This window comes from Rana temporaria, chromosome 1 (assembly GCF_905171775.1).
Source record: "Rana temporaria chromosome 1, aRanTem1.1, whole genome shotgun sequence".
NCBI classification, from domain to species: domain Eukaryota; kingdom Metazoa; phylum Chordata; class Amphibia; order Anura; family Ranidae; genus Rana; species Rana temporaria.
In genome coordinates this window covers 317641119-318721359 of record NC_053489.1, presented here as the reverse complement: position 1 = coordinate 318721359, position 1080241 = coordinate 317641119, and the positions used below count along the sequence as shown (strand labels likewise).

The window sequence follows — 1080241 nt, the reverse complement described above, 5'->3', positions numbered from 1 at the left end:
CCCATGCAAATGAAGGGCCGGCCGTACTGCGCATGCGCGCACGAATCTGCTGCTCACTGCGCATTTGCAGAACTTTGCTTGGCGCAATCAGTGAGATAGGTAAAAGGCCAAGTGTACTTAGTTTGAGGATCGCCCTGTGCTTAAATAGCCCCAGTCAAACACACTTCCCTTGCAAAAGTATTTCCCTGTGTTCCCTTCCATGAGCAATTTGCTTCTGCTCTTAGTTTGTCAGTGTTTGTTGGTAAGTTGTGTGTGATAGAGAAGTGTTGGAGGAGTATTATATTGTAGTTGTTGTTTGTTTCTGATAAGTATATTTTTTGTTTGATTGTTTCTGCTAAGTGTTTTTTTTTTTTTTTCTGCTTGGATTTTGTGTTTGTTTTTTGGGTGTTTGTTTTTGACTTTGTAGTAGCTGTCTGCTTGTGTGTTTTGCTTTTTGTGTGTTTGTTGTGTGTGTATTTTTGTGTGTTTGTCCTGTTTGTTTTCTTGTTGCTGGGTGGTGTCTGTGATGGCCCCCAAACGCAGGAAGCTTAATTTTTCTCATGTTGAGAAGAAAATCCTTGCCAGATATATCATCCAATATGGAAGATTTTTACATGGGCCTGATAGCCGGAACACCTCCCCGGCCCAAAGGAAGAGGATATATGCTAAAATTACGGATCACATAAATGCGGTGGGGGGGGGAGACGAGGACCCCCGCTGGCATCAAGAAAAAGATCAATGATCTGAGGAGCGTGGTCCGCAATAAGGTGGCAAAGCTCACTGCCCATAGGAGGGGCACTGGAGGAGGGGGACCATGCCCCATCCGGCTGACTGAGGAGGAATGGGCAGTGGCCCAGTGTTTCGAGCCAGAGCAGGTGGTGGGCCTGCCTGGTTATCAGTCTGATGTTCCTGTGAGGCCAGGTACGTTTTTTGTTTTTCTATTTGGTGATTAGCATGTGTGGGTGGGGGAAGGGAAGATGTGGCAAGTGTGTGGATCCTCAAACCTGTGATTGTTTTGTGTCCTCCACAGATGACCAGGAGGTTGCTGGCCCATCAGGCCAGGAGGATGCTGGGCCATCAGGCCAGGCTGCTGCACCACCCCAAGGACAGGAGGCTGCTGAGGAGTCCCCAGGGGAGGGGAGTGGCCAAACCTCCCCTCATGAGGAGGCTGAGGGGGAGGAGGCTGAGGGGGAGGAAGATGAGGGGCAGGAGGATGAGGGGGAGGAGGAAGAAGATCTCCAGATTGGCCGGGAAATCCTTATTGCCACTGATCTCATGACATTTGAGGATACCCTTGAGGCTACCCTTGAGGCTACCCTTGAGGCTACCCCAGAGGCTGGCACCAGTCAGGCCACCATCAGGGGTAGCCCCTCCCACTCCTCCCCCAACAGGCCGCAACCCACAAGGGTCACTCTATCCCCTCCTCCCAGGCCACAAGCCTCAGGGGCAGGCAGGATGGCGACCCCGGAGACCAAGGTGGTGTTTGAGCGTCTGCCGGACACTCTGCAGAGGGACAATGCCCGGCAGACCCGCAGTCTGGGTGACATCAAAAAAACTATGACCAAGATGGAGCACAGCCTGGATGTAATGAGGGAGTCACTCAGTGATGTGGCCACCAATTCATTGGGGGTCATCACATGTTTGTGGTCCCTGCATACCACCACAACAGGCGTGGCCCAGGAGGTGACTGCCCTCACCCAGGCTGTGCAGGATAACACCCGGGCTGTGCAGGACAACACCCGGGCTGGCCAGGCCAATACGGCTGCCATCACTGTCTGTCTGAACAGGATAGCAGTGGCCTTGGAGGGCAGGCCAGCCGGAGGTCAGACACCAGGGGAGGCTCCTCCCTCCCCTGCTCACACCCCCCCCCATGAAGATACTCCCTCCCCTGCTCACACCCCCCCGTGAAGATCCTCCAGTTAGCCGTGCCCGTGCCCGTGGGCAGCCCAGACGGAGCACTCGCCGCCGGAATTAAATTGCAGGGTTTTTTTTTTTTTTTTTATGATTTTGTTTATTATACTGTACTTATGATTTGGTATATGTGTGTGAATGATGTGTGAATGTGGGGGGGTGGCATTCCTGATAAATTAAGGGTGTCACCCTCAGTTTTGGTGGAGTAGGGATCCCCAGGACCAGGGAGAATCCCAGTGATCCCAGGTTCCTGAATGGTGTATGAATGCACAGTGACATAATTGGAGCCGTGGCGTGGCTTTACTGCTCCCAAGTACCAAAGGGGGGGTACTTGGATCTAATCCAATTCGATGAGCATGTGATGTGTCTGTGCTAGGGACCACAGTGGTGTGCATTCATGCATTCTCATTGTGACATAATTAATGTGCGTTTCCAGTGAAAAAAAACATTCTCAATGTGACATAATTCATGTGCGTTTACTGTGCAAAGAAACATTCTCATTGTGACATTATTCATGTGCGTTTACTGTGAAAAGATGCCTTCTGCGAGGCGTCTCCTGATTGCTGTGCCCTCAGTAGACCGAGTAGAGTGGGTTAGGGGGGAATGCCTGGGTGGGGGGTCAGGTCACCACGTAAGTTAATCTCCAGTCCCCTTCTCATGGCAAAGTTGTGAAGAATACAACATGCACCGATTATTTGGCACACAAAGTCTGGGGAATACAACAGTGTACCCCCAGTCTTGTCCAGGCATCTGAAGCGGGACTTCAGCAGCCCAAATGTGCGTTCCACCACTGCCCGGGTGCGAATGTGAGCGTCATTGTAGCGTTGCTCTCCTGGCGTTTGGGGGTTCCTGAATGGGGTCATCAGGTGGGGTCCCAGGGCATATCCAGAGTCGCCTGGAAGGGAAAAGACAGGAGGATATTAGTCATGCATGTGCCCCTTGTGATGTCTGCATCATGGGGGGGACATACGTGACACCCATGTCACTCACCAATCAGCCAGCTGTCTCCATACACGTTCATCTCCAAATCTCGAGATATGTTGGTCTGCCGGAATATATAACTGTCATGGCACGAACCAGGAAATTTTGCACAGACGTGCCAGATGAGGCCATGGGCATCTACAATCACCTGGACATTTATGGAATGCCAGTTTTTGCGATTCCGGAACAGGTGCTCTGTCTCATGGGGGGGCTGTAGTGCCACATGGGTACAGTCAATGGCCCCGATGGTCCGTGGGAACCCAGCAATGTTATAAAAGTCCGCCATGGTCTTCAATCGCTGGTCCTCCTGGGTGGGCTTTTGAAATTGATTGGCCATGCGTCTTAGTATTGCAGGGACTACTTGATGGACACACCTGCTCATCGAGGACTGTACCATCCCAGCCAGACCTCCACATGTTCTTTGGAAAGACCCAGTGGCAAGAAAATGCAGGGTTGCCATTACTTTGATGTGAGGTGGCAGGGCATGGGATCGTTGGGTTGGGGTGGTGAGATCATCCTGCAGGATTCGGGTTAATTCCAGGATGGCTTCCTGGTTAAAGCGGAAGTTGCCATAGACCTCAGAAGCAGTCATGCCAAAGAGATCTTGGCGTGGGCGGTATACCCTCTCCTGTGCCCTCCTCCTCCTCCTCTGTGCCCTCCTCCTTCTTTGCGCCTGTAAAGTAGCGAGTGCCGTTAGAATCATGGATGGGCCGGGCATTTTGGCAGTCAGATTGAAGTCCAGCAAATATGTGTTGTCAGCTCTTCCTCAATGCTGTTGCTTGAGCAGACCTTTACACGGCAGGTGTAAAATTAGGGCTGCTTTTATAAAGTGTAACTTTGCTCCAGGAAACTAACAGGTGCGCACGGGGCATAATCTACGGCGCACAGGGCGAAAACCCACCGGGCACACACTTAATTTTGTGGATCGCCCTATCTCCCTCATTTGCATATTTGCCTATCAAAAAAAGCGGCGTGACTAGCGTAATTTGCGTCAGAGGATGCGCCGGTGTAATTATTTTAGGTAGGACGGAAAGAACGGATTTTTCGTTTTGAGGATCGGGCGCAAAGATACGCGCGGTGTAAAATTAGAAATCTCGAGTTAAGTCGGCGCATCTGCTTTGTGGATTTGGCCCACTGTTTTTTTTTTTGTAATTCTTTTATTTTCAAAAAATATATAACTGACAAACAGTACAGTATACATATAGCATCGGTAAACCATGATTACTGTTTTGTAGTGGTCATGGTGTGTATGTTTTTGAGGGGAAGTCAAGGAAAGGAATTGGGACTATGTTGTGTGTGTGTGTGTGTGTGTGGGTTGTGAGGGGAGTGATGAAGAAGAGTGGGCAAATAGGAGGAAGGGCAGATGATTGAACAGGGTGAAGGGAAGGTTAGGGGAGGAATGAGGAGCGGTGGGAGGGAGAGGGGCTCCAGGAGTATGATAATGATAACTCATAGTAGGGGGATCTGCAGTGGAGGAGACCTCAAATGGTGGGCCTTGTTCAGAAGGACAATAAAGGACATTAGGACTACTTTAAAGTGTTAGGGTCATAAAAGAAAAAAATATGAAAGTGGCCCATTGATTTGCCCCATCATCCATTTGTTTTAAGTTAACTACATTTTCTAGATGTCATTCACATGGGGGCTGTGGCCCATACAGCATGAACGAGTGACTTGCTGCAGCTGCCTAAAGCTGTGTGCATGCAGCTTTTGGTTCTCTATGAGGCTGCAGTGCCTGTACATGCACAGTTGCTCATCCTAAGGTAACAGGCCACAAATGCAAACATAAACAAGGTGCTCATTCATGATGTTTGCGACATGTAAGCAGATGCAGTTAGCTAGTCTGCCACTAGATGGCTCTGTCCCACAATAGTGTGGAAATAGGGGCTTATATAAGTGGGTGTTAGGTCCCCTTTTAGACAAAGCCTTCCTGTAGTGATGTAATGGGTAGAGTCAGTGGCCATATATATGCCATCGGAGCCAAATACCAAATTAGCCTATGTATTAAGCTACTGCAAAGTACAGTTTCATATCTTTATGTGTGAAGCCTGAAATGTGGCAAAAGGTCGCAAAGTTCAAGGGGGCCGAATACTTTCGCAAGGCACTGTATGTGATGGATCTGGGTTATTCACATTTGACAGACTGAAAAGTAAATTCCAACCCCCAATCTCTTTCTTTTTCAGGTTCCTGAGGCAAAAAGGCATGGCGGACCATGCCTTTGATTCACAATTCAAATCACAATTCAATTCACCCTCTAGCTTCAGCTGGACCAAGATGACCTAGAGGCCCTATTGAGTGATGCTAATTTAGCTAAACCATTATCCCAAATATATTGAGCAATGCTGCCCTCCATTTAGGTTGGACTGGATGGTTTGCGCAGTCTGTGGCAGGCAGAGGTCCAGGAATTGGACAGCGAAAACTAGTGAGATTACACATTTCTGCTATAGGTTGTGACTAGGGACAAGCGGATCCAATTTAAAAATCTACATAGGATTTTCTACATACCACAAAGCCTAAACCATATATACCCAGCCTCTTCAGCTAACTGTTGATGATGCTCTGATACTCCTGCAGGCTTCACACATATATTTTGTGATTGTCCATGGATACAGAATTATTGGCAGGAGGTGACCCAATTTATCCATAGGTTAACTACAATACATATTCCTCTAAACCATGATGTCACGTACACACGATCATTTTTCGGCATGAAAAAAAACAAAGTTTTTAAAAACGTCATTTAAAATGATCGTGTGTGGGCTGCACATACTTTTTCGACTTCTGAAAAACGACAAAAAAAAAATTCGAACATGATGCATTTTTTCACGTCGTTTTAAAAAATGTCGTTTTTCGGGTTGTAAAAAATGATCGTGTGTGGGCAAAAATGACGTTTTAAACCCGCGCATGCCCAGAAGCAAGTTATGAGACGGGAGCGCTCGTTCAGGTAAAACTACCATTCATAATGGAGTAAGCACATTCATCACGCTGTCACAGACAAAAAAGCGCAAATCGTCTTTTACTAACAAGGAGTCAGCTAAAAGCAGCCCAAAGGCGAATAGAACTTCCCCTTTAGAGTGCCGTTGTACGTGTTGTATGTCACCGCGCTTTGTTCATCATTTTTCTAAAACGATGGTGTGTGGGCAACATCGTTTTTAATGATGAAATTGGAAAAACTTCTTTTTTTTGGACATATTGAAAAATTAAAAAAAATTTCATGCCGAAAAACGATTGTGTGTACGCGGCATTAGCGTCTGTCTCCTTGAGCTGGTAGAGTCGACTCTAGCATTTGCTAAAGCTACACGCACCCTAATAAGCATCCTCCTATTTTATGCTAGAAAGGCCATAGTACTTAAATGGAAGATTTCAGTCAATACTGTAATACCCCTCTATAAGGCAACATATTTTTCCTGAGGATGTCCTAAGAAATTTGAAAAAGTTTGGCACCTGTGGACTGAACTTGGTGTCTGATTCTGGTTAGATCTCCTGGATATCTACTTGGCTCCGTAGGAAGCTCAGGTCTACGCCTAGGATGTGTGAGCGGTTGTGTAGTCCCAGTAGCCAATGTACCCATATTTTAAACCTAAAAATCCTACAATGTCCAGTTCTGGTAGCTAAAAAGGAGTGAAGGTCCTCCAAGAAATGGTACTACCCTATGTAACCTGAGCGATGTATGTTTAATGTTGAGTGTTTAGGTAGTTTGGGTAAGTGTTTTCTAAGTTGTGAGCTGTACTCTGTTATGCACATGGCTATGTGCATTAATTAGCCAGGGAATGCCCCAACAGCTTTGCTTTATACTACTCCACCATAAACTCTAAGTTGTGAGTTGTACTCTGTTATGCACATGGCTATGTGCACCAATTTGCCAGGGAATGCCCCAATGGTTTTGTTTTGTACTACTCAACCATAAACATTTTCGGTGGGTCAGAATGAAACATGTAGATGTATACGTAGGGACGATCCCTCTGCAGATGGCCTTTCCACCATTTACTCCAGGAGAACTGACATATACCATGCTGGAATAACCTGCAGTACATTGTACTATCCGTTGTACTATCCATGTGATTGGAGATTGGAGCCGCTACTACCCCTATCAAACTACTCAATTAGGCATGGGGACCTAGGTTGCCATGAGTGAATTACGGATGACTTGTATGAGTCGGGAAGTGGCCAGTGAGCTCCAGACCAGTACATATGGATGACAGAGATGGACAGAGGGCTGTGCATACTTTTGATACCACTTACTCTGAAGTTGTACATTCAGCTGCATAACATACAGGTGGAGAGATACCTAATTGTTTCGGGACCATCCCTGGGCATGCAAGCCGTAGTACATACACATGGTAGTCTTTATTAGTACCTAAACCAGCCCATACTCCAGGATTTATTGTATGCCATCCCATTCAGCGCTGCCTATTTCTGCATGCTGCTGGTTATATCTTTGTATATGTACGAACTGTCCAATTTCCTTCTTATGCCTCTTCTTCATCTCATGCTCCAGGATGGACTAGTAGTGGTTGCTACACCCATTTGCAGCTAAATTCAACTTCAAGTCTTCAGGAATGTGTAATGGATGTACCTCTGCACCTATCCTTTGACTGGCTGTGTGCCCTATGACTTACTGCTGCTAGCCATTAGCGGGTACTGCGGACAGGCCCCTAGGTGTGGTGGGTTCTGCCATACTGTGGTGAGGTGCCTCATTCAACCATTATGGCTTTAAGGTGTGACACAACGCACAGTGGGGCTAGACCTGTCTCTGGTGAGGTGGTTGATAGTGCCTTTTTCTGTGGGGGTCTGTTTTGGGGAGGGTAGGCCAAGATCCCGTGTGGGGTTGTAGCCTCCACCCAGTTCCTTTGCATTTGGTGTGGGGTGGCTCCACTTGGGGTTGGTATTGGGGAGGGTGGTTTAGGGGAGGTTTTATGCTGGGTGCGGCAGTGGAGTATGTGCCTTTTTAGGATGGCTAACCTGGTGTTATCATGCTGATATGTATATTATGATTATATTAGGTTACTCTGCATTGGAGCCTTTTTTGATTTTTGTTTTGTGCTCTTTTTTGTAGTAAATCTTGATAACTCCCTCCTAGTATCTCTAGATGAGCCCTACATCAATTTACACTATTCCCACATTCATCTCTGTTTGGATTATAGTTAAAGTCACTGTCAATTGGCACACAACTCCAGCTCCTTTTGACACAGGTTTCCAAGTTACCCTTATTTAGCATTCATTCTACCAGAATATATGCGCAGCATACCTCTTTAGTCTACTGGGAGGATGGAATTGGGGTCCTGAACACCAAGTCATATCCCATTGATGGAAGTTTGTAAGTATGTGTACCTGTCCCAGATTTAGAATACAAATGAGTTCTTCTTATGGAGATCATGGCTTTTGTCTGCCCTGACACAGGTGATTCACACACAGCTCCAGTGATATCAGGCACTAATTGTACATTGTGCCTTTCAGATGTTTCATGAATGAGGTCAGATTGTTTCTTCTCAGCAATTTGATATCCCATCTAAATGTCACAAGCTCTGTGATGATCTCTCTGTTGGCTATCAGCATGGAGTGGAGTATCATATCGGTGGGAGCCCAGTACAAATTCCAGCAGAGGTCATCATGTAGTCTTCTGAAGAGATGATGAACAGCAGAGAACCAGAGTGGAATTACCTACAGCTACCAGTGTGAAAAATTGCTCTTCCCATCCTGTTATAATTGATCCTCACAAAGTTGGAGCTAATTGCTACCCTGTGCTGGGTGTTACCGCTATGTTGAAGTGTGCAAATTCCAAGAAATATAGCTTCTATCTTAAAATTCAATCTGAGTGACACAAAATTGCCAGAGCTCTGACACAAGAAACTGACACAGCAATTGGCAGATTAACCAGAGTTGTTCTCTACAGATGATGAATCATAAAAGGTCTTTCAAAAGTCCTTTTGGGGACCACTGGACTTCTGCATGTTACATAGTTACATAGTAGGTGAGGTTGAAAAAAGACACAAGTCCATCAAATCCAACCTATGTGTGTGATTATATGTCAGTATTACCTTATATATCCCTGTATTTTGTGGTCGTTCAAGTGCTTGAAACCATCGATGCCCCCCGCTGAGACCAGTGCCTGTGGAAGCGAATTCCACATCCTTGCCACTCTTATGCCGCGCACACATGCTCGGAATTTCCGACAACAAATGTTCGATGGGAGCTTGTTATCGGAAATTCCGACCGTGTGTAGGCTCCATCGGACATTTGCTGTCGGAATTTCCGACAACAAAAATATTGAAAGCTGGTTCTCAAATTTTCCGAGAACAAAACTTGTTGTCGGAAATTCAGACCGTGTGTACACAATTCCCATGCACAAAATTCCACTATTGCTCAGAATCAAGCAGAAGAGCCACACTGACTATTGAACTTAAATTTTCTCGGCTTGTTGTACGTGTTGTATGTCACCGCGTTCTTGATGTTCGGAATTTCTGACAACATTTGTGTGACCGTGTGTATGCAAGTTTGAGCCAACATCCGACAGAAAAAAATCCACGGTTTTGTTGTTGGAATGTCCGATCGTCTGTATGCGGCATAACAGTAAAGAACCCTCTACGTAGTTTAAGGTTAAACCTCTTTTCTTCTAATTTTAATGAGTGGCCACGTGTCTTGTTAAACTCCTTCTTTTTTACTGTTTTTTTTTTACAAACAAGGTTGGTCTTTATTGAGTCAACAAGATTACATGGCACATTACATACATCAGCAAAAAGCAGGGTACAGTGGCACAAGTAAAAACAGATCATGAAACATGTGAGAAGCTCTGCAAGACATTCCACAGGGTGTATGAAACCATTTGGGCAGCATCAACATAAAGGAGAATTACAAGGTAGGGAGGGGGAGGAAGGGGGGGAGGGGGGGGGCGGGAAGAATAGAGCCCACGGCCATCCCCACCCAACTGTCCAGCGCTCTCAGGTTACGGTCTACAAGGGGTTAATCCATGGGCCCCAGACCCGCTCATATTTCAATGGGCACCCTCTATTAACATACGTAATTTTGTAGAGAGGTAAGGCCGCATTTATAAGGTCCATCCATGCTCCCACCGTGGGGGGCGCCCTAGAGTTCCATTTAATTAGAATAGCCTTTTTGGCGTAGAAGAGCAGCATTGACAACAGGGTTTTTGAAAATCGGGGCCTTTGGTCATCATCCTGTACCCCAAGGAGGGCCAGGGCCGGCTCCACCGGGACATCCAGCTGCATACGGACCTTAATGAAGTCGAATACGGCGGACCAAAAGTCCGAGAGCCTTGGGCAGGCCCAAAACATATGCATATAATCAGCCTGGGGGGATTGGCAACGCGGGCAGTTCGAAGAGCGTTGAGGAAATATTCCATGCAGCCTCTGAGGCGTATAATATACCCTATGGAGGAACTTTGCCTGTATTAACCTGTCTCTAGAAGATATCACTAGTCTATAGCTATCCTCAAAACAGTCATCCCAGGCTTCTCTATCCAGGGACGGGATGTCCCTCTCCCACTTTTCCCAGAGCGATTCCATCTTCGGGGAGTCCTTACTCAGCAGAGTTGCGTACAACTCCGAGAGGGGCTTGGCCAAGGTACTCTGGGCCAAGAGATCCTCCACCACATCCAAACCCAAGACAATAGGGGCTCCAAACTGGGCCCTGAAGGCATGTCTCAGCTGGAAGTAGCGGAAGAGCATCCAGCCCGGCAGGCCATATTTACTCGCCAGCTCTCCATAGGGGAGCAGCACCCCCGCGGAGACAATGTCCTTCAGCAGCCTAATCCCATATCTGGCCCAGAGCTGAGGGTCGGGGATAGTTCTAAACTGCCCCAGGGAGGGGTTACCCCACAAGGGAGTGTACGGAGACCAACGGGCCGGTGACATGAATCGGCGCCTGGCCATCCCCCACACCCGCAAGGTAGTCTTGGAGGGGGTTGGCAGCGAAGGATACGCCGATGCTCCCCTGTACGCCAAATTACTGAGTTCAGTGAGAGATCCCACTATAGCCGCCTCAAGGCAAACAGCTGCATTGGCCCTAGACTGCTGGAACCACCAGCGCACAGTAACCAGCATGGCCGCCCAATAGTACACAAGGAAATTAGGTAGAGCCAGTCCCCCAGAGCCAAGAGGCAACTGAAGAGTCGATTTAGCCAGTCGAGGGGTCGAGCCCCTCCACAGAAAAGAGCCAATGCAGCTATCCAATTCCTTAAAAAAAGAGGAGGGGATCCAAACTGGGCAATTCCTGAATATGTATGTGAATTTGGGCAAGTATATCATTTTCAAGACGTTAATACGCCCCAGCAGATTAAGCGGGAGAGTGGACCAGCGGGCACAGTGATCCTTGAGGCGCTCGAAAACCGGTTTTAGGTTAAGACGATGGAAGGAGTGAAGGTCTCTAGAGACCTTGATCCCTAAGTAGGTGAACTCCTCAACCCACTGTAACTGGGTCCGGGGAGCTGACTCCCCGGCTCCAGCGTCCAGGGGAAACAGGGAGGACTTAGCCCAATTCATTCGTATCCCAGAAAACTTACCAAAGAGGTCAAATATTTCGAGGGCTGCCGACAATGAATCTCCTGCATCGTGTAGGTACAGCAGAGTGTCGTCCGCGTAGAGCGAAATTTTCTCCTCCAGAGGGCCGACCCGAAGCCCAATGACTCGGCGCGACTCCCTGACCAAGACCGCAAGGGGTTCCAAGGCCAGGGCGAACAGACTTGGCGACAGGGGGCAGCCTTGTCGGGTCCCCCTCTGGAGGAGAAAGAAATCGGAGAGGAAATTGTTCACCCTGATCCTGGCCCTAGGGGCTCTATACAGCATGCCCAGCCAACTAAGAAATTTAGGTCCCACCCCGAACCGGCGCAACACCTCCCAAAGATATCTTCATTCCACAGAATCTAAAGCCTTCTCGGCGTCGAGCGAGGCAATGACTCTATTACCCCCGCTATCGTGGGAGGTAGCTAGATTGAGGAAGAGGCGTCGAATGTTGATGTCTGTGCCCTTGCCCGGCATAAACCCAGTCTGGTCCACCTGGATTAAGTGTTCAATCACTGTACTAAGCCTAATTGCCAGTATTTTCGCGAGGACCTTGGCATCAGCATTAATTAAAGATATAGGCCTATATGAGGCACAGTCCTCGGGGTCCTTACCGGGCTTGGGCACCAACACCACTATGGCTTCAGACATAGAGTCAGGGAGGGAGTCTAGCTCATGAAATTGCTGCAGCAGCGAGGTCAGCCTGGGAGCAAGGAGCTCCTGGTACGTCGAGTATAGCTCAATGGGTATTCCATCCGGTCCCGGAGTTTTTCCGAACTGCATGGAAGCCATGGCCCCCTGCACCTCCTCCAGAGTAATATCTGCCTCCAGAGCAGCGCATTGTTCCCCGTCCAAAGACGGGAGGGAGATCCCCTCCAGGTAAGTCAACAGCTCGTCCGTACCGTAGTGTGCCCCAGAGGAGTAGAGAGCCTGATAGTATTCTAGAAATCTAGCCCCAATGTCAGGGGGTGACGTCAGTAGCGCACCTGTGCTGTCCCTAAGCCTGCCAATGTGAGTCATGGGCATCTGTCCCCTAGCTAGCCACGCAAGCAACTTATCATTTTTGTCTCCGTACTCAAAGACCCTCTGGGCGGTCTCCAGCATAGATTTCTGGGTGAGGTCTACCCTGAGTAGAGATAAGTCCCTAAGAGCATCCTGCCAGGGCACATAGTGCGCAGAGTCAGGGCACCGCACATACTCCGCCTCCCTCAGTCTTGCCCGTTCCTCTAGGTCTCTCAGGGACTACATGGATTCCCGTTTGCGCACCGCTATCCGAGCCATGAAATCTCCCCTCAGCCAAGCCTTAAAGGCGTCCCATCCAATCAGGGGGGACACTGTGTGTTCGTTCTGTAGCCAGTAATTACACAGAGCCTCCGGCATCGCCTCCTGTATCTCGGGGTCCATGATCCAGTACTTGGACAACCTCCACACCCGTACACCCACCGCGAGGGACAATTGCAGCGTAACAGACATCGGAGCATGGTCCGAGATCCCCCTAGAGAGGATCTGAGCACCGACCACCCTGCGGATTAGAGCGCGGGAGACAAATGCCAGGTCGATGCGGGACAGGGTCCGATATGTGCTAGAGAGGCAGGTGTATTCTCTGTCTGAGGGATGGAAGTGACGCCAGGCATCCGTCATTGCAAAGGCCTCGGCCCAGTTAGCCAAACCATTCTGCTGGGGGCCAGAGGCACGGAGCCTGTCCAGGTCCCTAGACGGGACCAGGTTAAAATCCCCCATAACCAGTACATTATCCACATTATAGAGCGTAACCTTCTGCATAATGGAGTGCAAGACATCAACATCAGCCGGTGGGGGTAAATATATCCCCACCACTACCAACGGGACCTCCGATATGAGAGCATGTAGAATCACGTACTTGCCCCCGGGGTCGAGTTTTACCTCCACTAGTTTAAAGGGCAAGGACCTGTGCACTAAAATACTGACCCTCTCGCATAATTAGAATAAGGAGCATGGTAGTGCGCACCCACCCACGCCCTTTTTAGACTAAGGACCCGAGAGCCCACCAGGTGCGTCTCCTGGAGGATGCACACCTGAGGGCGCAACCTCTTCAGGTAATTCATTACGAGGGAGCGCTTGACCGCAGAGTTCAGCCCCCTAACATTCCATGATACCACTAAGCATTCCGCCATGGGGTTTTACCAGAGATATTTAGGCAGGAGTGGGCCCCGGGGCCGCAGCAGGACCCAGCCGACCAAGGGGGAGAAAAACTCCCGTCTCGAGGCCTGCCAGAACCGACCACAGCCCCACCAGTATAACCCGCTGCACCAAACAAACAACACAGGAGTAAAAGTAGAGCAATAGCAAGACCCATTGTGACCAACCAACCATAAAACAAAAGAGCCAGCAAAACAGAGCCGGCAACCATCCCCTCCCCCCACCCCCCACCCCGTGCACCCCTAAACAGTGAGGAGCACTTCAGTCCCATAACTCCCAAAGTTCAGCAACCAATATCTAAGGTTGGGGCATGTAACCAGCACCAAGCAGTAAGGCACTTTACTCCAGCACCAGTCAACTTACTAAACTAGGAACAATTACCGTTCCGTGCTACTGGAGTGATGTAGAATAAGCATATGAATCAGCGTTCTCCTGATCAGGCAGGGGTACAATCTTGAGAGTCCGTTGCAAATAAAATAGTAAACCAGGTCCTCCTAGGAAGAGTTGTACAAGGGGCAAACCAAAAAAAAAAAAACAGGGGAAGACCACAACGTTCAGGGATGGTGGATCAAGGTACTATAGGCCATAGCAGCAGGACATGGTGTGCCCTTGGGACAGTGTATAGACAACGGGCCCCTGGCAATGAGGCCCGCCAGGCTTTAATGAGATCTGCGATTCCCCACAGCGTCAGGGCGGCCTGAGGGCCAGGTAGACTCAGAAGTACATTAGGGAAATAACGGCAGCAGCCGAGACTGTACCAGGCAAATAAAGACAACACCCCACCCGCCCCATACCAGTCCCTCCACTGCTCGGCAGGGCCTCTCCGGGGATTAGAAACAGTATTGACATAGGGGGAAAATAAACTCTTACCCCACAGTAAAGAAAAAGTCCCGGGCAAGTCCGATCCACCATCTTATTAGGTCAAAGCAACAACAGGGCAGGACTTCTAGGGTAGCGTTTCCACCCAGGCCGAGGCGTCCCTCGGGTTGGTAAAGAAGCGGACCGACTCTCCATCCACCACGCGCAGTTTCGCCGGGAAGAGGACGCTGTACTTGAGGCCTTTGCGTCGGAGGGCAGCCTTGACTCCATCAAACGAGCGTCGCAGCCGCTGGGTTTCCATGGTGTAGTCGGGGAACAGCAGGAGCCGGACATTGCGGTACGGCAACTCCCCCGCCGCTCGGGAGGCCCGGAGCAGTTCATCTCGGTCCCGGAAGTTTAGCAGCCGGAGGATGAAGGTACGTGGGGGCGCACCCTCGGGCCCAGGCCTCGGCGGCACACGGTGAGCGCGCTCCACTGCAAAGTATTGGGAGAGCTGGGCCGAGGGCATCAGCGAGCGGAGCAACTCCTCTGCAAAGTGAGCCGGAGCCCGTCCCTCCACCCCCTCCGGGAGGCCAACAATCCTAAGATTATTGCGCCGGCTCCTGTTCTCGGCGTCTTCTGCGCGATATTCCAGGGCCCGGACCTTGGACTGCAGGGCCCGGATGGAGGAGTCGTGATCCACGATCGTATCTTCCGCCTCACCAAGCCGCCGCTCCGCCTCAGTAACCCTCGAGCGTATTTTATCGAAGTCTTGGCGGATAAGGCTGACATCCAGCTGGACCTCCTCAATCTTGGTGGTTAGGGCCGCCTGGCATGAGGAGATCGCCGCCATGACTTCAGGTATACCCGGGGAAGTCCCAGCCATGTCCTCCACGTGGTCCGTTTGCGACGCCATGTTGCTAAGGCGCGCAGTGTAAGGCAGGGGGTCAGCAGAACGGACCTCGTCCTCCGGGCTGTACTGCGGGAATTTAAGTCTCTTGCCCTTCGATTGATTCCCCCTGGTTTTATAGGGCATTCAGGAGCGTTAGGGACCCCTAGACAGGTCCGATCAGGAGATAAAGGATGAATTTCGGATCACACTCCAGGAGAGCACAGGAGAGACGTCTGCTCAGTCCACCATCCCGGCCACGCGCCCCTTTTTTACTGTTTACATACTTAAAGAATTTCTTGGGATTTTTTTTTGCTCTCCTCCGCTATGTGTCTTTCATGTTCTATCTTAGCCGCCCTAATTTCACCCTTACATTTCTTGTTGCAATCTTTATAAAGTCTGAATGCTGATGATGATCCCTCAACCTTGTATTTTTTGAAGGCCTTCTCTTTTGCTTTTATAAGCATTTTTACATTGGAGTTAAGCCATCTAGGACTTTTGCTCGCTCTTTAAATTTGTTACCCAATAGGATGCATTGGCTAATGGCCTTATTTAATATGCTCTTAAAGCAATCCCATCTCTCCTCCCTGTTCCTAAGATAATATATCACAATGTATGCCTTCTAGCAAGGTTCATAGTTTAGGGAAGTGTGCTCTTTTGAAATTCAGTGTCTTTGTATTCCCCTTATGTTTCCTATTTGTGTGATTTATACTGAAGCCAATTGACCTGTGATCGCTGTTACCTAAATTTCCCTGTATTTCCACATCTGTGATCAGGTCTGTATTGTTGGTAATCAGTAGATCCAGTAACGTTTTATTTCTAGTTGGTGCGTCTACCATCTTACCCATAAAATTATCCCATTTAGGAACTGGCAAGCCTTAGATGAATGTGTGGTTCCCTCCGCCCAATCTATGCCTGGATAAATAAAATCCCCCATTATGATAACACTTCCTATCCTTTCTGCTAATCCAAATTGTGATATGAGATCTATCTCGCCCTCCTCCCTCAGGTTAGGGGGCCTATTGAATACTCCCAGTATTATTTTCCCCTTAGCTTCATCCCTTTGGAGCTCTACCCATAAGGATTCCACCTCCTCCCTAGCTCCCTTATTGATGTCATCTCTCACATTCACTTGTACATTTTTCTTGATATATAGGCATATCCCTCCCCCTTTTTTACCCTCTCTATCCTTGCGATAAAAGGGTATACCCTTGAATGGTTGCCAGCCAATCGTGAGAGCTGAAATTCTCACAAAATCCAAATTCTCCTCTTATGCAAAGAGGATTTCCCTCAATTGAACAAACTGGCAGAAGCATGAGGCTTAGCATATGCTGATGCATATGCAAAAGCCATATGTACTTCATGTGGAGGCTATCTTTGAAGTATTGCGTGGAGTGTTGCGCCAAGAGTATCCAGCGGGGTTACAACCAATAGCCTTCAGCAGTCAAAGCCTTATTCTCCGTAAGCACAACTATCATGTCCACAAGTTTGTGTTCCAGTCACTTAAATGAGCCATCGTTGATAAGTTACATGGTCACAGACATGTTTGCCTACCCTAAGGCATTGGGGTCATTTGAAAACTGCTCCATGTCTCCATAGCTGATGATTTTATGTTGCAAACACCATGTTACACTTAATTTATGTTGCAACAAATTAAAGCCCCTTAAGAATTTTTTTTTTTTTCTAAGTGTAGTACTTAAAGTTTAAAGGTCAAACAGGATTTGGCAGACTTTTTTATTGCCAAAAGTCCATTTGATAAGTGCTAACCCAGCGAATGGTGTTGCCATTAAATTAAATGTTCAGTGCCTGAAACATTCTTTTTATTTGATGTAACTTAGAATTCTTTTGTTAGCTCTAACTTTAGAACAAGATTGTAGGAGGACCAGTGACATCCTGTAATTGCTTTGATGTGCCATCTTGACAGGTTTTGCTGTGACATTCTATATAGGCAATTTAATCCCATTTCAGTCCCAGCAGTCTCCCTCCTAAAGGAAAAAGGCATGATGTGTCTCTAAGTGACAAAGAAACTGTGCTCTGCTGTCCTGATGCGTTTTGACTCACACTTTTTAAAAACATAATTCTAGTTTTAAGAATGGAAAAAATATACTCAGTGATTGGTAAATCCAATTACAATTACATTTTTTTGCCTTCTACAGACATTTACTGAAAAAAAGACAGGATTTGTAAGGCGTTAAACCGAACATGCCAAATAAGATATTGGCTTTGATTTGCTTAATTGTAGCAACACATAGCACATACACAGAGTACTACCTCAGACATTCTTTTACTTATTACAAGGACTGTTAAAATGTTTGGCTAAAAAGACCACAGTTTCTTTTAAAGTTTTGAAACTGAAAGTTTTTATTTTTAGGCCTTCTTTACAAGGGCAGGGGAGGACAGTAAAAACAAGTGGTTGAAGTAATCTTCAACAGATATTATTTGCGATCTCAATTGAAACTTTAGCAATTGCCATTCATCTGAATCCCAATATACAAGGAGTTCAGACCACAGGAGAATTACACAAATGTTCTCTCTTTGCAGATGATACACTGTTGCATGTGACCTTGCACAATAATACTCTTCCCAACCTCCTGTAATTTCTGAGGGAATTCGGCACACTACCAGGCCTTTAAGTTGTTCCGACTAAATCAAAGGCTCTCAATATCAGCCTCCCGGACCAGACTCTTGCCTCACTTAACACTTTGGAACCCCTCACATACCTATTAAACCTACCTCCGAGATAAAATCACTGTACCTGGTCAATTCGATACCACTGTACACTTCTTTGGAGGAGGAATTGAAGACTCTGGCCCGGATTCACAGAGAGCTGGTGCACATTACGCCGCCGTAGCGCAAATAATATACGCTACGCCGACGCATCGCAGAAAGGCAAGCATGGAATTCACAAAGCCAATGCTGACAAAACTGCGCTGGGTTTCGAAGGCGTAAGTCGGCGTAGGTGGAAGTGGGCGTGAGCCATGCAAATGAGGCGTGACCCAAAGCAAATGATGGTCCGAGCGCCAGACAAGTACGTTTAACGAACTGCGCATGCGTCGTGCTGTGGACGCATCCCCCTGCGCATGCTCAAAACCACGTCGGAACAACTGCCTAAGATACGCCGGATCACTGCCTACGCCATGAACGTATTCTACGCCCAGCCAGCCTTACGTCCAATGTAAACTACGTAAAATACGCCGGCTTGTATTCCTTGGTGCAGACCTTTGCATGTCTGCTGCTGGGTTACACCTCCTTTATGGGGCTTAACTTTACGCCGGACGTACAGCTTACGCGCACATCGCGTAGCCTGCGTCAGGCACACTTACGTTCGTGAATCGCCGTATTTCCCTCATTTGCATATTTGAATACAAAATCAATGGGAGCGCCACATGCATCCAGCCTAAATATGCGCCCACGCTACGCCGGCATAGGCGAGTTACGTCGGCGGGATGAAGCCTATTTTTAGGCGTATCTTAGTTTGTGGGTCCGGCGCACAGATACGACGGCGCATATTTGCACTTATGCGGCGTATCTTGAGATACGTCGGCGCAAGTGCTTTGTGAATCCGGGCCTCTGTCGACATATACTCTCTCATGGATGGGCAAAAATGAATCTACTACTCAAAATATCATATACACTACCCATCCCAAGCCCCTCTTTACAAGTAAATAAATTCCAATTCAGCATCTTTAAATTATTCTGGGAATCTAGAGGCTGTAGAGTATCCCACAAAACATTATATGCCCATAAATCATCCGGGGGCTTGGGTGTGCCCCATCTGGTGCAATATTAGTGAGCTATTCCAAATATATGCTATCACTTACAGACCAGACTGGATTATGCTTGAAGCGCAAGCAGGGCTCCCACAACCCATAGATCTCTTGTGGCTCCAAAAAGCATAAAGCTACAATGTTCACCACTTTATCCCACTCGCTCTACCTCTGAGACACAACCTGTAGGTTATCTTTGCTCAAGTCTAACCACACTCTGGTCAACCCACTTTTTAATCACACCCCCCCACCCCGCTTTCACCGGGACACTTATCATTGTGGATTAATAAGGGACTATATCGAATTGCCCAATTCTTAGATCATAAAGGGGTCAGACGCCCAGATTATTTTCTCTGGACAATTGACATGCCACCCTGTACAATTTGCACCAAATACTCCTATTATTACTATTTCCTTCATTCCCACATATACACAATATCACCACAAGAACAATATTTGAATGTAGATACCTACTGGAAACAGGCTCCAGTGGTGCATTTCAAGGCTTTACTAGTTCTTTCGAATTTTAAACTCCAATGCACCCCTAAACTGGAAAGCAGGCACAGAGATATCTGAAGCAGATTGGACTAAATAAACAGAAAGAATTCATAAGAGCATCTTTAACACAGCCCTGGTCGAGGCATATTACAACCCTGGTTAGGGCAGTGGGCAGAAAGCAATATATGGTGGACCGGCCTTACGTTTTGACGGCTCTGGAGTAGAATATTTACTATTATTTACTCCGTAACACCTGTTAACATACCCAAAAATGCAGGAATAGATCTCATGATTGGACCAGCTGCAGTAATCCCAAAATATACTCAGACCTTGACATACTTTATATTTTTGACGGCAAACATGTCAATTGCCAAGGCATGGAAAGCCCCTGTAATAATTGGCACCAACATTTTACTTTCTTGGATTATCCTTCATGAGAAATTGGGCAGCATCATACATGACAAAAAAAACTAATTCAATAAGATCTGGGACCCTTGGCTCAGGTATGTGCACAGACTAATAGGGGGGTAGGATACAAAGTAAGTTGCTCTAAGTGAACATAATATAATTGCAGATGGATGGTAAAGTCCAAAAAAAGTGTCAGCAAAATAAAGTCCAATTCCTTGAAACATATGTTGAATAAAATGCTGGGTTCTGTGAACTCCAAATGGTATCCTTCACCAGGTGAATCACCAACATAAAGTAAGGCTGTACTCTTGCCCCACATGGTGGACCCTCTGTTTTGGAAGGTCAGACAAGCATAGGAAACTGTCAGCTCTTGGCGCCATGGGGAAACGGTGGTATAAGGAATACACCTATCCCCAACAGCTCCCCCAGATGACTGGATCAGAACCTCATGTCTGCCGAAACAGGTTCCGAAAATAAATAAGAAGGGGGGCTTCCAATAGTGTAAGAAACCTTTTAAAAGGTGTTTTATTCAGACACTGTGCAGAACATAAGCATACAAACTACAGTTTAAAATTCAAAGTAGAAAATAACTTGCGGTGGTGTAGATAGCGCCTTGTGGCCCTAGGTGGGATAGGATTGAGGTCCTGGGCAATGGAGGAGCTACATTTTGCAGCACTCTCACGTTATTTCTATCTCTATTCCTTACTTATCTCTTTCTTCTCCCCTCCCTTCAATCACTCTCCTCACCTGCTCTCACTGACCATTTATTAAAGTGGTTGTAAACCCTTATTTTTCACTTTTACCTACAGGTAAGCCTATAATAAGGCTTACCTGTAGGTATAAAGAATATCTCCTAAACCTGTACGGTTTAGGAGATATTCCCCTCGCAATGAGCCACTGATTGCAGCGGCGCATGCGCAGGGGGAATCCACGGCGAAAGGACCGGCAGCCGCCGGACCTTGCCGATTTTAAATCTCCCGCGCACGCGCGGGAGTGACGTCATCGCCGCTCCAGCCAATCACAGCACTGGAGCGGCGATACCCGGAAGACACGCCGGAGCAAGATGACATCTCGCTCGGCGTGGACCAGGTGAGTGTTCTTCACCTCGTTCCGAGGTAAGTTTTTCATAATCAGCTATTATGCGGTGCATACTAGCTGATTATGTCTTTTGCCTTGTTTAAAAAAAAAAAAAATTATATATATGCGGTTTACAACCGCTTTAAGTTTTCTCATGAGGTTTAAATCCCGGGCTATAGCTCTCCATTGACGCTGAAGTTAATCATTAGTGGATTATCCCACTTTGAAGTCAGATACGGCTTTGACTGAGCGCCATTTTCTTAGGTTGACTGCATATGGAGAGAGAGGGTGCTTTTGCACATACTGTATATATTATGTATAGTTTCTCATTATTATTTATCTCATGATATTATGTGATGTCCCATGCATACCAGCATTTATTTATCTAATGTGCCTTGCTCTAACCTCTGTTTCAAACAAATGTTGGTATCCCTCCTTTTTAATTTTAAACAATAAATGCCTTCTAAGATTAAGGCCCTACTGGGTGAAACATGTTGGAGGGGGTTCTTCTCTGGGAAGGAAACCAAGCTGAAGCCATTATTTACTAAGAGGAGCTCACTATATGACCAGGTAGTGTGTGAATGGGCCCCATTTTGAGGTGGCATTGACAGCTTACCATTTAAACAAGACCTTAAAGTGTCTTTTAAGGCTGGGTTCACACATGTTGCAGCCGCGGCTCACAACACGGGCTCTGGTGCATCCCTGTTCACCGATTCAGGTGCGAATCAGGTCCAAATTTTTGCCTGAATTCGTACCTGAATTGGAACCAAAGATGCACAGGACCTTTTCCAAATGTGGGCCGCGCCGGAGCTGTGTGAACTGGCTCCATTGTGATCTGGGCACACTCTCCTGTCATGCGAAGTGTGAACCCAGTCTAAAGCAGCACTGTCACACACCTAAACTATATCCAGCAAGAATGCACCTGCAAAAAACAGAGGTACTTTTTTTTTCCATTTACCCTGCAGATGATCCCAGTTCCATATCTGAAAAATGGTCCCCCAAAGTTCAATTGGAAACTGACATTTCTGGGAGTGTTGATCTCTGTGTCTTCTCAGCTTTTCTCACTGGTTTCTCCCACTGAAATCCATGTCATTGCAAAAGACAGCATACTGTTGCGCACCAGTGTTAATCTTTGCAACAAATTTCGATCGAGTGTTAGGCCCCATACACACGATAGAATCCATCCGCAGATAAATCCCAGCAAATGGGTTTCTGCGGATAAATCCTATGGTGTGTACACGCCAGCGGATCTGTTTCCGCGGAGAAATCTCCTCTGGGATGGATTCCAGCAGATCGGATATTTGCTGACATGCACAACAAATCCATCTGCTGGAATCCATTCCAACGGATGGATCCGCTCGTCTGTACAGACTTACCGGATCCATCCGTCCAAAGGGATTCCCCGCACGCGTCGTAATGATTTGACGCATGCGTGGAATTCCTTATATGACAGCGTCGCGCCGTCGCCGCGTCATAATAGCGGCGACAGCGCGACACGTCATCGCCAGAGGATTTCAGCGCGGATTTCAATGCGAAGGTGTGTACACGCCATCGCATAGAAATCTTCTGAAATCCTCGAGAGGATTTATCCGTGGATACGGTCCGCTGGACCGTATCTGCGGATAAATCCTCTCGTGTGTATGGGGCCTTAGTCTTAAGCCCCTTACACACGATCTGACTTTTTTCGATGGGAATTGTGTGATGGCAGGATGTTCTCAGATAATCTGACCGTATGCTCCATCGGACAATTATCGTTGGATTTTCCACAACAAAATGTGGTTTAGCATGCTTTAAAATCTTCCGACAACAAATGTGTCGGATTATCCGATCGTGTGTACACAAGTCCGTTGTAAGTGTGAGTCTGTGGCAGTGTGTGAGAGGGTTAACTCCCCAGCCTAGCCCCTGCCATCCTAATAGAACATCCCCCTTCAGGCTGCAGATAACAGACATTGATAGTCTAACCTTTCTGCAGACAGCGTCCTATCTACAAAGGCCAGGCTCCATACAGACGAAGCAGGAGCTCCGTGGCAACGGGAAGTTCTGAGGGTAAACATCCCTGCCTCACATTTTCGTTTAGTTTTCGTTTGTTAACAAAAATGGAATTGATTTTCGTCATAGCTTTCATCAGAGGACGTAAATGTGCTTTACTTTTTGTTTTGTTTTCGTCACTGTAAAAATGCAGCTGACGAAAATTATGACGAAAACATTTTAGTTGACGAAATTAACACTGTTGCGCACAGTGGGTCGGATTCAGATACGAGATACGACGGCGTATCTCCAGATACGCCGTCGTATCTCTGAGTTCGGGCCGTCGTATCTATGCGCCTGATTCAGAGAATCAGTTACGCATAGATTTCCCTAACATCCGACCGGCGTAAGTGTCTTACACCGTCGTATCTTAGGCTGCATATTAACGCTGGCCGCTAGGTGGCGCTTCCGTATAGTTACGCCAGGAATATGCTAATTAGGTATTTATGCCGATTCAGAAACGTACGTCCCGCCGGCGCATTTTTTTACGTCGTTTACGTTAGGCTTTTTCCGGCGTAAAGTTACCACTGCTATATGAGGCGTAGCTATTGTTAAGTATGGACGTTGTTTCCGCGCCGAGTTTTGAAAATTTTACATTGTTTGCGTAAGTTGTTCGCGAATAGGGCTTTGTGTAAGTTACGTTCACATCGAAACCAATGAGGCTTTGCGGCGTAATTTCGAGCATGCACACTGGGATTCTTTCACGAACGGCGCATGCGCCCTTCACAAAAACCGTAAAATACGCGGGGTCAAGTGAAATTTAAATAAAACACGCCCACAACATCCCCATTTGAATTAGGCGGGCTTACGCCGCCACACATACGTTACGCCGCCGTAACTAAGGGCGCAAGTTCTTTCTGCATACGGAACTTGCGCCCAAAGTTACGGCGGCGCAATGTATCTGAGATACGTTACGCCCGCAGATAGATAGACGAATCTATCTGAATCCGGGCCAGTATTGGTAGGGAGGAATTGCTCCTACAATTTTGTACCTTTGAATTGCAAGCTGTTGCTTGTTTGTATCTCCACAGGCTTTACCTGGAATTTTTCCATCAATAATTACTGAGCAAAGATTTAAGGCTATTTACCTACCAAAATATATATCACGTAATACCATATATTTTGAGTCAGAAATTTAGCAAAGCAGAGGAGATCTTCTTTTCACTCCAAAAAGTGCTATGGGAACATACTTTAACTTAGTTACTATATCGTTTTTTTAATAAATGCTTATTTTTAAGAAAATAAGCATTTACACAAATAAAAAGAGTAAAAAATATATCTTTATTTATTTAAAGATAGAAAAAGATGGCAATTACAGAATGTTCTAAATACAGTCATGAAACAGAAGAAAAATAGCAAACTGTTCTCCCAACTAGAGAAGTGCACAACAAAAAATAATAGATTTTTTAGTTTCAGATTAATTTGTTAAGTAAATAATTTCCTTTCGTCATATTCATTATGTTAAAATAATTTGGTTTTGGAATTCGTTTTGTATATTTAGATCCAGATTTGTTGTTTCAATCGATTTATAATTTTCAGAAGTTATTTCGGAATTTATTTTATAACAGCTGTGTTTCTTATACAATGATGCTGTGATTGGCCCAAAGCTATCACATGGTACAACATAGTGACAAAAAATTGCAACTTTAACCACATGCCAACATCTCTACGCAGATATACATCGGCAGAATGGCACAAGGACGTATATATACATTCCCTTTAAGAAGCGGCACTGTGTACCTGCCGCAAGCTTCGTGACTCCGACCGCGGGTCCCGCAGACTCGATGTCCGCGGGCAAACCCACGATCGTGTCACAGTGAGGAAGAAGGGGGAAATGCTTATGTAAACAGGCATTTCCCCAGTCTTCCTAGTGACAGGACAGTGTACACAGCTTCCTGTAATCGGAAGCTGTGATCACTGTCGTGTCACACATAGCCCATCCCCCCTACAGTTAGAACACATCCCTAGGCACACTTAAAGAGGAAGTAAACCCTGATGGGTTTTACTTCCTCTTTTGCTGCCTGAACAGCCTGCAAATGTAAAGCATAATGGGCTAGTATGCATAGCATATTAGCCCATTATGTGACACTTACCTGCCAAAGAATCCAGCGATGTCACCACTGCAGGAAGCGTCCATCTTCTGTGTCTTCTTCCTTCCAGGCTGCAGACTCTGGCTGTGTGATTCGTCTGGGCCTCGTGACTTCACTCCTGCGCATGCGCATGAGAGCCGCAATTCGCGGCACAGGCTGGGAAAGAAACGGCACTTAGCTTTGTTTCTTCCCCGCGCATGCGCAGTGAAGATTTGCGGCCGACTACAAGTGAAATATCTCCTAAACAGCGCATGTTTAGGAGATATTTCCACTACCTATAGGTAAGCCTTATTCTACCTATAGGTAGAAGTAGTCCAACAGGGTTTACAACCACTTTAAACCCCTTCAGCGCCACCTAATGGTTAACCTCTTCACTGCCAGTGTAATTTTCACAGTAATCAATGGTCCCAAAAATGTGTCAAAAGTGTCCGTCATAATGTCACAGTCACGATAAAAATCGCTGATCGCCGCCATTACTAGTAAAAATGTATTATTAATAAAAATGCCATAAAACTATCCCCTATATTGTAGACGCTATAAATTTTGGCGCAAACCGATCAATAAACGCTTATTGCAATTTTTTTACCAAAAATATGTAGAAGAATACTTATAGGCCTAAACTGAGGGAAAATAAAACTTTTTTGGGGATATTTATTATGGCAAAAAGTTAAAAATATTGGCCCAGATTCAAGAAGCTATTGCGCCCGCGCAACCATAGGTTGCGCGGCGCAATAGCTGTTTTGCTCCCGCGTAGCGAATGCCCCTGATTCAGGAACATCGCTACGCGGACTGCAGCCTAGGATATGACAGGCATAAGCCTCCTTATGCCTTCATATCTCAGGCTGCATTCTTGCGTTGGCCGCTAGGGGGCGCGGCCATTGTGATCGGCGTATAGTATGCAAATTGCATACTACCACCGATTCACAAAAGTTGCGCGGGCCCTGCGCACGCAAGGTACGGAGTTTCCGTACGGCGACTTTAGCGTAAGGCTGCTCCTTCTCATAGTAGGGGCAGCCAATGCTAAAGTATAGCCGCCCTTCCCGCTCATGAAATTTAAATTTCACGTCGTTTACATAAGTGATTCGTGAATGGCGCTGGACGCCATTCACGTTCACTTAGAAGCAAATGACGTCCTTGCGACGTCATTTGCCGCAATGCACGTCGGGAAAGTTTCCCGACGGAGCATGCGCTGTTCGCTCGGCGCGGGAGCGCGCCTAATTTAAATGATTCCCGCCCCCGGCGGGATCATTTACATTAGGCGCCCTTACGCAGGGCTAATTAGCATAGCGCCCGGCGCAATTTACGGAGCTACTGCTCCGTGAATCGCGGGCAAATCCAAATATTTGCGTGGGCGCAGAGCAAAATCTTTGCCCTTTGCCCACGCAAATATTGCGCGGCTCTACCTGAATCTGGGCCATTGTTTTTTTTTTCAAAATTGTCGCTCTATTTTTGTTTATAGCGCAAAAAAATTAAAACCACAGAGGTGATCAAATACCACCAAAAGAAAGCTCTATGGTGCCAATCTCTGAAAATTGATCACACCTGAAGTACTGACGGCCTATCTCATTTCTTGAGACCCTAATATGCCAGGAAAGTACAAATACCCACCAAATGACCCCTTTTTTGGAAAGTAGACATTCCAAGGTATTTAGGAAGTGGTACGTTGAGGTTTTTGAAGTTGTAATTTTTTCCCACAATTCTTTGCAAAATCAAGATTTTTTTAAATTTTTTTCACAAAATTGTCATTATCAGGTTATTTCTCACACACAGCATATGCATTATGCATACCATAAATTACACCCCAAAATACTGTACCCTCCTGGGTATGGCGATACCACATGTGTGAGACTTTTACACAGCGTGGCCACATACAGAGGCCCAACAAGCAGGGAGCACCAGTAGTCGTTCTAGGAGCATAAGTTTCAAGTCTAATTACACATTGTAGACTCTATAACTTTCTCACCAATCAAATAATATATAACAATTTTGATTATTTTTACCAAAGATATGTAGCAGTATAAATGTTGGCCAAAATTTATGAAGAAAAATTAAAAAATTTCTAAATTTTAACAGAAACAAAGACATTTTTATTACATTTTTTACAGGATTTTCAGTATTTTTTGATTTATAGCGCAAAAAATAAAAAACCCAGCGGTGATTAAATACCACCAAAAGAAATCTCTATTTGTGTGAAAAAAAGGACAAACATTTCATATGGGTACAGTGTTGCATGACTAATTGTCATTCAAAATGTGAGAGCACCAAAAGCTGAAAATTGGTCTGGTTAGGAAGGGGGTTTAAGTGCCCAGTGGTCAAGTGGTTAAAGGCCTCGAGAAATCAGGATTTAAATTTATTTTTTCAAAATGTTTGGTCTTATTTTTGAAGCGAAGCAGAAGCAAATCAAATGCAAGGTGTAAACAGGACTGTAAGCTTTGGTATAGTGTAGGGGTGGTGGCGCTGCCTAAGGGTGGTCACTGAAATCCCAATTATCAATGTGTTGGTCCCTGAAAACCCAAAGGAAAGGTGTAGGTGTATGAAACTGTTTGTCAGACTCCTCTGTGCGGTGGGCTCATGAGCAGGGCCCCGGATGGATTTCAGTAGGTGATCCTTTTAATAAATGTCAGGGTCCCCCCTGTGGACTCTGAATTATGTCACTTGTTAGTGTGTTAAATGTCTCCTTGGTAAAAGATAGTGATGTAATAGACTGTGAAAGTTTGTCCTTAACGACCAGTGTTAGTTGGCTATAGCCCAGCCACGGCCTTTATAATCCAGGAACACTAGTTGGAATCATCCGTCATTGAACAGGATCCGAGGCACCGGTGTTTATGATAAAAAATAGCAATTCAGCCGCTGATAAGGCTCACCAATAGTACCTTATGTACTGGGGAACCACTGACTGAATCGGTACTATTGGTGAGCCTTATCAGCGGCTGAATTGCTATTTTTTATCATAAACACCGGTGCCTCGGATCCTGTTCAATGACGGATGATTCCAACTAGTGTCCCTGGGTTATAAAGGCCGTGGCTGGGCTATAGCCAACTGTGTGAAAGGCTTGCCATCTGGTAAGCTGCTTTTGTTTACGGTGGAGGGCTGGCACTGACTGCATGCATGTCACCTGGTGATTTGGAGTTTTGATCAGTCATTATCCCAACATATCAATCAACTTTGAAGTCTCCATCTGCAATTTATGAACAGTGTTTATAGAGCATCTAGCAAATCCTGTTATCTGTTGGGTGCTATAGACATTCAATTGGGTTTTATCCTAATTGTTACACCGTTTTGGTGGTGTAAATTATCTGGCGCAGCTTTTTATATTTTTATTTGATGTGAGACACTATTCTGCCATCTGACACCAAGAGCGGAGCACCATTTCTCCCACTGACACCACTAATAGGGCACCAATCCTCCCTATGATACTAACAATGGGGCATTATTCCTCCCCCTAATACCAGATGTTTAGTCCCACTGAAAATTTCCACCCCCCGCTGGCCAAAGTCCAGCCCTCCAAGATTCCAAAGAACAATAAACCGGCCCTTTGTTTAGAATGTTTGGAGACCCCTGTACTAGAAGATTTAGATGGATTAAATGTTTAACATGAATGAAAAAAAATGACAATGGTAAGCATCAGTGTTAAATGGTTTGCCTCAACTCTTTAATCACTTAAGGACCGCCTCATGTAAATATACGTCAGCAGAATGGCACGGACAGGCACATGCACGTACCTATACGTCCTCTGCTTGACGTGGGTCGGGGGTCCGATCGGGACCCCCCCGGTACATGCGGCGGTCCTTAAGCCTCGGGGAGTGATCCGGGACGACGGCACGGCTATTCGTTTATAGCCGCCCCGTCGCGATCGCTCCCCGGAGCTGAAGAACAGGGAGAGCCGTATGTAAACACGGCTTCCCCGTGCTTCACTATGGCGGCGCATCGATCGAGTGATCCCTTTTATTAGGGAGACTTGATCGATGATGTCAGTCCTACAGCCACACCCCCCTACAGTTGTAAACACACACAAAGTGAACACTAAATGTTACAGCGCCCCCTGTGTTTAACTCCCAAACTGCAACTGTCATTTTCACAATAAAGAATGCAATTTAAATGCATTTTTTGCTGTGAAAATGACAATGGTTCCAAAAATGTGTCAAAATTGTCCGAAGAGTCCGCCATAATGTCGCAGTCACGAAAAAAATCGCTGATCGCCGCCATTAGTAGTAAAAAATAAAAAAAAAATGCAATAAAACTATCTCCTATTTTGTAAATGCTATAAATTTTGCGCAAACCAACCGATAAACGATTATTGCGATTTTTTTTACCAAAAATAGGTAGAAGAATACGTATCGGCCTAAACTGAGGGAAAAAAAATGTTATATATGTTTTTGGGGGATATTTATTATAGCAAAAAGTAAAAAATATTGCTTTTTTTTCAAAATTGTCGCTCTATTTTTGTTTATAGCGCAAAAAAAAAAACGCAGAGGTGATCAAATACCACCAAAAGAAAGCTCTATTTGTGGGGAAAAAGGGACGCCAATTTTGTTTGGGAGCCACGTTGCACGACCGCGCAATTGTATGTTAAAGTGATGCAGTCCCGAACTGTAAAAACCCCTTGGGTCTTTAGGCAGCATATTGGTCCGGGGGTTAAGTGGTAACTGACATTTCTGTTGGACAGCTTTGCCCATTAAAAGAAGTTAAAAAAAAATAACATACTTACTGTTTGGATCACCAGTTGAAAATCCATGTGAAAAAAAGTTGATAAATGACGACCAAAGATAAAATTAGAGGTCCAAAAATGGATCCTTGAACTAAAACAGCAGATTAGCCTGAGGAAGTTAACCAGGAAAAGTAAATCAGTTGTTGGTTTAAGAAATGTCAAATCTTGCTTTCTAGCAATAGAGGTCAATTAAGAAAACAACCTGGCTGTCCAAGTCATCTGATACTGTTATGCAGGTACTCTCTTACAGCCCAGTGTAATTAAGCACACAGCTACTACGTCTTACTTAGAACTGAAATGCTGCGTACAGACGATCAGACATTCCAACAACAAAACCGTGGATACATTTCCGACGGATGTTGGCTCAAACTTGTCTTGCATACACACTGGCACACAATTGTTGGCGGAAATTCCGAGCGTCAAGAACGCGGTGACGTACAACACTACGACGAGCCGAGAAAAATTTAATTCAATGATTTTGAGCATGCCTCAAATTGATTCCGAGCGAGCGTAGAATTTTTGTGCGTTGAATTGTGTACACACAGTCAAGATTTCAGACAACAACTTTTGTTGTCGGGAAATTTGAGAACCAGCTTTTAAATTTTTGTCCGATAGAGCATTCACACGGTCGGATTTTCCATTTGTTGTTGGAAATTCCGACCATGTGTACTCAGCATTACACTTCATTTTCAAAGATGGCAGACAGCAAATTAAAGATCATGAATTTGTAATGCTGTAGTAGGCCTCTTCAAGCTTATATAACAAACACAGTAAAACAGACATAGTACCCAAAATAAAAGGCTAAAATGATAGCCATGTAACAAGATTATGCCAGTTCTCAAATTGTGGCTTTGTGGGAGGAAATCTGGCAACATTTTTGGAGGAAGCTCGTCAACACCATCCTAATTTCATCTTCTGCAAGAAGCTAACAACATATTATTAATACAGCACCCAACAGAATTCATAAATGCATAGCTGCTAATGAAGGCCTTACCTCTATGAATGAGTATGTGGCTGAGAAATTATGAATTTTTCTTTTGATGAAATGTAATTAAAATGAGTCTGTTTCACACACGTCTTATCAAAGTCAGTGCTAACATGGTGATCACTAGAGATGGGCCCGCTGTTCGAGTCAAACTTAAGTTCGACTCGAACATCGGGTGTTCGCCCATTCGCCAAATTTAGAACATTATGGGGCGTTTGTGGCAAATTCGAGTGCCGCGAAACGCCCCATAATGCACTGTAAGAATGCAGTGCATTGATGTCACATAATTGGTCAAGGCATGCACCTGACCTGCACGCTTTTAGCAATCACTGCACGCTCTGCTGTGAGAGCCATGATTGGGCAAAGGCAGGGTGCTTTTGGCCAATCATGGCTTGGGGTATAAGACCACGCCCCACACTATGTAAGGCTGCTTACGTAGTGGCCGTATATAGTGTAATTAATGAGAGCAGCAAAATTAAATTTCTAAAAGAAAAAATGTCATTTAAAACTGTTTGCTGCTGTAATATATTGTCAGATTCCGGCAATATACATAAAAATCATTGAAAAAAAACCCGCCCCAAAATAAATGAAAGATCTATACCAGGCCCTTATCCGAGCATGCAACCTGGCAGGCCGCAGGAAAAGAGGGGGGGCCAGGAGAGAGCCCAATCTCCTAAACTATACCAGGTCCCATGCCCTCAACATAGGGAGGACAAGGGCCCAATCTCCACTCCCCTACTCATTCACCAAAAAAGTGTCAAAAAAGTAAAAATTACAGGAGACTGTTTTTGACAATTCCTTTTTTAAACAAAAAAAAAGTGTCCCGTGATGTCCATCCATCTTCAATCACAGCGCCGACTGACCAAGAAAAACTGGAAAACTCTTCCTTGATGGGAGGCGTCCCACCGACTGCAGCCTTTTTGCACTGGCAGCTCTTATATAGCCAAGGGTGGGGATGTAACCGAGTGACCCCGCCCCTTGGGGGTCACGCCTCCCATTGCGGCAGAGTTTTTCTGTGTTTTTTTTTTACACTTTTTGGCGTGAATGAGTAGGGGTACCCAATACCCATTCATATAGGAAGGTGGGATCTGGGGGCCAGCTTAATAAAGCCCCCCGCCCACAGACCCCACAACCACCAGGCAAGGGTTGTGGGGTTGAGGCCCTTGTCCCCATCAAGATGGGGACAAGGTTCTTTGGGGGGGACATGAGGGCATGTTGAGGGCAGGTGACCTGGCACGGTTCAGGAGGGAGGGGAGCGCTCTCTTGTCTCCCCATTTCCTGCAGCCTGCCAGGTTACGTGCTCGGATAAGGGTCTGGTATGGATTTTTCTACATTTTGGCACAGGGTTCCCCAACCTGAAGGGCCTGGTATGGATTGGGGGGGGGCCTCACGCCTTTTTTTCAATGCTTTTTATCTATATTGCAGGATCCGACAATTCACTACGGCCACAAAATTTTTCCCTTTAGAAATGTATAATATATTAAAATATATTATTAAATACTACAGCCTAAGCAAAAGCTTGAAACCGAATTCACATAGGAAACAAAAATATATTTACGATCGCAACTGCTGGGAAATCCAAATTCTAAAACTATCTATCTATCTATCTATCTATCTATCTATCTATCTATCTATCTATCTATCTATCTATCTATCTATCTATCTATCTATCTATCTATCTATATCCTTCTATTGTTGGAGTACTGGGGGAATATGCCTTTTACAGCTTAACCCGCAAACAAGGATTACAATTCTTGAGCAACTTTGCAACAGTTTAATGACCTAGCCAAACCCGTGATAGCTCTAGAAGGTGAGGCTTCTCGCAATCTCAGTTTTCTCACACAAAAAGTATACCTTGGGAGGAGGTGAAAATTTGGTAATCTTGACTTGTAGAAAGAAAGAATAAAGGAGTCTTTGTCTGTTCCTTCTTTCAGATGGCACAGCTCATTAAATAAGCATGTCCTTATGACATTGCATGGTCCTCTTTGGCAATGTATGAGAACAATTAAGGGTGGACAAAGGGGGATTTCTTTTCAGTCCACCTTGCCTCCAAACAAGCTCAATGTCCCCATGATATCCACTCCACTACACTAACATAAAACAGTAACAAAATGCATTAGCTCACTTACTGTAATACTAGGAAGGAATAGGGGTAGACATTCGAGAGCAGTTTATATATGTGTAATACCCTGCACATACTAAACACACATGTAGATATATGTATGTTATAATCATTTATCATTACATGTATGCTTGGTCAGTAGACAACTGCATTGTTTTTTCCCTTCAAATGTTAAATGTGTTTTAAAACGTTAATAGATCCTTGAATAGTTAAACATTACAATCAATAGATAAAACTTTTGAAACCACTACAAAGTAGTGCTGGAGTAATTAAAGCTCATTCTGTCTAATGGGCAAATGTAAAGCTGAAGTTTATATGCACACCCAAGCAGAAGGAATCAATTCAGTCTGATTGGTTTTTACAGACATCGGTGGTGACTACTTCATTATATCCTGCAACAGATTGGTCAAATTACTCATCAGATGTTGTCTTTCAAAGTTCCAGAATCACTTTTAGTACCTAAGCATTGGCTTTGATTGCCATAATCAACATATAAGTAAGACAATACTGCCTTCCTATTATATTTGTATCTGAAATTAAAAAAGACTAAACAATGTGTTCATTGAATTTGCTAATATCTTTATATTTTCCGTGGGCTTCAGTTAGAAGGTTACGTACCATAATCCAGTGCTTTTCCTCTCAGAAAATAGGTGCATGAACTCAACAGGAGATCACCCCCCAGACCCCCCCCCCCCACACACACACACACAATCTGAACCGCATCAAACAGTGGGTGTGGTTAAATTTCACCAACATTGGAAGGGTCTTATACCAGGAGTGCATTACGTACAGAGTTGTGGGGGGGGGAGTGTTACAGAGTGTAGAGTTTAGAGGTCCAACGTACATGTAATTCAGAGGTGTGCTGCATACAGAGTGCTAAGTTCAGGGGTGCACTACACACAGAGTACAGAGTTCAGCCTTCTTCCACAGCTTCTTACCTCTGCCTCCCCATCCACATCTCACTTTCACCCATCTTCAGCTCTAACCTCTGGATGAAACTCCCCTTCCACTGCCCTCATATTCTCCCTCCCTCCTTAAAAGCTCCACCATCTTCCACGTCTTACTTGTGTTGCTGTATTACGCTGAAGCACCCAGCCGGCTCTAGTATCTCCTCGCACACTGTAGGTGGCTCTGCACTTGCAGGGAGATCATCCAGTAGGGGTGTCCAGATCTGCAATGCACCTGGGCACCTGCATCTCCCTTGTCCCCATCCTGCACTCAGTGGGAGCCGCTCAGAAGATCTGATAGGAGCCATTGGGAGACAAGCTATCACTTGTAAACACAGAAGCTGGAATTCTGTGTTTACAAGTGATAGTGGTGAGCAAGGAGCAGAGGGCCTGAGCCAGAGGTGGTGGAACTGAGTTCCACCAAGGTTCAGCTGAAAAAAAGCCCTGCAATAATCTATCATTATAGTTTGTGCACACAGTTCAGTAAATATGTCTGAGAGCTGTGAGCGCCTGCAAACCCAGACTGGCAAATCGAGCATTTGCAAAGGCAGGGGTGTGCTTGAATTTAGCAAACGAATCAGTCTGGTCTGACAAATTTAAATAAAATGGTCTCTTTACTACAGCCTTATGCTTGTTAGCCAGGACCTTACTAAATTGCCAGTACATAAACAGTGGCTTTTATCAAATGTTATGTAAGCAGAACAGAGGCCTAATATCAGGGATGAGCCAAATGGGCCTTGATTCAGTTCAGTTTAACACAGGTCCAGTGAGCATTACTAAAGCTTGGGTGCCGAAACCGAACCCCATTGAAGCCAATGAGAGCTGAATGCTAAAAAAAAACAGTACAGGCCATTTTCTAGTCTAATGGTGAGGGATTGTCAAGCAAATGACACAAGGCACTGGGCACTGTTTTACAAATTTAGTTTGGCAGGGAGCAGTGATTTTGATCATGGTCAACATCATAAAATGGAAAAGGTTCTGTATGGAATTTAGATGGGGAGGGCACACTATGAATATTAAGGTGGATCCCACACATTTTTAAAATACATTTTTACACAATTCCTGCCCCTTTGTTTTATTCTGCTGTCAGTCAGTAGGAACCACAGAGAAAAAAAAACAAAATGTATTTTCCAGCACACAGCATAGAAAACAAAGTACACTGTCTAACAATTTGTGTTAAAAGTTCTAGTTGTGCAACATTTGCAAAAATATGTGGAAGCCGCACTGCCTAATCAAGGCCCCTGTGTTTAGGGCGGTACTTTTTTTTTTTTTTTTTTTTTCACGTCAGACTCTGCTCACATTTTAGCAGCGAGACAAGCTCACGGTTCGACCGCCCATAACGTCTCTCTTGTGGCTTCGCATCATTCGTGAGATTTATTTATTTGTTTGAGTTCCTTTTCTTCTGTACAATTGTAAACTTGGCATTTTTTTAAACCATTAATTACCCTTTTACCGATTAACCAGTCTGGCTGAATTGCTTACTATTATAAGTGACTAGCCCCCTTTTTTTTTTTTTTTCCCTCCCCCCCCCTCTTATCCTCCCCCCTTTCCCCCCTCTCCCTAGATCTGTGTGCCATGTTGTCTTCTATTAGGTTTCTCACCTATCTGCTTCTGCCATTCCCTGGGCAAACTTTTCTGTGGATTTAAACACTTTCCATTTTTCCCAAACCACCCTATATTTATCTTCGCCGCCTGTCTCTCTACAGGCAAGATACTCCATCTCTTCTATATATTCCACCCTTTCTATCCACTCTTTAATTGTTGGCCTCTTTGGGTGTAGCCAGTTCTTTGGAATCAAGGCCTTTGCTGCATTTAGCAGCACTGAGACCAACGTTGTTCCATACTGTTTTTTTGTTTTTTCAGTTCCGTGAAACATACAGGTCAGCGGGCTGCAAAGAATCCTCTCCCCCGTTATTTCTGCGATATATTCCAAAATTTCTTTCCAGTATTCTTGCACTCTCGGGCAGTCCCACCATATATGCATAGTTGTTCCTTTTTGCTTACAATTTCTCCAACATAGCTCTGAGTTATTTGGGTGGATCTTGCTCATTCTCGATGGGGTCAAGTGCCATCGGACCATACATTTGTAGTTTGCTTCGATGGTGATGTTGTCGGAGGCATGATTGTATACTGCACCTATCATTTGTTGTTTATCAATCCTTTTACCCAAGTCGTTTTCCCATTTTTCTAAAAAGGGGAGAGTTTCCTGGGAGTCGAGCTCCGTTAATATCCCGTATGCCTTTGATATACCGTGTATCAGGGGCTTATCCATATTGCAAATTTTTTCTATTGGGTATAGTGTCTTGTCTTCCCTAATTGGTTGTGGTAATGTGCTCACAAAGTGTTTTAACTGCATATACTCCCATTCAATCATCATGTGTTCCCCTTCTCCTATCTTCATATCTTGTCTTAATTTAATTTTCCCCCGTGTGACAATATCTTTTAATTTTTTTTCCCCCAGTAGCTTTCCAAAACGTGTTCCATTTCCTGGTGGAAAAAAATGTGTGCCTACTAAAGGAATCAATGGAGAGTTATACTCCCATTTTTCCCGTCTAAATATTGTGTCCCATATTCTAAGTACGTTCCTTGTAATACTATGTGTATTTGTGCCCAATTCCCTCATTTTGGGTGGTATCCATACATTTCTATTTAATTGTGTGCTACTTAATATTTCTTCCATTCGTACCCATTTTTTTTTTGTGTATATATTTGACCATTCAACCAACCTAGCTAAATTAACAGCAGAGTAATATCTTTTTATATCCGGGAGCCCCAACCCCCCTACTTTTTTTTTCATGCTCAACAATGAGTAACTTAATCTAGCCTTTTTACCTGTCCATATGTATTTTAAGATTATTGTTTTGATTACTTTAAAAAAACTTTGCGGTATTTTTATTGGGAGCATTTGAAGTTTATATATAATCTTCGGTAGTATCATCATTTTAAACGCATTGATCTTACCTATCCAAGAAATGTGTTTTTTTGCAAGATTTTTCAGGTCTTGGTTAATTTCATTAATTAGGGGGACAAAATTAACCGAGTATAGTTTTTCAAATCTTGATGTAATTTTTATTCCTAAATACGTTATAGCTTCTTTTTCCCATGTAAATGGGAACTCTTTCTGTAGTTCTTCAGCTTCTTTTTTATCTATCCCCAGATTCAAAATAACTGTTTTTATCGGGTTTATTTTAAAATTTGAAAGTTCACCGTATCTTTTTATTTCCTTTATGATATTTGGGAGGGACACCCTAGGTTTGGTCAGATATAGGAGTATGTCGTCTGCGTATGCCGCCACCTTGTGTTCTTCATCTCCCACTCTCACCCCCCCTATATCCGGGTTTTCCCGAATCTTTGCTAACAGAGGTTCCAGAGCTATTACATATAGGAGAGGTGAGAGCGGGCACCCCTGTCTGGTTCCGTTTTTCATTTCGAACACAGACGACATACCCCCGTTGACCTTCACCCTTGCCGTCGGGTGGCTATATAGATTCTTTACCCATTTCATGAACCTTGGTCCTAGGCCTATACTTTGTAGGGTTTCCATCATAAACCCCCAGTCGACTCTGTCAAATGCTTTTTCGGCATCTAGAGACATGAGTACGACTGGGGGTTTCTTTTTTGGATCTTGTTGCAATAATAGCAGGGTCCTTATGCTATTGTCTCTTCCCTCTCTGCCTGTTACGAAACCTGCCTGGTCTGTGTTTATTAATTGCGGCATTAAACTTTTTATCCTGGTTGCTAATATTTTCGCATATACCTTCAAGTCTGCATTTAGCAATGCGATTGGTCGGTAGTTAGAGCACAGAGTTCCATCTTTTCCTGTTTTAGGGATAATAGTAATATTTGCCAATAGGGATTCTTTTCTTATTTCCTCTTCCTCCCCTATTTTATTAAAATAATTACACATCTCTGGGACCAAGAGTTCTTTAAATTTTTTGTAATATATAATCGGCAAGCCATCCGGGCCTGGGCTCTTACCACCCGGTGTTTCCTGGAAAGCTCCATATACCTCGTCTTGAGTTATTGGAGCCTCCAGGGATTCAATGTCGTTTTGAGAGATTTTGGGTAATTTCACTTCTTCTAGGTATTCCCTAATTTTCTTTTTTCTAATATTTTCCTGCTCTTGAGTTTCATTTATTCTTATTGCGTATAGTTAACTGTAGACAGTCCGAAAGGACTCAGCAATTTCAGACGTCCTGTATTTCATTTGGCCGTCTTGGTTTTTTATTTTTTCTATGTAGTTTTTCTTTTTTTTTTTCCTGGATATTCTTGCTAAATATTTCCCTGGTTTGTTCCCCCATTTATACCTCTCTTTTCTAACGTTTTTGAATATGTCCCTTGTTTCAACCTTCATTAAATCTCTGAGCTGGGCCCTCTTTGCAACAATTAATTGATATATTTCATTTTCTCCTCGCTCTTTATGCGTTTGCTCCAATTCAAATAGCTCAGTTGTTAATTTTTCCATATTTAATTTTCTTATTTTTTTTTTCCCTGCTCCTATCGAGATTAGTTTCCCTCTAATGTATGCCTTGTGGGCCTCCCATATAGTGGCTATCCTTACTTCAGGTGTATTATTGAGGGTGAAATATTGCTCCAAATCAGTTCTCACTATGTTATTTACCTCGCTGTCCTCTAAAAGTTCTTCATTTAAGTTCCATGATCCTTTTCTTTGCTCTATCTCTTTGAATCTGATTTTTACTATTACCGGAGCATGATCTGAAATTGTAGTTACCCCTATTGAAGTTTTAACTACCTCTTCCAGTAACTCGTGGTCTACCATTATGTAATCCAGTCTTGAGTATGTTCCATGCACGGAAGAGTAATAGGTGTAGTCCCTTTTATTTGGATATGTTATTCTCCAAGGGTCTATTAAACAGTGACTGTGGATTTTTTTCCCTAATATTCTTAGCTGTTTAATATTTCGCCTCTGTGCCCCAGACGTACTATCTAGTTGATAGTCCATTGAAAGATTGAGGTCTCCTGCGAGTATTACATGTCCAAGTTTAAAATCCATTAAAGCATTCAAAATCCCCCTCAGGTATTTATGTGGTTGGCTGTTTGGGCAATATATGTTTGCTAATGTATATTTTTTCCCTTGGAGTATTCCTTTTAGAAACAAATAACGGCCTTCCGGGTCCACTTTCCTATCTTCTACTATGAAGGAGATGTTCTTCCCTATTCCTATGGCGACCCCCTTGGCTCTCTTCTTTGGAGAATCCCCATAGTACCAGGTGGGGACTGCCCGAGAATACAGTCTAACACTAGAGTCCAATGTTATGTGAGTCTCTTGCAAAAAAACTATTTCCGCTGAGTACCTTTCAACCTCTCTTAATACCATATGCCTTTTTTCCGGGCAGTTGAGACCTCTTACATTATAAGTTAAGAAATTTATATTTGTCATATTTTCCTCTTTTTTTTTTTCCCCTGTACTTTTCTCGGGTGCATTTGTTTTTCCTTATTGCATGACACATAGATCTGGGCCCCTTTCCCTAATATTCCCCTCCCCTCCCCCACCCTAACCCCTTCTCCCGCCCTCCCTCCCCTCCTCCCCCCTCCATCCCCCCCCCTCTCATACCTTGCCCCTATGATCTTCATATGGGGCTTTCTCATCCCCTCCCTCCTCCCCCCTTCCCTTTGGTTGATCCTTGACCCTTTGGTCATATTGGAGCTTTTCTTGTTTGGCGCTCCAGGCGCTCTTTTGCTCCTCCGGCTGCGGTGGAATTCTATGTTAGCCCGGTCTCCTATCTCCCATACATGGGAGACTGGGGAAGGAGTACTCTCCAGGTCCTCCCTCTCCTCAACCCCGCTCCTGTTGCTTACTATATTTATGCCTCCCCATCCCCCTCTCCCCCCCCCCCCCCCCCCCCCCCTCCGCCGCCACTTCAACATTGTTAATCTTTCTTGGATGGTATTGGGATATCCAGTCGCTGACAAAACTCTGGAACTTCCTCTAAGAACCTTAATCTTGCAGAGATACCGTTTTTCCTGCCTATTAGGCAGGCTGGGAATCCCCAATTATATTGTATACCATGTTCCTGTAAGATTCCTAACAGGGGTTTTAAGCTTCTTCTTCTTTTTAACGTCTCTTGTGACAGGTCTTGGTATATTTGAATAATATGTTGGTCGTATTCTAATGGCGACTTCCCTCTCAGTTTTCTCCATAGTTGATTTTTCTCTTCCCAGCTTTCAAATCGAACAATAATATCCCTTGGGTAGTCCTGTACTCTCTCTCTAGGGCGTCTTATCCTATGTGTTCGTTCTATTTTTAGTGGAGAAGTTGTTTCTCTCTCTAATATTGGATTACAGATCTTCCTTATTATTTCTGAGAGATCCTCATCTTGTGTCATTTCTGGGATTCCGCGTATCCTTATGTTCTTCCTTCTATCCCTGTTTTCTTGATCTTCTAATTTATATGCCTGTTCTCGCTGGTTTGTTTTTAATGCTTTTATTTCATCCTCTAGTTTTTTAACTGAGGTTGCATTATGATCGACTTTTTTTTCCACTTCTTCCACTCTTTCCAGTATATACCCCATGTTTCTCTCCATTTTTTCCATTTGCGATTTGAGTGATCTTTCTAGTGACGCGAACATTCCTTCCATTTCCCTTTTTGTTGGCAGACGTGTCATGTCCTGCGTTTCCTCCTTATTTCTTTGTTCAAGGTCTATTTCTTTATCTTTATCTATTTCTCTATCTTGATCTATTCTACTCTCTAGGAGTGACTCCGAGAGTGTTTCTGGGTCCGCCAAAATATTAGCGACCCCCTTTTTTCTTTCCTTTTTTTTCTCCTTCTCCACTTGGGCTCCTCTGGTGGTTGTTGATTTTTCTGTATGCTGATTGTCCCTGTTTGTCCCGTGGGTCACAAATTTGCACATCGGGCCTGGACTTTGACTTAAGCGGGGGGCCTTTGGGATTGCCCCGCCTCTCACTCCTTTTCCCCTTGTGGTCATCCTTCGCCCCTCTCGGTCCTACAATAGTCCTGAATGTTTACCCGTGCTTCTTGCCGCACCTGAGTTGTAACTGCGACACTTTACCGGGATTTTATAGAAAGTCCGTTTTACACTTGTGGGGGGTGTATACTACACAAGACTATACCTTTTGGAGTTTCTAATATCAGAGTTTAAAGTTGCTATAGTATTTCTACTCTTTGGCTATGGCTATGGATTAAAGATATTCGGCGTACCATACACGTATACTGACCCCGCCTTCTGTCAGTCTCAAGTGCCCGTCAATCTTGAGGACCTTCTTTTACCGGTTTCAGGGCTCTGTAGTATGATTAATTACACTATGTACTGTACTTTTACCATTATATCCACCGATTTTTAGTCCCGTTCTCTGTCCAACTCATCTGTATACTGTAGATACTAAAGTATCTTATAAACAGAATTCAATATGTATTGCGTATATACTGTTGAGGAAAAAAAAAAAAAAAAAATCTCCATATACTTTAATTGATCCCAATAAGGAGAAGGGAAATGTCAAGGGGGAGCTGCCAAAAGAACTATAAAATTACCGGCTTCTTTACAAACACATAAAATTCATTAATGAGCTTGCATCCCTTATGTTGCGTCAGTCACTTTCAGTAGCCATTCTCCTCAGCAACATTGTCCCATGGATATATATTTCCTTTTTTTCTTGGTTCTTGAATCTTAAATGAACACTTGTACTCACCATCCTGATGGGTGCAATAAGCTGACAAATGTACTCACCAGTCTGGCAGCTTTCTAACAGAAAGAAGCAAAATAGTTGCTACAATGGGTTTCACCTTGTTTCGCCTTGTCTCTGGACAGACTATTGATGGCAGCCTGTGATCTTTCTCTTGGGTTGCAGGGCTGGCGTTGTATCTCCCCCTCCCTCAGCCCCCTCTCACGGAGCGGCGAGGCACACCTCCACAGCACAGCCGCCTGCACTCTCCGGAGGGGAAAGAAGCCACCGCACAGCTGACGCCACAGGGGAGGGCTCCGGCCCTCACTCGCCTCTACAGCCCCCTCCCCCTGCTCGGCACGCCGTCCCAATGCGCCGTCCTATCGCGACCACACACCGCTGCAGTGCATCCATCCAGGGTAACCGGGGGAGCCGCTCCGCCCACGTGACCAAGTAAGTGACGAATCTGGGAGACCCGCTCGAGGGCGATGCAAGCCCGCTCCAAGCACGGGCCTCGATCCGGGAGGGGGGACGGAGGAAAGGGGAGGAAAGGAGGATGCTCTAGTGGAGGGAGCGAGGGATCCGGCTCGCAAACATCTCCGGTCCTAGCGTATGCTCAGAGCAGGGCTGAGGAGCGAGCGGCCGTGTCTAGCTACTCCTCCACTCTGACCGCGCCATCTCCAGACTCCTCCCACCCCCTGTTTAGGGCGGTACTAACACAAATCTTGAAGAGTTTCTATATTGGAGCATACTGTATATAGCAATGAATAAATTAAGTGCAGGTATGCCTACTGTATAGGCAGTCCATTTCTACTTAAAGACACGATATGGGAACACGTCTGATATTCAGCAAAGCACAATAGCAGCTGAATGTATCCAATTTGTCCCTAGCCAATTCCAGACAGCGAAACAAAATTTCAATCACCTTAATTTAATCCAGCTTCTAGAATTAGGTGCTCATGGAGGGGCTTTGCACAGAGCACACAAAACAGAATGTATTTCCCAATACACTTACAAGCTAGCCAGGAAAAAAAAAACTGAAAATAATTACACTGCCTAATAATTTGTGTTAAAAACAGAGGTTTTAGTTGCACAACAATTAATAATATATGTGGACGCTACGCTGTCTCGTCAAGGTCCCTCTGTAAAGTGCGGTCCTATAAAAAAGACAGTAATTACTTACCTCGTCTGCTGCCCATGCAGCTCTGTCTTGTAGTGACATAAGGGTTGGCAGAAGGACAGGAAAGATCGATAGTTCCAGAGGAGTCAGTTTGAGAACAGACTTCACGACAGAACAGACTTTTCATCAGAACAGTGTCCGGAAACATGGACAGCAGGAGAGGCTTATGCCTTGTACACACGAGCGGAATTTCCGACTAAAAAAGTCAGATGGAAGCTTTTCATTGTTACACTGTTAGTGTAGCGCCAGTCTTTTGGGGCGGACTAGGCTAAGAGGCAAATTAGTCTAGCACCCCCATAAAGCGGCCACACTGCTTCCAGTATGCGGGCAGCTGGCATTCTGCAACTGTGTGTGTGTGTGTGGGGGGGGGGGGGTTAACGCTGCTTCTAATTTTGACTGTCCTATCATCCTGGACAACAAACCTTCATCACTGTCCTATATGTTTTCTGCTGCACCATTGGCATGGTTATATCTTCTTAGTCCTCTCCATAAAATTATCAGAAACTTGTGCTTACAGTATAACCATAGGCAACACTTTTTTTTTTCATTTTGGATAGAGTAAGGGAGGGTTATAGCCACTGTCAGTTTATTTTTTACCATCCCTCTCCCAATGTAGAGATTTCCCTTCACTTTCTGCCCCATAGCCAGACTAAAAGTGAGAGGAAATCTATGCAAATTAAGGGAATACATTGCCCCCCCCCCCCAGGCCCACAGTGTCCCCACTCAAAAATTTCAGCAAGCAAGTTTTAAACAGAAAGGGGCGTGGCCTTCACAGGAAGGGATTGGTCATATTTAAATTAGGGGGTGCACGAGTTTAGTCAGGCCTATGGCAGCACAAAATCTAAATACACTATTTGTCACGTACCTGATGGGAGACTGAAGTGGCCAGGTTGGCCTTTCTTGTATCTCCAGCCCTGGTCCTGCTGGAGGTGAAACAGAGGAAACAGAAAGGGGCGTGGCCTTCACAGGAAGGGATTGGTCATATTTAAATTAGGGGGTGCACGAGTTTAGTCAGGCCTATGGCAGCACAAAATCTAAATACACTATTTGTCACGTACCTGATGGGAGACTGAAGTGGCCAGGTTGGCCTTTCTTGTATCTCCAGCCCTGGTCCTGCTGGAGGTGAAACAGAGGAAACAGAGGGACAGTAGGAACACGAGTGCCTGCAGATGTAGACCTGGAAACCTGAAGCAGGGGGTGCGAGCCTGGACGAGCAGGAGGACCATCAGATCACGGAGGGCAGCTGTGCACCAAGGATCTAAAGGGGCACTCCGCTGGAACAGTGGCACTGGGACATCAGGTGATGTTAAGTCCCTGGAAGACTTGCAGCAGGAAGTCGCAGAGAGTCGCAGGACAGACGTCGCAGACACTCGGAGGTTGAAGAGGAGTGATACAGGAAGCAGATGCAGGGTCACAAAGGTAGCCGGGTCAGGTAACAGGTGGGCAGCGAGGTACAAGGCAGCAGGCAGAAGCAGGGTCAAATGGGTAGCCAGGATCAGGAACCAGTAATCGGAACAGCAGAGTCCAGAAGCAGGGTCAAGGCAAGCCAGATTCAGCAACAGGTATCAAGCAGGATCACAACAGGGTTCAGGATATCGGGTAACAGCTGAAGACCAGTCATCAAGGGTCTGGGGTCAGAGCACTTCCTTAAATAGGCTGTCTGGCGCCAATTGGCGCTAGGGACGTGCTCCTGTACGTGCCCGCAGTCCGTTACGCGCGCGCATGCGCATTGGTGCGCCTAAGCATCTCAGAGCACCCATGTGCGCGCACATTGTGCATGAGTGCGCATCGGACGAAAACTAACAGTTCTCTTACATTCTCCCCCCCCCCCATACGGACAGCCTCCGGATACCCACCAGGGAACTTTTCTCAGGGTGAAGATAGGCCCGAATTAACTGTGGAGCATGTACATTGAAGAAAGGTTCCCATGAGTTGTCTTTGGGGTCTTAGCCCTTCCACTTGATTAAAAACTGGGTTTGACCCCTTCTCTTCCTGCAATCCAAAACAGCTTCAACCTCAAATTCCTTGTTTCCTTCAACAAGCAATGGAGCAGGAGTTTCGGGTTCACGATCAAGGAAGGGGTTAGCCATGGATCGTTTTAAGAGGGAGACATGAAACACTGGGTGAATCCTCAAACTCACCGGCAGGCTAAGCTCAAAGGCAACAGCATTGATCCTCTTCTTAACTGGAAACGGGCCAATGTACCTTGGTCCTAAGTTTTTAGTGGAAACATGCCAACTTTAGGTTTGGAGTGGAAAGCTATACTTTATCACTTGGTTGAAGGTCTAGGTTACCTCTTCTCCTCCTATCATAGAACCTCTTATTATTTTCCTGGGCTTTAGTGATGGTTTCTTGCAAGAGCTGGTTGTTAGACCTCCAGAAGTCCAGACGATCCTGCTGGAACTGAAGATTCTTGGGGAACATCAGACAAGAAGGATGGGTGAAACCCATAATTAGCAAAAAAGGGGGTTTGTTTGATTGCAGAATGTATAGAGTTATTGTATGCAAATTCCACTAACGGCAAAAGAGAGGCCCAGTCATCTTGTGCAAATGAAGAAAAACTTTGCATATACTGCTCCAGGGTCTGGTTTGTCCTCTCTGTTTGACCGTTAGTGGATGATAGGCAGATGACAAACAGTGTTTAATGCCGAGGGGTGGTCATGGCACATGTAAAGAACTGCCATTCGTAGGTGCTCAGGAACAAAGATCTGCTCACCATGTAAATAGAGCCCCTCTTTTAATTGAAGGCGGAGTTCCTGAGGTGGAGAATGGTTCTAGACAGCTGACTTGATTTGAGAGACGAGATCACTCTGTAACAAAAGGAAATTTTTAGCAGGTAAAATGGTATCAGGTTCAGGGGGAGCCTCAGTGTCTTGGAACATACGGGAAAGGGCGTCTGGCTTCCCGTTCTTATACCCTGGCTGATATGTAATAAGGAAGCAGAATCTTGCAAAAAAGAGGGCCCATCTAGCCTGGCGGGGTCCAATGGATTTTTTCGTTGGATATCCGATGAAGCTGACTTTCATCAGTCTTGCCTACACACCATCAGTCAAAAATCCGACCGTGTCCAACGTAGTGATGTAAAACACTACGACGTGCTGAGAAAAATTAAGTTAAATGCTTCCGAGCATGCGTCAACTTGATTCTGAGCATGCGTGGATTTTTGACCGATGGAGTTCCACACGGACAGTTTTTTTTCTATCGGTTTTTTATCCATAGGATAATTTTAAAACATGCTCTATTTTTTTTCACCGATGGGGCCCACACACGATCGGTTTCTCCAATGAAAATGGTCCATCGGTCCGTTTTCATCAGACAAACCGATCGTTTGTACAGGGCTTTAGTCTCTTAGCTGCTCTTAAATATTCAAGATTTTTGTGATCGGTGAAAATCGAGAAGATAGCGCCATTCTTCCAAGGCAGATTTTATAGCGAGTAACTCCCGATCACCAATGTCATAGTTCCTTTCTGAGGTGCTTAGTTTTCTGGAAAAGAAGGCGACATTGTGAAGTGGGGATTTTGTCCCCTGTCGTTGAGACAGTATGGCTCCAACGGCAATTTCGGAGGCATCGACCTCGAGAACATAAGGCAAGGCAGGGTCAGGATGTCCCAGAATAGGTACAGAAGCAAAAAGGCCCTTCAATCTTTCAAAAGCAGCTTGAGCTTCTAAAGTCCATGTGAAGGTTGTGCGTGATTTGGTTAATTGTGTAATAGGGGATATAATACCTGAAAAGTTCTTGATGAATTTCCTGTAAAAGTTGGAGAATCCCACAAACCATGGGAACAGATTTTTTTATCAGTCGGGACTGGCCATTCGAGCACTTGTGGATCCATAGCAATCCTATCTGCGAAGATAACAAGACCCAGGAACTGAATGGTGGACTTCTCAAACTCACACTTTTCTGCTTTGGCATAGAGGTGGTGTTTCCTTAGTCTGTCTAATACCTTCTTAACATGGACCCAATGAGACTCAAGGGAAGTGGAGAAAATTAATATGTCATCTAAGTAAACGATGGTTAACACATCAAGAAAGTCCCGAAACACATTGTTTACAAAATGCTGGAAGGTAGCTGGCGTGTTACAGAGCACAAAGGGCATCACCAGGTATTCAAAGTGCCCAAAACTAGACCTAAAAGCCGTCTTCCACTCATTAAGGCTTACCTGTATGTGCTGGAAATATACGCTTGCGCTAGGGTGACCACATTTACAAACTACCATTCAGGGACACCCTCCCTTCCCAAAAATCAGCTTGTGTTGTAACGAATCACAGCACAGTGATTGGACACAAGAGGCGGGATTTATGATTTCTCCAATCACAAGCAGGGGGCGGGGACTGTACTCCTCCAGGCATTCCCGGCCAGGATAAGTACTGTCAGTGAGTAAAGTGGTGATGTGGTGGCCTTTTTTGGGGGTATCAGATTTGCCCGGGGGTGGGGGGGGGGGGGGGGCTGTGTTAGTTTCATTCCGGGACACTGTATTGTCTTGGAATAAATGTGCCCGGGACAGACCTGCAAAATGCGGCAATCCGGGACACGTGGTCACCCTAGCTTGCGCACTTTAGAAAGGGCATGGTCATGCTGTTTCTAAAGGGATTGTGCCGTGACTGGTGGCTCCTGCGCGCATGCTCGAGAGTGATGTCACTGGACTCCGGTCATTCACAGAGCAGGAGTCTGTGGTCCCAGAAGGAAGAGGGCTGAAGATGGACGCTTCCAGCCAGCCAGCAGGGACAGCAGTGACATGGTCACTGCAGGCTTTGTTTTCAGGTACGTTTCACATAATGGGCTACTATACAATGTATAGTAGCCCAGTATGCTTTACCTTTGCAGGGAAATAAAGAGGAAGTAAAACCCATCAGGGTTTACTTCCTATTTAATTCTGTAAGTGAAATATCAGCTCTTCCTTTCTGATATAAAGGATTGTGCCAGTTTTGAACAGGGCTGGTTGATGTATGAACATCATTGGAACAATAGCACCATCTACTGGACAAAATAGACTTTCCATGAACTAGTGTTTGATCTGTAAGATAGTGCTGATCTTGATATGAAAGCATAATAAATGTGCTTTCTGCAGCGAAAATTAGTTTTAAACCAGCCCAGCAGCATGCAATAAAATGATACACGATTATATGAATATTATAAGGATAAGACAGCACAGTGAAGAAGGTACTACTTATAGTTTATTTTATAAATATTTAAAAGTGCAATGTTCCCCTGTGCCGTTCAGTTATATTCCATTGTATTCTCTATAACACTAACATAATTTTTTTAACATGAAACTGTAAACATACTCTAAGGTGCTTTAAAATAAATCGCCTATTTTAGAGCAACCATGCCTCACTTAGGGGGGTTGATTTACTAAAGGAAAATTGATGGTTCACTTTGCAATGGAATTTCCCCAAAGCTTAGTGAATGAGGGGAGGCTCTGCTGACTTTCATCATCCAATCATGTGCAAGCAAAATGCTTTTTTTTTATTTCCTGGAATGTGATTGGGTATTCTTTAAAAGTGAAATTTCACCACATTCACTAAGCTATGGGAAATTTCCAATGTAATGTGCAACTTGCAAAGTGAATGGCCTATTTTGTCTTTTAGTAAATCGATTCCTGTATACAATCACTCCAGTAACCCTTATTTTATGGTATCGAAATAATGAATAAGGGTGATAGAATGGATGTAAGGATGTTGATACCACACTAAGGCCTCGTACACACGACCGAACATGTCTGCTGAAACTGGTCCGCTGACCAGTTTCAGCAGACATGTTCGGGTGTCTGTACAGCCGACCGGACAAATGTCCGGCCGAGCGGACAGGTTTCCAGCGGACAAATGTTTCTTAGCATGCTAAGAAACATGTCCGCTGGAACCATGTCCGTCGGACATGTTCGGTCGTCTGTACAGACTCACCAGACATGTCCGATCGGCCGCCATCCCTCGCATGCGTCGAAGTGATTCGACGCATGCGTGGAAGCATTGACCTTCCAGGGTCACGCACGTCGGCGCATCATCGTCGCGGCGACGGCGCGGCCACGTCACCACGCTGTCTGTCCACACGGATTTCGGTTTGATGGTGTGTACAACCATCAGACCGAAATCTCCGAGCGGACATGTCCGATGAAAACGGTCCGGCGGACCGCTTTCATCGGACTGTCCGCTGGTGTGTACGAGGCCTGAGAAATTACAGTACAACTAGTACAACTATTTTTTTTCGATTCCATCATATTTATTGGTGTGGTCCATTGTATTCCACTGGCATTCCAAATGCATATGCCGTGATTTCCATGTTCGGAATCACTACATTTAACATTACATCATTAACCCAAACTACAGCACATTCCCTAACTCCAAGATTGTAAAGCAGAATCTAATCTTAAAAATATCTGGCAATGTGGAAGAACACCTAGAACATCTTAATTTACGGTATCCTATATTATATCAAGTAACATTTGTTTACAGTACATACACGGATAGTTACACAGTTATGGCCCCTACACACGATCTGAAAAAATAACGCTTACGCAGCAATCATATGATAATCTGCTTATCTGCTATCGATATTATTCGATCGGACAAGCACAAAAATGTTGATCGTATGATAAAGCATTGTATGATAATCGTATAATTAGTATGGAGTTTGTAAGGAAAAAAGTGAGAGCAGTAAACAGCATGTGAACGGAAACAAAAGAACGACACGAAAGAAAACCCAGGGATAGAAAAAAAAAATAGGTATAAATAGCATATTGTTATTTCATAGAAGAAAAGCTTGTTTGGTGTTCCTTGAGAATCAATACCATTGGACAATACAAAGTTTATGGATGGAAATTTTTGAAAGAAATAAAATAAAATGTAATAAATAATGTTAATGTGTAAGCATTTTATGTTTCCTATGTGCACTTCCCCACTCTCCCATCTAATCAGCAATGCTGGCAGAGTGATTCTGTAACCCAATGTCTTTGCCATTATTTCCTTACAACGCTTTTGTGTTTGGGTCTTCAAAGGAGACTTTCTACATGCTGACGGCCAAAAGGGAACATGGCACTGATTATCACTGTCTTAATTATGAGTGCAGTCACACCAGTGCTGCCAATCAGTTCCCTTAAGTGCCGTCCATCAGTGCCAATCAGTGCCACCTCATCAGTGCCAATCAGTGCCACCTCATCAGTGCCCATCAGTGCAGCCTCATAAGCGTACATCAGTGCAGAAGATAAAATACCTGTACATTTCATAAAAACTATAATATAACTATGATAACTTTCTTAATTAAAAAAAAAAAAGATTCTATTTTTAAAGTGGATGTAAACCCACTCTCATCCTTTCTAAACTACTGCCATAGTGCTGATCTATAAGGATATACATGTCTCCTGCATGTATCCTTACCTGTCAAATGTCTGCCCTCTGTCTGTTATAAGAACTGAAAAACTGCAGATTCTGTGGGTGGGTCTGTTGTCTGGAGCTCGGTGGGTGGAGTCGTGATGTCAGTAGACTCTCCGCCCACCTCTACACTCCCCTTGTCAACATTATTATTATTATTATTATTATACAGGATTTATATAGCGCTAACAGTTTACGCAGCACTTTACAATATAAAAGGGAGACAATAATAGTTACAATACAATACAATACAAGAGAATTAAGAGGGCCCTGCTCAGAAGAGCTTACAATCTAATAGGGTGCGGCAGGTGGTACAAAAGGTTGTAACTGTGGGTAATGAGCTGATGGAAGTGGTAAAAGATTAGTTGGAGACGTGATAGGCTTCCCTGAAGAGGTGAGTTTTCAGGGATCGCCTGAAGGTAGCAAGAGTAGGGGATAGCCGGACAGGTTGAGGTAGTAAGTTCCAGAGGAAGGGAGAGGCTCTGGAGAAATCCTGGAGACGAGCATGGGAGGAAGAGACAAGAGAGCTTGACAGTAGGAGGTCTTGAGAAGAGCGGAGAGGACGGTTTGAGATATGTTTAGAGACAAGATTCGTGATGTAGCTCGGGGCAGAGTTGTGGATGGCTTTGTAGGTTGTGGTTAGTATTTTGAATTTAATTCGCTGGGTGATAGGAAGCCAGTGTAGGGATTGGAGGAGAGGTTTGGCAGATACTGAACGGCTGGTAAGGTGGATAAGTCTGGCAGCAGCATTCATAATAGACTGAAGAGGGGATAGCCTATAGAGAGGCAGGCCAATAAGAAGGGAGTTGCGAGAGATAACAAGGGAGTGAATGAGGAGTTTGGTGGTTTCATTTGTTAGAAAGGGCGAATTTTATAGATGTTACGAAGGTGAATTCTACAAACTTTTGACAACGATTGGACTTGAGGCTGAAATGACAAGTCAGAGTCTAGGATTACACCGAGTACCCTGGCGTGAGGGGAGGGACTGATGGTTGCATTGTTGGAATATTAGTAACTGCATTTAGTAACATGCATTTTCTCCTGTGAATTCCTTACACTAAATTCCTGCTATGATCACTAACATCCAGTCAAAATCCAAAAAGGAAACCACATGACTTCAGAAAAAGAGTGGGGGTGGGAATTAAAAAATAATGCCTGTCTCAGGCTAGTGCATGAGATATGTAAATAACCTGTCATTCACAGCAAGGGGGAAGAACGGACAAAAGTTTTCTTCTCTTTGTCTGTTTATCTCACTGAAAAAAAGACAAGAGGATTGCTCAGAGCTGGATTAACTCTTTGTGGCAAGACTGGGCACAGATGATAGGAAATCTTATACTCTACATTGTGACAGCAAGACAAAAAAAAACATTTGGGTTTACATCTACTTTAATCATTTATGTAGTAAAAAATAAAAAACACACTGGTTATTTAATACCACCAAAATAAAGCTCTATTTGTGTGACAAAATGGATAAAAATATTGTTTGGGTACAATGCTGCATGACCACACAATTGTCATTCAAAGTGCGACAGTACTGAAAAATTTAAATTTGCCTGGGCAAGAAGGCAAAAGTGCTCAGTAGGCAAGTGGTTTGGTGAATAAACAGTAAACTGTAACAACCAAAAACATTATTAGGGAATGAAATATTCCAAACCAACATTAACCTTTTTACTTTCAAAAGAAAGGTCTAACCAGATTTCCGTGCAATAATATACTAAAGTGCATTATAATAGATTAACATTTAACAAAGTAACTTGCAAATAGAATCAAAAAGTTCAACATGATCACCAAAATCTTTACAGTTGAGTATAATTAAACTCCTGTGACAAGGTGAAATGGTACCTTTCCATTTGAGGGTAGTGCCAACTTGTTGTCTGCTGATGGGATGGCATGGGATGAAATGGTATGGGATGAGAATGCTGGTGCGATTGCTGTGGTGGTGGTGTTGAGACTTGATTGTCAGACAAATGTGTGCTCGTTGACAATTGCCCACTGACCCCCTTATGAAGGACTTCTAAGACTATATTATTATTATTATTATTATTATTATTATTATTTTTTTATGGTTGAACTGGATGGACTGTTTCTTTTTTCAACCTGACTAACTTTGTAACTATGTAACTTTAAACCAAATTGCGTTGCTCATCAGACATTTTTCTTAATTTGTTGGCTGCGGCAATTTCAAATCCATCATAATCATCAGCCTTTTGTTGGAGAGCTGAAGTTGCCTTTGAAAAGAATGAAGATGTGGCATCCTTCAGGTTTCTCCTTTTTTTTGGCCTTGGGTGTTGGTGCACGTTGGTGCAGTTGACAGAATGACATCCTCATTATTAGCAAGTTCCTATGATTAGAAAAAAAAAGAACGTTATTAGCAAAGTGATATCACATTTTGTCCAAATGTATGCATATAGATGTGTAATTTAATTACCTGGTGTTAAGCTACTACTGCACAACACAGAAACTGAGAAGGCCATAACATTACAGAAACTTTTCACAAAAAACACCTCTGAAAAATTAATTTTCTACAAGGTAAAAGTACCCTGCAGTTACCTGAGGGGGGGGGGGGGGGTGTCCTGAGAGATGTCAAGATCAATGTCATGTGTTGGCGACTTTGCTGGAGAAGGGTTTGCAAGAGTACAAAGCAAATCTCTGGCATCTACTTGCTCTGTCAAGAAGCAAAGGCTTTCATAGTACCACAGCCATGGAACATAAATATATTTAGCTCCTGCTGCTGATTTCTGTGAGGCCCTTACTTTATTTAGCTCCTTTCTTAATTTTTTTTATTATTAAATAATTTTTATTGAAATTTCCATACAAATAACATAAAAATTAGGCAGCTGGTTCTGGTATATAACAATCAGGTATAGCAGTGAAACATTTACATACTAATCTCAATCAAAGTAAAGGACGATAGCCATACAAATGATCAAATAAAGCATACATAAACAGTATAGTAACATCCCTGTTTACCCCATTGGGTTCTAACTGTAAACAGGTGCTAACTAATATAATGACAACATTATAATGGACAATTCAAGAAATTAGAAAAAGAGAGAACTGTGAAACCTTGATATTACTCCTGAAATAATACTAAAATATGGTTTAACCTCCCTGGCGGTATGATTCTGTCTGGAATTACGTACCAAAAGCGGTACAATTATTTTGCAAGGAAATTGGCGTTTTATACTGTAGGCCTGTAATTTTTAGAAATAACTCACTTAACTACTTACCCCCCGGACCATATTGCTGGTCAAAGACCAGAGCACTTTTTGCGATTCGGGACTGCGACGCTTTAACTGACAATTGCGCGGTCGTGCGACGTGGCTCCCAAACAAAATTGGCGTCCTTTTTTTCCCACAAATAGAGCTTTCTTTTGGTGGTATTTGATCACCTCTGCGGTTTTTATTTTTTGCGCCATAAACAAAAATAGAGCGACAATTTTGAAAAAAAATAATATTTTTTACATTTTGCTGTAATAAATATCCCCCAAAAATATATAAAAAAAAATTTTTATTCCTTAGTTTAGGCCGATACGTATTCTTCTACATATTTTTCGTAAAAAAAATCGCAATAAGCGTTTATTGATTGGTTTGCGCAAAAGTTATAGCGTTTACAAAATAGGGGGTATTTTTATGGCATTTTTATTAATATATTTTTTTTACTAGTAATGGCGGCGATCAGCGATTTTTCTTCGTTACTGCGACATTATGGCGGACACTTCGGACACTTTTGACAAATTTTTGGGACCATTGGCATTTTTATAGCGATCAGTGCTATAAAAATGCATTAGATTACTATAAAAATGCCACTGGCAGTGAAGGGGTTAACACTAGGGGGCGGGGAAGGGGTTAAGTATGCCTGGGTGTGTTCTTACTGTGGGGGGGGGGTGGCCTCACTAGGGGAAACACTGATCCTCGGTTCATACATTGTATGAACAGAAAATCAGCATTTCCCCCGCTGACAGGACCGAGAGCTGTGTGTTTACACACACAGCTCCCGGTCCCCGCTCTGTAACGAGCGATCGCGTGTGCCCGGCGGCGATCGAGCCCGCCGGGCACACGCACGGGAGTCGGGGGCGAGCGGGGGGCGCGCGCGCGCGCCTCCGGCGGCGCGCACGCGCCCCCTAGTGGCGGCTATACGATAGGACGTATAGCTACGGGCTTTCGCCCAGGAGAGCCGACCTGCCGCCGTATAATGACGGTGGCTGGTCGGCTAGTGGTTAAATCTGACCAAGCAAGAGTCTTGTAGGCATCCCGGGTATGATTTTTTTTTTTTAAAACAAAATTATAAATTATAATATAATAAATAATTATAAATAATTATAACAAATAATAATTTAATTATAATAAAAATTATTCAATAATGTAATCAACTCAAAATCACTGAAATTTGCAGTTGCAGAATTGTCGCTGTCATTATTTTATTTTTTTTATGACGAATTTCCCCGCAAATCGCTATCGCACATTTCTGCAAGTGATTATAATTCATTATCACTGTTTTCTAGCTGATCTAAAACCATTTTTGACATAAAGGGACACTTTTGGACAATCTACAGTTTTTAGGCAGAAATGACATTTTTTATTATATAAAAGTACATGTAGGGCACTGGGCAGACCACTAGGGACAAGGGGGGGTGTGTATTTTTTACATACAGTACTGTAATCTATAAGATTACAGTATACTGTATGTATTGTGTTTGTTTACTTTTTTGAATTTGGCGCCGTTCTCCGCCCCCGCGCGTCGTAACGTCGCAGGGAACGGAGATCGGCGGCACACGGGGACTGTGAATCGAGCGAGGAGGTCCCGCTCGCTCACACAGCGGGTGGCATCGCTGGATCCAGGGACAAGGTGAGTAAACCAAGCCTGTGGATCCAGCGAAAGGTAAGCCCGTCCAGCCCGAGCGTGACTCGGGTTTACCGATCCTAACATGTAAAACCAACCCCGAGTCACGCTCGGGTTTACCGTCAGGGGGGTTAAGAACTGCAGCTCATGTTTTTGAGAGAGGTAGAAGCTTTAGGGTGACTAGTCCATATTTGCCACAGTTTCTCAAACTTGACCGTGTTGTAATTTTTATACGCTAATATTTAGTTCCTTTTTCAACACTGTTCTTATATTTAAAATATTGTTCCGCACATACTGCACTGTAGGATTAGGGCAAACATTTTTGTAGAGTTCCGCTATCTTGCTGAGGGCCTCATGCTTCTTGCTGCGGTCTGAGTATTCTTTGGACTTGACTTTCCAAAGGTAAGGCATTTGCCTGAACATTTCAATGAAGCGTTGAAGGAATTCAGGGTTGCACATAGCACATAATTAAGTTCTATCAACAGCTATGTTACATAGTGAAACAGATCTGAAATCAAACTTTTTAACAAACATAAACCAAAATAAATGGAGTCTGATCCCAAATTCCTGGCCAATAGACAAGGACAATTTGTGAGGCCTACTTAATACAGCAGCACCAGTGTGTCTACATAAAATATAAAAGGTTCTCATATGCATGTTGTACAAAAAGGTTGACCTACCTTTGTTTGTTAAATAGATCACTAGTGTAGCGGATCAATCAGATTGTGAAAGTATTCAATGCTTATCGTAACAGATTGTTCGAGTCTGCCGCGTGTGTTTGTTGGATTACGTAATAAGAACCTGTAGTCTTCCTCGTGTGTCGGCGACGTAGCAGTGTGTATGTGCCGAGGGCTTGTTGGTGACACATGAGGAAGGCTTCAGGTGTACGAAATGGTGTGCGAGGAGAATGAAGGGAAGCCCAGACCAAAGGCCATAGGGACATGTGGAAGAAATGTGAAGGGTGAAGGCAACAGTAATGTCTGGAAATGAAATGGTAGATCTTGTATACCTGCTGGAGATACAGCGTTAGAGCGTTTTTACAGCTGAAAAATGTCTCTCAGAACCCACTTGTTTTGTTTTTTTTGTTTTACTGCTCAAAAACGCCACTGCCCAAAACTGCTGATAACAGCCTATGGGCCAGATTCAGATAGATCAGCAGGTCTTTAGATCCGCGTAATCTATCTGATTTAAGATCCGCCGCCGCAAGTTTTAGAGGCAAGTGGGTAATTCACAAAACACTTACCTCCAAACTTGCGGCGGCGGATCGTAACTCCTCCGGCGGAATTCAAATTCCGCGGCTAGGGGGAGTGTACTATTCAAATCAGGCGCTTCCCCGCGCCAATCGAATAGCGCATGCGCCGTCCGGAAATTTTCCCAGCATGCATTGCTCCAAATGACGTCGCAACGACGTCATTGGTTTCGACGCTTACGTAAATGACGTCCATCCGTATTCGCGAACGACTTACGCAAAGACGTAAAAAATTCTAATTTCGTCGCGGGAACGACGGCCAAACTTAACATTGGCTGCGCCTCATAGAAGCAGGGGTAACTATGCGACGGGAAAACCCTTACGTAAACGTCGTAAAAACACTGCGTCGGGCCTGCATACATTCGTGAATTGGCGTATCTCGCTGATTTACATATTCTCTGCGTAAATCAGCGAGAACGCCCCCAGCGGCCATTTTTAAATTGCAGTTAAGATCCGACGGTGTAACACAGTTACACCTATCGGATCTTAGGCATATCTATGCGTAACTGATTCTATGAATCAGTCGCATAGATACGACCGGCCTAACTCAGAGATTCGACGGTGTATCAGGAGATACACCGTCGTATCTCTTTGAGAATCTGGCCCCATGTGTGTATGGACACTAAGGCCCGGATTCACAAAGCACTTACGCCGTGTCGCCGCGTAAGTGTAAATATGCGCCGTCGTATCTATGCGCCGGACTCTGAAACCAAGATACGCCTGAAAATAGGCTTCATACGATCGACGTAACTTTCCTACGCCGGCGTATTGTGGGTGCATATTTACGCTGGCCGCAAGTGGCGCTCCCATTGATTTCCTATTCAAATATGGAAATGAGGGAGATACGTCGATTCACAAACGTACTTGCGCCCGGCGCATAATATACGCGGTTTGCGTAAGTCGTACGTCCGACGTAAAGTTATTCCCCATATATGAGGCGCAACTCATGCTAAGGTATGGACCAGGGAACACAGCCGTCGTATTTACGTTGTTTACGTAGTACGTGAATAGGGCTGGGCGTAGGTTACGTTCACGACGGAGTCCGCCAAGTGTGAATGAGGCCTTATTCTGCCGTAAGTGACATGTTCATGTGTTTTTTTACTGTTCCACTAGCACAGGCCATTAAATTTATTATTTACTTGACAGAACACAGTTTGAATCCAGCAACCTTTGGCTGTCTATCTGCTGCTTTGCTTAACTGCTGCGCTCAACTGCAGAAAATACAAGATGCAACAAGTTCTGTACTGTGTTTATTGAAAAATGTCATTGATATTCTAGCTACATTGTAGGCCAAGGCTTTGAAAAGCAATCATGGCAGTTAAATGTTTTAAAATTTGTAAATATTTTTGTCATAGTTTACTTTATAATAACCTTTTGTTTTTCATACATTTTCAAATATAGCAAGATCTCTCTGGAAAAATGCCCAGCATATGAGGTTGCTTCTTATGTTAGACACTGGCCCGGATTCAGAGAGCAATTGCGCCTGCTTAACCATAGTTACGCAGCGCAATTGCTGACCTGCGCCGGCGTTACAAATGCTCCTGATTCAGGAACATCGTAACGCTGACTGCAGCCTAAAATCTGCGTGGCATAAGGCTCTTATGCCACGCATATTTTAGGCTGCATTCTTGCGATGGCCGCTAGGGGGCGCTCCCATTGTGCTCAGTGTATAGTATGCAAATTGCATACTAACACCGATTCACAATGTTGCGCGATCCCTGCGTATGCAAGTTACGTCGTTTCCGTACGGCGTGTTTAGCGTAAGGCTGCCCCTTCTAATAGCTAATAGTAGGGGCAGCCAATGCTAAAGGATACCCGTCGTTGCTGCGTCGCCAAATTTTAATTTCACGTCGTTTGCGTAAGTGATTCGTGAATGGCGCTGGACGCCATTCACGTTCACTTGGAAGCAAATGACGTCCTTGCGACGTCATTTGCCGCAATGCACGTCGGGAAAGTTTCCCGACGGAGCATGCGCTCTACGCTCGGCGCGGAAGCGCGCCTAATTTAAATGATTCCCGCCCCCTACGGGATCATTTACATTAGGCGCCCTTACGCAGGGCAATTTTAAAGAGCGCACACGCAATTTACGGAACTACTGCTCCGTGAATCTTGCACAGCGCAGATAATTTGCGAGGGCACAGGGCAAAAACGCTGCCCTGTGCCTCCGTAAAAAACGGGGAAAAGCTCTTTGAATCCGGGCCACTATGCAGTGGGAAATAGGAGAATGGAGAGTGGTCATGGGATCTGAAAAGGTTAGGTGCTGTTTTTTTTTTGCAGCTTTACTAGTGTAGCCAGGAGCTAAGGGCCAGATTCAGGTAGAAGTGCGGCGGCGTAACGTATCGTAGATACGTTACACCGCCGCAAGTCCCCCCAGTCCATACCAGGCCCGTAGGGTCTAGTATAGATATTAAGGAGAACTCCACGCCAAAATGTAAAAATTGGCGTGGGGTGCCCCCTAAAATCCAGACCCTTATTCGAGCATGCAGCCTGAAGGTCAGGATGGGGGGAACAAGGGAGAGCCCTCCTCTAAACCATACCAGGCCGCTTGGCATCAACATGGGCAGGGTGCTTTGGGGGTGAAGAAGACCAGAGGAAGAAGTGGGGGAAGAAGAAGACATTTTTATTAAAGGACTGGCTATTGTCTTTTGTCACCATACACTTCTTTTGACCCTACCATGTTGATGGGGACAAGAGCCTCTTCCCGATAACCCTGTCCATTGGTTGTTGGGGTCTGCGGGTGGGGGGGCTTATCAGAACCTGGAAGCCGCCTTTAACAAAGGGGCCTCCAGATCCTGCCCCCCCCACCCTATGTGAATGGGTATGGGGTATATCGTACCACTACCCATTGACCAAAAAAGTGTAATGTGACAAAATACACTAGCCAGCTTTTGACAAGTCCTTTATTAAAAATGTATTTTTCTTTCCCTGCTTCTTTCTTCCTCCGATCTTCCCCCGGCTTCTCCTTCCCTGCTTTATCCTCTGGTCTTCTCCTTCTTTCATTGGTGTCCTTCCGGCTTATTCTTCCTCTAGTCTTCTTCTGCCTCCACCTCCGCTGCCATTGCCGATCCGCTAACTATTAAAAAAACAAGCCTCCTCCTATAATGTGATGGGGCGGATAACGTCATTCAGAGACCCCGCCCCTTGTGATGACACCGCCGGGGAATGGTGGGTCTGTGATGTCACAATGGGGCGGGGTCTTTGGATGATGCCATCTGGTGGCCACGTCCCATCGTTATATATGACATGTACACTATGGAAGCAGACAGATTGGCGGGCCGCAGCATCAGAGGAGGGTCGTTTTTGGATCTTCAGCGGGCCGCCAGAGAAAAAAGAACACTGGAAGAAGAAGCTGGAAGAAGACCGAAGGAAGAAGGAGAAGACCAGAGGAAGAAGCAGGGAAGGAGACCCCAGGGGAAGGCCAAAGGAAGAAGGAGAAGACCAGAGGAAGAAGCGGGGAAGGAGAAGCCAGCGAAAGACCAGAGTAAGAAGCGGGGGAAGAAGAAGACATTTTTAATAAAGGACTTGTCAAAAACTGTCTATTGTCTTTTGTCACCTTACACTACTTTTTTGGTGAATGGGTAAGGGTGCGATGCACTCAATACTCATTTATATAGGGGGGTACAGGACCTGGGGGCCCCCTTGTTAAAGGGGGCTTCCAGATTCTGATAAGCCCCCTGCCCACAGACAGGAAGAGGCTCTTGTCCCCATCAACATGGGGACAAGGTGCTTGAGGGGACCCCCAAAGCACCTTCCCCATTTTGAGGGCATTTGGCCTGGTACAGGTTGGGGGGCCCTTTTCCTGACCTCCAGGCTGCATGCTTGGCTAAGGGCCTGATATGGATTTCGGGAGGGACCTGTAACGTCACACCAATAACTTTGCACTAAGTACAACTATAGTTGCTTCTTTCCCAGTCAACTCTCTTCCTTCTTTCTGTATAGCCTCTCACTTCCTGCAGCCTTGCTCCCCACGGTGGTTGCTGAGGTCGCCACCTAGTGGTACTTCCTGGTTCGCTCCTGTGCGGCCTATTTAAACTCCCAGCACTGACAGGATGGTGTTCCTCTATTGCTGACAGTACGCCACTGTCAGCTGGGCTTCCAGACTCACCTGATCTAAGCTCCAGCTTCCTGAACTGGACCACCAGGACTCCTTGTTCGCTACAGCTCACAGCAACCAGGTCCAGGCTCCCAGGACGCTCATCCATGCCCAGCTATCTGCAACCTCAAGTACTCTGCTATAGAAACCAATTACTAAACGCTGATCTCCATACTTGCCGCTTGCTTCCAAGTTATGCTCACTGCTATGCTAATCGTATCAAGTACTATGGAGTTTCACTAAAGTCTCAACTACAGTTTTCATGTTGAAGTTCATTGCTATAGATATCAATTACTATGCTCTGCTCTCCATGCTTGTCGCTTTGCTTTCAAGCCTGTGCTCATTGCTAAAGTACTAAGGAGTTTCACTCAAGTCTGATCTGCAGCTCACATGTTATGCTCACTGCTATTGATACCAAATACTTGCATTGCTTTACATGCCTGACGTTTGCTTCCATGTACTGCTAATACTATTGAGTATGTAGACTATTTTGTCCATAAGGAACCCAGTCCTGTCTGTACAATACCAGTATCACTGAGTTCACTCCTGACCCCTAGTGCGCAGTCCCAGTACTGCGGCTACACTTATCCCTATACCTGTTCTATACCATTTATACCAAGATTTACTTTAATGTTGCTTATGCTGGAATAAGCACTATTTACTTTACTGAGACTGTGATGATAGAACCCAAACTCTTAACTGAGTTAAGAGTGAAACCTGGGTTCGAACCTGAGAAGTCTCCGCAGTTGCGATCCATAAACCTGAATCTAGTTTGGCGTATCGTTACAGGACCCTACGCCAATTTTTTTTATAAAATTGCCATTGAGACCCCCGTAAAATCCATACCAGACCCAAAGAGCCTGGCATGGATTGTGGGGGGAACCCCACACCAAATTTTTGGTAAACAATAGTTTTCAGGTATTTTTTTCTTAGAGAGAATTCACGTTCACAAGGCATGGAAATGATGCTCCGGCATTTGACATTACAGTTAGAAGGAACCTGCTTAAAAGAGCCTACAATCTTCAAGGGTATGACATTCAAAATTAGACACATTAAACAAATCACATTAGAAAAGCTGGGATACAAATCAAGCTAACAACAACAACCAGCATGACAAAAAAATTAAACGGCAGAATTATCATAAGCAAAAACAGACAAAATTAATATAAAAGCCAAAAAGGCAGCGCACAAACGACATTGACACATACAGCAGGAATGAATAAGCAGGAACCCTCCTACCCATAAATACATATATATTGCATTTCGATGGACATATAGGTGGTGGAATTACATTAGGCCTCGTACACACGACCGAGAAACTCGACGGGCGAAACACATCGTTTTGCTCGTCGAGTTCCTTGTGAAGCCGTTGAGAAACTCGACAAGCCAATTTTCTCCATTCCCGTCAAGGAAATAGAGAACATGCTCTCTTTTTTGCTCGTTGAGTTTCTCGACAGTTTCCTCGACGGAAATGTACACACGACCGGTTTCCTCGGCAAAAATATCTCCCAGCAAGTTTCTTGCTGGTTTTTGCCGAGAAACTCGGTCGTGTGTATGAGGCCTGAGACAGGAGTTATTCTTCTTGATTTATTCTGTGATATTTGGTGGTTCTTGGTGTGTGAGTATAGAATAGTGATGTTACCGTCAGATTTTTGGGAATGACATTTTTATTTCTGATGTTGGTACACATATCAAATTTTTTGGGCTCAAATTAGGATCATTTGGAAATAATAAAAAACACACACTATTGTGACTCATTTTAAATTTCCATCATCAATAGTATTGTTTGTGGTTTATTAAGACACCTGTGTGAGTTTGGGTAAAAAAAATTGTGAGATGGACAGCAACAAGTGAAAGTAACAGAGAAGAAAATATTTTACCAAAACATGAAAACATTGCACATTCTAGCATTCTTAAAAACAAAATGGGTCATAGGTGCTCAACCCATGGCCCTCCAGCTGTTGCGGAACTACACGTCCCACGTGGCTTTGCAAGCCACACACAGTTAAAAGCATGACTCTCAAAGGCAGAGGCATGATGGGACTTGTAGTTCTGAAACAGCTGGAGGGCCACAGGTTGAGCACCCATAAAATAGATGATAAAGAAGCAACATTGTTGCAAGGACAATTTCTTTGAGAGAAAAACTGCATTTCATCTTAACACGAAAAGGATTTATTTGGGGACATTACAATTGTACCATTAAAATCAATGGCTGAAACTTGCATTGGGCAACATAGCTCTCATTTTCACTGCCAAAAAATGCTCTTTAACCCAGCGCTAATTTTGGTATTTACTGTAGCTCTTGGCAAAAAAGCCAAGGGAGTTAAATTGAGAGTAGTTTTCATGTCTGAGCATGCTCAGTTGTGCTGGCACCTAGTTGTAAAGAGACAGTGGGCCAGATTCAGGTAGGAGATACGACGGCGTATCTCGTATCTCTGAGTTGCGGCGTTGTATCTATGCGCCTGATTCATAGAATCAGTTACGCATAGATTTCCCTAAGATCCTAATGGCGTAAGTGTCTTACACCGTCGTACCTTAGGCTGCATATTTACGCTGTCCGCTAGGTGGCGCTTCCGTAGATTTACGCAAAAATATGCTAATTAGGTAGATACGCCGATTCACAAACGTACGTACGCCTGGCACTATTTTTGACGTCATTTACGTTAGGCTTTTTCGGCGTAAGGTTGCTCCTTGCTATATGAGGCGTACGCAATGTTAAGTATGGACGTCGTTCCCACGTCGAATTTTGAAATTTTTACGTCGTTTGTGTAAGTCGTTCGCGAATAGGGCTGTACGTAAGTTACGCTCACGTCTAAAGCATTGACGATTTGCGGCGGAATTTCGAGCATGCAAACTGGGATTCTTTTACGAACGGCGCATGCGCCGTTCGTAAAAAATGTCAATTACGTGGGGTCACACTAAATTTGGATAAAACACGCCCACATCATCCAAATTTGAATTAGGCGGGCTTACGCCGGAGCACAAACGTTACGCCGCCGTAACTTAGGGCGCAAGTTCTTTCTGAATACAGAACTTGCGCCCTAATTTCGGAGATACGTTACGCCCGCACAACATTACGCAGGGCTACCTGAATCTAGCCCAGTGAATTTATCTCTTCTCAGACTTTTAAAGATATTTCAGTGTAGTATTCACTTGTTCACATAGTTTAAAAGCAGATTATCTTTAAAAAAATATACTGCATAATTCAGTAGCATTTAGGTGATCATATCATGCGCTAAACATTATTTCCATGTGCAATTCTCCAGGTACTAACAAGAGTTAGGCCCCTTTCAGACTGGGGCGGGAGCTGCGGTGGCGGTATAACGCCGCTAAAAATAGTGGCGCTATACCGCCGGAATTGCCGCGGGTATCAGCCGCTAGCGGTGCGGTATTAACCCCCGCTAGCGGCCGATAAAGAGTTAATATCGCCCGCAATGCGCCTCTATAGAGGCGCATTGCGGGCGGTATTGCCGCGGTTCCCATTGTTTTCAATGGGAAGGAGCGGTGAAGGAGCGGTATACATGCCGCTCCTCTCACCGCTCCAAAGATGCTGCTGACAGGAGATTTTTTTGTCTCCCGCCAGCGCATCGCCTCAGTGTGAAAGCCCTTCGGCTTTCACATTGAGGTAGCTGGGCAGGAGTTTTTCAGGCGGGATAGCAGCGCTATTTTTAGCGCTTTACCGCCTGAAAAACTCCTCAATGTGAAAGGGGCCTAAGGGTTTGGGCGCTATCTGTTTTGGGAGCTATAGTAAATTTGATTTTGGGAGTATTTTTTCACTAGTTCTAGTATATCATGGACACTATACACAGACTGCTGCTGCTTGTAGTTCCACAAACCTTAATATCTTTAAGTCAGTGATCACTGTGATTCAACTGCAATTCTGATTGCATAGGAATATTGTTTACTTGCTACACATGATCTATTGGAACAGCTACCCTATTTTAGCAAGAAGGATTCTTTGCATGCAATTAAGTACTTGAAAGCTAGCTGAAGATTAACTGGATTTTCACACAACTCTGGACTATCAGTACCTCTCTCCCCACTTTAGGGAATTGTCTGTAAGAACTCTTATTGCAGAGCAGGTTGAATTGTGCTATAGTTACTGTTTGCTGGAGTTAGATTCGTTTATCTGTCACTTTGCTGGATCTTATGTGGGGAAGCAGTAGAGAAGGGTCTGACACTTAAAGGAGTCGTTCCTTTGCTCTCCTGTAGTCCATTCACATAGACACTATATGCACTTATCTGCAACGCTGTATCCTGGCCTCGGCCAACAAGGCCCAGGCCTAGGGAAGCACTTTGCAGTGGGGCAGCACGGAAAGAGTCCCCGCCGGCTTTGGCTAGACTGTTAGTATAGTAACAGTCTTATGGGGCGAAAAGGGCTGAGAGGCAAATTAGTCTAGCGCCCCCATAAAGCAGCCGCACTCCTTCTGGTATGTGGGTGGCCTGCATTCCGCAACTGGGGAGGTGGGCGGTGCTTCTAAATTTGACCGTCCTGTCATCCTGGACCACAAACCTCCCTCACTGTGCTATATGTTTTCTGCTGCACCATTGGCATGGTTATATCTTCTTAGTTCTCTCCATAAAATTATCAGAAATGTGTGCTTAAAGTAGAACTATAGGCAACACTTTTTTTTTTTTCATTTTGGATGGAGTAAGGGAGGGTTATAGCCCCTGTCAGTTTATTTTATACCATCCCTGTCCCATTGCAGAGATTTCCCTTCACTTCCTGCCCCATAGCCAAACAGGAAGTGAGAGGAAATCTATGCAAATTAAGGGAATTATTTGTAACAATATCGCGGTTCCAGCCACTCACAGCGCTGGAGCAGCGATATCCGGAAGACACGCCGAGGCAAGATGCCGGCTACCTCGGCGTGGACCAGGTGAGTGTCTGACGCCTTGTTCTAAGGTAAGTATTTCATAATGAGCTAGTATGCGGTGCCTTTTGCAGAGGTAAAAAAAATTGTGTCAGCGGGTATACAACCGCTTTAAGTTTATTCTTTGGCTCTTTGTTCATTTATCCTATTGACTAAACTAGTATTGATTTAACTCATTCTGGTGTATTTTATTATTATTTTTGTCTAAAGAAAAAAAAAGTTTGAACCCAGGGTGTCAGAGGTGACCGAGGACTCTCAGGGTCAGGGGAGCCAGAGGGGTATTGATCTATCTTGCGACCCTCAAGATGGCAGCACTACACTAGTATGAAGGACTGTTTGCATTTGCACCATGTGGCTTGCATGTTGTCAGACATACAAGGCCTATCATGTCCTGTTTACTAATTTCAATTTTCAAATGCCTTAGTTACCAGGTAACTAAAAACCTTATGCAATTTGGTGCAATAAGGTGTGTTTTTAAATCAGGGTCAGTGATAACCCCAGGCCCATGAGCTTAGGTTTGTTTTCCACTGATGCTACTTTTTTTTTTTTTTTTTTTTTCAGTGCACTATTTTAAAGAAAACTCAGGTAGATGACCCATCACTGAATTTTTACACCTAGCTGCAACTTTAACAGTGACATGTCTACAGACAATCTCTGCATGAAATGTATTTAAGATAATGGGAGGAGTATAATTGTTTATCATATGCCGCGTACACACACTGATAATTTTTCAACATGAAAAAAACGTTGTTTTTAAAAAATTTCATTTAAAATGATCATATGTGGGCTTCACATCATTTTTTAGGTTCTGAAAAACGAAAAATTCCGAACACGCTGCATTTTTTAACGTCGTTTTAAACTACTCTAAGAAGAAAAATGTTACTGCGCTGATCTAATTATCCAGAGGTATTTAATCTCTGGGAATATGGACATAAGTGAAATATCAGGGCCACAATGTACCCAATCTTAAGTGTGAATAACCTGAATACAAACAATAAAAAATATAAGAAATATATGAGACATACAAATGTGACACAGTGATTCCAAACTTAAATCATATATCTAGATCAGTGTGTCAGCATACAATCCATATGCCACAGTGCTTCTATGAGAAAAATGGCTGTTGCTGCTACTGACCAACCAAATAGTGAAAACAATACGAAAGATATTACAAAAAAATATATTATATATATATATATATATATGTGTGTGTAAAAACCCAATATGCGGTACGCCAACTGCACCGTGAGTTGTCCAATAACCAATATTGGAACAAAATAAAATAAATATCAATAAAAGTGAAATAATTATCAAACAACCATACAAATGTGCAATGTGCTGGCTGCACTTAAAAATAGTCCAAATGACAGGCAATCTTGCTCTTATACAATAGGTTCCAGCAAACACAAGGTTCAATGTTGGTAATGCTGTATACAGGAAAGTGCCGCTATCTCTTCCACCCGACAAAGATGTGCCACCATCACCAATGGTTAAAATCAACACTCACCAGACCCCAGATATTATTAGGCTCCAAAGTGGTGTCTTTTCTTTGTCGGTCAGTGGGTGTTGCCTCCTTTTCCCTTTTACAAGGTGTCATCAATTCCTCAAAAACAAGGGGCTCATCATGGTGTAGTATATTAAAATATGTATTTATTTAAAAAAGGTAAAAAAATATAACACTTACAATATAAAGTGCCTCTGACCGGCACTGAGTGTCTTTGGCAGTGTCAACCGTTAAAAGCCGCTGACCAGCATTTAAGTGGCGTCCTAAGAGGTGTGCTTGCCCCGCTGTGCTCCGCATGTATTGCTACAAGGGGTCCGTGCGCGCTGGTGTGCTGCACCCTCAATGTGTGTGTCCAAACAGCCTCAGAGGCTGTTTGGACACACATTGCACACACATTGAGGGTGCAGCACACCAGCGCGCACGGACCCCTTGTAGCAATACATGCGGAGCACAGCGGGGCAAGCACACCTCTTAGGACGCCACTTAAATGCTGGTCAGCGGCTTTTAACGGTTGACACTGCCAAAGACACTCAGTGCCGGTCAGAGGCACTTTATATTGTAAGTGTTATATTTTTTTACCTTTTTTAAATAAATACATATTTTAATATACTACACCATGATGAGCCCCTTGTTTTTGAGGAATTGATGACACCTTGTAAAAGGGAAAAGGAGGCAACACCCACTGACCGACAAAGAAAAGACACCACTTTGGAGCCTAATAATATCTGGGGTCTGGTGAGTGTTGATTTTAACCATTGGTGATGGTGGCACATCTTTGTCGGGTGGAAGAGATAGCGGCACTTTCCTGTATACAGCATTACCAACATTGAACCTTGTGTTTGCTGGAACCTATTGTATAAGAGCAAGATTGCCTGTCATTTGGACTATTTTTAAGTGCAGCCAGCACATTGCACATTTGTATGGTTGTTTGATAATTATTTCACTTTTATTGATATTTATTTTATTTTGTTCCAATATTGGTTATTGGACAACTCACGGTGCAGTTGGCGTACCGCATATTGGGTTTTTACACACACATATATATATATATATATATATAATATATTTTTTTGTAATATCTTTCGTATTGTTTTCACTATTTGGTTGGTCAGTAGCAGCAACAGCCATTTTTCTCATAGAAGCACTGTGGCATATGGATTGTATGCTGACACACTGATCTAGATATATGATTTAAGTTTGGAATCACTGTGTCACATTTGTATGTCTCATATATTTCTTATATTTTTTATTGTTTGTATTCAGGTTATTCACACTTAAGATTGGGTACATTGTGGCCCTGATATTTCACTTATGTCCATATTCCCAGAGATTAAATACCTCTGGATAATTAGATCAGCGCAGTAACATTTTTCTTCTTAGAGCACTATTGACCCCCACTAAGGGCACACAGTACTGCAGCAGATCACAGTTCACATTTATTTATTTATTTATTTTCTTTTGCGCCGGTGACACTCACAACCAATCGTTTTAAACTACTGTATGTCGTTTTTCAGGTTGTAAAAAATGATCGTGTGTGGGCTAAAACGAACTTAAAAACCTGTGCATGCTCAGAAGCAAGTTATGACACTCGTTTTGGTAAAACTACCATTCATAATGGAGTAAGCACATTCATCACAATGTGAATCGTCTTTTACTAACACGGAATCAGCTAAAGCAGCCCAAAGGCGAATGGAACTTCCCCTTCAGAGTGCAGTCGTACGTGTTGTACATCACCGCGCTTTGCTAGATAATTTTTCGAAAAAGATGGTGTGTGGGCAACATCGTTTTATTGATGAAGTTGGAAAAACAACGTTTTTTCTACATGCTGAAAAACATAGTTTTTTTTTAATGCAACAAAAATGATCGTGTGTATGCGGCATTACTGTACGGCATTACTGTACTGGAAAGTAGTGAATCAAATCCATCCTGTGCCAGTCCCAGTGTGATTTCTAAAGGGGTTTCTGTTGATAACTTTATTTAAAAATAAAGAACCCCTTATTAATTAAAGCGGTAGTTCACCCTCCTTCACCTCATTATTCCATTACTTTCGGCATCGTAGCGCGAGCTACGGTATGCCGGTCTTAAATTTTTAATCCCCGTACTCACTGTGCTATTGTTGATTGAAGAATCCGACTCCCGCGGGGAATGGGCGTGCCTATGGAGAGGGAGGATGATTGACGGCCGGCTCTGGCACGTCACGCTCCCCGAAGACAGCCGGAGTAGGTCTCGGCTATTCACAGCGCCTGCGCACAGGCTATGCGCAGGCGCCGTGAATAGCCAAGCCTATTTCGGCTATTTCCGGAGAAGCGTGACGTGCCAGGGCCGGCCGTCAATCACCTTCTCTCACCATAGGAACGCCCATTCCCCGGATTCTTCAATCAACGATAGCACAGTGAGTACGGGGATTAAAAATTTAGGACCGGCATACCGTAGCTCGCGCTACGATGCCGAAAGTAATGGAATAATAAAAAAAAACATTTTTTTTTTTTTTAACAGGGTGAACCCCCGCTTTAAGGCTATGTAAGCCTCCACATGAGATACAACATGCAGAGAAGCTTTAAAAATGTTAAAAATATTGTTTTTCATGTAGATCTATTTATGGCTGTTTTTTATTCAAACTGCTGTCAACTTAACAACATAATTATCCATTAAATATCGGGTTTTAAGATCCAGAGAACATTGGTTATATTTGTGGAAAATATTAATAGATCTGTCAAGTACCGTAAGTTAGACATTAATAAAATACAGGGACATTTCAAAGAACAAACATTTTTATGGCTTTCCATTTTATGGGATTGGTCTTGGGGATAATAGAATGTCGGCAAATAGAGTTTCATGCAGTACTTGGCTTTGCAACAGCGCTCCTGCTGTATTATCAATTCTATAGCAGCAGAGGTCACTCTACACATCCAAAAATCTCATTTATCAAATTTATTGGAAACACATTTAAAGAACAAATACAAGCCCTTAAATGAAATTTAATAAAGTGCTAAGTGCAAGTGTACTTATATATAAAGCCGCCTGAAAAAGGCTCTAGCTTGTATTCTGTATCTAGACTTCGGATTCAGATCAAATCAGGCTGGATAACCAAAACATAATTTTAATAGTTTCCTACACCAAACTGAATGTGGAATATTGTTAAAATGAAATTACACTGTCTTACGTGCAATTTGTATAGGAGTGAGTCACGGTTAAAAGGGAAGCATAATAAAACAAAAAAAAGCAATAATTTGCCAGTTGAAAACTCGACATTTTCTCTGCATAATGCCGCGTACACACCATCACTTTATGTGATGAAAAAAAATGACGTTTTTAAAAACGTCACTTTAATTGACTGTGTGTGGGGGAAAACGTCGTTTTATGTCTTGTAAAAAACGACCAAAAAAAATTTAAGCATGCTTCAATTTTATGTGTCGTTTTTCAAAAGTGCACTTTTTACTTCACAGAAATTGACCGTGTGTAGCAAAAAACGTCGTTTTCTAAGACGTTTTTTCATCCACGCATGCCCAGAAGCTACTTATGAAGCAAGCTTCAATGGTAAAACGTGGTGGAACGTAACCTCACTTTGCAAGAACATTGTGAGAAAACGATGGTGTGTAGGCAACTTCGTCTTTGAAAATTGAAGTTTCAAAAACGTCATTTTTTACTTCACAGAAAGTGTCGTTTTTTTTCATCACATAAAGTGATGGTGTGTATGAGGCATAACAAACAGAAAATATAACCCTGAAGGTTGTGATTTGAGAGAATAAAATAATCCAAGGCCTTTCACTGAATCAGTATGTGGCACAGTAAAGCCTTCCTTCACATATCCCACAAATAGGAGGATAATTCCTCATTATATAGAGGTTGTTGGAGCTGTACAATTCATAATTTTTTTGCCCCAATGGCTAACTGTACATCCAGTACTGCTGGTGTATAGTACAAACACAGCTAATATTGTACCTTTTTATTCCAAACTGCATACAGCTGTTCCACCATTATCACTGCAGAGAAAATGGGGAATAATCAGGGGCATATTTGGATATTCCTAAAATGTGCAGTACGTGTAGTGCACATGGGCCCCAAGGCTCAGGGGACTATACTGCACTCACTAAACACTAGGGATTTGATTCTTTCCCACCGCGCTATAGACAAAAGACGTCTACAGCGCGTCTACAGCGCGGTGGAGTTGTTCTGGGAGGACGTCCCTGGGACGTCCTCCCAGAATCCTTCACTCGCGCGCCTACTGGGGCGCGCTCCCGGAATCATCCCGCATCACGGATCGTGGTAAATTGCCGCTGTTAGCGGCCATTTACCACGTGATCGCTCCGTCAAATGACAGAGCGATCACTTGTAAACAAACCGGCGTCATGTGATGACGCCGGTTCCTCCCTCTCCTCTCTGTACCGATCGGTACAGTGTGAGAGGAGAGGGGAGAGAGCAGAAGCAGCAGCAGCTGCTGTGGGCTGGATCTGTGACAAATGCAGTCACAGATCCAGCCATCCCTCCCTGCGCAAAACTCTGTAAAAACACCAATACTCTGCAATACCCCCCATACTCTGCAATACCCCCCATACTCTGCAATACCACCAATACTCTGCAATACCCCCAATACTCTGCAATACCCCAATACTCCGCAATTGTCACGTACCTGGTTATGGAGCTCAACGTGCAGGGAGCGGCCTCTCGTAAGCCTCCGACTCAGGACCTCCTGGTAGTGTAGACAGAGGGTCAAGAGTCCGGAGGGGCACAAGTGCCTGATAGTAAGCTGGGTACCGCACGCAGCCGCGCGCACCGGGCACATTGATGCGCGCATGCGGGCGCAAACGCGCGCCAATGCGCATGATTTGGGGCAAAACTTCCCTGCTGTTACTATTGACAGCAAGTCTTCCGTGACAGCAATACCTGCTAATATGACAGAAACAAGAACTTTTTTTATTTTTACAGAATTTTCAGTGTTTTTTCTTTTATAGCGCAAAAAATAAAAAACCCAGAGGTGATCAAATACCACCAAAATAAAGCTCTATTTGTGGGGGGGGAAAAGGACAAAAATTTCAGATGGGCACAATGTTGTATGACTGAATAATTGTCATTCAAAGTGTGAGAGCACCGAAAGCTGAAAATTGGTCTGGTTAGGAAGGGGGTTTAAGTGCCCAGTGGTCAAGAGGTTAAGGAAGCACTCCTCTAATATCTCATCCAACTGCAGCTCAAAGAAGATCCAAGCATGGCTCATAGGGGGCAGATTTTTTTTTTATTGTTAACAATTTACTTATGCTTTAACGGCTCCTTCTGTACTGCCTGTCCCCACCATCCAATGCCCTATTGTACTGCCCCCCCATTACCACCACCATCACCACAACCATCAACTGCCCCCTGCAGTGCTGCCTGTCCTAGCATCAAATTCCTTCCCTGTACTGTTTGCCCTCACTATCAACTGCCCCCCTCTGCACTGCCTATCACCACCATCGGCTGCCCCCTGTGTATGGACTGCCTTACCATCAACTACTCCCCCATTCCCTTTGTACTTCTTGTTTTTCCTTCACTGACACTGCAGGACACTATGAACACAGGGACAGTTTTTCTCTCCAGAGACACCACCAACACAGGGACATTTTTTCCTTCCAGTGACACCACCGACACCAGATTTTTTTTTCCTCTTAGTGACATTTTATTTTATGGCATACTGTATGTATGCAGTTCACACAGCAAATAGTCACAGGCTCTGTTTCACCACCACTGAAATCTTGCCATACCCACTACAGACCGCACAACTCGCTCATGTTTTCTACCCCAGGGTGGTCTTTGTCCCTCATTATTTTAGTCAAGCTTTTTTCACACTCTTAAATTTTTAACTGTAAAACCAGGCAGATAACTCATTTTGGTATTGTTAATGTTTACATATTGTTTATAATGTTTAAATATTGATTAAAAGTAGCCTGACCATAGCAATGAGAAGGGAGTCCAATGTATGATCTTATAGTTTCATAGTTGGTAAGGTTGAATAAAGACACTAGTCAATCCACTTCAACCTGTGTAGGTGTATGCGTGTTAATGTCACTATTCATTTCCCATATCCCTGTATGTAGTTGATCACTAAGATGCAAGTTCAAGAGTCTTTTCAAACATTAAATACTCCCCGCTGACACAACCAATTGTGGAAGGGAGTTCCACATCCTTATTGCCCTGACAGTGAAAAACCCTCTACGCAGCTTAAGGGTAAACCGCTTCTCCTCCAAATGTATTGTGTGGCCCTGTGTCTTCTTATACTCCCTAAGACTGAATAGTTTTCTTCCTACGCTGGGATCACCATTAAGGTATTTGTGTAGCGCTATCATATCTCCCCTCAAGTGTCTCTTCTCCAGGAAAAATACGTTTAGTCCTTGTAGCCATTCCTTGTAATGGAGGTCCTCCGGTCCCCTTATTAATTGTGTTGCCCTTCTCTGCACTTTTTCTTCTAGTTCCAGCACATCCTTTCCAAGGATTGGTGACCAGAACAAGGCAGAATACTCCAGATGTGACCAACCAGAGTATTACCGTATAAAGTGGTAGGATTATAGTTTTATCTCTGGAGTAAATTCCCTTTTTTATGCATGCCAATTGCTGACTTTGCTTGCTGCTGCTTGACATTGCATGCTATTGTTTGTCTTCTACTAGGACCCCAAGATCTTTCTCCATCCTGAATTCCCCAAGAGGTTCTCCCCCTAGTGAGTAATTTAAATTTATATTTTTAGCCCCCAAGCGCATAACTTTAAATTTTTTAACATTACAACTCATTTGCCATGGGGTTGCCCACTCCATTATTTTATTTAGGTCTTCTTGTAAAGTTTCTATATCCTGATGTGAAGTTATTTCCTTACTTATTTTTGTGTCGTCAGCAAAAACTGAGATTGAGCTATTTATGCCAATCTCTATATCAGTTATGAATAAATTGAACAGAATTGGTCCCAGGACACAGCCTTAGGGTATCACACTTACCACTTAAGACTAGTCTGAGTACACTTTATTTATGACTACTTGGGCACGCCCTCGTAACCAGTTTTCTATCCATTAACAAACTGGTCCATGCCTACAGACCTCAGTTTATAGAGTAATGCCGCGTACACACCATCGCTTTCTGCGATGAAAAAAAACGACGTTTTGAAAAACGTCAATTTAATTGACTGTGTGTGGGCAAAAACGTCGTTTTATGTCTTCTAAAAAACGACACAAAAAAATTGAAACATGCTTCAAATTTATGTGTCCTTTTTGGCCGACGTCGTTTTCTGTGTTCTAAACATTGACCGTGTGTACGTAAAAACGTCGTTTTAAGCCCGCGCATGCTCAGAAGCAAGTTAGGAGACGGCAGCGCTCATTCATGTAAAACGACTGTTCAGAATGGAATCAGCACATTCGTTAAGGTCTTTTTCAGCTTATAGACAAGAAAAGAAAGCGCTTCTTTAACCCCTGCTTTTAACTGCTACCCAGAAATGGACGTTTGTTGCGGCTGATCTTGTTACATAGTTATGACAAGCTTTTAATTATTTTCTTTCTTGTTTGATAATGTTTATGTTTGTGTTCTGTTATGTAGTTGTATCTTCCATGTTAAAAATTTTAAATATATATATTGGTCCACCTTTTTATTTTTTTATTTTTATTTTGTCACCAATTTTATTTGTAATCTCTATTTTGTGTTGATTTGGGAGTGTGTGAAGTGTCTGCAACAACCTAATTTTTTCTTTAACTCACCCACAAGCATGTTTTTTTACCTTGTTAATGTTTGCAATATTTATTTTGGAATGGGTCTGCCCACTCACTAATGATCTCTCAAATCTACAATAAAGAAACATGGTCAAATTTGGCTGAAAAATTAACATTTCTTTTATTCTGCAGAAAAAATCAAATAAAAAATGGTGGCAACCCAAAAACACAACATAATAAAAACAAAGATGCCAAGGAAGGCAGCACTTTAGAGCATGCTTGAATATTTCTGAAAACAAGGGTCCCCGAAGCCACAAATACAGCCTGTGAGTCCACATTAAAATTCCATCAGGGGCACCGTATTATTTCTTGGGCTTTTTCTTCCCAGCAGCCTTCCCTGCAGTCTTCCCTGCAGCCTTCCCTGCAGCCCGAGTCCTTGGGGGCTGGGTTCCTGGAGGAGATGAGGTGCCAGGAGCCAGAGCAGCCTCATGAAGAGGAGGAGCAGGAGCAGGAGGAGCAGCAAGGACAGGAGGAGCAATCCGCACAATGTCGGTGTCGTCATCGAGCTGCCCCAGGGATGCCATGCTTATGGCTTTGAAGATGAGTTGTTCGCAGCGCACACGCTGGCTCTGCTCCAGATTGTAGAGCCTGGCTGCAATGAGCGCTGCGAACCCCTCAACTTCACTGGGTGGCTCTCGGATGGCTGCAGTAGCTTGGCGAAGCAGGCCCTGGGTCTCCTCCTCCATTTGTCGCATACTCCTGAGCCGTTTATTGGGATTGCGGAATGGAGGGATCCGGGAGATGGTATCCCGCCGGCGTGCCTCCTGGGTCCCACTGGGGCCTGCCACCTCCTGGCTCACAGTGGGCTCTGCCACCTCCTGCCTTGCAGTTGGCCCTGGCTCCTCCTGGCTCCCTGTGGGCCCTGTCTCTTCCTGGCTCCCTGTGGGCCCTGTCTCTTCCTGGCTTTGGTCTGCCTGTGTATCAAAAAAAGGAACATATTTTATTTGTGTTTGTCATTAATCACACACATTTTTAAAATCATGAGTGATGCAAATTGAATGTCAATATATATTACACACAGGGTCGCCATCCCTAATTATGTGGCCCCTTACACACCTTCAGACATGGTCCCCCTGGAATTATGTGGGTTGTTGCAGGCCTAATTTAGCAAATAAGTGGCCTTTTCCCCAAAAAATTAATTAATAAATTTCGTGTCAACTAGATAGTACTCAAAAAGGGTGTTTTCCATCTGGGACCCCTTGCAGGTGTATTGCGTTACTCCCCCCTACTGGCCTATCTGAAAATGCCACCCACTCCTTCATAAACATTATTAATTGGGCAATTTTGTCCCCATCCTGTTTTGCCACTACTGACTATTGATCTTATCCCTAAACTTAGGAGATTCACTTAGAATTTAGAACAATAGTAACATACATTTAACATTATTACTATACTTGTCATATACTAACTAAATTCATACAAAAAACACATACCATGCTCCATGGCTCACAATTGGGGTCCTCCAGGAACTCTTGCTCTTCCTCCGAGCTTGCCTGCTCTTGTCTGCAGGGAACACTGGAGGATTGGCTGCTGGGAAGCTGGGAGCTACCTCTTGGGGGAAGGGTAGACATGGATGCCCTGGTCTCAATGTGGTCGTCCAGGAACTGCAGCTGACTGGAGTACCACAGGGTTGGTTTGTATATGGAGTCAGCTGCAGCCCCAGACCTCATTGAGGCCAGGACTTGGACCCGTTGGGCCCTGTAGGTGCCCCTGATGGAATTAATTTTCCTTTTCACTGTGGCTTTTGTGGCGTTGGGGACCCTTGTTTTCAGAAAAGCAAGCATGCTCTCTTTAGCTTTTTCCCTGGCATCTTTGTTTTTATTTATTGTATTTTTGGTTTGCCACAGAACAGGATGTTCCTTCCATTTTTGAATGAATTCGGTGATCCATTCTTTCTGCACATGAAACAGAAGCCAAAACATAATGTCATTAAAGCCACTAGCTTACTTCCCCTAAGTAGCCCACAAACTCATTCCCTCTTCACTATAATAAAGTCGCAAAAAAAACTTACGTATCGTCGTTATGAAAGATCGTGATTTACGCCTTCTTCCACAGACTATGCACGCCGTTTACAAACATGTCCCATCCCTTTTACACTACGCACGCGTGACGCTCCGCACGACACCCCGCCCCTGACGTTCGGTATCGTCCTTTCCACGCCCCTTCTCTGTCGTTTGGTGAGGGAGAAATGATGGAGAACATGGAGGTGTATTCCAGCTCAAGCCAGGAGGCAGGCCAGGCCCAACCACGCCGCAGATTCACATGCAGAGCCTCCAACATGACATTTAATGAAATGGTGGAGATGGTCACCATATTGAGGAGGGAGGACTATGATGCCAAGCATGGCCCCTACATGCATCCAAATAAAGTCAAAGCAAAAATTATGGAGAAGGTCATCCGTAGGCTCCAGCGGAAGTTTGGAAAACGCAGGAGCAGAGAGCACCTGCGCAAAAGGTGGTCCGATTTAAAAAAGAGGGAACCCCACCAACTTGCCAAAATAAATAGGGTGATTCGAAGAAGAAGTAAGTTTTTTCCATGTGTATTAATTATTTTGGTGTGTTCTTTGTGCCATGTTTTTTATTTTTGCAGGTTGACCATAATTAATATTATGAATGTGGACGCATGATGCAGTCGTCGTAGTCGTCGTTCATTCGCTGACTTTCAATAATCCAATACCATATTACTGAGAAATGGCATCATGCCTAGTTTGCATGTGCAAAGGGGAGTTGAAGCACTGTATCATAATTAAAAACGTAAATGTAGGAATTGTGGGCGAATGAACGACGACTCCTATGACCAATTATTCGACACAAATATGAAAGTTGTGACATTTTTGGGGCTTAAAAGGTGTCTTCAATTCTGGTATTGATGTAAATGTGTTTCAGCTTATTTTTGAAGAAACGTAAATACCTTGAGATTCCCAAAAAGGAGCGTTTGCTACTCCTTTTTTTATTGAACATGTGTACTCAGTAGCACAATTGTTTGTCACAATCACAACCTATGTTGGGTCACACACAGGGGTGAGCAGATCCAGGGGATACTTGGTTAGCTTACATATAGGAAAAAAAAACAATTGTCACCAGATTTGACATTACTTTGTGAATGGATTAAATACTGGTCTATTTTCTTGCACCGTTTTTTAAAATCAACAATATTGCCCTCTTTTTTTTAATTTTAGAATATTTTTGGGTCATTTCAGGCCGCTCGTAATGTTTTAACCTCCTGTTTTCCCTTTCTTCAATCTTGTAGGGCACAATGAAGCAGCAAGGCAGGAGGCACAAGCCAACCAAGCCACACCCCCGAGGGATGTAGATGAAGAGGAACCTGCCACAACATCCGGTAAAGTAACATATACCACATTTTCAGGGAATATAGATATAGGCATACAATCTTTTAACACATGTTTTGGTTCCACATTTCAGGAGGAAATCGGGCTGGTCAGGGACTGGACACGTATAGTGCCCAGCTCCTCATCGGCGAGGTTCTCACCTGCAGGGCCCAAGTCGAGGACATACGTCTGGCCTGCCGGGAAATTCGCCACAAAGCGAAGACGCTGGAACGGCAGCTTAAAATTTAATTAATGTTTTGGGGAGGGTTTAATTGTTTGTGTTCATTTTATTTACAAAGAATTTTAAAAACCCCAAAAAAAAAAATTATATTTTGTACAAATAAAAAAAAAGACAAAAAAATCAAAAAATGATTCTATTTAGTACTAATTAAAAAAAGACAAAAAAATTAAAAAAATGATTCTATTTTGTACTAATAAAAAAAAAGACAAAAAAATGAAAAAAATGATTCTATTTTGTACTAATAAAAAAAAAGACAAAAACATGAAAAAAATGATTCTATTTTGTACTAATAAAAAAAAGACAAAAAAATTAAAAAAATGATTCTATGTTGTACTAATAAAAAAAAAGACAAAAAAATGATTCTATTTTGTACTAATAAAAAAAAAGACAAAAAAATGAAAAAAATTATTCTATTTTGTACTAATAAAAAAAAAGACAAAAAAATGATTCTATTTTGTACTAATAAAAAAAAAGACAAAAAAATGAAAACAATGATTCTATTTTGTACTAATAAAAAAAAAGACAAAAAAAATTAAAAAAATGATTCTATTTTGTACTAATAAAAAAAAAAAGACAAAAAAATGAAAAAAATTATTCTATTTTGTACTAATAAAAAAATCAAAAACAAAAATAAAAAATATTTTGTACTCCAAAAAATGTGTGTGTAGTTATTGGTATCAATGCTGACTCATTAAATTACTCAGGCATATTTGTTGAGTTATTAAGATTTAACACTCATGGGAATTTAGGACATCCCAAACACATGGCTGGATGAGAACCTAGGAAAAAGAAACATTACCCCCAAAAAATAAAAAATTAAGAAAATCAAAAAAATAAACACTGTTTAATCAAGCAAAAAGTAAATTTTATTATTTATTGAAGATCGGGCATTGCAATGGCCCCCCTCCCCATAAAATAGTCCACATAGGATTGACGCACTGCACGTGCGGTTTGGGGGGCCAAGCCTCTATGGCTAGCCTGACGTCCCGGCTCCGGAGCCACAACATCTGCCTCATCAGGCAATACCGTGAGGTAATTTTGAGAATGTCTCTTTAAAAAATTGTGGAGAATGCAACAACATAGGATGATGTGATTCCATCTGTATTCCGCAAGGTTTATTGCTGTTAAAAACAATCGGAATCGGCTGGCCATGATTCCAAAGGCATTCTCTACCACACGTCTTGCTCTGGCCAGCCGATAATTAAAAACCCTCCTCTCATGGGTGAGGGTGCGTACGGGAAATGGCCTCATGAGGTGGGGACCCAAACCAAAAGCCTCATCTGCAACAAACACGAAGGGCAGACCCTCTTCGTTCTCCTCCGCAGGTGGCAATCCTAGGTCCTCCGACTGAAGTCGTTGGGCGAACTCCGTCTCCGCAAAGACACCGCCGTCCGACATCCGGCCATTTTTCCCAACATCCACGTACATGAACTCATAATTGGCAGAGACCACCGCCATCAAAACAACGCTGTGGAACCCCTTGTAGTTGTAGAAATGGGATCCACTATGGGGTGGGGGCACAATGCGGATGTGCTTGCCACCAATGGCTCCTCCGCAGTTCGGAAAGTTCCAACGCTGGGAGAAGTCCGCTGCCACAGTCTGCCATTCCTGTGGCGTGGTGGGGAACTGGATAGAAAGAAAATAAAAAATCCATTCAAACAAACATTGTGAACAGAATATAGCTACAATTTCAAGGAATCCCACCAAAACTTAAACTAAAAAGGTTAGTATTAAAAAATAACATGTGAACACTAAGCATATTAATCACCCCCTCTGATGTTCAAAAAATATATTTAGGGGGAGTGGGGGCCCAAGATGAGTTTGTCACCTGAGAAACAACCCCACAAAAAAGATAAAATAATAATAAAAATAATTATTAGTATGTAGTGAAAAAATCTTGGGGGGGGGGGGGTTTGGACAATGGAGGCCACAAATAAACGGGGATATAGGGACACACAAAATGCAGCACTACAATGGAGGCCACAAATAAACGGGGATATAGGGACACACAAAATGCAGCACTACAATGGAGGCCACAAATAAACGGGGATATAGGGACACACAAAATGCAGCACTACAATGGAGGCCACAAATAAACGGAGATATAGGGACTATGCTAGGTGGGTTTGGCCACAACATAGAATGATGGACAGGTTGGCAAAATACAATAAACATGTAGGGCTTTACAAATTGTCTAGAACAGCATACATGGAGACAAAGTGAACATTCTGAGCATATTAGAAACAGGTAATTTTTTTTTTTTAGGGCCATAGTTTGACCATTGAAAGAACACCACTTACCTTAACATAGTCCTCCTGAAGAACCTGAATGATGGCCGAACAGGTATCCGGGATTATGAGGCCCAGAGCCTGGGGGGAGATGCCCGTCGAGAACTTCAAGTCCTGCAGACTTCTCCCTGTTGCAAGGTAGCGCAACGTTGCAACTAGCCTCTGCTCAGCAGTGATGGCTTCCCGCATAACGGTGTCCTGCCTGGTGATATATGGCGACACCGAAGCCAAAAGCTGCTGAAATACGGGGTCAGACATCCTAAGAAAATTCCTGAAATCATCAGGGTTATTTTCTCGGATCTCCCGCAGCAGAGGCATATGAGAGAACTGGTCCCTGCATAGCAACCAGTTCTTGGTCCACAACCTCCTCCTCACCCTGTTCATGGACCGTCGCTGGGATGCAGCACACATCCTAACAACAAGCACAGCACGATCTCGGCGACGAGTTCGTACCCGCAACATGGCTAGAAAACGGTCGTCAAATCAGATCAGACTAAAAATTACGCCCTGAAGTACAGAATGGCCTCTGAAGAACGACCTGCTAAACAGCACCGTGCACACAAAACGTAATGCCAAAACAAATACGTCCTTAGTACAAGCACTGTATCACAGATCCGACGACAAATAGACAAACTGTACGACAGAAAACGAAATTTAAAGCACAGTCACTGAAAATCACGAATCGTATCTCACCAAACTTTTACTAACACGCAGCAACACGATATCAGCAAAAGAGGCCGTCTTCCGCATGGAAACGACCCTTTATAGTGACGTCGTGCGTGATTGACGGAACTGCGCTTTGCTAGAGCGTTGTGAAAAAGTGATGGTGTGTATGCTACGTCGTTGTTCAAATTGAAGTTTGAAAAATTACGTTTTTTTCAAGCACATAAAGCGTCGCATTTTTTCATCGCAGAAAGCGATGGTGTGTACGCGGCATAAGTGTTTGTGGGGAACTGTACAGTCAGAATACAGCAATAATCCTAATATTAATAATAATCTTGTTAATAATGTGATGGAACGAGGCACGTGAATACCTTCTGTTTTAGGGAAGGCTTTATTCCAAATGACAAATAAATATATTGAATATTATTAGCTACATTTCAAAAAAAAACTTTTAAAAAGCACATTACCATATGTTAATAATAATGTGCCTAAAACATGCAGTTTAGAAGAAATAAACAGCGAATAAACTGGCAAGTGTTCAGATTTTGGCACTTAGATTTTGAGATTAATTCAGGTCTGTAAAAGGCACTGACCAGCCATTATTAAAACATTTCATGGAACAGAGGAAGGTGACTTCTGTCAAGTTTTATTGCTGTCTGTGACTCCACAAAGGAGGTATCCCCTTACATGTGATCCATGTGACACCAGGACAAGAAAAAAAGGGTAGAGGGGATCACAGGTAAAGGGCAGCACAGAGAGAATTCCCCTCACTTTTATTTTTTTAATCTGGTGACACCGGGACAAGGAATGAAATTATATGGCCATAACTGGGACAGGAAAAGGGAAAGAGTATTACAAATTTAACAAATGTTACACCCCCCCTGCCCCCTAATAAATCAGTGTCCTTCTGTTGCTGACACAATCAGAGACATATTACATAATTTACAGTTCTTGTTAACACCCAGTCGTCAGGGCGGTATATACGGAACATAAGCAGCAAACTCAACCTGTAAAAAAATCAAACTCTTCCATACTATTCATATTCAACAAAATCAAAATCTTTTGCTTAGGGCCAGGGGTTAAATTTGTAACAATCGATAGGGAGCATAATAATGAATCTACCTACAATAACATTAAGATGTCTGGGTCTTTGAGTGATGGTAATATATTTGACTCCTGTTTGGCCATTTTTTTTTTTTTTTTTTTTTTTGGACATTTGCTATAACCAAACTAACTAAAAAATACACAGTGGGTGGAGGTTAGGAGGAGCTGCTTGGCCTATTTATGAGGCCTCAGACAATCCCTAGTAAAGGACTGGCAGTGGTCAGGCCACCTCAAAAATAGGCATGAGTCATGTCAGGAGGGAGAGACGGGTGGAAGATGGAGATGGAGTGCTGAGGAGGCTGTCGTGGCCCATAAGGGTTCCCCCTAGCTCCGCCCTTGGTTATATAAGAAATGTCAGACGGGTAGCACATCATTTGTTTGTAGCGGCGGGTCCGAGTCGTAGAAGGATTTACAGCGCTAGAATTTTTTTTTTCATGAATAGCCCGCGAGTAGTTTTAAATGACTTTTTTTCCTTTAGAAATTACATTTTGTGCAGGGACAGTTGTAAGTCAGCCTTGCATCATGACTACACGTACCAGAATTCCACAGCGTGCGGCCGTACATGACCCTGTTCTGTCAATCACAGAGCATAAGTGTTGCGAGCTCTCTGCAAATGGATCGACGGAGCTGGTCACGTGTGGATGCGGCCAAGCGCGGCTGGTCGTGACCACTTGCTGGAGACTGGAGTCCCGCCTCTCTGCCTGGGGTGCTGTGTGTTTCTGAGGTCTCTCAGTCTCATCTTCCCCCCTCTCTGTCAGCGCCCCTCCCTCAGCCACCCTCTTCTGTCAAACACCTCCTCTATGTCAGCCATCCTCTTCTGGCAACCCACCTCCTCATTGTCAGCCCACCCCCCTTTGTCAGCCCACCCCCCCTCTGTCAGCCCACCCCCCCCCTCTGTCACCCCCCCTGTCAGCCCACTCCCCCTCTCAGCCCACCCCTCCTCTGTCAGCTCCCCTCTGTCAGCCCACCCCCCAGCCCACCCCTCCTCTGTCAGCCCACCCCCCCCTCTGTCAGCTCCCCTCTGTCAGCCCACACCCCTCTGTCAGGTCCCCTCTGTCAGCCCACCCCACTCTGTCAGCCCACCCCCTCTCTGTCAGCCCACTCCCCCTCTGTCAGTCCACCTCCCCACTGTCAGCCCCCTCTGTCAGCCCACTCCCTCTCTGTCAGCCCACCCCTCCTCTGTCAGCCCCCCTCTGTCAGCCCACCCCCTCTCAGCCCACTCCTTCTCTGTCAGCCCACCCCCCCTCTTTCAGCCCCCCTCTGTCAGCCCACCCCCTCTCAGGCCACTTCTTCTCTGTCAGCCCACCCCCTCTCTGTCAGCCCACCCCTCCTCTGTCAGCCCACAGCCCACCACCCACTGAGGACACTGTCCCTGAACCAAGTCTGTCCCCGTTTGGATCATTTACCCTATTTATATTGATTTATGATTATCATTATGATTTTTTTTATTATTGATGTATGTAATAAATATTACATTTTCCATACCTACGTGCTTCATTTAAAGTCCCATTCCTCTCTCTGCTGTTCTCAGTCTTCCAACATGATAACGACCCCAAACAGAAGATGAACTAGCCAAGCATGTCTCCAGACCTAAACCCTATTGAGCATCTGTGGGGCATCCTCAAATGGAAGGGGGAGAAGCGCGAGGTCTCTAACATGCACCAGCTTTGTGATGTCGTCATGGAGTGGTGGAAGAGGACTCCAGTGGCATGTGAAGCATGTGAAGGTCTGGTGAACTCCATGCCCAAAAGGGTTAAGGCAGTGCTGTAAAATAATGGTGGCCACATAAAAGATTGACACTTTTGTTGCCAGCAGTTTAGACATTAATGCCTGCGTGTTGATTTTGTTGATTTTAGTTATTTTGAGGGGACAGCAAATTTACACTGTTTATACAAGCTGTACACTCACTACTTTACATTGTAACAAAGTGTAATTTCTTCAGTGTTGTCACATGAAAATATATAATAAAATATTTACAAAACTGTGAGGGGTGTACTCACTTTTGTGAGATACTGTATGTAACTGCACTGGAGGCAGAGAGAGGATGCAGAAATGTAATGCATTGTTAGGCATCTTTTGTGCATATATTTAATCATCATGATAGTCAAAAAATTAAAAATTTCAGACGGAGGTCTTCCTGGATACTGTCATTCATCTGCTGATTGGCTGAGGTCAGCCTATAGAAAAATAAAAAAACCTAAGGTCAATAAGGAATAAAGGAAGGTAAATGGAATATAGGTAAACAAATTGTTTACACAGCTTTTTCACAGTTGCTATTCATGGAGTGCAAGGGAGCTGTGATATGAGACAGCAAGAAAAAAAAGCTTACAACAGCCATTATAAATATGTACTGTTAGATAGAATAATGAGTTTGATGGCATGGGGCACTTTAAGCCTTCCTGAACTATCTAGCGTTTTCCAGTTGAAGATGTTTCAATACTACCCACAAGGTTTGTTTTACCCTTGGGTTACATATATTAGATATTTTATTAGCGCAACAAAAGATTTATTTTCCTATTAACTGCATATCTGGGCCACGCTGTTCGCTTTCCAAATGTAGCTAATATATTAAGTTGATTATGTGTAATTGTAGTTTAAGTATGTGTAAGCTGCACTACCTCCAGTGATTCATCAAATCAATCAAATATACTGTAAAAAAAAAAGCAAAAAAATGGAAAGCTGCTGGTAAAAATTGCATTAAACACAGTCAGTGATAAAATTAATAACAATAGCTGCACTATTCTCTGTAATTATAAAGTGACTATATAAACTACTATATAAAGTGCAAAAGTGCAAATTGTGCTTTAAAGGTTAAACAGTCTTTAAAAAATGCAATAGTGTTGAAAAAATGCTCCTCCTGCATATTTGCAAGTAAAAGTGCTTTATCTTGTGCAAAAGAACTGAATATCTTCGAAAGGTGAAGGGCTAGTGATCGAAAGTTGTCGTAAAAATACAGCACCTCATCCCTGGTTAGGGAAAACTGAATATCTTCGTGCTCATTTGCCAACCAAATGGTCCTCCTTGGGCCACACCCACCGAATGTTGTTGACCCCCTAAGTATATACTAAGGCAGGTCAAAACACACTTAATGTGACTGGTCAGTCTCTCATGTTCCCCATCCAGGTCACGTTTATTCATGCAAAGGAAACCAGAGAGTGTATCACCGTATAACACTGTTTATTTATACAATTCCCCTAAAATCATCAAGTATTGAACATTTCACTCCACTCCATTTGTGCTCCACCTGACAGGACGTGGAAGTGACGTAGTACAGTGTGTGTGCATCACTAAGTGTTTCGTCACCAGGAAGTCATCAGGAGGCGTGGCTAACTACGTCTCCTCCATTTTTATATTGTGCAATGTCCGTCTCAATCGGTAATCATATGTTAATCACCCGGGACGTATTACTACACAAGGTACTTCATAAAATACCAATATATTTGAGCTTTGATAGCAGGTTGCACATATATAATAAAGGCAAGTCAATGCCCTTGGAATACACTAGATGGCAGTGTATAGATTGAAATAAGATGTAAATAAGTTTTTGTTTTAAAATGGCATGGTTTAAAAAGTACAGATTGTGTGAGAACTACGTTTCTTTAAAGCTCAAATATATTGGTATTTTGTGAAGTACCTTATGTAGTATTATGTTCCGGGTGATTAACATACGATTACTGATTGAGGCGGACATTGTATATAAGTGCAGAGGAGATGCCATGCCTCCTGATGACATCCTGGTGGCGAAAAATACGTAGGGGCGCACACACCCGGTACTACGCCACTTCCGCTTACTGCCAGGTGGAGCACAAACTGACTTTTACACACTATTGGAGTCATGGGATGATCGGCTTGACTCAGACAGACGACACATGTGCCGGATAGGCACCCAAAAAAATTGAGTATCCAATACTTTGATTTTAAGGGGATTTGTACAATTAAACAGTGTTATACGGTGATAGCGCAGCTATTGTTATTCATTTTATCACTATGTGTAATTGTAGTATAAAACATTTTCATTGCAAAAAAATGCTAAAGAGATACATTACCTAGGGATAGGTCAGTGTATTCAAGCTCGCTTTTTTCCTGGGCTGTGCTGACTTGTAAACGTCCAGGTGTACTTTTTATAATCCTTTAAACCTGATTGCCAATTCAAAGTTATTACATTTTTGTTTCCTTTACTGCCAATTCCCTTCCCTATACCAAAGCGAATGTTCATAAATGCCAAACTGCTCTTAAATTAACATAAAAAGGACAAAAAAAGAATGTCCAAATGCCATAAAATAACCAGCATGATACTAATGGGCATCAGATTCTTCCACGTGTGATTTTACTAAAAAATGTATCTGCCTGTGTCCTGTTTACTCTTTTCAAATTGCAGGCTAACTGGCAATTTTACTTTGGTTTTCAAACCTTCACTCACTGCAATATTACTATTCACTTGTATTTAATAGTTACAATACTAGAGAAATAAAAATGCATCCAAGATCAACTATGTTCTCTTACTAAAGCATTTAAAAAAAAAAAAGGGCAAATGCAGATAGTTTGTCCATTTCCAGGAATCATTTAATTTCTAATGAAGGAAAAGGGACACAGAGAAAAGACATATATAATGAAAGGAGATTTGTGACCCTTCCAAGAAGATAGTACCACATAGGTCGGCACTGGCAGCTCTTGGCTCATACTAAGATCTTCAATAAATGTTTAAAGTAGGGGAAGGAAGATTTGGAGAAGGATGTGTGCTGCCTATAGAAGAAGGCTGGTCAATGCATAAAATAGCACTTTCTAAAGACAGATCACTATATCCATCCTCATAAAAACCTCAGAACAGTCAAGTCTCTCAGGACGAAGGGAATTTTGCCCACCCAAGTTTTACGACCAAAGATTAAAAGAAGTTATTCTACATGCAATTCAGATTTTATTAGAAGTCGAAAAGAAATTCTTCTTCTTTCTTTCTCTTCTAAAAGGAAGTTTTAGGGGTTTTGTCACTTAATGAATAATGACCAAGAAAATCCCTCTTTGAAAATTGATTCTTTTAATCTTTTATATGCCGTTTGTTTGGCATATACAGCAAAAAAGTTATAACGATTTTTGCAGTATGAAAGAGAATTCCGACTGAACAACAGAGTCGAATTAGAGGGGTGGACAAAGACACCACATAGAAAAAAGTTGAACTTTTGAAATTGTTAAATCCTTACTACAAACACAGCTGCCAAGGTGAACACCAATTGCTAGTTAGCATTGCCAGCTATAAAATAACTGTCTGTTGATTAGAGCTTTGATATGTGAGTTTTCTAGTCAAACATGGCACTACTCCATGTTCTTCATGTGACAGCTTGGGTTTCCTCTGTGTACTTCAGTTTCTTCCCACATTCCAAAGACATGCTGGTAGGTTAATTAACTGTTGTCTAAATTGGCCCTAGTAGGTGTATGTATGAATGTGTGTTAAGCCTAGTATACACTATTAGTTTCAGGAGGGACAGCCCCACGCCAGAACACTCCGGTCAGCACTCTCAGCCATTTTTTGCCAAACGACCAGCTTCTGTCGGATTAGTTGCAGTACACACGGTCGAATGTCGGCCGGTTTCTATTGAACTGGCCGATGCCACCTGACATTCGTGCCCGTGTATACTAGGCTTTAGCGACCTAAAATTATAAGCTTCTTGAGGGCAGGAACTGATGTGAATGTACAATACTGTATAAAAAATGCTGCATAATTGACAGCATTATAGAAGTACCTGTAATAAATAAATAAACACGAGGAAGGTTCCCTCATTCCTTACATTCTATAGAAAGAATACCTTATACAATTGGCTGATCTATTTCAGGAGCAGATTCATGGCAAAGTCAGGCACCTTCCATGAACTAAAAAATGTATAAAGTGAATATCAATCTGTACAATCTCGATACAATAAAGTAGTGTAAAAAAATATTAATAATAGCTGCTATCACTAACAAGTGTTCTCACTTCACTTAAAAGGTGTTAATAATCAATAAACAGTGCTGCGTTATAAATCAAAAACAATTTAAAATGGTACAAGTGTAACTAAAAAATGGTAATCAATACACATATAATGCTGAAAGTTAATATATAAAGATCATATATTATATATGAGACCCTTACTGAAGAAGTCAATGCTTTGACGATACGCATCTAGGGGACGGAGCCTGTGTATTAACGTTACATCGCGGCCATCTTGAGACCTATTGTGTCTGAAATGTGTTTCCAGCTTGCACGGCTTACAGTGCCATCTTTGTGAGTTATATACCTTACCCTTTTTTTTATATACAGTGGAACCTTGGATTACGAGCATAATACGTTCCAAGAGAATTCTCTTAATCCAAAGTACTCGTATATCAAAGCGAGTTTCCCCATAGAAGTCAATGGAACCAAAAATAATTTGTTCCACATTTACATCAATGGCCCCCCACCTCTGTTGCCAGAGGTGGGGAGCGCGGGAGAGCCTCGGAAATACTCCAAATGGCTCTGGCGCCCCCGCACCTCAGGCCAAATGCGGTACTGCACACCTCATTAGCTTGTATTCTGCTCATTTTGCGAGACAACACTTGCAAACCGAGTCAGCATTTAAAAAAAAATTGCTCGTCTTTCAAAATGCTTGTTAACCGCATTACTCGTAAACCAAGGTTCCACTGTATAATGAAACATTTTAAACAGAGAGCACTAGATTATGCCTTCCTTCTTTTGCATGTTTATCATGTTTGGTGAGATGATCAGGGTTTTTATCCCATGTGAATAGGCAATTTGGAGCAGGAAAGTGATTACCAGCAGCACGCCAGCCTTCTCTACTATCCCCAGAGGGGAACACTGCTGATTTGACTCAGTTGTGAGGTGATCAGCCTGTGAGACTAATGGAGGAGCGGACAAGCACTTTGGATTTTTGCACCATTAATATATAGATTTTTTTAATTCCCTTCAATCAGTCACAGATTTAATATATGAACTTTATATATGAACTTTATATGTATTACCATTTGAGAGAACTAAAAGATTGTCTTCAGTGGAGTAAAATTGCACTACTCACAGCTGTTGACTTGTATGATACTATTCCAAGACCTGACATTGTTCTAAAGCAGCCTTTCCCAACTTTTGTTACCAGATACAGAAAAGTGTAAACCTTGAAAAAATATTGGGGGTACACATGCATTAGGCTAGCGAGATGGAAATGCTTTAGCTGATTCCACAACAACTTGGGGATTATACACGCCAGCAGACCATACATTCACTATTTGTCAGCAGACATTATGAAGAATGTAGCAATCCTGACATGGTGCATCCCAGTGCTCAGATAAAGAGGTAAATTGTCCTATGAGCTGTAGGTCCGAAAATAATTTCAGAGGTTCCCTGGGACCTGAGAATTTTTTTCCAGGGTTCCTCGATGGTAAGAAGGGTGAAAAATATTGCTTTATAATAAAGTGATTGAGCAAATGATCCTCTGGTTGTCTTCATACTTGAGTGTTAGAGGTCTGCATAGCATCTTGTTTGTTAACCACTTGGAGCCCGGGCCATTGTACTATGATGGACACAAGGTGGCTCTACAATGCCAGGAGGACGCCTATTGAGGTCCTCGGCTCCTCCGGCCACTGGGGGGCGTGCGAGCACCGCGTGCGGGTGCCCGCCGCGTCACTGAGGTGCCGATGCGCGTGCCTGGTGCCCGCAATGTCTGCTGGGCACCCACAATCGTCTGTTACACAGCCAAGGACGTGGATCTGTGTGTGTAAACACACAGATCTACGTCCTGTCAGGGAGAGGAGACCGATGCTGTGTCCCTTGTACATAGGGACACAGATTGGTCACCTCCCCCAGTCAGTCCCCTCCCCCACAATAAGAATCACTCTTAGGGAACACATTTAACCCCTTCCTCGCCCCCTAGTGTTAACCCCTTTCCTGACAGTCACATTTATACAGTAATCAGTGCACATTTATAGCACTGATCGCTGTATAAATGTGAATGGTCCCAAAAATGTGTCAAAAGTGTCCGATGCGTCTGCCATAATGTCTTGGCCCCAATAAAAATCACAGATCGCTGCCATTGCTAGTAAAAAAAAAATGTCATAATTCTGTCCCCTATTTTGTAGGCGCTATAACTTGTGCGCAAACCAATCACTATACGCTTATTGCGTTTTTTTTTACCAAAAATATGTAGAAGAATACGTATCGACCTAAACTGAGAAAAAAAAAAAGTTTTTTTAAAAAAAGATTGGGATATTATATTTGCTATATTATAGCAAAAAGTTAAAAATATTGTGTTTTTTTCAAAATTGTCGCTTTTTTAGACAATGCAGAGTATTAACCCCTTGGGTTCCACAGTGAGTATAACAAGCATGCTTTACTGCATATACAGACTGATTTTACTGTTGTGGGTTTAGTAACACTAATTCCCCAAAATGTATGCAATTAATAAGTAGAATCAGGAAAGGAACACCAATTCAGTATTCTACTATATCAATAAAAATGCTTCCAGCTTGTCAGAAGGTATTTTATGTGGATCATTTGCCTGTTTGTTATCCGTGTGATTTGTCAGTGCTTTTATTTGCCAGCAATCTCACTTTCCCATAAAATATGGCTCTTAATCCTCAGATTTAGAGCAGGATTCAGGCGCCTGCAGAGTTTCTCAAATAATGACATGGCAACATGAACTTAGACATTCCTCTGTGTAATCTAAGATACAGCAGATATAATTTTGCCCCACTTCTTAAAGCGGGGGTTCACCCTAAAAAACAATTTCTAACATTAGAGCCAGCATACTAAGGACATTTACTGTAGGCAGGTCTTTTTATTTTTTTTATCCGTACATACCGTTATATTCTGATTTTGTCCAGGGCTTCCGCGTTCTGATGACTGCGGGACTGGGCGTTCCTATCCCTGCCTCAGGGTTCTGATGACTGCGGGACTGGGCGTTCCTATCCTTGGGGTAAATGATTGACGGCTTGTGAAACAGTTCCTCTGTCACACAACGCGCGTCACCAGATTTCCGGAAATAGCCGAGCTGCGAGTCGCCGTGTAGAGCTGACTGCGCAGGCGCCGTATAGTGCCAACTCGCAGCTCGGCTATTTCCGGAAATCTGGTGACGCGCGTTGTGCGACAGGTCACCTGTTTCACAAGCCGTCAATCATCTAACCGAAGGATAGGAACGCCCAGTCCCGCAGTCATCAGAACCCGGAAAGCACTGGACAAAATGACAATATAACGGTATGTACGGATAAAAAAAAAAAAGACGTGCATACAGTGTAACGGTCACCACCGTTGACGACCTTCCATCCCAGTCACGACAGTTTATCGACACTCCAACCGACAGGACCCGATTCCCATTTCATTTGCCCAGAATCAAGACGAGACACGCAGCTCTGTACTTGTTCCAAATGTAAAGATACTTTAATGATTTCTCTCAGTCTTTTTATATAGTACAACAGGTCACAGAATTTACAGGAACAATCAAACTGTCCCCCCCCCCAATCACACACTAAGGCTAATTACTAAACATTCCTCAATTACTAACAACAAAAGCCTTCACCCACTCCGTCTCCGCATACCGCTTGACACCTCTGAGCATCAATAGATTGTAGACAGGGTTATCACACATAAGCAGTCTTTAGTATGCATAATTAGAGTTCTGGGAGCAGACCTGGATTAACACCTGTCCGTTACAACACCTTTACACAAGGACAATGGAATGTCCTCCAAGCCCTGATGCAATTAGCATGTCACTAGACTAATCATAGAAATGAGTCATAGAATATTGACTGGTTGGGGTCACAATTAACCAACATCTTGTAGTCTCTCAAGATCCTGCAATATGAACTGTCCGTGATGTCAAATCTCATGTAATCCATGAATTACGATTCACTTGCCACTCCATGCCCAAAGGGCACAGAGTGGACTCAGACCCAAGAGTTATCAGTGACGCTGACATAAGAGTATCCCCCATCCTCACAAAGTCTTTGGGTGTCACGGGTCATTCCGTTACATCTCTCCCCTTTCGGTGGGAGACTGACACAGGAGGAGACCCCAAACGGGTTGACTCCGAAGTAAGTCAGTAGTACCAGTCCTCCAATGCTGGTATCCATACCGTACCCCAAATAAATTGCTCCAAACAGAGCATTACTCACCCAACCAACCTCTGTCTCTCTTAGAGAATCTGCCTGCCGCTGGGGAGAGGCCTGGACTGGCCCTTCTCCCTGGAGTCCTTTCAGCCGCTGGAGAGAAGACAGGGTGACTGGGCTCAGTTCCTCATGCTGCTGGGGATCTGGGCCAACTGCCCCCCATCCCTGGGGTATACCAGTGGAGACTGAAGTCCCATCCACTGGTGGTAGAAAATCCCCTGATGCTTGCAAAGCCAAGCCGACATCCTCCTGTCTCGGTGACGCACCATTTTCTGGGGTTGTGTCAGTGGAGACCACAGTCCCATCCACTGCCCCAGGAACTCCCTCTTCCATTAGTAGAGAGCAGAGGCTTGTGGCACTCTGCTCTGTTGCCAGCTCTTCTGCTGGGTCGCTTGGAGTGGAGACCACAGTCCCATCCACTCCCACAGGAACTCCCTCTCCTGCTAGGTGAGAGCAGAGGCTTGTGGCACTCTGCTCTGTTGCCAGCTCTTCTGCTGGGTCACTTTGGGGGGAGACCACAGTCCCATCCCCCGATGTCAGCTCAAGCTGCAGTTGTGTGCCGCAGCCAGTAGCATCCTGCCCTGCCGCCAGAGATTCAGCTGGGAGTAAATGCTTTACCACCACAGCTTGTTGCTGGGGAGAGGGGCCAATTGCCCCGGCTCCCTGGAACTCCACTTCCATGGTGACTGGCATCTGTACCTCTCCCCTCTCTTCAGTTGGTGCTGCTGTGACTTCTGCTGCTGCAGCACCTCTTTGCTCTAGCCAAGTGGCATCCACAGCCGCTATAACCCGGTCTATGATCTCCGGTGGAGGATTAGGTCCATACTGTGCCAGTCCACGTCTAACAGCCCGGTCCCAAAACTCTTCATCGGGTGTCCTGTCTGTTACGCTGGGCCTCTCAGCTCTATCCATTTTGACAAGTTGTGCGATAATGTCCCTTCTCTTACGGTTGCAGGCCGATCTGCCCCGGCTCTCCAGTAAGTCCTTGAGGAAAGAGAGCTTCAGCCGTTCATACAGCGTCTCCATCGTCCTGTGTCCTTGTCGCCGTCCTTTAAGCGATGGAATTATCCCACTGCTGTGCCACCACTGTAACGGTCACCACTGTTGACGACCTTCCATCCCAGTCATGACAGCTTATCGACACTCCAACCGACAGGACCCGATTCCCATTTCATTTGCCCAGAATCAAGACAAGACACGCAGCTCTGTACTTGTTCCAAATGTAAAGATACTTTAATGATTTCTCTCAGTCTTTTTATATAGTACAACAGGTCACAGAATTTACAGGAACAATCAAACTGTCCCCCCCCAATCACACACTAAGGCTAATTACTAAACATTCCTCAATTACTAACAACAAAAGCCTTCACCCACTCCGTCTCCGCATACCGCTTGACACCTCTGAGCATCAATAGATTGTAGACAGGGTTATCACACATAAGCAGTCTTTAGTATGCATAATTAGAGTTCTGGGAGCAGACCTGGATTAACACCTGTCCGTTACAACACCTTTACACAAGGACAATGGAATGTCCTCCAAGCCCTGATGCAATTAGCATGTCACTAGACTAATCATAGAAATGAGTCATAGAATATTGACTGGTTGGGGTCACAATTAACCAACATCTTGTAGTCTCTCAAGATCCTGCAATATGAACTGTCCGTGATGTCAAATCTCATGTAATCCATGAATTACGATTCACTTGCCACTCCATGCCCAAAGGGCACAGAGTGGACTCAGACCCAAGAGTTATCAGTGACGCTGACATAAGAGTATCCCCCATCCTCACAAAGTCTTTGGGTGTCACGGGTCATTCCGTTACATACAGTAAATGTCCTTAGTATGCTTAGTATGCTGGATGTAATTATTAGAATTTTTTTTAGGGTGAACCCCCGCTTTAATGTTTACTGGCATTTTCTAAAGTTAGTCATCGCATACACAACTTTCAATTATTGTGAGCTGCTAGTGGATATACTTTAATACCATGAGCACATATCATCACTAGATAGTGTGGTACAGTATATATACAGTACTTCACAAAAGTTAGTACACCCCTCACATTTTTTAAAATATTTTATGATATCTTTTTATGTGACAACACTGAAGAAATTACACTTTGCAACAATGTAAAGTAGTGTACAGCTTTATAAGTGTATATTTGCTGTCCCCTCAAAATAACTCAACACACAGCCATTAATGTCTAAACCGCTGGCAACAAAAGTGAGTACACGTACAAGTGAAAATGCCCAAATTGGGCTCAAAGTGTGAATATTTTGTGTGGCCAGCATTATCTTCCAGCACTGCCTTAACCCTCTTAGGCATGGAGTTCACCAGAGCTTCATAGGTTGCCACTGGAGTCCTCTTGACAACATCACAGTGCTGGTGAATGTTAGAGATCTTGCGCTCCTCCACCTTCCGTTTGAGGATGCCCCACAGATGCTCATAGGGGTTTAGGTCTGGAGACATGCTTGGCCAGTCCATCACCTTTACCCTCAGCTTCTTTAGCAAGGCAGTGGTTGTCTTGGAGGTGTGTTTGGGGTCGTTAATATGTTGGAATACTGCACTGCGGCCCAGTCTCTGAAGGAAGGGGATCATGTTCTGCTTCAGTATGGCACTTAATGAGTTTCAGGACTCCTGACAGACCCTTGCATCTTTCATCCAATGCTGCACTGACGTTTCTGGATTCTGAGTCATGGGGAAAGCAAAATAATTGTCAAAGGATCTGCGGGAAAAGGTAGTTGAACTAGAAAGGGATATACAAAGATATCCAAGGAATTGAGAATGCCAATCAGCAGTGTTCAAACTCTAATCAAGAAGTGGAAAATTAGTGGTTCTGTTGAAACCAAACCACGATCAGGTAGACCAACTAAAATTTCAGCCACAACTGCCAGGAAAATTGTTCGGGATGCAAATAAAAACCCACAAATAACTCGAGGTGAAATACAGGACTCTCTGAAAACATGTGGTGTGGCTGTTTCAAGATGCACAATAAGGAGGCACTTGAAGAAAGATGGGCTGCATGGTCGAGTCACCAGAAGAAAGCCATTACTACGCAAATGCCACAAAGTATCCCGCTTACAATACGCCAAACAGCACAGACAAGCCTCAAACCTTCTGGCACAAAAGTAATTTGGAGTGATGAGACCAAAATGTAGCTTTTTGGCCACAACCATAAATGCTTAGATCACTTTTACATGAAATCCAGTCACAGGCTAAAAATTATGATATGAGGATCATGCAGCTGTAATCACACATTTATATACTCACACAGTAGTGGATATAAACAGGGATGTCATATGAAAAAGTTCCTAATGGTTTCAAAACAACAAGACCACTGTCCTCATGCACAGCAAAACCACAAGGCCACACGTCCAAAAATGCTGTGCATGAGGACAGTGGCCATATTGTCAGTTTGAAACCATCAGGATATTTTTCATATGTCTGTTTATATATACTACTGTGTGAGTATATAGATGTGGTTTTAATAAATTCAAATAGTTTTGATATACTACACCATGAAGTGGTTTTGTCTTTATGCTTTTCAACACGATGAGTGATTCCTGGATCCATGCTGGAGCAGTCTGTGGTGGATTGATATTTGGGCATTTTTGACCACTTATAGTGGTCCAGTTGTAAGAGTTAAGCCCTGTACACACGATTGAATATCTGATGGAATCTAATCCGATGGATTTTTTTTGTCGGATATGCGATGAAGCTGACTTTCATCAGTCTTGCATACACACTAGCAGACTAAATTCCGACCTTGCCAAAACACGGTGACGTAAAACACTACGACAAGCCGAAAAAAATTGTGTCAACTTGATTCTGAGCATGCGTGGATTTTTCTCAGATGGATTTCCACACAGACGATCGGATTTTTCTATCGTTTTTTTTTTTACAATCAAAGGTTTTATTGAAGCTTTTTACAGTAACAAGTTATGCAAATGTAACATAGAAAGTCATACAATCAGAGCTTGAACACAAAAAAAAAGAGTTACTTATACTTTAAAAGTATCGTAGAAGAGGGTTGGAATGGAGAAGAAAAATAGGGTGGAGGGGCGGGGTAGGATAGGGAAAAAGGAAGGGAAAGAAAAGTATACCGCTCTAAAAACAATCAATCCCCATTGCTTCCGTCCCAACAAACCAAGAGGGTGCTGGCTGTGCTCAATTACCATGAGATGAAAGAAAAATCCTGGATCGCCGCTCTCCTCAAAAAACGATGTCTTTATTCAAAACATGAAAAAACAACAAAAATTCAAATGGAAAAAACAGCCAAAATTCATGCAGTCAACCAAGAAGTGGATTAGGAAAAAAGAGCTGACATGTTTCGCATCCTGTGATGCTTACTCGAAAAAGGAAAGGGGTCGTAGCTGTCTAACGGAGCAGGAAGAAATAAAATTACCACCATTCTATCAATTGAGAAACACTGTGTGAGGAGGCTTAACATGGAGTTAAAGGGGATAGTACTGTCTATATGGTGTCTATTTACCTTAAACACTATATTTGGTAATTGAAGTATTATGTGTTAAGTAACTGGTATTCAGGGGAGTATAAGAAAGAAACCCATGCCTGCCAAGTTTCAATAAAACTTGTGCTATTTTCTCTCTTCATGGCCGCTATTTCTTCCCTTTTGTATATGTGGTTTACTCTATCTAACCATTCTGTGATTTTGGGAACATGTCTGGACTTCCAATGGAGAGGAATGAGTGTTTTGGCTGCTAATAGGAGGTGTCTAGTGAGAGACTTCTTGTATCTGCTTATGGGGAGGGTGTTGACGTTAATCAGGCAGGCAGCTGCGGTAAGCTCTAATTTGGTTTCTGTGATGGCCACTATCCATTTCCTGACCTCGTCCCAGTATTTAAGTATTTGTGGACATTCCCACCATATGTGAAGGAATGTGCCCGTTTCATTGCCGCAACGCCAGCATAGATCGGAGGATGTGGGGGACCATCTCCTGGCTCTCTGGGGGGTGATATACCACTGTGTGAGAATTTTATAAGAAATCTCCTGTATGAATATTCATGCTCCCATCTGCATGGTTTCTGCCTATTATAAAGCACTTTCCATAGTTGCTAGGATCCAGTGAAACTTCAAGACAGCATGAGCAGCACCAGAGCACACTGAGCAGACTATACTAGGCAATCACTGCTCTCTGTTAAGCAGACAGCAATTACATTTACCTAGCTCATTTACCTAGCTGTCTCTCTGTTAAGAAGAGGAACCAAAAACGATTATACAATACACTAATCCTAGCACCTACCTAGGAGTGCTACACAAGCATTTGCCAGATTTTACTCATGATAACAATAGAGATAACATAGCATAATACAGTTTGAATGTAATTCCTTTTTAAAAATAAAATCTAATTCATTCTCTCTATCTTTCTCCTAAAGCATTCATCCCCTTTTGTGTAATTCTCAGTGAAGCATAGTGGGGACAGCTGTCTGCAACCAAAAGGCATCAAGCCTAGTGGGTCTCTGTGCCAGTAGCCTCACTGGTTTTATTCACCCAGTTTTCTATATCCAAGGCTGACTCAGTCTATCTTCAAGCACCTCAATATAAATATTTTTTTTCCTAGCTGAAGATTGTATAGATGCACACAAAAAATCAATAGAGGTTTAGAGAAAATCAAGACAGTCTTGTTGCAGGAAACTAGCCAAAGTCTGCTTCCCAGACTGACCATCTGGGTTTTATGGCATTAAGTCAACTGCAAAAGCAAAAGGCAGTAGAGAGGAAAGGGGCATTCATTTAGCTTTAGAAGGAATTCCTAAAACCAGTTAGGAGAATTATTGTTCAGACCATGTGGCTTGAGCTTGAATGGAAATATTATTTCTAGAAAGCCTGGCTCTAAGTCAGACTAGAAATGAACATGCCTTGTGGCATGGAAGCTATAATAGATAATACTTTTAAGAGTACACATTAAGGCAACACTACGACTCTAAACTTAGCAGAAGGGAATAATGACACAGAAAAATTAAATAAATATATATATATATATATATATATATATATATATATATATATATATATATATATATATATATACTATACCCCACTTTTAAGTACACAATGGGGTTTATTTACTAAAGCTGGAAAGCGCAAAATCAGGCTCACTTCTGCACAGAAACCAATGAGCTTCTAACCCCAGCTTGCTTAATTAAGCCTGGTAATAAAACCTGGAAGCTCATTGGTTTCTATGCAGAAGTGAGCTTGATTTTGCACTTTGCAGCTTTAGTAAATAAACAACATTGTGTCCTTAAAAGTGGGGTATGCCCGTATATATATATATATATATATATATATATATATATATATATATATATATATATATATATATATATAATATATATATATATATATATATATATACACACACACACACGCTGGGGGTTATTTACGAAAGGCAAATCCACTTTGCACTACGAGTGCAAACTACAAGCGCAAAGTGTACTTGAAAGTGCACTTGGAAGTGCAGTCACTGTAAATCTGAGTGATAGATCTGAAATGAGGGGAAGCTCTGCTGGTTTTATCATCCAATCATGTGCAAGCTAATGTAGCGCTACCCCCTCAGGAGCCGCTGGTTTGTTGTTGGAATCGGCATATTAAGTTACCTCAGTGTTGTCTAGGGGTGTATTTGATGAGTAGAGTAGTGAGTGAATGTCCAGACAATGAATAAAGGTTTTCCAATGCTTTATTTCCAGGCCAACACGACCAACATCAACATCAAATGGGAAGAAAAAGGTTGATGAAGCAAGAGAGATAACTTTGCAGTATCAGGCCTTAATATGAACCGAGCAATCCTGCTCTCAGTAGTATCAATTGCAGTTCGTCGCCACTCTAGCCAGAGTGGGTGAAGTGCCCCCGGACAGACTCCTGTCACGAGCCTGGCAGCTGAAGTGTCACTTTAGATTGGTGTGAGGAACAGATCTCTCTCACATACCCGGCTCTAGGACCTCTGCTACAGGCCTATTAATTTGAGTGAGCCAAATGGACGAATTGAGCGAATCCTCCCAGTAGGTTTTAGCATAGGTCACCGGATGACAGCAAAGAGTACCTGTCAGCATTCCGGTCACCAGATCCCCGATTGTTTCCTTCAAGGCCTGTTGGACAACCTGCCTCCGGGTTCTCCTCAAGCCGACCCCCCAATCGAACGGCATCCAGCCTGGGATCCTTTCAATTGAACTGGGGACCTAGCAAGTCACTGGGGCCCCTCTCAGGAACATGGAACTCCGCGTAGAATGCGACCCCGGCCTGGTAGGCCATCGCTGGGGGCCGTTGGATGCGCACACCCTAAAGGTGTGTGCCGCACCTGGAACCCCGCAAAGGACCCAGAAAAATTGCGTCTGCCGCAGATATACTCTCCCCCAGCATGCTCCGCGAGGGAAAACTCATCTAATTGGCTGCTGGGGAAAAGTGGCTCTGCCAGAACCCCTCTAGCGCCACCTGTCGCCCAGGGTGGAAACAGCACCCCTGGAGCGCAGACTGACCTACAGGACAGTTCAGGAATGACAGCAGCCCATAATTTTAACAAATTGTGAATGGGAGCAAAATAACTCTCCCATTCCCCACTAACTTTAGCGTAGCGCCCATACTGAAAGTAAGGGGGCGCTACACTAAAATGCGTTTTTTTTATTTTCCTTGCATGTCACTCTCGGATCTACAGCGACTACACTTTCAAGTGCACTTTCAGTGAAATTTAAGTACACTTTGCACTTGTAGTGCAAAGTGGATTTGCCTTTAGTAAATAACCTCCAATATGTCTATGCCGTGTGTTGTTAAAATTACAACTTTGTGGGGGGGGAAAAAATGTCTGTTTTCAAAAATTTGTGCCAAAAAATGACATAGTCAAAAAAACATACTAAATCTAGTGGATTGCCTACTTTACAAAAAGGGGTCCTTTGGAGGTATTTGTACTGTCCTGGCATTTTAGGGTCTCCAGAAATGAGTCAGTATATCAGGACTAATCAATTTTCAAATATATATACCATACTTTGTAGACTCTATAAAATTCAAACAAACTAAATAATATACACTGATATGGGTTATTTTTACCAAATGAATGTAGCAGAATACATTTTGGCCTACATTTATGAAAAAGGAAAATTATTAATTTGCTAAATTTATTACAGAAACTAAGAAAAATTTGTTTTGTTTTTTGTCCCAGCTCCGCCGTTTCTGAATGGACACAGGGAGTTGTGACTCGGCTTGGGTGCCCCCAATAAATAAAAAGTCAGTGGTGATTAAATTCCACCAAAGAAAGCTCTATCTGTCTAAAAAAAAAATTAAATTGTGTACAGCGTTGTATGACTAACATGCATGTGACCTGCAATGGTGATAATTTGAGCTTCGTTTGCAGGTAAGTGTCACATAATGTGCTAGTATGCGATGCATACTAGCACATTATGCTTTTACTTTGCAGGGGCAAAGGAAGGAAGTAAAACCCATCAGGGATAAAAAGATAAAAAGCCTTCTTTGTGCAGCAGACCCCCTCATCCCCTCTAATACCTACCTGATGTCCAGCTTGATCCAGTGATGTTGTAGGAGTGTCTCGGCTACCCCGGACTCCCCTTCTCATTGGCGTCATTGGCTCCCGCTGCTGTCAATCAAAGTCAGTCAGCCAATGAGGAGAGAAAGGGAGTGGGGCAAGGCCGGGCCACAGCTCTGCTGTTTCTAAATTGACACAGGGAGTTGTGACTCGGCTCGGGTGCCCCCATAGCAAGCTGCTTGCTGTGGGGGCACTCAACGGGATGGATGGGCAAGGAGCACCAAAGAGGGACCCTTGCACTGCAACAGAGCAGGTAAGTATACAGTTGTGCTCATAAGTTTACATACCCTGGCAGAAGTTATGAATTCTTGGCCATTTTTCAGAGAATATGAATGATAACACAAAAACTTTTCTTTCACTCATGGTTAGTGTTTGGCTGAAGCCATTTATTATCAAACAACTGTGTTTACTCTTTTTAAATCATAATGGCAACAGAAACTACCCAATTGACCCTGATCAAAAGTTTACATAAACCAGTTCTTAATACTGTGTATTGCCCCCTTTAACCTCAATGACAGCTTGAAGTGTTTAGTGGTATTTGTGGATGAGGCTCTTTATCTTCTCAGATGGTTAAGCTGCCCATTCCTCTTGGCAAAGAGCCTTCAGTTTCTGAATATTCTTGGGCTGTCTTGCATGAACTGCACATTTGAGATCTCCCCAGAGTGGCTCAATGATATTGAGGTCAGGAGACTGAGATGGCCACTCCAGAACCTTCACTTTATCCTGCTGAAGCCAATCACAGGTCGACTTGGCCTTATGTTTTGGATCATTGTCATGTTGGAATGTCCAAGTACGTCCTATGCGCAGCTTCCTGGCTGATGAATGCGAATGTTCCTCCAGAACATTTTGCATTCATCTTGACAATCATTTTGACAACATTTCCTGTGCCTTTGTGGCTCACAGATCCCCAAAACATCAGTGATCCACCTTTGTACCTTTCATCATAGGCCTTGTTGACTTCTCTCCAAATGTAGCGTTTATTGTTGTGGCCAAAAAGCAACATTTTGGTCTCATCACTCCAAATGACTTTGTGCCAGAAGGTTTGAGGCTTGTCTCTGTGCTGTTTGGCGTATTGTAAGTGAGATACTTTGTGGCATTTGCATAGTAATGGCTTTCTTTTGGTGACTTGACCATGCAGCCCATCTTTCTTCAAGTGCCTCCTTATTGTGCATCTTGAAACAGCCACACCACATTTTTTCAGAGAGTCCTGTATTTCACTTAAAGTTATTTGTTGGTTTTTCTTTGCATCCCAAACAATTTCCATGGCAGTTGTGGCTGAAATTTTAGTTAGTCTACCTGACTGTGATTTGGTTTCAACAGAACCCCTAATTTTCCACTTCTTGATTAGAGTTTGAACACTACTGATTGGCATTCTCAATACCTTGGATATCTTTTTATATCCGTTTCCTGTTTTATACAGTTCAACTACCTTTTCCTGCAGATCCTTTGACAATTGTTTTGCTTTCCCCATGATTCAGAATCCAGAAACATCTGATGCGTTACATCAGAGGGGAGCGGGGTCACCCTCACGCCACTGGTAAAGCCTAAGTTTTCCCTTGCGTCAGAGGGGGACGGGGTCACGTGATGGGTGGCCCCGCCCTCACATACATAAGTGCTGTCACAGGTTCCCGCCACATCATTCCCGGGGTGTCTCTGGTGGAGACAGGTGATGTGCTGCGCTGATCTGTGCTGCAGACATCTCATCGCTGGATCCTGAACCTGGATGAAGAAGAGATCTTCTCATCGCTGGACCCCAGAGAGAAGATCACCCATCGCAGGATACCGACAGCGTTGGAGCGGAGACCGAGAGTGGATTACCACCGCTGGAATTTATTTTTATTTTTAATAATGGACTTTCCCAGCGGTGTCTGTGTTGTTTTTTTTTACAATTTGTTACACTTTCTTTGTGAAATGGTAAGGGTACAATGTACCACATTGTGAAAAAATAGAGGAGAGAAAACCGCGCTGCTAAAGACAAAGAGGGCAGCTGCTAGCACACAACATACAGATATGTGAGAAAAGTAAAGCAATGAACCCTATGCATTTCGTCCTACAGTGAATGTCCTCTGTAGAAGACCTGTAGGACGAAATGCATAGGGTTCTATGCTTGTTGCTTATCCTGCGCCTTTTTTATCAGTGATCACCATTATCAGTGATCACCATTGTAACTATCGCTGGATTTTTACAACCATTTATATTTTATCCTTGTTTTTATCTTTGTTCTTTTTGCTTTGTGTTTAATTTTAATAAATCCCTTGGGTTTACTTTTTTGACCTACGCTATGTGGAGGTCTTTTTTTCTTGTTCCTTTTTATGCCACATCGTAAATCCCTGGAGGGATAATACTTATTTTTTGGATCCTTGCTATCCACAACATTGAGCTGCTGGGAACCAGTGATTGAGTTTGGAGCTTTAGAATTTCTTGAAAATATCAGGGAACAGATAGGAGGAACTTCCGGATTATACCAGAGATGACCTTTGGAGGTGCTGGAGATACCATCACTCTTACCTTTGCCTATTTGACCCATTTCTGAGAGGTTTTGGGTCCACGCCACACGGTAAGAGTACCCATCTTATACCTTTTCTGGATTTATGTTTATTTACATATTGGTTTTATCATCAAGATTGCCATCATCATCACTGTTCCATGCCTCATATCTCACCTTGCTGGCGAGGATTACACCTGATTGACATCATTAACCGTTTACATGGACCCTTTTCTGAAGTGACTCATGACCACTTTTCATAATACTTTTTAATATTGGAATACATTTATTGTCACTTGGTTTTTCACGCATATTTACTTACTGCCGCAAGTATATTGTTTACACACTATTTATATATTTTGTGCATATTTGGTCACACCTTTTTTGTACATGTTCACATCATGACCACACAGGTCTAGATTTATTCATTAGCGCAGCACAATTTTATATTTTATTTTTAATGTACCCCATTCCCAATTCACATGGGGTGGCCGGGATCTGAGGGTCCCCTTTGTTAAAGGGGTCTTTCAGATTCCGATAAGTCCCTCGTCCACAGACCCCCACAACCAAGGGTTGTGGGGATGAGGCCCTTGTCCCCATCAACATGGGGACATGGTGCTTTGAGGGGTCACAGACCCCCAAAGCATCCTCCCCATGTTGAGGGCATGTGGCCTGGTACAGTTGGGGGGCGCTCTCTCATCCTCCCCTCTTTTTCTGCGGCCTTCCCCAGTTGTGTGCTCAGATAAAGGGTCTGGTATGGATTTTTGGGCGGAACTCCATGCCATTTTTTTTTAATTTGGGGTGGAGTTCCCCTTAAAATCCAAACCAGACCTGAAGGGTCTGGTATGGATATTTGGGGGGAACCCCACGTAATTGTTTTTTAAATTTGGGGTGGAGTTCCCCTTAAAATCCAAACCAGACCTGAAGGGTCTGGTATGGATATTTGGGGGGAACCCCACGTAATTGTTTTTTTAATTTGGGGTGGAGTTCCCCTTAACCACTTGCTTACTGGGCACATAAACCCCCTTCGTTCCCAGGCGAAATTTCAGCTTCCGGCACTGCGTCACTTTAACTGACATTTGAGCGGTCATGCGACATGGCTCCCAAACAAAATTGACGTCCTTTTTTCCCCCACAAATAGAGCTTTATTTTGGTGGTATTTGATCACCTCTGTGGTTTTTATTTTTTGTGCTATAAACAAAAAAAGAGCGACAATTTAAAAAATATATATATATTTTTTACTTGTTGCTATAATAAATATCCCAATTTTTTTTTTAAAAACTATTTTTTTTCTCAGTTAAGGCCGATACGTATTTTTTGACGTATTTTTGTAAAAAAAATAAAAATCGCAATAAGCGACTGGTTTGCGCAAATGTTATAGCGCCTACAAAATGGGGAACAGAATTATGATTTTTTTGTATTATTTTTTTTTTTACTAGTAATGGCGGCGATCTGCGATTTTTATTGGGACTGCGATATTGCGGGGGATGTATCGGACATTTTCGACACAAATTTGGGACCATTCACATTTATACAGCGATCAGTGCTATAAAAATGCACTAATTACTGTATAAATGTGACTGGCAGGGAAGGGGTTAACACTAGGGGGTGAGGAAGGGGTTAAATGTGTTGCCTGGGTGTGTTCTAACTGTGTGGGGGGAGGGGGGTGACTGGGGGAGGTGACCGATGCTGTGTCCCTATGTACAAGGGACACAGATCGGTCTCCTCTCCTCTGACAGCACGTGGAGCTCTGTGTTTACACACAGAGCTCCACGTCCCTGCTGTCACCTGCTGTGTCACCGCCAATCGCGTGTACCCGGCGGACATCGCGCCCGCCAGGTACACGCATCGGCTCCCCAGCGATGTGCCGGGACAGTGTTTACCCGCTGCGCGCCCCCCAGAGGCGCGCGCGGGTAATGCTTTTAAAAACACGTCCAAAGACGTCCAGTTGGCACCTGAGAGCCGCGCTGTTGACGTCTTTTGTCAATAGCGCAGGTCTCAAGTGGTTAATATCCATACCAGACCTGAAGGGCCTGGTAATTGCATTTGGGGGGACCCCTACGCATTTTTTTTTCTCAATGACTTTAAATGCCTTTTCTCTGTATTGCCGGGAGCCGACAATTCATTATAGCCGAGAGTGGTTTGAAATGACTTTTTTTCCTTCAGAAATGACAGTTTGTGCAGGGACAGTTCTGAGCACGGGAAACAAGCGCTGCTTTACAGGCATACTATACACACCCCCTAGGTACGAAATCTAAAGGAATATTTCACTTTTATTGTTTCACTTTAAGCATTATTAAATTCACTTCTCCCGAAAAAAATGCTGTTGTTAAAACTTTTTTTTGCATTGATTCATATCCCCTGGGGCAGGACCCAGGGCCCAGATTCACAAAGGAGATACGACGGAGTATCTCAGATACTCCGTCGTATCTCTCAGAGTATCTATGCGACTGATTCATAGAATCAGTTACGCATAGATATCCCTAAGATCCGACAGGTGTAATTGTTTTACACTGTCGGATCTTAGGATGCAGTACCGCGGCCGACGCTGGGGGGAGTTCGCGTCGTGAACCAGCGTCGGGTATGCAAATTAGGAGTTACGGCGATCCACGACGGATTTTCGCGTTTGCTACGTCGCCGCTAGTCTAGTGCTGCCACACGTATGTGCTGTATAAAGTACGGCCGTCGTTCCCGCGTCGAAATTTAAAAATTAACATCGTTTGCGTAAGCCGTCCGTGAATACGGAATTATGCTACGCGCGTCGCCGTTCGAAAAAATGACGTCACGTCGCGCAAAGCACGGCGTGTAATTCAAAAGGGAGCATGCGCAGTAGGTCCGGCGCGGGAGACATTTATTGTCACTTGGTTTTTCACGCATATTTACTTACTGCCGCAAGTATATTGTTTACACACTATTTATATATTTATATATTTGTGCATATTTGGTCACACCTTTTTTGTACATGTTCACATCATGACCACACAGGTCTAGATTTATTCATTAGCGCAGCACAATTTTATATTTTATTTTTAATGTACCCCATTCCCAATTCACATGGGGTGGCCGGGATCTGAGGGTCCCCTTTGTTAAAGGGGTCTTTCAGATTCCGATAAGTCCCTCGTCCACAGACCCCCACAACCAAGGGTTGTGGGGATGAGGCCCTTGTCCCCATCAACATGGGGACATGGTGCTTTGAGGGGTCACAGACCCCCAAAGCATCCTCCCCATGTTGAGGGCATGTGGCCTGGTACAGTTGGGGGGCGCTCTCTCATCCTCCCCTCTTTTTCTGCGGCCTTCCCCAGTTGTGTGCTCAGATAAAGGGTCTGGTATGGATTTTTGGGCGGAACTCCATGCCATTTTTTTTTAATTTGGGGTGGAGTTCCCCTTAAAATCCAAACCAGACCTGAAGGGTCTGGTATGGATATTTGGGGGGAACCCCACGTAATTGTTTTTTAAATTTGGGGTGGAGTTCCCCTTAAAATCCAAACCAGACCTGAAGGGTCTGGTATGGATATTTGGGGGGAACCCCACGTAATTGTTTTTTTAATTTGGGGTGGAGTTCCCCTTAACCACTTGCTTACTGGGCACATAAACCCCCTTCGTTCCCAGGCGAAATTTCAGCTTCCGGCACTGCGTCACTTTAACTGACATTTGAGCGGTCATGCGACATGGCTCCCAAACAAAATTGACGTCCTTTTTTCCCCCACAAATAGAGCTTTATTTTGGTGGTATTTGATCACCTCTGTGGTTTTTATTTTTTGTGCTATAAACAAAAAAAGAGCGACAATTTAAAAAATATATATATATTTTTTACTTGTTGCTATAATAAATATCCCAATTTTTTTTTTAAAAACTATTTTTTTTCTCAGTTAAGGCCGATACGTATTTTTTGACGTATTTTTGTAAAAAAAATAAAAATCGCAATAAGCGACTGGTTTGCGCAAATGTTATAGCGCCTACAAAATGGGGAACAGAATTATGATTTTTTTGTATTATTTTTTTTTTTACTAGTAATGGCGGCGATCTGCGATTTTTATTGGGACTGCGATATTGCGGGGGATGTATCGGACATTTTCGACACAAATTTGGGACCATTCACATTTATACAGCGATCAGTGCTATAAAAATGCACTAATTACTGTATAAATGTGACTGGCAGGGAAGGGGTTAACACTAGGGGGTGAGGAAGGGGTTAAATGTGTTGCCTGGGTGTGTTCTAACTGTGTGGGGGGAGGGGGGTGACTGGGGGAGGTGACCGATGCTGTGTCCCTATGTACAAGGGACACAGATCGGTCTCCTCTCCTCTGACAGCACGTGGAGCTCTGTGTTTACACACAGAGCTCCACGTCCCTGCTGTCACCTGCTGTGTCACCGCCAATCGCGTGTACCCGGCGGACATCGCGGCCGCCAGGTACACGCATCGGCTCCCCAGCGATGTGCCGGGACAGTGTTTACCCGCTGCGCGCCCCCCAGAGGCGCGCGCGGGTAATGCTTTTAAAAACACGTCCAAAGACGTCCAGTTGGCACCTGAGAGCCGCGCTGTTGACGTCTTTTGTCAATAGCGCAGGTCTCAAGTGGTTAATATCCATACCAGACCTGAAGGGCCTGGTAATTGCATTTGGGGGGACCCCTACGCATTTTTTTTTCTCAATGACTTTAAATGCCTTTTCTCTGTATTGCCGGGAGCCGACAATTCATTATAGCCGAGAGTGGTTTGAAATGACTTTTTTTCCTTCAGAAATGACAGTTTGTGCAGGGACAGTTCTGAGCACGGGAAACAAGCGCTGCTTTACAGGCATACTATACACACCCCCTAGGTACGAAATCTAAAGGAATATTTCACTTTTATTGTTTCACTTTAAGCATTATTAAATTCACTTCTCCCGAAAAAAATGCTGTTGTTAAAACTTTTTTTTGCATTGATTCATATCCCCTGGGGCAGGACCCAGGGCCCAGATTCACAAAGGAGATACGACGGAGTATCTCAGATACTCCGTCGTATCTCTCAGAGTATCTATGCGACTGATTCATAGAATCAGTTACGCATAGATATCCCTAAGATCCGACAGGTGTAATTGTTTTACACTGTCGGATCTTAGGATGCAGTACCGCGGCCGACGCTGGGGGGAGTTCGCGTCGTGAACCAGCGTCGGGTATGCAAATTAGGAGTTACGGCGATCCACGACGGATTTTCGCGTTTGCTACGTCGCCGCTAGTCTAGTGCTGCCACACGTATGTGCTGTATAAAGTACGGCCGTCGTTCCCGCGTCGAAATTTAAAAATTAACATCGTTTGCGTAAGCCGTCCGTGAATACGGAATTATGCTACGCGCGTCGCCGTTCGAAAAAATGACGTCACGTCGCGCAAAGCACGGCGTGTAATTCAAAAGGGAGCATGCGCAGTAGGTCCGGCGCGGGAGCGCGCCTAATTTAAATGGCACACGCCCCTTTGAATTACGCGGGCTTACGCTGGAGGCCGCCGGCGTAGTTTTCATCGCAAGTGCTTTGTGAATCAGGCACTTGCGATGAAAACTTGCGACGGTGTAACGTATCTACGATACGTTACGCCGCCGCACTTCCCACTTCTACCTTCTACCCGCACTTGCTGCGAACAACCCAAATTGTTTGCTGTTCGGCGAACGGGCGAACAGGCAATGTTCACCTCAAACTCGAAGCTCATCCCTATTTGTTATATTTAACCACTTGCCGCCCGCCAATGACAGATTGAAGGCGGCAAAGTGGTTGCCTAATCCTGACTGGATGTCATATGACATCCTCAGGATATTGAGCCGCTGCGCGCCCCCGGGGGCGCGCATCGTGGCGATCGTTGTTGCGAGGTGTCAGTCTGACACCCCGCAACACCGATCTAGGTAAAGTGTCTCTCACGGAGACACTTTACCACGTGATCAGCCGTGTCCAATCACGGCTGATCACGATGTAAACAGGAAGAGCCGTTGATGGCTCTTCCTCACTCGCGTCTGACAGACGCGAGTAGAAGAGAGCCGAACGGCGGCTCTCCTGACAGGGGGGGTCACGCTGATTGTTTATCAGCGCAGCCCCCCCTCGGATCGCCACACTGGACCACCAGAGAATTAAAAAAAAAAAATAGTAAAAAAAATATTAGAAAAAAAAGACAGAAAAAAAAAGATGCCAATCAGTGCCCACAAATGTGCACTGATTGGCAACATGGATCCATCAGTGCCACCCCTCAGTGTCCATCAGTGCCACCCCACAGTGCCAATCCGTGCCCAGTGCCCACCTAGCAGTGCCCATCTGTGCCACCCATAAGTACCCATCAGTGCCACCCATAAGTACCCATCAGTGCCACCCATATGTGCCGCCCATGAGTGCCCATATGTGCCGCCTATGAGTGCCCAGTGCCGCCTATGAGTGCCCTTCAGTGCCGCCTATGAGTGCCCATCAGTGCCGCCCATGAGTGCCCATCAGTGACGCCTATGAGTGCCCATCAGTGCCGCCTATGAGTGCCCATCAGTGCCGCATACCAGCGCCCATCAGTGCCGCATACCAGCGCCGCCTATCAGTGCCACCTCATCGGTGCCCATCAGTACTACCTTATCGGTGCCCATCAGTACTACCTTATCGGTGCCCATCAGTGCCACCTCATCGGTGCCCATCAGTGCCGCCATATCAGTGCCCGTAATTGAAAGAGAAAACTTACTTATTTACAAAAAAATTAACAGAAAAAAATAAAAACTTTATTTTTTTTCAAAATTTTCAGTCTTTTTTTAGTTGTTGCGCAAAAAAAATAAATCGCAGAGGTGATCAAATACCACCAAAAGAAATCTCTATTTGTGGGGAAAAAAAGACGCCAATTTTGTTTGGGTACAGTGTAGCATGACCGCGCAATTGTCATTCAAAGTGCAACATGGCTGAAAGCTGAAAATTGGCTTGGGCGGGAAGGTGCGTAAGTGCCCTGTATGGAAGTGGTTAAGCAACTAAACAACTTCAGTAAAAAAATAAAAATAAAAAATTTAACGGTTTATCATATCTAGACTGAAAAGAATGCATCAGCTATTATTTAATTTCTGAGCATAGGTGCTTCTTAATAAATCACACAGTAATAGACAAACCCAATGTACTTACCCAGTCATGAAAATAACCTGTTTATTTTTCTTGTTGTTTTTCCTGGCAACATAAGTTGGAGTGTACCATTCAGTAATAGTGTTGATTAATTTTCTTACCTGCCTCATTCTAAGCCACATTGCCATCACTTTGGATTACAAATATACTGAACAGAAGATTTATATAAAAATGTGCTGAAATGGGAAAAAACCTTATAAAATGTATATAGTCAGTAATGGCTAGATGTTTGGCTTTCCATAGGGAAGCAGCAGAAAAGCAAATATCTGACTGTAGTTAAGTATACATAATTACTTTTACATTATTTAAATGTATATCTAAATCAAAACTATTATGTGTACTTTTGAATACCATGTCCTTTTTTTTTTTTTGCTGTTTGACCCAACAGGGGGATTTTCTGTCCCAGAAAAACAACAAGTGAGAGGAAATCTCTCTTAAGTGTTTGAAAAAATTTCTAAGAGTGGGTTCACACCTGAATCGCGCAGGAATGCTTCCTGCGTTCCTGTGCGAATCCCATGGGACTCAGTGCTGAGCTATTGTCAGCCCATGCATTTAAATGGGCTGAAACCACACTGGATCGCACCATGCACTACTTTTAAAAAATAAACTGCACCTGATGTCAGTACTATACTGTGGTAGAGGGTGAGGTAGTCAAGACAATTCCAAGAAAAATTGTCTTGTGTTTTACAGCTTAGAATCTGAAGCAATGCACCGATGAAGAGGAATTCATTTACCAAAGAGACAGAGAATGTTCTCTCAGAAAATCACTCTAATCATTCAGTCCTTTGCAAGGTAAAAGCCTTTTTAATACCCCTGCTCACGACTGGATATTTAAAATGAGCACAGCTTCACTCTGCAAAGTAAAAATTAATTGTTCATTTAGTAAATCAACCCCAAATTTCCTGTGTATTACAAAAAATGGTGTCTCTTCTTGTCTTCTGGACTAAATTCTAAAATAAACAGAAGGCAGATGAAAGAGACAGCCAAGGGCATCACAGAAGAAGAGTGTTTATGTTGTGAATTTTGAATTTTAAATACATTCCAATGAAATGTGTAATTTTCAATTGAGTGAGTGAGTGGAAATCCTCTCATACAAAAATTGAAAATCTCTGTCCTTAGTAAAAGTTCATTTGCACAGTTTAATTCATGTAAATGTAAGCCAAATGTCCTAGTTCAGTTCTATAATTGATCCTCTACTATGCAAGAAATACTATGATAATTACAACAATTGGGGTATACATGGACATAAGGATTTAATTTGGGTGTAAACATTCGGTTAAATATTCAAGAATATTTATATCAGATTTTTTTTATTATCAACATTTTTATTGAGATTTAACATAACATTACAAGTCAATTAAATCCCTTAACTCGTATCCATTATAAACATACACATTTTATCCTATTTATATGTCTATCTCAAGTTGTTTTCCCCTAAACCCCAAAACATCTACAGAAACCAACAAACAAAATAACAAAAACAAAAAAAAGTGTGGTGGGGAAAGGCCTATACCTAGGGGGCCACCTAAAGTTCTATTCTTCCTTTTACAATTGCCTCATGAAGTCATGTTCCTTCTTTTATATTATACCAGTATTAAGCTAACTCCACAAAGACCCCACCATCTCCCTACCCAGTCTTTTCAGTCTATCTCAACCTTTTCTAAGCCCGTAATTTTTCTTTATGTGGTATGGCTTATCTTGAACCCTAAAGAAAAAGAAAAAAAAATACCCAACCCCCATGAACCCCTCCCCTCCCCCCTCCCCCCACATATTCTTTCCCCTTCTTCTTTAAATAAACTCTAAAGTGATCTGTACATTAGTGCTTAAATTCCTGAACTATGTGTAATTTCTTCTCAAAACTCTATCAGTTAGAGCAGTGTTTCTCAATTCCAGTCCTCAGGCCCCCCCAGCAGGTCAGGTTTTCAGGATTTCCCTCAGATGAAAAGGCTGTGGTGATTACTAAGGCAGTGAAACTGATCAAATCACCTGTGCAAAATAATGGAAATCCTGAAAACCTGACCTGTTGGGGGGGCCTGAGGACTGGAATTGAGAAACACTGAGTTAGAGGAATACTGACCCCCCCAATGGAGTAAGTGGAAGGAATAGTGACCCATCATTGGTGTGAGTGGGAGGAGTAATATACTATGGTTGGTGTCAGTGGAAAGAATAGTGAGCCAACATTGGTGTCAGAGGAAGAAAGAGAGACTCATCATTGGAGTAAGAGGAAAGAATAGTGATCTTTATTGGTGTCAGTGAGATGAATAGTGACCCATGATTGTGACAATCAATAGTGACCCATGATTGGTGTCAGTAGGATGAATAGGGACCCATCATTGGTATATTACTCCTCCCACTGACACCAATGATGGGTCACTATTCCTTCCACTTACTCCATTGGGGGTCACTATTCCTCCCACTGACAGGGTTTTTGTAAACATGCTCCATAAAACTTTTAAACTTAGGGCCAGATCCACATAGAAATAGATCAGCGCAGCGTATCAGAGATACACTACGCCGCCATACCTTACCTGGTGTAATTTCGAATCCTCAATGATTTTGCGCCGTAAGTTACGGCAGCGTAGTGTATTTCTGGCGGCGGATTTCAAATTGGGTGGGTAGGGAGCGTGTTTCATTTAAATGAAGCGCGTCCCCACGCTGAATGAATTGCGCATGCGCCGTCCCGAAATTTCCCGCCGTGCATTGCGCTAAATGACGTCGCTAGGACGTATTTTTTTTAACTTAGACGGGACTTACGTACATTCCGATTCACGGACGACTTACGCAAAAAAAAAAAAATTTTGACGCGGGAACGACGGCCATACTTAACATGGCAAGTCTAACCATACGCCGCAAAATACCAGCTTTAACTATACGCCGGAAAAAGCCGTCTAGAGACGACGTAAGAGAATGCAACGGCCGCGCGTACGTTCGTGGATCGTCGGAAATAGCTAATTTGCATACCCGACGCGGAAAACAACGTGAACGCCACCCAGCGGACGCCGAAGTATTGCATCTTAGATCCAAAGGCGTACGAGGACGTACACCTGTCGGATCTAACCCAGATGCCGTCGTATCTTGGTTTGAGGATTCAAACTAAAGATACGACGCGGGTAATTTGAAAGTACGCCGGCGTATCAGTAGATACGCCGGCGTACTCTGTCTGTGGATCTGCCCCTTATAAATTAATTATTCAAATAGTCAATGTCATCAATACCCTTCATATTATTTACACTCTTCTCCACTAGAAAAAGGAAGAGAAAAACATTGGGGTGAGTCTGCTTAGTTGTGAGTGACGTAAGTGAGTGATGTAAAAGGATGACTACTAATTAATCTGCATGGCTGTAATAAACAAATATTATTAACACAGATTTAATTTTAAACTGTGTCTGTTTAGATATAGGTTTACTTATAGGTTAATCAGTACAGCTGTCGTTCGAAAATGCAATACAAATGCATTACAACACATGACATCACTTCCGATTTTTTATTCTGCCGTACGAGAATTTTCGTGACTTTAGTAAACTCATCAGATTCGACGTGAGATTAGCATACAAAAAAAAACAGACGACGATTCGTCCGATAATCGGATCGTGTGTACCAGGCATAATACTTCAAATAATATGTAAAAAAAATATTTTTATTGATACAAAATTGTTTTGAAATTCGGTACACCATTTGTTCTGCTATGCATAACTTCAACTTACAAAAGATGTCCCTCTACAATGACAGGTAGCAAATGTTGCATTTAAATTTTCAACTTAATATTACTGCCCAAAGGCCCACAACGCGTTTCGATTGCAAAAGTACAAAAGTGCAAAAGTACAATAAGGACATCTACGTTTTTAGACATATCGGCCCTGATTCAGAAAGGAGTTACGGTATCTCCAGATACGCCGTCGTAACTCCGAATGCGGGCCGTCGCATCTCGGCGTCTGATTCATAGAATCAGATACGCCTCAATGTTGTCTAGATACGATCGGCGTAAGTCTCCTACGCCGTCGTATCTTAGGGTGCAATATTTACGCTGACCGCTAGGGGCGCTTCCCAAGACTTCCGCGTCGAATATGCAAATTAGGTAGATACGCCGATTCAGAAACGTACATCCGCCCGGCGCATTTTTTTACGTTGTTCACGTAAGGCTTTTTCCGGCGTAAAGTTACCCCTGCTCTATTAGGCGTAGCCAATGTTAAGTATGGACGTCGGGCCAGTGTCGAATTTTGCATCGTTTACGTTGTTTGCGTAAGTCGTTCACGAATAGGGCTTTGCGTAAGTTACGTTCACGTCGATAGCATTGACAATTTGCGGCATAATTTGGAGCATGCGCACTGGGATACTTTCATGGACGGCGCATGCGCCCTTCGTTAGGAACGTCAAAAACGTAGGGTCATGATTATTTAGCATAGAACACGCCCCCGACAAGCCTATTTTGAATTAGGCGGGCTTACGCCGGCCCATATACGCTACGCAGCCGTAACTTCAGGTGCAAGATCTTTGTGAATACACTACTCGCCTGACTAGGTTACGGCGGCATAGCGCATATGAGATGCGCTACGCCCGCACAAAGATACGCTATTCTTTCTGAATCCGGGCCATCATGTTTGCACTAGCTCCTCCCATCCTGCATGTGGGGCGTCTTGTAGGTTTGAGTGGGTCCCTCTGCAACTCTCAGTCAGTTGACAGCCTGGAAACAACCTTGTTTTTTAGACTTTGCTATGGTCAATTAAACCTCTTTATTGCAAGGTATGATTCCCCATGGTCGATGAACAATATATAGTATGATACAGTATATTGTTATTATGTAAATGCTCTAACATGATATGTCCCCCTGAGGAAGATTTGGACTTTTGCATTGGGGTCCTTTGAGCAGGAATATTAAGTTGAAAATTTCTATGCAAAAATTGCTACCTGCCATTGTACAAGGACATCATTTGTTATAAGTTGGGGTTATGCATATTAGAGCCTATATTTTAAACAAAGGGTGTACTGAATTTTAAAACAGTTTTGTATCAATAAAAATCTTTTTCTATATATTATTTGAAGTATTAGTCTGCTTTTTTTGCTGCCGAAAAGCCTTGGGAGCACCCTTTGGGGGTTATTCACGAAAGGCAAATCCACTTTGCACTGCAAGTGCACTTGAAAGTGCACATGGAAGTGCAGTCGCTGTAGATCTGAGGGGGACATGCAAGGAAAAAATTGCACATGACTGGATGATAAAATCAGCAGAGCTTCCCCTCATATCAGATCTTCCCCTCAGATCTACAGCGACAGCACTTCCAAGTGCACTTTCTTACAGTAAATAGATTTTTTTTTTTTTTCTTGCACATACTTATATTTACAAAGTAGAGGAGTCCCCATATACAGGATTAGGATATATATTTGTTTCAATAGATTTTTATTTTTCAAATACAGAATGCAATCACAGTATGACAAAAGGCTGGGTCTACATTATCATAACATTCAACAAACAAGGCATAGTATCAGCAACAAGGCCTCAATTGATTTCATAATGCCCAACTGTGGGCTGATTAAAGGAATAATACGAGCTTGCTAACAGGGGAAGGGGAGGAAAATAAGTGAATATAGTGGTCTATCGCTCGGAGGAGTCCTACCTGTCCCGGGCACCCCTAATGGGATCATTATGTGCCCCAGCCAGCCCCCAACCCGCCCCCTCCAATAAAAGTACTAGCAAGGAAGTTAGTGGGTTTGAATTTAACTTCAGTGCACCCCTAGCTCGTAATCACACATTCAATCAGGCCTATAGTGTTACCAAATTGTCTTCATAAAAAAACAGAAGATAAAACATTACCCTTAAGTCACAACTATCTTGAGAGAATGAGAAGTAGGAAAGAGAAAGAGAGGTGGGGAAAAGAGAAAAAGAAAGGAAAGGGAGCATGTGCCTAACTAGAGCTTGAGGATGCAGGTAGCACAGGCTGTACCCCAGTCGCCAGAGATATACCACAGTGGGATGCCCATGGTTCCCACACAGCTTCAAATTTTTGTTTTGTGTTTTTTTTTTTTTAAGTGTATTTTGTGTGTGTACTCGAGAGAGGAGCCGGACTGCAGGAGTTGGGAGGCCTCCCCCAGAGGCAATCTGCCACCTTTCTCCATGCCCTGGGTGGCAATGGCGGGTGTGTGAGGGGGTCCTCCCACATAGCCTGCCCTACCTGCTCCGCTTTGAAGCCCAACGGGGCAGAGGAACTCCCTATAAGGGAGTGAGAGGATCTAGCCCGCTCAACCAGCCCCGTTAGTCCTTCGCCTCTCTTTTTTAGAGACCGCATGGTCAAAGTGCGTGCATGTTAACCCAATTTTGAGTGCGTGTAAGTGTGGTGGTTTTTGTGGGAGGGGGGTGGGCGTACTAAGCGCAGGCTTACCTCGCATAGCACACCCACCGGGAGCCGGGCTGAGACCACCAAACTCAATTCACATGTAGCCGAGACCGGGATCCGAACCCCTAGCTGCAGAGGTGAATGGCTTGTCAGCGCAGTGCCAATCGCGTTGAGCCACCGCAACTCCCTTTGTGTTTAATAGGATACTGGCCAGCTTTTCCTGCGCCATAATCCGCAAAATCTTGCATTTTACCGCTTCAATGGAAACCCTGGGCTGTTTCCAAGCCCTAGCGATGGTGATTTTTGCCCCGAGGAGCATAAAGCGGATAAGCTTCTGATTGGGCTTGGATATACAAGGAACCCAAGCATTAAGGAGAGCAACAGATGCTGACCTGGGGACCGAGCATTTAATGACTATAGAGATGAGGTTAAAAATCTTCTTCTAGACTGGTCTAATTCTGGGACATTCCCACCAGACATGCACCATCGAACCCAGGAGTTGGCATTATTTAAGATACCCCGAAATGAATCAGGCCTCGTACACACGGCCGAGGAACTCGACGTGCCAAACACATCGAGTTCCTCGGCCAGTTCAGCCCTGAAGCCGCCGAGGAGCTCGGCGGGACGAGAGCTCCCATAGAACAACGAGGAAATAGAGAACATGTTCTCTATTTCCTCGTCGAGCTCCTCGTCGGCTTCCTCGGCCGAAAGTGTACACACGACCAGTTTCCTCGGCAGAATTCAGCCAGAAACTCGGTCGGAAGCTGAATTCTGCCGAGGAAACTGGTCGTGTGTACGGGGCCTCAGAGCAAGCCGTTTGCCAGGTCTCCAGGTCCCATTCAAGTTGGAGGTCGGCCTCCCATGCCATCATGTAAGAAGACTTCTCGGTCGGGCAAGTGAGTGAAGAGTAGATGACAGACCAAGTACACTTTCAGTGCACTTGTAGTGCAAAGTGGATTTGCCTTTCGTAAATAACCCCCTTTGTCTTGTTATAAATACTATTGGGGCGAGCAGCACTTTCTCCACCCATGCGTGTGGGTATACTTTCATGTTATTGTCTATTTTCTCTGTAGAAACAAAAACCTAGCCATTTAAATACAAAGGCCCTCTTAGAGCTAGCTGTATTTTATAGACATGCTGCAATAATAGATTTCGCCATGTTTAGGAAAACTTGGAAATTACTATTTCAAGCCCACATAAAACCCACAATTTGTGTGTGAGGTTGGGATTTCTGTGTTAATGACATGGCTTCTTTTGTCAGAAAATAGGTGCAGGTACTTGGTAGCTGTGCTTCTTTGTTTACAAGTCACAAGTTTTGGTACAAAATACAGCCATGTGTCGGCAGCACGCTATGACTAGACACACTAGACACAGCAGGAGCTGATTGGCGGGTACATGGAGTCCCCCCACAAAGGAAATCAATAGGTTAATGTTAATTTCCAGTATTCTGATAGCATATGCTCACTTTTCCTTTACTTACTAGTGAATCCATTCACCAGATAGTAGTGATGGAAATTATCAGTAACTGTTGGTATGGAAGAGCACATGATGCCCCCCATAAGACAGTACTAATGCATGCTAAACATACACACAACTGTTTTCCTCGACAAAATCCATTAAGAAAAATGCTGGCAGAGCTTTTTTGCAGAGAAAAACGATCGTGTGTATGTTTTTCGTTGAGAAAACTGTTGTGGATCTTGACGAGAAAAAAAGAGAACATGTTCTCCTTTTTCTCGTCGGAAGTCTCAATTTCCTCGTCGTGTTTCTCGTCGGGCTGGTTTACGACGAGAAACACGTTTGTGTGTATGTTTAGAAACTGATTAAAAACACATAGGCAAGTATGAACTGTAAAACAAAATGGACCCTTTATTATGGTAAAGAATAGAAATAAAATAAATAGAAGGCAGCACTGAAGAACCTGCTGCCACTTGTGCAACTCTGTGTGGACACTAAAATTGGGACATTGAGAAGCACATACAGGAGGGAGCCCAATCTGGTCCTGGACTCCCAGAGGTCAGGAACAGCAGCAGGTCAGATATGTGTCCAAAGTCTGTGGTACTACAGCAGGCTGCCTTCTGTCAGACCACCTTGAAACAAGGCCATCACTTCCTGGTGTTCCTGGTAGCCTTCCCTGCAGACTTTCTTGCTGCTTTCTCTGTAGCCTGCTCTGCAGCCTTCTCTTCTTCTTCTTCTTGGTAAGTCCCCCCCTCACCCCCTTATTCATCAAACTTATTAAGAGTGGCTTAAATATGAGGCGTTGTTTCTCAGACATTTGACTCATTTTGGCCATTACAAGGGTGCCATAGCTCTCTTCAGGGGTGGTAGGCTGCTGGAGGGTGGCCTGTGCCTCTCTAATCAGGGCCAGTTCTGCCTCGCTCACCCTCATATCCCTCCTGGCCCTTCTTGTTGGAAGGCGGATGGGAGGCACCTGGCACCTTGTGCTGCCACTTGGCCCTGCCACCTCCTCTGTGCCACTCACTCCTGCCACCTCTGTGCCACTCACTCCTGCCACCTTCTCTGTGCCACTCACCCTGGCCTCCTCCTGCCTGACACTTTCCAGACCCTCGTCCAGGCTGATGTCCTCCTGTGTATAAAAAAGGGACAGTTTGAGTTTTGGGTTTAAAATTCACACACAATTTTCAGCTCATGACTGTTGCAAATTGATTGAAAATAAATAGAAAAGACAATCATTCTGACCCCATCAGTTTTCATTCTTTTCTCCCCAACGTTTTGCCCACTACTGTCTATTGATATGGAAAACACTTTTAGATCAAACATTATATATTTTATACATATTAACATCTATTTTACAGCATTTTTTCCCCACAATAAATACATTTAAAATACTATACCTGACTCCAGACAGCCAAATCCAGGTCTTCCTCCAGGATGGACGGCTCCTCTTGCTCCTGAGAAGGCTCAGCTTGCTCCTGAGAAGGATCAGCTTGGCTGCAGGGAAGGCTGGAGGCTTGGCTGGAGGGAAGTCTGGAGGTTTTTCTGATGCGAAGTCTGGGGGGAAGGCTGGAAAGTGACTGGACAGTCTGCTGTAGTACCACAACGACAGTACATATACCTGCCCTGCTGTTGCTCCAGACCTCTGAGAAGCCAGGACCTTGTTACGTTTAGCCCTGTATGTGCCTCTCAAGGTCCCAATTTTAGTGTCCAGCTTTTCAGTAGTTACATGGGGAATGCGAGTGTGCACAAATGGGAGCAGGCTCTTCAGTGCTGCTGTCCTTAGCTCGTTTTTCCGGTGGATGGGGTCTTTTGTGGCCCAAAGAGTGGGCAGCTCCCTTAACCTATCCATAAATCCCCCAAGGAACTCCCTCTCACTGAATGGATTCATATTTTCTGCAAGACAAAACAATCACACATCACCCACCCATGACGTTCTTACTTGATGTTTCCCCGCCCCTTCTCCTTTGGTGCGCAAACGACATGGCAGAATCAGATGAGCAGGTGTCTGAAATTAGGCCTAGGTCAATCCGAAAACAATGACATGGCAGAATTAGATGAGCAGGTGTCTGAAATTAGGCCTAGATCATCCAGAAACGACGACATGGCGTAATCAGATGAGGAGTTGTCTGATATTAGGCCTAGTTCATCAAAAAACGATGCCATAGCGGAATCAGATGAGCAGGTATCTCCAATTAGGCCTAGACCATCCAGAAACGACGACGTGGCGGAATCAGATGAGCAGGTGTCTGTATTTATAAATTCGTTGAATGACGACACACCAAGCCCCGAGCCTGAAGAGGAAACGTCAGAAAGTAGGAGCAGATACAAGGCATCGAACATGTCCTACGTGGAAATGGCGGAAATGGTGGACATATTGCTAAAGTCTGATTACGATGGCAGGCATGGGCCCTATACCCACCCTAATTTAAGGAAGGGCAAAATTATGGATAAAGTGCAAAAAAGTCTGAATCAACATTTTGGGGTGAAACGATCGAAGGAGCAGCTCAGAAAGAGGCGGTCAGACCTCAAACTGAGGGAGCCGGAACAGTTAAGGAACATTAAGAGAATGCTTGAAAAAAGTAAGTACTTCTCCTGTGTCCCTATTATTATTGTTTTTCAGAACTTGCATGTTGCTCCATGTTGTTGCTTTTTAATATAGGACCTTAGAAAATAACGGTTGTTTCAGACACATCCGTTCGGCCACTACATACAATGTTTTCTGAAGATACAGGGTTAAAGATATTTTAATATGCCTGTTTATATTCAAGAAATATGTTTACATAGGTGTCTAGCTGATGTGTTTGTAACTAGAATTAAAATCCAAATTACATCAGTCTAAAGGAGAGGGCACTCAGCAGCTGTTTACACATCTGCACTCAAGAGCACTAGTGTGTGCCACCAGAACAGCCTTTTTAGGGTGACCTACACAGGTGCTCCTGTGCATTTTCGGGGTGTCTACATGTGTGAAACTTGTCCCAAAAAGGTGAGTAGTCAAGAATAGTGTTTGCAAAAATCATGTCTTCTGCTTGTAACTGCCCAAACAGACACTTGTACCCCACTTCCAAGCAATGTTTAATATTCCTATTTTTTCCCTTAAATACTGTACCTGTCACCGAGAATGTGTTTCCAGCACGTCAGCATTGCGCTGATTGCTGGAATAGAAAAAGCACATTCCAGCGAGCGTGTCATAGAAGCGACAGGGATTCGACTTGGATTCCCGCCAATTCTACCCGCGGCAAAAGGTATGAATCATGAGGGGGAACTCCACGCCAAATTTTAAATAAAAAAACGGCATGGGTTCCCCCCAGGTGCATACCAGGCCCTTAGGTCCTTAGGTCTGGTATGGATTGTAAGGAGAACCCCCCTACGCCGAAAAACCGGCGTGGGGGTCCCCCACAATCCATACCAGAGCGCCCCCCTCCTGAGCCGTACCAGGCCGCATGCCCTCAACATGGGGGGGTTGGGTGCTCTGGGGCGGTGGGGCACACTGCGGCCCCCCCACCCCAGAGCACCCTGTCCCCATGTTGATAAGGACATGGCCTCTTCCTGACAACCCTGGCCGTTGGTTGTCGGGGTCTGCGGGCCGGGGGCTTATCGGAATCTCCCCACCCTAGGTGAATGAATATGGGGTACATCGTACCCCTACCCATTCACCTGGAGGCAAAGTGTAAAAGAAAAAAAACACAACACAGGGTTTTTAAAGTAATTTATTAGTCTTCATCTGTTCTCTTCTGCTCCCATCTTCTCCGCTCTCAGCTGTCGTCTCGGCGCTCCCCGCTTCTTCTTCTCCCGCACAGTCCCATCATGCTCCGGTACCTACCCACGTGGGTAGGTACCAGAGCATGATGGGACTGTGACATCATAAGAGGCCTATATAAATCGGTGCGAGCCGCGCACCCGGCATTACAGCGGGAAGAAGCGTTGCGTCAACATCGGAAGAAGAGAAGAAGGCAGAAGACGGCAAAGAAGAACGGGCTGTGCCGCCGCTAGTAATTGAGATAACACGAAGATAGCGATGGCCAGCCCTGAAGGAGAAGGCACCGGAGAGCAAGCGGAAGAAGCGGAGAGCGCCAAGACGACAGCAGAGAGCGGAGAAGATGAGAGCGGAAGAGAACCAGACGGCGGTGAAGACCGACACACCCCCCCGCCGAAGACGTCGAAGAAGAAGCCCCCCCTCGTAAAAGAGCTAAAGAAGAGAGGGGGCCCCGGAGCTGACTAATAAATTACTTTAAAAACCCTGTGTCGTGTTTTTTTTTTCTTTTACACTTTGCCTCCAGGTGAATGGGTAGGGGTACGATGTACCCCATATTCATTCACCTAGGGTGGGGGGCCGGTATCTGGGGACCCCCTTATTAAAGGGGGCTCCCAGATTCCAATAAGCCCCCCGCCCGCAGACCCCGACAACCAACAGCCAGGGTTTTTTAGAAAAGGCCCTGTCCTTATCAACATGGGGACAGGGTGCTCTGGGGTGGGGGGGCCGCAGTGCGCCCCCCTGCCCCAGAGCACCCAAGCCCCCCATGTTGAGGGCATGCGGCCTGGTATGGCTCAGGAAGGGGGGGGCGCTCGCTCGTCCCCACTCCTTTCTTGACCGGCCGGGCGGCGTGCTTTGGATACGGGTGTGGTATGGATTGTGGGGTGACCCCCACGCCGTTTTTTCGGCGTAGGGGGGGTTCTCCTTACAATCCATACCAGACCTAAGGGCCCGGTATGCACCTGGGGGGAACCCATGCCGGTTTTTTATTTAAAATTTGGCGTGGAGTTCCCCCTCATGATTCATACCTTTTGCCGCGGGTAGAATTGGCGGGAATCCAAGTCGGATCCCCGTCGCTTCTATGACGGCTTTTTCCCCAACACGGCAAGCCGGCTCGCCGCTGGCTCCCGCGATGGGGCTCGTAGGTGGTCAATCTCGCCGAGAAAGGGAGCGAGATTGACACAATATCGCGGTCACCCACTGTATGTGTGTGCTAAGTGTACTTTTTGTTTCATTCTCATAGGGGACAGAAGACTGGGAGGACACCACTCCTCCGAGCCCAGAAAACACAAACATCACCAACCACCTCGCCAAGAATCCACACCTCACCGCCCACCTTGCCAGGAACCCACACCTCACCGACCACCCAGACCTCAGGATGTGGAGGAAGGAGAAGTGATTGAAATTCCTACAACAGGTCAGTATCTGTCACCACAGCTTCAGGTAATAAGAGATGTAGGCCTGCAGATTTCCTAATACCCTTTTTTTTTTTTTTGGTTTATAGTGGATGAACATGTGGCTGAAGAAAGGCCTCAATTCTCAAATTCCAGGGCCAAAAACATCTTCCTCCAAATCAAGGCGTGCAGTAGGGAGATGTACGTCATCAAACAAAAAATGGCCTTTATTGAGAAAACATTAAAGGGGTTGTAAAGGAAAACATTTTTTTCCCCTAAATAGCTTCCTTTACCTTAGTGCAGTCCTCCTTCACTTACCTCATCCTTCAATTTTGCTTTTAAATGTCCCTATTTCTTCTGAGAAATTCTCAATTCCTGTTCTTCTGTCTGTAACTCACCACCGTAATGCAAGGCTTTCTTCCTGGTGTGGAGAAAGCCTCTTGAGGGGGGAGGGGGCAAGCAGAAGTGTCAGGACGCCCACTAACTCACAGCTCCTTTCTCTATCTGCAAAGTAGAGAGTGTCCTGACTTGCCTGCTCGCCCCCTCCTCCCTCAAGAGGCTTTCTCCACACCAGGAAGAAAGCCTCGCATTACGGTGAGAGTTACAGACAGAAGTACAGGAAGTGAGGATTTCTCAGAAGAAATAAGGACATTTAAAACCAAAATTGAAGGATGAGGTAAGTGAAGGAGGACTGCACTAAGGTAAAGGAAGCTATTTAGGGGGGAAAAAAATCCTTTACAACCCATTTAAGGACATAATTGATGACTTGGGGGGAAAGTAAGAAAACCCAATTTTTTTTGTTCCCAGTTTGACCAAAACTTTTTTGCACTTTTTCAAACAAGCCAAAATTTGAAGATGCACACAGTGGGTCAACATGTGCTATCTGCCATCTCGGGATATCTATGGACGTGTTTTGTGGGTGCAACCCCTTCCTCACAACTTAAGTAGGTGAAAGGAAGAAGGGGTTGCACCCACAAAACACGTCCATTGATCACCCATGATGGCAGATAGCACATGTTGACAATAGGGATCAGGAGGAAAATACCCATTTTAAACCCTAAAAAGACTGTGTGCATCTTCAAATTTTGGCTTGTCCAGGGGCGACAACACCCCATCTTATTATGGGCAGGTAGACAATTTAATTAAACTTAGAATGTCTGAGTTATTGCCTAGAGGTTTACATTGTTGTATTTTGTGTTATGTAATTTAAATTTTTAAATTTTCCTAAAAAAAAAAAAAAAAAATGCCAGTTTATTGCAATAAAAAAAAAAAAAAGTAAAACATTTATCCACCTCAAATATTTGAGAAAGACCATGTGTGTGAATATGCACCAAGAAAAAAATTGGTAAAAACAACAAGAAAGCGTGGCTTGTTTTTCTTAAATACCCTAGAACTTTTGATGTGTTTAGTTTTGGTGTTACCTGTGAAATGGTTTCATAATGAAAATACACTTGACACTACAAGTAGTACACTATGAAAAACTAGGAGACAGCTAAAATAAACACAAGCAAGACATCAAAAATTTAATTTCAACAGATTTCTTTATGATTTTTCTTCAATTAATAAAGTTATAGATTGGCTGGCATAGGAATGGCCCCCCTACCCGTGAAATACTCCACATACATATCCCGGACTGCACAGGCACTTTGGGGGGGCAAGCCAGGATAGCCATGTTCTAGGCCCGGCAAGGCGATTACACCTGAGCCAAGTCCGGCCTTGGGCCCAAATGTGGCCATATATGTAGGAGACTGTCTCCTTAAGAAATTATGTAAAATGCAGTAACAAAAAATAATGTAGTTCCATTTATATTCCGCCATGTGTATAGAGGTTAAAAACAGGCGGAATCGGCTGGCCATTATCCCGAAGGCGCTCTCCACAACTCTTCGGTCTCTGGCCAGCCGGTAGTTGAACACCCTCCTTTCTGGGGTGAGGGTCCGCTGGGGGAATGGCTTCATTAGATGCGGTCCCAGGCCAAAGGCTTCATCAGCCAGAAACACGAAGGGGAGTTTTTCCACATTCTCTGCATCCGGTGGCAATGCAAGATCATCGCTCTGGAGACGAAGCGCAAACTCCGTCTGCCTGAAGGCTCCCCCATCCGACATCCAGCTGTTCTTCCCCACATCCACAAAGAGGAATTCATACTGTGCTGACACAGAAAAAACAAAAGATACAGCGCACAGTGGTTAGTTGATGTCACTAACATCAACTAACCACTGTGCGCTGTATCTTTTGTTTTTTCTGCACTATTGCCCATTTCTCTAAGTGGTTGACAGCTGCACGGAAGTTTTTTTTGTACTTTTGCTAACACAGAACATTGTGTGTCACTGTTGCATGGTGTAGCGCTATCTGGGGGGATTTTTTTGTATAATACTGTGCTGACACCACCGCCATCAGCACAGTGCGATTAAACCCCTTGTAGTTATAGTATTGGGAACCCGAACGGGGTGGTGACACGATGCAGATGTGCTTCCCGTCAATGGCTCCACCGCAGTTGGGGAAGTCCCACCGCATAGCAAACTCCGATGCCACAGTCTGCCATTCCTGTGGCGTGGACGAAAGCTGTGGAATCAAACAAGATCAAAAAAAATTGTACTTTTGCACATAACATTGCAAGCAGGTTATAGAAAAACATTATTGGCCAACATCATTAAAACATTTATTTTAAGGAGCATTGAAATACAAAAATATAAGGCCCAATTATTACATTCCTCACCCCCTCTGATGGACCATTGTAAAAATATTAGGGGGGGGCTAGATGCGTTTGGGACCTTAAAAAAAAAAAAAGGTGAAGCTATACTTTAAAACACATTTTAAGGGGGGGGGGCTAGATGAGTTTGGGACCTCAAAAAAAAAAAAGGAGAAGCTATACTTTAAAACACATTTTGGGAGGGGGGAGGGATAGAGCACTACAATGGATCTTACAAAATACATTGGGAAGGGACTAGGCTAGGTGTGTTTGGGCCAAGGATAGCATGCTGGAGAGGTTAGTGAAGGGAAATATGCATGTAGGCCAAAAAAGGGGCATTAAAAGCTTACAGCATGCATGGGGACAAAGGAGAAATTCACAGCATATTATAATTATGGTACCGTGTTTCCCCGAAAGTAAGACCTACCCCAAAAATAAGACCTACCCCAATTTTCAAGGAGGGCTGCAATATAAGCCCTACCCCAAAAATAAGCCCTAGCGTGTGTGTTTCTGTAATCTAATCTGTAGTCAAATACCTTCGGTATACAGTGACACTCTGCGTTCAGCTTATCTCCTCCTCTTCCCCTTCCTGTCAGCAGGGGATCTCGCCCTCCCTCCCTCTGCAATGCTCAGATCGCCGCAGGCTATGAAAGTGCAGAGGAGCACTCAGCTGATCTCCTTCTCCTGCTTGTCAGCGGGGGGGATCTCCGCCCCCTTCTCTCGGCAATGCTGGTTCGCAGCGGGCTATGGAAGCGCCGAGGGGCACTCAGATGATGTTTTCTTCTCCTGCTTGTCAGCAGGGATTCCCGGGCCCCCCTCCCTCTGCAAAGCTGGATCGCAGCGGGCTATGGAAGGCGCCGAGGGGCGCTTAGCTGATGTTTTATTTTCCTGCCTGTCTTTCCTGCCTCTGCAATGCTTGGATCGTGGGAGAGAGCTCCAGCCGTCTATGGAAGCGCCGAGTGGCGCTGTAAGAAGGTATGTGAAACACACACCTTTTTCATGATATTTTACTGTAATAGAAAGGATTCTTGGAGTTTACAACCGTGTTTGATTCACTTCACACTGGGAAATCCTGCCAGGCAGGCAGGGAGAGGGGGCAAGAAGACAGCACGTGAAATGGTAAGCCCTACCCCGAATGTTTTTGATTGCCAAAATTAATATAAGACCCGGGCTTATTTTAGGGGAAACATGGTAATTAGGGAAGGAGGAAAAATATACAATACATTGGCATACATTAAATGTGATATTAAAGGAGAAATTTACCCTCATATAGTCGTCCTACAGGACTTGTATTATAGCAGAACAGGTATCTGGGATTATGAGGTCCAGAGCCTGGGGGGAGATGCCCGTCATGAACTTCAAGTTCTGCAAGCTTCTCCCAGTTGCCAGATAGCGAAACGTGGCAACCAGCCTCTGCTCAGCGCTGATGGCTTACTGCATAACGGTAACCTGCCTGTTGATATAGGGCAACACCAAAGCCAAGAGCTGCTGGAAAATGGGGTCAGACATCCTAAGAAAATTCCTGTAATCATCAGGATTATTCTCCTGGATCTCCTGCAGCAGAGGCATATGAGAGAATTGGTTCCTACGGAGCAACCAATTCTTGGTCCATGAACGCCTCCTCACCCTGTTCATGGCCTTGTCTAGGTCTAAAACAATAAGACCAACACAAACCGACTGCACAACACAAAATCTATGACGAGCAGGTGCCTGCTACATGGCTAGAAAACGAAGTCTAATCAGAACGAACAAACTAAACAGAACGCACTGAAGAACAGCAAGTCCTATGAATAACGACCTGAAAAACAGAAACGAGCGGACAAGAACGCACTGTAAAAAGAATACGACCTGACCACAAGCCCTGAAAGACAAGATACGAACCCACAAGCACAAACTGAACCACAGAAAACGATCTGAAAGCACGAAGACTGAAAAGCGCGAATCGTCTCTCACCAAACTTTTACTAACACGTGGCAACACGAGATTAGCAAAAGCAGCCCCAAGGGTGGCGCCAATGGAATGGAACATCCCCTTTATAGTGCCGTTGTAAGTGTTGTACGTCACTGCGTTTGAGAACAACGAGATTTTGTCTTGACAGTGTGTATGCAAAGAAAGCTTGACAAGATTCTCGACAAGCCTAACAAGGAACTCGTTAAGGAAACGACATTTCATTTACAACGAGATTCTCAGTCGTGTGTATGAGGCCTGAGAATTAAATTTTGGTTTGCGATGTACAGTATGGGCACTGCATAGGATAACTTTACATAATTTATCACAAGTGAGGTAAGATCATTGTATTGTAAATTGAACTAAGTCGATTCATGTTTACTCTTTAAAGCACTTCTGTTATTGCCAAGTAATCAATGGTGGAAAATGTGCTGATTTTATCCTTTTTTTTAATTTGGGTTTCCAACATTTCTGCAAAGAAGCTGCATAATTTCAACATTCTTCACAGTGGACTCTGCAAATAATTATTCAGCAAGGACTTGACCAGATTAAATTACCCTAAAATATTAATCTAATTTCTGACAGACTTGGCTGAAACATTCTACTTTATCTAATTAGTAATTTGCTCCATGTATTGTACAGACCCTACTTTACCAGTGACAGATTCTCTTTAAATCACTTGATTTCTTGTTTGAAGGCTAACCTTTCAGAAGTTAATTGAGTATTACTACTGAAGTCACTATTAAAAGCACATACTCAAATACATTATAGAGCATATAACAAGCAAGCACAAATGCACATTAATCAGGTATTTCCTAAATCTGCAGTATTTAAAGGTGTATTCTGTGAATCATTCCGTGAATATAATCCAAAGCATTAAAGAACATACTTTCACATGGATCTGTTGAAAAGTAAATCCCCTGTAATAATTTTCCATTAATAAATCTGTTAAAACCACAGTTTACTGGCAAACCAACTGTGCCATATTGCCTCAGGTTCACGCTTTAGTTTGACATATTGCCAAGTAGGCTGAAATACGACGTTCACGTTCACTTTTCTTAAAAAATTTTTACTATGTGTATTATTCTTAGTGACCTAGGAAATGCAGTAAGCTTGGTTTGCCAGTGAACATTTATAGTATAACAGGACGAGTATTTGTTTTACTTTGTAGAACACCAGTGCCCTGAGTTTTCCAAAAGGTGTTTGAAATCCCTTTTCTGGAAAAATGAACAAAATGTTATAAATACTAAAAAAAAATTAACAAGTAAGCAATGGGAGTAAAAACATGATATAACAGAGGTTTGGCTCAGTAGTTGATGTAAAATGTTCTATATTTAGCCCATGGTGCTTTGAGTAATGGTATTAATTACAGCAACTAAGTACAATTATTAAAAAGTCTCTTACTCCATACAAGCACATGGAACATTAAAGAAAGAGCCATGCAGGTGGAAAAATACAGCAATTCCCAAATAAAATATGTATATGGATTTATAGATTGTAATTTCTTTTTAGTGAAAGCTTTTATGAAATACAACTATTTTGTTAAGTTATGAATGTTATTTTCATTTCACTTTAAAATATGCCTTGTAGGATAGTAAAGTACACATTGTTAACGTATTTAAGGCAGGGAAATAACAATAAGGTTTATATACTTAAGCTCCCTTCACACCTTTGCAGTCAGTTGCAATGGATTTCTGTAACCTTAATGGCGGATAAATACATAACACGCCACAAGGCCCTGCATGTGAGTTTTGGTGCATTGCACAAACTGCTATGTATTAAAAATGCACATTGTGGTAAGGCACATCAAAATATGTATTTCACCACATGGTACCGCAATGTGAAGGTGATTAAGAATCTTCATTTGTGTTTACTGAAGCCTATTACCCCAAATATGAAAATATTTATTTGCAGGTTTCCATTCTCCAATAGTCTGTATTGATGATACCATAGAAATAAACACTAATGTTATATAGGAACAAATACATACGGTACCCATTATGTAATTCAGTGTAGTGGGCTTATTATGACAGATACAAACTGAAATAAAGTATAGTGGTATTGTAACTGAAGGTGAATAGTAAGGAAAATAAAATAAAACAGTTGAATGTCCAAAGATGAACCATCATTTTTTTTTTTAAATCTTATAATTGTTACTGAAAGTTTTTATTACATACATAAATCCCCCTTTCCCAATCAGCCTCTTCGGGTTCCCCCGAACAGTATAAATCCCGTGTCAAGGACAAAACAATCACCAAATATACAAAATACTAAATAAATGTTGGTGTACTGCAGTACATTGCATAATTTGTTACAAAAAGGCCAAAAAAAATGCAATTTTGTTGTATCGTATTGACATTCAATAATCAATTTGTAATGCAACCAGTTCACTCAAGTCGTTTCATTTAATAGTATATCTCAAGAGAGAGAAATTACCAAATTTCCCCTGAACATATTCCCTATAAGGCACCATTGTCCCTTTGCAAAGGGGACATAGAGGAATAGAGCTCTGATGAGTATGATGTCATATTAGGGGAGAGAAAATATTCAAACTCCCTAGATTATGCTAGTATCCTATCCAATACAAGATATCTAAGTGCTATTCTTATGCCCCGCACACACGGTCGTTTTTCGGCATGAAACGAACAAAGTTTTTAAATAACGTCATTTAAAATGATCGTGTGCGGGCTTCACAACGTTTCTCAGCTTCTGAAAAACGACCAAAAAAAAATTCGAACATGCTGCATTTTTTAACGTTGTTTTTTAAAATGTAGTTTTTCGGGTTGTGAAAAATGATCGTGTGTGGGCTAAAACAACGTTTTAAACCCGCACATGCCCAGAAGCGAGTTATGAGACGGGAGCGCTCGTTCTGGTAAAACTACCATTCATAATGGAGTAAGCACATTCATCACGCTGTAACAGACAAAAAAGCGCGAATTGTCTTTTACTAACAAGGAATCAGCTAAAAGCATCCCAAAGATGAATAGAGTGCCGTCATACGTGTTGTACGTCACCGCGCTTTGTTCATCATTTTTTTCAAAAAAAGATGGTGTGTGGGCAACATCGTTTTTAATGATGAAGTTGGAAAAACTTTTTTGGACATGCTGAAAAACAACGTTTTTTTTAATGCCGAAAACAACCGTGTGTACGCGGCATTAGAGTGTTCAACTGGGGCTCCCATAGTTTATCAAATTTCCTAGGACATCCCCACTTGGCCTTCAGCCAGCCTGAGTGGGTAGGTAGTAAGGATGCTAACCACGTATGAGCAATACGTTTATGAGCCTAGAAAAGACATCAAAGCACTGGGATTTGTATAGTGGATGGTATAACTTCTCCATTCATATAGCCTAGCAAACAAAGTACGGGGTCCAATGAAAAATGTAATTCAAAGACAGCGATTCACGTATGGAAGATGGCCACCCAATATCTATGCAGTTTGAGACACCTTCATAACATATGAACGAGGGTACCAGAAGAGTCCCCACACCTTGTACATGAATTAACAGGGTGTCTTCGAAATGTAAACAGTTTCTGAGGAGTGCGATATGATTTATGCAACAGAAATAATTGTAGTCATTTTTGTGATGGGGACAAGGGTGTTGATTTACTAAAACTGGGGAGTGCAAAATATGGTGCAGCTTTGCATGATTGCCAATCAGCTTCTAACTTTATCTTGTGCAAATAAGCTTTGAAAAAACCTGATTGGTTTCTATGCAGAGTTGCACCAGATTTTTCACTATCCAGTTTTAGTAAATCAACCCCAAGGAGACTGGAAGGACTGATTCTAAAACATATTTCCATTGATCCCCCATTAAAGTATCTACATCATCTACCCAATGCCCTCTACAGGGAAGGTCAGCAGAAACCATCCAGTGCTTCTAGGTGTATTTTGAAGTAAAGAACAAAGATTAGCCCTTTTAAATTGTTTAGTTTTATTTAGGGGATTTACACTTTGATGGGGAAGAGTTAATATGGGATTCCCAGTTTATCAACAGAACTCTTTAGGGACTCAACCTATATACATCCGGTATATACACACTCCTTTCTTCTACCTCCAACACACACTTGCTTGTAGAACTACTATTCCCAGGATCAGCTAGCACTTTGGTTTTGATCCAACACTGACTCAGTCAGATCCTTGTAAATTCCCTTTGCAGGCAGGCACCCCTTTTAGTGTATCAAAAAGAGAAGTTTTTGGTGCTAGCTGTCCTTTTCTGTGGCACTGCCAGCCCACCTGGTTGCAGCTGCCCCTTTCTCTAGCCCTCCTGGCTACTTCTCCACAGTCCTCCCAGACTGACTCTGCACCCACCCAAGACGGCTTGCACCCAGTCCCTTCAGGCATGCCTCTCAGTCTTCTGACTGCAACACTTACCAGCCAACGTGGCTGTCTTCCTCCCTGGCAATTTGCCCAGTAGTATTCTCCTGCTTTCCTCTCCTTGCTTCCGTGCCTCCTGGTGAGGATCCCCCTGTGTGTCATGAAGAGGGTCCCTTCCGCACCCGATCCCAGGCCTGAGTTCACCCCCCCTCCCCAGACTGGGGAGCTACTCTCAAAGGCCCCGACAGCCTAACTCTCCATCTTCCAACTGAACTCCACACTTCCCCTGCTGGGCTGACCGAGAGGATTTGTGGGGGCCTGCCCCCTGCCAACCCTTCTGTTGGGGATTGGTCAGGGCCCCTAGAGCACTCCAGCTAATTCCTCCCAGACCCCTCCCACATTTTGTTTTCACTTCACTCCAATTCAAATCCAGTCGCGTCTGTTATACACTGATTTGTGTCAACTCGTGCTAGTCATTCTGGCTCATGCATCTCACACTCCACAGTCAGGTCCGTTATCAGTGGCAAATTGCAGCACACCTGTTAGAGCCACTGTTATGGCAAACATTTCAGTCATTTTCAGGAGCCCTTTTCGGCCTCATTTCAGTACATGCGCCAGAGTCCGGTTCATTCTTAGTCGCAACCGCAGCCCGACCAATCTGCGCCTCTGTCATGGCAATAATTTCATTAACCTGTCACGTACCGCACTCCGATTCGCATCTAGTCGCATCCGTGATGCACTGATTCGTCCCGGTGTGCCCCAGTTGTTTGGCCTCATTTCAGAACATGCTCCAGAGTGCGGTCGTTGACGGTCACACGTGCGGCACACCGATTCATGCCTCTGTCATGGCAAAACATTTCACTGTCATGTATCATGTTCCGATTCTAATCCGGTTGCATCCTCATGCATCGATTCGTCTCAGAATATCCCCAAAAAAAAAAAAGGCCCAAGCACTCACCAACAGCCGATCTGAATCTAGTCGCAACGTCAGCCCTATGATTCGGATCTTCAGGACCCACAAACCCCTTCAACCACTAACACCATCAGCCGATCTGAGTCTAGTCATATCATCGGTGCAACGGCTCGGATCTGGCACACGAGCCCCCCCTTCACCTTACATCCACAGCCGATCCAAATCAAATCGCATCGTCGGCGCAACGATTCGGATTCTCAGCAATACAAACTTCACCAACCGATCCGAGTACAGTCGCAGCACCGGCCCAACGTTTCAAATCCTTCACAAAACAAACCCCACCGATGCTCACACCTCGAACTATTTGCATCAGTGATACGAATACAGTGGTACTTACCACTTCAGAACTTGGGCCTTACGTTTGTTGTCAAGCATAAACATTTGCATCTCACTCCATCTGTATGTACAATGTTGCGCATGGTCATTCCTACATACTCAAATTTCCGCTAAACTTTGTTTTCACCTTTCTAATAAAGCTGCCTAATTGCAATTGTGGCTCAAATCGGTCACTCATCTCCAGTAGCAACTCGGCTGCTCACCTTTTTTCTGTCGTGCTCACGCGCAAACTAGCTTTCACTACACCTATCGTTCCTTCAAGTTGACCCGCATCAGGTCAGTTCTCCAAGACTTCACCCGCACAAGGGGTGTACTAAGAAGCAGCTTCAATCTCTCCTGGGGATGCTCAATTTGCAGTTCCCCAGGGTCGATCTTTTGTATCATGCCTCCTGGTCTTCGTCTCCCAGACACAGGACCCCGATCAGATCCTTAACTTAGACACCGCGGCAGTAGCGGACCTGTCAATATGGGAGGAGTTCCTTACTACGTGAAACAGTATCAACGTTATACCATCAATATCGCCCCCATCACCGCAGGTAGTGACAGATGCCGCAGCCTCCACAGGCTTCGCTGCAATTTTTGGCCACTATTGGTTTGCAGGACCATGGCCTCCAGAGACACTCTTAATCCCAGGGTTTACCCCGACTTCCTCCATGTTTGAACAATTCCCGATCGTGGCAGCCGCTCAGCTCTGGGGTCATATCTGGACAGGACGTACCGTTGCCTTCACCACCGACAACCAGGCCACGGCCGATATTATTAGTAAAGGCAAGTCCAAGTTATGTCCTTCCTACGCAGGCCCTTTGGATATTATTAGTAAAGGCAAGTCCAAGTTATGTCCTTCCTACGCAGACCCATACAACTATCCCCACAGCACCAGTTAATGTCCACTATCTTGGCTAGTTCCCCATTTGGCTTTCTCCCCAGCCTGGTCATTCAAGCAAACATCTACTCGTCCTACCACGCAGCTACCCCACCGGCCAAGTTCTACGTAGACCTCACTTGGCTCGCTACCACGACCACTTCATCCTCCACCTGGCACTATCCAAAACCCAGCGAGCAGGGACTGGGGTAGACATCCAACTCTAAAGCAAACAATGTCCGGTGTGCAGTAACCATACTCGATCGCCTTCTGTCATTCCTACCTGAACAGTCAAACTCTTATCCCCTACTACCTTTCCCGATCAAACCCTTGAGCGCCTGCCAGTTTGTCAAACACGTGAGAATTCATCGGGGCACAACCAACCATAGGAAGTTGATCCAGGGTTCACCTGATCACCTCTCGGGGGATCAGGAAGGAATTTTCTCCCCTGCTGTTGCAATTGGCCTAGGCTCGGCTGGGGTTTTCGCCTTCCTCTGGATCAACGGGGGGGCGGTTAGGTCAGTTTGGGTCGTGTCACCTTCATTCTCACTCACTCTTCCACGCTACCTACACCTCAACCCCAGTCAGTGCTTCAGTCGCTCTTATCATATTGGAGCTGCCTTAGCCACATCCCGGTATAGGATCCCAGATCATGACAATTAAGAGACTTGACGGGTGGAAGTCTGCCTGCTTCCCCCAGCACATCCCCCAATTCTCAGGTGGAAATGGCACAAGCGTTCACCAAACTTGCTCAATGAATAAAGCTAAAACCAATAAAACTACACCCCTACCTGAATGTTTTTGCCCCCTTATTTTGGCATACTGTCCATCAGATCAGGGCACACTTAAGGTCTATTTCATGTGGTAAGTTTTATGTTAAGTCTATCTATCTTGTTCATATCCGTATCGAACATAGGGCTTCAACCATAAGTAACAAGGCCAGTATGCTGGCCTGAATTTATGGGAGAAGCCGGGGGTATTTAACCAGCCCATTCACCTGTGGTCTTTGTTGGTTTCCTTTGAGCGATACCCACCCTCCCATCCCCTTTTTAGGGCATTTCTCAAATTAATTTTTCTCCACAAAATATTCATCTCTAATCTTGGGTATGCCCCCTTATTTTGGCATACCGTCCATCAGATCAGGGCACACTTAGGCCCAGATTCACGTAGGGCAGTGTAACTTTGTGCGGGCGTAGCGTATCTTATTTACGCTACGCCGCCGCAACTTAGAGAGGTAAGTGCAGTATTCACAAAGCACTTGCGTCCTAAGTTACGGCGGCGTAGCGTAAATGGGCCGGCGTAAGCGCGCGTATTTCAAAGTAGGCAGGTCGTGGGCGTGTTGTATTTAAATTAAGCGTGACCCCATGTAGATGCATGGCCGAACGGCGCATGCGCGTGCATGCTCAGTATCACGTAAAATTTACGCCCTAAGAATGCCTGTGACGTGAACGTAACCTACGCACAGCCCCATTCATGTACGACTTACGTAAACGACGTAAAAAGATACGCTTGTTCCGACGCCCATACCTTGCATGGGCTGCGCCACCTAGAGAGCAGCTTTATCTTTACGCCGGCGTATGTCTTACGTAAACAGCGTAACTTGCTCATTTACATATTCAACGCGTAAATCAACGGAAGCGCCACCTAGCGGCCAGCGTAAATATGCATCCAAGAATCGACAGCGTAGGAGACTTACGCCGCTCGTATCTTGGCCGAATTTATGCGTAACTGATTCTATGAATCAGGCGCATAGATACGACGGCGCACATTCGGACTTACGACGGCGTATCTCCAGATACGCCGTCGTAAGTCTTTGAGAATCTGGGCCACAAGGTCTATTTCATGTGGTAAGTTTTATGTTAAGTCTATCTATCTTGTTCATATCCGTATCGGACATAGGGCTTCAACCATAAATATATATATATATATATATATATATATATATATATATATATATATATATATATATATACAGTACAGACCAAAAGTTTGGACACACCTTCTCATTGAAAGAGTTTTCTTTATTTTCATGACTATGAAAATTGTAGATTCACACTGAAGGCATCAAAACTTTGAATTAACACATGTGGAATTATACATAACAAAAAAGTGTGAAACAACTGAAAATATATTTCATATTCTAGGTTCTTCAAAGTAGCCACCTTTTGCAGCAGACACATCTCTAGAACTGGTAAGAGGAGACTGTGTGAATCAGGCCTTCATGGTAGAATATCTGCTAGGAAACCACTGCTAAAGAAAGGCAACAAGCAGAAGAGACTTGTTTGGGCTAAAGAACACAAGGAATGGACATTAGACCAGTGGAAATCTGTGCTTTGGTCTGATGAGTCCAAACTTGAGATCTTTGGTTCCAACCCCCGTGTCTTTGTGCGACGCAGAAAAGGTGAACTGATGGACTCTACATGCCTGGTTCCCACCGTGAAGCATGGAGGAGGAGGTGTGATGGTGTGGGGGTGCTTTGCTGGTGACACTGTTGGGGATTTATTCAAAATTGAAGGCATACTAAACCAGCATGGCTACCACAGCATCTTGCAGCGGCATGCTATTCCATCCGGTTTGCATTTAGTTGGACCATAATTTATTTTTCAACAGGACAATGACCTCAAACACACCTCCAGGCTATGTAAGGGCTATTTGACCAAGAAGGAGAGTGATGGGGTGCTGTGCCAGGTGACTACCTCTTGAAGCTCATCAAGAGAATGCCAAGAGTGTGCCAAGCAGTAATCAAAGCAAAAGGTGGCTACTTTGAAGAACCTAGAATATGAAATATTATTTTTTTTATAATAAGAAATTAAATAATAAAAATAAAAACTACTGACACCATCCATTGCTCCACTGACACTGTCATAAGCATATGTGTTTGAGCTTTGGGGTGCACACCCTAATGCAATAGGCTGCGCACACCTATGTGTGTAACATTGAATCCCCATCCCTGCCTGCTAGAGTTCATAACTGCTGTGTATAAATCTGTGTTTTTGGAGGGTTTGGTTGGAAAAAAAACAGGTACAACTAGTGTAGATGCATTTGCTTCATCTCCATGTATCATCAAGTCACTTTACTGGGTTTATGTAAGCGTTTAGAACCAATTGAATAGCCAAATTTCACCTGAAACTGGGTAGAATTCCTTTCACTTCCTTTCAGGGTAGGAAAAATCTCTCCAGTGGGGATGCAGACTGCAGCAAAACATGCCTCCAGTTGCTAAAGTTGGGCTTTAAAATTATTTTATGAAGTTTACTCTCTATTCTGTAAGTTAAGGTATGCCAAGGTGTTCTGGTTTGACATTTAAATGGGTGGGATTTAAAAAGATTTTCAGGGAAAAAATATTTGGCTGTAGAGGTAAAAAAAATTAAACTGAATACTAAGCTGCATTAGCTTGGATTACAAAATAAGAACTACATCATAACTTTTTCACACTTAAGCCAATATGTACAAAGCCTAATTATATTTCCTAATGAACTTGTAAAATCTTCTATATTTATGCTAACATACAAAGCCAACTATTTAAAGAGTGTACCTATGGTATTTGCCAAGATAGATGCTTTCTTCCACACTGAAGTGTACTATTACTGTGGTTTTACAGTGTTTATATATTTCTAATGTGTGGTTTTCCGTGACCTGAACTATGACTCAGAAATGGGCCTGGTCACGGTCAAACAGCTGCTGTTAAAATATTCCACAGTGGATCAGTGTAGACTGCAAAAATGTGATAATTTTCTTGATTTTGTATAAGTCTTTATGAACCTACTGTAGTTAAATTAATAGCCAGTAATATGTCATTTAGTAAAAACAAGTCTGAACTCCAGGCAAAAACATGAAATACACATAAAGGAGCTATTGTATCTGCTATTGTATCTGCCAAAAGGATTTGTATTTTTATCCATCTAATTCTGACAGCTTTGTCACACGGCCCAACTGTCTGGTAGGGCAGGAAACCTAATTTTTCTACAGTAGTGTAAAGCAAGCCATACATTTTACAATTTTATTTTCCCCAACCAAAGGTTGAAGAAAATAAAGTTTGATTGAAGAAAAGTCCGTGTGGATCGGGTCCCCCCCCCCCCCCCCCATTGTGCTATTTGTTTCTGATAGCGTGAGGTTTCACAATCATGAGAATACAATAATCACTTTTGGCGGCTATACCTTCTGAGAGTGATTGAAAAACCCAACAGGCTGGTTGTATTGAAATCGATTGTGGACTTCAGTACAACCAGCCTGCCTATAGATGCTTCGAAAGGTCAGCCATAGATGCATCAAAATTTTCCCGGTCCCTGCCAAATTTCAATCCATCTATTGCTAACCTAACACTAACCGGTCTTTTCCACACCAACCTGTGGTGTAGATAGTAAAAGGTTAAGCAGTTGAATGATTAGCGCATCGATTTGGCACTCTACTGTCTCTCCCTATCAGTTATAACAAGAGCACTCCAGCACGACTGAAAGGCTCCTTGTGCTGCTTCTCCCTCTACCAGTCCGCATTCTGCTGTACCAGGTCAAATTTATGTACTTACATTGTTTCTATTAAAAGCACAGTTAACAATGTATTAACGAATACACAGCTGCTATATTTTGAGTTTATTTTATCTGCTCGGAACCCACTTTTATTTAAACTTTGAAGATTTGCAGTGTTAAAGCGGTGTTCCAGCTGAATTTTTTTTTTTTCTTAAAGTCAGCAGCTACAAACACTGTCGTTTCTGACTTTTAATAAGGACACTTACCTGTCCGGGGAGCCAGCGATGTCGGCTGCCCGAAGCTGATCCGTCCATCGGATTGGGTCCCGGCGCCGCCATTCGAACTAAGGGAAACAGGCAGTGGAGCCTTGCGGCTTTTCAAGATAGTTAAAGCTGTGATTTGTCATAATTGTGATGATTATGGCTTACAGCGCATGAAAACACCAAATCCACAATCTTCTGGGACACACAGGTCCCAAAAGACAGCACGCACCATTCCCCAGAAGACAACATGAGGAGGACAAGAAGGAAGAGCGCTGTGGTATATGAACTGGCAGATTAGGATGATCTTCCTAGCAACAACCATTTTTTTCCAATTTTTTTTTTTGTATTTTAAGGAGTCCGTTTATGTGATTTAAGTTTTTAGGGTGGACCTCCGCTTTAAAGGAAACATCTGGAAGTTTTATTTTGCCTAAGCAGTACCCTGAAAATTTTATTTTATGTCTTGAATTCCTTTTGGATTTTGTAATGTTACTACCAGTCTGCTCATCTTTATATTGTACATGCTGGAGGCTCTGACTTGTGGAAATAAAGCCACCACCATTTACCCATGTTAAATCAGAGAGCCCACAGGCAATTCTGGTGAATGGTCTTTTTCTTGGCTTTTTTATACAGGTGATACTCGAAAAATTATAATATTGTGCAAAAGTTCATTTATATCACTAATGCAACTTAAAAGGTGAAACTAATATCTGGGATAGACTCATTACATGCAAAGCAAGATAGTTCAAGCTGTGATTTGTCATAATTGTGATGATTATGGCTTACAGCGCATGAAAACACCAAATCCACAATCTCAGAAAATTTGAATATTGTGAAAAGGTGCAATATTCTAGGCTCAAAGTGTCCCACTCTAATCAGCTAATTAAGCCATAACACCTGCAAAGGGTTCCTGAGCCTTTAAATTGACTCTCTGGTTTAGTAGGAATCACAATCATGGGAAAGACTGCTGACCTGACACTTGTGCAGAAAGCCATCATTGACACCCTCCATAAGGAGGGAAAGCCTCGAAAGGTAATTGCAAAATAAGTTGGATATTCCCAAAGTGCTGTTTTTAAGCACATTAATAGAAAGTTATGTGGAAGTGAAAAGTGTGGAAGAAAAGGGTGCACAAGCAGCAGGGATGACCGCAGCCTGTAGAGGATTGTCAGGAAAAGGCCATTCAAAAGTGTTGAAGACTTTCACAAGGAGTGGACTGAGGCTGGAGTCAGTGCATCAAGAGCCACCACACACAGACGGATCCTGGACATGGGCCTCAAATGTCGTATTCCTCTTGTCAAGCCACTCCTAAACAACAAACCACGTCAGAAGCGTCTTACCTGGGCTAAAGAAAAACACACCTGGTCTGAAGCTCAGTGGTCCAAAGTCCTCTTTTCTGATGAGAGCAAATTTTGCGTCTCATTTGGAAACCTAGGACCCAGAGTATGGAGGAAGAATGGAGAGGCTCACACTGCAAGATGCTTGAAGTCCATTGTGACGTTTCCACAGTGTGTGTTGATTTGGGGAGCCATGTCATCTGCTGGTGTTGGTCCACTGTACTTCATTAAGTCCAGGGTCACCGCAGCCGTCTACCAGGAGATTTTGGAGCACTTCATGCTTTTCCACAGATGAGCTCTATGGGGATGCTGACTTCATTTTCCAGCAGGACTTGGCACCTGCCCACACTGCCAAAAGCACCAAAATCTGGTTCAATGACCGTGGGATCACTGTGCTTGATTGGCCAGCAAACTCGCCTGACCTGAACCCCATAGAGAATCTATGGGGCATTGCCAAGAGAAAGATGAGAGACATGAGACCTGAACAATGCAGAAGAGCTGAAGGACACTATTGAAGCATCCTGGTCTTCCATAACACCTCAGCAGTGCCACAGGCTGATAGCTTCAATGCTACGCCTCATTGAGGCAGTAATTGATGAAAAAGGGGCCCAAACCAAGTACTGAGAACATATGCATGCTTATATTATCAGAGGTCCGATATTGTACAATCCTTGTTTTATTGATGGCATGTAATATTCAAATTTTCTGAGATTGCGGATTTGGGTTTTTTATGAGTTGTAAGCCATAATCACGTCTTTAACTATCTTACTCTGTATGTAATGAGTCTATCTTATATATGAGTTTCACCTTTTAAGTTGCATTAGTGAAATAAATGAACTTTTGCACGATATTCAAATTTTTCGAGTATCACCTGTATATGAAGATTCAAACTGGATACATTCAAGTGTCTTTGGGGCTTCAATGCTTATTTACACTTTTACAGTATATAGTAAAAGTAGTAAAGGGAAGATGAACAATACTTTAAAAAGCCTCTGGCTCTGGTTAGAAAACTCATATGCAACCAGGACTACCCTCCAATGTGTACCCAGGAACATCATTCAGAGATTAAAACAAAAAGAGTGCCAGACCAAATTCATAAAAGAGTCCAAAAGAGCTTTAATAATTTAGAAAACAGACAATACATTTCGGAGGGGGGGGAGATCTAAGGGGGTTGTGTTTTGCCCCTAAAATGCATTGGCTGTCTCGTGCCTCATTAAAGCAGTTTTAGACTACTTTATGCAATTAGCCTGGTGACTCTTTTGGTTTAAGCTCTGTGTGGCTTTTTTTGAGCACATATCCAAAGTTCATGTGACCAAGCGGAAGGCCTGCTCCCCCTTGTGCTTGGGATAAAGTACACAATTTAGGTGGTCACAGGTTACTGCCTAGTTTTATTTGGCTTAAGAAGCATACTTATAATTATCAACCGTCACAAAAAACAGGCTTTAGTTCTTTGGTTCTGAGTCCCATAGACTAGGACTGTCAATAGATCAAGCAACTCCCATGTGATGTCTATGGATAGTTTTTGAAGCTTACTAGAACTTTCTTCTTTATATTGATATTTCTTCGGTTGGTTCTAACATATTAAATGTGTACTCCTGATATATTTCGTTTAAAAAACACTCCTGTAGATGTGATGAATGCAAGAAAAAAACTGAAAGATATGCTAAGGCCTGGTGTCATTTCTTTGTGATTGCACTCGCTTTTGCTGTGGCATAAAAATCTCAACTCTTTTTGGATGATTTATTTCACCACCGCAAAGCAGCAAAATTCTAATGACTCACATATTATCCAGAGAGAATGTATCTGAACGACAGATTAATCACGCGTAACATGAAATCTAGTCTGAAGAAGAAAAAAAATGTCAAATAGAAGACACGTGACCTTGCTTTCCCAAGGGAATCCCAGCTTATATTTATTGTGGATCACACATATGAAAACGTGTAGATGATAAAAGGGCAAAGTACAATCGAGTTGATGAGCCTCCTGAAAAAGTCATCATTCCTATGAAACTTCCTGCAGTTTAAACAGCAGACAAACTTGTTGCAACACTTGACCTTCTTACCTTTGTCTTTTGTTAATGGATCTAGCTAGATAGAATCGCATCGAATAATTCATGGCATTGGTTTGTTTTAACCTTAATACATTTTTGGTGTGATAGTAAAATTAACCAGCAGCATTGTGGATAAGGTTATACTTAAAGATCATTGTAGCCAGGTGCTGGCAAGTGGTTCTTGTTAAAAGCTTTGGAATTATTAGCAAAAGGAGAGCCGCAAGTTTCAATGCACCTGCTCACCATTTCCCCTTATCCTATCCCCTTTTTTTTGCTCTCCCATTGGGCAGTTCTGGACTCAAGGAAGCGAGAAAGCACAGCCGCAAATGGCATTGTGGGAGATCAAATTCCATGGAGAGGGCAGTGGTATTATGTTGGATCAGTGAGAGACTACGGTTCCCAGGAGGCAATAGGAAAAGAAGGAGGAGCAGAGGGATTCTTAGCAGATTGCCTGGGAAAATTCTGTGCAGTTGGTGCCAGGACAACAGAGAGAGTCGACCTTCATGCAGTGTGTCTAGCTGCTCGGGGATCTCAGCCAGAGGTACAACCAGTGAGTCATCTGTCACCATAGGGAAGAATAATTGCATCTGCTACCAAAAACTGTGACATTGTAACATCATTTACTATCATTGTCTATAGTGCTATTCACTAGAGCTGAACCCATAGACTGAGGAGGGACCCCTCCTACACGTACAGCTGACGCTGTGTCACAGAACTGGCAAGAGGGTGATTAACCTGCTATCCACACTGTGTTGCAGGAACTAAGGGCCAGATTCTCGTAGAATTGTGGCCGTGTAACGTAACCCGTTTACGTTACACCGCCGCAAGTTTTCAGTGTAAGTGCCCGATCCACAAAGCGCTTACCTGTAAACTTGCGACGGTGTATCGTAAACACGTCCGGCGTAAGCCCGCCCAATTCAAATGGGGCGGGTACCATTTAAATTAGGTGCGCTCCCGTGCCGGACGTACTGTGCATGCTCAGTTTTGAAATTCCTGCCGTGCTTTGCTCGATGTGACGTCATTTTTTAGAACGGCGACGTGCATAGCGTCCATTCGTATTCCCGGACGTCTTACGCGAAAACAAAAAAAAATTTAAATTCGACCCGGGAACGACGGCCATACTTTAACATGGCTCGACTAAAGTTAAGCCAGGTTAAAGCAGGTGTAAATTTGTGACAGGAAAAAATTACTAGCGACGACGTAACGACGGGAAATCGTGGATCGCCGTAAATCCTCATTTGCATACACAACGCTGGAATACGACGCAAACTCCCCACAGCGGCGGCCGAAGTATTGCATCCTAAGATCCGACGGTGTAAGTCAATTACACCTGTCGGATCTTAGGGCTATCTAGGCGGAACTGATTCTATGAATCAGCCGCATAGATACGACAGGAGATACGACGGTGTATCAGGAGATACGCCGTCGTATCTCCTCTGTGAATCTGGCCCTAAGTCTCAGTGCCGGTTTTCGGTATTGCAGTAGATTTCAACATACAACCGATTCCCTAGAAACACCTAGCATTGCTGTGCATAATAACTTCAAACAAATGCCTATATTAAAGCACCCATACATTACCATACCATATTAAAACATAAGCATATCATTTGTAATCTGAATATTAAATTAGCCCTGAATTATTAAAAATGCAGTATTAATCCCCTATATCACAGAAGATAAATACCTGTTGGACTCTACCCATAGACCATACCATATTAAAACATAAGCGTGACATATGTGATCTGAATATTAAATAAGCCTGAATTATTGGAAATGCAGTGTCAGTCCCCTATACCGCAGAGGATAAAAACCTGTTAAACTCTACCCATAGGCAATATTTTTTTATTGTTTTATTTTGAGAATATATTCAGATTTGTAAACATTCGACTTGTCTCTTAGATCATTTGAAAACTCTGAAAAAAGTTGGGTGAACATTGACAGCATTATGATGTTACTTTTGCTGCACAGATTTTTAAAAGATTGTGAAAAGACACGTCAGGCTGCAATTGTCTTCTGAAACCCTGGGTTCTGAGAAAACCCTGGCCTAGAACTTCACTGAAAATCCTTCACTATGTAGCAGAAATCAAACATGTCTTTTGTCCCACAATGATGTCTGACCTATTGGCAAAGCTGGGCATTATCCCACTTAGGGTTAAAGAAGAATACTTATGTTTCTGCAAATAGCAACTTTCCAAGAGCCTCTACTCCCTTAGCTGGTCAGACTTGATCAATGTTGGGGGCAGAGCTTAAAAAAGGAAGGTACTGTATCTTCTCTTTTGTAGCCCTGTTCTCTCAGTTCCTCTTAGAGGCTGCGTTCAACAAGACTTATGCCGCGTACACACGATCGGAAATTCCTGCAAGAAAACTGTGGACAGAATGTTGGCTCAAACTTGTGCTGCATACACATGGTCACACAAATATTGTCGGAAATTCCGACCGTCAAGAACGCGGTGACGTACGACGAGCCGAGATCACTGAAATTCAATAGGCAGTTTGGCTCTTCTGCTTGATTCTGAGCATGCGTGTTTTTTTGCGCGGCGGAATTGCATACAGTTGAGCGGATTTTCCGATAGGAACTTTTTCCGTTTGAAAAAAGAGAACCTGCTCTCAATCTTTTGTTGGCGGAAATTCCGACAGCAAAAGTCCACTGAAGAATACACACAGTCGGAATTTCCGACCAAAAGCTCACATCAGACTTTTCTTGTCGGAATTTCCGATCGTGTGTATGCAGTGTGACAGTAAGCAGGTTAAATCCCCTGGTTGCATCCAAGATGCTGTATATATTTATCCTAGGTTCAGGCTTTATGCCAGTTTGTACCTCTAGGGGGAGTGCTGGGAGTCCTGTTGGTTATTTTTTACAAAGCATATTTTTTAAAAAAAATATTGGGGCAGACCCACAAAGAAATTACGCCGGCGTATCTATTGATACGCCGGCGTAATTTCAAAATTCCCGCGTCGTATCTTTGTTTTGAATCCTCAAAACAAGATACGACGGCATCTCGGCTAGATCCGACAGGCGCACGTCTTCGTACGCCGTCGGATCTAAGCTGCAATTTTTCGGCGGCCGCTAGGTGGCGTTCCCATCGAAATCCGCGTCGAGTATGCAAATTAGCTATTTACGGCGATCCACGAACGTACATCGGCCCGGCGCATTTTTTTTCGTCGTTTGCGTTCGGCTTTTTCCGGCGTATAGTTAAAGCTGCTATACTGAGGCGTACTCAATGTTAAGTATGGCCGTCCTTCCCGCGTACAATTTTGAATTTTTTACGTCGTTTGCGTAAGTCGTTCGCGAATAGGAATTTGCGTAGAATGACGTCACCGTCGTAAGCATTGGCGGGTTCTGGTTTAATTTCGAGCATGCGCACTGGGATACCCCAGGGACGGCCCACGTGCAGTTCCAAAAAAACGTTGTTTACGTCGGGTCACGACGTATTAACATAAAACACGCCCCCATTAGATCCATTTGAATTCCGCGCCCTTACACCGCGATAGATACACTACGCCGCCGTAACTTATGGCGCGGATTCGTTGTGGATTCCATTTAAAAAAGATAAGTTACGGCGGCGTAGCGTATCTTAGATATGCTGCGCCCGGCGCAGATATCTGTGGATCTGCCCCGTAATCTATACTTTAAAACCTATATTTATGTAAAACTAATTATATACAAGGGCCTTTCATGTTTTATCTATTATCAATATTATAGTATTGATACAGAATATCAAGCATACAATCTTGGGGCCAGATTCACATAGAATTCCGGCGGCGTAACGTATGTCATTTACGTTACACCGCCGCAAGTTTTAAGCGTAAGTGCTTGATTCACAAAGCACTTGCCTGTAAACTTGCGGCGACGTAGCGTAAATCCGTCCGGCGCAAGCCCGCCTAATTCAAATGGTGCGTGTATCATTTAAATTAGGCGCGTTCCCACGCCGAAGGTACTGCGCATGCTCCGTTTTGTAATTTCCCGCCGTGCTTTGCGCGAAATGACGTCGCACCAACGTAATTTTTTGAACGGCGACGTGCGTTACGTCCTTTCCTATTCCCGGACGACTTACGCAAAAAACAAAAAATTTTAATTCGACGCGGGAACGACGGCCATACTTTAACATGGCTGGTCTAAATATAAGCCATGAAATAGCAGCCTTAACTTTACGACGGGAAAAGCCGACTAGCGACGACGTAAGAGAATGCGACGAGCGCGCGTAGCTTCGTGGATCGCCGTAAACAGCTAATTAGCATACCCGATGCGGAAAACAACGCGAACTTCACCCAGCGGGCGCCGAAGTATTACACCTACAAACCGAAGGCGTACGAAGCCGTACGCCTTTCGGATCGAAGCCAGAAGCCGTCGTATCTTGGTTTGAGAATTCAAACTAAAGATACGACGCGGCAAATTTGAAAATACGCCGGAGTATCAGTAGATACGCCGGCGTATTTCGACTGTGAATCTGGCCCTAAGTGTCTGTTTTATTATGCCACTCTAGGGGGGTGATAACTTGTTTCAATTAAAGTTTAAATGAGATAATTACAATTTACAAGGTTATCAGGTGATACTGACAAGTGCAAAAAACTAATAGCACATGAACCATGTAAGTAATACACCTACCTCCATAAATAGCCTCCAATTGTAAATATTTGCAGTCCTTAAAGACAGTCTTTCTGAAAGGAATTGGTTGGTCGATGCAGTTTTTTGCCAGGGCAATGGCTGGTGTTGGCGCTTCAATCATCACGGCACCATGGTTGAAATGAAGTCAGGATGATTCAAGCGCATTGTTTCTTTTTTTACATTGTAATGAAAAAAATTATAGTTCAACTCACCGTAATGCAGAATCAGTGGGAGCCTTCAGTGTGTCACTTGCCACCATTACCTGCCACCAGATGCAGCATGTCACTTGCCACCAGATGTGGAGGAAGGAGGAGAAATCGCTACTGAAGGCAAAGCCCCACTCTGGAAAAACAAAACTCAGATGTAGTCGATGAAAAACTGAGACTATGTGAAATCTGTAAAAATATGTGAAATCCCTTTGTGTCTTAAATGGTCTTTAATGAGTAGAACAAAACTAATTAGGGGGGAGGTTACCTATGGAAGCATATGATAAATATCAAACCTGGGGAAATGGGAAGTAAAAAAACTAAATGAAATATAAACCTTCATAGAAACATAATACTATACTTATCCAAAGTCAGTCAATTGAAAAAAAAAAAACAGGTTATGTGTTACCAACTTGTAAGAGGCTAGGCTGAAATTTAGTAGACATGTGCTGTTCATTTTGTTGAATCCGAAATAATGAAACAAAATTTCAGATGAATAGTTTTCAAATCAAATTCTAATCGTTTTCTGGAGATAATAAAATATAATAATAAAATAATAAATAATAAAATATAAAATAAAATAAAGGAATAGAATAGAAAATAAAGGAATACAGTAGAAAATAAAAGAACAGAATACAATATAATATAAAATAAATGAATATAATAGAATAAAAAAAAGAATAAAATAGAAAGAATAGAACCATCTTCTGAAATTTGAATTTCAAATAAAGTAAATTTGAATTTGAATAAAATAGAAAAGAATAGAACAATAAAATAACAAATTCGAATTAAAAAAGAATTGAATAGAAAATAGCCATTTCCAAATCTTTTGAATAGAATAGATTTGAATAGATTAGAATAGAATAATTAAAAAAAAGGAATACACAAAAAACAATGGAATAGAAAAAATATATTCATATTCCAAAAGCTGAATTTCAAATAGAATAAAATAGAAAAGAATAGAAAATAAAATAGAAAATTATAGAATAGAAAAGAATAGAATACATTTTTTTTAGAATAGAATAAATGTAACCATTTTCTGAAATTCATATTTCAAATAATATAAATTTAAATAGAAAAAAAAAATAGAATACAAAACAAAATAAAAAATAATATTATAGGAAAAAACAACAGAAGACAATGAATATAACCATTTTCTGAAATTCGAAAAGAATAAATTTGAATTCAAATAGAATATAATATAATAGAAAATAATGGAAAATAAAAGAATAGAATAGAAACGAATGGAATAGAAAAAAAACAATAGAAGAGAATAGAATAGAAAGAATATAACCATCTTGCAAAGTTCAAATCTTGAATAGAATAAATTTGATTTTGCCCCCGATGACGTCACATCTGACAAAACATGTAGGGCAGACTTTATGTCTGTCTACGTCTGTCAACACCATGATTGTTTGATCTCTGTACCATTGAATCTCTTTCCTCTTGGACATGTTCTTAAAGACTTTATTTCCATTATTTACCGGTATTTTTTGTAATTTTTTGCTTACTTTTCTTTATCGCCTGCGCAGTAATGTTTTCTATATATACAGAAGCCTATGCACTACAACATTCACAGGAGATTATTTTGTTTTGTCCTCACAGGTTTAACCAGTAATGTCAGCTTTTTCATAAGGGATTTTGTATCCTTTAATCCTAAAGATTAAAATGAATGCAATGGACACATTTGATTTAAAACCCCTGCTAACTATAGCAACAGTCTTGTAGAGATTGATTTTCACATGGCTCTTGATGTGTAATGGAACATTAACTTTCAAAATGTTCCCTTTGCTAAAAAGATGAAAGATTTACAAAACCTAGAAAAGTGGTGAGTTTCAACAAATGTTTAACAAAAAACAAATGTGAACATTAGGCATGTAACGATGATGTGATATCTGTTACAAGGCAAAGTTATAGTGGTCAATATCCAGCATTGTCGCTGGAAATACCATAGTGGGAAAGTTTTAAGCCTCATACACTCGGATTATCAAACGGGAATTGTGTGATGACAGGCTGTTGTCGGAAAATCTGACCGTTTGTATGCCTCATCGGACAATTGTTGTCGGATTTTCCACCAACAAATGTGGGATAGCATGCTTTAACCACTTCAGCCCCAGATCATTTGGCTGGCCAAAGACCAGGCCACTTTTTGTGATTTGGCACTGCATCGCTTTAACTGACAATTGCGCGGTCGTGCGACTTGGCTCCCAAACAAAACTGACATCCTTTTTTTCCCAAAATAGAGCTTACTTTTGGTGGTATTTGATCACCTCTGCGGTTTTTATTTTTTGCGCTATAAACAAAAATAGGAGTGACAATTTAAAAAAAATTCAATATTTTTTACTTTTTGCTATAATAAATATCTCCAGTTTAGACCGATATGTATTCTTCTACATAATTTTGGTAAAAAAAAACGCAATAAGCATTTATTGATTCGTTTGCACAAAAGTTATAGCGTCTACAAAATAGGGGATAGTTTTATTGCATTTTTATTAGTAATGGCGGCGATCAGCGATTTTTATCGTGACTGCAACATTATGGCGGACACATCGGACACTTTTGACACCATTTTGGGACCATTGTCATTTTTACAGTAATCAGTGCTATAAAAATGCACTGATTACTGTAAAAATGACACTGGCAGTGGATGGGTTAACCTGTGGGGGGCGCTGAAGGGGTTATGTGTGACCTAGGGAGTGCTTCTAACTGTTAGGGGGCGTGGCTTACCGTGACACGTCACTGATCGTTGTTTCCGATGACAGGGAACAGATGATCAGTGACATGTCACTAGGAAGAATGGGAAGATGTTGTGTTTACACTAACATCTCCTAGTTCTTCAGCTCTGTGACCCGATCACGGGACACTGGCGGACATCGAGTCCGCAGGTCCCGCGGGTACGGTCACGGAGCTTGTGACCACACGGCCGGCAAATTAAAGGGGATGTATATATACGTCCATTTGCGCAGCTGTGCCATTCTGTCAATGTAAATACTCGTGCAGCGGTCAGCAAACGGTTAAAATTGTCAGCAAACAAATGTGTGTTGTCGGATAATCTGATCGTGTGTACAAAAGTCCTTCGGACTAAAATCCAACGTACAAACATGCATGCTCAGAAGCAAAGCTAACCATAACACAACATTAGCAGAAGGTGCCCAAATGGTGGTGCTAAAGAGCTGAAAAAACATGTAGTTTTGTGTTTGTTGACCAACAATTGTGTGCCGTTTGTATGTAAGACTAGTTTACGGCCAACGCCGTTCGGACAAAAATCCTACACTTTGTCTGCAGAAAATCAGATCGTGTGTACCAGGCTTTAGAGTGATATTCTGATTACAATACCAGAATATGTACGGGGAAAAATAATTGGAAATTGAATTACCATCATTCCTAGAACTTTCAATGTCCCTTAAATCCATCGATTGGAAGATTTCCGCTTATGCTGACAACTTTATTAAAATGTGAAGAACTGGGGCGTGGCCAAGACCGGCATGTGAGCAGACGTGTGTCTCACAGCTCCTCCGCAGCATCCGTTAACGATCCTCTCCCAGCAGCGATCCGAAAGCTTTGAACGGCTGTTCAGCTGGCTACTCACCCAGGCAACCTCCCGGTCCATCCGCCGGCCCTCTGTACCCGCGGAATGGCTAAAAAACAAGACGATTGGCCGCCACTCGAGATCCAAGATGGCGCTGCCGCGGCCCGGGCCCTCCGCACACCACGAGGCACAGACAGATCCAAAGGTGAGCCCAGCAAAAAAACTGCAAAGACTCAGGGTAAGGAGTACCCTAGGGACATGACCTTCTTTACACAGAAGCTTGGGGGCCCCCAGGAACAAGGTACAGGGGGGGAAGCTGAGCGGTCCCTGGATTCAGGACTGGCCTTGCAGGAACGGGCGGATGGTGGGGCCTGGAGATGTGTGGAGCGTGTGGATGGGGCAGAGCAGCCCCTCACTGTACAAGCAGACCCTGACACTGAAGCTGGGGAAACAGAACAACCGACACTGGCTGAAATATTAAGAGCGGTGCATGTGTGTACTGCATCAGTGAACACTTTGAAAGAACAGTTTGGGGGCCTTAGAGAGGATGTCTCCCTGCTCCGGCAAGACATGCAGAAGATAAGGGAGCGCACGACGGCTGTGGAGAGCAGAGTGAGTGAGGTGGAAGACAGACTCCCCCCAGTTGCCAGGGAGGCCCACACAGCCATGCAGATGGCCAGGGACAATAACAGTAGGGCTGATGACATCGAAAACCGTTTACGCCGCAATAATGTGCGCATAGTGGGATTGCCAGAGAAAACGGAGGGCCGGGACCCCACCACCTTTATTGAAAGCTGGCTAGTTGAGATATTTGGGAAGGAAGCCTTCTCCCCATTTTTTACGGTGGAAAGAGCGCACCGCACACCAGGCCGCCCGCCGCAGCCTGGGGCCCCCCCCAGGCCCATCCTGGCCAAACTGCTGCACTATAGAGACAGAGAGGCGGTGCTGAGACATGCCAGAGAGAAAGCTAATGTGCAGGTTAATGGGGTTCGAGTGTCCTTCTACCCGGACTTTTCTGCTGAAGTACAGCGCCGCAGAGCCAAATTCTCGGATGTGAAGAGGCGTCTGCGAGCACTACAACTACCATACGCAATGCTGTACCCTGCTAAGCTGAGAGTCACTGCTAACCGCCAAGCACAATTTTTTGAATCGGCTCAAGATGCTGCAGTGTGGCTGGACCGGAATGAGCAGGCCCTACGTCACCGTGAGAGAGAGGAAGAGGGAGAATGACACCACAGAAGCTGAAACAGGTCATTATGCTAGCTCGTTACTTTTGGAAGCACTGTCTACACTTGCTATAGACTGAGGGATGGAGCTCCATCCCCTACTTCCCCTTCCCCTGTTGGAAATAGCTGACCTGCTGTTAATGTTTAAAGTTGCCTGCATCAAAAAGGCTCTTATCCTGTTTTTATCTGAATACGTTTGTGCTCTGTTATGCTGGGAGACGTTACATTTGGAAGAGTTCTTTGAGCCACCTTGTAAAGCTGCAAGGAAAATGCGATCGCTCCACAATACACGTGGAGCAAAAGTGCCTTATAGGAGTTCGCTTCCTGTTGGAGCGGAGAGGTCAGCTCTGTTGGCGACCTGGACATATAACTCCTACTTTTTTGTTGCTCGCTTTGTTGCACTACAATTATGTTTACGGATTCTAGGCCATGGATACGGGACCGGTCAGTTGACGGCCCAGGCCTCATGGTTTTTGCACCTTTACCACCTACATCGAGAACTTTCTTGGCTTACCATTACACAGCGGCATACTGACTGTCCTTTCCTTGCCAATCTTAGGCCTCCTGATGCTTGCCCGGGTTTGATGGTTTTCTTTGTATTTTTTATGCCCTTGCATTTATACATGTGTTATCCTAATGGCTGAGCTGCCAATAGTATCGTGGAATGTGAGGGGCCTAGGCTCCCCACTGAAACGTATGATGGTATCCTCCTGCCTGAAAAAATATCATCCAATGATTTTATGTATGCAGGAAACGCACTTGACTATTGAAACGCAATGTTGTCTGAAATATGCCTGGGTGGGTAAGGCCTACCATTCTACCCACACCTCCTACTCCCGAGGTGTGAGTGTAATGATTCATGCGGCCATTGATTTCCAGGAACTAGATGTGTGTATTGATGCAGAGGGAAGGTTTATTTTCTTGCATTGTCGGGTGGGAAAGCTGACCTGCATAGTGGCATGTGTGTATATACCTCCGCCGTTCACAGTGGCGGTGCTCCGATCACTGCTGGCCTATTTGGAATGCAGGCCGGACCTTCCGCTGTTGATAGTGGGGGACTTTAATTGCTGGTTGAGTCCCTCGATGGACAGACACCCTAGCTCTGGGGTCTCGTCCACTCCGAGGGACTCCCCACTGATGAGATTGCTCACCGAGGTAGGGTGGATTGATGTATGGAGATCAAGGAACCCATTGGACAGACAGTTCTCGTGCTTCTCTAAGACACATGGGACGCTCTCTAGGATAGACCTGGTAGTATGTAACTCTGCTATGCTCCCGTCCATCTCGGAAGTGACTTACAAGCCACGTAGTGTCTCTGATCACTCACAGTTGGTGACAAAATTGATCATCTCCCCACCCTCTACACTCCCGAGAGCCCCGTGGAAATTTAATGCCTTTTGGCTAGAATTATTCCTGTCGCATGAAGAGGTGGAGCGGAGCATGCGGGAATTCTTAGAGAGGGAGAGCTTTGCGGATTCCCCGTCCGAGCAATGGGATGCATTTAAGGCCTGTGTGAGGGGGCTGCTTATAAGGGAAATTACCAGGGTGAAGAGGGCGTCTTCAGGGCTCCAAGAGGACCTTGAAAAACAGGTGGCAGCCCTGGAGGAGGCTTTCGTGCAAAACCCTACGGAGGAGGCTAGAGAGGTATGGCAGTCAGCTCAATCAGCTTATGAGCGGCTGCTCGCCTCAAAGGCAGAAAAGAAACTGTTCTTCTCTAGATTGGCGTACTTTGAGGAGGGTGAAAGTACAGGGCGAATGCTAGCAAGAATAGCCAACTCTCAGCGGAGATCCCCCAGCATAGGAGCTATTAAAAACAAAGAGGGCAAAATAGTAAACTCCCCCGACCTTGTATTGGCGGAACTGGCCGGGTTCTACGAGAACTTGTACCTTCCGACGGAACTATCCACCAGAGCAGAACTCCTGACTTACTTAGAGGGCATTGACTTCCCCGGGTTAGATGGGGAACAGAGAAGGACCTTAGACGCCCCCTTTACTTTGGAGGAGCTGCAGACAGCCCTTGCTGAGTTCCCTAACTGTAAGGCACCGGGGGCAGACGGATTACCCATTGAAATATACAAGCGATACGCGGGTATTCTCTTACCGAAACTTTTAGCGGTGTTTAATGCAGCCAGGGAAAGACAGACCTTACCGGACTCTATGACTACGGCCAACATTGTCTTGATACTAAAGCCCGGAAAGGACCCTTTGGATCCGGGCTCCTACAGGCCGATATCGCTACTTCAGAGCGATATTAAGCTGCTGGCCAAAATGCTAGCAATCCGGCTGAATGGGGTCATCACTAGTCTAGTGCATTCGGACCAGGCTGGCTTTATGCCTAACAAGTCGACGGCCGTCAACCTGCGCAGGTTATACTTAAACATGCAATCCCCAGCTGATAATGTGGGAGGGAGGGCCCTTCTCTCGCTCGACGCTATGAAGGCCTTCGATAGCGTTGAGTGGGAGTATCTATGGGAGGTGCTTGGGAGGTTTGGGTTTGGGGAAACTTTTATTTCCTGGGTCCGCTTATTGTACTACAACCCGAGGGCAGCTATTCGGTCATCGGGGGCAATGTCCCACACTTTCTCCTTGGGGAGAGGCACGCGGCAGGGGTGCCCGCTGTCGCCTCTGCTGTTTGCCCTGGCGATAGAACCACTCGCTATTAAAATTAGAGCCAATCAGAAGGTAGTAGGGTTCAGATACGGCAATAGACAGGAAAAGATAATGCTATACGCAGACGACACCATGATTTTGCTGGGAGACGTAGAGGGCTCACTGACGGAGGCTATGACGGTGATAAAGGCATTTGGTAGATTCTCGGGTCTGCAGATCAATTGGACCAAGTCCTCGCTGATGCTCATTGACGAGGGGGGGCCCCCCCCGTCCTCGTCCACGGTGCCCATGACTGCCTCACTCAGATATTTGGGTATCCAGGTGACGCCCAAGATATGTGAGTATGGACGATTGAACGTATCCCCGCTGCTACAAAAATTTAGGGACCGCATTAAAACATGGAATTCTTTAGGCCTGTCAGTGGCCGGCAGGGTGAATTTGATCAAAATGATCCTTATGCCCCAACTGCTCTATGTCCTCCACAACACCCCCACAGTAGTGACTTTGAAGGTATTTCGTATTGTTAATGCACTGTTTCGCTCACTTATATGGAAAAACCGCACCCCCAGGATTAAACTGGAACATCTCCAATGCCCGAAGGATGAGGGGGGGCTTGCCCTTCCAAATCCCTGGCTATATTATATAGCCGCTCAGCTGCAGCAGCTGGTGGGCGAGGTTCGCACTGGGGTGAGGAGGGAGGGGGAGGAAGGAGGCTCCTCTGAGATGGTGATGCTCCATACAGTGGGGGGGGAGTCGGTGGCACCTGCCTTGGAAGCGCTGGCCTTTGGGAAGCCAAACAAACAATACCCTACCTACAACCTTATGCAAAAAGTGTGGAACAAGGCTAGGTACCTGCAGGGAGTAACAGGGTTCACGGATTACAGCCCCATATGGTCGAACGACTCATACCCCGAGCTAGCAAAGTTACAGCATGGGGCACTTTGGAAGAGATATGGGATAACCCGCCTTGGGCAGATATTTCGGAACGGGAAACTACTCTCATTTGAAACACTGAAGGAGCTTTTTCAACTACCAATGTCGATGCAGTTCTATTACATGCAACTTAAACATGCAGTGCGAGCCCAGGGCGAAGCCACGGAGTGGCTTCCCTCCCCTACCCCTCTGTTCAACTTGATTGCAGGGGCGACCTCTACCAAGGGGTTTATATCGCAATGTTATAACATGCTCCTACACGGCTTCATGACCAAACACCCGCTGAGAGTGAGGGCCAAATGGGAGGGGGACCTGGGCCAGTTGGATGGTGAACAGTGGGATGAGGCGCTACAGGCGGTGCCAATCTGCTCCCTAAATGTATCCCATAGGGTATCGCAACTATACCTAATACTGAGAGTGTACTACACCCCCCACAGACTGTTTGCTATGGGGCTACGACCCACCCCGCTCTGCACCAGGTGCAAGAGAGATCATGGGGATTTGATTCATCTATTGTGGAGATGCCCGAAGCTTCACCCGTATTGGGTAGGCGTTGTGGATACCATTAACAGGGTGTTCCTGATAACGCTACCGGTTGACCCAAAACACTGCCTGCTACTTATACTGGAGGAACTGGAGTGGGAGGAGAGCACTAGAGTTGCGGTCATTAGGTCCCTGTTTCTGGCCCGCAAACTTATAATGACTCATTGGATAGCGGAGGAGCCCCCCAGCATGAGGGAATGGATCAACCTAATGGGAGAAATGCTACGCAAAGAGAAAGTGATATACCAACATAGAGGCTGCTCTCAGAAGTTTGAGAAGCTGTGGGGTCGGTGGCTAGATGTACCGGGCTTGGCACCGGTGGATCTGGTCACAGGTAGGATACTCGGTTAGAGCACTCCAACTTGATTACTACACTGTTAATGTGGTCGGGACTAGGGACGGGAGAAGCAGATATGGGGAGGGGGGGAGGCAGGGGCGGGAGGGGACCTGATTCTGTTATATTAATGTTTGATATATTGCGAAGGCTTACCACGACTGAAATGTGTAATGGATTGCTGTCTATTGATTTTGGATTGGATGTACTCTCGATGTTTGTAAAATTTTTTTTTTTCTGGTGCTTTAATAAAAGTTTGTTTTGGATAAAAAAAAAAATGTGAAGAACTACTGACATACAAAAATCTCTTTAAACTAGCTTGGTTATGATTCCAGCTCCAGTAGATTGATCAGGGACTTCAATGCTTTTAAACAGGAACATTTTATTCTATTTAAAGTAATATTAGGCTTGCTTTAATGAAATGGAAACCAATTTACAGACCAGCATGATTGCCTTCTGTGGTCTTTTCACATTCCAATGTATTTAAAATACCAGCTACTTAGCTTATATGCTGATCTCTTTGCCCTGTATCTTTGCTTCATTGTACTGTGACAGCCTGAAATAACACTTTCACACTATGCTCTTAATAAAACCCCTCAATTTCTACCGCCTCATTACTTATCTATGATTCTCACCAAGCTTCTCAGGCTGTTCTGTATCCTTACAGAGTTAGTGACAGGATGTACAAATACATGCTCTAGTGTCAATAACATGCACTCGGGATCATGTTTCACTTTGACCTCCCTCATACTTACCATGAGTGATATAATTGAAAGAAAAGATGCATGGTATATTAAGCCTTTCCCACACTAAAGACACCAAATTTAACAACACATGCTCACATTGCCAACTTATGGCAAACAAAACTCTGGCATTATATGACCTCCTAGAAATGTAGAAAAAATTGTGTTTATATATAGTATCTTACAAAAGTGAGTACACCCCTCACATGTTTATAAATATTTAATTATATCTGTGACAACACTGAAGAAATTACACTTTCAGTGTTGTAAAGTAGCGAGTGTACAGCTTGTATAACAGTGCCAATTTGTTGTCCCCTCAAAATAACTCAACACACAGCCATTAATGTCTAAACCACTGGCAACAAAAGTGAGTACACCCCCTAAGTGAAAATATACAAACTGGGCCCAAATGAAAAAATTGTATTGTGATATGCTCAATAAGGGCCACATCCATATAATTTAGACATAAATTATTTATATTACAAACGGTCAGATTTTCCGACAACAGCCTGTCATCACACAATTCCCGTTGGATAATCCGATCGTGTGTATGAGGCTTTAGAGTCATTTTGGGACAGGCTGTGGACCCACCCAATCTCCTCTGCAGTCCAAATTCCAGGCCCAAAATATACATTTTATGAATGACCTCTTGAAAGAGAAACAGACCTATGTTTCTAACCAGGCTTCCCTGGGGTCCATGACGTCCCAGCCCACCTTCTGGCCCAGGAAACCATTGCGTTACCAAGGGATTTTTCTCTTTCGACTGGCACATCCACTTAAGTGAATGGTCTGTAATCGGGAGGAATTTCAATTCCAAGTGGAAGGGAAAACCACTGGGTGATCTTTCCCATTTTACACCTGTGAGAAGGATTGAGCCTAAACCCACACTTGAGGTGTCTGTCTGAACCACAAATTATCTCTTGAAGTTGAAGCAACCAAGACTGGATATTCATGTAGCGTGGCTTTTAACTATTGAGATGCAACATCTGCTTCAGAGTACAACTTAACTATTGCGGATGCTCTGTCCTTTGTTTGTGCCCCCCAAAAATTTGGACCACCATCCGCCACTGGCTACAACATTCAGATGGTAGAGTCAGAATTTGGTGTAAACAACATGAAAGCATGGATCCATCCTGCCTTGCCTTAAATGGTCAAGCTGGTGGTGGTGTAATGGTGTGGGGGATATTTTCTTGGCATACTTTGGGTCCCTTAGTACTAATTGAGCATTGTTATTGGACACGGCCTACCTGAGTATTGTTGCTGACCATGTCCATCCCTTTATGACTACAGTGTACCCATTTTCTGATGGCTTCTTCCAGCAGAATAATGCACAATGTCACAAAGCTCAAATCATCTCAAATTGGTTTCTTTGGGATGTGGAAACAGGAGATTCGCATCATGGATGTGCAGCAGACAAATTTGTAACAACTGTGTGATGCTATCATGTCAATATCAGTAAATCTCTGAGGAATGTTTCCAACATCTTGTTAAATCTATTCCATGAAAAATTAAGGCAGTTCTGAAGGTAAAAGGCGGTTGCAATCTAAGGGCCCAATCAGCCTACTGGTTTGAAGTGTGGGAGGAAACCCATGCAGGCACAGGGAGTACATGCAAACTCCAGGCAGGTAGTGCTGTGGTTGGGATTTGAACCGATGACCCTAGTGCTACCAGGTGGAAATGCTAACCATTTAGCCATGGTGCTGCCTTATGAGGAACATTTGGATGTACTAGAAGAACTTTAAGGTAAAAATAAAAAATACAAATAAATGTATTTAAATTGTATCTCTTTACCATGAAGCTGGGGACCATAAACTTGCTCTTTAAACCAAGTGCATGGTATGCATAGTGGTTTCTAACCAGGAAGATGGCCGTGGGTGACATCTCTCTTTAAACCCCCCCCCCCCCCCCCAAATAGAAGGGTGTGTGAGTCTAGTTATCAGTATGCTTGTCAGATTGCTATTAAAGGGAGGAGGATTTAATCTGCATTTGCATGGCAACAACATAATAATGCAAAAAGAAAAGGAAACAAATTAAAATTAACTTTCCCATTACTGATACCAAAAAAAAGTATGGCAGTAAGGCTGGCCCTCAACACAAAGATTTCATTTGTTCACCCTGCGGCTGAACTAAACAAGTTTGACAAATTCCTCCTTCAATGTGTGACAGTAAATCATTAGGAACGTTAGGAAAAAAGCACTTCATGCCCATATCTGTTCATTATACTTACATACAGTACATGCCATGCATTTCTATTCCAAAATGAAAATGGCACAAGTGTAGTGTTACCCCCTGAGGAGCCGCTGAATTGTTTGGTGGTTTTTCTGAAGTTTCTTCTGCTTATATTTTGCCAACCTTGGTTCCTCCTTTCTGCCCTCAACAAGTTAATACAAATTTTAAATTAAACATTTCTGTTTTCATTATATACTTTATTGTAGATCTAGTGGTGCTGTCACTAGTTAGGTTTGTCAATCATCCATAATTTTATAGACAGTGTGTAAAAAAAAATCTATTTTCTCCTGTCCGTTAACCGCTTCCATCTCAGAGTAAATTTATACAAAGGTTCTGCAAAACGTTGCGCCAGTTTCACAGCCATCTTCACCACAGCGTGACAACTCTTATACTAAACTGTAAGGTCAGCCAGCTTGCCAGACAGACTAGTCTAATGACACTCTCAGACACGACCAATTACTACTCTTCCGGCCCCAACCTTCCAACAAAAATGTAAATTGCCAAAAAAATTTGATGACCCCTCGTATTAAGCCAAGCATATCCTAAAAGAAGAAAGACGTAGCATGTGTGCCTATATAAACAATCAATAAGACAATAATGTTACTCTGAAAGATATGGCTAAACACCTACAGTATTCTGAATAATAGTAATTATCAGAACTGTACCTCATTTACCTAGCAACAGTATATAACATTTTGTGACACTGGCCAATGAATGATGACACTGGCCAGCAAAGATGTTTCCCAGCAGACAACAGATTAACTTGTATGATAAAGAATATGATAAGTAAGGGTCTAGAGACGGGTAATAAAAATGGGGAAAGGTCTAAGCGATAAAATATATCAAGAAAGACTTGAGAAATGTAATATTTACATTCTGGAGAAAGAAAGGCAAAAGGGATCTTTAGATACTATAATGAATGCTACTACCAGATTTATCCACCTTACCAACCGCTCAGTGTTTGCCAACCCACTCCGCCAATCCCTACATTGGCTCCCGATCGCCCAGAGAATTAAATTCAAAATACTAACCACAACGTACAAAGCCATTTAAAATTCTGCCGGAGCTATAATCACCAATCTTATCTCCAAATACAGTATCACCCAAACCATCCTCTATGCTCCTCTCAAGACCTCCTACTCTCAAGCTCCCTTATCTCCCCCTCCCTTGCTCATCTCCAGGATTTCTCCAGAGCCTCTCCCATCCTCTGGAACGCTCTACCTCAACCTGCCCGGCTATCTCCTACTCTAGCTGCCCTCAGGCAATCCCTGAAAACTCATCTCTTCAGGGAAGTCTATCACACCTCCAGCTAATCTTTTACCACTTTCATCAGCTCATTCCCCATAGTTACAACTTTTTGTACCACCTGTCCCACCCTATTAGATTGTAAACTCTTCTGAGCAGGACCCTCTTAATCCTCTTGTATTTTATTGTATTGTAACTGTACTGTCTTCCTTTTATATTGTAAAGTGCTGCCTAAACTGTTGGCGCTATATACATTTTATATAATAATAATAATAATCAAGGGGTGAACAAGGTTCAATAGAGCAGCATTTTTAATAGTAGGAACCCAAGATCAAGAACACATGGACATGACCTCAAACTAGCAGGAGGAAAGTTCAAAACAAATCTTAGAAAATATTATTTTACTGAGTCAGCCAATGGTAAGAGGATTCAAACATGCTTGGGACAAACATGGATCTATACTCAGACAAAATTATAAATAGAAACAAGTACAAAAACTTGTATGAATTAAAAAAAAGGCGGACTCGATGGACCATTTGGTCTTTTTCCTGACATCACTTTTCTAAGTTTCTGTGATGTTAGTATCTTACCAGTCCCAGTGCACCCTCTTGTTGGCCTCTGGGCATGTGCTCTGATTCAGTAAAAGTCCAGTTTATGTCAGACAGGAAATGGAAATTTCTAATGATCTCTCTCTTTCAATCCTCCTGAGACAGTCCCTCATTTCGTTCTTTACAAACAGTGTAAGTGCTCTCTAATACAATTGTTGTAATCCAAAGGGGCACTGGATTGTTTCCAAATAAAGTGGAGCTAGGGCAACCACACTGGGGCAGAATTATTCAATAGAACCAGGAAACAAAAAAAGGCAGCGGCCAAGAGGCCTCTCACCACAGTAAGCACTCTTGGAAATCCAGGTATTTCCACATAAAATTGTGAAAGGCTAAAAATGGCGGCACTATACCGTCGGAATTGCCGCGGGATTCGGCTGCTAGCGGTATTAACCCCAGCTAGCGGCCGATAAAGGGTTAGTACCGCCCGCAATGCGCCTCAGCAGAGGCGCATTGCGGGCGGTATTACCGCGGTTTCCCATTGTTTTAAATGGGAAGGAGCTGTGAAGGAGCGGTATACATACCGCTCCTCTCAGAGCTCCAAAGGTGCTGCTTGCAGGAGATTTTTTTCTCTCCTGCCAACGCATCGCCTCAGTGTGAAAGCCCTCGGGCTTTCACATTGAGTATGCTGGGCAGGAGTTTTTCAGGCGGTATAGCAGCGCTATTTTTAGCGCTGTAACGCCTGAAAAACTCCTCAGTGTGAAGGGGATCTAAGGATCCAGGTCCCCTCATATGTAACATTACGGAAAGTATAATGCCAGCAGCAATCTCTGATCATCACACTTCTCCTGGGCGGCACAGCATCAGATAGCTCCAGCAAACGCTGGCCACACAGTACTGTTCCAATGTCCAATGTGTTCCTTAACCTTCTTACCCCTTATTCCACAATATCTACATATGTCTCTTCAAATGAGCACCCAAGTCCCCTCAGCCCTCTGGGAGATGTAGTGCCTCTCTTCCTCCCAGAGCAAGGGCTGTGCTGCACTAAGGACTACATTTCCCAGCAGTCTGCAGACCACTCTCCTATTTTCTCTGTTGCATCAGCCAATCACCCTCTTCCAGACCCAGCCAAGATGGCTGCCCCCAGCACTGAAGACGCATCCATAGGTGAGCATTGCAAAGTGGTCTCCTTAAAGATGGCTTCTGCATGAATATTCATTTTAACCCTGCCCACACTGCAGAAGGAAAATCCAACAGGAACAGTGTAAGAAGTAGGGATGAGCTTAGTGTTCGAGTCGAACTCACGTCCGACTCGAACATCGTATGTTCGATCGTTCATCAAATTACGAACATTACGGGCCGTTCCCGCCAAATTTGAGTGGCGTGTCACGGCCCATAATTCACTGCGGCATCGCAGTGCATTGCTGGCTGATGATTGGCCAAGCATGCACTATGCTTTGGCCAATGACAGCACGCAAAAAACAGAGAGCCATAATTGGCCAAAGCCAGGGTGGCTTTGGCCAATTATGGCTCAGGGGGTTTAGTACACGCCCCACACTATATAAGGCCGCCTGGAAGTCGGCCTTGTGTAGTGTGTTGCGGTGGTTAAGACAGAGAGAGTGTAATTTTTTTGAGTTGGATAGAGCAGGCAGGCAGGCAGGCTAATCAGTTAGAGTTACAGTGTGTAGAGGATATATATGCATCCCAGGTGTTGTATATATATTTATACACTGTATTGAGTTTAGATAGATCCGCTCTTCCTTATATACTGACAGGCAGGCAGGTGACTGTGCTAGCTGCAGTATTTCCACTTGGTGTACTGTGCACCTAAAGCTACGTGAATACATTTGCTGGTGTTCTCATATTAATACCACAGGCAGTGACTGATCAGCAAGTATTTTCACTTGGTGCACTGTGTCCTCTGCACAGTGTGCACCTAAAGCTACGTGAATACAATTGCTGTTGTTCTCATATTAATACCACAGAGTATTAGCTCCAACTAGAGTATCTGTGAGGGGTTGCAGTGTTGTGGCACCAAACACCAGTGCCTAAGACCCAATTTTTCTGCCCCTGTTAAATAGGGGCATGTAATTAAAATTTTTAATGCAATACTTTGCAGCAGGGCTCATTGGTGCGCTCCAACTAGAGTATCTGTGAGGGGTTGCTGTGTTGTGGAACCAGTGCCTAAGGCCCAATTTTTCTGCCCCTGTTCAACAGGGGCATGTAATTACAATTCTTGATCTAATATTTCACAGCAGGGCCCATTCCTGCGCCCACCAAGAGTTAGGTCCCTTTCACACCTGCGGATCCCGTGAGGATCCATTTTTAAACATCCGCTTGCTCAGCGGGGATCGCTCTGTTGATCCCCGCTGAGCCGGCAGATAACAGTTCTGTCTCTGCACAGTGTGCAGAGATGGACCAGTCAGATCCCCGCTCTCCTCTATGGGGGATTGGATGAAAATGAACATCTGTTTGTTTTCATCCGATCCGGTCCGCCAGATGGATGCAAAATAGGGTTTGCATCCATCACATTTTAGCGGAGAGGATCGGGGCTGATTGGGTGTCAGCGGACATGTCATTGCTGACATCCGACGCTCCATAGAGATACATGGAGCGCCCGTTTAGATCCACCTGAAAAAACTGACAGGTGGATCTGAACAGTCCGCAGGTGTGAAAGGGGCCTAACTGTGAGGGCTTACAGAGTTGTGGCCCCAGCGCCGGCACCAAAGGCCCAATTTTTCTACCACTGTTCAACAATGGCATGTAATTACAATTCTTGATATAATAGTTCACAGCAGGGCGTTCCAGCACCCACCAAGACTAACTGTGAGGGCTTACAGTGTTGTGGCAACACCAACACCTAGGGCCCAAATTTCTGCAGAGTATATACGGCAGACCCCTACTTTCAAACGTCCAACTTACAAATGGCTCCAACTTGCAAACGGAAAGAGACAACAGGAAGTGAGAGGAAATCTACCCCTAGGAAGGGAAATTCTCTTCTGTAAGAGGTGTCTCCTGTCCACTGATGCTTTATCACCAATCCTTGTTTCACTAAAAAAAAAAAAAAAAAAATTGTCATTGGGACAGAAAGTGAGGTGCAATCTTCTAAACAGATGCGCACATCAAAACAAATGTTACAGGGGTGATAACCCTTCTCTATAATTTCCAAAAGGCTTAAAAATATATTTTTTGTCTGGAGCTACACTTTAAAAAAGTACCAGTTCAAAATTACAAACAGATTCTACTTAACAACAAACCTAAAGTCCCTGTCTTGTTTGCACCGCCTGTATACTGCTGTTCAAAGTATATCGGGCCAAAGGGGCTGGTAATGACCTGGGGGGAGGGGGGCGGGGAAACCCATGCTATTTTTCTCAATGATTTTCATCCACATTGCAGGGACCAGACATTACATTAAAGCCACAAGCTGTTTTAAATGACTTTTTTCTTATAGTAATGTGCAGGGACAGTTCTAAACATGTGCCACTTCACAGGCATACTATAGACACCCAGCAGGTATGATATTTAAAGGAATTATTCAATTTTTTGTTTATCGTTAAGCATCATTAAAATCACTGCTCCCGAAAAAACTTTTCTTTCCATTGATACATGTTCCCTGGGGCAAGACCCGGGTCCTAAAATCTGTTTTACGACAATAACTTGCATATTATCCTTTAAAATTAGCACTTTTGATTTCGAACATTCGAGTCCCATAGACTTCAATGGGGTTCTAAAGTTTGCGCGAACAATCGGTCCGTTCGAAGGTTCTGGTGCGAACCGAACGGGGGGGGGGGGGGGTTTGGCTCATCCCTAGTAAGAAGTTCAACAGCAGTTATCAGCTACAGTCCAGGTTAAACAAGCTACATTCTTTTGTAAGTGGTCACTTTCTGTTGAATTCTGCTACCTGTAAACATAGCATAACATTTGCGATATATATTCACTTTTTCAAGTTCTTCTATTTTTAACATTTAACAAATAGCATTATTTTTACTACTGTTCACTATGCAAATAAACTTGGTACCATAACAAACAATAAAAAGAAGTAGAATTCTAAGACAGGCATAATTAAGAAAGCAAGATTTGCATAATTGGACATACATAATAGGAAATACCGTCATACATTATCCCTGTGCTTATTGAGACTTGTGCTGGCCAGGCCAACGAATCCCCTATTCACACAAGCGAGGGGGATGAAGACATTTTCTCCACAGTGCATTTGTATTCTGACAGCGGAGACTCCTCTGCCCTCAGAATCAGAGCTGCAGCTGATTTGCTGCATGTGCTGATCTAATAAAATTTTTGCAACATTCCTGTTCGAGAGAAGCCAATTATTAGATCAAATTCTCTTGAGTGGGAAAAGCCATAGATGAATTGAACTTAGGTCAGTCCTGACTGAACTGGCTAGTTTTCAATCCATCTATGGCCAGCTTTACAGAGGGAGTCATCAGAAGGATTTTTAGCAATACTTGTATGAGGTTATCAAAGTACACAAAGAGGTAAAGTGTTTTTTGTTTCTTTTAACCGCTTGCCAACCGAGACATGTACATTTACGTTGGCAGAATGGCACGGCTGCACAAAGTAATGTATATTTACGGTACTTTGAATTTCGCGCTGTGCAGGCTGCGCATGCGCCCCTGCCGCAAGCTCCTTGACCGTGCCCGTGGGAATGAGGAGAGGCCATTGTAAACAAGGCATCTCCCTGTTCTGCATAGTGACAGGACACTGATCGTCTGCTCCCTCTCATCGGGAGCAGTGATAAGTGTCGTGTCACAGTAAGCCCCGTCCCCACCCAGTTAGAATCACTCCCTAGGACACACTTAACCCCTTCCTAGCCCCCTAGTGGTTAACCTCTTCCCTGCCAATCACATTTATACAGTAATCAGTGCATTTTTATAGCACTGATGGCTGTATAAATGTGATTTGTCCCAAAATAGCATCAAAAGTGTGTCCGCCATAATGTCACAGTCATGATAAAAATCATGATAAAAATCGCTGATCACCGCCATTACTAGTAAAAAAAAAAATATATTAAAAAAAATGCCATAAAACGATCCCCTAGACGCTATAACTTTTGCGCAAACCAATCGCTTATTGCAATTTTTTTTTTTAAATATGTAGAAGAATACATATCGGCCTAAACTGAGAATTTTTTTTTTTTTTTAATTGGGTATATTTATTATAGCAAAAGGTACAAAATATTGCTTTTTTTTCAAAATTGTATATATTGTATATTTTTGTTTATAGCGCAAAAAATAAAAACCGAAGAGGTGATCAAATACCATCAAAAGAAAGCTCTATTTGTGGGAAAAAAAGAACGTCAATTTTGTTTGGGAGCCACGTTGCACGACCGCATAATTGTCAGTTAAAGCGACGCAGTGCCGAATCGCAAAAAGGCGCCCGGTCATTTGGCATCCAAATCCACCAGGGCTGAAGTGGTTAAATGGCGCAGTGTGTTTTAATAGCTCCTAGTTGTTAAAAAAGCCCCCTTAACCTGCTTTTGTGCCAGTGCCCCCTTTCCCTTTAGCCATATTATTTTTCTTTTTTCACAAATAGATAGTGAATAAGGTTAAAGGGATTGTAAAGTATTGCATTTTTATACTTACCTGCTCCGTGCAGTGGATTTGCACAGGCAGCCTGGATTCTCCTCTTCTCGGGTCCCTATTTGGCTCTCCTGGCCTCTCCCTCCTGTTGAGTACCCCCATAGCAATCAGCTTGCTATGAGGGCACCCAAGCTCAGTCACAGCTCTGTGTGTCCATTCAGATACAGAGTCTCGACCTGGCCCGCCCCTGCCTCCTTTCTCTTCCCATTGTCTGACCGACTTTGATTGACAGCAGCGGGAGCCAATTGTGCCATGTTGCTGTCTCAGCCAATGAGGAGGGAAAGTCCCGGACATACGAGACATTTCTTTAACATCGCTGGATCTAGAGGGGGCTCAGGTAAGTATTAAGGGGGCAGAGGGAGGCTGATACACAGAAATAAAATGCATTAAGATAAAAAACCTTCTGCCTCTGCAATCACTTTAAACTGAAACATTTAAAGCAGCAGTGCGTAAGTAACACTCAATTACACCCGAAACTTAACGTGTTATACGTAGCTGGGCACCATACTATTTAAGAAATTATAAAACAAGTTATATGAAGGGGACAACATATACATTGTTTTGTGGAATCGCTGCAGCCTTTTAGCCTCCCATGATGCTGGTCTGGTTCACAATGGTCTAGGACAGTGTCACCTCCCACCAATGCTCTCTGGAATGAAACAGCATTATAGGGGTCAGCTGTAGCACTGCAATTAACAAATGTTTGCACTATGATGGTCTCTAAAAGAGTAGGTGTGATTTGAGCATGGGCAAATTTTCACATTGTTCAGAATGACATGTCCTTTTTGTTTGTATATTTTTCTGGTTATAAATCACCTTGGTAAGTGAATTAGGAGGAAAGGGTGTATGTTAATCATATTCATTGTGTTTCCACACTAAAATAACAACCATCATGTCAAGATAAAATAAATACAACATAGACCTAGACAAAGCCATGCCTGCAATAGTTCTTTATCTTTCCGATGGTTTACAGAGGTCACCAATTTCTCTTGTTTAAAACACATTTATAACTATATAAGAAGCATTTTCTCCCAGTAATTCAAACAAATTTAAACAAAAACCACAGACATTTAAACAGCATGCTGTGTCCATCACTAGGTGACAATCAAAGTGCTTTATTTGGATTTCAGCTGAAATGAAGCAGCTGGTACTAGCAGACCATTACTTTCATCTACACATACATCTGAGAAGAATTCTGCTCCTTATCTTTCTACACGGAATTTGAGCAGCCTGTTAACATTTAGCTGTAAAATCAGAAAATGTGTTTGGTTCAAAGTTAAATGAAAGTTATCTCTGCAGATGCTGTAGAGATCTGTTATATTTTGATAGGTATGTATCATTTTTCCACTTAAAACACAAGCATTCTAGCAGTCCACGAATATTAGCTACATATGCTGTTATTAGGTAACATAGTTGTAGTAAAAAAAAATCTAACAAAAATCTATTTTATTATATATATATATATATATATATATATATACACACACACAGTATTTATATTTAATGGAAAATCATTAATCTCTATTAACCATAAGGCCTCGTACACACAAGAAACTTGCTGGTATTTTTTTTTTGCCGAGGAAACCGGTCGTGTGCACACTTTTCAACGAGGAAACTGACGAGGATCTCGTCGAGCCAAAAAGAGAGCATGTCTTCTTTTTCCTCGACGGGAATGGGGAAATTTGGCTCGCCGAGATCATCAACAGCCTAACAAGGAACTCGACGAGCAAAACAATGTGTTTCACCCGTCGAGTTTCTCGGTCGTGTGTACGAGGCTTAAAGAAAATTCTTGACTCTTCCTCATGTCAGCCTACTCTGGGTCATCTTCATCCTCCTTACCCTCTTAAGCCCCGTACACACGATCGGAACTTCTGTTGTCGTCGCGCTTGGAGCAGCAAACCACACACATCCTTGTGGGTGCTGTTTTTTTTTTCAGTTAGTGGAATGTGGTCCATAAAGTGACGACCAGTCAGTCGTTCAGGGTTCACAACACTAGCAGCCCGACGTCCGGATCGGTTTACCGCCGTTGGCGTTTGGTGCTTCAGAAAGATCAGTTCTGCAACCTTCCACACAAAGTCCACATGGACCATAGACCTGTCACTTTTCTTTTTCATCAGGATGAAGGAATTCCAGAGGCACTGTTCCAAAAGATGTCAGAATTTTTTTTATAGTATTTTCTCTGCTGCTTCCTCATCGCTGGGTAAAAGTTCATGGCCTGGTCAGCTCTGTCCACACCTCCCATAGTGTGGTTGTAGTCCAACACAACTTGTGGCTTCATAACATCCTTTCCACCTTTGGTATGTACCATGATGGTCGAGGTGTTATGGACTGTGCTCATAAGGGAAACGTCTTTTTTGTCCCGCCACTTCAGTGCCATCATTTTCCCCTTCTGCCATGCAGCTACTTCTCCTTTCCCAAGCTTTTTGTTGGAAAATCCTGACGGCATGTCACGCCTGTTAGGCCTCATGGTCCCATAAGCGTCCGTCTTATTTTGGATAAGGAACTCGTACAGTTCTGGGGAGGTAAAAAAATTGTCTGTGGTGACACAGTAGCCCTGGTTCAGCAAGGGCTCTATCAAGGAAAGAACCGAAGCGGTTGCCATTCCAAAACCGCTGAATCGCTGGCAGAATTTGGTCCCTTTCCCTGTGTACAGGACTGAGTTCCAGATATATCCAGAGCTGGATTCACACAGCATAAATGATTTTATGCCAAAGCGAGCGCGCTATGATGCGATGAACTGTATCCAGCTGAGCCTACCTTTGTAGGCCATGAGACTTCCATCGATTGTAATGTCTCGCTCAGGAATATAGGTCCGCTGGAAATTCTGCAAAATAATCTGGTAAATCTCCCAAATTTTTTCAGCTTTGGAGCTGGATGAGAACGCTCATTATTTTCAAAGTGCAAATACTTTGAAAATGAAAATCTGTACTCCGACATGGCGGTTCCAAAAAAAGGTGTGGCCAATAATTTATTGGTTGTCTAATACCATTTTTGCAGGGGTTTCCCCACCACTCCCTATAAAATGATGAGGCCAAGAAACTTTCAGATGTCGTTGCTGGTTACAGGCTCCCATTTTCTGCGCCTTGAAAATCGCTGATGGGTAGCAGCTTGTTGTTCCTGTAATCGATTGGTCTCCAAAACTATTTTGGCGATCACTTCAGCGGTCAAAAAAAGTTGGAGGTATTGTCATCCTCAACGTCCACTTTTATCCCAGGTGCTCCTGTAAATGGAAATCTTGAGAGTGCTACGTGCTCTGTACCGCAATCAATTGCGCACCAAGTCCGTACATCGCTGGGCGCAGGATCGTCGCTCAAATCACTTTCTGCGTCTGATGACGAACTTTCCCACGCGTCGCTGTCACTCCTCCGCAAGTGATTCCGTATCGCTGTCGCTGTTTTAATGCAGGTCGCATAGCGATTTTGCAGTAGAGGCACGCTTTGCCATGGTCGCTGTGCAGTTAACAGACACAGGTACAGTAAATCTGCAGACAAGGGCACTGGAGAAAGCACTGGGGGGCAATCAAAGGTCACTGTATATTATTTTTAATTGTGAACCAATTGTATCAGTGTGTTTTACATTGTTTTCACTTTATACTGTTTGAATTTCGCGCCGCCCCCCCCTGTTCCGCCCCCCTGCATCGCGACACTCGCAGGGAAGGAAATCAGAGAAACACAGTGCATCGGGCGGAAATCCGGCCGCCGTGCACTGGGGAAATACATCGCTGGATCGCAGGGAAAAGATAAGTGTCTTCTTCCCGCATCCAGCGAGGCAAACCCGAGTGTGGCTCGGGGTTACCGATCGCAGCAAAAAAATCTCACCCCGAGCCACACTCAGGAATACCGCTCAGGGGGTTAAATCATTTTATGGGCATTGTGATTGTACAGCAGACTTCCCTCTGTCAGAATACAATAGCTCACCTTGAATGTGTGGATGGTGGAATTGTTTTTTTTTTTTTTTATTCAACCCACTGGTTAGATGAAAAAAACTGACTCCCCTATGGGCTGTTAGAATCATGACTATTTAACTATTTTTTTAGTGTTTAAAAATGTTACATAATGTTTCTCTTTATGTGGCAATTCTTCTGTATATCCTGATGTTTAGCCCTTAGGAAATGGAGTAAATACACTTACAAAAAAACATGTACAATGACAATGGAGGATGGTTTTCTAGAGGTTCCTATTAAGATGTCTTCTTCTGAGTAAATTAGCAGCCTTGTGAACTAAACATCTCAGTGGGGAACAAGTCGTCATAGCAATGAAATGCAACTTCCTGGGGTAGCAGACAGTGCTAAGCTCCACCACCTCTTGATGAACTAATCCCTTCTGTAAGACCAACTGTAGAATTTTTTTGCACGGTGAAAACTGACAGCTCCCTGGAAAAAAGGGAGCAATGTCAGATCTGTGTGTGCCATGAAATTATCTTGGCATTATTTTTTTTTACTTTCCATGAATCTTTTTCTTTATTTGAAAAGATCTCATGAAAGGCCAGCTTTTCCAAGCTTTACAGTTAACATAGCATGGTATGGCCTAGGAGCAGCAGACAATAAGCTTAGTTACTAGGAGTTAGGTGCTAGGGAAAAGACATTCTATCTTTGAGACCTTCCTATCCTTACTGTAGTGCCTAGTAATGTATTTAAGCTATATGAGATGACCTTCTGACTATGATTCTGCTATGGGTTTTTAGGATTCTGTACCTCCTTCTAAAAGACACAATAGGAAGTGCTGAGGATTAATTTATTAGAAGCATCTTAATGCCAATATACATTACAAAACAGTGAAAGCACAATATTCTACAAAACTGAATAGTTGACAAAATGTGGAATTTATAGTTTTCTTTGAACTCTAGAGAGCGCAATACAAAGTACAGATTTTGTATGCAATATGATTTGCTTCTATATCACTTTTTAAAATGTAACAGATGTCCAAAATTAAAGTTAAAAAATTAAAGCAATTTTTCTTTAGGGCATGGAGGTACCTATTTTCCAGACACGTATTAATATGCATGAGTATTAATGAGGTAGTGATTATTATCCAACTTATTGGCAGGAAAGTTTTAGCTGTATTATCAAGCTGTAGGAAATATGCCAGACTTTAAGACAGGTTTCTAATTGAATCTGTGTAATCAGATGAGACCAGCATCAAATGATCTGTAGCCCACACAGACAGCTAATTTAAATTAAGTAAAAGCCATTATTGCATACAAGGCGGGGGGGGGAGGCTTTCTTTTTAAGAACTTCTCATCTAATTGTAACACACAAAAACTCTTTGGGGCTGGTTTACTAAAAGCAAAACGACTGTGCACTGTGCAAAGTGCAGTTGCTCCAGAGCTTAGTAAATGAGCAGAAGCTCTACTGACTTCCATCATCCAATCATGTGCAAGCAAACATGCTGTTTTTTTTTATTTTGTCCTAGTACGTGATTGGGTACTCTTTGCAAAGTGATGCGGTACCTCATTTACTAAGCTCTGGAGCAATCTATTAGCCTTTAGTAAATCAACCCACATTTTGAAAAACAATTTATTTCTTGTCAAACAGGTAAATATTGCAAATTACATATGATTTTATATTTACCCCTTGCAGTCAGCAGCTGATAAACCTAATGCCTGTCAAAGTCAAGTTTGTCGCCAGTCCTACCCATCTCCCAAGCCTCTTTATTGGTTCTTTAATGGGACGTGCAGCTATCTGATCAAAGGGGTTGTTTGAGGGGCACTTATTTTACAGGAAAAGCAGAAATCTGCACAACAGTTCAGGTGTCTTTATTGTAAATGTGTGCATTTTTTCATCTTGATGAAGAGCCCTGATTTATGACAGGTTTACTTTAATGCATTTTAAATTGACCAGTATATTGAAGAAACATAGATATCATTAGCTTTACTAATAGAAAATGTTAACCAAAATGTATTTTCTATTATTTTTTCTCCCTCCTTTAAGGTCTATGCTTAAGGGTTTGTTCTTTTGACTTTATTCATAGGCAGAAGGATGGCTGACTGCCAATGCCAGCTGCATGTGGGATCATTTGCATTGCATGGAGAGTCTGTAGATTAAAGGGAATCTCTTCCTTCCTTTAGATCATCTATTTCTTTGGAGTCACAGCCATTTCTTCACATGGATTGTATTCTTTCTTTAATCTTTTTTTCTGTACTCTGTACAGTTTAACAAGCTACTAAGATTTAGCATTAGCAGGCTCCCAATGGCTATGAAAAGCAACCTTTTTATGAGAGCTGACTTATTTTCTACCCTTGGCTGGACACATGAGAGAGGACATTGTAGTACACATATGCCGTTCTTGCTGCTTTCATTTGCTTCTTTGGATCCCAAGGTGTTAACAAGTAACTTGTAGGGCTGCGGCCATCAGAGGAGACTTTTTCTATACAATTCTGCTGCTCTCTTTTTTATCTGCTTCATGTATGAACTGAATTCACCTTTTATACTGAGTTCAGGGGTCGTCTCCTACCAATTTGTAGAAGTTTAAATGCCGCAAGACAACCACAGGCACATTTTTAACTATAACATGTGTGGTTCTATCTCTATATCTATTATTCCAGTTAGTAAATCTGTGTATTGTAGTGTCCTGCTCACCAATATATTCAAACAGACCAGTCATGTAAAACTGAAATATGTACAACTAAAACTACAGGATCAATAAAAATGACCACTGGGTCAAATGTATATCCTAGCTTTTATCACCTTCAATGAATGAGCTCTAACAATTAACACTATGAATTTATAGACATTTCAGGGGCTGTAATGCGCACTGCAATTGTTGGAAATGGTCCTAAATGCCGGTGAAATATGGTCTATTATCAGGATAATGTCTGTTTAAGCCATGGTTAAAATAGCATGCTGCATTGCACAACAACTTGATGCAGCAACTGTATATTGTACTACAATGGAAGTATTGATTATGTACTGACATTATCTTAATTTCTTCTAATGCCTAGGGGCTTTCCTGAAGTCAAAAATGTTGATTTCACTTTAATCGATAAAGTCCGCTCTGACTCCATCCAGTCACTCCAAGTGTAAATAAAGTTTAAAAAAAAGCAAAGAAGTATAAACATAAAAAAAGAAAAATAAACACATTTTGAAGTTGCAACCAATGTCCCCATCAACTGCTGAAAAATGTTAATGTCTTTAACCACTTAAGGACTGCCTCCTGCACATTTACGTCAACAGAATGGCACGGCTGGGCACAGGCACGTACCTGTACGTCCCCTTTAAGTGCCCAGCCGTGGGTCGAGCCCGCGACCCAGTCTGAAGCTCTGTGACCGCGGGACCCGCGGACCCGATCGCCGCCGGTGTCCCACGATCGGTCACAGGAGCTCAAGAACGGGGAGAGGTGTGTGTAAACACACCTTCCCCGTTCTTCACAGTGGCAATGTCACTGATCGTCTGTTCCCTGATATAGGGAAAGGCGATCAGTGACATCACACGTCCAGCCCCACCCCCTACAGTTAGAAACACATATGAGGTCACACATAACCTCTACAGTGCCCCCTAGTGGTTAACTCCTAAACTGCAAATGTCATTTTCACAGTAAACAATGCATTTTTATAGCATTTTTTGCTGTGAAAATGACAATGTCTCATAAATTTGTCAAAATTGTCCGATGTGTCTACCATAATGTCGCAGTTAGTAGTAAAAAAAAAAATATTAATAAAAATTGCATAAAACTATACCCTATTTTGTAAACGCTATAAATTTTGCACAAACCAATCGTTAAACGTTAAAATATGTAGAAGAATTGGGCTAAACTGAGAAAAAAAAATGTATATATATTTTTTGGGGATATTTATTATAGCAAAAAGTAAAAAATATTGTTTTTTTTTTTCAAAATTGTCGCTCTATTTTTGTTTATAGCGCAAAAAATAAAAACTGCAGAGGTAATCAAATACCACCAAAAGAAAGCTATATTTGTGGGGGAAAAAAGGACGCCAATTTTATTTGGGAGCCACATCGCACGACCGCGCAATTGTCAGTTAAAGCGACGCAGTGAAAGAGAAGATCACCGCTCAAGGTAGGTCTATTGTAGGGTCGTTTCAAAAATATAGGACTCCAAGGGTGCAGGCAATGCACTAAGGCAAATATTGGTAAAAAGATGAGGGATGGACAGCCGCACTCCAAACCAAACAGGTTGTCTTTATTCAAATCAACAGCAAGAACACAGCAGATCACAGCAATAGGAACAGGAGAATACCGACGTTTCGCACTGGCTTCAGTGCTTATTCATGGCCATGAATAAGCACTGAAGCCAGTGCGAAACGTCGGTATTCTCCTGTTCCTATTGCTGTGATCTGCTGTGTTCTTGCTGTTGATTTGAATAAAGACAACCTGTTTGGTTTGGAGTGCGGCTGTCCATCCCTCATCTTTTTACCAATAAAGCGACGCAGTGCCGTATTGCAAAAACTGGCCAGGTCCTTTACCTGCATAATGGTCCGGGTCTTAAGTGGTTAATGGGTATAGAGGTTGCCCAAAAACATGGCAGTATCTGATTACAAAGTGCAATGAGATATCTTTTCCTACCCTGAAAAATGTAAAATATATATATATATATATATATATATATATATATATATATATATATATATATATATACAATATTTGAAAATCAACACATTCACCTTCTACATACATGTCAGCAACTGCAACAGAAATCTGCAGATTGATTGGCACCATTCTGCTGCTTGCTGGACATTGAAGATGACTATACAAAATGTTTACTTTCACCCTCCATCCAGTTCAACGCATGTGTGTGTACTATTTTCTATATCTCTGTACATTATGTTTACTAAGAAATACATCTAAAAAAAAAATGTTTATATTTTTTATATTTTGACACTACTAACTGTGGAAGAGAGATCCACATCCTTAACTCTTCAACAGTAAAGAACCCCTTATGCAGTTTGAACCACTTCACTTGTGTGACCAAGGTGATTTTAATAGAGACTTTAGATATAATAGTTTCCTCCCAATGCTAGAGTCACCATTCAAAGATGTGTATATCACTATCATATCCTCCTTTATGTGCCTCTTCTTCAGGGAGAATATGTTTAATGTTTGTAGTCGTTCCCCATAACTGAAGTCCTCCAGCCCCCTTATTAGCTTTGTCTCTGGACTCTTTCCAGTTCAATCACATTGTTCCTGAGGATTGGTGAACAGAACTGGATAGCATACTCAAGATGTGGCCAAGTTTTGTAAAGTGGTTGAACTATAGTTTTATCTCTTGGCATGCTAATTAATCCAGACTCTTATAATGTTGGCATTAAAATCTGCTCCACATCAAAACTATTAGGGATATTTACTCTTTAAACGTAGATCATATATTTCACTCCATAGTTTGTCCTGTCAAATTTCTCCTCTTTGGAAAACACCCTCTCTTCTGCACCACACGGCTATCACCTATTCCCCGTTGTGGCTCTTCATTAACTCTCTCTCTGTATGGTGCAATTAACTATAAATAGGTGGTATCACAGTGTGAAAAAGAAAAAAAAATCTTGTTAGCCTTCCCTTTCTTTTATGTACATTTATAAGATTATGCTAGAAAAGAGTGCCTGCTTGCTAGTTCACGAGCCCTTCACAGGACAGCCACACATGAGTGACCAAACAGAAACAGTGTGAAATATAATAAGCAATGAGGAAACCAGAGTGGGATTCTAATCTTTGAGGAATGGTCTAAATTTATGTATAACAGCCCAGCAGAGTTTTGCTTAAAGTGATTTTTTTTTCGCCCCCTAATTCTTTATTCTTTTTATTTAGCAGTGTGTGTTTTGTAGTAAGCTGCGCCAGACAGAGGGCACAGGGAACTCTCACGCCTCAATGAACTGCTGAGAAATATAGGCAAAAACAATGTGCTGTGAGCAGCAGTCATGGCACAACCCAGTATCAAAGAAATAGAGGTTTTTGATCAGGATTTTTTTTTCCAAAAGCGTCTGCTGTGTGATGCAGATGCAGAAGAAAAGGGGAACCCAATAACTGTGTGCACTGTCACCTGTTTACCCAATCCTGTTAAAATCCTTATGCGGAAAATAAACTGAGACTCTTCTTGGTCCTGGCCCTTTGAAGTACGTTTGCTTTTGTTCTTTACCTAACTTGATGCCATTTTTCACAGGCTAATTTGTATTCAGCCCCTGTACTTTCTGCCACCCACAATTACATCTGAGAGAGTTTGCAAGCACAGATGATGTCATTACAGTAAGAAAAGTACAGCTCCATTTAATGCTGGCACAAGAGTTGTCTGTTATTTTGACATGGAAAACACAGAAAAGGTATAAAGGCGGTGAAAAGGAATACATCACTTTTTATGTGTTTTTCTGGAATTTTATTTCAAAATATTGTTTATCCCATTGTTCAAAATATGCCTAATATTTTACAAAACCAGTGGCTTTGTTACTGCTGTAATTATTAACACGATGGCTGAAATCTTAAAATTTTTTTAATTACATTTCATAGAAATCTGCCATCATAAACACAGTATAATGAGTCCATCCACCCAAAAACGAATATTCCAGTTATAGGTGAACACTGGTGGACTACTACCTGTGTTGCCAACTGCCAATATTTTTACTGGAAGCCAGTAAAAAACTGACACTTTTCTCCTGCCAGTAAATGTCAGTGACAGAAAAAGATTTATAAAAATTGATTCCGCAGCAAAAATATTAGTACGTGATAAATAAATTAAAGCTGCTCCTCTGCAAATAAAGTATAAACTTAATTGATTGAATGTGAATAAATGAGGGCGCTATACTAAAGTGCAAAGTGCAACAATATAAAGCTATAGACAAACTTAATTTCATTGTTTTTTTATTGTTTGCGTATAAAAAAATACAAAAAAAGTGTTACATCATCGTACATATTATAAACAATACACAACCATACGTTTTTCCCTGTTTTCCCCTTATCTTTACCTACCCTCGTTCTTAGTGACATTGTGAATAAATGAAGAAACACTTGTTTCTGAACTGTCGTACCTCGCCTCGCCTGCCCTACCCCACCCTGCATACCCGCACCCACCCTCCCACCCTCCCATCACACCCTGTGCAGGTTTTTAAAATTAATGTGGTTCGTTAAATACGTCTTCCCCATAAAGGAATACCCGATAGCGGGTTAAGATATTAATTGAATTTGAATGGCGACTGTCCTCTTTTTATATAGAACATCCTGTTTCATCTAGCCAGGGTTGAGTAAGTGTCACTCTCTCGCTCCAAATCATTGTGTTAATAGTTTCAACCCCAGATTTGACAGTGGGTGGCATCTGGGCCTGCCACCTCAACGCAATTAACTTCCTTGCCTGGAAGAGGCATCTCAGTACCACTTCAAGGGAACTGGCTGGCACTCTATTTTCCTCTATGCTGCCTAACAAGCATGTCTTAGATTCAGCTTCTAACTTAGTTTTAAAAGTTTTATTTATTATGGTAACCACCTCCTCCCAGTATCTGAATAACTTTGGGCATTTCCACATCATGTGGATAAGATTGCCTGTCGCTCTGCACCTTGGGCATTCGTCAGTACTTCTCCACCCGAGATTGAACATTCTCCTGGGGGTATAGTATACTCTATGCAAGAGGAACAAGTGTGATACTTTCTGGGATGGGGAGATCGAAACCAATACCCCCCTCCTCAAGATCGCGCTCCACTGTTCCGTGGACATTTGACCTAAGTCTTTCTCCCATCCTGTCCTGCTCTTAATGGGGCCTGCCCTACTTATTTCTTTGGCTCCTAATCTAGAGTACAACTCAGATATCAGGCCTTTGGTTGTTTTTGGGGAGGTTATTTTCAGGAGGGTGGGGGCCGAGGACCATACAATGGGTTGTGACCCAAACTGAGCTTGGATGGCGTGTCGTATCTGTAGATATCTGTAAAATGTTTTGTTTGTTATATTGAATTCCTGTCGCAAGTCTGCGAAGGATTTCATCTGTTCTCCATTGTAAAGTTGGTTTAATCGGCTTATCCCTTGTCTCTCCCATTCTTTACATCTCTCAATGTCTTTTAATTCTCTTAGGTTTTGGTTGCACCAGAGAGGGGCGAATATTGTTATTCCCTTGTAGCCCATCAAAGCTTTTGTTGTTTGCCACACTTTAAGGCTTAGTTTTATAGTTGGACATTTATGGACGAACGAACCCGCCTCAAGTGCCTCCACTATTGTCCTATGTGGTGCCCCAGTTAGCATCAATCTACTGGAGTTTCCACCTCCCTCCACTCCGCAGTTCGCAAGCTGTTGTAGCTGTGAGGCTAGAAAGTATGTTTTCGGGTGAGGCACTGCCATACCCCCCTCTTTAGCTGGCAACTGCATGGTCTGGAGACAAATCCTAGCTTGTCCCTTCTTCCAAATTAACTCTCTGAAGAGAGATTCTATCTTTTTAAACCATTTTTGAGCTATCCAGACTGGGGAGTTATGGAGGATATAGAGTAACTGGGGTAACCATAGCATCTTTATTAGATTACATCGTCCCGCTGTGGATAATGGTAGTCTACACCAGGCGTCTCTTTTATGTTCCCATTTAGACAAAAGAGGAATTAAGTTATTTTGGACAAAGCTATTAATGTCCCTCGTGATCCATATCCCGAGATATTTCATCGTAACTACTACTTTTAACTGAGGGATTCCATGAGGTATCTGGGCACCAAGGGGGTCAATTGGCAGTAGTGCTGACTTTTCCCAATTAATGACCAATCCGGAGCTTAGCCCAAACTCGCCCACTACTTTGATCACATTTTTTAACGAGGTTTCAACGTCTCCCAAAAAGAAGAAGACATCGTCCGCAAACAGTGCGATCTTATCCTCAATAGTCTGTGGAACCCCTGTATATCTTTGATTTCCCTAATTTTAATGGCTAATGGTTCCATCGCCAAAGCGAACAGTAGGGGAGAGAGGGGACAGCCTTGTCGCGTTCCTCTTTCTAGTTGAAACATTTCTGAAAATTCATTGTTAATTTTAATTTTTGCTCTTGGCTGATTGTATAACAACTTCACCCAGCTCATGAACCTGGGGCCAAACCCAAATTTCTCTAGGACCTTCCATAGGTAGTCCCATTCCAGGCTGTCGAAAGCCTTGGCAGCATCCAGGGCTAAGACGGCTCTAGAGCCCTCTCCCTCTGTTGGAATTTGCATATTCAGGAACAATCTCCTTATGTTGTTACTGGTTGACCTATTGGGGATGAAGCCGGATTGGTCAGGATGTATAAGTGCTTGGATATACTGGTTAAGGCGTGTGGCTAACACTTTGGCCAAGATCTTCGCGTCAGCACATAGAAGTGAGATAGGGCGGTAAGATGAAGCCTCTCTTGGATCCTTCCCCTCCTTATGCAGGACAATGATAGTAGCCTCTGTCATAGAGGTGGGAAGTATTCCCTGAGTCAATGCCCAATTTAGTGTCTTTAAGAGTTCTGGTAGGAGGATATCCCCATATCTTTTATAGATCTCTATGGGCATCCCATCCGGGCCTGGTGACTTTTGAGTTGACATCCCCGCCACTGCTAGTTTTAATTCTCCTAAAGTGATTGGCGCCTCCATGTTAATGTTTTCTTCCTCTGATAGGGTCAGGATGGGCAGTCCCTGGAAAAATGTTTCCAGTCCTTTAGTCCCCTCTCTTCTCTTAGAGCTATATAGGGATACAAAGAATTCTCTAAAGGTATTTAATATCACGGTTTTGTCGAAGGAGATTTCACCGTTTGATAACTTGACTGCTGTAACAGTGGAGGGGGGGGGGGAATTGGTTTTAATAAGCAGAGATAATAAACGCCCCACTCGCTCTCCCTCTCCAAACTGATTCTGTTTCTGGAATATTCGTTTTCCCTCTGTTCTTTTTAATATAGACATTTTGTATATTTGTTGTTTTTCTAGCCACTCTTTTAAACTATGGGAAGTTGGGGTTTCAATGTATCTCTTCTCTGCCTGTAGCAACTGATTCCTTGTCTCACTCTCTCCCTCCCTATTCTTCCTCTTAATCCCTGCTATCTTTTGGATTAGGAGGCCTCAGAGGTAGGCTTTTAGGGAGTCCCATACCAACCCCACTGCTGCAGTTCCCTCATTTATCTGTACAAATTCTTTGAGAGCCAACATCACCGTACTGTGTTCACTCATTAGTTCGAGCCAGTGAGGGCTAATTTTCCATTCTCTTGGGTACCATTTACTCCTAGTTTTTATTGTCAGCTCGATCGGTGAGTGATCAGAGACTCCTCGTGGGCCATATTCTATATGTATTACTAGTGATGCTGCCTCCTCGTTACCCAACGCTATGTCTATTCTGGATAAAGTGTGGTGAGTCTTCGAAAAGCAGGAGTATTGACGCTCCTGCGGATAGCGCATGCGCCAAATGTCACATAGCCCCACTTCATCCAAAAATAGTGCTAATCGGTCTTCTCCTTTTGTTTTAGGTCTATTTCCTGGCGGGAACCTATCCTGGGTCCTATCTAAAGCTTTGTTAAAGTCGCCTATAATAACTATCGGTATTCCTGGTTTGTCCAATGTAAACTCGATCAATTTATGTAAGACTTCAAATTTAAATGGAGGGGGAATATAAACGCTAGCTATCACAAATAGTTTATTTTCAATTAAGCAGAATAAAAATATAAACCTTCCCTGATCGTCTACCCTGCTCTCTCTACAGGAGAATACCAATCCTTTCCCCACCAGTATGCTCACTCCCCTAGAATAGGATGAGTGATACGAGTGGTAAGTGGCCTGGAATTTTGGGCCGCTCAACTGTGTAGCTGTACTTGCAGTTAAGTGTGTCTCCTGTAGGCAGAGCAGACCGGCACCTCCCCCCCCCAACATATCCAAAATAGTTGCTCTTTTGGTTGGGTCCCTCATACCACGCACATTCAGGGATTTTATACAGACCGTCTTATCTACCATATGTTATAGTTGAGTTTAGCAACCCTTGACCTTTGCCTCGTTTGTATCTTAGGGGCAAAAAAGAAGAAAAAAGAGGAGGTCCCGGTAGTAAAAGGAGAATGGAAAAGGCTCAAAAAACCACACATCAGTCCAAAAATTGTATATACTGGAAGAAAAAAGAGAGCCAGAAAAAACACATTCTTCCAGAAATAATGTGTTACTATATAAAAAACCTCCCTGGGATATTGCCAAAAAAAGCAAGATAATAAAAATGATCTGAATAAGGGAATTGCAATTGTAAATAGTGTCATCCAACGCTTAATAGTGGTGTGTAACCCAACCCTTCCCCCCCCCTTCCCCCGACCCACCCCAATGAATCCCTCCCTCCTGTCCCCTCCCCCACTACACCACCCTCCCTCCCTTGGCCCTCCTGGGCCTCCCCTAGGGGCTCCACCTATGGCCTCCACACTACACACCATTGTTGGGACCTCCCAACTACCATACCTCCCTATACAAACCACAACCATACTACCCTCGATCCCCCCACCACCCCCCCTCCCTCTAACATCATTACAGTGCCTCTTACTTTCTCCCTTCTCCTCCTCCCATTTTGTGAAGTTTTAGTGCTATTTGATTGTGTTTGAGGAGGGGTTCCCTATGTTTTAACTAGCCTGTTTTCAGCTGTTTACCATATTACTATTTATGTGCATATTTAAAAGTGCGTTAAGTGACCAAAAAAAATAAAATAAAAAAGAAAAAAGTCCAATTTCCTCTCTTTCTCCCCTTCACTTCTTCTCTATGGGTCATAGATCTTTCTTATTGTCCTCAAGCCACTTTGCGGTACTTGTCGGGGAATCAAAGAAAAAAGTTCCCCCCAGTGCAGTGACTCGCAGGCGGGCTGGATAAAGCAAAGCGTAAGGAAGTCCGTGTTTTTGAAGAGTTTTCTTAATTGGAATAAATTCGGCTCTACGCCTCTGCAGATCGGGGGAAAAGTCCTGATACAGCGAGATTTTGGCCCCATTATATAAAATCTCCCCTTTTTCTCTAGCCTTCCGCAACAGAGTCACTTTGTCATTATAGTTAAATATTTTGACTGGGAGTGGTCTAGGGCTCGTTTGGCAGACGTGGTTTAAAAGGGACCCGGTGGGCACGTTCGATGCCAAAAAAGGGTGAGAAAGATGTGGCCCCAAAAGTCGCTCTAAACCAGTCCTCGAGAAATACAGTAGGGTTGGCTCCCTCACTCCGCTCCGGTATGCCAATAATTCTAACGTTATTCCTGCGGTTACGGTTTTCCAGGTCATCGATCTTCGTGCCCTGCATGTCCATTTGTTTCCTTTAACCCTGAGATTTCTTGTTTAAGCGGGAATAGGTCATCCTCGACTGTACTTAGTCTTTCCTCTAATATAGAGGTTCTTTCTATGGTCTTGCTCAACCTGTCCCCCATTGAACATAAATCCTCCTTAATGCCTTTCAGTTGGGTCTCTAGGCCTGTTATTGAGTCCTTGCAAGAGTTGATTGCATGTAGGAGATCTCTCAAAGTGGGTTCCCCCTCACTTACTGTTGTGCCCCCCTCCATGGTTACTGTGGGTAAACTGGCTGGTTTTATTGCAGTGTTCATTGCAACCGTGTAGTCTTTTCCTCCCCCAGCCCCTTTGGTACTCACAGTTTTCGTAAGGGGTACTGCTGCTGGTTTTGTTGTGGTCGTGCCCCTGCTTCTCCTGTCCAAGGGGTTTGTTGCTTGTGCCGTCTGTGGTTGGGTCCCCTTCGCCGGAGACAGAGAGGTCCGGGCAAAGCGATCAAGTTTTGCTGCGGCGGCTGCTGATATTGCTGGTGGTACTAATGCGTTTGCCTGGCTCTTTGCGGATCGTGTAACTAGGGCTCCCGCCTGTCCCTTGGACATATTAAGGAAAGATGAATGTATACAGGAGGCAGCTCACCCCCCCACCACGGGCTACACATATGACGGTCAAAAAATAAAGTAAAAAAAAATATAAACCTTGGACTTTTTTAATTTCTTTGCAGAGAAAGTTGTCTCCTTGCAAATCTCACTCGCTGCAGTCTATTTTTTCTCCAGCAGGGTGCGGCAGAGTACACAGGAGCTCTCACTCAAGCAAGTTCAGTATGGGGAGCGCCTCCTTCACCGTCCTTCAGCCGAGACACGTCGGGATTCGCAGAGCCAATCACGTGGTCCGGTCAGCTGACCGCCGCCCTCCAATCGCTGACTCTGCTCGCTGGCTGCAGCCGGACCTCCACCTCCGGATCTCCTCCACTCTCCGTGCCACCCCAAGAACTCCCGAGGAAGCACCCCGAACAGGCGGGCAAGCGGAGGCAGCCACAGACCCCCAGAGGCCCCAGAGGCCCCAGGAACACTGACAAGTAAGTCCGCCCGGCGGCGTCAGTCAGCGGCAACGGCGTCAGCAGGAACGGGGCATGGGCTACAGTGGGCTACAGTGGTTAAACAGCTTTCCTGGCCGATTTCATGTGCAGGGAGTGGAGGGTCTATGGGGGATTCAGCGCACACCTCTCCACATCTCACATACCTGCCTCACTCACTCTCCACACTCCAACATCCGGCCACGCCCCATGGTCAGCTATAGACAAACTTAGATATGAATATAATATATATAAATAAATATAATTATGATGAGTGCAAATCCAAAATAGATCACCAAAGTGTACTGTGAAACACAAAAATTCCTAAAAAATAATGTATATTCCAATATATCCAATAACAGATTTTCTTGGCAACTGTAGTGATTCTTGCTTAAGGTGATATAAATCCTTCACCATACATTGATTGATGCCGTCACCCAAAGTGCACAGATAATGAATGCGCTTACCAGATAAAACTAACCTCTTTGTTTAGAAAGAAAGTCAGATAAAGCATTTGCAGGATTGTGCCTGCATACATACCAATAATAAGACAGGAAAAATTCGAAAGCCTCTTCCCCGGAGTTACAGATAGGATATACAAAAAGGAATAAGAAAATACATTGCATAATACTGTTTCTTTAAGAAATTAAAAGTGATAAAAAACATTAGAATGTGCCTACCCGACACCGGGGCTGCAAGCTTGTCTGTGTACCGCTCCACTTCCACCTCCGTGGTGCGTGCGTTCCACCCAGCGTCAACAGCAACCACAGCACCGGAAAGGGCATCGGACAAACACGTGACCAGGTACCGCCGCTGACGTACGTTTCGTTGTTAACGTCTTCAGGGGGCATTGACAGAAAAAGATTGCCAGTAAAAAATATGGCTGTGGCGCTTAGCTCGGAGCTGCGAATGCGTAGTTCCATCTGGAGCTGGCAGAGTGTCTGCTACAGTATGTTCAGGCAGCGCTGGCTAGGGGTCTGGGTCTGGCAGAGGTGGTGCATTAACATGTGATGTCATAGTGCAAGGAAGCTGAGCAGCTGGAGCCTCATGCGCAGGACAGGAGAAAGGCAAGCTGGGAGCCGGACTGTCAGTTCTGTTTGGACTGGAGTGGAATGAAGGGACCACCTGTCATGGGGAGAGACTGTCACTGTGTCTCAGGAGGGGATGTGTCAGTGAGGTGTCATCATCATCTTTCCTGCTGCACACTGTGAGACTCAATTTCATGTGTGCGCGCCCATTCTAATTTCTTGCCCTCCTGAGTCCTGTCCATGAGCTACTTACTTACTATATTGAAAATAAAATAAGAAATATGTTTTTTGTCTTAAGATTAAACCGCCTTGCTAATTGCATATTGTACTTGTTTACAACCTAAATACTGAAATTTGCATTTAAAACAGATTTTGTAACTTTGTCAGTAAAAACTTGGTGGTGCCAGTAAATTTCGGGTCTTGTGTCAGTAAATTTCAATCTGGTAGGTTGGCAACACTGACTACTAGCCACTGTCTTATTCTAGCATTTGGGGACTTCCTGTGCTGAATTCACCACTGTCGCTATCACAGCACTGTGTACTTAACATGGAGTTACAAGACTCTTCCTAAAATTAAAGGAGTCTTAGCCAAAAAGAATCAGAAAATAAATAATCAGTTCATGATAGCCCTGGAAGCATGGCTAGGGCAATTCAAATAGAATAATAATAATAACAATAATAATAATAAAAATGTGTGTCTCTAGAAACAACTAGATTGTGTTTTAAATAAAAAGCTTAGTGGTTCTGTAATTTTTTTTCAATATTGTCTAGAAAAATGTAATAAAATAATGTTAATCATGTAAATATAAATATTGTATATGTATAGTTTGCATTCTTGTTTTGAGCCAGAAGGTGGACCTTCAGGCCCATTTTTGCTTGTTTACAGGCTTATAGTAGCATGTCTGTAATTTACATACAACCTGTTGTAGACGCACAATGCACATATAAGGCTGCAAGAAAAGTGGACATTAACCCCCCCAGCCACCGTCCATACAGTATGTATCAATGGTGGTCTGAGGTTTTACTCTGAAAGTGCGTTCACTGAATGCTCCCAGGCACACTGGCCAAGCTATCTCCAACATCTTTTCATCACGGCATCTAATTGGGAGCCAGCAGGACAGACTTTGTTAAAGTCCACATAGAGGACTCCTGCAGAATAGTGTAAAGGAGTTAAATAAACTAATGCTGCAATTTACATACTAAAGTGAATAAAACATCCCAGTACCACATTCTGCCAGCTAGGATCAAAATTTCAGTCAGTCACCCTGAGCTTTAGGGCAGGCAGCTACTGCTGTGCGGTTTCATGCATTGTTTTGTCTTGTATTAAAGCTTTATTAGTAAAACAGAGATTGTATATACACTCTATTACCAAAAGTATTGGACACCTGCCTTTACACGAACATGAACTTTAATAGCATCCCAGTCTTAGTCCATAGAGTTCTGAAGCTGTTATAGCTACAAAGGGTGGGGCCAACTCAATATTGAACCTTACGGACTAAGACTGAGATGCCATTAAAGTTTCAAGCTCGTGTAAAGGCAGGTGTCCCAATAATTTTGCTAATATAGTGTATATATACTATGTAGTTAGATATAAAACAACAAATTAAAAATGTATACATAAAAAAATTAACTCCAAATCATTATAGTAAAGGCTGAACACAATAGATGTACTGTATTTTTTTTTCCATTGTAAATATGTGCAGCACTTGTTAATATCCACATGTATTGTTCACATTTTTTGGGTCATAGGAATCAATTAGTATAAACCACTGGCATCTTTGTTGGTGATAGCTGTAGGATTCAGATTTCCTCAGCCATAACGTCACACAATATGTCAAACATTGCCTGCTGGTGCTCAAAATTTTTGAGGGGGGCGCAAACAAACTGTAAAAAAACACATCAATTGCAGCCACTGTGCCCATCAAACGCAGCCACTGTGCCATTAAGCGCAGCCACTGTGCCCATCAAACGCAGCCACTGTGCCCATCAAACGCAGCCACTGTGCCCATCAAGCACAGCCACTGTGCCCATCAAGCGCAGCCACTGTGCCCATCAAACGCAGCCACTGTGCCCATCAAACGCAGCCACTGTGGCCATCAAACGCAGCCACTGTGTCCATCAAGCCCAGCCACTGTGCCCATCAAACGCAGCCACTGTACCCATAAATTGCCGCCACTGTGTCCATCAAACGCAGATACTGTAACCATCAATTGCCGCCTTTGTTCCCCATCAATTACCGCCAGTGTGCCCCATCAGTTGCCATCAGTGTGCTCCATCAATTGCCGCCAGTTTGCCCCATCAATTGCCGCCAGTGTGCCCCATCAATTGCGCCAGTGTGCCCCATCAATTGCCGCCCAGTGTGCCCAACAATTGCCGACAGTTTGCCCCATCAATTGCCGACAGTGTGCCCCATCAATTGCCGCCAGTTTGCCCCATCAATTGCTGCCAGTGTGCCCCATCAAATGCTGCCAGTGTTGCCCCCCCACCCAGCACTTACCTGTCTCCGGTTACGGCGCTGTCCTCCATGCTGCCTCTGAGTCCTCGATGTCTTCTCGCATCCTTTTCTGCTATGATTGGACGCCTGATAGGCGTCCAGTCACAGCGCCTGTCACTTCAGCCAATCAGGTGACAGGTAACCAGACCCGGTGCACCTGATTGGCTGAGAGGCGGGTCAGTGTTAGGGAAGCAATTTATTTCATCTCTAACACAACACTGTGTAAACAGTGAACGCAGAGCATTGCACCCTCTGTATACCAATTTGGAAGCCTATTAGAGCCTATGGGCTAATCAGGCACTTCCAAAAACACCCCTGTTGCTGTAATTCAGATGCCCGACCGACAAGGGGCCGACACCTGATAGGGGACGGCAGCAGCGGACAATAGATAGATTCATGCAATGCATGAATTTATCTATTGGTTATAGAGCGGTGCAGGAGAGAGGGGGGCGGCACTCCTGTGCCCTCTATGAACGCACCGTCACTGATCTCAAAGCTGTACTTTTTTAAGCTATGGCCCCTACCTATATTATTTATATGTTGCCATGAGTTGTATTAGGTATGAAAATACAAAAGGAACAACAAAATTAAAGCGGAGGTTCACCCATAGAGACACATTTTCCCCTTAGATGGATGCTCGTTTTGTCTAGGGGAATCGGCTAGTTGTTTAAAATATGAGCTGTACTTACCGTTTACGAGATGCATCCTCTTCCGTCGCTTCCGGTATGGGCTGCGGGACTGGGCATTCCTTCTTGATTGACAGTCTTCCGAGAGGCTTCCGACGGTCGCATCCATCGCGTCACGATTTTCCGAAAGAAGCCGAACGTCGGTGCGCAGGCGCAAGTATAGAGCCGCACCGACGTTCGGCTTCTTTCGGCTACGAGTGACGCGATGGATGCGACCGTCGGAAGCCTCTCGGAAGACTGTCAATCAAGAAAGGAACGCACCGCTCCCGAAGACCCATACCCGGAAGTGGCTGAGAAGATGCATCTTGTAACGGTAAGTACAGCTCATATTTTAAAACAACTAGCCGATTCCCCTAGACAAACGAGCATGCATCTAAGGGGAAACGAGAAAAAATAACCTAATTGGGTGAAACTCCCGCTTTAGGTTCTAAGTTCCTTATGATTAAAACCCTATTACCGTAAGTCTTGCCCTAATAATATTATGTAATATAGCATTCAGATCACTGTACTTTTTTTTACATAAGTCAAACAGAACAGTCCTCAGGTGGTCCGGCTCACGCAGTAGTGTGTCTTACTGAAGCAAAAACATAAAACAAACCATGACCAGGAGGATGTGCTGAGTAGTACATAGGGGTGTGCTGCTATTTGCTCAGTCAAAATCAGAGTAAATAGTGCAAAAGTTTAAAGTCTCCCATCTCATTAGGATATATTCAAAACGGCAATATTGTAATCTCTTCCCCCCATCCTCAGTCCAGCCCAAACCCAAGTCAGCAACAGTTATGCAGTGGAGTTGTCTGCCAGTCATTTGGTCCAAATTTTGTCAAAGTTCTTGGAGGAGCCTTATTGGAGATCATTGTATAAGTTGTACAGATGATCAATGCTGCATGGTTTCTTCTGCAGCAAGTAATATATCTTATTTTATTTGCTTTGTGAAAGCACATTTTTTGGGTTATTTGGTTATTGCAATTAGTGAATTATAATAGAGACTCAACTATGTTTTACATAATAGAAAAATAAAAAATAATATCATTATAAATATAATTATGCAAAAAAATAATGTATTCATTGTAATATTCATAAATTCATATTCATAATATTCATAGTCATAATATTCATAAGTTGAAGTAATGTAGCACATAGTAAACTAGCATGGGCTGGCATATAGGTAAAGCTGTCTTACAAATATAAGAAGCACAGGTAACTATAAAGAAGTTAAACATTGTAATTACATGTACCTAAACATATATAAAAAAAAAACTTAAATAAAATTGATAGATATTCTAAACATAAGTAAGTATAGAAATGTAGAGAAAAAACAAGATGCGCTACACATAATATAAAAATGCAAACATGTGTCCAAAAATGAAATAAATCATCCGTGAATAATATGAAGAATATAAATGAACAGCAAATTTGTCAGAAAAAAGTCCTTAATGGAAACAAAAAAGTCCTTCCACAGTGAATATGAAAAGAGAATTCCGTATTGATAAGTGACAATCCACAAAGAAGAGACCTCCACCAAACGAGTGTTGAATCTGCTTACAGATTCCCGGTGGTCTCTTAATTAAAAGAAGACCCCAGGTAGCATGAAGATTTTAAGCTCTGCAGAGTCAAAGCTTGTAGGACAATCAGGATAACGATCTCGGTTGCACTCCCGTGTTTAGAGGATACGGTGACCATACCACATAAAAACATAGGAGGCCACAATAGTGTAAATCCGTAAAAAAATTTAATTTATTTAAAAACTTATAACAAAAACACACTTACAATTTAGCAGTGTTTGACAGGCTTATCAAGTTAAAGCTCCGGCCGGAAGCAGACCAAACAGCCCATCAATGGTGTGGAAAAATGCAGTCAACGGGGGGTGATACCGATGTAGATGCACGTTCCGCCCGACCTGGTTTCGCGACAAATCGCTTCCTCTGGGCACAGGCAACACACCGAATCACCCCCCTTAAATTAGCAAAAAAACGCCAGTGTGGGAGGGGCTGACGTCACCAGCCGCACCTGCGCATGACTGGATGATCCAAGCCTCATTCTGGGACAAACCAGTACTAATGCGCATGCGCTGGCGGGACGTGTGTAAAAAACGCTTCTAATGGCGTTAATGGGCTCCTATAATGCACACATCGCGGCGTATATACAATAGAATCCCGCAGCGTAACATCAAACAGCTGCGGGAAACATAATCTAAAAAATCATCGCTGGGACGCAGGGATATCCACGTCACGTGACCACTCGCGACCACGTGACACGTCGGCGGCGTAATGACGCGACTACCGGAGGAGCCCTGCGTGCCAATGTAAATTAAAAACAGACACTCTGGATGAAGTATGCCAGCCAAGCCTCGTTTTGGTAAAAACCAAGGGAGCTGATCAACTGGTCATGTCACAACCAATCAAGCAGCTCCGTTGGAAAAGAAGGCTGAACAAACGCTCCAGAGACCGGATACAACAGGGAACTGAAAGCTACAGCATGAACTAGTAGCCGTGTTCGTCCACTGCACGGCATAAATATGCTCATTAAAAAATGAAATAAAATAAATTAAAAATAAAGCGACAGGGTCAGCATGACAATGCACTAAAGAAATACAGATTAAACGTGACAAAACCCCTCAAATAAATTGAAACATGAAAAAAAGTATAAAAAGGCTGGGTCCCAATAGGGGAATCAGACTGGGGAACCAGTCTTCATCAAACGTATTGTGACTGACATATTGTAATTAAACAGCAGTGAGGGCTCTATTGATGAAGACATTCAAGTGTACAAAACCACATATTAGAGAGGCAAACAACTCAATGGTACAAACCATAATGACCTTATTAAGAACATTATCAGACACTATTCGAAGAAACCATATACATTTAAATAATACATGATATCATAATAAGAACCAAATAAAGAGGACGCATGGTAGCATATGTAAACTAGGTGAATGGATCTAAGAGTTATTTATAAAGGCGTTAATATCTGTGTCGATATTCAGCCCAAATGGCGTATAGGTTTTAACCCTATGGATCCACGCCATTTCCTGCCTAGATATTTCACGTATAAGGTTGCTACCCCTCCAGTGCGGGCGGTATTTATCGATCCCGACAAACAACGTATTTGAGGGATCTCTATTATGTTTTAAGTCGAAATGTCTGGAGACGGAGTGTTTATCGAATCCTGCCCTAATTTTAGCGATATGCTCATTTAGCCTAACTGACAAGGCTCTCTTGGTGCGGCCAATGTATTGCAAGCCGCAGGGACACTGGATAAGGTATATGACCCCCTTAGTCGAACAGGTTATAAACGGTTCGACCTCAAAAGTTTTGTTGGTTGCTGTGGATTGGAAAGAGCAAATCTTTCTACTTTTGCAACTATTTAGAGAGCAGACTTGGCATCGTTTGCACCTAAAATACCCCGTTAGGTTCTCAAGGAATGTCCTAGTAGCCCTAGGGGGGTCATGTACACTGGGGGCAATACGGCTCCAATGGTAGACGCACCCCTAAACACCACATTAGGTCTAACCGGAAGCAATGGCGCTAGGACCTGATCAGTTGTCAAAATGTGCCAATGTTTCTGGATAAGCTTCTTAACGCTGAAGTGTTGAGCGGAGAATGTGGTGATAAAAGGCAGAGAAAAAACCCTTAGTTGGGGACCCTTTGTCCTTCTCTGCCAATAATGTAGGCCTGTCGGTGTTTCTAGCTCTCTCCATTGCCTGTGAAAGAGTGGACTTATCATACCCCTTCTCCTCGAACCTCTTGGAAAGGACTAAGGCCTGCTTTTCAAACGTCAAGGGGTTGGAGCAGTTGCGCTTGAGACGCATAAACTGGCCCAAAGGGACAGATTTTAGCCAAGCTGGCAAATGGCAACTGTCCAAAGGTATGTATGAGTTGCGGTCAGTTGGTTTAAAGAAGGTAGATGTCACAAATCTGCCATTATCTATGGTGATCTGGAGATCCAAAAAATGGATAGACTGCTGGCTAGATTCATAATTAAATTTAATACCCCTGGTGTTTTGATTCAAGTGGGTCATAAAGATAAGAAGATCAGACTCACTGCCATCCCAAAGGAGGAGGACGTCATCGATATACCTCGACCAGAGTATTATCTCCGGTCGACTTTGGCAATCGATGACATCCTCCTCCCACTTGGCCATGAACAGATTGGCCAAGCTGGGGGCATATTTGGCCCCCATGGCCACACCCCTATCCTGTCTATAAAAGATGTTATCAAACAGGAAATAGTTATGAGTGGCCGCATATTTTAATAGAGTCATGATGAACTCTATCTGCATCTGTACAAGACCAGACTGTCTTGTCAGATACAGTGATACAGCCTCAAGTCCCAAGTGGTGTGGGATTATGGTATATAGGGAGGTCACATCAGCTGTGACCATCCATATACCTGGCTTGGGAGAGATACTGGCTAGTGTGTTAATCACCTGTTTCGTATCTCTAATGTACGAGGGGATTTGCTGTACAAGTGGTTGCAGGAAAAAGTCAATGTACTTGCCCACCCGGGACGTGATGGAATCGATACCACTCACAATGGGCCGTCCCAGGGGGCAAGTTTGACTCTTGTGAATTTTAGGTAGGTAGTAAATAACGGGAGTCCTAGGGGCACTCGGTACCAGGAAGAATGCTTCCTTACTGTTTAGAATGCCCCCTTGGAGTCCCCGCTTGACCAGCCCTTCAAGTTCTTTTTTATAACTGACTACTGGGTCCCTATTAAGGGGAGTATATGTGTCCTCATCATCGACCAAACGATGCATTTCTTTCAAGTAGTCACTCTGATCAAGAATGACAATACCTCCGCCCTTATCGGCCGGTCTAATCACTAGAGACTTATTAAGGCATAGGGATTCTAGACCATTAGTCAAGTCCCTGTTCAAATTGGATTTGCGTATCTTAAGCTTATCCAAGTCGTTCAGGACGACATCCCTGAATACCTTAATACTCGGGGCCAGGGCACCTGGTGGATTGAATAATGAGGCATTAGACAAAGATGAGTGTTGAAACTCATTGACAGTCTGCTGACTAGAAAGGGGGTTGGAGAGAAAGTATCTCTTTATACTTAGGCGTCTCGTAAATTTGTGTACGTCCATATATGTTTGGAACTTACTAAGATTTCTAGGTGGGGCATATTTCAGTCCTTTATCCAGAAGCTTAGTCTCCGAATTAGTCAGTGTCTGTTGGCTAAGATTAAAAATACCTATTCCTAGGTTCTCTTTCGTTTTGGACGACTGGGCCCTCCTCCCCCCTCGGGTGCCTCTCTTCGTCCTATATTGCCTCCCTGATCGGGAGGGGCCCTGCGAAAATCCCAATTCTGATTAAATGGATTGATAGGAGGGTTAACAGGGTAATTAGAACCCTGGTGAGCACCAGACATCTCTGGGTAACCTGGAGGGTAAGGGAATGGGTTCCTTGTTGGATTAGGGAAACCGAAACCCTCCCTACCAGGTGTATAGCCATTGATGTTATCAAATTCGGATAAGGGCAGAAAGCGGTTCTGAGTTGGAACATTGAAACCATAACCACCTTGACCAAAATCCTGTTGATATCCATAATTAGAACCAGGAAAGCCCATATTAGGAGGCGGAACCCTCTGATTGGTTGGGATTCTCGTCCACATCCGTGGGGATGAGGGTTGGTCATAATGCACCACCCCACGTCCTAGATTATTCCCATTATAGGACCCTTTAGGGCCTAACCCCCTCTGATTAGGTACCCTGGGAGGACCTTTGGTTTTCCGGGTATTATTGGAAACTTGAGTTGGGACCCCCTGACGAGGAGGATGTGAAATAACACGTGGTAGTGAGGAGATGGATGACGGAGACGAGTATAACACGCATTCTACTAATCTGCTCAAAACATTGGATAAGGAGGAGAAGGAACAAAAAGCCAAAAAGAAAAAGAAGTTCATTAGGGATAGTGATGATTACAAATCAGGTCTTGTATTCTTATGGCAGAAAAAGCTCTCCCTTAATAACGAGGGTGATCCAACTATGGACACCACGCCACAACCTTCTAGTGGTGCGATCCCCCCCCCTGTCATCCATCTCCTCACTACCACGTGTTATTTCACATCCTCCTCGTCAGGGGGTCCCAACTCAAGTTTCCAATAATACCCGGGAAAACCAAAGGTCCTCCCAGGGTACCTAATCAGAGGGGGTTAGGCCCTAAAGGGTCCTATAATGGGAATAATCTAGGACGTGGGGTGGTGCATTATGACCAACCCTCATCCCCACGGATGTGGACGAGAATCCCAACCAATCAGAGGGTTCGCCTCCTAATATGGGCTTTCCTGGTTCTAATTATGGATATCAACAGGATTTTGGTCAGGTGGTTATGGTTTCAATGTTCCAACTCAGAACCGCTTTCTGCCCTTATCCGAATTTGATACATCAATGGCTATACACCTGGTAGGGAGGGTTTCGGTTTCCCTAATCCAACAAGGAACCCATTCCCTTACCCTCCAGGTTACCCAGAGATGTCTGGTGCTCACCAGGGTTCTAATTACCCTGTTAACCCTCCTATCAATCCCATTTAATCAGAATTGGGATTTTCGCAGGGCCCCTCCCGATCAGGGAGGCAATATAGGACGAAGAGAGGCACCCGAGGGGGGAGGAGGGCCCAGTCGTCCAAAACGAAAGAGAGAACCTAGGAATAGGTATTTTTAATCTTAGCCAACAGACACTGACTAATTCGGAGACTAAGCTTCTGGATAAAGGACTGAAATATGCCCCACCTAGAAATCTTAGTAAGTTCCAAACATATATGGACGTACACAAATTTACGAGACGCCTAAGTATAAAGAGATACTTTCTCTCCAACCCCCTTTCTAGTCAGCAGACTGTCAATGAGTTTTCAACACTCATCTTTGTCTAATGCCTCATTATTCAATCCACCAGGTGCCCTGGCCCCGAGTATTAAGGTATTCAGGGATGTCGTCCTGAACGACTTGGATAAGCTTAAGATACGCAAATCCAATTTGAACAGGGATTGACTAATGGTCTAGAATCCCTATGCCTTAATAAGTCTCTAGTGATTAGACGGCCGATAAGGGCGGAGGTATTGTCATTCTTGATCAGAGTGAACTACTTGAAAGAAATGCATCGTTTTTTTTGGTCGATGATGAGGACACATATACTCCCCTTAATAGGGACCCAGTAGTCAGTTATAAAAAAGAACTTGAAGGGCTGGTCAAGCGGGGGACTCCAAGGGGGCATTCTAAACAGTAAGGAAGCATTCTTCCTGGTACCGAGTGCCCCTAGGACTCCCGTTATTTACTACCTACCTAAAATTCACAAGAGTTCAAACTTGCCCCCCGGGACGGCCCATTGTGAGTGGTATCGATTCCATCACGTCCCCGGGTGGGCAAGTACATTGACTTTTTTCCTGCAACCACTTGTACAGCAAATCCCCTCGTACATTAGAGATACGAAACAGGTGATTAAACACACTAGCCAGTATTTCTCCCAAGCCAGGTATATGGATGGTCACAGCTGATGTGACCTCCCTATATACCATAATCCCACACCACTTGGACTTGAGGCTGTATCACTGTATCTGACAAGACAGTCTGGTCTTGTACAGATGCAGATAGAGTTCATCATGACTCTATTAAAATATGCGGCCACTCATAACTATTTCCTGTTTGATAACATCTTTTATAGACAGGATAAGGGTGTGGCCATGGGGGCCAAATATGCCCCCAGCTTGGCCAATCTGTTCATGGCCAAGTGGGAGGAGGATGTCATCGATTGCCAACGTCGACCGGAGATAATACTCTGGTCGAGGTATATCGATGACGTCCTCCTCCTTTGGGATGGCAGGTGAGTCTGATCTTCTTATCTTTATGACCCACTTGAATCAAAACACCAGAGGTATTAAATTTAATTATGAATCTAGCCAGCAGTCTATCCATTTTTTGATCTCCAGATCACATAGATAATGGCAGATTTGTGACATCTACCTTCTTTTAAACCAACTGACCGCAACTCATACATACCTTTGGACAGTTGCCATTTGCCAGCTTGGCTAAAATCTGTCCCTTTGGGCCAGTTTATGCGTCTCAAGCGCAACTGCTCCAACCCCTTGACGTTTGAAAAGCAGGCCTTAGTCCTTTCCAGAGGTTCGAGGAGAAGGGGTATGATAAGTCCACTCTTTCACAGGCAATGGAGAGAGCTAGAAACACCGACAGGCCTACATTATTGGCAGAGAAGGACAAAGGTCCCAACTAAGGGTTTTTTCTCTGCCTTTTTATCACCACATTCTCCGCTCAACACTTCAGCGTTAAGAAGCTTATCCAGGAAACATTGGCACATTTTGACAACTGATCAGGTCCTAGCGCCATTGCTTCCGGTTAGACTAAGTGGTGTTTAGGGGTGCGTCTACCATTGGGAGCCGTATTGCCCCCAGTGTACATGACCCCCCCTAGGGCTACTAGGACTTCCTTGAGAACCTAACGGGGTATTTTAGGTGCAAACGATGCCAAGTCTGCTCTCTAATAGTTGCAAAAGTAGAAAGATTTGCTCTTTCCAATCCACAGCAACCAACAAAACTTTTGAGGTCGAACCGTTTATAACCTGTTCGACTAAGGGGGTCATATACCTTATCCAGTGTCCTGCGGCTTGCAATACATTGGCCGCACCAAGAGAGCCTTGTCAGTTAGGCTAAATGAGCATATCGCTAAAATTAGGGCAGGATTCGATAAACACTCCGTCTCCAGACCATTTCGACTTAAAACATAATAGAGATCCTCAAATACGTTGTTTGTCGGGATCGATAAATACCGCCCGCACTGGAGGGGTAGCAACCTTATACGTGAAATATCTAGGCAGGAAATGGCGTGGATCCATAGGGTTAAAACCTATACGCCATTTGGGCTGAATATCGACACAAGATATTAACGCCTTTATAAATAAACTCTTAGATCCTTCACCTAGTTTACATTAGCTACCATGCGTCCTCTTTATTGGTTCTTATTATGATTATCATGTATTATTTAAATGTATATGGTTTCTTCGAATAGTGTCTGATAATGTTCTTAATAAGGTCATTATGGTTTGTACCATTGAGTTGTTTGCCCTCTCTAATATGTGGTTTTGTACACTTGAATGTCTTCATCAATAGAGCCCTCACTGCTGTTTAATTACAATATGTCAGTCACAATACGTTTTGATGAAGACTGGTTCCCCAGTCTGATTCCCCTATTGGGACCCGCCTTTTTATACTTTTTTCATGTTTCAATTTATTTGAGGGTTTTGTCACGTTTAATCTGTATTTCTTTAGTGCATTGTCATGCAGACCCTGTCGCTTTATTTTTAATTTATTTTATTTCATTTTTTAATGAGCATATTTATGCCCGTGCAGTGGACGAACACGGCTACTAGTTCATGCTGTAGCTTTCAGTTCCCCTGTTGTATCCGGTCTCTGGAGCGTTTGTTCAGCCTTCTTTTCCAACGGAGCTGCTTGATTGGTTGTGACATGACCAGTTGATCAGCTCCCTTGGTTTTTACCAAAACGAGGCTTGGCTGGCATACTTCATCCAGAGTGTCTGTTTTTAATTTACATTGGCACGCAGGGCTCCTCCGGTAGTCGCGTCATTACGCCGCCGACGTGTCACGTGGTCGCGAGTGTCACGTGACGCGGATATCCCTGCGTCCAGCGATGATTTTTTAGATTATGTTTCCCGCAGCTGTTTGATGTTACGCTGCGGGATTCTATTGTATATACGCCGCGATGTGTGCATTATAGGAGGGCCAATTAACGCCATTAGAAGCGTTTTTTTACACACGTCCCGCCAGCGCATGCGCATTAGTACTGGTTTGTCCCAGAATGAGGCTTGGATCATCCAGTCATGCGCAGGTGCGGCTGGTGACGTCAGCCCTCCCACACTGGCGTTTTTTGCTAATTTAAAGGGGGATGATTCGGTGTGTTGCCTGTGCCCCAGAGGAAGCGATTTGTCGCGAAACCAGGTCGGGCGGAACGTGCATCTACATCGGTATCACCCCCGTGACTGCATTTTTCCACACCATTGATGGGCTGTTTGGTCTGCTTCCGGCCGGAGCTTTAACTTGATAAGCCTGTCAAACACTGCTAAATTGTAAGTGTGTTTTTGTTATAAGTTTTTAAATAAATAAATTTTTTTTACGGATTTACACTATTGTGGCCTCCTATGTTTTTTATGTGGTATGGTCACCGTATCCTCTAAACACGGGAGTGCAACCGAGATCGTTATCCATGATTGTCCTACAAGCCTTGACTCTGCAGAGCTTAAAATCTTCATGCTACCTGGGGTCTTCTTTTAATTAAGAGACACCGGGAATCTGGTAAGCAGATTCAACACTCGTTTGGTGGAGGTCTCTTCTTTGTGGATTGTCACTTATCAATACGGAATTCTCTTTCATATTCACTGGTGGAAGGACTTTTTTGTTTCCATTAAGGACTTTTTTCTGACAAATTTGCTGTTCATTTATATTCTTCATATTATTCACGGATGATTTATTTCATTTTTGGACACATGTTTGCATTTTTATATTATGTGTAGCGCATCTTGTTTTTTCTCTATGTTTTCACTGTTTGTATATATCCAGTAAGGTGCAGCTTCACTTTATCACATTTGATTGTCACATAGTAGTATTCATTTTCATTACTTAATATATTAGCGCGGTTGCTTTCCTATTTTTTCACACTTGTTTTTTATATATTCCACAACTGCAGCTTTTTTCTCCATTTTACTATGGATGTTTTTGACTTTCGTTCCAAACGAGTAGTTAATTTGGAAGGGGTGTTTGATTCTACCCCTATTACCCCAGGTACTGATGTAGGGGGTTTGTTTTTGCGACTTAAAAACTTATTGGTAGCTGAAATACACACCCAATGGGATGTCGCTTTCCTAGAGACTTACATCAAGGGGTCTATGGTACCACGAAGCCTCAGATGGGAAGTGTCGCCCCATCAGGGTGACACCGACCTTGTTGGTTGGTACAACTATTTTAATGAGTCAGGTATAGCTTTCTTGCGATTCCTCCTGAAAAGGAAGGGTTGACAAGCTGGCTAGGTTGGATGATGACATTAAGCTCGTTAAAGATCTCCTTACACCGTTTAAAAACGGAGACGAGTATAACACGCATTCTACTAATCTGCTCAAAACATTGGATAAGGAGGAGAAGGAACAAAAAGCCAAAAAGAAAAAGAAGTTCATTAGGGATAGTGATGATACAAATCAGGTCTTGTATTCTTATGGCAGAAAAAAGCTCTCCCTTAATAACGAGGGTGATCCAACTATGGACACCACGCCTCAACCTTCTAGTGGTGCGATCCCCCCCTGTTCATCCATCTCCTCACTTACCACGTGTTATTTCACATCCTCCTCGTCAGGGGTCCCAACTCAAGTTTCCAATAATACCCGGAAAACCAAAGGTCCTCCAGGGTACCTAATCAGAGGGGGTTAGGCCCTAAAGGGTCCTATAATGGGAATAATCTAGGACGTGGGGTGGTGCATTATGACCAACCCTCATCCCCACGGATGTGGACGAGAAATCCCAACCAATCAGAGGGTTCCGCCTCCTAATATGGGCTTTCCTGGTTCTAATTATGGATATCAACAGGATTTTGGTCAAGGTGGTTATGGTTTCAATGTTCCAACTCAGAACCGCTTTCTGCCCTTATCCGAATTTGATAACATCAATGGCTATACACCTGGTAGGGAGGGTTTCGGTTTCCCTAATCCAACAGGAACCCATTCCCTTACCCTCCAGGTTACCCAGAGATGTCTGGTGCTCACCAGGGTTCTAATTACCCTGTTAACCCTCCTATCAATCCATTTAATCAGAATTGGGATTTTCGCAGGGCCCCTCCCGATCAGGGAGGCAATATAGGACGAAGAGAGGCACCCGAGGGGGGAGGAGGGCCAGTCGTCCAAAACGAAAGAGACCTAGGAATAGGTATTTTTAATCTTAGCCAACAGACACTGACTAATTCGGTGACTAAGCTTCTGGATAAAGGACTGAAATATGCCCCACCTAGAAATCTTAGTAAGTTCCAAACATATATGGACGTACACAAATTTACGAGACGCCTAAGTATAAAGAGATACTTTCTCTCCAACCCCTTTCTAGTCAGCAGACTGTCAATGAGTTTCAACACTCATCTTTGTCTATGCCTCATTATTCAATCCACCAGGTGCCCTGGCCCCGAGTATTAAGGTATTCAGGGATGTCGTCCTGAACGACTTGGATAAGCTTAAGATACGCAATCCAATTTGACAGGGACTTGACTAATGGTCTAGAATCCCTATGCCTTAATAAGTCTCTAGTGATTAGACCGGCCGATAAGGGCGGAGGTATTGTCATTCTTGATCAGAGTGGACTACTTGAAAGAAATGCATCGTTTGTCGATGATGAGGACACATATACTCCCCTTAATAGGGACCCAGTAGTCAGTAAAAAAGAACTTGAAGGGCTGGTCAAGCGGGGACTCCAAGGGGCATTCTAAACAGTAAGGAAGCATTCTTCCTGGTACCGAGTGCCCCTAGGACTCCGTTATTTACTACCTACCTAAATTCACAAGAGTCAAACTTGACCCCCGGGACGGCCCTTGTGAGTGGTATCGATTCCATCACGTCCGGGTGGGCAAGTACATGACTTTTTCCTGCAACCACTTTGTACAGCAAATCCCCTCGTACTTAGAGTACGAAACAGGTGATTAACACACTAGCCAGTATCTCTCCCAAGCCAGGTATATGGATGGTCACAGCTGATGTGACCTCCCTATATACCATAATCCCACACCACTTGGGACTTGAGGCTGTAATCACTGTATCTGACAAGACAGTCTGGTCTTGTACAGATGCTGATAGAGTTCATCATGACTCTATTAAAATATGCGGCCACTCATAACTATTTCCTGTTTGATAACATCTTTTATAGACAGGATAGGGGTGTGGCCATGGGGGCCAAATATGCCCCAGCTTGGCCAATCTGTTCATGGCAAGTGGGAGGAGGATGTCATCGATTGCCAACGTCGACCGGAGATAATACTCTGGTCGAGGTATATCGATGACGTCCTCCTCCTTTGGGATGGCAGTGAGTCTGATATTCTTATCTTTATGACCCACTTGAATCAAAACACCAGGGGTATTAAATTTAATTCATGAATCTAGCCAGCAGTCTATCCATTTTTTGGATCTCCAGATCACCATAGATAATGGCAGATTTGTGACATCTACCTTCTTTAAACCAACCTGACCGCAACTCATACATACCTTTGGACAGTTGCCATTTGCCAGCTTGGCTAAAAATCTGTCCCTTTGGGCCAGTTTATGCGTCTCAAGCGCAACTGCTCCAACCCTTGACGTTGAAAAGCAGGCCTTAGTCCTTTCAAGAGGTTCGAGGAGAAGGGTATGATAAGTCCACTCTTTCACAGGCAATGGAGAGAGCTAGAAACACCGACAGGCCTACATTATTGGCAGAGAAGGACAAAGGGTCCCCAACTAAGGGTTTTTCTCTGCCTTTTATCACCACATTCTCCGCTCAACACTTCAGCGTTAAGAAGCTTATCCAGAAACATTGGCACATTTTGACAACTGATCAGGTCCTAGCGCCATTGCTTCTGGTTAGACCTAATGTGGTGTTTAGGGGTGCGTCTACCATTGGGAGCCGTATTGCCCCCAGTGTACATGACCCCCCTAGGGCTACTAGGACATTCCTTGAGAACCTAACGGGGTATTTTAGGTGCAAACGATGCCAAGTCTGCTCTCTAAATAGTTGCAAAAGTAGAAAGATTTGCTCTTTCCAATCCACAGCAACCAACAAAACTTTTGAGGTCGAACCGTTTATAACCTGTTCGACTAAGGGGGTCATATACCTTATCCAGTGTCCCTGCGGCTTGCAATACATTGGCCGCACCAAGAGAGCCTTGTCAGTTAGGCTAAATGAGCATATTGCTAAAATTAGGGCAGGATTCGATAAACACTCCGTCTCCAGACATTTCGACTTAAAAATAATAGAGATCCCTCAAATACATTGTATTGTCTGGATCGATAAAACCGCCCGCACTGGAGGGGTAGCACCTTATACGTGAAATATCTAGGCAGGAAATGGCGTGGATCCATAGGGTTAAAACCTATACGCCATTTGGGCTGAATATCGACACAGATATTAACGCCTTTATAAATAACTCTTAGATCCATTCACCTAGTTACATTATGCTACCATGCGTCTCTTTATTGGTTCTTATTATGATATCATGTATTATTTAAATGTATATGGTTTCTTCGAATAGTGTCTGATAATGTTCTTAATAAGGTCATTATGGTTTGTACCATTGAGTTGTTTGCCCTCTCTAATATGTGGTTTTGTACACTTGAATGTCTTCATCAATAGAGCCCTCACTGCTGTTTAATTACAATATGTCAGTCACAATACGTTTTGATGAAGACTGGTTCCCCAGTCTGATTCCCCTATTGGGACCCAGCCTTTTTATACTTTTTTCATGTTTCAATTTATTTGAGGGGTTTTGTCACGTTTAATCTGTATTTTTTTAGTGCATTGTCATGCTGACCCTGTCGCTTTATTTTTAATTTATTTTATTTCATTTTTTAATGAGCATATTTATGCCCGTGCAGTGGACGAACACGGCTACTAGTTCATGCTGTAGCTTTCAGTTCCCCTGTTGTATCCGGTCTCTGGAGCGTTTGTTCAGCCTTCTTTTCCAACGGAGCTGCTTGATTGGTTGTGACATGACCAGTTGATCAGCTCCCTTGGTTTTTACCAAAACGAGGCTTGGCTGGCATACTTCATCCAGAGTGTCTGTTTTTAATTTACATTGGCACGCAGGGCTCCTCCGGTAGTCGCGTCATTACGCCGCCGATGTGTCACGTGGTCGCGAGTGGTCACGTGACGCGGATATCCCTGCGTCCCAGCGATGATTTTTTAGATTATGTTTCCCGCAGCTGTTTGATGTTACGCTGCGGGATTCTATTGTATATACGCCGCGATGTGTGCATTATAGGAGCCCATTAACGCCATTAGAAGCGTTTTTTACACACGTCCCGCCAGCGCATGCGCATTAGTACTGGTTTGTCCCAGAATGAGGCTTGGATCATCCAGTCATGCGCAGGTGCGGCTGGTGACGTCAGCCCCTCCCACACTGGCGTTTTTTTGCTAATTTAAGGGGGGTGATTCGGTGGTTGCCTGTGCCCCAGAGGAAGCGATTTGTCGCGAAACCAGGTCGGGCGGAACGTGCATCTACATCGGTATCACCCCCGTTGACTGCATTTTTCCACACCAATATGGGGCTGTTTGGTCTGCTTCCGGCCGGAGCTTTAACTTGATAAGCCTGTCAAACACTGCTAAATTGTAAGTGTGTTTTTGTTATAAGTTTTTAAATAAATTAAATTTTTTTACGGATTTACACTATTGTGGCCTCCTATGTTTTTTATGTGGTATGGTCACCGATCCTCTAAACACGGGAGTGCAACCGAGATCGTTATCCTGATTGTCCTACAAGCCTTGACTCTGCAGAGCTTAAAATCTTCATGCTACCTGGGGGTCTTCTTTAATAAGAGACCACCGGGAATCTGGTAAGCAGATTCAACACTCGTTTGGTGGAGGTCTCTTCTTTGTGGATTGTCACTTATCAATACGGAATTCTCTTTTCATATTCACTGGTGAAGGACTTTTTTGTTTCCATTAAGGACTTTTTTCTGACAAATTGCTGTTCATTAATATCTTCATATTATTCACGGATGATTTATTTCATTTTTGGACACATGTTTGCATTTTTATATTATGTGTAGCGCATCTTGTTTTTTCTCTATGTTTTCACTGTTTGTATATATCCAGTAAGGTGCAGCTTCACTTTATCACATTTGATTGTCACATAGTAGTATTCATTTTCATTACTTAATATATTAGCGCGGTTGCTTTCCTATTTTTTCACAAGTATAGAAATGTACTAATATTTCAAATTATAAAGGATATTTATATATTTATTCAACATCTCCCAGTCATGAAGTGTTGTCTTGCTGCAGATACACTACAAAAACAGATAGCACCTAAGTAGAGTTAGCAGATTGAAAATGCAAAGTGATCATTACCAGTATTGCCCATATTGTGCTATTTTGTGCCTTGGTAACAGAGCAACGGATGAATAGATCACCTCCAAAAGGTCAAGGGTAATCCATTGGTCATGGCAGGGTATAGTTTGCTCATGGAGGTCAAAGAGTAAATATACAAGTGGAAAGAGTGATAGGAATTTGATTGCAAAGAGAGACACTTAAGCTGCGTTATAGAAAAGGTTAACTCACTAACTTATATAGTTTGTTAAATAGGTCAGATGGTTTGGCAGTCATTTTGATGGTTTTCTTTCAAAAAGGCAGTACTGCATAAACATTTCCTTACCAAATCTGTTATTTAGCACTTTTACTTTGGATATAAGAATAATATTACATACAGAGATTTAGAGAAACAAATATATTGCAGTTGCCAACATGAGCTATGGGCTTACGAATATAGTTTTATAAATATTTTTAGGTTTGTATATTGGTTACCATGCATCCAGTAAAATTCAGCTGATGCTTAATAGGGAAGATGTGCTTTAACAGCATCATCAGTACATATATACAAACACCTGTGATATTGATAGCACTTAACTGTGGTAAAATTAGACTAGAACTAGAGAATGTTGCGCTGCCCTACACACCAAAAGGCCACTTAACTAAAACGTAACCTTTATTGTAAATCCTAAAAAGTATGAAAATGACCATAACAGGTATACCTGTAGGATGAGGTTAATGCCATTATATATACAAATCAACGTTCTATCTCTATGTGGTAATATAAACATCTACCAAGTTAAATGGTGAAAACTTCTCTTGAATATATACGTATAGAAAATATGAGGGTTATAATTTCCTCTTATATGCAATATAAAGGCTCAGGCCTGTATTAGAGGATATGTAAATTAAGGTCTACTCACCAACACCATCTGGTATCAAGAGATGGGGGTATATCTGTCTCTCCTCCTATCTATTGGCCACATATAAAAATGAGATGAACAGAAAAAGCATCATCAGTACTAACATAAGTAAATTCACAGGTATATAGTAAGCACACGTACATCATAGGTTTATGTGAATTTTTATAAAGGCAGTTAACAGATTACAACATTACAAAAGTGAGCAATGTTTCTCAATAAATACTGTATTTTTCGCTCCATAAGACGCACTTCCCCCCCCCCCCCAAAATGGGAGAAATGCCTGTGCGTCTTATGGAGCGAATACTAAACAGCCGCCGACTTCATGTCACAATACAGGGCGGCCATCTGATGCTAGCGCCTGTCACTCAAAGAAGACAGAAAACAGAGCAGCCCAGTGGCTGAATGGAGTACGGCCACTCGGGCTGCTCTGTCTCTGAGTGACAGGTGGACAGGCGACTGTGATGACGTCCTCGCCAGTTGCCAGACAACTGACGTCCTCGCCAGTTGCCAGACACAGAACAGGCTACATTTAATGGATTGGACACAGGTAAGGCTGCAAGTCAGGCTGAATTTAATGGGCACAAATCAGGCTGCATTTTATGGGCACAAATCAGCTGCATTTTATGGGCACAAGTCAGGCTGCTTTTAATGGGCACAAGTCATGCTGCATTTAATGGGCACAAGTCAGGCTGAATTTTGTGGTACAAGTCAGGCTGCATTTTATAAGACTGGTAAGGCTGCATTTATTTGGCACAGGTCAGGCTGCATTTCATGGGCACTGGTAAATATTTTGGTACGCCATTTGGTTTCAGAATATTTTTTTTCTTGTTTTCCTCCTCTAATGCCGTGTACACACGGTCGTTTTTTGTGATGAAATAAAACGACGTTTTAAAAAAACGTAATATAAAATGATCGTGTGTGGGCTTTTATGTCGTTTTTTGTCTTCTAAAAAACGACCAAAAAAAAATTCGACATGCTTCAATTTTTTATGTCGTTTTTCAAAATGTCGTTTTTTTGTGTCATAAAAAATGATCGTGTGTGGGCTAAAACGACGTTTAAAACAACGTTTTTAAACCCGCGCATGCTCAGAAGCAAGTTATGACGCAAGCTTGAATGGAACAGAGTGCCGTCGTACGTGTTGTACGTAACCGCGTTTTGCTAGAGCATTTTGAAAAAAACGGTGGTGTGTAGGCAACATCGTTTTTTAAAATGAAGTTTGAAAAACGTTGTTTTTTTTCATGAGAAAAAACAACGTTTTTTTACAAGACAAAAAACGACCGTGTGTACGCAGCATAAAACCTAGGTGCGTCTTAGGCTGCATTCACACCTTGGCGTACCTAATCGCAGCGTTTTGTCCCGCAAATTGCGGTGACAAATTGCAGCGTTTTGTACCGTGATTTGCGGCGACAAAACGCTGCGATTGTGAATGCAGCTGTACCCCCTCTATGGAGATGGTTCACATCTCCTATGCCGAACGCCGCCTGAAAAAAAGGTCCGGGACTTGTTTTCAGGCGGCAGACGTACGGCGTTCGGCTTGGAGATGTGAACCATCTCCATAGAGGGCAATGTGAAATCATCCCTCCAGCGTCTCAGGGGCTGCTGCGGCGTCGCACTACAGGCGTATATACGCCTAGGTGTGAACAGAGGCTTATGGTCAGGTGCGTCTTATGGAGCGAAAAATACAGTATATTACTCAAAAAGCCAATAATAATCAAAAGTAAGCATCATTACTAGGATTGTCCCGATACCACTTTTTTAGGACTGAGTACAAGTACCGATACTTTTTTTCAAGTACTTGCCGATACGAATACCGATACTTTTTTTTAAATGTGTCCCCAAATGCAGCATGTCCCCCACAAATGCAGCCATGTCCCCCCACAGATGCAGCCATGCCCCCCCCATATGCAGCCATGTCCCCCATATGCAGCCATGTCCCCCCCCATATCCAGCTATGTCCCCCCATATGCAGCCATGTCTCCCCCATATCCAGCCATGCCTCCCCCCATATCCAGCCATGTCTCCCCCCATATCCAGCCATGTCCCCCCCATATGCAGCCATGTCCCCCATATGCAGCCATGTCTCCCCCCATATCCAGCCATGTCCCCCCCCATGCAGCCATGTCCCCCCATATGCAGCCATGTCTCCCCCCATATCCAGCCATGTCCCCCATTTGCAGCCATGTCTCCCCCATATACAGCCATGTCTCCCCCCATATCCAGCCATGTCCCCCATATGCAGCCATGTCCCCCTTACCTGCATCCCGCCGCATCCCCGCTGCCGCCGACTGGTTAATACGCGCGGGGAACATCACAGCTTTCATTTGAATAACTGTAATGATTCGCGCCGCGCTGGGTATAGACACTCCCCCTTGCTCGGGATTGGACAGTTCACCCGAGCAAGGGGGAGTGTCTATACGCAGCGCGACGCGAATCATTACAGCTATTCAAATGAAAGCTGTGATGTTCCCCGCGCGTATTAACCAGTCGGCGGTGGCAGCGGGGATGCGGCGGGATGCGGCGTAACGGCGGCGGGGGGGTGTATCGGATCTGGCATCGGGGGTATTTGCGGGAGTACAAGTACTCCCGCAAATACTCAGAAACGGTCCCCGATACCGATACTAGTATCGGGACAACCCTAATCATTATATAACAGAATATACGGTAGAGGAGTTGAGAGACTGATGGCTGGCTGATCGCTCCATCCCCCTGCCGAAAGAGTGCTCTATTGCAGTTGCTTGTTTCTTTTACATGCTTGGTAAATACAAATTTATTGTGAGTATATGTTATCGTTAATACAATTATTTGAATGCTATCACACTATTGGAATCTTTTTTGGTAATTTATGTCCATCCGGGTAGTGGAGAGTAGAATGTGGTAAGCGCAGTAATTTAAAGGACAAGTGCGAACACCATTTTCTTTGGATTCATACACACTGGCGGTTATTTACGAAAGGAAAATCCACTTTCCACTACAAGTGCAAAGTGCACTTGAAAGTGCACTTAGAAGTGCAGTCGCTGTAAAATTGAGGGATAGATCTGAAATGAGGGGGAAGCTCTGCTGATTTTATTATCCAATCATGTGCAAGCTAAAAATGCTGTTTTTTATTTTCCTTGCATGTACCCCTTGGATCACAGCGAAATTTCAGGGCAATTTCAAGTGCAATTTGTAGTGCAAAGTGGATTTGCCTTTAGTAAATAATCCCCACTGTGTTTGCCTAGTGTTTTGCAAGATACGCATCCACTTTTGGTAAGTGCATTCCTGGAGCAAGGTGGAGGGAGCATTGGACGAAACATGTGGTGGTCACTACAATTTTAATCACTGTTTAACTTATAGCGATATTTGATAACTTCACAATGTATTTTTTTTTTGTACAACTGATTTTGATCACATTTTATTTTTTTTGTATTTAATGTTGTTTTGACTATTTAATGTTTTGATATATGTTTTAATCTTTTTTTTTTTTTTTTTTTTTTTTACTATAGCAATGGCATTTTGCACCATTTTTACTGTGTTTGTGCGTTCTTGTGTTTGTTTTACTTATCATGTTCCTAATAAAGAGTAAGATTATTGTAAAGTTTTTGTTTCTGTCTGTGACCCCATTGGGGAGATTTTCCTTATTTCCTGTCCCCGTGATGCCCGTCCAAGAAATGGGGGGTATTGTCATCAGCAGAAGTGAGGGGAAAATGTCCCCAAGAGTGACTTAACTGGCAATAGAAACCTGAAAGAAGCTCTAAGCATCTTCTCATTCTCCAAAACTAGATAAAGAGGAGTTGGGTTTTAAAGCCCTATTCCAGGTAAATCATGAATCCCCTCCCTCCTACCTCCTGCTAAATCATCTGGCAAGGTTTTTTGTTGTTCTTACTTGGTGAAGCAAGTATACTCACCTAAGCTCACCATCCAGGCTCCTTCCTTGGGCTGTTTCCATGTTCAGGGGCCACTTACCTAGCACTGCAGATGGTCCTTTACCAGCTGGTCCCTCAATGTTCCCTTAAACTGCCTTCATTCCTCTTCTGGATCCTAAAAAGCACACTGTACAGCGGCCAATAGGAATGGTCCACATCTCACAGGCAGTGACATGGGCACCAGAAGAGGGGGACACCACCAGATGTAAGCAAAAGAGAGGGCCCTGGACTTCAGCATCACAGGACTGTAATTAGATAAGGAAAAAAAAAGTTTTTTTTAATCCATTGATCAGTTAGAGGAGTAACTTTATCCCAGAGTTTCATTTTTAAAGCTGTACTCCAGATAATTATATTTTAAGTTTGAAATGGGAAAGTGGCCTCTCAATCATATTACAACAATTTTATATTAGCATGACTTAAAGTAGGCCTAAACTCAATAAATAATATTTTATATAAACTTTACCACGTTATTGTAGTTTCAGCAGTGGTTTTCAAACTTTTTAAATATGCAGCTGTTTAGATCATTTTGAGTGCTATTGGAGCTTGATGAATTTGGCTGTTTTCCCATTTCCAACATTACCTATATTGCTGTGTACTGATTCCAGAGTTGCACATTTTTTTAAATAAACCAGTACAATGATAATTAGGAATCAGCAAATTTAAGCTGTTAGAGCCGGTTCACACTGGGCGGCACGACTTCGGGGGGCGACTCGGCAAAGCGTCCTGAAGACGACTTCAGAGGCGACTTGCAAAATGACTTCTGTATAGAAGTCAATGCAAGTCGTACAAGAATCTTTTCTAAGTCGAGCGACTTGCGTCGTTCCTATTAGAATGGTTCTATTAAATAGAATGCGTTGTGATTTGTCAGGCGGCTGAGTCGCCTGACGAGTCGCCCCAGTGTGAACCGCTCTCACTGTTTATCTCTTTTAGACGTGGATAAGATTGCCATATCTATATACAAAACCACACATATTTTCATAGTAAAGGTCATTAATGTTTACATTCATTTTTATGAACAACACCTTTAGGTGGATTCAGATAGACTTAGGCTGGCGTATCAGTAATACGCCAGCCTAAGTCTGAATCTGCGCCGATGCTAATTTAAGCATATTCTGGTAACCAGATACGCTTAAATTAGGCTTAGATACGAGCGGCGTAAGTGTCTTACACCGTCGTATCCTAAAGTGTACTTTTTTAGGCTGACCGCTAGGTGGCGCTTTACCATTGCGGTCGGCCTAGAATATTAAATGAGTAGATACGCCGATCACGAACGTACGCTTGCCCGACGCAGTAAAGATACGCCGTTTTACGTAACGCACTTTCAGGCTAAAGTTATTACATCAAATAGCTGGAATAGTAATGTTAAGTATGGCCGTTGTTTCCCACGTCGAAATTTGAAAATTTGACGTCATTGCGTAAGTTGTCCGTGAATAGGGCTGGACGTAATTTACGTCCACGTTGAAACCAATACGACCATGCGGCGTACTTTGCCGCAATGCACACTGGGATATGTACACGGACGGTGCATGTGCCGTTCGTAAAATATGTCAATCACGTCAGGTCACCCCCCATTAACATAAAACACGCCCCCTCAGCCGAATTTGAATTAGCCGCGCTTACGCCCGCCCGATTTACGCTACGCCGCCGCAACTTAGCAGGCAAGTACTTTGTGAATCATGTACTTGCCTCGCTAACTTACGGCGGCGTAGTGTAAACACGATACACTACGCCGCCGCAAAGTTAGGGCGGTCTTTGTGAATCTAGCTACTTATGTTTCTGTATCATTCTCCTCAGTTACATTTTTGGCTGTCATGAAAGCTACTGTAGCTCATGCTTTTTGTGGTGATCTGTTGACCCTACTTGAGCACACTGTATAATCCAGAATAGTTTTAGAGGCACACACTTTTAAGTAGTGCTGTCTAACAGTGTTCTTTAAAAAGAAACAACCCTTTCTCACTTTCTAACTCTGAATTATGTGGCCTTTAAAAATTATTAAATTTTTAGTTGTACTACATTTTTGTTTGACACAGAAGGAATACAATTTTAATTTTGTAATTACAGATGGAGTCTTCCCGCCTCCTACTGAAAATAAATATAGTGCCTTTTAACAAATAATAGCAGTTTTAGTTTTTTCTATAAAATACTCATTACCTCAAAAAGTGCCTCATATACAAAATGAAATGATTATGTGCCTCAAATGTGCCAATATTTTGTTGTGTCTCTGGAAAAAAAAAAAGTTTCCCTTAATATTTCTGGCAGAAAAAATGTCTACTCTCTGCCCTTCAAAACCACCTTACATCATAAAGAACGTGGTTCAGTTCAGCTAATGATTACATTTTTTAACAAAATGTGCAACGGCCAAGGATCACTTTACCAAATTTGTTGATGTTAATGCGGGAGTTTCAATCTATATCTAACTTTAAAATTAATATGACTAAATCAAAAATACTAAATACCCTTATCTTAGTACCCATATCTAAAGCTGAGACTTTAAAAATCGCTATTTCCCTTTATCTGGCTACCATCTACTTTAAAGTCTTACATCTAATCTTACTCATTTATTTTGATTTAATTATCTTCCATTGCTTAATAAAATTAAACTAGATTTATGTAAAAGGTCTTCCCTTTGTCATTAATGGTTAGGTAAGATTAATGTTATAAAGATGAACGTTCTCCCCAGTTTTATAGGTTTTTCAAATGCTACCTCTGGGAATTCCAATAGGATTTTTTCCAATGCTTCAGTCTATTATTGTACATTATATCTGGAAAGCGCACTGTACTACGTATCACGTCATATTTTACACCATCCTAAAGTGTCCGGAGGGTTGGCTTTATCAAATTTTAAACTATACTACCAAGCATTTACTTTAACATGAATGATAGATTGTAAATATGCTAAAAAGACAAAACTCTGGGTTGAACTTGAAGTGGCCCTAGCAGACATGGACCTCGCGATGGCATCATGGATACCTCAATCAATGAGGGGGTTGGCACCCACATCATCTCCATTGTCTAAATCTACCCTGGCATTATGAAACTCTTTGTATACCCATCCCTGTTGGGAATTTAACTCTGTTAGGACATAAATATTTTATTGCAGGCTGTCAGAAAGATTCTGTCACCAGCCGCACTATGTCTCACACTCGTAGGTAGGTAGCGTGTGTTTCACTGCCTCTCTGTGCCAAATCTGGAAGTAGCTGAATGTGACCAGGAATGCCTCGACATACGTTTCATCTATTGATGTCATCAGGAAGCTTGATTCCTTAGTGCCAAGGTCTCGGCACTTGCACAAGTAAGCAGCCATTTGGCTTTTGTTTTTAATCTGTTTTATAATAAATCGCGGAACTTCACTATGGCCCATTTTTCTGCAAAACCCAGACTATATAGATCATATAAATCGATGGGAATCACATGTGCAAATTAGACTTACAGATAAACAAAAATAAAAGGTTATACAACTTTCCTGCATGTCCACCACCTCTAGCAGAATGGAAGAGGTAAATTTTAAACTTCTTACCCGATGGCATAATAGACCAGTCAAATTGCATACTATGTTTAAGTCAAAATCATCCATGTGTTGGGGGGAATGTGGAGGAATGGGCAGCAATAGTGGTCACAAGGGACAAGGTGTCGGACTTGATTTCTCTGATACAATTTGAGGTAATTGGACCTGAACCATGTGTATTCTTATGTCATTGCACTTAATACTCAATAGGTCAATCCAGGAAGTTTATGACTCCACGTTTATTAAATGCTGTTAAATCCATGATCCCACAAATAAGACATTATTTAAGACATGGGCAAATTGGTTTAAATTTAAGGCCTTTACACTGTATTACGAAATAATTCCAGATCCTTAAGTAAAGTATTGCTTGTTAGTCACTTTTTTACTAATTGTTTGTTTATTTGTTAATAGTTTCATTTACTTACCATTTCTATTTCCTGTTTGTCTATTTTCCTATTCCTTCTTCTCCCTCCCCCTCCCATCCTCTTCCCCCCTCCTTTTTTTTCTTTCTCTTTTTTTTCCTCTGCTACCCCCTCCCTCTTTCCCTTAACTATCCCGTTGCTTATGTTTTTAGCAGAGGATAGTACAATTGATATGTTTGCTTGGAACATGTGGATATTTTAATCAAGTTCGACTCAAGTGATAATCTGAGCATACTGGGCCAGATTCAAAAGAATTACGTTGCGCAGCGGCGACGTAACGTATCCCATTTACATTACACCGCTGCAGGTTTACAGCGTAAGTGCCTGATTCACAAAGCTCTTACCTGTAAACTTGCGGCGGTGTAACGTAAATGCGCTCGGCGCAAGCCCGCCTAATTCAAATGGGGCGGGCACCATTTAAATTAGGCGCGTTCCCGCGCCGAACGTACTGGGAAAATTCCCCGACGTGCATTGCGCTAATGACATCGCACGGACGTAATTTGTTTAGACGTTAACGTAAATGGCGTCCAGGCCATTCACGGATGACTAACGCAAACGACGTGATTTTTTACATTTCGACGCCGGGAACGACGGCCATACTTAACATTGCTTAGAACAACTAGGAGGCAGCCCTAACTTTACGAACGCGTATCTCGACGGAAACGACATAAATTTGGATCGACGGCAGCGCGGACGTTCGTGAATCGGCGTAACTAGTCATTTGCATATTCTACGCCGACCGCAATGCCTCGCCACCTAGCGGCCGGCCTAGAATTGCATCCTAAGATCCGACGGTGTAAATCAATTAAAACCTGTCAGATCTTAGGGCTATCTATGCGTAACTGAATCTATGAATCAGCCGCATAGTTAGGACGGGCGGATCACAGAGATACGATGGTGTATCAGGAGATACGCCGTCGTATCTCTTTTGTGAATCTGGCCCTATATGTTTAGGAATATGCAATTTAATGGTTGCTTTGGTTATATTTTGTATATATAGATATTTCATATATTGTACTGCCTTCTGTCTGAAGCAGCATAAAAAACGATTATACAAAAAAATGTTTTGGAGGCAATACAGTTTGACATTTTGTGAAGCTTTATAGCTCTGTGACTTGTTTTGCCATTGTCTGGCACTTTTGTTTTCCCCAAAAATATATACGTTTTAGAAAATTTTAGGTATATGGTCTCTGCTACTTCCACTGCCAAGAAATAATGCTAAATTTAACTCAATTATTTCAAATGCCGCAATACATTGTAGCTCCCAATCATGTAATTTGAATGTATGTTCAATGTTGTCTTTACAGCTGCCTGAAAATAAATTTTCCCTTCTGAATGATAATTAAGATTTTTTTTTTTTACTTTGGTACTTGTTCCCCAGGCCACTGCCGAACTCCCTATGTCCTTTATTTGACAACTCCTTGGCTATTAAGATAGAAAATGACCATTAATAACATCTAACATTCAGCTCCATGATGTCAACGGGGTTCAGATTCGGGTTCCGAACTTCAATAACATTCACCCACATACTTGGGTACTTTCAGCTCATCTCTACTCGTTATTGCTACTCTTTATTGCTTTTTTACATAACAGCTGTACGAATTTACTTGATTCAAAGTTTAAAAGGAATATTTTGTATTATACCATCTTTGAAATAAAGTGTTTTGCAATCATTTACAGAGACAAGGTAACAGAAACAAACAGGGGTAAATGTGCTTGTAAACAGGAAATTCAAACTTGATTTAGAACAGATGTTTTTACTACAATTGAAGATGAATGTGATATAAACATTGAATTGTCATCTTGCTTCCTAGAATCACATTTTCACCTACTCATGTGGTGGCACACCTGTGGCCTTTTGTGCTGCTTAAGTTATTATGTTGCAGTGCATCATTCAGCTATGGATAAGAGCAGCAATGTTCTTTTAATGTGGATTAAAAGTCTCCAAATGCGCTCATTCTGTTGCCTACTAAACTGCCTTACATAGATCAGGGTAAACCACTTTTTGGGACACTATACTACAAAATACTACACAAAACGCGGGCCATTGATTGAAACCAAGATTTGTTCATTTGCACACACAAAAAAGTAATTTTCTAACAAAATGTTGCAAAAATGAATACACCCCAATGAAAATCTTAGAGCAAAGCTACATTTTAGACAACAAATCCTAATTAACAAGAATTCAACTACAGGTAAGTTATAAACTGGGCTTTATTTCAAAAAGAAAACCCCTTCCCATTTCATGCTGTCAGCAATGGCACCACATGGAAGAGAAATGTCACCAGGCCTGACAAAGAAAATAATTTTATTATACAAGAAAGGTGAAGGCTAGAAGAAGACCCAGCAAAAGCTTTACTTAACAATCAGAATACTGTAGCAAAAGGATACAAAATGTAACAAAGATGGAATTGCAACCATCTCACAGAGACGTCCAGGGAAGTTATCACCTTGACAGGAAATGTCTTCTGATGAGAAGGGTTGAAGAAAATCACCATGCAAGTTCATTGCAGGTTAGCTAAAGAAGCAGAAAGCCAAACTAGGGTGATTGTTTCCTGTCAAACAATACAGCGTACACTACAGAGGAATGGCATACATGGGTGGGGTCCACAAAGAAAGGTACTCTTAAGCCCTGTACACACGATGGGTTTGTCTGTGAAAATAGGACCGATGGACCATTTTCATCGACAAACCGATCGTGTGTGGGCCCCATCGGTTTTGTTTTCCATCTGTGAAAAAAATAGAACATGTTTTAAAATTTTTCCTATGGATAAAAAAACAATAGAAAAAAACGATCGTCTGTGTGGAAGTCCATCGGTCAAAATCCACGCATGCTCATAATCAAGTCGACGCATGCTCGGAAGCAGGAACTTCATTTTTCTCAGCACGTCGTAGTGTTTTACATCTCCGCATTGGACACGGTCGATTTTGACCGATGGTGTGTAGGCAAGAATGATGAAAGTCAGCTTCATCGGATAATCCGACGAAAAAACCATCGATTAGATTCCATCAGATATCCGATCGTGTGTACAGGGCTTTAAAGCCCATGCACAAAAAAAAAACACCTAGAATTTGCCAGGGCCCATGCTAGAAAAGACTACTGGGACTCTGTACTCTGGAGTGATGAGACCAAGATAAATGTTTTTGAAACAAAACTGATGACTTTAAAACTGTATTGCATCGCAAAGGTGAGGAGTACAAAGAAAAATGCATGGTGTCTACAGTGAAACATGGTGGTGGCAGTGTCCTTATGTGGGGCTGCATTAGTGCTGCTGGTGTCAGGGAGCAGCATTTCAATAATGGCATAATGAAGTTTACAGATGTACTGCTCTATATTGAAAGAGAAGATTCTACTATCACTCCGTTCCCTTGGTCATTGTGCACTTTTTCAAGATGACAATGATCCAAAACACAAATCTAAGATCATTGTTGCATTTCTGAAGAAGAACAGGGTGAACATGATTTAGTGGCCAAGTATGTCTCCTGATCTGAACCCAATCAAACACCTATGGGGAATTCTGACGAGACGAGTTAAACATCACTCTCCATCCAGCATTTAGGCTCTAAAAGAGGTTGGTCTTGAAGAACAGAAAAAGATAGATGGGGCTGTCCTTACAAATCATGGAGGTCGTACAAAATACTAGATGTGTAGTTGTGGGGTGTATACATTTTTCCATCAACTAATTTGAGAAAAACTGAAGATTTTGTAATCTAAGTTATATTATTAACCTTACTTTCATGTACTAAGCTAAACACATGTTCTATACAACTCAGTTGTGTCAACATTTTGAAAATTGTTTGTCTTCATTGAGATATTGATTAAAATCTTACTTATCAAAAGGGGTGTACTCAATTATGCTGGACACTGTATATGTATGTATATGTATATATCTATATGTATATAGATATATCTATTTATACAATGCCTTGAAAAAGTATAAATACCCCTTGAAATTTCCACATTTGTCATGTTACAACCAAGTGTATTTTATAAGGATTGTATTGTGATAGACCAACACACAGTGGCACATCATTTTGAAGTGGAAGGAAAATCATAAATGGTTTTTATTTGTTTTACAAATACATTTGTGGAAAAGTGTGGCATGCATTTGTATTCAGCAAATACAAATGCATACCCCTAACTAAAATCTAGTGGAACCAATTGCCTTCAGAAGTCTATTACCTATTATTATTATTATTACTACTATTATTATTATTATTATTATTATTATTATTATCTATTATTATAATCTAAACCTTTTGTACCACCACCCCCTCCCATCTGTCCCTTCTGTATTGAACGTTACTGTCAATTGTGCTGTCTCTCCTCTACATTGTAAAGCGATGCGTAAACTGTTGGCGCTATATTGTAACAGGCACCTGTTCTTTTTTGCAGTGCGTTCCACGCTGGAACGCATTACGGCGACCGCACAATGATGTCATCACCCGGCATGGAACGCGGAAAGTGCGCCGCAACATACAGAGCTTCTTTTTGATCAGTGCTAATGCACTGCACCTGCCACTATCCTTTAAACAGAGCGGTGTGCTGACTGCACACCATTCTATTATTGTCAGCCATAGCTCGGCCATGCTACAGCCTATGGTGCTTTAAATCCCCAAGCTGAAACTTTGACCAGCCTGCAACTCCTGCATCTATGCTACAACATTTGCTGCAACAGACTGTCGTTGCCGGGGACAACCTTTTGAGACCTTCCTTGCTGACACCGCGGAATCCCTTTTTGCTACACTGGAGCCCTGCAAACGGATAAGTAGCAATTGTGTCACTTGTAGTTCTATAGAAACATCTGCTGCATACTTTCCACCTAAAACAATTGCTGATATTTATTATGGCTTGTGGCTATTAACATACTACTTGGGATAGACTGTTGTGCTTATAACTGCTTGCTAAGGAATATCTTAAAGGGACATTTACTCTCAAATTACCTGAGCTATATTTACCTCTCATATGCAACTATTATTACCTGAGCTATATTGCTTCTCATATGCAACTATTATTACCTGAGCTATATTGCCTCTCATATGCAACTATTAGCTGTCTCTACAACTCCAATTTACTACGTGCTTGACATAAGTGCTCTTTGCTTATGGGCCCTGCCCTAAACTTGTTGAACGTTTTCACTCTAACTTTTCTATGCTAAGGGTTGAAGCTGTTTCATAGCGACTCCCTTAGTGGCCTAATACATCCCTATATGTTTAAGTGATATGATGTAGAGAACCCCCAAACTCCTGTTTGCCTGGAGTGACGCCTGGGGTCCCGTACTAATAATCACTTGCATATAGAGGTGTATTGGAATCTTTAAAGTATATATTATAATTTTAAACGCTAAGCTCTGGTCGCATCTTGTAATGCGTCCATCCTTAGTAGCTCAACGCCTTTCTTTATGTGAGAGAGAGATGATGTAGAGAATCCCCAAACTCCTGTTTGTCTGAAGTGACGCCTGGGATCCAATAATACTGAATTCTCACATAAAGAAGTGCATTGAAATCCTTGCTAACCGCAGTTGTGGTTCACTCCGTTCATCAGAGCTGTTACAGAATAATAGAACCTTATCATGAACCCAGCGGAACTTGCAAACCATGTTGTCACCCTCACTCAAAGGTTAGACGCTCTCACTCAAACAGTACAAAATTTACAAGCAGAAAATCAGGCCTTGCAAGATTTAGTTGCCCTCATCCCAAATTTGCCTCATCTCCCCCTGAACCTAAGGTTAACCCACCTCCTACTTTTTCTGGTGATAAAAAGACCTATAGAGCAGCCCTCAAAAAATCCACTTGCCTGCTCGCATTTTGAGAAGGGGCGAGTGAGGGCTGCCTGGGAGCGGGGGGGGGGGGCGAGCACCGCCTTCGGCCCGGATTGTATTGCTTTTGTCACAGCAATCGTAGGGGATGAGAGGGGAGAAACACTTTGATAGACAGATCACCGTCCAATCCTGGGACGGTGATCTGTCTATCAAAGTTCCCCGGACAAGGGGGAGGGGCTGTATATGGCGCCGCACGGCAGGGGGAACACACAGCTATTGTAAAGAAAGCTGTCATGTTTCCCAGCACTCTAATCAGCCAGACAGCGTCGCGGCGGCTCTCCCCTCTCATCCCCTACGATTGCTGGAACACAGGATGAAACTGGGGGGGTACAGGCTGAAACTGGGGGGGGGCACAGGCTGAAACTGGGGGGGGAACACAGGCTGAAACTAGGGGGGGACACAGGCTGAAACTGGGGGGGAACACAGGCTGAAACTGGGGGGGACACAGTCTGAAACTGGGGGGAACACAGGCTGAAACTGGGGGGGACACAGGCTGAAACTGGGGGGAACACAGGCTGAAACTGTGGGGGGAACACAGGCTGAAACTGGGGGGGGGAACAAAGGCTGAAACTGGGGGGACACAGGCTGAAACTGGGGACACAGGCTGCACTGAGGACCGGGACACAGGCTGCACTGGTGGATACAGGCTGCACTGGCAGACACAGGCTGCATTGGCAGACACAGGCTGCATTGGCGGACACAGGCTGCATTGGCAGACACAAGCTGCACTGGCGAACACAGGCTGCACTGGTGTACACAGGCAGGCTGCATTTTTGGGTATGGATAAAAGATAATATATGAGGGCGTGTTTAGGGGCGGGATTAGGGACAGGGTAGGGGTTGGGCGGGGCAACTGTTGGCGAGTGAAAGTAGTTGGATGAATCCGCGCAACAGAACCAGGAATATAAATATATGTCCAGCGAAAAACATGTATATAGAAACAGAGGTAGAAACCCTGTATATATATAGTTCAATTATAAATGAGTAAATGAGTTACAGGAATATTTTTAGGTGGCTGCCTCTACATGTTTATCCCACCTAGGTGGGATAATAGATGGAATTGAAAAAACTAGTAGAGTTGGCACCAGCCTAATAAATTCTTATAGTGTGAGTGTGCTTACCAACTAAATGCTCTAAAATGACCATAAATATGGAAAAATGTATAAATATAAATAAAAAGTAATGAAAGATTAAATAAAATTAAATACAAAAAGTGCACGTGGTTTCCAATGTTAGCTCATATACAAAAGAGAGGAATCCCAATAGTGTGATACCATTTAAAAAACGTTTTGCCTTTATTGATAAAACTAGGTACTCACATTTTAGGCAGTTTAAACAAGCGATATAAACGATCGTTTTTCGGAAGTGTGTAGTGACAGCTATCTGTTTGCTCGACCGGTTTCGTCATCCGACATCATCTGGAGCGCCCAGACCGTCACTCTCACTTCCTATTTATCCTAACATTGGGTCCTGAGCTCCGGCCGCCATTTTCCGTGTGATTTTGAGGACCAAAGCCCGATTACATGAATGTCTATGGACGGCGGCCATCTTTGGTAGGATTTTGCAGACTGAAGACTGGTATAGTCACCGCCGCCATTTTCAATGAGATTTTGAAGACTGTGGCCACAGCCTTCTTGTAATTAAGTTTCAATGCAGCCTTACGAGTGGGACGTAGTGTGATTACATTCATAGTGTTTACAATCGAGAAAACACATAACTTACATTTAAAAACATTTTTTTTTTTATTTATTATTTTTATTAAAGGTTTTTCACATAGAGAGAATACAAACTTGGAACATAGTAAACATTCAGCACTACAATTTAACAGCAACAGTGTGCAATGCAGGTCCCGGACAAAAATAAAGAAAACATCATAGATTCTTCCAGAGAAAAATCATAGCAAGAAAGGAAAAGGGTGCACACAATACATATTCATTATATGCAGTACAATATCCCCCCTGCCGTCCTAGGATAAATTACATTAGGTGTCCATCCAGGCTTACACAAACCTCACTGCTCGCCACATACGATAACCTTCAGCCAGGAAGCAGTAAATCTGATGCTGTTAAGCTATTTTCTATCCGACCACCCCACACCTTGCTAAACTTATCAGGTACCCCTCTATTGAAATACGTAGCTTCATACATCGGTAGAGCCTTATTAATCAATGTACACACATTCTTCCACAATAAGATAATCCCTTTGCGGGCATAGTACAGGTGCAAGGTGAGGAAAGTACGGATCACATTTTTGGGTGCTAATGTGTCCATCAAGCCCAACCGACAGACTTCTATAGACGATGTAATAATGGTGATCATAGTGACCGACCTAACACAGTCCAGCACCCCCACCCAGAACTGTTGGATGTGGGGGCAAAGCCAGAAGATGTGCAAATAATCTGCCCCAGGTGCATCACACCTTCAACAGTTTGACAAGTGCGCTGGGAAAATCCTTGTTAGTTTAGCAGGGGTGTAGTATATCCTATGAAGGAACTTGAATTGTATCAAGTGATCACGCGCCGACACCAGTCTAGCAAACGTGGTGCCACATATATTAATCCCTGACATCCATGCAGCACGACAGGATGCTCAAACCTTTGTAGTGTCTATGAATAATTCCTTGTAGATAGTAGACAAGGCTTTAGGTAGGTCTTTATCCCTGAGCAGTGATTCCAGGTTGACAGCCCACACATCCAGAGTGGAGGACCCAAATTGGGCATAAAAAGCATGTCTGAACTGGAGAAAATGAAATAGGTGCGAGCTGGGGAGCTTGTACTTACTTCTGAGCACATCAAATGTTAACAACACCCCATTTCCAACCACCGCACCCACTGTTTTTATCCCATATCTGGTCCAGGTGATTGGATCTGGATATGCAAAAAGTGAGATAGGCTTGAATTACGCCACAGAGGAGTAAAGGGTGACACCACTCCACCCTGAAGTTCAGCCCTTCTAGTCAAGTCCCATGCTCTCATGACTGAGCACATGGACCCCGTAATAGGATAAGGGGCCCCTCTCCCCCTGTATAACAGGCCAGACAGCGCCTTATAGGAACCAACAACTGCAGCTTCTAAAATTACAGCACCATCATCATCTGGTCAGCCATCTGTGTGCAAAAACCAATTGCCCCGATATGAAATATCTAGCAAAATTGGGTACCGCCAACCCACCTTCTTTCCAGGGCTGCTGCAACATTTGAAATCTAAGGTGTGGAGTCCCCCCACCCCAGAGAAAGTTTGAAATAACTCAATAGACTGGAAAGGGTATTCAGACTGGGGGGTTCCCTAAAGACGTATAGGAATAGGGGGAGAAATTACATTTTCAGCAGATTTATTTTCCCGATCAGTGATAGCTGTAAGTTACACCAGACCTGCTTAAGGGTCTGCAGAATCAATGCAACACTGAGGGGAATAAAGTCAGAAACCAACTGAGTAGTATTCAGTCCCAGATATTTCACCTTATCTACCCACTGAAGTGGGCAGCCTATCGGGGCCCTGAGGGTTAGGGATGGAACTTTCAATGGCAAAATTTGTGACTTACCCCAATTCACCTTAAGACCAGAAAACCGGGAGAAGGTGTCCAGAATGGATAGAGCTGAGGTCAACGACTGGTCATGATCCCCCAGGAAAAGTACCATATCATCAGTGTATAATGCCAGATATATTTTTCTTAACCACTTCCATACTGCAGGCCGTCATATGATGACCTGGGCTTTCAGTGGCGATACCTGAATGATGCCTGCAGTTACCCGGGTGCGTTATGATGTCACGTCCAGGCCGGCAGAAGTAAACAATGCCGGGGACTCGGCTGGAAAGCCTGAGATTGTAAAAAATTTGGGGGATCTCAGGCTTTCCTGAGGCATGGAGGAGAGATGTGGGGTCTTATAAACCCCACATCTCTCCATAAAGAGGACCAGTCACACACTATTCTATTACAGGGGATGTTTACATAGTAATAAAAGTGATCGCGTTTTAAAAATTGCTGCGCAAATTCCGTGTGACATAAAAAGTTTCAATGACCACCGTTTAAAAAAAAAAATATGATATTTACATGTAGGAGTGCTGGAATTTGCGTGGTATGGAAGTGGTTAATGTTACATAATTGTTTGTTTATTGTCTAAGCACTTATGCACTTTAATCATGTTAACTCATTATACAGGCAGTCCCTGAGTTACGAACACATTAAGGACAGTAGGTTTGTTCATAAGTGGAATTTGTTCATAAGTCGGAACACTGCATTTGTAAATGTAACTTCAGGTCGAAACACTGCATTTGTAAGTGTAACTTCCACCTGTGCATGAATGTGGGGTGTTCTGGGTGCTTGGCATGTTATCTGGGGGTCTTCTGGCCATGCAGTACATGTAGTACTGCAGTGTGGGATGTGTCACGGAGGTGTTCGGAGGTATCCAGAACCAGCATGGAGCACAAGTGGCCGGCATTTGAGGCCATTCGTAAGTAGGAGTCGTTCGTCACTCGGGTGTTCGTAACTCGGGGACTGCCTGTATGTGTAAGATAAGCACTTTCATATAAATTTTGTGTTATTTTATATTTTTATTTATTCACACGTCTATTAATGTATTCACTTGATGCACTTTATGTAAATACATTTTGTATATGTTTCATTAATTTGAGAACACGTAAAGTAACAGTGCATCTACTTTTAATATTTAAAGATATACATTTCCATCAGTTTTGGAATGATTAGGTTCATCCATAATAATCCAGCTGCTAAATTCCATGGCCATCAATTCCCAATCAAGTCTCTAAATATTCTTGCCAGTAAGAACTAGAGTTTGTAAAAACATCTCTAAAGCATGTTCACAGGGGTGCTACATAAAGACCTATTAGCAATTGATAATACTTGCAATGAGTGTACTCATTTATTTATAGCACGAGAGAAGGTTAACGATGTATGTTAAAACAAGTTAATATGCAGTAATATCTCATAATATTTAAATAACTTATTTGAATGCATTCTATAAAAAAACATGCCATCTTTAGGGTGGTCCATAATTGTTCAGCTTCCAAAGTCCATGTATATGAACCCTTAACCGTATTGTCGATATTTTGGATAGCCGGAACAAGATGTTCTTGAGTTTGGTTAACCTCTGTGTCAAATGCTTTAGGCCATTTCTTTATGTACAGTACTCTCACATACATCTAAAACATTGTGGGCAATTCAGATATTTTAAGATGAGGAAGAAAGGATTTAATGGCCTGCCTGTAGGTTCTATTTAGCAGCTTTCCAGTAGTTCCCAGTCCCTCGCTCCCTTTTTTGTGTGTGTGTTTGGCACACTAATTTGGCATATTGCCAGTGTGACAATCACTGCCTGAACAGTCTCCTCTGTCTGAGATACGTCTCAGGTTTCTTTGTTTTATGACTGGGTGGGGGAGAAAGTTGGCTCATTCTTAACTGAAACAGGATGTCCTGCTGGTGTCCCTGGCTGTGAGAGGCTTCATTTCATCGGATCTGCAAGCCATGCAGGAGGGTTTAGTTTAATCCAGAAAGACTGGGCTGTTGTTTTTTTTATATATTTCCAAGACATTAGAACCTGTGAGTAATACTGCCTTTACAATGTTTCAGTATTGAAGTCAAAACTGTATATGAAAAATGGTATGGTGACCTTAGTGTTCAGGACATTCATTGCAGTGCACTAGGGCATTCTTAACTGCAAACATAATTTATTTGAAAAATGTAATTATAATGGTTACTCGTGCCAGTGGCTTACAACAGGGAATTCCACCAGCAGCCATCGATCATGGTTCTTTCCAAAACATACCTTGAACCTTCAAATAGGGCATACATTAAAGAATGCTAATATTACTACATATAGTATATCTTTGTAATATGGAACCTGCGACACAAATATGGACAAATATAATAAAAATAAAAAACATCTTTTATGTAGATTAAAAAAAAAATGAATGTCAATAATAAAGAAAACTGTTTAGTGCAGAACCCCACTACATGCAAAGTTAAGGGGTTGGCTATATTCACATAGGCGATCAGAAATGGGCTGTTTATGCCTAATCGCCCATATAAAAATAGCCTTAAATTATCAGAATTGTCTAAATAATGAAAATGTCCCCCATAAAATATTTACACATATGGGTCTCATTGTCATGTATAAAATGTTATTAAAATTTGTAATTACTGTATATTATCTTTTACCCACATTTTCATCTCTTTGGAACAATATATTACTCCATTGCAGCTGTATAACAATAAAAATAAGATCCAACAGCTGTTTACTTTACAGAGACACATAATCCCACCTTACTTGCCTTACAAATAATCTATCATCGTTATCAGATAGACTTTTTAGATGGTAGTTAGTTGTCCATGTATAATTCAAGCATCGTTTTTTTCTCTCTTTTTACATATTCCTGGCTATCTATATCTGAGAATTCAAAAGATAATACCACCAACTTTACCATAGACCTTTGAAATCCAAACTAGCTAGAAGCCTTGTTTTTTAAGTTGATCTGGCCAGGGTACATGCTGATGTCTGATTTTGCCAAAAGTTGTGTGGATTGCTATCTGATATCCAAAGACTATATGGGGTGTATACCTATAACTATGACAGGATTTTTAAGGCACAACTAAAGTTATAATTAGAGAATCAAAATATTACCCTAGGTCCACTGCCAATATAGAAGTCCACGAACTATGATCCGGTGCTCTAGCCAGGACATTCAGGCCCCACAAAGATAATACTTGAATCAAAAAGGGCTGGCAACTCGGATGCTCTTAAATAAAAGTTCTTTATTGGTTACATGGGTACACGGGTACAGGCTATACACTGACGTTTTTCGTGTTAAGAAGCCATCAAAAAAAGAAATTATGAAGGCTTCTTAGCCAAAACGCCCTTTTTCATTCAAGTAAAGTTATAATTAACCACTTCCAGACCTGTGCACGACGATGTACGTCCATTTTTTAAAGATTGATATCTCGGTAACGGCAGCAGCTGCTGCCACAACCGGGGTATCAATCTTTAGTGTGCGCTGTCTGGTAAACGATAACGGCGGTCTCCGCGGTGGATTCGCCGCGAGATCGCCGTTATCGGTGGCGGGAGAGGGGCCCCCCCCTCCCGCCGCTCTCCCGCGCCCTCCGCCGCTTACCGGAGCCGTCGGTAGCGGCGGAGAAGATCGCGACTGTTCAGCAGCTGAGCGGGGACGAGACTGAAGGAAAAATCTCCTTCGCCCGTTCCCATAGCTCTGCTGGGCGGAAGTGACGTCAAACCGTCAGTCCTGCCCAGCCTCTTAAAGAGACAATTTTTTTTTTTGTCATTTGAAAAAATGACATTTCCAATTTTTTTTTTTTTTTTTGCATTTAAGCCCAAATATGAGATCTGAGGTCTTTTTGACCCCAGATCTCATATTTAAGAGGACCTGTCATGCTTTTTTCTATTACAAGGGATGTTTACATTCCTTATAATAGGAATAAAAGTGATCAATTTTTTTTTTTTCAGTGTAAAAAGTAATAAAATAAATAAAAATAAATAAGAAAACAAAAAATAATTTTTTTAAAGCGCCCCGTCCCGACGAGCTCGCGCGCAGAAGCGAACGCATACGCGAGTAGCGCCCGCATATGAAAACGGTGTTCAAATCACACAAAAGAGGTATCGCCGCGATCGTTAGAGCGAGAGCAATAATTCTAGCCCTAGAGCTACTCTGTAGCTCAAAAAATGCAACCTCTAGAATTTTTTAAACATCGCCTATCGAGATTTTTAAGGGTAAAAGTTTGACGCCATGCCATGAGCGGGCGCAATTTTTAAGCGTGACATGTTGGGTATCATTTTACTCAGCGTAACATTATCACAATATATTAAAAAATTGGGCCAAATTTATTGTTGTCTTATTTTTTAATTCAAAAAAGTGTTTTTTTTTCAAAAAAAGTGCGCTTGTAAGACCGCTGCGCAAATACGGTGTGACAAAAAGTATTGCAATGACCACTATTTTATTCTATAGGGTGTTAGAAAAAAAATATATAATGTTTGGGGGTTTTAAGTAATTTTCTGGCAGAAAAAAACTGTTTTAGTCTTGCAAACACCAAATCTGAAAAACACCTAAGGTCTGGAAGTGGTTAAGATCAAAAGTTTATTACAAAAGTAATTTTGTTAAAATTACACACATTGTTAAAATACATATCAACCATACATCAACCTGTCCCCAAATCAATGGGTTTTGGTGTCCAAAAATAAATTGTATACAATTCTCTTCAGTATTGGATTAAGCAATACAGCTTTTACAGAGAGCTCCTCCACACACTCAACACATTTCTTGGATAGCTTATAAAACTATGCAAAATATGACTTGATAATGCCACAATAAAGCTGCCCAATGTCATTTATCTGTCCTACTTTTTAATAAAATACTTTGCTGAAAATATAAATTAACTTTCAGATTATTTTGTTGAAATATAAACCCTCCATATAGTTTTGAATCAGTTAATAAAGCAGAGTGGTATGAAATTGAATCATTAACCCCTACCTGTCTCCCAGACCTTCTAAAAGCCAGGACTCAGAAGTGGGTATTCGGCCATGTGACTGCTGTGATTGGCAACTTTGCTGGGAGCATGAAGGGAGTGTGCTCTAAGCGCGGTAAGTTGTTTACACAGGGCCACATATACTGTCACTGCCAAGTGGTTATATGTATTTCTAGTCCTTGAACTTACAGCATTTACATGAAGCCCTGACACCATACTGCTTACACAAGCTGAAAGTGATCAGAGGCACTTTATTGAAATGGATTTGGCATACTGCCCTTAATTGGACCTGGTGAGTGAACCGCTTTTAGGTGCTTGGAGGAAATTTTATACACATGTATGCTCTTTGCATCCCCTCTCCTTTTGGCGTGATTGAACAAGCCTTGATTTACTAATGTTGATTTTACGTTTTGTCACCTGCACTGGCTTGCTCCCATGTCCACCCCCGGGGAGGGCTCTTGCCTGGGTTCCGATTTAGATTTTTGCTTGGGTTCCTGCCATTCAAGCAGTGGATCAACTATTAAACTATGCCTCCATATCTCTCTTCTGAAGAAGTGTCTCACAGCGTGAAGCATTTAGAGCATCAATTTATGGTTGGAGTTTGTATTCCCTTGTATTGTACCTCTCCCCAGGATTGGGGTATCAGATCTATACCCGTATAGTTGCCAAGGGAAATGCTCTCCATGATTGTAGAGGCTGATCTTTTAATAATGTATGAGGGGTCTTCAAAAAGTTTCTGCGCTTTTTTATATTTAATAGATTTTTAGAAATTGCGGCAAATTTTAGAAGAACCCTCGTATTAGTGATTTTCAACTTGATATGTGTAATAAACGTTATACTTTGGAATAAATTGTTGTGTGTATCTATGGGGTACAGAGAAAGTCCATGTATGTTTTTTAGATTAGATAACATCCTACCCCCCTAAAAATTCCAAATCCCACATAACTCCTGCAGGCATGCAGAAGCCCTCTGAAATGTAGATACCAACAAGAGCATAATAAGAATATTTTTATCACAGGTTTAATAACACTATAAATTGATTACAAATGTAAACCTTAAAGTGTACTCTGCAAGTATTCACAAGGATGAACAAACTGAATTGCTCATAAAGTGTGCAGCAATCACCTATAGGCCCCTTTCATGCCAATGAACCGATTGGATCAGCCTGTCCGTTTTTCAGGCAGACCCGATTGGACCACCCATTGTTCTCTCTGTGTCTGCTCTGCATAGCGGAGCGGACATGGACATGCCATCCACCTGCTCAGAGGGGATCAGTGGAGAGATCCCCCGCTGAGTAGGCAGGTCCACTTAACAAGTTCTGAATGGGGCCACATACTAAATGCAACTATGAACATCCCAACCAATATTGTACAACTGTTGCAACTAACTATATATCAAACATAACTGGGAACATCTTTAACCACTTAAAGACCTTAGGTGTTTTTCAGATTTGGTGTTTGCAAGACTAAAACATTTTTTTCTGCTAGAAAATTACTTAAAACCCCCAAACATTATATATTTTTTTTTTCTAACACCCTAGAGAATAAAATGGCGGTCATCGCAATACTTTTTGTCACACCGTATTTGCGCAGCAGTCTTACAAGCGCACTTTTTTTGGAAAAAATTCACTTTTTTTAATTAAAAAATAAGACAACAATAAATTTGGCCCAATTTTTTTATATATTTTAAAAGATAATGTTACGCCGAGTAAAATGATACCCAACATGTCATGCTTTAAAATTGCGCCCGCTCGTGGCATGGCGTCAAACTTTTACCCTTAAAAATCTAGATAGGCGACGTTTAAAAAATTCTATAAGTTGCATTTTTTGAGCTACAGAGTAGCTCTAGGGCTATAATTATTGCTCTCGCTCTAACGATCGCGGCGATACATCACTTGTGTGATTTGAACACCGTTTTCATATGCGGGCGCTACTCGCGTATGCGTTCGCTTCTGCGCGCGAGCTCGTCAGGACGGGACGCTTTAAAAAAAATTTTTTTTTGTTTTCTTATTTAATTTTATTGATTTTATTATTTTTTACACTAAAATATAAAAAAAAAAAAATTATCACTTTTATTCCTATTACAAGGAATGTAAACATCCCTTGTAATAGAAAAAAGCATGACAGGTCCTCTTAAATATGAGATCTGGGGTCAAAAAGACCTCAGATCTCATATTTAGGCTTAAATGCAAAAAAAAAAAAAAAAGGAAAATTTGTCATTTAAAAAAATGACAAAAAAAAAATTGTCTCTTTAAGAGGCTGGGCGGGACTGACGTTTTGACGTCACTTCCGCCCAGCAGAGCTATGAGGACGGGTGGGGGCCATCTTGCCCTCACTCAAGTCCTCACTCTCCAGGCGGCAGCATCGGATCTCCTCCGCCGCTACCGACGGCTCCGGTAAGCGGCGGAGGGCGCGGAAAAGCGGCGGGAGGGGGGGGGCCCCTCTCCCGCCACCGATAACGGCGATCTCGCGGCGAATCCGCCGCGGAGACCGCTGTTATCGTTTACACGGCCGCCCGCTGAAAACATGGATATCTCAGTTGTGGCAGCAGCTGCTGCCGTTACTGAAATTTCCATGTTTAAAAAGAGGACGTACATTTACAATAGGCGGGTCTTTAAGTGGCTAATAAATATACTGCAAACCTATACTAACACAAAAGCAATATGTGCTGGCATATCTACATGCCCAACTATGGCACCTATCAGCCTATAATGCGTGTCAACGAAATCCTCCAAATGCTGGGATAGAGTCCAGGAGCGTTCTCTGTGTCCAATAGCGGTACAGGTCCAGGCACAATGGAGTCAGCTCACCAAGACGGCCACAAATGTTACCAGGAGCAAAAATGGAAATAAAAAACTCTCATCGTGAAGTATGAAAGCACTTTAAGAAATTTAATGAAGATAAAATTGTGCTCACAGCAAAGAAACGAATAAAAACGCCAAACAGCGGCACTTCCGGTGGACGGTCAGGGTATCGCGTCACTTCCGGTCACGTCTACCTTACGCGTTGCATCACGTCACGTGACTTCATCACTATGAGAGTTTTTATTTCCATTTTTGCTCCTGGTAACATTTGTGGCTGACTGCATTGTGCCTGGACCTGTACCACTATTGGACACAGAGAACGCTCCTGGACTCTATCCCAGCACTAGGAGGATTTCGTGGACACGCATTATCCATTGACTGGAGAGAAGGTTCCTGGATCCCATCCCAGCATTTGGAGGATTTCGTTGACACGCATTATCCTTTAACTGAAGGTAAGCGCTCTGTGAGCTCAATCATTGTGAAGACTCATCTAGATTGTCTACATTGATGTCCAAGGGCAGAAGTTTTTTACACAAGTTGATACACCCGATATATTCATTTTGGACTTTATTCACATGTTTGATGCATTAGGTGCATTAGCTTTATGTTTTTGGACTCTAATTTATGGTTCACAGCCTTGTCATTTTATTAAGTTTATCTATAGATGTTATCAGTCTTCTGACTGTCTTTATATTCACTTTTAGATTCTCAGTTTGCGCTCATCACTTCCACTTTATACCTTTTATTTGTTGTTAGCACATTTTAGATTTGAGCAGCAATTTGATTTTTTCACTGGTCACTTATTATTTTTCACTGTTGGCTAGCGCTTTAGTTACCCACTTTTTCTATACCAGGGAAGGAATATCTCTTTCTTCAGAGAATGGAGGGTAGATGGTAACACTAAAAATAAATTTGCCTTCCAAAGTATATTACTGCTTCTTGAATCTCGCCACCAGATGTTGGAGCAGTTCTGCATGGACAACTGGAAATACCCCCAACTGACAATTTTTACCATAAATCTTTGCCAGCACTTCAATATCTAGACAGTCTACTAGTTTTGAAAAGTTGTGTAAAGACAATATGGGTACCACCCATCTTCCTTGCCTAATGTACACATATTTATTATAACCAACCTTCAAAACTGTCCATGATTTAATTAAGAAAAAGGAATTATCTTGCAAATCCACCCTTATTTAAACAACTAAAAAAATCATATACAAAAATCTTGCTTTAAGTTTATAACCATGTGGTTTAAAACCCCAACTTAACTGGTCACCATATTTCCCAGGGTATCTCCCCAATGTTAAGGAGGGTGCAGACACAATAGCTCATTCCTCCACATATGGTGGGCTTGTCCTAAGATCCAACATTGCAGGAACTTAATACTAGATAGGAGGATAGAAAAAAAAAACCGAGCGTACGCAAATATGAGGCCCCACTGGACTGGACTTTTTCCGTGAAGCTGCACTGTGCACTCCCAGCACAAAGACTGGGATCTCACTCAGAGCCTCGGCCCCGTACTTACGATCAGGACCTGTAACTCTTGATTCCAGGCCACTTGATCACTGTGATATCATAGTGAACAGTCACTGTGAAGCCCACCCCCATGTTTTCTCTCTCTCTGAAAAGGATGAAAGAGATACATTGTATCTCTCTCCCTCCTTGCAGAGAAAGGGAAAAAAACAACTGTGTAAGAAAAATGTATTAAAATAAGACTAATAATATATACAGTATATATTTTTTTTAAACCTAGATCGAGGTTAGCTCTAGGTCTGTGCCAGGGTTAGTGTTTGGATCAAGGTCGGGGTCAGTATTATTTTAGGCAGGATTTTTTTTTTAGTAGTATCAGTGTTAATTAGTGTCAGTATGTTATAGGTAGGCTATTAGGCTATTGTGGGTACAAACAATGACTAACATACACATATGTGGTGTTGTTGCAATCGTCAGGAGCAGGAGAATTGATTTACTTAGTTTTTTACTATTTTGGGCCAGTTTTCCTTTGATAATAAAAAAAGATCAGGAGATATCCATAGCCATTTACCACCAAATGAAAGCCCAATTTGTCTTGAAAAAAAAACACAGTATAATCCACCTGGATGCACAAAATAGTTGTGATGATATGTACAGTTTTACTAACACAATGTTGTGCTTAGGCATTAACATTTGTTTTACCCTTAAGCCGTTTTATTGTATTTATACTTTAATAAATAAGATTATACAAAATGAACATCCATGTACAAGAATTCTTTCAATCATTAGGAAAAACTTTAACAATGAAACATTAAAAAGTCTACACCTAACACAGCGAACACTCCTTATATAAGTACCACTTTATATTGTATTGGTAAACCAATGATTGCTGCCAGTTCTAATAATAGAGAAGATGCTGTAAAATGAAGAGAAGAAAGATTTTCAGGTTTCTTTAGCCTAGAAAAGATGCATAATTTAAGCTGTTCTTTCAGCGGGGGTTTTGACAGTCGATATGTCAGAATATGTCACTGATGTCTCATACAGACAGCACATAGCAGTTATAGCTGGAAAATACAGAGGCAAATTTTGGATGTATTATTCTGATAGTCTGCTTTTTATTATGCAGCTAGAGTGTGAATGTGATATGCATACTTTAACAGATATTAATTACATTCTTATACAGACAAAGCTGTAGTTTATCTCTCCATCTATCTTACCTATCATTTAATCTATTAATTTATCTGTTCTATTGATCTAAATCGTTTTTATTTAAAAAAAAATACATGTGGTAATTACATGTGACAATACCTTATTTGTGTTTGTGTCTTGATTTTTTCCCCTTACTTTTATTCCTTACACATTTATTGTACTATTCAAAATATGATGCTGCATATTTGGATTCTCTGTTATGTTTTTATTGCATTTCAGGATAAGAAAACATATTTGACTCTAAAACTCCATACATAAACTGAAATAGCATGACACAAATGTTTACTGAACACAACATCATGTTTTAAAGCTGCAATGCATGAAATTTGGTTAATTTTACAAAACTTTTCTGATGTTATGATCACCAAACTCAATGGCCCAGATTCTCGTACGAGTTACGCCGGCGTATCTCCAGATACGCTGTCGTAACTCTGAGTTTGAGGCGTCGTATCTATGCGCCTGATTCTTAGAATCAGTTACGCATAGATTTGTCTTAGATCCGACCGGCGTAAGTCTCTTACGCCGTCGTATCTAAGTTGCATATTTACACTGGCCGCTAGGTGGCGCGTCCGTCGATTTACGCGTCGAATATGGTAATGAGCTAGATACGCCGATTCTCAAACGTACGTGCGTCTGGCGCATTATTTTTTGTGGTTTGCGTACGTCTTTTTTCGGAGTATAGTTACCCCTGCTCTATGAGGCGTACTAATGTTAGGTATGGACGTCAGAACAGCGTCGAATTTTTCACATTTTACGTCGTTTGCGTAAGTCGTCCGTGAATGGGGCTGGACGTAAGTTACGTTCACGTCGACTAGGCATTGAGCGGGCGCAATTTAATTTGAAAAATCAACGTGATACTGAGCATGCGCGTGCATGCACCGTTCGTTAAAAATGTCAATCACGTCGGGTCACGATACATTAACATAAAACACGCCCACACTAGCCTAGTTTGAATTACGCGGGCTTACGCCATATCAGATACACTACGCCGCCGTAACTTAGAGCGGAAAATGTTTCTGAATACGGGACCTGCCGGTCTAAGTTACGGCGGCGTAGTGTATCTGAGATACGCTACGCCCGCCTAAAGATAGGCGTTTTTCTGAGAATCTGGGCCAATATATTTTTCTGGTATTAAACCTATTTCTCAAAGCATTCCTGAAAAATCCTATTTTTATTTTCTTGTGGACAGCACACAAGCATTCTCTGACCAAACCAAATCATATTTTTTTGGTCTGGCCAGTGATAATAGTTTTCCTGATTGTCCATAAAATGTAATATACAATGCTGTAAAAAAATATTTGCCACCTTCCTTTTTTTTTGGCATATTCGTCACACTTAAATTATTCAGATCATCAAACAGATTTTAATACTTTACAAAGATAACCCAAGTAAATACAAAATGCCTCACAGTGGGGCATGATACTAAACTCACTAGAACTTGGGAAAGGTGGAAGTTAGATATCCCGTCTCTGGAGGAGGAGGAATGGGAGGATTGCCTCTCTGCATATATCCCTTCTTTGATTGCCGCTAGGGACAGGTTTGCGCAGCTAAAATTCTTACACAGAGCCTATTTCACACCACAGCGGTTAGCGCGGGTGTACCCCCAGAGGGATCCCCACTGTCCGAGATGCAAGCAGGAGATAGGAACTTTCTGGCATATGGTCTGGTCCTGTCCCAAACTTCAGCCCTATTGGGCGGCTGTGGCCTCTACTCTCAGTGACATTTGCAGGATCAGCATACAGGCTGATCCGAAGCTTTTACTACTAAGCTATATGGAGGAAGTGGAGGGGGATAGGTACTGCAAGTTGTGTTTGACATTCTCCCTGTACTATGCTAGGCGGGAGATTATGCTAAAGTGGAAGTCAGAGGATCCCCCCACCCATGACTGGCGGAAGTCGGTTACCTCAGTGCTCCCTCTATATAGATTGACCTACGAAAGTAGACAGTGTCCGGGAAAGTATGTATGACAGGATATGGTTCGCCTGGACTGATACATGTGCGGCCCCTGATCCCCTGCCACCCTGAGGATAAGTTGAAGGTGGGTGATGTGGTGTTCCCCTCCCCTCTTCCGACCCCCCTGTGTGTCCCCCCCTTTTTTCCTTCTATATCCTCTCCCCCTGTCCCCTTACCCCCTCCCATTTTGGGTCCCCTCCCTGTCCCCGAACCCTCACAGGATAGGCCTTTTTATAGGTTATGAGAACTGTTGGGGGTGGTGATGAGTGTGATTTGCTATGTTATACTGGATGCTAGATGGAGCTGGATCCTTTACTGGTGTATGGGCGGGTTCTCCCGCTTACCCATGGAAGTTCTGGATGTGCACCTTTGTATTATTGTGTTCTGTAACCTGATTAAGATGTAATGCTGAATTGTCAAATAAAAGCTTTTTCTGTTAAAAAAAAAATACAAAATGCAGTTTTTAAATAATGATTTCATTTATTAAAGGAAAAAAAAAAGTCTAAACCTGCCTGGCCCTATGTGAAAAAGTAATTGTTCCCTAAGCCATAAACTGGTTGTGCCACCCTTGGCTGCAACAACTGTAATCACGTGTTTAATTTTAACTGGCAAGTCTTTCACATCACTGTGAAGGAATTTGGGCCCATTCTTCTTTGCAGAACTGTTTTAATTCAGCCACATTTGAGTATTTTCGAGCATGAAATGCCTGTTTAAAAGTTATGCCTCAACATTTCAATTGGGTTTCAGTCCGAACTTTGACTGGGCTACCCCAAAATCTTCATCTTGGGTTTTTTTTTTGGAGCTGGACTTGCTGGTGTGTTTTGGATTATTGTTCTACTGCATAGCACAAGTGTACTTGAGTTTGAGGTCATGATCTCCTTCAGGATTTTTCTGGTAGAGCTCAGAATTAATGGTTCTATCAATTATGACATGTCGTCCAGGTCCTGAAGCTGAAAAGCAGCCCCAGACAAACACACTACCACCACCTTGTTTGACTGTTGGTATGATGTACTTTTTATGAAATGCTGTGTGAGTTTTATGATGTAACAGTATGCACACCTTCCAAAAAGTTCAACTTTTGTTTCATCAGTCCACAGAATATTTGCCCAAAAATCTTAGATAATCAAGATGTTTTTTGGCAAATTTAAGACAAGCCTTTGTGTTCTTTTTGGCCAGCAGTGGCTTTTGCCTTGGAACTCTCCCATTAATGCCATTTTTGCCCAATCTCTTATTGTTGAATCATGAACACTGACCTTAACTGAGGCAAGTGAGGACTGCAGTTCTTTAGATGTTGTTCTGGGTTCTTTAATGACCTCCTGGATGAGTTATCGTTGTGCTTTTTGAGTAATTTTGGTAGGCTGGCAACTCCTGGGAAGGTTCACCACTTTTCTACGTTTTCTCCGTTTGTGAATAATGACTCTTACCGTAGTTCACTGGAGTCTCAAAGACTTAGAAACGGCGTTGTAACCCTTTCCAAACTGATATATGTCAATTACTTTGTTTCTCACCTGTTCTTGAATTTCTTTAGATCGTGGCATGATTTACTTTTCCACATAGGGCCAGGGAGGTTTGGACAGCTTTTTTTGTCTCAATAAATGAAATCACAATTTAAAAACTGTGGGCCAGATTCACAAAAGGGTTACGACGGCGTATCTGCTCATACGCCGTCGTATCCCTGTTTCTATCTATGCGGCTGATTCATAGAATCAGTTACGCATAGATATCCCTAAGATCCGGCAGGTCTAATAGTTTTACACTGTCGGATCTTAGGATGCAGTACCGCGGCCGCCGCTGGGGGCATTTCTCGTCGTAAACCAGCGTCAGGTATGCAAATTAGCACTTACGGAGATCCACAAAGGTTTTTCCCTTCGCAAAGTCGCCGTAAGTTCTTAGTTTGCCGTCGCAAAGATGGTGTACTAACTTTACACTTTGTAAAAGGTACCCTATGTAAAAGTATACCCGTCTTTCCCGCGTCGCTGTCAATTTTATTTATTTATTTTTTTTTTTCCCGCCGCAACTCTTTTTTACCCGTCGCGATTCACAAAAACTTGGCGCAACGTAACTTCACGCAAAGCACGTCGGGAAAATAGCGTCGGGAGCATGCGCAGTACGTCCGGCACGGGAGCGCGCCTAATTTAAATGGGACTCGCCCCATTTGAATTGGCCCGCCTTGCGCCGGACTGATTTAGGATACACCGCCGCAAATTTCCAGGTAAGTGCTTTGTGGATCGGGCACTAACTTGGGCAATTTGCGGCGGTGTAACTTAAATCGGAAAAGTTACGTTGCGCCCGCTGGTTGTGAATCTGGCCCTGTATTTCTGTTTACTCCGGTTATCTTTGTGTAAAATTACAATTTGTTGGATGATCTGAATCATTTAGGTGTGAAAATATGCAACAAAAAAATAAATCAGGAAAGGGGCAAATACTTTTCCACAGCACTATATTGCAGCTTACCAGTTCTTGAAATATATGCAAATTTTTCCTATTTGCTCTCATATGGTCTGTTAAATATACTATTGAAAGCATTTAGTTATATCCGTTTGACAAGTGCAAAAAAAATAAAATTGTTTGTCTGCCAGCTCCGGCTGTCAGAATACAATAGCTAGAGGGGAAGATCTGTCCATCCACGCTACATTTTGTGGTTGGTTGTGGTCTGTTAGATGGCTTTTTACTGAATATTCTCAAATGCTTGTATGGAAGGCACTAAAGGGTCCTACAACCCTATAGTAGGGAGGTAGGAGGGAAGTAGTGGTATAATTCCTGAAGCATGTGCTGTTCAACCCCCTTTCTCCATATGCTTTCTGAATCACCAGGAAAGTTTGAATCTGAATGTTGGCTGTGAAGAACCTCTTAGTACTAAATTGTTTTATCAGGCTTTCTGTGTATGAGAAGCAGCTAAAAAAGTATTTCAGCTTTATCAACACATTATTTTCACCATCACAATATTGTGGACAAAACAGGGTGGGGAGAAAAAAGATGGTAAAGGGAAATGTCTGAAGGAAAATGTGACCTACTCAGCAGGTAGGTTGTGCTCACTATTTGCAATTCATGGTTTACGTTATAACTTTGACTGCAGTGTACCATTGAATACTCTCGTAACACCGTAGGAAAAGTTTAATAATAAAGCAGTTGACTAAAGTTTCTTTGACGATCATTTCCATAAAATATACAAAATCTTCCCTGCATTATCTAGCCAGTAAAATTAATATACTGTATACATAACATATAAAAATTGTTATAGATGAATAAAGTCAAGACTACAATGATAATGCACAAGTCAGTATTATGGCCCAGTCAAACAGCCAACTATTATCTGTTACATTTGGTAAGCAGTAACAACTTCATTAAGAAAAAAAGTATTGAAAGCTGCATGATGCTCAGGCTCCATTAGATCTCAGATGAACAGCTTTCCCAGGGGTACATGTAGAGTTCAACTGAAAGTCACTGCAAGATATAAGGAAAGTGATCCTGTTCCTATTCATGTTTTGAAAGGTGATATCAAACATGGATTTACTTTGCAAGGCTTCTTATTGACAGTCAAAAGAGATCTGTGTATTTCACCAATCTTTTATTCCTATTTTGAGGGACATCTTCAGTAGATCAGCTTTAAACACAGGATATCTGGTGAAAAAAAAAAAAAGAATGTCTTCAAAGTACTCTTTTATTAGCTTAACTAGTATAACGTTGTTACAGTAGTCAGCCATAGTCTAGTAGAAGTGTTTTTTTCCATTCAAAACAATTTTTTCTTGTTTAACCCATGATTAACCCCTTGTTAATCTTAAATAGCCTTAATTAACTCCTTACTCACATCCTTTTCTTAGCTTTTTACCTTTTTTACCCAGTGCAGACTACTCTATGCAAATTCTTTGGAGGAAAATGTTCAACACAAAATGTTTGTGGCAACACAGTAAACATTATGCACTTCTCTTGTACAATTTTCCTTTAGATTTACCAAAACCATATAATATGAGACAAGAAAAGCTGCTCCAGATGAGTAAGTCTCTGGTTAATGCCCACACACACTAGTCAGGTTCTAGGCCAGCTCGTATGCTGTGTAACATGAAGAAATGATTCCGAGTGGCTGCACAGTGCAATATAATTTGACTTGCTTTACATGCTTGAAGGTAAATCTAAAGGAAATTGAACAAGAAAATTGTATCATGTATGGCCAGCATAAGCAGTATGCAGTGTTGCCCATGAATGGGTTTATAACCAACACTGATGTGGCATACCAGCAATCGTGTATTGGCAATAAATTTGATCCAGGGATACCACATGTTTTCTAAATATTGTTGTCTATCTTGTAATATACTAGCTAATTTTTCATGGGACATAATCCAGGATATTTTTGGGTAGTTTCACGTACCTCGGCGCATCTTTCCGCCAGGCACAGCGTATCTAAGATACACTAAGCCGCCGTAACTTTTTTTTTTTTTCGAATCCTCAAAGAATTTGCGCCATAAGTTACGGCGACGTAGTGTATCTTTGGCGGCGTAAGGGCGCAGAATTCAAATGGATGTGATGGGGGCGTGTTTTATGTAAATACGTTGTGACCCGACGTAAACAACGTTTTTTTTAACGCGCATGCGCCGTCCGTGGGGGTATCCCAGTGCGCATGCTCGAAATTAAACTGGAACAAGCCATTGCTTACGACGGTGACGTCATTCTACGCAAATCCATATTCGCAAACGACGTAAAAAATTCAAAATGCGAGGCGGGAACGACGGCCATACTTAACATTGAGTACGCCTCATAATAGCAGGGGTAACTATACGCCAGAAAAAGCCGAACGCAAACGACGTAAAAAAATGCGCCGGCCGGCCGTACGTTCGTGGATCACCGTAACAAGCTAATTTGCATACTCAACGTGGAATTCGACAGAAAACACCACCTAGCGGCCGCCGAAAAATTGCACCTAAGATCCGACGGCGTACTAAGACATACGCCTGTCGGATCGATCCGAGATGCAGTCGTATCTTGTTTTGTAGATACAAAACAAAGATACGATGCGCAAAATTTGAAATTATCAAGAGATACGCCGGCGTAATTCTTTTGTGGATCTGCCCCTTTGTGTTTAACTGATTTAAAATGAACCACTGAAGTTTTCTATACCCTTGCAATTTAAATTTTAGCAGCAAGTAGAATAAAAAAGATCAAAGACCAAGAGTAATTAGGTGCACCCTGGATGGAATCATGAAATAGAACGATGTGGGAAAAAAATATTTTTTTATTCTTGCTTTTAACAGTAGTAGAGTACTGTACTATGTTAGCCATCGATCAATACATAAAGTTTGGCTTTCGCACACACTCAGAATTTGAATCTTAGTGTTTGAAGGGGGGGGGGGGTAGAGCTATGAGTTCATTTGTGGCGTTAGGGTTCACATAGGGCAGGGGTGCCTAACCAGTGGCCCGCAGGGCCCTCTGATGTGGCCCGAGACCTCCTGCTCTGGGATGGAATGGAATAGAATACTGTTATTAAAGGAAAGTTTATTACTAAAATCACAGTGTATATATGGGCATATCTGTTCTGCAGTGGTTACTGGGCTGCTTTCAAACTGATCCACAGGTACAGAGAAGTGCACCTGCGGATTACCTGCACTGAGCCATAGACTTCTATTACCTGCAAGTTTGGTGAACTTTCTGAAAGTACACCGCACCTACAGGATATAATGGAAGTCTATGGCAAAGTTCAGCCAACCTGCAGGAAAGCCACAGATGAAGTGTGCTACACTCATGATGCATCATTAACAACCGTGCATCAGTATGAAAGCCGACATAGGCCCCTTTCACGCGGTCAGCCCGACCAAATCGTACCCTCCATTCACCTCTAAGGAGTGGAAGATGTAAATGGACTTGTGTCCGTTTACAAACGCCAACGTACAATCCAATCCGCTCAACAAAAAAAAAGAGAATAGAGTGGGCTCTATAGAGCAGAGTGGGCTGCCATCCACCCGCTCCACTCATTGTGGCCCGCGACCGGTTACCAATTTGCTTAAGTGGCCCTTGCTCTTCAAAAGGTTGGGCACCACTGACATAGGGGTAGGGTAAAATTCTAGGGGCACGCTTAACAGAAGGTAGCCAAACTGGGGGAACGGTTACATGTTTTGTTTTAACTCTGAACCCCGCATTGGCCTCATAACCAACTAATTAAAGGGGTTGTAAACTGTGACAGTATCGGTATGATATCTCCGTCAAGCATTCCCTCCTCTCCATACAAGAACATCACAGGATCATCCACACATGAGTCAAGACTGAATGCTGGAACCAAGACTGATTTATTGGCAGCTTGCTGCTGGTTATAAATACAGTTTTACAAGCTAAATCCTTAATCAAGGAACAATGGGAGCTCCACCCCCTTTTCACACACTCTGGAGTTTCTCATACAGAATATAGCCAGACAATTCGGAGCCGACCTGAGACACATTTTCTTTAAATAATGACATCAGGGAAGTTAATTACAAGGTGTACAGAACACATTAGCTGGGCAGCCTGGCACCGCATAATGAAGCAATCAGAATACATAACATGAGTCACCTCTAATCACAGTAACAGGATTAACATCCCTTTGAAATAAGGAGCTAGCTGCAGACGGGTCATTAACATGTCAATAGCTTGTAACACATGAATCCATTTTACCTCTAACCCACAATTTAACCAAGCAGGGAGAATTACACTGACATATCCTTCACATAAACCATCGTGTTTTTTCATCTTAACGCATCCTATGCATTAAGGTGAAAAGACTTCTGTCAGTCACCGGCCCCCCAGCCCCCCCGTTTTACTTACCTGAGCCCTGGAATTCGGCAGTGACGCACTCTTCCTCTTGATTGGATAAATTAATAGCAGCACAGCCATTGGCTCCCGCTGCTGTCAATCAAATCCAATGACGCAGGCGCCAGAGGGCGGGGCCAAGTCATACATTTAGTGTCTATGGACGCCGAATGAATGATGCAAGGTAACCTCCCGGGAGAGCGCTTCTCCAAAGGGGTTATCTGATGTGGAGAGGAGCCGAGAGAGGCGCAGAGGGACTGCAGAATTGTGTGTTCAGGGCCACTCTGTGCAAAACTAGCTGCACAGTGAAGGTAAGTATGACATGTTTGTTATTTAAAAAAAAAAAAAAACGATCCTTTAGTATCACTTTAAGTTTAAGACTGGGCATTGATTATGCAATACTGCTTAATTCCCCCATCAACAAAGTCAGTGATCCCTCCTGCTGCGCTATTGTATTCTGAGAGTGTAAGGTTTCCCTGCCATCAGAACATTAAAAAAACGTCAGGTTGGTTGCACTGAAGTCGATCGATATATCCACTTCAGCACAACCAGTCTGCCCATAGATGGATCAAAATTTGGCTACTTTGGCAGAAATTTAGATCCCTCTTTTGCTGGCTTAAAGAAAGGTTCAGTGCTCTAATTTACACCTTTGGGCTGAGATCATTTGGGGCATGCATGCAGTTAGAAAGTCAAAAATGTATTAGAGGCTGAATTTATTTGCTATATAATGTATTTCATTTTTATATGAAAAATAAAATACAAAAAATTAAACCTATAAACTTGTAACGTATAAAACATCCATAGTATGGAAAGAAAAAAGAATGATTAAAAATCTGTTTGTTTGTTTTTTGGAATCTGTGTCCTCTTGGGGAAATTTTCCATTATTTCCTGTACTTCTCCAAAGTGAAGCAAATGTCCTTTTGGTTGTGTCCTTATTAGAAGAGTTGCCCTATATTCTTGTGTAGCTCTTCCCTCACTTTCTGTCCTAGTAACTGTGGTCACCAGGAATAATAGACAGAGTAAATCTCTCTAATAAGGACATGGATAGCAATAAAAACCTGACCGACACTCTGGTTATGTTTTCAAATAGATTTGAAAACATAACCATTTTAAAGCTATTTTGATGTTTTACTTTTTATAAGTTACCTGATGGGGCCACAAAAGGGGGGTTCTCATTGGTGTGTTGATTTTTTTTGTATGGTGATAAGCATTCAGATTACAACATGTACTGTATAATATAGCGTAAATAATTATGCATATGTAGCCTGAAAAATATAATGACGTTCTTAAAATTATCTATACATGGATAACAGCAATAGAGCCGTAATAAATCATTATTATGACTATTGAATATCTCTTACTGTGGGACAGAAAGAGTCATATGTGTTCAGTGACCAATTTATCAGTGATAAGCGAGTTATCAGGCACTGGATGTTTAGCACCTGCCTCTAATTCCCAGGACCTTCTTTGTGTTTCCAATGGAGGATGATTACACACTGGCTGAATATTATAAGCCTTGTGTGTCCACTGAGACCAATTTAATGTAGCAGTGTTCTACTTACTTGCTTGGCTTAAGCAATACCAGAATAACGCCACATGTGCTGTATGCTTTAGCTATATTTAACCATAGCAGCAGAATTCTGTTACTGATTCTCCAGATCCTTTTCTGAGGGAAAGCTGTCAATATGTGGCAATGAATGGAACAATACATAACAGATGTACAATAGTAACTCTTTTAGGGGTTCACATAATAAAAGTTTGTACATATACCATCTTCTGTGATTTATGCTATAAATGTGGGGTTGTAAAAGCCTGTTTTCAAATTGCAGGTGTATGTAATATTGAAGGTTTTACAGACCTCCCCACATGCTATAGAATATCATCCTGAACACAGAAAAGATTAATTCTTCTAAAAGATCAATTATGTCATGTTAGAAATACAAGCATATTTTGTGCTTCCCAGTCAAATTATAGTTATACAACTGAAGCACCAAAGCATCATATGGTATATTGCTTATCTGAATCATCCATATGCAGTGTACTAAGCATTTCTCCTATCGCAAACATATTCAAAACAATTGAATCAAGAAATGTGTGCCTTGGCATGTCTGCTTAAGTATGTGTTCTGTTTCAAATGTTGCTTTATGCATTGACATACCTCCTTGGACAGTATGGTCACCTGCTTGTAGACACTGGTCACTGTGTTACCCCTTTGAGTGTAACGTTCCTTTCAAATCCTTTCAGGAAGAAGAAGCACCCTGGCAGGATCATATAAATACTTGTGGTAAAGGCTTAGCAGTGGACAGAGACCAGTCTGGGCAATAGGAAGAGCATCCAGAGAAAGAGCTTAATTTAGGAAGAAAAAACAATATTTTTTTCAACCCTAGGGATGGGCACCCTTACGACTGAGCTGTCACGTCCACCCCAACGCAGGTGGTAAGACACTATAGCTGGCTGCTGTGTTTTTCACCTATAACAGCCCCCTTTTGCCATAAGGCAAGCAGGTATACCGGTACTCGGTTGCCCCCAGGACTTATATACAACTAGCTGAATACCCGGCGTTGCCCGGTCTTCCTATCTTAACCTTTTGGGGAGGAAAATCATAGTAATATAAATATACCCATCTTTTATATAAGGGTGTAGGTAAGGGTTAATTTAACTGTCATATATTTTTATTTGGCATATAAGTAATATGCGTACCAGGTATTATTGAAATATCTCCAGGCGTACAGAAGTTATGTGGGAACATACATTTCCCATTGATTTGCATGGGACTTTAAACAAAAACCCCGACCCTCACAAATGGGGGTAGTTAAGGGATAAATTAACTATCCCATAGTTTAAGTGGACATATAAGTAACATGTGACCAAGTGTTATCGAAATATCTACAGCCGTTTGGAAGTTATGAAGTAACATGTATTTCCCATAGAGTTGAATGGGACTTTAAAGGAAAACCCCGACCATATAAGTAACATGTGTGCCAAGTTTCATGTTAATATCTTTAGCCGTTTGGACGTGATGCTGGAACATACATACACACACTTGAGTTTTATATATATAGATGCTATAGTGCCTGGCTAGCACGCCAGGGAAGATAAGAACTGAGCAAAGCAAATAGATACTTGCGGTTAGTAGACAGATAGTATGGTTCTATGACAGTCTAGGTAAAAGGCAGGCTGAGTTCAAGGAATAGTCCAAAATCTGGTCCAAAGTCATACACAGGGAAATCCAATCTATCTGAGCAGGGCAGTCAAACAGGGAGCTTGATCAGGAATAACACACGTAACACTCTCTATCACAAGCATTCAAATGAGGGTTCAGCTGGCTTATAACAGGCTTGGTCTCCACCCAGAGACTGATCACATTTATCAGCCTGCAGATGGACAGACAGACAGGGAGAGTTTGATAGACAAAACCCTGGATCCTGGAATGAGGAACAGGAGCACTAAATGCTTCTGACATGGGTAAACTAAGTTACACCACTATCCAAGCAAAATCTATTGATTGACTGAATAATTAGGAACTGATGATTACAACTGAGCAGTTGTGATTTAATGGACTGTTGAAGAACTTGTTCAAATAAAATGGAGTTTGACTGGTTGTTGTAAGGTTAGGTAGCACACCGTTAAGCCATATTAGACAGTGAATCTCATGAAATATTCACGTGGTGAAGAGGAATACTGGTGTACCCAACTGTTTGAAAACCTAGTAGTTAGGCTAGAGGATGGTGGTTGAAGGGGCAATTGAAGGCCTATCCTGGAACCAAGTGAAGGCATTGGGTCAGTCGCAAGAAGTGTCCACAGACATAGTGGTGTGATTGCAGCGGGAGACCAGGAGTAGGGTGAGTAGGGTGAGTGGCATGCCTTTGGCATGCAGCACATGTACATGTAGAGGAGGGGAAGAGTGCTTAGAGCGCTGTAAACCATGCAGCCTGGAGCTAGGCCTTATTTTGACCTGTATTAGGCAACCCCAAATAAATGACATGTGGGTAACTCAGTCACGGTCTAGAGGCCTGCTCATGTGCTCACTTGCCACAATACACTTGCAGCTATACTCTTCAATAAGGCACAGATGTTGAATCAATGCAATTTTACCTAATCTAATTGATGTGCAGAGGATGTTTTCCAGTCTGTTGAAATCTAAAAAGACAATGACTTTCCTGAACCCTTCCTCTGAGAAACAATTAACACTATCGATGGAAAATGGAAAAAGTGGAGAGGGTTTAGCTAAGACCAAACAAATTAGCCATAAATAGGATGGAAGGACAGAGGAAGATACCAAAATTACACCAGTAAACAAGTTGCAAAAGTCTAGAACCACTTTCAGGTGGCAGCATCTAGAGCAGTGGTTCTCAACCTTCTAGTGCCGTGACCCCTTGATAAAATTTCCCAAATTGTGGGGACCCCTAACAGTAAAATTATTTTCATAGAGTGGGTTGAAAGCACCCAAGGCAAGACAAGTAATTTGCGCCCCTACCCCGCGGACATTTAGCGCTCCCTGATTGCCTTCCACTCGTACAATATTAAACCCCCTTATGGTACATTTTAGGATGTAACACTCTTTCTCTTTGCTCTTCTTTCTTTCCCTTTCATCTCTCTCAATCCTAATTCCTTGTTTTTTTCCCCCATCCCTCCCTCTGACTGTCTTTCTTGCTCTCTCTTTTTTCCTTTTCTCTCCCCTATTCTTTGTTCCTCCCCTCTTATCTCCCTTCCTGGGAGAACAGTGTGGGCTTCAGGAACAGCCCAGGATTTGGTGACCCCTGGCAAATCATCATTTGACCCCCGAGGGGGTCCCAACCCCCAGGTTGAGAACCACTGATCTAGAGAAATAGTGTTGTTATTATTATACAAGATTTATATAGCACCAACAGTTTGCGCAGCACTTATGATAACATCATGCAGTTCAATACAAGATATTATAAATACATGAAATTGGGACAGAACAGTATGTAACTGAATATACCAAATATATCGGTACTAGAACCTCTGTACAAAATTTGTAACAAACAACAGCTTAGCATCAATTCTGATCAGCCCAGACAAAGTTTACATACTGTAGGTCTATATATATATACTCTCAAACATTGTAGCTCTACAAGGGCCAAAATTTACATATTTTTAGTCCAACTCTGCAGAGGAACATTGTGGAGCTCATCAAGCCTCATCTAAATATAAATATCATGTCACTATAATTTTTTTGCCCAACTTTGTCCCCTGCATCAAGTCCCAACTACTTGTGTCCCAACTACTCTAGACAGAAAAAAACATTTTCCAACTACTTGTGTGCCTTAAGTGCTCAGTCAAATGATTGTATATTTCCATGTTGCTGAACCCTTTCTGCGTGAATGACAAGTTCTATTTATCTTTATGCATTAACAAAGCTGTTCTTCAGCCACAAGCTGGTTTCTCACACAGACACTGGTAAACAGGACATGTCTCGGTCATTGCCTATATAGCCCTATACCTGCGCAACAGTTCATGGAATAGCTGCATGTTTCCTGTAGAGCTAGTAAGTGTTCCCACTCACCTACAGTGCTTGCTTAACCACTTGAAAACCAGACCTCTTCTGACACTTTTTGTTTACATGTACAAATCAGGCTATATATATATATATATATATATATATATATATATACACACAGTATCTCACAAAAGTGAGTACACCCCTCATGTTTGTAAATATTATATTATATCTTTTCATGTGACAACACTGAAGAAATGTCACTTTGCTACAATGTAAAATGTAAATTTGCTGTCCCCTCAAAATAACTTAACACACAGCCATTAATGTCTAAACCTCTTTCAACAAAAGTGTGTACACCCCTAAGTGAAAATGTCCAAATTGGGCCCAATTAGCCATTTTCCCTCCCTGGTGTCATGTGACTCGTTAGTGTTACAAAGTCTCAGGTATGAATGGGGAGCAGGTGTGTAAAATTTGGTGTTATCGCTCACTCATACTGGTCACTGGAAGTTTAACATGGCACCTCAAGGCAAAGGACTCTCTGAGGATCTGAACAAAAATAATTGTTGCTCTAGACAAAGATGGCCTAGGCTAAAGGAATATTGCCGTACTGTACTGGCCGACACTTAATTCTGTATCCGGTGAATACCTCCAGCCACAGAATACAATGGCTGACGCTTACTTCTGTATCCGGTTTTTCGCTTAATACTTCTGGAAGGTCAGTGTCCATGTTGTGGGACTATTTGTTCACAGCTAGTAAGTATTTTGTGGCTGCAAATATGACCTGCAGGTTTTTCCATCACTATAAAGAAGCTAGATACAGTCAGTACAACAGAGAACAGCATTGTCAGTCTCAGGGAAGGATAGTGTTAAATATATTAGCAGATTTAAATACATTAACAAATTTAGGCCAAATTCGAGCTCACACTGTATAAGTAATTACAGCAAACAGATGTTTTTTCCTTTTGGGATAAAGGTTTTACCCCCACTAGTGTTAAGTGCGAGCACGTGACAAAGGGGAAAGAGGAGCACAGATATATATTTATTGTGACAAGGCATAACTATCTGAAGGCTCTGTTATGTTTGTATATTGGCTATACTAACCTTGAATTTAAAATTACTTTTATGTCCCCCTCCTTTTTTCCTCTCTTTTCTTTAACCCTCCTTCCTGGTCCTTCCCTCACCCCTCCTGTTCCTTAGGCTCTTCTTTTTGTAACCTGCTTGGTTTACCTAAGATTTCTATGTAATGTCTTTCGCATAAACCATGCATATGTTTGATACATCGACTGCTTCGTTCTGATCGCTTGTTTGACTTGTACTGCACCTTATGTTTTTGTGTCCTGTTGTACAAATGTATAAATCAAAGAGCAAATTTAATTTAATAGGATCAGAAGTATTTGTAACATACTGTGTAAATTGACAGCGCTACACTGTATAAGTATCTGAAATAAATAAATAAACTCAAAACAAATAACCTGTAAAGGCTTTTAACCTCCCTGGCGGTATGATTATGTCTGGAATTTTGGACCAAAATCGGTACAATTTTTTGCATGGAAATTTGGCGTTTTATACTGTAGGCCTGCAATTCTTAGGAATACCTCACTTAAATCTGTCCAAACAAGAGTCTAGTAGACATCCCGGGTATGATAAAGTTTGAAACACAAAATCAAAAATTATAATATAATAAATAATTATAAAAAATAATAATGTAATTATAATAAAAATTATTCAATAATGTAATCAAATCAAAAACACTGAAATTTGCTCAGTTGCAGAATTGTCACTGTCATTACTTTTATTGTTTGATGACGAATTTCCCAACAAATCGATTTCGCTCAATTCTGAAAGTGATTCTAATTTATTATCGCTGTTTTCTAGCTGGTCTAAAAGCACTTTTGATGTAAAGGGACACTTTTTGGTTGCTATGGACAATCTCCAGTTTCCAGGCAGAAAGAACAGTTTTTATAATATAAAAGTGCATGTAGAACACTAGGGAGACCACTAAGGACAAGGGGTGTGTGTATTTATTTCATACAGTACTGTAATCTGTAAGATTACAGTATACTGTATGTGTATTGTGTTTTTCAGTTTTTGAATTTGGCGCCAAACTTCGTCCCCGTGTGTCGTAACGTCGCAGGGAACGGAGCTCAACGGCACTGTGAATCGAGAAAGGAGACACAGCGGAGGAGCCCGCACACCCAGCGGGGACACATCGCAGGATCCAGGGTGAAGGTAAGTAACTTCCCCCTGTATCCTGCAATGCGATCCCGAGTCTGGCTCGGGGATACCGCTTTTGGTATAAAAAATTCACCCAAAGCCAGACTCGGGATTACCGCTGAGGAGGTTAAGGCATCACCTCTGCCAATTTTTAGGTACACTAGTTTTTTCCATTTCACAGGCTCACAATTTGGAGTCTTGACATGTTTGCTTTTTACTTAATGCAACCTTGTCTTTTATATTTTACCAAACAATGTGGGTATTATATTGCATTTATGTGCATTAAAATTAATTTGTATTTTTTTATGAAAACATTTATTTAATAAACAGCTGTGCAAATATTGTGCAACATAAAACATTGCAACTGCCACCATCATTTTGTACAGGACCTCTGCTTTCAGAAAACATATTATTTTTGGGGAACTAATTAATATTCTAGAAAAAAATTCTGATGTGCATGAATATATTTCACCATGTTACTTTAGGCCACGCCAATATCCAAAACAATTTAGCCACACCCACTTGTCTATGTGTCACACTACATGCCAGTTATGTTTTCTACTTTCTAGTTTGTCTCTCTCTCAACTTCAGATGTTGGGAGGTAAGAAGACATAGACAGGCACTAGACATAGGGGGTTATTTACGAAAGGCAAATCCACTTTGCACTACAAGTGCACTTGGAAGTGCAGTCGTTGCAGATCTGAGGGGGACATGCAAGGGAAATAAAAAGCAGCATTTTAGCTTGCACATGATTGGATGATAAAATCAGCAGAGCTTCCCCTCATTTCAGAGCTTCCCCTCAGATCTACAGCGATCTACAGCGACTGCAGTGCACTTGTAGTGCAAAGTGGATTTGCCTTTCGTAAATAACCCCCTAAATGTACAACTATGAATATAAAATAATATCAAACAATACTGGAAGTTAAACATTATAATTATTACTCACAATGGGAACATTTATCAAAACTCAGGCAGCTGTGTGTGGTAACCAATCAGGTTCTGGCTTCAGCTTTGAAAATGAAAGATATTAGCTGATTGGATGTCATGCACATCTGTCTGCTCCTGTCTTGATAAAGTCCCCTCTATGTTTATTTGCTGACTACTCTATAGTTTGCCTTTACAAAAAGCCATTTTCACTCCCACTCTCACTTCCATTATGCAATTACTGTCCTCCCAGTGAAATTGTTTCACGATTGCAGAGCCCAGAATGCTTAGGAATTTATTTTAGACTGTGAATTTTATTTGGGTTAAATGCTTTATTTATGTTAAAAAGCACTCTGAAAGCTATATAATACAATTTATTTTAGGAGCACTGTGTTTCATCAAACTCTCATGGTTTATTTGTTCTGGATTTCAATGGCTGCGGGTTTCAGAAAAAGCTTCTTCTTTCCTATTTGAACCCCTGTAGCCTGTCTCAATTTTTATACACACTGGCCACAGGAAAAGTATATGTGTGTCCAAGATGAAGAGTGTGTAATAATTACATGTCAAAATATGAAGCTGCTGAAACCAGCAACTATTGCAGCAATAACAATTTATTCATTAAACATCCTTCTTTTGCATTGGAAAATAAGTTAGAATGCAAATTGAGTGCTTGGCACCCATGCAAACTATGATGTACAGTTCCTTGAAATTTTTCACATTCTGTCATGTTACAACCCAAAATGTAAATGTATTTTATTGGTAATTTATGTGATAGACTAACACAAAGTGACACATTATTGTGAAGTGGAAGGAAAATGATAAATGGTTTTTAGCATTTTTTACAAATAAATATGTGAAAAGTGTGGCATGCATTTTTATTCAGCCCCCTTTACTCTGACACCCCTAACCAAAATCTAGTGGAACCAATTATCTTCAGAAATCACCTAATTAGTAAATAGAGTCCACCTGTGTGTCATTTAATCTCAGGATAAATGCAGATGTTCTGTGAAGCCCTCAGAGGTTTGTTAGAGAACCTTAGTAAATAAACCGCATCATGATGGCCCAGGAACACACCAGACAGGTCAGGGATCAAGTTTTGGAAAGTTTAAAGCAGGGTTAGGTTATAAAAAAAATATCACAAGCTTTGAACATCTCACGGCACTCTGTTCAATCCATCATGGGTATGAATACTATTTCAAGGCACTGTACTAAAGGAGCACAGACTGTTCACTTTTGTAAAGTAAAGTTTGTAAATAAGATTTTCGCCTTAATCAATTAATTATGCGCTAGCAAAAACTTTGTTTTTCACCTTGCACATGGTTGTGCATTCAAAGTTAACAAAGGTTTGTTGTATTTACTAACATTCAGGTTGCTAAGAGCCGGTTCACACTGGGGCGACTCGTCAGGCGGCTCAGCCGCCTGACGAGTCGCATCCCATTCTATGCAAAAGAACCGTTCTAATAGGAGCGACGCAAGAAAAGGGTTCTTGTAAAACTTTGGGGGTGGCTCGGGGCCTCTGAAGTTGTCTTCAGGACGCCTTGCGGAGTCGCCCCCGAAGTCGTGCCGCCTAAGTGTGAACCGGCTCTAAATGAACAGACTCTGCTGCGTTTTTAAATAAACAAACTATGTATCTTAATCCATTCATTCTAAAATTCTGTTATGAGGGACAGCATAGCTGAATTAAAACCAAGAAAGTTTGCACAGCATTTTTATTCAGATGAGCTGCTTAACATGGAAGCCAATAGTCACCAATACTGAGCATGTAAAATAATAGTCCTTAAATCCAACTGTGGCCAATAGTTAACATAATGAATTATGAAAAAAGTAAAAAGAGCAATAACAAAATCAAGTACATGAGTGGAATTGTATGTAATGTGTTTGGGTATAGTAACCCCCTTCTCAAATAGGTCCCCAAGGTGGAGATATATACTAACAAACTGATATTATATATGTATTATCTTGTAGGAGTTCTTTGTCTAGAATACCTGTGATCACATCTGCTAGTCTGATAGTCTGACTTTTTATATTTTTTGCTTATGAATATACACAAATCGGTCATAACATTATGGTGACCCACCTAATATTGAGTAGATCCCCATTTTGCCAACAAAAACAGTCCTGACCCATCGCTGCACAGACACCACTAGGCCTATTAAGGTATGCTAAGGCATCTGGAATCAAGCCGTCAGTAGCAGATCCTTTAAGTCCTGTAAATTGTAAAGTGGGGCCTTCATGGATCGAAATTTTTATTCCAGCACAGGCCACAGATATTTTAAAGGATTAATATCTGGAAAATTTGGAAGCCAAGTCAACACTCATTGTTGTGTTTTTGAAACCATTCTTGAACCATTTTTGAAGTGTGGCAAGGCACATTATACCACTAAACAAGGGCACTGCCATCAAGGAGTACTTAGTCAGCAACAATATTTAGGTAGGTGGTATGTGTCAAACTAACATCCATATGAATGACAGGACCCAAGATTTCCTAGCAGAACATTGCCAAAGCATCACATTGTCTCCACCAACCTGCTTTCTTCCCATATCTTGATGCCATATATTCCCAAGCAAACTCTTGGACCCACTACAATCTGGTTTATACCCTGGCCACGGAACAGAAACTGCACTTCTCAAAATCTGGGATGACACCCTTGAAGCAGCAGATGAAGGAAAATTGTATCTCCTGATGCTGCTGGACCTCAGCGCAGCTTTCGACACAGTAGACCACAAAACCCTGCTCACTCGCCTCGCAGAAGTAGAGGAAGATCTGTTCTGGTTTGCATCCTTCCTAGAGAACCGATCCCAGAAAGTGAAACTAGGAGCTTTCACTTCAGAAGCATGTAAAATTACATGTGGAGTCCCTCAAGGACCACCCCTGTCGCCCGTGCTCTCCAACATCTACCTCTGTCCACTCCTCATAATCATCAGCTGATGACACCCAACTTTGCCTACGCATCACCAACAAAAAAGACCAATACCACGAACTGGAAAACTGCCTCTCATTGATCGACGATTGGATAACGGAGAACTAGCTCAAACTTAATGGATCCAAAACAGAACTGCTCTTCCTCCATGCAAACCGAAACAAAAACCCTAGCACGACGTTCACACCACCCACCATCCTTGGACAAACCATCACCCCTAGCACTAAAGCCAAAAGCCTCAGAGTCATCTTTGACTCAGACATCACAATGGATGCACAAATAGGATCGGTAGTCAGCAGATCTTACCACCTTCTTCGCCTCTTGCGTAGACTCACCCCCTTCATCCCGTAAGAAGACAGCAGTAGTTGGAACAATCATCAATTCCCGACTCGACTAAGCAAACTCCCTTTACCTAGGACTTCCCAAATACCAAATACAAAATACCAGAACACAGCAGCCAGACTGGTAACTGGAAAAAAAACTGGGAATCATTCACCCCGTCCCTGAGGACCCTCCATTGGCTAGCCATGAAGGATCGGGTTACATTTAAGACCCTTTGCCTCACTTACAAATGTACACAATGAAAAGCCCCGCAATACCTCTGCGAAAAAATAAAGCACTACGCCCCAAGTCGCCCCCCTCTGGTCAACTAACCAGAACCTCCTGCACATTCCCAAGACCTGTTACAAGTCAAACGAAGATTCACAGTCCAAGGACCCCGGCTATGGAACACTCTACCCGCAGACATCCGCTTGGAAGAAAACCATCTGGCCTACAGGAAGAAGCTTAAGACCCATCTCTTTTGAAGACACAGGCGGACACTGGCTGCAAAAGCGCCTTGAGGTGATTTAGTTCACGTTTGTAGTGCTATACAAGCTACTCATTCATTCATTTAGTAGGAGGTTTATGGCCACTGGTGCATTCTGGGGGACATTATAAATATTTGGAGAGGGCCAAGTGTTCTTTTCCCCCCAGGCTCTGGCCTGGGATGGGCATGTGAGGAGTAGCAGAGTGATTGGGCCTGAAGCCTAAGGCATGTACATGTGAGTCCTGGAGCTTGAGTCTCTGTGGTCTGGGAGCCTGGCTGAGCACAGGAGAGGAACACATGATGTCTAAGATGAAGTATCAGAGGTCACTCTGCCAAATGAGGTCCTGGGTGAGGAATTTGTGGAGAGCCTGCGAAAGCATCAAGATGGGATCATCAAAACTACTGCTGCTTCTACGGAAAAATGTAGTTGCTAATGGAGACAGATGCTGCCATAAATGTACAAATTGATGAAATTACTTAAAGGGTCACTAAAGGAATTTTTTTTTAGCTAAATAGCTTCCTTTACCTTACTGCAGTACTGGTTTCATGTCCTCATTGTTCGTTTTTGCTTTGAAGTAGCTGTAATTCTGCTGTGATCTCCACACTTCTTGATTGCCTGTTTCCTTATAACCATGGTACTGGGAGATTTTCACGGTGGTCTAAGCTGTCATTACTGTGTGTCTAGAACTCCTCAGAACCAATCAGATTCATTTTAAAAACAAAACACTGCCCTGGATTTGTTTGTTTTTGTTCTGTGAGTCTTCCCGACTCACCTCTCACCCGGAACTTCATGTATGTACCTTTAAAACCGAAAGTGAACTAGAGGCACATTATATGATAGATTAAATTCAATTTTTAATCATTTTTAAAAGGAATCAGTTAACTTTTATGGCTCTATACCCAATAAACAGTCATTTCAGCAAAAAAAAAAAAAATTCCTTTAGTGACCCTTTAAAGGCTCTTTTCTGGACTGGTGTCTCCTCATTTTGTCCTATTGAGTTTGCAGTCTGGTAACAGGTTTTCTGAACACCTTACTTCTCTCTCCCTGGAGTTTTTTTGTGTGAGCAATAAACTCCTTTTTGTTTTGCATCTTAAAGTTACCTATCAGTTCACATGCCACTATTGCCCAAGTAATTACCCTGAGGTAAAATGTCAGCCCACCCTGTCTCTGGGGGTTACCACTATGCTTCCAGGGGTCAGGGGGGTGCTACATTCTGTTTTTGGTTTTGATACCGCTTTAACTTGTCTAAAGACATTTTGTTACCTATGACATAGTTTCCTTATATTGTTATTTTATAAAATATTATCAGACTGAATCTTATCATCTCACTGAGATATATTCTGTGCAACCAACTCTCTCTGATAAATGTATGGTATACTAGGGAACTTTGGGCCAAATCCTCAGCCAGGAGGCGTAACTTAACTTTCAGCAGTTAAGTTACACTGACTTAAAGTTTCTACCTAAGTGCCTGATCCACAAAGCACTTACCTAGAAATTTCAGGCCGTGTAACTTAAGTGCCGCCGTCGTAAGGCGGTCCTCCTCTCCGGGGGGCGTTTAAAATTTAAATGAGGCGCGCTCCCGCGCCGGCCGTACTGCGCATGCGTGTGACGTCATTTTCCCGACGTGTAGCGCGCGAACGTAATTGACGCCGGGCGGCTTTGTGGATTGCGACGGGACACTAAAGTTGCGACGGGTGAAAAAAATATACGCGCCGGGAAAACAAATAATTATAAAAAAAAATGACAGCGTCGCTCAGCATGCATTCCTGAGGGAGAACTCCATGCCAATTTTCAAAGAAAATACCGGCATGGGTTCCCCCCCCCAGGAGCATACCAGGCCCTTAGGTCTGTTATGGGTTGTAAGGAGACCCCCCCTCCGCCGAAAAATAGACGTAGGGGGTCCCCCTACAATCCATACCAGACCCGTATCCAAAGCACGCTAACCGGCCGGTCAGGAATGGGAGTGGGGACGAGCGAGCGCCCCCCCCCTCCTGAGCCGTGCCAGGAGGGAAGAGGGGAGAAGAACAGAAGAGAAGACCCTGACGTCACAGAAGACCGCGCCGGCTGCCTGTTAGAAATTGAGCTAACACACAAAGATAGCAGGCAGCCAGCGCTGAACAAGAAGGCACCGGACAGCTGCAGAAGAACCGGGGTTCGCCGAGTCAACAGCGGAGAGCGGCGAAGATAGAAGAAGACCCCCGGAGAGCGGAGAAGCCCCCCCCGGAGAGCGGAAGAAGAAACCCCCCCGGAGAGTGGAAGAAGACCCCCGGAGAGTGGAAGAAGAAGCCCCCCCTGGTAATAGAGCTAATAAAGAAGACAGGGGGGGCCTCCGGAGCAGAATAATAAATTATTTTAAAAACCCTTGTGTTGTGTGTTTACTAACTTTTACTTTTTGCCTACAGGTGAATAGGTAGGGGTACGATGTACCCCATATCCATTCACTTAGGGTGGGGGCCGGTATCTGGGGGCCCCCTTATTTGAGGGGACTCCCAGATTCCGATAAGCCCCCGCCCGCAGACCCCGACAACCAACGGCAAGGGTTGTCGGGAAGAGGTCCTGTCCTCATCAACATGGGGACAGGGTGCTCTGGGGTGGGGGGGCCCGCAGTGCGCCCCCCTGCCCCAGAGCACCCAACCCCCCCATGTTGAGGGCATGCGGCCTGGCACGGCTCAGGAGGGGGGGGGGCGCTCGCTCGTCCCCACTCCCATTCCTGACCGGCCGGGTAGCGTGCTTTGGATACGGGTCTGGTATGGATTGTAGGGGGACCCCCTACGTCGATTTTTCGGCGGAGGGGGGGTCTCCTTACAACCCATAACAGACCTAAGGGCCTGGTATGCTCCTGGGGGGGAACCCATGCCGGTTTTGATTTTACAAATTGCCGTGGAGTTCTCCCTCGGGAATGCATACCAAATGCCGTCGCTTGAATGGGCCTTTACAAGGTGTGACTAACTTTACACTTTGTAAAAGCAGCCCTAGTTTTACACTTGGCAAACTAAAACTTACGGCGAAAAAACGAAGCACAAAAGCTTTGTGGATCGCCCTAAGTGCTAATTTGCATACCAGAAGAGGCATTTCGACTCGAAATGCCCCCAGTGGCGGATGCGGTACTGCATCCTAAGATCCGGCAGTGTAAGTCCCTTACAGATGTCGGATCTTCTGCCTAACTTAGGAAAACTGCTTCTGAGGATCAGTTCCAAAGTTAGAACCAGAGATACGACGGCTTACGCCGGAGTATCTCTTTTGTGGATTTGGCCCTTTATGCATAGATAGCTGTTACCCACCGGTGTTTGTAAATACATATATTAGTGCCTACTCGCAGCAATAGATGAAGTTCTGATTATATCATTACAGCCTAATTTGTCCTTTAAAAAAGAAAATACTGTGTATTTTTGTTTATAATGCAGGTCAATTTAAGCTTCCATCAAGGTTGGCAATACACAGGATTTACAAATATAGATGGAAAGATGATGTTTACTTAGAGTTTCCAACAAATCTTTTTGAATCAATATTTTCCTGATAGCAGATTAACTCTAATCCCATATTTTAAATCCTTCAACTGGAAAAAATGTGTGCTGTTAACACTCTGGCTGTCGGTAATTGCTCTTTAAATATCATGTCATGGGAGCATCGAAGCGAATGCAGAGTGCTGACTGATTTAGTCCTCAAGTAACTGGCTATCCAGGCTTTGAAGATTTTAAGTTTGTTAAACCCACTTAGAACGGTATACTGGACTGGAGCTGTAAATGTGCTTATGTTGGATGGCGGCCAAAATCATTACAAAGGTTGTTATTCTCTGGGCTGTAATTTTGTGGAATTTTGATGAGAAGGGTTTACAAAGTTGTATTATTAAGTTGCCTTGGGCTTCTTCCTAATACAAGAATATTATTAGATCCCTAACTCATCCATGAGTACAGACACATGAACATGATTATTCTTTTCCATATGATCACACATTTGAGAGATCTTTAATGTATCCCGTGTGCACACCTAGTATCCAAAACTTGTTGGGCAAGTTCCCCCATAAGTAGAATAACATTGCTTTTTCCTATCACCACAGAATCAGAAGATAACAGTGACGGCTAACAGAGAATACTAAGCAAGTTCAGTGTTAATGCCATGAAACTAATATGAAGCAGAAGAGGCCTAGAGTATTTTATCTGTATACAAGCTTTGCACAACTGTAGAACTCTTGGGTATCCCCAAAACCTAGGTCACACTGTTTTGTAATGACTTGCCAGCTTCCTTTCTATTAGCCCTCTAACTGTGAGGGCCTTCCTAACTAAAAGTAAACTGGACAAGGTGAGTCTAGTGTTAGCAATCAAGAAACTGGATGGTAACTAAATTAGTACAGGCATATTGACGTGTTTGCTTTTGAGCTTAATGTGACTTTACATTTATTTTTCTCTAGGGCCACTTGTACACTTTAACCTGAAGAAGTATTAATATGAACATAAAATATTAATCAATATAGTCTAAATATCTTTGATCACATATAATGCAACAAATAATCTACTTTATTAATCATTTAACATTTTGACCTCTGTAATTAAACAATATAATTCACATGCGACTTTGCCCTGCAACTTCATGTCTGAATTCGATGAATGGGATCTGACTTTAATCAGGCCCTTTGAGTCTGGTATGAATAGTGAGGGGGAACCCCACATAAAAAAAAAAAAACGGTATGGGGTCTGCCCCAAGATCCATACCAGACTCTTATCCGAGCATGTAGCCCACCCCAAAGCACCTTGTTCCCATGTTGATGGGGACAAGGGCCTCTTCCTGACAACCCTGGGAGGTGGTTGTGGGGGTCTGCAGGCAAGGGGCCCCCAGATCCCGCCACAAATATGAGTATGGTTTAGTCCTACCCAGTCACTAAAAAAAAGAATTGTAGTGCTACAAAAAACCAAACAGTCCTAAAAATGAAGAATGTCCCCCATCATAGCTCTGTGTCGTCTTGCTCTGGTCTTCTCCCTTCGCTTCTTCTCCCTCCTCTGCTTATCCTGGTTGGTTCTTCTCCATCCGGTTCTTCTTCCTCCACTAAAGATTTCTTTCTCCACCGACCTGGTCCCCCTGTGACGCTGGCTCCCACTGTTGTGTCAGGTCTGGTGTCTGTCAGTTCTTATATAGCCATGGGGCGTGGCCATCTGAGAACATCACTTGGAGTCCCCGTCCTTGTGACATCACATGGAGACTCTGCCCCCTGTGACGACCCTGCCTTAGTTCAGGGTAGGACAGACCTTGTTAACATAGTAAAATAATCTGGTGTAGAGCCATTATATATAAGATCTTTGTAATATTTTTTGTACTGCCAAATGTAACAGCACTGGTGAACGATGTGAACCACAACTGCGGTTAGCAAGGAATTCAATGCAATACTCTATGCGACAACTCAGTATTGGGCCCCAGGCGTCACTCCTTGCAACAGGAGTTTGGGGGATCTATACATTATCTCTGTGTCACATAAAGAAAGGTGTTGAGCTACTAAGCATGGACGCATTACAACATGCGACCAGAGCTTAGCATTTAAAATTATAGTTTAAGATCAATATTCCAATACACCTCAATATGCAAGTGATTATCAGTAAGGGACCCCATTCGTCACTCCTCACAAACAGGAGTTTGGGGGTTCTCTACATCATATCACTTTAAGCGTATAGGGATGTATTAGGCCACTAAGGGAGATGCTATGAAATAGCATCAACCCCTAGCATAGAAAAGTTAGAGCGAACATGTTCAGATAAATAGGGCAAGGCCTATAAGCAATTTATACTTCTGTCAAGCACGTAGTAAATATGAGTTGTAGTAACAACTAATAGTTGCGTACGAAAGACAATATAGCATAAGTACTTTGAGAGTACACGTAGTAGTTGCAACTAATAGTTATATATGAGAGGCAGTATAGCTCAGGTACTTTGAGAGTACATATAGTAATATACAAGTTGTAGTGGCAACTAATAGTTACATATGAGAGGCAGTATAGCTCACGTACTTTGAGAGTACATGTAGTAATACAGAAGTTGTAGTGGCAACTAATAATTACATATGAGAGGCAGTATAGCTTGGGTACTTTCAGAGTACATGTAGTAATACAGAAGTTGTAGTGGCAATTAATAGTTACATATGAGAGGCAGTATAGCTCAGGTACTTTGAGAGTACATGTAGTAATACAGAAGTTGTAGTGGCAACTAATAGTTACATATGAGAGGTGAATAAAGCTCAGGGTATTTGAGTGTAGATGTCCGTTTAAGATATCCCTTAGGAGACAGTCCTTTAGCACAACAGTATATCCTAAATATGTTGATAGTCAGAAGATAAACAATAGCAATTGTTTAGCTGGCACATTAGTAGCAGATCTTGCTAGAGTACTACAAGTAATACAATAGCTACCTATCTGTTTTGCAGGCTTCAGTATAGACAATATGGATTCTGTGGTAAAGGATGTTCAGCAAGGAAGTCTCTAAAGGTTGTCCCCAGCAATGGCTCCCAGTTGCAACAACTGCAACAACTTCAGATGGCACTAAAGGAGTAGTTGAGTCTGGAACGATCTTCCGGCATGGAGAGCGATGACACCTTTCTCTGTAGCGTGGCCGAGCTATGGCTGACACTAATCGAACGAGGCTTGTAAGCCAAGTGAATGCCTTTATAGGCAGCGATCAGGTGTAGTGCATCAGCTCGAATTCAAAAGACCGCCGTACTCCACGGCGCACTTCCGTGTTCCACGCTGGAACGCACCACGGCGCCGGGCGTTGATGTCATCGCGCAAGCGCCATATGCGCTCCAGCATGAAACGCATTACAGCGCTGGAAGCGCCTGTTTAACAGAAAACAGGTGGCACGATGGCGCCTGTTACACCAAAACAGACTTCTTTTGTCTTATTTATTTTACTTGGTGTAACGGACATATGCCTGCTGCCGGGACATCGATAATCTTCATGCAGGAGGACTACAAGGAACTGCATGGCTTGTCACAATTGGATGTACCGCATTGTATTCTGAGCTCAAAGGGTTAACTGGACAAAGAGTCTCTTTCACTGCTGAATGCCAATGTACTCTTCGCATAGCTAATGAACTCTCTTGTGGAGGTAACAGCCCCCCTGTGAGGTGTATGCTGAGGGGGATTATGTGTGAGTGATAATTGTTTTAAAGGTTAATTGAATTCTATTGTCTGATCAAGTTAAGGAGCCAAAACGGCAAGCGACTGATTGGCTCAAGGGAGTGTCATTGTTTCAAAGTGTGTGTATTGAAGTCCCCCCTGGGGGGGGGGGAGTGTCATTTGTTTCTGTACAGTTGTAAGCAGATATAAGCAGGTGAAATATGCCAAATAAAGTCAGTCTGCTTGACTCTGCAAACGTAGCACGTCTCGTTTTTTGGAAGGGCGTTCGATGGGATATACCGGCGGTACCTGCATATCGCAGCTTGCCAGGCAAAAGGACGTCTCCAACGGCTGAGACCCTCACACCAGTGGGTAGCCGTTACATTGGTGGCAGCAGTGGGATGGTCCTTTTATCCAAAGAGCAAGTGCTGAATGGAGTCGCAGTACGCCAGGCTGAAAAGATCCACACTGAAAGATTTATTAGAGAGTCGTGGTAGGAGCGCCAGCAACAGACCACGGAGGGAGCTGATAGCTGACCTGCTGGAGCTGGACGAAATGGATGGATCCATGGAAGGAACTGAGCCCCTTGCACCAGTCAGCAAAGAAGATGTAATTACTGGGATTGTACAGCGGAGATTATCCTTGTATCCAGAAACGTCCGTGGAACTAATAAACCAGCTGTTCCGGGAAGCAAGGGAGGAGATACAAACGAAGAGGGGACAAGAACTGGAACTGGTAAGAGCGAGACAGCCCATTACACCTGCAGTTCCTACCCCCCCACCTGCTGCTACAGGAAAGAAAATACCGTTCACTGCATTTAAAGCTTTTGTAGAAAGTGAGGAGGAAATCGATGGATATTTGGCGGACTTTGAGAGGCAGTGCTCACTACACCAGGTACCACCAGACCAATGGGTCACTATTTTGTCGGGGAAATTGTCGGGCAAAGCCAATGAAGCCTTTCGGGCTCTCGCTCCAGAGGATGTTTTACAATATCAGCAAGTTAAAAAGGCGCTGCTAACCCGATTTGCCGTAACGCCAGAAGCCTACCGCAGGCGCTTCCGGGAGTCCAAGAAGATGGCTGTGGACTCCCACATGGAATGGGCCAACCAGTTACAAAGGGTGGCATCCCTTTGGGTCCAAGGGTGCAAGGCCAACACCGGGGAGGAAGTATTGCAGCTGTTCCTAATGGAACATTTCTTCCAAGACCTGGCCGCAGACATACAAGACTGGGTACGAGATCGCCGTCCCGCTAACTTAAACGAGGCGGCTCGGCTAGCAGATGAGTACGCGGAAACAAGGAAAGTAAGCCAGGGTACTACACGGCTGGCTTATAAGGTAGAACCGCGTACTCCAACCGTCACCCCACGCCCAGAGTTTCGGGCTCCAGTCCCACCACATCCTCAGGGGCCTAGCAACTACCCCCGGGATTCGCCTAGGGTGACGTGCCATCACTGCAGCGACACGGGACATATTGCTCGTTATTGCCCTTTGAGAGCTACCAATAACAATTGGAGACGCACAACACCCAACACAGAGGTCACTCCATCACGTCCCTCTGCGGCCCACTGCCTGGAGACCGAGGGGGGCCCTGAGGAATGTCTGGGAATTTGGTATGAGGCAGACCCAATACAAGCGGCCTCTCCGGATAACCGTCAGCATCACCGTCAGGAGGTACGAGTGAATGGACAAATAGCACAAGGCCTAAGAGATTCCGGGACTACTATCACTCTGATTCAAAAACATCTGGTAAAGCCAGAGAACGTGTCCACTCGCACAGTTGCCGTCCGGGTCGCAGGGGGTGCTGTATTTCGCGTACCCACCACCCGGGTGCACTTAGACTGGGGAGCCGGGTCAGGAAAGACCACAGTTGGTATCATGGACAACCTACCTGCCGAGGTGGTGCTGGGCAACGACATTGGCCCTCTGACTTCGGCTTATTTACCTACACCTGCTGCTGCTTGTCCCGTGACCACCCGCGTTGCTGGAATCAACCCGCTTGCTGCTGAGAACCGGGTAAGACTACCTTCCCCGACATGTACTGTAGATCCGGCACAATATCACAGTCTAAAATGGGAATGTGACAAGTTGGCCAGTGAGAAATCAGAGATGCAACGACACTATGTCATGTATTATGAGATGTCCCGTGGCTTGAACATTGAAATGCACAAACAGGCGGAAATTGTCAAAAGATTAAATGGGATTTGCATCCAGGTGGTGCCATATCTGTCCCAAGAGCATCAGCAACAGGTTTTGGGAGCCATTGAGAGAGCAAAGCAAGTGACTGTTCCAGAATTGAATTCTATTCTTCACCGTCACCATCAGCTACCGACCTGGTAAGCCAATGGGAAGGCCGACGGACTGTCCAGGCAAACGGAACTTTTACCCTAACAGCAGACCGGACATCCCAAGTTGATCCGAAAAGGATCAATCCGGGTCTGCCGGAGTGTTCCACAAAAGGGGAGTAGTGTAACGGACATATGCCTGCTGCCGGGACATCGATAATCTTCATGCAGGAGGACTACAAGGAACTGCATGGCTTGTCACAATTGGATGTACCGCATTGTATTCTGAGCTCAAAGGGTTAACTGGACAAAGAGTCTCTTTCACTGCTGAATGCTAATGTACTCTTCGCATAGCTAATGAACTCACTTGTGGAGGTAACAGCCCTCCTGTGAGGTGTATGCTGAGGGGGATTATGTGTGAGTGATAATTGTTTTAAAGGTTAATTGAATTCTATTGTCTGATCAAGTTAAGGAGCCAAAACGGCTAGCGACTGATTGGCTCAAGGGAGTGTCATTGTTTCAAAGTGTGTGTATTGAAGTCCCCCCTGGGGGGGGGGGGTGTCATTTGTTTCTGTACAGTTGTAAGCAGATATAAGCAGGTGAAATATGCCAAATAAAGTCAGTCTGCTTGACTCTGCAAACGTAGCACGTCTCGTTTCTTGGAAGGGCGTTCGATGGGATATACCGGCGGTACCTGCATATCGCAGCTTGCCAGGGAAAAGGACGTCTCCAACAGCTGAGACCCTCACACCAGTGGGTAGCCGTTACACTTGGCATGTCCCCCTTCCTGTTTGGTCCCAGTTTCCAGCTAGACACTCCCTGCCTCTCACTGTAATGTTCAGTCTAATTTCCCTTTCCAAGAAGAGCAGTGCTTAGATAAGTTATTGTCTTTTTATAATTCAAAAGACTGGAAAAACATCCTCTGTACTGCACTTATTTAAAGTAAAATTGTGTGGGATTTAACTTCTGTGTCTTATTGAAGAGTTAAGCTGCCTGTGGATTCTGCCAAGTCAGCAAGTGGCCAAACTTTTCACACAGACTGGGTCTAGGACATGGGTGCTCAACCTGTTGCCCTCCAACTGTTGTGGAACTACAGATGCCATCATGCCTCTGCTTTCGGGAGTCATGCTTGTAACTGTCAGGCCACGTACACACCATCGGTCCAAACCGATGAAAATGGACCGAAGTTCAGTTTCATCGGTCCAAACCATCCGTGTGTACGCTCCATCGCGTACGCGTTCTGACCCGATCGGTTTTTGGAACGATGGTGTGTACGCACATCAGACCATCAGTCTGCTTCAGGGGTGAACTGATGAAAACGGTCCGTCGGACCATTCTCATCGGATGGATCGATCGTGTGTACGCAGCTTCAAAGGCTTGCAATGGGACTTGTAATTCTGCAACAGCTGTAGGGCCACAGGTTGGGGACCCATGGTCTAGGACAGTGATGGCGAACCTTTCGGCACCCCAGATGTTTTGGAACTACATTTCCCATGATTCTCATACACTCTGCAGTGTAGTTGAGCATCATGGCAAATGTAGTTCCAAAACATCTGGGGTGCCAAGGTTCGCCGTCACTGGTCTAGGATCTATGCCATTGCATATATTGGCATTTGTGACGTGAGTTTTTACATAAAAAATCTATTTCTAGCAGCTTGCAATGGTCAATGCATCTATGCACTTATCTAGAAATATGCATCCTTGCAAATTTAAAAGAGAAGTATGGTAATTTTTTGTGTGTATGTGGCGCAGGCTTTTTTTTCGGCTGGGCGGTGGGGTTGTGTGGTGGGGGGTAAGCTCACTTGCTGGTTGCTGCCTGGCTTACCAGTGCCCGTCAATGCTGACCACTAAACTCACCTGCCTGACACACTGACCATTACACTGACCTGCCTGACATACATACACTGACCTACCTACCTACCTGACATACATACACTGACCTATCTACCTGACATACATACACTGACGGTAGTGACATACATACACATTACACTGACCTACATATACTGACCTATCTGACATACATACACTGACCTACCTGACACGCACTGGCCGTCATACGTCCCGTGGTCCTGGAATTGGACCAGTGGGACGTCCATCATAGGCGCCGAAGGCTCCAGAAGGCAGGACCTACGAAGTTACTCTGAATCGCAATCAGATCGGTCCCCGCTCGGTGGCTCAGGGCTAAAAATAGAATGCTGCATGCCTCAGACCCGGGGCTTTTCAGGGACCCATTTGGGCCTCCAGCCCCCCGTCCCCCCTCTCGACGCACCTGGCTTTCTTACTTGATAAAACGTATCTCAATATAAAAAACCTTCCTAACCTTGAGTCAGTTATGAGCAGGGGTTACTTTTTAGTTCAAACAGAAGAGTTACAGACATCATAAATAATGAAAAACATAAAAATATGTGAATACTTTTTTAAACCTGGCAGCCCATTATTACCAGCATGCTAAGAAAAACAAAACCGGCAATAATGAACTACTCCAAATTCATAGATTAGTACTGCTTGAACATGCCACATGGACATATGCCAATAACATCATAATTATATTGATGTTTGAAAACTCTCAGTTCTTGATCTAATACAGTAGACATTTAGACAATGTGTGGTGAGAAACATGAGAAAAAGGGAAGCAGGGAATGAGGGGGCATGAGGTTATTGTGTTCTATAAAATTCCACAGGCTACTGTGCAAATAAATATATATAGTAAGTGCATATTATTAAATCTAGAAGAACTAATAAAAAGTATGTTAAAGATGAACTTCAGGCAAATATAAAAACGATCCGTTGCCTTACCTCATCGCTAGGAGCAACAGGAGCCTGAATCAGCATCTGGGATTACCGGTGTGTCATCGCACAGAGGATTGGTGAGCGGGTGCAAACCCAGCATCCTTCTTGACACTGCACACAGACACCAATTTTTCTTTCTAGTGTCAAGGGATGCTTGTTTGGAGCTGCCAGCTTTAGCAGTTTGTCCTTTAAATCTCTACCTAACAGAATATTGTAGATGATTACTGCTCCATGCAAGCTTGTTTAAACCTACCCTTAAAACAAGTTCCCCGCCGTTTGCTAGCAGAAGACACTAGTATTCTTCACCCTAGGACCTGCAACGCTACAGAACTTTTTACTGCACCAGTATAACCCATTTTTTTTGTTGTTGTTGATCTCTCAGTGGTGTTGGGGGCCCGGAAGGAGCTGAGAAGTTGACTAACCCTTTCTCCTACCTCTCAGCGCCTGTGTTATGGGATATACGGGTCTTGCCCCAGGGAACATGTATCAATGTAAAAAAAAGTTTTAAAAACTGATGTTTTTTCTGAAGCAGTGATTTTAATGATGCTTAAAGTAAAAAAAGAAAAAGAAAAAATTCCTTTAAATATCGTACCTGCTGGGTGTCTATAGTATGCCTGTGAAGTGGCACGTGTTTAGAACTGTCCCTGCACAAAATTAGATTACTATAAGAAAAAAGTAATTTAAAACTGCTTGCGGCTTTAATGTAATGTCTGGTCCCTGCAATATGGATGAAAATCATTGAGAAAAAATAGCATGGGTTTCCCCGCCCCCCTCCCCCCAGGTCATTACCAGCCCCTTTGGCCCTATATACTTTAAACAGCAGTATACATGCGGTGCAAACAAGACAGGGACTGTAGGTTTGTTGTTAAGTAGAATCTGTTTGTAATTTTGAACTGGTACTTCTTTAGTGTAGCTCCAGCCATAAAATCTATTTTTAAGCTTTTCTGAAAACATAGAGAAGGGTTATCACCCCTGTAACATTTGTTTTGCTGTCTGTGTGCATCTGTTCAGAAGATTGCACCTCACTTTCTGTCCCAACAGAAACAGACAGTACACACAGACACCACATAGCTTTAGGTGCACACTGCAGAGGACACAGACAGTACACACCACGTAGCTTTAGGTGCACACTGCAGAGGACACAGACAGCACACACACACCACGTAGCTTTAGGTGCACACTGCAGAGGACACAGACAGTACACACACCACGTAGCTTTAGGCGCACACTGCAGAGGACACAGACAGTACACACACCACGTAGCTTTAGGTGCACACTGCAGAGGACACAGAAAGTACACCACGTGAAAGTACTTGCAGCAATATACCCTGCCTGTAGTATTAATATGAGCAGATCTCTGCTTCGAGGAGTAAATATGAGAAACACCAGCTTTACGTTAGGTGCACAATGTGCAGAGGACACGGACAGTACATACACCACGTAGCTTTAGGTGTACACTGCAGAGGACACAGACAGTACACCATGTGAAAGTACTTGCAGCAATATACCCTGCCTGTAGTAATAATATGAGAAGATCTCTGCTTCTAGGAGTAAATATGAGAAACGGCAGCTTTACGTTAGGTGCACAATGTGCAGAGGACATGCACAGTACACACACCACGTAGCTTTAGGTGCACACTGCAGAGGACACAGACAGTACACCACGTGAGAATACTGCATCTAGCACAATCACCTGTCTGCCTGTCAGTAAATTAGGAAGAGCGGATCTAGCTAAACTATACAGTGTATAAATATATATACAACACCTGGGATGCATATATATCCTCTACACACACTGTAATTCTAACTGACTAGCCTGCCTGCCTGCCTGCCTGCTCTATCTACCTACAAAAAATTACACTCTCTCTCTGTTCTCTCTTAACCACCGCAACACACTACACAAGGCCGACCTGCAGGCGGCCTTTTATAGTGTGGGGCGTGTACTAAACCCCCTGAGCCATAATTGGCCAAAGCCACCCTGGCTTTGGCCAATTATGGCTCTCCGTTTTTTGCAAGCTGTAATTGGCCAAGCATGCGGGTCATAGTGCATGCTTGGCCAATCATCAGCCAGCAATGCACTGCGATGCCGCAGTGAAGTATGGGCCGTGACACGCCACTCGAATTTGGCACGAACGTCCCGTAACGCTCGTATTTCGTCGAACATACGATGTTCGAGTCGAACGTGAGTTCGACTCGAACACGAAGCTCATCCCTACTCTTTTCTATATCTACAGTTGTTAAATATTGAAGGTTGTCTTTTCTATTGTATTGATTCTCTGCAGCAAGTTTTAGCAGTGCTGTAAGTTTCCATATGCTTTAAAACAGGGGTCTCAAACTCAAATTACCTGAGGGCCACAAGACAAGTTTTCATATGCCATGGGGGGCCGCATGCAAACTTTCAAACTTCAAAAACAACAGTACTGGTGTCAGCGAACACATTATTAACCCCCAGCACTGGTGTCAGCGAGCGCATTATTACCACCTGCACTGGTGTAAGTCAGGGTTTGACAAATTTGCTTGGAATCTAGGAGCCAGCTAAAAAAGTTAGGAGCCAGAAAACGCACCCCGTCCCGACGAGCTTGCGCGCAGAAGCGAACACATACGCGAGCAGCGCCCGCATATGTAAACAGTGTTCAAACCACACATGTGAGGTATCGCCGCGATTGGTAGAGCGAGAGCAATAATTCTAGCACTAGACCTCCTCTGTAACTTAAAACATGCAACCTGTAGATTTTTTTTAATGTCGCCTATGAAGATTTTAAAGGGTAAAAAAGTTTGTCGGCATTCCACAAGCGGGCACAATTTTGAAGCGTGACATGTTGGGTATGAATTTACTCGGCGTAACATTATCTTTCATAATATTTAAAAAAATGGGGATAACTTTACTGTTGTCTTATTTTTTAATTAAAAAAAGTGTAATTTTTTCCCAAAAAAGTGCGCTTGTAAGACCGCTGCGCAAATACGGCGTAACAGAAAGTATTGCAACGATCGCCATTTTATTCTCTAGGGTGTTAGGATAAAAAATATATATAATGTTTGGGGGTTCTAATTAGAGGGAAGAAGATGGCAGTGAAAATAGTGTAAAATGACATTAGAATTGCTGTTTAACTTGTAATGCTTAACTTGTAATACCATCGTCCACCACCAGATGGCGCCAGCTCACATCTGGTGGTAATAACTTGTAATACCAACGGCTCACCACCAAATAGCGCCAGCTCACAAAAAATAAAAAATAATTTTTTTTATTTTTATTTTTTGCCCCCCCCACTTCTGCCCTGCCTGCGAGCCATTTATAACTGGTCCGCGGGCCGCAAATGGCCCGCGGGCCGGTACTTTGAGACCACTGCTTTAAAACGTGATAATGTATTCAACTTGTTTATCACTACCAGGTGTGTGTCTGTTTTTGGTGATAATCCACAGCCAGTATAAAGGTATTTTCCACATATGTCTTTAAATGTGTTTGCAGTAAATGTATTTAACTAGGTGTGAAAGAGGGGCTGAGGTCATTCTTGAAGTTGAGGCGGAGATCAGAGAACCCAAATTTACCAAGTGTCTCTTTCGGGGGTGACACTACATTGCTATGTTATCATTTCCTGTTGAACTAGCAGGTTGTACTTTGAGCTCCTTTTTCTATGTATTATTTTTTGCTCTTTTGTTGTAAACTATTGTTTACAAAGCTCAGTAGCTCAGAGCAATAACTCATGACTTCCCTCCAAATGCCTTTATCTAAAAGTTTCAGTGAGAGACAGACTGGTGCAAAGGAGATAGCTACCACTGTGCTAGCTCTTTACATAACTTGTAGTGCTCTGAGAAGTTTTTTTTGTCAAGTAATAACTGTTATTTGTAAAACAAATTGTGTATATACAGAGAAAAACATTAGTTTAAAAACATATACATGTTAAAAAAAAAAAAAATGCTCAGTCTAAGCCATTTAAGTTTCCCATTAAAATTCAGTGTTAAAACCAAAAGAGAGAAACACAAAATTGTTATAGTTAGTAAATGCTTTAATCTTAGACAATAAGCAATACTGACAACACAAATAAGCCAACCGTTCACTATATTGCAAGAAACCAATTTGTTGTCAGCTTAAAAAAAAGAAAAAGAAAAAGGTCTATGCTTGTCACACAAATTTGCTGACATCTCTCCTAAATGAAGCTATCAAATGATAATCAGTTCTCTGCCACCCTGGACCACCCACAACTCTTTGGATATAAAACACATGTTTTTCTAACACAAGCACTGTGTTCTGAAAAGGATAAGCGTTACATTCTTGTTAATTCAGAGCTTGGCAGCATCATCTGCTTTTTACTTCACCATATCAACTGTTATGATATGTGAACCAAGTGACCAACAAACTACATGCTTTACTGTGGCCCAGGCCTATTTTCAGCTTTCCGCGCTGTCACACTTTAACTACTTAACGACCAGCCGCCACAGTTGTACTGTGGCAGGTTGGCTTTCGTACACAGCGATCTGTGGGTGTGCGCGCGTGCCCATTCACTAGCGGGGGGAGCCAATCAGCAGGTCCAGCGGACTCGATGTCCACTGGCCACCTGCAATCACTCCGCAGAGAAGCAGAATGGGCATCTGCCAGTGTGCCGGGCAATCCCTTCGGCCGACCACCGCATGAAATCTCAAAAAAACCTGCATGAAAAGAGAAGAAAAGAAAAGAAAATAGAACATAAATCAAGACAACAATAATGCTGGACTAGTGTCAACACATGCCAGTATTTTTCAATAATTTGTTTCACTTGATATTGTTGTTGATTATATATTGTGATGATTCTTAAAGTATTGTTATCTTTCGGTGGCTTTTTGTTGTAATTTTTATAAAACTGTTTAAAGGTCACTGATCCCAAAAAAGTGTCAAAAGTGTCCGATCTGTCTGCCGCAACGTCGCAGTCCCGCTGAAAATCTCAGATCACGCCATTACTAGTAAAAACTAATAATAATAATAATATACCACAAATCTATCCCCTATTTTGTAGACGCGATAACTTTTGCACAAACCAATCAATATACGCTAATTGGGATTTTTTACAAAAAATATGTAGTAGAATACATATTGACCTAAACTGAGTAAGAATTTTTTTTTTGTTGGGTGGGGGGGGGGGGGATATTATAGCAAAAAGTTAAAAATATTGTTTTGTTTTTTAAAAATTGTCGGTCTTTTTTTGTTTATAGCACAAAAAATAAAAACTGCAGAGGTGATCAAATACCACCAAAAGAAAGCTCTATTTGTAGGGAAAAAAGGTTGTCAGTTTTGTTTGGGTACAGCAATGCACGACTGCACAACTGTCAGTTAAAGCGATGCAGTGCCGTATCGCAATAAAATGGCCTGGTGGTTAAGGGGGAAAATCCTCCGGTCCTTAAGTGGTTAAATGACAATTGCGTGATCATGCAGCACTGTACCCAAATTGCGTTTTGAGACAAATAGAGCTTTTTTTTGGTGGTATCTAATCACCACTGGGTTTTTTATTTTTGCTAAACAAACAAAAAAAGACTGAAAATTTGGGGGAAAAAAAAAAACTTTCTTCGTTTCTGCTATACCATTTTTCTTCTTCACTGATGTGCGCTAATGAGGCTTGACTAATGGTCACTGACAGGCTGCACTGATAACCTGCAGGAATGGGCACTGATAGGCTGCATTGATGGGCACTGATAAGTGGCACTGATAAACTGCACTGATAATGAGGGCACTGATGGGGCTGCACTGATAATCAGGGCACTGATGACCACCCCCCTAATTATCAGTGTAAATGTCCCCTGACACTGGAAGTAACAGGAAAGGAAATGCCGATACCAGCATTTACATGTGATCAGCTGTAATTGGACACAACTGGTCACATGGTAAAGAGCCTACGTCATTGTCTCTTTACCCTGATCGGTATTGAACTGTGTCCAAAGGACACAGCTCACAACTGATGGGCTCGCACATGCAGTGCAATTTGAAGGATGTCATATGACATCCAGTCAGAACAGCAAAGGCCCCACCCGGCCGTCAATCTGCTATAGGCAGGAAGGTGTTAAACCCTCAGAGTTTTTTTAGCTTAACACAATGAACACAACAAAATAAACATTCCCCTGTAGAATGTTACCATTCTTATCCCACCAACATTCAGTCTTCACAGGAAAGCATGAATAGTGTACAATGCAGTCCATGGCCTGTCTGTTAGCTTGGAGAAAGGATGGGAGAGGAGGAAGAGTAGGAGGGAGATGCAAGGGAGTGTCTTTCCTTTCTAAACTGTGAGGATGTGTGATTCTATTGATGCACACAGTATAGGGAGACACTGTGTCACCATTGTTCTAGGTAAGTATATTTTTAAAGTTGCTATCAACATTTTTCACCACATCGGTAACAACCCATACATACAAAGAATCCAAAACAAATACGTTCAGAAATGAATAAAATGTAATAAAATGAAATGACACAGAGAGAAAGTATTGAACATGCTAACTAAAAAGTATTTAACATTTCGTACAAAATCCATTGTTGGTAACGGAAGCTTCAAGGCACCTCCTGTATGAAGAAACTAGTCACATGCATTGCTAAGGTGTGATTTTGGCCCATTCTTCCACACAAAGAGTCTTCAAATCTTGAAGGTTCTGTAGGCCTCTTCTATGAACTCTGATTGTTATTTATTTCCATAGATTTTCTATTTGCTCCAAGTCAGGTGATTGGCTGGGCCATTCTAGCAGTTTTATTTTCTTTCTTTGAAACCAGTTGAGAGTTTTCTTGGCTTTGTGTTTGGGATCATTGTTTTGCTGAAATGTCCATCCTTGTTTCATCTTTACGCTCCTAGTAGATGGCAGCAGATTTTTATCAAGAATGTCTTGGTACATTTTTCCATCCATCCTTCCTTCCTTTAATGATACAAATTTTCCAGTACTGCATGCTGAAAAACAGCTCCACACCATGATGTTGCCACCTCCAAACTTCACTGTTGGTATGGGGGCATTTTTGGGGTGATGTGCAGTGCCATTTGACCTCCAAAATTGGTGAGTGTTATAGCATTCAAAGAGTAACATTTTGGTATCATCTGACCAGACTATATTCTCCCAGTATTTCACAGGCTTGTCTAAATGCAGCAAATTTTAAATGATCCTCAACATACTTTTTCTTCAATAATGGAGTCTTGCGTTGTAAGTGTGCAAACAGACCATGGCGGTTGAGTGCATTACTTATTGTTTTATTTGAAACAATTGTATGTGCTAATTCCATGTCTTTCTGAAGATCTTCACAAGTGGACCTTGGCTCTTGGAGAACTCTTCTGATAATTCTTTTCACTCTTCTGTCAGAAATCCTGCGAGGAGCACCTGGTTGTGGCCGGTTTATTGTGAAATTATGTTCTTTCCACTTCTAGATTATGGTCCCAACAGTGCTCACTGGAACATTAAGAAGTTTAGAAATCCTTTCTGTAACCAATGCCATCAGTATGTTTTGCAACAATAAGGTTGCAAAGGTCTTGAGAGAGCTCCTTGCTTTTACCCATCATGAGATGTTTCTTTTGTAACACCTTGGTAATAAAACACCTTTTTATAGGCCATTAGTTGAGACCGAACCAGCTGATATTAATTTGCACTGACAAGGGCAGGATTGTTTTGTTTAATTACTGATAGATTTCAGCTGGTGTCTTGGCTTTTCACGCCTTTTTACACTTCCTTTTCTTTGTGTGTTCATTCCATTTTCCATTGTATTACACATAACTTAACATCTGAACTTATTTGTTTTGGTTTCTTTGTATGTATGATGGATTGCATGGGTTAGTACCGACATGTGGTGAAAATTTCATGTCAATAGCACCTTTAGAAATATATTTACCTAGAAAAATGGTGACATATTTAATACTTATTTTCCCCACTGTACATACAGTGTTGTAAAGTGATGAGGGACTTCGTCTTGTGAATACCTTGTCATCGTTTGGATCACATGGAGCTGCTTTATGTTTTAGTAATCACATCTTATTGTTATATTATTTACATTGCTTTGTCCTGAGCGCTGCTCTTTTTAGTTAGGGCAGGTTCAGCACTATCCTCATTTACATTTCACATTCTGTCTAAAACATTTCATCAGCTGTAAAATTTTGCTCCAGGAATGTCTTATATATAGAATATTTAGAATACTATAACATACACCACATTACTATTCCATAAAACATTGGAGTCGATGTACCAAAATTAACATAAGTAACTTATTAAGGAAGACATGAAGGGGCAGATCCACAAAGAAAGTACGCTGGCGTATCTATTGATACGCCGGCGTAATTTCAAAATTCCTGCGTCGTATCTTTGTTTTGAATCCTCAAAACAAGATACGACGGCATCTGGGTTAGATCCGACAGGCGTACGTCTTCGTACGCCTTTGGATCTTAGATGCAATTTTTCGGCATCCGCTAGGTGGCGTTCCCGTCGTAATCCGCGTCGAGTATGCAAATTAGCTATTTCCGACGATCAACGAACGTACGAGCGGCCGTCGCATTTTTTTACGTCGTTTCCGTTCGGCTTTTTCCGGCGTATAGTTAAAGCTGCTATCTGGTGGCGTACTCAATGTTAAGTATGGCCGTCGTTCCCGCGTATAATTTTGAAAATTTTACGTCGTTTGCGTAAGTCGTCCGTGAATGGGGCTGGACGCCATTTACGTTCACGTCGAAAACAATGACGTCCTTGCGACGTCATTTGGAGCAATGCACCCTGACAGTTTTGACGGACGGGGCATGCGCAGTTCGTTCGGCGCGGGGACGCGCTTCATTTAAATGAAACACGCCCCCTACTCACCGCATTTGAATTCCACGCACTTACGCCACGAGAGATACGCTACGCCGCCGTAACTTACAGCGCAAATTCTTTCAGGATTCAAAGAATAGCAAAGTAAGTTACAGCGGCGTAGCGTATCTCACATACGCTGCGCCCACGCAGATGTATGTGGATCTGCCCCGAAGGGTTTTGTTGCCAAATACCTTCTGTAGCTTTCCCCTGAAAACCTTAACCTACTGCAAAGACTATACATGTATGCCACCTACTCCTCACTAATCTTGATCATGCCTTCTGTAAACACTATCTAGGCTAGGTAATACTGGTAATTTTCCTGATTGTTGTCTCTATCAATTATCACAACAAAATGAGTGAATCCAAGGTCTGTGATGTGGTAGTGTCATACATCTAAATTAAATCCTTTTCACCGGGTGAAAGGCCAACGACTTGCACTTATTTTTTTTTAAATCAGATACAGTAATTTTTATTGAAAACGAACACAAAAACAAAAAACACAACATTTGTATTTTCTCATTACATTACACAAAACAAGTCCACTGGTATTGGTGAGAACACTTAGGTAACAATGCAAAATGACTGAACAGTCTAGTATGATATTTGTTCATACGTGTCCTTGCACTTTAAGAAGAAACACAACCAAGACCCCACACTCTTACAATTTTGTGGTATTGATTGTGCGTTTCCATCATGGAGGGGCTCTAACCATGTACGTGACTTGTCACAAAGAGAAACTAAATGAATTTTCTTATTAGAGTCTCACTCCTACAGGATTAAATATTGAGCTGGATCTTAACGGTTTCATAAACAATTGTTTATATAGTATGATGTTTTTTTTTTTTTTATAGGAATGGGTTCCTTCTCAATTAATTTATTAAAGTATTGGTTGTACAGTATGTGATTGCAAAGTACTAACTTAATGTTAATATTCATATATACATTTTAGAACCAGGCAGTTTTAATTTAATATTTTTATGTTAATGAATTCGATTGTTTTTAATGTTATATTAGTAGTGAGGTCAGTCGTAGAGACCCTCACCTGTGTTAGCGTGTCTTTTTAGCATTATTTTGTTATTTGGATTAACTTGGTACACCATAATTCAATTGTAAGCGAAGGTAAAACTGGCTGAAATATGGTTACGGACACAAGGATAGTGCATGCGCTGTAGATGTCCACGATTAGATGAGAGACTATAAAGAAGTGGTTGCCATGCCGTACAGCCAATCCCATGAGTAAAACACGTCACAGCGTGGCTGTATGGCAACCAGGACTGATGATTGATGCATACCGGAAGTGACATTCCAAGGTTCACGATCTCGTGTGGGTGAGATACTGTTTGCACATGTCGGGTCACTTACCTGTGTACGAGTGTAATGTTTCAAATGTTTTTTTATTTAAAAAATGTACCACAATGTTATTATACTATTGGAGCACTTTATTTTATTTTATGTGAAGAGTCTACTGACCTCTGTTACACGATTGGAGATCGGTGGATGTTTAACCCTGTGAGGGTTGATGCTGTTATTGCCGAGCATGAGAGTGCAAGGCATCTCTATCTGGTGAGCGCATATCCGAAGGGGATTAGAATCACCAAGTGCACATGGTGTGGTGGAAGAACTCAAGATTACAATGTGTATAAGACAATTATGAATTATGACAATTATGTTCAATTATGAACTATTTAAGCATGGAATATGATGATATTCATGTTCATGTATTCTGAATACAACACTTATTACTGGGTAATTGAAATAAAGTGTGACCTAGCACAACCAAATGACAGGCCCCCATCCCTGATATATGTTGCAAAAAAGGAAGGGAAAAGTGGCACTTTGAATGAGGCCTGTCTTTGCAAATGATGATGATGAGATATGTGTGAAAATTGTAAAATGTATTGTCACAATCTTAATAATCATACCAAACTCTTAAACAGACATTTATATCGAATAAATTGGTAGTCACAATGACTTACACTTAAAATATAATGCTTATAGCATACAATACAATTAATCAATTAGCATGATTTTTATATAGAATACAAATCAAGTAATACAACTCATCACATGAACATGATAGGTAAATTCATAAATGACTCATACATCAAATAAATAAAATAATACATGAGAGAATACATATTGAAACCTGGCATGGCTTTGCATCTTTTGAAACTTGACGTGTTTCATGGTATTTCAGCCACTCATCAGGAGTGTGATGCAAGAGTGTACTCTAGAGAAAAAAGTCCCACCTTTCCCTTCCTTTTTTGCAACTTATCACTGGGTGTTTTTTTTTTTAGTTATTACTAAACTAGCCCAGTATTGTGCCCTCCTGACTCCCGCCCCCCCACCTGTACTGTGCCCTTTGTGTTAACTAGTCTTTGATTTATGGAATGTTTTCCTTTTGTAAAATTGATTTTATTAAATATATGTTTAATTCTATCAACTATTTATACTTTATTTCTTAAAAATAGGTGCGTAAATTGGGGCAAGCTGGTAGGGGTCCCAGTGCATTACTTTGCCCAGGGGTCCATGATGCTTTTAAGATGGCCCTTGGTGTATGGATCTTGTTGGACCATCAGATTTCCATAATAATTATATAGACACATTCACCACAGAACATGACACACAACATCTGGTTTGCACATACAGTACATATACAGTGCATCTGGAAAGTATTCACAGTGCTTCACTTTTCCAAATTTTTGTTATGTTACAGCCTTATTCCAAAATGGGTTAAATTCATTATTTTCCTCAAAATTCCGCAAACAATACCCCATAATGACAACGTGAAAGAAATTTGTTTGAAATCTTTGCTAATTTATAAAAAAAAAAAAATTGAAAGTCACATGTACATAAGCATTCACAGCCTGAAGAAGAAGTCACGTGGTGTGACGACACGCATAGGAAACCGGAGCACCAGATCCGACACGCTCTGACGGCGGAGAGACGAGCTCGCCGCTCATAGGTTTTGGTTCTTGTCCTTCGTTTTAAATGTGAGTTTTTACTTTGCTACTTAGTTTGCAATACATTTTATATACAGTACTGCACCATGGGTCTCCTTCTTCTGTCTCCTACCCGTACCCTTGGAGTACTTACCGATACCACGGGTCAAGATAGGAGGTGGAAGATTCAGAGGAGTGGCATTTTTTGCATATAACCAGTGACCTTTCAGGACACAGAGAGGATCAGGATACGAACTCGGCGTTCGTGGAGATAGGCCCACTATCCATGGCCTCCATGTGAGTGCATGTATATGTGATATATCAATCCTTCTTCCAAATACTCCCACATGATCACGCTATTATTCCTTTATATTTCTGTTTCCATGCTGTATGACCACTTGATGGGGAATCTTCTCCCAGTTATCAGTGTGGCTGCATCTTGAGGATACACCTGTGGTATTTTGAGCTGTCCGTGCTATAGCTCCGAGGTGAGCATTTAGTACCACAAGAGGTGTCTGCACTGAAGTCTGCCCATTTTCACACTGGATTTTGTTTTTTTCCTCTTGCATCACCATCCAAATAGACTTTATTATTTCTTATGTACACGTGTGGTGTTTCTTCACGTCTACGAGTAGACATTTCATATATATATTTTCTCAGCTTTCATTCACTGTATTTGTTTGCATATCTACATTACTGTACCAGTTTATATTACTGTTCTAGTTGCCATATTTAGTTTGTCACATTGTGGTATACATTATATATTCTGCTGTAGTTGGATTCACCTCCCCCCTATTTATCTAGAATGTATATTTCTTTTCCACATAAGGATTCATTCACCTAGTTGATGGTTTTATATTATTCCCTTGTTGTAGTTCGTAGTTTCACATCGTGTCACCATCACCCATTCACAGCCTTTGCTCAATGCTTTGATGAAGCACCTTTGGCACCAATTATAGCCTCAAGTCATTTTGAGTATGACACTACACGCCTGGCACACCTATTTTTGGGCAGTTTCTCCCATTCTTCTTTGCAGGTTCTCTCAAGCTCCATCAGGTTGGATGTGGAGCGTCGGTGCACAGCCATTTTCAGATCTCTCCAGAGATGTTCAATTGGGTTCAAGTTTGGCTCTGGTTGGGCCACTCAAGGACATTCACAGAGTTGTCCCAAAGTCACTCTTTTGTTATCTTGGCTGTGTGTTTAGAGTTGTCCTGTTGGAAGATAAACCTTCGCCCCAGTCTGAGTGCACTCTAGAGCAGGTTTTTATCAAGGATGTCTCTGTACATTGCTGCATTCATCTTTCCCTCAATCCTGACTAGTCTCCCAGTTCCTGCCACTGAAAAACATCTCCACAGCATGATGCTGCCACCACCATGCTTCACTGTAGGGATGGTATTATCCAGGTGATGAGCAGTGCCTGGTTTCCTCCAGTGATGATGCTTGCCATTCAGACCAAAGAGTTCAATCTTTGTTTCATCAGACCAGAAAATTTTGTTTCTCATGGTCCGAGAGTCCTTCAGGTGCCTTTTGGCAAACTCCAGGCTGGCTGTCATGTGCCTTTTACTGAGAAGTGGCTTCCATCTGGCCACACTACCATACAGGCCTGATTGGTGGAGTGCTACAAAGATGGTTGTTCTTCTGGAAGGTTCTCCTCTCTCCAAAGAGAAATGCTGGAGCTCTCTCAGAATGACCATCGGGTTCTTGGTCACCTCACTAAGGCCCTTCTCCCCTAATCGCTCAGTTTGGCCCGGGCGGCCCGCTCTAGGAAGAGTCATGGTGGTTCCAAACTTCTTCCATTTACAGATGGTGGAGGCCACTGTGCCCATTGAGACCTTCAATGCTGCAGACATTTTTCTGTACCCTTCCCCAGATCTGTGCCTCGATAAAATCCGGTCTCCGAGGTCTATACACAATTCCTTGGCTTGGTTTATGCTCTGACATGCACTGTAAACTGTGAGACCTTATATAGATAGGTGTGTGCCTTTCCAAATCATGTTCTACCAACTGAATTTACCACAGGTGGACTCCAATCAAGTTGTAGAAAAATCTCAAGGATGATCAGTAGAAACAGGATGCACCAAATTTTGAGTGTCATGGCAAAGGCTGTGAATACTTACGTACATTTGCAAAGATTTCAAACAAACTTTCATGTTTTATTATGGTGTATTGTTTGTAGAATTTTGAGGAAAATAATAAATTCAATCCATTTTGGAATAAGGCTGTAACATAACAAAATGTGGAAAAAGTGAAGTGCCGTGAATACGTTCCGGATTCACTGTATGTCAGTAAACCAGAGAGAAGTCATACAGTTTTATGTAGCCAATATACTTGTTTTATACTGGTTGTTTTAGAGTAATGCACTTTTTAATATATAATTTCCTTTAAATGGTGGATTACCTCTCATGGCAAATTGCTCTTTTTATAGGAAGAAAAAAATAAGAATCTAACGATGCTTGTGTGTCATGTCAGAAAGTGTGAAAGGTCCATCATAACTTCTAACACCAAGCGCCTTAGACCTTTAATTCAGTCTTGATCTAAAACTATAAACTATTTAAAGACTTACATTTCTTGAAAAAGTCATGCACTAGTTATTTTTTTTACATTGCCAGTTGAGAACTGTATTTTTTCTTTGATGAAAAACAGACATCAGTTGCTTAGGGCTAAGTGCTTTACCATATGGAGAAACACAACAACGATCTATTTCTCAAAACATATTAAACATATTAAACCAAATCTTTGAACCGATACCTCAGTTACTGCATCACACATAATATCAGATGTAGCAGGGATGAAAAGGTCTTTGCAACTCAAGGCAAACAGGTAAATACACAGTTCCCATGCCTATATATGAACTGTGTTACATGCAAAATGATTTCTATTTCTGTTCAGTCTTGTAATCCAGGCACTACTGCAAGACCTACAAAACAAGTTGGTGAGCTCAAAGTACCTACACTCGGCAGCAGAATATTTATTAGATCATAACTTTGGTCTCTCCTCCTTTCAGCAAGCCCGAAAAACTGAAATGTAGCCAAGCCTGGCTGGTGTAAACTGCTGGCCCTCGGTCACCCAATCGAAGGCCTCCTGTGCAAGGGTTTGCATGAAGACAATATACTGTATTCTGTTACATACACCAGTTGCATTTAAAAAATGCATTTTGTGGACTTAATAGAGCTTTGTATATCTGCCTGGAGTTCGTTATAAAATACTTTATAGATGTGTTGCAGGTATAAAAATATGTCTCTTATCATTGCTTTCCTTTATTTCACTCTAGGCAATGTTATACTCGTACACCAACACTCTGTGCAGTGAGGGAGGCACCCTAGGAATATTGCACAGTCCTACACAGATCCCTTTGCTGTTCTTTATTGGAAAAACCGTAATATTATATTATATATATAGTTACCCAAAAAAGCAACAGGTATTGACCTTTTTTTTCCTGTATTTCAATTATTAGTATTTTTAAGATTCTTACATTCCATTGTTATTTAAATTACAAAATAACATTTACACCTAAGTAACTAGCACCTAGACTGCAATCTAATAAAATAAAATTAAAAAAAAATAAACTAAATAAAGGGCAAATTATAGGTGTCTTTAAATCTGTATTAAGTTGTACCAAAGCGCATTTCACATACAGCCCTGTAATGCGACCCGTTCTTGCCAGTCCAATCCATCTTAGGCCCCGTACTCACGACCAAACATGTCTGCTGAAACTGGTCCGCAGACCAGTTTCAGCAGACATGTTTGGCCGTGTGTTGGCCCGAGCGGACCATTTTGGGACGGATCGGACAGGTTTCCAGCGGACAACTGTTTCCCGGACTTGTTTTAAAACAGTCCGCTGGAAACCTGTCCGCCCGGACATGTACGGTCGTCTGTACAGACCTACCGTACATGTCCTGCCGCCCGCATCCCTCGCATGCGTCGAATGACTTCGACGCATGCGTGGAAGCATTTTTAAGGCGGCCCGCCCACGTCGCCGCGTCATTGTCGCGGCGACACTGCGTCATCGACGCGGCGACACCGCGGACACGCCCCGCGTAATGTTTACGCGCGGGCTTCTGTTCGATGGTGTGTATAGCCATCGAACAGAAGTCCCCGGGCAGTCCCCGGCCAGACATGTCCGATGGAAACGGTCTGCAGACCGTTTTCATCGGACATGTCCTGCCGTGAGTACTCGGCCTTAGTGTAGGAGTTTTAAATATGTTCCATTTGGGGGTGCACCTTTGCATGTTTAAGTAGGCTAAGTAAAAATGTTTATATTTTATTTCCTTGCCACCCACAAAAGAACCAAGTTGTCACTTAAGGTAGTGGTCATCAACCCTGTCCTCAGGGCCCACTAACAGGCCAGGTTTTATGTATTACCTTGGGGAGATGCAGAGTAGAATACTGCAATCACTGAGCAGCAAATGATATCACCTGTGATGTATTTCAGTTAACTCGCAAACCTTTGCACATTTTATATGGACTTTATTTGCACAGATACATCAATTTACAATGAGTTCATCATATGTTTCATGCACTTTTATGGTGTCTCTTCTGTGATTTATTAACTTATACCTAGCACAAGGATAGCGCACTTTTTTTATTGTTTGTATGTTTTCGCTGAAGTGCCACAAACTAATAAACTTTTATTCTGAAAAAAAACTGCTGTAACAAAACTATTTTAACAGGACCAGACAAATCTAAATCCATGTATGGAGACTGTGGTTGTACAGAATTTAAACTAAATCGATTACCTTTTCCTTTACAACCGCCCTGCAGGAAAATTTCTGCTCGATCAGCACTGCAGGCTATTGTCTGCAGAGCTGATCTGTGTATTCTGACAGCATGAAAGTCTCACCACTGTCAGAATATTATGACACAGTGGGGAGAATTCCCCCATCCACCTCGAATTGGATACATTTTTATTTCATTTAACACGCTGGTTAAATAAATGACCCATCTATGCCTAGGCCCAAATTTCCCACAAGGCCACCGAGGCCAGGCCTCGGGGCGGCAGGGCGCCTCGAGGCGGCAGCGGCATGGAGTCCCCTGATGCACGAAACATACAATTAAGGGTGGTAAGTAGCTTTCTAGCAGGACTAAATGTAGTGTGGGGGAATCCGCTCGCACGTTAACAAGTGATGTCGCCGAAATCACTTGTAAAATGTGTGCTGCCGTCCGTCCTCCCCTCTCCCCCCCACATATCTCCCTCTGCTGGCTCTGTCTTCGGGACTCCGTCCTCCACCCGGGCCGCCGAGTCGGTCTCCTGTCTCTGCCGCCGATGTACACAGTGAGAGGGGTGAGCTGTGCTCTTCCCATCTCAGCTGTGACAGGAGTTCTAGCACAGTGCTAGGACTCCTGCTTTGGAGGTGACAGCATCAATAAAGAGAACCTGTCACCTCCAATTGCTATCACACAGGGAATTGTTTTCTCCTGTGTGGCAGCAAAGTTAAGTGAAAACAAATGCATAAAAAAAGAATAAGAAATAATAATTAAATTAATAAAATGGGGGGGGGGGGAGTGGTTCGGTTGGTGGGGAGAGGATGCATTGCGGAACCTGGCCTTGGGGCGGCAGGTAGAGCAAATCCGGCCCTGACTAGCTTAAAAGGGAATATAGATGTTTGTTAGGATTTTACATGCCATGCCCTGTAATATAGGAGAGACATTGTAAAACTATGAATGCTAGTCAAGAATGGTTTAGCTGGGAGTTTTCATTTTTAAGTAAGGAAAAAGAAAAAAAAAGCACAGCTGCATAACTGATAAATGGAAGCGTTGCTAAATGTTATGGTTCTAAAAACATAAGCTCCAGTAAGAATAGACAGGGTCATTTTTTTTTCCTTGCAAGCAGCCATAAAATAAGGAGGATTACAGGAATGGTTTGCTCTACATAGAAATCCAAATCATTCCGTTTATTAGCAAAGATGTTAAATGAAGAACAGACATAGCTGCTCTTAAGCATTTAAACACATGGGTGAACATATCAATGTTCCACCATTGAACCATAATAGATTAACTATAGATTTTTTTAGTTTAGAGCTAATGTCAACAATTTGACAGCTAAAATATGGGATAGCGATCGAATAAAGACTGTGTATGTTTTTAATGTTAAAATAAAATTTGTCATGCTTAACCACTTAAGGACCGCCTAACGCCGATATATGTCCCGCGATCTGTCACAGGAGCTGAAGAACGGGGAGAGGTGTGTGTAAACACACCTTCCCCGTTCTTCATTGTGGCAGTGTCAGTGATCGTCTGTTCCCTGATTTAGGAAAAAACGATCACTGACGTCACACGTCCAGTCCAGCCCCGCCCCCCTACAGTTAGAAACACATATGAGGTCACACTTAGCCCCTACAGCGCCCCCTAGTGGTTAACTCCCAAACTGCAATTTTCATTTTCACAGTAATCAGTGCATTTTTATAGCACTTTTCGCTATAAAATGTGTCAAAATTGTCCGATGTGTCCGGCCATAATGTCGCAGTCACGAAAAAAAAACGCTGATCGCCGCCATTAGTAGAAAAAAAAAATTATTAATAAAAATACCACAAAACTATCCCCTATTTTGTAAACGTTATAAATTTTGTGCGAAGAATACGTATCGGCCTAAATTGAGGAAAAATATTTTTTTTAATATCTTTTTTGGGGATATTTATTATAGCAAAAAGTAAAAAATATAGCATTTTTTCAAAACTGTCGCTCTATTTTTGTTTATAGCGCAAAAAATAAAAACCGCAGAGTTGATCAAATACCACCAAAAGAAAGCTTTATTTGTGGGGAAAAAAAGATTTTGTTTGGGAGCCACGTCGCACGACCGCGTAATTGTTAGTTAAAGCAACGCAGTGCCGAATCGCAAAAAGGGGCAAGGTACTTTAGCTGCATAATGGTCCGCGTCTTAAGTGCTTAACCCTAATCGTATTTTTTATTCAAAACAGAGGAACAAAAATACCAGGAACATTCTCTCAAATGCAATGCACGTGTTGAGGAAAGTGTAACGTTATTAAAATAAAAATGGTAACACCTTGTATCTTTGGTTACCAGACTGTGGGACTGAACATTTGTTATGCTTTATTAAATTTGTTGCCAATTAAAGACCTGTGGGAGATGTATATCTGTCTTTCTGGTAATTTATTAATGCTGAGCTCAAAGGAATCAGCTAAATGCACATAAAATTATATATATATATATATATATATATATATATATATATATATATATATATATATATATATATATATATATATATAAAATACATGCTGCTGTTGTAAAACAAATGCATTTCACTGTATATTTACCAAAAAACTGTTAGACTGTCACACAAGGGATACAACATGCTCAATGTAGTCAATTAGAACAATTGCAAGGCTAGCCTAACCTGCAGGCATTTGGAGCAACAAAAACTTATCGATTATGAAAGTAACAAAAAGAAAATGTATGGTTTTCCTACAGTAGAAGTGTGAATATGGTAAATTAATTTAATTATCACCTTTTTTGCGTGTAAATTAGCATAATATTCATGTGTGAAATAATTTAAAATGTTTTCTATTCAGCTTCTTAATTGTCATGAAGTTGGTTATCTCCCAAATATTATGTAGCGCCTATGTAGCTGCTGATTTAAAAAAAAAAAAAGAGTAACTTGTTTTTTTAGAATTGAAAAGAGGTACAGCAGATACACTGTGTGCTCATTGTGGGTTTTAAAAACAAACAAAAAAAAAACCCCTTTCATGAGCCCAATGAAGGATCTGCCATTGCTGATATTTTTTTGAAACTGCTAGCTTCCTGCCTATAATACGCCCCAATTTGATGTCTTAACTAACAGCGCCAATTGAGCTTGTATACAAGTCGTTTTTATCCTGGGAACTACCATTTTAACCGCTGACTGTTCACTGGATTGCTGTAAGTGTTTAGTAACCTTTTCTCAAAATAAAATAAAAAGTTTTAAGGTTTTACACTATATGGACCCCATTTTTCTACCTTATTGATCTGATGAGTACCAGGGGTTTGTTTGGCCAGCCTTGTTACCTTCCTTTTCGGTCTAACCACTGAGGGATTTGCTTTGAGTGCTGGATCATTATTTTAACGCCTGTCTAGACTCCTATAACGTGTCTAGAGATCTGGTAAGTTCACATCCTGTTTATTATCACGATGGAGGTGCACCAGATGGATATTCATCTAAACAGTACATTTTTTTTGGACATTACAATTAACTTTTTTTTATCTGTCAATGTGCACTTTAGTGTTCAAGCAACTATGGACAATTTTTTAATGATTTACTTTGAACTTCATTTATTTAGCGTTGCAATTTTTATTATGTATGTTTTTGCACAAATGGTTCTGTTGTGATATTGCCAGCACCTTTATTTCACTTAAGTTATTATCACCTGCGCAGTAATATTTTTTATTTTTTGCAACAGTAATAATACTGAATCTCTCCCATTCTCTGGAACTACCTACTTCAATCTGTCTGGCTTAGCCCCGATTACTCATTTATTAAGGGAAATCTATCCCACCTATACGTAACAACTGAAGTTTTCTTTCTTCATAAACCGATCCTCACACAGTTATTACTATTTTGTACCACTTGCTCCCTCCCTATTCGATTGTAAGCTCTAACGTGCTGGGCACTCTTAACATTATTTTGAATTGTAATTGTAAGGTCTTCCTTTATATTGTAAAGCATTGCGCAAACTGTTGATTCTATATAAATCTTGTATAATAAAAATAATGATAATAATTGATCAAAAAGGAAATAAAGGTTGTATATGGGCAGAACTGGGGATTAAGAAAATAGGGTAAATGTCAGGAAAACAAAAAGAGAAATTTTGGCCTTATCTGAAAATTCCATATCTTGAAGTATAGTACAGGATACAAGAAGAGTGATGGGCCAGATCCTCAAAAACCCGGCGCAACGTAATTTTTGGCATTTAAGTTACACCGCCCGCAAAATCTCTACCTAAGTGCCCGATCCACAAAGCACTTACCTAGAAATTTTGAGCGGTGTAACTTAAATCCGTCCGGCGCAAGGCGTTCCTCTTGAACTGGGGGCGATTCCCATTTAAATTAGGCGCGCTCCTGCGCCGGCCGTACTGCGCATGCTCGTGACGTCATTTTCCCGACGTGCATTGCGCGAAATTACGTTACGCCGAGCTTTGTGGACACGATACGGCGAGAAAAAAAAATTCAAAACAAAAAAAATCGCGTCGCTGGACAGAAGGGTCTGCTTTTACATGGTGTAAACAGTTTACACTTTGTAAAAGCAGCCCTAATTTTGCGTTTGCAAACTAAAACTTACGGAGAAAAAACGAAGCGTAAAAGCTTTGTGGATCTCCGTAAGTGCTAATTTGCATACCCGAGGCGGCATTTCGACACAAAATGCCCCCAGCGGCGGATGTGGTACTGCATCCTAAGATCCGGCAGTGTAAGTCCCTTACACATGTTGGATCTTCTGCCTAACTATGGGAAACTGATTCTGTGGATCAGTTCCATAGTTAGAAACAGGGATACGACGGCGTAACAGCAGTTACGCCGGCGTATCCCTTTTGAGGATCTGGCCCTATGAGTTATATATAAGTACTTTCAGATTAGGGTTGAGCCGAACACCCCCCCCCCCCCCCGGTTCGGTTTGCATCAGAACATTCGAACGGACCGAAAGTTCGCGGAAACTTTCAAACCCGTTAAAGTCTATGGGTCTCGAATGTCAGAAATCAAAAGTGTGAATTTTTAAGGCCAATATGCAAGTTATTGTCCTAAAAAGGGTTTGGGGACCGGGTCCTGCCCCAGGGAACATGTATCAATGCAAAAAAAAGTTTTAAAAACTGCCATTTTTTTCCAGGAGCAGTGATTTTAATGATGCTTAAAGTGAAAAAATAAAAGTAAAATATATCTTTAAATATCATGCCTGGGGGTGTCTACAGCATGCCTGTAAATTGGAGCATGTTTCCCATGTTTAGAACTGTCCCTGGACAAAATGACAATTCTAAAGGAATAAAAGTCATTTAAAACTGCTTGCGGCTTTAATGTCATGTCTGGTCCCGGCAAAATGGATGAAAATCATTGAGAAAAACTGCATGGGTACCTGTGATATTATTAGGAAGAGAACACTAGCAATTGTCTGCAGTTAGCTTTAGTTGCACACTGTGCACAGGATACAGTACACTGACTGAAACTACTGAAGCTACCACAATCAACTGCCTGCCTGTTAGTATATTAGGAAGAGAATAACAGGAACGGATGTAGCTAAACTGAATACAGTGTATACATATATACACACACACCAACTGGGATGCATATATATACTGCATACACTAACTGCAGCTAACTGACTCGCCTGCCAGCTCTATCTAACTCAAAATGAAATTACACCATCTCTCTCTCTCAGCACCCGGGACACACTACACAAGGCCGCCACGCAGGTGGCCTTATATAGTGTGGGGTGTGTACTAAACCCCCTGAGCCATAATTGGCCAAAGCCACCCTGCCTTTGGACAATTATGGCTCTCCGTTCTTACCGCGCTGTGATTGGCCAAAGTATGCAGGTCATAGTGCATGCTTGGCCAATCATCAGCCAGCAGTTCACTACGATGCAGCAGTGAATTATGGGCCGTGACACGCCATTCGAATTTGGCGCGAACGGCCCATAATGTTCTCAATTCGGCGAACAACCAAACAGACGATGTTCTAGTCGAAAATGAGTTCAACTCGAACTCGAAGTTCATCCCTATTTCAGATGATTGCCCACTGGCAAAGCTTTAGAGGACACCACCCTGTGAGCCTTCTCTATAACCCTTCCCCACTCAGTGATTCCTCTGCTTTTTACTTTTAGTAAGCAATGGAGAATAAACCAAGAGGGGAGGGGATGGAGCCCTGTACTGGATTCCGATATATGAAAATTCTTCTTATTTTAATTGTACAGTACTGGACACAAAGTATTCATACATGATGTTCCCAAGCAATGAATAGGAAGGGTGGGCAACACTGAGGCCAACAGGCCCAACAATAAGGGTCCGAAGGCTCAATCTCAGAGTGACTGTGAGATCCTTGTGGCCAAAAGCTGCATCAGCAGAAGACTGGACACCCACTTGGTAACATTTTTAAAAAGTATGAACAGAAGACCATGTGGCAGCCTTATACAACTGGGATACAGAGTCTTAAAATGCCCAGGAAACGCTCACCTATCAGGTGAAATGGGCATGTAACAGTGCAGAAGGAGATTTCTCTAAGAATGTAGCTTTTATAATCACATTTCATATCAATCATGCAAAGGTGGATTTTAAAGCAGGGTGTCCCTTGTGAGGTCCAGAGAACAAGACAAACGGGGAACCCATCCATTGATTTTAAGCAGTAGCTTTGAGGTATACTCTAATGGCTCTAACTATCATCCAGGCAATGTAGAGCGCTTTCTTTTGAATGCTTAGGAGCAGGGCAAAAGGATGGGAAAACAATGTACTCATGGAGGTGAAATGCCGAGACCAGTCTTGGGTATAAGACAACCTTGTCGTTGTGAAGCATAAGGAAAGGCTCTTTACAGGAAATGACTGCTAGTTCAAACACACATCTGGTAGATGTAATGGTGACCAGAAATGCTACTTTGTATGGCAGATCTTCTAGGCAGAAATCCTTTAATAGGTTCAAAAGTTGGTTTCTAAAGGGCAGAGTTGAGATCCCAAAGGAAGCACGGGGTTCTGCAGGGGGAGCTTAATATGAGAAACACCTTGAAGAAAGGCCGAGATCTGACCTTTAAGAGTGTTTAAGGCAAAATTTCTGGTCAGGACCTGATTGTAGAAAGGTCAGAATGCATGGTACAGACAAATCTTTGGTGTTGAAATGCCTGTATCCCCAGGTGTGAAAATATATCTTCTTGGAAGAGATTCACACTGGAGAGAATGCGTAATAAAACCTAAACAGACCAAGGGATTATCAAGGCATCGGAGGCTAAAGTTTGAGGATCTGTGGCTCTAGCCACAAACAGAGGCTGTTGTTGAATATCAAGGCTAGGATGTCCACATCAGGAATCCCCCTTTTTTGGCATATACGTTTAAGGACATCTGGATGAAGAGCCCATACCCCTTGATCCAGGTGATGGCAGCTGAGATAATCCTGGGATGTGAACTTCAAAGATTGCTGGATAGGACATTTCTGTCTAAGAGATGATCTGGTTTGCTTACTTCAAGGTAGCCAGATTTATGATGCCCCATTGATGGTAGATGTAGGCTGTGGTATTGTCTGACTGCACCCCGATTGGGTGCCCCTCCAGACGTGAGGTCCAGTGCTGCAAGGCCAACCTGACTGCTCTGAGCTCCAAGATGTTGAGAGGGAGCTTGGCTTCCCTCAATGGCTATGTTTCTTGGACTGTTAGGTATTGAAACACTCCTGCCCAGAGAGACATGTGTCTTTTGTGATAACCTTGGGGAAGTCCTTCCTTTCCAATCATTGGAAAGTTAAGGCTGGGGTGATGATCTACAAAGATAGAGAAAAGCTTGTTTGGTTGGATAGGAGAATGGACAAATTGAGAGAAGGGGCTTGCTTTTTCTAGGTCAACAAGGTATTTTGTTGGAGAGTTCTTGAATGGAATTAGGTGAATGATATTGCTTCGAAGGAGGCTACCATTAGGCCTACAACTCTCACGAGAATCTCAATGTGGGATGTCTATTGGATCTCAACTCTTGAGATTGTGTCCTTATAGAAAGAACTTTCTTTTCTGATAGAAGACCTTTTCCTGGGAATGTTTCCAGAACCAGGTGAATAAAAGGCTGGAGAGTGGAGTATCTGAATTGTGGATATAGATATAGATTTTGGGGAGAGTGAGAATTAGACTGCACAATCTACCTGTTCTTGAACAGGGAATATTTTGCAAGGTTTTCTAGGTCTCTTTGTACCCGAAGAGGAGTGGGGAGACATATGAGTCAACTTGCAAAATGTCTAAGCTTTTGCAGGCAGAGGCAACAAGCTTTTCAACATTAGGAAGCATGTTGTGTGGAGCTCCCTTTTCAATATAGTGACAAGCTGGGAGGGAAAAATCTTTTACATCTTCCTTAACCCACTCAATACTGGACACTTTCACCCCCTTCCTACCCAGACTATTTTTCAACTTTCAGCGCTTTCACACTTTAAATGAGAATTTCTCAGTCATGCAACACTATACCCAAATGACATTTTTTATCATTTGTTTCACATGCTTTCTTTTGGCGGTATTTAATTACCACTGGGGGTTTTATTTGTTGTGCTACAAATGAAAATTTTGAACAAAATGCATTTTCATAGTTTCTGATATACAATTTTGCAAAAAATAAAATTTTCTTTATAAATTTGTACCGCTACATTTCTTAGGTAAAAATAACCCAAATCCCACGAACCGTCATAGCTGTACGTCAGTCCCTTTAAGCTGGATAGCAGGCCATTGCTAGTAAAAAAATAATAATAATAAAAATGCCATAAATCTATCCCCCATTTGGTAGATGCGATAACTTTTGCGCAAATCAATATACGCTTATTGCGATTCTTATTACCAAAAGTATGTATAAGAATACATATCGGCCTAAACTGAAGAAAAAAATCGCTTTTTTTTTTAAAAAAAATTGGATATTTATTATAGCAAAAAGTACAAAATATTGTGGTTTTTTTTTTCAAATATATTGACCTAAACTGATGAAGAAATTTGTTTTTTAAAAACATTTCTGGTGATACATTAGCAAAATGTAAAAAATGGTCGCATTTTTTGCTTATAGCGCAAAAAATAAAAACTGTAGAGGTGATCAAATACCATCAAAAGAAAGCTCTATTTGTGGGAAAGAAAAGGACGTTGTTTGGGTACAACGTCGCATGACCACGCAATTGTCAGTTAAAGCGACGCAGGCCTCATTTCGTCACTTTTTGTTTACAAGTACATTTTTTTATGTCACACGTTATTTGCGCAGAAGTTTTATTTATTTATTAGTGAGACACTGGTACACCAACAAATGTTTTTGTGCACTTGTACACTATGACAGATGTTGATTGTCCACCAGCGGACACCGACAAATATTGATGTCACAATGGAACACTATTGTTTCTGTGCACTGACAGATGTGATGTGGCACTGTGACAGATGTTTTTGTGCACTGGTACAGATGCGATGGGGCACTGAGACAGATGTTTTGTGCACTGGTACAGATGTGATGGGACACTGACAGTAGTTTTGTGCACAGGTACAGATGTTTATGAGGGCACTGTGACAGATGTTTAAGATGTTTATGAGGACCAGGAAAGTGGTGCTCCCCACCCCCCCTGCACTGAGCTCAGCAGAGAGAACCGACACAGAGACATGTGTCCCTGTTTGCACTGTGAAGGCTATGATTGAACACAGCCGTCACCTGATTGGGAGGGCCAATCACATCGTTCATATGCCGACCCCATCTTGGCTGTGTCCTGTGATCACATCCATCACACATCTACCAATTTAAAGTCCCGTCGAGGAAAACACACCACTTGTGGTGTACACAGACCCATCCATCACAGGATCACACCTCTGCAAGGCCGCCATCCATTCTGAGGGACGTACGGACAGTCCACTCAGAATAGTGAAGCTCCCACCCGGCCGTTTATGTACATTGGCTGGGTGGGAGGAAGTTAAATACTGCCTCAATATCTTATTCCTTCTATGTCTGCATCCTCTGGGACTTGCATATGAGGATCCAACTCTGGTTGAGAAATGGGAGAAGGAGAAGAGATGTGCCCTTTTTGGGATCTGGATTGAGATGGCTGTCAGCCCCAGAAAGATTTGCCCCCTTAATGACAGGCCCATTTTTTACGATATGACACTGCGTCACTTTAACTGACAATTGCACGGTCATGCAACGTTGTACCCAAACAACATTCATATCCTTATTTTCCCACAAATAGATCTTTTTCTTTTGGTGGTATTTGATCACCTCTGCGGTTTTTATGATTTGAGCTATAAACAAATGTGACAATTTTGGAAAAACATTTTTTTTTTTACTTTCTGCTATAATGCATATCCCCAAATAAATATAAAAAAACTAAATGTATTCATCAGTTTAGGCTAATATGTATTTTTTTGGGGGGTAAAAAAAATAAAAAATCGCATTCCAACTGTAGGGGGGATGGGCTGCCTGGGACACTTTTTAAATCATAATAACAGAAACTACCCAAATGACCCTGATGAAAAGTATACATACCCTGGTAAATTTGGCCTGATAACATGCACACAAATGGGTTTGAATGGCTATTAACCAGTTCCCGACTGGCTCACGTCTATTTACGGGGGCAGAATGGCTCCCCTGCGCGAAACCCCATACCCGTACAGGGTTTCCTTTAAGAGTCGCCAAAATGTGCGCCCCCACTGCACCGGACACGATGCGCGTGGCCGGCAGTTGCGATCGCGTGCACGAGCACCAGCAATCCCCATACAGTTAGAACACACATTTAACCCCTTGATTGCCCCTAGTGTTAACTCCTTCCCTACCAGTGACATTTACATAGTAATCAGTGCATTTTTATAGCACTGATCGCTGTATAAATGTCAATGGTCCCAAAAATGTGTCAAGTGTCTGATCTGCCAGTCGCAATACCGCTAAAAATCACATATCGCTGCCATTACTAATAATAAAAATGGCATAAAGCTTTCCCATAGTTTGTAGACGCTATAACTTTTGCGCAAACCAATCTATATACACTTATTGCGATTTTTACCAAAAATATGTAGAATAATATGTATTGGCCTAAACTGGTGAAGAAATTTGTTTTTTAAAAACATTTTTTGGGATATTATAGCAAAGTGTAAAAAAATATATATTTTTTTCGAATTTGTCGCTCTTTTTTTGTTTATAGCACAAAAAATAAAAAACACAGAGGTGATCAAATAGCACCAAAGGAAAGCTCTATTTGTGAAGAAAAATTACACAAATTTGGTTTGGATACAGCATTGCACGACCGCACAATTACCAGTTAAAGCAATGCAGTGCCAAATTGTAAAAAAAGTGCTCTGGTCAAGGGGGTAAAACCTTTGGGGGCTGAAGTTATCATCTGTGATCTGTTTGCTTGTAATTAGTGTGTGTGTATAAAAGGTCAATGAGTTTCTGGACTCCTGACAGACCTTTGCATCTTTCATCCAGTGCTGCACTGACTTTTCTGTATTCTGTCATGGGGAAAGCAAAATTGTCAAGGGACGAGCAAGCGCCCCCCTGAACCATACCAGGCTGCTTGCCCTCAACATGGGGAGGGTGCTTTGGGGTCCTCCTCAAATCATCTTGTCACCATGTGGATGGGGACAAGGGCCTCATCCCCACAACCCTTGCCTGGTGGTTGTGGGGGTCTGCAGGCTTATCAGGATCTATGCTGTCATGTGCCGTCATAGGGGGGCTGGTCACCGGTTACATCAGCGGGTGGCCCTGCCCTTGGCTTTATAACAACTGTCAACATGAAAAGACAGCAGTCGGCGCTGTGATTGAAGATGGATGGACATTGCAGGAATGTTTTTAATTTTATTTTTTAATAAAGGAATTGTCAAAAACTTGTGCTTTTTAATTTTTGACACTTTTTCTTGGTGAATGGGTAGGGGTACAATGTATTATTATAGTACAATTATTAAAGGGGGCTTCGATTCCGATAAGCCCCCCACTTGCAGACTTCCACAACCACCAGGCAAGGGTTGTGGGGGATGAGGCCCTTGTCCCCATCAACATGGGGACAAAGTGCTTTGGGGGGACCTGGTATGGCATGTGGCCTGGTGTGGTTCAGTGGGGGGGTGGCTTGCTCAACCCCCCATCCTGTCCTCCAGGCTGTATGCTCGAATAAGGGTCTGGTATAGATTTTGGTGGGGGGCCACGCCAATTTTTCATTTTGGCGTGAAGTTCCCCTTAAAATCCATACTGGACTTAAAGGGCCTGGTATGGACTGGGGAGGGGGAACCCACACCATTTTTTCCCTTGATTTTTATCTATATTGCCGGGACTGGGCAATACATTACAGCTGCGAGCAAGTTTAAATTATTTTTTTTCTTTAGAAATTGAATTTTGCTGCGGGACAGTAAAACACATCAGACAGATGCGCTACTTTACAGGCAGACTAAGAGGACCACCAGGCACGATATTTAAAGGAATATTTAATTTTTATTGTTTCACGCTAAGCATTCTTAAAATAACTGCTTCTGAAAAAAGTTTTTAAAATGTATTTTGCATTGATACATGTCCCCTGGGGCAGTACCCGGGTCCCTATTCACTTTTTATGGCAATAACTTGCATATAAGCCTTTAAAATGAGCACTTTAGATTTTTTTTAAGGGTGTTCGCATGTTCGCACACATTTTTGGGCTGTTCGCATGTTCTGGTGCAAACCGAACTGGGGGGTGTTCAGCTCATCCCTACTCATATCACTCCTGCACATGTCCTATACACTCAGTGCCAGTGTCCTACCGAGAATTGTTCCCCGGCAGATTTTGCCTGCTCTGTCCTGCGCAGGCGCAGCAAACCTCCTGCTCTGTCCTGCGCAGGCGCAGCGGACCTCTAAAACTTGACGAACCTCAACACCCCTCTCAATCGCCTGGACACGGCGCATGCGCATTGAGCACAATATTTTGCAACACGCTGCCGATGCTCGCTCCACTCTGCAAGGGGGCCTGTGTATTACTATTATATCGTCTGATGGGGGGGGGCGGGTGTATGAAAAGTAGGGCGAGTTTTGCACCGTTGATGGGCGACTTTGTGGCATCCGCCCCTACACAATATAATTATAATCTACACGCCCCCTTGCAGAGTGAAGCGAGCATTGGCAGCGTGTGGCAATGAGTGTCACTATGCCCTGTTCATTGCGCAGGCCTTGCGAAACATTTGCATTCATCTGCCAGGAAGCTGTGCATGGGACGTACTTGGACATTCCAACATGACAATGATCCAAAACACAAGGCGACCTGTCATTGGCTACAGCAGAGTAAAATGAAGGTTCTGGAGTGGCAGGCAAAATCACCAGTATTGTCAGTGGTCTGCAGCTCATGATTCCGGATTACTGACTTATTTCGATGTAGTTGCAGGGTTTTGTCACCCTCACATAATATGATGTGTACTACTCTGTTTCATGAGGAATTCCCCCAAAAAATACTTTAAGGGTAATGCTTAGACCAAATTAACTGTTTTCCCTATGATCTAACTAAATCTTTTAGTTTATTCTCACTTTAATTAACCACAAATGTCTAACACAATATAACAATTTTATTAGAAAGAAAATGTTCATAATGGGAAGGAATAACACAGTTGTTTTCTAGCCTTTGAAGCCATACATTTTGCAACTGTTGGGGACCCCTGGTTTCTTCTTTGCTAATAATTAAAAGAAGGGATATTTTACAATATTTTTGAATGTTAAACATCCAATTCTTTTTACCAGGGCCATTGTCCAGTAAAACTTTTTCTGCATGTTCACATTTGTATCTTACCAGTGGTTGTAGTCCATGACCTCAAGTTCATTTCTGAGTCTTACAGAGATTAAGGAACCATAGACTATTAATGATAATCATTTTCAGTCCCATAGAAGGAGGTTATCTGAAGTGGTCATTTGCTTTCCATAAATTACTAGACCATGGTTTAAACCTGCTAATATTATAATTTACCATGAAAATGAGATACTTTCTCATCAATACCTCTAAGCAGAGTTGACCAATATATATTTGATGAACAAATGTTAAAAAAAAATTCAGAGCTGCTGTGCTAACTAAAATGTCTTACATGTAACATTATAGGTAACAGTGATAACTAGTCAACTTTTATATGATCTAAAATCAGATTCAAATAAAACAAAATGATTGCATGTTATTATGCACCAAAAAGTACATTACACATTGATTTAATAATGACAAACTGTAGATTGTGCACCAGCTAGTAAAATTGTAGATTGTTTGGATAATTCCATACAGATCAAACATAACCAAATAAACAGGAAACAAGAAACAACACACATGCGTCATTTTTAAATTTTACGGTTTGCTTGATATAAATTGCACATTGATAAGTAGACTATACAACAAAATGCTTCAAGTATGCTTCATGCCAATCATCCTATAGAGTCATAACATTACTGGAAAGTACACTTGTTCAGGAAGCAACTCAAGTCCTTCCATGGTAAAACATACATGTAAAAGTGGGGGAAAAAAATACAAAAATATTAACTCTTTGGGCTGAAAGAAATGCAAAGATATCGAAACATGTTGGGAAAAAATATACCACAATAAAGTATATAGGAACCGAGTAAACACATGTGACAAGCGGCACAAAACTAGTTAGGATGAATATATAGACTGGATGCAGCATAGGAGAACAGTAGAAATGCAAATGTAGGCAACGTGTCTATTTTCTTAATCATAAAAATGATGTGTTAGGTCACAGAGGCAATTAGTAGGAAATGTGAAATCAATCGTTTTCCATAGTTCAAAGATAGTGTTTTATTGAAAATGATGCAATATGGTTATTGAAGATTACCTATAGAGCTGGCGGACAAAGGATTTTTTTTTTTTTTTTTTTTAAAGAGTACCTACAGCTGCAGCCATGACAATTAATTAATGTGGGCCTTTGACAGCAAGCTTATTGTGAATGTTGGAGTATTTGAACAAGAATATTTTATATTTAAATCAATATATTCTGGAATGTTTAAAAAAAGTGCATGTTCAATGACCTAATGAACTAATCACTAAACTGATCTGCAGTTATTGAAATGATCGGGCTAGTAGTAAGCTAAAAAAGTTAAACTGGCCAAATAAATAATTTAAGTGAAACTCCAGGAAAAACAGTTTACAGATTTTTTTTTTAGAAAGGCTATAAATCGCCATCATGATTTTATTGCTATCCACCATGCTAGGAGGATTCCCTTTGTTTTCTGACCTGGTAAAAACATTGTCACAGGGCAAGCAGTGAGAATAAATATCCAAGCTGAAGAAGGATATTGCCTTCCTCACTCTCCTTTAGATTGTAAGCTCCATGAGCAGGGCTCTCCTACGCCTGTATTTAACAGTATTGTAATTGCACTGACCACCACTATTATGTAAAGCGCTACGTAAACTGTTGGCGCTAGGAAAATCCTGTATAATAATAATACTAAAAAAGGTTTCCAGCTGTTGTCTGTATCCCTGCTTTGGAGCTATTTTTTCACGTGCTTTCGTAATAATGATATACTTATCAGCAATAGATGTAAATATACATTTTCAGTAAAGGGCAATGAAACCTGACTAAGGTTGTAACCCTATGAAAACTAAGAAATTAAATCTTTAACAAAAAAAAATATTAACATAAATCAACACTTATAACCCGCCCTTATAGTAGTAAACTGCTTATTCAACAGGGTCACCAATGCCTGTTGGCTTTCCTGTGATCACAGCTACGACCGAACCAGCAACATAGGCAAATTAAGTGACTAAAGTTGTAGTCATCAAGCATAATGGTAGTACTGGATTTCAAGAAAACAGACGCGATTGTTTTTTTTTTTTTTTTTTTTTTACATATCTATTGTTGGCCACCCTTTGTGTACAGATCTTTCATTTTATATGATAGGGGGCACTTCAGTAATAGTGTAACCGAGTATAATGGTTCGATAACACCAGGTTCACTTTCAGTGCAATCTATATGAACAGACACAGTTGCTTGTTTTGTTACTACACAAAGTAGGTGTAAAACTGCATGTACGTTCCAGTCTCAATGGTTTCATTACAGAAATAATCTGATGAAACTATTTTATAGCAAAACTAAGTAAGTTGTGTTTACTTTCAAGACACAAAACACCAGCATCTCATTGTATGCACATTTTATATGTAAACAATATCATGGATTCCTGAAGCTAATCCAAAAAGGTACAAAAGAACTGATCCCGACAGAGAACTGTATAAGACTTTCTTTAAAGGAAAGGAAATTTAATTTCTGAATAGAAAAACATTAACATTAGTGACCATAAACAAATAGATGAACATATGGAAAAAAAACTAAAATGTTAAATGCCATTTCATCCATGGTAGCAATAATTAACACAACTGTCAACTATAGACAGTGAAATGTAATAAATAGTCCCAAAATAAGACATTTCTAAGCCATTTCTTAAGGTAAGAATGGAGAGTCAAGGTCCTTTTCAACAAAGAAACTGTAGGCTGCCCCTACTTTTGTAAACAAACAAATATATATATATATATATATATATATATATATATATATATATATATATAATTGAGACAGGGAGAGAAATAGATCACATTTAGAGACACAAGCACATTAAGTAGATAAACATTGCTAGGATTCAGATCAGCTCAACACCTATTCTTGTATCTGAACATCCTATGATTTCACTTAGTAAGGCTACAAGTCACATAACGGTGTTTGGGTGCATTCATGGAAGATCCTTACGATGACATCATGAAAACAAGAATCCTAAATTAAACAGAGTTGACAGTAAAAGTCAAGCTTGGTCCACTTTTGGGTCTTCCTATTTGTGTCTATCATTCCATGTAACATACCAGTGGAAAGAGAAACCAAGTATTTGCTGTGTAAGCTGAGAAGTGTCCTTGTGAATAGAGTCGTCATCATCATGTTTCTGATGCAGTCCTGCTCTTAGAGCGGAGTGTGTATTTTTGGATGGGCGAACTGGACCTTGTAGCATGTGGTAGTGTCATTCCCATACTGATGTTTGGAACCTAGATATGCGGTAATAAATAGATCAGTCACGTAGTAAGGCAGTGTGTGCTCAACATAAGTGCGTCATACGGAGACACATGATCCTGAGCACATTATTTCATGAAATAAGTCATGTTGTCTATGTCTTCTTTTTCAAGGCTTTCCAGGTTTAATCTCCAAAAAATGTATAATTAATATGAAGGATGATTTTTTTAATTGTGGTTCATCATTTTCCACTTTGGGCATAAAAAAACAACTATAAAGAAGTTAACCATCCACAGATGTTTTGTTCTTTTGTCGCTCTTTAGAGTAACAGACCCACTTAACATCCTGAATGAATACAAGCAGTTCAGTTGTACTGACTCCTGTCTAATTGTCCACAAAAGGCAGGTCCATGGTATACTCTCAGGATGCCCCAGATGTCTCCAAGTAGCTCTGTAGTTTGCGAACTGTAGTTTTATCAAGGGAACAAAGGTCAAAGTCAAAGGTTGTGTTTGTGATATGGAAGTGCCCAGTTTCTTCTATAAGGTTCACAATCTAAAAAAAAAAAAAAAAAAAAAAGAGAAAACATTAGCATCAAAATAAATTGCCGAAGCTTTTATCACAGTTTTATCATTAAGACAATGTGGCATATTTGCCACATGGGGTCCCTTCAGGGTAACATAACTGGCCTTGTAAAAATAAAAATGTTCGATGTGTCAAATATTACAAATTTTAAAATAAAAAATATGAAATGGGGAACATGTCTCAAATTTTAGTCATAATTTCAGCATTATTAAAATGCTAAGTATTATTAGGTTAATATTAAACAAAATATAGCATAGTTTATTAAGGTGATGATCATTCATCATAACATTCATTGGTGTTAGGAGTATTTAGCATGCCCACAAACTTTGACTCTTCTTTCATTGGCACTACCTCCAGGAACATTCTGGAAGAAAGACAAGTATAACTTGTAGAAGAGGCTCCCCAACTCTTGACAAAACGGACTAAAGAATGCACAGATGTATAGATCTTAAGCCGGCTATAGATAGCTTGAAACTCGGCTGGTTCAGCAGGTACAACCAAATTTCAATCCATGTATGGGCAAGACTGGTTGTACAGAAGTCGATCAATTGATTGACATTTGTACAACCAGCCTGTTGGGTTGTTCCCAATTGACCTGTGCTGTAGAATATATAGTCGGCAGCACTAAGCAGTGTATTCTGACAGAGGGGAAGTCTCACTATCAGAACACAAAAAGGCATAGCAGGAGGATTTCCACATCAAATATTTTATTGGGGGAATCTGGATTTTATTTTAATTTTTGTTAAACCTGCTGATCGAATACAAAAATAAATAAGAAATAGTAATGTATGGGCTGCCTTAGGTTTACCTTTCAGTGACTTTACAGATAACTAATGACACACAAACCACATATACAGTTGCTTTAAAAATAATAGCAGTGTGTTTAAAAACGTGAGTAAAGCTGGAAATCCTTATAATAGCTTTTGTTTCCTTACACACAAATGCATTGGAAACACCACAGTCTATTCCAAAAAAAAACCACCAAGAAAAATGTTTCAAATTTGTTATTACATTACAAAAAGTGAAGAAAAGGGAATATTAGGCTTTTCCAAAAAATAGCAGTCTGCATTTTACTTTACAAACTTAAACATTTACTGTATAAACTGAAAAATGCTTGAAGATTTAGATCTCCTGTAAAACACTGAACTAATATTTTGTTGTACGTATAAGCACTGTTTCTGACAACTGCTTTACATCTATGTTGAGAAGACCAACTTCTGGCACCTGTGAACAGGTATTCCAGCCCAGGATGATTGCACTACATTCCACAATTCCTCGGTTTTCTTGGTTTTACTTCAGAAATTACATTTTCAATGTCACCCCACACGTTTTCTATTGGATTAAAGTACAGGGATTGGACTGGCCACTCCATTTGGTTAATCTTGTTGGTCTGGAACCAAGATGCTGCTCGCTTACTGGTGGGTTTGGGGTGGTTGTCTTGTTGAAACGCCCATTCCAAGGGCATTTCCTCTTCAGCATAGGGCAACATAAACTATTCAAGTATTTTGATGTATTCAAATGGATCCATGATCCCTGGTATGGGATAAATAGGCCCAGTACCATAGTATGAGAAACATCCCCATATCATGATGCTTGCGCCACCATGCTTAACATTGTACTGTGGCTTGAATTTAGTGTTTGGGGGGTCGTCTGTGACCCCTAGACCCAAAAACAACAATCTTGCTTTCATCAGTCCACAAAATTTTGCTCCATTTCTCTTTAGGCCAGTCAATGGCAAATTGTAACCTCTTCAGCATGTTGTCTTTTCAACAATGGGACTTTGCAGGGGCTTCTTGCCGATAGCTTGGCTTCACATAGGAATCTTCTATTTTGTACTTGTACTTTGTACGTTGAGCCTTCTTTGATCACACTGGAGCTGATCATTGACTGAGTCTTTGCCATATTAGCTATTCTTTGATCTATTTGAATGGTAGTGTTCCATTTTCTCCAACGTCTTTCTGGTTTTGGTTGCTATTTTAGTTGAGCAGCCTATCGGTTTTTGAAATTCTTTATATGTTTTCCCCTCTTCAATCATTTTTTTAATCAAAGTACGCTGAAATGCACTATACCCAGCATGAACAACATTTGCTGCCAATTGTTTGACACCTGTTTTTTCACAGACTGAATGACCTCACTAATTGAACTCCATGATGCTATTATTTAAAACACGCCCCTTTAAATTAATAATTCAATTACACAGAATCAGCATGCATGTCATAACTGTTGTGTCTGTTGGTTTTCCATTACTCTACTACACCCATCATTAAATTATTTGCCATGTAGGAATATATTTTATACCAAAAATAGTGATTGATCTGGTTAGTGATGTTGGACGGCTATTATTTTGAACACAACTGTACGTATTTATATATTTTGAGGGACACTTGTTATGAAAAATACATGGGCTGTAGCTGCCAACCCCTTCATTAAAAAAAAAAATTATCTGACTGCCATACAGATAATTTTGTTTCAATACTTTGAGTCTTTGAGATTGACATGGAAAAAGAGATTTTTAATACAGCTTACCTGTAAAATCTTTTTCTTGGAGTACATCACGGGACACAGAGCGGCATTCATTACTATATGGGTTATATGGAGTACCTTCAGGTGTAGACACTGGCAATCTCAAACAGGAAATGCCCCTCCCTATATAACCCCCTCCCATAGGAGGAGTACCTCAGTTTTGTAGCAAGCAGTATGCCTCCCAAAATGGTCCTCAAAAAAGAGGGGTGGGAGCTCTGTGTCCCGTGATGTACTCCAAGAAAAAGATTTTACAGGTAAGCTGTATTAAAAATCTCTTTTTCTTTATCGTACATCACGGGACACAGAGCGGCATTCATTACTATATGGGATGTCCCAAAGCAATGCTTACAATGAGGGGAGGGAGAACATCTCCAAGACAAAAGGATTTAATTTAGAGATATACTCAAATCATAATAAATCCAACTTAGTTGAGAAAAATAAAATTTTTAAATTTAACTCAAACAAGAGGAGCCCCCGGAATCCGAGGGTCTCAAACTGCAGCCTGCAGCACTGCCTGCCCGAAGGCAGTATCAGTATTCCTTCTTACGTCCAACTTGTAGAATCTTGTAAACGTGTGGACAGAAGACCAGGTTGCCGCCTTGCAAACTTGAGCCATAGAGATCTGGTGGTGTGCTGCCCAGGAGGCGCCCATGGCTCTAGTAGAATGAGCCTTTAATGATACTGGAGGAGGCAACCCTTTCAAGCCGTAGGCCTGAGTGATTAATTGCTTAATCCACCTAGAAATGGTGGACTTTGCAGCTGCCTGCCCCTTCTTGGGCCCATCCGGTAGAATGAACAGCACATCTGTCTTCCGGATCTTCTTTGTAGCTTTAAGATAGGCCTTCATGGCCCTGACAATATCCAAGGTATGCAGCAACCCTTCCTTTCTGGAAGTAGGTTTAGGGAAGAAGGATGGTAATACCAAATCCTGGTTCAAATGAAAACTGGATATGACCTTCGGAAGGAAAGAAGGATGAGGGCGGAGAACGACCCTGTCCTTATGAAAAACAAGATATGGTTCCTTACAGGATAAGGCTGCCAGCTCCGAAACTCTTCTTGCGGAAACTATGGCAACCAAAAATACTAACTTCCTTGTCAGTAGAACCAAAGGAATATCAGCCAACGGCTCAAACGGTTGTTTCTGTAAACTTGACAGAACAAGATTTAAATCCCACGGACAAAGCGGGGATTTAACTGGAGGTCTAATACGTAAGACCCCTTGAAGGAAGGTCTTAACCAGCGAGTGGGTGGCCAGCGGCCGCTGAAACCACACTGACAGAGCAGAAATCTGTCCTTTGATTGTGCTTAATGCCAATCCTTTATCCACTCCTAGCTGGAGAAAACTTAATACTCTATCGATGGTAAATTTGCGAGAAAGCCATCGCTTGGACTCACACCAGCCTACATAGGCCTTCCAGACCCTGTAATAAATCACCCTAGAGACCGGTTTCCTGGCTCTGATTAGGGTAGAGATTACTTTCTGAGACAGACCTCTACCCCTGAGAATCAGGGATTCAGCTTCCAGGCCGTCAAATTTAGATGCCGTAAGGCAGGGTGGAGGATCGGACCTTGCGATAGCAGGTCTGGCCGTAGAGGAAGAGTCCACGGGTCTCCCACTACCATCCTTAAGATTAGTGAGTACCATGCTCTTCTGGGCCATGCTGGAGCTACCAGGATGACTGGTATGTGCTCCACCCGGATCCTGCGCAGCAGGCGGGGTAGTAACTGGAGCGGGGGAAACGCATAAAGAAGTTTGAACTGATGCCAAGGGCAAACCAACGCATCGGTTCCGCAGGCCATTGGATCCCTTGAACGGGATATGAACCTGTCTAGTTTCTTGTTGAGTCTCGATGCCATGATATCCACGTCCGGCACTCCCCATCTTTGGCAGAGTGCTTGAAAGACTTGTGGATGCAGAGACCATTCCCCCGGCCATAGAGTCTGGCGGCTTAAGAAGTCCGCCTGAAAGTTGTCCACTCCTGGAATGAATATTGCCGATATGCAGGGCACATGAGCCTCTGCCCATAGGAGAATCAAGCTCACCTCTCTCTGAGCGGCTTGACTCCTGGTTCCCCCTTGGTGATTTATGTATGCCACGGCCGTGGCATTGTCTGATTGAATTCTCACCGGGAACCCCTGCAATTTTGACGTCCAAGCCCTGAGGGCTAGTCGAGCAGCTCTGAGCTCCAAGATGTTGATGGGCAACTGCTTCTCTGGCTTTGCCCAAGTACCTTGGCGAGTGCAACCATCCAAAATTGCTCCCCAGCCCGTCAGGCTGGCGTCTGTGGTCACTATCTTCCAAGCCACTGGGCTGAAAGACTTCCCCTTCAGTAGATTCTGGGGGTCTAACCACCAACACAGACTTTGTCGGACTCTTGATGAGAGCGGCAACGGGATATCCAAGGCCTGTGGCCTTCTGCTCCATGCTGACAGGATGGCTGCCTGTAGGATGCGAGTGTGGCTCTGGGCGTATGGTACCGCCTCGAATGTGGCCACCATCTTGCCTAGTAACCTCATACATAGGCGAATAGTCGGTTCTTTCTTGCTTAGAACCAGTAGGATTAATTCCTTGATGGCTTTTACCTTCCTCAGAGGTAGGAACACTCCTTGTTGTTCTGTGTCTAATCTCATGCCGAGATATTCCAACTGCCTTGTGGGCTGGAAAGCTGACTTTTCTCGATTTAGGACCCAGCCGAACCTCTCGAGGTATTGGACCGTGAGGGCCACTGCTCGCTCCAAGCCGGGAGACGAGTGATCTATGACTAGGAGGTCGTCCAGGTATGCTAGGATCGTGACCCCTTGGATCCTTAGTTTGGCTAGGATTGGAGCTAGGACCTTCGTGAACACCCGGGGGGCCGTAGCCAACCCGAAGGGAAGCGCCACGAATTGGAAGTGACGCGAAGCCACCATGAAGCGTAGATATCTTTGATGTGGCTGATAAATTGGAACATGAAGGTAGGCATCCTTTATGTCTATGGACGCCATGAAGTCGTCCTTCTGGAGTGTGGCAGCTGCTGACCGCACGGATTCCATCCGAAATGAGCGGATCTTTAGATATGCATTTACCATCTTTAGGTCCAAAATTGGCCTGACATCTCCATTGGATTTTGGGATGATGAATAGGTTGGAGTAGAAACCCAGCCCCTGTTCCAGGACTGGTACCTCTACTATTACTTCCTGGGAAAGTAGATGATCTAATGCCGATCTTAATGCGGCTCCCTTTTCCGGATCGTTTGGAATCTTCGACTTCTGAAAATGAGGAGGAGGAAACCTTAGGAAATCTAATTTGTAGCCTGTGGCCACGGAAGACCGTACCCACTCGTCGGGAATGCTGGCTTCCCAAATCTCTGAAAAGAGTCGCAGCCTTCCCCCCACCTTCGTGGGTGGGGGCGCCCCTTCATAAGGTTGGCTTGGGGGCTGGTTTTGCTGGTTTGCGAAACCACTGCCTTTTGCCTCTAACAGCCTGTCCTTGTGATCTGCTGTTGAAGCCGAAGTTTGCTTTTGCAGGAGGCCGTCGATACTGCTTGGCATTAGAGGGCCCCTGCCCAGGGGAATACTGTCGTTTAAACGCAGGTCCCTGAACCTTCTTCTTAGTTGGCAAGAGAGTACTCTTGCCGTTTGAAATGGTCTGAATGTATTTATCTAGGTCTTCTCCGAAGAGTCGTCCTCCATGGAAGGGGAACCCTACCAGGAGCTTCTTGCATGGGGGCTCAGCCTCCCAGCTTTTTAACCATAAGAGTCTTCTCATATGGATAAGGGATAACGATAAACGTGACGCTTGCTGGATAGAATCCTTGATTGCGTCTACCGTAAAACATATGGCCTTAGGGACATCCGAAAATTTTTCTGCCTGCTGGGCCGGAATAAGTTTAAGCATCTGCTTAAATTGATCCGATAATGCTTGAGCGACCCCAATCGCAGCCACAGCTGGCTGTACTACTGCCCCTGCAGTAGTGAAGGAGTTCTTAAGTAGTGCTTCCAAGCGCTTATCAACTGGATCCTTGAACACCTGTATGTTTTCTACAGGGCATGTTAACGATCTGTTAATACATGAGATGGCTGCGTCCACTGCAGGAGTAGCCCATCTTTTGGAAAAAATTTTCTTCCATAGGATATAGGACAGAGAACCTTTTAGGTGGTAAGAAGATCTTATCTGGCTTGTTCCAATCTTGGAACAAAATTCCCTCTAATAGAGGATGGATCGGAAACACAGCATTGCTTTGAGGCGCCCTCAGTGAGCCCAAAGCTGAAACCGTCGATACCTGGAGATCTGGTACTGGCAAGTTGAATGCCCTATGGACCAAGTCCGACAATCCTTGAATCCACCAGCTCTCCCTCAGGGAGACTGCCCCAGACTCCTCTGTATCCGGATCTTCGATCCCTGAACCTACTTGGTCCTTGTCCAAGAGGTCGTCCAATTCCCCTGAGGAAAGGACCTCCTCTTCTGAGGGTCCGCGCTCGGGCGACGGAGATCTATTCCGCTTACTGCCCCGCATAGCTGCGGCTATCATTTTTTCCCATGCTTTTCTGCATCTCTTTTAAAGAGGTGAGTAATACCTCCTCCGTGACCATCTTAGGGTTGGACTGACCCGCGTCAGCCAGCCCCAGATCCCGATGGCCCCAAGGCTCCCTGTAGGGAAAGCAGCGGCATATGTCTGAGACCTCAGACTCTCTGGGGGAATCCCCACCTCTTGTACCCTCTGACCCGGATGCCATGGTACAATACCGAGGTACACCTGCTACCTATTGGTATTTGGAACTATAAAAGTTAATTGCCCAAACACCTGTTTGGGGGATAAAAAATGCTTCCTCTCCCCTAGATGACTTTTTTTTTTTTTTTTTTTTTTCTCGTTTTTGTTTCAAATCCAGGAAAGAAAAAACATTCTGTCCCCCTGAGTAGTATTGCAAAGAAAAACTATGAGATGGAAAAGAAACAGCCTATTTCTAGGCTTGAAAAACAGTCCTCTGAAGACTGCAATATCCTTTCTGGCCACTGTGTGTCCTCGGCGCCCCGTGCTGCCGCTCTGGTCTTTCTCCTCAGTTCCAAAGTATTGAATGGAACAAACAAGGAAGGGCCGCCCCTTCCTTTAAGCCACTGACCCGCCCTTCCCCCCCAGCAATCTCAAACAGGAAATGCCCCTCCCGACAGGGGGAGGGGGGGGGGATTTTGGGAGGAAGGGACCTCTCTGTTCCAGCAAACTGCAGCCTGCAGCCTGGAACCATGAGGAGGTCAGCGTTTTGCCTGCTTGCAGGCTCTGAGGAGGAAGACTGAATGGAGCATCGCCTGGAGGCCTGCAGGTAAGCAAAGCTCTCTGACACACACATATATTTTTATATAACACAGGCCCCACTCAATGCTTTTCCAACACTACAAGGGAGGTCACATCTAATGGGGAATAATACATAGAGAGCCATCCTATCTTTATGATATGTGACTAGTTTGCCAGATGCAGTGCATAACTTTAGGCATGTCCCCTGTGACCCCCCAGAAAAAAACCTGCTAAGAACCAAGTTCCGCAAGTTTTCCCCTCACTTACCTGCTCCATGCCGCAGGACTTTGCCAAGCAAGAGGCCCAATCTTCCCCCATCTCCGTGGGGATGTCTAGACCTTCAGGCCCTGGGTTCCTATGAAGGATCCACTGTCCTGGGCCCATATAGCACCCTGGCAACAGAAAACTTTAGGTACCCAAAGGTTTCTAAGTTCTGGGCCCAGGGTCCAGCTCTCTAAAAAGAAAAGCATTATGGGCTATACCCCAAGGGTTTGGGGTCCGGTTACTGACCACTTTAGCGCTGAGGCTTTTTTGGACAGAACCGGTAGCTCACCTAATCCCAAGGATGCGGAGGCAAGCTAAACCATGACTAACACCTAAGACACTGGCGTAAAAACTGAGGTACTCCTCCTATGGGAGGGGGTTATATAGGGAGGGGCATTTCCTGTTTGAGATTGCCAGTGTCTACACCTGAAGGTACTCCATATAACCCATATAGTAATGAATGCCGCTCTGTGTCCCGTGATGTACGATAAAGAAAAGACAGAGTGAAGTCAGAGCTCCTTACTGGTCTACCTGTTCAGGATCAAGTAGATAGGACCAGTAGTGATGAGAACTGAAGTTAGTGTGAATCCAAAAGATATGTTCTCCTTAAAGGAGGTGAGAGTGATAATAGTGCAGTGCGTATACAGTAGGTCTGGTTCAGGTTTAGGCTTCCATCTCCCTGATTACGATGGAAGATGGAATTTAAACATATTTTAAATTAGTTTTAAATATTTATTGAACTAGAATGTCAGATACGATCAAAGTTTTTTGGGGAAAGGATCCTTCTTTAGGAGTAAACATACTGTATATGAGGGGTCTTCAAAAAGTCTCCACTTTTTTTATGTTTAATAGAGTTAAAAAAGTGATATGCTGGTGACATTTCTTTCTTTCACGGTGAGGAAAAGACACGTCCTGTGCACACTTCCCGCACCGCATTCAAAACGCACTGCCTTTTTGATGTGCTGCGGTTGCCAATATTTTTTACAGCACCCCAAACACAGACCGCAAAGGCAGTGCCTTTGCTGGCACCAGATCACATGGTACCACAGATTTTAATGGATAACAATTGTACTGGATAGAAGCAACCGTGAAAGACCAGAGATGGAACACTGACTGGAGAGAGGAAACACTGGAAGACAGAACCTGAATGACGATACTATGGAGAAAATAATAGTAGTGAGGCTGGGGAAGTGCTGCAATTATATGGTGGGGGGGTTGTTTGTGATCATAGTGGGTAGGAGAGCAAAGAAGGAGGAAATGAGTGTTCGTGGGTGAGATAAATATATCAGCAGTGTTAAGCAGGTAAAGACAGGAGAGGTACAAGTCAAGATGAAATAAGTATCTGTGGCTGTTCTAAAAAGATTGTCAGTGTTAAACAGTGGTGGGATGGAGTTTGTAGTAAAATGAGCTGAGCTAGCAGGGTTATTTTCAGGAGAACTCGGAATATGCTACAAACAGATTTCTCACATGGTAGCAGAAATTAAATTCACAGGCCTACTGTAATACTACTGTAATAGAAGTATACAAAAGACCATACAAAGACATTTTTTCCCTCTAATTCTTCGTCATACTGAAATGTTTTTCAAACTCCTTGTGGACCAAAGTCTCTGATCATTTAAATAAGCTACAGTCACAATGTCAAACATGAAAGTGGTGGTTCTTCACAAGGTAACTTACAAATTGTGCACACGGCTCTTAATTAAGTCCAGTCTGTATACACAAATATATGCAATCTTCTTCTATAAAAAAAAGGAAAACAGTTCTCTAGTTCTAAAGACAAAAAATAACCCAACAACAAAATGTCAAGAAGAAAGCTAGATCAAAGACACTTGTTAAGTGGAAAAGCCATGTGCACACCATACATTCTGGAAAATCAGGAACTAAATGGTCCTATAGACAAAGGAACAAAGGACAAGGAGTCTGTTAAATATCTATTCTTCTATGTGGGCAATAAACCCTTTATATAACACCCTGGAATTGAATATTGTAGCTGCTTGTCTCTCAATACCAACATTCTTTTAATTACCGCCTATTTAGAAAGGGAGATGGTATTTACAAGTGCACTCATTCAGCTGAACACAGTTGCAGTTTTCACTCTTGAACAACACCTATTACCCCCTCTATTTAAAATGACATACTAATATTTATTGGCAAACAGTTGGTAGACAAATATTACAATGCTAGCCTACAATACTTAAACTGTGTGGTTCATCAGTTAGCCAACAACTGTATTTAATATGTCTCTGTAGGAACCCATCTTTACACCAGGCATTCAATCCCCTAATGATATGATTTTTCAAAAAGTTGTGTTTGAGTCTATTGGAAGGCACACATGCACACTGTACAAAATGTACAAACTGACAATGCCTCTAATAGAGGCAAAGACATGATAGAGGCTACCAGTCGCATACCTTTTGTTTTAAAGGAGAAGTTCACCTTTGAAAACATTTTGGCTTGGATTCACGTACCTCGGCGCATAGTTATGCCGGCGTAGCGTATCGAATATACGCTACGCCGACGTAGCGCAGAGCGGCGAGCACAGTATTCACAAAGCACTTGCTCCCAACGCTGCGGCGGCGTAACGTAAATTTGTCTGCGTAAGCCGGCCTAATTCAAAGTAGGTGGAAGTGGGCGTGATCCATTTAAATGAAGCGTGACCCCATGCAAATGATCCTGTCCCATGGAAGCATCCCAGTGCGCATGCTCAGAATCACGTCGGAAATACTCCCTAAGATCCGTCGAATCACTGCCTACGACGTGAATGTAACCTACGCCCAGCCCTATTCACGTACTACTACGTAAACAACGTAAAATACGACGGCTGTTCCCTGGTCCATACCTTAACATGACTTACACCTGCTTTATGAGGCTTAACTTTACGGCAGACATACGACTTGCGTAAACTGCGTATATGAATGCGCCGGGCGCAAGTACGTTCGTGAATCGGCGTATTTACCTCATTTGCATATACGAATCGTAAATCAATGGAAGCGCCCCTTGCGGCCAGCGTAAATATGCGCCCACGATACGACGGCGTAGGAAACTTACGTCGGCGTATCTAGTTCTATGGGCACGGCGCATAGATACGACGGCGCACATTTACACTTACACTGCGTATCTCGAGATACGTTGGCGTAAATGCTATGTGAATCCGGGCCATTACGTTTTCCACCTGCTTTTAGGGTCGAACAAAAAACATGTTCCTGCTTCTGCAGCCTCTCTCAAATCCCCCTTCTAATTGTGACAGTGGACCAGGGATCTTCTCCCCGCACTCGCTGTCACTATTTGAAAAGAACGTGGACGTTTGGGGCACAGTGTTCTGTGAATGAATTTCAACTTTGCAGCTGACAGCTTTTAGTTCTCAATGAACTACCAGGGCACTGGTAAATGCTCTAGGTACTTCATTAATGCTTCCTGTCATTCAGTAATTGCCTGCCCGTATGAGGTACGGGAAGACAGCTACACAGTCTGCAGGAGCCTGAGATTGCACCTGTGATCTGTACAATCCTTTATAGGCTCCTTAAAAAAATAAATGGACATTTTTTTTACCTGCCAATAAATGGATTAGTGTTTTCTGTGTCCCTGTTGGTGAGATTTTACTCACTTTCTGTTGTAGTGACCAGGAAAGAAAGTAATGCCTCGTACACATGGCCGGACTTTCAGAGAAAAAAAGTCTGACAGGCTTTTTTTCTCGGAAAGTCCAGCCGTGTGTAGCCTCCATCTGACTTTTTTTGTCGGAAGTCCGACGGACCTTAGATAGAGAACTTGTTCTCTTTCTTTCCGTCGGACTTCCGACGGACTCACGGCAGACTTTTGCACGGTCAAAAATCCGACCGTGTGTACGAGGCATAAGAAACCTTTCAGAAAGGACACAGAAATAAAAATAAAATAAAAATGGTAAACGTTTTATTAGTTTACACTGTATTAAACACAAGCACTGGTCTTGGTATCTGTGCTGGAGAGATTCCTCCGAATGTAGTATTAGCAATAAATACCTGACAGGTGTAATTTTTACTCTATTCAAATTTAAAAATGCTGTGGCTATAGTTAGGTTTTAACTTTATAATATTTACAAATGTTTTGGAAACATATTTATTTTTTGGGTAGTTTGCTACAGCCGATTTACTTAGCCCCCTTTAACACTAGAGGTCCAATTGGGTCCGTCTGTCCGTTATTCAGCCAGACCCGATCGGACCTTACATTCTCTTCTATGGGCAGTCACATGTAAACTTGTCTCCGTTTACACCCGACTACCTTTGGGTCTGATCCGATAATAAAAAAAAAAAGGAGTGGGGTCCATTCTCCTCTGTCTGTTTAGATCAGAGGGCATTCGGGTGTATAACGGGATAGCCGGTGTGTTCACCTCCGGCTGCCCATAGAGCGCGTCACTGTGCTGTGCCCGTGTCTGCTCTGCACACGCGAAGCAGACACAGACCTGTCACTCGGACAGTCTGCTCATCTCAGCAGGGGATCCCCTGCTGAGCAAAACCAGATCTGGCCCTTGTGAAAGGGGCCTTTCTGTGTACCCCTCATGGCCCCTGCACACAGTGGCTTCTTTTGGTGGTCACTCAATGAAAGAAAACATTTCTTTAGAGTGGCCAGTAAATGGTTTGGTTTATGTCTTTCTACATTACTCTTACTTTTTTTTTTGTCATATCCAATCATTCCTTTTCTCTTTTAATTGTTTCCCCCTCTCTTTTTATAATGGATCTTTCTGAAAGAAATATGAAATGTGGCACAATTACATTTTAACAGAACTCTAAAAGCACAATTGTGAACGTGCTGACTTTAAAAGCTGTGATCTCTACCAGTCTCAACTAAAATTATTTCTATAGTCTATGTCTCCTGAAACATGTCCCCAGTCTCCAATAATTCCTATAGAATTTTTACAGTCTTCGACCATCTCCTGTTGCATGTCCTCAGTCTGAGGCCCCATACACACGATAGAATCCATCCGCAGATAAATCCCAGCAAATGGGTTTCTGCGGATAGATCCTATGGTGTGTACACGCCAGCGGATCTGTTTCCGCGGAGAAATCTCCTCTGGGATGGATTCCAGCAGATCGAATATTTGCTGACATGCACAACAAATCCATCTGCTGGAATCCATTCCAACGGATGGATCCGCTCGTCTGTACAGACTCACCGGATCCATCCGTCCAAAGGGATTCCCCGCACGCGTCGTAATGATTTGACGCATGCGTGGAATTCCTTATATGACAGCGTCGCGCCCGTCGCCGCGTCATAATCGCGGCGACGGCGCGACACGTCATCGCCAGAGGATTTCCGCGCGGATTTCAATGCGATGGTGTGTACACTCCATCGCATAGAAATCTGCGGAAATCTTTGAGAGGATTTATCCGTGGAAACGGTCCGCTGGACCGTATCCGCGGATAAATTCTCTCGTGTGTATGGGGCCTAACAGTTTTCTGCAGCATTGCATTTACTAAAAACATCATGTGTACTCCTCGGTGAGGTCAGGGTCTGCACTTGAGACCCATTATAACAAGTAAATTGACGACCACTGGTCTACACTCTGATAAGAACACATCTTGAAATTGTGGATGGTACAAATGTGGAGAATCATTAAATCAAAAACCTAACTGATATAAGCCAGGTCTTTATTCTTTAAAGTGACTTGTTTCCTTTAAAAAGCAAACCTGTCAGACTAACCTTTTCTGTGCAATGGTTTTCTGCCCTGATCCTACTTTTCTGAGCCCCCCTGCCGGCACTCCTGGCTCCTCCATCTGCTAAGTGCCCAACATAGCAAGCGGCTTTCTATTGGGGCACTTGTGCAGGCTGACTCCTGAGCCAACTCTGTGCGTCCATAGACACACAGAAAGGCTTGGCCTCCCCCCTGCTCCCTCCTCATTGGCTGTGATTGACAGCAGTCGGAGCCAATAGAGCTGCTGCTCTCGTGCACAGCGCTGGATCAAGGTACATAGAGTGGGTGGGGGGAGCTGCACAGAGTTTTTTTTTTACATTAATGCAGAGAATGCTTTAAAGTGGATGTAAACCCTCACATATACCCAGTGAAGTGAACAGCCTCAGATGATACACAGAGATGAAACAAATCTCCCTACATAAGTTTTTCATGTATATCTGCTGCCTTCAGCTTTATATATTCTTTAGAAAGTTCAGATCATGTTAGGAGATTTTCTCTTCCTGTTAAGCATTGCAGTAAAACATGGGCATACAGCCAGGACATCTGATTGGAGGAAAGGCACACACCCCCTCTCCACATAGGTAGAGACTTTTAGCTATATCCCCTAAATAGTTCAGCTTTTTGCTCAGGGGCGTACCAATAGGGTGGCGGCGGGGGCGGTCCGCCCCAGGTACCACACATTGAAGGGGTGTCAGTGGCCGAGTGACTTCACTATGTGGGGTGCAGTCCATACCTGAGTCGGGTGATACTGTCTAATCATCCCAAGGCATCCCTGCTGGGTCTGGCTGCTCCATTTCCCTTTAGGTGTTTTTTAGAACACCCCCATCGCCGCGGCCGCAATGGACTAGTCCAGATCGTCCACTCGTTTTATTGACTGAATTCCCTCCTGCTAGCTCCGCCTCCACCCACCACTGCGGCCCCAGCCTGTGTCTGTCATCTCTCTCCGCTGGGGCGGCTCGGCTGCTGCTTTCACATACAGACACAGGCAGTGAGGCAGGATCAGGAATCGAATCCATCTGGACCTCCCAAGTTACTCCCTAGCAGAGGCTGAGTCTGAGAGCCTGAGGGTGGACAACAGTGGTGAGGGGGGGGGAGTTTGGGGGGGGTGTTGTATGAAGAAGAGCCTGGAGGAGTGTGTCTGCCTGCTCTGCCAAACTGTGTGTGCGCTGACCTGATTTGAGGGGGGTGTTTGATGTGTCTACCACCCCCTGCCATGTGTACAACTAGCACTGTATGTAGCTGACTTGATTTGGGGGGGGGGGGGTGATTTATGTGTCTACCACCCCCTGCCATGTGTACAACTAGCACTGTATGTAGCTGACTTGATTTGGGGGGGGGGGGGTGATTTATGTGTCTACCACCCCCTGCCATGTGTACAACTAGCACTGTATGTAGCTGACTTGATTTGGGGGGGGGGGTGATTTATGTGTCTACCACCCCCTGCCATGTGTACTAGCACTGTATGTAGCTGACCTGATTTGGGGGGGGGGGTGATTGCTGTGTCTGCCACCCCCTGCCATGTGCACAACTAGCACTGTATGTAGCTGACTTGATTTAGGGGGGGGGGGTGATTGCTGTGTCTGCCACCCCCTGCCATGTGTACTAGCACTGTATGTAGCTGACCTGATTTGGGGGGAGGTGATTGCTGTGTCCGCCACCCCCTGCCATGTGTAGTAGCACTGTATGTAGCTGACCTGATTTGGGGGGGGGGGGGTTACTGTGTCCGCCACCCCCTGCCATGTGTAGTAGCACTGTATGTAGCTGACCTGATTTGGGGGGGGGGGGATTACTGTGTCCGCCACCCCCTGCCATGTGTAGTAGCACTGTATGTAGCTGACCTGATTTGGGGGGGGGTGATTACTGTGTCCGCCACCCCCTGCCATGTGTACTAGCACTGTATGTAGCTGCCCCAGGGCTGTCTTAATGAGAGGGCATACTGGGCACTGCCCAGGGGCCCCAGTTGCATGGGGGCCCCTGCTCTTTCCCCAAAGCAGCTGTTCCTTGGGCCCCGGGCTGCCCCTCTACATCCCAGATATCCCTCCAGCACTCTGACCCCTCTTCACCCTAGATATCCCCTACCTCCTACCTACTTGATGTCTGTTTACCTGCATTGTCTCTATTGTAGGGGCCCCAGAGCATTGCTTTGCCCAGGGGCCCATGATGCTATTAAGACGGCCCTGATTTGGGGGGGGGGGGGTGATTACTGTGTCCGCCATCCCCTGCCATGTGGATAGTGTAACACTGTAGCTGACCTGATTGGGAGGGTTGCAAAAAAAGCAGTATTATCTGTTCAGTAAATGTTATAAATAATTGAAATAGGTTTAAGTAAGTTAATAACTTTATTTTCCAAGTTTTTTTCTTTTTTTAAGTTGATGTAAAGTTTACAAATTCGTGCAATAAATGTTCTTGAAAACATGAAAAAAAAAATGTGGGTGTTTTTCCAGGTAAACGTTGGGGGGGGGGGGGGGGGCCAGATGTAGGATCCGCCCCGGGTGCCAAATGCTCTAGGTACGCCCCTGTTTTTGCTAATGTATTTATAGCACCCTGGCCAACACAAAACCCAGGCTGCTTTTATCTCAGTTGACGGAGAACTTGTGAGAAGCTATTAGGCTGATAACAAAAGAACTGAGCAGGAGAAAGCAACAGGACATAGTGCTTTAAAGAGAGAGATAACAAAACACAGCAGATATATGTGCCCAGCTCAAATTTCATGAATTGGGTTTGCATCCACTTTAAGGTTAAAAAAAACTTCATCCCTTAGATCAACCTTAAAGCAACATTAAACCCAAAAGCAGACATTTATTATATTGCCCTTTACCATCCCTTAGATGTGATGGCTGCACGTATTTACTTGTTCAGACTTTCTTTCTTCTATTTTCACCTGTTTATCCTACCAGTAAGTCTGTTGCTTTTCAAAAGAACAAGCTGGTCTGCAGATGTAGTAGTTGGAGGTTTGAGAGAAACCATTTACCACAGACAGCGGTGCTTAGTCAGTTTTTATTTATGTAATACTGTTATCCTAAAAGAAAAAAAAATTGTAAAAAATCTAGTGATCCAGCCAGTAAGTCCATGGTTTTTCAAAAGCACAAGCTCTCCAACAGAATTGACCAGTTTACATGGATGAAACAAACAGTTTAACACTGGCAGGGATGATTAAACTGATCAGCTTTTTTTTATTAATAAAAAACCTGTATCCCCAAAAAAAAAGAAAAACAGTTTGCAGCAACTGCTTATAAAGTATTAGAGTCTGGCTTCAATTTGTCAATGTGTATCTAAATGTGCTAGTACATCTAAGGGTCCTTTCACACGGAGTGGACCGTTTTCGTGTCCGCTCCGTGTGTGTCCGGCGGCTCAGCGGGGATCATCCGTAATCCCCGCTGAGCTGTCGGCGGATAGGGCGGTCCCCGCACACAGTGCAGAGACCGCCCTGTCTCTCCTCCGCTCTCCCCTATGGGGAATCGGATGCAGATGGACCGTCTGTCCGTCTGCATCCGATCCGTTCTGCCGGACGGAAGAAAAATAGGGTTTTCTTCCGCCCGAAAAACCGGATCCTGACGGACGCGGACGTTAGCGGATGCTCGATCCGCTAACGGACGCGATCCCATAGGGATGTATTAAAAGTCCGTAAACGGACTTGTAATAAACGGACGAACGGAGCGGACATGTGAAAGGACCCTTACACTCCCTTACTCCCAGACTGACAGTGCTGCTGTCCCAAGGTGCCTCCTATGTTCCTTCATCCAGAGTGGTGACACTCTAAGACAGGCGGTGTGTTATTGACCAGATCACCAGGTGAAAACAGAAGGAAAAAAGCCTAAAAAATAAAACAAATGCAGCCACCAGATCCAATTAGGGGTAGACGGCAATATAGTACGGGGGGGGGGGGGGGGGGGGTTGGTAATACTGCAAGACAAATCATCTCCCTTAAGCAAAAATAGAACAATAGAACAATATACTGTTTAAATGCATGCTTTGTCATGATACAGCTCGTTAAAGTCTACATGTGCCATTAGTTTACTTTGGTTCTAAATGACTGTAATCTGGGAACAACCATATAAACTTGTGTCTACAGGCCAGCGGGAAGGGATTTTCTCTCTGCCTGTCAACAAGCAATCTGTACTTCTATCCCCAAAGGCTTTTTTCAGCACCTGGTGAGCTTGATTTATGCATATTTCTACTTCTTTGTGGTATCTGTATACATTACATAGTTCCAAAGCGTATTGTTCAAGAACCTCAGCAATGTTGTGTGGAACATGATAAAACACCTTTAGCACATCTTGAAAAATCTCAATGATCTAGCAAAAATGTGCCACTTTGTGACTGCTACATGATAAAAGCAAAGGGGGATCATGAGAGTTGGAAAATGTGAGGCCTTAAGTAAATCTTAAAATGTGTGATCTAAAAATATGCTAACTTCAGCGAAGAAAAAAGTAGGGGGTCTTTTAGCTTGTAGCATAATGTAAAATTCTTGATAACATTGCCCCAACTCCTTCCCTGTATCCACACATTCCTATGAGCCTTTAGGCTACTTTCACACTGGGGCGTCGCGGGCGTTGGCGGTAAAGCGCCGTTATTTTTAGCGCCGCTTTACTGTCGTTTTTGCAGCGCTTTTCGGCCACTAGCGGGGCACTTTTAACCCCCGCTAGCGGGCAAATAAGGGTTAAAACCACCCACAAAGCGCCGCGACTGCGGCGGTTTGTAGGCGCGGCCCATCGATTTCATTAGGCGAGGGCGCTTTAGGAGTGGTGTATTCACCGCTCCTACAGCACCTCAAAGATGCGACTGGCAGGACTTTTTTGAGTGTCCTGCCAGCGCACCGCTCCAGTGTGAAAGCCCTCGGGCTTTCACACTGGAGTGAATGCAGCGGCTTTTTCAGGGCGATTTGCAGGTGCTATTTTTAGCGCTATAATGCCTGCAAAGCGCCTCAGTGTGAAAGTAGCCTTACTATAATGGCCTGCATTATTTATCAGTTGTGATATGTATGAAGCAAGACTCTAGATGCTTGCATTTAAAATAAAAAACTGCTTACAACTATTAGGGAAAACATTCACTCTAAAGTGATACTAAACCGAGAAGTGTTAATTGCCATAATTCATTCACATAAGATATTTATATATATCTATATCATGTTACTGTAAGTACTTTATTCCTGTAGCGCTGTTGTGTGGTCACATGACCTTTCCCTGTTCTTTGGCATTTGCAGGAAAAGATCCTTGGGAGGGGCTTCTATTACTCTGTTGATGTGTGCTCTCTACAGTGTAAGTCTGTGTCTGGCCAGCCCTGATTGGTACTGTGCCAGTCACATGACTGAGAACAAAATGTGACTGCTCGCCGCTCTCCTCTCCTGGGCTGACAGCTCCGGCAGGAGGAGCCGAAACTCCCACTGACGTCAGCCGGGAGGCGGAGAGGAGAGGAAGAGAGTGTCTAGCAGTCACATGAAGAAATCAGGTAGAAATTGCCATATTTTTTATAAAACGCATGCAGTGGGGCACAAGTCCTCCTTTAACACAGGGTATTATATCATCATAATATAATTGTATTAGCAGCAGGAGGGAAGAGGGCGGACACTGTCACAAGCAGACAGGCAGGTGGGTAGAGGACAAGAGAGGAGGGCTGTGGATAAATGGAGACTTGTAAACGGACCACTGTGTCCGGGCTCAGCAGCCATGATAAACCATGGTCAGTTTACAGGGGGGGGGGGGGGGGCAGAACCAGGCAGGATCAGTCAAGCATTTCAGGTGATACATGGGGCCAAATGACACAGCACAAGCACTGTGCTGTTAATGCTTTAAAGAAACAGGATCCATTTATTTTTTAGGGTAACCAACACTTTAACCATTTACCATTCCCATAAGTGAGTACACCCCTCACATTTTTGTAAATATTTTATTATATCTTTTGATGTGTCAACACTGAAGAAATTACACTTTGCTACAATGTAAAGTAGTGAGTGTACCGTTTGTATAACAGTGGATATTTGCTCTCCCCTCAAAATAACTCAACACACAGCCATTAATGTCTAAACCACTGGCAACAAAAGTGAGTACACCCCTAAGTGAAAATGTCCAAATTGGGCCCAAAGTGTCAATATTTTGTGTGATCATCATTATTTTCCAGCACTGCCTTAACCCTCTTGGGCATGGAGTTCATCAGAGCTTCACAGGTTGCCACTCCTCTTCCATTCCTCTGTGACGACATCACTGAGCTGGTGGAGACCTTGCACACATCCACCTTCCATTTGAGGATGTCCCACAGATGCTCAATAGGGTTTAGGTCTGGAGACATGCTTTGCCAGTCCATCACCTTTATACTCAGCTTCTTTAGCAAGGCAGTGGTTGTCTTAGAGGTGCGTCTGGGATTGTTATGTTGGAATACTGCCCTGCAGCCCAGTCTCTGAAGGGAGGGGATCATGTTCCGCTTCAGTATGTCTCATTACATGTTGGCATCCATGGGTCCCTCAATGAACTGTAGTTCCACAGTGCTGGCAGCACTTATGCAGCCACAGACCATGACACTCCCACCACCATGCTTTACTGTAGGCAAGACACACTTGTCTTTGTAATCCTCACCTGGTTGCCGCCACACACGCTTGACACCATCTGAACCAAATTAGTTAATCTTGGTCTCACCAGACCACAGGACATGGTTCCAGTAATCCATGTCCTTAGTCTGATTGTCTTCAACAAACTGTTTGCGGTCTTTCTTGTGCATCATCTTTAGAAGAGGCTTCCTTCTGGGACGACAACCATGCAGACCAATTTGATGCACTGTGCACTGACATGCTGACCCCCCCCCCCACTCCTTCACCCTCTGCAGCAATTCTGGCAGCACTAATATGTCTATTTCCCAAAGACAACCTCTGGATATGAGGCTGAGCACTTGCACTCAACTTCTTTTGGTCGACCATGGCGAGGCCTGTTCTGAGTGGAACCTGTCCTGTTAAACAGCTGTACAGTCTTGGCAACTGTTCTGCAGCTCAGTTTCAAGGTCTTGGCAATCTTATTATAGCCTAGGCCAGTGATGGCGAACCTTGGCACCCCAGATGTTTTGGAACTACATTTCTCATAATGCTCATGCACTCTGCAGAGTAGTGGAACATCATGGGAAACATAGTTCCAAAACATCTGGGGTGCCAAGGTTTGCCATCACTGGCCTAGGCCATCTTTATGTAGAACAACAATTCTTTTTTTTTTCCAGGTCCTCAGAGAGTTCTTTGCCATGAGGTGCCATGTTGAACTTCCAGTGACCAGTATGAGAGTGAGAGAGCACTAACACCAAATTTAACACACCTGCTCCCCACAAGGGAGGGAAAATGTCTAATAGGGTCCAAATTGAACATTTTCACTTAGGTGTGTGCTCACTTTTGTTGCCAGTGGTTTAGACATTAATGGCTGTGTGTTGAGTTATTTTGAGGGGACAGCAAATTTGCACTGTTATACAAGCTGTACACACACTACTTTACATTGTAGCAAACACTCATTTCTTCAGCGTTATCACATGAAAAGATATAATAAAAATACTTACAAAAATGTGATGGGTGTACTCACTTTTGTGAGATACTGTATATTCCAGAAACATACCATATCCATAAACGAGAAATGGCAGGTATGACAGACTCATACACCAGGTACTTATTCTACTCGGTGCACCTCGAACATTATTATAATTATTATTATTTATGCTTATATTTTACATAATATATCAGTGCTTAAAAACGACCAATTACTATAAATCATGTTATTTCTTTTACTCCTTTTTATTCCTGTATTAAGAGATTCGACATATGGTTACCTCAGCTTTATGCTGCAGCATGGTAGTAATAACAGTGATAAATGCACTTCCTTTTCTGTCATCAGAATTACTACATAGACTTTAGCTTACCTGCTGAAGTATGTGTCTTTCTCTTAAAGTCATTAATCGCCTGTGGAGTTCAACTAACTCATCTAGGTATGCCTGGAAAAAAGAGAACAATTTTAAATACTACTCATGTGGCTCAGATAAAACAGCAGGGAAATGCAGGAGAACACAAAGACAAGCACACAAGGCAAGAATTTTAATTAACATTTATACATCAGTAAGACAGTTGGTTCAGGTATTTTACTGAGCTCAAAGGATGCTTTAAGATGCAAAAAAACGGCAAGAGAACAAGGCAAATATGATAAAATATTTACAATCATGAATACTTAAAGTAGTAATAAACAGTTTTTTGCATAAATACTTTCAGATTTACTAAACGACATTCCTCAATAAAAAGTTTATTTATATGTCTAAGCCTTTACAATTCCCATGTTACAAAGCTGCTCTGTCCAGCACTCAATGCTGCCCCCCCAAACTTCCTGTCAGGTAAGCTCATGCACTGTCCTCATCACATGAATGCAGTGAAGCTTCTATTAATAAATTAGCTTGGAGGAGAGAGGAGAATGGAGTAGGGGAGTGGCTTGTCAGCCTAGGCCCTATTTCTTTCTGAGGACAAGGGCACTGTGGGGAGACTCCTCTGTAAGGATGAGCTCCAGCGTGTTCGCATGGTACACAAGCAGAGCCAGCCAGGAAGTCTGCACGGCGTTGCGCTAATCACAGCCAGGGAGACATTGTCCCGATGCTCGGCTGCAGAGATCGGGAAATGTCTCCCTGGCTGTGATTAGCGCAGCGCCGTGCAGACTTCCTGGCGGGCTCTGCACGTGTACCATGCGAACACGCTGGAGCTCATCCTTACTCTTCTGCAAGGTCAGCAGGGAGTGCACTGGAAACACCCAAAATAAGGTGGTTCCAGGGAACCTTGTAAGAGAATAGAGCCACCCAAAAAGAGGAACCAGGGAAGTGAGCAATTTAGGAGTTGAAAATGAAAGCAACCATAGGGAAAAAAAAATGAAAATTAAGAATGCAAACATGTAAGTGCTTAGGTCTCCATTTCTATGCCAAATGCTGTAAAGGTAAAAAAAAAAAAACACAAACCTTATGGGAAAATAAAAAGTTTGTAAATATACTTATCTTACCTAAGTAAAAGTGATGTTAAAACCCTTATTGCGAGATCCCAGGGAACACCAAGTACTCCAAAGTTTTGGTAGATGACATTTTAGCACATGGCAGGAGCATCATCTTGTGAGATTTCGAGGACTCAGCATTGCCTGGGATCTTCTCAGATGGATTCTGTAGAGTAAGGCTGGCCATAGTCGACACTGACAGTGTTGATAGGGGAATCCCTCCCGCCGAGCCATTGTGTTCTCCTGGCGGGGGAAGCCGTATCCGCCGGGAGAGCACAGTAATTATTGTTAGCGACTACAACAACCATTAGTGATAATAGCATGTAAAATCCATCAGGCTGGTTGGAGTGCGGCCGTCCCGGTTTTTCTCTACACATTTTTGCTGGTTGTACCAAAGTTGATCAATCAACCAACTTGGTTACATTCAGCCTGCCCATACATGGTTTGATTTTGATTCTCTGCCAATTCAATAGGAACCTATGGCTGGCTTAACCATACACTGGAAATCAGCTTTAGAATTGTGCTTGAGAAGCAGAAGTTCCGGGTGGAACAGGAAGGACTGTATGCACTTTGTGAGCACGAGCAGCATGGTTGGAATGCTTATTCTGGAAGTGTATTTTTAGGAGTGTTTCTATTAAATGTAAGGATTTTACAGCATGTGTTACTCTCTGGGTCAGGACCAGAAGTGATGGGTTCTCCATGTGTTATCTGCTGATGTGTGCCATTCCTTCTAAACTTGTACAGCGCATATGACCTATTTGGTCAGACACTCACCCTGTATATATGACCTATGTTAATATATATCAAAGGATTGGGAGTGCATGTGGTGAAGTTGGCATGTTTCCAAGTTCACAGTGGAAAAGACAACTACTACGATAGGTTCAGAGGATTTTTGTGTTTTTTTATTGAGCACGAGTGACTTTTTCCAGCTTACCTGTGGATTTTTTATTTATTCACATTATTGATATATTTCACTTGGTAGGGTGTAGTGATTCACAGAGTATTATATTTTAGATTTTTGTTTTAGTTTTTTAGATTTTTTTTTATGTTTTTACACTTATCAGAAAGAGGGCAACATGACCCCCATCTTGGTTCAGCATTTTTGAATGGGGGGGGTGAATAAATAAACAGATCCTGATTTATAGGCTCCTCTGACATATTTTAGCTCATATGGGTTTAGTCACAGATCAGCATTGCAGTGTCAAAACGTATGGTGTCTATGTATAGTAGCATTTGCTGTGTGATGTTTTCTTCTTTTGAGTCAAAAGCTGGGTTCACACTGGTGCGCTCTCCGACATCGCATGTGATTCGCACCGCACTGCTGTGCGAACCACATGCAATGTTTGTGCAATGTGAATTTAGCAATACAGATTATATGGCCGAATTCCGATCGCATTTGGACCAAAGTCATGCAGGACCCTTTTTTTGGTCCCATGCAATCCAATTCCTGTCCGAATTGCCAGTTCGCACTGCGATATGCGAACCGATCTGGGGGTGTCATTAACTTTCTATTGACACCCACAGGGGTTCGCATAGGGCAGTGTGAACTGCCTGCGGGTGACATGCGATGTGGGAACCCATGCTGGATTCACACAGGTTCTTGCATCGCAGCAGTGTGAACCGAGCCTTAGGATACCTTGAGCTCTAAATGCAAACAAGTGACTTTCCTTAGGATGTCAGACATTAAGATTAACCATAAGGAACATGTACGTCAATGAATAGTACAGTAGTAGTAGAGGAGCACAAAGTCATGAAATGTTTTATGTACTTGTTATGACTTTACCCCCTAGTAGGTGGAGCAGGCTCATGCAAGATGCAGAGCCTAAGTGGAACCTTGGTCTTCACCAGACCACCACGCAAGAGATAACTCAGAGACACTAGTGACCCCTAGGCTACTTTGCTACAAGATGTCAACAGGTCAGGACCACCAAGGTATAACAAGAGCTGTATTGGCTATGATCAACAGACATGGTAGCGGCACTACTGTCTGTCAGTTCAGGCAGTGGTTGAAGCATCAACCAAGGCAAAAAACAACGGGTATAACAAAAGTCCACTTGATTAATATAATACTTCTCTAACACTCACCATGTAAGGTGTTGTCGCCGTAACCATAAACTGTAAACAAAAAAAGGGGGGGTTATCCCAATGACAGTCATTGGGAAAGCATAGCGGTTATGGATAACAAAGGGTAGTACTGCAGTAGTAACTGGAAAAAAGTTAATTTTATTGACAAGCAGTAAAAAATAACAATGTGATACACTCTGCTTGGTGTGCAGCTTCACAATGTCACCTATCGTGTGACGATACCTCGATAAGTGCTTTGTCAAAGACAACAGACAAGAACATACATATAACATAACAGTGCTAACACATTAAAACCAAGGAATGTCCGGACGCCTGGTACTAATGCACAAACGGGCTGTCAGGCGATAATTATTGCATGAGTGGACCATTTTACAACCAAAATGTATAATCATATGGCATCTGTACTGTGCATATCCCCCGAGAATGTTGGAAGGATGGTGATACCTCTCGTTCCCAGTGTTAAGAAGAAGAAGAAGAAGAAGAGTATCAAGACATCCATGATGAGTGGGAAGTGCATAATATGCAATGTGTGAAAGGATATATCTTGAACCATACAACGGCATGGTGGCTGCAGAGAAATCCTCACAGGGGTATGCCACTTGTACATTTGTTGATAGTTCATCATGATCAGTGCATATTAATATACATTAAGTGGAGTGATGACCAGCAAATAGATAGGAGCAATGGAAGCAATGAATTGGTCAGCTTAAGAATACCAGTCAGAGACTATGCAGATGAGGATGGGTGATGGGTAAATGAAAGAAGGTTGAAGCCAATAGCATGTAAATTCTAGTGCTTTTGGGTACTGTGCATGGCTTGGGTACTTTACCACAGCTGACACTTCCCTCCTGCTTGTCTTGCTCCCATACCCTCCTGATAGCCGAAGCTATATTTGGTGTCATCTCCCCATTTTTTGCAATCCAAGCATTGGATGTACATGACCAGTGTGGTGGAGATCTAATGAGCTCCCGCTGATAGGCTCACAGCACAGCACGCGCCTCTTCCGGTGTGTAACCCGCCAGCAGAAACAGGGATACTGCAAACGACATCACAGTCATGCAGCAAACAAGAACAGTCAAAGTTCAGGCAGAGACTAAGGCCGAGGTCTAACAAAGTGGCAGGCTGGGTTGGTTGGTGTCCAGGTAAGTGGCAGGCTGGGTTAGTCATTGTCCAGGCAGAGGTCAAGGCAAGGGGTAGGCAAGAGTAATTGACAATCAGCAATATGGACAGGAGAGACAGTCTCAGAAAAAAGTTGCAGTCTCATTTACAAAGTAGCTGCCAACAAGTCAAACCACCAGACACCATAAGGGAAACTTTAAATACTCTCCTAGGCCTGGTTGCCTGGCCATTGCAAGGGATCCATACGCAACGATAGCTAAAAGGTCACGCTATAGCACTAAAAGAGCTTACAGTCTAATACCTATGCCTACCACAATCTTACAAAAACAGTAGGATACATTTGAAAAAAGAAAGACACTCAATTAAAACCTGCACTGAAGCACTGTGATTTTATGAATGTACCCACAAAGTTGCCTTTTTCCCTCCTTGCCCCGTGCATGCACTTAGAAGAGCTGAGCAGCACACCCTTCAATAAATTCAACACATACAGTCATGGAAAAATATATTGGCACCCCTGCATATCTGTCAGATATTGCACCACTTTGCCCAGAAAATTGTTGCAATTACAAATGTTTAAGTATTCTCATGTTTATGTATTTTGTTTATACTGGTAGGACACAAAAAAGTGGTGAAACAAAAAGCCAAATCTGACTCATTCCACGCAAAACTCCAAAAATGGACTGGACAACATTTTTGGCACCCTCAATTTAATATTTGGTAGCAGACCCATTGGGAAAGATAACTGAAATCAATCTCTTCAATGAGTATCTTACACCACTCTACTGGAATTTTGGACCACTCTTCTTTAGTCAAATGCGCCAGGTCTCTTAGATTTGAAGGATTCCTTTTCCCAACTGCTGTTTTGAGATCTCTCCACATGTGCTCTATGGGATTTGGACTCATTGCTGGCCAGTTCAGTACTCTTCAGTGCTTTGTCTAAAACCATTTCTGGGTGCTTTTTAATGTGTGCTTTAGGTCATTGTCCTGCTGTAAGACCCATGACCTCTGATGGAGACCCAACTTTCTGACACGGTCCTACATTGCACCCCCAGAATTCTTTGGTAGTCTTCAGATTTCATAATGCCATGCACATGGTCAGGACATCCCAGTGCCTGAAAGAATTAAGCAAGACCAAAACATCAGTGAACCTCCTTTACTGTAGGGACTGTATTATTATTTTTTAAAGGCCTCATTTCTTTTTCAGCAAACAGTAGAATGATGGGCGTTACCAAAAAGCAGACATTTTGTTTCATCTGTCCACAGCACGTTCTTCCAAAAGGATTTTGGCTTCCTCAGGTAAGTTTTGGCAAACTCTTTGATAATTTTTTCTCTTTCGTTCGCGTCCAGGAAGATTAGCAACAGTGCTATGGGCTGTAAACTTCTTGACAATGTTGCGCACAGTGGACACAATAAGATCTCTGGAGATGAACTTAATCTTGAGATTGTCAATGTTTTTCCACAATTTGTGTTCTCTAATCCTCAGACAATTCTTTGCTGCACTTTCTGTTCTCCATGCTCTGCGTGGCACACAGAGACACACAACAGTAAGGTTGAGTAAAATGTTCACAATTTTACATGGTTGCTGGTAAAATGATTTCTACATTGTCGGCACCTGTTAATGTATACAGGTGAGTATTGAATTACAAATTACAGGAGCATCACAAGCTTGGAATACAACTACTTTTTACAATTTTGAGAAGGTGCCAATAATTTTGTCCAGTCCATTTTTGGAGTTTTGTGTGGAATGTGCCACATTTGGCTTTTTGTTTCTCCACTTTTTTTCTGGGTGAAGAGGTGCATTATTTGACAGAAATTAAGGTGTGCCAATATTTTTGGCCATGACTTTAGGTGCATGGATCACCAGAAAGCACTAAAAAACTTTGTAGAAATGATCTCCAATAAAACTGTAGACACAAACTTCAAAAATATATTTACCTTATCGCAGTCTCCATTTTTTACTTGTTTTTCTGACTTGCTCTGTTTAATCGGACTCTTTACTTCCAGGATCTACAAGCCACACACCATTAAAAAAAGTAAATCATCTTGGCAAGAAACACAGTGAATTGTCAGTTTAAACACATCCCATGCTACAGATGTGAGACTCCAGGCAGTGCTGTCATTATTCTGTATTAGGAATAGTAATTAGAGGTTACACGGAAGGTGTCTGTAGCCCCAGACAGATGTGTGAAGCCCAGGGTGAGGAAATATGGCTAGATACACACAAAAAAGGTAAATATACAAAAGCTGTAAATTCCCAGTCTGGCCTCTGGTGAGATTGATAAAAGCTCTTGACCTCTGGTCTTGCTCTTTATGGTTTCAGCCAGACTTGAAGGAATTTACAACCTACTGTAAAGTAACAAGTGATATCTTGACAAATAAGAGCAGGACAGGAGATTTATAAAGAATAGACACTGTTCATAGTAGAACACCTTTTATTGAAATGGGTTATAGTGCCCTTTGTTTTCCATTTTATTCTGGATAACGTTTATCCTGAAAATATGCTGTATTTTTATGTATACGAGCAGACTATATACATGTCTGAAGTATGCCATGGCAATAAAGAAGGTGAGCAGGACAAAATAATCAAATTGAATTTGGAAGAGTGTTTCACATCTTCCAGATTACAATTTTTATTTCTTTAGTACACTTTTCATTTTCACCAAATGTAACAAACCAACAATACTAGTAAAGTGCTGGCAGCAGCTAAGCTTGTCATCATATTAGCTCCTTTGTGTCGGGGAAAAAACAGTGTTGCTAATCCCATACTGTACAGTACACAAAGGTTTGACTTCTCCAGATTAAGTCCAGTCCTCCTACATCAGCAACCCCAGTCATTCAGCAGTTCAGTGCAAGAAGCACAGTGAGAGGTTCTCAGTCAGTTAAATGACAGGTGGCAAGCTTAGAGTCAGCAGTACATGCCTAATTTTGACTTAGAGACAAGGTATGGGCCAGTATACATCTTGGACCCTTCACAGAAACAAAGGACCTGATATAAATACAAGTACACACACCTGAAGGCACCAAAAGGCCTACCCTTTACTTACCATATTTGTTTATGTACTTTGATAGACATGACAGGTTTACTTCAAAGCAGACCCCGCCTGGTTTAGACCCTTCTCTGCAGTTGACACCCTCCCATAACCACATTGTCAACACTCAATGGACCCTTGTCCAACTGTGTGCATGCCTTGGTATGTGTGAAAGCTCTTTTGGCCACACTTCTCATGTGGGTCACAGGAGTGCACTTCTTCAGTTCTGCTCTCCTGAGTCAGTCAACAGTGGGCTGCAGTCACGGAGTGATACCAGACTCTGGAGAGATCCTTACAATAATTTTGGCATCCACCTAGATGCCTTACAGGCAGCTGGCTCAGCTTTTCAGCACACCACTGAGAGCCTGAGTCAGCTGCTCCTACCCCCTCTCCTGCTGCGGTGAGCGCTGGAGGGGCAGAGCCCAGAGAGATAACTGGCAGTCAGTGCTCTGTGCTCAGAGCAGACCCAAGAACTAAGCAATCTGCAATCATGTGATCGCACAGCTCTCAGGCTTAGAGCCAGAAGGGGGTAGCTTGCAGCATTGGATTTATTCTGCAGCAGAGATGTAAGTATTTTATCATTTTATAATTCTGCACCGTCCCTTCAAGGAGCCATCCTAACATTACAAATTTAGCAATTCTCTCTCTCTCTGTAGTCCTCCCTATTGACCTACATTACAACTGTCTTTGATTGGATGAAGCCAATATTGTACCATAATACTGTACATTTGTTTTTAAATAAAGAAACATATATACTTAAAAGATTAATTCACCTTTTGTAACATATTATACCCATTATCAGGGTGTAACATGTTACAGATGCACAGCCCCCCCCCCCACCCCGATCCTGTTTTGACAGTGAGCAGAGGATTTTCTCCCCCCCCCACTCAATGTCACAACCTAAAAAGATGCCCGGCCACATCATTCATTCACAGTTTTCCGTCGAATGTGAAAACTACAAGTACCTGCATCTGTTGCAGCTGTCGCCTTGTAGTTCTCAATGAACTACCAGGGTGCCATTGAGCGCTATAAAGAGTTCATTGAGTCTTTCTGTCAGAGTAACCGCCTGTCCGTATTGGAGGAACGGGCAAACAGCTATTTAGACAGTCTGGAGGAATTATGATTATGATGCAGACCATTAGTGCAATGCTTTACAGGCTCCTAACAAAATAAGTATAATGCATATTTTTCTACCTGAAAGTGAATGTACAGCTTGTATAACAGTGTTAATTTGCTGTCCCCTCAAAATAACACACAACCATTAATGTCTAAACCACTGGCAACAAAAAGGCACATGCCTAAGTGAAAAGCCTGGATCCTCCTCTTCTCTGGTCCCTCTTCGCTGCTCCTGGCTCCTCCCTCCTGTCCAGTTCCCCCCACAGCCAAGCTGGAGCTCCATGTGTCTATTCAGACTCTGAGTTGCTGTTCGGGCCCCGACCCCTCTCTCTCTCCTGATTGGCTAACTGACTTTGATTGACAGCTGCAGGAGCCAATGGCGCCACTGTCGTTTCTAAGCCAATCAGGAGGAGGAGACTCGGACGCCTGAGCGACTTGTGCACATCGCTGGACAGAGATGGGGCTCAGGTAAGTATTAGGGGGTGCTGGGATGGCTGCTGCACACAGAAGGCTTTTTATCTTAATGCATAGAATGCTTTAAGATAAAAAAACTTCTGCCTTTAAGATAAGGAAACAATTTAACATCTCATATATTACTTTAGGCTTAGTGCTGTGAAGTTATTTGTTTCAGAAGCACTGCACAGCTAAACAATATGACTTACTAAAGGCAAATAAGCTGTTCACTTTGCAAGGGAAGTTGCACTCTACAGGGGAATTTTCCCTAGAGCTTATTGAACCTGGTAAAGTTTTACTGTGCAAAGCATATAATCAAGGAACATAAAATAAAAAAATGATTAAGCTCTGGAGCAGATTGCCTTGCAAAGTGAACAACCTATGTGCCTTTAGTAATTCATTCAAGAAAAGAAAAAATGTAGCGCCAAACTATATAAATAAAAGAATAACCATTAATTGGTTATGAGGATGTAACCTCCAATCAAAAATGTGGTTATACTTGAGTGCACAAACTCCGTGAAGAAGATCATAAATAGCAGAGCTAAGAAGCAGTAACTCATAAGCTAGAAATGAATACACCCTGGATAGTGATAATAGAACAAACAATCAAAAAAAAATTTCTTATGTGACACAGTTATGCATCTGTATGGCTACAGATGTAAGCAAAACACAAAGGTGAAATGTTCTATAAAAAAATGTTCTAAAAAAAATGAGAAGGGGTGGTCTCTTAAGCTTCCCAAGAGCTGACTGATCGTTCCTTCAGTTGAAAACACCTCTTCCACATCTATGGACAATCCTTTCCCTCAGAAATTGCACATCTTCAAAGGACATTCCTTGGCATATAAAAAAATAAGGTACCCTTACCAGCTTTAGTTGACCCACAGCTCACCGTATGGTGGGTAGGTCCTCAAAGCTTGTATAGGCTGACCACCCTTCAGTTGCACCAATGGATGGGTGGATATCCCAATTCCGATGCTCCAGGTGGATCCCAGAAGAAGAGCTGATAACGCCGGCCTCAGGAACGTCACATGAGATGGTAAGGAGGAGAGACTCCCAATTTCATGAGGGATATGAGAAAAGAGGGAAAGAACACCTCCTCATAGTGTATGTGGAGTGGGACGTGAACTCATTCATAAATCAGTCCTGAATTGTTTGTTTTTTGGTTTTTCCTCTTTTTCTTTTTTAGTATGAGATTTATGTAGTGGGTTAGCTCTGTTTAATGATTGTACACCTACTTATGTCTGCCCCATTTTCCCTATATTATGATTCCTTTCATTAATTCATCCTAATGTTGGAAGTAATCTGTGATCTGTCCTGTATACACGCTCCCGGGGATTTAGTGAAATGATTTTTATTCTGTTAAGAAACCGTCTCACCATAGGGGTTTAAAGCTACTGCTTATACCCTTCTTTCCATCAATGAATCCTTGCGGGACGCACCAGATGGAGCGCATGCGTCATCACGCCTCGGCGTTTGCTGACACGCATACCGCCGTGGCCATGTGACGGCGCCTACATCGTTGCCGCCCCCCTGTGCGGACGAGTCATTGGCGTCAGGTCTGAGGCTCGGATTCGCCGGGAGGTGCGAGGCGGAGCTGTCCTTGTCCCACACCCTCACATTGGACAGAGGCAATCATGTGGGACTGGATGAGATGACATCAAACACCTTCAGCGCTGTGATTGGCCCCTTCATTGTGTTCTCGTCATTCCACTTCTGGTGGATGGAACGCAGGAAGAGGAAGTAACAGTGGGTGAGACGCACGCCCAATGGGAGCGGTGTGACAGGTGTGGATCACAGGTAAGGTAATTATGGGGCTATTTATAGGTGCAAATGGTGATGGGGGTCAGTTCCATAACCCAGTAGATGTCTGTGAGGACGAAACCGGTCGGTTATTTAGACTCTTATCACCATCATTGCGCTACTATTCAAGTTACCCGTTTGCTGTGGTTTCTCTGATGTGCTGTGTGGAACTTTTTATCTTTTGGGATTTTTTATACTTAAATTTTTTGTACATTGGACGATTTCCTTGCTGTGCAATTATTTTAAATGAGATTTTGGATTATCTCTTTGCTGTGTCAATATTTTGATCAAGATTTTAAAATAAATCTCTACACTATGAGGAGGTGTTCTTTCCCTCTTTTCTCATATCCCTCATGAAATTGGGAGTCTCTCCTCCTTACCATCTCATGTGACGTTCCTGAGGCCGGCGTTATCAGCTCTTCTTCTGGGATCCACCTGGAGCATCGGAATTGGGATATCCACCCATCCATTGGTGCAACTGAAGGGCGGTCAGCCTATACAAGCTTTGAGGACCTACCCACCATACGGTGAGCTGTGGGTCAACTAAAGCTGGTAAGGGTACCTTATTTTTTTATATGCCAAGGAATGTCCTTTGAAGATGTGCAATTTCTGAGGGAAAGGATTGTCCATAGATGTGGAAGAGGTGTTTTCAACTGAAGGAACGATCAGTCAGCTCTTGGGAAGCTTAAGAGACCACCCCTTCTCATTTTTTTTTAGAACATTTTTTTTTAGAACATTTCACTTTTGTGTTTTGCTTACATCTGTAGCCATACAGATGCATAACTGTGTCACATAAGAAAAAATGTTTTGATTGTTTGTTTGTTCTATTATCACTATCCAGGGTGTATTCATTTCTAGCTTATGAGTTACTGCTTCTTAGCTCTGCTATTTATGATCTTCTTCACGGAGTTTGTGCACTCAAGTATAACCACATTTTTGATTGGAGGTTACATCCTCATAACCAATTAATGGTTATTCTTTTATTTATATAGTTTGGCGCTACATTTTTTCTTTTCTTGACTGTTTACATTTATCCACTGGTGTGTTGGCTGCCTACTCACTATATACACACACAGATTTGTTTAGCGCAGTATATTCTTTTTTATTTTTAGTAATTCATTCCCTTTCTCAATAAGACACAGAAACTGCTCGGTTTAATAGAAGTTGGCATTAAAGCTACACTAGAATGTCATGAAAGAGTTATTGGTAGACTTTACACCAAATTGTATGAATAAATTAAAGTACAGTCCTAAGATGACAATTGTACATCATTCAGAGAGGTCAATAGGGAAAAGACAGGTTAGAAAATTAAGATACATCCACTTTGTGATGTTTTCATACATATCAATTTAGTGTATAAGAAAAATAAAGTAGCCTGTTCATACGAATGAATTTCAGGGTCTGGCACCTATAGCCTGTCCATTCAGCAGTTGATCTCTGAGCATTTTATTCCTTCCTGCCCCGTTTGATCTCGATCTTACAGCACAATGAATCCTAGTTGCTAGGCAGGAAACTGTGCAGCCTTCCAAAAGCTCCCATATCTGATTTCTTGCCTCCAACAGCTAAGCATATATGTCATTAACTGTGGATAAACACTTAAGGCTGAAGCGTTATTTCTGGCAATTTACCTTACATAATAAGTGGTAAAATGTAGAGCAGACAGAAGAAGAGACAAAAAACCCAGTGCATTCTCTTCTGCCATTTTTACATACCACATTTCAGGTTGTAAAATACTTGCCATGCATCTGAATGGCAAGTATTTGGAGGATCTGTGTAATGAGAAATGCATGGGATCTACCATTACTGAATTTTAGTTCTCAGAGCCACTTACCTATAACAAAGACAGATAAGGATTTCTGACTTCTCTCTGACTTTTCTTATCTGTGTGCTTGTTTTATGTCAGAGACTGGTAACGTAGGGACCAGTAGTTGGCATAAAAGCCAGAAAACTAGCATTTTCTGCAATGATTGTCCTATGGTTTTCTCATGACAGGTTTACTTTAAAGCAACTAAAGGAAAAATAAGGAGGTAGATATTTCCCCCCATGGTTTTTCTTTTTAAAACATAACAAGGGGATCAGTACACAATATGCACTTTTTTTGACAGGCACTTTAATCAGCACTGCTACAGCATACCTCAACACTGGTGTAATTGGATCTATAGGGAGTATGCACAGTACCGCACCTCTACACATCTCCTCAATTAAACCTGAAAACCATGAAAAATACATCTGAAAAAAAAAAAAAACGACTTTCCTTGAATAATCGATCTTTGCAACTGTTCTTTGTACACAATGTATACCACCTACAAAGACATAATTAAAAGCCATGGAAGTTAACCCCATACAACACCTTGCTCCCTCTTACTGGTGCATTTATTAATAAACCATACACTGTATAGTGTTCACAATATTTTCTAGATTCTAGATGTAATGTCTACTTGAAAGTGCTAAAGATCATGAAGCCATCAATGGAGTTGACTGTCCAATGTTAAAGTGGCTTCTCAACTGCCTGCGTCCATAGATTCACATAGTACAACTTGCCCCCAGACCCCTGTCACAAGATTTTGACTAAGAGCAGTGGGAGCCAATGGCTCCCACTCATTCAGCAAAGCCTGTTAGAGCAGGGAGAACCTTCATAGACGGGCACAGCACTGGATCAACTGAGGGCTCAGGTAAGTATAAGGGAGGGTGACGAGGTTAAATTAATAGCTAAACATTTTTTTCCTTAATGTAGGGAATGCAATAAGGTAAACATGTTTAGGCTTTAGAAACCGTTTAATATCTAAAGTTAATATATACGAATATTCCTGTGATATAAACTCAAAGGAAACCTGTTGGGTAATACACAGTACTGAATCATCCACTTAAAAAAAATTGTCAATTCCATCAGTATACCATAACGATGAATCATTTGTATCACAGATACAGGCAGGTATAATACATATGCTGCCCACCAATGATGCTTAAAGTGTTACTAAACCCACAACAGTAAAATCAGTCTGTATATGCAGTAAAGCATGCTTGTTATACTCACTGTGGAACCTAAGGGGTTAATCCTGTGCATTGTGTGAAAAGGCTGTTTGATCCCGTCTTCTCTGATCCTCCCCTTCTTCCACTGTTCCCAATCCATCTCCTGATAAGACAGAGCTTTTGGAGTCACTCCACACATGCTTAGTTTACAGTGTATTGCTAGAGAGTTTTTGTTTTTCTTGGAAGGGTACATGTGATCAGCACAGGGCCAATCAGCACTGTCCAGACATAGGGTCAGGGGTCCTGCAGCCTCATAGGACAGTCAGTGTAGAATGAAAACTCCTCCTACAAGCTTTAACCAGATACTGATAGAAGTAACAAGACTGCTATTTACTGCTGATAAAAGGTATTTAGCAGTTTATATTTACTAAAATATTTTGCATTTTCATGTTCTGTGGAAGATCAGATATAGTGAATGCAGGATCCTGGGTTTAGTAACACTTTAAGGCTAGGTTAACACGATTATGTGATGCAACTTAGATGCAGTTTACATATTCTATGGGGCCTGAATCGTGCTGCAATCTCACCAAAGTAGTACAGAACCCTTTTCAGGATTAATACCACTGTTTAAGTGTCTCCCAATTCATAACATCCATAGCCAAAAAATTCTGGGGTCAAAGTGAAACTAAAAGCACAATGCCATAACTAGGGAGCATGGTTGAAGGAATGCCTGCCAAGATATGTTTGGTGCAATAAAATACATCTACTATAGGTGGCAAATAAAATGAGTGCGACAGTCGTATCTGCAACAAACACCTGACAATGAGTGACCCTTGAAATAATCATCCAATTAACATAATAGTAATTAAAAACAATGTGTGCAGTTGTAACTAATGACAACAAGCCCATTCAAGTTTCAAAATGTTTGTCCCTCTCCACTTTAAAAAAAAAGCCTAATAATAGTATATAAAGCAAGTTCAGTCCTTCATTTCCAGTGGGCGGCCCATTATCCAATCTAAAGAGTTCTGATAAATGCATCTTGGGAAAGTAAATCACATTCTAAAGAAAAAATATTTGATGGTCATTGTAATCCAAAATGTCATACTTGTGCATTTAAACTGGTAGATAGAGGGAGACTGTAAGCCATAAACACCTGACTGTTTTTTTTTGGACACTCCAACTGCATCAGAGGTGAGGCTCCAAAAACGACAGGTGGGCCATATGAAAGTCTGCGGGAGGAAGATGATGCTGCCCCATCCTCTCACCAAACAGTGGATACCAACGTCATGATGTCAGGTTCTGCAGGAGGAAGATGATGCTGCCCCATACTCTCACCAAACAGTGGATGCCAACGTCATGATGTCAGGTTCTGCAGGAGGAAGATGATGCTGCCCCATACTCTCACCAAACAGTGGATGCCAACGTCATGATGTTAGGGTCTGCAGGAGGAAGATGATGCTGCCCCATACTCTCACCAAACAGTGGATGCCAACGTCATGATGTTAGGGTCTGCAGGAGGAAGATGATGCTGCCCCATCCTCTCACCAAACAGTGGATGCCAACGTCATGATGTTAGGGTCTGCAGGAGGAAGATGATGCTGCCCCATCCTCTCACCAAACAGTGGATGCCAACGTCATGATGTTAGGGTCTGCAGGAGGAAGATGATGCTGCCCCATCCTCTCACCAAACAGTGGATGCCAACGTCATGATGTTAGGTTCTGCAGGAGGAAGATGATGCTGCCCCATACTCTCACCAAACAGTGGATACCAACATCATGATGTTAGGGTCTGCAGGAGGAAGATGATGCTGCCACATCCTCTCACCAAACAGTGGATGCCAACGTCATGATGTTAGGTTCTGCAGGAGGAAGATGATGCTGCCCCATACTCTCACCAAACAGTGGATACCAACATCATGATGTTAGGGTCTGCAGGAGGAAGATGATGCTGCCACATCCTCTCACCAAACAGTGGATGCCAACATCATGATGTTAACAGTAGCAGCCTCTGACACCACTAAATACGTCTCAATGTATTGTCCCTGCAACACCAATTTGTGGTGTTGTCATAAACGGGAATATGTAAACTTTCATTTTATAACACAGAGAAGGAAAACAACAGCAATAATCGTAAAGGCTGCATTGGGTAACACAGATTTACTATTTAGTATAAATAAACTTTTGTTTCCTTTTTTGCATGATGAGATGTAAAAGGGCAGTCTGCTGTGCACTTCAAAAGGGGCTGATTTATAAAAAGTGTGTTAAGGAACATTTCTTGCTGCCAATAGCGACCAATCACAAACCTTGATTCATTTTGTAACCTGAACGGTTTTTGGAAGTTATAGGCAACAAGAAAAAGTCCTCTAAGCCTTTTTTTATACATCAGCCCTTTATGTTTTTCATTTATACGTTATTTATGCTGGCCAAGGCTTGGCAGAGCATCAAATACTCCAAAACTGTGAAACGCTGCATGAACAAAAGGGGTGTCAAAGCAGTATACAAACTGTTCAAAGGAACGTACAAGAAGCTCGTGGACAGCTTTTATTCAAGGACAATGGCTAGGTTTAAGAATATAGCCGATATATGTATTTTTCTGACAGCTAGAACAAAGCATGTTGCACTGTTTCTACTGAGACAAGTGAAACAAAAATCTGCTTCAAAGCATGGGAATTTAGTTCTATTTCTCCTCCAGCCTTTCCTTTACACTGATCATACACAGCCTGATTCTCACTACAATTGCAACCTACTTAAATGCAAAGTGTGTGCATTACCACTGTGCTATTAAAAAAATGGCAACTGAAGCTGGTCATACACATCACAATCTGATGGCATTATATCCTTTTAATATTATGCCCAACTAAACAATCATTTCAATTTGTATACAACCCCGTATGCCTCTCCAAATGCATAGTTGTTGGTAGGTCTAAAAGAGATTGCACATTCAGATTGTAACATGTAAGGTCAGTTTAAAGAAAACCTTTGCTCTGCACATTCCGAGTTTGCTTTAATGGTTCTATCCCCAGCAGTGTATACTGCCAATGCTTATCCTTTGCACCCCATCGCTCTGTACAACTAAAAGTAATTCTAAGTATCTCCAGGTATATAGTAACATGTGGGGTACCAAGCTAAAAGGTATGTATATGAAATTGGGGAGGTGTGCAATAAAGTGAATTCCTTGATTTGCCCCATATGGGAAAAGCACACAGACACATTTAAACCCCTGTTCACATTGGAGGGCCTTTTCATTCGATTTGACCGGTCAAATCGCATGACAGGTCACACCCTATTGTCGGCAATCGCATTGTTTGATTTGACGGCGACTTTGAGGTTTCGAACCGGTTTGAAAAAGTAGTTCCTGCACTACTTTTGGCATTTTTGGGTGCGACTTGCATATACATCTGTGCAGTAAGCCACACAGATGTCTTCCAAGTCACACCCAGTCGCACTGACATGCAGCTTTAAAATCGTGTGATTTCAGATTAAGTCGCACGCTTTCAATGCCGCAGTCATTGTGAACGAGGGCTAAAACAACTTTAGACAGCAACATTGGAAATCCCACTAGGATTACCTATATATTAGGTATATACAACTACTCAAAGGGCTTCTAGATAGAATGCCAAGCTCTGGTCACATGATTTGTGCTGTTTAATGTTCATTGCTTAAACCACAAAGTTAGTGATATTAAACAGCTGGGCTGCATATTCACATGCCTCAGGAAGTGGTATTCACATAGTACTATTAAATGGAAAATAAGCAACAAGGTGGCCTGGTGCACTGTAGCTAAGCCTGGTGGAAAAAAAAAAAAAAACTGGGGCAAATACAATGTTTTCCTGGTATGTATTTTTTAGTCTGGATTTAGCCTGCAATGTATTTGTATCCTGCATTATCCTTTCACTGCCTTGTCATACAATGTACGGACATGGCACAAATGGCCGATATATGCTCCAGAATATAAACACAGGCCTCCATTATAATAATAATAAAAAAAAAAAGCTATAACCCTTACACAGAAAGAAAAAGTGTTGTTTGGAGTTCCACTTTCATTTAGCAGGAGTGGAAATGCATGCAGCAGAATCTTTTCCATTCAAACCATCTTTCCACTACAGTAAACATTCATGCGTTTACTAAACCAAGTTTTCTCTATGCAGTATGAAAATAGTTTACTCCACTGTAATGCAGTCAGCTAGAACTCTCACTTAAAGGGGTTGTAAAGGTTTGTTTTTTATTTTCTAAATAGGTTCTTTAAGCTAGTGCATTGTTGGTTCACTTACCTTTTCCTTCCATTTCCCTTCTAAATGTTTTTTGTCTTTGTCTGAATTTCTCACTTCCTGTTCCTCCTCAGTAAGCTAACTAACCCCCAGCCAGAACGGCTCAGCGTCTCCCCGCAGGGATGTAGCCCCAAGGGAGGGGGCGAGCACGCTGACTAACCCCCAGCCAGAACGGCTCGGATGATGGGAGCAAGCTTACCAAGGAGGAACAGGAAGTGAGAAATTCAGACAAAGAAAAAAAAACATTTAGAAGGGAAATGGAAGGAAAAGGTAAGTAAACCAACAATGCACTAGCTTAAAGGAACCTATTTAGAAAAAAAAAACCTTTACAACCCCTTTAAAAGGTTAGCTTTATCACAGAGGACAGAGACACAAACTTGGTGGAGAATTAAACACATCAGTCTTCCATGAAGAGAAGACAAATGAGCTCAGACACACAAAAATAATAATGTGCTCTAACGTACTCACTGGCGGCTGAGGGAAATACACTGGAAACATACCGCTTGGTTAAGAAAGGCTATTAGCACAGTTAAATATACATACTTGGCGATCCTGCTGCTACAGCAGCACTGTTAAAATGTAGGAAGCATTTTATCCATATGAGAGGCTACATCGTCACTGTGTAATATGTGCTTTATATAAAGGGCTCTGTAGGCAGCTCATGTGCTTTTATTGCCATTGAAATGTTAACAGATTTCCAGAGTTTCAGCAATAGCAAGCCCTTGATGTGGTGTGGCAAAAAAATTACAAAGTGCATTAGGTAACCTAACACAGTGGAATGAGACATGGTTTCCAGTATCATTAACAGTACAAAAAATGCAAGACCATAACAAATTAGAACAATGTGTTGGAAGTTAGTCCAAAGAATCTTACCTGATTATTGTTTGTTTTTAATAAGGTGGGAGGCTCATTTCGTAACGGCGAAGAAACCGAACTGCCTTCACTATTGCTTCCATCGCTTAGGCTAATTCTGTGAAGAAAGAATACAAATGATAGGCTTAGAAGTGCTTGTTGTATACTGTGTCACTGGTTAACTATTGCCTTTTTGCGTAATAGAACAGTGTTCCATTTACTGTATATGTAAAAGAGGAAACAAAAAGACATCTCTATAGGAAAGCACATATAATGAAGTACTTTGCAGAAAACCAATTTCTGGGAATAAACCAAGATGGTCAGCACCAACGAGCACATGCCGATTTAGACTACTCAAGAGCTGTGTCACATATTACATAGTCACATGATCTGAGATGATTCCCAAAAACTAGATACGGGTGCATACATAAAGACAAAACTTTTGTTCAGCTAAACACAGGCTGAAGTTCAAATGAAATACCTGCTTACACGATATTGTCAAAAGTATTGGGACACACAGTGTATGTCCACAAATAAATAGGACAAAGTAAAACCTATTAATATACACTTCTAAATGATGGAATATTAGAAATTAATATGACAAATGGTATCAATAACTAGATAATACATGAATTATATGCCTTATAATTTAAGACAGTTTTTTTTAAACTTACTCAGGTAATTAAGACTATGAATTGAGAAGAAAAATAATCAGGAGCACAAAAAAAGACAGCTTATACGCCTGCTTTTACACTCACAAACTTTAAAGGGGTTGTAAAGGTTAAAAATTCCCCTAAATGGCTTCCTTTACCTTAGTGCAGTCCTCCTTCACTTATCTCATCCTTCGATTTTGCTTTTAAATGTCCTTATTTCTTCTGAGAAATCCTCACTTCCTGTTCTTCTATCCAAACTACACACCATAATGCCAGGCTTTCTCCCTGGTGTGGAGTGTCGTGCTCGCCCTCTCCCTTGAGGGGGGAGGGGGCAAGCAGGAGAGTCAGGACACCCAGTAACACACAACTCCTTTCTCTATCTGCAACGTAGAGAGCGTCCTGACTCTCCGGTAGTCCAGGGGAGGGGGCAAGTGAAGGAGGGCTGCACTAAGGTAAAGGAAGCTATTTAGGGGAAATATGAAAATGTGATATCTCGCGCCAACAATGAAAAATAAATAATTAATGTGAATTATTTGTATAAACAAATAATTATGGTGAGCTGCTCCCCAAAAAATTTAAGACCTGAATCAAAAATTGTGAACGAGTAATGCATAAATGGGGCGCTAAAAACAGTGTAGATAATACATAATAAATATTTGTATAAGTGGGTGGAGAGATTAAATAATGAGATGGTCCAACTGAACCAACAGTGAGCAATAAAAGTACCACTAATGCAACAGTGATAACAAAAAGTGATAGAAACTAATAAATAAATTAATACATATATAAATGGTTAAATCAATACATAAATCAATGTATAAAAGTACATTCATGTGTTTCCATGTTGAAAAGTACTAGAGCTCAGCAATGCAGTGCTGGAAATTCGATACAAGGGATGTCCACCTCCACCAAGATCAAAATTCACCCCAACAAAAGGTGCACACATAGATGGCTCCTTACCACAAGGTGTTGACCTTTTTTATTAAAAAGAGGTCAAGTAAAGCATTGGTCACAGAACCAGTAATCCAGGATTCAAACTGCGCGGCTCTACGTTCCCTTAGTCCAGTCAATCTCACAAAAATTCCCAGAATCCTTCTGTGAAGCAGGTTCTTGATTAGATCTGCCACCTTCTATCAGAGCGATCGGTAGACTCTGATAAATGTGGCAGCTGAAGTCGGACACATTTATCAGAGTCTACCGATCGCTCATTTTTTTGTGCTCCAGATTATTTTTATTTACAATTCATAGTCCTCATTTCCTGAGTAAGTTTAAATAAGTTTCTTAAATTATATAATTCATGTATTATCTAGTTATTAATACCATTTGTCATATTAATTTCTAAGATTCCGTAATTTAGAAGTCTCTATTAATATGTTCTTAGTCCTATTTATATGTGGGCATGTATATCATCAAATGTATTGTTTTTTGTAATTTCAAATTCTCAGTGGCATTCATCAGTAAATCAAGACTTTTCCTATACAGAAGCAAGCTGGTCAGCTAATTTTTATTAACAATATTTTTTTATTAAAACCCAATTTTAATATTTTCATATTATTTTACATTTTATTTTATATTTCATTTTATTATTTACATACTATTAATAAGGGGTCATAACCTGTCCAGTCTAAATTGCCCCGGCCTGTTTATATCCATAACAAATTCTTAAAACATAAATCAATTTATTTATTTTTGACACTGCCAGGGATGCTTACAAAGTTCACACAATTCTAAGCCAGATTAGGACCAATAATACAATGTTTTGTGCGACAGAGTTGATTAGAGTAAAAAGAATATTGATTTTAGGCACCAAACGTTATGTCCCTAGAGAAGTCTAAACACGGCTTTGGTTGAACAGTTTGGAATTGTAGAAAAACTTATAAATAATAGCATATGAAATAAGAAGAAGTCAATACACTGAATATTATCAGGTGTTCATTATATATAGTTATCATAATGCAATTTTTGTATTATCGTGATCCTTTAAATAGCTTTTGCTATAAGAATTATTCATGTACATAAGGTTTTGATGATCTAATTTTATAGTCCTTTATTTTTTTTCTCAAGAAATAAATTGTGTGGTTAAAAAGGTCAATTTAATTGACTTAATTCAATTGTAAAACAAAATCTCTAATGTAAATTGAAGTAAATGGCTCAAGTAAATTTAAATTAATATTGTCCTATGCTCTGGTGAACGGCTGTTGTAAAAGTTCATTCAAGGTCTGTGAAGAAAAATATCTTCCCAGGATATGTTTAAAGCGGAGGTTCACCCTAAAACAATTATATACCATTACATCCAGCATACTTTCGACATCTACAGTATGCAGGGTTTTTTTTTTGCCGTACATACCGGTTTATTGTTATTTTCCCCCCGCCTTCTGGGTTTTGGCTCCCGCGGGAGTGGGCGTTCCTATTTAGAGGTTAGATGATTGACGTCTGGTGAAAAACTTCCCCTGGCGCATAAGGCGCGTCACCAGTTGTCCTTAAGTAGCCGACCTTCTAATCGGCTCTATACAGCACCTGCGCCCGCCGTGTAGCGCTGCATGCGCAGGCGCCATATAGAGCCGACTCGCAGTTTGGCTACTTACGGAAAACTTGTGATGCGCCTTATGCGCCAGGGGAAGTTTTTCACCAAACGTCAATCATCTAACCTCTGAATAGGAAGGCCACTCCCGCGGGAGCCAGAACCCGGAAGCTGGGGGGAAAACAACAATAAAACGGTATGTACGGCAAAAAAAAAAAAAAACAGCATACTGTAGATGTCGGAAGTATGCTGGATGTAATGGTATATAGATGTTTTTAGGGTGAACCTCCGCTTTAAGGTTCCCAACTCTTCACATTATAGGGAGAGGGATTTAAACCTCAAGACATTTCTGGTTTATAATCTTTATCAGTAAATTGGTCTTGAGCTCTTGTCATAATACAAAAAAATATATATATTAATATTAATATAATAAAGGCTCTTGGCAGTCTTTCCTGTCAGATTACTCAACAGATATATACATGGACCTAAAAAATAAAAATATTTATTTTTCTCAACTTAAAAGCCATAAGCTCAAATACAAAGGGATGTAGTAAATTGGATTCATGATGTACCTGCGAGCTCGACTTGCTCCATGAATACGTATGGTCCTTTCACTTTCCGAGTCATTGTCTTCAGGATCATCAGATTCTTCTTCATTTTCATCGGAATTTAAGTCTTTCATTATAGTCCTCAGGGAACCTGTACAAGACGTAAAGAAATCTAGGCAAATGAACATTTTAGCAGGGCATTTTGAACTATAGTTTTCTTGGAATCATGAAAATGTTACAGTTTATCAGAATATTAGCATATATTCCATCTTGTCAAAATGAAAAATATTAGAAGAGCCAAAAAGCACTCTCGTTTTCTGCGTGCTTCCTTAAACCATTGGAAATAAGCGCAGTAACAACACTCTTTAGGCTGGTTTTAACAAATTTCAGGGGAAAACTAGCTAAAATATACAAACGCTTACCACCGATGCCCCAACTGCTGTTGTCAAGGGATCCACCATTTCCACTGCAATTTTAGGTGCCTATTTAGACCTCTACAAACTGGTATGCTGTATGGGTTTTGCTATTCACCAAGGTTATCTGGGTTATCTGGGAAGACAAAGAGTCTATCTTTCTAAAGGAAACATTGGCTGCAAGGTAGACCCATACAGCACAAACTACATCCAATTTAGGGCTCTTTCACACGGGCGGACCGTATGTCCGCTTTTTCATCCATCCGTGTACGGATGAAAAAGGGACATACATTGGTCCCTATGAGATTGCGGGTGTCACCCGATCTCGCCCGGTTCCGCATTCCTCCGATTCTGCAGACGGAGGAAAACCCTATTGTTCCATCCGTCTGAGGATCGGATGAACATGTACAGATGGTCCGTGTTCATCCGATCCCCCCATAGGGGAAAGCGGAGATCTGACAGGGCGGTGCCCGCACAGTGTGCGGGGACCGCCCTGTCATCCTCCGGCTCAGCGGGGATCAACGGAGCGATCCCCGCTGATCTTCATGGATCCGTCCCGTGTGAAAGAGGCCTAAGGCTAATTTCCATCTGATGTACCAGAGCCAGACAAATAGATGGCAGTTCAAAGTCTTGGTTAAGGTGAAGGGCTGAAACCACCCTAGAAAGAAAAGAAGGAGGCTTCAACACTACCTTAACTCTTCAGAAGACATGTCCAAGTTCAGTCATGCACCTCATGAAGTTCATGGGGACAATGAAAGCAAGCTTGTGAATACTGTATATGTAAAAGGAAAATAACCTAAAAAAAAAAAAAAAATACTACGGAGTGAAGGGGGAACATACAGGCAAAGCGACATCCTGTACTAAATTCTTAATCAAAAAATAGGAGTTTAGCGGTCTATGGAACAGATTGTAAGTGCTGAAATTTGACCCTTGATATTACTCAGAGCCAAATCCTGATACAAATTAAATTTTAAAAGTTCTTGAATATGTCCTACAGAATATTGTAAGAGTTTATTTTCTTGCAGCAAGAGAAGTATACACCAATCAGCCATAACATTATGACCACTGACTGGTTAAATTAATAACACTGGTTATCTCCTGACAGTAGATAGGATATATGAGGCAGCAAGTAAACATGTTCTCCCTGAAGTTGATATGATGAAAACAGAAAAATGTGGCAAGCATAAGGACTTGAGTGACTCCGACAAGGGACAAACTGCAATGGCTACATGAGCAAGAGCAACTCCAAAACCGCAGGCTCTTGTGGGATGTTCCTGTTCTGCAGTGTATAGGACCCACCAAAAGTGGTTCATGGAAGGAAAACCAGTGAACCGGAAACAGGTCATGGTTGGTCAAGGCTCACTGATGCACATGGGGAGCAAAGGTTGGCCCATGTAGTCTGATCCAATAGAAGAGCTACTGTAGCTCATATTGCTGGAAAAGTTAATGGTGGTTCCGATAGAAATGTTCCAGAACAAACAGTGCACCACAGTTGGACTACATAGCTTCAGACCAGTTATGCCACGTACACACGATCGTTTTGTTTGATGAAAACGGTCTGATGGACCGTTTTCATCAGACGAACCGATCGTGTGTGGGCCCCATCGGATTTTTATCCATCGGTGAAAAAACTAGGAACTTGTTTTAAAATTATCTGATGGTTAAAAAACCGATATAATAAAAACGATCGTCTGTGGGCACGTCCATCGGTTAAAAATCCACGCATGCTCAGAATCAAGTCGACGCATGCTTGGAAGCATTGAACTTTATTTTTCTCAGCAGGTCGTTGTGTTTTACGTCACCGCGTTCTGACACGATCGGTTTTTTAACTGATGGTGTTGTAGACAAGACTGATGAAAGTCAGCTTCATCGGATATCTGATGAAAAAATCAATCAGACCGTTTTCATCAGATGAACCGATCGTGTGTACAGGGCATTAGGGTGACACATGCTGACCGCTGGACCATGGAGCTGTGGAAGGTGGCCTGGTCTGATGAATTAAAGAATGGTTTGAATAACAGAACAAGAATGGGTCTCAGGTGTTTGCTTGGCCCCCAAAATCTCCAAATTTCAATCCTACTAAGCATCTGTTGGATATGCTGAAAAAGTCGGATCCATAAAGGCTTGGTGCCAGAAACCACAGCATACCTTCAGAGGTCTAGTGGAGTCCATGGCTCGAAAGGGTTTTGGTGGGTAGTTATATTGTTGTGGCTGATCAGTTCTTTCATGTGTGATGATAAACATTTCAGGAAATGGACATCCTAGATTTCAGCACTATAGGAATCACCAATTCAGAGAGTTCTATTCCCGAAGATCTGGGCTTCAACAGCCATGCTGTTTAAGCCAACAAATGTGAAGCAAGATGATACCAGGTCTACCTGGGCCAGTCCAGAGCTATGAGGATCACTGGAATGTCCTTCATCTTCATCCTGCGCAGCAGACGAGGTAGGAGTTTCAGAGGGAAAATGCATAAGCTGTACTGAACCCACTGAACCACCAGAGCATCCACTTCTTCTACCATAGAATTTATGTACCTGGACACACATCTGTCCAGTTTGTTGTAGAACCAAGATGTGAAGATGTGGCCAAGAGGTCCACATACATCTCTCCCCAGCTGGGACACAGGTTCTTGGACACTCCTGGGTTCTCTCTAATCCAGATATTGTAGGCTTATGAAGTCAGGCAGCCAACAAAAGTTCTGCTCAGGATAGAATCTGTTCCAACTCTCTTTCCGTGACAAGACTTCTGGTTCCTCCTTAATGTCTTTGAATACTGTAGCTATTTTGTCTGACTGGACCCTGGTTGAATGATCCAATAATCGGAATGTACAGCATTGTGGGGACAACCAAATCACCTGGAGCTCCAGAATGTTGACGAGTAAATGGGATTCCTCTGGTATTCAAGCCCCCAGCTCCAACATGGTGTCTAGGACCCCTTTGTATTATGACAGGCTGGCATTCCTTGTGTGGATCCTCCAAGTGATTAATCTTGGCCATCCGATGACATCACCCAGAGAGTCCACCCCTTGTGACGACACGTGACATCACAACGGGCAGGCTCTCAGGGTGAAGTCATTGGATGGCTATAAAAGAGATGTCAGACAGCAGGGGACAAGATAATGGAAAAAGACAGTCACAGAAGAGCAAGTAACTGGTGGCGAGGAAGAGGATGGTGGTGGGAGAAGATGGCACCGAAAGAAGACAGCAGCGGGAGAAGACAGCACTGGGGGAGATGGTGGCGGGAGAAGACAGCTCAGAGCTATTTGAAATTCGCACAATTTTGCTGCGATTTCAGGGAATGCTTGTGTACACTTGAGATCTGTGGACCTCAACTATCATCAAAGTCAGACCAAAGTAGTACAGGGACTACTCTGAAGTTGCACAGATATGAATGGTACTCATTGGAAATCATGGGGTACGACTTATCATGCGACTTTGCAGTCCCAAGTCGCACAAGTGTGAAAGGGGCCTTAGTGTACGAATTACCTGGATTTTGTCTGTCATTTAGGTTTGTCCCAATTTCTGTTCTGGGAAACTAAATGTTTATAACCACTTTGGTTCCACTGTTCACGATTTCAGCCTTATGCCGCGTACACACCATCACTTTATGTGATGAAAAAAAACGACACTTTCTGTGAAGTAAAAAACGACGTTTTTGAAACTTCAATTTTCAAAGACGAAGTTGCCTACACACCATCGTTTTCTCACAATGATCTTGCAAAGTGAGGTTACGTTCCACCACGTTTTACCATTGAAGCTTGCTTCTGGGCATGCGTGGATGAAAAAACGTCTTAGAAAACGACGTTTTTTGCTACACACGGTCAATTTCTGTGAAGTAAAAAGTGCACTTTTGAAAAACGACACATAAAATTGAAGCATGCTTCAATTTTTTTTGGTCGTTTTTTACAAGACATAAAACGACGTTTTCCCCCACACACAGTCAATTAAAGTGACGTTTTTAAAAACGTAATTTTTTTTCATCACATAAAGTGATGGTGTGTACGGGGCATTAGGTGTTCATAACTCCTGTCCCTAGTTTACATAACACATCTTATACATGCAAACATACTCTAAGCTGGGTGCTGCCTAGTTGCTACAGTTGTATTTAGTTAAAACGATTGACCCAAATTTTTGGGTGTAATATATTTTGTCAGTGAACACTATCAATGCTTCTACTGGTCTGACACTTAAATTACAAATTGGTATTGGTGTGCAAGAGATTATTGTGAAGTTAAATTAAAGCTAATACATTGTTCCTAGTCCAAAACAACTGGAAACGTCATTATGTAATGTGCCAACACTCCCCTAAGCAGTCTGTTGTGATACAGGGGGTCAGTTTATAACTTTGCTTCTACTAAGGTGTCTGGCTCTCCTTGCAAAACTTATTTTTGACTGTATAACCAGTGTTATTTTCAGCCCTGACAACTTAAAAAAAAATAAAAAAATTACACAGAAATAGAAAACAGATACAACTGAATGCAAAGACTGCAAAAAGATCATACATAGTTTAGGTATTTCCATTCATTTTTTTTTTCACCCCTTAGGCCCCATGTACACGGGACGCTGCTAAACGTACGCAGTTGGATGCTTTTTTCAACTTCCCCTGAAGTCATTCAATGTTATCCTATGTGACCATGTACACAGTCTCGTTTATTGAAGTTTTTAGGCAGTAGCGTTTAACAGCGTTCCTTTGAAAGCAAAAAAATGGGTTCAGACACAGAAGATGTTCACGTTTCAGACGCCAAACGTGACTAAAAGCGTGTTTAGTTTATAGGCGTTTTTCGGAATTTAAATATATATATATATATATATATATATATATATATATATATATATATATATATATATATATATTTTTTTTTTAAACGCTTCTAAACGCAAACGTGGCAAAACGCGACATGTAAACATGGCAAAACTGACATCTGTCAAGTTTAATCATTTAGGAACAGTTGTAAAAACATCCCGTGTACATGGAGCCTTAACTAACCACTTGCAATAAACTACACCTCAAGCTTCCATTTAAACCTTACACAATGCATATTTGCATAAACCTAAAACTTCCTTTTTTAGAATACAACAATCTACCCATACGCTGCAGATGTATAGCCATAAATGTATACAACAGAACCAAAGGAAATATGATGCACAGTGTTGTCTATTACCTACACCAAATGTGTTAATGTTAGCTTAAGAGTAAAAAAAAAACAGGATAACAAATCAATCTGATTGTAGATGTCTCTGAAGCGGCACCTTTTGTTTTCCTGTTTTTGATCTATTTAGTTTTTGATGTGCTTATTTGAGTTCAAGGTCAAAATCTGGTCAAGCCGGCACTCTTCTCAAAACTTAATGAGTTCTATGGTGCTTCCATATAACTCCCTCTGCCCTTTGGTCCTCATTACATCCAACAAGTGAGCAGCAATACCCCAAAAGCTGAAGAACACTATGAACCAGATTTATAAATGCATGTGCAGAGAAAAAGATGATGGCTGCTGCGGGAACTATTACCATTTTAACTTTCATTCTGCTAACATAGTCAAGAAAAAAATACATCATAAATTATCATAGGAGATGACATGATTTGCTATTACAGCATCTTTTTTTATACTCCTTTGAAAAAATAGTTACAAGGCACACATGTATAAAGTATTTTATTATTAAAAGTATGCTAGATTGCCAGTATATTTCCATATGTTGTGCCGTTTATATAGAATGAAACGTCAAGGAAGGGGATAAATGACTGGCACTGAAAAGGTAAAAAGGCATTCTTCAGTGCACTATATGGTCCAAAAGTGCAGCACAAAAGGGTTAAAGATCTACAAGACTGATTTCGTCATTGTATGTCAATGAGGGTAAACTCAGTGTGCCCCTCTTTGGCTGGCCATACATTATGCAATTTTCTTTCCTTTAATAAGGGGTCGAAGGCAAGAAAATTGCTCAATAACCCCATGAACACAATCCCTCCCACTACCTTATTGTATTTTGGCAGCAGTAGGATTCCCTGCTGTCAGAATAAAATGATGCTATAGACAGCGGCAGGGATCTACAGGAAAAAACTGACAGGCTGGTTGTACTGAAATCAATCCATAGATCAACTCTGGTAAAACCAGCCTGCCCATAGATTAATTTAAATATTGGTACGTCTATGGCTGGCTTTTGTCACTGGGGATAGATGGAGCTCCCTCCCATTTCAAATTGTTCAGAAAAACTTGCAATCTGTCCAGAGGCCTGCATCAAACAATCAGCCAAACAGTAAGTAAAATAATCATTTTTAGGTATGCTGTATGGATTAAAACACAGAGGGGGGATTTAACTTTTTTTTTACTAAAACTGGAGCACAACGAATCTGGTGCAGCTCTGCAGAGTAACCAATCAGCTTCTAGGACTTATTGTCAAAGCTTAACTGAACTAGATGAATATAGAAGCCTGTTGGTTATTGTGCACTACTGCACCAGAATCTGTGTGCACCAGTTTGAGGGCCAGTTCACATCACAATTTCTGCATTCCTCATGCGTTTCTGTATGGGTATTTTTGATGCAATCCAGTGCACTTTTTGTCCCCCATCACAGTTGAGGACAATTAAGGACGTGTGTTCTGGTGTGTTTTTAATTTGCATTTTTTGGCATCCCAGATGCATTCCATACAGAAATAATGCAGCATATTCTACTTTTGTTGTTGAGCTAGGGCCATTGGAATCCATGTTTAACTTTGTCCATGCATTTTTTATGCAGAATAAAAATGCACTGGACTGAATCTAGCCCTTAGTAAATTACTCCCAAACATATAGTAAAGTTTTCTCAAATTTGCTGCCAAAGTGGAAATAGACTTCAAATTGAAACTAAACCATCTGATTTATTGGTTTCCCAAAACTGATACATTGAAGGAACTGTGATCACTGTCACATCTGTCAGTGTGCTCATGTCAGCCTTCAACCCCTCAAATGGCCAGCATCATAGATGACCACATATTAACATGGCAACTGCAGATTTAACTAGAGGCCAAGATGGCAATGCCTTAAAGTGGTTGTAAAGGAAGAAGGTTTTTTTATCTTAATGCAGTCTATGCATTAGGATAACAAGCCTTCTGTGTGCAGGAGCCTCTCCAGCATCCCCTAACACTAACCTGAGGTCCCTCTCTGTCCAGCGATGTCCACGAGTGTCTCAGCCATCCAAAATTCTCCCTCCTGATTGGCTGAGACACAGCAGCAGCACCATTGGCTTCCGCTGAATGGACACAGGGAGCTGTGACTTGGCTCGGGTGCCCCCATAGCAAGCTGCTTGCTGTGTGGGGCACTGAACAGGAGGGAGGGATCTGCATCACAAAAAAGAGACCCGAGAAGAGGAGTATCCAGGCTGCTCTGTGCAAATTCACTGCAACAGAGCAGGTAAGTATAACATAACATGTTTGTTGTTTTTATAGAAAAAAAAAACGCGACTTTACAATCACTTTAAGCTGTAAACAATATAAAAAAAAAAAAAAAAACAGCAGTGAAAACGAATGTGTCCTAGCAACAAGGCAAATCATGGGGTCTGATAACAGAGTAGCTTGGCCAGGCTGCACAATTTTTTAATACCTATACTGGGGCCCCTTGACTGTATAGGCTAATTTCTGGAATAAGTGAATTTAGCTTTTAAGTTCTGCTTTAAGATTGCTTGATGTTACACTGCTACTTAACACGTATCCAGGGCTGCCAAACCTTCAATCAGTGAAATGCTTTTAGAGGATTTCTTGGCAAGCTGCTTGCATTGATGCTTTTAATACAGCCAACATACATCCAAAACCCAGTTCTTGCAAGAAAAGAAAATTATCTACCGCATACCATGAAATTCCATCCAGCAGTGTATCTTTCCTAACAAAAAACTAGAGACTTATCTGGAGCTGTGAGGAGATGATTTATAAATGATAACTTTGAGCAGCACCTAGCACCTTCAAGCAGCCTAGGGTGATCTGCATGTTCAGTAATTGATCTGTGTTATGCAGATAGCAGATATATTATCATTCTAACACCAAAGGCTCAATTTACAAAGCTAAAACACCAGATACTTGTGAAAGTCACAATTGTTTTCATCCGAGACTTAAGAGATATATACAGGGGTTGGACAAAAATATGGAAACACCAGGAAACAGAACAAAATCATTACCTAATATGGGGTTGGACACCTTTGGCATCCAAGACTACCTGAATTCTCCTGAGAATTGACAACTATAATTCCAGGTCACAATCCTGCGCAATGTCCTTTTTTCGCTTTCAGCTGACCATGTAGATCATGGGTCCTCAACCTGTGTCCCTCCAGCTGTTGTGGAACTACAAGTTCCATCATATTCATCATGCACCTTGCCTTTGGTAGTCATGCTTGTAACTGTCAGACTTGCAATGCCTCATGGGGCTTGTAGTTCTGCAATAGCTGGAGGGCCACAGGTTGAGCACCCATGATGTAGATTGTGCTTATGCTCATCAGACGACATCTTCCTGGAAACTGTATATGCTGTCATAACATTTGAACTGTACCTTGCGATGACACAAATAAATTGGCAACTTCAGTTATAGAGGCATCAGCTACGTGGGTACCAACAATTTTCCCTATTTGAAACTCAGTAATTGCGGACATGTCTCTGTTTACTAGCAGCGCATGCAGTGAATGACAAAAGTGAAGCTTTCCACCTGTTAGCTAGGTGTCTCATCACACAGCGGAAATAAAAGAATGTGAGGAAAGGGGGGATAGCCTGTTTTCAGGCTCCCTTTTCCTCATGGGGTGGTGGTGGTGGTAAGAGTTTCATGTGATAGGCCAAAAAAGGTCAGCTGATTGGGAATGTTCTGGGGGGTTCTCTAGGATAGGCCATTTAAGGTCACCTGACTCCCCAGAACATTCCTGAAATTCCCAGGACCCATATTATATTTAAGTAGGAAGCTGAGGGGGTCTTTGCCAGTCACCAGAGGGATATTTGAAGAGCGCCCCGCTAATTTTGTTTACAGTTTTAATGTATTGATTACAAGAGTTATGGTGAATTGATCATTGTTTATATTTGTTTATATTTGTGAAAAACAATAAACAAGGACATGGCCATTATTAATTGAGTTTTGTGTGTCTAGTCTTCTCTGTATGGAGTTTATGCCGCCTACCACCCCATGTTGCATTACATTCGATTTTAAAGCGAAACATGACTTTACTTTCACATCTGCACATGTAGTGTTTCCATATTTTTGACCAACTCTTGTAAAAGTCTTGGTTAAAGCATAATTCCTTATCAAAATGTGTCAACGTTTTCTGAAATGAGCATGATCCATCCAAAATCTATCATTAAACACTGCAAACATTCACATGCATTATAACAGTTATTTTCTATTATCTGTTCAATACCTTGTCTATGGTTATGTGGTGGTGCCAAACTGGAACTTGAACTGGATGTAGAACTTGCTGGGCTTGGCTGTCCTGACTGTAAAAAACAAAACAAAAGATAAAGTTGTTATGAGGCTCTCTATTCCTTGAGATGGTTCCTACAGGTTAAGCACTTTCAATGAAATTAAAGAACAGGGCCCAGCCTGCTACCTGTATAGCTTTGCCTGATCAGTTATACAGATATTGTCACGTTCTCCATACTGGGCAAAGTGACTGTGTACACTCCCCTCTTCATTACCTACCAACCCTTTGATGACATATCAGGGCTCCAAGTTTTTTTCCTGTTTCACAGCCAGGGATAATACCCGGCACTTGCAAGCATTAGGCTTGTGACATGCTCCCCTGTGCCAGTGTTCATGTCTAGAAGTCAATCACTAGGTATGAACACTACCACATGACCAAGGGAGTGACATTACTGCTGCCCCTGTCTTCCAACCCAAACCAATGCTAGACATTTTAGTGCATAAGCAGCAGCGGGCAAGGGGAATACAATTGTGTCTGGGGGCCCTTTGCAGAGATTCTGTTATTTTGCTTAGTGTATGTTTCATTGGGCAAGCTGAATCTCCCTCTTAGATTTCCCTTCTAGTCCTCTTCTGGTGACAGCTGTAACATTTAAGATTTCTTATTTTTTATTTTGGTGACAATAGCCACTGGGACAGTGTGGATCAGTGCAGCAGGGTCACAGATAGCAATAAAAACTTGACGGGGTTTTTAATATTTTAACATTATATTGCCCTCTATCCAAAACTATACAAAGGTTTCGACTTGAGACACAAAGGCCAGAAGAGTGAAGTATAGAATCAACATTTTATCATATAAAAAGAAAACTTGAATCTGACTGGCAAAACAGATTATTACGATTCATGAGATTCAGAAAGGAAAGGCTCAATCATTGTGCAATCAGGCCACACGCAAGCCTTTAAATCAGATGAGTTCAGTCAACTGCCATTTTAGAGAGGCAGTCTTTATGAACAATAAAAAGACAACAGAACCCATACACTGTTGTTTTTGTATAACCTAACAATTTTATTCCTTAAAATTTAGGCATGGAAAGGGTAAGTGCCACCAAGCCATTGTAACACAATATGTGCAACTGGAAAATGTTACGAACATGTCATAGATAATTCACATTCCAACAGCAGCCATGCATAAGGCCTTCATTTAACTATTACCGGTGTCATATGAGGTAAAAAAGAATTGCACTCTTCAGGAAGAACACAGTTTAAAAAAGGGGAGTCCCCCCCACCCCACCCAAGAAAAAAAAAGACACTCAACTAGGTGTGTGCAGCATAGATCTAATGCTGTATCTGCCCCCCGCCACCTCTACATTGAGAATTGAGCAATCAAACACCATTAATCACTCAGTCGTTCCCCCTCACTCAGAGCAGAGAGCCATGACTGTCAATCACCATCTCTCTGCTCTGCCCCACCAGCACTCACTGGAGCTCTGAGCTGTGCAGGGGGAACGGGGGGCTGGCTCAGCCTCTAAGCGGCACACAGAGGCTGAGCCAGGTGCCGTACCAGGCTTCTGGGCGAATCCCAACCCTCAGAGTGCAGAAAACGGCTCACAGGAGTGCAGAACTAATTGTCTCCTGTGACCCACAGGAAGAGAATAGGGGAAAAAAAGCTTTGGCCAGACTTCTCCTTTAATAATCAACAACCTCCAATCAGGAATAATGTTTAATTGCTCTTTTTCTGAAAAGCAAATGAAGTCCACATATGACTGTTACGATGTGCTATTGCTATGCAATGCATATTGCTATACTTTGTACCCTCTTGTAAACCACATGTGTTGTCAGAATACTGGCAATCATAAGGTCAGAAAAAGTAAAACAAACAAAGCTAAGTAGATGCATGTTGAAGAGGTAATGCATTCATAATTGAACAACCCCAAACACACCTCCAAGATGACCACTGCCTTGCTAAAGAAGCTGAGGGTAAAGGTGATGGACTGGCCAAGCATGTCTCCAGACCTAAACCCTATTGTGCATCAGCGGGGCATCCTCAAATGGAAGGTGGAAAAGCGCAAGGTCTCCAACATCCACCAGCTCTGTGATATCATCATGGAGGAGTGGAAAAGGACTCCAGTGACAACCTGTGAAACTCTGGTGAAGTCCATGCCCAAAACGATTAAGGCAGTGCTGGAAAATAATGGTGGCCACACAAAATAGACACTTTGGGCCCAATTTGGACATTTTCACTTAGGGGTGTACTCATTTTTGATGCCAGCGGTTTAGACATTAATGGCTGTGTGTTGAGTCATTTTAAGGGGACTAGATACTTTGTGTTAATCATTGTGTTAATAAATGCAAATTATTATTATATAGAGAGGGAGCTGAATGAGTTAGAAACAATTAAAGTGGTTCTAAAGCCTCAAGATTTTCTTTACCTTAATGCATTCTATGCATTAAAGTAAAAACCTTTTCTGCTGCAGGATTCCCCCTATTCTTACCCGAGCCCGACCCATTGACATCATGAGAGCAGTGGCTCTCGCCCCTGCCTCCCTCCTCATTAGGCAGATTAATGGCAGTGGGAGCCATTTGCTCCCGCTCCTATCAATCAACTCCAGTGACAAGGGAGTGAAGGATGCTGTCCGTGGGGCTTGAGCATGTGTCCCCTCACTGGAAGCGGTTTCCTGTGGGGGCACTGGACAAATAAAAGGAGCCAGGATCACTGGACGGGGACCCAAGAAGAGGAGGTTTGGGGCCACTCTGTGCATGTTTGTTAATTAAAAAAACAAAAAACCTTTACAATTGCTTATAGGCCACTTGCACACGATACAACTGTTTGAACATCGACTTTTTTTAAACTGTTTTTGCATGTATTTGCACGTATTGCAATGTCATATGCATTTGCGCACAAACTTATTCTCGCGTTCTTGTTCTGCACAATAAGTAGTAATAGACATTTGGGCGCAACCACACGTATAACGAAAAATGCTGATTTTTTTTTTTTTTTGATGTAGAACGCACAGCGCTTGTTTCATGCCTGAGTGCATAAACACATTAAAATTAATGGGCTGTATTTTGGCTCAGTAAAAAAAAAAAAGCTGTACTGAGCTTTATCAAGCTGCAGTGTTGATTTTCATTAGTGGTGCAAAGCGCAATGAATGGCAAACTTCAGCACCCAATGTACTAAAACACAACAGATAACGGGTAATCTGTTTACTAAATAGATATAAAAACATGAAGTAACTTAGACAATTTATAATCTAACCAGTCTTGGAAAAAAAAAAATCACAATACTATTGTGAACTATTTACCAAGTTTTAAATTGATATTTATTTTTTTAAGTACATTTTTTATTTTATAAACAAACATTTTAACACAGGATGCTCCCATGACACTGGCTTTGCAGAGCATGCTTGATTTTCAAAAGAGAAGGTGCCAGTAGCTTTTTCTTTGTGACTGTCTCTCTACCTCAGCCAAAACGATTAAGGCAGTGCTGGAAAATAATGGTGGCCACACAAAATATTGACACTTTGGGCCCAATTTGGACATTTTCACTTAGGGGTGTACTCATTTTTGATGCCAGCGGTTTAGACATTAATGGCTGTGTGTTGAGTCATTTTAAGGGGACAGCAAATTTACACAGTTATACAAGCTGTGCACTCACTACTTTACATTGTAGCAAAGTGTCATTTCTACAGTGTTGTCACATGAAAAGATATAATAAAATATTTAGAAAAATGTGAGGGGTGTACTCACCGTTGTGAGATACTGTATACGTGCGTACACCACACCCCTTGCCAAATAACAGCTTAAAGAATTTTTACTTGTGTACACGTATGTGCCAATATATACCCGCACATGTATTATATAGCCCATCCCTGCATTTTTACACAGGGACATCTGATGTTCATACATCAGTGTTTAAATTGATTACGATTGCCCTTTGTTGGTAATCAACACCATAAATATCCAATGTGCCACGTCCTAGTAATGGATGAGTTATATAGTGGACAAAAAAAATGACTTTGTAAGCACGTATAAAAAATTGTAACAATAATTTTTAATGTTTCACAATTGTGATATGTTGTTGAACAGCTGTATCTAAATAGAATACAAAAGGATAAAAAATACAAAATGCAATACAGAAAATTGATCACATGGTAAATCCCAGGGAGACAATTCCAATATAAATACAATCAACTTGCTGCCATGGTGTCTAAAAAATAGATGCCCACGCTAAGTAGTCTCCTTGGTATAGATTCCACGGGATCGTAGACTAAATAAAATCAAGCTCTACATGTTTCGCGATACGCAGGATCGCTTCCTGAGGAGCTTCAAAGAAAACCTTGATGCTGATTAATGATGTTCACAACAACAAATCTCCAGCTCTATAGGCCTCCAGGGGGCCACCACCCCAGAGATGGATATTGGGGTAGGGAACTGAGCACCCCAAATTGCAGGCAACACACTCACTGTTACGGTTGAGAGCGAATATGGAGATGCACTGGGTAACTGAAATGAAATTAGGTGGGCTTGTATTGAAAGTGGATCTGTCAGCTTGCATCCATTAATAGATCGTAATGCAGATGAACAATAATCAATCTGGATTAATGAACAGTAGTCCTAATATTGAAGCCAATCGCTAAATTCAGGCTAGACTTGGGGTATTAAGCCATACTCTAGCAACTATTATTGAAGATTGAAAATGACCAACTAGGGGGTTAACATGTAGTTAGTAATGCTGCTGGCGACATGTAAATCGTGAGCAGTGACATCATATAGATGGATCTATTCAATGTTCAGCTGTTGACAGAATCCACATCCAAAAGTTTTATCCTTGCACCACAGAATAAACAGGGAGGTCCTCTTGACTCCGCTCCTCAGCGGCATCTGTGGTGTTCATACATCAGTACCATTTGTAAGAACCCTAAGGGGCAGTTACAGATGATGATGGCTGGAAAATGCATACAGATTTACCAGTAAGTTTAGCAAGACATCAGATCTATCTTTGGGTAGTATAAATCAGTGGTTCTCAACTAGGGTTGCCACCTCATCCCTTTAAAACAGAACACATTAATTACACAGGTTCTGAGGCTAATTTAATGCAGATAAGGCACCAAGTGAGTTTAATTACCGCCTTAATCAGCCACAGAACCTGTGTAATTAATATGTGTTCTGTTTTAAAGGGATGAGGTGGCAACCCTATTCTCAACCCTGTGCTCAAGTAACCCCAGCAGGCCATGTTTGCAGGTTTTCCTTTATCTTGCACAGGTGCTTTAAATCGGAGTGAATGGCTTGGTATTTTGGACGGCTATTTTATCTAAGAGAAATTCCCAAAACATGGCCTGTTGGGGGTACTTGAGGACAGGGTTGAGAACCACTGGTGTAAATGATTCCAGTACTAGCAACTGTAAAAAAAAATGTACACTTTTTGCCTGGGGATATGTTGCAGTTAGAGTTTAAACTGCCTTGATAAATGACCCCCAATGTAAAGCTTCTGTCACACAGATCTGTCTTTTTACACTAAATCTCTGCTGCTTTGACTCTACTCACCAGCCTGTTTGAGGAATATTATCATTGGGATTATACTGTCAGTAATCCTAGCAAAGCCATACAGCTCCCAGTAACAGAGGTAGTGAAAAGCTGTGGGGCTTAGCTGCATCTTTCAGCATCTACACTCCATAAGTGTAGAACAGTTGCTGCACCCTGTAAATCAATTCATTGTTACTCTTTATAATGAGCGGGCAGATTTATAGCCTTTCTGCTGCCCTTTTCTCACAATTAGAAAGATGCCTGCTTTGTAAATGAATGTTGTCTAAATTTCTACCATATAGGGAACACAAATCCTGACCTTTCTATTGAAATCATAATTTACCAAGCTTTATCACTGCAGAACATTTAAAATGTAATCCTCACCAATAGCAAAGTTTTCTGGCCAACACAATATGCCACGTAAGTGTGCTGTAACCGAATGATGTGGCGTTAAAGGGGTTGTAAAGGTTTGTTTTTTATTTTCTAAATAGGTTCCTTTAAAGGGTCACTAAAGGAAAAAAAACTTTTTGCTGAAATGACTGTTTACAGGGTATAGAGACATAAAAGTTAACTGATTCCTTTTAAAAATGATTAAAAATTGAATTTAATCTATCATATAATTTGCCTCTAGTTTCACGTTCCGTTTTAAAGGTACATACATGAAGTTCCGGGTGAGAAGACTCACAGAACAAAAACAACAAATCCAGGGCAGTGTTTTGTTTTTAAAATGAATCTGATTGTTTCTGAGGAGTTTTAGACACACAGTAATGACAGCTTAGACCACTGTGAAAATCTCCCAGTATGATGGTTATAAGGAAACAGGCAACCAGGAAGTGTGGAGATCACAGCAGAATTACAGCTACTTCAAAGCAAAAACGAACAATGAGGACATGAAACAGTACTGCAGTAAGGTAAAGGAAGCTATTTAGCTAAAAAAAATGTTTCCTTTAGTGACCCTTTAAGCTAGTGCATTGTTGGTTTACTTACCTTTTCCTTCAATTTCTCTTCTTAATGTTTTTTTTCTTTGTCTGAATTTCTCACTTCCTGATCCTCCTCAGTAAGATGTTCAGTAAGCTGTTCTAAATGACTTTCCACAGCTTGGATAGAGGTGGAAAGCTTACTGAGGAGAAACAGGAAGTGAGAAATTCAGACAAAGAAAAAAAACATCTAGAAGGGAAATCGAAGGAAAAGGTAAGTGAACCAACAATGCACTGGCTTAAAGGAACCCATTTAGAAAATAAAAAACAAACCTTTACAACCCCTTTAACATGAGTTCACATAATAGTTGCAAAAGATTTAATATAGGACCCTATAAAAAGTAACCCTATTGAAAAAAAGTTATTAATTTCATGAGGCTCACCACACTTCATGTATAGTTTACATATGATTACTAGATACTTTGTGTTAATCATTGTGTTAATAAATGCAAATTATTATTATATAGAGAGGGAGCTGAATGAGTTAGAAACAATTAAAGTGGTTCTAAAGCCTCAAGATTTTCTTTACCTTAATGCATTCTATGCATTAAAGTAAAAACCTTTTCTGCTGCAGGATTCCCCCTATTCTTACCCGAGCCCGACCCATTGACATCATGAGAGCAGTGGCTCTCGCCCCTGCCTCCCTCCTCATTAGGCAGATTAATGGCAGTGGGAGCCATTTGCTCCAGCTCCTATCAATCAACTCCAGTGACAAGGGAGTGAAGGATGCTGTCCGTGGGGCTTGAGCATGTGTCCCCTCACTGGAAGCGGTTTCCTGTGGGGGCACTGGACAAATAAAAGGAGCCAGGATCACTGGACGGGGACCCAAGAAGAGGAGGTTTGGGGCCACTCTGTGCATGTTTGTTAATTAAAAAAACAAAAAACCTTTACAATTGCTTATAGGCCACTTGCACACGATACAACTGTTTGAACATCGACTTTTTTTAAACTGTTTTTGCATGTATTTGCACGTATTGCAATGTCATATGCATTTGCGCACAAACTTATTCTCGCGTTCTTGTTCTGCACAATAAGTAGTAATAGACATTTGGGCGCAACCACACGTATAACGAAAAATGCTGATTTTTTTTTTTTTTTATGTAGAACGCACAGCGCTTGTTTCATGCCTGAGTGCATAAACACATTAAAATTAATGGGCTGTATTTTGGCTCAGTAAAAAAAAAAAAGCTGTACTGAGCTTTATCAAGCTGCAGTGTTGATTTTCATTAGTGGTGCAAAGCGCAATGAATGGCAAACTTCAGCACCCAATGTACTAAAACACAACAGATAACGGGTAATCTGTTTACTAAATAGATATAAAAACATGAAGTAACTTAGACAATTTATAATCTAACCAGTCTTGGAAAAAAAAAAATCACAATACTATTGTGAACTATTTACCAAGTTTTAAATTGATATTTATTTTTTTAAGTACATTTTTTATTTTATAAACAAACATTTTAACACAGGATGCTCCCATGACACTGGCTTTGCAGAGCATGCTTGATTTTCAAAAGAGAAGGTGCCAGTAGCTTTTTCTTTGTGACTGTCTCTCTACCTCAGCCTTTTTCAACCAGGGTGCCTTGAGGTTTCTTTAGGGGTGCCTTGGTAAAATACATAAAAATTGCCCCAAAATTGTATACAAGCTGGTGGGTGGGTGAAACCTGCCTTTTAGTTACACATAGCCCTAGGTTTTCATTGTACACCTTTACAACCTTCTAGCTGCCAACCTCCTAACGAACAATGACATCATCACTTGATAAGGAGGATGCATAAACATCCTTGTTTGACCCTCTCTCCATGAGCTTTGGGGTCTCATTAGATAAGTCCTGGAAAAAAACTGAGGGAGAAGAGAAACATTGGAATACTAGTGAGTACCAGTCTGAAAAAGTGTATTTGCTTTGGATGAATAAATCACCTGTAACGTTGGGTGTCCTATGTGTATTGATGTTCCTACGTGTATTGATGTTGCTACATTATGTAAAACTGTTGTAAAATTAATATGTAGAATAATTTTTACAATTTAGAATTGGGCACCTCAAGACTTTTCATAATTGTGGAGGGTGCTTCAAGATTGTCTATTTTGGAGGGTGCTTCGAGATAGTCCATTATTTTGGAGGGTGCCTCGAGATTGTCCATCATTTTGGAGGGTGCCTCGAGATTGTCCATCATTTTGGAGGGTGCCTCGAGATTGTCCATCATTTTGGAGGGTGCCTCGAGATTGTCCATCATTTTGGAGGGTGCCTCGAGATTGTCCATCATTTTGGAGGGTGCCTCGAGATTGTCCATCATTTTGGAGGGTGCCTCGAGATTGTCCATCATTTTGGAGGGTGCCTCGAGATTGTCCATCATTTTGGAGGGTGCCTCGAGATTGTCCATCATTTTGGAGGGTGCCTCGAGATTGTCCATCATTTTGGAGGGTGCCTCGAGATTGTCCATCATTTTGGAGGGTGCCTCGAGATTGTCCATCATTTTGGAGGGTGCCTCGAGATTGTCCATCATTTGAGGGTGCCTTGACTGAAAAAAGGTTGAGAAACACTGCTCTACCTAAATCCCCCTCTGAACACAGCTGGCCCCATCCGAATAGAGCAGGCAGAAGATACAAGAGTCTCTTTTCTAAGACCGGCCAACTACGGGTTGCAAAAAAGAAATGTCCTTAATTCCCCCTCAACACAGACAGTGCTGATGCAGGAATCCCTCCTGCCAGGCTATTTTCTTCCCTCAGCGGGGGAAGCCATCCCCACCAGGAAAAGACAGTGACTATCGGTAGCGGCTTTAGCAGCTGCTAGCGTTTATTGCAAGAGAATCCAGTAGACTGGTTGATCAATTGATCAATTTGGTACATTCAGCCTGCCCATAAACAGTCCGAATCTCACCCAGTTCCTGCTGAAACGGCCGAGGAAAGCAGTTAAAGTAAACAATGAACTTCTCTTGTTTTCTTAAATATACAAAAAAGCATTTTGTTATATCTGTCTGCTGTACTGGATACAGTTTATGTCGAGGGTCACTCATTCATTCCTATGTGCAAATAAATGCTTGGATATGCAGCTATGAGAGTACACACACAACCTGAAACTGATTTGTACACAAACACCTGTCACTCCCAGGCTCAGAATACGCTTGTTTTTACAGTGTAGGATTCTAAAAGCTGTGTGAACGAGCCCTGATTTCAAAGAGTAAAAAAGTACCATCATCACGATTGCAATGCATAAGATTAAATGACAAAGCTGTAATGAGATATACAATAAATTACACAACAATGACAAACTTGTACTGTTACTGGCACTACGGATTCTGTCTATTATCATCCCTAAGTATGCATGCTTCCAAAGCTAAAACAGACGCTTAAATGGCAGAAAAACTGATCTACTGCACACAGCTGTCAAAGCAGATGGATTGAGGCAGGTGACAAAATAACACAGCCTGACAGCTGTGTACATCCATCTACCCACTATCATGACTGCGCTACGATCTTCAAACCTTGGAAGTCTACTTTTTTCTGTGACTTTATGAGGAACAAGGCCACAAAGGCCCCTTTCACACTGCGGCGGGAGGTACGATGGCGGTATATCGTCGGAATTGCGGCGGTATTCGGCCACTAACCCCCGCTAGCGGCCGAAAAAGGGTAAATACCACCCGCAATGCGCCTCTGCAGATATAGCCACAATGTCACATTGTTTTCAATAGGAAGGAGTTGTGGAGGAGCAGTAAACACACCGCTCCTTCACCGCTCCAAAGATGCTGCTAGCAGGACTTTTGGAGCAGTCCCACCAGCGCATCACCTCAGTGTGAAAGCACTCTGGCTTTCACACTGAGACTGCAGGGCAGGAGTTTTTCAGGCGGTATTTAGGCGCTATTTTTATCGCTAAAACGCCTGAAAAACTGCTCAGTTAACCACCAGCAAGTCTTTGGAATGTGGAAACAATCTGAAATACCCAGAGGAAACCACAGGGAGAACATGTACATTTCATGCAGATAGTGTCCTGGACACAACTGGGGTGCAGCCCCCAGCTGGTTTTTCTATCCCATAGATAGAAGATGACTTTTAAAAAATATAATGAACAGTATTATAAAAATCACTGCATAATTAGCAGAGATGAGCCTACATCCCACAGTTAGGCTAGGTTCACACCGCTGCGAATTCTTTTGCGAATTTGAGCCATTGCGATTTCTCAAATTCGCAAGTCATTTAAATTCCATAGTTTAACATTGGTGCCGTTCACATCAATGCATTGCGAATATAAGCAAAATAGAAAAAAGGGTCCTGTGCGAGTTTGATCCGTGTGCAATGCAAATTCAGCTCTATAAACTGGCATTCACTGAAATCGCGGCAAATTCGCGGCAAAAACGCAGCCGCGAAGTCGCGGTAAAATCATGGTAAATTTTGAATTCGCAGCAGTGTGAACCTAGCCTAAAGGTTGTTACTTTACTACATCAATTCAGCTGGGCAGAGTACGTCTAACCAGCGTTGTATGCCTGGAACCATGATCCCTCCACTGCCAATGCTGCCAGCATCCTTTGTGACTATAAAAACTTTAGTCAAATGTAGATGGGCCTGCAGTTAATTCGATTACAAGAGAAAGGGCTGTAACAAAGATAACTTTTTCTACCCTGTATATTTTTATTTGATGGTTACTATTTTCCCATTAAACTGAGGTTTTGCACAAACGCATCAATTTGAAACCTCTTTCTTTTTCTCTAGCTCATAACTAGTACTGTAATGTTATTTAAGGATAACTGTAACTGCTAAATGATACACTGTTTGATTTATAATATAGATTTGGCCGAGACACTGCTTCCTGATGTCTGACACAAACCCAGAACTGAACAGAGGTCTAAGGAGAACAATGTTGTTTTAGAATGTCTCTCCTTAATTATAGGCTTTGTGAAAGCTCCTTAGATTTACAATGAATATTCTTTCCTATAAATAAAATGACTGGGCCATGCTGTTCAGCTTTACAGAAAAGATTATATATAAAGAATGGCCTAGGGCCACAAGCTCTACAGACAAACACTACTGCACAGCCATATTATCTGTTATCTAAGATGGCTTTAAGGCAACAAAAAGCAAAGAAAATGGCAATACTGAGCACAACCCAAGTAGAAAAATATAGCTTCAATCCAACTAAAAAATAGGTCAAAAAGTTTCATGCAATAAATGGTGTAAACTTTTATTGTGATCAAAAAGAGTGGTTCATGAAAAACATCAATATTACTTTGAAAAATTATTCATAATAATAATAATATAAAAATATGTCAAGTTATCAGCTTCCACGCACTAAATAGAACAAGAGGTGTATTTCAATTAAATATAATCTCAAAATTAGAAACTAGAAAGCAACGGATTTCTATATATTAAATTATACTAAAACGGAGAAGTGTTATGACGCCGGTTCCTCCCTCCTCTCTCTGTACCGATCGGTACAGTGTGAGAGGAGAGCGAGTGTCAGCAGCGCTGTGAGCTGGATCTGTGACTATTGCAGTCACAGATCCAGCCATCCCTGCAATACCCTCCGCGCGATACTCTGCAATACCCTCCGCGCGATACTCTGCAATACCCCCCGCGCGATACTCTGCAATACCCCCCGCGCGATACTCTGCAACACCCCCCGCGCGATACTCTGCAACACCCCCCGCGCGATACTCTGCAACACCCCCCGCGCGATACTCTGCAACACCCCCCGCGCGATACTCTGCAACACCCCCTGCGCGATACTCTGCAACACCCCCCGCGCGATACTCTGCAACACCCCCCGCGCGATACTCTGCAACACCCCCCGTGCGATTTTCAGATATTGGCACCATAGCTTGTGGACGCTATAACTTTCACAAAGACCAAATAATATTCACCAATTTGTACATATTTTTACCAAAGATATGTAGCAGTGCCCAAAATTTATGAAGAAAAATTACAAATTTGCTAAATTTTATAACAGAAACAAAGAAAAAATAATTTTTTACTGAATTTTCTTTTTTTTATAGCGCAAAAAATTTAAAACCCAACAGTGATTAAATACCACCAAAAGAAAGCTCCATTTGTGGGGAAAAAAGGACAACAATTTCATTTGGTTACAGTGTTGTATGACTGAGTAATTGTCATTCAAAATGTGAGAGCACCGAAAGCTGAAAATTGGTCTGGTTATTAAGGGGGTTTAAGTGCCCAGTGGTCAAGTGGTTAATATGGTGTAGGTAGAGTCAACGATGATTGGCACTAGCTTTCACTTTGTTCAGATGCCACCTGCATCCTAGTCTCTTTTTTATACTACAGATATTAGAAATTACATTTGAACGCTTTATTAATATTTAATACCGTTTTATTTTAAAACGATGTGTTTTTATGAGTTTCTTAGTGTTCAGCAATTGGAGGACATGGAGGAGGAAGGAAGGAGGGGAGTGTCATTTACCACTCTGTATACACCCACATGTGTAACTCTATACTCACGTGGGCTACACAGATAAGAGGAGAAAATTAAGTTTAAAAGGGAACCAAATTTGAGCATGCTCTGTAGAAAACACCAGCTGGTCTACACAATCTCAGCCTGCACTGGGGACACAGAGAAGACGGGAGGGACAGCCAAAGGCAAGATAAACTAGGTATATTTCACTCCACACATGCTGTAGTGGCTTTGTGAGTATGAACACCATGTTTTATAGCATTTAGTGTTGGTTCTCAACGTTCACATTGAGGGCCGTTTTGAAATCGTGCAAGTTCAGCTGAACCGGCATTTCAGTCCGAAATTCAGGGGCGATTTCTGACAGACATCTGTGCGGGTTCATGCACAGAGGGTCTATTCTAAACGCCCCCAAAGTCACCAAAAAATATATAAAATTAGAATTCCTTTCTGGTTCTTACATCTTTCCAGAACTTCATTAGAGTGATTTACTGTTCTTTAGGACTTGTTCACACTGGTTACAAGCTAAAACTGTTCTATTTTAGTGTGCAGCTAGTGGCTGCTGTTTAGTAAAGCACTGATAACAATTTCTTTAACTTTAATTGAAGTGTACAAAGTGTACATTCCTTTCAGGTCTCTGCACAGCAGTGCAATGCCCTGTGTTGCAGGAAAATTAGGTACGTCGTCATTTTTCCACACTGCACCACATCACACCGAGACTGGCCACATAGAAAACAAATGTTTTTGATGTGCCCTTGCAGTGATTGGTGCTGATCCAGCGCAGAACACCACCAGTAACCGCCGTATGTGTGAACTGGCCTTTACTGTCACAGTAGCTACAATTTCATTGGATGGAAAGTGAGGGAAAACATGCAAAAAAAAAAAAACTGACAAGGGGTTCTAATCTTTTCTTGCCTCTAGAAGAAAAAACCCTTTTTTTTGTTGTTCAACCAGCGAGTTGAAGGGGAAAAAAAAAAACTGATTCCCCCATCCACACATTCGAGGTGGACAGGGGAATTCTTCCCACGGAGTTATTGTTTTCCGAGTGCGGAGAGCTTTCTCCACCGTCAGATCATAATGATCAGTGTCGCCAGCTAAAGCCAGTGGCACCGATTGTTCTGGAAAAGACCGACAGGCTGGTTGCACACAAGTTGGCTTAAAAGAGAAAAAGAAAAGATGATCCACACTCCGGTCGTTGCTCTTAAAAATTAGTAGTGTTTATTAACAAGTCACAGTGAAAAAATGTTTTAAAGAGAAGGGCCAGGGCTCTTTTGGCCATACTTAACCTTTGGGTTACAGGAGTGCACTTAGTTCTGCACTTCTGTGATCAGTATTCATCAACCATCAGCAATCTAAAGTCTGCTGTCGGCTGATGCCACTCAGCCAGTCCAGACTCTAGAGCATGGGTCTTCAAACTATGGCCCTCCAGTTGTTCAGGAACTAAAATTCCCATCATGCCTAGTCAAGTCTGAATGTCAGAGTTTTACAATGCCTCATGGGATGTGTGGTTCCGCAACAGCTGGAGGGCCGTAGCTTGAGGATCCTTGCTCTAGAGCAGGGGTCTCCAAACTATGACCCTCCAGTTGTTCAGGAACTACAGTTCCCATCATGCTTAGTCATGTCTGTGAGGCCCCGTACACACGTCCAAGAAACTCGACGGGCAAAACACATCATTTTGCTCGTCGAGTTCCTTGTGAAGCCGCCGAGGATCTCGGCGAGCCAAATTTTCCCACTGCCCAACAAGGAAATAGAGAACATGCTCTCTATTTGGCTTGACGAGTTCCTCGACGGGTTTCTCGGCGAAAAGTGTACACACGACCGGTTTTCTCAGCAGAATACGTCTCCCATCGAGTTTCTTGCTGAATTCTGCCGAGAAAACCGGTCGTGTGTACTCGTCCTGAATGTCAGAGTTTTACAATGCTTCATGGGATGTGTAGTTCTGCAACAGCTGGATGGCCATAGTTTGGAGATCCCTGCTCTAGAGGGATCCCAACTTTAATGTTGGGACCCACCCACATGCCTGCGCAGCAGCTGGCTCTGCCTCTAAGTGCGCTGCTGAGAGCCTGAGCTAGCCGCTTCTGCCCCTGCACAGTCCGATGCTCCAGTGACCACTGGAGGGGCAAAGCAGAAAACTGGTACAGACCAAAAACTGTGCAATCAGTGGTCTTTGACCTCTCAGTTCTTGGTCTTATAGGTAGCAGGGGACAAATACAGCTTTGGACCGATGAACCCACCTAGGTGAGTATGTATGTTTTTTTATTTTTTTGTAATCCCGCAATTTTCTTTTAAGTGAAGCAAAATCTCTCCAACTGAGACATACAAAGCAGGAAAAAAACTAACAGGGGTTCTGATCTTTCTCCACTCTATCATTACTAGAAAAAAAAAAAGATTAAACAGTAGGGGGGAATAAATAAGCACATGACTAAGGTGGAGATTAAAATAATGCTTGGCCCATAGGTTCAATTATTCTCAAGAAAGTAACTGGTTATGGGTTTACAAGGAGGGGGGGGAAATACTATTATTACATGAGGTATGAATTATAATTGTGCAAGTGTTTGAAAACAAATCATGAAGCTTTTAATTTTGTAATGCACCGTTATTTTCTTCTGGGTCCTTTAAATATCCATATGTGCCAACATCTGCCATTTCTTCAGATGGCATACAATTTCTTTAGCATCTTTTCTTGTTGTGCCTGTGAAGCGGTGCTGAAAAGCCACTCATGCACACAGCCTAAATGTGAAGTCTATCACACACACACACACAAGACCTACACTGTGAACAGGAGGTGGCCAGACAGTCTCTTAAAATAAACAGGACTTTGAAGTAGCAAATGTTTTTGACCATTCTGGAACTTCTTATCAGACCATAGAGACCTTCTCCTGCTGCACCGCTTGTAGTCATTGAAATAAAGCCTCATTCAACATCCCTTGAAAACACCACATCTTTTTAATGGTGTCACATTCTCCAGCTAATCAGCAGCCAACTAAAGCAGACACATTCTGAATAAAAGCACTTACAAGACACCCTGGACTCAAAACACACATTCTCCAAATGATTGAATAACCTCACTGTGAACGCATTTATAGGTCATTTTATACGTCCCATGATTTGCTTTTAAGTAATCGAACTCTGATCTCATTTATGAGAACCTGCGGGCACCTCCTTCTTTCCATACTTGGCATTTTAATTACAATTAATCAATTGTATTTCAGCATCAGACTGCAATGCTGGACACACAACCCCTGCCCAAGTTAAATGAATTGTATCCCCATGAGACAAATATTTCAGAAGCTCTTTAAATCAGTACATATTCTCTCAGCATCAAAGGGTGCAAGTCGGATGTAGTAAAGTCTAACATTACTTGGATGTTTAATTGTTACATAACTTTAAAAAATGGCAAAACATTTAAAATAATAATAATAAAAAAAAAAGTAAAAACAGTTGCTACACCAAATTGTATCACAGCACTGGATTTCATGACTAGGCCAACTGTAGTTACCCGGGATCCTATTGGACTGGGCTAAACCGCAACCCCAGCCGTTATTAAGAAAAGTAAAAAAAAATAGCTCCCAATTGTCCAGAAAATACATATTGCATTATTGATTCATTGGGCTTAATAAACAAACACAAATGAGGGTTGTTCCAATATTGTGTGTGCTCTAGCATGACCACCCACAAAACATACCAGCAATGGGTACAAATTATATCCACATGGCTAACAAATACTCTCTACACACCAGCATTTATGTCGAAAATACAGCTGTGAGCCTCCAGGCCCACATTAATAACGAACCTTGCTTATATACAAAAGCTATAAATAGCATGTATGTGTTCTATAGTAATAATACCTTTATTTCCAAGATCCATGTGTTATTGTACATGAGGAGACGCTTTGTTTGCCGAGCTGTAGTCAGTGAGTATTGCAGCCTATTATGCTGGAGGTTTCTAGAAAATCTGTGTTGTTGCAACATCAATACCAGAAGGGAATAGAAGTCTGTGACGGCAGGTCCCTTGTGCCCATGTACAACAAGCTTTCCTGTTCTGTAGTCCCATTGTGGGACACTGCACTCCCTTTCAGTTGCTAAGACAATGTGAAATATTTCAGCCCCTGTACGGGTAGTCTAGTCACTGCAAAAACAGCTAGAAACTGCTTATATAAGGCTAGAAGAGGCGAAAAAGGACTAAGGCCTCTTACACATGATAGGTTAACCAGAGGACAACGGTCTGAAGGACCGTTGTCATAGGTTAAACTATGAAGCTGACTGATGGTCCGTCGTGCCTACATACCATCAGTTAAAAAAACGATCGTGTCAGAACGCGGTGACGTAAAACACAACGACGTGCTGACTAACGTACGTTGTGCGTACCAACGATCGGTTTTGACCTATCGGTTACCAATCCATCAGTTACATTTTAAAGCAAGTTGTCTTTTTTTTTTTAACCGAAGGTTAAATAACCTATGGGGCCCACACACGATCGGTTTTGACCGATGAAAACGGTCCTTCAGATCGTTGTCCTCTGGTTAACCTACAAGGCCCTAATGCTTGATTTTTTTCATTTTTTTAATCAGCCCTTGCCTAATGAAAAAAAAAAAACGGATTCCCCCATCCACACATGAAGGTGGATGAAGAAAGCCTCCCAGCTGCACTATTATATTCTGACAGCGGGAATTCCTTAGCTGTCAGAATACGTTGATCAGCGCTACAGCCAATTTGCCGCAAGCACAGATTGAGGGAAAATATACCAGCTAAAATATACTAGCTATAAATGGATCAAAATTTGCCGGATCCCTGCTGAATCAGACAGATTTCAATCTATCTATGGCAAGCTATACATGGCTCTTTTTCTCTCATTCAGTCCCACAGGTTCAATGAGTGAAGTCAATTGATTTCCCTTTCCACGCTAACAATCCGGAATCTATACTGCTGGCTACTGTATAAAGCAGCCATGGCTGCCTGAATACATGATCAGTGACTGCATCTGACAGGGTGCAGTCACTGTTTGACCGATAATGTTTCGCCTTGCTCGGTCAATTTATAAATTATTTATATAGTGCCAACAATTTACGCAGTGCTTTACATATACACTCACTGGCTACTTTAATAGCTACACATTCCTAGTAGCGGGTTGAACCCCCCTTTGCCTTCAGAACTGCATTAATTATTTGTGGCATAGATTCAACAAGGTGTTGGAAAAATGCCTCAGAGATTTTGGTCCACATTGACATGATAGCATCACCTAGTTGCTGTAGATTTGTCGGCTGCACATCCACGATGTGAATCTTCCATTCCACCACATCCCAAAGATTCTCTATTGGATTGAGATCTGGTGACTGTGGAGGACATTGGAGTGCAGTGATCTCATTGTCATGTTCAAGAAACCGGTGGTGAGATGATTTGAGCTTTGTGGCATGGTGCATTATCTTGCTGGAAGAAGCCTTTAGAAGATGGGTACACGGAAGTTATAAAGGGATGGACATGGTCAGCAACAATACTCAGGTAGGTTGTGACATTTAAACGATGCTCAATTGGTACCAAGTGGCCCCAAGTGTGAAATTTTTTTTTATCCCCCACACCATTACACCATCAGTCTGAATCATTGATGTATCCATGCTTTCATGTTGTTAACGCCAAATCCTGACCCTACCATCTGAATGTTGCAGCTTTAAACAAGACTTATCAGACCAGGCAACGTTTTTCCAATCTTCTATTGTCCAATTGTGGTGAGCCTGTGCGAATTGTAGCCACGATTTCCTAATCTTAGCTGTCAGGTATGGCATCCAGTGTGGTCTTCTACTGCTGTAGCCCATCTACTTCAAGGTTTTCTTGTGTTGTGCGTTCAGATATGGTATTCTGCATACCTTGGTTATAACGAATGGTTATTTGAGTTTCTGTTGCTTTCTATCATTTCAAACCAGTCTGTGCATTCTCCTCTGACATCAACAATGCATTTTTGTTCACACAACCCCTGCATACTGGATATTTTCTCTTTTTCGGTCCATTCTCTGTAAACCCTAGAGATGGTTATGTGTGAAAATCCCAGTAGATCATCAGTTTTTGAAATACTCAAACTAACCCATCTGGCACAAACAGCCATGCCACTTTTTTTTTTTGGGAGGGTTGTGTAGGGGTAGAGGGAATAAGGGTGGAGGGTATGGATGAAGGAATAGAATGTCTTTTAACACACGACTGTGTTTTCTATGGCCATATAATAAAAATAAAAAGTGAGTACTCAAAAAAAATAAAAAATGTTTAAAGTAATTTAAATCCCATTTCTTCCCCATTCTGATGCTCGGTTTGAACTTCAGCAAGTCATCTTCACCACGTCTAGATGCATTGAGTTGCTGCCATGTGATTGGCTGATTAGCAAATTGTGTTACCAAGTAATTAAACAGGTGTAAAGTATCCGGTGAGTGTATATTTAGTCCCTGCCCACAAGGAGCATAAAATCTATGGTCCCTAGCTCACATTCATACATACACATACTAGGGCCAGTTTAGACAGGAGCCAATTAGCCTATCAGCATGTCTTTGAAGTGTTAGCGGAAACCGGGGTACCTGGAGGAAACCCAGGCAGGCACAGGGAGATTGGGAGGTTGGGATTTGAACCAAGGACCCTAGCGATGCCAGGCATAGGTGCTAACCACTTGGCCACTGTGCTGTCAGGTGGTCAAGCCAGGTGGTGCTTGCAGGGCCAGGCATGTCTTAAACGTTGGTCAACTTAGCAGGTATCCACCGAAATTAAAGCCATCTAAAACCTAGCCATAAACTACTAGTTTACAGTGTAAATAGACACATCTCCCAGCTGGTCTATTGTATACTAAACACCAGTACAGTAGCAGGGGCGGACTGACCATTCGGGCACTGCCCGAGGGCCCCATGCCACTAGGGGGCCCCATCAGGGTTGCCAGCCTCAGTATAACCAGGGACAGTATGTAAAAATCCTTTTTTTTTTAAATCCCAAGATTATAGCTGCCCCCCAGTACCTTTTCAGTGTGTGTATGTGTATTCTGTGTGTATGTATACTGTGTGTGTATACTGTGTATCTATACTGTGTATGTATACTGTGTGTGTGTGTACACTGTGTGGGCCCCATAATCTATTGCCTGGTGGCCCTATAATCTCCAATTGCCCGGGGGCCCCATGAGTTGTCAGTCCGCCCCTGACCAGTAGATACCCAAATATCATCTGCATCTGATTAGATGCAGCCACTGTTCATTCAACAAATTTCTGCATGGCTCCTTCAATTTTTCAAACAATGTCAGGTGGGAGGAAACGGACAAGGCCATTGGTTCATCAGCTGTCATATACTACTACTCAGTGAATGCATTTGCTCACAGTGGGGCATATTGATGAATTTCATTTTGGATCCAATGAGGAATACCAAGGAAAGTATTTTATTGGTTACTCTAGTTTACTTCTAGCTTTACATATAATTGTTTTAGGTGAATATTTATTTAATCTACAAGAAAGTAAAAAAAACAAGGAAGACGTAGAAAGTGAAGATATCAGGATTTAATTCTGTGCATGCTTGACAGGCTAACAGTGCTGCAGTAAAAAGTGAAAGAAAATAGCAGCATAAGCAAACTGACACCAACTGAATAAGCAAACCTATTATAGCACAACTGCCAAGCATATATGCTTCAGTAGATTCCTCCTGCTGTTCATGTGACAAGCTGCTGAACAAACAATTAAACACACTCTTGCATGCATGATTGGTCAGTTTTATCAGACGACAATAATGACAGCTATTGTGATACCTAATACATAAATTAATTGTATGGATGCTCCAGCAGAAGCACGTATAAGATACCTCTGGTTTGACAATAATAATCACACCTATTGCCATCTAGAAATAATCAAATCACAATTATTCAAGCATAGAAAGCATTACAATCCTACAACGTTCTCAGCATCACTATATTAATTCTTTAAATACTTCCTTAGCTTGGCACACTTTTATGAGCTATGGGGTAATGGACTGCACTGCTTTTGAGGTATTTAGGAGAAGACTGATAACCAAGAACTCAAGAAACACATAAGAAATGGAATGTCTATCTGTCTCATTCACCAAAAACGCCAGCAGTTAGACATGAATGTTTCCATTTGATTGGACACAAAAGGTTAACAGTCGTTGGGAGTCTATATTTAACCATATTTTATTATGGCAATGATCATTTCCAGTGGCGGCCTGTCCATTAGGGGCACCCAGGCGCCGTCGACTCTCTCTAGCCACCGTCATATGACTAATAGATAGATTCACACATATCATGAATCTATTCACGGCCGTCACTGCCACCCCCTATTCAGGTATCCGGCCCCTTTCCTTTTCCTGAATTACAGCGGCAGGGGTATATTTCTGAAGCCATAGGCTTAAAAAAAGGTGGACTTGTGGTGCAGAGCATTGTGCTACGAGCCCACACCCAGGTGTAACAACAGTGAATGAATATTTGCAAACACTGATCTCAAATCCGGCCAATCAGAAGCAGGTATGAGACTCGTTTTCTGATTGGCCGAAAAAAAAAGACTCCAGATTGCAAGCCCGTGGAGATCAGAGGAAACGGAAGCCAGAGCCAGGAGGGAGGAAACTGAGGGTGAGCTGCCGAGAGACTGATGGCGAGCTGCCGAGAGAGAGCACGGGAGAGGAGAAGCGCCTATTAGATGGGGTGGAGGGGGGTTTACTGTCTGCTGCCCCCCAAAGAAAAATACCATCAGCCGCCGCTGATCATTTCTAGCTGGTTCTTCCTGGGCCTGAATTGGACTGAAAACATAGCAGCAGGATACATCTCAATATGTGTTCTAATTATGTGCACCCAAGACCAGCCCATTGTAATTATACATGTCGCTGATTAGAGCTGCATGATTAATCATTAAAAATCCACAATCTCGATTCAACCCCCCCTCACCATCTTAATCTGGCATTTCCCAGATTGTAAACAGTGTAAAGCCGATCTCTGCTCAGAGCTGTCAAAAAAAAGAAAGAAAAGCCAGCTAATGTTTATCAACACTGGTCAGAGCTGAGAGATAGAGAAGAGATACAATGTATCATTTGGTTCTTTAAGATAAAAAGGGATAAACATCAGTCTGTAAATGAGGTCATAAAGGCTAAGGCTAGGCTAGGCTATAAAAAAATACACTTCATTGAATAAAAAAAAAAGAAAAGTTAGCCCAATTTTTTTGTATAATGTGAAAGATTTCTACAAGTTTCTCAAGAAGTCTGCAAAGGACCAAGGGGATATTTCACTAACCTTAAAGCACAGTTTCACCCAAAAGTGTCACCTTTCGGGGGGGGGGGGTATTGCCCCCACTTCCAGGTGACCGGGCCACAGCGAATTACGTCAGCAGCTCAGTCCCCCTCCTCCTCCCTCCCCTTCTGCCGGGCCAGTGAGAGAGTGCTGCCAAAACCTACACTTCTGGGTGCCCTTACCTGCAATGGCAGCACCCAACCAGCCGCGGTGCCAACATTGCTGGACTCAGTACAGGTAAGTGTACTAATTTTAAAAGTCAGCAGCTACAGTATGTGTAGCTGCTGACTTAATTTTTAAAGGGGCCAACAAACCTCTAATGAAATTAAATAACCAATAGCCACCCTGCATTTCATTCATAGTTTATTTAAATAGACTTTATGGCCTGTGATCTATATTAACTATAGGATTGCTCTTTACTTTTTTAACTTGTCTTAGTTAACTAGCAATAGAGGTCGACCGATATGGGTTTTTTTCTGGCCGATACCGATGCCGATATTTAAAAATTGGGGCGGCCGATATTTTAGGCCGATATTTGCGGCCGATATTTTAGGCCGATTTTTTTTTTTTTATCTCAGAAAATCTAGGTTGGGGAGGAGGTTATTGTTTAGGGTGGAGAGGTGGAGTGCAGCCCATCAGTGTCCATCAGTGCCCACCAATGCAGCTCACCAGTGTAGCCTATCAGTGTCCATCAGTGCCACCTCATTAGTGTCCACCAGTTCAGCCTGTCAGTGCACCCCTCATCAGTGCCTACCAGTTCAGCCCATTAGTGTCCATCAGTGCCACCTCATTAGTGCCCACCAGTGCAGCCCATCAGTGCCACCTCATAATTATTAAAAAAGAAAAAAAAATACAATCTTAGTCATTTTAAGGAGGGGGGTACAGAGAGGTGGTTGTGGAGGAGGGGGGTACAGAGAGGTGGTTGTGGATGAGGGGGGTACAGAGGTGGCTGTAAAGCTACCTCTCTGTACCCACTCCTCTACAGCCACCTCTCTCTGTACCCGCCTCCTCCACAGCCATGTGTTGTGGAGAGGGGTGGATGGTGCCGGGCGTGGGTGGGGATGCGTTGTGGAGAGGGGTGGGAGGAGATGCGTTGTGGAGAGGGGTGGGTGGTGCTGGGCATGGGTGGGGATGCATTGTGGAGAGGGGTGGGTGGGGATGCATTGTGGAGTGGGATGGATGGTGCTGGGCGTGGGTGGGGATGCGTTGCGGTGATGCATTGTGGAGAGGGGTGGGTGGGAATGCGTTATGGAGAGGGATGGATGGTGCTGGGCGTGGGTGGGGATGTGTTGTGGAGAGGGATGGATGGTGCTGGGCGTGGGTGGGGATGCGTTGTGGAGAGGGGTGGGTTGTGCTGGGCATGGGTGGGGATGCATTGTGGAGAGGGGTGGGTGGGGATGCATTGTGGAGTGGGATGGATGGTGCTGGGCATGGGTGGGGATGCATTGTGGTGATGCGTTGTGGAGAGGGGTGGATGGGAATGCGTTGTGGAGAGGGATGGATGGTGCTGGGCGTGGGTGGGGGGATGTGTTGTGGAAAGGGATGGATGGTGCAGGGGATGCGTTGGAGTGGGGTGGATGGTGCTGGGTGGGGATGAAGATGATTGTGTTGCATTGTGAAGATGGATGAGGATGACTCTGTGTGGGGATGAGTTTCATTGTGAGAAGGATCTCCACAATGTATCTAATTTCCACCCAAATTCATCCTCATCCATTTTCTCAATGCCAGCCTCAGCCAGGTTTCCCTTTTAAAAGGAGTTTTAATAAATTCTGCAGGGGGGGCACAGTAGCACATAATTTGGGCAACTTACCCTCCATACATGCTGGTATCATAATCCAATTCTATCTGCATGCACCTAATAGGCTAGGTGCATGCTGATGAGCTGATCAGCCAATCATTGTTTAGAACTTGGTGTAATGCCAGCAGGCTCCGCCTCAGCAGGGAAGGAAGACATTCCTGCTGGGGGAGTTACATTAGTCAGGCGGCAGTTGTAAGCCAATGATTATTTGTTTCTCCCTGTCCCTAATACAGCAAGCCGAGGGAGGGGGCGGGGCACGGCTGGCGGCACGATGCCAGTAAAATCTATGTCCCTTCTGTGGTGGCCGTGCAGATGGAGGAATCGGATACATGGGAGTGGGGTCAGTACTGCAGGGCAGGCGGCCATGCGGGCCAGACACTTTAGCCGCTAATTGGCCGATTCTTTCACAAAAATCGGCCGATGCCGATTTCACAAAAACGGACAAATATCGGCCGATATATCGGCCGACCGATATATCGGTCTACCTCTAACTAGCAACATACTGACCTTGTAACAGCTACAATTTCATTGATCCTTTTGCTCTCTATCAAATGTTATAATAAAAATTTAACAAAGAAAAAAGAATGGTAAGCTCCTTATACTAAAATATTAGAGTGAACAATGTAGTAGATTATAAAAACATTTATTTTACATTTATTGATAAGGCATCAATAAAAATCATGCAATAATAAAAACAGGAAACTTGACGTACGCACATATGTAGCATCACGGTGGTGGGTATTTTTCCATGGACCTGCATATGTGTGTACGTGTATTTTTGCAGAGAGTTCACTGCATAGCATCCTACCAGCACAGAAAGCAAACAGTCACTGGCAATGTCACTGGGTCTCGTAGCAATGAGGACCGGCTCTCTATCAGATGATCGTCGTGATAGCTTGTGATTGGCTATTAACATGATTTGTCACAACAGCTGCCCGCTCCTGTTCTTTTTCTCCTCTTGAATGGAGAAAAATATACATTTTATCTTTCTCCTTGTTAGAGAAGAAGCTTGTAAACAAAATAAGTGTGAAAGTAAAAATAAATAAAATTAGGATAAAATAGATAGATTAGGGTTAGATCTAGGTCGGCGTCAGGGTGAGGGTCAAGATGACGTCACACTCCTGCATGCACGCAGGAACTACCATTTATGGCACCGGACTCCGAAGGAATGGCCTGGGTGGCCGGTCCTCCAGAGAACATGTGCCAGTGATGTCACTGGCTGCATGTACAGTAAATATATCCTAAACGGTACATGTTTAGGAGATATTTACAGCACCTATAGGTAAGCTTGTTATAGGCTTACCTATAGGTAAAAGTCAGAGATGGGAGTTTACGTCGACTTTAAGGGTTAAAGGGGGTCAAGTGTTTGGTGCAGGAGAGGGAGGTACTGTTGAGATCTTGGTTTGAAAGTGTAGGGTAGAAATTACATGCCCATGTCGGAGAGTGCAGGGGTTCAATGTCAATATAATGTATACCTCTATGGCCAGTTTAGTAATAAGTTAACATTCAGATACAGTTTCTGGCATGTGTCAAACACAGAACTTAGTCCTTGCAAAGGTAGGAGTATTAACTAATTAGCTACTTTTCTGGAATGATAATATAACCTTTCATGTATTATGGGTTAAAGATTTCTGTACTGCTTAACCCAGTGATGGCGAACCTCGACACCCCAGATGTTTTGGAACTACATTTCCCATGATGCTCAACTACCCTGAAGAGTCCATGAGCTTCATGGGAAATGTAGTTCCAAAACATCTGGGGTGCCAAGGTTCACCATCACTGGCTTAACCCATACAAACTACCTAAAACCAACAATATTCTGGTCATCCTCTCAAAGCATCCAGTCTAGGTGACACAAGCCCTAGGATAAATTCTATAGATTACAAAAAGAGTTAGGTTTTGTGGTCATCTTTTTAATGTACTATTAAATAACACATCTACTAAACTGACCTTTTAGCTGTGATGGTTTACCAAATTTGGAGATCGTCCTGCCATCACTGCAATTTGAAGGGCACTAAATCATTTTAAACAGAACTTTATATCCAAGGTTGATCAGAATAACACTGTACCAAGATGGGAGGCACAGTCCACTGTCACGATTTAGAAAATGCCCAATGTCTGTGTTTTTAGACAACTGTAGCATATTCTTGGCTTGACTTGGATGGTAATACATGACAACAGGCAACCTCCCTACCCATAGTGTACTCTGCTAATGAGGTAGCCTCCAAGAGGTTTAAAAGCAAAAGACAGGATGATGTATGGCTAAGGAATATCATTTATGTCATATGTAATTACTGGGGAAAAAAACAGATGGCAGATCCTCACTACGTCTTGCCTATACAGCATAATGATGACAGGTTTGTGCAATAATTCTTTCTAATTCACATAACCAGATGCAACTCATAACAACACTGGGGAAAAGGTAGGAAAAATGCAATGTATTTGCAGGCTCCTGTCACATTTTCTGCAGCTTAGTGTCATTTTTCTGCAACAGTAAGTGTAAGCAATAATTTTAACGATGGGGCTGCACATACAACGAGAGTAGAAGACTGTTGTCACAACAAAGATCTGTGCCCACAGGAATGCACATACACTGGATGCTTTGGATGAATTTATTAATTATTCATGAGAAATCTGAAAAATGATAAGTCTCCCTACAGTGCCGGTGATCAGCAAGTAGCGAACCTGCCATCATTTACTATTTTCAGTAATAGCTATTCCTTCTAAATTACCTGTGTATGGAGTTTATTTATAGGGTCTAACTATTCAAATTTAACATTGATATCTTAAATATATACAAATTCCTAGAACAGTCTCAGAAAATAAATATTACTAAATGTAATCGCCCTTCTCCCCAGAGGTCTGCGTTCTATTGCTACTTTAAAGGGATTTTTAGAAAACATGGCAATCTATATTCCAAAATGATTGGTTCTTCATTAGCAGCTCATAGTGGTCCTAAGCTCTCACAGACACTTGTAAACAAAGGTTAAAGTGGTACTTCATTACATTTTTCATCTTTCCATCTATTAAATCTTCTGCCCTTGTTGTTTTAACTTTAGATAGTAAAACTTTTTTTCTGCCAGTAAATACCTTATAAAACCCACTTCCTGTTACTTGTCTGGGAAAAAAGCCTAGGCTTATGACATCATGCACAGTTCCCTCTCTCACTCTCGTGAGAGTTTGCCAGGAAGGGTGGGGTGATAAGTCATGAGAGGGCCAATGAGAGCTGCAGGGCTGAAGGCGTGCATCTGTGTTTCTGTGTAAATCCAGGAAGTGAACAGGCAGCAGCTTCAGCTGCCCACAGTTAAAATGATAGCAGCCAGACTCAGTGGAGGGAGATTTCTGCAGCCCATTTGGCAAGTACAGAAACACAGTATATATAAAATAATATGCAAAGTGGTTGGAGAGAAGCTTCAGAATGGCAAATATGTTTCACTACAAATTATGTGAACAGACCGCAGTTCCTCTTTAAATGCCCAGTGCCGAGCTACCTCTGCCATTATTAGTTGTGCCCACTATGAGGGAGAGAAGCGGAGAAACTTACTTCCATGGGCATGTCCAAGAACAATGGAGTTAAAGGGTAAATCCACTTACCCTGAAAAAACTATTAGCAAATGAAAAAATAATCTAGCATATACAAATTTGGACACAAGTCATATTGTAATTGAATGTTATTAAAAATGACTTTTCCTTTTCAATCTGCAACTCTAAAGTGGTTGTAAACCTAAATCATGAAATATGAGCAAAGTACGTAGATCTGCACGGTTTATTTCTCTCTGGTCACTTCTGAGAAGTTTTCCAGATACAATTTGTGTCCAGGAGGTAGCTCAGCACACAGCTTGTCTATTCACAACACAGTTCTTCTGCTGTGTGGAGGGGGGTTTTCCTCCAATCAGCTCTCACACGCTGTAACTGCAGCCTCTTCGCTCCCTCCTCTGTGCTCCTGACAGATGAAGGATTTTAAAATGATTCTGCCTTTTGAAGGAGTGTAGCAAGGAGAAGACTGCAGATGAATAAAACTTATGTAGGGAGATTTGTTTCATCTCTGTGTATCATCTGCGGCTGTTCACTTCACTGTGTATAAGTGAGGGTTTACATCAGGGGTCAAGTCCTGGGAAAAAAAGTGTGGGAACTCCCACTCAAGATCCACTCCCCCACCAAAAAAAAAATTATACGATCCACTGCATCACCGTAAGCAAGTTCTTTCTTAATCCCGCGATAACTCTCGGCAGACCGCAATGTATCCTGGGAACAATGACAAAAGCTCCCAGGAGACATTGCGGCATCGAGGAAGTGACAGAATACCCGCACACTACCTGATGAATCCATATACAGGAAGCGGCCAGTAACAAAGGATTTCTAAGGTTCGCCTGCCCCTGACAGTGACTCGAGCTGGGCATCGCCGCTTAGTGAAGGATTGGCTCGGGCGGCTCAGCTGCTCTAGTCCTGCAAAGGGAACCGAGTTCCTGCTGTGAAAAAAGTGCAGGAACTCCGTTCCCACGTGTTCCCGCAGGACTTGAGCCCTGGTTTACATCCACTTTAAGGTCAGATCAGGAAACATATTGTTTCAAGCACATTCTGACCTCTCCAGACAATCCCTGACCAACCCTTTGTGACGGAAGAGTTCATTGTCAAGGCTTGATTCTCCCAGCCAACTGTTATTTTTTTCACCCATGAGATAAGTTGGCTAAAAGAATGAGTTTCTACTCCCTCCCCTACTCCTTTGACATGGACACATTCATGGAAAGATCTTTAGTTGGAAAAATCAGCCAGTGGTTAGATTATGCCTGCACCACCAACTGATGATCACTGTGAGCCAACTTGTAGAATTACTGGGCAGTTAAACATCTCATCTATGCGTCATCTTATTCACGTTTGGCTATTACAATGTGTATTTAGTGTTTTTGACATTTTAACTGGTTTCACTAAACTTTCTTCTTTTGTTTTTGGTACAGTGGGCCTCGGGACACTTACCCATTTACCTTGTGGGAAGGCACCACCATTATAGTCTATTAATGGTATTCCTAAAGCCCCGTACACACAGGTAAAAAGGAGACATTTGTCGGTAAAATGTGCATGTTGGTCTGTATGACAGTAGTTTGGTTGGCTTCCGTTGGACTTGCATACTGCAAAACCAGCAGCAGCCCGACTCAGCGCTCTCAGCCAATGGCAGAGTGTGCTGATCGGAGTGTTCTGCTAGGGGGGGGGAGATGGGGAGAGAATCCCCCTGTCAGAACACAACAGCTCATTGGGGAGGTCACTGGACTAACCTTGCATGATTAGTACAGTGTCTCCAACCGGAGCTGACTGTTAGTGTGTACCCGGATTAGGATCCACTTCTTTTTGTATCATTTAAGTATTTCTGCTGGTGTTCTTGATTTTATATACGTTTATTTTCATCCTTAACTATAAATTATCTAGAAAGAAACTTCTTTAATCTTTCCACCTGCAGAGTCAACACTGCAAAAACTGGCAACACGTTAGCGTTACGACAGTGAGAGATGGCCAGATGGAATCCCCCAACCATTAGGCCTCTTACACACTGCAGCTTAAAAATGCTCAGTACAGCTCATTATTTTACTGAGCTAAAATACAGCTCATTAATTGTAATGTGCCTATGCACTCAGGCATGTAAACAAGCGCCGTATAAGAAAACAAATTGAAAAATCTGCATTTTTGGTCAGTCATTTCTGCCTCATGTGCTGCAAATGCATACGAGTGAAAGTGCCCGAAAAAAATATAAAAAAACTTCTTAAAAAGTAGATGCTCAAACAGGAGTATTGTGTGCAAGAGGCCTTATTTGGGCATCATTACAATAGCTCTAAGCACAGTTCAGCAAAATTGATTTACTTTATTTTATAGCACATTTCAATCCTTCATTGTCACAAGCATACACTGTTCTCTTCTGGTTGGCAGACATAAAAAAAAATCTAATACATCACATTTAAAACTTGGTTTACCTTGGCAAGATATTTGAAGTATTACTTGCATAATGAATTTTTATCAACTTCTGAGAGAAGGCTGCCAGAATGAATCAAGCTCACTTACAGAAGTGCAAAATATATATGTCCCTTATTCCCCCTGAGAACCTACAGACTGCAAAGTTAGAATAAGCTGCCATAAAAATATTAAACTTTTTCTAGCAACGTATATGTTTTTTTCATATGCTACACACAGCTAACTACAGATATCACTTATATTACAGAAACATTAGTATGACTTAGAGCCGAACTCTATAAAAGACAGCTAAAATTAGATTGTTGTACTTACTACTTTAAAATCAATTTTTTGGAGTTTGAGGGACACAGGAATTCAGAAGCTGCTTTCATCTGATGTGTTTTTGACAAACTAAGGTTAATGCCTTTATAGCTGCGGAATACAGTGCATGCTTCTTCTCTTAGAAGAGAAGGATTGCACTTCCGAATATGAAAGGTGCATCCTGAACTCTACCAAATCAATTGATTATCATTGAGACAGAGGAACACAATGCAATTTTATCTTGTTATAGAGCCTTTTAAATGGCTATAGTCCCTAGAATGTAGGTTGTCGAAAATGTTCTATAAATGCACAGACATGCGAGAAAGGTTGCCTCCATAGAAGACGCATCTCTTTAAAAACATAGAGTATTCTCTTTTTGTCTGGTAATTTCAATGTTATTTATATGCAATCTATAAAGTGGAAAAATCACAATGTTTGTAATATTCCTTGGAATTTCTTTATCTTTTGTGAAAAGATTTCAATAAAAACATTGAAAACAAAAGTCTAGCCTACTGATAATTTGGGGTACCATCATTTTTGTGGGCGCAGGCAATTTTGATCCTTGACACATTTAGGATCCATTCACTTTACACTACCTAATGTTTTATTACGCACAAAAAATTAAAAAAGTAGGATTGAATTGTGTGCAATAAAGTTTATTTCAGTGTATTTTTACTTTACAAAGCCTCTGCTTTCAGAAAATATGTATAATGTTCTGATGATTGTAGAGCGGCTTCACACTGCCCTGGTGTGCCGCTGCACTTTGGCCAAAGCGCAGCTAATCTACCGGTTAGCTGCGCTTTCCCATACACTTCTACAATGTCCCTTGGTTCTGGTGCAGTTTCAGAATGCGCAACAAAAAATCAGCTTGCCATAATTTTATATCCAAAAGTGCAGAATTTTAACAAAAATAATGCTATAGAAAAGAACTAGTTAATGTCTCATCTCTGCCTGAAGTTCAGCTTTAACATTGTTATAAATATAATTTGTCTAAATTGACACTTGCATATTAAACAAAAAAGTACAAACAAATACTGAAATATAAATTTAAAGAAAAAAATTGTCATTTGTTTCCCTGATTATGAAGTTGGAAAACAAAACCTAGACGTTTCTGAATAAATGTTCTAACTGAAAAAGTCATAGCATAGGATCTTGTTTTGGCCGATTGCCTGATAAATCAGAAGGATTTGTGCCTTAACGTTTCCTGGAAGTTTTACAAGACCACTGAATTTCTCCAGTGGCTTATTTCACATTTTATCATTAGCCAGGTTAATAGCCAGTTCCTGCCTTGTATAAAGTGGAATTCTTTAGGTAAAGTACTAAAATTGTAAAAAGTTAAAATACTATAGCACGCTTTAGGAATTAATGTCACACACATAAATGTTACTGTATATACAGGTATATGGCAATATATAGTAAATAGCAAAAAGAGAAAATCTGGATTCTGATAATGACTACTTGTATTTCTGCATGCAGAAATGTTATCACTCTTTTCCTACTATAAATTATTAATATGCAATATTTTATATTTACTGGATAAAAAAATTGAGACAGAACATGCATTCAAAACCACATATCCTCCTGGACAATCAAAGATGTTATCTAGGAAAAAAGATATTAGGCAGCTCAAGTCTATACATAAAGTGGCTAAAACACCATGCTTAGCTGGTACAAAATTAATAGCAACATAAAAATAGTGAATCAAAAATAAAATGTTTGTAAACGGCCCACAATTGTGAAATAAAGTGCTCATGCAATGATAAATAATCGGTGCTCATCCCTAGATGTTGACCACCTTTTTGTGGGGAAAAGACCCCTGGATGGTATCTTTTAAGATCTACTACACTTAGGATGATCCTCCATAGATTGGGAAAAGAACAACAGAAGGGGGGGGCTCCCATGGCATAAAACCGTTTATCATTAAAAAGATTGCAGCATAAAACAAATGGGATGCTCTCTCGTGTATTGGAGCCTTTGCCTGGCACCTGGTGTGATCAGCATGTGTTATAAATAAAGGGTCTTCCGGTCGGTCTCTGTTGGACGCCATTCTATTGCGGTAAAGCTCGGTCCCCTGTTCTCATTTTTCAGGGCAGATCTAATGTGGTGATGACGCGATCAAGCCTCAACGCGTTTCAGCCAATAGGAAAGGCCGTTATCAGGAAGCTCTGAGCCTTTCTTATTGGCTGAATGGGCTTGCAGAACACCTTAAACATATTAAACATAAGACAAGCACAATACATGATACATTTTTTTATAAACACTGCGCACATGCCATGCATTCCACTTCCTGTTTTAGGGTAACGCCACACTGTCCACTATCTCTAAAGTTAAAGTGTTGTCAACCTATGCTGCTTTGGGTTACAAAGAATTTCCACTTCTGTCATTTCCATTACATAGGAATAAAAGGTTGTGTAGTTCTGTCAGAAGATAGCTTGGAAAACTGATAAAATGATTTGATACACAATTTCAGCATACTGGAATTTACAAGGATAATGAAATTCTATAAGGCTCTACAGGTAATATTCTGTACTGGTGTAAAAAGTACTTCTGTTACAAAAATGAATGCAGCCACCACATCTAAGGGTCGGTAAACTGCAATATACTATATTTTTGCTCTTGGATTTAGATATACTTATATCAACATAATGTAATCCAGTTATATTTTGATTAAAAACGTGTTAAATTTATTGAAGTGTCACTGTGTCAGACAAATGATATGCACGTTTTTGTTGTGGGTCAGTGACTTACTAAGTAGTGAAGAAAGTCACAGCCCTGGAACCTGCGCCTATAACAGCAGGTCAGCAATAGGAACTCCCATTTATATCATAACTGTGTTTAATATAAACCAACATATTGCTGACTTATAAAAAAAAATTGCTTTTAGTTCTATCTGACTCTACTTTTGGTGCAGCACTCATTAGGCCTTACAACAAAACACCCACACATTGGTTTTCTCACTGATGAACCAGCTAACAGTAGAGGAGGTCCTCAAGGAGGTCTGCCGGTAGATGGTTTCCAATATATGGTGAATAAAAAATTGATACAAAGGAGAACAGAAACGTGCCACTGGAGACATAAAAGTATATCTAATGATTAATTCATATTTACTTGTAATTTTAGGTATTTTTTCTACCAACAAAGATGGAACACATCACAAATACACCATAAATTCCCAAAGACATCTGGAAGAACCAAAGTCTTTTTCAACAGAGCAAAAATAAAAAAACAACTGTAGAGCTGAAACAGGCTAAGAAACAACAAAGGCACCTGGAAGGAGTCAGGATTACAAAATAATTCTTTGCCAAAAGCACTTAATGCCAAGTTTCTCTAAAACACTCTCTTTAATTAGTGTCATTTATTATAAGACATGTTCAATTTGTACATTTTTTTTTTTTTTTTTTCATTCTGGCACACAGCACAATAAAATCTTCAAACTACATGACAAAGAATATCTTTGTCCTTCAATCGCTAAAGTAGTGTGATAGATTATGTTGGCCAATAAAAGCAGACAATTAACCACTTCAATACCGGGCATTTTCACCCCCTTTCTGCCCAGACCAATTTTTCGTTTTCAGCGCTGTCGCACTTTGAATGACAATTGCGCGGTCATGTAACACTGTACCCACACTGCTTTTTTTTCCACCACACTGCTTTTTTTTTTTGGTGGCATTTGATCACCTCTGCAGTTTTTATTTTTTGCGCTATAAACAAATGAATGAAGAGTGACAAGTTTGAAAAAAACATAATATTTTTAACTTTTTGCTATAATAAATATCCCAATTTAAAAATAATAATAATAATTTTTTCCTCAGTTTAGTCCGATGTGTATTCTTCTACATATTTTTGGTTAAAAAAAGAAAAAAATCACAAAGTGTATATTAGTGAACAAATGTGTTACTGCGCCAATCCTACAATCTTATTTCCAGTGAAAGTGAACCCAATATAATTATGCAAAAAACAAGTCCATAATACTATAAGCCAAATACAGCGTGTAAATAAATAAAAAGTATATTAAATATATATTACTAAATTAATAAGAGTAATCTGAATGAAAAGAAAATACAATATAATCTTCCAAAGCAAGTCCAATACTATAAAGGAAATCCAATGAAAGTCCAAAATAATAATGTTCCTTATTGTGAAAGAATAAATATTTGACTGCTGCTCCACCAAAACATGCCACCGTCACCAACTTCTGAAATGGGCACTCACCAGACCTAGATTTGAAATGCGCCTGTAGTTATAAAGTAGATCGCTCCCCTCCTCTCAGCCAATGCGCAATCCTCCTCCACATAAACATTCATATAGTTCCTAACGGTAACTAGTTGTTCTAAAACAAGGTACTAATCATAGCGTAGTATGCCCAAACTAGTTTATTAAAAAAAAAATCTAAAACTAAGGTCTCACTCACAAAGTACGGTGCCTCCAGACCGGCAAGTCCTTTCAGCAGTGCCGAGCGACAAGACGCTCACCAACGTGTGGATCCCCTCGACTGGCGTGTGCTCCACGCTTCCGTCTCCACGCGGCTCAGAGGCAGGAGGTGACGTGCGACGTAGTTCTGACCAACGTACTACCCAGAAGCCTCTACGTTTTTCGCAATCAACCTTGCATCGTCAGGAAGCTACAGGCGCCATGTTGGTTATGGTATTTATACCCTTACTTGGTGTTTATTTAGCCAATGGTAATTTCCCGGACATCGGAAGTACCTATAACGCCATTTTAGTTGTTGGCCACCCGTTCCCCTATTGTGTGATATTGCATTCTAAACATAGGCTGGATTGCCTTGTTAACGATTCCCAGTAGTTCTTTCATTATCATATTATGTACTACCGTGACTGTCTTTAGCAGGCACTGCTGGAAAGACCTTACAATTTTTTACTAAAATACATTAATAATGAGATTATTAAAAGAACCCATTAAAACAACCCTAAACCATTACTATTATTATTATTATTGTTTTAATGGGTTCTTTTAATAATCTGCTCTGTCATTATTAATGTATTTTAGAAAAAAAAATTGTTCCCTTACAACCCCTTTAAAGGGGTTGTAAAGGTAAACATTTTTTCCCTAAATATCTTCCTTTACCTTAGTACAGTCCTCCTTCACTTACCTCATCCTTCCATTTTGCTTTTAAATGTCCTCATTTCTTCTGAGAAATCCTCACTTTCTGTTCTTCTGTCTGTAACTCCACACAGTAATGTGAGGCTTTCTCCCTGGTGTGGAGTGTCATGCTCGCCCCTTCCCTTGAGGGGGAAAGGGGCGAACAGGAGAGTCAGGACGCCCACTAACACACAGCTCCTTTCTCTATCTGCAATGTAGAGAGCGTCCTGACTCTCCTGCTCGCCCCCTCCCCCTCAAGGGAGAGAGCGAGCACGACACTCCACACCAGGGAGAAAGCCTTGCATTACTGTGTGGAGTTACAGACAGAAGAACAAGAAGTGAGGATTTCTCAGAAGAAATGAGGACATTTAAAAGCAAAATGGAAGGATGAGGTAAGTGAGGGAGGACTGCACTAAGGTAAAGGAAGCTATTTAGGAGATTTTTTTTTTTACCTTTACAACCCCTTTAAGGCACCTCTGCAAAGTGTGGTCCGTAACTATAAACTGATTTTTCCAACTATGGGACTTATATACCAATGCACAAACACACTTCTTTAAAGGCACAACACACCAGAAGCCCATTCATTACCTTTATAAGGCAGCGGAAAAATTCCAGTGGGTGTCTGTACCAACTTAACAAAAAAAGCAGCAATATGCTGCTGCTGTAATTTGGCTTGAAAGTGTGCGGAGGACTCCCATTGTACTGTTTTGTATATTTCTCTGCCCATTTGTATTTTTCCCTTTTTGTTAGTTTCAGGAATTCAGCTAAAATATACTGTAATTACATATTTGATGCCAAATTAAATATATGTGTATTGTGTTAGGTTATGAAGGCTATTGGCTATTCCCTAAATATTTGCATTTTTTTTTTAGTTTGCTGTGTCTATCGCATTTAATCTGATTCGAGGGATAACTTTGGAACAAGTTAGCGCGGCAATCGGTGGTGCGTTGTGTCCCTCGGACACAGCACATCACAGATCGCGGTAAAGATCCGTTAACATAGGCTATTTACCATGGGATCAGCCGAGTCCAATAACAGCTGATCACATGTAAACCAAATAGCAGTTATCGGCATTTCCTTTCCTCATTGCTGTCAGAGGAAAGAAAAGCTAATAACCAGCTTTCCTGTTGTGACAGGGGCATTCATACGGATCATCGGTGCAGTGATTATTAGTGCAGCCCCATCAGTGCAGTATATCAGTGCCCATCAGTGCAATATATCAGTGCTCATTAGCGCCTCTTCCTCATTGTTCATCAGTGCCCATCAATGCATCCTTATCGGTACAGCCCATCAGTGCAACCTATCAGTGCAGCCTCATCAGTGCATACAAGTGAAGAAGAAAAATTACCGGTTCTTATTTGCAAAATAAGTAAAGCAAGTTTTACAACAGAAACAACATTTTTTTTCTTCAAAATGTTCTGTCTTTTGTCGTATGTTTTGCAAAAAATAAAAACCCCAGTGGTGATTAAATACCAGCAAAAGAAAGCTCTATCTGTCAAGGATAAACATTACATGTGTGTGCCGTGTTGCATGACAACGCAATTGTCATTCAAAATGTGACAGCACTGAAAGCTAAAAATTGGCCAGGGCAGGAAGCGGGTAAGAGTGCCCGATACTGAAGCAGTTAAAAAAACTGAACACATATGAATAGATTCTATCCAATTAAGTCTTGTAGCTAATATGCCTTAATTGTATTAAAATACCTTTAGGTCCCACATATAGTAAATTATATGATTTCTATTGTTATTTACTTGACAATATGAGTGAATTTTTTTTTTTAAAACAAGCAAACAGACCTAATATTGTATGTACCTATTTAGCAGACTATAACATGGTCTTTTCTCTGAAAGTAGAGGGCAAATCGTGGGTGCGTGTTATAGGCGGCCTCAGAGGGGAAGGAGGTGGCGAGCGCTGCCAGATTAAACCGAGCCAGGATCTTCTGTGTACTCGGCTCGCAGTCACACCCAGTCTCCTGGACGGCTCCTAGCATTGACATCACCAGCCTTATGTCTATCAGACCGTGCAAGGAGATGGGACTGGACGTGACTGCGAGCTGAGCCAAATACACAGGACATCTGGCACTGATAATAATGGGCAACGGCCAGGCTGCAATAATGGGCAACGGCCAGGCTGCAATAATGGACAACGGCCAGGCTGCAATAATGGGCAACGGCCAGGCTGCAATAATGGGCAACGGCCAGGCTGCAATAATGGGCAACGGCCAGGCTGCAATAATGGGCAACGGCCAGGCTGCAATAATGGGCAACGGCCAGGCTGCAATAATGGGCAACGGCCAGGCTGCAATAATGGGCAATGGCCAGGCTGCAGATGGGCAATGGCCAGGCTGCGGATGGGCAATGGCCAGGCTGCAGATGGGCAATGGTCAGGCTGCAATGATGGGCAATGGCCAGGCTGCAGATGGGCAATGGTCAGGCTGCAATGATGGGAAATGGTGAGGCTGCAGATGGGCACTGACCCTTATTCTGCTTCAAAGTTCTTTATTTAAAATTTAATTTTTTTTCCTGAAACTTCCCTCTTAAAATTAGGGTGCATGTAATACGCCGATAAATACGGTAATTTTCTTCAAACCATTTTTGAAGGAAAAGCCAGGAATTTTTGCAATTGCACAAATGACTGTGCAAAGATGACATAAGCTCTCTGTACCACCTATGCTACTCTGCTGAACCAAACTGATTCTTATCTTCACAAAGCATGTAGAATTTGATTGAGACATGATTAGAAACCAGAGGGTCTAGACTGCTAGCAACTCAACTGAGTATCAACATTCCTGATTGGAGACCAGTTTGTTCTTCAGCCCCGGACCATATTGCTGGTCAATGACCGGGCCACTTTGTGCGATTCGGCCCTTGCTTCGCTTTAACTGACAATTGCGCGGTCCTGCGACGTGGCTCCCAAACAAAATTGGTGTACTTTTTTTCCCACAAATAGAGTTTTCTTTTGGTGGTATTTGATCACCTCTGCGGTTTTTATTTTTTTTGCGCTATAAACAAAAATAGAGCGACAATTTTGAAAAAAATATCCCCAAAAATATATAAAAAAACAATTTTTTCCTCAGTTTAAGCCGATACGCAATAAGCGTTTATTGATTGGTTTGCGCAAAAGTTATAGCGTCTACAAAATAGGGCATAGTTTTATGGCATTTTTATTAATATTTTTTTTTTACAAGTAATGGCGGCGATCAGCGATTTTTTATCGGTACTGCGACCTTATGGCAGACACTTCGGACACTTCTGTCACATTTTTGGGACCATTGGCATATTTATAGCGATCAGTGCTATAAAAATGCATTGATTACTATAAAAATGACACTGGCAGGGAAGGGGTTAACACTGGGGGCGGGGAAGGGGTAAAGTATGTTCCCTAGGTGTGTTCTAACTGCAGGGGGGGTGGGACTGACTTGGGGAAATGACAGATCGCTGTTCATACATTGTATGAACAGCGAACAGTCATTTCTCCTCTTGACAGGACCGGGAGCTGTGTGTTTACACGCGCGTCGGGACCAGGGACACGCGCCCCTATTGGCTGCATAGCGAGATGACGTATAGCTTCCTGATCTCGCGCAGTAGAGCCGACCTGCCGCCGTATAACTGCGGCGGCTGGTCGGCAAGTAGTTAAATAAGGCTTGTACCTTGTACAGTATAGGATTTCATGTCATCTGTACCCAGTCTTGCCACAAAGAGGTAATCCAGTTCTGAGCAGTCCTCTTATCTTTTTTCAGTGAGATAAAAAACGATCAGACAGAACAATAGATGTACATTTCTCCCCCTTGTTGTGAGTGATAGGCGATTTACATATCTCATGCATGAGTGTGACAGAGGCATTCTGTGTACTTCCCATTCCCCCTCCTTTCTACTGGATGTTCGTGATCATGGGGCATAATCCACAAGACCAGCAATAGTTCAGTGTAAGAAATACATACGAGAAAATGCATGTTGGCAAGGGGAGTGTAGAGGTGGGCGGGGAATCTGACATCATGACTCCACCCACCAAGCTCCAGACAACAGACCTGCCCACAGAATCTGCAGTTTTTCGGGTCTCATAACAGACAGAGGGGAGACATTTGACAGATCATGCAGGAGGCATCTATATCCTTATAGATAACCACTATGGCAGTAGTTTAGAAAGAATGAGAGTGGGTTTACATCCATTGTAATTCAATTAGCTTCACTACTTTTTCAGTCAAAGCATCAAGGGGAATGACCATGTATTCCACTGAGGGTGGCCAGTGCACAAACAGTAGATACAGTGACATGACAGTCTCTATTGCAGGGAAATAAATAACCTTGTCAACATGACTGAGAAATAGGATATGTATAAGTAGACGTCCTAGACGTATTAAGTAGAAAATAGTCTGCGGAAAAGATAACATTATGTAAAAGAAAATTCACACCTTGTGAAACAGAAGACATAACAAGAAAAATAATAAAAATGTATATCAATTCACAAGGCTAAGGATTTTTGTATATTGTTCGATTTCATAGGAAAATAATCCCACACATAATGAGGAAATAAAATTTAAATAAAAAAAATAATAGATATTAAAATTTTGAGACCTTAATGCCAACACTGGAACAATGGTAGGAACAACGATCCAAGGCAAAGACACAGATAAAAGGCTGACAAAAATACTTCACAGGACACATTTTTTATAATGTCTAAATTATCTTTGCCAGGTCAGCGATTCAATAAGCATTGAAACCAATGCATCAGAATGACAGCCAGTCATCTAATATTCAGTAAGAATGGTCAGCAACAGCAGCCTCCATAAATATTCTTTTTTTAATGACCCACGTAGCTGCAATGGTGAGGTAATATGCATACTGACATAGAAAGTGTGAAGTATAATATTTATTTACTTCAAATCTGACAAAAACACACTTCTCTTGGTAATTTTAAAGCAGTTTTGACAACTTGCCTGCTATTAGAGTCACCATTGCAAAGATCAACAAGGAATCTAGCACAGTTGCTGACCCCAGCCCCCAGTATCCTCTACCCAGCATGCCTCTGTTTTGTGGCAAAGGAGTACCAAGGGTATGAACAAAAACACAGAGGGGTGAGATATGAGCACCTCAATGGACTTCTAGAAATTAATTTTGCAGTAAGTAAAAAAGTAAGTACAAAAGTCCCATGTAAAGGGACACAAGAATTTAGATACAGTCATGCTATCCAAAAGCAGTCCAACTTAGGGGTGGGCAACACAAAAAAAAAAAAAAAATACACCAACAGGCATCACTAGGACTGGGAAATGCCAGCAGCTCAGGAGCTACCTTAAGGATGAGCATACAAATCTAAATAGATGAGGTAGGGGCCCCTATTAGATAGAATAGAAATAGGGTTTATTGGGACCCCAGAGACCCAAAAAAAGCCAAAACAGGGTAGGTAGGGGCAGGGGGACTATAGCGGTACTAGGTAGAAGAATATAAGGGAGAATTATAATGAAGGTAAAAAATGAATCAATTTATTGAAAATAACATAAAAAACAGGAAATACACAGTTTCTTAAAAAAATACATCAACAGCAATATAAAATAGATGTACCGTATTATACGACCAGCCAACTCATCACCGAGATGGTAGAAGACCCTGGTCAGAGGGTGGCGGTGGAGCGAAGGGGGTCATATAAGTCAAGATCTCATCTCTACTAGTTTCGCTACTGAGGTAGCTTTGTCAGGAGATTTATTCTGTGCACAGGATGACCACTCGTCAGGGGAACAGGGGTCCAACGTGGAGAAGAATTCTCACACGGAGGCCAAGTTGGAAAGATTTTGCCCCAGCGCAGAGGGGAAACTGTGTTGGCTGTATAAAGGTATTGAAAGTAAAGGGCCCTGGGACCTATCAGATAATCGACAGCGATTAAGATAAAGGCTGCATGTGTAGCTGGGAATAGCCGGTTAGGATATGCCAGCAAGCAGGGGGTAATAGGGACAAAACCGCTTGGCGTTTGGTAAAACCACAAGCGTGTCCCAGGGCCAGGTGTGCATCACCATGATGTTTGGCAATAGTACAACCCAATACACAATTAGACCCAATACAAACTTGTACAACTTTTGTTGTCCGATTTCCTATAGATTTACCAAAACCATGTAGTAAAAGGGCCTGCCTGATTGCATACAAATTCAAACTTTTAAGGTTTGACCTCATATTACATGGTTTTGGTAAATCTGAAGGCAAAATCTACAGAAAATTGTATAGTGTGTATCCAGCTTAAGACAACTAAAGAATGCAAGGGTTCAATCCCACAAAGTCAACATGACATAAGGTGGGGGCAAGGAAGAACCTGCAACAAGGGTAAGCAGCAATGAAAATTAGCCACAGACTGGTGATGTGGGAAACACCAAAAGGACACTGGGGAAAATGAAAACACCCTTTCTGACACCCCTGGGTGACACTTGGGGTTTGCACAAGAATGCTGTAGAGCCTGCATAATCCTGATGACAGCCATGGTTCTAAGAAGATTCTGATAATGCCGGGACCAGAAATGCATCTATAGGCAAAGAGTAATGCTGGGTTCACACTTATGCGATGCCAGAAATTGCCAGTGATTCGCACCGCATTGCTCTGCACATCACATGCGATGTCTGTGCGCCTGATGAAAAGGTCCTATGAAGTCCTGTAGACGTACCCTGCCCCCAACAGGAAACTAGGGTGTCTTACCTGCTGACAATTCAGTCAGGCACAGAGCCCCCCACTTGCCGCACAGGAACTGAGGCATACTCTGGTGCGCAAACCTTTCCCATGTGTGCAAATGCCACTTGACCAAGGCAACGTCCTTCAGAAGGACGGTTCGAGTAAGGTAAATTCTCCAAGCATCGTCCAGAGTAGGAGTCGGGTAGATAATCCTCATGGACGCGATTATGCTATATTTAGTAATAAATACCGGTAGCTGAATTGTTTTTTTTTTGTTTGTTTGTTTTTTTATTTACTTTATCATTACTGTATTATTTTCCCAATGTAGTGGTAAATTGGCTGCACATAAACCTTTCCCTATATATCTGCAATACTGTCTAGTGTCCCTGGTGACAAAGTCAATTCATTTAGGAGTCAAAGACACTGTCACTTTGTGCTGAATGGGCAAGGTGACGGTGTTTCTAATATTAGCAAACATTAAAATACTGTATCAGGTTTACTGAAACCTTTATAATACCATGTACTTTTACATTGCATACTATTTATAAAGAAAATAATAAAAATTATTTAAGTAAAAATTCTCTCAAATATGCAAACAAAGATAACGCATGGCTAGTTGCATCAGACCTTGTGGCAATCAATTCAGCTGCATGTTAAATTTTACAGCTTAACAGTAAGAGCGAAAGGTGGCTAAAAGGAAAACATTTAACTCCAAAGGCTGCTAAAGCAGTCAGCGTAATTGCACATCCCTGGGGCATATTTTGTTCTTTGCTGATCTCCACAAAAGAAGCAATGTCAGGAAATTGCAGACATTAGGTGACTGTCATTATATTAACAGAAAAGTCATGAATCAGCTGCCACCACAATGATGTTACTATGTGTTACATTATTCGGATGAGGACTGCTGAATGTCCATCAAGTAATGAACTTTCATTGGCAATGTCTGAAGAGCACCACTGGGACATTCTCAAGCCAAAATGTTAATATATAATGATGCATGTTACTCCGTGGGGGGCCTGCAAGCAGAATATGATACTTGGGGAAAAACAAACAATATGCACAACAGGCTTTTTACTGGACAATATAGATGAACAATATTTCCAATTAAACTGAAAATCAGCCCTGAGCATGTGTGTTTATGTCAAAATACAAACAAGGAAAAGAATTTGTGAAACCACACAAACCCATTTAAGCCTATTCTTCTAGCTTTCAAATGTAAACACAAAATAGGTATATTAAAGCAGAGATCCACCCTAAAAACAAACTTTTTATTAACAGCTTGCCTTTAATGTAAAAAAAAAAAAAAATCGTAATTTTTTTTTTTTTTTTACTCACTTCTATATGGCTGTTACTAGGCATATTTCGTAATCTGCTTAGTTCCTAGTCCGCGGTAGTAGAACTTCCTGTCCCAAGACCCCATTGCCTCCTGGGAAATGATGACACTCATTTCCCAGAAGTCTCTGGGCATTACTGTGATTAAAAATCCCATCATGCACCTCTCTCGGAAAATCCAGAAAGAAACATGAACTGGGCTTCATAATGCCCACAGCTATGATGGAAACGGCCACAAGATCCCTGAGATGATATCAGGTAAGTTTTTGCAACTGTTTATGTACCGATCGTGCTTTATTATTATGTTGTAATGAATATTTATAAAAATGTAATGGATTGCAAAAAATAAATAAAAAAATTATGCCCCAAACCCCGCTTTAAGTAACAAAGCAATAGTAGAGGATAGATCATCCAGTTATGTTAAAATAAAACCTTTGCTGTCTGTAAATTTTACCTGGAGGAGATTTTATTTTTCATAGATTTTCTAACAGACTCCATTTATAAAATGCAACTGCTTAAAGATGGTGCTAGGGTGGGCTGTTGCTGTAATTATATGATGAGAACTGCATGACCAGCATGCAACCAGCCATGCAAAAAATAAGCCAAAACAAAATGCGGGACATTAATATCTGATCAATGACCCGGATCGTCTCTGTCTTATTTGCTGCACATCTCAAGACATGCTGGTTGCCAAGTTCTATATGTTCCAGTATAACCAGGGGAAAAAAAAACTTGCATGAAAGCCCTCTCTCTCTCTCAATCTTGGTTTAAACATTTTTGGTTTCAGAAAAGCAAAGCACACTGGGCAACCGCGGCCAATTTAATATCACAGAGGAAAAAATCCTTTGTTGGATCATTATTTGCATACTATTGTTAATAATTATTAATTATGGAATCAGCTAACTGTAAGAATAGGATTCAGTCCTTTTTAAATATTGTAATGATTTATTACTGTTTTTGAATACTATTTTTACTGATTTACCACCTTTTAAGCTAGCGGTAAAATAGTCTCATGAGCAATGAAAATATTCAATATTTAGACGTTGCTCTTGGATGCAGCTTGTTAAAAAATGTGAACCGTATTATTGAAAAACTGCGAAGGAGAACGCTTTCAAAAGAGCAGAGAAAAAAGCTGATTTTTTGCTCTAAGCCATTTTGTTATCTCAAAAAAAGTGAAACAAAAGGAATTGACACATCGCAGATATTTTCCTTAACACTACAGTGGTCACTGGCGTTTTAAACCAGAGTCTCCAGGAAAATATTCTGGCTTTCATCTGACTTGTACTGTCCAGGAAAAAAATACTCAAGTGGAAAATACTGCCCAGCTTTCTATTTTTTGCTTTATTGTAGACTAAGTACTTGGCAAAAAAAAAGAGAGATTGAAAGACTAAAGTAAAAGCAAAGCAACACGTAATGTAGTAACTAAGTAAAATATCACTGGAAAGAATTAGGATTTCCTAATTCGGCTCCCAGCTACATCATGCTTTTTTGTACAAACTGTTTCTGCTTGCCCAACATTATCAAATGTGTCAAAGTTAATCACGCTGTTTGTGAAATGTGCTTTCAGCAAAGTAGGAGACCGACCACAGTCATTAACTAAAAGAAGAATCCTATGGAATAGTTTCAGAATCTAACAAAACACATTTTGTAGAGTGAAATGGCTCTAATATTTATGTATGTTCCAAAGTGAACTGACTGACAACTCTGGTAAATGCCATATGGGTTGTCTGTGTGGTATTTGTGGAACTTCATAAATGCAGCAGCTCAGCAATAATAAGTAATGTTTCAAACATTCATAGTAGCATTTTCATATGCTTTGTTCAAACTTTATAGCAAGTGATGCTTATTTAAAAAAACGTGTTACACCATTGTGTTTTGTAAAAACACTGATTACATGCCTATACAGTATCTGCGCATACATACATTATGTCCAGTCACCATTTTTAACAAATAACCTGTTTAAGTTATCTACTTCTATGGAGATTAATCATTCAGGTTGACTTCTCAGCTACGTACTTATATCTTTATGTGGTCCATATTTGTTGTATTGTTAGTGTTTTGTTCTACAAACTGTAATAAAGAATCTCAGCAGAATGTAAAAGGAGGGAACAAGCATTTGGGCCCGCCTTCATGGGCTTGCTGCAGCCCCGCCTCCTTCCTGCTTATATATTTTATAACAGTTATGAGGTAATTGGGTATTAAGTTTTTTAAGCTACTGTCCCTTTAAGAATTTTACATGAAGGGGTAATTAACCAATTAGAAGCCGTGGAAGCTTCTGGAAGGTCTTGGTACCCCTATAAAAAGGGGTTTTCTATTGAATTTCCCTCACAGCTGGTCAAGCCTTGGTAAAAGAGTTACCCACCCTTGTTGTTTGCACTTATGTGGTTTATTTCTCCCTGGATTTCTGGGGGGGGGGATGTAAAATGTTAAATTCATTTATTTTGGCTCGAATTTCCAATAACTGAGCTTATATATTTATTGGATTTCTGATTTATAGAATTTTTGGTTTAATAAAGATTTTAATAATATTTACTATTTTATACCAATAAAGTGCCACGCCAATTATTTTATGCCAATATACATTTTGTGTGTTTTTTTCTTTCTTTATTAAGCGGTAAGGTTTTGAGAAGGTTACTTAATTTTTATTAGTTTAATAAGGGCATGTGGGCTACATGCAATCCCATGTATTATAACCTTGATACCATCCAGAGAGTTTTTTTTAATTATGAGTTTTGTGAGGCCTAGGCTACACGATATGCACCAACACCACTATCAAGCCCAAAGTAACTGACTTTTTTCAGTCAACCAAGTGAGGTGGATGGAGGAATCCCCTTCCCTGTCAGAATATGCTATGGCTGTTGATCAAAGAAAATTTTCCAAAATGTCCCTTTGACAGAACAATCAATTTCTGTGACGGCTATACACTGCTTGAAATTTGGCCAGTCCCTTCTGAACCGGCCAAATTTCCATCAGTGTCTGAACAGCCTAACTTTGTGGACATAACCATCACTCTATAGAAGAGACTATAGTAAGGCTCTTATTATAGAAACACAACTCTGTTGTTGGGCTAGCCTGTGCTGCACATTTCGAACAATTGTGTTGTAAGTTATTAAAACATAAAAGCTTTCGGGATGCTTTAGATCCCTTCTTCAGGCTCAAGCAGACCGCCCGGACCATACGCATCTCCTCGTATACATTGAACACCAAACACCTCCTGCTACTCGGAGACTTCAACCTCTGGGCTAATTCCCCACAGGATCCCATTGCCAACGCGTTCATTGACCAATTAGAAGGACTAGGTCTGCAGCAACTGATAGGTACACCCACGCATCTATCAGGTCACACCCTTTATCTTATCTTCAAACAGGATATAGATATTAACATAATGGAGAATAGACCGTTACCCTGGACAGATCACCATGCAATCAACTTCAAAATAATCAACAATGCTGTCTTCAAAAAAACGACAAATCCGCTAACATCACACTGGACAAGATCCAAGAAGAAACTCCACTCAGAACTCTTCAAAACCACATTAACAAATAAAATAACAACAATAAACCAAAATCAAATCGACAGTGGAAATACTCAATTCCATTAACAAAGCTTTATTACAGACTGCAGACGAAATCGCTCCGAAACGCAGAACGTTCATCCGGAAAAACAACTCTGGCTGGTTCAATGACCCTCTTACACTATTGAAGCAAGAACGCAGAGCAGCGGAAGGCGCCTGGAGAAGAAACCCAACTACTGAAACCCACAAAATCTACAAATCAGTCACAAAGAAATATCATAAAGAAATGTTCAAAGCAAAAAAAGAACACTTCTCAACCATCCTCGCAAAAGCCCTGAATAGTCCCCGTGAGCTCTTCAATTTAGTCGCCCAAAACATGAATCCAGCCTGCCTAAAGGCTCCGAATCATGATACTCAAGATTTTTGCAATGAATTCTCGGATTTTTTCATTAACAAAATCAAAAATATCCGTGAAACAATTCAGCAAAATAAAACCACCAACCCCGTCCCTACAAATCAAAAAGGTGACGATGATATAAATATACCTCAATCTATAAAATTTAAACTCCAGCCCATTTCCATCAACACCACCAAAAATATCATCGTAGTCTGCGGGACAGTACAGCGCTGAATGACATCATCCCCACAAAACAGCTGAAAGAATGTGCCGAGACATTGGCACCGGTGGTCTGGCATCTGATAAATCAATCATTTAAGGAAGGCATGGTGCCGACCTCCCTAAAACAAGGAGTAATAAAACCCATTTAAAAAAAAAAAAACCTCGACCCAAAGAACCCAAACCACCGTCGACCTATAACAGGTCTCAGTGTCTTCTCCAAGGTCATGGAGAAAGTGGTAGAGCAACAGCTACAACAGCATTTAGACGCCCACAAACTACTGGACCCACTACAATCGAGTTTCCGGCCAGGTCACGGCACGGACACAGCACTTCTCAAAATATGGGATGACGCTCTCGAAGCAGCAGATAAAGGAGATCTTGTCTTCTGATACTGCTGGACCTTAGTGCGCCGTTTGACACAGTAGACCACAAAATCCTGTCCTGCTGACTCGGCTCACAGTAGTAGCCAGAGTCGCAGACTCAGATCTACCCTGGTTCTCATCATTTCTGGAAAATCGATCCCAGACAGTGAAACTAGGACCTTTCACTTCAGAAGCACGGACTCTGACATGTGGTGTCCCTCAAGGGTCCCCCCTGTCGCCGTGGTATTCAATATTTACCTTCGCCCACTCCTCAAAATCATCAGTAACCAGGATCTACTCTACCATTCCTACGCCGATGATACTCAGCTCTACTTTCGTATAAACAAAATGGACCATTACCTCGGACTAGAAAAATCCCTTACTTTGATAGACAACTGGATGACGGAGAGTCACCTCAAACTCATTGGATCAAAAACAGAACTCCTTCTGGTCCATGCAAACACAAAGAGATCCGCCAAGACAACATGGTCGACCCCGCCGATATTTGGACAGACCATTAACCCCAGCACCAAAGTCTAGGAGTAATTTTTGACTCCGACATGACAATGGCTGCTCAAATTGGGTCAGTAGTCAGCGGGTCTCACAATCTCCTGCGTCTACCAAGAAGACTCATTCCGAAAAAAGACACAGCAGTAGTAGTGGGAACACTAATAAACTCCAAGCTCGACTATGCCAACTACCTATACCTAGGTCTCTCAAAATACCAGATTGCCCGTCTGCAAGTCATCCAGAACACGGCAGCGCGACTGGTAACAGGCAAAAAACCCTGGGAATCAATTTCCCCCACCCTAAGGTCACTCCATTGGCTGCCCATCAAGGACCGAATCACATTCAAGACCCTCTGCCTGACACACAAATGAGTACAAGGCATCGCCCCCCCAATATCTATGTGAGAAAAAAAAATACCACAACCTCAATCGCGTCCTCCGGTCAGCTAATCAAAATATACTACAGATCCCCAAGGCCCATTACAAAAGCAAAGGAGAATGAAGATTTGCAGTCCAAGGACCTCGACTGTGGAACTCATTACCAACTCATATATGAACGGAAGAGAATCACCAGGCCTTCTGAAAAAAACTCAAGAACCATCTTTTCTGAATGCAAAATATTAGGAAATGGATACCAAGCGCCTTGAGGCGATTCAGTTCGCATTTGTAGCTCTATAAAAGTTATTCACTCACTCACGCATTGAAAAACTATGCAATTTATTTGCCAAATCATTTTGACTTCTAAACATACAAGAAGTGCGCAAAACAAGAGCAGTATGTAAAAAAGTTACAGTGCTTCAGGGAACACTTTCACAACATTCAAGTATTTTATTTAACAACCAATTAACTGTCTCTATTCAAAAAAGGACTAGAAGAAATATTTGCCTGTTCTTCAGTTATCTGCATATCAGATTCTAGATCAAATTAATCAGGCAACACTCTGATTTCATACAGACTGTAAAATGTCTGAAGGCATATACCTTTAATTTAAACTAGATGTAACAGCCTTCAGAAGCAAAGCCAACATTTCAGCAGAGCCACAACATTCACAAGATATATAACAGATTACGGAGTCCGTGACCTTAACAAAACAGACTCATAGTGAACAGAATAACCTTGATTAAGCAAGCAAATATAACAAGGCCCATACATTGAAAATAAGTAAATATGCAATACCTCTGATTTGGATGACATGTTGTCCTCCATATCTGTATCATTGGGATCCACAATATCTTCAAAAGGTGGTAATGAAACCTTCTTCTTGTCTAGGACTTCACTTTCAATCTTTACCTTTCCAGTTTTAGACTGAGCTTTGTCTTTCAAAGGTTTTTTTTCAGATGAGGATAATATTAGAAGTGAGGGATTTGGAAAACTTTTAAGAGATGACTCCGAGTTGCTTTTCCTTCGTTTCCTGGTTAGAGGATCTTCAGAGTCTATGTGAGTTGGCCTTTTACTAGAGACTTTTTTTTCTTGTTGATGCCCACTTGATACTGTAAGAATATTATTGTTCTCACACCTGGTTTCCTTTGTCATGGGTTTAGGTTCCTTAAAGGCCATTTTAGGGACAATTTTTTCATCTTTCAGTGGTTTGTTTTCTTTGGGTTTTTTGGAAGATTCTTTGGAAGATTTTGTATGATCCCTGGAAGGTTCTTTAAAGGCACTTCTATGCTCTTTTGAGTCTTTTGATGATTTCTCCTTATGTTCCTTTGAAGATTTATGTGGCTTTGATAAGCTAAGTGTGTTACTGCTACTGTTTACACTAACCAGTTTATTTGGGTCCTGAAAGAAGTCAAAACAAGCCATCACTTTTAGCAAAAAGTCAAAAATATAGGCTCAATTTACAAAGCTTTAACACAAGGATTAGGATATTTGTTTTAGCCACGTAAATATAATTTTAAATTGAACTCAAAATAAAAAAAACTAACAAAACAAAATAATTTACATATTTATAAATAATAAAATAATAAAATAAATAATAATTATCTTCATCCTGGTGTGTTACCTTTTTAAACTGAGCCTTATATGTCTTGTTTTAGTTCCGAAGATTAATTAAGCAGAACAATTTAAATTCTATATATTATACTAAAACTTTCAAGGCATTTTGCAATGGGAACTAAACCAAGATATGTACTATATAAATTAAAGTTATGATGCCATCATATCAAGCAACAAGAATGTTCACCATAGGCTACTTTCACACTGGGGCGGGGGGAATTAGCGGTAAACTTTTAACCCCTGCTAGCGGCCAAATAAAGGGCTAGAAGCACCCGCAAAGCTCCACTGCTGAAGTGCTTTGCAGGCATTTCGTCAGCAGTGCCCACCGATTTCAATAGCAGGGGTGGTGGAGAATCGGTGTATACCACGGCTCCCGCACTGCCCGAAAGATGCTGCTTGCAGGATTTTTTTCTAGCGTCTTGCAAGCACACTACACCTGGGCTCTCACGCTGGGGCTGCAGGGAAGGCATTTTTCAGGCGCTATTTTTAGTCTAAAAGCGCTTGAAAAACGCCCCAGTGTGAAAGGGGTCTTAGTGAAAAATATCAATTCATGCTACATTTGAACATCAACTACCAACAAAATCAAGATGAGCTCAGGTGTGTTCAGGTACTAGCCTGGATCCACCTGAGCTATCCTGCCAGGAAGCTGTCACTTTCCGACTGCAAAACATAAGCGCTTAAGGTATTACCTGCCGCACATATACAAGGGTTGTGTATACGCGCAGCTGCAGGGTAGAGAATGCCTTGGCCACTTATGATTGGCAGTCCACAGTGACAGCTTCCTGGTAAAGTCTAATAGCACAGACAACAGATGACCAGCTAGTGTGTCTGGTAAAATAGAAAATTATCCTAGCCTTTCTACTTTACATTAAACAGGTACAACTGACAAGCCAAATCCTGTATCATTCTTGGTGTTTCTTAATTGGTAGTCTCTCAAATGATGAACTGAAAAATTAAGTAAACTGCATCTAAAAATTTGATGTCAGGGGAAGCCTTCCATTTTCATTAAGATACAGACATTTGTACTGCAAAGAGTCATTCTAGTTTATTCACATGCACCACGAGAATTGTAGAGAATATACAGTATACATACATATATACACACAAAAAGAAAAAAAATGTTTGTATAGAAAAAACTGATACAGCACTATTGTTTGCCATATTTTTCATAATTGCTGCATTTGGTAGATTAGTGGTTGGCAACACATACTACTCGTTTTCATGCAACAAACAAAGCAATGTATTTCTGAACAAAAAGAAATGTTGCTGTGGTTAGTTCTAAATTCAACATTAAAGCCAGACAGAAAAGTGTTCCCTAATACTTATTTGAGTCTGAGCCATAACCATAGAATGGCAAATCTACCTCAAAGCACACAATAAATCAGCTAGATCACTTTATTTCATCTACTTTTCTTTTTTTTATTATTACATTAGGAGCTCCACTATTCCACAGCAAAATAAGGACAGTTCTGTAATCTATTGTCCACCTGTTTTATCTTCTTACTGTTAAACACTTTGCTGCTTTTGATAACTGAAATGGCAATATGCACTAAAAACATGTTAGGTGTAGGAATGAACTTTGAGATCCAGCCTATATTTGGCCAGTGAACGTGCGCAAATTCTCGGTTGCAGTGTGTAACAAACTAGCTGCGAATCCTGGATGACGCCACTAACCAAATATGGTCAGTGCTATCCTCTCAAGTAAGGATGAGCTCCGGCATGTTCGCACAGCCCATGTGCAGAGCCCACCAGGAAGTCGGCACTGTGCTGCGCTAATCACAGGCAGCGAGACATTTCACAATCTCTGCAGCCGCGCATCGGGACAATGTCTGACTGCCTGTGATTAGCGCAGCGCAGTGCCAACTTCCTGGCGGGCTCTGCAGGTGGGCTGTGCGAACACGCCGGAGCTCATCCTTACTCCAAGCTGCATGCCTGGAAAAAGTTGTGGAATTTGTTTTAAGAGAAATCCCACTTTTTTTGTTTTTTAAAGGGCCTGGTGTGATTTAGAAAGAGGGAAGGGGCACACACTTGCTGCCTCTTTCCTGGCCACCCAGGCTGCATCCCTGGATAAGGGTCTTGTATAAATTTCAAAAGAAAACCGATAGTTTCATTTATTTTTTAATGTCGATTTTAAAGCTTCAAGGCTGCTTTCACACTGCAGCGTCTGCGGTAAAGCGCCACTATTTTTAGGGGCGTTTTCACGTCGATTTTGCAGAGGTTTTTGGCCACTAGCAGTCGCCTTTAACCCCCGCTAGCGACTGAAAAAGGGTTAAAACCACTGCAGCTGCGCTTTTCCGGCAGTTCGGCGGTGCTGCCCCATTAATTTCAATGGGCAGGAGATGTATACACACCGCTCCAAAGATGCTGCTTACAGGAGTTTAACGTCCTGCTAGCGCATCGCCTAATGGCGCATACACACGATCGGAAATTCCAGACCTTTGCTGTCGGAATTTCCGCCAACAAAAGATTGAGAGCAGGTTCTCTATTTTTCCGACGGAAAAAGTTCCTATCGGAAAATTCACTCGTCTGTATGCAATTCCAACGCGCAAAAAAACATGCATGCTCAGAATCAAGCAGAAGAGCCGAACTGCCAATTGAACTTCATTGATCTCGGCTCATCGTACGTCTTGTACGTCACCGCGTTCTTGGCGGTCGGAATTTCTGACAAGATTTGTGTGACCGTGTGTATGCAACACAAGTTTGAGCTAACATTCCTTCAGAAAAAATCCACAGTTTTCTTGTCGGAATTTCCAATCATGTGTACGCAGCATTAGTGTGAAAGCACCGACACTGCAGGGGAGCCGTTTTTCAGGCGCTATTTTTAGCCCAAACGCCCCTAAAAAACACCTCGGTGTGAAAGGGGTCTAAGGCACCCCTAAAATATGTTATTTAAAAGATTTACATTTTTAGCCCTTAAGTGGCAGTAAAAGACCCTCTCCCTACTGAAACGTATTTGTAAACATTTTTTATTTTACATTTGTACATATCTCCCATGGCAGTATCCAGGTACCCATGCTCTTTTTTTTTTTTTTTCTTAAAGCTTGAACACTAGCATCAAAAAATAAAAAAAAATTGAAAAAAACGAACATTCAGCTAACCAAAGCTTTCCCTGTTTGCCCATACCTATTCAGGTGTGTGGCATAGAAACAATTTTAAATTTTAGAGCTGGAATGCCAATTGCTATGAAAACTCTAACTTTTCTATCAGTCCTTGTTTACACTTGCGGTTGGGGAAGGCCTTAAAAAACAAGGCTGAGTCCTGTTTTTACTGCCCCCAATTCTCCCCCCCCCCTTATAGCCCCCCTCATGCCCACCTGAAGCCACTCTCCATTAGGCTACAAAGGCAGCAGAGGGGGTTGTACACATGACACGGTGCCTTTCAGTACTGCCTGCCAAACATGACCAATTCCACTAAATAGGGCCACACCGCGACCACCTGCACTGTGGTGCAGGTTTTTAGTGGTTAAGGCAGATTTTCAGGAGGTGACACTGCACCTCCTCACCGCCTGTCAAAAGCACTCTGAAAAGCGATCCACCGTGGACAACGCCAGTGTAAATGAGCTCTAGCATAAATAAAATGGTGTTAATTTATATATTACTTCACAGTTGAAAATAATTACAATTATATATATTAAAATATTTACAAATATACAGCATCTCACAGACGTGAGACCCCTCACATTTTTGTAAATATTTAATTATATTTTTCATGTGACAACACTGAAGAAATTACACTTTGCTACAATAAAGTAGTGAGTGTACAGCTTGTATAACAATGTAAAATTTTCTGTCCCTCTCAAAATAACACAACACACAGCCCTTAATGTCTAAACACCACTGGCAACAAAAGTGAGTACACCCCTAAGTAAAAATGGACAAATTGGGCCCAATTAGCCATTTCCCTCCCTGTGGTTAGTGTTACAAGGTCTCAGGGGTGAAAGGGAAGCAGGTGTGTTAAATTTGGTGTTATCGCTCTCACTCTCTCATACTGGTCACTGGAAGTTCAACATGGCACCTCATGGCAAAAAACTCTGAGGATCTGCAAAAAAAGAATTGTTGCTTTAACCACTACAGCCCTGGAAGGTTTTACCCCCTTTCTGACCAGGGAACTTTTTACAATTTGGCAGTGCGTTGCTTTAACTGGTAATGTCACTGTCATGCAATGCTGTACCCAAATTAAATTTGTGTCCTTTCTTTCTACAAATATAGCTTTCTTTTGGTGCTATTTGATCACCTCTTTTTTTTTTTTTTTGCGCTATACACAAAGAAAATGTGACAATTTTGAAAAAAATTAACAATATTTTTTACCTTTTGCTGTTATAAATATCCCCCAAATAAAAAAATTAAAAAAATCATCAATAATTTTTGGGACTATTGACATTTATACAGTGATCAGTGCTATAACAATGCACCGATTACTGTGTAAAAGGCACTGGTAGGGAAGGGGTTAACACTAAGGGGCGGTCAAGGGGTTAAATGTGTGTTCCCTCAGTGTGTTCTAACTGTATGGGGATAAGACCGAGTAGGAGAGGAGACATATCACTGTTCCTACTTATTAGGAACAAACGACATGTCTCCTCTCCTCTGACAGCACAAGGATTTGCTGGCTCTCATGTACGCGATCACGCGAGGCCGGCAGTGCATGCATGCCCTCTGGCGACTATTAAAAGGAACCCCGTATGGGGTTTCGTGCAGGGCAGCCGTTCTGCCCTTAAATACACGTGAGCTGGCTCAGGAACCGGTTAAAGATGGCCTAGGCTATAAAAGTATTGCCAATATCCTGAAACTGAGCTGCAGCATGGTGCCCAAGACCATACAGCCGTTTAACAGGACAGTGCTGCCAGCATTACTGCAGAGGTTGAAGGGGTGGGGTATCAGCCTGTCAGTGCTCAGACCATACGCCACACATTGCATTAAATTGGTTTGCATGGCTGTTGTCCCAGAATGAAGCCTCTTCTAATGATGATGCACAAGAAAGCCCACAAACAGTTTGCAAACGACACGCAGACTAAGGACAGGGATTACTGGAACCATGTCCTGTGGTCTGATGAGACCAAGATAAACGTATTTGTTTTTAGATGGTGTCAAAAATGTGTGGCGGCAACCAGGTAAGGAGTACAAAGACGTGTGTTTTGCCTACAATAAAGCATGGTGGTGGGAGTGTCATGGTCTAGGGCTGCATGAGTGCTGCCGGCACTGGGGAGCTACAGTTCCTTGAGAGAACCATGAATACCAACATGTACTGTGACATACTGAAGCAGAACATGATCCCCTCCCTTCGGAGAACTCGGACACCCCCAAAATCACCACTGCCTTGCTAAAGATGCTGACAGTAAAGTGATAGACTGGCCAAGCATGTCTCCAGCCCTAAACCCTATTGTGCATCTGTGGGGCATCCTCAAATGGAAGGTGGAGGAGCGCAAGATCTCTAACATCTACCAGCTCTGTGATGTCGTCATGAAGGAGTGGAAGAGGACTCCAGTGGCAACCTGTGAAGCTCGGGTGAACTCCATGCTCAAGCGGGTCAAGGCAGTGCTGGAAAATAATGGTGGCTACACAAAATATTGACACTTTGTGCCTAATTTGGACATTTTCACTTAGGGGTGTACTCACTTTGGTTGTCAGCAGTTTAGGCATTAATGTCTGTGTGTTGTTATTTTGAGGGGACAACAAATTTATACTGTTATACAAGCTGTACACTCACTACTTTACATTGTAGCAAAGTGTCACTTCTGTCTTGTCATATGAAAAGATATAATAAAATGTTTACAAAAAAGTGAGGGGTGTACTCACTTTTGGGAGATACTGTGTGTGTGTGTGTGTGTGTGTGTATATATATATATATATATATATATATATATACACCTAATCTTAATGAGTAAATATGGGGATTAGTCACATAATATGGCCATACCATGCTTAAGCCCACTAATGCGCCAAAGTACCCAATTTTCAGTGGGTTTTACACTATAAGTATCTCCCATGGTTAAGAAGAGTGGGATTTCTTTTTCATGAATAGTGTAGGACCCATTGAAAATGGGGTACTTTAGAGCAGTGTTAGGCTTAAGCATGGTATGGCCATATTATGTGACTAAATACATATTTACTCAATAAGATAAGTGATTTTAGGCAGCCTTGAGAGATTTAAAAGTTACTCCTTCTGCATTTTTGTATGTGGGCGCTATTATCTGTGGTTTATTTATATATAGGTCTTTATAGCAGCAGCAACTTTAGATATTCAGGTTTAGGATATAACCCCCCCCAACTCTTTATATATATACATATACACACACACATACATACACACACACACACACACACACATTATATATATATAATTAGACATATACATAATGCATCACTTCACCCAGAAAACTGATGCAATTACCAATGTTTAGGCATTCTCATTCTTTTGTTTGTATTAATATGACACAAAAAAGTAGAAAAACAAAAGCCAAAACAGACACATTCCACTGCAAAAATGCACTGGACAAAATTATTAGCACCCTCGATTTAATATTTGGTACACACCCCTTGGAAAAAATAACTGAAATCAATTGCTTCCTGTAACCATTAATGAGTTTCTTATACTTCTCTACTGGAATTTTGGATCACTCTTCTTTCGCCAACTGCTCCAGGTCTCTCAGATTGGAAGGGTTCCTTTTCGCGACTGCAACAAAGCAACAAAGCAACCCTCATTTTTTCTTTAAAGGCCTCATTTCTTTTTCTGAAAATAGTAGAATGATGGGCTTTACCAAAAAGCTCTAATTTTCTTTTGTCTGTCCACAGCACGTTCTCCCAAAAGGATTTTGACATCCTCAGGTAAGTTTTGGCAAACTCTTTGATCAAATTTTCTATTTCCATGTCCAGGGAGATTATCTACAGTGCCATGGGCTGTAAACATCTTGACAATGTTGCGCACAGTGGAAACAGGAACAATCAGATCTCTGGAGATAGACTTGTATACTTGAGATTGCCCATGTTTTTCCACAATTGTTCTTAAATCCTCAGACAATTCCTTTTCTTTCTCTTCTCCATGCTCCACGTGGCACACAAAGACACACAACAAAAAAGTTGAGTACATTTTTCACCATTTTAACTGGTTTCTGGTGTGATTTCTATATTGTAAGCACCTGTTAATTGATACAGGCGAGTTTAATTACAAATTACAGGAGCATCACCAACTTGGAATGCAATTATTTCTTACAATTTTGAGAAGGTGCCAATAATTTTGTCAAGTACATTTTTGGAGTTTTTTGTGTCATACCAATACAAAACAAAAGAAATAAACAAGAGAATGCTTAAACATTTGTAATTGCAACAATTTTCTGGGTGAAGTGGTGTATTATCTGGCAGAAATGCAGGGGTGCCAATATTTTTGGCAAGGACTCTAATATAAATATATATAATCTTTAGTTTAGTATCTTTTGTTAAGTCTGGCACATGTGCGAGTTTTTTTTTTTCTTGTTTTAAACATACACCCATAGCTATTTATAACTTCACTCACCTTGGATCCATGAGATGATTTGCTTTTCTTTACATCTAAGAAAGAAAGGGAATTACTGGGAAGGCTGGGAAGATGAAGACTGGTGCCTGAAGATGAACCCTCTGACATAACCATTATCTATTGGCAGAAATAAAAGAAAGGCCAACATTAAATATAGACTACTCATACACATGCAAAAAAGATCAGTATGACTTACATCATTCAGAATACATTAACTCTATGTTTTTACGAATGCCCAAAATTGTAAAAATATCATCGTTACTATGTGCAGTTTTGCATCAAGACATTGATCATTTTAAAACAGACATACACTCAAGAGAACTATTTCAATTAAAAAAAATGATGCATTGTGGGAAAGAGTGGGGAAAATTTACAGATGAATATGGGAAAAAAGCACAAATTCTGTGGACATAAGGGCCACTGTTCCCTTAATGTAGACTATGTATAAATGCAATGCACATGATAAACAGTTTGTTCCCTTTTCTGTGGAAAAGCCTACAGCCCCAATCCCCATCACCCCCTGTGACAGTGGGCAGGGGATCTTCTCCCTGCACCTGCTGTTAGATTTTGAAAACAGTCGCATCATTCTTCACAGGAATCTGTGAATGAGAAAACTACAAGTCCCGACCTCCACCGCAGCAGACGGACTTGTAGTTTTTTGACTGAACCACAAGTGTTCTCATTAGCAATACTCTGCAGGCTCCTGTTTAAAAAAAGAAACGCACATTTTTTTAACCTGCAAAAAAGTGCATTTTATATTTAGCAAAAGGTGAACTTAGCCTTTAACAGATTTTTTTTTCTCCAAAATGTTGTAAAATCGAATTGATAAATGCTTTTGATGCTTGTGTTTTATTGTTCCCATGCGAACCACCTACCTTGCCCTGTAGTTTTCTGACCACCAGAAAATAATCTCAAAAACCACAATATATTAAATGCAGCTATAAGGCCATGTACGTTTACTTATAGTTCTCTACTTTCATACCACACTACAGTGATGGGCTTTGACACCTCTGCCTATGCACTCCAAAATTGCCGGAGCTCCAGGACACATTGTGGATCCATAATCACCAACATGTAAAAGACTCATTGTGTTAACATTCCTCCATCACTGCCAACTATCAGGCTGATGTGACTTCTATACAAAGTACCCTAGTTGCATGCATGCAGATGTTTATGACTAGCTTTTAAGGTCTATTGTCATTAACACGTTTTCATCCCTTTATTTAAGGATAAGGGTACTGTAGGGTTAAATAAGCAGAAAAAAAAATGCCAAATGGTTTCCACATTTTCTTCGTGTTTTGGAATGTATCAGCGCAAACTTTGTGCAATGATTGACAGGAACAGGGAAACGGACACCTCCCCCCTCAAACAAAAAAAAAGCTTTCAAATGCTAACACTTTCACTGCTTGTAGGCTTTGAAGCAACTTAAATTACACTAGCCACCTGTCGTACACCAATTTCTGGTAATCTGTTATGAAAACACATATTTCTGATTTGTTAAGATAAAATAACTTCCAAAACTAGGGCATGTTGTTCCGCGTTTGCAAGCACTGGATACAAATGCAGGGACATAGTTTGGTACAAGAACCAGTAGATCTGCCTTACAAATATAGCAGGAAATAAAGCAGGATGTAAAGCTTATGACATTTTTATTACTTGATGTTACTTGGGATGAAAGTTTTTAAACAGCCAGCTGACTTCTGTAGGTACCAATATTTAAAGGGAATGTGACATCCCCACCTCTCATCGCATCTTTGTGCTCTTCCATGTAATCGGCCAGGTATGCAATCCAGCACTCCCACTGGGTTACCATAGACTCTGGGAGGCCGGAAGCGACGTCATGACATCACTTCTGGTATTGACAGATCTAAACACTGCCATTTTTTTTCTAGAAAGCATGAGATCAATGTTTTTTTTTTTTTTATCTCATGCTGTCCAGGGTAGATTATCTTAACTAATTGACCTCAAATGTCTCCATAAAGAGGATCTGTCATGCCTTATTTCTATCACAAGGGATGTTTACATTTTCTTGTGATAGGAATAAAAATGATCAAAAATGAAAAATTAAAGGGGCAGTGTAAAAAAAAATACTAAAAAAAATGAATAACAAAAAAAGTAAAGTGTCCCCGCCCACTCGTGTAGAAGCAAAAGTATAGCTAAATTGTGCCCACATATGTAAACAGTGTTCCCACTACACATGTAAGGTATCACCGTGACTATTATAGTGAGAGCAATAATTCTAGCACTAGGCCTCCTCTGTAACTCTAACCTGTTAAAAAAATAATTTAATTGTCGCCTATGGATATTTTTATGAACCGTAGTTTGGCAGCATTCCACGAGCATTCGTAATTTTAAAGTATGACATACTTAACATCATCTTTTATATTCTACCATAAAAAATTGCAACACCCACCATTTTATTCTCCATGGTCTCTGCTTAAAAAAAAAAAAAAACATTCTCCCTTGCAGTGGGACTAAATGCTTGCTTATGTCTAGCAGAAAAAGTGGTTATACTTACCTGATCCCCATTACCCCAAAAGTCAGCATTCTCCTCTACTCCCCTATGCTCTGAAGGTGGACCATCCCTTGGCATCTTAACATCCAAAGCAGGGTTATAGACACTGCACTATACTTGATGTCAAGGACCTGCAACCAGATTTGACAGATTTCCTTTTATGGTGACATCGGTAGTACATTAGGCACCCAGTGTCTCACTAGCTCTTTGCTCCAGCAGGAGTATGCTCGATCAGCCTGTGCATTTGGAAATTCAACAGCTTTGAAACAAAAAAGTGTTCATAGGTGAGCACTTCTGGTTTACAATGCTGCAGAGGAGATCAGGGAAAGGATGGTCCCAGATCTCCTGCCGCTCTCCATCCTGACACACTTGCTGTGGTCCCGGGCTCCAAACTGAAACCAGAACTTTATTTTCAGTTAGGTAGGCCTCAGGCTGAAATACGTGGCGGGTTGGATCCTGTATCAAGTAGTATTCACATTCAGGGACATATGGATTTAAGCCTGTATGCCCCAATGCAGGATTTCTGCATTATTGTCATACATCCCTGAGCAGTGCACATGCAGTCCTAAATGCCTGTAAGAGCAGTACAGCATCCAGCCACTTGTAAACATCCAGGGCACCTGCAGATACAATGAATAAAATGTCAGGTTTCTGTGATGTAAAAAAAAAATTGACAAAGATAAATAATTTCAGAACTTTTTCCACCTTTAATGTGACCTATAAAACTGTACAACTCAATTGAAAAACAAACACATAAAAAAATAAAATCATGTGGTTGCATATGTGTGTACCCCCTTCTTTTAACTGGAGATGTAGCCGTGTTCAGAATTAAGCAATCACATTTAAACTCATGTTAAATAGGAGTCAGTACACACCTACCATCATTTAAAGTGCCTCTGATTAATCCCAAATAAAGTTAAGCTAGTAGGTCTTTCCTGACATTTTCTTAGTCGCATCCCTAATAGCAAAAACCATGGTCTGCAGAGAGCTTCCAAATCATCAGAGGGATCTCAGTGTTAAAAGGTTTTAGGTCAGGAGAAGGGTACAAAATAATTTCCAAGGCATTAGATACCATGGAACACCTTGAAGACAGTCATTAAGTGGAGAAAATATGGCACAACAATGATATTACCAAAAACTGGACGTCCCTCCAGAATGTATGAAAAGACGAGAAGAAAACTGGTCAGGTAGGCTGCCAAGTGGCCTATAGCAACATTAAAGGACCTGCAGAAATATCTGGTAAGTAAGGTACATGTGACAACAATCTCCCATATTATTCATATGTCTGAGCTATGGGGTAGAGTGGCAAGACAGAAGTCTTTTCTTACAAAGAAAAACATCCAAGCCCGGCTAAATTTTGCAAAAACACATATGAAGTCTCCCAAAAGCATGTGGGAAAATGTGTTATGGTCTGGTGAAACCAAGGCTGAAGTTTTTGGCCATATTTTCAAAAGATATGTTTGGTGCAAAAACAACACTGTTCATCACCATAAGAACACCATACCCACAGTGAAGCATGGTGGTGGCAGTATCATGCTTTGGGGCTGTTTTTATTCAGATGGAACAGGGCCTTAGTCAAGGTAGAGGGAATTATGAACAGTTCCAAATACCAGTCAATATGGGCACCAAACCTTCAGGCTTCTGCTATAAAGCTTAACATGAAGAGGAACTCCATCTTTCAGCATGACAACGACCCAAAGCATACATCCAAATCAACAAAGGAATGGCTTCACCAGAAGGAGATTAAAGTTTTGGAATTTCCCAGCCAGAGCCCAGACCTGAATACGAATGAAAATCTGTAGGGTGATCTGAAGAGGGCTGTGCACAGGAAGATTTGGAGTGTTTTTGCAAAGAGTGAGTGAGTGAGTGAAAAACTTATATAGTGCAACACATGCGAACTAAATCGCCTCTGGGCGCTGTATCCATTCTGTGAGTGAAACCCCTTGACCTCAGAAGAGATTGGTTTTAATCTTTCTCCTGAAGGCCAAGTGGTCCAACTCCAATCGAGTGGTGGTAGGCAGGGCATTCCACAGTCGTGGTCCCTGGACTGCAAACCTTCTATCTCCCTTGGACTTGTATCTGGCAAAGAAGTGTGGGCAAATATTGCCAAGTCAAGATGTGCCATGCTGATGGACTCATACCCAAAAAGACTAATAAAATCAAAAGGTGCTTCAACAAAAGTATTAGTTTAAGGGTGTGCACAGTATTATTTTTACTTTCTTCCACCTAAAATATTTTAGTTTGTTGTTCAACTGAGTTGTACAGTTTATAGGTCACATTAACCACTTAAGGACCGTGCCTCTTTTTCAGACTTGGTGTTTACAAGTTAAAAACATTTTTTTTGCAAGAGAATTACTTAGAACCCCCAAACATTATACATTTTTTTTCTAAGACCCTAGAGAATAAACTGGCGGTCATTGCAATACTTTATGTCACACCATATTTGCGCAGCGGTCTTACATGCGCACTTTTTTGGGAAAAAATACACTTTTTTGAAATAAGACAACAGTAAAGTTAGCCCAATTTTTTTTTATATTGTGAAAGATAATGTTAAGTCGAGTAAATTGATACCCAACATGTCATGCTTCAAAATTGCGCCCGCTCGTGGAATGGCAACAAATTTTACCCTTAAAAATCTCCATAGGCGACATTTAAAAAAATTATAGGATGCATTAAGGTGAAAAAACAGGAGGGTTTACAACCCTTTTAAGTACTGCCGAACCTACATGTGTAAGGAAAGTAGCAATAAGCCTAAAGAGCAGTACTCATTGCCTGACTGCTATGAATCTAATTGACATTTGGAATAGATTTCTCCCCACACGTGCATTTTTTTTACGGCAACTGTAGAAGTCACGAGTATCATCTCTAATATGTATCCATGTCTGTAATAATCATACATTTGTAGGGATACAATGCCCTCTACGGTGAGCTGGTAGTATCACACTGTAATGTATAATTATGTATGTCCTTACTCCTGTCTGGCCCTTTGATAACATCTGTTTGTACATTGAATGTGTGTACTGGTAATATATTTTCTTATAAAAAAGCATTTATTATTTACACGCTTGTGTGCATCTATATATTTATGGTTAATGTTGTATATGAGGGCTGTAGTAGTTTCTCTGCTCTCAATGACTTTGGTAAGATTACTGGTTAACTTCCCAGAAAGGGACTCCCCTTTGTTCACAGAGGCTCTGTCCTGGGTGGATGCACTGCCAATAATATTAGCAATCCCATTCTCCCACTTTGCAAAGGTTCTGGTTCTTACCAGTACCTACAGGTTTACCGCAATATTCTGTTTTTTGAGGGCCATTTCCCACCCTCTCCCCTAAACAAAAAAAGGAGGGGGCTACATATTTATACACTTCCTTCAAAACACACAACTTTTGTGCTTGTTCTAAATCTACACCTGATCATTATACAGTCCTAGCCCTGGAAGAGACAGATGATCATGGATATATGACTTTTGACCATATATCCATAATCACCTGTCTCTTCCATAAAAGCATGTAATAATCAGGTGGAGAATTAGAACAAGCACACAAGTATGCCTTTTTATCACTATACTGACTCATGTTTAATTAAAATAAGACTCATTCTCCAACTGTCAGCCAGTTATCACCTGGCAGAAACTATAAAGCCATTGCTACAGAATAATGGATCAAGTTCCTGCAGAGTGTCATCTAAAACAAATTGCACATTAATCTTGGTTTATGTGGTTCTTTTTCTCCAAAACGTATGCTTTGGAGGGAAGGAAGAAAATGATACACTGACAGGTTGAGTATATCCTGTCTATATAAAGCAGTAGTCACTTTGAAATATACATCCATAAGCAAATGAACTCTGATTTGTCACTAGTAATAGAATTCATAGTGTGGTACCACCACAGACAGACAGCAATAAATGCTACAACAGATGATATAGTGTTTAATGAGGACAGATCTGAACTTCATATACTGCTTTCTACTTTACTTCATAGTCCCAGATGATTTGTACCAGTCCGATGTCTTGATGAGTCCCCAAGTCCCTTAATATGGCTCAATTATTCTTTCCTTTCATTTTAATGTGAAGTTTCATCAGCGCACACAACAAGGTGACCCATTATGTAAAGCACATAGCAGCTCATTTCCTTTAGAGAGAAACATTAACCAAGAGACTAATGGAAAATGCAGCAGCTCCCGTGTACTTTGTATTGGACACTTTCTGAAAAAGCATGGTGTTTGCTCACCTGTTCTTTTACAAATAGCAAATATTCAGCTTATCACTGCATGCTGCACTAAGAGCCCATTTTATTGCATGTCAACAAGGCCTTCAGAGACATTTCGATAAGAACAACTCCTTACTGCTCCTGGCATTATCGGATTTATAACATCAATATAATCTAGGTGAATTAAAAGACATTCCCAGCTGCCAGGAACCAGTGTTAATTTTGTCGATTAAAACATAGACTAACCTAATACCATTTAGTCGACTCAAATACGACTAAAACTAAAAAGAAATAAGGACATTTCAAAGCAAAATGGAAGGATGAGGTAATTGAAGGACGACTGCGCTAAGGTAAAGGAAGCTATTTAGGAAAAAACTTTTTTTTTTACCTTTACAACCTCTTTAAGACTAAAACTGAATTGAAATGTGATGTCAAAATTAACACTGGTCTGCATTGCATGTTCATACCTCAATACCATAAACAAGAACATATTAGATTTTTCACTCCAGCAGTATATAATGAGTTTGGAAATTGTAGAGAAATGCTTAAATAATGCATTACAATTTAACTACACCCATCATATTTTAGTTGACTAAAATTAGCTCTAGTTGACTAAACTTACTTATTTTATGTACTGGAGATTTTAGTCTACTAAAATGTAGATAATTTTAGTTGACTAAAATGTCGTGGAGATTTAGTCGACTAAATATGACTAAAACTAAAACAATTGCAGAAGACTAAAATGGGACTAAAACCAAAATTACATTTTAGTCCTAAAACTAATGCCGCGTACACACGATCATTTTACGGCATGTAAAAAAATACTTTTTAAAAAATGTAATTTAAAAATGATCGTGTGTGGGCTTCACATCATTTTTCGGGTTCTGAAAAACGACAATTTTTTTTGAACATGCTGCATTTTTTAACAACGTTTTAAACGATGCCGTTTTTCGGGTTGTAAAAAAATGATCGTGTGTGGGCTAAAACAACGTTAAAAACCAGCGCATGCTCAGAAGCAAGTTATGAGACGGGAGCGCTCGTTCTGGTAAAACTACAGTTCGTAATGTAGTAAGCACATTCATCACGCTGTAACAGACAGAAAAGCGCAAATCGTCTTTTACTAACAGAAAATCAGCTAAAGCAGCCCCATGGGTGGCGTCATCCGCATGGAACTTCCCCTTTATAGTGCCGTTGTACGTGTTGTATGTCACCGCGCTTTGCTAGAGCATTTTTTTTATACGATCGTGTGTGGGCAACGCCGTTTTAATGACGAAGTTGGAAAAAACAATGTTTTTTCTACATGCCGAAAAACGTCGTTTTTTTTCATGCCGAAAAATAATCGTGTGCATGAGACTAAAACTAAAATCGAAATTTGCTGCCAAAATTAATACTTTTTAATACATTTTGTACTTGGTTTTAGTTTATAAAAAGTCGTAATAAATTGTAATGCACATGTCCATTAAAAATCTATAGCAGAACTCAAAACATTTGTATGACAAGTAAAGGACTCTTTTAAGGGTTTTTATACAAAACTGTTCAAGTCCATAATGGCACAATCAAATGTTCAAATGATGAAAGTTTGAATGAAATGTATGTATGGCCAGCTTCCCACAAAGGTGTTTCAAAGTTCTTAATAATTAAAGCGTGTTATTCCACATTTCAGCCCTGACACGCTGTGATAAGAAATCCTTAACTGCATGAGCATTCTTCCATTTTATCCTTTGATTAATTATATAACAAAAGTTAAATAATTTATTGAATTTTTTTGTCAAGTCAATCAATTTTTATTAATTGAATTTAAGCGTAGCGCAGTAGAGCCTTCTTTCAATAAACAATACCACATATATAATTTTTTTAACATGTTGCAAAAATAGGATGATAATTCCCTATTTTAGGATAGTGGACGAAGCCGTGCAGTTTTTGCAGAAATCGCCATCTGCACATACAGAACCACTGTTTTATTTTTTTCCCAGATAAAAGTCGCTAATATTAGTCTAAAGCTCACAAAAAATACATGCCACAGCAAAAAATAGAACAGAAGCTGACGCGTTTCACACTGTAGCCCAGTGCTTAATCATAGCTATGAATAAGCACTGGGTTACAGTGTGAAATGCGTCAGCTTCTGTTCTATTTTTTGTTGTGGCATGTATTTTTTGTGACCAGTTTTAATAAAAGGAACGTTTTTTGGAGTGCGGCTGTCCAAGTCTTCCTCTTAATTCTGCAATATCATTGTATTGCCGGCACCCATGGTTTGGATCCCGTGAGAAGGCTCTTTGGTCACATCTGAGCGGTTACTTTTCTTTCTATATTAGTCTACAGCTGTTGTAAACACCAGCAGTTCTAAATGTGCAGTTGGCCATTAGGGAAAATGGAATTATTCGCATGGTTCCAGAAATGAGAATAATCTTTCTATTATGTGACAGACCTGTGCATACCTGCTGTTAGAAAAAGCTTCCTCTGTTTTACACACTGCTTTAAGGCAGCCATACGCGGTTCGAATTTCAACAGAATTATCTTTCGAAAATCGTATCAAAGAATTTTCGTACGAATTTCGCACCGTTCGTGGGCTGCAACAAATTTGAGAAATCCGACATGTTGGAAATTTTTTGAAAAACAAATGATTTTCTGATCAATGATGGGAAAATCGTGCGAGAAATGTAATAGAAAAAAAAATGCGCATGTGCAAGAAAAGAATATTCCCGGAGAGAAACGAATATTCCCGGCAACATGAAGGTTTGGTCGGCCAAATTTCAAAAATCAATGGTGGCATCATCGGATCACAAAAAAAAAACAAAAAAAAAAACGTTACAATTTTGAAAATAAAATTTGTTCGAAATTCGACCGTGTATGGTCTGCTTTAGTGGAGGTATTTTTGGTTCCTTTTACCTCTCCTGGGTTATAATGTCTTATAAATTAAATTTGTAATAGAAAACACATAAAACTAAATTATATCCAAACAAATTAGCATTGAGGCCTAGAAAATTATTCAGAAAGAATTGTCCTCCACAACATATTCACAACTTGTATACAATCCTACAACCCTGGTGACGCACAGCAGCCCTGGCTATTGCCAGATAAGATTGATTTCATACCTTCTGCCTGGTCACTTGACACACAGGAGTTAATTTACTTAAAGTGAATATGCTGTTCATTTTGCAAGGAAAGTTTCCCTGAGAGATAATTGAATGTGGTGTAATTTGGCTTTGCAAACAATACCCAAAACATTCTTGCTTGCACATGATTGGATGATGGAAGTCAGCAGAGCTTCGCCTCATCCACTAAGCTCTGGGGCAAATTCCCTTGCAAATTGCACATCCTATTTGCCTTTAGTAAATTAATCCCGCAATGTCCCCTTCCTCTTCTCCTCTTGGCCAGTGATAGGTGGTCCTTGATAATGCAAAGAATATCACTAAAGCAATGATGTCAGCAATATTCTCTGCAGCATTGTACATTGAGTGTAAGGCACTATGATGAGACACCCTCTGCAATCAGAATCATGACACCCTGAGCTCAAGGAACAAGGTACATGGGTTTGAATGATGTATTCTACCCACAAGCGGCCTGGCACTGGACCGCAGAACAGTTAGACCGCAGGAGATGGCACTGGGGAGAAAAGGAGCACTGCTGCAAAAGCGGTTTCTTCTTGCTTTACACAGTCCTGGAAACATATAAGAAAAAAAGGCAGCTAGAAATGTTATTGGAGCACTGGGCATGTCAGACTACTAGAGACCCAGGACACCAAGTTGTGTGTCAGCGGCAGTCTAGCTCTCTGGCTACTGCCAGAACAGGGTATTGTGACCCTTGCCATGGCCATTTTTAAGGCAGGGCAAAAGGGGAAGCTGCCCTGGGCCCTGTCATTGTTGTGGGGCCCAAATCAGCTACCTCACACCTTGCCAACGTACCCATTTTAAATTCCCTTGAAGTTCTAGTCCTGTTTTTAGTGCTGTGTCTCGATATCTCAGCGTGAAGTGCTGCTACTAATGCTGCCCAGCTCTGCCCTATTGTTGTGTATGGATGACTCCAACCTACCTGCAGACCCTGTGTTTACATGTAAATAACCAGCATTCATATGTAAATAACGGAGGCCGGCGACATTCGTATGTATATCATTCCCCTCTGCAGTGAAGAGATGATGTGCTGTAACCTCTAGCAATCAATCAGTGAACAGTATTACTGAACAGTAATCTCTAGTAACCAATCAACAAAAAGAAATCATGTGCTGTAACCTCTAGCAACTAATCAGTAAGACATAATGTGTGCTGTAACCTCTAGCAACCAGTCAGTAAGTGGTAATGATATGCTGTAACCTCTGGCAACCAATCGCAATCACTGCCTGATCTGATACAGTAAAATGATTTTAAGTCTAGCTAATATTTATTGTATGTCTCAGAGCCGGTGGAGAGCAAAATTGCATAGGGGGGGCCCCCAAGAAAAATTTTGCCCAGGGTCCAATCAACATTAAAGATGGCCCTGACCCTTGCTACAGCATAAAAGCAAGGTAAAAAAAAAGTGCATATTTATTACTATATACACATATTGACTGCACTTCAGCAATAAGTACAGAAGCTTCACTTGGAATTTAAAGATACTTCTTTCAATGGATATTCCACAGTCTGAAAATCAACATTATAGAAGCAAGCGTTAAAATGGAATAAACACTTACTAGAATACATCATTAAGCTGCACTATCTTGTTCTGTACAACTACTCAAAAAGGATTTGGCGCCAAAGATGGAAGGAATAAAAAAAATTCAATTAAGGATCGTCCATAGCTGCTCCACAACAGTGGGCACTTAGCGCTTGAACTGGGATATTGTTAGTGGTTCCTGTTACGTACAAGCACATCTTAATTTAGGGTGTTTTGTTACTGTATAAAATACTTAGCATTCATAACTACAAGTCTCACCCCTCCGGCTTTAAGCAGTTTCCTTCTAAACTCCTCAGTGGGGTTGTTAAAGGTGAGTTTTTCACAGCGTAGGTGGTTTACAGGTGGATGACCTTCAAGGTGCAGAAACAAGTCGTAGTCAAATCGCACTTTCCTAGGTTCTTCCTACAAGAAGGAAAGGCAAAAATATAGTCAGGAAGAAAGTATATATATATTTTTTGTCTATTTTGATTTGTGTTACTGATAATTCAGTCATCCATAAAAATAAAGAATATGTATAAATCCTAACCAGAGCTCTGTGTTTCACTTCCAATATTCTGTCCCTCTGCTTAACATTTCAGAGAAGAGGGCTGGAAGAGAGACTTAGGGGCAGATCCACAAAAGAATTACGCCGGCGTATCTATTGATACGCCGGCGAAATTTAAAATTTCCCGCGTCGTATCTTTGTTTTGGATCTACAAAACAAGATACGACGGCATCTGGGATCGATCCGACAGGCGTACGTCTTAGTACGCCGTCGGATCTTAGGTGCATTTTTTCCGCCGGCCGCTAGGTGTCGTTTCCGTCTAATTCTGCGTCGAGTATGCAAATTAGCTAGTTACGGCGATCCACGAACGTACGTCCGGCCGGCGCATTTTTTACGTCGTTTGCGTTCGGCTTTTTCCGGCGTTTAGTTAAAGCCGCTATATGGTGGCGTACTCAATGTTAAGTATGGCCGTCGTTCCCGTGTCGAAATTTAAATTTTTTACGTCGTTTGCGTAAGTTGTTCGCGAACAGGGATTTGCGTAAAATGACGTCACCGTCGTAAGCATTGGCTTGTTCCGGTTTAATTTCGAGCATACGCACTGAGATACCCCCACGGACGGCGCATGCGCCGTTCAAAAAAACGTTGTTTACGTCGGGTCACAACGTATTTACATAAAACATGCCCCCATTATATCCATTTGAATTCCGCCCCTAACGCCGCCAAAGATACACTACGCCGCCGTAACTTACGGCGCGAATTCTTTTAGGATTTGAAAAAAAAAAAAGTTACGGCGGCGTAGTGTATCTTAGATACGCTGCGCCCGGCGTAAAGATGCGGAGGTACGTGAATCTGCCCCTTACTTTGTGAGGAGAAGAAACAAGAAAATATTCTGCGGTACATATATAATTACAGTGCCTTGAAAAAGTATTCATACCCCTTGAAATGTTCCACATTTTGTCATGTTAAAACCAAAAATGTAAATGAAAAAGGAAAGGAAAATGATAAACGGTTTTCAAAATGTTTTACAAATAAATACTGTATTTATCGGCGTATAACACGCACCCTAATTTAAGAGGGAAGTTTTAGGAAAAAAACTTTCCACACCCCCCCTGCGTATAACACGCAGGCACAGTTTACCCTCTATTTTCAGGGTAAAAAAGCGAGTGTTATACGCCAATAAATACTGTATGTGAAAAGTGTGACGTGCATTTATATTCAGCCCCCCTAACTAAAATCTAGTGGAACCAAGTGACTTCAGAAGTCACATAATTATTGATCTGCTGTGTGTAATTTAAAGCGTACCTACAGTCATTTTTTCAACTTTCCATCTATTAACCACTTAAAGACCACAGGTGTTTTTCAGATTTGGTGTTTGCAAGACTAAAACATTTTTTTCTGCTAGAAAATTACTTAAAACCCCCAAACATTATATATTTTTTTTTTCTAACACCCTAGAGAATAAAATGGCGGTCATTGCAATACTTTTTGTCACACCGTATTTGCGCAGCAGTCTTACAAGCGCACTTTTTTTGGAAAAAATTCACTTTTTTGAATTAAAAAATAAGACAACAATAAATTTGGCCCAATTTTTTTATATATTGTGAAAGATAATGTTACGCCGAGTAAAATGATACCCAACATGTCACGCTTTAAAATTGCGCCCGCTCGTGGCATGGCGTCAAACTTTTACCCTTAAAAATCTAGATAGGCGACGTTTAAAAAATTCTATAAGTTGCATTTTTTGAGCTACAGAGTAGCTCTAGGGCTATAATTATTGCTCTCGCTCTAACGATCGCGGCGATACCTCACTTGTATGATTTGAACACCGTTTTCATATGCGGGCGCTACTTGCGTATGCGTTCGCTTCTGCGCGCGAGCTCGTCAGGACGGGGCGCTTTAAAAAAATTTTTTTTTTGTTTTCTCATTTAATTTTATTGATTTTATTATTTTTTACACTAAAATATAAAAAAAAAAAAAAATGATCACTTTTATTCCTATTACAAGGAATGTAAACATCCCTTGTAATAGAAAAAAGCATGACAGGTCCTCTTAAATATGAGATCTGGGGTCAAAAAGACCTCAGATCTCATATTTAGGCTTAAATGCAAAAAAAAAAAAAAAAAAAGGAAAATTTGTCATTTAAAAAAATGACAGAAAAAAAATTGTCTCTTTAAGAGGCTGGGCGGGACTGACGTTTTGACGTCACTTCCGCCCAGCAGAGCTATGAGGACGGGTGGGGGCCATCTTGCCCTCACTCAAGTCCTCACACACAAGGCGGCAGCATCGGATCTCCTCCGCCGCTACCGACGGCTCCGGTAAGCGGCGGAGGGCGCGGAAAAGCGGCGGGAGGGGGGGGGGGCCCCTCTCCCGCCACCGATAACGGCGATCTCGCGGCGAATCCGCCGCGGAGACCGCCGTTATCGTTTACCGGACTGCCCACTGAAAACATGGATATCTCAGTTGTGGCAGCAGCTGCTGCCGTTACTGAGATATCCATGTTTAAAAAGAGGACGTATATATACAGTGGGTGGTCCTTAAGTGGTTAAATCTTTTGCCCTTGTTGTTTTAACTTTGGAAGGTAAAAAATTAAATAAAAAATAGCCAGTAAATACCTTTTACAGCCCACTTCCTATTTCTTGTCTGTAAAAAAGCCTAGGCTTATGACATCATGCACAGCTCTCTCTCTCACTCTTGTGAGTTAGCCAGAAAGGGAGGGGGGATGAGTCATAAAAGGCCCAATGAGGGCTGCAGAGCTGGAGGTGTGCCTCTGTGCATCTGTGTAAATCCAGGAAGTGAACAGGCTGAAGCTTCAGCTGCCCACAGTTAAAATGGATGCAGCCAGACTCAGTGGAGTAAGATTTCTGCAGCATATTTGGCAAGTACAGAATCACAGTATATATAAAATATGCAAAGTGGTTGGAGGGAAACTTTAGAATAACAAATATGTTTTTATTACAAATTATGTGAGCAGACTGCAGTTCCTCTTTAATCTCAGTATAAATACAGCTGTTCTGTGAAGCCTTCGGAGGTTTATTAGAGAGATAGTTTAAAGCAGGTTTGGGTGGTTAAAAAAAAAAAACACTTTGGACACTTTTGACACATTTTTGGGACCATTGGCATTTTTATAGCGATCAGTTCTATAAAAACGCATTGATTACTATAAAAATGCCACTGGCAGGGAAGGGGTTAACACTAGGGGGCGGGGAAGGGGTTAAATATGTTCCCTGGGTGTGTTCTAACTGAAGGGGGGTGGGACTGACTAGGAGAAATGACCGATCGCTGTTCATACATTGTATGAACAGACGATCAGGCATTTCTCCCCCTGACAGGACCGTGAGTGTGTGACACACACAGCTCTCGGTTCTCGCACTGTAACGAGCGATCGCGGGTGCCCAGCGGTGATCGCGGCTGCCGGGCATGCGCGTCGGGACCAGGGGCGAGCAGGGGGTGCGCACGCTCCCCTATTGGCTGAATCGCGAGATGACGTAATATTACGTGATCTCGCGCAGCCGAGCCGACCTGCCGCCGTAAAACTGTGGCGGCTGATCGGCAAGCGGTTAAAAAAAATGACCTTTTCTTTTCAATCTGCAGCTCTGTAATTTTCTGAGAATGCATTGCAATATGGCTACCTGGGGTAATTCTGTACACAGAGTGCTCACCAATTTTCCCAGAAATCTATACTAAGATACAAGTCCGATTTCAGGCATCCCCTGCAACAAAAATGTCACTTTTGGAGAGATACTTTCAATAGAAACCCGTCTAAAAGGGATGTAGGCCCAGCAGATTTCCTCATTAGTGCCCTGCTGCTGCCATACCTGACAGTTAATTATGAAAGCACTCCCATTAGTTCCACTCAGTGCAGAGGCAGAGACAAACACACACAAGGATTTCTTCAGAATAACAAAAGGTAGGGATCTGCAACAAAGGTTTGTTACACTCCTTGCAATGTACATAGATCACCCAGAGGGGGATGTTTTTTTTACTATCAATACTACAGCATTTCAATATAAAAAAGTCACATCCACTATCTACTCTCATCAAAAGCAAACTATATTATTTATGGTGATATTCTATCATGAACAAGTACATGGTTAAAGTGGAACTACAGTGCACCACAAACCAGAAAACGCTTTATTCAATTTTAAAAATTCAAAGCAAACTTCCCAATCTATCCAAGTCTCAATGCTTTATTTTGCTGAAAAATCACTTGTGAAATACACTCCTTAGCATTTCTGGCCCTGACCATCTTTAGTAAGGACAGATGCTTCATGTATCATTTACATCCTGGAATCCTTCTGCCTTTAGCTCAGGCATGCAAGCAGGAGGATGTGCTTAGCTCAGAAAAACCCTTCTTCCCTGTTAAAGACCCCTGGGATGCATGACATTTGCCTAGACCTGGAAACCAAAAAGTAACTGATGAAATGTAAAAAAATAATAATAATTAGAACAAGTAAATTGAACCCCTTCCCGCCGTGCGTACGCATATATGCGGCCTAGGCTTTCAGGGGCTATACCGGATAATGCCCGCAGCTGCAGGCATCATCCCAGTACTGTTGTTTAGAGCGGGCGATTGGCTATCCAGGCATAACAACCGATGCGGCTAAACGCTGCTCGGTTGTTATGCCAGAGAAGCGGGAGGGGACATCCCCCCCCTCGCGCCACCGCTCTGACCGGGCTAATTCCCATCATGCCTAATCATGTCTGTGAATATCAGAGGTTTACAATGCCTCATGGGATGTATAGTTCCGCAACAGCTGGAGGGCCGTAGTTTGAGGATCCCTGCTGTAGATTCTCTGCTAAAAAAATATTATATATATATATATATATACACACAGTTCAGACCAAAAGTTTGGACACGCCTTCTCATTCAAAGAGTTTTCTTTATTTTCATGACTATGAAAATTGTAGATTCACACTGAAGGCATCAAAACTATGAATTAACACATGTGGAATTATACATAACAAAAAAGTGTGAAACAACTGAAAATATATTTCATATTCTAGGTTCTTCAAAGTAGCCACCTTTTGCAGCAGACACATCTCTAGAACTGTTAAGAGGAGACTGTGTGAATCAGGCCTTCATGGTAGAATATCTGCTAGGAAACCACTGCTAAAGAAAGGCAACAAGCAGAAGAGACTTGTTTGGGCTAAAGAACACAAGGAATGGACATTAGACCAGTGGAAATCTGTGCTTTGGTCTGATGAGTCCAAACTTGATATCTTTGGTTCCAACCCCCGTCTCTTTGTGCGACGCAGAAAAGGTGAACGGATGGACTCTACATGCCTGGTTCCCACCGTGAAGCATGGAGGAGAAGGTGTGATGGTGTGGGGGGTGCTTTGCTGGTGACACTGTTGGGGATTTATTCAAAATTGAAGGCATACTGAACCAGCATGGCTACCACAGCATCTTGCAGCGGCATGCTATTCCATCCGGTTTGCGTTTAGTTGGACCATCATTTATTTTTCAACAGGACAATGACCCCAAACACACCTCCAGGCTGTGTAAGGGCTATTTGACCAAGAAGGAGAGTGATGGGGTGCTGCGCCAGGTGACTACCTCTTGAAGCTCATCAAGAGAATGCCAAGAGTGTGCCAAGCAGTAATCAAAGCAAAAGGTGGCTACTTTGAAGAACCTAGAATATGAAATATGTTTTCAGTTGTTTCACACGTTTTTGTTATGTATAATTCCACATGTGTTACTTCATAGTTTTGATGCCTTCAGTGTGAATCTACAATTTTCATAGTCATGAAAATAAAGAAAACTCTTTGAATGAGAAGGCGTGTCCAAACTTTTGGTCTGTTATATATATATATATATATATATATATATAATGTTTGGGGGTTCTAAGTAATTTTCTAGCAAAAAATACGTATTTTAACTTGTAAACACCAAATGTCAGAAATAGGCTTAATCATGAAAGGGATAATACACTTCCCTATCCATTTACTAATGCTAGCAGAATAAGGATTAAAAATAGTCAATGCTGATTAAGAGCGTAAAGTTCCACTTTAATATACAGTAAAAGTATGAATTGCACTTTCAAATTAGAGAAGATAGAGAGCTATCTTTAACCGCTTCAATACAGCGCTGATCACATGGGTAAAGAGTGCAGGGAGACTGGGGCGACATCATATGACATCGTCCCAAAACAACAGAGCACCCCACCCGCCATTATTTGTCTATACAGCGGACAGGAAGTAGTTAAATCAGTTGTAAAGTTATTTGTTTTTTCCTAAAATAAAAAAATGGTATACTCCGTGCAATGATTTTAGCTTCTGTGGTCCCCCGTCAGCGCTCTAGGCTCCTCCTCTTCTGTGTGTGAAAGCATAGTAAGCCTCTCCCTATGGTGGCACATGTGCGGGCTTGATTCCGAGCCAGGCTGTGTGCATCCATTGACATACACAGCACAGCTCGGGCCCACCCCCCTGATCACTGGATTTGACTGACAGCAGCAGGAGTCAATGGCTCCTGCTGCTCTTAGCCAAATCTGTAAGAGAGCAGAGAGGAGAGAAGACTGCAGACAAGCACAATGATGGATCGATACAGGACCCGGGTAAGTATTTAGTGGGGGAGGGGAAAAAACAGGCACTAAAAACCTATGTTATACTTACCGGTAACGGTATTTCTACGAACTTTCCAGGACGGCACACCTGAGAGATGAGGGCTCCTCCCTACAGGAAACACAATCAATTGACAGCTTGTTATAAGTCCCCATCATTTCCCTTGATCCCCAGTTTGTAATAAAGTAATCCCCGAACCAGTTCACAAGGAGAATCACTCCACATAGGTACTCACCACCTAGTGTTCAACTAATTTTCCTTCAACCATAGGGAAAGTAGGCCTGCTGTCCTTGAAGGTTCGTAGAAATACCATTACCGGTAAGTCTAACGTAGGTTTTCTCCTATCACCTTCCAGGCGGCACACCTGAGAGGATAATCAAGTAAACACAGGCCTACCTTCAAGGTGGGACCACAACTAGTAGGACATTCTGGCCGAAGGCCAAGTCTTGCGGTGACAATACTTCCACACGTTAGTGCTTCAGGAACGTATCCCGACTGGACCAGGTGGCCACGCTGCAGACTTGTTCCCAGAAGGCCCCTGCTTTCTCAGCCCAGGAAGTTGCTAGTGACCTGGTTAAATGGGCTTTAACCTTTGCTGGGACTTTAAATGAAGTATGCAGAGGGTCAAGGTAGACCGAGAGCGCTGACATCTGTACCCAAAGGGTGCTGACCACCTAGACCCTTTTCTACTCCATCCTGGAGAATCTCCAAGATAACCGGGACAGTGGTAAAGGTCATCTGTTTTTTTATACTGGAACCGAAAGTCTTCCAAACTTTTAAGTACATTTTCTTAGTCACTCTTTTTCTGCTCAGAAGGAGGGTACCCATCACTCTCTCTGAGCAGCCCTTACGCTTTAATATCTGGTGCTCACTAGCTAGGCCGTCAGCTGGAAATATTCCAGTCTTGGGTGTAGCACTGGACCCTGCCTGAGAAGATCCAGCCTGTTTGGAAGCATCCTTGGCTCTGCCACCGCCATGGATCTTAAGCTTGTGAACCAAGCTCTCCTTGGCCACCAGGGCGCTATCAGGAGGAGCTGGCCTGTGGACTGGTTGAGCTTCTGAAGGAACCGTGGAATCAGTGCTAGGGGTGGGAAGGCGTATGTCGCCTGCACTGCCAAGTCTGAGACAGGGCATCTAACCCTTCTGACTTCCTCTCTTGAGAAATCGAGAAATATCTCTTCACATTTCTATTCTGTCTGTTGGCGAACAGATGTATTTCTGGATTTCCGAAGAGCTGCACCAGGTTTTGAAATACCTTGGGGTTCAGTTCCCATTCCCCCTCGCTGTTGCGTGTCCCTTTTATGTAGACAGCTGATATGAAGAGAACCTTCCCTTCGGCGTAGTCCAAGATCTCCTTGAAAAATTCCAGAATGGGTCTGGACCTGGTGCCTTCCTGGGGATTCAGGTAAGCTACAACAGTGGCATTGTCGGAGCTGACCAGAACCTCCTTGTTTATGATGTTTTCTTGAAAAGGTTTTCAGGGCCTCTCCCACCGCTTTGAGCTCCCTGTAGTTGGATGACATCTGACCGAGTGAGCTGTTCCATTGATCTTGGGATGTCTCCTTTTCTAAGTGGCCCCCCACCCCCAGGTGCTGCCATCGGTGGGCACTGTCCACCACTCTAGGGAGGATAGGACCTGAGGGATGAGCACCATCTTCTGGTCCAGGGACTCGCTCTTTTCGTCCCAGGAGCACAAGAGGAAAAAGTGAAGGACTCTTGATTGAAGTTGTGCCCAAACAATGACTGATATACTTGCCAACATCAGGCCCAGGGTCCTTAGCACCTCCTTTCTGGAGCGCGACTGATGAAGCTAGTTTTGCCACCTTGTTCTTTGGCAAGAAGACCTTCTGTAGTTTGGTGTCTACTAGGTAGCCTAAGAAGGTCTTGACCTTTTCTGGTTTGAGGGAGGATTTTTCCATACTGATTATCCAGCCCAGGGTTTCCAGGACTGACATTACCTTGTTGGTGTCTGAACAGACTTGGGCAACTGACGGTCCAGAGACCAGTAGGTTTGTCCATGTAGGTTGTCCATGTAGGGAATCAGAGATATACTCTGGGGATGCAGAAAGGCTACTGCTTCTGCTAGGATTTTGGCAAAAATCATTGGGCTGGCTGTCAACCCGAATGGGAGGGCTCTGAACTGCAAGTGAAAAATCTTCCCTCCGACGACTACTGCAAACCTCAAGAATGTCTAATTATCCAAGTGAATTGGAACATGCAGGAAGGCATCATTGAGGTCCAGTGTCGTCATGCAGGCCATGAGGTATTTGCGTACGGAGTAGATACTCTGCATCGCATATTTTTTGTAATCCAGGAACTTTTTCAGGTTTCTTAGGTTTTGCTATAAGTCGATACTTTCCTGACGGCTTGCGAACAACGAATACATGGGAGTAGAATCTTTTGGTACGGGTACCACCACATGCTGTTCTACCCATTCCTGGATACCATCCAGAAGGGCTGATCTTTTCAGGGTATCCCTGGGGGGGGTGTGCGAGGGTGATCATAGAGGGGAAGTTTTGCCAAAAATTCCAGGCGACAACCTTCTCGCAGGATTTGGCAGATGTAGGTGCTGTCTGATATATTTTCCCACTATGGGACAAAGTAAGACAGTCGACCCACCACCCTGATCTTGACGTGACTTAGTTTCCTTGGCGCCAACTCTGGGGGAGGAAAACAGTAAGTTGCTCTTTTGCCTTCCCCCTACCACTGCCCCGCCTCCTGTTGGGCTCTTTCTTTGACACTATGCTGTGGTTGCCTCGGGGGACCAATAAAAATGTTCTTAAATGTTTCCTTCTTGGGCTTTACTGGGAAATAATCACCCTTTTCTGAGGACCTAAACAGGACATCACCTAAGCCCTGGTCAAACAGCAATGAGCCCTGAAAGAAAAGGCCGCATAGTTTACCCTTTGATGTGACATCTCCTTTCCCACGCCTTAATCCATACTTCTAGCTGAGTTGATTATTGTGACCGCCTTAGCCGAGGCTCTTGCAGACTCAACTGCGGCATCTGAAAGGTATGCAACGGATTTTCCTATCACTGATAGGGAGTCGAGGATGTCACTGGATTCAGATTCCTGTGACAGGTGTTTGGTCAGCTTTCAACCCAGAAGTCTGCATTGCTGACCACACAGGCTGCCGCTAAGGCTGGACCCATGGCTGATGCATTTGCATCCCAAGCCTTTCTAAGGAGGGATTCTGATCTACGGTCAATCAGACCCATAATACTACCTGTATCCTCAAAGGAGAGGTCAGACTGCTTGGTGACTTGAGACAGAGCTGCATCCAGTTTTGTGAGCTTACAAAATTTCTCCCCGCCACCCTCTCTAAAGAGAAATCTCCTTTTCCAGGTTTTTTGTCTGAAAATTTTCCTTTCAGGTTCCCTCTATTCCTGTAGGATCAGATCCTTTAGGGGCTGGTGGAGTGGGGACACCCTGGATTGAGCCTTGCTCAGCCCCCTGTATACCTTGTCCTGTGTGGAGGTCACTTTGGGGGTCTCTGGAATCTCCTCTGTGGCATATATCACCTATAGGAGCCCATCCAGATCCTCCAGGGTGAAGAGGTGTCACCTTAGCCTGACATCCTCCTGTGTCTTCACTTCTCTAGGGGCAAGCTGCTCTGGGTCAAGGCCCTGGGCTGTTGATTGCCCGGCGGCTTCACATAAAGATTTGACTGTTGCAAGCATTTTCGGCTACTTAGATGAAAGGAACTTCTTGATTAAGGTTGAAGCCTCTTTCCCTTGCTTATTTAGTAATACATTTATAGCAGAAGGGATTGGAATGGGATTTGGGAAGCTTATCCTTACAGTACCCACTTTTTTTTTTTTTTTGATGAGCTATGCCCTGTTGCGGCAAGAGGCTTTTTATCTGGGGCCTCCTGTGTTCTGCTGGAGGATTCTGAAAGACAAGAGGTAGAGCATACATGTAACTTACTCTGTCCTTCCCCTAACAGTGGGCTTGTACTGGGAGGTGGAGGATAAGGTGATTAGTGAAACCCAGCTTGTCCTGGGTGGCCCAAGGATTCTCAGACCCCTTAGAAGCCAGAGTCTCTCACCCCCTTTTCCCGCTAGGGGTTTTTACTCACTGGGACCCGACCTGGATCTGCCTGCAGTTCCTGTTCCATGAGGAGGTTGGCCTGGTCCTCGGCTGCTGGTACCGCTAAGGGCTTAGTACAGTGAGCTAACCGATGTGCGCCGCCTTGCTCTGTCTCTCCTTCCTCATGCCATTCTCCACGCTGTTCTCCTGGTGTTTTAGAGGTACTTCCGGGTGGCGCTACTCCTCCGGCGCTGCCCACTTCCTGTGAGGCGGCTGTGACCTTATCCAGAGCTTGGCATGGAGCGCAGCACTTCCTCCAATGCAAGATGGCTTTTCCCCAGAACCCTTATGAGACAGAGAGCAGCTGGCAACAGCGTTTTTTGCACTTACAGCGATGGCGCACACTCCCTGTGGCCAGAGTGCTGGTGCAGCCTTAAAGGCAACCTGTGAGAAGGACAAGCCTGCAGGTTAGTTCAGCCCTCCCCGGCTTCCCTAGAACCAGTCTCAACAGGGGGATCAAGGGGAAGGGTGGGGACTTATAACAAGCTGTCAATTGATTGTGTTTCTTGTAGGGAGAAGCCCTTATCTCTCAGGTGTGCCGTCCTGGAAGGTAATAGGAGAAAGGTTTTTTACATAAAGCATGGAATGCATTAAGGTAAAAACAATTAGGACTTAATAACGAACCACATTAGGGTAAGAAAGGAAACAAATATATAACAAAGAGTTCTAACTGCAATTTTACAGTTCCACACACATGCATGCACAAGAATATTGTTATATTCCCATTTATTGGATACCTGGTGGCTGTGGCTATAATGAGATTTTTTTTTTACGGGTTAGGATGCTCCTCCAGGTACCTGCACATATTTAGTATTTTGTAGAGCATCTTAGAACACGTACATCCCAGCATTTCTGTTAGGCTCATCTAATAGAAGCTGGGGTCCCTGGATGATGCTATACAAATATCATGAAATATACATTTTTAATCCTGAATTTAGGTTTAAAAAATACTTGCACTGAGGGTGGAAAGTACAGAGGCTGCCTTTCCTAACCTCTTAATGAAAATACTGCTCAACTGCATTACCATGAGGCTGACCTGGGACAAAAATACAGATTAGTAATATAAAAGTAAAGCCAATTCTTCTAATCTGGTTTGCAGGGAACCAGTATTTTAGGAGGCAAATGTTCCCAGTACAGCGAGAACACTGACGATGGAGAGCTCGCATGCCTGGTGTGGTCAGCTTTCAATAGGAAAGCTGAGGAACTGGCAGGACCACCAGGTATTTCACACAAAGGAAACACTACAAAGAGAACAGGATATCTGTTCATACATGGTACAGAAGGCCCATATCAGAAAAATGAAATTCTGGGTTGACATTTTCTTTGAAGCATGTTTACAGCAAGCAATTGATACAGCAGGACTTGGTGTCTTGGTTTACAATGGCAACTAGGGTGGATAAAAATCAATGATTAAAAAAAAAAAAAAAAAAAAAAAAAAAAAAGATTTTTTTGATTTAGATCAAATTTATTTTATTAAAATGCTTTTGGAGTAAAAATCTAAATCCATCTAAAGATGGTTTTCTATTTAAGATGAATGATTTTGTTTATTCAGCATGAAATGGAGCTTAGTTATGTAGCATGAGGCTGTATATTCTGCAATATTAAAATTGTTGGTTTCATTCAATGAATGCAAACTCTGCAAGCTGAGATAACATGCACTGCATTGATGCATTTGCACATTTTCACAGTAACCATGAGATAAAAGAACGTTCAGGAATATTCCTTTATCCCATTGTTTTGCAAATCTATGTACACTACAAACTTTATGATTCTTTGAAGAGAAATGCATCTTTACCAGGCAAGTAGTAACATTAAAAATAAAAACCTTCTAAACAGCATATAAAGTCTGCACATAGCTTGAAGTGCTTTAGTCCTCCCTTGAGGAGCAAAATGGCAGCAGGCCTAAAAGAGGCCCAGTTTGGGATTATGGTAATGAACTACCTATGGGTAAAGCAGGTATGCGTGCAAAATTCAAGCAAAGAGATGCAAGGCCTGGTGGCCCGAATTAAACATCATCATGAGAATGCGTGCTGTGGTGAAAGGCCAGTGTTTGAATTTTTTTTTATGTGGACCGAGATGATATATTCAGTTTAAGTTCTTTTGTTTGTTTTTTTAAAGATATTTTGTTTATGCACTTCAGTTACTAAACATTGATGTTTAAGAGCCGGTTTACACAGGGGCAAGGCGATCTTCCCACGACTTCAGAGGCGACTTGCAAAATGACTTCTGTATTGAAGTCAATGCAAGTCGCCCTGAAGTCGTCCCAAAGTAGTACAGGAACCTTTTTTCTAAAGTCGGAGCGAATTGAGTCGCTCTTATTAGAACGGTTCCAATGTACGGAACGGAGCGCGACTTGTCAGACGGCTAAGTCGCCTGACGAGTCGCGCCTGTGTGAACCGGCTCTAAAGGGGTTGTAAAGTCAGAAGGTATTTTATCCTAATGCATTCTATGCATGAATATAAAAAACCTTTTGTGTGCAGCAGCTCCCCTTGGCCCCCTAACACTTTCCTGAGCTCCATCCAGCGATTTCCACAATTTTTTTTTATACTTTTTGCTATAATAAATATCCCTTTTTTTTAACACAGTTTTTTCTCAGTTTAGGCCGATATATATTCTTCTACATATTTTTGATAAAAAAAAAATATATATCGCAATAAGCATATATTGATTGGTTTGCACAAAAGTTATAGCGCCTACAAAATAGGGGGGTAGTTTTATGGCATTTTTATTATTTATTTTGTTACTAGTAATGGTGTAAATCTGCGATTTTTTGCGGTATTGCGACATTATGGCGGATACATTTTTGGGACCATTGGCATTTATACAGCGATCAGAACTATAAAAATGCAATGATTACTGTAAAAATATCACTGGCAGGGAAGGGGTTAACACTAGGGGGTGATCAAGGGGTTAAATGTGTTCTAGCTAGGGGAAGAGATTGATCAGTGTTCATACATAATATGAACACACGATCAGTCTCCTCGTCCCTGAGAGAACTGGGATGTGTGTGTTCGCCTTGAGGCGATTTAGTTCGCATTTGTAGTGCTATACAAGTTACTTACTCACTCACACACACACACATCCCTATTCCTGCTCTGTAATAAGCAATCGCGACCATCGGGCACTCGCATCAGCTCCGGGAACACGCCTTGGGTACGTAGGCACCTTAAAAAGCCGACTTACAATTACGAAGGCTTGCGCAGGGGGGCCAGCCTGCCCCAGTATAACAGCGGCGGCTGGTCCGGAAGCGGTTAAATAAGAAGTATACTTACTAGGTGGATGCTGCATCTGTTCCCTGCTGCTTCTAAAACCCAGAACTGAGCGATCAGCTGGTCGCTCAGTTCTCAATCTTTAGTGAGTCAGTCACCGGCTCTCTGCTCTGCCCCTCCAGTGTTTACTGGAGCACTGGGCTGTGGAAGGTGTGGGAGAAACTGGCTCAGTCTCCCAGCGGCTTGCCCAGTGGCAGAGCCAGCTGCTGGCCAGGCATCTGGGTGGATCCTGACTGTAAAGCTGGGATCCATGCAGAGCCTGGACAGGCTGAGTGACATCAGCCTACAGCAGACTTTGGCTCTCTGTAGGCTAAAAACGGGTTACAGAAGTGCAGAATGAAGTGCACTCCTCCGATCCATAGGAGAAGCAGGGGGGAAAAAAGCTTTGCCTATGCTTCTTCTTTAATGCATTACCTACATTAGGGTAAACAACCTTCACCTTGCTGTTTGTTTCCTCCTCTCCCCAAACACTTATCCGAGTCCTTTCTTGATCCAACGGTGAGCCCATCTGCAGCAGCATTTTCTTTCTCCCTGCCCTCAGTAGACAATCTGAGAGCAGAGAGTGCCATTGGCTTCTGCTGCTGTCAATCAAATCCTATGAGGGAGGGAGGGGGCGAGTGGATCTAAGCTGAGCTGCACTGTGTATGTGTCAATAATGATTATCTTTTATCATAGTAGGTAAAAAGATATGAGGCATTAGTGTCACTTTAAATAAGTGAAGAACAAGTTCAGGGTCTATGCAAGTCACAGTAAAATCAAGAAAGCATTTATAAACATGATTGACGTCTGCAAACATTTTGTGAAACATATGTCTGACAGCAATTCAGAAGCTGCTAATCATTCTTTATAAAACATTAGGCTCAATTAGCTGTAGAAGCTATATTCATACGACAGATGACACTGTGATGAAAAGTTTCATCGTCACTCAATTAATAAAACCAGACATAAGCTCATTTTTGGTCACAAAGTGCATTCCAGTACAAGAAAAATGATCTATTTGGCTCCTAAGCAAGATCAGCAGCTGCATACACAAGCCAGCCTAATCAAGGGCGAAACATATCAGAGGCAGAGCCTGCATCCAGTAGGAGATACAGTAAAAGCTCAGGCTAGATTAACATTTTTGTGTCACTTCCACCATGTAGCAAGTTTATGTGTGCTACATTAAAGCAGTAAAAAACCCAAAAGCTAATTGATTATTATATTGCAGCTTACCGATTCCTAAATGTGGTAGCTGCATTTGTTTTATTTATTTTTTAGCCTTTCTTGCTATATTTTCACTTGGTGATCTTGCCAGCAAGTCTGTTGTTTTTCAACAGAGGGTTGAGACAAACCATTTAAAGCTGACAGGGGTGCTTAGAATAGTCAGCTTTAAATGTATGCAAGACCTTGGCCCAGATTCAGGTACATTTGCGCGATATTTGCGGGGGAGCAGGGCAACGATTTTGCCCTGCGCCCCCGCAAATATTTTGCGCTGCCCTCGATTCACGGAGCAGTAGCTCCGTAAATTGCGAGGGCGCGCCGGCAAAATTGCCCGGCATAAGCGCGCGCAATGTAAATGATCCCGGCGGGAATAACTTAAATTAGGCGCGCTCCCGCGCCGAGCATACAGCGCATGCTCCGTCGGGAAACTTTCCCGACGTGCATTGCGGCAAATGACGTCGCAAGGACGTCATTTGCTTCAAAGTGAACTATTAGAAGGGGCAGCCTTGTGCTAAAGTTGCCGTACAGAAACTCCGTACCTGGCTTGCGCAGGGCCCGCGCAAGATTGTGAATCAGTGGTAGTATGCAATTTGCATACTACACGCTGATCACAATGGGAGCGCCCCCTAGCGGCCCACGCAAGAATGCAGCCTAAAATCTGCGTGGCATAAGAGCCTTATGCCGCGCAGATTTTAGGCTGCAGTCGGTGTAACGAGGTTCCTGAATCAGGAGCACTCGTTACACCGGAGCAAGTAAGCAATTGCGCCGTGTAACCTATGGTTACACGGGCGCAATTGCTTCTTGAATCTGGGCCCTTGCCCCCAAAAGGGGAAACTGTTGCTGCTTATAAAGTGTAAGCTGAAGTTTGGCTTCAATTACCGTATTTATCGGCGTATACCGCGCACCTTTTTGCCCTGAAAATCAGGGCAAAATTGTGGGTGTGCGATATACGCCGTTACCCGCTTTCCCGCGCCGAGTTTGAATACTGCGCCGACATATACCGAGCGCAGTACACTCGTGTATAGTCGGCCAGTCTCGGCTCCTCTCGCGCTGACGTACAGGACGTGAGCGCGAGAGTAGCCGAGCATTGCCGACTATACGCGAGTGTACTGCGCTCTGTATATGTCGGCGCAGTATTCAAACTCGGCGCGGGAAACGAGCGGGGAGGACACGAGGACGCCGCAGAAGGACGCCGGACCCGACGAAGAGGACACCCGAAGCCGAAGAAGGATGCCGGCCCCGACGAAGAGGACACCCGAAGCCGCAGACGGACGCGACGAGGCCGCCGATGGACGCCGCGCAAGACACCAAAACTAAGTACAAAAAATCTTTTTTCCACAGGAATTTCGGGCAACTTTAGGGGTGCGCGCTATACGCGGGAGCACGCTATACCCCAATAAATACGGTAGTTACTGTATTTAAATCTTTTATTACATCTAGCACTTCACCAACCCCTGTCCTCACTGAGTGATAATGCTGCTGTCCAAAGGTGTCTCTATTGCTCCTTCATCCAGAAGGTGTGTTGCTGGCCAGATCACCAGGTAAAAATAGGGAAAAAACTAAATGCAGACATCCAACTAATGATTGGTGAGCTGCAATATACTGAATTATTTTATTTTTAATTTAATGGACACGTAGTCCAGTGCATTATCTCCAATGCATAGAAAGTAAGTTATGTGGCTTCCAAAAGGCATAGTTCACACCAGTATGGTCAGTTCCAGAAAAACAGTACAACATGATGCATTTTTCCTGTACTGGGACACAGTAAACAAATCAAAAACACACTGGAAAGCATTAAAAACCTCAGTACAGTAAATATTTAAAAAAACAGGGAAAAAAGCAACTGGATTGCATAAAAAACGTGTTAAAAACTTGCATGCAGAAGCGCACCCGGGAAGGATCTGGAGTGTGTTTTTATGGTGTGTCCGACCCTACTACCACTTTAACTACTGTATTTATTGGTGTATAACACTCACTTTTTCACCCTGCAAATTGGTTGCAAATAGTGTGTGCGTGGTAGACGCAGATACTGCAATTTGGGCTGCCTTGGAGAGAACAGGGCGGGACGAGCGTCGTCAAATTACATACAGCGAGAATCTCCTGTTTACTCAGTGGCCTCTGTAATAGGAAGTCCCGTCTCCTGGGCCAGCATTGGACCAGTGTTCTGTCCATCATAGAAGCCGGTCCAGGAGGCGAGCAGGCAGGAAATCCTTGCTGTATGTAATCTAATTACGCTCATCCCACCCCCCTCCCTGAGATGGGCATTGATCAGGCTGCATTCATGGCAATGGAGAGGCTGAAAATGGGCATTGATCAAGCTGCATTGATGGGCAATTTTGAGGCTGCAGATGGGCATTGATCAGGCTGCATTGATGGGCACTGACCCTTATTTAGCTTCAAAGTTCTTTATTTTAAAATATGATTTTTTCCTGAAACTTCCCTCTTAAAATTAAAGGCATTATATGCCTGTGCGTGTTATATGCTGATAAATACGGTAGTTGCTGACCAGCCACCGTCATTCTACGACGGCAGGTTGGCTCTCCTGTGCGAAGCGCCGTAGCTGTACAGCGGCTGCTTCAAGGCTTCATTTCCATGGACGTTTTTGGACGTTTTTACAGCCACTTTTCTGAGCGTTTTTTGCAGCTTAAAAACGGCTCTCCATGTTAGTCTATGGCCTCATGCCCACCATGACGTTTTTGAGCTGTAGATGGCCGAGCCGTTTTTAAGCTGCAAAAAAAAAACAGGACCAATGCGTTCTGAAGCTCCAGAGTAGAGCTGTAAAAACGCCAGACGTTAAAAAATGCTCAAAAACGCCACCGCTGCGTTTTTGAGCTCCAGCTAAAAAAAAAAAAAAAAACACATGGACAGGCGTTTTTAAGCTGTAAAAAAGGCTAAAGAAAGTGGCTGTAAAAACGTCCATGGAAATGAAGCCTAAGGGCTATGGGGGGGACGCGCACGCTGCCAAGGCCGATGCGAGTGGCTGGCAGCCATGATGTCTGCCGGGGACACCCGATCGCTCCTCAGAGAGCAAGAATAGGGGTCTGTCAATGTAAACAGATCTCCGTTCTGTCAGGGATGTAGAGAGAGATCATCCGTTCCTAGTGATCAGGAACAGCGATCTCTCTCTACTCCCAGTCATTGCACACCCCCCACAGTGGGAAAGACCTTCCTAGGGAACATTTAACCCCATATATTAAACCATTTTCTTATTCAATTTCCTTTAGATTTACCTTTAAAGTGGTTGTACACCCTGTACAACCACTTTTACCCTACAGGTAAGTCTAGATTAAGGCTTACCTGTAGGTGCAATAAATATCTCCTAAACCTACATGGTTTAGGAGATATTTACAATAGAGACGTGTGCTGATGTCTACAACGGAGACTCCGGCCAGTCACAGAGCCAGAGTTCACGACCCCAGAGGGAAGAGGGGTGAAGACGGACACTTGCTGCTAGTGGGGACAGCGGTGACATTGCAGGCTTTGTTTTCAGGTAAGTGACACATAATGGGCTACTATGGGATGCATACTAGCCCATTATGCTTTACCTTTGCAGGGAAATAAAGAGGAAGTAAAGCCCATCTATGTAGTGCACGGGCCTGCCTGATTACACATCAATTGAAAGTGTTTAGGGTTGACCTCATATTATATGGACTTGGTAAAGCTGAAGGAAAGTTGTACAAGAGAATTGTATAATGTATGGCTAGCCTTAGGGGACCCTATACTGTCGTAAAAACGTGGCCGTTTTACATGCATATTTCAAATAAATATGTATAGGCTATACATATTTATTTGAAATATGCATGTAAAACGGCCATGTTTTTACGACGTACCTGCCGTGAGTAGGATTGTTGTCTGACTAAATAAAAAAAAAAAAGACCTTTATGCAAACTCTTAAGGCAAACATATCAAAAGACTGGAAAGATGGTTTTACGATTTGTTCATACTTATTACACAAATTTCAGTCATAAAGTACCTTATTTTTGAAGTAGACTTCTATGGGCAGAATGAAACCAGCATAACCAGACTCTTCTACTTTATATGGTGGTTCTTTACACACTGAAATACAAAATGTAAAATAAAATGAGCTTATGTACCTTGTACACTGAATGGGTTTTATAGTTCTACACTTGTTACATTTCTAATATTCAGTTACACATAACATTGACAGATATAATACTAACTGAACAGTTCATATGAAGGGATGCGTACAGACACCCAGTCAGTCAGTCAGTCAGTGGCCCAGGGAACATCTCACTCCCTCGTTGGCCTTTTAGCCTGTGCTGACACAGAACACCCAGAAGCACCAACACAGACCTCTCCATAGATGGGTATACTGGATCAGCAAAGGCCATGTGCTGTCCTAAGTTCACATACACATGTAAATATGGCATTTAGTCCCTCCCTACTATATTTGGAGAAGCTTTTCTGAATGGGAGCACAAAAAAGCAAGGCACTGTTCATAAAAAAAAAAAAACATAAAACACAAGAGCAAATGGAAATCTTTCCTGTTTTGGCTTTGAATATATTAATTGTGAATGAGTTATGAAAGCAGGAATACAGCACCAACTACTCAATGTACAAGCTTGATTCTGTATCCACAGCATAGCAACACACTTGACTGAAGCAAAAGGCTCAAAATGGCAGCCCCACATGCGGTTTATCCAGTTCGGCTCCCGAGCATTTTTATTTTTTTTATTTTTAGTATACAGTACATGTAAATATGACTTAAACACCCAGAACATTATATTATATCTGAAAGCAGAGGCCCTGTAGAATAAAAAGGTGATCATTGCAATTTTTTTTATGTCACATGATATTTGAACAACTGTTTATTAAATGCAAATTTTCAAGAGAAAATATAATAAAATAAATGTTAGTGCAAAAACATACAATATACCCAATTTTGGTTAAAGCGGTTGTAAACTGCTGCACGTTTTTTGTTTTTCTTTCCCTCTTACCTGCAAGGCAAAGGCATAATGTGCTAGTATGCATCACATACTAGCACATTATGTAAAACTTACCTGAAAAGAAAGGCTTAAAGCGATGCAATGTCATTGCTGGAGACAGCTTCCATCTTCACCAGTCTTGCTTTTGGGTTCGCGGACACCAGCTCTGTGACTGGCCGGAGTTGCAATGACATCAATCCCAAGCATGCATTGCGCGGAAGCCGATGGTCACGGCACAGGGCTCTGAAGGGGTTTACTTCCTTTTTAAAGGTGCAATATTAGGAGATATTTACACTAGCAATAGGAATACCTCATTATAGGCTTACCTATGGGTACAATTTAAAGATGGAAGTTTACCTTCTCTTTAAAATATAAAAGATGGAGGTTGCATTGAGTAAATAAATACCAGCCATGTCTTAAAATTGTGTGCGTCCACGAAATTACCAAAACTACGGTGCCAAAAAAAACAGGCCACTTTTTGCCATACAACACTGCGTTACTTTAACTGACAATTGTGCGATCATGCAACACTGTACCCAAATAAAATGTATGTCCTTTTTTCCCACAAATTTAGTTTTTTTGGTGGTATTTGATGACCTCTGCTTTTTTTTTTTTTTTTGAGCTATTAAAAAAAAAAAAGGTGTTGTGTTTTACGTTCTACTATAAAACATATTCAATAAAATAATTAAGAAAAAAAATTTAAGCCAATATGTATTCTGCTACATATTTTTGGTAAAACAAACTCCAATACGTGAACATTATAGCATCTAAAAACGATTTGATATATTTATGGCATTTTTATTTATTTTATTTACATACTAGGGGGCGCCGGAGCCGAACGGCGCCAATCGCAGCCGATCGGCGCTGTTCGGTAATGCTTGTAATAACACGGAAATACTCAGAGGTTTGCCTAGGTCAGCCAGGGTGTCCTCTGGCTTTTCCGGACGTTTCTGAGGCTCTCCGGCACCCCCCACCTCTGGCTGCATGCGGTATTGCAGGCCATTGAAGTCAATGTGGAACAAATTATTTTTGTTTCCATTGACTTCAAAGGGGAAACTCGCTTTGAAATGCGAGTACTTTGGATTACGAGCATTTTCCTGGAACGGATTATGCTCGTAATCCGAGGTTCCACTGTAATGGTGGTGATCAGTGACTTTTAGCAGGGCTGCAGTTTTGCGGCACACAATCAAACACTGACATTTTGCGGGAACCAGTGACACTAATACAGTGATCACTGCTAAAAATATGCACTGTCACTGTACTAATGACACTGGCTGGGAAGGGGTTAAATATGCAGGCCAATCAAAGGGTCAACTGTGTGCCTAGTCAGTGTTTATGTGTTCTGTATGTGCTGCTTTTACTAGGGGAAGATCCAGTAACCCCCCCCCCCCCCCCGTCAGAACAGCAATCTGCCTTATTTCCATAGGCAGGTGACTGTTCTGTGTTTACCGAAGATTGATGGGTGCCGGAGGATATCTAGTGCCCAGGACATGTAGATCGGCCCACTGGCTGGGTGCTCACGCCCTCTACAGGCAGAAATGCAGAATTACGTATATATACGTGATCCTGCGCACAGCTGCCAGCCTGCTATAGAGAGGTCGGCAAGTAGTTAAAAGCGTTTTACAGCTCATCATTTTACAGGGGTTAAGGCATTTTTGTTTTTTTAATTCTTCTAATATTTTTTTTTTACTATTATTTTTTTTACTTGATTGCTATAACAGGGGATTAATAAACTCATATGTGATAGCATTGGGCGGGTGACAGGTACTCTTTATGGAGACATTAGGGGTCTAATAGACCCAAATGTCTCTCCAGCCCTTCCCGCTATCTAACCAAGCACAGATTGGCTTGGATAGATGTGTCCCCTTGCTGCACTGGCCAGGAAAAGGTGCATCTGAAACCAAAAGTGACATCACAGCGCTCTCCCTCCCCTTAGTGGCAGTGTTCCCGGGCTCATGTAATAGCGGGAGAGCCCGGGAACCACGGGAGGAGAGAAGGGCACCACAAGCTGCCTGCTCTGTGAAAGTGATCAGCAGTTATGGAGCTGCCGCTGATTACTTTCAAGCCGGGAGCTGGCTAAACAAAATTCGTAGCACCCATCAGCTTGTGATAAAAGGTTCACTCGTACATCCAAAGAGCTGACCAGTTATACGTAATTTTCCAAAATCACCTCACATATACCCAGTGCAGTGACTGGCCTCAGGTGATGCATAGGGATGAAACAAATCCTCCCACATAAACTGTAATCTACAGTCTTCTCTTCTCTAAAGCAGTTCAAAATCTGGAATTTATAAAGCTTGTCTGAGCCGTCAGAAAATAAGGGTTGGAGAGCTGAAATTACTGCACAGCTCAGTGAAGAGAGGTGTCAGAGAGGATTGGAGGGAAGCTGGGAGGATAAAAATCAATACATTTTTTTAAGACCCCTTTCACACTGGGGCTGCCTGGGCATTTGAGGTAAAGCTGGCTAGTTTTATCTGTGATTTCCCGCTGTTTAAGCAGCGCTTTTTGGTCGCTAGCAGGGCGCTTTAAACCCCAAAAAGGGGTCAAAAACACCCGTGTTGCGGCGCTTTTGAATCGCTTTTCAGGCACCCATTTATTGCAATGGGCAGAGGCAGTTTGGGAGTGCACTCCCAAACTGCCCCAAAGATGCTGCTTGCAGGACTTTTCCTAACGTCTCGCAAGTGCACCACCGGGGTGTGAAAGCACCCATTGCGGAGAATGGGAGGCAGTTTTCAGGCACTTTAAAGGCGCTATTTCTATCGCTAAAATGCCTGAAAACTACCTCAGCGTGAAAGAAAATTTTCTATCTAAGATAAAGGAACACTAAAGGTTCGTTTTTTATTAGATCAATTGATTGCTGTAAGCTAGAGCATTCAAATATCACTTACCTCGTTTTTCCTTCTGACCTCCAAAATACAATAATCCAGGTTTGAAAATGCCATTTCCTGTCTCTCCTCTTCTTGCTTTCCACCAGCATCTGAGCCGTTTTGCATGGTGGAAAGTAGAATGTGCTCACCCCCTCCCTATGACTACAGCCCTGCGTGAAGATGCTCTCTTATCCCTCACAGGCATGGAGGCTAAGCCTAATGGGAACTGTAGTTCCCATTAGGCCGTGATGTAGCAAGAATGAATGCGCACCGCAAACCAGGAAGTCAGTGAGAATAATGATTCAGGAGTGACGGAGGTGAATAAAACAGCTCCATTTCAACAGGTATCAAACTAGTTATAAAGCAAAACATTACTTTTTACTTTATCAGCTACTGTCCGACTTTAATTTAGGAGGAAAATATTTTTGTCTTTACAACCCCTTTAAGGCTGTGTATGCTAAAATATTTACATTTTTGACAGCTTATTATTCTAAATAGGAAACCTTCAGTTTGTTTGCAAACGATTCTAACTACCAGCAAGCATGAGTCCATACATTTAAAGAGCACCTGTCATTTCAGATCCATCATGGCAGCGCCTGTTAGCGGGCATCCACTCACCTGCTCCCGCCACGTCCCTCACCTTGTTGTGTCACTGTCACATCACCAGCCGTCCCATTAAAGTGAATAGGACAGTTGGTGAGTCAACAGCGGGTCAGAGCAGGAGCTTCTGCTGCGGGACAGAGATGACAGTTGCTATTTAAAAATTATGATTTAAAGTCGATTCGATTTAAATCAAGCCTTTTTTACTAGGGATCAAATCGACTTGATTGTTAGTATATATATATATATATATATATATATATATATATATATATATATATATATATATATATATATATACACACACACACACACACACACATATATATATATATATACACACACACACACACATACACATATATATATATATATATATATACATATATATATATACATATACACACACACTATATATATATATATTATATATATTAGTATTTTTTTTAACCATGAGAAATTTCCCCTCACTTTCTGTCGCATCTGGAAGTGAAGGGAAATCCCTTCAAAATAAGGGAATCCCTGGTTGTTAGAGAGTTATCAAAAATGACGTTCCCATTGGAAGATTTCCTCTTGATTTCTGTTCTGGGGACAACCAACAATTGTTAAGTGCATGCACTGTTTAATGTTTATTTGGCATGTAGATAGGGGTTCTTTTGATTTACTACTGGTCCCCAGAACAGCATATAGCCACTGTTGGCCTTTGGTAACAGAGGCTCCATTGGCCTTGCCGCATTGCCTGTACAGCATTCTTGTAACTCTACAGTTACCCAGAAATCATTCACACATTTTGAAACCGTTCACCCACACAGTTCCACAGAAACCAACAACAGATTAGAAAGATTATGTAATGAGCATGTCTGTTATGTGGAAGCACCTTCGGTTTCTCTTGGCCATTGAAGAAAAGACTGTTCCTCTGTGCATGTAAGCATGTAAGCCCTGTGAACCGAGAGAACAACAATGCTGGGCTCAGAGTACATTTCCTGTTAACAAACCACACTGCTGTCACAGTGACACGTCAAATTTAACCGTGCGATATTTGGCGCATAAAAGGGAAATTACAAGAAAATGATTGTGCATGTAAAGTCTCAAACGATAGATAGATATAGAATGATATAGAATGCAATTCTACTATATAATATTCTAGTGCAGCGTTTTGTAATTATTTACAAAACAACAAAAAATGCTCTAGTAGTGTACAACTTATGACTAATACATCTCGCTAAAGCCTCATTCACACCATATATGCAGGCTAACCATGCAGATTTTGACTTGCACAGAATATTTTGAACTTGTTCACACATTTCAACCACTTGAAGACCAGATCTTTATCGGACACTTCTCACATACAGTACATGTAAAAATCTGTATTTGTTGCTCGAAAATTACTTTGAACCCCCCAAACATGGGGCTGAGAAAAAAATTGATTTGATTTAAAAATCGAGTTGGTAGGTCAAATCGATTCGTATTTTCAATAAATCTATTTTTTCAATTCCCCCCCCCCCCCCCCAGGACCAGAGCCAAGAATCCTCCTATTACCGGGTGCAAACCCTCACAAACGACCCTCCTGTGTCCCTCCTGTCTTGATAGACTCTCTGGGGTGTGCAGGGGAGAAGTCAGTCAGCCACGATCCCGGAAAAGGGCTGTAAGGCCGGCCGTCGCGAACTAGGCTGAAGCCACGGCCTCGCCTAAAAACTCCTGCCCGCAGGTCCTCAGGACTGGCGCTAGAATCCTCCCGCTACCGGGTGCGGACCCTCACAATTGACCCTGTTGTGTCCCTCCTGCCTTGGTGGCTTCTCCGGGGTGTGCAGGGGAGAAGTTAATCTGCCGGGATCCTGGGAAAAGGCTGCAAGGCCGGCTGTCGCAGGCTAGGCTGAAGCTGCGGCCTCGCCTAAAAAAATCCTGCCAGCAGCTCCTCAGGACCGGTGCTAGAGTCCTCCTGCTACCAGGTGCGGACCCTCACAACTGACCCTCCTGTGTCCCTCCTGCCTTGGTGGCTTCTCCGGGGTGTGCAGGGGAGAAGTCAATCCGTTGCGATCCTGGGAAAAGGCTGCAAGGCTGGACAGCGCGGACTAGGCCGAAGCCGTGGTCTCACCTAAAAACTCATGCCGGCAGCTCCTCAGGACTGGTGTGGTATCCATAAAAAAAAATAGATTTGAATCATAATTCTAGTTTTTTAATAATAATAATTTAAAAAACGCAGATTTTTTTAGGGGAAAAAAAATAAAATAAAATCGCCCAGCTCTACCCAAACATTGAATTTTTTTCAAAAAGGCGACAATTTTCTATCTTCCAGTCAGGCTCTAGTATTGTTATACAGGCTTCTACATGGAGACTACAAGTGGTCCCTTCAACACAATGTTGTCACTATCAGCGAACATGCCATGAGAAATGCCATTTAGCCAATGCTGGAGTGCAGCATGTAGACAGCAAGTGGCTGTACAAGATATGTAACAATTAAAAAAAGGTGAAAACACGTTTATTTTTTTATGGCAATAGTTTATGATACACTGTACTATAAGCAATTTATATAAAATTTGGTGAGGGTGTGCATAAATGGTGCAGCACTGTTATGCATTTATTAAAGTTCTGGCCAGCCAACACTTTTCTTATAATCTGACCCAGCACTATGTTCCTATTCCAGACCCATAGGAAAAATATCAAAAGGCTGTATACCAGTACAGGAGACTTATTTAATAGAAAAAAAATACTATACAAGATTTTCTAAAATCATGTGCCCCATAACTCAGTTTTGCCAGGCAACAGATGATTTTAATGTTTCTCTTAGTGTATACTGCTATATTATTATGTTGGACAAGACCACACTGTGTGCCACTCCTGTCAGCGAACAGGAAACTGAGCGTACAATTCGCACAGTCTCACCAAAATTGGACAATAGAAGATTGTAAAAAAGTTGGCTAGTCTGGCGAGTCTCGATTTCAGCCGCGACAGTCAGATGGTGGGGTCAGAATTTGCTGTAAACGACATGAAAGTATGGATCCATTCTGCCTTGTATCAACGGTTCAGGCTGGTGGTGGTAGTGTAATAGTGTGGGGGATATTTTCTTGGCACGCTTTGGGCTCCTTAGTACCAATTGAGCATTGTTTAAATACCACAGCCTGAGTATTGTTCCTGACCGCGTCCATCACTTTATAACTTCAGTGTACCCATCTTCTAAAGGCTCCTTCCAGCAGGATAATGCACCATGTCACAAAGCTCAAATCATCTCACCACTGGTTTCTTGAACATGACAATAAGATCACTGTACTCCAATGGCCTCCAGAGTCACATTTAATCCAATAGAGAATCTTTGGGATGTGATGGAATGGGAGATGGAATGAAAGAAAAAGGGGAATGGCAGCCTCTAGCCCCCCATTTCCTTATGGGAAAGTGGCGGGAGAATGGTTTAAAAGGTTCCTTTAGGAGCCTGTCTCTATCAGGGAGGTTTTTTGGCGGGCTCACAGGTATGAGGGGAATAAGGTACAGTGACCCCTCTGTGACCTGTGAAAGCCCGCTCAAAATATAGGTCAAATATAGGTCAAATTTAGGTCATCTCTCTGGCCCAGGGAAAAGATCGCTTCAGAGGACATAAGAACTGTGGTGTTCTCCCCCACCCCCCCCCCCTGTTATTATGTCGCGGCTGTTATGTGGTTGGGCCACCTTTGCGGCTTGCAAAGGGGGACTACTGTTTATTTATTATAAAATATAAACTTATATTAAGTTAAAAAAAAATAAAAAAAAGGAATTATGCTTATGCTGTTGATGAGTGCTTTGTTTAAGTTTGGTTGGGTAATTTTTGCAGCCTGAGTCGTAGTGGCTAGGCTTGCTAAAGTTATATATATATTTATTATTATCTTAATTTATTGTTTACCCAATAGCTATTTATTTATTTATTAAAACCAATAATAAACATCCACGGCCTTTAATATCCAACAAGTTGTCTGCTGTCAATTAATTTTATTCTAAGGTTTTTTCAAGCGGTGGTTCCCCTAAAAATAAAATGTTGACATCGCATTTAGCAAATAAATTACAGTTAGAATCGGCTTGTTTTATTTAAAAAATACCTCCGTACGTATCGTTTCCATTATTCGGTCCCACCGCCACTTCCGGGTACGATGCAGGCGGTGGGCGTTCCTAATTGATTGACAGGCATCCGAACGACGCATCCATCGCGTCCCGAGATGCCGAAAAAAGCCGAACGTCGGTGCGGCTCTATATGGCGCATGCGCACCGACGTTTGGCTTTTTTCGGCATCTCGTGACGCGATGGATGCGTCGTTCGGATGCCTGTCAATCAATTAGGAACGCCCACCGCCTGCATCGTACCCGGAAGTGGCGGTGGGACCGAATAATGGAAACGATACGTACGGAGGTATTTTTTAAATAAAACAAGCCGATTCTAACTGTAATTTATTTGCTAAATGCGATGTCAACATTTTATTTTTAGGGGAACCACCGCTTTAAGTAAACTTTATTTATTTATCGTCTGCTTTCCCATGGGAGATTCACATCATGGATGTGCACCGGACAAATCTGCAGCAACTGTGTGACGCTATCATGTCACTATAGACCAAAATCTGAGGAATGTTTCAAACACATTATTGAATCTATGCCATGAAGATTTAAGGCAGTTCTGAAGGTAAAAGGGGTTCAAACCTGGTGCTAACAAGGTGTACCTTATAAAGTGACCAGCACGTACATACTATACAAAGATAAAAATAACTAAACACCCATAAAGCAGGAAATGATGTTTCTGGGTGGCATTCTGTACAACACATTCTGGTAGCCATAATAGCATTGCATATTACCGAAAATTACAGAGCTGCAGATTGAAAAGGAAAGGTAATTTTTAATAACAATAAAGGGGTTGTAAAGGTTCATCTTTTATTTTCTAAATAGGTTCCTTTAAGCTAGTGCATTGTTGGTTCACTTACATTTTCCTTCAATTTCCCTTCTAAATGTTTTTTTTCTTTGTTTGAAATTCTCACTTCCTGTTTCTCCTCAGTAAGCTTCCCCCCATCATCCGAGTGGTGGAAAGTCATTTAGAACAGCTTACTGAACACCTTACTGAGGAGAAACAGGAAGTGAAAAATTCAGACAAAGAAAAAAAACATTTAGAAGGGAAATCGATGGAAAAGGTAAGTGAACCAACGATGCACTAGCTTAAAGTAACCCATTTAGAAAATAAAAAACGAACCTTTACAACCCCTTTAATAACTTGTATTGCAATTGTATAAGCTACAGTGCCTTGCGAAAGCATTCGGCCCCCTTGAACTTTGCGACCTTTTGCCACATTTCAGGCTTCAAACATAAAGATATAAAACTGTAATTTTTTTTGAAGAATCAACAACAAGTGGGACACAATCATAAAGTGGAACAAAATTTATTGGATATTTCAAACTTTAACAAATAAAAAACTGAAAAATTGGGCGTGCAAAATTATTCAGCCCCTTTACTTTCAGTGCAGCAAACTCTCTCCAGAAGTTCAGTGAGGATCTCTGAATGATCCAATGTTGACCTAAATGACTAATGATGATAAATAGAATCCACCTGTGTGTAATCAAGTCTCTGTATAAATGCACCTGCACTGTGATAGTCTCAGAGGTCCGTTTAAAGCGCAGAGAGCATCATGAAGAACAAGGAACACACCAGGCAGGTCCGAGATACTGTTGTGGAGAAGTTTAAAGCCGGATTTGGATACAAAAAGATTTCCAAAGCTTTAAACATCCCAAGGAGCACTGTGCAAGTGATAATATTGAAATGGAAGGAGTATAAGACCACTGCAAATCTACAAAGACCTGGCCGTCCCTCTAAACTTTCAGTTCATACAAGGAGAAGACTGATCAGAGATGCAGCCAAGAGGCCCATGATCACTCTGGATGAACTGCAGAGATCTACAGCTGAGGTGGGAGACTCTGTCCATAGGACAACAATCAGTCGTATACTGCACAAATCTGGCCTTTATGGGGGAGTAGCAAGAAGAAAGCCATTTCTTAAAGGTTTCCATAAAAAGTGTCGTTTAAAGTTTGCCACAAGCCACCTGGGAGACACACCAAACATGTGGAAGAAGGTGCTCTGGTCAGATGAAACCAAAATCAAACTTTTTGGCAACAATACAAAACGTTATGTTTGGCGTAAAAGCAACAAAGCTCATCACCCTGAACACACCATCCCCACTGTGAAACATGGTGGTGGCAGCATCATGGTTTTGGCCTGCTTTTCTTCAGCAGGGACAGGGAAGATGGGTAAAATTGATGGGAAGATGGATGGAGCCAAATACAGGACCATTCTGGAAGAAAACCTGATGGAGTCTGCAAAAGACCTGAGACTGGGACGGAGATTTGTCTTCCAACAAGACAATGATCCAAAACATAAAGCAAAATCTACAATGGAATGGTTCACAAATAAACATATCCAGGTGTTAGAATGGCCAAGTCAAAGTCCAGACCTGAATCCAATCGAGAATCTGTGGAAAGAACTGAAAACTGCTGTTCACAAACGCTCTCCATCCAACCTCACTGAGCTCGAGCTGTTTTGCAAGGAGGAATAGGCAAAAATTTCAGTCTCTCGATGTGCGAAACTGATAGAGACATACCCCAAGCGACTTACAGCTGTAATCGCAGCAAAAGGTGGCACAACAATGTATTAACTTAAGGGGGCTGAATAATTTCGCACGCCCAATTTTTCAGTTTTTTATTTGTTAAAAAAGTTTGAAATATCCAATAAATTTCGTTCCACTTCATGATTGTGTCCCACTTGTTGATTCTTCAAAAAATGTATAGCTTTATGTTTGAAGCCTGAAATGTGGCAAAAGGTTTGCAAAGTTCAAGGGGGCCGAATACTTTCGCAAGGCACTGTATATTATTTATTTTTATTTGCCATTCCCCTCCCCTCCCCCTTAAGCAAATTCATACAGTACTATAAACAAAATGCAGAGAAATATGTTCATCTGTCTACAACACAGTTCAATCCTCAGCACTTACTACATATAATAGAACTTCAAATGATAAAGTGAAGTTGCTCTGCAACTACAGTAACAAAAAAAAAGGTCACGTTACCTTGAAGAAAGCTTGCCCTTATTTTATATATATCAGATGCTTATCACAACAAGTCTTTGTTTTATTCATCAGAGACCGGGGAACTGGCAGACATCCCAACATGTATCAGAAAAACTTGGTATTTATGGGACTTACTGAGATTAGCCCTTATCTGATAAATGCGAACAAGTCTGGATGCGATTGTTCTGCAGAATGGAGCTGCTGTGACACTCCTCTTCAGATAAAGGGTAAGGCTTACAAGCCATTAAAACAAACATGCCATCAGCCCTTTAAATAACCTGTATTATGGCTTCCCATTCTGCGTCCCGCACACATCTGCGGGGGAACGTGTGAGGTCCTAAATGAAGGTTACAAAAGGACAGTGTGCACTTTGGGTGCATTAGGAAACCTCCCAGAGTCAGCTAGCACCTGTAGGATAAACTATAGGCTAAAAGGGGAACATCTGTCTATTAAAGGGAGTTAGCGGTGTTAGTAACAAAAGTAAAAAATTGCACATGGAGCTGCAGAAAGTCCACACTGCTGCTTACTCACTGCAGGTGAATGGAGAATTCCAGCTGTAGACGAGACCAGTGCTAAACAATGACTTGTATGTGTGCATAAAACAGAGGCAGGATCACATCACAGGTAACAGGCGCAAATGTGGATTACAGTGTACCTTTTCTTCCAGAGAGGATAACTGTACTTATAAAAAGAAGTAGTACATTTTAAAGGGCAAGAGACGAATCACACAATTGAAGTCGCCCCAAGTCGCGCGGTTGAGAAAATCAATGTAAGTGAATGGAGCCTGCTTAAATGTACACTACTGCAGTCGCTCCGACTCCAGAAAAGGTTCCTGTACTACTTCAATCCGACTTCTAGGCGACCTGTAGGCAACTTGTACCCATTGATTTCAATGGAAGTCACCTCCAAGTCGGATCCCCTGTCTTAAAGTGTAAGTAAACCCAACTATCGTTTTTAGCCAAGGAAGCTGCCATCTTTGCCTCTGTTTATTCTGCAACTGCCATGATGCTGCACATGTGATCAGTCATGAAACCAGCCATTGGATGATTTGACAGTTTGGTTGAGAGCACAAGCAAATTTGACAGCTAGCATTTCCGGCATGCCGGGAATGTTAACATTTTTTTTAAACTATCAAATCGATGGGTTTACTTCCACTTTAACTGAAGCAACAATACAGGAAGAGAAAATTGTTTTCTCAGGCAAACCCCTCCCTCCCACAGAGCTGATTGTTGTTTTATTGGCCACTAGAAAGCCTCCTGTCCTGGAGGCGACTTGAAATTGCCCCAAGTCGCGCTGTGGTGCGCGCTCAAGTCATGTCCAAGTTGCCTTGCAAAGTCGCGGTCAGAGTCGTGTCGCCCCTGTGTGAACCGGCTCTTGGTCCACAGAAGGTGAAACGGTGTACTAACACCCTACAACCCCGCCCCCACATCTCACCCCCTACCAACCCCTCCAGACAGTGTAGAGGTTGAGGGATTTAAAATTCATGCTTTTCTCCCCCCTCCAAGCTCTGTGCCAATGCTAAACAATCACTCTGCTACATCCAGGAAGCCCAGCAGAAAGAAGGAGACGAGAAGGGATTTCAAATCCCCAGACCGCTACACCAGCTGAGTGGGCACTGACAGCTCGTCAGCCACCGAGGCAAGCAGAATTAAGACTAGGGGGTGGAGTTTGTAAGGTGTCTGTTTCAATTTGAATTATTTTCTGAAAAGGTGAACTTGACCTTTAACCCCTTGCCACTGTTGCCCAAAGGTGACAATGCTGAGAAGAATGTTCTACTATGCCAAGTGTGGTCAGTTTGAAATAGACTGACAGCATCACCAGGGATTTCACACAAGGGAAGCTATGCAGAGAAAAAAGGATACTTTTTAACACAAGTACATGGTACAAAAGACACATATCAGGTATATGAAATGTTGGGGTAACACATTATTTAAATGCAGGAGAAACTGATCTGAGAAGTAGTAGTTGTTTGTGTTTATATGCAAATGGTACATGCATTTATCTATAAATCAGTTCCATATATACACTATATTGTCAAAAGTATTAGGACGCCTGTCCTTAGGCTGGGTTCACACCTATGCGAATGGGATTCCCGCATCCAGTTCGCATGACAGGAGATTGTATGGCTCTTTATGGAGCCAGTTCACATATCTCTGTTGCGACTGCGGATCGTTTTGTCCGTTTGTGAGGTCAGACATGGACAAAGATATGGATTAACGAGTTTGGGGTGGAGGAACTTGACTGGCCTGACCTCAACCCGCTAGAACACCTTTGGGATGAATTATAGCGATGACTGCGAGCCAGGCCTTATCGCCCAACATAACAAATGAGCTTCTGGAACAATGGTCATACATTCCTAAATCTTGTGGACAGCCTTCCCAAAAAAGTTTAAGAAGTTATAGCTGCAAAGGGTGGGCAAACTCAATATTGAACAAAGACTGGGATGCCATTAACCGCTTGCCGACCAGCACACAATGATGTACGTCAGCACAATGGCACGGCTGCACAAATGTACGTACCTGTACATCCTTAAAATTGCGGCATAGTGGGCGTACCGTGCTGCCAGCAGGGCGCGCACGCGCCCGCCACATACTCCGCGAGCGTGCCCAGGGGTTCCACGGACTCTGTCCACCGGGGACCGGCAATCGTGTCACGGAGCGGCAGAACAGGAAGATGCCTATGTACATAAGTAATTTCCCTGTTCTGCCTAGCAACATGACAGGAATCTACTGCTCCCTGTCATCGGGAGAATCACTCCCTAGGACATACTTAACCCCTTGATCGCCCCCTAGTGTTTAACCCCTTCCCTGCCAGTGTCATTTACACAGTAATCAGTGCATTTTCACCAATCGCTGTATAAATGTGAATGGTCCCAAAACAGTGTGTCCGCCGTTATATCGCAGTCACGATAAAAATCGCAGATCGCCGCCATTACTAATACATAAAAATTTATAATAAATAAGCCATAAATCTATCCCCTATTTTGTACACGCTATAACTTTTGCGCAAACCCATCAATATACGCTTATTGCAATTTTTCTTACCATAAATATGTAGAAGGATACATATCGTCCTAAACTAAGAAAGATATATATATATATATATATATATATATATATATATATATATATATATATATATTTTGGGGGATATTTATTATAGCGAAATATATTTATTTTATTTTCAAAAAAAAATTGAGCGTTTCAGAACAATTGTACGTTATTTGCATTTTTAACATACGCAGCATAGGCAAAACAAATAATCGTTTGACTTTACTACTTCTAAAAGAGGGAATTGGGTGTCAACTTTAACTCAAGCTTTTCTAAGGATGATAAAAGGAGAAAACCTGGAAAGTAGAAATTACTCAGTCTAAAATGGCCAGCTGACTGAAATCCTTGTGTGTACTGTGAGGGCTGTTTACTTAGTGCTCAAAGGCAATTACGGTCTTTAACATAAGCTGGATATATATGACAGCTCCGCAGAGAACCCTCTGGCCACTATGTGAAGTTTTCTGGCCTGTCATGGAGACAGCCCAAGAGATAATGCATTAAAATACACGGTTGTGTCATTGTCTCAATGTCACTTCAAATACAAAATCTAGTTACAGTATTTCATTCACATGCAATAATGCGAACCCAAAAAAATTACATGAACCGGAAAACCCAATACAGTTTTGATCTGGGATGATCAAAGTGAAGTTTTTACACCATTTCCCTATGGAAAACTGAAATCACCTTTAAATTGAATATAATAATCTTCTGTTATCTTTTGAAGTTATTGTTCCCAGTGGTCTCGGTTCACCTTTGTACTCTTTAGGTCAGGGGTCCTCAAACTTTTTAAACAGGGGGCCGGTCCACTGTCCCTCAGACCGTTAGAGGGCCGGACTATAAAAAAACTATGAACAATTTCCTATGCACACTGCACATATGTTATTTTGAAGTGAAAAAAACAGAATGGGAACAAATACAATATTTAAAATGAATAACAAGTAAAGTTAAACCAACAAACTTAACAGTATTTCAATGGGAACTATGGGCCTGCTTTTGGCTAATGAGATGGTCAATGTCCGGTTCCATATTTGTCACTGCTAGTCGTAACAAGTGATGCAAGTGTGCGTCAGTTAGTCTAGATCTGGTTGGAGATTTCAAATGTTTCATTCTGGAAAAAGTCTGTTCACAGACATATGTGCTGCCAAAGATAGTTGCCATTTTAAGTGCATGGTTCCTGAGATTAGGATATGTCTCAGAGGGGAGAGATGCATAGAAATTAGGAAGGCTGCTTGACTTGAATGCGTCTTTCAGAGAGTCACAAGTCTGCAGTTCAGCCAATTCCATTTGGTAAATTGTAGCCACATTTTCAATGTCAATAGAAAATGGGTTACGGAAAAGCTGTATGTCCTGTTCATGGAGATGAAGATCTTTAAATCTACATTGGAACTCCTTTTGCAACTTTTCCAGTGAATCCACACATGTTTTGTTTGGGAATGCAACCATTGGTTTTTCCGCTAACAGGTTTTGAGTTGTGGGAAGATGGCAGAAGTTTTCCTCCTTCACTTGTTTGATGAGGAGGCCTAATTTAACTTCAAATGCTTTCACATGTGATTGCATATCACATATGAGCTTCCCCTTTCCTTGAAGTTGCACATTGAAACTGTTGAGTAGCTCCGTTACATCTGTCAGAAAGGCAAGGTGCCATTTCCATTCTGCATCATTGAGCTCTGGTACTTCTTTGTTTTTTGAAAGCAGAAAAGCTGTAATCTGTGGAAGTAAGTCATAGAAACGTTTCAAAACTCTCCCTCGACTCAGCCAACGGACTTCTGTGTGGTACAGAACATCTCCATAGGCAACATTTAGCTCAGACAGAAATTCCTGAAATTGTCTGTGGTTTAGTGCATGAGCTCTAATGAAGTTAACACAAGATACCACAATTTTCATAACAGAGTCCCACTTCAGTGATTTACTACACAGCGCTTGTTGGTGGATGAGGCAGTGTATGGCTATTGGATGAGAATGGTTGCGTTTGTCCATCTCTTGATTAATGCGAGCAATTACTCCTTTCTTAGACCCCACCATGCTAGGAGCACCATCAGTTGTCACACTGGCTAGTTTAGCCCAGTCCAGCTCCAAACCATTCACAGTTTGGTAAACCTTTTCAAAGATATCCTCTCCTGTAGTTGTTCCTTTGATGCTTTGCAGTGCAGCAAGCTCTTCTGTGACTTCGAAATAGTCATTCGTCCCACGAATAAAAATTAGAAGTTGTGCAGAATCACGAACATCATTGCTTTCGTCGAGTGCCAATGAAAAATAGGAAAGATTTTTTGCAGAGTTTTGCAAATGCAGATGCAAATTGTCTCCCATTTCTTCAATCCTTCGTGTAATTGTAGGTCCTGAAAGACTCACTGTACTAAATAAATCGGCCTTCTCTGGACACATCTCTTTGGCAACAGAAAGAAGGCATTCTTTAACAAATTCTCCCTCCACGAATGGTCTGCCAGTGCACGCTATTAGCTTGGCAACTTGAAAACTTGCTCGCATGGATGAAATATTTAGCTGCTTCTGCTTCACAAAAGTATTTTGCTGAGTTGTCAATGTATTTTTCAGTTTTAATATTTTATCTTTTCTCACGTCTCCGACCAAACAATCATATTTATCTTTATGTTGAGTTTGATAGTGTCGACGCAAATTATATTCTTTGAACACAGACACTGCATTCTGGCATATCAGACACACAGCTCTTTCCTTGTACTGCATGAAAAAGTAATCAGAAGTCCACTGTTCTTTGAATATCCTACACTCCGAGTCAATTTTTCTTTTTCTCGACATCATTCTTTCCTAGGGATTCCAAATTGCTATTAGTAAAATACCTATATATATATATATATATATATATATATATATATATATATACACACACACACCGCTACAAAACAAATATACCAGCACTAACTTTCTTTGACCATCAATGCTCGCTAGCGCAGCCCAATCAGTGCCCGCCTCACCATCATTGAAAGCTCCCCCCCCACCGTCATTTCAAGCCCTCCCCCCTCACCATTACAAGCCACTCATGATCATTGCAACCCTCCCCCTTCATCATTATAAGCCCCCCCTCACAATCATTAATTGCAAACCGATCATGATCATTGCAAGCCCCCCCACCTCACCATCATCATCCCCTCATTGCAAGCCCCCCCTCGCCATCATCATTGTAAGCCCCTCATTGCAACCCCCCCCCCCCACACAATCATTAATTGCAAGCCGATCAAGAACAATGCAAGCTCCCCAATCATCATTACATCATCATCACCATCATCATCATTAAAAAATCATCAGCTCCACCATCATCATCATCATCATCATCATTACAAAATCATCAGCATTACAAAATCATCAGCTCCATCATCATCATCATCATCATCATCATTACAAAATCATCAGCTCCGCCATCATCATCATTACAAAATCATCAGCTCCACCATCATCATCATTACAAAATCATCAGCTCCGCCATCATCATTACAAAATCATCAGCTCCGCCATCATCATTACAAAATCATCAGCTCCGCCATCATCATCATTACAAAATCATCAGCTCCACCATCATCATCATTACAAAATCATCAGCTCCGCCATCATCATCATTACAAAATCATCAGCTCCGCCATCATCATCATTACAAAATCATCAGCTCCACCATCATCATCATTACAAAATCATCAGCTCCGCCATCATCATTACAAAATCATCAGCTCCACCATCATCATCATTACAAAATCATCAGCTCCACCATCATCATCATTACAAAATCATCAGCTCCGCCATCATCATTACAAAATCATCAGCTCCACCATCATCATCATTACAAAATCATCAGCTCCGCCATCATCATTACAAAATCATCAGCTCCACCATCATCATCATTACAAAATCATCAGCTCCACCATCATCATCATTACAAAATCATCAGCATTACAAAATCATCAGCTCCATTATCATCATCATCATCATCATCATCATCATCATCATCATCATCATCATTACAAAATCATCAGCTCCACCATCATCATCATTACAAAATCAACAGCTCCGCCATCATCATCATTACAAAATCATCAGCTCCACCATCATCATCATTACAAAATCATCAGCTCCACCATCATCATCATCATTACAAAATCATCAGCTCCGCCATCATCATTACAAAATCATCAGCTCCACCATCATCATCATTACAAAATCATCAGCTCCACCATCATCATCATTACAAAATCATCAGCTCCACCATCATCATCATTACAAAATCATCAGCTCCGCCATCATCATTACAAAATCATCAGCTCCACCATCATCATCATTACAAAATCATCAGCTCCACCATCATCATCATTACAAAATCATCAGCTCCGCCATCATCATTACAAAATCATCAGCTCCACCATCATCATCATCATTAAAAAATCACGCGGGCCGTAGTTTGAGGACCCCTGGTTTAAACCCCCCCCCCACCATCATTATCGTAAGCCAGCCCCCCCCCCCCCCCCCTTCATCATCATTAAAAAAAATCATCCGCTCCCCTCACCATCGTAAGCCAGGCCCCCACCATCATCATCATTAAAAACCCATCAGCTCCCCTCACCATCGCAAGCCAGCCCCCACCATCATCATTAAAAAATCATCCGCTCCCCTCACCATCGTAAGCCAGGCCCCCACCATCATCATCATCATCATCATTAAAAAATCTTTAGCTCCCCTCACCATCGCAAGCCAGCCCCCCCACCCCCATCATCATTATTAAAATAATCTTTAGCTCCCCTCACAATCGCAAGCCAGCCACCCCCCACCATCATCATCATTGTTATTAAAATAATCTTTAGCTCCCCTCACAATCGCAAGTCACTCCCCCCCCCCCCATCATCATCATTAAAAATAAACTTTAGCTCCCCTCACAATCGCAAGTCACTCCCCCCCCCCCATCATCATCATCATTAAAAATAAACTTTAGCTCCCCTCACAATCGCAAGTCACTCCCCCCCCCCCCATCATCATCATCATTAAAAATAAACTTTAGCTCCCCTCACAATCGCAAGTCACTCCCCCCCCCCCCCCCCATCATCATCATCATTAAAAATAAACTTTAGCTCCCCTCACAATCGCAAGTCACTCCCCCCCCCCCCATCATCATCATCATTAAAAATAAACTTTAGCTCCCCTCACAATCGCAAGTCACTCCCCCCCCCCCCATCATCATCATCATTAAAAATAAACTTTAGCTCCCCTCACAATCGCAAGTCACTCCCCCCCCCCCCCCCCATCATCATCATCATCATCATTATTAAAAATAAACTTTAGCTCCCCTCACAATCGCAAGTCTTACCCCCCCTCCCCCCCCAATCATCATCATCATTATCAATAAAAATAAGCCAGCCCCCCCCATTGTAAGCACCGCACAGCCTCCTTACTGTTTTGTGCTGTGTCAGTCTGGCTGTCACGATGCTCCCCCACTGTTCCGGCGCGCTGTGTTAAATGTCCCGCCCTCCTCCTCCTAGACTAGCTTGTGTGACAGACAGCACGCTGGCTCTATCACACGAGCTAGTCTTCTAGGAGGAGGAGGGCGGGACATTTAACACAGCGCGCCGGAACTGTTAACGCTGTGTCACGGAGATCTCCGTGACACAGCGGGATTGCTGTGTAACCGGCCGGCATTGCCTGTCAGGGACGGGCGGGCCGGTTTAAAGTCCCCCGCGGGCCGCATGTGGCCCGCGGGCCGTAGTTTGAGGACCCCTGCTTTAGGTCATAGAAATGAATGTAGCGCTTTTAAAATTTACAGCCTGTGATGCGATGTGTTGGATTACGATGTAACAACATGGGTTCTGATAAAATGTGTAAAGACCTATCCACACCATACGCTTTGGGATGTGCTGCTCAATGCATTCCCAGTGCACAGAGAGTCCACATTCAATGCAATCCAATAAATGCACTTCACACCAATGCACTGTTCTTTATAAAAAAAAAAAAAAAAAAACGAAGAAAAAATAAAAAGGAAGAAAGGGTTGCATTTGTACAATGCGTGTCAAGGCATATTAACCACTTGTTTACCAGGCCTTTTCTGAAACTTTTTGTTTAAAATTTAAAATTAGTATTTTTGCTAGAAAATTATTTGGAAGCCCCAAACTATTTTATATATATATACACACACACACACACACACACACACACACACATATATATATATATATATATATATATATATATATATATTTTTTTAGCAGACACTCGAGAATAAAAACACAATTTGTTTGGAAAAAATAAAAAAAATACACTTTATAAAAAAAAATTAAAAAAAACACACTAAAGTTAGCCCACTTTTTTGTTTACTGTGAAAGATGATGTTACGCCGAGTAAATAGATACCTAACATGTCATGCACGCTTGTGGAATAGCGACAAACAAACCTTGAGAAATGGCTGGTCATGAAAAGGTTAATATGAGTGCAATACATTTTTAAAACATTTTCCAAATGTGTTACCTACATAAAAACGTGAAAGAAAAAAAAATGCAAAAAAAAAAAAACGCACGATATATTGCAAACATCACATTACCTTTCAATTGACAATTGGCTGTAGTAATAAGATTGAAAATCATTGCACATGGTTTAAAATAGTCCCAGCCTTTTCTTCTCCATCTGAGGTTGCACCCAGAAACATCACCTCTGCTGAGTATGTCTTCTTGAAAGAACAATGACCAGTACCAAGATAATGCCTGCAAGAGCAGACATCATAAACCAACAAAAGGAGATTCTACAAAGGTATCCCACAATGTTAGCAATGAGAAGACCATAGAGGAGAAAGTGACCCCACAGGAATTGTTCTTTTAAGTGTAACTGTCTGTAACTCCACACGGTAATGCGAGGCTTTCTCCCTGGTGTGGAGTGTCGTGCTCACTCCCTCCCTTGGGCTACAGGAGAGTCAGGACGCTCTCTACATTGCAGATAGAAAAAGAAGCTGTGTGTTAGAGAGCGTCCTGACTCTCCTGTAGGGGGCCAGCACGACACTCCACACCAGGGAGAAAGCCTTGCATTACTGTGTGGAGTTACAGACAGAAGAACAGGAAGTGATTTCTCAGAAGAAATAAAGGACATTTTAAAGCAAAATGGAAGGATGAGGTAAGTGAGGGAGGACTGCGCTAAGGTAAAGGAAGGTATTTAGTGAAAAAAAATTGTACCTTTACAACACCTTTAAAATCAAGAGAAACAAATAAAAATATATTGCAACCAGGGCTTTTTTTCAAGGGGAACTTGGGGGAACTCAGTTCCACCACCTTTGGCTCAGATCCTTTGGTGCCTGCTCATCACAATCACTTGTAAACACAGAAGTCTGGTTTCTGTGTTTTCAAGTGACAGTTCTGCACTCTGTGTGTAACCCCCCTGAACTCTGCACTCTGTATGTAATGCAATCCTGGTATGTAATGCCCCTTTAAGACCCCTCTACTGTTTGTGAAATCTGAACAAGGTCGTAGTTGAGTTCCTGCACCTATTTTCTGAGAAAAAAAACTCTGATTGCAACAAATGTAAAAACGTAACATAGGGCAGTAAAAAGCGTATGTCAACATGAATGCGTTTAACTCTATTTGGAACGCATATGGCCTAAAATGCGAGTTCAGCTCGGTACAGCATCCAGCCGCTGGGGATTTCAGCATGTCATCGTTTGACAGGCTGCTGGTAGGGTGCCTTGATGTTGCACATTCACCCAAAAACCACTAGAATTTTATGGTCACGGCCAAACCACCCCTGCCCATGAGGTCTTAAGATGCCCTTCAATGAAACCATCACGTTAAAAACACTATGTTAAACAGCTATCGTAAAGCGGAACACTACAAACTGAAACAGTTTTTCAATGAATTTTTAATATTCAAGGCAAACTCCCTCTTCCATCTATGTCTCCATGTTTTATTTTGTTATGAAATCACTTTGAAAGACACCCCTCTAGTCTTTTTGAGCTGTGGCCATCTTGAGTAAAGGTGGACAACTCATATAGAATTTGCTTCCTGAAATCCATCTACCCTTAGCTTTGGCAAGCAGGCAGGAGGTTGTGCTTGGCTGAGAAAAAGCCTCTTCTCCTCCCTTAGACTGAAGATAAGAAATGTAGATGAAAACCTAGGCCTAGGCCATAAAACCTGGAAGCAACTGAAGAAATGTAAAAAAAAAAAAAAAAAAAAAAAACAAGTATATAATAAATGTTCCTATCCAGTTACTAATGCTAGCAGCAGAAGGATTAAAATAGTTAATGTTGAATAAGAAAGTTTAGTTACACTTTAATAGGGTTTACAAGATGAGATTTGTTAGGAGATAATAAATAGGAACAAATGCATACCTACTAGTGAAGCAAACTGGGAACCTTTGCACCAGGATTATCTCCTGATCCCTAATGCAGAACTGGCCACATAAATTTTGTGCAGTCAACAAACAATGAGACCTGTTCCCTTGACACCAATACATTTTTATCCAGTTTCTGATTTGAAGATAAACTCGGAGGAAAATAAAAATCCTCTTTTGTAGAGGATTGCAAGAGATAAATACTCATCTACACTATCGGACTAGGAAAAGCAGCTTTACTTACCCGAACCTCCACTCCCACGAGCAAAACCAGTCCCGGCAGCCTCTTCTCCCTGTGAATCGTGTAAATTCTGCCTGCAATTCCAAATCACCTAAGTGTGAACGGGACGTAAATCATACCAATGGAAATGTCCAAAAGAAGTCAAACGAAGGAAAACACTAATGCCCCGTACACACGACCGGTTATCCCACGACTGACTTTTTCCAACAGGAAAACTGCCGGAAAAAAAAGAGAGCAGGATCTATTTTTTCCCCGTCAGGAAAAATCCTAGCGGGAAAACCGTCTGTATGCAATTTCAACGCTCAAAAAAAACACGCATGCTCAGAATCAAGTCGACGCATGCTCAGAAGCATTAAACTTAATTTTCTTGGCTCGTCGTAGTCTTTTAGGTCACCGCGTTCTTAGCAGTCAAAAGTTCACCAAACTTGTGTGTGACCGTGTGTATGCAAGGCAGGCTTGAGAGGAATTCCGTCGGGAAAACCCAACGTTTTTTTCAGACGGGGAAAACCGCTCGTGTGTACGGGGCATAACACAGAAAACACCACCAATAGGCCCACATACCAAACACAACAAGAAGACTGGACATACTCAAGAGCAACTTGTAAGCACCTTACGCCTGAAACGAATATCAGAGAGGGCTTGAACATCCATCCGCCTGGTAAAATGTCAAACTGTGTGAAGAGAAGCCCAGGGGGGCACCCTTGCGAATCTGAGAAAAAGAGTCCAAGAAGTACTAACAGATATGGTAGAGTGAAATTTCCATAGAAGGTAAGCTTCTCTGAGAAAAGAGAAAAGGTTCATCACCTGGGGACACTAGCAAAAAACTGAGGGTAGCTGGGAGTGAAAGAGGTTATATATTGGCTGTCCAAGCAGCTAGTTTTTGCCAGTGTCCAACCACCTGAAGGTAGATGCATATAATCTAGTCATAATGATCAAAGAGCCTGTGTCCTGTACTGTACAACTGGGAAATGTACATTTTTGCTCATGCAAAAGAATTTTAACAGTGCCCCTACTGCAGCAAAAATACACAACAACAAACAAGGTGTTAGTATTCCAAAATGGTTGGTTGTCGTTAGGACCATGTAAAACTAGTGACTAATGATGGAATCACCACGTGATGCTCCTATGGTGTCACCCTTTCAATAATCAAACCAGAGAGCTATTGCTTTCTTCCTAGCAATAAAGATTCTGACGAGCTTAGGCCATTGAGGGGGAGACACACACTATATTACCAAAAGTATTGAGACACCTGTCTTTAAACACACATGAACTTTAATGGCATCCCTGTCTTATGCCCCATACACACTATTTCGATTTTCTACATATTTCTGTCTTCAGATTTACCAAAACCATGTAGTGCAAGGGCCTGCCTGATGGCATACAAATTTATACTCTTAAGGTTTGACCTTTTATATTATATGGTATTGGTAAATCTGAAGAGTATAAATTTGTATGCCATCAGGCAGGCCCTTGCACTACATGGTTTTGGTAAATCTGAAGACAGAAATATGTAGAAAATCTAATAGTGTGAATGGCTAAGTCTGTAGGGTTCAATGTTGAGTTGGCCTACCCTTTGCAGCTATAACAGCTTTAACTATTCGGAGAAGGCTGTCCACGAGGTTTAGGAGTGTGTCTATGGGAATGTTTGCCCATTCTTCCAGAAGCGCATTTGTGAGGTCAGGCACTGATGTGGATGAGAAGGCCTGGCTCGCCGTCTCCACATTAATTCATTCAAAAGGTGTTCTATTGGGTTGAGGTCAGAGCTCTGTGCAGGCCAGTCATGTTCCTCCACCCCAAACTCACTCATCCATGTCTTTATGGACCTTGCTTTGTGCACTGGTCCAAATCATTTGTTAGGAGGGGGGGGGGATTATGGTGTGGGGTTGTTTTGCAGGGGTTGGGCTTGGCCCCTTAGTTCCAGTGGAGGGAACTTTCAAGGTGTCAGCATACCAAGACATTTTGGACAATTTCATGCTCCCAACTTTGTGAAAACAGTTTGGGGATGGCCCCTTACTGTTTCAACATGACTGAGCACCAGCGCACAAAGCAAGGTTCATAAAGACATGGATGAGCGAGTTTGCGGTGGAGGAACATGACTGGTCTGCACAGAGTCCTGACCCCAACCCAATAGCCAACACCTTTGGAATGAATTAGAGCAGAGACTGCGAGCCAGGCCTTCTCGTCCACATCAGTGCCTGACCTCACAAATGCACTTCTGGAAGAATGGCATTGGTCAAACATTCCCCTAGACACGCTCCTAAACCTTGTGGACAGCCTTCTCAGAAATGCTAACGCTGCTATAGCTGCAAAGGATGGGCCAACTTAATATTGAACCCTACGGACTAAAACTGGGATGCCATCAAAGTTCATGTGCGTTATTCACCCTAGGGAATAAAATAGCGATTGTTGTAATATCTTATGTCACACTGTATTTGCACAGTGGTCTTTCAAACGCATTTTTTGGGGGGAAAAATGCACTTCAATAATAATAAAAAAAAAAGAAAAAGTAGTTAGCCCAAAAGATGATGTTATGCCGTGGGTATCATGAGAGAATTCGCAATCTATCTTCTAACCAAAAATCGTGATTCTCACTTTAGACAGAATCGTGCAGCTCTATCAACAGTAAAAGTATGAAACAATAAGCATATAATTTGCTTGAGCAAACTTTTCAATTAATAAATCTTTATGCAGCCAATAAGGATTTTTATTCACTAACAGAAATTGTGAGTGAAAGTTTTAAAAACTTTCCATGAGGGCAGCCTCACACCAATGCACCACACCACGTGACGTACGTGCATTGCCATTCTATGCCAAAACATGTTTTAACATGCGCACAAATATGAATAGGCCCCAAAACCAATACGAAGGTTGCAGGAGGACAAATGCCTATGGGGCTTATTTCATAAACCAGAACAAAATTGAAGTCCAAAAAAATAGACCATATTTTAGGTTTACTCCATTTTTTTTTAGAATTGAGCTACATTTTTCCTACATATGCATCCTCTTAGTCTAACCTATTCACAGCGTCACAGCGAGGCATATCATGTGGTTATATTTGTGCCTGGGGTTTAAACGAGTCACACACGCCAACGTTAATAAAATGATTGCACGGTCTCAGCAAACCTAGTCACTGTATAAGGAACACTAACATGGTTCATGATGAAAAGCAGTATGCAGTAATAGGGCTAAAACAGCCTCTGGAAGGCTGTTTTTTATGTGAAACAAACCCTCAGCTCTGGGATGTAAATGAATAAATTAAAAAACAAAAAACCTCTGCAGACTTTAAGACTACTGTGAATGGAGCACAGACACACATGGTAGGCATTAAACCTCCTGTGGGAAAAATCAAAGTTTATTGATGTGAGGGGCTGAGAGAAGGGGGGGGGGGGGGACAACTTAAAACAATATCATTCAAAAATGGCAAAGCTGTAAGTGGCTTATTAAAAGGTCTTTCACTGTGGCAGCAGACGTCTTCAAAAAAATATCAAATTCAACTTGGAGGGTCATGTGGGAACACGGAATTATTGCCATGCTTAAAGGGCCAGCTTGACACACACACACCGCTAAACGAAGGATAATTTTGTTACTGAAATAATAGGTGACAATTTAACATTTCATCCATTATGTTCTTTTCTATGAATGCAAGGATTTGTTTTGTGTCTCCTTTTTGGTAAACCGTTGAATACAAGTCAAGTGATTTCTCTGTTCCAGTCTGGCGACCTTTTTTGAGACAAGTCTGGAAAGGGGTTAGGAAGCCATTGTGTAGCTACCAGTCACACAAAATCCTATCTGCTTTGTGTGCCCTGATATATAAAGGGCAGAATACAAACGTTATCAGTATAGCTGTAACCAAGTTCATCTGGGTCTCAAGGCAAAATCTGAACCGGAACCCCATTAGACGTCCTTATTAATATACAGTATCACATTTTTGTAAATTTTTTATTGCATCTTTTCACATGACAACACTGAAGAAATTACACTTTGCTACAATATAAAGTAGTGAGTGTACAGCTTGTATAACAGTGTAAATTTGCTGTCCCATCAATAATAACTCAGCACACAGCCATGTCTAAACCACTGGCAACAAAAGTGAGTACACCCCTAAGTGAAAATGTCCAAATTGGGGCCAAAGTGTCAACATTTTGCGTGGCCACCATTATTTTCCAGAACTGGGCATGAGTTCACCAGAGCTTCACAGGTTGCCACTGGAGTCCTCTTCCACTCCTCCATGATGACATCATGGATCTGGTGGATGGTAGAGACCTTGCACTCATCCACCTTCCATTTGAGGATGCCCCACAGATGCTTAATAGTGTTTAGGTCTGGAGACATGCTTGGCCAGTCCACCTTTACCCTCAGCTACTTTAGCAAGGCAGTGGTCATCTTGGAGGTGTGTTTGGAGTCGTTATGTTGGAATACTTACTCTCCGAATGGAGGTGATCATGCTCTGCTTCAGTATCTCACAGTACATGTTGGTATTCTTGGTTTTCTCAATGAACTGTAGCTCCCCAGTGCTGGCAGCACTCATGCAGCCCCAACACTCAACTTCTTTGGTCGACCATGGAAAGCCTGTTCTGAGTGGAACCTGTCCTGTTAAACCGCTGTATGGTCTTGGCAACTGTTCTGCAGCTCAGTTTCAGGGTCTTCGTAATCTTCTTATAGCCTAGGCCATATTTATGTTGAGCAACAATTCTTTTATAGAGATCCTCAGAGAGTTCTTTGCCATGAGGTGCCATGTTGAAGTTCCAGTGAGCAGTATGAGAGAGTGAGAGCGATAACACCAAATGTAACACACCCTTTTCCCATTCACACCTGAGACGTTGTAACACTAACGAGTTATAAGACACTGGGGAGGGAAAATAGATAACTGGGCCCAATTTGACAATTTTCACTTAGGGGTGTACTCACTTTTGTTGCCAGAGTTATTTTGAGGGGACAGCAAATTTACACTGTTATACAAGCCGTACACTCACTACTTTACATTGTAGCAAAGTGTCATTTATTCAGTGTTGTCACATGAAAAAATATAATAAAATATTAACAAAAATGTGAGGGGTGTACTCACTTTTGTTAGATACTGTACATATACACAGAAGTAATACAAAATGATAACCTTGTGAGTGCAAGACCTCTTCAAAAATGTAAGCAGATGATGCCACTGAAAAAAAGACAAAAATTATTGAATCAAAAAATACAGCAGCAGGTCATTAGGTCTTTCATCGCAAATAAAAAAATTCTTCCAGACAACAAATGAAATCAATCATTAAACTAATAATGTTATATAGAAAAAGTGGTAACTATACCAATGTAATCTTTGGTATGCACAGCTCCTCGCTGGGTAATTTGAAGTGTACTTCCCAAAACCTGTGCTGTTTAGCCTTCTAAAGCTGGCCATACACAGCTCAAATTTTGGGCAATTCCTGATTAAAGGATAAGTTTACCTTTTAGAAATATGTTACATGTTCCAGTAGCTGCAGCCATTCCCCTTCTTGCCCCCCAAGCGACAGCAGACAGGCATCTTCTCTGGTCACCCACTGTCACTCGTGGCCGTGCAGTGCTCCACCCACGTTACTCATTTACAGTCCTCTCAGATTGCTTTCATGAAAAAAAAAAAAAAGATGCCACTTGCAAACTGCAAGTATATCTACATATTGCAGTTGACAAGTATAGAATCTCTAGTATTTTGTCTCACTTGGGAGCAAGCAAGAGAGGGTGGCTAGGTTCCTACATATTGATGGAATATGGAGAACAAAGGTAGCCACCCTCTAACAGGCAGTTGGATCACAGCAGCAAATCAAAGAAAATTGGAGATTTGGAAGAGGCCGAGAGCAATAGAAAGTACTTCCTTGAGTTAAGCATACATTATTTATTATGATATATAAATACATAGGTGGTCCATATAGCGAACTTAGTGTAGAGTTATTCACCTTAGGGCAATTACAAAAGGACAAGGGGGCACCCTTTACATCTAGAGGAAATTAGATTAGGGCTGGGTTCACAAATATGTGAATTAAATGTGGTTTTCCCCACATTCAATTCACATGACAGGCAAGTGTGACCGGCTCTCAATGGAGCTGGTTCACACATGTCCGCGGCGGCTGTGGTTTGGATTGAAAAAGACTCTGGTGCGTCTTTGGGTCTGGTTCAAGTGCCAATTCAGGCAAAAAATTTGGACCACAATAGCACCTCTACCCATGTACAGGAAATCCCCGGACCCCAGGCACAAATACCTTGCCACAGATGTGTAAACCCATCCTAAACCTCCACATGGAGAGACTTCTTCACAGTAAAAGTTGTCAAAATTTGTAATGGACTCCATCAAAAACTGGTACTAGCCAGCTCAGTAGATCTTTTTTTTTTATAACGAAGAGTTGGATGCATCTCCTGAATTCACAAAACATAACTGGATATAACAATTTATAGGTAAAAAAAAATAAATAGAGATTGTGGATTCAGAGAATATCCGATTACCTTCTGTGGCATTTTTATTGTATTTTTCCTCCATTGGACCATGCTTTATAGGTTTTGTAGTAAAACCTTGGTTTGAGAGAGTTTTGCCAGACCAGCAAAATTTTCAAAACGTTCTAATAAATTTTGACTTGATATACAAGTAATGTCTTGATATACAAGTAGCGTCATGTCCCAACTATATAAAAAGAGAAGAGAGGTGGCTCTATTTGTAGCAATATGGTTACATTTAATGAAGGTACAACATTTAGCCTCTCTTCTCTTTTAGGCTAGGTTCACACCTATGCGAATTGAGTGCGGTTTAAACCGCATCTAATTCGCAGGACATTTCAAAATACATTGTTTTCAATGAGGCTGGTTCACATATGTGCGATGCATTCGCACTGCGTATTGCCTCCAAACCGCATGCGGTTTTTATGTCTTGCGGTGCGGCTCAGGTGCGAATTCAGTCCCATTATCTTCTATGGGTACGCATCTAATTCGCACATGTGTTCAGTTCTCTGCAGGAGTTTCTCTCATTCAGCTCAATACAATTCTCCCCCACTCTCCTCTCACCCGGAAGTTCTCCCAGGTCTCCAAATTCGCACCTGATCTGCAGCTAAACCGCAGTTGATCTGCAGAACACCCTCTAGAGAAATTCGCAACGAGAACGCAGCTCCAAAACGCAACGCACTAGTGTGATTCCGGCCTTATACTCTGTAGCTCCTGCTGAACTTTGCTTCTAATCCTCTTGTGGAGGCTTCCATTTGTGGATGGACATTTTATGGTTACACAACCTATCACATTGCTATAATCTTTTTATATGCATTATAAACTGAAGGACTTATGAATAAATGTTTGTGGAACGAATCATTTGAGTTTCCATTATTTCTTATGGAGAAATTTGCTTTGATATAAAAGTGCTTTGTTTTACAAGCATGCTTCCGGAGCAAAGTATGCTCCCAATCCAAGGTTTTACTGTATTTGCCTTCCTCTGGCTCAACTAAGAGAATTCTGTATATGCCCATTTTCTATTTATTTATGCTATTTCTTTTTTTGTATTGGTTGAACTAGATGGACTTATGTCTTTTTTTCATCCAGACATAATTTGTAACTTATATAATAGATTTTTTTCCCAGATTTTATTGTCACTATAACTCTACTGCTTAGAATCTGTTATGCCGCGTACACACGGCCGGACTTTCCAACGGGAAAACGGAAAAACGTGATTTCCAACGGAAAAATAGAAAACCTGCTCTCCATCTATGTCCGTTGGAAATCCGTCAGAAAAAGCCTGGGCGTACACACGGTCGGATTATCCGATGAAAAGCTCCCATTGGACTTTTTCTGCCGGAAATTCCGACCATGTTCTATACATGAAATGAAGATGGATAACCTTTGTCAAGAAGAGGCAAATACCATATTTCCATCCACACAGTGAAAATCAAACTGCAACAACGCAAACGAGTTGAACAAAGAACAGCGACAAATGGCACACATTTTCCAAGTCATGTAGAATCATCCGTTCATATTTAGCAGCTTCAGGACATAGCAACTAGTAAAAGAACTGAACAATCTACTGCTTTTGCCACATCAATTATCTAATTCGTTGGGTTTCACTTAGCATATGGTAAACATATGGAGGAAGGAAGTATCGCTGGAAGCTGTTTGAACTAAATATATTGTAATCAGCAGACACTAACTAGGAAGCCGCTCTGATTAATTGCAAACTCAATTACTAACTAAACATTTTGTTTTTTTATGAAAGGAAAAAATACGGGCACTTTAAACTAATGTAGAAACACAATAATTCATCCGGGCATGACAAATGGTTTAATTGGAAGGCCATGTTTATTTGCTTTCAATGAGAGCTGGGATTCATTCTAGCAATGCTCAATCATTTGCCAGGGATGCAAAATAATGATGTATTATGTCACTTGTATTGTGCAGGCATTTAATCTTTGTTATGGTCACGCTTACTTCAAAAGTTAATGATCTCCAAAACCAGAAAGAGAAAACAAGCAATGATGGAAAAAAAAAATGGAAAAAAGATTACAAGACTTCTAATATGATTTTAAATGATATAAATAATACATTATGCCTGTGTACATTATCCATTTATAACACATTGGCAAGAAGCACACATTAGACATGTCAAGTGCATTGCTTTTCCTTGAGACAGGCTTCCTGAGAAGGGCAAAAAAGGAAACTGCTGTAATAATGCAGATGCAGCATCCAACAACTGGGCGAAGTTCACACAAGTGCAGACTAGGGACATCATTAATCTGCAGTTAATGCATTCTGAGAACTATGTAGCCAAGTACCCAAGGCTGTAGCATCAATGGTTTTCAATGCAAACTCCTGTATATAAACCTGCATTATAATAAACTAAAATGTAACCAGATATGACACTTTACCACATCGCACACATCTTTCTTGATATCAGCACTCATTTATTGTATACCTTGAGTAATGTCCTACCGATCACTGACTGCTAATGCACTGGTGTAGGACTCACATGTTGACGAGTTACGACTTAAAGTGATGCCATCAAGGTGTTCCATCTCTGGTGTAAACAAGGTGAACAAATAAGCTATATGCAGCAGAATTTTCTCTAGTGGTGTTACACATTTCAAAACTGCTTCAAGTAAGTTGTCCGGGAAGGAGTCCGCAAACAAACATAAGTGAAGTACTTGGCTGTAGAGACCTTCAAACATATTAGAACAGTTCTGCAACTGTTTAATGAATAACTCGAGTTTAAACAAAATCTTAACAATAGCTTCTAACGGCAGTTTAGTGTGCAAAATAATACCCATTAAAACCTTTTAGCTCAGCTTATGAACATAGAAGGGATCTTGATTAGGGATGAGCTTCGTGTTCGAGTCGAACCCATGTTCGACTTGAACATCGTATCGAACGTTACTACTGTTTTTAAAACTCTTTTTTTACATTGATACATGTTCCCTGGGGCAAGACCCGGGTTCTCAAACTCGTTAATAACTTGCATATTTGGCTTTAAAATGAGCACTTTTGAATTCGAACGTTCGAGTCCCATTGACGGCAGTGGGGTTCTAAATGTTCGCGCAAACGTTCAGTCCGTTCAAAGGTTCTGTTGCGAACCGAACGGGGGGTGTTTCACTCATCCATAATCTTGATATACAAATTAAAAGAGAAGTATGGAAAAAAAATCTGGAATCATAATCACCTGGTTCTAAGGCTGAGAACTGAGCGAGCAAGCACCGCCGATCGCCCAGTTCTCAGAGCTCCCTCAGCAGAGAGCTGGTGGCTCTTGGAGTGCTTTCACAATGTTCGGGCGTCGGCAGTAAAGTGCCGCTATTTTTGTGGCGTTTTACTTTCGTTTTTGCGGGGGCTTTTTGGCCGCTTGTGGGGCGCTTTTTAGCGGCCGAAAAAGGGATAAAAGCGCCTGCAAAGTGCCGCTACAGCGAAGAGGGTGGGAGTGGCTGGCTCAGGCTCTCAGTGGCTCACTGAGAGGCTAAGCCAGGTGTTGGTCCAGGCATGTGAGCGGGTCCCAACCATATGATGGCAATCTTTCTTGAGCCTGGACCAGCTCTGTGACGTCAGCCAACAGCAGGTTTCAGCACGATGTCTGCTGAAAACGGGTCACAGGAGTGCAGAATGAACTGCACTTCTGTGATCCACAGGAGAAGTATGGCTGTACTTCTCCTTTAAATCAGAGTAAGTAGTAAACAATTGTTATAACAAATACTCACTGACTCTTTTAGATGCAAGAACTTCATCCTCAAAGTTCAAAACAAAGGTACTCAAACTGGTTGTAGTCCATTTCTCACCAGCAGAGTAAGGACTGGTACACATGATCTGAATATCCACCGGCACCGGCCGGTTCAACAGAAACCGGCCTACATTCGACCCATGTGCCATCAGCCTGTCCCACAGAAGCTGGTTGAACAGGCTTGCTGGAAAAGCAGCATCCAATCAGCATCTGATCAGCGCTGGCATGGGGGTGAGGCAGGCCTCGTGTCAGAACGCAATAGCTCAGCGGGGAGACCAATGTACTAACATCACATAGTTAGTGCAGCAAGCGCCTCGTTTTTTTTTTCATTCAGCCTGGTGGGTTAAATGAAAAAACAAAAAATGGTGGTGTCTACCAGGCTTTACATTAACCTGCCGAGAAACAGACCTGACAGACAGTGCCTCAACTGCGATTTTTTTTTAGGATTAATTGTTCCACAGTGTCTACAGCTGCAGGTCAGTGAGGGCTTGTTTTAATGCTTATTAATTGTTGGGAATATGTAAAACACTTGAGATGTCCAAAGCCTGGCCACACGCAAATGCCACAAAACACCTGTAATGAAATCCTTCTTCATGTCTAGTAAAAAGCACTATTAAACAAGGGAATGGCAGCTGACATAGCTTAGCCCTGAAGGCAAGCTCTATTAACAAACCTAAATTGGCTTAAAAGTTTCTTGAAAATGTTGTTGTAACCATAAGTGTTTGCAGCCTTTTGCATTAGAATGTGTACCCCCCAAGTTCAAACACACATTCCTGTGCTTGTATATGTGTGAACATACACACACACACACAATAAAGTCTCGTACACACGCTCGGTTTTCTCGGCAAGAACCAGCAAGAAAACTACTGGCAGAGCTTTCTTGTCGAGTATACCGTGTGTGTGTACGAGGCCTTGAGGTTTCTCGTCAAGAAAACTGCCCAGAATCTAGACGAGAAAAAAAAAAAGAGAACCCGTTCTCTATTTTCTCGTCGCGAGATTCTTGGCAGTGTTTTCCTGCCAAGAAACCCGAGCGTGTGTATACTTACCTCTACATGGAAACCCGTGCATGCTCGAAATGAAATGTACAGCGCTCCCAAACTGCCCCAAACATTCTGCTTGGAGGACTTTTTCTAAAGTCCCACAAGAACACCGCCCCAGTGTAAAAGGACTCAGCCTTTCTTATTCCGGCGGCATAGAAGGCAGGTTTCAGGCACCATTTTGAGCGCTAAAACGGTAGTCAAACTTTTTAAAACATGGATGGTATCAGTAGAGCAGTGGACAGGTCAGTAGAACAGTGGATGGTGTCAGTAGCGCAGTGGACTTTGGGGAAATCTGCACTGCACAGGGTGATTAATGTATGCCCGGGTACCCCCTTGCACACACCTATGGTTGTAACACTTTAAAATAACCAATGCAGATAAAAATTGGTGTTAGAGATTATTTTTTATCCAGAATGTCAATGTGGGTTTCCTTTTAAAGGACAGAGAGACCCGTCACCTCCCATTTATATTCATGAGACACCTACCTACCCACTGGTTTAGGACTTGCCTAAGATTTTCTGAAACTGTTTAAGCTGCATTATCTGATGAAATGGCTACAAAACAAAACATAGCTGCAACCTTTTGCAAAAAAAATGATATAAAGTATATGCAAACCGGAAGACTGATGTCAGACAGGCAGTTCTGCCACTAGAGACAATTCACCAGTGGCAGGGATTGCTGAGAGGCTGCTGGCTGTCCCTATGGAATTGGTCACAATGTAATCGAATGGAGCCAGATGTTGCCGGACACTGACTTGAATGTTGCTGAATCTTGATCACTAGCGATGGGAGCAACATCTTGTTGCCTCAGCTACAGAGAAATGATTCCATAGAAACAAAAGGGCCTCTTAGCAATTTTGCCACTTGCGATTTTCACAAATTGCCAGTGGCAGGATCACTAATGGCAAAATCATTTGTTTGACAGCATAATAGTGAAATTCACTTAGCTCCATTTTAGTCTTGTTACATAACAAAACACTTTCAATTCCATTTTTGGGTTTAACATGTGCCTGTTGATCCTGCCAGAAATATTATGAGCTTCTTTTGCTCAGTTTTTATGAGCAGCCATCCGTGTTCTCAGTTTTCTCGCTGAACTATAGAACACCTTCACTAGATTATAGAGAAAAAGCAAAGGTGTACTGTAGGACCAACACACTCCCAGTCCTAGGGGACAATTTCTTCATGGATACAGTACAGTGAAAGAGCGTTGTTGACCTAGGATAGAAAGTGTCACTGGCAAAATAAAGGAAGAAAAGCTTTAAAAATAGTAATATTGATAATAATAATAATAATAATAATAATAATAATAATAATAATGCCACTACATCTAAGGACTAATCAGTTGGAATATCTCACATTTTTATTTTTGGGTTCAGATACACTTTAACAATGACATTAAAAAGCAGGTATAGTAGTATTTATAGTATGGTTTTAAAAAAAAAAAAAAAAAAAGAAGAAGAAAAAAAAAAAAGCACAAAGCTATTGTGTTTTATATAGCAAATATATGCAGATAAAAAAAGTAACTGCGTTGGGGGGTTCAATAAACATATCTGGTATTTTTGTAGAGCTGGCATTACAAGCCTGTCTCCCAGAATGAACAGTAATTAAGTGTACATATTTGCAGTATTCTGTATACAAGCACAAACGCCATCCTTTAGTCTTCCACATGTACAGCAGTTTTATTTCGCAATTTAACTTTTTTATGGGTCAGTTAAACTAAAAACGATTTTGCTAAATACTGAGTAAACCAAGGATCTTTAAAGTCCCTGGTTTACAGTTCTCTGGAGCAAATCTCTGCCTAGTTCCATGGTTTTATTTTTTTTCTGTTGATTACAATTCAATTTAAAGCGGACAATCTAAATCAGCCTTGTGTGTGGCCTATAAAACATGGCATACATGGTTAATTATTATTTGCTACATACAGGAAAATTGAGATTTCTTAATAGAAGGAGATACTTTTTATTTGGACTCAATTTATGAATAAAATCACATTTTTATTCTCCTTGTTAATACACAAAAATAGTCTTTGCAAAAAGTTTCCTTTTTTTTTTGCCAAGATACCCCACTCGCCACATTCCCTGGTGAACCAGTCCACACATGGAAAAAAAAAAAAAACTCAGACTGCTACTTTAGTCCATACATTCAAGTCAGCCCTATGTAATGGTTTAGCTGCTGAGCATTGGTGTGCATTTACCCACCAATATGGGTAGGTCACAATCCCTGCCTTTTGCTGGCTGTGGACTTGTGTGCAAGACCTTTATTATGAAATTAGTAGAAATTCATTACACGGCCTGCTTGTATAGGGTTTGGTGACCAGACACATTTAGAAGCTAGATATACAAACCCATATTTTAGGTCAGCATTTGGACCCCAAGCATGCTAGAATGGGAAATGTAGAGAAATACATCTGATGTGTCAGATAATATGTCTTTGAATGTGCCATTTTTTCATAAATATGTACATCTGCATGGATTTTCTTTAAGGCGTTTTGTTCTATCCATACATACTGTATGTACAGTAAAGCTAAGCTACTAAAACTTTTCAAAGGCAGCCCATAGATGATTAAATTTTCTAACCTTCTGACATGGGTGGAAGGAAAGAAAATTGCTCGATTCCCCCATTTAAAACATTCAGTGTGGGAGAATGCCTCCTGCAGCGCTACGGTGTTCTGCTGGTGCATGGGCAGCCTTCCCGGCTGGCAGAACATAATGATTACTACTAGTGGCTATAGCCAGCAGTAATCAAATGTAAAAAATATGACAGGTTAGTTGTACCCAAGTCGATCAATGAAGCCACTTGGGTACAATCAACCTGCCCATACTGTGATTGAAATTCACCCAGTCCTGCTGAATTTCTATTTGTGTATGATATGACCGGCTGAAGTGCTACTGGTACTTAGAACTAGTGATGATGATGATTTTGACAATCTGAGGAAGAGGGTATGCAAACATGGCTGGCAATCCAGTGAAGGACCGTTCTCATAAAAAGGTTAAGAAACCCTGTCCTTGATTAAAGAGTAATCAGAGTAATCTACCAATACATATTGTATCGAATGATTACTTTTATTTTCACTTTTTTTGTTTTTAATTGAATTCATACTACACAAGAATGATGGGTCGTTCCTCCTGAAGCCTCCTGGTATAGGCAAGTCAAGCATGATCTTCCATACTGCGGCCACTGATGTAAAGAAGGTGGCAGCGACACAGAACCTGGTGTGCATCAGATTACAGATGGACAATGCTGGATTCGCTGGGCATGGGACTATGTTTATTGTGGATAACTCCAGCCAAAAATGTAAAAGGGAATTAAAAAAAAAATAGATGAATATTGCCATTTACTGCATGAATGCTTAATTTTATTTTTTTTATTTTTTTTATCTCAAAGGTATTACATTTAAATCTTAATATAGTAGGATGCTTTGTATCCCTTAAATGTGGTTTTCTGTTCCCTGGGGATACAGTTTTGATCTGTGCTCCTCCCTTATGAAGCAGATTAAACAGCGCACTTTTAAAATATATAACATGCTGTCAGGTTTGGAAAGTCTTGTATATATCGGAGCACAGTGAAAAAAGAAATTACTTTCAAGTATTATTCTGGTTAGACAAACATGCAAAAGAAAGACCATATTTAGCGTGACTTCTAATGTTTAGCAGCATTTTGTTCCAATGACATCTCCAATAGCGAAATTTTCAAAAGAAATGCAACATCCTTGTTTTCATTCCAGCTATTAAATGTAACAGTATCCACTTTACACATGCTTTTTATTTTGATGGTCTGCAACTCATTCATGTGAAATTACTAAAAAAATAACTCCATGAGCTCCAAGGTCAAAGAGAATAAATACCTCTCTCTTTATTCAGTAAATTGCTAGGCCCTATTAAATATTCCTTTTCAAACTGATGGAGTATTAACATTTCATATCTTTGGAACACAACAATGCATCAATGTCTTTTTAACATTCCCCTGTGTTTGTAAATTCTGATGAGAAGAAATTGGTCTTCAAGCAGACTTAACACTCAACTGAATGACATTGATGTTTGCCGTGTTTTATAAACAACTGCCATATTCTTTTATTTATTTATTTATTTATTTTAGTTTGCCCGAACCTTGGGAACATAACACAAGATGATTGATTATTTCTAGCAATTTACAGTCCATAAAGTTTTATTATTTTGAATAATAAAAATATTAATAGTAATAATAAAAGGGTATCAATTTATTATACCATTGATTTAAAAAAAATACAGGTAGAGGGAATATTGCTCTGGCCTGAATATTGTTTTGGATTCTTTGACCACAAGTGCACTGGGCATCAAAATATGCCACTTTTACTGGCGTTTAGCTTTTTTTTCTGCCTTTAAATGCCCCTCTATGTTGACCTATGGGGGAGATTTACTAAACCTGGAGCGTGGAAAAAGTCTGGTGCAGCTCTGCATAGATGCCAATCAGCTTCCAGGTTTTGATGTCAAAGCTTAAATTGAACAAGCTTAAGTTATAAACGGATTGGCTACCATGCATAGTTGCACCAGATTCTGATTGCCCCAGTTTAAGTAAACTTCCCCCTATGCGTCCATGCATACACAGGCGTTTACGGGCATTAAGGCATGCCATACATGGTCGAATTTCGAAAGAATTTTCTTTTTAAAAGTCAGAACAATTGTGTGTTTTCTGATCTGATGGTGCCACCATTAATTTCGAAATTCGACCGACTAAACCTTCAAATTCACCTCATGTTCCTACAGAAAAAAAATTGTGTCTGGGAATCAATGGCCACATGAAAATTTTGCTGCAGCCCACTTATGGTGCGAAATACGAACAAAAATTCTTAGATAAGATTTTCGAAAGAAAATTATTTCGTAATTCGACCCATGTATGGCCTGCTTATGAGGCAGAAAAAAAACAAAACAAAAAACACATTGCTTGCTTGTTCAGGAGAGGCATTTGGTGTTTGGGCTGAAAAAATGTCTGATGCGCCTAAATGCATGTAAATGCGCCTAAATGCTAGGCGTGTTTATCATTATCATTCAAACATTAATTTGTTTCAATGGGCAGAATAAATTTATATTTTGACCACCAAAATTTATGAACTTCAAAACACTTGGAGCCTGAACTCGTCAAAACGTCCTTAAACAATGCGGATTTAGGTGCATTTCTTACGCAGCTTTTCTACTTCCAAGAGAAAGGTGTTCAGAAGAGCTGGGCAAGTGGCAGGTGTGCATGGAGCCATATATCTCTCAGGAACACTACAATATCTGCCCATATTACATATTATGCCGTCTCAATGCTTCTGCTAGACTAGTTATAATCCAATATGAAGGAATAAAATTCATCGGGAAGAGTGAAATGCTCTTGCACTGGATTGTGTCAGTTTTGCAGATGTTTTAAATGAGTTGCACGGTTTTTACCACTGACATTTCATCACCCACACCTGTAGTACTGCTTTGAGAGATTTGATTATTTAAGAATTGAAGTATCCTTTCCTTCTGGGAAAGGAGAAAAATAAAGCATCCCTAAAGTCACACTTATTGAAAAAGTTTACACTCATTTCAAGGCTACGGTACATGAATCAGGGAACAGTTGCTTGAAAGCCTAATCACCCAGGTGTTTTGCTTAGGGACAAATTTTCTTTAATCCACTCACCTCTAACACCCAATATACGCACTGTTGAAAGAAAACCTCAGTCGAAATGTAAATTCCTTTAGTACACTAAAACAGAAATGCATGCACCTAATCCAACATAAGAACATTTAACTTTCCCACATGTCATTTCTACAAGACTTGATTGTTAAATCAGTTTGTTTTTTTGAGCAAAAAAAAGAAAAAAGAGAGAGAATCAAGTATAGGAGACTAATTTGATATAAACTGTGACAATGCCATGTCCTGTCATGGTGCCAAAAGAGGTATACAGCCACTAAATGATGCAGGTTGAAGGTCTCCAGGAGTGGAGAAAACTGGACTGGTAATGCTTGGATTGAGTTTTAGAGTCTGGAGGCTACAAAGAGTCTTTGGACGGATGAAGCCTCTAACCCTGTGTCCATATCTTACTGGAGACCAGCAGTGTGATGGTCCGGGTGTACAAAGCCTTTTTAACCAATGTGCCTGTCTGTAATCCCCTGGAGACCAGCTTCAGCTGGAGCAGTGTGTGGATGGAGAGACACTAGGAGAGAAGTGTAGACCCTGGCCTCAAGGAAAGGTGGGCAGATCTTAGCAGGGAATGGCCTTAAAGTGATACCAAGGGAATGTGTATGTAACTAAAAAGGAACCTGTGCACTCCAAGGTAGGTGGAGTTGCGTTAAACAGGAGGCTAAAAACCGATGCAAGGGTAATTTTTACATGATTTTACAAAAAAAAAAAAAAAATAGCCCATAAGCCCTGAAAATGTACTTCTCTGGCTGGACTGAATTTGTTGAAAAGCACTACATTTGAGCGAATCCCTCACAGGGCTTACTAGGGATTTTGACGCTCAATGTAGTATTATTTGAGAGTTTATTTCAATCCTATTATTGCTACCCAGGGCTTTGCTAAGATTTCACCTCACTTTCTGTCCCAGTGATAATGTTGCCCCGACATAAGGAGCAATTGAGGTAAAATCTACCCAATGATGCCCAAGACATCCATAAAAAAAACACATCCTCCTAAAGCTATCCTGCAATGTAATGAATTAAACTGTAGGAGCCAAATTTATTTATTGCCCTGTGGACCAGTGATATTTCCCTGCTCATCTACTTGGGCACTTGTCCCCTCTCCACCCCATGAGTTCTCCTCTAAATTCTATGGGAGAGGACCTGGCCAGTGGAAGTGTAAGTACCACCAACAGGCACTGAACGTTGAAAAATCTTTCAACCATTTTCTATGAGACATTAAAAAGAAAAAAGAGATTTTTAATACAGCTTACCTGTAAAATCTTTTTCTTGGAGTACATCACGGGACACAGAGCGGCATATTCATTACTATATGGGTTATATGGAGTACCTTCAGGTGATGGACACTGGCAATCTCAAAAACAGGAAGTGCCCCTCCCTATATAACCCCCTCCCATAGGAGGAGTACCTCAGTTTTGTAGCAAGCAGTATGCCTCCCAAAATGGTCCCCAAAAGAGGGGTGGGAGCTCTGTGTCCCGTGATGTACTCCAAGAAAAAGATTTTACAGGTAAGCTGTATTAAAAATCTTTTTCTTTATCGTACATCACGGGACACAGAGCGGCATATTCATTACTATATGGGATGTCCCAAAGCAATGCTTACAATGAGGGGAGGGAGAACTGTGATAATGTATGGGAAACAGTAATACCAGGCTTCTCTCCTCCAGCACTATGGTATTAGCAGTCTTGGCAGTCAAGTGGTGCTTACATCTTCTTCTGGTGTTCCTTCCATGTTCCGACTCTTCAGTCGACAGGCTGCGATGAAGTCAACTCTATGCATGCACACCTGATTCACATCATGGCAGAGAGCGGTGCCAGAAATCCATAACAGAGCTGTACAACAGTGTTAATTTTGAAGTCAAATTTTAGTTTAGTTAGTTATAGTTTTTATTTTACTCATCTAAATGTTTTAATTTTAATCGACTAAAATAGTGCTTTATACTACAGTTACGAAATTAACACTACTGTACATTTACAGCTCAGTGTTCATTACAGCTGACCAATATGCTCTCTTCTGTCATCAAAATCCTACCTGTCAGCCATTTTTTTTTTTAGATGTCATTTCTGCTTTAAAAAAATACCCAACTATCCAACACCCTGGCTGCACTAAGGATGCATTCACACCTGAGTCTTTGAATGTTTTTTTCTTTGCTTGTTTTTTACACTTCATTTGCATGTTTTATACAGTGTTTTTGAGGTTTGGTGTTTTTTTATTAGCCAGTAGAGAAAACTTTCATCTATTGCATAATTTTTTGCTAGGTTTTTCCACTTTTTTGGCTTTTCCATCAGCATTTATTTATTTTTTATTATTATTATTATTCAATCATCATTATTATTATTTGTTTAGAGTAAGAGGTTATATTTAGGCTTAGGGGTTGGTTGGGGTTAGGGTTTCTTATTTTTTTTTGTTAGGGTGTTAATACAGCTACTGCTACTACTACATGAATAAATGAATGTAAAATAAATACACAAATACAAATAATCATATATAAATACAATAAATTATTATAATAGTCATTTGATTTTCATGTGGGTGTTTATTATTTTATTATTATTAATGTAGTAATAATAAAAAAATAAGGTTAGGGCTTAATTATTTATGTTTTACATATTTTATTATGTATGATTTTTTTTAGTCATTTGTGTATTTATTTTACATTTATTCATATATTACATAAATTTTATTTTTTTATTTGAGCACAAAATCGCAAATTAATGCACACAAAAGCACGCAAATGTCACATTTCCGTTTATTTATATGGGAATAGAAACGTGCAAATCTGCCCAATTTGAGCCACAAGAAAAGCTCCAGAGCTTTTTGGAGCTTCAGACGACTTGGAGTGGAGATCTTTAAGCTACAAAACACTGAGCTGTGAAAGGGGCCTTAACAGGTGCTGGTTATTTTGTAGTTAATCCCTGCATGGCCCAATGACCTAGAAAACAAGTGATTCCAGCATGTTAGTTTGCTAAAGTCAGTCAGGAGGGTTGACATCTTGTCCAGTATTCAGTTTCTTTACTGGTCAGGTACAGATAAACAGACATAACTTGGATTTCTTTATCGTACATCACGGGACACAGAGCGGCATATTCATTACTATATGGGTTATATGGAGTACCTTCAGGTGATGGACACTGGCAATCTCAAAAACAGGAAGTGCCCCTCCCTATATAACCCCCTCCCATAGGAGGAGTACCTCAGTTTTGTAGCAAGCAGTATGCCTCCCAAAATGGTCCCCAAAAGAGGGGTGGGAGCTCTGTGTCCCGTGATGTACTCCAAGAAAAAGATTTTACAGGTAAGCTGTATTAAAAATCTTTTTCTTTATCGTACATCACGGGACACAGAGCGGCATATTCATTACTATATGGGATGTCCCAAAGCAATGCTTACAATGAGGGGAGGGAGAACATCTTCCTAAGACAAAAGGATTTAATTTAGAGATATACTCAAATCATAATAAATCCAACTTATTTGAGAAAAAATAATTTTAAATTTAACTCAAAAGGGAGCCCCCCGGAATCCGAGGGTCTCAAACTGCAGCCTGCAGCACTGCCTGCCCAAAGGCTGTATCAGTATTCCTTCTTACGTCCAACTGGTAGAATTTTGTAAACGTGTGGACAGAAGACCAGGTTGCCGCTTTGCAAACTTGAGCCATAGAGATCTGGTGGTGTGCTGCCCAGGAGGCGCCCATGGCCCTAGTAGAATGAGCCTTTGATGATAACGGAGGAGGCAACCCTTTCAAGCCGTAGGCCTGAGTGATTAACTGTTTAATCCACCTCGAGATGGTGGATTTTGCAGCTGCCTGCCCCTTCTTGGGCCCATCCGGTAAAATGAACAACACATCTGTTTTCCGGATCTTCTCTGTAGCTTTAAGATAGGCCTTCATGGCCCTTACAATATCCAAGGTATGCAGCAACCCTTCCTTTCTGGAAGTAGGTTTAGGAAAGAAGGATGGTAATACCAAATCCTGGTTTAGATGAAAACTGGATATAACCTTCGGTAGGAAGGAAGGAAGGATGAGGGCGGAGAACGACCTTGTCCTTATGAAAAATAAGATATGGTTCCTTACAGGATAAGGCTGCCAGTTCCGATACTCTTCTGGCGGAAACTATGGCGACCAAAAATACTAACTTCCTTGTCAGTAAAACCAAAGGAATTTCAGCCAACGGCTCAAAAGGTTGTTTCTGTAAACTTGCCAGAACAAGATTTAAATCCCACGGACAAAGCGGGGATTTAACTGGAGGATTAATACGTAAGACCCCTTGAAGGAAGGTCTTAACTAGCGAGTGGGTGGCCAGCGGCCGCTGAAACCACACTGACAAAGCTGAAATCTGTCCTTTGATTGTGCTTAATGCCAGTCCTTTATCCACTCCTAGCTGGAGAAAACTTAATACTCTATCGATGGTAAACTTGCGAGAAAGCCATCGCTTGGACTCACACCAGCCTACATAGGCCTTCCAGACCCTGTAATAAATCACCCTAGAGACCGGTTTCCTGGCTCTGATTAGGGTAGAGATTACTTTCTGAGACAGACCTCTACCCCTGAGAATCAGGGATTCAGCCTCCAGGCCGTCAAATTTAGATGCCGTAAGGCAGGGTGGAGGATCGGACCTTGCGATAGCAGGTCTGGCCGTAGAGGAAGAGTCCAAGGGTCTCCCACTACCATCTTTAGGATTAGTGAATACCATGCCCTTCTGGGCCATGATGGAGCTACCAGGATGACTGGTATGTGCTCCACCCTGATCCTGCGTAGTAGGCGGGGTAGTAACTGGAGCGGGGGAAAAGCATAAAGTAGTTTGAACTGATGCCAAGGGCAAACCAGCGCATCGGTTCCGCAGGCCATCGGATCCCTTGAGCGGGATATGAACCTGTCTAGCTTCTTGTTGAGTCTTGATGCCATGACGTCCACGTCCGGCACTCCCCATCTCTGGCAGAGTGTCTGAAAGACCTGTGGATGTAGAGACCATTCCCCCGGCAACAGAGTCTGGCGACTTAAAAAGTCCGCCTGAAGGTTGTCCACTCCTGGAATGAATATTGCCGATATGCAGGGCACATGAGCTTCTGCCCATAGGAGAATCAAGCTCACCTCTCTCTGAGCGGCTTGACTCTTGGTTCCCCCTTGGTGATTTATGTATGCCACTGCCGTGGCATTGTCCGATTGAATTCTCACCGGGAACCCCTGCAACTTGGACGTCCAAGCCCTGAGGGCTAGTCGAGCAGCTCTGAGCTCCAAGATGTTGATGGGCAACTGCTTCTCTGGCTTTGCCCAAGTGCCTTGGCGAGTGCAACCATCCAAAATTGCTCCCCAGCCTGTTAGGCTGGCGTCTGTGGTTACTATCTTCCAGGCCACTGGGCTGAAAGACTTCCCCTTCAGTAGATTCTGAGGGTCTAACCACCAACACAGACTTTGTCGGACTCTTGATGAGAGCGGCAAAGGGATATCTAAGGCCTGTGGCCTCTTGCTCCATGCTGACAGGATGGCTGCCTGCAGGATGCGAGTGTGGCTCTGGGCGTACGGTACCGCCTCGAATGTGGCCACCATCTTGCCTAGTAACCGCATACATAGGCGAACAGTTGGTTCCTTCTTGCTTAGAACCAGTAGGATTGATTCCTTGATGGCTTTGACTTTTATCAGAGGCAGAAACACCCTCTGTTGTTCTGTGTCTAATCTCATGCCGAGATATTCCAACTGCCTTGTGGGCTGGAATGCTGATTTTTCTCGATTTAGGACCCAGCCGAACCTCTCGAGGTACTGAACTGTGAGGGCCACTGCTCGTTCCAAGCCAGGAGACGAGTGATCTATGACTAGGAGGTCGTCCAGGTATGCTAGGATCGTGACCCCTTGAATCCTTAGATTGGCTAGGATTGGAGCTAGGACCTTCGTGAACACCCGGGGGGCCGTAGCCAACCCGAAGGGAAGCGCCATGAATTGGAAATGACGTAGAGCCACCGAGAAGCGTAAAAATCTTTGATGTGGCTGGTAAACTGGAACATGAAGGTAAGCATCCTTTATGTCTATGGATGCCATAAAATCGTCCTTCTGAAGTGCGGCAACTGCTGACCGCACGGATTCCATCCAAAATGAGTGGACCTTTAGGTATGCATTCACCATTTTTAAGTCCAAAATTGGCCTGACATCGCCGTTGGGCTTTGGGATGATGAATAGGTTGGAGTAGAAACCTAGCCCCTGTTCTTGGACTGGTACCTCTACTATTACCTCCTGAGAGAGTAGATGATTCAATGCCGCTATTAATGCGGCTCCCTTCTTCGGATCGTTTGGTACTCTTGACTCCTGAAAATGAGGAGGAGGAAACTTTAGGAAGTCTAGTTTGTAGCCTGTAGCCACGGAGGACCGTACCCATCTGTCGGGAATGCTGGCCTCCCAAACCTCTGCAAAGAGACGCAGTCTTCCCCCCACCTTCGAGGGTGGGGGCGCCCCTTCATAAGGCCGGCTTGGGGGCTGGCTTTGCTTGCTTGCGAAACCACTGCTTCTTGCCTGCGCCGGCCTGTCCCTGCGACTTGTTAAAATTTGATCTTGCAGGAGGCCGTCGATACTGTTTGGTATTGGAGGGCCCCTGCCCAGGGGAGTACTGTCGTTTAAACACAGGCCCCCGAAACTTCTTCTTGGTGGGCAAAAGAGTACTTTTTCCGCTTGAAATGGTCTGGATGTATTTGTCCAGGTCTTCTCCGAAGAGTCGTCCTCCATGGAAGGGGAACCCTACCAGGAGCTTCTTGCATGGGGGCTCTGCCTCCCAGCTCTTTAACCATAAGTGTCTTCTCATATGGATAAGGGATAACGATAAACGTGACGCTTGCTGGATCGAATCCTTAATCGCATCTACCGTAAAGCGTATGGCCCTAGGGACGTCCGAAAATTCTTCTGCCTGCTGGGCAGGAATAAGTTTAAGCATCTGCTTAGCTTGATCCGATAATGCTTGTGCAACCCCAATTGCAGCCACAGCTGGCTGCACTACTGCCCTTGCAGTAGTGAAGGAGGTTTTAAGTAGCGTTTCCAAGCGTTTATCAACCGGATCCTTGAACACCTGTATGTTTTCTACAGGGCATGTTAAAGATTTGTTAACACATGAGATGGCTGCGTCTACAGCCGGGGCTGCCCATCTCTTGGAAAATTTCTCTTCCATAGGATATAAGGCAGAGAATCTTTTTGGTGGTACAAAGATTCTATCTGGCTTGGCCCAATCTTGGAACATAACTTCCTCTAGTAGAGGATGGATCGGAAAAACCGCATTGGTTTGAGGCGCTCTTAGTGAGCCCAAAGCTGAGACCGTTGATACTTGGAGATCTGGTACTGGCAAGTTGAACGTCCTATGGACCAAGTCTGTTAAAACTTGAACCCACCAGCTCTCCCCTTGGGAGGCTGCGCCAGACTCCTCCGTACCCGGATCCTCGATCCCTGAACCTACTTGGTCCTTGTCCAAGAGGTCTTCCCATTCCCCTGCGGAAGGGACCTCCTCATCTGAGGGTTCACGCTCGGGCGACGGAGATCTATTCCGTTTTCTGCCCCGCATAGCCTTGGCTATCATTTTTTCCATTCTTTTTTTCCATCTCCTTTAGAGAGGTGGACAGTACCTCGTCCGTGACCACCCTAGGGTTGGACTGACCCGTGCCAGCTCCAGCCCCAGATCTCGATGGTCCCACCAAGGTTCCCTCTGGGGAAAGTAGCGGCATGCCTTTGTCTGAGACCTTAGACCCTCTGGGGGAATCCCCACCTCTTGTACCCTCTAAACCAGACGCCATGGTACAATACTGAGGTACGCCCGCTACTTAACGGTGTTTGGGAAAATAAATAGTTGTTGCCCAAAACCTTCTGGGGAAAAAATGCCTTCTTTCTTATTAACTTGGTTTGTTTCTTTTTTTTTTTTTTTTTTAAACCAAAGAAAGAAAAACCATTCTGTCCCCCTTTAGTAGTATTTGCCAAACAAAAAACTGCTGAAAAAGAAACCCTATCTTTAGGGTAAAAGACAGTCTTTGAAGACTGTAATACTTTTCTTTGGCCACTGTGTGTCCTCGGCGCCCCACGCTGCCGCTCTGGTCCTTCCTCTCTCAGTTCCACACTTCACTGAGCTGGGAACCTTTGGAAGGACCGCCCCTTCCTTTTACCTACAGGCCCGCCCTTCCCCTTCAGCAAACGGCGCGAAATTGCGCCCATATCACGGGGACGCGCGCGCGCCCGCCGGCGGGGGGGGGTGCAGGGGGCCCACGAGGAGGTCAGAGGCTGATCCTGCCGTCCAGGCCAGGATCCACAGAGCGGCATCTTTTCCTGCAGCAACCGCCTGGACCTCTCTGAGCAGGCTTGCAGGTAGGAGCATTCACTCCCTTTCATAAGAAACCTCAGTAGATTCCCAGGGGCTTCTCTTAGAGAGAATTGTCACTATACACACAGGCCCTTTTTCAATGCTTTCTAGCACAGTTGCAATACTACCAGGGAGGTCACGATTATGGGGAATATATATATACATACAGTCATCCTATCCTAAGATATGTGACTCACCTTGCCAGATGCAGCGCATAACCATAGGCATGTCCCACTGTGACCTTCCCCCAGGAAAAACCTGCTGCGAACCAAGTTCCGCAAGTTTCCCTTCACTTACCTGCTCCATGCCGCAGGACTTTGCACAGCAAGAGGTCCAATCTTCCCCCATCTCCGTGGGGCGTCTAGACCTTCAGGCCCTGGGTTCCTATGAAGGATCCACTGTCCTGGGCCCATATAGCACTCTGGCAACAGAAACATTAGGCCCCCAAAGGTTTCTAAGTTCTGGGCCCAGGGTCCAGCTCTCTGTGACAGTAAGCATTATGGGCTATACCCCAATGGTTTGGGGTCCGGTTGCTGACCACTTTAGCACTGAGGCCTTTGGACAGAACCGGTTAGCCCACCTTAATCCCAAGGATGTGTAGGCAAGCTAAACCATGACCAACACCTAAGACACTGGCGTAAAAACTGAGGTACTCCTCCTATGGGAGGGGGTTATATAGGGAGGGGCACTTCCTGTTTTTGAGATTGCCAGTGTCCATCACCTGAAGGTACTCCATATAACCCATATAGTAATGAATATGCCGCTCTGTGTCCCGTGATGTACGATAAAGAAATCCAAGTTATGTCTGTTTATCTGTACCTGACCAGTAAAGAAACTGAATACTGGACAAGATGTCAACCCTCCTGACTGACTTTAGCAAACTAACATGCTGGAATCACTTGTTTTCTAGGTCATTGGGCCATGCAGGGATTAACTACAAAATAACCAGCACCTGTTAAGGCCCCTTTCACAGCTCAGTGTTTTGTAGCTTAAAGATCTCCACTCCAAGTCGTCTGAAGCTCCAAAAAGCTCGGGAGCTTTTCTTGTGGCTCAAATTGGGCAGATTTGCACGTTTCTATTCCCATATAAATAAACGGAAATGTGACATTTGCGTGCTTTTGTGTGCATTAATTTGCGATTTTGTGCTCAAATAAAAAAATAAAATTTATGTAATAATATATGAATAAATAAATGTAAAATAAATACACAAATGACTAAAAAAAATCATACATAATAAAATATGTAAAACATAAATAATTAAGCCCTAACCTTATTTTTTTATTATTACTACATTAATAATAATAAAATAATAAACACCCACATGAAAATCAAATGACTATTATAATAATTTATTGTATTTATATATGATTATTTGTATTTGTGTATTTATTTTACATTCATTTATTCATGTAGTAGTAGCAGTAGCTGTATTAACACCCTAACAAAAAAAAATAAGAAACCCTAACCCCAACCAACCCCTAAGCCTAAATACAACCTCTTACTCTAAACAAATAATAATAATGATGATTGAATAATAATAATAATAAAAAATAAATAAATGCTGATGGAAAAGCCAAAAAAGTGGAAAAACCTAGCAAAAAAATATGCAATAGATGAAAGTTTTCTCTACTGGCTAATAAAAAAACACCAAACCTCAAAAACACTGTATAAAACATGCAAATGAAGTGTAAAAAACAAGCAAAGAAAAAAACATTCAAAGACTCAGGTGTGAATGCATCCTTAGTGCAGCCAGGGTGTTGGATAGTTGGGTATTTTTTTAAAGCAGAAATGACATCTAAAAAAAAAAATGGCTGACAGGTAGGATTTTGATGACAGAAGAGAGCATATTGGTCAGCTGTAATGAACACTGAGCTGTAAATGTACAGTAGTGTTAATTTCGTAACTGTAGTATAAAGCACTATTTTAGTCGATTAAAATTAAAACATTTAGATGAGTAAAATAAAAACTATAACTAAACTAAAATTTGACTTCAAAATTAACACTGTTGTACAGCTCTGTTATGGATTTCTGGCACCGCTCTCTGCCATGATGTGAATCAGGTGTGCATGCATAGAGTTGACTTCATCGCAGCCTGTCGACTGAAGAGTCGGAACATGGAAGGAACACCAGAAGAAGATGTAAGCACCACTTGACTGCCAAGACTGCTAATACCATAGTGCTGGAGGAGAGAAGCCTGGTATTACTGTTTCCCATACATTATCACAGGAGTGAGCTCTCTATCTCAGTTGGGTGTCATGAAATACGTACGGTAAATGGCATACACCTATAGCAAGGGTATTTTTAAACATTGGTCAATGCTGCACAGCTTTATATCTACAGATATCCCTTTTCTGCATAACTAGTTCTTTGGTAAAGGTAACAGGTAAAAGTTCCACCTGCATACTCCATCTTTTTGTTAATTTAGATCAGTGGTCTCCAAACTGTGGCCTTTAGCTTGCTTTTACCTCACTGGACAACAACGAAAGGACACAATTTCTCCCAACGACAACAAACATAGGCACAAATCCTACCAACGACGCCAAAGATGGGCACAATTCCTACCAATGATGCCAATGAGGGCACACAATTCCTTCCAAAAACGGGAAATTTTCTACTCCTGGTGGCCCTCCTAAAGTCTGAAGGACAGTAAACTAGCTCTTTGTGTAGAAAGTTTGGCTAGTTTAGCTCACGAGAATACCTACATCATGTCAAATTGTATCTGTTAAAAGTGCAAGTTTATCACCTTACTTTTTCACAAGGCTGGACCTATGGATTGAAACAAAACCCACACTGCACATGTTAATTGGGGAAAGAGCATGTTATTAAATATTTCCTCATCCTAATCTTCAAGCAAGTCAACAGCAAAATCAAAACCTAAATGAAGCATACTATAAACATAGATCCAGATGTCACGAGAAGATAAAATGAAAATAATGTTTAAACAGATAAACATTCTTTGACTTGCAATATTTGCCTCAAAGGCCAAAAGTACAGCAGTCAGAATATTAAAAACAAAGAGACTAACAGATCCAGTTCCGATACGCAGGGACGTACACGTCTCTCCTGCGACTGCCAAAAATAACTTTCCTACAGTTTCTGATGAATGGTGCTAGAGGAACAATTAAATTGTCATGCTGTAATAGGAGGATTGTCTATGTGTCTCCTAATTTATGCGTGGCACAGATGTATATTGATTACTGTTTGTCTCATATATGCTACAGTTCTAAGACAAACTGTTGCCTATAATTTGAAACATACAACTGTCTTATGTCAGAACTGTCTAATCACAGCCTACAGGCAAAATGATCCAGTGTCCGCCTCCACAGTTACGAGCACCATTTGTCTTTCAGCGCCGAGATTTATAATACTTTCAAACATGCCGGCTTGTTACAACTGTTTGCACAGCAATTATTTCTGTCCCGGGATGGTTTTAAGTAGGGACTGCATGCAAGTACAGATTCAGTAATTGTTCTTCCCCCAGGTGGGTTCAGAAATCCTCACTTAGTTTCTATACATGTTCTGCACATTCCCCCCACCTTCAGTTCATTCATCTGTCTACAGCCCACACTGTAGCATTATCCTGCCAATGTTAGGAGGTTACAAAATAAACAAGGACACTGCACTTGGCATTAAGAAAAGTAAATGAGGAAGAAAGACACTTCAAATCCTGTGAAAATGGATGGGTAACTAACAATATCAAGGGATATGCTTTTAACCTTAGATACAGTTTTATTTTTGCTTTTTGCAGATATATTCTAAGCTTTATTCTGTACTGTTCAAGAAAACCTACATTAATAGAATGGCCCTATTGTTATTGAATTTTTTTCACAAAATACAAATCAAAACTACAGAATTGTAATTCCTACAAAAAGGATTCTAAGGGTTTCTATATACAGTGGGATTCTGTACCAATAGGATGGCCTAAAGCCACAATCATTAGGGTTTCCCTAATTGACAATGTTTCACATCGGAAATGCTTCTATTGTAAATAGTAAAAATCAACTTAAAAAAAAAAAAAAATTTGAATTGGGACAAGCCATCCGTTTTTTCCTAGAAAAAAATAACCACTTGACATAGGACCAGACTATAGCAGGCCTGAATGGGAGTAATCCATATATTCCTCCATGCACACTGAAGAGCATGGATGGACAAATCTCCTTCTGCCAACTATTGTAATATGACAGAGCACCTGTGGCTGACAGAATACCTAACCCTAACTTTTTTCTGCCTGGGTCCTTCAGTTTCCTAGCTGAAGTTTGCCAAGTGACTGGACCAAACATGGCTCAAATTCCAGCAGATTCACAGGAGTGAAATTAAATTTTAACATTTTTTCCAGCGTTCAGGGGCAATATATTGATAAGTAACATTACTTGCAGTACCCTGGGCAATGTAAAGGTTAACTGTGTGTACACCCACCAAAACGGCATGGTTTTAGATTTACAGTTGGCAGTAAGGCAAGCACAAGAGGTCTGCCCGATCTTGTATCCCCTGTCAGTATAAAAATCTGACCATCTATGCTCAGTCTGTATTGCTGAACTCTAGGCAAACTGCTAAATTCACTGCTGAAATACATACAAGGGTTGGACAAAAATATGGAAACACAACATGATTTGCATTATTTTACTTCCGCTGTGTGATGAGACACCTAGCTAACGGGTGGGGAGCCACACGTTTGTCATCACTGCGTGCGCTTCTAGTCATATGGTGTCAGGTCAGAGCTTACAGAGTGTAAACAAGGGCAAATTGTTGGTGCCCACTTAGCTGGTGCCTCTGTGAAAATATTATTGATAAGTTTAAATCGCAGTCCACATGGTCAACTGACAGAAAGAGACAAAAGGACATTGTGCAGGATTGTGACCCGGATTTCTGCATGAAGAGTGGTATCAGATTCTATTATCCACCATCCAAGACTTATATTTCTCAATTCCCAGGGGAATTCAGGCCATCTTGGATGCCAAAGGCGGCCAGCACCATATCAGGTAACAATATTGGTTTTATTATACTCGTTTACATATTTTTTTCCCAACCTCTGTATGCAAGACCGGTTTTACCTACTGGAAGATTTGTATTTCTGTCCATTCATTCTTCAAATTTATACAGCTCAGCCAGCTAGGAAACAGGATTCTATTTCATTGCACTTAAAGGAGGTTGTAAACTTCTGAAATGAGAAATTAACAAAGCATATTTCTTCTATAGTGTGGCCTTGCCTTGATCCAAAGCACAGAGTGTGATTTTTGTCCACCCTCTTCTATCTGCACGAGTCACTTCTGACAGTCTATGCTGACACTAGACAATCCAGGGAGGACCCCCCAACACACAGCAGATGATTGATACTCAGGTGTGCATATTTCCCTATGAGAATGTGTAGAAGGGTTATGTCTATTCCCACCACTCGAATCTCAGATTACACTGAGCTCTCCTCTGTGCTGCACAATGTTTCACATCTCACCCACTCGCTGCCTTCTGGTGCTCGAAGAGACAAAAACAAAAAAAATTCTTGTATGATACCAGATTGTACGATTTTCGTTTAATCAGTACAGTTTTCGTCCGAAAAAAAAAAAAAAAACGAAGAGCAAGACCAAGCATGCTCGGAAACAAAAGAATACATTACAATCACTTCTGAAGTTGTGTTCTGTGATACGAGAATTTTCGTAAGTTGAGTTGCCTCTTCATTTTCGAGACGATCATGAAAAAAAAGAAAAATAAGACGGAAGATCTGATATTCTCATTGTGTGTACGAGGCTTTAGGCTGCATTTAAACTTGTGTGGTCCATTGAATTATGTTAATGCCCACTATTTCACTCGCTAATACACTAAGACGGACATGGTTCTTTTTGGCACTAATGCAAACCGCAAGACGTGTCGTGTTTTTGTTAACAGCTGATACATTTGGGGCATGACAATGCACTGCACCATGACATATGCATTGACACATGTTAAAAAATAAGTCGGAATGTTCCCTTAAATGTTTTTTTTTCCCTCTGCCTATAGTTTAGCATTTATATCATGAAGTTGTTTGTTGCATTTTGTTCACAACCCACATTGCCCAATCAAGAAAGGAAAAGTACTACTAGTGTGTAATGGCTATTCTAAAGGCTTAGCCTGTTTTAAACAGGTTGTCCAACACAATTACCATTGATCTTTTGTTCCTGCTTAGGCCCCCTGGATTCTGTGTCTTGTGAACTAGCATATGAATTTGTTTGCCTGAGGTCAGAAGAAAGCAGAAACCCACACATTAACCTAAATCGAAGCAGTGTGCGTCTGAAAAGTCTGAAGCTTTTTTTTGTCAACAAACTGCATAGATATATTTAAAGCTATGGCTACGCAGATGTTCTGCTTCAAATTAGGCATATCATTAATATTTTATATAGTTCACATAAATGCAACATAATATTCTCTAGAGTTATATTCTGGTCAAAATTAACCACCAAACTATAAAACACTGGATATAAAACAGGACATAGTTTTAAAAAAGAAAGCAACCTAATTTCACATGGCTGCTGTAGTTCATAAATACTTACTGAATAATTCAACGTCCTATGTTTTATCACAGCTGTGGTATCATTACAGCTATCATTCCTTAGCTGTGGTGGCCACATTAGGTTACTTTTTTCAGGCCATTATTCTTTTATTTTCACCTGGTAATGTGGTCAGTAACACTTACTGTGCTAGGATAACAAGGCTCGCTCACTATCATGTTGTCACTCAAGGCTGCCCTCCTGATTTGAATCACAAGCTAGCGATGGGCTCGGGTGTGTTCAGACTGAACCTACCAGGAAGCCGCCGCTGCACACCGCCAATCATAGGCAGCGAGGCATTTCCCAGCCCGCAGCTTTTTTTGCAGGTGAAATAAAATGTGCATTTATTCTTTTTCTTCTTTACACTGGAGCCTGTAAAGCATTGCACCTTCGATGAGGAGATCTCAGGTGCAATGCCAGGATTCTGAAAAACTTTTTCAGCACACTGTCTGCCCTCACCTCCAATACAGGCGGGCAGTTACTGAATTGCATGAAGAATCAATGAACTAAGAGAACGCTCACCAGTTCACTGAGAACTACAAGCTGTCAGCTGCAGTTGTCAACAATACTCGTAGTTCATTCATTAACAGAACTCTGTGAATGGATGACACGGCCGTGTCAGTTGCTACAGCGGGTGTGGGGAGAAGATTCCCTGCCCACTGTCACAGGGGGGGGGGGTCAGGGGGAGAGGAGGCAAACGTTGGAACATGTTCCACCCAAATACAGGTGGAACATGTTCTAAAGGTGAACTTGGCCTTTAACTCAAAAAGTACCTTCTATTGCTCTTAGCCTCCTCCAAATGTATTTATTTTTGCTGCTGTGATCAGACTTTCTGTTAGAGGGTGGCTACATTTATTCTCACTCTTGAGATGGACTATGGGATTTGTAGTGCACATGACCAATACTAACATGCACTGTTCGTTCCAAACAAAAAAAAGTAAGGGTGTTCAGGCGCTTACAGATTATTTTTTTTTATACAGATGACGTTATAAGAAAAAAAGAAAAATGATTATGAAAAATAGATTAATGTCCAAAAATAATCTGTACACATCCACTACTTAATGACCATTAAGTAGTGGATGTGTACAGATTATTTTTGGACAATAAGGATATCGTTTAAACTCACTTTTCTGTCTGAAGTCTCTAAAATCTACAGGAAGCAGTCACTTTTCACGTATAGGCAAAACTGCTAACACAGGGAATTCATGCTTTGGTAATTATAGGGATAGAGTCTAAAAGGTGAACAATGTGATTCTTTGTTCCTCTTAACACCTGAAAAGTAGACAGTTTTGATGTGAAACATTGTGCATCTTTTGACATGTTCTTAAATAAATCAAGTATCAAAAGGTGCTTCTCATGAACTCTCAATTACTTAATTGGTGCAGGGGGGTTGTCTGGAGAGCTCTTGCTTTCCTGTGGGTCCTGGGGATCTGACCTCAAGAGCACTACATTTAAAGAAGAAACAAAGAAATACCTTTGTTCCAGCTGCTGTGTTATTTGTCCAAAGGTTCCTACTATTCCCAAGTTGGCATGCCATGGTCATGGGCAATGGCTGTGTAAAGAATCTTTTGTCTAGTGGTTAGCAGTAAAATCTGTCATGCAAAGGTTAAACTGTTACATGGTGCAAAATAAAAAACAATTTTTTTTAGCTTCAATCTCACCATTAACTTTACAACCCTGGGAGTTTACGATACACTAAACACTTTGCAGGTGCAATTTTTTTTTATTGCAACATAAAAGTACAAAAAGCAGACATATTTGATTAGGTAAGTACTTACACCCAAGTAAATGCTTTGCAGGACTACTTTTAGCCCTAATTAGCGCAAGACCTTTGGCACAAGTCTCTACAACAACCTCTCTCAACTAGGTTGCTAGGAGTTCCTTGAGCAATGGGCAATTTCCACTTTTCCGATAAGAAATCACTGACATCAATGATCTTTTTAGACATCTGTAATGGGGGCGCATTCTTCCCAATGACCACCAATGTAAGAAACTTTCTTCCCAGTGACCACCATGCTTATGTACCTTGAGTTGTGGATATAGTCATTATTAGCAGGGGTTCCCAGAGACCTGGAAGGTTATGTTGAAAAGATTGACAAAGACTGCTCTACAAGCTTTGCAAATCTGAATCCTGCAAATTTGGCCATTCTTCTAAGCTGAACTGTCCCTAGGTCCATATAGTAAAAGAAACATTTCAAGTTCTGCCACAAATTCGCCATTCGATTGAGGGCTAGACTTTGACTAGATCTTTAAGACATATGTCTTTAGGTCACTTTGTGTAGTTCTAGCTATGATTTTGCTGGAAAGTTAACTTCCTCCTCAGGCTCAGGTTTCCTGAAGATTACTTGAGAACTATCCTGTATTTGAACCCATTCCTTTTACTTTCAATCCTGAAGAGTTTTCAAGACAATCAAAAGCAACTGCACACCATAATGCTTCACTGTGGTAGAGGGGTTCACAGGGTAATGGGCAGTTTTGGTTTCACCACACAAAAGGACATTTTTCCCACATGTTGTGTCAGACATATGGCTTTTGGTAAGCTACAGGATTTGAAATAACTTTTTTCCTCATCACTTTTTCATAAAACCCAGCTTTGTGACACGGGTTATAGTTGTCTAATGGATGTCTTTTCCAAACTAAGCTGTGGACCTCAGGAGCTCCTTCAGACTTACCAGCAAGTATGATCTTTGGCTGGGGGTCAAACATGGGTTGGACCTAAAACCCAACCTAACAAGCCATTCTGCCTGCCCAAGCCCAACTCCACTCCCCAACCCTTGCAAGAAATGATGGGTAACATGGCTGCTTCCCTTGCAGTGTATTCTCTCAAAGTTTAAGACATGTAGCCTGGTGACCTGGCTGCACCCTCATCCTGGACAATGCATGCCTGAAAAATCTTTTATGAACAATAGAGGGTATTGCTCGTTCTTTAAAAGGAAAAAAAAAAGATATAGTTCCACATAAAATTCATAAAAGACCCTTTTACAGACATGCAAACTGCGTGGCCAGGAGGGGGAAGCTTTGTGATTACCTGAAAATGCTGCTGTACCTCCTCTGCTCATTCCTCTAGAGTTGTGTCTCACTAATACAGGAGGTGCTTTAATGGTCAAAGCACCAGGAGAAAATGGTGGAAAAGCCAAACAAAAGAAATCTATTACATGTTTGGTTTAGGGGTTTAATACCAAAAAAAAAAAAAGTTTTTAAATTGTTAATTTAAATGGAGTGCTAAAAACATACATCATATTGTCAATGAATGTTTTATGGGTAATGGATGGTAAAGAAATCATTCACATGTAATGCAAATTTTGCAGGAACATTTGAAGTGGAGCAGGGCCACTACATGATAAAAAGAAAGAAGTTCAGTGAACAGACCATATAAGAAGGACCAGAGGAAAAGGTGATCAGGACAGGCACACTCTACACATGTAGAAGCAGTAACCAGGGAAGAAGTGGAGGGACAGAGCTGGAATAACCATACATACCTAATGCAGTGGGATAATGAACAAAATGGGAGTATAGCCTCATATAAGAAAGTTATAATCAAAATAATAACGTACCATCATCCAGATTTTGGTAAAATAGAGGGGAAGGGTGGGGATGAGGGAATAGTTGATGAGGCTAAACCTGGAGCATGCCAAGGCTCCGCGCCTGCTCTACTACTCATCGGGTAAATCCTTATTTTATGTGTTATGTATTATTAACTCTACCGCTGAATTGCATTATATGTATTTTACTATTGTATTATTTTTCCTTTAGATTGGTTCTCCTGAAGAAGCGGGTCTCCCGAGAAACTAGTAGAGAATCCGACCAATCTTTGATGTACATTGTTGTTCAATTTCTGCAACATTTAAATTATAATAAAAATATATTTCTTTACTCAATATTGTTTACTATGTCGTATCAGTACCAAGATAGTCCATACATCAATTGGGAGGGCAAGCTCCAGGTTTAGCCTTAGCAACTATTCCCTTATCCCTACCCTTCCCCTCTATTTTTCTAATGCAGTTGGATGCATTTTTGACTGCACTCCAACTGGATAAACAGTCCAAAATCAAGGTAATCCCATCTGTATTGTTCACAGTATTACAGCGGAGTGCAGTAAAAAAAAAAATTTGCACTGCAAACATGAAAAAACACATGCAAGCGCACTGCAGCACATGATCACAGTGCACATAGAAGCCCAGCAAAATAAAGAAGTCTAAAATTACCTCACAGGACAAATGCAGATAGAAAAACATGCATCATCTGCATGAAAACGCACATCAAATGCACGCATATGTGCAAGGAAAAAACAAGCAGTAGATGTTCAGTTTTTAGTCTGAATTGGCCCTTAGAAAATGGTGGGGGAAAGATGCAGGGCTGAAAAGACACAAAGGATGGGCAAATAAAGCTGATCATAAAAATAAAGATGCTTGGGGGTGTAGAAGCAGCAGACAATGACCAGGGCAAGTGAATGACAACTGCATGGGCAAAGCAAGTGGTCCAATCAATGAGAGGTGGATTGGGCGCAGGTTAGGGTGGGATTAATAACAGCTGAATACGATGGATAAAAACAATCGCTGTATAGGCAGTTACAGGAGGAGAACTGGGTGAGGGCAGAAAAATGGACCGTGCTGGTGGTCAGGACTTCCTAGTGGTGATGGTATTGAGTAAGCAGGAGGGTGAAAAAAAAACAAGAACATGATGTATGTCAATTAAGTGGAAATCGAGACTTCTAATGCCACGTACACACAATCGGAAATTCCGGTAAGAAAACTGTGGATTTTTTTCCAACGAAAATTTTGGCACAAACTTGTGTTGCATACACATGGTCACACCAAATTCCGACCGTCAAGAACACGGTGATGCACAACACTACGACGAGCCGAGTAAAATGAAGTTCAAGGATTCTGAGCATGCATGTTTTTTTTTTGCGTCGGAATTGCATACAGACGATCAAAATTTCTGACAAGAACTTTTCCTGTCGGAAAATTTGAGAACCAGCTCTCAAACTTTTGCCGTCGGAAATTTCGACAGAAAAAGCCTGATGGGGCCTACACACGGTCGGAATTTCTGACAAAAGCTCACATCGAACTTTTCTTGTCGGAAATTCCGATCGTGTGTACGTGGCATAAGACTGCAAATATTAGACATTGAGCAATCACTGAATAATAAAAAATATATAAATTGAGTTCAAGCTTTCTGTATTGGTACGGGTGCTATTGTTGGCAAAGTTCAACCTTGTTGGCAGAATCCTCCATAGCTGAAAACCATATTGTGCCTTTGCTCTTTATGCAATCCAGGATATTACAGAAAGGATAGGATGGATGTAGAACCTGATGACAGGGGCAGTAATATGGTGGGTTCCCTAGTATATTTTGACGTTATCACGGTTTCACACATTGTTCTGTGTCATAGAGTTGTTATATCACAGCCGACCAGAAAAATAAAAGAGTGCTATATGGGTCCATTTTCTCTCTCCAATGTATATGCAGGCATATACAAATGGTAGAAAACCAGTAAATGTAAAAAACTCCCATGCTTCAGAAGCAACCAAAAATTATTGACCAATGAGACCCAAAATGTTATTATTGTAGATAGACTGATATATACTGTAGATAGATGACCTAGTTAGTAGAACGGTTAAAGATTAGGGATGCACCGATTATCGGCGGCCGATACATATCGGCCGAAAATAGCCTTTTTGGGTCCCTGCCGAAACACAGCAAAATTGCCGATAATAAAGCTGTGGGTGAAACCATTTTTTACCAGAGGGGGGCAATGTTCCTATGCACACGCAGATCCACACTTTGGCCGCCAGACCTGTACATAGCGCGAGCAGCGGCAGTGGCACTGTACAAATTGTGTGCCGACTGCCGATCGCGCTCCACCGTGTCCTCCTAGCTCCTATTTCTTACATTTTGGACTCCCCCTATGGGGGAGTCTCTTGGTGTAGTCCAGCGGCGTGAGCGGCGTGACGTCACGGCCTGGAGGCGAGGGAGGCTTTGGAGCGCGCAGGGAGCTGTGTCGGACGGAGCCTGTGAGTGTGAACCTACGAGGAACCTTGCAGTGTACTCAGTTAAAAAAGTAAGCAAACAGCACACAACCTATAAGAAATTAAGTTTTACAAACTGTGTTCATGTTAAATGGCTAGTACCGGGGGGGGGGGGGGGGGGGGCGGATCTTGTGGGGTAAGTGGTTAACTGACCAGATAAAAAAAAAAATGATCTACCATTTTTTCACAGTGGCACAGTGAGGCTGCAATTGATATTTTTTTTGGTAGTCAGATAAGGCAAGCATGGCTCAATAACACAAACGTTTTTTTTAAAAAAAACGTTTGTGTGTTATTGAGCCATGCTTGCCTTATCTGACTACCAAAAAAAACATTAATTGCCGCCTCACTGTGCCATCACATACAGCCAATGTGCCCATCAAACGCAGCCACTGTGCTATCACATGCAGCCACTGTGCCAACACACGTCGCCACTGTGCCCATCAAACGCAGCCACTGTGCCCATCAAACGCAGCCACTGTGCCCATCAAACGCAGCCACTGTGCCATCAAACGCAGCCACTGTGCCATCAAACGCAGCCACTGTGCCATCAAACGCAGCCACTATAACCATTAATTATTGCCACTGCCAGTTTGCCCCATCAATTGCCGCCAGTGTGCCCATCAATTGCCACCAGTGTGCCCATCAATTGCCGCCACTGTGCCATCAAACGCAGCCACTGTGCCATCAAACGCAGCCACTGTGCCATCAAACGCAGCCACTATAACCATTAATTATTGCCACTGCCAGTTTGCCCCATCAATTGCCGCCAGTGTGCCCATCAATTGCCGCCAGTGTGCCCATCAATTGCCGCCACTGTGCCCATCACACGCAGCCACTGTGCCCATTACACGCAGCCACTGTGCCCATCACACGCAGCCACTGTGCCCACACGCAGCCACTGTGCCCATCCCACGCAGCCACTGTGCCATCCCACGCAGCCACTGTGCCATCCCACGCAGCCACTATGCCACTGCCAACACACGCAGCCACTGTGCCCATCAAACGCAGCCACTGTGCCATCACATGCAGCCACTGTGCCAACACACATCGCCACTGTGCCAAAAAAAAATGAAATAGGGGGAAAACAAAGAAAAGTCATTTTCGGTTTCGGTTTCGGACTGAATTTTTTTTTTATTTCGGTTTCGTTTCGGTTCTGAAATTTCCATTTCGGTGCATCCCTATTAAAGATCTTATGGATTCTCAGTCATGTGACAAATTAAAGTCCAAGTCCAGCTGATTAGTGCCTGCACAGGTCCCAACACATAGCCTTATTAATCAGCATGTTGGTTGCCACGTTTTATATAGCAACACTAGCCTGCTTAGCATTATTAAAGCGGAGTTCCAGACTTTTTTTTGTTTATTAAAAGTCAGCCGCTACAAAAAGCATAGCTGCTGGCTTTCTAATAAACATACACTCACCTGCTCCACTGTCCAGCGCCGCTCCGCTCCTTTCCCTCCCTCTCCGCCGGCGCCTCCATCCTAACTGTGGGAACCCGGCCGTGACAGCTTTCAGCTTCACAGCCGGGCACTCACTTCACATGCGCTACCTGATAGGACAGGCGATCGCCTGGGACCTGTCAAGTGTCCCAGGCGATTGTCTACAGGGAGGGGCCTAAGCGGTCCCTGGGCGGAAGGAGGAAGTGGGACAGGAAGTCCCACTCCTCCTGAAACCCCCACCCCCCCCCCCCCCAAAATTACATGCCAAATGTGGCATGTAAGGGGGCGAGGAGTGGTTTAAGCAGAAGTTCCACTTTTGGGTGGAACTCCGCTTTAATCAATCACCCTTAGGCCGCGTACACACGGTCGGACAAAACCGATGAGAATGGACCGAAGTTTCGTTTCATCGGTCCAAACCAACCGTGTGTACGGCCCATCGGTCTTTTGTCCTTCGGACCAAAATTTTAAAACTTGCTTTAAAATCGAAACCGATGGACCGCTGACCAATCGGTCCAAACTGATGGTTAGTACACAAAAGCATCGCTTCAAAACCCGCGCATGCTCAGAATCAAGTCGACGCATGCTTGGAAGCATTGAACTTTTTTCAGCACGTCATTGTGTTTTACGTCACCGCGTTCTGACCTGATCGGATTTTGAACCGATGGTGTGTACACACATCAGACCACTTCAGCGGTGGACCGATGAAAAAGGTCCGTCGGACCTTTCTCATCAGATGAACCGGTCGTGTGCACAGGGCCTCAAGGGCCCTTTCACACTGGGACGGTGTCGGCATTAGAGGCAAAGCTGTTAATGGGGGCGCTTTTCAGACGCTAGTGGGATGCTTTTAACCACCGCCAGCTGACGAAGAAAGGGTTAAAAGCACCCGTGTTGTGGCGCTGCCGAATCGCTTTGCAGGTGCTTCATTTCAATGGGCAGGGCATTTTGGGAGCGGTGTATACACCGTTCTTGCGCCACCCCAAAGATGCTGCTTGCAGGACTTTTTTTCCCATCCTGCAAGAGCACCGCAGTGTGCAGGCACCCAGGCTTTCACACTGGGGAGGCATGAGAGGCGCTTTACAGGTGCTATTTTTAGTGCTAAAATGCCTGAAAAGCACCCCGGTGTGAAAAGGGCCTTAAAGTGGATGTAAACCCACTCTCATCCTTTCTAAACTACTGCCATAGTGCTGATCTATAAGGATATACATGCCTCCTGCATGTATCCTTTCCTGTCAAATGTCTCCCCTCTGTCTGTTATAAGAACTGAAAGACTGCAGATTCTGTGGGTGGATATGTTGTCTGGAGTTCGGTGGGTGGAGTCGTGATGTCAGTAGACTCCCTGCCCTCCTCTACACTCCCCTTGTCAACATGCATTTTTTCCTGTGTATTCCTTACACTAAATTCTGCTATGATCACTAACATCCAGTCAAAATCCAGAAAAGTAACCACATGACTTCAGAAAAGGAGTGGGGGTGGGAATGAAAAAATAATGCCTGTCTCCAGGCTATCGCATGAGATATGTAAATAACCTGTCACTCACAGCAAGGAGGCAGAACGGACTAAGGTTTTTCTCTGTAAGTCTGTTTGTTTTCACTGAACAATAAAAGAGGATTGCTCAGAGCTGGATTAACTCTGTGTGGCAAGACTGGGCACAGATGGTAGGAAATCTTATACTGTACATTGTGACATAAAAAAAAAAAAAAAAAAAAAAAAAAACACGGGTTTACATCCACTTTAAGATTTTTTGCTTTGTCTATTACATAAACAAGGACAACCAGGACATAAAAAATAAATAAAAAATTGGACTGCCTACACGTCGTACCCCTTTGTATTTTTTAGGACACCTTGCATCTGAGTTATACATTTTATCACGGCTTGCATATCCTTTTCCATTAGGCTGGGTTCACATCTTTCCCACGTGTGGTTATGAATTTGTATGCATGGTTTTATAAGGTATGTTTTCAAGCTTAAAGAGCACATCTCACTATCAGGCAACAGACAACAAGCCCATGTGCTAAAATTTGGAGTTTTCACGTGCGGCTAGTGTGAATGGGCCCTTACCAAAAACTATATCCAATCAATTTGTATACAATAAAGCAGGTCCTTGCACTACATAAAAGGTTGGTACATAGTTTTAAGGAGAATGTGCAGTCAGATTATAATACATGTGGTGAGTTTTAAAGAACTGAAATAAAGGGTTAGTCCCAGCAACCATCAGTAATCTGTCAATTGTTTGTAATGAAAAGCTATGTATCAATCCAAGTCTGTACCTTTCTTGTGAAGAAGAAGCAGTACTCAGACTCATTCACTGCCAGAATCAAATTAACTTTCTAAGGCGACATTCAAGAGGTCAAACAAACCATTACCCACCTGAAATACAAGATCTCTGCTCTAGCATCATATAAAGATGTTATGTTGCAGCCTGGGCTGGACTTACTATTGGGCTTGACTGGGCTCAAGCCCATGGGCCCCACCCAATAGGGGGCCCCGCCCGTTTACGTAAATTTTTTCAATAATATGCCAGTCATTTAATTTTTCATTTAAAGTGTGTTGATTGGTCTAGCATTTTTACCTGTTCTGGGGACATTGATCATTTTTGTCCTCCGTCCAAGTAGACAAAACTGTCTTTCTTTTATTATTACCCTTGTGAAGCTATTATTTCAATATTATGCCCAGTGTCTGTCCTTTTGCTGGATGTGGCATGTTACTTTGGCTCCAATTGCTGGATTTGCCCTTTGAATACATTGCACTCTGACTTGTGTCAGTGCTTTTTTGTGCCCCTGCGCAGTATACAGGGACAACACTATGTTTACTATTGATGACTACGCGTCACCATTATGTGACGCGATTAAGTCATTACGCCCAGTCATTCTTTTGCGCATGTGCGAGCATCCGAATGACACTATTTATAGCTGCGGCGGCTACCGACGGACAGACGTGATGGCTCGTACAACGGAATTATATGATCCCCTCCCCATCTGACAGGTACAGCGGAAGCGCTTTCCTTTTTATTCTCAGTTTATCCAGAACTGTGTAGCTCTAATACATAGCTTGTGTATGTATCATTTTGTTCTATTTAAAGTAATGTATAGAAGGTAGGGCCCAAAAGTGACTCAAGCCCAGGGGCCCCCACCACCCTAAGTCCTGCCCTAATTGCAGCATATCTTCCACCTAGAAACCATGCACTCCCAGCAAGTCAAGTGGCTGACTTTCCACCTGTAGCACAACAGCCTTGAAAGCCACAGTAGCAGAAATATAAAAATATGGGGTGTATTCCTGAAGCTACAGTCTCAAATCAACTGTACCAGAATCCTGAATACAGGCCTTTACATGTCACCTACCTCTAATAGAGACTGACAGGATGCAAATAATCAACATACTAGAGAACCAAGTACAACCCAGCCCAGGAATACATTATGTAGCCCCTACCAACATTTAGTTGCATCTTGATTGCTCCAATAGAACTATTCTAATGAGATGACCGCTGAAACTTCGACAAAACACATGAAGCCAACGGTTGCTACTTCTTGTGTGCAGATTCACCTCAATTGTAACAGGTTCATCCTACAACACCCAATTGCCCTCTCTTTATCTTCATGACACCAATTGAACTTCCAGACTTGACTGCGGTGGATTTACCTCCCTCCACCTGGCATCAATGCAAAGAAGCAGGTAAAGGCACTCTGCTCCTGGCCAACAAACTATAACTCTCTGATGCCTGGTACACACCATGAGATTAACCACACAAACGATTGACTGTTTTTTTTTTTTGCATGCTAGTCTCATATTGAAAATGAAGAGTTTACTAAAGTTACGAAAATTCTCGTATGACAGAATAAAAATTCTGAAGTGATCTACTGTGTTGTAGTATATTCATATTGTATTTTCGAATGACAACTGTACAGATTGAACGAAAATCTGGTATCGTACAAGAAAATATTTCGTGCTTGCCCCATAGGATAATTTTGCATGAATTGTCGTGATCGGCTTTCAAAAACTGTGTACTAATGTTCAGATTATCATACAAATCGGTTCGAAAGCGGTACTTTTCATACAATTTTCTGATCGTGTGGGAAATAGGAATCCAGGTATAACCTCACCCTAAATTGTACTACCTTTTCCTAGGCCTGGTTGGTCCCCAAGTCTAGTCCTATAACAAGGCCTTTTCCACTTGTGACTTTAAATGCAATGATATACCTAAACCCTTATACTCACTCCAGTCTCCTGACCACCATCATGCCTGCTTGATTGTATAGAAATCACTTGGAAATGCTGTTGTGGTCTGCATTTGTGAATGCCCAGCTATATGTTAATCTGCTCCAGTGTTGTTGCCCAACTTAAAAACATACCTGCTATAAAAAACTTATCGCCATAAAGTCATGAGATGCCAGGTTTTTCTCACATCACAACAGGAATGTTATGAGACATTTTTTGAATTTTTGCTAGAGCAGTAGCTAGACACAAAACTTGTTGTCTCGTGGAAAATTCATGCAAACAATGTTCTGGTCTAGCATCAATTCTGCAGGCTCATTTGTAAAACAAACAAAAATAAATAAATGCACATTGTTTTTGCTGCAAATTCACAGAATGTATATTATTTATTTTTGCAAACGTTGGACTACACTTTTAAAGCAATTCAATTAGACCCAACAGTCACCGAGAGCCAACAACTGCCTTTTCTGGTACCCACCTGGGTAGCCCTCTCTCTCCTCTAATTTTTATACCCTTAGTATCTCTTAACATAAACAACCCAAACATAGCACGTCAATCCTCTAAACTAGGTCAACATAAAATAGCTGCTTATGAGGGCAACTTACCCTTTTTTTGTTACCAAACCAGAGATTTTCCTACCTAAAACTATAAAGGGAACTCTCCCACTTTAGGGAGATTATCCAGAAATCTTAAGCTATATAAATATTTCTCTCAAGACCACGGTATCATGAATATTCAATTTAAAAAAGGGACAAACGCCTCTTTCACTTACCTAGGAATCCAAAATACCCCCTCAAAGTAGCGATTTCTGAGGCCAATTTCCCACCTTTTTTAACGAATGTCTGAATAGATCTCAAAACACTGGCGTGTAAAATATTTTTCTTGGTCTGACAGAAATCTTCTAAAAATGTAGATTATTCCCCATCTACTGCACGTATGAGCCCTGGTTCACACTGGGCTGCGGGAGTGAAGCCGTGCGAGTTCAGCTGAACTCGCACGATTTCACTCCCTCCGGCAGTCTCGATTTCGGCCGCGATTTAAGAGACATCTGTGCAGGTTTCTGCACAGATGTCAATGTAAATCGCGGCCCGAAATCGCAAAAAGTAGTACAGGAACTACTTTTTGAAATCGGTGCAGCGCCGCAGATGCGGCGTCGTACCGATTAGGACAGTGTCATTGCCGACAATTGGCAGCAAACGCGGCCGATTTGAGATGCAATTTCACATGTGAAATCGCATCTCAAATCGAAGGAAATCGTACCCAGTGTGAACCTGGGCTTACAGATCATTGCCATACAAATCCCAGGACAATTCAAAGTGGTGCTACACAGGGAGTTTCTTCAATTCCTTTGGGGTTGAACTTGCTCGTATTAATCACCTAGTTCTCACCTTGTTTACATTGAAGGCATATGGTTTCCAGATTCAATACTTTATTCTAAAGCCTCCCATAATGCTAGAATCCTACAGCTTTAGTCACGTCACTTATATGTGAATACTTTTACCATGGAATATTCTCTCTGCTATTGGACTCAGACTTCTGGCCTCATTGTAAACCCTTGCCCCTAAAACGGTACATAAGTACCGTCTCTCCCTGTCCCCCTCAATTACCCTCGTTCTTTACTACCCCCCCTCTCAACTATGCATGAAAATATAAGAACTTAAGTGCAGAACAATGGCAGCAGGTGCTCTGGACTAACGAGTAAAAATCTAAAATATTTTAGCTGTGGCAAGACGCAGTTTTCTCGCCAAGGTCTGGAGAGCAGTACAATAATGAGTGTCTGCAGGCAACAATGAAGCATGGTGGATGTTCCATGTACGTTTGTGGCTACATTTCTGCAAATGGAGTTGGAGATTTGGTCAGGATCAATGGTGTCCTCAAAGCTAATACAGACAGATATTTTTCTATCATGCCATACTATAAGGGAGGCGTGTGATTGGCCCCAAATTTATTCTGCACCAGGACAACAATTCCCAACATACTGCCAATGTCATTACAAAAGATCTTCAGTGTAAAGAAGAACAAGTAGTCCCTGGAAGTAATGGTTTGGCCCTCACAAAGCCCTGATCTCAACAACATGGAGTCTATATGGGATTACATAAAGAGACAAAAGAATTTAAGGCAGCCTACATCTGGATTTGGGGAAGCCTACATCTGGATTTGGGGAAGCCTACATCTGGATTTGGGGAAGCCTACATCCACAGAAGGTCTGCGGTCACTTCTCCAAGATGTTTGGAACAACCTACCTGCCAAGTTTCTTCAAAACTGTGTGCAAATGTACCTAGAAGAATTGATGCCGTTTAGAAGGCAAAAAGGTAGTGACACCAAATATTGATTTGATTTGGACTTCTCTTCTGTTAATTTACTCTCCATTTTGGTAAGTCTTAAAAAATAAAATATTAACACTTCTATTTATGAAAGCATTCTTCATTTACAGCATTTTCAAACATGCCTAGAACTTTAGCACGGTAGTGTATTTTTTTTTCTTTTCCTGGCAAAAGTCCACAAAGAGGGTGTGAGAGGGCCAAGTAGATCTAGAAAGCAGCAGTGTGACATAGTGCAGACGATCACTATACAAATATCTCACCCGGATCTTCATCGACTTACTGTTCTAAAAATATCTGTCCAAAGCTTTGGACAGTGAAATCACAAGTAACAAAGTTTCCTGGCTACTCTTTCGTCCTAATAAAACTAGAGGGAATTTTGCATGTTATTTGGCTGACAGAAGGTTGGCCTTCCCCACCTCTTTTATGGCAGTCAGAAGCAATCTACACAAACTCATGCCAGCTTTTAATTTCTCTTCTTTAGCGCAGAAGAATCTTGGGAGTCTAGCTAGTGCCTGGCAATTCATCTGCATCATTGAATGGCAAACTGTATATTTGTATACAGTGCTGTTGGCGCTATACAAATATTTAAAGTGATATCAAACAGAGAAGTGTTAAATCGCCATAGTCTATTTAGCTAAATAGCTTCCTTTACCTTACTGCAGTCCTGGTTTCATGTCCTCATTGTTTGTTTTTGCTCTAATCCTTCTCTGTTCTGAACACTTCCTGGTTGTCTGTTTCCTGATAACCACAGTACTGGGAGCTTTATTTCTGTGGTCACTAATCAAGGAGGTGTGATTACTGTGTGTCTAAAACCCCTCAACACCAATCAGTTTTGTTTTCCAAACCATCACTGCCCTGCGTTGGCTCTGTGCAGCAGAGAAGCAGGAAACATGCAAAAACGAAACTGAAACTGTAGGTACATTATATGATTGATTTTTATCTATTTTTAATCGTTTTTCAAAGGAATCAGTTAACTATTATGTCTCTGTCTCTATACCCTGTAAACAGTCATTTCAGCAAAAAAAAATGTTTTTCTTTACAACTCCTTTAAGGATAGGGTTAAGAGCTAGGGTTAAATGTTAGGGCCTATGGTTAGCATTTGAGTTCGAGGTAATTGTTAGAAAAATGATCACTAACCCTAATGGATTACCGCCAACCCTAACTCTAACCTTAACCCTTTAGCCCAACATCTAACGCTAGCCCTTAAACCAAGCTCTTAACCCTCACATTTAACCCTAGACCTTACTGTAAAATGTTACCTAACCCTTAACCTAACATGCAACTTTGGACATATAAAGGTTCCTGCAATATTTTGATTTGACTTCAAAGTTTGCTTTAAAAGTTGTACTACATGTATAGAACTGTCATACCCTAAATGCATAAAAAAGATGCATCAGAAAAAGTGTTCAAAAAGTGTTCAAAAATGCAAAATGCACAGCAAGGCGTGCTAGAAAAACCCATTAACCACAATCTGCATAGATGTGAACCTAGCCTAAAATGCCAGTTTTTCTAACGAATGTTTTCTTCCTTTGATAGAGCAGGAAAAAAAAAAGCACTAAAACAGGTTGAAAAACCTTGCTTTGGCTTTCTACTTCTTATTTGACAGAATATATGCAATAAACAAGTGGCAGTTGAGATCTTTTCCCATAACTACAACTCAAATACTGAATTTCATAGCAGGCTTAGCTGCTTCTTAAAAAAAAAAAAAAATACAAAAAAATTCAACTTTAGGGGGAATCAAATTGCAACCGCACAGTTAATCAGTCTCATTGCTCTCGTTTTGCACTTCTTTGCCCCGAGACAAGCTTGAAAAAGGTCCCCCGGTCTTTTTCGCGACAGAAGTCACTAACCAAGAATTGGTGGGAAACAGCATGTTTGTATTTGGAAAAGGAGAAAGAAAAATCCTACAGACCACATGAAAGAAAACGAGTAATCCACCTTTTTAGATGCGATACAAAAATGTGTCACTCCTAATCTGCTCAAAGTAATTATTTGCCAAGCATGGAGGTTCTTTGTTAAATCTGGGACTTTATAGATTTAAATTCTCAATATTCACGATGAAAGAAAAGAACAGTAGGGGACATTACGCACTGCTCGGCATCATTGTACTGTCAAATGCAGACACTGTAAGTAAACACACACTGTACTGACAACATAACCTATCCAAGCACGTAAAGAAGCACAACAGATCTTGACGCTATTCTGGGCTCTTTTGTTCATTTTAGAAATTTTTCTCCTGAACAGCAATATGTTTCAGGTCATACATTTCTTCTAATTTACAGTCCCAAACCAAACTGCATTCAAATATAATATGTTAAAAATCTGCCACAAATTGAATTTGTTTTTAAAACAAACCGCAGATCCAGAGATAATGGGAGTTTAAAGCAGAACCTCACCCAAAAAGAGAAGTTTTACTCCCCCCCCCCCCCATTGGATATTTTTTTGGGGAGCAGGTACCTTGTTTTGACAAATACCCAGTCCCACTTCTGCTCAGGTGTCCGAGCCAAAGTTGGAAACCACCACCCCTCCTTCCCCGTATAGGTGTGCGCAGCCTATTGCATGATTAGAGGATAAAGCTCAAACACATGGTACCGCTCACTCACTGTGTTCATTCATAAAGGGACGGGGTCGGCAAATTACATAGTTATAGGCCCCTTCCCCCGCTCATTCTAAAACGTCCCTGTGTGTGCTAGCAGCAGCAGGCGCTGGTGATAGAGAAGAGGAAGCGCTGCGAGGGGGGGGGGGCCAGGGCAGTAGGGAAATCTGCTCTACACGGGGTAATTAGTGTGTGCCCAGGCCCACCTGGCATACACTGTGTGCACCCCTATGCCCCCCTCCATTGTGGAAGCTGGCTGTAAGGCCATAAGAAGTCACAGCCGGCTTCTCTAAATAAATATGACGATGCTAGAGACCCAAAGACCGGTGAATAAACGGCCCAGTTGATGATAGGGCTGGATCCTTGGAGAGATAAGCGGTTCACTTAATTTTTTCATACAGTCTGAAGACCCTCTAAATTCTATGCAAATTTTAAACTCGACCATTCTCCCTCTTTTTAAACTTCTGCGTTGGTCCTTTAAAGTGATAGGTGGTCTCTTGGAGGTGGGAGGGACAGGACCAAACCCAGAATTTAGGCCCCTTTCACATTGAGGCGTTTTTCATGCGGTACAGCGCTAAAAATAGCGCTGCTATACCGCATGAAAAATCATGCCCTGTAGTGTTCAATGTGAAAGCCCGAAGGCTTTCACACTGAAGCCGGGCGCTAGCAGGAGCGCTCCAAAAGTCCTGCTAGCCGCATCTTCACCGCTCCTATACTGCGCCTTCCCATTGAAATCAATGGGAAATCGCGGTAATACCGCCCGCAACGCAGGCGGTATTAACCCTTTTTCGGCCGCTAGCGGGGGTTAAAACCTCACCGCTAGCGCCCGAATATCGCGGTAAATACGACGGTATAGCCGCGCTACAAATAGCGCGGCTATACCGTCACCGCGGCTCCGCGCCTCAATGTGAAAGAGGTCTGAGAGGAAAGAAAAGTTTACATGTGCATGCCAGTTAGCTGCCTAGAATTACATCTAGAACATTTTGACTGGCAATTTACTTCTAGTGTGTATTTATTAAAGGTGAATTAGGGCCAAAGCTTTTCTGGCCATACTTCTCCTGTGGGTCACAGGAATGCTCTTAGTTCTGCACTCTTGTGACCTGTATTCAGCCAACAGCAGGCTAAAGAGCACTGCTGAGAACCTTAACCAGCGGCTTCATACAACAGTGTACTTATAGACATTAAGGATTCTATATTGTGATAGTCATCTCTGCTTGAGCGCTACTGGCATGCCACCTGTATCGGAGGATTGCGGGTGGATTGTGCAATCACTTATGATGTCAGATATGTCATACATTGGTTAGTTGTGCTGTCCTTCCTAGGATTATTTGTATTGTGGTTTTGCACTGCATTCGCCCATTGTGGCTTTAAGGTACAGTGCTACCACATACAGTCCCGCTAAAAATCGCTGATCGCTGCCATTATTATTAAAAATAAAAATGCCATAAAAACATCCCATAGTTAGTAGACACAATAACTTTTGCGCAAACCAATCAATATACGCTTATCGGGATTTCTTTTTACCAAAAACATGTAGCAGAACATATATTGGCCTAAATTGATAAAGAAATTAGATTTTTTACTAGATGATTTTTTACTTTCTGCTATAAAACATGTTTTTTTATTTTTTTTCAAAATTGTCAGTCTTTTTTTAGTTTATAGCGCAAAAAATAACCACAGAGGTGATTAAATGCCACCCAAAGAAAGCTCTATTTGTGGGGGGAAAAGGACATACATTTTGTTTGGATACAACGTTGCATAAACAATTGTCAGTCAAATCAACGCAGTGCCGTATCACAAAAAAAAGGCCTGTTTATGGATTGGGTGAAACCTCCCGGGGCTTAAGTGATACAATAGAAATGGAAGGCAAAACATTTTTGTATAGGACTTAAAAAAACAAACAAACAAACAAACATTAAAAATAAATGTTTTCCCCTTTTTAAAGCGGAGTTCCATCCTAAAGTGGAACTTCCGCTCATCGGATTCCTCCCCCCTAGGATGCCACAATTAGAGAAAAAAGAGGATCACCGCTCCAGGTGGGTCGCTATGTGGAGTAGACTGACTAAGGATACCGTGGGTGCTGGCAATGCACTGACCATGCATGAGATACGAAGAGAGGAAATGGATAGCCGCACTCCAATAACCAAAAAGGTTGTCTTTTTATTCAAACGAACAGCAAATGCATCACTTCACAAGGTCACAGCAAAGGAACAGGGGAACAGCCAACGCGTTTCGCACTGAGCTAGTGCTTAATCATGGCTTTCATAATATAATACGGGTATTTGCACCCACTTCAAGGGAGAGATATCCACAGAATAAGTTTGCCCTCCCCCCCCCCCCCCGCTGTGTTCTGGGAAACACACAGTTCCCCCGAACACAGCGGGGACCAGTGAAAATGTGCGGCGTGACTCACGCATGCTCAGTAGGGAACCGGGCAGTGAAGCCGCAACACTTCACTTCCTGGTTCCCCCACCGAGGATGGCGTCGGGGGCAGCTGATAGACAAGTATTTGTAGCTATAGTATTTGTAGCTGCTGGCTTTTAATATTTTTTGTTTAGGTCGACCTCCGCTTTAATAAGTGATCACATTCCCTCTGCTCTCAGCTGCACAAGAACTGGGGGGAGGAGGAGAAGCAGCAGTACGCGTAGCTTCCCAGTAAATGGCTGTGCAGGAGGGGTGTGTCAGGACAAGACTGATTATTGGAGGAGAATTCAACCGAGTTCCCAGCATAGCTAGAGAACTGACCACGACATGCTCTCTTGCTTGGTGTGGTCAGTTTTTAATAGGAAAGAAGAAAGACTGGCAGGAACACCAGGTATTTTACACAAAGGAAACAACAACAATAAAGGGAATCAGTAATCTACAAAAGAAACGATCAGACATGCAATACAAATCAAATTTGACCTAGGGCCGGTTCACATCACAACTTCTGCATTCCGGACACATTTTGGCATGAGCATTGTTTGTGTGATTTGGTGCATTTTTCCCCTCTTTTTTTTTGTATATTCCAGTGCATTTTTGCTGCATTTTGCTGTGTTCCAGATGCGTTCCATACAGAAAAAATGCAGCATGTTCTACGTCTATTAAATGCACTGGAATGCTCTGCACTGGTGTCAACTAAGGCCATTGGAAACCATGTTAATTGAGCGTGTGTTTTGATGCAAAATAAAAAACGCACTGGACTGCACCTGTTGTGAACCAGCTGTAAAGCCCATGTTATGGTTGTAATCCTGTTCATAACTCGCCAGCCACAGGTTTCTATGCAGGGAAAGGCACGAAGGAGAAATTCATTTCTCATCCATTTATGCAGGTTACTCCTTGCTAGCTAGATGAGTGAAGCATCACTCTCATTGGCAAGGGACAACCTGCAGCATATCCATCCTATAGTTCAAGTCTGACTTACAAAACATGGAAAAGGGGGGACCCAGACTAACCAATCAGAACATAAAATCATATCTGTAGTCATTAAGACCCCTTTCACACTGAGGCGCTTTGCCTTTGCAACAAAAAAAAAACAGCGCCGGAAGTGATGTCAGGATGTCGCTTCTGTCCTCCGAGGGTCATAGAGATGGCAGAGGATCACCTGGTGTGTGGTCAGCTCTATGGAAAACCGCTGCCGGATTCATTCTCTGGCTCATTGATCGCATTGGCGAGCCGAGCGAAGCATCGAAAGTCTGGGGGTGGATTTGGTGGGACATCCCCTCCCACCGCCTGTAAGAGCAATCAAGCTGCTAAACAGCCGCTATGAGGGTTTTTATTTTGCAGGGAATCGCCTGCTGAAAAAATAGGATATCTGAGTGACATTTGCAGCTGGAGGTATCAATTGGAAATCTCCACTCAGGTGCAGGTCCAGGATGTCATATGACGCCCTACAGGTGGGAAGTGGTTAATACCTCGAACAGATGAGAAAAATCTGATTATTATAGCTTACTTTACATAATCATTGCAGCCTGCCTTAATAAATAAGAATAAGCCCATAGGTATATCCACTTTACCGCCAGAAGATTTACACTCCTCTGCTTTGCAGAGACACAGGATTCATGCCTTCCCTCCTGTCAGAATGGCAATCTGCCTTGTTAAAGCGGGGGTTCACCCTGTTAAAAAAAAAAAAAAGTTTTTTTTTATTAGACCATTAAATTCGGCATCGTAGCGCGAGCTACGGTATGCCGGTCTTACATTTTTTATGCCCGTACTCACTGTGCTATCTCTCATTGAAGAATCCGGGGAATGGGCGTTCCTATGGTGAGAGAAGGTGATTGACGGCCGGCCCTGGCACGTCACGCTTCTCCGGAAATAGCCGAAATAGGCTTGGCTATTCACGGCGCCTGCGCATAGCCTGTGCGCAGGCGTCGTGAATAGCCGAGACCTACTCCGGCTGTCTTCGGGGAGCGTGACGTGCCAGAGCCGGCCGTCAATCATCCTCCCTCTCCATAGGCACGCCCATTCCCCGCGGGAGTCGGATTCTTCAATCATCGATACCACAGTGAGTACGGGGATTAAAAATTTAAGACCGGCATACCGTAGCTCGCGCTACGATGCCGAATTTAATGGTCTAATGATGGAAAGGAGGGTGAACTACCGCTTTAACATAGGCAGACTGCCGTTCTGCCTCTCTGCTCGATGATAGTCAGGGACCGGTGAAAGAGGGGAGTAGCCACTCCAGGCAGGAACTGTCTTGATAATGATCCACTTCACAGAAACCACAAGTGCAGGCAATGCATATAGCAAGGCAGAAAAAGAAATATCTTTCTGGACAGCCGCACGCTGAACAATTGTTGCCTTTATTGTAAAATAAAAACAGCACTAAAAACCAGTTTGCTGTGGCTTGTAGTGCCGTTTTATTTTATAATAACGGCAACGATTGTTCAGCGTGCGGCTGTCCAGAAAGAGATTTATTTTTCTGCCAGCGACCGGTGGACATCGAGTCCAGTGAACCCGCCACTGGGCTCCCGCTGTGTGTAATTACAGTGGGAGCGAGCCGTCGCTGGCCCCTACCAAGAGGTTCAGGCCCACATATATGTAAAACTGCTGTAGGGCGGTCAGCAAGTGGATATAGAGCTGCACGATTAATCGTCAAGAATCGTTATCGCAATCTTTTTCCCGTTGCGATTCTTGACACAGGGTTTCACGATCTTTGACATGAAAATAATTTTCTCTCTGCTCTGAGCCAAAAGTCAAAGTCTGGGCAATCTGCCAAGTCTGGGCAGCCTGCCAAGTTTTGAAAACATTCTTTATCAGTGGAAAGTTAAGTCTAAACATTGTATCACATTGACTTCTGTATGTAAATTAGGAACGTTTAACCACTTAAACACCAAACCTTTTTCTTACAGCTCTTTTCAAGTTAAAATCATTATTTTTTTTTGCTAGAAAATTACTTAGAACCCCCAAACATTATATATTTTTTTAGTAGAGACCCTAGAGAATAAAATGGCAGTTTTTGCAATATTTTATGTTGCATTGTATTTGCGCAGCAGTCTTTTTTTTGGAAAAAATTACTTTAATGAATTTAAAAAAAAAAAAGCCAGTAAAGTCAGCCCATTTTTTTTTTTTTTTTTTGTATTAATGTAAAAGATTTTACGCCGTGAGAATCGTGATCTTCATGCTAAGCAAAAAAAACGTGATTCTCAATTTGGCCAGAATCGTGCAGCTCCAAGTGGATATACAGCTTATGATAATCAAAACCAGCAAGTACGAATGAACGCTGACTACGCAATCATTTCTATATGCAACCAACAAATAAAGGCATAAAAAATACACAAAATACAACATATGAATCTCAAAAAAGACCACACCGCTCACTGAAATCTAGAGCAGTGTTAGGTTTCCAAGTTCTTAGTTCTCAATGAAATAACTAGATAATTGTCAAATTTATGAAATGCTTGTTAGGGAAGCTGCTTACAATCTTTAAAGCGAGCAACTGAGTCAAGTCCGAATAACACTTGGTAATTCAGCTCCAGAACAGTGTTGCTCTCTCTTGTGGATACCCAACATTCATACACAGCTGGTAGTATTTACTAGGGCCCCTTTGCCACACACATACTAAATCTGGCTGATGATCTTCTCCACAGACTTTTTATTCCCATTAAGTTCATAAAGTTCCACTTCCTTTACAAGCAGCAGCTTTCTATAGCCTGGAAAAGACAGGGTTACAGGGTTGTGGACACAAAGTAGCCTGCAACCTTTAAGTGTGCCATTACAAAGCAAGAGCAAGAAGATTATTCTGAGCAGAATACCTTTGTTAGCCAAATCTACAGCTGGGATATTGTACGTTCTTTGAAACATGGAAAACAATCACAAGCCACATGTTGCTTGTTCTTGTTTTACAGACCTCATGAATAATGAAAGCAAGGACAATGCAGGTGATAGGCCTTAAAAGGGCAGTCTTCCTTATTTTCCTATGGGGCATATAAAAAGGAACAAAAACTGGGCTCGAAGCAAAGATTTCAAGAAATAAAAAGATCAATGACACAATAGCAATTTAATCACAAATTGTAAGAAATACACACCATGGGGCCTATTTAGAAGTACTGGAGAACAGAATGTTCTTTAGTGGAGCAGAGAATTTGTCCATAGCGAGCAATCGTTCTCATTTTTTACTATCTAGGAAAATCAAACAAGGTTTTTGATTGGCCGCCCATGTGCAAGCACTGCATTAATAATAAACGAGTCCTTATCTGTAGTATTTATCTACTTGCATCCAGCCATATAAACCAAGTGCTTTTTTTTTCTATTTTAAAACTTACAAGCTTGAGTTTGAAATGTAGACTGAATCCAGAGTGTGCAGTGAAAAAATCTGTAGAAAAATAAGAAGAAAATACTAACTCAGTGTAGACAGTATTCCTGATGAGATAATACCAAGAACCCGGAAAAATACAACTATAGCTGCTGCTCAAAGGCAGGACATGCACATTCTTTCAACACAAAATTAGTGCAATATTAAAATAGAACTATAGGCAAAAAGTTTTTAATTTGGATAGATTAAGGGAGGGCTATAACCCATCAGATTTTTTTTTCACCATCAGGGATTTCCCTTCACTTCCTGTCCCATAGTCAAACAGGAAGTAAGAAGAAATCCCTGCAAATTAAGGGAACTCCTTATGCCCCGGACACACGATCAGGCTTTTGTCCAGCCAAACTCACATCGGAATTCCAACGGAGTAAAACAGACCATGTTCTCTAAACTCAAACGTAATTCCTCGGAAAAAAAAGTCAGATGGGGCATACACATGGTCGGAAATTCCAATCGTGTGTACGGGGCTTTAAAATCCCCCAGGTCACCAGAACGCTGATGTCACTGGGATCAGTCCAGGCAGCGCGTCATCCCGACTTAGGAAGTCTGGATCTGCTAGCTGCCTGGACTGATGGCAGTCTCAGCGAGCTGCTGAGAGGCTGAGACAACCGCTCCCTGCCCCTCCACAGCTCAGCGCTCCAATGAGCGCAGAGGAGCAGACCAGGAGAGATGCTGACTGACAGGCAGCAGCTCTCCACTCAGGGAGGTGAGAGAAGCGAGTCATCGTGGTGTTCGATGGCTCGGTTCTCAGTCAAGAGGCGGCGGGGGACAGTTGCAGCATCAGTCTGATGCTGCATCCACCTAGGCAAGTATAAAAAACAAAAAACATACTTATCTTTTAAAGAGATTGTAAAGTCTAAATTTTGTTTTCCTGTAAAAATAACAAACATGTTATACTTACGTGCCCTGTGTATTGGTTCTGCACAGGGCAGCTCAGATCCTCCTCTGCTCGGGTTCCTCTTCGCTGCTCCAAGCCCCTCCCTCCTGTCAAGTGCCCCTACAGCAAGCAGTTTAATATGGGAGCACCTGCGTCACAGATTCTAGTGCCCATTTACATAGAGCACCAGTTAAAGCCACGCCCCTCTCTCCCGATTGGCTGACTGACTTTGATTGACAGCAGCAGGAGCCAATGGCGCTGCTGCTGGGTCTCAGTCAATCCGGAGGAGAGTCCCGGGTGGCTGAAGCACTCATGGACATCACTGGAGCGAGATGGGGCTCAGGTAAGTATTAGAGGGTGCTGGGGTGGCTGCTACACACAGGTTTTTTTAATTAAATGCATAGCATGCATTAAGATAAAAAAACATTCTGACTTTACAACCACTTTAGCTCCTTCTTCTCCTTCTCCATTTAATTTTTTTCCTGATGATTTTTGTTTACTTCTATGTTATAAACAATAATAACTAAAACTTTTTTTGTTTGCTTTGTCTGTTAATATTTTTACACCTTCAACATCTCAAAAAATGTGAATATCATCAAAAAGTTCATTTATTTCTGTAATTCAAATGAAAAGATGAAACTCATATGTTATATAGATTCTTTACGCACAGAGTGAAATATTTCAAGCATATTTCTTTTAATTTTGAGGAATATGGCTTATAGCTAGTGAAACCCCAAAATTCTGTATTTCAGAAAATTTGAATATTACATAAGACCAGGGTGGATTTGATTTAAATCAAGTCGATTTAAAACCATTATGATTGAAATCACTAGTAAAATCAACTCAATTTAAATCATAATTTTTAAAGGAGCAACTGACATTTCTCTACCGCAGAAGCTCCTCCTCTGACCCGCTATTGACTCACCAACTGTCCTATCCATTATAATAGGACAGCTGGTGATGCGGCAGTGACACAACTGCGGCAGCAGGTGAGTGGGTGCCCGCTAACAGGCGCTGCCATGATGGATCTAAAATGACAGGTGCTCTTTAAATGTAAGGACTCATTCTTGCTGCCAATTACAATCTTTAATATTTGCAAACAAAAGGAAGGTTTCCAATTTAGAATAATAATCTTTCAGGTTAGTAAAACAGCGATATCATAACCGATTTTAGGTTAATAGATTAATCAATCACACATAGTTGGAGAACTACTCAAAAATCTTTTATTTAATTAAAACAATAACATTGCCAGTGCATGTTGTTATCTCAGCTTACAGAGATTGGATTCATTGAATGAGTTTACCAAAAATGTAAATATTGCAGAATATACAGCCTCATGCTACATAACTAAGCCCCATTTCATGCTGAATAAACGAAATTATTAATTTATCTTAAAATAGAAAACCGCTTTTAGACAGATTTTTACTCCAAAAGCATTTTACTACCCACTTATTGACCAGGCCTGTTTTTTAACACTTGGTGTTTAAAAGTTAAAAATCAGTTTGTTTTTTGCTAGAAAATTACTTAGAACACCCAAACACTATATTTTATATATATATATACACACACACTATTATATATATATATATATATATATATATATATATATATATATATATATATTTATTAGTGGGAGATTAGCTCATGGGGATCACCTTTTTTGAATGACAGTCCGCAAACGGCCACTTTCTTTAAAATCTGGCGGATGCCAGGTTTATTTACAGGAGGTTTGAAAATAAAAATAAACAAAACAGTCAATTAAATCCTTGCCGTCCGGCGCTAAACTAAACAAATAGTCTCCCCTCTGGTCTGTGCGCTAGCACGATGGGGCACTTTAAATTATTTATTTTTTTCCTACTTTTTATTTTTACACTGTTTATATATATATATATATATATATATATATATATATATATATATATATATATATATATATATATATATATATATATATATATATATCGCTTTTATTCCTATTACAAGAATAAATTGTAATAGAATAAAGGCATGACAGGACCTCTTTAATGTGAGATCTGGGGTCAAAAAGACCTCAGATCTCATATTTACACTTAAATGCAATACATTCTTAAAGTCATTTTTTTCCTTCAATAAGTTTTTTTTCCCACTTTAAGACATTTGACATCGCTTTCGTCAGCTAATGATATGGAGTCGAGTGGGGGCCATCATTCCCTCGCTCCACTTTCCGCCTCAGAGGTGAAAGGACCGGATTGCCGCTGCCGATGGATCTGGTAAGCGGCAGTGGTGGCCGGGACGCGGCAGAAGGGGGGTGGGCACCTCTACTGCCTCCAATAAAAGTGATCTTGTGATTCGCCGCAGAGACCACTTATCTGAAAGCGGACCACTAGCAGTTTTTTTAAATATCGGGTTTATGTCAGCAATCTGCTACAGGTAAGCCTATATTAACCACTTAAAGACCCCTTCACGCCGATATACGTTGGCAGAATGGCGCGGCTGGGCACAAGCACGGACCTGTATGCGTCTCTTTAAGGCCCAGCAGTGGGGTTGAGAGCGCACCGCCGGCGGCGCGCTCGCGAGCCGGTCTGAAGCTCCGTAACCACACCCGCAGGACCCGATTTCGCCGCCGGTGTCCCGCGATCGGTCACCAGAGCTGAAGAACGGGGAGAGGTGTGTGTAAACACACCTTTCCTGTTCTTCATTGTGGCCAAAAATAGGTAGAAGAATACGTATCGGCCTAAACTGAAGAAAATGCTTTTTTTTTATATATATATTTTTTGGGGATATTTATTTTAGCAAAATGTAAAAAATATTGATTTTTTTTCAAAATTGTCGCTCTATTTTTGTTTATAGCGCAAAAAAGAAAAAACGGCAGAGGTGATCAAATACCACCAAAAGAAAGCTCCATTTGTGGGAAAAAAAAGGATGGCAATTTTGTTTGGGATCCACGTTGCACGACCGCGCAATTGTCAGTTAAAGCGACACAGTGCCGAATAACAAAAAGGGGCAAGGTCCTTAACCTGCATAATGGTCTGGATCTTAAGTGGTTAAGGCTTACCTGTAGCTACCCAGGATATCTCCTAAACGTGTACGGTTTAGGAGATATCCCCCTGTGTCTGCATGTGCCGAAATCATAGGCACATGTGCACTGGGGCAAACTGAAGCAATGGCACCTAGGTGCCATTGCTCCAGTCTTCGGGCCGTTACCGGTGGCTCCCACGCGCATGTGAGTGACGTCATCGCGGCTCCGGCCAATCACAGCACTGTTCCCGCGATACCCGGAAGCAACTCCGGGATGACATGTCGGCAGCCGGAGGGGGAGACGAGGACTGCTGCGATCGGAGGCAATATGCTATGCATACTAGCTCATTATGCCTTTGTCCTGCAGAGTGAATTTTTTTTTTCTTTTTTGAGGAGGGTTTACTTCCTCTTCAAAGTGTAAACAAAGCAGTTTCTGTAGGCATTGGTAATTGGTATCGGTGAATACTTTAAAAAAAGTATTGGTACTCGATATCAGTGCATCCCTACCTCCATTTATTAACTCATCACAGAAAAAAATAATTATGACTTTCGAAAGCGGGGTTTCGTAAGTATTGTTGGAATGGAATGATCTCTCAAATCAGGCAAAGCACACCATCAGATCAACAGTAACTAGGTAATGCAAAGCATCAGCCAAAAAATAAAAGATTTAAAAAAAAAAAAAAGCTCATTAAAAGATTGAATAAAACAAATCAGTGCTTGAAGTAATACTAATCCCCAACAGGGATTTTCCCTGAAGTATTCGTTTTTCTGATGCTAGGATTGTCCCCAGTGTGATGGGCAGAATCATTCAACCCACTTTTCCTGAGCCCAGGTTGTCCTGGTAAGTGGACCATAAAAGAGAAGTAGCACAGTGATATGTCATATGAACGGATTGGCTCCTTGTACTGCTGCGTCCTCTTACACTTAAGCCCTGCTATACTGGAATTGCAAGAAGCTGATACCAGGTCTAATTCAAGTACTTGCATTATAAAAAAAATATATAGATTTCATGATGTAATAATGGATTATACCCTGTTGTCTACCAAGATACGTTTATAAATGTCCTAATAGTCAACTGGTTTAAGAAAATTTGATATTGATTTTTTTTTTTTGCAGACTTTTAGCGGTCATGTAAAAGAATTCCAGGTGGTTGTAAATCCACCCATAATAAACTTCAAGATGCCAAGCATCTTGCAGGAGATCAGTGAAAATCCATTCATTAATCTCCTACGCAAAGAAGGAACCCAGAAGCAACAAGGATTTTGTCACTTCAGATTCAGAGGAGTAATTTTCTAACTACTGTAGCCAATTTGTGTTTGATTAGCTGTAGTGGAGGGCATGGGAGACATTAGGGTATCACAATTAAATATAACAAAAAAGAAAAGAAGAAAGAAGAAAGGCACCCCTGTAGCTCCGCGCACATACTTGCATGCAAACTCACCCATCAGGCATGCACATGTACATAAATGTTGACTGCAACTCACATGTGAGGTATCGCTGTCAACGTTGGAATGAGAGCGATAATTATAGAGCTTTTTTACTCTAAATTTCTAACCTCTAAAAAGGCATTTAAAGTGGCTCCTATGGACAATTTTTGGTGCCATAGTTTCGCCATTTCACAAGCGCGCAGTGTTAGGGCTTGACATGGGGGATATCCATTTATTGCTTGTCAGTCCTGATTTTGGCCGCGATTACAGAGACATCTGTGCAGTTTTCTGCACAGATGTCAATGGAAATTGCGTGCCGAAATCGCAAAAAGTAGTACAGAAACTACGTTTTGAAATTGGTGCAGCTCCGCAGATGCGTCGCATCGATTAGGACGGTGCCATTGCCGACAATTGCCGCTGATTTGACATGTGAAATTGCACTTGTGTGAACCAGGGCTAAAGAGACTGCACTTTTGTTCATTTCTAAAAGATACATGTGCATATGGACTATTTTTTGCATGCATTTATATGAACTTAATATTTATGCATGGTAGTATTCAATTAGGCAGTGTTTTATTTACAATTTTGAGTGTTCAGAACCTTACCAAAGCAGCAGCCTATTATAATAATTTGAGGTTTATTGTCTAGTTTGATTGTTTCACATAAGTTGATATCACACAATTTAGAGATATTTATCCAAGTGCTGGTTATAAAATATTATTGTATCGGATTACTTGGCATAAGCCCATCTTTTATATTTTACAAAAAAATAAAACAATTATGTATTGTTTTTATTTCACTACAACTCATTTTTGTAGATATATTCCTGAAAATATGCTTTTGACAAACAGCTGCGCAAATATCATGCTGCATAATAGCAACTGCTGCCATTTTATTCTCTAGGGCCTCTGCTTTTAAGGAATATGTAATTGTTTGGTGGTTAGAAGCAAGTTTCTAACAAAAAGATTTAAAAAAAACATTTTTTAAATTGACCCACTTGAAAAGGATTTTATGTGATAGACCAACACAAAGTGGCACAGAATTGTGAAGTGGAAGGAAAAGGATGAATGCTTTTCAACATCCTTTACAAATAAATATCTGAAAAGTGTGCCATGCATTTGTATTCAGCCCCCTTTACTTTGATACCCTGAACTAAAAATCTAGTGGAACCAAATGCCTTCAGGGATAAAGTTGCAGAGAAGTTTAAAGCAGGGTTAAGTAAAAAAATATTCCAAGCTTTGAACATCTCACGGAGCACTGTTTGGCGCTGCCTTGGAGGGGACAGGGAGGGGGCAGGACGAGCACCGTCAGATTACATGAAGAGAATCTCCTGTTTACTCAGCAGCGTCTCTTTTGGAAGACCTGTCTCCTGGGATGCCATTGGACGACTGTTCTGTCTATCATAGGAGGCAGGACTTTGTATTAAAGAGGCCACAAGGTAAACAAGACATTCTCCTGTTTGTAATCTGTTGGCACTCGTCCTGCCCCCTCCCTCTGCCCTCCGAGGCTGCAGATGGGCATCGTTCAGGCTGCACTGATGGCAATGGTGAGACTGCATTTATGGCACATGTGAGGCTGCATTTATGGCACATGTGAGGCTGCATTTGTTGCAATGGTGAGGTTGCAATGGTGAGGTTGCAATAGTAAGGCTGCATTGGTTGCAATGGTAAGGCTGCATTCAGGGCAATGGTGAGGCTGCATTCATGGCAATGGTAAGCCTGTGCGTGTTATACGCCAATAAATACAGTATATCCAAATAACACGCCCAAGCTCATCTCTTCACCACACACAGCCACAAAGGCAAAAGAATTCTTGTTGGGCCGTGTATTTATGCTCAGACGAACAAACTTAGGCAGAATTTTAATGGTTCAAAGAATGTCAGGCAAAATAGTCGGCCCTCACGCATGTTCACTTAATCAAATCTGGCCCTCTTTGAAAAAAGTTTGGACACCCCTGACCTAAACTGTCAGGCCCGGCAAGTAGAGCATTAATCAGAGAAGCAACCAAGAGGCCCATGGTAACACTGGAGGAGCTGCAGAGATCCACAGCTTATGTGGGAGAATCTGTCCACAGGACAACGATTAGTCATGCACTCCACAAATCTGGCCTTTATGGAAGAGTGGCAAGAAGAGAGCCATTGTTGAAAGAAAGACAAAAAAAAGTCCTGTTTTCAGTTTGAGAGAAGCCATGTGGGGGACACAACAAACATGTGGAAGAAGGTGCTCTGGTCAGATGAGACCAACATTTTACTTTTTGGTCTAAAAGCAAAATGCTGTGTGGCAGAAAACTTACACTGCACATCACCCTGAACACACAATCCCCACTGTGAAACATGGTGGTGGCAGCATCATGTTGCAGTGATGTTTTTCTTCAGCAAGGACAGGGAAGCTAGTCAGAGTTGATGGGAAGATGGATGGAGCCAAATGGAAAAAAACTGTTAGGGTCTGCAAAAGACTTGAGACTGGGCAGGAGGTTTACCTTCCAGCAGGACAACGACCCTAAACATACAGCCAGAGCTACAATGAAATGGTTTAGATCAAAGCATATTCATGTGTTAGAATGGCCCAGTCAAAGTCCAGACCTAAATCCAATTGAGAATCTGTGGCAAGACATGAAAATTGCTGTTCACAGACACTCTCCATCTAATCCAACAGAGATTGAGCTATTTTGCAAAGAAGAATGGGCAGAAATGTCACTCTCTAGATGTGCAAAGCTGGTAGAGACATACCCAAAAAGACTTGCAGCTGTAATTGCAATGAAAGGTGATTCTACAAAGTATTGACATAGGAGGGCTGAATACAAATACACGTCATACTTTTCACATATTTATAATTTTCCTTCCACTTCACCATAATGTGCCACTTTGTGTTGGTCTATCATATAAAATACATATACGTTTTTGGTTGTAACATGACAAAATGTGGAAAATTTCAAAAACGTATGAATTCTTTTTCAAGGCACTGTAGCTAAAAAAACAAACACAAATGGATTACACCATCCATACAAGTGAGGTGAATAGAGGAATTCTGCTGTGCGATTGTATTATGACAGTGGGGACTTCTCCGCTGTCAGAATATTCTGATCAGTGCTGCAGGCACTAACTGAATTACATTTTTCCAACATCCCTAATCTACTTTTGTCAAGCAGGAACAGCCATAGATTAAATAAAAATGTGAGTGGTTACTGCTAAACCAGCTGAATTTTTATACATCTATAGTCAGCTTTAATACAATAAAACAGTTGGCTTACATAAGTAAAACTTTGACACTATGGCTGTATTTAACGTGGTACGATGTGCAGCTGTCCACAGAAGAGATGAATTGCATGGCTCTGTCCATTCTCCTCATCCAAGGGACCATCCCTTTGATTTTTTAGATCTGTGATGGAAGCAATTACATTTGAAGATCTTCGGAAGATTTGTCATAAGAAAAATACGGAGGATGACTTCCCTACCCCCTATCCCAAAAAAGCTGGCTGACTTGCTGACCTTTAGTCTCAGTTCACACAGATGCGAATCTGATGCGATTTCACAGTGTGATTACGATTGTGACAGGTGGGATTCTAATGTGAATAAATGTGATTTCTAAGGCATATGGCATAGCTGAAAATAATATTTGCACCGAATGCACACTAAACGCGCACAGGAAACTTTCTTTAAGCGGACCAGAATCCTTTTCAGATGACATGCAACTATGCCTTTCGGATTGGATCAAATCCGCATAGAACTTGCATCAGTGTGGACTAGCCACTTTCCCACCGGACCATTTGTCAGCCTTAAGACCAGAGGTGTTTTTACAATTTTCCACTGCGCTGCTTTAACTGGTAATTGCGCGGCCATACAATGTTGTACCCAAACAAAATTTGCGTCCTTTTTTTCCCACAAATAGAGCTTTCTTTTGATGGTATTTGATTGCCTCTGCGATTTTTAATGTTTGCGATATAAACGGAAAAAGAGCGAAAATTTTGAGAAAAAATGATATTTTCTACTTTTTGTTATAAGAAAAATCGAACAAACTCAATTTTAGTCATACATTTTGGCCAAAATGTATTCAGCCACATGTCTTTAGTAAAAAAAATGCCAATAAGCGTAAATTTATTGGTTTGCGCAAAAGTTATAGCATCTACAAACTAGGGTACATTTTCTGGAATTTACACAGCTTTTATTTTATGACTGCCTATCTCAATTCTTGAGGTGCTAAAATAGCAAGGAAGTACAAAACCCCCCCAAATGACCCCATTTTGGAAAGTAGACACCCCAAGGAACCTGCTGAAAGGCATGTTGAGTCCATTGAATATTTTTTTTTTTTGTAACAAGTGATTGAATAATGACAAAAAAAAAAAAAAAAAAAAAGAAATTACAAAAAGTTGTCACTAAATGATATATTGCTCACACATGCCATAGTTATATGTGGAATTGCACCCCAAAATACATTCTCCTGCTTCTCCTGAGTACGGGGATACCACATGTGTGAGACTTTTTGGGAGCCCAACCACGTACGGGGCCCCGGAAATCAAGCACCGCCTTCAGGATTTCTAAGGGCGCAAATTTTTGATTTCACTTCTCACTACCTAAGACAGTTTTGAAGGCCATAAAATGCCCAAATAGCACAAAATCCCCCCAAATGACCCCATTTTGGAAAGTAGACACCCCAAGGAATCTGCTGAGGGGCATATTGAGCCCACTGAATATTTTTTTTTTTTGTACCAAGTGATTGAATAATGACAAAAAAAAAAAAAGAAAAAAGAAATTACAAAAAGTTGTAACTAAATGATATATTGCTCATACATGCCATGGTTATATGTGGAATTGCACCCCAAAATACATTCTGCTGCTTCTCCTGAGTACGGGGATACCACATGTGTGGGACTTTTTGCGAGTCTAGCCGCGTACGGGACCCCGAAAACCAAGCATCGCCTTCAGGATTTCTAAGGGCGCAAATTTTTTATTTCACTCCTCACTACCTATCACAGTTTTGAAGGCCATAAAATGCCCAAATAGCAGAAACCCCCCCCAAATGACCCCATTTTGGAAAGTAGACACCCCAGGCTATTTGCTGAGAGGCATGTTGAGTCCATGGAATATTTAATATTTTGACACAAGTTGCGGGAATATGACAATTTTTTTTTTTTTTGCACAAAGTTGTCACTAAATGATATATTGCTCACACATGCCATGGGCATATGTGGAATTACACCCCAAAATACATTCTGCAGCTTCTCCTGAGTACGGGGATACCACATGTGTGGGACTTTTTGGGAGCCTAGCCGCGTACGGGACCCCGAAAACCAAGCACCGCCTTCAGGATTTCTAAGGGCATACATTTTTGATTTCACTCCTCACTACCGATCACTACCTATCACAGTATTGAAGGCCATAAAAGGCCAAGATGGCACACAACCCCCCCAAATGACCCCATTTTGGAAAGTAGACACCCCAAGCTATTTTCTGAGAGGCATTTTGAGTTCATGGAATATTTTATATCTTGCCACCAGTTGCTGGAATATGACAAACTTTTTTTTTTTTTTTTTTTTTTTGCACAAAGTTGTCACTAAATGATATATTGCTCACACATGCCATGGTTATATGTGGAATTGCACCCCAAAATACATTCTGCTGCTTCTCCTGAGTACGGGGATACCACATGTGTGGGACTTTTCGGGAGCCTAGCCGCGTACGGGGCCCCGAAAACCAAGCACCGCCTTCAGGATTTCTAAGGGCGCAAATTTTTGATTTCACTCCTCGCTGCCTATCACAGTTTCGGAGGCCATAGAATTCCCAGATGGCAGACAACCCCCCCAAATGACCCCATTTTGGAAAGTAGACACCCCAAGCTATTTGCTGAGAGGCATGGTGAGTATTTTACAGCGCTCATTTATTTTTGAAAATGAAGAAAGATATATATATATATATTTTTTTTTTCTTTTTTCAATTTTCAAATCTTTGTGACAAAAAGCAAGATCTGCAAAATACTCAACATACCTCTCAGCAAATAGCTTGGGGTGTCTACTTTCCAAAATGGGGTCATTTAGGGGGGTTTTGTGCCATCTGGGCATTCCATGGCCTCCGAAACTGTGATAGGTAGTGAGGAGTGAAATCAAAAATTTACACCCTTAGAAAGCCTGAAGGTGGTGATTGGTTTTTGGGGTCCCGTACGCGGCTAGGCTCCCAAAAAGTCTCACACATGTGGTATCCCCGTACTCAGGAGAAGCAGCAGAATGTATTTTGGGGTGTAATTCCACATATGCCCATGGCATGTTTGAGCAATATATCATTTAGTGACAACTTTGTGCAAAAAAAATAAAATAAAATAATAATAATTCTCTTTCCTACAACTTGTGTCAAAATATAAAATATTCCATGGACTCGAGATGCCTCTCAGCAAATAGCTTGGGGTGTCTACTTTCCAAAATGGGGTCATTTGGGGGGGTTTTGAACTGTCCTGGCATTTTATGAACAACATTTAGAAGCTTATGTCACACATTACCCACTCTTCTAACCACTTGAAGAAAAAGCCCTTTCTGACACTGTTTGTTTACATAAAAACATATTATTTTTTTGCAAGAAAGTTAAGTTGAACCCCCAAACATTATATATTATTTTAAAGCAAAGGCCCTACAGATTAAAATGGTGGGTGTTGCATTTTTTTTTACCACGCAGTATTTGCGCAGCGATTTTTCAAATGCATTTTTTTGGGCAAAAATACATATTTTTTTATTTTAATGCACTAAAACACACTATATTGCCCAAATGTTTGATGAAATAAAAAAGATGATCTTAGGCCGAGTACATAGATACCAAACACGACATGCTTTAAAATTGCGCACAAATGCGCAGTGGCGACAAACTACATACATTTTTAAAAGCCTTTAAAAGCCTCTACGGGTTACCACATTAGATTTACAGAGGAGGTCTACTGCTAAAATTACTGCCCTCGATCTGACCTTCGCGGTGATACCTCACATGCATGGTACAATTGCTGTTTACATATGACGCCAAACCGACGCTTGCGTTCGCCTTTGCGCAAGAGCAGGGGGGGACAGGGGTGCTTTTTTTTTTTTTTTTTTTTTTTATTATTATTTAATTTGCTTTTTTAATTTTATTTTAAACTGTTCCTTACTTTTTTTTATTATTTTTATAATTTTTATTGCCATCTTAGGGCATGTAAATATCCCCTATGATAGCAATAGTTAGTGACAGGTACTCTTTTTTGAAAAAATTGGGGTCTATTAGACCCTAGATCTCTCCTCTGCCCTTAAAGCATCTGACCACACCAAGATCGGTGTGATAAAATGTTTTCCCACTTTCCCAATGGCGCAGTTTATATCCGGGGAGGGGACATACCCTCCCACTGCTTGTAAAAGCAGTTTAGAGGCTAATTAGCCGCTAGGACTGCTTTTACATGAAAGCCGACCGCTGGCTGAAAAGAATGATACCAAGATGATACCTAAACCCGCAGGCATCATTCTGGTATAACCATTCAAAGTCCAGCAACATACCATACGTTGATGGTTCTTGTTGGACATGTATTGTAATCTTTTTTTTTTTTCATGCAGCCTGTTGGCTGAACGAAAAAAAGATTGATCGGTGGGTATGCCCACCATTAGAATACCTCCCTTCATCCACCCACTTCTAATGATGGGCATACATGCACCATTTATATATGCCGAAGCATGGGGCATTCTCCCGCAAAAAAGTTATGCCGCTCACACACGTATGTACGCCGCATAAAAAGTTATGGCGCATACACACGGTCGGACTTTTCCACGGGCAAGCTTCCGACGGAATTTCGACCGTATGTACGCGGCATTAGGAGCAAAATCGCTCCTCCGCCCCTAATGCCCCCATGCTTCGGCATATATGCTCTTTTTTTAACTGTGGTGGTGAAATCACCTCCCACAGTGTTGGAGTCGCGGCTTTATGTATCGTGGGAGCAAACGCTGTTGCTGTCACGCTAAATAAATCCGTGCTGCAACTGAATGGCGTACCTGCTAAGCAAATGATGGTTAACATTATAACAAAGTAACATTACATTTTAACATTAAGATCTTACCATACCATACCTGCAAAGCAAATACCAAAAAAATAAATACAGTAAAAAATAAAACATTTTTTAACGCAACCTGTGCCTAAAAAATATACATGCCAAAGCATGGGGGCATCCTCCCGCATAAAAAGTTATGCCGCATACACACGGTCGAACTTTTCCACGGGCAAGCCTCCGTCGGAATTTCGACCGTATGTACGCGGCATTAGGAGCAAAATCGCTCCTCCGCCCCTGCTGCCCCCATGCTTTGGCATATATGCTTTTTTTTTAACCGTGGTGGTGAAATCACCTCCTACAGCGTTGGAGTCACAGCTTTATAAATCGTGGGAGCAAACGCTGTTGCTGTCACGCTAAATAAATCCGCGATGCAACTGAATGGCGTACCTGCTAAACAAATGATGGTTAACAATAAAACAAACATTACAGTATAACATACCATACCTGCAAAGCAAATACAATAAAACATTGTAAAAATAGAGAGAATAGATATAGAACAATAGTGAGTGGACAGTAGAGAGTGAACATAAGAGAACAATAAAGAGAGGAGAAAAATACAACCACAACTATTTTTGGATTTTTTATTTTATATATTTTTTTGTGTTTTTGTGTAAGTTTTTTTAATTTTTTTTCCACTTTTTTTTACTTTTATAAAAACTGTAAGAAAACTGTAAACTGAACGTTGCAGATTATGGTCTCTCAAAATGTGATGGCCATCACATATTCCGAGACCCTGTGTTGGTGTGCCTAGGACTGTGTGGTGCTGTACCCTACGCTAAAACTCAACTAGTGTGTGGTAGCGTTTGAAACATGCACCAATGCAGAGACCAGGTTGGTCAGGACAGTCGGGACAATAAAAGCGGGTGTCACGCCTAAATCCGAGTTTGCTGCAGACACGACATCTTTTTTGGCGGGCTCTTTGGGTAGGGGTACCAGGGAGGACAAAAGGAAAATGCCTCTCATACAGCCGGCTCACTGCATTTGCGTTGGGAAGGTGGGGCACAGCACCATCTGGAAACAGAAGGGCTTCGACGATCTCTTCCTGGAATTTTAGGAAGGATCCAGTCCGTCCTGAAGCTCTGTATAGCACATGAGCGTTCAGCAAAGCCAATTGAAACAAATACACTGACACTTTTTTGTACCAGCGTTTGGACCTCCGGGCAATTAGGTACGGCGCCAACAACTGGTCATTGAGGTCCACCCCTCCCATGTTAAGGTTGTACTCGTGGATACAGAGGGGTTTCTCCACAACACCAGTCGCCGTAGGAATTTGGACTGCCGTGTCTGCGTGAAGCGTGGACAGAACGAAAACATTCCGTGAATCCCTCCACTTCACTGCTAACAAATTATTACACCGTAAGCAGGCTCTCTCCCCCCGACTAAGACGGGATTCTACAAGCCGTTGGGGGATGCCCCGGCGATTAGGTCGCACGGTGCCACATGCGCCAATTCCATAATCAAAAAGGTGACTAAAAAGTGGCACGCTTGTGTAATAATTGTCCACGTACAAGTGGTACCCCTTTCCGAATAAGGGTGACACCAATTCCCACACTATCTTACCAGCGCTCCCTATGTAATCAGGGCAATTCTCCGGCTCTACGTGACTGTCTTTTCCCTCGTAAACCATAAAGCTAGATGTATAGCCTGTTGCCCTGTCACAGAGCTTATACAACTTGACCCCGTATCTGGCACGCTTGCTGGGAAGGTATTGTTTGAATGACAAGCGGCCAGAAAACTTAACCAGGGACTCATCAACGCAGACAACTTGATTGGGATTATACAAGGCTGCAAACCGTTCGTTGAAGTGGTTTACGAGGGGCCGAATTTTGTAGAGCCGATCGAATTCAGGGTCTCCCCGAGGACGACAGAGTTCATTGTCACTAAAATGCATGAACCGCAAGATCTGCTCGTATCGTGTCCTGGTCATGGAGGCAGAGAAAATGGGCATATGGTGAACTGGGTGCGTGGACCAATACATCCGCAGCTCACTCTTTTTAGTAATGCCCATGATGAGGGAAAGGCCCAGAAAGATCTTAAATTCGGAAACCGTAATTGGCTTCCAATCTCTGGCAAGGGACAGCTGGGGATTAGCGGCGAAGAATTGACCAGCGTACAAATTGCTTTGGTCCACAATAGATCTATAGAGATCTTCCGTGAAATACAGCGAATAAAAATCCAGTGACGTAAAATCAACTGTATTCACCTGAATTCCGGGTTGGCCAGTGAATGGGGGAAGTACGGGTGCTGCAGAAGTGGTGGGTACCCAATCAGGATTGGCGAATGCAGCAGGAAGGGCACTATGGGGACGGGCCTGTCTTTGTCGTCTTCTTCTTCTTGGTGGCAGCGGGACACTACTCGTGCTTGCCACCTCTCCAGCTTGAACTGCACTTATGGGACTCGCCACGTCACCAAGTGTTACTGCAGTGCTGGATATATGACCAGGATGTACTAGGCCGCTGGTGCTTGCCAGTTCACCAGAAGGAATAGCGGCGCTAGTACTTCTCTCCTCCATACGAGAGCCCTGCGGTTCTTGCACCTCAGCGACAGCAGAAGATCGGGGTCTGGTACGCCTGACCCTAGCAGGGACCACTCCGTCGTCAGAGCTATCTGTCAGGGAGCCACTGTCGTCTACAGGATCGTATTCTGAGCAAGAATTTGACAGATGCGTGACCTCCTCATCACTATCCGTCAGGCTCATAAACAAGTAGGCCTCTTCATCACTGTACCATCGATTTGCCATTTTGGGCTCTAAATTTAGGGGTACAGTGGTGAGATTCACAGGCAAAAAAGCACCTGACCTGTTAGCGACTGAGTCAAGCGCTACCAAAAAAACTGTTAGCGATCGCAGAGATCAGGCCTGACTCTGCGAACGCTGCAGTTATGTGTTTTTGTGTTTTGTGTCAGTGATCGATCGATTGATCGATACTGCACTTCGGTGGGCTGGACTGGGCGAAGGGGCTAAACGCAGGTGCTAGCAGGTATCTGGGCTGATCCCGCTAACCATGCGTTTTTGGGAACCCTAAACTGCAGGGGACGCTAGTATAGATCTGATCAGATCAAGTATCGATCCGATCAGATACTATACCACTAAAGGGATGCGTATGGTGCGTGCGTGGGTGTTAGCGCTATTGGCCGCTGCCTGGGGCGACGCAGACCCTATCTGGCGCTAAAACCAAACTTTGATCACCCGCCGGGCGATCAGGGGGTTAAAATTTTATTGCAAAAAATATGGCGGGTGCCTTGATGCAATAAAAAATTAACTAGCTAAACTGCGTCACCGGTGACACTTATACTGTGATCACTGGTGACAGGGGGTAATGATGGGGTTAAACCTTTATTGGGGGGGGTTAGGGGGGGTCCCTAGACTATTTAGAGCCTAATACTGATTACCCTAACACTTATTTTTGTCACTAATGACACTAGTACAGCGATCAAAAAAAAATCTGATTGCTGTACTGGGTGACACAGTGACAGGCAGTGAATGGGTTAATTTGGGGGGTGATCGGGGGGTGATCAGGGGGTTAAAAGTGTGCCTACGTGACCTGGTGTCAGTGTAGTGTTGTGCAACTCACTGTTAGATGCTCTCTCCCTCTCGGTCTGGAACGGAAAGACCGACACGAGGGAGAGAGCAGTACTTCCCCTGCCAATGTTTACAAAACATTGCCAGGGGAAGACAACCATTGGTTGGAGCGATCACCAGGTCCAGGCCAGATTTTATTGGCCTGGACCTGGTGATTGATCAGTTCTGCATCGAATCTGATCATCGTGAACGGCGGTGGGGCGCGCGCGCGCGCCCCATCGCCGTTCACGCGCCGGACGTCATAATACGTGATCTCGCCCAGGAGTGCCATCTTGTGGACGTATTATGACGGTGCGGCGACGGCAAGTAGCTAGGGAGCGACGGACCTTTAGGCTGGATTCGCACCTATGCATTTTAGTGCATTTTGCAGATATGTATAGGTGTGAATCCAGCCTTAAAAAGTATGCAGGTATGAAGATAAGGAATTTTCCCGAATTTTGTTAAGCGACTCAGATCTTAATGCTAGAGGCATCCAGGCAATTATCCTATTCAGAAGAGGGTCAACGTTAGCAGCCCCAGTACTTCTCATATGATGGGGTTCATTCAAACACTGCCTTGTTCCCCATTCAGGTGAATAGAAATGGGTCTCCTTTATGCAGACTCTATCACTTTGCCCTGAATGAGCAAGTTGACCGTGTCCCTTTAGGATGGCAGTGCTGCATTTCATAGTATTTGAGCGAGTTGATTCTTTTGCAGCACTCAGTGTACCCCGACTGGTTATTATTCATCATTGCAGAATAAAATTATACCGGTTACGTTTTTTTAAGGGTGCTTTTGAACAGCGCTGGTTCTAGACACTTTTCTTACTCTACCTCTGCAAAGACAGACAAGACACAGCTTTCAGTCCAGTCTGATTTTTCAAAAGCAAAAAAAGGCGGAAAAAAGTCCCCACAATTTGTTATCTTGGTGACATTTACTCACACTAGTTAACATTCTTTTTCTTCTCCTGAACTTGGCTTAGAACAATGTAATGAAGCAACCTCGCAATAAGTGCAAGAATATTTACCTTGGCCCATTTCCCAGACTGTTATAGTAATCATAGCCAGGTTTTGTACAGCCCGAAGTTATGATCACATTCACTTTACTGAAGCAGCCTGGCAACTTCTAGCCTAACAACAACCTGTCCGCGCACGAGACAAAGACCTTTATTTCCATATCTGATAAACTTTGCAGAAACTCACAAAAGCCATCATTCTGTGGCATGAAGAAAAGGCTTTGGCAAATCAGGTCTCCCAATTAGAGTTGGGCCCAACCCCCCTGATTAAGTATGCGCCAGAACTCTCGAACATCGCAAAAGTTCAGACCCGAACTCCGAACCCTATTAACTAGTTGCCAACCAGCCGCCGTATATATAGTTATACGGCGGCAGGTCGGCTCTCCTGCACGAGAGCACGTAGCATGCGCGGGGGGGGGGGGCGAGGCTATACATCTAGCTTTATGGTTTACGAGGGAAAAGATAGCCACGTAGAGCCGGAGAACTGCCCAGATTACATAGGGAGCGCTGGTAAGATAGTGTGGGAATTGGTGTCACCCTCATTTCGGAAAGGGGCACAGCTTGTACGTGGACAATTATTACACAAGCGTGCCACTTTTTAGTCACCTTTTTAATTATGGAATTTGCGCATGTGGCACCGTGCGACCTTATCGCCGGGGCTTTCCCCAACGGCTTGTAGAATCCCGTCTTAGTCGGGGGGACAGAGCCTGCTTACAGTGTAATAATTTGTTAGCAGTGAAGTGGAGGGTTTCACGGAATGTTTTCGTTCTGTCCTCGCTTCATGCAGACACGGCAGTCCAAATTCCTACGGCGACTGGTGTTGTGGAGAAACCCCTCTGTATCCACGAGTACAACCTTAACATGGGAGGGGTGGACCTCAATGACCAGTTGTTGGCACTGTACCTAATTGCCCGTAAGGCCAGACGCTGGTAGAAAAAAGTGTCTGTTTATTTGTTTCAATTGGCTTTGCTGAACACTCATGTGCTATACAGAACTTCAGGATGGACTGGATACTTCCTAAAATTCCAGGAAGAGATAGTCGCAGCCCTTCTTTTTCCAGACGGTGCTCTGCCCCACCTTCCCAACGCAAATGCAGTGAGCCGGCTGTATGAGAGGTATTTTCCTTTTGTCCTCCCTGGTACCCCTACCCAAAGAACCCCCCAAAGAAGATGTTGTGTCTGCAGCAAACGTGGATTTAGGCGTGACACCCGCTTTTATTGTCCCTCCTTACCTGACTAACCTGGTCTCTGCATTGGTGAATGTTTCAAACGCTACCACACACTAGTTGAGTTTTAGCGTAGGGTACAGCACCACACAGTCCTAGGCACACTAACACAGGGTTTCGGAAGATGTGATGGCCATCACATTTTGAGAGAGCATAACCTGCAACGTTCAGTTTACAGTTTTTATACAGTTTTTATAAAAGTGAAAAAAGTGGGGAAAAAAATTAAAAACTCACACAAAAACACACAGAAAAATATAAAATAAAAAATCCAAAAATAGTTGTGGTTGTATTTTTCTCCTCTCTCTTTATTGTTCTCTCTTATGTTCACACTGTACTGTCCACTCACTATTGTTCTATATCTATTGTTCTCTCTATTTTTACTATGTTTTATTGTATTTGCTTTGCAGGTATGGTATGTTACTATGTTTTATTGTATTTGCTTTGCAGGTATGGTATGTTATACTGTAATGTTTGTTTTATTGATAACCATCATTTGCTTAGCAGGTACGCCATTCAGTTGCAGCGCGGATTTATTTAGCGTGACAGCAACAGCGTTTGCTCCCACGATACATAAAGCCGTGACTCTAACGCTGTAGGAGGTGATTTCACCACCACAATTAAAAAAAAGAGCATATATGCCGAAGCATGGGGGCATTAGGGGCGGAGGAGCGATTTTGCTCCTAATGCCGCGTACATACGGTCAAAATTCCGACGGAAGCTTGCCCGTGGAAAAGTCAGACCGTGTGTGAGCGGCATAACTTTTTTGGGGAAGGATGCCCCAATGCTTCGGCATATATAAATGGTGCATGTATGCCCATCATTAGAGGTGGGTGGGTGGATGAAGGGAGGTATTCTAATGGTGGGCATACCCACCGATCAATCTCGTTTTTTCGTTCAGCCAACAGGCTGCATGAAAAAAAAAAAAAAAAGATTACAATACATGTCCAACAAGAACCATCAACGTATGGTATGTTGCTGGACTTAGAATGGTTATACCAGAATGATGCCTGCGGGTTTAGGTATCATCTTGGTATCATTCTTTTCAGCAAGCGGTCCGTTTTTATGTAAAAGCAATCCTAGCTGCTAATTAGCCTCTAGACTGCTTTTACAAGCAGTGGGAGGGAATGTCCCCCCCCCCGGATATAAACAGCACCATTGGGAAAGTGGGAAAACATTTTATCACACCGATCTTGGTGTGGTCAGATGCTTTGAGGGCAGAGGAGAGATCTAGGGTCTAATAGACCTATTTTTTTTCAAAAAAGAGTACCTGTCACTAACTATTGCTATCATAGGGGATATTTACATGCCCTAAGATAACAAAAAAATTATAAAAAAAAAGAAAAAAGAAAGGAACAGTTTAAAATCTAATTAAAAAAGCAAAATAAATAATAATAAAAAAAACACCCCTGCTCTCGCGCAAAGGCAAACGCAAGCGTCAGTCTGGCATCATATGTAAACATTTATTTTCAAAAATAAATGAGCGCTGTAAAATACTCACCATGCCTCTCAGCAAATAGCTTGGGGTGTCTACTTTACAAACTTTCCAAACAGCTAAAGGTTTTAAAACTTGTGTGGACATTGGAGTTCTTTACAGACTTTCTTCCCCTAGACAATGAATGTTGAGGTAAAGTGCAAGGCCCAAATCTAATCCAGCAGCTCTTACGGGGCTAGTACTACATTTACATATATATATATAAAAAAAAATGTAAATTGGTTTTCCCTGCAAGCTTTCTTTATTTTGTAAACAACGGCTTCAAAAGCCATTCTGTATTACAAGGCCACAATTTAGTGCACCTGTAACAAGATTAAAGGGGTTGTAAAGCTTAAAATCAGGGGTCCCTCGGCGGCTGTCTCGGCTCCTTCCTGCTTCTGGTAACCCCCCTGGGAAGCTCTCTCCCAAGGGTATATACAAAGAAAAAGAGCCGCTGCTCCAGGTGTATGATGATAACCTGAGGTGGAATATTTCGTTGAGTGCCAGCCCCGGCCCGCCTCCGTGGGAAACTTGTAAGAAAATAAATGGCTGCACATCCAGCAATTCCGATTGCCTTTTATTGTTCAAAGTAATAACGCCAATCGGAATTCCTGGATGTGCAGCCATTTATTTTCTTACAAGCTCTCCCAAGGGGGTTACCTTGCGGGTGCGCTCCCGAGTCCTGTACCCGGCGTCCATAGCCGATGACTACAGGACTCGGCTCCGCCCCCCGCATCATTGGAGTTGATTGACAGCAGCGCGAGCCAATGGCTGCGCTGCTATCAATCTACCCAAAGAAAATCAGAGAAAACCCGGGGCGAGAAGAGCCTCGCAAGGGCGTTGTCAACGCGGGACTTTCGAGGGCTCAGGTAAGTAACCAGGGGGGCTGGTAAGTAGCGGATGTTTTTTCACCTTAATGCATAGGATGCATTAAGGTGAAAAAACATGAAGGTTTACAACCCCTTTAAAGATTTTTGGGATAAATTCTGCTGCCTCTTTGGATGGAAATAACAACATTTTCCACCACAGTGAGCAAGCCTTATGTGAAGAAGCCAAATTATAGTACACTCAGGCCAAAATATTTTTTTTTTTTTTAATATAAACTTTGGCGTCTTTTACGCAGACTTTGGATAGAGGTAACAGGTGCAGAAAAATTGGGCCTTGAGTGTTGGTAGTGCCTTCACAGTTCTCCTTGGCAACAAGGTTAATTGGCAACAGGCCAGTAACAAGATTGGGTATAAAAAGGGTATCTTAGAGAGTCAGAGTGTCTCAGAATTAAAGAGGGGCAGAGGTTCAATCCGTGAAAAGCGGCATTTAAAAATTGTTGAATATTATTCCTCAACGTAAAACTGCACCCTTTTGCTGCCAGAGCCGTTTTGCTTTTTTTTTGCGCACGTTTAAAAAATCATTTTAGGTCTGAAGATTGAATAAAACCACCTTAAAGCAGACACCTTAGAGAATAAAATATTGGTAGTTCCACTTTTTTATTTTGTTACGCAATATTATTGCAACGGTCTAGGAAACCCCAAATTTCAATAAAAAAAATGCACTAAAAAGGGTAATTTTAGGGCACACAAACACAATAAATTACACAATTTCTGGTAAAATATAAAAGACGAGTAAATAGATACACATGTCAAAGCAAAGGGGTTGTAAAGGAATTTTTTTTTTTCCCTAAATAGCTTCCTTTACCTTAGTGTAGTCCTCCCTCACTTACCTCATCCTTCCATTTTGCTTTGAAATGTCCTTATTTCTTCTGAGAAATCCTCACTTCCTGTTCTGTCTGTAACTCCACACAGTAATGTGAGGCTTTCTCCCTGGTGTGGAGAAAGCCTCTTGAGGGGGGGGGAGGGGGCAAGCAGGAGTGTCAGGACGCCCACTAACACACAGCTCCTTTCTCTATCTAAGTAGAGTGTGTCCTGACCCTCCTGCTCCACACCAGTGAGAAAGTGTTGCATTACTGCGTGTAGTTACAGGCAGAAGAACAGGAAGTGAAGATTTCTCAGAAGAAATAAGGACATTTAAAAGCAAAATGGAAGGATGAGGTAAGTGAAGGAGGACTGCACTACGGTAAAGGAAGCTATTTAGGGGGGAAAAATGTACATTTACAACCCCTTTAAAACTTGCATGCGGCCATGAGATGGCGACAAACATCAGTACCCTATGTTTTCCATGGGCAATGCTTTAAAAGCGCCCTAATGGTTATCGGTGTAGGGTTACAGAGGAGGTCTGGTGCTAGAATTACACAGTGATATGTATCGCAATCAAACGTTAAGTGCGTAGATGCCCCGGCATGTGCATTTAAGTTCCTACACTTCTGTATGTTGGGAGACCTCAAAAATATTATATTATATATATATATATATATATATATATATATATATATATATATTTTTTTTTGTGGGGGGGGGATTTTTGTGATGGAGTATAACTATTTTTATTTCATCACATAGGGAACAAACCCCCCCAGTACAGCAGCAGATTTACCTTGGGCCTTCTATGCTAGAGTGCAGGACACCCTAGGACACCATATTCACCCTTCCTACATGTTTAGTGGCATACCAAGATAGATTGCAATGATATTATACTGAACTCTTCTCTGGTCACATGAGTGAAGGAAGATTTCCCAAGCTCCATTCATCTAATTGGCAGGGCTGCTTCTACACAGCTCAAATTATCATTGTCTGGCAGGAGTTTTCTTTTAATAACCTAGATCACATTTCCATACCGCCGATAGTGTTTTAGGGAAACCATGAATAATGTATTCCTGCTGTTCATGAAAGGATGAGAGAAAGACAGTAAAATCAGAGCAGCGGATCTCTCCCACATGGATTGTGTTTTTCTGTGAAGCAAGATCCAAAAGTTCCTTTGTCCATACTAACGCAACATACCTTCAAAGCAAACCTGGTGCAAAACTGAAAACAAGCAAATAATGTTCCCTTCCTTATTCCAACACTCTTTTGGGTGGTGGGACAAGTGGTAGTAAACTCCCATTGGACACTTGTACCTACAGGTAAGCTTATAATTAAGCTTACCTACAAGGAATATTACCTAAACCTACAACGTTTAGGAGATATTCAGTGTCTCTGCAACCGGTGACGTCACCGGCGCATGCCCTTTGAAGGAACGGCATGTCTGCGCTGTTCCTTCAAAGCTCTGTGCCACGACTGTGCATACAAGACCTTATTTTTAGTTTTGTGACCTGGTCATTTTATTAGGATCTTTCCATGTTGCAACTATAGAACATTTACTTAGCTATAGCACTGTGTAGTGTACAGGTTTGGCTGTATCAATTGCATGTGTTTCCATTATGTAAAATTTCAATCTAAACAATTAAAATGTGGTCAAATTCACAAACTATTAGGTAGATTCAGAGAGATTGGATTAACTTTAGGGCGACCTAGCCTAGCCTGTTTAGGCTACACCGCCGTAAATTAACTAGGCTAGTAGTGATTTTCAATCTACTTACCTGCTAATCTACGGCGGCGTAGCCTCAAACGAGCGGGCGTAAGGGTGCTTAATTCAAATGACTTGGAGGGGGGCGTGTATCATGGTAATGAGGCTTGACCTCACGTTTTTGACATTTTTTTACACTGCACATGCGCCGGCCGACTACATTTCCCAGTGCGCATTGCGGCTAAGTACGCCGTACGGGCCTATTGATTTCGACGTGGACGTAAACGACGTAAATCCCGATTTGCGGACGACTTACGCAAACGACGTAAGAATTTCGAATTTCGCGGCGGGAACGGCGGCCATACTTAACATTACTATTCCACTAGAGCATAGCTCTAACTTTAGGCGGCCTATCTTACGGAAACAACGTAATTCGACTGCGGCGGCCGCGCGTACGTTCGTGAATCGGCGTACAAGCTCATTTACATAATCTACGCCGGCCGCAATGGAAGCGCCACCTAGCAGGCAGCCAAAACATTGCAATCTAAGATAGGACGGCGCAAGCCGTCCTAGCTTAGATATGTTTAAGTGTATCTGTGTTTGAGAATACACTTAAACATAGGTCGGTGCAGATTCAGAGTTAGGTCGGCTTATCTGTAGATAAGCCGGCCTAACTCTTTCTGAATCTACCTATATGTATCTGAGCGACGATTCTGATCGAAAGGGAGTCTAAATCGATCAGAAGGAGTTCTAGCGATTTGATTTCTTGAGGATTCAATAGTTTTGATCGGATAGCACAACAATCACATAAAAAAAAAAATGGAAGCATGTGTAGCCACATCTAGGCTGATGTCAAATGGGTGGCTCTGCTGCTTGCGATCCTGCGGTTTTTGCCGCAACATATTTGTCCCTTTGGGATAATGCCCTCTGTAGCTGGCACAGAAAGATGTTGCCATCATTGCTAGTGATTGAGATTCAGCCGCATTAGGACCAACATCATCATGCTACACGCTACAGAGGGAACCGTTCCATAGGGAAAGACAGGCAGCCTATGCAATGATTGTGCCACTGGAGATTTGTCTCTGGCAGCAGACTCAAGCATCTGGCATCGGCCTTATCTTTCTTTCTCTCCTTGTGTGTTAGTAGGAAATGGGCTAAATGATCAGCTATTTTTTTAACTACAAAATACACATCTGGGTAAAACAGTAATCATGAGCTACAACATATGTCCATATTTTACTGATGCTACTTATTTATTTTTAGAGTGTCTTAACTGTCACACACAGCAAATATAATTGCAGAGTGTGTATGCCAATGTAATCTTATTAGTCATGTGCAGAGAAAGTGTGCCTGCAGTAGGCAGCAGAAAAAAGAAACAATAGCAAACATCTCATGACATTTGGTAGCGTGGGGCCATTTCTTCACTGCTTACATGGAAATATGGCACCCAGAAGGCCAACAATTTCATTTTTCTTCCACACGTTTACATTGTAAACGGGCAGTTCCAAGCACTCCGAATGCAAGTTTAAAGTGCAAATTCACCTTACAAAAATTCCCCTATGCAATTCCATAACTTATAAAGAATACATACCAGCAGATTGTAAAATGCAGCTCCTGCTTTTCGTTACCTATGCAGCCATGGGGGAGCTTCTTGAAAGATACGGTCCACCGTTGATACCTCTCTATCCCGTTATTTGCTGGATACTACAGGTGTGCGCCCCCTAGCAGCCAATCTGACCTATTTCAAACTGTGCACGTGTGCAGTACAAACTCTCCTTTTCTAGCTAGAGTGGCCAAGTTCTGAAGCTATAACTAGAGGAGTGAGTGCACTGCGCATAGGCACAGTTTGAATGGGCTGGGGCGCCTGATAGGGGGGCGCACACTTGTAGCGCCCAGCATGTCCTGCAAATGGATCAAGGGGCCAACAGTTTCTGAGGATAAGACCTCACAGCTGCGTATGGGGAAAAAAGTGGGTTTCCTCTGGGTACTCTGGTTTCCTTCTACACTCCAAAGACATGCTGGAAAGTAATTGGCTCCTGTCTAAATTGACCCTAGTATGTGTATATATGAATGAGAGTTAAAAAGGGGCTGTAAGAGCCGGTTCACACTGGGGCGACTCTTCAGGTGGCTCAGCCGCCTGACAAGTCGTGTCCCATTCTATGCAATAGAACCGTTCTAATAGGAGCGACGCAAGTCGCTCCGACTTAGAAAAAGGTTCATGTACGACTTCGGGGACGGCTCGGGGCGATTTGCATTGACTTCTATACAGAAGTCATTTTGCTAATCGCCTCTGAAGTCGTCTTCAGGACGATTTAGCAGAGTCGCCCCTGAAGTCGTGCCGCCGCAGTGTGAACCGGCTCTTAAGGTTCATTTTTTTTCTTGTTAAAAAAACAAACATGTCATACTTACCTCCTCTGTGCAAGGGTTTTTCACAAAGCGCATCGATCCTCCTCTTCTGGGGGTTCCCCCCTGGCTCCTCCTATTCACGAGTGCCCCCACGGAGAGCCGCATTTCCTGGGGGCACTCGTGTGAGCGTGCTCCCGGGTCCTGCTGCTGCATCCATTAACACAGAAACAGGACTCAGCTCTGGCCCCACAACACTAGATTTGATTGACAGCAGGGGGAGCCAAGGTCTCCTGCTGCCATCAATCTATCCAATGCGGAGGACCCGAGACAAAGGCTGGAGCTCCCGTGCTCGTCCCCGTCACTGGAATGATCAAGTTCAGGAAAGTAAAAGGGGGGGTGCTGCACTACAGAAGGTTTTTCACATTGATGCATAGAATGCATCAAGGTGAAAAACCTAGAAGGTTTACAGCCCCTTTTATGGACCTTAAATTGTAAGCTCCTTGACGGTAGGGACTGATGTGAATGTACAATATATATGTAAAGCGCTGCATAAATTGACGGCACCATATAAGTATCTGTAATAAATAAATAAAAAGCAGGAGGAGTTTTAAAAACGAGGACCTTTTGTATGTACTATTTTTGAAATCTTGAATTGCAGAGGGGAATTTTTGTAAAACATTACTAAAAAGATGAACTTGCACATTAAACAGGCATGAGATAAAAATAGCTCACACATAAAATAAAATAAATATATTTTCAGCTACAGTAGTAAAAAGCAAAAAGTAACAGAAACCTGCTTTCTGCCATAAAAATACATTCTGTGCGTAACTTCCAGGAAGGTTTGAATGTTTTTATTGTACATCAGGTCCATAAAAGATTAAGTGGGGCATACTGTATAGTCTAAGCATAGCTACTGTGTGAAGCTGCTCAACAGGAGGAAACCAAAAAAAAAAAAAAGAAAAGCAGACAGGCCCTTGTTAACCTAGCATGAACAAGATACTTCCTAATGTCACCCTTTCCCCAGCCCCCTAGGCATCATACAATGCGGAGACCATACAACCGTAGTACTAAGGGGTTAAGAGACCAGCAGAGCAATTTGCATTTATGACCTAGTTCCTGTTTCCAAAATACAATTTAAACAGTTTTTTTTTCTCTCTTTCCCTTCAGTCTTTTATGGCAGGGCATAAATATCAGCAAATTGTCAAACCCCCAGCTATTTTGTGTGCTACCTCTACCAATAGGTCTGATTTCTGGCAAGCAATAAAACACTTACTGCTGAATTCCTCTAGTGCTTTGATATCCAGAGCTGGCCCAAGGGAGCCTGAAAAGCCAACATGTATACTATATGATCCAGTGACAGAGACATGCAAGTCAGCAAACTGCCACACAAGAAACACGGGCACACTGGGGACATTTATACACACTGCAGGCACATATATGGCTTTGCACACAATTCCCAAAGCTTTTATCACTCGTGCCTTACTTGGGACTTTTTTTTCTTTTCTTAAGGTGATTGTAGCAATATTAGTGCACTTGAAACAAAAACAATTGAGTTGATATTTGCACCAACAATCGACACCAGTTTTTGGGGTTAACCTCTTCCCTTCTACGGTCCAAATAGCACTTCCTAAAATTGTGATAGTTTGTGCAAATAATAGAAGTATCACAGACAGTATTCAATTGTTTTTGTTGGAAGGGGTTGTAAAGGTTTGTTTTTTATTTTCTAAATAGGTTCCTTTAACCACTTCAATACTAGGCCCAGGCCAATTTTCAGCTTTCTGCACGGTCGCTGTTTAAATGACAATTGCGCGGTCATGCTACACTGTACCCAAACAGAATTTTTATCATTTTGTTACCACAAATAGAGCTTTCTTTTGGTGGTACTTGATAGCTTCTGGGGTTTTTATTTTTTGCTATACAAATAAAAAAAGAACGAAAATTTTGGAAAAAAAAAAAAAAGTTTTTCATTTTTTTTTCTGTTATAAAATGTTGTAAATAAGTATGTTTTCTCCTTCACTGATGGGCACTGATAAGGCGGCACCGATGAGGCGGCCCCAATGAGGTGGCACCAACGATGGGCACTGATATGTGGCACTGATAGGTGACACTGATAGGCAGCACTGATGGGCACTGATAGGCTGCAATGGTGGGTACTTATGGGTGGCATTGATAGGCAGCACTGCTGAGCACTGATGGGCGGCACTGATGGGCACTAATGGGCATCGATACATGGCACTGACATGCAGCACTGATATTCAGCACTGATGGGTATCCCTGGTGACACTGGCAGGGATTTTGAGTGGGCACTGGTTGGCAGCTGCCTGGGCATTGATTGGCAGCTGCCTTGGCACCGATTGGCATTCCCTGGTGGTCTAGGGGGCATACCTGGTGGTCCAGTGTAGATTCCCATCCCTGGTGGTCCTGGGTGGCATGCTGGTGGTCCTGTGCAGTGATCCGAGGGGGGCTGTGCTGATAAACTATCAGCACAAACCCCCCGTCAGGAGAGCAGCAGATCGGCTCTCCTCTACTCGCGTCTATCAGATGCGAGTGAGGAAAAACCGATCAGCGGCTTTTCCTGTTTACATTTTGATCAGTCGTGATTGGACACAGCTGATCAAGTGGTAAAGAGCCTCCGCTGGAGGCTCTTTACCGAGATCAGTGTAGCGGTGTGTCAGACTGACACACCACATCACCGATGGCCGCGATGCGCGCCCCCCCCCCCCCAGGCACGTGGCGGCTGTTATCCTGCAGGATGTCAATAGACACCCAGTCAGGATAACAAAACCACTTCCCGGACGTCAATTCACCATCGACCGGGCGGGAGGTGGTTAAAGGGGTTGTAAAAGGTAAAAAATGTTTTCCCTAAATAGCTTCCTTTACTTTAGTGCGGTCCTCCTTCACTTACCTCATCCTTCCATTTTGCTTTTAAATGTCCTTATTTCTTCTGAGAAAACCAACGTTAGACCTACCGGTAACGGTATTTCTATGAACCTTCCAGGACGGCACCCGAGAGATGATGATGGCTCCTCCTGCAGGAAACACAATCACATGACAGTTTAAAAGGCCCCGCCCTTCCCCTTGCTCCTCAGTATGCAATAGAGTAATCCTGAACTGGTTCACAAGGGACGTAGTCCTTATAGGTACTTACCTTTTTTCCCTCCACATAGGGTGGGAAGTAGGCCTGCCGTCCTGGAAGGTTCATAGAAATACCGTTACCGGTAGGTCTAACGTTGGTTTTCTCTTACCACCTTCCAGGACGGCACCCGAGAGGATAATTGAGTAATAAACACAGGCCTACCTTCAGGGTGGGACCACAGCTTGTAGCACCTTTCGACCAAAGGCTAAGTCTTGCTGTGACAACATTTCCACACGGTAGTGCTTCAGGAATGTATGATGGCTGGACCAGGTGGCCGCACTGCGGATTTGTTCCCAGGAGGCCCCTGCTTTCTCAGCCCAGGAAGTTGCTATGGCTCTGGTAGAGTGAGCCTTGATCTTTTTGGGAGCTGTTGCTCCAGTACATACATAGGCTTTGGATATTGCTTCTCTAATCCATCTTGAGACTGAGGCTTTTGATGCCTGCAGTCCCTTCCTGGGCCCAGCGTGTAGAACTAGTAGGTGGTTAGATCTTCTAAAACTTTTAGTTCTCTCTAGATAAATGAGAAGACACCTTCTCACGTCTAACAAATGAAATTTCTTTTCTTTTTCGTTCTTTGGTTCAGAACAAAAGGACGGCAATATTATGTCTTGCGTCCTATGAAATAGGGATGCCACCTTCGGCAGGTACAGGGGGTCTGCTCTGAGGGTGATCCTATCTGGCTGTACCCTCAGGAAGGGTTCTTTCATGGATAGCGCCTGCAAATCCCCTACCCTCCTGGCCGAAGTAATGGCTAACAAAAAAGTCAACTTTAAGGTTAGAAACTTAAGGGGAACCTCTTCCAGAGGTTCGAATGGGTGTATAGGTAACGCCTCTAACACCCTAGTTAAGTCCCAAGGCGGACAATTATATTTTTGGACTGGAGAAATTCTTTCTCTAGCTAACAAAAAACGTTTTATAAGGTCCTCTTTCGCCAATCTTTTATCCAGATAGACTGAAAGAGCCGTTATTTGGACCCGAAGGGTACTAACTTTTAATCCTAAATCGACCCCATCCTGGAGGAAGTCCAGGATAACCGGGATAGAAGTTGAAGCTACCTGTCTTTCCTTACGCCAGGAACAGAAGGTCTTCCATACCTTTTGGTAAATCTTTTGAGTTACTGGTTTTCTGCTCATGAGAAGGGTCTCTATGACCCTCTCTGAGCAGCCTTTGCGTTCTAGAATCTGGCGCTCACTAACCAGGCCGTTAGCTGGAAGAATTCCGGCTTTGGATGGAGTACTGGGCCCTGCCTGAGGAGATCTGCCCTGTACGGGAGCTTCAGAGGCTCCACCATTGCCATGGCTCTTAGGTTTGCGAACCAAGTTCTTTTTGGCCACCATGGTGCTATCAGAAGAATCTGGCCTGGGGACCTGCTGAGTTTCTGAAGAACTCGCGGAATGAGCGCTACCGGCGGGAAGGCATAGGCCAGCCCGAAGCGCCAGGTCTGGGATAGCGCATCCAGACCTTCCGACTGTAGTTCCCAGGAAATCGAGAAATACCTTTCTACCTTCCTGTTTAGTCTGTTGGCAAACAAGTCTATTTCCGGTTCCCCGAAATACTGGACTAGGTGTTGAAACACCTCTGGGTTCAGTTCCCATTCCTCCTCCCTCAACTTGTGACGGCTGAGGAAGTCTGCTTCTATATTGCTCGTCCCCTTTATGTATATGGCTGAGATAGAGAGTACTCTTTCTTCTGCCCAGGTTAGGATTTCCCTGGAAAGTTCTAGTAGGGGACTGGACCTGGTCCCTCCCTGGTGACCTAGGTACGCTATTACTGTAGAGTTGTCTGAGCTTACTTGGACTTCTCTGCCTCTGATGTCTTCCTGGAAGGCTATTAAGGCTTCCCCCACTGCTCTGAGTGCTCTGTAATTGGATGACCTGCGAGCTAGTGAGCTGTCCCATTGCCCCTGCGCTTTTTTCCCCTCCAGGTGGGCGCCCCACCCCCAGGAACTTGCATCCGTGGTAACCTTCACTGGGTTCCACTGAGCCCACGGTCGCCCTCCCCTCAGGTTTTGGGGAGATGTCCACCACTCCAGGGAGGACAGAACCTGGGGGGTGAGTAGTATATCCTGATCTAAGGACTCTTTCCTTTTGTCCCATGAGGACAGGAAGAAGAAGTGTAATGCCCTTGCATGAAGCTGAGCCCAAACCACCGCTGGGATGCTTGCTGACATCAGGCCTAGAACTCTCAGAACCTTCCGTCTGGAGAGTTTGGGGTTTTTGATAAGGTTCCCGACTGCTGAGGCTAGTTTTAAAACTTTTTCTTCTGGTAAGAAGAGTCTCTGCTGCCTGGTGTCCACTACGTATCCCAGGAAGGTCTTGACCTGTTCTGGGTTGAGGGAGGATTTTTCTGTGTTGATTATCCACCCTAGGCTCTCTAGGAGTGCCATTGCTTTGTTGGCATCCAGCGTGACTTGGGCGGCTGATTTTCCTGAAATCAGCAAGTCGTCTAAATAAGGTATAAGGGATATGCCCTGAAGGTGTAGGTATGCCACCGCTTCTGCTAGGATTTTTGTAAAAATCCTTGGGCTGGAGGTTAGCCCGAATGGTAGTGCTCTGAACTGCCAGTGGAAGGTTTCTCCTTCCACAACGACCACAAACCTCAGATATACCTGGTGATCCACGTGGATTGGTACGTGGAGATAGGCATCTTTGAGATCTAGGGTCACCAAGAAGGCCTCCTTCATGAGGTTCTTTCTTACCGAATAAATACTTTCCATAGCAAACTTTTTGTATTCTAGAAACTTGTTCAGGTTTTTCAAGTTTACTATTAGACGGTATTTCCCGGAGGGTTTCCGTACTACGAAAATATGGGAATAAAATCCCTGGTACTGCTGAGCTTTTGGTACTGGTACTACCACTAGTTGTTTGGCTAAGTCCTGTATGCCCTCCAAGAGGGCAGACCTTTTTAGGGTATCCCTGGGAAGGTGAGTAATGGTGATCATGGTGGGGGGTGTAGCCAGGAATTCTAGGCGATAGCCTTTCTGAATTATTTGGCAGATGTAATGACTGTTCGAAATTTTTTCCCATAGGGGAAGGAATTGAGATAGTCGACCCCCCACTCTGACTACGTCGTCACTTGGACGGTTTGTCGCTGGGTTTTGGAGGAGGGAAAAGGAGGTTGTTCTTCCTGTTCCCTTTGCCAAAGTTCCAACGCCTAAAAGGTTCCTTTTTGGCTTTTTGTCTACCCTGCCCCTGGGGGCCTCGAAAAGTTTTCTTGAAACCTTCTTTTTTGGGTTTAACTGGGAATTTTTTACCTTTTTCTGATGACCTAGCCAGGACATCATCCAGGTCTTTCCCAAACAACAGGGAACCTTGAAAGGGGATGCCACAGAGTTTTCCCTTGGATGTAGCATCTCCTTCCCAGGCCTTGATCCAAACTGCCCTCCTAGTAGAGTTAATGAGGGCTGCTGTCTTGGCTGCTGCCCTTGCAGATTCCGTAGCTGCATCTGCTAGGTAAGCAATCGCCTTCCTTACCACTGTAAGTGACTCAACTACCTCCTCCGCCTCCGAATTCTGGGCGAGGTGGTTGGTGAGTGTCTTTACCCAAACATCTGTATTCCTAGCTACACATGCTGCTGCTAAGGCTGGGCTTAGTGCTGCCGCATTGGCCTCCCAGGCTTTCCTAAGGAGAGACTCTGCTCTACGGTCCATCACATCCTTGATGTTACCTGTATCCTCAAAGGAGAGATCAGACAATTTAGTGACTTGCGACAAAGCCGCATCAAGTCTAGGAAGCTTAAAAAAGACTTCCTCATCTTCCTGGGAGAAGGGGAACCTTCTTTTCCAGGTTTTTTGTTTGATTATTCTCCTTTCAGGGTCTCTCCACTCCTGAAGGACTAACTCCTTGAGGGATTTGTGCAGGGGGAATACTTTAGATTGAGCGTCACTCAGGCCCCTATAAACTTTATCCTGTGCTGAGGTAGGTTTGGGGGTCTCAGGAATTTCCTCTGTGGCGTAGATAGCCTGGAGGAGACTCTCTAGATCTTCTACAGCAAAGAGGTGTTTTCTTGGACGTGTGTCCTCCTGAGACTGACTAATGGAGTCTCCATCTACCTCCCCTGAGCTGTGCCTAGACCTAGGTAGACTGGCTACCTCACTCTCTTCACCATCTGCTTCCCCCAAAGGGGGATTTTGTGAAGGTGTAAAGAAAACACTTGGGCCCTTAGAAAAGGGGGTCTCCTGAGAGGAAGTGCCTTCCTTAGGGGTAAGTTCCTCTGTTTCAGTCTGTGCCGACTGCCCGGCTGCCTCCCGAAAGGCTTTAACTGTTGCTAACATTTCTGTTTGCATGGATGAGAGAAAACTCTTCATCATGGCAGCAGCCTCCTTTCCCGCCAGTATATTAATACATTTGTAGCAGAAAGGTTTTGTGTAGGACTTGGGGAGCTTCTCTCTACAATTCCCACATTTTTTAGAGGAACTATGCCCTGTAGCGGAGGGAGACTGAGCTGAGGCCTCCTGGGGTCCGCTGGGGGTTTCTGCAAGACATGAAATATACATTTAAATTGTCTTTTTTCCCCCAAGACTGCTGGCTGTACTGGGGAGGGGAGGAAGTGGACGAGAAGGGACCAGATCCTGCTCCGGTCGTTCCCTAAAAGTTTGGGAACTCTCACCACTTCCCCCCTCCCTTTCCAGGGGGATTGGTACTTACCGCCCCCCGACCTGGATCTGCCAGCGGTCGTGTCGGTCTTTCCGTCCTCTTCCATGAGGAGGGTGACTCGGTCCTGGCTGTCGGTACTCCTGTACTGGTCACCGCAAGCCGACCCGTCCACCACCCACGCTGTCTCCTCGCTCCACTGGGAACTTCCGGGTTACGCCGTCCGGAACCGCCCACTTCCTGTGATGCAGTTCCTGTCTCAGAATGAGGCCTGGAGCGCGGCGTTTTTACGTCTGGAGACCCGGGAAAACGGCGATTCGAATGGTGGTGGATTCGATAGCCCGCAGTGATGGCTCACCTCCCCGCAGCTCAGAGCACTGGTGCTTCCATAGGGCGACCTGTGAGTTTGGACCGAAGTCTACAGGTAAGTTCAGCCCTCCCTGGCCTCCCTTAAACCTGTCTCACAGGGGTACCTTCGACCCTCCCCGGTCTCTAGGTTTCCATAAACAAAACAAACGTGTCGCTGTGTTGGAGAAACACAATCAATACTGAGGAGCAAGGGGAAGGGCGGGGCCTTTTAAACTGTCATGTGATTGTGTTTCCTGCAGGAGGAGCCATCATCATCTCTCGGGTGCCGTCCTGGAAGGTGGTAAGAGAAATCCTCACTTCCTGTTCTCCTGTCTGTAACTCCACACAGTAATACAACACTTTCTCCCGGGAGTGGAGAAAGCCTCTTGAGGGGGCGAGCAGGAGTGTCAGGACACTATCTACTTTGCAGATAGGGAAAGGAGCCGTGTGTTAGTGGGCATCCTGACACTCCTGCTTGCCCCCTCCCCCCTCAAGAGGCTTTCTTCACACCAGGGAGAAAGCCTTGCATTACTGTGTGGAGTTACAGACAGAAGAACAGGAAGTGAGGATTTCTCAGAAGAAATAAGGACATTTAAATGCAAAAATCGAAGGATGAGGTAAGTGAAGGAGGACTGCACTAAGGTAAAGGAAGCTATTTAGGGAAAAAATGTTTTACCTTTACAACCCCTTTAAGCTAGTGCATTGTTGGTTCACTTACCTTTTCCTTCAATTTCCCTTCTAAATGTTTTTTTTCTTTCTTTCTTTCTTTGTCTGAATTTCTCACTTACCGTTCCTCCTCAGTAAGCTGTTCAGTAAGCTGTTCTGGCTGACTAACCACCGCTCGGATGATGGGGGCAAGCTTACTGAGGAGAAACAGGAAGTGAGATATTCAGACAAAGAAAAAAAAAACATTTAGAAGGGAAATGTAAGGAAAAGGTAAGTAAACTAACAATGCACTATATAATATAGTCATAATATTCCACAGAGCTGGACATTAAAGTATATATAAATGGGAATTATAACAGAAAAATGGTAATTGGATGTTAGATGACGGTTAATGTAGGACCAATAGGCATTATCAAAATAAAATAAAAAATACTAGTATATACTGTAAAGTCAAAACCCCACTTTAGTTTTGGATAGACTAGGCATGGGCATGGACTTGAAAAGAAAAAAAGGCACTTCTAAAAGTCTAAAAGGCTCATACACTTTAAGAAAAAAACAGGCGAACATTTTTGTTCAAAGAATTTTCGTGCGATTTTCGTACAGTGTGTCAACAACTTTCGACAGCCAATTCCGAAGTTCCTAAGGGACAGACTTAAATTTTTTTCTCGTACGGGAACAGAATGAATGGTTTTCGTTTAATGTGTACGGTTTTCGTACGAGAAAAATCTGAAGAAAAACCGAGCATGATCAGAAATAAACAAAAGTCTGTCGTATGAGAATATTAAGAAGAATTTTCATACAAATTATTTTTCATCGGTTCCGATTTGCTGTGAAACATCAAGAAAAGTCAGGCGGACGTTTGCCCAATTTACTTATAGTGTGTCACCAACTTTAGAGCCAAACATTTTGACCCCCCCCCCCCCCCCCCCCAAAAAAAAAAATATCAGGTATTGCACTTTGCATGTAAAAATGCATATATATATATATATAAAAAAAAAAAAAAAAGCAAAAAATAAAATAAAATCGCCTGCCTATTCGGTGCCAGTAGGAAAGTGAAACCCCTATTCACACCTGAGCATAGCGTTTTCAGGCAGAAAGTCGCACAATTCAAGGTCACCAATATAAAAAGCCGAAAAACGTCCCAGAACTTGTTTTGAGCTTCAGGCGTTTTGGAGCTTCTGGCTTCAGGCGTTTTGGAGTGGAGATGTGAACCATCTCCATAGAGAATAATAGATTTTTTCCCCTCCAGCATTTTGGAGCTTAAGGCTTCAAGCTACAAAACGCTCAGGTGTGAATGGGGTCTAACACTTGACAGCAATGGAAATCTGACAAAAGTCTTAGGCCCCTTTCACACGGGGCGGATCAGTAATGATCCGCCCCGTAAACCTCTGCTTGCTCAGCGGGGATCGCTCTGTTGATCCCCGCTGATCCAGCAGATGACAGGGCGGTCCCCGCACACTGTGCAGGGACCGCCCTGTCTTTTCTCCGCTCTCCCCTATGGGGGGATCGGATGAACATGGATCGTGTGTCCGTGTTCATCCGATCCGATGACGGAAGGAAAAATAGGGTTTTCTTCCGTCTGCAGAATCGGATCACTGCGGAGGCGGACAAGATCAGGTGTCAGCGGATGTTCATCCGCTGACATCCGTGATCTCATAGGGACCCATGTATGTCCCTTTTTCATCCACAAACGGATGGATGAAAAAGCGGACATACTCAAAATTAGAAAAAGCAAGAACATTCAGATCCAAAGCACTTTGAACAATCTTTTTAAAGCAGTGTCTAAGCCAGCATTTCTCCAAACATTTTCAGCCATGACACCCTTTAAAACCATACGAAATCATGAGGCACCCCAGTCTAAAATGTAGGGAAAAAAAATGTAAATGTTACTTATCAATAGGAAACCTGAAGCTGGGACGAAGCACACAACCACCTTGATGAAATTAACTTCACATCAAAAGCCTACCAGGTCAGAGGTCCCCTCATGACATCGCAATCCTCCACAGTCCCCCCATAACCGAGTCATCACACCAGAATCCCCCCCTATCACAAAGCCCCCCAATCACACAATCCCCAATTCAACTCAAGGCCTACTTTTTGGCTCCAGCAGAGGGTGGAAGATGGAGCAGGTCAGCCAGACTTCTGTTCTCCACCCCCCCACCCCCACCGAATTGCGGGGGGCGGCTCTGCATCATGCCTGCACTGGATCAGGGTCTTGAGCTGCCATCGTGCAGACAGGATAGCCAAAACCATAATAGATGACATTGTGTGTACTGCCCTGGGCCGTACTTGGTTGTTATGGAGCCGTCGGTGGGCCTGCTCACACCATGGCAACTCATGACACAGATCTAGGGTGAACGGCCCCCCACTTGAGAAATACTGGCCTAAGCAATATGGTTATACACATCAAGCATCTTTCTATAATAGCTGTGTGTGTGTGGTGGTCTTAGCACTGAATGCCCAATAGAACTTACACATGCACAAATGCAGACACATGTAATAAAAGCTGAAAAACACGAAAGAGCAATTTGTCACTGAATTAATGAAACTTTTTAGAACGTGCCATGCTTGAACTAAAAACTCCTTTGATCACAGAATGAACCATTTGTAGCATCAAAGAAAGCGTATTAACAGAGAGTTGCCTGTGATGTAGATCTAAATGTAGATAAAGCTCTTCTGATAAGGGGTACAAGCCGTGAAAGCACAAGTAACACTCACAGGGGAATTTCTATTCAGTACAAAAGACCTCAGAACATGAAATGCCACTCATATCAACAAATCCTTCTTACCAGACAGAATGTTGCTTACGAAAAGGATGGCCGTGGTGGCCACACACAAAAAAAGCCAATTTATATAGAACTTCTTCCTTGATTAGGCTTTAGATTAAAAGATGATGTCTGCTTTTTACCATTGTAACCTTTACGTTATCTGCAAGCTGCTAGGCTATCAAACAAATGTAATGGCTGAAAAAACGCTAAGGGACGTGCAGATTTGGATGCACATCTTTTATGACGTGAGATTTCATACATGTAAAAAGCAGGTTTTTTTTTTTTTTTTTACAACTCTGCACCTAAAACACACACCCTTAGGGCCCTTTTACAAATGTGGACACAGTAAGGGCCAGATTCATAAAGACTTACGACGGGCGTATCAGAAGATACACCGTCGTAAGTCCGAATCTACGCCGTCACAACTTTAAGCTTTTGCTCAAACTGAGATATGCTTAAATGTTGCTAAGATACGGCCGGCATAAGTCTCCTACGCTGTCGTATCTTCACTGCATATTTACGCTGGCAGCTAGGGGCGTGTACGCTGATTTACGCCTAGAATATGTAAATCAGCTAGATACGCCTATTCACGAACGTACGCCTGGCCGTCGCAGTAAAGATACGCCGTTTACATAAGGGGTTTTCAGGCGTAAAGATAAACCACCAAAAAGATGGTGCAGCCAATGTTAAGTATGGACGTCGGAACCACGTACAATTTTTCAAATTTTACGTCGTTTGCGTAACTCGTCCGTGAATGGGGCTGGCCGTAATTTACGTTCACGTCGAAAGCATTGACGATTTGCCGACGTCATTTGGAGCATGCGCACTGGTATACGTCCATGGACGGCGCATTGGCCGTTCGTTAGAAATGTCAAATACGTGGGGTCACTAGTATTTTGCATAGAACACGCCCCCAACCAGCCTATTTTGTATTAGGCGGGCTTACACCAGCCCAGTTACACAGCGTCGCCGTAAGTTACACCGCAACTTCTTTGTGAATACAGGACCTGCTGCTCTAACTTACGGCGGCGTAGTGCATCTGAGATACGCTACGCCCGCCAAAATCTATCTGAATCTAGCCCTATGTCCGTATTTCATCCATCCGTTTTCAGAAGAAATACGGACATACAGGCATCCCTATGGGATAGCGGGCGTCAACGGATGAACATCCGCTGACACCCAATCTCATCGGTCCCCGCTATGGTCCGATTTTGCAGATGGAGGAAAATCCTATTTGATGAGGGAACCAAGCAATTTACTTTTCTTTCTACATCTGTGGTGAAATGAAAATACATTGCATCATTTATAGGCTGCTTAACTCTGCAATTGTTCATAGATACATGCAGTCTGCCATGAGAAACATCTAAGGTAAGAAATATTAGAAAGTGATTATGTTACAGGTATGAATGAAAACACAAACTCATACTTGAAAAAATATATATTACGTAGTCAGCACTCTCCATTTCCCCCCTGCATTTGTATAGCTCAATGCAGTGGTAGTCAGGGTGTGTGAAGGGAATGGGACCTACAAGACCACATGTTTTGGGCAGACTTATGAATTAGGAGTTTCTGTATGCATTAAGCCACTGGCGCCTCTACCGGTTTTTAGCCAATACTAACAAGGACTTGGAAGGCTGCAGTAACAGATGCCAGAAGACAGATTTGACATCCACTGCAGCTACAGTAAATTCCCCTCATGGTCAAGAAAACAAATGTAGGCTAAAAAAACTATTTTTTAGAACGTGTGAGGGCGTATAGTTGTTCGTTGTGTTATTTTCTTCTGTCAGTTTTGCTTATTAGTAATTTGGACATGATTTAGAATGACAGCTTTTTCATTGTGACGTATTTTTATATATATATATATATATATATATATATATATATATATGGCCATCTTCCTTTGTTAATGTGGTCTGCTTATATACTAGATGGTGCACATGTATATTATGTCACTTTTCTGTAGATTTGCTCTTGTATTAAATTTCAATAAAAACATAATGTTTAAAAGAAAAAAAGAAAAAAGTATCGTTTTCATGTACAGCTACAGAAGGTAGCCCTCTAATGTGGCTCCTAAAATAAACTAAAAAGAATAGACAAAAGAAATAAAACAATCATTTAAAAATAAATGCTGAAAATGTGAAAAACACTGTTGAACATTTCTGTAGCCTGGGTAAAGGCAAATGTGTTAAAGCTGGAGGAAGTGACCTCACTACAGCTCTGTGATTTACTCAACAGATTGTTTTAATTTAATTTCCTGATCAAAAAAGACTTCTAATGAAAACCAAAAAATAAATAAAAAAATGTCAGCTCTGTTCTTGACAGTCTCATTTTTCACATATGAAGGCAGTAATCTGCAATGACTGACAGCACTTGTAAGGTATGAGTGGTGGCAACAATCCTCCGGCACTACCAATGTCTGTCCACCCAAAACTCATTGTGTTACGTGTTGATGCTCAGACTAAATATCACGAAAATGGGTGAGTGGCTCTAATTCTGTGTGTCCCATAATGTCTTCTTCTTGTTACGGGAAGGATGTATTTTTGAAAAAGGAAAGGAGGGGGAGTGAGCCCCCTCATATAGCAGAGGCAGGTGGGTGAACTTGGATGAAAAAAAAGCAAGTTTAAATGTCCCAATTCACAAAAAGTTATAATTAATGACTTCTCTACTGTAAGAATAAAGACCAATGCATGCAGTGCCTCACGTAACCGCAAAACGAACACGTTAAGTGACCGTGAAGAAGCATGCTTTTCATGTGCTTCACTATATGGCACGCAACGCACAATTAGGAGCGGCAATACTTATACTTTCCATAGTGTTGTGTTCTGCTTTTACAGGGAACGCATGTTAGAGAACCAGTAAGTGTCCAAATAAAAAAATTCCAACAGGAGTTTTATAAAGCACTAAAAGAAGTTGAAAAGTATGATCGCTCATCAAAACTTACTGTTGAAGAAGCCATCCTTGTTTATCCAGAGATCGTTAGTGATGTGGCCAGAATAGTTACTGCAATGCCACCCAAGTCAGTGTCGAAAAATTATTTTCAGCCCTAAAAATAATAAAGTCTGACTTAAGAGCCTCTATGAAAGAGGCAATTCTCTTCCTTAGAACTCTACATTGAATTGATTTGCATTTGCTAAGCCTATAACTACATTTCAAGATTAATATAAACCATTTCTAGGTTTTACAGATTTTGTTTTTGGTTCATTATAGATAAGCTTTGTTTAAGTTCTAAAACAACCAAATAATGTGGTTTGTATTTTTGAACTGGTAAAGATCCTGTTCCTGATGTTTATGCCTGCTGCTACTATCCAGCCACTTGATTGATTAATATATTTTTTTTTATAAAACGTTGTTTTCATTGTGTTTGTCTTTTGCTTTAACTGTGCAATACAGTAGACTGTTGGCTTCCCAGCCAGTAGTCCTTGGTAGGTTGCGTTTCTTTCCCTCAAGGAATGTATAAAATACATTCACATATTAATACAGAGAAGTCGGAGTCGGGGAGTCGGAGTCGGAGTCGGAAGTACATAAAACTAAGGAGTCGGAACATTTTTTTTTTTTTTAAAGGTAAATTTTTATTTTGAAATTTTTGTACATACAAAACAGACAATACAACAAACACACATCCTAGGCGAACATCGCCCGGTACATCATTTTACAAAACTTTGGTAGCTGGTACACATTGAGCATTTTCATAAAAACACACAGAGAAAGGTGGGAGAAAAACAACAGAATCGTTAATTTACTCACTTAGATCTATTCAACGGGCAGAGGTATCAGTCAGAGTACAAGGAGCAGGAGGTATGGTGCTTTCGGAATCAACCCAAGAGCCCCAGACCTTCAAGAATTTTTTTGGACACCCTCTGGCCTCATATGTCATCTTATACAGCGGTATAGCACGATTGATGGTGGTGAGCCAGAAGACAATGGTAGGTAAGGATGGAGACTTCCAGTGGAAGGAAGGAGTCGGAACATTTATCTACCGACTCCACAGCCCTGCATACTACTGACATTTACTCAAGACTGATCCAGAATAGACAGCAAAAGGTGGTGGAAGAGACATTCCTCTGTGTTCTACTATAGTGCAACAGCAATTTTTAAGTGTTACCCTTCATTTTATTTTGTAACAGACTTTAAATGAACAGGAATCAGTTTAAACATGTTCATCACAAGAATAGAACTAAAAACAACCTCCTACAGATCTCAAAATGACTCACCACTACATGTTCTTCTGAGAAAGTTGGTTCGGTCAGTCTTACTTCTAAAATTACTACACTGAACCACGAACGTTTCTTTTTGTAGTGAATCTTGTAGGTGGATACTAAAGTTTGCACATACATTCACCAAACATAAAGAAGGAGAATTCCCATGTTTTGTAATACAGTTTACATCAGGGGTGCCCAACCTTTTGAAGAATGAGGGCCACTTAAGCAACTTGGTAACCAGTCAAGGTCCACAATGAGCGAATCGGGCGGATGACAGGTCACGGCTACTCTATAGACCAGTGATGGCGAACCTTGGCACCCCAGATGTTTTGGAACTACATTTCCCATGATGCTCATGTACTCTGCAGTGTAGTGTAGCATCATGGGAAATGTAGTTCAAAAACATCTGGAGTGCCAAGGTTCGCCATCACTGCTATAGACCCTCCCATCCGCCCAGATGAAAGGGGACAAATTCCCTTCTGTTTTTCGGATTGGAAGTAGGCTGGCGTAAACAAACATCTGAAGCTCTATAAAGGTGAATTGAGGGTCCCATTTGGTCATGTGAAAAGGGCCCAAGACTGCTTTCACACTGATGTGCTGCAGTTTACCCACACTGCGGGTGCAGCGGAAATTTGCCATAGACTCCACCTGTGGCAAAAGCCGGCACTGTATAGGTAGCATCGGCTTATGGGGCTCTGCTCCGCAGTCATTTTCTTCCTCTACCACCAGCTTCATTCACAACACTGATGCTGTGGTATGGTGGGTCGGCAACCTGCGATCTGTGCTTGCCAACCCACCATTCCAGAGCAGAAGGTCGCGGGACACATCAGAGGGGGCCACGTGTGCCCCCCTCCCCCTGGTTTACACAATACAGATTATTGTAATTTGCCAACATTTCAAGAAAAACAACCACTGTTGCTACAAGAAAACCCTGAAAAAGCACATTTAGCGCTCTGTTTATCACAGTTTTCACCCAAGATTTACAGATGCCACACGTATCAATTAAAAGGGTGAAAGTTAAATGAAAACTTGGTGAAAACATTGATAAATAAGTATGTTTGTAATAACTGCAGAGGGATATATTTAAAAATAAAGTTAGAGCCCACTTCAGTAAAGTTTACATCCTCCAATCATACACAATCAAGATTTATAATGTGCCTTCATATTACGTTAGCCAGAGACAAGTATATACTTTAGCTGGTTATAGATTATTCATTTTTTTCGATCAGCCAGCAAGCTGATAAAATAAAAGAATGGAGTCTCTCATCCAAACAAATGAGGTGAATAGAGAAATCCTCCCCACTGTGCTATTGTATTATGACAGTGGGACGCCTCTGCTGTCATAATACACTTATCAGTACATTCATGTACTACATAAGTTGATAATTAGGAGTCAATTCATCTATGGCCAGCTAAAGTCTCACTATGAATGACAGGTAGTGATGCATCTGTCTTCAAACAAATGCTACACCACCAGATTTCTTCTTTTGGTTGTCATCCTGATGTTTTTTCCCTTTTTCTATTTTGCAAGTTTTCATTATACAGGATCTATATAGCGCCAGCAGTTTGCGTAGCACATTACAACGTTAGGGCAAACAGTACAGTTACAACACATTTTAATACAGGAGGAATCATAGGGCCCTGCAAGTAAAAGGTACATGCCAGGCCAAATTAAAAAAATTACCCCTTGTACTTCACGTAAAGACCATAGCCTAATGGTTGTTTTTTGTTTTAGTTTTTTATAGAAATTGATGCATTGCACTTCACTCTCTCAACCAACATGGACTATTTTGAATCCTTATGCTGCTAGCATTAATAAGTAGATAGGAAAGTATATCATATTTGCTTGGTTTATTTATTTTTTAATTTCTTTGGTTACTTTCTGGTTTCCATACCTAGGCAAATGATGTCATACATGCCAAGGGTCTTCAGGAGGGGTTTTCTCAGTTAAGCACACCCTTCTGCCTGCATGGCTGAGCTAAGGGCAAATAGTTTCCAGGAAGTAAATGCTACATGAATCATCTGCTCGTATTCAAGACAGCCAAGAACAGAAATGCTAGGTGTTTTAATAAGGTATTTTCTCAGCTAATTAAAACATGGAGACATGGATGGGTGGATGGATGGGGAGATTGCTTTGAATATTACAAATTAAAGTGGATGCAAACCCTCACATATACCCAGTGAAGTCAACAGCCTCAAATACACAGGGATTAAACAAATCTCCTTACACAAGTTTTACATGTAAATCTGCTGTCTTCAGCTTGCTATATTCTTAAGAATTCATACATCTGGTTGAATTTTAACTTCCTCATTCAGCAGCAGGAGTGTATTCTTGGCTTACACTGGGAGACAGCTGATTGGAGGAAAGGCCCTCCTTCACACAGGCAGAAGAACGAAGACACTTTTAGAGCTGTGCTATGACAAGACAAGCTCTCTGCTAATCTATTTGTAGAAACCTCCTACAACGCACATTTTCAGCTGCTTTTATCTCCCATCTCAGGGGAACTTGTCAGAAGTTCTCATGCTGGTAACAGAGGAACTAAACATTAGAAAGACACGGACTCAGGGCTTTGGAGAGAGATAAGTAAACACTACATATATACAGTATCTCACAAAAGGGAGTACTCCCCTCACATTTTTGTAAATATTTTACTATATATCTTTTCATGTGACAACACTGAAGAGATGACATTTTGCTACAATGTAAAGTAGTGAGTGTACAGCTTGTATTACAGTGTAAAATTGCTGTCCCTCACAATAACTGAACAGACAGGCATTAATGTCTAAACCGCCGGCAAAAAAAGTGAGTACCTGAGACGTTGTAACACTAACGAGTCACATGACACCGGGGAAGAAAAATGGCTAACTGAACCCAATTTGGACATTTTCACTTAGGGGTGTATTCACTTTTGTTGCCAGTGGTTTATACATTATTGGCTGTGTGTTAAGTTGTGTGTACACTTACTACATTGTAGCAAAGTGCAATTTCTTCAGTGTTGTCACACATTATATATATATATATATATATATTATATATATATATACACACACATACACATACACACACACACACACACACACACACGTGTATATAATATATATATATATTTATATATATATATATTTACAAAAATGTGAGGGGAGAACTCACTTTTGTGAGATACTGTATGTGTCTAGGTCACATTTCATGAATTGGGTTTACATCCACTTGATAGCACTTTTGGTTTTTCGGTGCTCAGATACAGTGTAGTTCCTCTTTAATTTTGTATGTAATCTAATTATCCTGGAACACACGTCGGCTCTAAGCACAGGGCTTAAAAAAAAACTCCACTTCCCTTGGCAGAAAAAAAAACACTCATATAAAGAGCATTTTTTGTACAAACTTTAGACGAGTTTAGGAGAGTTTTGCATTTTTTGCAGCCAGTAAGCTCCAGAAACGCAAACCAGAAGAGTTTTTTTCCTGCCTCTAAATGTTGAGCTCAAAATATGCCTGTAATCGTCTTAATGTGCATGGACACATAGGATAACATTGAGCAGCTTCTACAGGCAGAACAACAACTGTAGAAGCAGAGATTTTTAAGCCAGTGTGCATGGAGTCTTACTTGTCATACCGAAACACATTCCTTTCGACTTCTCACACATGGAAAACCTACTGCAGAAAAATGAAATAGAGGGTAAATCTTCCAATTGGGACACTAGTTGCGATGGCCCTGGTGACATCCAGGGTTCCCTTACTTTGGAGGACTTTCCCCCCTGTCTCTTCCTGTTTGCCTACAGGAGCAGAAGTGAAGGGAAAAGAAAAATCCTTAACGGGTAATAACTATCCAAAATAAAAATGGGGTTCTACTTTAACCACTATGCATGCACCCTAAAGCCCCCTCCCCTAGCCCTGCTAGACTTCTCAATATGAAAGCAACCACCTAGCTGCTCATCAAAACTAAATGTAGAGTTATCTGCGTTTTGCCGCTAGAAAAAAAAGGGTGTTGATAAAATTCATTTAGAACTTTTTTGAAATGTGTTTTTCTGGATATTTTTGTTATTCTGTCTCTCACTGTTAGGCCCCTTTCACATAGAGGCAGATCTGTTTTGACAGACTCCGCTAGCTCAGCTGGGATCGTTCAATTGATCCCCGCTGCGTCGGCCGATGACAGGTCCATCTCTGCTCACTGTGCAGGGAATGTCAGAGCTCTGCTGTCCTCTATACCGAGATCAGATGAAAATAGACAGCATGTCCGTTTTCATCCAATCCAATCCAATCCGATTTGCTGGACGGATGGCAAAGGTATCACCATATGTCCGTTTTGAGCGGATCTTGTCAGATCAGATGGCAAGGCGGGTGTCAGCGGACACATCTTCGCTATCTAAAATATTAAAAAAAAATATATATTTATTTAAACTGTCCATTTCAGTTATGGTTTGTGGAAAAGTGCATCCTGAATATTTGGTTTCGGTACTGGAATTCTTTATTTCGGTGCACCACTACTTAAAAGGAAACCTGGACTGAGGAAGTATGGAGGCCGCCAATGTTGACATCTTTTGAAAATGTTAGTGGTCTGGCTTTAAATGCCAAATTATAGTAGTTCGGAAGGCTCAGCCTATGTTCACACTGCCGCAATGCAGCACATCACATGTGATTTGCACATAATTCACACCACATTCCTGTGCAAGTCACATGTGATGTCTGTGCGGTGCCATCTGAGCCATTCATTTTGTATGGATCAAATACACCACATATGCACTAAAATGGTACAGGACCCCTTTTGCCACACCAGAATCGGATCTGTCTCAGGCAATCGCAAGCTGTTTAAGGGTGTCTTAATTTAACACCGACACCCGCAGCAGATTGCATGAACGCTGTGTGGTGTGGGAAACTAACAGGATTCACAGAGTTCCCTACATTGCATATATGTGAACAGAGCCTCTAGGTTTTTTATCTTAATGCATTTTATGCATTAAGGTAAAAAAAAAAAAAAAAAAAACACTTTTGGGTGCAGCTCACCCCCATCCTCCCTATCTCGATCCTGCAAAGTGCACCAGAGCAGCGGCTCTCCTGGGTCTCTCTCCCCTCACTGAATCACACAGTAGCTTCCTGAGTAAGTTCAGCTTAATGTCACCTCCTAGTTGTCTTTTAGACCTGGTTCACACTAGGGTGTTTTCAGATGTGACTGATTTGCACATTATCACAATGTAAATCACAAAGCTTTTAATGGTGCCTGTTCACATCAATGCGATGCAACTTTGGGAAAGGTACCTGTGCTACTTTGGTGTGATACAGCATGATTTTGTACCCCATAGACTTCAATGGAGACATACCAAAAACTCATACATGCAGTTTTGGTGCATTTTTGCCTGCGATTTGTGTTTGTTGTTAAGGTGCAGGAACCTGCCGGCTTCCAAACAACCCATAAATCATCCCCGTTCTGACAGCATAAGGACCCACAGGCGTCCTAACAGTGACTCATCCCAGCTTTGACAGGCTGGGACCAGAAAGTAAACAAATGAGTGCTCAGTACAAAAGGAAAACGACCTGAAGGTCCCCCTGCAATCCTTACCTGGCCATGGTGAGGTCCTGGCAAAGCACCTTGCTCCCAAGTAGGGGAGGGCAAGAATATCTTCCTCACAACCCTAAACCTTTGGTTAGTGATTGTGGGGGTACAGGGGGTGACTTATTGTTATCTGTGAGATCCTGCCCATCCCCATGTGAACGAGTAGGGGGTACTCCTCACTCACCAAAGAAATGTCAAATGTTAAAAAAAACACAACATGGATATAAATCCAATCGTCAATGACAGCTGCCAACCCACAGGATTTTTTTTTTTTAAATATACGCCAGCTGACAGCAGGGATGAGTCAAAAAGAAATAGTATAAAAAAAAATAAAAAAAAAAGCAACCTTTTGGGCAAATATTATACAATCTAGCCAGCATGGGTACATCTATCAGCACTTACTAAATAGAGCTAGTATCTCCAGCTACGTTTTTTTTTTAAATGATATCGGAGCCCAAAATAAAGGATGAAGATTTTTGTGGAAGCAAATGGTCTATACACCAATAAACAAAAAAATAAAAAATAAAATAGGGAGTTTAATCAATAAGTACTATTGCCAGCCCTACTTTCTAGAGCAAGCATTGTTTTCCTGCACCAGTCTGAACCTTTACATTCAAGTCTTTGTACATATTGATAAAAACAATTATGAGCAAGCCAAAATCTTCCAAAAAGGATAGAAATTTCTGTCTCAAGAGCATGAAGTGACTAAAATGATCCATGTAATGGGCAGTCTGCCCAGCTTCTGAAACCCTCTTTTCTGTGCATAGACATTAAACAGCATGACACTAAAACAGCAGGTGGCAGATGCTTGGCACCGCCAGAGGCAATTCTACCAGTGCCAGCCAAGCCAGTTTATCATCCCAAGCCCAAGGTGTTTTAACCTCTACTCGGTTAAATAAATAACTGTAAAATGGGACTGTGAATTGTGTTAAAACTATAGAACACTTAACCCTCTCTTGCATTCACCATAAAATATAAGGGAGGTTTTCTGTAGTTCAGAGAGAACTAGAAACAATATAACAAAACACTTTCAACTGTATATTTACAAGACCATGGGTGGCAAATAAAAGAAAATGTATTGTGAGGGTTTTACATACACAGTACTTTAAAGCATGACATAACTGTTGTGACATTAATAAAAGCGTATTTCCCCACCTGTATTTAGGTCATTACATACAGTATCCACAAAAATGTTTTTATAAATCTTATTATAGTTATTACATTGACTTACATGAAAAACGGGCAGCACAACATTAGCCGTTATTTCGCATCCTTCCTAATGGCCTTTACACACGATCTGAAAAATCGGACGTTTTTTTTTTTTTTGCATCTTAGTCACATATCGAAAATGGAGAGGTTACTAGAGTTACGAAAATACTCGTATGATAGAATAAAAAAAATAAAAAAAAACATGACAAAAAATCATGACAATTTACTGATTAAACCAACATTTTGCGATCTGGTATCAAATGAGAAAAAAAAAAAAATGTGTTTGTCCCATCGGATAATGTCAGATGAACGGTCGTGATCGGCTCTCGAAAGCTCTGTACTAATGATCGCATTCTCGTTTTTTCATCCAATTTTCGGAAAGGGGGTATGGACCATAAGGGTACCAACAAAAACATGCAAACTTCCATGCCACAAATATTCCTTTGTAGACACTAAAGTAGGACATACACTTGGTGATTTATAGTTCATTTCAACCACTTTTGATCAACTGGGAATTTGGACCCTGCAGGGGCTCACAACTGAACATGCCTAGGACAGTTGTACACAACACAGGCATGCGCCAGTTTTGAAAGGAAACCCATAAAACTATTAGCGTGGTTTTGGATCGTGAGAAAACACTAATACCTAGCAAACATGCATGCAAACACAGTGGAAATTTCATGCAGGCAGTGTAACTTTAAGGCCTCACACACAAAGATGTATGTGGGCATAAACTACTCTTAGCGTAAAAAGTTTGCATTTTCCTGCAGATCAGGAACCGTAGGTGGGGCGCACAAACTGTAAAAAAAGTGAATGGCTGTACGCAGTGCCGATCCTGACCTCCCTGGGGCCCTAAGCAAAATGACATGTCATATTAAAGTTGAGAAGTGCCCGGGGGAGGGGGGGGGGGGGACTGCCGACAGTGACAGGTCAGATTAAAGATTAAAGTTGAGAAGCGGGGGAGGGGGTGTTCTGCTGTCGGAAATGACATCTTACATTAAAGTGAGAAGTGGGGGGTGCTGACTTCTTACCTCTTCTCCCATGCAGCCAGCGAGTTGAGAAGCAGGGTGAGGGGCCAAAAATTACTTCTCACCAGGCGGGGCCTCTAGTAATTTGGGGGGCCCTCCGCAGCTTTGCGGAGCCCTAAGCGGCTTGCATAGTGAGCCTATAGGGCGGATCGGCCCTGGCTGTACGCCATCGTACTTGTGTAATCGCAGATCCCCAATTGCACCAGTGTCAACCCATGCGTGTGTCTACAACAACAGTTTCCAGAATTCAGAAGTGCTACGACTGTATGTGGGTAGAGCATAAGCATTTATAGGAGTACAGGGGTGTACAGCCATTCACTTCTATGACAAGCTGTACACCCCAGCTTTGACTCCCCAGTCAGAAAAAAAAAAAATACACTAGGCATATTTTGTGCCTATATAAAGTACATCTGTGCGCATGTACAGCCCCAATTTACACCATATACACTATAGATTTTGTAATAATGAATGTAGATTTTGAATGTAAATTATATTGTGTTTATAAGGCCTCATGCACAATGGAAGTTTTTACAGCTGCGCTTAGGGGCGTCTGGCATTTTTTATTTTCCTGCATCTAAACTACCCTGCATGTTAGCCTGTGTCCATACACATACAAGCTTTGGCAGCATTTAGTGGCAGGGGCTTTTAAAAAAAAAACTGCTAGCGAGTCCAGGAGAACCTCTTTCGTGCTTGAGCTTTACATAATTTCAATGGCCAGAATAAATTATTTATTCTGGCCAATTAAATGAATTAATTCCCAAAAGCTTGACGCCTGTAAAAGCTTTTATTAGCGTCAGGCATTCTTTCTGCAAAAATGCTGCTGGCTTCTAGAAGAGTTAAATAAGTGACTTTCAGGCTCAGACCTACTGAATGGCAAAGGCAGAAGCCATGTAAATTCATCATCGTTATGTCATGTCACTTCAGAATCCTAAGTGACCATTACATTTTCCAGCTAGTCGGTGACAAGACCCTATAAACTGTTTTTTTTTTTCTGTGAGAATCAGGTTTTCTTGTTTGTCTGGCACCTGCAGAAAGCAATCATAGCTTTATGGGGCCTTACTATTCATGTGCTTCTGAAGACTGATGAGAAGAGGAAATGAGAGGACTTCAGAGAAAAAGGATGTGCAGTTGGGTGCCAGTCATAAAGACACAGGGGATCAATTGCCCCTACTCAAGTTAATGGCTATAATGAGTAACCTAGTCACATGAACCTATTGTAGACTCCAAGCCCCAAACTTCTCATTTTGCTTGACGTCTGCATTAGTAGCCATATTACATCAATTTAAAAATACAGTCTGAACTTTAGAGATAACCATGAAACTCTCTGATATTTTCTAAAATAAACATTTTATATTATGCAAGTATAAAAAGCAAAGTGTAGTAATCCACAGCAACACATTAAACTTTTTTTTTTTTAACTACCATATTCTGAAATCAAATCATGTTATGAGGTAGTAGGCCTAAACAAAGTGCTCAATCCCACCTTAAAGAGATATGGTCATTAGAGATTAAAGAAGGCAAACATTACTCTGCTTTTCAAATGCTAGTTATCTGGCTGTCATTCGGCTGCTTTGACCTCATTTATATCATGCTTGCTCCGAAACTGTTTGAAACATACATAAGTCAGACACAGCCAGGCATGTAGCATGTTGAGAAGGTGGCCTGCAATGGCAACCACCATACTTTTCTCATGGCAGAGTCGCTTTATTCCAACGTGGTGCTTGGGCAGAGAACAGAATTTCTGAGGTAAAATGGTATCTCAAAGGGGTAATAATGTTGTCACTTTTTTCACTTGGCATACCCTTTAATTTGTCTTAATGAGAAGAAAAGATTTTAAAATGTGCATTGCATCACTGTGTAGGAAACTGTAGTGGGCATGGAACTACAAGTAAAAGGCTGTAGCCTTCATGTTTATTGTTCATAAGATGACATCTGTGCACTGCCTGCCCATATACATTTTATACACTAGTATGCTATTAAACTGAGAAAAAACAAATATGCATTACCAAAAAAAAATAAAAAAAATATTTATATATATATATATATATATATATATATATATATATATATATATATATATATATATATATATATATATATATACACACATACATACATACATACACACACATACAGTTAGTAAGGGGTTAGCTCGGTAGTGGGGTGTGTGACCCCTTGGATGGGTTCACCACACACTGAATTTATACAGACAGGCAGTCGAAGACGGTTGAAAACAACGGTTTTGGTTTATTCTTCGATCTTGCTGGAAACAAGTGCAAGCATCCAAACAGCATAAACCAAATCAAACATAAAATAACCCCTAGCCACTTTGGGCATCTACCTTTCACACAGGAACCTATCTATGGAGTCTAGCACAGGCTAGTGCTGGGCAGACAGTGCTGGGCATACAGCAGAAAAACAATAGTCTTTTGATTTTTATCACACAGAAAAATCAATCCTCTCCTTACAAGACCTTCAGCTACTGCTCTCTTTCCTCACAAAGCTTCAGAATGCAGCAATTCAGTGGTAATCCTTTGGACTACTTATAGAGCCCTTAATTGCCTCATTCTGAACAACTGGAGTCTTTCAACGCCCTTAGACCTTGTCTGGCTATTTTTGCAGCCGACGCCCAATAACAATTTGTGTATTGTCTAAACAAGGCAGAAATGCATGTCCCGTCTGTGACAACACCCACAGATTTACCTGACTTCCTGTCACAATATATATATATATATATATATATATATATATATATATATATATATATATATATATATATATAATATATATACACATATATACATACATACATACATACATACATACATACATACACACACACACACACACACACAATTCACATATCTGGATTCCTTTGTGCTGCATAGAACAGCAGGTCTTTTTATTTGCTTTGTATTCATGCACAGTGGTAGATAAAAACACAGGTACCCATGTTTGAGCTCCCGCGTTACCCCTAAACTCTTTCAGTTATTAAAATAAATAAATTTAAACTGAATTTCAAATGCACAGACACATACTATAAAAACAAACTGAACCACCCAGACAAAGAAAAAAATAAAAATAAAATAGGAAGCAAAACTGAAGCAAGAACCAAACTGTAATGTACTTTCACTGTTGATTTCCATTTCAATGTACATAGACTCCCACTGAGTAGGAAGCATTTACTTATCAGCATGTAGACTATTTACACCATGGGGAAAAGAAAGGACACGGCACAATGCTTTGTGCCTTACATTTGGAATCTGGAAAAGTTACATGCTCACAAATAGGTTTGCCTTTGTTTGTCGCTTCCTCCTACCCTCACATTGTATCATTTATTTATTGTGTTTTCTCCTGAAGGTGAGTGATTAGAAGCGCTCTATGGATTGGAGATACAAAGCCAAGTCTAACAAGTTCCTTCTAATATTACTGTGCACGTTTGTCCACAGTGTTCAGAATTCTAAAAGCAGAGTATGGCTTATTATAATACATTTATACATTTATACTTCTACTCCAAGCGCCTCACAAAAGTTTTTTTCTTGTTTGCTTACTTTGTCATACATCTTGCTATAGCCAGCATTAACTGCAGGCACAACTGTGTGTAATAACATGAATTTCACTGCAGATTGTGTAGCAGCAATGGGAACTACTGCCCAATGTATTAAGCTGGCCATATACTATACAATTTTCCTTTTCAATTTCCTTTAGATTTACCATCAACTATGTAGTGCAAGGACCTGCCTGATTGTATACAAATTGAAAGGGTTAAGACCCCTTTCACACTTAATCTGCAGCCTCGTTCACTGTAAAGTGCCTTTTGCTTTAGCAGAGTTTTACCGCTGTTTCTTTCGTGCCACTTCTCAACTGCTAGAGGGGAGCATTTAATCCCAAGCGCTTCCCATTCTTTGCAATGGGCAGGGGCGTTTTGAGAGTGCTGTATACAGCGCTCCCAAACCCGTACCCAAGATGCTGTCTCACAAGCGCGCCGCCCGGGTGTAAAAGCACTCGTTGCAGAAAATGGGAGGCAGTTTTCATGCCCTATTTCTAGGGCTAAAACGTCTGAAAACTGCATCAGTGTGAAAGGGGTCTTAGGTTTGACCTGATATTATATGGTTTTGGTAAATCTAAAAGGAAAGTTGAACAAAAACAAATTGTATAGTGTATGGCCAGCCTAAGAAGTAAAAAATACAGACATACATATACTGTATATGTAGATCTCCATCTCAACACGCAGAGCATGTGGCTTGCTATTGGGGGCCCTGGTCGAGGAAGAGGAGCCAGGAGTGGTGGTGGAGGACCCGAAAAGAAGAGGAGGATTGCGGCTTTGAACAGAGCAAGTATAACATGATTTTTTTTTTGTATGAACCTTTAGGCTGTGTTCACACCATTGCGAATTGGATGTGGGATCTCTGCATCCAATTTGCAATAGCAGGAGATTTTGACCAGCTCTCTATGGAGCCGGTTCACATATCTCTGCAGCAGGTCCGATGCGTTTTGCACAAAAACCATGTGCATCTTTTGTTCCGTTTCAGGTGAAATCAGACCTGAACCGGTGAACCAGGATGCACAGGACCCCTGCTGTGAGATGGATGTGGTGATGATGTGAACCCAGCCTTAATGTTACTTTAAAAACAATACAGCCACAATTCTTACAGACTGGCAAGTTGCAAAGTATTATATTTTTGGTTTTGGGCTTTTTCCATCTGTAAGAGCGTGAGCTAGCCAACACGGCTTCTCATCTTCTCATCTGTGGCCCTGCCATAGAAAAGTTTTCCCATGCATCCAAGTAGAAGTCCAATCGACCTGAACCAACATGGAGGTAGGCGCATGAAGGAAGACCCAAGCCCGCTTGCATCCTCCCATCTGTTTTGATCAGTGTAATCATGGACTGTCCGTGACAAAGGAGCCAAAGACCAGACACCACATAACTCCTTTACTAGCCAGAAAGGTTTCTTCACTTCCAGTATCGGATTGAGTTTCACAGTTTCTAGAGCTCAGACTACAGTGCCTTGAAAATAAGTATTCATACCCCTTGAAATTTGAAGAAGTGGAAGGAAAATGATAAATGGTTTTCACTTTTTTTTTACAAATAAATATGAAAAGTGTAGCGTGCATGTGTATTCAGCCCCCCTCAGTCAATACTTTGTAGAATCACCTTTCACTGCAATTACAGCTGAAAGTCTTTTTGAAGATGTCTCTACCAGCTTTGCACATCTAGAGAGTGACATTTTTGCCCATTCTTCTTTGCATAATAGTTCAAGCTCTGTCAAATTGATGGAGAACATATGTGGACAGCAATTTTCAAGTCTTTCTACAGATTCTGAATTGGAGTTAGAATGGCCCAGTCAAAGTCCCGACCTAAACACACGACTATGCTTTGATCTAAACAATTCAATTGTAGCTCTGGCTCTATGTTAGGGGTCGTATTCCTGCTGCAAGTAAAACCCCAGTCTCAAGTCTTTTGCAGACTCTAAAGGTTTTCTTATAAGATTGCCTTTAGTTCATGGCTAAAACTTAAAGAGGGGGTTCACTCTATAAAAAAAAAAAAATTCTAGCATTAAATTAAGCATAGTAGCGCGAGCTACAGTATGCCTGTATTTAATTTTTTTGCCCCGTACTCACTGTGCAATCCTATAGTGAAGATTCCGACTCCCCGCGGGGAATGGGCGTTCCTATCCAGAGGGAAGATGATTGACGGCCGGCTCTGGCGCGTCACGCTACTCCGGAAATAGCCGAAATAGGACTTGGCTCTTCACGGCGCCTGCGCCTAGTCTGTGCGCAGGCGCCGTATAGCGCCGTGAAGAGCCGAGACCTACTCCGGCTATCTTCGGGGAGCGTGATGTGCCATAGCCGGCCGTCAATCATCTTCTCTCTGGACAGGAACGCCCATTCCCCGCGGGGAGTCGGAATCTTCACTATAGGATTGCACAGTGAGTACGGGGCAAAAAAAAAAAAAATACAGGCATACTGTAGCTCGCGCTGCTATGCTTAATTTAATGCTAAAATGTTGTTATTGAGGGTGAACCACCGCTTTAAGAGTTCTGCAGATTTGTTTTTTTTAAGTCAGCATCTACAAATACTGCAGTTGTTGACTTTTTAAACGGGTAGAGGCACCGGCATCTTCAGTAAGGGAATCCAGAAGTAAATCCTTGCGGCTTCACAGCCCGATTCCCTACTGCGCATGCGCGAGTCATGCTGCACGTCCTGACTGGTCCCCGCTATCTTCTGGGACCTGTGTCTCTCCCAAAAGGCAGTGGGGGGACGGAAGGAGGGGCCGGACATGGCGTAGATAGCCACAGATTCTGCGGCGATCTATTGCCGGAAGTGGAAGCAAATACCTGTATTAGACAGGTATTTGCTCCCCCCTGACTTCGGAGAAGGGGATGAACTGGATAAGCAGAAGTTCCATTTTCAGCCGAAACTTTGCTTTAAACAGCTACCATTCCCATGTCCAACGATGGTGCCTCCATGTCCAGTAAGGGCACCCTCAAAACATAGAAATGTACACCACTATGCTAATCCAGAAACTATTCTCAACATATGATCCCTGCTGCACTAGTATGAAAAGGCAGTCAGTCTTTGAAGAAACTGTGGATATTTTTAACCAAATGAGCATCTAAGGGAATGAACGCATATTGCAGCTGGCAGATAACATTTAAGCACATTAGCATTACAAAAAATGACGTCCCTGGCAGATTCCATAGCAGAGACAATCAATCTACGGCTTAATAATGACAGCGTAAAGACTTCTGAAATGGATTTATCAGGCATCTCACAAGAACACAGAACTGGTGCGTTTACTGCGTGCATAACCCCATCAAATAACCTATGGTGTACAGTGACCTCTCTAAAAGGCACAGTTGTTGTCAGAACAAGATGGAGATAACGGGTACAGACAAAAGTGACAAAAGCAGCAAGTGAATCACCCTCCTCCTTTTTCCAACTCCATCTCACTTTGATGTATGACAGCCTGGAACAGCGGCACATTAATAATGCTCAATTTAAAAATAATTTCCCAACGCACTTAAAGGAATAGTGTAAACCTTGCAGCCAGCCTGGAAGAATATGATGTGTGATTTCATCGTCAGCTTAGAGGATTGTTCTGCTCAAGGAAACCAACGATCTGTTAATTAAAATCTGCTTGTTTGGTTAAACCTCTGCTTCTAAATAAAGACTAAAGCATCCCATTAGATGGGGTTTCCAAAACTTAACTCTGTATTTAAAAAAAACAAAAGATCAGTAACTAAAAATTTCGTTTTAGAATCCAAAAATATTAGGCTTTATTAAAAAAAGTGCCGGTTCGGCACTGCGTCGCTTTAACTGACAATTGTGCGGCCGTGCGACTTGGCTCCCAAACAACATTTTTTCCCCACAAATAGAGCTTTCTTTTGGTGGTATTTGATCACCTCTGCGGTTTTTAGTTTTTGCGCTATAAACAAAAATAGAGCGACAATTTTGAAAAAAAATTATATTTTTTACTTTTTGCTATAATAAATATCCCCCAAAAATATATATATATATAAAAAAAAAAAAATTTCCTCAGTTTAGGCCGATACGTATTCTTCTACGTATTTTTCATAAAAAAAAAAAAAAAAAAAATTGCAATAAACGTTTATTGATCGGTTTGCGCAAAAGTTATAGCGTTTACAAAATAGAGCGTCGTTTTATGGCATATTTATTAATATTTTTTTTTTACTAGTAATGGCGGGGATCAGCGATTTTTTTTTCGGTACTGCGACATTATGGCGGACACTTCGGACACTTTTGACACATTTTTGGGACCATTGGCATTTTATAGCTTTCAGTGCTATAAAAATGCATTGGATTACTATAAAAATGCCACTGGCAGGGAAGGGGTTAACACTAGGGGGCGGGGAAGGGGTTAAGTATGTTCCCTGGGCGTGTTCTAATTGTAGGGGGGGGTGGACTCACTAGGGGAAATGACTGATCGCTTTTCATACATTGTATGAACAGACGGTCAGGCATTTCTCCCCCTGACAGGACCGAGAGCTGTGTGTTTACACACACAGCTTCCGGTCCTCGCTCTGTAACGAGCGATTGTGGGCACATGCGTTGGGATCAGGGATGAGCGGGGGGGAAGCGCACGCGCCCCTAGTGGCCGCTTCGCGAGGTGACGTAGAGCTACGTGCTCTGGCGTAGGGGAGCCGACCTGCCGCCGTATAACAGCAGCTGGTCGGCAAGTAGTTCAGCCCTGGTTCACACTGGTGCGTTTTGACATCCGATTTGACATGTCAAATTGCATGTCAAATCGGGGGCATTTGCCGGCAATGGCACCGTCCTAATGCTATACTACTTTTTGCGATTTCAGCCATTTACATTGACATCTGCACAGATGTCTCTAATTGCGGGCGAAATTGGGACTGACAAGAGGGAGTGAAATCGTGCGAGTTCAGCTGAACTCGCACGGCTTCAATCCCGCAGCCCAGGGTGAGCTTAAACTCACTCAGTTTAGTAGGAGTAGACAGGAAATAACTGAAAATTCAATGAGAAATTAAAATATACAATTTTGCATTTTGTCCATAAATGGAAGTGGCGGCAAGAGAGCCATATATACTTTCCGATACGCAGCTTGTATGATTTTTACCATAGGAATGTAGCAAAATACCTTTTGGCCTAAATTTAGGAAGAAATTAGATTTCTTTATTTATATTAGATATGTTTTATAGCAGAAAGTAATTCCAAGTTTTCATTCTCGATTTGTTTACATAATAAAAAATAAAAATAAAATAAAAAACAGTGGTGATCAAATACCACCAAAAGAAAGCTCTATTTGTGTGAACAAAATAATCTAAATTTCATTTTGGTACAGCGTTCCATGACCATGCAATTTGCCAGTTAAAATAGTTCAGTGCCCAATAGCAAAAAATTGCCTGGTCATTAAGCGGGTAAACTCTTCCAGTGCTCAAGTGGTTAAAGTGTTACTAAACCAAGAACCTAAAATGGAATATATTGCAACTTGCTAGCGCTTGGAGTAGTGGCTGCATTTGTTTTCTTTTCAAGGTTCTTTTGCTTTATTTTCACCTGCCAATTTGCAAATAACAAACTTCCTATTCCTGGGTGGCTACATCACTCAATAACAGTTACTATGTTAACAGTTATCACCCTAGACATCTCTCCTGATATGGACTACAGACATGTCCATATCTTTTAATTTCTGTTACATGGATGGCAGAGTAAAGCTCTGTACACAAGGGCAGAGTGTTGGGAGACATTTGCCGGTGTCCTGTCGGTATGGGTTCCCCGTCGGATAATGCCCTGGCTGGACTGCACATGCGCAATCGGAGCAGCCGAAAATCTCAGAGGATTAACAGCTGTTCATCACCTGTACAGGCCGCATGCAACACGCCGTTTGCTCCCAATGCTCAGAGGGTGTTATTCATTGAATACTAAAAGGGGCGGAAGCGTTTCTCAGGGGGATGTATGGTTTTCAAGGGGCGGATGTATGGTTATACATTCAACACAACAAGGGGAAGATGGGCAGTGCTTTTCGCAAAGGGGCAGATGTATTATTGAGCAGTGCCTTTTTGCGGGATGGTTTTCTCAATAAACTACACATCCGCCACTTGTGTTCAATGAATAACCATACATCCGCCCCTTTGAGAAAAGCACTGCCCATCATGCGGCCTATTCTGTTTGCATCCGCCCCTTGTGTTCAATGAATAACTCGCCCGGAGCATTGGTGCTCAGTGTATTGCGCAGGCGCCATGTACAGCTGTTCATCCTCGAAAACTTTTGGCTGCTCTGTTTGCGCAAGTGCTGCACCTGCGCAGTCCAGCCCGAGCATTATCCGACTGGGGACCCATCTCGTCAGAACACCGGTACAAAAAAAAATGCCGTTTGGCCGACTTCTGTCAGACGTGTATGCTAGAAAAGCAGCAGCCGTCCGACTCCCAATCAGCGCTCTTAGACAATGGCAGAGAGCGCGAATCAGAGTGGTCTCCGATCAGGCCGTCCCCCTGTCAGAATTTGCTTAAAATGTTCAAAGCATATAAAAAAAAAAAAAAATGCAGCCACCACATCTAAGGACTGCAACAAATCTGCATTTTTGTTCTTGGGCTTGGGCTTCGTTATCTTTTAAGCAACATGACACTAAACATGTTCAGCAGATCATAGCAAGCCTTCCGCTTTAATTTAAAAAGGACTCTGTTGCAGAACATCTGTGTGAGAGGTCTCTGATGGATGTAACCATCTAGGGACCTCAGAAGACGAAGATCGGGGCCACGCTGTGCAAAACGAACTGAACAGTGGAGGTAAGTATAAAATGTTTGTTATTTAAAAAAAAAAAAAAAAATTCCTTTACTAACCCTTTAAAGCGGAGGTTCACCGCTAAATTGCTATTTTTACCCTTAGATGGATGCTCATTTAGTCTAGGGGAATCGGCTAGTTGTTTTAAAATCGAAGCTGTACTTACCTTTTTAGAGAGCGATCTTCTCCGCCACTTCCGGGTATGGGCTGCGGGACTGGGCGTTCCTTCTTGATTGACAGTCTTCCGACAGGCTTCCCAAAGGCTTCCGACGGTCGCATCCATCGCGTCACGATTTTCCGAAAGTAGCCGAACGTCGGTGCGCAGGCGCAGTATAGAGCCGCACCGACGTTCGGCTTCTTTCGGCTACCCGTGACGCGATGGATGAGACCGTCGGAAGCCTGTCGGAAGACTGTCAATCAAGAAGCAACGCCCAGTCCCGAAGACCCATACCCGGAAGTGGCGGAGAAGATCGCCCTCTACAACGGTAAGTACTGCTCGGATTTTAAAACAACTAGCCCATTCCCCTAGACTAAATGAGCATCCATCTAAGGGTATCTAAGGGTAAAAAAACATTTATGGGAGAACCCCCTCTTTAAATCCTATGGTCAGCTGCATTTTTAAAAGTTCTGCATGCTGCTTTTTGATGCATGTTTGGTGCAGTAAAAAAAAAAAAAAGAAGAAGAAAAAACGCATCAAAGAATGGAAAATTCATCAAACACAGCAAAAACACACCCACTGTTGCGTTTTTGGAGATACATGTCCTTTTTTCACAGGTGCAAAACGCACAAGAAACAAGCTGAAAAACGCAGTAACAATGCAGCAAAAATGTGTGTGCGTTTTTACGCATTTTTGCAACGAAGCAGCATGAATGCAGCCTTCAATGTTTTCTTTACAAAGTAAGCGGAATGCTTGCGTAGGAGTACTATCTGAAATTGTCTCAGTTCGTTACTTTACTAACAGAGGCAGATTTGTAGAGTAATAGTGTTTATTCCTGCATGGGTAAGAAGAGATTTGCCTAGACAGAAAACGATTCAGTTAAATAGGTGGGAAAGCCAACCAGACTGCGGATTCAATTTGTTTCCCTTTTTTGTAGAAACACGTTATGCGATTGCAATATACTAGTTTAACCTTATGGAAAAGCAGATTACAAAAATGGGAAATGTCTGCGGGTACCACTGTGAAAAATCCTGGCTGGGTTTGCTCGGTGTGGTATACCAAGGTTATGTGGAAACACTGGGAGACGAGTGTGTGAAAGGGTCACAGGCATCCAGTCAACCGTAACTCAATTTTGTTTTATGGGCTCTCCTTCAGAAAGAATGTGAACACTGCAGGCCCCCTAGAAATGAGTATGTATGCATGTCTGAGGAGAGGCTGCTGCAGAACAATCACCACAACCTGGACAGTAGAATAAGGCAGAGCTTGGATGCCCTAGACTGGCGCAATTCCAGGTTAAAAGGCAATGCAGAGGTTTACCACATAAAGATTTGAAAAAATAAATAAATAAAGCTGAATACAATATTCACTTATTTCTTTAAAAATAACAAAAATCTATACAAAAGTGTTACATTTTAGGGAAAGGTTTATTTTCAAAACATTTTTCATTATGGCGGGAGTTGTCCTCATCTACTGCGAAGGATACGTACAGCCTGTGAAGCAAATAGATATTTCTGACTGAGGCCGCATTCACACCTGAGCGTAGCGTTTTCGGCCGTTTTTTCTGGTTTTGTCGCACGTTTTGTCGTACGTATTAACACGTATTTGCGCGTTTGCATACAGCGGTGTCCGACGTTTTTGATCTTCGTCGTTTTTTATTTTAGCCAATAGGAAAACTGCTCATCTCTTTCATCATGTGTTGCTATGTTTGTAGATTTTTGTTTATCTTCTTCCTGGGTGAATATTCCATTTCACAGAACAGATTAAAGCGACAAAACGCCCGTAGAAACGCTCGTTGTCGCGCTAAACGCTTGAATCGAGCGTTTCCATTAGTTTCTATGGGAATACAAACGTTCAAAAACGCCCAAATCAGCACGATTTGCGCGACAAAAAAGGGTCCAGAACTTGTTTGAGCTTCAGGCGTTCGGCTTCAGGCATTTTGGAGTGGAGATGTGAACCATCTCCATAGAGAATAATGGATTTTTTCTCCTTGAGCGTTTTATAGCTTCAGGCTTCAGGCTACAAAACGCTCAGGTGTGAATGCAGCCTGAGAGTTCCTCAATAAAGCTGTTTTTTACATTTTTGTTTTGCTACTGATGTATTTACTACAATCTTCTCTCCAGTGATGCCCAGTCCTCTTCGCAGTGCTGAATTTCTATTGTGGCAGGGGTTAATAACTTTGGATTACACTACCTTGAAGAAGGTCTAGGTAGACACCCGTCCCCTCCTTCCCAGTTTTCCAAAGACAATGGTCCTTGCATTATTTTCACAGACTGGCAAAGCTATTAACGCCTGCAGTGCTCAAGCTCTTTGAAGAGGATCAGGCATTATTTGAGAGAGTATTTCAATAGGAACCATCAGCCTGCAGAACATGATGCATACTTAACTACAGGTAAAGCCCCGTACACACGATCGGAATTTCCGATGAAATTCCGACCGTGTGTGTGCCCCATCGGAGCAATTCCATTGGAAATTCTGATGAATTCCACCAGAGTTTAGATAGAGAACATGTTCTCTTTTACTCCAATGGAATTCCAAGTGATTTTGGTCGGACAAAGGTCCGATCGTGTGTACGAGGCTTAAGTTGTGTGATTGCAGGAGCAATGATAAAGAAAATTAACAGCATAATATAGGATGGTAAAGCACAAACTGTAACACACACACGCAGCACCAATCCACTGTACAGAGAACAGTTTTAAGCTGTCACAGCACATGTGCACGTTTTATTTCCTAATGCACACCAGCAGCCCATGTAGAACTTCTCCAGCCCTGCCCAGGTGGGTTCAATGCAGGTGCTCATGCTTTGTAAAGGTACTTTGTCATGTGAATAGACAATCCAAATGGATCAGGTGATGAGAAGCTCCCAACACGGCCTAGTCATCCACTGTTGGAAAAAGGAGCCGTCTCAATTGGGAAGGTCCAGATGACTTTTTTTTGCCACCTTATGCCGCGTACACACGATCGGAAATTCAGGCAACAAAAACGTGGATTTTTTTTGACGGAATGTTGGCTCAAACTTGTGTTGCATACACACGGTCACACAAATCTTGTCGGAAATTCCGACCGTCAAGAACGTGGTGAAGTACAAGACGTACGACGAGCCGAGATCAATGAGGTTCAATAGGCAGTTCGGCTCTTCTGCTCGATTCTGAGCGCGCTTGTTTTTTGCACTTCGGAATTGACTACAGACTAGCGGATTTCCCGATAGGAACTTTTTCCGTCTGAAAAAGAGAGAACCTGCTCTCAATCTTTTGTTGGCGGAAATTCCGAGTCTGATGGAGCATACACACGGTTGGAATTTCCGACCAAAAGCTTACATCAGACTTTTTGTGTCTGAATTTTCAATCATGTGTACGCGGAATTAGTCTTGGTTCACACTGTACGCTACATGTAGGGCAGCCTATTCATTGAAAGTGAGAAATGCAGAAAAAGACGACCCCGGTCTTTTTGGAAAAACGCACTGTACCGAACTCCATAAGTAGCACATGTTTCAGCCTGTCAGGAAAACACGCGATTTTGTGCGTGTTCTCAACATATAGACATATGAACCAAGTCTCTGATAAGGATTGCGGGTAGCTGCACCTCATCTCCTGCCCCCCCAAGGACAAGCTAATTTTTGTTGAATAGTTTTTGTAGAAAGTAAATTTACATCATTTAGTCTGACATGCCCTCCAGTATAGATATTTCTTCTAAAAATAACGGACTGCAAAGAAGGAAAAGGAGGCAAGCTGGAAGTCTAAATAAAAGAAAATGGGTAAAACACTCAACTTAAAAAAGGGTAAAAAAAAAAAAAAATCATCATCAGTTGTATTTTAGACTACAAACCAACAATACACAACATCCATAAATCTAGCTTATAACAGAAAGATGGTGGGAGAATTTGGATCACACACACTATATCTACATTAAAGCTGAACTCCAGGCATGGAAACTTTAATTATATATATTTACCACTTCCACCTTCATGACCAGGAGATTTTTTACTATTTGGCACTGCGCTACTTTAACTGGTATCATTTTTTTCACACACACGCACAGGTTTCTTGTGCTGGTATTTGACAATTTTGAAAAAGAGAAAGAAAAACATACCCAATAAAAAAAATAAATGTCTTCATAAGTTGTATTCTGCTACATGTCTTTGGTAAAAATAAAAATATAAAACAAAGCCAAATAAAGTGTATATTGATTGGTTTAGGTGAAGGTCATAGTGTGTACAAACTATGGTATACATTTTCATACTACTAATGGTGGTGATCAGCAACTTATAGCGGGACTGCGATAAAAGGCAGGTAACAATATGTGGTAAGTGGCAATCCTAAAGGCAATGCATAAAACTGACAGAGCAATAAGCAGACTGTGTAAATAGCGAATATGTGGTTTCTGTGTATATACTGTACGTGGTGTGAACCTCTCACAGCAAAAAATAAATAAATACCACAAGTGATATAAAAAGATATAAAAACAGTCTTGGCACACAAGCAACTAAATAATTATAGCGCGCTAATGATGAACATGCAAATGGTAACGTGAAGAACAATGGGGTCAGTCCCGAAAAGATTGAATGGTGGGGACATGCAAGTGTAAGTCCTAAAAAAAACTATTGTAGACAAGGTTAAAGTGGAGTTCCAACCTGAAAGAATTAAAAAAAAAAAAAAAAATGCAGGAATGCTGCAAAAAATAAAATAAAAATAAAAATGTATTTTTGTATTTTTTTTTATATATATATTATATATATATATATATATATATATATATATATATATATATATATACACACACACACACATTTTTTTTTTATACTCACCCGAAATACCTGTTGCTATGCGGATGTTCCTAATCTGCCTCTTCCTTATCCGCGGTGGGTCTTCTTCCGCATCCTCCTTGTGAATGGGGCGCGCTGCTTTCTGGGAACGGTGTGTATCCCAGAGAGCAGCCGCCAATTCACAAAACTTTGTGCCCAACAATGTGTAAAAGTGTGTTATGTGTGCTGCTTTTTACTAAAGATCTGTGTTGCCTATCCTTGGGCCCTCTGTTGACAATCAATGTGTCTGGACACAGCCGATCAGCAGGTACTGGCCATGAATCATTGGCTGGGACCTGCTGATAGACTTGCGCTGTTTACAATCACAGCAGGTGTCGGGGGCGCCCTAAACCCAGAAACAGGCAGCAACGTAACAGTACGCTGCTTTGCCTGTACAGGCCACCCATCTGTAGTATATTGCGGGCGGGTGATCCGCAAGTGGTTAATAGGTTTTACTCACTACAGGTTGCCTTTGAATAACTACAGGAGGGGGCAGAGACAAGACCAGTCACCCTGTGCAGTAAGAGAGAGCAGCAGTGACTGGTCTTTATTACAGGAAGCTGGTGCACAGAGACAACATTTCACAATGGATTACGGCAGTGTTTCTCAACTCCAGTCCTCAAGGTGCCCCAACAGGTCATGTTTTCAGGTTTTCCATTATTTTGCACAGGTGATTTGATCAGTTTCCCTGCCTTAGTAATTACCACAGCTATTTCATCTGAAGGAAATCCTGAAAACATGACCTGTTGGGGCGCCTCGAGGACTGGAGTTGAGAAACACTGGATTACTGGACAGATCAGAAAGAAATCCACAAAGCACGCCAAGATTAATCCAAGAATGCACATACCCCTTGAAGTCAGACAATATTTGTTTATATTGGAGTTAAGCTTTAAGTAATAGCAGACACTGTCTGCCGATTCAGATCAGAGCACCTTAATATAAAAAAAGACTATAAAGACCTTTGTTTTGGTATATTTGCCATCGGTTCTTATCTCAAGGCAAACAGAGGAGGATATTCTTCCTAAAGGAATCATTACAAAAAAAAAGGTAATAAAATTTGATTGAAATGTGGTGATCTGCTTTGTGAAAGCAAGTCTACAAAGTGACTGTAAAAACCGAGCATTCCCAAAGGTAATTCCCTTTCTCCGGGTTTGGAGAGGAGGAGATAAGGTATCTGGCTTTCCAGGATCAGAGAAGCTGAATGAGGTGTTTGGACAAGTTAACGTTTTTACATTGCAGTTTTTAGAGATCAGGCCAGTTCACCTCCCTAGACATGTCTGCCCATAATCCATCCAGCATGTGCCGTCATTCACTTACACATACTTTATACAATCGTTTCATGGCTACGCTTTCTAGCCACTCTCTACGATCATTTAACACATACATGAGAGTCCCCAAAGTTACAAGAAATATTAGCTACTACGTAAAGTTACTTTGTAATGGGCAGATTTAAAAGCATAGTGAGGAATGAAAGTAAACCCTTAGTAAAAGAAACATGGAGAAACAACCAGGGTATAAATCAGGGTTTCTCAACCATGGGTTTAACAAAAAGGTACAAGTGGCTTCCCTTTCCCCCATTGGTGATCAAACAGTTGGAGGAGAGCTCTAGCACACAGCCTGTGATTGACAGCCTCGGCGCTGCATGTTTCCCCATTTAGTTTCGAGTAAGAAGGTGTGTCCCTTCCCTCCAATCAGGGCTCAGAGCCCCCCTCTGCACTGAAATCTGCAGTGTGAGAAATCAGATCCCTGCCCCTTGCTTTTCAGAGCTGAGAGACGCTGCATAAGTTCTGCACTTTGAACAATTGTAGAGGACAAATTGTTGCAGATAAAACTGGCACAACTTACTGTATATAGGAGAATTTGTTTCACCTCTGTAGATCACCTGGGGCTAGTCACTCCACTGGGTATATGTGTATAAGTTTACAACCACTATTTGCACTTGTCAAGAGAGTTGGTGAAAGTTTTGCAATGAGCACCAGTTCAAAAATATGACACCTTCATAGGTGTGTGCAGCCTATTGTATTAGGGTGTGCACCCCAAAGCTCAAACACACGTCTTTCTCTGCAGACTCAACTGCACAGGGCAGTAAATGAATGAGATGTGCTCTGTGCTGAGTGGCTTCCTGTTCATTCACAAACTGCAGCATAGTAAGTTTACTATGCTTCCGTTATGAATAAACACAGGGAGTGTGTTCACTTAGAAAAGGAAGGCACTGGTAAATGACATGTTCTAGCCCCTTTCTTCACTCTCCATCCTGAAACAACCCCTGCAGCAGTCAGGGGGAGAGGGGGGAAGCCAGCAGCACTGTTGGGTGGTGGAGCCAACATGGGGGAAGCCTGCATGTAGCAATTAGGGTGTGCCCAGGCCAGTGGCGTATCTAGGGTATGGCAGCCATGGCAAGTGCCATGGGCGCCATGGGGAGGGGGGCGGCAAAAAGCTACCCCCGCATGAAAAAAAAAAAAAACACCCGTCCTCCTGTGGCCGCCTCCCGCACTAATGTAGCTCCCGCCATCTCGACCGGCCTGCTGAAACGCGGCGCCGGCACAGCAATTGCTAATATTGCTACTTGGCCTGGGGAGGGGAGTCCCCCCAATGACTGTCCATTAATGGCACAGTGGCTGCGTTTGATTGGCACAGTGGCGGCAATTGATTTCTTTTTTTTTCAGTTTGCTTGCGCCCCCCCCAAAATTTTCAGCACCAGCTGCCAGTGGTCCCCAGTGTGCCTCTCTGTCCTCGTCGCACTGTGTCCCTCTCTGTCCCTGGTTATCTTAAAGGTTTCAAATGTTTTGACAGGGGCGCAGTTTCAGTGCTTGCCATAGGCGCCATTTTCACTAGATACGCCTCTGGCCCAGGCACACCCCCGTCACACACCTATGAACACCATTGAGGATGAATCCATTTTTATTGACGCAGTCAGTCCAATATTTAGTATCAAATTCTGTTTTGTATGTTAGGGTTTGTTATATCTGCATATTTATTGTTATATCTAATGTACTGCAAGCTGTAGATGAGAAAATTATTTCAGGGGTCCCCCAAGATCTCAACAACAATTTCTCTCAATGGTTTGGGGATAAAAAAAAAAGTAGATTTTTACCTTACAAAACTGTAGTGTGCACATCCCCCACCTCACATTTAAGCCCTGTACACATTGGGCCGAATGTTGTGCAGCATCAGCCAGTTCACTAGAAACCGGCTGACATTCGTCCCATGTGTACTGCAGCCGGGCCAGCATCTGTCAAAGGGCCGAAAAAAGTCTGCTGACCAGTTTTCCGTTCGCTTCGGTCAGCACTCTCAGCCATTGGCTGAGAGCGGCGTTCTAGCGAGAGGGCTATGCCCTATCAGAGCACAATAGAATAGCAGGGGAGATTGCTGCACTATCATCAGATTGTTAGTACAGCCGATCCATACTGAGCTGTCAGTTTATTTTTTATTTTATTTTTAGCCCACTGGCTTGAACGGAATAAAAAAACTAGCAGTGTGTACTAGGCTTTAGCACTGTCAGGCTTCATGATATATTGGTAATGAATAGCAAGGGGGCAGCGATAGTAAAGTCATTCCTGCATGCCATCTAAACCATTACGGACTGCTATTGCTGACCTCCATCTGAGAAAGCTTATTTTTAAGTCACAGACCTGGAACATGCATGCTATGCATACTAGCTCATTATGCCTTTGTCTTGTAGTAAACGGACTTGTAAAAAACGGTCCGTTCGTCCGCCCGTGTGAAAGGGCGCTAAAGGGGTTGTAAAGTAATGTTTTCCCTTAATAGCAGTCCTCCTTCCCTTACCGCATCCTTCCATTTTGCTTTTAAATGTTTTTTTTTTATCTGAGAAATCCTCACTTCCTGTTCTTCTGTCTGTAACTCACCACCGTAATGTGAGGCTTTCTCCCTGGTGTGGATAAAGCCTCTTCAAGGGGGAGGGGGCGAGCAGAGTGTCAGGACACGCTCTACTTTGCAGATAGAGAAAGGAGCTGTGTGTTAGTGGGCGTCCTGACACTCCTGCTCACCCCCTCCCCCCTTTCCCAGAAGAAATAAGGACATGTAAAAGCAAAATGGAAGGATGAGGTAAGTGAAGGAGGACTGCACTAAAATAAAAGAAGCTATTTAGGGAAAAAAAAAAAATTACCTTTACAACTCCTTCAAGAGGGTTTACCTCCTTTTTAAAAGGAACCCATTAAGAAAATAAAAAATTACCTTTACAACTAGGGTTGTCCCGATACCGATACTAGTATCGGTACCGATACTGAGCATTTGCGCGTGTACTTGTACTTGCGCAAATGCTCCCGATGCTTTACCGATACTTTTTTTTTTTTTCACCCTCAGAGCGGGCAGAGAGGGGGCGGAGAGCAGTCACAGAGGAGACAGAGGGGGCGGAGAGTGTTCGGAGAGGAGACTAAGAGGGGGCAGAGAGCGTTCGGAGAGGAGACTGAGAGGGGCCGGAGAGGGGGCAGAGAGTATTTCGGAGAGGAGACTGAGAGGAGGCGGAGAGCAAAGCAGTCCTCGGGTATGTAAAACATGCCACCGGAGGAGAGCTGCTGTCGCTGCCGCCGACGTCTAGTTGATCAGCGCTCGGGGAACATAACAGCTTTCATTTGAATAGCTGTGTGTTCCCCGCCGCGCTACGTCATATATAGCCCCTCCCCCTTGTCCGGGCACTTTGATAGACAGATCACCCATCCGGTGTGATCTGTCTATTAAAGTGCCCGGACAAGGGGGAGGGGCTATGACGTAGCGCGGCGGGGAACACACAGCTATTCAAATGAAAGCCGTTATGTTCACGAGCGCTGATCAACTAGACTGTGGGGGGGGGGGGTGGCGGGGAGGAGACCTGGCTGGAGACCTACACAAAAGCTGAATTTGGGGACACGGCTACATTTGGAAGACACAACTGCATTTGGGGACACATGGACACATTTAAGAAAGTATCGGTATCGGCGAGTACAAGTATCGGTACTTGTACTCGGTCCTAAAAAAGTGGTATCGGGACAACCCTATAGGAAACCCCTTTAAGACACTGCTTCAGCCTTCCTAAGCTGCCACAAACACAACATGTCTCCATCACATGAACTCTTACACCCAGTGGTTTCTAGTGTGAGTAGAGCAGCTATATAAACAAGTGCTGTGCATGGACCTGTAAGCTTGGTAACACTCCTGGACTAAACCACAAGCTCTACATACAAGGTGCACAACGATTAGGAGATGGTGGAGGTGTCTGCCCTGGCTTCATCATTACCGTAAATCTGTGAAATGAAATGAATCAGAAGCAAGTGACATATTTAGTGTAACCTGAACTTCAGCACGCAATCGCTCCCAGCAAAGAGAAAATGCTCTGAGTCATGTGTAATTAGAATATGACAAGGTCTCTGAGGGGCCATGTAAGCTGGCACATTTCCCAGCACTTGTCACTTTGTGGAAACACACAGCAGAAAAAACTTCAACTCCCAAATAACATGGCAAAAGAAAAGAAAAAGGATCAACTCGTTTTCTTTCCAGGAGAAACAGAAGCTTGTGGGACAAAAGGAAAGCGCCATACTTTACTTCACATGCAGCCTGTCTAACTGTGAAACCCGCTTCACCCCACCTAGCAACCATTCCTAAGTCTGCCTAGTTATTCATCCCCTGAGGGTGGAAAAACCAATGGCTGGAACAACATTGACTCAGGAAAGCAGGGAGCAATGTGACCTTGTACGTCAATAAGGCAAATTAGAAGAACAGTTCTGGGGAACTTTGGAACTCAATCATCAGCGTCTGTCACCTATCTTCACATATATACCATCCGTGCTTGGGAGTTCAATGGTTTTAGTCGGCCTTACATTTTTCTGAGTCGGGGAACATATGGCTCCTTTCAGAATATTAGCATGGACATATTTTTACACTGGATACTTTTTTTTTTGTATCCAACAAAAAAAAGTTTTATTAACCAGTTCCCAACCGACTAACGCAGATATACTGCGTCAGAATGGCTCTCCTGGGCAAAATCCTCTATATATACGGCTCTGCCCAGAAGACCTGCCGGAGGCGCGCCCGCTGCACAGCGGGAAACCCGATGCACGTGCCAGGCGGGGCAATCGCGCACATGAGCGCCAGCATGGGGATTTGTGTGTGCGAACACACAAACCCCTGTGATGTCACAGGAGAGGAGACAAATTGTTTGTTTCTACAAAGTAGAAGCAGCGATCTGTCATCTCTCCTAGTCACTCCTCTCCCCACACAGTTAGAACCAGGGCTGTGGAGTCGGTAGATAAATGTTTTGACTCCTAAATGTTCCGACAATCTAAATTTAGTAGGAGTCGGAGTTGGAGTTGGAGTCGCTGCATTGTTTGCTGACTCAGACTCCAGGTACCCAAAATTTCCTCTGACTCCGACTCCAGGTACCCAACTTTTCCTCCAACTCCACAGCCCTGGTTAGAACACACACTTAACCCCTTGATCGCCCCTAGTGTTAACCCCTTCCCTGCCAGTGACATTTATACAGTAATCAGTGCATATTTATAGCACTGATCGCTCTATGAATGCCAATGGTCCCAAAAATGTGTCAAAAGTCTCCGATCTGTCCGTCACAGTACCAAAAAAAAAAAAAAAAAAAAAAGAAGATCGCCGTCATTACTAGTAAAAAAAAATTTATAAATAAAAACGCCATAAATCTTTCCCATAGGTTGTAGGCGCTATAACTTTTGCGCAAACCAATCAATATATGCTTATTGCGATTTTTTGTTTACCAAAAATATGTAAAAGAATACTTATTGGCCTAAACTGATGAAGAAATTTGTTTAAAAACATTTTTGGGGATATTTATTATTATAGCAAAAAGTAAAATAAGTAAGAAAGTAAAAAAAAAGTTTTTTTATTCAAAAATGTATGCTTTTTTTGTTTATAGCGCAAATATTGCTAACAGCTGTTATACCCGCTAGAAATAATCACTGGGTTCTCCCGGCAGGGACAGCTTACCCCACACCCACGCCGGGAGAACAATAGCTCCGTGGGAGGGATTCCATAAACACTAATGGTTTTCTTTCCTGCAACCCATCTATAAAACACACACACACACTCTTTTGAAGCTTGTAAAAGCTATTTTTTTCCATATTTCAATCTATTAAATCTTCTGCCCTGGTTGTTTTATAACTTTGGATAGTAAAAAAATGTTTTCTGCCAGTAAATACCTTATACAGCCCACCCCCTGTTTGTCTGGTAAAACACCTAGGCTTACAACACAGCTCACTCTTGTTAGAGTTTGCCAGAAAGGGAGAGCTGCAGAGCTGGAGGTGTGCGTCTGTGAAAATCCAGGACGTGAACAGGCAGCAGCTTCAGCTGCCCACAGTTAAAATGGCTGCAGCCAGACTTAGTTGAGGTTTCTGCAGAATATTTGGCAAGTCCAAAATCACAGTATATATAAAATAATATGCAATATGGTTGGCGGGAAGCTTCAGAATGGCAAAGATGTTTTCATTAAAAATGATGTGAACAGACTGCAGCTCCTCTTTAAACTTTTAAAACATATTACACTTTTGATTCAGGGACCCCTGCCAGATTAGTTAGCATTGCCAGATCTTCAACCTCCTCACAGAAACGCAGATTAGTAAAAATGAAAACAAAATTCCAGCTTGCTGATTGGACATAAAAAAAATGCAACAGCATGGTAATGAAGTTTTGCCTCTGCACGCTCTCTCTTGGGCCTGTCAGCATAGACTGACTGGCAAATTGTGGTGTACCTCCTTCTCTCAGGCCTGTACAGGAGCCTTCAGGGGAATAATAGCAAGTCAAATTCAGGTACTTACTGTTGCATTGAACCAAATGGTGTTTTAATAATTACATATTTGCATCGCTATTGTGTTTTTTGGCACAGAGTTCTACTTTCATTGTTCTGCACACAAAACAGCAAACCAAAAACCACAGCACTTTTTACAACTATTATCTCGACTGAGAAAAAAAAAATTGTAAATAGGAAGCATCATATTCTAGTCAAGCAAGAAAAGTGCTGTGGTGACCAAAAGCAGCAGTGCCACACAGGCAATATGGAAAATACTGAAAGGCCAAAAAGGGGCTGGTCACATTTTGTCACAGCTGTGGGATTTTCCAGAAAACATTCTATTTATCAGCTTTACAACCACATTGTTTGATATCCACCTCCACGCATGTAGAAAACACACAGAATTACTCAGCCAACTAGTAAAAGAGGTATTTCCATGGCCCATTTACAGCATGAAGAACTGGGGCTTTACCTTAATGGAAATTATAGTCAGGCGCCATCCCCATAAAATCACACTGAAGAGCCATAAAGAATAAAGCATTGAGGGTATACAATACAGAGATGACATTCAGAATAGGATCCTTGACACGATGATCCCAGAAGGGACTTTTTCTTTGAAAACGATTACAATAATTAGAACTCCAATGCCGCTACTACATTAGCGCTACCGGCAATGCATAAGGTGAGGTATTTAAATCCCTAAATCATACCTATTATATACACATTCCTAAACTGTGCACATAGTTTACTAGAAAGAAGAGAAAACGCTTAGGAAATACCCCGTCTGATATAAGCCTGAAGAGCATCAAATTTAGATGTGGCGCTTTTATCTGTAACAACTTTAATCCTAGCTGTGGACCAAGCAAAAGGCCGTTTTCATTCACTGATGGATCCAAGTATTCCCACATAGCTATAAGCAGAATGGATTTATTATAATGTTGTTCTAAGGAACTGCAGGAGTTCAAGATGCCAATAAAGATTACCGATCAAATGGAAGACTGAGACATATCCATTGTGAGCTGTGCTAAGACAAATAAATCCTCTCCACAATAACAATGACATGCTTTGTGTCACCACTACTACCTGAACTAATCCAAGTAGGACCTCAGACAGAATGACCATTTCTATATAAAATCCAGATTTCTGAGAAATGTCACTAATATGTATTCATTTTCACAGGAATACATTTACATATATGTAGTAGGTCAAGTATAAAAAAAAAAAAAAAAAAAAAAAAAAAAAAAAAAAAAAAAAACCACTAATTAAAGATCTTTTTTACCATTACATCAACTTTTCTAGAAAAAATAAAAATGCATCAGCTCGTTGGATTGAACACAGACACTCCCATTCAGGAATCAAACTTCCAAGGTCAAAGTAGTACAATCAGCTTTTTCTTAAGAATGGAAACAGGTAGGACTTGTTTTTCTCTTTTTTTTAAAGGGGTTGTAAAAGGTAAAAAAAAAAATGCCCTAAATAGCTTCCTTTACCTTAGTGTAGTCCTCCCTCACTTACCTCATCCTTCCATTTTGCTTTAATGTCCTTATTTCTTCTGAGAAATCCTCACTTCCTGTTCTTCTGTTTGTAAGGCCACACAGTAATGCAAGGCTTTCTCCCTGGTGTGGAGAAAGCGAGCAGGAGTGTCAGGACACCCACTAACACACTGCTCCTTTCTCTATCTGCAAAGTTGAGAGTGTCCTGACTTGCCTGCTTGCCCCCTCCCCCCTCAAGAGGCTTTCTCCACACCAGGGAGAAATTCTTGCATTACTGTGTGGAGTTGCAGACAGAAGAACAGGAAGTGAGGATTTCTCAGAAGAAATAAGGACATTTAAAAGAAAAATCGAAGGATGAGGTAAGTGAAGGAAGACTGCACCAAGGTAAATGAAGCTATTTAGGGAAAAACAAATTTACCTTTACAACCCCCTTTAAGATGGCCATAGACATTTTTATTGGAATCTCGACCAGTTCAGTAGGGACCAGCCCAGATTCGAACCGTGTACAGTATGGGCAAGCTGATTTGATCGAGTGATTAACTTGGGTACAACCAGCCTGTTGGATTTTTGATTTGATTAATGCCAGCAGGTATAGCTCCTGGCAGGATGGCTCCACCCAGAGAACACAATAGCTCCGGGGGAGGGATTTCTCCAACAGTGACTGTGTGACAGTGACAGAAAAGAAAATTGTACCATCTATGACCTAGCTTTAGGCAGCCCATACATGAATAAATTTGTTTTTGTTCAACCTGTAGCATATATATATATATATAAATAAAATAAATAAAAAGGTGGCATCCAACTGCCAGGAATCACTCCTGCTGTGCTATTGTGTTTCGACAGTGGGGAGCATTCCCCACTGTCAGACTACAATGATCAGTGGTGCAAGCTATAGCCAGCAGCACTGATCAATTGTGAAAATCTGGCTGGTTGTACATAAGTTGATCAGTAGATTGACTTCTGTACAACCAGAGTGCCCATACATGCATTTCTACAATCAAATTAGATGTTACAACCAAATATAACATCTAATTTTGGATACGAACATTATTTGTAATTTTAAGCATTCACATTTAGCTTTTATGCAGTTTTTGTGGTGTAGCATGTGGAATTTCCACTGCATTTTAAAACCAAATTTTTAAGAAAAAGTAATTTCTGCTGTGGCCTTTTGCTTTAGATGTGTCAGATTCACTTTAGAGCCAGACAAAAGATAAAATACACATATACACACCTATAAATCACAGGATCAATTGCATCAGTCACTAGCAAAAAAGGTTAAAAGAGAGCAACAGAAACATATACAAACCACTGAAAGACTAATGTACTTCCCACAAATGGAGGCTTAGTGATATCTATTTACACAGAGACTCAAATCAAAGACTGAAATACACAATGTATACATTAAATCAGGACAGGAGGTCTTTCCTCCACAACTCTTGAAAATAAACATTTTCCTGCTTAAACGTTCCATATGCGAGTTTAAAATGTCTTCATCAGACTTCTTCTGCAAAGCTAGCCAGCAGTCAATGGCCTAACAGAATCATCATTCAATAAACAGAGAAGATGAGAGACTTGATTTGAGACACAAAGAACAGATTTAGCTTACTTGGAACATCTCAAAATAAAATTATATATTTATTACACAACCAAAAGTTCCTAATCCAAGCCATCAAATGGAGAACCTAGTTTAAAGCAAGCCCATCACAAAAAACAGGCAACTTAAACTAAGCACATGACGTGACGAAAAATACATCTACCAAGGTTATCCTTTTTAAAACATAAAGATAATTAGCCAATCTAAAAACATACATTCTATAGATAAAGAAATAGAAAATCTCATTATGAAAAAAAGTTGTATGGTTATGTGCAGCGTCAATGTCCAGTAAGTTGGTTATGGAGGCAGAAAGGGCATGGGTACCAAACACAAGATTCATAGTCATCTACTGTATAATACCAACACGCTGTGGTTCCACTTGTAATGGGGACTTTCGTAATTTAAAGCATTCTTTAAGAACACGGTGTCTGGTGCACATTCCCTACCTTGCACAACTATGCTCCAAGACAGCCAAATAATCAAAACACTTTTCTCCACATTGGCCACCAGACAATATGGTAGCATACACTTATTGCCCAATGTTTAATTAACCAGGATACCTCATGTGCATGGTGGCTTTTGGAGTAAATATTCACTCACAAAAGAAAAATGTGCTTACTTTTTTTAAAAGCCATCAAGCAGGTGAAACAGACAAGTATATGAAATGATGCCCAGACATACAGCCAGTATAATAGAATAGGTAGAAATAACAATATGTAGAATTGCCAATCTCAGTTACATAAACAATTAGGAGAAATTAAACTGCTGGTGAATTTACAATTCAATGTACAAAAAAAGATCCAATCAGTACAAGCAAGATGTGTAGACACAGGAATCATCCATGCCCCAAACGCCCATCAATAAATAGGGCTCGGGTCACAGACATATAAAAAGCCAAAATGTATTCAAACCTCTATGTCACCCAAAACTGCAGATGTGCAATTCGATGTGGCAGATATTTTCAACTTTTGAAAAAAAAAACTACTTAGATGTAGGTCTATGATGCAAATACATTTGCCAGTAACACAATGAAAAATATCAATTATAAAAATGGGTATCAAGACATATGCAAAATTTTTGAGCATGACAAATACAAAATTACATATCACAAAATTAGAGCCATCACAGTTTTCCATGCTTTCAGTTACTATAGTAAAATGCATACTACTATTCCACCTGAGAAAGAGAGAAAAAGAAGAAGAGGTTCTTCTAGTACGTTTGCATTTTTCTCCCATAGGATGAATGGAATTTGAAAGGTGGAACAAAACGGTTACTTCTTTCAACAATATATTTCAATAACCCCAAGCAACACCCTTTATGCAGAAGAACACAAAGCACACATCTAGCCACATACATTGGCACTGTGGTCATGTCTCAATGACAAGTGGCTTTAGCAAATTTGTGTTACCAAATCCAACCATGTTACTAATACCTTGATATCTGGCCTATTTAATCAAAACATCATGTAGTAAAACCTAGTCCAGGGGTCTCCAAACTGCGGCCCTTTGCTTGCCTTTATCCGGCCCTTGGGGCACAATACCTTCCACTGATACAAGACACTATTCTGCTATCGGACACCGACAATGGAGCACCATTTCTCCCACTGACACCACTAATGGGGCACTATTCATCCCTATGATACCAGCAATGGGTCACTATTCCTCCCCCTAATACCAGATGTTTACTCCCACTGATGCCAGGAAAATTTCCACTCCCGCTGGCCAAAGTCCAGCCCTCCAAGAGTCTGAAGGACAATAAAAGGACCCTTTGTCTAGAATGTTTGGAGACCGCTGCCCTAGTCAGATATGCTTCTAATTATAATTACTAAACACAAGCAAGAATTCTAGTTATTTTACCTGGGTTGACCATGGGGTTTCTGCTATAGCAATGCTTGAGGAAACATAGTGACCACTGTGTTTCCACCAAATGTCTCAAAACATACTCGGAAGAACAGAGGTAAACCACCCAAGGTCTTTTATAAAAGTGAGGAACAAAAAAATAAAATTAAACATTCTACAACAACATTTCAGCACCCAAGTTTTTCAGCAACATTTAACAGTGAAAAACGAGATACTATAGCACAGTTTAATATAAGTTAAAAGCCAATGGTCCTTACCTCGCTTGGGCCTTGGAAAGCTTTCATGCAAGTGAAATACAACTTTTTCCACAAAGTGCTGAATGTTACTGTTGTCTGGTCCTCGGACAAATACCATCCAATCATGGGTAAACCCCTCAAGCGTTGGTTTCTTCCTAACCTGGGCCCGATGACCCAGTTCCAGTTTTACTTGTACAGCACACTGCAAAACAAGAACAAACCTTGAATATATCGGAAAGTCCCTTAATTAAGAAAAATAGATGGTTATGTGTGTGTGTGTTTCAACAAATTCTTATATTTTTCAGGTATCCCAGCAGCAAGTCCTCTTTGCCCAAGCACCATAGCCATTAGGAAGGGGTATCAGTTACATTTTCATCCATTTATGATGTAAGCAACAAAGATTCTTGTTGAAATAGGTTTACAGTTCTGGATTGTATTTTTTATTTCCAAAGGCTGACCATGGGGGGCATGAGAGTCATGGGCTCCAATGTATGTAGTTGTCTTGATTTTTCCACTCTAGAATTACACTTTTAGCTGGTGGCTTTTTCTCGGAAAAGATCTGCAATGGTTCTTTTGACCAAGAGGACTAAAGAATTCTTATCATATCTATATTATACATACCCCAGCCAACCACTGGAAAGGACGTTGACCTCACCAAATACAACCCCAATTCAAAAACAGTTGGAACACTGTGTAAAAAAAAAATTCACATAAAAACAGAATGCAACGATTTGCAAATCTAAAACTCATATTTATTCACAATAGAAAACATTTCACATTTTTAAACTGGAAAAAATGTACCATTTAAAAAAAAAACAATAAGGTACTTTTGAAAATTGATGGCAGCAACACATGTAAAAAAAAACGTGGGATACGGCCATAAAAACCTTATTTTTTCCTAAAATGGTCAGTTTAAACATTTCATATATTATCTATTGTGAATAAAATATGAGTTCATGAGATTTGCAAATTATTGTATTCTGTTTTTATGCAGATTTTTTTTTTGGAATTGGGGTTGTAGCTACAAAATACTTGTTTAAAAGCAGAGCTCCAGCCAACCACTGCCCAACCCCCACCACAAAAAAGTCAGCAGCTACAAAATACTGTTGTTTGTGAAATATTAGGACATGTACCTGTCCAGTGATCCTGCCGCCATTCCTTGTAAGGGAAACTGGCAGTGAAGACTTGCCGCTTCACAGCCGGTTTCCTACTGCACATTCTCGAAGGACGCTGCGCTTTCTGACTGGCCCAGCAGCAATGGGGGGGAGGAAGGGGGTCAAACTTCTGGGCGACCTCATCCATGACGAGGTCTCTAGGAAGTGGGGATGGGTACCTGTCAAAAAAAGGCACCCCCCCCCAAAAGGTGCCAAATGTGGCAGAAGAGGGGAGGAAAGGAAGCAAACAAGCGGAGCTTCCCTTTTTGGGTGTAGCTCCACTTTAACTTGCACCAGTTTTTTCTCTCTCTTCTACAGCTTGTGGTGATCAAAGGGGATGTTAAAAAATGGCCTCAGCTGCTTGAAGCACAGAGGAAATGCAGCACTGCTCTGGCTGCAGCTTCCTTCTAGTAGCACCATGAGCTGGAACCATCCATCATTGATCATGTAAGCACTGTTAAGGGAGCGTTTCAAGCAGGATCCCCTTCAACAGCCTCTGAGGCACAATATATTTGTTAGTGTAACGATTTGGATTTTTAACACTTTATTAAAAAGGAAGCTTTGCACAATGCTGGTGTTTCTTTTTTGTTTATCCATTACAGGGATTTAAATTGCACCTATGTAGGTTTTAAAGCGTGTGGCTTCATGTTATTTTTCTTTTTAAAATGGTGAATTTTACATCACGACATGATTATTGTTCAAAGTAAGGCAACTGCCACTCATCATTGTGTCTATGTCTGTTCTTTGCTAAATCTGCTGTAATAATGTATAGATTCATTTTTAAAAATCGGTGCTGTCCTTAGGAAGCAACTAATGTCTCATTTTTTTTTCTCCCCAAAAGATTTTATACTATATATTTTCAACTGTGATCTCCTGTTAGGATGTTGTTCTGTTTGTTCTACATGCTCTCACTGTATGAATGAACCCTATCTTACTTACGCTATTGGATTTGTAGTGAAAATTGTGGCCATGTGCTCTGCTCTATTAACATGGATTGTTCCAAACAAACGTAAGTGAGTTGGTAGAAGGAGAGGTTCAGGAGCTCACAGAGGATGTTAAAGTGGCAGAATTATTTCCCCCCCATATTGGATAGCGTAAGGGAGGGTTATAACCCCTCTCAGTTTATTTTTTGCCACTTGTGTCTCGTTTGTGGTGGAAATAATGAAAAAATGTTGAGTATGGCCTCAGATAAACAGAATAGCTAATCTTAAAAGCGTACCATCATCCAGGTTGATATACATATTTTATGCCTCCATTTAGAGATTTCCGCATTATCCCCCTTGTCCGCCACAGGGGGGCTATTATACCTGGGCGGCCTGACGCCGCACACTAACACCCAAATTGTGGGTAAGCTATTCCCTCTGTATTATCCCTTCCTATTGTACTGTATTATTTTGGTTATTGTTGAACTATTATGTTTGTTTAATATTAATTGTATTCGTTTGCTTTATAGATTGGTTCTCTTGAGGAAGCGGTTTTACCGTGAAACTAGTCGAGGCATAGACCAGTCTATATGTTTGTAATAACAGATTTTGCCCGGGGGTATCCCTGAGGTTCTGTTTTTTTCAATTTTAATCATGTATTCTTTGTCCAACAATTTTATGTAATAAAATGTACTATTATTTTATATGTATGTCATTTCTTACCAAGTACCAAGATAGTCCATTAATCTTTTGGGGGGAGGGAATGTTAGAGGATCAGCATTAGCCACTGTCCCTTGTCCCCACCTTTTTCGTCTGTGGTGGAAATAAGTGGGAGGGACCTAAAGGTTTTTAAAACAATTAATTTATCAGTTGTAAGAACCCCTACCGCACCAGAAGATTATGCTGGTTGGGGAGGGAGAGCATGAATGGAGGAGGATTTCCGCTAACAAGAGAGGTATCAGCACAAGGGATACAAGCCTGTACACACAGGTTGAATGTCAGGCTGCATCAGCGGGTTCAATAGAAACCAGCCAACATTCGGCTTGTGTGTCTTAAAAGCGTACCATCATCCAGCTGGTCTGACTGAAGCCAGACATTCGGCCGGCTTCTGTTGAAAGGGCATGACCGTAAAAGATCTGCCGACTGACTCCCTATCAGCGCTCTCTGCCAATGGCTGTCCCACTGTCAGAACATAATAGAACAGCGGGGGAAATCACTTTACTAACATCTAGGGTTGCCACCTCATCCCTTCAAACCCCAAAACATATGAATTACACAGGTTCTGGGGCAAATTAAATGCAGATAAAGCACCAAGTGAGTTTCAGCCACAGAACCTGTGTAATTATGTGTTCAGTTTTAAAGGGATAAGGTGGCAACCCTACCAACATTAGATTATTAGAACAGCGGCTCTGATCTAAGCTGTCAGTTTTTTTTCATCCGGGCCGCTGGGTTGAATGAAAAATAACTAGCAGTGTGTACTAGGTTATTTGGGGGGGGGGGGGGGCAGCGTATGGATGGAGGAGGATTTCAACAAACGGAAGAGGCATCAGCACAAGGGACATATTGTACTGACTGTAAGTTATGTCTATTGTGCTGATTTTTCTGTTTATGATTTTGCCTGCACTTAGGCCTTCGGGAAAATATGTACAGTAAAACCTTGGTCTGCGAGCATAATTCGTTCCAGAAACATGCTTGTAATACAAAGCACTCGTATAAAGCATTTTTTTTTTACAGGGTATAAAAGAGAAGAGGCGCACCTCTAAGTGTAGCAATATGTTGTTAAATGTTGTACCTTCACTAAATGTAACCATATTGCTACACTTAGAGGCTCCTCTCTTCTCTTTTATACTCAGTTGTGACATGACGCTACTCTTATAACAAGACATCGCTTGTATATCAAGGCAAAATGTATTAAAACATTTTGCTTGTCTTGCAAAACGCTCCCAAACCAAGTTACTCTATTGTATGTATGTATGTATGTATGTATGTATGTATATTTAGGGGTCCATTTATAAAATTTTGTTGCACACAAGATTTCCACAACTTTCACCCAGAATAAACACATTTTTCCAATGGAATTGAATTAGAAAATATGTGAAATTGGAGCTTGTGTGGGGGGAAAAAATTAAACAGACCCCTGTGGTAAATAATTGCCAAAACAAATTGTATTAATATTTACATTTTATGTATTGTTCTTTTGGGCATTTTTGCTAATTCTTGTAAATGTTGAATACATTTGCAAAACATTCTACTCCATGATTTGCTCGAAAAATAATATATTTTAAAACTAAAATAATTTTACTAAAATAAAGCACACAAGTTAAGTCCACTGCAAATGTTGCATATGAGTTCAAGGTGATTACCACAAGTCGTCGTAGTAGGTTAATGCATTAGTGGTGTGCTATCCCAATTGTCATAATGGCTGATTAAAAGCCTCAGGGGCTTTAAACAATTGTGTATTCTCTCTATTATCACCACACTTTCTACTCTCTTACTGAATGGCTCTTTTGTACTTAAGTGAAGACCTAACAAAAACAAAGAGAGGGCATCAGTTACAACTTTAATATGCAAACTAAATGCTGCTTGACAAGCACAGGCAGCCCCCAAGCAAATAAGCCATTAACAGCAAAACAAACAGGACTAGTGTCTGGAAGGTGGATCAAAAAAAGCTGAGTAGTTGAGATAGATTAGTTGTTTTTTTTTCTGGCTAGCTTGAAAAAGTGTGCTAGGGACCCCCTCTGTAGCATTTGGGAAGGTGGAGGAATGCCATCTATGTAGAGCTGGTGCTTCAACTTGAACCCTCCTGGGAAGTGATATGAAAAGGTTGACAAGCACCAGTCTACAGGACCAAAATCCAACTGGAAAATAAATTCATTTGTACCTTTTAATGCATAGAAATAAGGCTATGCTGGAAGTAGAAAGCAGTTATTGGCCAAATTCTCTTGATTTATGGTTCTTATTCAGGAAAAGATCATAATAGCCTGCTTAACGTTTATACCATACGGCTGGGTATCTCTATCACAATTTACGACATGATGCATGACAGTTAGTATTGTGAACTGTGGGGGCAGTGCAAACAGGAAGCATTTGTATTCCTAATTTCATTGATAAAAAACCTACAAACCACTCTTCTCAGCAATGCAGATTAGATCTGCAGAAGACATTTTTAGTACTGTACAATGTTTCCAGTAACAGAGCTTGTGGAAACCTTGTTTCAACTGTTCCCCAGCGTTTTAATATTTAAAAACGCATTCAAGAACCCTTCAAAGAACATATGCTTTGCAGGACCTTGTAGAGGAAAAAAAAAAAAAACTGCGCTGACATAATCAACAAGAAGGACCCATAAAGCATGCATTTTTTACAATGTGTCTGTGAGAATGCTTTTATGTATATTTCATATTTCCATCTTTTAATGGATTTTAAATCTGCATTTCCAAATGTACTTTCTGCAGCTATGTGCGTTACCATATATGCATCTCACAAGCAGTACTGATCTTATCCAATCAGAAAATGTAAAAGAACTAATTAATGAGAACAATATCATTGAAGACTATTCATGTGCTACTATGGGACAGAGGTTTCTTGTGTGTTAAAGGCTACATAGGTAGCAATGGCCACACACACACACACACACACACATACATATATATATATATATATATAATAAATAAATAATAACACACACACACACACACACGCGCATTATAATATATATGAAAAATATATAAATAATAAACACACACATTATAATATATATAAATAATAACACACACACACACACACATTATAATATATATAAAAAATATATAAATAATAACATACACACACATATACATATATATATATATATATATATATATATATATATATATATATATACACACACACACTGGATTTAAAAAAATGCTTTGTTTAATTTGACCTAGTAAAACCTGGCATTTATTAACAGGCTGCTGGTTTAATACATTGTTTTTCTCCCAACTGTCAACAACAGTACCGAATTGGTTCTATAAAGAAAAACAAACACTTAACACAATGAGATTAGGGATAACACGTATGAAATATGGCCTGTGATGCAATTCAGTGTTTAAAAAAAGCACAGTTACATTATACCCCAGAGGGACTGATGCGATTTCCATTGCAGATACAGAAGAGTAATAACAGTCACTGGATGGAGACTGCATCTCCTTATGGAAGAAGTGACTGACAATACATCGTTTAACCAAGATCATCAACCTTGTTTCTCTATATCCATGGGCAAGGGGGTTCATACACATATTTTTTTGAATATATTATATATACACACATACATATACACACACACACACATTAAGCTTGCTGGATATAAATGCATCTCCTTAAGAATTGGCTGACAATACACCCCACCAAATTATGGTTTCACCAACCATCATCAACTTTATTTCTAGATATCCATGGGCCAGGGGGGTTCACACACACAGTTCTATATATATTTATTGCACACACAATTAGGTTAACTGGATGAAAATGCATCTCCTTATGAAGAAGTAATGGACATACACTCTAAAAATGATGGTTGAATCATGAACGTCAACCAAATCTCTAAAGGTCCATAGGACAGAAGTGGTCACAGGTATATACACCATTTCATAAAGACACACAAACTGTATATATATATATATATATATATATATATATATATATATATATATATATACACACACACACACACACATATATATATATACACATACATACACACACAATTAAGCTCATTGAACAGTGTGTGCTTGTGGAAGTAATTGACATACACCCCAACAATTCAGGGTTTAACTAAGAACATCAACTTAATCTCTGAACATCTATCAATAGAAGAGGGGTTCACAAGTACACCCCCCACTTTATACACACACTCACTCAAAATGTATAATACCAACTTGACTAAGTGCACTGGATAAAAATAAATGTCCTTATGGAAGGAGGGACTAACCTACACCTTAACAATTCATGGTGTAACACCAAGATCATCAACATAAATAAACTTTGTAGGATGGGGGCTTACAGGTACACTCACTATATATTACACACATTTCTTTCTTTTAGATTGAGCACTTTGAATGAAACTTGCAAGCCCTTATTAAAAGAAGTCACTGGCATGCACCCAAACAAACATGGTTTAATCAAGATATCTATAGGACAGGAGTTGGCAGGTAGATGCATTATGTATCTTTTTTGTTTCCCCCCCAAGACTATTGAATGGAATTTGCATCTGCCTATGGAAGTAGTGATTGACATACATCCCAAGCATTCGTGGTTTAATCAAGACATCTACAGTATAGCACAGGAGTTGACAAGTACACACCCACCATTTTACACACACACACAAGCTAAATATTCCTAATTATTTTATTTATTAAGATTAGACTTATTGAATGGAATGTGCTTCTGCAAGTAGAGATTGACATACAACCTAACAATTTGTGGTTTAATGTGTAGACATTGGAGAAAGGTGCACAGGTACACACACCTAGTATCTATGATATATGCAAATGAAGAGGAGCTTTGTAGAGATAAGACAGGTACACACACCTAGTATATAGATGGGAATGTAGGGATCATACAGGTACACACACCTAGTATATAGATGGGAATGTAGGGATCAGACAGGTACACACACCTATTATATAGATGGGAATGTAGGGATCAGACAGGTACACACACCTATTATATAGATGGGAATGTAGGGATCAGACAGGTACACACACCTATTATATAGATGGGAATGTAGGGATCAGACAGGTACACACACCTATTATATAGATGGGAATGTAGGGATCAGACAGGTACACACACCTATTATATAGATGGGAATGTAGGGATCAGACAGGTACACACACCTATTATATAGATGGGAATGTAGGGATCAGACAGGTACACACACCAATTATATAGATGGGAATGAAGAGGGATCAGACAGGTACACACACCTATTATATAGATGGGAATGTAGGGATCAGACAGGTACACACACCTATTATATATATGGGAATGAAGAGGGATCAGACAGGTACACACACCTATTATATAGATGGGAATGAAGAGGAATCAGACAGGTACACACACCTATTATATAGATGGGAATGTAGGGATCAGACAGGTACACACACCTATTATATAGATGGGAATGTAGGGATCAGACAGGTACACACACCTATTATATAGATGGGAATGAAGAGGGATCAGACAGGTACACACACCTATTATATAGATGGGAATGAAGAGGGATCAGACAGGTACACACACCTATTATATAGATGGGAATGAAGAGGGATCAGACAGGTACACACACCTATTATATAGATGGGAATGAAGAGGGATCAGACAGGTACACACACCTAGTATATAGATGGGAATGAAGAGGGATCAGACAGGTACACACACCTAGTATATAGATGGGAATGAAGAGGGATCAGACAGGTACACACACCTATTATATAGATGGGAATGTAGGGATCAGACAGGTACACACACCTATTATATAGATGGGAATGTAGGGATCAGACAGGTACACACACCTATTATATAGATGGGAATGTAGGGAATCAGACAGGTACACACACCTATTATATAGATGGGAATGTAGGGAATCAGACAGGTACACACACCTATTATATAGATGGGAATGAAGAGGGATCAGACAGGTACACACACCTATTATAAAGATGGGAATGAAGAGGGATTAGACAGGTACACACACCTATTATATAGATGGGAATGTAGGGATCAGACAGGTACACACACTTATTATATAGATGGGAATGAAGAGGGATCACACAGGTACACACACCTATTATATAGATGGGAATGAAGAGGGATCAGACAGGTACACACACCTATTATATAGATGGGAATGAAGAGGGATCAGACAGGTACACACACCTATTATATAGATGGGAATGAAGAGGGATCAGACAGGTACACACACCTATTATATAGATGGGAATGTAGGGATCAGACAGGTACACACACCTATTATATAGATGGGAATGTAGGGATCAGACAGGTACACACACCTATTATATAGATGGGAATGTAGGGATCAGACAGGTACACACACCTATTATATAGATGGGAATGTAGGGATCAGACAGGTACACACACCAATTATATAGATGGGAATGAAGAGGGATCAGACAGGTACACACACCTATTATATAGATGGGAATGTAGGGATCAGACAGGTACACACACCTATTATATATATGGGAATGAAGAGGGATCAGACAGGTACACACACCTATTATATAGATGGGAATGAAGAGGAATCAGACAGGTACACACACCTATTATATAGATGGGAATGTAGGGATCAGACAGGTACACACACCTATTATATAGATGGGAATGTAGGGATCAGACAGGTACACACACCTATTATATAGATGGGAATGAAGAGGGATCAGACAGGTACACACACCTATTATATAGATGGGAATGAAGAGGGATCAGACAGGTACACACACCTATTATATAGATGGGAATGAAGAGGGATCAGACAGGTACACACACCTATTATATAGATGGGAATGAAGAGGGATCAGACAGGTACACACACCTAGTATATAGATGGGAATGAAGAGGGATCAGACAGGTACACACACCTAGTATATAGATGGGAATGAAGAGGGATCAGACAGGTACACACACCTATTATATAGATGGGAATGTAGGGATCAGACAGGTACACACACCTATTATATAGATGGGAATGTAGGGATCAGACAGGTACACACACCTATTATATAGATGGGAATGTAGGGAATCAGACAGGTACACACACCTATTATATAGATGGGAATGTAGGGAATCAGACAGGTACACACACCTATTATATAGATGGGAATGAAGAGGGATCAGACAGGTACACACACCTATTATAAAGATGGGAATGAAGAGGGATTAGACAGGTACACACACCTATTATATAGATGGGAATGTAGGGATCAGACAGGTACACACACTTATTATATAGATGGGAATGAAGAGGGATCACACAGGTACACACACCTATTATATAGATGGGAATGAAGAGGGATCAGACAGGTACACACACCTATTATATAGATGGGAATGAAGAGGGATCAGACAGGTACACACACCTATTATATAGATGGGAATGTAGGGATCAGACAGGTACACACACCTATTATATAGATGGGAATGTAGGGATCAGACAGGTACACACACCTATTATATAGATGGGAATGTAGGGATCAGACAGGTACACACACCTAGTATATAGATGGGAATGAAGAGGGATCAGACAGGTACACACACCTATTATATAGATGGGAATGAAGAGGGATCAGACAGGTACACACACCTATTATATAGATGGGAATGAAGAGGGATCAGACAGGTACACACACCTATTATATAGATGGGAATGTAGGGATCAGACAGGTACACACACCTATTATATAGATGGGAATGAAGAGGGATCAGACAGGTACACACACCTATTATATAGATGGGAATGAAGAGGGATCAGACAGGTACACACACCTATTATATAGATGGGAATGTAGGGATCTGACAGGTACACACACCTATTATATAGATGGGAATGTAGGGATCAGACAGGTACACACACCTATTATATAGATGGGAATGTAGGGATCAGACAGGTACACACACCTATTATATAGATGGGAATGTAGGGATCAGACAGGTACACACACCTATTATATAGATGGGAATGTAGGGATCAGACAGGTACACACACCTATTATATAGATGGGAATGAAGAGGGATCAGACAGGTACACACACCTATTATATAGATGGGAATGTAGAGATCAGACAGGTACACACACCTATTATATAGATGGGAATGAAGAGGGATCAGACAGGTACACACACCTATTATATAGATGGGAATGAAGAGGGATCAGACAGGTACACACACCTATTATATAGATGGGAATGTAGGGATCAGACAGGTACACACACCTATTATATAGATGGGAATGTAGGGATCAGACAGGTACACACACCTATTATATAGATGGGAATGTAGGGATCAGACAGGTACACACACCTATTATATAGATGGGAATGAAGAGGGATCAGACAGGTACACACACCTATTATATAGATGGGAATGTAGGGATCAGACAGGTACACACACCTAGTATATAGATGGGAATGAAGAGGGATCAGACAGGTACACACACCTATTATATAGATGGGAATGAAGAGGGATCAGACAGGTACACACACCTATTATATAGATGGGAATGAAGAGGGATCAGACAGGTACACACACCTATTATATAGATGGGAATGTAGGGATCAGACAGGTACACACACCTATTATATAGATGGGAATGAAGAGGGATCAGACAGGTACACACACCTATTATATAGATGGGAATGAAGAGGGATCAGACAGGTACACACACCTATTATATAGATGGGAATGTAGGGATCTGACAGGTACACACACCTATTATATAGATGGGAATGTAGGGATCAGACAGGTACACACACCTATTATATAGATGGGAATGTAGGGATCAGACAGGTACACACACCTATTATATAGATGGGAATGTAGGGATCAGACAGGTACACACACCTATTATATAGATGGGAATGTAGGGATCAGACAGGTACACACACCTATTATATAGATGGGAATGAAGAGGGATCAGACAGGTACACACACCTATTATATAGATGGGAATGTAGAGATCAGACAGGTACACACACCTATTATATAGATGGGAATGAAGAGGGATCAGACAGGTACACACACCTATTATATAGATGGGAATGAAGAGGGATCAGACAGGTACACACACCTATTATATAGATGGGAATGTAGGGATCAGACAGGTACACACACCTATTATATAGATGGGAATGTAGGGATCAGACAGGTACACACACCTATTATATAGATGGGAATGTAGGGATCAGACAGGTATACACACCTATTATATAGATGGGAATGTAGGGATCAGACAGGTACACACACCTATTATATAGATGGGAATGTAGGGATCAGACAGGTACACACACCTATTATATAGATGGGAATGTAGAGATCAGACAGGTACACACACCTATTATATAGATGGGAATGTAGAGATCAGACAGGTATACACACCTATTATATAGATGGCAATGAAGAAGTGCTGTGTAGGGATCAGACAGGTACACACACCTATTATATAGATGGGAATAAAGAGGTGCTGTGTAGGGATCAGACAGGTATGGTTGGTGATGATGATGAAGGTGGGGGTGGGTGTGATTGGCAGGATTTAACCCCCCGATGCCCGGCTCTCTCTCTCTCACACAGACAGATGAGAGTGCCATGGGTAGTTACCATGCTAGCGGCGCCTCCTGCAGCTCCAGCACAGCTCGGTGGCGGTGTTCCTGGCTGCCTCGTCCTCTATTGTGATGTGGGCTCCTCCAGGTAATTAGGGTAATGTCCCTGGCATTAGGTATTGGTCCCGATGGTGTGCTCTAATCATCGTCAGGTGTGGGGCCCCTCCTAGGACTCATCCAGTGTACGGGGCCGATGTATTCCTCCGGGGGATCCCATAGCCCGGGCGGCACAGAACACTCCTCTACACAGATGGCAGCGACGGGTTGCATGAAGGAGAACGCTGGCTTCCACCTCTCCTACTCACCATGCCTAGGGCTTTTTATTTTAGTCCTCTTCTTTTCAGATGGCTCTTTGCTGCCCTCACCAACAGAGAGGAAGGCGGTAGAGGGCAACAAGACGATGCCAGCCAGCAGTGCCTTCTCTATCTGTCTGCGGCTCAACACTAGACCCGGCGGCTGGCAGTGGGGACGCGCATGCGCACTCCGGCCCCGCTGCCATACAGAGCACGGCGCAGGAGGGAGGGAGAGAAGAAAAGAAGAAGGGGATAAAAAAAAGGGGGGTTTATAGGGCTGCTGTGCAGGTTTGGGAAAGTAACAAAGCCGCAGCGTGCATTTCTTTTCTTTGTAGAAGAGAAGAGTGCAGAGGAAGAGAGAGCAGGGCAATGGAAAGGAGAGAGTGATAAGCAGCATCAATGGAGGAAGAAGCCGCACACAGACAGCAGTAATGGATCCTAGAGAACAAGAGGCTGATCACTATTACTGCTCACCTGTACTGGGCTCTATGGCACACTGGGGGCTGGCTCAGTATGGTCCACATAGCAATCACAACATTTCTTACATATCATTTACATTTATTTCATTCATACTAATGTTGGAGAATCACCACTAAGAAAAAAAAAAAATGAAGGCAGAACTAAAGATAAAATAAATTGCAAGCAGTCAAGGTTTTTATTGCAGAACTGCAATGTCTCTTCTGCAATAAAATCTTTACCAATCCCCTATAGAATGTTCTGAGCTGTGCATGCGCAGCACACCTATCAACTTTTTGAGATGGGAATGAGGGACACCAATCAGCAAAAGTATGCAGGCATAAGACACACCCCTTGCCACACCCCCTTAAAAGGAGAATTGTACAAAAAAACAAGATTGGTTAAACCCACAAGTGCTTTTTCCTGGTGCCTCCATGGCAGCATACCTGTGACAAGCTCCGCCTTGGCTCCTCCCTCAGGACTAGTGAATATTATAAAAGTGTTGGTTAGCACAGCCCCCACATTCTCCTTTTTTTCCTCATACCTCATGGCAGTGAATTCTGGTCGGTTGTCCTTACCTTCTGCATTCGGCAGCTTCCGTCTGGGTTCAAGCCTCTCCCGGACGCGGTCCCTTCTCTTGGGCAGCTAAATGCGCTGATAAGGTAGGGAGTCCCTTCTGTAGGATCTTTTGGGACAAGCAGTTTGTCTCTTAACTAAGAGCTCTATCTGCACAGTGGTGTTTAGGCATTTGCTCAGTTGTTGGCTACAGAGGTAGCAGCCATTTCTGCATTTACTTTTGTTTTCTCTCCAGGTTTTCTCCCAATCCTGCCTTGCACTAGTCCTCTTTGTATTCATTCCCCTTTCTTATTGTGCCTAGCCCCCTGTAAACTTTTCCAGCTCCTTAGGAGCCGCGCTCGCTTAGCGCCGGCTTTTTATTTATGTTCGGCGTCCTCAGTCGCGTTCTGCGCATGCGCCGGCGGTGCGCGTCTTCCGGGTTCTCGTCCCGACGGTCGGCGCATGCGCGGTGGATCCGGAGGCTGCGGTGGCCATTTTGGATGAGGGCAGAGCGACGCTTTTTGCCCACAAGATGTCAGGCACAAGTCTAAAGCATTCTTCGCCTCTATGGATCCCTCTAGTGGCTTCAGTGAGACACCTAAAGGTTGCAGGAAGTACTACGCAGTCAGATGGCTCCAGGGAAACACTCTCTTCTCTTCAGGTAAGTAAAAGTAAAAAAAAAAAAAAAAAAAATAATAATAATGTATGCATACATATGTTTTCTTTTAAAAATAAGACGGATACGTGTATTATATGTTTATTTAAATAAAAAAAAAAAAAAAAAAGGGGAAGTAGAAGAAATATAGCTTAAGTAAAAGATAATAATTAAAGATAAATACACATATAAAATAAAATATATTTTTTTCGTGTCTCCGGGAATAATAATAAAAAAAAAAAAAATCACACCATTTATTCAGAGGTAAATCCCCAGATTAGGATCTGACCCCTGGTTTCCTCTTTATTCTTTTCTTGGCTGCTACTTCTGCTAAATCCACTCAGTGTGAGCCATTCGCCACCTGTACAAGATCCTACTCTACAGATGAGGTAAGGACCTACGTTCAGGTAAGCTTACAGATCTTAAAGGAAAAGAGTGCACTGAGGCTGGTACTTTCTTTTCAGCCCTGTACGCCAGAAGATGTCTAAGAGAACCTCAAGGCGACATGTGGACCATGGTGACTCTAGTCCACGTGGAGACGGGTCGTCCAGGCATAGGGATCATAGGAGTGGCAGGTAATCATCGGCCAAATAAACGCCGTCACTCGCGCTCTTTGAAGCCTAGATCCCCGAAATGTCAGACCCGTGGAGTCACCCCACTTCCAGACAAACCGGTCTGGCGGAATTGCCCAGTGGCAGAGGGCCAAAGCCTGCAAATGGCGGACCTACCTAAATACGCGGGAGAGAGTTCCTTTGCGGATTTGGGCCCCACAATGCCGCCACAACAACCGGCATCTTCTACTCTGGAGCAATAGGCGGAGGCGTCCATTCCCGGGCCATCTTCAAGTGAAATCTCGCCCAACGCCTGTCTCTTCCTTCAAACATCAGGAAGAGAATACTATCTCAGGGGACTTCTCCGATGTCCATGATGCCTTTTGTTTCGCTTTCACCACGGTCCAGCCGTATGTGCAGGCGGTGAAACTAGCAATCGGCTGGGAGGAGACTGGCACAGAAGTCTAAATCGTGCCTCCCTTTTCTCCTCCAGATTGCCTTTTCCCTCTCATGGGCAAATTGAGGAGTGTGATTGAGGAAGAGTGGAAGAGGACGGAGAGAGAATTCTCCATTGTTCAACTAGGAAAGTTATACCTCCTCAAAAGCAGTTTCCGCAATGCTTGGAAGCCCTCCAGTAGTCGATGGAGTGGTGGTAAAGTTGGCAAAGAACGTCACATTGCCCATGTAAGACTCAACCTCACTTAGAGGTCACTGATTGTACCTGTGTAATGGGCCACGTTGGGCCTTGTTCGGCTCAGTAAATACTGGCCGGCTGCTGTTTTGTTTTCTATGTCTCTTGTATAAAAAATTAAAAAAGGGGACTCGACTTCACTTAGGCACCCACTAGACAGAAGGTTGGATCTTGATCTTCCACCAGACGGTGGGCAAACACTTGTAATCCTGCGATGGCCCTGACATCAATGTCCACCCCCCTTTACGTCTGGACAGATGTGATGGAGTGCGCAATGCAACTGGATATCCCAAGGGGGATACCACCAGGGCCTTAGATGAGCTAAAGCTCTAAGCAGATCTTATTGGTGAATCCGCAATCGATTCTTTTCTATGCTCCCCTGGGTCAATGCTCCACATAGTCATGGCCAAACGGGCCTTGTGACTGGAACCATAGTCAACAGATATTGCCTCAAAACAGAGCTGGTACAAGATACCTTCTGACGGGAAAGCCTTGTTTAGGGAGAAATTGGGTAAGACCATCTCTCGCATCAATGGCGGGAAATTAGGCCTGTTACCCCAAGACAGACGATCCGGGTGCTCCAGCTCATTCGCACCAAGTTTTTAATACTCCAAGAGTGAGGACTACAGACAGTCCAGAAGGAAGAAGGCTGTAGGCAGAGCTAGAGAAGCAAGCATTCCACCTTCCTCAAGCCCGTATGCGGAAGCTCATGCCTACCTCCACAGGATTCTGCCAAATCCTTTTTCCCAAGGGGGGTCAGACTCAAGTACTTCTCGAGGATCCGGGTTCAAGGTGCAGGGATCCCTGGGTAGTCTTCACAGTTGAATATGGTCACTTCTGGGCGTTTATAGACACCCCCCCTCCAAATCTTATTTTTTTTCCGACAAGGGTGTCGAGGTTCCCCCAGAAAATCTGAAGCACTACAGTGTTTTTTCTTCTCTCCTGTGCAGGAGCAGCAAGCAGTGGTCCCAGTACCTCTATCAGAGAGATTCTCGGTTTTTACTCCACCCTGTTTCTAGTTCCCAAGAGAAACGAAGGTTGGTGTTCCGTGATGGATCTGAAGAGTCTAACTCGCTAAGATCCTCCTGGAAATCTCTAAATGGTTTCGCTTCAAACGATTGTTCGTTTATTCCAACCGAGGTATTGGATGTTATCAATAGACTTGCAGGATGCTTACCTGCATGTACCTGTACTCCTCTCCTGAAATATCCAGGGTTTGCAGTGGGGCATGTACATCTTCAATTTTTGAGCCTTCCCATTCGGCCTCTGCACATCACCAAAAGTCTTTATGAAGATCCTAATTGCTATCATAACCCCTCCAGGAGAATTAGGACTCTGAAGTACACCACTACAGAATGACCTTTGTCCCATGGTGAAGAATCCAGCCCAATTAGTGGAACAGAACAGTACAGTAAACTTCCCGCCTCAAAGGTAAAGTCCACTATTCGGCAGATGAAGGGAGTCAGTGTGACATCCTACCTGTGGGCATTGAACTGTCTGAGCCTAATAGGCCAGATGTTGTCATGCATCACTATGGTATTAGCATTCGAGACATTTCCAGCCAGAGTTTTGGAGGCGACAGAACAGACCGTATCTATCTCAATCCATATACCTGACGACCCTGATGCCCAGGAGTCTACATGGGTGGATGAAGAAATACACGCTTATGAAATCGCATCCATCAGGACATGTCAACTGGATCACAACTACTACCGATACCAGTGCGGCAAGTGGGGGCTCACACTAGATCCAGATCTCAGGGCAGGGAAGATGGTCCTTCCATACAACATGCCTAGTATCGAATAGCCTGGAGGTTCAGGAATCCTTCCTTTTGCATTGCTAACACTAGAAATTTGAGGTACAGGCAACCCAGTTCCCACCTCCGAATGGCCAAGAGGGCTGCAGTGTCTTATTGGCACTGACAAGAAGGAATGCACAGCAGGACCTGCTGAGGGAAGTGGAAACAATAATCCTTTGGGCAGAAAGGAATCTAAAGACTTAAAAACAGCCTTTCTGCCCAGTCATCTCAATTCAAGGGCCGTCCACCTATCTCGGGGGTTCGTTGATTCCAAAGAATGGTTTCTGCACCAGAAAGTTTTCACCTAGATAGTGGTCCAGTGGGTCCCCTCGAGCCGGACCTATTTGCGACAGCACCAAGATTTCAAAGTTCGTCCCGAGGCCTCCTCATCCCCAAGCAGAAGCAGTAGATGCGATCCCTGCAACCTGGTCTATGCCTTTTTTCCAGGGTCTCTCATTCCAAAGCTCCTGTGGAGCCTCATGGTAGGAACCATGACGGTGATAGCAGGCCTACCGCACTGGCCAAGACATCCTTGTTTTCCCACAACAATGTACCTGAATACCAAGCCTTCAGTCAGGGTTCCAATAATACCTTTCTCCTGTCATAAGTACGTCGCACCTATCCAGTTCCCCACAGGTTGGATCTTCACATCTGGCAGATGAAAGGGAAAGGTTCCAATCCATAGGATGTTCCAACAAGGTTATCGCAACCCTGCTCAGGGCAAGAAAGCCATCCACAAACAGGATATAGGATAGGCTTATATAGTTACATTGTTGATCAAGTTGAGAAAAGACTCAAGTCCATCCAGTACAACCACAAACAAGGTGCGGAACAGGTTCTGGGCCTTCATGATTGGCAGAAGCGGTGTTCCAGATTCTCCATCATCCTCTCAAATTCTTGAATGCTTGCAGGCAGGCTTAGACCTAGGTCTTGCTTGAGTACACTAAGGGTACGTGCAGCGGCAATTTCAGCAGCAGCCAGTTAAAATGGACAGAGGATTCATTAATAATCCAATTTTTCAAAGCCGTCAAAGAGCCGATCGCCAACTAAACATTCTTTTCCACTCGGGGCCTTGCTATCATCCTAGAGTCCTTAGCCAATTCACCTCTTGTCCCTTCAGAGTCAACATCGCTTTGGAATCTAACCATGCAGCTATTCTTCTGCATAGCCATAATCTCTGGCAGACATGTTTGCAGTACTCCCAGATTTAGGAGCGGATTATAATCCTATCATATTCTATCCTGACAGAGTGGAACTCGGAACTGTTCGGGGATTTAGCCCCAAGGTCATATCATCCTCGAACATGTCATAAACTTGGGCGCTTCCAACATTTTCAAGACAGGGCTCAGGTTCCCTTCACGAGCTGGACATTTTCTCCACTTTCAGGTGACATCCGCAGGCTACGGCATCCTTCAGGGACTCTACCAGGTTGTTTTTAACTCCCTAGGTTGGAAAACAAGGGCATGGAGGCGCCAGCAAGAACGATTGCCTTGTGGCTCATCCACAAGGTGTACAGGGCAAAAGGACTGTGATCCTCTTTGGCAGTCTGGGCGTACTCCACCAGAGCGGTTCCTGCCTCTTGGGCGGCAAGAGCGAGTGCATCAATTGAAGCTATTCGCAGCGCAACGACTGGGGCGTCCCAGCATATGTTTCTGAAAAATTTGCAGAGTGGAGCTCTTTTTCATCAGTGGAGTTCGGCAGTCAGACGGCGAATAGGCCTTTTGGTTCTTCTTTTAAATGATAAAAAAAAAAAAAAAAACTCTTTGAATCATCCCACCCATCTCAGCTAGTTATTTGTCACAGGTATGCTGCCATGGAGGCACCAGGAAAACGGAAAATTGTATCATACTTACCAGTAATTTTCCTTTCCTGGTGCCTATCCATGGCAGCATACAATCCCTCCCTTCGGTATTCTATATTACGGAGAATGTGGGGGCTGTGCTAACCAACACTTTTATAATATTCACTAGTCCTGAGGGAGGAGCCAAGGCGGAGCTTGTCACAGGTATGCTGCCATGGATAGGCACCAGGAAAGGAAAATTACTGGTAAGTATGATACAATTTTCCGTTTTTTTTACCACTACTATTCCTTTATATTGTTTTTTTGAAATTACAAATGCAACCAATTAAAAATCAGATGAGATTTAGTGCTGGAAAACACCCTTTGATAGATAAAAAGTGCATTTCATGCACATCTATACTGAGCAGGCCAAAATGAGGGGGGGGTGAGGAGGAATGAGGGACATTGCTCCAAATCAGAGCCAGTCCTTAGAAATCAGGGATGGTTGGGAGCTATGGATATGTGCCGGGATGACTGCATAGTTCCAAGCAGTCCTTGATTTCAAGAGACTGTCCCTGATTTGCAACACAGTCCCTCTGTCCCTCATTTGTCCCTCATTTTGGTCTGCTATATATAGTTGTATATAAAATGCACTTTTTATCTTTCAAAAAGAGTTTTCCAGTGCTAAACCTTTCTTCCCATTTCTAAATTGCTGCATTTGTAAATATCAAAAGCCAATATAAAGTAATAGTAGTGGTAAAAAAAAGCACTATTTTCTTTTTTTTTTTTTTTATAATTCTCCTTTAAGAGGACATGACAGGGTGTGTGTCCTATGCCTACATACTTTCTCTAATAGGTTTGCCTCATTCCCATCCCAAAATGTTGACTGTGCCCCTACACATAACACTAGGGTCATCAAATCCCAGCTACGACACTAGCTGCCTGGAGTTTGCATGTTCTCCCTGTGCCTGTGTGGGTTTCCTCGGATTCTTCTCACATTTCAAAGATACGCTGGTAGGTTAATTGTCTCCTGTCTAAATTGGCCCTAGTACATGTATGAATGTGAGTTAAGGACCTTAGATTTTGAGCTCCTTGAGGGCAGGGACTGATGTGCATATACAATATACAGCCGTGGCCAAAAGTGTTGAGAATGACACAAATAATAATTTTCACAAAGTCTGCTGCCTCAGTTTTTATGATGGCAATTTGCATATACTCCACAATGTTAAGAAGAGTGATCAGATGAATTGCAAAGTCCCTCTTTGCCATGAACATGAACTTAACCCCCCCCCCAAAAAAAAAAAATTGGATTTGTGAAGATGGCTTCAGGGCGCCCAAAAAAGTCCAGCAAGCACCAGGAACATCTCCTACAGTTGATTCAGCTGCGGAATCAGGGTTCCTCCAGTGCAGAGCTTGCTCAGGAATGGCTGCACGCACAGTGGACATCAACCCTGTCCTCAGGGCCCACTAACAGGCCAGGTTTGCAAGATAACTGAAATTCATCACAGGTTATATCATTTGCTGCTCAGTGATTGCAGCATTCTAGTCTACATCTCCCCAAGGTAATACATAAAACCTGGCCTGTTAGTGGACAGGGTTGATGACCACTGTTCTACGGGATGGCCTGCTGTCAAGAAGGGCAGCAAAGAAGCCACTTCTCTCCAGGATAAACATAAGGGACAGACCGATATTCTGCAGAAGGTGCAGGGATTGGACTGCTGAGGACTGGGGTAAAGTAATTTTTTCTGATGAATCCCCCCTTTCTGTTTGGGGCATCTAGCAAAAAAAAAAAAAAAAAACCTTGTTTGAAGAAGAAAAGATGAGTGCTGCCATCAGTCCTGTGTCATGCCAATAGTAAAGCATCCTGAGACCATTCATATGTGTTGGATTGCTTCTCAGCCAAGGGAAGGGGCTCACTAACAATTTTGAATAAGAACACAGCCATGAATAAAGAGTGGTACAAAAACATCCTCTGAGAGCAACTTCTCCCAACCATACAAGTTTGGTGAGGAAAAATGTATTTTTCAGCATGATGGAGCACCTTGCCATAAGGCAAAAGTAATAGCTAAGTGGCTTGGGGAACAAAACATCAACATTTTGGATCCATGGCCTGGAAACTCCCCAGACCTTAATCCCATTGAGAACTTGTGGTCAATCCTCAAGAGGCAGGTGGAAAAAAAACCACAAATGATTATGCAAGAATGGGTTACCATTAAGGATGAGCTCTGGCGTGTTCGCATAGAACACGTGCAGAGCCCGCCAGGAAGTGTGCACGGCGCTGCGCTAATAACAGCCAGGGAGACATTTCACGATCCCTGCAGCCGAGCATCGTGAAATGTCTCCCTGGCTGTGATTAGCACAGCGCCGTGCTCACTTCCTGGCGGGCTCTGCACGTGTTCTATGCGAACACGCCAGAGCTCATCCTTAGTTACCATCAGTCAGGATGTGGCCCAGAAGTTGATTGACAGCAAAGGTGAATTGCAGAGGTCTTGAAAAAGAAGGGTCAACACTGAAAATATGGATTCTTTGCATAAACCTAATGCAATTATCAATAAAAGCTTTTTGAAACGTATAAAATGTCTGTTATACTTCAGTATACAATAGTTGACATAATTCACATAAACATTTTCACCACATATCAGTAACAACCTATGCAATTCATATATACAAAGAAACCAAAACAAATACGTTCAGGAATTAAGTTATGTGTAATACAATGGAATGACAGAGGGAAAAGGTATTGAGCACGCTAACTAAAATGTATTTAATACTTGGTACAGAATCCTTTGTTGGTAATGGAAGCTTCAAGATGCCTCCTGTATGGAGAAACTAGTCGCATGCCTTGCTCAGGTGTGATTTTTGTCCCATTGTTTCACATAAACAGTCTTCAAATCTTGAGGTTGGGTTCTCACTATTGCTTAATTGGATGCAGGTGTTCCCCGCATCCAATTTGCATAGCAGGAGATTGTAACCGACTCTCTATGGTGCCTGTTCGCACATCTCCGGTGCAAATTGCACAGGAGCCCTCTGTGTCTTTTGGCCTGTTTCAGCCAAAAATTTGGGCTAAAATTTGACCTGAACCAGTGAATGGAGACGCATCGGACCCCTGCTGTGAGCCCCTCTGTGCTCTAGTCTGAAGGTTCCATGGGCCTCTTCTATGAACTCTGATCTTTAGTTCTTTCCAGTTATTTTCTGTTGAATTCAAGTCAGGTGATTGGCTGGGCCATTCTAGCAGCTTTATTTTATTTCTTTGAAACCAGTTGAGAGTTTCCTTGGCTTTGTGTTTGTGATCATTGTCTTGCTGAAATGTCCACCCTTGTTTCATCTTCATCGTCCAGGTAGATGGCAGCAGATTTTTATCAAGAATGTCTTGGTACATTTATCCTTCCTTCAATGATATGAGGTTTGCCAGTACTGTATGCTGAAAAACAGCCACCCCACACCATTGATGTTCCCAACTCCTAACTTCACTGTTGGTATTCTTGGGGTGCCAATGCAGTGTCATTTGACCTCCAAACATGGTGTGTATTATGGCATCCAAAGAGTTAAATTTTGGTCTTATCTGACCAGACTATATTCTCCCAGTATTTCACAGGCTTGTCTAAATGTTTTGCAGCAAGCTTCAACATCCTTTTTCTTCAGCAATGGAGTCTTGTGTGGTGAGGGTGCATACAGGCCATGGTGTTTGAGTGCATTAGTTATTGTTCTTTTTAACCACTTGAGACGCTATTGACAAAAGACGTCAACAGCGCGGTTCTCAGGTGCCAAGTGGACGTCATTTGAAAGCAGTACCCGCGCACGCCACTGGGGGGCGTGTGGCGGCTAACCACTGTGCCGCCGCATCGCTGGGGACCCGATGCGTGTACCTGGCGGCCGCGATGTCCGCTGGGTACACGCGATCGTCGGTGACACAGCCGGTAACAGCAGGGACGTGGAGCTCTGTGTGTAAACACAGAGCTCCACGTGCTGTCAGAGGAGAGGAGACCGATCTGTGTCTCTTGTACATAGAGACACAGCATCGGTCACCTCCCCCAGTCAGCCCCCTCCCCCCACACAGTTAGAACACACCCAGGCTACACATTTAACCCCTTCCTCACCCCCTAGTGTTAACCCCTTCCCTGCCAGTCACATTTATACAGTAATTAGTGCATTTTTATAGCACTGATCGCTGTATAAATGTGAATGGTCCCAAAATTGTGTCATAAGTGTCCGATACGTCCGTCGCAATATCGCAGTCCCAATAAAAATCGCAGATCGCCGCCATTACTAGTAAAAAAAAAAAAAATAATGAAAAAAAATCATAATTCTGTTCCCCATTTTGTAGGCGCTATAACTTTTTGCGCAAACCAGTCGCTTATTGCGATTTTTTTTTTTTTTTTTACAAAAATACATCGAAAAATACGTATCGGCCTTAACTGAGAAAAAAAATAGTTTTTTAAAAAAAAAATGGGATATTTATTATAGCAACAAGTAAAAAAAATATATTTTTTTAAATTGTCGCTCTTTTTTTGTTTATAGCGCAAAAAATAAAAACCGCAGAGGTAATCAAATACCACCAAAAGAAAGCTCTATTTGTGGGGAAAAAAGGACGTCAATTTTGTTTGGGAGCCACGTGGCACGACCGCGAAAATGTCAGTTAAAGCGACGCAGTGCCGGAAGCAGAAATTTCGCCTGGGAACGAAGGGGGTTTATGTGCCCAGTAAGCAAGTGGTTAAAACACTTGAACCTTCTAATTCCAGGTATTGTAAACTCTCTACAAGTGGTCCTTGGCTCTTGGACAACTTTTCTGATAATTCTTTTTACTCCTTTATCAGAAATCTTGCGAGGAGCACCTGGTCGTGGCTGGTTTATGGTGAAATGAAATTTTCGCTTCCGGATTATGGCCCCGACAGTGCTCACTGGAACATTTAGAAGTTTAGAAATCCTTCTGTAACCAATGCCATCAGTATGTTTTGCAACAATAGGGTTGCAAAGGTCTTGAGGTGTTTCTTGTGTGACACCTTGGTAATGAGACACCCTTTTTATAGGCCATCAGTTGAGACTGAACCAGCTTGTATTAATTTGCACTGACAAGGGGCAGGATTGCTTTCTAATTACTGATAGATTTCAGCTGGTGTCTTGGCTTTCAAGCCTTTTTGCACCTTCCTTTCTTTATGTGTTCAATACTTTTTTTTCCTATGTCATTTCATTTTTATAACACATAACCTATTTTTTTAAATGATTTGTTTTGATTTCTTTGTATGTGTAGATTGCATTGGGTTGTTACCAGGGCTTTTTTTTCAGCGGGAACGCGGGGGAACGCAGTTTCGGCAACTCCAGAACTGAATATATGTAATGGCAAGGGGTGCTGGAGGATCTATTGATGCTGGGGAATCTGTTGTTGCTGGAGTGAATCTATTTGCTGAGCATGGGGGTCTATTGTTGCTGGGTTGATCTTCTGTTGTTCATGGGGGAACTATTGCTGCTCAGTGAGTCTTATGTTGCTGGGAGGGATTTACTGTTGATGAAGGGGTTTTCGTTTCTGGTTGTTGGAGGGTCTATTAATGCTGGCTACCAGGGAATCTATTGTTGCTGGAGGGGACTTATTTTTGCGGGGGGGGGGGGTTATTGTTTCTGTTGAGGTCTGTTGTTGCCAGAGGGGGTTGTATTGTTGCTGGGGTGGGTCCTATGTTTCAAGAGGTCAATCATTGCTGGAGGGATCTACTGTTAAGGGAGAGGTCTAATATTGCTGGCTGCTAGAGGGTCTATTGATGCTGGCTGTTGGGAGTGTTTTGTCACTGGGGTGTCCGTTGTTGCTAGATCCATTTTACTGCCTATCTTTACAATTTCTTTACAAATTCTATACAAAATACTTAGCACTATAAAATGATACTTGTTTCTGTATTCTCTAAAAGGGGTGGTATTGGGAGGTGGAACCAAGGAACGGTGCTCAGAGGTGGGTAGGGGGCGGAGTCAAGGTGACTCAAGGAGGAGTCCCTGCACCTATTCTCTGAGAAAAAAAGCCCTGGTTGTTACAGACGTGGTAAAAATGTAATTTCAATAGCACCTTTAGAAATATAAAAATTGAGTAAATTGACAGTACTATATAAGTTCCTGTAATAAATAAAATGTATGGAAGTGAAGTGATCACACACTGGTCAATTTAGACAGGTGAAGACCAGCACCCAGAAGAAGCTGGGTAGAAGATGCCAATGAGGGAATTTGCTGGCATTCAGAATGTTGGAACTAAAATATTCCTACCTCCCAAGCAGTATTAAACCCAAAACCAAAAATATATTATATTTCAGCTTACTAATCATTAGATGTGGTGGCTGCATCAGTTTTCTTTTCTTTGCCGTTTCCCCCTCTGATTTCACCTGGTGATATGGCCAGTAACACACCTCCTGTATTAGTAAGATACAACTCTGGAGGAATGAGCACAGCAGACAGCAGCACTGTCAGTCTGGGTGGGAGGGGAGTGTTAGATATATTAGCAGATTTAAATACACTAATAAATTGAAGCCAAACTTCAGCTCACACTTTAGGCAACTTTCAGACTGAAAGAGGGAGTTACCGCTCCAGGTGGGTATGCTGAACAATCAATGACTTCTCAGGAGATCAAGGGTGCCGGCAATGCACAAGGCAAAATGTAAAGGCTATGAAATGGACAGCCGCACTCCAAAAAACCTTTAGGTTGTCTTTATTGTAAAACGGATGGAAAATGCACTACAAAATACAAAAATGGGGGTAGCAGCCTACGCGTTTCACACTATAGATCAGTGCTTAGTCCAGTGCCGATCCTGACCCCCCTGGGGCCCTAAGCAAAATGACATGTCACATTAAAGTTGAGAAGCGAGGGGGGGGGGGGAATCGGGTTTGCTGCCGACAGTGACATTGAAGATTAAAGTTGAGAAGTGGGGGGTGGGGGTGTTCTGCTGTCGGAAATGACATCTTACATTAAAGTGAGAAGCGGGGTGAGGGGCCTCTAGAAATTTGGGGGGCCCTCCGCAACTTTGTGGGGCCCTAAGCGGCTTGCATAGTGAGCCTATAGGGCGGATCGGCCCTGGCTTAGTCATGGCTACTTTCAGACTGAGGAGCCTTGCAGGCGCTATATCGCTAAAAATAGCGCCTGGAAGAGCTGCTCCTTTCACTCCAGTGTGAAAGCCTGAGGTCTTTCACATTGGAGCGGTGCGCTGGCAAGACGCTAAAAAAGGCCTGCCAGCCGCATCTTTGAGGCGCTGTAGGAGTGGTATATACACCGTTCCTAAAGCAGTCCTGCCTATTGAAGTGGGGCTTTGTAGGCGGTTTTAACCCTTTTTCAGCCGCTAGCGGGGGTTAAAAGCTTGCCGCAAAAAACAATGGTGGCGAACAGCTACAAGTGTGAAAGTTGTTTTGGGTTAAAGATTTTGCATGAATAAATAAAAGCTGATCGTATTAATAACCCGTTAGTGTTAAATGATTTTTCCCATCTATGTAAACTGATACATTTTGCTGGAGAGTTTGTGCTTTTGAAAAACAACAGACTTGCTGGAAAGAAAGCCTAAAAAGGAAACCAATGCAACTGTCTAAGAATTGGTAAACTGTAAAATAATAAACGTTTGCTTATAAGTTTAATACTGCTTTTAAGGACTCATTGAGATGGGCAGTAAAAACAGGCATTTGAGCCACACTTTTACAGCTCCCCAACAGCCCCTCTAAAAGATAACATAGCAAGAGGCAGCTGTACACATGCTGTGGCAATTTTAACCTGGCTTTCTGTAGCTGCCCATTAAAGTTGCCTATAGAAGTCATTGTAACTGCAAGACAAACACTTATCTCACATTTACAGAGCGGTAATCCCATTGAAAATCACTGTTCACCTAAAAAAATAAAAAGTTCACAGCTGCAAGACACTTTTCTACCACTCCTCTAAAGCCGGCCATAGAAAAGTCGGGTCGTTTAACAGAAACCAGGTGAATTTTCGATCCATGTATGGGCAGGCTGGTTGTGCTGAAGTTGATTTATCAACTGACTTCAGCACAAGCAGCCTGTCACACTTTTCTTGTGACCGTGCCGTGATCTTTGTCTTGGTGACAGTGGGGACTGTCAGAATACAATAGCGCAGCGGGAGGGATTCCCCCATCAACACTGACTGTGTTGATGGGGAAATCAATACATTTTCCTGCCTTCCACTCGTTGTTGAAGGAAAGAAAATTGAATAATGTATGGCTTACTTAAAGTGATTGTATAGTCTTCTTTGTTGTTGTTTTGGTAGAAAAAATATGTATATTATACTTCCCTGCTCTGTGGTTTTGCACAGGACAGCCCAGATCCTCCTCTTCTCAAGTTCCTGGCTGGAGCTTCTGGCCCCTCCCTCTTGTTGAGTGCCCCCACAGCAAGCAACTTTCTATGGGGGCACACGAGCCGAGCTGCAGCCCTGTGTATCCATTTAGACACAGAGGGCCAGATCCACAGTGAGAGTACGCCGGCGTATCTACTGATACGCCGGCGTACTTTCAAATTTCCCGCGTCGTATCTTTAGTTTGAATCCTCAAACCAAGATACGACGGCTTCTGGGCTCGATCCGACAGGCGTACGGCTTCGTACGCCTTTGGATCGTAGGTGCAATACTTCGGCGCCTGCTGGGTGGAGTTCGCGTCGTTTTCCGCGTCGGGTATGCAAATTAGGGATTTACGACGATCCACGAACGTACGCGCGGCCATCGCATTTTCTAACGTCGTCTGTAGTCGGCTTTTTCCGGCGTATAGTTAGGGCTGGTATTTTGCGGCGTATAGATAGACTTGCCATGTTAAGTATGGCCGTTGTTCCCGCGTCGAAATTTGAAAATTCGAAACGGCGCATGCGCAGTTCAGTCGGTGCAGGGACGCGCTTCATTTAAATGAATCACGCCCCCTACATGCCGATTTGAATTACGCGCCGAGAGATACACTACGCCGCCGTAACTTACGGCGCAAAATCTTCCTGGATTCGACTAAGAGCCAGGTAAGATACGGCAGCGTAGTGTATCTCTGATACGCTGCGCCTGTCCTTTTCTATGTGGATCTGGCCCAGAGTTGCTATTCGGCCCCACCCCCTCTCTCCTGATTGGCTAACTGTGTTTGACAGCAGCGGGAGCCAATCGCACCACTGCTGTGTCTTAGCCAATCAGGAGGTAGAGTCCCAGATGGCTGAGGCATCCGTGTATATCACTGGAGAGAGATGGGGCTCAGTAAGTATTGAGGGGGCTGCTACACAGAAGGCTTTTTATCTTAATGCATAGAATTCATTAAAGCGGGAGTTCACCCAATTATATATTTTTTTCTCTTTTCCCCTTAGATTCCTGCTCGTTTTGTCTAGGGGAATCGGCTAGTTGTTTTAAAATATGATCCGTACTTACCGTTTTCGAGATGCATCTTCTCCGCCGCTTCCGGGTATGGGTCTTCGGGAGCGGGCGTTCCTTCTTGATTGACAGTCTTCCGAGAGGCTTCCGACGGTCGCATCCATCGCGTCACTAGTAGCCGAAAGAAGCCGAACGTCGGTGCGGCTCTATACTGCGCCTGCGCACCGACGTTCGGCTTCTTTCGGAAAATCGTGACGCGATGGATGCGACCGTCGGAAGCCTCTCGGAAGACTGTCAATCAAAATAGGAACGCCCAGTCCCGCAGCCCATACCCGGAAGTGGCGGAGAAGATACATCTCGTAAACGGTAAGTACGGATCATATTTTAAAACAACTAGCCGATTCCCCCAGAAAAAACGAGCATCCATCTAAGGGGAAAAAGGGTCATGTGCGGGTGAACCTCCGCTTTAAGATAAAAAACCTTCTGACTTTACAACCCCTTTAAGAAGTAATCCAAGGTAAAAATGACTACATGTCTAAACTTATCCTAATCATTTTCTGTCCATTTAGCCTGTTTCCAATTTTGCAGTCAAAAGTATATTTGTTGTGTGTTCTTATTCCAGTGTGCCAGCAAAAAAAAGACCTCATGACAGGTTGTAATTGTTTCTGGAAGGTCTCACTTAGCTGTCCCTAATTAACATACAATGCAGGAAATGAGTTTACAAATTGTAACCTTTTGTTAGGACAGATGGTGTTCAGGTCTAGTTTACAACTGATAATGAGATATGCCAGCACAGTATAGACAAGGTTAATTATATTAAACATTACTCCAAAGCCCCCTCCTAAACATTGCAAAGCAGCGAGAGCTTTGTAGGATTTTTAAGCATGCAAAATCTAGGGGATTCCTCCATCCATACTGAACAGAGTGGACAGAGGAATCTCCCCTGCCAGTTTCTGCATTCTGTCAGCACCCATGGCTGTTAAAGTGTTATTAAAGGTATTTTTTATATAAAATAATAAACATGTTATACTCACCTGCTCTGTGTAATGGTATTGCACAGAGTAGCCCTGATCCTCCTCTTTCTGGGGTCCCCCAGCCAATGGTATTGGCTCCTCCTCTTCGCGTGACCTCATAGCAAGCCGTTTTCTATTGGGGCACACAGTGCGTGGCTCACTCCCGAGCAATGTGTGTCTATAGAGCTGCGCTACTACATTTGATTGACAGCAACAGGAACCAATGTGAAAAGGAAGAGAGGGGAGAAGGGATACAGCCATGCACAGCACTAGATCTATTTTCCTCTCTCTTCCCCTTCACACACGGAAGGGGGGTAGAGAAGTAGATTACATTTTTTTACCTTGATGCAGGGAATGCAAAAACATTTTGGCTTTAGAACCACTTTATTAAATACCCGAACATTAGCTTCATCTGATTGGATGCAGGCACTGTTCAGCTTACAATTTTTCACCCGACTACTGCAGAAAATATCAATTGACGCATCGACCTTGGTCAATCTGGGTGGTGATGACAGGGTCACCCATGGCTCAAATTTCAGACGATTCAGCAGGAATTGGCCAAAATGTATAGCTGTGGCTTAAAGTAGAACTATAGGCAAAACTTTATTTTTTCATTTTGGTTAGAGTAAGGGAGGGTCGGACTGGGTATAACGGGAGATTTTCCGTTAGGCCGCCTGCCCTGGGGCCACTTCAGTGTTGCCAACCGTCCACCCGCAGCCAGGGCTGCTGTTAGAAATCACGGGACCCAGTACAGCCTACCTGGCAGGGCCCCCCCAATATATCAAGACCATATTTTCACCAAAAAATACACTAAAATCATTATTAGCGGACAAAAACATAACAGAGAACCTGTGTGAATTAGCGCTTTTTTATTTGTGTTTTACATTTAATTTTTTTTTAAATCACAGTAACAAGGGGGCACACGGGGGGGGGGGGTCCGAAGCAAGCAGAACAGGGAGGGGAATCAGTGTCAGAGAAGCAATTACAGGAATGATGGCCTGTGTCTGTGTTTCTCCCTGCAGTAGCTGAAAGTCGGGAGGAGGGGGAAAAACTGGCTTTCAGCTGCTGCAGAGGGCATCAGGGCACAGGACATCTTTCTGTAACTGCCCCTCCGCCAAACCACACTAATTCCCCCTGCTGTTTGGGCCCCCCTTTGTGCCCGGGCCCCCTACAGGAGGACTGGTGGTCCCCCCCCTATCAGCGGCCCTGCCCGCAGCACCAATATAAAGTATGGCTGGGGGCTGACAGTGCAACTGTGCATGTGCTGTTCCCGAAGTCTGCCGGGCTTGAGAAAGCTTGTACGTGCTTGGTCGAGCGGGCGCAAGTGCAGTGACATAATGGCGCCACCTGGCACCATTTTTGAATGTGAGGCACTCCGTTTCGGAACAGTGACTGCTCCTCGTCGTCACATCAGCAGGTAAGACCGGACCACTCCAAAGCCTCTGACCACCCCCTGCACCATGTCTGCAGCCTTTGACATCTCCTGCACCATGTCTGCAGCCTTTGACATCTCCTGCACCATGTCTGCAGCCTATGACATCTCCTGCACCATGTCTGCAGCCTTTGACATCTCCTGCACCATGTCCGCAGCCTATGACATCTCCTGCACCATGTCTGCAGCCTTTGACATCTCCTGCACCATGTCTGCAGCCTTTGACATCTCCTGCACCATGTCTGCAGCCTTTGACATCTCCTGCACCATGTCTGCAGCCTTTGACATCTCCTGCACCATGTCTGCAGCCTTTGACATCTCCTGCACCATGTCTGCAGCCTTTGACATCTCCTGCACCATGTCTGCAGCCTTTGACATCTCCTGCACCATGTCTGCAGCCTTTGACATCTCCTGCACCATGTCTGCAGCCTTTGACATCTCCTGCACCATGTCTGCAGCCTTTGACATCTCCTGCACCATGTCTGCAGCCTTTGACATCTCCTGCACCATGTCTGCAGCCTTTGACATCTCCTGCACCATGTCTGCAGCCTTTGACATCTCCTGCACCATGTCTGCAGCCTTTGACATCTCCTGCACCATGTCTGCAGCCTTTGACATCTCCTGCACCATGTCTGCAGCCTTTGACATCTCCTGCACCATGTCTGCAGCCTTTGACATCTCCTGCACCATGTCTGCAGCCTTTGACATCTCCTGCACCATGTCTGCAGCCTTTGACATCTCCTGCACCATGTCTGCAGCCTTTGACATCTCCTGCACCATGTCTGCAGCCTTTGACATCTCCTGCACCATGTCTGCAGCCTTTGACATCTCCTGCACCATGTCTGCAGCCTTTGACATCTCCTGCACCATGTCTGCAGCCTTTGACATCTCCTGCACCATGTCTGCAGCCTTTGACATCTCCTGCACCATGTCTGCAGCCTTTGACATCTCCTGCACCATGTCTGCAGCCTTTGACATCTCCTGCACCATGTCTGCAGCCTTTGACATCTCCTTCATCATGTCTGCAGCCTCTGACATCTCCTTCACCATGTCTGCAGCCTCTGACATCTCCTTCACCATGTCTGCAGCCTCTGACATCTCCTTCACCATGTCTGCAGCCTCTGACATCTCCTTCACCATGTCTGCAGCCTCTGACATCTCCTTCACCATGTCTGCAGCCTCTGACATCTCCTTCACCATGTCTGCAGCCTCTGACATCTCCTTCACCATGTCTGCACCCTCTGACATCTCCTTCACCATGTCTGCACCCTCTGACATCTCCTTCACCATGTCCGCAGCCTCTGACATCTCCTTCACCATGTCCGCAGCCTCTGACATCTCCTTCACCATGTCTGCAGCCATTAACCAGCACTTGCACCATGTCTGCAGCCATTGACCACCACTTGCACCATGTCCGCAGCCGCTGACCAGCACTTGCACCATGTCCGCAGCCGCTGACCAGCACCTTCCCCAGTCAATCTCAAACTTCTTATAACTGTTAAGCTATTTTACACTCCCGATTCCTAAATCCATCCAGCTCATCCATGCCAACTGGACGTGTGAGCACTGCTAGAAGGAGTTATCTGTGATTAGGAAAAGCCTTTGATTGCTTTAAGGTTCCATTCACGCTTCGCGTAGCAGACTCACGTTCTTGCTCACAATTTTGTGTGGGTGATTTTCACACTATTCGGAACGTCGCGCTTTAGGTAGCCCATTCACTTTAATGGGCTGCCCTACCTGCATTTGTTGCCTGAAAAAAGCTACAGCTTCATGATTATTTTTTTTGATTTTTTTTTTACAGTCGCAAAATCACACTTAGTTTGTGGAATGAATGCACCCAAACGCTTGTTGCAGGTTCTGCACCAATTACCCTGGAATCGTGGGTAGAATCGTGGCGATTCCAAATTGCGAAGTGTGAATGGAGCCTTAGCAGTACCAACATGACTATTGCTTGGAAACTGCCAAGGGAGCTCAGGGCAGTTAACAGTTAAACTTTATCCATAGTCAAAACATTTCATTTTAGTTTCTGGATTGAAACAAGAGACAGACCCTCTGGTAGGCATTTATTGCTTCCTGTGACCTTTGTCACCAGAACAGAAAGTCAGGAGAAATGCAAACGATTACTGTTGTCACTAGAATTGGTGGTGAGGTATAATCCTCCAATGGGGCACATGTTCTGGTGACAGCTGTCTATGAAGGAACTTCCCCTCTTTTTGGGGAGATTATCATTCACTTCCAGTTGTGTGTCTAGGACAGGAAGTGAGAAGACATTTCCTCAACAGGACACCGCAAAAAAAAAAAAAAAGCTTCCAACCATTCTATAGTCTATCCACAGCGAAAAAGAAAAGTGTCAGCTAGAGATACGCTTTAAAATGTGCATTTTTTTTTTAACCAAATGCATGCTGGTCCACGCAGGGCCGCCATCAGGGGGGTACAGGCAGTACACCTGTAAGGCAACCCCCTTTAAAAAAAATTTTTTTTTTAGGGGTCTGGAGGTCCCCGGATGGCAAACCCCCCCCCCTTTTTCTATTTATTTTCTTATACAATTATATATATATCACATACATTTTTTTTAATTATTATTAAAGGGCCCAGAGGTCCCCAGGGACCCATGTGGCAACCCCCCATTTTTTTTTATAAATGTTTATTTTTTTATTTTTGTTTATGTTTTTTTTATTAAAAGGCCCAGAGGTGCCCAGGGGCCCAGAGGTAATAATTTCTTTTATACATATATTTGTCTTTATTATTTTTTTGTAAAGCCCCCCCCCCCCGCTTCTCAACAGTACCACCCCCCCGGTTCTCTGCTCTGCCTAAAGCTGTGTAGTGGCCCTGGGTGCACGATTGTGTTGTTACAACATATTGCATTGTTTACATGCATTGTTTAGTAGCAATACTTCTAGTGAAAGTGCTTGTAGATTCATTCTGTGTGAATGGGGCAAAAAAAATAATTAAGGTTAGGCCATTTCCTGTATTGGACAAATGTGTTTCATTGATTTAAAGTGGAGTTCCACCCATAAATATAACATTTTTCATCAGTAGTTTTAAAAAAATGTCATTAGTCCTTTACGAATTTTTTTTTTTTTTTAGATGCCTTCAAAGTGTTGTTGCTAGGCAGAATAGTTAATCTTCCCACTTCCTGCACCTAGGTGCTTAATGCTTCCTAACCTACACCGCACAGACTCCTGGGAATGTAGTGGGTGTAACTTTCCAGGAGTCTGTGCACTCCCCAGTCTCAAAGAATCATGTGACTTGGACAGCACAGGTGCTGAAACCTGATCTGACACTGCTTGTGCAGCACTGAGCATGTGCGAGATTTGCAAGGCTGAAATCCAGGAAGTCATACAGTCTGGCTTCATGATGCACACACTTAAGATGGCCCCAGTCAATTTCTATTTTATAAAGTGTCTAAATGCTGTAACAACCTAATAAAACGGACCTTAGTTTACAGACTAACTTTACTAGAATACATTAAGCTTGTGTATTACAGGGGTATTTATATTTAAAAAGTGAAATTGTGGCCGGAACTCCGCTTTAACACTAAAAAGATTGCGTTAGGCTACTAGATGGTGCTAAGTATCATACGAAGTTCCTATATTTAGCACCTTCTAGTGGCCAAATGTTGTATTTTCCATTTTAAATCAATGAAAACGTTTATCTAGCACTTGAAATAGCTTGACATTTATTTATTTTTTTCGTACAAAACAAATTACACTTTGATTGCATGATTTTTTATTTTTTTAATACTCCCTTTAATTTGACTGTAGTAATTTGTAGGCTCAGTTCACATATAGGCAAATTGGATGCTTTTTGAACCGCATGAGATTCGCATGACATGTGAACTGTACTGGCTTTCTATAGAATCACATATGTCCAGGCTGACTGCAGTCTATTTAAAAAAAAAAAGAGCTGTACATTTTGAAGTCTGATTCAGGTGCAATTCCAAGTCAAAATTTGCACCTCACGGTTGTTCAATGTGGTTTTTGTGTGTCATACTGTATACCTCTGTGGATATTTTTATACTTTTGTAAATGTACCTTTGCAGGGAACTTGAATATACATTAAACTCCTGTATGGAGTCAACATTTTTCTTGTTATCTGCTGCAATCCTCTAAATAAAATAAAAAATTGCACTTAAATCCACCTGAACAAATGAACGGTGTGGAGAAAGTCTCTTGAGGGGGCGAGCAGGAGTGTCATGCGAATCTCATGCCGTTCAAACACCAGGGGGTGTTTTTCAAAATGATTTCTCTTCAAAATAAAGCATTGAGGGGTGCATAAATGGGCGAGTTTGCTTTGAATATTAAAATGAATTAAATAGAGACAGATGTTGGCTGTGCTATTGTACGTTGTATTGTCTATGTGTTTTTACAAATAAAATAAAAAAGATTTCCAAAAAAAAAAAGAATTAAATAGTGTTTTTGGTGTGTGATGTCAGATGCAATGTAGTTCCAATTTAAAGAAGTGACTCTTTTGGCCACTAGAGGGCACATTAAGTCTTGTAGAAATGTCCTTATTTGACCTTGTCATTTTTGTTCTAATAATCTGGTGAAGAGTGCCTTCTAGGCTTTGCACATACACTCTGCAAGTCATTAGATGAATGAAACAAACAATAAGAACAATGACGAGGACCTAACATTAGTGACATCATTAGTTGTTTAATGATGTGTTACAGCAGTATAACTTAATTCAGTTATCATGGGGTGAGTGTACAATGAATATATCCCAGCTTTTATACATGGATGTCTACACATTTTCTATTTATTTTGGAAATATAGAGAACTTTAGCCTCTATAATTTGATAAATGCCTAACTTGTAATGTCAGGGATCATGGCCAAAGCCAAAAACTAAGTGCAAAATGTAACCCTGGCAAAAATATAATAAACACTGCAGAGTGATAATAGATGTATGAAGCTGGTTTACTTGCCCAATGGGCAGCATTAATGACTGAAATTTGACCGTTACAAATGCGCTGTCGGCATCCATTACTACAAGTTTGTGAAAATGCTAGATATAGAACTTTAAAAAAAAAAATGTGTTGGCTGCCTATTTTATTTTTTGAATTATGTTTATTGTTGAATTCTGACCCTAGTGCTAGTTTTGTTTTTTCTTGCCCGAAGAGCAATTCATCTGCTTTGAATTAAACAAGGGTTAGATAGGGCAAATCAAGGGCTCCTGCAATGTGTGCTATGAACTTTGCTAAGCACAGAAAAGATTGCTTTATTTCCTGTTGTGAGCTCAGTAAGGACCCACAATTAAACATATGCCTATACACAAACATCAGAAAGAATATGCTAGTAAACGGAAAGGGTCACTTCACAGTCTTGTAAGTTACAATTAACCCTTTCACTGCTAAGGGCTGCTTCCAATTTTGCATCTCTAACTTCACATCTTTTTTTTTTGTTTGTTTTACACATCCACCAAGAAAATTCACATACCAGTCCTGAAAATGCATTATTTTTTAAAATTCAAAAATCTGGAGAATTAAAACTACTTGTTTTATTTGGCTGCAAAAACGTTTATCAACAATATTATTTCAATATATATATATATATATATATATATATATATATATATATATATACATACATATATACATACTGTGTATGTATACACGTATCTCACAAAAGTGAGTACACACCTCCCATTTTTGTAAATATTTTATTATATCTTTTCATGTGACAACACTGAAGAAATGACACTTTGCTACAATGTAAAGTAGTGAATGTACATCTTGTATAACAGTGAAAATTTGCTGTCCCCTCAAAATAACTTCACACAATGTCTAAACCACTGGCAACAAAAATGAGTACACCCCTAAGTGAAAATGTCCAAATTGGGCTCAATTAGCCCTTTTTTCTCCAACGTGTCATGTGACTTGTTAGTGTTACAAGGTCTCAGGTGTGAATGGGGAGCAGGTGTGTTAAACTTGGTGTTATCGCTCTCACTCTCTCATACTGATCACTGGAAGTTCAACATGGCACCTCACAGCAAAGAACTCTCTGAGCATCTGAAAAAAAAAAAATTGTTGCTCTACATAAAGATGGCCTAGGCTATAAGAAGATTGCCAAGACCCTGAAATGGAGCTGTAGCACGGTGGCCAAGACCATACAGCGGTTTAACAGGACAGGTTCCACTAGCCATGGTTGACCTAAGAAGTTGAGTGCACGTGCTCAGTGTCATATTTAGAGGTTGTGTTCGGGAAATAGACATATGATTGCTGCAGAGGTTGAAGGGGTGGGTGGTCAGCCTGTCAGTCCTCAGACAATACACCACACACTGCATCAAATTGGTCTGCATGGCTGTCATCCCAGAAGGAAGCCTCTTTTAAAGATGATGCTCAAAAAAGCCTGCAAACAGTTTGCTGAACACAAGCAGACTAAGGACATGGATTGCTGGAACCATGTCCTGTAGTCTGATGAGACCAAGATAAACTTATATGTATGCTCCATCGGGCAATTGTTGTTGGATTTTCCACGGACAAATGTGGGATAGCATGCTTTAAAATTGTCCGCCAACGGGGCGTGACTGGAAGCCAGCCTGGAAGGACGTGAGGACTAAGAGCTCCTTTCCAGCCCGCAGCCCCAAGGCGAATTGACCAGGAAATTCGCATCCATCCATGTGCAGCTCGCGGACCACATGATCCACCTCAGCCAGGGGATCATCTCAACCCCCGCCAGGCTCCTCCACGTCCTTCAGGGATTACTTTAAAGCGCCCGACATGCCGCCGGGCGGGGGGGACAAGATGGCGCCGTATGCTGCAGCTTTGCGATCCCGGGCCTCCTCGCTCCCATCTCCACAGAGGCATACCCCACCGCCAGAACACCGGATGGCACAGACCCCTGGACCCCAGCCTGGAGGGACCCCGAGCGGTGAGTAGCTTCCAGCGAGCCCCCCCCACCATGCCACACGCGGAGCAGGCCGAGGCCTTCATCCAGCATCCATCCCCCAACACACAGTGCACGAATGCCTTCCCCAGATTGCTGCGAGCAGCATCCGATCCCGGCCTGCAGGAGGGCAGCCCTGTCTCCCCTACCCCCTCATACGGAGTGGAGGACTTTCGGGCCCTTCAGGGCCCCACAAACTCCCAGGCCTACCCGGAATCAGCAGACAGGAGTGGGCCCCATCACTTAGACAGGCCAGCCCCAGCCTCCCCTAAGGCCCAAAGGCAAACAAGATCCTGGGATACCAGTGCCTCCACGAGCCATGCAGGGACCCCCCCCCCTCCTATGCCCAAATGGCACGTGCACAAGCCCAGCCACAGAGGGGGGGCCAGGCTCAACAGGCCTACCACACCACAAGCTGGTCTGAACCCTGGGACCCTCCACAGCAGCCTACCCCCGGGGTTACACTGCACCAGCAGAGGACTACCACCAACAGCCCCCAACGCCTCATCCCCATTCACACTGGGCTGACTATTCCAACTCTCCCCCCACAATGGCAAGCTTATCTGCAGGCCATCCCAACAAGGGACGACTTCAAACAGCTTATAGAAGATGTGAAAGATACCTGCAGGGCCGAAATTCAGGCCCTCCAAATGGGTCTCAATCATCTTGCTGACAGGGTGGAAATGGCGGAAGAGGAGATACAGGAGACTAAGCTAGCAGTACACCGCACCCAAGTACAGGGCTCGGACTACCGCCTTATGCTAAGAGATATGCAGCACCACGTTGAGGACCTGGACAACAGGGGGCACCGAAATAACATCCGCGTCAGAGGCATGCCGGAAGCAGAAGATCTACAGGTATCCCTTCAGGCCCTGTTCAATGATCTATTAGGGGAACCCACTGACAAACCTATCGAAATGGATAGAGCCCACGAGCCTTCAGACCTAAAGGCCCTGCCTCTAAACCAAGTGATGTCATCTGCCAGGTGCACTCCTATCCCCTGAAGGAGGACATTATGCGCAAAGCCCAAACCATCCGCAAACTGGTGTTTGATGACAACCCAATACAGATTTACCCCGCCCTCTTTTGGATCATGCTTCAGAAAAGGCGGCTGCTGCAACCCCTTCTCCACACCCTACAAGACAAGATCATTGTCTACAGATGGGGATACCCCTTCAGCTTGATGGCAAGACACCAGGGGAAATCAGCTATCCTACGCTACCCAGAGGACTTACACGCCTTCTGTAAAAAACCCTAGGCATCCCCATCCTTCAGCTACCGGACTGGGACCTGGTGGCCACTCCGCCTCCCGTCGTGGTGTGGCAGAAGGTCCCTCCTTCCAAACGATCCAGGGGACCGGATCCCTCCCGTAAATCTCCTAAACACAGGAATGCCTGATTATACCGGTCAGCAGCCCCCCGAGACTAAGTCCTCACCTTACCTCCACTTTGGTTCTTGCTCCCCCCCTTATTTTTTGTTGATTCTGGCCCGTGAGCCACCCCAAGCTCCATCCTAGCACCATTCCCTGGTCGCCTTTGCTTCATCCCTGATCCACACCATGGGCATGTCTCGGTTGAGACACCAAAGAGGTTGACTTCCTGATTACCAACCCCCCCTTGGTTTACCATTAAAAAGTTCCTTTCCCAAAGCCCCAGTGGATGAGTTGTTATCTCACACCCTCGTGCCCCCCTGACCCAATTTTTTTGGACTCTCTGGTCAGGAGGCTCTACAGGAACTTTATGGGCCCTGTGACTCTAGGAGTCAACAGGGCCTGCTTGATGCAGATTGTTATATTTGCTGTATGTTTTCTTGCTCTAACCCTTTTTTTTTCTCTCTAGATTTCCTTTTCCTATTCTTTTCTGGATCAGAACCCCGGAGAAGCCTCCACGGCCGCCGGATCTCCACCGAGTGATGCCACACCCCCAGGCCCGGATTTACTCCCTTTGCCGCCCCAAGGCCGGGTCCTTCAATGCCGCCCTCTTCTACACAGTACAGGGGGGACATTATCCGCCGGAGGACTTTTTCGGCAGGATACTGAGATGCATTGAGAAGCGGAGGGGGGTGGGGGAATGGGATTGGTACTGCCGAAAATGACACTGAGAACCTGGGGGGTGTTGCTGCCAAAAATGACATTGAGCATTGGGGGGTGCTGCTGCCAAAAATTACAAAATGACATTGAGAACCAGGAGGGGGGGGTGCTGCTGCCGAGAACCATCTGACCTCCTCTTCCCTCTGTTTTTTCTCCTCTCACCATCCGCATGACAGGGGGAAACTCCCGAAATGAAAGTGAAAGTGTCCTCTCCTCTCAGCCACAGTGCCGCCCCTGCACCCACTGCCGCCCCGAGGCCTGGCCTTGTTGGCCTTGTCTGGAATCCGGCCCTGCACGCCCCCAGACCCAGACACATCAACTGCAGATTCAGCCAAGTATAGACGACGCTATTCTAACCTTACATAATGGCTAAGATTATGTCCCTAAATGTACATGGCCTTAACTCCAACAAGAAAAGACACCTGGCACTTCGGGAGTTTAAACAATCAGGGGTAGAAGTCATCATGGTCCAGGAGACCTACTTTAACAAGGAGGACTCCGTTGCATTTGCATCTAGACATTACCCCCAGATCTATCAGGCCTTTAACCCACGCAAAAGAGCAGGAGTCGCCATCCTCTTTAAAGGGGATCCCCTTTCACGTGCTCGGCCACCTATCTAGATCCACAAGGTCACTACATCATCCTCCGCGGTCTGTGGCAGACGCAGAATGTCACTCTTTGCATCCTGTACGCCCCGAACACTCGCTAACATCGCTTCCTGGCGAAGGTCCTCACTCGCTTGTCCCGAACCACCCACGACTTCCTGGTAGTCGGGGGAGACTTTAATCTCTCACAAACTGTGGCCAACGATCGCCTGGTGGTGAATCCCAGGGCCTCCCAATCCCGAGCCCTGAGGGACTCTAAACTCTTCCACCAACTAACAAGAAAACATGCTCTCTTTGATGTCTGGAGGGCTCCCCACCTGGGCGAGATCGCCGGTACACCTTTTATTCGTCCCCTCATCACACCCATTCGCGCATAGATTACCTGTTTGTCAACAACAACACACTCTGTATTACTGACTCAGCACAGATACTCCCCATATCCTGGTCCGACCACGTCCCAGTTACGATAACGATGAACCTCGGCGTTCCTCTGCGCAGACCGTATACCTGGCGAATATACGAGTTTCTATTACAACACGCCCCCTCCCGAACTAAACCAGAATATACCCTTAAACACTACTTTGACGAAAATGAAACCCCAGACGTGTCCCTTACCACTCTCTGGGCCACCCATAAGGTACTCAGGGGTCGATGCCTCGCCCTCTCCTCGGCGCTTAAGAAGGATGCCGAAGCCTCCAAGCTACAGGCGGAAACGCAACTTAGAGCCCTGGAGGCCTGGTTGCAATCCTCCCCATCCTTAACACTCCTCAAGCGAATCACATCTATCCAATCCACGCTCAGGGAGCTCGCGATGGGATGGGTAGAGAAGGCACTGATTAGATTGAAGCAGCTATACTACGATAAGGGCAATAAGGCGCAAGCCTTACTGGCCAGGAAACTGGCTGATCGAATGTTATCCGCCACCCTGCACCAAGTTAAAAACAGATCAGGTGGCCTGGTGTCACACCCCCAAGACATAGCGAACACATTTGCAGACTTCTACACTGACCTATACAACAAACCGGAAATACCACATAATCCCCCCCAGCCCGACCTAATGGACAAAATGATACAATATTTGGAGCAGGCGGGAATTCCCGATCTACCAGACTCAGACTTAGTTACACTCAACGCCCCCATCACCGGAGAGGAAATTACAGCAGCTATAAAGGACCTGCCTACCCACAAATCCCCCGGACCAGATGGGCTGCCTTACGAATACTACAAAACTTTCCTCCCCCTACTGCTCCCACATATGACCAAACTCTATAACGCTTTTCTTCAGCAGACCCCCATCCCGACTGACATGCAGTGCTCCCACCTCACCCTGATCCCTAAGCTGGACAAAGACCCCTCATGCGCTAGTTATAGGCCCATAACTTTACTAAATACAGGAGACTAAGCTAGCAGTACACCGCACCCAAGTACAGGGCTCGGACTACCGCCTTATGCTAAGAGATATGCAGCGCCACGTTGAGGACCTGGACAACAGGGGGCGCCGAAATAACATCCGCGTCGACGCATGCGTGGAAGCATTGAACTTCCAGGGCCGCGCACGTCGCCGCGTCATCGTCGCCGCGACGGCGCGGCCTCGTCACCGCATATCGTGTACGCGCGGATTTCTGTATGATGGTGTGTACAGCCATCATACAGAAATCTCCGGGCGGGCATGTCCGCTGAAAACGGTCCGGCGGACCGTTTTCATCGGACATGTTTGCCCGTGTGTACAAGGCCTTAGAGGTAAAGAATTTAAGAAATCCCTGTTCGCAGATGACATCATCCTTACCCTGACCCAACCCAGGATTTCACTGCCCAACCTGCATGCCGAACTCGATAAATACGGTGAGCTCTCAGGCTACAAAACAAATACATCAAAATCGATGGCCCTCCCACTTAATGTTTTGGAGACTGAACTTCTCCACTTACGGTCAGAGTTCCCATATAACTGGGAGCGAAGAAACCTGAAATACCTGGGGGTTAAGCTCACTCCGTCCTTTGACTCCCTCTACCAATCCACTTTCCGTCCCCTATATAAATCAATTGAGAACTAATCCAAAAATGGAATTTGATTTTTTTAATAAAGGAATTGTCAAAAACTTGTGTTTTTTTATTTTATTAACTTTTTAGACTTTTTGGGTGAATGTACCCCATACTCATTCACATGGGGGGGAGAATCTGGGGGCTTGTTAAAGGGGGCTTCCAGATTCCAATAAGCTCCCTGCCCACAGATTCCCACAGCCACTGCCCAGCATTGTGGGAAAGAGCCCCCCTGCCCCAAAAAACCCTCCCCATGTTGAGGGCATGTGGCCTGGTATGGTTAAGCCCGGCTGCATGCTCAGATAAGGGTCTGGTATAGATTTTGGCGTGGGGTTCCCCTTAAAATAAATACCAGACCTGAAGGGCCTAGTATGCATTGGGGGGGAAGGACCCCCACACCATCTTTTTGACGGCTGACATTGTTTTTACAACTCTCACACAAGTCGCATCTATATCATGTATGTGCAACTTTCATGAGACCTCTAAGGCCCCGTACACACGACCGAACATGTCCGATGAAACTGGTCCGCGGACCAGTTTCATCGGACATGTTCGGTCGTGTGTACGGCCTATCGGACCGGTTTCCTGGCCTAGTGGACAGGTTTCCAGCGGACAAAAGTTTCTTAGCATGCTTAGAAACTTGTCCGCTGGAAACCTGTCCATCGGACATGTCCGCTGGTTAGTACGTCTAACCAGCGGACCGAAATCCCGCACATGCGTCAAATTGATTCGACGCATGCGTGGAAGCATTGAACTTCCGTGTTTGAGAACGTCGGTGTCTTCTACGTCACCGCATTCTCTGTCCGTGGGGATTTTGGTCTGATGGTGTGTACACACATCAGACCAAAAGCTCCAAGGAGACATGTCCGATGAAAACGGTCCACGGACCGTTTTCATAGGACATGTCTCCTCGTGTGTACAGGGCCTGAGGGTTTACATTGAGGTCTATGAACCTCAAGTTGCATGAAAATTGAACCGAAAAAGTGCAGGAACTACTTTGAAGTTGCTGCAACTTGAAGTTGCACAGATATGACTGATTGTCATAAGGAAACATGGGGTGTGACTTGTCATGCGACTTTGGGGTCCAAAGTTGCATGACAAATCACACACGTGTAAATGGGTCCTAAAGCTCGACTTCAGGAATTATTTGTGCTGCATACTTACATTGGTCCAGTAATAGAAGCCAGGAATAGGTGGGGGGGGGGGGGCTCACAGGCAGCATCACTGAGACCGCCCCTCTCCTTCCAGAACATGCTAGAATTTTCTGGAAAGCAAAGAGGAGAGGAGAGGTGGAGTTGCCTGGAGTAATCTGAGGACCATATCCAATCCCCAACTTGGATTGGCAGGGGACAGGCCCCCTCAAATACTCAGGGACAGCCCAGCTGGGGGGAAGTTGTGATCAGGTGCAAGATGGAGATGGAGTGTTAGGCTGTCATAGCCTTTGAGGGAGCTTCCCAGTCTGGGGGAGGGGGGGTGACCTTGGGTCTGGGCTCGGGTGTGGATGGGACCCTCTTACAACCCACAGAAGTGTTATGACCAGGAGGCACAGGTTGATCAAGAGAGAACAGCAGGAGAACACTGCCAGGCAAGGCTCCAGGAGTTCCACAGAGGAAGCCAAGTGGGCTGGTGAGTCTTTACAAAGTCAGCAGTACTGGGAGGCATGCCTGAGAGGGCTGGTAGAGTGGAGTCTGGGATGGGTGCAGAGCCAGTGGAGTAGACTGTGGTGGCACAGGCAGTGGAAAGGGGCAGCTGCAGCCAGGAGGGCTAGCCGGGCCTGAAGATGGAGTGCTGGGATCAGTAGCCACGTGGACAGCTAGCACTAGGACTACAACCCTGTTTTTGCTACACCAAAGGGGCCCGCGGTCCCTGCCTGCAAAAGCCTGGCAGTGCCAGGGTCAAGCCTAAACTATAGTGCTAGCTGGTCATGGAAGCGAGGAAGTGTAACCAAGTGATTTGCTGGAGCTGAAAGTGAGGAGGTGTATATACAATGAGCATATGTAGTTTAAGTCCCAATTCTTTATATCTTCAAGCAAGTGGGCATCCCATACTTACCCTTACCCCATCCAAGTTTATTTCCCCCTCAATAAAACATAAAAACAAAGTACAAGGACTGCTTTTTGACTTCTTATGCCGCGTACACACCATCACTTTATGTGATGAAAAAAAAACGACGTTTTTAAAAACGTCACTTTAAATGATCGTGTGTGGGGGAAAACGTAATTTTGTGTCTTCTGAAAAACGACAAAAAAAAATTGAAGCAATGCTTCAATTTTATGTGTCGTTTTTCAAAACGTTGTTTTTTACTTCACAGAAATTGACCGTGTGTAGCAAAAAACGTTGTTTAAAACTACGTTTTTACACCCGCGCATGCCCAAAAGCTAGTTATGAAGCGAGCTTCAATGGAAAAACGTGGTGAACGTAACCTCGCTTTGCTAGAACATTGTGAGAAAAACGATGGTGTGTAGGCAATTTCGTCTTTGAAAATTTAAGTTTCAAAAACGTTGTTTTTTACTTCACAGAAAATGTCGTTTTTTTTCATCACATAAAGTGATGGTGTGTATGCGGCATGAGTATCTGAAGATTGTGTGCCTGGCTGTTCAGGGTGAGAGACGGACCACAACTACTAGCAGCCCCTAGGGGGGTTCCACTACATTACATTATTACATCTACATAGCAGCATGCTCACATGCTATGTTTACAGGTATGCTCTAGAATTCTGAGCTACACTGATACACTCATCCACCTATTTATACAGAATTGTACCTGACATTTCAACAGTGCAATAACACTCGGTAACACACTAATATACCTTTCCAAAGTGTGATATGTGAAACATTTGTGTGTTTCCCAGGTGTGATAAATCTTAAACCATGCAATTCGGTGTAACAACCAAACAAAAACAACAAAGCTGAAAGAATATGTAAAAAAAATTAAAAATAGTCCATAGAATGTCCATGTAAACTCAATTCTACTCCAGTGCTCTGAGGCCCCGTACACACGACAGAGGAACTCGACGTGCTTGGCACGTCGAGTTCCTCGTCTCGTTTTGGGATGAAGCCGCCGAGGAGCTCGGCGGGCCGCCTTCTCCTATAGAACAACGCGGCCAACGAGAAAATAGAGAACATGTTCTCTATTTTCTCGTCGAGCTCCTCGGCGGCTCCATCGAGCCAAAACTGTACAGACGACAGAGATTCTCGGCAGAATCCGGGTTTTGACCGAGTTTCTCGGCGAATTCTGCCGAGAATCTCTGTCGTGTGTACGAGGCCTGACATGTGATCTTCTTATGTATAACCTTGTGAGGTGCACATGCTCTTTACTTTACTTTACCTTCACAACTGAACCTCTTAAAATGACAGAAGATCCAAACTGCATGATTCCCATAGAGGGTTAACTCTAATCACATCACCAATATAAATCCACGTGCTGTCAAAGAACCACTCTATTGCTCTGTAATGATAACAATTGGCTAACTTCTCGTCAGTGTGGTGATGTCAGTAGCATAGCACTAACCGATGCGTTGCGACCTTAACCACTTCCTACCGGACAGACGTCCCTGGACGTCCTTGACTTTGAGCTGGGATATCTATGGTAGGCATAGAGATTTCCGGCAGACCAGATGGTCGCTGGAGTCTCTATGAACGTTCGGGCGTGATGTTATGACGTCACGCCCAGCCTCTGCATTAAAAAAAAATGTGCCGCTTCGGCTGGGAAGCGGTGATCGTTTTTTTTTTATTATTTCAGGCTTCCCAGCCTAGTGATGAGATGTGGGGTCGTATTGACCCCATATCTCACTGTAAAGAGGACCTGTCATGCTTACTCCTATTACAATGGATGTTTGCATTCCTTGTAATAGGAATAAAAGTGATCACATTTTTATTTATTTTTTTAAAGTGTAAAAGTAAAAAGTTTAAAGTAAAATTAACAGTAATTATTATTTTTTTAAGTGCACCTGTCCCCGGTAGCTCGCGAGCAGAAACAAACATATACATAAGTAGATATTACCGCAAACGTTAGAGTGAGAGCAATAATTCTAGCCATAGATCTCCTCTGTAACTCAAAACATGTAACTAGTAAAAAAAATGAAAACGTCGCCCATGAGGATTTTTAAGTACCGAATTTTGGTGCCATTCCACGAGCGTGTGCAATTTTGAAGGGTGACATGTTAGGTATCTATTTACTCAGCGTAACTTCATCTTTCACATTATGCCAAAAAATTGGGCTAACTTTAATGTTTTGTTATTTTTTAATTCATGAAACCATTTTTTTTTTAAAAGGCGTTTGAAAACGGGATAGACCATCTATGATGTGCCCGTCTTTGTCGTTCTCCCTGGGCCTCTGGGATCGCTTGTCAAAAACTTACAGATTCAAGTCGCCACACACTCCGATGGCGCCCTTATTTCACAATCCCCTGTTCACCCCGGGTCTCCGTCCCCAGGACTTCTCCTGGTGGACCAATAAGGGTTTACTGAGAATAGCAGATCTGTGCGATCATAAGGGGGCTTTGTCAAAAATGGTTCTGCAGGAGAAATACGGTCTTCCGAACTCTGAATACTTTAGATATGCTCAAATTGCACATTTTCTAGAGTCTTTAAATCGCACTTCTGATCTTACTACATCTACGACTATGGAACAACTCTGCAGAACCTTTGACAAACACTCCGGTCACATATCATTGATTTATGGACTGCTGTCTTCCGGTACCCAAAAAATGGCCTATATGACTAAGTGGGAACAGGATAAGGGCATGGAACTGGACATGGCGGACTGAAGTAAGCTGGAAGAGGGAGCCTCTAAGTCATATATCAACACCTCTCTAATAGAGGCTAATTACAAAGTACTACTGCGTTGGTATATGGTACCTGCACGTATTGCTAGCTTTGTCCCGGGGGCGTCTCCGCGGTGCTTCAGGGGGTGCAGTGCGGATGGTACTATGTATCACATTTGGTGGACGTGCCAAAGGGTGAGACGATTTTGGATACGCACTTATAACTTTATCTACTCTCTAACCCAGGTGAATCTTGTTAAGTCGCCTCTACATGCACTGCTGGGACGCCCGGTGGAGGGAACATCAAAACACTTGAGAAAACTGATAGCTTTTATCTTTGTGGCAGCTAGAATAACCATTGCCAAGTCTTGGAGGTCCCCCACTGTCCCATTTTGTCTACTGAAGTCCAAATTGTCTTGGATTATGGTGAACGAGAGGATGTCAGCCATCCTGAACGACAGAGTAGCGTTTTTTGACAGGGTGTGGGACCCTTGGATCTCTTATCTCATGACGGTACATTGATCTGTGCCAATGAACGGGTTTATTCTACTCTGATACCTCCCTCTCGCCGCCGGGGTAGGGATGCACCATCCCCCTTTTTTTCTCCTTTCTTCTTATCTTTTCTTCTTTTCCTTCCTTTTCCTCTTTATCTTTCTTACTTCTCTCTCCTCTCCTTCTTATGCATTTATAAGGCTGTTTTCCATGGTTAATATACTGAATCAGCTTTAATTGACTGTTACTTGTTGACCCCATGGGTCTAGATAGTGCCTCAAATGACAGACCCGGGGCAGGGTCTAAGTTATCTGTCCTGATAGATAATTGCAGTAGGAGTACTAAAAGTTGAGTTAATGATCTGTTTTTGACCTGCAAAAATGTGTATCTATGCTAGTCCTCCGAATAGAGGCTATGATCTTTTTTCCCCCTCCCCCTCTCCCTTTTTTATTTCTGTACACCCTATTTTTTTTTTTGTCTTGAACATTTAATAAAAAACTATTGGAAAACGAAAAGGCGTTTGAAAAATGATTGCGCAAATACCATGCGAGATAAAAAGTTGCAATGACCGTCATTTTATTTCCTAGGGTGTATGCTAAAAAAACATATATAGTGTTTGGGGGATCTGAATAATTTTCTAGCAAAAAAATATGATTTTTGCATGTAGGAGAGGAGTGCCAGAATAGGCCCGGTAATGAAGTGGTTAAAGGACTTCATCAGAGCACTTTCTCAATGGCCTGGGTGCAGCAAGGGACGAACTTCCAGCTTAGTTTGCCATGGCGAACTTAGCAGAAAGTATGAGCGGGTGATGGCAAATGTGGTACAAGAGGGGGGTGGTGGAGGCAGACTCCTCATTGGCTCACTGGCTGTGATTGACAGCAGTAGGAGCCAATGGGCTCCCATTGCTGTCTCAGTCAATGAGGAGGGAGAGTCCCAGGACAGCCAAATATCGCCAGATCAAACAGAGCTCAGTAAAGGACTGGGGGAGGTACTGCACACAAAAGGTATAGAATGCATGAAGGTAAAAAATCTTCAGCCTTTAGAACCACTAGGGGGAACTCTGCACTGACCAGTAAGGAAAAAATATACAATGTATCAGCAAAGAAAGTGTTCTACCTGGAGCTCAGGAATGTAAATACATTGTAGCATTTCACTAGAAGATCTTTCTGTAACTGAAGGCACACTAGTACTGATATTTGAACATTAGTATTCCTGGGCAAAATAATTTTTAGTTTATTTTGTGCATATTTGCACGTATTTGTGCGTACGTGCGTACAAATGTAGCTCGTAGAATAGACTTTTGTACATGTATATTTGCATGTAAAAATACAGACAGCCAAGTAAGATTTCTGTATTTTTTTCATCCATACACTGCCCATGTTTACACACCTGTGTGTTTAGGCATATTGAACACATTTAGATCAGTAAAAATAAATACAAAATAAATGCCTAAGTAATTTTTATGAGGGGGGTGATATTTTTTTATTAAATGTTTAATTCTTTTACGACACGTTGGTGTTATATCTTTCACTTGGATGTTATATGTTGCAATTGAGTAAATACAGCTGGATAAAACAAAAATGGTGTCTGTCTTCATTTCAGGCTGCAAAGCAACAAAAGCAACAAAATTTCATTTTTTTTAAAGGGGGGGGGGGGGGGGGGGGGTTATTTTCTATACCCTCTGTATATGCATACAAATGCTGAGGTTTTTAGGCAGCAGTGTAAAAGAGGCCTCAGGATGTTTTTTTCATAGTTTCAATGTGCCTTCATTTAAATAAAAATTTCCCTCTAATACAGTGTTTGCCTGAGAAAAGAAAATGCGATAAGACAATGTAAAAATAACACAAGGTGCTATCTATTATCACAAAACATACATGTTTACAGCGTTTGTTAAATAGGCCATGTTTTTTCGTTGATTTACTACTTTTAAGTTATATACTAGGGGGGTTATTAAAGAAAAGGCAAATCCACTTTACACTACAAGTGCACTTGGAAGTGCAGTCGCTGTAAATCTGAGGGGAAGATCTGAAACGAGGGGAAGCTCTGCTGATTTTATCATCCAATCATGTGCAAGCTAAAATCCTGTTTTTTATTTTCCTTGCATGTCCCCCCTCAGATCTACAGCGACTGCACTTCCAAGTGCACTTTCAGTGCACTTGTAGTGCAAAGTGGATTTGCTTTTCGTAAATAACCCCCAATATCAGAGTAATTATTTTAAAGCAAAAATGAATGTGGTATGTATCTCTTCGGCTGCATTCACACAGGCATTCTGTATCACAATTGTATAGGCTATATACTGTATATGCTACTTTTTTTTTTGCTTTTTTAGTTCCCATGAGTGGAGTTACCTTTCAATACCACTTTAAATTTAGTGCATTTTTCATTGATTTAAAAACATTAAACGGATAAACAGTAGCACAAATATTGGGTGACACGAACAATTGCGGCTGCTACCATTTTATTCTCCAGGGTCTCTGCTTTCAGAAAATACATTATTTTGGTGGGATATATATATACATTCACAAGGGTTCTTTGGTCCCTGAGGGGTTAAATAAAGTAGTTGGTATTATTAATTGTTTTATGACCTTTGTTTGCATGTTTTTTTTTATTTTTTATATTATTGGTATTTGTATATTGTGTTTAGGATATTTATATGACTCTGTATAATATAGAATCAGAATGAAGAGTTAATGTGAATATCTACATAGGTAGTGCTTTATGTATCTATCTCTCCTCCTAGTCACCTTTAGTTCTGGACATGCTGGTGAGAGGGGTGACATGTTACAAACTATGCATGAGGTTACCCATAAGCCTGGGTAGGATAGCGCCGCTCACCCTGCTAAATACTACAATTACAATAAAGTTTCTCCCAAGGGCTTTTATGCAGCAAGAAAAACCAACTGGAAAAACAAAATATTAATATACCAATATAATATCGTGGGGTTCTTTTTGGGCACATGTACTTACTTGTTCTGGAAATTCCTACAATAAGTCTGTTACCTGCCTTTGTTTACAGGACACCATTTATTGTAATTGGGGTATACCAGAGCCCATATTTTAAATTATATGTGAATTTTAATATCTGTACCAATAAAAAATAGTATATTAAGGGCTCTTTCACATGGGCCAATTTTTTAGGCGGACCTGAACGAGCGCTCCGTGCTCTTCTATGGAGCCACGGATGTCAGCGGTGACATGCCCGCTGACATCCGACCCGTTCCGTCAAAGTGTGACGGAGGAAAACCCTATTTTCCATCCGTCTGGCGGATCGGATCGGGTGACGACGGACTCTACGGTCCGTCGTCATCTGATCCCCCATAGGGGAGAGCGGCATTCTGACAGGTCGGTCCCTGCACAGTGTGCAGAGACAGACCTGTCATCTGCCGGCTCAGCGGGGATCGACGGATCGATCCCCGCTGAGCAAAGCGGAGCCCGAAAACGGTCCGCCCCATGTGAAAGAGCCCTAATACTTGTGTTTCCAGTTGATTTTTCTTGCTACATAAAAGCCCTTGGGAGAAACTTTATTGTAATTATAGTAAAAACAATAAAGAAATACCAAAAATTTAAAAAACAAAAAAACAAACAAACAAACGTGCAAACAAATGTCATAAAACAATTAATAATACAAACTATTTTATTTAACCCCTCAGGGACCAGGATTTGAAGTGGAAATACTGTATGCTGTTTATATATGTATATATAGATATATATGTCTATAGATCTCTCTCTCTCTCTATCTATATCTATATATTGGGGGCCAGATCCACGAAGAAGTTATGTCAGCGTATCTATTGATACGCCGCGTAACTTCTAGGATGCTCCGGCGTATCTTTGTTTTGTATCCACAAAACAAGATACGCCTGAAGCTGGGCTAGATCCGACTGACGTACGTCTTAGTACGCCGTCGGATCTAAGGTGCATATTTACGCTGGCCGCTAGGTGGCGCTTCCGTTGATTTCCGCATCGAGTATGCAAATTAGCTAGATACGCCAATCCACAAACGTACGTCCGGCCAGCGCATTTTTTTACGTCGTTTACGTAAGGCTTTTTTCGGCGTAACGTTACTCCTGCTCTATGAGGCGTACGCAATGTTAAGTATGGACGTCGGGCCAGCCTCGAATTTTCCATTGTTTACGTCGTTTGCGTAAAACGTTCGCGAATAGGGCTTTGCGTAGAATTACGTTCACGTGGAAAGCATTGGCTTATTTCGGGTTAATTTGGAGCTTGCGCACTGGGATACCCCCACGGACGGTGCATGCGCCGTTCAGAAAAAAATTAATTTACGTGGGGTCAAGACGTATTGACATAAAACACGCCCACAACTTAGTCTTTTGAATTGCGCACCCTTACGCCGACACATTTACACTACGCCGCCGTAACTTACGGCGCAAATTCTTTGTGGATACGGAAAATACGCTGTAAGTTACGGCGGCGTAGTGTATCTGAGATACGTTAAGCCGGACTTAAAAATGCGCCGAGGTACGTGGATCTGGCCCTGGGTCTTCAGAAAGTTTCTGCACTTGTTTATATAAACAAAAGTGCAGAAACATTTTGAAGAAAACCTTTGTACATATATATCACCAAAATAATGTATTTTCTGAAAGCAGAGACCCTGAAGAATTGTAATTATTGTAATTATGACATGTTACAAACTAGTGTGAGGCTTGGTTCACACTACTCTGTGACGCGATTTGCAGTGCAATTATGTAGTGCTCGCATTTTGGATGTGGTTTGCATATTCTAAATCGCACTGTAAATTGCACAAAAGTAATACAGGATCTTTTTCTAAAAAATGCACTGCCTGGAGTCGCACTGATGTGAACAGGCAGTGAAAATAATGTGATTTCCTTTGACATGCAATTCTGTGCCACTCAAGTCACATGTGAAATCACACTAGTGTGAAAGAGCACTGTCTGCCAGGGATCGCGAGAAGGCTGGTTATCATCTTAGCACACGATGCTGGATTCAGGCAACTCGAATGTATGTTTGGATTGGTTTTGAATAAAGTTGGTTGATTTACATTGCATTGAGAGTGTTCCTGTTACTGGTGGTTGCCAAGCAACAAGAAGGAAGTCTGCGCTCCAGGAGTGAGGGTACATGAAAGCGAGGCTTGGTTTCCAGGAAGGAGCTGACAGAGTGGCATCGTGGGAGAATCCAGTGTGAAGTCAGAGCAGTTGAAGAGGGAACTGCTTTTCAGGTAGTGCCTGTGATGAAGGGAAGCAAGGAGTACTGCTACTTACTTGTTGTTGATGTTTGGTGCAGTGTGTTTGATGGGCTGCTCCCTATAGTATGCTATTTTTGCAAGAAGCTGCTAGACTGCAGTGACAACATGTGCCCCAGTCTCATTAGTTTGCAGAGCCAGAGTTCATGGGGTCAGCTTAGCAGAGAGGGAGCTGTGTAGCTTGTATATCATGTAGCTCATTTAGTACAGATCATTGTAGCTGATGCACATGTGTTCTTTTTATATTTGTGTTTCAGGCTATGATCAATTTCTGTCCATAAGGAATGTTGGAACATTTGCAGCCGCTGATCATTGTATTGTGACAGATGCAATGTTGGAACATTTGCAGCCGCTGATCATTGTATTGTGACAGATGCAATGTTGGGACATTTGCAGCCGCTGATCATTGTATTGTGACAGATGTAATGTTGGGACATTTGCAGCCGCTGATCATTGCATTGTGACAGATGCAATGTTGGGACCTTGCAGCCGCTGATCATTGTATTGTGACAGATGCAATGTTGGGACATTTGCAGCCGCTGATCATTGTATTGTGACAGATGCAATGTTGGGACATTTGCAGCCGCTGATCATTGTATTGTGACAGATGTAATGTTGGGACATTTGCAGCCGCTGATCATTGTATTGTGACAGATGTAATGTTGGGACATTTGCAGCCGCTGATCATTGCATTGTGACAGATGCAATGTTGGGACCTTGCAGCCGCTGATCATTGTATTGTGACAGATGCAATGTTGGGACCTTGCAGCCGCTGATCATTGTATTGTGACAGATGCAATGTTGGGACCTTGCAGCCGCTGATCATTGCATTGTGACAGATGCAATGTTGGGACCTTGCAGCCGCTGATCATTGCATTGTGACAGATGCAATGTTGGGACCTTGCAGCCGCTGATCATTGCATTGTGACAGATGCAATGTTGGGACCTTGCAGCCGCTGATCATTGTATTGTGACAGATGCAATGTTGGGACATTTGCAGCCCCCGATCATTGTATTGTGACAGATGCAATGTTGGAACCTTGCAGCCGCTGATCATTGTATTGTGACAGATGCAATGTTGGGACATTTGCAGCCGCTGATCATTGTATTGTGACAGATGCAATGTTGGGACCTTGCAGCCGCTGATCATTGTATTGTGACAGATGCAATGTTGGGACATTTGCAGCCGCTGATCATTGTATTGTGACAGATGCAATGTTGGGACATTTGCAGCCGCTGATCATTGTATTGTGACAGATGCAATGTTGGAACATTTGCAGCCGCTGATCATTGTATTGTGACAGATGCAATGTTGGGACATTTGCAGCCGCTGATCATTGTATTGTGACAGATGCAATGTTGGGACCTTGCAGCCGCTGATCATTGTATTGTGACAGATGTAATGTTGGGACATTTGCAGCCGCTGATCATTGTATTGTGACAGATGTAATGTTGGAACCTTGCAGCCGCTGATCATTATATTGTGACAGATGTAATGTTGGAACCTTGCAGCCGCTGATCATTTTATTGTGACAGATGCAATGTTGGGACATTTGCAGCCGCTGATCATTGTATTGTGACAGATTCAATGTTGGAACATTTGCAGCCGCTGATCATTGTATTGTGACAGATGTAATGTTGGGACATTTGCAGCCGCTGATCATTGTTATGTGACAGATGCAATGTTGGGACATTTGCAGCCGCTGATCATTGTATTGTGACAGATGCAATGTTGGGACATTTGCAGCCGCTGATCATTGTATTGTGACAGATGTAATGTTGGGACATTTGCAGCCGCTGATCATTGCATTGTGACAGATGCAATGTTGGGACCTTGCAGCCGCTGATCATTGTATTGTGACAGATGCAATGTTGGGACCTTGCAGCCGCTGATCATTGTATTGTGACAGATGTAATGTTGGGACCTTGCAGCCGCTGATCATTGCATTGTGACAGATGCAATGTTGGGACCTTGCAGCCGCTGATCATTGCATTGTGACAGATGCAATGTTGGGACCTTGCAGCCGCTGATCATTGCATTGTGACAGATGCAATGTTGGGACCTTGCAGCCGCTGATCATTGTATTGTGACAGATGCAATGTTGGGACATTTGCAGCCCCCGATCATTGTATTGTGACAGATGCAATGTTGGGACATTTGCAGCCCCCGATCATTGTATTGTGACAGATGCAATGTTGGGACATTTGCAGCCCCCGATCATTGTATTGTGACAGATGCAATGTTGGGACATTTGCAGCCGCTGATCAATGTTATGTGACAGATGCAATGTTGGGACATTTGCAGCCCCCGATCATTGTATTGTGACAGATGCAATGTTGGGACATTTGCAGCCCCCGATCATTGTATTGTGACAGATGCAATGTTGGGACATTTGCAGCCCCCGATCATTGTATTGTGACAGATGCAATGTTGGGACATTTGCAGCCGCTGATCAATGTTATGTGACAGATGCAGGCACTAATGTCAGAAAAAAACCCCGCAGAGGGATCCCTCCATCTACCTCGCTTCGATGGCTAGCTTTATACAGGTCGCCTGTTTCTGTGCTTGTAATGTAGAAGAAAAACAAATGCTGTGCACACAGCAAACAGATGGGACAGTAGTAGCAACAATTCCTTAAACCTGACCCTCAGCTTGTCCTTCAGACTTGCACAATTATACAGGCTCCTCACCATGGCTTACTCTGATTTCACTGCACACTCTGAGCTTCTCACAATGTGCATTAGAAGCAGCGCAAGTCATGTAGAGCCCTCATCATTTCCTGGCTGTAGGACATCCAGCATCATCTAGCCTGACTGATCCTGACCTACCTCTTTTATACAGTGGATTTTAGTTCTTTCATTCATGGAGGCTTAGTAGCACAGGTGGGCATTAGCAGATGACAGTAATGTCAGCATCCATGGGTAAATGAAGATTAGCTCAGAACTTGCATTCAAATAGGAACTCTTGACTACACCTGATGTGCTGCCCCTCCCACCAGCATGTAACTGCCTGCAATACATAGAGACCCAGTGATGACATCACTAGTTCTAAAATCGAGTGTGTAATAATAACAGGTTTTATTTAAAAATGTCTTTTAAAGCGGTTCTGCAGCAAAAAAAATATTAAAAGTCAGCAGCTCCAAATCCTGTAGCTGCTGACTTTTAAAGTGGTAGTAAACCCACTTTTTAATCTTTTACCTACAGGTAAGCCTATATAATAAGGCTTCCCTGTAGGTGCTGTGAATATCTCCTAAACAGTTTGAGATATTACAAGTGCATGCAGCCGGTGACGTCGCCAGCGCATGCGCACTGAAGGTCCCGCATACTGATCTTCAGAGCCCATGCTGTAAACGGCACACCCCCAGTTACTCATGTAGCCAGAGGCAGCAAACCTGGAAGGAAGACCGTGTAAACATGGAACCCTTTTCAGTGGTGACAGCGTGCCGCTGGAGTGCTTAGTTTTAAGGTAAGGCTCTCATAATGTGCTAGTATGCTATGCATATTGGCACATTATAACATTGTCTTACTACTGCTTTAATAACAGGACACTTGCCTGTTCAGGGATCCAGTGCCGTTCTCACCTGGGCTAGGTCTTCACTAGCCTTCAGGTTCCTAGGCATCTTAAAGCGGTTGTAAACCGCATAAACATTTTTTTTTCTTTTTTTTAACCTGCAAGGCAAAAGGCATTATCGGCTAGTATGCACCGCATACTGGCTGATTATGAAATACTTACCTCTGAACGAGGTGAATTACACTTACCTGGTCTACGCCGAGCGAGATGTCATCTTGCTCCGCCGTGTCTTCCGGGTATCGCCGCTCCAGCGATGTGATTGGCTGGAGCGGCAATGACGTCACTCCCGCGTGTGTGCGTGGGAGATTTAAATTCGGCAAGCTCCGGCGGCTGCCGGTCCTTTCGCCGTGGATCCCCCCTGCACATGCGCCGCTGCAATCAGCGGCGCATTGCGGGGGGAATATCTCCTAAACCGTACAGGTTTAGGAGATATTCTTTATACCTACAGGTAAGCCTTATTATAGGCTTGCCTGTAGGTAAAAGTGAAAAAAGTGGGTTTACAACCACTTTAACTGGGAGCAGCTGGCTGTGCTGCTTGTGGCTTCACAGGCGGTTGCGCACTGCGCATATGCGAGCCATGCTGTGCATTGTAAATGGTCCCGCAGTCTTGTTGGACCTGTGATGAGCCCGGAAGACTGTGGGCAGGGAGGGGGGGAGGAGAACTTCTGCTTGGATTGTCAAAACTAGGTATCTGCTCCCACCCCCCTGAAAAAAATGACCTGCCACATCAGAGTGGGGTGGCAGGAAGACTTAGAAGAATTTCCCCTTTTTGGGCGATGCTCCGCTTTAAAGCAGGACTATACTTGCCTTCAATAAAGCGATGTACCGCCCTGTAACTCCCTGTCGGCCACTGACATCTTCAGGCAACCAACTTCTGGGTCTCGGTCACTGCCCGCTGTCACTGGCTGGGCTCAGATGACGTCATACAGGGATATTCTCAGCTTCGGCATTGCCAAAGTTGTACAGTGAGCTATATGTGCTTGCTTCACCGAGACACACAGGCAGGTAAGTAGCTTTAATGCAGAAGGACAAAGCATTTAAAATCCTGACTGTCTGCCCATTTTCATTATCTAGCATAAAGTTCCACTTTAACGTGTTTATAAGAGATGGGGGGATGGAAGAAGAAAGGCAAAATATAAGGAGTGTAAATTTCGCCTTTAACATGATTCAAGTGACTCTTCTGCTGCAGCAACTCATGTTGTTTTATGAATTGCCAGGGCTGACCTTTCTTAATGTAGTAAACCTCATACTGTACTAGATATGCCTTATTTTTTTTCTCCAAAAGTCATAGCTAGTTATATACCAGGGCCATCTTACTAGCATCATGGGCCCCTGGGCAAAGCAATGCTCTGGGGCCCATCCAGCCTGCCCAATTTATGCACCCATTCTCAAAAATGTAAATATAAATAGTAGATAGAATTAAACACTAGATTTTTAACCAATAAAAAGTATACTGTAAATTAAAGACTAATTAACACAAAGGGTACCGGGGGAGGAGATCACAGTACAGGGGTGCAGGGTTTAGAGGGCCTATTTACAGGGGGAAGGACAGGAGAATATGGGGGATGATGACTGGGGGGCACAGTACAGGGGTGGGGGGATTTAGAGGGCATATTTACAGGGGGAAGGACAGGACAATATGGGGGACGATGACTGGGGGGGGGGGCACAGTACAGGGGTGGGGGGTTTAGAGGGTATATTTACAGGGGGAAAGAGAGGAGAATATGGGGGACGACGACAGGGGGGCACAGTACAGTGGGGACAGAAGGGCACAGTATAGTACATGTTGTACACTGACGTGGACTGGCAAGCAACTCAATACACATCTAAATGTAGATTTCCAAAGTATGCTTGCATTGGGTTACTGCACATTGGCAACATTATACTGCATTGTTTGTTTGTTCATCTCCATGCTTTTCAGTTTTATAAAACATCAAAAAAGAAAAAAAATGCTCTAAAGGAATTTAGGATGTACATTTTGAACGATACACCAAAGGTAGGCAGACCTTTCATCTGGTAGGAAAAAATTGAACAAATCAGATTTGAAACTGGTTATTTAAATATCTAGCGCAGAGTATGGTTTTTATACAAACATGGCACTTCTTTTAAAGCTTAGATTAAAAAAAAAAAAAAAAAAGGAGGAAATATGGCTGAAATAAAATACACTTCCTTTTCTGACTCTATTGAAAATGACAGAATATGCCAGCTTTAAGATGAGAGTGCCAGCCAGAAATGCAAGGAAAGTCTTTATATTCTAGTGAAATGTATCTTTAAAATAAAATATAAATATAAATATAAATGTATCTTTAATATAAAATATCTTTAGCGGATTATTTTCACACTCATAGAAATGTAAAAAAAACAAAAAAAAAAACAGCATACATAAACCTTCAGATTCAATATATAGTTTTTTCAGTGGATACATTTGAATAAGTAACTCACATTTAATAGAATTCTTGTTCTCTTGCATGCAATCTGGCAAGCCAGCAGCTTTTTCTTCAAACACACTGTTCAGTAAGTGACTTGAGTTTGGTTCACATCCACACCTTGTGGCCAGCGGACTGCCTCTGCTTAGTAACTCCTGTGTTGTCAGCTAGCAACTTACATGAAAGTGAAAACACCCATACTGTTACCATTAGATAAGCGCTTGGGGAGGGAGTGTTTCCTACTTCATGCGCTTCATGAACACACCCAGCTTACTTTTCATCTATTATCCTTACAGTTTAATTGACAAATGCTTCTTTTAAGCCGCTTGTTTGGATACCTTTTATCAGCCTTTTTTTTTTTTTTTTCATCCACGTTATTTGACTTTAACCAAAACATGCACTTTGTTTTTTTGACGTTTTTCAGTACCATCAGAAAATGTCAGAAGATTTAAAGAAAAGATTAGCGTTTCCAAACTCTCTTATTCAGACTCAGGTATGTATTTTATTTAGTGTTTTTTCTTCACTATATTTATTTTTACCCATGGAGCCCAGTGTTCGAACTTTTGCCACTTTATTCACTTGTTATTTACTTTGTTCACTTTATTGCCATTGTTTAAAGTGATACTAAAGTCTTGTTTTTTTTTCTTTAAAAATAACAAACACGTCATACTTGCCTGCTCTGGGAAATTATTTTGCACAGAGCAGCCAGGATCCTCCTCTTTTCGTGTCCTTGTCGGCACTCCTGGCCCCTCCCTTTTGTTAAATCACCCCACAGCAAGCAGCTTTGTATGGGGGCAGCCGAGCTACAGCTCCGTATGTCCACTGAGACATGGAGCCACGGTTCCGGCCCTGCCCTCTCTCTCTCCTGATTGGCTAACTGACTTTGACAGCAGCGGGGGCCAGTGGCGCTGCTGTTGTCTCTCAGCCAATCAGGAGGAAGCGTTCTGGACGGCCGAGGTACTCGTGCACATCGCTGGATAGAGAGGGAGGCTGCTACACACAGAAGGTTTTTTATCTCCATGCATTAAGATAAAAAAGCTTCTACCTTTACAACCATTTTAATTTTTAGAGTTGGGAAGGGTTATAACTGCTGGTTTATTTTAGGGTATTTTCCTTTATTTCCTGTTCAGGAGATACAACAAGAAATAGGAGAAAATCTCTAAAAATACAGGGAAACTCCCATTCTAGGGAGCTGTCAGCTGTGTACAAACAGGGTGAAGTTGCACACAGACAGCAAACAAATCTTGACAGGGATTCTTGTATTTCCCTGCACAAAAACTGGAATTGCACAGTGCAGCCCCACATATTCCATTCTCCCCTGTTGGCCCTGGTTGCTCCTTTTCTTCTCGGTGTGCCACTATAGAAAGCAGCTTCCTATATTGGCACAGCTGCAGGCTTTATCGTAAGCTACGCTACCTGTGCCAATAGACACAGACAAGGGTGGCTTAAACCTGCCTCTTCTCCCTCATCACAAGCGTAAGTTCACTTTGAGGTTTACAATTCCTCTACATTACATAAAAGATGCACTAATGTAATGTTTTTTTCATCAGCAGACTTTGTTAATGATATTTTGAGATAAATATACGGGGGTATGCAAATTACCTAAACATTGCATTGGGAAAAATTACAGGAAAGGGGGTGAGAGCGGCCGACTCAGGCTCCCAGCGGCTCACCATATGGTCTCGATCTTTCTCGAGCCTGGACCGGCTCTGTAATGTCAGTTGACAGCGGGCTTCACAGTATTGCAGAACGAACTGCACTCCTGTGATCCACAGGAGAAGTACAGCCAAACGAGCTTTGGCTGTACTTCTCCTTTAAGAAGAAACGGGCTGTTTTGGTAGTGGATCCAGGCTTTTTAGTTCTTGCTAAACACCCTACAGTCCTGAGGATGTTCCCCCTCAAAGGATTCTGTTGAAAGGTGTCTGAAAGTCCTTCTTTGCAGGTTCTGCCCTGAAGCCAGCTATTGTTTCCATTTCTATTTGCCAGATTTGCTTACTAAACAAGACACATTAACCACTTACGGACCGCCCGCTGTCGTTATACGTTGGCACTTTGAAAAAGGAATATCGTTGTTGAAGCCTCGTACACACAGGCCGAATTTCAGGAGACATTGACCGGTTTAAAAAAAAAAAGCAGACATTCAGCCCGTGTGTATGTCGGTCTGGCCGGGTTCTGTCGGACGAGCATGCTGGAAGACCAGAACCCCCCGACGGACTCCTGATTAGCACTCTCAGCCAATGTCAGAGAGCGATGATCGAAGTGTTTTGGTGGGGGGGTAGTTAGATCGCCGTACTAACTGTGGATGGTTAGTACAGTTGCTCTGACCGGAGCACCTAAGGTGGTGTCCTTGCTTCTTTTTTTTTTTTTGTGAACATTGTTCTTCCCTCCCTTTGTCCTGCACCAAACCATGACTAGGAACTTGCCCTACTCTGCCTGGATATGGTCAGGGCTGTCGGGGTCTACCTTCCAGCCACAGCCTCAATTTCTAAGACTGAGTTCTTGTCTTGCGTGTGGGCCATCGTAGCGGGTACCCTGCTTTCCAGTCCACCATTCCCTGGTGGACCCGGCAATATATTTCCAGGGCCTACGCCCTTAGGGACATAGTTCCTCTTTTCCCTATTACAACCCATTCACCAGGGCTTTTGGTGTCTCTTAAAGATTTTCAGCATCAAGCATCTGTTTCCCAGATTTGCAAGGCTACCACCTGCACCTAACTTTAGGTGCAAGGTGCTTCAAAGTGTTATCTGAGTGTTTATGTTTTGGGTTATTTTACTATTGTTGTCTTTTTTTTCACTCTGATTTATCTCACTTTGCCAGAAACGTACTCTCTTCAGTGGACACCAAAACTTAATCTGTCTCCCAGGTTGAAGGTTGTGATTCTAGCAGAGTGATTTATACACTGTGGGCCAGATCCATGAAGCAGTTATGCTTGCGTATCTATTGATACGCCGCGTAACTGCTAGGTTGCCCCCGGCGTATCTTTGTTTTGTATCCACAAAACAAGATACGCCTGAAGCTGGGCTAGATCCGACTGGCGTACGTCTTAGTACGCCGGCGGATCTAAGGTGCATATTTACGCTGGCCGCTAGGTGGCGCTTCCGTCGATTTCCGCGTCGAGTATGCAAATTGGCTAGATACGCAAATCCACAAACGTACGTCCGGCCGGCGCATTTTTTTTACGTAGTTTCCGTAAGGCTTTTTTCGGCGTATCGTTACCCCTGCTATATGAGGCGTAGCAAATGTTAAGTATGGACGTCGGGCCAGCGTCTAATTTTCCGTTGTGTACATCGTTTGCGTAAAACATTCGCGAATAGGGCTTTGCGTAGAATGACGTTCACGTCGAAAGCATTGGCTTGTTGCGGGTTAATTTGGAGCATGCGCATTGGGATACCCCCATGGACGGCGTATGCGCCGTTAAAAAAAAAATGTCATTTACGTCGGGTCAAGACGTATTAACATAAAACATGCCCCCATCTCATCCATTTGAATTGCGCGCCCTTACGCCGACACAGTTACACTACACCACCGTAACTTACGGCGCAAATACTTTGTGGATACGGGAAATACACTGTAAGTTACGGCGGCGTAGTGTATCTGAGATACACTACGCCGGACGTAAAGAAGCGCCGCGGTACGTGGATCTGGCCCTGTGTGTCCTGTGCCTGTTGGGCTTGCTGTATATGTTCCTGACCTATCGGCATGACTGTCGCTAACCTACAGTATATTGCATCTGGTTAATGTGTTGAACAACAATTTTCTGAGGTGTGGCATCTTGCTCTTCTGCTTCCTAGGCTACATCCAGGAGTCCTCTGGGATGTCTACTGTACAAGGGTTGTAATAGGGAAAACCCTGTAGCAGACTGTCGCACTTTTCCTTACTGAACATAGTCCCAGGCTTTTCTATCCTTAGCCATTTTATTTATTTATTTTTTTTGCATACATCTCAGGGTCCTATTGAACTGGTCTACCAGCTTTTTTCACCACCCACAGTTCTACAAAACATTCAGCTCCAGGAAACAGAACAGGATTTAAGATTCTTAGAAAACTTTTTTCCATCTCAAGCAACCTAGTTGACACAATTACACTATCTAAAATACTGCCAGCCAATGCCTCAAATCATTATTTTCTATGACACAAAAATACTTGCCAGGCGTACCTTTCTTTTAAAAACACTCCTAGTGCAGTTTTCTCTATATTAGTGTTAACAGGAGTGTTTTGTGTTCTTCTGTTGCAGGCTGTCGGTCATTTAATAGCTTCTGTGCTTAAAGAAAATGTTTTCTCAGACGTTATAAGGCAATCGTCAAATCAGGTAAGATTTCAATCGTGTTCCAAAAAAAAAAAAATGTAGATCTGAAGTGCATCCTCTTTTTTGTATGTGATGATGACCTGTTCCTGTTTCCTTTTTATTGTAACCCGAAAACTACTTAAACTGATCTGGGTTTTATTTTTCCTTTTTATACTACGTTTTCTTTTTTCTTTTCATAATTATAGAATACCCTGTAGAAAAATAGAAGTTTAGGAAAGTAAGCAATATGCACATGTAGATAATATCAATTTTGAGCCTTGGGGATTAGAAGTTGTAAGTGTGCTATTTATTCAATAAAAAAGCACTGTACACACTGTGGCTTGCACTTTGAGCCCCATTCTTTTTTTTATATAGGTGTGTGTATATATATATATATATATATATATATCATTTTTTTTTTTATTATTTTTATTGAAGTATTTCAAACAAGACATACAAACATTGAAAAAAGAGAGCGCCGTGGCAAAGCACCAGGCCCCTCCTCGACCAACATAGGCAATCTACCTAACATCGGTATCTGACTGCTCCTACTAAAACCATTCCCTAACCCACCCCCCTCCCCCCATCAACCCAAAACTCGGTTCACCACCACCCTCGGATAACAAGCTCCAAGAAAAGAAATAGGTACATGAGTCCGCTATCCATAATAGGCATTTGTGGCCACAAAAACAATAACATAATAATGTTCGTTTAACCCCAGCAGACCGAGCATTGCAATCAGGGGATTGACCAGTAGGTATTAGTGCCCCCCCCCCCCCGACACATCAGGGCTATGCCCGCGGGCCCCTCAAGTCAGGTCCAGAGGTCCGCAATTTATCTCAGGATAGACAGCCGCCCACAGTAGTATCAGAATTATACCATGCCTGCCATGTCAAACTTTTTCTCACACCCCCTGGAAAGGTATGTCGCCTTGTAGTAGGGCATCATGGAATTCACAAGCCCCTTCCAGAAAGCTATGCTTGGGGAAGCAGGTGATTTCTATTTAAGTAGAATGGCCTTCCTCCCATAAAATAACAAAATATTCAACAGCGTTCTAAGGGCCCTGGAGGGGACCATCCCCTCCACCAGGCCAAAAAGACACACCTGAATTGACAAAGGAACGGGCACCTGTAAGATGTTTCCTATGCAAGAGGCCACCTCCCCCAGAATACCTTTTATCTGCGGGCACTCTCAAAAGATATGTTTCTCATCAGCTGGTGAAAAGGAGCACCTCCAACATTTCGAGGTGACAGACGGGTACAGAACTGAAAGCCTCGCAGGGGTGAAATAGATTCTGTGCAAAAATGTAAAGTGTATCAGTCTATCTCTAGCGGATACCAAATGCTGAAAAGGGTGATCCCACATATCATCCAAATCCTCGCCATCTATACCAGGCACCTCCTCCCTCTCCCACCGCTCCCTACATTTAGTTAACGCCACCGGGCTCTTTTTAAATAATTCCTTATATGTGACAGACAGGGTTTTAGGGAGGTCCTCCACCATGAGCAAATCCTCCAAAACCGACGATATGGACCCAACCGCCCTCTCCTGGAATTGAGCCTGGAAGGCGTGACGAAGCTGTATAAACCTGAAAAAAATCTAATTAGGAAGATCATATCTGGCCTTGAGCTGGTCAAAAGTGAGTAGTACCCCATCTCCGGTTATGTCCTTAAGAAGTTTAATGCCCTTAGCCACCTTTTCTTAAATTTTTTATAGCAAAAAGTAAAAAAAAAAATGTTCTCAATTTGTTGCTCTTCTTTTTTTTTTTTTTGTTTATAGCGCAAAAAATAAGAACCGCAGAGGTGATCAAATACCACCAAAAGAAAACTCTATTTTGTGGGGGGAAAAAAAGGATGTGATTTTGTTTGGTTACAACATCGCACGACTGTGCAATTGTCATTTAAAGAGACACAGTGGTGTATCGCAAAAAATGGCCTGTTCATTAAAGGGGTTGTAAAGGTACAAATGTTTTTTTTCCTAAATAGATTCCTTTACCTTAGTGCAGTCCTCCTTCTTCAATTACCTCATCCTTCGATTTTTGCTTTAAATTTCCTTATTTCTTCTGAGAAATCCTCACTTCCTGTTCTTCTATTTGTAACTCCACACAGTAATGCAAGGCTTTCTCCCTGGCATGGAGTGTCATGTTCGCCCCCTCCCTTGGACTACAGGAGAGTCAGGACGCTCTCTACGTTGCAGATAGAGAAAGGAGCTGTGTGTTAGTGGGCGTCATGACTCTCTTTTAGTCCAATGGAGGGGGCGAGCATGACACTCCACACCAGGGAGAAAGCCTTGCATTACTGTGTGGAGTTACAGACAGGAGAACAGGAAGTGAGGATTTCTCAGAAGAAATAAGGACATTTAAAAGCAAAATGGAAGGATGAGGTAAGTGAAGGAGAACTGCACTAAGGTAAAGGAAGCTATTTTGGAAAATAAAATTGTACCTTTACAACTTCTTTAAGGGGGCAAATCTTTCCAGTCCTTAACTAGTTATTGATGTGAAACACCCTCAATGGTAGCAAGGACCAAGCCTAGGCTAAAATGCTCGGGAAAACTGATTCTTCATTTTTGTCTATAAAGATCTTTTTGATGAAAATATTGGCATGATTTGGTAATATTTACACAACATTCATGTTTAGCGTGATTTGTATCCCTTGGTCAGCTTTTAGAGTGCCTCAAAAGTCTACCTATGGCTTTCTTTAGAATAGTAAACTGTCGGGGTTGGAGATCAGGCACTTTCCGGTGCCACCAATTGTATAAAATTTAAAACGAACAAAAAACAATTCGTTCAGGCAGCGCTACATAAATCAGCACACTCCAACTCTTTATATGCAATCATCAAAACTTGTAAAATATGTAAGTTGAAGGTTCCATATGTTTGTAACAATGTGATCACTTCACCATTACCATGTCTTGCAACAGTGTGTTCACTTCACAGTGCAGATGTAATAGGATTGCACCCAAAGAACTTGATCACGTCCTAAGCACAGTCTTTACACCGTCACCTCCACCCGTGCAGCATTAAGGGGTGAAAAATCCTCCTATAAAATGAACTCTTACCAGACAATGCTGGGTAACGGGCACGTAACCATAGATTGTAGTTTCAAATCTCTCCTGGGATACTGATCACAGGAACTGTTGCAAACAGGAGCGCGGGTCATCCACTAATGAGCTCAGTCACATAGGGAGAAAGAAAAATGATCCATAGCGTAATCCTGTTTCAAACTGATTTATTTAAATAAAAGTTACCACCTGTAGGACATACACTTACAAAATCACATGTAAACAATGTGATACAACCAATGGATAGCGTGGCGGTGTCTCCTACACACAGCAGCGCAACTTTTTTAAACATTTAACAATGTTTCTCAATATTCACATCACTCTTGGTCGTTGTATCTGAGGGTGATGATGTCACAGATGACGAAACGCATCAGTGTGTGGCTATGCGACGACCAAGAGTGATGTGAATATGCCAGTGAGAAACATTGTTAATGTTTAAAAAGTTGCGCTGCTGTGAGTAGGAGACACCGACACGCTATCATTGGTTGTATCACATTGTTTACATGCCAGTTTTACCTTGTGATTTTGTAAGTGTATGTCCTACAGGTGGGAACTTTTATTCGGTTTGATTTTAAAGCAAGTTCTCTAATTTTTGTCCGAAGGACAACAGACTGATGGGGCGTACACACGGACGGTTTGGACCGATGAAACTGAACTTCGGTCCGTTTTCATCGGTTTGGACCGATGGTGTGTACACGGCCTCAGAGGAGCAGGTGCACATAAAATAGGCAGAAGTAGAGCCAGGAACAATGAATGGAACAATCATACTGCCTGAATCTATATAACAAGCCACTGAATTCTGGACTCCACCTATAATTGAGATATCAAATTATTTATGGGCTCAAATGTACAGAATATCATATCAAATGTTAGCCTTTATTGATGAATAACATCATTTTTTTTTTTTTTTTTACAAATGCTGTTTTTTTTCTGTAAGATATTAATTTTTTCCCTTTGCTATATATTTATAATAAACTAATTGCATGTAAGGGCATTTTGTTATGCATCTGACAGTAAAATACACTTGTTAAAGTGCAAAGCTGAAACAGCATAAAATTCTGCTCTGCGGTAGAATGATTAAGGAAAATTGCCAGTGTCATCCTGACTGGAGATGAATCATGAGCTTAGCTTTTTCTAAACCAAAGGAAGCTTTCATTATACAAGTAACAAGACAAACTCTTTTACTTAATTGTTATTGAGGGACACAGCTTTTTTTGGTAATAAGCAAACAAGGACTATATAGCCTCATACAGAAGAAAAGGACACCAGGCACAAAAACAAACACTGAAGGCCAGAACACTAGAGGCTATAATTCCTCCCAACCCACACCTTGCCAATTATACTTAGTGTCTGCAGGGGAATGAATATCTCCTTATATTCTGCTGCTTATTTTGATTGAACTGGAAGATTGTTTGTACTTTCAACAGCTACTGGTAGATTTGTGCCAAATATTCGAAATCCTATAAATGGTTTTCCTCGTTCTGTATGCTGGAGTTCTTTCTGCTACTGTCCTGAAGTCGGTAGTATCAACATGACTGTGTTCCATGAAAATATTGAAAGTGTGAACCACTTCAATCAGTAGCACTGTGCTCTAATCTAAATCAAAAATTAAATTTAATGTGTATTATTCATCACAAATGTGACAATATATATGAACAAAAAAAGGAAAAATATTCTTCATAAAAATAAGAAAAAAATGATAAACTTGAAAATAGTCCACCAAAAATGTGTGAAAAGTAGTGTCCAAATCTTCTATTATACTGTAAAGTTGAACTCCACCACACACCTCCTCACGTGTGATAGTGATCCCTTTCCCCAGCAGATTACACACTCACCACAATCTATTGCCTTCCACTCTCATGGTTGGCACAAGTAACATAAAAAAAGTTCTGCTGTCCAGGTCAGAGGTTGTTCTTGTATATCTCTATACAAATGAAATGATGGCCAATAGAAAGAAACAAACATAAATATACTCCAATGGTACAGTAACCAAAACAACAAAATGTATTAAAAACACAGTCCAGAACTACTCACAATGTACAAGATAAAAACTTGCATATGATAAAAAACTGCGCTGTGGTATCAGGTGTATGTATCATAATCGTGGGATAGACTGCATTGTCTCTCCACCTCCAAGTTCTGTGGATCTGTGATCGCACGTCTCCATGTTCTCATCCTTCCTCCTTCCTGATGCCCTCAGTTGTTGCCGGATAACCACGCCGGACGCATTTCGTCACTTCCGTCCCCTGTGAACTGTGATAGTCGGAACTGTCTGCGTCGGTGGCAATTTGTGTACCCCTCTTTCGTTCTCTTTGGGCCCTAAGTGGAGATATTTTATGTTGTTAGAAAAGGTTTTATAACTAGTTACTTCTCCTGTTCGGAAGGGTTTAAAACACCCACCACCACCTTCACTAGTGGAATAACATTTTTCTGATTCTGTCAGGGATCCTCTCGAGGATTCATTGTCAGATGCTAAGTTCCTCCCTTCCTTAGAGAAGAAGATCCCATTAGCTGACTTTTAGTCAACAGTTGTCTTGATGAAACAGAAGGAAACCATTTCCTTTCTAAGAGGACAGTAAATCAAATGAAAAATACCAATTCTGAAGCAATCGTACGATAACTTGATTGTTGGTTCACAGCTTTCGTCCATAATTATCCAAAGAAACAAACCCAAATTTTTTCACCAGATTGTTCAATTTTCATGTAATCCATTACAGTTTTCGCCTGAAAATACAATACATTACATTACCGTACTTCAGAATTTTTATTCTGTAGTTTTTGTAACTTTTAGTAACCTCTTCATTTTCCATGTGGAAAAAAATTATAAAAAATGGACAACCATTTGTCTGATAATTTCATTGTATGTACCAGTCTTAATTGTGCCTGTGCAATTCAGACTCTACTGTTTTCTTCTCTACCACGGTGTCTGGGCTCCTCCGGCCTCATCTCAAATGTGATGGATTTATCTAATGCTTTCCTCTGCAATGATTTCCCAGTTGTTGGCTGACTGGTCTAAATCACTAAGCAAGGTTCTGGTGTTGACCAGATGATCATTGCATTTTTATATGCAACACTGCTGGATGCGAGCTGGACTTTGTCTTGAGTAGCCCTTTCTTTTGTCCAGGTCTGTAGGGCATTCTGGCTTAAGTGCTGCAGGGCAACAGTATAAGAAGGCTTTATGCCTACCCTTCGATAGACAAAATCCTTTTTTTGTTCCTCCAAGTCGAGTTCCAGTTGCCAGGCACACACCTTTCCACCTCTTTCGGGTCAGGGAGAAAACTGGCTAAAACCGCTTCAGCTTCAGACGTTACAAGATAATTTCATTTCCATCCTCCACCTTGATGCTTCATGTCTTTTCATTGTCTCTTCAATTTCACCCAAACCTCTTTAAAACTATTTAGGTATTGCTGTCCCGAGGGTTATCATTTCCTTTCCCCTAACAAGATGGTTTCAGGTGTTTTTTTATTTTTATCTCAATACATTTGTTCATCCTCAAAAGTTTGATTGGAATCTATTTGGTTAGTTATTGCCTCCCTTCATTCCAAAGACTTTTTAACATTAATTTGCATAATGCATGCATATTTTATGCAGCTCGTTGTTTAAAGGGGTTGTAAAGGTAAATGTTTTTTCACCTTGATGCAAAAATTCAAAACGAACGACAGATTGCAAAAGATAGTAGGACAAACCCCAAAAAATTCTTTAAATATATTAATAGTAAAAAGGTGAAGTCTGAGCATGTAGGCCCCTTACAAAATAATCTAGAGTGGGTGACTGGGGACAAAGAGAAGGCAAATTTATTAAATGCTTTCTTCAGCTCTGTGTATACAATGAAGCATGGGGGAGCTCATGTCCAAAATGGGGGTGGGAGTGACACAGCCCCAAATCCACAATGGCTCAAAAGTGATATGGTCCAGAAATATTTAGACAGAATAAAGGTGGATAAAGCACCTGGACCTGATGGCATCCATCCACGGATCCTAGGTGAGTTGAGCTCTGTCATTTCAAAGCCACTGTATCTAATATTTAGGGACTCATTAAAGACAGGAATAGTACCACTGGATTGGCGCAGGGCCAATGTGGTGCCCATATTTAAAAAGGGAACAAAGTCTTTACCAAGTAACTATAGACCTGTTAGTTTAACTTCTATAGTTGGGAAGATACTGGAACGTTTAATAAAAGACCACATGGATGAGTTCTTGCTGGAAAAAAACTATTTAAGCAGCAGACAACATGGATTCATGAAAGACAGAAGTTGTCAGACAAACCTGATTTCCTTTTATGAAGAGGTAAGTAAAACCCTGGACAGAGGGGTGGCTGTGGACGTGATATATTTGGATTTTGCAAAAGTGTTCGATACAGTTCCGCACACACGGCTCATGTGTAAGGTAAGGTCTACAGGATTGGAAATATCAGTTTGTAAATGGATAGAAAACTGGCTGAAAGACAGAATTCAGAGAGTCGTGGTTAATGATTCTTACTCTGAATGGTCCAAGGTTATCAGTGGTGCACCCCAAGGTTCAGTGCTGGGACCCTTACTTTTTCAATATATTTATAAATGATATTGGGTCTGAGATCAAAAGTAACATTTCTGTCTTTGCAGATGACCCCAAGCTATGCAGTGGAATAACGTCCTTGCAGGATGTTTCCAATTTACAAGCCGACCTCAATGCTCTGTCTAATTGGGCGACTAAGTGGCAGATGAGGTTTAATGTAGATAAATGTAAAGTTATGCACTTGGGGGCTAAGAATATGCATGCATCATACATACTAGGGGGAGTACAACTGGGGGGATCCGTAGTGGAGAAGGATCTGGGGGTTTTGGTAGACCATAAGCTCAATAATGGCATGCAATGCCAAGCTGCGGTTTCCAAAGCGAGCAAAGTCCTTTCTTGTATTAAGAGAGGTATGGACTCCAGAGACAGAGATATAATTTTGCCCCTGTACAAATCATTAGTAAGACCTCATCTGGAATATGCAGTTCAGTTTTGGGCACCAGTTTTCAAAAAGGATATCGGAGAACTGGAGAAAGTGCATAGAAGGGCAACCAAACTGATGAGAGGCATGGAGGAGCTCAGCTATGAGGAAAGATTAGAAGAACTAAATGTATTCACTCTTGAGAAGAGGAGAATAAGGGGGGATATGATCAACATGTACAAATATATAAGAGGTCCATACAGTGAACTTGGTGTTGAGTTATTCACTTTACGGTCAACACTGAGGACAAGGGGGCACTCTTTACGTCTAGAGGAAAAGAGATTTCACCTCCAAATACGGAAAGGTTTTTTCACAGTAAGAGCTGTGAAAATGTGGAACAGACTCCCTCCAGAGGTGGTTCTGGCCAGCTCAGTAGATTGCTTTAAGAAAGGCCCGGATTCTTTCCTAAATGTACAGAATATAACTGAGTACTAAGATTTGTAGGTAAAGTTGATCCAGGGTAAATCCGATTGCCTCTCGGGGGATCAGGAAGAAATTTTTTCCCCTGCTGTAGCAAATTGGATCATGCTCTGCTGGGGTTTTTTGCCTTCCTCTGGATCAACTGTGGGTATGGAGTTGGGTGTATAGGATTGTACTGTGTTTTATTTTTGTTTATTTTTTTGTGGTTGAACTGGATGGACTTGTGTCTTTTTTCAACCTGACTAACTATGTAACTAACTATGTAACTATGCTTCCTATGCATTAAGGTGAAAAAACATCCGACGGTAACGCCCCCCCCCCCGAACCCCCGTTTTACTTACCTCACCCCTCGAAAGTCCCGCGCACGTCCTCGTTATCCTCTTCGGTTCCCAGCCTGGCCGTTGATTGGCTAGGCTGGACGGATTGATAGCAGCGCAGTGTTAGATTTTAAATTTATTAATATTTTTATGTGATAAATGTTTCTGAATCATTGGTTTAAACATGGTAGCTTTGAGGACAGACAAGGTCAGTTACAGGACACTACATCTGTCGTAGACTACATCTATTCTTGAAGTCCTACGTCAAGACAGTGGGTGGAGATGTGTTACTTAAAAATACACAAGTGGGTGTTACGTTTATCACTAACCTTCCATGGAGCTAATCTAAATATTAATTATGCTTAGCTTGGCTTTTAAAACAGTATAAGAACACATGTGGGTTGCGTAGTTAGCTAGGAAGCTCTGGGGTCACGACCCTACAGAGAAGATGGAGGTAGGAAGCCCCAACCTGCTGGAAGGGACCTTTCCCAGCAGACAGATCATACCATCATAACATCTATTTCCTCCTTCTGTAACTTTCTGAATTGCCATTTTGCCATGCGTTATCAGCTGCCAATATGTAAGCATTGACTGTTTGCTTGTCCTGTCTGGAAGAATAAACATTGTATAATGAAGGAAACCTGTATATTGGGAACCAAGAGCGCCTGGGAAGAAGGAGACTTTTGACATATCGCATGACATGTGTTAAAAATGTCCTCTCTCGCACCCATTTTACACGCAGCCATTGGCTGGCGCTGCTGTCAATCGCATCCAATGACGCGGCGAGTCGGGGATGGGGCCGAGTAATACAGTCGGCGGCTATGCCCGCCGCTGTATCATGGGAGCGCGCCCGCAAAAGCTTTCCACCATGCTCGCTCGCTCGCATGAAGGTGGAAAGCTTTTGCGAGGAGGAGCCGAGACAGCCGCCGAGGGACCCCAGAAGATTGACTGAAACAATGGTGGGAAATCCTATAATAAGCTGGGTCCTTACCAGCGCTTCCTGTCACAGTCTGAGGCTGACACTTGTTGCTTCAGAGAGACACAGCTCATGAGGGAAAAAAGAAAGAGAGGATACTCATGGTGCAGTATTATAACAAGAAAGGGCGAACAAGGACTACACGATATGTTTGCACTCACGAATCCCTGGACAAAATGGGCACAAAACAGCCTCTGGTGCCGCTCAGTGCAACGAACTCCTCATACGGATTTGACACCGTCGAATGCGTCACTCGGGCTCCTCCCCACGCGTTGCGTCACTAGTCACGTAACTGAGTCATGGGTTACCTTGTAACACAAACAGCTGAGCTTTTATCTGGCCAGCTGTATGTCAGAAATGATGGAAAAAATAGAGGGGTCTTGTATCACTTCATTGCTGGCAAACTTCTCAAAAGGCTGTACTTATTATAATCCATATACAAAAACAAGCTTTAATAATCATACAGGTATGTAAAATTCAATATATAAAATCAATAAAAAACCCAATATAAATGATCACTATACAAAAAGGAACTTAGTGTCCTATGACCCTTATATACTTAAAGGAGGTGTTGCTGTCTCCAGTGGCCATAATAAATACAATCAGAGGAAAACATCCGATATACTGGACACAACATATACGGTACATATGGTTCCCTATATACAAACAACCATAAATAACATATTAAAAGTATATTAAAATATGTATTTAACCAGCCAAAATTAATAAATACAGACTGTATAAAATATTATTATAAAAATTGTAAAAAACACATGACTAATAATCCGATATGAAGCAATTTAAATAAAATTCTATGTTGAGGCCATTGGGCGCTAATGACCCCATTTTATGTATCCATCTGGATTCACTCTTACTTAATTCTCAGACTTTGTGGCTTCCCCTCCAGTGGGGTATATACTTGTCTATAGCCCAAAACTTCATATCTTTAGGATTTCTATTATGACACAGTGCAAAGTGACGTGAGACGTTATGCTTAGGGAAGACCTTTTCTGTGTTTTGCACATGTTCCCTTATGTGTTATTTGCCCTATGTATTGTAATGAGCAGGAGCACTGCAGGACATACACCACACCTTCTGTCCAGCATTTTATGAGATCTTTTATTTCATATTCTTTTTGGGTGACATTCGATATGAATTTGGAACATTTCTGTCCATTGAAATTCGTTTTTTTTGCAAGCGTAACACCGCTTGCAAGGAAAAAATCACTTTCCTTGACAGAAAATGAGTGTACTAGTTCTACTTGGAGGGTCTGGGACATTTTTTTTTTTTTTGCCATCAAATCTCTCAATGTAGGAGCTCTCCTGTAAATCACCCTGGGAAGACTGGGCAATATACTTTGTAGCTGCCTGTCTGCTTTCAGGATAGGCCAGTGTTTCCTGAAGATAGATTCTATTTGTCTATGCTGAACACTATAGTTCAGAATAATATGGTTGGTTGTAGCCTAGCCGGCTATGGCCGACAATAATAGAACAGGGATTGAGTGTAAGGTCAATGCCTTTATAGGCAGCAGTCAAATGCAGGTACAGGTGCAGTGCATACAGCACTAATTCCAAAGAGAAGCGGCGCACTTCCGTGGTCCACGCTGGAACGCACCACAGCGCCGGGCGATGACGTAATCGTTCCAGCATGGAACGCATTACGGCGATGAAAGCGCTTGTTTAACAGAGAACAGGTGGCGCGATGGGGCGTGTTACACTGGGCCATTCTAACGCATGAATATACTTTGTTCTAAACCATTCCATAGTAGCTCTGGCTGTATGTTTAGGTTTGTTGTCCTGCTGGAAAGTGAACCTCCGCCCCAGTCTCAAGTCTTTTGCAGACACTAACAGGTTTTCTGCTAAGATTGCCCTGTATTTGGCTCCATCCATCTTCCTATCAACTTTGACCAGCTGAAGAAAAGCATCCCCACAACATGATGCTGCCACCACCATGTTTCACAGTGGGCATGGTGTTTTCAGGGTGATGTGCAGTGTTCGTTTTCCACCACACATAGCGTTTTGCTTTTCGGCCAAAAAGTTGAATTTTGGTCTCGTCTGACCAGAGCACCTTCTTCTACATGTTTGCTGTGTGCCCCACATGGCTTCTCGCAAACTGCAAATGCAACTTCATATGGCTTTCTTTCAACAATGGCTTTCTTTATGCCACTCTTCCATAAAGGACAGATTTGTGGAGTGCACGACTAAGGCCGGATTCACACTAGTGCGGTGCAAATTTCAGCTTTCTTATCTCTGCAGAGAGATAAGAGAACTGTTCAGCAGATCATCTCCATTTTAGCTGCGAATTTGGAGACCTAGGAGAGGGGAGGGGGAGGGGGGAAGTGTATTGAGATGAATGGGAGAAATCCTGAAGAGAAATGAACACATCTGCGAATCACATGCGTACCCATAGAAGATAATGGGCCTGAATTCGCACCTGAGCCGCACCGCAATGCCTAGAAAACGCACACTTTTTTTCGGCAATGCGCAGTGCGAATGCATCGCACATATGTGAACCAGCCTCATTGAAATCAATGTATTTCATAATGTTATGCAAATTTTGGATGCGGTTTAAGCCGCAACCAATTCGCATAGGTGTGAACTCGGCCTAATACTTGCTCCTCCAGAGTTACCCTGGGCCTCTTGTCTGCTTCTCTGTTTAATGCTCACCTTGCCTGGCCTGTGGACGGCCATATCTTGGTAGGTTTGCAGTTGTGCCATACACCTTCCATTTTCAGATGATATATTGAACAGTGCTCTGTGAGATATTCAAAGCTTGGAATTTTTTTTGATAACCTAGCCCTGCTTTAAACCACACAACCTTTTATCCCTGACCCGTCTGGTGTATTCCTTGGCCTTCACAATGCTGTTTGTTCACTAAGGTTCTCTAACAATACTCCGAGGGCTTCACAGAACAGCTGCATTTATACTGAGATGAAATTACGCAAAGGTGGACTCTATTTAATAATTAGGTGACTTCTGAAGGCAATTGGTTCCACTAGATATTAGTTAGGGGTATCAGAGTAAAGGGGGCTGAATACAAATGCACAACTCGCTTTTCAGATATTTATTTGTAAAAAATTTGGAAAACCAATTATAATTTTCCTTCCACTTCAAAATTATGTGCCACTTTGTGTTGGTCTATCACATTAAAATCCCAATAAAATACATTTACATTTTTGGTTGTAACATGACAAAATTTGGAAAATTTCCAAGGAGTATGATTATTTTTTCAAGGCACTGTGTCCCTTTCACCTCACTATTTGGACACTCGATGTGATATTTGGCCTCAGTTACCAATAGTAAGGTGTGGGACGTAGCGGAGGGCATGCTAAAAGTCAATCTTCTTAGCAGAAGTCAAGATTTGAAACCTTGTGAACTAATATAGAGATATGTGTTGTGTTCAACTAGTTGCCTGCTTTTCAGTTTTGCTAGTAGACTATCATGATGAATTTAAGGTTTTAGACTATTTTCTAGTTTTTTAGGTAAAACCATAGCACAGAAAATGTCAGTCACAGACAAGTGAGTATTGCCTGGTCTGCATGTTTAGTTGTGGTTTGTCTGAATGAATAAAAATACAGAAAATCCTGAAAATTTAAGATAACAGAACCTCCAACATATCATGCTTCTTGTCTATTTTAACTATTACAGGTAAAGCAAAGTTGAGTATGGGCCACTGATAACAGATTACAGTAATATATGCTGATGCTAGTTTAATTTAGCTAATGGGCCAGGGTGTAATACCAATAAATTAGCTGTACGGGGCTAAACCAACACGTGGAAGAAGATGTTAACGCATTGGGTCATAAAGTAGTCTGATCAATGGTGCATTAGGAAACCGGTTCCCACTACAAGCGGATGTAAAACCAATAGAACTCACTCTACTGGATAATGTAAATGTGGTAGAGGATCCTGTCAAATGCTCATATCTATGTTCTGCATACCTCCAAGAACCTCAGAAAAAAAAAAATGTTCCTCAATTGTTTGTACAGACATGGGGCCATTCAAGGTTAGCAGTTTAAACACTGACGACTGCCTGCTGCCAACAAGATCATTAAAGGGTGTTTTTGGGACTTTAAATGAGATGCGTTTTTAAACAAACGGTAGTATAAGTTAAATAGTAAACGTTTATAACCAGGCTCATACTTACCACCCAAAAAGCAAGCCAAATTCAACTGTCTAACTGTATATGTTAAAAGCAGAGGATTGGTTTCACGCATTTGCAAGTACATGAGTAAGCTGCAGAGCCAGCGACAAGGCTCTCTGCGATTTGCAGATCGCAGATGAATTTGGCTTGCTGTTTGGGTGGTAAGTATGAGCCTGGTTATAAACGTTTACTATTTTACTTATACTACTGTTTGTTTCAAAACGCATCTCATTTAAAGTCCCAAAAAAAATATTTTTTTGTATCTAATAGGGATGGAGGTGTGTGTTTTTCATACGCCTCATTTAAAGTCCCAACCCCAGTTTTCTTCTTAAGATTATTAAAGCGTAATTCCACCCAAAAGTGGTCCAGTGCCACATTTGGCACCTTTCACAGGGGAGGGGTGAGCGGATACCTGTTTTTGACGGGTATCCTGTCCCCACCTCTGAGAGTCTGGGCCGTGGTGCATTACGTCAACAGCTCGACTCCCTCCTACTCCCCCCCCCCCCCCTGCCGCCAGGCTAGTAGGAGAGTGCCACTGTGATCTCGCGTATGCGCAGTAGGGTCCCGGTGTGAAGCCGTATAGCTACACTGTTGGGTTCCCTCACCCGCAATGGCAGCAGCAGCACCTGACAGCCGATGAAAACATCCGCTGCAGTGCCGACATCGCTGGACTCCAGAACAGGTAAGTATCCTATTAATAAAAGTCAGCAGCTGCAGTATGTGTAGCTGCTGGCTTTTAATTTTTGCAGGGGTGGGCGGACCTTCTCTTTAAGGAGGGCCCTTGCTTAACCTCGGGCATTGTTTTCTTGTCAGGAAAAACATTGCAGAATGTTGTTTTTTTAGCCACTGAACATCAGGACTGTGACATGTCTGTTAAGTATACATGACCCTCCCTCCTTCCATGTGTCATTGCCTGGACCTACCTGTAGGTAGGTTGGCTCAGGCACCACACACTGCATTTGGGGGGTGAGAGTGCTTATCTTAATGCAATCAAAAGTCCCTGCTTAAAATTCAGAGTGTAGTGGAATGATGGAAAACAAAAGCAGTGGTGTATCCTGGAACTTTTTAGTATAGGCTTTTTTTTTTTTTCGCTTTAATGTAGAAAGAGGAATTCACAACTGATTGAGTACAGTGACATTTTTTATTGTAGCTGTATTATCTATGTAATTGTTAATGTTTTTCTAGCAATCTTTGCTTCTCATGTTTCTGCTCTCTTTTAGGGCCGGTTCACACTACTGCGACTTCAACGAATCCACGATTTTTCCACGATTCGCAGCTGTGATTTCGGGGAATGCCAGTCTATAGAGCTGAATTTGCATCGCACATGAATCAAACTCGCACAGGGCCCTTTTTTTAACGCAGCTTAGATTCGCAAGGCATTGATGTGAACGGCACTCATTAAAAACTATGTTCGTAAAATGACTTGCGAATTTGAGCAATCGCAACGGATCAAATTCGCAATATATTTCGCAGCAGTGTGAACCGGCCCTTACTGTACTTACTCTTCAGATCTCGTTATTAATTTTTTATATTTTATAAATTAATTTGTGACATGTTACAGTATATTGAAACCCCAACTGTCTAAGCTGAGATGATGTAATCCGTCTGCTGCAGACTGGAGGAAGCATTTCCTTAGTCATCAGTTCCCCTGTGATCAAACTGCAGCATTATCAAAAGGCCCGTGCACACAATGAGAATATCGGATGAATGATTTTTTTTTTTTATTGTTTTTTTGCATGCTAGTCTCATATCGAAAATTAAGAAGTTACTCAACTTACGAAAATTCTCGTACTGTATTGTATTCTTTCTATTCTGAGCATGCGTAGTCATGTTCTTCCGATAATATTATTGTTATTATTTTATTTATTTTTGTACAAAAACTGTACTGATTAAATAAAAATCGTATGATCTGGTATTGATTGTATAAGAAACATTTTTCATATTTGTCCCTTCGGATAATTTCAGATAAACTGTCACGATCGGCTCTCGAAAACTGCGTACTAAAGATCAGATTATCGTACGATTGCTTCGAAAGTGGTATTTTTCACCTGCTTTTCTGATCGTGTGTACTAGGCTTGAGCAACAGTGAAAAGTTGCAGCAGGATCAGCAGATGGCTGATCTGTGTCAGACATTTGTGATGATGCTAAAGCCAGGTAAACACTACAAGTTTTTTTTGCTGAGCTGTTATCTTCTGACAGGGTGAATGCCCCCCCCCGCCATTACACTCCAATCAGCGCTCTCTGCCATTGGCTGAGAGCGCTGATCAAGAGTCGTCGGCTGCTGATTTTTCAGCATGCTTGTCCAACAGAAGTCGGCTTCCGATGGACAGATCGATATACACACAGGCCAAATGTCAGTCCATTTTTATTGAGCCAGCCGATGTCTCAACATTTGGCCCCGTGTATACGGGGCTTTAAACAAAGATTATACTGTCCTTGTGAAGAGAACAGAAGATAAAACCATTATCAATAGGAGTGCTGTGATCTTTGTGAGACCTTCAAGTGTTATGACAACACATTACATAACATGCATGCACTTAAAGTGGTTGTAAAATCAGAAGTTTTTTTTATTTTAATGCATTATTTGCATTAAGATAAAAAACCTTCTGTGTGCAGTAGCCCCCCTAATATTCGCCTGAGCCCCATCTCAATCCAGCGATGTTGTACGATTATCGTGCCTGCCTGGGATTTCCCCTCCTTATTGGCTGAAACAGCAACGCAGCACCATAGGCTCCCACTGCTGTCATTCAAATTCAGTCAGCCAATGAGAAAAGAAAGGGGGCGGCCAAGGCTGCAACTCTGTCTGAATGGATGCACAGAGCTACAGCTTGGCTCAGGTGCCCCCATAGCAAACTTCCTGCTGTGGGGGAACTCATCAGGAGGGAGGCTCCAGGAGAGCCGAAGTGGAACCCAAGAAGAGGAGGATCTGGGCTGCTCTGTGCAAATCCACTGCACAGAGCAGGTAAGTATAACATGTTTATGTTAAAAAAAAAAAAGCAAGACTTTAAAATCTCTTTAACATAAAAAATATATATGATGCTAAGTCTGTCTTAAGTGTTTGCGATCACTCAATCTATCTTGACTTTTGGAAGATGTTTTCAATCTTTACATTTGCTCCATCCTATAGTATGAATGTTATTGCCGTGTACCCTCTTGGAGCAGTTCAGTCTGCAAGAACGATTATTCATATACATTGACAGTTCAGATATGTGATTGTTTTTTATTCTATCCAATTGCAGACTCCTGCCCTAAATGTTCTCTGGGAAAAATGCTGCTGTGATGATGTGGTTGTGAGGACAGCATGTTGTGAAGCCTTGGTGACACTGGTAGAGCAGAAACATGCAGACTTCACCTATGTCTTCAATGGGATTCTGAACCTCTTCCCTTCCGCAAAGTAAGTTTGAAATGTACATAACCTGTGGTAGAATGATCTTTTCTGTTTTGTTTCCCACAAGCATTCCCCTTTTTTCCCCCCCAGCAGCAACCTTATTCCATTACATCTGTGATCTTTTTTAAGTGTGGCCTAAGTATAGTTTGGATTTTGGATCCGTTCAGACTAACATGTATTCAGTTTTTAACGATTTTCATGGTGTTCTAGACTGAAAAAGAGCTGTTGTTCTTGGGCCTTGTCACCCTGATATGACTTTAATATGTTACAGTTGTAAGGTGGTGGGGGGGGGGTGTCTAGGATTACTCTTACTTTTATAATATTGACCCTTGGGGGGCGGGAGTCATTAGAAAGTTAGTGGTTTTTCTTTTCTTTTTGACCCAACTCAATAAATTACAAAAAAAGTCTTGTCTATCTGAGGAAAAAAGCTATGTAGACCAAGCAATTTTTTTTGTGTATATATAATTTATTTATTGTTACAGAAATGTCCAGGGATTGGTCAAATGCATTTGGCGACTGCTTCACCGTGAAGCAAAGACTGCAGAGAAAAGCAAGGATCACATACAGAAAAGCATTTACAAGATCTGGTAAGTTTATCAATTCACTGAATCTTGGATGGGTGGACAAGAGCACCTTTTCTCAGTGGAAGATCTGTATTGTAATGAAAAAAAATCAAATTATATTTTGGGTCTGTCAATAAAGGCCAACCAAAATAAAAAATGTCAACGACCTATTGGGAAAAACTGTAGAAAACGTTTAGCAAAACTGGGAAGAATGTGAGCTCACCTTTCAAACACTTTAATAAAACAGTAAAACCTTGGTTTGAGAGTGACTTGGTTTGAGAGCGTTTTGCAAGACAAGCAAACATTTTTCATAAACTTTGACTTGATATGCAAGCAATGTCTTGATATAAGAGTAGCGTCATGTCACAACAGAGTATAAAAGAGAGGAGCCTCTAAGTGTAGCAATATGGTTGCATTTAATGAAGGTACAACATTTAGCAACTCACATGGTTTGTGATTAAAACAGGCAAATCTAAGTATGAAGGCATCCGGGGAAAAAGCTGTCCAGAAAGACTGTCCTCCTCACCACCATCAACATCATCCCTTTCACGCTGCGCTCCATGAGTGGTTCAAGCCTCGCTTTAAGATCGCTCTACTGCCGGATAGTCTTCCCGGTCACGATTGCAGCCTGACAGCGGTGATAGCCGGTGGTGCGGGGGATGGTCTACGTCAGGGGTGCCCAACCAGTGGCCCGCGGAGCCTTCTGACGAGGCCAGTTTGTTAAAAGGTCAGTTTGTTACTAAAATCACAGTGTATATATGGGCATATGTGTTATGCAGTGGTTAATGGGCTCCTTTCAAACTGATCCACAGATGCAGTGCAGCGTACCTGTGGGTTACCTGCACTGAGTCATAGACTTCTGTTATTACCTGCAAGTTTGGTGAGCTTTCTGAAAGTGCACCAAACCTGCAGAATAGAAGTCTATTGCAAAGTGCAGGAAAGCCAAAGGTTGACAGGGGCCCAACCGCAGCGCATCAGTGTGAAAGCAGCCTTGGGCCCCTGTCAGTCCCACCCAACTGGACCCTTCATTCACCTATAAGGAGTGGCAGATGTAAACCGACTTGTGTCCTACCTCTAATTCGATCCAATCCAAAAAAATAAAAATTAGCAGAGCAGACACGGACCTGCCATCTGCCTACTCTGTTTATTGTGGCCCGCGACCGGTTACAAAGTCGCTTAAGTGGCCCTCATGCTTTAAAAGGTTGGACATCCCTGGTCTAAGTGGACAGATTTACCCCAGATCCCTGCATACTGAGATGTGCCTCTTTGAATCATCAACCATCTGAGTTGCTAAATGTCTTACCTTCATTAAATGTAACCATATTGCTACACTTAGAGGTGCCTCTCTTCTCTTTTATACTCTGTAGCTGCTGCTGGATTTTCCTTCTAATTCCCTTGTGGAAGCTACCATTTGTGGAAGGACATTTTATGGTTACACAACTTACCACATTGCTATAGTGTTTTTATATGGACTATAAACTGAAGTACTTATGGATAAATGGTTGTGGAACGCATCATCTGAGTTTTCATTATTTCTTATGGGGAAATTCGCTTTGATATACAAGTTCTTTGGAATGACAAGCATGTTTCTGGAACGAATTATGCTCGCAATCCAAGGTTTTACTGTATTGCACTTGTTTTTTTCTTCTTAAACTGTGAGATTTGAACCATTTTTGAAGTGTTCCTTCCTCTTAGCCCCATCATCTGTGATCATTATTCTAGGCCTTCCCTAGCTTTTTGCCTGAAGACACCGTAGAACAGCTAGGTGTCAATTTGGGGCCGACAATCTTGGCTTCAGTATGTTGTACACATATGCAGTTGTTTCCATGTCCAACATGGAGGATAGATGAAAAGGATGTTGTGCTATACAACATTCTTACTGAATCAGTTCTAACTGAACTGTGAGGATCCTTCGTTTTGTTCAAGGGCCAGTAAGATGTGTAAAAAAAGGAACACAGCACCACAGGATTGGTGCATTTTGGTAAGAAATCTTATGTAGGTTTAAATAGTGGTTATAAGTGTATGCTAACATGTAAACGAAAAAAAAAAAAAATCTAATTATTTTACTACCCCTTATATACTGCTGTATATATCTTCAGATGCCGCGTACACACAACTGTTTTTCGTGTGTGGGTTCCAGAGCATTTTTCACGACGTAAAAAAATGGGCATTAAAAATTTAGAACATGCTCTAATTTTTCACGTCGTTTTTAACGTGGCCGTTTTTAACATCGTAAAAAATGGTCGTGTGTGGGCTTTAACGACGTGAAAAAAACGTGCATGCTCAGAAGCAAGTTATGAGATGGGAGCACTCGTTCTGGTAAAACTAGCGTTTGTAATGGAGATAGCACATTCATCACGCTGTAACAGACTGAAAAACGCGAATCGTCTTTTACTAACACAAAATCAGCAAAAGCAGCCCCAAGGGTGGCGCTATCCGAATAGAACTTCCCCTTATAGTGCCGTCGTACGTGTTGTACGTCACCGCGCTTTGCTAGAGCATTTTTTTTTTCACGATCGTGTGTAGGCAAGGCCGGTTTAACAATAATCGGGTTGAAAAAAACGTTGTTTTTTCTAGACCATTAAAAATTTAATTTTTTACATCCCCAAAAACGGTCGTGTGTACGCGGCATAAGGCTCGCTTCAATGGCACACAAAGCTGAAGGTCATTTTTAAATGGTTTAGAGAAATATGTGTATAATTCACAGGTTTGGCAAAGAGGTTTGCAACAAAACGCTTTACTAGTGACAGTACTATTTTTAATTGTTCTACCACACAGTCCTAACATTTTTTTTTTCTGTTGTAGAGTGCATATAGATCCTTGCTGCATACTGTATAAGAATGTTTTCTGATCCTATGAGTCATGTTCACAAAGAAAGTTGAATGGGATTCAGCCAGTAGGCCAAAACAATGCGAACCTATAAAATGCTTTTAGAAAAGTACACATCATTGTTCCTATAAGAAACTTTCATGTGAATCGTTTAAGCCTAATCTCATCATTTTGCATGTCATTTTTAAGAGACGGCAACAATTTTTTTTTTAATGTTGTATAGATTACCATGAAACAAAGCTGGCATGGAACCATTAAGTTGTGCACAGGCTGCTAACGAACATACAGCAGTGTTTGGCTTTCTTTATTAAAAAGCCCACATTTTTATTTTTTTAAATCTGTCACTTCGTTATGCTTTTAATGTGTACCTGTAGTTAAACAAGAGACCCTGGGAGCGATTAGACTGTTTACTTTTTGCAAGTGCGGTTGCAGTCTGCAAGGGAATTTGCTCCAGAATTTGGTAAATGAGGAGAAGCTCTGCTGACTGTTATCATCCAATCATCTGCATGCAAAAATGCTGTTTGTGTTTTTTTTTTTTTTTTTTTCCTTTCATGTGATTGGATATTCTTTGCAAAGTGAAGCTTCATCTGATTTACTAAGCTTTGTAGCAAATTCCTTTGCATAGTGCAACTGCACAGTCTACAGTATTTGCCTTTTAGTACATCAAACCTACTGCCATCAAGTTGAAAGTTTTTAGAATGGTCACATACGTAAAATATTTGAACTTGGCATTTACTAATGCTGCAATTGCTATAGCAAATCAACATGCCTGTTGTCATTAACCCTGTAGTTACACTTTAAGGAGTGTCAGACTTTTTGTAGTGGCCCTGAACGCAACAAAGTGACTGGCTGCTGCCTGTGAATTTTACTATGCCTGATACCATCTGTGAAAGATTGCACAATATTAATGACAAGCATGAGTTCTAGAGTGTTGAAAAAAACTACAGGGCTGTTACTATAGCAAGGGCAGCATCAATATGTGCTAATCTTAAACATGTTATTGTATGTGAGTAGAGATGGGCTATCTGTTTGAGTCGAACATGAGTTCGACTCGAACATTGTCTGTTCGCCCGTTCGCCGAACAGCGAACAATTGTGGGTGTTCGCGGCTAATTCGAAAAGCTGCGGAACTCCCTTTAAAAGTCTATGGGAGAAATCAAAAGTGCTATTTTTAAAGGTTACTATGCAAGTTATTGTCATAAAAAGTGTTTGGGGACCTGGGTCCTGCCCCAAATTCCAAATAAGGCCCTTCAGGTCTGGTATGGATTTTAAGGGGAACCCCGCACCAATCCATACTAGACCTTTATCCAAGCACACAACCTGGCAGGCCGCAGTACCAGGCCACATCCCCTCAAAAATATGTAGAAGAATACATATCGGCCTAAACTGAGGAAAATTAAAAAAAAAAAAACGCAAAAAATAAAAGCCACAGTGGTGGTCAAATACCACTAAACGAAAGCTCTATTTGTGGGGAAAAAAAGGACGTCGATTTTGTTTGGCAGCCACGTTGCACGACCGGCGCAATTGTCATTCAAAGTGCGACAGCGCTGAAAACTAAAAATTGGTCTGGGGTCCCGGAGCATGATGGGACTGTGACGCCATAAGAGGCCTATATAAATCGGAGCGAGCTGCGCACCCAGCATTACAGCGGGAAGAAGCGTCGCGTCAACATCGGAAGAAAAGAAGGCAGAAGATGGCAAAGAAGAGCGGGCTGCGCCGCCGCTAGTAATAGAGCTAAAAAGAAGATAGCGGCGGCCAGCCCCGAAGAAGGTCCCCGGAGAGCGAGCGGGAGAAGAACCGGGGAGCGCCAAGATGACAGCGGAGAAGATGGACGAAGACCCCCCGGAGAGTGGAGAAGACCCCCCCAGAGAGCAGAGAAGACCCCCGGAGCTGACTAATAAATTATTTTAAAACCCTGTGTTGTGCGTTTATTTTCTTTTACACTTTTCCTCCAGGTGAATGGGTAGGTGTACGATGTACCCCATATTCATAAACCTAGGGTGGTGGGCCGGTATCTGGGGGCCCCCTTATTAAAGGGAGCTCCCAGATTCCGATAAGCCCCCCGCCTGCAGACCCCGACAACCAACGGCCAGGGTTGTCAGGAAGAGGCCCTGTCCTTAACATGGGGACAGGGTACTTTGGGGTGGGGGGGCCGTAGGGCGCCCCCCTTCCCCAGAGCACCCAACCCCCCCATGTTGAGGGCATGCGGCCTGGTACGGCTCAGGAGGGGGGGGGGCGCTCACTCGTCCCCCCTCCTTTCCTGACAGTCCGGGCGGCGTGCTTGTATACGGTCTGTTATGGATTGTGGGGGGACCCCCATAATGTTTTTTCGGCGTAGGGGGTTCTCTTTACAATCCATACCAAACCTAAGGGCCTGGTATGCCCCTGGGGGGGAACCCATGCAGCTTTTTTTTTTTTTTTTAAATTTGGCGTGGAGTTCCCCCTCATGATTCATACCAAACGCCACGGCTAGAATTGGCGGGAATCCAAGTCGGATCCCCGTCGCTTCTATGACGCGCTCGCTGGAATGTGCTTTTTTTATTCCAGCGAGTGCGAGATGTCGGCACCATGTCGCCGAGAATCAGCGCGATGCCGTCGTGCTGGAAACACATTCTCAGGGACAGGTATTGTATATAGGCTAAGCAAAACGGGTTGCTTACAAAAGGCATTCTCACTGCCCTGCTTGATAATATATTGTAAAAAAAGGTGGCACAATACATGGAGATGCACAATATCGGTCTGAAGCTTTGCCAAAGTAACATAGTATAGAAGTAGGCAATGTTACAGCCCCCATACAATATGCAAACCTCATCGGAGACTTTGCTGGCGCAGGCTGCACGAAAGAGTCAACAAACTGAAAGCAGACACAAAGAGGAGCTGGGGTAGTGCACCTTTCTCTGCAGCATCCTCTCTTGTCAGATGTGTACTATGAGAACATGTATTCAGCAAAAAAATGAAATTAGCTAAAACTGGAATTTCTGCCAGCGTTGCCTCTTCAAGGTTATTACGTGTTTATCACAGCCTGAGGCCACAATCAATTCACTTCAGCTTTATGTACATTACCTCTGTAAAGAATAAAGGTAAAATGAATTGCAGACTAGCTCAGTGTGTCCTGAAGCCTTCTGAAGTCAAGCATGACAGTAAACAAACCTTTGTCCCAATTTACAGCACATAACTAGAAGGTCTGCCATTAACTTAAGTCGCTAATCAAGTGTAACATCCTGTTTCCTTGCTGCTTTATTTTTTTTATTTTTTTCGCTGCACAGCATAGTCCCATTTTTCCATGTGAAATGCTTTATCTGCTGGACAAAGAGACTGACTCGCCTACTAAATTATCCCTGTGCCATGCAGTTAAAAGCTTGCTATCTTTGCAGCTCCAGCCAAGTGATTGCTGTCTGATTTGGCCCATAAGAACTGGCAGCCATTTTACTGAGACTGACTACAGTATTTAGCTGTTGTTCAATTGTTTGCTTGTGTATGCTTTTTCAGTTTCATTCAGTTCAGTTTCAATCGGTATTAAAAAACCAAAAATGTAAAATTTTTGCAGCTTACCAACGCTTAGATGTGGTGGCTGTATCCGTTTTATTTTCCAATGCCGCGTACACACGATCGGAAATTCCGACAAGAAAAGTCAGATGTGAGCTTTTGGTCGGAAATTCCAACCGTGTGTAGGCTCCATCTGACTTTTGCTTTCGGAATTTACGCCAACAAAAGATTGAGAGCAGGTTCTCTATTTTTCAGATGGAAAAAGTTCCTATCGGAAAATCTGCTCGTCCAGCTCACACTTTGTAATCGGTTACAGCAAACCGTTTTTTTCCTTTTGGAATAAAGGTGTTACATGAATAAATAAAAGTTGATCATTTTAAGCATCCCTGCCAGTGTTACGTGTGTTTTTCCTCTCTGTAAGGCCCCGTTCACACGACCAAACATGTATGCTGAAACTGGTCCGCGGGCCAGTTTCAGCATACATGTTCGGTCGTGTGTAGGCGCGAGCGGGCCGAATTTCAGCAAACATTTGCCCGCCGGGCCTTTTCCCAGCAGACAAATATTCCTGGACGTGTTTTAAAACCGTCCGCTGGAATCCTGCCCGCTCGGACATGTACGGTCGTCAGTACAGACCTACCGTACATGTCCGAGCGCCCGCCGTCCCTCGCATGCGTCGAATGACTTCGACGCATGCGTGGAAGCCTTTAAATGGCAGGCCCGCCCACGTCGCCGCGGCGACGACGTGGACACGACCCGCGTAGTGTTTACGCGCGGACTTCTGTACGATGGTTAGTACAACCATCGTACAGAAGCCCTCTGGCAGGCATGTACGGTGAAAACGGTCCGACGGACCGCTTTCATCGTACATGTTTGCTCGTTAGTACCCGGCCTAACTGATGCATTCAGCTGGAGAGCTTGTGCTTTTGACCCAATACTGCTTTCAGTTTAACCCCTTTATGACTAAGCACTGATATATATGGTATGTCCTTTTGTCGCTAGTAGACAATGGGAAAAAAATTATAAAGCATATATTTTAGATTATTGATGAAATATTTAAAGGGGTTGTAAAGGTACAATGTTTTTTTCCTAAATAGCTTCCTGTACCTTAGTGCAGTCCTCCTTCACTTACCTCATCCTTCGATTTTGCTTTTAAATGTCCTTATTTCTTTTGAGAAATCCTCACTTCCTGTTCTTCTGTCTGTAACTCCACACAGTAATGCAAGGCTTTCTCCCTGGTGTGGAGTGTCATGCTTGCCCTCTCCCTTGGACTACAGCAGAGTCAGGACACTCTCTGCGTTGCAGATAGAGAAAGGAGCTGTGTGTTTGTGGGCGTCCTGACTCTCCTGTAGTCCAAGGAAGGGGGCGAGCACGACACTCCACACCAGGGAGAAAGCCTCGCATTACTGTGTGGAGCTACAGACAGAAGAACAGGAAGTGAGGATTTCTCAGAAGAAATAAGGACAATTAAAAGCAAAATCGAAGGATGAAGTAAGTGAAGGAGAACTGCACTAAGGTAAAGGAAGCTATTTAGGAAAATAAATTGTACTTTTACAACCCTTTTAAGCAATACAAAGCACATATATACAATATAGAAAAAGCCGCGCCCAAAATTAAAAAGTCTATAATATTCAGCAGATGGAGGAATGATTCAATCCTGTGTAGCATCAATCAAATATTTCAGGTGGAGCCTTCAGAGTTGATTTGTATGTTGAAACAGTGACTGGTCAGAACTACAAACCACCAGGTGACATGCATGCGATCTGTGCAATCCCTCCACCATAAGCATAAGCAGCTTACCAGATGGCAAGCCTTTAACACAGTTGGCTATAGCCCAGCCACGGCCTTTCAATCCCCTGGACACTTGGTTAAGACACTTCGTTATTAACGGCAGGATCCCAGGCTCAGGTGTTAGTGGTAAAGGATTGCGGTTCACCCGCAATTGCAACCCATCAGCAAAACGGCAGCAGTCAAGCGGTCCACAATACATGTATCGGGAGATAGAGAGGGACGCAATAGCGTGATACCGCAGGGTATAAAGATTTATTTAAAACAATACTGTACTTACACAAATACAGATAAAAACAGTGTGTAGCAAACGAATAGGTAAAAGCCGGCCGGCTTAAGGAGCCCTCCTCCTTGGCGTGGTGACATCACTGACGCAGCCTCCCAGACGTGTTTCGTCACTAATGGATGATAACGTCCCCATTGATAACGTCCATTAGTGACGAAACGCGTCTGGGAGGCTGCGTCAGTGATGTCACCACGCCAAGGAGGAGGGCTCCTCAAGCCGGCCGGCTTTTACCTATTCGTTTGCTACACGCTGTTTTTATCTGTATTTGAGTCTGCTTCATCGGATAACTGATGGAAAAATCCATCTGATCGTTTTCATCAGACTAACCTATCGTGTGTACAGGGCATTAGTGTTAAGTTATTTATGGGGCAGAACACACTTGGGAGGAATTGCATTATATGTAATGGAGCTCAACTCCAGCCTTACCATCTGTTTTCCAGTCCTTCAATAATAACAACTTGCATTTCCCATTTTTCCCTGGCTGTGTGGTTTTCTGTGAATGTCTATCCATTGTTCTAACTCTAGTCTACAACTGAGCGTCCACCTTGCCTATAATGGCTCTCCTAAAACTAACAAACGATCTACTAACAGCCAAAACTAAGGGACACTATTCTGTACTCCTACTCCTGGACCTCTCTGCTGCCTTTGATATGGTTGACCACCCCCTCCTTAAAAAAACTCCACAACGCCTTTGGTCTACGTGACTGTACTCTTCACTGGTTCTCTACCTACTTATCCAACCGCACTTTTAGCGCTACTTACAATTCTACTTCCTCCTCTCCTCTCCCTTTCTCTGTTGGAGCCCCCCAAGGTTCTGCTCTTGGATTCCTCCTATTTTCAATTTACACTTCCTCCCTGGGTCAGCTTCCCATGGCTTCCAATACCATCTCTACGCTGAAAACACTCAAATCTATTTTTTTTTTATTTCAATAGATTTTTATTAATAATTTAAAAAAATTATACAATATTAGATAACAAGACAGTGCGAAACATCGTACATGAGGTGACACAGTATACATTTGTGAATACAGAGACAAAGTCCCAGGTAGATAAAGTAAAAACGGCAAACATTCGTTCATATACGGTTAAGAATTGCCTAGGTAGATAAGGTAAACGTAGCAAACATTTGCTCATATACGGTAAAGAATTGCCTAGAGAATTGTAGAGTAAATTCAAAATTGTAATAATAACATTAAATCTGGAGGACTCAATCCTCCCAAACACCCCCGAGGGGACTCATATTGTCTGGGAGTTGTCCTCCACCTCAAAGAGGGTCAACCATCCTAAAATCAAATAAACTGAAGTGAATTATGCCAAGTTATCATACCAGAGATTCCAGGGATCCCAGTGGTTTGTGTATGTATGCAAAGAACCCAGGGATGATGCTAAAATCCTCTCATGTGTTGTGAAGGTTGGTCAAGTCAATAGCGTCACTGGCAGATGGCGGATTAGAGTCCTTCCACTTTCTCGTGATCGACAGTCTAGCCGCCAAGAAGTGAGTGATAGTTCTCCGGAGGTTGGCTGGGAAGTTGTCAATCCCCAGAGACAGTAGAGCTAAGGCTGCGTCAAGCGTTACCTGCGTCTGCGTCATGTCAGAAATTATATGGAAAATATTAGCCCAATAGGCGGTAAGTTTGGGGCAACTCCATAAGATATGTAACATGTCCCCTTTGGCATTAAAAAGTCTCCAACATGTATTAGAGGTTTGGGAATTAAATTTGGATAGTACCATAGGTGTAAGATACCAACGCAGGGTAATTTTGACCGATAGTTCCCTCAGGGAGGGGCATTTAGAAGCTGATTGGCTTTGCAAGCAGTGTGCCATTTGTCATCCGTAAAAGAACACTGTAGGTCCTTTTCCCAAAGCAGATTATGTATAACATTTATCAGCTGTCTGGTAGCGTCGCAAGTTTTACGTCCTTTCGTGAAACCAGTTTGGTCTCTGTGGATCAGTTCGGGGAGAATGTTAACATAGTTACATAGTTACATAGTTAGTCAGGTTGAAAAAAGACACAAGTCCATCCAGTTCAACCACAAAAAATAAAAAAACAAAATAAAAAACACAGTAAAATCCTATACACCCAACTCCATACCCACAGTTGATCCAGAGGAAGGCAAAAAAACCAGCAGAGCATGATCCAATTTGCTACAGCAGGGGAAAAAATTCCTTCCTGATCCCCCGAGAGGCAATCGGATTTACCCTGGATCAACTTTACCTACAAATCTTAGTACTCAGTTATATTCTGTACATTTTGGAAAGAATCCAGGCCTTTCTTAAAGCAATCTACTGAGCTGGCCAGAACCACCTCTGGAGGGAGTCTGTTCCACATTTTCACAGCTCTTACTGTGAAAAAACCTTTCCGTATTTGGAGGTGAAATCTCTTTTCCTCTAGACGTAAAGAGTGCCCCCTTGTCCTCAGTGTTGACCGTAAAGTGAATAACTCAACACCAAGTTCACTGTATGGACCTCTTATATATTTGTACATGTTGATCATATCCCCCCTTATTCTCCTCTTCTCAAGAGTGAATAAATTCAGTTCCTCTAATCTTTCCTCATAGCTGAGCTCCTCCATGCCTCTTATCAGTTTGGTTGCCCTTCTCTGCACTTTCTCCAGTTCTCCGATGTCCTTTTTGAGAACTGGTGCCCAAAACTGAACTGCATATTCCAGATGAGGTCTTACTAATGATTTGTACAGGGGCAAAATTATATCTCTGTCTCTGGAGTCCATACCTCTCTTAATACAAGAAAGGACTTTGCTCGCTTTGGAAACCGCAGCTTGGTATTGCATGCCATTATTGAGCTTATGATCAACTAAAACCCCCAGATCCTTCTCCACTACAGATCCCCCCAGTTGTACTCCCCCTAGTATGTATGATGCATGCATATTCTTAGCCCCCAAGTGCATAACTTTACATTTATCTACATTAAACCTCATCTGCCACTTAGTCGCCCAATTAGACAGAGCATTGAGGTCAGCTTGTAAATTGGAGACATCCTGCAAGGATGTTATTCCACTGCATAGCTTGATGTCATCTGCAAAGACAGAAATGTTACTTTTGATCTCAGACCCAATATCATTTATAAATATATTGAAAAGTAAGGGTCCCAGCACTGAACCTTGGGGTACACCACTGATAACCTTGGACCATTCAGAGTAAGAATCATTAACCACGACTCTCTGAATTCTGTCTTTCAGCCAGTTTTCTATCCATTTACAAACTGATATATCCAATCCTGTAGACCTTACCTTCATTGTGTGTTTCACATCTAGTTCACAGTCCTTTGTTTCAAAAGGTTAAGCTGGTGTAGTATGGTTTCCAAGTGTGTCCACACCCACAAGTGGTCCATTCACCTTCCATGCACACATTAAAAGGATTTTTCCTTTCTTTTTCATATCTAGTTCACAGTCCTTTTGTTTCAAAAGGTTAAGCTGGTGTAGTATGGTTTTCAAGTGTGTCCACACCCATAAGTGGTATCCAATCAACAGATACACAATGGATTCTCATTCAATTGGGAAGTCTGTATTATTGGTTGATGTTGATCACATGGTGTTTTGTTTGATACTATATATTTTGTGTGCATTTTCTTACATGCTAGCTATGAGTAAGCACTGATTGTAGTGTGAAACGTCAGCTGTATGCCCCTGTCTTTGCTGTAATGTGTGGTGTTTGAACACTTTTATCAATAAAAGGCAACCGAGAAGGTTTTTCCCGAGTGCGGCTGTCAAAACATTTCTTTCTACAATTGCTTCTTGCATTGCCGGCGCCTGGGTTTCTCTGAGAGGATACGGATTCATGCACATACCTAATTGGAGCGGTGACTATCTTCTCTCTAGGTGACGGATTAGCCTTATTTTTAAAATCTGTATCTGCTGTTTTGGCTGTCAGTTCTTCCATTTTCTGAATTCGCTTTTTCTTTGCTCGTGATCCGAGCTGGATAAAGAACCCACGCATATAAGATTTATGAGCATTCCACAATACCGCCGGGTCGGATACAGATCCCATATTGTTTGAGAAAAAATCTGCTAATTTTTGGGTAAGAAATATTGCATTATCTGGATTTTGCATTAAATAGTTGTTAATACGCCATATATATGAATTTTGCTTAGAGGTGTTATTAGCCAATTTAATACTAATGGGGGCTTGATCCGACCAGGTGATAGTGTGAATGCGAGATTCCAGTACATTCTGCAATAACCATTTGTCTGATACAAATAAATCAATTCTGGAATAGGTGTTGTAGCGCAGGGAAAGGTACATATAGTCCCTCCCAGTCGCGTGACAACACCGCCATTTATCAAACAGATCATTCCCTGTAAGAAAAGATGTTAGTGGAGACGTCATCCTTTTAGGGCTGGAAGATGAATCAATAGCAACATTGGGTACTAAATTAAAGTCCCTACACACTAGCAGGTGACCTTTCTGTAATTCCCTGATTTTTCTTCAATACGGATTTATGAAATTGCATTTGTCTGTGATTTGGGGCATACACATTTGCTAGGGTGTATGTGACATTGTCCAACGTGCATACTAAGATAACAACAAACCTTCCACCAGGGTCTACTGTACATGACAGCAGCTGGAAGGACAAAGTGTCACGAATGGCAATCAAGACTCCCCGTTGCTTCTTAAAAAAGTCAGCTTTAAAAACATGCGGAAAAGATTTATGATGGCATTGTGGGGTTGCCCCATGGGCAAAGTGCGTTTCCTGCACTCAAAGGACATCGCAGCTGTGGGAGATAGCAGTTTTCCACGGGGAAACTCGTTTAGCCGGGTGGTTTAGTCCTTTCACATTAATCGAGAGAAAGTTAATGGACATTGTAAAGGTGTATAGGTCCCTGTGGTGGGTGATATGAGACAATACTCACTGACCAAGAAAGTTTTTGGCACTTGGATAGATGGTGGAATTCATCGGTATTCTCTGGAATCAGGCAGTCCTGGTGAGGAAAATATGGACTTGGCACTATTCACTTGAAGTATTAACAAAATAACAAGAAAAAGTAAAAAAATTAAACAATAATACGGTCAATTAAAATAGAGCTCAGAATACTGTACTCCAAATGCAGGGTACGTTCACAGGATACGAACGAACAAAACTCTATCCCACAGCTGTGGGATAGCAATCAATGCTAAACCAAATGTAGTATAAACGACAAGTGTCGGGTATAACAATCGAACCGACAATATGTGGGGGTAGTGTCCAAAAAGTAAAACTATGCAGGACAGAAATCGAAGGGATGACGTTGCAATGGAAAAAAGAATAGTGTTCCATTGTTTTCAGCGTCTATTAGGGATACTGTACTCCGGGCGCTTGATTTTCCCGAAGCGTGCCCCCTCCATAGCTTTCCTCTCTTCACTAGATAGCTCAGGGATTATGCCCCATGAATGAAGCAGTCGTAGTCCATCTTAAGGCCTGGAAATGACGGTAGTCGTCCCATTGTTGGTAATCACCAGTGTGGTGGGATGTCTCCATTTATACAAAATGTTATGGTTGTTCAAAGCTTTGGTAGTCAATTTCAGATGTCTCCTCATATTTAGAGTGTACTGTGACAGATCTGCGTACACATGGATCTCCTTGTATGGTGCAGGAAGCTCCGGCTGGGATCTAGCCTTTGCCAATAATTTTTCCTTTGTGGGAAAAAAATGGATCTTCATGAGAACATCTCGAGGTATAGATGCTTCCAATTGTTTGAGCTTATGGATGCGGTGGATGCGATCAATCATTCGTTCAATCGGAGACACCTCTGGCAGCAACGTCGCTATCATATCACCTGCAAATGTTTGCAATTCAGCTGGGGTGATGGACTCAGGGACTCCTCTCAATTTAAGGTTATTTCTCCTTGATCGATCTTCCAGGTCTGCGATTTTTGCACGCATCCAATCTGTGTGTTCCACTTGGTCTTTGTATGCATCCACCAAATCGTTCACAGTAGTCGTATACTCGTCCATTTTGTGCTCCACATGATGGACCCTCTCCACCAGCCCCTTCATTTCTGCAGAAAAGTTATTAATCATAACTGAAAAATTCACCATAAGCGATGATTGGAGAGAGAGGAGCATGTCCTTCATGGTCGTGTCCAGGACCGGTTGGCCTGAAGTAGGATAACTAGCAATAGAGGACACCATATTGAGGCCTACCTTGTCCTGGCGGGGCGACGTCACATGCGTGACCGAGGCCTGATCGGTGGAGTCAATCCTCATCCGCGTTTTAGCCAGGCTTTGGGAGGATGGGCTGTGTGGGGGAGAGATCCCAGTGTGTATTGTAGCAGGCATAGAGTCCCAGGGGTCCGGATAATCATCCGGGAGATCAGTATATGACGAGGACGGCTGTACCTCAGGTCCGTCGGCATTATCTTGTGTCTGTTTCTCCGCCGTGACTGGCATGTCAAGGAATTCAGTGAGCTTCTTAGGGCGTCTTTCCTTATTCCGTTTGCGGGACAGCATCGGGTGACTTCCACTCTATAAGTGTACCCTGTGATGGCTGCTGACAAATCGATCGTATTGCCGATATATCCCCGGATTCCTGTCAGAGCTGTCTGCTCAGTCGGCCATCTTGATCGTGTACAAGCCACGCCCCCACACTCAAATCTATTTTTTTGCCCCTCAACTCACTCTATCATTCTCCTCGCGTATCACTAATTTACTGTGGGATATATCAGTCTGGATGTCACACCACTTCCTAAAACTTAATTTATCCAAAACCGAACTTATAATTTTTCCTCCCCCATGTGCCTCTCCCCCTGATCTCTCTGTTAAAATCGATGGCACAACTATCATCCCATCCCCGCATGCCAAGGTTCTAGGAGTACTCCTGGACTCTGAACTCTCCTTTAAACCCCACGGCCAATCACTGTCCAAATTTTGCCGTCTCAACCTCCGCAACATCTCCAAAATACGCCCCTTTCTAACCAATGACACCACAAAGCTCTTAATTCACTCCCTAGTCATCTCTCTCCTCGATTACTGCAACTCCCTCATCATTGGCTTACCCCTACATACTCTATCCCCACCTTAAATCCATCATGAATGCTGCTGCCAGACTCACCCACCTTACTAATCGCTCTGTGTCTGCTACTCCTCTCTGTCAATCCCTCCACTGGCTTCTGCTCACCCAACAAATTAAATTCAAAATACTATCGACTACCTACAAAGCCACCCAAAACTCTGCCCCCAGCTATATCACTGACCTAGTCTCAAAATACCAACCTTATCGTTCTCTTCGTAATTCGCAAGACTTCCGGCTCTCTAGCTTTCTCATCACCTCCTCCCATGCTCGCCTCCAGGACTTTTCCAGTGCCTCTCCAAGCCTATGGAACTCCTTACCCCAATCTGATTATCTCCTACTCTATTAGCTTTTAGACAATCCCTAAAAACCCTTCTCTTTAGAGAAACCTATCCTACACACACCTAGCAACTGTATTTTCATCTAATCATCCCCCAAAGCTATAACCCTTTGTTCCACTTGCCCCTCCCTTCTAGAATGTTGGCTCTAACGAGCAGGGCCCTCTGATTCCTCCTGTATTGAATTATATTGTACTTGTACTGTCTTCCCTGATGTTGGCGCTATATAAATCCTGTATAAAAATAATAGATTAAATGGCTCCCAGCGTTATCCATCTCCTTCCGTGCATAGGCAGCCATGGCCACACCTCCTACACTTTTCTAACCTACAAAAGGTGGTAGTACAATGGATTGTATACTCGGACTCCTATAGTAGTGGCATACGTGACTTTGTGACGTTTGAGTGACTACTTTTTTCATCTGGAGATTCGCTCCAGCAAATGCACAAAGTCTTTTTTTCCCAGTCAGCAATCTGCAGATGTGAGCTCTGAGCACAGCGGTCACTGCAGTGGTCTGACACCCCTCGCTGAGTCACATGTACAGCTCTCCAATCAGCAAGGAGTATGAGCATGTTACTTGCAGAGCTCTAGCTCTGACTCAGTTGGGGGTGTTTTACTGCTGCAGCATGGTATTATCTGTAGATTGTTGCATGGAAGAAAGGACTTTGTACTTTTAGCTGGATATGATTTGCAGACCCATAAAATATATATACATACATAAAGTTATTTTTTTTAATTGCACTCAATGAATCTATTTAATTTAAATAAAACTGGAATTGGCTTTTAACTTTTTAACCTGTTGCTGTAGGCTGTGTCTGCTCAGGGTAGAAACATTTTACATTTTTATTAAAAAAAAATTTGTACTGTGTGTGGTTGAATTTTTTATACCATACAAAAATATAGATTTAAAAAGATCACAAGAGATCCATCTGACCACAACAGTGGCATGCAAGGCAGTAAGAAAATAAAGTGTCTCAGCTATCAGCATTCAAAATCCCATACATTTTCCCAACCTCTGTAGGCTTATAGCAGGGTGGCTAATATGACATTAGATATTTTTTTAATTCTTATTTATTGTGTTTGTGGCATTTCAGCAAATAGGTAGTAAAATGAATGTGAATTGATGAAGAATACTGTTATGACAAACGGGCAAAACCCTTAAAATTTGTGTGTTCCATTGTTACCTCATATTTTACTACAGATTGGTATTGTGCTAACTTGGCAAGAGATATTCCCTACATTCTCTACATTGGCTTTTCTTCAGCGTTAAGGACCTGAGTTACTTAAAGAAAGAAATAGTATGGTTCCATGATGGAGACCTAATTTTCCTTATTTTTTTTCCCCCTCCTTTTTATATAGGTGTTTTGCTTGTTCCTTTTTTGTATTTCTGTAACTTGTTTTGATTAAATTTTTGTCTAGAACAGGGGTCACCAAACTGCAGCTTGGGGGTCATAGGCGGCCCTTTTCCTCACAATGGGGCACATTTCCTGCCACTGACATCAACAATGGGGTGCTATTCCTCCCACTGACATCAACAATGGGGTGCTGTTTCTCCCACTGACATCAACAATGGGGTGCTGTTTCTCCCACTGACATCAACAATTGGGTGCTATTCCTCCCACTGACATCAACACTGGGGCACTATTTCTCCCCTGAATACAAAGCTGGTGCACTGTTTATTCCCACTAATGCCAGAAGAAAATTCTATTCCCTCTGACCACAGTTCAGCCCCCCTAAAGTACGGTAAACTGGCCCTTTAATTTACAAAGTTTAAAGACCACTGGTCTAGAACATTACATTTTTAGTTTTAGGCAAAATCTTAAGGGTATGTGAGATAGTTTCTTTAATTTTTCACAGGTTGAAATCTTTATTTTGTCAAGTGTAAGGCATGTTATTTTCGAATTTTTCGTTTAAACCATAATTTAAAGGAAAATGGAATAGTAAGTGAACATCAAGTATTCTATAACTTGCTCACATTGCTCAAATCAATGTACTCACATTTTTCTTTTGTTTCTGGATAATATATAATTTATCTATTTATTTTTTGATATGTCAGAATGTCTGTCTTTCTTTTTCCTTGTTTTACCTTGTTAATGCCTAAAGTTTAATAAAACGAAAATTAATACAGAAAAAAAAACAATGTGTAATGCCAGTCTCCTGTTACCCTTACACTGTGAGGTAAAATGTTTCTGTACTGTGTTGCATGAAAGAAACTGACAACTCCGGTTGGGAGTCGCTGTATTAACCATGTGAGGTTAGTTCAGCGATCTCCCCGGCTGAGCTGTTGTGTTCTGACAGGGGGACAGTGACCGCTGCCAGAACACTCCGATCAGCACGCTCTGCCATTGGCTGAGAGCGCTGATTGGAAGTCAGTCGGCTGCTGGTTTTCCAGCATGCACAATCTGACAGAAGTCGACTTCTGTTGGACAGACCAACATACACAGGAGCAGAATGTCGGCCAGTGTTTTTTGTACTGGCAAATGTCTTCTGACATTTGGGCCGTGTGTACGGAGCTTAATGGCCCGTACACACGATCTGAAAATAGAAATTGATTAGGTTACTAACGCCACGAAAATTCTCGTACGACAGAAAAAAAAAAAAAAGAATGAAAGTGATGTCATGTGTTGTAATGTATTTGTATTGTATTTTCGGACGACAACTATACTGACTAAACGAAAATCGTAAGATCTGGTATCGTACGAGGAAAATTATCGTGCTTGTCCGATCTAATAATATCGGATGAACTGTTGTGATCGACTCTCGAAAGTAGTGTACACACGATCCGAAAATCGGACGATTCTTCCTCGGAAGATCGTTTTTGTCCGATAATCAGATCGTGTGTACGGGCCATTAGTGTCTTGGCTATTGCCATTCAAAATCCCATACATTTTTCCAACCCCAGTAGGGTGGCTAATATGACATAGGATTTCTACATTGACTCTCACAGATTTAATCATTTACAATATAACTATTTGATCATGTCCTGAATATGGAGCTTTGCTTAGTGCAGAACGTACAGTTACATCAGACAGTTAAATGGTCAGTGGCAGTTGCATTCATAAGCAAGCTACACATATACAAGACCTTGTTAACATACACTCTCTTATTGCCATGGCTATTGATAACAGCTGTGGTCATGGTGAGGTGTCTATAGGCACTTACACTGGTATCTAAAAATGTAAACAGCTACTTTAATTCTAGGTCTCGGCTTAATTTTTATTGGCTTAGATATCTATTGTTTGTTTCTTTCCAGGAATCCTCCTCATCCATTCATCGGTATGTTGGAAAACAGACCTGATTGCTGGCCTGCCTTCCTGCAGCAGATGTCTACTATCTCTTCACAGTGTTCAGATCGGTAATAACATTATATCTATAGCAGCAGTTGTCCTCACTTCGCAAAAATGTGAAACTCTAGATAGATAATATCCAGTGGGAAAAGAATACTTATTGTGGGTAGAAAAAAAACAGCAATTTGTTGGATAATTTTTTGAGCAAGCAAATAGACCTAATGATCAGGTTTGTATTATAAGCATTATTACAAAAGGAAAGATGACAGTTTGCAATTCAAATAATGTGCATGTAAAATGTGTGTGTGTGTAGTGATTTGTGTTTGCAAGTTAAATGCGTGCATATTATAGGTTATAGTTGAACTTATCATAACCTGCTAAACAATGTATGTGTGTGTGTTTTTTTTGTATGTATGCACATCATGCATTTCAACTTTTTATATAAAAAAGGTAGATTTATATCAAATCGGCCATTCTGTTTCTTCACTGTATCATGGCAAACTATGATGATAATCTTAGGCCCCGTACAGACGACCGAACATGTCTGCTGACATGTTCGGTCGTGTGTAGGCCCGAGCGGGCAGGATTCCAGCAAACATTTGCCCGCCAGGCCTTTTCCCAGCGGGCAAATATTTCTTGCTGAAATCCTGCCCGCTCGGACATGTTCGGTCGTCTGTACAGACCTACCGTACATGTCCGAGCGCCCGCCATCCCTCGCATGCGTCGAATGACTTCGACGCATGCGTGGAAGCATTTAACTGGCAGGGCCGCCCACGTCGCCGCGTCATCGTCGCGGCGACGGCGCAGACACGCCCCGCGTATTGTTTACGCGCGGATTTCTGTATGATGGTGAGTACAGCCACCATACAGAAATCCCCGGGCATACATGTACGGTGAAAACGGTCCGGCGGACCGGTTTCATCGTACATGTATGCTCGTCTGTACGCGGCCTTACCCTAACCATTGTTATTGCAAAAAACCCAGGTTGTTCTGTTCCAAATAAAACAAATGGCTTATTTAGACAAAATGCATGGGGTTGGTAAGGCACCTACTGTCTATGCCTATGAGGCTAAGATAAGCTGCTCCAAAGGTGTTTAAGGAGGAAAAAAGCAAAGCAAATCATGTTTATACTGCACTTTTATATACATTTAAGAGGATACTTTTAACCCTTTCATTGCCAGGCCCTGTGCTCTATTTTTAAACTCAGGTAGCCAGTCCATTTTTGCAATTTTTACATTGCTTTTTTTATTTTTCTCTTACAGCTTTCAGAGTTTGTTAAAGACCCCCCCCCCCCCCCCCAACCATATATTTTCTGAAAGCACATGACCAGTAGAATACAAATAAGGTGCTACTGATTTTTAGGGCACAATATTTGTGCAAATGGTTATCAAAACAATGTTTTTGTTAAAAATGCACTAAAATCGTTATTGGCAGATAAAAACACAGTGCATTTTACTAAATTCCTACTAAATATAAAAGCTTGACCTGTATTGAGTTAATAAATATTTTTTTTTTAAATGACTCCTTTTTGGAAATTGACTCAAACTGAAAGTGCGCACAAATGTAAATCAGATTTCTTAAAACATTTTAAGGTTTTCATTATCCCTTACAGTAGAGCTGCACGATTCTGGCCAAAATGAGAATCAATTTTTTGTTGCTTAGAATAAAGATCACAATTCTCGCAGCGTAAAATATTTCACATTATACAAAAAAATCTGGGCTAACTTTACTGGTTAGTATTTTTTTTTTTTTTTTTTTATTCATTAAAGTAATTTTCCCCCAAAAAATTGCATTTGAAAGACAGCTGCGCAAATTCAGTGCAATATAAAATATTGCACCAACCACCATTTTATTCTATAGGGTCTCTACTAAAAACAATATTTATATAAGGGAGCTGCGGTGGCTCAACGCGATTGGCACTGCGCTTACAAGCCATTCACCTCTGCAGCTAGGGGTTCGGATCCCGATCCCGGCTACATGTGAATTGAGTTTGGTGGTCTCAGCCCGGCTCCCGGTGGGTGTGCTATGCGAGGTAAGCCTGCGCCCACCCCCCTCCCACAAAAACCACCACACTTACACGCACTCGAAAATTGGGTTAACATGCACGCACTTTGACCACGCGGTCTCTAAAAAGAGAGGCGAAGGACTAACGTGGCTGGTTGAGCGGGCTAGATCCTCTCACTCCCTTATAGGGAGTCCCTCTGCCCCGTTGGGCTTCAAAGCGGAGCAGGTAGGGCGGGCTGTGTGGGAGGACCCCCTCACACCTGCCATTGCCACCCGGGGCATGGAGAAAGGTGGCAGATTGCCTCTGGGGGAGGCCTGCCTACTCCCAACCCCTGCAGTCCGGCTCCTCTCTCGAGTACACGCACACAATACACTTTAAAAAAAAAAGGAAAAAAAACAATATTTATAATGTTTGGGGTTCTAAAGAAATTTTCTAGCAAAAAAAAATAAAAAGATTTTGAACTTGAAACCAACAAATGTCAGGAAAGGTTTAGTGTTTAAGTGGTTAATCTTTCCTAATTTGCATACAGAAGTATATTCCTTTGCTGTAATAGACAAATTGTTACAATGTTTAGACTTAGAATGTTCTAAAACTTGGCAGACTGCCTGGATTTTACAGCTGTGGCTTCAGCAGAGCAGAGAGTTTTCTCTGCATAGAAAGATCGGGTAATACTTTGTCAAGATTGCAACGGGAAAAAAATTGCGATAATGATTCTCGACGCTTAAGCGTGCAGCTCTACCTTACAGCTTTCAGAGTTTGTTAAAGACCCCCAAACTATATATTTTTTGAAAGCATAGGACCAGTAGAATAAAAAGAAGGTGCTACTGATTCTTAAGGCCCCACAATATATTCATGAAAAAAAAATCTAAAATCATTTTTAGCAGAGCAAATTTTTCAAAATTCCTACTAAATATAAAAGATTAACCTGTATTGCGTTAATAAATAACAAATATTTGTAATTGCGCTTTTTGAGAAATAGTAAAAATAGGACGTACACAAAAATTTCTTTAAAAATCTGGAGGTTTTCCTTTTTCACTTGCAGCTTTCAGAATTTGTAAAAGACCCCTTAAACCATATGTAACGGAACCCCAAATGGAACAGGGGTTAACACCGTTTTAAGATATTCCATTCCGAACCCAAGACGGCTATCAACACTCCACAATCCGGCGAACACGACCCATACGAATTCCCCCAGTAACGAGACACAGCTCTGTTTGAGGTTCATAACGAATAGACTCTTTAATGAGAAAATCAGGCTCTTATATACAGTTAGTAACCAAAATGAACAATGACCCAACTCCACCCACAACATTACACAATGAGCCCCAATACACATCTTTTTGGTAGACAGTATGACTCCAGGCTGCTGAGATAATTTACATGAGCTAATTTACTACAGTTTGATGTCTCAGACACATGACCTTTAGACTGTCTGTTAACTTGCAATACACATTTATCACAGGACTCCTTCACACAATACAGGGTCCATTAGCACAAGCCACAATGACGGATCCTCAGCGCCATCCTAGATTCATTTACATCACAACAGACGACATTAACTACTTGCCGACCGCCCACCGTCGTTATACGTCCTCACTTTACGGTAACGGCAGCAGCTGCTGCCACAATCGAGATATTCATCTCTTGTGTTAAAAATTGTAAAATAAATAAAAATATATGCGAAAACCCAAAAAATTGTTTTTTAAACCCCCCCGTCCCGACGAGCTCGCGCGTAGAAGCGAACGTATACGCGAGTAGTGCCCGCATATGAAAACGGTATTCAAACCACACAAGTGAGGTATCGCCGCGATCGTTAGAGCGAGAGCAATAATTTTAGCCTTAGGCCTACTCTGTAACTCAAAAATTGCAACCTGTAGAATTTTTTAAACGTCGCCTATCAAGATTTTTAAGGGTAAAAGTTTGACGCCATGCCACGAGCGGGCGCAATTTTTAAGCGTGACATGTTGGGTATCATTTTACTCTGCGTAACATTATCTTTCACAATATATAAAAAAATTGGGCCAAATTTATTGTTGTCTTATTTTTTAATTTAAAAAAGTAATTTTTTCCCAAAAAAAGTGCGCTTGTAAGACCGCTGCGCAAATACGGTGTGACAAAAAGTATTGCAATGACTGCCATTTTATTCTCTAGGGTGTTAGAAAAAAAAAATATATAATGTTTGGGGGTTTTAAGTAATTTTCTAGCAAAAAAAAATGGTTTTGTCTCGTAAACACCGACTCTGAAAAACAGGCCCGGGGCTAAAGTGGTTAACACCTAACAGTATGTGTCCCCACATTGAATGAGTCACTCTTTCAATTAACCTGTTGAGTTCAGAATCAACAAACAGTAATTAGTTCTTTAACGATATCCTGGAATATATTGTGGATAATCATTACTGCCCCATCTCAGGTAGTCCAAGATATTCTGACTGTCCATTATTTTCTGGCTCATGCTTTCTAAGAGCTTCTGGGTCCCACGGCCTTACCGTTACACCATACTTTTCATATTTTCTTAAAGCAAGTAGCCAGTAGAATAAAAAAATTGCACAACTGTTTATCAAAACAATATTTGTGCTAAAAATACACTAAAATCATTAATAGTGGATTAATGCATGGGAACATTTACAAAATTCCTGCTAAATGCCTAGTAAATAAATAACAAATATTTGTATATTTTAAATTGCACTTTTTTTGTGAAATGGTGGAAACTGAAAGTATGCAAAACTGTAAACAATGTACTCTCAAAATGTGGAGGATATAATTTTTTACATGCAGCTTTCAGAATTTGAAAAGACCCCTCAAATTAGAAATTTTCGGTAAGCACATAACTTGTAGAACAAAATAAAGTGATAAAGATTTTTTGGACCCCGCAATAATTATGCACATGTTTATCATATTGCTATTTTCACAAAAAATGCACTAAAATCATTATTGTGCACATAAACATAACTTACATAATTCCTGATAAATTACTACTAAAGCATCATTTACATGTGGCATACTAAAGTGTACGCTCATGGAGGGCCATCTTCCGTGCAACCCCCGTACAGGCAGTCCAATTTATGTCAATTGGGATGCAATGGCTGCACAGGCATAGCTGCTGTTCCCAATCTGACATCCGTGTGGGTGTGGGTACATGACCCCGTATTCAGACAGTGTGAGCTCAGGGACATGCATGCAGACCTAAATGGGTGTAAAACTGGGCGAAACAGCTCTGTTCGTGCAGTTGCTACATCCCAATCTACATCAATGGGACTGCCTGCACAGAGATACATGGAACACCTGTGCATCCCTGTAAAGGTACACTGTGTGTGAACAAGGCCTTATGGCCCCTTTCACACAAGCAGATCAATCGGGTCTGCCTGTTCATTTTTCAGGCAGGCCCAATCGGGCCACCTATTCTCTATGGTGTGGCTGATGCATATGAACATGTGTCCGTTTACACCCACCTGCATCCTATCCAGCCCGCTAAAAACAGACAGATGGGGATCCCATTCCCCATCCATCTAGGAGATCAGATCGGATGGTATCAGATGGGTGGTCCGTTTCCATCAGACTGCCTAATGGGGGGCAGCGGGCTGTGTCCGTGTCCCCTCTGCATTAGCTCAGCGGACACGGACCTGTCATCCGCCTGCTTAGTAACCAGCAGAGGGTGCCGCCCCCCTGCAGGGACCTGGATATATTTTTTTAAGTTATTTAATTAAAAAAATGGGGGGGGGGGGGGGTTGGCTTGGAGAGTGTCCCTTTCTCTGCAGCACTTGACATGAATGAATAAGGAATCTGTATAGAGATTTCTAATTCATTCATAAAATGACAGTCTGATACATAGTAACACATAGTACATAGTTTACTATGTATCAGCTGTCAGTGGATATAGGAGTGATCACTGCCTATGTCCACTGTACTACAGGTGGGGGGCTTGGTAAACATGTTTACTAAGCCACAACTTTATCCCCCCGCGCTCCCTAAGCCTGCAGATGGCAGGAGGGATGCTGGTGGGAGTGCCAATGGATCGGGGGTACAGGAGCAGTACAGGCGGTGATATGACTGGCGGGGGGGGGCACATCTGGATCTGCCTCCCCCATGCAGCACCTGAAGCCGGTGGGAGCAGCAGAGGAGGGATGCTGGCTACTGGTGGTAGCTGCAGGGATCGGGTTTGCGGGGGGGGGGGTCTGATCGAGTGGAGGGGGGTAATCGGTGCTGGGGGGAAGAAGGGGTGAAGGGGATAGGAAAGGAGAGTGGGGCGGGGGTAGTCTTCGGTGGAAGGGAGCGTTCACATTTGAGGTTAACACTGATCAGCAGGTTGTAATCTGCTGTTTAGAGTTATAGAATTAAATCTATTACATTGTATACACTAGTGTGGGGCTAAGCGCTTGACTCACCTTAAAATTAATAAGGTTAAGAAAAACTGACATTCTTGGTAACGGGGATGTTTTTAATTTGTTACATCCCTAGAAAATACATATTCCTAGTGGATAAAACCGTTATTCCAATAATGGATGTTCAACATAGAATATTAGTAGCCCTAAATGGAAGACTTACAATTGAGCTTGTCAGTCTGAAAAACTAGGTTTGATTCAATAGGTGACAAGACCATGATTAAAAAAAATTCAATGGTATAACAGGCGTATTATGGATCCTATATGCACATCCTGCTGGTTAGCGTTTTAGTTAACATTGTTCTTCCCCTTTTAATCTTGTTTTGCAGTCCTAACACCCCCCCCCCCTTTTTTATCTTTTTTTTCCCCTCCTTTTCCGGTTTCTTTAATCATTCTTCTAAATTTCCTAACTGTTTTTTTTTCTACTGGTCTTCTAGCGTAGTCTTCTACATAACATAAAAAATGAAGCTTATTTGGCATGCCCTCATACCACGAAATGTTGGTTGACTTTTTTTTGTACATGTTAATAGAAGTTTATTTGTTGGACGTGTATAGGGTTTTTTTTGACAAAATATGTGCCAGTGGAGGGTGTCCTCCTTGTTAAAAGTATATAGCACAAAAGAGTAAATGGTAAACTTTAAACACCCCTCCAGTAAGCACACAGATACATTCATATATAGAAACCCCCATAATGTTATTTCTGACAATACAATGTCTAAAAACTCATATCAAATGTCGTATTCATACCAACAAGCATTGTCCACTGCAAATATGCATGGCTATTGGTCGAAATAGAGAGCTTAGGTCAACCTGTTTCGTGGAAATCGCTGCTTCCTTTAGGACCTCCTGTCTCTCACATAAGTACACATGATCAAAGAAATATATTCTATAGATAAAGGAGACATATGTATAAGTTACAAATTAGGGTTGTCCCGATACCACTTTTTTGAGACCGAGTACAAGTACCGATACTTTTTTCAAGTACTCGCCGATACCGAATACCGATACTTTTTTTTTAATGTCAAGTGACAGTGGCATGTTTTTTTTTTTTTTTTTTACCGTGATTTTTTTTTTTTTTTCGAGGGGGGGGGGGGGGTAGTGGATTGTCAGTGTTTTTTTTTTTTTTTATTTACATTTTATTTTTTTAATTATTTATTGCAATTTTTTTTAATCAGCCCTGTTGGGGGGGCTTTGGTGAGATATCAGGGCCTCTGACATCTCCCCTCTGAGACAGGGAAAGGGACTAGGGACACAGATTCCCCAGTCTCTTTCTCAGCAGCCTCAGCTGCGCTGAAAATGAATGGACAGAAGACAGCCGCTTCTCCTTATTCATAAACTGAAACATTGTAAACACAGTTTACGATGTTTCAGTTACTGACTCTATCCATTCAGAACAGTAGGGAGCCAGATTTACTGGCTCCTACCTCCGCTCTCCATCCTGACATTACCAGGGGGTGGAGGAGGAGTACGGAGGGAGAGAGAAACACGGAGAGGGACACTGGGGAGAAGGAAACACCGTGGGGGACACGGAGGGAGAAGGAAAAACCGAGGGGGACAGGGAGGGAGAAGGAAACACCGAGGGGGACAGGGAGGGAGAAGGAAACACCGAGGGGGACAGGGAGGGAGAAGGAAACACCGAGGGGGACAGGGAGGGAGAAGGAAACACAGAGGGGGACACGGAGGGAGAGACTGCAGCAAAATGGATTGGGGCTGGAGGAGGACACGGGACAGTCAGCGGTGATTGTGTGTGGGGGAGTTACAAGCACCAATCACCGCTGATTTTAAAGCAGTTGAAAGCCGCGCGGGGGGGGTGAAGAGAGAAGCGGAGAAATTACTTTTAAATCTATACAGCGGTGATCGGTGCTTGTAACTTCCCCAAGCACTGATCACCGCTGACTGTACAAGTATCGGGTGAAGCATCTGGAGCATTTGCCCGAGTACAAGTACTCGGACAAATGCTTGGTATCGATCCCCATACCGATACTAGTATCGGTATCGGGACAACCCTATTACAAATCATCAAGAAACATAATTTAGTTTGTTTATAATGATCATTACGTTTTAAAGGTACATGATATCTGTCCACAAAGAGAAGCTTGGGGTGGAGAGGAAAGAAGAACAATATATATTTTTCCGGAATGAGTTCATACATGTATAATATATATTTTTCAGCTGCCAAATTGTTTACGGAGATATGATAGTGGGAAACCATGTGGTGTTGGTAAAAGTCTTGCTGGCCTGTGGGAGAGTGATCATCCCCAATGTAGAGCTCTTCAGAGGATGTAAAAGATTATATAGTAAATAATTAAAGGAGCATATGTTGATAGCTGGTTGAAAGTAGGAAATTGTGTTAAGGGGTGTGAGAGGTTTGTAAATGAGTGTATAATGACGAAATGCAGCATAATAATGGTTTAACAGATGTGGGTAGATAAGCTTGAGATGTAAGTAAGATGGGAAATGTTGCCTGATAGGCACTCACAAACCTATTTGTTTTTCACCTATTTGTAAGGCTGTATATTATTTACTATTTTGGTATTTCATTGGGAAGTAGACAGAGAGGCAGGCTACAATGCCTTGGAAAATAACGCATGGTATCAATACTTTGTTTTCATGACCTTTTATTTAAAACATTTCCTGTCAATTTATGCAAATTGTTGCCCTAATATCATGGTATTTTTTCATTGCCAAAGGGCTTAATAAAACTTCATAATGGGGGGGGTTAAAAGGTGATACTTGGGAAAAAACATGGCACGATTTAGATTTGCTTGGACCCCAGACACTTAAGAAGGATGTAAAGTAGGAGCACTATAATATGTAGATATACTAGAAAACCTAACTAGCATGCTGTTCTAGATTGTACGTTGGGATATTGGTAAATGAAGCTACACAATGATATTATTATTATTATACAGGATTTATATAGCGCCAACAGTTTGCGCAGCGCTTTACAACATCAGGGAAGACAGTACAGTTACAATACAATTCAATACAGGAGGGATCAGAGGGCCCTGCTCATTAGAGCTTACAGTCTAGAAGTTCTGTGCTTTCAACATTTAACACACTGCAAGGAAGTTTATTTGTATCCCCTGCCACAAGATACCTGACTATAGTTTTTTAAACTTTTTCACACGTTTTTAAAATTTTTGTCCAAAATGGGATACAGAGCAATGGCATATATTTCAAATGAGGGGAACATATCTGTTCACTAAAATACATTATACACACGTAACAATAATGGAGGTACAAGGTTTAGATCAGCCGATCTAGTTTCCATAAAGCCAATTATCATGTTAAAAGACCTATGAGCTACTGGACTGAACAGGGGAGAGGGGAGAAGAAGGTAGCAGCACAAAGTTCAATGTTCCAATTAGTAACATCTTTATCGATAGCAAAAGTGGAGTTTTTCAGTAATTTTTTCCATCTTTTCCAAGTCAGATTACTAAATGAGACAAAATAAAGGTCACACATTTTGATAGCCTTCAGCTTCTAGCACTGAAAATATTATGCTAAATGGCTGGCCATATGTAAAGCATTTCCCCCCAAGAGTGGCGTCAGAGCCAGATCATCCAAGGGCAACCTAGACAGGATCCTAGAAACTGGTGGATGTCCATGGGGCCAAATTAGAACATTTATTCTCCTGAAGTAAACCAGAAGGACAGAGCAATTGGTCAAAGCTGTGCACTTGCCTGTCACTTTACAAGTCTGATGGAGCCATTCCAGTACAATTAGTGCAAAAGAGGCAGCTTTCCTTTGCCTATTGCGTCCTTATCAATGTCATTTGAAAATAAGGGGGTAGGGGGTCAAAGCATCTACCTTGGTTGGATCCTTTTTCTCCCTTATGCCCCATATATACAATCCTAAAATCGGACAACAGAACGTCCGTTTTTTTTTTTGCATGCTAGTCGTATATCAAACCTGAAGAGTTTTTACTAAAGTTACGAAAATTCTCATCTGACAGAATAAAAAATCGGAAGTGATGTCATGTGGTTTAGTGTATTTGTATTGTATTTTCAGACGACAACTGTACTGATTAAAATGAAAATTATACGATCTGGTCTCCTAAGAGAACATTTTTCATGTTTGTCCGATCAGGTACTATCGGATGAACTGTTATGACTGGCTCGAAAGCGGTATTTTTCATCCAATTTTCAGATTGTGTGTGTGTGTGTGTGTGTGTGTGTGTATGGGTCAATACTCTCTGGTGGCGGTGTTTTGGAATTTTTGCTGTTGAGTTGTTGTTTTTTTTTATGCATCATCTAATCTGCAGCTGGGAAAAATGGTTGTTCCTATGTCATGTTAAGTGACTAGATGACAGAAATTCACCAAAGTAGCAGAAAGTATACTGCTGATCAGGAATGATTGTGCAAATTGAAGATGAAAATGTCCACAACTTTTTTTTCTTTTTCTTTTTATTGCAGCATGGTGCTAGAGAATGTGAGATCCCCATGCAATATTTTTAAGACCACATAAATGTTGTGCCATATTATGTAAACTATATTCAGGTTGTGAAGTTTTTTTCTTAATAGTACCTTTTAATAAAACTGCATAATTTCCTTGTTTACTGAGAAACGGAAAGCCGTTTTTCTCTAGACTTGAATTCCAAGTGAGTTCAAATTAGATGCTTGCCATCCATTTTCCTCAACAGATTTTGAAAGTCTTTACGTTTTATTTTCAATATGGCACAATTAAAGCCATTACTTTTTTCTGAATATGGCTTTCAGTCCTAATTATCTTTAACTACATGTAGTGTACTAATTGAAAAGGCTGTCAAACATCTACCAAAGGCAAATCAAAGTGGAGGAGATCTTTAAATTACTATGCTTGAGTAGAAAACCATCCCTTCTAATGGCATAGGATTACAATTTCATGAGAAAAGCATTGTGCTTCTCTATGACAAGAAAGCAGATGCAGCTCAAGGTCATGCCACCTACCCTGGTCAAGCTGCAAGCTAAATAGTAAAGCAGGACTGCAAGATCATTAACCACTTAAAGACCCATTAAATATGGCTGCCAAATTACAAGCTCTCAGATCTGGTTATCTGGTAAAAACTGAGAATGGTGTATGCATAGGAGGAAAACTGCTAACCAAACCAAAACATATCCGCTTTCAAATAAAGGAGATAACGACTATAGACAAAATGTTAAAATCATTGGGAAATCCTCAAGTGGGCACTCTGACCCCAGATACAAAATATGATTCTTTAAACACCAAATGTAGTGGCTCCAGCAAAGCTTGTTGAGTAGTGAAGCCATCTAAATCTTTATTTGCCCACTGCAATTATGGTTAGAGGTCATACTATAATTTTCTTTGTGTACTTGCCAAGTACACAAGTGAAATATAAACTTTTATGAGTAGCATTAGGTGGTTCCATAACGGGTTTATGTAAGAAAGATATATGTAAGAACTTGTCTATTCAGCTGTTGGAATACAGCTTTAGCTGGTTGCCGACCAGCGTGCGCCGATGTACGTCAGCACAATGGCACGGCTGCGCAAATGGGCGTACAGGTACGTATCCTTTAAATCGCGGCTTAGTGGGCGCATGTCACTGCATACTCCGTGAGTGTGCCTGTGGGTCCTGCGGACTTGATGTCCGCCGGGGGCCTGCGATTGTGACAAGGAGCTGCAGAATAGGGAGATGCCTATGTAAACAAGGCATTTCCCTGTTCTTCCTAGCAACATGACCGGTATCTACTGCTCCCTGTCATCTGGGGCAGTGTCATGTTGTTGTGAGACCACCCCCGCCCACAGTTAGAATCACTCCCTAGGATACACTTACCTCTTGATCGCCCCCTAGTGTTTAACCCCTTCCCTGTCAGTGTCATTTACACAGTTATCGGTGCATTTTTATAGAACTGATCGCTGTATAAATGACAATGGTCCCAAAATAGTGTCAAAAGTGTCCAATGTGTCCGCGGCAGATCGCCGCTATTACTAGTAATTTTTTATTTTTTTTTATAAAAATGCCATAAACCTATGCCCTATTTTGTAGACGCTATAACATTTGCGCAAACCAATCAATAAACGCTTATTGCAATATTTTTTTTTTTTAACCAAAAATATGTAGAAGAATACATATCGGCCTAAACTGAGGACATTTTTTTTATATATATTTTTGGGGGGAAATTTTTTTTCAAAATTGTCGCTCTATTTTTGTTTATAGTGCAAAAAAATAAAAACCGCAGAGGTGATCAAATACCACCAAAAGAAAGCTCCATTTGTGGGAAAAAAATACATCAATTTTGTTTGGAAGCCATGCCACACGACAAAAACTGCTCTCGTCAGGAAGGGGGTAAATTCTTCCCGGGGCTAAAGTGGTTAATGAATAATTAGATTCACCAGTAGTTGTCTAAAATGTAGCTTTGGTATTAAAGAGCCCGTACACACGATCTGACTTTTTGACAACAAACCTCTGACGGACCTGTTTTTGCAGACAATTTGACCGTGTGTACGCTCCATCGTATAAACATTTTTGCTTTTTCATTGGACAAATGTTCGCTGTGAGAACAGACAAACTTTCCGGCAACAAATGTTCGATGGAGCAAATCCAATCTAGTGTGTATACAAGTCCATCGGACTAAAGTCCAAAGTACAAACATGCATGTTCAGAACCAATGCTAAAGATCAGACAACAATAGCAGAAGTTGCCCAAAGGGTGGCAGTAAAAAGTTGGCTGAAAAAGTCCTGCCGTGTGTATGCATACCAAGTTCACAGACAATGCTCTTCGGAGCAAAATCCACGGATAAATCGGATGGATGTCCGATCGTGTGTATGAGGCTTAAGACTTTCATTGCGTTGTATTCACTTTTCATGTTCTTAAATGAATTTGTTAGTAAAAATACTTTTTTTGTGCGTGAAAATTAAGAAATCTTGGTTGCAATCAATGGCCCACATTTGTGGGAGTATTTTGTAGTATAGTATCCCATAGAAAATGTTTATTCTTTAAGGAAAGTAAAGGTTTTCTGACAAATTTGTTGGGGGTGTACTCATTTATGCGCAGCACTGTATATATAGCTGAAAGTTTATTTTCAGGGAAGTGTGAATTTTGGTTGTAAGATCTAAACCACCTTGTCTGTTTTTGACCAGGTTTAATTTCCATTCTTGGAAGCTTCCCATATGCAGTTTAGAATGACCACAAGGCCAGTGTACACAGCCGGGGATTATCAAGGGAGGGTTCTAGAAGCGGCTCCACTGTTGTTGTCCGAAGCTGCCAAAATCAACTCCACATACAGTGTACAAATTGGCACGCACTACAAAGCTGGCTGAGCTCTGTCTAGGGATCTTACCCCTCCACATGACATCATGTATAGCTGGAGGAAAGTGGTGGTCTTAGATCTTCACAAACATGATAAATCCATCAAGTTCCATAGTTTTCTGCTTGCAGAAGGATTTTGTGGAAAGAATAAAGAAAGAATTTGCACCTTTTAAATTGCTTTGCAGCTTTTTGCAGCCTCCTCCCGTCTACATGCATGTAATCCTCAGGGCAGCTTTCCTAATAGTGACAGTGGACCATGTATAATTGCATTGAAGTGGTGACTTGTAGAGACAGGGTAATAATGCAGGAGTACAATTGGAAGATGATGCCTATGCATTTTAACATTATAAGAGTAAGTGCCTGTACAAGGACCTTGGTTTCATAGGACTATTGGGTTTTATTGTAATGAAAGTTGCAGATTTAAAGATATTGGAAATGTCTTTTGAAATAATATTATATATTGATGTGAAACTTCATGAGACTTTGATTGCTAATTGCTTTCCTTGAAGTATAGATTTATGAAGTATCTCTTAGGAAACAAACTAAATATCTTATTGCTGTGTTGTTTTGTATAGAGACACAATGCTAAGAATTTTATAAAGAAATTGACATTAAGCATCTGTTTTATTGCAGGGAGCAGCCCTCCAGTGTTTATATTTTAACACCGTTTCTGAGGTATTTGTATTGTGAGCCATCACAACTACAAGAGTACTCTACCTTCCGACTGGGAATCTGGAAAGCCCTTCTACAATCAAATAGTGGTTGTAGCACTCAGAGACCCTCAGAATTAGAAGAGGAAATCCTCCGCCTGTTCCTTGAGATGATAAGCTACATGCAAGTAAGTGCTTGTTAATTTTGATCTCAATTTAATAGTTGAATATTGAAAGCATGACCATTTTACAAGTGCATGCTAATTTTAACTCTATAAGCGAGTAAGTCAATTAAGGTTGAAAATTGCATGCATTGTACAGACTGTTAAAAACGTTATAATGTATTTTTTTATGATTGTTATGGACTATAAACTAAAGTGATACTATACACACACTGTTTAATTTACATCGTCCCTTATATTTCTGTATGTGGATAATGGCAGTTTAATTATTTTAATAAAAGAAAAACATCCTAATCGATATACTGTACAGCTATCACATGACTCAGATCTTTCCCAGCCTGTCTGCAAGGAAACATTAAAGTGGTTGTAAACCCTATTTTACAACCTTATGCTACAGGTAAGCCTATATTAAGGCTTACCTGTAGCTAACGAGGATATCTCCTAAACCTGCACGGTTTAGGAGATATCCCCTGTCCCCTGCATGTGCCGATGTCATCGGCACATGTGTACTGGGGAAAACTGAAGCAATGACACCTATGTGCCGTTGCTGCAGTCTCCATGACGTCATCGTGGCTCCGGCCAATCACAGCGCCAGAGCCGCGATACCCAGAAGTAACTCCGGGACGACATGTCGGCGGCCGGAGGGGGAGACGAGGACCGCTGCGGGGGCTTCAATCTGAGGTAAGTAATACATAATGAGCTAGTATGTTATGCCTTTGTCTTGCAGCGTTTTTTTTTTTCATATTTTTTTACTACCTCTTTAAGGCTGCATTCACACTTGCCAAGAATCTGTTCGTGATTTGAAAATGCTGATTTGTAAATGGCAAAATTTGGGACTAGCATTATGGGATGCTATTTATTTAAATGTCACCTCAAATAGCAGCGCAGGTCTGCCGCGCGAATTGCGGCAACACGCGTGACGGGAAGCATGTAGCCCATAAAAAGTTCTAGAGCTATTTTTGGGTGACATGCTTCCTGTGATGAGTGTTGCCACGATTGCAGTGTGAATAAATGGCATCTTAAATGTGAGTCCCGCGATTTGCCATTTACACATCGGCGCTTTCAAATAGTAGGCAGATTCTAGCTTCAAAACGCTGAAGTGTGAATAAAGCCTGACAGAAGGAGCTTCTAGTCCACTGCTGCTGGTCACATGTTAAAAAAAAAAAAAAACAGCCTTTGAAATACAGAGTAAAAGTAAATAAATATTATCATTAAACTGTTTTAAAGTGTCATACAATTATATATTTGAAATCAAATCTTTATTATTTTGTGTAAATCACATGATGTGGGTGGGTTTCTGCTAGTCACAGGTTGTGTCACACACCTCCAGCCTGTCTTAGAGTAAGAGAGAGTTGAAGCTTCTGTCCATTTACATTGCATCCGTGAAGTATTCACAGCTCTTCACTTTTTCCACATTTTGTTATGTTACAGCCTTATTCCAAAATGGATAAAATGTATTATTTTCCTCAAAATTCAAGAAACTATACCCCCTAATAATAACGTGAAAGAAGTTTATTTGAAATGTTTTTAAATTTATTAAAAAATAAAAATAAAATCCCATGTACATAAATATTCACAGCCTTTGCCATGACACTCATAATTGAGCTCCGGTGCATCCAGTTTCCACTGATCATTCTTGAAATGTTTCTATGACTTGATTGGAGTCCACTTCTGGTAAATTCAGTTGTTTGAACATGATTTGGAAAGGCACACACCTGTCTATCTAAGGTCCCAATGTTAACAGTGCATGTCGGAGCACAAACCAAGCAATGAAGTCCAAGGAATTGTCTGTAGACTTCCGAGACAGGATTTTATTAAGGCAAAGATCTAGGGAAGGGTACAGAAAAATGTATGCAGCATTGAAAGGTCATAATGAGCACAGTGGCCTTCGTCATCCGTAAATTGAAGAAATTTGGAACCACCAGAACTCTTCCTAGACTCTTCCTTTGGCCAGGCCAAACTGAGCATACGGGGAGAAGGGCCTTTGTCAGGGAGGTGACCAAGAACCCAATGGTTGCTTGGACAGAGCTTCAGCATTTCTCTGTGGAGAGAGGAGAACAACTATCTCTGCAGCACTCCACCAATCGGGCCTTTATGGTAGAGTGGCCAGGTGGAAGCCACTCTTCAGTTAAAGCAGTGTTTCTCAATTCCAGTCCTCGGGCCCCCCCAACAGGTCAGGTTTTCAGGATTTCCATTATTTTGCACAGGTGATTTGATCAGTTTCACTGCCTTAGTAATCACCACAGCCTTTTCATCTGAGGGAAATCCTGAAAACCTGACCTGTTGGGGGGGCCTGAGGACTGGAATTGAGAAACACTGATTTAAAGGCACATGACTGGAGTTTGCCAAAGAGCATCCGGAAAGCTGTCCTATGAAACAAAAATTAAACTCCTTCGCCTGAATGACAAGTGTCATGTCTAGAGGAAACAAGGCAACGCTCATCACCTGGCCAATACCATCCCTACATTGAAGCATGGTGGTGGCAGCATCATACTGTGGGAATGTTTTTCAGCATCAGGAACTGGAAACTAGTCCGGATCGAGAGAAAGATGAATGAAGCAATGTACAGAGACATCTTTTGATGAAAACCTGCTCCAGAACGCTCTGGACCTCCAACTGGGGTTGAAGGTTCATCTTCTAACAGGACAATGACCCTAAGCACACAGCCAGGATAACAAAGTGGGTATAGAAAAACTCTGTGAACGTTCTTGAGTGGCCCAACCAGAGCCCAGACTTGAACACGATTGAACATCTCTGGAGAGATCTGAAAATGGCTGTGCACTGACGCTCCCCATCCAACCTGATGGAGCTTGGGAGGTCCTGTAAAGAAGAATGGGAACAACTGCCCATAAATAGGTGTGCCGGGCGTGTAGCATCATACTGAAAAAGACTTGAGGCTGTAATTGGTGCCATAGGTGTTTCAACAAAATATTGCGCAAAGGATGTACATTTTTTATAAATTTGCAAAGATTTCAAACAAACTTCTTTCGTGTTGTCATTATGGGGTATTGTTTGTAGAATTTTGGAACAAGGCTGTAACATAACAAAATGTGGAAAAAGTGAAGCGCTGTGAATACTTTCTGGATGCACTTGAATATCCCGCCCCCCCATTGTGTTTAGCTGGTTAGTGGGCATGGAGAAGGAGGGAGAGAGTGGGCTGTCATTTTATCACTGTGTATGCACCCAAATGTGTGACTCTATAGTCACCTGGGCTGCTTAGATGTGATAGGGAGGAAATGCTCAGAATAGAAAGTCACTGAAAACTGAGCAAATGCAGAGTTGTCACTACAGTGGCACAATCCCTAGCTGAATTGGGGACATTATTATTATTATTATACAGGATTTATATAGCACCAACAGTTTGCCTAGCTCTTTACAACATGAGGGCAGACAGTACAGATACAATACAATTCAAAAGGAGAAATCAGAGGGCCCTGCTTATTGGAGATTAAAATCTAGACGGGAGGGTCAAGTGAAACAAAAGTTAATAACTGTGGGGTATGAGCTGATGGGGAAAATGAAAATACAGTTGTTAGATGTGGGTAGAATAGGCTTCTCTGAAGAGGAGGGTTTTCAGGGTTTGTCTAAAAGCTAATGGAGTAGGAGATAATCGGACAGATTGGGGTAAGGAGTTTCATAGGATTGGAGAGGCTCTGGAAAAGTCCTAAAGATGAGCATGGGAGAAGGTGACAAGGAAGCTAGAGAGCAGGAGGTCTTGAGAGGAACATAGAGAACAATTAGGTTGGTATTTTGAGACTAGGCAAGTGATGTAGCTGGGGGCTTTGTGGATAGCTTTGTAAGTAGTAGTTAGTATTTTGAATTTTAATTTGTTGGCTGAGCAGGAGCCAGAGGAGGGATTGACAGAGAGAAGTAGCAGACAGAGCGATTGGTAAGGTTGATGAGTCTGGCAGCAGCAGTCATGATGGATTGAAGGGAGTGATAGACTAATGTAGAGGTAAGCCAATGAGAAGAGAGTAGCAGTAGTTGAGGCAAGAGATGACCAGGGAGTAAATTAAGAGCTTTGCTGTGTCATTGGTTAGAAAGGGGAATATTTTGGAGATGTTGCAGAGGTTGGGGCGGCAAGATTTGGACAGTGATTGGACATGGGGCTTAAAGAAGAGTTCAGAGTCCAGGACTACACCTAGGACCTTGGCATGCTGGCATGGGCTTATAGTTGTGCCATTGATTTTTGACGGAGAGATCAGGTGAAGGGGCACGTGGGGGAGGAAAAATTATCAGTTCAGTTTTGGATAGATTGAGTTTGAGGAAGTGGTGTGACATCCAGACGGATATATCTGTTAGTAAATTAGTGATACATGAGGAGACAGAGGGAGTGAGCTGAGGGGTAGAGAAATAGATTTGAGTGTTATCAGCGTAGATATGATATTGGAAGCCATGGGAGGCTGACCTAGGGAGGAGGTGTAGATTTAAAATAGGAGAGATCCAAAAACAGAACCTTGGGGGACCCCAACGGAAAAAAGAGGAGGAAGTAGAATTGTAAGTAACGCTAAAGGTGTGATTTAGATAAGTAGGAAGAGAACCAGTGAAGAGTACAGTCATGGAGACCAAAGTTGTGAGTTTTTTGAGGAGGAGGGGGTTGTCAACCGTATCAAAGGCAGCAAAAAGGTCCAGGAGTAGGAGTACATTTACATGTCCATTGATTTTGGCTGTTAAGTAGATTGTTTGTTAGTTTTAGTAGAGCAGTTTCTGTGGAGTGTTGAGGACAAAATCCAGACTGAAGGGGATCAAGAAGGCTATTCTCAGCAAGGTGGTCGCTCAGTTGGTTGTAGACCAGACGTTCAAGGAGTTTGGATAAAAAGGGGAGCAAGGAGATGAGGCATAGTTTAAGATTGGATGGGTCCAGTGAGGGCTTTTTAAGTATAGAGCTGACTAGTGCTTGTTTTAGAGAGTTGGGGAAGATGCCAGAAGAGAGGGAAAGATTGAAATTATGGGTTAGAGAGTGTAAAATAGAGCCTGAGGGTGAACGTAGCATTTGAGAGGGAACAGGATCCAGAGGGCAGGTAGTTTGCTGGACCTTGGCAAGAAGTTTAGCAACCTCGTCTATATTGGTGAGGTGGGTATGAAGTGTAAAGCGTGGAGGGTATCTGAACAGCAGAGATCTCCTTGCGAATTGTATCAATCTTCTGTTTAAAGTAATTGGTTATCTCCTGGGAAGTTAGTGAGTTAGTGGGTGGAGGCAGCAGAGAATGAGAGTGATAAACTAGGTCTGCACTGATAAGACAGCGGGAGCTTCCTGAGTTAATTTTTCATATTAACAAGCTGGTGATTGGTTTCTGGGACTACCAAGCAACCAATCACCTGGAAAGTTAACTCCAGAGTCTCCCGCTGTCTTAGCGCTGCTGTGTGTGTCTCGTGTGTTCTCATTCAGCTTCCTGCTCCCAGCTCCGCTCTGCTCTTAAAATGTCTGCTGGCTGGGTGCCGGTGAATTCATCATGTGCACTGGCAGGCTGGACATTTAGTGGCGGCTGGCATGGTGCGGGCCGTAAGTTGCTGACCCCTGATTTATGGGGGGGAGGGGGGTTAAAACCGGTGGTGGGAAGGCGATCTCCTCACCACCGGTCAAAAGGCAGTGTTTTACAGTAAGAGACTCAGAGTAGCAGAGGAGAGGGACATATGCATTTGTTAAGTTGAGGGGGCTGGGAATGGGGGTGTTTGCACAGTGGACTCCCCAATTTTGCAGCCTTTGGTGTCCTTCTTCAATTGAAGTGTAAAAGGAGTGTGTGTAGCTGTAGCAGTCACAACCAATCTACCACCTCGGTATGTGTGTGTACATCAGGGGGGTGGGGCTGCTAGTGTGGCCACAGCAGGGATTGGCTACTTTACATGGGGTCTTCAGGACCCCGCAGCCCTGCGGTATTCACTCTGAATCCTGTCTTTAACCACTTCAGCCCCGGGAGAATTTACCCCCTTCCTTACCAGAGCACTTTTTGAGATTTAGCACTGCGTCGCTTTAACTGACAATTGCGCAGTCGTGTGACGTGGCTCCCAAACAAAATTTACGTCCTTTTCTTTCCCCACAAATAGAGCTTTCTTTTGGTGGTATTTGATCACCTCTGTGGTTTTTAATAGATAGTTTTATTGCATTTTTTATTTTTTTACTAGTAATGGCGACGATCTGCGTTTTTTTTTTTTTTATTGTGACCGTGACATTGCGACAGGCATATCGGACACTTTTGACACATTTATGGGACCATTCACATTTATACAGCAATTAGTGCTATAAAACTGCACTGATTTACTGTATAAATGTGACTGGCAGGGAAGGGGTTAACACTAGGGGGCGCTGAAGGGATAAATATCTTCCCTAGTGTGTGATTCTAACTGTAGGGGGAGGGGACTCACAAAGGGAGGAGACCGTTGTGTGCTCCTTTGTACTGGGAACACACATCGGTCTCCTCACCTGACAAAACTGTGGATCTGTGTGTTTACACACACAGATCCACGGTCCTGCCGTGATTGTGGGCAATCATGGGTGCCCGGTTGACATCGTGGCCGCCGGGCACGCGCAACGGGTCCTGCGCTCCGCCGGTGGCGTGCACGCGCCCCCTAGATGGCCTGGAGGCCAAGGACGTCATATGATTTCCACCCAGGATGGAAGATCCCATCTGTGGACGTCATATGACTATGGGTGATAGGGAAGTGGTTAATATCTCACTCCCAGGATTTGTGTGAGATATTGAGTGACAGAATCGGCAAAGGCAGCTACAGGGACAGCACAGTTCACTGTGCACCACGGAGTCCTGGCTGGGTGGCGGGTGAACTGTGAAGGCAGAGCTGCCAACATTCGGCAATGAGTAATCGCTCAGGGAGCCTCAGTGACAGGTGGACAAGTTACAGGCAGCCCAGCAGACAGGAGGAACAGAAAGGTGCCGCCCGCAAGACCTAACCGGTGCCGCTCAGCCCGAGCCCCACTGGCGCTGTTGGTACCAAGTTGTCCACAGCTAGAGACTGCAATTACCATCCTTCCTCCACTGCTGCAGCTCCCTAGACTGTGTCAGATCTGGCCTTGAAGGTGCCCGCTCAGTAAGACGGCCCTGACCTACGAGCAGGATGTTTAGTGGTGGTGGGTAGGGTGCAGGCCGCAGGTTACCGCCCTGGGTCCTACATCCTAAATTGTAACATAACATGTATACGCAAGTCGAGATGAATTTGATATCGGACATGCCTAAGGTACAGAAGGCAAACTGGTCATATTAAATGTCCTATAAAATATATTTTTATGATGTATATCATGTTTAGTACATGTAGTTGGTCACATTCAACTGGACTTGGTCTGTAATGTTGAAGATTTGTTGAGGATGTTTCATAGCTTACCAAGCCAATTCTTCAGTTCCTTTTTTCTTAGCGTTACTGTTGCTGTTCTTTATTGTTGCTGCAAACAGGCAGTTTATAGCGCCTTGATTTTTCTGGGGATAATATTGGCAAACATAGGTTTTGAATGTGTAGCTAGTTAGTGTAGGTGTTTAGAAGGGGGGTGGGAGCTGTTTTAAGCTTGGTTAGTTCTGGCCTCGAATTTCCATTTTTAAATGCTACCACCCCAGCACAGAAGTTCAAACTTTTTAAACACCAGTGACTGAATGGTCGTTACAGGTCAGTGACTCATTAGATGAAGAAAAGATTAGGAGATTTCAACTTTAAAAACATGTTTGCAGTGGGAGCGCCTATATTTCAATCCTCATAGATAAACAGTTGTATGTTTGAATACAATATACTGTAATTATTTAGATATATATGTAATATGTATGTGTGTATGTATATATGTGTATGCTTGTGTATATATAGTCCAAAAGTATTGGGATGCCTACCTTTACACACACATGAACTTGGTCCTTAAGGTTCAATATTGAGTTGGCCCACCCTTTGCAGCTATAACACCTTCAACCCATCTGGGAAGGCTGTCCACGAGGTTTAGGAGTGTGTCTATAGGCATGTTTGACCATTCTTCCAAAAGCACATTTGTGAAGTCAGGCACTGATGTTGGATGAGAATTTCTGGCTTGCAGTCTCCGCTCTAATTCATCCCAAAGATGTTCTATCGGGTTGAGGCCAGGACTCTATGGTTCTTGCCCACTCTTTGCAAAGGGTGGGCCAAGTCAATATTGAACCTAGGATTAAGACGTCAATAAAGTTTGTGTGTATATACAGGCAGGTGTCTCAATACTATTATGGAACAATTACATTTGACAACAGTGGGACTATGATCATCAAAGAAATTGGACAAAAGTAGTATAGACTTAGTTGACAGGAAGATAATTGCAAAATTATTGCTGTTGAAATCATAATAAAGGTAGTTATCGGATAGAAACCGTATACGGTATGTACAGTTGGAAGGAGCCGCCACATACCAATTTGTCTTTCTATGCATGCTTTAGCATGTAGGATCTTCTACTACTGCTGTGGACATGGATTTGCAAGAAATAGAACCTTGCTCATTAATCAGTCTAAAGATGCCATATGTTTGAAAATATACAGAAGTCAAATTGCACCTATAGTGTAACTTTTATCTTCTGTGGGTGTATGTATACCTATGTGTATGCAAACAGATCATTGTTATCATACTTCATTCAATGAAAAAAAAAACTTTTAAGATTTCTTAAGTGCATATTGAATGCTTCAAGAGCCCATACTTCCATTCCTGGATAAAATTGTCAATGAAAATGTCTTACATTCTGTGTCACTCACTGCATTTCCTAACACGCATCACTAGAGCTGCACTTGCAGGGGATAGATATACTTTTCCACAAGGTCTTTTTCAAAACAGGCTTTCGAGGTATAATCATACTCCATGTGAACATGTGCAGCCTATTATTTTTTTTTTTTAACATGCATAGTGATTCAATAATGCAGCCTTTATCCTGTCTAATGTAATCTTATCAGGGGAAACTGCTGGTGGTGACTTTAGAAATCCATTCATTTCTCACCTAGTTAACACACAACTACTTATTGGCTGCCATTCTGTGCCATCAGGAAAGTGAATAGTTCTAGTTACCCCATATTACAATTGCTTCTGTGTTACAGTTAATTGATTGGCTCTGCTTTAGCATAGTACGTGGAACAAGTATACCAGTTTGCAGACTTTGGTTAATTTCCTCTTTGTTTTTATACGTTGTTGCTGTGTAAGGGTTAATGTTTGCAGAGGCCACAGGGATGTTGGGTAGCGTATGCATAGCATTGATTCCAGATTTCCCAACAGAGCAGCTGGTACACACAGAGCAGTCCAACTTGGAAGGTGGGAAATCTCGCCATCCGGCATATTGGTCAGATGGCTGTCATTGGCATACATCTCTTTGGCTGCTGTGTTTCGTTGCCAGCTGCACGTGAAAAATGCACCATAGTAGACAAAGCAACTGTTTTGCAGAGACTCGCATGTTTGTAACATAATGGGAAAACACTCAGATCATAATACACAGCACCATAACAGTGTATGCATGGCATTGTTCAGCTGGTCACTCTAGCTGTGGCTTTTAGCTGTGTGTGCGACTTGTTCTAGTATGTAAAAAATGATGGACGAGTATCAGTATGCAGTATATAAACTTAATTCAGACACCTAATGGTTTTGTATAGTTCTCTTCAAATCCTTTAGCGCCTGTTCACATTGGTGCGACTCGTCATGTGATTTGACAGTTCCAAATTGCATGACAAGTCGCACCCCATTGGCTTAAACTCGGTTTATCAAGAGGGTGATGTGTGGATTATTTTCACAAAGAATGTGCTTAGATCTTTAACAAATTATTATTCTTATACAGGATTTATATAGCGCCAACAGTTTGCGCAGCACAAATTAAAATTATTTTCCCCACATAAAATTTTACAGTTGCAGCGTGATTTTGTTTTTTTCATTGTTATTTATGTTTTGACTGTAAATATAGCTGTGCAATTACACATTTCACTAAGGCAGCCAAGTCTAAAATGCAAATTGACTTATACAGAAATGTTTTCTGTAGCTTTAACATATCTTTTTGTGTAGAGTAGCCCAGATAGGGGCAATTTTTTTTTTCCAGTGAAGCAAAATATTCAAACCTCTGGTTAGTACCACCTTCAAGCAGGCTTGGCATATATTATAAGCTGACTTTCAGGAAGGACACTCCTGGACAGAACATGTATAAAATGCTTTATGAATGAATTAGGCTTTCATATGTCTCGACCAAATCCATGCTTTCTATTACACAGCTTGCAGACTGGACCCAGATCACAGAGGTGACCATGTACATGAAGGATGTGTGTGCCAGCTTCCAGCTACATTCTGATTTCTTTAAAAAAGAGCTCTATCTGTTATCTCTTCAAATCCTGTGTGCATGTGAGGTCAGTTTGAAGATCACAGGAGACTGCTCGACACTCATGAACATGCTGGAACAAAACTTGGACCTGCTGAAAGATGTAAGTCAATCATTTTGTGTAGTTTCTATTTATCTGCCACTTTTATAATTCAGGTGTGTGTTTCGCCACTGCAGTGATTGCAACAGTGCCTTTTGGCTTACATACTATATTGTATCATATTTTGCCTTTGTTTTCTCTTCCAGAGTTTTCCAATAGAGCAGACTTTAGTTGGGCTCAGTCTGCTTTTACTACAGGCTCCTACCAGTCAGCAAAGACAGATGATGAAACTAGGTAGGATTCTTTCAGATGGGGTGTGTTGTTTTTTTTTATTTATTTTTATTATGTCTCAAATCTAGACAAATTAGGAATGATAGTCCCAAAGTTCTGTACTTTTTCTAAATCAATTCAGCAATGGCAGCTCCCATATTTTTATTTTCAATACTTTACTTTAACTGTATTCATCTTTTAACCAGCTGCTGGTCAGGTTCATTCATGGCTATCTTCTATTTTTTGATATATTACTAAAGTTGAACCCATTACAACTTGATAAAAGTAATGTTCTTTACCAAGAAACATGTATTAACCATAAATAATTATGCTACCAAAATTAGTGTGCCTTCAGCATTGTGCCTGTTTATTCTTGCTGGAGGTCGCCATTTTGCTAAAACACAGAATCCCTGAGCAGCAGTAAATCTTTTTTTTAAAGGTATTTATTAACTTTTCACAATTAAAGATACAAAGAAAAAGGGTCACAATACTGGCATATAAGGCACTTGAGGGCATACAAAATCAGGTATCCACTGATATTCAATCAACAGAAACACTGTGCCATAAACAAAGAAAACCCCAACCGACATTCCCACATACACATTCATACCAGCACCACATACAAACCCATATTAGCGTCAAATTCCCAGAGACCCCTATTTGGTGGAAGTTTCCATGCAAAACAATACCTGGCCAATTTGTTGCCGTCCGTCGGAGCAGTACCCCTAAGTTACTTTAGTGGGAAGAAACTTATTGAGTACGCTGTGATGATAGGACATCTCCCCCCAGAAAATCTCAGAGACATCCAACCATGGTTGCCATATTTTGGTAAATTTCTTGGGTATACTTTTATACTGTATATCAACTTAAAATGGGGTAGAACCAGGGCTTTTTTTCCAGTGGGGAACTTGGGAGAACTCGGTTCCACCACCTCTGGCTCAGACCCTTTGGTGCCTGCTCACCACAATCACTTGTAAACACAGAAGTCTGGTTTCTGTGTTTACAAGTGACAGCGCTGCACTCTGTGTGTAACTCCCCTGAACTCTGCACTCTGTATGTAATGCAATCCTGGTATTTAATGCCCCTTTAAGACCCTTCTACTGTTTGTGAAATCTGAACAGGGTCGTGGTTGAGTTCCTGCATCTATTTTTTGAGAAAAAAAGCTCTGGGTAGAACCCCATGAACAATACGAAAGAAAGCATGGGCCGAATAGGGGGCCCACATCCCTCCAATGCAATAAAATTGTTTTACGTGCATAAAATAATATACGTAACAGAGTCCTAGCATGTGTACAAGGACCATAATCATTGAGAAAGCGTAAAATTCCAACTTCCAGGGTGTGAGGTATCGGCAAATGAAGCTTGTGCTTGAAAAAGGGAAACAGAGCGCGGGTACCACCGGCATACGGGGTTGATCGGGAGCCGTTCTCCCATCGATCGCCCCAGGGGAATAGAGCATGGAGGAATAGAAAAGCCACGGGATTACAGAGTGGAAAGGTCGGCTGTTACAGCAGAGTTTACATTATAAATGCCTCCTGGTTACACATAACCCCGCCTCCTGACCCTGCGCCTGTAAGATAGACAGAACACGTCCCAGCATTGGACTGCAATTCTGTCTATCTTACAGGCGTGAGGTCAGGAGGCGGGGCTGTGTGTAACCACGAGCAGAGAGGAGATATTTATTATGTAAGCTCTGCTGTAACAGCCGACTATCCGCGCTGTAATCCTGCGGCTTTTCTCTTCCTCATGATGATCCTCTGCACAGGTGAGCAGAGGATGCAATGGTGGCACAGGTAAGCAGAAGCTGCAATGATGGCACAGGTAAGCAGAAGCTGCAATGATGGCACAGGTAAGCAGAAGCTGCAATGGTGGCACAGGTAAGCAGAAGCTGCAATGGTGGCCCAGGTGAGCAGAGGCTGCAATAGTGGTCCAGGTGAGCAGAGGCTGCAATGGTTGCACAGGTGAGCAGAGGCTGTGTGGTGGTGAATATGTGGTGGAATCCATGTTTTTTTTTTTTTCAATGGGATTGCCTTGGAAGGGGGCGTAGTCTTATACGGTGAGTATAGCCCAAAAGCTATGTTTTCACTTGGAAAAATAGGGGGTTGTCTTATATGCCCAGTCGCCTTATACACCAGCAAATACGGTATTTTTAATGTTTTACATAGCTATACCTGCAAAAGAGGCCAGCATAAAGTGATCTAGCTGGACTTAATTTTCTGACTAAAGTTCCACTTAAGTTGAAGAAAAGTTTATGGCCAATCCTTCTTTCTCAAGATATTACAAACCCTTTGCGTCACTCCCTGTTACCTAATATGTGGTAAAATGTTTTGAGCATGACCTGTGTCTCCTGTTATGCTCTATATTGTTATTTAGTGTAGTGCATATTGTGTAAGAAATTAGATATGTAATTTGGATATCTAATTTAAATTTTGTAGCTCACATTGTAAAGATACCAGCTAGAATCTGATTTGTACGGGCAGCAGCTTCTTTGTCCATTCTAACAGTGTTTTATGGAGCTCAGACTTACTATTGTTTGTGGACTGGTTACAAATAGGAGGAGCAGAGAATACCTACACAAGAGAAAAACAGATGTCTGCATCATGTTTGCATTCCACATACTGTATGGCAGTTAATGTGTTGTTATCATTTATTTCTTCATAGCTCTTAAAATTTTGGAAACACCAGCAGAAAAGAAAATGGTACCCCTAGCCCAACTGTTAGTCATGCCAGTATTGCTGGTAGTTTCATCTTCAGGCTTGGCAGACTGCTTCAGTGTGAAGGATGGAGCATCTTCTTTACAGCAACTGGCCCTAACAATCTTGGAAACAATTCAAAACGTAGACCACATGGAGATGGCAACAGAGAAACTGGTAATATATATATACTGTATATATTCAGCTCTGAAATTAAACTAAATTAACTGGTATATGTACAATTGTTGGCATACGAATGCACAAAATGTTGTAGGTACCACATGTATTCCACTGTTTACAGGTCACATCTCCAGTGCCAGCATATGACTAATACAGTCAAATCTTTTACAAATAAAGTTTTATGCTTTGCAGATGGGCTAAATTAACCTTACACCAGGCTTCACATTAACTGGATTTATCTCTTTTTGTTTACTTCTGTATTCCTTAGATTACTAACTGCTGTTTTTTTTTTCTTTATCCCATAAAGACACCAAGAACAATCTCATACTGATAAAAGTGCCAAGAAAGTAATCTTCGGGGCTCACTACTTTTAGCTCTTAGTGCCCATGCTGGGCTTCTATTTAATAATAAGAGATGCCTCAACATCTTTGGCACTGAGAGATGACCAAGTCCTTAGATTGTTCTTTGAGAAGCACTGGCTTAGTACAATTAGAACATCATACCCAGCCAGTGCATGACATAGTAGCTCAAAATCTTTTGCTAAGAATTGCTTCCTTAACTTTGTGTATATGCTTTTTGTTTTCTTCTTTAAAGTACCTTACATATACAAATACATGGCACCAGCAGTAAAACCGTGCTTCAGAGGAAACTGGCACTTTGCCCAGTCATGGCAAAGTGACAAATTATTGTAAGAAAACCCTCTACCCCCAACTGATACTCCCCACTGGCAGCTCTGTTGGAGCACTAAATATACCTAGCGCTTCCAGGTATGGGGAACCCTCTGACTTTCTCTTCTAATTCAGTCCTGATTCCCCAACGGACAAACAAAACTTTGTCATGTGGATAAGAGTAAAAGAAGACCTTCAAAAGATAGGTATTGCTCACCCTTCCTTCTCCTCTCCTCCCTACCAACAGATTTTCAGAGCATTTTTTGACAGGTACCCACTCCCACTTCCTCAATACTTGCCTTGACTAGAATGTTGTCAATTCAGCCCTCCCTGTACCCTGTCTGTATCCTCATGGGACAAGTTATACATCACAAGAGACTGAATGACCAGTCTTCCATCGCCTATTTTATATATGGATAAAATCGTGAGTTCCTAAAAGTACTTGATTTTGTAGAACCAAGCTTGAATTGTGTTTTAAATATTTATTTATTTTTTCATTCTAGGCCGTAGAGATGCTGTCTTTGCCTGTATCAAGTTGGCACTATACAATAACTGTTACATTGACCATGTTAAAGAAATTTAAAGAAGATGGTAGTGCTTCCTTTGACTGGTTGTCCTCTTTGTCATCAATATTGCCATTCACTACATGTGTTCCTGCGCATATATCACTGTTGCTGGGATATCTTCTCATTCAAGAGTCAGGACACAGTCTGAGAAAAGCACTTATAGTCACCAGTGATGTTGCCAAGGCTGACTCTTCTCAGGTAAAATAATCATACCTTAATTACTGTGATATAGTATTGATAATGTTTGCAACTAAAACCATAAACCTCCTTAAATTGGTTGTAAACCCTCTCATATATGCACAGTGAAGCGAATAGCCTCAGGTAATACAAATCCTCCTACCTAAGTTTTAGTTGCTTATTTGCAGTCTTCTCTTTTGTACACCCCTTCAAAAGTGCTGTTTTTGGATGAAATCCTTCTGCATTTTTCAGTATCACAGAGGAGGGGGTGAAGAGCTGCAGTTAGAGATCTGGGGACGAGCGAGCGCCCCCCCCCCTCCTGAGCCGTGCCAGGCCGCATGCCCTCAACATGGGGGGGTTGGGTGCTCTGGGGCAGGGGGGCGCACTGCGGGCCCCCCCACCCCAGAGCACCCTGTCCCCATGTTGATGAGGACAGGACCTCTTCCCGACAACCCTTGCCGTTGGTTGTCGGGGTTTGCGGGCGGGGGCTTATCGGAATCTGGGAGGCCCCCAGATACCGGCCCCCCACCCTAAGTGAATGGATATGGGGTACATCGTACCCCTACCCATTCACCTGGAGGCAAAAAGTTAAAGTTATTAAACACACAACACAAGGGTTTTTGAAATAATTTATTAGTCTGCTCCGGAGGCCCCCCTGTCTTCTTTATTAGCTCTAATACCAGGGGGGGCTTCTTCTTCCACTCTCCGGGGGTCTTCTCCGCTCTCCGGGGGGGGTTTCTTCTTCCGCTCTCCGTGGGGGGGGTCTTCTCTGCTCTCCGGGGGTCTTCTCCGCTCTCCGGGGGTCTTCTTCTATCTTCGCCGCTCTCCGCTGTTGACTCGGCGCACCCCGGTTCTTCTGCAGCTGTCCGGTGCCTTCTTCTTCATCGCTGGCTGCCTGCTATCTTCGTGTGTTAGCTCAATTACTAACAGGCAGCCAGCGCGGTCTTCTGTGACGTCATGTTCTTCTTCTCCCTTCTTCCGATGTTGACACGTCGCCTCTTCTCACTGCAATGATGGAAGCGCGCCTTGCATCCAATTTATATAGGCATCACCGTCCCATCATGCTCCGGTAGGTACCCACGTGATGGGTGCACGTGGGTAGGCACCCACCACGTGGGTACCTACCGGAGCATGATGGGATGGTGATGCCTATAAAAATGGGATGCAAGGCGCGCTTCCATCATTGCAGTGAGAAGAGGCGACGTGTCAACATCGGAAGAAGGGAGAAGAAGAACATGACGTCACAGAAGACCGCGCTGGCTGCCTGTTAGTAATTGAGCTAACACACGAAGATAGCAGGCAGCCAGCGATGAAGAAGAAGGCACCGGACAGCTTCAGAAGAACCGGGGTGCGCCGAGTCAACAGCGGAGAGCGGCGAAGATAGAAGACCCCCGGAGAGCGGAGAAGACCCCCCCCCCGGAGAGCGGAAGAAGGAAGACCCCCGGAGAGCGGAGAAGACCCCCCCGGAGAGCGGAAGAAGAAACCCCCCCCGGAGAGCGGAGAAGACCCCCGGAGGGCGGAGAAGACCCCCCCCCCCGAAGAGCGGAAGAAGAAACCCCCCCCGGAGAGCGGAGAAGACCCCCGGAGAGTGGAAGAAGAAGCCCCCCCTGGTATTAGAGCTAATAAAGAAGACAGGGGGGCCTCCGGAGCAGACTAATAAATTATTTCAAAAACCCTTGTGTTGTGTGTTTAATAACTTTAACTTTTTGCCTCCAGGTGAATGGGTAGGGGTACGATGTACCCCATATCCATTCACTTAGGGTGGGGGGCCGGTATCTGGGGGCCCCCTTATTAAAGGGGACTCCCAGATTCCGATAAGCCCCCGCCCGCAGACCCCGACAACCAACGGCAAGGGTTGTCGGGAAGAGGTCCTGTCCTCATCAACATGGGGACAGGGTGCTCTGGGGTGGGGGGGCCCGCAGTGCGCCCCCCTGCCCCAGAGCACCCAACCCCCCCATGTTGAGGGCATGCGGCCTGGCACGGCTCAGGAGGGGGGGGGGCGCTCGCTCGTCCCCACTCCCTTTCCTGACTGGCCGGGTAGCGTGCTTTGGATACGGGTCTGGTATGGATTGTAGGGGGACCCCCTACGTCGAATTTTCGGCGTAGGGGGGGTCTCCTTACAACCCATACCAGACCTAAGGGCCTGGTATGCTCCTGGGGGGGGGAACCCATGCCGGTTTTTTCTTTGAAAATTGTCATGGAGTTCTCCCTCTCAGGAATGCATGCCGAGCGACGCTGACAATTTTTCTTTTTTGTTTTTGTTTTCCCGGCGCTTTTTTTTTTTTCACCCGTCGCAACTTTAGTGTCCCATCGCAATCCACAAAGCCCAGCGTAAATTATGTTCGCGCGATGCACGTCGGGAAAATTACGTCACACGCATGCGCAGTACGGCCGGCGCAGGAGCGCGCCTCATTTAAATTTGAAACGCCCCCCGGAGAGGAGGACCGCCTTGCGACGGAGGCACTTAAGTTACACGGCATGTAATTTCTAGGTAAGTGCTTTGTGGATCAGGCACTTAGGTAGAAATTTTAAGTCAGTGTAACTTAACTGCTGAAAGTTAAGTTAGGCTACGTTTTGGGGAATTTGGCCCCTAGAGCTTTGGCGAGAGACAAGTAAAAACTACAGATATATGTGATGTGTTCAGATTTCATGACTGAGGTTTACAACCACTTTAAGATTTATGTCAAGTCCAAAAATGTTTTTCTATTATTTTCGATAGAGCGAGGAAGTTTCAGAACTTGTGTAGCGTTTTATTGCTATCTGGGGCTCCTTTAGAAAGGTTTACCAAGCTTCCTGTCTTGCCGACAATGGTTTCTATAGGTAGACAGACAGAAATCCATATCTGACAGGGTTTATAGGTTTCTCCTACTCTGCTAATGAAAAGCATTTTATTTATGTCTTTATTGCATTTTACCAGACAATAAGGGTAACTGTCAAGTCCAGTCTGGAAAAATGTTGGCAAGACAAGAAGAAAAAGTAAATTTCTCCAAAAGAGCCCTGGGTAACAGTAAACATTTGACAGAGGTTCTACTCTGTTCAAAGGAAAAAAGTTTTGGTTGGACATATTTTTAATAATGGATCATGTTTTTTGGTGATCTGTAAGAATCTAGCATGTATAGTTTCCTCCAGGACTGTGTAGTATTTTGTATGTAATTTTATGACTTGATAGGAACCTCTTGCCATCTTTTATACTGTAGCACACTGACAGGGATAGCGATGCATGCAAAGGTGCTCACAAAGAACATGCCGGTAGGAGATGAGAGCAGAGTAAACACGTATTACCTAGTAAGGCTACTGCTGCCTTTTCACTGTCTGATCAGCAGGCTAAGGGTGGAGAGAGAACACCATTATATTCACCACTGACTCTGTAACGGAGAAAAGGGGGAGGGAAAGAGCAGATAAAGCATGATGCCTAGATCTGCTAGAATCAGAGGAACAATAGTTGGGTAAAGAGAGAAAGAGGAAAGAAATGAGTCCATCCAGGGATCCTCCAGTCATTATTGGCATCCTTCTCCTGGGACCTGCAAATAATCCACATTAAGCCTTACCACCTCAATACCGCGCCATAGCCAAAAGATGGCTACAGTGCAGCTCTCTAGTTCTGGGAGAGTGTCCTTGGATGTCCTCCCAGAACAAGCCTGCCACTCGCCCCCTGGGCAACACAGCTGACCACAGATCAAGGTAAAGGGCAAATCACAGCAGCCCTTTACCAAGTGATCACCTGTGTCCAATCACAGCTAATCTCATTCAAACCAACTTACTGTTTTTCTGCATTCTTTTTCTCATGCCCAGTCAGGACTGACAGGGCACATTTACACTGATAATCAGGGCACTCATCATCAGTGCCCTGATGATCAGTGCAGCTTATCAGTGTCCATCTACGCAGCCGCACTAGTGCCCATCAGTGCAGCCTCATCAGCACACATCGGTGAAGAAAAACAATTACTTATTTGCTAAATTCTATAAAGAAACTACGAAAAAAGTTTTTTCCAAATTTTCTGTCTGTTTTTCATTTAGCAAAAAATAAACCAAGTGGTGATTAAATACCACCAAAAGCTCTATCTGTCTAAAAAAAATTATACAAATTTCATTTCGGTTACAATTTTGCATAATCAAGCAATTGCCATTTAAAATGCAACAGCAGTAGAAGCTGAAAATTGGCTTGGGCGGGAAGGGGGTGAAAGTGCCTATTATTGAAGTGGTTAAATAGTGTGTTTAGGCCAAGCTGGACCAAACAAAGTATATCCATTACTAAGTGATTTGGCCACTGTGTGTGCTGTATCATATTATAGTAGCATCAGCTACATACAGTAGCGCTGTGTTCTTTTTAGCAATACATGCTGCCAGAGCAAAATTTTATCAGCCTAAATGCTTCCATTCCATTCAGGAGAAACCTTGCTTTTTAATAGTAAAAAAGTACAAAGCTTCCTCTGATTGGCTGAGATGAAAAGGCGGCAGATGGCTTTACGATTTCCACCTCAGCCAATCTGAGGAAGGCTTCTCCTGGATGGCTGACTCTCTATCAAGTTCTGGCAGCAGACAGCAGGTCGCCTGTACTGCTGCGGTAAGCAGCACCAACACACTATATGTAGCTGATTCTACTACAGTATACAGCGCACACAGCAGCCAAATCACTTCAAAACTATCAACTTTCTGCCCATTGAACCAGGGAAGTGAGGTTCTAACCTGCTTCTCCTATTTGTTCTAGGCAAGAGACCTCTGCCCAGTCAAGGAGCATGTTCTTGACTTCATAGAGTGGTACAATTATTGGAACGATGCTGCCCTCAAGCATCTGTTTTACCTTAGCCTCTCAGAACTGCTAAAAAAAGCCTAGCTAGAGTTGGAATCCCTGACATGTTGAAGGAGCTTTCCCGACTTGCTACCCAGAATGACCACTGCCCTGGGGACTGGAAGCAGGAAAAGGGGGATTTTTTCTTCCTAAAGGAAGGGTTTCCCACTTTCCTCCACGTGAGGCAACAATCACATCAATGTCCTTGTTGCTTACAGACTTCCAGATCAGCCTTGACACCCAAAGAGTGGCTGCTTCATTGACAGGATAACTCCCCTCCTCACTGTGATGCCCCTTGTTATTTCCTTCATTAATCCCCATTAGACCAACTTCTTGTAAGGAAGACCTCATCACTTCCCAGCTTACCCTGGCTCCGTTGACTTTCCCCACTCATGTTACATTGACTTTGTCTTTGCAAGGTAAGGAAAAGACCACTAAAGTTCAGGTGACCTTTTGATTCAGGTGCATTCACCTGTTTTCTCCATTAGTCTCTTGCCTATTGGTTAGGCCTTCTACTATGTTTCAAGTCTTGTGCACTACCCATCAAACTGGTTGATGTTCCCACCATTGAAATTACACTTAAAGGGGTTGTGAAGGTTTGTTTTTATTTTCTAAATTGGTTCCTCAAAGCTAGTGCATTGTTGGTTCACTTGCATTTTCCTTCAATTTCCCTTCTAAATGTTTTTTTCCTTTGTCTGAATTTCTCACTTCCTGTTTTTCCTCAGTAAACTTGCCACCATCATCCAAGCGGTGGTTAGTCAGCTTACTAAGGAGGAACAGTGAGAAATTCAGACAAAGAAAACACAATTACTATAATACTATATTCTGCTCATGGGGGAACTGGGGGTTGGGGGTCAGCAATCTTACAGTACTTGCAGGATCCCAGATCCCAGTATTGAACCTACAGAGGTTCCTGGAGTAGTGCTGGGTCTTTCCTTTGACCAAAAGGATATTTAAGCCCCAACCTTTGAAGTGGCTGTCGCTTTGTGTTAGCACCAGTTACCTAAAAGCTAGAGTTATAATATCTGCCAGATTGACCTGACTACTCTTGCTTTCTGCCTGCTGAGACCCCTGCCTGGACCTGACTACTCTCTCACTTGCCAACTGCCTAGACTTCTGTTTTGACTGCTCTCACCCTAGTGTTTTATGAACAGTCTCTGCACTGTAGGCTTCCTGTTCCAGCCTCCTTTTTGTGGGGTGATACTGGAGGGCGCGACCTGGGTCCAGTTAGCAGCAAAAACCAATGACCACTAGCTTCTCCAACCCATCATCCCCTGCAATGTGCTCTGGTCAGCACCAACTTCCCCTTGGAGCCTGCTCCACCTGCCAGGGGGCACTGTAACAGGGTAGAGCAAAACTGAGCACCAAAGGTGTTTTTATTAGATCTGCACAACATAGGACCTGGTGCTAAGCACTGTTGTCAGAAAGTGGGAAGAAGCACTGCATACAGATGCAAGGAAAGTGTGTTAATAATTAATGATGATATTTGGCTGCTTGAACACTTAGCTGTTCTTATATATGTGTATTTGCATAAATTGCTGGATGTACAGTACTGTGCAAAAGTTCTTGGCAGGTATGAAAAATGCTGTAAATTGACAATGCTTTTAGAAATACTTAACACAATGGAAAGTAAAGGAATGGAAGAAATGTCCAAATCAAGATTTGGTGTGACCATCCTTTGCCTTCAAAACGGCATCAATTCTTCTAAGTACACTTGCACACAGTTTTTGAATGATCTCGGCAGGTAGGTTGTTCCAAACATCTTGGAGAACTAACCACAGATATTGTGTGGATGTAGGCTGCCTCGAATTCGTTTGTCTCTTCATGTTTTCCCAGACAGACTCGATGATTAGGGCTCTGTGGGAGCCAAGGCATTACTTCCAGGACTCCTTGTTCTTTACACTGATATTTTGACTCATCAGTTCAGAGCACCTTCTGAAATTTTCTCCACCCCAGTCCCTATGTTTTCATGCATAATTGAGTTATTTAACTTTGTTTGAATGTCCTATGTACTTAAAAACATAGGACCAGGGGTCCAAAAAAATGTAGCAGGTGCTCTGCACTTAGGAGTTAAAACTTTGATATTTCTGGCTATAGCAAAAGACAGTTTGTTATGAAAAAAATGAAGGAACACCAGCCATAGGATGGACTATGGGTGTCCTAAGGTATTGCGGTGCCACGTCCTAGCATAAGTAGAGATTTTTAATTTTGGAGGAATAATGGACTTTATAGGCACCAATGGTCGACATAAGATATAAAAAGTTTTTTATTGATACAAGCCCAGAAACCTGGGTAATTGAATCAACAATTACAGTACAGAAAAAACAATATAAAAAAACATATATTTAGCTACATTAAAAACATTAGTAAGCATAGAGTATCTCTAAAATGCTAATAACCCAGGGGGGTTGTACAAAAACCACAAATAATCCACAGGGGACAACAACAACAGTTGATGAACAAACGTAGACTTCAATTGGCGTTTTTTTGATAAATAGGCTCTACATGTTTCGCATGTTACTGCTTCTTCAGGAGCTTAAAAAGAAAACTTTCATCCGCAATGATGGATAAGGAAAAATATATATATAAGAATTCCAAAGGTAATTCTGGATCACTGTGGTAACAAGTTCCAGGTAGCGAAATGGATAAAGGTGTGTGTTTTCGGACAGATATAGGCTGGGGTGTAAATCCAGATGTACAAGGTACAGCAAATGCAGGGCTAGTCCAAAATTTAGGAAGGAGTGCAGGATCGTATGTATATACTGCACATTTGTAAATACAAGGGAAATATACCCATAAAAGTTAGGACAGAATCCCAAAATTATGGGGACCAGACCGTTAGGACAAAGCTGTGATGGTATGAGATGGTATCATGTCCGGATACACCTACTGTCTCGCACACCACTGTGTATGGGAGCAAACGTGTGCTCCCATACACAGTGGCGTGCGAGACCGTAGGTGTATCCGGACATGATACCATCTCATACCATCACAGCTTTGTCCTAACGGTCTGGTCCCCACAATTTTGGGATTCTGTCCTAACTTTTATGGGTATATTTCCCTCGTATTTACAAATGTGCAGTATATACATACGATCCTGCACTCCTTCCTAAATTTTGGACTAGCCCTGCATTTGCTGTACCTTGTACATCTGGATTTACACCCCAGCCTATATCTGTCCGAAAACACACACCTTTATCCATTTCGCTACCTGGAACTTGTTACCACAGTGATCCAGAATTACCTTTGGAATTCTTATATATATATTTTTCCTTATCCATCATTGCGGATGAAAGTTTTCTTTTTAAGCTCCTGAAGAAGCAGTTACATGCGAAACATGTAGAGCCTATTTATCAAAAAAACGCCAATTGAAGTCTACGTTTGTTCATCAACTGTTGTTGTTGTCCCCTGTGGATTATTTGTGGTTTTTGTACAACCCCCCTGGGTTATTAGCATTTTAGAGATACTCTATGCTTACTAATGTTTTTAATGTAGCTAAATATATGTTTTTTTATATTGTTTTTTCTGTACTGTAATTGTTGATTCAATTACCCAGGTTTCTGGGCTTGTATCAATAAAAAACTTTTTATATCTTATGTCGACCATTGGTGCCTATAAAGTCCATTATTCCTCCAAAATTAAAAATCAAAGACAGTTTGTTCATGAGGGGCTGGAGAGCGATCCAATAAATCAGTGTCTTTAGACAACAGTGAAACATGGTAGAGGTTCCTTGCAAGTTTGGGGCTGCGTTTCAAATGGAGTTGGAGATTTGGTCAGGATCATTGGCTACTTTCACAGTAAGGGGCTTTACAGGCGCTATAGCGCTAAAAATAGGGGCTGTAAAGCACCTCTCCTGTCACAAGGGCTTTCACACTGGAGCTTTTTTAAAAAAAAGTTTTGCAAGCAGCATCTTTGCAGCGCTTTAGGAGCGGTATATACACTGCTCCTAAAGCGCCCCTGCCCATTGAAATCATCGTGCAGCATGGGCGCATTTAACCCTTTATTCGGCCGCTAGAAGTGCAAAAATCGCTGCTAAAACTATCGGTGCTTTACTGCCGATGCCCCCACGCCTCAGTGTGAAAGTGTCCTTATGCTGAGAAATAGAATCAGATAATTTATTTATCATGCCATACCATCAGGGAGGCATGTGGTTGGCCCCAAATGTATTAAAAAGCAGGGCAATGATCCCAAACATACAGCCAATATCATTAGGAACTATCTTTAGCGTAAAGAAGAGCAAGGTGTTGTGGAAGTGATGGTTTAGTTCCCACAGAGCCTTGATCTCAACAATATCGAGTCTGTCCGGGGTTACATGAAGAAACAGAAAGATTTGAAGCAGCTTGCATCAACAGAAGATCTGTGTTTAGTTATCCGTAGTGTTTGCAACAACCAACCTGTTGAGTTCTTTCAGTAACTGTGTGTAAGTGTACCTAGGAGAATGAAGAATTCCATTTCAATAATTGATACAAGTAACACTCCTGTTTCTGAAAGCATTCCTAATTTGCAGCATTTTTTTTTTTTTACAACTGCCTAAAATATTTGTAAAGTACTATATATTTGTATTGACTTTGCAGTTTGCACATTCTCTTGCTGTACCTTACTGCATTTTAATGTTTATTTTGATGAGACAAATTGGAGTAAAACATTACAGCCTCGGGTGCCACATAGTCTAGGTACACCACTGCTTGGGAGGTATTGATTTAAACGATGTGTGTGAAAAATGCATAAGTGTTTATTTTCTCCCTGTGTCCTGAAAATTCCCTACCACCTATTCTGTGCTTGTCAGCAAATGTGACACAATTGTCAGCATATACGATTCTCACTCAGCATTTATGTTATTATTTTCTTCCCAGGGACTGCATTTTCACACACATTGACTGAAGCAATGGACAGTGGAAAATTGCATGCAGTTAAAAGACAGAGGGGAGAATGTGAGGATAAAACACACTTTCATGATATTAATTAGACAGATGACCTGGCTGCTGAATATTTAGGGATGAGATGGGACGCAAAATGCCCCTAGTTGCTTAGCAACATGTTTTACCATCTCCTGAGTGGTCCACTTATGTCTGAAACTAATGATTCGTCCTGTGCACTTATCCAGCTGTTGGATGATTCAAGGTTTGCAAGTGTTTGCAGTTTACCCTTTCTCGTCCATGATTACCCCTGGCTTGCTGGAATGCATACTGTGGCTTTCCATGCTAAACAGAACTCCCTGTCAGTTTTGATGGCTTTGAGCTTTTGGTGCACACCTTTGTTAGTGAATATGGTTACAGTGACCCTCTAGCTTCAACTTGTGAAAAACCTGTTCCTGTTTCCTATAGCAAACAATAAGATTTTTCATAGAAGTGGACAATATTGAACTAACCAAAGTAGAGCCTTTGTAAAGCAGAGGGTATCCGTATGTCCCACTGCCATTAAAATCCCCAAATCAAAGGTGTTTTCCTCATATTAATATAGTTGATGGAGCCATTAAGATCATCCCTTTATGCTTGTGGGTCAACTGTGCATCCATAATCATTGGTGTACGACACAGATAGAATATAATAAAATCAATTATTTAGAAGACACTTGTTGGTTTCTGATTTGTTGCCCATCATCCGAGCAGGGTGTGGAAAACAGGTTTTCAATGCAGTTGGTGTTGGAGACCAACAAGAAAGTATAAACTGACAGGTTGTGATGGGCTAAAACCACAAACCCCTCCAGTAAATCGGTACAAAGAAAGGTAGAGCTGTCTTCAAACAGAAGGTACATGTTTCACTTTGTAACACAATAATAAATATGAATACGTTTTGCAAATACTAGAAAAAAAAACTAATACTGTAAAACAAATTACCTCAAATTCATGATGAAATCATCAAATTAAATCAATTCACACTCCGTGCATTCAAATAGTACAATAAAATTTAAGTGCACGTGTGCTAAAAAGTGCATAATAATCCATTTCAAATGTAGCACTACCCCCGTAGGAGCTGCTGGTTTAGATTTTGGGTTTTGCACATTACCTCTAAGTTCGCTGTCCATGGGAGAAAGTCTGTAGAAATTGCAATGTCCACACAAGATGGAAAACCTTCAACTGTAGGCTTTATTTTCGCTGCATAAAACTTGTGAAGAAAGTAGAGAGTATACAGAGAAGGGGAAGGTTCGGGTACGCAGTACAGAATGCACAAAAGTATTCCAAGTTCCAGTATTCACCACTCACTCCTGAGTGGGTATTGCTCACCCGGATAGACCCCTCTCACATGGCCTAGCAGCCGGAATGATGCACGGACAGTATAGATGCAGTCTCTGCTGCAGACCGTATGAGAACACAGAATGGATAGTCGGGAATCCTCTGCCACAGGATTTAAAGTCCCGAACTTCCTGCCTTGCAGCCAAAGAGCCTTTATGCCAATCCGGCGGACTGTAAGACAATTTGCGTAGCGGATCCCTTTTCCTTAACAAGGTTACCAGGCCTATACCGAGACATCAGCTTGCCTTGCTTGTCTCCTCCAGGGCAGGTCCTCCCCCGGTTTCCTTCGCTAAGCAGCTTCCTCTACTTGGACGGACAGCTTGGGATCCCCTGTAGAACCATAGGCCCCCAGCCAGCATAGCAGGGCCTACTCGATAGCAACACAGCCTCAGACCAACGTGGTCCGAAACTGGAATCACACACACTCACCTCGAGGCGAAGGACCCCGAAAAACGGCATCTACCCCTTAAGTACCCCCTCCCAGCACGCAAAGCAGGGCACCACTCCCACTGGGCTGCTGCCGAGAGGGGTCACCTAACACACTATGGTCTGCTCAAGTTCCAACATGGGCCTGAAGTGGTAACGCCACCTACAGGCAACAAGGGAAAACTTCTACCGAGCACAACCATAGCTATTTTATTATATATATATATATCAGTTTCAAGGAATTGCATTTCCATGAAAGTCCTCTATGTTGGAAGTACCAGTTTTATAAACTACAAAATATTTTTTGGTGCTTCATTAAACTTACCCTTGCATCTTTTTTTCTTTTTTTTAAAGGAAAATGTATAATTTTACAGAGTACCCATCTTGAATGACTGTTAATCTTTAATTAAGAATTGGTATTGCTAACATAAGTGTCACCTCATCGTGTGCTAATAAGTCTGTCCTACTTAATTATGGTGTTTTTTATCAAGATTCTCCATATAACGGCTTCTTGTGCTGCAGGCAATACTATCATCATCCTTGCTGATCAACTGGGATGAAATCAGCCAGTCCTTTTGGGGTTAAATCAGTAGTTAAAGGGAACAGTAAAAGCACGCTCAATGCTGGTGATCACTTTACATTACAATGCAGTGCAAATTTTTCCCTTTCTCTGCAATTCTCTAATTATCTTAAGTAACTGGACTCTGCAACACCCCATTGTCTGATTTTCAGACTAGAATTGGTATTGCAGCTCCCGGGCTGCAGAAATATTCTAGTAGTGTTGGCTTGCAGAATTGATTTGTACTTCTTCAACAGCAATTGCACGTCCTCTAACTGCCCCAGAGGAGCCCATGCAAGTATAATTAAAATGTAGGCTAAATTCTTAATAATTCAAGGGGCTTCTTGGTGAACACATAATAAAAAGTGAAAAAAAAGTTTAGTTCACTAAGCAAAATGGTTATATTTGCATAAAAATCCTCCTCTGTACTTGGCACTTAAAGACTGAAGTCCTACAGCCCAGGATAATGCTTCTGCAGATCTACCAGTTGATACCCTGAAGCCTCGTACACCCGACCGGTTTTCACGGAAGGAAAGCTGCCAGGAGTGCTTTTGGCAGGGAAAACCTGACGTGAGTATGCTTCCTCGCAGTTTTCCCGTCAGTAGATATACTACTTGCCTATGGGAAAAACTGCGAGGCAGTGCCGATGGAATATACACGGCCGGGATTCCCGGCCAAAGCTCCATGGCAGTTTTCCTGCCGGGTTCTCGGCTTTCCCCTCGGTTTTCTCGGCTTGAGAGTGCTCAGAGGGCATGGCTACACCAAGTTACAGTGTAACCTACACATCAGCCATATAACAAATAATAAAGACTTAACAATGTTAGCTGTCTTGTTAATTACTAGCCAGATATAGATAGCCATCTTTCCTGTGTGTTTTCAGAGACACAATCACTTTTAAAAAAGTTTTGTTGTTTTTAAAGTATATGCGATATGACTAGTATTTGACAATCCACATACCCTCTTTCATGTTTTTCTTTTTCTTGAGTTTTATAAATTGTATATATACTGTCTGCCTTTAGTAGTACATTACTCTGGATTTCTAATTTGTCATGCTTAATTTTAGGTTCCTTACTTGGTGGCAGTTTTGATGTTTAGACTTGGACACCCATTAGAGCCTGATTTATTACGAGAAATTTTGTACACTCTTCCTACGCTGGCGACACACAAGGTGCCTATGCCATTTCTGTTTATATGTTACCAGTCAAGATTTAATGAAATGCACAAACATACAGTGTATGTTTCTAATATTGAGGTTACATAGTTAAAATTAAATACACGTTTTTAAATATGTGTCCATATATAAAAAAAATTGTACATATATTCATGAAACCCAATTCAGGATTCACTAAAGATAGATCAGCACATAATGCCTTCTGAGTTGGGAGTGTGAATATGTACTCATCATGCATTTTCTCGTTAAAATTGGAGTCGTATCTGAGGTGTACATTTTTTTTTTTTTTTAAATCCACCTTACAGCAAGGTAAATGAACCATCTCGTACATTTGTTCATAAGCTTAACATAGCGTAGCCGTGTTAAGGGGTTGAGGCCTTAAGGAAATTACCTTCTCCTGGCAGGCTTTGGCGCGAAACCTGTAGATATCTAGAGCCTTCAATTTGGCAGTGCCTCTATCCAGGACAGGGTCTTTGTGAGGAATAGATTTTCTTCCTGGGAAATGGACCAGTAATTTAAGCAAAGTAATTGGCAGCAGAGGGACTACTACACTCAGCATATAACAATAACCGTAAGTAGATACACAGCAGAAGCGTTATATGATAAGATTAGTAATAGTAAATACAGTGTCTTGAAAAAGTATTCATACCCCTTGAAATTTTCCACATTTTGTCATGTTGCAACCAAAAATGTAAATGTATTTTATTGGAATTTTATGTGATAGACCATGTCATGAAAGGAGATTCCGCAGTCCTGTCAATGTCAGGGGAATTCAGCCCCAGCGCGTGCGCATTGGCGCGCGCATGCGCGCGTCAGTGTGCGCGTCGCGGGAGTGCGCGCGGCGCGGGAGCGCGCGCGCCCGCTGACGGCGTTTGGCGCCAAGGAAACGCTATTTAAACTGGTCAGTCCCTCACCATCTTGCTGACCAGTCTACAGCGTTTACCTGAGAACCTGCATCTGCTACCTATTGATTCACCTGTTTACCTGACCCGGCTTTCCTTGACCTTCCTCGTCTGCAACCCGCCTTTGACCCCGGCTTTTCCTGACCACGGCTCTGCTCAATCCCTGGCTTGTCGCTGCCCGCCCGTATTACTGACCCGGCTTGGACTACCACGATTCTCTGGACTTTCCTTGTTACCTGAACCACTTACCGGTGACCCGACCGGCTTACTTACCTGCCTGATCTCTGTACCTGCAAGTGCCCTGCCTGAACCAGCATACCTACCGGCTACCATTCCTGGACCACTACTCAGCTTTACCACCAGGCACTTGTGTCCCTCCGGACCCTTGACCCTCTGTCCATTCTACCAGTAGGTCTTGGGTCGGAGGCTTACGAGAGGCCGCTCCCTGCACGTTGGGCTCTACAACCAGGTACGTGACAGACCAACACAAAGTGGCACATGATTGTGAAATGGAAGGAAAATTATAAATGTTTTTCAAAATTCTTTACAAATAAATATCTGAAAAGTGTGGCATGCATTTGTATTCAGCCCCCTTTACTCTGATACCCCTAACTAAAATCTAGTGAAAACAATTGCATTTAGAAGTCACCTAACTGTGTGTAATTTAATCTCGGTATAAATACAGCTGTTTTGTGAAGCCCTCAGTGGTTTGTTAGAGAACCTTAGTGAACAAACAGCACCATGAAGGCCAAGCAACACACCAGACAGGTCAGGGATTAAGTTGTGGAGAAGTTTAAAGCAGAGTTAGGTTCTAAAAAAAAAACATCCCAAGCTTTGAACATTTCACGGAGCACTGTTCAATCCATCATCTGAAAATGTAAAGCATATGGCACAACTGCAAACCTACCAAGACATGGCCGCCCACCTAAACTGACAGGCCAGGCAAGGATAGCACTAATCGGAGAAGCAGCCAAGAGGCCCATGGCAACCCTGGAGGAGCTGCAGAGATCCACAGCTCAGGTGGAAGAATCTGTCCACAAGACAACTATTAGTCGTGCACTCCACAAATCTTTCCTTTATGGAACAGTGACAAGAAGAAAGCCATTGTTGAAAGAAAGCCATAAGATGTCCCGTTTGCAGTTTGCGAGAAGCCATGTGGAGGACACCGCAAACATGTGAAAGGTTCTCTGGTCAGATGAGACAAAAATTTAACTAAAAGCAAAATGCTATGTGTGGCAGAAAACTAACACTGCACATCACTCTAAACACAACTTCACAACATGGTGGTGGCAGCATCATGTTGTGGGGATGCTTTTCTTCAGAAGGGGAAGGGTTGATGGGAAGATGGATGGAGTCAAATACAGGGCAATCTTGAAAGAAAACCTGTTATGCCTCGTAGACATGACCGGTTTTCCCGGCAGGAAAACTGCCTTGACAACCGGCGGTTTGTATGCTAAATTGCAGTTTTCCTGGCAGGAAAACCGCCAGGTATCCCGGCAGGAAAGAAGAGAACATGTTCTCCATTTTCCTGCCGGGATTCCCGCCGTTTTTTTCTCAGCAGTTTTCCAGTGGCCGATGGAGCATACACACGCCCAGGATTCCCGACCAAAGCTCTCATGGCAATTTTCCTGTCGGAAACCCGGCCGTGTGTAGGGGGAAAAAGCTACCAAGCAGGTTCTCGGTTTTCCCCTAGGTTTTCCCGGGTGACTTTTTACCAGCGGGAAAACCGATCATGTGTCCAAGTCTGCAAAAGACTTGCGACTGGGGTGGAGGTTCACCTTTCAGCAGGAAGACGACCCTAAACATACAGCCAGAGCTACAATGGAATCGTTTATATCATGTGTTAGAGTGGTCCAGTCAAAGTCCAGACCTAAATCCAATTGAGAACCTGTGGCATGACTTGCTGAGAATCTTGCTGTTCACAGATGCTCTCCATCCAATCTGACAGAGCTGGAGCTAATTTGAAAAGAAGAATGGGCAAAAAAATCACTCTCTAGATGTGCAAAGCTGGTAGAGACATACCTAAAAAGACTTGCAGCTGTATTTGCAGCGAAAGGTGGTTCTAAAAAGTATTGACTCTATTGAATACAAATGCTAGCCACACTTTCCAGATATTTATTTGTAAAAAAAAAATGAAAACCATTTAATTTTCCTTCCACTTCACAATCATGTGCCACTTTGCGTTGGTCTATCACATAAAATACAAATAAAATAAATTTAGGTTTTTGGTTGTAACATGACAAAATGGGGAAATTTTCAAGGGGTATGAATACTTTTTCAAGGCACTGTACACCCAATATACAAGCATTTAACATGGCAAGTGATCCCAGTAGAAGTCCTGGTGGAATTCCATACATATACTTGGTTATATACAATTAATAACAAATAGATGAAATTTGCAACAAGTCCAGTTTCAGGGGCCACTGAGAGATGATCGCAGGCAGGGCCACTGTTATAAATCTTGGGGCCCCGTACAGCCTACCTGACAGGGCCCCGAGCAACTCTGTAAAGTGTGTCCTCCACAGTCCCTCACACATCTCTGGCAGCAGCCCCTCCCTCAGGAGTTTCCGAGGGATCAAGACAGGCAGGTATTTGTTTCATATCCTTCCGCCAGTTGGGCCCAAAACTTTTAACTTGGTATCGGCAGATGCGCCGCCCACCTCCAAAAGTAAAAAAATAATTCCTACATCTGCTACAACCTCCTGGGTCCCTCTGATTTAAGGTTCTGCATGAGGTAAGAAAGTGACTTTATACATGTCTTAACTGCTGTTATAATGTCACCTAGAGCTGGTTCAGACATGTTGACCATTTAAAAGACATATGATGGCAGAGCTTAGTTGGGAATACACACTGCACTCTCCACTAAGTCCTGGAGTCTGTCCATTGTAGCAGTGTCACAGTTGGAATCTGTGCCTTGGCCCTGAAGCTTCTTCTGAGTTGTGGCCCCCAGATAAATTGTTTGGATGGCTGATCTCTCCCAGGGGGTTCTAGCAAATCTATCTTTGTCTGTTCTGGAAAGAAGGGAACTGACTCCATCTGTGTCATGTTTTTTATTGTGCTTGGTCATGGCAATAGTCACACGGCCTGCAAGCAGCATCTTTGGGACGGTGTATACACCACTCCCAAAATGCCTTGCCCATTGAAATGAATGGGCAGCACTGCCAAAGCGCCTGCAAAGCGTTTTGGCAACGCCCGCAACACAGGCGCTTTTAAGCCTTTCTTCGGCCACTAGCGGGGGCTAAAAGCTCCCCGCTAGCGGCCGAAAAGCGCCGCCATAACAGCGGTAAAGCGCCACTAAAACTAGCGGCGCTTTACCGCCAACACCGGCACCACCCCAGTGTGAAAGTGTCTTTTAATGCTTTACTGCAAGGTGAACACTACACACACACCTGACTAACTATGTAACAGTTAGTTTCCCTACACTATACAAATGAGATAATAACAATAGGACAGAGACACTTTTGTCAATAGACTTCAAATGCACACAAGCACTACAGCAGTCACACTATTAGAACACAGAAACACTTGTCTAATAGTCTCTGCTTCTGGTCTGGTTAAAATACAGCAGCAGCAGCTCCTGCATGAAAGGTCACGCAGTCCAGTTCTGTTTCTACTTCCTGGAAAATCACTTATTTTTAACGGAAAATTAACATACAAATGTAAATGGTTACAGCAGATACGGATGTACAATAAATGATCATTCCAGTAACAGAGTAGAGCATTTCTACCAGATTAGCTAGAGAGACCATAAAGCAGAGGTCCACAATTTAGTACATTGGCAGAAATATACTCAAGTATTATTAACTGAATAACCTTTAGGTTAAACCGTTTACAGGAGTAATAATGGTATTAACCTGAGGTTATAAATGGAGAGCGCAAGCATATTCCCCAACACTGGAGAGTAGTCAAATACCTGATGTCCACTGTAACAGAACTAGTTTAATTACAACTTAAATAAAGGAATAGTAGAACAGGAAAGATAAGATAGAGAACAAAGAAGAATAGACGAAGTAGTAAGGTGGTGAGAATTGGGAAGGTGGTGCAGGGGGGAGTAGAAGCGTTGTGACCTCTCCTGCCCGATTGTTCCAAATATTGTGATATAATACACTGGGGAACGAAAGGTACATCATTACATATAGTGTTAGAGCAAGGCTAGAAGATTCCAGGGCTGCCGTATTTTATTACATTTGGAAATGGTGTTGTCGATTGGGCTGTGGAATATTCCATGTTTTAAACATCATGAATACGTTTGTAGAGATCTGCTGAGGATGGTGGTAGTGGTTGTTTTCATTTTAAAGCCATCAAGCAACTAGCTGTAGTCAAACCATGGTTTATCAGCTTGGTAGTCAGTTTAGCTTTTTTTGACATTGGTAACCCCAGAAGATAGTATACTGGATCTAAAGGATTTGGAGGGAAAAATAATGATTCTAAAGCCTCATACACATACACGTTTTTCTCGGCCAGAAATGGCAAGAAAAACTGCTGCAGAGTTTTCTTGCTGAGTAAACCATGCGTGTGTACGAGGCTTTGAGGTTTCTCGTCGAGAAAACTGCCCAGAAAAATAGAGAACCCGCTCTCTATTTTTTTTGTAGGAATTCTTGGCAGTGTTTTCCTGCCGAGAAACACGAGCGTGTGTATATTTACCTGCCTCCATGGAAACCTGCGCATGCTTGAAATGACTTTGACACATGCGCAGTAGCTTCCAAGGCATAGGTAGGGTGAAGCAAGATGGCTTTGAATGTGACGATCGCATGCACGTCACTGCGTTCGTGCCATTCAAAAGAACGGCGGTTCTTTTGAATCGTACGTGTGTACACTCGGCCGGCAAGAAAATATTGCCAGGAATCTTATCAGGAAAAACAACGTTTTTTTTCCTGACGAGAATCCCGGCCGTGTGTACAGGGCTTCAGAGCAATTTCGCATGTTCCTAAAATGATTGTGGAAACTCCCTTTTTAAAGGATATAGCGTTATTCCATCCTGGTTTCTGATCTAGTGATCAGGATCAAGAAATACCAGTCTAACTTTGTGATCAGTGTCAAGGAACACCTATCCCTGTCTCCATGCCCCCATCACTCAATTATCCCTCAGTTTTCCTATTACCGCTCACCCCAGTGAGATCTTGGCTCCATTTAGCTATATGAATCCTGAAAAGCTTGTCCTAGCACCCTCTTAATATCCTACTGCATCTTTGGTATTTTGGAAGTTCATGTTGATTGTGAAATATTGGAGACCCACAGTTTAAATAGTAAGATGCCAGAATAATCCAACCATGAAGTAGCTATTTACCGTATCTATTGGCGTATAACACGCACATGCGTATAACACGCACCCTAACTTTAAGAGGGAAGTTTCAGGAAAAAACTTTCCACAGCCCCCTGGGTATAACACGCAGACACAGTTTACCCTCTATTTTCAGGGTAAAAAAGAGAGTGTTATACGCCAATAAATACAGTCTATTAGCTAGATTCATAAAGATTTACGCCAGCGTATCAGTAGATACGCCGACGTAACTCTGAATCTGCGCCGTCGTAAGTTTAAGTGTATTCTCAAACTGATATACACTTAAACCTATCTAAGATACGACGGCTTGCGCTGTCGTATCTTAGGGTGCAATATTTAGACTGGCCGCTAGGTGGCGCTTCCGTTGAGTTCGGCGTAGAATATGTAAATGCATAGATACGCCGATTCACGAACGAACGTACGTACGCCCGTCGCAGTAAAGATACGCTGTTTCCGTAAGAGATACGCCGCGTAAAGATAAAGCTGCCCCCTAGGAGGCGTAGTCAATGTTAAGTATGGCCGTCGTTCCCGCGTCAAAATTTGTAAATTTTACGTCGTTTGCGCAAGTCGGCCGTGAATAGGGCTGGACGTAATTTACGTTCACGTCGAAACCAATACGTCCTTGCGGCGTACTTTGGAGCAATGCACACTGGGATATGTACACAACCGGCGCATGCGCCGTTTGTAAAAAACGTCAATCGCGTCGGGTCACAGTTAATATACATAAAACACGCCCCCCACATCCTCATTTGAATTAGACGCGCTTACGCCGGCCAATTTACACTACGCAGCCGTAACTTAGGAGGCAAGTGCTTTGTGAATACAGCACTTGCCTTTCTAACTTACGGCGGCGTAGTGTAAATGCCATACGCTACGCCTGCCTAACGTTGCGCGCCCCTACCTGAATCTAGCTATATATGTTGAATGTTACACGTGCATGCTATTGTTATGTATTATATGGTGCATGCTACTCGTCATCTGTATGTTCTTTATTTGTATCATTTTCTCTTAAAAATATCATAAAAACAAATCCCAAAATTAAAAAAAGAAACTGCCAACCACTGTTGCCACAGTTTAGTTACTTTTGATCTGAAAATGTTTTCCTTTTTAAGAACACAGACATTCATTTGTACAACTTATATTCTTTAGGTTTGGGAGACTTACTGTAGGCTCTGTTTACACTAGGAACTGCACAGGAACTGCACTGCATTCCTGTTCACTTTTAATGTGTTTCAGTGCAGTTTAATTTGAGCCACCTAATTTAGAATGGGCTCAAATCGCAGTGCATGCACCTTTTTTGAGATGCATCGCAAACTGATTTTTTTGTACCATGCAATATGGTGCAGGCAAGCGCACTCCATTTTCAACCTGCGATTGGATGTTGTTAACTTTGTATCGTCACCCACAGCAGATTGCAAGGGCAATGTGATTTGCATGCAGTGTAGAAAATGCGAACGGATCGCTGCGTTTCCTGCAAATCTTGCAGATTCAGAACTAGGCAAGCAGTTTTTCTTTAAAAAAAAATTCAAGAATAAAACAGGTGGGGCACAAAGTAAATGTTGTAACAGCAGCTATGCAAATCATCTGGGTGGTAGGTTTATTCATTAAGCCCAATCCTCACAGTAAATTGACATTCCAAGATTACATGGAATAATAATACAGTATCATTCTTAACCCATAGGTATGTGTGCCTCAGATCCTTCGATCCTTGCAGATGATTGGCAGCACATCAAAGCTTCAACCAGTTGTCATGCGCCTTATGACAACTTTGTGGGAGAAACAGGTATTAAGAGTATGCTGATGTTCACTAAGGACGCTGAAACTTTCTTTCATGTTTATTTTACTATTGTACATTTTACTAGCCAACATAAATATCAGGCAGCTTGTGATATAGATCATAAATCCTGTTTGTAATATTATGCTAATATTTGGTGGCATTAATACATTCTTGTTGGACTGGTTTACATGTGATGAGTTATCTTTTGATTTCTTCTTTTTCAATGTTCTGTTCCAGGATAAATGTTAGCAACTTGACTAATGTAAAAAACTTGGTTTAAAGTAAAAGTCTGAAAATACCAAACAATTACGGCAATCATTGTACCAGTGTGGGTTACAAAAAGATTTTGTATATATGTAAGCAAGAAAAAGTAGGTGCACCTCTTGGAATTAACTGGTTTTCTGCAGTAATTTGCCATACAATGTGTTCTGCTCCTCATCTGGTAGCACACAAAAAAAATCTTATTTCTTGTGTCTCTATGGAACACACCCAATAAACATTCACACTGCTGAAGGAAAAAGTAAGCAAACCCATAGACTAATTACTTAAACGAACGTTAATTAGAGTCAGTAGTTTGCACACCTGGAGTCCAATTAATGAAATGAGTTGGGAGGTGTGGTTTACAGCTACATTGATAAAACACCTAAACATTTTAAAGTGAAACTTTAGTCAGAAAAGTAGGTCCTGCTAGATCACTTCAGGTTGGCACCTTTTACAGGTATAGCTATATAAAACATTAAAAATAAGTCTATAGACTATATAAAATCCAGTAATACACTGTCTCGCTCTGCTCTGCACATGCTCAGTTGCTTTACTTTTTTAGGCACTGCCAAGTTTGTAGACACCCTTAAAGCGGAATTAAAAACTCCTATCCTTTACAGTCAAGGAAGCTGCTTCTGTTTGATCTGCAACTGCATGGTGGTGGACATGTGATCCGTTATGACACCAGTCATTTGATGGCTTGATAGTTTGGTTAGGGACACAAGCAAATGTGACCGTTGGCAATCAAGAAGGGAGTTCAATAGAATCAGAAAGGACAGATATAAAGGAGGAAACAAGCCTGGAAAACACCTTGCAAAAATGCTAAAGTGCAATAAGTCACTAAACTATATAGAGAAGATAAAGAATGGAAGAGGTGAAATGGTGAATAAAACCGCTGATATTGCAACAGCATTTCAAACATATTATAGTGCATTATATGCAATTAGAAAGGAAGATACACATAAGGGGAAGGAGAAGCTGAAAGATAAAACGCAAGAATATTTAAAGAATGCAAAACTGCCAAAAATACAAGAAGAACGTCTGATAGCCTTGGAAGCAGGGATTACACAGGAAGAAATTATAGGAGCATTAAAAGAAACACCCACTGGGAAAAACCCCGGACCCCGGACCAGATGGGTTCACCATCAAATATTATAAAAAAATTCAGAACCAACTGATCCCGAGACTATGTGACTACTTTAACCAAATAGGAGAAGAGGAAATGTGACACGAATCTTTATTGGCCCACATCACTATAATACCAAAACTTGGGAAAGACAAGACATTATGTTCTAGTTACAGGCCTATAGCATTATTAAATACTGACACAAAACTATACGCAAAAATTCTAGCCACCCGACTAAAGGACCTAATGCCCGAATTGGTAGACCCAGACCAGACCGGGTTTATACCCGGACGAGAAGGCAGAGATAACAGTCTGAAAACTATATTACTATTGCAGGAAAACAAGAGCGTAAAATCCCCAGTTCTACTCCTGTCAATAGATGCCGAGAAAGCATTTGACAGGGTAGACTGGGGATTTATGATGGAAACGCTCCAACATCTGGGGATGGGACCTAAAATCAGACACTGGATACAAAATCTGTACAGTAGACCAACGGCGATGGTCAAGGTTAATGGTAAATTGTCATCTCCCTTTGAAATGTATAATGGTTCCAGACAAGGGTGCCCGCTCTTGCCAATTCTATATATATTAACGCTGGAACCTTTTTTGGCAACTCTGCGAAATAATCCCAAAATAGAGGGGGCAAGAATAGGCAAAGAAGAACACAAGATAGCGGCATATGCCGATGATATTTTAATGTATATAACTAACCCAAGGGAGACCTTGTCGAACATAGCCAAGGAAATAAAAAAGTATGGAGAACTTTCGAATTTTAAAATAAATCCCATAAAAACAGAAATTCTAAATTTAGGAGTGGAGAAAAAAGAACTTGCTTTGCAAAAACATTATTCATACACGTGGGTGAGAGGAGAGTTAACTTATCTGGGGGTTAAATTGACATCTACAGTAGACGGTCTGTATCTTGCCAATTGTATCCCTCTGTTAAACGAGATAAAAACAGATTTAAAAAAGAATACAACAAGAGCTCTTTCATGGTTGGGAAGGATAAATGCTTTTAAAGCGGATCTCCACTCTAAAGTGGAGTCCCGCTGATCGGCACCCTCCCCCCCTCCGGTGTCACATTTGACACCTTTCAGGGGGGAGGGGGGTGCAGATACCTGTCTACAGACAGATATCTGCACCCACTTCCGGCCCTACGATACGGGCAAAAGACGTTTTTTTTCCTCGTTTCCCGTCCGTCCCCCGTTGTATGCTGGGAACACTCGGCTCCCAGCACACAGCGGGAGCCAATCGGCGGGCGCAGCGCGACTCGCGCATGCGCCGTAGGGAACCGGGCAGTGAAGCCGGAGCGCAGGGTGACGAGCGATCGGCTCGTCATCTGCTGCGATCACCGCTGGACTCCAGGACAGGTAAGTGTCCTTATATTAAAAGTCAGCAGCTGCAGTATTTGTAGCTGCTGGCTTTTAATATGTTTTTTTAGTGGCACATCCGCTTTAAGATGGTTACCCTCCAAAAAATAACATATAAATTCCAGATGTTATCCATAGAAATCCCTCAGAGTTTCTTCAAGACTATTAAAACAATGTTGATAAAATATATATGGGAAAACAAGAAACGAAGAGTAAATTTTGGAACACTAACAAGAGGAAAAAAACACAGAGGATTAGCAGCACCGGATATAAAGAGATATTATAAGGCCACGATCATCACACGAATGGTAGAATGGGGAAATAAACACAAAGAGAATGAAAAAAAATGGATTTGAATGGAAAATATCATAAGTAAAACAGCACTTCACAAAAATGTATAGATACCACAAAAGTATAGAGTGTTGGACATAGACACCCACGGACTAACCAATAATTTTTTTAAAGTTTGGGATTTGAAAACAAACAAACAGAATAAATGGATCTACAATTCACCTTTAATATCACTCACGGAAACTAATTTTTTTATAACGGGGAAAGAGACACGGTTGGGAAATAAAATGGGGGCTGCACAAATAAAGGACATTACAGAACAGGGAAAGATAAAAACACTCTTGGAGATAAAAGAGAAAAACAGGTGTGATATCAACTACTGGAAATATCTACAACTAAAACATCTGATAAATTCAATACCCACACTATTCTGAATCGGCTGCAAAGGCTATGAATGTGGTTTTCAGTAGCACATGGAGCTCATTGCCCTGAAGAGATTATCCATCCCAAATCACCTTTCCAGATAGCTTACTCAGTCACAACTCACATGAAAGAAGATCTGGCGATGTTTATTCGTCGTATGATCCGTAGAATGCAAGTTACAACAGGTAAAAGAACGATTCTTCCATCCAGGTAGAAGATACATACAGGTCACATGAATTACAGCATTAAAATGACTGATACAGAAAAGAGGGGGAGGAGACTGAGCAGCATGGAAACTACGGAATGCCACAAGAGACAAACTAGATAGACATTAAAGAGACAGTACATAATAAAATAATATCATGTAACATGACACACACCATTAAGAGATGAAAAGAAATTAACTCCACTAGAAAAACTGTGCTCTACGCAAACCCCAGTAAAGCACGTGATATCAAGAGTATATCAAATCCTGACAGAATCAGAGCTACAGGGAAAACCCTATTTTATAGCGAAATGGGAAACAGAAATAAGCAAGAAATTTGAGGATCAACAAGTCGAAAGAATAATAGCATCCGTACATAACACCGCAACTGATATGAATACAATTGAAATTAACTATGAATGTATCTCAAGATGGCATAGGACAACCAAAATGATCAAATGAAAGGGAAAAAAAAAAGAATAAATGAAGTAAAAGATAAATATATAAAATAGTATACAACCACAAATGATGCGACACTGAAGTAGAGACAATATTTATGATTACATGAAATCATGAGCAAGTCTCTTGCTATGGTTGGAGTCTGACATGGTCCAAAAAAAAAAAAAAAGAAGAAGAATGCACTGGAACACACATGTCCTTATTTAAGGTTAAGAAAAAATAGGGGGAAAAATGCAGTATCTGGAACGCATTTGGACTGCGTTTCTATGGAGTGAACTTGCCCCAAGAGTTCACTTACGATTTCTTCCAGCACTCCGGATGTTTAAGGGGTGTGTTCAGTAAAGGAATTAGAATGGTTTATGTGTTACCAGCCTAAATATATTGGCCCAGATTCAGCATAGCTTGCGCGATATTTGCGGGGGAGCAGGGCAACAATTTTGCCCTGCGCCCCCGCAAATATTTTGCGCTGCCCTCGATTCACGGAGCAGTAGCTGCCGTGAACTGCGAGGGCGCGCCGGCAAATTTGGCGTAAGCGCGCGCGCAAGTTAAATGATCCCGCCGGGGGCGGGAATCATTTAAATTAGGTGCGCTCCCGCGCCGAGCGTACAGCGCATGCTCCGTCGGGAAACTTTCCCGACGTGCATTGCGGCAAATGACGTCGCAAGGACGTCATTTGCTTCAAAGTGAACGTGAATGGCGTCCAGCGCCATTCACGTTTCACTTACACAAACGCCATGAAATTCAAATTTCACGGCGCAGGAAGGCCGGCTATACTTTAGCATTGGCTGCCCCTACTATTAGAAGGGGCAGCCTTGCGCTAAAGTAGCCGTACGGAAACTCCGTACCTGGCTTGCGCGGGGCCCGCGCAAGCTTGTGAATCAGTGGTAGTATGCAATTTGCATACTACACGCTGATACACAATGGGAGCGGCCCCCGCAAGAATGCAGCCTAAAATCTACGAGGCATAAGAGCCTTATGCCGCGCAGATTTTAGGCTGCAGCCGGTGTAACGAGGTTCCTGAATCGGGAGCACTCGTTACATCGGAGCAAGTCAGCAATTGCGCCGTGTAACCTATGGTTACACAGGCGCAATTGCTTTCTGAATCTGGGCCATTGTGTTTCTATATTGCTGTGACTTGTGGATCACATCACATTTTATAGCAAATTAATGGAGAAAAATCTGTATGTGTGTATGTTATTTTACTCTGTCTTGGGCCAACTTGTTTTATCCATTACTTCTCTCTGTATATATAATGAAAAGTATAAATGAGTGGGACTATTAGTAAATTCTTCTTCTACTGACTAATATTTTCTTCTTCACCTCTTACCTCAACTAAGCAGACACCCAGTTAAGTTATAAACACAAACTCCCTTGGATACAATGGTACTAGAATTAAAGTGGAGCTCCACCCAAAAGTGGAGGCTCAACTTGTTCGCACCCTCCACTGCTACATTTGGCACTTTTTTTGGGGGGGGGGGGGGGATACCTTGTCAAAACCAGGTACCCACTTCCGGGTAATATCACAACACAATGATGCAGCAATCTATGAAATCTCTGGCCTCTCATCCTTCCCCTCCTCTGCCTTCTGGGAGACACAGGTCCCAGAAGACAGTGGCACCATTCGGAAAGCGCAGTGCAAATTATGCATGCACAGTATGAAACAGGCTTTAGTAAGAATGCCGGTGCCTGCACCTGAAGCCAATGGGCGAATCGGCTAGGGGGCGACATCGCGGAATACCTGGACAGGTAAGTGTCCTTATAGTAAAAGTCAGCAGCGACAGTATTTGTATTTATATTTAAACAGGAACTCCGCTTTAAGTAGCCAAGTTCCCCCTCAACTCAATGCCTCTTGGTACTCTTCCTTTTCTTTGTCGGTTGTGCCTTCCTTTCACTGCTTTGAACTCTCCAGTAAAATGTGAGTACGTTTAAAACCAACCAAATGTAACTCTATACTACGTTGTAACCCACAATTATTATGTGTAATTAACAATTGGTGATAAAAAATAATTCAGATGTTTGTGTTTTAGACATGAAGTGTCGTTTCTGGATCACATCATTGTCTGAGATGACTGCCTCAAGCAGTCTGTGTTGCCATTATTCTCTCTTCCATTCTCTCATAGTGTTGAGAAAACTGAAGCGAGAATCAGTTTTCTGTGGGGTGATACAAATTTTCTGAGACATTTCTTCTCGCTGGAACTTTGGTAATTAAAGTCTAGAGTAATCTACTGTGCAAATTTTGTTCCAGGACAGAGTCTATCCAGAGCTCCAGAAGCTAATTGCTGTTGCTGATTCCCAGTGTTTATCAACTGGCAAAGAAACCCAGTGGGAGAAAACTGTTGCAAAAGCGGCAACTATCCGAGATATATGCAGGCAGAGGTAAACGTGTTCTTATTGTGAGCAGCTAAAAAATATTCCAAAGTTATAGCAAGACCTAGCCAGAGTTCAATTGTGCTTTTGTTCCTTCTGCACAGTTGTGGTAGCAACTGTTCTGAGCCCCCTATAAGGCTGCTTTTATACTGATGTGCTGAGGTTAACTTGCACCACGGGTGCAGCGCAGTGCATCTGCGACTTTACTGGGTTAGCTGCGCTTTGCCATAGACTTTTATTCTACCCTGTGGGTGTGGTGCACTTTTTGAAAGCGCACCAAAACTCCTGCATTTGGAAAGTGCACGAAACCCACAGGATATAAGTGACGTCTATTCAAATATGCTACTGTTACAATCCACAGCTTGAATGTGCCCCAAGAAAGCAAGAAAATGTATTTTATACAAAAAAATATAAAATAAAAAAATATATATGTATATGTGCTAAGAAAGTCCTTAATAGATAATTTCTTGCAGTGATGCCCAGCTACCAAAGTGGAAATAGGAGGATTTAGGGCAGGGGTAGGCAACTTTAAAGAGGTGGAGATCTACCTGAACAACATGGGAGAAGTCCAAGATAACCGACGCTGTGTCGCCTCCTCACACCTGATCTATAAACCTCTAATTGCCTTACTAATGTGTCACAATCAAGTGCATTGCACGGCAATCATGGGTTTAAATCGGGTGGGAAGAAGGCAACATATTGCTTCCTTACCACCTGTCAAACACACTCGGATTGCTTTTCAGAGAAACAGCAGTGCCTGCTACACTTGTGAACGAGCCCTTTATTTGCATTCGGCAGCGGCACCCTTAAGGCTTATTCACACACAAAGTTCGGGGTGGTAAAACCCTGCAGTTGAGTTGCAGTTTTACTGCCCCTAAAGGCAGCAGCCAAAGGTGTACACATTCCGTATAAAAACCCCTGTTGCTTTTGGTGGCTAATACTGCCTGCCAATTGCAACCAGTAAATGGGGCCACTCTGCAAGTGCCCTGCAACTGCATGCTTCTGCGGGGTACAAGGGGTTAAAGTAGGTGGTGAGAAAGCAACACAACGCTACCTGCTTTAACTTATTGTTTGCTGTATTTCACAAGGTTGCAGGGCATTTGCAGAGCGACCTCATTCACTTGAATGGGTCGTCCTTAGCAGCTGCTACACCCACCAACCATGACAGGGCATATAACTCCTGCTGTGGCTTTGACATATGTAAATCCCTGGCCACTGCAGCTAAATGCGATGAGGTTTTACCATCCCCCCCAAACTACAACAGTAAATAAACATTTACTGTTCTGAGCCCCCTATAAGGCTGCTTTTATACGATGTGCTGAGGTTAACTTGCACCACGGGTGCAGCGCAGTGCATCTGCGACTTTACTGGGTTAGCTGCGCTTTGCCATAGACTTTTATTCTACCCTGTGGGTGTGGTGCACTTTTTGAAAGCTCACCAAAACTCCTGCATTTGGAAAGTGCACGAAACCCACAGGATATAAGTGACGTCTATTCAAATATGCTACTGTTACAATCCACAGCTTGAATGTGCCCCAAGAAAGCAAGAAAATGTATTTTATACAAAAAAATATAAAATAAAAAAATATATATGTATATGTGCTAAGAAAGTCCTTAATAGATAATTTCTTGCAGTGATGCCCAGCTATGTTTCCACCTTCACCGCAAATAGTGCCTACACTGTCACCGGATAAAATGGCCACTCACCAGATGGACCCAGAAATCTGCCTTTGGTTCATATGGATAACCACTCATTCTCTCAGGTTTATCAGCAATCACTCCCAATGCTTTGGCTGTAGTCTCGTTCTATATCCACTCATGTAACATATAAAAGACTATCATGGTGTAGTATATGAAAGAATTTATTATGATTAAAACATATATAGTTATTCCACTCACATGTAAAAGTGCCTGGGAGCCGGCACTGAGCTAATCCAGCCATAAATAGGAGTATACAAATGTACGAGTATGTCCTGGTCCGCACGTGTGATGCCTCACTTTGTCGCCTGCGTTCCCAGCCTCGTTATACTCAGACTGGACATGACGAGCTGGCAATGGCCCCGCAGCCTCTATGCATTTCGCAATTTAATGCGTCGTCAGGAAGCTGCCTCATTGGTGCTCGTCCAAATTATTATTAATTACTTGGAGTATTTGAGTCTAGTCCTAAACACAATTTAAGCCAGAGTTCATCCATGGGAGACACTTCTTACTCTCCAAAAACAGACTCGTACAGGAGTCATCAGACTTTCTGCTTTTGCATGCGAGTTCTAGGTCTGAGGGTACTCTCCTTTTTGAAGCAGTCCATTTTGCCCAGTTTCAGTTCAAACCTCTTTAACATTCTTTCTTTGACATGGGACAAGTCAGTCTTGTCGGTGGACACGTGGATTCGTCTAGCACTGAGGACCAGGTTGTGTCAGGCCTGGTGAGTCAGGAATTCGGCTCTGGAAGAACGAAAGTCTTTACGATCCTTTAAAAGATCATCATGACAGATGACAGTTTGTTTGGCTGTGGAGTCGTCCTGGGCTTAATGTGAATAACAGGATACTTTGAGATTGGAGAAATCTTGTTTCTAGATGAACTTCTCTGAGTTTCAGGCTATTTGGCTGTCTCTGCAACAGTGGACCAGACTGATCTGGATTCAGACAATGTTACTGAAGTAGTTTACATTAACCATGAGGGAGGAACAAAAAGTCTCACTGCAGCAATAGAGGTTGATCAGATCCTGAACATTCCAGCCTTGTCTGCCGTTTGTCTCCAGGTACACGGATCATCTAGTGCAGGGGTCTCCAAACTATGGCCCTCGAGTTGTTCAGGAACTACAATTCCCCTCATGCCTAGTCATGTCTGTGAATGTCAGGCCCCGTACACACGACCGAGTTTCTCGGCAGAATTCAGCCAGAAACTCGGTCGGAGCTGGATTCTGCCGAGAAACTCGGTCGTGTGTACACTTTTCAGCGAGGAAGCCGACGAGGAACTCGTCGGGCCGAAAAGAGAACATGTTCTCTATTTCCTCGTTGTTCAGTGAGGAAAGTCGGCCCGCCGAGATCTCGGCGGCTTCCACACTGAACTCGACGAGGAACTCGATGTGTTTGGCACGTCGAGTTCCTCGGACGTGTGTACGGGGCCTCAGAGTTTTACAATGCCTCATGGGACATGTAGTTCCGCAACAGCTGGAGGGACGTAATTTGGAGATCACTGCTGTAGTGGATGCTCTGGTGGTTCCATAGGATCAGTGCAACCTTAACTCTACCCTTTCTCCCTTGACGCTTCTTCCTTATCTGTTTCACAGGTTTTAGACTGAGGGCATTTCAGTTTTCCCTCATTGCTCCAGTTTGGACCTGGTTAGACTGTTGGTGAGCGCACCATGGGCTCTTCCAGATGACCTAGATATTCTGTCTCAAGGGCTGACTTTGAAGTACATGTGCATCTGTAAAGTGGTCATTCCCACAATGCTTAAAGCTAGATTTCTACTTCTAGTAAGGTCTTTCACTGAATGTTGAAGGTATACTTCACATGGTGTGAGGCCCATGGCTTTCACCCTATTAAGTTTTCCTTAGGACAAATGCACCTGTCCCTACAGTTGGGTCTTGACCAACATGTTGCCCTCAGCTTTATTAAGGTCTCTGCGCTGGTTATCTTGTCCTGGAGACCACTGGCGTCCCATTCTTCAACTAAAACCTTGGTTCAGGGTGTTTACCATGTGGCTCTCTCTGTTTTTTTTTTTACTCTTTGCATTCTAAATATGGTTTTCTTCACACTTCAATAACCATCTTTTGAACCCATCAGAGATTTTCTGCTGTCCACCCTTACTTATAAGGTGGTGTTCCTTACAGACGTTAACCTTTTACAAAATCTTAAACACTTTTTTGAAACCCATTTACAGCATACTTTTTCTGGGTTTATGAAGTAAATGCTGCAATATACAAGGCCAATAAATATAAACTAAATAACCTATATAATTATTATCCCGATAGGTGTTTACGGATTCCCTCTATCGATTGCATAAATGGATTGAGTTGTCTACGCCGATAATTAGCTAGTCTACCAGAGTATGCTAGGCCTAATGATATAATGTTAGCTATAAAGACAGACACATTTGCTCAGTAAACAATGTTACATTTATTTCCTTAAAAATAGGAGTATCATATACTAACAGCAAATATCTACAACATATATAACAAAGAACATCAAAGATACTTGTCACACATGGTTTCATCAGCTGGTTCTGGATGGCAAAAGACAACGAGCCTAAAGGCTCACATGCACATGCCAGGAACAGAAAGGGACAAGAGAACTCTTACTCTTCGGTATGTGCTTTTAACATTCATTCCCCTGACCCATAACCACCCCCACTTGCCTCCTGTCCAATCAGATAATGCCAAGGTATTCCTTCTCTCTTTGAAGTGTATAGCCACACCAGGTGGGCTGGAGACAAGCCCTTTTTGTTATGCAGATTCTAATATGCTACAAAGCTTTGACTGTAAATTCCAGAACTATGATCTTAAACCATGTTGCTTTCCAACAGTCTATGACTGAAAAGTACTGAAGCCAGGTACATCCAGGCAGCACATGGTTTCAAAAGAGAGCCAGCAATTGCAGCCATTATTCTCAAGACAATGTCATTTTAGCATTTAGGGTACCCATTTTACCCATAACCCACCCCCCTCCCTTTCACCGGTAATTGTAGGCTTATAACAAGCAAACTGACCATTTTCATGACATTTTAAATCTCTCCTGAGGGGGCATGGTCCTGCATAACCATAAAACAAAAGGCAAAGGTGAGAAGTTTCTAGAATTTATTTATTTATCGTACATCACGGGACACAGAGCGGCATAGTCATTACTATACGGGTTATAGAGTCTACCTTCAGGTGATGGACACTGGCAACCTCAGACAGGAAGTCCCCTCCCTATATAACCCCCTTCCATAGAGGGAGTACCTCAGTTTTTTCACCAGTGTCTTAGGTGTAGGTCACGAGATAGCTTTGCCTCCACGTCCTTGGGACCAAGGCAGGCTAACCGGATCTGTCCAAGGTGCCTCAGAGCCAAAGTGGACAGTACCCAAGCCCCAAGTCGTGGGTTTTTTGCCTATAATGCTTCTCTCCAGAGGGCTGAACCCTGGGCCCAGGACTGTGCTGTATAGGTCCAGGGCAGAGGGTTCCTTCCCAGGACCCCAGTACCTGAAGGTCTAGTACACTACCCACGGAGAGGGGTGAAGTTTGGACCACTTGCTATGCAAAAAGTCCTGCGGCATGGAGAAGGTAAGAGGGGGGCCTGCGGGACTTGGTTAGACAGCAGGCGCTCCAGGGGAGATCTTGGGGGGTTAGCCTAAGTATGCTCTGCATTGGCAACCTTTTGCTCCACTATGTCTGTGTAAGACAGGATGGTCTATCCTTCCCCCAAACGCATGTCTCCCTGTCCATGCTACCCGGCCGGGGGCCGTTTAGGTCAGGCAGCGTCAGAGCCTTCAGTGTCCTCATGGAGCCTCCTCCAGCGTTGCATGGCTCCTCTCCCTGCCGGGTACGCGCGCTCGTGCTCGTGGTATATGCGCGCCGTGCGGGGGAGGTGGGGAGCGTCAGGCAGCGTCAGAGGAAGGGGCGTTCCCTCCTCGCTGTTATCTTCAGCTCAGTACAGGGCTGAAGTGCTGAGAGAAGGACACAGAGCGGCGGCGTGCCGAGGAGACACAGCGGCACCCCGTGGCGTAAAAGGCTACTGCGGGTCTGGAGCTTGCTCCCTAAAGACCTTGTTTTCATTAAGCCTAAAATTCCCTTTTTCAGCAGTTTGTGGATACTGGCAGTCCTGTGGGGCAGTATTGTTTAAAAAAAAAAAAAGGCATACTGTTTTTGTTTTTCTTAGGGCATTAGGGATTCCTATTGTTACCCTAGCCATATTGTATTATCTCCTTGCTACAACAGTCAGTTGTTGTACACGGAGTACCTCGGTATTGTATCATGGCTCCCAAAGGCTCGGGATCAAAAGGTGCAAAAAATGCTAAAAAACAGAAGGGTTCCCCCTCTGATTCTGAGGATCTTAGTCAGGCTATGCCAGTTCTGTCCTCACCTGATAAACCAGAGGTGGTCGCCTTGGATGAGCCATTAGGGGGGTTTGGTGCTTTGGCTGGCCCTAATCTACCCAACCCTGTGTTCGTCACAGAGGAAATGCTAGCCGTCACCCTGGGTGGGCTAGAAGAAAGATTGGCAACCTTGATTGCTAAGTCTATTCCAGGCAGAAAACGGACTAGATCCCGATCGCCTAAGTATGTATCCTCGGATGCTGAGATTCTCTCCCCGGAGGAATTAGAATCTCAAGAGGATCAATTGGACCAGAACCTAGAGGGTTCAGAGATTGAAGAATCTACTATAGAAGAACCGTTCTCTGCCTCCCAAGCGGAGAGTCTGTGGATCCAGTCCTTAACGGATATGGTCCTCTCAGCATTTAAGCTGCCCTTACCAGGGCCTCAGGTCCCTGCGGTATCTTCTTTGGGCTCCTTGAAAGCGCCACTGAGTAACGCGGTTTTTCCGGTCCATCCTCTGTTGGAGGATTTGATCTTTCAGGATTGGGTGCGACCTGACAGAATTTTTCTGCCTCCTAAAAGATTTTCTGTTCTCTACCCTATGGAAGAGAAATTTTCAAAGAAATGGGCACTCCCGGCTGTGGACGCAGCCATCTCTTGCGTAAATAAGTCCTTGACTTGCCCGGTAGAGAACATACAAATGTTCAAAGACCCGGTCGATAAACGTTTAGAGACTCTTCTAAAAGCCTCTTTTTCTATGGCAGGAGCAGTCGTGCAGCCGGCAGTAGCTGCTATTGGCGTTTGTCAGGCGTTAAAAGACCAGACTAAACAAATGCTTAAAGACACAAGTTTCACTTCTCGGTGTTCATTTCTTAGTAAATGTTAGTACAAAATTGAGGCATGCTTGATAGCAGGTGGGGTCATCCTGGGCTTTTTTTTTGCCAGTGTTTAATCCTTTTGTAGGTGACAGTATAACCCATCATTAATGACTTCCTGTGTCCCTCAATGGACCCCAAGGAAAGGATTTTACAGTACAAGTACCTATTACTTTTACTAACATAAATTGTGTATGTGCTAGTATACAAGGAGTTTTCAAACCTTTCATAGAGCGACACAGAGGCAATTTTATCAAACACATAATATAAACCTATGTTTCTACACTGTCTGAGTGTATTAGTTCACAGAACACATTTAAAAAGAAACATCTATCATGGTCCTTTAGCCTTAGTTAAGGTATTGTAACAAATGTATTGTTTTGCCCCCTTGCTATGCCAAAAATTTGCTACAGATGTTCAGTTTAAATCCCTATGCCCTATCCTTAAGTTGCTTTATTAGGAGAAAAGTATGAGAGCTGCCATTGCTGACCTCTCCTTTGAGAATATTATAATGTTAATTCTCCATCTCTCTTGTTGATGTATTGGCTTCAATGTTGTCTAAATCTCTGATCTGGAACAGTTTACACATAGACTTACAGATAGAATATATTTGACTTTGTAATTTAGATACTTTTTTTTATATATAACTTTTATAGAAAGTTTTTTCTTTTGTGACAAAACAGTCAAATATGACAAAATACATACAGAACTGTTCAACCATGTATCCATGCAGTATACAAAACGATAGGCCCGATTGGCTATTCAATAAAAAGGATATAAGAGACTGAGGCGTCAGTTACGTGACCAGGAAAACATATGAATCCTATCATTATTAAGGTGTCCCCAATTGTGGGTAGATATCACCAAGTCGGAAAGGCGAACAAAACCAAAAAAGTAACAAAGAAACAAACGAAGAATGGTGTACCCATGCAAATTATGTGTGCATACCTGCAGCAGGTAATTCAAATGTGTACATCGGATCAAAACTCATTTTAATAATTACTCCACTCCTGCTGGAGACCGTTCTGTTGGACGTAAGTCCGTAGCATCCCCCTCAACATAGTGAATCCATGTGGCCCAAATACTATACCATTTGTCATACTTATCCCGGAATTCAGATACTTTTTTAACATTAACTTACAGCATGCTTGCGCTGCGTATTTGACTCAAACTTACAGATTCAACCAGGCAGCTAGAGTTTTCAAAGACAAACACAAAATGCAGTGCTCTGAAAGAATTATCAAATCAATTCCAACGTAGTACTGTATGCATAAACAATGCTATTTATTCCATAAAGTTAAAAAATGGTTGAACAGTTGAAGTTTTAAAATAAATGGTAGTGAACATTACCAGTGACCTCAGAGTGGATATAGGGCAGTGATGGCGAACCTTGGCACCCCAGATGTTTTGGAACTTAATTTCCCATGATGCTCATCTACACTGCAGAGTGCAGGAGCATTGTGGGAAATGTTGTTCCAAAACAGCTGGGGTGCCAAGGTTTGCCATCACAGATATAGGGGAAAACAATCATCTGGGAGGATTGCCTGGAGATTGCTTTTGAACATCACCATCCAAGGAAATTGAGGGGAGAAAAATTCAGTTCCCAGAGGGGGAGCGTACTGGCTGCTGGCAAAACCTGCCAGCTCCGGATGCCGAGACTGGATGGTGGTCATCGGGATGGATGAAAAGGCAACCTGTGTGATGTAAACAGCCCCAGAGGGAACAACCAAGCCAAGCAGGGTCGATATTCTCAGTGCGCCTTCCGTGACATCACTGCTGTGCCAGAGATGAAGATGGAACGATGTCCTGAAGTCAGTAGTGTAAACGTCCACTTTTCTGTTGCCATGCTAGAATTTTCAAAAGAGGACCAGCAACTGCAGCCAGAATTCTCAAAGCACAGTAACTGTAACATCCCAGGTACCCACTGTACCCATAACAACTTAATTTACTTGTTAGCCTATAACAAGCAAATTATCTATTTTCCATGACATTTTAAATCTCTTCTGAAGCAGGATTATAATTTATAACCCAAAAATATAAGACAGAGACTTTATTGTGTGACTGATTGCCCCTTGTTTATACTATAGTCCATAATTTAAATAATACTTATTGGCTGTTCAGTTTATTATGTGTTTTTGGTTCCACAGGCCTTACCAACATGGGGCAGACATGCTCGCTGCTATCACTCAAGTTTTGAATGAATGCCCAAAACCTGACCAAGCCACTCCTGTTGCTTTGGTAATGCAGGGCCTCCTTGCTCTCTGCCAAGCTGAGGTCAGTGAAAGTGAACTTCTCTAACAAGAAGCTTTGCATTTACTAATGTATAATATTTTTATGTTCTAATATATTAAACTAATACTGTATAACTGAACATTACAATGACTTGTACATGAATTTGAGATTTTCCTAGCTTGTGACGGAAAATATTGATTATATGAAGACAGGAGGCAAGTATCTTATGCATTATCTTTCCTTTAATAATGCTCACAGCAGAAAGTGTATCTAAAACATTCAGTGTAAAAAACTTAAAACAACCACCACCCCCAGCAGTCCATATAGTCACTAACCACGCCCCAACGGGGGACTCCATAAAGAGGGGCTGCTTGTGGTGGATCCTCCTCTTTCTTGATGCGACGCTTACAGAGTAGAACGGCATCGGAGGAGAAACAAACTGTAGCCTTGAAGTCTAGACCGGCCGGTCGACGACGGGCGTCTTCTGTGGAGAAGAGACGATTTTTCACCATGACCTAATAACCGTAATAGGGAGGGCAGGGAGGGAAGATACTCGCCTCCTGTCTTCATATAATCAATATTTTCCGTCACAAGCTAGGAAAATCTCAAATTATATATCAGACAGGAGGCTCATATCTTATGCAAGTTCAAAGCTAATGTAGCAATCACAAACTTAACACAATAGAAAACATAAGATATTCATTAAGAGAGAACTGATCTGGAGATGTGATCTGGAGGTCTGAAGTAAAATTGGCGGAACGTGGTCTCCGAGGACCAGTCCGCTGCTCTCAATAAATCGTAAAGAGAGCCTCCTGAGACGAGCACCTTTGTGGCCATGGCACCCCTGGTGGAGTGGGCCCCAAAAAGTGTGACGTCGATCCCCGCCATGTCCATGGCGGTCCTAACCCAACGCGCCAGAGAGGCGGGGGAGACTGGAAAATGGGGTTTTACATAAGACAGAAGAAGCTGGGAAGAGCCCGCGGAACGCAGAGCAGATGTCTGGGATTCGTACGTCTGAAGACAGCGTACGACACAAAGGAACGGATGATCCGGAAAAGATGGGTAAAAGACCGAGGTAATGCCAGTCTTTGTCCTGCGTACAATGGAGAATTCAACTCCCCGTGGGGAGAACTGCCGTCTGGAAATGTCCAGGGCTCTGACATCTGACACTCTCTTGACAGAGAGGAGACAGAGAAGGACCGTCAGTTTTATGGATAGAAGTTTAAGTGAAAGGTTAGTGTTGTCCCCCCAACTGGCGAACATATCCAGCACCTTGGAAACATCCCAGGTCGCTTGGTATCTAGGCCTGGGGGGACGTTGGAATTTTGCACCTCTCAAAAGACGGCATACTAAAGGGTGTCTGCCAATGGGTAAAGAATCAACAGGTTGGTGATATGCTGAAATGGCTGAACGGTAGATATTAATGGAACTATACGAACTACCGGACTCGAAGGAATCGGCTAGATAGTTGACCACTAGGGGCACAGGGGCCTGCACGGGATCAACTTGCCGTTGATCACACCAACGAACCCAACGTCTCCAGGCTGATCGATATGCCGATCTAGTCCCGGGGGCCCAGGCCAGGGCGAGGAGGTTTCGAGCTGACTCTGAAAGAATTCTATCAGGGGAAGGGATCCCGATACTAACCACGCAAGAAGTGGGAGATTGCCCTCTAGAACTAGGGGATGGGGTTCCCCGTTCGGGTTGGTGAGGAGATGAGAGTATTGTGGGAGGTATCTGGGAGAGTCCACAGACATTGCTAATAGTAGAGGGAACCAAGGTTGGGTCGGCCACCATGGTGTGATCAATACCACCGTTGCTCCCAGGTTGGTTATCCGAAGGAGAAGTCTGGATAGTATCTGGAAGGGGGGAAATGCGTAGTGCGTCCCCACCGGCCAAGGTTGGCGAAGAGCGTCTACTGCGTAAGCCTCCGGATCTGGCCTCCAGCTGAAGAAGCGGGGTAACTGGCGATTGAGCCGAGAGGCGAATAGATCGAAGGATAGCGGACCCCAAAGCCTCTGCAAAAGGAGAAAGATTGATCGATCTAGTCTCCAATCGCTGGAATCTCGAAGATATCGAGAGTTCCAGTCGGCCACGGAGTTGAGGATTCCCGGGATGTACTCCGCTATAGGAGTGATGTTGTGGGACAGACAAAAGTGCCAAAAGTCCTTGGCGATATAAGCCAAAGTTTTGGATCTGGTGCCCCCCAGGCGGTTGACATACTGCACCGCCGCCACATTGTCCATGCGAAAGAGAACACAGCATGCTGGAGAATGAGGCATGAAGCTCCTGACAGCGAAGAGGGCTGCCAGTAGTTCCAGTGCATTGATATGCAGGGAGGATTCTGTTTGGGACCAAGTCCCCCCTGTGGAGGCTACGCCGCACCGTGCGCCCCAGCCCAGTCGACTGGCGTCCGACTCTATGACAACGTCTGGGCTGGGATTGAATATAGTTCTGCCGTTCCACTCGACGGCATGGTGTAGCCACCATTTCAGTTCCTCTGTGGTCTCTTGACATAGGGGGATCTCGTCTGAATATCCGAGGCCTTGCCTCAGATGCATAATCTTGAGCCTCTGAAGGGCCCTGTAATGCAGAGGGGCCGGGAATATGGCTTGGATAGAGGCCGCCAGCAAGCCTACCAGTCGGGCCAGAGTGCGTAGTGAGAGATATCTCTTGCGAAGTGCAGAGCGAATCTCCTTGCGAATAAGAGTAAGTTTGGGTTTGGGGAGGCTGAGGGTAGATTGGACGTGTCCACTGTGAAACCTAAGAATTCCATCTGACGGGATGGGGTTAAGACCGACTTTTCGCGGTTGATTATGAATCCCAGATTTTGTATAAGGGACATAGCCCATGACATGTGTAACAGGGCTTGGGGCTTTGAGTATGCCATGATGAGAATGTCGTCCAGATAAATAATCAGACGCACTCCTCTGCTCCTTAGAGCTGCCACTACGGGTTTCATGATCTTGGTGAAACACCATGGGGCGGATGATAGGCCGAAGGGGAGGCAAGTAAATTGCCACATCTTGCCTTTCCACGGGAAACGCAGCAGATGCTGAGAGTCCGGGTGTATGGGTACCGTCAGGTAAGTGTCCTTGAGATCTACTTTCACGAGCCAGTCTCTGGGTTGGAGAAGGTCTCGTAGGAAGTGAATTCCTTCCATTTTGAAGTGGCGATACTGGACGTGTTGATTCAGGCCCCTGAGGTTGATAACCGGGCGGTAGCCCCCCCCCTTTTTTGCGAACCAGGAAAAGGTTGCTTATGAAACCTGGGGAAGAAGGGTCTACTTCCACGATGGCCTGTTTGGTAAGCAGGTCTCTCACCTCCCTGTCTATGAGAAGGCAACTTCGTTTTGCAAATCGAATGGGAGGGGGAATTATATTGAGTAGAGGAGGAAAAAGTATGTCTATCGTGAACCCCTCTACGGAATTTAAGATCCACGCGTCTGCCGTAATCGCAGACCAGGCGTGGGTAAAATGTCTCAGACGACCCCCCACCGGGGTGAGATCGAGTGTGGTGCAAGGCATACTCACCGGTATAGGGTCTGGATCGAGGATAGCCGCGTCCCCCGCGTCCGCGCCAGGGTCTGCCTCTGGGGGGAAAAAACGGTGCTGGCTGAGCCACCGGGGTGGAGTAGTTTGGAGCCTGGTACTGATACTGGGTAGAGTTCCTACCCTGTGGCCTGTAAAAATTAGCGCGGCCGGCAGAACGGCCTCTACTTCTGCCGGCCCTGTTGAAAACCTTATTGGTTCCGGTACGTCTCAGAGAATTCTGAGCTTTGTCAAGGCTGGAAAACAGGCCAACAAATTTGTTGATGTCCTTAATGACCGAATCCCCAAATAGCATGCCCTCGGCCGATGGGCCGGGTTCAGTCTCCGCCAGATGTGAGAGTTGGGGATCCAGGCGCATGAGAATGGACCTGCGCCGTTCTACGGAACATGCCGTGTTGGCAGTGCCCGCTAGGCATAGGGCTCTTTGTGCCCAACCTCTCAGTTGTGGTAAATCAACTGCTTGTCCCGAAGTTGCTGCCTGTTCGGACAAATTTAAGATTTTGGTCAGTGGACCGATAAGATCTAAAACTCGGTCTTGTATTGACCGGAAGGACCTCTCAATGCCCTTTTTCTGAAATGTACCTGTTTTTATTAGGTACTTAGTGAGGACCGGGTCTACCTCCGGGGTAGCCACCACTTTCTTGGGCAATGAGGGTCTAGGGCATTCGGCTCTCAGCTTGTTGCGGGCCGTTCTGTCCAGGGACTTCCTGGCCCAAAGCTCTACATACTGTGCCACATGTGGCAGGGGTGTCCACTCTCCGGAACGCGGGTGAGTAATCGCGTCCGGGTGGAAAAATGGTTCCCCTAGAGCGTCCAATAGGACATCGTCCTGCGTGGCAGGATTGGCGACTGTGTCGGTCGTCATGGCCCCAGCATCCTGATTGATGGATTCAGAATCAGATAGGTCTGATCCCTCAGAAAAGTCCGCCGATTCCTCAGCAGAGGAATCTTCGTACGAATCCGGCTTGGTTCTTCTAGGAATTCTATACCCCTTTTGGTGAGTCTCCCTGGGGTCCAGGGGTCGAGCAGATTCAGGTAAGTGCTGGGGATGGTAGCCCGTGTTAGGGGCTACCTGTTGCACGTTATTTTCTTCCCCTGCCGGGGAGTCAATTACCACCAGGGTGTGTTTTCTTTTATGCGGTACTTTTCCCTTTTTTAAAGGTGGTTCGCCGCTCTGCGGCGGTGGTGGGTGTACCACAGTGGGTTGTAAAGCCCAAGCGGGTGAGGCAGTGGAGGCCAGGGCCGCTTGAATGGACATTTGTATAATGTCCTGCAACTGTGTGGCACTCAACGTATGTGAAGCAGCAGCAGGAGAGGCATCTCCATTGAGGGGGTTAGTCTCAGACATGTCTCCTATGATATATTCTGCAGGTATATTAAATGTACAGGCAGATCTTAAATAGTAGTACAGGCAGGCACTAAAGCAGGGTTATGTAAAAGTAGCTGTAAGCTATCTAATATTTGGACCTGTAGTGTATGTCACAGGTCGGTATTTATAAGAAAGTGCCAGCTAGCTAGGTATTCAATCGTTCCTATAGAAATCGTTTGCTATAGCAATCGTTTGTATATAAACTATAAGCACTTATCGGTCCCAGGTTCCAACTAATCCTCCCCTCCGTCGGCGCCGAATGGCGACAGAGGGGAAGGGAACCTGGACTCCCCCAGCGGCCCGGGAACGAAGTCTCGCGAGACTACGGCCGCTGGGCGCTGATTGGACGAGCGAACTGAGAAGAAGCTCCGCCCCCCTCGAACGCGCGCACAGCGCGGCAGTGAGTGAGGGAGACGTGCTCTCTCTCAGTATGGCGGTGACAAGCACCGGCGCGCGCTGGAAAAGACAGCGGAGAGGCTGAAGGGATGTGAAAGGGAGAGGGTCCCGAGCGCTAGAGAAAACTGCGCGGTAGGAGCGGATAGACAAGGAAAAGTCCTGTCAGAAACAGGAAAGTTGGCAAATAAGATGGCAAATCCACAATATGCTATTAAGTCAATCTAAATAAAAATAGCATATCAATAACAGGGAAACAATAGTGAGAATAAGCCAGGGAAAAAAGACAGGAGTGGAAAAACTCTGTATATCCCTAGGTAACACCAATATATATATATTTACTGATGACAATATCTAATGGAGTACTTATCTGATCCTGTGAGCAGAAAGAATGAGGAGGATCCACCACAAGCAGCCCCTCTTTATGGAGTCCCCCGTTGGGGCGTGGTTAGTGACTATATGGACTGCTGGGGGTGGTGGTTGTTTTAAGTTTTTTACACTGAATGTTTTAGATACACTTTCTGCTGTGAGCATTATTAAAGGAAAGATAATGCATAAGATATGAGCCTCCTGTCTGATATATAATCCAGCATTATATATCATTTTCGTAAGCATGCAATATATTTATCATGATTAAATAAGTCCTGGGAGACCTCCATCATGTTTGACATGAATGACAGTACTTACTCTAGTTTAATGCAATATAAATTGGTTGTTACCTTGGGGGGGGAGAGAAACAGCTAAAAACTGTTTTGAACAAAACATAAACTAACACTGTCCGCGCTACATGCTTATTAAAAACAAGACCACCTACAGTGTGACTAAAATAAGAACAATTGGTAATTATTAAATATCTACGTATAGTCCAAAGTCTTTGGAAAGAATTAAAGCCAAGTCTACTGTTGCAGCTGCCCTTGATTACCATTACCACCAAAGAATGCACAGGATCTGAGCGAAAAAACTGTGAAGTGCACACCTTGCAAAGTTTTGAAGTATTGAAATCAGCAATGGTTGCATTCACATATTTCCCGCACTAAAAGCGCCTTGAATGCAACCGCACCTTGCTGAAGTTGTAGAACCGTTCCCATTGTGGTGAGTGATGTTCGGTGGTTGCTCAACATGAAGTTTAAATTTCTCTCTGCAGGCTGACAGGCTAAAGGGATGCAGGCAATTCAGATACATGCTGGGCTCAGCTTCATATCAGATCCTGCTGCTCACACAGTCACTCCTACTATTATTCCTTGGTTACTTTCCATTGCTTTCTAAAAAATGGAGGACCCACAAAGTGAGGTAGGGTTATATGGGATGCACCCAGGGGGTGTATCCTCAAAAGCTTTGCTAGTGTCTAATCACATGAAGATATGAGCCTAACCCAGGGTCTATAAATATGTTGCCTGTGTCCTGTACTATACTTGGGTAGGATTATATAAAATTAGCTGATTTTAATATCTAAATAGAGACGGAAAAAAACTGTTAGAACATGAGTTTACCCGTATTTTTATATTGTAGTACTTTTTTCTAATTCTGTTAAAAAATGTTTAATGTTAAATGTAGGTAAAATTTTATTTATTTAATGTTCTTTTTGCATTTTTTGTATACTATCCTCAGGTAGTGGATATTCGTTCTACCTGGAATGCTTTATCTCCTAAGCTCGCATGTGAGAAGCGCCTTCATGTTCTTAAAGTATTACATGAACTATTTGCCTTGGTTCCCTCTTTAATTGTTAACACTGAAGACTATGAGGTATATACATTTTTCTTTTTTTTTTTTTTTGTTTACGAAAGCTTTATTGGAAGATTAAATCATGACAGAAGTGCATTACATACAGAATATATTATACAATGTGGCATGGCAATGTACAGTAATTACATACAGAAGAACCGATGATTATAAGTGGATATTACAAGGAGTATAATAGCGTGAAGACTACAGATAGGGAAATTTATAAGTGTGGGGGGGGACTAGTGAATATATAATCCTCCCAGTGGAGGTTGTTATTGGGGGAGAGACCAGTATACCCATTTTTTGTCAAAGGATTGCATAGTATCTGAAAGCGTATGATGGATCCTTTCAGTAAATATATACATTTTTCATAATCTTCTTAATTCACTGTTTTGTACTTATTTATTTCTGTAATTTTGTATTGTATTTGCCATGTCATTTTTAAATTTTTTTTTTTTTTTTTTCGTGCAGAAGTTCAAAGCTGAAGTTATCAGCATTCTTTGGGGTCACACTCAGAGTAAGGTAAGAAATATCAGATGCATATATTTTATATACTTTGAAAATTGTATTGGGTATATCATTTCTAAATTGTTGTACAGCTATAGAAATAGTAGATAATATATACAGTATATGTAACCAGTCCTTTAATCAGTCTATTGAATTGAAAGATTATTTGAGATAAACTTTTACTGTTTCAAGATATGTTATTCAATGTTTCTGTTAGGATGTCGTTGTGTCCTCTTCAGCATACAAGTCCCTGTGCCAATTTAACTCTGATGAACACAGTATCCTTCATCTGCCTGAGAAGGTCAGTTGTCGATCCGTTTCTGTTTGTGCATAATTTAAAGTTTCCATTGCAAAAAATGAAGATACAATATTGAATTCTCAACCACAACCAGAACCTTCATTGTTTGTAGTATCTTGACCTAGTCCTAGATAGGGCCCTGTTCAGGGTCTTTTTTCCCCCAGGAAAGCTTCAATCTCATCACTCCCACATTTGGACTTGAGTCCAGGAGCTACCCAATCATCCTCCTTTTCATGGGGTTTCAGGTCTGAGGTATTGCCATAAAATTGAAGAAATCTGAAATAATTGGACCATTGATGTTTTCTATCTAGCCTGTAAAGATAGCAGGGGTTAGGTAAAGGTAACTTACCTGATGTGTCTGCTATGTTAAAGGTATTTAAAAAGTACATTTGTTTCCAATCTAAACTATTACAGGCAGTTAAACAAATTTAAAATGAAAGCTTTGCATTTAAAATATATGACCTAAATATACACATTTTCAGTGAGTTCTGTAATTATGGAAAAATGTGCAACCACTAAAATCCTTTTAAAAGAGTGTTTTTCTTTGCTTATTCAGGGAAAATTGAGAGGTTCCCTTGATTGGGCACCCCTTTTCTACACCTACAGATATTTACCTTCCTAATGCTCCCCCACCAAGCCATTTACCTGAGTTTCAACCTTGTGTAAGCTTTGTGACAGAGTCTTTTCCCTTACTTTATATGACAGTGTGAATGTTTGCAAGGAACAGGATGACATGTCCACATATTTAGAAGTACAAGGTATCTCTCAGAGTTCTGCAAGGTGAACAGAGGGGTGGTGGTGGAACACCGTGAAAAGTAAGTATGTGTGGAGGGGAGGCCTTTAAAGATAACCTGTCACTCTGCCCAAAATGGCATTAGTAATATACCAAGAAAGTTTGTGCATTACTGGTTTTATTTGACCCTTTTTTCCATCATGCTGAACATGGCCAGGCCTTTTTTTGTGATACGGCACTGCGTTACTTTAACTGACAGTTGCACAGTCATGCAACACTGTACCCAAATATAATGTATGACCTTATTTCCACAAATAGATCTTTCTTTTGGTGGTATTAGCACCTCTGTGGTTTTTATTTTTTGCGCTATAAACAAAAACGCATCCAATATAAAAAATAATAATTTCTTCAGAGATTGAGGCCAATATGTATACTGCTACATATTTTTATATAAAAATAAATCCCAAAAACCATATATTGATTGGTTTGCGCAAAAGTTATAGTGTCTACAAACTATGGGATATTTTTATGGCATTGTTATTTATTTTTTAATAATAATGGCGGCGACCAGCGACTTATGGCAGGACTGCAACATTGCGGCAGACACATCGGACACTAAGTGACACTTTTGATACTTTTTTGGGGAACAAAGACACCTATGCAGTGATCAGTGCTAAAAATGATGCACTGTCACTGTACTAATGACACTGGCAGGGGTTATAACATCAGGGGCGATCAAAGGGTTAACTATGTTCCCTGGGAGTGCTTGCTAATTGTGCGAGGGATGCTTTAACTGTGGGAAGACAGAGATCCGTGTTCTTGCTAAGCAGAAACACAGGATCTCTTCCCTACTAACAGACCGCAGTTCTGCCTCTGTCAGGAAAAATTGGCATTGGGTCTGCCGGACACACCGATTGGCTCCCACTGTGTCCAATCACAGTGGGAGATGGTCACCGACTTGGAAGGGCAGAATGACGTACGCAGAATGACGTATCTGTACATGAATCTGCCCAGAGGAGCTGCCGCCCCACAGTACACGTAAGTGGGGCATTCGACAATCGGTTAAGCAGTCCAGCAGAATATTACACAAGAGAAATGTTCAAATCAGATTTAGAGCTTGTGGCCTCCACAGATCTTAGAGATTAAAGGGGTTGTAAAAGTTTGTTTTTTGTTTTCTAAATAGGTTCCTGTAAGCTAGTGCATTGTTGGTTCACTTACCTTTTACTTCGATTTTCCTTCTAAATGTTTTTTTTCTTTGTCTGAATTTCTCACTTCCTGTTTCTCCTCAGTAAACTTGCCACCATCATCCGAGCGGTGGAAAGTCATTTGGAACAGCTTACTGAACAGCTTACTGAGGAGAAACAGGAAGTGAGAAATTCAGACAAAGAAAAAAAAAAATTATAAGGGAAATCGAAGGAAAAGGTAAGTGAACTAACAATGCACTAGCTTAAAGGAACCTATTTAGAAAATAAAAAATTAACCTTTACAACCCCTTTAAGGCAGTCGGATATTAGGATTGATCTTTCTTTTTTGGATATCTTAATAAAACAGGCACACCTTCATATTAGTGATGAATTTCAGAAGCTGCCTCTAAAAACTCGTACACACACGATCAGTCCATCTGATGAAAACGGTCTGAAGGACAGTTGTCCTAGGTTAACCTATGAAGCTGACTGATGGTCCGTCGTGCCTACACACCATAGGTTAAATAACCGATCGTGTCAGAACGCGGTGACGTAAAAAAACACGACGACGTGCTGAAAAAAACGAAGTTCAATGCTTCCAAGCATGCGTCGACTTGATTCTGAGCATGCGCGGGTTTTTAACCGATGGTTTTGCATACTAACGATCGGTTTTGACTAGGGTTGTCCCGATAGCACTTTTTTAGGACCGAGTACAAGTACCGATACTTTTTTTCAAGTAGTCGCCGATACCGAATACCGATACTTTTTTTAAATGTGTCCCCAAATGCAGCCATGTCCCCCACATATGCAGCCATGTCCCCCACATATGCAGCCATGTCCCTCTAGCCATGTCCCTCACATATGCAGCCATGTCCCTCTAGCCATGTCCCTCACATATGCAGCCATGTCCCTCTAGCCATGTCCCTCTAGCCATGTCCCTCTAGCCATGTCCCTCTAGCCATGTCCCTCACATATGCAGCCATGTCCCTCACATATGCAGCAATGTCCCTCTAGCCATGTCCCTCACATATGCAGCAATGTCCCTCTAGCCATGTCCCTCGATGCGGAGGCGCGATGCGGCGGCAGCGGCGGGGGGGGGGAAAGTATTCTATTTAGGTATCGGGGGTATTTGCGCGAGTACGAGTACTCCCGCAAATACTCGGTATCGGTCCCGATACCAATACTGGTATCGGTATCTGGACAACCCTAGTTTTGACCTATCGGTTACCATCCATAGGTTAAATTTTAAAGTAAGTTGCCATTTTTTTAACCTAAGGTTAAATAACCTATGGGGCCTACACACGATCGGTTTGGACTGATAAACGGTCCTTCAGACTTTTTTCATCGGTTTAACCTATCGTGTGTACGACGCTTTACACATTGGCCTGTGAATATAGAGGCTTTTGCCATTTTTCATTGTATAATATTTCAACAAATATTTGTGCTTGCTCATGCCTATATTTTATTCCAATGAATACTAGAAATACTTCAGTCTTACAAATTAGAATTCAGACTGCCTGGGAAGTCTTGCAAGTACAATGGCTGAGGAAGGTGCTGAAATCTCTTGCCATTAAAAAGTGCATATTTTTTTTCTTTTTCGTCTCGTGAAAACACATCTTCAGCTGCTGTCAGCAAGCCTGTGTTCACCAACAATAGCATCCTTAATTGGGGAAATGTGTTTGCTGCTTACAGACCAAAGAGAGCTTTTCACAAGGTCTAGTAGTAAATGAATCACTCAGACTGATTATCTCAACAGCCTACTCCATCATAATTCCATTCTAATTACCAGAATGTTAACCTTGCCACATAGCGCACACCTTCTATAGACTGAGTGAGGAGGACTTAATAGAGTTGAAGAGTTCACTCTGTAACATGCCTTCTAACAATTTTTAATAGGATCTGAGGAGTCATGTAAGTGGGGAGTGAGCGATTTTACTTATAGGCTTCATTGCACTTGTCATGTTCATAGTGTTGTACAATCCCTTTTAGCTATTGAATGAATAAATACACTAGCATTTTGTACCTACCGGTATTTTAATTTGTGAAAATATCTTCTAGTACTATTTTACTTATAAAAATACATTTTCAATTAATCAATGTACATTGTAACTGAAACATTCAATTTACTAGCACAGTCAGGTTGAACAATGTATGCATCTAGACGAGTGATGTGGACGCAGGGATCTCCCTTGCTACACTATTGTATTCTGACAGCGGGCACCTCCTAACCCCCCCCCCCCCCCCAGAATACAATGATCAGCTCTGAAGCCATTGGCTGCAAGTGCTGATCGATTGCTAGATCGATTTTCTAGCAGGACCGTTTGAGAGAAGGCATTCTAACGTCCAGCTTCTGTTAAACAGATAGGGGTAAACACATATCGAAATTTTGCCTGTTCCAGCTGAACCAGTTGAATTGCGATACTTGTATAATCAACAGGGCCGAATCTAGCCTGTCTGATGCCTGGGTGCAGTAAAAAATGTCAGAGGGGCAGAGGATGGGAGATCAACAGGCAGTGTACAGGTGGTAAGGAGGGCAACAATATTTTTGCTTGGAACACACTAAAATCATTAACGGGCACAAACACAACATAACTTACAACTTTCCTGTTAAAAACCCAATTGAGTTAATAAATAAAGCTCCATGTGGGAATTGGGTAATGGGGCTTATTCACATGGGTGCTGTGGCCTGTTCAGTGTGAATCGAAGTATTAGAAAAAAAAGTACCTAATTTGACAGGTGCGTGAATGCAGGTAAAAATTTAAAATTATTTTTTAGAATGTTTAAGTTATGCATAGGTTACTATAGAAATTTGGGGGTGTTCCACTTAGATGGTGACTTATATACTATTGTTTGAGCTGCTGCCACCACTAAGACTGCTACCTGGGTATAGTCTATATCAGGGGTCTCCAAACTTTCTGAGCAAAGGGCCAGTTTTCTGTCCTTTACACTTTGAGAGGGCCGGACTGTGGCCAGTGGAAGTAGAAAATGCCCCCCTGTGTCAATGTGGCTAAAGAATGCCCTATCATTGATATTAGTGGGAGTGTTAGTATTAGAGGAAAAAATAGGGCTTCATCATTGGCGTCTTTGGGAGGAATTGGGCCCCCTCAGTGTTAGTGAGAGGAATAGTACCCCATTGTTGGTATCAGGTAGGGTTGTCCCGATACTACTTTTTTGAGACCGAGTACAATTGCCGATACTTTTTTTCAAGTACTCACCGATACCAAATACCGATACTTTTTTTTTTAATGTCATGTGACAGTGGCGGTATTTTATTTATTTTTTTTTTTTTTTTTTTTACTATTATTTTTTTTTACAGTGATTTTTTTATACATTTTTTAGAGGGGGGGAAGCTCCTCTCCATTCATAAACTGAAGCATCGTAAACACAGGTTACAATGCTTAGTGATCACTGACTCTGTCCATTCAGAAAAAGTAGGAGCTGGGTTTAGCGGCTCCTACCTCCGCTCTCCATTCTGACAAATTGAGGGGGGAGAGAGGCACGGAGGGGGAGAAGACAGCACGGGGGAGTGCGGCACGGAGGGGGACAAGACAGCACGGGGGAGAGCAGCACGGAGGGGGAGAAAACAGCGCGGAGGAGAGCAGCACGGAGGGGAAGAAGATAGCATGGGGGGAGAGCGGCACGGAGGGGGAGAAGACAGCATAGGGGGAGAGCGGCACGGAGGGGGAGAAGACAGCACGGGGGAGAGCGGCAGGGAGAGGGAGAAGACAGCACGGGGGAGAGCAGCACGGAGGGGAAGAAGACAGCACGGGGGAGAGCGGCACAGAGGGGGAGAAGACAGCACAGGGGGAGAGTGGCACGGAGGGGGAGAACACAGCACAGGGGGAGAGCAGCACAGAGGGGGAGAAGACAGCACAGGGGAGAGCGGCACGGAGGGGGAGAAGACAGCACGGGGGGAGAGCGGCACGGAGGGGGACAAGACAGCACGGAGAAGACTTGTAACTCCCCCCAGCACCCGATACCTCACTGCCCAGGTATCGGGTGAAGCATCGGAGCATGTCTCCCGAGTACAAGTACTCGGGAAATGCTTGGTATCGGTACCGATACCGATACTAGTATCGGTATCGGGACATCCCTAGTATCAGGGCAAGGAATTGTGCCTCATCATTGGTGTCAATGGGAATAGAATAGAGCCCTGCAGTTGGTGTCAGTGGGATGAATAGTGCCCTATTGTTGGTGTAGAAGAAATAGTGCCCAATTAATAGTGCCTTGTATCAGTGGGGGATTAGGGTCTCAAGGGCCTGATAAAGGTCTATATGAAAAAAAAAAAAAAAGGAAATAGGTAGTGGGTATGGCGGGTAGTGGTTATGGTGCAGCTCTTGCAGAGTATGTATAGTTATGTTTCCCTTTAAATCAATAAAATAAAGAAATAATAATAAAAAAAAAAACAGGTGCCTGGTGTTCTGTGCTTTCACTAATATTAACACATTATTTATAATGAGAAAGTAAGTTTGTGATCTTTTATCAAAACGTTTTATAATATGTGCAAACAAATTCTACAGTTAAATTCCCAACATGTTCAATAATCAATAAAGTGACAAGTGCTTGAAAGCTGGTAAACATTAAACTCTGTGGTGGTAAATATAATCGCCCATTATGTAAACAATCAAATCCTGGTGTTTTAGAGTCTCTAAAACAAAGTGACAGGTGCTTTTTATCCGTGCTTGTACTCCCTCTTATGCCATTACACTCACCAAAGGGTGCTCCACTCAAGGGGGTATCTAACTTTCACAGCTAATCTGCTGTATAACAGGACCCAGGTCCATGTATATATTCCTCTTTCTCATTTAGCCAGTTTGCCCCATTTTGTATTATGCTGCCTTGGGCAAGATCAAACATTTACCTTATCATTTTGCCACCTCTTGCTTTGCACTCTGTCTAGTCCAGTAGTTTACAATGCTTCATAAATTATACACAGTGAGTGATTGGTCCCAATCACTCGCTGTGTTCATTCGGGAAAGAGAGGGGATGGTAAGTATAACATATGCAGGCACATGGGGGGAAGAGGCTGGTAAATGACGCATGTGCCTGCAGCAGCTGGCAGGAAAGGAGAGGAGGGTAGCCAGCAACACTGTGGGTGGCAAGAGGATGGTGCACAGGAAAGATGATTGGGGCAGTGGGGGGGGGGGGATTATAGAGCCAATCCTCTGTGTGGCTCTCTCTGCAGCAGCTGAAAGTCGGCAAGGAGCTTTCTTTCACCATGTTGTTTTCATGCATCTTTTGTACTGCTGGCCATAATTTGCATGCCGCACGCCTCTGTCCTTGTTAGTAAAGTTTTTTCCATCGGGGGGCGTGGACTCAAGCAGGGCTGGCCTTATCACGTGGGGGCAGCCATCGCAGGGCCTCACGGCTGTGTGACTAGACACTGCACATTTTTTGGGCTTGAGAAGGCATCAGTTTTTGACCAGCAGTTTTCCTCAGGATAGATACCAACAAGACAGCATTGATACCACTACTACAGAACAGTATTGTATCACCGTTTATTGCTTTATCTGGATTGAATAAACCCACCTTGATTTCATCCTCATGTCTAAGTCTGGATCCATCTAACCCAAGCATCTGCCGGTCCGGTCTCCCCCACTGCTTGGATACAAATGTAGGAAGTCACACAGCTATCATCAGTTATACCTTCATTCGCCTCCATGTGGGGACAGAACAGTCAAAAACAGCATTAATGTCCACACCCCGACCACAGATTCCCTCAGAGTTACCACACTCAGGAATCTCCCTTGCAACAGGCCCACCTGCAGCGAATCTGCCCGGCTAAAGTGCATGTTCCACAAGTCTAAGGCCCCGTACACACGACCGGATCTATCCGCTGGGATTGATCCGCAGATCAGTTCCAGCAGATAGATCCGGTCGTGTGTACGTCCGAGCGGACATTTCCCAGCGGATAAAAATCCAGCCGACGGATTCCAAGCGGATAAAAATTTCTTAGCATGCGAAGAAATCTTTTCCGCTTGAATCCAGTCCAGCGGACTGATCCGGTCGTCTGTACAGACTCAGCGGATCAGTCCGTCCGCTCCCATCCCTCGCATGCGTCGTAATGATTCGACGCATGCGCTGAACACAGCTCATGAAGGATACAAGAGACTGTCCACAAGGTATATAGGCTTTCTAAAAAATGTTAATAATGATGAAGCCCTTTCAGAACTGAGCAAGGCAGAATCGATAGACATACAAAGAGACACCATGGTCCTGCTTGCTAAATATAAAGCGGAACTCCGTATCTCCCATTTGCAAGAAACTAGATCACACAGATCAAATTCATCCAAACATTCCTCTCGGTCATACAGATCATCATGCTCGAGAAGCTTAGCCCTAAGCGACAGATTACTAGAGGCCCGCATAAATTCAGAGCAATCCAAAGCCAGACGTTCCTTCACTGAAATAGAAGCTCTGGCAAGAGCGGAAGCAGAGGCCAAGAAGGCAGAAGCAGAGGCTCGAATAAAGATTCTTGTATCAGAGATGGAAGAGGAAATTGCATTAGCTAAAATAAGACTACTTGAACAAGCATTAAGCCAAGGTCTTGATCCAGTCTGCTCGCCACCACAGGAGGTAGAAGATCCAGCTGACCACACCAGCGACTATGTACTGGAACAGTTATCTGCATCACCCCCAGTATGCAGTACCGTCCAAGCCGACAACACCGAAACCTCCAAGTCAACTCCACCTACAGTGCCAGTGTCACTTACAGCGCCTTAGCAACCTGACGACTTGGGGAGATCAGTCTTTCACACAACCAAGGACATTACCTGGGACTGGACAGTCCACCCGTTCAAAGGAGCTTGAGCCTCAGATGGGATCTCTCAGCCGACTCCTTTGGGTTTCAAATAAGCTGTGCAGACAAGCCATTCACGAAATGTGGTGCCCTATCAGTGGTGAACAGCCTATTCGATCCGCTGGGATTTGTAGCACCCATCACTATACAGGGTAAATCCCTACTGAGACGGCTTTCCGAAACCATCAAGGATTTTGATACCCCTCTTCCTTCTGACAAAGAGCAAAAATGGAAAACCTGGAAGCAATCTTTGTGCGCTTTGGATCAGATCCGCATCCCAAGATGCTATATTAAAACCTCACTTGCCTCCAGCGTAAAGAAGGAACTCCACGTGTTCTTGGATGCCTCCACGGAGGCCATAGCAGCGGTTGCCTATCTGAAGGTGACAGACGCCAACATTCGGAGTCACATTGGGTTCGTCTTTGGTAAGGCTAAATTAGCCCCCAAGCCTGATCATACTATTCCCAGACTTGAACTCTGTGGGACCGTGTTAGCAGTGGAAATTGCGGACTTCATACAACAAGAATTGGATGTCGACGTAGATGAAGTCCAGTATTATACGGACAGTAAGGTCGTTTTAGGTTACATCTACAATCAGAAAAAACGATTTTATGTGTATGTCAGTAACCGCATAGAGAGAATCAGGAGGTCATCCAAACCCGAACAATGGCACTATGTACCATCCAAACTTAATCCAGCAGATCACGCCACCAGGCCTACGTCTGTGGGTTCCTTTACTAAATCTACTTGGCTTACAGGCCCAGAGTTTCCGCTAGGACGGGCAGACAAATATGTACAGGAAGTTTTCAGCATCCAGGATCCGGATAATGATCCAGAAATCCGCGCCGAAGTTAGCCCATTAGTCACTGAAACAAGGCAGACCTCCAGGCTTGACTGTCATCGTTTTGAACATTTCTCCAGTTGGATGAGACTTGTCAGAACCATTGCAAGGTTAGTGCACATCGCCAGATGTTAACACAATACTCAGGAAGATAAAGATTGTCATGGTTGGCACGTCTGCCATAAACCATTCTCTGCTGAGGACATTTCTCATAGCGAGTCTCTCATAATACGTCATGTCCAGCAGGGGAAATTTAACGTAGAATGGAAGTGCTTGAACAACAGACAGCAGATTCCTATTAAAAATTCCTCTTGATAACTTAAATCCAATTATGAACAGTTTTGGCCTGCTCCGAGTTGGTGGTCATTTGAATCAAGCCCACCTAGGAGTTGCGGAGCAAAATCCTGTCATTATTCCCAGCAAACATCATATCACCACGTTGCTGATCCGACACTACCACAAAAGGGCTGAACACCAGGGCAGACAAATCACTGAGGGCAAGTTGAGGTCTGTGGGTCTTTGTCTTTATAGGTATGAAGAAGCGTGTAGCCCAACTACTGCATGACTGTCGTAAAGCCAGAGGAAAACAGCTACACCAACAAATGGCCGACTTGCCCGCAGATGGACTATGTACAGAACCGCCCTTCACCTACCCTAGCCTGGAAGTCTTTGGACCATGGATGGTGTCCGCACGTAGAACCCGTGGCAATCATGCAAACAGTAGTAAACGTTGGGCCGTGCTATTTACTTGCATGAGTGTGCGAGCCGTTCACATAGACGTGATAGAATCTATGGACACATCCAGCCTCATTAATGCCTTAAGACGGTTCTTCGCTATCAGAGGACCAGTGAAACAGTTGAGGTCAGACCAGAGAAGTAACTTCATCGGAGCCTGTAGAGAACTGAACACCGACACTAAGCCTATCCAAGATCAGTTGGCGGAGAAAGGTTGCACCTGGATTTTTAATCCTCCTCATAGTTCCCACATGGGGGGTTCCTGGGAGAGAATGATCGGGATCTCACGCAACATCTTAAATTCTATGTTGATGGATGTAATCTCTTCAAGACTTACACACGAGACTCTCGTCACTCTTCTTGCTGAAGTTTCAGCTATTATCAATTCAAGACCCCTTGTGCCAGTATCTATGGATCCTGAAACACCAGCCATACTGTCTCCAGCTATTCTACTTACCCAAACAACGGACAATATGCTAACGCCTAGTGGAGAATTTACTCATGGGAATATCTACCAAAAACACTGGAAACGTGTACAACACCTGGCAGATTACTTCTGGAACAGATGGCGAAAAGAGTATCTCAATATTCTTCAAGGTAGGAGAAAATGGCAACATCAAAAACCAAACTTGAAGGAAGGAGACCTCGTATTGATGAAGGAGCAACAAACCGAAAGGATCGCCTGGCCTATGGGACTAATTACAAAGGTCTTCCTAGCAAGGATGGCAAGGTCCGAAAGGTGGAGTTGAAGATCTTCAGGAAGGGTGAGCTTAAAACGTTTGCAAGGCCAATTAAAAAACTCATTCTAATATTACCCATCGAGAACGTTCCTGAAGGATGAAAAGGACTGAACTTCATGGTTCTACCCCGCTACGGGTCAGCGAACCCACTATGTTATGTTTATTGCATTTCACATGTTCTTTGTTACAGGTTTGTATCATATTTAATGAAAATTTTAGACGGGGAGTGTGCTGTTCTCCTCATAGTTATTTGTATATTGCATTATCAAGCTTTCTTTCACCATGTTGTTTTCATGCATCTTTTGTACTGCTGCCATCTGCTGGCCAGAATTTGCATGCCGCACGCCTCTGTCCTTGTTAGTAACGTTTTTTCCATCGGGGGGCGTGGACTCAAGCAAGGCTGGCCTTATCACATGGGGGCAGCCATCAGCAGTGCCTCATGTCTGTGTGACTGGACACTGCACATTTTTTGGGCTTGTGAAGGCATCAGTTTTTGACCAGCAGTTTTCCTCAGGATAGATACCAACAAGACAGCATTGATACCACTACTACAGAACAGTATTGTATCACCGTTTATTGCTTTATCTGGATTGAATAAACCCACGTTGATTTCATCCTCATGTCTAAGTCTGGATCCATCTAACCTGAGCATCTGCCAGTCCGGTCTCCCCCACTGCTTGGATACGAAGGTAGGAAGTCACACAGCTATCAGTTATACCCTCATTCGCCTCCATGTGGGGACAGTGGTTTTAACCACTTTTCCACTGCACTTTACCTGAAAGACAGCTACAGCACAGGCTTCCAGTTCCAGGGGGGAGGGCATCAATAGACATCCTCCCGTGATCGAGCTGCTCACGCGCCCCCTGCTGCCTTTGGACTTGGCTGATCACAGAACAGGGTAAAGGGTCAATCACAACAGTACTTTACCATGTGATAAGCTGTCAGCCAATAATGATCATGGAAATAAACAAGAGTCGTTTATCTGCTTCTTTTTTCTCCTCACGCTGACAGCGCCCAACAGTTATGTAAATCAGTGCCACCTAGCAGTGCCCTTTAGCGCTGCCTATCAGAGCCCATCAGTGCCATCTATCAGTGTATCCTCAACAGTGCAGCCTGAACAGCGCACATCTCATTTTCAATGAGTAAGCATGGTTAGTGTAAAATGCATCTGCTGAGTACCTTGTCGTCTGTGTGTCATGCTTTTTTAGTCATGGACTTCCAAATAAACTTCTATTTTTCATTTCGGATGTGTCTCGCCATTCTTCTCTTTATTGCATGGATTCTTTGGTTGCGAACCTAGGCAGGCATCCGACTCTCTGCAGCAATGTTTGAGACCTATTATCAGCTTGGAGCAGTGTGTACCCTTTTGCTTTTCCGTCTGTGCATATCATTGCCATCTATCAGTGCCTCCTCATCAGTACAACCTTATCAGTGTAGCATATCAGTGCCCATCAGTACAGCCTCATCAACGCACATCAGTGAAGTAGAAAAATTAAATTTTTGCTAAATATTATAACAAACTATGTAAAAAATAAATACATTTTTTTTTTTCTTTTTGGTTTCTTTAGGAAAAAATAAAAAAACTGTGGTGATTAAATACTACCAAAAGAAATCTCTATTTGTGTGAAAAAATTATAACAATTATGATCGGGTATAGTGTTGCAGGACCACACAATTGTCATTTAAGGTGTGACAGTGCTGAAAACTGGCCTAGACAGGAAGGGGGTATAAGTGCCCAGTAAGCAAGTATCCTAGATATGGAATTTTTTTGCATAGTTACTTTGGTCCAACTTGGAGAAAAATGCAAGGTATTCTGTGAATTGCGCCAGAACAAGTGACCCATTGTGCTTACTATGCAGTAGGGCAGGCACTCCTCACAGGACTTAGAAGTCAGCCCTACTACAGTGATTTTCTGCTTCCACAGGTATGGAATATGCATACTTATATTGATTCAAGCTGAACCAACTGTAACTATGCAATAAAATCCATACCATGAATTTTAGCTCTACATCATGCAAAAGCCAGATACCTGGCTCCTGTTGAGTGTGTGTTTGTTTATGTGTGCCTGTGTGGTTAAGGATGAGAAGGGGCTAAGGATATAAAAGTGGGTTTAGCACTATGGTTAGTGCTTGTAAGGTCTGTATTGTCCCCAGAATCCTTACATAAGAAGGGTTGCATTGTGTAGCCATTCATGTTTTGGTCATGCAGGGCCCCAGCTTACCACCTATATCACTGGCTTATCAGAGAGGAAAACCGTAGTAATCACACAAGCGTATTCATTTTGTCTGATTTCTCTTCTAATCCACCAGAGAAACCTTTCAACATGACTGGATCATAAGACATGATGCATCTGTAGGCATTGGTGGTTCTTTCATTAAGACAATTTGAATTCTTACAATAAGCTGAAACTTGATTTTTGTGGGTTTACTATACATCCCTCATCACCATTTCTCTTTCCAGTGCTTTACCTAATACGTTGGCTGCATGGATCAATATAAACAAGTAATGATCTCAATTGTGAACAGTATTGGTAATTATTGGGGGTAGTTCTTATACTAGAAGAAGCTATTGGCTTAATATTATGTTAATATTGGAGCTTGGTGATATTATAAACGCACCTCTTCCTAATTATGTAGAACAAAGAATACCCAAAGGGCAGAAGAATGGAGTTTTGAAGTACAGAAAAATTGATTAACGTCAAATTATCAAAATATAGAAAATGTTTAATATTACATAGAGAATATAAAATTACTATAAACTATTCAGGCAAAAACAACCCTGTGGTTACAATGTAGAAGAATGGTTGCCTCTACATGTTCCACCACAATCGTGGCTTCGTCTGGAGTTTCTGTAGTATCTTTACATACAATATCACTAAAATAAAAAACAATAAAAAAAAAACAATAAGTTTTGCAATTAATAAACACATTTAAATATGGGGACCCTGAGAGGAGTCCCTATTCACATAAATTCAACATAATAAATAACAAATATCGGTCATCTGGCAGACACATTCTCAGCCCTCAATGATTATGGTTCCAAATAATCCCTAAACCCCTCCAGGAGGTCCAATCGGGGATGTCTGTGCCAAGAGCAGGAGGGGAGAACAAATACCCTCCAGTTGAGCCTCAAAATTCAAGAAATACATTTTCTTTCTTAGGGGTTATTCCCTCGGATTGGATCAACTTTAATGCTGATCTTCCCAGTTGAACAGGTGTTTTATTGACACTTAATTAAAGGGACACTAAAGGCAAAATTGTTTTTGTTTAAAAATAACAAACATCTTATACTTACCTCCGCTGTGCAGTTCGTTTTGCACAGAGTGGCCCCGATCCGTGTCTTCTGGGGTCCCTCGGCGGCTGTCTCTGCTCCTCCTCGCAGCTTTCCATGTTCATGCGAGCTCCCTCGCATGGTGGAAAGCTTTTGCGAGCGCGCTCCCGTGATACAGCGACGGCCATAGCCGCCGACTGTATCACTCGGCCCCGCCCCCCCGGCACGCCGCGTCATCCGCTGTGATTGACAGCAGCGCCAGCCAATGGCTGCGCTGCTATCAATCCGCCCAGCCTAGTTAATTAACACCCAGGCTGGGAACCGAATAGGAAGACGAGAACGCGCACGAGACTTTCGAGTGGAGAGGTAAGTAAAACGGCGGCTCGGGGGGAGCCGGTGCTATCAGATGTTTTTTTACCTTAATGCATAGGATGCATTAAGGTAAAAAAACTTTTACCTTTACAACCCCTTTAAGGAACAGAGGCAATTCAAAGTTAAGGAAGCACTTGGGTAATAGATATATTTTAAATATATAATGTACCTTTCAATACTGAGATACGGATTTGATTTAAATCAGATAAAGTTCTGATGTTAAATCTACTTTATCGCAGATTGCCGTGACTGTCTCAAGCTCTCACTAGAAAAAAGATACTGACTGATTTAAATCTGTTAAGCACCCTTCTCTAAGACAAACAGGTCAGACACAGAGCATGATTTGATCTGTTTTTAGATGATCCAGGGAACATTACTAACAGTCATATATATACATTTCTAGACTCAACTAAGCGGGTATTTGTTCTTCCCTCCTGCTCTTGGCACAGACATCTCCGATCGGACCTCCTAGAGGGGTTTAGGGATAATTTGGAACCATAATCATTAAGGGGTGAGAATGTGTCCACCAGATGACCTATATTTGTTGTTTATTATGTTGAATTTATGTGAATAGAGACTACTCTCAGGGTCCCCATATTTAAATGTGTTTATTAATTGTAAAACGTATTATGTTTTTTTTTTATTTCAGTGATATTGTATGTAAAGGTAGTACAGACGCTCCAGACGAAGCCATGGTTGTGGTGAAAGATGTAGAGGCAACCATTCTTCTGTATTGTACAGGGCTGTTTTTGCCTGAATATTTTATAGTAATTTTATATTGTCCATGTAATATAATAAACATTTTCTATTTTTTTGATAATTTGATGTTGATCAATTTTTCTGTACCTCAAAACTTCATTCTTCTGCCCTTTGGATATTTTTTGAGCTATTGGCTTGTTCCCTCTGTCAAGAATTGAATAGGCCCTCCTGCTCATGCGGTTTGTATAAGCACAGGCAGATCCTCTCCTAACCACTGTTATCCAGTGTTTATCTGTTTGCAAAAGTGGATTTTTTCCATGTAACGTTCAAACAATATCTTACTCTTTTTATTAATAAAGGACAGCAACACATATTCATTTTCAGTTATCTCCTCTCACAACGTTACTGTTGTGTGTTCACTCCTTTATTCAAATGTTTGTGTTTTACATTTACAGCATTGGTTGCTAGCATGAAGGCCACCTGTGTCGTAGCAATCTGTGAGGCAAGACACACTGAGTTGACGTTGGGCAGAGCCTGATAAGGGACTGTGAGTTACCAGTTTCCTATAAGGTCTGCTTTGCCTGTAATTGACAGCGGATAGTAGTGAGTGGATCCATAGCCACTGTTCAGTCCAGTTGAGGCTTTTAAATCCACCCACTGCCATCTGCTGTCAATCAACGACAAGGCAGACCTGGTGAGAAACTATTCTCAGAGTTCTGCCCACATGACCATTTTAATTCACGACCACTGTGCCTTTTTAGTGGATGGAGCCTGATGGAGAACTCTGAGAGACTGAGACTAGTTTCCCATCAAGTCCACCTTGTCTTTGATTGACAGCACACAGCATTGGGTGGATTCTATTTGACTGAATAAGGGCTATGGTTTCACTCACTGCCATCCGCTGTCAGTCAAAGGTAAATCACACCTGATGGGAAACTAATCTCTCAGTTCCCACTCAGGCTCCGCCTATTTCTAGTTAAAAAAAACCTTGGCCATGTGCCTGTCATTTGACAACACAGAGGCCAGGGAGTGAGGGAGAGCACTGAGAAGGAAGTGTCCAATTTGGATACTCCATCATTGCTGGTATCAACAGATTCATGTACCTGACTCTGATGGGTATAAAAAATGATGCACAAGCACCATCACCTTGTGTGATTCCTCCTGACAGAATTCTAAAGGGTGTTTAAGACACCCTTTATGAATTTCCCAGAGTGACTCTGGTAGCTAAACTGCATGCATTATGTTTTGCATGGATTGTGTAGTTCAGGGCACCAGGTTATCACAGGTCTCTTAATGGAGTGAATATAGCAGTTCTACTAGTGTACATTATGGTGCAGGTTATATAACTAACGCTCCTCTGTTGTTTGTTTTGGCTTTTGTTTGGCTATAAGGGAAATTCTAGATGAGTCCGTAGTTCAGTTAACATCTATCCACTTGCAGACAGAAAAAAAAATCATCTTCAAAATGTACTTGTTCTGTTCACATTTTACCAGGGAAACCACAGTGGGAACACATTTGGAGCCCTGCAATCTGTAATATAATATGTTATGAGAGGCTCTCCTTGGCACATGTGTATGCTGAACTCAGAAATAACTTGCACATTAAATGATTACATGGGGAAGAACCCACATGTGGTATTCATAAAATATTGCTTTTCCAAATACAGTTATGCTAAATGGGTTTTGCTAGTAGTTTTCTTTGCATGCAGATGGAGAATTGAGCTAGCTTTGTCCTGGGTTAGGTTTTGTGTGTGCATGTTATACTGTAGATGATGCATATCTAATGAGAAGTCCAGATTTTAAATTACACCTTTGATGAAAGCATATGCTAATAGTACTGTAAGAGCGCGTACCATATGTTTAGTCACCATTAAATCATGTACTGTGTAGCATGAGATATTGGAGCTGTGTTTTTTTTTGTAGATGCTGACTTTTGTGTAAAGTCATTCATCTTAGGCTGGCCATACGTTATACAATTTTCTTGTACAATTTTCTTTTAGATTTACCAAAACCATAAAAAATGAGGTCAAACCTAAACACTTTCAATTTCTATGCAATCAGGCATGCCCTTGCACTACATAGTTGAAGGTAAATCTAAAGGAAATTGTATGGTCAGCTTTACACTTCCTTTATATCAAGACCACTACTCTGAGTACAAACTGAGTTCTAAAGCCTTGTACACACGACCGGTTTTCCCATTGGGAAAACTGCCATGAGAGCTTTTGGCCGGGAAAACCGGCCGTGTGTATGCTCCATCACAGTTTTCCCGACAGGAAAACTGCCGGAAAAAAAAGATAACCAGCCCTCTTTTTTTTCCCCGCCGGTATTTCCCGGCTGTCTTTTTCCCTTCGTGAAAAACTGCGATGGAGCATACACACGGCCAGGATTCCTGACCAAAGCTCCATCACAGTTTTCCTGTCGGGAAAACCTCTTGTGTGTAGGAGAAAAACTTACCGAGCAGGTTCTCGGTTTTCCCCTCCGGATTCCCGGCTGACTTTTTACCGCCGGGAATCCCGTACATGTGTACAAGGTTTAACTTGTATAAAATGCATTGGTTGTTACTATTGGTTCAGGTGCTAAATCCCAAGGATGGTTTGCTTTAAAACCTTTATAGGTTTAAGAGATAAAAACTGTCATATGCCTGTTCACACTTTAAACCCCTGATATATGTATTCTGCTTGATCATCTAGCCACTGCTATACAGAATTTCCTAGTATATTTTCATACACTTCAGATACTTTTCTACATGGTCTTTCTCTCTGTTTGTATTTGTGTAAATTGATTATGTGATGTGTGAAATAAGACCACGATGAGAGTAGACTAAAAATTGCAGACATATTGACATTTTATAGTCACACTGCAGAGCAACCATTATTTTTGACACCTTCTATATAAATCTTGTGACTTGATAGCTTTTAGTGCATCAGTATTTTGCCTATGTAGGGCAAAGCAGCAGGTTCCTTTTTTTTTTTTTTGATCAATCTTTTTTATTGCATTTTTGAACAATAAACAACAACAAAACAAACAAAAAAAAGGAAAATCACAACAGGTACATAAACAGCATGTCAGATGGTGCTTAACAAGTCTCCGTATTTTTAGCATGTATTCTGAACAATTCATGGCAAGTACATGCGCACTCGGGACACAGTTTGATATCCAGTACGTCAGACATCTCCTCCATCACCAGAAACAACTATTCCCCAATCAGGCCCACAATCCTCCTTTACCCCGCTTCAGCAGAGTACCTACAAACTACTCCGTAACTTCCTCACCTGACAATCAAGTCGTTGTAGGTTCCGCTAACCACGTACGCCAGATTTTGTCATATTTCAAGGGGCACCCTCTACTTTCATATGTGTCTTTATACAGGGGAAGGCTCTCGTTTATGAGACGCTTCCATTGAGCCAGAGAAGGCATTGTGGGTTTCTTCCAATGCATGGCTATATTTTTCCGAGCATAAAAGAGTAATAACCCAATCAAAGTTCTCCCTGCAACAGTCGGCACCAGCGTCTCTATCAGGCCCAAAAGGCACACCTCCATCCTCATTGGCACTGTAATCAGGGCGACCAGGCCAATCCGGTCCAGCACCTCAGTCCAATGCTGCTGGATCTTAGGGCAAGTCCAGAAAATATGTGTAAAGTCTCCCGGGGAGACACCGCACCTCCAGCATTCTGCGGAGAGCTCGGGTTTCATTTTATGAAGCCTATGGGGTGTAAAGTAAGCTCTGTGCACTAATTTAAACTGTACAAGCCTGTCTCGCAATGAAACTAGGGAACTAAAGGGGAAATCCCAAACATCGTCCCAATCATCGTTGTCCAGCGTAGGGATATCTCTTTACCAACAGGACCATAGCTTATCCATGGGAGGGAGAGACACAAATATCAGATGTTCATACCGACGAGATGTTGGTTTTTCAGCACATCTGGAACGAAGTGTCTTCTCCAATTCTGACTGAACCACCATGCAGGAGGAATATGGGAATTGGGCATTAAACGCATGTGACAGCTGCAGGTACCGAAAGACATAATGATTTGGTATATTATGAGTCTGTGAGAGTCGGGACAAGGGGATCAAAGTATTGTTCTCCATTATATGAGATATAAGTTTGATGCCATATTTGGTCCATACATATGGATCTGGCATTTTGTATAAATGAGGTGTAGTCGGATTCAGCCGAAGCGGAGCGTTCGGTGAGATTTCATTAGATCTGTACTTCTCCACCGCCAACCCCACTCGCCATGCGCGTATGGTGGTGCACATGGAGGGGGTCAGGGGGTAGGGGGCACGAGGTCCCCTATAGACCAGTAATTTGAGTGCCTCCAATGAACCCACCACTGGGACCCCAGAGGAAGGAAGAAAAAATCTGATTAAGCCTTTTAAAGAAGGATTTTGGAATCCACTGCGGGGAATGACGGAAAAGGTAAGTGAGTCTGGGAATGATCTTCATTTTCAGCAGGTTTTTTTTTAAATGCAGGTCTCCACTGACACTTTTAAATTTGTTTTCATTTTGCTCTCCCACCACTGCATTCATCTTTTGTGAGTAAGCAAAGCCCAGGCTTGCAGTCAATCGGGCGCTCTGGATGGGGTTTTGTGTAGATAATTATTCAATATGGCAGTGTCCATATTCAACCACATTGTGGAACAAATTCAGAGACAGACAGCCATGGTGCTAACATGCTATTTAATTATTGTACTGCGGCATGTCCAGGCACAGTTTCCATTGTTATAAATTACCTTTGTGTTTGTATATTTCCATTCATATTTGGTAAATTTAGTTAAATGTTTGCCACATTTTATTTGGTTTAATTTGTACACTTTATATATTTATCTAACTTTAAAAAATACAGCTGTTTCCTTTTTGTACAAAATAAATCCATCTAAATGTTCAGATCATCATTTTAATGCACATCATTTGGTTTGAATTAGGCTAGGCCAGAGATAATCCCACCAGATGAGTCTGATATGGCTGGAGAGGAAGAGGAAAAGGAAGTGGACCTTTCCGTACCTGGTTCCTCATATATAAAACTGTTGGCACTAACTCCTTCACCTGTATTGCCAGGTAAGAAATGCTTCTCTACTTATTACAAAGGAATAAAAAGAAATCCATCTCTTGTAATCTGCAATCCATTTCTCAAAGTTAACTTTAACCACTTCCATACAGGGCAGTTATACACACTTCCATACCAGGCCTATTCTGGCACTTCTCTCCTACATGTACAAATCATAATTATTTTGCTAGAAAATTACGCAGAACCCCCAAACATTATATATGTTTTTTTAGCAGACACCCTAGGGAATAAAACGACGGTCATTGAAACCTTTTATCTTGCACGGTATTTGCGCAATAATTTTTCAAACGCCTTTTTTTTGGAAAAAAATTGTTTTATGAATTAAAAAAATTAAAAAACAGTAAAGTTAGCCCATTTTTTTGTAAAATAGGAAAGATGATGTTACACCGAGTAAATAGATACCTAACATGTCACGCTTTAAAATTGCGCACACTCATGGAATGGCGCCAAACTTCGGTACTTAAAAATCTCCATAGGCAACGATTTGAAATTTTTTACAGGTTACCAGTTTAGATTTACAGAGGAGATCTAGTGCTAGAATTGTTGCTGGCACTCTAACGCACGCGGCGATACCTCACATATGTGGTTTAAACGGCGTTTACATATGTCGGCGGGACTTGCGTGTGCGTTCGCTTCTGCGCGCAAGCTACCGGGGACAGGGGCGTTAAAAAAATACATTTTATTTCTTTTTTTATTTTTATATATTTATTTCTTTTTTTTACACTTTTTTTTTAATTTTTTTTTTGTTTTGATCACTTTTATTCCTATTACAAGGAATGTAAACATCCCTTGTAATAGGAATGTGTGTGACAGGTACTCTTTATGGAGAGATGCGGGGTCAATAAGACCCCACATCTCTCCTCCAGGCTGGAAAGCATGAAATCGGTGAAAAAAAATTCACCGATCTCATGCTTGCTGTTGCTTAGCAGCCGCAATCGCGGCTTTGTTTACTTACGGGACCCGGGCGTGACGTCATCACATCGCGCCCGGGTCCTCCGACGGTCATAGAGATGACTGGTGACCATCTGGTCACCAGTCATCTCTATGCTTCCTGCGAGCGCCGGACGATTCGTTCTCCGGGCCCCCGATGGCACGGGAGAGCCCGGAGAAGCACCGGATGGCGGCGGGAGGGGGGGGATGTCCCCTCCCGCCGCCTGTAAGAACGATCTAGCGGCGGAACCGCCGCTATGATCGTTCTTACGTTGTGCAGAATCGCCGGCACAAGAGAAGGATATCTGAATGATGCCTCTAGCTGCAGGCATCATTCAGATATCCCCCCCACAAAGCCCAGGACGTCATATGACGTCCACTCTGAACGGCAGAGGTTCTTTGTGGACGTCATTTCACTATGGGCTGGTAGGGAAGTGGTTAAAGCTGTTCTAACAGTTGCAGGGATTACATAGCAATCCCCATAGGGGTTCATAGCAGCCCATTGGATCGCCATCACATTAAAACTGACATTATTTTAGGTAGTAATACAAAGAAAAATGAGGGTTGCATCTAACATTAAAATGCCTTCTGGTTCTGTTTCAAATTAAAGTGTTACCCACTAGTGCTTAGAATAGAGAGCTCTTCACCTGGTCCCCTTTATGGTTTGCTAAAATTTTAGCAAATTTTATGGCAGCCTAACCTGTAGCCATTTTTATTGAAGGGCATACATGCAGGTCCGATCCTAGGGTCACAGACGCCTGGGTGCAGAAATATTTCTGGCGCCCCCACATGGGCGCAGTCATCTTACTAACTCCTCCCCTTTACACATGTTTCTATGGCTACGACTCAAACACAGAGATGCTCCCCTAAGAAGTTTTCATTAGTGTCCCCCATCTGAGTCCCCCCCAGCAGGTGTTCCCCATCAGAGCCCCCCACAGCAGGTGTCCCCGATCAGAGCCTTCTACATTAGGTGTACCCATAGATCAGTACTTGTCCATTAGATCCCTGTAACTCAGGCGCTCTGGGAGCAAAAGCACTTTACAGGGGGCGGGGCATACGTGGCATCTTTGGTTACTTGGAGGGTGGCACTCGGAGAGCATTTCTGGGAGTGCACTGGGTGATTGGGAGCAGCTCCAGCCAACCCAGAAGCCTCTCATCACACCGCCTATGGGAGAAGAGCCGACACGCAGAGGGGGAGGGGCAGACAGGAGACTGCTCCATGCACACTGGACAGAATTAATTAGTGGAGCCTAGTGCCGGAACGTGTTTTCTTTTGGTGTCAGGAAAACTTGCCAGAAGTGATTGAGCGAGGAATGAGACAGCATATAGAAATGACACTTAGTGCTCTGAATTGAGACACGTACACACTAGGGATATGCTTTGTTCATATTTCATGTCTGATGCCCCGTACACACCTTAGGCTTTTGCCCGGCCAAACTCACATCGGAATTCCGACGGCATTCTATCAGAGTAAAAGAGAACATGTTCTCTATCTAAACTCAGATTGAATTCCTCTGAAAAAAGTCAGATGGGGAAATTCCGAGTGTGTGTGCCATAAAGATTTACAAGCACTTTAACCACTTAAGACCCGGACCAATATGCAGGTAAAGGACCAGGCCCCTTTTTGCGATTCGGCACTGCATCGCTTTAACTGACAATTGCGCAGTCGTGGGACGTGACTCCCAAACAAAATTGGCGTCCTTTTTTCCCCACAAATAGAGCGTTCTTTTGGTGGTATTTGATCACCTCTGCCGTTTTTATTTTTTTGCGCTATAAACAAAAATATAGCGACAATTTTGAAAAAAATGAAATATTTTTTACTTTTTGTTATAATAAATATCCCCCAAAAATATATAAAAAAACTTTTTTTTCCCTCAGTTTAGGCCGATACGTATTTTTCTACCTATTTTTGGTAAAAAAAAATCGCAATAAGCGTTTATTGATTGGTTTGCGCAAAATGTATAGCGTTTACAAAATAGGGGATAGTTTTATTGCATTTTTATTAATAATGTTTTTTTTTACTACTAATGGCGGCGATCAGCAATTTTTTCCGAGACTGCGACATTATGGCGGAAACATCGGACAATTTTGACACATTTTTGGGACCATTGTCATTTTCACAGCAAAAAGTGCTATAAAAATGCATTGTTTACTGTGAAAATGACAATTGCAGTTTGGGAGTTAACCACTAGGGGGCGCTGAAGGGGTTAAGTGTGACCTCATATGTGTTTCTAACTGTAGGGGGGCGGGGCTGGACGTGTGATATCATTGACCACCTTTCCCTATATCAGGGAACAGACAATCAATAACAGTGCCACTGTGAAGAACGGGAAGGTGTGTTTACACACCGCTCTCCCCGTTCTTCAGCTCCTATGACCGATCGCAGCACTCCAGCGGCGATTGGGTCCGCGGGTCCCTCGGTCACGGAGCTTCAGACGGGGTTGCGTGCCCGACCCACGGCTGGGCACTTAAAGAGGACATACAGGTACGTGATTGTGCCCAGCCGTGCCATTCTGCCGACGTATATCGGCGTTAGGCGGTCCTTAAGTGGTTAAATTTGAAAACATATTCTGCCAACTCTGATTGACAAATCATATTTTAAGAATTTTAAAATCTACTTTATACAGTGGAATTGTAATATTGTCCCGGGCTTATACTTGGCGCAGGACCTGAATAAAAGAGTTCAAAAGTACACCATCTAAAATTGTGGGCCTGGCATAGCAAAGATAACTTGTGTGGCTGCCCAAAGCCAAAAAAAAAAAAAAACGACATTCCAGGACACAATACCTCTGCCAGCAGTCTCAGGAGGGCTGGTATTACTAGCTTTAACGAGAACATAAAAGCTTTCCCCAAGATCATTGTATTTTTTATTTAAATAATAAAAAAATAAAAAAAACTATTTGAATACTGAGAATCATTTAAAAGTCACATTACTAAATTCAATATTCTTTTTACAACGTTTAATGGTATAAGGTCCACTTCAGAGCCACTGCTTTCCCTAATTATGCATTTAATCTTTATTTAGCATATGAAGAGTTCCTCTCGTCTCTGGTGAAGCAAGAAATGAGCCATATGCCTCGTGGCATATACCATACTGCCCTCCGTGGTGGAACTATGCGATTTGACCAGGGCAAAGCAGTTGCCGGAATTCCTAGCTTTATGCTGAAGATGTATGAGAAGAACAGACAGCCTGGTCTAAAACCAGGACTTGCAGGTGATGTTCTTAGACTGCCTCATCATCTATTTTGTGGTGTTTTGAGTGGGTGAATTCTGAGGTAAACTGTCGATACTATGAGAAGTGAATCCTGGCATGAAATGTTACTGCTGTGGGAAGTGAAGCTGTTAAGTTTAACTCCAGTTTTCTCTGTATTTCAGGTGATGTAAGGCAGGGTAGAACACTATTTAGCTTTCCATTATTGATGAATACTATTTAGCTTTCCGTTCTGCTTGTACGGTCAACCTGAACATGCAGTATGTCAGCAGTGGCCTGTTATCTACTTGAACAGTTGACAGTCAAATAACTACAAGAATGCAATGGGGCTGATTTAATAAAATCTGGAGGAAGGAAAATGAGCACAAAATTGGAGTCGTTAACCATTGCAACCAACCAGAATTCTTGGTATTTTTTTCCCCATAACAGTAACTCCAGTTCAATTTGGTGCTTATGCACTTTTCACCAAATTTAATAGATTGGCTTCAACAATTACCTCTTAGATACCCACATTTTATGTTTTTAGTTTAGTATGTAGGACTGAGGCCTTGTACTCACGGCAGGACATGTCCGATGAAAACGGTCTGCAGACCGTTTCCATCGGACATGTCTGGCCGGGGACTGCCCGGGGACTTCTGTTCGATGGCTATACACACCATCGAACAGAAGTCCGCGCGTAAACAATACGCGGGGCGTGTCCGCGGTGTCGACGCGTCGATGACGCGGTGTCGCCGCGACAATGACGCGGCGGCGTGGGCGGCCTGCCTTTAAAATGCTTCCACGCATGCGTCAAAGTCATTCGACGCATGCGAGGGATGGCGGGCGGCAGGACATGTACGGTAGGTCTGTACAGACGACCGTACATGTCCGGGCGGACAGGTTTCCAGCGGACTGTTTTAAAGCAAGTCCGGGAAACAGTTGTCTGCTCAGAAACGGTCTGTCAGACAATTGTTTGCTGGAATCCTGTCCGCGCGGCTGTACACACGACGGAACATGTCTGCTGAAACTGGTCTGCGGACCAGTTTCAGCAGACATGTTTGGTCGTGAGTACGGGGCCTGAGAGGAAGATTATGACTAACTTCTCCTGTTATGTTTATGCATGAGGCTCAGTATATCTGTGAAATACAGTATCTCACAAAAGTGAGTACACCCCTGACATTTTTGTAAATATTTTATTATATTTGTGACAACACTGAAGAAATTACACTTTGCAACAATTTGTAAAGTAGTGAGTGTACAGCTTGTATAACAGTGTAAATTTGCTGTCCCCTCAACACAACCATTAATGTCTAAACCACTGGCAACAAATGTGAGTACACCCCTAACCAGGGATGGACTGGCCATCGGGACTACCAGGAGTTTCCCGGTGGGCCGATGGCTCAGTGGTTCGGCTTTAGTGACAGCGAACCGCCGCACCCTTCCGCTCCTCTGGCTCTCCCTCCCCACAGCGTTCACCTCCTCTCCCTCCCCGCAGCGCTTACCTCCTCTCCCTGGCTCGTTAACTTCAGCATGACTGAATACAGACATGCTCCTCGGGAGTCGCACTGAGAAGCTCATCATACGAAATAAGCTTCCTCGGCACTCGTTCCCCTGGTCTTTCCTTCCCCCGCTCTCCAACTTGCTGTCTGCTGCCGCGGAGAATCTATATGGAGAGCAGTGGAAAGGAAAGACCAGGAAAACGAGTGCCGAGGAAGCTTATGTCACAGCTCTGTGTGGCCGCCGTCCTTCTGGTTTGTCCGGCCACCATAGGAGAGACCTGTCAAAGTGGCCCAGTCTGGATAAAGTCCAGGGCCAAATTTTTGTCCCAGTCCAGCCCTGCCCCTAACTAAAAAATGTCCAAATTGGTCCCAATTAGCCATTTTTCCTCCCCGATGTCCTGTGAATCGTTGGTGTTACAAGGTCTCAGGTGTGAATGGGGACAAGGTGTGTTAAATTTGGTGTTATTGCTCTTACTCTCTCATACTGGTCACTGGAAGTTCAACATGGCACCTCATGGCAAAAAACTCTCTGATGATCTATTAAAATGAATTGTTGCTCTACAAAAAGATGGCCTATGCTATAGGAAGATTGCCAAGACCCTGAAATGGAGCTGAAGCACAGTGACCAAGACCATACAGCAGTTTAACAGGACAGGTTCCACTAAGAACAGGCCTCGCCATGGTCGACCAAAGAAGTTAAATGCACCTGCTCAGAGGTTGTCTTTGGGAAATAGACATATGAGTGCTGCCAGGCTCTTCTAAAGATGATGCACAAGAAAGCCTGCAAACACATTTCTAAAGATAAACAGACTAAGCACATAGCAACACAATATACAATGCATCAAACAACACATTACAAATCAAGGTGGTATTCTAATAAATGATCACTATATCTGAAAAAGTGAAGCCGGTGAAGGTCATTAATAGGTAAGAAATAGTGGAGAACAAAGTCTGTGATTAAAGAATAAAAGAGAGAGATCTTCAACAGCTTGAAATGCTCATCCTCTTCCACCAGAACCACCACTCGTGAAGACTAAGCACATAGATTACTGGAACCATGCCCTGTGGTCTGATGAGACAAATATAAACTTATTTCGTTCAGATATTGTCAAGCGTGTGTGGCGGCAACCGGGTAAAAATTACAAAGACAAGTGTGTCTTGCCTACATTCAAGCATGGTGGGAGTGTCATGGTCTGGGGCTGCATGAGTGCTGTCAACACTGGGGAGCTACAGTTCATTGAGGGAACCATGAATGCCAACATGTACTGTGACATACTGAAGCAGAGCATGATCAGTTCCCTTCGGAGACTGGGCCACAGGGCAGCATTCCAACATAACGACTCCAAACACATCTCCAAGACGACCACTGCCTTGCTAAAGAAGTTGAAGGTAAAGGGTATGGACTGGCAAAGCATGTCTCCAGACCTAAACCCTATTGAGCATCTGTGGGGCATCCTCAAACAGAAGGTGGAGGAGCGCAAGGTCTCTAACATTCACCAGATCCATGATGTCAGCATGGAGGAGTAAAAGAGGACTCCAGTGCAATCTATGAAGCTTTGGTGAACTCCATGCCCAAGAGGGTTAAGGCAGGGCTGGAAAATAATGGTGGCCACACAAAATATTGACACTTTGGGCCCAATTTGGACATTTAGGGGTGTACTCACTTTTGTTGCCAGCGGTTTAGACATTAATGGCTGTGTGTTGAGTTATTTTGAAGGGACAGCAAATTTACACTGTTATACAAGCTGTACACTCACTACTTTACATTGTACCAAAGTGTAATTCCTTCAGTGTTATCACATAAAAAGATGTAATAAAATATTTTCAAAATGTGAGGGGTGTACTCACTTTGGTGAGATACTGTAATTCCATGGCCAACTGTGGAAAATTGTAAGCTGCTGCAGACAGACAATAGTGCTAACCGTAAACTTGGAGGATATCCCAATGGACATAAAAGACATTCCAAAAGACTGTTCCACCATAACACAATAAGATACCTGCTATCTACTAATTATCTCACTCGTTTGTGCTAGGATATGTGCAGTTGTGAAAAGGGTTGGATTACATTTTTTAATGATGTAGCCTTAGTGGAGCCAATTAAAATAAGACGTTATACTATGTACATTTTAGTAGGTTTCTCATGTCCTTTGTTTTATGTTGAATGTATTCTGTTAATTTAGTAAGCACAGTACAAAGAGATGATTTCACTGTATTACTGGCAATGGACATGGTAAAATAGACATGAGAAAACAACTGTGAATGAATCCTAAGTTATAAACATCCCGCTGATTTCCCACTCTTCCAAGAAAACAGTGATTATATCCAGTTTCTTATGATTTTTATATCAAACAGATGTAATGCGCATAAACATAATTTATTACCCTGATACTTATCTGTCCAAATCTGCATTTACTCATTAAAAAAAAAACATTCATTGTATGAAGAAAGCTTTTCCGTCATGTAGACATCGTACATTCTTTATGGGTTTTCTCACTGAGTGTAACATTTTACAGCCGGCATGCTGCTGTGCTATGACCTGCCTGTTCAGACGGACAGAGATGGCAGACCTATCAATCGCTTCCTTGCCAGCAGGGGCCGCAGTTACCAGCAGATGTTAACAGCCCTTATACATGAGGTATGTGTTAAGAACCTCTAATGATGGCAATACTGATCTGGCTTTGACTGATTTATTTGGTCACACGGTTATAATATGCACCACTCTACTGCTGTGCTACTGTTATTACCATGTTTTGTGTTTTAGAAAGAGGAAAAATCATTTGGGCATTATTATTCGTTTTGAAAAAAAAATAAACAAATGTCAAATCCTTTGAAATATGTGATTTGCATATTAATATCTAATTATTTTGTTAAGGTGTAATTAATGAGAGCTTCCGAGCAATTCTTTCACACCACTTATGCCACGTACACAGGACGAGAAAAATGCAATTTCTTTATCGTTATATCACGGGACACAGAGCGGCATTCATTACTATATGGGTTATATGGAGTACCTTCAGGTGATAGACACTGGCAATCTCAAACAGGAAATGCCCCTCCCTATATAACCCCCTCCCATAGGAGTACCTCAGTTTTTACGCCAGTGTCTTAGGTGTTAGTCATGGTTTAGCTCGCCTCCGCATCCTTGGGATTAGGTGAGCTAACCGGTTCTGTCCAAAGGCCTCAGCGCTAAAGTGGTCAGTAACCGGACCCCAAACCCTTGGGGTATAGCCCATAATGCTTTTCTTTTTAGAGAGCTGGACCCTGGGCCCAGAACTTAGAAACCTTTGGGTGCCTAATGTTTTCTGTTGCCAGAGTGCTATATGGGCCCAGGACAGTGGATCCTTCATAGGAACCCAGGGCCTGAAGGTCTAGACATCCCCACCGAGATGGGGGAAGATTGGGCCTCTTGCTTGGCAAAGTCTTGCGGCATGGAGCAGGTAAGTGAGGGGAAAACTTGCGGAACTTGGTTCTTAGCAGGTTTTTTCTGGGGGGGTCACAGGGGACATGCCTAAAGTTATGCGCTGCATCTGGCAAACTAGTCACATATCATAAAGATAGGATGGCTCTATGTGTATTATTCCCCATAAAATGTGACCTCCCTTGTAGTGTTGGAAAAGCATTGAGTGGGGCCTGTGTGATATAAAACTATGTGTGTGTGTCAGAGAGCTGTGCTTACCTGCAAGCCTCCAGGCAAAACGCTGACCTCCTCGTGGTTCCAGGCTGCAGGCTGCAGTTTGCTGGAGCTGAGAGGTCCCTTCCCCCCAACCCCCCCCCCCTGTCGGCGGGCGCGCGCGCGGCGCGCGTTCACGTATTATAGGCGCAATTGGCGCCGTTTAGCTGGGGGGGAAGGGCGGGTCAGTAGCTTAAGGAAGGGGCGGCCCTTCCTTGTTTGTTCCATACAGCTCATTCAATACTTTGGAACTGGGGAGGAAAGACCAGAGCGGCAGCACGGGGCGCCGAGGACACACAGTGGCCAGAAGGAATATTGCAGTCTTCAGAAGACTGTTTTCAAGCCTAGGAATAGGCTGTTTCTTTTCCATCTCATAGTTTTTCTTGCAATACTACTCAGGGGGACAGAATGTTTTTTCTTTCCTGGATTTGAAGCAAAAAAAAAAAAAAAAGTCATCTAGGGGAGAGGAAGCATTTTTATCCCCCAAAACAGGTGTTTGGGCAATTAACTATTTATAGTCCCAAGTACCAATAAGCTAGCAGGTGTACCTCGGTATTGTACCATGGCATCCGGGTCAGAGGGTACAAGAGGTGGGGATTCCCCCAGAGAGTCTGAGGTCTCGGACAAAGCTATGCCGCTGCTTTCCCCACAGGGAGCCTTGGGGCCATCGGGATCTGGGGCTGGAGCTGACGCGGGTCAGTCCAACCCTAAGACGGTCACTGACGAGGTATTACTCACCTCTTTAAAAGAGATGGAGAAAAGATGGGAAAAATGATAGCCGCAGCTATGCGGGGCAGTAAACGGAGTAGATCTCCGTCGCCCGAGCGCGGACCCTCAGAAGAGGAGGTCATTTCCTCAGGGAATTGGACGACCTCTTGGACAAGGACCAAGTAGGTTCAGGGATCGAAGATCCGGATACAGAGGAGTCTGGGGCAGTCTCCCTGAGGGAGAGCTGGTGGATTCAAGGATTAACGGACTTGGTCCATAAGGCATTCAACTTGCCAGTACCAGATCTCCAGGTATCGACGGTTTCAGCTTTGGGCTCACTGAGGGCGCCTCAAAGCAAGGCTGTGTTTCCGATCCATCCTCTATTAGAGGGAGTTTTGTTCCAAGATTGGAACAAGCCAGATAAAATCTTCTTACCACCTAAAAGATTTTCTGTCCTATATCCTATGGAAGACAAATTTTCCAAAAGATGGGCTACCCCTGCAGTGGACGCAGCCATCTCATGTGTTAACAAATCGTTAACATGCCCTGTAGAAAACATACAGGTGTTCAAGGATCCAGTTGATAAACGCTTGGAAGCACTACTTAAGAACTCCTTCACTACTGCAGGGGCAGTAGTACAGCCAGCTGTGGCTGCGATTGGGGTCGCTCAAGCATTATCGGATCAATTTAAGCAGATGCTTAAACTTATTCCTGCCCAGCAGGCAGAAGAATTTTCGGACGTCCCTAAGGCCATATGTTTTACGGTAGACGCAATTAAGGATTCTATCCAGCAAGCGTCACGTTTATCGTTATTCCTTGTCCATATGAGAAGACTCTTATGGTTAAAGAGCTGGGAGGCTGAGCCCCCATGCAAGAAGCTCCTGGTAGGGTTCCCCTTCCATGGAGGATGACTCTTCGGAGAAGACCTAGATAAATACATTCAGACCATTTCAAACGGCAAGAGTACTCTCTTGCCAACTAAGAAGAAGTTGCAGGGGCCTGCGTTTAAACGACAGTATTCCCCTGGGCAGGGGCCCTCTAATGCCAAGCAGTATCGACGGCCTCCTGCGAAAGCAAACTTCGGCTTCAACAGCAAGTCACAAGGACAGGCTGCTAGAGGCAGAAAGCAGTGGTTTCGCAAACCAGCAAAACCAGCCCCCAAGTCGACCTTATGAAGGGGCGCCCCCACCCACGAAGGTGGGGGGAAGGCTGCGACTCTTTTCAGAGATTTGGGAAGCCAGCATTCCCGACGAGTGGGTACGGTCTTCCGTGGCCACAGGCTACAAATTAGATTTCCTAAAGTTTCCTCCTCCTCATTTCCAGGAGTCGAGGATTCCAAACGATCCGGAGAAGGGAGCCGCATTAAGATCGGCATTAGATCATCTACTTTCCCAGGAAGTAATAGTAAAGGTACCAGTCCTGGAACAGGGGCTGGGTTTCTACTCCAACCTATTCATCATCCCAAAGTCCAATGGAGATGTCAGGCCAATTTTGGACCTAAAGATGGTAAATGCATACTTAAAAGTCCGCTCATTTCGGATGGAATCCGTGCGGTCAGCAGCTGCCACACTCTAAAAGGACGACTTCATGGCGTCCATAGACATAAAGGATGCCTACCTTCATGTTCCAATTTATCAGCCACATCAAAGATATCTACGCTTCATGGTGGCTTCGCGTCATTTCCAATTCGTGGCGCTTCCCTTCGGGTTGGCTACGGCCCCCCGGGTGTTCACGAAGGTCCTAGCTCCAATCCTAGCCAAGCTAAGGATCCAAGGGGTCACGATCCTAGCATACCTGGACGACCTCCTAGTCATAGACCACTCGTCTCCCGGCTTGGAGCGAGCAGTGGCCCTCACGGTCCAATACCTCGAGAGGTTCGGCTGGGTCCTAAATCGAGAAAAGTCAGCTTTCCTGCCCACAAGGCAGTTGGAATATCTCGGCATGAGATTAGACACAGAACAACAAAGAGTGTTCCTACCTCTGAGGAAGGTCAAAGCCATCAAGGAATTAATCCTACTGGTTCTAAGCAAGAAAGAACCGACTATTCGCCTAAGTATGAGGTTACTAGGCAAGATGGTGGCCACATTCGAGGCGGTACCATACGCCCAGAGCCACACTCGCATCCTGCAGGCAGCCATCCTGTCAGCATGGAGCAGAAGGCCACAGGCCTTGGATATCCCGTTGCCGCTCTCATCAAGAGTCCGACAAAGTCTGTGTTGGTGGTTAGACCCTCAGAATCTACTGAAGGGGAAGTCTTTCAGCCCAGTGGCTTGGAAGATAGTGACCACAGACGCCAGCCTGACGGGCTGGGGAGCAATTTTGGATGGTTGCACTCGCCAAGGTACTTGGGCAAAGCCAGAGAAGCAGTTGCCCATCAACATCTTGGAGCTCAGAGCTGCTCGACTAGCCCTCAGGGCTTGGACGTCAAAATTGCAGGGGTTCCCGGTGAGAATTCAATCAGACAATGCCACGGCCGTGGCATACATAAATCACCAAGGGGGAACCAGGAGTCAAGCCGCTCAGAGAGAGGTGAGCTTGATTCTCCTATGGGCAGAGGCTCATGTGCCCTGCATATCGGCAATATTCATTCCAGGAGTGGACAATTTTCAGGCGGACTTCTTAAGCCGCCAGACTCTATGGCCGGGGGAATGGTCTCTGCATCCACAAGTCTTTCAAGCACTCTGCCAAAGATGGGGAGTGCCGGACGTGGATATCATGGCATTGAGACTCAACAAGAAGCTAGACAGGTTCATGTCCCGCCCAAGGGATCCGATGGCCTGCGGAACCAATGCGCTGGTTTGCCCTTGGCATCAGTTCAAACTTCTTTATGCGTTTCCCCCGCTCCAGTTACTACCCCGCCTGCTACGCAGGATCCGGGTGGAGCACATACCAGTTATCCTGGTAGCTCCAGCATGGCCCAGAAGGGCATGGTACTCACTAATCCTAAGGATGGTAGTGGGAGACCCTTGGACTCTGCCTCTAAGGCCAGACCTGCTATCGCAAGGTCCGATCCTCCACCCTGCCTTACGGCATCTAAATTTGACGGCCTGGAAGCTGAATCCCTGATTCTCAGGGGTAGAGGTCTGTCTCAGAAAGTAATCTCTACCCTAATCAGAGCCAGGAAACCGGTCTCTAGGGTGATTTATCACAGGGTCTGGAAGGCCTATGTAGGCTGGTGTGAGTCCAAGCTGTGGCTTCCTCGCAAGTTCACCATTGATAGAGTTTTAAGTTTTCTCCAGCTAGGAGTGGATAAAGGATTGGCATTAAGCACAATCAAAGGACAGATTTCTGCTCTGTCAGTGTGGTTTCAGCGGCCGCTGGCCACCCACTCGCTGGTTAAGACCTTCCTTCAAGGGGTCTTACGTATTAAACCTCCAGTTAAATCCCCGCTTTGTCCGTGGGATTTAAATCTTGTTCTGTCAAGTTTACAGAAACAACCGTTTGAGCCGTTGGCTGAAATTCCTTTGGTTTTACTGACAAGGAAGTTAGTATTTTTGGTTGCCATAGTTTCCGCAAGAGTTTCGGAACTGGCGGCCTTATCCTGTAAGGAACCATATCTTATTTTTCATAAGGACAGGGTCGTTCTCCGCCCTCATCCTTCCTTCCTACCGAAGGTTATATCCAGTTTTCATTTGAACCAGGATTTGGTATTACCAACCTTCTTCCCTAAACCTACTTCCAGAAAGGAAGTGTTGCTGCATACCTTGGATATTGTCAGGGCCATGAGGGCCTATCTTAAAGCTACAAAGAAGATCCGGAAAACAGATGTGCTGTTCATTCTACCGGATGGGCCCAAGAAGGGGCAGGCAGCTGCAAAATCCACCATTTCTAGGTGGATTAAGCAATTAATCACTCAGGCCTACGGCTTGAAAGGGTTGCCTCCTCCAGTATCATTAAAGGCTCATTCTACTAGGGCCATGGGCGCCTCCTGGGCAGCACACCACCAGATCTCTATGGCTCAAGTTTGCAAGGCGGCAACCTGGTCTTCTGTCCACACATTTACAAAATTCTACAAGTTGGACGTAAGAAGGAATACTGATACTGCCTTCGGGCAGGCAGTGCTGCAGGCTGCAGTTTGAGACCCTCGGATTCCGGGGGCTCCTCTTTTTTTGAGTTAAATTTAAAATTTAAGATTATTTTTCTCAACTAAGTTGGATTTATTATGATTTGAGTATACCTCTAAATTAAATCCTTTTGTCTTGGAGATGTTCTCCCTCCCCTCATTGTAAGCATTGCTTTGGGACATCCCATATAGTAATGAATGCCGCTCTGTGTCCCGTGATGTAACGATAAAGAAAAAGAGATTTTTAATACAGCTTACCTGTAAAATCTTTTTCTTGGAGTACATCACGGGACACAGAGCTCCCACCCCTCTTTTTGAGGACCATTTTGGGAGGCATACTGCTTGCTACAAAACTGAGGTACTCCTCCTATGGGAGGGGGTTATATAGGGATGGGCATTTCCTGTTTGAGATTGCCAGTGTCTATCACCTGAAGGTACTCCATATAACCCATATAGTAATGAATGCCGCTCTGTGTCCCGTGATGTACTCCAAGAAAAAGATTTTACAGGTAAGCTGTATTAAAAATCTCTTTTTTTTTAATTGGTCATGAAAAACGGTTGTGTGTAGGCTCCAGAGCATTTTTCTCGTCGTTTTTCACGTCATCGTTTTTCTCGTTTGTGAAAAATGGTTGTGTGTAAGCTTTAACGACGGAAAAAAAAACATGCATGCTCAGAAGCAAGTTATGAGACGGGAAATTAGCATAATCAGCCCAAAGGGTGGTGCCATTCGAATGGAACTTCCCCTTTATAGTGCCGTCGTACGTGTTGTACACCACCGTGCTTTGCTCAAGCATTTTTTATCACGATCATGTGTATGCAAGACAGGCTTGAGAGGAATCACGATGAGAAAAACTTAGTTTTTTTCCATGACATGAAAAATGGTCGTGTGTACGCAGCATAGGAGTTTTTCCTTCTCATATGCTCAGCTTCTCAAACAAACACGTTTCTAATGAATGTGCATTGAGTTGGCCTATCTTTGCTCATTTATCAGAGAAGGAATAAGTTTGGAATCGCCAAACCATTTGTCTATGCACCACTTTTCCAGTTTTCTCAAAAGCTCAAAAATATTGTTCCTAGTATGATGGATGTGATATTTAAAGATACACTGCTGTTGGTATACATTTATCCTTACAATAAGGTCTCTTTAAAATGCATGTCTTATATTTATGAGCATGGCCTTTAGTTTATTCAATCTTTGTTCTCTTGCAGAGATTTTCCACTTCTTGTTGTGTCAGGTGTCGCTGTGGTTCCACCTTTTAGCCACTATATTACTAGTGTGCCTTGTCACAACTGTATGGGTACACTGATGACGTAACAGCTATCCGGGGGAACCACAGCTTGGGAGATGCAAGCATCAAACACACCCAGAAGTGTTGAATGCTAAAAAATTTACTGACAGCATTAGCTCTGCAAGACATCGAAGGTTGCATTTAACAGAAGTGCAAATTGTAACTATAGTACATGTATTTGAAAAAGATAATGTTGTTAGGATACATGTAACTCTGTCTATTGAAGAAAAACCTGTTACAGACCTCAGCAGTTTAGCTATTTTACAGAAAAAGCTGAACTTTGCATATAACTTCATTGCCTGTATCTCAAGATACACTGATTGTTTGACAACTTACCAACTGCACATGTTTCCTGTAGGTAAATATCCAGTCCTCGGAATGGCATCGCTCTATTCTGTTCCCTCAGTCATGGCTTGGCTTCATGGGAAGGACATATCATGCTGTGCTTCAGGTATGTTCATGTGAAAAGAAAATTCTATGTGTGTGTTAATATAATTACTATTATACACAAGTAGCAATTTCTTTTCAGTCTGATTTTACAATGTCCTTTGGATTTACCAATAAAGCGCCGTACACACGACCGGTTTTCCTGCCAGGAAAACTGTGGGGAGAGCTTTTGGCCGGCAATCCCGGTCGTGTGTATGCTTCCTCACTGTTTTCCAGACAGGAAAACTGCCGGGAATCCCGGCAGGAAAATCGAGAACCTGCTCTCTATTTTCCCACTGGGATTTCCAGTGGTTTTAAACCCAGCAGTTTTCCTATGGGGAAACACTGCGAGGGAGCATACACACAGCCGGGATTCCCGGCCAAAGCTCTCCCCGCAGTTTTCCCAACGGCAAACCCGGCCGTGTGTACACAGGAAACTTACTGGGCAAGTTATCAGATTTCCTGGCGGACTTTATACCGGTCATGTGTACGGGGCTTAACAGTGTAGTTCTGGGGCCTACCCAAGCAATATATTCAATTATTATCCAGTCAGTTAGGTCCTTGCATGTGGTATTGGATAAATCTAAAGGAATTTGTATAACCAAATTGTAACCTGTATAACCAAATTTAGGAAGGCATGACATTTTCATGTAGATTGTTATTCCAGTAATTACATCACTGATACTTTTACCAGTAAATAAGGAACTATACCCTGACTGTTTAGATGCAGTTGAATGCACAAGTTTATTTTTGCCTTGGAATCTGATATTTTGTTGCTAGGAGCTCGTTTATCGTATTCAGATTGACGTTTATATTAAGTTGAATAGTATTGTAAAATTAGGTGTTTTGAAAAGTTTGCCTTATAATTGGCAGTTCGTTCTTTTGTGTGATCAAATCGACTTTGTCATTAAAAGGAAATTGGGGGTGCCATTGCTGACCTCTTTGAAAATGCTAGTTGTATGGCTGTCATGCTGTGGATCTAGAGATTGGGAATTCTGATACTTTACCCGACACATTTACAGCATGCCTATTCTGGGTCAGTGACTAAAAAGTGCTGATGCCAGCCAGGTAAAAATTTCCAAAGGGGTAGAACAATGGAAGTCCCATACTTTTTGTTTTTATTGTAATTTTTGCTGTTATTTTTATTTTTTTTCTAGGGTAGGCAGGCTGAGCTAGAGATGCAGCTGAAACATGGAAAGGACGACCCACAAGAACTCCAGTATAAAGCACACACAGCATGGCTCTGGTATGGAGCAGGTTATGGGTTCTTATGTCATCTAACAAGATGGTCCAGTTATTGTTATAATTCTAGAAGTTGGCAACATTTCCAGAACCACACCATTTTCTTGATTTAATGCAAATAATATCACTCCTTCATATAGAGCCCAGACATGTTGTCTTTTTGCTGCCACTTTGTTTGTTCTATTGTTTGAAAAGAGCAGGGAGAATACTTAAAAGCTTTCCCCAGTTTATATTGCTATAGGTGTCTTTGTTGGAGTGATTTCTCCTGTTTGACAAGTGTCGTACAAAACGAGGACTAAGGGGAAATTTCCCAACAGGAACATAGACCACAATAGCTTTTATTTTAGTAGGTTGGTGAAGGGTTAGAACTTCTGTGAGAATTTTACTGCTCTTCGGGTTCACATTGGGGAAATTTTCCCCAAATTCCTATCAAGCTATCGGAACGAGCAGGAACTAAGGGAATATATCCCCAAATTCACAGAGAAACAATGAAAACCTAATGAATGTTACACCCTTCCCCACTCTAAATCTAAAACTTTCAATCTAAAACTAGCATTTTTTTTTTTTTTTTGGAGTAGAGGCTTTTACATGTTTTCTTTTTTTACATTTTGTGTTTTGTGACAGTTTGTAATTTTGTTTTTCAGGGTAAGAGATATGCTGACTGATATAATAAGATCTTCTATCAAGTAAGCTATTCACCTCTTTTAACCAATTTACTAACTTAATCCTCATGAATGCACATATAGGGGAGGCAGCAGGGGTCAAGTCCTGGGGAAAAAAGTGTGGGAACTCGCACCCAAGATCCACTCCCCCACCAAAAAAAAAAAAAAAATGATACGCTGATATGCATAATTACTAAACCGCAAGTTATTTCTAAATTGCATGATAACTCGCGGCAGATCTCCACAATGTCTCCTGGGAACAATGACAAAAGCTCAGAGGAGACATTGCGGCATTGAGGAAGTGACAGAATACCCGCACACTACCCGATGAATCCATATACAGGAAGCGGCCAGTAACATAAACGATTACTAAGGTTCGCCTGCCCCTGACAGTGACTCAAGCTGGGCATCGCCGCTTAGTGAAGGATCGGCTCGGGCGGCTCGGCTGCTCTTGGCTGCTCTAGTCCTGCAAAGGGAACTGAGTTCCTGCTGTGAAAAAAGTGCAGAAACTCCGTTCCCACGCGTTCCCGCAGGACTTGAGCCCTGGGAGGCAGGCTAAACTCTTGTTTGCAGTTAAAGGGCAGGGTCTAACTGCTAGTCACCTCCCCACCTATCTGCTGTTTGAACATCACTGCTGAGTAACTCCAGGGCACATCTTTCTTTAACAGCCTGCCTCACAAAATCTGACTGATGCCTAAAACAGTTCAGATGCTCTTAAAGAGGTTCTTTGCCCTGTTTGGAAAAAAAAATCAGCAGCTCCAAATGAGAACTTCTGGTGGATCGTTGCGACGATCCGACCTGAAGTGGGAGCGAGTACCTGATAAAAAGGTACCCACTCCCCACTCTCCCCCCCCCCTCAAAAAAAGTGCCAAAAATAGAAGCAGAAAGGGCAAAAAGGGCATAAAGCAGAACTATAGGGTGATTTTACCATGGGCTTCCACATAAAATAATTCTTAATTCCAAAGACTTTCAGGTGTTCATGGACAACAGTGTATAATGTAGGATGGTCCATCGACATGCTAACATATCACAATTGACAGTTTAAAGGTAATTAAAATGCAAGTTTAAGTATAACCAATAGAAATGTCCATTTTACTGTTAAATGGTTTAGTTGTATTTGCCATGAAAGCAGGACTAAATCTTTAAGGAGCACTTACTGTAAGGGAGTTCTAAACATAAAGTATCCATTCTAAAGTCAGCTGTTCAAATCTCTTTTTTTACAGAGACAGCCCTGTGGTGAAGGGCAATGCACTCCTAGCTCTCACTGGCCTAGCTGTTACTGTCTCCAAATATGAAAGTAGTCTTCCATCAGAACCCGAAGGTGCCCCCGAGGTGCGTGTGTTTGTGTCTTTATGTTTTTATTCATTCTTTTTGTTCTATCTGTTTTATTGGGAACACTTTCCTGTTGTTTCCAGGGTCTGAAGTACTGTTAACACCTGGTGTGGGCGAGCCTTTGGTTCACACATATGTGGGAACGTGTGTAATAAGCATGTATTCCCTGACCAGCATATGTGTGAACCTAGGTATTTAGTACATCAGCAAATATTTTTTTGCAATAGTGATGAATTATGTTAGATCATCAAATAACAACTTGCATAGGAACTAAGCATCCTGAAACATACCAATGAATGTAAGCCACCCTAGAATATGCTTCCAATGCCAAGTGCTCCCCACCTTTGGCCTCATAAACCTTTAATGCTACACTGATGACACTTAACTTCAGTTTAAACCGAGCAGCACATATCAGAATTTTTGTTTACATAGCTTCCCCCCCCCTAGCCAATTGATCCAGGGTTGCACCGATCGCCGTTAAGGGGTCAGGAAGGAATTTTTTCCCCCGATCGCTGCAGATTGGCACAGCACGCCTGGGGTTTTTCGCCTTCCTCTGGACCAATCTGGGAGAGAAGACTCAACGAGTGACGGCTCACTTGGACAGTCTTCCACCCATCACGTCCGGCGTCTCGCGGCTCTTCCCGCATCCGCGCCAGACCAGGCCTCATTTGCGGCCGCCGCAATTAGGAAAGACTGACGACAATGGCTAATCTGCGATACTCTGCGGACTCTATTCGGGGTCTGAGACAATTCGCAACAGCATTACCAGCCGTCACCAAAAAGGCCTTAAAAATAGAGCAACTTTTGAGATTCGATCGACGATCGACCATCAAAAATTTTAACTATTTAACCCAGCTCGAGCACATATCATGTGCTTTGATCAACACAAGATCGGCAGTAAAACACCGATTAGAAATCCACGATTTCTTACTACAAAACGATCTAGACTGCCTCTTTATTACAGAAAGCTGGCTCTCAGACGACTGCAACACCATTCTCGGAGAATTGGTGCCAGAAAACTATCGCATTATAACGGAAAACAGAATAGGGCAAAGAGGAGGAGGCCTGGCGGTGATCCACAAGAATCGCATTACAATCACTAAGCCAGCCCTTCAAAATCCTCTTCCATTCATGGAAACCCTTACTCTTCAACTTCAAACTTCCCCCCAGGAGACTGTTCACATTCTCCTTTGCTATAGGCCACCTGGGCCAAAATCGCAGTTTTTGCCATCATTAACGGAGTTTATATCCACTTATACCCTTAACAGCAAACACCTTTTGCTGCTCGGGGACTTTAATCTGTGGGCCAACTCCGCACAGGATCCCATTGCGGACGCCTGCATTGATCACCTGGAGGGATTAGGGCTACAGCAACTTATATGCGGGCCAACACATGCTTCAGGTCACACACTCGACCTTATTTTCAGACAAAATCTGAAAATAAGCATTTTAGAAAATGAACCATTGCCATGGACAGACCACCATGCAATTAATTTCATAATCTCCAAAATTCCCCCAGTGATAAAAGCACCCAAGCCGGTGACAATACACTGGGCTAGATCTCAGAAGAAGCTCCATTCGGAACTCTTCAAATCTACCTTGGGAAACAGAATCAAAACAATCCATCCACATCAAACAGCCGCAGATACACTGGATGCCATAAACGCAGCCCTGCTACAGTCAGCCGATTTAGTAGCACCGAAACGCAAAGCATGCATCCGAAAAAGAAAGTCCGGCTGGTTCAACAACCAGCTGTCGCTTCTGAAGCAAGAGCGCAGAAGGGCGGAAGCCGCCTGGAAAAGAAGTCCTGCAGAGGATAACCTCATCATCTACAAGGCAATAACAACACGATATCATAAAGAAATCTTCAAAGCCAAGAAACACCATTTTTCTATGGCGATTAACAGCGCCCTAAACCGCCCCCGCGAACTCTTCAAGATGGTCACCCAGACCATGAATCCAGGATGTCTTGAAGTCCCCAACTCAGACACCCAAGAGTTCTGCAATGAACTATCGGATTTCTTCATCAACAAAATTGAAAGAATCCGGGAAAGCATCATGCAAAACAATACCCCCCTCAACCCCACCGTCAATCAACCACAAAACACCCACAGAAACGCTCTACAATCAACAAAGTTCACTCTGGAACCGATCTCCATTGATACCACAAAAAATATCATTGGTGCTTTGCGGAACAGCACATCGCCCAATGATATCATCCCCACCAAACTGCTGAAGGAATGTGCCGACATCCTGGCACCACCCATCACACAGCTTATAAACCAGTCATTTAAGGAAGGCACAGTGCCATCCCTGTTGAAAGAGGGCACAATCCAGCCCATCTTGAAAAAACCTAACCTGGATCCCAAGGACCCAACTCACCGCCGTCCCATAACAGGCCTAAATGTTCTCTCCAAGATAATGGAGAAAGTAGTGGTACAACAGCTGCAACAGCATCTAGATACCCACAATCTACTGGATCCATTACAATCAGGCTTCCGTCCCGGACACGGGACAGAAACGGCCTTACTCAAAATATGGGACGATGCCCTCGAGGCCGCAGACGAAGGAGAATCTTGTCTCCTGGTTCTGCTGGACCTAAGCGCAGCCTTTGACACGGTAGACCACAAACTGTTACTGATCGACTAGCCAAGGTAGCAGAAGTCGCAGAAGGTGATTTACCATGGTTTTCTTCCTTTCTTGAAAACCGATCACAAACAGTTAAATTGGGCTGTTTCACGTCGGAAAAGCGCACGGTGTCATGTGGAGTCCCCCAAGGATCCCCCCTGTCACCGGTGCTTTTCAACATCTATCTTCGCCCTCTCTTTGATATTATCAGTAGTCAAGAACTACTCTATCACTCTTATGCAGACGATACGCAACTGTATTTTCGCATCTGCAACAAAAAGGATCATCATCTCAGTTTAGAGAAATGTCTCTCTTTGATAGAAAACTGGATGACTAAGAGTTATCTTAAACTCAACAGTTCAAAAACAGAACTCCTTATGTTTCACGCCAGCCGAAAGAGTAAACTGGCAACAACCTGGACACCCCCGCCCATTCTGGGCCAAATCATCACCCCTAGCTCCAAAGTCAAAAGTCTCGGGGTCATCTTCGACACCTTCATGACAATGGACGCACAAATAGGGTCAGTAGTCAGCGGATCTCACCATCTGTTGCGCCTACTACGCAGACTTATTCCATTTATCCCCAAAGAAGACGTAGCAGTCGTGGTGGGAACAATCGTGAATTCCAGACTGGACTATGCCAACGCCCTGTACCTCGGACTCCCAAAGTACCAAATCTCCCGTCTGCAAGTCGTTCAGAATACGGCCGCCAGACTGGTGACTGGGAAAAAAAAATGGGAATCAATCTCACCTTCGTTGAGAACCCTTCACTGGCTGCCAGTAAAAGACAGAATTGCATTTAAAGCACTCTGCCTGACACATAAGTGCATCCATGGGAAGGCTCCGCAATATCTTTGCGACAAGATAGAACCTCACAATTCGAATCGCGTTCTGCGATCCACCGACCAAAATCTGGTCAGGGTACCAAAAACCAAATACAAGTCCAAAGGAGAAAGAAGGTTTGCTTTTCAGGGTCCTAGACTATGGAACGCTTTACCAACCAGCATTCGGTTGGAGGAAAACCATCTGACTTTCAGAAGACGGATCAAAACTCTGCTCTTTTGATGTCATGAGACACGAACAACTAGCGCCCAGAAGCGATTCAGTTCGCATGCGCCGCGCTTTATAAGTTTTTCATTCATTCAAGTTTTTTTTTCATTCATTCATTCATTCTTCTATTTGCAGGAGCAAGTCCTGCAATAGGGGTCCTGTCTCTGTTTAGAAAATTCTGATCCTATAATATTCATTGCACAATGATGTGCATAATGCCCTGTACACACGATCACTTTTTGTGATGAAATAAAATGAAATTTTTAAAAATGTCATTTAAAATGATCGTGTGTGGGCTAAACATCATTTTTTGTCTTCTGAAAAACTACCAAAAAAAAATTAGAACATGCTTCAATTTTTTGTCATTTTTTAAAATGTAATTTTTTGTGTCATAAAAAATGATCGTGTGTGGGCAAAAATGACGTTTTAAACCCCGCACATGCCCAGAAGCAAGTTATGAGACGGGAGGTAAAACTACCGTTGATAATGGAGTAAGCACATTCATCACGCTGTAACAGACAAAAAAGCACTAATCGTCTTTTACTAACAAGTAACCAGCTAAAAGCAGCCTCAAGGCGAATAGAACTTCCCCTTTAGAGTGCCGTCGCTTTGTTCATCATTTTTCAAAAACGATGGTGTGTGGGCAACATCATTTTTAATAAAGAAGTTGGAAAAATTTCATTTTTTTTCATGATAAAAAATGAAATTTTGTTTCATCACAAAAAGTGATCGTGTGTACAGGGCATAAGGCCTCTTGCATACGATACTCCTGTTTGAGCATCTAGCTTTTCAGACTTTATATTTTATGCATTTGCACGTATTTACACGTATATGCTTTCCCGCATTGTCACGCAAATGTGCAAAAACTTATTCTCGCATTTTCGTTCTGCACAATATGGAAATTGGCATTTGTGCGCATGAGGCGTACATTCCTGACCAAAAAAGCAGATTTTTCAATTTTTTTTCTATTTTGATGTGAGAGATCAATGTAGAAACATTTAGTATGAAGGGGCATTCATAGGCAGACACAATTTGTAAAGAAGTTTATTTATACAGATTTTAGCGTTAAAAATACTAAAATAGCCATTACATTAAAATCTAAAGCTTTAATTAGGCAATACCAGGTTTATCAATTTATATTCAAACAAAATGCCTTTAAGATCTCTGACATACAGGTAAGTCATGAAAGCCTCTACTTTTGATAAGTGTGGTAAAAAGGTCTTCCACTTTGGATAATCATATAAAGGTGTGCCTAATGTTAATATTAGCATTCTATGAAGTGAGCTGACATCTAGATAAATCCCATCTGGATTTTGCAAAGTCATTTGATACATTCCCCACAAAAGTTTACCTGAGGTCTTTTGGCATGGACCATAGGGTATGTAGCTGGATGGAAAACTGATTACAGGGGTGTGTCCAAAGGGTGGTGATAAATGGGCAGTACTCGGAATGGTCGGGTTTGGTAAATGGGGCCCCCCAGAGATCTGTTCAGGGCCCAATTTTGTTTAATTTATTCGTTAATGATATAGAGAATGGGGATAAATAGCTCAATCTTAGTATTTGTGGATGATACAATGCTAAGAAGGGCAATAACTTCCACACAGGATGTGGAAACCTTACAAGAAGACCTAAATAAAATAATAGGGTGGGCAACTACATGTCAAATATGGTTTAATGTTGAAAAATGTAAGGGAATGCATTTGGGTGCCAAAAATACGAACGCAAGTTACTCGCTGGGGGGGAGAACTTCTGCAGGAATCCAGGGTGGAGAAAGATATGGGGGTCCTAGTAGACGATAGGCTCAGCTAAGCCAAGCCAAGCTGCTGCAAGCAAAGCCATCAGAATATTAGCATACATGCATTAAAAGGGGGATTTACTCCAGAGATAAAGCAATAACTCTACCACTCTACAAGAATCTGGTCCGTCCGCATCTTGAGTATGCCGTCCAGTTCTGGGCACCAGTCCTCAAGAAGGATGTGCTGGAACTGGAAAAAGTTCAGAAAAAGGCAACAAAGCTAATAAAGGGACTGGAGGACCTCAGTTATGGGGAAAAACTACAAACATTGAAAGTGTAACTCCACTTTTGTTGAGAAAAAACATTCCCCTGGATGATCTATGTTCATTGCAAGGAGTGTAACAAACTTTGTTGCAGATTCCTACCTTTTGTTATTCTGAAGAAATCCTTGTGTGTTTTTCTCTGCCTCTGTACTGAGTGGGGGTCTAATGGGAGTGCTTTCATAATTAACTGTCAGGTATGGCCGCAGCAGGGCACTAATGAGGAAATCTGCTGGGCCTGCATCACTTTAGACGTGTTTCTATTGAAAGTATCTCTCCAAAAGTGACATGTTTGTCCCCACACACTGTGCAGGGACCGCCCTGTCTTTTCTCCGCTCTCCCCTATGGGGGGATCGGATGAACACGGACCGTATGTCCGTGTTCATCCGATCCGCAGACGGAAGGAAAAATAGGGTTTTCTTCCCTCTGCAGTATCGGATCATTGCGGAGGCGGACGAGATCGGGTGTCAGAGGATGTTAATCCGCTGACACTCGCAATCTCATGGGGACCAATGTATGTCCCTTTTTCATCCGCAAACGGATGGATGAAAAAGCGGACATACAGTCCGCAGGTGTGAAAGGGGCCTGAGGCTGTTCACTCCACTGGGTGTATGGAGGATTTACATCCACTTTAAAGGATACCTGTCTGTCCAGGTCACCTTTTGTCAACTGTTAACCGAAACCATATAGCTTTTATAGTCTCTGGTGCATAGGTAGTATGGTGTAGATGCTGTTTTTGCAACATCTCTTGCTTTTATGAGACAAATTTAATGTTATCTTCATTAAAAGTATATAACAGATAGTTCTAGGCCATTAACCTTCACTGATTCTCATTTATGCAGGGTTGTCATTTTTTTTTCACCTTCCTTTTGGCTGACGTTTGAGCTTTTGTATACCTTTACCAGAGAAATAAAACCAATCTCCTGCACACGGCAAGGAGTATGGGACAATAATGCCTCATATACATGATCGGATTTTCTGACAACAAATGTGTGATGGCAGGGTTTTGTCGGAAAATCTGACTGTTTGTATGCTCCATTGGACAATTGTTGTCGGATTTTCCGACAACAGATGTTGGATAGCATGCTTTCAAATTGTCCGACAACAAATGTGTGATGTCATATTATCTGATCGTGTGTACACAAGTCCCTCAGAATAAAATCCAAAGTACAAACACGCATGCTCAGAAGCAATGCCAACCATAGCACAACATTAGCAGAAGTTGCCCAAAGGGTGGCGCTAAAGAGCTGAAAAAACACATAGTTTCGTATTTGTTGGCTGTCAACGTTTTGCCATCTGTATGCAGAACAAGTTCACGGCCAACGCCCTTCGGACAAAATTCCACGGTTTTGTCCAACGGAAATCAGATCATGTGTATGAGGCTTAAGGCTATATGTTCTCCAAAGTCATGATCCTACAGTGTTACATTGAGTCCCCTGGTAACTCTGGATGCAGAGTTCACACACCACTACTTGATGACAGGGTTGAATAGCATTGTGGAATGGTTTAGTTGAGTGGAAATGTTTAGTAAAGGTGAAGTGGAAACTTCAAAGGGCTGCCTTAGCTTGTGTGCATTTTTAAATATCTAGACTGTTCTAGGATAAATGAGTTTCTGTTTACCTGCAGATTGGACCTGAAATCCTTCCAACCCAAGCTTGGATTTGTATGCTGCTGGACACTCTTCTTAGTATTGTCAGCAGTCATTATTATCCCAAGGGCAGAATCTTTCCGTGGTTCCAACAGGTAAGTTTGCTGTATATTTAAAAAAAAAATATATAGAAAAATCGAAATATGATCACCATTTTACTGCTTCCCTTTTCACTAACTTTTGGTCAGCACCAGCAATACGGCGTATATTAATAATAAAGCATTTTTTGTAGCAGTTCAATTTCAAAGGTCCATATAAGTAGAAGTTTGTCTTTCTCTTTCTTCACCAGGCAAAAGAGCGATCGTGCACAAATATTTTCTAAATGTTGTAAACCACCTAAATTAAAAAAACAACTGGGGATTAATTTATTAGGAAAGCGATAATGAATTTAAAGAACAGGCATTAACTGAGAGAGATTTTTATTACATGCATTTTGTTTGGTGAATCTTCCCTTTAGTGGATAGAATTAGCATTGTAGCAGTTTAAAACATACTTCTGACCAGGTCTAAGATGTACTCTTTGAAAGGAAAAGTGTTCCCAAACTGCATTTTAAACATACCCATATATCAAAATCAATCCAGAATATCACTACTTTAAAGTGGATGTAAACCCAAAACATTTTTTTTTATGTCACAATGTAGAGAATAAGATTTCCTATCATCTGTGCCCAGTCTTGCCACACAGAGTTAATCCAGCTCTGAGCAATCCACTTTTATTGTTCAGTGAAAATTAACAGACTTCCAGATAAAAACCTGTCTAAATAAAGAGTCCTTTCCGTCCCCTTGCTTTGAGTGACAGGGTTTTTACATTTCTCGTGCACTAGCTTGGACACATGCACATTCCTGGATGTTTATCATAATATGGGGGGTGATCACAGTTCATTGTGACAGGTAATGTATGTCACTCGAAGCAAGGGGACAGAAACTTTTTATTTAGACAGGTTTTTATCTGGAAGTCTGTTCATTTTCACTGAACAATAAAAGAGGATTGCTCAGAGCTGGATTAACCCTGTGTGGCAAGACTGGGCACAGATGATAGGAAATCGTATTCTCTACATTGTACCATCAAGTGGGTTTACATCCACTTTAACTTCATTTTTTTTACCTGTTACCCATAGCACCAAATCAGGTGGCAGCTTTGTTTCTGATAAAGTTGAACAAGAAATCTGCAATATGATTGGCTTCTGTACACAACCCAGCAGCTCAAGTCTTATTTCAGTTTGTACTAAACCCCATAATTAATTTTAGATTTAGCCTTTGGGTAGCCATTGTAATTTGTAAAATAACATAATATAGCAGAGCAGTTGTTAACTTATTGACTTGGGTAAGAGACCAGCCTTTTCAAATTACATGCATCTTATTGTACTGCAAAGGTTTTTTCATGATACTCCGCATTATCTATCCTTTTAGAATTTAGACTACCCCTTTAACGCATAATTTGACGCCTTGCCAGTCTGTGAAGTGTGGTTTGCAGAAAATGAGTTGGCAGCTTTCCAGTAGGCTCTGGTGGGAGAACGTAGAAGCAGATGGCTTATTTCCTATAGGGGGTTAATTCATTTTAATGAACAATACCCAGACATAAATAACAAGGAAGACAAGTCCCAGGGCTCTCTGGTTAAAAAACATCAAGATACTAAGCACCAAGAGGTTCGTATTTCCTACAATCAAAGAGCACACTTATTCTTGTGCTGGGCTGCATTTCATTCAACGCGATTTTACAATTATGATCATATTTAATCCAGAATGCCTCAATGGTCATTTCCTGATCTTCTTTCCAGTGATTATTTCCTCAAGCTAAAATCATGTAGTTTGTTCTTCCTACACGTTGTTCATTTTAAAGAAATTGAAAAGTGAAAATAAATACATGGGAATGCAGGCTATACAATGTTATCAATAATAATAAATAATAAATAATAGACCAAACCAAGACCATCAAAGATGGTGATAAATTGGCCGCGGCACCTTTATTGGTATAATTTATAATACAAACATTAAATCTATTTAAATAATTATCTTTATTAAAATCTCAATAAATAAATATTTAATTTCAAAGATATTTTTCAAATCTTTCAAAACATTCTCACTCAGTCATAAGACTCAAGTGATTGCCATAAATGAAATATCAACCAAGTCCCCCCTTGATTCAAGGGTGACAGATCACATAAAAGGTGCAGCGACAAGGGTGGGGGGGATGGGGAGCTCTTAACCTGACAAGGTAAAAAATTTTGTGCCCTGACCCTCACACCTGTGGGCTTTATATACCCCTCTACCTCACGTGTATGAGTCATCAGTACACATGTTTTTCCCGCCTGAACTCACACGTCCTTCCCGCTCAAAAACACGTTCAAATCCCGCCTAAATCCTGTTTTCCTACCTCACAAAAATGTGTTCACTGAAACCCAGTTTTTTTTTTTTTTATTAAAATCTATACCCAATTTTAAATTAAATATTATGATAGCCACAATCCCATGTAGTGGGCACTGATGATGCCCCCTTTTTCATTCCTTATTTAATACTCTGATCAGTGAGCTGTCACACATGACCAAACTTTCTGAAGCGTACGTCTCTGTGCTGCCAAGGGGAAAGGTTATTAGCCAGTCAGTGGTAAATGTGGTATACACTATATACAATCACCGACACTAGTTAGTTTCCACAATCCATAACTTAACTTCACAGTTCACACAAATACGTTTTAAATTCAAACTGTAGCACTGACATAAGTAATTTTTTCTTATTAAACTTTAAGAAAAACGTAGAAAGTTAGTTTAACTTTAATTATAAAACGTATCTAGTATATTGATTGTCAGTCACTTTATAGTATAGACAAGGGTGGGGGGGATGGGGAGCTCTTAACCTGACAAGGTAAAACATTTTGTGCCCTGACCCTCACACCTGTGGGCTTTATATACCCCTCTACCTCACGTGTATGAGTCATCAGTACACATGTTTTTCCCGCCTGAACTCACACGTCCTTCCCGCTCAAAAACACGTTCAAATCCCGCCTAAATCCTGTTTTCCTACCTCACAAAAATGTGTTCACTGAAACCCAGTTTTTTTTTTTTTTTTATTAAAATCTATACCCAATTTTAAATTAAATATTATGATAGCCACAATCCCATGTAGTGGGCACTGATGATGCCCCCTTTTTCATTCCTTATTTAATACTCTGATCAGTGAGCTGTCACACATGACCAAACTTTCTGAAGCGTACGTCTCTGTGCTGCCAAGGGGAAAGGTTATTAGCCAGTCTGAAATATTTCCCCTGATAATTTGTTCACCCAAGATAACAGACACAGTTGGTCTCTGTATTATACGTAGGCATGTGCATTTGTGGGAAATAAGCATGCCTATTTCAATGTTGAGTATCAATGGATAACAATTACAAGAAATAAGCGGCACAGCTTGACTGAGGGTATTCAAAATGACATTACTGACTATTAGCCAATTATGTGAGACTCTGCTTCATAAATATGGACTGATGGGAAAGTGGACAGAGATTACTTAATTAGTGTGCTACTACTCCCTCATAGGCAATATAGTTGGCTGAGTGTGTGTTTTGTCCAAAGTTCTTGACCAAGCTGTGTTTCTGTAGTAGGGATCGAGGGTACTAATATGCTGGCAGGAGTGCTTGCATTACAAAATTGGCTGCACAGATTTACAGATTCTTTGGCAGGTGAAGCAGTGTATTTACAGCACAGGTGTCAAACACAAGGCCCGTGGTCCGAATCCGGACCTCCAGGCCATATCATGTGGCCCTCGCACCTCTCCTGAAGCTGCAGAAGAGCTCCAGCCCTCCTCTGGTCCTCCTTCAGACTCTTACTTTCTGCTTTCAAGCAATGCATCTAGCTTCTTCCCAGCAGCAGCATAAGGAAAGGGGGTACACTGTGATGTAAGGGAGAGTGGAGGACTCATCTTCTGATGGTGGGGTGGCTCTTGACATCTAATGTAAAGGGGAGGTGATGCGCTGAACATCTAATCTTACAGATACAACCGGTCCTTTTGAGGGCAATCATAATGTTGATGCGGCCCACAATGAAATTGAGTTTGACACCCCTGTACAGTATATATTAGACATATATATTTATCTGCTTGCTTGAAGTTTAGCTGAACTCCTGGAAAATTGCTAAATGTATAATAGAAATACATAAATAGTATCATTTTTAATTGTCAAAAGATTTGTATTGCTGTCTATGTAATTCCGCAATTTACACAGCTCTGAAGCACAGTATAGCCAGTCTAGAAACATGACTTTAAGCAATAAAACTACAGTTAAAGGGTAACTCCACTTTGTAAACCCTCTTTGACTTTGCTAATATGTTAAGCCAGGATGTCAAAATAATCAGCTTTGTAAATAACTTCCTTACTTATATTTCCTACTAATTTATTACCACTTGCTGTCGCTGTATATACATGGAGGGGACTTCAAGTGGTTAAAACAAGCTCAATGCTACAGCCATGAGCTTGTGCCTTTTTTTAAGAACAACAATTGCCTTCTCCATAAAAATGATCTGGGCAGCTTTAGAGCCACCCAATCACTTTTAAGATACTGAGAATTAGGTTCCCCCTGCCGATGACTGTGGTGGTTCCCAGGGTCTCCCGTTTCTCCAGAGAGCTTTGGGGCATTGTAATGTGCTTCAGAATGCCAAGTAGGAGGAGCTCAGGGAACATCCATTCTTCAATCTCCTCTGCAATGAATGAAGGCGGAAGAAAAACAAGCATTTTGTCACTTCTGGTTTCAGCTCCTCGGCATCTGTACAAGTTGAAGGCAGAGGGGGACCAATAGACCTCTGATCTCTCTATAAAGAGGGCCTGCCCTTGGTATTGTTAAAAGCAACCCCGTCACCTGCACAGACATACAAATGTATTCATGGACCACGTACGTGTGTGTGTGTGTGTGTGTAGTCTGCGATTGCTCCACACATATAAGGGATCACGGCAAAGATGAGGGTGAGAGCAGTAATTTTAGGTTCATCACTTGCTGTAAACTGTAAATTGATAACCTATAAAGGTGTGTGGTCTATGGACTATTTTGGATACTGCAGTCTTTCACCATTTCAGATCCATGCAATTTTAAGGCTTGACATGTTTGGTGTCTATTTACTCAACACAACCCAAACTTTGGTATAATATTGTATTTGTGTGCATTAATATTTATATTAGTGTATTTTTTATTAAACATATACATTTAATAAACAGTTGTGCAAATATTGCACAACATAAAAATTGCAAATACTACCCTTTAATTCTACAGGTCCTCTACTTTAGGAACATACAACTGTTTGGGGGTTTTAAGTAATTTTCAAGCAAATAATGCAGATTCCAACATGTTTTTAAAAAAATGAAAAAAATTCCCCTGGAACTCAAGTGGTTAATGGACACAGAAAGAATTCTAGGACAACTGTGTTGCTGCATACAGGAGACTGGACACTGGCAAACAAAACAGATGTTAGTCAGCCAGATATAACCCCTCCAGCTCCATCATGCTTCAGTTTCTTGCCAGTGTCTTAGAAGAATGGATGTATTTTCTCCTCAGAGAAAAGCAGACACGTTTTACTAGACATTTTTTAGTTTACATCAAGATATGTTGTTTTTCACTCGAGATTCTTAATTAACTGCAGAGCCGTCAGAGCTCGTTTTGTAGTTTTTCATATCAGCTGATCCTTTGCATTGCTTTGGAGGTCCGACTTGGAACATACCACGATAAAGATGCTGGGCCTGGCTGCCTGTAATTCAGGCACTAGGCTCTACACTCTCCAGACACACATGGGGTCCATTCATAAAAAGAACATTACAGTGTGAATATCTCAACAAAACTCGTAGGGCCAGATTCTCAGAGGAGATACGACGGCCTTTCTCCAGATACGCCGTCGTATCTCTGAGTTGCGCCGTCGTATCTATGCGCCTGATTCTTAGAATCAGTTACGCATAGATTTCCCTTAGATCCGACAGGCGTAAGTCTCTTACGCCGTCGGATCGTAACTGCATATTTACGCTGGCCGCTAGGGGCGTGTACGCTGATTTACACATCGAAATATGTAAATTAGCTAGATACGCGAATTCACGAACGTACGCCCGGCCGACGCAGTATAGTTACGCCGTTTACGTTAGGCTTTTCCCGGCGTATAGTTACCCCTGCTATATGGTGGCGTAAGTGTGGCGTACCAATGTTAAGTATGGCCGTCGTTCCCGCGATGAAATTTGAAAATTTTACGTCGTTTGCGTAACTCGTCCGTGAATGGGGCTGGACGTAATTTACGTTCACATCAAAACCAATACGTCCTTGCGGCGTATTAGGAGCAATGCACACTGGGAGATTTCCACGGACAGCGCATGCGCCGTTCATGAAAAACGTCCATCACGTCAGGTCACAGAACATTTACATAAAACACGCCCTCCTGTTCCAAATTTATATTAGGCGGGCTTACGCCGGCCGATTTACGCTACGCCGCCGCAACTTACGGAGCAAGTGCTTTGAGAATACAGCACTTGCCCGTCTAAGTTGCGGAGGCGTAACGTAAATCGGATACGTTACGCCGCCGCAAAGATACGCCGCTGTACGAGAATCTGGCCCATAATGTTTAATCTCGTTGACGTCACAGAGGAACATGGCGCTGTGGGACCCAGCAGTAGCTGCAGAGAAGAGGATCCCAGCAGAACAATGTTGGTTCCTCTGTGTGGGTGAGTATCTCAGCTGCAGCCATCTCACCATCAGGTAAGCGATTAGGAATAATAAAAAAAATGATAGGGGCGAGGATAAAACTCCTGTTTAGGTAAACTGACATTTCACACATATTACAAACATTATTCATGGCTTTTGCATGCATGTCTAAACATTTATAAATATTTTTATTTTTTTATAAATGGACCCTATATTGTACTGTGTTAGCCTTCGAATGCTTTACATATCTAGAGTTGTTATTCACCCATTGACATAATTCTGTAAGTCCCTAAAGACTCTCTGGAGAGTATGCCCACCTGAGATAAGGAGACTGGAATGTAATACGCTTCACTGGGTTCTGCATTGGCAATCTAGTATGTATTTGCTGCGTTTGCTGTTGCAGGTCATGTTCCAGACCAAGACTGCAGTAAATTACTGTGACTTGTTTTCCTTTCCACGGAACTAGTATGTCTTCCATTCCCCTGCTCCTTCCCCAGTAGGGGTTTATGCTTGGAAAACAGTGCTTGGGTCTCTTCATTTTGTTGCAGACAATTGGTGGTACAGTGCTGTGATGGTTTTTAACACCTGCCACACGCCCTCTGTTTCTATACTGAATCACTGTCTTGTGCACACACGCCCAGCCCAATTCTATCTATCGGTCTGCTGAACCTCATTAATGACCCATTATGTACATGTCTAGATATGGAGCTATCTGTGATTGGATTATCTAAGGTTACCACTGTGGGATCTCTTAACAATACTAAACTTGTCAAAACTTTCCCAGTACACTCGCTACAACCTGTTTTTTATGTGACAGGTTAACTCCAGACAAGCTTCTTTTTTTTTCTCTTTCCCAAACATTTTGTTATACTCGGTTTAGGAAGTATTCTGGATGCCTTTTAGCCTTTAGCGATGACTTGGACTGAAATATCCAGCAAACTATCCAGGAAGTCAGCTCTGGAACTGACGGATTGCTTGGAGTATGCTTAGCCCAGGGTTTTCTTTATCGTACATCACGGGACACAGAGCGGCATTCATTACTATATGGGTTATATGGAGTACCTTCAGGTGTAGACACTGGCAATCTCAAACAGGAAATGCCCCTCCCTATATAACCCCCTCCCATAGGAGGAGTACCTCAGTTTTTACGCCAGTGTCTTAGGTGTTAGTCATGGTTTAGCTTGCCTCCGCATCCTTGGGATTAGGTGAGCTACCGGTTCTGTCCAAAAAAGCCTCAGCGCTAAAGTGGTCAGTAACCGGACCCCAAACCCTTGGGGTATAGCCCATAATGCTTTTCTTTTTAGAGAGCTGGACCCTGGGCCCAGAACTTAGAAACCTTTGCGTACCTAAAGTTTTCTGTTGCCAGGGTGCTATATGGGCCCAGGACAGTGGATCCTTCATAGGAACCCAGGGCCTGAAGGTCTAGACATCCCCACGGAGATGGGGGAAGATTGGGCCTCTTGCTTGGCAAAGTCCTGCGGCATGGAGCAGGTAAGTGAGGGGAAAACTTGCGGAACTTGGTTCTTAGCAGGTTTTTTTCTGGGGGGTCACAGGGGACATGCCTAAAGTTATGCACTGCATCTGGCAAACTAGTCACATATCATAAAGATAGGATGGCTCTCTATGTATTATTCCCCATAAGATGTGACCTCCCTTGTAGTGTTGGAAAAGCATTGAGTGGGGCCTGTGTTATATAAAAATATATGTGTGTGTCAGAGAGCTTTGCTTACCTGCAGGCCTCCAGGCGATGCTCCATTCAGTCTTCCTCCTCAGAGCCTGCAAGCAGGCAAAACGCTGGCCTCCTCATGGTTCCAGGCTGCAGGCTGCAGTTTGCTGGAACAGAGAGGTCCCTTCCTCCCAAAATCCCCCCCCCCTCCCCCTGTCGGGAGGGGCATTTCCTGTTTGAGGTTGCTGGGGGGGAAGGGCGGGTCAGTGGCTTAAAGGAAGGGGCGGCCCTTCCTTGTTTGTTCCATCAATACTTTGGAACTGAGGAGAAAGACCAGAGCGGTAGCACGGGGCGCCGAGGACACACAGTGGCCAGAAAGGATATTGCAGTCTTCAGAGGACTGTTTTGTCAAGCCTAGAAATAGGCTGTTTCTTTTCCATCTCATAGTTTTTCTTTGCAATACTAAGGGGGACAGAATGTTTTTTCTTTCCTGGATTTGAAACAAAAACGAAAAAAAAAAAAAAAAAAAAAAAAAAGTCATCTAGGGGAGAGGAAGCATTTTTTTATCCCCCAAACAGGTGTTTGGACAATTAACTTTTATAGTTCCAAATACCAATAGGTAGCAGGTGTACCTCGGTATTGTACCATGGTATGCCGCTGTTTTCCCTACAGGGAGCCTTGGGGCCATCGGGATCTGGGGCTGGAGCTGACGCGGGTCAGTCCAACCCTAAGATGGTCACGGAGGAGGTATTACTCACCTCTTTAAAAGAGATGCAGAAAAGCATGGGAAAAATGATATCCGCAGCTATGCGGGGCAGTAAGCGGAATAGATCTCCGTCGCCCGAGCGCGGACCCTCAGAAGAGGAGGTCCTTTCCTCAGGGGAATTGGACGACCTCTTGGACACGGACCAAGTAGGTTCAGGGATCGAAGACCCGGATACAGAGGAGTCTGGGGCAGTCTCCCTGAGGGAGAGCTGGTGGATTCAAGGATTGTCGGACTTGGTCCATAGGACATTCAACTTGCCAGTACCAGATCTCCAGGTATCGACGGTTTCAGCTTTGGGCTCACTGAGGGCGCCTCAAAGCAATGCTGTGTTTCCGATCCATCCTCTATTAGAGGGAATTTTGTTCCAAGATTGGAACAAGCCAGATAAGATCTTCTTACCACCTAAAAGGTTCTCTGTCCTATATCCTATGGAAGAAAAATTTTCCAAAAGATGGGCTACTCCTGCAGTGGACGCAGCCATCTCATGTGTTAACAGATCGTTAACATGCCCTGTAGAAAACATACAGGTGTTCAAGGATCCAGTTGATAAGCGCTTGGAAGCACTACTTAAGAACTCCTTCACTACTGCAGGGGCAGTAGTACAGCCAGCTGTGGCTGCGATTGGGGTCGCTCAAGCATTATCGGATCAATTTAAGCAGATGCTTAAACTTATTCCGGCCCAGCAGGCAGAAAAATTTTCGGATGTCCCTAAGGCCATATGTTTTACGGTAGACGCAATCAAGGATTCTATCCAGCAAGCGTCACGTTTATCGTTATCCCTTATCCATATGAGAAGACTCTTATGGTTAAAAAGCTGGGAGGCTGAGCCCCCATGCAAGAAGCTCCTGGTAGGGTTCCCCTTCCATGGAGGACGACTCTTCGGAGAAGACCTAGATAAATACATTCAGACCATTTCAAACGGCAAGAGTACTCTCTTGCCAACTAAGAAGAAGGTTCAGGGACCTGCGTTTAAACGACAGTATTCCCCTGGGCAGGGGCCCTCTAATGCCAAGCAGTATCGACGGCCTCCTGCAAAAGCAAACTTCGGCTTCAACAGCAGATCACAAGGACAGGCTGTTAGAGGCAAAAGGCAGTGGTTTCGCAAACCAGCAAGACCAGCCCCCAAGCCAACCTTATGAAGGGGCGCCCCCACCCACGAAGGTGGGGGGAAGGCTGCGACTCTTTTCAGAGATTTGGGAAGCCAGCATTCCCGACGAGTGGGTACGGTCTTCCGTGGCCACAGGCTACAAATTAGATTTCCTAAGGTTTCCTCCTCCTCATTTCCAGAAGTCGAGGATTCCAAACGATCCGGAAAAGGGAGCCGCATTAAGATCGGCATTAGATCATCTACTTTCCCAGGAAGTAATAGTAGAGGTACCAGTCCTGGAACAGGGGCTGGGTTTCTACTCCAACCTATTCATCATCCCAAAATCCAATGGAGATGTCAGGCCAATTTTGGACCTAAAGATGGTAAATGCATATCTAAAGATCCGCTCATTTCGGATGGAATCCGTGCGGTCAGCAGCTGCCACACTCCAGAAGGACGACTTCATGGCGTCCATAGACATAAAGGATGCCTACCTTCATGTTCCAATTTATCAGCCACATCAAAGATATCTACGCTTCATGGTGGCTTCGCGTCACTTCCAATTCGTGGCGCTTCCCTTCGGGTTGGCTACGGCCCCCCGGGTGTTCACGAAGGTCCTAGCTCCAATCCTAGCCAAACTAAGGATCCAAGGGGTCACGATCCTAGCATACCTGGACGACCTCCTAGTCATAGATCACTCGTCTCCCGGCTTGGAGCGAGCAGTGGCCCTCACGGTCCAATACCTCGAGAGGTTCGGCTGGGTCCTAAATCGAGAAAAGTCAGCTTTCCAGCCCACAAAGCAGTTGGAATATCTCGGCATGAGATTAGACACAGAACAACAAGGAGTGTTCCTACCTCTGAGGAAGGTAAAAGCCATCAAGGAATTAATCCTACTGGTTCTAAGCAAGAAAGAACCGACTATTCGCCTATGTATGAGGTTACTAGGCAAGATGGTGGCCACATTCGAGGCGGTACCATACGCCCAGAGCCACACTCGCATCCTACAGGCAGCCATCCTGTCAGCATGGAGCAGAAGGCCACAGGCCTTGGATATCCCGTTGCCGCTCTCATCAAGAGTCCGACAAAGTCTGTGTTGGTGGTTAGACCCTCAGAATCTACTGAAGGGGAGGTCTTTCAGCCCAGTGGCTTGGAAGATAGTGACCACAGACGCCAGCCTGACGGGCTGGGGAGCAATTTTGGATGGTTGCACTCGCCAAGGTACTTGGGCAAAGCCAGAGAAGCAGTTGCCCATCAACATCTTGGAGCTCAGAGCTGCTCGACTAGCCCTCAGGGCTTGGACGTCAAAATTGCAGGGGTTCCCGGTGAGAATTCAATCAGACAATGCCACGGCCGTGGCACACATAAATCACCAAGGGGGAACCAGGAGTCAAGCCGCTCAGAGAGAGGTGAGCTTGATTCTTCTATGGGCAGAGGCTCATGTGCCCTGCATATCGGCAATATTCATTCCAGGAGTGGACAACTTTCAGGCGGACTTCTTAAGCCGCCAGACTCTATGGCCGGGGGAATGGTCTCTGCATCCACTAGTCTTTCAAGCACTCTGCCAAAGATGGGGAGTGCCGGACGTGGATATCATGGCATCGAGACTCAACAAGAAACTAGACAGGTTCATGTCCCGCTCAAGGGATCCGATGGCCTGCGGAACCGATGCGTTGGTTTGCCCTTGGCATCAGTTCAAACTTCTTTATGCGTTTCCCCCGCTCCAGTTACTACCCCGCCTGCTGCGCAGGATCCGGGTGGAGCACATACCAGTCATCCTGGTAGCTCCAGCATGGCCCAGAAGGGCATGGTACTCACTAATCTTAAGGATGGTAGTGGGAGACCCTTGGACTCTTCCTCTACGGCCAGACCTGCTATCGCAAGGTCCGATCCTCCACCCTGCCTTACGGCATCTAAATTTGACGGCCTGGAAGCTGAATCCCTGATTCTCAGGGGTAGAGGTCTGTCTCAGAAAGTAATCTCTACCCTAATCAGAGCCAGGAAACCGGTCTCTAGGGTGATTTATTACAGGGTCTGGAAGGCCTATGTAGGCTGGTGTGAGTCCAAGCGATGGCTTTCTCGCAAATTTACCATCGATAGAGTATTAAGTTTTCTCCAGCTAGGAGTGGATAAAGGATTGGCATTAAGCACAATCAAAGGACAGATTTCTGCTCTGTCAGTGTGGTTTCAGCGGCCGCTGGCCACCCACTCGCTGGTTAAGACCTTCCTTCAAGGGGTCTTACGTATTAGACCTCCAGTTAAATCCCCGCTTTGTCCGTGGGATTTAAATCTTGTTCTGTCAAGTTTACAGAAACAACCGTTTGAGCCGTTGGCTGATGTTCCTTGGTTCTACTGACAAGGAAGTTAGTATTTTTGGTTGCCATAGTTTCCGCAAGAAGAGTTTCGGAGCTGGCAGCCTTATCCTGTAAGGAACCATATCTTGTTTTTCATAAGGACAGGGTCGTTCTCCGCCCTCATCCTTCCTTCCTTCCGAAGGTCATATCCAGTTTTCATTTGAACCAGGATTTGGTATTACCATCCTTCTTCCCTAAACCTACTTCCAGAAAGGAAGGGTTGCTGCATACCTTGGATATTGTCAGGGCCATGAAGGCCTATCTTAAAGCTACAAAGAAGATCCGGAAGACAGATGTGCTGTTCATTCTACCGGATGGGCCCAAGAAGGGGCAGGCAGCTGCAAAGTCCACCATTTCTAGGTGGATTAAGCAATTAATCACTCAGGCCTACGGCTTGAAAGGGTTGCCTCCTCCAGTATCATTAAAGGCTCATTCTACTAGAGCCATGGGCGCCTCCTGGGCAGCACACCACCAGATCTCTATGGCTCAAGTTTGCAAGGCGGCAACCTGGTCTTCTGTCCACACGTTTACAAAATTCTACAAGTTGGACGTAAGAAGGAATACTGATACTGCCTTCGGGCAGGCAGTGCTGCAGGCTGCAGTTTGAGACCCTCGGATTCCGGGGGCTCCTCTTGTTCGAGTTAAATTTAAAAATTTTATTTTTCTCAACTAAGTTGGATTTATTATGATTTGAGTATATCTCTAAATTAAATCCTTTTGTCTTGGAGATGTTCTCCCTCCCCTCATTGTAAGCATTGCTTTGGGACATCCCATATAGTAATGAATGCCGCTCTGTGTCCCGTGATGTACGATAAAGAAAAAGAGATTTTTAATACAGCTTACCTGTAAAATCTTTTTCTTGGAGTACATCACGGGACACAGAGCTCCCACCCCTCTTTTTTGAGGACCATTTTGGGAGGCATACTGCTTGCTACAAAACTGAGGTACTCCTCCTATGGGAGGGGGTTATATAGGGAGGGGCATTTCCTGTTTGAGATTGCCAGTGTCTACACCTGAAGGTACTCCATATAACCCATATAGTAATGAATGCCGCTCTGTGTCCCGTGATGTACTCCAAGAAAAAGATTTTACAGGTAAGCTGTATTAAAAATCTCTTTTTTCCTCCCACACGTCTCTGCTTCCATGATTGGACTGTGCAGTCCAGGAGCTGGTAACTTTCTCAGAGACAGTTCAGAATGCCCTGTTCCACTCCAGACCATTGCAACACTCAACAGTCTTGCAGCACTGGCCAAGAAGGTCTCTGCGTTCATCGATTTGCTGGACACCCAGGACCAGGTTGACTAATTGCCTGATAGCTTACAGATCCAGTCCTGGAGTCAGGGAAAATATTAGTTTCTTTGTTTGGAAGATTCTCACAATGGATGCCAGGTTGACAGGCTGGTGAAAAGTCCTGGGCACCCTTTTGGTGCAGGGGACTTGGCTGCCTGGAGGTAGCTTGTTTCCAATCAACATATTGGAGCTCTGGGTGACTCAGTTACCCTTCATAGCTGGACCTCTTGACTGCAAAATCTGACCTGGATTTAGTTGGACAGTGCCATTAACCTTCAGGAAGGAATCAGAAGTCTTGCAGCTGGAATAAAAGCTCACCAGATTCTGGCTTGAGTGAAACTTTGCATTCTGCTGTGCACATTTCAATTTGTGTGGTAAAAATGTCATCATTCTTGGGTACAGTGTAGCATGACTGAGTCATTTTCATTCAAAGCTGGGAAATGAAAGGGGTGAAAGTGTCCAGGTTTTAAGGGGTTAAAGACCTCTGTCACAGGTGTGGCATGCCGAAAGTAGACCTACTAGATTCCAATTTCAGCAACAAATTGAGCACATTTGTTTCCAGCTAGCCATAACTGTTAATGTTCTGGTGACTCTGTGGGATGAGTTTCCTTTCCTCCTATAAAACTCTTACCTTGCCTGCTCCCAAGGATCAAAATGGAGGGCATTCAGGTGATTTTCATTGCATCAACGTGGTACTCGAACCTCATCAGACTTTTGGCAGACTCTCTGTGGGCTCTTCCATTTTGCCAATTTCTGTTGTCCCAAGGACTAGTTTAACACCTACTTCATGGTTGCTGGCTTTAATGGCATGCCTACTGAATCCCAGGCCCTATGCAATAAGGACCCACTCAATTCCATTATTCCTAAATTCCTAAAAGCAAGGAAATCCCCCTCTCACAAGGTATACCATCCCAATTGGAAAGTATACTTTACATTAGGAGTGTCAAACTCTATTTCATTGTTTTTGAAGGGCCGGTTGTATCCATAAGACTAGATGTCCAGAGCACCCCCGTTACATCCGATGTAAAGAGACCACCCACCACCTTTTAGAAGTCAGGAGTCACCCACCCTCCCCTACATCTCAGTGCACCCCCTTACCTTGTGCTGCTGCTGGAAAGAAGCTTGGGGTGGAGATAGGAAGCAGATAGCCCAGGGTCTGGAGGAGGACCAGAGGAAGGCTGAAGTCTACTGAATGTTGAGACTACGGGAGGTGGAGAGGAGGGAGTGCTGACACTGCACAGAGAGGCACAGGATCTGTAGGAGGAATTCTGTCTTCCTCTCTGCCGCTGACTGCTGGGAAAGGGGGGGGGGTGAGTCTCTGTGGCTGCATGGAGAAGCACAGGATCTGGTGGAGTTTTGTCATCCTCTCTGCTGCTGACTGCTGAGACGAGGTGGGGGCAACAATGAGGGGTTTGCCGCAGCTGCAGGAGAAGGGCAGGGGCCACATGAAATTTCAGACCCTGGGCTTTGTGTGTGACACATGTGCCATACATGATGCAAGGCAAGGAAATGCTATCCTAGAAAAATCTACTGTGGGTTCAGGTATCACTGCTTGGTGAAGTCTATTATGGCAGGCCACTCAAAGCTGTTCTCATAGTACTAATATTTCTGAGTAGATTTACTTGAGTCTAAACTAGGGTCTAAAGCAGGGGTGTCAAACTGGTGGCCCTCCAGCTGTTGCAAAACTACAAGTCCCATGAGGCATTGCAAGGCTAACAGTTACAAGCATGACTCTCACAGGCAGAGGCCTGATGGGACTTGTAGTTTTGGAACCGCCAGTTTGACATCCCTGGTCTAAAGCCTCGTACACACGATCAGATTTTCCAACAGGAATCGTGGGATGACAGGCTGTTGGCAGAAAATCCGACCGTTTGTATGCTTCATCGGACAATTGTTGTCGGATTCTCCGCGGACAAATGTTGGATGGCAGGCTTTAAAATTTTCCACGAACATCAGTCTGTTGTCGGATTTTCCGAGCGTGTGTACAAAAGTCCAAAGTACAATCGCGCATGCTCGAAACCAAACACAACATTAGCAGAAGGTGCCCAAAGTGTGGCGCTAAAAAGCTGAAAAACTACGTAGTACGTGTTTGTTGGCCGATAATTGTGTTCCGTTTGTATGCAAGACAAATTCCTGGCCAACGGCCTTCGGTCAAAAGTCTGAGGCTTTGACTGCGGAAAATCCGATCGTGTGTACGGGCTGTGGTTGACATATCTGCAGAAGTAGAGGGTATTTCTATTAAAACTCAAAATTCTCTTCTTTTAATTCCTTAGTGAAAGTCTGCTTGTGGGTTTCTTTACAGTATAGCAGCAGATAAGAAATGTGCATGGGGGGCCAATACAGTACTATAAATTTGATTATAGCATATAATAGTAAATCCATTTTTTATGGAAATGCCATTTGCTTGTTTGTGGCTTTTCCCACAATCCCATTGTATTTAGTAGTGAGACTCCAAGTGGAGTGGTAAAATGGTTCTCTTTCAATTTAACTAAATTTGTGTAGTGATGGCGCAGCAGCAGACTTCATCAGCAAAAAGTGGAGGGGTCATGGGGGCATCCGAAGCAGACGGGGATTTCTGTTTAAACTGTAAATCTTGTTATCTTGCTGTAAATCTATATCTCTAAACTCCCCAGTGTAAAATAAAATAGCTATACTTGTTAATTTCCCAACCAATGCACACTCCCTATTTATTTGTTGCTTAGAAAGCGAAAAGGTTAATTGCCACAATAACTATCACTGTAAACTCTCAATTAATTTTCCTCTTCATAAAACAGATTACTACTCCAGATTATGTCATCCCTCTGGAAATAATCCATCTGTCTGGAAGCCTCTTCCCATAATAGAGCTGGCCACATGCCAACTAATGTCTCCCCACAACAGCTGCATATTTTAAAAAATAAATATCATTTTTTTTTTATAGAACGTTGAATAGTTTATTGCAAAATAATGGCTTTTGTGTATTTTATGGTGAATATGGCCTGAAAAAAACAAAACATTTTTGTGTCACATGGCTTTGATATAGGAAATCGAAATGCAGTTGTCACCAAGGCCTCAAAATGCTCACTCCAATTAGTATATGTCAGTAAGTTCACATACATTATATTGGCAAAAGTTTTGGGACGCCTGCCTTTGCACACACATGACCTTTAATGGCATCCTAGCCTTAGTCCATAGGGTTCAATATTGAGTTGGCCCACCCTTTGCAACTATAACAGCTTCAACTCTTCTGGGAAGGCTGTCCACAAGGTTTAGGAGCGTGTCTATGGGAATGTTTGACCATTCTTCCTGAAGCACATTTGTGAGATGTGGACAAGAAGGCCTGTCTCACAGTCTCCGCTGTAATTCATCCCAAAGCTGTTCTATCGGGTTGAGGTCAGGACTCTGTGCTTTATCCACCTTTATGCTGTCTAAATATTTCTGGACCATATCACTTTTGAGCTATTGTGGATCTTTTGGGGCTGTGTCAGTGCCATCATCATTATAGATATGAGCTCCCCCATGCTCCTTGGTATACACAGAATTGAAGAAAGTATTTATTTAATAAATTTGCCTTTTCTTTGTCTCCAGTTGTCTCTAGATTTTTTTGTAAAGAACCTACATGCTAAGACCTGACCTTTTTACTATTAATATATTTTACTATTTACTATTTACTATTAATATATTTGAAGAATGTAACCTCCTTCCATGATGCAGTGCTCAGACTTAGCAGCCAACTGTTATATGTATAAAGAGACCACAGAGAGGAACTTCTTGGCCCCGATTCACAAAGCACTTACGCCGACATATCTCGAGATACGCAGCGTAAGTGTAAATATGCGCCGTTGTATCTATGCGCCTGATTCTGCAAATAAGATACGCCTGAATTTTGGCTCCATCCGACCGACGTAAGTCTCCTATGCCGTCGTATCTTGGGCGCATATTTACGCTGGCCGCAAGGGGCGCTTCCATTGTTTTACGCGTCGAATATGTAAATGAGCGAGATACGCAGATTCACGAACGTACTTACGCCCGTCGCAGTAATCTACGCCGTTTAGGTAAGGCGTACGTCCGGCGTAAAGTTAAGCCTCATAAAGCAGGTGTAAGTCATGTTAGGGTATGAACCAGGGAACAGCCGTCGTATTTTACGTTGTTTACGTAAGTCGTACGTGAATGGGGCTGGGCGTAGGTTACGTTCACGTCATAGGCATTGAGCTGTCGTATCTTAGGGAGTATATGCAAGGTGATTCTGAGCATGCGCGCATTCGCCGTTCGTTCGGCCCTTAATTTGCATGGGGCCATGCTTCATTTTATTAGATCACGCCCACTTCCTTCCTACTTTGAATTAGGCGGGCTTATGCCGGCCAATTTACATTACACCGGCGCAACAAAGGGAGCAAGTGCTTTGTGAATACTGTTCTTGCCTCTCTATGTTACGTCGGCGTAGCGCATATGAGATGCGCTACGCCGCTCTAAAGATGGGCCGATCTACGTGAATCTAGCCCCTTGTGTTTTATCTTTATTACTATATAAAATCCATTTGACACATAAAACTCCCCACACTTAGGATCTTCAGGCTGCTGCAGTCAGGGGATCCCCCCTTTGTCAGCCAGCGGTGGCTAAAGAGGAGAGGATAGCCTGACTGTTGAAACCCGGCTGCTAAAAGATAGGGGCATTACTAATTTTGTCATTCCCACCTTGCTCAAAGCAAAAAATCTACTTCTCGTAAAAAATCTACCATCTCGCTTAGGCTATTTTGGCTGGTGAAAAAGTGGACACCTCAACACTTGAGTATATTTTATTTCCCACATTTTGGCCTTCCCTCAGTCTGGTCTAGATCAGGATGTGGCTTCTAGTATGCTAAAGGAATAGGTTTTTACTCTATCCATTCTGTTCCAAAGGCATTTGACTTTACACACTCTTGTAAATACATTTGTAAAGTTTTTGCCTCATGTTAATCTTTCACTTTGACCACAAGTGTCTCCCTGGGATTTAAATCTGGTAATTTTGGTTCTTCAAAGACCTCCCTTTGAACTAATCTAGGATATCCCATTGGATCTCACCAGTAAAGTTGTCTTTTGGTTGCCACTACCTCCATTAGGCATGCCTCTACGTTAGCTGCTGTTTCTTGTAAAGAACCTTTTTTTTTTTTTATCTTACATAGAGATAAGGTGGCCCTGAGTCCTTGATAGGTGGCTCATTCCCATGGCTTCTGCTCTCAAGGAAAGGGTTCTCCCTTACATATCAATGCCCACTCCACTAGATATGTTGGTGTTTATTGGGCCTGTCATTATCAGTCATTCATTTCACAGGTCTTCAAAACTGCCAGTGCCACCTGGTTTTCTGTTCATACCTTCTCAAAGTTTTACCAGTTGAAACTCTGGGGCGTAACTGATGCAAGCTTTGGCCACAAGGTGCTTCAAGCTGTCTTCTGAGTGTTTTGGGCCTGTTGACCCTTGTTTTCTTGTGGGCCTGTTTGCCATTGATTGCTATATTGTTACCTGCCCCTCACAGTGTTCTTTCCTTATGTCTTAATGTCAACAAATGACCAGAATTGCAAAGGTATTTACAGGTTCATGAATGCTAGAAAGAACATTTACATCCAAACTTCTGAAGGGGGGAGAATCAGGTGGTTGTACAACAGAAGAGTGCAGCCACATCTGCCATATTTTGGTCAATTGACATCGGATGCTAGGCCCATCTGCTGCAGGTTATCTGGCATATAATATACAGTGGCAAGAAAAAGTATGTGAACTCCCTGGAATTAACTGGTTTTCTGCGGTAATTTGCAGTAAAAATGTGATCTGATCCTCATCTAAGTCGCAAAAATAGACAAACACAATGTGCTTAAACTGATGACACAAAGACAATTCTAATTTCTCAGGTCTTTACTGAACACACCCATTAAACATTCACATCGCTGGAGGAAAAAGTTAGTAAACCCATAGAGTTAATAGTTGGTCAAATCTCCTTTGACATCCATGACTTCAAGCAAGAGTTTTTGATGGATCTGTATCGGATATGCACAACGTTAAGAAATAATTTTTGACCATTCCTCTTTACAAAACTGCTTCAACTCAGACACGATTGTAGGATGTCTGTTGTGAATGGCTGTCTTGAGGTCATTCCTTAGCATCTCCTACAGGTTTAAGGTCTGGGCTCTGACTACCACATATTATTTTTATGAAGTCAGTCTGTAGTGAATTTACTTTGCTTAGGGTCCTGTCATTATCCTGTAGGAATAAACCTGGGAATACATTTTCCCCTTGATGATGGCAAGTGGTCCAGGCCCTAAGGCAGTGAACTGAGCCCAAATAATGAATTTTTCTCCACCATAGTTAATCGTTTGGAATGATGTTTTGATGTTGGAAAGCTGTGGCCTTTTTGTGCCATACATACATAAGTATTTAACTTTTGTTTCATCCGTCAACAAAACATGTTCCAAGTAGCATTTCGGGTTGCTAAGGTGCTCTTTGACAAACTTCAGGTGCACAGCAATGTTTTATTTGAAATTTTTAGAGGAGAACAGTGGGTTTTTACCTCATTGAGGATTATGCGTTGTGCCTTGGGAGTCATCTTGACTGGGTGCCCACTGCTAAGAAGAGTAGCTACAGTATTAAACTGCCTCAATTTATAGACAATTTGTCTAACTGCCAACTGATGGATGCCTAAACACTTTTAAATTGCTCTGTATACCTTTCCAGCCTTATGCAGATTAACTACTCTTAGGCCTCGTACACACGATAGGTTAACCAGAGGACAACGGTCTGATGGACCGTTTTCATCGGTCAAAACCGATCGTGTGTGGGCCCCATAGGTTATTTAACCATCCGTTAAAAAAAAGCCATCTTGCTTTAAATTTAACCGATGGATTCCTAATCGATTGGTCAAAAACGATCGTTAGTAGGCACGACCATCGGTTAAAAATCCACGCATGCTCAGAATCAAGTCGACGCATGCTTGGAAGCATTGAACTTCATTTTTTTCAGCACGTTGTTGTGTTTTACGTCACCACGTTCTGACACGATCGGTTATTTAACCGATGGTGTGTGGGCGCGACGAACCATCAGTCAGCTTCATCAGTTAACCTAGGACAACGGTCCTTCAGACCGTTCTCATCGGATGGACTGATCGTGTGTACAAGGCTTTACTCATAAGTCTTTAGAGAGCTCCGTTTTGTGAAACATGGTTCACATCAGTGGATGCTTCTTATGGATAGCAATCCTAAAATATTTCAGTGTCTTTTATCAAAGTAGCTCTAAACCACACCTCCAAACTTATTTCATGAATTGGACTTCAAGTGTACAAGCTACTGAATGAATTCACATACTTTTTTCTTGCTGTATTTATCAACATTTTCCAATTGAATAAAAATACAATTTGAATTCCCAGAACAAACAGTAAACACATGAGGTCACAGAATAGAAAGAAGGACACGAAAGTACAGGCTCCCATAGAAGTGACTGGGGGTATATGGAGTGCATGGCTAAACTAGCGAAGTGGGGTAAAGAAGAGAGAAAAATGAAAACGCATACCACTATCACAGATTCGTCATATGTTCAATCAAATGTTCATGTAATTGTTGTTGTAGGTATTCCCTGATTGGGAACAACTAGAGAAGACGCTAGACATGGTCTGAAAGAGGGAGGGTTTAGACTCTGACATTTGCTTGTACTGGGAGGAGCATTTATATTCTTCCCAGTAAATTTTTTCGTTTTTGTGGAAATTCTTCTCTGAGGGCTGCTGTAATGTCTTTATCTCTTGCATTTCATTTACTCGGGCAAAACATTTTCTTACTATAGGTGGGTTTGGGCTTTTCCAAAAACTAGGGTCAAACAACTGTCTGTGTTTTAATAGGTGAACCAGCATAGATTTCTTGTATCTCCTTTGGGACACGGGTGTAAGGTTAAGAAATATAGAAGTGGGTTTAATGAACAGAAAGAAACCTGTGAGATGCTGGATGTTCCATTACCCATTTTCTGGTGCCAGCAGGCTTGTTATGCAGGGCACTCCCTAAAAATATGTAAGAAAGATCTGGGATGTGTGTTATGCCAACACAGGCCACTTTGTTGAGGAATTAATTTGTCCTGTACCATCTGGTTTCTATTATCGCATGGTATTTGTTAATTAATAGAGGCCCTATTTGTAAAAAGTATGTGAGTAATCCGTAGGTCTTTCTCACATTAGCAAAAAAATCCTGGGTCGTCTCTTGATTGAGCATCTACCAGGAAATGGTGGGACAGGGTATGGCGCATTGCCTTGGTGGAAATACAAAGCTTTTCATAAGAAAGTCAAGTCTCTTACCAAATGTTAAGATTTAGGAAGGGAGTGTAAAAAGTTAGATGCCAAGAACTAAGTGCAGGAACCTCTTGGCTCACAGAAAGGGTTACAACATCACCCCAAGTGTAAGTCGGGGGGGGGGGATTGGGATGGCCGAGGATTGGGGTCATCTGGGAGGGAAAGCTCCAGAGGTAACAATAGAAAAAGTATCTGTCCGTCTCACATAGCGTGGGGAAAATAAGTGGATGTTTCTGTAAGGGGTTGGGAATAGACTGTCCTGCCCTTGGTAAACCTGCTAAATGTACCGGTGAACAGTTCCCGATTAACTCCAGGCAGGTAGTGCTGAGGATTGGATTTGAACTAATGATCCTAGTGCTGCTAGGTGGAAATGCTAACCACTTAGGTGCTGTGCATTTTACATAACAGTTCTCCCTGGAAGGCACTGTTTATGTAGCCTCAGGGGACAGCTGGAAGACATTGGCTACATCATCATTGCCAAAGAAAACCAGGATATTCAATATATTTAAATGTAAGTTCACTAAAGGATATTTTGTTTTACATTTGCATGGTTTGTGTTGATCAGCATGCAAAGCTGCACGCATCAGTGGTTTTTAGGTTTGGAGAGGGTTCACTTTAATGAACTACAACAAACAGATTTTATGGTAAGTAGAAAAATCTTGTTATGCCTCAGCTGTATTGTATTATCTCCATGTTAAATAAAATGAATACAAAAAAATAGCAACACAGCGGAAGTATTCTTGAGCTGTGCTGGAAATCTCAGAGGATGATGCATCATGAATGCAGGCGACTCAGCACAATGCTACCTCCTGCCCTGCCATGAGCTGCGTGCTAGGCTCAGAGTCTGCTGAGATTACAAAGCTAATGTCTGCTGCTCAGTGACTTTGTCATGCACATTGATTTCATATTATACTGTTGTTGTTATCACGTATTCATGAACAAGCTGCATTTTCTTTTAGAGTCCCAGGAGAAGCACTGCTTTCTATCTGCTTTGAAGATGCTGAATGGGCAACTGTTTGTTTGGCATAGCACAGCCTTAGCCAATATACATTTTTTTTTATTTTAAAATGTCATCTTACATCTTTATATCTTCTTTTAAATAAAGAAACAAACATTAATCGTTTAAAGCCACAGATTTAATGTAATTGTGATATTAAAAAGAGATGTCTTACTTCAGTATATAAAGTCATAGGCCCGGATTCACGTAGAAGCGCTCATCTTTGTGCGGGCGTAACGTATCATATTTACGTTACGCCTCCACAACTTTTACAGGCAAGTGCAGTATTCTCAAACCAAAGTTGCGGCGGTGTAGCGTAAATAGGCCGGCGTAAGCCCGCCTAATTCAAATGTGGAAGATGTGGGCGTGTGTTATGTAAATTTAATGTGACCCCACGTAAATTACGCTTTTTACCAATGGCGCATGCGCCGTCCGTGAAAGTATCCCAGTGCGCATGCTCCAAATTAACCCGCAAGAAGCCAATGCTTTTGACGTAAACGTAAATGACGCACAGCCCTATTCGCGAACGACTTACGCAAACGACGTAAAATGTGAAAAATTCTACGCTGTTCCGACGTCCATACTTAACATTGGTACGCCTCATCTACGCCTCATATAGCAGGGGTAACTTTACGCCGGGAAAAGCCTAACGTAAACGGCGTATCTGTACTGCGTCGGCCGGGCGTACGTTCATGAATTGGCGTATCTAGCTGATTTACATATTTCTAGGCGTAAATCAGCATACACGCCCCTAGCGGCCAGCGTAAATATGCAACTTAGATACGACGGCGTAAGAGACTTACGCCGGTCGGATCTAATACAAATCTATGCGTAACTGATTCTAAGAATCGGGCGCATAGATACGACGCCTCAAACTCAGAGTTACGACGGCGTATCGGGAGATACGCCGGCATAACTCGTACGAGAATCTGGGCCATACTCTATATGCCCAAATCATACACTATATACCGTAATTGCAGACAGGTTCTAGAACTGGGTTATGTCATTGAATTAGTCAGATATAAAGGTTAGCTACAAGCATATATTTACTGTGTGTGTGTGTGTGTATATATATATATATATATATATATATATATATATATATATATATATTTATTTATTTGAAATGTTTTTACATTTGATTCTAAATACAGCTAATTTACTTTGATATAACGTTCCTGAGTAGGCTGTATGAGCCAATTAGTCTTTGCTGCAGTCCACATGTGTTTACAGAAGGAGACCGTAGTTTAAGGAGGAGTTCCAGACTCCTTCAGAAAAAAAAAGTTAGCAGCTACAAATACCGTAGCTGCTGACTCGTATGCCCTGTACACACGATTGGTTCGTCTGATGAAAACGGTCCGATGGACCGTTTTCATCGGACGAACCGATCGTGTGTGAGCCCCATCGTTTTTTTTCCCATCGGTGAAAAAACTTAGAACCTGTTTTAAAATTATCTGATGGTTAAAAAACCGATAGAAAAAAATGATCGTCTGTGGGCAAGTCCATTGGTCAAAAATCCACGCATTCTCAGAATCAAGTCGGAAGCATTGAACTTCATTTTTCTCTGCACGTCGTTGTGTTTTACGGCACCGCGTTGGACACGATCGGATTTTTGAGTGTGGGCAAGACTGATGAAAGTCAGCTTCATCGGATATCTGATGAAAAAATCCATCGGTCCCTTTTCATCAGATGAACAGATCGTGTGTACGTGGCATTAGACCCCTTTCACACTGCTTTACAGGCCCTCTAGCACTAAAAATAGCGCTTACAAGCACCTGTACACTGCCTCCAATGCCTCCAATGCCTCCCCAGTGTAAATGCCTGAGGTGCTTTCACACTGGGGAGGTGCGCTTGCAGCGTCTTCGGGGCGGTGTGGGAGCATTTGAAATCAATGGGCAGCACTACTGAAGCGTCTGCAAAGTGCCTTCACAGCGTGTTCCCTAGTGCGCATGCACAAAGCACACTGTGCTATGTGAATGGCCCAGCGGCAGAGAAAGGAGGAGGGGGACCAAACTTCTGGCTGAGTTCGTTGCAGGTAGCCCCAAAAAAAAGGTGCCAGCGGACTAAGGAGGAGGCAGATAAGTGGAGCTTCCCCTTTTGGGTGGAGCTCCGCTTTAAGCAAAGTTGATGACAGTGGGCTAGATTCAGGTACAATTGCGCTTTTTTTACGGAGGCGCAGGGCAACGTTTTTGCCTTGCGCCCCCGCAAATTTATTGCGCTGCCCTTGATTCACGGAGCAGTAGCTCCGTAAATTGCGTGGGCGCGCTGGAAAAATGCCCGGCGTAAGCGCGCGCAATTTAAATGATCCCGTAGGGGGGGGAATCATTTAAATTAGGCGCGTTCCCGCGCCGATCGTAGAGCGCATGCTCCGTCGGGAAACTTTCCCGACGTGCATTGCGGCAAATGACGTCGCAAGGACGTCATTTGCTTCAAAGTGAACGTGAATGGCGTCCAGCGCCATTCACAAATCACTTACGCCAACTACGTAAATTTGAAATTTCGCGACGCGGGAACGACGGGTATACATAACAGGGGCAGCCTTATGCGAAAAACGCCATACGGAAACGACGTAAACTGCGTACGCAGGGCTCGCGTAACGTTGTAAATCGGCGTTAGTATGCAATTTGCATACTATACGCTGAGCACAACGGGAACGCCACCTAGCGGCCATCGCAAGAATGCAGCCTAAGATATGCGGGCATAAGAGCCTTATGCCGCGCATATCTTAGGCTGCAGTCGGCGTAACGAGGTTCCTGAATCAGGAGCATTCGTTACGCCAGGGCAAATAAGCAATTGCGCTGTGTAACTATGGTTACACAGGCGCAATTGCTTCTTGAATCCAGGCCAGTGTGTTGCTGCTCCTTTGTTTTCCAATGAATGGGCTAAAGCCTCATACACACAAAACAATTGTTGGCCAACTTTGTCAAAAGAGCGTGTGCCAGGATCTTGTCTTGCATACTAGCGGTACACAATTGTCGTGCCACAAACACGAACATAGTGACGTACTATAAGCAATTTTGGCTCTTGAGCGCCACCCTTTAGGCCCCTTCTGCTAATTTTGTGTTTGGTGAGCATTAATTCCGAGCATGCGAGTTTGTACTTTTGACTTTTGTGTGACGGATTTGTGTACTGGGACTGACCATCAGAAAATCTGACGACAAATCGTTGTCCATCGAAAATTTACTAGCCTGTCATCCAACATTTGCCGAAAGTTGGACAACAATTGTCAAAAGGAGCGTACTAGCAGTAAGATTTTAGGACAACAGACTGTCAACAGACAATTTCCTGCCAACAATCGTATCGTTTATACGAGGCTTTAGGGTGTGTTTTCGACCATGTTGTGTTGCTGCTGAATAGGGGGCCAAAGACCTTGTTATGCTTTTGATATGAGTGTCTGCATCACAAAGATTGACTAAACGGAATTAGAAAGTCTTTGGGGGGTTAAACCGTTCCTATATATGTATTTCAGCTAGCTGCATGTTGGGAATTTTGTGTTATTAAATGACTATGACATTTGTGTGTTGCAGAAATCCTATTCTGGGGAGAACACAGCCAGTGTCATTGCCCGCTCCTGTGCTGCCACAGCCCTTTCTCTGCTTGTCCCAGTGCTTGTTGTATCTTTTAAGGAGAAGGTGCAGGAAATTCTCAGCATCCTGACAGCCAGATTACCTGGAAGGCCAGAGGCAGATGAGTCGCAGGCTCTCCAAGTTCATATGGGACTGGCACTGGGAATGTTCATCTCTCGTTTATGTGAAGAGAAAGTCAGGTATATCATATTTATGATCATACACTACATACCCACAATGAACACTGACTTCTGGGGTTTTGTGAAGAAGGAAGAATGGGTGTCGGGTATAAGGGGACATTTTCTAAAACTGGAGTGTGCAAACGCTGGTTCAGCTCCGCACAGAAACTGAACAAGCTGAAGTTAGAAGCTGTTTGGCTACCATGCACGGCTGCACCACAATTTCCACACTCCGGTTATAGTAAATCAACCCCATTGCGTTCTATGCCTGTAATACCACAGCCATTATAATGCAAAGTAAGCCGGCTAATATGTGTTCCCAGGAATGTCTCTGTAGTATTTGTATATATGTTGTTACATACAACATAAAACCATGTACAGATTTTTTTATTTTTTGAAGATTATTCAACAAAATGTTCTTACTGAAATGCCGCGTACACACGGTCGTTTTTCGGCATGAAAAAAACAAAGTTTTAAAAAACGTCATTTAAAATGATCGTGTGTGGGCTTCACATTGTTTTTCAAATGTTGTTTTTCGGGTTGTAAAAAATGATCGTGTGTGGGCTAAAACGAGGTTTTAAACCCGCGCATGCCCAGAAGCGAGTTATGAGACGGGAGCGCTCGTTAAGGTAAAACTGCCATTCATAATGGAGTAAGCACATTCATCACGCTGTAACAGACAGAAAAGCGTGAATCGTCTTTTACTAACAAGTAATCAGCTAAAAGCAGCCCAAAGGCGAATAGAACTTCCCCTTTAGAGTGCCGTCGTACGTGTTGTACGTCACAGCGCTTTTTTCATCCTTTTTGCAAAAACTATGGTGTGCGGGCAACATCGTTTTTATTGATTAAGTTGGAAAAACTTCGTTTTTTGGACATGCTGAAAAACTTCGTTTTTTTTCATGCCGAAAAACGACCGTGTGTACGCGCCATTACTTTCAATAATGAGATCTGACAACTAATAGAAATTGAAAATTTAATTGGTTGGAAAGTTATTCAGTCATTTTCAAGATATGTTATCATTACGGTGATTGTTTAGAGTAGATACTGGTTTCCAGTTCTCACAAAGATATTTGTTGGCATTCAAAGAAGTGTTGGTTCGTTGCCGAAAATATTTTTGTCATAATTTTCTTCAGCAGCATGTTTCCTAAAGGAAAATTACAAAAATGTATGAAAACTATGACAAAAATCAATTCCAATTTTTATCAACAAACGAAAATGAAACAAAAATGTGAGGGAGGGACTTAACTTATAAAGACCCGTTCAAACCTCAATACAATAAATAACATGTTGGATTTTTTTCTACTCCAGGAGTATATCTTGAGTTTGGAAATACTAGAGAAATGCTTTAAAAAATGCATTACAATTTAACTAAACCCATTCAATTTTAGTTGATTAAAATGCAATGGAGATTTTAGCCGTCTAAAATGCACTGCAGATTTTAGTTGACTAAAATACGACTAAAACCAAAACAATTCAGATGACTAAAATACAACTAAAAGTAAAATGGCATTTTAGTCAGAAGACTATGACTAAAACCAAGTTGAAAATCGAAGTCAAACTTATTACTGAATCAAAGGCACAAGCCAAAATATACAACGGTCGGTCACCATAGAATCATACATGTAACATAAGAACATTGTCACTATCATTACCTTGCATATCACTTGAGCAAATATATATTTTAAATCTTGTGTGTTTTTAGTATGGCCATCAAGCTATTATTTTTATTTTATTTTTTTGCAGTGACACTTCTGGTCAGCAAATGAATTTAGTAATCATGAAATCTTTGGATGTTTTGGAAAGCTGCTGTTTTGATGCCAGCCAGGATTATAAGTACGTAATAGGTACAATGTATGTAGATGTTTTTTGCTGATTGTAAAGTAAAGGATACAATGCAGCTAGGAATTTGACGCATCAGTATTGATTTTCTGTTCACAGACAACAATTGTACCATTGTAGCATCAACATTTTATATAAATTGCATATTTTAAATCAAAGTTGTACAGAAGTGTGAACTGTTCCAATATAATGACAAAACAAGTTAATATTAGTAATTATGGGCACCATAAGGTGCTGGATGTTTCTTGTGTGTTTAAGAGGAACTGCAGTCTGCTGCACCTAAATTGTAATAAAATCATCTTTGCCATTCTGAATCTTTCCTCCAACCACTTTACATATTATTTTATATATACTGTGATTCTGTACTTGCCAAATATGCTGCAGAAATCTCCCTCCACTAAGTCTGTCTGTAGCCATTTTAACCCGTGGGCAGCTGCCTGTTCACTTCCTGGTTTTACACAGAGGCATACCTCCTGCCCTGCAGCTCTCATTGGCCCTCTTGGCCAACTCTCGTGAGAGAGAGAGCTGTGCATGATGTCATACGCTTAGGCTTTTTTCCAGACAAGAAACAAAGTGGGCTGTATAAAGTATTTACAAAAAAGTCAGTGCTGCTACCCATACATGACATAGAAAGCAAGGTTCTCGGGTGCTCGATCTACAGCCGCTGGGTAGAGTAATGAGGAAAAGATGATCCACACTCCGGTCGTTGCTCTTAAAAATGAGTAGTGTTTATTAACAAGCCACAGTAGACAAACGCAAATAGTAATGATTGACGCGTTTCAGCCTATAAGGCCTTAGTCATAAGGTCATGACTAAGGCCTTATAGGCTGAAACGCGTCAACCATTCCTATTTGCGTTTGTCCACTGTGGCTTGTTAATAAACACTGCTAATTTTTCAGAGCAACGACCGGAGTGTGGATCATCTTTTCCTCATTACTCTACCCAGCCAGCGGCTGTAGATCGAGCACCCGAGAACCTTGCTTTCTATGTGATGTATGGGTAGCAGCACTGACTTTTTTTTTTAATAGAAAAAAAAATGTTTTACTATCCAAAGTTAAAACAAGAAGGGCAGAGGACTTAATAGATGGAAAGTTGAAAAAATAACTGAAGGTCTGCATTAACTGTCCTCTGCTTTACTACTCTGCCACAAAGGTTCCTATGCAAATGCCATCTTTATGAAATTCAGAATTTGCATGATTTAAAGCAACTCCCCTCTTCAGACAGTGCTAAGGCCTCACTATTGGTTTCTTAAACACTGAATAATGTCACTTTTGGAAGGCAGGGCCAAGTACCCCTATACTGGCCTCATTCTCCTATTTAACCACTTAAGGACCGCCTAACGCCGATATACGTCGGCAGAATGGCACAGCTGGGCACAATCACGTACCTGTACGTCCTCTTTAGGTGCCCAGCCGTGGCCCATGACACGGTCTGAAGCGCTGCAGCCGCGCGACCCACGGACCCGATCGCCACCGGAGTCCCGCGATCGGTCACAGGAGCTGAAGAACGGGGAGAGGTGTGTGTAAACACACCTTCCCCGTTCTTCACAGTGGCAGTGTCACTGATCGTCTGTTCCCTGATATAGGGAAAGATGATCAGTGGCGTCACAAGTCCAGCCCGCCCCCCTACAGTTAGAAACACACATGAGGTCACACTTAACCCCTACAGCGCCCCCTAGTGGTTAACTCCTAAACTGCAATTGTCATTTTCACAATGATCAATGCATTTTTATAGCACTTTTTGCTGTGAAAATGACAATGGTCCCAAAAATGTGTCAAAATTGTCCGATGTGTCCGCCATAATGTCGCAGTCACGAAAAAAATCGCTGATCGCCAACATTAGTAGTAAAAAAAAAATCTTTTAATAAAAATGCAATAAAACTAACCTATAAAAATAGGTAGAAGAATACGTATCGGCCTAAACTGAGGGGGAAAAAAAACGTTTTTTTATATCTTTTTTGGGGATATTTAATATAGCAAAAAGTAAAAAATATTGCATTTTTTTTCAAAAATGTCGCTCTATTTTTGTTTATAGGGCAAAAAATAAAAACCGCAGAGGTGATCAAATACCACCAAAAGAAAGCTTTATTTGTGGGAAAAAAGGACGCCAATTTTATTTGGGAGCCACGTCGCACGACCGTGCAATTGTCAGTTAAAGCGACGCAATGCCTAAGCGCAAAAAGGGGCCTGGTCCTTTACCTGCATATTGGTCCGGGTCTTAAGTGGTTAACTGCATTATCAAAGTCCTCCAAAACTCTGACTTCAGGGTTAAGTTTACAAACAAGTTAGATCTGGCGTCAGAGGGTAACAGAGTTTAAAAGTCTTGGGCAGAGTACAGATCCATTTTACATGATTTGGATGTAGCAGTTGGCATATTTTTTAGATTTCAATTGTAATTGTAAAGTTACAAACGCAAAATATAATTTTAATTGTAATTTTAAATATGCAGGTAGATATTGGGATATTTATTATCTTATATTCACAACTGGTTTACTAAGATTCCTGATATATTTGTCATAAATGTGCAAAAGTTTGCTGCAAGACCATTAGCTCATATGACAATTCAGGTATCCAAAAATAAAGGAAATCGACTTAGATTCTTCCTAAATAAGTTAGTCTCCATGCATATAGTTTAAGAATATTTCATCTCTCCTAGAGTTTTCTGTCATACATTCAGTGTAGCTATTTTCTGTTAGTTTTGTAAGTTTCCAGTAATGATACTGTCTGGAAGCTCGTTTATACCGGTCTTTGCTTTAATAAAGGACATAATGATTTATTTTAAATGTATACCTAACATCTCACTGATGAATTGTTCACCATTCTTGCTCTATTAGGCTGTGCTGTACTGCCCTCTTCTGGTCATTTTCTAAATGGTTCATTTGTTATTTTCTTTCTTTGTTTACTGCCCGGTAATATTTGTTTCCAGATTTAGAATTCTCTATATGCTACACTAGTCAAATAAGGTGATGTTGTATAGAAGAAGCAATAATTAGGATTAAGGGGTGTATCTCCTCCTATATAACCAATATTTCTATAGTAGTTATAAAGTGTTTGTACATGGCTTGATGGCTTGTGCCATTAAACAAAAAAAGAAAACCTAAAATAATATTTTATATATATATATATATATATATATATATATATATATATATATATATATATATATATATATATATATATATATATATATATATATATATACACAGTACAGACCAAAAGTTTGGACACACCTTCTCATTCAAAGAGTTTTCTTTATTTTCATGACTATGAAAATTGTAGATTCACACTGAAGGCATCAAAACTATGAATTAACACATGTGGAATTATACATAACAAATAAGTGTGAAACAACTGAAAATATATTTCATATTCTAGGTTCTTCAAAGTAGCCACATTTTGCTTTGATTACTGCTTGGCACACTCTTGGCATTCTCTTGATGAGCTTCAAGAGGTAGTCACCTGGCGCAGCACCCCATCACTCTCCTTCTTGGTCAAATAGCCCTTACATAGCCTGGAGGTGTGTTTGGGGTCATTGTCCTGTTGAAAAATAAATAATGGTCCAACTAAACGCAAACCGGATGGAATAGCATGCCGCTGCAAGATGCTGTGGTAGCCATGCTGGTTCAGTATGCCTTCAATTTTGAATAAATCCCCAACAGTGTGACCAGCAAAGCACCCCCACACCATCACACCTCCTCCTCCATGCTTCACGGTGGGAACCAGGCATGTAGAGTCCATCCGTTCACCTTTTCTGCGTCGCACAAAGACACGGGGGGTTGGAACCAAAGATCTCAAGTTTGGACTCATCCGACCAAAGCACAGATTTCCACTGGTCTAATGTCCATTCCTTGTGTTCTTTAGCCCAAACAAGTCTCTTCTGCTTGTTGCCTTTCTTTAGCAGTGGTTTCCTAGCAGATATTCTACCATGAAGGCCTGATTCACACAGTCTCCTCCTAACAGTTCTAGAGATGTGTCTGCTGCAAAAGGTGGCTACTTTGAAGAACCTAGAACATGAAATATATTTTCAGTTGTTTCACACTTTTTTGTTATGTATAATTCCACATGTGTTCATTCATAGTTTTGATGCCTTCAGTGTGAATCTACAATTTTCATAGTCATGAAAATAAAGAAAACTCTTTGAATGAGAAGGTGTGTCCAAACTTTTGGTCTGTACTGTATATATATATATATATTTATTTATTATTAATATTACTTAGCTTTGAAATGGTATATGTTTTTAGGTTGATGTTTTATAATTTTTATGCTATGAACAAACAATCTTTGCTTATTCGTAAAACAATTTAATACAGATCACATGATTCTCAGAACAGTATGGGTTAGCTAAAGGAACCGAAGCTGCCTGCCTTGATTGAAATCTGATAACTGGGATGAGTGATTCACTTGTGTGTTCAAATTTAAGCCTGCATTATGGAACTGCGTAGACTTTTACATTTTTTTTACAACAAATGCTCTCCTATATGGATAGAAAGACTACATAATACTTATTTACATTCATAATAAAAAATAAATAACCAGTTTTAGCCCAATATATTTTCTCCTTGAAGAAAATCTGTCATGACCTTACTTTTTCTTTTCAGAGCTTGTTGTATGACCTCACTTAAAGTATGCTTGTTCAGTGTCTTTACACTGCCAAGCAACTAACATTTTCAGAAATACTGTATATTCTCTCATGATGGTTTTACTGTAAATTGTGCATTTGTCAACAGCATTGGCTGCATTCTTGGAGTGGGCCTCGTTCTTTGCTTCATGAGTCAGAGCAGCCAGACAGACAATCATGTCCATGTCTCAGCCACACTCCGTAAGATGTCTGAATGTCTGGAGAACAGTGGTGACCAGAGCCGAGCTGTACAAGAGGTATGACCCTATCAATGTGATTACAGAAGTTTATCCCTGGCCAATAAATGTGTTAAAGTGCAGTCAAATCTGAAAATAAAGTCCTAAGATGTATAGAGTACAGTTGCTTGCCTACCTGGTTAGTACTTCAGTTTTTTATCTTGGCATTGCTGTAGAGCAGTAATCCACCCTGCTGTCTTGTGTGCATAATCTAGTGATCTGAGGACATTTGCCTGTGATGCAGAAGAAGAGATTCCCAAACACAGACTGTGGAATCCTTGTTTCACCTTGCTTCACTTTAGTGTTAAATCTCAGGCAAATATATAGTAAATGGCCAATGTTTTGTAAACCGTTTAAACCCAGACCATTTCAGATTTTTTCCCAAATGATCAGCTGTAGCTGTCAACACTGATCATTGTATTCTGATGGCACGGAATAGCTTCCTTGCTGTCAGAATACAATACCACAGTGGAAGGTATACCCCCATCCACATTGAATGTGTGGATGGGTGAATGAAGGTTTTTTTCTTCTCATCAACCCATGGGTAAGCAAAAAAATAAAAAATGCAAAGTGTGTGGACTGCCTTAGGTTTCTTCCAACTGCCAATGCAAGCTTTGCATCTTTCCTACTAGGAGTGGCTGCACCTTTAGCAGTTCTTTCCCCTCAGACCTGGCCTTATTAGCAGCACTTTCTTTTTGTTCCCCATATCTGCAGCCTTTCTTTCCAGGGTCTACAATCTCTATTCCAAAAGGCCTCGCTCCTTTCTGTTTGCATTGTGATACTACTTATGCACTTCTTCAACATCACATTTTCTCTACACATAAAGTATGCATTCCAGTGATGACATTTCTCAGGGCAAGTTTCCTGATGGTGACAACAGTGGACCATACCTCTCTAATGTTCTTTGAAACAGCCACTTGTAATCTCCATCTGGAGCCTGTGAAAGGGTAATACGGTTGTTACCCCATAACAGGAAGTACCTAAACCAAGACCTCTTAGTACAGGATTTTAGGTCTGTTTTAATAAAAGCTTCAGACTTAAAAATATGGAAATTACTTTTTTTTATAGCAATAACGTGTTAATGGTTTTAGTGACTCAGTTTACATTATCATTATTATTGTTACAAATTCTAGGTGCTGTCATACTCTGTTGCCTGTGTCTCAGTGTCAGCTTTTAGTGCTGGAATTGTTGGTGCAGATGAATCTGAGGAACACATGAATAAATTAAGAACACTGACTGAACAGAACCAGCAGGTTAGTTTACACCCTGTGTATTTGAATATATATATCTGTGTAAAAATGTAATCCTGTTTAGTATTTTATAGACATAGATTTTTTATTATTGCTGATTTTTTTAGATTATCGTTAAGTGTATCCTAAAATCTTACCTGTAAACCTTAAACTCCTACAGACATCTGGTTTAGCTCTTGCGCTGGGAGCTATTGTTCATGGCTTGTCTGTATGTGGTCATGGGAAGGCAGAGGACCTGAACAACCGTTTGCTACCTGCCTGGATTAAGATCCTACTTGCAGAGGTAAGTGCTAGTTTGCTTCTCTGTAAACTAAAAAAATCATGGTTAATAGTTGTCTACATAAGCTTTCTATTGTCTTTCAGGGCTGTCCTACTATGCAACGCTTAGCTGCGCTTAATGGACTTGTGGCATTGGTAGGCTCTGAATCTGCTCTTATACAAGTAAGTAATCAAATTTAGGCAAGAAACTAAACCAGGCCAGTTCACTAAATTATGGAAATGTACAAAAGGGGAAAAAAAACGTGTTTGAAAAAAACTGCAAAAACTAATTGTGTTCTAACTTTTAAATTATTATGTAAATTATGTTTATTAAACTTAGAAGATGTGTTAAATAATACATGCAGTGTGATATATGTGAGACAATTGTGCAAACTAAATGAATCACTTATTAACAGAGATAGAAATTTGAAGCAGTCTTCAGTACTTTAAAGGGGTTGTAAAGCTTCCTTTAAATAAAAATAACAAACATGTCATACTTACCTCCACTGTGCAGTTCGTTTTGCACAGAGTGGTCCCCGATCCACGTCTTCTGGGGTCCCTCGGCGGTTGTCTCGGCTCCTCTTTGCATCAGCTAACCCCCGTTCTGGGAAGAGCTCTCCCAAGGGGGTTAGCTCGCGGGCGCGCTCCCGCTATAGCCGCCGACTGTATCACTCGGCCCGAGTGATGTTTTGATTGATTTTGGCTGATTTGATTGGCAGCAGCGGGAGCCAATGGCTGCGCTGCTATCAATCATCCAATGAATGAGCCGAAAAGCCCGGTCTAGAAGCCTGCACGTTCACGACGCGGGACTTTCGAGGGCTCAGGTAAGTAAAGGGGGGGCTGGGGGGCCGGCAAACATCAGATGTTTTTTCATTTTAATGCATAGAATGCATTAAGGTGAAAAAACTTGAACCTTTACAACCCCTTTAAGCTGAACACTAGGCAAATAGAAAAGACACAAATTATGGTGGCTCTGTTATCAAGAAGCCAGTCAGTTCATGTGCTGACAGAAAGCATGCTAATAGGAGATGAAATCTGTGGTGTTCAAATACCACCAAAAGAAAGCTCTATTTGTGGGAAAAATAATAACATAAATGTAATTTATGTACAGCGTTGCATGATCGTGCAATTGTTAGTTAAAGTAATGCAAGGCTGTATAGCAAAAAACAGCCTGGTCATGAAGGGGGGGGGGGGTTGAAGTGGTTAAGAACCATGTTGTAAACAGATTTGTTCTGTCAAATCAGCCCAAAAAGGTGTAAGAATATACCTCCAGTTTCAGCTGCACCAGATCAGAGTTTTCTACATCAAATGCTGCTTAATGCATTGACATACATCCATAGACCCAGTCTTTATGGACAGTGTGATCACCTGCTGACCCCATCCACAGGTAGCTAAACTCTTCAATAAGCCACATAAGTTAAATCCAACACAATCTTACTTAATATAATTGCAGTCCAGAGGACTTTTTTCCAGTATTTTGAAGTATATTCCTAAACCCCATTTCTGCGAAGAACTGACACTGACTGAGGATACATGGAAGAAACAGGGAGGGCCTAGAACTGAACTAGTCAGCACTAAACAGGATGGGAGTCAGGAGGGAGATGCCAAATCGCATAGTAAACAAGTTGCAGTGGCCCAAACTGGCAACTAGATGTCAGCATACCTGGTTAAAGGCAGGGCTCAAGTCCTGCGGGAACGCGTGGGAACGGAGTGCCTGCACTTTTTTCACAGCAGGAACGCAGTTCCCTTTGCAGGACAAGAGCAGCCGAGCCGCCCGAGCCAATCCTTCACTAAGCGGCGATGCCCAGCTTAAGTCACTATCAGGGGCAGGCGAACCTTAGTAATCCTTTGTGTTACTGGCCGCTTCCTGTATATGGATTCATCGGGTAGTGTGCGGGTATTCCGTCACTTCCTCGATACCGCAATGTCTCCTGGGAGCTTTTGTCATTGTTCCCAGGAGACATTGCGGTGGTCTGCCGCAAGTTATCGCGGGATTTAGAAAGAACTTAAAGTAAGGTACAGTGGATCGAAAAAAAAAAACATGCGGTTTAGTAATTATGCATATGAGCGTATCATTTTTTTTGGTGGGGGGAGTGGATCTTGGGTGGGAGTTCCCACACTTTTTTCCCCAGGACTTGACCCCTGGTTAAAGGTGAGCATCTACTGTGTTAGATGGTAATTTAGAGTCACTAGTTACACAATCCATGAACTGATGAACATCCGTATTGGGTTGCAGGATCCCAGCATCAGTAGATTCCTGGACACCTATTGAAAGTTCTGTTTTGTTGTTGTTCGTAGTAGCTTGAGATGTAATACTGATGCTGCGCTAAGGTGAATCTCTGAAGTAGACTCAAATGCTTACAGATAGTCTTGTTATTGGATTGGTTTTCTCTTTTGAGTCTCCTTCGCAAGATTTATGCAAAATGCAAATAATTTCTTGATCTCTCTGAACAATTGTTTTATAAGTGCGCACATTGAGTGAAGTAGAATAAGAGTGCCATTAATGACCCGACCTAGTTTGGTCTTTTGATCATAAGGATAGTTATAAAATCACAAGTACACTATTCTTATGCCTTGTGGGGTCTTGGGATGTTTCTTTCCAGTAGAAGAATGATTTTGGTGTTATCTGCCAAGGGTGGTATGTAAACTTGTCTTGAAAAGTTAAAGTCATACATTTGGCATTTGATAAGCATAGGGTGAATTTCTCCAGTACCTTTTTATGTCTGACACAATGAATTCTCCAGCAGGGGCAATTCTTCCTCTGGTTTCTACTATATATGTGCCTGGTGTAGGCCAGTACTACTCCAAACCTTGGTTTGAGAGCGTTTTGCAAGACAAGCAACATTTTTTAATACATTTTGACTTGATATACAAGCAATGTGTTGATATAAGAGTAGCGTCATGTCACAACTGAGTATAAAATAGAAGTGTAGCAGTATGGTTACATTTAATGAAGGTACAACATTTAGAATCTCACATGGTTGATGATTAAAACAGGCACATCTAAGTATGCAGGCATCCGGGGTAAAGCTGTCCACAAAGACCATCCTCCGCACCACCATTCATGTCGTCCCTTCCACGAGCGGTTCAAGCCTTGATTTCAGATCGCTCTACTGCAGGGTAGTCTTCCCAGTCACGATTGCAGACTGACAGCAGTGAGAGCCGGCGTTGAGAAGGACGGTCTACGTGGATCACTTTACTCCGGCTTCCTGTATACTTAGATGTGCCTCTTTTAATCATCAACCATCTGAGTTGCTAAATGTTGTACCTTCATTAAATGTAACCATATTGCTACACTTGTATTTTATACTCAGTTGTGACATGACGCTTCTCTTATATCAAGACATCACTTGTATAGATATGTTTGTTGCAGGTGACTGCTCATGGCTCTCCCAGCCATGGTTTAACATGGGTGAAAGATCTTTAGTGGATGTAGAGCAGGGGTGGGCAACCTTAAAGAGATGGAGATCTACCTGAACAACATGGAAGAAGTCAAAGATGGGGCACAGTGTAGCCTCCTAACACCTGATTTAAGCATGTAATTGCTGTACTACCGCGTCGCAATCGCGTGCATTGCACAGCAATTATGGGTTTAAATCACGTGGTTATTATCACCACCTGTCAAACCCACTTGGATTTCTTTTCAGAGAAGCAGTGGTGCCTGCTGCACTTGTGAATGAGTCCTTGCATTCAACAGCGGCACATTTAGGGCTCGTTGACACATAAAGTTGCAGGGTCTTGGATTTACCACCCCCAATCCTTGAGGCAGCAGCCAAAGGTGTAAACAATTAAACCCCCATATTGCTTTTGGTGGGTGCAACCGCCTGCCAATCACGACCCATTAAAGTAAATAGGGCCATTCTGCAAGCACCCCGCAACTGCATGCTTCTGCAGGGTCCAAGAGGTTAAAATAGGTGGTGAAAAAGCAACACAACGCTGCCTGCTTTAACCCATTGTTTGCTGTACTGCTCAAGGTTGCAAGGCATGTGCAGAGCAGTCTCATTAACTTGAATGGGTATTGCTTGGCAGGTGCTACACCCACCAACCATGACGGGGTGTGCAACGCTTGCTACGGCTGCGACATGTGTACATCCCTGACCACTGCAGCTAAAGGGGGTGCGGTTGGGGCAGGGGTGGTAAAAATACTTCTTAACTATGGGGTTTTACCACCCCACAAACTACAAATGTAAATGATCCCTTACTGTTCTGAGCCCCTATAGGGCTGCTTTCACACTGATGTGTTGCGGTTTACCTGCTCTGTGGGTGCAGCACAGTGCATCTGCAAACTTACTACGTTGGCTGCGCTTTGCCATAGTCTTCTATTATATCCTGCAGGTGTGGTGCACTTTCTGAAAGTGCATCAAAGCTTCTACATTTAGAAAGTGCACCAAACCTGCAGGATATATTTGAAGTCTATGGCTAAGCGCAGCAAACCCGCAGGAAAGGTGCAGGTACACTGTACTGCACCATTGGTGTGGGTAAACCACAGCTTATCAGTGTGAAACAAGCCCTATACTATTATGCCCAGTGTGCTCCACACAGGCCTGAAGATCTCTTCTTTCCGGTTGCTGGCACAACTCTGGAGACCGCTAGCCAGGATAAGAGATGGAGTGCAGCTCACTCCACATGAGACAGGAACCAGCATTACAGAGGAGGCATATGCAACTTTTGCTCTCTACTACAGCTCCAACTTTACAAGTAGTCACTCTGTTTGATGCTCTGGGATGGTGGGTCAGCAAGCCCAGACTGCGATCTACCAGTCACCTGGCCATGATTTACTGGTTGCTGACCTCCCATGTAGTCTCAATTAAGAAGGGTCTCAGTGTAAGGCTGATGCGTAGATGTCACTGTTGCATTTAGAGCACGTAACTGTAGCCTTGCAGTCTTTGGTGAATGCACAAAATGTCATGGTTCCTTTAAAAACTCCTTGTGTTCTTCAAAGGACTTTCCTTTGAATGCATGCCACTTTCTGATGGGATATGGTTTGTTGTCAATAAGACAGTAAGGGCTTGTTTAGACTTGTTGCATATGACACACTTTTTTTAAAGTTCTCTGAATGTTAAGCAAGTACCTTTCACTAAAAAAAATGGTTACCTTAAAGCCCTATTCACACTGTTGTGTTTGCTTTGCTTTTCTCCGCTTCAAAAATTATACCACTTTCTTGGTGCTTCAAAGTGTCTCCAAAGCTTCCATAAAAGTCTAACACAATGCTCCCTAACAGTACCTGCAGCATTTGAGGGTAATTTTTTCAGAGTTATCTTTGCTTTGTTTTAGAGGTATGAGGTATCTCAAAACCAGAAAGACATCATCAGTAGCCACTTCCTGTTCATGTGTGTACATTATGAGAATATCTGCTGCAGACATCACATGTGGTGTGTAGTATGGAGCAGCAGAAGGTAAGCAAGGTCCGGACCAGAACTGAGCAACTATATTGCGACACACCTGGATCGTGATGTAGGAACACTGTAAGGGAAGGTGAGCGGGGACTGGAGAGATAGGTCTGAGTGGCTGAGGGACCAGAGCAGGAGAAACTAGCAGATGTCACGTGGTGAGCAGCATGGGAGCAATATAGCAGAAACTGGAGAGAGAAAGGACTGAGCAGTAGAGAATCAACAGAATTGGGGGACCAGAGCAGGAGAATATAGCAGGAGGTGAACAAGGACTGGGGAGCAAGAGGATCAGCAGAGCTTGGGGTTATTGCTAAGTTGAGGATCAGAAGAGCTGGGGGTTAGTAATGAGCAAAAGATCAGCAGAGCTGAAGATTACTACCGAGCAGGGTATCAGCAGAGCTGGGAGTACTACTGAGTGGAAGGTAATACTGAGATGAGGATCTGCTGAGGGGGGTACTAATGATCTGGGGATCTACAGAACGGGGGACTAATAGGCTGGGGGGTATTACTGAGTTTGGGGAACTACTGAGCCAGGGTTCTACTGAGCTCTTTAAGACAAATAAAAAGGCAACACACACGGGGGCATTTGCCAAGCTTCATTAACTGCTTCCCGCCCTGTTAAGTAAAATGACAGCCGAGCAGGACATTCGCCCGTTCGGGTGGGGCGTCCTCCCACGAGCCGTAAATTTTGGCCTAAATTTATGAAGAAAGATTATTTGCAAAATGTTATAACCGAAACTAAGAAAAATATGTTTTTTTTGTTTATTTAGCAAAAAATAAACAACCCAGTAGTAATTAAATGCCACCAAAAGGTTCCATATACTTACCTTTTCTACAATGCAGGATTCGTTGGGTGGGTAGACGAACCTGGATATACCAATATGCAAGAGTTGGTACTGTTGTGCCGTGTTGCTTTCAGTGTGTGCCAACAGCCACTCCAAAGCCCTCATTCACATGATCAGACTTCCATCGGACAAATCTGTGGAATTTTGTCCGAAGGGCGTTGGCCGTGAACTTGTTCTGCATACAGACGGCAGAACTTTTTCAGCCAACATTCACAAAACTACGTTGTTTTTAAGCTCTTTAGTGCCACCCTTTGGGCAAATTCTGCTAATTTTGTCTGATGATTATAAATGGTTCGGAGCATGCGTGTTTGTACTTTGGATTTTAGTCTGACAGACTTGTGTACATACGATCGGATAATCCGACGGAATAAATTTGTTGTCTGACAATTTGAGAGCATGGCTATCCGACATTTGTTGTCGGAAATTCCGACAACAATTGTCCGATGAAGCATACAGACGGTCGGATTATACAACAAAACACGTCCATCACACAATTGTTGTTGAAATATTCGATCGTGTGTACAGGCCTTAAGGGGGCTAAAAAGATGGAAGGATTTCCCTTCAAGTTTGCCTGACTGAGAATTAACCAGTTATGCTGGTTCATTGGATAGAAGAAGATCCTGGACTGCCGCACTCCTTAAAACAATGTCTTTATTGTACAAATAAAATCCAAAAAACAACCAAAGCGATGCAGTCAAAATTAAGTGAACAACAGGAAAAAGGTGGCTGGTTCCGGTTTCCTTGTGCTCCGAGTTGCTTTGTATCATTATACCACAGAAAAAGTACTGCTGTTTTTGTCCATCTTCAACTTTCCCCAATGGCTGAGATTTCTGTAATATTGTGGAACATTCGAGGTTTAAGTTCCCCTCTTAAACTTATGATGATGGCCACCTGTTTGGAAAAAATTCCATCCAGCCATTTTATGCTTCCAGGAGACTCATTTGACTGCAGAAACTAAGATCCACACCCACACCTCGTTCTCTAGAGGTGTGAGTGTCCTGGTGCATAGCTCATTAGATTTCCATGAACTTGATATCTGCACTGTCGCATTAGGTCACTGCAATGTATTCTTGCATTTGTGTGTGTGTGTGTATGTATATATATATATATATATATATATATATATATATATATATATATATATATATATATATATATACCCCTCCTTTTGCAGTGACGGCACTCAATTACTGATTGTGGGTGATTTCAATTGCTGGTTGAGCCCCTCCATGGACAGACACCCGGTTTTAGGGCAATCTGCCACATCGGGGGGGGGGGGGGGGTTTCCGCTGCCAGGGCTGCTTGATGAGGTAGGCTGGGTGGACATTTTATAGACACAGGAACCCTTTGGGCAAGCAGTTTTAATGCTTTTTCAAAACTCATGGTACGTTGTCCAGGATTGATTTGGCAGTGTGTAACTTGGCCGTGCTCCCATCCGTCTCGGAGGTCATATATAAGCCCCGCTGTGTGTCGGATCATTTGCATATGGTAATACGCCTGATTGTATCCCCACTATCTAGGCTTCCCTTTGGCTGAAGTTATTTTTATCCCATGAGGGGATGGAGCTGAGCTTGAGTAAGTTCTTTACTGGTCAAGATCCTGCTGACTTCCCTCTGTCCCAGTGGGATGCATTTAAGGCCTATCTGAGAGGTCTTCTCATTGCAGAAATTACCAAAGTTAAACGAAATGCTTCTGGGTTGAGGGAGGAGCTGGAGAAACAGGTGCATGCCTTAGCAATGCAATATGTGCAAGATCCTACTGACTCGGCCAGAGAGGCATGGCAGTCTGCTCAATCTGCTTATGAGAGGCTTCTGTCCTCCTTGGCAGAAAAAAGAGGTTCTTCTCTAGAGTGGCATTTTTTGAAGAGGGGGGAGAGCATGGGATGCCTTCTGGCTAAGATGGCTCATTTCCAGCAATGTTCTCCAGCTATTGGAGCTATTAAAACTCCAACGGTTTAAACTAGTGCATTCCCCAGATCACATCCTGCAGGAATTAGCAAGTTTCTATAGCCAACTTTATCTTTCTATAATTGAGTATACCCCTGAGGACCTGGCAACTTAAATGGCATAAACTCCCCACAACTCACAGAAGAGCAGAGGGGAGCTTTAGATGCTCCACTTACTTTAGAGGAGTTACAAAATGCACTCTGAGTTTCCTAACTGTAAGGTCCCTGGTGAGGACGGTCTACCAATGGAAATATACAAACAATATGCGAGAGTGCTCCTCCCTCAATTGCTAAAGGTCTTTAATGCAGCTATGGAGCGGTGAGTCCTTCGTCCTCCTATGTCCAAGGACAATATTGTGTTTATTTTGAAGCCTGGCAAGGATCCAGTGGACCTGGGCTCATATAGACCCATATCATTATTACAGAGTGACAGAAATTCTAGCAAAGATTCTGGCGCTTAGATGGGGTAATTACATAAATTGTGCACTCACCAAGCTGGATTTATTCCCAATAAGTCCACTGCGGTCAACCTGAGGAGACTCTTCCTAAATATGTGTAGCACTACCCCCGAAGGGGCTGCTGGTTTGTTTTGGGCGGCATGTTACCTCTATTCCTTCGCCGTCTAGGGTATACGATGAGCGTTGAGAAAACTTCAATGTCCACACTTTAGGCTTCTTTTTCTTTGCTTTAATCAACCCAACATGGTAAAAGGATAAAAGTAATAGTTGAAGAGGTGGAAGGGTAATAGGTAGTAGGTTCAGGTGTATAACTTTGTTCGGAAACACTTCTGCTTCCAGCAATGTAGCTTTCGTTGCCACTCTAGCCAGAGTGGGTATTGTGCACCTGGATAGGCCTCTCTCACTAGCCTAGCAGCCAGGGTGTCACACGGAAACTTAAGCAAAGTCTCTATCACATACCTTCCCAAAGGTGGAGATGTATTCAGTCCAGAATCCTTCTCAACACAGGATTAAGCACCTGGATCTCTCTTGAATAAACTCTTGTGAACTCAGAACTGACAGGCGACCATCACTCAGCCTCTCAGTAATCATGCGTCCTTCGATGAAGTTCAAGGCCTCTCCTGAGATACCAGTCCCGTGCTCGGTGCTCTCCAAGACAGGTGCTTCATCGGGTGGCTTCCTCCCTCAGGACGGACAGCACAGGACCACTCTGCGAACGTAGACTCAGTCTGACTACCGGGCCTACATAGTAGATCACAACCCCCGGACCAACGTGGTCCCGGAGCCAGGAACACTTGAACACGCACCCCCGGCCATGAGGGCCACACATGGGGGGTGGTGGGACGACGACCCAGAACTAATCACGTCTGTCCCTTAAGTACTCTCTCCCAGCATGCACAGCGAGGCGATCAACCCCCACTGATTGACTGCCTTGGCCTGGGGTGGTACCAACACCCCAGACAACAATAGTGGTCACTCACAGTACAGCCACAGCTGGAACAGAAGCCCAAATTTGGTAAAGCAATACAATCAGAGGTAGTTAAATCTCTGACTACCCTCTAAATTTAAGGCAGCGCCAGCTATGAAAATAGCAGGCCGCTACATATGCAACTCTCAGTTGATAATGTAGGACAAAGGGCTCTGCTTTCACTGGAATGCTATAATGGCATTTGATAGCATTGAGTTGCTGTATTTGTGGGGAGTTCTCCAGAAGTTTGACTTTGGTGAAATGTATATCTCCTGGGTTCGCCTACTATACTGTCAACCGCAGGTGGCTATTTGGGCATCAGGCAACATGTGCCATGCTTTTGCTTTTGGAAGCAAAATAAGACAAGGGTGCCCCTTGTCACCCCTGCTCTTCGTGCTGGCTTTTGAACCATTAGCAATCCATATTAAAGACAAGCCGGGCATTGTCCGTTTCTGGTATGGGGACAGACAAGAAAAAGTGATGCTCTATGCGGATGATACAATGATTCTGCTAGGAGACGTGGAAGGTTCTCTTAAGGAAACTTTGTCCACCACAACGGAATTTGGTAACTACTCAGGGCTCAGAATAATTCCCTTTACCTGTCTGCAGCTGGTAGGGTTAACTTAATCAAGATGATTCTTATGCCCCAGTTACTGTATGTCCTGCACAACTCCCCATTTATGCCCCCCCTCCTTGAGAGGTATATTGAGGGTGGATAGTTCCAGTGGCTCTGGAGGCTCAAGCGTTTGGTATGCAGCATAAGACCTATCCAACATATAATCTTATTAAAAAAATATAGAAAAAAATTGATACTTGCAGGGGGTGATAGGATATACATGAGTGCCACCCGATTTGTTCGAATGGTACTCACATGGAAATTGCCAAGCTCCAACACGGGACATTATGGAAGAGGTACGGGATGTTGTTTATGCGACAAATTTTTCATTTAATTTCCATTCATTCAATTTGTCCTTTGATGCTTTACAAGCAAGGTTTGGTATAATGCTTTCCATGCGTTTCTATTGCATACAAATAAGACATGCCATAATATCTCAGAGTGAATCTTCAGAATGGTCTCAGTCTAAATGTTTAATTTGATCAAAAGGGCCTCTACCTTCAAGGGGATAATATCACAATGTTATAATATGCTACTGCAGAATTTCTCAATAAACACCCTTTAAGAATAAGAGTTAAATGGGAGGGGGGTGACGGTCAGATGGATGGGGATCAATGGGAGGAGGCTCCCCAGTCGGTACTGACCTGCTCCCTCAATGTTTCATTGAAGATTAATACAACTGTTTATTCTTCTGAGGGTGTACTATACCCCACATAGGCTACACACTATTTGGCTATTGTCTACACCAAAATGCACTAGAAAAGTAAACGAGACCTGATTCATCTACTGTGGAGGTGCCCAAAACGACATTCCTATTGGAAGGGAGTAGTGGCTACTCTTAACAGGATATTTCAGATCTCTATCCCTCTAGATCATGGGTCTTCAAACTACGGCCCTCCAGTTGTTCAGGAACTACAATTCCCATCATGCCTAGTCATGTCTGTGAATGTCAGTGTGTTCCAATGCCTCATGGGATGTGTAGTTCTGCAACAGCTGGAGGGCCGTAGTTTGAGGATCCCTGCTCTAGATCCTAAACAATGCTTGCTCAATATGTTGGAGGAATTTGAATGGGAAGAGTGTACTAGAGTTGCCATTGTCAGAACCCTATTCTTAGCTAGTAAGTTAATAATGACACATTGGAAGTCAGAGAATCCTCCTACAGTCAATAAATGGTTAACTACTGTGGGTGATGCGCTCTGGATGGAGAAACTGATTTATCAGCACAGGGGTTGCACACAATTTTTTTTAAAACTGTGGGGTCCGTGGCTGGATGTGCTTGGCTCATCCCCTGCGTATCTGGTCATGGACCAGCTACTTGGCATGAATGTCGGCCGAGAACATTTCTGTTTCAATATTTTTATTAAGGCATTTTCAATCTCCACACAACAAAACGGAACAAATAAAATCGTATAAGGAAGCCATATTATCAAAAGCAGTATAAAACATACACAGAACGTATCCTCGACTGTAATATATATGGTGGTAGTCTACGTATACAATGTAGAATTCTCAGTAGATTTCACCATTCGGCATACACAGTAGTATGCCAATCAATCAGAAGTCAGTTAACTAAACACATGTCAAGGCCAACGAAATTCAAGGCAGTAATTGAACAATCAAATGCGTGGAAAGGCAGAACAGTATTATCATCGATAAAAATGAATAAATTAAAACGAATTACAGGGGCCCAACACCATTCCCAATATATAGAATATCAGGTTAGGTATTGGGACCTCGTGTCAAAGATACAGGTATTCCAAACCTATTACTATAAGTTAAGCAAGGAAAATAAATGTAGTAAAATCAAAAGAAGAAGAAAAAAAAAAAAAAAAAACATAAATGGTATGAGGGGGAAAGTATCTCCGTGCCAGCCAATGAAACATCCAATATCTAGATCAGAAGAGACCTAGGATCATATGACAAATAGTTGATCCATGGATCCCAGACAGCTTTGAAGAAATCTAGTTTGTCATGAAGGATAGCAGTCATATGTTCGTTGAGCATGATCCAGGAGAGTTTGTTTTTAAGGTGGTCGAATGGAAGCATGGCCGACCTCCACGATTTTGCTATAACCATTCTAGCTGAAATAAATATAAATCTTATAAGGCATTTTTGAGGTCTAGAGGCGTTTTTCACATCACACCCCAGCAGCGATTGTTTCGGAGATTTAATTAAATTAATTTGAGTAAGAGTATATATAAAATTATAAACTCTGATCCAATAGCGCCTCACCCTGGGGCATTTCCACCATATGTGGTACATTGTTCCCTCAAGTCCACATCCACGGAAGCAAAGAGGAGAAGCATCAGGTACAAAGGAAGCCAGTCTAAAGGGAACCATGTACCACCTCAAGAGTATTTTGTAATTTGCTTCAATTATTGAAGTGTTCATAAGCGAACGTGAAGCTCCCTGAGCCAATTTTAACCAGTCCGAAAGCTCAATACTTTCCTGGATATCCTCATCCCATTTTACCATATATTTCAATCTAACTGAAGAAGCTGTCAAAATAGAGTAAATATTTGAAATAAGACCTTGCATACTGTCGAATTTACAAAATAAATATTCAATTTTTGACAGTGACGTTAAATTGGAATCACATGGCAAGGTTTCCAAAAAACGTTTTATTAGATCATAATTACATCTTTCAGAAATTGGAATATGAAAACGTTCCTCCAGGATATTATAACGTAGCATTCCACCAGTATCACAGACGTCCGCAATGCGTATCAGACCTTTATTTTTCCACCATTCAAAATTATTGTGAACAAGCCCCGGGGCCGAGAACATTTCAAACAGTAATTGGCCAGGTTATCTTGATTAATGTGGTATACAATGGTTAAATAAGATTGGAGGAAGCATATGTTCGCGAGAGTTTAACTTTGTTACCTATTCTAGGAATGGAGCTGTTATTGCCGACTTGTGTTTATGCTTAAAGTGGCTGTAAATCCATTTTTTTTTGTTAATTAAGGCTTGTACAGTATAGGATTTCTTATCATCTGTGCCCAGTCTTGCCACGAAGAGACAATCCAGCTCTGAGCAATGCTCTTATCTTTTTTCAGTAAGAAAAAAACTGACACACAGAGAAATAAGAGTCAGTTCTTCCCCCTTGCTGTGAGTGACAGGTGATTTACATATCTCATGCACAAGCCTGAGAAAGACATTCTGTGTACTTCAGATCCTCTCCTCCATTCTTCTCCAGATCTCCCAGAATTGACTGCTCCACACCTCAGCATGATTGAGCATGCTGAAGTCATGTTGTGACCTCTCTGGATTTAGACTGGATGTTCGTGATCATAGCAGAAGTTCAATGTAAGAAATACACAGGCGAAAATTCATATTGACAAGGAGAGTGTAGAGTTGGACGGAGAGTCTACTGACATCATGACTCCACCCACCGAGCTCCAGACAACATACCCACCTGCAGAATCTGCAGTTTTTACATGCAGGAGGCAAGAATATCCTTGTAGATAACCACTATGGCAATAGTTTAAAAAGGATTAGAGTGGGTTTATTTAGTTTTATGTAATGTCTAGAGTTGTATGTTTTTTACCTCAATAAAACTTTTTTATTTGGATAAAAACAAAAATACCACCAAAAGTAAGCTTTATTTGTGTGAAAAGAAATGATAAAAATTTCATAGGGGAACAGTATTACATGACCGAGTAATTGTCATTCAAAGTGTGATAGCGATCAAAGCTGAAAATTGTCCTGGGCAGGGAAGTGGTGAAAGTGCCTGGTACTGAAGTGGTAAAGGATATTGCTGTCTCTACACAATACACTATACAAAAATCGGCGGAACCCATTTTCGAAAAACAAACTTTGGGCCGTAAGAGCAACTATAGTGTCATCATGTAATGACCGATAAATTATTCAGTGGACATAAATGAATCAATTTGTTGTTAGTTTTTTTACATGTACCTAGTGAAAACAGTTTGGACGGGAAGCACATTAACCTTTCAATTTATCGTTTGTTCGGCAGAAATTGTTCAAACTTGTCCTTCATTTTTTCAGCTCAAAAACGTCCCAACAATTTTCAATTTTGTGCCCGTTAACAGTCCCAAAAATTAACAAACTGGCCAAATGATCGAATTTTGCTCGATTTTTCGTATAGTGTATGGCCAGCATAAGTTCACCTTTTAGGGCACGTTATATGTTCCACCCATATTTAGGGTGTAACCTGTTTAATGTTCAAGCTCCTGCAACCTCTTCCTCTACTCCCCACCTCAGTGAGCAGGTTTTTTTTCTTCTCCTCCAAACACCTGCTGTGACAATTCAAAAACAGCGCGGCCATGCGGGACTCCACCTACACAGCTGCATCTGTCATTCACAAATTTTGTGAGTGAATAGACTACAGCTAGTGCCAGCCTCTATGGCTGATGGCTTGTAGTTCTAAATGGACTGAGAGAGCACCGATGAGCACTCTCGTAGTTCATTCACAAGCCCTGAAGCATCTAAACAGTCAGCCCATACCGGAGGTATAGGCTGAAAGCTGCAGGGCTTGTCTGCAGAAGCCTGACATTGCTCCTCTGATCCATTGATCACAGGTGCAATGCTTTCCAGGTTCCAGCTGCAGGCATCATCTCAATATGTTTTTTTTCAGCCCGTGCATCACTTTCATGTAAAAGCAATCTTAGCGGCTAAATTAGCTTTTACAAGCAGCAGGAGGGGGCCCCCATCCCGCCACCATCCTGGAAACTGGTCAGCCCCCATCATCTCTATGGTCTAAAAAAACTGAAATCATGAGTATTTTGTAATTACTGGTTTAAAAAAAAACATACTGATCTTGGTATGATTCAAAGCTTTTGAGGCCGGGTTCACACTTGTCCGACAAACGCTCCGACATTGGGAGCTCATGTCGCATGACGTGTGAAAATCAATGTTTCCCTATGAGAGCCGTCTTAACTGGTCCGACACAAGTCGGCCCGACTTTGAAAATTCTCCCTGTACTACTTTGGTCCGACATTGATCCTACTTCAGCCCATTGAATATCATTGTAGTCAGACCAAAGTAGGAGCCTTGTCCTTGCCATCCAACTTTTGACATTCGACATGTGATTACAGCAGCAGTAAAAGGAATTTATCTCATTCTGGGATTGTTTTGATCAAAGAACAAGTCAGACTATCACAAAGTCGGATCAAAGTAGTATCCTGTTCATGAAAGTCAGATGGATGTAGGATCAATGTAGGACCAATGTCGCAGAGAAAAGTAGGATGAAAGTCGTACTACTGTAGTGTAGTATAGTGTGAACCCAGCCTAAAAGATGGTTCACACAGGGGCAAAACGACTTCTAGCACGACTTTGGGAGGCAACTTGGATCAGACTTGAGCATGAATCATCAGGCAACTTACAAGGCAACTTCAAGTTGCCTCCAGGACAGTACAAGGCAACTTCAATTCGCCTCCAGGACAGGAGGCTTTCCAGTGACCAATCAAACAACAATCAGCTCTGTGGGAGGGGGAGGGGTTTGCCTGAGAAATGTATGTTATAGGGCTGTTACTGATCAAAATGTTTCTGTTCGATTAATGTTTTTTTTTTATTGATTAATTGACTAATTTCGATTAATTATAACGCACATAGAGATCCAACTACTTTTAGCTGATCTCCTTGCAGGCTGATTCCCAGTGCAGCTACCAACCACTGGAAAAATGGATAGCAGGATACAAAAAAACACACAAAGGCAGCGCTAGATGGGAATAGCATTAAAACTTTTATAGTCTTCAAGTAGGTAACCAAATAAATATTGCACTGGAGATAAAATCGATGTAGCTACATAAACTGTAAAAATTGTGTGAGTAATACCAAACGGTACCAAAAGCAGTCATAAAAACATGTAGCTACGTATGATACTGGTATAAAAATGTGTACAACGATACCACTGCTGAATCCAGATGAGGAGAGGTTAACATCAGTCCGTCCGCATGTAGATGTCCCATGAAGGGAACTATCAGTGGATGGTTGTAGAATCCCAGGTTGATAGAGGGAAGTGTAACAGCCCTTGCGTGTGGCAGATAGTAAGGTCCCGCCGGCATGCAGATATGAAGGCACAGCAAAGGAGCCCTTCAGATGGACACGGCAAGCCCAGCCGGTGTCCGTGACGTTACTGGATCTCCAACGGAACTCCCTAAAGGCCCAGAAGCCGGCGGAGAGGTGCGTACCAATCAAAAGAATTGTAATCGACCAAAAAGATTTTGATCGATCAAAAAAATTAAAGATTAATCGTTTAATTAAAAGTTAATTTGCACAGCCCTAGTATGTTATCTTCCTGTATTGTTGCTTCAGTTAGGACAGTGATCCGACTTCTGGTGCAACTTCCACTGAAAAAAATGGGTACAAGTTGCCTTGAAGTCGGATTGAAGTAGTACAGGAACCTTTTCTGAAGTCGGAGTGATTGCACCACACGTGAGGTATCACCGCAAACGTCAGATTGAGATCAATAATTCTAGACCTCCTGTTCAAATCTATAGTGGTAACCTTTCATGGGCGTTCGCAAATTTTAAAGCTTGACATGTTTGACATCTGTTTACTCTCCATAACATCACCTTTCATACTTTAAAAAATAATTGGGTATTGTGTTGTGATTTTGTGCATTAAAATTTATTAAAGTGTATTTTTTCCAAAAAAATTGTGTTTGAAAAACTGCTGTGCAAATACTGTGGGCCAGATTCTCAAAGGCGTTACGACGGCGCAACACCATTAGCGCCGTCGTAACACCTCATCTGGCCCCGGGTATCTATGCGACTGATTCTCAGAATCAGTTGCGCATAGGTACCCATTAGATCTGACATGCGTAAGGCTGTTACGCTGTCAGATCTTAAATGTATTTTTTTTTCCCGCCGCTAGGTGTCGCATCGTCGCTTTTCCCCGTCGTCTATGCAAATGAGGTAAGTACGGCGATTCCCGAACATACGCGAGGTCGACGCAGCGAATTAACGTCGTTTGCGTAGCGTACCCGACGCGTAAGGTTGCCCCTGCTAATTAGCAGGCGCAACCAATGTTAACGATGGCCGTCGTTCCCGCGTCGAATTCAATAAAAATTACGTCGTTTGCGTAAGATGTCCGTGAATGGCGCTGGACGCCATTTACGTATACATCTAGGCAAATGACGTCGGGGCGACGTCATTTAGCGCAATGCACGTCGGGTAATTTACCCGACGGAGCATGCGCAGTACGCTCGGCGCGGGAGCGCGCCTAATTTAAATGGTGCCCGCCCCATTTGAATTGGGCGGGCTTGCGACGAGCAATCTAACGCTACACCGCCGCAAGTTTACAGGTAAGTGTTCTGAGAATCAGGATGTAAACCTGTAGACCTGCGGCGGTGTAACGTAGATCTCATATATTCCGCTGCCCAGGAGCAGCGCGAATGTATGAGAATCTGGCCCTGTGTGACATAAAAAATTCCAACATCTACCATTTTATTCTCAAGGACCTCTGTTTTAAACAAATATATATAATGTTTGGAGGTTTTGAGTAATCTTCTAAGCTACTGATTTGTACATGTAAACAAAAAGTGTCAGAAAAAGGCCTGGTCTTCAAGTGGTTAAGAACAAAAGTAATTCAATACTATTCAACGCAACACAAAAATTTATTTAGGTGGGACAGAACGCAGAGCACTGTTGCATGCAGCAGGTGGTGTGCCTTAGCTTATATGAACTGTCTGTTTAGAATTTTTGGAAGGTTAACCAGCAGAGGTTAGTACAGACACTGCAGTTATATATCCAGTGACTGTGTATAGTGTGATTGTTCAATATAGATGTATTCGATGTACCCTGGATTCATTAGTTATTGTTTACTGACTCTCTACTACAGCTGAAATCTGAAGCTATTCAGTCATCCTTGTTCCAAAGCAAACTTAATGAAGTCGTCAAATCAATTACTCAGGTAAGAAGCTTTACAATGGTGCTAAGTTTTTGTATGTTATGTCCTCACTGATTGATCTTATCATACACGTATGCTATGTATGTATGTATGTATGTATATATATATATATATATATATATATATATATATATAATGTGTATGTATGTGACAGACCCAGCCAGGACAGGGGCTTTTGGAGGGGACAAATAATAGTCCAAATGTCCCAACTAAACTTCCATAGAGTGAACTGAACAGTGTGTTGATCCAATATTCAATTATTGAAGACACCCAGTGCTCCCCACAGGATAGATAGGGCAAATATTTCTGCTTACCAGATATTAAGACCTCCCAAGGTCTATATGCGCATCAGTGAGCTTTCACCCCTCACTACAGATATAACCACATCAGCTGTCCAGCCTGCTTGGCTGGAGTCCACAGGTGTATCCCCCACAGCTATCAACAATCAAGGAAACTACAGAGTCCAGTCACACAGTGTGCATATGGAAGAGGAAGATAAACTCATTGCCCAACATTCTTTAAAAGCACACAGGAGTTTATTAAAGATTCTACTTACAGCAAAAATGATAAAATAGGCTCAAATGGAAACACTTGTTTGTCCAGCACCCTCCATGGGGTGCTCAGACGTCACCGCTGCTCCGTGCCTAGCCTGATGTATGTTTCCAATGGAACTTCTTCTGTGAAGTCCCGTTGGACTTGATTTTTATTTTCATAAAATAGACTTTATGCACTTTATTCAAATAAGGTTATGTTTGACAGCGCTACACGTTGATTTCGTTTTTTTTGGTATGAGGTGTATATTTTTGTGAGTGGTGTTGTCTGTCACAACATTTTTTTTTTATTTTATACACACATAGCGCAATATCGTTTTGAAAAATATTTTGGAGGGGACTGCAGGGTTGCCTCATGCCTACTAACTATGGGCCCTGGCTTTTAAGGGATCCACTACTCTTTGGGAGGTGTGTGCCTGGGAGACCCTTGGAGTGGTCTTGTTTGGATTCAAGTCCATATCTCCCCAAAACACACAGACTCTGGGAACTGGAGATTCCATATACATATTTGGGGCCTCTATGCCTCAAACCAGCAATGACTGTAGATGTTAACGTACTGGTAATCCGCTCAAACCACTGGGTCGCCTGCCATAATGTGTTTGTTTATTGTAAGTAGGTCTCTCCTATAGTGTGCCTCCTAAGTGTCTTCATTCCATTGTTAATTGGATCCCCTATTGTTTATGTCTGTCTCCTCATCTGTGTGTTTATACTTGTAATAATGTGTATTGTACAGTACTTTGTATTCAGGGTTGTAGGCACCCAATGGTCTGGTCACCTAGGCTGGTTTAAATACCGGGCCCAGTACAACTGGGCTGGTTATCCTGGCTTATCAGCTGCCCTGGGTTTAAGTGCCTAGTTAATTAGCTCATGTTAATTATATCACTATTAGCTATTAGTTGCTAGATGTAGATTAGCATATAGCACCCGCTGCCAGGTGGGAATTGTACCAGCAGTGAGAGCCAGAGGGGACGAACCGCCACTGGCCGGTCTTAAGCTTCCTCTGCAGTTGTCTGCAGTGTATCCTATATGGAAAATCAGCAGGTGGCTTATCTCTGCATCTTGAACCAGAAGTGTCTTCTCTGAACTAGGATGTTTTCTAGGTCCTGGGTTATCACTGGGAGACGCTGGTTGTGGATCTTCTGGTATCTTGGTTCAACAACAAACAGAACAGATTATCCTCTAGGTCTGGGCTCTGCTGGCAGAGACAGTGGATGCAGTTGTTTCTCTGTTGAATCTCTTGAAGTTTCTTCCTCGCCTGCTTTGCAGGATTAGGTTGGATGGTCCCCAGAGCCCTTACCTGGCTCCTGAAAATACGGTACAACAATCTAGAAAGACTACTTGTAGACACAGGCCCTGCCAGACCACCCGGATCTGCTGTCATAAGGGCTGATCTTCAACCCTGATTCACAACCTCAACCTCAGTTCTCAATTCTCAACTCTGGCTTTAAAGGGGTTGTAAAGGTTTGTTTTTTAATTTCTAAATAGGTTTCTTTAAGCTAGTGCATTGTTGGTTCACTTACCTTTTCCTTCGATTTCCCTTTTAAGGGTAGATTCAGGTATGAGATATGACGGCGTATCTCCAGATACGCTGTCGTATCTCTGAGTTTGCGGCGTCGTATCCATGCGCCTGATTCTTAGAATCGGTTACGCATTGATTTGACTAAGATCCGACCGGCGTAAGTCTCTTACGCCGTCGTATCTTAGTTGCAATTTTACGCCGGCCGCTAGGTGGCGCTTCCATATATATTTACGCGAGGAATATGCAAATTAGGTAGATACGCCGATTCAGAAACGTATGTCCGCCCGGCGCATTTTTTTACGTTGTTTACGTTAGGCTTTTTCAGGCGTAAAGTTACCCCTGCTATATGAGGCGTATCCTATGTTAAGTATGGACGTCGTTCCCGCGTCGAATTTAGAAAATTTTACGTCGTTTGCGTAAGTCGTTCGCGAATAGGGCTTTGCGTAATTTACGTTCACGCCGAAAGCATTGGCTTTTTGCGGGTTAATTTGGAGCATGCGCACTGGGTTACATTCACGGACGGCGCATGCGCCGTTAGTCAAAAACGTCATTTACGTGGGGTCATGTTTTATTTACGTAAAACACGCCCACCTCTTCACAACTTGAATTAGGCGCGCTTACGCCGGCAGATTTACGCTACGCCGTCGTAACTTAGGGTGCAGGTTCTTGGTGAATACAGAACCTGCCTCACTAAGTTACGGCGGCGTAGCGTATCTGAGATACGCTACGCCCGCACAAAAATAAGCCATTCTACCTGAATCTACCCCTAAATTATTTTTTTCTATGTCTGAATTTCTCACTTCCTGTTCCTCCTCAGTAAGCTTGCACCCATCAACCGAGCCGTTCTGGCTGGGGGTTAGTCAGCATGCTCGCCCCCTCCCTTGGGACTACATCCCTGCGGGGAGACGCACAGTGTGAACCAACAAAGCACTAGCTTAAAGGAACCTATTTAGAAAATAAAAAACAAACCTTTACAACCCCTTTAATAAAATGGCTGTTGAAGCTTAGATTTTGAGAGAAGCTTAGATTTTGAGAGAAGCTTAGATTGAGAGTTGCCAGGTACCAGTAGCCAGGTCTCTGTCTTGGCTATCCTATTTCACAGACCACTAGTGTCCCACACTCTGATTAAGACCTGGATTCTGGGGGGTCACTTATGTTAATCCCTGTCATCACCCATCAGATTTGAATTTGATTCTTTCACTGCTCCAATTGTCTCCTTTTGACTGCTTTAGAGATATTCTTCTTTCTACATTGACCCACAAGGTGGCTTTCCTTGTGGTTATCGTCAGAGAAGTTAGGCAGGGCTTAGAATCACTATGTGCTGTTAGCAGCTGGACAGCGCCAACAATCCTCATGTGCTTGGGAGTAGGTGGTCAGGATTAATAGTGAGGTTACAAAAAAATATGGAACTCCTAAAAAAAATGATTGGGGCCCAGGTCAGTTTTATGACAGCTGTTAGAGGCGACTGTTAAAATGAATATACCACTATGTGAACATAAAGTCACTTTGTTCCCACAGATCATTACTTTTTCTGGAGTGACTGGCCTGCAGACCAATGCTGCCTGGATACTGGGCCACCTTCACTTATCCAGCCTTTCTTCATCTCAGAGCAGAACGTCTGGTGAGCAGATTGCTACTTAAGGCTGACATGATCATCCTAAACAATAATCAGTCCATTTTTAATGTCTAGTATAATTTAATTTAGCACATACTTTTTATAATTTCGTATATTTTTTGATATGACATAGTAAACTATAATTGCATTTTTGCTAATTTTCAAAGGTATTTTTATGTATTTTTTATCCACACACGGGATGGAACTTGCAGTTAAAGTAGGACTACACTCTCTCAATCAACATTAACTATTTTTTTTACATTTCTTCAGTTACTTCCTGGTTTCCAGGCCCAGACAAATGATGTCATACATCCCAGGAGTCTTCAGGAGGGGAGGAGGTTTTTTTCCCCCAGCTAAGCACACCCTTATGCCTAAGCTAAGGGCAGATGGATTCCATTAAGTAAATGCTACATGAATCATCTGCCCTTACTTAAGATGACCATAGCCAGTTATCCTAGGGGGTGTTTTTTTTAAGTAATTTCTCAGCAAAATAAAGCATGGAGACATGGATGGATAAGTGAGTTTGCTTTGAATTACAAAAAAATGAATTAAATAGCATTTTTAGTTTGTGGTGCTCAGGTGCAGTGTAGTTCCACTTTAATGCAAAATGTCCCTTATCCTTATGGCTGCTGCTTTAGGCCCTTTCCCGTGAGGATCCGTACCTTTCTTATCCGCTGACACTTGCTATCCCATAGGGATAATTGTATGTCCGTATTTCATCCGAAAACGGATGGATGAAATACGGACATACTGTCCGCACGTGTGAAAGGGGCCTTAGTTAACCACTTCCCTACCAGCCACCGTCATATGACGTCCACAAAGTGTCTCTACCATCCTGAGTGGACGTCATATGACGTCCTGGACTTTGAAGGGGGATATCTGAATGATGCCTGCAGCGAGAGGCATCATCCAGATATCTATCTCTTGTGCCGGCGATTCTGCACAACGTAAGAACGATCATAGCGGCGGTTCTGCCGCTAGATCGTTCTTACAGGCGGCGGGAGGGGGGGGATGTCCCCTCCCGCCGCCTGTAAGAACGATCTAGCGGTGCTTCTCCTGGCTATCCCGTGCCATCGGGGGCCCGGAGAAAGAATCGTCCGGCGCTGGCAGGAAGTATAGAGATGACTGGTGACCTGATGGTCACCAGTCATCTCTATGACCGTCGGAGGACCGGGGCGCGATGTGATGACGTCACGCCCGGGTCCCGTAAGTAAACAAAGCCGCGATTGCGGCTGTAAGCCACATTATTCATGAGATCAGTGAATTTTTTTCACCGATCTCATGGTTTCCAGCCTGGAGGAGAGATGTGTGGTCTTATTGACCCCATAAAGAGGACCTGTCACACACATTCCTATTACAAGGGATGTTTACATTCCTTGTAATAGGAATAAAAGTAATACAAAAATAAAAAAAAAAAGTGTAAAAAAATAAATAAATATGTAAAATAAATAAATAATAATAATAAAAAAAAATTAAAACGCCCCTGTCCCCGGTAGCTCGCGCGCAGAAGCGAACGCACACGCAAGTCCCGCCGACATATGTAAACGCCATTTAAACCACATATGTGCGGTATTGCCGCGTGCGTTAGAGTAGCAGCAACAATTCTAGCAGTAGATCTCCTCTGTAAATCTAAACTGGTAACCTGTAAAAAATTTCAAAGCCTTGCCTATGGAGATTTTTAAGTACCGAAGTTTGGCGCCATTCCATGAGTGTGCGCAATTTTAAAGCGTGACATGTTAGGTATCTATTTACTCGGTGTAACCTAATCTTTCATATTTTACAAAAAAATTGGGCTAACTTTACTGTTTTGTTATTTGTCATGAAACAATTTTTTTCCCCAAAAAAGGCGTTTGAAAAATTATTGCGCAAATACCGTACAAGATAAAACATTGCAATGACCGTCGTTTTATTCCTTAGGGTGTCTGCTAAAAAAACATATATAATGTTTGGGGGTACTGGGTAATTTTCTAGCAAAAAAATTATGATTTGTACATGTAGGAGAGAAGTGCCAGAATAGGCCTGGTATGGATGTGTGTATAAAAGCCCTGTATGGAAGTGGTTAAACATGCCTGACGAAGGGGCCCTGCGTGGCTTAGAAATGTTGCACACTCTTTGTGTTGTGATCATGCAATAAATCATCCGCTTGGACGCTATTTTCGTTGTTCCATGGTATGTTGGCAAATATCTTAACTGTTAGTTGAAACTTGAAGTCCCCCCATACCTCCACACCTGTAATCTTGTGGTGCTGCAGGGATCAATATGAATTCCGGAACTGTCACAGGCCCCCGTCAAGAGTGTTGACCCACCCTTTCAGCCCCCCCCAAATCCATAGCTGTACTATAGCTTCAATTAATTAAAAGTTCTCTGTGAAAGATGGAGGCATATTTTACATTCCTCTGATTGTCCTCCATTTTTTAGATCACTTTTCATTCATGGAAGCTATATTACAGCTTCTTTGATTGAAAGAGATTAATATTATACAGGATTTATATAGTGCCAACAGTTTGCGCAGCACTTTGCAAAATGGAGGGAGGCAGTATAGTTGCAATGCAATTCAATATAAGTGGAATCAGGCGGGTTGTAGAGCTTACAATCTAAAAACTTTCAGGACAGGCAGGGCCAGCACAAAGGACCTGTCTCATTAACCACTTAAGGACCGCCTCCTGCACAAATACGTCGGCAGAATGGCACAGCTAGGCACAAGCATGTACCTGTACGTCCTCTTTAAGTGCCCAGCGGGTCTGAAGCCCTGTGACCACGGCCGCGGACCCGATCGCCGCTGGAGTCCCGCAAACGGTCCCCGGAGCTGAAGAACGAGGAGAGCTGTGTGTAAACACAGCTTCCCCGTTCTCCATTGTGGCGTTGTCATTGATCGTGTGTTCCCTGATATAGGGAAGCACGATCAATGATGTCACACGTCCAGCCCGCCCCCCTACAGTTAGAAACACATATGAGGTCACACTTAACCCCTTCAGCGCCCCCTAGTGGTTAACTCCCAAACTGCAATTGTCCTTTTCACAGTAAACAATGCAAACGTTTTTTTATATATTTTTGGGGGATATTTGTTATAGCAAAAAGGAAGAAATATTGCATTTTTTTCAAAATTGTCGCTCTATTTTTGTTTATAGCGCAAAAAAATAAAACCCGCAGAGGTGATCAAATACCACCAAAAGAAAGCTCTGTTTGTGGGAAAAAAAGGACGCCAATTTTGTTTGGGAGCCACGTCGCACGACCGCGCAATTGTCAGTTTAAGCGACGCAGTGCCGAATCGCAAAAACTGGACGGGTCCTTTACCTGCATTTTGGTCTGGATCTTAAGTGGTTAAATGTAAGAACTGTCTCTAGTGCCGATATATATATATTTTTAATTTGCCTAATATTAGGCTTTAAAAACAAATTACTCATTGAATGTCCTACATATGCCAAAAATAGTGCTAACATTTTTTAACTTTGGTCTAGTCACTAAAGTTTTGAATTACCCCTGGACTTAAAACTGTTGTATAGCTTCTATAGTGCAAAAAAACAAAAATACATTTTGGTTGAAGTTTCAACTTAGTGTAGCATATTTTATATCTGCATGTATTTTCTCTTGAAAAAGATTTCATTTTGCTAATTGTAGCATAGCATTTTTCATATTTGCATTTTCTTTAATTCTCTTATAGTTCCTCCAGATTTCAGCTACTTGCCTGAAAGAAGCTTAATACGGGTTATTGTAGATTTTCTCATTTCTGCTGGCAAGAAAGGTACAGTACAACTCCCCTATAACCGTATTTTCCTAGACCTGTTCTTTTCTATGTTAACATATAGAATATTGTGTGCCCAAAGTACCTGTACCTCTGCTCTCAGCAGCATGGAGGAGATACATTGAATACCGAATTTATGCCGATACCGATTACCAATACGTTTTGTTAATGTCATGTGACAGTGGACTGTGTCAGTATTTTTTTTTTGACAATTTGCCAAAAAAAATGTTTTCTTTCTTTTTTGGGGGCGTGGACAGTGTCGGTGTTTTTTTTTTTTTTCGTTTTTTACAATTTTTACCTTTTTTAAATGTTTATTAAATTATAATTTTTTTGTTTATTATCGTTCTTTTTATTTTTTTATCAGTCGTGTTGGGGGGGTTTTCGTGAGATATCAGGGGTCTAAACAGACCTCTAACATCTCCTCTTTGAGACAGAGAAAGGGACTGAGGACACAGATTCCCCATTCCCTTTCTCTGCAGCCCCAGCTGCACTGAAGATAAATGGATAGGAGACAGATGCTCCTGTCCATTCATAAACTGAGACGTGGACACAGTTTACTCTGCTCAGTTATATATGGATAGTCAGTGATTACTGCATTCAGAAAAGGATGGTGTCGGTAAATGACAGATTTACTGGCTCCTTACACCGCTCTCAATCCTGGCCGATCTGGGACAGGGGGGGACTGGAGGAGGACATTAAGGGGGGCCAGAAGAGCATGGAGGAGCACAGAAGGGGGCCAAAGGGGGGACAGAGGAGCAAGGAGGGGGACCGGAAGAGCATGGAGGATATGAAGGGGGACAGGAGGAGCACAGAGAGGGGGACCAGAGGATCATGGAGGAGGACACAGGGGACAGTCAGGGATGATCGGTGTGGTGGTGAGGGGAGTTGCAAGCACCAAACTCCCTGTATAAATTTCAAAGAAGCAGTTGAAAGCCGGAGGGGGGGGGGGGGTTGAGAAGCGACTGTCAGCTGCTTTTTTGAAATCTATACAGGGAGATTGGTGCTTGTAACTCCCCCCACCGCCCCACCGATCACCCATGACTGCCCAGGTATCGGGTCAAGCATCGGAGCATTTGCATGAGTACAAGTACTCGTGCAAATTCCCAGTATTGGTACCGATACTAGTACTAGATACTTGTGCAACCCTACTATGTAGCACTGGTTTAACATGTAGCAGCAACATATTGCCTCTTGGCAAGTCACCAGCGACTGTAGCGATTAAGTCGCTAGCTACAAATTAATGTTAATCACTGGCATTGGTGATTAGGGATTAGCTTGGGCATGTTTGGATTGGAGGCTGAACCCATGTGAGCGAGCACACCAGGAAGCTTTTCTACTCTACTGGTCCAATTATAAGTGGCCGCAGCATGCCCCACAGCCACAATTATACATTCCCCTTGTATATGTGCTGCTGCGGGGAGGGGATTGGTCCAATACAATGACCGCTTGATAACAGGCTCCCTCACATGGGTTCAGACTAGGATCTAAACAGGCTAAATTAGGCCTTTGGGAAGAGGAGGATGTTTTTTTGTCTTCCACAGTACCTCAGCCAGGTTCACACATGGCTGAGGTACATAGATGATGTTTTGGTCATCTGGAAGGGTGACACCATTACCCTCCATGGCTTCATTGACCAACTCAATGTCAATGACCGCAACATACGTTTTAACGTATACATATGACAAGGCACAAATCTTTCTTGGACCTAAAGATAAGCCTAAAAAATGGGAAAATCACAACGTGCACATATCGAAAGGAAACGGCGGCTAACACTTTACTGCAGGCAGAACAGTCATCATCCTCCATGGCAGAAAAACGGGATCCCCACAGGCCAGTACATGAGGATCAAGCAAAACTGCTCAGAACCCTCCACATTGAATATGGAGGGCAAGGAACTATATGGGAGATTCTATGAAAGGGGTTACTCCCATAAACAAATTAAATATGCAAAACGCAAGGGTGCGAAACGGAGCAAAAATAGCTTGCTCCTCATGGACTCAAATGAAACCGGTAAAAAAGAAAGAATACGGCCCAGTGAGATTAATCACTACATACGGCTCCCAATGGGGGACCGTGAGTAAAACATTAGAAAAACACTGGGGTATCCTCACCAGTAACAAAACTCTGGCAAACATCATGGGAGAAGGTCCCAAGATGGTAGCTCGAAGAGCCAAAAACTTAGGTGATATACTTATCCAGTCGGAATTCACCAGACAGCAAAACATGTCCTGGCTATCTGAGTATCCTCGGAGTGTGGGGATGTTTCCCTGCTCTAAATGTCAAATATGTCCATTTGTTGACAGAACCAAGGTATTCAAAGATGCAATGGGACAGAAAGAATATGAGATCAGAGATCTGATCAATTGCTCTACGGACAAGGTAATCTACATGCTAACCTGCCCCTGTCAGAAAATATATGTCGGGAAGACAAAAAGACAACTAAGGGTAAGAATAGGGGAGCACCTTAGGGACATAAAAAAAGAAAAGGAAAGAGACCCTGAGAAGGGCCAAGAAAGTCCGGTTGCAAAACACTTCGCAAAATACCATCAGGGCAAACCGGATGGTCTCAAGGTAAAAGGCATCTATGCTCTCAAACTACCAGCCAGAAGAGGGGACTTTGACAAAATCCTATTACAAAAAGAAAAGTGGTGGATTTTTACTTTAAAATCCCTTGCCCCGCAGGGATGAATGTGGAGCTGAATATGCAATTTTTTTTTGAATAATTAAAAGTCTGTTCCACATTGGTCCACAGCGCTGGTGTCTACTAGGTAAATGTCACTTCAAATGAGATAATAACATATTTGTAACAAACCTTTATGCACCTCCTATAACTGGGAGGAGCATCGAGGAGTATGTACATAGCGCTGCTCCATATAGTGTTCCCCACTAAAATGCAATGTAGAAACCTAGGGAGCATCATATGTGACATTTGAAATGTGCCTTTTGAATTGGTTTTTAAATGTGAAGTCATTATCCCTTTTACATGAATACGGGATGTGTAATGAAAGGCAATATTCTATGCTCATTGCTGCCATTTATCCTTGGGCCAGCAATACGCAAGAAGTATGTACAGAAATGACTTTTTATGTAGTATTGGATTAATCATCTGTCAAGGCAACGTGACAACCCTCACATAAGGGAGAAATCTATTCGTTATAACTCCCTGATTGTTTGTAAAATCTATTACAATGAGGAGTAGGCGTGCACAGATAGGATATAGGGGAGCGATGCACGCCCCCTCCTCTCCGTCCAGACGAAGCTACGTGATCACGTTTGCGAAACACGTTGACGTCACGCAGCTCCAGGACCCCCGCTAGCTATTTCCCGGCCTATTGGGAGATACATAGAGGCTTGGCTTTAATGTGACACCATACGGCAATATGTGCCCGACATACGGGAGAAAGGACTGCATCAATCCACCCACCACCCAGCAGTAGTGTATCAAGACAGAGTATACTTCGGTGCATGGGGCACATCCCACCTTGGATGAGTCTGCACAGCATAACCCTATGACACACGGAGGTGGTAAGGTGGAATACATTTTCCTTTGTCGGACAGCTGTTTGAGTGTTGGTGTACTGTGCTGTGCACCGCTACGAGGATTTTCAATAGACACCCAAGTCTCACAGACAATTGGACTAACCGGAAGGGTACCCGCCGTTAGTAGCGACACTCAATAGCAGGCAACACACAGCAGATCAACTCAGTTACTGCACTCACTCCTGTATGGGAGAACTACTGGTTATTCAGTGACTCACTGTTCAATAGATGCCAGGCTTTGGAACATTTGGAATTATCCATATACAGAGGGAAACTCTATTTTTGAATAGCATCTCTGTACATAATTGTCCAATTACTGCGACTATCTGCAGCATTTACGTATAAGGACTGCCACGAGTTTGTTGCTCCTGCCACACCTGTACAGCGTCACACCTATCAGTAATTGGTCATCAGTATCCAAGCTCCATCATTACATAACCGTTATTCCCTAACTATCCCCCGCAGGGACGCACTTGTTGATTGTTCCCTATACACATATCATTGTTATTATTTAATTAAGATACACAGGGCCAGATTCAGCAAAGAATTACGCCGGCGTATCCATAGATACGCCACGTCAATTCAAAGCTGCGCCGGCGTATCTACTTTCTGTATTCAGAAAGCAAGATACGCCGACATTAGCCTAAGATCCGACTGGCGTAATTCTCTTACGCCGTCGTATCTTAGGGTGCATTCTCACGCTGGCCGCTAGGTGGCGTTTTCGGCGTAGAGTATGCAAATTACCTAGTTACGCCGATTCACAAACGTACGTGCGCCCGGCGGTAGTTTTTTACGTCGTTTGCGTAAGGCTTTTTTGGCGTAACGTTGCTCCTGCTATTAGGTGGCGCAGCCAATGTTAAGTATGGACGTCGTTCCCGCTTCGAAATTTGAATTTTTTACGTCGTTTGCGTAAGTCGTTTGCGAATAGGGCTGGACGTAATTTACGTTCACGTCGAAACCAATACGTCGTTGCAGCGTACTTGGGAGGAATGCACACTGGGATATGTACACGGACGGCGCATGCGCCGTTCGTAAAAAACGTCAATCACGTCGGGTCATCACACATTAACATAAAACACGCCCCCCTTCCACATTTGAGTTACGCGTGCTTACGCCGGCCCCATTTACGCTACGCCGCTGCCGCAACTTACGGAGCAAGTGCTTTGTGAATACTGCACTTGCTCCTGTAAGTTGCGTTGGGGTAGCGTAAATAAGATACGCTGCACCGCCGTAACTATGCGCGCCCCTACCTGAATATAGCCCACAGTGTTTTTCCATTTGGGATCCCAACAAATGCGGATATCTAGGCGTCCGGACTGCTTTTGTTTATTTTGTTTTATGTTAGTCTATGTCTTTATGTTTTGTTTGTTTGCACTTTTACAATAAACTTTGTTTATTTGCAAAAGGTGATGATGTCTGCGCTGTAAATGATTACCACTGTGGGCAGGGGAGAGAGGAAGGTGAGGGGAAGGTGAGGGGGGGGGGGGAGAATTAAGGTTAAAGGGGGAGGGGGGGTTGAAGTCAGGTGGGTCTCTGGAGCAGTAATGAAATCACAAAAATGGTAGAGGTGCAGTTGCAAAGTGGTGATTAAATCAACATAAACTAGACAAAACTGTGCATATCGCTGAAGAGGACTGAGAAAAAACTACAGTACATATATCTGACAGTCCCAAGTTAGATGAAAAAAAGAACCCAATTCCAAAAAGTGCTGTTGCAAGAAAGCATACTGAGTAAATAATCAAAAATAAAGTTCCAAAGCCAATGCTGAATGAAGATGTGCGGGAAAATCAAATCCAAATGAATGAAGATGTGCGGGAAAATCAAATCCAAACAAGTGCGCCCACACCGTTAGTGATCCAAGCAGCTTACCTCCTGGTTATCATTCAACAACCCCAAAAATGGGTGCTCTGGCCTTTCATTTGGTGGGGATCTTCCTGGTAAGTCTCAGTAGTTGGTCATGTATGGAAAATATATAATAATAAAGATAATGTGGCGTGATGCTGGTATCACATAAATAAAACAAAGGGGGAGCTCTATATAGGATGGATGGAAACTCACACAACTTACACGCTGTGTAGAGATGGAGTGCTTGTCTCCACGAGCGCCGAGCTCGTCTCCCTAAATTCTCCTGTACAACTTTTCTTCCCTAGATGTCCACGGAGCAGATGGCTCATGCGAAGGCAGAGGGGGTGGAGGAAGGAGAAGAAAGGGGGCACATTGCGTGATTCCGTATAAAAACAATTTAATTAAAGCATAAAACAATCTTAAAAGACTCACATGTAGCAGCAGTGGTAATCATTCACAGCACAGACATCATCACCTTTTGCAAATTATCTTTTATTGTCTAATTAGGATAGACTTTCTTTGTCTGCTGCAGTGTTCCCATTCACGTCCCACATTCCCCTCTCCCCCATTCACCTATCCAAGACAGCGCAGGAGTTTCACCCAGTCTCGAAACTTTGTTTATTGGTGCAACACTTGCCAGCATTTAGAAGCTAGTTTTTGTGATTGGCTATTTGTAGCATTATGCTGTAATTTTATCTACCGTATTTTCCGGCGTATAAGACGACTTTTTGGATGCAAAAAAATGCATCCAAAGTCGGGGGTCGTCTTATACGCCGGGTACGGTCTCCGTGCAGCTGCGATCGTCATAATTTCAAAGCTGCGCGCCGTCTTCTCAGCGCGTCTTCGCTGTCCTGTGATAGGCGGAACAGAAATCTTCCCAGCAGCGCCTCTGTTCTGTTTTCCGCCTATCACGGATGCCTTCTCATCCTCGGACGAGATGAGAAGGCATCCGTGATTGGCGGAACATAGAACAGAGGCGCTACTGGGAAAATTTGTGTTCTGCCAATCTGTGGCGTAGCGTATGGGGGGGCAGGGGGTGCTGTGGCCCCGGGCAAAAAATTTAGGGGGGCGAAATTCCGTGCGGCTTGTCTCCTAATTTTTATTTCCAGTGTCCCCCCGATCTCTGGCCGCCATGTTTAATGTCCGGCGCCCTGTGATTGTGTGTATGGGGGTCATGTGCGGCGTGGGGCTGGCCAGTCCGCGATCCGCACATGACCCCCATATGCCCAATCAGAGTGCGCCGGGAAACATTGAACATGGCAGCGGGAGACAAGCACTGGAAAGGAACCCGCCGGCGCTGTCTCCTCCTCCGCCTGTCCCTGTGGTGCAGCTCTGTGTGTGGAGCGGGGCTCGGTGGAGATGGGACCGGCTGGAGCATGGATGGCCTCGGGTGGATGACGCTGACTGGCGGGGACTCCAACACAGTGGAGCGCCTAGTACTCGGCTCAGTAGAGATGGCACTCGGAGCATGGATGGAGGTGCAGCGTCTAACACCATGGAGCGCGCTGCGGGTTAATGGCGCTGGCGGGGAGTCAGGACAGAGACAGAGGTAAGGAGGACTCAGAGGATGGATTTGCACACAGCTGTGGGGAGGGGTGTGTGAGTAGTACAGGAAGTAGGACGCAGACTGTAGGTGTCGGGGGTCAGTGTATGTTTTGGGGGGGTCAGTATATGTTTTGGTGGTCAGTGTATGTGTCGGAGGTCAGTGTAGCTGTCAGGTAGGTGTCGGGGGTCAGTGTAGGTGTCGGGGGTCAGTGTAGGTGTCGGGGGTCAGTGTAGGGGGTCAGTGTAGGTGTCGGGGGTCAGTGTAGGTGTCGGGGGTCAGTGTAGGTGTCGGGGGTCAGTGTAGGTGTCAGGGGTCAGTGTATGTGTCGGGTAGGTGTCAGGGGTCAGTGTATGTGTCGGGTAGGTGTCGGGGGTCAGTGTAGGTGTCGGGGTCAGTGTAGGTGTGGGGGGTCAGTGTAGGTGTCGGATAGGTGTCGGGGGTCAGTGTATGTGTTGGGGGTCAGTGTAGGTGTCGGGGGTCAGTGTAGGTGTCGGGGGTCAGTGTAGGTGGCAGGTAGGTGTCGGGGGTCAGTGTAGCTTTCGGGTAGGTGTTGGGGGTCAGTGTAGGTGTCGGGGGTCAGTGTAGGTGTCTGGGGTCAGTGTATGTGTCGGGTAGGTGTCGGGGGTCAGTGTAGCTGTCGGGGGTCAGTGTAGCTGTCGGGGGTCAGTGTAGCTGTCGGGGGTCAGTGTATGTGTTGGGGGTCAGTGTATGTGTCGGGTGTCAGTGTATGTGTCGGGTAGGTGTCAGGGGTCAGTGTAGGTGTCGGGTTTCAGTGTAGGTGTCGGGGGTCAGTGTAGCTTTCGGGTAGGTGTCGGGGTCAGTGTAGGTGTCGGGGGTCAGTGTATGTGTCGGGTAGGTGTCGGGGGTCAGTGTAGCTGTCGGGGGTCAGTGTATGAGTTGGGGGTCAGTGTATGTGTCGGGTAGGTGTCAGGGGTCAGTGTAGGTGTTGGGTAGGTGTCGGGGGTCAGTGTAGGTGTCGGGTAGCTGTCGGGGGTCAGTGTAGCTGTCGGGGGTCAGTGTAGCTGTCGGGGGTCAGTGTATGTGTTGGGGGTCAGTGTATGTGTCGGGTGTCAGTGTATGTGTCGGGTAGGTGTCGGGGGTCAGTGTAGGTGTCGGGGGTCAGTGTAGCTGTCGGGGGTCAGTGTATGTGTTGGGGGTCAGTGTATGTGTTGGGGGTCAGTGTATGTGTCGGGTGTCAGTGTATGTGTCGGGTAGGTGTCAGGGGTCAGTGTAGGTCTCGGGTTTCAGTGTAGGTGTTGGGGGTCAGTGTATGTGTTGGGGGTCAGTGTATGTGTTGGGGGTCAGTGTATGTGTTGGGGGTCAGTGTATGTGTCGGGTGTCAGTGTATGTGTCGGGTAGGTGTCAGGGGTCAGTGTAGGTCTCGGGTTTCAGTGTAGGTGTTGGGGGTCAGTGTAGGTGTCGGGGGTCAGTGTATGTGTCTGGTAGGTGTCAGGGGTCAGTGTAGGTGTTGGGTAGGTGTCGGGGGTCAGTGTAGGTGTCGGGTAGCTGTCGGGGGTCAGTGTAGCTGTCGGGGGTCAGTGTATGTGTCGGGGGTCAGTGTATGTGTCGGGGGTCAGTGTATGTGTCGGGTGTCAGTGTATGTGTCGGGTAGGTGTCAGGGGTCAGTGTAGGTGTTGGGTAGGTGTCAGGGGTCAGTGTAGGTGTCGGGGGTCAGTGTAGGTGTCGGGGGTCAGTGTAGGTGTCGGGGGTCAGTGTAGGTGTCGGGGGTCAGTGTAGCTGTCGGGGGTCAGTGTAGCTGTCGGGGGTCAGTGTAGCTGTCGGGGGTCAGTGTATGTGTCGGGGGTCAGTGTATGTGTCGGGTGTCAGTGTATGTGTCGGGTAGGTGTCAGGGGTCAGTGTAGGTGTTGGGTAGGTGTCAGGGGTCAGTGTAGGTGTTGGGTAGGTGTCAGGGGTCAGTGTAGGTGTCGGGGGTCAGTGTAGGTGTCGGGGGTAAGTGTAGCTGTCGGGGGTCAGTGTAGCTGTCGGGGGTCAGTGTAGCTGTCGGGGGTCAGTGTAGCTGTCGGGGGTCAGTGTATGTGTCGGGTGTCAGTGTATGTGTCGGGTAGGTGTCAGGGGTCAGTGTAGGTGTTGGGTAGGTGTCGGGGGTCAGTGTAGGTGTCGGGGGTCAGTGTAGGTGTCGGGGGTCAGGTCACATATGTTCAAAAAATGGAAAGAGTGCAGCGCTTATGTGGTTAAAACCATGTGTGAAATAAATGTTATACCTTGAAATGTAAACAAATGATATGTGAAAAATGTATTAAAAGGAAAACTAATGCAGAGTCCAAAAAGAACACAACATAGTCCGTGAAGAGTTAATTCCAAAAGCAAATCCGTGAAGGGTTAACTCCCAAAAAGACACATTGCTTGCCAAGAAAGTGAAGATAGAGTTCTGTGAATAATAAGTCCCAAAATTCTCTGGCAATACCCTGGTTTATTTTGGGACTTATTATTCACCAAACTTTATCTTCACTTTCTTGGCAAGCAATGTGTCTTTTTGGGAGTTAACCCTTCACGGATTTGCTTTTGGAATTAACTCTTCACGGACTATGTTGTGTTCTTTTTGGACTCTGCATTAGTTTTCCTTTTATTACATTTTTCACATATCATTTGTTTACATTTCAAGGTATAACATTTATTTCAAACATGGTTTTAACCACATAAGCGCTGCACTCTTTCCATTTTTTGAGATCTATCCTAAGTTTTTTTTTTGTAGTGAACTTAAGTGCCAGCTGCTTTCTTATACACTTTTATCATCATTTTTTTTATTATCTTCTTAAATTAGCGCAGCGTTTGCCTTAGGGCTTTTTTTTTCTAAGGTCAGGGTAAAGTGGTTCAGGGTGGGGTGCCAACAATCCTTGCACCAGCCCTGGTGGTCAGGGTAGTGGTCAGTTAGTGGTCAGTGTGTGGGTTAGTGGTCAGTGTATAGTGTAGTGGTCAGTGTGTGTGTGTTAGTGGTCAGTGTGTGTGTTAGTGGTCAGTGTGTGTGTTAGTGGTCAGTGTATAGTGGTTAGTGGTCAGTGTGTGTGTGTGTGTTAGTGGTCAGTGTGTGTGTGTGTTAGTGGTCAGTGTGTGGGTTAGTGGTCAGTGTATAGTGGTCAGTGTGCAGTGTGGTGGTGTGTGGGTTAGTGGTCAGTGTATAGTGGTTAGTGGTCAGTGTGTGTGTGTGTGTTAGTGGTCAGTGTGTGTGTGTGTTAGTGGTCAGTGTGTGGGTTAGTGGTCAGTGTGTGGGTTAGTGGTCAGTGTATAGTGGTCAGTGTGCAGTGTGGTGGTGTGTGGGTTAGTGGTCAGTGTATAGTGTAGTGGTCAGTGTGTGGGTTAGTGGTCAGTGTATAGTGTAGTGGTGTGTGGGTTAGTGGTCAGTGTATAGTGTAGTGGTCAGTGTGTGGGTTAGTGGTCAGTGTATAGTGTATAGTGTAGTGGTGTGTGGGTTAGTGGTCAGTGTATAGTGTAGTGGTCAGTGTATAGTGTAGTGGTCAGTGTGTGGGTTAGTGGTCAGTGTATAGTGGTCAGTGTGCAGTGTGGTGGTGTGTGGGTTAGTGGTCAGTGTATAGTGTAGTGGTCAGTGTGTGGGTTAGTGGTCAGTGTATAGTGTAGTGGTGTGTGGGTTAGTGGTCAGTGTATAGTGTAGTGGTGTGTGGGTTAGTGGTCAGTGTATAGTGTAGTGGTCAGTGTGTGGGTTAGTGGTCAGTGTGCAGTGTGGTGGTGTGTGGGTTAGTGGTCAATGTATAGTGGTCAGTGTGCAGTGTGGTGGTGTGTGGGTTAGTGGTCAGTGTGTGGGTTAGTGGTCAGTGTATAGTGGTCAGTGTGCAGTGTGGTGGTGTGTGGGTTAGTGGTCAGTGTATAGTGTAGTGGTCAGTGTGTGGGTTAGTGGTCAGTGTATAGTGTAGTGGTGTGTGGGTTAGTGGTCAGTGTATAGTGTAGTGGTCAGTGTGTGGGTTAGTGGTCAGTGTATAGTGTAGTGGTGTGTGGGTTAGTGGTCAGTGTATAGTGTAGTGGTCAGTGTGTGGGTTAGTGGTCAGTGTATAGTGTAGTGGTGTGTGGGTTAGTGGTCAGTGTATAGTGTAGTGGTCAGTGTGTGGGTTAGTGGTCAGTGTATAGTGTAGTGGTGTGTGGGTTAGTGGTCAGTGTATAGTGTAGTGGTGTGTGGGTTAGTGGTCAGTGTATAGTGTAGTGGTGTGTGGGTTAGTGGTCAGTGTATAGTGTAGTGGTCAGTGTGTGGGTTAGTGGTCAGTGTATAGTGTAGTGGTCAGTGTGTGGGTTAGTGGTCAGTGTATAGTGTAGTGGTGTGTGGGTTAGTGGTCAGTGTATAGTGTAGTGGTCAGTGTGTGGGTTAGTGGTCATTGTGTGGGTTAGTGGTCAGTGTATAGTGGTCAGTGTGCAGTGTGGTGGTGTGTGGGTTAGTGGTCAGTGTATAGTGTAGTGGTCAGTGTGTGGGTTAGTGGTCAGTGTATAGTGGGCAGTGTGGTGGTGTGTGGGTTAGTGGTCAGTGTGTGGGTTAGTGGTCAGTGTGCAGTGTGGTGGTGTGTGGGTTAGTGGTCAGTGTATAGTGTAGTGGTCAGTGTGTGGGTTAGTGGTCAGTGTGTGGGTTAGTGGTCAGTGTATAGTGTGCAGTGTGGTGGTGTGTGGGTTAGTGGTCAGTGTATAGTGTAGTGGTCAGTGTGTGGGTTAGTGGTCAGTGTGTGGGTTAGTGGTCAGTGTATAGTGGTCAGTGTGCAGTGTGGTGGTGTGTGGGTTAGTGGTCAGTGTATAGTGGTCAGTGTGCAGTGTGGTGGTGTGTGGGTTAGTGGTCAGTGTGTGGGTTAGTGGTCAGTGTGTGGGTTAGTGGTCAGTGTGTGGGTTAGTGGTCAGTGTGTGGGTTAGTGGTCAGTGTATAGTGGTCAGTGTGCAGTGTGGTGGTGTGTGGGTTAGTGGTCAGTGTATAGTGTAGTGGTCAGTGTGTGGGTTAGTGGTCAGTGTATAGTGTATAGTGTAGTGGTGTGTGGGTTAGTGGTCAGTGTATAGTGTAGTGGTCAGTGTGTGGGTTAGTGGTCAGTGTATAGTGTAGTGGTGTGTGGGTTAGTGGTCAGTGTATAGTGTAGTGGTGTGTGGGTTAGTGGTCAGTGTATAGTGTAGTGGTCAGTGTGTGGGTTAGTGGTCAGTGTATAGTGTAGTGGTCAGTGTGTGGGTTAGTGGTCAGTGTATAGTGTAGTGGTGTGTGGGTTAGTGGTCAGTGTATAGTGTAGTGGTCAGTGTGTGGGTTAGTGGTCATTGTGTGGGTTAGTGGTCAGTGTATAGTGGTTAGTGGTCAGTGCATAGTGTAGTGGTCAGTGTGTGGGTTAGTGGTCAGTGTATAGTGGGCAGTGTGGTGGTGTGTGGGTTAGTGGTCAGTGTGTGGGTTAGTGGTCAGTGTATAGTGGTCAGTGTGCAGTGTGGTGGTGTGTGGGTTAGTGGTCAGTGTATAGTGTAGTGGTCAGTGTGTGGGTTAGTGGTCAGTGTATAGTGGTCAGTGTGCAGTGTGGTGATGTGTGGGTTAGTGGTCAGTGTGTGGGTTAGTGGTCAGTGTGTGGGTTAGTGGTCAGTGTATAGTGGTCAGTGTGCAGTGTGGTGGTGTGTGGGTTAGTGGTCAGTGTATAGTGTAGTGGTCAGTGTGTGGGTTAGTGGTCAGTGTATAGTGTAGTGGTCAGTGTTTACTGCATACTTACTAGTGTAGTGGCCAATGTAGGAATCGGGTAGGTCAGTGTAGTGGACAGGTAGGTAAGTGTAATGGTCAGTCTAGAAATCATGTAGGTCCATGTAGAGGTTAGTGTAGTGGTCAGTATAGGAATCGGGCTGGTCAGTACTATTGTAAGAAGGGAAGGGACTCAAAAAAGTCCGCAGGTTAGGGGGGGGGGCGCAAATTTCTTGCCTTGCCCCGGGCGCTGACAACCCTAGCTACGCCACTGCTGCCAATCACAGGACACGCTGAGAAGACGGCGCGCGGCTTTGAAATTATGACGATCGCAGCTGCACGGAGACTCTCACCGGCCTGCAAAACGTGAGTGATGGCACAGTGGGGGGGAAAGTGGGGGCATGTAATGTGATGGGGAAAGTGGGGGCATGTAATGTGATGGCACTGTGGGGGCATGCAATGTGATGGCACTGTGGGGGCATGCAATGTGATGGCACTGTGGGGGCATTTAATGTGATGGCACTGTGGGGGCATTTAATGTGATGGCACTGTGGGGGAAAGTAATGTGATGGCACTGGGGGGGCATGTAATGTGATGGCACTGTGGGGGCATGCAATGTGATGGCACTGTGGGGGCATGCAATGTGATGGCACTGTGGGGGCATGCAATGTGATGGCACTGTGGGGGAAAGTAATGTGATGGCACTGTGGGGGCATTTAATGTGATGGCACTGTGGGGGCATTTAATGTGATGGCACTGTGGGGGCATGTAATGGCACAGTGGGGGCATGTAATGGCAAAGTGGGGGCAGGTAATGGCACAGTGGGGCTTGAAAAAAAGGGGGTAGTCTTATACAGTGAGTATATCCCAAAACCAAAATTTTTCCTGGAAAATTAGGGGGTCGTCTTATACGCCGGAAAATACGGTACCTAAGGATTTTCATATAATAAATTCAATATATTGTCTATAAATACCCTGATTATTGTCCGTTACTGCCTATAGTACACCCTTATATCCCCGGGGGTCTCTCTGCTTCTTTGAGTTTCCCTGAGTGATACAATCCACTTTTTTGCATGTACGCTTTTAGCTACGGCGGTAGCCTCCTATAGGAGGAGTGACTACTAACAGGGTCCTTAGGTATACCAAGCAGCATATCAGTAGGGGTACGTTCAACTTTTGTTGGTTTATATAGGATCTAAACACACCTGAACTCATCCTTGTTGGTGATTTGTAGCTGCCAAGGAATCACTTCTAAAAAAAAAATCATCCATTTGACATAGACTAGGGCATGGGTGCTCAACCTGTGGCTCTCCAGCTGTTGCAGAACTTCAAGTCCCATCATGCCTCTGCCTTTGGGAGTCATGCTTGTAACAGTCAGTAGCTTGCAATGCCTCATGGGAATTGTAGTTATGAAACAGCTGGAGAGCCACAGGTTGAGCACCCATGGACTAGGGGGTTAAGAAGGCCAAGATATGTTTCTGCATGCTCTTGAATGTGTTTACTAGTGTGTATGGGGTGTTATTATCACCTTGCAAAATAGGTATCTTCAAAGGGAAACATTTTCATAAAACATGGTTTGTAAAATCGCCTTGTACGCTTTGGCTGTTTTATACATTTGGGCTTGTTCCATTGCAGTTTAAACACATATAAAATGTTAGTATTGCATTGTTCAGCAGTATTCCTGTCATTTTACAGTTGAACTGGTGAACTCTAAAATAATTTTTTGAATACGTGACTTAATTGTGCAGTTTGTTGCTGTATCACAATTCTTACTACTTTTTTAGGTGGTGTGTCTGTTATTTTGTTTTTGGAAGTGACAGTGGAAAAACTCCTTAGGTATTTAAGTGCACTTAATAATGGTCACACGGCCTTGCATGTTTAAGCCACACCCTTTGTTTTCCAGAATGTTTAAGTTGACAGTTACGGAAGTCAGTATGGTTTCCTTTGACCTGACCACAGCTTACCAACTGTACTTGATAAGTCACTGCAGGCATGCTCTAGGAGAAATGTTTGAAAGAGAGCCATAATGCTTTATTTCATAGCTCAGCATTAGTCTGAATTTAAAGTTCCAGTGCACAGCTTTTTTTTTTTCTTCTTTTTCTTTTTTTTTGACTAGATGATTCCTTCCTTTGTCAATAATCAGCCTGTGTGCTGGCTCAGGTATCAGGTAAATACAAAGGTTACACTCCAAAGAGTGTGATTCCTCAAGTGGGACTTTAAATTTGGGTGACTGTTAAACCTCAAAAAAATATATAATACCAAAAGGTTCATAAGACGTTTTTATTGAAAAACATATGAAAGGCTGCTATTAGCTATACAAAGCACATCCAAGTGACTATAGGCACAAAAGGGAAAGAAATATACAGGCGCAATTCACAGTTAACCTTTTAACAAAAAATAATAAATGCACATTTTGCTGCAGGTAAAAAAACGTGCATTTATTATTATTTATTTATTGTAAAGCATTGCACCAGCGATCAGTAGATTGTTGGTGCCATGCAGGTCTCCTGCAGACCTGTCAGTGTATCTGCTTCCTCATACCTTGTACAAGAAAGCCAATACATTCTGACAGGAAGACTCAATGAACTACCACGTGCTAACAGCGCCATGGTAGTTTGTTGAAAACTACAAGCCAACAGCCGCAAAGGCTGCTGGACCTTGTAGTTTTCCATTCATGGAGGACTGTGAATGAATGACGTGGGCGGACGGAGCCCCTCTCAGCCACGTTTTTTTTTTACTGAGAACACTCCCGCTAGCTGTAAGATTGGGGAGCCGGGGGCGTGGGGGCCAGTCCGTTTGTTACATGTTACACCCTGAATTTGGATGTAACATGTTATGAAAGGTGGACTTATCCCTTAAGGTAAGATGTTAAAGTAGTAGTAAAGTTAGTTTATTTTACTTGCAGGTCAGCCTGTAATAAGGCTTACCTGTAGGTACTGTAAATATATCCTAAACGTGCACTATTTAGGAAATGTTTACTTGTGTAGCAGCCGACAACGTCACCGGCACCTGCGCTTTGATGGAACGGCATGCTTGTGCCGTTCCTTCAGAGCTTTGTGCTTTAAACCATGACAGTGACGTCATTGTGGCTCGGCCATTCAAAGGACAGGGGCCCTCGAACTCAGAAAGAAGATTAGGTGAAGATGGAAGCCCTGTCAGCAGTGACAGCACACCACTGGAAGGCTTTGTTTTAAGGCAAGTTTCACATAATATGGTGGTATGCAATGCATACTAGCCCATTATAACATTGCCTTGCAGGGGAAAAGTCTTTTTTTTTTGTATTATTATTATTTACGACAGTTCAAAGAGAGGCAGCACCTCTAATGTGTAATGTAATGTGCTCATCTCTCTGTCACTCTGCATTCTCTGTTTTCAAATAAGAAATAAGTAAAATTCTTTGGTATGTTATGTTACTTTTTGTATCACTCATTGTAGGTCCTGAACTGATCCCTACTTCTCTGGTCAAGGTGTGCATGTCTTCAATCGCTGCAGCAGCTGATGGATATCAGTATCCTCCTATCAACTGGGCATCCATTCTTGCTCCACTAATGAGGCTCAATTTTGGTAATTTAGAATTTACAGATACAGTAGAACCTTTCTGATGAAATATTGCCCGTGTTACCCTTAGTAATCCACAATAACTAATCAGCTAGTGTCATTGAAATTGATGGTAGATGGGGTAAACATAGATTGTGGTTCTGAAATAGAAATGAGTGAGAATATATTATACTTGTGTATTTATTATTTTGTATGCAGCATATTCATTACCAGCAACACTCCTCCTGAGGAAGCCATTGTTGGTAAAACATGTTGAGGACGGCATTAGTGTAGCCCTTATGGAGAGATCCCAAACTCACTACTATCATTAGGCCGGGTTCAAAATTAAAAAAAATAATAATATGGTTGCATACTTGTGCATATCTTTAACCACTTCAATACAGGGCATTTTCACCCCCTTCCTGCCCAGACCATTTTTTAGTTTTCAGCGCTGTCGCACTTTGAATGACAATTGCGTGGTTATGCAACACTGTTCCCAAATGAAACTGTTATGTTTTTTTCCCCATAACTAGAGCTTTCTTTTGGTGGTTTCTTTTCGCTGCGGTTTTTATTTTTTGCCCTTTAAACAAAAGAAAATCGTCAATTTTGAAAAAAACACTATTTTTTACTTTTTGCTATAATAAACATCACAATTTAAAAAAATATTTTTTTTCCTCAATTTAGGCCGATACGTATTCTTCTACATACTTTTGGTAAAAAAAAATCACTAAGCGTATATTGATTGGTTTGCGCAATAGTTATAGCATCTACAAAATAGGGGATAGATTTATGGCATTTTTATTTATTTTTATTTTTTTACTAGTGGCGATCAGTGATTTTTATTGTGACTGTAACATTGCGACGGACATATCGGACACTTTTGACACATTTTTGGGACCATTCACATTTATACAGCGATCAGTGCTATAAAAATGCCCTGATAACTGTGTAAATGTGACTGGCAGGGAAGAGCTAACACTAGGGGGCGATCAAGGGGTTAATTATGTGTCCAAGGGAGTGATTCTAACTGTAGGGGACTCACAAGGGGAAGAGACAGATCTGTGTTCCTCTGTACTGGGAACACACCATCGGTCTCCTCTTACCTGACAGGACATAGATCTGTGTGTTTACACACACAGATCCACGGCCCTGCTGTGTTCACGGGCAATCATGGGTGCCCGGCAGACATCGCCTAGACGGCGGGGCAGCCCAGGAAGTCATATGATGCCCACTCAGGATAGGAGATCCCTCCTGCAGCCGTCATATGACAATACGCGGGTAATAAAGTGGTTAAATTAATACTTTTGTTGAAGCACTTTTTGATTTTATTACAGCACTCAGTATTTTTGGTATGAGTCTATCAGCATGGCACATCTTGACTTTGCAGAGGGCCTCTTCTGTGCACAGCCCTCTTCAGATCGCCCCACAGATTTTCAATTGGATTCAGGTCTGGGCTCTGGATGGGCCATTCCAAAATTGTAATCTACTTCTGGTGTCTGTGGCACTCTCTCTAATTTATAGTTTCATGACCAGTGGACAGTGTGATATTTGTTAAGCTAAAAGTTTTAAAATAATGAGTAGTACATTATTAGTTAGATATGCTAGTAATAGTATTGTTAGTTTTAGTGAAAATATATTATGCACAAACATCTGTCACTATTTATTTTCTTACATAGTGCCTTTGCTGATTCTTGGGTGGTTTACCGAGTTTGTTTTACTGTATTTTTTAACAGGTGAAGAAATTCAGAAACTATGTGTGCAGATAGCAGTGACTCAGGCCGAGTCCTCCCAGAATGCAGCTGTTCTCCTTGGAATGTGGCTGGTTCCACCCTTAGTTTACAGTCTTACTGTGAGTTTTTCCTTCCTGTTCACTGTTAGGACCCAAAATTGCAGTGATATTATTGTGCACACAAACTAAAATATTTAAAATATAAAGATGAACATCAGACAAACCACTAAACACACAAAGGAAATACATACCCATATTTATCAGCGTATAACACGCACCCTAACTTTAAGAGGGAAATTTCAGGGAAAAAACTTTCCACACCCCCCTGCGTATAACACGCAGGCACAGTTTACCCTCTATTTTCATGGTAAAAAATAGAGTGTTATACGCCAATAAATAAAGTATATTAAATTAATTACTACATATATTAAATTAATTTACCACTGTACATTTTCACATATTAACAGCATTTACATTTGAAGGAATGTAATCGTTTTTGTTAATTTCCCTTTACATACAGATAACACATATATTAATAATATGATCACAAACCTACCTACACTGTGTAGTAAAACATTTAGTGCACTGGAAACGTCATTTTTAATCTTAAAGCGGGAGTTCACCCATAAAACAATTTTTCCCCTTAGATGGATGCTCGTTTTGTCTAGGGGAATCGGCTAGTTGTTTTAAAATATGAGCTGTACTTACCGTTTTCGAGATGCATCCTCTCCGTCGCTTCCGGGTATGGGTCTTCGGGAGCGGGCGTTCCTTCTTGATTGACAGTCTTCCGAGAGGCTTCCGACGGTCGCATCCATCGCTAGTAGCCGAAAGAAGCCCAAGGTCGGTGCGGCTCTATCGGAAAATCGTGACGCGATGGATGCGACCGTCGGAAGCCTCTCGGAAGACTGTCAATCAAAATAGGAACGCCCAGTCCCGCAGCCCATATCCGGAAGCGGCGGAGAAGATGCATCTCGTAAACGGTAAGTACAGCTCATATTTTAAAACAACTAGCCGATTCCCCTAGACAAAACGAGCATCCATCTAAGGGTAAAAAGTGTTATGTACGGGTGAACCCCCGCTTTAAAAACTAGTACATAGTGCAATCTAATGGAAATCTTGTGCTTTAATGAATTCTTGTGTCCCTAATGTGGGATTTATTTGTTTGCATTATAGGTGCATACCTGTTCCTACCTGCTTACCTCACTATCTCTGTGGATTAAGCATGTCTCTGAAGATAAGCTCCAATCCTTTGCAGATGTATTCATGATTGCACCGTTTGAGGCACAAAAAAAGACCTACAACAAAGAGATGTCCAGGAATATTCTGCTGGGCCTGACCCAGGCTATGAAGCTCCCCAACCCCTCTCAGGCCTGCTGGAGTTTTCTGTGCAAAACCACAGAGAGGATCTATCAGCTGTTACCAGATGTCATCCAGGTACACACAGCTCTATTTAGTGCATTTATATTCTAGTTGCTTTAAAGTGGAGTTTCCATCCCAACATTTTTTATCATTATTGTGCTCATTAGACCTAAAAAAGTAAAAAAAAATATATATATATATATATATATTTTTTTTACTCATCTGGAAATGCCTGTTGCTATGCGGTCCCAGGAAATCTGCATTTGAAATCACCTAGGATCCTGACATCATCTCCCTCTAATGCTCCTGGGAAATATGTGTCATCATTTCCCAGGAAGCAGTGCGCTGTGCAATTATCACTCCCCATCCAAGACTTCCAGGAAGTAAGTGCCTGTAGGCTTCACAATGCCCACAAGCAAAATGACAACGGTGTGGACATAGTTTTATAAACTATCTTTTTTGAATATCTATGCGGATCGGCGGCGGATTGTAAAATAGTAAGTGACCGGATTTATATTATAAAAACGCAGGATGAAAGGACATACATTTAAAAAATGCTAATTGTGGTTGGAACTCCGCTTTAAGCTTTATAAACCAACTAAATGCAAAAATATAAGTTCAACCCTTGACACCTATGTACCTCAAAGGAAGGATATTGGTGATCTTTATTTCCAGCTGTAAGAAAGGCATTTTCCAGGGAAATGGAGATTGTTCACTGTCTTTCCACAATTAGGGAAGATTTTTTCCTGAATCTTTAAGTAATAAAAATAGTTTGTGTCATCTGCGTCCTCCTTGCAAGCAAATAAACTGTGACATAAATATGCTCATAAAGTGTCATCCTATACAAATATAAGATAGCACCGCAGATACAATCTTGCTGATCATGCTCTGAGCCAAAATGTAGAGATGTGGGAGGTTAGGATCTCCTTCTTCTTATTATACAGAGGACTCAGAAGTAGAGGTGCAGGTTCCATTATCCTAAAACAAATCTATGTGTTTGCTTCTAACAATTGTAGCAAATGTTGAATAAAGAATTATAGAAACTGTTTTTGGCCCAGCTTTCTTCCTAAGCAAACTGCAGATGCCAGAGGTGGGCTAAACAAGGATAAAGCATGACTTCCTTTGACATTTTTTAGACCATTTTTTAAAGGGAATCTGCTTGGAAGCAAAATTCTAGTGGAAGCCTTGGCTGAAAGCTGTAATTACCCGATAGTTCCAGGGAAATGTAGTTAAATTGAATTCACTTTATTGCAAGCTCTGGCACAGAACTAGTATGTGGCCCAGGAGTTAAGATGGTCATAGATGGATTGTTTTTATTTTTTGACCAGCCAGCTGATCAAAAAAACAAACTGATTCTCTCTTCCACACATTGGAGGTGGATGGGGGAATCCCTTAGCTGCACTATTGTATTCTGGCAGAGGGACTCCTACACTGCCAGAATACACTGATCAACGCTGCACCCAATTGGAAATATACAGACAGTCCTGTTTGGAAGGAGTCAATCAATAGATCAACTCCTCACAAACAGAAATGGGCATACATGGAACAAAATTTGGCTGATATATATTTTTTTTGATCCATGTATGGCCAGCTTTAGAGAGCAGTAGCTTTCATATGAGGCTTCTTTCAAAGGTCTTTTTTTTTTTTTCATGATTTTTTTACTGTTGCCTCAGGCGCCCGAGCCAGGTCAGCCACGTTACCACCTATTTTTAAAAAGATTTTTTATGAAATATTCCCTAATGAACCTAAAGCGTAATGGGGGGGGGGGGGAATTCAATAAATCCCTACCAATACTTCTCTGGCCCTACGGCCCTTGAAAATACCCTGTAGCAGATTCAACTCCCTGTCACTTGTTTTAATAAGTTTACTAAAAAGTGCGTCAGATTCAGGTAGCTCCTAATAGCCCCACATTTCCAAAGTGGGGCTAATAATGTAGCAAGTTAAACAGTTACCTCTAGTTTGGAGGTAATGAATCTAGAGGTAATTAAGGCCTCCTCTAACACAATGGCTCTGTGGCAGTGATTCCCCCATCAACATATATATATATATATATATATATATATATATATATATTAGTGCTGTCAAACGATTAAAATTTTTAATCGCGATTAATCGCATTAATGTCATAGTTAACTCACGATTAATCTATCTAATTTATGACGAATTTCCCCACAAATATCGCACAATTCTGCAAGTGATTATAATTTATGATCGCTGTTTTCTAGCTGATCTAAAACCATTTTTGACATAAAGGGACACTTTTGGACAATCTACAGTTTTCAGGCAGAAAGAATAGTTTTTATTTTATAAAAGTACATGTAGGACACTGGGCAGACCACTAGGGACAAGGGGGGTGTGTATTTTTTACATACAGTTCTGTAATCTATAAGATTACAGTATACTGTGTGTATTGTGTTTGTTTACTTTTTTGAATTTGGCGCCGTTCTCCGCTCCCGTGCGTCGTAACGTCGCAGGGAACGGAGATCGGCAGCACACAGACACTGTGAATCGAGCGAGGAGGACCCGCCAAGCGAGGAGGACCCGCCAAGCAAGGAGGACCCGCTCGATCACACAGCGGGGTGGCATCGCCGATCACACAGCGGGGTGGCATCGCTGGATCCAGGGACAAGGTGAGTAACTTGCCTGTGAATCCAGCGAGAAGGTAAGCCGCGCCGCTGCACACTCTGCACGTCCACCCCGAGCCCCCCCGCGTTAATCGCGCGACAAAAATATTGACGGCGTTAACATGGGTTTGCGTTAACACCGTTAATATCGCGTTTAACGCACAGCCCTAATATATATATATATATATATATATATATATATATATATATATATACAGTGATGAAAATAAGTATTTGAACACCCTGCTATTTTGCAAGTTCTCCCACTTGGAAATCATGGAGGGGTCTGAAATTGTTATCGTAGGTGCATGTCCACTGTGAGAGACATAATCAAAAAAAAAAAAAAACAGCAATCACAATGTATGATTTTTTTAACTATTTATTTGTATGATACAGCTGCAAATAAGTATTTGAACACCTGAGAAAATCAATGTTAATATTTGGTACAGTAGCCTTTGTTTGCAATTACAGAGGTCAAACGTTTCTTGTAGTTTTTCACCAGGTTTGCACACACTGGAGGAGGGATTTTGGCCCACTCCTCCACACAGATCTTCTCTAGATCAGTCAGGTTTCTGGGCTGTCGCTGAGAAACACGGAGTTTGAGCTCCCTCCAAAGATTCTCTATTGGGTTTAGGTCTGGAGACTGGCTAGGCCACGCCAGAACCTTGATATGCTTCTTACAGAGCCACTCCTTGGTTATCCTGGCTGTGTGCTTCGGGTCATTGTCATGTTGGAAGACCCAGCCTCGACCCATCTTCAAAGCTCTAACTGAGGGAAGGAGGTTGTTGCCCAAAATCTTGCAATACATGGCCCGGTCATCCTCTCCTTAATACAGTGCAGTCGCCCTGTCCCATGTGCAGAAAAACACCCCCAAAGCATGATGCTACCACCCCCATGCTTCACAGTAGGGATGGTGTTCTTGGGATGGTACTCATCATTCTTCTTCCTCCAAACACGGTTAGTGGAATTATGACCAAAAAGTTCTATTTTGGTCTCATCTGACCACATGACTTTCTCCCATGACTCCTCTGGATCATCCAAATGGTCATTGGCAAACTTAAGACGGGCCTTGACATGTGCTGGTTTAAGTAGGGGAACCTTCCCTGCCATGCATGATTTCAAACCATGACGTCTTAGTGTATTACCAACAGTAACCTTGGAAACCGTGGTCCCAGCTCTTTTCAGGTCATTGACCAGCTCCTCCCGTGTAGTCCTGGGCTGATTTCTCACCTTTCTTAGGATCATTGAGACCCCACGAGGTGAGATTTTGCATGGAGCCCCAGTCCGAGGGAGATTGACAGTCATGTTTAGCTTCTTCCATTTTCTAATGATTGCTCCAACAGTGGACCTTTTTTCACCAAGCTGCTTGGCAATTTCCCCGTAGCCCTTTCCAGCCTTGTGGAGGTGTACAATTTTGTCTCTAGTGTCTTTGGACAGCTCTTTGGTCTTGGCCATGTTAGTAGTTGGATTCTTACTGATTGTATGGGGTGGACAGGTGTCTTTATGCAGCTAATGACCTCAAACAGGTGCATCTAATTTAGGATAATAAATGGAGTGGAGGTGGACATTTTAAAGGCAGACTAACAGGTCTTTGAGGGTCAGAATTCTAGCTGATAGACAGGTGTTCAAATACTTATTTGCAGCTGTATCATACAAATAAATAGTTAAAAAATCATAAATTGTGATTTCTGGATTTCTTTTTTTTTGATTAGCATAAATGGAACATCTCAGTGTGATTTCCAGAAGTTGCCAACACCCCTGGTAAACAGGAAAATGTGGAGAGACCCCCTAAATGGGGCTTTAAAGGCAACAAAAATATATAGTAGTCATAGTAGTCAAAAAATGAAGTATTTTAATATACAAAGTAGAAATTATACAAAATGAAAATTATACATATAAATTGTTTAAAAACAGTACATGGATGGATGTCATTGAAAAGTAACGTCCATGAAGACGTACACGGCCCTACGCGTTTCGGATTACCCTTCATCAGGGGCCGAAATGTGTGTAGTCAACATATATAGGAACCACTTTTCTAAAAAACAGAAAAAATACATATGTTACAAATATTACAAAAATGAAAAATGGCAATAAATACATCAAAAGGTGCAGATAAAAACACATACCACTCACAGCGTTTAATCAACCCTGCGCATCCCAGAAAAAGGACACCACTGTCAGGACGCAGAAGATTCCTCTGGATGGAAAATAGGAGGAAGGAAGCCGGCGGTGCAGAATCGCATATAGCAAGATCTCAAGCCCTTATAGTCCCAAAGTGACATGTAATAATATACAAAACCTGTCTATAAATAAAGGACAGGATGAGTAAGAATATAGTTAAATACTAAACCATTTACAAAAAGAAATATCTAAAATATATATAAATAACTGCATACCTGAGGTTTGCAGAAGTGTGTCAATATTATATTTGGCCAAAGGTGTCAGTAGAGAGCTAAGCAAAGCTCCAGCCTGTGAATACAATGGATGGCAGATAGGAACAGGCATTAAAATAGAAAAACACAAGTGAGGATTGAAGGCCAAAATGAATGGAGAGGTCTAGAGTAAATGGTTGCTTACATGGGATGGACACTCAATATAGCCCAAGGACGTGCCGCTAGTACCACTGCCGTCCAGCAGTGTCTGACATTACTGGGCGGCTGAACGTTTTTATAGGGAAGCAGCAAGGCGGGCATTAGTATAGTGGGCGTGGTCCGAGGGATCAGGCAGGACATGATAGGCCAGCTGTAATGAGGGGATGGTGATAGACAGACGCAATTGCGTCATGACAAAGGGGCGTGGCCAGGCGGGACGAAGAGACACTGGCAACACAGCGCCGCCCAAAAGGGCGGAGTCACGACACATAATGTCGTCGCAGTATCGAGGAAAAGAAGGGGGCGTGGCCGAGCGGGGCAAAGAGACGCCGATCATAAAAACAGAACCATAACAGCGCCGCCCAGAGGGGCGGAGTCACGGCGTGTGATACGTCGTAGTATCGAGGGAAGGCAGGAGAAAACTGCCAAATGACAACCCGACACAAAAATAAAGACAGAACAATTGCTGGATGGGAATAGGCTATTGCAAAAGAAGGGGGCAGTACAAAAAGGAAGGTTACAAGAAAAATGTCTGCAGAAAACGTCTTACTAGAAAGTAATTGTGGGTTACAAAAACTGCTGGGGAAAAAATACCAAGCACAGAGTATATGATAGAGAATGAAACTTTAGACAAAACCATTTGAATATACAAAGGGCATAGTTCTAAATGCGATAGGCCAAGGACACACAGCAAATAATTAAATATATTTAGTTAGTAGATATGTGGACAAGGACAAAGGGGAGAGAGATCCAGGGACATATAGGAAACTCAAGGGGGAATAGATAATGACCCCTGTAATTTCCAAGTCCCTGTTATGGGCGCAGGTATAGACCCTTGGTCAAACGACACCTGAAAGGTGCGGGGGGACCAGGTCTGAGAAAGCCGTCCCATAAGAGGGGGACGGCTTACGTGCGCCCAGCTATATATAGCGAGACAAACACCGCTCGGACATCAATTCTGGGCCTGACTGAAATCCCCGAAAATGGGAATGCGCAGGGGATACAAGGACATGATAGTAAATATTTAAATCATCAATATGAGCACAAAGATGAAAGCAAAAAAACGAGAAACATGGAATGCAAAATACAAAATACAAAGAAGCAAAAACACCAAACAATTTAATCTCATATCAATCTTTCTCACACCCCCCAGATGAAAAGCCCTCCAAGAAGGGTCTAAAGCTAATCTGTTCATTTAGACCCGGAGGGTGGTTGGCCTCTAGCTCCGCAATCCAACGGGTTTCGAGTTGTAACAGAATTTTGTTCCAATCACCCCCTCTGGGGTTAGGATGGACTCTGTCAAGGATCAAAAATTTGACCCCAAGAAAGTGTCCATCGTGTTCAGTCAGAATATGACGCCCGAGGGGTAGATCAGGATTGGCCGTACGCATGGCATGCAGGTGACGGGATGCCCGTTTGTGAAAGGGTAGTTTGGTCTTGCCCACATAAAACCTCTTGCAATGGCAAGTTAGCAAATACACTACACCAAAGGTTTTGCAATTGGCATAGTGTCTGGGTTTATGGAGCTGACCATTAGGTAGGACAATTTGCCGATCGGAATTGATATAACGGCAAATAGAGCACCCTCCACAAGTGAAGGTGCCTTTCCTCTTACATGGATCACATCTAAAGGTACCTTTATACTCGCTTGTCACGAGATGGTCCCTAAGTGATTGGGCTCGGCGATACGTAATCGACGGTTCCTTTGATACGAACGGTCCCAATTGGGGATCGATCAAAAGCAAATGCCAAAACCGTTTCAAAATATTTCTAGTTACTTGGTGTTGGGTGTGGTATTTGGTAATTATCCTAACACCCTCGTTGTTATCAGAGGACTTCTTTTCTTTGTTAGTCAAAAGGAGTGGCCGTAAATGCCCATTGGCACGTTGAAAAGATCTTTTTAAGTTTTTCTTAGAATAACCTCTGAGTAATAGCCTATCTCTTAATCCTGCCGCCTCTAGAAGGAAATCTTCTTGCGTCGAACAATTTCGCTTAAGGCGCAGGTATTGGCTATAAGGTATTGATTTTATTAATGGAGAAGGGTGGGCACTGCTGGCGTGTAAAATGGTGTTACCCGCTGTGGGTTTTCTGTGAAGCCCCGTTGACATGGTCCCATCAGGACCTTTAATCAAGGTAACATCAAGAAAGGCAATTCTAGAGCTACTAAAATTCATTGTGAATTTGAGGTTGAAATCATTGCGGTTCATGATGGTCATGAACAGCTCAAGCTCTGGAATGGAACCCTCCCAGATCATAAGAACATCATCTATGTATCGGTACCATCCCGATACAAGATGAATGAAGGGTTGTACAGGGGTGCTGGTCAAAAATAGCTTCTCCCACTCCCCCAGGTACAGGTTGGCATACGATGGGGCACAAGAAGTCCCCATCGCAACCCCCTGTACCTGGAGGAAGTGGGAGCCATCAAAAGAAAAAACGCCGTGATAAAGTATAAATTCAAGTGACATAATGAGAAATTCCCCAAGCCTACGATCTCCCCGAAAAATGGGGAGGAGAATGTTCTTCATAGCAGATAATCCCAAAGAATGTGGGATTGAGCTATAAAGAGCCTCCACATCGATCGCTACCAGTAGTGCTCCTGGAGATACTTTGAAATGCTGGATTTTTTGTAAGAGGTGGATGGTATCCTTTATATAAGATGGGAGGTGCAGTACAAAAGGTTTGAGGTGGGAGTCAACCCACATACTGAGATTCTCAGTTAGCGCACCATTGCCAGATACAATGGGTCGCCCTGGTGGGTTGACAATGTCCTTATGGACCTTAGGTAGACAGTAAAAAGTAGGTATTTTAGGGTATTTAATGCGTATAAATTCCCACGTGTCTTGGTTAATTGCGCCTTGGGAGAACGCCCCATCCACCAGAGCATAAAACTCGGTTTCGTATTTGATGATAGTAGATTTTGGGATGGGAGTGTACCAGTCCTTGTTAGAAAGGATCTTTAGACACATACTCTTGTACTGATCATTGGTTTGAATCACAATGTTCCCTCCTTTGTCAGCAGGCTTAATAGTAAGCTGGTGACATTCTTTTAGTTTCTCAAGTGCCTCATTAGGTTGGTAAGTCATACGTCCAGCATTCCGAAACTTATGTAGTTTCTTAATCTCAGCCGTAGTGAGGGTCACAAAGGCAGCTAGATTGGAATTCATTTGTAGGGGGGGGAACTTATCAGATTTGTTTTTTAATATGTTACGTGGTGGTTCAGAGGGTATAGTTGAAGTAAATTCGGACATCAGATCTTCGAGGTCCGATAGGCCACTGGAATCTACCAGGTCCACCTCATCACATAGCGATAAGAGTAGATCAAGATCATCTTTATGTTGTTGAATGCTAGCATAGGAGATTTCTTTTTTTGGTTTGGAGTATAGGCTCTTTAGAAGCAATTTTCTAGCAAACAGATGAATATCTTTTGTAAGCTCAAAGGTATCTAAGGGTGCCTGAGGGCAAAAAGTTAGACCTCTCATCAATAAGGTCCTCTCATCATTGGAAAGGTGGTAGTTTGAAAGATTGATAATATCCATGCCTGTGTTGGACACAGGGTGATCGGAAGGATCGCATGGTGATTCTACGTGCCTTGCGATGTTGGAAGGACTTGGGGAAAAAAACCCATATCAGTGGTTTCAGTAATTGTTGGTCTTAGTCCTTCAAGAGTTAATTGTGTATTCAATTGTTGTGAAGCCGAGAACACCGGAAACAAGCCGGTGGTCTGGGCTTGACAATCTGCAGACATTTTTCTTGTAACCTTCCTTTTTGTACTGCCCCCTTCTTTTGCAATAGCCTATTCCCATCCAGCAATTGTTCTGTCTTTATTTTTGTGTCGGGTTGTCATTTGGCAGTTTTCTCCTGCCTTCCCTCGATACTACGACGTATCACACGCCGTGACTCCGCCCCTCTGGGCGGCGCTGTTATGGTTCTGTTTTTATGATCGGCGTCTCTTTGCCCCGCTCGGCCACGCCCCCTTCTTTTCCTCGATACTGCGACGACATTATGTGTCGTGACTCCGCCCTTTTGGGCGGCGCTGTGTTGCCAGTGTCTCTTCGTCCCGCCTGGCCACGCCCCTTTGTCATGACGCAATTGCGTCTGTCTATCACCATCCCCTCATTACAGCTGGCCTATCATGTCCTGCCTGATCCCTCGGACCACCCCCACTATACTAATGCCCGCCTTGCTGCTTCCCTATAAAAACGTTCAGCCGCCCAGTAATGTCAGACACTGCTGGACGGCAGTGGTACTAGCGGCACGTCCTTGGGCTATATTGAGTGTCCATCCCATGTAAGCAACCATTTACTCTAGACCTCTCCATTCATTTTGGCCTTCAATCCTCACTTGTGTTTTTCTATTTTAATGCCTGTTCCTATCTGCCATCCATTGTATTCACAGGCTGGAGCTTTGCTTAGCTCTCTACTGACACCTTTGGCCAAATATAATATTGACACACTTCTGCAAACCTCAGGTATGCAGTTATTTATATATATTTTAGATATTTCTTTTTGTAAATGGTTTAGTATTTAACTATATTCTTACTCATCCTGTCCTTTATTTATAGACAGGTTTTGTATATTATTACATGTCACTTTGGGACTATAAGGGCTTGAGATCTTGCTATATGCGATTCTGCACCGCCGGCTTCCTTCCTCCTATTTTCCATCCAGAGGAATCTTCTGCGTCCTGACAGTGGTGTCCTTTTTCTGGGATGCGCAGGGTTGATTAAACGCTGTGAGTGGTATGTGTTTTTATCTGCACCTTTTGATGTATTTATTGCCATTTTTCATTTTTGTAATATTTGTAACATATGTATTTTTTCTGTTTTTTAGAAAAGTGGTTCCTATATATGTTGACTACACACATTTCGGCCCCTGATGAAGGGTAATCCGAAACGCGTAGGGCCGTGTACGTCTTCATGGACGTTACTTTTCAATGACATCCATCCATGTACTGTTTTTAAACAATTTATATGTATAATTTTCATTTTGTATAATTTCTACTTTGTATATTAAAATACTTCATTTTTTGACTACTATGACTACTATATATTTTTGTTGCCTTTAAAGCCCCATTTAGGGGGTCTCTCCACATTTTCCTTTTTTTTTGATTATGTCTCTCACAGTGGACATGCACCTACGATGACAATTTCAGACCCCTCCATGATTTCCAAGTGGGAGAACTTGCAAAATAGCAGGGTGTTCAAATACTTATTTTCCTCACTGTGTATATATATATATATATATATATATATATATATATATATATATATATATATATATATATATATATAATCGTATTATCTATGGCTGGCTTCAGACACTCTGTATGAATTCTCCTGATTCACTCCTGTATAATGGCAATTCTGATGTATTCATTTTTTTTTTCTTGTGGATATAGAAAACAAACGTGGACCTGTATATTGAAGTTACAAAATGCATCTCAGAAATGGCTGATAGTGAAATTGATCGAATAACCTGCATTTCCCAGGTAAATTGATATCCTAGGCTTCTAGAGGGAGTCTATCTGTATTGATATGCAGTGAATTCTTTTTGCCAAAATGGCTCCACTTATCATTTTTTTCCTGCCTTTTGTTCAACTTCTGTTTTTGATGCACAGGTGAATATTAGGAAATCCACATTTGTGCAATTAAATCTGATTTCTCAGGGACGTCTGCAATTGTCATACTTGGGTGATATTATTAATGTAGCTGCAGAAAACAAGGAGAAGCGTACCATTATCTGGATGTTACTGCAGGCTTTCTATCAAGCACGCCTTATAAGCCACCAGAATACAGGTAGGTATACCTGTGTTGTCATTTTCACAGGAACCAAGACTGGAAACGGCACTAGTAGAAGCAGCAGACTAGTCCTCTAGTTCTAGAATGTTGTGCACGGAATCAGTAAGGACTAAAACAGTTTCTTAACTTAGTAGTAATAGCAGTGGACCGCTCAGGGGGCAAGCTTGACAGGCAAAGACTGGAACGACCCAGAATCCAACAAAGACTCAGCATCTGAGGCCTCTGCAGTCAGAGTCCACAAATAAGCTGGTGTTTTTGGCCAATATGTCTTGCATGCCTGTAGTAAAAAATCTCAGGGGAACAGAGAAACTGGCCACCTGACAGAGTTTAAGAGGAGAGTGATCACTCCAGTGAGGGACATCAATAGATAGACTCTATGGCCAGAGGGCAACAGAATTCCAGGCTGCAGACTTTGGCACCATTAGGAGTAGTGCTGCAAGCAACCCCAGTGGTCTTAGGGTGTTCGTTGGGGGACAAAACACGTCCATCACACAATTGTTGTCGGAATATCCAGTCCTGTGTACGGCCTTTACAGTGATTTGGTGAGGTCCAAATGCTTAAAATGGCTTTGTATGAACTTTACATGGCTTTGTATTTGGACTTCAATATGCACATTTTGTGATTAGTCAATGTACAGTAATAATTACAACATCACCCTGATGGTCAATGCTGAAATGAATGAGGTGGATTTTGAGCAAGGCTGGATGTGTTTTATCATCCCTGTCTTTTAAATCTATCGAATTGGTTGATGTAACTAGAGTACAGCAACCTTTTAATTCAGTGGTTGTTGGTGTTGGGTAATGCATTAACATTTTTTTTTAACAGTTGAAAGCCCTTTAGTAAATATCAGTTGAAGACCTGAATGCATTCAGCAAAAGTGTGCAGGAATAGAGAAAATTGGTGGCTTTTCATGTGCCTCTATGTGTCAAATGAAATGTAAAACGCTGCAGGCTTGATTCATAAAAATTCACAAATGCATTTTGTTGATTGGTTTGTGCACTATTGAGTTTTAATTTTATGTTGTTTTGCTTTAACCATTTTACAGGTGTCTTAAAGAGGATGGAATGGCTGATTGACCTCATTAGTCACATAAGAAATATAGCTTATCGGTCCACCCCAGTGCACAATGTTTCACTCAGTGAGGTACATGAATGTCTCTGAGTTAGGGCAAAAGAGCAAAGAAATTGTATTTTTCAATTTACTTTAATTCTTTTTTGCAGGCACTGGACTTTTTTCTGCAAGTTTTTGCAGCATCTGTAGTGGCTTGGGCTGATCATGCAACTCCTTTACTGCTCGGAGTTCATGGTAGCTGGATTCCATGTAATAATGAAGCCACACTTACCCCTGGCTGTTTAGCAAACCAATCCCTGGATATTGTGACTGTACATGAGTGTTTAACTGCCCTTCCATTAAGTCTACAGTTATTATTAGCCAAAGAGCCCTGGAAGGAACACACACAGAAGGTATTACTTCCAGTTACTCAATCTGATAATAACCTATTTTATCTTTTACTCTTTATTGTGATATTATTGCATTGCATGGTCATCATGTGGAATTTATCTAAACCGATATTTGTGTCTGAAATGCTGAAAAATGTGCCCTTATTTTAGTGCTATGCGTTCTGGTTGTGGGAATTGCATTGATACCGGCAGCCGAATTGCAGTGCTCTTGTGAGACATGTGGGACTGCCATTCATTCTGAATGGAACCCCAGCTCATCTCAGCCTGCAGCAGGATCGCGGTGTGGAAACCGCATGGTCAAAAAGACAAGTGGTTTCCCTGTGGCAGCATTTTTAAAAAGGTGCATTTACCTGTTTTGTGCCGTTTAAGCAGCACAGCGGCCCATTCAAATTAAAGGGCTGCCGTGCCTGAGCAAATCCGGGATGCACGCCCCGCACTAGTGTGAACCTAGTCTGAAAGAAAATACAACCTTTCAAATGTTACTATACATGATTAATTTTTACTTCAAGTGGAAGAGAAAAGAGTTGGCATTAACTCAGAACAGATAGAGCTCACTATCCTACAGCATGTGATTTTCCACTTGGTGCTGGTTTGTTCTGGGTCTGCTGCCATAGAATCAATTGTGGATTTTTTTTACTTTTTTTGACGTATGCCCAAAAAACCTAATCTAAGTACAGAGGGGGTACATGACATGTCCTGTTCCTTGCACCTGCTGCCGGGACTTGCTGTCTATTGCAGCTGCAAGTAAATTTTTTGTTTTTGAATAAAATGTGTTTTATTTAACTTTAGGGCTATGTTTGGAATGTATTCATTTATATGTACAGTGTAAACATTTAAAACTTGGTGCAAAAACTCAGCTATTCAGAGCTTGGTGTCAGGTGGATTAGCAGATGTTTCATAGCACCACTGATCCCACACTTTACCGCCACTTCCGTCTAGAGCCCTTATAAGGTACTGGGGCACTTCCTTCTGTCCTTTTGCCATAAGGACTTCACTACAGAATGTACTCCTCCCATAGCTATATCGGTAACCAAGCAAAAGGGAGCCATGTTTAAACTTCAAGCTAACATTTGCTTTGCTGAAGACCTACACAACACTCAACCTCAGAGTGATGTTGTTCCTCTTGCATCGGACATTGGACCCTGCATTTGGTTCTAGCTTTATCTCAGGCAAGCAGCAAGTGGTCTACCTGACAGAAGAATAATTGTATGTATCTATGTAACAATGCCTTTACAACTACAATTTACAACGCATAACAAGTGGGCAGGTTCATAGCCGCTATTCGGTACCAGTAGGTACTTTTGAATCCATTATCTGCAATATGCTATTAATTTAAAACAAAGGCAGAACTGATTGGGAACTAGCGTACATATTCGCCAGCACACCATGGATTGACAACTTCCATCCAAAAAGTTTTTTATGAAAAAGAGCACATCACAAGCCTGACGAAGGGGCCCTGCGTGGCTCCGAAACGTTGCACTATCCCTTGTGATGTGATCTTTTTCATTGACAACTTCCGTCCAAAAAGTTTTTAATCTATGGTGTGCTGGCAAATATGTACGCTTGTTTGATGTTTCCAGAACCCAAATGGTAATCGTTGCAGCACCCACCATTTTATGAGCCATTTTTGCCAGGATTGTGTGCGATAGGAATATTGATCAGACTGATGGGGAACTAGTCTCTCCGTTCCTCATCAGGCTTCACCCTACCAACAGTATTGTGGCTATGGGGAATATTTCCCTATCGGTTCCGCCTCCCCTATGACTTGTCTTTTCCCAAATATAGAAATTGCCATATTTGGGTTATGACAACACCAGTATCCCATGCCACTTTGTGTATATTCACTATGAGCACTGGTGTATTTTTGTATGGCAGCTCAGAGATTGGTCTTTATTACCACCAGTTTTTTCATCTAATGCCGCATACACACGGTCGTTTTTTGTCTTGGAAAAAAACGTTGTTTTTTATCATGAAAAAAAAACGACGTTTTTCAAACTTTATTTTTAAAAACGACGTTGCCCACACACCATCGTTTTCTGAAAATGCTCTAGCAAAGCTTGGTTACGTACAACACGTACGACGGCACTCTGTTCCATTCAAGCTTGCGTCATACCTTGCTTCTGAGCATGTGCGGGTTTAAAAACGTTTTAAATGTCGTTTTAGCCCACACACCATCATTTTTTCTGACCCAAAGAACGACATTTTGAAAAACGACATAAAAAATTGAAGCATGTTCGAATTTTTTTTGGTCGTTTTTTAGAAGACAAAAAACGATGTGAAGCCCACACACGATCATTTTAAATGACGTTTTTAAAAACGTTGTTTTGTTTCATCACAAAAAACGACGGTGTGTACGCGGCATAAGAACTGGTGGTAATTCTGTCACAAACATAGTGACAGATTATTAAAATGGTGGTGGTTGGAACTACCTGAATTTGACATTCATGTTGGTAATGCACACATGTTTGCCTGACTTGGACACAAAGAAAACTTCCCCCTGAAAATAGCCGTAGATGCTTTGAGTTCCCCCCTACATGTTAAATAAGAAAGTACTAAGATATTATTTTTACATTTCCTATTTTTTATTAAGTTTATAGACTGGCTGATGACTCTTCTAGAAAGTCCAGAGGAAGCCTTGTCAAAATCTTCAAGAACAACATTGAAAGGTTTAGTATATGTTACTAATTATTAGTATGGCTGGAGTACATTGTGATTTAACGTGAGTGCACTTGTATAGTTATTCCATCAAATGTTTATTAAGGGCTACAGCGAATGCAGTTATCATCCATATTTCTGTAAGCACTGAACACAAAGAATATAATACAGTATGTGCAATCGGTGTTTCTATAAACACAATGGCTATTGATCAAAAGTGAGTTTGTTAATAAATGCTGAATGAAAGCCAAGTGGCTATCATCTGTTGTTTTCCATTTACTGTAAAAGGTAGTATTACAAGCCTAAACAGAGATTTAGCCAACTCTGTGTGTTTTGTTGCTTTAATGGTTCTTAAATACAATATCTTAATGATTCTTATATGCCAGAAATCCAGCATATTGTACAGGAATTCCCTGAGTTACGAACATCCGACCTAAGTTAAAGTGGATGTAAACCCACTCTCATCCTTTCTAATCTACTGCCATAGTGCTGATCTATAAGGATTAGGGTTGTTACGATACCGATACCAAGCATTTGCGCGAGTACTTGTACTCACACAAATGCTCCAGATGCCCAGTCCGATACTTTTTAGTGGGCAGAGAGATGTGCAGTGACGAAATGGAGAGAGGGGCGGAAGAGGGGCGGAGAGAGGGGCGGGCAGAGAGAGGGGCGGGGGGCGTAGAGCGGGCGGAGAGAGCAGAGCGAGGCCTCAGGCGGGTAAGTTGAATTGAGACATGCACACACAGACCTGTAAGGAGCATCCTTCCCACTGATCACCAATGTAAGGAGCATTCTTCCCACTGACCACCAATGAAGGGGACATTCTTCCCACAGATCACCAATGAAGGGGACATTCTTCCCACTGACCACCAATGTAAGGGACATTCTTCCCACTGACCACCAATGAAGGGGACATTCTTCCCACTGACCACCAATGTAAGGGACATCCTTCCCACTGACCACCAATGTAAGGAGCATCCTTCCCACTGACCACCAATGTAAGGGGACATTCTTCCCACTGACCACCAATGAAGGGGACATTCTTCCCACAGATCACCAATGTAAGGGACATTCTTCCCACTGACCACCAATGAAGGGGACATTCTTCCCACTGACCACCAATGAAGGGGACATTCTTCCCACTGACCACCAATGTAAGGAGCATTCTTCCCACTGACCACCAATGTAAGGAGCATCCTTCCCACTGACCACCAATGTAAGGGGACATTCTTCCCACTGACCACCAATGAAGGGGACATTCTTCCCACTGACCACCAATGTAAGGAGCATTCTTCCCACTGACCACCAATGTAAGGAGCATCCTTCCCACTGACCACCAATGTAAGGAGTATTCTTCCCACTGACCACCAATGTAAGGAGCATTCTTCTCACTGACCACCAATGTAAGGAGCATTCTTCCCACTGACCACCAATGTAAGGAGCATTCTTCTCACTGACCACCAATGTAAGGAGCATTCTTCCCACTGATCACCAATGTAAGGAGCATTCTTCCCACTGATCACCAATGTAAGGAGCATTCTTCTCACTGATCACCAATGTAAGGAGCATTCTTCCCACTGATCACCAATGTAAGGAACATTCTTCCCACTGACGACCAATGTAAGGAGCATTGTTCTCACTGACCACCAATGTAAGGAGCATTCTTCCCACTGATCACCAATGTAAGGAACATTCTTCCCACTGACCACCAATGTAAGGAGCATTCTTCCCACTGACCACCTCCTTACATTGGTGGTCAGTGGGAAGAATGCTCCTTACATTGGTGGTCAGTGGGAAGAATGTTCCTTACAATGGTGATCACCAATGTAAGGAACATTCTTCCCACTGACCACCAATGTAAGGAGCATTCTTCTCACTGACCACATTCTTCTCGCTGACCACCAATGTAAGGAGCATTCTTCTCACTGACCACCAATGTAAGGAGCATTCTTCCCACTGATCACCATTGTAAGGAACATTCTTCCCACTGACCGCCAATGTAAGGAACATTCTTCCCACTGATCACCATTGTAAGGAACATTCTTCTCACTGATCACCAATGTAAGGAACATTCTTCTCACTGACCACCAATGTAAGGAGCATTCTTCCCACTGATCACCATTGTAAGGAACATTCTTCCCACTGACCGCCAATGTAAGGAACATTCTTCCTAATGACCACCAATGTAATAAGCATTCTTCATATCATTAGTCTGTATTGCGGTTTGAAAATTGTCACATGACATAAAAAAAAGTATTGGTATTCGGTATCGGCGAGTACATGAAAAAAAGTATCGGTACTTGTACTCGGTCCTAAAAAAGTGGTATCGGGACAAGCCTAATAAGGATATACATGCCTCCTGCATGTATCCTTACCTGTCAAATGTCTCCCCTCTGTCTGTCTTAAGAACTGAAAAACTGCAGATTCTGTGGGTGGATCTGTTGTCTGGAGATCGGTGGGTGGAGTCGTGATGTCAGTAGACTCCCCGCCCACCTCTACACTCCCCTTGTCAACATGCATTTTCTCCTGTGTATTCCTTACACTAAATTCTGCTTCGATCACCAACTTCCAGTCAAAATCCAGAAAAGTAACCACATGACTTCAGAAAAGGAGTGGGGGTGGGAAATAAAAAAATAATGCCTGTCTCAAGCTAGTGCATGAGATATGTAAATAACCTGTCAGTCACAGCAAGGGGGAAGAACGGACAAAAGTTTTCTCCTGTTTGTCTGTTTATCTCACTGAAAAAAGAAAAGAGGATTGCTCAGAGCTGGATTAACTCTGTGTGGCAAGACTGGGCACAGATGATAGGAAATCTTATACTCTACATTGTGACAGCAAAACAATAAAAAATGTATTCTGGTTTACATCCACTTTAAGAACAAACCTACAGTCCCTAACCCCGTTCGTAACTCAGGGACTGCCTGTATGTCTACATATAACGTTAAATAATTCTATAAATATAATAGTAGTACACATGCTGTCATTTATTTTTAAATTAATGTTTATTACTAGAAATCGGAAGATACAAAGAATATCAGTTTCATTACAATATGTTTGCCCATGTAAATGAAAGTACAAGAAAAAATTATTGCATCTGAGGATGCTTACATAATGATGACATAAACAAACATCATCCAAACTCAAAAGATAAACTTGGGACCAGCGTATTCTGCTTAGTCCAGTAAACATTTTAAAGTTTAACTCAATGAAAAACATAAAATAACCTATAAAAACCACACACAAGAGAAAACATAAGAGCAATTATGAAAAACAGGGGTATGAGAAACAGTTTTGTAGCACCGCCCATCGTTTCATCCTCAATAACTCCCAAAAGACCTAAAAAAAGGTTACATATATTAGGGAATCCAAAGGTGTCAGCTATTAACTTTGTTATCTGAGACTATAGAGGCCTCAAGTTTTAGCACTCCCAAACCATGTGAAAGAAGGTACCCTTACAAAACTGCCATTCATGACATAACGCAGAGTCCCTCTTTTGTCTGGTGTAAATATGGTAATTGAATCATCCAATCAGTGAGGCAATAACTGTGGGTAAATACGTGGCAGGCACCTCACCCCACTGCTCATCAGACAACTTCGGTCCAATACTAGACCAACAAGCCTTAGCTCGTTCGACCAGGTGGGAATTACAAGGATCCAGGGCCATATAATATCTAGAAACCAATTTAGCTTGATCTGGATCCAACAGAACTGCTTCCAGTTTAGCATTTTGTAACTGGACCGCACCTCCCCCAAACTGAGCTGTCGCTACATGTCAAAGCTGTGTGTATTTTAAATGTCAAGTCCTTGGAATCCCATATGCCCCTACATAACTGCTCAAAGGTACAAAATTGTCTATCTAGGTATAAGTGATGAACATAACGGGACCATAAAGCTCCTCCTTCCAACTTATAAAGCTCTCCCAAAGAAGGGTTGAAAGCGGATTATTTGGGGACCTATACAGGGGCATATCAACTAGATTATGGGAACATAAATGAAAAATCTTCCCAGGTAGAGATAAAACTTTCCCCACCTCCTTCCCCAGGATCTCTTTCTTATATACCATATTAAGTAAGGTTTTTTACGAAGTAGCTACCGCTGCCTCTGGCGTTTGGGAAAAAAACGCCAATGGAGATAGATTAGTTGAGAAGCAAAATAGTAAACTCTCAATCCGGCAATGTTGGCCCCCTCCCAAAGCCAAGGTCAACTTCAGAGTAGTTAAAGACAATCAGGGAGTATGGGAGCCCCAAAGAAAAGTCAAGACTATGGAGTCTATGGCCCGAAGACTCGTTTAGATACATACATAGGGAAATTTAGATAATATATATAGAACGTTAGGGAGAAATATGATTTTAAATACGTTTATTTTCCTCATAATAGTAAGTGGTAAAGCCTGATGCTGAAAAAGAAAAAAGAGAACGGAGGGCGCACCAACCTAGTGTGATACTGATTGATGAGTTTTATTAAAATTGTAAAATAAATCATTATACTCACAAATAGAGTGTTAAAAACAGGCCTTAAAAGACAATACAGCAGAAGTCCAAAACCATCGGCCGAACACGATACTTGCTTCGATCTGTGACCGTGGTTAGGGCTGACGCGTTTCAGGGGCGTACCCCTTTCCTCAGAGCTTGGTGGTCTGCAGTGTTCCCTCGAGCCTGATGCTGTCATATTTTACACATAGACAACAAAAACTATTAGGATCTGTTAATGTTGATGCTTTCCACACATTTGAATCTAGTTGTTTTTTACAGCTACAATTATAGATGTTGTGTAAAAACTGAAGATATGTGGACCAATCAGTGGATCACTGTAATTGGTCATATCCATTTAGGTTGGTGCACTCATCTCTGTTATATGAACTTAGGCTGGACAAATTCAGATATTCTGATTGATCCTTGTTTTTCCTTGTAATGGATATCACAATGATTACTGTACTCTGTTGCTACTGAGCTTGAATGACCAAATAATTTGGATTTTCTTTTCTGTTTAGCTACACTTATTAACCTAAGGGGCCTTCCAGAGTTCAAAAGGAAAGCAGTGTGGACAAGAGCCTTTGGATGGTAATGGATTCCTTTGTCACAGAACTTTTGGGCCAGGAACAATGCAGTGGAGGTCTACCATAAATGTCTATAATGTACATCTAGTCGGTTTGAGCTAAATAGCAGTGGAGACTGTTGGATTTTGCAGTAAAACGTTACAATGATTAAACTGTTACACTGACCAAGGACATATCTTTTTTTCATTTCTGGCCAGGAAAACCTTGCTTATTTAACGGCACGTTTACATTTTTTTTTCCACATTGCCTCTGTAGTGTTATCTCAAATATTAGTTTATTAAAGCATTTACTACTACCTGTGTCATTTCACTTTAATTATGAGAACCATTTATTATTTCAGTATTCATTTTTAGAATTGGATGGAGTAGGAAAACATTAGAACCCATTTACACAGGCAGCAGTCTCCACCACACCTCTGCAAAGTGATCCATGGTGGGTCAGCTTCCAGGCATTTGAGGAGGTGATCCTGCCAGCTCCTGAATTCCTGTTTTTTTTGTTTTTTTTGTTTTTCAGCTGAAGGGGGATTTTGCATTTAAATACTATGTGGTTGAGGCTCATTCCCATTGACCGCCTGTCAAACTTAAACCTAAACTTTTTTTTTTCTATTGAACACTTTTTTGGTAAATGGGTAGAAGTACAATGTACCCCATACTCATTCACATAGGAGGGGGGGGCAGGATCTAGGTAACCCCCTTGTTAAAGGGGGCTTCCAGATTCTGATAAGCCCCCGCCTGCAGACCCCCACAGCCCAGGGTTGTGGGGAAGAGGCCCTTGTCCCCCTCTGCCCCAATGATCCCCCCCACCATGTTAAGGGCTTGCATCCTGCTATAGTTCAGGAGGGGGGCCTCACTCACCCCCCCTTTTCCTGAGCTGCCGAGCTGCATGCTCAGTAAGGGTCTGTTATGGAGTTTTTTTTCACAATATTTTTTTTGCTGGGATTTATTTATTTTTTTTCCATTCGGCTGTCAGCGGAGTTGATGACTCATCGGATGTTAAGGATGCGGCAGCCGGCTTCTCTGCCCGCTCCTTAGCAATCGGCTATATACAGTGTTTTTAAAGAGGAAAAAAAAAACACAAAACGCATCAAAAAATGCAACACTTGCTTTGAAGTCTATTATTCGCAAAACGCAATGTTGCGGGAAAAATTTCCCCGGCCCTTTCCAGAAACGCACAGGCTGAAAAACGCATAGATGTGAACGTGTACCATAGGAAACCATGTTAAATTGAGTGCATAGGTGTGAATGTAGGGTAAACTTGCATTATGATTTGATTATAAGCTCTTTTAAATGCTGATATTAAGAGGTGATCCTTGTCGGCCCTCAAGAAAAATTTTACTGTCAGACCTATAGTTGTGGGCCCAATCATCTCACTGTAAAATAAAAATTATGCTTTTAAAAGTATTTTTTTTATTTCTTGGTAAGACACTTGCGAATTCTGCCAAACTGATGCCCCTACAGCATGGTATGTTAGAACAGGTATGGTCCAAAAAGCTGTTTAGCTTACCAGAATGAATTCCTGATATAACATGTTATGGTATCCACTAATGTGTTTGAGTTGTAAGGAAAGGCATGAGAGACTACAGGTATACAAGTTGTCCTTAGGTCTGACAAACTTGTAAATATCCATCACGAACATTTTTTAACCACTTACCCCCCGGACCATATTGCTGCCCAAAGACCAGAGTACTTTTTGCGATTCGGGACTCTGTCGCTTTAACAGACAATTGCGCGATCGTGCGACGTGGCTCCCAAACAAAATTGGCGTCCTTTTTTTCCCACAAATAGAGCTTTCTTTTGGTGGTATTTGATCACCTCTGCGGTTTTTAGTTTTTGCGCTATAAACAAAAATAGAGCGACAATTTTGAAAAAAATGAATATTTTTTACATTTTGCTATAATAAATATCCCCCAAAAATATATAAAAAAACATTTTTTTTCCTCAGTTTAGGCCGATACGTTTTCTTCTACATATTTTTCGTAAAAAAAAATCGCAATAAGCGTTTATTGATTGGTTTGCGCAAAAGTTATAGCGTTTACAAAATAGGGGGTAGTTTTATGTCATTTTTATTATATTTTTTTTACTAGTAATGGCGGCGATCAGCGATTTTTTTTTTCGGTACTGCGACATTATGGCGGACACTTCGGACACTTTTGACACATTTTTGGGACCATTGGCATTTTTATAGCGATCAGTGCTATAAAAATGCATTGGATTACTATAAAAATGCCACTGGCAGTGAAGGGGTTAACACTAGGGGGCGGGGAAGGGGTTAAGTATGTCCCTGTGTGTGTTCTTACTGTGGGGGGGGGGTGGCCTCACTAGGGGAAACGCTGATCCTCTGTTCATACATTGTATGAACAGAAGATCAGCATTTCCCCTGCTGACAGGACCGAGAGCTGTGTGTTTACACACACAGCTCCCGGTCCCCGCTCTGTACCGAGCGATCGCGTGTGCCCGGCGGCGATCGCGCCCCGCCAGGCACACGCACGGGAGTCGGGGGCGAGCGCGCTGGGAGAGAGGACGTCCTATTACGTGCTCTCGCCCAGCAGAGCCACCTTGTGGACGTATTTCGACGGTGCGGCGACGGCAAGTGGTTAAGTTCTTTTTACTTTATTTAATTACACATGGATGTACCCGAAGTAACATGCATTTTAATCATCTAAGTTGTCTAGATCAGGGATAAGCAATTAGCGGAACTCCAGCTGTTGCAGAACTACAAGTCCCATGAGGCTTAGCAGAACACTGACAGCCACAAGCATGACACCCAGAGGCGGAGGCATGATGGGACTTGTAGTTTGGCAACAGCTGGAAGTCCGCTAATTGCATATCCCTGGTCTAGATGTTCTTAAAGCGGATGTGCCACTAAAACAATATATTAAAAGCTAGCAGCTACAAATACTGCAGCTGCTGACTTTTAATATAAGGACACTTACCTGTCCTGGAGTCCAGCGGTGATCGCAGCAGAGGATGAGCCGATCGCTCGTCACCCTGCTGCTCCCCCCTCCATCCACGGTGAGGGAACCAGGAAGTGAAGCGCTGCGGCTTCACTGCCCGGTTCCCTACGGCGCATGCGCGAGTCGCGCTGCGCCCGCCGATTGGCTCACACGCTGTGTGCTGGGAGCCGAGTGTTCCCAGCACACAACGGGCGACAGACGGGATGTGACGGAATGCCCGTCTTTCGCCCGTAGCGTGTGGCCGGAAGTGGGTGCAAATACCTGTCTTTAGACAGGTGTCTGCACCCCCCTCCCCCCTGAAAGGTGTCAAATGTGACACCGGAGGGGGGGAGGGTTCCGATCAGCGGGACTCCACTTTAGGGTGGAGGACCGCTTTAAAGTGGTTGTAAACCCACTTTTTCACTTTTACCTACAGGTAAGCCTATAATAAGGCTTACCTGTAGGTATAAAGAATATCTCCTAAACCTGTACGGTTTAGGAGATATTCCCCTCGCAATGCAGGCGGCGCATGCGCAGGGGGGAATCCACGGCGAAAGGATCCGCCGGACCTTGCCGATTTTAAATCTCCCGCGCGCACGCGCGGGAGTGACGTCATCGCCGCTCCAGCCAATCACAGCTCTGGAGCGGCGCTACCCGGAAGACACCGCCGGAGCAAGATGACATCTCGCTCGGCGTGGACCAGGTAAGTGGTGTTCACCTCGTTCCGAGGTAAGTATTTCATAATCGGCTAGTATGCGGTGCATACTAGCCGATTATGCCTTTTGCCTTGCAGGTACATAAAAAAAAAAAAAAAAAGTGTATGCGGTTTACAACCGCTTTAACAAGAAAATGGTTTTCTATGCTTTTTAAACTTTTTTTTTTTTTTTGCAAACTCTTTGTAGCTGCATTTGTAACTGTGGATTGTCATGCATGGTATTTCCTGTTTAGAATCATATAAAGGAATCAGAAATATGTGTAGGGCTATGCAGATCGTGTTTTCTAGGTCAGCCTACAGTCTACTATTTAAAAACAATGAGGTGTAGAAATGAACTGTATTAGAATTCTGTACAGTTTATTAAAGTTGAGCTCAGGCCGAAATTACACTTTTTAAATATAAATACCCCTGTAATACACAAGCTCAATGTATTCTAGTAAAGTTAGTCTGTAAACTAAGGTCCCTTTGTTAGGTTATTACAGCATTTTGAAAGTTTATAAACTAGCATTAGACTGTTGCCATCTTAAGTGTGGGCATCTGAAGCCAGACTGTATTACTTCCTGGATTTCAGCCTTGCAGATCTCGCACATGCTCAGTGCTGCACAAGCTATGTAATAGGTTTCAGGTCAGGTTTCCATAGCAACGGGAGTGTCAGAGGAAGTTGCCGCCCCTTATCTATGCAAACCTCTCCTCCCCTCCTCCCTCCAGGAACCAGTAAATATACTAAATCATTTGTTTCTGTGCAGATATATCTACATAACAAGATTATATATATGATTATATATACTAGACATGTGCGCCGTCATTAAATTACTTTTTTTTTTTTGTTCCGCATTAGCTGTTATTTCGTATTTCGTGCCCCAAACTCAATTCGGATTTGTACGAAATACGAATTTTCGTTAGATTCGTTGACTTTTCATAACAATTACCAACATTCGTTATGATGAATCTAAAAAGCTGGACCAATAGTATCTGCTGTGCTTATTATGAGGGGCTCCCACCATCCCTGTGCTGTGCTGACTTCCTGGGTTTGTACACCTGCTGTGCTCATTATGAGGCGTTCCCACCATCCCTGTGCTGTGCTGACTTCCTGGGGCTGTACTTCTGCTGTGCTCATTGTGGGGGGTTCCCACCATCCCTGTGCTGTGCTCATTTTGGGGGGTTCCCACCATCCCTGTGCTGTGCTGAGTTCCTGGGTTTGTACACCTGCTGTGCTCATTATGAGGGGTTCCCACTATCCCCTTGCTGACCTTCTTGGGGCTGTACTTCTGCTGTGCTCATTATGAGGGGTTCCCACCATCCCTGTGCTGTGCTGACTTCCTGGGTTTGTACTTCTGCTGTGCTCATTATGAGGGGTGTCCACCATCCCTGTGCTGTGTTCCTGGGTTTGTACACCTGCTGTGCTCATTATGAGGGGTTCCCACCAAATCGCATTGCCCCCGCTAAATGGCATCACCCCCATCGCATTGCCCGCATCGCCCCCCGCCAAATTGCATTGTATTGCCCCAGCACATCGCATCGTCCCCAGCAAATCGCATCGCCACCAGCACATGGATGCATTTGAAGGGCACAGTGAGGCAGCGTTTGATGGGCACAGCGGATGCATTTGACGGGCACAGCGGATGCCGGATGCGTTTAAAGGGCACATCGGATGCGTTTGACGGGCACAGCGTTTGTCACAGTGGATGAATTTGACGGGCACAGTGACTGCGTTTGACGGGCACAGCGTTTGGCACAGTGACTGCGTTTGATGGCAGAACAATTATTTGTACAATGACTTGCTATTGCACGGTGCCCGCCCCCCTTGCCAAGCTCTGCTCTATCTGCCCCTCCCAGCAACTCTCTGCCTCTGCCCGCCCCTCAAATCTATAATTTCCCTGGACCTACATTACAAGCGCGCATTCTGGGCGTGTTAATGGGGTGGGCGGGGCTGTTGTGACATTTAACATCCCTCCGCCTCCGCCCCCCGTCTGCCTGCTCGAGACATTGTTTTCAAGTGCGGCTTGCTCTCGCGCATGCACGGTAAAGCCCCGCGATGCGATGGACCAGTACTGAATCCTGGGATTGATGTCCCAGGAGGTATAGCGGCAGCGGCGGAGGGGGAATGACGTGCTCAGCCTTGGGCCGCGGCTGGGACGAATTATAATCATTAATAACAATGAGTTTCCAAAAAAAAAATATGCCAAATGTGTTTCAGGTGACACAGGAGCAGGCGATGCAGAGGACTTAAAAAAGAGGGTGGAACTCCACTTTAAGTAAAGTGTATCTTAAAGTGTTAGTAAACCCACACCAGTAAAATCAGTCTGTATATGCATTAAAGTATGGTTGTTATCTCTGTAACCTAAGAGGTTAATCATCTGCATTGTGTAAAAAGGCTGTTTGATCCTGTGTTCTCTGATCCTCCTCTTCTTCCACTGTACCCAATTCATCTCCTGATAAGACAGAGCCTTTGGAGTCACTCTGAAAATGCTCAGTTTGGTGTGTATTGCTAGATATTTTATTTCCCTTGGGAGGATGCATGTGATCAGTACAGGGTCAATCAGCACTGTCCAGACAGAGGGTCAGGGGTCTTGAAGCCTCATAGGACAGCCAGAGTAGAATGAAAACTCCTCCTACAAGCTTTAACCAAGAACTGATAGAAGTCACAAGACTGCTATAACTGCTGATGAGAAAAGTTATTTAGCAGTTTATATTTACTAAAATTATTGCATTTCCATGTTCTGTGTACTGTGGGAGACCAGATATAGTGAATGCAGGATCCTGGGTTTAGTAACACTTTAACCGCTTGAGGACCACTGCACAACGATATACAATGGCAAAATGGCACGGCTGGGCACAAGGGCGTACATGTACATCCCCTTTAAGATCCCAGCAGTGGGTCGCGAGCGCGTCGCCAGCAGCGCTCTCGCGAACCGGTCCTCTTCTCCGTGACCGTGCCCACAGGAACAGCGGACCCGATCGCCGCCGGTGTCCCACGATCAGGTCACAGAGAGGGGAGAGGTAAGTGTAAACAAACCTCTCCCCGTGCTTCCTAGTAAGCCTGTCACTAATCGTCTGTTCCCTGTCATAGGGAAAGACGATCAGTGACGTCACACACCCAGCCACGCCCCCCCCCCACAGTAGGAATCACTCCCTTAGGGCACACTTAACCCCTACAGTGCCCCTCCTGGTTAACCCCTTCACTGCCAGTGTAATTTTTACAGTAATCAGTGCATTTTTATAGCACTGTTCGCTGTAAAAATTACAACCTGTCCAAAAATAGTGTCAAAAGCGTCCAATGTGTTCGCCATAATGTCGCAGTCACGATAAAAATCGCTGATCGCCGCCATTACTAGAAAAAAAATTATTAATAAAAATGCAATAAAACTATCCCCTATTTGGTAGACGCTATACATTTTGCGCAAACCAATCCATAAACGCTTATTGCGATTTTTTTTTTAACCAAAAATATGTAGAACAACACGTATCGGCCTAAACTGAGGAAAAATTTTATTTTTTATTGCTTTTTTGGGGATATTTATTATCAGGGCTTTTTTTCAGGGGGAACTTGGTGGAACTCAGTTCCCCACCACCTTTGGCTCAGACCCTTTGGTGCCTCCTCACCACAATCACTTGTAAACACAGAAGTTTGGTTTCTGTGTTTACAAGTGACAGCTCTGCACTCTGTGTGTAACCCCCTGAACTCTGCACTCTGTATGTTATGCAATCCTGGTATTTAATGCCCCTTTAAGACCCTTCTACTGTTTGTGAAATCTGAACGGGGTTGTGGTTGAGTTCCTGCACCTATTTTCTGATAAAAAAAGCTCTGTTTATTATAGCAAATAGTAAAAAATATTGTGGTTTTTTTTTCAAAATTGTCGCTCTATTTTTGTTTATAGCGCAAAAAAAAAAATGCAGAGGTGATCAAATACCACCAAAAGAAAGCTCTATTTGTGGGAAAAAGGATGCCAATTTTGTTTGGGATTCATGTCGCACGACCGCGCAATTGTCACTTAAAGCGATGCAGTGCCGAATCGCAAAAAGTGGCCTCGTCTTTTAGCTGCATAATGGTCCGGGTCTTAAGTGGTTATAGAAGAATTCCAGGCATGGTATGTTTTTACATAGTTACATTGGTCCAGCTTGGAACAATATACCATACCTGGCTGTTACTGCTCCACCTCTCCATCTCCTCCAATCAGAGAACGCTTTGCATTTACAGTAAAACCTTGGTTTGCGAGCATAATTCGTTCCAGAAACATGCTTGTAATCCAAAGCACTTGTATATCAAAGCATGTTTTTTACTGGTAATAAAAGAGAAGAGAGGCGCCTCTAAGTGTAGCAATAAATTGCTAAATGTTGTACTTTCATTAAATGTAACCATATTGCTACACTTAGAGGCTCCTCTCTTCTTTTTTTTATACTTTTATAGTTGTGACATGACGCTACTCTATATCAAGACATCGCTTGTATATCAAGGCAAAATGTATTAAAACATTTTTCTTGTCTTGCAAAACGCTCTCAAACCAAGTTACTCTTAAACCAAGGTTTTACTGTATTCAGAAAATGCAAAGCAAGTGGAGATCACTGGAATAAAGGTGTCTACTTCAATGATTTACAGCTTTCATGGGCATCAGCCAGGAATGGCATTTACAGTACATAGTTACATTGGTCTAACATGGACCAATGTACAGTATCTCACAAAAGTGAGTACACCCCTCACATTTTTGTAAATATTTTATTATATCTTTTCATGTGACAACACTTTGCTACAATGTAAAGTAGTGAGAGCTTGTTTAATAGTGTAAATTTGCTGTCCCCTCAAAATAACTCGCAGCCATTGTCTAAACCGCTGGCAACAAAAGGTGAGTACACCTCTAAGTGAAAATGTCCAAATTGGGACCGATTAGCCATTTTCCCTCCCCGGTGTCATGTGACTCGTTAGTGTTACAAGGTCTCAGGGGTGAATGGGGATCAGGTGTGTTAAATTTGGTGTTATAGCTCCCACTCTCATATACTGGTCACTGGAAGTTCAACATGGCATCTCATGGCAAATAACTCGCTGAGGATCTGAAATAAATAATTGTTGCTCTACGTAAAGTTAGCCTAGGCTATAAGAAGATTGCCAAGACCCAGAAACTGAGTTGCAGCACGGTGACCAAGACCATACAGCGGTTTAACAGGACAGGTTCCACTCAGAACAAGCCTCGCCATGGTCGACCAAAGAAGTTGAGTGCACATGCTCAGTGTCATATCCAGATGTTGTCTTTGGGAAATAGACATATGAGTGCTGCCAGCATTGCTGCAGAGGTTGAAGGGGTGGGGGGTCAGCCTGTCAGTGTTCAAACCATACGCCACACACTGCATCAAATCGGTCTGCATGGCTGTCGTCCCAGAAGAAAGCCTCTTCTAAAGGTGATGCACAAAAAAGCCTGCAAACAGTTTGCTGAAGACAAGCAGACTAAGGACATGGATTACTGGAACCATGTCCTGTGGTCTGATAAGAGCAAGATGAACTTATTTGGGTCAGATGGTGTCAAGCATGTTTGGTGGCAACCAGGTAAGGAGTACAAAGACGTGTCTTGCCTACAGTCAAGCATGGTGGTGGGAGTGTCATGGTCTGGGGATGCATGAGTGCTACTGACACTGGGGAGCTACAGTTCATTGAGGGAACCCTGAATGCCAACATGTACTGTGCCATACTAAAGCAGAGCATGATCCCCCTTTCTTCAGAGACTGGGCCGCGGGGCAGTATTCCAACATGAAAAATTAGGTAATATCCCACAGGAGAAAACCAAGGTAGGGGTACCCCCGGGGATATGAGGGGCTACTATAGGCAGTAACGGACAGTATTAAGGGTCAAAAAGTTTATTATATAGTACAAAAGATAATACTGGGTTGAATAAATTACAACATGTGCTATCAATAGCTAATATTAAAAACCAACTTGGAATTGCCGGCAATTGTTGCACCAATAAACCAAGTTTATTGTATTGTGCAGACAAACAATACATAAAAAACATACACTAACATAAACAACAAATAACCAAAGGCGGTCCGGACGCCAAATAGATCGCACTTGCTGAGGTTCCCACACGGTGTATACCCGTGTATTCTAATTAAATAATCTTAGTGAAAAAATTGGGAACTGTCAGTATGTGCGTCCCCGCGGGTAAATGAAGAGAGGAAATTAAATGTTTTGAATATTATATTGGAGGGCTGAATGATGGTGCCTGTTAGCTGATAGAACTAAACCTATGGCGGTTTTGGAAGTGCCAGAACATCTTGACTCAATCAGTGTAATGAGTACTGAAAGCCATTCTGTAACGCCACGTTCAATAACCTCGTAGCCAACTACTGTACAGTTCATAGGCACAAATTCTACAGCACACAGTCCAGACGAAGCTACGCACTAAACATTGCGAAACGCGTTGACGTCACGCGGTGCCGGAACGGCGCAAAAATCATTCTCCGATCTAGCGGGAGATACGAAGAGGATGGGCAGTGCACGGTAACGTGCGACAGCGTGTGCCTGACAGATGGAAGGAAACAAACCCCGGCTTTTAGAGAAGGGATTAAATGGACCTGAACTCAAAATGTGAAAATGTACTTATGTAGAACATCTAGAAATGTTGTGCATAAGCAATACCCTGAATAATCTTCCTTTTGTCTCCCTAAAAAATAGCAGTGCATGTTTAGGAGTGTGCCTAAGTACTGTAGCTGTATTTCTAACCCTGGATTGTCATGCACTGCATTTCCTGTTTAAAATCATATACAAATATGTATAGGACTATACAGATCTCTACAGCCTCTTCGCTGTATATATGCTGTGAGAGATCTAAGGCACTGCTGCTTCTGACTGCTAGACTGAGGAGATTTGCAGTGGGTTTTGGTTTTGCAACTGCTGTTCTTCTCACTGATCTTCTTGCTGGAGGCTCTCACATGAGGAAGCAAAGAAAAAAGGATGCCAATTTTGTTTGGGAGCCACGTCGCACGACCGCGCAATTGTCCGTTAAAGCGACGCAGTGCCGAATCACAAAAACTGCAAAGGGTCTTTTAGCTGCCTAAAGGTCCGGGTCTTAAGTGGTTAAATGATTTTTATTGCTCACTCTGGCTCTGCTGAAGAGAGTCACCCCTCTATTTGTCCTGTTTACCCTTGTCACTGGGTCACTGAAAGTGATAAGAATTCCAACATTCTTATTTATTACCGTAACAAGAGGTAATGGGAAATCTTCTGATGGGACTCTTGTTCTACTGACATTTGTCTAAGAGAAGATTTCCCATGGGGGAGATTCCTTCTCACTTCCTGTTGCGTTTACAAGATCCAAACTGGAAAATAAATTTGAGCCTTAAAGTGAAACTTTACCCATAACAAAAAAATGTTCTTTAGCAAGGTACATACATTCCATATTAGTAATTATGCTACCAGAACGAGTGTGTGCTGTAAATTGCTTCCAGCATTGTTTCAGTTTCTGCTTGCTGGAGGCTGAAGCAAAAACATTTTTTAGGATGTCGTCAGATCGACCTCTACAAATTCGGCACAGTGCCTAAAAATAGAGAGCAACTGAGCATGTGCAGAGCAGGGTGAGACGAAGTATTACAGGATTTTAAACAGTATAGGCACTTTCCAATGCTTAACATACCTATACCTGCAAAAGAAGCCAGCCTGAAGTGATCTAGCAGGACTTAATTTTCTGACTAAAGTTACACTTTAAACATAATGTAAAGACATTCTTAAAAGCATTTTGGGGAAATAATGGACAGCAGTGTGGCCCTTTTACAACACACACTCGTTTCCAGATGTTCTTTAAAGTGAAATATCATTTTTTAAGCAGTCTTATCTAACTAAAACATACAGTATACTCTAAATTGCAAGGATTTTGCCATTCTTAACTGCAGATTATTACTTGCTCCTGCTCTGAAGAAATTGATGTAAACCCTAGCAGATTGTTTATCAAAGTGATTGCTGTGCAGGAGGTTCTACCGGTTTCATTTTATATTGGGAGCAGGCCTAGCATCTATTTATTCATTCAAAAATCTTAGAACTTTTTTCACTTTAAATGAAACATGTAATAAGTTACTAATACCCATATTTTCCCAATACATACATTTTTTTATATATATTTATAAATGCCTTATTGAATTATATTGCACTGTTTATATAGTATAAATGGGTAGCTTACCTTAGCAATATTCCTTATACGTCTATAGTCACCTCTAAGAGACATTACCAATAAATCACTGGCATTATCTGCTTTTTTTTAATTTGTCAGACTTGGCAAAAGTAGTAAGACAAAAACAGATTTTTTTTTCAGAGGAGTTCTGCACATAAACACTGTACAGAACACTGCCAAGTTACAAGGAAGTGGCATTCAATTTTTGGGGCCGTTTTTAAAAGTAATAGAGGCTGCAAATTGACCTACAAAGTAAATTTTATGACATAAAATCACATAATAGTTGTTTAAAATGAAAATATATTATAACAGTAAAAGTTGAGTTTTAGATACATTTTGATTTACTCTCATTTTGCATGTTGCAAAAAAATTGAAACATATCACAATCTAAATTATATATTTTTGTATTTGTTTTATTGTAAAAGGTAACAAATAATATTCTAAAATGAAGAAAATGGCAAAAAATATATATATATATATTTTATACATTTTGCATTTAGTTTACACTATTTAAAAATGTGTGTGTGTGTCTCTCTCTCCCTCTCCCCCGCTATATATATATATATATATATATATATATATATATATATATATATATATATATATATATATATATATATATAATTAATTACACACACCCTATACTTCTTTGGATGTCATATATTTGCATCTTTATATATTTAAAGAAGATCAAATTGTTATTGCAGGACTCTCTCTAAGAAAACGAATAAAGAAATTCTTTTGAAATTGTTTATTGTAAAAGGGTAACAAATAATATTCTACAGTTAAGTAAATTTCAATATTCTAAATAAAAAAATTGTACGTTTGTACTTACACACGCATACACCTTACATTTTCAATTCCACAACAAAAAATCCCTCCCTGTGCATCTTTCCTCCTTCATTGTCGCTAGAACTAAAGTGTTATACTAAATTAAAGAATATCTAAACCCCCAAAAATTGTAATACTGGTATATTGCAGCTTACCAGTTTTTAGAAGTTGTGGCTGCAGTCTTTTTTTTTTTAATTTTTATTATTAGTAGTAGTAGTAGTAGTATTAATAAAAACATTTTCAGCATGTACAGAAAATACAGGTTGATTTAGCCAGAAATACAGTGTGTTTGTCACTTTCTGTGAGCTGAAAAGAAACCAGACATAACCTTATCTCTAATGTGTTGACTGCTAGTCTCATCAATCAACCCATGTATATGGAAATTAATAAAAGCAGACATGTTTAAAGTCCAGCCTGTGTGACATCCATGATTCTCTCTATAGATACAATGGAGTAGTGAGTGTAGACATGAGAGGACAGGAAATGTGTTAATCAAAGGGTTAAGGAAAAAAGCCCCAAAAAAAAAAAATGAAATTATTGTAGCCAATACATAAGACAAGGTAATTAATCTTCAATATCTTTTTTTGGGGGGGCGGGGTTTAGATACACTTTAAACTGTTACTTAACCTGTAAACTATTGCTGTTTTTTTTAAAAAAAAGCCAATATAAAGAAAATGAAGTAGTGAAAAAGCATTTTTAGTTTTAACCAATATTTTTTGCATAATCAATCATCTATCTGGGTGTGTCCTCATTTCAAAAAGTTGTAAGGTATGGAGTCAGTCTCTTTTGAAAAGGTTTTATTCAGTCAGAATGGGACACAAATGCATAATGTAAGCAATGGGCTGACCTGACACTGTACAGGTCGTTCTAAAAAAAATAGCATATTGTGATAAAGTTCATTATTTTCTGTAATGTACTGATAAACATTAGACTTTCATATATTTTAGATTCATTACACACAACTGAAGTAGTTCAAGCCTTTTTATTGTTTTAATATTGATGATTTTGGCATACAGCTCATGAAAACCCAAAATTTCTATCTAAAAAAATTAGCATATCATGAAAAGGTTCTCTAAACAAGCTCTTAACCTAATCATCTGAATCAACTAATTAACTCTAAACACCTGCAAAAGATTCCTGAGGCTTTTAAAAACTCCCAGCCTGGTTCATTACTCCAAACCGCAATCATGGGTAAGACTGCCGACCTGACTGCTGTCCAGAAGGCCATCATTGACACCCTCAAGCAAGAGGGTAAGACACAGAAAGACATTTCTGAACGAATAGGCTGTTCCCAGAGTGCTGTATCAAGGCACCTCAGTGGGAAGTCTGTGGGAAGGAAAAAGTGTGGCAGAAAACGCTGCACAACGAGAAGAGGTGACCGGACCCTGAGGAAGATTGTGGAGAAGGACCGATTCCAGACCTTGGGGGACCTGCAGAAGCAGTGGACTGAGTCTGGAGTAGAAACATCCAGAGCCACCGTGTACAGGCGTGTGCAGGAAATGGGCTACAGGTGCCGCATTCCCCAGGTCAAGCCACTTTTAAACCAGAAACAGCGGCAGAAGCGCCTGTCCTTGGCTACAGAGAAGCAACACTGGACTGTTGCTCAGTGGTCCAAAGTACTTTTTTCGAATGAAAGCAAATTTTGCATGTCATTCGGCAATCAAGGTGCCAGAGTCTGGAGGAAGACTGGGGAGAGGGAAATGCCAAAATGCCTGAAGTCCAGTGTCAAGTACCCACAGTCAGTGATGGTCTGGGGTGCCATGTCAGCTGCTGGTGTTGGTCCACTGTGTTTTATCAAGGGCAGGGTGAATGCAGCTAGCTATCAGGAGATTTTGGAGCACTTCATGCTTCCATCTGCTGAAAAGCTTTATGGAGATGAAAATTTCATTTTTCAGCACGACCTGGCACCTGCTCACAGTGCCAAAACCACTGGTAAATGGTTTACTGACCATGGTATTACTGTGCTCAATTGGCCTGCCAACTCTCCTGACCTGAACCCCATAGAGAATCTGTGGGATATTGGGAAGAGAAAGTTGAGAGACGCAAGACCCAACACTCTGGATGAGCTTAAGGCAGCTACCGAAGCATCCTGGGCCTCCATAACACCTCAGCAGTGCCACAGGCTGATTGCCTCCATGCCACGCCGCATTGAAGCAGTCATTTCTGCAAAAGGATTCCCGACCAAGTATTGAATACATAACTGAACATAATTATTTGAAGGTTGACTTTTTTTTTATTAAAAACACTTTTCTTTTATTGGTCGGATGAAATATGCTAATTTTTTGAGATAGGAATTTGGGGTTTTCATGAGCTGTATGCCAAAATCATCAATATTAAAACAATAAAAAGGCTTGAACTACTTCAGTTGTGTGTAATGAATCTAAAATATATGAAAGTCTAATGTTTATCAGTACATTACAGAAAATAATGAACTTTATCACAATATGCTATTTTTTTGAGAACGACCTGTATAATCATGCTTCTGTCAACTTGAAAAATGTTACTTATGTCCCTACATCTATCTATAATCTTCATCAGTCATGTTCTTGAATGTTAAAGCAGAACTCTTATGCCGTGTATACACGACCATTTTTCATGATGTGAAAAATGCAATTTTTTTTAATTGGTCATTAAAAACGATTGTGTGTGGGCTCCAGAGCATTTTTCTCGACGTGAAAAATGGCCATTAAAAATTTAGAACATGCTGTATTTTTTCTTCTTTTTTCTTCGTTTTTCACATCGTAGTATTTTACATTGTGTAAAACGGTCGTGTGTAGGCTTTAACGACGGAAAAAAAACGTGCATGCTCAGAAGCAAGTTATAAAAAAGTACATTTGCATAATCAGTCCAAAGGGTGGTGCCAATCGAATGGAAGTTCCTCTTTATAGTGCTGTCCTACGTGTTGTACGTCACCGCGCTTTCCTCAAGCATTTTTTCTTCACGATCGTGTGTATGCAAGGCAGGGTTGACAAGAATCACGTCGAGAAAAAGTGAAAAAGCCAAGCATGGTAAATCTAAACATTTTACACTTGTGTTGGAATGTGTGTGAGAATAAAGCTATAATTATTACTAACTGAATAAAATGTAAACCTTTACAAATGAGGCCTTGAGCCATATGTTCATGAACTCGTAGCTAAGTAAATAATTGTTGATTAATAAATTACATTTTTACAGACAAATATGCAGAGATTTCCTTGGCTCCTGACTTTTAATACATAAAACACTGCTTATAATACTGTATATACTGTAAGTGTCTGTCTCACCAATGGTTGAAAAAAAGGACATGCAAGGGACTTTCCTAGCCTATTTCATCATCCTCTCTTCCAACCCGTCTTTCACTCAACATGGAACTTGTGCAATGCCTGCTGGAAGTTGTAGATCAAAAGTAGTCACATGGTCAGTGATGAAACTTCAGTCTGTACAGTCTCTAAAGTTCTTTTTTTTTTTTAATGCAGCTAAGACACAAAATGAATGTGAAAGACAACGTTACACAATCCGAGTTTAACAATAAAAAAACAGGTATTTAAAAAGATATAATTTTAAATAATAAGTAGATATTTAGCATTAGCATCATTTACACTGTTTCCTGATAGATGTATTGTGTGCCTGTAGTTGAGCTGTAGGAATTACATCTAAAATAAAAGCAGCCAAAAAATAACATCCCTACAAACAAGTGTGTCTTGCCTACAGTCAAGCATGATAGTGGGAGTGTCATGGTCTGGGGCTGCATGAGTGCTGCCGGCACTGGGGAGCTACAGTTCATTGAGGGAACCATGAATGCCAACATGTACTGTGACATACTGAAGCAGAGCATGATCACCTCCCTTTCCGAGACTGGGCCACAGGGCAGTATTCCAACATAACGACCCCAAAACACACCTCCAAGACGACCACTGCCTTGCTAAAGAAGCTGAGGGTAAATGTGATGGACCGGCCAAGCATGTATCCAGACCTAAACCCTATTGAGCATCTGTGGGGCATCCTCAAATGGAAGGTGGAGGAGCACAAACTCCAGTGGCAACCTGCAAAGCTCTGGTGAACTCCATGCCCAAGAGTGTTAAGACAGTGCTGTAAAATAATGGTGGCCACACAAAATATTTACACTTTGGGCCCAATTTGAACATTTTCACATAGGGGTGTACTCACTTTTGTTGCCAGCGGTTTAGACAATAATGGCTGTGTGTTGAGTTATTTTGAGGGGGCAGCAAATTTACACTGTTATACAAGCTGTACACTCACTACTTTACATTGGAGCAAAGTGTCATTGCGTTGTCACATGAAAAGATGTAATAAAATATTTACAGAAATGTGAGGGGTGTACTCACTTTTGTGAGATACTGTATGTTACCAATCCAGACTAAGTAATCCAGTAAGGATTATTGTAAATTGAATCCCTCTCAATGACATTCAAGAAGGCTTTTTTTAGTCAACTCCCCCCCCAATCTTTAGTGCTTGATTGCAACCTGATTTAGAACACCACAACTGCTATGTGTAAAGACTACCTCTGCCTTTTGCACAATGTTACATGTTGCCCTCGTATTTAGGATGTAACCATGTGCAAATGAGACCAACCTGGCAGTTGCTGTCACTTTTAAAATCAACGCGGCTGTGTGTGGCTGCAACCATTAAGCCATGTAATTTATTCACAAAGATCTGTGAATGAATGAATTGTAAGACCCCATACACACTATTAGAATTTTTGTCTTCAGATTTACCAAAACCATATAATATGAGGTCAAACCTTAAAGCCGTGTACACACGATCAGTTTTCTCTTTCGTTCATGGACGGACACAGCCTTAATCTTGACTTAGTGGGTATTGGCCTTCCTTTAGGAGTGACTAGGCAGAAACTTATATATAAAAGGTTAACTTATCATACACACCCTATAGCCCCACCCAGGGGGCGGGCCCTCCGGGTATAACCCCTCTCTCTGCATCTCGCAGATCAGTTTTTTTTCTGCCTAGTTTCAGGAGAGGACATGGCTCCCTTCAGGCCCATGGCTTGAAGGCTGTTAGTTCAAGATTCTGGATTTTTATTTTTTTCCTGCGATCTTCAATCAACTGCTGACTGGGCGACAGGCTGGATCCTAGATCCTTGTATTCTTCCAAGTTTCGGCCATCGAGCGTGTGCCGACCGTAGCTGCACGCTGGGTCGTCCACGACATGCCCGTCGCTCTACGGGTGGCCGGTGAGCTATGCACTCCAGGGCTTGCATAAAGACCGGTCTACAGTAGCCTGGCCGACAGTCATCTCTGTTACGATGCGAAAGATGCACTGTCCAGGATGCTCCAGCATAAAACTACAGGAGGGTAAGTACTACTACCTTGCTTCGCCAAGAAAACAGAGCTGGGCATCCCTGAAGAGGTGAGTAAAGGGCTCTATATTTCCCTTCTCCCCTCCTTCCCCTTCCCCCTTCCCTAGACTGCTGAGGATCTAGCTACCACTCAGGACCCTGACTCTGAGGTATCTGACGGTGCAGACCTAGATGGGCCAGACAGTGAGGATGACTCTGGACCCAGGTCAGCTCGTGAGAAGGCTCTGGTGAGTGACCTTATCAGTGCGAGATACCCTAAAGATAGAGGGGTCTGTAGAAGTAACAGAAGCGCCGGTCCCCTTTGGGTTCCGTAAGGCGACCCGCACTGCTAAGCTGTTCCCTTGTGTCTTATTTAGACAAACTTTTATACAAGGAATGGGACAGACCACAAAAAAACTTTTTTTGTACCTAAAAACCTAGCGGTACGTTACCCACTGGAGGAGAGTTTCTTAAAGAAATGGACCTCGCCCCCCATAGTAGACCCTCCTGTGTCCAGACTAAACAAGCTTACCACCCTTCCGGTGGAAGGGGCTCCTGCCTTCAAGGACCCGGCGGACAAGAAGGCAGAGTCCATATCCCGTAACCTATACACTGTAGTAGGTTCGGCGGTACGCCCAACCATAGTTGGGGCGCTGGTGTCCCATACACTCACGGAGTGGGCAAAGTTACTGCTCAATGGGTTACAAACACATCACGCTTCCACCCACGAGGTAGCCCTAGCAGAACAACTGGTACAGGGCCTAAAATGTGTTTGTGAATCAGCCCTGGACACTATTCCTCTGCTGGCCAGAGCCTCTGCTCAGGCTGTGTTGTTACGCTGTCTACTTTGGTTGAAGAATTGGTCGGCGGACCAAGCTTCCAAGAAGGCCCTAAAGGACCTGCCCTTTAAGGGCGACAGACTCTTTGGAGCTTGCCTGGATGACATTATTAAGCATTCCACAGGAGGTAAGAGCACCTTGCTCCCACAGACCTATAAGGGGAAGGAGCCAAGTCGACGACAGGGGACCTTCTTTACCGCACCCAAGCGTTTTTTTCGCCAGCCCAGCACTGCGGGAAGAAAACCACAGGCCAATAAAGCGCCTGCTCAGGGACAGAGACGTCCCTGGTTTCGCAAACCCAACAAACCCGTTAAGACCACGTCCGCATGAAGGTGCGCCCCCACCAATTCCTCGGGTGGGGGGACGTCTTCGCGAATTCGCGACCCGGTGGACATCTCGGGTCCCCGACCGGTTGGTTCGCGAGGTAGTCTCATCAGGGTACAAGAAAGAGTTCTTATCTTGCCCACCAAACAGATTTTTTCCCTCCAACCTCCAGCTACTACCTTGTTGTCGGGAAGCCCTAGATGGGGCAGTTCAGGACCTGCTGGAACACAGGGTGGTTATCCCTGTCCCAGTACAGTTTCAGGGGTTTTACTCCAATCTGTTCATAGTACCAAAGAAGGAGGGCCTTCGTCCCATCCTGGACCTCAGGGCCCTCAATTGCTTCGTGAAGGTACAAGGATTCCGGATGACATCAATCAGCTCTGTCGTTACTACCCTCCAGCCGGGGGACTTTCTGGCATCCTTGGACATCAGGGATGCCTATCTACATGTCCCCATATGCACAAAGCATCAGAGACTTCTGCGTTTTGCGTTTAGGGAAGACCACTATCAGTTTGTGGCTCTCCCATTTGGCCTGGCATCGGCACCAAGGGTCTTCACCAAGGTGCTTGCCCCAATTCTCGCCATACTAAGACAACGTGGCATCGTTATCGTAGGCTACTTGGACTACCTGCTTCTGAGGGCTCCTTCAGCCTCAGAATTAGAGGAGAGTGTGTCTATAACATGTCAGACCCTCAGACATTTTGAGTGGCTTCTGAAAATTCAGAAATAAGTAATGATACCGACTCAAAGCCTAGAGTATCTGGGATTGATCCTGGACTCCTCAGAAGCAAGTGTGTTCTTACCTGTGGAAAAGTTGCAGATCCTTTGGACTGCGGTGCGGCAGTTGACGTCCCAGAAATGGTCGTCACTCCGTTTCTGCATGCGACTCCTGGGCCTCATGGTGGCCTCCTTCGAGGCGGTACCATATGCACAATCTAACACGCGAGTATTACTGAAGAAAATTCTGGTCAGGGCCTCCCTGGTTTGGTGGCTGACCTCACCGGCACTTCTGTCCGGAAAGTCGTTCCTTCCTTATCACTGGAGAGTCATCATGATGGACGCCAGCCTTATCGGGTGGGGGGGAGTCTGGGTGATTCAGTCGACCCAGGGTCGCTGGTCCCCGGAGGATTCCCACCTGCGATCAATGTCCTGGAACTTCGGGCGATCAGGCTGTGCCTCGCCGCATGGTCTCAGAGACTACATGGGCGTCCAGTCGGACAACTCCACGGCGGTGGCATATGTCAACCATCAGGGAGGAACAAGAAGCTCGGCTGCAGCGTTAGAAGCCGCGCACATTCTAAGATGGGCAGAAAGGAGCATACCGGCACTGTCGGCCATATACATTCCGGGTGTGGAAAACTGGCAGACAGACTACCTGAGTCACCAGACGTTGGACCAAGGAGAATGGTCTCTGCACCCGGAGGTGTTTCAGCTCCTTTGCCAGAGATGGGGCACGCCAGACGTAGATCTCCTGGCGTCTCGACTCAATCGGAAGATATTGAGGTTTGTGGCCAGGTCGAGGGACCCATGGGCAGATGCCACAGATGCATTAGTGGCTCCGTGGAGTCAGTATCGGCTAATCTATGCCTTCCCTCCTCTAAAGCTCCTGCCTCTTCTACGTCGTAGAGTAGAGGCAGAAGGGATTCCAATGATCCTAATCGCCCCGGATTGACCTCGGCGCCCTTGGTACGCCAATCTAGTGCGGCTAGTATCAGACGTCCCTTGGCGTCTACCGCAGAGAAAGGACCTGTTGTCACAAGGTCCCATACTGCATCCTACTTTACAGTTGCTGGCTTTAACGGCATGGCAATTGAAAGCCAGGTACTAAGAGACCAGGGCCTATCGGATTCGGTAATATCTACCATGAGAAGGGCTAGGAAGTTATCCTCTAGAAGGATTTATTATCGCACATGGAGAGCTTACTTGGCACTTTGCCAAGAAATGAAGTGGAATCCACAAACTTATTTTGTGTCCAGGATACTGCTGTTCTTACAGCGCGGGGTGGACCAAAAGCTTGCCTTAAGCACGATTAAGGGGCAGATATCTGCCCTGGCTGTTTTATTTCAGCGACCCCTGGAGACTCACTCTCTGGTGAGAACTTTTGTACAGGGGGTTTGGCATGTGGCCCCTCCGGTTCGTCCTCCACTACCTCCGTGGGACCTAAACCTGGTTCTCTCGGTGCTTCAGAAGGCACCGTTTGAAGAAATTAGGGAGATTCCCTTATTGACACTTTCTCAGAAGGTGTTCTTTTTGGTGGCGGTCACGTCAGTTAGACGTGTCTCTGAGCTGGCCGCCTTATCGTGTAGGGCTCCCTTCCTAATCTTCCACAAGGATAAGGTGGTACTGCGTCCGCAGCCATATTTCTACCTAAGGTTGTCTCGGCCTTTCATCGCAATGAGGACATTGTACTTCCATCCTTGTGTCCTAACCTGTCGCACCCTAGGGAGACGGCGTTGCATTCCTTGGACGTTGTCCGAGCCCTGAGAGTATATTTAGCTGCCACTGCGCCGTTCCGGAGGTCAGACTGTTTGTTTCGGTGGCTGGGCCCAAGAAGGGCCTAGCGGCCTCATCGGCCACCATCTCTAGGTGGATCCGACAGACAGTAATTCAGGCTTACGTTATAAGGGGTCGGGCGCCCCCCTTTCCTATCATGCCGCATTCGTCCAGGGCAATAGGTGCCTCCTGGGCTTTCCGACATCAAGTGTCTGTTTCCCAGATGTGTAAGGCGGCGACTTGGTCGTCCGCCCACACTTTCACCAAATTCTATAAGGTTGATGTGAGTGCATCTTTGGATGCTTCTTTCGGCCGCAAAGTTTTGCAGGTGCCTGTTTAGAGTTGCAACTCCTCAGTGGAGGAGCTCTTTGCTGTTCCCACCCCTCATTTTTTTGACACTGCTTTGGGACGTCCCACTAAGTCAAGATTAAGGCTGTGTCCGTCAATGAACGAAAGAGAAAATAGTATTTTATGCTCACCGTAAAATCTCTTTTCCGATTAAAACAGACCGATGGACTGTTTTCATCGGACAAACCAATCGCGTGGGCCCCATTGGTGAAAAAAAAATAGAACATGTTTTAAATTTTTCCTATGGATAAAAAACCGATGGAAAAATGTGATCGTCTGTGTGGAACTCCATCGGAAAAAAATCCACGCATGCTCGGAATCAAGTCGACACATGCTCGGGAGCATTGAACTTCATTTTTTTCGGCTTGTCGTAGTGTTGTACGTCACCGCGTTTTGGCACGATCGGATTTTTGACTGATGAAAGTCAGCTTCATCAGATATCCGACGAAAAAATCCATCGGATTAGATTCCATCAGATATCCGATCGTGTGTACAGGGCTTAAGAGTTTAAATTTGTATGCAATCAGGCAGGACCTTGCACTACATTTTGGTAAATCTGAAGATGAAAAAACCTGCAGAAAATCTAATAGTGTGTATGGGGCCTTAGTCCCACTTCCACCACAGCAGATGGACTTTCTCCAGCTCTCCAACTCAAAGACCGTATCTTGGTACTGATTGAAAACTAGAGGAAGCGTCTGCAGAAGCCTGGCATTGCAAGGACAATGTACCAAAGATAAATGGAATACTTTCTTTGGCACGGTTTTTAGCTGCAAGGAGCAAGGCTATTTTGACCTAAATCCTTGACTCTTGCATTGTCTTTATCTTGATAGATTCTTTCTAGCAATACTTCTTATTGGGGAGTTATTAGATGTCTTAAGTCATCCACAGATTTGTGTGTCAGAAAGAAAACCTAATCGGAGAATACATTTAAACATATCAAAAATTGTATTTTGAAAGGTTCACACCAACCATAGCTAGTATTTTAATGTTTGGTACATTTTTTAAGACTAATGCCACGTACACACGACCGTTTTTCATGACGAGAAAACTGCAATTTTTTTGATTGGTCTTGAATGGTCGTGTGTATGCTCTATAGCAGTTTTCTTGACGAGAAAACTGCCCACAAAAAAATTAGAACCTGCTCTATTTTTTCTCGTCGTTTTTCCCATCGTTCTTTTTCTCGTCGCGAAAACCAGTCATGTGTATGCTTTTCCGAGGGGGAAAAAAACTCCGAATCAAGTATGAGATGGGAGCGCTCGTTCTGGTAAAACTAGCGTTCGTAATGGAGATGGCACATGCGTCATGCTGTAACGGACTAAAAAGCACAAGGCTGAAATGCGTGAATTGTCTCTCACCAAACTTTAACACGAACAATTAGCAAAAGCAGCCCAAAGGGTGGCGCCATTTGAATGGAACGTCCCCTTTATAGTGCTGTCGTATGTGTTGTACGTCACCACGCTTTGCTCGAGCGTTTTTTTCATGAACGTGTGTATACAAGGCAGGCTTGAAGGGAATCGCGACGAATCACGTTGAGAAAAATGTAATTTTTTTGCATGACAGGAAAAATGGTTGTGTGGACGCGGCATAAAACTAGATAGTTTTATGTTTCTCAGGGTAACATCGCTGTACTTTAGTCCCTGTAACCACACACCTGTGACAGCCATATACTGTCTATATATAAGGAAAATGCAACAGGAAGAGTGGGAACAGAGTAAGAACTATAGCAGGAGATTACCACTAAGATAAGAAGCCAGGGGATGACTGAAGCTGGCTGTAGACAAATTGAAATTTGGCTGCTTCAGCAGGAACGAGTCAAATTTTTTGCATGATCACTGCTGGTGGCTATAGCCGTTAGCAGTGATCATAGTATTCTGATGTCAGGGAGACCTCCCGCGGGAGGGAATTCCCCATCAACACTGCCTCTGTTAATGGGGGAATGAAGCAAATTAATTTCTTTCAACCCGTGGTTTAAGGAAAGAAAATTGCATAATCTATGCCCAGCCTTAGTCCACTTCTAACTGAAATATGTTTTTTACAAGGTGTTACCCCTTTAAAGCAGATGTGTTTGAAAACACACAATTTGGTATATAATTTTGTAAAGTGCATGCTAAATACTGATGTTTTTCTGACTGAGTTAACATTACTATTCATTATGTAAGGCCCTTTTTAGACAGGCGGACTCTGCCAGCAGATCAAGTCTGTGTCCGCTCCACATATGCAGAGAAGACACAGATACGGGTCACTTTCCTCTATGGGAGGTTGGATGCAAATGAATGAATGAATGAAAAAACGTATAAAGCGCGGCGCATGCGACAGAAATGTCTGTCCGTTTCTGTCATCCGATTCAGTCTGCCAGACAGATGGGGAATGGTTACCCCATCCGTCTGCTTTTGGTGGATAGGATCGGATGTCAGTGGGTGTCAGCGGACACATGTCCGTTGACATCTGCTGCTCCATAAGAGGCAATTATTGGTCTGATAGGGTCAGCTAAAAAAACTGACAAGTGAACCCAATTGTGCGCCAGTTTGAAAGGGGCCTAACTGACATTTATACAGTATTTCGACAAATGTAGTGGCATGGCCGATATCAGAGGGCTGCGTTCTCTTTCCTTCAGTTAGACACAAGTTGTCTCTTGACAACTGTTTTTGTGGTGCATATGACCTCCTTTATGGATTTTGACTTAATGTCTACATTGCTAAACTGTAAGTAGGAAATGTTCTCTCTTTTGTAACAGCTGAAAAACAATAAATTGGCAGTATTAAAATAACTTTGTGGAATCGTGTTACTTACCTTTTCAATATTATTTTATTTTCATTTTTTCATTCTGTACTTCGAGATAAAGTCTTCTTTCCGAAAAGAAATGGCTGCATGTGTACAGCACACCTAAATAATATTTACATTTTAGTCAACTGGTTTATGGAGTGGATATTAAAATGTTGTTATCTCCCAGTTACTTTACCTGCAAGTAGAAGAGCCAAGTATCCCTTTAAAATATATGGGAAATGAATAGATACAGCAAATGGCAACACTATATTGTAGGAAAATGTGCCAAGGGATTCAAAATAAGGCAGCGATTCATAGACTGTGTACACTGCAAGACAAATATGTTTTTGGTTTAGTCATTTCACTTGCACACTTAAAGGGCATTTCAACCTATATATATATATACCAGTATATATTTTACTTAGCTGCCCCCAACCCCTCCTTAGATGCTTGAGCTTGACATTTGTACAGATTTACAGTACAGTTTAAAGAAACAGAAGTGCAACATAATCTAAAAATCTATCATAATGAATGTGAAAACTGTGCAACAAATATTTAAAAGGGGACTTCCAAGAAAAAGGAAGTCCTCTGAGTCTGGGTCTTCCATATAATAAAGACTCTTTATTTTTCTTGTGACAGGTTTATGTTAACAATAAGACACTGTCCCTTCCTGCTATGTTCTGTATGATCAGAAACTAAAGAGAAATCAAACAAAACAGACATTGAGATTTATTAAAGCTACTTCTAGAACAAGTTGTAACCTCAGTAAAATAGGTTTACCTTCAGCCAACAATGCCAATGGATAAACTGGGATCCATAATGTGTGGTTGAACCAAGTAAGAGCTGGGTAATCTGTTCCAAGAACTGATAACAGATGGTATGAGTATCTGTAAAGACACAAGAAATAACCAGCAAACGTTTCAGTATGAGATCACTTGCCCTGAACTAAATTAATATAAATGATTGCATTGATTGTTGTCATCTACATGTCATTGCTAAAAAGTCCAAATGATTCAATAGAATTGATTGTTCATAATGCCATGGGGGGGACCCCCCAGGAATGTATGTGCAGAGCACTGCTCATGTCTGCTCTGCAGCAGTTCTTGATCATGGCTTCTACATGGGGTGTACATACTTGTGCAATAGAGGTATGCATTATCGTTTTGTGACCACCATCTTGTTTTTGGACCACATAATCTATACACATTTAAGAGCAAAACAGGGCAAATAACAGTTTAAGTATTGTAGGCTTACTTTTGGTATATATCCACTGTTGGTCTAATGCCGCGTACACACGATCACTTTTCGGCATGAAAAAAAACGGCATTTTTTAAAATGTCATTTAAAATGATCGTGTGTGGGCTTCACATCGTTTTTCGGCTTCTGAAAAACGACAAAAAAAAATTCGAACATGCTGCATTTTTTCATGTTGTTTTTCAAAATGTCGTTTTTCGTGTTTTAAAAAATGATCGTGTGTGGGCAAAAACGAAGTTTTATACCCGCGCATGCCCAGAAGCAAGTTATGAGATGGGAGCGCTCGTTCTGGTAAAACTTCCATTCATAATGGAGTAAGCACATTCATCACGCAGTAACAGACAAAAAAGCGTGAATCGTCTTTTACTAACAAGGAATCAGCTAAAAGCAGCCCAAAGGCGAATAGAACTTCCCCTTTAGAGTGCCGTCGTATGTGTTGTACATCACCGCGCTTTGTTTGTCATTTTTCAAAAACAATGGTGTGTGGGCAACATCGTTTTTAATGATGAAGTTGGAAAAAACTTTGTTTTTTGGACATGCTGAAAAATTACATTTTTTTTTCATGCCGAAAAACGACCGTGTGTACGCGGCATAATAGTTACTAAATTAAGTATTGAGTCTATGCAATATGATCAGAATAGCAACATATTATTGACTGCTGTTAAATATGATTAGGAAATTATTTGCATAGGATACAAATTACTGTTACCTTATGGCATCCCAAAGGTTCCACAGAAAGAAGAGAAAACACACTATGCATTTGTTCTGCATTTCTTCCTGGCTGCTGATGACTACAAACAGGATAACCAACCTCTCTGTTACCTGTAAAGCAATAGGAATTGTATTTGTACCAGTCATACACAGCCTGATATCTGTGCAAGTAATGTGACTTATCAATCTTATCAAATACTAACCACAACATACAAAGCCATCCACAACTCTGTCCCGAGCTACATCACCAATCTTGTCTCCAAACATCACCCAAACCGTCCTCTCCACTCTTCTCAAGACCTCCTACTCTCAAGCTCTCTCATCTCCCTCTCCCATGCTTGTCTCCAGGATTTCTCCAGAGCCTCTCCCATCCTCTGGAACTCGCTACCTCAACCTGTCCAGCTATCCCCTACTCTTGCTACCTTCAGGCGATCCCTGAAAACTCATCTCTTCAGGGAAGCCTATCATGTCTCCAACTAATCTTTTACCACTTCCATCAGCTCATTCCCCACAGTTACAACCTTTTGTACCACCTGTCCCACCCTATTAGATTGTAAGCTCTTCTGAGCAGGGCCCTCTTAACCCTCTTGTATTATAACTGTAGTGTCTCCCATTTATATTGTAGCGCTGCTTAAACTGTTGGCGCTATATAAATCCTGTATAATAATAAGAATAATCAGAGCAACTAATTTATCATTGGTGGGATTAATCCTGGTAAATAACAAGCATTTGAAGGCTTCAGGTCACTTGTTCTTTTTTCTACATGTGTTGGATACATTTTATGACATTTAATATTATTATCAAAGCGATAAGTGATGCAGCTCTAGGTGAGTGACAGACTCTCACATGTTGTGAACTGGAACCCAGGGTGCTCAACAGCACGTCTATAAAATCAAGTAACATGCACAAGTCCGGAATATTGTTGCACTCCTTGGTATCGTTTTTGAAGCATTACAATTACATCATAGGTATGGCATTAAAAAGTGATGCGTTTCATGCTAAATTCAGTGCTTACTCAAACCCCATGATATCAAGAAATGCAGCAATATTCCAGACTTGTGCATGTTACTAATATTATTAGCACAGTTATGATGTTTTAAGAGTACTTCTCTTTTTTAAGAGAAGAGGAAATCTATGGTTTAAAATGCTTTCAAGTTCTTTCTCTTATGGAAGCAGGGCTCAAGTCCTGCGGGAACGCGTGGGAACGGACTTCCTGCACTTTTTTCACAGCAGGAACGCAGTTCCCTTTGCCGAACTAGAGCAGCCGAGCCGCCCAAGACAATCCTTCACTAAGCGGCAATGCCCAGCTCGAGTCACTGTCAGGGGCAGGCGAACCGCGGGAATTTGCTTCTTTCTAAATCCCGTGATAACTCGCGGCAGACCTCCGCAATGTCTCCTGGGAACAATGACAAAAGCTCCCAGGAGACATTGCGGCATCGAGGAAGTGACGGAATACCCGCACACTACCCGATGAATCCATATACAGGAAGCGGCCAGCAACATAAAGGATTACCAAGGTACAGTGGATCGAAAAAAAAACATGCGGTTTAGTAATTATGCATATGAGCGTATCATTTATTTATTTTTTGGTGGGGGAGTGGATCTTGGGTGGGAGTTCCCACACTTTTTTCCCTAGGACTTGACCCCTGTATGGAAGGATTCATAATATCTTGTAAAGATCAAGTCGGGTAGTAAACGTTCTGTCCCTGATCATGTACTTTTCAGACAGCTTTAGTCTTCTGTAATGCCCCGTACACACCATCACTTTATGTGATGAAAAAAAACGACACTTTCTGTGAAGTAAAAAATGACGTTTTTGAAACTTCAATTTTCAAAGACGAAGTTGCCTACACACCATCGTTTTCTCACAATGATCTTGCAAAGTGAGGTTACGTTCCACCACGTTTTACCATTGAAGCTTGCTTCTGGGCATGCGTGGATGAAAAAACGTCTTAGAAAACGACGTTTTTTGCTACACACGGTCAATTTCTGTGAAGTAAAAAGTGCACTTTTGAAAAACGACACATAAAATTGAAGCATGCTTCAACTTTTTTTGGTCGTTTTTTACAAGACATAAAACGACGTTTTCCCACACACACGGTCAATTAAAGTGACGTTTTTAAAAACGTCATTTTTTTTCATCACATAAAGTGATGGTGTGTACGCGGCATTAGAGAGACGAATTCTGACTTTTTTTTTATTAGGTATGGCTGCCTTGTTCAGCTTATTTTGAGCATTGCATGCAGTTGGGTAGCACTGGGCTGTAAGCTTGATGATTTTCAGAAAATGGACTATAAGGGTTAAAAAATTAATTCCATTCTTAAAGGGAAATGCGTGCATTCCTTTGACTTCTTCAATGTCACACTTTTGTGAGATGGGGAAAAAAAAAAAGCTGTAAGCAGCAAGAGGTTTCCATGTTTGTTTCTGGACCATCTGAAATTACCTGGGTACCAATGGTGTTTCATACAGGGCACTAAAGATGTAAGAGCTAAATGATCCTTACCTGTAAAAACTTTGGCATGAAAGGTTGTTGTTCTATGCCCAGCAAAACGTGTAACAACTCCAAAACAGACAGTAACTGGCAGGCCTGCATCACCAGCCCAATTGAATAAAATGTATCAGCAAAAGAATCTGCACACAAAAACACAACATATTTCCCTAATTAGGGTTAAAGAGTGATCATATTTAGCACCTATATAGTACAAATATATGTCAAATATATTGGGACGCCTGCCTTTACACGCATGTGAATTTTAATGGCATCCCAGTCTTAGCCTATAGGGTTCAATAGTGAATTGGATCACCCTTTTCAGCTATAACAGCTAAAACTCTTCTGGGAAGGCTGTCCACAAGGTTTAGGAGTGTGTCTATGGGAATGTTTGACCATTCTTCCAAAAGCGCGTGAAGTCAGGCACTGATTTTGGATGAGAAGGCCTGGCTCGCAGTCTCTGCTCTAATTCATCCCAAAGTTGTTCTATCAGGTGTTCTATCAGGTTGAGGTCAGGACTCTGTGAAGGCCAGTCAAGTTCCTCCACCCCAAACATGCTCATTCCTATCTTTATGGACCTTGCTTTGTGCACTGGTGTGCAGTCATGTTGGAACAGGAAGGGCCATCCCCAAACTGTTCCCACAATGTTCGGAGCATGAAATTGTCCAAAATGTTTTAGTATGCTGACACCTTAAAAGTTCCCTTTTATGGAACTAAGGGGCCAAGCCCAATTCCTGGAAAACAATCCCACACCATAATCCACCCTCCATCAAATGATTTGGACCAGTGCAGAAATCAAGGTGCACTGGTGTAAGCCTTACATCCTCGGCATTAAAAGGGTAAAGGGCTGTCTTTCTGTTTTAAAGAAGGGATTTAGTGTATGTCCTGTTGTCTCTTCCTGTCCCCCTTTGTGTAATGATTTATTTGCTAAAGCAATACACATAAAATGATGTGCAGTTTCTGAGTCTTCTGACCTTTTTTTCAATTCCAAGATGGCAAAAAAGAGGACTTCGCTACTGTATGACCAGGCAGATACCCTATTTAATGAACATCCATCATTCATACACACGGTCGGAATTTCCAACAACAAATGTTCGATGTGAGCTTGTTGTCGGAAAATCCGACCGTGCGTATGCTCCATCGGACATTTGCTGTCGGAATTTCCAACAACAAATGTTTGAGAGATGGTTCTCAATATTTATGACAACAAAAGTTCTTGTGGGAAATTCCGATCGTCTGTAGCCAATTCCGACGCACAAAAATCCTACGCATGCTCGGAATCAATTTGACGCATGCTCGGAATCATTGAACTTCATTTTTCTTGGCTCGGCATAAGTGTTGTACGTCACCGCGTTCTTGACGTTCGGAATTTCCGACAACATTTGTGTGACCGTGTGTATGCAAGACAAGTTTGAGCAAACAATCCGTCGAAAAAAATCCACGGTTTTGATGTCGGAATGTGTGTACGCGGCATTAGACTTTAATTACTGAGCTCTTCCAATCATGTAAGTTTCCTGGTAGTGTGCTGAGCTTCTTCAATCATTGACTTGGAACAAGTATGCAAATAAGTGGTTCTGACCTAACTCATACAGTCATGGGCAAAAATATTGGCACCCCTGCATTTCTGTCAGAAAATGCACCACATCGCTCAGAAAATTGTTGCAATTACAAATGTTTAGGCATTCTTATGTTTATTTATTTTGTTTGTATTGGTATGACACAAAAAAGTGGAAGAACAAAAAGCCAAATCTGACACATTCCAGGCAAAACTCCAAAAAATGGACTGGACAAAATTATTGTAAGAAATAATTGCATTCCAAGTTGGTGATGCTCCTGTAATTTGTAATTAAACTCGCCTGTATCTATTAACAGGTGCTGACAATGTAGAAATCACAACGGCACCCAGTTAAATTGGTGAGAAATGTCTCTGTGTGCCATAAGGAGCATTGAGAAGAGAAAGAACAGCAAGGAATTGTCTGAGGATTTGAGAAAAAAAATTGTGGAAAAGCATGGACAATCTCAAGGTTACAAGTCTATCTTCAAAGATCTTAATGTTCCTGTGTCCACTGTGTGCAACATTGTCAAGAAGTTTACAACCCATGGCACTATAACTAATCTACCTGGACCTGGACGAAAAAGAAAAATGTATCAAAGATTGCAAACAAGGATTGTTTGAATGATGGATAAAGAACCTCAATCAATTTCCAGACAAATTCAAGCTGACCTTCAGGCACAGAGTACAACTGTGTCAGCTCACTAGGGATGAGCCGAACATACCCGGGTTCGGTTCGCATCAGAACGTTCGAACAGACCGCGGGTTCGCGCGAACATTTAGAACCCCATTGAAGTCTATGGGACTCGAACGTTCGAATTCAAAAACGATCATTTTAAAGACCAATATTCAATTTAATGTTGGTAAACGTCTTTCAGAACCCGTGTCTTGCCCCAGGGAACATGTATCAATCGAAAAAAATATTTTAAAAACGGACGTTTTTGCGGAGCAGCGATTTTAATGATGTTTAAAGTGAAAAAAAAAAAATGAAAAATTCCTTCAAATATCACACCTGCTGTGTGTCTCTAGTAGTGGCACATGTTTAGAAATGTCCCTGCACAACATTAAATTATTATAAGAACAAAGTAATTTAATACTGGTTGCGCACGTGCTGTGTGGGAACAATATCTCGATTATTTTAGGGGTGGTGGGGGGGTGGCATTATCTTTTTGGGAAAGCAAAATTGTAGAAAAAAGGGCACCCCTCAAACATACTGTAATTGTAGCGCAACAAAGAGCCACGTGCAAAGTATTGCATCAAAAATTGTTATTAGGCGCCCTTGTTACACAGGGGCATAAAAATGTGTCCGTAGGCGCAACATAACACTGCAACCCCTCCCAATATCTGTAATTGGAGCGCAACAAGGAGCCACGTGCAAAGTATTGCATCAAAAATTGTTATTAGGCGCCCTTGTTACACAGGGGCATAAAAATGTGTCCGTAGGCGCAACATTACACTGCAACCCCTCCCAATATCTGTAATTGGAGCGCAACAAGGAGCCACGTGCAAAGTATTGCATCAAAAATTGTTATTAGACGCCCCTGTTACACAGGGGCACAAAAATTAGGCCTTAGGCCACGTGCAAAGTATTGCATCAAAAATTGTTATTAGACGCCCCTGTTACACAGGGGCACAAAAATTAGGCCTTAGGCCACATGCAAAGTATTGCATCCAAAATTGTTATTAGACGCCCCTGTTACACAGGGGCACAAAAATTAGGCCTTAGGCCACGTGCAAAGTATTGCATCAAAAATTGTTATTAGACGCCCCTGTTACACAGGGGCACAAAAATTAGGCCTTAGGCCACGTGCAAAGTATTGCATCAAAAATTGTTATTAGACGCCCCTGTTACACAGGGGCACAAAAATTAGGCCTTAGGCCACGTGCAAAGTATTGCATCAAAAATTGTTATTAGACGCCCCTGTTACACAGGGGCACAAAAATTAGGCCTTAGGCCACGTGCAAAGTATTGCATCCAAAATTGTTATTAGGCGCCCCTGTTAAACAGGGGCAGAAAAATTAGGCCTTAGGCACAGAAAAACAAAATTTCTTACTAGCTAACAGCATGAAAAGTGAGGAGGAGAAGGATATTCCATCAGCAGCACAACAGGACAGTCACTCAGCATCAGCAGTCTCAAAGGGATCTGATATTTCAACACAAAATTCTTATTCAGTAACATCAGCATCAGGTGCTTGGTAGCCGGTGTTGATCCAAGCCTGATTCATTTTGATGAAGGTCAGTCGATCAACAGAGTCGGTGGAGAGGCGTACCCTGTGATCGGTCACAAAGCCTCCAGCAGCACTGAATGTACGTTCTGAAAGAACACTGGATGCAGGGCAAGCCAGTAGCTCAATTGCGTACTGTGCAAGCTCTGGCCAGTGATCCATCCTCAAGACCCAGTAAGCCAGAGGATTTTCCGTGGGGAAGGTGTCCAAGTCGGATCTTGCCGCTAGGTATTCCCGGACCATGTAAACCAGACGCTGGCGATGGTTGCTGGAACCGGTCAGACCTTGGGGCTGCGGACTAAAAAATTGTCTGAACGCATCGGTCAGACGGCCACCTTCTCCACCGCTCCTTCTCTGACTCACCGAAGCCTCAGCAAGACGTTGTCCAGGGCCAGGTTTTGGTAATCCCCCCGGTTCTGGGAACGCATTGCACAGACCCTTCTGCAAGGCCTCCCGCAGTAGTTTCATCTTCTGCTCCCTCTGCGATGGCAACATAAGATCCGTTACCTTACTCTTGTAACGTGGATCAAGGAGAGTTGCCAGCCAGTAATGATCCCTCTCCTTGATAGCACGTACACGAGGATCCTTACGCAGGCTTTGCAGAATCAGGGAGGCCATGCAGCGTAGGTTTGCAGAGGCATTCGGGGCACAGTCCTCTGGGTCACTGAGGACGACAGGATCCTCAGCCACCTCATCCCAGCCACGTAAAAGTCCACGTGTTCCTTGGGACTGTAAATGATCCCTTGAAGACTGCTGCTGTTGATGCTGAGTGCTAGGCTCCACCTCCATGCTGCTGATACAATCCTCCTCCTCCTCCTCTTCCTCATCCTCCTCCTCCTCTTCCTGTGTTCCAGGTGGGCAAGCAGGAACAGTGTCTGGATAAAGGGGGCCTTGAGAGGTAAGGAAGTCCTCCTCTTCCTCCCTCTGTTCTGCCTCAAGGGCCCTGTCCATTATTCCACGTAGGGTGTGCTCCAACATGTGAATAAGCGGGACAGTCTCACTGATGCATGCACTGTCACTGCTCACCATCCTCGTGGCCTCCTCAAATGGTGACAGGACAGTGCATGCATCCCTGATCAAGGCCCACTGGCGTGGTGAAAAAAACCCAAGCTCCCCTGAGCCAGTTCTGCTGCCATATTGGCACAGGTACTCATTGATGGCCCTCTGCTGCGTGTGCAGCCGCTGCAGCATGGCCAACGTAGAGTTCCATCTGGTGGGCATGTCACAGATTAGGCGGTTCTTGGGCAGGTTGTATTCCCTCTGGAGGTCTGTCAGCCGAGCAGTGGCATTATATGACCTCCGGAAATGCACACAGACTTTCCTGGCCTGCCTCAGGACATCCTGTAAGCCAGGGTACCTGCCCAAGAACCGCTGCACCACCAAATTGAGAACATGCGCAAAACAGGGCACATGGGTGAGTTTTCCACGTCGCAGGGCAGAGAGGAGGTTGGTGCCATTATCGCTGACCACCATTCCAGGCTTCAGCTGGCGTGGCGTCAACCACCTCTGAGCCTGCCCCTGCAGAGCTGAAAGAACCTCTTCCCCAGTGTGGCTCCTGTCTCCCAAGCACACCAGCTCTAGGACCGCATGGCATCTCTTGGCCTGCATTCCTGCGTAGCCCGTCGTACGCCTACGGAGCACGGCTGGTTCTGAGCCAACATCACCACAGGAAGAGGCCACAGAGGAAGAAGAAGAGGAGGGGGTGGAGGAGAGAGGTGTGTCACAAGCAGTTGTAGTGTTTTGGAGGCGTGGTGGTGGAACAACCTCCAAAACTACTGTGCCTTGACCTGCGTCCTTCCCAGCTGCCAGCAGAGTCACCCAATGGGCCGTAAAAGACAGGTAACGTCCCTGTCCATGCCTGCTGGACCATGAGTCAGCGGTAAGATGCACCTTACCACTGACCGCCCTGTCCAGCGAGGTATGGACATTGCCTTCCACATGCCGGTAGAGAGCCGGAATCGCCTTCCGTGAAAAAAAGTGGCGTTTGGGTACTTGCCACTGAGGTACTGCACATTCCACAAACTCACGGAAGGGGGCAGAATCTACCAACTGAAAAGGTAGCAGTTGAAGTGCTAGCAATTTTGCTAAGCTAGCATTCAACCGCTGGGCATGTGGATGGCTGGGAGCGTACTTCTTTCGGCGCTGCAGCAGCTGGGGCAGGGAAATTTGTCTGGTAATATCAGTAGATTGGCCGGATGTACTACCACTACTACGTTGTGACACACCTATTTCTACACCTTCGGTGCAGGCTGCAGAGAGGACTAGGGGTCTAGTGGGGTTTGAGGTCACAGAAGGGCAAGGGGAGGACCGCTTTGGTCTTTGGTGTGGGTCTTTCTGGTATGCCTGCCAACGAGCTGCATGGCAGGTCGACATATGTCTGGACAAGCATGTGGTGCCCAAGCGGGTGATGTTTTGGCCACGCGAGATACGCTTGAGACATATGTTGCAAACAGCAAAGGTAGCATCTGATGGACAGGTTTCAAAAAAGGCCCACACCAAAGAACTTTTGCTGTACCGTTGAGACACAGCAGCGCCACGTAATGCAGTTGGTGTACTGCCCTTAAGCTGACCCCTGGAGGGCTTCCTGCCTCTTTGAAGATGTGCCTGTGCCTCGTCCTCTTCCTCCTCCTCCTCCTCTCTCCTACCAGGCACCCAGGTAGAGTCAATGACCTCATCATCCCCTCCCTCCTCATCATCACTGGCGACAACCTGGCAGTATGCTCCAGCTGGGGGAACATCACTCACAGATTGTTGTCCCTCTCGGCCACCCCCTCTCCCTGGGCTCACATCAATGCCTTCCTCTATCAGTGTTCCGTCATCGGAGTCTTCAAAACGCTGTGCATCTTCAGCTAGCATGTACCCAACACTGTGTTGAAACAGTTCGGGGGACTCCTCAGGAGGACACGGTGGGACTAGGGAAGGATTGTGTGATCCCATTGTGCAGAGGGTAGAGGACGCCTTGGCAGCTGCTTTGCCAGACAAACTATAATCAGTCTGTGTGAGAGAGGATGAGGAGGATGAGGACGGCTTGGTCATCCACTCAACTAATTTCTCAGCATGTTGAGGCTCAACACGGCCAGCTCCCGAAAAGAAGGACGAGCGGCCACGGCCACGTGCTGAAGAGGATGCACCACATCCATCACCAGCGTTACCTCTAGATGCAGAGCCTGCTTGCCCTCGTGACTCTCTGCCTCTCTTTGTCCTTCCAGCCATAGTTATGCGTTCAGGTGTTATGTAACAAAATAGTCGCTGTCACACCGACTGCGTTCAGATGGTATTAAACAGCAACCACACAGTAAGAGCGACTTGGCTCAAGTGTAAAGTAACAAAATAGTCGCTGTCACACCCACTGCGTTCAGATGGTATTAAACAGCAACCACACAGTAAGAGCGACTTGGCTCAAGTGTAAAGTAACAAAGTAGTCGCTGTCACACCGACTGCGTTCAGATGGTATTAAACAGCAATCACACAGTAAGAGCGACTTGGTTCAAGTGTAAAGTAACAAAATAGTCGCTGTCACACCAACTGCGTTCAGATGGTATTAAACAGCAACCACACAGTAAGAGCGACTTGGCTCAAGTGTAAAGTAACAAAATAGTCGCTGTCACACCGACTGCGTTCAGATGGTATTAAACAGCAACCACACAGTAAGAGCGACTTGGCTCAAGTGTAAAGTAACAAAATAGTCGCTGTCACACCCACTGCGTTCAGATGGTATTAAACAGCAACCACACAGTAAGAGCGACTTGGCTCAAGTGTAAAGTAACAAAGTAGTCGCTGTCACACCGACTGCGTTCAGATGGTATTAAACAGCAATCACACAGTAAGAGCGACTTGGTTCAAGTGTAAAGTAACAAAATAGTCGCTGTCACACCAACTGCGTTCAGATGGTATTAAACAGCAACCACACAGTAAGAGCGACTTGGCTCAAGTGTAAAGTAACAAAGTAGTCGCTGTCACACCGACTGCGTTCAGATGGTATTAAACAGCAATCACACAGTAAGAGCGACTTGGTTCAAGTGTAAAGTAACAAAATAGTCGCTGTCACACCAACTGCGTTCAGATGGTATTAAACAGCAACCACACAGTAAGAGCGACTTGGCTCAAGTGTAAAGTAACAAAATAGTCGCTGTCACACCGACTGCGTTCAGATGGTATTAAACAGCAACCACACAGTAAGAGCGACTTGGCTCAAGTGTAAAGTAACAAAATAGTCGCTGTCACACCAACTGCGTTCAGATGGTATTAAACAGCAACCACACAGTAAGAGCGACTTGGCTCAAGTGTAAAGTAACAAAATAGTCGCTGTCACACCGACTGCGTTCAGATGGTATTAAACAGCAATCACACAGTAAGAGCGACTTGGTTCAAGTGTAAAGTAACAAATTAGTCGCTGTCACACCAACTGCTTTCAGATGGTATTAAACAGCAACCACACAGTAAGAGCGACTTGGCTCAAGTGCAAAGTAACAAAATAGCCGCAGTGACACCAACTGCCTTTAGTTGCTATTAAACAGCACGCACGCAGTAATAGCGACTGCGGTCAAATGCGATTTAACAGCACGCAGTGACACCAACTGCCTTTAGTTGCTATTAAACAGCACGCACGCAGTAATAGCGACTGCGGTCAAATGCGATTTAACAGCACGCACGCAGTGACACCAACTGCCTTTAGTTGCTATTAAACAGCATGCAAGCAGTAATAGCGACTGCGGTCAAATGCGATTTAACAGCACGCACGCAGTGACACCAACTGCCTTTAGTTGCTATTAAACAGCACGCACGCAGTAATAGCGACTGCGGTCAAATGCGATTTAACAGCACGCACGCAGTGACACCAACTGCCTTTAGTTGCTATTAAACAGCACGCACGCAGTAATAGCGACTGCGGTCAAATGCGATTTAACAGCACGCACGCAGTGACACCAACTGCCTTTAGTTGCTATTAAACAGCACGCACGCAGTAATAGCGACTGCGGTCAAATGCGATTTAACAGCACGCACGCAGTGACACCAACTGCCTTTAGTTGCTATTAAACAGAACGCACGCAGTAATAGCGACTGCGGTCAAATGCGATTTAACAGCACGCACGCAGTGACACCAACTGCCTTTAGTTGCTATTAAACAGCACGCACGCAGTAATAGCGACTGCGGTCAAATGCGATTTAACAGCACGCACGCAGTGACACCAACTGCCTTTAGTTGCTATTAAACAGCACGCACGCAGTAATAGCGACTGCGGTCAAATGCGATTTAACAGCACGCACGCAGTGACACCAACTGCCTTTAGTTGCTATTAAACAGCACACACGCAGTAATAGCGACTGCGGTCAAATGCGATTTAACAGCACGCACGCAGTGACACCAACTGCCTTTAGTTGCTATTAAACAGCACGCACGCAGTAATAGCGACTGCGGTCAAATGCGATTTAACAGCACGCACGCAGTGACACCAACTGCCTTTAGTTGCTATTAAACAGCACGCACGCAGTAATAGCGACTGCGGTCAAATGCGATTTAACAGCACGCACGCAGTGACACCAACTGCCTTTAGTTGCTATTAAACAGCACGCACGCAGTAATAGCGACTGCGGTCAAATGCGATTTAACAGCACGCACGCAGTGACACCAACTGCCTTTAGTTGCTATTAAACAGCACGCACGCAGTAATAGCGACTGCGGTCAAATGCGATTTAACAGCACGCACGCAGTGACACCAACTGCCTTTAGTTGCTATTAAACAGCACGCACGCAGTAATAGCGACTGCGGTCAAATGCGATTTAACAGCACGCACGCAGTGACACCAACTGCCTTTAGTTGCTATTAAACAGCACGCACGCAGTAATAGCGACTGCGGTCAAATGCGATTTAACAGCACGCACGCAGTGACACCAACTGCCTTTAGTTGCTATTAAACAGCACGCACGCAGTAATAGCGACTGCGGTCAAATGCGATTTAACAGCACGCACGCAGTGACACCAACTGCCTTTAGTTGCTATTAAACAGCACGCACGCAGTAATAGCGACTGCGGTCAAATGCGATTTAACAGCACGCACGCAGTGACACCAACTGCCTTTAGTTGCTATTAAACAGCACGCACGCAGTAATAGCGACTGCGGTCAAATGCGATTTAACAGCACGCACGCAGTGACACCAACTGCCTTTAGTTGCTATTAAACAGCACGCACGCAGTAATAGCGACTGCGGTCAAATGCGATTTAACAGCACGCACGCAGTGACACCAACTGCCTTTAGTTGCTATTAAACAGCACGCACGCAGTAATAGCGACTGCGGTCAAATGCGATTTAACAGCACGCACGCAGTGACACCAACTGCCTTTAGTTGCTATTAAACAGCACGCACGCAGTAATAGCGACTGCGTTTCTGTGCAATTCAATAGCCCAGTTGCATTAACAGCGACTGCGCTTCTGTGCAAATAAATTGCACACGTGCAGTAACAGGTAATGCGTCTGTGTGTGCAATTAACTAGCACACGTTAAATAACACAGAATAATTATATTTAAAGTAAATCCCTAATGCAGGCAATACAACACGTTAGAGCGCTGCATGTAGAACAATCTCCTGCCTGATAGATAAACTAGCTGAGCTGTACAGTTTATAAATATATTGACAACGCCTAAGGATGTGAATATATTCTCTACAAACTGTACTTTTAACTATACTGACTACACTTCCTACTCTATCTATCTTTCTATCTATCTATCTATCTATCTATCTGGTTAAGACACTGTGTCTCTATCTCTCTATCTCTCTCTGTCTGACTGACTGATCTTCTCTAGAACCGCCAACACACTACACTAGGCAGCCGTGCAGGCTGCCTTTTATAGTGGGGGGCGTGTACTAATCCCCCTGAGCCATAATTGGCCAAAGCCACCCTGGCTTTGGCCAATTATGGCTCTTCGTTTTTTGAGCGCTGTGATTGGCCAAGCATGCGGGACATACAGCATGCTTGGCCAATCATCAGCGCTCAACGCCCCAGTGAATTATGGGACGTTTTGCGTCACTCGAATTTGGCGCGAACGACCCGTTTTGTTCGAGTTTCGACGAACGATCGAACGACCGATGTTCGAGTCGAACATACGTTCGAATCGAACGCGGAGCTCATCCCTACAGCTCACACTATAAGTTGCCATCTGAATGAAAAGGGTCGCTATGGTAGGAGACCCAAGAGGATCCCAATGCTGACACAAAAACATAAAAAAGCCAGATTGGGGTTTGACAAAACGTACCTTAGGAAGCCAAAATCCTTTTGGGAGAATGTGCTGTGACAGATGAAACAAAATTACGTATTTTTTGGTAAAGCCCATCATTCTACTCTTTTTTTTCAGAAAAAGAAATGAGGCCTTTAGAAAGAAAACAATACAGTCCCTACAGTCAAACATGGTGGAGGTTCACCGATGTTTTGGGGTTGTTTTGCTGCTTCAGCCACTAGATGTCTTGAGTGTGTGCATGGCATTATGAAATCTGAATATTATCAAAGAATTCTGGGGTGCAATGTAGGGCCCAGTGTCAGAAAGTTGGGTCTCCGTCAGAGGTCATGGCTCTTACAGCAGGACAATGACCCAAAGCACACGTCAAAAAGCACCCAGAAATGGTTTAAGACAAAACGTTGAGTCCAGATCTAAATCCCATAGAGCACCTGTGGAGAGCTCTCAAAACAGCAGTTGGGAAAAGGAAATCTTCCAATCTGAAAGACCTGGAGAAGTTGGTGATAGAAGAGTGGTCCAAAATTCCAGGAAAGAAGTGTTAAGGCCCGTACACACGGTCGGACTTTCGGCCAACAAACTTCAAAATCAACAAGTTTTCAAATTTGTCCGATCGTGTGTACGCTCCATCGGACCAACTTTTTCGGGTTTCATTGGACAAAAAGTTTGGTCTGCAAACGGACAAACTTTTCAACAACAAAAGTCCGATGGTGCCTAGTCCGACCGTGTGTACAGCAAGCCATCTGACTTTTGTACAAAGTGCAAATACCCATGCTCAGAACCAATGTTAGAATCAACCAACAATAGCAGAAGTTAACCAAAGGGTGGCGGTAAAGAGCAGAAAAGAGCAGAAAAACATGTGATGTTGGGAAAGTTTTAGAAAAGTTTGCAGAAAAGTCCGAGCGTGTGTATGCTATGGGTGTGACCGGACAACTCACTTCGGACAAAAATCCAAGGGAAAGTTTGTCGGATGTCCGACCGTGTGTACGAGGCTTAAGAAACTCATTGATGGTTACAGGAAGCAATTGATGCTACCGAATATTAAATTAAGGGTGCCAATCATTTTGTCCAGTCTGATTTTGAAATTTTACATGGAATGTCAGATTTAGCTTTTTGTTACTCCAGTTTTTTGTGTCATACCAATACAAACAAAACAAATAAACCTGAGAATGCCTAAACATTTTTAATTGCAACAATTTTCTGGGTGAAGTGGTGTATTATCTGACAGAAATGCAGGGGTGCCAATATTTTTGGTCATGACTGTACCTTACTGATCTATGTGCTTTTTCCTGGTCAGTGACACAGAAAGTACCAAAGACATAGCAACCAGGTAACCAACATTTTCAGATAGCATGGCAACCCCCATATTCCTCATGAGAGTAAACTGTTATGTTGGGTTTACTTCAATAAGAACAAAAAAGCACTTTTCAAAGTGCAGCAGGTCACAAAATATATCCAATCATATTTTACTGGTCAGAGTATTTTCAGATATTCTCAGAACGACTGGTAATGGTTAAATGATATTCCCGATGTGGGTTTTAAAATAATCTCTTTTTTGGACCTCTAAACTTTTTGTGCTGGACAAACCATTACCTTTCTCCTGATGGAACTGCACTGAAGCTTGTCACGTCTCACAAACATGTAAAATCTGAAATGATCACTAAATAAATAAACCTCAGAGCAGCATAGGTGATACACTTGGCATGTTAGTAAGTGTAGGTGAATGAGAGAAATTTGGCAATAATAGATAAATATTGTCGTATTCATACAATTCTTAAATTCATACAAAATGCTTACCTTTTCCAAAGAAAAGAAGCCTGGCTGTCATATTGGTAAAGATCCATGAATGACCACAAAATTGTAAAAGATAATAAAAAGAGATATAGTTCTTCATCCTGGATCTGCAAAGACAAACCATAAAACCTAACCATCCACTCATAGCTGGCCTGGCCCTTAATAGGTATTATAAAATGTCTTAATATAAACATACTGAACCATTTTATAGTGAGCTTCCACAGCAAAGACCATGACATTTTATTTAAAATCTGAAAGTAGTAACAGATTTTAAAGTGTAATGATACTTTTTTTGACAAATTCAATTGTGTAAGGCAAGACATTAAAGCCTAATGTCCCGTACACACGATCGGAAATTCCGACAGCAAAAGTCCGATGTGAGCTTTTTTTAACAACAAGGTTGGTCTTTATTGGAAAAACATAAGGATGGTACATGACAATCACTCTGGGTAAGAGCAGAACAAAACAAACAGAAAAAAAAAAGGGTTAAAAATACATGGCACACCATAGAAAGAAGGAAATTATGTGAACTAGATACCCCCAAAACGGCAGGCAACACTTCAATAAAAACAACGTAGTCACAAATACGGATACAGTAAGGGGGGGGGAGAATGGGGGGAGGGAGAGGGGGGAGGCCCGCCCAGTGTACCAAGGATAACTCTTCTGCTCATATCAATATTCAAGGGTTAGCTTGTACCTGGGTCGCCAAACCCTCTCATATTTTAGAGGACATCCTCTACTGACGTAAGTCAACTTGTACAATGGAAGCACTGTATTAACCGCGTTTTGCCATGAGCCAAGAGTGGGGGGCAGAGGAGAGATCCACTTCAGCAGGATTTCCTTTTTAGCATAGAAGATCAACAAGGAGATTAGCCTCTTGGTATATCTAGGCCCCTGCTCATCATCCTGTACTCCTAGCAGAGCCAATTCTGCCGTCAAAGGTATATCCAGCTGAAGTGAAGAAAAGTATACCGCTCTAAAAACAATCAATCCCCATTGCTTCCGTCCCAACAAACCAAGAAGGTGCTGGCTGTGCTCAATTACCATGAGATGAAAGAAAAATCCTGGATCGCCACACTCCTCAAAAAACAATGTCTTTATTCAAAACATGAAAAAACAACAAAAATTCAAATGGAAAAAACAGCCAAAATTCATGCAGTCAAACAAGAAGTGGATTAGGAAAAAAGAGCTGACATGTTTCGCATCCTGTGATGCTTACTCGTAGCTACGATTTTTTCCTATACCACTTCTTGGTTGACTGCATGAATTTTGGCTGTTTTTTTCCATTTGAATTTTTGTTGTTTTTTCATGTTTTGAATAAAGACATAGTTTTTTGAGGAGTGCGGCGATCCAGGATTTTTCTTTCATCTCATGGTAATTGAGCACAGCCAGCACCTTCTTGGTTTGTTGGGACGGAAGCAATGGGGATTGATTGTTTTTAGAGCGGTATACTTTTCTACGAGTATACTTTAGCTACGAGTAAGCATCACAGGATGCGAAACATGTCAGCTCTTTTTTCCTAATCCACTTCTTGTTTGACTGCATGAATTTTGGCTGTTTTTTTCCATTTGAATTTTTGTTGTTTTTTCATGTTTTGAATAAAGACATCGTTTTTTGAGGAGTGCGGCGATCCAGGATTTTCTTTCATCTTATATCCAGCTGAAGACGGAAATTAATAGTCTCACCACCGCCGCCCAAAACCTCGCCAGCTTTGGGCAAGTCCAGAACATGTGAAAGAAGGTGCTATCAGGTGAGTGACAACGGGGGCAATTCGGTGATCGAAGCGGATAAATTCTCTGCCGCCTCTGAGGCGTATAATACACCCTATGCAGAAATTTTGTTTGGATCAGCTTGTCTCTGGAGGAAATAACTATTTTAGAACTAGCCTCGAAACACTCCTCCCAGGTTTCCCTATGCAAATCGTGCAAATCCGCCCTCCATTTATCCCACAAGGCAGACAGAGGCTTAGCAAGGGACTCCTGTGCCAACAGCTCCTCAATAGGGTCCGCATTAAGACTAGGGGGCGACGGGAACTGCGTCCTGGCTGTGTGACGGAGCTGCTGATACCTGAACAGCTGGATAGATGAAAGCCAAGCCTCAGCTTCCTTACCATTGTGTAATGACTAGGGAAGAGCTCAGGTGTGTTTGGATCCTGGTCTGAACCCACCAGCTTTTACCCATTCTGCGCCAACCATAATCAGCCAAGGCATTCCCTAGCTCTTGTATATATGAGGCTCCAGGATGGGGAATGCTCTGGCCACATATTATTATTATTATTATACAGGTTTTTATAGCACCAACAGTTTGCGCAGTGCTTTACAACATGAGGGCAAACAGTACAGTCACAATACAGGAGGAATGAGAGAGCCCTGTCCATTTAGAGCTTATAATCTAGGCTCATATGGCCCAGTAAAGAGGACCACTTCCTAATGGGACCGCACTGGTGGGTTCGGATTAGGACGGAAACATAGCAGTCATCCCTAGAGATGAGCAACAGAAGAATTTCCTCTCGTTAGACCCTGGGCAGGGGCAGACTGACCCATCAGTACCTGGGCACTGCCCAAGGGCTCTGGGCCATTAGGGAGTCCCATGAGAGGCTCTGTATCACATGCAGTCTAGCAGTGAAGTGGCTGTAATAAGACATCTCACAGCATGCTGCTCCCCGCCGTCCCCCCCATCCCTCCCATCCACCCCAGGCACTTGTACATGATATCACCTGGGATGGACGAGAAGAGTGGAGGGGTCAGCACTGTGGAGAGCAGTGCGCCGTGAGAAGTCTTATTACAGGCATTGGGCGAGTGAGGTTGTGTATCGGGCTCAGCAATTGTCCCTCTGTGGCAGCTGTCACTTCCATCCCTCCGCTGATAGGCTGCACACCACACTGAGCTACTGAGGATCCCCCCTCTTCGGCTCCAGTGTTCTCATAGACAGGAGAGGGAGGGGGGGACATTGCACTGCTAGAGCCAGATGATGATGCAACGTCACTGTGTATGGATAGATACAGAGGAGGGGGACAGGTAACGGTTAAACAGCACACATGTTGGAGTGATGGGAGAGGGGGGTAGAGGATTTGTGCTGGGTGGTGGATTTGGGGGGACTTTCAGGTCCTCTCCCCTTAGCATAGAGTTGCCCTGTGTCCCCCCCCCCCCCCACGGTGTCCCCCTGTGTCCTATCCCCCCACCCCATGGTGTCCCCTCATGGCGTCCCCCTGTTTCCGTCCCCCCCCCCCCGCGGTGTCCCCCTGTGTCCTCCCCCACAGTGTCCCTCTCTGTGCTTGTCACACTGCATTTCTCTCTGTCCTTGTCGCACTGTTTCTCTCTGTCCCTGGCATCCCTCTCTGTCCTCGTCGCACTGCGTCCCTCTCTGTCCTCATCACACTGTGTCCCTGGAGTACCTCTCTGTCCCAGGCGTCCCTCTCTGTCATTGTTGCATGGCATCCCTCTCTGTTCTGCTCCAACGGCATCCCCTAAAGGGCAACAATGATAGGGGGCTCAGGACAGTAAGGACTTGTTTACATTTGTAGTTTCAGAGGTGGTTAAACCCCCATAGATGAGCCCTGTTTTTTACCACCCCCCATACTCGCCCCACTACAGTGGCCAGGGCTGTACACATGTTGCTACAAGAATTATTCACACTTAACAGGTATAGCGACTGCCAAGCATGACCCATTCAATTGAATGGGGCCACTCTGCAAGCACCCTGCAACCTTGTGCAGCACATCGACCAAGGGGCTAAATCAGGCAGTGAGGAGGCATTGTATCACCTTTTCACCACCTGCTTTAACAAACCCTTGGGTCCCACACTAGCATGCTGCAACGGCATGCATTGCACACAGTTGCAGGGTGTTTAAAGAGCAGCCTCATTCACTTGAATGGTTAATGCTTGGCCGGCTACACCTGGTAAGTGTGACAGGGTGTAGAATTCCTTCTGTGGCTGCAACATGTGTACACCCCTGGACATGCCCTGTGATGTGCTGCTGTGTTTCCCCTGATTTGTATAACTGTGTGCCCCATGCCCTGTGATGTGCCCTGTCCCCTGCTGTGTACCCCTTGATGTGCCTACTGTGTGCCCCATGCCCTGATGTGTACCCCCTGATGTGCCCTGTGCCCCCTGTGATGTACCATGCTGAGCTCAATACTGTGTGCCCCATTCCCTTTGAGGTGCCCTGCTGTTCACCCCCTGATGTGCCCTACTGTGTGCCCTGTGATGTGCTTTGTGCCCTGTTGTGTACCCCCTGATATTCCCTGTGCCCCGTGATGTGCCTTGTGCCCTATTATGTGCCCTACTGTGTGTCGCACTGTGCGCCCCATGCCCTGTGTCTTGTGCCCTGCTGTGTGCCATGTGATATGCCTTACTATGTGCCCCATGATTTGCCCTGTGCCCAGTGATGAGCCCATAATGTGCCCTGCTTTACCACCCGTTATTATGCTTTCTTAACTTTACTTTTATGTTAAACATAGTGTAGAGAAATTCTCTGACAAATGCATGTAATGTGGACAATGCAATATGTAGATGGGGTTACAGTATGTGCAGGTGTGGCTTGAGTGTGGGCGGGGACACAGGGGTCCCATGATCATCTATTGCCAGGGGCCCCGTGAGTTGTCAGTCTGCCCCTGTCCCTGGGTAAAAGTTTAGTGCAGACAGAAATGTGGACTCACATGCTGTCCCTATAACAGGTGACTGTCCAGACAAGCTGTGTAGTTCTGGCCTCAGTTGTGTGTCCAGTCTTGTCAGACGCAGCTCGGCGTTCCTCACACTCCAGCAGATGTCCTCCTCGCCATTCTGGGTGGTAGAGCAGCATACAGTGGAGGTGATGAGAGATTACTACAGAGCACTCGGGCACAAGACTATGCAGATCTATACAGTGCAATGAAGGAGACAGAGTACAGGAGGAGGGGGAGGAAGAGCAGCTAAAATCTGTACCACCTCCTCCCCTCCCTCCTACTTTCCTCTTCTCCCACAGTTTTGGCAGCTTTTTGCATAGCTTGAGTCGAAAAACACAGTTGAATACCGTCTGTTGTCCTTTTTTTTTGCACTAACAGTTACATTTTCAGGACAAGCTTTCAAGGTTTCTAAGCCCCAAACAGTAATGATACACAAAAGCTAAATATTAGAAAAGATTGCTTGGACTTCAGAAGAAGGGGGAACATTCCAGAAGCTTGTCTTAAAATTGTTATTGCAAATAAGAAAAAAAGTAAAAAAGTATCACAGACAGTACTTAACTATGTTGTTACAAGTGCACTAATATGACTACAATTTAACCACTTGTTTACTGGGCACATATACCCCCCTCCTGCCCAGGTGAAATTTCAGCTTTCGGCACTGCGTCGCTTTAACTAACATTTGCGCAGTTGTGCGACGTGGCTCCCAAACAAAATTGACGTCCTTTTTTCCCCACAAATAGAGCTTTCTTTTGGTGGTATTTGATCGCTTGTGCGGTTTTTATTTTTTGCGCTATAAACAAAAAAGAGCGACAATTTAGAAAAAAATACAATATTTTTTACTTGTTGCTATAATAAATATCCCAATTTAAAAAAAAAACACATTTTTTTTCCTCAGTTTAGGCCGATACGTATTCTTCTACATATTTTTGGTTAAAAAAAATGTAAATCGCAATAAGCGACTGGTTTGCGCAAAAGTTATAGCGCCTACAAAAAAGGGGACAGAATTTTTTTTTTTTTTACTAGAAATGGCGGTGATCTGCGATTTTTATTGGGACTGCGATGTTATGGCGGACACATCGGACACTTTTGACACTTTGTTGGCGCCATTCACATTTATACTGCGATCAGTGCTATAAATATGCACTAATTACAGTATAAATGTGACTGGCATTGAAGGGGTTAACACTAGGGGGTGAGGAAGGGGTTAAATATGTTCCCTGCATTGTGTTCTAACTGTAGGTGGAGGGGGGGTGACTGGGGGGGGGTGACCGATCTATGTCCCTATGTACAAGGGACACAGATTGGTCTACTCTCCAGAGACAGGACACTGTCTCTGTGTAAAACGGCAATGAGAGATGATCTCATATGTTTACATATGAGATCATCTCTCATTGGCCGCACAGATCGCATCGCAAACAGCCACTCTGATTGGCCGTTCGTGGCGATCTGTAATTGGCTGTGTCCAAGGGACACGGCCAACACAGAGTTTCCCCGCTGCGCGCTCTGGAGCGCGCGCGGGGAAAGCCCAAAGGGGCGGACGTCAATTGACGTCCACTTGGATTTTCGGATCCGCTCTGTAGCCGTCATTTGACTATAACGCGGATCCCAAGCGGTTAAAGTCATATTAAACTCAAAAACAAACATGTATTATATTGCAGCCTACCCATTCTGTAGTGGCTGCATTTATTTTACATTTTTTAGGCTTTCTTTCTTTCTTTTATTTTCACCCGATGAGCTGTCCAATAAGTCTGTTGTTTTATTGTTTATTATTTAGTTGTTTTATTATTTATTTATGTAAAACATTTATTCAAAAAAGGAAATAAAGATGGCGCTGTAACTGCCTAGAAAAAAAAGAAAACTAATGCAGCCACCACATCTAAGGATTGGTAAGCTGCAATATGTAAAGTTTTTGGTTTTGGGATTTAATACTGCTTTAAAGTATACCGCGTATGTGAACACTTGCCATGTAAAACAACCCATTCGTGTAAAATAGAAATGCAAGGCAAAATATTTGTGTATTTATATAGAAAAAATATATAAATATCTTTCTTTCTTTTTTTTATTTTTTTATTTTTTTCCTTCTTTTTCCCTTCAGCCCCAATTCATAGCTTTTAGCGTAAGGTGCACACGGAGGAGCTTTGCACTTTAACCACTTAAGCCCCGGAACCATTTTGCAGCTAAAGGACCAGGCCACTTTTTGCGATTCAGCACTGCGTCGCTTTAACTGACAATTGCGCGGTCGTGCGACGTGGCTCCCAAACAAAACTGACGTAATTTTTTTCCCACAAATAGAGCTTTCTTTTGGTGGTATTTGATCACCTCTGCGGTTTTTAGTTTTTGGGCTATAAACAGAAATAAAGCGACAATTTTGAAAAAAATTCTATATTTTTTTACTTTTTGCTATAATAAATATCCCCCAAAAATATCAAAAAAAGATCGGTGATTTTTTTTGTGACTGCGACCTTATGGCGGACAATTTTGACACATTTTTGGGACCATTGTCATTTTCACAGCGATCAGTGCTATACAAATTCACTGTTTACTGTGAAAATTACACTTTACACAAGCATCTCCCCGGTCTATACCTCCGTGATCGAGTCCGCGGGACCCGCGGTCCGACTCACAGGGATGGCGGCAGGGTCGCAAGCATGCTGCTGGCGGCGCGTGCGTGACCACACGGACAGGCCTTTAAAGGCGACAAACAGGTACGTTGATATGCCTGTCCATGCCATTCTGCCGACGTATATGTGCAGGAGGCGGACCTTAAGCGGTTAAAGTTAAATTTACTATTATGCTGGGGACACTCCCCATTTTGAGGTGTCAGTCCCTGGCAAACAAACACCTCTGGTGCTGTCACTATCAGTATAACCCAACTATGCCCACCCTTTCCACCCAGCTACTTCATTCATAGAAGCTGTACAGCCCTACGCCTTTTTTTTCTTAATAAGTTATCACATAACTTCTGTTTTTAGCTGTATACAGGGCTTAGAGAGGCTGGGGTTAAGAAAAATCAGACTACTGACCTTCCCAGTGAATGGCAGTGGAGGAGGTTGTGTCAGCAGAACTCTTGGCCATGGGAGGACAGGCAGGCTGTTCTCCCTGCACAACCAGAAAACTGATCATGTTATACAGCGGCAGGTCGGCTCTCCTGTGCAAATCGCCGCAGCTTCACAGCAGCTCAAGCTCGCTGCACACTGCGGGAGCATGCCCGCGGGTCAGACAGACTTCATGTCCACCGGCGACCCCTGATCGCCTAGTACAGAGGCAGAACGGGGAACTGCCTATGTAAACAAGGCAATTCCCCGTTCTGCCTAGTGACATGTCAAAGATCTTGTGTTCCCAGTGATTGGGAACAGTGATCTCTGTCATGTCCTTGCCAGCCCATCCCCTACAGTTAGAACACACCCAGGGAATACAGTTAACCCCTTAATCGCCCCTTCTCTGCCAGTGTCATTTTTACATTGATCAATGCATTTTTTATAGCACTGATCAATGTAATAATGTCACTGGTCCCCAAAAACTGTCATTTGGGGTCAGATTTGTCCGCTGCAATGTCGCAGTCCCACTAAAAATCGCAGATCGCCGTCATTACTAGTAAAAACAATAAAAAATAAATAAAAGTTCCTAAATCTATCTAATAGTTTGTAGACACAATGGGCCAGATTCACAAAGGATTTACAACGGCGTATCTCCAGATACGCCGTCGTAAGTCCGAATGTGAGGCGTCGTATCTCGGCGCCTGATTCAAAGAATCAGATACGCCAGAATTTGTCTAAGATACGACTGACGTAAGTCTCTTACGCCGTCGTATCTTAGGTGCATATTTACGCTGGCCGCTAGGGGGCGCTTCCGTATATTTCCACGTTGAATATGCAAATGAGCTAGATACACCGATTCACGAACGTACTTGCGCCCGGCGTATTAAAATACGCTGTTTACGTAAGGCGTACGACCGGCGTAACTTTACCCCTCAAAAAGCAGGGGTAAGTCATGTTAAGGTATGGACGTCGGAAACGTCGGAACAGGGTCGTATTTTACGTCGTTTGCGTAAGTCGTACGTGAATGGGGATGGGCGTAGGTTACGTTCACGTCGATTAAGCATTGAGCCGGCGTAACTTAGGGAGAAAATTCGACGTGATACTGAGCATGCGCGCGCATGCGCCGTTCGTTAGGCGCGTCATTTACGTGGGGTCACCATTCATTTCCATACAACACGCCCCCTACCAGCCTACTTTGAATTACGCAGGCTTACGCCGGCCCATTTACGCTACGCCGCCGTAACTTAGGGTGCAAGTTCTTTGTGAATACGGTACTCGCCTCTCTAAGTTACGGCGGCGTAGCGTATATGAGATGCGCTACGCCCGCCTAAACTTAAACCATTCTTTCTGAATCTGGCCCAATAAGTTTTGTGCAAACCAATCAATATATGCCTATTGTGAGTTTTTTTTTTACCAAAAATATGTAGAAGAATATATATCGACCTAAACTGATGAATACGTTTTATATATATATATATATATATATATATATATATATATATATATATATGTATTATAGCAAAAATAAATATTTTTTTTTTCAAAATTGTCGCTCTTTGTTTATAGCGCAAAAAAATCAATCTGCAGAAATGATCAAATACCACCAAAAGAAGACTCTTATTTGTGGGAAAAAGGACATCAATTTTGTTTGGGTACAACGTCCTGTTTTTTTCATTTTCCTTGCACCATTGGGTATTCTTTATAAAGTCAGTTTTCACTTAGCTTCTCCTGATTCACGAACCTAAGTAAGAATTCATTTTAGAAAGTAAACATTCTCTAATACTTAAGTAAATCAACACGATCATAAATACATGGTCACAGCATAGTACTTCTCTCACATACTGAAAGTAATCCTTGGCATCTGTTCTTAGTTGCTGCACAACTTCCTATGTCTGCTAAACATCTCCTTTTTGCTTTCATTTTTATAAATTCCTTTTTTAAACCACACCCCTTAAAACTGAACTCCAGGAATGATCTGTTGAATCTTCCATATGTCCCACTCAGTTACATCAAATTCTCCATATCTCCCATTCAGAGTTGCTGGGGATGCAGAAATTCATTATAGTAGTCTGTGCTATATATATAGTCAGCACTGTTCCCATTCTGATCCTCCTTGAGCAACTCGCCTTCTCCATATTAAATATGGGGGTCACTCAGTTGGCACCTCCACCCTTCAGAGAACATCTTGTATTTCTTTTAGTGTATACAATGCATTCTCTCATTGAACTAAGTAGAAAAGAGATGGACGAAGATGGACAGCAATTGGCAACCCTTGTATTTCTTTAACAATAGGTTTATTTTAAAGTAAGCTAAAGAAAAATGGCACCCACCCAATTTATAACCAGATTCTAGAGTAAAGCCTCGTACACACGCAAGAAAGCTGCCGATCGTGTGTACTCAAGTCCGTCCAACTAAAATCCAAAGTACAAACATGCATGCTTGGAACCAATACTAAACATCAGACAACAATAGCAGAAGTTGCCCAAAGGGTGGCAGTAAAGAGCTGAAAAACCACATTGTTTGGTGAATGTTGACTGAAAATGTTGTGCCGTGTGTATGCAGATCAAGTTCGCGGCCAACGCCCTTCGGACCAAAATCCACGGATAAATTGGATGCAAGTCCGATCGTGTGTAAGAGGCTTTAGGTGTATTAACCCCTGTTGCACTGGAAGATTACAAAAGCTGGGGAAGGAGTAGGGGCATGGATGGAGGAAGATTTCGCCTGACAGAAGAGACATCGGCACAAGGGACATATATTCTACTGACTGTAAGTTAAGTCCCTTATGCTAATTTTTCTGCTTTTAATTTTGGCTGCACTTAGACTTTAACGTGTGTATGTTAAAGACGCTGCAAGGAATCACATTGGTGTAAATGAATCCTTCAAAAACATCTACACTACCCACATGCTAAACTGCTCCATTTAGTGTGTAGGCTGGTGTCTATTTTTCCAGGCAGAGAGGGGGCATTGTGATGAGCTGTTTTAGTGCATTGCTCTTTCTCCTATTTATTTAAAAAACTTTATTGAGAGTGCACAAATGTATACAACAGTGCAATACTCTGTAGTGAACTGCGGTGGCATTTGATGCAATAAATGCAGCATGTCTACATTGCTTTGCCCTGCATATCACTGCAGCATTGCAGTATTAACAGGGCACATAGAAAAAAAAATCTAAGTGCCCTGGTGGTGACCTGTGTTGTTCTTGTGCAGAAAAATGCAACATAATGTGAACAAAAATATACAGTAATGTTAATAAAGTTTTGGAAAGTATGGTTAGATAAAAAAAAAAGGGGGGGGGGGGATTCACCATTCTGGAATTTTTACCTTGTAGCGGCTGACAGTGCCAACCAGGAAGAAGCAATTTCAGTGAGAGAGCTCAAGTTGTCTTTCTACCATGTTTAGTTCTTCTTTACAAAGCTCAGAAATGTTCAGCTTTTTCAGTTGCACCTTCTTCCCCTGGCTGGCATTCTCAGTGTTTATCTCCAGTTCTGGCTGCTGGGACTATGTAGTCTCTCTGCTCAGGTGGGGAAGCTGCACTGGGTGCCAAGATATGTCTCTGTTCTGCCCCTAGAGCCAGGGTCTAGGGCAGGCATGCCCAACCTTTTGAAGAGCGAGGGCTACTTAAGCGACTTGGTAACCGGTCATGGGCCACAATGAGTGCAGCGGTCGGAAGACAGGTCTGTGTCCACTCTGCATATCGAGAGCAGACACAGCCCACTGTACTCTATGGGCCCTTCAATCCGATCCACCCAGGCAGAAGGGGATGAATCCTCTTCTATTTTTTTTTAGCAGATCAGATTGGAGGTAGGTGGTAGGTGGTGAAGGCAGCCCAGTAACCACTGTAGAACAGATATGACCATATTTGGTATCACTCCACCTGTGACAGGAGCTGGTGCTATACAGGAAGCATTGGCTTATGCAGCTCTGCTCTGCAACCGCTTGCTTTCTCTACCGCCGGCTTCATTCACAACACTGATGCTCTAGGATGCCGGATCGACGATCCGTGATCTGGGCTTCGCTAGGCACATGAGAGGGCTCTGCGGGCCACATTAGGCCCCCGGGCCACTGGTTGGGCACCCCTGGTCTAGGGACAGTGGGACCTCAGCTATTATAAAATATGACCTCAAAGGAAGGGTTCAAGCTACCGTTAAGACAGGAACAGAGGTGGTAATCATGGCAGAGGAATCTTACTTGAAAGTATTTAATATATAGAGTATGTAGCACTACCCCCATAGGAGCTGCTTGTTTAGATTTGGGCCTTGCACGTTACCTCAACATTCGTTGTCTAGGGGAAGAAAGTCTGTAAAGAACTCCAATGTCCACACAAGTTGTAAAACCTTTAGCTGTTAGGTTTTATTTTTCTCATAACTTGCAAGAAAGTAGAAGGATGGAGGAGCAGGGGAAGGTTCAGGCGCATAGTACAGATCACTGGGGAAAATGTCTAAGTTCCAAAAAAGTCACTCACCACTTCCTCTCGAGTGGGTATTGCTCACCCGGATAGGCCCCTCTCCCCTGGCCTAGCAGCCGGAATGATGCACGAACAATGATCAGTAACAGTCTCTGCCACAGACTGGTTGCAAGCAAAAGTGAACAGTCCGGAATCCTCTGCCACAGGATTTGGTACCCGAACTTCCAGCCATACAGTTTAAGAGCCTTTAAGCCGACCCGGCGAAACTGTAGGGTAACATGGATTGTAGATCATCCCTTAATAGAGTCACCAGGCCTATCCCGAGACATCAGCCTTCCGCATGGTCCCATCCTGGGCAGGTCCTCCCCTGGTTTCCTCCATTAAGTAGCTTACTCTCGTGAGACGGACAGCTCAGGATCACTTGAAATCATAGGCCCCAGTCAGGATGGCTGGGCCTACTTGGTAGAAGTACAGCCTCGGGCCAACAAGGCCCCGAGGCTAAACGACCATCACGGACCTCGAGTCAAGAGGGCTTCGAGGCAGAGCCTCTCACAACATGGCGTCTCTCCCTTAAGTATCCTTCCCCAGCATGCCCAGCGGGGAGACCACTCCCACTGGGCTGCTCCCGGGAAAAGACACCCAATGCACCGTAGCCTGCCTGAGTTCCAACATTGGCTGATGGTGGCATCGCCACCTACAGGCAACAGTGGGAAAATCCCTACAAGCACAGCCACAGCCAGAACAGAGGCTGATTTTGTATCAATCATCAAAGTCTGAGCTAATTATCAGCTCAGACACCCACTAAATTTAACATAGCGCCTGGTCATCAGGAGCAGGGCGCTACAAGTATATATAACAAGAGGTCAGCCCACCAAGATCCACCTATAATTAGCACAAAAACTATCTGCTATCCCAATTTGGATTATTTACAAAGCATAATAAATGTAAAAAGTAAAATATGTTGCTGTATTGTTTCCTTCTTCTCTGGTGTCTTTCCGCACAGTGTTTAATTGCCTTGTATTTACCTTTATGTCATTTTTTTAAATGCCTAAAGAAAGACAGATAATTATCCAACAAGAAAATAAGATATTCTTCTATATACTCTGCATTGGTAACCAAGTAACCACATTTTTTTATGAAGCAAACGGAAGGAATGCACAGAGCTAGATAAGAATTTAGAATATGTGCTGAAATTGATAAGGTGGTTTCCTTAACATTCATAAGGAAAGAATGATATTCAGCACCATAAAATGACTAATTATGCGGGTTGGTTTTAGCTAGTGCATTATACTGTAAGCCCATTTCAAATTAACTACTGTTTTATGGCATACAGGATTAATCCTACAATGAAGCAAAGCAAGAAAGCCTCCTATATAACAATTCTTAACAGATCATGAATTCACAACCACAACATTACCCTGGAGGTATTTTGTTAAGTGGGCCATGGGCTTAAAGGAAATGCATTTTTTATTCCAAATAAAGAATCATGTATGTGAATCAGATCTACAGTATCTCACAAAAGGGAGTACACCCCTCACATTTTTGTAAATATTTTATTACAGTAAAACCTTGGTTTGTGAGCATAATTCCTTCCAGAAACATGCTTGTAATCCAAAGCACTTGTATATCAAAGCATTTTTTTTACAGAGTATAAGAGAGAAGAGAGGCACCTCTAAGTTGCTAAATGTTGTACCTTCATTAAATGTAACCATATTGCTACACATAGAGGCTCCTCTATTCTTTTTTATACTCAGTTGTGACATGACGCTACTCTTATATCAAGACATCGCTTGTATATCAAGGCAAAATTTATTAAAACATTTTGCTCATTTTGCAAAACGCTCTCAAACCAAGGTTTCACAACACTGAGGAAATTACACTTTGCTACATTATAAAGTAGTGTACAGCTTGTATAACAGTGTAAATTTGCTGTCCTCTCAAAATAACGCAACACAGCCATTAATGGCAACAAAAGTAAGTACACCCCTAAGTGAAAATATCCAAATTGGGCCCAATTAGCTATTTTCCCTCCTGGGTGTCATGTGACTCATTAGTGTTACAAGGTCACAGGTGTGAATGGGGAGCAGGTGTGTTAAATTTGGTGTTATCGCTCTCACTCTCTCATACTGGTCACTGGAAGTTCAACATGGCACCTCATGGCAAAAAACTCTCTGAGTATCTGAAAAAAATAATTGTTGCTTGACATAAAGATGGCCTAGGCTATAAGAAGATTGCCAAGACCCTGAAACTGATCTGCGGCATGGTGGCCAAGACCATACAGGAACAGGCTTCGCCATGGTTGACCAAAGAAGTTGAGTGCATGTGTTTAGCGTCATATCCAGAGGTTGTCTTTGGGAAATAGATGTATGAGTGCTGCCAGCATTGCTGCAGAGGTTGAAGGGGTGTGGGGGGGGGGGGGGTCAGCCTGTCAGTGCTCAGACCATACTCTGCACAGTGCATCAAATTGGTCTGCATGGCTGTCGCCCCAGAATGAAACCTCTTCTAATGATGATGATGATGCACAAGAAAGCCTGCAAACAGTTTGCTGAATACAAGCAGACTAAGGACATGGATTACTGGAACCATGTCCTGTGGTCTGATGAGAGCAAGATAAACTTATTTGGTCCAGATGGTGTCAAGTGTGTGTGGTGGCAACCAGGTGAGGAGTACAAAGACAAGTGTGTGGGAGTGTCATGGTCTGGGGCTGCATGAGTGCTGCCGGCACTGGGGAGCTACAGTTCATTGAGGGAACCATGAATGCCACCATGTACTGTGACATACTAAAGCAGAGCATGATCCCCTCCCTTCGGAGACTGGGCCACAGGGCAGCATTCCAACATAATAACGCCCCCAAACACACCTCCAAGATGACCACTGCCTTGCTAAAGAAGCTGACAGTAAAGGTGATGGACTGGCCAAGCATGTCTCCAGACCTAAACCCTATTGAGCATCTGTGGGGCATCCTCAATTGGAAGATGGAGAAGTGCAAGGTCTCTAACATCCACCAGCTCTGTGATGTCAGACTCATCATGGAGGAGTGGAAGAGGACTCCAGTGGCAACCTATGAAGCTCTGGTGAACTCCATGCCCAAGAGGGTTAAGGCAGTGCTAGAAAATAATGGTGGCCACACAAAAAACTTTGTGCCCAATTTGTTGCCAGCGGTTTAGACATTAATGGCTGTGTTGAGTTATTTTGAGGGGACAACAAATTTACACTGTTATACAAGCTGTACACTCACTACTTTACATTGTAGCAAAGTGTAATTTCCTCAGTGTTGTCACATGAAGGGCACTTTCACACTGGGGCGGGCATCGGCAGTAAAGCACCACTATTTTTAGCGGCGCTTTACTGTCATTTTTGCAGTGCTTTTCAGCCGCTAGCGGGGTGCTTTGAACCCCCCCCGCTAATGTCTGAAAAAGGGTTTCAGCGCCGCTGCCCATTGATTTCAATGGGCATGGGCGCTTTAGAGCAGTGTATACACCGCTCCTACAGCTCCTCAAAGATGCGTTTTTTTAGCATCCTGCCAGCACACTGCTCCAGTGTGAAAGCATTTGGGCTTAAGTTAGTAAACATAAAGGTTTGGGAAAAAATAAATAAAAATCAGCACAAGGCTAAATACTTACATTTAGTGTAAAGTGTCTCTTTACTGGTGGCTGCTGTTTTAGTTGAAATCCTAGGTACTCTGCCCCCCCATTATCCCCAGGGGAAATCTTTTGGTGCTGGGGGTGGTAACACAGCTGCTGGACACGTTATCTAAGTACTCATCAAGAATCTTCACAATGCCTGTGAGCGTGAGCGGTGGCATAGCGAGGTAAGCGGATGTACGAGGCTTGTATGGCTTGTATGTTTTGCTATTTTAAAGTGTTTTGAATGTGAGTAAAGCTATTTGCTTAAATAAATTATTTATATAAAAGCTACACTATATTACCAAAAGTATTGGGACGCCTGCCTTTATACACACATGAACTTTAACGTCTTAGTCTGTAGGGTTCAATATTGAGTTGGCCCATCCTTAGCAGCTATAACAGCTTCAACTATTCTTGGAAGGCTGTCCACAAGGTTTAGAAGTGTGTCTATGGGAATGTCTGACCATTCTTCCAGAAGTGCATTTCAGGGTGGAAGTACATCATACACATTGATATAAAATGTTGTGTTCAGATCCAAATAAATCTCAAATCTGTATGCAGCAAATTTTACGTCCATGCGCATAAGCCCTTGGAGAGATTTCCCCTTACTTCCCTTTCACCAGACAGGAAACAAGGGGAACTCTCAAATAACAGTGCAGACAGAAGTAAAATTGATTTAGTTAAGTAGAGAAATGATACAATCTTTGTCAGTTTTTATTGTATGTTTCCCTGTTGCAGACATCCCCTCACTTTCTGTATTGGGGACACCCTTTTACCATACAAGAAGTGAGGACAAATCTGCAAAAGGAAAACAAACAATTTAAAAAAAAATAATAAAAAAAAAATGACAAAGGTTTTAGCATACCCCTAAATAACTAAACTTATTTTACATGATGTCTGGGCTGATAGCCAGTGTGCGCCTCATCACCTTTGTTGACTGCCTGCATTGTTGTTTGAGAGTTCCCCTCAATAGAAGAAAATAAATAAAGATGGGCGGTCACGACGCGCTTTACATCTTGTCCAATCAGGACAAGGTACATAGTTACATTGGTCCAAGCTGAAACCAATGAAACTTTTCAGAAATATTAATTACCAAAATTCTTATTTAGGTACACTAAAACTTTATTTTCCTTCTTTTGATCCAAATATTTCTTTATTTGTGTCTCATGTCTTCCCCCTCTCAGACACTGCAGCTCACAGTGGGAGGGTTTCAGAAACAGAGGCAGTGCTGTCAATCCAGAAAACAGTGTGGAGGACTAGGCGTGACCAGGTGCTGATTAATAAGCTACAAGCAGGGCCGGATTAACATAGGGGGCTATTGGAGCTGCAGCTCCAGGTCCCTTCCTCAAGATAGGCCCATTTGCCCCAAAAAAATAAATAAAAAATAAATAAAAAAGATCGACTTCGAGGATTGTAGCTTGGCGACCAGGGGCCACAGAGACGTTTTTTGGAGTGCGGCTGTCCAAGTTTTCCTCTATATTTTTGCTCCACACTCATTTAATGTACATACTGCTCAGTATCATACCCTCCACACTCCTCTCCTGTACATACTGCCCACATTCATAAACTCCTCTATTGTACATAGTGCCGGCTGTCATTCCCTCCACACTAGTCTCCTGTGCATAGTGCCCACTATAATACCCTCCACACTCCTCTCCTGTGCATACTGCCCACTATCATACCCTCCACACTCCTTTCCTGTGCATACTGCCCACTATGATACCCTCCACACTCCTCTCCTGTACATAGTGCTCACTGTCATACCCTCCACACTCCTCTCCTGTACATACTGTAACCCAACCTTACCCTTCACACTCTACATACTGCCAACTATCTTTCTCTCCACATTCCTCTCCTGTACATACCGCCCCCCATCATACACTCCACACTCCTCTTCTGTACATACCACCCCCCATCATACCCTCCACACTCCTCTCCTGTATATACTGCCCACTGTCATACCCTCCACACTCCTCTCCTGTACATAGTGCCCACTGTTAGACCCTCCACATTCCTCTCCATCACTGCACATAATTCCCAGTTTTATACCATCCATACTCCTCCCCTACACCTCTTACCCACAAAAACAGTTCTTTAAAATTATACTGAATATCCTCAATGTTACCAGCTTAGAATGGAGACACTTTTGTTAGTTCAACTAAAGGAAATCTTCTCAGTCCTCATATTTGTTCAGCCCCATTATTAGTACTCATTTCATTTTGTGATTATGACTGTGATGTATAGAGGAACATAGGGGATCTCAGCTACTCTAAATATAGCACTTGTAAAAAAAGTGTCCCTTAAAAATATTTTTTAAATGTTGGCAACTATGCACTTAGGCACTGCCCAAGGGCACCGGGTCAGAAAGGGGCCCCATGAGAGGCTCCTGGGATCCTGTGATAATAAATCAGTAGTAAACTTTGCTAACATTACTACTTTTTAGAGGCCCTGAGGTAGGTTATGCCATAGTGTACAAATATGCACAGCATATTAGCACATTAGGGTACACTTAAATTGTCAGACTGAGCCCTCCAGTGCTGCGATCTGTGATCAGTCTGGCGGGTCCCGGGCGCTTCCATCTTCACCCGGGCTTCCTTTGGTCACTTGCCTTGGCTGGGCTGCGTTGATGTCATTTCCATGCATGCTCATGTGCATCCTCTCTCTCTCACCCCCCCCCTTTCTCTCTCATCCTCCCTCACTTACCCCTCACCCCTCTCTCATCCTAGCTCTCTCTCTTAAATTTAATGTATATAACAAATAAATTGTTTGTATATTTATGTATTTATTATTTATAAAAGGCCCACCAAAATCCTCAGCACCAGGCCCATGATGTTCTTAATCTGGCCCTGGATACAAGCTTGTGACAATGCTGGTAGATATGTAATCGGTAAAAAAAAAAATCATCCCACTGTAGCCACAGCCTACACGAGAGTGGCAAATCTGCAGTGAATTCAGGAGTAGTAGCGCATTAGCATCATTACCACCTCATCACAGGAACCTGCATTTATGGGCAGCTTTAACAGGTATTTGTGTGTATTTTTTCAGGGGGTAGATGTGCTTTTATTTATGTGCTGCAGCATTTTTTTAATGGGAGTCCAAAGATCTATTATGATAGCATGCTTTATGTGGCTGAGCATATGTACTTTACCTTTTATCCACCAGATGGCATAGTTGTCCAGAAAATCCAACAAGTAATTGCACACAAGAATCCAGATTCTTTCAAGTGATACTAAACACATACACTGTTTAATTTACTTTATCCTTTCTATTTCTGTGTGTGGATGATGGCACTGTAATTATTTTAATAAAAAAACAAAAACTCCTAAGTACCTTTTCTAATCAATATACAGCTGTCACATGCCCAGGGTTGCCAACTGCCAGTAAATTTACTGACAGTTTGCAAAAATCTGTGATTTTAAAACAAATGCCGGTAAATATCAGGGGCTGATAATTTCATGCTGTGTTGACTTTTTTAAGTAAATTAAGAAAATTACCGTATTTATCGCCGTATAACACACACTTTTCCCCCTGAAAATAGGGGGCAAATCGCGGGTGCGTGTTATACGCCGATAGTGTACCTTGGAAGGTAAGAAGGGGGACAAACACAGCCAGAATTCATGAGCCGTCATCTCCTGTTCGGCTCTCACTCGGCTCTCACGTCACACACACAGTCCCGCCTCCGCCACTGGCATTGGACCAGTGTTCTGTGTATCACAGGAGCTAGTCCAATGCCGATGGTGGAGGCGGGACTGTGTGTGTGTGACTGCCGAGTGAGAGCCGAACAGCCAGAATTCACGAGCCGTCATCTCCTGTTCAGCTCTCACGTCACACACACAGTCCCGCCCCTGCCACTGGCATTGGACCAGTGTTCTGTCTATCACAGGAGCTGGTCCAATGCCGATGTTGGGGGCGGGACTGTGTGTGTCTGTGTGACTGCCAGTGCTGAGTGAGAGCCGAACAGGAGATGACGGCTCTGTGATTTCATGCTCTGTCCAGGCTGCTTCGATGGTGAAGTTGCATTGAGGCTAAAAAGGGGCATTGATAAGGCTGCATGATGAGATGGGCATTGATAAGGCTGTGGGTGGATATCTGCCCTCTATCCCTGCAGCATATGTCTTAGAATAAGAGGGAGATGAAGCCTCCATTTATCTCATTGTAATATCCTGTCTGGTTAGTGGGTATGGAGGAGGAGGGAGTGAGTTGTCATTTTTCATTGTGTATAGGCCCACATGTGTGACTCTATAGTCACATGGGCTACTCAAATGTGATAGGGATGAAATGCTCAGTATAGAAACTCATTGAAAACTGAGCATGTCCAGAGTTGCCACCACAGCTGCAAAATCTCTAGCTGAATTGGGGACATGGACAGAAGGTGGGGATAGAGAGCAGCAGGATCAACTAGGCTTTTTGTAGAACACAGAAAACGAATCTCATAGTGACTGAGTATGAACAGCATGTAATACAGCATTTATTGACTTTTTTTTATCATGTGGGTTTAGTGACACTTTAAGACTGCCGTTACCCACTTATACACACAAGTCTATTGAAATTTGTGCCTAAAGAATTTGTTTTGAATACAGTCATTCTGTTACTCACCTATAACTCTGTGCTAAAGGTATTGTTACTGAAATATTAGTGACAAAGACAGCAAGGCCTCATTAACCAGATGTTGCAGTCAGCAATGACTTGCAAGGTTTTATAGGTTCATTTATGAAGTAGTGAATTTGACTTATGCCAAACATTCACTACAGGTGTATCTTTATCTTGATGTGTTTCAAATGACAGTAATTGATGTTACTGCAGTGAATGACTGATGATTGCCACATTAATTGGTTTGTAAATATGCTGCATAGACATGTAAGGATTTGTGAGATACTGTACATTGGAAAGGAAGGCACCTAATCAAAAGATCTGTTTGGGAGTTTGCTTCCTAGTGGATGATTGTTGGAGATATTAGATGGCTGGGGCCATAAAGGAAAATCGTTCAAGGTATAATCGCATTACAGCTTGGCTGTATGGTAGAACCATCAATACCAGAGCACAGAATCCATTGCACTTTTGGCCATATGGAGTATGACAGAAAACAGTAATAGGTACTGACCATGATAAATCCACACAGTTATTTACAGTAGAACTGTTGACAGACAATGCCTGGAAAAAAATGACCCAAAAAATCAGTGGTCACTTCAGAACTGGGAAGAACTGTGGAAAAAACTCCCTCAGGATCTAGTTAGATCCAAACCATAAAAACTGTGGCTACTTTTATAAATAGATATAAATGGTTATTAATTTATTTATTATTGATAAAATAAGTAATAACGCCGTAACAGATTTTGGCTCCAGGGAATATCCAATTGCCTCCGGTGATCAGGGAGGATTAATTTTCCATGTTGAAACCTATTGGATTATTCTTTAGCAGGGTTTTTTGCCCACCTCTGGATCAAATGTGGGTTTACGGCACTATGGATGCATGTTTTTAAATTGTTTATATATTTTCCTATATAGAAATAAGTTTATCAGTAAAATGTGAACTGGTGTTCAAAAAGATAAAAAACAGCGCTTATGAGTGGATATGTGACCACTCAGAAATGAAAATCCCAAAGATCGGTGATGGTGTGATGGGTGATAAATTATGGTACAGGTGCACCGCACTACCAAGAAAATCACCTGAATGTGGAATACTCCCCCAATTGGGGTGCAGACTTACCACAGTAGAATAAATTCTACACTCAGACCATCAGATCAACAGGTACTGTATGGGGTTAACTTCTCAGACGGAGACACATGAAAGGCAAAAAACACACACACCTTGCATAGTGTAATATTGCACAAACAAAGACCCGGCCAATATAGGTAAACTAATAGTTAATGCCCGTACAGTATATCCAACGAGAATGAACATGTAAAACAAATGGTATCACCGCTGTCGCCGACGTCTTCCTACCCCCAGGGGCCGCGCGAGTGCTGCGGGAATAGTAAGGTGTTTTTCCTTGCTGTGGTTGGCGTCTGGTGGAACGCGGTGGAACGCACTGTTGTCTTCCTGTGTAGCGCTGTCTGTAGCCACGCCCTGACGCGTTTCGTCACTTCCGACTTCAACTGATATTTTCCTATATATTGAACCCAATTAACATGAGTCTTTTCTTTAAAACTAAGGCCCAGATTCTCAAAGGGCTTACGACGGCGCAACGCCATGTACGCCATCGTAAATCCTAATCTGGGCCGTCGTATCTATGCGACTGATTCTTAGAATCAGTTACGCATAGATATCCATTAGATCCGACAGGCGTAAGGCTCTTACGCCGTCGGATCTTAAATGCAATTTTTTTTTTGTCCGCTATGTGTCGCCTCTGTCGTTTTCCCCGTCGAGTATGCAAATAAGCTAGATACGCGAATTCCCGAACGTACGCGCGGCCGATGCAGTAAAGTTACAACGTTTACGTTAGGCTTGTCCCGGCGTAAAGTTGCCCCTGGGTATATGAGGCGCAATCAATGTTAAGTATGGCCGTCGTTCCCGCGTCAAAATTTATAAATTTACGTTGTTTGCAAAAGTCGTCCGTGAATGGGGCTGGACGCCATTTACGTTCACGTCAAAACCAATGACGTCCTAGCGACGTCATTTGGAGCAATGCACCCTGGGATATTTTACGGACGGCGCATGCGCAGTACGTTGGGCGCAGGAACTCGCTTAATTTAAATGCTACACGCCCCCTACCCGCCTAATTTGAATTAGGCGGGCTTGCGCCGGGTGATTTATGCTACGCCGCCGCAACTGTACAGGCAAGTTCTTTGTGAATAAAGCACTTGCCTGCAAAACTTGCAGCGGCATAACCTAAATCAGATACGTTACGCCCGCCCAGTTTTACGCAATTCTACGAGAATCTGGGCCTAAGTATTCAAATATGCACCCAAAACTTGTGGTGTGTGTGCACAAGATCCACCCATGGGCAATACAAATAACCCCCAACCCCTGCATATGGCATGCACAATACAAATCCCTCCCTCCCCCCCCTAACCACATACATATGGTTCTCTCAGTGTTCTTTCAATTATCTATAGTATGTACACTTAAAGAAGTCCTAAAACCATGTGCCTTTGTTTAGCTTGTGTGTAGCGGACTGCTCCTGTTGGGCAGGCGCTGCTTTAAATTTAGAGGGGAGTCTAAGTGTTAGGTGACACAGACTCAGACGAATATCATTTTGACTAAATTTGGCCTCTGTTTCAGCCATGGCTGAGCTGGGAGTAACCACCATTGTTCGCCTGGGGGTGTTGTTATCACTCCAGGCCAAAGGGTGGCAGCAGCTCAGTCAGGGTGATATTAGGTGCCCCCCTCGGCAGCCAATCAGTGGGGGTTGATCGTCCCGCTGTGCATGCTGGGGAGGGGTACTTAAGGAACAGATGTAGTTGGATCAAGGTCGTCGGTCAATGGTCTGTCGTCCCACCACTTCGCGGCCCTCCTGGCCAGGGGTGCGTGCTCTTGCAATCCTGGCTTACGGGACCATGTTGGTCCAGGGTTGTGATCTGTTTAAGTAGGCCCAGTAGTCAGACTGGGTCTGCGCTTTCAAGGTGATCCTGTGCTGTCCGTCCTGAAAGCCGCTTGATGAAGGACCTATCTTGGAGAGGACCAAGCGAGAGGCTGGTATCTCGGGAGAGGTCTGGAAACTTCATCGAAGGATGCACCGTATACTGAGAGGCTGATGATGATCGCCTATCAGACTTCTACAGAAGTTAATCTGGAGAGATCTGGGTGCTGAATCCTGTGTTAGGGGATTCTGGACCGAAAGTGTCTCCATTCAAAGGAAGGTCTGTGGCAGAGACTGTACTTTGTTCCGTGCGCCACTCGGGCTGCTCGGCCGGAGAGAGGGACCTATGCGGGTGCGCAAAACCCACTCTGGCTAGAGTGGCGACGAAAGCTGTGTTGCTGGAAGCAGGAGTGTTTCTGGATTGAAATTACGCACCTGAACCTATCTACCTGTTTACCCTTCCACATCTTCAACCACTTTTTCTTTCTTACCAAGTTCTGCAAAATAAATCCAAGAAAAGAAGTGTTAAGTGTGGACATTGAACTTTTTCAACTGTCATCTACTACCCTGGACGGCGAGGAGAAAGAGGTAACATGCCGCCCGAAAATATTCAGCAGCTCCTTCGGGGGTAGTGCTACATGTGTATATTAGGATGCTGGAGTATACATTCTATAGAAAACCACCCTTGTAAACTTTTTTTGCATATTTACTATAGCCTGTATGTGATGAATGATAAAGTCCATGATCATAGATTTTGCTCATTAACGTGAGCATCAATGCTTGATCATATAGATATATAGATCAGCCCTCAAAATTTCCACTCGCCTGCTAGCATTTGGCGAGTGGATTTAAGCTGGGGGCGAGTGATGACAGGGCTGCATGACCAATGTCCCTTCAATCCGTGCCTACACTTAGAGCCCCGATGCGATTGGCGGCCGAAGAGGAAAGGTGCATGCTCGGGAAAAGTAGTCTGGTGAGCTGCGCACAGGCAGAGCAGTACACAGGTGCTCTACTTACAATTCTCATTAAGCCATGGGACCTAACAGTATGACCTCTCTGAGCCTGCCCCCCCCCCCCGACCAATGTAGCTGGAGAGCAGGGAGTAATGAGTCAGGTGGAGGATTGCGAAAATTACCACTCCGTGTGTCCCAGGTAGGCAGTGCAGCGCTCACTGAAAGTTGCCCTGACATGAGAGTGGCAGCCTTCCAGTTTGTGCCGTTTTCTTCTCCTTGTGCTCTATGTAGGTGTCCAGCAGTTCAGCCTGAGCACTGTGAGCAGACTGGTCTCAATGTGTGCTGTGCGGTGTAAGTGTGCGCTGTGCTGTGGTGTCAACGGCTGTGCAGTTGTGTGGATCTCGGCGCTGGATTGTACTCCCTCCCGCTGTGCTGCAGCTCCTCTCCTCTCTGCCAGCCTGAATAAAAGGGGGAAGTGGGGACATGCAAGCGTGGAGCCGCACACACAGGCTCCTGATGATGAGATGAATAGGAGAGGGAGAGAGAGGATGGATGGATGATAGTTGCAGAGGAGACAGCAAGAGAATGGGGAAGAGATCCAGTTCTAGTGCCCTGTCCCTCTGGTCTGCCCCCAGTGCCCTGTCCCTCTGGTCTGCCCCCAGTGCCCTGTCCCTCTGGTCTGCCCCCAGTGCCCTGTCCCTCTGGTCTGCCCCCAGTGCCCTGTCCCATTTTGTTAAAGTTGTTTTTGGTAATATTTAATTGTGTAACTTGATTCTGCATAAAACATTTAACAGTGTCATTCCATGAGATAATCTACGAGGGCGTGTTTAGGGGCACAATTAGGCATGGAGCAGTGTATGAATTAGGTGGGGCAACTGGTGGCGAGTACCTCTTGAGGCCTGGCTAGTAGCTCAGAGCTTGAAATTTTGAGCCCTGTATAGATCATATATACAGTGCCTTTAAAATAATTCTCCCACCTGAGCTGAGGATCTATGCAGCTCCTCCATAATTACCATGGGCCTCTTGGCTGCTTCTTTGAATAATACTCTTGCTTGCCCGGCCTGTCAGTTTAGGTGGGCGGCCATGTCTTGGTATTGCAGTTGGGCCATACTCTTCCCATTTTGGGAGGATGGATTGAACAGTGCTCCATGAGATGTTCAAAGCTTGGGATATTTTTTTATAACCTAACCCTGCTTTAAACTTCTCCGCAACTTTATCCCTGACTTGTCTGGTGTGTTCCTTGGCCTTCATGATGCTGTTTGTTCACTAAGGTTCTCTAAACCACCACCTAAACCTCTGGCCCCGTACACACGACCAGTTTCCTCGGCAGAATTCAGCTTCCGACCGAGTTTCTGGCTGAATTCTGCCGAGGAAACTGGCCGTGTGTACACTTTCGGCCGAGGAAGCCGACGAGGACCTCGGCGAGGAAATAGAGAACATGTTCTCTATTTCCTCGTTGTTCTATGGGAGCTCTCCTCCCGCCGAGGTCCTCGGCGGCTTCAGGGCTGAACTGGCCGAGGAACTCGACGTGTTTGGCACGTCGAGTTCCTCGGCCGTGTGTACGAGGCCTCAGAGGGCTTCACAGAACAGCTGTATTTATACTTAGATTAAATTACACACATGTAACTCAATTTTCTAATTAGGTGACTTCTGCAGGCAATTGGTTCCACTAGATTTTAGTTAGGGAAATCAGAGTATAGGGGGCTAAATACAAATTGAATGTTTTTTAATCAATACTGTACTAAAGAAAGGGATAGCATTTTCTAGCTATGTTTCTGTTCATATATACAGTATATATATATTATTCTATATAAATTAGCTTGACTACTTCTTGGCTTTTAAGTCTCCTTTCAAAGCAGTAGTTCAGAAGAATTAGAAATCCTTGTGCAGTGCATCGTATAATTTGCACTCTTTTATAAGACCTAGTAAACATGGGTGCTAATCTTCATTTATATTCTTAGCAGTTCAACCATAGCTCTATATTGTAAAAATAACTTTGTTATGTTTCATAATCATTTATAGGATTATATTTTTTCCCACACTATAAGATAACATTCTTTAATAAACAAAATAATGGTAATCTGTGAAATAGTCATTGGAAACAGCATACCGTAGTTCCTAGTAAAAATGGCTTTGATTGGTAGGTCAAGTTCCTTGACATAATTTATACTACACCCTGCCCAGTAATCTTAACTGACATATAATAACAGCATGAGTAACACTGTTAGCATGTGACCTGGTCTTGATACGCTATCTATCTAGTACGTTGTTAGTAGTGTTTTAGAAGTAGTAATATTAGGAATTAACATTCAGAAAGGAGTATCATCTGTTGACTTCCTGCTGAGAGGAGGAGTAGGAGGGGCAAGCATTTTGCAAGTATCCAGTGTAGATGCCAATGTTTGGTTGAACACCAAACAGCTCCATGTACAGATGGAAAAAAGTACATATATACAGTATACAGTGCCTTGAAAAAGTATTCATTCCCTTTGAAATTTTCCACATTTTGTCATCAGACAACAAAAAAATTATAAATATTTTTCAAATTATTTTACAAATAAATATCTGAAAAGTGTTGCGTACACAGGGCCGATCCGCCCTATAGACTCACTATGCAAGCCGCTTAGGGCCCCAGAAAGCTGCGGAGGGCCCCCCAAATTACTAAAGGCCCCGCCCTGTGAGAACTAATTTCCGGCCCCTCACCCCGCTTCTCAACTCGCTGGCTGCATGGGAGAAGAGGTAAGAAGTCAGCACCCCCTGCTTCTAACTTAAATGTAAGATGTCTTTTCCGAGACAGCAGAACACCTGCAGACCCTGGGCCAGATTCACCAAAGAGATACGACGGCGTATCTCCTGATACGCCGTCGTATCTCTGTTTCTATCTATGCGCAGAAGGTCCGGCGCGGGAGCGCGCCTAATTTAAATGGCACACGCCCATTTGAATTGGCCCGCCTTGCGCCGGAGGCCGCCGGCGTAGTTTTCATCGCAAGTGCTTGGTGAATCAGGCACTTGCGATGAAAACTTGCGGCGGTGTAACGTATCTACGATACGTTACACCGCCGCTCACCTACGTGAATCTGGCCCCCTGTGTTGTAAATAACCTGCATTGATATGTAAATAGTAGTAGCATTAATATGTAAATAGCCGTAGGTCAGGGCATTGATTTGTAAATAGAGGCGGCATTCATATGTATATCATGTCCCCCTGTGGTCATATTTACCATCACTTCTGCTGAATTCTACCCACTGGGGAGGTAAAGGAGCATGCTTGAAAGTCCTGCCTATTACTATAGTCATTAAAGCAGAGTTCCAACAAAAAAAAAAAAAAAGTCAGCAGCTACAAATACTGCAGCTGCTGACTTTTAATAATCAGACACTTACCTGTCCCAGGGCCCAGCAATGTGGGGGATCGAAACCCCACTCCTCTCTTCCTCCTCTCCGCGGATGATTGCCGAGGGGGAGAGGTTATCTTCCTTCCGGTGCCATGGTGCCCCGGAAACCCTAAAAAGAGGGTTTCTGTGCCCCCACCCCCCTCAAAAAATTACATGCCAAATGTGGCATGTCGGGGGGTTACATTGCCTTAAAGCGGAAGTTCCATTTTTGCCTTACATCAGCCTGTTCTGCAAAGGTGAGCAAATTGGAAGTGGAACCCTTCTTCAAAAGAACATGGTACCACAGCACCCTGAATTTGGGTACATGTGGATCTGCACATCTCAGTACATGCATGAGGGTGTCATTGAGTTCTGTGTATCTGCTAAAGGACAGCATGTTTCTGTGGTGTCAGGAAAGCAATTTTGCATGTATTCCCGACACACACAAATGTGAACGCAGGCTAAATGTCTCAGTTATATTGGTGGTCAGTGTAAATCTTCTCATTACATTGGGGTTTGGTGTACAATGCTTTCATTCACATTAGTGGCCAGTTTGAAGGTCGCCCTTACATTGGTGGTCAGTGTAAATAAATCTTTACATTGGTGGTTACTGTGAATGCTCTTATTACATTAGTGATCAGTGTAAATCCCCATTACATTGGTGGCCAGTGTAGAAACTCCTGTTTATATTGGTAATCGTTAAAAATATCCAAACTTGCATTTGTGGTGATTTTAAAATCCTCTCTTACATCGGTGGTCCATTTAGAAGCTCCCTTTAAATTGGTGGTGAGTGTAAATCCCCCTTACATTGGTGGTCAGTGTAGAAATCCCCCTTTATTGGCTGTTGATTTAAAATCCCCATTGGTTGTCTGTGTAAATTCTTCATAACATTGGTTATCAGGGTGCATTTCCCTTTACGTTGGTGTTAAGAACAGAATTGCCCTTACATTGGTGGTCAGTGTAAAACCCACCTTACATTGGTGGTCAGTACAAATCTCCTCGACAATGGTTGTCAGTGTAAATTCCCTCTTACATGGAGGTCATTGTATATCCCCCTTACACTGGTGGTTGGTGTAAATGCTCTTATTACATTGGTGTCAGTGTAGAAATCCCTCTTTTATATTGGTAGGTGGTGTAAAATCCCCCATTATATGGTGGTCAGTGCAAATTCCCCCTCACATTGATGGTCAGTGTAAATCCCCTCTCGCATTGGTGGTCATTGTAAATTTCTCATTACATTGATAGAATCACCCACTATATACCTTCCAACGATTTCCAGCTTTGCTCTACATGATTCAGAATGTGCCACAGTGTACTGCCTCCTAACTAATCCCATCCTCCCACCACTGCCACTGGTCCCATCAATCCCCCAGCATTGACACTGATCCCAGGAGTCCTAGGATTCCTACAAGTTTTCTGTCTATTGATAGGTCACCTCACCTTCCCAGTCCATGGTGTACAGGCAGTGAGGGGATGATGTACTGTTACCTTTAGCAACCAATCAGTGAGCAGTAGTGCTGTCCAATAACCTCTTGCAACCATTCATTGAGCGGTAAGAATATGCAGTAACCTCTAGGAACCAATCAGTGAGCAGTAATAGTGTGCAGTAACCTCTAGCAACCAATTAGTCATTGATATAGATGTCCAATAACCTCTAGCAATCAATCAGTGAGCAGTATTGATGTACAGTAATCTGTAGCAACCAATCAACAAGCAGAAGTCATGTGCTGTAACCTCTAGAAAATAAACAGTGAGCCATAATGTGTTCTGTAACCTCTAGCAGCCAGTCAGTGAGCGGTAATGATACTGTAACCTCTGGCAACCAATCGCAATCGCTCACTGATTCAGTAAACTGATTTTGAGTCTAGCTGTTATTTATTGTATGTCTCAGAGCATGTGGAGAGCGAAGTTGTATGGAAGAGGGGGCCCAAGAAAATGTTTGTCCAAGGTCCAGTCAATATTAAAGACGGCCCTGTACATATTTAGCTGTTTTTGAGGAATTCTGCTTTAATATACTAATGGCAGCTGAAGCTGTTGTGTACCACATTCCACTAAGTGACGCAAAACAGCAGTGCTTACTTCCTCCACATTGCTACATCTGTAAAATGTGGTTTACTAGTATGAGAGCTTCATTCTCTTCTGCTTGTGTAGTCTAAATTGTGTGCAGCATGGCCTAGCTGGATTCCTTTGTATCCAATAAAGAATGACAGAACCCATAAACACTTTGCATATAAAGATTTTTTTTTAGTTCACAATCTTTAACAATAAATATATGATACGTAGAAAAATACATCAGTGTAAACATGAAATAAAATGGAGCAATATTTCAACAACTTAGCATCAAGTTTTATTTAGGATTGTACTAACTAGAGAGCAATACACAGCTAAAACACCATGAAGTGTACTCGCTATTGAAGTATAGTGTGCCAACACAAGGGCAATAGATTGTTATATTCTAGCTTCTTAGTGAAGAATATTATTGTACCTCGCTATTTACTTTATCTAAAATAGCATTAATGAAGCATACAATATGTTAGAATTGATTCACACTATAGTAATACTGAAATCTCCTGCACATATATTAACACATCTTTATTTCATTTTGTGTTGTGCTTTATTGTCTTTAGTTGGGTTTATGTTATTGCAAATGCAATAAAATGCAGCAAAGTATGTACAGCAAATAAAAAAAATGTAAAATCACATCACAAATACACATTAAAGCATGGTTGCTTTATAAGGCAAAGGTTATAAAACTAACGACAACTCACCCTCCTTTAAATAACTCTGCAGCTAACGTGTGTGTAATACTACTGTATAATTAAAACTAATCCAGCACCTCTGTTGTAAATGACATTTAAATGTTCTGTTTTTTTTCTCTGCCATAACGAGAATTAGGTTAATAAAGTTTATAAATATGTGTTGAAATTATTTCAGTTTTTGATAACACCATAATGTGAAACCCAGCTTTATTTGAACCTGACATAGGTAGTGGTTACAGATCAAGAGAGGTAACATGCTCCTATTTTACAATACATATTCATGCATATAAAGCCTATAACATATTTACAAAAACACTAAAAAAAACAATCTTATAGTAATAGAATTCTCATTTATCACAATTTATACAGCCAGGCATGTTTTTGTGCAAATGTGTATTAAGCCTCGTACACACGACCAAGGAACTCGACGGGCGAAACACATCGTTTTCCTTGTCGAGTTCCTTGTTAGGCTGTCGAGGAACTTGACAAGCCAATTTTCTCCATTCTCGTCAAGGAAATAGAGAACATGCTCTCTTTTTGGCTCGTCGAGTTTCTCGACAGTTTCCTCAACGAAAATGTACACACGACCGGTTTCCTCGGCAAAAAAATATCTCCCAGCAAGTTTCTTGCTGGTTTTTGCCGAGAAACTCGGTCGTGTGTACGAGGCTTAAGTGACACAGCATATTCACATACCAGAGTAATTGAATGCAGAGTAACCCCATGCACTCTGTGAGCAAATATAAACAATGGTAAATAATACCTGGCACAATGCTAAGCCTCTTTTCACTAGCCTCTTATAGAAGCAGCCATTTTCTGACTCATACAGGTTGACCTATCAAAGGAACCAATCTGGTTCACTTTTAGCTTGGTAAATAAAGCTGGCCAGAGAGTTTAACAGGGACTGTCCGAATTTTGATCCATCTATGGCTGTTCCTTTTAGAGAGGTGTCCCATCTAATGATCGACTCCTCTCGAACCGGACTGTTGGTATATTTTTATTCAACTGGTTCTTGCAGCCAATCAGTTGCAACTGTCTGGCTGAACAAAAAGAAGAAGAAAAAAAAAACATCTATGGCCAGATTTAGGTAGAGCTGTGTTCACTTCAATCATGTGTAAGCAAAAGAGTTCAGGTTTAAAAAAAGAAAATCTCAGAAGCCTCAGTGTCAGGAGAGCATTAATTGCTATGTCTTTTTATGCTTTTTGTCTTTTTATGCTTTTTGTCTTTTTATGCTACTGCTTTTTTTATTTTAGAGTGTATAAATGCATATAAAAAATACAAAACTATTGGCACCGTCCCCTTCCCTACAGACACGAACCACTGCTCTACTGACACCGTCCATTGCTGTACTGACACCAACCTCTGCCCTATTCACAAAGTCCACTGCCCTACCTACATCAACCACTGCCCTACCGAAACCATCCTCTGCATCCACTACCCTACTGAAACCACCCTCTGCACTACTGACACCATCCACTCACTGCCCTACTGAAACTGTCCACAACCAGCCACTGCCCTACTGATACCATCCACTGCTCTACTGACACTGTCCATGACCATCTACTGCCCTACTGACACCATCCACTGCCCTAATTACACTGTCTACACCCTTTCCACTGCTCTACTGACACCAATCACCTTTAAGGTAGGCTAAGGCCCCCGTACACACGACCAAGTTTCTCGGCAGAATTCAGCCAGAAACTCGATCGGAGCCGTATTCTGCCGAGAAACCTGGCCGTGTGTACACTTTCGGCCGAGGAAACCGACGAGGATCTTGTCGGGCTCTACTGACACCAATCACCTTTAAGGTAGGCTAAGGCCCCCGTACACATGACCGAGTTTCTCGGCAGAATTCAGCCAGAAACTCGATCGGAGCCGTATTCTGCCGAGAAACCTGGCCGTGTGTACACTTTCGGCCGAGGAAACCGACGAGGATCTCGTCGGGCCAAATAGAGAACATGTTCTCTATTTCCTCGTTAGTCAACGGGGAAACTTGGCTCGCCGAGATCCTTGGCGGCTTCACAAGGAACTCGACGAGCAAAACAATGTGTTTTGCTCGTCGAGTTTCTCGGCCGTGTGTACGGGGCCTTAGTTTATGTCTTTACGGTGACATTTGCTTTATTATGTTTTTCTACGTTTTCCTTATTATTTAGTTGGGCCTTGCTAGTTAATTTATTAAAAAAAAAGACACCAAACCCTAGTGATCTTTGATCTCTTTCATGTTGTTCAGGTGGATTTCCACCTCTCTTGCTTTGAGTTGCTGAATGTAGTTTAATAATCTGTCATTACTGTGACACAGGCTACATAAATATACCATGACCCATTTGTGTGACATTTGTCACTTGCTTTGTGATTGAATTAAGGGCTCATCTAATGAACTGAAATAACAGGTTAGTGCAATGAACTGGGCACATGTAACTAAAAGGTACTTAGGTGATTTGGTGGCTGTAAAGGTTTTCATTTATCCAGTTCATTGTATACCAAGTAATAGTAATTTATTATTCAGTTCTGCAGTGTGTGTTTGGGAGCATATTACTGGTTCATGAACTTGACGTGAACCAACTCTAATAGAACAGACATTGCGTGGTGCACCTTCATGATTCAATCCAGGGCTATCCAAGATTTTTTTTACTGAACCCAAGAGTCCATGGCTAGCCAAAATGATTTCCCTGTACTTAGGACTTTACTATACCTTCAGGTCCTCGCTGTACCTTGAACCCCAGAAACAACAGCGACCTCCCAACCACTCTAACTGGAGCTCTTCAGGCTCAAAACTAGGGATAGAATATATCACATACTCAGGGCTGTCACTGTGGGCATTAACATAATGTTCCACGCCCTACAGGGATACGAGGGGCTTCCAGCATGATAAAGTCACGCCTTCAAACCCACTCTATGACTAGCAACCCTCTTCTCCATGTTTCACAGGTTGTTACATCATGAAACGGTTCTTAATAACAGCAATATTCAGACCAGAAAGCATTTAAATATGATGCTCTTAACTTAAATAAAGTCTTATATCAAATCCAACACAGTGCTCATATTCCCTATCAAGGTAGAGAATTGCACTATATCCTATGGTCACAGATTTAACAACACAAAAATCTTTTTAGAGTCAACAGGAAGAGAGCTCCCTTCTCAGGGGAGGAACCTATTGATTTCCACTGAGGCCGGTTTCACACTGGTACGACACGACTGTTGTACGGCTGTCGATCAGACTTTACCCTGCGACATCGGTCCTACTTACATCCGACTTGAATGAACAGGACACGATTTTGCTCCGACTTAGAGATAGTCCGACCTGTTCTTTGACCAATCAAAACAAACTCCAGTGTGACATAAATTCCTTTTCCTTCTGCTGTAATCACAACATCTGATGTCACAAGTCAGATGGTTAGGACGAGGATCTGAATTTGATCCGACTTCAATAATATTGAATGGTCTGAAAATGGACCAAAGTAGTGCAGGAACCTTTTTCAAAATCGGACCAGTGTGAACCAGGCCTGAAGGGGAAAGTGCCTAACAATGGGTCACTTGCATGTTGGCTACCAATCAGAGAAACAGGACATTCTTTCTAACACAGGGTTTGCTTCACTTTTCCACACACAATTTATCCCACTAATGTCTTAAATACTAACTGGGAAAACTGGAATGATGGGCATACCAGGCTTCACAGAGGAAGCCTTCCACAAAATGGACCTACACCCTGTTCCCTATGTCACAATACTGTCTTGAGACTGTATTGGTAAAATGCTTTAACCTGCACTTTGTAAACTTCCTGATGTTTGTTTTCAAGCAATTATAGATCTTGTTAAAACTGAGTTTGTAAGAAAAAGAGTCATAAAGGAACTAGTGAGCATCAACCAGGATAGGCAGCTATGCTGGCACAGTCATGGTAGCTGTCATTTGTAATATATAGTCATACAAGAACATCTCAACCTGGAACAATCTGATTTATAATAAAACAACTGCTGAAATATTCCTCTGGGTGTGTACCTTTGTTCTCCTGTGAGTGGTTCCTAGGGCAATATGTAAGAAACGTGGTTTTGTATTCCCTAAGGGCCCATTCACACCATAGTGCTGCAGTACCCTAATGCATCATGCAGACATATGTGAGTTGCAGCGCATCACAATGGACTATGGAGGATTACTGTGCGTTGTATTGTGCTTTGTTACAAAAAATAGTGCATTCCACATTTTTGGTGCATTAGGCAATGAATGCCTTAATGCAACGTGCGGCAGTGCAAATTAATGCTTGTGAACTAAAACAGCAAAACAGTGTCAACAGACCCTTATTGTATACCACTAGGGGCTACAATACATAATATATATATTATAGTAGGGTTATAACTACAGAAAAACATATGAACTCAATGTGCATATGCTAAAGTACTACTAATTATACATAATTTCTCCTTAGTATAGGTATTTTAAGCTGCTTTTATACAGAATTATTAGTCATAGTATGCTCTGGGTACTGTGTACACCATCCGTTTTTGCACAGTTGATTATGTGAGTGTTAACACTATTACACAAAAATGTATGTACATCCAGGCCTGTATGTGCACAACTTGCCAGTGATAATACTGGCCATATTACATTATTGTACAGTCAATAAAAATCAGTAGCATGAAATGCCATTAGAAATGTTATAAAATAGACCTCTATCACAGCAAAGTAGTAAATAAATAATAATAGAAGATTTGTATCTAAAACTGTAAAGGCATTTTAAACCTTTCTACATGCATCTTGTGTTTTTCACCTGTACATTCATAATGTTGATTCATTGTGTCATTTGTTGCCCTGTACACACAGCCTACAGTAGAATACATTTTCACATTCCTATGTCACAAATGTATTTTTGTGTTAAAACATGAGGCATGTGGCATGGCACTGCACTGGGCAATGCATGACCAGCTAAAATCCTCCTCTGTTCATGGACATAGACTTGCTTAGTCAGCAAATTTGGGTGCTGCACTTCTGACCACCATCTTATGGCTATGGGTAGTGTAACTGGAGGGCCCGTGGAACCCAGAAGCTCTTGAAAAGTATGAGATACCCTTGTTTCAGCTTCCCCGGACCCTCTTATGTCTAAAATTATCCTATGTCCACTAGGGGCATATGATGACTGAGAAATTATATCTTGGACTGCCTGAGATGGGATTAGTATGTAATTATTATCCACAATATATTCCAGGATATCTGTAAAGAACTATTTACTGTTTGTTGATTCTGAACTCAACGGGTAAACTGGCACACTCAAAGCTTACCTGAAATCGCAGAGCGCTGTACATTTTGCCTCAGACCTTGTATAAAGAAAATTTCCTTACATTGATGAGTCATTTGGTTTACAATACATTTTACTAGCAGATCCCTTCAAAGACCAGCATCTGTCATGTAGGGTTTAGTTGTTATTTAGTTTGATCCTCTCTGGGATTTGCTGGAAATCTTTTATTAGAGACGGGAGAAGTTCTAGCAGCTGTAGGGCTCAATTCTCTAGAGTGTGAAGATGTCCTAGGTTTGTCCTGATGTTGGTGTTTTGTCCGTTGCCTGTATTCCCTCTTTGAACCAGATGTTTGAATTGATGGGTCCGTTGTATGTGTAGATCTAGAAAAATTATTTAAGTCTGCACGTTCTAGCATAGCATGTGATAAGGTGACCTCATTAGACTGGGAAGACTGTTGGCTAAGCCTTTTATTCAAATCATCTTTTTTAGTATTAGATGGGAATCCACTGTTTACTGTTTGGTTGTCGTTTTGTCTTTGAGTTTTGTTGGAAATTTCTCCATCCTTCCGGCGATGACTTTGAGGTGATGATGAAGTAGAAGATGGGGCATCACTGGAATATGATGATGGTGAAGACTGTTGAGTATGCTTGTCAGGTCTTTTTTCTTTTCTGATACTAGAATAAAAATCTGCATTTCCTGAGGCATGAAACTGATGTTTTGAATGTTTTGGGGAAAGATCAGGGCTTCTATTATGATGCCTTGGAGGTGAAGATGAAGTGGATGAGGGTTGATCACTAGACTGTGAGGATTGTGAAGAATGGTAATTTCGTCTTCTATATAACTCCTCTTTACTTGTGCTTAGGTTTGTCATCGCAATTGAATTGTCCTTATATCTTTGAGCTTTTGGGGAAATATTTTGACTAGTAGGTGATGAGGATGATACAATTTTCCTGGCATTAGGAGGAGAATGTGAAAGTTTGTGGTCAGTTCTGAGTTGCTTTCTCCTTTCTGGTGATTCCTGTTTCCTTGTCCTTCCAGGTGATTCAGGTTTCTTTACTCTTTCGGGTGACTCCATTTTCCTTGCCCTTCCGGGTGATTCAAGTTTCCTTGCTCTTTCAGGTGATTCCATTTTACTTGCCCTTGCAGGCGATTCAGGTTTCCTTGCTCTTTCAGGTGACTCCATTCTACTTGCCCTTGCAGGTGATTCAGGTTTCTTTGCTCTTTCGGGTGACTCCATTTTCCTTGCCCTTCCGGGTGATTCAAGTTTCCTTGCTCTTTCAGGTGATTCCATTTTATTTGCCCTTGCAGGCGATTCAGGTTTCCTTGCCTTTTCGGGCGACTCCATTTTACTTGCCCTTGCATGTGATTCAGGTTTCCTTGCTCTTTCGGGTGACTCCATTTTACTTGCCCTTGCATGTGATTCAGGTTTCCTTGCCTTTTCGGGCGACTCCATTTTACTTGCCCTTGCATGTGATTCAGGTTTCCTTGCTCTTTCGGATGACTCAATTTTACTTGCCCTTGCATGTGATTCAGGTTTCCTTGCTCTTTCAGGTGATTCCATTTTACTTGCCCTTGCAGGTGATTCAGGTTTCCTTGCTCTTTCGGGCGACTCCATTTTACTTGCCCTTGCAGGTGATTCAGGTATCCTTGCCCTGTCTGATGAATCCTTCTTTGTCCTTTCTGGCGATTTTGACTTTTGTGGTGTTTCAATTTTTTTTTTGAACTCAGGTAAGCCACCTTGCAAATCAAGTTTTTGAGAAAAATGTTGGCTTGATGCTGAAACATCATTTGTTAATAATTTATGTTGATGCTCATGACGTTTTCCATCATTTTTATACAGTAATGCATTCTTTCCATCAGCACCAGATGACACTTTTGGATTCTCTTTAACAAGGTTCTGAACACTTTGAACATGATATTCCTGAAACTGCACTCTTTTTCTTTCATTACCAGAAATTTTTGTTAACACCTCTGAATTGTTATCTGAATTTGGGGATTGTAGTACAGTGTCCTTTTTTATGTGTAATATGGGTTTACTACCTTCAGCAAGCAAGGCAGTATCTGGAAACGTTAAGCCCATTGTCCTTTCTTGTGAAGAATCCTGTACATCTTGACTTTGTGGTTCTTTAATTGGCTTTCTTACACGAACTGCAGGCTGTCTCTGTAAATTGTCCCTTTGAGAGATATCCGTAGCATTTTGATCTCCTTTAAATAACCTGTCTGTCTCTGTAGCCACTGTTCGTAAAGTGTTCTGTTGAGTTTGTTGAACAGGCAGTGATTGTTTTTCTGTACTTTGTTGTTCTCTAGTACTCAATAAACTAGGCACATCATCCTTGTGTGTATGTTTCTGTTGGTGCATTATAGTTCTTTCTTCTTGAGAAGTGGAAATGGATGGCACTGCGGCAATTTTTGAGAGATTGATTTCCTGTGATTTTCTGCTTTGTTGTGTTATATCCGTAGGTTGGGTTCCTTGAGTTTTGGGTCCAGACTCTTTATTGTTGCTGGTAGCAGAGGTAGAATTCTCTGCAACAGGATAATCTTCCACTGGCAAATCCAGTTGGTGAGTTTTTTGCTGTGCTTTTCCTCTGTTCTGTGCATTGGAAGTTTCTGCCAAATGGTTTTCTTTCTGATTGTTTTGAGAAATGTTTTTATTCTGGGCAGTGGTATTGTTTGTTGCATTGTCATGTTGAGCATTTGGTTTGTACTCAATGGTATCTTTTTCAGATGTTATGGTGCTTGTATCCTGATTACCTGTTTCAGTAGTAGTTATATCTTCAGGTTTATGATCTGTAATGATATCCTCAGACCCTTCATCCTGCAGTGATTGCTGTGCAGTTGATGGATTGTCATGGTCCAGTGAGGACACTTGTTCAGGCAGATTGAGTGTTAGATCACTTGGCCCCGGGGGAACATTTTCTGTTATCGCCTCTATATCACTGATGCCTGTTTCGTTAGAAGCTGTTTCACTGTGTATCCTATAGGGTGGTACTGTTTGAGGAATCTGTCCACTAACATTTGGATTAACAAAAGCAGTAGGTATGGGTCTTTGTGGTTTCCTGGATAGAATTTTGAATGAGAGAGGCTGCATTCCAGGGTATTTCCTCTCAACCCACAAACATGAAAGCACCAAAAATATTATGCTTCCAAAGTACACAACCGCTCCAACTCCTAATATAGACAGCCCGACTGTCCCATATGGATTTAAGTAGCCTACCGCAATCAAGACTGCTGCCCCAACGAACAGAAGACAGGTGATGATGCCAATAGTCCACAGGATTATAGGTGGAGGCTTCCTTGCTCTGGCAAGTCTTCTTGCTGCTGGAGCATTTCCAGGGACCAAATGGGGTCCCAGCTGTCCTCTCATAATCAGGTGATGTTTCTCGCCAGCTCTCTCTTCGCTGATATCTACATACTGTGTTCATGTCTTGTCGTATCACCCACAATAAAGCAACACTTTGCCCTTCCCAGCTAAAAGCACTTCACATAGCACAAACAGGAAAAACTTGCTCATCAATTACTATGCAGTGACTACACTGCTTTCTTGCTGTACAGTAAACTTTGATTAAGAGTTAACCTGGCAGTGTCTTCTTTTGTAGCTATACTAGCTGAACTACTGAATACATCTTGAGATTAAACTGAACCAGGACTGGACTGGGACAAAAATTTGGCCCTGAACTCCATCCAGACTGGCCCACTTAAATTTTCAGTGTGCCCATCAGCACCCCCCTTACATTAGAGTGTTCCTATCAGCATCCCCTTACATCAGAGTGTCCCCATCGGTACCCCCTTACATCAGAGTGTCCCCATCAGCACCCCCTTACATCAGAGTGTCCCCATCAGCACCCCCTTACATCAGAGTGTCCCCATCAGCAGCCCTCTTACATCAGAGTGTCCCCATCAGCACCCCCTTACATCAGAGTGTCCCCATCAGCACCCCCTTACATCAGAGTGTCCCCATCAGCAGCCCTCTTACATCAGAGTGTCCCCATCAGCATCCCCTTATATCAGAGTGTCCCCATCAGCACCCACCTTGTATCAATGTCCCCATCAGCATCCCCTTACATCAGCATGTCCCTATCAGCACCCCCCTTACATCAGAGTGTCCCCATCAGCACATCCTTCATCACAGTGTCCCAATCAGTGTCCCCTTACATCAGAGTGTCCCCATCAGCACATCCTTCATCACAGTGTCCCCTTACATCAGTGTGTCCCCATCAGCATCCCCCTTACATCAGAGTGTCCCCATCAGCACATCCTTCATCACAGTGTCCCAATCAGTGTCCCCTTACATCAGAGTGTCCCCATCAGCACATCCTTCATCACAGTGTCCCCTTACATCAGTGTGTCCCCATCAGCATCCCCCTTACATCAGAGTGTCCCCATCAGCACATCCTTCATCACAGTGTCCCAATCAGTGTCCCCCTTACATCAGAGTGTCCCCATGAGCACCCTGTTACATCAGAGTATCCCCATCAGCACCCCCTTCATCGGAGTGTCCCCATCAGCACCCCCTTACATCAGAGTGTCCCCATCAGCACCCCCTTACATCAGAGTGTCCCCATCAGCACCCCCTTACATCAGAGTGTCCCCATCAGCAGCCCTCTTACATCAGAGTGTCCCCATCAGCACCCCCTTACATCAGAGTGTCCCCATCAGCACCCCCTTACATCAGAGTGTCCCCATCAGCAGCCCTCTTACATCAGAGTGTCCCCATCAGCATCCCCTTATATCAGAGTGTCCCCATCAGCACCCACCTTGTATCAGTGTCCCCATCAGCATCCCCTTACATCAGCATGTCCCTATCAGCACCCCCCTTACATCAGAGTGTCCCCATCAGCACATCCTTCATCACAGTGTCCCAATCAGTGTCCCCTTACATCAGAGTGTCCCCATCAGCACATCCTTCATCACAGTGTCCCCTTACATCAGTGTGTCCCCATCAGCATCCCCCTTACATCAGAGTGTCCCCATCAGCACATCCTTCATCACAGTGTCCCAATCAGTGTCCCCTTACATCAGAGTGTCCCCATCAGCACATCCTTCATCACAGTGTCCCCTTACATCAGTGTGTCCCCATCAGCATCCCCCTTACATCAGAGTGTCCCCATCAGCACATCCTTCATCACAGTGTCCCAATCAGTGTCCCCCTTACATCAGAGTGTCCCCATGAGCACCCCGTTACATCAGAGTATCCCCATCAGCACCCCCTTCATCGGAGTGTCCCCATCAGCACCCCCTTCATCGGAGTGTCCCCATCAGCATCCCCCTTACATCAGAGTGTCCCCATCAGCAGCCCTCTTACATCAGAGTGTCCCCATCAGCATCCCCTTATATCAGAGTGTCCCCATCAGCACCCACCTCGTATCAGTGTCCCCATCAGCATCCCCTTACATCAGTATGTCCCTATCAGCACCCCCCTTACATCAGAGTGTCCCCATCAGCACATCCTTCATCACAGTGTCCCAATCAGTGTCCCCTTACATCAGTGTGTCCCCATCAGCATCCCCCTTACATCAGAGTGTCCCCATCAGCACATCCTTCATCACAGTGTCCCAATCAGTGTCCCCCTTACATCAGAGTGTCCCCATGAGCACCCCGTTACATCAGAGTATCCCCATCAGCACCCCCTTCATCGGAGGGTCCCCATCAGCACCCCCTTCATCGGAGTGTCCCCATCAGCATCCCCCTTACATCAGAGTGTCCCCATCAGCACCCCCTTACATCTCAGTGTCCCCATCAGCACCCCCCTTTATCACAGTGTCCCCATCAGCACCCTCCATACATCAGCGTGTCCCATCAGCACCCCCTTACATTAGAGTGTCCCCATCAGCACCCCCTTCATTACAGTGCCCCCTCATCACAGTGTCCCCATCAGCACCCCCTTACATCAGAGTAATCCCATCAGCACCCCCTTATTTTAGAGTGTCCCCATAAGCATCCCCTTACATCAGAGTGTCCCCATCAGCACCCCCTTACATGAAAGTGTCACTCCTCTTCCCCCCCTCCCACGTGTACTCACAGCTCTCCAGAATAAAGGCAGCGTCTCGTTCCTATCTCCAGTCATGTGATAAGTGATAAGGGGAGTGAGGAAGGAAAGTCTGCCTGCTGCCTGGCTCCTGGCCTCATAACTCTTTAGGTACCACGTGTCACATGATTGCAGGCTGCAGTGGGTGACATCCCCCATCCTCAGTATTCTGTATGAGGAGTCCCCTCTAATCCTCTCCTTATACCGTGCCTTGAAAAAGTATTCTTACCCCTTGACATTTTCCACATTTTGTCATGTTACAACCAAAAATGTAAATGTACTTTACTGGGATTCCATGTGATAGACCAACACAAAATGGCACATAATTGTGAAGTGGAAGGAAAATGAAAAATGTTTTTTATTTTTTTTTACAAATTAATCTGTGAAAAGTGTGATGTACATTTGTATTCAGCCCCCCTGAGTCAATACTTTGTAGAATCACCTTTCGCTGCAATTACAGCTGCAAGTCTTTTTGGTGATGTCTCTACAAGCTTTGCACATCTAGAGAGTGAAATTGTTGCCCATTCTTCTTTTCAAAATAGCTTGAGCTCTGTCAGATTGGCTGGAGAGCGTCTGTGAACAGCAATTTTCAAGTCTTGCCACAGATTCTCAATTGGGTTTAGGTCTGGACTTTCACTGGGCCATTATAACACATGAATATGCTTTGATCTAAACCATACTTAAAAAAAAGGAAATGTAGCCGCTGCTTCCCAGGACTGATGAGCTGCAATGCATTACTTTGCTCTTGGGTTTAGATATCCTTTTAAGTGGTTGTAAACCCCTTTTCACAACATTTGCCTACAGGCCGCAGCGGTGCGTCCATAAGGGTGCACCGCCCCCTCTTTCCAGCCACCTACACTCTATGACCAATGGATAGATTTATACATAGCATGAATATTTCCATGGCCGCTGCTGCCACCCCCTATTCAGGTCTGAATTACAGCGACGGGGGGGGGGGGGGTGTGTGGTGTTTTGAAGAACCTGGATTAGAACCATAGGCTCTAATAGGCATAAAAAAAGGTGACCTGCAAGCGCCATGCGTGTGTTAGAACCGCCTCTCAGCCAATCAGGTGCTCAGGTGTCCAATCGCCTATAGGAGAGAACAGGAGGAGAGGATGGGAGAAGACGCATGGAGGACACGGCTCACCGTCATTACCCGCTGCCCCACCGAGACAAGGTAAATGCTGGGCAGACTGCAAGCGGGGGATCACAGTGGCTGCATTCGATGGGCACAGTGGGAGCATTTGAGGGCACAGTGGGAGCATTTGATTGGCACAGTGGAAGCATTTGATAGCACAGTGGGAGCATTTGGTGGGCACAGTGGGAGCATTTGATGGCACAGTGGGAGCATTTGGTGGCACAGTGGGAGCATTTGATGGGCACAGTGGCAGTGTTTGATGGGCACAGTGGTGGTAATTGATGGGCACAGCGGTGGCATTTTATGGGCACAGTGGCTGCAATTGATGCGCACAGTGGCTGCGTTTGATGGCACAGTGGCTGTGTTTGATGGGCACAGTGGCGGCCATTGATGGGCACAGTGGCGGCATTTGTTGGGCACAGTGGCTACAATTGACGGGCACAGTGGCTGCATTTGATGGCACAGTGGCTGCATTTAATGGCACAGTGGCTGCGTTTTATGGGCACAGCAAGGCTGCAATTGATGTTTGTTTGCGCCCCCAAAAAATGTTGAGCACCAGCTGCCACTGCCTAAGGGTAAGCCTATAATAAGGCTTAGGCCCCATACTCACGACCAAACATGTCTGCTGAAACTGGCCCGCAGGCCAGTTTCAGCAGACATGTTTGGTCGTGTGTAGGTGCGAGCGGGCCGAATTCCAGCAAACATTTGCCCGCCGGGCCTTTTCCCAGCAGACAAATATTCCTGGACTTGTTTTAAAACAGCCCGCTGGAATTCAGCCCGCTCGGACATGTACGGTCGTCAGTACAGACCTACCGTACATGTCCAGGCGCCCGCCGTCCCTCGCATGCGTCGAATGACTTCGACGCATGCGTGGAAGCATTTTAAAGGCGGGCCGCCCACGTCGCCGCGTCATTGTCGCGGCGACACCGCGTCATCGACGCGGCGACACCGCGGACACGCCCCGCGTATTGTTTACGCGCGGACTTCTGTACGATGGTGTGTACAACCATCGTACAGAAGCCCTCTGGCAGACATGTATGGTGAAAACGGTCCGACGGACCGCTTTCACCATACATGTTTGTCCGTGTGTACCCGGCCTTACATGTAGGTACCGTGAATATCTCCTAAACTTGCACAGTTTAGGAGATATTCACTGTATCTGCATGTGCCGACATCATCCTCATATGCGCACTGAAGAAATGGCTCGCTCATGCCGTTTCTTCAGCTGCTGTGCTGTGACCGGCTACCGTGCGCAATGCGCGGGAGTGATATTATTGCGACTCCAGCCAGTCACAGCGCCGGAGCCCGCAAACCTGGAAATAACCCCGGGAGACATGTCGCCGGTCACAGCGGTGTGCCGGGACCGCTGCAACAACTTCGTTCTTAGGTAAGTATTTCATAATGAGCTAGTATGCGATGCATACTAGCTCATTATGCCATTATCTTGCAGGCTTTTTTGTTTTGTTTTTTTCCATCTGGGTTTACAACCACTTTAAAAGACCCTGTATTTTCAAACATGACATCCTATGTGAGGAAATGTCTTTTGACCTCTGCTGAAGAAGGCAACAGGTATTTCACCTTGGGTGCCATCTAGACATGTGCCCGTTCTACAGCCTAATTATAGATGTCAGTGCTTTTATTGTTAAGCTTTGTTGCATGTCATTTGTAGTGTTGCTACTTAATTAATAAATACATAGAAACTTAAGTTATCATAAATAATTATTGATACTAATCAGTCATTCTCTTGTCACACTACTTGGATGATACAAAAAAAAATGAGATTTCCCCATGGCATGTTGTGACATCCTCACTGTATAAACACATGTCAGCATTTTATAATCTGTCAGGGTTTTGATTCAAATTTCTTATGATACAATTGGGAGTAACACATTGAAAAACAAATACTTGTGGGTACATGTTTATCTAGGTTACCTTTACACATTTGAATTATATTTTAGTTGTTGAATGTGCTGTATCTTTCACAATTAATTGGCAACAAGCAATTAGGCCCAGATTCTCGAAGGGCTTACGACGGCGCAATGCAATTTACGCCATCGTAAGTCCTAATCTGGGCCGTCGTATCTATGAGACTGATTCTTAGAATAAGTAACGCATAGATATCCATTAGATCCGACAGGCGTAAGGCTCTTACGCTGTCGGATCTTAAATGCAATTTTTTTTTGCCGCTAGGTGTCGCCTCCGTCGTTTTCCCCGTCGAGTATGCAAATTTGCTAAATATGCGAATTCCCGAACGCACGCGCGGTCGACGCAGTGAAGTTACGACGTTTACGTTAGTTTTGCGCGGCGTAAAGTTGCCCCTGCTATATGAGGGGCAACCAATGTTAAGTATGGCCGTCGTTCCTGCGTCGAAATTTTACAATTTACGTCGTTTGCGTAAATCGTCCGTGAATGGGGCTGGACGCCATTTACGTTCACGTTGAAACCAATGAAGTCCTTTGGAGCAATGCACCCTGGGATTTTTTTCGGACGGCACATGCGCAGTACGTTCGGCGCGGGAACGCGCTTAATTTAAATGCTCCACGCCCCCTACCCGGCTAATTTGAATTAGGCGGGCTTGCGCCGGGTGATTTGCACTACGCCGCCGCAACTTTACAGGCAAGTTCTTTGTGAATCAGATACGTTACGCCCGCACAGTTTTACGCCCATATACGAGAATCTGGGCCTTAGTCTTTTATTTGCTGTATACCTTTTTATCATAAAAGTGGGTTTCAAATGTGGCCATATGTTGTCAAAGGCTATTTCTGAGCACCAGAGGGCAGAGATCTGATGACACACACTGTCCAGCACAGAGCTGAGTGTAATCTGGGACTTGGGTGGAGAGAATGGAACCCCCTCTCTCCACACAGTCACATAGGGAACCATGCACAGCTGAGGCTAACAATCCCCTGCTGTGTGCTGGTGGGGGGACAGTTCCACCCCCCAGGATTGTCTGGTGCCACCATAGACTGTCAGAAGTGACCCATGCAGATATTAGACAAAAATCGCACTAGGTGCTTTGTACTGAGGCAAGTACACACTATAGAAGGATTATATTGTTCATTTTTCATTCCAGAGGTTTACAGCCACTTAAAGTCACTTCCTTTGAAGAGATGTTGTCACTTTAATAACACTGAAAGCTGCTGACACTAAGAGAACCCTATTAATTTATCTCATAATGGTTTTCTTTGATTCTTAGAATGTCAATTGGGTATTTTCCCGGTAGGATTAAATGAGTGGTTACCTTAAAGCAAACTTTCATTATGTTGCAACTTACCAATTCTTAGAAGATGTGGCTGCATTCGTTTTCTTTTTTCTTATATTTTAACCTTGTGATCCTGCCACCAAGTCTGGTGTTTTTCAATAGAACAAGCTGCCCTGCAGATGTAGCAGTTAGAGGGCTGATACATACCATTTACCATTGACAGGGTTGCTTTGGCTGATAGGCTGTCTGCTATTATTGAGTCTCTAACCTCTTCTGACCAATCAGGATTTATCCCTAATAGGTTTATTACCGATAACATCCGTTTTACCATGAATGTTCTCCAAGATCCAAATTTATATTTAAAACAGGTTTTATTATTATTTTTAAGCCTTGATATCAATAAGGCCTTTGCTAGTGTACTGTGGCCCTAACTATTCTCAGTGCTGTACCATATGGGCTTTAGAGATGAATTTCTATCTGGCGTACAGGCCCTTTACCACTCTCCATAAACAAGAAAATATAAATACCAGGTTGCAACTCGGATTTCGTCACACTGGGCAGAGGTACTAGCCAGGGATGCCCCCTTTCTCCCTTATTACTTGACCCTGGAACCCCTGGCAATTGCTATTAAAAGACACCCAGATATTATTGGATACCCCATTGGAACTTCTCAGTTTAAACTCTACGGGCTAGATTCACGTAGATCGGCGCATCTTTAGAGTGGCGTAGCGCATCTCATATGCGCTACGCCGACGTAACATAGAGAGGCAAGAACAGTATTCACAAAGCACTTGCTCCCTTTGTTGTGCCGGCGTAACGTAAATTGGCCGTGAAGCCCGCCTAATTCAAAGTAGGAAGGAAGTGGGCGTGATCTATTAAAATGAAGCGTGACCCCATGCAAATGAAGGGCCGAACGAACGGTGCATGCGCGCGCATGCTCAGAATCACGTCTCATATGCTCCCTAAGATACGCCGGCTCAATGCCTTCGACGTGAACGATGCCTTCTACGCCCAGACCCATTCACGTACGACTTACGTAAACGACGTAAAATACCCTAACATGACTTACACCTGTTTTATGTGGAATAACTTTACGCTGGACGTACGCCTTACGTAAACGGCGTAGATTACAGCGACGGGTGCAAGAACGTTCGTGAATCTGCGTATCTCGGTCATTTGCATATTCGACGCGTAAATCAATTGAAGCACCCCTTGCGGCCAGCGTAAATATGTGCCCAGGCTCCGACGGCGTAGGAAACTTACGTCGGTCGGATGAAGCCACAATTCAGGCATATCTAGCTTTAAGAATCAGGCGCATAGATACGACGGCGCATCAGTGCACTTACGCGGCATATATAAAGATACGTCGGCGTAAGTGCTTTAAGAATCCGGGCCTACATGTATGCAGATCATATTATGTTTTTTTTTTACTCAACCTCAATGTATTCTTACCCAACTTATTCTCCATACTATCTAAATTTGCCTCTATTTCCGGACTTTCAGTCAATTTCACAAAATCTCTCCCAATCATTATACTGACTGCCCAGTGTGAAGCCCTCTGAGGGACCTTTTCAGTGGTCGCCCGCCCATAGAGGGCGCAAGGGCGCTGCCTCCCCTATCCATGTGTCCGGCCCTCTGATCTACATATCAGGGCACCGGACTATGGATTCCAATGCGGGGTGGGTGTTTTTTTAAAGTACCTGATTAGAGTGAAAGGCTCTAATAGGCTCCAAAAATGGTTGGCTCGGATTGCAGAGTATTGCATCCGAGCCCACCCAGTTGTGTGATGATAGCAAATTAATTGTTGCTATTTTCACACTAAAGTTCCTCCCCGCCAATCAGAAGGCAGGTCGTGAGACCTGTTTCCCGATTGGCCAATGCATCAGGCTATCCCATTGGATGCCTAGTGCTTAGGCTGAAGAGAGAGGAGACACACGGCAGAGGAAGCGGCTGGAGGAGCGCACACCGAGGCCGCTGCCTGCACCCCGCCACCCGCAAGTACCGTGCTGGAGGACACCACAGCCCACCACATAGATTGGGTAAGTGCTGGACCGCCAGCCGCCCGGGTTGGGTGGGGGAGGTAGTGCCACCCTGCGACCTCCGAGGGGGAGGGCTTGTTTGTCGGCTCACTTCTCTCAAATAGCTCAATGGAATATCCCTAATACGAAAGTCCCCTGGGTTAGATTTGAAACCAGTTCAACCCGCCCCTATTATCTCCCAGGTGTTCTATGGTTAACCTCCATTTCCAACCAGTGCCCATCAATGCAGCCTCACCAGTGCCCATCAATGCAGCGTAACCAGTGCCCATTAATGCAGCCTGACCTGTGCCCATCAATACAGCGTAAACAGTGGCCATCAATGCAGCGCAACCAGTACCCATCAATGCAGCGTAACCAGTGCCCATCAATGCAATGTGACCGGTGCCCATCAATACAACGTGACCTGTGCCCATCAATGCAGCATGACCTATGACTATCAATGCAGCGTGACCAGTGCCCATCAATGCAGCGTGACCAGTGCCCATCAATGCAGCGTGACCAGTGCCCATCAATACAGCATGACCTGTACCCATCAATGCAGCGTGACCAGTGCCCATCAATGCAGCGTGACCAGTGCCCATCAATGCAGCGTGACCAGTGCCCATCAATACAGCGTGACCTGTGCCCATGAATACATGTTTTTTCTGGTCTTTAGCGCCACCCTTTGGGCAACTTCTGCTAATGTTGTCTTATGGTTAGCATTGGTTTGGAGCATGTGTGTTTGTACTTTAGATTTTAGTCCAACGAACTTGTGTACACATTTGTTGTCGGACAATTTGAGAGCATGACCATCCAACATTTGTTGTTGGAAATTCTGACAGCAGTTGTCCGATGGAGCATATACGGTCGGATTATCCGTCAAAACACGTCCATCGTAAAATTGTTGTCGGAATATCCGATCGTGTGTACAGGCCTTTAGACTATGCCTTGCATATGTACGTAGTTTCCAACATGGCCTAAAGACAGAAAGAACTAGTGTTGTTTTTAAATATACTGTTTAGCCTTTTTTTTCATATTTGCTTTATCCTCGCTGTGACCTCCTACACACCATTATAATGTAAAGCCAGGGGCGGACTGACCATTGAGGCACTCGGGCACTGCCCGAGGGCCCCATGCCACTAGGGGGCCCCATCAGGGTTGCCAGGCTCAGTAAAACCAGGGACAGTATGTAAAAATCTATGTTTTTTTTACATCTGTCCCTGATATGTCCAAAACCGACATGCTTTTGATGTGAAAATCCAGAGATTTTAGCTGCCCCGCCTTTGTACTGCCTCCTGGTGTGGTGGCCATCTGTAAGTCCAGGGGCCTCATAGTCTTCTATTGCCCGGGGGCCCCATGAGTTGTCAGTCCGCCCCTGTGTAAAGCTATGTAAACTATTCAGCTTTATGGGAAGTGGTGTGGTTAGCATCATTAATATCAGCTTCCTACACGTGCAGAGCTTTTACAGGGAGGTCGGCTTATGGGAACAATGAGCTTGACCTATTTTTTATGACTCACATAGATTAAGTATCATTAGAGAGTATGTGGCAATTATTATTGAAATCACACATCTGAATGCCAATCGTGTTTCTAACAAGAACAGTATCTATTCCTTATATGGTTCACTGCTTAGCATTATTGTGTTTCAGCGCAGGGTTACTGGGTTTAACTCCCACCACATTAATACCTGCATAGAGTCTGTACAGCAGGGGTGCCCAACCATGTGGCCCGCAGAGCCCTCTGATGTGGCTCGCGACCTCCTGCTCTGGGATGGAACAAAATAGAATAGAATACTGTTATTAACCACTTAAGGACCGCCTCCTGCACATATACGTCGGCAGAATGGCACGGCTGGGCACAAGCACGTATATATACGTCCTGTACTTGTACCCAGCCGTGGGTCGCGGGCGCGCGCCCGCGGCGCGCTCCCGCGACCCGGTCCGAAGCTCCGGGACCGCGGGTCCCGCAGGTCCCGCGGACCCGATCGCCGCTCGAGTGCGGCGATCGGTCCCCGGAGCTGAAGAACGGGGAGAGCCGTGTGTAAACACGGCTTCCCCGTGCTTCACTGTGGTGGCGTATCGATCGCGTCATTCCCTTTATAGGGGAGACACGATCGATGATGTCACACCTACAGCCACACCCCCCTACAGTTGTAAACACTCACACAGTGAACCCTAACTCCTACAGCGCCCCCTGTGGTTAACTCCCAAACTGCAACTGTCATTTTCACAATAAAGAATGCAATTTAAATGCATTTTTTGCTGTGAAAATGACAATGGTCCCAAAAATGTGTCAAAATTGTCCGAAGTGTCCGCCATAATGTCGCAGTCACGAAAAAAATCGCTGATCGCCGCCATTAGTAGTAAAAAAAAAAAAATGCAATAAAACTATCCCCTATTTTGTAAATGCTATAAATTTTGCGCAAACCAACCGATAAACGATTATTGCGATTTTTTTTACCAAAAATAGGTAGAAGAATACGTATCGGCCTAAACTGAAGAAAAAAATAAATTATATATGTTTTTGGGGGATATTTATTATAGCAAAAAGTAAAAAATATTGCATTTTTTTCAAAATTGTCGCTCTATTTTTGTTTATAGCGCAAAAAATAAAAACCGCCGAGGTGATCAAATACCACCAAAAGAAAGCTCTATTTGTGGGGAAAAAAGGACGCCAATTTTGTTTGGGAGCCACGTCGCACGACCGTGCAATTGTCTGTTAAAGCGACGCAGTCCTGAACTGTAAAAACACCTTGGGTCTTTAGCCAGCATATTGGTCCGGGGCTTAAGTGGTTAAAGGTAAGTTTATTATTAAAATCACAATGTATATATCTGTTCTGCAATGGTTATTGGGCTGCTTTCAAAGTGATCCACAGGTACAGAGAAGTGCACCTTCGGATTACCTGCACTGAGCCATAGACTTCTATTACCTGCGAGTTTGGTGTACTTCCTGAAAGTGCACCACACCTACAGGTAGGGGTGCAACGGATCATCACCGATCCGTGATCCGAACGGGTCACCCCGTTCGGATCGGCACACCCCGCGATCTGCGGAGCGCTCCGGAGCCTCGGCCTAGGAAAGTCCCCAGCTTCGGCCTAGCTCTGGAGCGGCGGCCATCTTGCTCCACCCAATGTGCTTGCCAGAGCCCAGCGTGACACGCCTCCCCGGTGAGGCGTGTCACGCTGTGCACTGGGCTCTGGCAAGCACACTTGGAGAGGGAATGTTAGCAGTGAAGCACTGGTGTGAGAGGAGGGGGGGAAAAAAAGAGCACAATAGCAATTCACAGGGGTGGATTAAAGAGGAAGCAGGTGAGGCTGTTTGGACAGGACTTGTTAAAAGTACAATCTTGATGTTTTTACAGCAAGATTATTTACTACTGCATGTTATTTCCCCCCAGTTCTGACAATGACTATAAAATGTATGCATGTGTGTATATATATATATATACACATACACATACATACATTTGGACCGATGAAAACTGACCTTTTTTTTTTTTTTTTGCTGATCCGAAAATGATCCGATCCGTGACTCCTGATCCGAGGATTGATCCGATCCGTGAGTTTTTTGATCCGTTGCACCCCTACCTACAAGATATAATAGAAAGTCTATGGCAAAGTGCAGCTAACAGGTGAACTGTGCTGCACCCGTTAACAACAGCGCATCAGTGTGAAAGCAGCCTTTGGCTGCTTTCATACTGTCAGTCCGACCCAATCGGACCCTCCATTCACCTCTAAGGAGTGGAAGATGTAAATGTACTTATGTCCGTTTACAAGCGCCTACCTCCAATCCAATCCACAAAAAAAAAAGAGAGAGTAGAGTGGGCTCTATAGAGCTGAGTGGGCTGCCACTCACCGGCTCCAGTCATTGTGGCCCGCGACCGGTTACCAAGTCGCTTAAGTGGCCCTTGCCTGAACATACAGTATATGCAAAATCTTACACTCCTGCCAACACACTGACAATTTGCTATCTAGAAAGGCAATGTTATATCCATGCCCCATAGTGGTCGGTAAATTGGCTTCTAAACCAGATTGGCTCTAGTTTTTGGGCTTTTATTGAGGAGTAGTTTGAATTGCAACTCTAACAAAAACATTCCTTTCTGTAGTTGTGGAGAAAGTGGGGAACAGTAAAAACCTCTGTAAGTTTTGATTGCTACTAGAATTTGAAGTGAGGGAAAACATCCCCAAAAGTCCATAACAGCTTTAATGATTCACAGAAGCGTCAAAACATTTTGGAACTAAAACATGCTCCCCCTTTATCAGGGCTCACTAATAGTTGCAAGTGTTTAAAGTGGAGTTCCACCCTAAAAACAAAGGCCCAGATTCTCAAAGGGCTTACGACGGCGCAACCTCATGTACGCCGTCGTAAGTCCTAATCTGGGCCGTCGTATCTATGCGACTGATTCTTAGAATCAGTTACGCATAGATATCCATTAGATCCGACAGGCGTAAGGCTCTTACGCTGTCGGATCTTAAATGCATTTTTTTTTTGCCGCAAATTAGCTAGATACGCGAATTCCCAAACGTACGCGCGGTCGACGCAGTGAAGTTACGACAGGGCAACCAATGTTAAGTATGGCCGTCGTTCCCGCGTCAAAATTTGTAAATTTACGTTGTTTGCGTAAGTCGTCCGTGAATGGGGCTGGACGCCATTTACGTTCACGTCGAAACCAATGACGTCCTTGCGACGTCATTTGGAGCAATGCACCCTGGGATATTTTCCAGACGGCGCATGCGCAGTACGTTCGGCGCGGGAATGCGCTTAATTTAAATGCTCCACGCCCCCTACCCGGCTAATTTGAATTAGGAGGGCTTGCACCGGGTGATTTACGCTACGCCGCCGCAACTTTACAGGCAAGTTCTTTGTGAATAAAGCACTTGCCTGTAAAACTTGCGGCAGAGTAACGTAAATGACATACGTTACGCCCGCGGAGTTTTATGCCCATTTACGAGAATATGGGCCAAACTTTTTATTAACAATTTTTTTTTTTTTACTCACTTGTATTTGGCTCTTACTAGGCAGATTTCGTAATCTGCCTAGTTCCTAGTCAGCGGTGGTTCAACTTCCTGTCCTATGACCCCATTGCCTCCTGGGAAATGATGACACTCATTTCCCAGGAGTCTCTGGGCATTACTGTGCACAGGAACTGGGCTTCTCATGCCCACAGCTAACATGGAAACGGCCACAAGATCGCTGAGCAGATATCAGGTAAGTGTTTACACTGTTTTATGTACCGATCGTGTTTTTTTGATAATTGTAAAAGAATATTGAGTGTAATGTATTGTGGATTGCAAAAAAGAAAAAAACCTATGCCTGGAATTCCGCTTCAAACTGTCTCAAGGAGGCAAAAACCTTAAACTTAATCTAGCCATTGATTGATCTTTTTTTCTTTCTTTTTTTCAGCAGGCTGATGAAAAAAAAAAACATTATCCCTAATCCACACAAGCAAGGTGGATGGAAAAATTCTCCCTGCTGTGCTATTGTATCCTGACAGCTCCTTTGCTGTCAGGATACACTGATCTGAAGTCAATTGGCTGCACGCGCTTGTAGGTGGGGGTGGAGCGTGTTCGGCAGTAATAATTTACAGTCAGGTGCAATGCAAACTTGTATTGAAGTAATGTAGTGACAGTGCACAACAAACCCAGTAGTCAAGTTACCCAACCAGGTGCACTCACGGTTTCCAACATGAAGAAGCAAGTCCCACCTGACTGACAGCTTCTGTAGAGAGGGAGCAGAACAAAGCCGGGCCATCTCACGCCCAGTCAGGTGGGGGGTTGTCCAGAAGAGAGGCGACCATTCGCTTTTCTTCCTCTTCAGGAACCTTTCCCTAGCACTAGTACTGTCTCTCACAGGCGGGTACTTGTCCCTACTCTACCAACTTACCAAAAGTGCACCAAACCCAGGAGACAGGGCCTTAAAAAGACTCTGCCTAACCCAAGATGATCGTCAGGGTCAAATGGGGTGGCAGCATCCAATCTGATCGCTTCCCCAGTGACTCAGGAAATCAAAGAGGAACCATGTTCCTTGTGACTTCCTTCCCCAACTGCAGTGCCACTGCGAATAGCGCCAGCTTCCATGGAGAAAGTAGACTGCCTACATGCTGATCGAAGGAAAAATTTCCAACATTGCCATTCGAGAGAAGCCAATCATTAGATCAACTTCTCCCAAACGGGAACAGCCATAGATGGATGGAAATTTGGCTGGTCCGGTTTTCTGTTTACAAAGGAATCAGTTGGGACAGAATTATGCCCTGATGAAGGTGAGCGTGTTTTGTCCACAAAACATGCTGGATGTTTTATGAATCATTAAAGCTGATGTGTGCATATCAATGCATCATATTCTCATGACAATTTTTTAAGGATACAGGAAGAGGAAGTTTGAATTGAAAGAAGGTCATTGGTGTGAAATGTGGATGAATCAACAGACACAGGTGACACTTCATAATGTACAGCCATAAATAACTGCAATAAATATTTGAAATGACATACAAGTTTTGGGCTTGTGTTGAGGCCTCAGTTTGACATCAGTTTGAGATGCTTCTGATAGCAATCAGCATACATGTGTAAGTACATTTGACCGCCTTCTGACATGCATTTGGTCTGCTTTAACCACTTAAGGACCGGACCAATATGCTGCTAAATGACCCAAGGGGTTTTTACAATTCGGCACTGCGTCGCTTTAACAGACAATTGCGTAGTCGTGCAACGTGGCTCCCAAACAAAATTGGCGTCCTTTTTCCCCCACAAATAGAGTATTCTTCTACCTATTTTTGGTAAAAAAAAATCGCAATAAGCGTTTATCGATTGGTTTGCGCAAAATTTATAGCGTTTACAAAATAGGGGATAGTTTTATCATTTTTTTTTTTTTACTACTAATGGCGGCGATCAGTGATTTTTTTCGTGACTGCGACATTATGGCGGACACTTTGGACAATTTTGACACATTTTTGGGACCATTGTCATTTTCACAGCAAAAAATGCATTTAAATTGCATTGTTTATTGTGAAAATGACAGTTGCAGTTTGGGAGTTAACCACAGGGGACGCTGTAGGAGTTAGGGATCACCTAGTGTGTGTTTATAACTGTAGGGTGGTGTGGCTGTAGGAATGACGTCATCGATCGAGTCTCCCTATAAAAGGGATCACTCGATCGATGCAGCCGCCACAGTGAAGCACGGGGAAGCCGTGTTTACATACGGCTCTCCCCGTTCTTCAGCTCCAGGGAGCGATCGCGACGGAGCGGCTATAAACGAATAGCCGCGCCGTCGTCCCGGATCGCTCCCCGCGGGAATCCGACTGCCGCATGTACCGGGGGGGTCCCGATCGGACCCCCGACCCACGTCTAGGCAGGGACGTACAGGTATGCCAATGTGCCTGTACGTGCCATTCTGCCAACGTACATATACATGCGGCGGTCTGGAAGTGGTTAAGTGGGTTTTGCATTTTCATACGCCTGTATGGGATTGAAAAACCCATCAGACCCAACAAAAGTCTGTCTACATAGGCTTTAAATGTGCTGAACACACCTGTTTAAAGGCCCGTACACACGATCCAACTTTATGGCCATAATTGGCTGATGGACTTGTTGTGTCAGGTAATCCAACCATGTGTATGCTCCATCAGACAGTTGTTGGCTGAATTAACAACAACAAATGTTGGCTGTTCATGCTCACCAACTGTTGGGCAATAAATCTGTTACGTCGGTTTATCCGATTGTGTGTACGCAAGTCCGTGCAACTAAAATCCAAAGTACAAACACGCATGCTCAGAACCAATGCTAAACATCAGACAGCAATAGCAGAAGTTGCCCAAAGGGCGGCGCTAAAGAGCTGAAAAACCACGTGGCTTGGTGAATGTTGGCCGAAAATGTTGTGCCGTGTGTATGCAGAACAAGTTCACGGACAATGCCTTTCGGATCAAAATTCACGGAAAAGTCAGATGGAAGTCCAATCGTGTGTATGAGGCTTTACAGTTGATCCTTTGTGTGTAGCTATAGATTTTTCCTGCTTTCCTTGACAGAAAAAGTACTTTTTTTATAGTTCTGTGCTAGGTTTCTGCATAATTCATAGACTTTTTTTATTCCTACTGATTGTAAACTGGCATAACCTAAAAAAATATTATCTCCCTTTACACCGAACTAATTTTACATTAAGGCCCCGTACAGACGACCGAACATGTTTGCTGAAACTGGTCCGCGGACCAGTTTCAGCAGACATGTTCGGTCGTCTGTACAGCCGAGCGGACAGGATTCCAGCGTACATTTGCCCGCCAGACCGTTTTCGAGCGGGCAAATGTTTCTAAACATGTTTAGAAACATGCCCGCTGGAATCCTGTCCGTCGGACATGTTCGGTCGTCTGTACAGACTTACCGTACATGTCCGAGCGGCCGCCATCCCTCGCATGCGTGGAAGCATTGAACTGCCAGGGCCACGCACGTCGCCGCGTCATCGTCGCGGCCTCGTCGCCGCGTATAGTGTACCCGCGGATTTCTGTATGATTGTGTGTACAGCCATCATACAGAAATCTCCGGGCGGGCATGTACGCTGAAAACGGTCCGGCGGACCGTTTTCATCGTACATGTTTGCCCGTCTGTACGGGGCCTAAGTCTTTGATACGAAGATTAGCTAAAATAATTGCTAAAATCTTCTTAAAATGGAATTTTAACAAAAGAATACATTTTACATAATTCGTTACTGATTGCTGTGTTTTCCAGGTTAAAGTGGCTCTGCGTTGTCCAAAAAACGATTATATGTTATCCATCAATTTTCAGCCTACATCTTGTCTGAGTTGCGGGAAAAGCGGGCTGAGCAGGTGAATACGAAGTTCTGTTTTCCTAGCCACAAACTCTTATTGTTCTTGTTGAAAGAAAAGAAAATCTACTATACAAAGAGATAATGCAAAGTTTGATTAAACGCTTAATCCAATACAACAAAGTCACTTGACAAAGCATGTATTAAAGGCTCGTGGTTTTTAAGGACTCACCTGTAATTATTTATGAAAGTCCTGAATGCTGGAGGATCTCATTAAATGAAGATGTGGCTCACCACTGAAGAGGACTGTAAACAGATATCTAGGTTTAGTTTTCAAATAAAATCTGAGTGGTATTACATGTATACCTCTTATGTATGCAGCCATGTGTAACTGATGCCTTTAGTCTAGTTAATGGACTGAGAAAAACGACTTCATTGCTGGCCATATGCTGTATTTATTCTGTGCACATTGGTGGGAAAAAAAAACTACAAATTAACAAATATTATGGAAGCCTTGATGGTTAAATGTATTCTCCGTCTTTTACAAAACGTCATGCAAAATGGAAAAGCAACCCTTTCCGTTGGCAGTCTCTACAGAAACTACTGCAAATATGAACAACTCAGTTTTTTAAAGCGGAGGTTCACCCTAATAACATGTATATCTGACCAACTCCCTTATATTCGTAACAAGTACTGTTCGCAATTATTTTATTTTTTTTATGCTGTACGTACCTTGTAATCCATTTTTTCAATCTACTTCTCCCCGCGGGAGTAGGCGTTTCTATGCCTAGGGGGATTTTCATCTGGGAGGTCGCCCAGATGATTGACGTCTGTTCCCCCCAGCGGATAAGGCCCCGCCCCCCCGTATTGCGTAGGCGCGCACGAGTTACGGGGTTTCCGAAAAAAGCCGAACATGCGGAGATGTGAGTCAGCTCTATACGGCGCCTGCGCTCTGCATGTTCGGCTTCGTTCGGAAACCCCGTAACTCGTGCGCACCTACGGAATATGGGGGGCGGGGCCTTATCCGCCAGGGGGAACAGACGTCAATCATCTGGACGACCTCCCAGATGACAATCCCCCTAGGCATAGAAACGCCTACTCCCGCGGGGAGAAGTAGATTGAAAAAATGGATTACAAGGTACGTACAGCATAAAAAAAAACTAATTGCGGACAGTACTTGTTACAAATATAAGGGAGTTGGTCAGATATACAGTACATGTTATTAGGGTGAACCTCCGCTTTAACAACTCCATTCAATTCAATTAATAAATACCCAGTTATGTCTCCACTGGCAGTTGCCATCTTGTTTCTCACACAGTATAGAGAAGGTGAAGCCAGGCTGTCAGCCACATCCCCCATGCTAGACACCTCTGCCCTATACATGTTTCCCTGATATCTTCATACGTGAGCTAATGGGAGTGGGTAGGGAAGGAGATGAGAACTTAGCTGCTTATGTTTGACAAAATATTGTAATGTCAGTAACATTGGTGTAAAACTATCTCCCTACCATCCCTCCTCTAAATTTCCCCTCCAACCCATCTCCGCTTCACTCATCTGGCCAGTCATTTAAATGTCCTTACCTTACCTCTGAAAATGCTAAATGCCTTACTAGTATGTAACATCCTTACAGTGGGGGTTCCGCGGCAAAACGTTTTTTTTTAAAAAAAGATTATTCTCCTGCTGTTTAGATAGCAAATTGTTTACTCGCCAGTCCCATTCTTCCAGCCGCCAGGATGTTCATTTCCCCGAAAAATATATTTTATAAAAATGTAAGATGGACATTGCCATCTTTATTGTGGGCACTCTGAAGCCCTCCTGTATTTAGTTCCTGGATGCGGTGAGTTAAAATGGCCGAATTGTATCCGCCCTCGTCACATGACCGTCACATGACCGGCTGCAGAGTCATGTGACATGTCAAATCTCGCGAGAATTCGGTATGTAATCCTTTTAAAAAATTTTGAACTGCGAACTTGGAATATACATCCAGAGGACTATTGTTTAAGCAGAACTTATAAAATCGGATGAACCTCCACTTTAATACTTTGAGCCACTGACCTGGAGCAAGTGCATTGGTCAGGGTTCCAAACTTTGCCACCACTTTACTTGTTTCTATCTTTGTTCTGGATTTATGACTTTGAAAGTTCTAAAACCAAAAACCAATAGACAGCTATCAGTGTGTTTAGTTGAGTTCCTAGGGCAAAGTGATACATATATTGATATGTGGTTCACAGAGAAGTAAAAAGCAGGTCATTGACCCTCAATGTTTATACTCAGGTTCATGTAGTAAATGAATAGCTTGGCATGATTTTGGGCAATATTTGACCGTTTAAATTTAAATTGTAGTAATCATAAATAATTAATATTTATAGGCAATTTGCATCTTTAGTGATGGAGATAGTGATAGGAACATCAGAAAAACATTTGTGTTTGCCCAAAAAACTGAATTGATATGAATTATGGATTAGAGAAGGAAGATATTGTTTATAATGAGGAATTGTTGAACTCATTAAAAAGTAAACTATGTAAAAAAAAGGAAGGAACAAAAAGAAAAAAACCTTGCTAAATCAGCTGCTAGGTTTAAATGACCATCCCTCCCAAGCATGTCTTGTATACAATTAAAGCAAAAAATATGTCCTTTATGTTATGGGAACTAAACTTTTATTCTGCCTCAGGTCTCAGCTCCGTGACTTGTGAGGAGGAATATTTGCGCAAATAAAAACGAAAATTAAATGTGTATGCCTTTATCTGACATAATGATGCCATTGACCTCCCTGGCGGTATGTTTATTTCAGATTTTAGGTGCTGAAAGCGGTACCATTATTTTGCATGTAAATTTGTAGGCCTATAATTCTTAGGAATACCTCACTTAAATCTGTCCAAACAAGAGTCTAGTAGACATCTCGGGTATGATAAAGGTTGAAACACAAAATAATAATATATAATATAATAAATAACTATAAATAATAATATGATAATAATAATACTTTTTATTTAATACATTTTAGTAAATAATATAATCAAAAACACTGAATTTTTCTTTTTTGGTCAAACGAGGGTGCAATATTAGTAGTCATATTGCTTCAGAAAACGTCCTGGGTATGGAAAATTTTAAAACATGGTACAGCACAAAGTCCAACGTCACAATCAGGACAATAGGACCGGGTTTCTTTTCAAATTTACCTGCCAGTGTCGTCACGCTTAGAGCAGCAAACCACACACATCCTTGTGGGTGCAGACTTATTTTGCGCTGGTGGAATGTGGTCCATAAAGTGACGACCAGTCAGCTGTTCCGGGTTCACAATGCCAGCAGCACGACGTCCAGATCTGTTTACAGCCGTTGGTGTTTGGTGCTTGAGAAATATAAGTTTGGCAACCTTCCAAACAAAGTCTGCATGAACCACAGGCATGTCACTCTTTAGCATTCCACAAACACTGTTCAAGAAGAAGCCTGAGGATTTTTTTGTAATTTTTTTTGTTGTTTCCTCATAGCTGGATAAAATGTCTTGACCTGGTCAGCCATGGTTTTGTTGTAATCCATCACGACTTGTGGTTTCATTACATCTTTTACAACTTTTTGGTATACAATGACAGTAGAGGTGTTGTGAATGGTACTCATTAGGCACACATCTTTTCTGTCGCGCCATCTCAGTGCCATCGGTTTTCCTTTCTCCAGGCAACTATTTCTCCTGCCTTGAGGTTTTTTTTGCCAAAGGTTGGCGGCATGTCACGCCGGTTAGCCCTAACGATCCCATATGCATCCATCTTGTTCAGTAGAAGGAACAGTGTAAAGGACCGAATTCCATATGTACCCAGTGCTGGATTCACATAGCATGAATGATTTTTATGCCAAATCGTGCTCTCTTTGAGGCAATATACTGTATCCAGCTGAGTCTTCTTTGTAGGCCATTAGACTTTTGTCGATACTGATGTCTCTATCTGGTACATAGGTCTGCTAGAAATATTTGAGAATAATTTGAAAAACCTCCCAATTTTTTTTCAGTTTTGGAGCTGGATGAGAACTCTCATCAAAGTCTTCATTATTTGCAAAGTGCAAATATTTTCATTATGAGGGAAAATTTGTATTCCGACATGACCGTGCCAAAAAAAGGAGTGGCTAGTAACTTGTTGGTTGTCCAATACCCACCACTCCCTGAAGAATAATTCGCCCCAGAAACTTCCAGATGTCCTCTTTGGTCACTGGTTCCCACTTTCTGCTCTTTGAAAACCTCTGATGGGTAGCAGCTTGTTGCTCTTGGTACCAATTTGTCTCCGTAACAATTTTTGCAATAACCTCATTGATCAAAAAGAGTTGGAGGTATGCCAAGGGGTTGTCATCCTCAACATCTACTTTGATACCAGATGCTCCTGTAAACGGGAATCCTGGGGGCGCTATGTGCTCCGTGCCGCAGTCAATCGAGCACCAAGTCCGCACATCGCTGTGCACAGTCGCAGGATCGTCGCTGAAATCGATTTCTGTGTCTGATGATCAACTTCCCCACGAGCCACTATCACTCAATTCTGCAAGCGATTCTGTATCGCTGTCACTGTTTTCCAGCAGGTCATATACCGCTTTTGAGGTAGAGGCGCGCTTTTTGATGCCATGGTCGTTCTGCAGTGCAAGGACACTGGAGAAAGCACTGGGGGGCAATCTAAGGTCAGTTGTATTTTATTTAGTAATGTAATCCAATAGGATTACAATGTATCAGTGTTTGTGTTTTATATTTTTGAATTTGCCGCCAGTTATGCCCCCTGCGTCGCGACGCTCGCAGGGAACGGAAGCCAGGGCACGCAATGCATCCGGCGGAAGATCCGGCGGCCGTACACTGCGGGAATACATTGCGGGATCCCGGGGACAAGGTAAGTAAACCTCTTCCAGGATCCAGCGATGCAATCCCTAGTGTGGCTTGGGGTTTCCGCTAATGGTACTGAAATTCCACCCCGAGCCACCCTCGGGAATACCGCCAGGCAGGTTAATTTTTTATTTATTTTTTGTTTTTTTTAGATACATCTCATCTGCATCCACCCCTGACGAGCGAGCTATGATCTTGCGAAACATGCGTCGGTTTCTTTGATGCTTGTATATGTATATACTCCATGTCATGATGTTTTGTATCAACTTTTTTTTTTTTTTTTTTTTGTAAATCTGTTTATTGAATTTTAAAACATTCAACAAAAAAAAAGAAAACAACAGACATTGGTCATGACAAAATTGGCTAAGGCACGTACAGAAATATGATACGAGGCAATCTGGTTACATAAATTAGGGTGGGGAGCTCAAGTCATCACAATGGTCTCAGCGGGCCATCATTCACGGGTAGAAGGACAACTCCGGGCAAAACAAAAAGCAAAAAGGGGCTCAGAGACACATGATATATTGCAGTCGTAGAATCCTATGCAACAGCAGGGAACAGAGGATTAAGTGGAGTTTGGGTCTGTGGCTGTGGAAGGATCCGCCAGCCATTTGGACCAAACCTTATCATATTTTTGAGGGCAACCCCTATTAGCATAGCAATCTTTGTAAAGAGGCAGGCTATTGTTGACCAGTTGCTTCCACAGGGAGAGAGGAGGGGGAGTAGGTTTACGCCAGCTAAGGGCTATGGCCTTGCGGGCATAAAAGAGAAGCAGCCCGACCAGAGTGCGACCTGCCACAGTGGGAATCAGTTGTTCTATGAGACCTAATATACACACTTCTATGGAGGGTTGAAGCGATATAGTGGTGATCTGTGTAATGACCCGTAATATCTCCTTCCAGTAGTCGACAATGGCTGGGCAGGTCCAGAAAATGTGGGTAAAGTCACCAGGTACTGTACCACACCGCCAACACCCCGGGGGGGAGGCGGGGTTCATTTTGTGCAACCTGTGCGGGGTAAAGTATGCGCGGTGAGCCATCTTGAACTGTATTAGTCGGTCTCGCAGGGAGACCAGGGATTTGAAAGGGAAGTCCCATATGTCGTCCCAGTCGTCATTGTCAAAGTCAGGAATGTCGTGTAGCCATTTGTTCCTGAGTTTTTCCAGAGTAGGGAGGGAGGTCATTATTAAGTGAGAGTACAGTCGCGAGGTGGGTTTGTCTGTACACCCTGACCTGAGGAGGGTCTCTAATGAGGACTGGACGATCTGAGGGGGAGAACTGGAGAATTGATGACCGAAGGCATGGGAGAGTTGCAAATATCTAAAAAAATAACTCCGCGGGATGTTGAAGTCCGAAATCAGTTTGGGGAGTGGGGCCAGGGACTGATTGGAGACCACCTGGGCCATTGTTTTAACACCAAATTTGGTCCAAGCGTGGGGTTCGGGCAATTTGTAAATGTGCTCAAGGGTGGGGTTCAACCATAAGGGGGCAGCTGGAGAGAGTGCATTTTTAGGGAATCTTTCAATCCTAAGTCCCGCCCCCCAAGCACGAAGCGTGGTGCGCATGGAGGGGGTCAATGAGTATGGGGCCTTGGGACCGCGAAAAAGCAAAAATTTCAGCGCTTCCAACGATTTTACCACCGCTGCCTCAACCATGGTGGCGGGGTTTGTCGTATCGGGAGTAAGCCACCAGGCCGCTGTAACTAGTTGGGCGGCCAGGAAATATTTATGTAGGTCAGGGCACGCCAGTCCTCCCTGGGAGGACGGGCGTGTTAGCGTTGACCATCCGTACCTGGGGGACTGGGTCCCCCAGATAAAGGAGGCGAAGAGGCTATGCAGCCGGGTAAAAAAGGATTTAGGAATCCACTGCGGAGACTGACGGAGTAAGTAAATAAATTTGGGCAGGATTTTCATTTTTATGAGATTTATCCGACCGAGCAATGATAAGGGAAGTGACTCCCACGCCTTCAGTCTCAGCCGTGTCTCCCGAACCACAGGGGATAGATTTAGGGGCAAAAAATCTGAAGCCTGCCTCGAGATCACCACCCCAAGGTATTTGAAGCTCTCAACCCATTGTAGGGGTATATCGGCGGGGGCGGTGGTGCGGGCTGCGGGGTCTATAGGGAACAAGAGAGATTTAGACCAGTTAACCCTGAGGCCCGTGACAGCTGAGAAAGAGTTCAGGATCTGCAATGCCCCCGTGAGCGAAGAGTCTGCATCATTGAGGAAAAGAAGGAGGTCGTCCGCATACAGGGCGACCCTCTCCTCCAACCAGCCAACGCGCAGGCCCCTGATGTGCAGGGAGGTGCGTAGGGCCTCCGCCAGCGGCTCCATCGCAATGGCGAAAAGGGCCGGAGAGAGAGGGCAACCCTGCCGCGTGCCCCTGGACAGAGGGAAGGGCTGTGACAGTCCCCCCCCGAGCTTGACAGCCGTATCAACTTTATTTATTCTTTTTATCATGTGCCATTCATTGGCTGAGCTTATATTATCCAAGTATGTACATTAATTTTCAATAAACATTTTTACTGCTATTACTTTTGTTACTCAGTGGCAAACTGTGACCACCTCATTTAAAGTCCCATGGGCAACTCCTTTTTGTATGAAGACCGCCAGGCAGGTTAATGGTTCTTTTTTTGCCTAAAATGTTATGGATTTTCTGAAATGAAAAGTGCAGAAACCCATAGCAACTAATCCAGTGAAGATGGATTCTGACTTGTTACTATGTCTAACCTTCCTTTATACTAGGTTTTTCTTGCCCTTTTTATTATTGAAGAAGCATGTTTAATATATGTGTTAAATGTTTTCTTTGTACAGGTTTAATAGCACAACCTCTGACAGATGGTATCCATCGCAGATCGATTCCCAGAATTGTCCTGTTGTGTGCGTGTCATGCATGATGTGTAGACTGTTTACCAATGTGATAGATGGTGTGACAGTGTCATTTCAAAGCTGTAGTACAGTCTGAGGACCTAATAGTAGTGTGCCTCTCAGGAGGAAATCATCATGTAATAAACTAGCAGGTAATGATTAAACCATAGTAAACTTTCATCTCAGCTCATGGTAACAAGCCACCACCCACCTGGCTGCAGTTTGCTGTTTTTTTTTTTTTTAAATATAAAACTTATTATGGCCAGCATTTATTACACCGTTGAAGTAACTGCCTGTACATACAACATTATGGGTTTCCAGGGAGGCTGTTGTAGATTTTAATACATATAGCCTGTGTTGTACTGTCATTGGGGAGCATCAGTATGAAACATATATCTAAGCTAAGTAAACTGGATATCCTGAGCTGTATAAGCACGCAGCTGAGAGGTTCTCCTAGGAATTGCTCCATGGTAACTGGACCGAGATAACATTTACTTAGGGGTGGATACATGAGCACTGTTGCATTAGGCGCCTACTCATTCCTTTGCTGTGGAAGAGATGCTAGCAGCAAAATAGGTAAGATGGCCAAATGACTAGTTCTTACATCAAACTATTACACAATGGGGTTTATTTACTAAAGGCAAATTAACTTTGCACTACAAGTGCACTTGGAAGTTCAGTCGCTGTAGATCTGAGGGGGACATGCAAGGAAAATAAAAAACAGCATTTTAGCTTGCACATGATTGGATAGTAAAATCAGCAGAGCTTCCTCTAATTTCAGATCATTTCCCCTCAGATTTACAGTGACTGCGATTCCAAGTGCACTTGTAGTGCAAAGTGTATTTGCCTTTAGTAAATAACCCCCAATGTGCCAATTCTTTTTTACATTATAGAATTCCATATACTAACTAGCAAGACATGAAATACACAAATTTAGTTTAGATCGATGCATGCTATCAAAACAAAAATGTTGAATAATATTGTTAATACTAAAGGATTCTATTGCTAACTAATACAATCATGCATGTGATATTTCTTTTGTTCCATGCTAACAAAATATAAAATGTGCGACTACTGCATGCTGCTAAAGTCATGTTTGTTAAAAGAATAGCACATGCTATCAAAGCACAAAGTAGGTTTAACATTTTTCTGGTAATAAATGCTACTCCTTACTAACAAAATGCATAACTACCTTTATTCATCCCAGTCTCATATAATGGTCTAATGTAAAAAATATCAAATCTGCACTTTTAATCCAGCATTTGTTAATTTACTGCAGCATAGACTGCGTGTATAACATGATCATAACTTTATTATGGCACAGTTAGGTGCAATATGTGGCACGCATTTATTTTGAGTACTGCTTGGACCAGAAGAAGGTAGTGGTTCTTCCAAAAACAGGTCCTGAAAAATGAACTGTAAGTGCAAATATATAAAATAAAAATCACATACTTAGCTTGAATGACTGTAATGAATGCTGCATGGAACTGAATTTAAAGGGGTTGTAAAGGTTTGTTTTTTATTTTCTAAATAGGTTCCTGTAAGCTAGTGCATTGTTGGTTCACTTACCTTTTCCTTCCATTTCCCTTCTAAATGTTTTTTTTCTTTGTCTGAATTTCTCACTTCCTGTTCCTCCTCAGTAAGCTTTCCACCATCATCTGAGTCATTCTGGCTGGGGGTTAGTCAACGTGCTCACCCCCTCCCTTGGGACTACATCCCTGCGTGGAGACACTGTGAACACACCTCCATCCTTATTCCAGGAGTCTTCCTGTGATCTAGCTCTTCAAATTACCGTATTTATCGGTGTATACCGCTCACTTTTATCCCCTTAAAATTAGGGGAAAATTGTGGGTGCGCCATATACGCCGATACCCGCTTCCCGCGCTGTGTTTGACCGCCGCCGCCGACATATATCGAGCGCAGTACACTCGGGTACACTTGGCCAGGCTCGGCTCCGCTCGCGGTCACGCCCTGTGCCGCCTCCTAGCCTATGCGAGAGGAGCCGAGCGTGCCCGAGTGTACTGCGCTCGGTATATGTCGGCGGTGGTGTTCAAACACAGCGCGGGAAGCGGGGATCGGCTCAAAAACAGCGCGGGAGAAGCGGGGAATACACCACCAAGGCCGCAGACGGACGCCGGACCGGACAAGGCCGCCGGGCAAGACACCAACGAGGGGCATTCAAACTGTAAGTACTTTCTTTTTTTTCCTGAAATTTCCCTTCTAGGTTGGGGGTGCGCGCTATACGCCGGTGCGCCCTATATGAAGATAAATACGGCAGATACTTCCACATGAGATACATGTAATGACTGGAATGCCAGGAGGATGCAAAAAAGAGATTCACAGACTTCACTGAAGGCACCACTCCACTGTATACTAGTAATATTTGTAGAAATATGTCAGTCTAATATCAGTTATTTCAAATGCATTATGACGAGTGCGTCATGTCATTAACATGATTAGTTTGCGTTAAGTGACATGAGATGAAGTGGCCTGTGCATTGTATAAACAAGTACAGTAATTACATATAAAACCTGATGAGTTGAACAGTATTTCTGATTTTACAAATCTTTATAGGTTTTTAATTTAACATTCAGATCTGATGCAATGGGGTTTATTTACTAAATGCAAATCCACTTTGCACTACAAGTGCACTTGGAAGCAGTGGCGGCTGGTGCTCCAAATTTTTGAGGGGGCGCAAAAACAAAATGAAAAATTCAGAAAAAGAAACATTAATTGCATCCTCACTGTGCCATCAATTCCAGCCACTGTGCCCCATCAAACGCAGCCACTGTCCCCCATCAAAGCAGCCACTGTGCCCGATCAAATGCAGCCACTGTGCCCGATCAATTGCAACCACTGTGCCATCAAACGCAGCTACTGTGCCATCAAACGCAGCCACTGTGCCCATTAATTGCAGCCACTGTGCCCATCAAACGTAGACACTGTTCCATCAAATGCAGCCACTGTGCCCATTATTTGCAGCCACTGTGCCCATCAGTTGCAGCACCTGTGCCCATCATATGCAGCCTGTGTGACCATCATTTGTATCACTGTGTGCCCATCATATGTAGTCTGTGTGCCCACCAATTGCAGCACTTGTGCCCATAATATGCAACCTGTGTGCCCATCATATGCAGCTTGTGCCCATCACATGTAGCCTGTTTGCCCATCATATGTAGCCTGTGTGCCCGTTATATGCAGCCTATGTGACACATCATATGTAGCCTGTGTGCCCATCATATGTAGCCTGTGTACCCATCATATGTAGCCTGTGTGCCCATCATATGTAGCCTCTGTGACCCCTCGCTTGCCGTCTGACTGGCTCACACTTACCCCATCCTGGTGGCGGGTGATGATGGCGAGTTGTGGGACATACAACAGGTGATTGCGGGGGAGCTCCTGTGTCCTCTGTGGCTCTCTGTCCTTTCTGCTTCCGTTCTTCTGCTCTCTTCCAGTCAGGAGGCCTGTGCCTTCAGCCAATCAGGTGACGGGTATTAAATCCACACCTCCTGATTGGCAGAGAGACGGTTCAGTGTTAGCAAAGCTAATATTAATTTGCTTTGCTAATCCACCTGGGTGAACTGCAAGCACAATGATTTACGCTCGCAGTTCACCTTTTTTGAAGCATATGAGAGCGTATGGCTCTAATCAGGTGCATCAAAAACACCCCCCACCACTATAATTCAGGCGCCCAATGACCGAAAAGGGGCCGGACGCCTGAATAGGGGGTGTCTACAGCGGCCATGGATGGATTCATGCAATGGATGAATCTATCCATACTACACAGAGGGGGTGGTTGGAGAGAGGGGGCAGCACCCGTGCGCCCTTATGGACACACCGCTACTGCTTGGAAGTGCACTTGGAAGGGCAGTTACATTAGATCTAAGGGGAAGATCTGAAATGAGGGGAAGCTCTGCTGATTTTATCATCCAATCATGTACCAGCAAAAATGCTGTTTTTTATTTTCCTTGCATGTCCCCCTCAGATCTACAGCGACTGCACTTCTAAGTGCACTTGTAGTACAAAGTGAATTTGCATTTAGTAAATAAACCCCTATGTGTGCCTATGGGGGAGATTTACTAAAATATTTACTAAAACAGGTGCACACAGAATCTGGTGCAGCTGTGGATAGTAATTAATCAGCTTCTAACTTCAGATTGTTCAAATAAGCTTTAACAATAAGCCCCTGCTCACATCAGCGCAATTTGACTTGTCAAACCGCAGGCTATTGCCAGCAATGGCACTGTCCAAATCGTAGTTCCTGCACTACTTTTGGCAACTTCAGGGGCGATTTCAGTAGACATCTGTGCATGAGCCCACACAGATGTCTTTCAAATCACCCCCGAACTCGCGCTGAAATGCGGGTTTAAGCCCTGGTTCACATTGATACGATTTGACATGCGATTTGGTATGTCAACCGGCGGCATGTGCCAGCAATTGCCGGCAATGGCACCGTTCCTAATCGGTGCGACGCTGCATCTGCGGCGCTGCACTAATTTTAAAAAGTTACGGCGGCGTAGCGTATCTCTGATATAAAAATAATAGTGGCCACACAAAATATTGACACTTTGGGCCCAATTTGGACATTTTCACTTACGAGAGTACTTACTTTTGTTGCCAGTGGTTTAGGCAATTAAGGCTGTGTGTTGAGTAATTTTGAGGGGACAGCAAATATACACTGTTATACAAGCTGTACACTCACTACTTTACATTGTAGCAAAGTGTAATTTCTTCAGTGTTATCACATGAAAAGATATAATAAAATATTTAGTAAAATGTGAGGGGTGTACTCACTTTTGCGAGATATTGTTTATATATATATTTATATACTATATATATATATATATATATATATATATATATATATACACTATGTGTAGCGCCTGTGTACTTTTCAGTACAGAGGTGCTATGTCAAATTTAGTAGGATGGGAGAGTTACTTGCTCTCATCCATGTTGATTTACCTCAATTTAGGTGTTGCCAGCCCTGAACTGTTCCCTGGGTCATTCTGTGCTTCAGAGATGTAGTTACATCTCTGGATGGCAGGTGGTCGCCAGAGAGGTCCAGGCGGAGGGGCCTTTTGCCCAGCAGCCAATCAGAGGAGTGTTTCCCTCGCGGGGCATGCTGGGGGAGGGTATTTCTGTGGCAGACGCCGTTTCTCTGGGATCTTCGCTGGTTCCTAGTTCCAGGTGCGGCACCCACCTTTAGGGTGTGCGCACATCACGGGCCTCTGCGAGATGGCCTACCAGGCCGGGGCTCACGTGCTAAGCGGAGTTCCTGACTCTGGGCCCTCATGGCCCGGAGCAACTAATGCTGCCAAGGGACCCCAGTGACTTACTGGGTCCCTCAACTTTATCAAGAGGATCCCAAGCGAGTTGTGCTGTTCGGTGGGGAGTCGGTCTGAGGAGAGCCCGTAGGCAGGTGATCCAATAGGGCTTAGACCAACCATCTGGGATCTGGGTGACCAGACACTGACAGGTTGTATGCTGCAAACTGTCAGTCGGTGACCCCAAGCTATCCAGTCTATCTGAGGAAGATTCAGGCAAAACTGTGTTTTCTGGGAGGATCCGCTCTATCATCCATATTCATAAGTATTGGGCCTGTGGCAGAGGTCTCACTACAAATCCTAAGTCTAGTTAGAGCCAAGTCTGTGGCAGAGACTTGTTCCTTCCCAGCGGTTCCGAGTGACGCTCTGGCTGCCAGGCTTGTGAGAGGGACCAGTCCAAGGGCACTATACCCACTCCGGCTAGAGTGGCGACGAAGCAAGATTAATTATTGGAGGCAGGACTGCTTCTTCTATCCACAGCCTGAATCTGCAGAGTTCTCTCTTTTTCACCAACCTATACTATCTACCTCAAGTTGACTGTTGGTCATGTTGGGCCAGTAATAAAGCATTGAAAACGTCACCCTGCTATCTGGACATTCCGTTACTGCTTCGCATCAACCTCATCACCCCTAGACACGGTATAGAGGTAACATAATTATGCCGATCCCAAATCTAACCAGCGGCTCCTGAGGGGGTAGCGCTACATATATATAAATGTATATTCTAGTTATATGTGGTGGACTAGTTAAATAAGGGTTCAGGAGGAAGATTAGACTCCAACGTAATGCCTAAGCAGATCTTCAGACCCAGGTACTTAAACGTAGTTGGTTAGCTTTACAGGACCCATCAGCTACTAAATATGAGGTTTTGCTGGACCAACTCTTTAAACAATGGGTTATTTTAACTTACATATTGTGATGTTTTTTAATGCATCTTTTTTTTTTTCTCTGTTAATAATACACTTGGTTTCTTTTACATTCATGCATTCCAAAGGAAACAGAAATTAAAAAAAAATGTTAGATTCCTATTGTTTACAGGAGCTGGATGAAGAAGAGGTATTATGTGTATTGTGTATGTGTGTTTTTAGCTTGTCCTTAGCCTTTCTAGTAAATGCCTGTGTCGTTATATGCACATTTTTTTATTTCTAAACCAGTAAATCCACTAAAATATTTTTTTATTTAATATATAAAAGGGATGGTATGTATTATGACATAAATTGGAAAGTTTCAAAGCAAATGATCTCACATGTCAGAGCATACAGTTTACAGTAGACCTTTACTACAATCAGCATTAACTAGGGATGGGCTCGATCTTCGAGTTAAATGTAAGTTCGACTCGAACATCAGGTGCTTGTTTGTTTGTAGCTGGCCCGCAGTGGAGTGCCCCATAATGCATTGCGAGATCGCAGTGCATTGATGGCTGCTGATTGGCCAAAGCATGCACCTGACCTGTATGCTTTGGCCAATCACAGCGCGATGTGTTGTAAGAACCATGATTGGCCAAAGGCATGGTGCCTTTGGCAAATCATGGCTCAGGGGCTAAGTCCACACCCCACACTATATAAGACTGCTGCTTACACGGCGGCCGTATATAGTGAATAAATTAGGTTAGATTAGAAATTAGATTAGGCAGGTAGTTAGTGTAGTGTGCAATCAGTCAGTGTAGAATATATAATACAGCTCAGAGTATATAGTCTAGTCAGTGTAGTATATATAATACAGTTCAGAGTATATAGTGCAGTCTGTGTAGTATATATAAAATACATTTCAGAGTATATAGAGCAGCCTGTGTAGTATATATAATACAGTGTAGAGTATATAGTGCAGTCTGTGTAGTATATATAATATAGTAGAGAATTTATAGTGCCATCGGTATAGTATATATAATACAGCGCAGAGTATATAGTGCAGTCAGTGTAGTATAAATAAAACAGTGGCGAGTATATAGTGCAGTCAGTGTAGTATATATAATACAGTGGAGAGTATATAGTGGAGTCATTGTAGTATATATAATACAGTGGAGAATATATAGTGCAGACCGTGTACTATATATAATACAGTGGAGAATATATAGTGCCATCAGTATAGTATATGTAGCGCTACCCCCGCAGGAGCCGCTGGTTGTTTGTGGGATCGACGTATTGAGTTACCTTGCAGGGAGTCTAGGGGTGTACTGAGTGAGTTGAGGCAATGAGCGAAGGTCCAGTCATCAATTGGGTTTTCTTCAATGCTTTATTCCAAGGCCCAACATGGCCAACATCAACATAAGACAAGATAGAAAAGGTTGATGAAGTATGAGAACAACTTTAGTATCAGGCCTTGGATATGAAAAGAGCAGTCCTGCTCTTAGTAATAATAAGATCAGTTCGTCGCCACTCCAGCCAGAGTGGGTAAAGTGCCCCCGGACAGACTTCTGTCACAAGCCTGGCAGCCGAAGTGTCACTTGTAAATCGCTGGGAGGAACAGACCTCTGCCACAGGCCTAGCGATTTAGGGTGCAATAATTGGATTGAGCGAATCCTCCCAGTAAAGTTTAGTCAGGGTCACCAGTTGACAGCTGCAACATACCTGCAACATACCCAGCATGCCCAGCGAGGGAAAAACTCCTCTCATTGGCTGCTGGGTAAAAGTGACTCTGCCAGAACCCCTCTAGCGCCAACTCCCGCCCAGAGGTGGAAACGCACCCCTGAGACGCAGACTGACCTACAAGACAGTTCTGAAAGGACAGCAGCCCTGCAATTTAACAAATTGTGAATGGGAGCAAATAACTCTCCCATTCCTGACTAACTTTAACGTAGTGCCTATACTGAAAGTAAGGGGGCGCTACATATATATAATACATTGCCGAGTATATAGTGCAGTCATTGTAGTATATATAATACAGTGGAGAGAATATAGTGCAGTTAGTGTAGTATATATAAAACAGTGCAGGGTATATAGTGCAGTGTAAAGTATATAATACAGTGTATTGAAGTGGTTAAGGGGAACCCTATGACAGAATTAAGCAAAAAAACAGCGTGGCCCCCTGCCCCCCCCAAAAAACATACCAGACCCTTATCCGAGCATGCAGCCTGGCAGGCCATGAGCGAGCACCTCCCCCCTCCTGAACCATACCAGGCCACTTACCACATGTGGAGGGTGCTTTGGGGTGCCCAGGGTTGGGGTCTGCGGGTGGGGGCTTATTGGAATCTGGAAGCTCCCTTTAACAAAGAGCCCCCAGACCCTGCCCCCCTATGTGAATGGGTAGGGGGTACATTGTACCCCCTACCCATTCACCAAAAAAAAGTGTCAAAAAGTAAATACCACAACAGACGGTTTTTGACAATTCCTTTGTAAAAAAAATGATGTACAGCCTTCTTTAATCATGCCGCCCAATGGACCAGATTTTTTTTTTTTTTAAATGGAAAAACTCTGCCTCCATGGGTGGCCTCCTGGCGACTGCTGTCTCTTAGCTTTGACAGCTGTTATATAGGCAAGGGCAGGGCCACCCGGTGACGTAGCTGAGTGACCCCGCCCCCTTTCTGACTTCATGTGAGGTGTCCATTGAATGTCTTCCTGACAGCAGTTCATAGTCCATTTGCCTCAGCAGACTGAAAGATGGGTGTAACACAGGTCAAAGATCCCTTAACCTCCTTAACGGTATTCCCGAATCTGGCTTGGGGTGAATTTTTCATACCAAAAGCAGTATCCCCGAGCCAGACTCGGGATGGCATTGCAGGATACAGGGAGAGTTACTTACCTTGTCCCTGGATCTTGCGATGTGTCCCCGCTGTGTGTGCAAGCTCCTCCGCTTTGTCTCCTCGCTCGATTCACAGCGCCGAGTGCCGAGCTCCATTCCCTGCGACGTTACGACACACATGGATGGAGTTCAGCGCCAAATTAAAAAAGTGAAACACACAATACACATACAGTATACTTTAATCTTACAGATTACAGTACTGTACAAAATAAATACACACCCCCTTTGTCCCTAGTGGTCTGTCCAGTGTCCTGCATGCACTTTTATATTATAAAAACAGTTCTTTCTGCCTGGAAACTGGAGATTGTCCATAGCAACCAAAAAGTGTCCCTTTACATCAAAAGTGCTTTTAGACAGCTAGAAAACAGCGATAATAAATTAGAATCACTTGCAGAATTGAGCGAAAGAGATTTGTGGGGAAATTCGTCATCAAACATAATAATAATGACAGCGACAATTCTGCAACTGAGCAAATTTCAGTGTTTTTGATTTGATTACATTATTAAATAATTTTTATTATAATTACATTATTATTTGTTATAATTATTTATAGTTATTTATTATATTATAATTTATGATTTTGTGTTTCAAACTTTATCATACCTGGGATGTCTACTAGACTCTTGTTTGGACAGATTTAAGTGATTTATTCCTTAGGCCTCGTACACACGACCGGATCTGTCCGCTGAAACCTGTCCGACGGACCGTTTCCAGCGGACAAGGCTGAATTGTCCGTTGGTCCGCTGGCGCGTACACACCAGCGGACAAAAATCCCCTCGGACCAGAACGCGGGCACGTAAACCATGTACGACGTCACTATAAAGGGAAAGACCAAAGTCAACGGCGCCGCCCTCTGTTCTGCTTTTGCTAGTTACGCGTTCCCTCGTGTTAGCGAAGGTTTGGTTAGAGCCGATTCGCGCTTTTCAGTCTCCGCACTTTACAGGTCATATTCTCGGGTTCAGTGTGTGTGCTTGCGGGATCGTAGTTGGCAATCAGGTACAGGCTTTCAGGTCGTTTCTGCTTTAGAGTGGCGTCCTGTCCGCTCGTATCTGTTTGTCGTGCCTCCTGAGGTTTTCCATTTTCTCCTTGATCATGTTGGAATTCCAAGTCTGCATGTATTTTGCTATCTGATCAAGTGCTGCCGTTCTGGTTATTTATAATTTTTGTATTTGCCAAAATAAATGGCTTTTATTCTTTACGTTAACCACTTCCCGACCGCCGCATGTACATATACGTCGGCAGAATGGCACGTAATGGCACGTAAAGGCGTACCTGTACGTCCCTGCCTAGACGTGGGTCAGGGGTCCGATCGGGACCCCCCCGCGCTACATGCGGCGGTCGGGTTCCCTCGGTGAGCGATCCGGGACGTCGCGATTGCTCCCCGGAGCTGAAGAACGGGGAGAGCCGTATGTAAACACGGCTTCCCCGTGCTTCACTATGGCGCTGCATCGATCGAGTGATCCCTTATATAGGGAGACTCGATCGATGATGTCATTCCTACAGCCACACCCCCCTACAGTTGTAAACACACACTAAGTGAACACTAAATCCTACAGCGCCTCCTGTGGTTAACTCCCAAACTGCAACTGTCATTTTCACAATAAAGAATGCAATTTAAATGCATTTTTTGCTGTGAAAATGACAATGGTCCCAAAAATTTGTCAAAATTGTCCGAAGTGTCCTCCATAATGTCGCAGTCACGAAAAAAATTGCTGATCGCCGCCATTAGTAGTAAAAAAAAAAATTAATAAAAATGCAATAAAACTATCCCCTATTTTGTAAACGCTATAAATTTTGCGCAAACCAACCGATAAACGCTTATTGCGATTTTTTTACCAAAAATAGGTAGAAGAATACGTATCGGCCTAAACTGAGGAAAAAAAATGTTATATATGTTTTTGGGGGATATTTATTATAGCAAAAAGTAAAAAATATTGCATTTTTTTTCAAAATTGTCGCTCTATTTTTGTTTATAGCGCAAAAAATAAAAACCGCAAAGGTGATCAAATACCACCAAAAGAAAGCTCTATTTGTGGGGAAAAAAGGACGCCAATTTTGTTTGGGAGCCACGTCGCACGACCGCGCAGTTGTCTGTTAAAGCGACGCAGTGCTGAATTGTAAAAAACCCTTGGGTCATGTAGCAGCATATTGGTCCGGTCCTTAAGTGGTTAAAACCTTGTCTATTGTGTTTTATACTGTGGTGATTAGGCATCAAACATTTAAAAAAATACAATGTGTCATTTACAAAGGACACAAACTCCTTGGGGGGGGGGGACATTTGGTGTGCCAACTTGGTAAACCATAAAAAAAAAAAAAAAAAAACGAAAAACACCCACAAAAAATAATATGTTGACATAACTTGACAACAAAAGAAATCAAAAAAATATAGCAAGTACAAAAAAAAACCACAATGTTGACATAACTTGAAACCAAAAAAAAAAAATATATATATATATATATATATATATATATATATATATATATATATATAAGATCAACATTAACTAAAAAGAACATAAATATATACATGTGGAGGACCAAAAAAAAGATGCAACATCTGGTAGCAAACATTTAAAATATCTTACATCACAAGCAAAAAATGTAACATTTCAGTATGGGACAACTCAGTCTAAATAGCATCAGCAAGAGAACGGGTTTATTCTAGCAAGAGAACGAAGAAAAAAACGAGGCAATAAACGACACAATAGATATTTAAAATGACGAATGTGCCATGTCACAAACAAAGGCGAGTTTTACCTGAACGAGCGCTCCCGTCCCCTCATTTTGTCTGAGCATGCGCGGGTTTTTTGTACGATGCTTTTGTGTACTAACCATCGAACATGTCCGACGGACAGGTTTCCAGCGGACATGTTTCTTAGCATGCTAAGACATTTTTGTCCTCTGGAAAACGGTCGGCTGGACAAATGTCCGCTGGAAAGCGGTCCGATAGGCCGTACACACGACCGAACATGTCCGCTGAAACTGGTCCGCGGACCAGTTTCAGCGGACATGTTCGGTCGTGTGTACAAGGCCTAAGAATTGCAGGCCTACAATACAAAACGCCAAATTTCCATGCAAAATAATTGTACCGCTTTCAGCACCTAAAACCAGAAGGAATCATACCGCCAGGGAGGTTAAACTGGGTGGCTGCAGAATAGGTGCCTCTGTGCCACTGGCCACCAATCTTCCAGAGGTCAGACACAAGGTAGCTCAGCACATTGGGACTTCCCTATCCAGCCTACACTTTTCTTTCAGGTCACCTTGTGGGTCTAAGTTTTTGCACCACAGCCTTGCTCCTCTTATGCTTTTTTCTTGGGCTCACTTTGTGTGCCCTTCCTGTGTTCCATGGGTGGGACTAATGCCGCGTACACGCGATCGGTTCGTCTGATGAAAACGGTCTGATGGACCGTTTTCATCAGACGAACCGATCGTGTGTGGGCCCCATCAGTTTTTTTCCCATCGGTGAAACAACGTAGAACCTGTTTTAAAATTATCTGATGGTTAAAAAACCGATAGAAAAAAACGATCGTCTGTGGGGAAATCCATTGGTTAAAAATCAATGCATGCTCAGAATCAAGTCGACGCATTCTCGGAAGCATTGAATTTCATTTTTCTCAGCACGTTGTAGTGTTTAACGTCACCGCATTCTGACACGATTGTTTTTTTAACTGATGGTGTGTAGGCAAGACTGATGAAAGTCAGCTTCATCGGATATCTGATGAAAAAATCCATCAGACCATTTTCATCGGATGATCCGATCGTGTGTACAGGGCATTCGTCTGGCTGCCACACTCTTCCATCCTCTCTGCCCTCTCCAGCAGGTCTGTTCGCCATCACCAGATAGAGGACAAGGATTACCTGCAATATTGCTGTAATATCATTGTCAAAAGGGGCAGTTGACACATATTACTGTAGCTCATTTACAGTGAGATTTTTTTCTTTCTTTAGAAATATAGAGTAAATATAAGTGCATGAGTCAGCATTGGTATAGTATCATTCAAACATGATTTGGGGCCTTGCACCCTGTGCTTTTCCTTTGCTTGTTATATTACAAAATAATAATAATAGTTTTACAATAGTAGTATAATAGTATTATAACTCTTTCAATTTATATCTTATTCCCATTTTCAATCTAGAAAGCCATGCATGAATTCAATAAGGAATGGAAGCTTTCAGGTATACAGCGGATCTTCTACAATAATCTTGTTGGAGAATGGGGAGGCTTTGGCTCAGAAGTTGGGAAATTCATTTGGCCTACAAGTGTAACAAACACTTTAGATGGTGATCTGGCCATTAAAGATACAGGCAACCACCAAATCCAGATCTTCTCTCTAGAAGGACACCACAAGCAAACATTTTCATATGGGTCTGAAAATACCAAATGTCTTGGAAATGTGGCATGCACAAACGAAGGTCTTCTTCTTGTGTCAAATGGATCTAAGGGTATTAAAGTATTTACTAAGGAAGGGCAAATGATACATCTTTTGAAGTCATCTAAAGCAGATTGGAAACATTCTTATGGGCTGGCTGTAATGCGTTCCAACAGTATTGCAGTGACGGACTGGACAGATGGGGGCAAAGTACACATTGTTAGTGTGGACTGGCGAATGAATGCTGTCTTGAAGACAAATGTTGTTGATGGACTTCAAAGACCGGAATACATTGCAGTTACTAAGGTATGTAAAATAGGACTGGTTTAAGTGAAATTCTAAATAAGCACAGTACAAAGTTACAAACAACTTTTAATGTAATATTGTTGCTGGTATAGAGGCTCGACAAATCTATGTGCAAGCAATATACAGTGCCTTAAAAAAGTATTCATACCTCTTGAAATTTTCCACATTTTGTCATGTTATAAAAAAAAATGTAAATGTATTTTATTGGGATTTCATGTGATAGATAATCACAAAGTGGCACATAATTGGGAAGTGGAAGAAAAATGATAAATTGTCTTTACATTTTTTTACAAAAAAAATCTGAAAAGTGTAGCATGCATTTGTATTCAGCCCCCTTTACTCTGATACCCCTAACCAAAATCTAGTGGAACCAATTACCTTCAGAAGTCACCTAATTAGTAATAAAGTTCACATGTGTGTAATTTAATCTCAGTATACATACAGCTGTTCTGTGAAGCCCTCAGAGGTTTGTTAGAGAAACGTATGCCTCGTACACACGATCGTTTTCCTCGGCAAAAACCATCAAGAAAAATGCTGGCAGAGCTTTTTTGCCAAGAAAAACGGTCGTGGATCTCGACAAGAAAAAAAGAGAACCTGCTCTCTTTTTCCTCATCGGGAGTCTCAATTTCCTCGTGTTTCTTGTCGGGCTGGTTTACGACGAGAAACACGTTCGTGTGTATGCTTAGAAACCCGCGCATGCTCTGAATCAAGTATGAGACGGGAGTGCACCTTCGGTAAAAGTAGCGTTCGTAATGGAGATAGCACATTCGTCATGCTGTAATAGACTGAAAAGCATGAATCGTCTCTCACCAAACTTACTTAACACGTGGTAACATGATATTAGCAAAAGCAGCCCCGAGGGTGGCGCCAGTGGAATCTAACTTCCCCTTTATAGTGCCGTCGTACGTGTTGTATGTCACCGTGTTTGAGAACGACAAGATTTTGTCTCGACAGTGTGTACGCAAAGAAAGCTTGACAATCTCGTCTAGGAAAACAACGTTTCTTTTACAACGAGATTCTCAGTCGTGTGTACAAGGCATTAGTGAACAAACAGTATCATGAAAGCCAAAGAACACACCAGACAGGTCAGGGATAAAGTTGTGGAGAAGTTTAAAGCAGGACTAGGTTATAAAAAAATATTTGTTGAAAGAAAGACATAAAAAGTCACGTTTGTTGTTTGCAAGAAGCTATGTGGGGGAAAGAGCAAACATGTGGAAGAAGGTGCTCTGGTCAGATGAGACCATATTTGAACTTTTTGGCCTAAAAGCAAAACGCTATGTGTAGTGGAAAACTAACACTGCACACCCTTAATGCACCATCCCCACTGTGAAACATAGTGGTGGCAGCATCATGTTGTGGGAATGCTTTTCTTCAACAGGGACAGAGAAGCTGGTCAGAGTTGATGGGAAGATGGATAGAGCCAAATACAGGGGAATCTTAGAAGAAAACTTGTTAGAGTTTGCAAAAGACTTGACACTGGGCAGAGGTTCACCTTTCAGCAAGATGACAACCCTAAACATATAGCCAGAGCTACAATTGAATGGTTTAGATCAAAGCCTAATCATGTGTTAGAATGGCCCAGTCAAAGTCTAAATCTAAAGACCTAAATCCAATAGAGAATATGTAGCAAGGCTTAAAAATTGCTGTTCACAGATGCTCTTCATCCAGTCTGACAGATCTTGAGCTTTTTCTGCAGAGGAATGGACAACAATTTTACTCTCTAGATGTGCAAAGCTGGTAGAGACATACCCAAAAAGACTTTCAGCTGTAGTAAGGTGGTTTAACAAAGTATTGACTTGACGCTGGCCGGAGTGTTCTGGGGTGGGGGGCATACCCCTGTCAGAACATAATAGCTCAGCTGGGGAGATAGATGTACTAACATTGAATTGTTAGTACAGGGGCTCTGAGCTGTCAGTTTTCTTTCGTTCAGCCCACTGGGTTGAAGGAAAAAAAAATAGGTGTGTGCGAGGCTTGTCTCCGGGTCCAAACATACCTTTAGTTCCTCAATTAATTATTTACATGAATGTCAGACATAAATATTAATGGCTTTTAACGAGCTATATCTCTATCTCTATGGTTGGCACCTATACCCCACAGTCACAGGTTTTTAGCTCCAAGGAGTCTCCAAGGGCTATCCGGCTATGGAAATGCTAGGTCAATCAGAATATTGGTAAATTTACAGCTAATACTGTAAATGTTAAGGGGTGCAATATTGGTAACAAAAATGTGGAGTTTATTGGTGCTGGATCTTCCTGACTCAAAAAATGTTGTGCAGAGTTCCAGTTTTCAGCAGTCAAATTGTATATTTTGTGTAATGCAGTGTCCCCTATATATCACAGCTGAGGCTTTATCCACATAAGGCAGTGATTTGGGGAGCTGTTATTCAGCAAATTGGGGGTATGGTAAAGCAGACACTGACCTAAAAGGCACAAGGAAGCATTTCTAAAGTGTATACCCTAATTTCCTGCCTATAAAGTATCAGAGCAGTGCAGTATTCAGCCAGAACTGCAGGTTTTTAGAGAGTCCTGCTGGTATGAGAAGGCAACCTAGGTCCTGTAAAACCAGGCCACGCCCCCAATGAGTTTTGCTCCATCCCCCGGAGCTTTATCGTGATCAAGCTCTGGGGGGCGGAGTGAAACATGTTGTGGAGGCTTATGGGACACTCTTCCTGCCACATTATGACATTTGGAGCTAAGATAAGCTCTGTTCCCGGCCGGCACTTTCAGCAGTTGGCATCAGATGAGGACCCTTCAGAGCCTAAACGGTACCTATACTTTCTATTTGGCTCATTGTGTATTTAATTGCGTGGCTGGAACTCAGCTTTTATTGGCATGCCACACTAATAACAAAAAAACTTTTTAATAAAGATTTAAAAAAAAAAATGCCCATTTCAGAAAGTTAAAGTTATACTAAAGGCTCAATTTTTTCCCTAAAATAAAATACTTACCTGCTCTGTGAAAGGATAATGCACAGGGGAGCCCCTTACCTCCTCTTCTGGAGTCTCTCAACAGAGAAGTCCATTCCTAGTCTCCTGCATGTGCCCCCATAGAAGGCCGTGTGCTTTAGGGAAAAATGTGAGGGTGTGCTCCCAAGCTGGGCTGTGTACGCCCATAGACACACACACAAAGGTTCAGCAACGCTCTTTGTTTCCTGCTCATGAGATTTGACTGACAGCAGCGGGACATTCTGCTTGTGTGTCCTGTGAGAAGAGGAAGAAAGGTGAGCGGAGCTGCAGATTGGCACAGCACTGGATTGAGAGAGGACTCAGGTAAGTGTTTAGGGAGGTGGGGGTGAAGGAAAAGCTAGTGGAAGGTTTTTATCCTAATGCAGAGAATGCATTAAGGCAAAAAAACTTTTGTAAGGCTTAAAGTGTACTAAACCTACAACAGTAAAATCAGTTTGTTTCCACTGTGGAACCTAAGGGGTTATTTCTCTGCATTGTGTAAAAAGGCTGTTTGATCCTCCCCTCTTTTCACAGTCCCTAATCCATCTGCTGATAGGGCCTTGGGGGGGCACTCTGCACATGCTCAGTTTCATGTGTATTGCTAGAGAATTACTTTTTTCTTAGGAGGGTGCATGTGATCAGGACAGGGCTAATCAGCACTGTACAGACAGAGGGTCAGGGGTTATGCAGCCTCATAGGACAGTCAGAGGAGAACGAAAACTCCTCCTACAAGCCTTAACCAGACACTGATAGAAGTCACAAGACTGCTATATAATGATGATGAGAAAAGGTATTTTGCAGTTTATATTTACTAAAATAATTGCATTTCCACGTTCTCTGTACTGTGGGAGACCAGATATAGTGAATGTAGGGTCCTGGGTTTAGTAACACTTTAATGTTTTTTAACCCTAATGCATTCACGGCATTAAGGTAAAAAACTGTCGTACATGTGTCACCACCCCCACCCCCCCCCCCATTTTTCCAAATACCTACCAGCTGTGTTGTTTCCGGCGTTGGCTCTGGGAGTGATCTGCACTGACCCCTGAACTTCCTTCCTATACAGAATACACTGAGGGCAGTGGAGCACTAGATTCCATCTGCTGTAAGTCATATTTTTGGGAGAAGGGAGCAAGGATGTTTGTTGTCGGGCACTGTGTGTCCACGGATGCACACAGCCCCAATCAGTAGTGCGCACCCACTGGTGTCTCTTTGTTCCCTTACAAGGTAAAAGACACACCCACAAACAACACAGGGGGCAAGCAACTTTGGGACCTTCAAGACAGTCTCAAAAGAAACTATTCCAAAATCAAAGATAGGTGATAATTGGCATGTCTAGACTCTCTTTTACAATTGCTTGTCATGGGACCTGGACGATAGTAGAGATTACTGGAGTAGCTATGACTACAACCGTGATTTCCAGCTTCTAGAAGGATCCCACTGGTATGGTATATGCATATGAATGTGCGAAAGTACCTCTGCGCTACCCAATGGTATATGCATAGTCACATTGGCCCAAGCTTGACCAATGTAACTATGTAAATAAATGCCATACCTAGAATTCTTCTTTAAAAGGAATCAAACTGCAGGGCTGCTTATCCTTCCTGGTCCAGCTACGCTCCCTTCCAAAACACGTGGCCCTCTTCCTGTTAGATGTTTTTGTATGTGGAGTCTTACTTCTGGGTCCTTCCTGGGGGAACCCCCTTTTGTGGAGTGCAGCTGAACTGGTGCCAGTGACAATTTCAGTGACCATTAGATAATCTGAATCCAGCCCCCCCCCCCCCATTTGTTCTTGTGTTTACATTTTAGGGGATCATTATAATTTTACATTTATTTATTATTTATGTGTGGGTTCAGAGAAAAACCTTGGACAATAAAGATTGCATTGTGTTTAGAATGCCTTTTATTTCAAATGCACAGACTGTTTTGAACTATACTGCAGCTAAGATCTCTGATCACACGGGCAACCCTAACACAAGTCTCAGGGAAATCCAACGCCATTGTGGGCCAGACGAGTCTTTCAGCATTTGATGTGTTTGGGTAACATAATCTCACATGAGCTGTACTGGGTGCCGTTATACTAATATGTGGTTAGCACTTGGAATTTTCTGTTGTTATTGACTTTGCCAGCTTTGAGTTGCTAGACAAAACACTTGTCAAAACATGTTTTAATAACTTGTTAGTCTATGCAGCATTTTTGTGTAACTGATAAATGTTCTTATTTTATACAATGAGTTGTTGGGATGGGCTGCACAATCTTTTCCTGGCAAGGTGTTTTAATGCCTTATGTGGATATGTTTTCTGATTACCAACAACTGTCAAAAGTTCTGCACTTTCTGCACAGGTTTAAGGAAATTCTAAAACTGATGTTTGTGATTAAAGCCCAATTTCAGCTTTAACAAATACACATTTAATTGCCAAACTGTTTTGAAAATAAAAAAGTATCTGTAGGTGAAATATTCCTCTTTTCTGTGGTGCTGTTCCTGTTCCATACAGACTTCCTGCTCCGTCATTTATTGTTAGTCCTCCTCTGGGTTTAAAGGGGTTGTAAAGGGTTGTTTTTTTATTTTCTAAATAGCTTCCTTAGCTAGTGCATTGTTGGTTCACTTACCTTTTCCTTTGATTTCCCTTTGTTTTCTTTGTCTGAATTTCTCACTTCCTGTTCCTCCTCAGTAAGGTGTTTAATAAGCTGTTCTAAATGACTTTCCACCGCTCAGACGATGGTGGAAAGCTTACAGAGGAGAAACAGGAAGTAAGAAATTCAGACAAAAAAAAAAAACATTTAGAAGGGAAATCGAAGGGAAAGGTAAGTGAACCAACAATACACTAGCTTAAAGGAACCTATTTAGAAAATACAAAATTAACCTTTACAACCCCTTTAATGACCGCCATTCAACACTTCTGATTCAGAGAATCAGTTACGCATAGATATCCCTAAGATCCGACAGGTGTAAGTGTTGGATCTTAGGCTGCAATTCCAGGCTGGCCGCTAGGTGGCGCTTCTGTATTTTTACGCAAGGCATATGCAAATGAGGATTTACGCCGATTCAGAAACGAACGACCGTCCGGGGCTTTTTTTTTACGTTGTTTGCGTTCGGCTTTTTCCGCCGTATAGTTACCCCTGCTATATGAGGGGTAGCTAATGTTAAGTATGGCCGTCGTTCCCGCGCCGAGTTTTGAAATTTTACGTTGTTTGCGTAAGTCATTCGCGAATACGGCTGGATGTAATTTTCACGTCGAAACCAACAACGTCCTTGCGATGTCATTTAGAGCAATGCATACTGGGATATTTTACGGACGGCGCATGCGCCGTTTAAACAAAACGTAAAAAAACGCGGGGTCAAGACATATTTGAATAAAACACGCCCCCTACATCCCCATTTGAATTACGCGGCCTTACGCCAAAGGCACTTGTCACTTTAATGCACACTGGGATATGTACACGGACAGCGCATGCGCCGTTCGTAAAAAACGTCAATCACGTCGGGTCACTGGTCTTTTACATAAAACACGCCCCGCTGTTCCTAATTTGAATTAGGCGCGCTTACGCCGGCCCATTTACGCTACGCCGCCGTAACTTAGGAGGCAAGTGCTTTGTGAATACAGCACTTGCCTCTCTGACTTAAGGCGGCGTATCGCCTTAAGTCACCGCCTGAAAGTTACGCTGCCCTACCTGAATCCAGCTATATGTCCGCCGTCAAAACTTCCTCTGTCCAGAACCAGGACTATCCAAGACTAGCCCCCCCAGTCACCAGCTGTACTTCAGTGTAGGGTAAAAACCAGCAGACTCATTTATTTGAGCACATGTTACACAGATAACCCCCTTCAAGACACCCCTGCCCACCCTTGGAAAACAGGGCGGGTTAAACTGTCCATTGACCATAGATACACAGGTCATGTGGGTTCAAACTTTTCATCAGTAACCAGTCTTATTAGCAGGGGGGGTGCTGGAGGAGTCACACAAAAGTTGCACAAAACCCCCACCCAAAGTGACTCCTGTCACAACAAAAAAATAAAAACACAAGTGAAACCTATAAAGCTCATATACGTGCAAACACCACTATAGTGCTAGTGTTCAGATGTTTAAACATTCAAATATCAAACAGATGTCCATCAAAGGTATATATCCAATTATTCAAGAAAATGTCCATCAAAGGTGAATAATAGTACTTTTTCACTCTCCTCAAATTATAAATGTCCAATTCCTTATTGTGTGCAAGCCATTCACCACCAATCCTTTGCAAAATCCTCCACCATCCAAATTTCGCACTCACCAAATTGACATATAATATGAGTGGAATCATCCAGTCCACCAGAGATTGTGGCCCAGATTCACAGCCGAGATACGACGGAGTATCTCAGATACTCCGTCGTATCTCTCATAGTATCTATGCGACTGATTCATAGAATCAGTTAAGCATAGATAGCCCTCAGATCCGTCAGGTGTAATTGTTTTACACTGTTGGATCTTAGGATGCAATACCGCAGCCGCCGCTGGGGGGAGTTTGCGTCGTAAACCAGCATCGGGTATGCAAATTAGGAGTTACGGCGATCCACGACGTTTTTTTGCGTTCGCTACGTCGCTGCTAGTCTAGTTTCCCGTCGCAAAGTTAGTCGTCGTTTTTGGTGCCCTAATTTTACACAGCACACGTATGTGCTGTATAAAGTATGGCGTTCGTTCCCGCGTCGAAAATTAAAAATGTTTCCTTCTTGCGTAAGACGTCCGGGAATCCAGAAGTACGATATGCACGTCGCCGTTCGAAAAAATGACGTCACTTCGCGCAAAGCACGGCGGGAAATTCAAAAGGGAGCATGCGCAGTAGGTCCGGCGCGGGAGCGCGCCTAATTTAAATGGCACACGCCCCTTTAAATTACTCGGGCTTACGGCGGAGGCCGCCGGCATAGGTTTTCATTGCAAGTGCTTTGTGAATCAGGCACTTGCGATGAAAACTTGCGGCGGTGTAACGTATCTACGATACGTTACGCCACCGCACTTCTACGTGAATCTGGCCCTGTGTGTCCACTTAAATGGGACATCCCCTCACACTCAGTTAGGAAATAAAAGAAATGCTATCATTGTGCAACATGTTTATTCATTAATGCATAAAAACACCCACTTAACCACTAGCCGACCGCGCACCGCCGTTCTACGTCGGCAGGTCGGCTCGGCTGGGCGAGAGCACGTAGTATAACGTCCTCTCTCTCAGCCGCCCCCCGCTCGCCCCCGACTCCCGTGCATGTGCCCAGCGGGCGCGATCGCCGCCGGGCACACGCGATCGCTCGGTACAGAGCGGGGAACAGGAGCTGTGTGTGTAAACACACAGCTCTCGGTCCTGTCAGGGGGGGAAATGCTGATCTTCTGTTCATACAATGTATGAACAGAGGATCAGTGTTTCCCCTAGTGAGGCCACCCCCCCCACAGTTAGAACACACCCAGGCATACTTAACCCCTTCCCCGCCCCCTAGTGTTAACCCCTTCACTGCCAGTGGCATTTTTATAGTAATCCAATGCATTTTTATAGCACTGATCGCTATACAAATGCCAATGGTCCCAAAAATGTGTCAAAAGTGTCCGAAGTGTCCGCCATAATGTCGCAATACCGAAAAAAAATCGCTGATCGCCGCCATTACTAGTAAAAAATATATATTAATAAAAATGACATAAAAATACCCCCTATTTTGTAAACGCTATAACTTTTGCGCAAACCAATCAATAAACGCTTATTGCGATTTTTTTTAACGAAAAATATGTAGAAGAATACGTATCGGCCTAAACTGAGGAAAAAAAATGTTTTTTTATATATTTTTGGGGGATATTTATTATAGCAAAAAGTAAAAAATATTCATTTTTTTCAAAATTGTCGCTCTATTTTTGTTTATAGCGCAAAAAATAAAAAACGCAGAGGTGATCAAATACCACCAAAAGAAAGCTCTATTTGTGGGAAAAAAAGGACGCCAATTTTGTTTGGGAGCCACGTCGCACGACCGCGCAATTGTCTGTTAAAGCGACGCAGTCCCGAATCGCAAAAAGTACACTGGTCTTTGGGCAGCAATATGGTCTGGGGGGTAAGTGGTTAACAAATGCTAACTCACATATAAAAGTGCCTCCGACCAGCACTGAGTGTATCCAGCAATCTGTATTGATGGTTTGCATGCCGTTCCGTGCATAGGAACCGGCGTGCATCTCAAATCTCGCATTCGTGGTACCAAAGGCAGGAAGTAACGTGTGCGTCGCACCACTATGCCTCTATTTAACCAATATATGAGCATGTTTCACACTGTGAAATAGCCATAGTTGTAGCAAACCACACAGTATATTTGACACATCTTTATTTTAGATTTTTGCACCGATGACACATTTTTTATTATTATATTTGTAAAACCTATTAAAAAATAAGTGCTTTTAATCTCACTTTAGACAAAGGGGTTGATTTACTAAAACTGTAGCGTGCGAAATCTGGTGCGACTCTTCATAGAATCCAATCAGCTTCCAGGTTTTATTGCAAAAGCTTAATTGAACAAGCTAAATTTAGAAGCTGTGTGGCTACAGTACACAGCTACACCAGATTTTGCACTTTCCAGTTTTAGTAAATCCTCCCCAGTCTGACAGCATATACAGTATTACTATTTCTGATACATGCCTATTTTAGTAGTCTAAACTTATGGATTGTTACTGCTGCAAGTATACAGTGACAGCACAATAAACGTATTTATGAATGTTGTGTCTTTCAGGATGACGACCTACTAGTAACTGAAGGACAACTCTTTGGACAACACTCGGGTGGTTGCCTTAAAGTTATAGATAATGATCGATCTATTAAAAAAACAATAGGACCGCAATATGGACACAATTTCTGTTTTGTAAACCCATCTGGAGTCTGCGTGGATGGAAATGGCAACTTTTTCATAGCAGATAGATGGAAGAACAACATCACCATGTTCAATCCAAACGCAACTCTGATGGCTACGGTTGTGACACATGACCTAGAAGGTCCTAGCGGAATTACCATTGCAAACAAAGACCTTCTAGTTGTGACAGACTGTTACCATCATACTGTAAAACTATACAAATATAAACAGGGAATACTGCTTTATTAGGAAAAGAAACTATAAAAAAGGTGTGTTGCAGGCAGCATTATTTATTATTAATGTGTACAACACAACATATAATAAAACCAAAAAAGTCACTGCAAAGCAAAAAAAATGTCTGTAATTACCTCTGATATGCCTAAACTGGACCCCTGACAAATTATTTCCATGTCCGTTTTTTGAGCCTAGCTCAGGGGTCTTCAAACTACGGCCCTTCAGTTGTTCAGGAACTACAATTCCTATCATGTCTAGTCATGTCTGTGAATGTCAGAGTTTTACAATGCCTCATGGGATGTGTAGTTCCGCAACAGCTGGAGGGCCGTAGTTTGAGGATCCCCTAGCTTGTTGTCAGTCAATTCTTCTATCCGGTGACCTTTAAAAAGAAACTGACTTGGCAAAAATCATCTTAAGGCTCGTACACACGTACGGGTTTCCTGTCGGGAAAACTGCCATGAGAGCTTTTGGCCGGGAAAACCGTCCGTGCGTATGCTCCATCGAGTTTTCCCAACAGGAAAACTGCTGGGAAAAAAAAAGAGAACCAGCTTTCTTTTTTCCCGCTGGGATTCCCGGCAATTTTTAAGCCGGCAGTTTTCCTATGGGAAACACTCCAATGGAGCATACACACGGCCGGGTTTCCCGACCAAAGCTCTCATGGCAGTTTTCATGTCGGGAAACATGGTTGTGTGTAGGGGGAAAAAGTAACCAAGCAAGGTTCTTGGTTTTCCCCTTGGGTTTCCCGGCGGTAAAAAGTCCGCCGGGAAACCCGTACGTGTGTACTAGGCATAATTAATCTCTGAGTAACACCCAAGCCCATCTCTGGACATAAAACACCCTCCGTTTATTTTATTTTTTTTAAAGTATCCTAGCGAAAAAGAATGTTAAACAGATAAGCAATACATTTCAATATACAAAGGTTGTTAAAAGGAGCAATACAATGCAGAGAAAACAGCTTGAAGAAAGGAGGTATGAGACAATGGAAATAACTACAGACAATGCAGTATCCAATTAGCACATTACTAAAGCAAATCCATGTAATATATTGAGATGTACAGATGTCAGTGAGAACTGAGAAATATCATCATCGCTAGAGTGTCATATTGTGAGTATAATGATTTAAGAAAAAAAGATATTCAGCAGTAGCAACGGTGGGGTGGATTCAGCAAGCAATTACGCCTGCGTATCCATAGATACGCAGCGTAATTGCTAAGTAGCGCCGGCGTATCGACTTTCTGTATTCAGAAAGCTTGATACGCCGACTGTAGCCTAAGATATGACTGGCATAAGGCTCTTATGCCGTCGTATCTTAGGCTGCATTCTTACGCTGGCCGCTAGGTGGCGTTCCCGTAGTGGTCAGCGTAGAGTATGCAAATTGCATACTCACGCCGATTCCCAAACGTACGCACGCCCGGCGTTCGAGTTTTACGTCGTTTGCGTTCGTCGCTTTCTGCGTAAGGCTGCTCCTGCTATTAGGAGGCGCAGCCAATGGTAAGTATACACGTCGTTCCCGCGTCGCGATTTTCGAAATTTACGTTGTTTGCGTAAGTGAATAGTGAATGGCGCTGGACGCCATTTACCTTCACGTCGAAGCAAATGACGTCCTTGCGACGTCATTTACCGCAATGCACGTCGTGAAATTTTCCCGACGGAGCATGCGCAATACGTTTGGCGCGGGAACGTGCCTAATTTAAATGATCCACGCCCCCTACGGGATCATTTAAATTACGCGCGCTTACGCCGGCCACTTTTACGAAACGCCCCCGCAAATTACGGAGGAAATGCTTCGTGAATGAAGCGTAGCCCAAGTAATTTACGGAGGCGTAGCATAAAAATGGTACGCTGCGCCTCCGTAGCAGCGCGCCCCTACCTGAATCTACCCCGGTGTGTATTGTCAGATAGCTTGTTCCAATCTATCCACAGGGGGTTATTTACAAAGGCAAATCCACTTTGCACTACATGTGCAAACTACAAGTGCAAAGTGCACTTGAAATTGTACTGAAAGTGCACTTGGAAGTGCAGTCGCTGTAAAATCTGAGGGATAGATCTGAAATGAGGGGAAGCTCTGCTGATTTTATCATTCAATCATGTGCAAGCTAAAATTCTGCTTTTTATGTTCCTTTCAAGTCCCCCTCAAATCATGTCCCCCTCATTATATAAAGGTCAATCACTCCTAGTCCCGTAGTTCAGACGTACGTTCTGAACTACGGGACTAGGAGTGATTGACCTTTATATGCTGTTCATGATCCCCTGTAATAAGGGATCATGGAGATCTGGTAAGGAGCCAGTCCATAGCCTGGTGGAGTATTTATCACTGTTTCCTTTGGACACGTTTTACTACATGACATTTGGCACAATCCACGGGTGTTTTGATTAGACTTTCGTTAATAATTTATGGACGTTATTGTCACAGTTTAACATTTTCCATATAACATATATTAACTTATATTTTATATTTCCTATTGTTTATTTGATTTCCAGCTTTTGTTTATATATATATATTTTTTTTTGATTGAAATGTATATATTTCTTTTGCTGGTATCATTATAGCACGGTTTATTAACACTGAGGGGTGTTGAGATGGCCACATAGCGCCCTCTAGTGGCTACCAATCCCCATTATTTTTGTAGAGCTATATATAACATTATATATCACTTGCATTTAGAAATCACTGTTTGTGCTTTCAAAGGTTCTTATATCAAGAGTTAGCGCGATTTATATTTTTCTCACACCTTTTTTTCTTGTATTTATTGTTTAAGTTGTTAATCGAAGCTCTCTGAGTGAATAGGCTGTCATTGGGCCGTAGGTCCTTTCCCCCTTTTTTTCACTCTCTTTTGTTTATGGTATTTTAGCGCAGTTCCTTTCCATTTTTCCATTTTATGGTTACACAACCTGGTCACATTGCTATAATCTTTTTATGTGGACTATAAACTGAAGTACCTATCACAAAGCATAAAGGGTAGGAACGGGGTACACGAGCTCTATATGATATGTATGGTGGGCTGAATACGAGAGCGGCAAAGTCTATGTGTGGAAGAGATCACAATTTAAACCTAATCGTTCTCGCAGGAACCGGACCAAAACTGTTGGCTTTTCTGACCCTGAATCAGAATTTGCCTATGACACTATGGGCACCACAGGGTCAGACTCATCACCTGAGAGACTTCCCTTACCTGCCATACGATCCTCTCACACAAAGAATGGCAATCATCCCCACCCTCATGGATCCGACAAACCAGCAAAAAAGAAAACATCACTTTTAAGAAGACACGAAGAGGGGGGAAACGACACAAAGACACAAAAACCACACTACACCCTCCGAGGTCGGCTGAAACAATAACCTCCAATGTTTTGAACATATCCAGTAGAACTTTCACCTCCGCTGAGACTGCTTTACTTTCAAGGGGACTGAACTTTTGTCCGACCACCCATTTCAGCCTTTTTGGAACAATACTGGACGTAAATAAGTTTTCTCGAAACCTTACTTTAAAGAAACATTTTTTTAAACCTACATCAGAGGTTATTGTCGCTTCTCCTGACAGCCCGACCAATGGTGAGTCTGTATCACTTCCTATAATGTTTCCGGAGGTCTGTGCTTTACAAGACCTAACCGATCTGGCCATTGAGTCTGATCCTTGCCCCATTGATCCCACCGATGGCGACAGCCATATTCCCTTTAAACTACGCTCTGAATTTTACCCTGTGGGTTCAAGGGGTAAGGATCTTGACCTCTTCCAAACTTTGGTTGAAAGGGATCTCACCCACCTCTCCCGGGCTTGTCACAAGAAGCATATTGGGTGTAATTTGTCTAAGGATGAAATAGATGCATTAAAAGTTTTAAGTGAAGACAACAGCATTACCATCCGCAATTCAGATAAAGGGGGTACTGTTGTTGTCTTGGATTCCTCCACATACAGTAGTGAAGCCTTGAGACAGCTCTCTGACATTCACACATATTCTTTATTGAAGTCTGATCCTACTGTTCCCTTTAGCAAAGAGCTCATTTTACTTTTAGACCGTGCAGTACAAGCGGGCATCTTTACAGCTAAGGAACGGGATCTATTCATCCCTGTCAACCCAATAATGCCCATCTTTCACCATCTGCCCTAAGTTCACAAGGGTCTCTGCCCACTAGTCGGCAGACCCATAGTGGCAGGCATAGGCTCTTTAAATGAACGCCTGGGCGATTGGGTTGACAGCCAACTACAACCCCTAGTCTTGAGCCTCCCAGGATATCTTCGTGACACCAAAGATTTACTTAACAAACTCCATGAATTTGCATGGTCCAATGATCACAGGTGGATCAGTTGTGATGTCACAAGCCTTTATTCCTGCATTCCCCACCATCTAGGGATTGAGGCAGTCAAGTTTTTCTTAAAAGAGTCAGGGAAATTTTCCCTGGTCCTACAGGAGTTTATATGTCAGGCTTTAGAATACCTCTTGAAACATAATTTCTTCATGTTCGATGGGGGCTACTACCTCCAAAGATGCAGGGCCTCCATGGGAGCCAAGTTTTCTCCCTCTCTTGCCAACCTCTACATGGGCTGGTGGGAGAGGTCCCGCATCTTTGGATGTGGTAGTCCCCGTCGTCTGGACACTGCATTCTATTGTCGCTACATAGACGACTTGCTATTCATTATCAATGACAACAATATAGATCTAGAAACCTGGTTGGCATACCTAAATGACAATTGTTTAAACCTAAGATTCACAGGAGATCTGCAAGCCACCTCTATAGAATACCTGGATGTCAGACTTTCAGGCACTGGTGGGGGCATCACCACCAGTCTTTTTCGGAAGCAGACTGCGGGCAATGCCCTTTTACGGGCGGACTCCGCACATCCCGGACATACTATTAATGCCATCCCTTACGGCCAATTTCTTAGGCTCAAACGCCTGTGCAGTTCTCCTGAGAATTTTTCTGTAGAGGCCATTGAAATGTCACACAGGTTCAGAGATAGGGGATACCCTGTTAAAATCATTAATAGAGCTCTATCAAGAGCCAGTGCCATTCCCAGGGATTCCCTCCTGAGCAATATCCACATTCCAGACAGAAATACACATAGCATTCCCTTTAGCGATGTTCCTGTCTTTTCCACTCCTTATAGCTCTGAATTTAACAAAATCAAGTCCATTGTCAACAAATATCTCCCCATACTATATGGTGATACAATTTACCAACATATTCTGGAGAAGGGCATTAGATCTGTCTCCCGCAGAGCACCCACCCTCGGTAGCAAATTGTCTCCCAGCCTTTTTCAAAGTCACAGTACTAACATGAATTGGCTTCAGTTTCAGGGCACTTTTAAATGCGGTATTAGTGGATGTAGGTACTGCAAACTAATCAAAAGTGGACAGCATGTCCACTCCTATTCCAGCGAGAAAAGCTTTTCCATCAAACATTTCATAAACTGTAACACCAAGTATGTCATATATGTAATTGGTTGCAGCGCATGCAAACTTCAGTATGTGGGTCGCACTACCCGCAGAATGAAAGACAGGTTGCGTGACCATCTATATGACATCGATAAAAATCATGACACCAATGTGGCTAGACACTGGAACCTCATACATCATAAGGACATATCTAGTCTCACTGTGCAGGGAATTGAAAAAATCACAACACCCATTAGAGGGGGGGACAAATTCAGAATTTTGTGCAAAAGAGAGGTATTCTGGATATTCTCCCTTTACACGAGAATTCCCAGGGGCCTCAATTTTGAATGGGATGTTTCCCACTTCTATGACTGACCAGCCTACCGGCCCTTTCACACAGGGTCCTTTCACACTTGTTTTAGTATTAGCGGGTTCAAGCGCCTCAATATCAGATATACTACATCATTGACAGTAAGGACTAGTATATGCCCTAGCTGAGTACATATATACATGCATTCACATGCATGCACATCATACACATGTGCAGTTGGAGCCTTTTATCTTCAATTTGTCTTCCTTTATGTGCATATTTATATCTATTACCAACCTGATTAACTGTAGATTCTATTTCATGTACCTATTGGGCTCTGGTATCGGCTTATGACTAGTACCAAAATCTGTCCGCATGCGATATTCACTAATCTGCATGTGGGTACTCATATGTGTGGCTATTTAGCCCACCATACATATTATATACAGCTCGTGTACCCCGTTCCAACCCTTTATGCTTTGTGATTTTGCTTAGACGTGATTCCCATATGTAACCTTTTTTTTTTATTTTTTTTTATTTTTTTACATGGCCCTTTCACACAGGGTCCTTTCACACCTGTTTCAATATCAATGGGTTCAAGCGCCTTAAAATCAGATATATCACATCATTGGCAGTAAGGACTAGTATAGGCCCTAGCTGAGCACATATACACATGCATTCACATGCATGCACATTATATACATGTGCAGTTGGAGCTTTTCATTTTTATTTTCGATTGGTTTTCCCTTATGTGTATATATATATCCATTACCAGCCTGACTAACTGCAGATCTCATTTCATGTACCTATTGGGTTTTGGTAACGGTTTATGACTAGTACTAAAATGGCTGTCCGCATGCAGTATTTACTAATCTGCATGTGGGTACTCATGTGTGTGGCTATTTAGCCCACCATACATACTATATATAGCTTTTGTACCCCGTTCCAACCCTTCATGCTTTGTGATTTTGCTTAGACGCGATTCCCATATGTAACCTCTTTTTACATGGCCCTTTCACACAGGGTCCTTTCACACTTGTTCAAGTACCAGCGGGGTTACATGGCCCTTTCATACAGGGTCCTTTCACACTTGTTTTAGTATTAGCGGGTTCAAGCGCCTCAATATCAGATATACTACATCATTGACAGTAAAGACTAGTATATGCCCTAGCTGAGTACATATATACATGCATTCACATGCATGCACATCATACACATGTGCAGTTGGAGCCTTTTATCTTCAATTTGTCTTCCTTTATGTGCATATTTATATCTATTACCAGCCTGATTAACTGTAGATTGTATTTCATGTACCTATTGGGCTCTGGTATCGGCTTATGACTAGTACCAAAATCTGTCCGCATACGATATTCACTAATCTGCATGTGGGTACTCACATGTGTGACTATTCAGCCCACCATACATATCATATAGAGCTCGTGTACCCCGTTCCTACCCTTTATGCTTTGTGATTTTGCTTAGACGTGATTCCCATATGTAACCTTTTTTTTTTTTTTTACATGGCCCTTTCACACAGGGTCCTTTCACACCTGTTTCAATACCAATGGGTTCAAGCGCCTTAACATCAGATATATCACATCATTGGCAGTAAGGACTAGTATAGGCCCTAGCTGAGCACATATACACATGCATTCACATGCATGCACATTATATACATGTGCAGTTGGAGCTTTTCATTTTTATTTTCGATTGGTTTTCCCTTATGTGTATATATATATCCATTACCAGCCTGACTAACTGCAGATCTCATTTCATGTACCTATTGGGTTTTGGTAACGGTTTATGACTAGTACTAAAATGGCTGTCCGCATGCAGTATTTACTAATCTGCATGTGGGTACTCATGTGTGTGGCTATTTAGCCCACCATACATACTATATATAGCTCTTGTACCCCGCTCCAACCCTTCATGCTTTGTGATTTTGCTTAGACGCGATTCCCATATGTAACCTCTTTTTACATGGCCCTTTCACACAGGGTCCTTTCACACTTGTTCTAGTACTAGTGGGGTCAAGCGCCTCAATATCAGATATCATTGGCAGTAAGGACTAGTATATGCCCTAGCTGAGCACATATACACATGCATTCACATGCATGCATATTATATACATGTGCAGTTGGAGGTTTTTTTGGTTTTCCCTCATGTGCATATATATATATCCATCACTAGCCTGATTAACTGCAGATCTCATTTCATGTACCTATTGGGTTCTGGCATCGGTTCATGATTTACAGGTTATCCACCATAATTGTCTATTTGGTATGGTTTTATATACGTGTTGTAATTTTTACATCATCTATACAATATTTCAATATACCTACCACTTACATGATTTTGGTTTCAGAGGGTTCTACTCACTCATTTTTACTTTCATTTAATATTTTACTTATAATTTCAAAAATGAAGAAAACATGGTTTTATTTATCTGGAAAATTTCACTACTTCCAAAGACACATTTCATTTGGTACCCCTTTCCCCCCCTCTCCTTATGTGTACGGCCATCATACGTTCTGTGCATATATATATATATGTATTTATTTACATATATATTTTTTATTGCCCTTGCTGGGCTTTTCCACAGCACACAGTAATGGACCTCTATACATATACACATACACTGAGGGAGGTGATACATCCCTTTAGTGATGTACCTTTCGAAATTCTGTCTATTCTTTTACTTATTACTTTTTTCCAACACCACACACTACTGGGCACCTTTGCATTTATATAATCTTTTACTGGTTCATTATTAGTTTTATGACACTTTTTATACATATATATCTTTTACACATATATTTGTGTATTTATACCCATGTATACTTTTCACATTTTATACATACTTATTAACATAACATAATAATCACAATTTTTTCTATCATAATATATATTGCAATTGGTTCCTTGCTCACATCATTCTGTTCTTGCTTTAAATATAAGTGACATCACATGCTTCGATTATATGGGCTTGTCGGTCTTCATTTAGCACATGCTTATAATACATTTTTATTAATCATCAACTCACTTTCTTTATTCACATTTATATTTACACCACATCCCTGTCATACCTCAGCTTTTAATATGTCTTTGATTACTATTTATATTTTTACATAATTATGTGTTGCCTTTTTGGTCACAATTATTATTGTCCACACTTGTATTCACAGATTTGTTTCACTTTGCAAGCCAGTTTGTTTTATGTGTGCTTTTTTTCACCTATGCCTTTTCTCCCCACCCCCCGCATGTGTGTTGGATACTGGCTAATTGCTGTAGTCAATCACATGCTGGGTGGGTCCAATTAAGCATAGATTTCTGTGTGTATATGTATACCTGTTATTTTTTATTTCATCTATAGCTATGATTAAGCATTGACACTCAATGCGAAAAGCGTCAGCTGTTTATCCCACTGTGTGCTGATATCTGTAGTGCATTTTTTCCTGTACCCAATAAAGGGCACGTCTTTTTTCAAGTTACTGGAGTGCGGCTGTCCATATCCTTATTGTTTTTGCACATCCTGGTATCATCAAAGATGAGCTTGTGGGGCCTTTTCGGGTTGAGGATGGAGTCAAGCTCAACTCCCAGTCCTACTGCCAGTTTCTGGAAGACACCTTCTTCAAGCAGTGGTACAGGAAGAAGTCTGCATCCTTCAAGAAAAAAGGGAAAATTTATTATCAATACTTACCGTAATTTTCCTTTCCTGATGGACTCCATGGCAGCCTACGTGCGGGTTAATCCCGCCTCCTCTCCAATGCTATAGGACCCCATACCCATAAAAGTCAGCTCACCTATCAGTACTGTGTTCCGTAACTAGCCGACTCTTGGACCCCTTATTAACCTTTAGGGTGGGAACTCCGTCTGCCATGGAGTCCATCAGGAAAGGAAAATTACGGTAAGTATTGATAATAAATTTTCCCTTTTCCTGACTGACTCCATGGCAGCCTACGTGTGGGAAATAACTAGCCAAACCACACGGGTGGGTATGATGAACAGAAAAAAAAAATTCAATTTGACCCGTCAACCAACAGGATTTACAAATACAAAATCACAGAAGACAGCGAAGCAGGCTCACTACAAAAGTGACATAAGGTCTTAATGGAGGCCATAGGGCCGTTTCACAGATAACATCTGGAGCAATGTGCTGGACTGCTGTCCATTAAACCACCATACTCCTGGTGGAAAGTGCCTTCACTGGCTCCGGAGGAGCCAAGCCCTCGACTCTACAAGCTTGTTGGATGGACTGAACGATTCAGGCCGCAATCATTCTTGACAGAGGCTCAGCCTCCCTAAATACCTAATTCATGCCCATTTCCTTAAAGCTTATGAGAATGAAAAAACAGACTTAAAGCGCACCCAAACCGGACAGGGGTGCAGAACTGACCCTCGAGGAAAAAAGAATCCAGCCTGAGATGATGAGGCACCTGATCCCAAAAGCTGAGCTAGCTCAGGGAGGGAAAATAAAATCAAAGCTTGTGCGGCCAATAAGGAGCTACTACCATCACTTAGATCGCTTCCGCATGAGGTCTTTTTAGGAACGTGAGGATGAATGCGAGTGGTCAGAAGGCGTATGCCCTCTTGGAACCCAATCGATTTGTCAGGACATCCATACCGGAGGCCTTAACTGTACGGCCCTGAGTGAAATCCCTCTTAAGCTTGAAGTTGCCAGTGAAGAGAATAGATCCACTTCGGAATTGACTTCCCAGGAACAGGATCCACTTGAATGTCTGCACATGAATAGACCACTTGTTGGTGTTTAACCGAATACGCGTCAGGAAGTCTGCTTGGACAATCTGGGCTCCGGGGATGCAAGCCGCTGAAATGCTGGACAGGTTCTTCTGGTCCCAAGACAGAATGGGCTTGACCTCCCCCCGAGTGCTCCCTCAAACTCTTCATATAGGAGATCGCCGTGGTGTCGACCATTCTTAATGAAACTGACTCCCCCTTATGGAGACGGGAGAAGGACTGAAGGGCACCCTAAGCTGCCTGAGGCTCCAGAACGATCTAGCCCGGGATGAGAAGAAGCATAGCCAATTTGTCTTGGAGCAGGATCCATTCTGCAGAGGGCTCTCAAACCGGAACTGCTGGCATCAGTCGTGACCATGACCCATGAGATGGGGCAATTACGCCGGTTTAGAACTGAAGCCACCAGAAGAGGTTGCCCCTCATCCTCGATACGTTAAATAGGTTGACTGTTGCCCCTTGGTTTCCGTTGCTGTCGACAACCTAGCTGGAAAGAAGGGCGTACGTCTGCAGGGACCACTTGACCATAGGGATCGTGGAGCCCATTGGGCCGATAATCTTTGATACCATGAGGTCTTCAGCCATGAAGAGAAATTTAATTCTCCTCTGGAAAAAACGAGATCTTCCCCACTGGGAGTGGGATGGTGCCTTCCACTATAGAAAAAACAAAGCTGGGCTCCAAAGTACAGCGGGCGCTGGACTAGTTCTAGGTGGCTCTTTCACTGATCTAGGAGCCATCCACAGCTGGCCAAGGTGGAGACTACCTTCTCCCTGTGAACCAGCAGCTACCCTTTGTCTTGGGACAGCAACAGGAGGTTGAAGTAGTGAAAGGACGTACGTTCTGATGAGAGCCACTATGGCCAGATGAATTCTAGAGAAGACTTGGGTGGGGTTGACAGCCCAAAAAGAAAGGAAGATGAAATGTAGATGTTATCGTCCAACTTGCAACCGGAGGTATTTGAGAAACTCCTTCGCCACCAGAACATGGAGGTAAGTATTTTAAGTCGATTAAGAATAGCCAGACGGAGTCTACATTTGACCCTTCATACTACATATACTTGTTTAGGTAAGCCAAGACTGTCACTGGTCGCCATAAACCTTTTCTCTTGTGCTACGAGAGGGGGGGGGGGGGTATACCCCCTGGGAATTTCCGTCCCTTGGGACATGTACCGCTGCTCCCTGCGACTTCAATGATTTAAGTCCACACAGATGTGCCAGAAGTTCCAGCCAGGCCTTTAAGGGTGAGCTTCTCCCGAGCGTTCAGAACTTTCCATACTAGAAACTCTTCCGATCAAACAGACGCCTAACCTTGGGGAAGACGTAAGTATAAGGCCCACTAGCCGTGACCGAGGCTTGAGTATGGAGACATATGTTCTCTGTCCAGGTTTCCAAAGCCTTAGCCATAGCTGTTAGCGCCAGGTCAGGTCAACAGCCATCCCATAGATTTTCTTGGGTCTTGGCTTATTCTTCTCTCCAGCCCGTCCAGAAGGACGCAGGATCTTCTAAAAGAATGGTAACCCATTTAGCCAACCGTATTAATGCTGCAGCTATGGGGGGAGTGTTCCCAGAGACTTCACTTCTTCTGTCATGAAGGGGTATACTCTGGAAAAAATTTTTTTTTTTTTTTTTTTGATGAAGCAGTTTTCATGTCCACCATAGTCCACTCCGATGATATCCTTTAACTCCGTAAGAATCTTAAATAACCTCTTCGCTTAGCCGGGGGTGGAAGGGTCCACCCACCTAAGGGTCTCCTTAACCATCCTGACTAGTGGGGGAGCCAAAGAGCCATCAAGGCCGCTGACACTTTACATCACCTTCCAGCTCGCTGACCGAAGAATCCGGAGAAGCAGCGTAGGGCTGTAAGGATCCAAATCCTTTGGGCCGCATCAGCCAAGGAGCCATGTAGAATGGTGGACTGGCTCCGTGTGTGGGATGTATCCCATTTCTTTAGGGATTGATCTACCACATATTTCACCAGAGACTTTTCATACTTCATAGTTTCCAGTCTCTATTTCCCTCAACCGCCTGGGCATCACATTGGTCACATAAGGACTTGCCCTCCGGGACTCGTGTCCCATATCCCCAGCAGGCTCTGCGTTCAGAGCGGCTGTCACGGCAGTGGGTAAGGTGAATGGAGGAGGAATGGAGCGTCTCCTCTATTTGGAGGAGGAATGGAGCGTCTCCTCTATTTGGAGGAGGAATGCAACGTCTCCTCTATTTGGAGGAGGAATGCAACGTCTCCTCTAGTTGGAGGAGGAATGCAACGTCTCCTCTAGTTGGAGGAGGAATGCAACGTCTCCTCTAGTTGGAGGAGGAATGCAACGTCTCCTCTAGTTGGAGGAGGAATGCAACGTCTCCTCTAGTTGGAGGAGGAATGCAACGTCTCCTCTAGTTGGAGGAGGAATGCAACGTCTCCTCTAGTTGGAGGAGGAATGCAACGTCTCCTCTAGTTGGAGGAGGAATGCAACGTCTCCTTCCAGTTGCAGGAGGAATGCTACGTCTCCTTCCAGTCGCAGGAGGAATGCCACGTCTCCTTTCAGTCGCAGGAGGAATGCCACGTCTCCTTCCAGTCGCAGGAGGAATGCCGCGTCTCCTTCCAGTCGCAGGAGGAATGCCGCGTCTCCTTCCAGTTGCAGGAGGAATGCCGCGTCTCCTTCCAGTTGCAGGAGGAATGCTGCGTCTCCTTCCAGTTGCAGGAGGAATGCTGCGTCTCCTAGATGTAGGAGGAATGCTACCTCTCCTAGATGCAGGAGGAATGCGACTTCTCCTCTCGTCGGAGGAGGAATGCGACTTCTCCTCTCGTCGGAGGAGGAATGCGACTTCTCCTCTCGTCGGAGGAGGAATGCGACTTCTCCTCCCGTCGGAGGAGGAATGCAACGTCTTCTCTAGTTGCAGGAGGAATGCGACTTCTCCAGTTGCAGGAGGAATGCGACTTCTCCAGTTGCAGGAGGAATGCGACTTCTCCAGTTGCAGGAGGAATGCGACTTCTCCAGTTGCAGGAGGAATGCGACTTCTCCAGTTGCAGGAGGAATGCGACTTCTCCAGCCGCAGGAGGAATGCGACTTCTCCAGCCGCAGGAGGAATGCGACTTCTTCAGCTGCAGGAGGAATGCGGCTTCACCTCCAGTTGCAGGAGGAATGTGAGTTCTCCTCTTCTGTCTAGACGGCGAATCTCGTCTAGATCTAGACAATAAATGGAGAAAGTTGTGGTCTGGCAAGGTCTCGGACATCCTGGACCACAAATTGCTGGTCCGATCTTTTGAAAGAGCTGCAAAAGAAAGATTGGGGGGTGGGGACACCAAACGCAATCTCAAACCCTTGAGAATGCAACCTCAGCCCCCTCCCCTTGCCTGCACCTACCCAGTGCGCAAGGGCTGGCTGCAAAAAGGCAGTGACCTGTCCATAACCTCTGGACAGGACGTCAGCAAAAAATACATACAGTCTGCGGATGACCCATAAATGCTACCCAGGCCAGGGAAGCCAACCAGAAGAAAAAACATCTATTTATTATTATTTTTTGTTTTTATATTATCAAAAATATACATATTTTTTTTTTTTTTTTTACATATAGTGCATCCTGGTGCAGACTCAGCATGGGGGAAGCCACCGCTCACTGTCTGAGGAAAATTCCCGCACTGACAGGAGGCAGACATTTGAATCCCCGGCCTGGTGACGTCACCGCCCCCTCCACCTCGCGCCTGCGCCGTGAAGACAGCCTAACGGCACCTGCGCGGTCGCCGGACCACCTGCCACTGCGTGAACACGAGAGCCAGGCCTCACTATCACAGAGGCCCCGCACATGCGCAGAGCGGTGGCAGCGTCCGTGACCCGGAAGTACCGTGGCACCCTGGAACGCAAATGCATTCCATGCGCCGTGAGGGGACACAGAGGTACCGGAGAGTACCAGAAAATAAAGGGAAACAAACAAACAAATAGACACAGAGGCGACTGCCATGGAGGAAGTGAAAAAGGTTCAGACCTTGCCAGCCGTTGATGCGTCCACCTTCAGGCATACCGTGGCAACCTTCCATCACTGGGGTATATATTTTTGGAAGTGCAGTTGTTCACCTTTTTCCTTTCAAGCTTTGTTTCCATGCATTGCCTGCACCCAGGCTTCTGAGAGGACACTGATTGCTTAGTGCACTCAGCTGGAGCGGCAGATCCCTTCTTCTCTATGGAGTGTATACTGCCAAAGAATTGCACAGGCCAACTTGTAGCTCAGCCCTGAGCTGTACCGCATGGATGATATGCCAAAAATTCAGGAAATATTCCAAACGGACGCCAGCAGGAACAAACGTGATGTAGGTCCATGAGGAGGACAAAAAAGGAACACAGTACTGATAGGTGAGCTGACTTTTATGGGTATGGGGTCCTATAGCATTGGAGAGGAGGCAGGATTAACCCGCACGTAGGCTGCCATGGAGTCAGTCAGGAAACATGATTTTCATGCAGGACAATGCTCCATCACACGCGTCCAAGTACTCCACAGCGTGGCTGGCAAGAAAGGGTATAAAAGAAGAAAAACTAATGACATGGCCTCCTTGTTCACCTGATCTGAACCCCATTGAGAACCTGTGGTCCATCATCAAATGTGAGATTTACAAGGAGGGAAAACAGTACACCTCTCTGAACAGTGTCTGGGAGGCTGTGGTTGCTGCTGCACGCAATGTTGATGGTGAACAGATCAAAACACTGACAGAATCCATGGATGTCAGGCTTTTGAGTGTCCTTGCAAAGAAAGGTGGCTATATTGGTCACTGATTTGTTTTTGTTTTGTTTTTGAATGTCAGAAATGTATATTTGTGAATGTTGAGATGTTATATTGGTTTCACTGGTAAAAATAAATAATTAAAATGGGTATATATTTGTTTTTTGTTAAGTTGCCTAATAATTATGCACAGTAATAGTCACCTGCACACACAGATATCCCCCTAAAATAGCTAAAACTAAAAACAAACTAAAAACTACTTCAAAAAATATTCAGCTTTGATATTAATGAGTTTTTTGGGTTCATTGAGAACATGGTTGTTGTTCAATAATAAAATTAATCCTCAAAAATACAACTTGCCCAATAATTCTGCACTCCCTGTATGAGCATGTTTCACACTGTGAAATAGCCATAGTTGTAGCAAACCACACAGTATATTTGACACATCTTTATTTTAGATTTTTGCACCGATGACACATTTTTTATTATTATATTTGTAAAACCTATTCAAAAATAAGTGCTTTTAATCTCACTTTAGACAAAGGTGTTGATTTACTAAAACTGGAGAGTGCGAAATCTGGTGCGACTCTTCATAGAAACCAATCAGCTTCCAGGTTTTATTGCAAAAGCTTAGCTGTGTGGCTACAGTACACAGCTACACCAGATTTTGCACTTTCCAGTTTTAGTAAATCCTCCCCAGTCTGACAGCATATACAGAATTACTATTTCTGATACATGCCTATTTTAGTAGTCTAAACTTATGGATTGTTACTGCTGCAAGTATACAGTGACAGCACAATAAACGTATTTATGAATGTTGTGTCTTTCAGGATGACGACCTACTAGTAACTGAAGGACAACTCTTTGGACAACACTCGGGTGGTTGCCTTAAAGTTATAGATAATGATCGATCTATTAAAAAAACAATAGGACCGCAATATGGACACAATTTCTGTTTTGTAAACCCATCTGGAGTCTGCGTGGATGGAAATGGCAACTTTTTCATAGCAGATAGATGGAAGAACAACATCACTATGTTCAATCCAAACGCAACTCTGATGGCTACGGTTGTGACACATGACCTAGAAGGTCCTAGCGGAATTACCATTGCAAACAAAGACCTTCTAGTTGTGACAGACTGTTACCATCATACTGTAAAACTATACAAATATAAACAGGGAATACTGCTTTATTAGGAAAAGAAACTATAAAAAATGTGTGTTGCAAGCAGCATTATTTACTATTAATGCGTACAACATATAATAAAACCAAAAAAGTCACTGCAAAGCAAAAAAAAATTCTGTAATTACCTCTGATATGCCTAAACTGGACCCCAGACAAATTATTTCCATGTCTGTTTTTTGAGCCTAGCTCATGGGTCTTCAGTTGTTCAGGCACTACAATTCCCATCATGCCTAGTCATGTCTGTGAATGTAAGGCCCCGTACACACGACCGAGTTTCTCGGCAGAATTCAGCCAGAAACTCGATCTGAGCTGGATTCTGCCGAGAAACTCGGTCGTGTGTACACTTTTCAGCGAAGAAGCCGACGAGGAACTCGTCGGGCCAAATAGAGAACATGTTCTCTATTTCCTTGTTGTTCAATGAGGAAAGTCGGCCCGCCGAGAACCTCGGCGGCTTCAACACTGAACTCGACAAGGAACTCGATGTGTTTGGCACGTCGAGTTCCTCGGACGTGTGTACGGGGCCTAAGGCCTCGTACACACGGCCGAGGAACTCGACGTGCCAAACACATCGAGTTCCTCGGCCAGTTCAGCCCTGAAGCCGCCGAGGAGCTCGGCGGGACGAGAGCTCCCATAGAACAACGAGGAAATAGAGAACATGTTCTCTATTTCCTCGCCGAGGTCCTCGTCGGCTTCCTCGGCCGAAAGTGTACACACGGCCGGGTTTCTCGGCAGAATTCAGCCAGAAACTCGGTCGGAAGCTGAATTCTGCCGAGGAAACTGGTCGTGTGTACGAGGCCTCAGAGTTTTACAATGCCTCATGGGATGTGTAGTTCTGCAACAGCTGGAGGGCCGTAGTTTGAGGATCCCCTAGCTTGTTGTCAGTCAATTCTTCTATCCGGTGACCTTTAAAAGAAAACTGACTTGGCAAAAATCATCTTAAGGCTCGTACACACGTACGGGTTTCCTGTCGGGAAAACTGCCATGAGAGCTTTTGGCCGGGAAAACCGTCCGTGCGTATGCTCCATCGCAGTTTTCCCAACAGGAAAATTGCTGGGAAAAAAAAAAGAACCAGCTATCTTTTTTCCCGCCGGGATTCCCGGCAGTTTTCCTATGGGAAAAGACTGCAATGGAGCATACACACGGCCGGGTTTCCCGACCAAAGCTCTCATGGCAGTTTTCATGTCGGGAAACATGGTTGTGTGTCGGGGGAAAAAGTAACCAAGCAAGGTTCTTGGTTTTCCCCTCGGGTTTCCCGGCGGTAAAAAGTCCGCCGGGAAACCCGTACGTGTGTACTAGGCATAACAGTTAATCTCTGAGTAACACCCAAGCCCATCTCTGGACATAAAACACCCTCCGTTTATTTTTTATTTTTTTTAATGCCTTGTCTAGCAGTTATTGATTTTACTCACCTATGTCATAATGTCCGCCATCTAGACAGTCAATAGAATGCATCCACAGCAAGTAAGCATTAACATACTTTATTACGTTTTAAGAAAGTATCCTAGCGATAAAGAATGTTAAACAGATAAGCAATACATTTCAATATACAAAGGTTGTTAAAAGGAGCAATACAATGCAGAGAAAACAGCTTGAAGAAAAGAGGTATGAGACAATGGAAATAACTACAGACAATGCAGTATCCAAGTAGCACATTACTAAAGCAAATCCATGTAATATATTGAGATGTACAGATGTCAGTGAGAACTGAGAAATATCATCATCGCTAGAGTGTCATATTGTGAGTATAATGATTTAAGAAAAAAAGATATTCAGCAGTAGCAACGGTGCGGTGGATTCAGCAAGCAATTACGCCTGCGTATCCATAGATACGCAGTGTAATTGCTAAGTAGCGCCGGCGTATCGACTTTCTGTATTCAGAAAGCTTGATACGCCGACTGTAGCCTAAGATATGACTGGCATAAGGCTCTTATGCCGTCGTATCTTAGGCTGCATTCTTACGCTGGCCGCTAGGTGGCGTTCCCGTAGTGGTCAGCGTAGAGTATGCAAATTGCATACTCACGCCGATTCCCAAACGTACGCACGCCCGGCGTTCGAGTTTTACGTCGTTTGCGTTCGTCGCTTTCTGCGTAAGGCTGCTCCTGCTATTAGGAGGCGCAGCCAATGGTAAGTATACACGTCGTTCCCGCGTCGCGATTTTCGAAATTTACGTTGTTTGCGTAAGTGAATAGTGAATGGCGCTGGACGCCATTTACGCTCACGTCGAAGCAAATGACGTCCTTGCGACGTCATTTACCGCAATGCACGTCGGGAAATTTTCCCGACGGAGCATGCGCAGTACGTTCGGCGCGGGAACGCGCTTAATTTAAATGATCCACGCCCCCTACGGGATCATTTAAATTACACGCGCTTACGCCGGCCACTTTTACGAAAACGCCCCCGCAAATTACGGAGCAAATGCTTCGTGAATGAAGCGTAGCTCAAGTAATTTACGGAGGTGTAGCGTAAAAACGGTACGCTGCGCCTCCGTAGCAGTGCGCGCCCCTACCTGAATCTACCCCGGTGTGTATTGTCAGCTAGCTTGTTCCAATCTATCCACAGGGGGTTATTTACAAAGGCAAATCCACTTTGCACTACATGTGCAAACTACAAGTGCAAAGTGCACTTGAAATTGTACTGAAAGTGCACTTGGAATCGCAGTCGCTGTAAAATCTGAGGGGTAGATCTGAAATGAGGGGAAGCTCTGCTGATTTTATCATCCAATCATGTGCAAGCTAAAATGCTGGTTTTTATGTTCCTTTCAAGTCCCCCTCAAATCATGTCCCCCTCATTATATAAAGGTCAATCACTCCTAGTCCCGTAGTTCAGACGTACGTTCTGAACTACGGGACTAGGAGTGATTGACCTTTATATGCTGTTCATGATCCCCTGTAATAAGGGATCATGGAGATCTGGTAAGGAGCCAGTCCATAGCCTGGTGGAGTATTTATCACTGTTTCCTTTGGACACGTTTTACTACATGACATTTGGCACAATCCACGGGTGTTTTGATTAGACTTTCATTAATAATTTATGGACTTTATTGTCACAGTTTAAAATTTTCCATATAACATATATTAACTTATATTTTATATTTCCTATTGTTTATTTGATTTCCAGCTTTTGTTTATATGTTTTTTTTTTTTTTTATTATTGAAATGTATATATTTAATTTGCTGGTATCATTATAGCACGGTTTATTAACACTGAGGGGTGTTGAGATGGCCACATAGCGCCCTCTAGTGGCTACCAATCCCCATTATTTTTGTAGAGCTATATATAACATTATATATCACTTGCATTTAGAAATCACTGTTTGTGCTTTCAAAGGTTCTTATATATAGAGTTAGCACGATTTATATTTTTCTCACACCTTTTTTCTTGTATTTATTGTTTAAGTTGTTAATCGCAGCTCTCCGAGTGAATAGGCTGTCATTCGGCCGTAGGTCCTTTCCCCTTTTTTTCACTCTCTTTTGTTTATGGTATTTTAGCGCAGTTCCTTTCCATTTTTCCATTTTATGGTTACACAACCTGGTCACATTGATATAATCTTTTTATATGGACTATAAACTGAAGGACCTATGAATTAAATGGTTGTGGAACAAATCATTTGAGTTTCCGTTATTTCTTATGGGGAAATCTTCTTTGATATACAAGTGCTTTGGATTACAAGCATGTTTCTGGAACGAATTATGCTCGCAATCCAAGGTTTTACTGTAGTAGTTTCCAGGGCTTTTTCATTTTGTGGGGCTATATATTTTGTATGGAATTTGTTAATGATAAGAAGAAAGGCAGTAAAACAGTTCTAGCAACAATGAACACCCCAGCCACAATAGATCCACCCCAGCAAAAATGAAATTCCAACAGCTAGCATCAATAGACCCTCCTGCAGGCAGCAACAATAAACCCCTCCCTCAACAGTAGATCCTCCCAGCAACAATTGACCCATTGCAACATAAGGCCCAACACCGCCGCCCCAAGCCAGCATCAATAGACCCTCCAGCAGCCAGCAACAAAGACCCCTTACTCAACAGTACATCCCTCCAAGCAACATAAGATCCACCCTAGCAACAATAAATCCCCCAAGAGCAATAGAAGAACTCCCCAGCAACAATAGACCCCCTTCCTTAGAAAAAATAGATCCCCTCCAGCTACAATAGATTCCCCAGTAGCCAGCATCAAGAGACCCTTCAGCACACCCCAGCCATTACATACATTCAGTTCTGTAGGTGTCAGAACTGCGTTTCCCTGCATTCCCGCTGCAAAAAATAAAGCCCTGATAGTTTCTACAAAGTAGAAATTGTAATAGTCACTATATTGTCGAAAGCAGATGTAGGATTTCCAAAGTGAAAATTTCTAATGTCCTGTTATAATGGCAAAAAGATCATTTTATACACTGTATCATAGGTAGGGGTTAAATTCACTTATGAAATTCAAGTGCAGTAGGCTTCCAAGTATACAGAAGGCATGTTGAGATGGAGGGCCTCTGTTTTGGAGCTGTTAATTTTATATCCCTAAACAGCGCTATTTAGGTTCAGTGCTGTGTAGAGACTAGGAAGGGTGGTATGCAACTGGGCTAAAGTCAAATGTATATAATCAGCAGAAACCCCAAATAACCTGTCCTGTATGTTAGGATCATGCCTAATTGGGGCCAATAGGGGTTTAATACATATGGAAACTAAGAGGGGCAAAAGAAGTCTTGTGTGAAAGGCCTAGAGTCTGCATAGAGAGTCCAAAACAGAAAAGTGGCAGAGGCATACAAGTGCATACTTTCCTGCAGAAAGGGTCCAATAATTCTATGTCTGTGTCAATAGCGCAGTGGCTGGCATCAGTAGGGCAGTGGATGGTATCAGTAAGGCAGTGGACTGTGTAAGTAGGGCAGTGGCTGGGCTGTGTCAGTAGCTGGTGACAGTAAGGCAGTGGACTGTGTAAGTAGGGCAGTGGCTGGGCTGTGTCAGTAGCTGGTGACGGTAAGGCAGTAGACTGTGTCAGTAGGGCAGTGGCTGGGCTGTGTCAGTAGCTGGTGACAGTAAGGCAGTGGACTTTGTCAGTAGGGCAGTGGCTGGGCTGTGTCAGTAGCTGGTGTCAGTAAGGCAGTGGACTGTGTCAGTAGGGCAGTGACTGGTGTCAGTAGGGCATTGACTGGACTGTGTCAGTAGGGCAGTGGCTGGTGTCAATAGGGCAGTGGCTAGACTGTGTCAGTAAGGCAGTGGACTGGGTCAGTAGGGCAGTGGCTGGCGTCAGAAGGGCAGTGGACGGTGTCAGAAGGGCAGTGGACGGTGTCAGAAGGGCAGTGGACAGTGTCAGAAGGGCAGTGGACAGTGTCAGAAGGGCAGTGTCCGTAGAGCAGTGGCAAGTGTCAGTAGGGCAGTAGACTGTGTCAGTAGGGCAGTAGGTTGTGTCAGTAGGACAGTGGCTAGTGTCAGTAGGGCAGTAGGCTGTGTCAGTAGGACAGTGGCTAGTGTCAGTAGGGCAGTAGACTGTGTCAGTAGGGCAGTAGGCTGTGTCAGTAGGACAGTGGCTAGTGTCAGTAGGGCAGTAGGCTGTGTCAGTAGGACAGTGGCTAGTGTCAGCAGGGCAGTGGACTGTATCAGCAGGGCAGTGGCTGGTGTCAGCAGGGCAGTGGACGGTGTCAGCAGGGCAGTGGACAGTGTGAGTAGAGCAGCGGCTGTTGTCAGTAGGGCAGTGGACTGTGCCAGTAGGTCAGTGACCTGTGTTAGTAGGGCAGTGACTGGTGTCAGTAGGGCAGTGGCTGGTGTTAGTAGGACAGTGGCCGGTGTCAGTAGGGCAGTGGCTGTGGTGAGTATTACAACATAGATTACCATGGTGCTTTATTGGCAGAAAAGCGTAACAACATCCAGTGCAGGTTGAGGAACACTGGACTGAAACATAAAAGGTAAAAAGATGTTGAGATTTGAGGGTTGCATTTACTTTTGATATGTGCCTCCTATCTTGGTTTAGCCTCCAGCACATAACACAGCCTCTCTTCTCCTGGGCACCATCCTTGTCCTCTAGTGCTCCTGCTATGTGGGGCTTCTAGTCCCATTCTCCTTGTGCCACCAAGACACTCGCCGTCGCCGAGGAAGCAAGGTAACCAGGAGAACATTTCCCCTCTTTGCCCACGTGAATCCCCTGTGGCTAATAGCGGTCCTGCCCCAGGGTTCGCAGAGACGTTCTCGGGGCGGGGCTGGTGTTGTGAGGCAAAGTAGGGCATGCTGGGAACATGACGTCAATGCGTTTATAGACAATGGTTAGTTTTTGTGTACTTGTGATGAATTTCTGTGAACCATCTCTGAACCTTGGTACATCTGGGCCTTGATGATGGCTTACCCCTATAAGTTAACTTTATATCTAACCCATTGGACATATTTTCATATTTTTATATTTATATATTATAATTTTTTATTTTGTATTTACCGATGGGTTGGTAGCTAATGGTTATCTGAAGATTTTTTGGTTTTTGCTCTGCCACACAGATCAAGAATATCTAAATCCTTATATAGAATAATTTTTTCTCCTTATGGATGTTTAGTTACATCCATGGTTTTTTTTTTGTTGTTACAACATGGGTGTAGCTATGTCGGCATAATTTGCTGACAACTGGCTACATCCGTGTTGTGTGACCATTATTTATTTTAATTTATTTTTATATTCAGTTTTTTCCTCTACGAATATTTTGTACTTTGTATGGATACCTAACACTGGGATTTAGATTTTCTCTTTTCCTGCATATTGGATGTTGACTGTCGGATTGCTTTATCATAAGCTTCCTGACATCGCTTAATATCATGCATATAATATTTCTATCAGTGTAGGTATCCATTGATAGACTATTAAAAATCGCTGGACAGTAAACTTCCTTTGTATACTGACATCTGATCCTGCGGCTGTTCAAACTGCGGATTTGTTTGTAGAAATTTACATTGAATGATGGCTTCATTTTAATAATCATTAGTCCTAGATATTTGGACAGATTTGAAGCTTGTTAATGTCACATACTAATAATTTCATTACTGGTCTGGCATTATATTTAATTTGGTGACAGATACGCGCAGCCTTGTATTCCAGTGGAGGCGGTTCCTGTTGCGATGCTTAATTTTAAAAGTGGTGAGTCAATACGCCGCTCTTTTTCTTGCTAGACGGGTCTGTTGATTCCCACTAGCATTACATGTTTTTAAATTTACCGCATTTTTTTAGTTTGGTAGCTATTTTTTATAGTTTGAATACTGGCAGCGATCCCAACCTAAATATGGCGGCCGATGCCCGCAATCTCCAAGGTTCAGAGCTGGGCGGTCCCGGATGTTGTTCACTGTTATAAGAGTGGCGAGTCAGCACGTCGCTCGTATCCCCTGGAAGAAGTCATCTGTGTGACGAAACGGCGTAGGGAGGAGCGACGTGCTGACGTCACCACGATCCACGCTGTCTACCCGGAAGGACGAGCAGACAGCAGAGCCGGCCGGCTAAACAATATTGATCGCACTTTTTAACCGATATACATGTGAGTGCAATACCTTTTTACATTAAATATTTTTAAAACGATATCACACCATGTGAGTGTTTTTCTCCTCTGGGTTACATCTATGGAGAAAGTTGGTCTGACATAGAGGATTGGTGATACAGGAGAGAGAGTGGCAGTCTATCCAGGACCCTTATTGACCCATGTTATACATGCCTGAATTAATTCTTGCTCTGGTAAGCAGTTGGTACATAAGTGGTGGTGGATTTGTCATCTGATTCACAAGATTTTTGCCTGGATATTTAGCCTCACCCATTCAGAGAACTTTCTGTCACTTCCTGCAATCTTCTGTGATACATCCTACATGGACTTTTGCACAAATCTTTTTTTCAGTTTTGCACTGGGATTTTGTGTACCTTTAACATTATTGATCATTTATGTTGATTTAACTTGCAGCGCAGCTTTTCCTTTTATACATGCTGGGAACATGGCTGACATCCAGTGCGTGATTAACGATCTGCACTGGATTCCAGTGACAGAACACACTGTGGCTCCAATGCCCCCCCGGAGCCCGATCTCCTCCACATCATGCACTAGCTCTACCACTTGTGATGTGAAGGAGATCAGGCATTGGGGGGACATTGGAACTACTGATTGTTCTTTCACTGACAACCAGTGCAGATCATTGAACACGCACTGAACTGTTAGCCATGTGGGAGAGGATTGGATGAGACCAGTGGCGCCCCTCTTAATTCGGCTCTGTAACGGTCACCACCGTTTACGACCTTCCATCAATACGACAGCTCATCTGACACACAGACAAACCAGCAGGCCTCCCATTTCCCAGAATAACGAGACTTGCTCTGTGTTCTCTGGTTTCAAATGAAGACAATTTTAATGGTTTCTTCTCAGCCTATATACAGTACAAGGCATGGCAGTATTCAAAGGGACAATGAAATCTCCACCCCCCTAATCACACACTAAGGCTAATTACTAAACATTCCTTCATTAACAGCATAACAAACAAAACACCATCACACAATGATCTTCTTCCAATCCACATCCCCAGACAGACGCTCTGTCTCCGACAAGTACATTCCACACATAAACAGTATTTAGCATACATAATTAGAGGTCTGGGAGCAGACCTGGATTAACACCTTTACACAAGGACAATGGAATGTCTTCCAGGCCCTGACTCAATAAGCATGTCACTAGTCAGGGCTAATCATAGAAATGAGTTATAGAATATTCTTTGCAGGCATTAAGGAATATACTGTAAATCACTGTCCACGCCAAAACAATCCAACATGTGTACCCCATCTCATGTAATACATGAATTATGATTCACTTGTCACCCCATGCCCAAAGGGCACAGGGTGGACTCAGACCCAAGAGTTATCAGTGACGCTGACACAGGAGTATCCCACATCCTCACAAAGTCTCTGGGTGTCCCGGGTCATTCCGTTACATCTCTCCCCTTTCGGTGGGAGACTGACACAGGAGGAGACCCCGAACGGGTTGACTCCAAACGCTTTATCACCACAGCTTGTTGCTGGGGAGAGGGGCCAATTGCCCTGGCTCCCTGGAACTCCACTTCCATGGTGACTGGCATCTGTACCTCTCCCCTCTCTTCAGTTGGTGCTGCTGTGACTTCTGCTGCTGCAGCAGCACCTCTTTGCTGTAGCCAAGTGGCATCCACAGCCGCTATAACCCGGTCTATGATCTCCGGTGGAGGATTAGGTCCATACTGTGCCAGTCCACGTCTAACAGCCCGGTTAAAAAACTCTTCTGTCCTGTCTGTTATGCTGGGCCTTTCTGTTACGCTGGGCCTTTCAGCTCTATCCATTTGGACAAGCTCTGCAATAATGTCCCTTCTATTACGGTTGCTGGCCGGTCTGCCCCGGCTCTCCAGTAAGTCCTTGAGGGAAGAGAGCTTCAGCCGTTCATACAGTGTCTCCATCGTCCTGTGTCCTTGTAGCCGTCCTTTAAGCGATGGAATTATCCCACTGCTGCCACCACTGTAACGGTCACCACCGTTTACGACCTTCCATCAATACGACAGCTCATCTGACACACAGACAAACCAGCAGGCCTCCCATTTCCCAGAATAACGAGACTTGCTCCGTGTTCTCTGGTTTCAAATGAAGACAATTTTAATGGTTTCTTCTCAGCTTATATACAGTACAAGGCATGGCAGTATTCAAAGGGACAATGAAATCTCCACCCCCCTAATCACACACTAAGGCTAATTACTAAACATTCCTTCATTAACAGCATAGCAAACAAAACACCATCACACAATGATCTCCTTCCAATCCACATCCCCAGACAGACGCTCTGTCTCCGACAAGTACATTCCACACATAAACAGTATTTAGCATACATAATTAGAGGTCTGGGAGCAGACCTGGATTAACACCTTTACACAAGGACAATGGAATGTCTTCCAGGCCCTGACTCAATTAGCATGTCACTAGTCAGGGCTAATCATAGAAATGAGTCATAGAATATTCTTTGCAGGCATTAAGGAATATACTGTAAATCACTGTCCACGCCAAAACAATCCAACATGTGTACCCCATCTCATGTAATACATGAATTATGATTCACTTGCCACCCCATGCGGGGTGGACTCAGACCCAAGAGTTATCAGTGATGCTGACACAGGAGTATCCCCCATCCTCACAAAGTCTCTGGGTGTCCCGGGTCATTCCGTTACAGGCTCCCCGGGGCACATGATCCCCCTGCCCTCCCCTAGTTTCGGCCCTGGTTATACAAGTGTAGCGCCCCTTTACTTTCAGAAAGGACGCTATGTTAAATTTAGTGGGGGAATGAGAGAGTTATCTTGCTCTCATTCTTGATTTTGTTAAATTTGGCTGTCGCCAAATCTGGATTGTTCTGTGGGTCAGTCTGCATTCCGGGGATGCAGTTTCATCTCTGGGTGACAGGTGGCGCCAGAGGGGTCTAGGCGGAGCCGCTTCTTCCCAGCAGCCAATTGGAGGAGTTTTCCCTCGCAGGGCATGCTGGGGAGGGGTATTTCTGTGGTGGAGGCCGTTGTACTGGGTTCTTCGCGGGTTCCTGGTTCCGGGGGCGGCACCCACCTTTAGGGTGTGCGCACATCACGGGCCCCATCACTGTGGCCTTCCTGGTCTGGGGTCGCGTGCTACGCGGAGTTCCCAAATCTGGGCCCTCCTGGCCTGGAACAACTGATGCTGCCAAGGGGCCCCAGTGACTTACTGGGTCCCCACTTCTATTGAGAAGATCCCAGGCTGTATGCTGTTCGGTGGGGGATCGGCTTGAGGAGAACCCGGAGGCAGGTTATCCAAAAGGGCTTGAACGAACCATCGGGGATCTGGTGACCGGACATTGACAGGTACACTCACACTGTCAACCGGTGACCCTAACATGATTTACTGGGAGGATTTGCTCTATCATTCAACTTACCCTTGCACTAGGCTTGTGGCAGAGGTCTCAACATTCAATCAGAGCCAAGTCTGTGGCAGAGACTTGTTCCTCCCAGCAACCTTAAGTGACGCTCTGGCTGCCAGGCCTGTGGCAGGGGTCTGTCCAGGGGCACTTCACCCACTCCGACTGGAGTGGCGACATACTGACGCAACTACAGAAGGCAGGACTGCTTTCTTTATCCAAAGCCTGATACTGCAAAGTTATTCTATTTTCATAAACCTATCCTGTCTACCTCAAGTTGATGTGTTGGTCGTGTTGGACCAAGAAATAAAGCATTCAGAAAACTTAATCTACAGATTGGACATTCGATTACTGCTCTACTCACTACCTTCACCCCTAGGCACTACATAGAGGTAAGTTAATACGCCGATCCCAAATCAATCAGTGGCTCCTGAGGGGGTAGCGCTACACGAGCTGTACACTCACTTCTTTACATTGTAGCAAAGTATAATTTCTTCAGTGTTGTCTAAAAGGTATAATAAAATATTTACAAAAATACGAGGGGTGTACTCACTTTTGTGAGATACTGTATATAAGGATGTCCTTTTATGATAGGTGTATACTCATATACTGTATATTCATCTCAATGTTACATTTATTGTAAATTAACAGTCTGTTAGAAGCACAGTAGATTGATAAACAAAAATAAAAAATTACAGGTGAAAGTGTGTACAACCATATAGGGGGTTATTTGCGAAAGGCAAATCCACTTTGCACTACAAGTGCAAAGTGCACCTGAAAGTGCACTTGGAAGTGCATTCGCTGTAAATTTGAGGGGTAGATCTGAAATGAGGGGAAGCTCTGCTGATTTTATTATCCAATCATGTGCAAGCTAAAATGCTGCTTTTTATTTTCCTTGCATGTCCCCCTCGGATCTACAGCGACTGCACTTCCAAGTGCACTTTCAGTGCAATTTCTAGTGCACTTTGCACTTTTAGATTGCACTTGTAGTGCAAAGTGGATTTGCCTTTCGTAAATAACCCCTATTGTGTCAATATTGGTCCAGCAGTGTTTTCACATGCAATGTTAATTTCCATAGTGGACATGGTAAGGTGCAAAAGAAAAGGATGCCAGTTCAAAACAGCTAGGGCATCCTCCAGATGTGTTTTGTCTGGAAGCTTCTTTGGTTCACTTTCTTTTTTCTGGGAAATTTGAATGCATATCACAAGATCATATGCATAATGCTAAATTTACATAGCAAACAAACCAGGGTAAGGGTATTGCTTATTTTAAACTGAGTCTAATGAGATTTGATAATTGCAGGCATGTAGCTAAAATAAGCTTTGTGAATTGAGCCTATAGTGTAACATGGTGCATTAAGCTAAGCAGCAATCAATTATCTTGACGTAGAATCTGTCCCACTTTAACCCCTTCATGTCCACAATTTGTAAAATATTATCCCTCTGCACAATGCCCCATTAAGAACTGTTTATCCCCTTTGAGGTCTAGCAGCCAGCAGTTCGCTTGGCTGTTTGCTCCCAATCCTGGCTGTCAGTAACAGATGGGATCCCCACTGACAATTGGAAACCAATTAGAGTGGTTACTGATCAAGTGATCACTGTCTGCTCTGATAAAATGATCACATGCAGGCATGATTCTCTAATGAAAAAAAGAAAGCCTTCATCCTGAAGAAAAACACTGCCACCCTCAGGCTGTAATGTTCATATCCAGTGCTATCTATGTCTCTCGCGCTACCACGCAAATTGTGATCCAAAATTCCATAAATAATATAAATGACTGCTGCAGCTGTTGTCATGTGTTCCCACACCAAAAGTGCAATACATATATATATATACACACACACACACAGTGGATATAAAAAAGATTTTCCACACTCATGCTGTGCGGAATTCGCTGCAAATTCTGTGCGGTTTATGTACTGCATCAAAATCGCACCTCATTCATGCGAACCGCTGTGGGTGTGTATGTTAACCACTTTCCTGCTGGGCACTTACTCCCTTCCTGCCCAGGCCAATTTTCAGCTTTCAGTGCTGTTTACAATTGCGCGGTCATGCAACATTGTAACCGAATACAATTTTTATTAAAAAAAAATCACACAAATAGAGCTTTCTTTTGGTAGTATTTAATCACCACTGGGTTTTTATTTTTTGCTAAAGAAACAAAATCTGCCCGAGAATTTTGAATAAAAAACAAAACTGTTTTCATAGTTTGTTATAAGATTTTGTAATTTTTCTCCTTCACTGATGTGCACTGATGAGGCTACACTGATGGGCACTGATAGTCTGCACTGATAAGCACTAATGAGGTGGTACTGATGTGCACTGATGAGGCTACACTGATGGGCACTGATGAAGCGGCACTGATAGGCTGCACTGATAGGCACTGATAAAGGGGGGAATGATGGGCACTGATGAGGCTGCACTGATGAGGCGGAACAGATAGGTGGTACTGAGAGGTGGTACTGATAGGCGGCACTGATGTGCACTGATAGGCGGCACTGATAAAAGAGGGAATGATGAGGCAAAACTGATGGGCACGGATGAGGCTGCACTGATGAGGTGGCACTGATGAGGAGGAACTGATAGGTGGCACTGATGTGCACTGATAGGTGCACTGATAAAGGGGGGAAATGATGAGGCAAAACTGATGGGCACTGATGAGGCTGCACTGATGAGGAGGAGCTGATAGGTGGCACTGATGGGCACTGAGAGGTGGTGCTGATTGGCAGCACTGATGACACTGAAAGGTGGTAGGTGACACTGATGATGAGGCACTGATAGGCAGCACTGATAAGTGGTGCTGATTGGCAGCACTGATGACACTGAAAGGTGGCACTGGTGGGCACTGATAGATGGAACTTTTGGGCACTGATAGGTGACATAGATCGCGACCGATGTCTCTGTAACAGAAGTCGTTTACTCTTTTCTCCTCACGCTGATCGTGAGGAGAACAAAAGCAGTTGACCGGCTTCTGTTTACTTCCTGATCAGCTATGATTGGCTCTGTGATCACAGTGCGCGCAGAGCAGCGCGATCACGGGAGGATGTCTATTGACACTCTCCCGGCACTGGAAAGCTGGTTAAGTTAACAGAATCGGTTTGCAGTGTGATTTGCAGAATCGGATCCGATTTAGCTGTGGCAAAGGGCCACGCACGATTTTGGTGCGGATGTGATTCCTGTTAAAATCGCACGCAGTTCCCGCATCGCATCAGTGTGAACCGGGCCTCCAGTTTTAGTAAATTTCTCCCCTAGTATACAGGTTCCATGGTGGTTTGCCAACGGCAGCATTTGCATGGTGCACATGTATTCTATTGTATGTAGTAAGGTAAATCAGGGTTCTCAGAGCACCCCTTACATCAGAGTTC

The 1080241-nt window shown here is 42.8% G+C and overlaps 4 protein-coding genes across 13 annotated transcripts; 2 read left to right on the top strand and 2 right to left on the bottom strand.

Annotated features, from left to right (window-relative positions):
* Positions 1-299407: 299407 nt before the first annotated feature.
* MLLT3 (MLLT3 super elongation complex subunit) lies at positions 299408-657833 on the bottom strand. Of its 9 annotated transcripts, none has more exons than XM_040359609.1 (14): positions 657706-657833; positions 598648-598828; positions 442432-442514; positions 429950-430009; positions 423112-423255; positions 411485-411601; positions 403160-403762; positions 353711-353786; positions 343967-344114; positions 340242-340338; positions 327668-327739; positions 324614-324643; positions 321429-321500; positions 299408-299795 (listed from the first exon to the last, which is right to left on the bottom strand). In XM_040359609.1, the coding sequence occupies exons 2-14, from the start codon at positions 598742-598744 to the stop codon at positions 299664-299666; spliced, it is 1731 nt and encodes a 576-aa protein (XP_040215543.1). In that variant the 5' UTR covers positions 598745-598828; positions 657706-657833; the 3' UTR covers positions 299408-299663. The 9 variants fall into 9 exon arrangements, with proteins under 9 accessions (XP_040215543.1, XP_040215516.1, XP_040215519.1 ...); XM_040359582.1 differs by lacking the exon at positions 657706-657833 and adding an exon at positions 611075-611749; XM_040359585.1 differs by lacking the exon at positions 657706-657833 and adding an exon at positions 611075-611749 and having other exon boundaries at positions 343967-344093.
* On the top strand, positions 651562-919848 carry FOCAD (focadhesin). Its single transcript, XM_040359573.1, has 44 exons — positions 651562-651668; positions 658114-658182; positions 661923-661997; positions 679103-679257; positions 679734-679838; positions 698793-698894; positions 713095-713299; positions 723484-723690; positions 723834-723921; positions 726558-726766; positions 727941-728201; positions 741250-741354; positions 749222-749323; positions 755698-755828; positions 764854-764980; positions 771860-771994; positions 772445-772495; positions 772698-772781; positions 793077-793209; positions 797175-797363; positions 801352-801473; positions 808927-809019; positions 810152-810240; positions 810881-810922; positions 812122-812230; positions 819589-819705; positions 846226-846464; positions 848187-848276; positions 853009-853156; positions 854269-854388; positions 854546-854668; positions 854749-854826; positions 872671-872742; positions 876328-876430; positions 880086-880166; positions 896178-896306; positions 898013-898128; positions 899182-899442; positions 909983-910072; positions 910202-910379; positions 911428-911525; positions 911603-911845; positions 914433-914508; positions 919488-919848. The coding sequence occupies exons 2-44, from the start codon at positions 658126-658128 to the stop codon at positions 919559-919561; spliced, it is 5412 nt and encodes a 1803-aa protein (XP_040215507.1). The 5' UTR covers positions 651562-651668; positions 658114-658125; the 3' UTR covers positions 919562-919848.
* A 14990-nt stretch (positions 919849-934838) lies between these two features.
* HACD4 (3-hydroxyacyl-CoA dehydratase 4) lies at positions 934839-966376 on the bottom strand. 2 transcript variants are annotated; one of them, XM_040359539.1, is made up of 8 exons: positions 966156-966376; positions 961501-961604; positions 948710-948837; positions 946205-946317; positions 945022-945128; positions 944438-944569; positions 944269-944361; positions 934839-935636 (listed from the first exon to the last, which is right to left on the bottom strand). In XM_040359539.1, exons 1-7 carry the CDS (start codon positions 966296-966298, stop codon positions 944279-944281), a joined length of 810 nt encoding a protein of 269 aa, XP_040215473.1. In that variant the 5' UTR covers positions 966299-966376; the 3' UTR covers positions 934839-935636; positions 944269-944278. The 2 variants fall into 2 exon arrangements, with proteins under 2 accessions (XP_040215473.1, XP_040215481.1); XM_040359547.1 differs by having other exon boundaries at positions 934839-935546.
* A 59801-nt stretch (positions 966377-1026177) lies between these two features.
* Positions 1026178-1049891, top strand: LOC120945366 (E3 ubiquitin-protein ligase TRIM32-like). Its single transcript, XM_040359489.1, has 3 exons — positions 1026178-1026475; positions 1039099-1039638; positions 1049312-1049891. The coding sequence occupies exons 2-3, from the start codon at positions 1039105-1039107 to the stop codon at positions 1049675-1049677; spliced, it is 900 nt and encodes a 299-aa protein (XP_040215423.1). The 5' UTR covers positions 1026178-1026475; positions 1039099-1039104; the 3' UTR covers positions 1049678-1049891.
* Positions 1049892-1080241: the final 30350 nt, after the last annotated feature.

Excerpts from the sequence above, each read along its gene's own strand:
- MLLT3 (XM_040359582.1), bottom strand. Across the intron at positions 423,256-429,949 it reads TCGTAGAAATACCGTTACCG|GAAGAACCTAGGAAAGTGCG; the intron begins GTAAGTATAACA and ends TCCTTCTTGTAG. Across the intron at positions 324,644-327,667 it reads AAAATGGAGACTGCGATAAG|TTTATGGTTACGGCGACAAC; the intron begins GTAAATATATTT and ends TTTTGTTTACAG.
- FOCAD (XM_040359573.1), top strand. The coding sequence starts at position 658,126 with ATGTCAGAAGATTTAAAGAAAAGATTAGCGTTTCCAAACTCTCTTATT. Across the intron at positions 698,895-713,094 it reads TCTTCACAGTGTTCAGATCG|GGAGCAGCCCTCCAGTGTTT; the intron begins GTAATAACATTA and ends GTTTTATTGCAG. Across the intron at positions 764,981-771,859 it reads TTGCTCTCTGCCAAGCTGAG|GTAGTGGATATTCGTTCTAC; the intron begins GTCAGTGAAAGT and ends TACTATCCTCAG.
- HACD4 (XM_040359539.1), bottom strand. The coding sequence starts at position 966,298 with ATGCTGCTCTACCACCCAGAATGGCGAGGAGGACATCTGCTGGAGTGT. Across the intron at positions 961,605-966,155 it reads ACCTGTTATAGGGACAGCAT|ATCCAGGATGAAGAACTATA; the intron begins GTGAGTCCACAT and ends TTGTCTTTGCAG. Across the intron at positions 946,318-948,709 it reads TCATGCCAAAGTTTTTACAG|GTAACAGAGAGGTTGGTTAT; the intron begins GTAAGGATCATT and ends ATTGCTTTACAG.
- LOC120945366 (XM_040359489.1), top strand. The coding sequence starts at position 1,039,105 with ATGCATGAATTCAATAAGGAATGGAAGCTTTCAGGTATACAGCGGATC. Across the intron at positions 1,039,639-1,049,311 it reads AATACATTGCAGTTACTAAG|GATGACGACCTACTAGTAAC; the intron begins GTATGTAAAATA and ends TGTGTCTTTCAG.